General features: G+C 42.1%; 4 protein-coding genes, 4 long non-coding RNA genes and 4 pseudogenes across 19 annotated transcripts; 5 read left to right on the top strand and 7 right to left on the bottom strand.

The window, feature by feature from the left end:
* Positions 1 to 11,664: 11,664 nt before the first annotated feature.
* Positions 11,665 to 25,691, bottom strand: LOC147580928 (uncharacterized; annotated as a pseudogene).
* BTBD9 (BTB domain containing 9) lies at positions 13,941 to 431,473 on the top strand. 4 transcript variants are annotated; one of them, XM_086706750.1, is made up of 12 exons: positions 13,941 to 14,189; positions 50,355 to 50,500; positions 51,740 to 51,951; positions 55,513 to 55,876; positions 57,189 to 57,453; positions 66,169 to 66,388; positions 69,422 to 69,541; positions 286,261 to 286,370; positions 320,522 to 320,711; positions 351,447 to 351,554; positions 409,465 to 409,543; positions 429,838 to 431,473. In XM_086706750.1, exons 3-12 carry the CDS (start codon positions 51,767 to 51,769, stop codon positions 430,033 to 430,035), a joined length of 1,839 nt encoding a protein of 612 aa, XP_086562876.1. In that variant the 5' UTR covers positions 13,941 to 14,189; positions 50,355 to 50,500; positions 51,740 to 51,766; the 3' UTR covers positions 430,036 to 431,473. The 4 variants fall into 4 exon arrangements, with proteins under 4 accessions (XP_086562876.1, XP_025781028.2, XP_086562878.1 ...); XM_086706751.1 differs by lacking the exon at positions 13,941 to 14,189 and adding an exon at positions 14,421 to 14,436; XM_025925243.2 differs by lacking the exon at positions 50,355 to 50,500.
* On the top strand, positions 208,694 to 212,170 carry LOC147580927 (uncharacterized). The gene is made up of 2 exons (XR_015251212.1): positions 208,694 to 208,890; positions 209,144 to 212,170. It is a non-coding gene; the product is annotated as an uncharacterized LOC147580927 (long non-coding RNA).
* Positions 386,777 to 400,395, bottom strand: LOC147580926 (uncharacterized). 2 transcript variants are annotated; one of them, XR_015251217.1, is made up of 3 exons: positions 399,741 to 400,395; positions 389,527 to 389,637; positions 386,777 to 386,867 (listed from the first exon to the last, which is right to left on the bottom strand). It is a non-coding gene; the product is annotated as an uncharacterized LOC147580926 (long non-coding RNA). The 2 variants fall into 2 exon arrangements; XR_015251216.1 differs by having other exon boundaries at positions 399,932 to 400,374.
* On the bottom strand, positions 408,285 to 425,664 carry LOC147580925 (uncharacterized). 2 transcript variants are annotated; one of them, XR_015251215.1, is made up of 4 exons: positions 425,143 to 425,664; positions 414,181 to 417,633; positions 412,520 to 412,657; positions 408,285 to 408,524 (listed from the first exon to the last, which is right to left on the bottom strand). It is a non-coding gene; the product is annotated as an uncharacterized LOC147580925 (long non-coding RNA). The 2 variants fall into 2 exon arrangements; XR_015251214.1 differs by lacking the exon at positions 408,285 to 408,524 and adding an exon at positions 410,630 to 411,447.
* Positions 431,474 to 438,055: 6,582 nt separating the features above from the next.
* On the bottom strand, positions 438,056 to 439,667 carry LOC112862353 (large ribosomal subunit protein eL21 pseudogene; annotated as a pseudogene). The gene is made up of 2 exons (XR_015251213.1): positions 438,621 to 439,667; positions 438,056 to 438,367 (listed from the first exon to the last, which is right to left on the bottom strand). The product of XR_015251213.1 is annotated as a large ribosomal subunit protein eL21 pseudogene (transcript).
* A 12,624-nt stretch (positions 439,668 to 452,291) lies between these two features.
* Positions 452,292 to 778,920, bottom strand: ZFAND3 (zinc finger AN1-type containing 3). 3 transcript variants are annotated; one of them, XM_086706746.1, is made up of 7 exons: positions 778,787 to 778,920; positions 671,300 to 671,340; positions 669,615 to 669,638; positions 531,564 to 531,746; positions 509,282 to 509,347; positions 482,543 to 482,710; positions 452,292 to 454,658 (listed from the first exon to the last, which is right to left on the bottom strand). In XM_086706746.1, the coding sequence occupies exons 1-7, from the start codon at positions 778,855 to 778,857 to the stop codon at positions 454,504 to 454,506; spliced, it is 708 nt and encodes a 235-aa protein (XP_086562872.1). In that variant the 5' UTR covers positions 778,858 to 778,920; the 3' UTR covers positions 452,292 to 454,503. The 3 variants fall into 3 exon arrangements, with proteins under 3 accessions (XP_086562872.1, XP_086562873.1, XP_086562874.1); XM_086706747.1 differs by lacking the exon at positions 669,615 to 669,638; XM_086706748.1 differs by lacking the exons at positions 669,615 to 669,638; positions 778,787 to 778,920 and adding an exon at positions 706,175 to 706,221.
* Positions 592,648 to 606,898, bottom strand: LOC147580924 (uncharacterized). Its single transcript, XR_015251211.1, has 2 exons — positions 596,409 to 606,898; positions 592,648 to 595,998 (listed from the first exon to the last, which is right to left on the bottom strand). It is a non-coding gene; the product is annotated as an uncharacterized LOC147580924 (long non-coding RNA).
* LOC112862929 (alpha-endosulfine pseudogene) lies at positions 661,483 to 661,901 on the top strand (annotated as a pseudogene).
* A 137-nt stretch (positions 778,921 to 779,057) lies between the features above and the next one.
* On the top strand, positions 779,058 to 781,848 carry LOC147580923 (uncharacterized). Its single transcript, XM_086706749.1, has 2 exons — positions 779,058 to 779,662; positions 780,185 to 781,848. Exon 1 carries the CDS (start codon positions 779,078 to 779,080, stop codon positions 779,435 to 779,437), a length of 360 nt encoding a protein of 119 aa, XP_086562875.1. The 5' UTR covers positions 779,058 to 779,077; the 3' UTR covers positions 779,438 to 779,662; positions 780,185 to 781,848.
* A 41,315-nt stretch (positions 781,849 to 823,163) lies between these two features.
* Positions 823,164 to 823,659, bottom strand: LOC112862228 (large ribosomal subunit protein eL27 pseudogene; annotated as a pseudogene).
* Positions 823,660 to 885,609: 61,950 nt separating this feature from the next.
* MDGA1 (MAM domain containing glycosylphosphatidylinositol anchor 1) lies at positions 885,610 to 942,217 on the top strand. 4 transcript variants are annotated; one of them, XM_086706741.1, is made up of 17 exons: positions 885,610 to 885,960; positions 916,271 to 916,410; positions 920,929 to 921,103; positions 923,718 to 923,914; positions 924,736 to 924,868; positions 925,119 to 925,388; positions 927,523 to 927,852; positions 930,228 to 930,524; positions 931,365 to 931,649; positions 933,428 to 933,527; positions 934,331 to 934,584; positions 934,829 to 934,852; positions 935,882 to 936,037; positions 936,405 to 936,539; positions 940,671 to 940,801; positions 941,010 to 941,118; positions 941,862 to 942,217. In XM_086706741.1, exons 1-17 carry the CDS (start codon positions 885,894 to 885,896, stop codon positions 941,951 to 941,953), a joined length of 2,895 nt encoding a protein of 964 aa, XP_086562867.1. In that variant the 5' UTR covers positions 885,610 to 885,893; the 3' UTR covers positions 941,954 to 942,217. The 4 variants fall into 4 exon arrangements, with proteins under 4 accessions (XP_086562867.1, XP_086562868.1, XP_086562870.1 ...); XM_086706742.1 differs by having other exon boundaries at positions 885,661 to 885,960; positions 935,885 to 936,037; XM_086706744.1 differs by having other exon boundaries at positions 885,674 to 885,960; positions 933,376 to 933,527; positions 934,407 to 934,584.
* The last annotated feature ends 35,501 nt before the right edge of the window (positions 942,218 to 977,718 follow it).

Raw genomic sequence — 977,718 nt, 5'->3', positions numbered from 1 at the left:
CTTTTTAAAGCCACTGATCTCAGAGAAGTATATTTCCAAAAATATGAATTTTTTCTCCCATTGTTATAAATATAGTAAAACACTCATTATTTGTAGCAATGAATATAAGGGATTCATATCTAATCTACAAACTCAGAGGTGTAAGAATATGAATTTTTATTCCTATTGCACATAGTTTAAAGGCCCCATTTTCTGAGGGGGTTAGGTAGAAAATGAATCTCAATAAATTCAGGATCTCTCCTGCTGCTGTTCTCTGAGGTAAAATCTTAAGTTCCTGTAATGTCTAGAAGGTTGGGGGAATGTGAGCATCTGATCTTCCACAGGAGAACCATTCTATTGGCATTTGCTAAAATGTCAAGTGTCCTGTTTGGTCCTTTGTTATAGATCTAATGTGGCTTGCTGTTAGTCCATCATTCATTCTTATTGCCGAGGCTCTTTCAGGTCTGTTCCCTCCCTTGTGATTTTATTCTGCTATTTCCATGTTATGTCAGCTATTTCCATTCCGCTATTTCCATGCTGTCAGGGAAGTCTTTGGGGCTAAGGGTTCTCCTCTACAATATTTACCGAGGGAGCACTGGATGGTTCTGCAGCTCCTACATCACAAGGGGATGTTTCCATGGGGAACCTAACTCATGAGGTTTACATATGGTCCTACCTATTAGATCTCTCTCACACCATTTCTTCAGGGATCTTGCTGACGTCCAGGTTTCTACCTTGGAAGCCAAAAAAGGGGCCCTTTTCCATTCAGATCTGAAGATACTCTGTCTCAGGACTCTGATTTCCCTTTACCTTAACCCACAGGCGCAGAGGAAGGTACGGCCTCCTCTTGGGGATTCACCAGGTCTCAGAGCTCTCCCTCTTGACCTGTCTCCTCACAACTCACAGCATAAAGGCTTATATTTTTGAAAGTCAAAGGCTTTTTTCCTTTTGTAACATTCCTAAGGCCTGTGTTCTAGCCGCCTGAGTGAAGAAGGGCCATGGGTCACAGAACTGTTGGGAGAAAAGTTAACGTTTTAAAACATCACGTCACATGAATAATAGGATATAAATCCTTGTAGGATTTATAAATCTCATATAAATCCTTAACGGATTTATATCCAATTATTATTTTATTATTGTAGTGTGCTCAGCATGACTGGGAGCACACAATCAATAATATTAAGTGTTTTCATAGAACCAGAAGGCTGGAAGTATAAGACAGGGATCCTGTTCTGTGAATGTTATAATTTGTGGAGGCAAACTGCACAAAACAACTACAGCACAACAGCAAAGCAAACTATCAGGAGTAAAGTAGGTTTAAAACCAATAATAGCTATCCTACTTGGGGCTATTAGTGGCAAGTTATAACACCTGAAGGACTTGTTAGAAGAATCCACCCTTAACTCAGTGTTCCCCGGATTTGGGAGCAAGAACCTCCAAACAAGCAGGGCCAAGATCTGTAGGGATAGGGAGCACAAATGCCCCAAGTGAGTAACCAAGCAATGGTGGCAGGCAGGGGCTGCTTACAATTCTATCCACTGGTTCCTGAACACATATAATGCCTATTGGGTGTACAATACTAATGATGATACTTGCTTGAGGGTATATGATGTGTCCTGGCAGATGGCATCTCATCATTGCAGGCTTATATCTCCAAGGGGACACCTCAGCTACACCTTCAGAAGAGCTTCTCATCACACTCTCGTACCAGCAGCTTCTTATCTCTCCATATCAAATTTGAACTGGCTCAGGCATCCACATGCCATTTAAGTAGGAAGTTCAGAACCACTCTGTTAGTGCAGTACGTGATAGATCTAGTAAGTTCTGTGGCCATGTGTCCACTGCTACACCTCTTTTGCTGTAAAATGGACCCTTTGGCTGCCATCACCATGAGAAAAATATGCTCCAGGCAGCCACTGCCCTTCTAGCCTAGAGCCCAGCATGGGATGCATGGAGCAGAGTCATCCCAGGTGTCTGAGAGCCTGAAACAGAGTGACCTTAGCTGATCTGCACAAGCAAGAAATAAGTGCTTATTGTATGCTACTGAGATTTTTGTGACTGCTTGTTACACAGAATTTTTCTGACAATAACTGGCACACTTCTTTATCATTATCCCCCAAATTTCTTAGTTTATCTTGTTTTATTTTCTAATTTCTTAAGTGGAATGATTACTTATCAATACTACTTTAAAATCTGAAAAGTGCATTTAAAAAGATTAGTTTTTCCTGATGATACAAGCAAATGGAAAGATGTTCCATGTTCATGGATTGGAAAAACAAACACTGTTAAAATGCCAATGCTACCCAAAGCAATCCAGAGATTTAATGGAATCCCTATCAAAGTATCAATAGCACTTTACACAGAACTAGAACAAATAATCCTAAAATGTGTATGGAACAAGAGACCCCAAATAGTCAAAGCAGGCTTAAAAAATAACAAAACTAGAGGCATTAGAATCCCAGATCAAGATATACCACAAAGCTGTAGTAATAAAAACAGTATGGTACTAGCACAAAAATAACACATAGATCAACAGAACAGAGAGCCCAGAAATAAACCCATGATTATATGGTCAATTAATCTATGACAAACAAGGCAAGAATATGCAATGGGAAAAAGAATGTTCAACAAATGGTGTTGGGGAAAATGGAGAGCTACATGCAAAAGAATGAAACTGGACCACTTTCTTACACCATACACAAAAATAAGCTCAAAATGAATCAAGGACCTAAATGTGAGACTTGAAACCATAAAAATCCAGCACAGGCAGCACAGGCAGTAGTTTCTCTGACATGGAGTATAGCAACATTTTTCTAGATATGTCTCCTGAAGCAAGGGAAACAAAAGCAAAAATAAACTGTTGGGACTACATCAAAATAAAAAGCTTCTGCAAAGGAAACAGTCAACAAAGTAAAAGATAACCTACTGAATAGAAGATACTTTGCAAATGACCTATCTGGCAAAGGGTTAGTAGCCAAAATATATACTTATACAACTCAACACCCAAAAAAACCAAATAATCCAATTAAAAAATGAGCAGAAGACATGGCCATTTTTCCAAAGACATACAGATGGCCAACAGACACATGAAAACATGTTCAACAACACTAATGAGGGAAATGCAAATCAAAACCACAATAAGATGTCATCTCACACCTGTCAGAACGGCTAAAATAAAAAACACAAGAAAACAGGTTTTGGCGAGGATGTGGAGAAAGGGGAACCCTCTTGCACTATTGGTGGGAATGCAAACTGGTGCAGCCACTGTGGAAAACTATGGGGTTTCCTCAAAAAATTAAATATAGAATTACCCTATGATCCAGTTATTCCACTACTGGGTATTTGCCCAAAGAATATGGAAACACAAATTTGAAAAGATATATGCACCCCTATGTCTACTGCAGCATTATTTACACTAGCCGAATTACAGAAGCAGCCTGTGTCCATTGATAGATGAATGGATAAAGAAGATGTGATATATATGTGTGTGTATATATATCTGTATATATCTCTATATGTGTGTATACACACACACACACACACACACACACACATATAGTGAAAGATTACTCAGCTATAGAAAGAATGAAATCTTGCCATATGCAACAATGTGGATAGTATGATGTTAAGTGACATAAATCAGGGAAAGACAAATACCATGTGAGTTCGTTCGTGTGGAATTTAAAAAAACAAATGAACAAAGAAAAAAAGAGAAAAACCAGAAAACAGACTCTGAACTACAGAGAACAAACTGGTCAGCAGAGAGGAGATGGGTGGGGGATGGATGAAATAGGTGAAGGGGGATTAAGAGTGCATTTAACGATGAGCACTGAGTAATGTATAGTTGTCCAATCACTATACTGTACACCTGAAAGTAACTTAACACTGTATGGTAACTAAAGTGGAATAAAAAAAAAAATTAAGAGGTAATTGTTAAAATGAAAATTAGAAAAATAAAAATACTAGTTTTTCCTTTTCCTCAGAACTGTTTTGGTCACATAGTACAGCTTTTGATGTTAGATGTCATTTACTGCATTGTGGCTAGTGAATGAGAACTGTATCACTTCTTCCTTTTGAAATTTACTATAATTTTCTTTGTGAACAAACATATGCTTGACACTCGCGAACAGTATGTATCTTCTGTTATGGGCTACTAAGTTCTATTTACAACTGCTAGATCAAAGTCACTGAGAATTTAAGTAACCTCCACAGCCACTGCTATCTCCTCCCCCTCCTCCTTCCTCTTTTTCTTCTTCCCCCTCCTCTTCCTCTTATTTGTCTACTTGGTGCATTGAATTCTGAGAAACACATATTAAAGTCCCCTAAGTAAATTTTTGAAAAGTTTTTGCCTTATATAGTTTGCTACTATAGTGTTTGATACATAAAGATTTATAACAGATCTTCACTTCTTGGGCTTTTATCATACAAAATATCCTTTCTTTCTCTGTGTAATGCTGTTGATTTTGAATTGCATTATATGTGAACTTAATATTGCCACCTCTGCTTTCTTTTTGTTTGCACATAGCTGAAAGTTTTGCTCTTCTTTCTCCCTTTTAAAGTTTGTCTACTTTATTATCTTTAGCTAGCCAAACAAAGTATATAGAAAAAAAGTGAATAGTTGCCCTCTCCTCCTCCAATAAGTTATCTTGAAGAAATTTACATTAAAAAGTTGGTGTATACCTGTCCTTCAACACCATTCTCTAAGTCCATGAAAGTAAGTATAAATGTGTTGCACTTGGCTGAATAATGGCTCCCTGAAGTAACCAGGTCCTAATCTCTGGGGCCCATGAGTGGTACGTTATATGGAAAAATGGTCATTGTATATGTGGCTAAATTGGGGATCTTGAGATGAGGAGGTTATCCTGGATTATCTGGGTGGGCCCTAAATGCAATCATAAGGGTCCTTGTAAGAAAGAGTCAGAGGGATATTTGACACAGAAGAGAACAAGACAATCTGACAGTGACAGTAGAGATTGGAGTGATGTGGCGACAAGCCAAGGAATGCTGGCTGCCACCAGAAGCTGGAAAAGACAAGGGACAGACACGCCTCCAATGACTCTGAAGAGAACATGAAAATTAAAGATATTTATAATAATCTTTGATATGTCTCTAGACACATAATGGGTATACAATGGTCCATTAACTCTCAAGATATGAATATAGTTCCAGCACTCTTATCTCTCCTAACCAAATTAAAAAAAATTTTTTTCGTCTATTTATTTTTGAGAGAGAGAGAGACAAAGCATGAGGAGGGGAGGGGCAGAGAGAGAGAGACACAGAACCCGAAGCAGGCTCCAGGCTCCGAGCTGTCAGCACAGAGCCCAATGCTGGGCTTGAACCCACAAACCATGAGATCATGATCCAGATTGAAGTCAGACACTCAACTGACTGAGCCACCCATGTGCCCCGCTCCTAATCAAATTTAAATTGGCTTAAGCACCCAGATGTCACTTAGGTAGGAAATACAGAATCTCTCCATTGGGCTATTCCCATTGACCCTAAATTGATTTTCTCAATGAAATATGCTTACCTTCTGTATCAAATCATCTGGAGGTATTGTTAAGAAAGACTCTCACAATATCCATTAATCAGAATCTCTTAGGAGTGTCTGGGTGGCTCAGTCGGTTATGCATCCGACTCTTGGTTTCGGCCCAGGTCATGATCTAACAGTTCGTGAGTTTCAGCCTCACATTGGGCTCCACGCTGACAGCACGGAGTCTGCTTGGGATTCTCTTTTCTGCCCCCCCTCTGCTCCCTCTCTTTGTCTCTCTCAAAATAAGTAAACTTAAAAAAAAATTTTTTTTAAATCTTTGGCAGTGGGACGCGCCATGCCCCAGATCACTCTTTTTTTGTTTATTTTTGAGAGGGAGAGTGAGCAAGAGAGGAGAGAGCAAGAGAGGGGCAGAGTGAGAGACAGACCTAGAATGTGAAGCAGGCTCCAGGCTTTGAGCTGTCAGCACAGAGCCTGGGGCTCGAACTTGTGAACCATGAGATCATGACCTGAGCTGAAGTTGGATGCTTAACTGACTGAGCCACCCAGATGCCCTGCCCCAGGTCATTCTTACACACACTTAACACATGACCTTTCTTAATTCCTATGAGACTGAAATTCCTATGAGACTTTTAGACTGGCACTCTCCAATAGAATTTCGTACAATGATAGAAGTGTTCTACACATGCACTGGCCAGCCTATAGCCACATGTGGTTATTGAGCCCTTGCAATGTGACTAGTATTACCGAGGAACCAAATTTCTAATTTAATTAAATGTAAAAGGTTACATGTGGCTAGAGGCTACCATATTGGACAGCGCAGTTTTAGGCTATTAGTCCTTTAGGCACCCTCTGTGCCTGGTACATGGTAACCTGTGAATAAAAACTGAAACAGGAAACAGGTCTGCGCTATTTCAATTTTTTGAGGTTCCTGGTATATTAAGAAATGACAAAACAGGATTACAAAATCTGTGGTATACTGTAACTGTTTACCTTACACTCTTTGTTTTTCTTCTGATGAGGAATTTTAAGATCTCCTCTCTAAGCAATTTTCACATATGCAATACCATATTACTAACTACAGCCACCATGCTGTATATTCCATCTCCATGACTTATTTTATAAGAAGTTTGTACCTTCTGACTCCCTTCATCCATTTCATCCACTCTCCATCCTCTGCCTCTGGTAACTACAAATCCGTTCTCTGTACGTTTGAGCTTGGTTTTGTTGTTGTTATTGTTTTAGATTCCACATTTAAGTTAGATCATATGGCGTTTGTTTTTCTGTCTGACTTATTTCATTTAGTATAATGCCCTCAAGGCTCATCCAAGTTATTGCAAATGGCAAGATTTCATTCTTTTTTATGGTCGAATAATATCTATTGTTCATATATACCACATTATCCTTATCCATTCATCTGTTGGACACTTTATTTCCGTATCTGGGTTGTTTTAAAGAATACTTCAATGAGCATGGGAGCACATATATGTTCTTATATTAGTGTTTTTGTTTTCTTCAGATATATACCCAGAAGTGGAATTGCTGGATCATATGGTAGTTCCATTTTTAATCTTTTGAGGAAGCTCCATACTGTTTTCCACAGTGGCTGCCCTGACTTACATTCCTGCCAACAGTGCATAAGTGTTCCCTTTTCTCCACATCCTCACCAACACTTGTTATTTCTTAACTTACACTTTCAAAGAAGCCTTATTGTCCTATTCTCAGGATAATTACAAGATTAAAATATTACATCATAGACACATTATTGTCTGATAACAATGCCTAATTGTTATGGGGTATTCAGTTGCCTTTCTACCTTTAAATTAACCAACATAAAAGATGTATTAAGACAATGATGAATTCTGCTTTAAGATTTTCCATGTACTTTCAGTTAAAGCATATATGTGCAAATACATACATCAGTGAATACAAATCAGATCACTAATACATGGTAGAAAGGAATTTAAACCAAGAATATGATTTAGATTAGATTACAAAAATTCTGGCTTACTAAAAGAATATACTGAGAGGTTCTGAGAAATTATTTGGTTGGAGAATTAGGGATTTGAAGTTTCCTACTTATGTTTGCCAATCATTACTTTATCTACCTCTATCAGAAGGAAAAAGCAAACATAAAAGAATGACATGATAAAGATTTGCAATGACATTAAAACTTCTTTGAAAATAATTCGTATTCCTAGCTTTATTTGGCTGAAGTGAAACCCTAGAGACCTTATAAACAAGACATTGTTATCAGCATGGAAGAAACTTAAGTTTCAACTCCTGCTTGAAGGGTAACTGGCTACCTTTAAGGTAGTCATCATTAAATGTTTATCATTCATTTCTCTACATTTTCCCACAATCAATTGAGGTGGCTAGTGCAATTACACATAGCATGTGGAAAATTATAAATAAGTCTGAGCAATAGAAAACCCAAATTTAAGTAGGTTAGGACCAGGAAACAAATTAGAATGCAGATAGGCAGGCCACAGGTTCCTATTCAGGCACTAAAGCTGAACTGAAACTTGACTCAGAGCTTCATCATGGCCAAAGTGAAAAGGGAAACACATCCAATTATATAATCTACTTGTCTGTAAGGAAGACATATTCAGTTATTTAAGGATATCCAAACATTTCATGACACTTGGGTCTGAAAAAAAATTCTCTCATGGGATTTTCCATGAGAAACATAAAATGACTGAATGCACAAAAACTCTACAGTAAACGCACTAGTGGGCTCTGTGGAGCTGTCTCTTCTAGAATCCCTTAATGTATGCTGAAGACACAATATTCAAAAACAAGTCATTAAAAGGCTCCTGGTAGGGGGCAAGGAAGGTTTATGTGTGTATGAGCTCAGGATACTACAATCAGGTATGTAATTTTCTAGTGAACCAGCTAATATTCTGTAGTTGACTGAAGGCTAATTCATATTTAGAATTCAGTAATGCAAATAGCAGATGGTTGACAGCCTTTTGTGAAGAATAAGTCCCAATGAAATTCTCACCTACATAGAAACACTTCTCTCTACAAAGTGGTGAACAGAGTGACAAACTGGAGGGAACCCAGGATTTTCCTTTAAAAACAACTCTTCAAAAATAAGAAAAATTAGTAAGTATTTAAGTCCATAAAGTTCTACCCAATTGAGCAGAGGGTCTGCAAACCCACATACTGTTTTGTTTTGTTTCGACAAAATTCATGTTAGTTACCAATACTTAGAGATCAATAGATTTCAAGTCTGGCAACCCTGGATGCTCCTATCACGACTTGGCAACAATCTGTTGTGTGAAGAGTACAGTGCTCACTCATCCCTGAGGCATTTGAATGCCCTGTTGGAAAATGAAGATTTGGATTGAAAAATCTTCAAAGAAGAAATTATCAGTTGTTCATGTTGGCTATAGAAAAATCTGAATGCTCCCCTGAAATGAATGACTTTTAGCGAAGTGATTATCCAGTAAATCTACCTGCAGGAATTACTTGTAAAATATACCCTTAAATAAAGAAATGAATCTGGTGTTAATTTACTGGATCGAAGCCAATTAAACTTGAGAACATGTACCAAAATAATACTTTTAATTTTAGGACAGGTTATCTTTATCCATTCTTTCAGCCAATGGTAAACCACAAAATCAACTGTATATTAAAGATCATTACAATAAAATAACAGCATTAAGGAAGATAATCAACTTTTTATCTCTAAAGCAAGGTAGCATACATCAAAAGAATCCATGGTAGATTGAAAGTGGTTTCAAATTACTTAGCTACAGGTTAAAAACAAGGAGGGCCACAACTTGCTTCTACTTGAAATATCTTCTGATATATCTGAACACAAATTCTATTCATCTGGACTTACAAGAAATGCAGAAATCCTGGTTTCCTAGGAACTAGGATTCTGTATTGAACTCATGGAATTTAACCTGAAACTAGTTCTTGTCCACAGAGTAAAGTCTGAGAAATCATTTGATGAAAGCATGCTTTTATTTGCTTTTTTAAATTTGTAATTATAAATGTACACTGTCAACAATTTGTAAAATAAAGAAGAGTTTAGATTATTTTCCCCCCAACTTTTTAGTTTGAAAAATTTCAAACCAACAGAATACAGATATGCAGGCCAACGCAGTTACTAAAGCTGAGGCACAAATTTACTTGGAACTTCTAGGCAGTCAAAGTGAAAGGAGACAACAGCCAGTTATGTAATTCACATTGCCTATACAGAGAAAACATATCAGTTACTCAAGTATAGCCAAGTGTTTCATGATATCTGGCCTGAGAAAAAATTCTCTTGTGTTCATTTAATAAGGAATACAAAGCAATATCACACACAAACAACATTCCTACAGTAACTGCATTGATGAGTTCTGGAAACTATATCGTCTAGAATTCCTCCATGTTAGCAGGGGGTGCTTGGTATAAAGGTAGCAGCCTGGAGGTTAAAAGCATGGACTCTAGACCCTCACTGCCTAGGGCTGAATCCTGGCCCCATCAGTTATTAATTGTGTGAAAATCAGGAAAAATATTTCCTGATTTATAGTATTGTGATTAATATCACAAATATCAAAGAGCTGTTATGAGGCTCAAGTGGGCTAATGCCTATTATGTACTTAAAACAGGACCTGGCACAGAGCAAGCATCATCGTAATTACAGTAAATGCTAAAATAAAGGTGTGCACATGATGTAATAGTACAGAGGAAGGGCACTTAAACCAAGAGCCTGAGGGAAGGTTTCCTGGAAGGAGGATGCCTGTGCTGGGTTCAAATCTTAGTGTACTACTTAACTGTTGTTAGTATGACCTTGATCAGATTACCTAAACTTTGTATCCTGACCTGCTACAACAGAGATACAATGTCAGTTGTTGATACAATAAAGCTGATGTTTGCAAAATTAAATGAGATAATACATGAGAATTAGATGAGCAAATGTAATAGAGCATGGAAATATAACAAATAGCTGTTTCTTCGGGGATTTGGTAGAAAAGTAAAAAAATTCTTCTTGCATTCAACTATTATGTATGTCCATTTTTTCCAGTTAAACAGTGTTCTTAGCTGGGAAGTAGCTGTACATGAATAATCTTTCAGATCACAACAAAACTACCTAAATGGAATGTTAAATGATCAGCATTGGCTTAGCAGAGCTCTCATTTTTTTTAATCACCGTGGGAAATGTCTTGGTACAGTTACATCCACCTTTGAGGTATGCTGTGCCTATCTGAGGGAGTAGGTAAATACCTTGATTTCAATTAGACAAAATCAGTTACTCCCTTATCTGTATCACTTTATACATACTCCATGTCACTTCATACAGATTTCTACTACAGCACATAGTGTACTGTGTTACAGTTAAGAGTTCATTCAATTTGTACCTTGCTTTGTTTTAAAAAGAACTACAGCAATTAGTTACATCGTTATGTGTTTATCTCCCTTCCAAAATTGTGAGCTTCTCAGATAACTGGGTCATGTCCACCTGGAGAGAAGCTAGTATATAAATATACTGACACTCAATGTTTGGTGAAATAATCTAAGTAGGATTTGAAGTGTGCTGTTACAAGCAAATGAGTCTAATATAAAGTTGGGGGGGATTATCTAGGAATTTATGTGAAAATCATAGGCTCAGCCTGATCTCTCCTTCGGTATAGGAGAAAACCAAAGCCTGGAAGAGTTAAGTGATTTGCCCAAGGTTATCCAGCTAGTTAACTGCCAGAACCAAGCAAGACTAGAGTCTCAAACTCCCATCAACCAGTCCGAAGGCCAATCCACTATATTGACCTGCCTTTCAGACCCCAGTCATTTGATGTCTATATCCACTACTTTACTAAAGCCATTATTATTGGTCACCAATCCCTTTTGTGTTGCTAAATCTAGTCAGTGCTTTTCAGCCATTGATATACTTAACCTGTTTGTAATCTCTGACTCTGATGACCCCATCTCCATCTGGCAATTCCTTCCAACCTTGGCTTTTGAGGCATTATGCTCACCTAGCTCTTTTATCTCTCTGGCCATTGTTCCTCAGACTTCTTTGTGGGCTTCTGTTCATCTGTCACTCCCTTTATTTATTTATTTATTTATTTATTTATTTATATTAAATATAATTTATTGTCAAATTGGTTTCCATACAACACCCAGTGCTCATCCCAACAAGTGCCCTCCTCAATGCCAATCGCCCACTTTCCCCTCTCCCCCACCCCCCATTGTCACTCCCCTTTAAAGTCAGTGCTTCCTGGGACTGTATTCCTTGGTCCTTTTTATTGTTTCTTCTAGATTTTCTCCTGATTGATCTCATCCATGCCTAGGACTTAAATTACCAATTACAAGTTAACGTCCTCTAAATCTATTTTATTTTGACTCAACTTCTCTCCTCATTCATAGATCTGTGTAATTCAACTGCTTATTGGATGTTTTCCTCTGGATATGGAGGTTCCCTCCATCAAGTCACAGTTACAACTCAGCAGTCTTTGAGGGAACCTGAGAAACTTGCACCCTTCTTTTTCAGATAAAGGAGAATGTGGCAGAAGACCAACCATCATCTTTACTACTGACTGTATTAGTTTCCTATTCCTGTTGTAACAAATACCACAAACTTAGTAAAGAACACAAATTTACTACCTTAGAGTTCTGGAGATCAGAACTCCTCTAAAATCGAGGTATTGGCAGAGCTGCGTTCTTTCTGCGTTCTAAGGAAGAATCCATTCCCTTGCCTTTTCCGGTTTGCAGAGCTGTCTGCATTCCTTGGCTCCATCTTCAGTGTGAGCAGTGCAGAGTCTTCAAATCTCTCTTTCTCTCTGACCTTTGTTTCCTTCATCATATCTCTATCCCTGCCTCAAAGCCCAGCCAGATAACTGAAGATAATCTCTCCATCTCAAGATTCTTAACTTAATCACACCTTGCAAAGTCCCTTTTGCCATGGAAGGGAGGGAGCATATTCAGATTCTGGAGATTAGGGCATGAACATCTTTGGGGGACCATTACTTTGTATGATACAACTGGCAAAGTTGGTACTGAATATTGCCTGTGGATAGCAAGCTTCATAATGCCAAACTCTGAAATTAAATAGGTTTACTAACTTTGTAGTCCTGGACCGGGCACCCTCAACCCCACCCCAGGTCCTGGTCTTCCAGAACAGGAGAACACCAGGGCATTACACCCTGCCCGATATGGGGCTTGAACCTACAAACTGTGAGGTCATGACCTGAGCTGAAACCAACAGTCAGGTGCTTAACACTTAGCTTAACCACTTAATTTACTGAGCCACCCAGGTGCCCCTAGTTTTTCCTTTTAAAATCACCATCAGAAAGTTACTGCTCCAGGGAGGAGTGAGCTGGGGCAGGTGCAGTGAGAGGCCAGGAGTGTTATTTTAATGGATTCACTCCAGATGGAAAGAGACATCATGAGTGGAGAGTGTTTCCCCAACAAATATATCTATATTTGAACTCATCATCATCTCATCCCACAAATCTGATCATCCTCCGAGGCTGTCAACACCACTATCTATTAACTTAGTACAGAGACTTTGTACTCATCTTTCTTCCCATCTTGTGAAACGGTTCCACCATCTACTATGGCACCCATACTAGAAACTTGGTCTACTCACGTATCCCCCAACCTCCCACTCAGTACCGTCATTTCTACCACCTTAATAGCACTCACATCTATTCCTTTCCCTACATTCCTACTGCCAATACCTTTGTTAAGACTCTTATCGCTTAACTGGAATACAGCAATGGCCTCAATACTGGCCTCTCTGCCTCAAGACTTAACCTCTTTACTGTCCATTTTTCACTTCCATACCTTTGCTCATAAAACACCTTTTGCCTGAAATTATGTCCTTTTTGGTTAGTCTCCAAACCCTGGTACCCCAGTTTGCCCAAGCGTCAAGCAAAACTGACTATCCAACATCAGCTAGGATCAGACTTAAAGTTGTTTCTGACTCCAAAGTCCATGCTCTCATCTGCTCCTGCTCGACTGCCTTCTAACAAAAATATTTTAAAGTCTAATGGGTTTATACTTTACAAAGAACCTCCGCATACAGTATTTTATCTTAGCTTCACAATTCCTCAATGTAGGCAGGATGGGTACCGTTACCCCATTTACAAAATGAGGAAACGGGAATTCAAGGCTCGATCCATCACACCCTGTTGCTGGGTTAACGAGTGTCACTCAGCAGTCTTCCGCGTTAACCGCACCCTCAGCCCCCTTTGGTCCCACTTTTGTATAACCTTCCTGCACTTTGCAGAAGTAGCCCATAGGATCCGCGCCAGTCTGGACAAGGCAGCTGCTCTTTCCGCCACAGGCGCCCTGGAACCTCGCGACGGGGACCTTCCCATCTGCCGTGACGCGATCGGTGACACCACACAGTGACGTATGGTGACGTGCTTACCCGGAGCCAGGTGCCGGCAGGGCAGCCACACCCTGGGGCCCCCAACTCAGGAGGGCGACGGGTCGGGCGGGTGGGGAAACGGCGCAAAACCCGCCAAAGGCCACATCTGAGCCCTAAACCCTCAGATCCCGCCCGCCGCCGACCGGTTGCTAAGTGACGCCAGCGCGCAGAGGCGCGTGCGCGGCCACGGCGGTGTGCGTGAAGGCGGACGCGCGCCGCGGCGGCGGCGGCGGCGGCGGCGAGGACGGCGGCGACGACAGCGGCCGAGGGGGCGGTGGCTATAAGGCGGGTGCGGAGCAGGCGGAAGAGGCGTCCGTGCGGGCGGCTAGGTCGCAGAGAAACATCGTTGGGGTGAGTAGCCGGGACCTCGCAGGGGAGGTGGGGCCTGGCCGCACCTGCTGCGCGGGCCCGGGGCGCGGAGACGCGCACCCCCACAGTACCCGCGCGCGCCGCTCCACGCCCCTCTGCCGCTTTTTCCGGGGGCGGGGAAGGAGAGGGGACGGGGGCTGGCGAGGGTCAGTTCCTAGGTGCTGGCGCTCCGGGAAGCGGCAGCGAGGTGCCGACGGAGACTGTGTGTTCCCGGAAGGTGTAGTGGGAAGTAGGTGTCTGGGGGCGTCGAGGTGGCTTTGCCAGGCTCCCCGACAGAGGAGTCGGAATCAGGAGAAGCCCGGGTTCCCAGAACAGCCTCGCAGCCTGCCTGAGACGAGGTTGACCGGGATGGAGAGGAGGTGGAACCGGGGACGTAGTAGGGCTGGGATTCGGAAAGTTTGGCACTGCTGGGGCCTTCCTCGCCCCTGCCCTGGCTGGGCTCCAAGGAGGAGCCGGTTGTTATGGAGAGAGTTGTGAATCAGTGCCTGCGTGCGGCGTCAGACACACCCACGACCTGGGGAAGGCGATTGTCAGTACTGATAGGGGGCAGCTAACCTGTTGCCTGGAGTTTCCAACTTCACATGTGTGTGCACGTGCGTAATGCACGCATACAACTTTGCCCTAGGCATTCTGTCACGTTGCTACAGATTTTAAGGCCAGGGGGCAGATATCCATCCTAAATTCTCACTTCCCTCTGGACTCAAATCAGCTGCTTTATTTCTCAGAACCTGTTGTGTTTCTGTCATTACTAGGGCCAAAAAAAGTATGGAGGCACTGTTTTTTATTTTCCTTAATAGAAGTACAGACGTCCTGTTTCCTAGGCACAAAATACAGATTCTGTTCAACGTGTGGGCTGGAAAATGTTGGTGGACAGACAAGCCTGAGTATGAAGGTGTAGCAAATCATCAGCCCAGTGCTCTCAATGCTCTGGCTCCCCTCGTGAGTCAATGTGTGGTGATTGCAGTTGCCATCCTTGGGAGAAAAGAGTATTGAAGATAGGGAAAAAGTCGGTATTTTCTGACTTTTGATTAAGGCAATGCCTAGAACAGAGGTAGATGATACTGAAATTTAATCAGGATCTGTGCAAGAAAATTGAAGAAACATAACTTGTAAGTTTTCATTCAGCTCTAAAATTTTGTGGTTCAGTTTCATAACTGAGGATCTGTGAAGTATGCTGCCTGAGGTGCTTACGTCTTGGAACCAGTAATCTTGCTCTGTAGCACCTAGAGTACTGGAGATTCAGTGTCTCTTGCTCACTGGACTAGGTAGCTTTTAGGACAGGTGTCGTGTCTTTTTTATTCATGGCTTTCTCTTCAGCATCTACACAAGTTTTGCCACAGAGTAGGCATACAATAAGGTATTTGTCATATATTGCACTGTGTATGAGTGTTTACCAATGAATCTAGCATAGTCCATCAAGGAGTTAATATACGTTCTCCCCCCCCCCCCCCCCCCCGCCCCATCATGTTATATGTGGGAAAAGGGAAAAGAGTTATATGGGTACAAATGACATAGAAAACCTGGCTTTTTTTGATAAAGAGCAAATAGACTGGGGCTGCCTGGGTGGTTCAGTCAGTGCAGCGTCAGACTCTTGATTTCTGCTTAGGTCATGATCTCACTTTCATGAGATCAAGCCCTGAATCGGGCTCCACACTGAGCATGGATCTTGCTTAAGATTCTCTCTCTCTTCTTCCACCCTTCTCCCCTGCTCATGCTCTCTCTCTAAAATAAAAATAAATAAATACATTTCTAAAAAAGTGTAACTAGTCTGGGCACAATTGGCTAAGTGTGATTCTTCATCTTAGGTCTTGATCCTAGGGTGGTGAGTTCAAACTCCACTTTGGGTGAGTTCAAACTCTGTGTTGGGCTCCTCACTGAGTGTGAAGCCTACTTAGAAAAAAAAAAAAAAGCAAATAGTTTGTTATGTGTATGTCAAATGTATGAGCAAAAATATGTCAAATCATCATGAAACCAAATGAGGCAGTATGTAAACAGGTGCTATGTGAGATGCTATACTTTAAGTGCAGTAGAAATTTAGAAAAGATAAGACCTGTGGTGGGCTGAGTTAATGAACTCTTTGGAAGAGGTAAGATTTGATCAGGTCTTTGAAAGAGCTATAAAATTTGAATTAGAGAAGAGGCAAGGAATCATGTTGAGAAAATTGTGTGAATGTGCTTGATGAGGGAGATATTGAGGAGACCTACATGTCTGGTGAGTGGAGTTTACGGTCTCTGATAGGGAGATGTTGAAGAGAGAAGGTTTAGCAGATTGGGAAGGAAAAGTGTTAAGACTAAGGCACTCACTGATAACAAGATAGGGGCTGCTTGCTAGGTGGAATGGGAATTGTGTTAGAATAGTCTTAGACAAGAGTAAGTGTTATCCTTACTTAAGGATATTATGGTTGAATCAGGATTGGGTTGTTGTATACTTCGGATGTCAATTACTAATTTGAATAAATGCCTCATTAGTGTGAGTGTATCTTATGTACTTTGTCAGCAGCGCGTGTCCCCATTTCTAAAATCTACCTAGTGTGCTTGGGCCTTTCCACTGGAAATCTGAAATGATGTACCCAAAGCAATTATCCAGCTATTCTCAGTGACACAATTTTGCTTGGGATTATCTTTTAGAGTGCCCTGTGAGGTTTGTACTTAACCTCTGATTCTGTAAAATATACAAGTAACGTTTGCTGGGAAAGGAGTCTGTTTGAAGAAGGATGCTAAAAAGCATTGACAAAAAGATTTGAGAAAATTAAAGATGTTGCTGCTGAGTATCGAACCTTTGTTCTTCATAATATCTTTTGTTGTTATGTGGAAATTCTTCAGGCCCATTAAACCTGAAGCTGAATTGCTAACCTACCATGTGTAAAGTTGCAACACCAAATGTTGCATTATTTAACAACTCAGCAAATATTTATTGGGTGCTGGCTATGGCTAGATACTGTGGTGGGTGCTGGGAAGACAAAGAACATGACACAGTAAGCCCAAACCCTGTGAGTTACTACGTGTTCATTAGACGAGACAAACCCCTAAACTTGGGATGTTATGATAAGAGTTAATCACCTTGGAATAAGTAAAATGCTGAGGGCATTGATCACTTTGGAGGAAAAAAAATTGATAGAATCAGGGAAAGGTTTAAAAAGAAGAGGATAGAACTTAGCCCTGCAGGTTAAGTAGAATTTTGCCACATGTAAAAGGGAAAACACACAGTGTAGGAAGAGGGGAGAGCATAAGCACAGTTGCTAGAGATTAATATCAATAGGGTTTTTAGAAAACCTTGAATTGTTTCTTGATGAGACAGGAAAGATATGGTTGCAGCCAAACTATTAGGGGTTTTCATTCCATTCTAAAAAGCCTAGATTTTCCCTCCTCCCATTCCAACCCCCGTGTTGGTGATGGAGGGCCTTGGAAAGTGGACTCATAAGAAAGTTAATTGGCAGTTCCCGTGCAGAGCTGCATTGGCATGGAGAGGCTAGCAGACCGGTTAGGGTATACGTAAGAGATGCTGGGAGCCTGAAGAGGGACAGCAGGAATGGATGGATTGTAGAGATATTTTAAAATCTCTCTAATAGAGAGTTGTTAAAATCTCTAAATGTTATGACCAGTTAGTGGTGAGAGAGAGTGGGAAGTTAAAGATGTGTCTAGCTTTAGTAACTGGTGATTATGATGACATTAAATTAGAAAATACAGGAGAAGCAACAGAATTGCAGTGGAGGGAAGAAATGATGGCATGTTAATTATCAGGTCCCTGTGTAGAGTTTGGAGAGGTCCACTGGGTGATTGGAAATTCTACTCCAGAGTTGATGAGGCAGTTTAGGAATAATTGTAACAGTCTATAGGGCCAAGAAAATAGTACTATTCTAGGAGTAGTGTAGTAGTTAACACTGTGGACTTTGGAATCAGGAAAACCTGAAGTCTTGTCTATTTCACTTACTGGTTGGGTCAGGTGACCTTGGACAAGTTATTTAACATCTCTAAGCCTTAATTTCTTCTGAAAAGTGGGGTTAATAATACTTCAAAGAATAGTTGTGGAGATTAAATAAATAGAATGTGCACAATGATTAGCATAATGCCTAGCTTATAAATGCTTAATAAATGATAGCTGTTGCTATTAATAGTGGTAGTAATAGTGACAGTTATAGAGGTAGTAGAAGAAGATACAACTACCCAGAAGAGTGGAGAATGAGAACTGGAAAGAACAAGGAATGGAACTTGTGGACATCAACACTTAGATTAAATTTAGATTGGTTCTCAAACTTGAGCATGCATTAGAAATACCTGAGGCCCAACGATCTCTTTTGCAGTGCTGGTGGGAATGCAAACTGGTGCAGTCACTCTGGAAAACAGTATGGAGCTTCCTCAAAAAGTTAAAAATAGAATTACCCTATGACCCAGCAATTGAACTACTAGATATTTATCCAAGGGATACAGGTGTGCTGTTTCGAAGGGATACAGGCACCCCAATATTTATAGCAGCGCTGTCAACAATAGCCAAAGTATGGAAAGAACCCAAATGTCCATCCATGGATGAATGGATAAAGAAGATGTGGTGTGTATATATGTGTGTGTGTGTGTGTGTGTGTGTGTTTGTATGTATATATGTGTGTGTGTGTGTATATATATATACACACACACACACAATGGATTATTACTCAGCAATCAAAAAGAATGAAATCTTGCATTTGCAACTATGTGGATGGAACTAGAGGGTATTATGCTAAGTGAAATTAGTCAGAGAAAGACAAATATAGGACTTAACTCATATGATAAATTTAAGATACAAAGCAGATGAACATAAGGAAAGGGAAGCAAAAATAATATAAAAACAGGTGTGGGACAAAACGTAACAGACTCTTAAATATGGAGAACAAACAGAGGGTTACTGGAAGGCTTGTGGGAGGGGGGTGGGCTAAATGGGCAAGGGACATTTAAGGTATTTACTCCTGAAATCATTGTTGCACTATATGCTAACTAACTTGGATATAAACAAACAAACAAACAAAATACCTGAGGCCTTGATAAAACACAGATTGCTGGGCCCCACCCCCACAGTTTCTGATTCAGTAGGTCTGAGTGGGGATTGAGAATTTGCATTTTGAACAAGTTCTCAGGAGATGCTGATGCTGGTGTTCCCAAGACCTCACTTTGAGGACTACTGACTTAAAGGATGGATGAAAGAAGAGAAACCGGCATAGAGACTAACAAAAACTGGTGGACAGAGAACCAGGAGAGAGTGTAGAGAAGGATAGGGAGGTAGCAGCCTGCAGACTGTAGATCCACCAGTGTGCTTTCCAGTTCTCTAGACTTCATCTTGTTATTACTGTCTTCTCCAGAATTTGGCATAATACTCGGCACATAGCAATGCTTGTTTGAACCTTGAAGCCCCTTAGTACTGTCCTTGTGCATGATTGCACGTACTTCATGTGCAGATTTCATTCATTCTTTTATATCTCTGCTGAGTCATAGGGTGCTGTTTCTAATGTTACACACACACACACACACACACACACACACACACTACAGAAAATTTCTTTCAAATAGCTGATGCATTAGCTAGCTGCTGTGACTTTGAATTAGATATCTTACCCTCCCCCCTTTTATTTATAATGTCAGAGAGTCCAAAATAATTGTCAGTAACAAGTGTCAGGAGGATAGTCTGTGTCTTGAATTAGGCACTTTGCAGGTTTACAAGGTAAGCAAATAGTATACTCCCTGTACCTTGGAAGTTTGCAGTAGGATGGGTGAAGGAAGGGAACAGGAGGAGATAAGATCACAGAAATGTGGATTGAGAGGAACCTCAATATAAAGGCTTTTTCCTTGTTTGCCGGTATACTTTGTATCTTATGTGTCTGAGGACTTTAGCATCTAGAGCAAATATTAGTTCTAATCTCTGATAGGAAGTTAAAAGATTTACACTGTATAAGGAAATCAAACACTAGTTGTGCAAAGATATAAGTACTATAAAGAGATTTCAGGAGTTAAGTTGTAGTTTCATTATGGACTAGTTAGCTACTCACCATGCTTCTTTGGTTCTTGTTATCTCTCATTTATTTTTTCTGTTAATATTTAAGTATTTTACTTACTATGTGCCAGAAACTGTAAAGTGCTGGGCATAGGGAAATAATTCTCTGGGCATCTAACATTGGCTTTAGTTAGGGGGTATGATACTGTGTAAATGAGTGTGTACCCATGTCAGGAAGATCTGATATCTGCATTTTATAATTTTAAGAATATATTGATACAAGTAGACATCAAGAACTTGAAGTTAAATTCATTCAACTTGTATATGCAAGGGACCATGAAAAAATATAAGCTGAAAACCTGAGTGTCCTCTTTCTGTCTTGTACCCTCATATTCTATCTTGTTCCATTTTCTCCTTTCCATTCTTACTGCTTTTACCTTCGTTGAAATCCTCAATTTCTTGCCTGGATTATTGCATTAGAGTCTTTAACTATACAGCAGTGGTTCTAGGGACAGCATTAAAGTCTCCTGGTAACTTGTTTCAAGTGGAAATTTGTGGACCTCACTCTAGAGCTTCTGATTCAGAAACTCTGGGGATGGTGCCTGGCGATCTGTTTTATTGCTCTGTCTAGGTGGTTCTGCTGCAACTAAAGTTTGGGAACCATGGACAGGGTGTTTGTAAAATTGTAGGAGCTTTTAAAGAAATTAGTAGATGCCAAAAGTGGAGAAAGAAGTGAACAATCTGTGAGAAGCAGGAACACATGAACCAAGCTGACTAGGGTGTAAGGTACCTCCCACAAGCGGGAAAGAAGACTCATTTGTTTCCTTTCTGGCTGGTTTATTTGTCCTGTAGGGTACGTATTCTTTGGCCCAGGATCCTAAACTCACACTGACGCTTTCTTGCTGGGACCCCAGCTCACATAGAAAATGTCTGTATCTTTTGATGGCTTCCCTCAGGAATTCTACCAGACATTTAAAGCAGAGTTAATACCTATCCTTCTCAGGCTGCTCCAAAAAATAGAAATGGAAGGAAAACTTCCAGACTCATTCTATGAAGCCAGCATTACTTTGATTCCCAAACCAGACTGAGACCCCACAAAAAAAGAGAACTACAGGCCAATATCCCTGATGAATATGGATGCAAAAATTCTCAACAAGATACTAGCAAATTGAATTCAACAACATATAAAAAGAATTATTCACCATGATCCAGTGGGATTCATCCCTGGGCTGCAGTGTTGGTTCAATATTTGCAAATCAATCAATGTTAATAAAAGAAAGGATGAGAACCATATGATCCTGTCAATATATGCATAAAAAGCATTTGACAAAATGCAGCATCTTTTCTTAAAAAGTCTCAAGAAAGTCAGGATGGAAGGAACATACTTAAACACCATAAAAGCCATATAGAAAAAGCCCACAGCTAATATCATCCTCAATGGGGAAAAACTGAGAGCTTCCCCCCCCCGCTGGGATCAGGAATATGACAGGGATGTCCACTCTCACCACTGTTGTTTAACATAGTTTTGGAAGTCCTAGCATCAGTAATCAGACAACAAAATGAAATAAAAGGCATTCAAAATTGGCAAAGAAGAAGTCACACTTTCACTTTTTGCAGACAACATGATACTCTACATGGAAAACCCAAAAGACTCCACCAAAAGACTCCTGGAAGTGATACATGAATTCAGCAAAGTCGCAGGGTACAAAATCAATGTACAGAAATTGGGTGCATTTTTATATACCAATAATGAAGCAACAGAAGGAGAAATAAAGAAACTGATCCTGTTTACAGTTGTACCAAGAACCATAAAATACCTAGGAATAAACCTAACCAAAGATGTAAAAGATCTGTATGCTGAAAACTATAGAAAGCTTATGAAGGAAATTGAAGAAGACACAAAGAAATGGAAAAACATTCCGTGCTGATGGGTTGGAATAATAAATATTGTTACAATGTCAATACTACCCAAAGCAATCTACACATTCAGTGCAATCCCAATCAAAATTGCACCGCATTCTTCTCAAAGCTAGAACAAACAATCCTAAAATTTGTGTGGAACCACAAAAGACCCTGAATAGCCAAAGTAATACTGAAGAAGAAAACCAAAGCGGAGGTATCACAATCCCAGACTTTAGCCTCTACTACAAAGCTGTCATCATCAAGACAGCATGGTATTGGCACAGAAACAGAGACATAGACCAATGGAATAGAATAGAGAACCCAGAACTGGACCCAAAAATGTATGGCCAGCTAATCTTTGACAAAGCAGAGAAACATTTCCAAAGGGAAAAAGACAGTCTCTTTAGAAAATGGTGCTGGGAGAACTGGACAGCAATATGTAGAAGAATGAAACTAGACCACTTTCTTACACCATACACAAAAATAAACTCAAAATGGATGAAAGACCTAAATGTGAGACAGGAAACCATCAAAACCCTAGAGGAGAAAGCAGGCAACAACCTCTTTGACCTCAGCTGCAGCAATTTCTTACTAGACACATCTCGAAAGGCAAGGGAATTAAAAGCAAAAAATGGACTATTGGGACCTCATCAAGATAAAAAGCTTCTGCACTGCAAAGGAAACCAAATCAACAAAACTGAAAGGCAACCAACAGAATGGGAAAAGATATTTGCAAATGACATATCAGATAAAGGGCTAGTATCCAAAATCTATAAAGAACTCACCAAACTCCACACCTGAAAAATGAATAATCCAGGGAAGAAATGGGCAGAAGACATGAATAGACACTTTTCCAAAGAAGACTTCCAGATGGCCAACAGACACGTGAAACTATGCTCAAGGTCAATCATCATCAGGGAAATACAAATCAAAGCCACACTGAGATACCACCTCACACCAGTCAGAGTGGCTAAAATTAACAACTCAGGAAACAACAGATGCTGGCGAGGATGTGGAGAAACAGGAACCCTCTTGCACGGTTGGTGGGAATGCAAACTGGTGCAGTCACTCTGGAAAACAGTGTGGAGGTTCCTCAAAAAATTAAAAATAGAACTACCCTATGACCCAGCAATAGCACTGCTAGGAATTTACCCAAAGGATACAGGAGTGCTGATGCATAGGGGCACATGTACCCCAATGTTTATGGCAGCACTTTCAACAATAACCAAATTATGGAAGGAGCCCAAATGTCCATCAAGTGATGAATGGATAAAGAAGATGTGGTTTATATATACAATGGAATGCTACTTGGCAATGAGAAAGAATGAAATCCTGCTATTTGCAGCAATGTGGATGGACCTGGAGGGTATTATGCTAAGTGAAATAAGTTAGTCAGGGAAAGACAGATACATGTTTTCACTCTTATGTGGATCTTGAGGAACTTAACAGAAGACCATGGGGGAGTGGAAGGGGAAAAAATAGTTACAAACAGAGAGGGAGGAAGGCAAACCATAAGAGACTCTTTTTTTTTTTTTTTTTAATTTCAACGTATTCATTCATTTTTGGGACAGAGAGAGACAGAGCATGAGTGGGGGAGGGGCAGAGAGAGAGGGAGACACAGAATCGGAAACAGGCTCCAGGCTCCGAGCCATCAGCCCAGAGCCTGACGCGGGGCTCGAACTCCCGGACCGCGAGATCGTGACCTGGCTGAAGTCGGACGCTTAACCGACTGCGCCACCCAGGCGCCCCAAGAGACTCTTAAATACAGAGAAAAACAGGGTTGATGGGGGTTGGGGGAGAGAGGAAAGTGGGTGATGGGCATTGAGGAGGGCACTTGTTGGGATGAACACTGGGTGTTGTATGTAAGCCAATTTGACAATAAATTATATTAAAAAAAAAAGAAAAAAATGTCTATATCTTAAAACTTCCTGTTTCTGTTGTCCAGCATAGCACACAAACAGAAAAGTATGTGGAACACAAATACTGCACTTAATGAATTAGTTTAAAGTAACATCCAATTTTTTGTCCCTCAGCTTAAGAATAAAACACTGTTGGGGGCGCCTGTGTGGCGCAGTCAGTTGAACATCTGACTTCAGCTCAGGTCATGGTCTCGCAGTTTGTGAGTTTGAGCCCTACATCTGGCTCTCTGCTGTCAGCCTGTCAACTCAGAGCCTGCTTCGGATCCTCTATTCCCCTCTCTCTGCCCCCCCCCCCCCCCCCGCTTGTGCTATCTCAAAAATAAATATTTAAAATTAAAAAATATATAAAAAATAAAAAATAAAACACTGCTGGTCCCTAGGCACTCATCAGGTGCCCTTTCCTGGCCCTTCCCAATCTCAGCATCTCTCCCAAAAGTAAACACTGTCCTGACTTTATAATATTACTTCCTCTTATTTTAAGTTTTATCCCTTAAGTATACACTTCAAATACTTATAAGCTACTTGGCCTATTTTTGAACTTTTTGTAAATGAAGTCATAAGTGTGTATTCTTTGTGTTTGGCTTGTTTAATATTACATTTTTAAGATTATTCATCTTGTTGCATACAGCTAATTTTTTGATTTTCACTGCTGCATAGTATTCCATTTCAGGACTATACAATTTATCCTTTCTGCTTTTGGTGGACTTTTGGGTTGTTTCTAGGGCCTTTTGTTTTTTAGCTAGGATATTCTTATACATGCTCATGAACATATTTTACCTTAGGGTATAATAGTGTAGAATTACTGAGTCATATATTATACAGGTCTTTAATATCAGTAGATAACAGCAAACTTTTCTAAAGTGGCTAAACTACTTAAATGTTTCTATTTATTTTTGAGTCTTTATATTATCACTTACATCAAGCCAGCTAATACTCATACCATAGTTTTCAGTACCTAGCTGAAATCCTAGAAACAGAGAAGGCAGCTTAATGAAGAAACACCCTTTGTAACCAACACCTCAGCCAACATCAACTCATTACCTTTTTTTTTTTTTTTTAATTTTTTTTCAACGTTTATTTATTTTTGGGACAGAGAGAGACAGAGCATGAACGGGGGAGGGGCAGAGAGAGAGGGAGACACAGAATCGGAAACAGGCTCCAGGCTCTGAGCCATCAGCCCAGAGCCTGACGCGGGGCTGGAACTCACGGACCGCGAGATCGTGACCTGGCTGAAGTCGGACGCTTAACCGACTGCGCCACCCAGGCGCCCCTCAACTCATTACCTTTTTAAAAAAAATCATTTGTGGGGCACACGGGTGGTTCAGTCAGTTAAGCATCCGACTTCGGCTTGGGTCACAATCTCGCGGTTTGTGGGTTTGAGCCCCGCGTCGGGCTCTGTGCTGACAGTTCAGAGCCTGGAGCCTGTTTCGGATTCTGTGTCTCCCTCTCTCTCTGCCCTCCCCTACTTGTGCTCTGTCTCTCAAAAATAAATGAACTTTAAAAAAAAAATCATTTTTTGAGGAGGTAATTTATGGACATGGTACAAAATTCAGAAATACAAAGGGGTACACAATGGAAAGTAAGTCTTCCTTTCATTCGTACCTGACAGACCTCCAGTTCTTCCTTCTGGGAGCAGCCACTATTACCGCTGATCGATTAATTTGTTCAGCAGATTTTTATTGAGTGCCACTGAAGCACCGGGCATCGTTACAGTGTTTGGAGACAGAGGAGTGAATAAAATAGGCAAAGATCTGCTCTCACTCATGGATTCTTCCATTCTATTAGAGGTGATTAAAAGTAGTAAAGATGCCTGTATACCTTTGCAGAAATATTCCGTGTGTATATGGCATATTTTGTATTTGTTCTTAAACATAAATGTCACATACCACATTACTGCCCTTGCTTTTTTTGCATTGTATCTTGAGGGCTGTTCCATATTATTATATGAAGAGCCTGCCTCATTCTCTTTAGCAGCCCTTACAGCGTTCCATTGTATGGTTGTTGTCAGGAAAAAACTGCGGAGGACTGAAATGGGCATAAAATATCCCTGACTGCCCTATCTAGTGCACTCTTCCAGGCTGTCTGTACCTTTCATTTTCTTTGAGCTGTTTTATAACTATAAATTGTAGAAAACTGATAGTAATGCAGATGATTCTTATCCATAGAGACCAAGTGGGTTTTGTCTAGTGGAATGCAATCAAATGTTGTCCTGAGGATATAGACTAGTTTTGCATCTATTTGTAAAGCAGTGTTAGTATTCCACATAGGGTGCGTGTGTCTTGTGTGTGTGTGTGTGTTCTTTGACTTCTCCATTTAATTATGATTATAATATCTTAATGAATGCTTCATTAATTAATGATTTAAATAAAATCATTAAATTAAAATATAAACCATTTGATATGGTTTATATTTGTATGTGTCATGATACCTTTTAACAGATACATTATAATAAGTTCCCTCTCGATGGCCACTTTATTTCTTCAGAAAGCAGTTCATACGAGTTTTAGACAGTTTTGGGCACAGAAAATCTGTGCTATCATAAAGCAGTACTTTGTGATGCTTCAACAAAGAGATTAATGGATGAGACTGTTTTGGTAGATCTTCCATCAAGCATTGTGACCTAGTCCCTGCCCTCAAGGAGTTTATAGTCTAGTGGAGGAGGAGGAGGAATGTGTCAGATGAAGTGTAGCATGGATACTGGATAATCTAGGAGATAGCTAAAATGAGGTTCCCCTAAGGGCAGAAAGAACAGCATGGACTTGCTTTCCTCACAGGATTTGCTTTTTTTCACACACCCCTGGTCTGGACTTACTGAGGCAGAACTAAACATCGCCCTCTTTTCAATGCTTGGTGCCAGTGTACTTGTTTTTATGCTTATTGTGGAAGTAGTCAAGTCTTGGGGACTCCAGTGGAATCCCGTGGCTCCAGTTGCCAGCACAGTGGTTTGTCTGTTCTTACAGATGGTGGCATTAGCAGGAGAATATAGTGGAGTCACATAGTTGGGGTGGAAGTGGGTTAGTGGTTATATTCTAAAGTCAGGACAAAATGTAAAAATCAAGTACTGTGAAAATTTTCTTTAGAAGACCCTTTAATGCCTACAGAATCCCATGTCATGGTTCTCTTAATACAGGAAATGTCCCCAAATAAGGTAATTTGGATTATGGAGTTTAATTTTATTAGAACTTTTGTTTGACGTCCTTAATTTGGCTTATTAACACCTCACCATTACTAGCAATTTCTGGCTTGCCTCTACAGCACCACTATGAAACTGTCTTGGCAGTTATGTAACTGGTGTTTGATAAAGTTCTCTCAGATACCTAGTTCTCTATTCTGTCAGTAATCATCTTGTGTGCAGTTATACTGTTTGCATTGATTTCTTTGCTCTACTGTTCTGTCACCCCCCCAGTAAGGTTTAATTACCCAAATATTAACGTAATGTTACACTTTGTTAACTATTGAGGAATTATGTACAATTTATTTCAATGGTATTAAATTCTTTTGATGTGAAACAAACACTCTTTCAGAGGTTTTTTTTTAATGTCTATTTTTGAGAGAGTTCAATTTGGGGGGGAAGGATGGGGGGAAGGACAGAGGATCCGAAACAGGCTCTGCGCTGACAGTCTGACAGCAGCAAGCCCCATGTGGGTCTTGAACTCACTAACCGGGAGATCATGACCTGGAGCTAAAGTCAGACACTCAACCGACTGAGCCACCCAGGCACCCACCCTCTCCAGAGTTTTTAAAGAAAGGGTTAATTTTCCTAAGGCAGGGTAACTCTGTTCTACCACTTCTCTTCCTTTCTGTTGTCAGTGTTTCTCTTAGGCCTTCAATTAATTTTTTTGCCACCTCCGGTTATCAGTGATTGAGAAAATTCCCAAATCACTCATATCTTGTTTCAGGCTTGACTACAGCAAGGAACACTGAATGGAATCATTGAGTCTGGAGTGATGGGTAGCTCCAGCTATTTCTGACTCCTCTTTCTGTATAAGTAATTGAATTCACGTAAGTTAAATTTCAGTATGATGTGACTCCTTTGTAGTAAGAATTGGCCTAATTCAGATGGAATTGGAGATGAGATTCCCAGGCAGCTTCCGTTTCATCCATGCAAACATCTGTTGATCTCCTGCTAAGTTATATCAAGTGCTGCAAATACAAAGGAGAATAATTTGTTTCCTGTCCACAAAGGATTTGTGATCTAGTGGGGGAGGTAGATTTAAAGGTAGATGATTGTAATATAAAGTGGTAAGTGCTGTGAGAATAATATATCAAGACTGTTAGCTTAGAATTTATATGCCATGAATACTTAGTCTATCAGTACTTCTGTGGAGATTCTTAATAAGCACTGATGTTCAGAGAAGGCTTCCTGGTGAATCTGATACCTTATTACCCCTAAAGAATAAGGCTTTACCTCTGCAGGGGGTCAAGGGAATATGTATTTTTGACAGGGAGATGGCAAAGTGTGTCAGGGTCAGTGGTGTTGCTGAAGCATAAAGTGAGAGGTAGGGCATCCTCAGAGAGGAGGGTAGAGTGGTAGGCAAGGGTCAGTTCAGAGAGGCCTATGGATGTCCTGTCTGTGAACTTGTATACCATTCCAATGACCATAATATGATCATTAATTATAAAGTTACTAATAAACCACCTGTTAAGCACCTACTATATGCCAGGGACTATATTAAGTGTTCTGTAGTTATTTAATCCTCTTGGACATTCACAAGTGAAAATATGATTGGTTGGTTATTGGTTGGTTATTGTGCAAGCCGAGTGGATATGGAACTGAGGGGGATAAAATGGGAGGTGGGGAGATAGTTTGGAAGCTGTTGAAGTAGTGCAGGTGAGAGATGGTTGAAGCCTGAACTAGAGTAGAAGTTATTAGATAGGTATATGAAGGATGAATTAGAGGAATAATATTTAGGAGGTAAAATAAGATCTAATTAATTGATTACACAGGGTGGGGTCAGGGAAAGGAAAAAGTCAAGGGAAATATACAGGTTTTTAGCATGAGTTACTTGTGTGGTGATACTACCTTTTAAGGTAAAGGACACTGGAGGAGGGCCTGCATTAAGAGCAGATTAGTTTGGTATTGAGTATGCTGATTTGAAGTGCCAGTGGGGACATGTGGTGGAATCATATTGCAGGCACACAAATCTGAAATACAGAAGAGAGAGAGGTCTGGCTTAGAGATAGAAATTTGGAAGTTGGCAACCAGCAGTTGAAACCAGGAGGAATGATAAACTCACAAGGAAGGCGTGGCCCTGGGGAGTATACGTCTTAAAGACCAAGTAGTGAAAGAAGAGACTCAGAGGTAAAATGAGAACCAGGAGAGTGTCACAGAGGCTAAGGGAGTAGAGTTTCAAGAAGGGTATGTTCAAGAGTGTCACATGCTACAGCGAGATCCAGAAAGATAAGAATGGAAAGTGAATCTTGGGTATTCCAATTAAGAAGTCATTGATGACCTTGGTTAGAGCGGTTTCAGTCGGGTGATGGGCCGTGTGAGACTTCAGTGGATTTAGGAGTGAATTGGAGTTTAGAAAGAGGAGGCCAGGGGTGTGGATAATCTTATGAAAAGTTTGAGTAAAAACTGGAAAAAGGATTAGAAAATATGTGTGAGGTGTAAGGGTGAACAGCTACCTCTAAACTCTTCATGCTCTCAACCTTAGGGAAGCTGGTTTGGGCTCAGTTCAACAAGTTGCATGTTTTTGAAACCTTTTGAGAGTGTAGACTCAAATCCTGAGAGCTAGGGTCAGCTGTTTCCTGTAGTCTCCCAGTAGCCCTTCTGTACCTGAATGGACTGTAATTTGTTCTAATTTGTTGTCAATGCAGTGTATGTGTCAGAAAATCATCACCAAAGTGCACCATCCTAAATGATATTTTGGCCAAAAAAAAAAAAAAAAAAAAAAAGTGACGGGAGAAATTAATAAAGGAAACCCTGGGAAGGAAAAGGTATCAACCATTGTACTATGTCCTTCGCATGTCTTATTCTATACTTTATTGCATCCTCATAGCCACCATTCTGGGGGTGGGGTTATCCCCATTTTCTCAATGAGGAATTGAGATCCTATAGTCCTATGTCTCCTTATCTTACCCCAACTTCTGCCACTGATGACTGTGACCTTGGATAGGTTTCTCAGTTTCCTCCTCTATAAAAAGCTGTGGTTTTGATCCTTAAGTCCTTTCCAGCTCTAGGGTTCTAGGCATCTGTGAATATTTATTAGTGTTGCTATTTGGGCATGAAAAAAAAAGGCCATTCAGGGAATTTCCCCCCTCTCAGTGAATTAATAACTTAATAGTAACACTGTCAGGTTGTTCAGACTAAATAATTTATTTTCCCATCACAAAGTGAGTACCCATTATGTATGTGGCCTTAGAAAGCTACTGTAAAATAAATCAAGTAAATAGGCTTGGTGACAGGCTCTCCATCAGTTGTTACTAGCCCTGGGCACATGGGCAAATCGCTACCTGCAAGATTGTGTGATGATTTTAAAGTGTGTTATAGGTTAAGTGCTAAGTATTTTTATTAATTTAGGAAGTACTTTGGCATGTGGCCTTTAAAATTGCATTATTATATTATCATAAATCTTGATTAAGGCAACAAAACATATTTACTATGGCCAGCTTCACAGCTGGGGTGAAATATTTTATAGCGTGTATAATGAGCCACTAGATGATGGTGATTCTCTGTTCACATCTGAAAGATGAGAGTTGGGAAATGAATTAGAGGCTTTAAAGGGCTATTTAATTGTGAAAATTAATTTCAAGGAACAGTATCATGTGCTCAGTGAGTATTTAATAATTGAGGAGGAGGAGGGAAAAAAGGGAATTGTGAGGCTTTCAAACCTTCTTAAGTCCATTTTGGAAAAAGGAGAAAAATATAATGCTAATGTGACTTTCAAAGACATACTCTACAACAGTAATGTAAAAGAAGCAAAATTAACCAGTACTAGGCATTTTAAGAGTTAAATATTCTCCCAATTTGAAGCCAATGTGTTCTAGATACACTGTGCCTGGCAAGCAGATGTTTTCAATGGATGTGGAATCTCTCAGAGGGCATTTGGAAAACTTACAGGGGCATTTTTGTTTTCTAATGTGGTTGAGATACATATTATTTTATTATAAATTATTTTCTTTTGTATTTTCCCTTACATTTTAGCCAGTGTCTTATTTTAAGTTGTTGAGTAGGTTCTAAATCTCTGAATTGTATTTCAGAACAGTGTGTGTTGGGGCAGGGGGTGGTTAGCAAGCTATTTGTTATAAAAAATAAGTTTGGGTCTGATGGGGTTGATGACCATTATATTAGTTTTCTATTGGTACATAACAATGAACTACAAACTTCCAGCTTAAAGCAGCAGCCATTTTTATCTCACAATTTCTGTAGGTCAGAAGTCCAGGCACAGTATAGCTGTATTTTTGCTTGGGGTGTCCCCAGGCTGAAATCAAGGTGTCTGCAGAAGCTATGATCTCATCTGAAGCTCGGAGTCCTCTACCCAAGCTCCTTGGTGATAGACAGAACTCAATTCCTTGCTTGCACTCACGTGACTGAGGCCCTCATTTTCTTTCTGTCTGTAAGCTGGGCTGGTGGGGAGGGAGGGTCACTCTTGGGACCTAATCACATGGCCTACTTGTAGTCTGGCAACTTCTTCAGAGTCAGCAGGGGAATTCTTCCAGTCTGCTTACACACACACACACACTCAAGGGGGGATTGATTATACAGGATGCATACACCAAGGGGTGGAAATCACGGGGGCTGTCTTACAATTTCGCCTACTGCATGGCCACTGGTATCAAATCTTCATACCTCTGTCTCTTATCTGTGTCAATGGACCTCACTTATTTGAAACAGGACCTGCTAGCTATTTTAAGCATTTGTATAGGTGTTGTCTACTGTGCAACAGGTATTTTTCTAGGCACTGAGATGAACAGGGTAGTCTTTGCTCCCAGGGAGGTTATCTTCTAGTGATAGGTGCAGTGAAGAAAATAAAACAGAATAGAGGGTTAGAAGTGGGGTGGAGAGTGGATGTTCCTTTAAGTGAGGTGATCAGGGAGCAGATACCTGAATGGTGAGTAGTCAGTAGTGGTCTCTGAGGACAAAATATTCTGGTAGTGCGGACATAATTATAAGGGCCCTGAGTTCAGAGACCAGCTTGTCTGTGTTTAAGGAAGGCAAGACCAGAGTGTCTGGACTAGAATGTACGAGGAGGAGGGTAGGAAATAAGTTTGGGGAGGTGCTTGGTCACAGTGCATGCAGAGCCATGTTAAAGGGTATGATTTTTATTTAACGTGAGATAGGAAGGCGTTGAAGAGTTGTAAGCAATAGGGCGACCAGTCTGATACACATTTTCATAAGGTTTGTGTTGAGAAATGGCCTGTCAGGGGGAGGGCTGATGTATAAACACAAAGAGATGAATTCTGTGAAGGAAATGATTGCGGTGTATGAGTGTAGAGGACAAGGGACCCAGACTAGACTGAAGTCAAGGAAGGCTGCCTTGAGGAAGTGGCACCTGGGAGATGGAAGGTGAAAGACGAAAGGTAGTCCCAGAAGGGGAACAACTTATGCCAAGGCTCCATGATGTAAGGGAGCTTGTCAAGTGAGGGAACATTAGTGGAAATAACTGCATAGTTAGGAGGCAGAGTCCACAAGTCTTGAAGGCCTCGTTAATTGTGCTTTTTTTTCTTTTTTTCTGTTGTTCTTTCATGTTAAGAGCGTTGGGAAGCCACTTAAAGGGTTTTAAGCGAGAGTGGGTGTCCTAAAGGGAGGGGTTGAAGGAGACGGTTCATAATCAGTTTTAAAATTTGAGAGATTCCGGTCTGGCTGCTGTGTGGAGGATGGTTTGGAGTGGAAGCAGGGAGATCAGTTAGGAGCTAAGTGATGGTCCGAGTGAGAGAGAAGCATGGCGTGGACTCGAATGGTAGCATAGAACTTGCCATGAAGTGAGTCAATTTCAGAGTTCATTTCGGAGGTAAAACCGAAAGACTTCCTGCTGGATTAGGGAGGGAAAGTGAGCTTAAGGGAGGTGTCGTTCTGGTTTCTCGAATTGGGTTCATTGAGCTGGCAGCTCTGCATGGGGACAGTTTTTTCATGGGAGAGAGGACATAGAGAGTATGAAGTGAGTTTTGAAGTACTTCTGAGGTAACCCAAGTGAAGATGTAAAGTAGGCAGTATATAGGAGTCTGGAATTCGGAGAAGAGGTCTGTTAGTATCTATATGAACTTTTTGGTTAATTTTGAGGACTTAAGTATGTCTGACACTGTATTAGATTCTGGGAATATAAAGAGGAAGGAGATGTTATGTTCACTCGGTATTTGTTGAGTACCTCTAGGCACCATGTCATGGTTGTTGCCCTCTGTGAGTTTACTGACCAACAAGGCAGGTGTATAATAAAATCCTAGTGTGTTGTAATGGGGGCAGTGATAGAGGGAAATAGCATGTAAAAAGGGCGCCTGACCCAGATTGGCAACATCAGTGAAGGCTCTTGCTGAAAGGCATGAAACCTGTTCTGAGCCTTGAAAGAAGAGACAGAATTAGCCAGACGAGGGGAATATAGAAAGTGCCGGCAGTAAAAGTCCTGGTTGTCTGAGAGAAGACAGTGGCGTCTCAGAAAAGCCATCAAGTCTACATCCCTGGCTTTCACTAGAGGCTCGACAAGTGGGAAGGCAACGTCTATGCCGGAGTTGGATGTTTTTACGGTGGTGGTGATGGGACTCTTATGAAGCTACTGTTGCTCTGCAGCCCTTTTGGAAAGAGGGGAGAAGAATATTCATAGCTGGCAGGGACTTCAGAGAATTTGTAGCCCTTTCTTCTCACTTACAAAGGAGCCAGTAGCCAGAGGAGAAATGATTGGCTGATACCTTGTCAGCAAGTCCGTGTCTCCCAGAGTCAAGGCTAAGGGTCCTTACACTGCTACAAGAGTGGCAGTGCCTTTAACTACTTGTTCCCACACTTTCCCTGACATCTTTCGCTGGAAAGAGAATGTCCTGGAAATACCTAGATACTGCCTGCCGTTGAGTAATGCGGGTCTCCACATGGGCTGTGTCTTTGGGAGCTGATGCTAGCCTAGGTTTACTTCTTTACCTGTATGGCAAAGTGGACTTGGTCCTTTCTGGGCTGCCTCTTTAAATTTAAACAGAGAAATCTCTCCGGACAGTCCATATTTGTAACTTCTCTCCATCTCTGTACCCATTTGTGTCTTTGTCCTTTTCTTCATCACGCACTGGTAGTGAATCGTAATAATAGTAGTAGTTGTAGTAGTAATGATAGTAGTGGTAGATATTTACTGAGCATTTATTATGTGCCAGTTACCATAGTATTTGCTTTTCTTTACCTCATTTAATTCTACCAACAGCCTCCAAGGTAGCATTTTCTTATTGCCATGTTTACAGAAGAGAAAACAGAGGCTTAGAAAGAGGTTAAGTAATGTGTCAAAGCTTACACAGTAGTATATGGTGGTGCCAAGATTTGAACTCAGGCAGAGTGACTTGAGATACTCTTTACTGCCTTTCCTAAGATAAACTATCTTATAGAAATTCTATATTTCTATCAGAAAACTATCTAATAGAAATATAAGGTGAGCTACAAATGCAAGCCATGCTTGTAATCCAAAATTTTCTAGTAACCATGTTGAAGAATAAAAATAGGTAAAATTAATTTAAAAACTAAAATTTATAATGTTTATTTTTCAGAGAGGGGGGAGGGAAAATATGAGTGGGGAGAGGCAGGGAGAAAAGGGAACAGAGGATCTGAAGAAAATTAATTTAAAAATTAAAACTTTATAATGTTTGTTTATTTTTCAGAGAGAGAGAGGGAGGGAGGGAGGGAGGGAAAATATGAGTGGTGAGGGGCAGGGAGAGAAGGGAACAGAGGATCTGAAGCAGGCTCTGCACTGACAGCAGCGAGCCTAGTGCGGGACTCGAATTCACCGACTGTGAGATCATGACCTAAAGCGAAGTCAGATGCTTAACCACTGAACCACCCAGGTGATCCTAAAAATACTTTATTAAGCCCAGTATATCTCCCATATTATAATTTCAACATCTACTCAAGATAGAAAAGTAAATGAGATGTTTTACTGTGTCTTTGAAATACAGTGTATATTTTATACATACAGTACACCTCAGTTTGGACTCGCACATTTCAGGTGCTCAATAGCCACATGTGATGAGTGGCTACCATTTTGGCTAATGCAGCTCCAGAGGTGGATGAAAGTTCCGAGCACTTTCTATTGCTTTAGTCAACTAGAGAGAGAAAAAAACGTGCTGGAAATCAGCAGATGAGGCAACTGAAAGGGAAGAAAGCAGAGTAGTAATTCCTGGGTCTGACCCGTGAACAGGAACAGGTAGAGAAGAGTTTCCTCTGTTTTTTTCCCTGAAGCCAGCCAGTAAGGTATCTTTTTTCTTTCCAAATTGAGACTCAGCATTTTCCCATATTGTTACTCTTCGGCTTATTTTCATAGTGGTCCATTCCTTAAGATGCTTTGGGACTAAACAAGCATTTGTGACTGGCCCATCAGATATTGCAACATTGTTTCTATGGAAAAGACTTAAGCCTCCTGAGGTTTCTAAAAACTTGTTTTTGGAATGTTGTCTTTCATACATTGTGGGGAAGATTGGAGAGGAAATTATAGTTATCATTTGCTTTATGATCTTTAAGTCACAGATCAATGATCTGTTAAAGCACAGAAAGAAGAATAATGAACTTTTTTAGTTCCTATTTACGGGTAATGTTCATCACCTGTTACTTTCTTCCCACTGTACCTAGGTTCCTAGTAAGCCTTCACCAGTTGTTGAAGATTGGCTGAGAAGCAAGTATCTATAGAACTATTTGAATCATTTCCTTCATACACTTGCCTCTGGTTTGGTCCTACCCCTTATAATTAAGCAACACAGGCTCATCCTAACAAGCTAAATAATGTAGAAGTATAGAAAGAATGGACTTCCTTTGTTCGGGAAATGCAAACCTGTCTATTGGCTAAAAGCACATCAACAGGATTTTTATATTTTTGTGAATGGAAAAATAGAATAATGATAGATTAAAGATTTTAAGGGAATGTTGGCTCTCAGGTTTATACTGTTGTTCATGTTTGTTTATATTCTATAAAAGTACGTATGGCATTTACTATTGAAAAAGCTATGCATCACTAGAGACTTAGAGGACACCAAGAAAGGTGTTGTATAATAAAGTGGTTTTGTAAGTTTAAAAATATTTGAAAGAATTTGAGAAATATGAGAACAGTATGCAAAGTATGATACAGGAGTGTAACCGTAGACAGTAAAGTGGAAATTAGGAAATCAAATACCTGCTGAATATTAGGGGGAGGGAAAACTTGTTGATGAAAACATTTGATTGTAAGTAGTTGAGAGATTTTTTTTAAAGCCGTTAATTTATTTTGAGAGAGCATGCTCCCCTGTGAGGGTGGGGGAGGAGCAGACGGAGAGAAAGAGGTAGAGAGAATCTCAAGCAGGCTCCATGCTCAGTGCATAGCCCAATGCAGGGCTTAATCCCACGAACTGTGAGATCATCACCTGAGCTGAAGTCAAGAGTCAGATGCTTAACTGACTGAGCCACGCAGGAGCCCCAAGAGATGGTTTTTTTGTTTAATTTTTTTTTAATCTTTATTTTTGAGAGGCAGAGACAGCATGACTGGGGGAGGGGCGGAGAGAGAGGGAGACACAGTATCTGAAGCAGGCTCCAGGCTCTGAGCTGTCAGCACAGAGCCCGACGGGAGGCTGGAACTCACGAAATGTGAGATCATGAGCTGAGCTGAAGTCAGCCACTTAACAGACTGAGCCACCCAGGCGCCCTGAGAGATGTTTTTAAGATGAGCACATATATTTTTATCCTTGATCCCCAAGAATGACACAGTTGTACATTTGGGTAATATTTGTTGATCGAATGTTGTCCTTGTGGAACACCAGGGAGCAATACCTAGTTACTGTTCTCTAGGATTTTGTGTTGTAACTCGTTTTCAGGTAACTCCTAAAAATCTGTTATTTACTAAATTTCTCTGTGCATCAGAATTTGCTCATTTCTACTCACGTTGCTTCTCAGTAAAGTACAAGTCAGATCTTGTGTTTTCATCCTTTTCTTAAAAGCCTTTTGATAAAAATATCTTACCACCTTTTTTAAGTTTCTACTTTTTAAAGTTTATTGAAATACCGTTTATGTAAAAGATAAATCAGTGATTGTTTTAATAGAAGGAAACACTTTAGAAGTACAATGAGTTTAAATGTAAAACTTCCTACTCTTTCCCTTGAGGGCCCCCAGCCCCTCCCCTCCCCAGAGGTTATTGCTGTTATTTCGCATTTGCTGCAGTCATGGACGTTTAGTCCCCCAGCTTTTTGCTATTACAAACAACGCTAAATTAATAACTTTTTATATATCCCTGGAAGTACAATTGTGGAGTTATAGGAAGTATATATTTAAGAATTTGGCAGATTCTGCCAAACTAACCTCCACAAAGCTGAACCAGTTTGTTATACTTCTAACAGTATATAAGAGCATGGCTTCTACACATATGATTTAGCTATAGAATTTTTTTTTTTTTTTTATTTAAAAAAAAAATTTTTTTTTTCAACGTTTATTTATTTTTGGGACAGAGAGAGACAGAGCATGAACGGGGGAGGGGCAGAGAGAGAGGGAGACACAGAATCAGAAACAGGCTCCAGGCTCTGAGCCATCAGCCCAGAGCCCGACGCGGGGCTCGAACTCACGGACCGCAAGATTGTGACCTGGCTGAAGTCGGACGCTTAACCGACTGCGCCACCCAGGCACCCCATAGCTATAGAATTTTAGAACTTGAAGTTATCACAGAATGTAGCCTACCCCCTCCCACTCCTTTTCCAAGGTAGAAACTGGAAATGGTTTGCCTAGATCTAACCCAGCAGAATTTATGAGTACTTCCCAGTCTTAGATCTGTGTTCCCTTGGAGGCATCTTAGTTTTAGACACATTTTATATTGTGAGGTTCTACCAGACTGTGTATCTGTTTCTGTGTCTTCTCTGTTATTAATCAAAACAAACTTACTTTTCAGTCTCATATTTGCAGATATTACCCCAAGACTCCTGCCTTTGCCATCTTATCTGCATGGAACATCTTTTACTTAATATCCTTAAAAAGTGACCTTCTTCCATTATTTAAAACTCACCTTATCTACAGGGTGTATGGGTTACTTTAGATATACTCATGGTTCTGCACAGTGTTTTAAGAATCTTGTTTCCCCAACAGCAGCTAAACCCTACCTGGGTGGCCAAGTAAAACATAAGCTGCTTCTTTCTTTATAAACTTAGAGCATTTCTGCTACATTTGATCATTTTGTGTTTGTCAAATAATATAATACCGCTTCAATGAAATGAAATCTAACTTAATAGCATTAAAAACTTTATTAATCACAGTATATTTTTTTCTCTTAGAAATGACCTTCAGAAATATTGTGCTTCTAAAGTATGAATAGATTCTTCTCTTGTGTGACTATATTTATTCCTTAGGTGCCTGCATTGTAGCCTTGTTTCTCTTATAAAGGCATGGTCTTAGTATCTTTTCTTGATGGGCTATGAGAATTTGTGTCAGTGATATCCCAAGTTGGTGCTGTAGCTGAGCTGGTCACATATCAAGATTATGACTTTAGGTAAAGAAACAGCTGATGAAATTCTAAGGAACAGAGATCAGCCTTGATGCATATTTTGATCATGATAAAAGAGATAGAATTCAATATTAGATATGAATTAAATTTGGTCCATGAATGTTGTTCAAAACTGAGGATGGCAGTCTAATCATAAGCTCATCAATTATTCAGTAGCATCTTGGGGGTATTAGTGTATAGAATATAGAAGACCCATATACTATCCTTTAGAGTCTTTGTTCTAAAACAGAATGAAAAAAAAATACAGTATTCTCTCTCTCTCTCTGTCTCTTTTTTTTTTTATGGGTTTTATGCTCCCACAGCGTAAGTGAAGTTTATACATGCACCAGAAGAGGGTGAAAGACAGGGCACATATTTGCTTATTCACAGGGGTTTGTGGAAGATTTAGGGGAAGATTGTTTGGAACATGACAGGATGACAGTTTTACAGGAAAAGGTCAATTTTCCTAAGCTCAAGAGACATGAACTTGAACTTTTGGCTAAGTTTTTCTGTTGCTAAATGAAGGTTGTTTGCTTGACATGTGCTGTTCGTTCCCTTATTCTTACATATGCACTATAGCTTTGGATTTGGCTATAGATTTAGTTTGGCTATACATTTGGAGCAGTGGCTGTCATTTCAGACAGTAACTCCTAGTCTGCAGGATGATAATTACTCTGATTTTTATTCTTTTTTTTTCATTGCTGTAGAGAATGCTATGTTGAAGGAATAAAGACAATGCTCATAAAACTAAAGAGAAAAGGGGGAAAAAAACAAAAGGAAGACTAGTATCAATTGTGAACATTTCCTTTAGATTATGTTCTAGAATGGCAACAAATAAACTTATAAGTCAAGATTTTTAGGTGGACTGACTTCTAAGACTTGATCTTTTTTTAAATTCACAGCTCACAGAAAGTAGCCTGGATATGGGGTTTAACAAACTGCATCAAACTATGCACAGTAGAACATTTTTATAACATCTACAAATGAAAAGCCAATTTCCTTTACACAGACAGTAATGCAAATGTTCACAGTAGCTTTGCTACAAAGAAATTAAATTGTTGCAATTGATTATTCTACTGCTTTAATGGGAGTTCATGCTATAATGTTTATTAATTAGGAAAATATAATATAATTTAAATCTGGGCAAAATATTATAGCCCCATAAGTTGCCACTGAAGAAATTAAACAGAAATGGCTTGTCCTGTATTTTCAAATATTATTACAACTAATAACCTCTGCACTCATCATGACTTATTCATTGCTTTTTGGCTCTAGGTGCATATATATTTTTTTGCTCCCAGCATACAGTTCATGCAGTCTTCAATGGACTTGGGACCAATAAGACTGAGCACCTGAAAAAGGATGTTTATATAAACTCTGAGAAGTATAAGTGATAGTCACTTCTTAGAGTTGTAGCCTGTGACTTGTCATTCCCAAAAGTCATCCCATCTTTTAGATGGTTGCCTTACAGGGACTTAAACAGTAGAACAAACACGACCTGAGAGACTGAGGGAAGTTGGTAGCTGGATAATGCATGTCTTTGGGTAAACATTCAGAACTTAGGTTAATAAAATCTGATAGTAAGTTTCACCTTATGCTTTTCTGGAGCATAAGCTTAAGAAAGTACTTTGTAGGGAAGAAAGAAGAAGTTTCAGTATTTAGGGAAACTTTAAAACAACAGAAGGAAGCTCCCTTGGGTCATTTGATATTTTTGTTCTAGGATAGCTGATTTAAACGCTTTTGTTTGTTTGCAGGTATTTGGGAAAGATTGTTTTAGAGATTGGAGCCAGAGAAACTGAAGACAGAAAATAAAATTAATACTGTAAATTATATACCGTTTTTGCCTTGGGAATCTTAGATATTTTGTGATGGAGTAATAGAATAGGTTCCCCCAACCACCACAAAATTAGATATCATTGCCAAACTGAGCCAGAAGCATTGCCTTATTTAGGAGAATGCTTCTCAAAAATGGCCAAGGCCACTGGTGAGCCCTGATCAAAAAATATTGGCAAGTGTCAGTTGATCTCATAGTCTTTCATTTATATATATCCTTTGGCAACTTATTAAAAACCAATCAAGTGAATTGTTAAGGGTATGCAAAACGGCATTCATAAACCCACATTAGCATAATACTAGAGTCTAGAAAGGATTTTAATTTTTTTAATATTAGCAGTATTTTAATATATATCTGGATAAATGACATGGTGCTCTCAGTACCTTTTTAAAAAAATTATTTTTTAATTCAAGTACAATTAACATACAGTGTTATTTTAGTTTCAGGTATACAATTTTATATTCTGCTAATAATTCTGGCTACTGTGTAGTCTGTAGCAACATTGCAAAGCTCCTGTTCCATGTATGAACATGCTTAAGTTAGAATTATTTTACATTTTCAGAGAGATCCATATTATCAGTGTATGTTGGGTTGGTTGTACTTTTCACAGTTGTTTCTATTCTTGTTTTTTTATTATAAATTGCTGTTCAGTTGTATCATTGTCAGCTTAGTTTGTTATAGATTTTCTCTTAACCCTGTACTGTACATGGATGCATATTTGTATTAACAATATTCTTGGTCTGTAATTTTTCAGTAATTAGAATTTAACTACATTCAGTTAAAATCTGAATTATTCTCCCTATATTAGTAAAGCAGATGTGTACGTAATCTCCAAAAGCTGGTTTGAAAAATGACACTTCATTCTATCAGCCAAGGCATATTTTACCTAATCTAAACAGGGTGTCTTGAAAAGAATTTGAGGACTGCTGGTCAGGGAAGCTAGTTGGCAGGAATCATAGAGTCATTTCTGATTTCTTCCATGTCACTGTGGCATAGCTCTTGTTAGTTCAGGCCTTTGACAGACGTTGGTTTGGATGTGCTGTTTATTGTCTGTGCCCTTAGACTAGTGCCTAATCTTGTCTGTGTCTCAATTTCCTATCTGTAAAATAGAATTAAAAACAGTACTTTCCTAAGCTAATTCTTTGAATATTAGATAAGATGGCGTGTATAAAATACTTAAGAGTCTGCCTGGCTTATAGTAAGTCCACTGTAAATCGTAACCATTATTATTAGGTAAAAGGTACTTTCTGTGTCCTACTGCAAAATAGTTAATTTGCTATTAGATTGTAATTTTGTTTTAAACTTCTTTTTGGGTTAAAGCATTCAACCAATGTTTGTTCAACATATGTTTTAATGCCTTTTGTATGAAGGTTCGTTGTTGATTTTTTTTTTAAGTTTATTTATTTTGAGAGAGAGAGACAGTGTGATCAGGGAGGGGGCAGAGAGAGAGAGGGGGAGAGAGAGAATCCCAAGCAGGCTCTGCACTGTCAGCTCAGAGCCCAAAACGGGGTTCAATCCCACAAACTCTGAGATCATGACCTGAGCCGAAATAGAGTTGGATGCTCAACCAACTGAGTGAGCCACCGAGGCGCCCCTGGAAGTTCATTGTTAATAATAGTGTATATTTCAAATGATCTTCTTGATTATTTCAAATTTGGAGGTCACTTTTTTACTGAAACATATATGACATATAACATCATATAGACTTAAGGTGTGTAACGTGTTAATCTGATATGTTTGCATGTTGTAATATGATTGCCATTGTAGCCATAATTACCACCTTTATCATGTTACATGATTAGCATTTCTCTTTAGTAGTTGCAATAATTAAATTCTAATGTCTTAGCAAGTTTGATGGTTATAATACAATTTGTTGTCTATATTCACTGTAGTATGCATTAGATCTCTAGGACGTATTATAAAATCTGATTACTAGGAGTAGAATTATCATAATGGGCATTTACTTGTTGTTTTGGCATTGTTCCATTATCTTCAATCAGCGGTTTCCTTGCAGGAACCTTTTTTAGTCTGTTTGTCATTTTGTAAGCAATAATTTAATTAAAAACCAGATAACATTTGGAAAATTCACATAAGCAGTCACAAGTAAACCTGATACTTACTTGAGCAAATGAGTATACTTCCTGAGCCGTATGTCTTTGTTGAATTCCCTAGATGCTTATTTATCCTAGACAAGTGAGTGTTTTTGACATGCTGATCATGAGAGAAGGCAATGTTCATCTACATATTAAAGATTACTAAAGCTTAATTTTCCCTCTCATTTTTCTAGGTTAAAAATGAATGTCAGTAGAAGCGTTAAGGCTTTCTCACCAAATTCCTATGGCTTGTATTGTACTTGCTCTGGGATATGAACATCCCTTTTTGGAGAAAAGTAGCCAGTTGTTTGAATATTAACTTTTACTCTGATACAGGGATATAACATAATTTTCTGAGTTCCTGTTCATTTAATAACCTGTTTAGCATAGTTGTGGTTGCTTTAGTGTGGTACTTACAGAAGATGGCTGTATTTTACTTTCTGAACATCATAAAATCATGGCTTGCTAGTTCTAGAATTAGTATTATTTGTCTTCCGAAGTCCTAGCTTCCTCAGCAGACAGTGAGTTCTTCAAAGGTAGCAACTTTATCTTTTATTAATCTTTGTGTTCCTGTCACCTAGCACTGGGCCTGTATCATAGAAGAGAGCTCAATAAACCTATTTTTTTCTTCAATAAATCTTTTATCAGATGAATCATATACAGATTCAGAAACTAGTTTGTCCCTTGACAAAGTGGAGAATCAATGTGGTAATTGGTAAATGGAGTTATATACACTTCGATAAAATAATCTTGTTAAATGGTCTTGTTATAATATAGTTCTCTAGTATTCCAAACTGTGTATGTCCATAAACATTTATTTACAAACGTATAAAATCATAGAGTGACAGGAATTTGGACTGGGACTGGATGTTAGAAATCATTTCATCTTTCCCAGGGAAAGACGTTTTGGGCATCCTGAAGCCAGAAAATGCCTGTGAGACACAGTTGTGCTTCTCACACGGCCCTTACTGCCCCAGTGACAAGACTCTGCAAGGTTTAGGATTAGATTTGCAGAATATCAGAATCAAGGTTACACCTACCAATATGGGCAGTCTACACCTGTTTATTCAGACTTTTGGATGACAAGGGTAGAGTATATATCAAAAGAAGTGAGGTATCCCTCCCATGAGAAAGTAGAATGTGATTTTTTTGACAGTGCTTAAGATGCAGACAGGATATCTTTTATCTCCCCAGGCGATATTAATTTAAAGTTTAAGGAATACTACTTCAAGTTACACACCACATGGGTACCAAGAGCAGAAAGAAATTGCTAAACCATATGCTTGTAAATGCCATTGCTTTCCTCAAGAGAAAGATCATTTATATTTTGTAATTAAAGAGCAGAAGGTCTTTTTAGCCGTAAAGGCCTTTCAGCCAGGAAATAGGCGGGGCCAACAGGGCTTCCCAGGGGGATTTATACAGCATTCAAGGACTCCTTGGCATCTCCACCTGGTGGAACTTTGCTCTTTGTCTATGTCCTGATTAAACACTGGAAAATAAACTTTAATTCTAAAAAATGTGGTGGAAAGCCCTTCTTAAAAGTTTGTAAGCAGTTCTTTCAGAAGTGAGCTTTAAGTAAAGAAACTGATATTTAGGTAAGCTTGTTTGTTTGTTTGTTTTCAGACTCCTTAAGAAGTAATTATAACATTACAGTGTTAAAAACGACACATGGTGATCTCATTTTATTGATGGACATTGTTTATTATTTTGGTTTGAACAAATGGGTGTGGGTTTCTTATTGCATAGTAAACAGTTAATAACCCTTAGAATATTAGTACTGCTGCATTTGTCGTCTTTTTTTTTTTTTATGCACTTGAACCCATGAACGTTACCCAACCATGAAAAAGAGTGTTGTTTCTATACCACAATCCCATGTAAATAAATCCATATGAAGTCCTGGAACCCTCAATTAATCATAGTAACTATATGCTCTCACGAATGGTGCCATTTTCTGGTGGTGGTATTCTTGCCCTCTCTTCTAGTAGGTCTGTCCGTATTCCCTCTGCCTTCCTGTTCTCTTTCCTCCCACCTTGAAGGAACAGCTTGAGTGAATAGATTACCCTTGCCTTATCCTGTGAACGTCAGCAAATTTAGACTGGGGCTGTCAACAGGAGCAAATAAATCTCAGAGCACTGTTTGCATCTGAAACAATGTGCCTTCAGTCTAGAAAAAGTCGAACTAAAAACCTCTAAGGTGAAGACCTTTAGTTGGGATATATCAGATACAGTGCCCTAGTAGGCCATGCTACCCAGGTATCTGATAATCATTCCTGCCTTGGCGTAATGTCTGTCTTAGTGTAATGAACTTTTTGTCCTTGTCTCCAAGTTGTTAATTTTCATCTGTAGAGATAATATATAGTCCCTCTGCTTACTGTTTTTAGTCGCTAAATCAGGTACTACTCGTTGTGGCAAGTTAAAACACTTGCTGTCTCATACCTGAACTAATTTATTTTGTAATTTTAGTGGCCAAAGTTACTGAAATATTTGTATAAAGTTTTATCATAAATGAAAAATCTTATAAAATTTTAAACATTACAAAGCTATGTAGTGTGCTATTTAAAATTTTCACATTAATTAACCCTGATCCATTGGGTTATTAATAACTCTTGTTAACAATTTGACGTTTGCTTTTTAAGACTTTATTTAACGGAATAACATTTTACTCTAGTACTGTTTTGCAGCTTGCCTTTTTCCACATAAATACATATATTTCAGATTTTTTTCAATGTCAATGGTATCTAAATTTATTCTTTTTAAATCATTATATACTATTCTACTCTATAGATTTACCATTATTTGTTTATCTAATTACCTTTAAATGAGCATTTACGTTTATTCCAATTTTTTACTGTTACAGAAAGTGCTGAGGTTGACATCCTTATGCATTTAATTTTGTGTTCTTGTGTGAATATCCAGGTTACTTTTTACAAATGGCTAGCCAACATCTTTTTTTTTTTTTTTAATTTTTTTTTTTCAACATTTATTTATTTTTGCGACAGAGAGAGACAGAGCATGAACGGGGGAGGGGCAGAGAGAGAGGGAGACACAGAATCGGAAACAGGCTCCAGGCTCTGAGCCATCAGCCCAGAGCCTGACGCGGGGCTCGAACTCCCGGACCGCGAGATCGTGACCTGGCTGAAGTCGGACGCTTAACCGACTGCGCCACCCAGGCGCCCCATAGCCAACATCTTTTATTGAAAAAAATCCGTATTTCCCACTACTGAATAGAAATGCTGTGTGTGTGTGTGTGTGTGTGTGTGTGTGTGTGTGTGTGTGTATACATATATTTGTAGTGAATTCCTGTGCATAGTTTATTTGTGGCCTAATGTGTTCCAGTGATCTGTCTCTAATATGACATTGTTCTAATTGCTCTAATTTATGATTTGCTTTCTCATCCACTAAGCTGGGCCCCCACTGTTTTTTTTTTTCCAGAATACACACACACACACACACACACACCAAATTTCATATTTATTCTTCCAGATGAACTCCTTTATCCCAACTTAATTTAAAAACTCTGTTGTGATTGTGATCAGGATTACTTTTAATTCCTGTATTAATTAGAACTGTGTTTCTCAACCTGAAACACCTCTTGATAAATATAAAATTCTTACTTCTCAGTGTCAACTTTTTTGTCTGTGCGCATTTACCAAATTATTGTTATTTAACTGTGTTATCCCTACCAAGAATGTTTTCTTGAATTTTGAGGTTTCAAAACATTTTGTGTTCACAATTTAAAGTACAATAGAATTTTTCATATGGTGATTTAGGGGTGATAGATCTCTTTAAACATTGAATCTTTCTGTGTCCAAACAATGTATGTCTCTTCATTTATTTCTCCTAAATTCTTTTATAGACTTTGATAATTTACTTATTCTATGAATTTATTCCCAAGTATTGGATGGGTTTGCAATTATAAATTGCAAGTCTTTTTCTTTATATTTTCTGGCTGGTGGTTTTGGTGTGGAAGGATGCTATATATTTTCATATAATAATTTTTTGAGATTACTTTAGTGAACTTCCTTTATTTTCTTTCAGTTGATTTTATTTTTTTCAGTTGATTCCTCCTTTATTTTTTTTCAGTTGATTCTCATGGATTTTTCTTTTTTTTTAATTTGATTATTTATTTCAAAAGGAGAGATGATTTCAGAAAAAATATTTTAAAAAAACTATGTTGATGCACTCTCTGCATCTTTAACATAGAAGCACAAAGTGCACAGAGGAGAGAGAATCCTTAGAACTATGTCTATAGTAAGAACATGTTAGGACAGACTTCTTAAAATTATGTTACAATTCGAAGATTGTTTCTTACCTCTTTCTTTTTTTTTTTTCAATATATGAAGTTTATTGTCAAATTGGTTTCCATACAACACCCAGTGCTCATCCCAAAAGGTGCCCTCCTCAATACCCATCATCCACCCTCCCCTCCCTGCCACCCCCCATCAACCCTCAGTTTGTTCTCAGTTTTTAAGAGTCTCTTATGCTTTGGCTCTCTTCCACTCTAACCTCTTTTTTTTTTTTTTCCCCCTTCCCCTCCCCCATGGGTTTCTGTTAAGTTTCTCAGGATCCACATAAGAGTGAAACCATATGGTATCTGTCTTTCTCTGTATGGCTTATTTCACTTAGCATAACACTCTCCAGTTCCGTCTCATGGATTTTTCATATGGGGAATCAGATTATCTGCAAATAGTGATTATTTTGCCCCTTTGTTTTCTAATCCATTTAACTTTCACTTGGTTCGATTAATTAATTGCATTGTCTTTTGTTTCTGAAAAATGTTAATAGTGATAAGAGTAGACATTCTTGTCTTATTTCTGATCTTTCTAGGAATGGTTCTAGTGTTTTATTATTAATTAGATGCTTATATCCGTTACGGTTAAACTATGTGTATATATCAAGTTAAGGAAGTGTTAGTATCCTAATAAAAGGAAATATACTTTTATTCCTATTCAATTAGAACTTTTAAAAATAAATTTAGTAGTGATTGTTTAAAAATATTTTAGCTTTTATTGAGCTAATTATATGATGATTTTTTTTTCCACTTTGGCCTTTTAATTTGAGGACTTATTTTTCTTAATATTCGTCTGTCATTCTTGGAATTGACTTACTCTGTCATGAATTGTTCTGCTTAATTCTGTTTTCTATGTTTTACATAGGATTTTTGTTATTTATGATGGTTTTTGAGTTTGTAGATATGGTCGCATCTTCCTGTCAGGGTTAAATTGGCTTCGTAAGAAGCAGCAGAAAACTACTTCTTCCCATGTGTAGGAATTATTTAAATAACACTGGAATTATCTGATGCTTGAAATTTTGAAGAAAGCTGTCTCTAAAACTATTTGGATCTGGCATAATGGGAGGTCCAGGATCAAGAATACATTTGGGCAGGTAAGGTAGGCTATTTTCTTGGTATTCCTCTCTCCAGGCCAAATCTAAGATTCAAGAAGTACATCAGATAGGCTTTTAAATTCCTTGTTTTCATTGCTTTTGCTAACATCATTAGATCCTCTCATTGTTTCTGGAACTATACAGAAGATAGCTAACATAGAAGGACTGAACTGCAAGGTTGGCCCTTGTCTGGCATCTAGATGGAAACTTAGATTTTAAAAGTGTTCCTGCCACCAGCTGATAAGAGTGGCTCACTCTAAGCAGTTTGTACAAACAGTATGGTCTGTATTGAACTCTAGTCCTTCTGGGAGTCTGGAATTTGGATACATGCTAGGCAGGGGCTTACTATTGAAACAGCCCCCATGATAAATCCCCAGGGCATCGGGGCGCCTGGGTGGCGCAGTCGGTTAAGCGTCCGACTTCAGCCAGGTCACGATCTCGCAGTCCGTGAGTTCGAGCCCCGCGTCAGGCTCTGGGCTAATGGCTCAGAGCCTGGAGCCTGTTTCCGATTCTGTGTCTCCCTCTCTCTCTGCCCCTCCCCCGTTCATGCTCTGTCTCTCTCTGTCCCAAAAATAAATAAACGTTGAAAAAAAAAAAAAAAAATCCCCAGGGCATCAAGCCTCTAACAAGCTTCCTGGTTGGCAGCATTTAACGTGCTGTCACAACTTGTTGCTGGGGGCATTAAGCATGTCCCATGTAATTCCACTGGGAGAGGACCCTTGGCAGATTATGTCTTGTTCTCAAACTTTGTCCCATATGCTTTTTCAAAACCTTTGCTAATTTTGCTTTGTATTCTTTGGCTGTAATAAATCACAGTCATGAGTTACAATCAAATGCTGAGTCACAGAGTTGATTTCATATGTCAGGCCAAGACACTGATATTAAAAGGCGGTAGCAGAGTTATAAAATATAACTTTAAAAAAAACCTATAACCATGTCATTACAGGTGTGGAAACAGTCTAATTGAAGTTAGAAAATTTGTCAAAGATCACATATGTCGATAGTGGCAGAATAAGGTTTAAAGCTTAAGAAACAAGTCAAGAAACAGTTTTGCTCCATTAACTTTAACATTTTCCCCATTTTATTTATCAAATTAAAATCAGCAGTTTAAAAAATTAACTTTATTGGTGTATGTTTCTAAAACAGGCCTTTTAAAATGCAGGTGGGTGGGCCCAAACTATTACTTTGTAAATAATCTAGGGCATTGGGCAAAAATATTTTTTGTTTATAAGCTGTGGCATTGGTAATTTTGTTAGAATCATTTGCCTCTTTGCAGTAAGATTCAAAACGGAATCAAACCCTCAATGAACTTTCTCAGCATAAATTTTGTTTGTATATTTGTGCATCAGAGTAAGCTATGTGACCATACGACAACAGAGTCTAAATCAGTGGCTCCTTTTCGGCCTGCTCATTAAAATCAACTTCTGGAAAGTGATTCCACATTCCAGACCAATTGAATCAGAGTTTCTGATGGGTAGGGTTCAAGCATCTCTCCGCAATCCCCCCCCCCCCCGCCCCCGCCTCCCTTTTTTAAAACTCCTCATGTGATTCCAGTGTTCGTAAGCTCATTGACAATCTCTGGTCTAATTAAATTATTTCTACATGGCTAATAAAAATTGTATTTATTCCGTAGTAAGTGGATAGTCAGAAAAGCATAATTAAACCATAAATTTAGCAAAATGAAATTGTATGTATTAGAAGTACAGATCTGGAGAACCTATTAAGATATTTATAAATGTAATGTTAATGTTTATTATGTATCAGTTGAAGAATTAAAAATTTATCTTTGTGCTAGTTAACCAAAAATCAGTCATTTCTCATTAATAGTCACTTAGTCTCACTTATGACCTAGATAAAATTTTAAGAGAATATTATACCAGAGAATATAGTCACTGGTATATGCATAGCATTTGTTCAGGCAGAGAAAGTCTGTTTTGTTTAGAGCCACGCACCATCCCTGAAATTTGGGATAGTGATGTGAGAATTCATGTTGAAGAGGAGTGAGATTTTGAAGTCAGCTCCCAGTAGATTCCACAATTTCATGGCTAACACAGAAAATAACCATGTTATTTTGAACATTGATTGGGTAACCCAGCCAGAAATCAAAAACTAGAAAACAGTCTGATCCTTTGTCTAGAGTACAATCTTTGATCATATGTTAGAGCACGGTTTGGCGAACTATAGTCTTGAGAGTTCTATCTGTCCCTTTTCTGTAAATAATTTTATTGGAACATAGCCGTGCACATTCATTACTTACTGTCTATGGCTGTTTTTGGCTTCAGTGATCTGTACAGACACCGTATAGCTTGCAAAGCCTAAAATATTTACTATCTGACCCTTTGCAGAAAGTTTGCCAACTCCTCTATTAGACTGTTGTATCTTGCATTAAACAATCGAATCATGCATTATTTGCTGACGCTCAAGCTGAATTCGGTCTTTCATACACAGGTGACTGGAGATGATTCAGTTTTTAAGGCTTTCAAATGGAGATTGCAGTTGAAGAAGAGGAATTTGCCTTGGCAACTAGGGAACTATGCTGTTAGACCTCTGATGCTGCTACGATAAGGGGCCAGGAACTTGTCCACTTACCTGGGGCAGGTGTCTCCTTGCCTCACTCATCCTCCATGTCCTTCTGTGTCGCTGTCCTTGCTGGTGCTCTGTCTGCTGGGGGTGAACATGGAGTAGCAAGTAACTGGGGAACCTGGTCTGTGAGGATCTTTCACTGCAGTATCTGGGGATTGAGGCCATTTTTTGTACACCTTGCTAATAATGGATCTAGATACGGAAGTTTAAAGATTGGAGTGGCTTAAGCTTTAATCCTGGTCCAAGTGGAGAGTTCAAGAAGGTGTGGACGTGTAGTGAAGAAGGCACATTTCCCTAGTCTCTGGTGCATTAGAAGGGTAGCAATAGAGGCTGAGCTGTCAGCCACATCTCCACCTTGGGCACCTGAATGCCAGTGAATGCTCTTACTCACTTGCTGGGTAACTTACCCTTAAAAACATTGTACCTGCAAATATTGGAGAGATTGGAGAATATAAACACTTTTAGCTTTCAAAGAACATAACTCCCCTTTCAAACAGGTAAATCTATTAATGATGTTTCAGCCCTTTGATTTTCAGTTACATCTGTAGAAAAGCATTGTATGCAAAAGCAAGGAAGTGCTTATAAATGAGATTAAATGTAATGATGTTTTGGTAAGCAATCTTACCATCAGAGCTGCAAGTTTATACTAGAAATTACAGTCTTGAGAAAAATATTGGGGTTATTTTTTTTTTGAGGGAGGGTTAAGATTTCATTAATGTCAGGTTATTTTTTTATAAAATGTTTAAGATATTTTCAGACCAAAATCCCTGAAATTATTTGAAATCTGATGACTTAGTTAATTCTGTTTGTGATTTAGGTCTAGATATATGCCTGGTTGACTTTTCACTGGGTATAGTTAGTGATATCCAACCTCATTGAATAGATCTATTCTATAAAGAGGAGTTCTTCTGGTTGTTGATTTTCCTTTCCTGAGGTTCTGATAAATAAGGGGCCTGTATTTGGGCATAGTTTTCTAGAATATGATGGCTCCAAGTTCTTTTGTATTGGAAGACCTGGCATTTTTGTTTTCCTAGTGTGATAAGACATTGAAGGGAATGGAATTAATGGAGTCAGGCTCAATTACTTCCCAGAATAAATTGGTTGATAAAGATACCAGTAATGATAAAATCTCTCTCATGTGAATTTTTTTAAAGTACTTTAAATTCTTGCTTAGCTATGTTTGTGGTATGTGATTTTCTAAGTATACTTCCCTCTCCCCCACTAATTCTTATTCCTCCTTTATATAACAGATCAGCGAATATCACCTGTTCTACAAGATGAGTAACAGTCACCCTCTTCGCCCCTTTACTGCTGTGGGCGAAATTGATCATGTGCACATTTTGTCTGAACACATTGGTGCCTTGCTGATAGGGGAAGAATATGGCGACGTCACATTTGTTGTGGAAAAGAAACGCTTTCCTGCCCACAGGGTAATTTTGGCAGCGAGGTGCCAATATTTTCGGTAAGTGTATATTACTTTTTGAAGATTCAAGTTACTTGTGGAAAACACTGGTATTTTCTACTCTATGACAAATATGTAACAAAGCATAACAATAAATTCTAGCAGTCTTTCAATTCAGCATCTATAAGAATTCCATCTTTGTAGACTTTTTGTTACTTTTTAATCACCTTTTCCTTCAGAAACCATCTGAGAATTAGCGGGATAGAAGGCTTTCCAGGCTAGACAGTCTCACACCAACCATTTTTCAAGGTCTTGAGAATATTTCTCAGGCTGAATCTTTGTTGCCCTCACCTGCTTCTCACAGTTGAACTTCAGCTGATTTATTGATTTATTGGCAGATAGGCTTCTTGTTGTGTGGGTAGACTGACCTCTGGACTTGCTAGTAAATATGTATACCTCTTAGTTTCAGACCACTGAGACTCAGGTAACCCAACAGATCTATCTCTAAGATACGCATCTGGCAATCCCATTAGATTAAAGGGAATTCATTTATTGAAAGGAAGTTTCATAGTTACATTAGAATTAAAACTAAGCAAAATATTTATGGACTAATGTAAAAAAATCCTCCTTGGGGTGCCTGGGTGTCTCATTCGGTTAGGTGTCCGACTTCAGTTTAGGTCATGATCTCATGGTTTGTGAATTTGAGCCCCACATTGGGCTCTGTGCTGACAGTTCAGAGTCTGGAGCCTGCTTCATATTCTGTGTCTCCCTCTCTCTGCCCCTCCCCTGTTTGCACAAGTTCTCTCTCTCTCCTTCTCTCTCTCTCTCTCTCTCAAAAATAAATAAACATTAAAAAAAATTTTTTTTAAATCCTCCTTATACATAACTGTTGTCTGTTACTCAGCCCTTTAGCTTCCAGGCTTAAGATTGTTAAGCTAAGCTCTAATGACTCTACATTTTACCTAATAATTGTTAAATGGGAATCACCACTGAATTATAGACTGAGTGATAATTTATCCTTGATAAATCCTTGGAGTCCATGGAGTCCGTATCCATAAAATCATGGATTTACCTAGGAAACTTGATATCTAAAAATTAAGATGCCAAAGGCTTAGAGAAAATTTCAGTTACCTTCTAGTGAAAACTGTAGTCTGATTTTTACAATTAGAGTTAAGTAAGTCAACAAAACAGTATCTAGAGTCACACACACTGTTGTGAAGTGAGTCTCTTGGAAATATTTACCATTTATCTAGAACGTGTTTAGTACATTTTAAACATTTTTAGAGCATTCCATTTTGTACATATAAAATGCCACTGTCGATAAAGCCAGGAGCTTCGAAAAGAGAGCGCACACTGTCCTACTCCCCCTGCTGGTGGTCAGCTCAACCCTGACTGCTGGCCTTGGTCTAGTCATTATTCGTTACCAGCCTCTGTCCTCTGCACACTCTTCCTTTGTGTTTCTGTCTTTTCTTACTTTTCTTAGTTTTAGTCCACTCATTACTATTAAAGTGTTTGAGAGACCATTCCTTATTAGGTCAGAACTTTTCAGCCTTATGTTTTATGTTTGTTAATATTATATGCCTCTCTTCTTTCAAAAATGATTTGAGACAACTGTGTGTGGGTACCTTTAAATGTTCAGGATATTCTTAAAAGAAACTCACATACTTTTAGAAATTTGAAGATCATTTTGAATGAATGGAAATGTACTCCCCTCGCTTACTGAACTTGTTCTTGGTGTCTCTTTGTGGATATTAAACATTTATAATCTATGATGGCTCACTAGGCTGAATTCAGAGTCATTACCAAAGCTGTCTTAGATTCTCATTGCAGACACTGTTCATATGCAAAGGAAATTTAGGAGAGGCCCTAGTGTTGTCATAAAGCCTATCAATTCCCACATAAGGACAAACTAACTGTACAAGAGGGGATTTTTCACAAGTTGGGGGTTCATATTTAGTGTTCTAAGGGAGCCCCATGAAAACCACTTTTAAAGTATTGAGAATTTAGGTAAATACCATGGATCACTCTGCAGGGGGAGTAAGTCTTGGTGAGCCCTCCCTAGGAAAGTATTCTTTAATCTAGTAATTTTAAGGTCATGGTGGAGTGCTCTCTGGATTATTGAAAACCTTTAAGAGTGTTTTTAGGCAGAGTATATAACCGGGTGAAGAAGTATGCTCAGAATATTTGTGAATCTTTGCCTGGATGGTTTCAGCTGTTGCCCTGAGGCAAGCCAGAATGCCAAGGCCTGGGGAGGGTGGGAGAACTCCGTTCCAGCAGGTATTGGAGGGAACCCTTGAAATGCTAGTCCTGCTCTGAGAATCTTAGGAGCAGGGGGAGTCTCTTTTCCCCCCCTTATTGTCTTGTTTTCACTTTTACACATTTCCTTTCTCACTTGTACTGTCCTTTTCTGCACTCCTCCCTGGTCCTCCTCTGGCTGCCCTTTCTTTCCTGATGGATTAGAGGTTTAACTGGCTCATATTATTCCTCCTGTAGTAATAGAAGTAGAAATTCAAATTCATTGCCTGACTGGATTGTCTGGTTTTCATTTTTTAGATGAGCAGATAAGCAATAATATGGGGATTTTTTTTAATCTGAAAAATACTGAAAAGACAGGAGGAAAAAAAAAGTTAAATCACCCATAATCCCATCGCCAGTTTCATTTTTAATTTATAAAGTAACAAATGGAAGTCCTTCCCTACCAGCCATCTAATCCCATTCCCCAGAGACAACCTCTGTTAATAGTGTAAGATGAATTTCCCCTGATTTTTCTCAATATAAATAGACATATCACATTACCTATGTGCATACACGTATAATTATGTGGTATATGCTTTTTTCCATGCAACCCATGTGGGTCTACAACTTGACTTATCTACCGTATCCTGGACATCTTCCAAGACTGTATATATTGATCTTCTTTATCTCTGTAATAGCTGTATAGAATGCATATATCCATTTTTTTAAGTGCATTTCTGTTGATGGACATTTAAAATTTTTTTTCAACATTTTCATTGTTTCAGTATACATTCTTAAGATGTATCTTTGCTTTGCTGTATTATTTCTCTAGAATTGAGTCCTAACAGATTACTTAAATTACTTTCTCCAAAAGGGCGCCTATTTATAGGCTCAAAGCAGTGCATGAGAGAACTTGTTTTTCTATTGCTTTTGCAGCACTGAATAGTTAACAGGATTTTTAATTTCTGCCAGTCTGACAGGGGAGAATGGCACGTGAGTGTCTGTAATTGTTTTTATCTGATTATATCTTTTCCTACAGATTTTTATTTTTTAAACATCCTTATCTATCTTTAATATGTTTATACGGATTTTGCTGTTCCTTTCAAAAGAGTACTTTCATCTTTCTGTTTAATGAATGTTTATTACATATTTGAGGTCTCAAGATAATTTCATTAGTCCAATTGTTTATGGAATTAATCCAAAATAGTTTATATAAATAATTTCTCTTCCTTTAGAGAAATAAAGTGATTACTATGCATTTCTTCACCTGAATCTTTGTGTCACTAAACAAATTTACGTTTGCATAATGCTGCTAACCATCGTTTCATGATATTGTGGCAAATCTTATTGGAGGTTTTCCTTACGCATTTCTTCTCTCATGTGCAGAGCGTTACTGTATGGTGGGATGCGAGAATCTCAGCCTGAAGCAGAAATCCCTCTTCAAGACACCACTGCAGAAGCATTCACAATGCTGCTAAAATACATCTACACCGGGCGGGCAACGCTGACAGATGAGAAGGAGGAGGTGTTGCTGGACTTTCTGAGCCTAGCTCATAAATATGGATTTCCAGAGCTGGAGGACTCTACCTCTGAGTATCTCTGCACCATACTTAACATTCAGAATGTCTGCATGACTTTTGATGTTGCCAGCCTCTACTCACTTCCCAAGTTAACTTGCATGTGCTGCTTGTTTATGGACAGAAATGCTCAGGAGGTGCTCTCAAGTGAAGGCTTCCTCTCCCTTTCTAAGGTGTGTCATCATCTGCAAGAACTTCACAGGCATGCCCTGTACAATTTAGATCTGTGCTGTAAGAGTAGAGCAATAGACTGAGATTAAAAAAAGTAAAAATCATCGGTCTAGAAGAGGTCATCTGTCTAGCCACCTGCCTCTGGCTACTGAGACTCTGTGTAGATCATATAAAAGAGAGGCAAATTGCTTTTGGTTTCTTTTTTAAGATTCTTCTGGTAGGTTCTATGTGTAAAAGAGACTGTGCTACAGAGCGGTATCATCAGTGTGATGATAGTCAAATAGGTTCCTTTGTGGTGTTGCATACTATGTTTTGGTTTTGTATTTTTCCAACAGAGAGTGCAACTAATAATTCCATATTATGGGAGGGAAAATTCATAAAAGAGATCTGATGTATCATTGGGTGTCTTTAAGTCACTGCTGTTTTGTTTTGTTTTGCTGGCTGAAAAAAATAGTCACACTATTTTGCTCAAAATCATTCTCTGAACCCTGGTGGTTGTCTCTCCTTTCCTTTTTTGTGTTCGTCCTAGAAGCTGAATATTTCACATGAAAAAACCTATTTGAAAAGCTATGTATTTTGGCTTGAGTGTAAACTATGATTTTTATTATCCTACTTACTTTTTAGAGGCAAGGGTCTTCAAGGGTCACACCAAGGTTACTGGAGGTCAGTCTAGAAATCTGAGAACCAAAAATATGGGAGTGCAGTAATGCCGTGGAGCAAAAGATTTCGAATTTTAAATTCCAGCTGTATCTTACTGACTTAAAAAAATTTTTAACTTTTTTTTTTTTTTTTTGAGAGACAGAGAGAGACAGCATGTGAACAGGGGAAGGGCAGAGAGAAAGAGGGAGACACAGAATCCAAAGTAGGCTCCAGGCTCTGAGCTGTCAGCACAGAGCCCAATGTGGAGCTCAAACCCACGAATGCGAGATCATGACCTGAGCCGAAGTCGGACTCTCAACCGACTGAGCCACCCAGGCACCGCTGACTGATTTCTAAATGTAAACTCTCCTGAAGAACCTGCATGGAATGACAGCCCCCCATGCTGCCATTTTTCTTCTTGTTTTATTGAAGATAGGTGCACAGAGGATGTGTTGGAAAAACTAGACATTTGGTGTAGTGGTTAAAGATGCCCATGGCTATTCATGGAGCCCTTATGGGCAAGAGAGTATATGGCACGAAGGTTAAAGAAAGAAGATGGTCAAAGAGAGTTGCTGAGATATAAGTGATACCTGCAGTTCTGTAACATTTTGCTGATTGATCATACACATGGTTGAGCTCCTTGATAACTGGAATTTTTTGCTTTGTCCTTTTCAGACAGCACTTTTAAACATCGTATTAAGAGATTCATTTGCAGCTCCCGAAAAAGATATCTTCCTAGCCTTGTTAAATTGGTGTAAGCACAATTCAAAGGAGAATCATGCTGAAATCATGCAGGCTGTGCGTTTGCCTCTGATGAGCCTCACTGAACTTCTGAATGTTGTGAGGCCTTCAGGACTGTTGTCTCCTGATGCCATTCTGGATGCTATTAAAGTTCGATCTGAGAGCCGGGATATGGACCTCAATTACAGAGGCATGCTCAGTGAGTACCTGCTTATCCTGCGTTCCTTAGGAAGTTTTCTCCCTCGTCTGATAGTTTCAGCTACAAAACGAGCCACAAAACTCTAGTTGCAGGTATATGTGGTGTGTGGGTCTAAGAACATACAGCTCTGTTTCCTGTTGTTCTCCTCTTAATTCCTCCAGAGACTGGTGAGCCTTTGCAGACCCCAAAGTAGTGATTTCTTGCCATTTCTGGATGGATTTCTTTAGCTGTTCCCTAAAATGTCAGAAATAGACACTTTTCCAAACAGCTTCTCATGCTAAGACCTTTCGTGCCTTCCTTCATCACATCAGCACTGAGTATGTGCTACACGCTTACTATTTTAGGTCCTGTGAACATGGATATTCTAAATAATAATAGTAGCTAACACTTGTGTTACATTTCCAACACTTATGTGATTTTTCTTATTAATAAATATAATAGTGGTTAACACAAGGTGCTTATATATATCAGTAATAGTTCTACATGATCATTTTTTTAAATGTTTATTTTTGAGAGAGACAAGTGCAAGTGGAGGCGGGGCAGAGAGAGAGGGAGACACAGAATCCAAAGCAGGCTCCAGGCTCGGAGCTGTTAGCACAGAACTTGAGATGGGACTCAAACTCAAGAATCGCGAGATACAATCTGAGCTGAAGTCAGACACTCACCCTACTGAGCCACCCAGGCGCCTCTCTACATGATCATTTAATTCTCAAAACAACCCTTTGAAGTAGCTACCATTATTGGCTCCATTTCACAAATGAGGAAACTGAAGCACAGAGAGGTTAAATAATTTGCTGAAGGTCACACAGAAAGATACAGAGCTGAGAGTCAAACCTACTAGGTAGGCTGTGTAATTAACCACTATGCTGTGTGTGTAAATGCAAAATAGTCTCTGCATTTGAGCCTTTTTAATTTCCTTGTGGAAATAAGATCTACTCCCATGAAAAGTTCAGTACAACAGTGTTTAAGACGAGCACATGCTGTGAACTTCTAAAGGGAACCTAGGTTCAGAAGGGTTGAGGGAGATTTCATGGAGATTATGAAGCCTGAGATGAATCCTAACATTTGATGCGAGGGGTATTGGGGCAGAGTGTATTCACAGGGGAGGACTGGTTATGACTGAGAGCCGAGGTGGGACATTTCAAGGACCGTCATCAGGAGAGCTCAGCTAGAGGTAGAAGGCTTGCATTGATAAACAACACAGGCTGTAATGGTCAGCTCAGGCAAAATCATAGAAGTCTTTCAAAGTAGCTTGGGATCTGGCTTATACACAACCAGAAGGTAATTTTCAAGAGGAAGAGAGACATGAGTATGGTGGTGGTCTTGAAAGATTGATCCATGATGTAATACTTGTTGATTTGAAATAGTGAAAAACGATTCAGGGAGACCAGCTGGGTAGGTGTCTGACTTGTGTAAGGTTGATAAACTAGAGTGGTAGTAGGGAAGATGGAAATTTTATATTCTAAAAAATCAGATCTTGGTGATTTAAGGGATTTAAATCTGAGGATTAAGTTTGGGAGGAAGTTAACCATATTTTATCAAATCTAAGAAACCAGAAGTTTTGAGGTCCCATTGTGTTATGTACCACTAAGAAAGGAAACAGTATTGCCAGTTAAACCATGACATACCATCATGTCTGTGTCTCAACTTCAGAAATGTTAAAATTTGAAAAACTCTGTCTTAGAATTGATGAAATGTGGTAGTTCTCCAAAGATGCTGAGCTTGTTTTTAGACTTACTGAGTTTGAGGGTTTCTGGAACATCTTAGTACTCTGAGTTCTGTCTCATGTTAGTCATTTCCCTGAATGATCTTTTCCTTGACCATGTTTCAGACATTTTCTTGAAAACTGACTGATCTTAAATAGGTGTCCTTAGTTTGGACTTCTCTCCTGACCCATCAGATTTAGATTCCTTTTCATTGGGCACAGAAGAAAAAGCACTGGCTTTGGAGCCAGACAAGTTTGACCTCAAATCCGGAATGAGTCACTTACTAGTTGTGTGACCTGGTATTAAGTTACGTAAGGAATTTTACCTTCAGTTTTAACATTTCCTTATATTGTTATGAGAATTAATTGAAATAACGTGTCCAGGGGTGCCTGGGTGGCTCATTCGGTTAAGCGATTGGACACTTGATTTTGGCTCGGGTCATGAATCTTGCAGTTGTGAGATGGAGTCCCATGTTAGGCTCCACTCTTGGTGCGCAGCCTGCTTGGGATTCTCTCTCTCCCTCTCTCTCTGCCCCTCCCCTGCTTGCATACTGTCTGTCCCTCTCAATCAATCAATCAATAAACATTTAAAAAAAAAAGAAATAATGCGTGCAAATAACATCTGTAAGCTCAATCAAGGAAATGATTGTTTATATTATCATTATTTGTATTCTTCCTCATCTTTATGTGTCTCTGTAGGAATTATCACACTGGTCACATTGTTTTAAAATTTTTTGTTTGTCTTTGGTCCTCGAAGGCAGAGATGATCTTTGTACGGCCTGTTAATCTTTGTACCCTTTAACATACTCTATAGCATATAGGAGACATTTGGTGCATGAACTCCAGGAGAAATGTCTAATAGCAGTGCAAGCATGTTACTGGAGTTTAGGAAGCAATCAGAACTGGTGAAGAAAGAGTTGAAACCTGGGCTAGAGTGTAGAGAAAGAAGTGAAGATCAAAGTCTGAGACTTGGAGAAGAGCTTTAGCCAAGGGGCTAAAGGTAGAGAAGGAAGAATTAAGTAGGAAGAAAACGGGGTAGGGTTACAGAAGCCGACAGAGGAGAGAACTTTTATATGGAGAGGGTGGTCACAGGTGTCCAGTGATGCTGAGATATAAGAAGAACGAGAATTGAGAGAAAACCTTGGGGTATAAATTGTGGTGGGTTGCTGAGTAGTCTGGGCAGAAGCTTGACTAAACGGGGGGAATTAGGCCATAGGTTTGAAAAGACAGTAAGTACCATGTGTTGACCGTCCAGTGTGTAAATTGGAGTGAAAGGCAGTCGAGAAATAGTTTGGTAGCCAGAGGGAATAGGTCGAGGAAGGTCCGGGTGGAGATTGGAGGTGCTAGAGAGTGGTCCTAGTTGAGGGTCAGCCTTGGATTAAAGTGTGGGAGGGTGGACGGGGGAGAGATAACAAGATAAGTAATATACTTTTAGACTTTCTAAATTCTCATTGTCAGATCCTCTTGTATAAGTTTCTTTTTTCCCCTTCTTGCCCTGGCTTTGGTTTGAAGTGTTGGGAAGACCCTATAACTGGATTTGCTGTTAGGATAGGTTTGGTACATTTTTGTGGGAGGGAGATGCTTTGGACATTTCACATAGTTAATGGTAGCTTAGAATTGACCAACTGATAAGTATAGGTATTAGACATGGGTTATAATAAACCCATGAAATAACCATGAAAGGGACTACTCAGTTCTGGAATGATATATTTACTGTACTTAAACTACTCATAAGTATTAAATTCCTCATTCTGGAATAATTCAGTGGGGTCTCAAGGAAGAGATTATATAGATGTTTGGGAATCTTTTATCTAATTTGTGAACTTGAGAAATGAATAAATAGCAGGCTGTTTTTCACACTTTTTAACTATATGGATAGCAAAATCAATACTATCAATACTAAGGATGCATATCACTTTCCTATCAGATACTAAAAATATAGGTTATTTTCTAGGTAAATGTTATCCAAACATATTGTTTTATCACATTTCTTCACTGTTAGGAAAAAAGGGTCTAAAATTTGAGAACTGTTCCTGGGATGTTCTGGAACAATAGTTCTGCTTATTTTGAAACTATTGACCAAATTTGTTTGTGTCATTGTTTTCCCAGGGTATAGTTTCTGTGTCTTTGGGGACTTTTCATGAACTGTGGAGAGGTTCTGTTCTGGACTAGGGGCAGCACAGATACTAATGGTCTTACTTTGAGTTTATTAATATTAGTTTCTGGAAAGTTGTACACTTAAAGCTGTATATCCTGGGGATTTTAACCAAATTGCAGCAATTTTTTCCTCCTTAAAAAAAAGGGGGGTACCCAAAGGATGTTTTTAATTTACCATTGATGGTTAGTCTTCCTGAGAAGGTGGTTTTGACTAGTTTTATACATACACCTGGGGAAAAGGAATTAATTTTTAATGAAATTATTTTTTTCCCCCTTAGGGTATTTGAACTACTAGCACTCAGACCATTCCTTTAATGCTTAGTTTTGTCTTATGGAGCCCTTTCTACCTTGAAAGTTAGTGCTTTTTCTGTTTGGGCTGAGTTGTACTTTGTATTGCATGTCTTAGGTTTTAGACTTTGAGAAAGAGTACAGTAATATATTGCTTCTTCATGTTTATAGCAGGGAGCTTATCACAACTTCCATTCTAAAATTTCTTTATTGAGTAAAAGTCAATCTGTTAATCGGACTGCTAAGTTAAATTATTGGTTGATATGTAAATATGTGTGTGTGTTTAAATCTGTGTTGTAGGTACATGGTACCACGTAGCCCTTCTTATAGTTTCCAATAACTCAGATGGAGAAAGCTTGCCCCTCTTGCTTTTCTTGCCTAGATTCCTACAAGACTGAGCTTCCTGAGGACTGTAATTATGCCTTTCACCCCTGTTTTCCAGCACCTAGCACAGTGCCCAAATCTAGACTTTTCACAGTAAATGGGTGACTGAATGGATCCATCCCTTGCTTCTAGACTAGATTTCAAAATGTCTCACCTGTCACATACAGGCTATAATAACAGCAGTGAACCTTTAATACTTTCACAACCCTTTGACTCCTCTTTTATTTATCTTCTATAGTTCGTAGTATCTTCATCTGTAAACTAGGGGGGTTCACAAAGAATCTCTCCTGAGTGTTCTTCTGTGGAGGCATTTCATGTCTGATATGCACTTGTCTGTATTAGATGGTGAGCTTCTGAGTCCAGCACAGTCCAGCACACAGAAGGCAGCTTAGAAATTTTTTTTCTTTAAATAAATAGGATGAAGGTCCCATTCGGCTCTTAGAAGTTTTCATTCTGTGATCTTTATAAGTAACTTGCCTAAAGTTACTGAGTGAAATCAATGCCTGAGCCGGAACCAGTGCTGCTCTGACTCAGGAGGCTGGTGCTCTTCGGTAAAGTCTCCTGCTGGAGTTATTTTCTATCTCTGTTTTGTGTTTGGTGTGTTTGAGCACCAGTACTGTTAAATGTGGAAAGGAGGCCTGCAGAGAGTGGAGATAATGGGGCGAGTCAAGGGAAGACAAGAGTTGTCAAGAAGGCCACGTGTAGTGCCACACGTGTTGGAAGGGAGGAGCCACACATTTTTTCAGGGATGTCAGGTTGGGGAGTAGAAGATGATTGGGGCACAGACTTAGGTAAAGAGATTGCAGTGGGCAGAGAACCAAGTATGGCTCCAAATGACCCATCAGGGGTGGACAGCTATCTCAACCTAGATGTAATAGAAAGTTCAATAAAGGAGGAGTAAGAACATAACACAACTAAAGAAAAACACAAGATAATTAACCTAGAACCACTCAGATTTTGGCACTGTGTCGCTAGCAGCAGGTCCTACTCCATTTCTCGTTAGCTTTTCTTTCTAATAATTGGCTTGTTTCTGCCTACCTGTGGAACTTCAAAGCTTATTTTTTTTCTTCATGTTTGTACAGTGTATCAAAAATCACAAATGTTAAGAAAACTGTTGTTACCCGCTATGCGTTTAATCTCTAACACCCTATATTTTTTGAGAGCTCTTTTCTCGACTGATAGATATTAGGCAGTAAGAATACATTTATGGTCACTTTTCTTCTTACCTTTAACTGTGGGTCTTGCGCGTGTGTGCAGGTGTGCGCACGTGCACATAGACACACACAAATACTTGGGGGTTGTGTTTTTATCCCGTGAGATACTCCGATTATGGTCACCATGAGAGGCTTGCCACTTGTGTAAGTGTTCTCCATTTTATTTTTTTAAATTTTTTTTTTTTTCAAGGTTTATTTATTTTTGGGACAGAGAGAGACAGAGCATGAACGGGGGAGGGGCAGAGAGAGAGGGAGACACAGAATCGGAAACAGGCTCCAGGCTCTGAGCCATCAGCCCAGAGCCCGACGCGGGGCTCGAACTCACGGACCGCGAGATCATGACCTGGCTGAAGTCGGACGCTTAACCGACTGCGCCACCCAGGCGCCCCAGTGTTCTCCATTTTAAAGTGAAAGATACTTTCAGGGAATCTGTCAAGAACAGTTAGAAAAGTTCTCAAGCGCCCTTGAAATAAACTTCAGAAGAAGACTTTAGACTTGCAGTAGCACTTTCATTTCCATTTTAGACTTTTAGTTACAGTCACTTGAAACCCTTATGCCTAGTGTGTTGTTGTGAGCTTGATAAATTTTAGAGAAGAAGATGCTTGTGTTTAGAGAAAATCAAAGGGTGGCAGCCATTTCTAAGTCTGAAAGCTTGAGTTCCCCCCTTCTTGGCTTGGTCTTGACTGGTGGTGGCAGAACTGGTGGAGATGGTTCCAGTGGTCTGCGGCAACGGACTTCAGACCCCCCCATTTTACACTCAGCAGTAAGGGAGAAAATACCTCTTTTTACCCAGTGTTACGCATTATTAGCACTGAAAAGTGGAGATTGGAAGTTTTTGTTTGCTTGCTTTATGAAAAGCTTCATTTCTTGGTTGGAGGCATCAGGAGGGCAGGGCCCATCTCTGTCTTCCTTTCTGAGGCATTCCAGTGGTACCTGGTACAGATTGAGTCCTCGGTAAGGGTTTTTTGACTGTTTGAATGCTTTACACTTCCCATGATCCTGTAGCATATCTTATTTGTAGTATGATCTTTACAGTAATCCAGTGAGTGGGTTGGGCACAGCATTATTTGTAGATGAGAAAACCGATCCATACAGACTGACAGGCCTCACTCAGGGGGAGTGGGGAGTAGAGCCTGAGTCTTAGACGTAGGTTTTCTCACTTTAAATCCAACTTTCTTTTTTTTAAAACACCGTACCAGGCTCTGTTTTCTTCCCTCTGAGTCTCAGGCGACCCTATAGGGAAGGGTTTGGAGAGAGGGGTAAATGTGTCTTCCCATCAGAAACCCTTACAAGGCAGGTGGCAGGCAGGGCTCCTGGAAGCAGACTACAAGAATGCATATATATGATTACCATGAACTAAGAGAACTCAGGAAATTCTAAACCTGTATCACTTCATCATGAAAAAGGTTGAGCCTGACTAGGTTTTGTTTTGTTTTGTTTTTTCTGAGTTGCCTTAGCCTTTTGCAAGTTAACTAAACCTACCCAGTCCCCATTGTCAGCAGCATTTATTGTTATCTTCTGGAGCCACTCCCTTCACCTGGCTTCATTTGAAAAATGTTAAAAAAAATTTTTTTAATCTTTATTTATTTTTGAGAGAGAGAGAGAGATAGTGCAAGTGGGGGAGGAACTGAGAGAGAGAGGGAGACACAGAATCTGAAGCAGGCTCCAGGCTCCAAGCTGTCAGTGCAGAGTCCCATGCAGGGCTCGAACTCACGAACTGCAAGATCATGACCTGAGCTGAGTCAGATGCCCAACTGACTGAGCCCCCTAGCTGCCCCAAAAAATGTTTTTAAAACCCACATTTTGGAAGAAATATGCAGTGATGAATTACCCCCTTTCACTAAGAGTCTAATTAAACTCAAACTTTCCCCTATTCAAATCACATAGCTGAGATGTACTTGTACTGTGAGAATTCAGTATTTGTTTACAGTCTGTGAACTTACTTAGTTCTCTTATTATTGTCTGTTTTTTAGTATGTTTCATAATAATAATGATCATGTTTTTTCTTAGCTTACTGTGTGCTTCACAAACATTATCTCATTTAATCCTTGCAACAAATAAACAAAAACATCTGGGTCTAGATATTGCCTTCTTGAGAAACTGAAGTTCTGAGAAGGTAACTTCCCCAGAGTCATTTGCCTCATTAAAGGTGTAGCCCCTATTTGAACTCTGACCTTGAAGCTCAGGCTCTCAACATCTGCTTTATGCTGCCTCCTGTCTTTCCACGGAGAGTGTCAGTCAAAATGCCAGCACCTAGAAAACACGCTCTAGCTCTGTGAAGCAGCCTTTGCATAGAGGACTTCAGAGTTCCAGGAACAAATGACACTTAATAAATCTAGTGTTGGAGAGGGGAGGGGGCTTAATTATAACCATAATAATGATTTTGATGACAGACTGAATTTCCGTTTTTAAAAATCTCAATTAAAGTAAAAATAGATCTTCTTTTAAACATACTGTTTATTAGCTAGATTAACTGCTTCAGCATGTCTGTGTGTATGGCCCATGCCCAGTATCTCCGCTGTATTGGAACGTGTCTTCTTCTGTTGTCTTATCAGATATCTGACCTCTCTGCTTTGCTTTTATATGTCCAGATGGCGGGTACAGGTCATCTTATATGGCATTTTTGTCCTGTAGATAGTAAATTAAAGCTCCTAATAGAGTGAACTCTGCAGAGCTGGTTTGTTTGCCCTAGTACCTGTTTTTTTTCCTACTATTATCAGCTTCTTCCTTGTAGTACTAGTCTTAGGCACTTTGTGGCTATGCTGGCGTCATTAAATCTAAATGGTAGGTGGTATCTTAACCCTCGTAGACATTCCATGTCTTCTATCTCTGTAGACTTGTTTCTGCCACTTTTAATTAAATGCACATAATAGAATCAACTAGAATATTAGAATTTGTCTTTTTCCCTACAATATAGAATAATTTACTAAGTAACCATTAACCTTGCTTTCCTATTTTTAATTGTAGTACCAGAAGAAAATATTGCAACTATGAAGTATGGAGCCCAGGTTGTAAAAGGGGAGCTGAAGTCTGCCTTATTAGATGGTGATACTCAAAATTATGATTTGGATCATGGATTTTCTAGGCACCCAATTGATGATGACTGCCGTTCTGGCATTGAGATTAAGCTAGGTCAGCCATCTATTATCAATCACATACGGATACTCCTGTGGGACCGAGATAGCCGGTGAGTGATTAGCATGACTTGGACAGAAAATGACATTATATTTGATCGAATTGGCCTCATTTTGTGGTCATCTCCTTTGGTTTTACAGTTTGATGCTTTATTTCCTTGGGATTGTTTTGCCATTTCTCCTAAAGTTTAGTTCTGGGAGAAGAGTGAAAGGCTATATTCCTTTTAAAAAAACATTTTTTTGCTTTTTTTCTGTTTATAAAAGTAATGAATATGTGTTTATCATGGAAAACAGAAAATATAGAAAAGCACAAAGAAGAAAATAGAAATTGTTAGTAATCTTGCCAGCCATTAATAATCTTTGCATATATCTAGTATAGATGTAATTATCCAACTTTGTATATATTTAACTAGTTATACGCACATGTACATACACAAAACAGAAACCTGTAAAACCGTATAGTTTTATAAAATGAAGATTTGATGTCTGAAGGCTGACTTCACTTTGTAGTTGTGAACATTCTACTCTTTAGAAATACTCGTCTAAAATATTACTTTCAGTGGTTGGTATTTCACCACCTGGGTTACCATTACTTATTTACTTCATTCTTCACTTTTGGACATTATAACCTTTTAAATGCATTTTACCCTATGAATGAAGAAAATAAGTTCTCTTTTAGTATATGTATAAATAATCATCCTCAAAACAAAGGAAGTTTGTGAAAAAAATTTGATGGGCTCCAGCCTAGGAACCCCCCAGTTTGTAGTGGCTTCAAGATTCTGCCTTCCTTCTACTAGCACCTCTGACACTTTCACCCACTGTCGTTTCTAGGGTTCAGCCATGATGCTCAGAAGTAGTAGAGCAGTATAGGTGACCAAGAACTGTCTTTCTCATCACTGCCCATCATTAACCTAAACCCTACATACCCAGAAATTGATACAGAGTCTCCTAGGCCCTACTCATGCCACTGAGCCTGGGTATGGAGGACTTGATAGTAATGGTGATGATACCTTGTAAATCTTGCACGTTAATTCATTTCTCTTAGCACCACTGGCCATCACTCTTTTAAGCCATTTGAACCAAAAATGAGGAAGTTTTATGAGGTAGGAGTCAATGTTTCCCATAGGCATAGGTGTTCAAGGTCCCCAGGTTATCTTCATCTGTTTCTTTTTTATTAAGAATGTATTTCCTTGGGGCGCCTGGGTGGCGCAGTCAGTTAAGCGTCCGACTTCAGCCAGGTCACGATCTCGCGGTCCGTGAGTTCGAGCCCCGCGTCAGGCTCTGGGCTGATGGCTCAGAGCCTGGAGCCTGTTTCCGATTCTGTGTCTCCCTCTTTCTCTGCCCCTCCCCCGTTCATGCTCTGTCTCTCTCTATCACAAAAATAAATAAAAACGTTGAAAGAAAAAAAAAAAATTTAAGAATGTATTTCCTGGGGAATCTGGGTGGCTCAGTCAGTTAGGCCTCCGACTCCAGCTCAGGTCATGATCTCATGGTTCGTGAGTTCAGTCCCCTCATTGGGGTCTCTGCTGTCAGTGTGCAGCCTGCTTTGGATCCTCCGTTCCCCCCCCCCCCGCCTCACCCTCCCCCCCCCGCTCCACTCACACTCTCTCTTTCTCTCTCAAAAAAAAAAAAAGAATGTATTTTCTGATATGTATCTTGTTGGATATAATATGATGTTTAGTTGGCAAAATGGAGCTAATTCACATATCATTTCCAAGAGTCTCTGGATTAATAACAGTATAACAATAATAATACTTATATAGCACTTTCATTACTTTTATGTGATCAGTACTATTCTCAAAGCTTTGTGTATATTCACTCATTTAATTAATAATGAAATTAGTATAAAGATAATAAAAGAAAAGGTTAGTATGTTTGAAACTGAAAGTAGTTATTATCATTTCCATGATGTTAAATATTTATGGGCCACTTTGTTTTAGTATGTGCTTTACATTCACGGGGGACTTAACTTTCCCACATAGCAGTTCTTTTCTCACAGAAGTGGTTATCATTCTAAGCAAAGGTGAAAAATGCAGAATCTTAAGCCCAAAAGATTCTGACATGTGTTGTAAAATTATATCCTGCATTCCTGATAACCCAGAGAGGTTCAATAAAAGGTTATAACCAGTTTGAGACCGAGCAATAAAATGAATGGGAATGAGGGGGCAGCAGAAAATGAGGGGATGACACAAAATAAGCTGACCTTTTCTGGTCACAACTGTTAGTTGCAGGCTGACATTTATGGTCACCTAAATCTTCCGAGATTGTTCCTGTTGATATTACAGTACAAGTAATAACTGCATCTCAAATTTAAATTTGGCTTATGACAGGGGAATATAGATTGGTTCAGCATGGGACCAGCATCTAATGGTCCAGGGTAGCTGACTAGGGGAGGGTGATAGGCTATTTTCATTACTGCTGGATTATTAGCTGCCAAATTCTTTGTTGTATCCCAAAGAAACACACATTATCTCTTCACCCATGTCATTTATTTTTCTTCAGGCTGGATGTATATGTGGGATTGTGGGAGACTGGGAGGGAGCAGGAGATAAGCTGGCCTTTCCTGGGAACCATTCTGAGTTGGCTTTCCTGAGAGAATAGGGCTGAGCACCCAGACTAGGGAAGGCAGAAGGAGAAGGCATACCTCTTACTTGTCTGTTTTCTGCCCTGTCTCTTGTCATGGCTTTATTAATCTGCTGATGTAGTAGGAGCAAGGTAGCTGGCTCTGTTTGAAAAGGAGCAAATGTCTTGTGTGCCAGATATGTGCCAAACAGCATGCTAAACCCCAAATATGTGAAGACGAATATGGCGTGATCCTTGTTCTTAAGCAGCTTGTGGTCTACTAAAGCATACAGATGTGCCCGAGGGATAATCTCGATACGTTGTGGTGAATGCTACAATACAGGGATCTATGCAGATGTTATTATTTTCTGAATTTGATTGTTATGGAGAATAATATGACCATTAGGCAGAAAATGTAATTAGTGAATACTGTAGTTTTTGTACCCTTTAACGTTTTATTAAAGTATAATGTGGTTTTGTTATTTTAATATGGTTTTTTCTGCCTTTTTCCTTTTGATTCATAGGTCTTACTCATACTTCATTGAAGTGTCAATGGATGAACTTGATTGGATCAGAGTGATTGATCATTCGCAGTATCTGTGTCGTTCTTGGCAGAAATTATATTTTCCAGCCCGTGTCTGCAGGTTAGTTCTCGTGGCTAATTAATGATTTTGATGTTTATTTAAGGAGATTTGGACTTTGAGAAATGGGCTACATTTTTTTCTGTCTCATGGAAGAAGACTTTTTCAGGATATCAGCTACTAAATGCATCCCAAGTAAAAAACTTAGAGAAAATATGGAAAATTAAGCATCTTAATTCTAGAGTATACTGCGGAACTGTTTATCCACAGTATTTTGTGCCAAACTTCAGCAGAAGACCCATAAGAACAAGAAGGGAGAGCGAACACTGAGAAGTAGAGATGCTTTTTAAGCTCCATGCTATATACTGAAAGCAGAGTGATTGGTAGGGGTTGTGTTCTTCCTGCAAAAGCCATGGGAGATATTTCTGGAGGCTTCCTTGGTAGTCCTCAGGGCCAGGAGGAGATTTTTATATGTTAGTGTGCATGTTCTGAGTAGCTGTGTTCTTTCTCTAGGTTGGTGCTTATCAGTGGAGTTTGACAGAACCAAGTGTTTCTCGTGGTTTGGGCTGGGAGCAGGGGAGGCTGAGCTGGTGGGGCTCCAGGCTCACACCCTCCCTTCAACTAGAGCACCTTCGTTCTTATTGTTGTTACATATTGTAATCCCATAGAAGGTTGCTTTTAAAAAATGTTGATGAGCTACTGTTCTAATATTTCATATTCTTCCTTTAGGTTAAGGCCATCTTCTAAACCTTCTGAATTCTGTAAAACCTATACAACTAATGAATTTGGGTGTTGGAAAAGGTGGTGCCCAAAGTTCTGCTGTTTTTTTTCTTTTCTGTTGTAATTTTCCCTTTGGAAATTGCCCTCAGGTATTCCTTATCTTAGAGTCAAAAGGTCAAAAGCAGAAAATGATTGTTCATTTAGTCAGGTGTGGCAAGAAGAGAAGGAAAGGTATTTGGGGGTGTAAACCAGGAGCAATGTGGTTCTGGCCTCTTACCCGCTCCCATCCCACCCTCATCCATGACCCCAGCTGACTGATTTGGAGCAGATGGGGGTGCCCAATAGCACTTACTCTCCAGGTCAGAAGATACCCTTATACTTAATAAACTTAGGACCTAACAGCATCAGGCTGAATTCTTAACCTCCACCGAAGGAACTCCACAAAAGCTCTCCGCCTTCTGGTACAGTAAAGAATGTTGCCTTTTTTTTTTTTTTTTTTTTTTTTTTTTTTATGGGTATGACCGGACACAATATTGTTACCCAGGGATCCTCTTGTGTAAAAATGAAGGAAATCAATTTCATTTCCCCAAAGAGAGACTAAAGTGTTGCAGGTCTGGCAGTTGCTCTTTTATCAGGAGTTTTGAATGGATTAAAAAAAGAAGGACAAGAAATTGAGTGAAGATTTTGTGTTTCAGAGCTGCCTAGGGATACTTTGAGAGTGACAGAGGGGCCCCAACTTGGAGGAGAAGATTGAGTCTGCATTGACTCAGGTTATTATGGTTGTATTGGATTAAAAAGTAAGCAACATAGCAACCAAAGCATCTGATGTGGACTGAAGGACTGTATGGGTTGCATTTAATTTGAAACAAGAGGAACTGGACTCCCAGAACAAATCATCATGAATATAATAGTAGCCATGACAGAGGCTGTATGCTTTACCCACTCGGAAATTCCCACTGTGTGGAGGGAGATTTATGCTTTCATTCGCCATCTCTGGCTTTTAGAAAATATACTTCACCTTATTTACTAATGGGTATTACTTATACTCCCCTTTCCTTATTTAGTCTCTTCTGTGTGGCCTTGCTTTTTATTGATGTAGCTTTTATGTGTTGTAGAGCTTGGCTGTATTCATGATGCTGGTTTTTGTCTTGGTATAGCCAGTTCCCAGCCCTGGTCAAGAAAAACTGAGCAAAGATGGTGTTAGAGATGGTGATAACAAGACAAGGAAAGAATCTTGATATCCATAGTAGTTAAGAAATAAATTTAAAAAGATTTATAACCACTTTTACATATTAATTACTACATTCCTTTATAAACTGCCTTTTGTAATAGACTGGAATTTTGGTAGCCTTTAAAAATGAACCTAAGACTAAGTCTCAGTTGATTATCCAAGGATGTCTTATACTTGGTGTTTCTTATCTTCACACTCATTTATTGACTGTCTAAACAATGTTCTAAATACACATCTTCCAGGAACATTACTGGGTACATATAAATTACTTGGCGTTATTTAGTTAATTTGCACATTTGTACGTCACCTTTGTTTTTCGGTGTCCTTTGAGTATTTGTCTTGCCTCCGATACTAAAATTACAAAGTCTTGGAAGCAAGGAGTATGGATTCTAATCTTTCAGTATTCCTGCATGGTACTCAGACTGTGACCTCGTATGCAGTAGGTACTCTGTAAATGTTAGCACAGGTTTCGTGAGGTCAAGGCCCTGACTGCGTAATGAAGAGAATTGATTCAGCATTAATATGTATATACATTCATTGGCACGTTTTATCCACGTATTTGTTAAAATATATATTAGTGCTTGAAAGGTCTCGGAGTGGTACATGGTTCTGTACTGGTTGCAGAGGTAACTTCCTGTTTTTCATCAGGAAACTGAATTTTGAGGTTAATCCTGAAGGATATGGGTACCAGGTGTTGATGAAAGATTACATCAACTATATGCCCGGAAGAGGAGACTGTGAGTTGGGGAGTGTGAGACTAACTGAATCTCTCTGAGTCTTGGCTGGATTGCACGGAAATCAGTGCTGTGTCATAGAAACCATGGGCTGTGGAGCTAGATAGAGCTCTTCTCACATTCTGGTTTCACTGAATACTGGCATGGTGATCTTCGTTAAGCCGTGCTTCTCCAAGCCCTAGTTTTCTACACCAGTAAAAAAACAGGAATATCACAACACCATTTATGAGGTCTGCTGTGGGGAGTTAGATGACACGGCATATGTACAAACATTGAGTACAGTGCTTGGCCCAAAGGAGAGGCTCAGTCAGTAGTGGTTTTTATTTTTATTATTTTTATTATTTTTAAATTGCTTTTATTTATCTATCTATCTATCTATCTATCTATCTATCTATCTATCTAATTTTTGAGGCTCTCAACTGGTGTTTGACCTTCAGAGAAAGAGATTCGTTCTTGCCATCCTCTTTGGCCATGGGGGCTCTCACTATGAGGAAACTGTTCCTGACCTCAGGAGCCTAGTCTTCTTAACACTTTTCCATATTGCCAGTCCATACATAGCAGTCCAAAACATGCCTTAAATGGTTTTCTTTATCTCATAACCTGCGTATTGGTGTGTTTCTAATGGATTTAATGTATTTTCATTTTGGTAAAACATGTTTTATTGTAACAGAATATATATGGCATAAAATTTGCCATTTATATATATCATGTGGAATGTAGTTCAGTTAGCAGCACTTCACTTCGTCAAGGTAGTAGAGTTTATCTAGTGGCAATAAGGATAATGTCAGGCTTCAAAGTCAGAGTGATTATTCCAACCATAATAGTGAGTGGAGGGAATGATCTGCTCTGTCTTCTGGGCCCTTTTTTAGGAATGTGCTGTAGATTAAGTGGGGACTGTTCTATAGAGCCAAAGTCTAGACTAATAACTCCCCCTGCTCAGCCCCCACCTAGGGATGAAGAAAATTGACTTGTCCACGTTAGTATAATCTTTCAGATGCACTCAGAACCACGTTATGTCTTACCAGCTTCCTCTTTCTCAGGAAAAGGCAATTTCTGCTCTACCCATAAATTCTCCAACCTTTACATTGTCTTGGCTATCTAGTAAGCTCTCTTCAAGCCCTTCCACATCTTTCCTAGATGCTGGAGCCAAGGACTGAACAAAAAAACACTAATAAGGAGTGGCAAATATGGAGTGCTTTAAAAAACTTTCTGGCTGTTTCTCAACATGGTGCTAATAATTTGGCAGCCATACAACAGTGCTAAAATAGGAGAGGACTTGAGAATGTGGGTGTGAATGGGTAGAGGTGGATTTTAGAGCCTGCAGGCAGCTAGTAGCTGGAATTACCAAGGTGATCCTGGGGCCATACCTGGGAGTTGAGGGAAGGAATATCAGGCCTGCAAGCACCGTCCCCCAGGTATGCCTGTGAAGAGAGAGAAGAAAAGACTAGAAGGCAGGTGTGTTTTCTGTACGGGCTGGTCAGAGACACGGGAGGAGTCAGGAGGAGCAGTGACTGAAGATGAGGCCAGAAAGAGTATTGAGAAGGGTGTGGCTTGACAGGAATGTGGCACCAGAGGGATGACCTCAGTTAACACAAAACAGAGCTTCTGTCTTCTTCTTCTTCTTTTTTTTTAGAGTTTATTTATTTATTTTGAGAGCATGCGCACATGCCTGTGAGCAAGGGAAAGTCAGAGAGAGGAGGAGAGAGAATTCCAAGCAGGCTCCATGCTCAGTGCAGAGCTCAACTCGGGGCTCAATCCCGTGACTGTGAGATCATGACCTGAGATGAAATCAGGAGTCAGGTGCTCAGCTGAATGAGCCACCCAGGCATCCCCCCCTTTTTTTTGAAATTTTATTTTATTTTTTATTTTTTTAATTTAATTTTTTATTTTTTAAAATTTACATCCAAATGGGGCGCCTGGGTAGCTCAGTCGGTTAAGCATCCAACTTCGGCTCAGGTCATGATCTCACGGTCCATGGGTTCGAGCCCCTTGTCGGGCTCTGTGCTGACAGCTCAGAGCCTGGAGCCTGCTTCAGATTCTGTGTCTCCCTCTTTCTCTGACCCTCCCCCATTCATGCTCTGTCTCAAAAATAAATAAACGTTAAAAAAAAATTTTTTTTTAATTTACATCCAAATTAGTTAGCATATAGTGCAACAATGATTTCAGGAGTAGATTCCTTAGTGCCCCTTACCCATTTAGCCCATCCCCTCTCCCACAACCCCTCCAGTAACTCTCAGTTTGTTCTCCATATTTATGAGTCTCTTATGTTTTGTCCCCCTCCCTGTTTTTATATTATTTTTGTTTCCCTTCCCTTATGTTCATCTATTTTGTCTCATAAAGTCCTCATATGAGTGAAGTCATATGATTTTTGTCTTTATCTGACTGACTAATTTCACTTAGCATAATACCCTCCAGTTCCATCCACATAGTTCCAAATGGCCCCTTTTGTTTTTAAGTACAAGAAATGGGAATGTCTTGTTCATGACATTTTTATTATAAAATTATAATGTAGGACATATTTTAAATACTGATAAAGCTTGCCCTCTGGTAAAGTTGTACCCAATTTCTACCAGTAACACATGAAAGTGCTGTTTCTTTGAGTCCTTACCAATGTAAGCTTGTCAACATTTTGCCATTGTGAGCCTTGATTTATTAAAAAAAAAAAAGCAACAACTTATTTTAATTTAGATTTCTTTTATCATCAATGAGGTAGAATAGTTTTTAATAATGGCCATTGTTCTTTCTCATTTATGAAAAGCCTGTTTTTGTCTTCTGCATATTTTTCTTCTGACACAATTATCTTTTTCTGTCTTGGGAGAACTTATTCTGATATCTTGACATATACACATTGAGATATCTATGTATACACACACACACACACACACACACACACACACACGCTGTCCTTTTGCCTGTCATGTACAATTTGTCTTTAGTTTTTAGTGTTTTACTGGTACTTTTTGCCATATAGAGTTTCACTTTTTAAAAAATGAAGTCCAAAAAATACATACATACCTGCATACATACATATGTATATACATTAAGTAGTCTAATCTGTTAATCTTTTTTATGATCCCTGGTGGTCTGCTATCATGTTTAGAAAAGGTGTTTCTCATTCTAGCATTAAAGAATATTAAATTTTTATAAACTTTTTCTACTATTTGTTATTTTTGTCTTTAGATATTTAATTCAGCCAGAATATTTTTTGTGTGTATTTTCAGTAGGAATAGTCAGTTGACTAAGACCATTTATTTAATAATTGTTCCTTACCACATGAATGTGAACAGTCATATTTATCATATGCTAAATTCTAGCATATTCTCCACTCTGTTTCACTGATTTCTTTGTCTATTGCTGAAAGTGTTGTAATTATTGTAGTTTCCCTTCCCTCCTTTTGATATTATAAAGTGCCAAATGTGTCCTGGAAAAAAGAAAGGATGTTATAGAGCATCTGCCGGCCTGTCTTCTGGTCTCAGTGGTCACATTAGAGGCCATAAATGATGATAAATATCTCACTAGAATTGTTCTACTTTCACTTACAACAAGAAATTCAGGCATGCTTCACCAGCTAAGAAAATAGATTTTTCTTCATTTATTCATCAGTTCTTTCATTCATTCACTCATTCATCACTTACTCATTCTGCAGTAAGCTCTACTTTGTGCTCTGCACTGTACTTGATACCGAGGCCATAACACCTGCAGAAGACTGCCATGGTTTCTGCTGTCATGGAATTTGGGAGAAACCAACATCAACAAGTGATAATGCATCAAGTCATTTTAAGTGTTGTGAAGATGGTACTGTGATAGTGACCGTGGTCCAGGGGAGGTGTTGGGGAGGGTATTTTAGAAAGGTGGTCAGAGAAGGCCTGAGCAGGGAGGTGGGTATTCTTTGAGATGAAAGGAGTGATATTTTCTGGTCATTGTTTTAGATAGTTAGCCTTTCTTTGGTGTACATTGACTGTTATTCAGGAGTAACTGGTCTACTGTAGGAGGCCTCATTAGAGGGATACTAAAACTGCACTGTTTTTTCACATAGGACACTTTAATCTCTTTTATTGCTACCATACATTCCAGGTCCCTCCTCATCTCTGCCATCATTAGGTGCAGTATTTTTTTTTTTTTTTTTTTTTTACCCATCTTCATTAGATTATGGTACCCACAGAGTGCTATAGATCTATAGGACATAAAACAAATGAGAAAATAAACATTGCTATTTATGGAAGCATTCTTTCCCAACCACGTTAACATACAAAAGCTGCATGTCTTCTTTCTTTTCTCTCTTGTTTTCCCCTGCTTCTGTAACTGGGCACTGATACATTACTTTCCGAGGAAGGCACTTACTCATTGGTTCACCGGGATGCTTTAGAATTGTAGCTAGGATTATGCTGAGGCTTTATTTCTTTATGTGATTGGCATCTTCAGAATTCAAGCAATGCCTTATCCAGATGTAGGGAAGAAAGGAACAGTTTCACTTTTAAAAAAGGAAACATTTTAGTGCATACTTAGTGTGAATTGTACCTACAACTTTGACGTCATAATTGAACTAGTATAGAGCAAACCTGCACGCAGGAACATTTTCTTCTGAGAATGCAAAGCAAAGTGCAGCCACATGGTGTCACTAAATCATAACAATTTTACTTGAGGCCAAAGAGGTTGAAATTGCTTTTTTGTTTTTTGTTTTTTAAATAAAACCATATTTATACATAGATTGTTCTGAAGTCTGTGATTTATGAAATAAATATGTGAAATATTTGTGAAATAACATGTGAAACTATTTGTACTATTTAAGTCTTTCAACTCACATGAAACATTATGTGTGAAGTCTGTAGATAGCAGCCAGCTCTTGACCCATCGTCTGCAAAGTATAGCAGCTATGTGGGCTTCTGTAGTACATTTATCAGTTTCATACAAATAAGGTGGGTTTTTTTTTTTAATCTTCCTTTGGAATTTTGAAAGAAATAAAAGAGTAACTCAAAGGAGATAGATCCATTAAGTAGTTATAAGGAATCGGGGAGCAAAAGAAAGGAGGATGAAGAAAAGAGAGACAGGATTACAGGACCTCGGGAGAGACAGGAAGGGACAGTCTAACAGTGAAGGAGCATGTTCTCTGGGCCAGCCACGTCATTACCTTGTGTATCCTCATGGTAGCTCTACGAGAGAAAATACCGCTAACTACCTAATTTTACAAACGAGGAAACTGAGCCTTAGGGGAAGCTAAATTTGCAGGTCCCATCTGACTGTAGTTAACATCAGGGCCCTACATTGCCTTTGTAGGATATGAGGTAAAGAAATAGCTCTGGTTTAGCGCAGGAGGAGACATGAAGCCCCGAAGAAGCTCTTGCTGCCTCTGGGGCAGCAGCAGTTTCCAGGAATGCCAAAAGAGAGGGCCCGGTGTGGCCGCATTCTGTTCTGCTCGTGGGGTTCATAGCCACCCAGACTACAAGGCCACTGACGATGTGGATGAAGATGAGGATGATGATGAATGGTTGGGGAAGTTTTCTCTTTTAAAATGTGTCAAAGGGAGTGTAGCAATCCTTTATTGTCAGTTTGTCAATAGAGCTTTGAATTCCCTGGCCCCTTAGTTCCCAATAAGATCACTGTAGCCTTTATTATTACGATAGGGAGCCTGATGTTCTTAACTCCTGATTTGCTTTGTGTCCAGTGTATTTAGAAACATACTTCATATATTATGGATTCTCTCTTGAATTACTTTTTTTTTTTAAGTTTAGAAATTTTCTATTTATTATTTTCACTTACAGTCCTCTTATTAGGCCAAAAGAAAAAAAAAACCACTGTGTTTTGTTCAGTAAGACCTTGGAGACATGACTGTTTGTGCTTAAGTTATTAAATCACATCCAGGCTTTTTTTGCTTGTTTTGTTTAAAGAGTAATAACACGTTGAACTGTTGTGTGTTCAGTAGAGGAATTGGAATATGAGAAAACAACAGGGTTGTCCTTTTCTTTTGCATTTTATTTTATAATTTTAGAATATAAATTACTGCCTTTTAATAAGCCTATTGCATAAGATGATGTTAATAATACTAATGACCTGTTGTTATTGTCACAAACAGCCATTGTCTGTTTTTCATTCTGGAAGGGCAGGAACTATATTTGGTGGCACTAATAGTTGCTCCCCAAGCAGTTAGGTCCAGGATTAAGTTCAGATAGTACCTCTCTGGTTGAGCATCAAAAATCTTTTTTCTCATGCTTTCACTCTCCTCAGCACTGCTCTGTTACTTACAGGATTTATTCGTGTAGACATTCATCTAACAAACATTTACTGAATACTTGCTGTATTGCAGGCACTTAGTCTAGGTGTCAGGCATAAATGGATGAACTAGACACAGTTTTTGCTCTCCTTCCAAGGACTGACAAAGTAAAATACGATAGGTGCAATGATAAAGGAATATATAGGGTATGCAAGAGCATCATTATAGGGGTTCCTACTGAAGACAGGATTTGAACTGAGTCATAAAGGACCAAGGGATTGAGCCAGCAGACAAATGGAGAAAGGATGTTCTGTGTATGCAGGACACTTGCCGAAGGCAGAGTCTGCATTGGACTTGGCCAAACCTGAACCCTCTTCTCAAGACTCTTCATCATTTGGTCCTTCTGCTTCTTTAGTTTCATCCTTGGTTCTTATTAAAAATGCTTTATTTTGTCTCATCAGTCAAAATCGTCTGTTTACCCTCTATCTTCCCATACCTCCCTAAGCTCAGAGACATGTACATGAATGACAGTCCTTCTCTCTTTATGTGACCTTGTATAACTGTTTCAGGTATCTGGGACTTGGTTTTATTTAAAGTTTCTTTCTTTCTTTCTTTCTTTCTTTTTTTAAATGTCTTTCAACGAGATTAGAAGACTCCCTGGGGAGAACTGTAAATTAGGTTAATTTTCACAAATAATATTCAGAAAAGAGCAAAAATTCCCAAGAAGCAGAGAAAAAGTTCCTGTTTTGGATCCAGGATTTGAGTCAGTGTGTCTTTTGCTTAGAAAAAGAATACATTTTCGTAAGTATTTCATTGTTGAGTATGTGCTGCATGTAAGGAAATGTACATTAGGAAATCAGCTTTCCTGTTTGAGATCTTCTTTTGGAATCTGTTTTGGTACTGCAGTGTTCCCAATACTTATTTATGGAACTTAGGAAATCCTGAACCGGGAGGCCAGGTACTGTGTGACTTGGCATGGGATTATGGGTCTATCAAATAGAATGCAAGGAGGGAATAGAATACAAAGCCATCTGGGACTCTGGGCTTCTTAATATGAGCGAGGAGCCTCCAGCATAGGTGAGCTGTGGGACGGGAATAGGAAACCAGGAATTAATGGAAATGGTGGGAAAAAGTTTCCAGGACCTCCAGCACAGCTTCCAGAATGAATAAGAGCATGGTATCAATGGAGTAAAGCTTCACTGATTTTGCTTTCTGAAAGATCAAGAAGAGGGAAGGACACCTAGATCTCAGATCTTGGAGATCAGAAAAAAAACTTAAACACAGATTTATTTGTGAATTATATAACCATTTTTACTCTTGTTTACTTTGGAAATGGTAACATAAAGAAGATATTGGTCAAGTAGTTAATAATAGTCTCAGTGGGGAGTTAGGCCTGTGCATATCAACACATCACCCCACACGGCCTGGCAGTGATTGCTCTGACCTTTTAACATTTATAGCTTAAATCACCCAATTCAGCCATTAATTACATAATATATGTTGTATGCCTCTCTAATTATTTTGTATTGTAGTTCCTGGGCCTCACTGTATATTCCTTTGGTAGTAGTTGCTCATCAGATATCTTGTTGAATCTCTTTAGCCTTCTAACATTCCTGAAGGAAGTTGCCTGAATAATAATCTGTTTTTCTGGAAAAATCCTTTTAACATTGCTGTTTTTTCCTCAATGTTAGAGATACTAGGAAACTAGTTTTTGTAATATTTCTTTCCACAGAAAATATGCTCAAAGAGGACTATATGTACAAGCCCCATGGTTAATAAAACCATCAGAGCTTTCTCAGTGATCTTTATAAATGGCACAAGTTCCCTAGACCAGGGTGCTTTCTGTGGATACAAGGTTGGCTCAGGGGAGAGTGGACCAGAAGTGAAACCAGATTGCTTGTCTGCTGCCAGAAATTCTGGGCAGAGTGCCAAACTTGGTTCACCTTCTAAAAATTCATCTCCCAATATGAAAATAGAGGGCTCGAACCCTGCAAAGAATGGTGGTCGCATGTACCCTTGGACTCCCTTCAGCCCAAAGCACATTATCGATGATGTGAGGAAAGGTGGGGGAACTGATTGGTGTGGACTGGCGGCTTTGACCCCATTTAAGAGCTGTAATATTTTCCTGAACAGTCTTACTTCATTATGTTTCAAATTATAATTTCATAAGTTAATAATTGTTCTTCCAAATAATGTGGGTCATATATACACATGAATATGTTCTGCCTGATAGGAAGCTGTAGGTTTAATTTCTAATAGTCATAGAAATTCTGTGCACATTAGGAAGCTATTAGGATGTAACAGCTGTTTTAGTTCTTTTCACCCTGCAAAAGAAATGTGATGCAGACTAAAATGATCAGTAATTATGTATTTTGAAAGCTAAAGCTCCAGTTATAGAAAGAGCTAATTTACACATTAGATACTGATAAAACTACAGTATGCTATGAGTTTCAAAGTTAGTGTTATCTCTTGCCTAAGTCTATGAAAGAGAGGCTGTGCCAAAAGACATTTTTCCCTCTCTGAAATCCTCTTTTGCATTGCCTATTGTAATTTTGAAGTTGCAAATCAACAGTAATGAAGAACTGCTTGATATTTTTGTAAAGAAAAAAATTAGAAGGAATGTTAGAGGGAGTGGGATTTAGAAGGATTTTATTTTATTTCTGTTGATCAGTGCCTACCATCTGCCTTCCATTTAATGTTGTAGAAGCATGCATGCGTTTCTCAGTTCTGAACAGATGATGTGCATGGTTTGTTGAGATATATGTGTATTCTGGATGTGTGTGTGTGTATATATACCTACAGTGCTTAAAATCACACTTGAAGTGTAAAACAGATAATGAGTCTCCATTTTGGGCTAATTTGCATATTCAGCTCTTGTACACAAAACAAAAGACTACAATGACACTGATTTTCTTTTCTACTTTAGAATCGGCACTAACCAGCTGTCAACAAATATTTTGATTAAACACTTTCCTTTATTGGGGAACTTTGGGGCACATTCTTTGTATAAACATATTGTTTTCTTTGATTTCAAGGGACATATTTTCAATATGATTCATGGATGCATCACACCGGTAAGCTGTCATGCACAAAAATATATTTCTCTCTGTAAACTTCCTTTTTACCGTTGATTTCTCTAGGGCAAAAATATGGCTCAGAACAGAATATTCCAACTCAGGATACTTGCCTGAAATAAAGGTGGCAAATAAATGTATAAACCTGCTTTAAGTAAACTGAAAATTTTAAAGTACAGTTCGTTAAGCTGGACTTTTCCAAGAGATTTTTTAAAGAAGATTTAACAGTTCCTCTCATACATTCAAAATGTAATTTGAGGATAAAAATTTTGTTAATATTTTGACAAATACTCATTGAGTCTTTCTTCTGTGTATCACGGTACGTAAACGTGTAATTTATAAAAATGGTATTATGGCTCATATACTATTTTGAAACCTTGCACGTATATATTTATATTCATTATTTTTTTTTTTGCTTTATCCTTTTTGAAAGCACAGTATTCTTTTTATTTATTTATTTATTTTTTTCAGTATATGAAGTTTATGTCAAATTGGTTTCCATACAACACCCAGTGCTCATCCCAAAAGGTGCCCTCCTCAATACCCATCACCCACCCTCCCCTCCCTCCCACCCCCCATCAACCCTCAGTTTGTTCTCAGTTTTTAAGAGTCTCTTATGCTTTGGCTGTCTCCCACTCTAACCTCCTTTTTTTTTTTTTTTCCCTTCCCCTCCCCCTGGGTTTCTGTTAAGCTTCTCAGGATCCACATAAGCGTGAAAACATATGGTATCTGTCTCTGTATGGCTTATTTCATTTAGCATAACACTCTCCAGTTCCATCCACGTTGCTACAAAGGGCCATATTTCATTCTTTCTCATTGCCATGTAGTACTCCATTGTGTATATAAACCACAATTTCTTTATCCATTCGTCAGTTGATGGACATTTAGGCTCTTTCCATAATTTGGCTATTGTTGAGTGTGAAAGCACAGTATTCTGAATGTACTGTTGTTTACCTAACAGTCTCCTACCGAGGGACTTAGAATGCTTTCAGTTTTACTGTTATAGAACACTCTAGTCTGTATACTTATCTGATTATCTCTTCACATTGGCAGAGTCAAAGGATATGATCATCTTAAAATGCAAGACCTATTGGTAAATGCCACCCAAAAACATTATACCAGTTTGTTCCTACCAGGAGTATATGACACTACCAGTTTCTTCACAGCCTTATCAACAATGGGCATTATCATTGTTTTTAATGTTTTGTCAAACCGATAAGCAACTGCGGGCTCTCATTTGTTTTAGTGTGCAGATTTTTGATTATTTGTAAAGTTAAACAGTTGTGCATCTATTTGTTGATAAGCATCCATATTTTCATCGAAAAGACGAAATTTAAGTTGGCCTGGAAAAATGAGTTGAGTTTTGACTGGGTAATTTTAGAGGGCTTTTTCTTGAGGTCATCTAGGAAAGTGGTTCTCCACTGGGGGTGATTTTGCACCCCCCAGGGGACATTTGGCAATGTCCAGAGACATTTTTGTCAGCCACACTTGAGGGACAGGGTGCTACTGGCATCTCATGGGCCTGTACGGTATACAGGACAGCTGCCTGTGACAAAGAATTATTCCACCCAAAATGTCAGCAGTGCCGAGGTTGCAAAACCCTCATTTAGAAGTTTGCAGTAATTCCATATGTGAAGGGAGCTTGAATTAGGATGTCTTTGGTTAACACAGAGAAAGAGAACAGGTGTGAACGAAAAACGAAAAACCATTCAAACTCAAAGACTGGTTGAATATGGGATAAGAATAATAAAAAGTTGAGTCAAAGAGAGCTTCAAAGCTTGGAACCTAGGTGGCCAGGAGGTGGGATGACATTGGTGTACAGAAGTTGTGAGCAAGCCAGCTTGAGCTAGTTGCAGAATTAGTACTTAGGAAACAAATGGTGACACTCTGCGAGTTCATCTGCTTTGCTTTGGTATAGCAAGATTTTTATTTTACGCGTGGTGGCAGGATTATGTTGGATTTTGAATTACAAAATCTCTAGTACCAAATATTTGATCTCAAACAGTTTCCTCTTTCTGAAATGTTCTTTCATCTCTAACTACTGAAATCTGGTCCGTTCATGTAGGGGTTGAAATGCCATTTCCTCCAAGAAATCTGCCTTAATCTCCCCAAATGAAATTAAGTATGCTTTCCTCATTTATTCAGTAAATACTTACCAAGTGCCTGCTACGTGACAGGTACCGTGCTAGGTAGTAGAGCTCCAGTGGAGAGCCTTAAACATACATCTCCTGCTCTTGTAGAGTTTACAGCTTAGCAGGAGAGTCAGATATTAGAACAAGATAATTACAAGTAAAGGAAGTATGATAAAGGCAAAGAAGGAAGACACAAGTGAGCACTGGGAGTATAACAGAAGAACACAGTTTCAGCCGGGTGAGTCAGGGGAGGTCTTTTAGAGAAGTGCTATTTAAGTAGAGACCTACGTGATGATTAACAGTTAAGCAGGCAAAGCAAAAGGGAAAAGCGTTTGGAGCAGAAACAGGAAAGCTTTGAGGGAGAAGAGAAGTTGACCTGTTTCTGAGGACATGAAAATAAGTCATTGTGGCTGGAGAGTGGTGACATGGTAGAGAGGCAGAGGTAGGTAGTGGCCAGGTTGTTCAGGACTGGCAGCGCCACATTAAAGAGCCTGAGGCCTAGCAAATATACAGTCCTGGGGGAAGGTATAAAGCAAAGGTGTGACATGATCTGACTTAAGTTTTTTGAAGACCTATGTCCTTGGGGAGTAGGTTCAGGTGGGTGGGAGACCAGTTGGGAGGCCTCTGCTACAGTTTAGTAGGAGAGATAGGGCAGTTGCTTGTATAAGAATGGTGGCAGGGAAGTTAGGGAGAAATGGAAGGAATTGAGATGTGTTCTTCAGCTTGTGAGAATTCCAAGAAGTATTGTTCCATGTACAGGCTAGGAGCTGAAAAAGGAGTTGGAAATAAGAAATTTAAGAGCTGTTGTCTTAGAGCATGATATCTGAAGCCACGAGAGTTGATAACATTCAGAAGAGAATGCAATAGAGCCTAGAAGGAGAGAAGAGGACCTAGAACTGAGTCTGAGTGCTCCAGAACTTGATCAAGTAGGAGAGGAGAAGCCAACCAAGGAAACGAGGAAGGAGCAGCCAACAGGAGAAGGACAAGCAGGCAAGTGTGGCTTCAAGAAGGAGGGGCAGGCCAAGATGTCAGAAGTCATTGCGAGATCAAGTAGATGAGGAATGAAAAGTATCCCTTGGCCCTGGCAACATGGCATGCACTGCCCCACTTAGCAGCAGCTGGCATGGTAGGGGTGGAAGCCAGGGTAGAATGGTTGAAGAAATAAATTTATAATGTGTCATGAAATTTACAGTGCACGTACTCCTTGGGACAGCAGTTCTCCTAGTAAAATTCATTCAAAGAAACGTGTGTGTGTAAGGATGCTTATTGCAGCATTATTTGTAGCATTGAAAACTGGAAACTACCAAAATGCCTGTCAAGAAGGAAATTCATTTCAATTGAAAACAATTAATTGTATCTATATGAATTGACCTAGAAGGATTTCCATAAACGTCGTTAGATGAAAAACAACATGATGCAGATAGTGTGTTAATTATGCTTCTTTTATCAACAAGCAAACTACCTTACATATGTATATAAATGTCTGTGTGGATTTATATGAGCATAGAGAATGGTGTGGATGGACAGATACACATCAAACTTTAATACTGATTACTTAAGGAAAATGAAGATGGGGTAGGGAAAGTAAAAAGATAATATTTGATATTTGATTTTTATTTATTTTTTGTTATACTTGCTATAACTTTTTTTTTTTAGTTACAGTTGAACTTTAAAAAAAGAAAAAGCTCTGGGAGGTAAGCAAACGGAGAAAGAAAGAATGGATAACTCTTTTGGGAAACTTTGCTCTGAAGGTGAATAAAGATACAGGTTGGAAGGTAGAAGTGGATATGCCGTAAGGATAGAGGTACAAAAGCATGTTTAGATGCTGATTAAAAGGATCAGAGAGAGAGAGATTGAAGAGGAAGAGAGAAAGATAGTCAAAGGAATGAGAAGCACCTTCATTTTGTATAACAGGAGGAAGGGAAGAGAAAGAACAAACCCAGTTCCAGGCTGTGTCAATGTGATGGCTTCTGTTTCATATGGGGCATATGGAATAAACATCAGCTGTGGGTGAAAGGGAACTTGCAGGTTTGAGTAGAGAGAGATCAGAAATTCGTAGTTGTTGCAGACAGTGGGAGGGTCTATTTGAGTCTATTTGACTGTTTATTTGAACCTGGTAAGCATGATCTCCCAGTGGTAGATTCCATCTGCCTTGTCTGGTTGTCTTTGGTGAAATCAGTTTCTCAGGTTAATGTTCAGAAAAAATGGGTGGTTGAGGCATGGGTGAGAGTTTAGCTAGTCCAGTGCAATATATGGTGGTGGGGCAAGAAAGGAGAGAGTATTTGCAGAGACACAGAAAAGTCTAGAGGGGCACCTGGGTGGCTCAGTCGGTTAGGCGTCTGGCTCTTGATTCTTGCTCAGGTCATGATCTCCCGTTTCGTGGGACTGAACTCCGCATCGGGCTGTGCACAGACAGCACTGAGGCTGCTTGGGATTCTCTCTCTCCCTCTCTTTCTGCTCCTCGCCTGCACATACACACAGTGCTTTTTGCCATTTCCTGTGTTGTACCTAGAAGGGCAGTGCAGTGTTTGCAAACTTTTCAATTGCTCAGTAAATTGAAAGATTATTTTGAACATTGTCATTGAACAGTACTCATTATTTGACCATTATCCCATTGGTTTTATCAGTTTGTTATTTGTGTTTTCATCTTAGAGAAGACATGACCACTAGATATGACATCTTTGGAACAGACCTCAGGAATGTGTTTTATTGCTGTCATAAGGTGTTTTAAAATATACCTTATGGAATGTGGGTCTGAAGGACTCTGACTCACATACTGATCTCTGGAGGTTTGGAGTTTGTTCTTTTAAAATACAAATTGTTGGGGCGCCTGGGTGGCGCAGTCGGTTAAGCGTCCGACTTCAGCCAGGTCACGATCTCGCGGTCCGTGAGTTCGAGCCCCGCGTCGGACTCTGGGCTGATGGCTCAGAGCCTGGAGCCTGTTTCTGATTCTGTGTCTCCCTCTCTCTCTGCCCCTCCCCCGTTCATGCTCTGTCTCTCTCTGTCCCAAAAAAATAAATAAACGTTAAAAAAATAAATAAATAAATAAATAAATAAAATACAAATTGTTGATATCTTATTTTAAAAATGACATTATCTGTAGAGTGTTGGTAATAAAGATGGAAGTCTTCTCAATACTAGGTGCTTTTACATAAGTTACTTTTTTCAGTTCTTAAAATAATTTAAAAAAAATTTTTAACATTTATTTATTATTGAAAGAGAGAGAGCGTGAGCAGGGGAGGGGCAGAGAGAGAGGGAGACACAGAATCTGAATCAGCCTCCAGGCTCTGAGCTGTCAGCACAGAGCCTGACGTGGGGCTCGAACTCACCGCGAGATCATGACCTGAGCCGAAGTCGGATGCTTAACCCACTGAGCCACTCAGGCGCCCCTTAAAATAATTTTTTAAAGATGGGTTTGATTATTCTCATTTTACAGACCCTCTGAAAGGTTAAGTACTTTGCCCAAGATCTCAAAATCAGAAAGGGCTAAGATTCTAACCCAGGTGTATCTGGCTTCAAAGAATCCATTCACTTACATAACTCACTTTTTTTTTTTTTTTTTTTTTTTTTTTTCATAACTCACTTTTATTTGCAAGGCTCATTAGGTATGTGCTTGGGTCTGGGACCTTATTTAGTGGGGGAGGAGCTTTGTTTATAATACTGGCTTTATCAAGGAATGCTGACAAATTCCACATAATGATATCATAGCACCTTGTTTTCGTAGATAAGTAGAGCCTCATTAGAGACTTCTGGAAGTTTTTATACGGTCATAAAAACTACGGTCATAATGCCTGAAAGAATGAGGTATTTATTCAGCTAAGATATGGTTTATAGCTCAGGTACTACCCACAATTTTCCAGACACTTTGGAGTGTTTCATTAAGTATTTCTCCTTAACTGGGAGCTAAGCAACCATTGCATTTCACACATGGGGAAAGTGGGACTTGGAGAGCACAATGAACTTACAGTCACACAGCTGGAACACAGCATCTGAGATTGAGGACCAGATCTGTCTGACTCTAAAGGTCTTTTTTAACACACAATGCTGTCTTTTCCATCTCTGTTTATCATCTTGTGGCATTATCTTTGTTTTCTTGTGAGGCTTCATAGATAAAAAAATTTTTGTTTTATTTTGGACTTCAGGATTCTGAAGTAATAGCTTTTCCTGCAGGATAATCAACACACACACACACACTCACTCACTCACTTTCTAGAACAAGGATAATTACCGTATGCTACATATTTTTTAATCTTTTAAAAGCACTTAGTGCCCTCAGTAGATCCAGATTCTTACAGCTGCCAGATATATATTTGGATGCTTAAATTAATAAGTCAAGATTTTAATTTTGCTGCTGTGGTTTAGCAAATGATGCCAGAATTAAATCATTTCCATTATCAAAGAGTAGGATGCATACTAGGTATCATTTTATTCAGTCTATCCTCTGATGATAGGTCATGAAGACAGGCAATGTTAAAATATAAACTGTTAGGATGTGTTTCTGGAATATACTTGTAGTCCTCTGAGGAAGATTTCTAGTTCCCAAAGACCAGCGTATCTATGATGGCTGTGGCCTTTCATATATGGCTCTCCTTGTTATCTGAATCTACATTATCTCATGCCTTATAGTTGCAAAGTTTTCATGGGGAAACAGAAGTCATTATAACATAAAAATGTTCACTCATGAACTGTCCACGTGTAAAATTAGTTCCCACTCAGACGTTCATTCCTGATGAATATTCTCCTTGTCCATCCTGTTAGTTACAGTGTCTCAGTGATTGTTGGGAAGATGTAAAATCATTGTACTCGATTGCAGAGTCAAATGCAGATTTTGCAAAAATACAGGAAATAAAGATTTAATGAAATCAAGAAAAGTAATGTTGAAGAACTGCTAGACTTGCACGCAAAGTCATTGGCAAATTAAATCTGGCAGTGTTAGACCGGTGAACAACTGCAGAAAAGAAAATCCACCAGAATAATGACGTGTTAGGCATTTTAGAGAAGGATCTGACTATAAAAAATTAAAGGAAATTTGGTGATAGCTGTATTTTTGGAAGAATGTCTGTCACTATAATTGTGCTGGGAAAGTTAGTTGGGAAATGTTAGAAAAACTATACCTAAATGGTATCGATTGAACAATTGTTACTACTAGTATTTTGGTCAGCACAGAGTTGCATTTATTATTTCTGAAATAGAAGATAAAATACACTTGTATTCAACCTCGCACTTCCTTAATGAAACGCTCACATTCACCGTGAAATTTTGGTCCCTGTTTTAAGTGAATTGACTTTAAATGTCCTTGTTCATATAACTGTTGTCCTCAAATAATGAGACCCTTCTGTACTGGGTTATATACCTGTCTTTATGTTTCTGTATGTTGTTCCTCTCCAGTTATGCTGGTAACAATCAGCAGCAACAAACACCGCTGTGGTGAGTTAGAGATAGGGGTGACTCATCCCAAGTAAAAATGTCTTTTAACCAGTGAGGCAAAGAGACAGAAACTTGATGAGCAACAATCTCTTCCAGAAGAATGACTAACCAACAGATTACACTTCTGTGTTGGAGGAAGGGCTTCAGGTCACTCATTAAATCAAAAGGCATTCCCTAAATAAAGATTTCCAGTTTGGGAGCGGTTGAGGGAAATGAATGCCTGAGTATTTATGTTTTTGAAGTCTTTGTTTCTATTCAGTAACATTGCCCATAGCTTTAATGTTACGCAGACTCAGATATTTTGGAACTTCCTAATCCATTTGAAAAGAAAAACGTGTTTGTAACTTCACCAGCCTTAATTTGGCCCACCAATAGACTTGGCAGGCTCAGCTGAAACAGCAAGAGTGGAGCCGAATGAACCCTCCTGGCTGCTTTCACTACAGCCAAGGTTCTGGATGCCCATTATTTCTGGAGATGGTCTTCCTTTTCGGATTTTTTTTTTTAAAGTCTTGGAGCCCATGGAATACCCCAAGGGGGTGGCAGTGGCAGTGAATTCAGTATTTTCTGAGTTTTGAAATTAGTGTAGAGGACATATATCAGTTGAAAGTATAATGCACAGTTGATTTTCTGGTAACTTCCAACAACCTGCAAGCCCTGTTCTGAGCAAAATCAGAAAATTGGTTCTTTTTTTTGGAGACCTGCAAAGTAATGTATGCCTTAAAACCATTTTCCAAATAGAGCTCATTTGTAATGACCCCCGTTTACATTCATGCTTCCCTTGAACTTAGGCCAGAATATTTATCTGTGCAATGTAAGTAGCAACATGTTAGTTAAGTGCTTGATTTAAAGTAGCTGGCATTTCAATTTATTTTTCTTTATTGGAAAAGTTCATCCCTTTGAGAGGGGTTGAATTAGTCATTGTGTGGTTTAGGTAAGTCCCTTGATCTGGGGACAAAACATTTGCAGGATTTGTGGAGTTGTCTATGGTACCTGCGTGAGGGACACGTCATGAATCTCTTGAAAGTTGTGAGATTGCTTTTCACTGAAAAGTATGACATGTGTGACTGGCTCCTTCTCCCCCATTTTATGGCAAATCACGTAGCTCATATATCATGCTAACCATAAATCTTAATTTATATTTGTCCAAGGATTTTACTCTGAGATTCACCTTCTTAGAGCTGAAAAGGTTCAATACCATATGGTTTCTTTTTATTAGTATGATTAAGAATGTATTTTCATCAAAGTATACCATCTGTTTGTTATAAGAAGAAAACAGGTAAATACATTGGTATGTCTACTTCACTTTTTTCCTTTTAACCTCCATCCAATTAGCTGATCAGTATAAATCTCTTAGATTGGATTATTTAGAAAATATTTTAGAAAATTTAAAAAGGTATATGTTGAAGCAAGAGCTCCTTCAGGGCAGGTTTTAGCTGTTTTGTCACACACACACCTCGCATTATGTTACATACGTAGTAAAATTTTAGGAAATGTGATGAAGCGATTTGTAACCGTGGTGTTTTCTGTTATATTATAAAACTACAGAAGTATATTATCTGGTTGGAATTACATTTGGCTGTCTGAATAATTGGTTTCTTGTTCCTGGTCTGGTGCTTGGCCCATATTTGGCATTCAAGGTCTGCATCTTGACTTAGCTAATGAATGAATGAGTTAATTAATTGATTCTTAGGATAATTTACTCTGATGCCTAAATGAGGTATAAGACCAGTCCTATAACCTTTATTATAAATAATGTGTTTTTTTAAATTTTTAAAAATTATTATTATTTTTTAATGTATGTTTATTTTTGAGACAGAGAGAGACAGAGCATGAGCGGAGGAGGGGTAGAGAGAAAGGGAGACACAGAATCCGAAGCAGGCCCCAGGCTCTGAGGTGTCAGCAGAGCCCGACGCGACGCGGGGCTCAAACTCACGAGCTGTGAGATCATGACCTGAGCCAAAGTCGGACGCTTAACCGACTGAGCCACCCAGGTGCCCCTATAATAGTGTGTTTTAATGATCTTGCAGGAACAGAATTTGCTAAAAACATTTTCTTTGTAATAAGTTTGCAGTATTTATAAGAGTTTGAAATAGTCTCAAAACCATAATTTATTTTTTTCTTACATTTACTATTAAACCTCTGTTGAATTTTGTGGGGTTTTTTTGTTGTCATTTTTTCCATTGAAGCTCATAGGTAATATTCTTTCTGCCTAGATCTTTATGTTTCTAAATGAGCTTTTAAGGGTCCAGGTTAATAAATATATAACCTAGGGGTCACTTGGAGTCTTTCACTCCATGCAGTCTGGGTAAGAGTGCCTGAAACTCCCAATTCTGTGGTCTTAGAAAGTCCAAAATTTCTCCTAAGATATGTGAAGAATCCCAGGACTTAGTTCTCTACAGCTTTGCTGCCTTTGGTCTCCTTTATCCTTATGTGCTAAATTTGTGCTGCATCGGGTTGCCCAGATGTGAAATTCCATGCAGTTTCGAGTTCCTCCAGAAGAGCCCTTTCCAACAGAAGCATTAGCAACCAACGTACACTTTTCTGAGGCTTTCACTGGGAGAGAGAAGGAAAGGTTTAACATCATTCATCCCATCATGAATGCGTTTAAAAATCTGTTTTAGACATTATTTTTCATTTACTCATTGAAGAATATTGAATGAGTCAGGCACTGTGCTGGGCACATGGTAAGCAGGGATGAGCAAAAAGTAGACAGGTCCCCATTTTCATGGAGCTTATAGACCAGCAGTGAAGTTAGGTCATCAGGCAGGCACACAGATTAATGTAAAATTCTAACTGATAAGTGCAGTGAAAAAGAAGTATGTAGGCAGTACTTGAGGATGTTTAATGGAGGTGGGGCGAATGAAGATTAAAGGAATTACCTGGCCATGGAGGGAGGGCATGGGCATGGAGGAATGAGAGGCAAAGAAAGGCCAGTTTCTAGAGTCTCTTTACCCCACACTGCTGTCTGTATTTTCCTCTGGGGCACTTCTGTCTCTCAGTGCCCAGTCCTGTTGGCTGTCTTCTCCAGGATTTTCCCTCAGAACTTGCAAGGTCTTCTCCCTCTGTTAGAGCAGTGCTGCTATCTTCAGGTCCTATCCAGAAATTAATTAATTTCTATAAAACACTCCATATTCCTGCCAAGATTTCACCCCCAGATCAAGGGAGCTATTCTAAACCGCACATTGGCAGCATCATTCATTCATTTTTTTTTCATTCACTCATTTGACCAATATTCACTGTGCACTTGTTTTCTACAGTTTGCCTCCTAGGAGCCAGCAATATAACCCTCCAGTGTAAAGTCCAGGGAGCACAGGGAGCACTCAGTTAAACCTCCTTGCAAGACGGTTGGGCTTATGAGAAGCCAAAAGATTCTTTTATGACCTATGAAACAGTCACTTTTATAAAGTGTCAGGGATGCATCAATGAAACACAACCAAAAAACTGTGGCTTTCAACCTAAAATAAATGGAAAAATTTGAAAGTTGTATATGTTTTGATTTTCCAGACTATCAAATCACCAAATTAAGTGCTATGTAAGTCTTTTAAAATTTATTTATGTTTAAATATAATTATCTAAAAGTGGCCTTGCCTGTTATTGTGCCATCATTTTTGCCCAATTGGATCCTAAAGGAAACAACATCAGGTATGTGGGTGATTTTTAAATAATTGGAAGAGTTTTTTATATTCCTGTTTTCTGTGAGTATGTGTGTTAGTAAATTCTCATTTTGTGTGGCATTATATGTTTTCAAAGGCAGGTAGACTGTATTAAAATTATTAACTTTCTTTAGCCCAAAAGCATGCTTCCTTGATAAGCCTAATGAGCTTTCCCAACGGGATCATGGGGGATGAGGGGGGAGGGGGGTCAGCCTCTGTAGCAGAAAAATTGACACTTGGAAGACTAAACCAGTAAACAGGATATTTTGTTGGATGTCTTCCATGTAGCCAGTATTGAGAACAGTCTAGAAAACCACTGGATGCAGAACTTTGTCTTCCCTATAGCTTAGTGATCAGTTTTAGATCCTTTAGGTTGGCTCATTCAGCTAGATTACTAATGGGAGGTCTTGCCATCATCTCTGTTTTTTTTTTCAGGGATGGAAGAATTATCAACTGTGGGCTCTTATGCCAGACAGCATCCTACATTATCTAGAATCTTTTAGCATTTTTTTAAATGTCTTCATTTATTTTTGAGAGAGAGAGAGAGAGAGGGAGAATGAACATGAACAGAGGAGGGGCAGAGAGGGAGGGAGACACAGAATCCGAAGCAGGCTCCAGGCTCTGAGCCGTCAGCAGAGCCTGACATGGGACTTGAACTCACAAACTGCAAGATCATGACCTGAGCCAAAGTTGCGCTCTGAGCAGACTGAACCACCCAGGCACCCCTAGAATCTTTTCAAAAGACTTTTTGTTCTTTATTACTTTTTTAAAGTCTGTTTATTCATTTTGAGAGAGACAGAGCAAGTGGGGAAGGAGCAGAGAGAGAGGGAGAGAGAGAATCCCAAGCAGGATCCACACTGCCAGCATGGAGTCCAACGTGGGGCTTGAACTCACAAACTGTGACATCATGACCCAAGAGTTGGACACTTAACCAACTGAGCCACCCAAGTGCCCCAAGACATTTTGTTCTTGATCTTCTGGAGAGGCCATATGTCCCACCCCTCTGTTAGTAGGAACTGAGGTGTAAGGTCTATCCGGTTTTTTCTTTTCCAACACTCAAAATGTTAGCCTTAAAGCTGCTAGAACTGAGGTAACACTGCCAGAGGCAGCAGCTTTTTTCTTGGATCTGTTTCAGTGACCAGCCTGTTCCCTCTAATTCTGTTCAGTATTGGGTGAAAATTATAGTCCCCTCACCACTGTCTTGGAGTTAATTTTACTTTCAGATTGACAGACCGTGGTGTGCTGATCCTGTTTGTCTTTTGCCCCCTTCATTTTAATCATATTTAGTGTCTGGTGGCTCTTTCCCCCTTGTGATGATATATTAACAATATGCTGATTGAAGCAGTCAGAGTCCAGGACACTGACTGTACTGACCAGTGAGTAAGATTGGTGGATTTTGAGTAATCACACAACTATCGAGTCTTCTGCCTTTCATTTCCTTTATCTCTGGGATTGGGGTGGCCTTGCCATCTTGTTCTCTCTCCTGAGGGTTTCCTGCCTCAGTGAGGTGCTTCTGCCATCAGGTTCTCCTTCAGGACTACTTTCATACTTTATCCTTTCCTATGGGCAGTGTAGTAAATTGAACCAGATCACTTCATGTAATCAAGCTTTCATTTCATGAGCATCTCATTCTCGTTCTCTCTGCACGAAGCCTGAGTGTGATTGACGCTGCTTCAGGTCCCTGTACTCGTGGTTGGCTGAACTTAAGGAACTGTAGAGGCCCTTAGTTGCATTTTGATCCTAAGCCAAATGTTCTAATCCAGCATCACTAGATTCCTGCTTTGTAGTATTTGGATGTTAAACTAACTGGTGATAGAGTGGTACTTTGATTTTCTTTCAGCTTTTGATTTGCTTTAATGTAAATATATACAGAGAGAACGGTAAATGGCAGAGCAGGAATTCCAATGTCTTCAGCCATAACAGTACCAAAACTCCTACTAATTTCTATATTCTGGGTCTAAGACCTGCCCGCCCTTCTCTCTCCTTCCTGCCCTAAGTTCTGCCTTCAGAATCTTTAGGTTGTACCTCGCTATTCTCTTTGACCTTCTCTAGTCCGTTCTCTGCACCGTAGTCAGTCATCTTCCTATGGTACAGACTAATCTGTTATTCCCCAGTGTAAAAAACCTTGTCTATACCATGAAATCTGATATTCTTGGCACAGAGGTAATATGGTCTAATGGTTAGGAGTACTTTTCTAGAGTCTGTCTGCTTGGCTTTAAGTTTGCCTTTCATTTATTAGCTGAGTGGCTTTGGCTAGTCAGTTAATGTCTTTGTCTTCCATTTGTACACCTGAAAATGGAGATAGCAGTAGTGGCCTCTATGCACAAGAAGGATTGCTGTGATGGTTGAATTGCTTAAAAACAGTGTAAAGGAATCAAAGCAATGCCTGGCACGTAGTAAATGCTTAGTAAGTATTAGACCTCTATTTTCTAGCCTCACTTCCTGCTGAAACCTTAAGCCAACCAAAACCAAACTGCTTATGGATTCCAGATGTATACTATACTAGTTCATTATTCTGTATCTTTAAACATGATTTGCCTTTTGCCCAGAATGAACTTACCCCACCTGATGACTGAGCATCACCTTCCCTGTGAAAATATCCGGACTGATCTGAACAACCTGAGTACTGTAGGCATTGAGGTTTCAGCAAAATACAAATCGCACAAAAATGCCTGTCTCTGTGGAGATTATGTTCTAATGGGGAGAGACAGACAATAAACAAAATAAATAAGTTTAAGCAGGGGAGAGAGACTAAGATGTTTATGGGGTAGGATTAGCAATTTCAAATAGGCAAGGCCTCATTTTAAAGATGACATCTGAGTAACGACCTGAAGAAGATTAGGGAACCTGCCAGTGTGGGCAAAGAGTGTTCCGGGCTAAAGGAACAGCACCTGGCCCTGACTTGGGAATATTCTGCTGTGCTGTGCATATGGTTAGGAGCCCACTAGAACTGGAGCAGAAGGGAAAATAGTACAAGATGGGGTCAGAACGGAAAGGGGGCAGGTTTGTGGGGCTTGGTTGAGTGAGATGGAGAGCCAGTGGAGGGTGTTGAGCAGACAAATCATGGGATCTTATCATCTCACGCTCATGGTGAGGTTAGGCTAGAGAGGGGCAAAGGTCATAAGGATAATTTAGGCAAAAGATGGTGATGATTTGGATGGGCGTAGAAGCAGTGGAGGTAGGGAAAAATGCTTTTGATAAAAATATGTTTTGAAGGTAGAGCTAATGACATTGGCCAGTAGATTTGGAGACAAGAAAGAAAGAAAAAAGAATCGGTGATGACACCAAGGCTTTTGGCCTGAGCAACCGAAACGATGGAATTGTGGTAAACTTCGATAAAGGGGACTGTGAAGAGTTGGTTTTAGGGTGACTCAGTTTGAGCATGTTCGATTTAAGATGCGTCTTAGATGCCCAGGTGGAGGCATTGAAGAGGCACTTGCATGTGTATCTACAGTCCAAGGGAGTCTGGGCTAGATCTATAAATTGAGGAATTATCAGCATAAGATGTGTCCTACAGCTGCAGGACTGGATCCGAGCAGTGTTAAGAGGTTAAGGACAGAAGGATCCAGCACACTAGAGCACAGTTAGGCGAGGATGGAGTCTTGGAAGCTGAGGGATGGAGTGACCAACTGTGTCGTGCTGCTGAGAGGTCACGTAAGATGGAGACTGACAGTCGGCAATGGGCTTTGGCAATAAATTGGCCCTGTGCCCTTGTGCAGTAGTTTTAGGTGAATGGTGGGATGGAAGCCTGATTGGAGTAGGTTCAAAAGAGAAGAGAAGAGGGGAATGGGAACAGCGTGGATAGGTAGCATTTTTGAGACACTTAACTATGAAAGAAAGGAAAGAAGTAGGGCAGTGGCTCCCTACTTTCTGGAAGCTTAGCTACATAGTCACTTCTGCTATCAATTGTCTGGGAAAAGTTATTTTTGCAGAAACCTAGTTATTACCATTAAGATTTTTTTCCCTCTCCTGACAGCTGTCATTTCGGGTTGCTTCCCTCCTTTACTTTGACAGTGCCTAAGTTAGGACCTACTGAAATCTCTCTTTCTGATCCTCAAATAGGATGCAAAAATACCAAGCTAGCCCCTGCTTGGGAACAGAGATCCTCTCCTCCAAATCAGTTGAACAGTAGTGTCAGTTTGGAAACACAGCATTTCCTAAGACTTGGGACAATGCCATGCACGCAGAGGAAGAGAACTAATATTTATTGAGTGCTTCCTCTGTGCCAGCACAGCCTAGGTGTTTTACATCCTTATCCATTTAACCATAATAGCTACTTGGGGTGGGTGCTAGAGCTTCGTAAAGAGAAGCTTACAGGTAAATAACTGGGTTTTGTGAGAACCCTCTTAGCATTGTGTTTTATCTTACAAATGATAGCTCACTGGATGCCCAGGGATGTTTTATGAATGACTTTGAAGTGCCAGGCACATTTATGGAACTGGGCACAGAAGCATTAAAAGGAGTTATATCATGGCTTGCTTTTTAAAAATATTATGAACTTCTGGTTAAGAAGATAACCTTAATTTTCTTTAATTTTTAAATGAGATGCTGGAGTTTTGGGAGAATTCAATGAAAATCTTCCAAAAGATCTTAAATCCTTAGAATTTACAGATTCCTTTTACTCCTGGGTTGTGTTGTCCCTTTCTGCAGTTATTGATTTTTCCTAGTTTCTTTTCTATAATGTCTGCCTGGCCCGTATCCACTTCCATATGGATTTATTGCTCATCTTTTTACCCTGCTCTCTTTAGAGGAATACTATGTCAAACTTTTATCCCTTCCATCAGGTTACAACAATTTAAAGGTAGATTGTGCTCCTGGCCTAAACATGTTGACAATGACCCTTAATATTTGAATTATAGGGTGGTTTTCTGGTAAACATCTTAGTATACTGTTTTCTTTTTATGTGTGGACCTTGCTTCTTTACTCATTTACATTTCTCTAGGGAAAGATAATGCCTGAATGGGACAGAAAAGAAATTTTGCTTGGAAATTGCTCCATTCTTTTTTTTTTTTTTTTTTTTTTTGAGGTGCAATCTAGGAATACTCTATTTTAAAATTTTGAACTTTGCAGGCACATTTTCATTTTAAAAGAAGAGGGAAAATGGCTTTTAAAAATGTGTTGGCAAAACCTGAAAAGAAAGCTCTAAAAAAAAAAAGGACTCTAGCCTGACAAGGGAACAGGAAGAAATGATTACTGATGATTTCAATTTCCAGTAAATTACAAAGCATATGTAATAGGCTGTGAAGAGAAATGATTCCTATGGCATACTTCATGCTGCCTTTACAGATAAGTGTGTAAATGAAGGGAAATGAATTGTTTCAGTCTGGCAAATCTGTACCATTTTGGTGGAATGAAAATGAATGAAATTGAAATAATTCTATCATTCCTTACTGAAAATAAAACATATAAATGTTTTTGATGTGTTCCTAGAGAATAGCGTACTTGTAGATTTGCTATAGTACACATAATACTGAATCAGAGGTAACTAAACAAGTATCAAAAATAAGGGTATAATAGTGTGTTATATAATTTACACTGCAAGATTTGAAAATTTGAAATATTGGTGACTAGGAATGATTTTTTTAAAACCTCTTTAGAACTTAGCCAATTTTTCACAATGGGAAAGAAGCTTCATATGTGTATTCATTTTTTTTTAAATGTTTATTTATTTTGAGAAAGAGAGAGGGAGGGAGGGGAAGAGAGAGGGAAAAAGAATCCCAAGCAGGCTCCATGCTGTCAGCGCAGAGCCGGATCTGGGGCTTGATCCCACAAACTATGAGATCATGACCTGAACTGAAATCAAGAGTCAGACACTTACCCAATTGAGCTGCCGAGGCGCCCCCATGCATGTCTTCATTTAACAAGTATGTTTTGAAAGCCTACAATGTGCTAGATTATATTATCAATAAAACAAAAAAAAAATTGGCTAGCTCCTGCCATTAAGGACTTTATATTCCAGAGGAGGAAACAGATAACAAACAGTCATATACATAATTATATTATTTCACTTATCATACCATAAAGGCTGTAAAGGAAAAGAGGTCCTCCCTGAGAAAGTGATGTTGAAGCTGAGACCTGAGGAATGGCAAGGAGGTAATGACAGGAGGGGCAAGGAGTTCAAAGCACTGAGAGAAGCAGTGAGTCAAGCAGTATGAATAGAGCAACAGAGCAAGACTGGAGAGGTACAAAATGGAGCTGGAGTAGTGAGCTCAGGACAGGTCCTATAGTGCCTCATAGGTCATGTTGTGGATTTCAGACTTTATTCTGAGAGCACTCCTGGAGAAGCTAGTAAAGTATTTTTAGCAGGTTTGCATTTTTAAAAGCTCACCATGGCCAAAGGACCTGAGTAGACCTCTTTCCAAAGAAGATATGCGAATGGCCAGTAAACACAGGTGAAGATGAAGATGCTCAGCATCATCAGTCATTAGAGAAATGCCAGTCAACAGCACAATGAGATAACACTTCACAACCAATAGGACGGCTGTTATCAAAAACAAAGATGGAAAACAGCAAGTGTTGACAAGGATGCGGAGAAATTGGAACCCTCGTGCATTGGTGGTGGGAATGTAAAAGATGCAGCTGCTGTGGAAAAAAGTCTTCAAAAAGTGAGGCATAAAAAATTTATTTAAAAGCTGTTGTTTAAAAATATGCATAGAGAGTTTAACATATAAATAAAAAATTAAACCATATGATACAGCAATTCTACTCCTAGGTATATACTCAAAAGCATTGAAAGCAGACACTGGAATACTGATGTTCACAGCATTATTCACAGTAGTGACGAGGTGGAGGCAGCCTAAGTGTTCATCAGCAGGTGAATGGGTAAATAAAATGTGGTCTGTCCATACAATGGGATATTACTTAAGCCTTAAAAAGGAATGAAATTCTGATACATGGTACAATATTGATAAGCTTTTGAAAACACCTTAGGTGAAATGAACAAGACACAAAAGGATAATACACTCTTCTCCTTAGATGAGATATGTAGACTAGGCAAATTAATGGAGACAGAGAGTAGCATAGAGGTTATCAGGGCTTGAAGGTGGTGGTGCATGGGGAGTCACTATTTAATGGGTGTAGAGTTTCTGTTTGGGATAATAAAAAAGGTCCAGAAATGGATAGTGCTGATGATTGTACAACATGGTGAATGTGCTTAATGCCACTGAACTGTATACTTAAAAATCATTTGGATGATCAAAACAAAGCATAGCATATTTTTATTTTTTATTATTTTTAAATTTTTTATTTATTTTAGATGGCATGAGTGGAGGAGAGGGGCAGAGGGAGAGAGAGAGAATCTTAAGCAGGCTCCATGCTCAGCACGGAGCCTGATGCAGGGCTCAATCCCATGACCCTGGGATCATGATCTGAGCTGAAATCAAGAGTCAGATGCTCAACTGACTGAGCCATCGAGGCACCCCACATAACATATTTTTAAAAATATTACCATGCATATTAGTTGAGGATGCATTTTAGTACAAATCACAAGAAACCCTATTAATGGTTTAAATAATTAGGGTGCTTATTTTTCTTATATAAGAAAACTGGAGGTTGGTAATCTGGTATATAGTTCAACAATGCCTTCAGGAGCCAGGCTATTTCTGCCTTTCCGTTCTGATATCCTTAGTATGTTATTGTCCTCATGCTTGTCTCTGTAGGTCACCAAATGTCTGTTCTCCTCCAGGCCCACCTCCAGGCCCTTATCGGTATTCCAGGCAGGAAAAAGGAGGACTATGAGGAAGGAGCAGCATCTGTATCCAGAAAAAAAAAGCTGATTGGCTAGAACCTTTGTGTCACCCTGAATTTCTTTTTCTCATATACCATATCTACTCCAGCAACAAGTCCTGTTAGCCCTACCTTCAAAATACACCCAGAATTGGAACCATTTTTCACCATATCTGCTGCAACTGCACTGATCCAAGCCACCACCATCTCCTACGTTATTATAGTGGCCTAATACCTCATCTCCCTGCTTCCACTCTTGCACTCCTATAGCCCATTCTCAACCTCTGGAGTGGTTTTTTTTTTGTTTTGTTTTGTTTTGTTTTGTTTTATTAAGACATAATTCACATGCTGTAAAATTCAACCTTTTAGAAGGTGTACAATTCAGTGATTTTTAATCTTTTCCACGGGGTTGTGCAATCATTACCACTATATAAGCCCGGAGGGTTTTCTTTTTTAAACATAAGTCAAAATCCTCTTAAAGCCTTCCAGGAACTCATGTCATTCAGGATAAAAGCGTAGTTCTTGAGCAGTCTGCAAGGCCTGCATGATCTGGCTCCCCTCTCCTCTCAGACCTCGTCTCCTGCAACTCTCCCCTCATCACTGCTTCAGCCCCAATGGCTTCTTGCTGTTCCATGCCAGATGCACCCTTTCTTTGGGGCCCATGCACTTGCTGGTCCCTCTACCCAGAATGCCTCCTCCCTTACCTCCTTCCAGTTTTTCCTGATGTCACCCTTTCTGTAAGCCCTCTCCTGACCCCCTATTTAAAATTGCAGCCCCCTCTGTACACACACGCATGCACACTCACACTCACTGACACACATTACCATTCTCCCTCTATCCCTTTCACACTGTATTTGTTCCTTCATCTTCATCACCTTCTAGTATACTGTATAAACTACTAACTTATTTTATTATCTGTCCCTCCCTACTAAATGATAAACACCCAGAGGTAAGGTTTTTTGCCCAGCGTCTTGAACAATTGTAATATGTATTTGTTGAGTGACTAGAATGTGTTATATGGCACCCCAACTGGCAACAGAGGCTAGCTTCTAGATTAGTGGAAATGAGAAAAGGGGTTGGGAGTGAGTGTTCACCAAGCCCATTGAAAGTTGCAAGAGCTATTATGGTAGTACATTATGTATTTGACAAGTACTTATTACTAAGTGCTAAACAGTAGAATTAGAAAGGCGAATAAGACATTTGTGGTTCCTGCTGTAGTGGAGTGTATGTTCTAGAAGTTGGTATATCTGTGTGAATATATATACAATATATATATATATTGTATATATTGTTTTTGTTAATGGGCATTTAGGTAGTCTCTACTTTCTGGCTATTATGAATAATGCTGCCATAAACATGCACAAGATTTTCCACGTGTGGGAACATATTTTTTTCGTGTTAAAATTTTTATTTGAGTACAGTCGACACGCAATGTTACATTGGTTTCAAGCGTACAACATAGTGATTCAACTTCTCTCTACCTTATGCTATGCTCACCAGAAGTGTAGCTACCATCTGTTACCATACAACGCTATTGCAGTATCATTGACTACATTCCCTGTGCTGTTCCTTTTATTTCTGTGACGTATTCAGTCCAATTGCAAGCCTGTATCCTCCACTGCCCTTCACTGATTTTGCCCATCTCTCATCCCCTTCTTCTTTGGCAACCATCACTTTTCTGTATTTATAGGTCTGATTCTGCTTTTTTGCTTATTCGTTTTGTTTTTCAGATTCCACATGCAAGTGAAATCGTATTGTATTTGTGTTTCTCAGTCTGACTTATTTCACCTAGCATAATACCTGCTAGGTCCATCCATGTTGCAAATGGCAAGATACCATCCTTTTTATGGCTGTGTAATATTCCTGCGTGTGCAGGTGTGTGTATGTGCACCACATCTTCTTTGTCCATTCATCTGTCAGTGGACATTTAGGTTGCTTCCATATCTTGGCTGTGTAAATAATAAACATAGGACTGCATATATCTTTTTGAATTAGTGTTTTTGTTGGGTAAATACCCAGTAGTAGAGTTATTGGGTTGTATAGTGTTTCTATTTTTAATTGGTTAAAGAACCTCCATACTGTTTTTCACAGTAGCTATACCAGTTTACATTTCCATCAGTAGTACATCAGTGTTTCTTTTTCTCCATATCCTCTCCAGCACTTGTTGTTCTTTTTGATTCTAGCCGTTCTGACAGGTGTGAGATGATCTCTCATTGTGGTTTTGATTTGCATTTCCATGATGATTAGTGATGTTGGGCATCTTTTCATGTATCCTTTGGCCATCTGTATGTCTTCTTTGGAAAAATGTCTGTTCAGGTCCTCTGCCCATTTTTTAATCAGATTGTTGGCTTTTTTTTTTTTTTTTTTTTTTTGGTATTGACTTACATAAGTTCTTTATTCTAGATATTAACCCCTTATCAGATATATCATTTGCAAATATCTTCTCCCATTCAGTAGGTTGCCTGTTTGTTTTGTTGGTTTCCTCTGCTGTGCAAAAGCTTTTTATTTTGACATAGTCCTAGTAGTTTATTTTTGCTTTTGTTCACCTTGCCTTAGGAGACATATCTAGAAAAATGTTGTTGGAGCCGATGTCAGAGAAATTACTGGCTGTGTTCTCTTCTATGGCCTTTATGGTTTCAGGTCTCACATTTAGGTCTTTGATTCAGTTTGAGTTTATTTTTGTGCATGCTATTAGAGAGTGGTTCAGTTTCATTCTTGTGCATGTAGCTGTCCAGTTTTCCCAGCACCATTTGTTAAAAAGATTGTCTTTTCCCCATTGTGTATTTTTGCCTTCTTTGTCATAGATTAGCCATATAATCATGGGTTTATTTCTGGGCTCTTTACTCTGTTCCATTGATCTGTGTGTCTATTATTTGCCAGTACCATATTGTTTTGATTACTACAGTTTTGTAATATATCCTGAAATCAGGAATTGTGATATCTCCAGATTTATTTTTCTTGCTCAAGATTGCTTTGGCTATTTGGGGTCTTTTTGGTTCCATATGAATTTTAGTGTCATTTGTTCTAGTTCTGTGAAAAAAGCTGTTAGTATTTTGATAGGGATTGCATTGGATCTTTAGATTACTTTGGGTAGTATGGGCATTTTAGCAATATTAATTACTCCAGTCCATGAACATGGGATATCTTTCCATTTGTTTGTGTCATCTTCAGTTTGTTTATTTATTTATTTTTCTTAAAAAAAATTTTTTTAATGTTTATTTTTGAGAGAGACAGAGACAGAATGCGAGTGGGTTGGGGCAGAGAGAGAGGGAGGCACAGAATCTGAAGCAGGGTACAGGCTCAGAGCTGTCAGCACAGAGCCCAACACAGGGCTCAAACTCACAAGCTATGAGATCATGACCTGAGCCGAAGTTGGACGCTCAACCGACTGAGCCACCCAGGCGCCCTCATCTTCAGTTTTTTAAATCAGTATTTTATAGTTTTCAGAGTACAGGTCTTTCACCTCCAGGGTTAAACATAATTCTAGGTATTTTATTCTTTGCCCCAAAGAATTTATGTTTTTACTTTAAATCATTGTGGAGTCATTAGAAAGCTCAGCTAGGGAAGTGATATGATCTGATTCATATTTTAAATGTGAACTTGCATTTATGGATTCACATACTCATTTGCTTTCACTGGTCATGTAGTGTAAAAGTATGTGGAAGGCTGGGACGCCTGGGTGGCTCAGTCAGTTGAGTGTCCAGCTCTTGATTTTGACTAAGGTCATGATCTTCGTTGAGATCGAGCCCTGTGTCAGGCTCTGTGCAGACAGAGCCCTTCTCTCTACCCCTCTCCCCCACCTCTCAAAATAAATAAAAATAGTAAACATTTTTTTTGAAAAGTATGTGGCGTGCTTACATAAAATGATATTGAAACGTCATTGATAAATGGCAACTTTTGACCTAATTGTTGGGAGACAGTGGAGAGATGGCTGGCAAACAGACCAAGAAAGTATCAGCCCTATGTCGACAGACACAGCCTCCTCTGAGCCCTACCAAGTTTAATCCAAGTGGAATTATATGGCTATGTTGCCAGGTCTTTTAATTTTCGAAGAGAAGCCAGGAATCCAAATGGTTTTTGTTAAACTTTTCAATTTGTAAGTATTAGTAACTAATGTAAGTAATTTATGAAAATATTATGGGCCAAACAGAACAGCCTTGCAGGTATAATAGGTTTCCAAAGATGACACTTTGCAATCTCTGGATTAGGGTGATGGCAGTGGAGATATGGAAAAACAGATGGGTTTGTGATGACAAACATGGTGATAGAGTGGTTATAGAAGGTACAGGAGAGGTGGCGGAGACAGAAGCCTCACCCTTGACACTGAATTTCTGGCATGTACAATTGGGTGCATAGTGGTCCATTTACTGAGATAGGGAAATCTAGGGAAAGGCAGGAACACCAAACGTTTGGTATTGAGAGATTTTGGATTTGAGATGCCTGTGAGTCATCCAAATGGGGATTTCCAGAGAAAGTTGCATGAAAAGGACTGGCACATGGAAAACAGGTTTTGATTGAAAATGTATATTGGGAGTTAACTGGCATATAGTTGAGTTGAAGCTATAGGAGCAGATGCGCTCAGCTAGGGTGAAAGGTTGAGAGAGAGTACAGAAGAGGGTGTGTGTCTAGCCTGAGAGGCATAACTATTCCTTTGATAAGCATCTCTGCTCTTCCTCTTTCTATGTGTAAACGTATGGGTTAAACATGTAATTAAGTTTATGTTTCCTGCTTGAGAAAATAAATATTCCTCTTATCTTTTTAGTAAGTGTAACAGTGATCCTAGGAACCTTAGAAACTCAAACTCATAAGGAGTTACTCATACACAACTAGAGGAAATGGCTAGTCTTATCTTAAACTTGGTAGCAGCAGAGAGAAAAAGCAGTGTTTTGACTAATTCTCAGTAGGGATTTCAGGCCAATCCCAGAATGAAAATTTTATAGTCACCCTCTATGTTCATGCTCCACTAAAGTCCATCCCATTTGAATTCTTCCCTCCTTCCCCTCTTCCTCCTGCCTTCCTCAAATACTTGAGCACCTACTATATGCAAATCATTATATAAGCATAGGTAAGGTAATAGTCAAAGCAAAACCAATAAGACCCATGAAACTTACTATCTATTATCAGTAATGATATATGTTTCTTTAAACATTCTGCTACCCTGAAATTCATTTTGTAAAATTTTTTCATGCTTTTTTATATGGGAGGGGGTAGTGTGGGAGGCCTAAAAGTAAAAAATCAGAATGAATACGAATAATTTACATCTCACTTTGGGGGTCTTTCACCTGAGACTACCAGAAACATAGTCATTAAGTTTCTGTTTTACCTATGTGCAACATTAAGACAGCTTTTGTGTTTTCTTGGCTTGCTGTCCTTCTGATCAACCTATGAATGGATGTAAAAGAGGAGGACCCTGCTCAGTGCAGACCATGCGGGGGTGATGCTGTGTGCAGAGTATTGCCACTCTAGCATCTGGTATCTTAGAACACAGCAGGAGATATATATCACAGCTCTGCTTTGCTTTGGAGTTAAATTCAGAGTGGTAATTTTATTTTTAAAAAGTTTATGTTTAAACCTTTAGATATCTCAACACTCAGTCCCAGTGAAGCACCCCTGAAGCTCTCCTGCTAGTTGGTTCAAGCTTTGGTGTCCAGAGATAACAATGTTTTCTTGGGTTAGACTTTTTATTTTATAAATCTTTATAAAGTTGGCCCTTTCGGTTGACCTTCAGGTATAAGACATACTGCTTTTGTTTAGTGCTTTAAAAAAAGAACAAAAAGTGAATCTGAACAGAGCCTAGCTTTTCTTTTCGTTAGGATTTTGTATCTGCTTTTATACCTTGTGAGCGCCGGAGGCATCTTAAGATGGACATGATTTTATAAATCTTAAATAAAAAATAAATGCCTTATGGGCTTGGGGTTTCCAAGTGTGTAACATGCTGTAAGTCAGTGAGTCTGTTGTAATACAATAAGGTTTATTGTAATACAAACCAATTTATCACAACTATGGTCATGGATTACTAGCCTCATCCATAAAATGGGCCCCACTGTGGGGCATTTCATATTAATTTATTATACCTCCACTACGTGTAGTATTATTACTTAGCCCTTATTAAATGCCAACTTTCTTAGGCGCTGTACAAAATCAGATGACAGAACTTGACTCAGGCCAAAATGTTGGCACACTGACATCGGAGCCAGGCAGAGGAAGGACAGCCCTGCTTTTCTGTGGTTCACCTGTTCTGATTCCTGTGACCCTACCATACTGTTGATTCCTAAATGATTTCAGTCCCATATACAATTTGCTCATGATTCACATGCCCTATGCATTGTAGGTATTAATAAAGAATCTTAACCTTAACTTTTAAGAGGAAAACGCTCTTTTTAAGACTTTTTCAGGGTAGCAGAAATTCCTCTTAAAAGGAAACGCTAATAACATCAACATTCCTGCCCTTCATTCTGTGAGAAACCTTTAACACTGGCAATGCAACCACCAAGGGGTTTCTAGATCTATTTATTTCCCTTCACTTGTGCACTCTAACATAGCACAGAATTTTTCCTTAGTCACATCTCTAAGAGTCTAATTCCACATACAGCTTAATACAGAATCGTGCTTTAAAATATTTTATTTTTAATACCTCTAGTCAAATCTCATTTATCTCTTATAATTTACTCTGCCTTCTGTTTTATTTGTGGTGTATTTTTATGCCCATGTTGAATTGGTCCAGCTTCCAGTTATGCTCCCATCATTTGGCTTGGACCCAAGAAACACAAATCATTTTTCATATTATCCCGAGAAAAAGATAATCAAATAAATCTCTTTAAAAAATTAATAGACATTTCAAAGCCAATTAGAAGTGATTTGCAGATTGGTTTTGATCGTCTGTGCTTCTGCCTTCAGTTAACATAAATAATCAAAAGTTGGCTGTGGCACAGTATGACTCTTGAGCAGAGCAGTGGTCATCTGGTTATAAATACTCTCAAGACCAGCCATCTGTCCTAAAGGAATTGGGACACCAGAGTCTCAGATTCTTCACTTCATTTCTGCCCATCTTGGAAATTAGTGTTAAACCTGAGTTTATTTGATTAGAGGAGTAAATACATTTAAATAAGGCTGATGTTGGTAATACCTGTTTGAACCAAATTACAAAAACTTAATATTACATTAGTTGCTGACACTGTTGCTATTAGTTAAATGTGGTGCAAGCAATTAAAAATTTGGTAAACAAAGGGCTATGGACTTAGTAAATTTTGATTAAAAAACTGATGTAGATGATAATTTGGGAGGTATTGAAATTACTCCTGCTTATATATAAAAAATGTTATGTAGATAATACCTGTCACTCCTAAAATGTATCTGGATTTCAGCATTAAAATCAGAATGAATACCCTTACCATTCCTCCCACTCCTATTTGCTTTTTTATTGTTAGTATAGACAATGCATATGCTCCTAAGGAACCCCTTAATTTCCCCAAAGTAATTTGTGATTTTTCTCATCTTTTGGGTTTAATACTGTGGAGTCAACCATTACTCTTTCATCTTAAGAAACTAATGAATTCCTAGGTATCGAGTGTGTAGGAATAGATTTACACTAGGTGACTTTTCCTCCCAAATTGGTACCTCATTACTATGAATTTGCAAAGAGTGGTTGCGGGTTCTAATATGCAGTTCTGATGTTTAATTTTACCAGTATCTGTATCAGTAAGGGAACAGATTAAGCTGTTCTGTCAAAGAGACCCAGTGACTTTGATGAAAATAGAAACACAGTTATTTTTGTCTCACTTAATAGAAATCGAGGGCTGATAGGCTCCCCCTCCTAACCTCATGGGACTCAGGCTGCCAGGGTGACTCTGCCGTCTTTAGATGGGACTTCCATGGTTCCTCTGGTGGTTTCATAGTAGCAGAGGAGTGCATGCCCAGTGTATTAGATCAAGACTTGGAAATAATTAGCCATCACTTCCACTCGCATTCTGTTGGTGAGGACTTAGTTACTGGCCACACCTATTGGCAATGGAAGCTGGGAAATGAAATCTCAGTTGGGTAGCCATGTGCCAGCTAAAATTTGCCAAAGAGGGAGAACAAGTTTTAAAGGCATGCCACTCCATCTTATATCTAATATTTTCTTTGTCCGTAACATAAGATTCAATGTCATATTGTCAGTACGTGGTAGTTAAAGTGAAGCACTTTCCCTAACTCTCCTTCATCTCCACATCTCTAAGAGAAATAAAAATGTAAGAGACACACTCACCCTTGTGTTAAAATGGAAGATTAACTTGATACAGTAGATCTGCAAAATCAGCAGAAATGGATAGAATTGCTCTTTGCCCTGCAGGAGTCTTTGATTATCTGTGTGTATTTACATATCCAAAAAAAAAAAAAAAAAGTCAGTCCGAAGGACTGTTGGCCACTCGTGAAAGGATAGTAAAGGGAAATTCACTGAGATAGATTCTGAGAGTTTATCCAAGCATTTTATAAGAGAGTAGTTGTTTCAAGTCCCAAAAGTAAGGCTGTAGATTGATGCCTTTGTTCATTTGAATCCTAACTTTCTTTTGGGGAGTAGTACAGACTCATCAAGCACCTTCCTGAATCCCATGCCATTCTCTGTACACAGAAAAAATGCATCAATCATGCAACCTATAAATATTTCTTTTTGTTTTTAAATTTATTTATTTATTTTGAGAGAGAGAGAGAGAGAGAGAGAGAGAGAGAGCATGCACGTGCACAAGCAGGGGAGGGGCAGAGAGAAAGAGGGAGAGAGAGAATCCCAAGCAGGCTCCATGCTCAGCATGGAGCCTGATGTGGGGCTCAATCCCAGGAACCATGTGATCATGACCTGAGCCAAAACCAAGAGTTGGATGCTTACCCAACTGAGCCACCCAAGCGTCTCACGCTATAAATATTTCTGATTTCTAGGACACTGATTTCTCATGATTAAAAATAAGTGGCTGGAAATCATAGTGATATATTTCATCCTTCTCTCAGAAATTAGTCTCTGGTTATCATTTTGACTAATATTGAAGTGGTTTGACTACAGGAATGAAATGTGCTATTCATGTCAGTATGCTTTCACCCATGTGACGAAGTATTTTTTGTTGTAAACTAATAAACCACTCTGGTGCCTACTCCAGCCTTAAGTGAATTTTACTAAGAGTGAGCCCATTTCTAAGGGCTTGATCACCCAGACACTGACAAGATAGCCAGATTTAGCTGGCCTTCCCTTGTTTGGTGCCACCCTCCCCAGGGAGTGAATGACTGATTCTGATCTTTGTTAACTCATGTCTTCATCATGAGCCATGAAAAATGTAGCTAGTGGACAGAGACTACCTCCTTGTGGTTTTATTATATAATGTTTAGCAAGTAAAAGTGGCTTGAAGAAGAATTGAAGTCTGCCTCAGTGCTGCCAAAACAACTATCACTGTGCCAAAACTAAAACTCGTTTCTGAATGGTTAGAACTACATAACTCCATATTGTAGTCAGTGTGTACATTTTTCAGAAGACGCACAATGTTGGACTTACTGGAATGCAGTTCTGTGTAAAAATTGTGTTCTACAGGAAACAACTTAGATAATTTTGTGGTCAAGGTAGCTCATCCATTTATTAAGTAAACATTGATTTAAGCCTTGTTCACTGTTCTAAAAATAATCCATCACTCTACTCAGTTTTTCTTAAGCAGTTTTCTTGCTTGCTTGCTTGCTTGCTTGCTTGCTTGCTTGCTTATTTATTCCTGAGAGAGAGAGACAGAGCACAAGCGGGGTGGGGCAGAGAGAGACGAAAACATAGAATCTGAAGCAGGCTCCAGGCTCTGAGCTGTCAGCACAGAGCCCAGTGTGGGGCTTGAACTCATGTACCACGAGATCGTGACCTGAGCTGAAGTTGGCCACTTAACCGACCGAGCCACCCAGCCGCTCCAGCAGTTTTCATTCTTGAGAATCCAAGGAGAAGAAAAATCCCTTAGCCTGTCTTAGAACATTTTGTAATATATGACCACTAAAGAGTTTTTTTTCCCCAATATTCTGCATATGGATTGTTCTATCATCTGGAAATGAAAACCCAGCCACTAAGCAGCTTTTTTTCAATATGCTTTTGATATAACCTTCTATACTTGGAAATGGTTTGAAGTCACCCCCCATCCCCCAATTTTTAAATTTTGGCTAGCAACTCTTATTTCTGATACTTTCTGATATTTTTTACTTAATAAATCTATTAATTAAGATTTATTAATAGTGATTAGTAACTGGAGAACTCTAACCTCTTGTTTTCCAAGTAGTGTTGTTGGCTAAGGAGAAAAACATTAAATCTCTCTTGTCTCCTTCTAATAATTGAAGAGATGTCTCAAAGCAGCTTCTTGACAAATGGACAATATGATATAGGCAAGAAATCTTAAAGGATTCCAGATTAGCAGGAGAACACAACAGTTTAAAAAACATAAACTTTAGAGCCACATTACCCAGGTGTGAACTGTGGGCCCGCCGCTCACAGCTATATGTCTGGATAGTTGCTTAGCTTTCCTGTGTCTCAGTTTCCCTAACCTTTAAATAGAGATAGTAATCATACCCACCTTGTAGCATTGTGAAATTTAAATTAAATTAGTTAATATATATATAATGTTTAAGACAGTGCCTGGTATATACTATGCTATAAGCATGCTATAGTAATAATACCAGGAATAAAAAACATTCTAGACCATAACACTGTTGGAAGATTTTGCGGTGGATTAAGCTGAAGGACAAACAGAATTTGGATGATCTTAGAGGAGGGGAGAGACCTGTCCAGACAAGGCAGGGAGCCTGCATGATGGGTAGAGGGCACTCACTAGACTGGTTTGGTTGGGATGGAGTTGTCTGAAATATGAGGATTTGAATGCTGGCAGAAAGGCAGACTTATGCCCAACTCTCAGACTTTCAGTGTATTGTCAGGAGTTTGGATTTAACCTTTGTAGCAGGTAGAGTATGAGCATGTTTTAATTTTGATACGAAGTAGTTTGCTGGATTGATTGGTGGAGACAAGTGGTTAGTGATGGCCAGTGACATTATAGCCATCGCACAGACTTGAAGTGGGATGGGTACAGTAAAAACAGAGAAGAGATGTCTCTGCAAGAGGCATTGTCATGGAAAATTGAAAGGCTCTGCCTGCCTATCTTTTGAGCACTTTTCTCCTGCCTAGTATGTGCTCTCCCTTCACTTGGTATTTTTAACTACAGAGGGAAAATCAGAATAAGAAGCAGTCCGTGGATAGAGTATCAGATTTTTTGGACATGCTTAGATTGAGAATTGGAAATGTCTGACAGGGAGTTGGAAATGAAGGACTGAAAGGAGAGAAGTTGAGGCTGGAGGTAGAAATATGGCAGTCATCTCCTTAGAACTAATATTTGAAGCGTGGGAAGAGTCAAGATCTTTGAGAGAGAAAATGGGAAAAGCTAGGCCAACTCCTTGAAGAACATCTGGTTTAAGGGAATATGACAAAGCAGCGGAAGAATTGGGGGGAAACCAAGACTGTGTTAACAATTCACATTAAAGAAGAGTTTGCAGAGTGCATAATGAGCAGTGTCAAGCTGCAGAACAAACAGAATGAGACCTAAAGTTGTTATTGAATCTAGTGATAAGGAGGCCATTCATAATCTTGGGAGGTAAAGCTTTGATAGAGTACAAGAAACCGGATTTGGGGACTTTTGTCTGAGAAGTAAGGATGTGAAAGGAAGAAGAAATATTGGATGGCTCTGGTAGGTCCAAGTTAACATTTTTTTCCCAAAAATGATAGATGTGCATATTTTCAGAGAGAGAGAGAAGCCAGTGGAAAGGAGAGATTAAAGTTTTGGGGGAATGTAGTAAACTGGAAAGGAGCGGCAGAGTGGAGCCCGTGGGCTTAGCCTCAGAAGGGAGGAGGCACACAGTCTCGGGCAGTGGCCTGGGGTGTTTCATCTCAGACAGGGCTGCACACCCAGCAGGTATTTGGAAACACTATATAAAAGGAAGAATACTAGTTATAGAAACAGATATTCAGAAATAAGAGGTGAGAACGAGTGAGTTAATGATGTCTGTTGTGTTAGGTTCAGTCGTTAAGGTAGGAAACAGTCGTCAGACAAGATGTTTGTGAGGATGCTAAGAGTGATGGTTAACATCTACTATATGTTGAGCACCATTCTCAGTGTTTTGCATGTATTATCTCATTTATTTCTCAAACCTGTAGGGTAACTAATAAGGAATATTCATGAACATTTAGGACATTTATGGTGGTAATGGTGCCTAGGAAGCAAACTGTAAGATATGTTTTTTTTTAAATCTTTAATAGCAGTGAATTTCTTTTTTTTTTTTTCAATATATGAAGTTTATTGTCAAATTGGTTTCCATACAACACCCAGTGCTCATCCCAAAAGGTGCCCTCTTCAATACCCATCACCCACCCTCCCCTCCCTCCCACCCCCCATCAACCCTCAGTTTTTTTTTTTTTAATTTTTTTTAACGTTTATTTATTTTTGAGACAGAGAGAGACAGAGCATGAACGGGGGAGGGTCAGAGAGAGGGAGACACAGAATCTGAAACAGGCTCCAGGCTCTGAGCTGTCAGCACAGAGCCCAACGTGGGGCTCGAACTCACGGACCGCGAGATCATGACCCAAGCCGAAGTCGGCCGCTTAACCGACTGAGCCACCCAGGCACCCCTGTTCTCAGTTTTTAAGAGTCTCTTATGCTTTGGCTCTCTTCCACTCTAACCTCTTTTTTTTTTTCCTTCCCCTCCCCCATGGGTTTCTGTTAAGTTTCTCAGGATCCACATAAGAGTGAAACCATATGGTATCTGTCTTTCTCTGTATGGCTTATTTCACTTAGCATCATACTCTCCAGTTCATCCATGTTGCTACAAAGGGCCATATTTCATTTCTCATTGCCACGTAGTACTCCATTGTGTATATAATCACAATTTTTTTATCCATTCATCAGTTGATGGACATTTAGGCTCTTTCCATAATTTGGCTTTTGTTGAGAGTGCTAATAGCAGTGAATTTCTTAAAAATGACTTTTTTTTTTTTTGTGAAGGTAATATATGCTCATTGAAGAAAATTTAGAAAATAAAGCATACATTTAAAATTTTTTTTTTTAAATATTTATTTGGGGCACCTGGGTGGCTTAGTTGGTTGAGCATCCAGCTCTTGATTTTAGCTCAGGTCATGATCTCATGGTTCGTGGGATTGAGTCCCACTTTGGGCTCTGCACTGACAGCGGGAGCCTGCTGGGGATTTTCTCTCCCTCTCTCTCTGCCCCTCCCCCACTCATGTGCACTCACACTCCCTTTCTCTCAAAAAAATCTTTATATATTTATTTTGAGAGAGAGGGAGAGCATGAGTTGGGGAGGGGGGGGAGAGAGAGAATCCTGAGCAGTCTCCATGCTCAGGGTGAAGCCCAACTTGGGGCTCGATCCTACAACCATGAGATCATGACCTGAGCCAAAATCAAGAGCTGTACACTTAACCGACTGAGCCACCCAGGCTCCCCAATAAAGGATACATTTAAACAAAGTCATTCTAAACCCACAAATAAACGTATGTTGACAATTTCTTTTATTTTTGTGAATCTTTTTTCTAAGTTTATTTTTTCTTTTTACAAAATTATATGAATGGGTGTATGTGCACAAGTATATATACTTTGTGGGATTTTCACTTAAAATGTTATTGAGACTATTATTTCATGTCATCAGATATACCATCAAAATCTCACCATTTTTCTTTTGTTGAACCACTGGGTCATTTCTGTATTTTGTTCTTGTAAATAATGTTACAGTGAGCAGCTTTCTTTGTTTACAGCTCTTATTATTACCTTAGGCTGCATATTAGTCAGGATGGCTTGGTGTGTAAGTGATGGGAGCCCACCTTGAACTAGCTTAGGTGGAAACAATGTTTTGGCTGGGATATATAACCGCTAAACTGTCAGGGCTGCAACTGGGCCCCAGGGGTCGCTGAGGCCAGGGACAGCTCAGACTCCTCAAAACACTCCCTCCTCATTCCTAGTTCTCTGTGTGTAATTGCTTTCAGAAGCAGTTTCCCCTCCATACCTTAGGAAACGGGACCACAGATCACTCCTGGGCCATAGCTCACAGCACTGGCAGCAGGGTGGGACCACAGCTTGCTTTCCCCAAAAACGATTTTATTATAAAATTCTTCAAACAAAAAGATCTACTCTTTAAGCATGTTACTTATATTTCCTTTTTCACATATCTATCCTGTTATCTATAGTGCATCTTTTGAAAATACATTTCAGAGTCAATTATAGACATTGGTACACTTCCTCCTAAGTCCTTTAGCATCATATCATTAACTTAGAGTTCAGTATTTGTTTACTTTTTTTTGACGTAAAATTTGCATGCAAAGAAATGCACAAATTTTAAGTTAAATCTGCTGACTTTTGACAAATCTGTACACCTGTGTAACTCAAACCCTTAAGATGCCCACTTTTTATGATCTTAAGATAAAAAAAAAAAATCCCAAGAAATTGCTGTGACTCACCTACTTTGAGTCTGGCGCCCATTCCTGAGCTCACATAGTTAGAGTGAAGGAGGCAGCATTTCCCACCATAAGAGGATTCCGGACAGATAGAACTGTAGATATCTGCAGGAGAGCTTTCTAGAAGTTGAATTACACTAATTGAATTTAGACAGCATGACTTTATGCTATGTAAAAACACGTATATTGGTTTTCATTTTCTTTAGAAAGCCACATCTGATGTCGCAGAGTAGTGGTTTCTTGATTCTGTGTAACTGTGCTTCATCATTTTTTTCTTTAATTTATATATCATGTATTTTATATGCCTTAAACAATAGATAGTAAACTCTTGAGGGCAAAGACCAGTTATTTTTCAAATCTAACTTTATCCCTTTTATAATGGCATGTGATGGTAGGTACTCAGATTCTTCTCCAACCAGCCAGATCCTTTATGCATCAGTGAAGATGCTTTTAACTGCATGTAATAGGAAACTGTGATTCAAAGAGGATTAAATAATAAGGAAGTATGCTTCCTTATGTAAAAGTACAGAGATTGACCAGCTTCAAATTAAATGCCGTTAATTTGTGGCTTTACGGCATTGTCAGAGACCTAAGGTTTTCTGTCTTTAGGCTCTCACTGCTTTAGGCCATTGCTGTGTCAGCTTTGTCTTCAGACTGCATCCTTTCATGGTCATAAGATGGCTGTTACAAGTCCAGGCATCACTTCCAGGTGCAATAGTATTCCTTTTTTTCTGTCTCTCAAAAGAGCTAAGAAGCCTTTTCCAGAAGCCTCCTATCAGACCTCCATATGTCATTGGCAAGAACTAGTTGAAATCATCAACCCCACATCAGCCACTGGTGAAGTGTTTGATTCTTAGTATATTTTTAAAATGTGCATTTTAATTGTTTCTTCTTAATTTCACCTGGAATTAGTTCCTGTAAGCCTAATGTCTAAGCCTGGGTTTCTGGAAAACAGAGCCTTAGGCAAGGATTAAAGTGTTGATGCTTCCTTTGAGAGGTACAGATCCAGGTCTGCAAGGGGAAGGGCAAAAGGAGGTGAAGCAAGGAAAGATGCAAAGAAATGGATGTGATGTGTTGTTGAGTAGCTGTTGCTTCACTACAGGCTTGAAGAGACACAGCAGGTCACTCAGTGGGCATGTTTACTTGCCAACAGGATTTCTCTGAAAGGGTAGCAAGGAGGAACCATACATGGAGTAGTCCTCGGAAAAGATAAGGAAAGGGGAATTTATCTACCTGGTTTCCTCCTGTCTCCTCTTCCTAGTTGTTGAAGGTTTGTGCCCTGGGGAGCTGACTTCCCTGTACTCCCAAGCTGAATCACCCAGGCCCTTTATGGCCACTTGGGATGATAGATGCCCTGCAGTGAGGTAGTTCATCCAAGTCCAAAAGTGACTTGGATGAGGAACCAGCCGAGTGAGGAGGTGGCAGGAGGGAGAGGGAGGTGGTTGCAGATATCGGAGAAGGTACGCAGGTTTGTGTCCCAATATTCCTAAGAGGATTGAAATTGAACTTACTTGCTATATAGCTTTATAGTAGTCTCTCTTTATCCATGGTTTCACTTTGCACGATTTCAGTTACCTGTGGTCAACAGCAGTCTGGAAGCAGATAATCCTTCTGACATATCATCATCAGAAGGCCAGTAGTAGCCTAAAGTTACATCATTATGCCTGTCATTACCCTCACTTCATCTCATCATGTGGGCATTTTATCATCTCACCTCATCACAAGAAGAGGGTATGAATACTGTACAATAAGATATTTTGAGAGAGAGAGAGCACATTCACATAGCTTCTTCAATAGTACATTGTTAGAATTGTTCTATTTTAATATTCTTATTAACCTCTTACTGTGTCTAATTTAGTAAATAAACTTTATCATAGATATGCATGTATAGAAAAAACATAGTAGATACAGGGTTTGGTACTATCTGTGGTTTGTGGCATCCACCGGGGTCTTGGAATGTATCCTCCCACAGATAAGTGGGGGACTACTGTACTTTGGTTTTTAATTACTTGGAAACATAAGAGTCAGAAAGTGAGTCAGAAAGTAAGTCAGAGACTGTTTTTGCTACCCAAGGCTATGAAGGTTAAGATAATCGCCTTACGAAATGTTTTGCTTTTCTCTGGTCTGGGAATCTCTTTAAGAGGCGTTGGCAATGTTCCAGAGCTCACAAATCATATTGGTTGTTGTGGATCTAGGTCAACATCGACTTCTCCATAGTCTTCCTGAAATATGACTGAGACTGAATGGAGTGGCTCTGGGCACTGTGAGATTGTCTAGTCTTTCCAAATTTATCAGGATTGATGGGCTCTTTGGGGCCCCAGACACTTGGAAATCCTCTAAATATTGGCTTTGAATTCTGAAAGTTCTTACAAGGCCACCTTCTTTTCAGAGAGCAATTTTTGCTCTTTATTCAGCGTGAAGAGAGACAATTGTATTGAATTGGTGACAGAAGAGGCACAATCTGATAGAATAAAGGGAGGAATGTCCTTTCTGACTTGGTTTGGTTTTTGCATTCTTCGTTTGTTTCTTCCATTTTCTTGGGTGAAGATCTCTTTGTTTTTTTCCATTAGTGTACTTTAGTCAGATCACTGTGTCTGCTTAATAGGTATTACAGAGTGATGGTAGCTGTTTTTGTGTGGGCGATTAAAAGATGAGCTGGTCAGAGATGAATGTTAATTGGCTGCATCTAATAAGCCTGAGGAGACTTCCTGCTTCTGTGTCATCATAGGAACTGAGGCAGAGCAGTTGGACATCCTTAGCATGTCTCTAGCTGAGTGTTCCCGACCCATTCTGCATTGCCTACAGGGAGCGGCACTGGCATGGACCCTGGGAGGCCATGTAGCCCTGGGAGCTGCATTGAAAGTGGGAGAATCCCTTGCCAGCCTTTGGTTTGTGCTATCCAGATTGTTGAAGGTGTTTCGAAAGGATTTGTGGGTTTTTTCACCAGGCTTTATGTCTAGACTTTACCTAGGGATATAAAGTCACATTAGGTATATTAGTGTTATAGCATAGTTTCTACCTGTATTATCTGGTTATTTGACCCTCTTCCTGTTTTAGGCAATTTATGGAATGACTGTTACTTACTTGCTTTAAGGAAATCTTGAAAATAAAAAGTCCCTGCCTCCATTTTCTGGTCCAGTGAAGATGTTCATTTGCCTTTCTCTTCTGTTCACCTTGGACACTTGTTACCAACCGTGAAGTGTGAGGCTACTTGTAGGGCTGATTTAAGGTGAGATATTTTCTCCGTTTTGAGGCTCTACTTATGAGCTAGAGTCATAAAAATTCAAGAATCGTGCCAAATGTTCTTTTGTTGATGACTGTGATTTAGTCTGTTATGTAACTGTAATGTATAATTTACACATCCTGAAGATCATCAGTCTCTGTACAAAGTGACTATATTTAACCCTCACTTCTTTGGAAAAAGAGAACATTACCAATTATCTTTGAAACTATATTTGTGAGACAATGCACATTGACCCACCCTCTGTCTCCATTTTTAATTTTTGGTGTGCTAAGTAGTATTTTATGATTTATTCTGTGCTTTTTGTGTATAAAGGCTCAAAGGAGAGCTTGGAGGCTGATGTCTTGAGGTCCCCATTGCTCATATTGTCTACACCAAGAACAACGGACATAATATCCGTGTCATCTCTGTTAATATTCAGGTCCAGAGAGAACAAAGGGTAAACTTCTTTCTACTATTATTTTTTAGTTGTAGAAGGGGAGTGAAGAGAGAAGATAGTGAAATATTAAATGGTGAACAGTTCTATACTTAGTAGTATGAAAACCATACTTCCTTTTTCTGTTTTGTGATGCCACTAGTGCCTGTGTCATTTGGAAGGTTTTTGAGAAAGAAAATAGTTAATGTTGATTTTCTTGTATCTTAACCTTTGTAAGTTAAGTCCAGTTTTAAGCTCAGATTCCATAATGGTGTCTTGTAAACAAATTCGCTTATTTACCACAACATTTTGCCTCACTGCCCTGCCGCAGGCTCTGTTTATATGAAGTTGTCATGATGTAAGAGGAAATGTTGACTGTGTTCACATAGGACTGTGTTCCCTTAAGAAAGAAAGCCTTGAATAAGAAAATGATGTTCTCATTAAATCAGCTCTTTAAGAGTAGGTGGGAGGAATTGCTATCGATCTAATGGATTTAATAGTTCATATACAAAGTCTGTGGAATAGAAGTAATATTCTGCAGCTGAGTAACTGTAGATTAATCCATCTTCAGACAGAATTCTGGAAGCATCTGTAAAACTGGAAAATTACTTTTTCTTTCCTTTTTTTCAGGCACAACTGGACTAAATGTATTTCCCAAATACTTTAGAATTAAATTATATCCACATAAGTAGATCTACTAAAAATTATACGAAAAATTGAAATAAAATCATAAAATATAACTGTTAGGTTCTCCTTGGCTACATTTACTCTGCTGCTGGTTTGTTTGGAAGGGCTGCAGTGTTGAAGGGTAACCAGAGGTCACTTGTAGAAAGTCTTTCTTTGTTAGGTGGTTCTCTAATAGCTAGTAGTGGTCTATTTTAGTTCAGTTGGATGAAGTAGTCCTTTTAAGGTGGGTGGTGAAATCAGACATTTAAGCTTCTCTTCATGCTCGCCCATTGACCCTTTTAAACCCTTTTCTTTTATTCCACTCACTGAAAGCACATCACCGAGCCCTCCTTCTTTGTCAGGAAAGGCCAACCATTCCCTTTCCCCTTTCCTCCCTAACCTTTAATGAGCGGTTGGTTCTGTGAGGCTATGGGGGCTCCTGGCACATGTGAGACTTTTGATAGGTATAGGTGACATTCTGTGGATGGGAATGAGGTGTCCCTGATCATGTTCATACTTCATGCCCATGTCAACTATGTATTCCATTCATGCCTGACACCTACAGGATAGTCCACCTGGGTAGTGCATGCCATTCGAAGGTTCTTGAGGAAAGAAAAAGTAGAATAATCATAATAACAACTACAACTCTGTGTATCAGAAAGGGAAAAATGCGGAAGGAATTGAGACTCCTGATAAACTGACAACTAAAAGACAAATAGAGCTGCATTAGGAGCAACAGCAGTCCCTTGTGTCTCTGTAAAGCATCGCAGTTTACAAAGCACTCTCTGGGTTTTGTGTGGTCTTCCCTGATAGCAGGAGAAGGGTGTGAGTTGGCAGGATCGCATGGTTTCTTTAGCCTTACAATCTCTGGATCTAAATATTCACACCTGGGATTTTATTTTTTTAATTTTGAGAGAGCATGAGAGAGCGTGAGCAGGTTAGAGGGGCAGAGAGAGAGAGAAAGAGAGAGAGAATCTTAGGCAGACTCCCTACTTAGCATGGAGCCCAATGCAGGGCTCGATCCCATGACCCTGGGAACATGACCTGAGCCAAAATCCAAGAGACGAACGTTTAACCAACTGAACCACCCAGGCACCCAGTCACCTGTGATTTTAATTGGTATGATTGCCGCGTGTTATTATTAAACTGCTCAAATAGTCAGATAGTCTGTTACTGGTGCAGCTGTTCTTCTTCGTGTTTAGTCTTTTCCCTCTTCTGCTTCTCTCATCACTGTCACTTTCCAGTTTGGAAACTAGAGCATATGTAGCCATCTTTATTTACTTTTGTTCTGTGCTAGCATTTGCCTTCTTCTAAATGAGGTTGTCCTTTATGAGACAGCTGGCAATTTGTTTCTACAGTCAGGGCTCATATACTGCATTTCAGAACCTGGGATATGTTACTAAGCCTTCAAAAATAAAAATATCATCTGAATGAGCACTGCCCCGGTGCTGGTGTGCTATAGACACCCCTCCCCTGCCTCTTCCCTACAAAACAAAAGTCACGCCTGAATGTGTCAGTGACTCAATGTCAGTGACATTGGTACTTCTGCTTATTTACCCCACCTCTCCCGATAGTTTTACAATCAATAGTAGTCTGTGAGAATGGCCATAAATAGACATGTATGTGTGTATGTCTTCATATGAATCTCTTTCTCCCAAGCAGGACCATTTCTTTGGTTCATTTTCATGAGTAGTACTCTTAATTTGATTTTATTATCAGCCCACGGAGCATTTTTTTCTCTTTCATTTACATCAGGGTAGTTGAAAGCATCATGGGACTTTTAAAGCACAATGGGAGCACTTCTTAAAACATGCTTTTATTAAATCAACCTTCTAACAAAAATTCTATAAGCCAGATAAACCCCTGAGTTCCCTGGGCTTTAATGAGGTTCATAGTTAGGCATTGGGTTAAGGGTAGGGCACCATGAATCCATCAGAATTTATACTTGGGATGTGTGGACTAACCCAGGCAAAAACCAGTGCTTTTTGACCGGATCCTTGGGATATCTTCATCAATTCTGGTGTTTTTAGATTCTGTGTATTTTGGAACCTTGTTATTTTTACATTACATGTATCACAAACTTCAGCATTAGGGTACATGGAAATACTTAAGTCTCAACCAGTATAGTATAGCATAGTATATCACTATAGTGGTTAGTTAAATATATTTATTTAAGGAAAAATTTATAATGATATGGATTCATTTTTAAAACCTACTGTTTCATAGTTAAACGCTTACTTCTTAAGGATAATGAAAGTATTTTCTGAAATCTATTAAACTGTTGATTACTGCCTCTAAAAGGATTATTTGTTTTGTTTTGTTTTTTTTGTGAAAGGGTCAGACTAAGTAGTTTACCTCCCAGTGACACGTCTGCTCTGTTATAGAAGCTGGTAAAGATTTTGCAAGAGCAAGGTATGTAAAGTTGCTAAAGAAGAATTCATTTCAGTTCAGTAAGCGAACTCCCACCTTTTGCTTGGCACTGGAGAGACAGAGACGGCGCGCCCACATCCCTATTCTTAAACAGCTCACAGTTTACTGGAAGAGTGAATTTTATGTGGGTCATCTCAGTTGATTGCACCTAATTGATAGGCACCATATGGTGTTTGGGGTGCACACATTCCACAGGCCCAGTGTGATTACGCGGGTGAGGTGAACCATACCATCCCTTTCCTTTGTCAAACTTGGTGGTAGCTTTTCATTGCTCTGTGGATCGAGCTCAGTATGCCCACTCTGAGCTTTGGAGAGCCGCACGCCATTTCATTTATCTCTTATCTGCTTGCACATATGTGAGGTTAAGTCTTCCCCAGAATTGTACCTTGTGTCCTTCCTGTCATCTATATGCAGGCAGATCTTTACTCTTCCATGTAAAAATTTGTCAGATGTATGTGAAAAAAGTTGACAGTCTCCCTTCATACTGTGAATTGTGCATAATGAATGTGTAGGTAATCACCATAATTCTAATATATAGGGATTCAAATATACTGAAGGTATTTCCAAACTACTCTGGGAGAGGAGCACGGTGGAGGAAATGATTATTTCTGGGGAGTTAAGAAAATGTTTTATAAAGGAAATCATGTTCATATAGATTGTCAAGGATGAGTTGGAGTTTTCCAGGTGGGAAGTTTATTTTGGGCAGAGGGAATAGTGTATGTGAAAAGTTAGGGCATCATGAGAGAATGGCACCAGCAAGATTTGTATGATAAGCTCTGAAACGCAAGAGCCAAGCCTAGGCAGCTCTTTGAGAATGCTGCGTACTGGCGCATTACCAGCTGGTTTAGGCACTTGATAATTTTTTTTTTTTTTTTTTTTTTTTTTTTTTTTTTTTTTAATGGAACATGAGGCTAAGAGTAGCTGGTTCTTTGATCAGGGAAGGAAAATGTGAGTAATCCTGTAAGAACCACATTCATTCATCATTCATCAGGCATTCATTCAACAAATATACACCGAGGCTGCTACGCTCAAAGCAACAAGGGAGATATAAAGATGTTCCTGCCCTGTGTATGCAATGCGTCTTCCCCAAATACAGGGTTTTATTAGATTTTTCTTTTGAAAAGTGTTAATTCTGTGCCATTTTATTATGTTTTATGCATGCTTGCTACCAAAGCACTGTATATTACTGCTCTCTCTGAAAGGTTCAAAACCATTTAACCCACTCCACTGCTTTATTTCAGGCGTTCTCAGTCTGCGTTTTGAGCAGAGTACAGGCGCTCAAATGGCCGGCATTTTTCTGCGTATTGTGCCTTGCTCGCCTGCGTTTATAAGGTCAAGTAGGTGGAGCCTGCAGTATTAGAGATGTGAAAGCTGATTTGTACTGAACCTTTTAAGCCTAACATATCTTAGCTGCCATTCTTTGCTTATAGTCGGTGCAAAGAGAATACAGTTTAACTGTAGCAAAGAAAAACTGAATAACACTGAAAGCAGAATAGAAATTGTGTTCTTAAAGATTGGACTCCTGATGATATATCCTATTATGCATGTGTGAAAGAACATCCAAACCTGTTCTTGAGGATTATTTTAAATTCATCCCTTCCCTTCCTTTTCCTTCCTTTCCCTATCCTTCCCCGCCCTTCCCTTCCCTTTCCTTTCATCCACCCACTGCCTGTTCCCTTCTTTCCTTTGCCACATATTTATTGAGTAACTTGAATGCGCCAGCAGTCTGCTGGTATTGGTTTTCAACCATAAACTCCATGTTTCTTGTCCTCTGGGAGGGTACAAGTTATTCTCAATCCTGGCTGTGCATTTGCTATACATGTAAGCCTTTAAAAAGTACAGGTGCCGGGGTCCCTGTCCTGGAGATTCTGATTCAGTGGTTCTGAGGTGCATAGGTAGGATTACTGATGAGTTAATAGGTAATCACAGTTCTCTGAAGTAAGGCTGCAGGATAGTTCGCGAGTTCAAAGGAGGATCACCTAGCCTAGTCTTGGAAGATCAGGGTTGGTGGAGGGGTGCAGAGTAGAAGGCAGAAGCCTTTTTCAGGCTTTTAGGAGTAACGTGTGGACTGCAAGAAGAGAGAGCATGGGAGATTGGTAGTTTATTGTGGTTGGAGCAGAGAACAGGAGGCAAGGAGTAATGAGAGATGAGAGTGGAGAGGCAAACAAGAGTCCAGGTCATTCAGGGCTTTGTCAGCCAGGTTAACAAATTGGAATAATGTCCTGAAGACCATTGAATAAGGGAGGGCAATTAGAACAAAATATGAACACTTTTGCAGATATCTGGGCAAGAAATATCAGCGGCTTGAATCAAAATAGTGGAAATACAGAGTTGTGGACAATTTAAAGAAACATTAGTTAAAAATAAATCACCTACAAGAATAAGTATTTCGTTGATTGAGTATACTGACCTTGGTTAATATTAGATGTGTTACTAGGGCTAGGGGTGAGAGACATCAGTGTATCAAAGACTGGATTCTTGGCTTGGGCTCATGGGATGGGGAGAAATACCATTCACTAAGATGAGAACACAGGAGAAAGAGCAGATTTGGCGAAGAGAGGTGATGAGTACAGTTTAAACAATGCTGAGTTTGAGGTGTCAGTTAGACATCTAAGACTGGACTTTTAGGCAAATGGTCTGAAGCATGGGAATAGGATCTGAGCTACAGATAAAGATTTAGAGGACATTTACATATTTATTGTAACTGAAACTTTATGGGTGCAGGAGATGATTGGTTCATTGTGTATGGAGAGAGGGTTCTGATGGGTTAGAACCCTTAGGAGCACCAACATTTTAGGAAAGGAGGAGAAAAGAGGAAGCCTTAGAGGGATATTGAGAAAGAGTGGTAAAGGTAGGAGGAACATAAAGGGGGTAAATTGTCATATAAGGCAAGAAAACTTTTTAAGGGGGCGCCTGGGTGGCGCAGTCGGTTAAGCGTCCGACTTCAGCCAGGTCACGATCTCGCGGTCCGTGAGTTCGAGCCCCGCGTCGGGCTCTGGGCTGATGGCTCAGAGCCTGGAGCCTGTTTCCGATTCTGTGTCTCCCTCTCTCTCTGCCCCTCCCCTGTTCATGCTCTGTCTCTCTCTGTCCCAAAAATAAATAAACGTTGAAAAAATAAAAAAAAATAAAAATAAAAAAAAAAAAAGAAAACTTTTTAAGAATGAAGGCATGACCAACACGGTTAAATGTCATAAAGAGATAAGTAAAAAAAAAATTCTCGTTTGCTTTGACAACTATCAGAAGGAAGAGCAGCTGCATGGCATAGAGAGAAGTGGGTTGAAGGGTCTAAGGTGAAAGAATCATGAGTGGTATCAAACCATCATATTGTAAACACCTTAAACTAATACAGTGCTGTGTGTAAATTATATCTCAATAAAACTGGAAAGCTAATCATGAGTAGACAATTGTTTCAGGAGGTTTGGGGCCACAGAGATAGGATGGATGGTAGTAACTAGAGGCAGAAGGGTTGAAGGAGAATTGCTGAAATAGGAGAAATGTGATCATTCTGTTGATCCTTCCCCCGACCCCTGCCCAGAGTGATGGATCTTTGAAGGTTCTCTGTGAGTCAGAGTCTGTGTTCTATGCTGAGAAGAAATCCTTGTTCTCATGGATCTTAATTGTAGTAGAATGGCTTCTTAGTAATTGAATAACAAACAAAAATAATGAGAAGCACTATGAAGGAAATAAGCAGGATGCTAGGGCTGAGAATAAGAGGACCTTCTTTATTAGATAGTGTGGTCAGGAAAGGTCTGTTAGAGGAGGTGTACTTTTAAACTGACATCTAAAGGATGCAGAGGAGACAGGATGTAAAGAACCTAGGCAAGAGTATTTCATTCAGGGGAGTATTAAGTGTATAGGTCCTGGGATAGGAAGGAGCTTGGTGTAGTCTAGAAACCAGCAGGAACAGAAGATTTTCGTGGCCACAGTGAGGTGAGCTGGGGAGAATAGTGTGAGCTAGGTCATGTAGTTTATGTTTTAGTCAAGAGCAGTGGGAAGCCATTGGAAGAGCTAAAATGACGCAATCTGATTTAAGTTCTGAAAAAGTCCAGTGGCTGTTTTGTGGAGAATGTGTTACAAATGGAGGTAGGGCAAGAGTGGAAGCAAGGAGATCGGTTAGTGGTTAGTTGGATTAGGGTGGAGGTAGAGAGAAGAAGATCGCTAGTGAAATGTATTATGAAGATAAGAATCAGCATGATTTAGCTGATGATTGAGGGATTGAGGGATGGGGAAGAGGGACACTTCAGTGTCTGGTTCATGTCTGTATAAATGATGGCACCATTTACTGAGGGGGAAGAAACTGAGAGGGGCCCAGATTTTCAGTGTGGGTTGGGCCTGGGAGGACATGAGGAATTAAGAGTTCCTATATTATGCATGCTAAAATTCAGCTGCATAAGGATTTGGGCTCAGCAATCGGATGTAGCTATGTGGAGGTTAGAGGAGAGGTTTGGTCTGCGGCTAGAGAGTTAAAGTTTGTTGGCATATAGCTGCATTTCAAGCCATGAGAATGGGCAGGATCACCTGAGAAGAGGATGCAGGACCAAACCCTGAGGAAAATACTAGCATATAGAAGTCAGAAGAGACGAAGCTTGCAAAGAAAATTGAGAAAGCAGCTAACGACATAGGAGGAAACTCATGCTACACTGGAAGCTGAGAGAGGGGTGTTTCAGGAATGAAGGGAGTGAGCAATTCTAGAATGGTTCTCATACGATCTGAAAAGTGACCATGCATTAGGCCTCGTGTGGAGTAATAGTGACCACTGCAAAAGCACTTTGGTGTTATAGTGGGGACAAAAGATGAGTCAAAGACAGCAAGTGAAGTAGAGTTCTATTAATTGCACGAGATCTACTAGAATCTGTTGAATCATTAAGGGCTGCATGATGGTCCATGGTGTGGTTCTGCCGTAGCTCATTCAGTCTTCTGTTCCGTGTGCATTTGCTTTGTTTTCATTTTTGCGGTTGAAAATAAGGCTATCATAGACATTCTTCCCTCCGCCCACCTTGCTCCACATGTTTCGGTGTGTGTGTGTGGTGTGTGTTTATCCTTACACACTGGTGAATTTATTTGCAAGGAAAGATTCTAAAGGCAGGATTACTGGGTTCAAGGATATATGTATTTTATGTCATTTTAGCTGGTATTGTTAATTACTCTCCTGAAAAGCTGTGAAAATTCACATTTCACTAGCAGTGTGTGAGCGATTGATGATTTGGGAAAGGAGGTCTACCTGAAGGTGCAAAGTTCTTGAATAGATAAGAGGAGATGGATTCTGAAGCACCTGTGAAGGGACTGGGCTTTTGTAGGGAAAGGGACACCTTCACCATTCTAGTGGGGGAGAAAGAAGGTCTGAGATGTCCATAGTTTTGCAGTTTGGGTGGTAGTACCATGAAGACATTTTATACTCTCCGTGAAATAAGATATGGACATCAGTGAAAAAGGAGGAACCTGGAAGGCTCAAAATATGAAGTTGTTACTAGAAAGTTGAAAACAGAGTCTAGTAAGATTGCTGGGTCATGCTACGTTTATTTTTTTAAAGATTTTTTTAAGAAATGTGTTTTTTTTTTTTTGTTTTTTGTTTTTTGGTTTTTTTTTGAGAGAGAGCAAGTGGAGGAGGGGCAGAGAGAGAGAGAGAGAGAGAGAAAGAGAGAGAATCTGAAGCAGGCTCTGCGATGACATCAGAGAGTCCGACGCGGGGTCGAACTACTAACTGAGAGATCATGACCTGAGCCAAAGTCAGATGCTTACGAGACCGGTGCTTTAGCCAACTAAGCAACAAAGCCAGCTGCCAAAGTCAGATGCTTAACCACCTAAGCCACCCAGGTGCCCTGCCATGTTGCCTTTAAAATGAAGTCTGACTGTGTGGTTCTTCTCTAAATATATACTGTTACTTAGGTTTGTGCTCAGAGAAGCAGGTACTTGGGGTCGTCTGGTGCTGGAGTGTGCCAGGCAAGTATGATGGACAAGGGAAGTCAGGGTATACTGCAAGGAAATGCTTACACATAGACCATGCAGTCTAAGCTCAACAAAGGAGGGAACAAAAGGGGACAAAAAGGGGTTGTAACATGGTGACAGGAAGATAATTTTTAGCCATGAGGATGCTTAAGGCACATGAACAGAAAGGATGGGAAGGGGTGTTGGAATGTGGGGTGTGCGAATTTAGAATTTTGGCTGAGGTATGATTTCTGTTGATAAAGTCAGGGAGTTGCCCGTGGATTTGGGTCGCTGACATATAGTGGAAGAGGGATCCCCAAAAGAAGCTCTTGAGGACAAGGCAGGCTGAGATATTGTTTGTGCAGGGTCCATCCTGTTGACACATGGTAGCAGGAATGGGAGTGGAGGGCCGTGAGCCAGGAGTAGAGGTTTCCAGTTGGTGGCATGAGTATGAAGTTGGTGGAGAACTGTGGCAGCCTGGGGTGGGGCTTAAGCTTTGAGAGAGCAGGGAGATTTGCAGGCAGAAGGGGAAGAGGAGGGTTGGGGGTAGTGGTGGGGAACAAGGAGAGTTGCCTCTTCTACCTCCTGGCGCTGGGATTCATGGGGCATTGAAAGAAACAGAGCCTCTTGTGAGGGGTGCAGGGGAAGCATGTTTATGGGGCAGTGACAAGGAATCGGGAGCGAGGGGAGGCTGTGGAGGGACAGGTTGGAGAGCAGAGGTTCCTGAGAAGGGAGAATAGGTGGGCTGTAGTCTTAGTGGAGAGGTTAGCCTTGGCCTCCTCATAGAGGGGCAGCAGGCCCGGCTGTGGGTTGGGTAGCCAGAGGCCGGTGCCTCTCTCTCTTCTCTGCAGGAGGTGGCAGGAGCCGCTGCTAAGGGTAGGACTGTAGAGGATTGCATAGGAGATTGAAAGGCATGGAGGAGGTTTGAAATAGCACCTGTGGAGAACGGACAAATGGAAGTGAGACATGGAAGGATCGTCAGGAGATGGTGAGCATGCTCAGCTGAGGTTGGAAATGATGAGTTAGGCATAAACTTCTCCCTCTCGCCCTTCCCTTTACATATGTAATGTCTGTTTTACTCTATTCCCATCAGACTGAGTGAATTGCTTTCTCATCTGTGTTTCCATAGTGTTAAATACCTACTTTTATATCACTCATCACATTGTGTTACAGTGATTTACCTGTTTTCCCTTTTAGAGTGTGAGTTCCTCGATAGTAGGGCTTATGTCTCATTTATCTTCTCTCCATGATCACCTAGAATAATGACTGGAACATAGCAGGCACTCACTTAGTGTTTACTGAATTGAATTGAATTGAATTGAATTACACAAGCATAGTCATTTTATTTTCTAATAGTTCTTTTTCTTCATTGATCTGACACCATATATTCTACACAATGTACTGGTGTCTGTGGGCACAGTATGATCATTAAGGCCAAGCCATCCTATTTCCATGCTATGCAGGAGCAAGACCTGTGTCGAAGATTAAAGTATCCCACTCGTCTACAGCTTTGGCATGAATTTATTTGCCTGCAGAATTTCTGTCAACGGAATCTTTGTTTGCCTTACTGTTGACCTTACTATTTGACCATAAGGACATTTTTGGAGAATGTAAGTGGATGTCCATATTCCTCTGAGTGAATGGTACTGTGCTGTGTGATTTGAAAGCTGTGGGGGGCTGAACATGGAATAGAGAGCTTTTCTTACAAAAAGAACCCAATAAGCAAAATAAAAAAGTCACCTTGCTTCCAAAATGTTGGAAATAATGTACTGCCATGAAGACCACACAACCATGGAAAAGTATTAATTTGCCCATTAACACGCTCATATTGTTTTGTGGGTAGGAAAATGAAGGGACATCAAGTATTATTCACATTCCATGTCAGTAGCCACAACTTTGGAAGGAAGCTTCCTTAGGTTCCCTCTAAGATGGAACTGCAGAATCTCATATGAGAAGGGACCACGGAGAGCAGCTGGTCCAGCCGTCCAGTGCAACATTTGAATCCCCTCTTCAACATGCCCACCAGGGGAGTACCCAGCATCTGCTTGTATACCTCTAAGGATCAGCAGTTTTCCTGGGAACAGAACCAAACTTCCTGGTTCTGCTGATACCAGAACGTTGCTGTCTCTATAACAGTAATCTCAAACTCATATTCCCAGGAGCCCTTTATACTCAAAAATTACTAAGGATCTCAAAGAGCTTTTGTTTATGTAGGGTGTATCTATCAATTATCTATTTATTTATTCATTTTAAAATGCAATACTATAAGCCCCTTCCAGGTTGACATAAATAGTATTTTAATGGAAAATAACTGTATATTTTCCAAAACAAAATAAATTTAATGGCCTTGCAAATCTCTTTAATATCTTTTATAAGTAGAAGACCTCTGGATTCTCATATCTCTTTCTTATTCAGTCTGTTGTGATTTCACAGATTGTGTAGCCTGTGGAAAACTCAAGTGTAGGTACACAGGAGGCAAATAATTTCTTAGAATTAAGAAGGTTTGACCTCCTAGACCTCCTGAAAGGTTCTCAGAGATCCCTTGGAGTTGCCAAACCATAACTTGAGAGCTGTTGCTCTCGTGTGTACACCAGAAGATGGGGTGATTGGTGAAGTAGGTTGTCAGGTACTGGAACCAGAGCAAAAATAGATACAACAAGAGAGAAGGAAAATATACTCATATCTGTGGGCAACAAATACTGCGTGCCTACCATGTGCCTGGATGTAAAGCATTGAAAATATTAACACATCAATTGTTCCTTGCCTTTGTCAATAGGAAAAGTATCTTAGGATTGTAAATTAGCTATTTTACCTATATAACCTATTAATTGAGCAAATGACAAAAAGCTATGGGTAATTTGGTTACAGTTTTTAATAAATTTCTATTGTAATTGTCACAGCAGTGTCTGTGGACATTAGAAAATGAATCCTGTGACTGTGTTTTTATACATTACACAGCTGGTTTACAGGCAGTGTTTGGTGTCCGTGGGGATTTGCAAAACCCTTGCAAATAACTGTACCTGGCCTGCGTAGCTGCCCCTGCCACCTATCGCCCGAAGGCTGGGAACCATGGTTCTGTGGGTTTTTCCCCCCTCGGAAGTCATTCATCAATTCTTGTCACCAGCTAAAGGTGTTGAGTGATAGAGTTGTTCTGGAGTTGTTTTGAGGCCGTTATGACTTTTGGTGCCTTCAATTAAGATGGCGGGGTGTCATAAAGGAAAGCCAAAGACAAATAAATGCGTGTGCTTCTGGGGCTTCTGGTTCTCTTCACTTGCGCTGCTCTTGCCAAGACCAGTGGATGGGCACATGCAGATTGAGCACATCTCCCCTGCTCTGTGAAATATTGCCGAGAGCTTGTGGAAGAGAATCGTATCGAGAGAGTTAATACTGAGTTACAGAAAAGTGGAAGTGTGGTAATAGTGCAAGGGGAGGAGTGAGAAATTAAATGGTATCCTTTTTAGAAGTCTGCCTTATTGCAGTCTGCATTGCTCCTTGGGGATTTTTCTACTGAGTACAAGAAAATCAGCAAGCACTTCTTGAAAAACCCAGATGAAATTACTGCCATAAATTTTTATTTTTTTTTCATGGTATAAAACCCTTAATTTAGATGGGGAGGGTTTATTACCAGTGTTTTCTTGGCATGGCTAAGTTCAATTAATTTCAGATGACAAGCTCACCCCCGCCCCTTTGCCTTTTCCCTTTTTTTTTTTTTTTTCCCCCAATATGTGGAAAGTACAATTTGTTATTGGTTTGCCTTTGGCTCTGGAGACCTCATTAAGGGCCCGAGAAAGGGATTCTATCTCTCTTTCTTTGACACCTTTCTGTTTTCTGCAGGATTCAGCCCATTTACATTGTCACATGGAAAGTATGTATGGTGTGTGTAAGGGGAAGGTTACTAGATAAAAGTGGTGGTGTTTATGCTTTTAAAATACTGATTCGAAATGACTATTGCAAGTTAAGAAATTGTTACCACAGTGTTCAGCTGAGATAGGGAGCTCAGCTTAAGATGAGGCCTCTGAAAAGAATGTGGGCACATTTAGACAGGAAACTTATTTAGCTGTTGTGACAGTTCATATGTAACATACCTGGTTGTTTGAAAGCAGGAACAAGATGTCAACAGAATATTGTATTTGCTCCTAACTCCTAAGGCATAGCATGCCGCACCTTCAAGTTCTTGTTCCTATCAGAATACTGTGAACATATCTTGCAAACAAGGGAAATAATCTATGGTGTTTTGTTTTGTTTTGTTTTTCTCTGCATGGTAATATAGAATCTATTGTAGTGTGAATAAAAGAAGTCACAAGAGATTCATTACTGTTTGTGAAGTGTGCTGTCTAGGTCTTTCAGCATGTGATTCTTTATTTTACTTACAAAGTAGATATAAAAATTAGAATTGAGGTGATGGAGAATATATATTGCATAAATAAGCAATTCAAACCAAAGTTTTACCATTATAACAAATAAATACCCTGCTTCAGAGGTTGGAGATTAGAATCCTGTTACATTAAATGCTTGACAATTAATTAGCTATTGTCTATAAAGTTCCCAAGATGACAAGTTACTTAAACACTATTATTAGGAGTAGCTGGATTAGTAATAATAATGTTCAAGTGCCATGGGCAACAATGAGGAGATTTTAAAAATAAAGATAAATGGGTGTGATCACAGTCGAAGTGATTTGTGTGCTGAATGCCGAGCAGGCGGTCCCTGCGCGCAGTGTTTTCTGAGCCTGCAGTGTGGAATGTGCAGGGCTTGGCACAGTGTTCTGAGGAGGATGAGACAAAAGTGCTTCATTTGTTAATATTTTTTCTCTGCTTTTTGTGTATTGCTTAACCCCTTGTCAAAATAGTGTTCACTTAGCAAAATTAAAAAGAAAATAAGAAAGCTGACAGAAAATAGGCTCGGCAGAAGGCCAAGTATCAAAGATGAACCTCTAGCCGTTGCTGACAGGCATTGTTTAAGATTCCAGATATGCTAGATCATTCATTAATGTGTTTTGTTTTTTTAAATATGGTACATAATTGGATGAAGAAAAACGTGGGGAATTTAACTTGATGGTACAGGTTTTTGTTCTGTGGAATTTATATCCTTAGGGCCCCATGCGTTTTGGATATAATTTTGTGAGAAAATCAACATGGAACCGAGAACTGGCCCAGTATCAGTAATAGGGGAAAATTTCCACAGACAATGATGCACATGTATGCTTATTGTGGAGAGTGAGCGGTGTGGGGCTTCTTGATTTTTAGAATCAAAGAATTAAATGGGATGATGTACAGAAGTAGTAGGGCCCATCAACTATTTCATATGTCCCTTACGTGACCCAGCCTCTCTTGCTGTCAGGTTTGGGCTATGTGACTCGCTCAGGCCAGTGGGCTCTGGGCAGAAGGGATGTGTGGCCAAAGCATTTAAAGGCCAGTGTGCCCCTTCCAACCCTTTCAGGGTTACTTTCCACTCTGCATTTTTTCAGTACTAGATAACAGGACAAAATAGAACCATACACATTTTGAAATATATATGTGCCTCTAAATAATGACAAAAATTCAGCTTATGTTAACACATACCTATTTAGCACAATCTGCTATTTAGAAGTATGCATAATAGCATTTTCTTCTCCATGAATATGGAATGTGGATGACAGACTAGTTCTGGTATTGTGAGTGGTCCTTGATACCTCATAGGAGTCCTGGAAAAACCTCACTGAGGAAAATACTGGGATAGGTTGAATTTGGTTTTAGATATTATAGACAAGTGCCTTAGCCGGCCAAATTCGTACAGTAAACCACTTTTATAAGTGATCAGATTTCTGTCTCTGATGCTTTGCCGGGAACCACTCAAATGTTGATCTTCCTAAAGATTTGTATTAATAGGAAAGTCAGGTGTTTTTGTAAAGCTAACAAAGTTCAAACATAGCAGTGTTAAGACCAAGGGGCACCTCAGCCTTCAATCCATTTGTTTTCAGCGGACCTAACACATTATTCTCCTCGAATGCCTCTTTCTATAACCCTGGCTGTTGCCACCTTGGTGGTTTGCTTGCAGTTTGGTTCTAGCCAAGCTGGTTTAACTAAGACTTGGAAAAAATACTTTTAGCCTTGCCTGGACTTGAGAGAATAGGCGCTCTGAAGCCTTTATTTGCTGTAATGGCTGCTCAGCTAGTTGGTGGGAGTTCTGTAGCAACGAGGTTGGGAAATCCTCTAGTACATGATGGTTTTCATTATAATAGGTCTGGCTGTAAGGGGCAGTCATCTGTATTGAGGAAAGTTCTTACTGGATACTTCATTTTTTCCCTCTCCCTTACTCTCTCTCCTCCCCGCAGCGTTCTCTTTATAATGAATTCTGAACCTTGAAAAACGGGACCCCACTCTGCTCTATGTGTGGGGTCCAGGAATCCTGATTGTTTGGAAGAGCTAGCCAGCCAGCTTCTAACGCTATACTTAGGAAGTATCTTACTGAATATGGCATCTTTTGTGATGAGTGAAATGATAAAAGAGGGAATGTAATTTGAAGGGGGGAAAAAAAAAGGAAAGCATATTCTTGGACCTACATTAGAGAATATAAATCACAGATCAATATAAAGTTCAGATAATACTTCTTCATCCAGAAATTATATGTGACAGCAATGAGAGGTTGGGAGAAGTTCTCTCCATGTGTACATTTTGAGAAGCACAGTGTTTTTATTTGGTACAGTTGCATATTCATTTCTAACAGACTGCATCTTAAAAGGATTGGACTTTTATAGATTCTATGAATATTCAGAGAGTCACCAAAACCAATTCCGTCTTTTACCTTATGCATCTAGAGCCATCTGTCATTTGCTCCCTAGATGGTCCTAGGTCTGTATTGTGAGCTCTCCCTTTTGAGAAGAAGGTGTTTCCTGTGTGGATGGGAGTGGGGGGAACATGTGGTACCTTTGCTGCCCTGGTTGAGAGTTTCCGCCCTCAAGGTGGATCTAGGTGTGTGTCTCTGTCTGTGTCACTAGGCCCCCTTGGGGATCTGGCGTCAGCTGTCTCGTGCTTTTAGGGTGTTGTGTAGGACACTGACACAGCGAGAGGAGGCATAATGGCCATTGCTGCTAGTAAGTCATCAGGGTACTTGGCAAGCCGGCAAAAGCTAGAAACCTTACTATTTTCATTTTAATTGGCGTGACCATTAGCCTAAAGCCCGAATTTTAGAAGTTGTCCCTTGAGCCCTCTCTCCCTTTTACCCTCTCATTTTCCTGATTCTGATTTGCATCTTCTAAAAGAAATGTTTCTCAACATTCTAAGCTCATATTCTTTTTAATAAATATAGAAATCTTACGCCTCCTTTAATGTTATTTAAGATATCCACTAAAAAGCAAGAATTGTAACAAAGAATCAAGGCAATGACAGTCTTAGAGCAATGCCTTTTTTTTTTTTTTTTACTTCAGTCACGTGAGATCAGTGTGAAAGTGGGGTCCGCTCGCTTGCCACAAGCATTTTTCCTGTTGTTGCTAGTGACAGAGCACAGCATAGGTAACTTTCACACCAACCTGTTCAACTGCTTTGTTTTCACGGTCACCAAGGGTGGAGAGCCTGCTTTGCAAATATAGTCTATGTTATTGTAATTCTGAGAGTGCATGTTCAGACTACACATGTGCCCATCTTCCCCAGAAAAGATGTTGATATGACTCCCATGCCATTTCCCACCACCTCACTGCTTTAAATACTTAACTATAAAGAGAAAAACAGATGAAAGTAATTAAGAGGGGATAAGTAAGACATTCTTATTCATGAGCACATCCGCATCTCCTGGCCACAGTCCCCATGGGTCTCTCTTATTGCTCCTCCTCTTTGCTGTCCTGACCACCCTCAGACCCACCTGCCCAGCAGTTGGGCCCCCCACTGCAGCCTTATTTGGACAGGAGCAATCCGGCATCACCGATTCCCATCACGGTCATAATGCTGCGGGACGGAGACTTGTGGTGCCTTAAATAATAAGAAAGACTTGGTACAACAATAGCGTAAGACGCCCAGGACAAATGAGTTCTGTTTCCTTTCCTTCCCTCCCCGGAATTCACTGTTTTTGCTTCCAGAATCATCTTTGGGTCTTCTCATGTATGAATAGTAAGAGAGGACAGAGTTTTCATGGATGAAATCCTAAGTGGGTTTTACTGATTTATCCATGTGCCTTCATCTCTTCTCACTTTGGTTCCAGTCCTCCTTACAAGGAGGATAGGACTTTTGCATTTTTTTAATGTTTATTTACTTATTTATTTTGAGAGAGTGAGAGAGCGAGCGAGCAGGGGAGGGGCAGAGGGGGAGTGAGAGGAGCCCAAGCAGCCTCTGCACCGTCAGCACAGAGCCCAGTGTGGGGCTCAATCCCACGAACCCTGAGATCATGACCCAAGCCGAAATCAAGAGTCAGATGCTCAAGTGACTGGGCCACTCAGGTGCCCCTTTTGCATTCTTTTAGTGGCGAGAGTGGGTATAAGAAAACCAGCATTCTTTGAGGATCTCCATGTGAGTGCAGGCACTGGGCCGAGTATTTTACTAGCATCATTACATAGAATCCTCACAGTGTTCCCATGAGATGAGAATAATTATTTCCTTTTCATAGATGAAGAATGATCTTCATGAGATGAGGCACAGGGATGTTATGTGGTTAAGTTGCTCTGCAGTGGTGGAGTCAGAATCCAAGCTCAAAGCCATTTCTCTTTACACTGTAGAGTTAGTTGCTCTGTTGGTTCCAATGAAAGGAATGATCATTTCAAAAACATGTTTAAATTTTTCTGGTTTTTGGGTAGGCAGAAGAAGAAAAAAAATTAATTAGGTAATCCTTATTATTCTTTGGAAAATAATGACTTTACTCTGCCTGGTAACGATTTGCTGTAGGGTCTGGGGCAATGTTTTCCATACCTTGCAGTTTATAGACTAGAAAACCAAGAACATTATAATCACTGGACTCTGTTTTCACTTGTTATTGTAATTAGAATGATGATCCCCTTTCATATGGGAAATCAATGTATTTTCAAGAATAAAAGTATTATAGGTTGGCCTAGGGGAGCCTTTTTGATAACCTGTGAGGGTAACTATCTTTCCCTGCTTCTTTACAATAATATTTGGAGATTTTTAACTTTGGATCCATTTTGATAGAAGTTGTAATGATGAGAATATAATGTACATACAATGAATCTCTGATCCTGTTATGTAAAAACAAATGTTCACATATAGAAAAACCGAGTGAAAGACATTTCTATAATTTTTAAGTTGCTCTTTGTACTCATTGTAGAACAGTCCTGTGATTTTTATAATCTCGCTCTAGAGTTTAGATTCGAACACATAACAATTAGTTAATACCACTCTAGTGCTAATACCACTCTACCACCAGCCGTTTTTCTGGGCTTACAGAAAATAATTCACTCATTGTCATGACTCTGTGTAAGGTTTTTGGTTTCACTTTGATTTCTTTTTTTATTCTCCAGAACATTTTTTAGGAGCAACTTAGATTTGAGTAAAAGACTTTAAATTCGGTGAGGAAAATTGGCAATAGAAAAATGGCCAGATGTTGAAATGTACTGATATGTGCTGAGATAAGCCATTCTAATAAAAATAAATAAATAACAGGAGCTAACGTTTTGTTATTACCATTCACCATGGAAAAATTTTGCTATTGAACCTCTGCCTTTGGAAATTGCATTTTGAGCCTTTGACCACTGGAGGGCGCTGTGCTACTGCAAACTACCTATTCAAGTCATAAGTCATCAAATCTCTTCATTTGTTCTTCTCACTAAAAAGATAAAGGATTTATATTCTTGTAATGCCAAATCAGTTCATACTTAACATTCAGCCCTTAGCTGTAGAAACTTGTTTGAATGACAGTAATGGCTTCATTTCAAGTTATTTAAATGTTTAATGCTGTGTAATTTACTCAAATGTGTATAATCCTTTATTTAACTAGATGAAAATAATATACTGTTAACATTGTTTTTAGCATTAATTAATTCGACTAATTGAAGTTAAAAACACTAAAACCAATTTCCTCGTTTTGTTGCATGATCAGACTGCAAAGAGGTATCCCCCCCTGGCCCGGGCTGATCTTGGTTCAGTGCTTACCTCCCCTCAGCCCTGCTCTCTGCCCCACACACACTCCACCCTCTCCCTGCTATTTCTGTAGTTAATTTGATTTCAGTATACTGACAGCTACGGTTGGTAGCAAAACTGATTAACTGTAGATCGTTTCCCCTCTGAAAACTTGTCTTTGCAATGCATTATGACAGGAGCTTCCTAACATTATTTTGTTATTCCAAAATAAATGTAGTAATGATTGAAATCACCAAATTACTCCCACCTTAAAAGGAGGGAGAAGAGATGGAAGTACTTGTTGACATCACTAGTCATGGCAGTCGGTGAGAACTCATTTTCAGCAGGAAAAGGTGGAGCCTCAGCATTCCTGCCTGAAGACCCCAGGAACACAGCTCTGGTTGCCATTGACTCTTAGTAGTAATGACAAACAAAAACCAAAAGCCCCTGCTGTTTTCAAAGCTTTGGTATGGTCTTGGAGATCAGAGGAGAATAAGTCAAAACCAGGTAACACCTTTCTGGCAGCTTGTTTATACTACTGTGATGTGTTATATTAGAACTGCCCATTACAGTTCTCTGTTTGTAGGCATACATGATTCTTTCTCCTTAAACATGGCTCCTCCAGGGTGCCAGAGAAAGGAATATTTTTGCTTTTTGGAATTGTTGATAAATATCTTTTATTCGTCTAATTGTTAGGTCACAGTATGCTTTGTTATCTTAAACTCTGGAAGTTTTGCCTACAAACTGGACAATTTTTTAAGGCTTAAAAATGCAGAAGCAGCTCATTATTTTTAGATTAAAATCTAGATTAGAATTGTCTTAGTTTAAAAAAACGCCAAAAAAAAAAAAATTGTCAACTCCTCACAGTATTTTATGTCCTCATGTGATCCTGTATATGCAGTGGCACTATTTTGTTTTGTGAATAAAATCTTAAATAGAAAATTTAAATTTAACTTCATGAGCAAAAGGCAGTCTCATTTAATTTAATGAGCAAAGTACACATTGGCTCTGGTTTATTTGTTTATCAACAATTTTTTTAAAGACTTATATGACATTTGCACCGCAACATAATTTTCCTTTATCATAATTTTAAACATTATATGTGTATGTTTTATAAATATACATATATTAAAATATGTATTTCTTAACCATTGTGTATACTGTTAAAAAACAAAATTCAGCTGAGTCAATTTGAGTAGCTAATAGGCTTTATTCAATGATTCATGAATCAAGTGTCATCCCATCTAGCAAATAGAAAAGATCTTGGAGGAGCTGTACAAAATGGAAGACTTTTGTTGGCAGAAGGAGGCAGGACAAGGAAAAGGCAGACTGCCTCATCTTTCTTTGGGAGATGGAAGGGTTGTATCAGGCAGATCACCTCTACTGCTGACCAGGGACTTCTAGACTGACCCATTAAGATTAAATTCCTGGGAAAGCTTCAAATTGCAGTTAGGTTCGGTGTTAAGTTTCGGTTTGGGGACGTGGGCTTAACGTAAGTGACTCCATTTTGGGCCAGTTGTGTCTTCTTTTTTTTGATCAGACTCTCAGCTTAACTAAGAAACATGACCAAAATTTCAGTGCCACTTCCAGCTGCCACTGTGAAGTTCTCTCAGTTTTTGTTGGTTCCTTGTGTGGTATTCACAGATCATGACATTTTCTGCTTGATCTCTGTGGTATTCACAGGTCATAACTTAAGGCTCATGATTTTGATTTTGATTTTATGTTTATTTACTTTGAGAGAGAGTGAGAGAGCGAGGGAGGGGCAGAGAGAGAGAGAATCCCAAGCAGACTCTGCACTGTCAGTGCAGGGCTCAGACTCACAAACTGTAAGATCAAGACCTGAGGCAAAATCAAGAGTTAGTCGCTTAACTGACTGAGCCACTCATGTGCCTCTCAGGTTCACAATTTTTAAGTCAGTCATTGTTCTCATTCCTTTTCTAACGTTTCTTGTCTTAGGGAGATCCTTTGCTTGGTAGTTAATGGGTGTGAACATGCATTTAAGGCTTTTAAGAGAATAGAACACACCAGGGAGATTACCGTGGTTATTATAACTGGAACTGTGTCCCCAAGATTCAAACCAGTCAAAATCAAATAGGTCAAAGAAAGAGCCCACTGATGGAGTCACCTTTTTAAAACCAAGTGGCTTCTGCAGTGATCTTATGTAATTGAGTTTCAGCCTCCCCAGAAGTGTTAATCCAGGTGCAGCAGGTGGTGTTGGCCATAGCACAGACACCTCTTTGCTCAGCTAAAAGTTAATCAAGGGCTATCCTATTATCAAGGACAACTTTGGCCAGAGAGTCTGAGGATTTTCACTGGGCAACTATTGGGTTAGCAGCAGATTCCGTGGTACTTTGAGAGTTAAGGAAAGGTTCCTGATCATAACCTCATTTGTATTCACTTCTAACCAAGGAGGTAGCACCCTGCCAATGTAAGCAAATTCTGAATCATGAATGTTTCCTGATAATTCCCATTTGAATCTGTGGCTCAAGACAGGAAAGGTGACAGGCATAGAGGCCAGTAAAAATTTTAGGGTCTATAGACCACAAGGTGATTTTATTCTGGTTATCCCCCATGTCCCTCTCTTTGAACAGAGCCCAGTCACACGTTTCAGTGTTTGGGGTTGTTAACCAGAGACAGAGACGTTGACCACAGTGTTGCTAGCTAGCATCACAGACAGATTGGACTTTTGATGACAAATACAGCAGTCTGAAAGGTGACCCCCCCCCCCCCCCCCGCCTTACCAATGGTTTGGGAGCTATGGATGACAGCATTATCTTTCCAGGCCAATGCCAGAGTGAAGGAAAGAGAGAAGAGAGGGCTTCATGTTTAGTTAAAATATGAAGTCTTGATCCAGCATCTTGGGATGAAGCAGTCTACCTCAATGTCAGCTACTTCTTTTCCTAGTCAGTTTGCTTTGGAGGTCTCCAACGTTGGCATAAGACCACATGTCAGGTGGAGCCTTTTTTACCTGTAAGATGTGTATTCAGAGTTCAAGTCCCTGAAGTTTGGCTGCCAAACTTCTTAAATTCTTATCCAGTTCAGTTTTATGATCTTAAAGTTGTCAGAAACCTGTACTTGTCAAAGGTCCTTTTCTTGAATTTCCTTGAAGATGAAGTACTCTTGTAAGAATACTTTTGCAAAGAAAGCATCAGAGTAAAACAATAGCTCCTGTAGATGACAAAAGACTTAAAAATTCCCATTGTTAGGGGTACCCAGCTGGCTCAGTTGGTAGAACGTGAAACTCTTGATCTCGGGGTGGGGAGTTCAAGCCCCACCTTGGGCATAGAGCTTACTTAGAAAAAAAAAAAAAAAAAAGCCACTGTTAAAGATCTGAAGAGAGCTGATTATAATGGAATTGACAAAGAAATTTGTCATTTCTGTGACAGAAACTTGTTATTTCTGTGACACACAATATTTTAAGAGAATAACTGGAAATATAACTGACAAATATTACATATCAGATTTTTAGAGATTTTATATAATTTCTGGAACACATATTAATAACATATATGCATACAAGGATAACCATAAAGACGGTTTAACATCACTTATTTGAAAATGCTTCTCATGTGAATTATTATGTCAAATACACTTAATTAGTTTAACATCTTCCTTTTTGTAAGGAGAGAGAATGAGTCTTAAGAGGTTCCAGAGACTCTCTTGAAAGTTTCTAAATTAGTTCAAGATCAAAAAGACTTCATTTAGAATTTGATTTTGGAAAGCTTGTCAGAAATATCAAAAGGTTTTAAAACACTTGGTTGAAAAGGATCATAGGTCAGTGTGAAACAATACTTAGTTATCTGTTTAATCATGGTGACAATTAAAGATTTTGCAGACAAATATGCAAAATTAAATAGTTGCATAACTTCTTATTAAGAGTAGACCAATAAACTAAAAACACTTGTCTTTTTCGTAGATGAAAGAAAATTAAGACTTAGTTGTACATAAGCATACTATTGATACTTTTTTCAAAACCCTTATAACAAATTTGGTCTTGTACAGCTTGACCGCACACAGAATTCCTTACTCGACATTTTTTTTCCCACAGACTTCCTACAGCTTGTCCTGTTTTTCCTCTTTTCCACTTTGAAATAAGCAGCCTTGCTTTAGGACAAAATTACATTCTTTTCCCTCAACAAAAAAAGCATTTCCATTCCTCATATCTTCTTTTACTGAACACACACATCCTACTTTCCTTGTATACAGAGTTGTCTCTCTTGATATTTCTAGTAGTTTTAGTTACATATGTGAGAATTCTTAACCCTTAAAAACCTAATTTCTAATGAAAATAAAGAAGTAAACAATTGTGAACATTGTATAGCTTGGCAAATTTATAAATATCTTTTATAATTTTTAGAACATATGCTTTCTCATAGTAAATTTCTCAGCATGGCACAAAATATGTTTACTAATAGACCCACATATCTTTAATTCCTCTGCAAAAGGAAGCAAAAAGTGGAAAAACCTATGTTTGGTAATTAATGTTTTAGTATTTTATCTTATTTAGAAATAATCTATATTCAATGAATTTAACTTGATTCAACCTTTAACTTAGCAAAACTTTAAAGGTTTCAGGTGTTGAAAAGATTTGGGGAAACTTTAAAAATTTTTTATCTTACTCATACCTATCTAATTTACTTGTTCTTAACAGTTATGTGTAGATTACCTACAAAAGCTTCATGAGACATTAGACAAAGTCAGCCATCATCCCAAGCTATTTTTGCTGCTGACAAATTTTGTAAGAGATAACATGAACCCATTTGACCTTTAGTAAGTCGAGGGAGAATAAAAGCTGTATGTCTGCATTATTTTTAATTTGGATAACTGAAGACATATCTATGTTAATTAAACCAACAAACTTTAGTCATTAAAAAAATTTTTTTTTAATGTTTGTTTATTTTTGAGAGAGAGAGAGTGCAAGCAGGGGAAGAGCGGGGGGGGGGGGGAGAGAGAGAGAGAGAGAGAGAGAGAGAGAGAGAGAGAGAGAGAGAGAGAGAATCCAAAGTAGGCTTCAGGCTCTGAGCTGCCAGCACAAAGCCAAATGAGGGGCTCGAACCCATGATCATGACTGAGCCACAGTCAGATGCTTAACTGACTGAGCCACCCAGACGCTCCTAAATTAGTTATTTTTAATGTTTATTTATTTATTTTGAGAGAGAGAGAGCAAGCATGAGCAGGGAAGGGGCAGAGAGAGAATCCCAAGTAGGCTCTGTGCTGAGGGGCTCAAACTCAAAAACTGTGAGATCATAACCTGAGCCAAAATCAAGAGTCAGATGCTTAACTGACTTAGCCACCCAGGCACCCCTAAGCCTAAATTTATTTTAATACCAAATATTTTTTCTCAGTTTCTGTGAACCTGAAATTCATTTGGGTTGGTTTCTGTTCTTAGAATTTCATTTCTGTAAATACTTCATTTTCTTAATACCAATTAAATAGAGCTCTTTTACAAATTAATCTTAATGATAACTATCCAGAGGTAGAAAAATACCATAAATCCACAGCACATCTATGTATAGACACCCTCAACAGAGACCTTATAGTTTCTGTTTTAAAATTACTGCTGTGAATCAGGTACAGAACTCACTAATGATAAAAGAAGTTGGATCTAAGTTGTTTTTCTGCTTTTGTAAAGATTTGTGAGATAAGGACAGTTGGTTTTAATTCTTTAAACAATGGGGTTGTAACTTAAATAATACCATAGGCTGGTCCACCCACAAATCCTTTCACAAGAGCTTTGGAAGGTTTTTCTTTGCCTCTGGGTACTTTAGCTTTAGGGACAAAGCCTACCAGGTTCTGAACTTTTAACCAGAGAGATATTTACAAATCCTTTTAATTATGTTACCAGTTTTCAGTCAGGACAAACAACAGCATTTCTGAGAGTATGAAATAACCCTCTTGGATGTAAGAGAGGTCCCCAAAGAGGATACAAAAGATATTTTGTTTTCCTCTGTCTACTGGGGACTACAGGCAGAAATCTGGGAGAGCTGACCCTGATAAAAATTCTCACTCTTGCTGACTTCTGCCAGTTTCCCCAGGATCTACTCGGCAGGCTCAGAGTGGGGTTTAGAGAGGGTAGCTCCGATATCTCCCAGAATTGGACAAGGTTTTTCATTAATTTTAATTTTAGTTTCCCTTTGCTATGTAAGGGAATAATAGCAGTTTACTAGAAAAAAACCCTTGGAATCCCGTCAACCCCCAGGAGGGACCCATACAGGGGCCCTTCTTTGGGAGCAGATATGAGAGCATCTATAAAGCCACTAACTTGATGACTTTGTTTACAGTTTTGTTTCAAAGTCCTTTCAAAGTGCTCGGCTATGGCAATGAGTTCAGTCAGAACAGTGGCCTCCCATTCTGTTTTCTGCCTTTTTATCAATCCACTAATCTCAGGAGGTAACCCTTTTAAAAAACTTTTGAGGATCCTCCCTGGGTTTGGGAAATTCTTTGACTATGGCTTTAGATCAGCTTTTGACCTGGGAATGAGATACCTGAAGAGGAACCTTATAACCTCGAGTGGTCTCATTTTAAAAGGTAACTGTTTACTAGTCTCTTCAGAGAGGAAAGGCAATTGAGACAGAGGATCACTAGAATGAGTGTCAAATAAAGGAGGACAGAGAAAGGCAGTAGGAGTTAAGTCAGTCTTGCCATCTTTTGTTTTAGGTACCTCTTATATGTTTATATATATATTTTTCTAGTCTCTTGCAGCAAATTTTTCAATGAAGGTATTTTGGAATTTTAAAGCCTTTTGGAAGCTTCTCATGCCAGTTAAAATAGGCATCCCATTCTGTTTGTTTAACTTGGGAGCCCTTGCTTTTCCATGCACTTCTTCAGTGATCTCCCCAGTAGGAGCATTTCTCATAATGGCCGTTGTAATTCTTGCCTGTAATTCCCCCAGAGAGCTGGCAGCAGTTTGGTAGGACCCTAGCCACAGATGGAGTTTAATCCACCTTTTATGTCTAGCCATATCTAGCTGTAGATGGGGTGTAACCCATATTTTGGGGGCCCTCAAATGGTTACCACACCAAGTTCTCAGGACACAGTAAGATTTTGCATTTTTGTGTATGCTTACAGCTTCTGAGACCATAGTTATTAGACATAAAATAAGTAGGTGGTATGTTCAATTCTTTGAAATTAAAGGATCCTAACTTTCTTTTTTATTTATGTATTTATTTATCCTTTTATCTAAGCTTTGGGGTCTCAGAGCCAAATTAATACCTAAGAGGGAGGTACTGCAGGATTGGAGATTGTGTGATGTTTTACAGTGTACCTTGCACAGAAATGTACTTGAGGTCTGTGGGTGATGTAGTATCACTCTAACCCATTCCCTGACCAACTTATCCTAATATGGGAGTCTTTGAGTAGGTGGTGAACATTCTAATGCTTTTAAATGCTTGGCTTGTGCACACCAATTTTTGCAGCTTTTTGGTTTCAGAAATCCCTATTAGCAATAGCCTTGGTCTTCACAAAATAAGACAAACATACATGTACCTTAGCATAGCGGTAACCAAGAGCCGTTACTAGACACTGGCCAAGAGAAGGGCCTGTATGCACCACCAGTAATTCCCAATCTGGAACTGGGACTGGGGAAAGGACTGAACCTAGTGGACCCCAAAAATGAGAAGTGGAGACTGGACTGGGGTTCCAAACAACAAGGGAATTGCAGGCTGGAAAGCCAATTAGATCAGGAGCACAACACAAAAAACTTCCTGATGGCCTTCAAAAATGGTGAGAAAGACAGTTCACAGGGTACCATGCCTGTTTTTTTTGTTGTCCCCAGATATCATCAGGATTTGCTTAAGATCCCGCTACTGCCACCAAATCTGTTAAAAAACAAAATTCAGCTGAGTCAGTTTGAAGATCTAATAGGCTTTATTCAACAGTTGATCAATCTAGCAGCTAGAAAGGAGCTCAGAGGACCTATACAAAATGGAAGGCTTTTGTTGGCAGATGGGAGCAGGACATATTCTTTGGAAGATGGAAGGGTTCTATGAAGTGGATCACCTCACTACTGATGACCAAGGAATTCCAGACTGACTTGTTCCATTCCTGGGGGAGGTTGAAACTACAGTAGGTTAGGTGTTAAGTTTCGGTTTGGTGACGTGAGCCTATCAGATGTGACTCTGGAGCTTGTTGTCTCTTTCTTAACAACTCACATAATAGTTGTCTCAGTTGGGTAAAACAAAATAGTTGACACAAAATACTATGTTTATTCTTAAATGTATGCCATATGGCTCTTTTAGGAGATGAGTTTATGAAATTAATGAATGACAGGGTGATACAAGTTTAAAAATCATTGTTTTAGTTATATTGTTCTTCTCTCTCAAGTCCATAAATGACAAGGATGCCCAGCACTTTATAAAGAGGCCTGCCTTCCATTTGATCTTTATAAACACTATGTCAGGGAGTCTTCATAAATATTATATCCCCATTTTATAGTGAAGGACATGGAGCTATCAGAACATTAAAATTACTTTCCCGAGATCCCAGTATTAGCGTGGTGTGAGGCTGAGGCTGAGACTGAGCTCAGTTTCCTGCTCTTTCCCTCCATCCTCTCTTCTTTGAAGGCTGCTGTGGACCCTGAGGGGTGGCTGTGAATCCCAGGAGAGCCCTCCTGCAGGGGAAAGCTGGCCTTTGTTTCCCTGTGTGTTCTAGACTTGCTTAGGCTGTTTTTGTGTCAGTTTTCTCTAAAATGAGATATAGTTAGTCTTTGTCCAGTTTTATCCAAGACATCATAAATAATAACGAAGTTGTAATTTATTAAAAATTTTAAGCCGGGGGGGTAAAAAAATATACTAACATTGTGGTTGTTGTTGTTATTGTTTTGTTTGTTTTTGTTTTTGTCTTATTTTACCTCCTATGTTTCTGGAAGGGGCAAATGGCTCTTTTCTTCTTCTTTATGAAAAACAGTAAGCAGGCTTGAAAAGGAAAGTGCTGGAAGTAAACAGATGGATGAGGCATCACTGAAACACAGGGAAGCAACTCTAATTATTCCTAATAAGCCTTCTTGCGCCAGGTGGAGGACTCAGGCTTTGTTTTTCTTCCTTCATTGCTTCCTAGGTTTGTAGTTTCTTCTCACTTGAGAATGCGGTCCTTTTTTTTTTTTTTTAATTTTTTTTAATGTTTTTATTTATTTTAGAGACAGAGAGAGACAGAGCATGAGCAGGGGAGGGGCAGAGAGAGAGGGAGACACAGAATCTGAAGCAGGCCCCAGGCTTTGAGCTGTCAGCACAGAGCCCGATGTAGGGCTCGAACTCACAGACTGTGAGATCATGACCTGAGCTGAAGTTGGTCGCTTAACTGACTGAGCTACCCAGGCGCCCCTTTTTTTTTTTTAATGTACTTATTGGTGTGTGTTAATAGATAGGCTGATTTCTTTAATAGATGCAATGTTATCAGTGTTTGACTGCAAAGATTAAATTAAACCATAAATTAAGACATAACATTTCCTGAAGACATTTTATGTTTTAATCAGTGCTAAGATGAAAAAGATAAATAACTGCTCAAGTAGCAATAAAGTGAAGAAAACGAACCAGTGTTACCACTTAATATTATGCAAGAAAAAATAATTCCTTGTTAAGTACATGTAAATAAATACTAGTCAGTTACCAAATAAAGGTAAGAAGGGCTGTAGCTCATTTAGGTGATTTCTTGTGATGGTGTGTAGCCTGGACTGGGGACTTTGCTGGTAGTGCCCATAACACAGTGTCACTCTTCTTTAACCAACACCTTATCTCTCTTGCCAGCGTCTTAATAGTTGAGAGTGCGTACTGTCGCATCACAGTATTGTGTCTTGCAGGTACTTCACAGGGATGGGGACATCGCTTTCATCTCTGTCACCACTGCCAACCTATTCTTGAGACGTCTCTTCTCTGTGCTTGAGTTTCATGGTCTTTTGTCCCTTGTCTTGTCCCCCTCATGCCTTCCCTTGAAAAGCTTCCTCTCAACCCAACCCTCACACCTAGTGACATCTTTTCCCTTTCACCTCAAAACTTTCACTGCTTTTTGTCATCCAAGTGCCTTTGGGGGCTTTGTTATTCTGGCTTTTATGCCATTATCTAACACGTATAGACCCCCAACTGACTCAGAGGAAGCCACAGTGAGGTTACCTGGTGCCTTCTCTGGAAAAATCTGCACATTAATGTTGAGCCCTTTTCCAGCTTGGATTCTGTCTGCCTTTGACCCTGCAGATCATGCTGGCCAGCTTGAAATGAATTTATATAACCTTCGTGTCAAAAGGACTTTAAGTTCTCTCCTGTCAGACTCTCTTTTGCCATCTCTCACCTTCTCCACTCTTCTCATTGACAGGTCTCTCTGGGGTGTGGATTCCAACTAGACTGCAACATCTAGTACTGAGTTCCCTGCCTTCAAGTGTCAAATAAGAACGAGCCTTTGAATTGGACATGCCTTTTGAGATTGTAGTGTCCATGCCTCTTATTTTATAGGGGAGGCATATGGTGCCCAGAGAGACCGTGGGATTTGCCTAAGGACATTCAGCAAGTGGGCAGCAAACCCAGGACTAGCATCTTATCCCCCTGGCTCTTAAGCCATCCAGTAGGGTTTCCTCTACACATTCCTGCCATCTGGCCACCGCCGAGCAGAACCTGTGCAGGCCGGGCAGATTTGGAAGAGTTACACTGGCTGCTTTTTGGAGACTAATGTAGGTCGTTGGCCAGCACCAGGAGATATGGCCCCACTCAACATTGGGCTATACTGATCTCTGTCAAAAGCACAAAGAACAGAGGCAGGGGATTTGACCAGATGGAAATGCTACATTGCTGAGGTTAAAAAAACAACACATTTAAAAAGACAAAATTAAAAGGTAAATGGCAAAGTGGGAAAAATACAAAATTTATGACCAAAAAAAAAAAAAAGTTAAAGTCTTTACTGTTTGGCTTTTTTTTTTTAATTTTTTTTTCCAACATTTATTTATTTTTGGGACAGAGAGAGACAGAGCATGAACGGGGAAGGGGCAGAGAGAGAGGGAGACACAGAATCGGAAACAGGCTCCAGGCTCTGAGCCATCAGCCCAGAGCCTGACGCGGGGCTCGAACTCACGGACCGCGAGATCGTGACCTGGCTGAAGTCGGACGCTTAACCGACTGCGCCACCCAGGCGCCCCTTTACTGTTTGGCTTTTAAAAAGAATAAGATGAATAACCTAGAAGCAAAATGGGAATAGGATATGTGACCGTGGCAATAGAGAGTTCAGGAAAGAATGTGTGAAAATAAATGTTTATGTGAAGAAAAAACCACCCTCCTTGTGAAATGAAGAGAAACCATTTTGTGCTTATCAGATGGGAAAATACTCTGAATTATGCTCATAGTCATGCTAATAAGGGTGGGGTAAAACGTTCTGTCATACATGCCTGTCCTGGGAAGGATTAGTTATAGGAATTATGATACATAAATATAATGGAATTGTCCCACCATTAAAACAGTTTAAGGAGAATTTTGTATGACACAAAAATGTTCACGAGTTGACTTGTAACAAGTGGAAAAAAAAGATACTAAAATAAGTGATATTCTAATTTTTTAAATGACATATGTGTATATGCACTTTTTTAAAAGCTGTAAGGAAATACACCAAATGTTAAGTGTTTATCATTGAACAGAGGGATTATGAATGATTACTCTTCTCTTGAAATTTTTTTACATTTGCTAAATTTTCTGTAATGAATGTGTACTACTTTTAAAGTTAAAGAAACATTTTTTATAAGAGGGATTGAGAACTTGGGGCGCCTGGGTGGCTCAGTCAGTTAAGTGTCCAACTTCGGCTCAGGTCATGATCTTGTGGTCCCTGAGTTTCAGCCCTGCGTCGGGCTCTGTGCTGACAGCTTCGGATTCTGTGTCTCCCTCTCTCTCTGCCCCTCCCCTACTCATGCTCTGTCTCCCTCTCTCTCAAAAATAAATAAACTTCAAAAAAAGTTTTAAAAGAGTGATTGAGAACTCACCTTTAGATCACACGTTCTGTGCAGATCTGCTTGTTCTCATCTGCCCTATTTTAAAAGCTGTCTCCCACTCTTCGGTGTGCAGATTGTGTCTCTGTAGTGAGGTGAAGGCCACTCGGCACAGTGGGAATAGACCCAGCCTAGGAGCCAGCATGAACCACTGAGCTGTGTAAATACGTTCTGGCCTGAAGCTCATTGCTCCTCCACCAATGGTTTCTTCATTTACAGAGTGAAGGAGTTGGTTCCCAGTTTCTACAATGCCCCTTGCAGCTCCAAAATTGGATCATTCTGATTTTCCCCAAGCTCTTCAGGAATCTTGTTTCCTTTTTATGTCCCCTTATATCATCTCATTGATCCTAGTCTTGGAGGCCAGATCCACCTTAAAATCTTGACTCTGGGAAGTTTTGTTGTCCGTGGTATTTTAAAAACCCCTTCATAGATACTTTCTAAAACCTTCCTAGAGTTGCCTTTTCTCAGCAGGTATTTTATTCTCTGTTACAACTATTTTTATATTTTTGCATCCATTTTTAAGTTCTAGACCAGGGGTCAGCAAGCTTTTTTGGTAAAGGGCCTATAGTAAATATTTTAGACTTTGTGGGCCACACAAAAGTCTCTGTGACATGTTTGTCCTTTTTTCTTTGAAACAACCCTTTTAAAAGATGTAAAATCCATTCTTGGGGCATCCGGGTGGCTCCGTTGGTTAAGCGCCTAACTCTTGATTTCAGCTCAGGTCATGATCTCGCGAATTTGTGAGTTCGAGCCCTGCATTGGGCTCTGCGCAGGCAACACGGAGCCTGCTTGGGATTCTCTCTCCCCCTCTTTCTCTGCCCCTGCCCCACTCGTGCTGTCTCTGTCTCTCTCAAAATAAGTAAATAAACTTAAAAAAAAAATAAGTAAAAGATGTAAAATCCATTCTTAGCTAGGAGGCCACAAGTAAGCCATGATTTGCTGACCTATGTTCATAACCGTAGAGAAACAAGAAATTATTTTCTCATAGCTGGTGCTGCTTGCAAACTTGTTCTCCTTTCCCCATATTTCTAAGCCAGGTCGTCAGACTATAAATAAAGTAATCTTTCAGGATGACAGAAGAGAATTTATATAATGGGTAACCGAAAGCACATTATTTTGTCTGGTTCATCAAATGTCTATTGAACCAGAAGCTCAGAGATGAAATCTGCATTATAGGACTGTTTTAAGTTGTTTTTTATATGATTTTCTTTGTACTATCCCTGGAAATACCTTGGAATCCTAGATTTGGGTGAAGACTCAAAAAGTTGACTCTCACACTTTCAGGAGGGCTACATCCAGTGCTTTAAACTCTCCTTTCTAAACATAGTACTTAGTTAAGAGTGCAGATTTTATAATCAAACGGACATGGGTTTTGTCCCAACTTGATCATTTATCCACTGTGGGCTTTCAATTTAGTTAGCCGTCCTGAGCCTCAGCTGCCTCGTCTCTAAAATGAGGACAATAACCTCATAGAGTTGCTGTTAAGTGTCGAAGGAAATCAGGCTTACAACACAGCCTTGGTATGGCTCTTGGCACTCCTGGGGGCTACTCAGTTGGTAGAGGATTATTATTATCCCTTTGTTTTTAAAATTTTTTATTGTTTTTTAAATTCCAGTATGATTAACATAGAGTGTTATATTAGTTTCAAGCGTACGATATAGTGATTCAACAACTCTACACATTACTCAGTGCTCATCATGGTAAGTGTGCTCTTAATCCCCTTCATCTGTTTCACCCATCCCCCACCAACCTCCCCTCTGACAGTCACCAGTTTGTTCTCTATAGTTAAGAGTCTGTTTTTTGGTTTGTCTCTTTTTTCCTTGTTTGGTTTCTTAAATTATACATAAGAATGAAACCATATGGTATTTGCCTTTCTTTGACTGGCTTATTTCACTTAGCATTATACTCTCTAGATCCATCCATATTGTTGCAAATGGCAAGATTTCCTTCTTTTTTATGGCTAATAGTCCACTGTGTGTACCTACCACATCTTCTTTACCCATTCATCAGTTGATGGACATTTGGGCTGCTTCCATAAATTGGCTATTGTAGATAATGTTACAATAAACATAGAGGTACATAATATCTTTTCAAAATAGTTCTTTTGTATTCTTTGGGTAAATACCCAGTATATTGCATGGTAACTCTATTTTTAATTTTTTGAGGGAACCCCCCCGCCCACACACACACACTGTGTGACTGCACCAGTTTGCATTTCCACCAACAGCGCATGAGGGTTCTTTTTTCTCCACTTTCTGGCCAGCACTTGTTGTTTCTTGTGTTTTTGATTTTAGCCATGCTGGCAGGTGTGAGGTGAAATGTCATTGTAGTTTTGATATGCATTTCCCTGGTGATGAGGAATGTTGAGCATCTTTTCATGTGTCCGTTGGCCATCTGTATATCTTCTTTGGAGAAATGTCTGTTCATATCTTCTGCCAATTTTTAATTGGATTATTCGTTTTTGGGGGGGTTGAGTTGCATAACTTCTTTATATATTTTGCATATTAACAATCCCTTTTTGTTTTAAAAGGATGTTTAGTGTTCTTCCTCAAGAATTAATTATAATCTCAAATACTAGTCAATCCCAGGAAGTGCTTCTATGACTCTAACTCACATCTCATCTACTCTAGGACTCCCTAGTTTTAGTCTACTTAGCCTGCAGTCCATCTCTTTCTATTTATCCTTGTTAGACATACAAATACGTACATACATACATACCAGTAATGAACTCCTGAAGAATGAAAATAAAATACATCCTCATTAATTTTAATTCTGTTAACCTTTTGCCATAAGTCTGATTTCCCTATGCCCTGGTTATTTTTATTTTTCATCTTTACCCTTCCTGTGCTTTTCTACAGTTGAAGAGCAAAGAGCTGGGCACGGTGTCCTCAACAAGGATTTCATCATCATTTCATTTATTTATTCCGTAAATATTTGCAGAGCACTTGCAGTGTACTGACCACTGTGCCTGAAGCCGGACATAAACAAATGAATGAGACCAAGTCTCTGCCCTTATGCTCTTTACACTCAAGCAGGAGAGGTAGACAAATGAGGTGTCAAGAAATAGGGGCACTTGGGTGGCTCAGTCGGTTAAGCGTCTGACTCTTGGTTTTGGCTTAGGTGATGATCTCACGGGTCTGTGAGTTCAAGCCCCGCATCAGGCTCCGTGCTGACAGTGCAGAGCCTGCTCGGGATTCTTTCTCTCTCGCGCGCGGTCTCGCTCTCTCGCTCTGTGCCCCTCCCCCACTCATGCTCATGTGCTTGCTCTCTAAATAAATTTTGAAAAGAAAAAAAGAAAGAAATATGATACTGCTCTGTTTTGAAGAAATTGGAACAGGGCAATGAGCTAGCAGGTGACTGAGTTCAGAAAAGGGACATTAGAATGGGATGATTAGGGAAGGCCTCTCTAATGAAGTCAGTTGACTTGAGACTTGGATGATCAGAAGTTGGGCATGCAGAGAGTTTAGAGAAGAGTGTCCCAGGCTAGTGAATGGCCATGGTACAGATCGTGAAGTGGAAACTAGCCCAGGGTGTTTGAGAAACAGAAAGAAAGTTGTATATGTCTAAAATATGGTGATAGTCTGCAGGATGTTGAGAGAAGGTGTGGCTATAAATGAGGGCAGAGAGGAGGCAGCAGCCAGGAAACACAGGCCTTGGTAGTATGGAATTTATTCTAAGAAGCCATTGGAGGGGTTCAGTCAGCGAATGAAATAACTTGGTATGTATTTTTGAAAGATCACTGTAGCCACTATAAAAATTGACTATAAAGGGGACAGGAAGTTAGGCAGGCAAGGAAAAGCAAATACTGAAAACCGGGAAGGAGCTGCCAGGGAGGCAAGAGGGAAAAAAGAGAATCTTCATGGAAGCCTAAAGAAGACAGTCTTTCAGTAAGGGCAGAGGGGAAAGGGAAGTGGGTAGGGATGCTACCCAAGGCAGGTAAGAACAGGAAATTGACTAATGGATCTAGCAAGGTGGAGCTTATTGGTGACCTTGCTAAGAACCAATTCAGTGGAGTCATGGGAGGAGAGAATGGAGGGGGAGGTAATAGGGATAGCAGGCAACACAAGATGAGAGGCATCTCACTGGGAAGAGAAGCAGAGGAGTGGCCAAGAGGCTGGAAGGGCACTAAAGGTCAAGGGAGGATGACATTATTATATGTGAATTGAATGATTCTGCAGGAAGGGAGGATTTGACCATGCAAGAGAGTGGATCTTTGTAGGGAGGGGCCAAGTGAAAGAAGGACTGGGACCTCGAACTCAAGTGGAAGTTTGGCTTTAGATATGGATGAGGTTCCATCTTCCCTTATAACAGAAGGCGAGGCAGGGTGCATGTAGAATGGATATATACTGAATATATACGGGTAGATTGAAAGAGACAAAAATGGAAGAATTTCCTTCATGTTCACAATCCTTGTGTTTTGCTGCATCTTTCTGGTATGTTATGGCCCTCTAGATTTTTTTGTGTGTGCTGTTGTGCTGATTTATTTGTGCAATATATTTTTTTCTCCTTCTGCAGGCCATGTATTTTACATACAGATCTGTTTACATGTCTGTTTTTCCCACTAAACTGGCATCTCTTCAACAAGAGTGGGTATCTTTGTATCTCCAGACACTGCTCACTGTTTGGCAAGAACTGAGTTGAAGGAATGACAGCTACATCAGTACAAAGGACTCATGTAACAGCTACACAAACATGCAGTAGAAAGGAAAGTAATTCAGGAGCATGAATAAAATTCAGTGCTTATATTACTTAGGAGAATTAATCTTTTTAAAATTGAATAAATTGTTACTAGTTACCAGAACTGGGGAGTAGTTAAGGCTAAAAAAGGAACCACCTCACCATCGCCTGGAAGGAGGTGGAATTTTAGCAGCCCCTTTGGGTAGGGACGAGTTAGTGTCTGGCATGCTATGGTGGAAAACACATGGGGAAAACAGATTCAGAAGAAAGTGACACTTAACTGTATATGGGGAAAAGCAAATCCCAGTATGGTCAGCTTGTTTGAGGGGATCTCAGATTAGCAGGGAGGTTGTGTGCTAAGAACAAGATTAAATGCTAAAGAGAAATGGCCCATGCAGTTTTGTGCCAAAATGAGTGAGAACAACTTTATAGAAAATTTCAGTTTAGGGTGCTCAGTTGGTTAATCGTATGACTTCGCCTCAGGTTATGATCTTGTGGTGTGTGGGTTCAAACTCTGCATCAGGCTATCTTCTGTCAGTGCAGAGCCCGCTTTGGAGCCTCTGTCCCCTTTCTCTCTGCCCCCCCCCCCACTCTCTCTCTCAAAAATAAACAAACATGAAAATAAAAAAAAGAAAGGTTCAGTTTAGCATGCAAAGCTCGTTCCCAAATGCTTTCTACTTGGACTGGGAAAAAAACCACAGCAAAACAAAATAGTTAACTTTCCCCTTCAACATTATACAGCACATCCTCAATGAAACATGACTTTCTGAGGTACAAGCTGCCCCTGGCAAAGAGACTGGTTGTAAGAGCATAATCCAACGCGGCCCTGAAATTAATGTTCCATGGGCACTCCAGATTTGTGTGACGTACTGTAAGTTATATCTAACCCAACTGTTCTTTAAGCCGGCTGCATTAAGTATCATGAAATGAGTTGCCCTGAAAGGAACCATCTGAATAAAGAAGCTTTTACTCCTTTATAACTCCTTCTTGTGTGACCCCAGGTCACTGCTGTTGATATTGGGAGCTTCCTCTCCCACTTTTCACTCTCTTGCCTTTAATGGATGGGAGGTCTCCACACCAGGCTTTCTTTCTCTTTTTGGCTGCCAGATGCTAGCAAGTGGTGCTGCCATCCCCCTTGTCGCTGAAAGAGGCAGGCACTGGCCTCTCCATCATGTCTCTCCTCTTCCCAGCGGCCCGCGGGGTACCAGCTGAAGAAAGGTCACAGTCAGAGCTGCCCACCCCACAAGAGCTCATTTTCTCCAGACTTATGAAAATGCGGTCTTCATCTTTCCCCTGGACTTTTACTTTTCAAAACACTTTTCCGACGTGTGGCCTCATTTTATTTTACATTAAACTGACAACGTAACATCTCACCAGGTTATCAGCTGGGAATACAATTCTTCCCTCACTGTGCTGTGCCATCTTGCCAGTTCTGTCTTCGTTACTCAGCTCTCATTCAGAAAGGAATTAATTTGAGTTACATGATGCCGTGGATGTCTCCTTAAAGAAAGCTACATTTTTGTACACCTTGGGAAAGTATCTGTGAATGTACTTGAATCTTCTAGATTACACGCCATTCCTCTTTTCTTTCCCTTTCACATCATCGCGGGGTCCCCTCAAATTAGAGCTAAATCTTCCTATTTCTCTCTCCCTACTCAATGGGATTTTACTCAAGGGGCCCATGGTTTCTGTCTTTCATTTCCTTTTGCCTTAGAGAAGTTGATACAAGTGGAAAGGCATTTTCTAAACGTAAGGCTACTGCCATAAAAGAAGAGAATTTTTACTCTGCTGCAGGTGCCCAGGTGTTAGCTTCCCCAGGAGGATTTTGAACAAGCTTGGATTTGGAAATAAAAATTCTTGACCCAGGGTGTGTTGATTGAGCAGTAATGGCAACATCAGTGGCCTGGTCACACAGATGTGGTCCAGAAAGGGATTGTTGCTTGTATGGCAGTGATTCAAGCTTGGACCTGGATTTTAAATGTTGGAAAGTTTTGAAGAAATGGGATTGTTTTCTTCCAAAGATTTGAATAACTTTGCCATTGTGTTGTTAACATAATCACTGCCTCACATTTGTCTTGTAGCCAATTTATGGTTTTACTAACATGAAGGACAGTATTCTTTTTATGTTTGTCCTTTCTGTCTTTCACCAGGTACACTGTGAATTATCATATAAATAATTTGGACGGTTGGTACTGGGCTAACCAGGGTTTAAGTGACACTGTGAGTGGGAAGCTGGATGGGACAGGGGTAGGGACCGAATGAGTTGTGTGTCTGAACTCTGATCACTTTGATGGGTTTCATGTTGGACCCCTGTTAGCTTCTACTCACCCTTCATGGCATAGTTAGAAACTATCTTACAGGCAGAACAAAGTCAGGGAAATCTTTCCTCTTGCAGTTTAGGTCGTGTGCTTGTGGTTTCCATCTGTAACAACATAGTGTAGAGAGAACTTTTCAAGCTTTTTGAGAACTCCTGAGACTCTTATTTTGTCTTCGCTCGCAACCAAGATAATTGAAGCTTTGTCAGTCTATTTCAGGGGCACATCCTCAGGTAGAATGTGATACTATTTGGGATGTTTAGATGGGCCAAAGGGAATGCAACTTGTAGCTCTTTCTGGAGCTATAATGCTGGTCCTGTGTATGATGAAAACGAAATGGAAGTTTTAGCCCACAAGACATACTAAGGCAACTTAGTCATTATACAGTAGCAGCCTCTCTTGTAATTTCCAAAGTCTCCTCAGATTTTTAGTCTGGTGATCATTCATTCCCTTCTTCAAAGAAAAAAAGGATTCCTCGGCCCTTCACTGCAATTGCTGAAATGGATTTACACAAAGTTTGAAGGCGAGTGAAGAAGGTGAGAGCCCATCCAGGAGCCAAGAACCCCCCATTTCTTCCCTTTCTTAGTCTTCTGCATTGTCTGTCTGTCCACATTTCCTCTCAGCGAAGACAGAGTCAAATTCAGTGATGCAGAATGGAAAGAGAGTGGTTGTTCAAGAATGATGAGATCCGGCACCATCCTTACCACTGCCAATGCGTGTAATTCCCACCCTACCCCACCCCCAAAACAGGAGACAGGATAGAGATAGTCAGATCATGCTAATAGACCATTTACCTATATACACATGCCCGGAGGTGCCTAAAAGGCCAGTAAGTGGAGATGTCAAATGATATGTATAGGTAAATTAATGTGATATTCAAATGAGTAAAGTAGCAACAAAATATGTTAAAGATGGTAAGGCTCATGAAAGCAGAATAGTCACAAATATATAACCTTCCTTTGCACACAGCCCCTTCTCTCAAATACCTACGCACCCAAGCAGAGACTGATGGTAAACATTTTGGACCTCAGCTCCCTTCCTAGTGGAAGGGGACAGACAGGAAGCAGCATATTGATTGACCACAGCCTCTTTCCTCTTGGGCACTTGCATGTACTTTCATCTCACCTCATCCTGCACAGCACCTTGGTGCAGCACGGCCATTCTCGTTTTACAGAGGAAGAGAACTCAGAGGAACTCAGAGGAACTCAGAGAAGTCACACCATTTTTTATAAAAGCAAAAAAAAAAAAAAAAAAAAAAATGGTGGGACCAGATTTCAAAACTAGGTCTGCCTGACTCAGTGACCTTGTGTGGATTCTTTTTCTGTGAAACCATGCTGCCTCGCTAGAAAGCTACTGACGTCTTCTCCTGATGTATTTGTAGCATCCTTGCCCTTCAGTTTAAGCCAAGTTAGTGATTCTTAAATGGCTCCAGGATAAGAGGACTTCCTGTTGAAGCTTTATGAAAAACAAATCTTCCCAGTGAGTATTGCTTTCATCTTCACTTTCTTAACTATAATCAGCATTGATTCTTTCTTATTCCCTGATAGCATTAAGTTATGATAACATTAGGGTGACCGAAAATAAAATTGGCAAATATAGATACCACTTAGGAGATCAGAATGAGAATTGGCAACAGTTAAAGTAGGTCTTATCTAAAAAGTATGAAGGTAAATACAAAGTACAGGTTTAAAAGCATTTCATATAAAGATAACTTTGTTTGCTAAACAAGGTTTTTTTTCAGGTGTAAAGGAAAATACAGTCTTGCTGCTGAGCATCTTATGATAAGCATGATTCTGCCCCTGGCATGTCCTATAGATGAGAGTTAGCACTTATGAAAGAAGCCATGTCTATTCAGTTGTATTCAGACTACATTTAGCATATAGTAGGTACTAAATAAAGGTTATGTTTTGGACTGAATGTTCATCATCCTAAAATTCATACATTGAGGTCATAACCTCCCTCTCCCCCCCATGTGATGGTATTTGGGTGGGATCTTTGGAAGTAATTAGATTTAGATGAGGTTGTGATTAGTGTCCTTATAAAAAAGGGAAGAGACCAGATCTCTCACTCTCTCCCCCTCCCTCTTCCCCTCCCCCTCACCACTTGAGGACACAGTGAGAAGGTGGCCATGGGCAAGCCAGGAAGAGAGCTCTCACCAGGAACCAAATTAACTAGCACTTTGATACTGGGCTTTCCAGCCTCCGGGACTGTGAGAAATGAATGTCTTTTATTTAAGCCCCCCCGGTCGATGGTGTTTTGTTAGAGCAGTGGAGCTAAGACAGGCTCGTTGAAATGAAACAGAAACTCGGTCTCTAATAAAATGTTGCCATCTTTCCACTACTTCATTTTGCTTCTGTTCCTTTCACCTCTGAATGGCTGTACTCTCCTCTAGTTTTGACTGCCATCCCCAGCGATTCGAGAAAGGAAGCACAGATTAAGGCTTCTCTTTTCTTTTCCCCAACTTGTGCCTCATTTCCATTTCAGGAAAGACGTCTGTCTCTGTCGCATATCCCTGGTCCTCAGCCCTTATTAATCATCCTCAAATCCCACCCATCCCAGGTGTCATCTCATGTACACCTGAACGGCATTGGCAAGACCCTTCGGAGCATTGCCATCCCCTCCCTGAGTGTATTTAAAACTCGGTTAGCAAAAGTTTCTATTTAAAAGCTCCAAGGGAAAATTAGGTAGAGTAATAACATTTTCATATGATTATTTGCCATATTGGCATTGAGGCAGAGAAATCTGTTAGAAAAACTGTTTGCTCTTTTCCCATGTGTCCATACTGAATAATCTAGAGTTGGATATGCTGTCTCTATTCTGAAGCTGTCATGTGTTGTAATAACTGGTTTGACACTTATTATCTTTTTTAATGCAAAGAGGAAATTGTCAGAGTTCGCAACAGTAAAATAGATCCTTTGTTATTTGTATTATTTTCACTTGAAAGTATATTTTACTCTCTTTGCCTTGATAAAACTGAAGTTTATGCGGTAAAAGACGACGGCATGACATGAAATGCCAGAACTTGGACAGTATCAGAGCAGGATTCAAATGAATCCTTAATTGGTTATTTTTAGAACCAATGTTTATAGACAAAGCTGTCAACTGAAATCACAGCCTAACCTCATAGGATGTTGGTGCTTTATCAGAATAATTATTCATCAGTGACTTTAATCCATCTTCCTGGAGTGGCTAAAAGCGTCCTTTCCCTGCTCTTTCATAAGCACATATCACACACCCTGGCTTTCTTCAGGCCTGTGTTCATGTACTGTAGGGGTGGAAGGAGGGAAGGTGTAGCCTTGCCGGTCCACTGAATTATGCTCTTAATTCTGTATCCCTGGGAGGAATTTGTGATCAGGTGATTCTAGCCTTTGTATTGTGCTGCCTTGAAAACAATTTCTGAAATGGCTAGTGGTTAACCTTAAACACACTAGTTTCATTTGCTTTCAATGAACCTTTGATATTCAACAGTTAGATTAAACAGAGTGAAAAACACAATGGCAATCCCAAATTCATTTTCTCCAGCTTGTCAAATGGACATCCAAGATACGGAATGGATGTTTCCAAACTTGCTTGCCATTTTACATTCTTGGAAGAGTTGGAGGAGCTGCCGGAATTCTAGCCACAGGATGGGCCAAGGAAAAGACCACTGAATTGGAGCCATTGTGTTTCTAGGCCTGGCTCTGCCACTCTCTCTCCCAAGGACCTGAATGGAGTCTCACTTTTCTCTTTTACTGATTTCAGTGATTCAGCTAGACCCTATCTCAGGTCTCTTCTCTGCCCCAACAATCAATCAGTGATTTAAAGTGGCAAGTATGGCAGCAGCCTTTGGCCATGAAGCAACAGGAGATGATGGCTCTGGTAGACTTCCAAGAGCCAAACAGTGCCCCCAGTGTGGAATAACTCCATTCCGAACAAGCACCAAATATTAAATGGCTGTATAGAAGAGGCTGTGTTTGGTGCTGTGGGACAGGATGAAAAAAACAAAAACATAGTCAATTTGACAGAGAAGCGAGAGCTCAACGCACAGAAAAGACATTGATGAGTCAAGGCAGCATGTGTGGTGTCAGATGACTGCTTTGTGTAGTAGAGGTTGGGAGCAGGGATTGAGGTACTCCACAGCGAACTTCTACAGTGCTGCCATGAGCAGTATAGCATTGCAGCCCCAGAGAAGATGCTCAAACATTAGCAGAATGGCTAATGAATGAATATCACAATCTCAGTATGTAAAACTTGAATGGAAGAAATCTATAGGTAGCCCTCATGGACTCAGAGCTGTGGAGCAGGAGCAGGCCTTGTGCAGGCAAGGGTAGAAGCAGGTCCCTGGGAAACAGAACCACAGACTTCTGAGCAAAGACTGGGAGGGCAGCCTGGGAGTTAGGCTGGAGTCTTTGCCTTTGAAATGGAAACATTACGTAGAGATTTTCTGGAAAACACCAGAAAAACATGGTAAGAAAGTAAAAATCACTCATAACTTCCTAATCCATAGATTACTACCTTAAATGTTTTTAAGTTTGTTTATTTATTTATAGAGAGAAGAGACAGAATTCCAAGCAGGCTCTGCATGCTGTCAGTGCAAAGCCCAATGTGAGGCTCGAACTCACAGAGTGTGAGATCATGACCTGAGCTGACATCAAGAGTTGGATGTTTAGGGGCGCCTGGGTGGCGCAGTCGGCTAAGCGTCCGACTTCAACCAGGTCACGATCTCACGGTCCGTGAGTTCGAGCCCCGCGTCGGGCTCTGGGCTGATGGCTCAGAGCCTGGAGCCTGTTTCCGATTCTGTGTCTCCCTCTCTCTCTGCCCCTCGCCCGTTCATGCTCTGTCTCTCTCTGTCCCAAAAATAAATAAACGTTGAAAAAAAAAAAAATTTTAAAGAGTTGGATGTTTAACTGACTGAGCCACCCAGGCACTCCCATAGATCACTACTTTAATCTTTGATTTTCTTTTTGGTCATGTGTATGTATGTGCATTTTACAAACGAACTTCAGATCATATATGTTTTATGTTGGTTTTTTGTTTTTTTGGTTTTGGCTTTTTTTTTTTTTTACTTAACATTGTATTACTTTTCTCCACATTACTAAATATTCCTTGAAAACATTTTTCAGGACTGTATATTATTTCATTAGGTAGAGGTGCCATAATTTGATTGTTCCTTTATTGAAGCTCATATAGGTTATTTGCTTTGATATTGTAAATAATGCCACGATGAATATTCTTATAAGTACATTTTTTCTTGTTCTTGTATATAAATTTTGTGATTATTTGAGATTTCAAAAAAAATCGTACTTCTACTTTTAAATGGAATTTAATGCGGCATTTGAGGAGCTCAAACTTTATATTGTAGACTTGAGATACAATCTAAATTTTTTAAATCATGATATTGATTACTAATTTGACTCTAGAAAGTAACTGTAATTGTATCTCAGAAAGAGACTGGAGGATGCCTCTAACCTGGGACAAGCAAGAGTATCATAAAAGAAGACTTGTAATAACTGATGCTGATACCTAGTTATTGATTCATTCATTTGTGTGAACCAGAAACTGTGCCAGACCCTGGGAATGAGGATGGCTTGGATTCGTTCAAGTCCCTGTCTGTTCTTTCTAGGACTTCTGCAGTCGTTTCTTAACTAGCTTCCCTGTCTTCCACTCTTGGCTTCACTCCATTTTTGACGTAGAAGCTACAGTGTTCTTTTTAAAACAGAAATCAAGTCATGCCCATAACCCTTTAGACTTCCCATCATTCCCAGGATAAAACCCTGTGCCATAATTGTGGCCACTGTACTGCCTACTTTATTACCTCCAGCCTTCTGGCCTTTTTTCATTTTCTAAAATGTGTTGGGCTCTTTCTTACCCCAGGGTCTTCCCACATATTGCCTCTCTTCCTAGAATCTCTTCCCCAATCTTCACCTAACTACCTCATTGCTTATCTTTGAGTCTCAGCTCAGTTTTCACCAGCCCAGAAAATCTTTTTGACTACCTCTGCCCCTTATCTTAATTAAGCCCTCTCATAGAACTCAGTCTTAAAGCACTTATCACAATTTGTAATGATGCTTTTGTGTATTTAATGTGAGTCCTCTGCTAGACCCTAAGCCCAGTGAGGGCAGGGACCATGATTGTCTTGCTCACTTTGGCCCAGTGTCTGTAACTGTCCTTGTCATATGGTGGAGGTGAAAGAATAAATGAAAGGTGAATAGAATAGTCATAGGCCCAGTCTTCTTAGAGTTTATAATCTTAATGAGCTTCCATATTGTCTCTGAGAGGAAGAGAAGAGAAAGAATCAGAAACGGTGAATGAGGAGTTGAATTTAGATTGTTGGTAGGATGCAAATGTCATTAACAGAAATGGTTAGGCTTAGTTAAATTAGGAGAGAAATGATGAACCCAATTTTTGGCACATTGAATTTAAGGATGAATGGGGGATAAGTGGAATAATCCATTGGAAAAATCCAGCATTTCAATACCAATCTCTTGCCTTAATGAAACAAAGCCTTAACCCAAGATTACTGTTCATTTCTTATTTGGAGATGTTACTCATGAACCAGAGAACTTTATTTATTTATTTATTTATTTATTTATTTATTTATTTTCCAATGGAGGCCCTGCAGTTTGCTTTTTTTTTTTTTTTTTTTAAAGAATATTACATTTATCCTTCTAAATGGCAGGTGAGGAAATAGAAAGAATAAAGCCATCATTTTAGTCTCCCTTGAAGACATGGCATTCTGCCATCTCAATTACAGACGCCTTGACACCTCCCTGTTCTGTGTGGAGAAGAAAAATAAGTTGGAACTTTCCCCCTCCTTCCCTATCCCAGCCACTGCCATCGACTCCTACTTCAATTATTTTGGAAAAATATCTCAATTACAAATTTGGGGAACTTCCATAGTGTTTTCATATACTTGCTGGGATCTAATCATAGTATCAGGCTTATAATGTTAAATTTTGAATGTAGTGTTTAAAGTCTTGATATTTTGCAGAATTGCAAACATAAATTTAAATTGGAAGCTGATTTTCTCCAAGAAGTAATAGAAATATTCTTTGCTCTCTGAAATGTGAGTAATGCAAGAATGGACTTGATTATGACTTGAGCAGGATTATGGATCTTAGAAAGCCAAACCTAGATATGAGCTCATCTGTTCACATTATAGACCTAGCATATTTTTAGAAAATGAATAAAAATATAAACCAAAAAGCCCATCTCACATGGGTGCCTTTGGCCTTGGATCTCTAGAAGTCATCGAATTTATCCCTGGACTGGTTGGTGGTTTTTCACTTGTTTTCAGGATTGAGACTACCTTTGGGATAGTAGTCAGACACAATCTGTAGGTCACAACGTGATTTTTTTTTTAAGTTACTTAAGAGTCTAAGGCGTTGTCTTTTGCTGCTTGGGCACCTTTCTGTGACAGTGCCCAGCTCTCTTTTTCAGTAACCGACTCAGCCTGACACAGTTGTACTTGCTGCTTAACGCTCTGTAAAATGTTATTTAAATATTTCTAACTTATTGTTTCATGCTGGGTTTTATGGAACATAAATTTCTATTTAGGCCACTAATTTACAGTAGAAGTTTGTTACTAATATCACTGCAGGCTCCATCCATCTAAAAATATTGCTCATAACCTACGCTAAAAATATGTTATATATTTGCACTGTATGTAAACAGTGTTGTGTTTTATTAGTGTGCAGTGCTTTGTCTATGGAAATGTTGGTATTGCGGCATATATTTAGTGGGGATAGGAACTCAAGTATGGTGGAAAGTCTACAGAAAAGTGAAATCCCTGCAGGATGGGATTTATGGAATTTTCAGTGTGCTTTGCAGAAAATCTACATACAATATCTACATTCTCTACAAAGACAAAGTGGAATCTTGCAGAATGTTGTAGGAAGCTCTGTTATTTCCCGTATTATCCATCTTTCTAAGTGGTTTATCGAGGATTGAAACTGCAAATATATTCAGCTTAAAAGAGGCAATCATTATTGCCATAATGACCATGTTTTTATTTTTTAAAAAATATTTATTAAATGGACCAGAAATAATGTAAGCCCTATCTTCTTTCTGATCGTGAAGAAACATAATTTCAAGGAATGGGATTTTGTTTTCTTCCTCTTAAGTGTCCTTGAGCCGGAAGAGATGATTTAGAGAATGAAAGGTTTAAGACTTTGGAAGAGTTTCTTGGGATCATTTTGAGTAACCTTCAGTGACTACGAGTTATTTAGACTGGTTAACTGAAAGTGTTCAGCTCTTGTCCTATCCTTCACTAGCAAAAACGAGGGAAAGAAAGCAGATTCATTATGATTAAATCCTAGTTACACAAGCTTGTTTCATTCCTGCCAACCTGATGGACCTGATTCCCTGGCTGAGGCAGCCCATGTGCTGACCCCATCCTCCTCGTTCTGATAACAGCATAGCTTCTGGGCATCACCTAGTGAATGCAAAACTGGTGCATGTTGACTAGTCAGAAAGATGTTGTGTCTCAAAAACAGACTGATTTAAGTGGCCAATTAAATCACCAGAGCTGAGCTTTTATCACCTTTTAAAGGTATGTTGAGATTTGATAGCCAGGTTCTTAAATGGAGAATCTTAGAACTTATTTAATATACATTGGCTGGAAAGCAAGGCCATTGGTTCTTCCCCTAAAATAGGGATGCTGTGGTAAGAAGTTTATCATCCTGTGTTTACATGGCTCCCCAGAGTGCCAGGAGCCGTCATCTGTGATGAAGATTTTTTACAAACAACTCTCAAAGAGTTTTAATGTAGCAAATGAATCTTGGAGAATGACTGTCTTTTTATTTTACTACTTCATTCAATGCATGTTAAAGAAGAAGTGGTGAATCACATAATTAAATGTGACTTTTTTAAATCCTTTGAGGTGGCACTTTCCAAACGGTACTTATTGGCATTTTGCTTGGCCTGTTGGACTGAAGCAGGAGGTCATCCAAAGCTCATCCCTTCTGAATTCAGACCAAGAGTAAAAGGTGCTTTATTAGCAGCGTGTTGACTCAGCATGCCTTTAGATAGCTCACATCATCACGCTGTCATCACTCTTCTTAGCCATGGACTCCACCAACTCTTCTCTTGGTGGTCATGTTTAACTTAGAAACTTACAAATGTTCACATTAAAATGATAAAGCTTTCTCCAAAAGCTGACCACTAGATTATTAAGAAAAAATGGGATAGGATTTAAGTACCAAAGGTTTTCCAAAAAAGGCCCGCTTCCTCAGTTGACAATAAAACGAGCACTCCCTAAACCAACATTTACATACACAGACAAGGCATTTCCTGCAACTTCCTGAGCTGTAATCCATCCCATCTTCAACCTATGCTTTCATTTTCAAGACCAAGACAGACTTTGGCTACATGGAGATTCTTTGGGGAGGACCATGGTTGCCCTCCCTTCTCAGCTTGGCCTCCCATCCACGCTCAGGCCTGTGCTAGGCAGGATGATAAATGTGAAAATTGGACTGCATTTCGTGGCTGGGTTCTTCACTTTGTCATTTTCTTTCCTCCCTTGGTTATTTCTTCTGTTCTTATAAAAAGGAAAACAAAGCCCATTTAACAACTGCAAAGCACACAGTCTGCAGAGGCCTTAAAGATTACTGGCAACAAAATATATTTATGTCTTTAATAAGGATTTGAAATTTACCACTCGCTAGATAAATTTTCCCTCTCTGTTCTTTCTCTCTGGAAATCCTTGGTGTTGGGTGAAACAATTTGGTCTACAGGATATTACATTAATGTCTTTTGATTTCTGAGGAAATATTTTATAGTTTTTTCTGCCAATAATAAAATTTTGAGATAATTCTAAATTCTGGCATACATGGGCAGTTTTGAATTAAACATTAAATTATTCTGTATGACTTCCAAATGTCTGAAAACTGAAAGAGCATATCACATGTAAGGAATGCAGGTGGATATGAGAGTTTATTGAAAGGGCAAAGATGTGGCTACAGAATACAGGTCATATATTTCAAGGTGAACATGGAGTGATCGCTTGTAGAATCCAGATTAAAATCAGATGAAATAATTCTGTTGCCTGTGTAATGGTGTTTTATCAAAGCCTGCCTTAAAATTAAAAGATGCGGAGGTTACCATGCCACAAATCAGGCAGGGTATTTTAAGAGTAGGCTTTGGGATAACTCCTGGTCCCCCTTTTCCTTACCCTTTAGGAGAAATGGCCAGACAGGTCTCAGAGACTTTATTTGGAGATGAGGGATCTGGAAGTACTGTTGAAGTCACTGTGGAGTACATTGGGCTAGGCCATCCACTGCTTTTGCCTCAGTCAGGATATTTACTTGTTGGCCGTTTGTCCAGCATATCTGAATAGGCTTTTTTTGTTTGTCTTTTGGATGCAACTTTAGATTTCTACAAACATATAAACAAGAATAGTAGGCATGAAAAAAATGACATTTTATTTCCTTATTAAGGAATGGAGCTACTTTCTTTTCTTTATATTATCATTTAAAAATTTTTTATTTTTAGTGTTTTTTTTTTTTTTAAATTTTTTTTTTTTCAACGTTTATTTATTTTTGGGACAGAGAGAGACAGAGCATGAACGGGCGAGGGGCAGAGAGAGAGGGAGACACAGAATCGGAAACAGGCTTCAGGCTCTGAGCCATTAGCCCAGAGCCCGACGCGGGGCTCGAACTCACGGACCGCGAGATCGTGACCTGGCTGAAGTCGGACGCTTAACCGACTGCGCCACCCAGGCGCCCCATTATTTTTAGTGTTTTGATAATCTTCTGAGTCCCATTATCTGCTTTGATTTGAATCTTAAGATACTATTTTAGGCTGGGGCGCCTGGGTGGCGCAGTCGGTTAAGTGTCCGACTTCAGCCAGGTCACGATCTCGCCGTCCGTGAGTTCGAGCCCCGCGTCGGGCTCTGGGCTGATGGCTCAGAGCCTGGAGCCTGTTTCCTATTCTGTGTCTCCCTCTCTCTCTGCCCCTCCCCCGTTCATGCTCTGTCTCTCTCTATCCCAAAAATAAATAAACGTTGAAAAAAAAAGTAAAAAAAAAAAAAAAAAAGATACTATTTTAGGAAACCTAGAGAGTATAGAGGAAAATAAAATATGATTCCTGCCTTCAAGCGGCTTACAATTTGATAGTTGCAAAAGAACTCTAATGAAAGCAGTATGTGTTAAGTGAGATAAAGAAATACAAAATGCTCTAGGAGTCTAGCAGAAGGAAACCAGACTATGCAGCGATATCATGGGGAGGCCCTAATGTCTAAAAAATTGGGGGCATCTGTCAAGGCCTAATATAAATATTTCTTTAGGAAGCCTTCCCTGATTATCCCTGAAGTGCAGTTGCCCTTTCCTAAATATGTTCTCACACCCTCCCCCCAAACCCCACTCCCCGTTCTGCTGTAACTCTTTAAATGTAAAACATAGGGAGTGAAGATATAGGAGTCCACTATGATCAAACTGTAAGCTTGGGTAATCTAGGAAAATTGTGCAGCCTGAACAGAGAGGTTAAGGGGAGGGAGGAGATAAGATTTTGATGAGTTGATGAATCTTCTAGACGTGATGAAAGTGAAGTGCCACCAAGATATCAAAGTGGCTTTGTCGAGTAGGCAGGTGGAAATGTGGAGTGATGTTCCATAGGGTAGATTAGGTTTTCAGTTGACTGCACAAGCTGACGCTATGGATGTGGATGGAAGAAACTGTCTATCTAAAGTTCTCCTAATTCTAACTTTGTGATACCCAAGTAAAACTATTCCTCATACTCGTGATTAATATCTAAGTTGGCACTGTGGTCTGCTCTTCTGTTGGGAGGATGGAGATAATTTCTGTGATTTCTACCTTGGATTATAACTGAGGTATTTGTACATAGTGATGCTAATTAGAGCTGCGTAAATTCAGAACCAGGTAGATAGGTTTATGTTTGTTCTTGTGAAAATGACAGGCATCTCTTCCCTAGGTCTAGGGGGAGAAACCTTGAGGACAAAGAAAGACCTGACAGCTTCTGGAAATCAAAGCTGAAAAGAAAAAAAAGGAAGAGATCCTTTTCCATAGCCTTCTCTCTCTGTGGGTTTGGGAAACAGTCTTACTAACTTTTTCTACTTCTGTAATCTTTTTTTTCTGTTTCCCTAAATTCAAGACCACAAATAGGAAAAGCTGTCATTTGCATTTTAGTTTAATCAGCTCTCTCATTAGCACATTTTAATGTAAGAGTTCCCTGATTTATTGACTGAAGTTTACTGGATGCCTTATGTGTGTTTGGTTATGCATACATTTGTTAGCTGTTGTTCTTGAACTGTGGTGGTGTTATTTATCGATAATACAGCTCATCTGGGTGTGAAGAGTGGTCCAGATTTCAAGGATATTCTAGCTTATTTAAAATATGATTGAACAGTGCCAGTTTTTTTTTTTTAAGTGTATTTATTTATTTTGAGAGAGAGAGAGAGAGCAAGTGAGAAAGAGGCAGGGGGGCGGGGATAGCAGATCCAAAGCAGGCTCTGTGTTGACAGGAGAAAGCCCCCATGTGGGGCTTTAACCCATGAACCCTGAGATCAGGACCTGAGCCGAAATCAGACCCTTAACCCCAGCTGAGCCACCCAGGTACCCCTGACAATGCCAGATTTTTAAATGATGTCAGAAATTTATTTCTGGATCTGTTCACTCAGTCTAACCTTTCTTTTGGGTGTTAGCACTACCCTACCACACACCTGTATCTTTGGCTTTTCTACCTTTATGTTTGTGGTTTTAAAATACTGAATGATTTCTAGATAAAGTGCATACCCCAGTTAAAATATTTGACCCATTTTCATAACTGGATTGTATCCATAGAGAAATATTTTGAAGTTTTAGTTCAAAGCACAAACCAACCAACAAAAATAAAACAAAAAACCCACTTTGCCTTTTTCAAGAAGAAAATGGAAATGTGGAATTAAGAGTTTCAATCAACTTGGAAGAGGTTACAGAATCATTACAGATTCTACAGATATTAAAATAATAAGAGAATATTATGAACAATTTTGTACTAATAAATTAGACAATATAGTTGAGATGGACAAATTTGTTGAAAGACAAAATCTACCTAAGTCACTCAGGAAGAAATAAATAACCAGTATAGCCAGATATCTATTAAAGGAATATGAATTTACAGCTAAAAACATTTCCACAGAGAAATGCCAGGCCTAAATGACTTTACTGGTGAATTCCATGACACATTTAAGGAAGAAATGACATGGATTCCACACAAACTCTTCTAGAAAAATTGGAACAGAAGGGACTATTTTCCAATTCATTTGTGAGAATGAGGCCCTAACACCAAATTGGGCAAAGATATTACATAAACATTAAGAGGAAAACTACAAACCAATATCTAGTTTTCTTCATGGAACACAGGTAAAGAATTCTTAAGGAATTTCTAAAATTCAATTTTAGCAAATTAAATCTAACAATCCATAAAAAGGACAATATATCAGGGTGCCTGAGTGACTCGGTCGGTTGAGCATCTGACTCTTGATTTGGGCTCAGGTCATGATCCCAGGGTCATGGGATCAAGCATCATGTTAGGCTTCCTGCTAAGTGTGGACTCTGCTTAAGATTCTCTCTCTCCTTCTGCCCATCTTCCCTGCTTGCACTCTCTTTCTCTAAGAGAAATATATTAAAAAATATATATATATATATATATGTATATATATTAAAGGACAGTATATCATAATCAGGTAAGGTTTGTTCCAGGAATGCAAGGCTAGCTTAACATTCAAAAACTCACTAAATTAATTCACCATATTAATAAACAAAAATGGAAAAATCATGTGATCGTTTCAGTAGAGGCAGAAAAAATTTCACAAAATCCAATATCCATTCTTAACCTTCATCAAACTAGGAATAGAAAGGAACTTTCTCAAACTGATAACTCTTCTATGAAAAGCCTGTAACTCACATAAAACCTAAAGGTGAAAACCTGAATGTCTTATCTCAACATCAGGAACAAGTCAGGGAGGATGTCTACTCTCATGACTCCCATGTAGCACTGTACTGGAAGTTCTAGCTAGTGTAGTAAGGCAAGGAAGAGAAATAGAAGGAATTCACGCTGGAAAGGAAGAAGTAAAATTGTTTTTATTCTCTGACAGCATCATCATCCATGTAGAAAATTCAATGGAATCTATAAAAAAAAAAGCCACTAAAGCTAATAAATGATTTTAGCAATGGTGCAGGATACAAGATCATTGTACAAAACTGAACTTCATTTCTCTATCATATCTACAAACAATTGGCAATAAAAAATTTTTTTTGAAACAGTGCCACTTACCATAGCATCAAAAATTTGACAAAAGATAGGCAAGACACTGAAAACTACAAAACAATGCTGAGAGAAATTAAAGACCTAAGTAAAGGGAGAGGCATACTGTGTGTATGCATCAGAAGATTTAATATTGTTAGGATATCAGATCTCAAACTGATCAGTAGACTCAGTACAATCCCAATTAAGATCCCAGCAGGCACTTTTGAAGAAATTCTAAAATTCATGTAGAAATGTCACAGTGCCTGGGTGGCTAAGATGGTTAAGCGTCCAACTTTTGATTTTGGCTCAGATCATCATCTCACGGTCATGAGATTGAGCCCCGTGTCAGGCTCCACACTGGACATGGAGCCTACTTAATTAAGATTCTTTCTTTCTCTCCCTCTGCTCCTCTCCCTGCTCGCATGCTCTCTCTCTCTCTCTGCCTCTCTCTCTCTCTCTCTCTCTCTCTCTCTCTCTGTCTCTCTCTCAAATTAAAAAGAAAGAAAGAAATGTAAAGAAGGTAGATTAATGAAAACAACTTCGAAAGAGAAGAACAAAATTGGAGACTTAACATGACCCGATCTTAAGATTTATATATCTAGACAGTATGGGATTGATGTAAAAGCTGATAGATCGAATGGAACTGAAGAGAAGATCTTGTGGAAGTAGATCCACATAGTTATGGATAACTTGTTTTCAACAGAGGTACAAAGGCAACCCAGTAGAGAAGGGAAAGTCTTCAACAAGTGATGCTGGAACAAATGGATGTCCATAAGCCAAAAACACAACACAACACACTTCAGTTCATACCTTGTACAGTGGGAAAAATTAACTCAAAGGATCACTGACCTAAATATAAAACCTAAAATTAGAAAAATTCTAGAAGAAAACATAAGAGAAAACCTTTGTGACCTTGGCATAAGCAAAAGTTTTTAAGGTACAGCATCAAAAACATAATCATTAAAAAACATAAAATCATTGAATTCGACTTTATCAAATGTAAAAACTTTGGCTCCTCTAAAGACACTGTTAAGACAATGAAAAGATGAGCACAAATTAGGGGGAAATGTTTGCAAGTCATATATCTGATAAAGAATTTGGAGTCAGGACTCATAGAGAGTGCTTATAACTCAATAATTAAAGAAAAAAAAAACAAGAATAAAAGGGCAAAAGATTTCAAGAAATAGTTCACCAAAGAGGATAGATGAATAATAAATAAGCACTTGAAAAAAATGCTCACTATCCTTAGTCATTAGAGAAATGCAAATTAAAACCAAAATGAGATGCCACTATGGGGTTGGCTCAAATGAAAAAGACCAACCATACCAAGTGTTGGTGAAGATGTGAAGGCACTGTAACTCTTACGCTGCTACTCTGCTGGTGAGAATGTAAAATGGTATAACCACATTGGAAAATAGTTTGGCAATACTTGAATTGGTAATTTCCTAAAATGTTCAGCATGCATCTGCCTTATGATTCAGCTATTCCACAACTAGATTTTTATCCCAGAAAAATGAAAGCATATTTCCATACAAAGACTTAGACACATGTATTCACAGCAGCTTCAGTTGTAATATCAAAAGCTAGAAACAGCCTTAATGTCCGTTAGATAAACGGAGAGATAAATTATGATGCATCCACGCAATAGAATACTACTCAGTGATAAAAAAAAAAAAAAAAGGAAAGTATTGATATATGCAACAATATGGAGGAACCTGAAAATAGTTATGTTGAGGGTTGTAAGTCTGTAGAGAAGAAATGGAAGCAAAGCAAGGAGATTATTTGACTGGCTGTAGCTTAAGTGGTTGCATTATTTGGGAAAGCCTGGTTGGCTGTTTGTAATTGGTTTTTTTTTGTCCTTGAGGCATTTATAGGAATTAATTCTGGCTTAGCTTTCATTTTGCTTACATAGGCTACCAAGGCATTGGAGCCACCTCAGTCTAATGACTTCCTTGTTTGATTACTTTAACAAGCAAAATAAGCCAAATGAAAAAGAAGTCATACTGTATGATCCCCATTTATACAAAATTTTAGAAAATTCAGTTATCTATAGTGTCAAAAAGCAGTACAGATTGGGAACAGGGGTGGAGAGTGGGGAGATATAGGAGGGTAGGATATCAGAGGGACCCAAGGAAACGAGTGGAAGTGATGTGTATGTTCATTACCTTGATTATAGTGATAGTTTTATATGTCAAAATGATCAAATTATAGGGGCGCCTGGGTGGCTCAGTCGGTTAAGCATCCAACTCTTGATTTTGGTTCAGGTCATGATTTCACGGTTCCTGAATTTGAGCCCCGCATCAGGCTTCTCACTGACCATGGAGCCTGCTTGGGATCTCTCTGCCCCTCCCCTGCTCAGGCACATGTGTGGGCTTGCGCGCGCATTCTCTCTCTCTCTTTCCTCAAAATAAACTTATAAAAATGATCAAATTGCACACTTCAACTACATGTTGTTTGTTTCAGTTAAATAACTGGACTACAACAACTACATGTACAACTACAACAACAACTATAATACAATAACAACAACAATGCAACTACATACAACTACAACTACAATACAACTACAGTACAACTACATGTACAATTACAATAACAACTACAATAACAAACAACTACATGTTGTTTGTTTCAGTTAAATACCAATAAATCTGTTAAAAGCAGACAAAACCACTTTCCTTTGAAGAGGGGAATGGAATTCTAAAGCTCGGAGTATTTACCAACCTGGAAGAGATTTTTAGGACTTGAATGTGGGTCCAGCTTGCCTGAGGTATTCATGATGGAAACATGGAGGTATGGGGCTGTAAAATTTACTATGCCATTCCCTTCACCTCAAAGGACAGAGAATGAAAGTCCTAGTCAGAATTAGGGGGGTGATTTCCTAAAGCACAAAATTTAATTACTTTTATAGTTAGGTGACAAAAATTAAACATTTCATCAATTATTAAGTTATCTAGCTTTAAAAAAAAAAAAAAGCCTTGATTGTGAAATAATTAGTAACAAATTCCAAGGGTTGCTGAGTGTCTATATGGTATATGAAGAAACATTTCTTTTTGTTTATTATAAATTCACTAGCTATTAGTTTAAAGTATCCTATTGTTCTTATATTACACTAGTAAATTCTTTTTTTTTTTCTTTTCTCTTGGAAGGAGAAATAAATACACAACTGCAGCGTGCATAATGATGTTCAGACTAATGTTGTTACCAACCAAAAAACAAATAGCAATGTGTTGTCAGCTTCCTGGGTAGAAATGACATAAGGGGCAGACTGGTTTTATCATTTCTCAGATCCAACTGTTTGATGATTGCTGTGATATTACTAAGTTAGAAAGGAAAAAAACTCCAGAAAACTTAAATACATAGAGAAACTCATGTAGAAATAAGATCATTTGCATTTTTTTTACTGAATAAAATTTAGATTGTAGACCCTTGGAAGTTTAGTGTTGTAACAATTAGTCTGTTAACTACGTGTTAAAGTGTAAGCAAACATTATTTCTGAAGTCATTACAGACTCCCCACACTATTAAATAGGCTATTTGTGTAGGATTTTTAGTTGATATCTCTATCATAAGTTAGCCCGATATGATCCCCTACAGATGATGAAACAAACAGAAACCTATGGCTTTGTGCATGGAATGTTGCCAACCACAACATACAAATCAATTCAGGAGGCAACAATAGGAAACAGAATGGCTTTTTTAACATCAAAGACAGCATGCGGACTTCTACTTTAAAAGAATTAGTCTTTGCAAATAATTATACTTGCAAATAAAATATAAGTTTGTGCAGTGTGAAATGGGTTCTTTGACCAAAATTAGTCTCTGAACTGATCTCCCGATTATCCGTAGTTATAAATATGATTTTCATCTGTGAAGGTGTATTAATAAGGATAGACTAAGCTATGTTGTAACAACAGCAACAAAACCAAAATCTCAGTAATGTAGCATAACGAAAGTCTATTTCTTGTTGACATTACATATCTACCCTGGGTAAGAGATTCTGTTCCACAGAGTCTCTTAAGGCTGGACGCTCCACTATCTTATAGTTGTACCATCTGGAACATGTGGCCTCCTTGGTCACTGCAGCAGGGGAAGGGAGAGTTGGAGAGGCACACGCTAGCCTTTTTCAGCATGAAAGTAACATGTTCTTTCACTCACAGTGCATTGGCCAGAACCAGTAATATGGCTCCACCTAAAGTAGCTGGAGAATTGTGGGGGAGCCCATGCATATTTAGTGATAAGTAAATGTTTCTGCTGAAGAAGTATGGTCAGATTATTACATAACATGAACTCTACTTTGCTTGGCATCTTTGAAATAATACCTTAATAGAAAGTTTCATGTTAAATAATTAAAGTATACAACTGCTAAAGATGCTTTATAAGATGGCCTTTTTATGTCACACTTAAATTTTTTGTGTATTCTCATTTGTTAATAAGGAGAGGAAGGGGAGAAGAGAATCTATATATTCTTCAAATTGCTATTATTCATATAAATAATAAATTGCCAGTTTCCATTTCCAAATAATCAAAATGACCTTTGACCCAAAGTGAGATTTTTATGTGTGTGTGTGTGTGTCTGTATAGAAATATGTGGCTATAATGAAAACTCAAAATAGATTTTAAAAATGGCCAGAGTGATTTTTAGTGTATTTGGTTGGGAGTTTCTCCTGTTAGGAATCTTTCAATCCCAGTTTTTACTGATTTTCCCACCAATAAAATGAAACCATTGAGAAGACTCTTCTATCATGATAGAATTATCTTGAGGTTTTATTTTGGCTATTTCCTAAGTCTTTTGGGGTGACAAATCAAATGAGGCAGGACACTAGGATAGCAATGGCAGGGACTTCTAGACTTCCTTTGCATTCTTAAGAACACCAGGGAAATTATTTACATTCAGACCCTTAAGTCCACATATATTCAGTCTCAGTTTAACCCAGTCATCTGACCTATTAACATGTACATTTTAACGAAGGAAAGAATTCATCGTTACTTTGCTGGTAGGAAAGTAAAAGTAGTAGAAAGAGAGTCCTCAACAAAAGTTCCCCTTGAAAGCCAGCTTCCTTAATTTGTTAGCAAATATATTGACTGCTGTTTTGAAGAGCCCCTTTTGCTTGAGACACTAATTGCCCATCACGGACACTGCAAAATCTAGCACTTGAAGTTTCTACTGTTGGGACTACCGTCTCCTTAGAGCTGCTCATTATTGCCACTCCAGTCCACTTTAGACATCCTGCAGTTCTCTTCCCTCACGTATTATGCCTGAGAGTTCCACAGCCACTTTTAAGCACTTGTTAAGTATCAGGCACCAAGATCTGTTAAATATAGATATGAAAAAGACATGATCTATGTACTTGAACTAACAAGCCAGTGAGGGGAGAGAGACGGGTAAACAAACGTATTTTAGTATCATGTTGAATGCTGAGGGCTTTGTCCTGGACTCCACTTTTCTCTCCTGTGCTCTCCTTTCTTAACACACGTATGTACTCCTGGCTCTCAGATTTCTTTCTCTAGTCCAAGTTTCTCTATTATTGTGTCCCAACTCTTGACCTGAAATCTCTACTTGGGTGTCTCTTAGACATCTCAGACTTCACACGTCCCAAACAGGTCTTTGATCTTCACTTCTCCAGTCAGTCCTTCTCTATCCCAGTAAATGCCATTATTATCCACCCCATTTCCTTGGCCCCCGAGCCTAGGAGTCCTCTTTGATGCTTCCGCTTTTCTTGTTCTTCGCATTCTAGCCCATGGGAGAGTCCTGTTGGTTTGGGCTCTAAATGAAGTCTTAAGTCCATCCGCTGCAGTCATTTTGCACTGCCAGCACTTCATTTGATGCCAGCATCATTTCTTGCCTGGGCCGTAGTGGCTTCCCGACTGGTTTCCTTGCTTACCTTTCCAGTAATTCTCAGTGTAGCCAGACAAGTCTTTAAAGTTAAGGAAGATCGAATTATTTTTTTGCTTACAACCCTTCAGTGGTGTCTTGCCTTCAAATTCCTTCAAAACCTATAAGATTTTCCCTGCCTCTGCTTCTTCATCTTCGTCTCATGCCTCATTCTGCTTGGCTTGTTGAGCTCCAGCTATGACGGACTATCTTCCTTTCCTTGAACTTGGCCAAGCTCTTTCCCACCAAAGGGGCTTAGCCTTGCCCTTCTCTCTGCCTCTCTGTTCTCTGTGGTTTCTTGTATTTGGATCTCCACTCAAATATCACCTTCTCAGAGAATCTTTTCTGATAACCCTTCTTTATCATATCACTTCATTTCATTCAGATTGTTTATTATAGCGGTGCCTAGGTGGCTCAGTCTGTTGAGCATCAGACTCTTGATTTCGGCTCAGGTCATGATTTCATGGTTTGGGAGATTGAGCCCCATGTTGGGTTCCACGCTGCACGTGGAACCTGCTTGGGGTTCTCTCCTTCTCTCTCTGCTCCTCCCCCACACACTTCCTCTCAAAATAAATAAGTAAATGGTTTTTTATTTTTTTAACATTTTATTTATTTTTGAGAGACAGAGATGGAGCGCAATCAGGAGAGGGGCAGAGGGAGAGGGAGACACAAAATCTGAAACAGGCTCCAGGCTCTGAGCTGTCAGCACAGAGCCCGACACGGGGCTTGAACCCACAAACTGCGAGATCATGACCTGGGCTGAAGTCAGCCACTTAACCCACTGAGCCACCCAGGTGCCCCAATAAACATTTTTTCTTTTTTCTTTTTTTTTTTTTCAACGTTTATTTATTTTTTTTGGGACAGAGAGAGACAGAGCATGAACGGGGGAGGGGCAGAGAGAGAGGGAGACACAGAATCGGAAACAGGCTCCAGGCTCTGAGCCATCAGCCCAGAGCCTGACGCGGGGCTGGAACTCACGGACCGCGAGATCGTGACCTGGCTGAAGTCGGACGCTTAACCGACTGCGCCACCCAGGCGCCCCAAACATTTTTTTTTAAATGGAAATTAAAACCACAATGAGATAGCAGAAACCACAATAGGATACCACCAAATGCCTGTTAGGATTACTTTTGTTAAAATAACCAAAAAACTGATTATGCCAAGTCCTCACAAGGATGGAGGGTATCTGAAATTCTCATTCATTGCTGGTAGGAATGCAAAATGGCATAGACATTTTGGAAAGCAGATCAGCAGTTCCTTAGAAAGTTAAACATACACCTACATCTGACACAGCCATTCCACACAAAAACTTGAATATTTATAGTGACATCATTAATAATCGTATAAAAACTGAATGTAACACAAATATCTCTTCAGTTGGTGAATGAGTAAACAAATCTTAGCATATTCATATTATGGACTACTACTCAGCAGTCAAAAAATGAACAGGTTACTGACAGCCACAGCAGCATGGATGAATCTCATATGTATTACACCAAGTGAAAGAACCCGAGACTACATACTGTATGCTTCCATCGCGTGTCATTCCTTGGAAAGCAAAACTATAGCAATTAAAAACAGATCAGTGGTTGCCACGGTTAGAGGTTGGGGGAGGTCTCACTGAAAATAGCACAGGGGAAGTTTTGGATTGATGAAACTGCTCTGTGATTGTCGCCATGGCAATTTTTAAAATTCAAAGAACGGGGTGCCAGGGTGGTGCCATCAGTTAAGCATCTGACTTGATCTCTGTTCAGGTCATGATCTCATGATTCATGAGTTCCAGCCCCACATTGGGCTCTGCACTGATGGTGTGGAGCCTGCTTGGGATCCTGTCTCTCCTCCTCTCTGCCCCTCCCCCACTTGTGCCCAGTTGCGAGCTCTTTTTCTCTCTCTCTCTCTCAAAATAAATAATTTTTAAAAAGTAAGGTTTTCCTTTAAAAATAAAATAAAATTCAAAGACCAATACACCAAAAAAGAGTAATTTTAACTATTAATTTAAAAATAAACTTAAGGGGCGCCTGGGTGGCGCAGTCGGTTAAGCGTCCGACTTCAGCCAGGTCACGATCTCGCGGTCCGTGAGTTCGAGCCCCGCGTCAGGCTCTGGGCTGATGGCTCAGAGCCTGGAGCCTGTTTCCGATTCTGTGTCTCCCTCTCTCTCTGCCCCTCCCCCGTTCATGCTCTGTCTCTCTCTGTCCCAAAAATAAATAAAAAAAAAAAAAAAAACGTTGAGAAAAAAAAAAAAATAAAAATAAACTTAAAAACAGAGTAATCATGGGCATTGCTCTGTAAACCTTGATTTTGGTTTTTTGTTTCATTGTGCTGGTTGTTGTACCACCGGGCTAACAAAATTCACTTTTTATCTTCTTTCCAGTAAAGAGGTATCTAGTTACAGGAAGTGTTGGTTTCTCTCAGGCAGCCCACACGACAATGACATTCTTCAAGCTGATAATGCTGTATTGATTCTTCTCATTTTTTATTAGCTTTTGTTAAATGAATGAGGTTTAAATTTCTTATCATGAACTTACGTTATTATTTCCAGTATTTAATTTTACATTAATGTTGCTTTTTAAAACTACTTGTGGAAAGATATTTTTTTAAACTTGCATTTTCCTAAGAGTGGGATGATTTTCAGTGCTTAATGACCCAGCATTCCATATGTGAACTTTCACCTCAAAAATAATTAGACTAAGAAGGTACATAATTTTTAATACTTTGTGCTCATCTCTACTAAAACAGCTGGCTCCACCAGAGGATATGAACATTGAGCTAACACTTGTCAGACAGTGTTTTGTACGCTAACTTCATTATGTTTTGTCGCAATCCATTGTGCAAATGTTAGGTTAATTACTTGAAACCCAGACCTACTTGCCTGAAGAATTTCCATTTTGAAGTACATCAGAGTCATTATTCACTACACCTTTTGATCTCCTCTGAAAAACTTCCCAGCATTTATTTTTCTATTATCTCCCTCAACAAAAGGAAACCACTTTTTGAGCAGCTGATGCACGACCTGGTGTGTATGGTTCTGTTTCCTGAGTCTGTGGAATACATGGATGTAGAATGCGTTCCCAACATGCCTGCCCTGTTTGAAACTTATCCCACGTTCTGACGTCTCCTCTTTCCAAAAAGCAGCTTGATTTATTTACGTGACAGTCACAGCAGCTTTAACATTTTAATTCCCTCTATCATCTTCTCTCTCCATTTGGGATGATATGCAATATGCAGGCGGACATTTGATGTTCCAGTGGATATCGTAAGAGAATGTTGAAGAGCTAAGTAGGAAGCATTCTTCATACGGAATCTATCCAGTTACCAGGCTGTCCTCAATCACAGGGTGGTTCCGGAGCTACATCCTCATCTACATCATAGCATTTCTTTTAAAACTTGTCATTTAAAAACTATAAAGCCAAATATTTAAAAGCACTCTGGGTGTTTACTTTGCTGAGGCTCACTGTTGATTTTGTTGTTTTATGGAAGGCTGTAGAGGAGTCCATTGTTAATCACGTCCTAACCCTATAAAATATGTAACAAGCTGCTGAACAGAATGATGACAGCAGACAGAGAACAGAGTTTCATTTGAATTCATGCAAATGTAGAGGTTTCCCAGAAAGCCGTTTTTAAAGTATGAGCCACATTTTGAAAATAAAACAAAGAATAACGCCTTGGAGTAGAAATCTGTAATGAAACCCATAATAGCTGAAAGAGTACAATAAATTCTGCTGGGAGAGCGTTCCATTTTCTGTTCCTTTTCAAATTCTAATACTAAACTCTATTAGTAGTCAGTATAAAATAATGAGACATGAAGCCCTGCTGGTGTAAAACTATTACTAATCTGTTACTTTGCATAAATTTTCACTCAAACGATTGTCTGTGGTCTTCTTATGAAGGACCTGTTATATGCTTTCCAGCTAAACAGATGAGACCTATTAACCATCTCCTTTGAATGAATGACGGTGGAATTTGCAGGCATTGCACTTTTTTACAAGTTGGAGAAAGAAAGGGATTGCATACAAGGGACACAAGGGTATTTACTCCAATCAGAGATCAGTGTTCTCATGTGAATACATGAATTGAAGTCCCTTTCAATAATTTTAGGGTCACGTCAAGGAAAAGCAGAAAGGCGTTTTTACTCTAAAGATAGGTATATTCTAAAGTCACCTTCCTGCATCTTGGTCACATCATTGTATTACTTTTCATAATTATAACAAGAAATTTATGGGGTTCCTGGGTGGCTCAGTTGGTTAAGCACCTGGCTCTTGGTCTTGGTTCAGGTCATGATTTCACGGTTTGTGGGATCAAGCCCCAAGTCGGGCTTGATGCTGACAGTGCAGAGCCTGCTTGGGATTCTCTCTTCCTCTCTCTGCCCCTCCCCTGCTCATGCGTACATGTGTGCTGTCTCTCTCTCTCTCTCTCTCTCAAAATAAATAAACTTAAAAAAAATTTTGTCATTTCCTCTCCTGCAAACTCTGATCTTGCCCTTGTCATTCCTGTTTCAGTCATATAGTTTCTTGGTCACACAGACTTTTAAATTAAGTCTATTTTGATTCTTTCTCTCTTCATAGGTTTAAGTAGCCGCCAAGTCCTTTTGATTCATCTTTCATAATTTCTCTCATATCCGTCTCTTTTTTCCATTTGCATTGCCAGCATCCTACTGCAGGCCATTATGGACTCATGCCTAAATTATTACATCTTTAATTGGTTTCCCAACCTCAAGTTAATTCCCTTCCAATCCATCCTGCATATTACCACTAGATTTATCTCACTAAAAACATGGCTTTTCTTACACTCACCCATTTGAAAGTTTGGAAGTGATTGCAGAAGTAATGGAAGCTATTAGTGTTATGAAGAGATGGCGTGGTATTGTGGTATATTGGCTTTGGAGCCAAATAGACATGGGCTGGGATCTCAGATTAACCCCTTAGTAGTGGCATGACCTCAGGCATTGAGTTACTTGACCTTTTGGGGCCTCAAGTTCTTCAACTGAAAATAGAATAATACCATGGTTATTATAGGGGAGTAAACACAATATGTAAAGTACCTCGCTTAGTGGGCTCAACTAATGATGGTTATGCTGAGTAGAAGTATTATTGCTGTTACTATTAGGACAAAATGGAAGATGGAAGCAGAGATTAGAAAACATAAGGGAAAAGAGCCCTTCTACATTGGTAGGTGCTTCTGAAAGAATGACAATTTTCTTTTTTTCTTTTTTTAAAATTTAATTTATTTTTTAAATTTACATCCAAGTTAGTTAGCATCTAGTGCAACAATGATTTCAGGAGTAGATTCCTTAATGCCCCTTGCCCATTTAGCCCATCCCCCCTCCTACAACCCCTCCAGTAACCCTCTGTTTGTTCTCCATATTTAAGACTCTCTTATGTTTTGTCCCCCTCCCTGTTTTTATATTATTTTTACTTCCCTTACCTTACGTTCATCTGTTTTGTCTCTTAAAGTCCTCATATGAGTGATTTCATATGATTTTTGTCTTTCTCTGACTAATTTCACTTAGCATAATACCCTCTAGTTCACCCACGTAGTTGTGAATGGCAAGATTTCATTCTTTTTGATTGCCGAGTGATACTCCATTGTATAGATATACCACATCTTCTTTATCCATTCATCCATCAATGGACATTTGGACTCTTTCCATACTTTGGCTGTTGTGGATAGTGCTGCTATTGACACTGGAGTGCATGTGCCCCTTTGAAACAGCACACCTGTATCCCTTGGATAAATACCTAGTAGTGTAATTGCTGGGTCGTAGGGCAGTTCTGTTTTTAATTTTTTGAGGAAGCTGCATACTGTTTTCCAGAGTGGCTGCCCCAGTTTGCGTTCCCACCAGCAGTGCAAGAGAGATCCTCCTTCTCCGCATCCTCGCCAACATCTGTTGTTGACTGAGTTGTTAATGTTAGCCATTCTGACAGGGGTGAGGTAGTATCTCATTGCAGTTTTGATTTGTATTTCCCTGATGATGAATGACGAGCATTTTTTCATGTGTTGGTTGACCATCTGGATGTCTTCTTTGGAGAAGTGTCTATTCATGTCTTTTGCTAATTTCTTCACTGGATTATTTGTGTTTTGGCTGTTGAGTTTGGTAAGTTCTTTATAGATTTCGGATACTAACCCTTTATCTAATTTGTCATTTGCAAATATCTTTTCCCATTCTGTCGGTTGCATTTCAGTTTTGCTGATTGTTTCCTTCGCTGTGCAGAAGCTTTTTATTTTGATGAGGTCCCAATAGTTCATTTTTGCTTTTGTTTCCCTTGCCTCCAGAGATGTGTTGAATAAGAAGTTGCTGCAGCCAAGATCACAGAGGTTTTTGCCTGCTTTCTCCTCGAGGATTTTGATGGCTTCCTGTCTTACATTTAGGTCTTTCATCCATTCTGAGTTTATTTTTGTGTCTGGTGTAAGAAAGTGGTCCAGGTTCATTTTTCTGCATGTCTCTGTCCAGTTTTCCCAGCCCCACTTGCTGAAGAGACCATCTTTATTCCATTGGATAATCTTTCCTGCTTTGTCAAAGATTAGTTGGCCATACATTTGTGGGTCCATTTCTGGGTTCTCTATTTTGTTCCATTGATCTGAATGTCTGTTTTTGTGCCAAGAGAATGAAGATTTTAAAACATTTATTTCTCTTATAGCATTTGCATTTTTTATATGTCTAGGTTCCCTCTCCTTAAATAGACTACAGTGTGTAATTTTTCAGATACATTAAGACTTCTTTGCAAAGCCAAAGATCAAAGGTCATCAGTTTTGATTAGGAACTAGTCTCATATAGAACAGTAGGTGCCAGACAGGATTGAAAAAGAGATGGGCATAAGAGAAATTAATCAAAGGTAAATCAAAAGAACTTCAGAAAAAAATGCCAGGAGTAAATTGTAGAAAAGCAGAGATAGCGGTAAACCTTTTATCTGGTAGGTTTCGTGAGAAAAGAAGGAACAAATAGGGCACTAGCTGTGGTATCCCTGGCAGGGAGAAGGGGAGGCTTTTCTACCACAGGCTGGTGACATAAAATATTTAGAAGACAGAAGGGAACCACCACTGAGGGTAAGTGTGGAAGTAAGGACCTCCATGCGTTGGAAGGGCTGATGATTACTGTATTTCACATGACACTTGGGCTGCTCTTGGGCACTACTCCTGTCTTCCTGTGTGGTCACCATCCTTGTACCACAGACAGAGTGGAGACTGCTACTCTTTATGTCCCTCTTCTGCAACTCTTGATCGTTTGTAGATGTTTGAAGTACACATTTAAGGCTAGTGGGAGTTATAAGAAGTAAGTAGTGGCAGGTACTAGATGAGACACAACTGTATTTTGTAAAAATGTCTTATTTAAAACCCAGGAAAGAAATGGCTGTCACTCATCAGTGAGTTTGATTCAAAGTTTATCATACCTTCTGGTCTACTTAAGCACTGCACTAGGACCACAGTGACTAGAGATGAACACCTGCCTTCACGGAACTTACACTTAAGTGAGCACAAAATACAATATAAGACATACATTCATTCAACGGATATGTGTTAAATTTATGTTTATAACACAGCGTTATAACTTGCCAACTTCTGTGCAAATAATGAGGGTGAAATGGGTCTGAGACGCAGACCTTTCCCTCCAGGTATGTGTTGTTAACTCCACTGTGTAGTAACAAGTTCCATTGGTGTAGTTAAAAATAGTGATACAGTTTAGAGTAATTAGGTGTCACGTGTGCTTGGAAAATCAGCAGAGAAATCATTTGTTGAAGCTGTTTACTGAGGGGGTGGATGGGCTTTCAATGGCCAAAGAAAAGGAGTTAGTGAGACTGGAGTGAAGATGTTTCCTGACAGAGGCATCAACACAAATAAATGATCAGAGCAGGGAAACTGGTTGGACAGCCCGAGTGATATTGAGGATAAATGATAGATGAAGATTCAGAAGTCACCTGGTCTAGTCCCCAATCTTGCGTGTACATTAGGATCATCTTGAGGGCTTGTTAAAGTGCAGATTCCCAGGCACTCCCCCATTCTGAGTCATGAAACCTAGAGAGTAGTCTAGTCTAGGAGCTTGCATTATTTCCTGAATTCCTATTATTTTCTGTTCGTCAAGCACATCAAGTGGTTCTAATTCAGCTTCTCCTCATTTTACACTTAAAGAAATACTGACCTGGGCCCAAACTTTCAATCAGTGCTCAAAACCCTTTCTTAGCATCTAAGTGGTTATCTACCCTTTGCATGAACTGGGACCCTGTCTTCTGAGACAGCGTATTCTCTCTTTGAATAGCCCTGCTAAGCAAGCTTTTCCTTTTGTTGAGCTGAAATTTCTGTCTATTCTATCTGTTGATGTTCACTCTCCCACCTTGAGGCCATAGGAAACAATAATAGGCATTTTCCCATGTGAGAGCCCTTCAAGTATTAGAAGGCCTCTCTTCTGTAGGCTGAACACATCCAGGTCCTCATTGGTTTGGTCTTGAGTCCTTTCCCTGTCCTGGATGCTTGCCTCTGAATGCATTCCAGTTTTTCTGTGACCTTTGTAAAGTGTAGCACCCAGAACTAAACATTATTACTGCATGGTCTCTGAGTTGTGAGTGAATAGTACCCAGATGGGCCATGTGGTTTTATCAATTATTTCCTCATATGGTCCTCATAAATATTGTAATGGAAACATGGGGACAAAGGGTTGATTGCAATAACCTTTATTAAGAGATTTTATGCCACTGAGAAAAAGAAAGAGACTTGAACTGGCTTGTGTGCTCGGTAGTTGTCAGCTACTAAATTTTGGAATGAAATAGAATGAGAAAGAATACTGTTCTTGTCCCTTTTTTCCTCCTCTGCTTAATTTCAGTCTTTTAAGTCTTATAAAAATATGCATCTCTTAACCTTCTTCTACCATAACACTTTCTTTTTAAATTTTTTAATTTAAAATTTTTTTTAATTTTAATTTCTGCATAGTTAACATACAGTGTTATATTCATTTCATGTGTACAATATAGTGATTCAGCGATTCTATGCATTACTCAGTATTCATCATGATAAGAGTACTCTTAATCCCCTTCACCTATTTCATCCATCCCCCCACCCCCACCCCCCTTCCCCTCTGGTAACCATCAGTTTGTTCTCTATTGTTATGAGTCTGGGTTTTTTTTGGCTTTGTTTTGTGTTTTGGTTTGTCTCTCTTTTTTCTTTGTTCTTTTTGTTTCTTAAATTCCACATATGAGTGAAATTATGTGGTACTTCTTAATGCTTTCTTTTTTCTCTCCCCTTCCCTGTCTTTTTTCCTTTCCTTATGTGTGAAGAATTTTGCATGTGTCTGTTTCTAGAGAGATTAGCTGACCTTTCATCTCATTCCAGGTACTTTCCAGTAGGGCAAAATGGAGAATCTAGGTGATGCAAGAGGGGTTTCAGTTTGGGGACAGAGCAGTCCGCCATTTCCATCCCATTCTCCCTCCTGTGTGGTGCTTGGCACACCCTGACTGCTGTAGGAAGTTCTTAGGCTGGGGCTCGGGGTTAAGCTAACCAGAGCTGCATCTGAGCAAGCTGAATTTAAGTCATAAATTGCCTTTTGGAGGGTTATGTAAATGTACGGTTCTAGGTCTGTTTTAAAGCTGTTGAACCAGGACCAAAGAATGTTCTTGTACCTTCTGCAGACTTCATTGTCCAATGGCTACAGTTTTAACTCAGTTTTTGCATGCTAGCAACTACTTTGAATTTTCCCTCAAAAGCTTAAATGTCAATTGTTTGAAGATGGGGTATTTTTACAGTGTGGTAAACTATATTGTATAGCCTTCCAACAAAGAGGCTGGTTGGGGCGGGGGGCATAAAGGGAGATACAGTGTTTTTTCCTTTACCTGAGGAAGCCCGATAATAATTTTTCCTGTCTTGTAATCTTAATTATTAAGAAAAGATGTCTGTCAATTAGCTCTTTTATGTCAAAGTTCAGTATAACTGGACAGAGCCTGTACTCCAGCCTCCTTGAATTTTTCCTCTCTCTTGCCCTTTAGCAACATGTTAAATTGGTTGATGACTGTTAGACCTTTTATTTCTTCTCCTGCTGATATTTTTCTTCCAGAATAAGGATGCCAGTGGGCTTTACATGAACTCAATCACAGTTTCCAAATATTACCAACGTTTTAGGTTCTTTTTGACTTTGCTGAATTATTTGCAGCATCTTCTGTCTGTTGCTTGTCATACCAGGTGATTGAAAAGTCCCTTGAGTTTCTTCCTACCTTTCTGATCCCAAAATTGACAGCTGAATTGTAACAAATTGCTGTATACACTGACCCAAATTCTCTGTCTCTAATTGATGGGTCGTTTGTACTTCCATGAGTGTTAACAAAGCAGCAAGATTTTTTTGACTCTCCCCTCTACTACAGTGTTTTGTCTCAAGACCAATCAGCTTTTATAGAGCTTGATATATTTTTCCTTACTGGAAATAAATAAATAAACAAACGAATGAATGAATGAATGAATGAATGAATGAATGAATGAATAAATAAAACAAAAAACGCTGCATTTAAGTACCCTTAACAAAAATGTGAGTAATGACAGTTCTTTTGATGAGTTGTAAAATTGCCATTAATATAGAAGAAAAATATTAATTACATGGGGAAAAGTTATTGTTCATTTAAAAAAAAAACAAGGAGTTTTTAAGATAATTTTTGGTTTTCTGATTAGCCCGGTGCACAGGAATTTTGCCTGCTCTGATTTGTCTAGATTTGTGTGCATGATTTGACTTAGGACTTTGCAGTATGTGCTAACAGATTGATTCCACTCTGCCTAACCACTTCGTCTAGCGTACTAGGCATTTGCTTTGACATCGAACAGACCTGGGTTCAAGTTCACCTGTATGACCTTGGGTAAGCTACTTGTCTAAGCCTCAATTTCTCTTTCTATTAAATATGGCTAATAATAGATCCTACCTCATATAGTCCAAGGTTAAATGAAATCATAAATGTAGAGATGCACTCAGTGCCTGGCATAGAGTTAGCACTCAATAAATGGCAGGTATCAGGGTGAACAAGAGTGTTCCATGAACAGAGTCCACCTCATTGTCTACTGATGGAGAAAGCTGCTAAACAAATCCTTATGAGAGTACAGGCGTATCTTGTTTTATTGTGCTTTGCTTTATTGCATTTCAGAAATAATGTGTTTTTTACAAACTGAAGGTTTGTGGTAACCCCGTGTTGAACAAGTGTGTCAGTGCCATTTTTCCAACAGCATTTGCTTATTTCATGTCTCTCTGTCACATTTTGGTAATTCCCATAATATTTCAGTTTTTTTTCATTTCTGTTATATTTGTTATGGTGATCTGTAGTTGGTGATCTTTGATGTTACTATTGCAATTGTTTTGGGGGAGCCCTGAACCACGCCCACATAGGACAGCAATAAATGTTGTATGTGTTCTGAGTGCTCCACCAACCAGCTATTCTCTTTCTCTCCCTCTTCTTGGGCCTCCCTGTTCCCTGAGACACAACAATAATGAAATTAGGCCAATGAATAACCCTACAGTGGCCTCCAGGTGTTCAAGTGATAGGAAGAGTCGCATGTCTCTCACTCTAAATCAAAAGCTAGAAATGATTAAGCTTACCGAGGAAGGCATGCCAGAAGCCAAGATAGGCCAAAAGATAGGCCTCTTGTGCCAAACGGTTAGCCAAGTTATGAATGCAAAGGAAAAGCTTTTTGAAGGAAATTAAAAGTTCTGCTCCAATGAACACATGAATGACAAGAAAGTGAAACAGCTTTATTGCTGATATGGAGAAAGTTTTAGTGGTCTCGTTAGATGATCAAGCCAGCCATACCATTCTCTTAAGTCAAAGCCTGATCCAGAGCAAGGCCCTAGCTTTTTTCAGTTCTGTGAAGGCTGAGACAGGTGAGGAAGCTGCAGAAAAAAAGTCTGAAGCTAGTAGAGGCTTTAAGGAAAGAAGCCATCTGTGTAACACAGAAGGGCAAGAGGAAGCAGCAAGTGCTGATGTAGAAGCTGCAGCAAATTATCCAGAAGATCTAGCTGAGATATTGATGAAGAAGATGGCTACACTAGGTAACAGATTTTCAATGTAGACAAAGCAGAAAACAGCCTTCTATTGGGAGAAGATGCCCTCTAGGACTTTCATTGTTAGAGAGAAGTCAGTGCCTGGCTTCACAGTTTCAAAGTATGGTCTGATTCTCTTGTTAGGGCCTAATGTAGCTGGTGACTCCAAGGGGAAGCCAATGTTTAATTACCTTTCTGAAAATTCTAAGGCCCTTAAGAATTATGCCACATTTATTCTGCCGGTGCTCTATAAATGGAACAACAAAGTCTGGGTGACAGCACATCTATTTACCACATGGTTTACTGAATATTTTATTTACTTATTTTTTAAGTAAACTCTATCCCCGGTATGGGGAACTCATGACCCCAAGATCTAGAGTCACATGCTTTCCTGACTGAGCCAACCAGGTGCCCCTGGTTCACTGAATATTTTAAATCCACTGTTGAGATCTACTGCTCAGGAAAAAAAAAAAAAAAAAAAAAAAAAAGAGTCCTTTCAAAATATTACTACTCATTAATAGTGCACCTGGTCACCCAAGAGCTCTGATGGAGATGGGCAACGAGGCTAATATTGTTTTCATGCCTGCTCACACAACATCCATTCTGCATCCATTTCATGGGTCAAGGAGTCATTTCAACTTTCAAAATGTATTTAAGAAATACATTTCATAAGGCTACAGCTGCCATAGGTAGCAGTTCCTCTGATGGATCTGGGCAAAGTAAATTGAAAACCTTCTGAAAAGGATTCACCATTCTAGATGCTATTAAGAACATTGGTGATTCCTGGAAAGAGGTCAAAATATCAACATCCACTGGATTTGGGGAGAAGTTGATTCCAACCCTCATGGAGGACTTTGAGGGGTTTCAGACTTCAGTGAAGGAAGTATCTGCAGGTGGGGTGTTAACAGCAAAGATGTGACTGAATTACTGCAATCTCATGATTTTAGTTGTTTTTTTTTTTTTTTTAATGTTTATTTTTGAGACAGAGAGAGACAGAGCATGAACGGGGGAGGGCAGAGAGATGGGGACACAGAATCTGAAACAGGCTCCAGGCTCTGAGCACAGAGCCCAACGTGGGGCTCGAACTCACGGACTGCGAGATCATGACCTGAGCTGAAGTCGGACGCTTAACCGACTGAGCCACCCAGGCGCCCCTGCAATCCCATGATGAACTGTTAATGGATGAGGGGTTGTTTCCTGTGGACGAGCAAAGACAGTGATAGAATCTACTCCTGGTGAAGATGCTGTGAAGATTTTTGAAATGACACCAAAGGATTTAGAATATTCCATAAACAAAACTGATAAAACAGGAACAGGTTTGAGAGGATGGACTCCAATTTTGAAAGAAGTTCTGTGGGGTAAACGCTGTCAAATTGCATCACATGCTACAGAAAAATAGTTCATGAAAGGAAGAGTTGATCAATGTGGCAGATTTCATTGTTGTTTTACTTTAAGAAATTGCCATAGCCACCCCAGCCTTCAGCAACCACCACTCTGCCCTGACTAGTCAGCAGACATCAACATGAAGGCAGGATCCTCCCCCAGCAAAAAGATTACAACTCGCTGAAAGCCCAGATGATGGTTAGCATATTTTAAAAATAATGTAGTTTTTTTTAAATGCTTATTTATGTTGTTTTTGAGAAAGAGTGCATGTGCACACACTAGCAGGGGAGGAGCCGGGAGAGGGGAGGAATCCCAAGCAAGCTCGTGCTCAGCGCAGAGCCTGACACAAACTGAGATCATGACCTGAGCCGAAATCAAGAGTCAGACACTTAACCTACGGAGCCACCCAGGTGCCCCAACAATAATGTTTTTAATTAAGGTATATACATTGTTTTTTAGACACAGTGCTATTATTGCTGTATAGTGTAAAGATAACTTTCATATGCACGAGGAAACCAAATAAATGATTTGTTTTATTGAGATATTTGCTTTATTGCAGTGGTCTGGAACTGGAAGAACCATAGTATCTCTGAGGTGTGCCTATAGTTGTTTGATTTTGATTACCTATGCAACATGGGCAAAATACAGGGTCCATTTAAAGAGGCTGCTTTTCTGTGGTCAGTCCCTTTTGGTGGTTTACATTGACTGAATGTGCTGTGTCTTCAGCTGGGCTGATTACCCGGATGTGTGTATGGGAGCTAGAAGTGGTGTGAGAGGGAGGGAGAAGAAAGGTGGGTGGAAAGAGAATGAGAGAGTCTGGAAAGGAGTGAGAAGGAGAGAAAAAGAGAGGAAGGGAGGGGTGAGAGAGAGAGAGAGAGAGAGAGAGAGAGAGGGAGAGGTAGGTTAAGGCCAGTTTCTTGACTCCTGGCTTGAATGCTGAGTGCTTGCTGTTCCCTACCATCAACAGAGAGAATAGTGGAGAAGCCTTTGGAGGGGAAGACATAAGGACGTAGCGTTATGGACCCTTGTAGTGGGAAACAGGAGTGGAAATGCCAAGGTAAGGGGAGAGTGAGACAGGGACAGGTATGCATCGTGAAATGACTACAAAAACATGCCAAAAATTAAAGTGAGCAGCTAGGCTGTGACACATCTCTAGGTATTGAGGCATGGAAAGATTCAGCCAGGGAAAGACACATTTGCATCTCTTCACATGGACTCAGGACCAATCTAAACTAATCTAAATGTATTTTCTGTTCATAGAGGACTTTTGTCTGTAATATCATGTTTCAGTCTTTTTTTTTTTTTAATGTTTGTTTATTTTTGAGAGAGAGTGCGAATGGGGGAGGGGCAGAGAGAGAGGGAGACACAGAATCTGAAACAGGCTCCAGGCTCTGAGCTGTCAGCACAGAGCCCAACTCAGGGCTTGAACCCACGAACCGTGAGATCATGACCTGAGCCGAAGTCGGACGCTTAACTGAGCCACCCAGGCACCACTCAGGTTTCAGTCTTTGCTAGAATCTCTCACAAAGGCCTGAATCTATTTTCTTTGATTAAGTCAGTATAGAAGTATTATCCATTCTTGTGTGGGAAATTGTTCCATGTGGCTTTTTGTGTCACAAGGTCATATCACCACAGTTCATTCGCCTGCTAAGTAAATATTTTTTGCACATACAAAAGCAGAAATGAAGATGATTTTGTGCAGTTTGAGCTTGTTACAATGTTTTTTTTTTTTAAAGCTTTGCTACTTCTGTATTCATTATCACAAGTGACATCATTCTACATTACTCTTTCCAACTTTCCTTCTTCATAGGAAAGGGGCAGCTGTCACTGACCAGAGCAGATAAGGTGAGCTTTCTGGTGGCATCATTATTAGCGTGGGTATCTTCTTACTGTCTAGAACTCAGTACTTTTGTTTTTATTTTATACATACCTCCAGAAAGATTCTGTTATTATATGAATTCAAGTTTATTACAGACTAAATCTTGTCCCCACAAAATAATAGTTGAATCTAACAAAAACCTGCTCCCCAACACTAGCATTACGAAGGTCCTGTGATTTTGTTTTTAGTGTTTCTATACATTTTGGTACAGGGGAGCCATTCTGCCTTGCCATGGTTTTGCTTGGGCCCTTAGAATAGGAACTTTTGCTCTTCTGTGGAATTCTGGGGAGGAAGCTTCATGTTTAAGGGAGTGACCCTGGAACCAGAATGCCTAGGTTATGTCCTGGCTCTGTGCCTTCTAAATGTGTGTTTATTTTTGACAGAGTGCTAGCAGGGGAGGGGCAGAGAGAGAGAGGGAGACAGAGGCTCTGAAGTGGGGCTCAGTGCTCACAGCAGAGCTGGCTCTGTGTTTCCTAGTGGTGTCACTGAGCAGTGTGACTGCGTGACTGTATTTGTACCATATGTAAAATGAGACTGCTGGTAACACCTACTGTACTTCATAGGTTGTTGTCAGGAATAATGAGGTACTGTATGTAAAGCACTTAGAATAGGATCTGGCACATAGTAGGTGCTCAATAAATGTTACCTGCGATTGCCTTCCCTCTGTCCCCCAGGTTGGAAGTGATAGGTTTTCCTTTCTGTGACACTGTAGCATCTGATACAGGATTCTGTATTCAGAAACCTCCTGCAACCTCTTTTCTCTCTAGAAAGTTGTAGGAATGAGATAAATGGAGAGAGGCTCACTATATCCAGAGGAACCACTAGCACCCAGGAGAAGTGAAAACCAGCGTCAAAACTGAACCCTTTTGAGCTGTGAGCAGTGCCACAAGCTTTGGTCTTGGTTTGGGTCACCTAGCATTCTGTGCTCCTCAGGGGCTTTCTCTTTTACCTTAGTATGTTAGCTCTCAGTTCTGTTGAATAGTGTTTGTTTGTTTGTTTGTTTTACCCCAGGCTTATAATTCCCTTTATTGCAGTTTCATAGGTGGTCATACTGCTTCTCTACCTCTCCACAGGGTGTTTCTGGGAGTCCTACAATAAAATGAGTTATAGTTTTCTATAGAAAAAATACAAGTGTAAATTACTTCGCTAACTTAGACCTCAGTATCAAAAAACATTCTGGTTTTGGCCAGTGCTCGATTAGAAAAGTAAAGACAGATCAAGTGAAACATCTTTCACTTAAAATGAATTGCTAAACATTGTATGATTTTAAGGTGGCAGAGGACTTAGAAATGATCTGGTCTGACATTCATTTTACAAGTAGTAAAAGAGGTCTGGAGATGCTGTACTCACCATCCACCTGCCCTCATCATGGCCACCAGTTACTTCCACTGTGCTGAGCCCAGCAGTCTGTTAGGACTACCTGGTCCTTTTTCACCGACTAGCAGCGTTTGATTCAGTGGGTCACACTCTGCTCCTTGAAACACTTCATCTACTTGACTCCACGACAGCACTCTCCCTGACTCTCCTCCTACCTCACTGGCTCCTCCCTGTCTCCCTGCCCTCTAAAATTGAAGTTCCCTGGACTATGTCCATACTCTGGCTCACATTGTTGGTGATCTCATCTGGACTCCAGGGCTTTAAACCATTTCTAGGCTGAAGATGCCCATATTTATATCTCCAGCCCAGACTTCTCCCTTGAGTTCCAGACTCATAAATTCATCTGCTTACTTTGATACCTTTATTTGAATGTCTAAGAGACATCTGGAATGTAACGTAAACAGAGGCACACTCCTGAGCTAGCCCTTGAAACCCCCATCCTCCTGTGGTCTTCCATACTTTGGCAAATAGCAACTCCATCATTTGGCTCAGGCCAAAAACCTTGCTATCTTCTAGTCTGTCAGCAAGTCCTGTTAGTTCTACCTTCCGAATATTTCTGGAACATGATCTTTTTTCAGTGTCTCAACTGCCCCCACCCCTATTCAACACCTGCCCCCCTCTCCTGTTGGATTATTACAAAAGCCCAGTAACTGAGCTCCAACCCTTGCCCCGCCCCCAGAGTCTTCTCTCAACCTAACAGCCAAACTGATCCTTTTATTATTTTATTAAATGTTTATTTATTTATTTTGAGAGACAGAAAACAGGGGATGGGCAGAGAGAGAGAGAAAGAGAGAATCCCAGGCAGCCTCCACACCCATCAGCACAGAGCCCGAAGTGGGCTCAATCCCACAAACTAGGAGATATGACCGAAGCCGAAATCAAGTGTTGGATGCTTAACCGACTGAGCCACCCAGGTGCCTCCAAACAGATCCTTTTAAAGTGTCAGGTTATTCTACTGCTGGCAACACTCCTAGCTTCCTCTGTACTTCCCATTCCACCCTAATTAAAAGTCATATTGCTTACAGTAGCCTCCAGAGCCCCACATTATCTAGTGCCACTTTACCTCATAGACTTTCCTTTCTACTACTCTTTTCTTTATTTTTCCCACTCCAGCCACACCGACCTCCTTGCTGCTCCTTGCACACACAGGGCATACTCTAGCCTCAGGATCTTTGGATTTGCTGTCCCCTCTTTTGGAAGCTTTTTCCTCCAGATATCGGCATGACTCATTGCCTAACCTCCCTTCAGGTCTTCGCTGAAATGTCATTTTCTCAGTAAGACCTTTACAGACTCCCCTATTTTGAAAATTGCCAAATGCGTATGTATCATCCTTCACTGTTTTTTCTTCATAGCATTGATCACCACCCATCATATGTATTCTACTAACTTATTTTGTCTTATTTAACTTTTTTACTATCTGTCTCTTCCCCACTAAAATGCCTCCTAGATCCTCCAGGATCTCGAGCTGTACATGAAACACAGTAGATGCTCAATAAACATACTTGAAAGATTGAAAGAATGAACTCTTGCTCTTCCTTGGTAGCTTTCAGAGGAATCTGTTCACTTAACTGAGGCCTGAATGACCAAAAGTTCCTTGCCTATTGTTTACATTTGAAAACATTGCCTTATTGGTAGTACTTGGGAGATATTTGAGTAGATCTATTTGTGTCTTCCCTCTGAGCTTGTGCCCTGTCCATCACTGCCATAGCCCTGCCAGAGGAATTGGAGTCATCTACATGCCACCCTAGTTCTGAAAGGCTGTTAGCTCCTAGTCTGCACCTTGCATAGGAATCATCGTCTACCCACTTCTACCGTTTGTCTGCTACCCACACTTACATGAAAAGTCCAGAGTATGTGAAAGCAATTTTTTATGTACCACATTGCCATAGAGCAGCGAGACAGTAGCATTCTCAAAGTCATATCTCTTCTACAGATGTTTCAGAACTTCAAAGTCAATGCTGTCGATGCAGGTGAAAGTGTCTTCCTTCTCTGTCCCCAGAGATCACTGGACTTTGGAGCTGATGGGTTTTGTTTAGATTAGAATTCCAGCTCTGACACTCATCCAGGTGTGTAACCTTGAAAAGGTTTCTTAAAATCTGAGTGAGAGTGGGTCTGAAATGTCACCCTTCAGCACAAGTTGCTTCCCTTTTCCTTTTCTGCTCCTTTGTCCCTTGTCCCTTCCCATCCTGTACCCAGAAAAGAGACTTGACTGCTGGGTTTTCAAACCTTAAATACAGAGGTCTCCATTTGGACATTGTCCTGTGCTTTAAAACTGTATTTTAGATTAATCTTGCACATTTCAGTGTGATCTTTCCCCGTTAATTGTTATTAATGAAACCACCTCCTCTACGTGACTGTGTACTGAGAAAGCCTCAAATCTGTGCTCTACAGGCGTTGCAAAGTGAGACAGATATGTCTTGGATGTAAGATTAAAGATGACTGCATTAGAAAACATGTGGAAAGGGTATTACTGCTTTCACAGTCCTTCTCAAGATGCCATTCTTTTTCAAGAAATAACAAGAAACCCAGAAAAGGACATATATTATTTTCACACTTCTTTTTTTTTTTCAGTGAATAGAAGTAAAAATGAATAATAATGGGAAAAGAACATGAATCTAAATGAGGTATTTGCATCTTCCTCTATTTCTTCTTCCTCAAGCTGTTGTGAGCTGAGTTGGTAAACCTCAGAGCCTTGGAGCCAGGGGCAAGATACTGAGCAGGACCTTCTTCCCTCTTGTAAGGAGTTACTAGTTGCTGTCACCCTTCCATGTCTACAGTAGGGGAGTAGGGCACATCCAGGGTTTCTTGCCATTAATGTCCCTGTTCTCCCTCTATCTTTGTGTCACTTTGACCTTTCAGTCTTAAAACATACACGTCATCCTCGATTCTACATTTATGTATTCATACTCCTTAAGCCTTGGATTTACTGTAATTTGTATTAATTAGTATATTAGTGTAGTATACATTTTCCTCAGCCCAGCTTTTTGTGATACCATGTTTGATTCTGCATCTTTCAGAGGATAGAAGAAACTAGTTTGCTTCAGGTATCACAGGAAGCAGAGGAAAAGCTGGTTGCTCGAAGAGTGGGGCACACATACATATTCCTGTGACTACAACTATCATCATCATAGGCTTGTAATTTATTGCACTCCCTGTTTACAGATACTGTGAGGGGTTCACTGTGTGACCTGAATAATGCCAACAGCTGACTCAGATAGAGATTCTGGTTCTTGCTGAGGGAAAAGCACAGAGCTAGGGACTGAGGCATCCAAACCTGCCCTGCTCCCTTTTTTAATTTAAAAAAAATTTTTGTTTTAACGTTTATTCATTTTCGACAGACACAGCATGAGCGGGAGAAGGGAAGAGAAAGGGGAAACACAGAATCCAAAGAAGGCTCCAGACTCTGAGCTGTCAGCACAGAGCCCGAGGCAGGGCTTGAACTCACGGACTGGGAGATCATGACCTGAGCCAAAGTCAGATACTTAACCAACTGAGCTACCCAAGCGCCCCTGTCCTGCTCCCTTTTTTTAAACGAAAGCCTTCATGAATGAGAATGTTGATGTTAACATATATCCATCCAGATTAGAATTTGAGTGGCTGTTGCTTCATTAGTTTCATTTATAAAATATTCTGTAGCCTTTTCTTGCAGGGTTAGACAATAAAATATGGGGGTGGGAGTGAGTGGGAGATTGGGATTTAAGATGAGAAATTGGAATGTGTTTTTTGGATGTTCCTCACTCTAATGCTTATATTAGCTGTGGGCAGGAATCTGTAACTGTTAGCCTCATTTTTTACCTTTAATAGAATGGTACTTCCTATTTATCTGCTTATTAGTACAAGGCAGAGATTTTGTATAATATCAGGTTCAAGATACTTAAGAGATTTATGACATTTAGTGATTTTGCTCCATGTTGTTAACTTTATATTCAGAGTGTTAATATTGAACATTCCCTTAGACCTGTGGTTATACCAGAATATACTTATGCCTCAGTGGATTATTAGAAAGATAGAGATCTTATGGAGTACTTCTGTTCTAAAGGTTGGTTGTTTTTGGGTTTTGGTATGCTCTAGATTTTTGTTTTTGAGAGCAAATGTTTAATTATTTTTTTCTCTAGGGTCATATTTAATAGTTTTCTGTGACCCATGCTTGTGAAAGGTTAAGAGGAAAACCCGACATGTTTCCCTGGGCTAACAGTGAACCAAAGGACATAGCTCCTTAGCTGTGGTAAAACAAATCAAACCTGATTTAAGCATTGTATATGTTCTTAGATTTGGGGGGGATACTAAAGAAATAACAGCGTATTTCCCCTTTCTAAAAGTGTTTACATGGATAGACACAGATAATCTCTTCTATATCCTTATCTGTATCTACATCTGTGTAGTATATATATCTATCTGTATATGTAAATATACATGTTATCTATATCTACGTATAGATAGCTACTGTATATTTATACATACATGTACATACATGAAACAATTAAAATTAAATTTAATGTATAATCATAGACTTTGAATGTGGACTAGTACCAGAGAGAGAATGAAAGTACCAGAGAAAGCTCTTTGAATTCGGATGAACTCATTCAACAAATATTGATCGAGTGCCACGCACTCACTGTTGCAATCACTGAGGATACAGCAGGGAACCCAATAGACAAGGTCCACAAGGTGGTTGTGGAGCTTATATTTTATGGTAGAAGAAAGAAAGATAGTAAATAAACATTGAAATAAATGTGACAGTTGCAGATATGATGAATGCTAGAAGAAAATAAAACATGGCTTAGGAATGGAAAACTTCAAATTCCATGGTCAGAGAAGATAAAATTGGAGCTGAGGCTTAAATGGCAGGAAGGAATCAGGTAAGTAAAGACCTCAGGGGGATGGACACATTCCTGGCAGAAGGAATGCTCTGGAAAAGCCACAAGGCTAGGATGAGCTCTGTTATGTAGAAGGACCAGAAGGAAGGCCCGTGTGGCCAGAGGGATGGTGGAATGTGTGAAGCCACAGACGTGGCTAGAATCCTAATGAACTAGGGCCCTGCAGGCTCTGTCAGGGAGTTTGAGTTTTATTCCAGTGAGATGGGATGCCATTTTAAGCAACTTTTAAGAAACTTGAAAGAAGTCTTACTCTTGTTGCAGTGGCGATATAGGCCGAGGAGAAAAGAAGCAGAAAGACCAGTAAGGAGTTAAAATGGCCTAGAGGAGAAGTGATCAGAGCTGGGCCTTGTGTGCTACTAGTGGAAAAAGAGAGCTGTGATCAGATTCAGGATGTATCTGCAATTTGCCAGAGAAGTAGATACAGTTTGGGGAGGAGAGAAGTTTTTGGGTTAAGCAAGTAGATGCAAGATGGTGAGGAGGACCATGGGAGGAGCCCATTTCAGGGATGGGAATCAAGGGTTTTGTTTTGGTCACGTTACAATTCACATGCATATTTCTAACAGTTACTGGCTGTGGAATATTGAGCAAATTGTTCCAATGTCCTCATCATTAAAAAGAAGGGTTGTAACAGCACCTGTGGTATATGGTTGGTATGAAAATTAAGGGAATTAATACCTCTGGAGCACTTCACACAGGGTTGGACACCTATTAAGTTCTCAATAAATGTTAACTATTGCTGCTACTGTTATTAATATTGTTATGATTGAAGTGTTATGTATCCAGGGGTGATGTTGAGTAGGCAATAGGATGTATAAGTTGAGCTCAGAAGTAAGGACTGGAGATGAACTTTGATAATTATCAGTATTATAGGTGGATATTTAAAACCATGGGACTAGATGAGATTGCCCATTGAGGGGAGGGGAGAGGGAAGGGAAGGGAAGAGGGGCAAGGACTGAAGCATGGGGCCTTACCACCATTTAGAGGTCAGGAGAAAAGGCAGAGTCAGCGAAGAACTGAGAAGATGCTGTAAGGAGATGTGAGAGAAACCCAAAGGGTATGGATGGCACCATGGAAGCAAAGTGTAGAAAGTGTTAAAAGACAAAAATTGACTGTATCAAATGATGCTGAAAGTAAACTAAGAGTAAAAAGGAGGACAGACCTGATAGTTGGGTTTGTCAAAGGGTAAATTGATGGCAACCTTAACAAAGAGCCACATCAGTGGCATGGTGGGAGTGAAGTCCCTATTGGAGAGGCTGGGGAGAAGGGGGAGGTCAGAAATGGGGCAGTAACTAGAAAGGGGAGGGGCTTGGAAGATGTCTTGCGTTTGTATGTTACCTGGAGTGATTCCGCAGAGAAGGAAAATTTAATGATAAAAGAAGGAAAGGGAACAATTATTAAGAAAATGTCCTTGAGTAGTCAAGAAAAGGATATGATCCAAGAGAGACATTGAAGGGGAACAGAGATACATCTTCCATGTATGTGGAGGTGAGGCAGAATATGGACACAGCCATAGTGGATTTGAGGATGGAACGGGGGTAATTTTTGTTTCATGGCATACCTTTCAAAATGAAGTATAAGGTGAAATAGTTTAAAAAAAAAAAAAGGAGGAAGACTTGGAACTATTCACAGTGAGCTCAGAATCTGGACAAATATTATAAGGTAACAAAAATTGGTTTAAAAGAATTCAAAGCTACATTCTATACAATAAGGAAATAATAAGGAAGGGATAGTCCTCATGTTGCAAAGATGATCTGGTATCATGTATTACCTCTGATAAAACAGAATTATTAAACTCCTGACTTCTGTTTTCTTCAGTAAGGAGTTTGGCCTTCAAAAAGGAAAGAGTAAAACAAACATGGTTGAGAAGAAATTGAAGCCCAGGGTGTAAGAGAGCCAAAGGAAGAGTAAAGAAGTATCTGTAGCTTTAGATTAGTTTCTAATCTGTAGGCTGTGCTAAATTACACCCCAGGGGAGTCAGGGAACTTTCAGATCTGATTTGGGATTTTTCATTTACTACGATTTCTAGACAGAAGACTAATAATACAGGTGATCCCCCCCCCACCCAAAAAAGAGATTTGTCTTTACAAATAACAATACGCCTGATTTTTTTGTGCGTGGTAAAATTCTAGAACTAGTGATTGATTAATTAACCTGATGATTTATAAGCATTTAAGGAAAAATGCATAGTTCTAGTAACCAATTTGAGTTGTCTAAAAATAAGTCATTCCCAAATAAATGGATTTTCTTTTAGAGTTTTATTGGAAAATCAGGGCAGTGCTGTAGCCATAGTATGTCTTGATTTTAGCAAAGTGTTTGATGCTGTTTCTCATGACATTTTCAAAAGTAAGGATGAGCTAACATTTAAGTATGTATGTGTGCAAGGCACTTGATAAGGTGGTGAAATTATATTGAATGTTGGTTCTTAAATCAGCCACCCCCATAGTGGAGTGTCACAGAATTCTGTTCTTGGCTGTGTCTTAACCAATGGTCTTCAGCAATCTAGATGAAAATATAATAAGCACATGGAGAGAACTAATGCAGTAGATGACATAGCCAAATGAATAAATCATCTCAATGACTGGATAAGCTGTGTTATTTAACAGTCATTCAGGAACCATTCATTAGTTCATTTATTGGTATTTATTGAGAGTTTGGTATCAAATACTCTTCTTGGTGTTGGGAATACATGGGAAAACAAAGAGCAATGAGTCATGGTCCGTGCCCTCAAGGACCATATAGTATGCTAAAAGAATGCATTAATAGAGCAGTTTTCAATATAGAGGAGTGTACAAAGGTCTTTAGGGCATCAGGAAGGGAGTGGTCAGTTCATCTGGGGTGCTGTTCCATGCTGTGCTGTTTTTTCTTCCAGGTGCCCAACACCTGTCGAAAAGTCATCACTTCAGGCTCCTTGGCCCCTTTTTATTTTTTATTTTTTTTTAATTTTTTTTTTTAACGTTTTATTTATTTTTGAGACAGGGAGAGACAGAGCATGAACGGGGGAGGGTCAGAGAGAGGGAGACACAGAATCTGAAACAGGCTCCAGGCTCTGAGCTGTCAGCCCAGAGCCCGACGTGGGGCTCGAACTTTAAAAAGTCCTCTGTGTAGCACCTCTTGATGTTTCAATGTCACATGGAAGTATCTCACTTATTAACCTTTGCAGCCCCATCTTTTCTTCCCCACCCTCATTCCCACCACCGTTGACAAAGCACCCCTCTGAGAACCGGTAACCTTGGGAGTAGCTGTTCTTTGTTCCCCATACCTTGGAAAGGACCTAGTTACCTCCTTTTATGCAAATATGGAAAAGTACCTTCACTTATGCAAATGTTGAACATTAACACTTCCTAGTGCCCAGGAGCAATGTTCCCTCAAACATTACACTGTTCTGGAGTAACAAACTATGAAGGTTAAGTGTACAGGAACAGTTTAATCTTGTAATCAAATAAAACTCTAGTTAACGCAAAACACGTAATAACGTACCTTCTCGTTATTGTGCTGCATTGTAATTAGTCAAATAGAGAGTGGTTGACCTAAGAGAATACAATTAGCATTTCTTTTATATATGAAAGTAGATCTTTTGTGCTGTTTTCTTTTTGTTAATTCTCTGTTACCTATAATTATCTTTACTCTCAACAGTTTTTCTTGAAACCAATATAACCTAATCATTTTGTGAGCTCGTAAGCACACACACAAATACTTTGACACACAGGTTAGAAAAATAAAACTCTAGTCCTTCTAGTTACTGGGATTCCCTCTTCTCCCTTCTAAGGGAGGTGTCTTTTCTGTGCTTGTTTAACTCGTGCAGTATAAGGCTGCTCTTGCTCCCCTGGTATTGACTTCAGCTGTATATTGGGGACCATTTGGGGAGTTTTTATAAAACCATGATGTCTACATACTCCCCTCACTGAGACTTGAGGGTAGGTTTGGGGTAGGTCTACTACCATCAGAATTTTTTTAAGGCTCCTCAGGTAATTTTAATATGCACCTAGGGCTGAGCATTCACTGCATCTAAAGGGTTGGAGGTATATTGGCTTCTTGATGTGTCCCAGGAGGGTCAGTGTGAGCCTTATGGTGCTGCTGTAGAGGGCAGAGAGGTCATGCCAGCCTGGAATGTAAGATGCAGAGCCTAGAGAGACTGCACTTAGGAACCTGGGGAGACCAGGAATCAAAGCTTCATTTCAGGCATTTAAGGGAGTATTGAAGGCTGGGTGATTTCTGTTTCCTAGTCCACACATTGTCCCACATCAGACATTCTTCATTATTTCTTGCAACCCCTAGGAATAGGCTTGTAGCAGCTCTAGATAGCCCCTCCTCTCTTCTTGGAGGTCCATCCTGATCCTCCTTTTCATAAAGACGCCAGAATTATATCAGATTTAGTTTCTGGGTTGGGCTTGCCATTAAATACGATGTAATTGTGAGGGGCAATCCCTCTCCCATTCTCTGCCTTGGGTGTAACTTGTAGTTAGAATCTCAGAGTTTGAAGAATGACTTATCATGAGACATTTAAACCTATAGAAATTAAATTTATTGCCTAATGTCACACTAATGTTGTGTTAGAAATAAAATGAAAACCCAGTTCTCTTGGCCACAAGTTCACTGTCTTTTCTATACATCATACTATCTTCTAGTATATTCTTCTGAATATTTCCAGTAGAAAATACCTTTGTATTTTGAAGATAGATTAACTTTTAGAAACTTTGTAACTCATTCAGATTCAAGCCTAGCAGGATGGAAAATTTACCTAATATTTGCGGTCTATAATTGACAGAAAATTTACAATGAACTCGAGCATTGTCATCGAGCCAATTGTTGGGCAAGATTACTTTTTCTGTATCACAGAGAATTTCTCAACTGCTTCAGAATTTCTTCCTTATAAACTGCATGGACAGTATGACCTTGTGGGATGAATTTTGAATGTACTCTGCCATCTGCTTGCTGATGCCTGAAGTTCCTTTAAAGGAGAAAAAGATTTTCATTCCACAATTAGAAGTAAAAGCCTTAAGATGCAAATGCCTGGAGACATAATCCATTGAAACTCATTCACTCATTCACAAATCATTCAGTAAGTATAAAAATAACACTGATGGCCATCACTTCCTTAGTTCCTCTTAGATACCTAGCTCCTAGGTGCTTTGTGTACTCATCTCCAGTAATCCATACAAAAAGTTGAATGTCAAAACAGACACATAGACCAATGGAATAGAATAGAAACCCCAGAACTAGACCCACAAACGTATGGCCAACTCATCTTTGACAAAGCAGGAAAGAACATCCAATGGAAAAAAGAGAGTCTCTTTAACAAATGGTGCTGGGAGAACTGGACAGCAACATGCAGAAGGTTGAAACTAGACCACTTTCTCACACCATTCACAAAAATAAACTCAAAATGGATAAAGGACCTGAATGTGAGACAGGAAACCATCAAAACCTTAGAGTAGAAAGCAGGAAAAGACCTCTCTGACCTCAGCCGTAGCAATCTCTTACTCGACACATCTCCAAAGGCAAGGGAATTAAAAGCAAAAGTGAATTACTGGGACCTTATGAAGATAAAAAGCTTCTGCACAGCAAAGGAAACAACCAACAAAACTAAAAGGCAACCAACAGAATGGGAAAAGATATTTGCAAATGACATATCGGACAAAGGGCTAGTATCCAAAATCTATAAAGAGCTCACCAAACTCCACACCCGAAAAGCAAATAACCCAGTGAAGAAATGGGCAGAAAACATGAATAGACACTTCTCTAAAGAAGACATCCAGATGGCCAACAGGCACATGAAAAGATGTTCAGCATCGCTCCTTATCAGGGAAATACAAATCAAAACCACACTCAGGTATCACCTCACGCCAGTCAGAGTGGCCAAAATGAACAAATCAGGAGACTATAGATGCTGGAGAGGATGTGGAGAAACGGGAACCCTCTTGCACTGTTGGTGGGAATGCAAATTGGTGCAGCCGCTCTGGAAAGCAGTGTGGAGGTTCCTCAGAAAATTAAAAATAGACCTACCCTATGACCCAGCAATAGCACTGCTAGGAATTTATCCAAGGGACACAGGAGTACTGATGCATAGGGGCACTTGTACCCCAATGTTCATAGCAGCACTCTCAACAATAGCCAAATTATGGAAAGAGCCTAAATGTCCATCAACTGATGAATGGATAAAGAAATTGTGGTTTATATACACAATGGAATACTACGTGGCAATGAGAAAAAATGAAATATGGCCTTTTGTAGCAACGTGGATGGAACTGGAGAGTGTGATGCTAAGTGAAATAAGCCATACAGAGAAAGACAGATACCATATGGTTTCACTCTTATGTGGATCCTGAGAAACTTAACAGGAACCCATGGGGGAGGGGAAGGAAAAAAAAAAAAAAAAAGAGGTTAGAGTGGGAGAGAGCCAAAGCATAAGAGACTGTTGAGAACTGAGAACAAACTAAGGGTTGATGGGGGGTGGGAGGGAGGAGAGGGTGGATGATGGGTATTGAGGAGGGCACCTTTTGGGATGAGCACTGGGTGTTGTATGGAAACCAATTTGACAATAAATTTCATATATAAAAAAAAAAAGTTGAATGTCAGTATTATTTCCATTTTACAGATAAGGAAGCCAAACTTCTGAAAGGTCAATTAACTTGTTCAAGGTCATGCAACCAGTAAGTGAAAGTGCCGAACATGGCACTGGCTCATGTCATGAGCCAGTTAAAAATACACCCATTTATTCATCTTGGGGGAATAGGCCAACAGGTCTGGTTTAACTTTTTGAGATTCCAGAAACATTCTTTTAACCCATTTCATTATTTGATTTATCATTTTTTGGATTGTATGATTTAACTACAGAATCCCAGTAGTAACTTTTATCCTTTGACCTGATGGATTTCCACTTTTGTTAACCATTTTGACTTTTATTGCCCAAATTAAAAATGAGGAGTTTATTTATAATGACCTGTTTGGCATTAGTGTATGTGTGCTTTGGTCCTCTTATAATTTATAAAGGAGCTAATGGATTTTGGTGAAATCACTTAAACTCCTAAAGGGTATCAAAGCATACCTATGCCTGGAAAACCCTGGGTAAAATAGTTAAATGGGCAAGTCATGACATCTGAGAAATGGGGTTTTTAAATGGGTATGTTCTCAATTATCATCTTCAGTAAATTTTGTTTTTCACGGAAGATCTAGTCTTAGAATATTAAATAGAGGAGAGTGCTGCATCCTTAAATCATTTAGGACATTGGTTGTTATATCTATGAGGCCCAATATTCCCTTTTTTATAAGAAATATTATGCAATGGCCCTTAACATCCTGAAATAAAATTTTAGAAAACATAACCTACCCACAAAAATAAATTTAAAAAAAAGCAGTATAACCCCAACTGTTTTTTTAGTGGAATTTAATAGGCTGATTCTAAAATGTATAAAGAAATATAAAGGAACAAAAATAAATCACCTATGAAGGAGAAGAGCGGGGTGGGAAGACTGGCTTGACTATTTGCCAGGACTTACCAGAAGGGGCATGTGCTGGGCTTCTGGGGTGCTGGGCATGGGTTTATTTTACAGCTATTCGCTACATTGTCCCTTTGTACTTTATCCATTTTTCTACGTGTTGGTTATATCACGATGAAAAGGGGGTTTGAATAAATCAATATTATGTTCTTGCTGTGGCATAAGGAAGAAATAAAAGGAAAGGATTAGACTAGAAGATAAGGTGCTCCTTTTCCAGGACGCCTCCTAGAGTGATACCCTACCCTCCCTCCACGGAAAACCTCCGATTTAGAGAATTAACTTGATAGGGAGGTTTTACGGTTGTATTTGATGGCACTGGTTTTTTATTTAACCGGTTGAAGACCTGTTTCTTAATTTGTTATTCTCAGTCTTACCTCGTGCTCATTCTGATCGTCTGTGGAAACTAAGAGCAAGTGATCAGTATTTCCAGAGGCAAACATGCATGTTTTTGGCCAACCTGTCTGTATTTTAGTATTTGTACTCCCTATTTCCAGTCCTTTCTTCATTGTCTTTTGCTTTATTGATGTACCGTATACTTGTCATAATGAACTTAATTATTTATTCCATTGACACTTTAGCTTTAGTGAGAACTTCTAGTGTCTAGCTAATGGCTTGCTATTTGGTACCACCTCAGAATTCAGTGGCATCTCCTTCTCATGCAGTTGTCTGGTCATGGATGCAAATGTTAAACACGCAGCACTGTTAAAGCTGGCCACGTTACCATGAACCCCTTAAGTCCTTTGCTCCACGTGCCTTATCCTGAGGCTGGCATACAGAAGCAGGCATCTTTGAGATGAGCTGTCCCATCTAGAAGGCAGCGTAGAATCTGTATATATACAAAGGAAAGTGTTAAAAGATAAGAATAAATTTTAAAACCAAAACATGTTCAGAAACAAGTGAACAAAATAATCTTGCCATCTAAATAATTTTTCCTTCTAAAACTAAATGTTTTCTAAAACACTTTTGTTGTTAAATATGCTTTAAGACATCATAAAAAGAAATAAAAATCCGAAAAGTTTCATCTAGTCATATCAGTGTAACATTTTAGTTTTTCTTTTTTACCATATTCAATAGTCTAAGGTCTTTTTAAATTAAAATTTTTGTGCTTTTCTTATGTAGCATTGTCTTTCAAGCATTTTGTATGTAGTCAACACAGGTGCCAGTTTTAACGGCTGCATAGTATTTTACCATTTTGATAAAACCTACTGTTGACATCTTGGTGATCTTGAATTTAAGTCAGAAGCAATCACAAAGGTCTACGATCCAGGGATTTTACTGAAGCACAAGTTTGGGTCACTGTTGGCATTGCCCCAGAGGTGCCAAATGAGTTTCTTACATAGTGAGTGAGCAGAGTCCCCTGCCAAACATACCACCTTAGTACCTTCATGCTGTTTTCTCTCTGTGTGTGTGTGTGTGTGTGTGTGTGTGTGTGTGTGTGTGTGTCTGCATTGAATTTATTGTATGACTTCCTTTTTTTTAAATATAATTTATTGTCAAGCTGGCTAACATACAGTGTATACAGTGTGCTCCCGTAATTCATTGCTTACATACAACACCCAGTGTTCATCCCAACAAGTGCCCTCTCAATGCCCATCACCCATTTTCCCCTCTCCCTTGCCCCACCCCCATCAACCCTCAGTTTGTTCTCTGTATTTAAGAGTCTCTTATGGTTTGCCTCCCTCTCTGCTTGTAACTATTTTTTCCCCTTCCCTTCCCCCATGGTCTTCTGTTAAGTTTCTCAAGTTCCATATATAAGTGGAAACATATGATATCTGCCTTTCTCTGACTGACTTATTTCACTTAGCATAATACCCTCCAGTTCCATCCATGTTGCTGCAAATGGCAGGGTTTCATTCTTTCTCAATGCCAAGTAGTATTCCATTGTAGATATATACCACATTTTCTTTACCCATTCATCAGTTGATAGACATTTAGGCTCTTTCCATAATTTGGTTATTGTTGAAAGTGCTGCTATAAACATTGGGGTACATGTGCCCCTATGAATCAGCACTACTGTATCCTTTAGATAAATTCCTAGCAGTGCTATTGCTGGGTCATAGGGTACTTCTGTTTTTAATTTTTTGAGGAACCTCCACACTGTTTTTCAGAGCGGCTGCACCAGTTTGCATTCCCACCAACAGTGCAAGAAGATTCCCGTTTCTCCACATTCTTGCCAACATCTGTTATTTCCTGAGTTGTTAATTTTAGCCACTCTGACCGGTGTGAGGTGGTATCTCAGTGTGGTTTTGATTTGTATTTCTCTGATGATGAGTGATGTTGAGCATCTTTTCATGTGTCTGTTGGCCATCTGGAATTCTTCTTTGGAAAAGTGTCTATTCATGTTGTTTTCCACTGGTCTTTATGTGCACAGTAACTCTTATAAAGTGATTAAAGAAAAATACCCTCACAGACTCATATAAGTTCTTAGATATTGTCACCATAGTAACGATGCAGGATAGTGTTTATTTAATGACAATCTATTAGTCTTATAAAAAGTTCTAGTCATCTACTTATAGAGTAATTAAAAGCTTGACAGGGTTATTTAATTATTTATTTATTTATTTTTACTTCTTTGTCAGGGAAGTGAGATGTTTTCAGTAGTTTTGCAAAATTTGTAGATTTATGAGTACCTTGGGATAAATCAGTTTTGACTGTTTCAGGTCTAGTGCAATTTATATTCCATTGTTGGACATGTAGTTGGTAGAGAAGGAAGATTGTTTTGACCACCGTAAAAAGTGTTAAAATGTTTTCTCTTAATACTTCTTTTTCTTTAAAAAAAATTTTTTTTTTTATTCTTTTTTTTTTAATTTTTTTTTCAACGTTTTTTTTTATTTATTTTTGGGACAGAGAGAGACAGAGCATGAACAGGGGAGGGGCAGAGAGAGAGGGAGACACAGAATCGGAAACAGGCTCCAGGCTCTGAGCCATCAGCCCAGAGCCCGATGCGGGGCTCGAACTCCCGGACCGCGAGATCGTGACCTGGCTGAAGTCGGACGCCTAACCGACTGCGCCACCCAGGCGCCCCAAAAATTTTTTTTTTAAAGATAGAGAATGAGTGGGGGAGGGGCAGTGGGGGGGGGCAGGGCGAGAGAGAGAGAGAGAGAGAGAGAGAGAGAGTATGAATGAGAATGAGAATCTTAAGCTGACTCCAGGCCCAGAGCCCAGCATGGAGTATGACACAGAACTCAATCTCATGACTGGGAAATCATGACATGATCTGAAATCAAGAATCACATACCTAACTAACTTGAGCCACCCAGGTGCCCCTCTTTTTTTTTTTTTTTTTTTTTTTTAAATTTTTTTTTTCAACGTTTATTTATTTTTGGGACAGAGAGAGACAGAGCATGAACAGGGGAGGGTCAGAGAGAGAGGGAGACACAGAATCGGGAACAGGCTCCAGGCTCTGAGCCATCAGCCCAGAGCCCGACGCGGGGCTCGAACTCACGGACCGCGAGATCGTGACCTGGCTGAAGTCGGACGCTTAACCGACTGCGCCACCCAGGTGCCCCCCAGGTGCCCCTCTTAATTCTTCTGAGCCCTTATTTTAGAGTCTTCTAAAATGTACATTTTCTCTGTTTTCTGGAGTACATCATACTCTGATTCTTTTAATTACCATGAATTTGAAATTTTAGACAAAGAAGAAAGGGACTGATCAGAGGGTCTCATAAATGTGATTTCCAAACATTTCTAAATTACAAGCACTACCTCTTTTTTTGTTATTGAGATATAATTCACATACCAGTTTACCACTTAAAGTATACAATTGAGTGCTTTAAGTATATTCACAAGAGTTGTGCAACTATCACCACAATTATTTTTATGACATTTTTATTGCCCTCAAAAGGAACTCCATGCCCTTTAGCTATCACCCTCCCCATTTCCCCATCTCCACCCCCAACCCCAGCTTCAGGCAATCACTAATCTTTCTATCTCTAGATATGCCTGCTCTGAATATTTCGTGTAAAAGGAATCATAAAATATGTGGTGTTTTGTGAGTGACTTCTTTCACTCAGCCTGTTTTCATGGTTCATCCATGATGTAGCATGATACATGCACTGATAAGTACTTCATTCCTCTTTATGGCCAAATAATATTCCATCGTATAGATATGCCCCATTTTGCTTATACATTCATCATGGAAAAGTAGGATTCTTCAAGAACTTGAAATCCCAGTACCCTAGAACTAATGGGGTTTACTGGGTAATAGGAATGGATATGGAATGTTTTGCCCATAGCCAACCTCCCAAAAACAAATAATCAGCAAGTGGAAAGGATGTCTTGACCCTTTTCTGTAGAACTTTTTGGGAACAGAAATTGCAGACAAAAATTAAATCTATTCCTAATGTCCCATAAACAGAATCCCCCTTGGGGCATCAGGATGGTGGGAGGGAGAGCAGAGAACATAGGGCTCTATCCCACGTATTAAGTAAAGAGATAGGATTGCCACATAAGAAGATTACGAAATGCATACCAGTAGTATTCCTATATAAAGGCAAGTTCCATATCTGAAATTCATCACACTAATTTTCCTCAAATGCAAACACATGGCTATTTTATAAGAATGGGTTTAGTGATCTTTGGCCCACCTTGCTTAAGAACAGGGGTTACCATGTTCACACCCTCATGCATTCTCATCAAGGGAGGATATTATACACAGGGGTGAAGATTGTCTCTCAGGGTCAAAAAAATCTTACTCTTATGTATAAAACACAGATGTATATGCAGTACATAAATAAATAGATCGTTGTGCTACTAAAATTTCACTGGGGGTGAGGATAATTAGGAAAAAAAGTCTACAACAGCTCCTTAGGAGGGATGGTAATGAAAAGTATGATGAGAAATACTGCCATAAGGAGGAAAATCATTATTCTAGAGGAACCTGGAACAGTTTTGGCTTCATTTGGGGATTTTCCTGAGGATTTCATATAGCAGCCAGGAAACTTTAGTTCGCCCACTGCACTCATACACACGTTCACTCTCTCTTCCTCCTACCTCCTTTTCCTCTCCTCTTTTTAGGGGTAGGGTAGGAGGTGTTGGGAGTGGTAGAGCTCAAGAGAGAAAAAGGACCAGAATTCAATTGTGTAGAGAAGTCCAGACCATTCTGTAAATGGACAGTCTTATATACAATTAGGCCAATTTCTGCATCTGGACCATAACACATTTACATGATAGTTGTGCAACCCTAAACGTATTTCTCCGTATATTAGAGTCAGAAAGAGTGATTTTGTGTAATTTATTTCCCTTGGAAGGCTCATCTCATACCAACACTTTTGTTTCATCAAGATCCTTTATATTTTTCCCTTAAAATTTCAATGCAGTTAAATCTGACTCTTTATGGGCCATAAGCAAAGACATAAATGATAATAGAAAAAAACATTCTTCAGTTATAGCAGGCAAGAGTTCGAGGGTACATTGTTCAGCTGCTTTCTTTTCCCATGGTAGAAAGCTGATAAATGACTTTTAAAAGGTTTTCCTTTTTTTTTTTTTTTTTTCCATCTTCCCCTTTGGGAAAATGTAAGTTGTGATAATCAGTTACTGAAAACAAATGTTACTCATACTGTGGGAAAATGAAAAAGTCAACTAAAACTAATATTCGTATACTGATTTATCAACAAATGTTTGACTACCAGTTATTTGTCAATACTTTATTAGGTACTGGGACACAGAGGTAAATATGACAAAGGCTCACCTTCAGAGAGGTTACATTCTAGGCAGAGGAAATGGATGAAAAAGCAGTTAACCCTTATATCTCAATGAGTTGCATGCAACAGTAGAGAATGTCCCAGGCAGTGTAAGAGTTGACAGGGGGCACATAACTCAGGCAGGTGGGGCTAACTCAAGCTCTACCTCTTAGGAGCTGCCCTTACAGACACATAAGGTGCTTGAGCAGAACCTGGGTGTTGCAGATAGAGCCACAGGTGATGAGAGAGAACATAGCTCCCCAGATTTGAGCAGACAAATTACTTGGTTCCCTTTTTAGAAGTATTGTTTAATAGTACTTTAGAGATACTGAGGGCTATAGAAGAAAGGGGCTGAGCAAGTGCTCTGGTGACTGGGTCCCAAATTGCAGAGCCTTTCTGGTCATGTTCTGAAGTTAAAGGGATAGGCCTTTCTTAGATGGCAGTTCAACATTTGTTTGTGCCACTCAGGACTACCCCTAGGGACTTTCACCCCTCCCCAGCCTTCCCATATCCCAGTGTTTGCTTCTAACCTCATACAGTGCTTGGTACTTTGGAATTCTCTAAAGTGTAGTTTTCCTCCATCTCTTTATGTTTCTAGCAATGTTTAGCCTGCAGCAATATTTTAATGTCCCGTATAGCCAATGTTCTGATAGGGCTTCATAGGCTCTGCTAGGATATTTGAACTTGGTCCTGAAGTCATTGATAAAGTATTTGAAGAAATATGATGAAGGAAGGGATGCTTTTTTTTGTTTTGTTTGTTTGTTTGTTTGTTTGTTTGTTTGTTTTAGAACTCCTCTAGCAGGCAACAAGTATCAGTGGATAGGAATGAAATTGGATGAGACTACCAAACCAAAAACAGTGGGAAACTATGATCATCATCTGACAAAATAAGATGATATGGTGGTAATGGGGATGAAGAAGAGGAATTAGATTTGAAAGTTATTAGATGATACATCAATAATACTTAGAGAGTAACTCTACCTTCTGCCTTGGGTGCTGCATTAGTTTCCTATTGCTGCTGTAACAAACTACCGCAAACTTAATGGCTCAAAAACAGCACAAATTTATTGCCCTACAGTTCTGGAAGTCAGAAGTCTGAAATGGGTCTCACCAGACTAAAATCATGGTGTCACCAGTGCTTCATTTCCTTCTGGAGCCTCTATTGGAGAAGCCTTTTTATTAATTTATTATTTTTGCTATTATTATTATTTCAGTCTTTTTCCAGATTCTTAAGATTGCCCACATTCCTGGGTTCCTTGACTCATGGTCTCCTTCCATCTTCAAAGCCAGAAATGGCTGGTTGATTCTTTCTCCTATCACATCCCTCTGACTTTGGATCTCTACCTTCTTTAAAGACCTTTTAGACTTTATTTTCCCACCCAGATAATGCAGTGTAATTTCCCTATCTCAAGGTTAGTTGATTAGCAACATTAATTCCTCTTTGCCAGTAACCTGGACTGTTCACAGGTTTTGGGGATTAGGACATGGACATCTTTGAGAACAGGGCTACCTACCTGTTGTGCCTACCATAAATGCCTATGTAGATAGTGGTACCATTGCTGTGTTGGAAAAGGAAAAAGTTTCTGTGGTGGGAGCATTGAGTTGATGATTGCTATCTTAGATGTTTGTGGGTTAAAGTCCCCCATGGAACCTTACAGCGGAAATGTCCAGTAGGCAGTTGGAAGTGTGGGTTTGGAGCTTAGAAATGATTAATTTGGGTGTTCTTAGTTTAAGAATAGTAGCTGAAGTCATGATTTTGGGTGAGATTGCCTAGGATAGGTCTACAGAGTAAAAACAAGAGAAGGCCAGGTGATATCTTGGATAACACCTGTGTTTAAGGAACAAACTAAAGGAAAACAGCCATGCATAAAAGAGGAAGGTACTGATGAGGAACATAGAAAGAAGAGGAGAAGAATAAAAGGAAAGAATGGTGTCACAAAAGAATGCCCAGCAGTCAGCAGACTGAAAAATACCTGAACAAGTCCTGTGAAGTGGTGGGGGCAGAAGAGCAATGGCGGCACACTGAGGAATGCATGGGAAAAAGGAAAGTATGGATTGATATGAAGGACGGAAAAGAGAAAGGGCAATAGCTAGAGGGAGGATATAGGTCTGAGAAAAGTTTTTTTTTTTTTAAATAATAAATGGTTGGGAAAAAATGATGACTTCATAACAGCAGGGCCCTGTGACTTGCATCCTGTATGATTCAAAGAATTAGTGAAATGTATTGGTAGAGCCAGTATTAGCTATTATTTTTGAGATGCCAGGGAGCACAAAAGACAGCTGTAAAAAACTGGAGAATTGCTTTTGGATGACCCTGGTAATTACAGATGTCTTCCTATTCCAGATAGCAAGGAAGATACTACAACATATCATCAAACAATCCACTTAAAATAAGCACCTTGACAAATACTAGGCACTGAATAGCAATGACTATTTTTGCAAATAGCAAATTTTGTCAGTTGTTAAGTCTCCTTCACTGGTAGGCCACAAACCAAAAGAGATAATAAATGTAACATCTGAACTTTGGTGAACCTTTTGGGGATATTCTGTATTGTATAATTGTTAAATGTGCATAAAGTTGACATAGGTACATTGATAGCATTAGTCGCTTTGATAAATTTATGTGCCAGACATTGTGCAGAACACTTGATATGTATCAAATCATTCAGTTTTCACAACAGCCCCATTAAGTAGATACTATATTATTATTCCCGTTTTATGCATAGGGAGCTTCTCAAAAATCACACAGTAAGTCAGTGAGACAGAGGGCCTGAATCAGGCATCAAAGCAGCTGGCTTCTAATCCAAACTCTTACAGGAAAAAAATTAGTTTTGTGACTGTGGGAAAGTCCCAACACAGGATGATGCACTACTTCATTTTTATTTTTTTAAAGACTGAGATTCTAGAATGCTTCTATAGGAAAATGACATGTAAAACTAAGATGTCACACAATGCACCAGTCCTGTCACATTCGTAGAAAATTATGTCCCCTTCTGATCTGCATTTGGACAAATGATGTCTACCCGGCTGCTTTAGAGAAGAGCAACCAGATGATGAATCAGTTAAAAAATAAGCCCCGTTCAAAAACATTTAAAATAGAGCTTACAAACTGGAGGTCTAAACAGTGGCATTTTTGCTTGACCCGTACAATGTAAAGAAGTCTGAATTGGATGTTAACTTAAAAATTGGGGAATTTCCCATAAAAGATCCAAATCCCTAGCTGCTCTTGAAAAATAGGAAACTTTGTCAATCCCCCTTGGCTACACTGAAGAGAAGTGTATGTTCTCCAGTATGCCCTTCCTTGCCCTCTGCCCATGACACCCACATGGACATTACAGTTTGCCATTCCTAGTTCAGGCCATATGGTTAGAGAGGGGTCTAACTTTGATACAGAATGCTTTTGAGAAGAGGGTTGTTATTGTCCTCCTTGAGGGAGTCATTAAGAAAATGAAAAGAAAAAAGGAAGGAGAGGGAGGTGAGGAAGAAAGGAAAAAACTTAATTTGAATCAAAATAAGAGTTTGGTAGGAAGAAATGATTTCCTAAGGGTTAGGTACTTGGTAGCAGGGCTATATATTGAACAGCTCCAATGGGCACCAGTTTGAATAGCCATGTGAAAGTCCCCCTGTGGTGTTGTACACACCCATCATGTACAGCTATATATATGCAGCAGGCTGGATTGAGAATCTCTAAGGCAGTGTACAAAATTTCCAACTGTGGACTTTTTTACATAGTGCAAATGGCATGCCGATTCCATAGTACCCTGTCACACAGTGGTAGGACCTCATCCCTTCCCTCAAATGCAGATCCAACCTGCGATACATGAGAGGCTGGTTTCCCCCACAACATTGCCAACAGAGTATGTTTTTCAAGCTTTTGGAAATCTAGCTGACGAGAGATCTTTACTTCTCTTAAGGGGAGGGAAGTTGAGCATAATTTCATGTTTCAGGGATGCTTGACAATTCTGTGAACTCTGCTCAGTTCTCTCTCCCAGTTTTCGGCACAAGCTTTAGTTCTTTAATTTTAGGAGTTCTTTATGCATTAGGAATATTAACCTGTGTATGTGATAGGAGTTACACAGATATTTTTTCTCATTTTGTTATTTGTACTTTTTGTTTTGTATATGGAGGTTTTTTGGAAGTTTTTTGTCTTTTCACTGTGTACAATTTTGTTTGTTTTTATGTAGTCAAATTTACTAGCTTTCTTTCTTTCTACTTCTGGATTTTGAGTCCCTTAGGAAACATTTCTCCACTCCAAGGATGTGGAGCGATTTACCCATTTTCTTTAATACTTAATATTTTTTCATTTTTTTATATTTAAATCTCTGATTTATTAGGAACTTATCCTCATGTACGATGTGAAGAATGCTAACCCGAAACTATTTACCAAAAATGTCAGTCTTTTCCAAGCCCTGATCTGAGATGTTAACTCCTTTGTAAAGTATGTATATATTTTCATGTACAATTAATTTGATCCTGTGTCTTGGATTTCTCCTCCATTCGACTGAGCTGTTTATTCATGTGCCAAGACCACATTACTTTATTTATAGAGGCTTTATAACGTGTTGTAATATCTGCTCTTCTTTTTCAAGGTTTTTCCTGGCCTTTCTTGCTTGATCATCCTTCCAAATTAGCCTTTTAATTAACTAGTCATTTCAGGGGGGAGGGGACTGATGGTATTTTTGTTGGGATGTTACAAGTTAGGAATTAGGGAATAGGGATATCCTATGATTTTGAGTCTTCCTCTCCAGGAACATAGAATGTCTTAACCATTTGTTCAAATCTACTTTTATGCCATGTTCTTTCTTATACATGTTGCCCATCAGTTTGGGCCAGGCTGAATTTGAAGAGCTTTGAAGAGTTCAGTGCAGGCAGGCAGTCTCAAGAGAAAGAGGTTGGGCTGGAAATACATGCTCGGAACCACTTTCGTTCATCATTGATGATTTCATGAAATGACATTTTCACTGTTGCATCTTTGAGTTAGTTATTTAATAACATTTTCTAATGAACTACCTCTTTTAAGACATTTAATTCATACTAGATACAGGACCAAGTAACATTTTTATGCCTTATCAGTGATAGAAATGTTTAGAACTGTTTTTAAATCCTGTGTAGCACAATTTTTCAGTTTTGTGGAACTAGAAAAACTTAAGTTTTTGAGACTGTTTCATTGGCTAAATTTCTTTCTAATTCTAAGACAGAAAGATAGATGTTTTCGACTTTATCAGATACACAGAAATATTCAAATAAAACCATCAGTATTTTTTAAGTCATCAATTTCTTAGAAAATGCAAAGAAAATGGCAGTGTTTTAAAATAAAAACTCAGTGATGCGTTATAGCCCAGAAAATGTAATAGTTTAGCTTCAGAACTTAGTAATTATGGAATTGGGTTCACTGTAAGGAGATGACTAGGTGAATTAGTTTGAGTTATGCCTTGCTTTTGGCTTTATACTCTGGAAATCACACACGCGCGCACACGCGCGCACACACACACACACACATATTCTAGAGATAGCCTTTTAAAGAAATTTGTAAGCAGAAAAGTAAGGTAGAGTCACAAGTATCTGTTTCTGTGTATTTTAGAAATATTTTTACAGATTAAAAATTAAAATTAAGGCAACTGCTGGCTAGTCTCTACCTTATGCATTATCCTTCATTTCAAAACAAATTAATACCTCTTAGACCTGTGTAGACCATCTTCTGAAAGTAATGCCATGGTGTTGCAAATTAAACTTGCTTAAGGAATTAAGGTAATTAACTTCACAGTCTAGGCCACCAGATATTTCTCTTTGGAGAGTTGTCTGGGTATCTATTTTTCTCTAGCACTAGTGCCTGCAATAGTACCTAAAGCAGTTGAATTTCATACCACTTTCTCTCTTGGTCCTTGCTTTAGGCTGTGTGTGTGCGCAGAATGGACTGAGGGCGGAATGGAAGAAATGCCTATCTTTAGCCTTAGTGGCAGAGAAAGAGGGATATAGACAAAAGTAATTTGGAAGTCCTGTTTGTTGGCAGCCAAGACTTAGGAAATAACAGAAACTGTTGCCTCTTTTTTGTATAGATCTCTTTTTTTTCCTTTGTGGATTCTAGTCAAAAGCTATTTTCTTTGGAGTATTTCTAGCTCGTATGTTAAATGATTTTTCAGGAATTTTTCTTATTAGGCCAATATGCAGCCATAATGACCCTCAGACTGCGTCTCTTGACAGGGGCTAAGGTATGAATGTCTTAGAACTGTTTCAACCCAGGCAGAAGAAAAACAAACCTTGGTGGACCTCTTGCCCTATCTGCATTACAAAGCTTTGGATTCTTCCAAGTTTCCAATGCATTTAACCTTCAGGCATTAGAATAAGTGGGCAGAAGGAATAAGAGATGTGAGAACATTTTTTTTTAAGTTGGAAAATGGATAAGATGTTGCATTGTCACTCATACTGCATTATGACAACAGAAAGTACATGGCAGGGATGGCCTTTGGAGAGAGTGAGTCACAGGTGGCAGTGACACAAGTTGGCTACTGCTGTCTGTAGGGCCACCTCAGGGAATCATGTCTACTCACTACTTAGATGCTATGATTTGAAGTCACGGCCTTCAAGTGCGAATAAATAAAAAAGCTTACTTTCAGGTTATATATTAACTGTTTCATTGGTACTCCTTTTCTGGAGAAAAAAAATCCATTATCTCCAAAAAGAAAGCATAAAGCAGCTTTCTTTTGATCATACATCTGATCATCCATCAGAGAGGCCCATGCAAGTTCTTGAATGCAAGGATTCTTGAATGTATCTGGATGGGTAGACAGGCATCATTGATTTTGTTCATTTTCTAATTAAATCCAGGTCTGATGATCATTTGCATAGTTTTTTCAAGGTTTCCTATTGATCATCCTTGTAGCCATTAACATAGGAAAACATTGTGAAAACACCTTGGCAAAATGAGATAGTATTTTGCTTTTTGTTGAAAACAATCCCTGAACGGATTTTATCCTGCATACTTACCCACATTTAACCACCCAAGCTAAATCCCTTTTCTAAATTAGAACTGAAGTCTAGCACATTGACAGAATGACTTTAAATGCATAACCAGAATTCTTCAAAACCCCACCACACTACTCAAGCGGATACTACAGATTGCACACAGGAACAACAGTAACTGATCGAACTCCTTAGCCGGATTCGCACACAGCCAGTCTTGTGCACAGACGTGAGAAAGGGTAAACATACCTGATAAAGAATTGAACATAAAATTTCAAAGAACCGGAATTCAAAACTGATGCCCCACCAAAAGAGCTTCCTCCCTTATTGCTCAGAAGTGATCTTTCAATTTGGGCTCATTCTGAAAGCTACCATTTGAATTGGACTGAGAACACAATGTTGAAATTTACTGAAAACAACTCATTGCTTAATCTCTGGCAATTTTGTTTCATTATGTGATCAACAGATGTGTTGCAAGTCGGATTCAAAATGAAAATAAAAGTTTAAACAGTTAGAGTGTGGTCATCAAATAATCTTCCAGACTTGTAGGAAAATAAAATCAAAATCTGAGAATTACCCTCAGATGCAACACAGATTTTTATTCTTGTTCATTCCCATCTCTACACCACTGGTTATATTTGTGTCTTTGTTTACAGAAGTCAGTCAGGTAGGGGGACCAGAACAAGGAATTTGGACTCTGAAGACTTCATTTCAGGACCTGGTTCTGTCCTTTATTAGCTGTGTGAATCCTTCTCAGACCGGTCACTGAGTTTCCTTGAGCAAGGTGTTGAAAGTACCTGTCTTTCCTCCCTCACCAGGGCGATTATTGATTTCAGACGATATGATGCATTTAGAAACTTTAATTTATCCCAGTGTCATAATGAGATCACACACCCAGGATCGGTCCTTTAATCTTCTGACACTGTTTTTGAGGGTAAGGGTATCAGAAAACTACTTTCCCAGTCTTTTGTACTCCCACCAAACTCTGTGGAATTGGGAATGCCAAGTCCTTACTGTAAGAAAATTTAATTCCCTAATCTAAGATTCCTTTCCAAGTGCCAATTCTGACAAGAAATTTAATGGAATGGTAATGTATGTATATTCCTATACAGTGTGACGTGGGACTTGCTGATAAAGTTGCTGATAGTAGAATTTGGAGATTTTTTTTTTTTTATCAGTTCTCAGACTATAGATCAAAATGTCAACAGTACTTACAACTTGGCAAAGAATTTCGCCTTTGGCCTGTGCTGATACTCCACATAGTTTCTCTTTTGGGGACTCTAAAATGTTAGAGCTCTGTTGGAGCCAAAGATTTGTAAAAAGGTGCTAGGTCCCCCTCCTTCTGAACTGCAAAGAATTTGTTTCCTTATCTTCTCCTATCCTTCACCTAAGGACCTATGACGGCCTGTTGGATAGAAGCTCAGATTCTGGGTTGAGAGGCCTAAAATTTAGCCCATTTGAAGGGTAGCTTACTTACACATCTCTTTGCTGGTGCCAATGCCTGTTGACATTCTTACCACTATTACTGAGCTCTGAAGCTCCCATATTTCACCACCACCCCCCAACATCTCCACACTTCACCAACTAATCCTCCAGAGGCTCTTTAGCAATTCAGTTTGTAAGTGTTGCACACACGTGACTTGTAGAATTAGTCTAAGTGCTAAATTGTTTATTATTTTAATATTAGAATATTTATGATTAACGAAGAAATTCGAGTAGGCTTTATGGCTACTTTTCCTGATTGCACTCCTTTCTACTTATTTGAGGACATTTGGCTTTTAGAAATCAAAGAACAAATCGGGTTAAAATAATTTGAAGGTGCAGTCACAAAACAATGTATCATTTGCACTGGGAATGCAACACTAGCTGTGTGTTCCCTTCCTTCCTTCCTTCCTTTTTCTTTCTTTTTTTTTTTTTTTTTTTTTAACAATAGCACCAATAAAATGGCTAGTATGTGTTTTTGCCAGAGCTTACTTCTCATTACAGCTTCAGTACTGGAACAGAGATTAAGTTTCTGAATTTGAATCCGATTTTTCAGACTTCCAACTTCCTATAAGTTTTTATGTGCTGATGCAGGGTTGCTGTTTTTTAGGTCATAGCGATTTGGCTTTTCTAGAAGCTATTCTTTTTCTAAGTGACTGACAGGAATCATTACTCTCCATGGCAAGAAACCAGAAGTTGGCAGGAGCCCTACAACAACTGTCCAATTGGATTTATTTTTTTTAAGTGTTGTGCCAATTTCAAAATTATCTTCAGTTATAGGGCATCTGTTTTCTTAAAAAGGTTCAAAGCGAGTGATACACATGTAGTGACAGCTTTGCCCAGGTCAGTTGTGAGGGGATGGGCCCTCCCTCAGACAAAGACTTTCTATTTAGTGCTCTGGACAGAAGCCAGAGATCACCATTCATTCCTAGAATTGTGCCAAGCCAAAGCCACAACCATCAGGCAGTTTTGTATTTGTTCCTGAAACTCTCACACTGCGACTTTGATTTCTTCTGGTTGTTTAGAGGTATGAATCTGACAAGGATCGCTTTGTAACGATTGACAATAAGCACTAAAAGCCTCAGTGATTATACTAATATTTCCTGCCTCAGCCACTTCCCAGTATGAATTTTAAAACACTGAAAAGAAAGGGCCAGGGCTCTACTCTGAAGAGAATTCTGAATTTGCCTCTTTCCTGAGAGAATTAATGGACGTAGAAAGCGCTTCAGGTGAGGGCCACCCGGAGCTGAGCCCTACGTTTTCACCTGTATTGAACAGCCCCACTTTTATCCCCTGCTTTGCTGGCCAGGGCAAATTTGATAATAACAAGCCCAGAATGAAACACATCTGTTTATTTTCCCTTATCTGCTGGTAACAACTAGAAATGCTTTTTGCTTGTTTGAGCTTTGCCCTCCCCAGAATCTTGGTATTTGTTTTGAATTTGGTTTTTGGCAGCATGATACCCCTTGCGTGCCAGGCAGACCAAGGCATGTGTGTTTAGTAGTGTGGGGCTTTGCTTTCTCTTCTTTTATTGACTTGCTTTGGGCTGAAGCTTTCAGTTTTTAAACGTCTGCCTCTTCTCTCGTTGTCCTAGCTATGCTGTCAGTAATAAATGCGTCCTCCATTTTGGAATTGTGCTGGATGAGATGCAGATGCAGATTTGTCTCTCCTGTTCCTTTGTCTAGTGAGTTTCCCCAACCGGGCCTGATGCTGTTTTAAAATTCTCAAGGCTTGGGGCACCTGGCTGGCTTGGTCAGTAGAGTATGTGGCTCTTGATCTTAAGGTCGTGAGTTTGAGCCCCACATTGGGGATAGAATTTAATACTTAAAAAAATTGGGGGGCTCAGTCAGTTAAGTGGCTGACTTCGGCTCAGGTCACGATCTCACATTCATGGATTCGAGCACCGCATCGGGCTCTGTGCCGACAGCTCAGAGCCTGGAGCCTGCTTCGCATTCTGTGTCTCCCTCTCTTTCTCTGCCCCGCCCCAGCTCACACTCTGTCTCTCTCTCAAAAATAAGTAACCGTTAAAAAATTATTAAAAAATACTTAAATTTTTTAAAAAATATTCAAGACTCACAGAACTGTTCTATGTTAAAAGAAGAGGGTTATTCTGTAAGTCTGCCCAGCAGTCTAGTGCTGTAAAGGAATAGATCTAGATTAGCTTACCTTTTTTAAATTTATTTTTTATTGAGATACAATTCACATATCATACAAGCCACCATTTTACAGTGTACAATTAAGTGGGTTCTAGTTGTGCGGCAACATTCAGAAGGTTGTGCAACCATCACCACTATCTAATGTAACATTTTCATCACCCCCAGAACAAACCCCACACCCATAAGCAGCCACTTCCCATTAGCCTTTCCCCCCACTGGCGACCAGTGATCTACTTTCTGTCTCTATGAACTTGTCTGGTCTGGATAGTTCACGTATTTCATGCAATATGTGGCCTTTTGTGTCTGCCTCCTTTTACTTACCACCTGCCATAATGTTTATCGGGTTCATCTGTGTTGTGGCATGTTTCAGTACCTCGTTCTTCTTTATGGCAGAGTAATGTTCCATTGTATGGATGTATACTATTTTATTTACCCCACGTGTTAGTTTTTGATGTTTGGCTTGTTTTCACCTTTTAGCTGTTATGCATAATGCTGCTATAAGCACTCATGTGCAACTTTTTGTGTGGACATATGTTTTCACTTCTCTTGAGCATAGACCTAGCAGTGGAACTACTAGGTCATATGCCAACTCTATGTGTAACTTTTTAAGGAACTTTCAGACCGTGTGTGTGTGTGTGTGTGTGTGTTTGGAGAAAGAGAGATAGCAGAGAAGGGGCAGAGGGAGAGGGAGGGGGAGCAGGCTTAGTCTCAGGACCTTGAGATCATGACCAGAGCCGAAATCAAGAGTCGATACTGAACTGACTGAGCCCCTCCAGAGCCTCCAGACTGTTTTTGACAGCTGCACCATTATACATTCATCCCCACCATTAGTGTGTGATGGCTCTTACTTTTCAGCATCCTGACTGACGCTTGTATTACCAGAATTTTTGTTGATAGACATCCTAGTGGCTATAAAATGGTAGCATATTGTGGTTTGTTTGAATTTACCTGATCAGTAATGATGTTGAGCATCTTTTTCTTGTGCTTATTGAGTATTTGTATATCTTCTTTGGAGAAATATTCAGATCCTTTGCTTGCTTTTTCATTTAGTTATTCTTTTTCTTTTTTTTTGTCCATTATTTAATCAGGTTGTCTTTTTATTACTGACTTTTAAGAGTTCTTTATTCTGTATTATAGACCCTTATCCGATACACGTTTTGGGAATATTTTCCTCCTATTCTACAGGTTGCCTTTTTCTTTCTTGATCGTGTCCTTTGAAGCACAAAACTTTTAATTTTGATGAAGTCCAATTAATTTTTTCTTTACTTGTGCTTTAGGTTCATATCTAAGAAACTATGGTTGCCTAAACCAAGGCCATGAAAATATATACCTGTGTTTTTTTCTAAGCATTTGGTAATCATAGCTCTTACATTTATGTCTTGGATGCATTTTTTAAAGGTTTTTTTATTTATTTTTGAAAGAGAGAGAGCACAAGTTGGGGAGGTGTGGAGAGAGAGGGGGACAGAGGATCAGAAGCAGGTTCCCTGCTGGCATCAGAGAGCCTGATGCAGGGCTCGAACTCACAAACTGTGAGATCATGACCTGAGCTGAAGTCGGAGGCTTAACTGACTGGGCCACCTGGGTGCCCCAAGTCTTGGATGCATTTTGAGTTAACTTTTACATATGGTGTATGGCAAGACTATAAATTCATTCTTTTGCGTGTAGATATCCAGTTGTCCCAGCACCATTTATCGGAAGAATCTTCTTTCCCCATTGAATTGTCTTGGCACCCTTGTCAAAAATTGACCACAGATGAATGGGCTTATTTCTAGACTGTCAGTTCTACTCCTTTATTACATATGTCTGTCCTAATGCCAGTACCATGCTATCTTGATTGCTGTGGTTTTGTAGTAAGTTTTGAAAACAGGAAATGGGAGTCTTCCAACTTTTTTTTCCTACAAGATTGTTCTGGCTATTTTGGGTTCTTTCCATAAGAATTTTAGGATTGGGTTGTCAATTTCTACAAAAAAGCCAGCTGGGATTTTGAAAAGGAGTACATGTAATCTGTTGATTGCTTTAGTGGTGGTGGGGGTGGGAGGAAGGGGGGTAGTATTGCCATCTTAACAATACTAAATTTTTCAACCCATGAACACAAAATATCTTTCATTTATTTAGGGCTTCTTTAATTTCTTTAAACAATATTTTGTAGTTTTCAGTATACACATCTTTCACTTTTATTAAATTTATACCTAACCATTTTATTCTTTTGATGCTATTATAAATGGTATTATGTTTTTCCTTTCACTTTCTTTTTTTTCATTCTCATGTATAGAAATGCAACTAATTTTTATATTCTGATTTTATTCAATACTTTTAAGAGTACATGCTGTTATAATTTCAAATATATTGGAACCAGTTGATAAAGCCAGTTTTATCTTCCTTGAAATTCTTTAAAGATGAGAATATGTATAGATAACATTTATTGAGCACTTACATGTCATACACTAAGTATGTTACACTGAATTATTTTCATTTAATGTTTACCTCTATCTCCATTTTACGGTGACAAACTCTTGCCCATATCCCTACTGTTAATAAATATAAGTGGCAGAGCTGAGACTTGAACCCAGATCTCTTACCCCAAAGCCTAGCTTCTTAACCGTTCGACCATACTGTCTTACTGGAAAAATGCACAGTAATCTAAAGCCAGGCAATAGATTAAGTAACATGGAGATATTTTTCTGGTCTCTAATTTTTGTTCCTTATCAGAGTTGATCATTTTTCTTTTGTACAGAGGTGATTCTCTCCCTCTTTGGGAAAATTTTAATTTCAGAGAGATACTTTAGCAAGAACATGAGCCATTGTAGAGCCTGGGAGCAGGAGGTTCTCAACAGGCAGGAGTGATTAAGGAGCAGTAGGGAACATGAGATAAGGTTATGGCTTTGAGAGACATTTTGAAAGTAGAATCAAGAAGCCAGTTATATGTGGGAATGAAAAAGAATTCCTAGCCTAGGCCTGTCACAAAGTATATGCTTTAAAATAAACAAATAAACAAACAACCTTTTTTAAAGGTGCTTATAATTAGCGTGAATACTTTTATAGTCAGAAAGCCAGGTAAACTTTATTGTTTCAAAGTCATTGAAGCTCTGGAAGAGACTGGATTAGCCTTGGAGAGTGAATTTGCTGAAACAAGATCTGGGATTCTTAGGGAATGACCATTGGGGTAAACCCAAGAGGATGCAGGTGCAAAAGAACCTGAGAAGGAAAGATGAGACAGGCAGGAGGAGATGGGGAGAGTGTTACAGAAGGTGAGGCGAGGGGAGACTTGAGAAGAGAGGGTGAGTAATTATGCTAGATGCCCTTAAGGCTGTCAAGTAGGACAAAGACTGTGAGAAGTCATGGCCCTTATGTTGTCACCGGTCAGTCTTTAAGATCAGTTTCAGTAGAGCAAGGAGCGAAGAGGGTAGACTAAGAAGTTAAGCTGGAGATGCAGAAATGAAAGGAGCATGTATGAACTATGAGTTCAAAAAGTGTGATAAGAAAGGGGATAATTTCATACAGAGCAAGTAGGGTGAGAACAGGTGTGTTGTTTAAGGATCTGGTCTGAGAGGAAGTGGCTGGTGGAGAGAGAGCAGCTAAAGATACTAGGGAGGAAGGAATTGGTGAAGGAGGCAGGATGGAGCGGGGGCCAGAACAGAGTGGAGAGGTGTGTATTAGAAAGGAAGATTGACAGGGAAGGAGGAAAATAGTGAAAAGAAGGAGAATTGGAAGACACCATGTCGATGGCCTCCATTTTCTCCATGAAGTAGGGGGCAGGGATTGAGTAGAGTGCTCCAGGAGAGAGGTGAAGGTTTACAATCTCCATAAGGAAGAGAGGTCTACAGAAAAAAGTAATTGTGAATTCTAGTGGCTTTGCAAAATATGGTATAGCTAGGAGGTATGATAATGTGTTTTTTCTCATTTACATGGTGTTAATTAATTTGTATAATATACTTTATAATTTACACAGTGCCTTTACATATACTGTTTTTTTCTGATCTCTGGTAACCCTATAAAGCAGATGCCTAGATGCATTGATTGTCACACCTTCATTTTTGTCTTTCCTTCTTTCTCCTTTTCCTTACAGAGAACGTTGTCAGTCATTGTACAGGTATTTATTATCTACTATGTGCCAGGCACTGTGGATTCAAAAGCAAATGAAACAGACACAGTTCTGCCCTCGCTGAAATCAAAGCCCTAGTTGGGGAAGCAGGCAGGTAAACAAGCAATTACAGTACAAGTGTGTTAAGTAGTAAAATTAGGGAAATGTATGGTTTTATGAGACCACATAGGAAAAGTACCATATCAACTAGTATTAGGTTCCATTGCATGTAACAGAAAACCCAAGATAACAATGGCTTAAGCACACAAGAATATACCTTCATGTAAAATAAAGTTGAATGTAGGCATTCTATGACTGACATGGTGACTCCACAAAAACCTGAAGAACCAGATTGCTTTTATCTTTCTGTTCTGCCATCATGAGTACTAGCTTCTTTTCTCAAGATTGCCTCCTTGTCCAAAATGGCTGCTGGAACTCCAGCTATCAAGACAAAATTCCAGACAGTGGGAAGCAGAGAAATGCAGAAGAATGCATATCCCAGTTGAATTAGCAACTTTTGAGGAGCATTCCTGGCTGTTTTGCACAACTTTTCTTTCTTACATCTCTTTGGTTAGAACATAGTCTAATGGCTATTCCTAGCTAGCTGAAGGGAAATTTGGGAAATGTGGGTTTTATTTCAGGCAGCTATGTGCGGAGCTTAAAAAAAAAAAAAAAAAAAAAAAAAATCAAGGTTGTTTAAAGACGAGGAGAATAGATTTTGGGGTAGGTAATTCACAGTCTCTGCCATAGATAACCAGACCCATCCAGCCTAGTTGGTAAGCATGTGTAGAGTTAAAATTATTTACTAGCTCATCAGTTACCTCATTTTACTGACAGTAAGGAAAGTTAAGTGGCCACATTTCACATGATGAGTAGATAGCATAGCAGAAACTAAAGTCTTCATACTCCCAAATCTAGCATTCTTTCTCTTGCACTATTGCTTTTCATGTGATTATATGCATGTAGTATTGGTAGTTCAACTAATTGACAATTTTAAGATTTAGAGCTTTACTTCCAGATATCTAAATATTTTGAATCTAGGTAGTATTATATGCATTATATTAAAGTCTAGAGAGATTAAGAAGTCAGTGGGATTTAGATGTGGTCCATTGAAAAGCTTTTTATAATGGGTTTAATTTAGTTTTTGTTCAGAAACTCGTTTGGCTTTTGAGACACAGTCATTTCTCAGTGTTTTGCAAAATGTTTGCAAATTCTTCCCACCATAGGACTTACTATTGTATCATAAGTAACATTGGTGAAGGCTATTCCTGAATACCATTTATTTTAAAAACAAACCTTTTCTTAGTGAAAACAAATGTTTCTCCATCTTAGTGTTGTGAAATGCATTTCATCTTAGAAAACCCGCAATGGAATGAAAAGCTGTGTGATTGCAAAGGCTTTGAACTGAGGAGCAAAGAGTATGTGATTCTGGGCAAGTCACTTGTCCTAGCCATAAAATAAAGTAATTACTTTTTAAAAATGGGTATGAGATTGGGGCGCCTGGGTGGCTCAGTCGGTTAAGTGTCCAACTTCGGCTCAGGTCATGATCTTGAGGTCTGTGAGTTCCAGCCCCGTGTCGGGCTCTGTGCTGACAGCTCAGAGCTTGGAGCCAGTTTCACATTCTGTGTCTCCCTCTCTCTCTGCCCCTCCCCTGCTCACACTCAGTCTCTCTCTCAAAATAATAAGTAAACATTAAAAAAATTTTTTTAATGGGTATGAGAAATTAGAGGGGAAGAAAATGAAGTGCTTAAGCTTACACATTTGCAATAAACAGACAATGTTAAACTGTCTTTCAGCCACTAGCTTACTTCCCCTTCACTATCATAATTAATTTGTTTGGGGATTTTCTTGTTTTCCTGACTTGTTTGCCTATGAGGGGAGGATAAGTGTGCAATGAAGAGCTGAAGAGCACATGGATGGGGGATGGTGAGCAGGCCTGGATGAGGTCTCTGCTGGATAATCAGCCTGTAACTTTCATTGTTTCTTTTTAGTTTGAGCTGTTCAATGACAACCCTCAAGAAGGTATTAACTTCCTTCTTCCTGAGTATTTTGCCTAAATATGTACTATGCTACTTTAAAGTGAACATTGGTTCCTTCGTACGCCTATGTACTCCTAACGTTCAGGCTTACACCACATATTATCACCTGAGAGTGAGTGAAGGAAGGAGGATGGAGAAGGGGAAAGGGAGAGACTTGTGAAACTGACACGAGTACCATTTTATACTTTCCTCACCAAACCTTGAACCATAGGCTGTTTAGATTTTAAGGTGTGGAGAAATCATCTAGCCCAGTGGTTTTCAAATTGTGCACCATGGAACTCAATGATATGTCAGGGCCAAGTGGATGGGGACTCCTTTTTGTTAGGAACATGTACCTTAAAGAATGCTGTGAAGATCAAATGAGGTCATGTCACTCCTCTACTTAAAACTCCCAGGACCCCTCCCTCCCCCACCCTGCTTGGCCTACAGAATGAGATCCAGGTCCTTAGCTTGAAATACAAAGCCCTTCACCATCTGCTCGCTTTGTGCTCTTGTGGTTTCTCCTGTCCCATTCCTCATTTGTTAGATTCCAGTAGGACCAGACTCCTGCTGTTTCCTGAATTTGCAAGGCTCTTCCACAACTGCCTGCATTTGCTCTTGGTGTTTCTTCTATGTAGAAGGCTCCTTCTCTCTCCATCCAACATTGTTCCTTGTTCCCATCTCGGTTATTCCCAGACTTAAATAGCGACCCAGCCCTATCCCATTTCTCACTGTCCTTTGATCCTGCTCTATTTCTGGTATAACACCCATCACAATCCAGAATATCCTTAATGTATTTGTTTATTTGTGTCCCCTGCTCTTCTCACTTTGCACACCCTCCCCAGGTAATCTCATGGGCTCATGTGACACCAGTCCAGCAAGATCTTCAGTTCCTGCCTGAATATCTCCCTGTGCTTGTAGCTAACACACTGAAATGGCCACTGTGTAGTTTCCTTAGAGTGAACAACAGAATGCTTCAAGCTAACTAATTCTACACTCTAACACGTTCCTCTTCCTATGTTCTCATCTCAGTGAAAGACACCCACTTGTGCCAACCAGAAACCTCGGCATCATCTTTCGTTTCTCCCTTCTTTCTCCTTCTGCATCCGGTCCGGTCAGTCTTGGCAGGTCCTTTCTCCTCAGATTCCTTCCCATGCATCCTCTTTTCTACATCTCCACTGTGACAACTAACTGCCCTTTTCTTGTCTAAATGTGTGTTATTTTAAACTTTTACATTCAAAAAGGTAAGAAGAAATAAGTGAAATTAACTTCAGTAATCATTTTTTTGTTGTTGGAAAATCATTTCTTTTTTTTTTAATATGAAATTTATTGTCAAATTGGTTTCCATACAACACCCAGTGCTCATCCCAATAGGTGCCCTCCTCAGTGCCCATCACCCACTTTCCCCTCCCTTCTACCCCCCATCAACCCTCAGTTTATTCTCAGTTTTTAAGAGTCTCTTATGGTTTGCCTCCCTCCCTCTCTTTTTTTTTTTCCTTCCCCTCCCCATGGTCTTCTGTTAAGTTTCTCAGGATCCACGTAAGAGTGAAAACATACGGTGTCTGTCTTTCTCTGTATGACTTATTTCACTTGGCATAACACTCTCCAGTTCCATCCACGTTGCTTCAGTAATCATTTAAACCATTATATGCAAAATATAATCAGTTCAGCATGTAATCCATATTTAAAATTATTTATTATACATTTTAAACCACTTTTAGGTATGATATAACAGAAAGCTACACACATTTATTATATACAACTTGGTGAGTTTGAAGGTAAGCATATACCCATTAAACCACTATCTAGGCCATTAACAACATAACTATCACCTCCTAAAGTTTCCTACTGCCCTCTTTATAGATGATCTTGAGGATATTGATGATCTTCATCAAGAAGAAGATGACGAGGACAACTTAACGTACATCCTACCCCCCTTAGCAAATATTTAAGTATAACAATACATTATTGTTAACTATAGGCATATGCTGTGCAATAGATCCCTAGATCTTATTCGTCTTGTGTAATTGAAACTTTGACTTTGACTGATGCCTGCCCCACCCCCAGCCCCTGCAACTACCATTCTACTCTCCGCTTGTATGAATTTGACTATTTTAGATTCCTCATATGACTGATACTATGTAGTATTTGTCCTTCTGAGTCTGGCTTATTTCATAATGTTCTTATGTCCCAAAGTTCATCCATGTTATCACATGTGGCAGGTTTTCCTCCTTTTTAAAGGCTGAATAATACTCCATTGTTTACATATGCCACATTTTCCAATAGAAAAAAATTATTAATGAGGTGTTGTAAATTCTCTTTTAATACTGAGTCTTCAAAACTCAGTGTGTAATTTAAACTTCCAGCACATCTCAATTTGGATTAGCCACATTTCTACCTCTAAATAGGCAACTGCAGTTAGTGGCTGCTGGATGCAACATCATAGCTATAAAATACGGAGCCTGAAGCAAGGATTAAAGTGCTGACATTGCCTCTGGTACGTTCCATCCCAGAGTGGTTAGGGTAAAGGTCAGATAAGGAAAAATGTGAGGCGGTAAATTACCATGCCAGTCACCACCTCACAACCAGTGCAAAGACACATAGCAGGTTGTTCAGTAGACATATTTCTCTCCCATCTTCTGTCACCATCAGTTAGGGCTCACCACTTGGAAAGCTAATTTCTCTGTATTTCCTCTGCCCCTTGACAACTGTTTAGAAAGTAGTGTGACATCTTATCCGAGTGCACCTGTGGAAGGGTGCCTCAGCATGGCTTAAAGAGAATGTTGGAGGAGGTCGAGAGAATCACAGAGTCTACGTCAAGTTTTCATCCAGTACAGTGAATGAGCTTTGTGTCTCTGGTTTGTGTCTCTCCAGTACATTCTCCACACTGTAGTCAGGTGCTCTTGCTAAATGCAAACCTGACTCCATCATTTCCCTATTTCAAAACCTCCCATGACTCCTCATTGCTTTCAGGATAAAGTCCAACACATGTTTTATTCAGAGTTTTACTTGATCTGGCCCTGTCTACCTTTCTAGCTTCTGGTCTCAACCACCTCCACCCCTATCTTGATTGCTATAAGTATTATTTACCTATCTCTGGGTAACAAATTATCCCAAGCATAATGATTTTCAACAATAAGCATTTATTATCTTATGCTTTCTATGGGTTTGGATTTTGAGACTAGATTAGCTGGGTGGTTTTAGCTCAGGGTCTTTTATGGGCTTGTGGCCAAGATGTCAGCCAGGGCTATGGTCATCTAAAGGTTTGACTAGGTTTGAGCGATTCACTTTTAAAGGTAGCCAGTTCTCTGCAGGCCTTAGTTCCTCTCCCCTAGAGGGCTGCTGGAGAGTCCTCACAGTATGGTGGCTGCTTTCTCCCAGAGAAGGATCTAAGAGAATAAAGCAGAGGCCACAGTGCTTTGTTGTTGTTTTGTTTTACCTAGCCTTGAAAGTCACACATCGTCATTTCCATAATATCCTATTGCTTGCAAAGGTCAGCTCTTTGTAGGGGTATGAATAACAGAAGGCAGCCAGCAAGGGCCATATGGGAGACTGGCTACTACTGAATGGTGCATCTACAGAATTTCTTTAAGTCCTTTTAACATGATCTGATTTATCTCTGAGCATTCGTACATATTGTTCGTGCTTACCACGAAAAGAATTCTCTCTTATTTCTCTTTTCCTTGTTTGCCTTTCTAACTCCTGTTTATCCTTCACCAATGGTGTCCTTATTCCATGCTATCAGAGTACCCTGTCTTTCTCCTGTCATAGCACTCACCACATTTTGTAACATTTACCTGTTTCCTGGCCTATTTCCCCCATTCAGGCTCTGAGTTCACAGGACCAGGTCTTTCTGGTTCATTGTTGTGTCCCCAGTGCCCAGCACAACACTTGGCAAACGTTGCAGGTTGGTTGGAAAGATGAAGGAAAGGATGTGTGAATATATGGATGAATGATTTACCAGACATCTTATCTTTTCTACTAGAATCTGAAGTCCTAGAGAACAGTGCACTGGTCTTTTCATTTCTGTGTTCCAGGATAGAACATAGAGCCCAGCAGATGACAGGCCGCTAATAAATGTCCCTTTCTCTTTTCTACTCTTTCCCCCTATTCTTCTTAGTGGAATAAAGATTTCTAGAGACTCAACATCTCTATGGATCTGTCATTAGGGGTAAATCTGATTATTTACAAAAATTCACCTGTTGGTTATTTCTAATTTCAATTATTGCTGATATTCCCCCGCAAGTGAACATTGTAATAAGTTTTCAGATCATTTATATTTGTGTTTAATAACTGTAGCAGTGTTTATTCAAGCTTAAGTGGATGCCTTGAACATGAAAGGTGTTTTGTGAATGGTAAATAAATTCAACATATCAATAAGTGCTTTTTAATGAGTAACTGGTAAAGCTTCAAGTGGTGTGAGAAGTGAATAGTTTTTCCTAGGTCTTGATTCTGTTAACACAAGGAATTACTGACATGTAAGTTGAAGTAAATTGTTTCTGCTTCTGGATTTGAAATTTAGGAGAGAATTGACCTACTACTGTGGCATTGGATTGTTTTTAAGGCCAGTCCTCTTCAGCTACCCTGCTAGCAACATAAAGGTAGCAAGTGAAAGGGAGGCTAATTATCAGTAATGCTGGTCCTGCCGCCCAGAGGGTACAGAACCAAGGCCCAATTATGAAGAATCCAGTAGGATGAAAGCAATAACCTGGTAAATAAAATGTGGTGATGTGGTCCTTTTACTCTTTTCATTTCCTTTAAAAATTATGGTCTTATTTCATATTTTTATTTATTTTTATACCTTATGAATTAAGTCCATATTTGTTTTTGTTTGCATTTTCATTTTCACATTCCCTACTAGCGGTTCATTAAAAGGTTGTGGGCTTTGGAATTGAACAGAACTACATTCAAATTCTGACTGCTGCTTCTTACTGGCTTTGAGTCATTGGACAAGTTACTTTATATCTCTGAATCTTACCTTTTTAATGTGTAAGATGAAGATTGAAATGACCCCTCTGTGAGATTGTCATCGGGCTCAGTAAGGTATTTTATGTAAAAGCCTAGTGTGGTGTTTGGTGTATCGTAAGTAGATGCTTCGTCGTCAAGACTAGGGAATACCCCTTCCTTACACAGGTTTGCCCGGCTTGAAGCGGTGCTTAGCAGCGTGTCATGACGATCTGAGTCACATTGATGGGGTTTGGGGGTGATGGTGGGGGTTTGTAGCCGATGGCCAAGAAAGAATTCTTGAAAAGGTCTTCGGTGCAAAAAAGGTGATTTTATTAAAGCACGGGGACAGGACCCCTGGGCAGAAAGAGCTGCTCTGGGGTTGTGAAGAGTGACTGATTATAAACCTTCAGGTTGGGAGGGGGTTAGGGACAGTGTTAAGTCTCTAAGGAATTTTGGAAGCAAGGTTTCCAGGACTTTGAGAGGCTAGCTGTTGCTAGGAAAACATCATTTATTACTATTTAGTAAAACTTTAGTCGTGAGACCCTTCAGATGGATATCAGTGGGCTATATGCTTGGAAGATGATTGCCAACATATACTTGGGGGTTAAAGACAAAGGAATTTTTGTGTGTTTAAGGAGACCCATAGGATCCTGGCCAACCTATGGGTGGGGATCAGGATAATAATAAGCCAAGGTTCCCTTTTGCCCCTAGGGAAGTGTCATCACTGAGGCAACTGAGCTCCTAGAGGAAGGTCACTCGTCCTGATTCAAGGACTTGTCAGTGGGCTGTAGGCAGTAAGGGAATTTCATTTCTCATTTGCCTTTGTTTTCCACATCACCACGGCAAGCACTTAAACCCTGTTACATCTTGATGAGAGTGATATTAGGGCTCCAGGAAATGGAGTCTATAGGTTCCTGGAGATTAGGCTATGGATGAGATTGCCTTTTTCTTGCAGTTTACGAAGTTATCCGTAAACTGAAAGACTCGTGTCCTGCATGCCTGTGATTTCTGTCAGTCAACCGTTTGTTTTCTTTCTTTTCCCCTGTTCTTGAGCAGCCAAGAGTATCTGAGGAATATCACCCATAGCCCACCTGGGGGGCAGGGAGGGGGTGCTGTTAGCCTGTACTTTGCCCTCAGCTTGCCTCACACTCCCTCATCAGCATTGCCCCAGCAGTAAGTGACACACATCTCTTCTGGCAGAGAGAGGTGGTTCTCTAGACCATCTGATGAAACTCCTACTCTGCTCTCTTCCTTAGTTTATTTCTCAACCAACCAAAGTAGTGTAGAGAGTATTGTGCTTTTCCTGTATGTGTTTTCTTTTCTTTCCTGTTTTGCATTCCCTTTCCTTCTTTGACCTTGTTTTTTTCTCCTTCCCTTTGATGATGACCGATATTTTTAGATCCCTGCTTACTTCCATTTTCTGATATCACCAAGACTCGTTCTTCACCCTGCCTGCTTTTGCCAGGCCACAGACTCCCGACTGTCTTCCTGGGAAGCCTTTGCTCCCAACGCTCCTAGCTGGGCTTTACTTGGCATCCTGCCAGAGAGTGGTTGTTTGGTGATGTGTCCTCCTTTTTCTCCGTATGATCTTCAGAGAGATCTGTCTGGGAAGACTGTGATGAGACCTACAAATAAACCGTGTGGGTATCCAGATCTTGAGTTGAGTGGCCTGTTAAAACAGGTCTGTGTCAAAAGTGATGAATAGTTTTTGTGGGTTTTGAGCAAGTTGCCAATCGATCAGCTACTGTTTAATGAGAGAGAGGCACTGTAAGAGGAGCAGAAGCCCAGCTGCCTGTTCAGAGAGCCACCTGCCTTTTTTCTTTACTTCATTTTCTTGCTAATGAAGGAACCAATTGGTTTAGAGCGATCAATGCTGACCTATTAGGATCAGACATTGTTTTGGCATTGCCAAGGCAATTAAATTCAGCAGGGTGAGGATTAGAGAGAGAAAGGCAGTGAAAAAAGAGAAACAAGAGACTTTTTATTCAGAAACAGCCACTCTGGTGTTAGAGGTATAAAAAGGATTAGTTAAAAAAGAATTAATCATTACAGCATTTTCTTTCTTGGTAAAATAATCAGAAGATTTGTTGACATTAGTTCTTAGATTTAGGGAGATAGGAAGTGCTGCTTGGCTGATCTGACTTAAGGTACAAGCCTTTATTATTTCCTATTTAGAGCTTTGACTCATCCAAAAAGCCTCTCTAAAAGACTGCGTCAGGTAGTAGGTACCATGACCTATATGTGCTAGATTTTCCATAGCAGCTCCAGCTTTAAATAGTCTTGCCCCTCATAGTGCTATTAACAGTTGATGTGATCCAGAAATTGTTAATCAGTCTATCACGGAAGACTTGATGGAGAGCATAGTACATAAAACCCTTGAGAGTAGGGATCATGAGCTAATCATCTTGGCACACACAGTCCTCTTCCTAATTCTTTCAGCCAAGCATGGTGCCTTCCATTTAGATGCTCAGTAAATATTTGAGTAAACTGACAAATTGACTGGGTAGAATTTGAAAACTTGGTGTTCCAGGGTTAGGGAAAGAGCAGAAACAAGCATATAAAAGCAGGAATGAGGGGGTGCCTGGTGGCTCACTCGATTGAGCATCTGACTCTTGATCTCGGCTCAGGTCGTGATCTCAGGGTCGTGAGACAGAGTCCTGTGTCAGGCTCCATACTGGGCACGGAGCCAGCTGAAGATCATGCACACACACCCACTCTCTCTCTCTCTCTCTCTCAAAAAAAAAAAAAAAAAAAAAAAAAGGGGGCAGGAATGACTAGAGTAAGTTAGAGAGACTGTAGGTCCTATCTAGAGTAGAAGGCATATACTTCTCAGACTGGGATTTCACCAGCCTGTGTAATTTCCAAAAGTAATTTTGCTAAGCAGAAATGTTGACTGTCTGTTGTCCCGTAATACCAAAATATAGAATGTATATAATTTTGGCTCCAAAAGAGCACTTGTTTATATATTTTGCTATATTTTTAAAATCCTCTGTAGTTCTTTCTGTTCTGTACTAAGAAGAGCTGTTTGCACAGATACAGGCGACAGCCTCTAATATCTTGGTCCTGGTAGAGTGCCTCCTCAGAGTTGTCACTAGATTGCCTTTCATGGACTGCTGATGGTGTGCCCAGGATGTAACTAAGATCACTGCCACCGCCTCTTTGCAATGAGGGTAGAGACAGGCATTAGCTTACGCGATGGTGACAGTGAAGGTGATTCCCGACAAGTCCCTCAGAGTGGTGTAATATCCCTGAATTGGAGGCAGTATCTCGATGTCTATATCTGGTGGATCTTTGATTCTCCCACGGGTTTCCCATACTTTTTGGTTTAATTTGTATGTCATCTGTGGAAGTGTCTTTTTTCTTGTCTATGAAGAGCTAAATGCCTTGCGGTGTTTGCTTCAGAATGTTCTCTGGAGTTTTCATTGGATAACTGCCCTGAAGTTGCCAGAGAACTTTATACCAGTGGTCTCAGAATTTTTTTGGTCATGCACACCATTAGTTTAAAGAATTGCATGTGAATAAGATAATCAACATTATTAGTCATCAAGAAAGTGCAAACCAGAGCTACAGTGAAACACCACGTCATGCCCAGTGGGATAGCCCGAATCAAACTGATGGTGGTTGCCACAGGGGAGAGGGGTGAAGAGTTAGGCAAAATGGGTGAAGGGGAGTGAGAGATACAGGCTTCCAGTTATGGAACAAATAAGTCACCAGAATAAAAGCCATAGCAAAAGGAATATAGTCAATGATACTATAATGCCAGTGTAACAGGACAGATGTTAGCTACACTTTGGTGAACATAGCATAATGTACAAACTTGTCAAATCACTAAGTCATACACCTGAAACTAATGTAACATTGTGTGTCAACTATACTCAAATGAAAGGAAAAAATGTGGTATTAAAAAAAAAAGTCCCTGATAACAATAAGTGTTGGCAAGGATGTAGAAACACAGAACCCTCATAAACTGCTGCTGGCAATGTAAAAATGGTTCAGTCATTTTGGAAAACAGTCTGACAGTTGCCCCTAAAGTTAAATATAGAGTTACCATTTAACCTAGCAATTCCACTTTTAGGTATATGCCCAAGAGAAATGAAAATATGTATCCACATGAAAACTTGAACATGAAGGTTTATGGCAACAGTATGCACAATAGCCACATGGTGGAAGAGACCCACATGTCCTTAGCTGATGAATGGATATAGAAAATGTGTTACAGCTGTGCAGGGGATTATTATTCAGCCATTAAAAGGAATGAGATACCTATACATGCTACAACACAGAAGAACCTTGAAAATGCTATGCTAAGTAAAAGAAGCCAGTCATAAAAGATCACACATTTTGTGACTCCTACTATATGACATGTCCAGAATAGGCAAATCTATTAAGACAGAAAGTAGATTAGTGGTTGCTTAAGGCTAGAAAAATGGGAGGAAAATAGGGGGTTGATGACTTAAAAGATACAGGGTTGTTTTCTGAGGTGATGAAATGTGCTAAAAATTGATTGTGGCGATGGTTGTACACCTCTGTGGATAAACTGTTAAACCACTGAACTGTGTACTTTAAATAGGTGAATTATAAGGTATGTGAATTTTATCTTATTGAAGCTTTTACAAAATATATTTTCAAGTGGGCACCCCAGTATATTTATTTGTTTATAAATTATATGCATATATTCCCATACCAGTATGTATATTATAAAACACAAAAACATAAGCATTTTAAAAGCCTACAATAAAGGTAATGGTAATATAAAATCTAGTATTTTCTTCTGGAACTAATGAGTCAAAATTTTACAAGCCCCTTGGGGCGCCTGGGTGGCTCAGTTGGTTAAGCGTCTGACTTCAGCTCCAGTCATGATTTTACAGTTCATGAATTCAAGCCCCACGTCGGGCTCTGTGCTGACAGCTCGGAGCCTGGAGCCTGCTTCACATTCTGTGTCTCCCTCTCTTTCTGCCCCTCCCCCTGTATGCACTGTGTCTCTCAACAGTAAATAAATGTTAAAAAAAAAAGAAAGAAAAAGATTTAAAAAAAATTTTTACAAGCCCCTGGAGTGCGTGTACCCCACTTTGGAAAGCACTCTTTGTGACCACATGATAGAGGTCAATGTATGTGAGACAAGCCTGCACAGGAAGGCTAGGTGTTGCAAGTCCAAGGAGCCTTCTCCCCTCTTATAGCCCTACATACACAGATAGGTGATGGCACCAGCATTTCCAATCATTTCATTGTACCATCAGAGAGAAGTTTGAGTGGCATATGCTAACAATCACTGAAGGCCCTTATAACCTTATATTTCATAATTACTAGTAGAATATATTCAATATGTATGTGGGACTCTACAGAGAGAGAAGGAAGAAATCCTATTCCCAACTGAATGACAGAAAGCTGTATTTTTATTAAGAGCTTTGACTGACAATATAAATCATGAATCACCAACATGAAGCTTGAGGCCCAGAAGCCAAAGAGAAAATATAACCTATAAAATGTACCATTCTGGTGTATTTTAATATTCATAGCACCCAGGATTTTAAGGCTATCATATACTAAGTTAAGGCATCCAATTTTTTTATTCAGTATTTTCTTTTTTTCAGGTGGGTTAGTCTTCTTGATCCCTTGTGTAATTTCTTTATCATATCAGCCAGCAGTAATCAGTTTGGATATTTCTCTGTTTGAGTGGTTCATGAAAAAGATGGTGAATAATTACATACTTTTCATTACATTGTTGTATACTGTAGTCACTCTAAAGCATACTCAGTTGTGAACGAATGTGAATACCCAGCAGCATTTAGCATGGGTTTATAAGCGTAGTGCACACGTGTTTAATACATATTTATTGGCAGTGATATTGATGTTGAAGGGTTAAAAGGGGAATATTTTCAAATTCCCAGGCTCTGTTTGAAATGTACAAAGAACATGGTATTGCATTTGCTTGTTTTTTGGTGCAGTAATGTATCATTAACAATTTATTGTGGTGTATCAAGCCATGAAACAGACCACGTATTGAGCATATTTCTCTGGCAGACAAAGGTGCAGATTTTATGTATTGAGTTAAAGGAAATGAAACTTCCCCAGCAAGATTAAGCAGAAAGAAATTTGGCTCTAGATATAATATATGTCTTTAAAATCTGGTAAAAATAAGTTAAAAAGATTCTTTATTAAATCCTCACCTCTATCAAGTAAACTATAAATTATCACAGATTTCCTGCCAGTTAAAGACAGTTAAAAGGTCAAGTAGAGAGTTTGGTGCATTACATAGTCCTAAAAATAAATTATTGTACTATTGTCATTTGCCCCCTTTTGTTTAAAAATTGTTTTTGCTAGTACCTGTGGCCTAACACAGCTCAAATTTCATTCTTGAGAAAGGATAAGACAATGCATCATAAAATACAATTTATGTAACCCCTTTAAATGTACTTTTTATGGTGACATTTTAATATTTCAGAAGTCATGAAGGTTTAACTTTAAGTTCCAGTTTATACGACTTTCGGGTTTTGGATATTGGTATTTATTAGGAACAAAGTCATTTCAAGGTTAAAGTTTAGAAACAGCATAGGTGTTTGTATATATATACAAAATATGTACCATCAGAAAGAAGGTACTGGCCAAAGAATTGATGGGGACTGCTGTTTTCAACACACTTCATTTGAAAAGGACCATATCAAATCTTCCAACACACTAAATTCAGCTGGTATATTCACTTTCGGTCAGTAAGAACTCTGGTAATACAGAGGAGATAAGAAAAAGCTAATAGACTGTGTGCAGAAATCCACAAATAGCTCCCTGTTCCAAAGCATCTTTGTTCCCTTTTCCTTGGTGAAAAACAGAAAGCTGTAAGACAAATCATTATAAAAGTCTAAGTGGACCATAATCCTAACAGCTAATATAGGTGCTAAGTGTTACCATCTTCCTTTTCTTCATTCCTTAAGAAGCAAAACAAAACAGCCCCTAATGTTGGAGAGCTAAAGCGGCTGTCATTGTACAAGCCAAGTAGGAGAGGGGCCCTGATTACAGCCACGCGGTCTGGCTCCAGCCAATTAAACTGTGAACCTCGAAGCTGTTTTACTAAAGCAGACTTTTTGTCAGGCAGTCATACTAGAAGCATTTTCTTGGCACAAAGTACACATCGGAACATTTAAATCCAAATATGCTAACAGATGTCTCTTGAGCGAGAGCATCATAAAACCAGATTTCACTTGAGTGAGGAAAATACTTTTTCCATCATTTTATATTTTTCACTTGGAGATTACATTTCACTTTAGACGATAGCCCTATGGACTGTGAGTGGCATCGGCACATCCTATCAGGGTGAGTTGAGCACATGCATTTTAAATCAAAGTGATGTTACCTAGTTCTGAGAACAGGGAATGCTAATGAAACGGACCATTATTTTCCTCTTTTGGATTTCAGGCCTGCTCGACCCACAAATGTCTGACACCCTGTGAATCCGGTCTTCTCCTTTATGATTCTGCATAAATGTATTTGGCATCTGGGCAAGTTCTTTCCCCAAGAATTTAGTGGAGTAGCTTATCTATTTGGCTGATTTCTCCTCTGGGCACAGATGGAACAAGCTGAATGTTACTCATTTAGAAGGTCTGTCCCAAATCCATACAGCCAGTCATGTGGCCATCACCCATAATCCCTGCTGCACTGACCGGATAGCAACTGCTGAATGATGCACATTAGACACAGGATCCCTTCCTACGGTTTTTGTCTTATAATCTAGACTTAATATAATGTCTCCCCAAAATAAACAAATATGTGTAGATCTTCACTCAGAACATAGAAGTAGTTGAAATAGAAATGATTATTTACCTTGAAGTTCCTAATAAGGTGAATGTCCGCAAGGAAATTCATAAGTGTTTCATTGTTCATTCTACTGTATGTTATACTGTACGTTATCTCTTCTTGCAACATAATATAGAATGTCACTTTAGAGGTACACTGGATACATAGTTTGGCAAAATGTAAAATTGAGACCAGAAGTAGAGAGAGGACTTTTGACAAAGAATTTGAAAATGTATCCCAAATATAAATATCATTACAATTTCTACAATTTTAGGAATCAGAATTTTAAAATTTGACACAATATGATAGGAACCAGCACCCTCAGCACTACCACCTGTTAAATTGATCCTATGACCACTATATTGCATGATAATAGACACTTTGAACTAAAGTCTGATGATTCCTAGCGGCAGCTCATTTTTCTGTAATTCTGTATTCTTCTTTTCGTATTTATTCTATTTAAATTGAAGATAAGTATCATGGATGTTATTTATGTTAGAGTCTTCTCTCCTATGAAAGTTTGAGGTAGCGAAGTTGACATCTATCTTAAATTTATCCTTACATGACATGAAGATTTCTCAAATAGAATTGTTTCTTGAGGGGCGCCTGTGTGGTCCAGCCAGTTAAGCATCAGACTCTTGATTTCATCTCAGGCCATGATCTCGTGGTCATGGGAGCCCCACGTTGGGCTTTGCGCTGAGCGTGGAGCCTGCTTAAGATTCTCTGCTTCTGCCCCTCCCATGCTTGCATGCATGCTCTCGCTTGCTCTCAATAATTAAAAAAAAAAAACTTTTTAAAAAAGGAATTGTTTCTTGAAACTTGCATCCTATGTGAAAGAAAATAAATTTAAATAGAGGTTTTTTTGCTTATGGTTATGAATAACCGTTCACCAAATAATATTAAGAAGATTAGAATTAGGATACTATTTAATCTCTAATAGTTGGTCTGGTATTTTTAAAAATTTTGTAGAGATATTTTGATTCAAAAAGCATATAATGGTCTTCCTAAAGATAACTCGTGAATCTGTTTCTTAATATTTGCAATATTAATCTATACCCCTTTTTATATGACCATTCTGATTTTTAATAATTTTATACATAAAGTTAATACTTTTGTAATGATTTTCACACAGTAATAATTATCATTATAGCATTTTAGTCTCACAGTAATGAACACAGATTCAAACTTCAGCTGATTAAGATTTCAGTATCCAAATTACAGAAAGAGCTTTCCACACCAAGTTGTATCTAGCATGCTTGACTATATTTGAAAGTGAATAAGTAGATACTAAGGATAAGTCCAAATGGCATACCTTGTTCATAGTACTTTGGTTGTTATGTTAGTTGGGTTTTACAGGAGCCTACATATCACATAATCATTATCATGAATACGTACATTCAGTTGCCCAAAATGACACTGAAGCAGATCGTAGGCTTTTAACCCCCTTCCAAAGACTAAGGTTGAAGCCAATAGTAGAGAACTGAGGTCAAAGCTAAAAGAATCCTGCACATTTAGATTTGATATGAACCAAGTGTATTTTTGACAGTATATTCCAAGCAAGATGAGAGAAGATTCCCCGTGAAGCCTAGATGTCTTTTATCCTTTTTTTTCCCCCTATTGAATTGGCCACCATATTCAAGCATTGTCTTCTTGTGACATTTGAAGTCATTCAGGAGTTATCAAATATACCCCAGCCAAACTGTTTTCCAGTCTACTGGGGCCTGAAAACACTGTGATTTTCTTTATCAATTATGTGACTAAGGAAACACTAGTTGTGAAGACTTTCTAATATGTATCTTTTAGAAATGGGTTATTCTAGTTTATAAATGCTAACTGATCTAACTTCTGTATGAACTAAGCAGACCTTTACTGCTGGGATACATTTTGCAAATCCAAAAGAACCATTTGCCAAAGGCCGAGGCTCAGAGGAAAGATAAAAAAGAATTTATATCTGACAGCAATCTTTGTCTCTTTTAATACCATTTTATTGAATTCTTCATAAGGTGAAAACTACTCAGTGAATCTAAAGATATACAAATTAGGCCTGGAGAATCAAGCACATTTGATGTTATAGCAGAGAGGCAGTAAAACTTTATATAATGCAGTGTGCTTTATTTTTATATAGCCTAATTCACAGTATCACAAGACACTTTACAGAAAGAATCAATTGCAAGCTTAAAAGAAAAAGAAAACTTTTTAGGTGAGATTTAAGGATAGAAAATACTCTTATTTTGTACTTATAGTACAACTGAGTCAGTCACTGTTCCTTATGTGCTGCCGTGAAAATTAGGCTTATGGTTTTCCCACTGAGCCCTATAATGTCAGCCTGCCAGAGGGGACTATTGTTCTCATGTGGCTCGCCAGTTGTCTAATATAAAAGGCACTGTCTCTGCTACAGTGCATTCAGTCATCCTGGGATTAGGGCAAAATCCCACCCAAAGTCCATGCCCTCTGTCTCACCAACATCTTTGTCATTGTCTCCACAGAACCTACCTTCTGATTTTATTCCAGTCCTCCTTATCATTGAGTGTTGTGTGTGCATATATATGCATGTGTATGTGAGCTATTATTAATTTTTTGGCTGAACATTTGATATACTTGATGATTTTTGAAAGGAATTGTTTAAACTTCTTTAAACTAAGACTGTCCCTTTAAAATTTTCTTAAAACCTTATTAGTTGGACCGTAAAAATTTTTGTCTGAAATAGACCATACATGCAAAAGAAGGCATATAATGTTTGGGTACAGTTTAAATAGTTTTAATAAAATGAAGACCCATTACTCATCACTAAGTTTAAAAGAGATCAAACATTACCAGTACTTTTGGCATCTTTACAATGTTGGGTCTTCTTATCCATGAATGTGATGTGTCTCTCCATTTATTTTGGTTTTCTTTACTGTCATTCAATAATATTTTATAATTTTCTCTACATCTTCCATCTTTTTGTTACAAATTTTGTAACATTTGTGAGATATATATAGCAAATATATATATAGCAAAAAAATATATATGCATAAATATATATATTTACCGCATATAAATATAGTATCTTTAATATAATCTGCATATTACAAAATGTATAGACAAGTAACTGACTTTTGGATTTTGATCTTGCATCTGGCAACCTTGCTAAACCCTTATTTACCATAATTGTTTGTAGTTTCTTTGCAATATTTTATATGGATAATAATTTCATTTGGTTTTGTTTTCCCTTTCTTTTACTCTGATTGTAGGAAATCAGAATGATATTAAACAGAAAGAGCACTGGTGGTCATCTTTCTCCTATTTGTTTGTTTTTAAATTTTAAAAGTAATGCTTGTATTTTACCATTAAAAACACATTTGCTAACAGGATTTTGATACCTACCCTTTATCAGGTTAGGGAAATTGCCTTATATTTCTGGTTGGCTAAGAGTTTTTAAAATTTTTGAATAGTGGCTGAATTTTATCAAATGCTTTTTCTGAAAATGTTGAAATGATCATATGTTTTTTCTTGTTTAAAGTTAATGAAGTAGATTATAATATTTTCTAATGTTAGACATACCTGGAATCCCTGGAAGAAATCTAATTTGGTCATGATAACTTTTTGTATATTGTTGGATTCGTTTTACCAAATATTTAGTTTTGCATTTGCATTCGTAAGTCAGGTCAACTAGAATTTTCTTGTACTTCCTTGTCTGATTTTGTTTTCAGGTCTTATCAGTCTCATAGAATGTGTTGTGGGGTTTTGCTTTCTTCCCCCCCCTAAAATATTTTTTTTTTAGATACTGAATTTGTCTGTTTCTTGACTGTCTGGCAGAACTTACCTGTTAAACCTTCAGGGTCTTGTGGGAAGATTATTAGCTGTTAATTAAATATCTTATTATTTATGGAACTAGTCTTCTATTTTTTATTGAGTCAGTTTTAGTAATTCATATTTTTCTAGAAATTTGTCCATTTCAACTAGGTTTTCAAATTTATTGACTTAAAGTTATTCATAATTTCTCAAATTTTTAATCTCTGTAGCATCTGTAATTATGTTCTCTTTCTTATGCCTACTATTGTTTATTTATCCCTTTTTACTGTTATTTCTGATCCATCTTATTACAGTTAACCTTTTCCAAGAACAGATTTTGGTTTTTTTGATTCTCTACATTATATCATTGTTTCCTGTTTCAGTGTTTTCTGTTCTTATCTTTATTATCTCTTCCATTTTCTATTGCTGTTTTTCTAATAACTTTAACAATTAATAACAAGTTGATTCAATATCTAATTCAGTAATTTTCAGTCTTATTTTCTAATGTAAGCATTTTAAACTATAGATTTCCCACCATGGTGCACATAATCTATGGTCTACAAGTTTTAAAGTCTTTGTCTAGTAAATCTAGTATCTTCTTGGCTTCCTCTTGGATAGTTTGTATTAATTTCTCCCCCCACCCCCATTTATGGACCATACTTTCCTTTTTCTTGGTATGTCTTGTAATTTTTTCCTGAAACTTGAACATTCTGAATATGATAATAATGTGACAACTCTGAAAATCCGCCCCCCCTTCCCAGGGTTTGTCGTTGCTGCTAGTTATGGGTTGCTATTATTTAACAGCTAATGACTTTTTTAAATTACTTTAAAAAAACGTATTTTTTCGTATGTGCAGCTTTTGAGGTCTGTGTTCTATTGCACAGTGTTTTGACCTAGTGTTTTGACAATTTCCTTAAACACTTGGAGCCAAGGAAAGAAAAGGAAAACCTCTCCCAGATTGGTTCTATGTTGAGGAACTGCTTCAGTGCTTAACCAACCTGTCTACAACTCTGCTTTATTTAGCCTTTACTTCCTGCTTGCACAGAGCTTGCAGGCCATCCAGGAGTGAAAGCTTAAGGGTTTCTCAGGCCTTTTTGAGCGTGTACCCGGCCCTTGGAATGCCTGTGGATTTCTGTATCCCCCCTTGTGCAGGAGCTTTTCAGTCCCCCACGTGTCTCTTTTTCTATCGTCTTCTTTCTCAGGCTTCTCAGTCTATCATTTGTGCCCATTGTTGTCCCTTGGCCAGGCTGCTCAGCCAGTAATTGTACTTAAGTGCTTTTGGTATATAGCCACTCAGAAAGCCAGCTGAGCCCTGGGAATGTTACATGTTGAGCAAAAGAAAGGCAACTCCTCACACCAGTCCTTAAGGGCACCACCAGATAGATCGAAACCCACAACGACAATTCTTTGGAAATAAGGTCCATATTGTTCCCTCTGGCGCTGGAGACCTGCACCAGGAATGCAGCTGCTCTCTTCACAGCCACTGCCCTGAGGTGGGAGGTGCGAGGGGCGAGGGACGAAGGATGGTAAGTCGGCAGTTTAAGGTTCACAAGCACTCTTTTCCTGCAAGCAGCTGCTTTTCTTCACCTAGCCTTCTTCTGGTGGTTCTCAGTTTTTGACTAGGCTCCAGAATCCTGCAAAAGTTGATTCTGACAGTTTCTGCCAGCTCATGAGTTGATTTTGTAAAGAACTGGAGTCCTGGAGCTTCTTATATACCACCATTTTCAGTGACAGCCCCCCATGAGTTTTAGTGTTATTTTCATATTGTTCATATCGAAGTATTTTCTCGTTTCCATTACTGGTTTCTTCTCTGACCCATGGGTTATTCAAAAATGTATTGAGGGGCACCTGGATGGCTCAGTTGGTTAATCATCCAGCTCTTGATTTTGGCTTAGGTCATGATCTCACGGTCAGTTTGTGGTTCGAGCCCACATCAGGCTCCATGCTGGCAGTGCAGAGCCTGCTTGGGATTCTCTCTCTCTGTCCCTCCCCTGCTCGCTCGCTCTCTCTCTGTCTCTCTCAAAATAAATTAATTAATTAAAAAAAATTTTTAAATATATATTGAGCTTACAGATGTATGGGTTTTTTAAAGTTACTTTTAAAGTGTGTGTGTACGTATGTTTGTATGTTAATTTTTCGGTTAACTGACTGCAATCAGAGAATGTGATCTATGTGATCATGAGCCTTTAAAATTTATAGACAAGTGTAGTCTTTTTTTCTTTGGTAAAAAATGTCTTTAGTGTGCTTGAAAAGAATGTGCATGTTCCAGTTATTGGGAATGTTATTCTCTTTATTTTCTCTTATTTTTAAAAAATATTTATTTATTTAGTTAGAGAGAGAGAGAGAGAGCACACAAGCAGGGGCAGGGGCAGAGAAAGAGGAGAAAGAGAATCTCAAGCAGGCTTCATGCTGTCAGTGCAGAGCCCAGCATGGGGCTCAGTCCTACAAACCTTAAGATCAAGACCTGAGCCAAAATCAAGAGTCTGCCACTCAACCAACTGAGCCACCCAGGTGCCCCTGTGTCCAAGTTATTTTAATTGTATTGCTGACATATTCTGTATCTTTTATGACTTTTTGTCTGGTTGATCTATCAAATGCTGAAAGAAAGATGTTAAAATCTTCCAATGATAGTGGATTTGTCATTTTCTCATAAGTTTGTCACTTTTGCTTCATGTGTTTTAAAGCTGTGTCACTACATGCATACACATTTAGAACTGTTAAATATTTCTGGTGAAACAAAATATTTATCAGTGTGTAATTATTCTCTTTAGTAATGCTTTTCACTCTAATGTTTTCTTTGATGTTATTTTAACTTCTGCATATATACCCGATAGATCATTTTCCATACCTTTAATTTCTGGCTTCCTTTGTCCTGATGTTGTGTGTTTCTTATAAACAGTGTATCATTGGATTTTTTTTCTTGAGTTTGGCTTTCTTGTCTTTCAAACTACAGAATTAGTCTATGTATATTGATTGTGATTCCTAATAAATTGGGCCCTTGAACAACATGGGTTTGAAGTACATGTGGATTTTTTTGGAACTTACACATGGATTGTTTTATACACACACGCACACAGACACACACACACACACAGTATGGTTCTCTTAATGTATTCTTTTCTCCTTATGATTTTCCTAATAACATTTTCTGTAGCTTACTTTATTGTAAGAATATAGTAGATAATACACAGAACATGCAAAGTCTGTAACTGATTATGTTATCAGTAAGGCTTCTGGTAAACAGTAGGATCTCAGTAGTTAAATTTTTAGGGAATCAAAAGTTATATGTGGATTTTCAAATGCATGGACGGGAGGAAAGGGGTCAGTGCCCCTAATCTCCACATTATTCAAGGGTCATCTGTATTTTCAGTCTGTTTCTATGATATAATATTTTGCTTTCTATTTGCCCAGTTTTTTTCCTTTAAATTTCTTATTTTACAAAAAAATAAATTTCTTCTTTTATCCTTCCTTGTATTCTTTTATGTTGATTTTTTTGTTATTTTTTCTTCATTCTGTTTTCTCCCCCTTCTACTAGTTTGGAAGTTACATATTCTGTTTCCACTTTAGTGGCTCTACTAGATTTTGGGAAATAAATCTATGTTTTTACCCTCTATTTAGATTTCATCCGGACCTTAGAAGACATTTATCTTCTGGGGCACCTGGGTGGCTCAGTTGGTTGAGCGTCCAACTTTGGTTCAGGTCATAATCTCACAGTTTGTGAGTGTAAGCCCCACATTGGGCTGCTTTCCTCACGGAGCCTGCTTTGAATCCTCTGTCTCCCTCTCTCTCTGCCCCTCCCCTGCTTATGCTCTTTCAAAAATAAATAAAGCATTTAAAAATTTAAAAACAAAAAGAAGGCATTTATCTCCCATTATCCCTTATCTGACCAAATGCTGTTCCCCCCACCCCCACCCAGAATTTTGTGTATACCTTGATTTTTTTAACCCCACCAATGTGACATATTATTATTGTTTTACCTGGTCTATATGTGTTTAGCATTATCCACAAATATTTCATATTCTTGACACACTATTCTTTCTTGCATCTCAGATCTTCCCTGCAGGATCATCTTCCTTCTTTCTGAAATATGTCACTAAAAATTTAAGTAAGAACCTATTGGTAATTCACACCAGTCAGAGTGGCTAAAATGAACAAATCAGGAGACTATAGATGCTGGCAAGGATGTGGAGAAACGGGAACCCTCTTGCACTGTTGGTAGGAATGCAAACTAGTGCAGCCACTCTGGAAAACAGTGTGGAGTTTCCTCAGAAAATTAAAAATAGATCTACCCTATGACCCAGCAATAGCACTGCTAGGAATTCACCCAAGGGATACAGTAGTGCTGATGCATAGGGGCACTTGTACCCAATGTTTATAGCAGCACTTTCAACAATAGCCAAATTATGGAAAGTGCCTAAATGTCCATCAACTGATGAATAGATAAAGAAGTTGTGGTGTGTGTGTGTGTGTGTGTGTATATATATACATATATATATATATACACACACATATATATGTGTGTACATATATATATGTATATATATATACGTGTGTGTGTATATGTGTATATATATGTGTGTGTGTGTATATATATATATATATATACACACACACACACACACACACACAAGCAGTGGCATACTACTTGGCAATGAGAAAGAATGAAATATGGCCTTTTGTAGCAACGTGGATGGAACTGGAGAGTGTTATGCTAAGTGAAATAAGTCATACAGAGAAAGACAGATACCGTATGTTTTCACTCTTATGTGGATCCTGAGAAACTTAACAGAAGACCATGGGGAGGGGAAGGAAAAAAAAAGAGAGGGAGGGAGGCAAACCATAAGAGACTCTTAAAAACTGAGAATAAACTGAGGGTTGATGGGAGGAAGGAAGGAGGGGAAAGTGGGTGATGGGGCATTGAGAAGGGCACCTGTTGGGATGAGCACTGGGTGTTGTATGGAAACCGATTTGACAATAAATTTCATATTACAAAAAAAAAAAGAACCTATTGGTAATTAATGCTTGTCCTTTGAAGATTCTTCATTTTGAAATTCTGAAAATTCTGTCTTTATTTCACCTTTAGTTTTGAAAATATTTTAATTTTGGTATATGTTTGTGATTGTATTCTTTTTCTTTTTATCAAAGTAATATATGCATATGGATTAAAAAGTTGAATACCAGTTAAAAGCATATATAACAAATACAGCTGTTGCCACACTCACCCATCCTTATTCAGTACAGACTCCATCTCTAAAAGTGATGACTCCAGCTTTTTCCCCAGGCATTTACACATACCTATAATTTTCTAGTGATGCATTAATTCTTTTGATTAATCAATTGTAGCCATTTTCTATTCACTCAATAAGGAGTTGTTATGATGGTTATTGATGAAGATTTGGCTCCCTTACACTGCCATGTCTCCTGTGCTATTGCCCACCCCCCCTCCCCCCAACCCGGTCTCCCAGTGTAGCTTTATTACAGTTTGCAGTTAAAGCGTTTTTTTTACTTTACTTGGTTTATTTTGTTGTCATGCAAATATTATTCACACCCAAGCATACATAATTGTTTCCCTTCTGATTTTTTTCCCCTAAAGTTAGTTAAAAAAATTTTTTTTATTTATACATTTATTTTGAGAGGGAAAGAGAGAGAACACAAGTGGGGGAGGGGAAGAGAGAATGAGAGACAGAATCCCAAGCAGGCTCTGTACTGTCAACACACAGCCTGATGCGGGGCTTGAACTAACGAACTGAACTGTGAGATCATGACCTGAGCCAAGATCAAGAGTTGGAAGTTTAACAGATTGCGCCACTCAGGTGCCCTCTAAAGTTAGGTTTTAGTAGCTACTCATGATTTTTTTCACATGTTCTAATAGCCTCTAAATAAAATTTTCTTTGAGCACTCCCTATCAATTCCATTTTTGTTCCTGATAGATATCCTTCCTGGAGACCTCTATTCTCCTCTGGTTGCTATCTCAGCCTTATAAGCACCTGTTATTCCGGGGCTCTTCTGTGCAGCTATCCACAGAATTCTCTGCCTTTCTCCTGAGTTATATTCTCTGTTTCTTTGATTTCCTACCTTCCATTTTTTGCTTCACTCCCTTGCTTTAGTAGAGCACATACTCCAGAAGTTGCATCAGACTGCAAAGTGTCCAGTGGCCACAGGTGTGGTGATGAGAGCCTTCAGTATTCCTGCCTTTTGAGTTACACTGCTCCCGTCATTCAGATTGCTTACCCTCTGCGATGGTCATAGTGGTCATCTCCCTTCACCATCATCCTGGAGATACCCCTTGATTCTCTTCTTTGATAGATCTTGTTTCCTATATTCCATGATTTGGGATAAATTATTTTCCTTCAGAAGTTTAAAGGCATTTCCTATTGCTTTCTGGCTTCAGTGTTCTTGAGAAATCTGATCCCTGGTTTTCTGTTTCTTTGTTTTTCTCTCTCTGGAATTTTCTAAGCCTTTCTCTATGTCTGATGTTACAAAGTTTCAGGGATATGCTTGCGCTAGTTCATTTTGATCATTGTTCTTAGCCCTTTCAGTATGAAAGTCTACATCCTTGAATTTTCTCCTATCAATTTTTTTTGGATGTCTCTTTCTGAAGTTTCCATTATTTGAATGTTGGCCTTCCTGGATTGGTCTTCCAATTTTCTTACCTTTTCTCTCTTACTTAACCTTTTTCTAAAGTTTGTTTTTGTTTTTCAGCTATATATTCTGTGATATTTCCACATGTTAATTTCCGAGTTTTATTTTGATTTTTAAAATTTCTGCTATTCTGCTTTTAATTTTCAAGAGCTCAATTTTGCTCCTAAATAATTATCTTAAGGTTGTTGTTGTTTTTAGAGTTTCTGTTTCCTCCAAGTTGTGGTGGTTTTTTTCCCTGTTTTTATTTTCCTCTCTCTCCTTTTAGAAGACTTTCTCATATGTCCTCTTAAGTAACCCTTGATTTCCCTCTTATTACTAACAGAAGACGAAAAACTGATTGGAAGCTTTGAATATGTTTTTGAGTTTCACTCTCAGGTAGTGGTTCTTAACCATGGCTGAACCTTAGAATCACCTAGAGAGATTTTTGTAAAATCTCAACTGTTGGCCATCTCCCCACACCTTCCCTCCCCCAAGACACTCTTGGGAGTGGAACCCAGGCACCACTATTTTTTCAGAGCTTCCAAAATGATGCTAATAAGCAGCCAATATTGAGAGCCATTGGTAAGCCATTTGTTGTGTAATCCCAGGTGCCAATATTTTAGGATTTTCTCCCATAAGCTAGTCAGATTCCTCAGAGAAGAAACCTCTGCCTAGAGAGGAAAGGTCCAGCTGACATTGTTCCAGTTGCTGAATAGGGAAAGAGGGTTGGGTATCTCAGCATAACTCAGTCAGTAAGTATGGTCACTTAATCACTTGATTTCAGTAAGATGCCCATGTCTTCAACTGCCTAGGCCAACTTCTAGTCCAAAGCCTGTTTTATCCTCTCTGAAGGGTTTACCACCAAGTTTTTTGCTAGGACAAAGGCTTACCCAGTGGCGTGGAGTGGCGAGGGATCTAGGCAGTTAAGTGCTTAACAGTTAATAGCTTTCACTCTCTCTCACCTCTCCTTTACCCCTAGTTCCAGAAGTATCAAGGACTGCTGGTTTCTGAGACTTTTCAGGATTCTGTAGCATAATAAAGACTGATTGTTATCTTCCCCCACTACTAACTAGGAATCTGTGGAGAACTGGCCTGCTATGCCAGTTCCCAGCCTTCGAAATTTTGTTATTATCTTTTCTCCTTTTCTTCCTGTCCTTTGGCTTTGACTTTTTAAAAAATCTTTTTATTGGAGTTTTAAGGGATTTCAGGATTGAACTTTTGGTCAATGCTAGCTTTCTCTATAACTCTTTGATATTATTACACTGTCTTCCATTGTTGCTATTCAGAAGTCAGATGTCAGTCTCAGGGTCTAATCAGGCTGTGCACATAATCTCTCTTTTTTCCTGGATGCTTTTCAGATCTCCGTTTTGGTTTTAATGTTCTTCAGTTTCTTTAGTGTTTAGGTGTGGATTTCTCTTTATCCAGATTGGGGTTCTTTGGGATTTCTTTTTCTGAGTATTAGTATTTTTCAGTACAAAATGCTGTTCTGATATCTCATTGAATATTGCCTCTCTCTCATTCTTTATATTCTTCCTAGAATCTTGATTAGACTAGATGTATTTTAGGCTTCCTCACTCTGTTCTTCATATTTCTTAGTCTTTCTTTCATATTTTCCATTTCTTTGTGTCTCTACACAGCATTCTGTGTAACTTGTTTAGCTCTAACTTACTATTTTCTCCAACTGTCTTTGATTTTTCTGGTTGACTTATTCATTAGATAGCAATTTAAATTATATATTTTTAAAAATTTTTAATGTTTTTATTTATTTTTGAGATAGAGAGAGACAGAGCATGAGCAGGGGAGGGGCAGAGAGAGAGGGAGACACAGAATCTGAAGCAGGCTCCAGGCTCTGAGCTGTCAGCACAGAGCCCGATGCGGGGCTCAAACTCACAGACTGTGAGATCATGATCTGAGCTGAAGTCAGACACTTAACCGACTGAGCCACCCAGGCGCCCCGTTAAATTATATATCTTTGGGGCGCCTGGGTGGCTCAGTTGGTTGCGCGGCCGACTTCGGTTCAGGTCATGATCTTGCGGTCTGTGAGTTCGAGCCCCGTGTTGGGCTCCTTGCTGACTGCTCGGAGCCTGGAGCCTGCTTCAAATTCTGCATCTCCCTCTCTCTCTGCCCCTTCCCCATTCACACTCTGTCTCTCTCTGTCTTTCAAAAATGAATAAATGTTAAAAAAAAATTAAATTATATATCTTTAAATCTAAGTACTGTGTGGTGTTCTTTAAATATGCCTTTTCAACTTTGATAGTCTTATGTTGCATTATCATACTTTGTCTCCCCTTTAAATGTATTAAGCACGTTCTATATTCTAAATCTGATGATTCTAGTCTCTACAGTTTATACCATTCTGATTATGGTGTTTGTTGTTTCTGTTGACTCTCATTCATGAGGCTTCTTTCCACTTGTTTTAGTGATTGTTTTTATTGTTTGTTCATATTCCTTGGAATTTTTTTTATGGGAATTATTATTTGAGACCTGCCTGTGTGTTCCTCCATGGATGACTTGGTTAGCTTCTCTATGGTACCTAAGGGCAGACTACCAACAAGGATTATTTGAAACTTAATTTTTAATTTCAGGGTTTCTTAATGCTACTCTGTTAAGTATGGATTCTGTCCTGAAACCTGAATGAGAGTGAATTTGTGCTTTGGAATTTTCAAAGGAATTCTTTTTGCCCCCTTTTTTTTCTTTTCACATATATGAAAGAGTCAAGTTCCAGTTAAACATGGCTGTCTTCTTCTGTAAGACAAATTTCTTTCATTTTTTTTTTTTTAATTTTTTTTTCCAACGTTTTTTATTTTATTTTTTGGGACAGAGAAAGACAGAGCATGAACGGGGGAGGGGCAGAGAGAGAGGGAGACACAGAATCGGAAACAGGCTCCAGGCTCTGAGCCATCAGCCCAGAGCCTGACGCGGGGCTCGAACTCACGGACCGCGAGATCGTGACCTGGCTGAAGTCGGACGCTTAACCGACTGCGCCACCCAGGCGCCCCTCTTTCATTTTTTAATTTTCTTTTCTTTTTTTAACATAGCCACTATTCTGGTATCACCCTTTGTGAGTCAGGGCTTTGTTTGGGGGGGTGGGTCTCTGGGTCAACATCTCACTCTATGCAGCCCCTAGGCTTTGTCACCTTCTCCCATGTACACATGTGGCCTGTTAAAATCCAAACTGCTACCAAGGATCAGCAAAAGACTTCAAGGTATGGTGACATATAGCCTGGTGTGCCTGGAAAAGTTCGATTTTGTTACGGCTTAATTACCCGTACTCAAAAATGTCCTCGTTTGGCCACCTAACCAGAGGGCAAGCACCAGCTGTAAGACTTGCTCATTCCTGTGAAAGGTTCTTTTTCAAAGATTCTTGCCTCCAGTTATTTCCTGTGCTTTACTGCCAACTTAACCATACGTTTAAAAGAATTTTAAAAATATGTTTTATCCATTGTTTTTAGATATTCTTCTTGGGGAGGGGTTTCTCTGCATATATAGTCAGCTAGTTGCTGGAAATGGAAACCCTGCCTATATCTTTTAAAAGATTTTTTTAAATGTTTATTTATTCTGGGGGCAGGGGTGCATGAGTGGGGCAGGGGCAGAGAGGGGGAAGGGGGAAGGAATCCTAAGCAGGCTCTGCACTGTGAGCACAGAGGCCAACACGGGGCTCAAACCCATGAACCATGACCATCTGAGCCACCCAGGCGTCCCTAAAAGAATTTTTCAAGAAGGAATCTAAAGATTTCTTTCTTAAAAAAGAACTTACTATGTTTCTTCCTTATACCTCCCTATTGATTATACAACATTTCATAGATTAGAAAAAATAGTAATTCTATCAAAATGGAAAAAGTACTATGTGGAAAATTAATGTGTTAGGTAAACATGATTATAAAAAAAAGAGGAACGTCCACATTCTCAAATATTGTAACTGGAAGTTCCTAGGAAAGTCCAGAATTATTAAAATGACAAATAGTTGTGGATAAATCTAAAAGAAGATGTGTGTGTGTGTGTGTGTACACACATATGTGTGTTCTTGATTTTTATGAATCCAAGAATGAAATACACAGTAAACTGAGAAACAGAAACTCAAAGTAGAGGTTAAATCTTATTCCTCATCTTTAGACAGTAGGATTGCTTTGGCCTCAGCTGTTAACAGTTGTACACCCTCACTGGTTTGTGATATTCTTAAAAGGTGCCATGATAAATAATGTCTGTTCCTTCATCCCTAAATAGAGAAGATGATTTCATTCTGCTCTGAGTAATTGTTTCCAATGGAAATACTAGTCTTAGCCCCAGAGTAGCTTCCTTGCTGTGCCTGACATGGTTTCTTCTGAGAAGAATATATTAGGCAGCAGTATATAGTTACATTCTCAAATGCATCTTCTACAAAGAAGTAAGAAATCATTATGTAAAGTGTTTACTTTTCATTTATATACATATCAAAATATACTTATAACAAGTTCAACCAAAAATTTATGTACTTTCTGAACCAAACAAGACAGTTATAAAAGAAATATAGTAGGTTCAAGTAAGTGAACCTGATGAAATATTCGAGACCTCATCCATCAACTCAAGAAATTGGTTGAGATAAGCCTAACTTTGCTCAAAAAACTTAACTCTGTGCCTTGGAAAGCAGCCTTTAATACAAGGCATGCTGGGAGGGTAGGTGTCACCAGTAGGATAATGCACTTAAAGGAAATTATGACACACAGTATATTCCGATGGCAGTCATTGTAATTCTAATTATCCAGTCTATTCAAGGTACTGGATAGCTTTTTATGATTATAACCACTCCAAGAAGGACAAATATAAGGTAATAAGCATACAGAGCTATTGAGTACCCAGAGTGCGTAGGCTAGGTAAAATGAATGATATTAGAATACATCAGCTTGTCTCCAATTTTCTTTGTACACAATTGCAATAAAATTTGATGTACATTGCAGGGTGTTAGGAGGTTTCTTAGTGGTTAATGATTTACATAATGATTTCCCTTTTATCAGAGAGTTAACACAGCTCTTGTTTCTAGGTTTAGAATAATTTTGTTACAGCCTTCATTCTGTTTAACTTAAATGTCTATCTGCACACATACCTGCATGATTTGAGATGTGTACTTTTTATACATTAACCTCCATACATGGTATTTATCTTATATAGATGTGGAAAAGTTCTGACATCGAGGATAAATTTTCTTTCCTTTAATTTAATTCCTTTTTCTCCTCAATTCCTTGTTTCCCTAGCACACTAACAAATATTACCCAAAAAATTCTTCATCCTTGGAATACTCTTAGATGTTATTTGTAGAGAGTATGACCCTGTTTAGTCAGCCCTTAGCTAAATGGTATGTGCTTAACTCTTACAGTCTTTCTGCTTGAATTGTCCCCTTTTTTCCACATGCATTGCTTTCCCTAATTTCTCCTCACTATGTATAACATCTTTTTTTTTTTTTAAGGAACTTTTCCTTTGTGATTTCTCATGCTCATTAAGCAGCAAGGGATAATTTGGTGTTAGCTTTTGGCCCCCAAATATGGGTATTATGCTTTCTGGTTATATTGAATGAGACATGAGATTGCAGACATGGCTTTATTTTCCTATTATAGTTACCTTTGCATGGTTTTTTTTTTTTTTTTTTTGGTGGGCTCAAGGTTAATTACTTTAGATAAGTTTTTGCTAAGTCCAAATTTACTTTTTAGTTTAGTAATAAACTGATGTCCAAAACATACCGCCAGTATCTTAAAAGAACTAGAATTGTTCAGTGTGCAGTGTATGTGTATGTGTGCGTCCACCCCTAGTGACTCAAGCATGGCTGAATCTTCCAGCTTGCCCTTTCCCACAGACCTTGTCTCCCTTGAAGAGGTCTGTTCAATAATTCAAATGGTTAAATTCCTCTGAGCAAGAAAAGGTCTGATATTGTTGCCAGAGTTCAAATATCTGGTAACCCTTCATGCTATGGTTAGCAGTGCTGGATTGTTATCTGGAAGACGTTGTTCCCAGCCTCAGCTCTCTGACTTTAGATGCTTGCCAACTTCCCATCTTCAGCAGTTAGTGGATGCAGTGATTAGCATCTGGTACTGCTTGAACTCGTCTTGAAGATTATAAGCACTTTCAGAGCACAGACTTTCTAACTTACATTAAAACTTCTTAATGCCAACTTCTAGCACAGTAGTATGCATCTTATGATTGCTCAGTAAATATTTGATGCTAATGAAAAGCAGGATACAAGCAATTCAGTTGTCCAAATAAGCCTTCCACAGTTCCTGTTGAACGTGATTTTAACCAAATTTATATCTCATTATTATACTGACTGTCAGTCACTTTGCATTCTGAGCAAGGGCTCATGTGGACAACTCAGCAGCATTTCTTCTACTGACTTTCCTTGTACTTACGTAGTCCTGGCACATCTTGCCTCCTGACTTCTCCTTCAATGCTGGTTTTATCAGGGGACTTAGAATTCCATAGATGGAAGGAATATTGAGAAGTGATTCGGTAGTCCTGCCTTAAAGACAAAAACATATGAAAGACAACTGTAAGCCTCTTTTTCCCTCCTCAAATCTCCAGAGTGATGACTGTCACATCTCAGCTGCTGCTGGACACTGCCTTGTGTTTTTTGGACATTGTGTTCCAAAGATCACTAAAATGTCGCTGCTGACTCTGAATCACTTTCCTTGTTACTGTAGTCAGGGAAGAAAGCCAGTGATACTTTTTTAAGACACAGTAAGTGTATCCGTAGGTCTATCAGTGTTTTCAAGGCCACATAAAAGGTATTGATTTCATGCTGATTTCTATGCAGGGTTAGTTCTCTCTGTAGGTCGTGTGTGTGTGTGTGTGTGTGTGTGTGTGTGTGTGTGCGTGCGTGCGTGTGTGCGCATGTGTGTGTGTGTGTGTGTGTGTGTGTGTATTGGGGAGTGGTATCTGCATGCATGCATAAATTTTTTTCGAATAATTTGTTTTAAATTGAAACATTTCATTAAATAGTTTGTTCATTCTGGTGATTATGCTAAAAGTGAGAAGTCTTGGGGAGACAGTTCTAGTTCTTTTATTAGGAAACAGTAAGTTGAAATAATTTATAGAATTTTCAAATAATGGTATTTGTAATAATACAGACATTTCAATAAACTTGGCTTTCAAGTTCACAGACTATAATCTCTATGCTGTCTCTTCTTGCTATCATGTAGCTAGAGTGTTGATATTTAAAAAGCTTCTAGGGGTGCCTGGGTGGCTCAGTTGGTTGAGCATCCAATTCTTGATTTCAGTCAGGTCATGATCCCAAGGTCGTGAGATCGAGCCCTGCATCAGGCTCCACACTGATTGTAGAGCCTGCTTGAGATTCTCTCTCTCTCTCTCTCTCTCTCTCTCTCTCTCTCTCTCTCTCTCTCCCCCCCCCCCTCTGCCCCTCTTCCCTGCTTGTGCTCTCTCTGCCTCTCTCTATGAATAAAAATACAAAGATAAATAAAAATAAAGTAAAAAATAAAAAGCTTCTATTTCAGAGAAATGCTAGGCATTGAAGCAGAGTTAAATGTTGACCTTGATAGTTTTGATATTAACTTTTAAACCTGAGTATTAAACCAATATTAACAAGTTTGTGTGTACCTCCCAATACTAAATATAGCAGAATGCTTTTCTAAAGTGCATATTTTATGGTCTCATTAAAAAGGAAACTATCACAATAAGTTTCCTTTAACACAAATAGGGTATTTAAATAATGTACTAATAATGTGGGATATACAAAGATGACTTAATCACAGTTCCTATATTCAGTGAACTTAAAACCTACTAAATGAGATCCAAAGCTTAATCAGGAATTTTTCTGAATTTAAGGTTATTTTCAGTATTGTCCAGAGAATTCTGGGAAGCAGCAAATGACACATTTTATTCTTGATTCCTTAAGGCTCTCTGTGTAGCTTCCTGAGGAGGGTGGCCCGGAATGACCAACACCATGTTTTTTTTCAAATCATGGTTTCTAAGTTCTGGTTCTGGTCATCACACAGTTAGCCAGCAGACCTTAAGCTGCAAAAAGAAAAAAAAAAAAAAAGCTAATAGAAGAACTTAATTCTCTGAAAGATAGAGAAAGGTACACACATACACATGCAAGGCATACAAAACCTGGAGAAGATGGGGCTGCTGGGTGGCTCAGTTGGTTAAGCAACCGACTTCAACTCAGGTCATGATTTCGCAGTCCATGAGTTTGAGCCCTGTGCCAGGTTCTGTGCTGCTTCGGATTCTGTGTCTCCCTCTCTCTCCCCCTCCCCCACTCACACTCTCTCTTTCTCTCAAAAATAAAATAAATATTAAAAAAAGGGGGGGATGGTAGAGAAAGGCGTGGAAAAAGAAACAAATGGAGAAGGAAGTCCAGCTTAGAGTTTTCACAGAATGATAGACCTTTGCTCTACTTGTTTTATGGCAAGTGTGAGATGCTTTTGGCTGGAAGGGAAGGCATTTGGATATATCACAGGTGGAAAAGGGTAGAAATCATGTCAGGTTGGGGAAATTGTTGGAAGGAAGACTGAAAAGAGGCTCATGTGGTCTGAGTGGAGGGTATAGAGGGCAAAGCCGGGGAGTCTGAACAGCCCTTCTAGGACTTTCTAGCACCAGATGGGTGGGCCATGCTCTCAATGCTGACAGTGCCTAATGTGTATTCCCTAAAAAGGGAATATAACACAGAAAATGATAAATTTGCTTTTCCTGAAAATATGGATGAAAGGGGTTTTATCCTGTTCTGCTTCTTCATACTTTAAAGTGTTCTTTTTTTTTTTTTCTTGAAAGATCTGTAGATTGATGGAGCAGGATTTTCTTCGAGCTGCTGTAGTGCTATGTTTGATTTTTAGAAAATGGGTTATGTCAGTCCATACCAACCCACTAAAACCCCAGCTCTCCGCTGCAGAAATAGCCTGAGGAAGTGACAAATTAGTGTACCTCATCATACTGTGATTAGGCTTAGCATCTTTTAATGAGTGTGACTCCATGTGAGAAGAGAATAAACTGGCAGTTTTTACAAAGATACAATTTCCCAGGGATTTTGGTGATATTTAAATTTTAATCACCAAAATTTAATTTGGTGATATTTATATTATCACCAAATTATATTTTATATTTATATTAATTTATCACCAAATTATATTTTATATTTATATTAATTTAAATTAATTAATTTAAATTAATATAAATATAAATTATATTTATATTAATTTAAATTATCACCAAAATTTAATTTGGTGATATTTAAAGATTTGGGGTTATGAATGAGCCAAAGATAAGGTTAAGATTCTGTTGCTCATGGCCCAGGGACACTTGTCTCCTTATTGACACATGTGACTGATGGCCTAGGAGATGGCAAAACGTATGTACTGCCTTTTCCCATGGGATTCTCAGGGGTAGGACATCTAACTGAACATACTTGTTTTACGTTGAGGCGCTGTGATTTGTTGTTACATTGAGGTGTTAGCCTGTGGATAAATTCTCTTGTTTTATTTGCATGGTCCAAAACTATATACTAATAATCTTTCCTTCGATTTTATGAAAAGCAGATACAGGCATTGAGGCCATAAAAGGCACCATAACTTACAAATTTTGTTTATTTTCGCAGTTGCAAGCACAGGTTAGATACTGCTCCAACAGTTCAGAGAAATGAAAGATCATCAACCACGTCATGCTTACTCGATTCACTGTGGGTACATGCCTTATTTTGTGAGCTAACCTTGTTTACATTATTTTCAATGTGCTGGTGTGCAGATTACAGAAAGATTGGAAAGCTGAGAGATTTATTATTTACAGAAGGTGGACAGTAGAGTCTATTGCTTTAGGAAAACACAGCTCAGAGCAGCAGCCTGTTCGACATTAATGAATCATGGCCATGGCAGTGACCTTGAGAAGCCATCCATCTCATTCACCCCATGCTTCTGCACAGGTCTGTGTCTCACAAACACCCCTGGGCAGAACAGGCCTGTCTGTCATGTGCGGGATGAGATCCTGAGAAGGAGGGCCTACAGTCTCCCCCAGTCCCCCTGGCCAGGGATGATCTGGTAATCCTGAGTGGCCTTCGCATCCATCACCATCACTCAGGGCTGATTTTATTCATTGCTGCTTGATTATTGGAACACTTTCAGAGTGTAAATTTCTCTGTCTTTTGGAGAGAAAGCCAAAGTTAAACTCTAGCAAAATAAAAGGTGTCATCTGTGCACAATACACGGAATGGTAAATTGTCCCAGACGCACTGGATCGCCTTTCAGTAAACTGATACTGCTGAGATCCATTAAAGCAGTGGGGGGCTGCCAAGTACTCCCATCCTAGACTCATCAACTTGTTTTTTTGCTGACCACTCAGTCAGTCAGCAAGAGCAATGCGATAAGTCCTGGATGATAAACATGGTTCTGTTGCAGAGACAAAATGGATCACGGCAGAGAAGAAAAAATGTTTCAGATGAGAAAAATAAATGCCAGGAACAAGGTCCTTTTAGATTAGAGCAAGTCCCTTCAGATCCAAGAGAATCTCGTTTCCCACATGGAAACTGGGCAGGGGTGTGGGGGTGGGGAGGATTTAAAAAATGTCCCACACCAGGCCCTTAGCCTCAGTCACCTGCAAGTCTGCAGAAGCTCTCGAGGGGAACCCTTGACTCTCTGGCATCTTAAGGGCAAATTTCAGTACTTGCTTAATAGAGTAGAGACATTTGTTGCCATGAAATGCAGATCTGCTGTTGGTGTGAATTTATTGTGCTGCTGTAGCATCTTTATTATTTCCTATAAAATACAATCTGATTTAAAAATAACTGGTCCTATGACACTTACAAGGTTGAATCTGATGGGATGTCCATTGCAGATGAATAGCCCTGTAAATAATTTATATCTTTTGTCACTTGTGTGTGTATTCTCTTAGACCTACAGTAATTAGCAATAAGTTCTGGAGTAAACTGGAGAGTGAAAGTATCAGAAAGTCATATAGGTTAGTGAGTTCTATTGATTCTTTAAAATAATTCTATAGTAACGACTACGGGAAAGAAGCCAGTGTTTTTCCAAGTCTGATTAATAGCTGATTTAATTCATAAGCCTTAAAGCCCAAAGCAAAGATTCATTTGTTTTCAATTCTGTTTTATGTTTTTTGGAGCATCAAAGCTTGGATAGTTTATTTAAATGAGGTACATTTATGACTTTTGCTATGATTGCCCTCCCATTTACACAGAAAGTAATATATTATTTTCAAAGAGGCAGGACGAGTGAGTACCACTGGCTCTGAAACAAAAGAAGGTGATGTGGATCCCATGTTGGATCAGTGCTGTACCGATGCTGACATCATCAAGTCCCTTCTGTTGCAAGGAACAGAACTGTTGCAAGGAGTAGATACTCAGGCTGGCTGAAACAAACTGGGAATTTACAACCAGGAGACCGGGATAGCCGTTAGAACCAGGAAGGAAATGTGGTCAGGCCTCATTTGAGACCAGAATAGGGACTAGAAAGTGATTGTGAGCTCGTGTTACTTTCGTTGTCCCTCCAGTCTTTTGTCTCTCATCACTGCTTCTATGCACAGGCAGACTTTCTTCTTCACTGTGAATATGTGACCAACCATGGTTGCCTTCATTTCAGATTTATATTACTTCCCAGTTCAAGAAATACCTGCCAACCAGCTAGGATCCTGATTCCTAATTCCAGATTCCTTGAGATAGAAACTGATTGGCCCATTGTAGTCAAGTAGCCAAAGAGCTATGTCCAGGAGGACAGGGCAGTCCAGCACCAGAAGGGCACTAGGGCCAAAGCTCCAGTTTTGCCTAAGATGCTTCTTGTCATTCCTTCTCCCTTACCTACCTGTCTTTCTTTCGTGAGCATTACAGACGTTTTTAAAGCAATTACTTCACAAGGTGCAGAAGGGCAAAAAGATACCGAGGACGTTTCAGGCAGAAGAAATGGCAGGAATGTGAAGCGGCATGATGTGCCGAGTGAATTTGCACGCAGTTGGTAACAGCCGAGCCCCAAGTGTGCAGCGTGAATGGCATGAAAATGAGACAGGAGCCAGTGATTTGGAGGCTCTGCTAGGAATCTGGGACTTCATGTGTGTATGGGTTTGTCTGGGTATCTATTTTCCCCAGAGAGTTGGTCATTAAAGGGTTTTAAGTAGAACTGACAGATTTTGTATCCTTGGAAGCTTACTTAGGCAGAAGTTTGAAGAATGGATTGGCTCAAGAAGAGTAGAGGCAGAGACATCATTTGAGAGTCCTGGGTAGGGATGGGGCCTGAACTAGCAGAGCAGTAGAAGGGAGGGACCCATTTGAGAAACATTAAGGAAGAACAATGAGCAAGACTTGTTGATGGGACACTGTGAAGTGAGGAGAAAGGAATCAAAGTTAATGCAAATTTTTTTCTGCCTGGGAAACTGGGAGACAGGGTGATAGGAACTGAGTTGGAATCCAGAAGTAGGTTTGAGTGGAAGACCGTGAGCTTGGTTTGGACAATTGAGTTCGAAGTATCTGTGGGACATTGAAATAGATATTTCTCTCGGCCTCAGCATCTGAGTCTGAAACTTGGAGATGAAGTGGGATTCCAGAGTACTCAAATGGTAGTTAGAGGGATGAGAATACGATAACCCCAAGAGAGCATGCAGAGCAGAGATGCTTAGCCTGGGGCCCATGGACAGGCCTCAGAGGTTCTAATAAATGTTCTGATTGTATATAAAATTTTGTACAGATGTGTTAGGGGCGGGGAGAGGGCGGGGAGGAAAGGGTCTCTAGCTTCCATCAGATTCTCAGAAAGGTCCATGAATCAAAAAATTGTTATGGAGCTTTGGTGTAAAGCATGCATTCTGAAAGGGGGCAAAGAACAAACAAACCAACAAACAAAAAACCCGTGTTCTTTTTACTGTATAAAGTGTAGATTTACATATATGCAGTGTACCTGTGGTGTTAAAATTTCATTGGAGCGATTAGAAAGAAAATGTCTTAAAAGGCTCCTTAGCAGAGTGACAGTGAGGAAAGGGTGCAAGACATCGATGTGGAGTAAGAGAAGCAGTGGGCGTCCCTTACCATCCGTGTCTGAAAGCCGAGAACAAAAAGAATCTGTAGTGTTTATTGCTGTCAGCCCACCTTTTCCCCCCATCTGTTACAACCCATCACTGTCACTACCACCACACACATACCCAGTATATACCTTCTGAAAAGTTCTAGTACGGTAAGCTGCAGTTACTAAGAGGACCAGGAATAAAGAGAAAACACTGCATTTTCCAGAAATGGTGTGTGTGTGTGTGTGTGTGTGTGTGTGTGTGTGTGTGTGTGTGTGTGTGTGTGTATGTGTGTATGTGTGTTCGTTCCATTTCTGGTACAAACCTCTTTCAAGATGATGCACATAATTAAGGTTATGAACATCTAGAGTTGGGAGCACATTTTAAAACCAGTCTTCCCCATTAATAGAGATGTCTACTAACCCTGCCTGCTAAGTGAGAAAGAAAGCACTGTTTGTGGTCTGCACTTGCTAGAAGCCTCCAAGAATTGTACTCCCTTGGGCCTTTTCTCTACCTTCTCTTCTGTGGCTAATAAGTTCCTCCGCTGAGTGTCTATTGAGGCCTCACTGCCCATGACACTAGATCTAAATGTTGAGGAGCTTTACAGAATTCAAAGAGGACCTGGTATGCTCTTTGAGGACCTTCTCTTTCCCTCAGAAGTAAAAGCAGCAGTTCATTTCAGAGGCAAGCCATTGCTGCCGTGTCATTGTCAGAGATCACGCTCTGTGTCCCAGAAAACCTAAGTCACTACAAAGTATCAAGGGGCTGTCACTTCACCGTGTAATGTATTATGTATGTTTCTTATCTTAATTCTTTTATTAGTTGCTTATGAAAAAATATGGACAAATTAACCAAATTTCACTCATCTTTCCATTCTTTTATTTTAATGTAAATTATTGGTCACCCTTGGGGCCAGAGCTGAGAGCAGCAAGTTTTGGAAGGGGAAAGCAAGATCAGCAGGTTTCTGGCCACTGTGGTTCATTAAGCCAGAAATCATTTATCTGCATTAACTCTTGTCCTAAAGTGTTCAGATTTTTAAACATATGTGTGTGAGGGTTTTCATAGGGTAACTGCACTTCAGGAAAACAACTCGGCCCTTTGAACCTGTACTCATCTTGAAGCCTTATTACTGAAAATGGTGCTATTCTCAGGCCTCCACAGTCAGAACGTCCAGAGCATGCTATGTGCTTACCTTTCCTACCCAAGCACCAAAATGCAGCAAAACTGCAATAGCAACAAATTGGGAATGCTAGAAGAAGAGACTGAACTTGTATCATTAGACGGAAAGATCACTCTTCTTCCCATTGCTAGTGAATGGTCATAAAACTGAAAGCCTTTTTTTTTTTCATTCTTCCAAAAGGCCCCTAAAGACAGATCACCATTACATTTATCATTCTTTCCCACTTTCTTTCATGGGATCAATCACGGTTGTGTGCTTGAAACTACTTAGGAGCATTTTGATGTGTAGCAACTCCCAAAATTATGATTTTAAATGCCTCTTTTGTTTTTAATTCTCAAACCAAGAATACTGTTTTGTTAAGGGAAGGCCGGGCCTCTGTTTTACACATACTCTTTGGTTGTGCCCTGTAATGAAGTCTACAGTATATACATGCTTTTTATGACATGCTTTGGGGACAGCTTTCCTTTTCAGACCCTGCTTTTTGTGTCAGCTGACTGGCACTCCCAGTGCTGGGGAAATGGAGTGGTTCCTTGGTGACTCCAGATAGCTGTCAGAATTAATCTGTAGACAGGAAAAGATTTTCCCTGAAAAGCTGGAGGAAACTGCCGAGCAATATGCCTGCACTTCATTTTAAGGAGGCATTTAATTGCCGTGGTGGAAGCGAGGAAGGGGGTGCGTATTTTGCAAATTAAAATTGTGCACCTCTTTTCTTGACAAGTGAAAATCAGATTCGGTGGGTTTTAATAAATGTTTAACTTGCAAGTTCTTTACATTTTGATAGATCAAGCCTATCCACTTATGAAGCAGATCATATTCTCCTTTTTTATTCTGAACAAGTAAAGCTGGCATTTTTCTCACTCTCGAGCACTACAGAATCAGATACCTTACGGAAGCAACCGTCTTCAATGTTCTCTCTTCCTTTTGAGTGAGAGGTATCCAGTTAATGTTGAAAACAAAAGTCTTTGTTTTCTGCTGTTTCTTCTGAACCTTGCTTCTGGAAACCGGCATTGTCTAATTTGTGAGCAGTCTTTCCTTCCATTTTTTAAAAACAGAATTTATTTTTTAATCATTCATCTACAAATTATTAAGGAGACACAAAAGTGTTACTTACAGATTGACTTGGTCTTGAGGGATTGTATTATGTACCAGTTGTGGTAGCTTGTTACGGTTACTAGTATGCATACCATGATTGTAAGTGGGTCAGATTTTTACTTCCTGTTTTAGCTATGGAGATTAGACCCCAAGGCCATGGCCTGGGACTTATGGACAGATGCAAGTTTAAGTTTTTTGGGTTTTTTTTTTTTTTTTTTAGAAAGGAACCTGTGGTGCGCCTGGGTGGCCCACTCGGTTAAGCATCTGACTTTGGCTCAGGTTATGATCTCATGGTTTGCGAGTTCAAGCCCCGTGTCAGGCTCTGTGCTGACAGCTCAGAGGTTGGAGCCTGCTTCAGATTCTGTGTCTCCCTTTCTCTCTGCTCCTCCCCAACTCACACTCTGTCTCTCTCAAAAAATAAATTTAAAAAAATACTTAAAAAATTTTTAAGGGGCGCCTGGGTGGCGCAGTCGGTTAAGCGTCCGACTTCAGCCAGGTCACGATCTCGCGGTCCGGGAGTTCGAGCCCCGCGTCAGGCTCTGGGCTGATGGCTCAGAGCCTGGAGCCTGTTTCCGATTCTGTGTCTCCCTCTCTCTCTGCCCCTCCCCCGTTCATGCTCTGTCTCTCTCTGTCCCAAAAATAAATAAACGTTGAAAAAAAAAAAAAATTAAAAAAAATTTTTTTTTAAAAATAAAAAAATAAAAATAAAAAAGGAACCTATGACTTACCATAGCTGCTGTGTGCTGGCCAAGCAGTTTTAGTGAATGTTTAAAACGAAGCTTTGATGTGTAGCCTGGCTCAAAGCGTCGCTCTTTACTTCCCAGCTTGTGAGCTTGAGCAAGTTGGTTAAACATGGGATTGTGGGGTGCCTGGGTGGCTCAGTCGGTTAAGCGGCCGACCTCAGCTCAGGTCATGATCTTGTGATCCATGAGTTCAAGTCCCGCGTCAGGCTCTGTGCTGACAGCTCACAGCCTGGAGCCTGTTTCAGATTCTGTGTCTCCCTCTCTCTCTGACCCTCCCCCATTCATGCTCTGTCTCTCGGTCTCTGTCTCAAAAATAAATAAATGTTAAAAAATTTTTTTAAACATGGGATTGTGCCTCATTTTACTATCTTGAAAATGGAGATAGTAGTAATGTCTACCTCATGAATTATGAAGATTTGATGAGATAAAATGTGTAAAGTACTCAGTATAGTGCCTGGCATAGACTCCATGCTGAATTGTTTTTTCCTTGCCATATTTCTTATAATGTTAGCATTATAAACCGTTTGACATTAGCCTTGATGTTGTAAGTGTTATAGTTTAACACTGTCCTGAAAACACCTTCCAGGGCCTGGATTGTTCAGTCTCCCTCAAGTACTTGGGATTTTCTGTTGTCATAGGATTCAGTGTTCCTAGGGCTTTATTCAGTGGTTTTGAGGAATCTCTGGGACAAGTCTTAGAGCAGGGAGAATGCATCACCTCTCAGGTGCCACACGACCTTGTCTCATGCATCAGCCTGTTTGGCTAGGTTTTTCTGCAGTCACTCATATGTCAGTATTTTCATCTTACCCTGTTTGGAGAGCTGAAAGAGTAAGGTGAAAGGATTTGCTCTAGATTGCCTGGGTTTGGTAGCAGAACTAGGCACAAAACCACTTTGACCGCTACTTGTGGAGGTGGCTTATTAACATGAAACCCTTCCACAGCTAAGTTGACATACGTACCATATCACATGAGTTGCCAAGGTCAGCCAAGGAATATTGCAGAGTTTCGTATCTCGTGGATTGAATCACTTAAATGTTAATTCTAAACATTTTATCATAAATATTTAAAGCAAATAACCAATTTCCACTTAATCATAAAGCACAACTCTTGTTAGTCTGAAAGCATTTGCATGGAAAATTACACATCACTTTAATGTATTTTCTGTCTGCTTTTGTGTCCATATAAAAACAACAAACCACAGATGCATGATGACATCATCATCACTGAACCAAAGAAGGAAGAAAAGGAAATTATTTCATGAGCTGAAGATTTAAAGATTTAAACTGTTCTCTATCAGGTTGTCAGTGCTTTGCTTAATATTTTTAGGAGGGAGGGCCTGTGTGTAGAGTCAGCTGCAAGACCAAGGACCATTGACACTTCTTCCTGCAAAATGAGTCCAAAATTTAAACACAGTGTCCTCCAAATGTCCCTTGGCACCAATGAATGTGACTTTTTTTTTAATGCTACATTAGCTTCTCTAGTTCATCCCACTCAGCTCCATTGCATTTTCTCTCATGTTGTGTCCAATTTTAAATGACTTGAGTGATGGGACTTCCATCTTTTACCTGGCCAGCGTAACCCCATGGTGCCCAAGATTCACAAGGCCTTTCCTGTGACAGCCAGGCTGCAGCAGACCCAAGAAAGGGGTGGCAGAGCTCACAAGGTTTTAATTGCTGCCTAATAGGCTATAGCAACCTGAGCATTTTATTAAGAGGGCATTTAAAATTAGCATTATTATTCCAAAAGATGCTTTCACACTGCAGTAAAAATCATGCTGAGAGAATGTCTGATATGCAACCTAATTTCACCATTTTCTTAATTTCTTTCCATTACTCCTAGTAATATACCTCTCAAGCCATTTTATATTCTCTTTGTACTTCTCTGATGACATAAATAATTTTATCTCCTCCCTTTCTGTTTCTCCCAGGTACGTTTGCCCAGAGCATTCATGGCAAGCGTAATCCTGCCGCTAGAACTGGAGGGTGTTACCTGCAGACTTCTCAGAGTGAGAGTAACTTTTAAAAAGCACATGCTGATGAATCCCATAGAAGTAGGCAATATGCACCTTCTCATAGCAATAATCAGGATAGTTTTGAGGGGTTTTTTTTTTCTTAGTTTTACCTTCATCTTCCCCTAAATCATTCAGTTCTATCATTTCCGGGCTACTCTTTCCTATTACTGACACTCCCATGAGTGAAAGCCGGATTTCAATATCATCCTCTTTCTAGAGAGGAATTTTTATCTCTCCTCTGTGATGATATTTGAGCAACTCTGCTATCATACCACGGTTATTTAATTCTATTGTATTTATAAGCAATTCTCTAACCTGCTGACGGTTGTCATTTAGAATCCTTACTGGTGTTTTTCCTTTCTTCTGCTATCCTCATCAAATCCTGCCACCTCATTCCTGCAACTGTGCACTGTCCCACCAGCATACAGCTACCTTATAAAAAAAAAGGCTTTGAAAAAAGAAATACTGTCTAATCGAGACTTCCAATATACTAAAGCCTAAGCGTCTACTTCCATACTTGGTATAACACTGCTGGAAAATTCTTTGTCCTTTGCCCTTTGGGAATAGTTTATATTCCTCTAAGAAGTAATTTCACATAAATATCATTTGCTTTGATGAATTTTAACTATCTTTTAAAATTACTATATCCTTTTTAAAAAATTCTTAAATCCTTAATGCATTTCTTACAATGATCACTTTTTGTTTATCCACATTCATTCATTCATTTAGCGAACATTTGAGGGCATTCATTGCGCTCCACTGGATACCGTACTGGGTGCTTTGAAAAGGAAAATGAGGTCTCTGTTTTCAGAACGATCAAAATCCAATGGGGGGAGGCCCGAAAGTGGACACTGAACTGTCATACAATGTGAGATATGCTATCATAGAAGTTATGTGAGCACTAATCAGGGAGAAGTTAATGCTTCTCGGGATAAATCAGTATCATGGGATATTACATACAGTGTGAGACTGGATTTATGGGAGATGTTAAGGTTTCACTAAGGAAGTATGGAAAGAAGGGTATGCCCGGGAACAGAAAGTCCATGAGGAAGGCATAGACACCTGAAGCACATTGAGGAATGACCCATGATTCAAACATAGGGCATATGATCGAGGTAGCTAGTAATGGAGCCAGAAAAATAAGTGGAGGTACACTGAAAAAGTGGAACAGCGGTCCAGTGATCCAGGGGAGGATTAATCCCAAACTAATCAGTCTTTGCTTTTGAAATGGGTGTCTTTACTGATGTATGACTATAGGTGTTTCTTATGATTTAGACTAATGGTTCCCACCCCTGACTATATAGTACAGTCTCTATTAAATTAGAATCTCTAAGGGTGGCATCCATATATTTTTAAATCTCCCCAGTGATCCTGATGGGCAGCCAGGGTGGAGAACCACTGATCCAGACCTCCTCAACTCTTGAACAGGTTAGTGGAGGCACCCAGTGAGACCCTGACTCATTAGAGGTGGAAAGGGGTACCCTTAAGTCAGAACCCACTCCCCTCTTGACTGCTAGGAAGCAGCAACCTCTGCCTCTCTACTCACAGCTTTTTCCCCTGTAGCATTTAAAGCTTCCTGTATCAAAAAAATAAAATAAAATAAAATAAAATAAAATAAAGCTTCCTGTATCACTTCCACTTATAATTAAAACGGGCCCCTCTCCTGACTCTCCAGTCTCCCTCTAGCCATCATCCTGCTGTTCTCTTTATAGCCAGGCCCTGGGCTTCCAGTTCTCTTTCTGCTCTGACCCAGTACAGGCTAGACTCTAGTCCCATTGTGCTGCCCAGTCTTGCTGACCTTCCAGGGTATCACATTCTTAGACTTTGCATGTGCTGCTCTTCCCCTGGATTTTTCTTCCCCATACGTCTTTTCCCTGGAATTACCTACTCATCTTTCAGTACGCAGCAATCACATCTGGGAAGCCACCTCTAATCTTCCCAGTCTGGATTAGGTGATGATCCTTGGTGCCACCATGCTATTTTATATAGAATTTGCATAATAACATTTATTAGTTATCTATTTTAATTACCTATCTGCACTAAAATGGTAGACTTTTGATGAATTGACTTACTCATATTTGTTTTTGTATCTAGTGCCTAACAGTGCTGGGTATATAGTAAGTAGTTCCTCAATAAAAAAAAATGCTAAATTACACTAAGTGTGTTCATTTAACATTTTTTAAAATTCCCCTCTTCTATTTTTATTTATTTATTTTTAAGTAAGCTCTACATCCAACTTGAGGCTTGAACTCAAGAATTCAAGATCAAGTGTCACATGCCCTACCAACTGAGCCAGCCAGGTGCCTCTCATTTAACGTTTTTGAGTACCGACTACATGTTAACTACCAATTACTGAACTTATTATGTGCCTGGTCAAATACTGGCTGCTGGGCACATGTATTTTTAATCTTAATACCAGTATTATTTTACCCCTAAGTTAAGTGCTGTTATTTTTCCCTTTACAGATGAGGAAACGGAGGCTTTAAGAAGTTAAGTGATTAAACCAGAACTGAATTGCCCTTGTGGTAACTTTCTCAAATTACTATTTTACATTTAATCTGAACCAGCTGGAACTTCTCTTATTTAGGCTGTAAATTGTTAGGTGTTTGTTTTTTTTTTTTTTTTAAGTTTATTTAGAGAGAGAGAATGTGAGTGAGGAGTAGGGGGGAGACAGAGAAGGAGAGAGACAATCCCAGGCAGGCTCCATGCCATCAGCACAGAGCCTGACGCAGGGCCCGACCTCATGAATCAGGAGATCATGAACTGAGCCAAAATCAAGAGTCAGATACTCAACCGACTGAGCCACCCAGGTGTCCCTAGTCTGTAAGTTTTTAAAACACAACATACAATCATCTAATTATATGAATTTGTAAATTGGCAGCATTACCAGTTTGTCAAATAATCTTTTTAAAAAGATGGGACCCTGTGTGGTTAAATAGTAATTTTTTTGTCTTTTTGTCTAACATTTATACTTTTGCTAGCCCTTCAATGAAAACTGAGGACCAACAATTCATCCTATTGGGGAATTAAGAGAATCTAAGTGATTAAAATCAACATAGTGCCCAATCCCCAATTCTCAATTCTCTGTCTCCATGGAAGAGCCTCTGGAGCCAATAGTTTGAACGCCCTCCCTAGAAACCTGCTCATAAAAAGAAAAATCGGCTAGATCGACTTTGCCCCCTCCTCCTCCCTGCTAATGAGCAGTGAAATGGCCTAATGAGTGGGGCCAGAGGGAGGGGAGAGCAGAGAAGAAAGCCAGAGTAATGTGCACTCTGAATTATCAGCCTCTGTGTAATTGAGTTTTTTTGGCTTCCTTCTTTTCAGAGTTCAGCATTTTAGAGTTGTTGAGGGGTGCACTGTCTCTCCAGGCCCTGAGACGAGCCATGGTTTCAGTCTGTGCCACCGTCATTTTGATTCAGCTGTGTGGGCTAGAAGGCCTGTGTGTCTGATAGGGACTCCAGAAAGGAAGCAGGGAGAACTCTGGATGGCACAGCTCCCTTTTCCACTGAGAGGCAAGCACAGAATGGCCTTTTAATGCCCTTGTCTGTTAGACTGTGCATGATATAGGCTGAAAAGTGTTTGTGTGGCAGGAGTGGCCCTGGAAGATAAGGAAGGTGCTGAGTGGAATATGAATGCAGCCAGCTTCACATAAGCCCCGGAAGGGGAAGTAGCTGTTGGTGGCATGAGGTGAACATTTATCCTGGTTTGCCTGAGACTGAGTGGTTCCCTGGGCCGTGGGACTTTCAGCACTAAGACCATCGCAGTCCCGGGAAAACCTGGGTGGTTGGTCATCTTGTGTGCTTTAACTCCTTTCCTCAGCCTAAAGAAAAGCTCCCAGTCAGTTGGAAATCATTTCCTATTGTCTTTAAATCCTGTCTGGATTCGTTGAATGAGAACAAACAAAAAACTTGAGAATTTCCTTGGATGCCCTGGAGTAAGCAGTAAAATTGAATGGACCCTTGTTGAAAGATGTCTTCCTCCTCCACTTGCATCTAGCTCTCCCCTTGCCTAATTTAGAACCCCTGGCCGCCCTGCTCCCCACGCCTGTGAGGTATTTCTTTGTTCTTCCTCCCCTTCTCCTCTTGCCATGGTCGCAGTAACTGCAAGGATTAAGGAGGATGTACAGTATGTACTTTCTCCTACTTTGGCACTGGCTTCCCGTGGCTCTGCTTAGATGCAGCTGGCTGAGCTGGGGCATTAGGAAGCCTCCAGGCGACCCACAGCTGAATCTCTCAAGTCCCCTGCAGCAGCTGTTATCTGAACCAACTGGGTCGTGCCGACAGCAGCAAAGGAAGGGTGCAGTGCGAATGTGCAGGAAGAACACCAGACAGGCCTGTCTGTGCTCCAGAGTCTAAATCACCCCATCTGCATGTGGAGCATGGTGATTGTTCTGGAGAGAGTGGGAAGGGGAGGAGACGGTGTTTTTCCACAGTTATCAAGATAAACAGAGCAGCCAGTGCTGTCTGTGCAGCTGTTTCAGGGTGAGGAGGAGCCGAATTATTTTATTTTTATTCGGTGGGAATTAACACTCTCCCCCGCACCCGTTTTCTTCTGGAGAGAGGGAGGCTGTGGCTAACCAAATCACTCGGTGATTTGAATCTTTCTGCAGAATGCTGATAATTTGTGGGACTGTCCGGACATATCCCTGTTTGGACATTTAATTAGTGAAAAACCACTCCAATAAATAAAATAGCTAAATCATCAGAGACAGCCATTTGAAGAGCTGGTAGAAGGAATGGGGCAAGGAAGTGGGATGGAGGGACGGCAACAAGGTGACAACGTGATGTCAAGACAAGAAGGGATACAGAGCTGTAGCCCTCAGACTAAAGACAGGGAAGGAATGAGGAAGAATGGTTATTGTCTCTCGTATTATCGTCCTAACTACCAGACAGTTTTAAAGGTTGTACCCTTGTGGCCATAGCAGCTTGGAAGACCCAAGGTCTCAGACCCAAGTCTGGTGGAGATCTTGGATTAAAACGGTATCTTATAGGAATAACCGCAGCCATGGACATATTCTTGTGACAGATGGTTAAGGTTTCAGGTGATGGTGGCAGATTGAACACATATTGATTGTCTGACTTTTAGGACAGTACTCCACTAAAGTGACAGTAAAGGGATTTTTTTTTTAGGTTATTAACCTACGAGGATAAGGAAAAGGGGAAGAGGAAGTAAAAACACAAAAGAAGGAGCTGTAAAGCAGATAAATGAGTGGTAAAAGATTTAATAGGCTCAAGAAAACTCATTCCTAAGCCACCGAATTCTCAAAGGCTTAGGAATTAGAGGAACCAGGCACCTTTGAAGCCACAGTGAATAAGGCAGATAGGAAAGGGCTAAAGTGAAGATTGGTTGACTATGTGTTTATGCAGCAATTAAGAGCTCAGATTCCCTTCCCCGCTCCACAGACCTTTGCTTCTGCCTCACTCTGATGGAAAAGTAGAAATGTATTCTTTTCTTTCTCCAGCTTTATTGAGGTGTGATTGATATATGACTTTGTGTAACATGATGTGATACACTTACACATCGTGAAATGATTACCACAGTAGAGTTAGTTAACACCTCCATCACTCCATAGAAGTCCTTTTCTTTTGTGGGGAGAACACTTAAAATCTCTCTCTTTGAAGATTTCAAGTATATAATACAGTTTTGTTAACTGTAGTCAGTCACCATGCTATACATTAGATCTCCAGAGTTTATTCATCTTATACTGGAAGTTTGTACTCCTGGACTAACGTCTCTACATTTCTCTCCTCCCCTCTCCCCCCACCCCCCACAACCACCATTCTACTGTGTTCTACGAGTTAGGCTTTTATACATTCCACATGTAGGTGAGATCATGTAGTATTTGTCTTTCTCTGTCTGACTTTGGAAGTTTATTCTTTGATGAGGGGCAAAACAGTGTCTCTGAACCAGGAAAGATACCGTGCACAGTTGAGGAAGGCCATGCTATATAGAAAGATGTAAGTGGCATATGCTGAGAATCCCCCCTCACAGTAATTATGCACCCCCCCCCCCAACACTCACACAGACAAATACCCTTAGCCCTCTTTCACCACTTAGACTCTGGAACTCTGGCAGGCAGACCCATAGCATCTATGCAGACGGTTAAAAACCTCTTCCTACGTAATTTGACTATCCCAAGTGGGAAGAGCTAAAGAATCTGAAAGTCAGGTTTTCCTAGCAGTTGGCCCATTTAGGCAACTGTATTCTCAGAATTTCCTATAGTATGTCCAGAGGTTCCTTCCTAATAACCTTCTTGACAGCGAGACATCTGAGGAAACTAATATGAAACATAAAGGCCGAAACAGGAAAAAAATAAAAACAAAAACAAAACTATACATGGAGATGAAAAATTAAAAAAAAAATCAGTTTTCTTCAGAGAGATTGAGTAAATATGGCAATCTTAGACCAAGAAAATACCATAAAAAAGGAACATTTGGAGAATAATAAGTATATACTTGGAAATTTAAAATATTAAAGCAGATATGAAAAACTTGGTAGTTAGCACAGATGATAAAGTTGAAGAACTCTCTCAGAAAGTAGAAAAAATGACAAAATGGTAGCAAATAGAGAAACTATAGAAGTGTGGGTGAAGATAAGACTGCTAATATCCAAAACAAAGAGCTTCGTAAAGAGAGATTTCGGGGCTCCTGGGTGGCTTAGTCAGTTAAGTGTCCGACTTTGACTCGGGTCATAATCTCATGGGTTCTTGAGTTTGAGACCCACATCGGCTCTGTGCTGACAGCTCAGAGCCTGGAGCCTCCTTTGGATTATGTGTCTCCCTCTCTCTCTGCCCCCCCCCCACTTGTGCTCCATCTCTCTCGCTCTCAAAAATAAACATTAAAAAAGAGAGCGAGATTAAAACAAAATTCAAAGGAAGCAGTCAGTACCTATAATTCAAGAAAATTTACCAAAACTGAAGTATATGGGTTTCCAGATTGCAGGGCCTTCTGAGTGCCCAAACTAAGGGAAGAAAATAGACCCACACTAAGACACATCTTCATGAAATTTCAGAATACTAAGGATGTAGAGAAAATCTACATGCTTCCAGAGCAGGACATAATTTTTCTTAAAAAAGAAGAAAAAGAGAAACCAGATAAGGTATCAGCATGACTTCTCAATGGCAAAACTAGAAGCTTGACAGGCAGTAGAATAACACTTTCAAAGTTCTGAAGGAAAACTACTAACAACTTAAAATTCTATACCCAGGCAAATTACCAGTCAAAATCAAATATGAAGGTAGGCCGTAGGTATGTTCAGACAAGCAAAGCCTTAAAATCTTTACCCTCCAGATAACATTTCCGAGCAAGCTACTGGGAGATGCTCTCCACTGAAATGAGTGAGTAGATCAGGAAAGAAGACAGTATGAGATACAACAGAGACAGTCCAGCACAGGAGATAGATGAAAGGAGATGGGGAAGACCTATCTTCCCCTGCATCACATCAGGATAACACCTGCATCACATCAAAGGGTACCCACACTTGACTGAAACTAGCCAGAGGCCTGGGAAGACTTCTTCACTAGAAATACCTGATGTGTCAGAATGTTTTGAGGGAAGCTTTAGTTCAAATAAGGGACAACTGGGAGAGAGGGGGTGAGTTAGTATTGAGCACATACAAAACTAAGGAAAACAAAAATCAAGACTATTTTTAACTCTGTAAGTGAAAAAAATGTGCAGGAAAAGAAAGTACTTCCATATATTTGTTATGAATAATGTTTACATAATCATAATGTAAACACTGATTATTGATTCAGCTGAAGTTACAATGTAATCTAAATTGGGCGATGGGAAAGGGTGCATGTGGAGAGGGGAGAGCTACATACTTACCCTCCACGATAGTAGATTGTTGGTAAAGCCTAAAATCAGAAAATCAGGAAGTAACATTAAAAGTGTGATAATTATAGATGTGAAGTAAATCCTAAAATAATCCACGTAAGCAGGTAAAAACAGTTGTCTGCAGGGAGGGGAGGAAATGGAGCACGGAAGAGTATTTTTTTTTTATAATAAAACAGGCGATTTGACCTTTCAAACTATATATGTATAAAACTTTATCTTAAAAATATAAAAGAAGAAAAAGAAATAGTTAAGGCAGTTTTATTTTAATGAGGCCAAACACCACAACAGTAGCCATGACCATTGGTCATATTATAAAATTCCCTCTTACCAAGTATGCATTTTACTCGATGTGTGTTCCTCTCCTAAGTTTTCCTCTCCTTGAATTTCTGAAACAAGTGTAAGGATTGACATTTTCTCTCTGACCACTGGCTTAGCACTAATACTGTACCAGTAAAGTCTAAGTCATGAATGGTTGAACTTTCAAGAAGCTTTGGGGAGGGGGAACAAAAGCCTTGCCTGACTACTACACCTCCCAACCTGCTTGCTAATCCGGCAGAAATATGGACTGGAAACAGGCTTCAAAACTGAACCTCAGTAGTACACAGGACTCTTAACACAGAAGGTGTATGGGGAAGTGTCTTCAAATGATTGGGCAGATTGTTAGATTTGGACCCGGCCCATGCCTGCTCACCCCGTGCTCTAGCTGCAGATTCTGTAGACCACCTAATAGTGCCAGCTGGGGCATCTTGCTGTTTCTTCTCTGTTGCTCGTGTGAAAGTTCTACCACACTGACAGATTTTAGCAGCAAAATCCCTTACAGCAGTCTAGTGCTGAAATTAGTAATCCTTCATGCTGTTCAGAAGCTTGAATCCATTGGAATCAGCCCTTCACTCCCAGCTTTAATGACCCCTGAGATATAGGACATTGTACATATCCATACTGACTTTTGCACCCAGGACAAAAAGACTTCTGTTTCTCTCTTCTGCTATCAGTTGCATGTTTTGTGGTGTTGGCGGTGAGCATTCTTCCCAAGTTTTCTGTAGTTTTATTTTTATTTACTTTGATTTCTCTGCCTCTTGTTGGTAGGTTTGTACATAGTTATATTGATGCTCAAACTAATGTGCTAGGTAAACCTCGGACTTTTTTCTTTTCCTCCTCATCCATTTTCTAGGTAAAGGTCTAGAACTTCTCAATGGGCAAAGGAGCACCCCTCAAATTTCCTGTGAGCATCGAAGCAGTTGGGGATAGTATATGGCAAGTGTTGGACTTTTCTGGGTTTCACTTAGTTCTCTGAGGAACTATTACTGCCTGAAACACAGGTTTCTTTGCATAGCATGTAAAGAATTCAGAGGCTTTGGGGGACATAGGTTCTGTTGATCTTTGATATCTCCAGCCTGATGGTATGTGTGTGTGGGGTATGGGTTTTCCGTTAAAGGAAATAATGCATTGCAAAGTGTAGCACATAGGAGGTGTTCAGAAGTTGCTGGCTTTTATTTTAATTGCCCTGCTGGTTTCTCAAGGGTCTGGAGTGAAGATCTGCAATTTCCTTACCCCCATAATCTCTTTATTATTCTCTTGACTTTGACTTTGTTTTCACTTCTGTTGTTCTGAATGTCTTGAGCAATTTTTATCTTCTCAGTATGTCAGATATTTACATTCTTAGAAGTATTCTTAGATTTTTCTTTGGGGAGCAGCAAATTCTTTCTCCTTCTCTTTACCTCTCTTCCTTCTCTCTATAAGGACAAAGGCGGCGGGGGCAGGTGGGGGGGCTCCTCCGACCCTTAAAATTTTAAGTTATAATAAATTGCATATACCTACCATAGTCTTAGATTTAAAAAAAGAGAACCTTTCCTTACCCACCATGATCCTAAAGCAGGCTTGCTACAGGTCATGGTCACCAAATGAGTTCTTACAGATTCATAGGGAAACTAACAAATTTAATTTTCTTCTGCTTTTTCTCTAGTGCACAATTCCATTAGACTCATTTGTCTACATTCGTGGGGATGCACAGCCTATTGGATAAACTGAAAAAGATAATGCAGCCATTTAAAAGATAAAAGTAGTGAAATCCTCTCCCCGGCCCCCAGCATCTTGGGCGAGGAGAAAAGTTAATGAAAAAATGCAAATGTTGAACTTTTGGTAATTTAGTTGTATTTCTTAAAATATACTTTTTGTTGGTTTCAGTGTTTTATTGAGTAATAAAATTGGTTAACAGTATTCCCACATGGGGATTTGTTCACATCAGCACATAACAGAGACAGAAGAAGGGATTGGTTTATTCCTATTCATGCTCTCCCTCTCTCTCTCTTCCCCTCCCTCCCTCACTCCTCTCCACTCCCCACCCCTCCCTTTACCCCCCTTCTCTCTTCTCCCTCCTTCTCTCCCTCCCTGTCTCCCTTATTCATTTTTCATTTTATATCTTCCACTTCCCATTTTGTCTCTTTATAATCCCCTGAAAATTACAATCTAAAAAAAAAAGCAAAGATAAAAAGAAAACTAAACCATGAAATAAATAAGACATTTCTTCGCATGAAATTCAAATCAGTTCCTCTTTCCAGATCCTAAGAAGCCTACTTAATTAGATTTTTCCCTGTATCCTGCTAAATATCTGTAATAGGTGAACTGTGTCTGTACATCAGACTCATTTACACTGTATCTGTGTTCTCAGGCTCAGTGTCGCGCCTTCGCATTTGACCCTTTTATTCCTGCAGGGAGACGTTATATAACTGTTTATTCTTCCAGTTTAGCAAGTTTGTCTATAACGTTCAGTGTTAAATAGATCACCTATCAACCAGCGGGTAATTATTTGATTTTTTTTTTTTTTTTAATTTCTTGTCTGTCCCCTGACCCTGAAATAAATATTCCACAGGGAAGAGATTTTATCTGTATTGTTCAATCCCATATCCCAACATGCAGCAACAGTACCTAGCACATAGTAAATACTGAATTAATACTTGTCAGGTGAGTCAGTGATCATTTGTGTGTATGTGTATGTGAGAGAGAGTCTGAGGATTATTTTTCTTTTAGCCACGTTTGTTTTGTTTTGGTCTTTGAAGCAAAAATAGTTCACAGAGAAGACTTTTAAAGTTCATAGTGCTAACTTCAGTGTTATAAGAGTTGGCTAACCTCTTCACCATGTATGAATAGATAAGAAGCTCTTATGTTTTTCTCTTGACCCCTACTACTAATGTGTTTTAGTCTTGCCTTCTGAACTGCACTATAACCTTCTTCAGATGAAGGTGTGTGTCCTGTCGTTTGGGTCCATTCCTTACAGTGCTTAGCACAATTTCTTGCACCTAGTAGGTGTTTCTTAAATCTTTGTTAATAGCAGATTTACCCCGTATCCCTACAAGGACTGTTGACTGGTTAATGTGCAATCAGGAAGTTAAATGTTATGTACTATATCATTTTCACAGGATTTATGTAAATATTATAATTAAGTTCTTTTTGTGATATTAATTCCAAATATAATTACATGAGTTGAACGTGTATTATTATGACAGGATAAGTTCTACATATTTGGGGGTGGGGAGAAGGCCTACTGTTGAAAATCCACTTTTTTTCCAAATAAAAAAACAACACTTAAATATTTATCTCTAATGTTGAAATGACTGTGTATTTTGGTAGCACCGGGCTACGATGTGTTAGTAATATTTACCCATCTTATCCTTTCTGCACACTTGATTCGATACAGCATCAATTTTCTCGGGAAACCAAGATGACTTCTTTCATTTGCCCTTCAAGTTGGATAGTGGAGGTGCTGGGACATGATCGCTCCCTCTGCAGGCCTTATGGTCAGACAGCACGGGGGCTGCTCTCTGAGAGGGTAGCCTCTGATTAGGCTAACTCTGGACCCCGACTCTTTAACCTTTCAATAATTCTTCCTCTCCCAAATAAGCAAATGCTGCTGGGGCCCTTTGCTGAAGTCAGTAGAGGAGAATCTATAGCTCCACAGATCAGCCAGAGGGAAGGTTTTCTAAGAGTAACAAATCTTTTCTGTTGCAACCTGCTTTTTCTAGAAGCTTTTTGTCATTCTGGCAGTAAACTGTTTTCCACTTGCTGCCTTAGCAACAAGACCTGAAGTCACTTCCCCCTCCAGTCTGCGGTTTGATTATAAGAACACTAACACCGTACACAGAACTGGAAGAGAATACCATACTGGAGAGACCTGCAGACATTACCTGCTTCTTGGGTCAGAGAATTATTTATGTACATTCTTAGCACCTCCTTGAAAGGAAGAGTCAGACAGGAAGTCTTAGAAGTGATGAATCCAAACCCCACACAGTTGCAAGTCCCTAGCAAATGTGGAGCTAAGGTTCTCGCTAGATGGCTGCATCTGGCCGCAGCAGAGTTCTCTGGCTAGCTCAGAGGAAGAGCCAAAATGTTAAGGAGCCCTTCTTGCATTACAGTCTCAGGCTGAATCTAGTTCCCTCAAGAGTCTGTGTTTAACCCAAGGGTATGAAGTTCACCTCGAGAATAGAACTTTGTTTACCAAAGAATAGAATTCTGATGGATTTTGGCTTCAGGTGTTCCCTTGAGAGCTCATTTAACTATTTCTTACTGAATTCAATTTTATCTGGTAGCAGAACCCACTCAGTACAGACGTGGGTGATCCTGTAACTAGAGGCAAAGGTTAAGGGTTAACTGTAACCTCAGGTGGGCTTGTGGTCCACCAGAACTGAAGACTAGAGAATACCAAAGGATTTAGAGTGGGAATGTACAAGTTGCTATTTTTCTATACTTTCTACTTTTCTGTACTTCCCTTAGTATGTTAAAGATGTATGTGACTTAGAAATCCAATCTGGTAGCACCCTGACAAGAAATGATAGAACAATAGGTTAGGAATAGGAATCTGTACATTCCCAGAACTGGTAGGGAATGCAGTGAATCTCCAAAGCAAAATTCCACTAGGACACAGTATTATGATGTCTCTCTGTTAGGAAATGCTAATGTGTTTTCCTTAATGAATTAAAACTCCAAACTTCTAGAGTTTGCACAGAAACGAAACTCTTCTGTGGGCTTGGGTAACTAGACTCAATATGGGCAAAAGATTCTTGGCTTGCTTCTTCATGTAAAGCTGACTCAGGTCAAGAACATTTTAAATAGACTTTTCTGGGGACTAGACGCTTGAAGAATGAAATGCCGTAGGGCCAGGTCATTTGCAGCTGGAATGTGTACTGCTGTGGCCTCAGTGCCTCTGCTGTGGTGCCCTAAGAGGAAGAGCGAGTGCCAGCCTGTGTTCTTGAAGTCTGCCCCTGGGTGGGCCTGCCTCCTCCTAGATGAACCTTCTTAACAGCCACAGCTAGGGACACTTTTCCAGACAATCAGCGTTCTCGGGGTCCAAACCAAGATGTTTTGTATCCAGTGATCTCTACTCTTCGAATTTCTGATTAATGCCGAGCGCTGCATTAAACACTTTAAATTCTTACCTCATTTAAATTTTTTTTTTCAACATTTATTTATTTTTGGGACAGAGAGAGACAGAGCATGAATGGGCGAGGGGCAGAGAGAGAGGGAGACACAGAATCGGAAACAGGCTCCAGGCTCTGAGCCATCAGCCCAGAGCCTGACGCGGGGCTCGAACTCACGGACCGCGAGATTGTGACCTGGCTGAAGTCGGACGCTCAACCGACTGCGCCACCCAGGCGCCCCAATTCTTACCTCATTTAAATATCTTATAAGGTGTGTGTTACAGACCACATTTTATAGAGAAGAAAACTGAAGTTCAAAAGGTTTAAGGCGTTTTGTTTTTTGGTTTTTGGTTTTTGGTTTTTTGCCCAAAGTGACAGAACTAATTAAGTGACGCGGCTGGGCGACAACTGTAGTCCTGTTAGACTCGAAAGCACACTCTTCAAAACTCCATAGTGCCTTTCAATTTTAGAGTGCTCTCCTTGGAGGCTTTAGGTTTCATTTCATTAAAGAAGAAAGAATCTCTTTTCACCCACAATATTATAGCTTCTGGAAACTTCTCCCTCGAAACATCCTGTTGTGAACTGTGTTCCGGGATCCTGCCCCCGTCGGGGACGAGGAGACAACTAACCCGGGGAAGGGAGGAGCACATTAGAAACAGACGGTTACATGAGGGCTCACATGGACAGCATTCATCCCCCTCAGAAATGGCCAATCTGTTGCATATGTGCCTTTCTCAGAGCTGTTTAAGTTTTAATTATCTTCCAACTGTCTGAGCTGCTGTTGAGGATCTCTGAGAGAACAAAGGCCGGCTGCGAGATTTTTCAGCAGTGCTCCTCTCTGCACACTGATGAAGTCACTAGCTGCCACTGCCCTTATTATCAGGTTAAATCAGAGTCTGACTGTGCTTTGGAGAGATGCCGAAAGGAGAAAAAATTAATCTTAAGCTCTGCCCCTTATTCAAAATCTTTTGTGGCAGAGAAAATGTGATATCCACTCCTGTTTAGGTGTTATGACCCAGAAGCAAGTCTGGCTTTGTTTTTCAAAAAAAAAAAAAAAAAAAGAAAAAGAAAAAGAAAGAGAGACTGGACCCTCTCCTATCCCCATCCCTTGGACTTTCAATAGTGCAGGTAATAACTTCTCTTCTGCCTCAGGGATGCTCCATTGTGAGCACCATGAAAGAAACATGCTTGTCATCAGAGATGGTACCTGTGCTGGTCCCTCTCCCTCTAGGCACTGCTCATGGGTCCAGGCCTCTGAGTTCTCAGTGTAGAGCTCCAGGTACCCCTGCCAGTCACTGAAGTTGGGGGATTAGTGGAAGCCTGTTTCCCACCTTCTAGCACAGACCTTTAGTGAAGAACAGAGTCCTGTGCTAAACAACACCCTGCTGAGAAAGAGGAGTGTGGTGTTTTTCTTGTGACTTGGTTACCGTTTTTTTTTTTTTTTTTAATGTATTTGAATAAGGACTTCATGCCATTTTTGTGAATTATGCTATAATTTTGTGGAGACTTTGAAAGTATTGTAGAACCAGAATAATTAAACTTGTTATGAGCATTACGTGTAACAGGCTAATCAAGAAGTGTGATGTACAGTGGCGAATTGCTAATTTGACCTGAGGATTATGCGGCAGAGATAACATTATCTTCATTTATATGGAACTTTCTATCTGGAGGCATCTCTCAGTGCTCTTCGAACCATATACATTATCTTGTTTGTTATCATAAGCACCATCATTAAAGCTGTAAAATGTATTCCAGGACAGTCTTTTGTTTGCAGTGTCTTACAATTGGAAGATGAGGGAGGGAGGGAGAGGTTGTATATTTTCTCTTATTTTTGGTATTTGCACCAGGGTTAAGTTTATCTAAAGTTGGAGAACATGGTACCATGTAATGTTTTAAAAAGAAGGGGGGGGGGGGTACATTACTGCATTCCCTTAGGTCAGCGTGGAGTCTTAACCTTAAGAACTGCCAACGAGAAAGGCTCTGATCTATCTGTCATTTCCTGGCTCCTTTACCTTGTACAGTGTTAGGAGAGCTGCCTCTCCTTTGGTGGAGACTCAACCTAGGGAACACGAAAGTGATCTGATCAAATTCCCCAAACCACATTCCCTCCATTCCCTCCAAGGTTGCAGACAGCAGCACTCAGGCTGTCACGACCATGAGCACCTGAAAGTGCTATGCTGTTTGAGTTCTTGCAGTTTTAAGGAAATGGACAAAATTAGATCCAGGCCACTGTTCCAAGCTTAACACACCCCTTCCCTTCCAGAAAGTCCGTAGAGACCTGTCACCACCAGCAGTAGAGAACAGCACAATTCCTGTTCTACACAGACCACTTAGAACTTATTTTACACGAACCTCACCTACCCACCCAAACCCAGTAACATCAGTACCTTCTATCTGCCTTGAGGGCTCGAGGGAACAGATCGGGGCCAGCCTCCTGCTTAGCCAGAGGGCTCTGATGAGTGCAGCAGTTGTGGTGACTCTCCACACAGGAAAGATGGTGTCTCCCTGCAGTGGGCATGCCCGGGAGATAGCATTCATATGGGTTATGAAGATGAGTGGCCAGCTCATGTCAAGGAGCAGATGGCTAAATGAGGTGTACTGGGAATGCTGTGAGATTCATGCTTGAAGGAACAGGAGGGAAGATAGCTTATGAGATAAAACCCCAAATACAGTCTCCTTAATGTGAATATTTTAAATTGGCATTTACATTATACAGTTAACTTGGAGTGATGAGAAATGTAAGGGAATTACCGAATTAGTGAACAGCGATTAACTCAGAAGTAAAATTATATCATCTAAGTCGAAGGTTGTTTTACACAGCAGAGGAAGGATATTACTAAAACCTTGCCCGGTCTGTCATCGCCTAATTGAAATGTGTTCATTTAATATGCCCCATCCTTCAGAGTGCATAGCTCATAATTTGGGAGAGTGCTATCACTTAATCTAGTTATTTTTCCTGGTTCTTCCTTTGAATCCCGGTAAGACAGTGTATGGCACATTCCCCAGGGATTTGTGTGACACTCAGAAGAATGAGTTTGTCTGTTCATTAACCTGTGAACTGGCGGGTCCCTTTGGAGAGTGAAAGGAACAAGTCACTCCAAGGTTAATGCTTGTTTGTCAGAGGTGAAGCCTCCAGGGAGACGCAGAGGGTGAGCAGGCCGGGATGCTCAAGGACTGCCCCATGAAACTCTGCACTGTGTCCGGATGCCAGATCCATGTGGCCAGGAGGGAGATTGCCGAGCAGGCTGGGTCACCTCTGCGGATCACTTCCTCTGGTCAGGAGAAGGCTCCCCAGCAGTCAAGTGGGGTGGGGTGGGGGCTGGCGTAAGTATATAGGGTTAACTTTCTACAAGGATCTAGGAGCAGTGTTGAAATATAAGAAACTGTGAACAGTTTCGGTGGATCTGTCTTTTACACAAGAAGGCAATATTGATTTCATGCATTTGCCTCCAATGGCTGAAATCTTTCCTTGAGTTGGAAAACATTTGATTTTGCGAGTGTTTGTGCACCTGTGCACAGGCACATTCCTAACCACAAGACGAAGGTAGAAGCGGTTTGTTATTCTCCAGTGTAAATGCCTCATGGACATGCAATTATACTGACATTCAGGGGTTGAGCTTGAACAGCACCTGGTCTGAATTTCTAGGTAAATCAAATCTAAGTTCTGCTTAGTTCTCTGGAAAGTGGTATGTCCCTAGTTTTGCCGTAATTCTTCTAGGCTCAGTTGGAGCTAGCCCTAAGGAGCAGGTAGAGGGTCTGAAGTCAAGTTCAAAGTCTGCTTCAGTCCTAGCACACTGTATGCGTACAAAATGTACTTTATTCTGTTGTCTCTGGATTGGTTGTGATAGAAGCTTGTTTTCTTCAACAGATTTTCTTTTTACCCCCAGGTATATTCGAATAGTTGGGACTCACAACACAGTGAACAAGATTTTTCACATTGTGGCTTTTGAATGTATGTTTACAAACAAAACCTTCACTCTTGAGAAGGGGCTGATAGGTAAGTATCACAATTACATTTTTGTATATATGCTTAGATATTTTATCTTCAAATATTTTGCTATCTCATTAACTCATCTTAACCCACCTCTTAATCAGCTTTTGACTAAAAATTGGTTGATTCGAATGCCTTATGGCTGAGTAACATAGAAGAAGTCTTATATTTTTAGAAGTAGTCAAAATAATAATAACCTTAAAAAATATAAATATTGCACTAGGAGTTAAGAATTGATAATGTTCTAGTGATGCATTCAGACTTGCTATGTGAGGAATGCTTATGATAGTCAGGCAAAGCCTTTTACACCAAAGGCTTTTCTATTTTTAATGGTAGGTAGGATCACGGAGGAAGTCTGTAGAATATTGATCCAACGCTCATGCTTTCCAAGGCTATGGAAGCATTTTGGCCTTTAATTGGATATGAATGCTGTGCTCACTGTGAGAGTATCTTCTTTTCATGGACACATCAGTCCATGTTTGCACTGTTTAGCCAAGCTCACGTCCAGAAAATGCCTGCCTGTAATTTAAATAAGACCGGAGTAACTGAATTGTCATTGTGAAAGTCAGGTTATCTTGTGGGAAATACTGTCTGACTGATCTTTCAGAAGAGTATTTTCAGTTGCTATTTGGTTGTGTTCTGTTGTGTTTTGTTTTTGTTTTAGATAATACTTAGCGTGGCATTGTTTACAGCCCATCCCAGGTCTTGGCACCCTAGATAGCGCGAGCCATGCCCCCGGCTTTTTATACACGTGCTGCAGAGATCCTAGTTTGACTGACTAGTGCCTCAGATCTGTGTCTTTACTGCAGCTTCTTTGGAAAGGGACTCTGTACGTTCAGGTGCCCTTGCCTTGCTATTTCTAAAATAGAATTCTGTGCCTTTATAAAGGGATCCACGTCTTCTCTCCTTCTGAGGTCCCCTCCATCTGGGACGTAACATACGGACACACGTCCTGAAAACATGGTGATGACCAGAACAGGAAAGATGAGTGTAACTTGTAAATGTTTCCTAACTCTTGGGAAGGTCCTAAGTCTAAATTTCCTTAATACCTGCTGTGTCCTAAATGTAATCCTTTACTTAGGGAAGTTTGGAAGACTAATATTAATAGTGTAGCAGGAGTAGAAATTATTCCAATGTGTAGAGAACATTTAGGGCTCAACTAAGATAAATAATTTGGTATTACCTTTGTTGTGCATGTAACTTTTAATATTAAATACAAATGTTAATCATTGTGGCGACTTGTAAGTAATTTGAAAGTCAACAATGAAACATTTCCTGGTATTGTTAAGGCTTTTAATTCTGTGGGCTGTATGGAATTGTGGTGATGAATGGTTGCAAGGAGGGCGCATGTTTTCACCTGCTACCCATGTTCTGTTATATGTGGGCCCCACTGTGCATGTGATTGTGTAGTTAGGGGTGTCCTTACCGAGAAGGATCTTAGAAACCCAACCAACCTTCCTAGTCCTGGCGTGCACACCACTTGGCTACCCATCTCGACCCCGTGCACTGCGTTCTTGAACATGCTGCATAGCAGGCACCCTCTACTTCAATCAGTCTCCCCTTCTTATTGGAGGAAGAACAGGTTTGTGGACACGGTAATTATCCAAGAAGCAGGTCTGTGTGGCATGAGAATCCATTACAGGATGAAACTCAGGATCAGTGGTGGTGAGGGATGTTGTTGTTGGTCTGCATTTTTTGTCCAAAGCGAACTAGTCAGCATTATCAGAAGCCATAATGGTCTCAGACATGTCAGGGGATGAAAGAAGATTGCAGAGATGCAGGAAGTGTGTTTGGTTTCTGGTCAAACACTTTTCTTCGAGCACTTTTCTCTGATGCTCATGAGTTTGACTGCAGAGAGCACTGCAATCATCTGCCTGTCACCGTCCCTCAACTGAATGGGAGCAGTGGGGCAGGTTGGCAGGTATGTACGTGCACTTGGTGGTGGATGGCCTGCAGTGGGATCCCATCTGGCCCTCCTCCTGCCATCCTCACAGCTCAAGCCGTCCCCACGCTGGGCAGACAGGGAGGCGGTGTGAGTCGTACAGGAGTGCAGGGGGATTGCATTATCCTTGTCTGACATGGCAGCGCCGCTTAGTTTAAAGGGGCGTTTGAAATAGCAATGGCCAACTTTCCACATTGATGATCTCAGGTGCATTTTGGCTGCACGCAGGCCTCAGCCAGCCGCCCGTCAGGGGCCTCCAAGAAGGAGTGGTTCTCCAATGGGGGCACAGTGTACGTCAGAATCATCGGGAGTCACTTCTAGATGGAGCTGCCTGCCATTTACTCCTTCCTGTGCCCTGTGAAGTACACACTTCTTCCTTGAGAACCACTGCTACGCTCCCGGCTTTCAGGGAGGAAAAAAGTAAAAAGTAACATAATATCGTCATGAATGACTAGTAGGGTATCAGACCCTCCTTTTACGGTTTAAGATTCAGAACCTCTCTCTTTCACAGCTCCTGATCTTTGTTTCATAGTTTCCGCTACTCCCATTGGGGCAGTACTCTCCTTGTAGGCCTCAAGATTACTTTAAACATATTTGTGTTGGTTTTTTCTTTCAATCAGATTTTAGGATCATTTCTTACAACATACCACGATGCCAGGAAAAAGTAAGCTTTGTGTGGTTTTAGTCCTGTTTCCCAGCAGAGAGTTTCTTGCATGTCCATCCCTCACACATCTTCACTTGTGCAGATTTGTGGGGAAATCCATGGGAACAGGCCCTACCTCGACCACACTGACCAGATCTGGTGTCAGCCTCTCCCAGCTCATCGGCTGCTGGCCCCACAGCCCCTTCTCATTTGGTGGCTGCTTCTGGATCGCGCTGGGATGTATCCTTGCCTGCGAGAGTCAGCCTGTGATGACCATCTCCTCTTTGTTAGGAGGTGTTGATAGAACTCTAACCTTCTGACCCGTGAGGCATGGAAGGAATAATTAGAATAGATATGACCGCTATTTTACAAGCATTCAACCTCCCAAAGAAGGTATTTGCTTTGCCTTAGCACTCCACCTTGTGATACACAATGGCATTTGCCAAGTCCTTGTACTTTTTCATAATAATTGCCAAAGCTTCCTTTCATTTAATCTTGCATTTAAATTCACTTACAGACAACCTACTTTTGTCTGTATGCTGCCCACTTCCTGTCTGTCATATTATTTTGACACCAGTCCCAGACATTTTATCATCTTAGACATAAATATTTCAGTATGTTGTCTCTAAAAAGTAAGACCCCCTTTTTTTGTACCCATAATGACGATGTCATTATAATATCCCCAAATTGAACTGTAACTTTTTATTGTATTGTTTTTTAAGTTTACTTATTTATTTATTTTTAATTTTTATTTACTTTTTGAGAGAGAGAGAGAAAGAGAGAGAGAGCACAAGCATGAGTGGAGGAGGGGCAGAGAGAGAGAGAGAGAGACAGAATCCGAAGCAGGCTCCAGGCTCTGAGCTGTCAGCACAGAGCCTGACGCGGGGCTCAAACTCACAGACTGTGAGATCATGACCTGAGCTGAAGTCGGACGCTCAACCGACTGAGCCACCCAGGTGCCCCTATTTATTTATTTATTTTGAGAGAGAGCGTGCACACACAAGCATGCGAGGGAGGGCAGAGAGAGAGAGAGAGAGAGAGAGAGAGAGAGAGAGAGAATCCCAAGCAGGCCCCATGCTGTCAGTGCAGAGCCCAACAGGGGGCTCAAACCAACAAATCTTGAGATCATGATCTGAACCAAAATCAAAACTCATGATCTGAACCAAAATCAAAACTCAGACACTCACCCGACTGAGCCACCCAGGTGCTCCAGGATATTTAATACTCATAAAAAGTTACAGTTCAAGAGTGACTCTTGATTTCGGCTCAGGTCATGACCTCACGGTTCATGAGTTTGAGCCCTGTGTCAGGTTCTGCGCTGACAGTGAGGAGCCTACTTGGGATTCTCTCTCTTTGCCTCTTTCTCTCTCTCTCTCTCTCTCTCTCTCTCTCTCTCTCTCTCAAAAAAACATTAAAAAAAATATTTCCAGTCAGTGTTCAGATGTCCCTAATTGGATCAAAGTCTAGAGTGAGTTTATGTGCTTTTACAGGTTGTTTAAATCAGAATTCATTTTTTTTTCAACGTTTTTTATTTATTTTTGGGACAGAGAGAGACAAAGCATGAACAGGGGAGGGGCAGAGAGAGAGGGAGACACAGAATCGGAAACAGGCTCCATGCTCCAAGCCATCAGCCCAGAGCCCGACGCGGGGCTCGAACTCACGGACCGTGAGATCATGACCTGGCTGAAGTCGGACGCTCAACCGACTGCGCCACCCAGGCGCCCCTAAATCAGAATTCAGATAAGGTCCATACTATCAATAAACAGTATGACTCTTAAGTCTCTTTAAATCTGTAGGTTTCCTTCCACATTTCTGTCCATCTCTTTCTCTCTTGTTTTTCTCTCTATTAATTTATTTGTTGAAGAAACTAGGTTTTTGTCCTGTAGAGTTTCTAACAGCTAGATTTGGGTGATTAAATCCCCATGGTAACATTGTCATTTTTTTTTTTTTTTTTGTGGTATTTTTTGTAACTTAGTAGTTAGATAGAGACTTAATCTGATTCAGGTTCTGGGGGGTTGGTTTTGTTTTGTTTTTTGTAAAAATGCTGTGTAGGTGGTAGTATATATATATGTTTATTAAGAAACACAGAAAATCTTTGATTGTCTCTCTCTTTTGGATGTTCCCCTTCATTCATGATTGTTTCCTGGATTCATTATTTCATAATTTGGAATTGCAAAATGATTATTTTCTTATTGTATCCTTCCTTCTTTATTTAGTGGCTAGGAAGAGAAAAATTTCCTCGACGCTTATTTGATAATTCTGAGATGCAATTTGCCAGGGAAAAGAAGGGTAAATGTCACACCCTTTCTGTGTATTTGCCATTTTCAGGTAGGTGGTTACCTACCATCTTACACATGGGGCCACTGAGAATTGTTGGTGGGGACTGTTGGCAGGGGAAGGGAGAGGAATACACATCATTTTCAATTTATGGGATTAAACAAATTGAATACCTTTTGATCACTTGCAGTTACTATTATTGACATTCAAGTTGTCCCCTTCTTTAGCCTTTCCATACTGGCTCTTGAGTCCTTCTGACATGGCCTCCATAGTCCTTAATAATTCCTTGATTTCTGGCAGGACGTGACATCCTGGGTTCGTTTTGTACAGTTCCTGCCCCGATCTGGAATCAGCCATTTCTGCAAGAAGCCCTGCTTCCTTTCAGTGGGAAATGACATTTGGAAACCTCAGTCTAAGCCCTTGCTGCTGGGATGGTCACTATTTCTGGTTCTTTCCAGTGGATGGAACTAGGAAATGCGTGCACATTTCTTTATTTGTTTATCATATATTTGACAGGTTAAATATATCATGAGTGCATGCTGACACATCCGGTTAAAATTCAGTACGCAAAGTTTTTGTTTAGCCTTTCGTCTTGCAGCTCCTTTTTCCCATACTAAAAATCTTGGTTACCAGTGATACAGCACAATAATTCATTTGCTTTGTCCCCAGCACATACAAAACAGCCTCAGAATTACAGTATCATTGCTACCATATGGTTACTGAAAATAGTTTAAGATTTTTGCAATTATTTTTGAGGCCCTTAGGGTATATCCCACTAGAGATGTATATTAAAATTACTGTGTTATAAAGTCATCTAAAATAATTCTCTGTGTGGTCATGCCACTGTTTCAGTATACAGTTGGATTCATTTACTCCATTTTGCTTTCAGTGTTTGGCAATTGCCTTTAAAGATTTTTTGTTTTGTTTTATAACCGTGTAAACTATATACACAGTTCCAAAGTGAAGTCTGCAAAGAAGCTGTATTTAAAGAAATCTAGCTTCTGTTCCTGTCCCTTCTACTCCTATAGGTGATCTCTTTTCAAAACCCTTGAGTTTTTTTGGGTTATCCTTCTATTTTAAATGATGAAAAATAAATAAACCAATATATTTTATTATGTTATACTACATATAATTTATATTTTGTATCCTCGTCAATATTCTTTGATAATTGGTAGCACACTGTGTGCTATTCATACTTTCTTTCTGTGGCTTGCCTTTTTGTACTTAACACTCCTCCCAAAACTAGCTATATAGAAGGATACGACGCATTCCTTTTTCTAGCTGCATGGTAGTCATTAGAATAGATGTACTGTAGTTTATTTGTTCAACTAGTTCTCTGTTGATGAACCATTTGGGTTGCTTTCTGTCTTCCCCTACAAATTGTGCTATTGCCTTGGGTAGAAGTCTTTTCCTGGTTTTCCGACTCTGTCCTTGGGCTAGATTCCTAGAAAGGGGATTACGTGGTCAGAGGGTAAATGCATGTTTAATTTTGCAAGGTGTTGCCAAAATCACCTCCACAGGGATTATACTATTTTGACGTTCTCATTGGCAGTATAGGAGAATGACTGTTTCCCCACAGCTTTGCCAGCGGAGGGTAGTATCACGCTTCTGGCTTGTTGCCAGTTTGCTAGGTGAGAAATGGTGTCTTCGTGCGCTTTTAACTACGTTTCTCTTTTGAGAGAAATTGAGCATCTTTTCGTATGTCTAAGGGCCATTTGCATTTTTTCTTTTTTAAATAGCTCTTCTCTTCTTATGAGTCTTGTAGATGAATAGAGAATATGCTTTTAGTAAGACTTGGGGGAGCAGTAAACACTTTACACTGATATTAGACTGTGGTATTTAGCATTACATGAGTCTAGTTTCCCTTCTTAAGGTCTCCTACTTCTTCTGGGAAACATAAGCTGTCATAAGTCCCTCTCCATCCTTATCTTTGGCTCTACCGCAGCTTAAGAAAGAGATAGTAGGCTAGAGCATGGAGCCCTAGGCTCAAAATTCAAGGTCCTTTAACCCTTCCAAAGAACAAGAAGCTTCCATTACCAGCTTTAGGCCTTTAAGGGTTACTTCTGTGTCTGCCGGTTCGTATCCATCAGGACCAGTGGCTCTTTTGCTCTAGTTTCTTGTTAGTAATTGATGTAGGGCAACCCAAATACAGGAATTCTGTTTCTGAAGCTCTGGGAGCACTTCCTGCCACCGCCACTGCCACCATGGAATCGTGCTGTCTGCACAGGAACATGGGAGCCTGTGCTCATCTGCCACCAGAAGCAGATAGAAACATTTCCTTTCTTCCTCCCACTTTCTGGTCTCTCACTGGTTTCTTCTACTGGCAGAACTTCACCAAAAACCAAGCTGGCAAGCTTGGGAGATGTGGTTTGGGGGAACGTTAGCCTCCGAGATACTCTGAGAGTATTTAGTTGGGCTCTGAAGGAGTAGAGATATTTTCTTGCCTGGTAAGAGAAGGCTTCTTGAAGAATAGTAGTATTCTGAGGGGTGCCTGGGTAGCTCAGTCGGTTGAGCGTCTGACTTCAGCTCAGGTCAGGGTCTCATGGTGTGTGGATTCGAGCCCTACGTTGGGCTCTGTGCTGACAGCTTGGAGCCTGGAACCTGCTTCGGATTCTGTGTCTCCCTCTCTCTCTCTGCCCCTCCTCCATTTACTCTCTGTCTCTCTCTCTCAAAAAAATGAATAAATATTAAAAATTTTTAATGGTATTTTGAGCTGGGCCCTGAAGAATTCAATAAATAGTATAGAGCACTACAAAAGTGCTAATTCACATAGCAGCAAAAATGGCTGATGCTCAGTGCGCTCAGAAGAGCTGGAAGCAGGAAATAGAAATAGGTTGTCTATAGTTGCTACTGTCATCTGAAAGTATTTTGAAATTGTAACAGTGTGTTTAGAATTCTGTTAAGTTCCTGGGGAAATAAACAGTTACAAATCTGTGCTGCGAAGGGCTTTTGGCATCCACTGAACTAAGAATATGACTTCTGTGCTTTGCAACTGTGTTTAAATAATAAGTGTACTCTGGAGCAAAAACAGAGATTTGGGGGTGGGAGAGTTCACTAGGGGGTGAACGTGTTAGAATGTGGCATCGAAGCAAGCTTGCAGGAGGTGGCAGAGGAGCCCTAAAGACCTTAATGCATATGGTTTCCTAAAATGACACTACTGAGTGTGGACTAGTCTAGACCAAGAGGCTATGCTTTTCCCAGCCTATTTCTCTAACCAGATATTAAAGCTGGTTCTAATTGTCAGTGAAGCTTAACTTCTTTATCTACTGTAAATTACTTGGCATTAAGCATTTATTAAGGGGCTGCCAAGTATATCTTAGGCACTGGGGATTGAAAAATACAGAGGTGTAGTTTCTGCCTTGGAGGATCGTGTGAGCTAATGGAGGAGAAAGACACTTAAATAGAAGGTGACAACACAGTAAAATAGTTCATCTGTTGGGAGATTTCAGCAGATGCTATAGGAACACTGGAATGGGGGCACCCAACCTGAGTTGGGGATGGTGTCAGGGAAGAGCCCCCAGTGGAGGTGACGAATGGGTCAGTCCCTGAACGAAGTCAGAAAGTGGAGGGTCAGGGGAAAATCACGGAAAATGATCAGTGTGTGCAAAGGCCTGTCTATCTCTGACCTTCTTCAAAGCCAGTGCCCATTCCAGTGGACCACCTTGCATCTGGTCAAAGGGTTGGAGTAAGAGTTAAGTTAGTTGTGGTCTCTCAACCTTCCTGAGGAGAAGGTTAAGCACTGTCTTCTTACAGGATCTTAGAGTTTAAAAACAAACTCAGATAAAGTAAATGCCCCACAGTAATGCCTACAGAATGTAACACAGTTTGCCTACTTCCCTAGTGAGCCTGTGTTCGCCAGTGGAATGGGCTCCAGTTCTTAACGTTGGGCAGAGGGCGAAGGAATGGTTAGAAAGCAACTTACTCATAATCATTTAGGATTCTCAGTCTAGTGTGTGGTCCTTGGTGCACATGGAAGTTTCATTTTCCTTTATACCTATATTTTGTTTCTGGTGGTGGTGGTGTTTTATTTGAGAATAAAGACAACCTGAAAAAGATTTTAATTGCTCTAATTTTACAGAATTTGTTTCTGTAATTTACAGGATTGATTTTTTTGGATCCTACTTAATATATCCCCTTGTTTGTAACAGTGGTATAGTGGGGTGTGTGTGTGTGTGTGTGTGTGTGTGTGTCCGTTCATCCAGGTTAATATAAACATGCACAAATTGTCTTAAATAGGACATCATGGAGCATAAATCCAACATTATGCAGTGGTATCACTTTCTCACAAACCATGGTTCTCCCTCAAACTAGCATTAAGAAGAGCCACGTTGTAAATAGGCAGGGTGTTTCTCTGGCACCTACTATGAAGGATGTTCCAGTGGTCAAGGGGGTATAAAATCTAATTTTGTTGGTCTAGTCCCTAGTGCAGGCCTCTACCCCAAACCTAGTAGGTAGTTTTTTAATTTAATATTAAAAATTTTTTTTTACATTTGATTTATTTTTGAGAGAGAGAGACAGAGACAGAGCACAAGTGGGGGAGGGGCAGAGAGAGAGGGAGACACAGAATCCAAAGCAGGCTCCAGGCTCTGAGCTGTCAGCACAGAGCCCAACGCAGGGCTTGAACTCACAAACCGTGAGATCATGACTTGAGCCCAAGTTGGATGCTCAACTGACTGAGCCACCCAGGCGCCCCTAATTTAATATTTAAATAGATAATACAAATATATATGCTTATTTCCCCCTTTTTATTAAAAATCGTAGCACATATTCTCATACATTTTTTTCAATTCGTGTTTCTTGGCGATCTTCCCTTACCAGTATACATAGAGCTTTCTCATGCTTTTGATTTTTACATTTGTGCAGTATTCCATTAAATAGAGGTCCTGTAATTTATTTAAACAGTCCCCTTTGATAGGCATGTAGGTGTTTCCAGTATTTTACTATCAATAACAATTCAGTAGTGACCCATTTTATAAATAGTGAGGCTTAATCAGAGGTGATTCTAATAAAGCCTAAAACAAACAAACAAACAAACAAACAAACAAAAATACCCATTATAATTCCCAGGACCAGCTATATAATTTGCAAGGCAAAAGGCAAAATGAAAACATGGAACCCCTGTTCAAAGAACAGGCAAAATGCTATTAAAGGTACTTTTTTCCCTTTTCTCTTTCTGCACATTACTCTATGTTCATCACATTAATTTTACACTTAATCCCCTTACTTATTTCACCCATCCCTCCATCCACCTCCCCTCTGGCAAGGGGAGTTCATTCTCTGCATAAGTCTATGTTTTTGTTCGCTTTTTTTCTTCATGTGTTCATTTATTTCTTAAATTCCACATATGAGTGAAATAATATGGTATTTGTCTTTCTCTGCCTTATTTCACTTAACAGTGCAGAGCCCGACATAGGGCTCGATCTCGTGAAACGTGGGGTCATGACCTGAGCTGAAATCAAATATTGGTCACTTAACTGACTGAGTCACCCAAGTGCCCCCAACACTTGTTATTTCTTATCTTTTTTATTCTAGCCATTCTGACAGGTGTAAGGTGGTATCACACTATGGTTTTCATTTGCATTTCCCTGATAATTAGTGATATTGAGCATCTTTTCATATGTTCATTGGCCATTTGTATGTCTTCTTTAAAGGCACTTTGAAAAAAATGTTTTTCCTTTCTTTTGCAATCTTTCTGCTTGGCGTGGTGTGTGTGTGTGTGTGTGTGTGTGTGTGTGTTTCAACAACAGATTTATTTTTTTGAAAGGAATGGATTTTCAGGAGAAAAAAACATGGGGCAGAGGTATGGAATAGAAAATAAATAGAATGTGAGCCATTTTGCTAATTGTTTTATGACCACAGCAGATTCATGTGGAGAATGCCCTGTACAAAAGAACACAATAAAGGGGCAAAGATTGAGGTGATCCCTAAGGCGAGGCTGAAGATTTCAGTCTCTGGTATTTGGAATAGGCTGTGGTCCTTGTTTTTAGATGGGTCACTGGGTGTGTGACATAGCCCACATATTGGGCAGCATAATGGCCACCTGACCCAGACAGAAGTGGCTTAAAGCGTTTGGTTTCATGTGTCACATAACTAGCCAGGTTCCTCCCTAGGATGCACTACCAGGTCGGGGAGAGGAGCTACTTCTTGTCAAACTCCTTCTTAATATGAGCTACAATGGCTTTCTCCACGTTCCATTTCAACACCAAGCCCTGTTGCATCGCCTCCGACATATTGGCATTTTGGATCACAGCCTTCGATGGCACAGGGTTACAGGGGAACAGAGGATGGCCTACTGCAGCAGTCTCCACAGGGAGGGGCTGGTGACACTCAGACCCAGCGGGAGCCACCTTTGCTACCTAAGCCATGGCACATCTGGGGTGGCATGATGTTTCTTTTTGCCATTTAATGTCATTCGAAGTAAAGAAAATTTAAACATTTTCTGAGAGAGAGAGAGCATGAGCAGGGGAGAGGGGCAGAGGGAGGGAGGGAGGGAGAGAGACACAGAGAGAGAGAGCGCAAATCTTAAGCAGACTCCATGCTCAGTGTGAAGCCCAGTGCAGGGCTCAAGCTAATGACTGTGACATCATGACCTGAGCCTAAATCAGGAGTCGGACGCCTAACCAGCTGAGCCACCCAGGTGCCCTGAAAAAATAAACTTTTAAATTATTAGCACAAATTTTATCATTCATCTTTATATTATGTATTGGTGGTTTTATTTATTTTTAAAAAAATTTTTTTAACGTTTATTTATTTTTGAGACAGACAGAGAGAGAGACAGAGTATGAATGGGGGAGGGTCAGAGAAAGAGGGAGACACAGAATCTGAAACAGGCTCCAGGCTCTGAGCTGTCAGCACAGAGCCCGACCCGGGGCTCGAACTCACTGGCCGAGAGATCATGACCTGAGCGGAAGTCGGGTGCTCAACCAACTGAGCCACTCAGGCACCCCATGTATTGGTGGTTTTAAATGCAGATAAAAGAGCATTTATCTTATGTGTGGAACCAAAATTTTACAGTTCACATTTGGTAGCTCATGTGTATGTGTTTAGTTCTTACCAGAACAGTGGAAATTCTGCACAAAACTGAATTTTTTTATTTCACTTCTTAATTCACAGACATTCCATAAAAACTCTCCACCCTTGGCTTAATCGGTAAGCCTCCTTAATAAGGAAGGACTGAGGGGGAAAGGAACTATGGGTTGCCTGATCTTTCCCTTCCTTTTTTATCTTATTACTACCAGCATAAATATTTGGCTATAATAGGGAAACAGGAGTGAAAAAAGACAGAATGCAGTTCCTTGGTCATTAGTGCTTCTTGGAACACTGTTGCCTTCTTTCTCCCTTGGAGGCAAGTTCTACCTTGGGGAAGTGTGGCTTCTCTAGGCTGTCAGCAGCCTCACTCACTCAGTCACACAGTGTGTTTACGTCATCCTTGCTTTGAGTCTCATTCAGCACCTATATGGTGTGTGGGTTCACTGGAATTCTGTACTCAGGGGGCAGCAGGTAACTGTGGACACACATGTTGCGTATCTCCTGTATTCATAGGCTTGCTCCATAGTTCCATCAGACTATAAACGTAAATTCAGAGATAAGATTATTAAGAATTTTAAGACCAATACAATAGAGTGTTAAACTCATGGCGGGTCGCTTCTGAGTGCAGGGCCTGTCTGAGAGCACTGGTTGCATGCCCATGAAGGGGCCCTGATTACCGCTGTTATTTAACATTGATACGTCTGGAAGTTCTGGTGAGGGGACCCGGGGAAGAACACAAATAGGTGTGATAAATATTGAGGAAAAGGGACCAAACACCATTATCTGCAGATGAGATATGGTAAGACATCCAAGGAAATGAACTGAAAAATTACTAGAACTAACAAGAACTCTGAGGAATGTAGCCAGTCACAATAATAAATACAAATAAAGTGTTCTCAAAACAAAAACAAAAACAACCCAGGGAAAATATAATGAGGGAAATTCCGAAATTCCATTCATAATAGCATTGAAAACTGCCAAACACCCAGTAACAGCCCATGAGCCATACATCAGTCCATCCCTAGCCCTGTGACCAAGGATCAGCCATCTCCAAACCCCTCTTACGCCTTTAGAGATGGGAGCAGGGTCAGGAAAGCAAAGGTGGGAGCCGTAACTGTAGATTATGAGGGGGGCATGCCAGGAAGATCTGCCAGAATTTTTAAACTTTTCTCCCCCTCACAAACAACAAATACCTACCAAGGAATAAAATTAATAAATCCACATGTTCTAATTTAAAACTATAAGTCTTTAAGAAACACTGAATAATGGAAAGACGTATTTCTGGATGAAAACTTTAATGCAGTAAAAATGTTGGTTCTTCCCATCTTAATCTACCAGTTTCCTGCAGGACTACTCAGAATCCCACTGTGCTTTAAAAACAAAACAAAACAAAAAACTTTGAGTTAAAAAGAATTTTTCCAAGAGAATAAATACATGGAAATCCCTTCCCAAAAACAGAAAAAAAAAAAAAATGAAATGAGAGGTCTAGTATTAACAAGGTATTAAAATTAGTACTACATACTGCAGTAGTATGGCATTAAATGCAAGAATAAACTGGTAGATAAATTAAGCCAACTCGGAATTAGATCTTAGCATATGTAAGAATATAGTGCAGGATAAAAATGACATTTCCCATGAGTTGAGAAAGGAAAGGTAATATAGTAAATGCTGCAGCAGTTGGTAACTAAAAACACCTGAGATTTTCCCCACATACTGTATACCAAAATAGTTTCCTGTTAGGAGTTAGATAATATTACTCCAGAAGAACCACAGAGAGCTGTTAATAAGTATTTATCTGAGCTCAAGGTTGAGGAGGTACTTCCTCGGCACAAAAGCAAAGGCAGAAAGCACAAATAGAGCTCAAAGGTCTTTGACAAACTGGGAAAAAATAATTGCAGCATACATGAAAATGAGGAATTACCTTTAATATAAAGAAAGTACTTTCAAACGAGTAAAAAAGTTGTGGATTCCCAGGGTACCTGTGTGACTCAGTCAGTTAACCGTCCGACTTCGGCCCAGAGCATGAACTCACGGTTCGTGAGCTCTGAGCCCTGCATTGGGCTCTGTGCTGACAGTGTGTGGAGCCTGCTTGGGAATCTCTCTCTGCCCCTTCCCCACTCACTGTCCCTTTCTCTCTCTCTCTCAAAATAAATGAATAAAATAAATTCATTTAAAAAAAAATGAATTCCCAACAGGTAATGTGCACAAACAGCAATTTATTAAAAAGGAAAGAAAAAGCGTAATTGTCAATAAACTTGACAAGAGTGTGGCCTCACTAATAATCAAAGAAATACAAACTAAGATACCATTTTTGTCCTCTTTTATCGGCAAGTATTTTTAATTTAAAATTTTTCATTTACATGAGTAATACAATCATTTCTCACCAAAACACAAACACAAAAATATATACAGTGAAATAAGATATTTCCATTTTAACACGTATTAGCCTAGTTATTGCTAAACTTGAGTATTTTTATGTTTATTGGCCATTCCTACTTTTTTTATGAATTATATCTTCATGTTCTTTCTCAACTTCTTTTTTGATTGCTTGTGTTTTTTATTATTAATTTGTAGATTATGGATAATCATTCTTTGTCTTTTATACATGTTGCAAATATCTTCTCCCACACTGTTATTTTAACTTTGTGATGTCCTTGTTGTGCAGAAGTTTTTTATTTTGACTTAGTCATACCTGTCAGTCATTTCTTTTCTTGCTTCTGGATTTTGTGGCTTGCTTCGAAACTCCATCCTCAGCCCAAAATATAAAAATGTGCTCCTCTTTCACTGTTGTCAGTGGCTCGTTCTTGTTGTCTTACTGCTATGTGTGTGTGTAGCATTTAGCTCTTCGATCCATTTAAGTTTTATTCTGTGTTTGGTCTGAGGAAGGGGTTCCCCTTTTAATTCTAAAATATGTGACAAGTTGGGGGCGCCTGGGTGGCTCAGTCAGTAGAGCATGTTACTCTTGATCTCACGGTTGTGAGTTCAAGCCCCATGTTGGGCATAAAGCCTACTTAAAAAAATAAATAAAAATAAAATACGTGACCACTTGTTCTGAAATCCTTTATTGATTATTTCATCCTTTCCCACATTGATTTAAAATAGCAGGTATCCTGGATCTCTCCATCCTAGATTCTGTGACACATCATTTAAATAACTGCAGCTTTATAATCTATTTTGCTGCCTAGTATTGCAAATCCACATTTATAGCTATTCTTTTTCTAAATTTTCTGGGCTATTCTTTCGGATTTTCTTTTCCAATGAACTTGAAAATCAGCTTGTCAAGTTTCATTTCAAAATCCTGTTGGCAAAAATATTTTAAATGAAAATACTTCGTATGAGTGAGGCTGTCACGATATGGGCAGTGTCATACTGTGGAGAAACGTGTAAGTTTTCTTGAAGGCAGTTTAGCAATAAATGAAGTGTCTTAAAAATACCCCCTCAATCTACTACTTTAGTAATTTATCCTAAGGAAATATTCAGGAAGAACATTTCTTTTACGTGAATGTATAATGCAGTGTCATATTTATGATAACCAAAAAAGTGGAAAGACTGCAATGTCTAACAATAGGGGCATAATGAAATAAATTCTGGCACGTTCACACATCAAAATTTCTATATAATCATTCATAACATAGGGAAATGCTCGTAATATAAAGTAGAAGCAGGATGCCATCTTTATAGCCAAACTGATGCCAGTATTTTAAAGATAGTATATGTATTTTTATATATGCGTATATTAATTTGCTAGGGCTGCCATAAAAAAATACCAGAGCCTGGGAGGCTTAAACAACAGATATTTACTTTCTCCCAATTGTAGAGGTTGGAAGTCCAAGATCAAGGTGTCGGCAGGTTAGGTTGGTCCTGAGGCCTCTCTCCTTGGCCTGCTGATACCTGTCTTCTCACTGCGTCTTCACGTGGGTTTTTCAGCATGCACTCCCATCCCTGACGTCTCTTCCTCTTCTGATGAGGACATGGGGCCTGTTGGAGCAGGTTTCCACCCTTATTTAATCTTGATTATCTCTTTAAAGGTCCTATCTCCAAATACAGTCCCGTTCTAGGTTAGTGGGGTTACCCCTTCACATTATGAATTTGCAGGGTACGGGACACAATTCAGTCTATAACAGTTCATGAAAACAGCCCTTGTTATAACAGGACAATAAGAAGAACATCAAAATGTTAATCGAGGTTATCTGGATGATGAGATTGTAGGCAATTTTAATTTTTTAATTATATTCTCTGCATTTACATATTTTCTTCAGTGAATATGTGCTACTTTTATGATCAGAAAAAAATATTAATGTTTCTTTTTCAAATAAAGCTATTTCCACACTGCCTATCCTAAGAGAGAGACAAGGCAGGGTGGATAGGGCCAGCACCAGTGCCCTCCAGGCACCACAGGACCCCACGTGCTCCCAAATATAGCCCACTAAATTAAGTCCTATTTCTGGGTTAGGTAGGGGAATTTCTTTGTGAAGTATAGTGATTCACCTGATGATGATTCTGTCGAGTAAACCAGGAGTCCCTGAGAATCTAGATGAAAGATGCCAAACAAACAAACAAAAAGAAGATATACTGTATAATTCCACTTACAAGCAATTCTAGATCATACAAATTCACATATAGTAACAGAAAGCAGATTCACAGTCCTCTGGGGCTGGGGGAGGGATTACAGAGGGGCATGAGGAAGCTTTCGAGGATGATGGAAAGGTTTGTTATCTTGATTATGCTAATAGTTTCATGGGTGTGCACATATGTCTAACTCATCAAATTCTACATTTCAAATATGTGAAATGGTCTGTGTGTCAATTATACCTCAAGAAAGATGTTTAAAAATGAGAGGAGGGAATTGGAAGGAAAAATTCCAATAGCCTTTGGGGCCTTACAGTATTCCTTATTTATTAAAATAGCAACGCGAGGGCCGTGCTTCTGTGAATCAAATGAAATCCTTGGGATTTGGAAGCTGTTGGAGCAGGCTGCTGTATAAAATGTTTTGGGAGGGGACCTCTAAACCTGATGGCCTTTTCCTGCCTCATAATTCAGTGTAACAGGGCTTGGGTGTGTCACTGATTTGAGTAAAATTAAGTGATTGCATGATACTGGGTGCCTGGTAGGTGAGCCAGTCCGGGACGCAGCAATCTTTTTGAATTTATTGGCTCGTTAATATTGTGAAGATGGGTATGTTTCTTTTATAGCTGCATTCGATACTTAGCTTTTTAAAGACAGGAACTGGTACAGTGCTACAAGAGAGAAATGTACTTAAAATCACAACATTACCTGTGGTAAAATTATCATAAAAACCACCCAGTACTGAAGCAGGGGATTACTTCAATCCTGCCCTCATAATGACAGGCAATGGTCGTTGGTGAAGTTGTTTTCCATGAAGCTGTGTTGAAATCAACTAAAATGGCAATAAAGCGGAGTGTAAAAATGAGGGGCTCAAGTGAGATGTAAAAGTGCAGAAGGTGTTAGATGTTCAAATTAGAATCTTCAGGAAATGATTCTGTAAAATATTAAAGATGAATTGATTGAGTTCTAACTTCAGGACTATAGGCACCCCAGGCGGCCCTTGTGCCTGCCGGAGGCAGACGCTGCACTCCCGTCCTAACTGGGCAGCTACTGCTTTGCTAATGGCCAGCGAAGCCGGCTGACAGAGCAATGGTCTTTGGTGGCAAACGATAGTTTAGGGAAGAGCTTAGAGCCCCATTTCCTTCCTTCTTGCTCAAAACCAAGGAGCCAGTTGCCCCAGGAGCATTATCAGACTTTTTCCCAGTGATCCTTTGATGAATGTTCAGTGGTTGCTGGTTATTAAAAACTGGAAGCACACCTCAGTAAAACCTCAGCGAGCTGTGGAAGCACACTAAAACATGTATCATCAGAGATATTTTTATATTATAGAAATAACTTATATCGATGCTGCATTCCAAATGTCAAATGTATTCCCTTCTTGCCCCCACGGCCACTACCATCCGAGTGCGAGCCACCACTGGCTCTAGCACTGCTGTCATGGCTGGCTACTCAGCAGGGTCCCGCATCCTCTCCAGTCCTTCCCCCCCATGGAGCAGTCCTTTGCCCAGAGTCACTCAGAGCCTTCCCGTTCCTCTTAAGACAAAATTCAGTCTTCACCGTGGCTTGTGAACCCGTGTGTAATCTGGAGCCCGCATACTTGCTTCAGCTTATACCAGTTCCCATCTAGCCTTCTGCTGTTCAAGCCGCAAGCCTTCTCTTCATTCCCAGAACAGACAGGGCATTCTCTGACCACGGGGCCTTGCACTTGGCTTTCTCTCCGGAATGTCCCTTACCCTCCCCCCATTACACCTCACCCCCTTTATCTAGGTAACCTCCTATTGATCCTTTAAATTTCAGTTTAAATGTTACTTCTTAAGAAAAGTTTTAACTGACCCTCTACCTTTGTATGATGCTAATAGATATGGATTTTTTTCCCTTCAGAAGCTCTTCGTTTCATTTGCAATGATACATTTTATTCACATGGTTTGATAATAGAAGGGACCGTGTCTGTTTTGTTCACTGCTGTATTCCCAGCACGTGGAATCCCAATACTCAATAAATGTTTATTGAATGGATGGATGGACAGAATGGTGTGCTGCATTCTGAGGACCAGAAGATTAGCCCAAATTCTGGTTCCCACTCTGCTGCCGATTTGCCATGTAATATAAGACAGCATCTCTCTGAGACTCAGAATTCTCAGCTATAAAATGAAAAAACTAACCGAATGATCTGTTTCTTTTTTGTTTTGTTTTTAAATAAGCATCCTTTGGGTGTAGATAATTGTGTTAATCATATACCTCAGGGCATTAATACATCATCCTCAGTGTTCCAAGCAAGGCCTTTTTTTAAATTTGTGTTTCTTCTTTGCTTTGAACCCTGCTTCTGTTCTCCTTCTCTGTGACATCATCTTGAGCATGTTTGGCTATATCCTTAATATGCACTTATATTTGTAAAATCTATAACATTGGCATGTCTTGTATATGTGTTTTCATCTTCAAAAATGTTCGTATGCTATAAATCTTACTCATTTTCATACTTTTCTCAAGGAATACTATGTTTTTAAGACCTATGTATCATTGCTTCTTAATGTGACTTAGCATTCCATCATAATAATTATAAATATATTAACAAACTTATATAGTCCTACTTTTTGCCAGACGCTATCTAAGCTCTTATGTAAAATCATTTAACCCTCTCAACAGTCTTGTAAGGTAGGCAGTTATTCTCTTACCTGTTTTACTCATTCATTCCCCATTGTGATGGATACCTAGGTTGCCTCCAGATTCCTGCTCTCAAAAACAGCCCTGTGACGAATGTCCTTGTATCTATCTCCTTTGTACCTGCATGGGGATTTCTCTGGGACCTGTATGCAAAGTATGATCCTTGAGCACTAAAGCACACGGCTTTCATTCTGCCCCTTGCTGCCAGATTGCCTTCCTGTATGGCTGCTGCTGGTTCACATTCCCAGCACCAGGAGTGCATGAGAGCGCTTTTCCTCCCCATCCCCTTAACCCACATACAAGGTGGGTGTTCTATTCTTTGCCCTTACAGTGACCTGATGGCCCTAAGGTCATAGTGTTGTTCAATTTGCACTTCTTTCATTCCTAGTGAGTTTCTTGCCACTGCTGCTGCTACCCCCCCCAGTGCAAGCCACCACCATCCCTCCAATTGCTGCGTAATGTTTCTGCCCCTGGCTCTGCCTGCATCCTCTCTAGTCCTTCCCACTGTTCTCACACTCCAGGCAGGGTGAGCCCATTGGAACACCCTTTTGCTCAGAATCACTCAGAGGCTTTTTTTTTTTCTTTAATCCATTGAAATGATAGATGCTCTGATGATGACCCCTACTTGCATTCCTAAGATAATTGCTACTTGGACATGATGTATTTTCTAAGTAATTGGATTTGGTGTTGGTTAATATTTATTTTAGAATATTTATACCTATTTTCTTTCTTTCTTTCTTTCTTTCTTTCTTTCTTTCTTTCTTTCTTTCTTTCTTTCTTTCTTTCTGTTAGTTAGTTAGTTTAAGTAATTTCTGTGCCCAACATTGGGCTCAAATTCACAACCCCAAGATCAAGAGTCTCATGCTCTTCCAACTGAGCCAGCCAGGAGCCCCTACGTCTATTTTCTTAAATAAAATGGGCCTGTAAATTTCTTTTTTTGACCCATCTCTAGGTCAGTTCACAACCAAAGTTATATTAAAATGACTTGAGCAGCTTTCCCTCCTTTTCTGTTTTCTGGATCAATTTGTAATAAGATATAAATTATTTATTCCTTGAACTAAAAGGTTCTCAAGGTTCTTTTCTAACTATAACTTCGATGACTTGATGAGCTCTGGTAGCTATGGGTTTCTTACCAGTGGTTCACTGGTCTTGTGGATTAGCCAAGCAAATTCACAGGTATTCATCACCTCAGTGATACGAGAGAGGGTTAACCGACCGTGCATGCAAAAATGGCGTGTTTTCCATCGTATGTACGGATGGCTGTAAACAGGAGCTCCATGACCAACTCGTAACCATTTTCATCCATGCATCGGTGTTACTAAATTGTAACCACAAAAATTTTGTATAAATTCTATCTAATACATTATAAAGGAGCTTTCTTGGCCTTACTCTCACCCCAACTGACTTCCTGGACTCTCATTTCCTTGCCCATAGAAATACACTGCTTTATTTTATTCCTTCCTCCTCCCTTCTTTCCTCTTCTCCTTCCCATCTTTCTGATTTTTATGGCTGTAGAGAAAAATTGGGTTCTTTGAGCCTAAAGACAGAGACATTGCCAGAAGGGGTGGGTTTTGCAAAATTGGAATTGTGGGTAATGGAGGGAGGAGATTCAATCTCTGCAAATTTAGCAGGTGATATAGAAGAAATTCTCATGCAGGTGCATATTCCATGGTGAAGAGCTTCTGGGGCAGACACAGGGTGTTGGTGTCCATACCCAGTGGCTTTGGAGAACTTGAGCAGTTACACACTCACTCTTGTGAGCTTAAGCCACTTGGACAACTGCATCACGATTCTCTGAATCTCAGTCTCAGCTGGGACATGTGACATCACTATTCCGACATCTCCCATTCTTCTTAGTACATACCACTTTAAACCATAATAGTAATTTTTATATCATGTTATTTTTATTTCTCATTTGGCTGAGGACACAGTGCATGCAGAGAACATTACTCGTCAGACAGCGACTACCCGGCACACACAGTCCATATAGTGGCAGTTTAGCTGAAATCCAGAGACTGACAAACAAGCTATAAAATCTAAAAGGCAGGATTTCTTGTGGTAGATCGGTTATAATAATTTTATGCCTCAGTATTTTACATTTGTGACATTTTGTATAATAAACAATTAACTGCCTGCTTTTGACATTTGCAAGTTAATGTGAAGAGAGTTATAAAACAGACACTGTAAACATCACCTCCCAAAGCGAAGTGGTAAATGGCTATCGGCCTCTGGGAGGGTAAGACCTAATTATTCCTCACAGTGCACTCTGTACCTTTTTACTACCAGTTTGGTTTTCATTGTCTTTGATAAACAAGATAATTGATATAAATGAGTGTGATCCTGTAAAATGGTTCCCCAACTGCAGATTTTCATGCTGGAGGTATAATTTTCCTTATGGCACATTACTGTTAATCTTTAAATGGATAGGTTGGTTAATCTGCCTTCCATGAGAAGACATTAGGTGACTTACTCCTTAATCAGAGCTGATAAAAAAAAAACATTGGGTGTAGCCAGGGCACAGGAAGAAATGACTCATGGTCACATTAACGAGAAAGAGCATGTGGATTTTTGAGCAGGAGGTTCAGAGTCGGGAATGCCAGAAAACGATGTTGGAGAAGAAGCCACAGCCCTTAGGAGGAGGACACAGGCAGTGTATGTTGAAAAGTGAGGCCTCAGCACATTGGGCTTTCCCCTCTCCTTCTCAGCCCCAGCTCTTTCCAGTTCAAATGCTGATTCCGCTACACTGACTGATGAACTGAGGATCTTAAACAGGCAAGCCCTAACGTGCTTTCTTCCTCTTATCTTGTGGTAAAGGACTGGGGCTTTTTGTCCCGTAAATTAGCCTTCAACATACTTGATCTTCAGTTGGGAGGCTTTCTTTAGGAAATGTCAAGAGCCAAGCCAGCAGAGGAAGCATGTAAGCTTGCACCCAGTTGGGAAGTCTGTTTAACATCATTGGCAGTTTGCTTTGAGGAACCCATTTCTCTTTATGCATAAAGGAAAGCAAGGAAGAAAGAATGAAAAAAGAAAGTGGACAAACGCTTAGGAGAGAGTATAAAATGGCTTATCCATGACTTCTCTTAGGGGAATGTTACCACTCAGAGTCAGGGCAGTTTAAAAAAGCAATAATTAATAACCAGTTACTTGTCTAGGGCATTCTAATATTTAGTTTTAAAAACTAATTTAAACTCATGGCAGGGAAGGCCATGGTGAAATGAGATTTCTCCCAGGACAGTTCTCTTTGGCAGTGTTATCACACAGCCTTTCAAAGATCCAGCAGGCTCAGGGTGGTTTGCTGTCCGGTTTAATGTCATCTCTTCACTGGAATACGTGGGCTCTCTCCCTCCCCCGCTCCCACTCTTGAAAGGTTAGCCTTTCTTCAGAATAGTACAGGTTTTTCCAGCAACATCTGTCAACCTGGCAACGCGCACACCCTAAGGAAATTATGAACATTTGAAGACCATCTAAATACTGTAGGGAACCTTTACTCTCCCTCTTCCTCCCCTCTCTCCTTGTGCCCCCTCCTGCCTTCCCCCAAGAAGAGTGGGGCAGCCACATGGCATTTACCACTGCCTGCCTCACTGATAAATGATATGCCCATTTGTGTCTGCAGTATTTTTAATGTGTTTTGATTTTGCTCACTCAGTTGTGATAGTTCATGAAACCTCAAAGCAGTGACTCTTCTAGAAGACAGGCTGCAGGCAGACCCCTTAGTTTAATGAAAAGAGACCCCCAGCCACTGTACCGTTAGCACAAAGAGGCTTCTTTGGTCTAATGACTCAGATGATCTTGATCTGATTCAGTAGGTCAGAAATTGCTGTCCCCAGCAAATATCGACCAGAAGGAACTGCTTTCTTGGTTATTCTGAAACTGCCAGCTGCATATTACACTAGCAGGTGCTAATAGTTTTTGCAGGTCAGTAGAATTATTATTGGTTCTTCCTTCCCTTGCACCCTGTCCTTTTGCAATTATAGGGTACCTCGTGGGAAAAGAGGGTACCCCTTCTTGTATGATACCGAGATTTCTGAAATGCTGGTCCCACCTACCCATACCACATGGCCAAAACCCTGACTCTTTGATGGCTAGGAAAGTACCAGTCCTGGGTCTTGTGCTTTTTTGGTCTCAAGGTGCTTTTGTAAACATCTAATTTTTTCTGTCAATATTCATAAGAAGGTAGAGAGAAGAAGGGATTATTCACTAAGGAAAGAAACTCAGTCCCAGAGCAGTTAAATGGCCTCCTCAAGATAGCCTAAGAAACCATCCCCGGAACTCAGGGTAGTTCTTTGGGTGCCTGCATTCAGTCCATGGCCTGGTCCATTGGATGTCAGAGCTGAAGGTGGGAAGGGGAGAGTAGCATTTCCCCTCTCAGAATTAAAGTGTGTAGATATGATATGAAGAAAGCTAGAACCCAAAAATGAGATGCTTCTTATTAGGCGGGTTTGACAATATTCATAATAAAGTTCATTTAAAAATACTTGCACCCATTTTTCATTTCCCAAAGCACTAAGTGTAAACCATTGAAAGAATAATCGAAAATAGTAGCAAAAGGCTCTCTTTAAATTACTTTTTTATTGTATTTTAGACAAGACTTTTTTCATCACACACTGTAAGTCTACTGGAAAATGCAGCATGATTGTGTTTCCTCAATCTGGATTAACTTTGGCCTCCAGAAGGTAGTATACATTGTAGGTTTTGCTGAGGCTTTTTTTTTATTTCCTGAGAACTACTTAGAAGTATGAATAGAGTTGTTCCAGGTCACTTGGAAGACTCTGATTATCAGTCTTTGAAGCCAGGTAGCCAGATTCTCCCAGGGATCCCAAGTTCATCAGTTAGAAGGCATCACTTGTGCCTCACCCAGGGGGACTGCTCCATTCCCCCACAGCCCTGGGTGGTCCCTCAGACTAAAACTGGGAGAGTGCCCAGGAGGCAGGATTTTTCCCTCAGGCATCCTGTGTGGTCTGACTACAGAGTCTTAATTCTGAGAGCCCAGTATTCAGAAGTTGAGACTCACCTTTACCTATCTGTTTCTTCTAAATTCCAGTCTTGCTCCCTTGAGATTCTCAGAGATTCTTTTCCTTCTCACATAACTCAGTCCAGGATGGTTTGTGGGAGCTAAAACATGTGAGAATTTGGCATTATCTCCAACCTTTTTCTGTCTGCCTCCAAAAGGTGTGGCAGGAAGATTCTGCCAAAGCAGAGTTGTAGGAACATACTTGTCACAGATCCGATCAGGACATTTTCTGTACAATGTACAGGGCTCCACTTAATGTTTGGGATGCCTCACTACTGACACTACTTTGAGTAAAAACTCAAATTTTATAGTTATTGATGCATTTTAAGGAAATATTCAGGATCTTAAAACTCGAGTCATCCATGATCCCAGAATCATTCTGATTGAAAATTGTTAAAGTGTGAACCAGATGCATCCTTCAGCTTATATAAAAAGAAAGCCACTGCTTGATTAAAGGAACTTAAAAAAAAAAAAAAAATCTCCTTACAAAAAAGTATTGAGCAGGGCGCCTGGGTGACTCAGTCGGTTGAGCCTCCTGCTTCGGCTCAGGTCATGATCTCTTGGTTTGTGAGCTTGAGCCCTATGTTGGGCTCTGTGCTGACAGCTCAGAGCCTGGAGCCTGCTTCGGATTCTGTCTCCCTCTCTCCCTCCCCTGCTCACACACACACACACACACACACACACACACACACACCCACACACTCTCTCTCTCTCTCTCTCTCTCTCTCTCTCTCTCTCTCTCAAAAATAAAGAAACATTAAAAAATTTTAAAAAGTAAGTATTGAGCAAACCATTACTTCTTTCGTGGGGCTTTTAAAAACCTTTTGCACATCCTTTGTTCTATGCCCAGCATGAATGAGAAATACTCCCCCTAGCTATAGTAACAGCTCTGATCTTGAGTCGTAAAATTGTTGTGGCTTGATAAGACCTTTTAACCAGTGGTGGGGAACAAAAATAATTCTGTTGATTTCATCATCTTTTAGGACATAAGGAAAACTAAATCCATGTAAAACTTACAATACCACTCATAGAAAAAAATGCCTTTTACGTTATAATTTTGTGATTTTTTTTGAGAGTTTCTAAAAATTTCAAAACCAGTTTCAGCGACTCTTTGTTATGTTAGGTATTTCCCCCTGTATGAGCTTGAATCACTTGTCCTGATGTAGGGGCAGATGTAGAGGCTCTTTCTCTAATAGATTATGTCCAGAGAAAAGAAAAAGTCACCCCAATGAGATATTGCCTATTAGTTCAAACACATAGTTGGATGTTTGGGATATCTTTTTTCTTACACCTGGAAATGCCTTTGTCCTAAATTTCAAGGCCTCGCCTACAGAGTGAATCCCTCTTTGATACACTGCAGTGGTTACTGCTGTGTAACATCTGATGCTTGATTCTTAAAGGTCTTTTTGCATTGAAGATTTTCACAGCTAAAACCTCCAGCATTCAAGCTACACCTAAGAGAGTAAACCTCTTAAACAGTTAGTTCTGGACCATGCTTTCCTTCAAAGGCCCCAGTGTGAGAGAGAATTCACTGATCCTAATGAATTTGTACCTTTGAGATCCACTGGCCCCACCCACCTCACCTTGGCCCTGGGGATAACCACCTCTGATTTCTCACCTTCCCTCTGAAGTGTTTGGAGCTATGGCCTTACATAGTTTGCATATGTTTGGGGAAGGGGGAAGGGGGGCACATTTGAACTTTGGAAAAGTATTACCTCCTCCTTTCACTGGCCAAGTAGAGCCCAGCATGACTGTCAAAACCCTTACAGTCTCAGGAGATGGTGTGATTTGGGCAACTTTGATAACATCCGGAAGTGGAGCTAGAGGGGAATGATGGGAGCATGCAGATTAATACTAACCCAAACAGAGGAGAGTGAAAAGCAAAGAGAAAAGGAAAGAGACACAGAGGAAGGTGGGGGGGGGGGGGGGGGGGGGGGTCCAGCATTCAAAAGGCGTGGTCTATTTTCTTCTCCTGGGCTTCCCCTGTGAGTGCGGAGAGGTGATCCTGTCCAAATCCTTTGCAATTGTGATAGGAAGCAGTCTTCTCATGGAATTGGGAACTGGGGGAAATTTGGGGAAAAAAGTTTAAATGTTGCATGCCCTAAATGATCAATGGTTCTTCTTCAGTGATACGATTGATGTAACATATGATTAAAAAGTGATTTTTTTAACCTGATAGATAAAAACCAGGAATTAATGTAACTTAGTGCCAGTGTTGTAGAATACATTTTTGTAGCTTTTTGATAGTTTCCAAGAATGATGGGCTTGTGCTCTAATTAGCTATTGTTCTTTTACAGCTGTTAAGATGTAACAGCTGCGGGTATTTTCTCCTTTGAAAAACTGGACCAAAGGTTGGATTGCAATCCAGTTGGGAGTTTGCATGCTCTGCAAAGTTGCAGTATAGGCCTGCGGGTAGGAGCCTCGGGTGAGCCCCCTTTTTTTATAAAAAAGTTTTGGGAGGCGCCCAGGTGGCTTAGCTGGTTAAGCCTCCGACTCTTGATATGGGCTCAGGTCATGATCTTGCAGTCGTGGGATTGAGCCCCACATCTGATTCTGTTCTGGTAGCACGGAGCCTGCTTGGGATTCCCTCTCTCCCTCTCTCTCTGCCCCTCCCCCCACTCACAAGCACACTGTCTCTTTAAGTTTAAATAAATAAACTTAAAAAAGTAAAAATAAAAAGTTTTGGTCTGTAGGGGAATATCTAGGTGTGATCTTAAGCTAATAACCTTAGTAGTCTTTTTGAAAGAAATTCTTTGTGAAAATCTTAGCAGTGGAGAAGAATCATGAGTCACTGTGCCATTAGAGAACAGTTTGTAATAAAAACAGCCAGGGAAACATTGAATAAAGCCTAACACAGGTATGGTTTGTGAGGATGACGGTCCTCTGTAAGTGCCACATGTTCTTTCATTTTTAAAAATCTGCCTCAAGTGGGTTTTTTCCCTCACCTCTCAAAGGTGATCTCTGGAGACAGTTAACTAACATGTCAGTCTTATCTTTAAATGGAGCTGGTACAGGTGGCCCTCAGGTCATGTCCCAGTGAAGTAATACTGCCTTTTAAAAATTTTATTACTCCTGAATTAAATTTACTGGCAAGCTGTTGGCCACCCCTGCTGCCGAAGGATGGTGAAGGAAAAACAGAGACAGACACGAGATGCTGGATTTTGGCAGTATGGTTTTGTAAACAAAGTGACACAAATTGGGGCAGAAATTCCAGGGGGACAAGAGAGGAAACTGGAAGACTGGAAATACAGCACAAAGCCAAGTCCCATCCAGATGGTGTTTTTAATAAATTTATCAGACGCATTATGAAAGATTGTAATGAACATTCAAACGGGGGGTGGCTTGGCCCCTACGAAGAAGAAAAACAGTAATGGCACCTTCTGTGCTTTGCAGGCAGAATCACTCTCTAATTTTTCCCAGTAAAAAAAGACCACAAAATTTATTCAAACCGTTGAGTAATTATTGAGACCGTTCAACTAGGCAGGCCGAAGTTTGTGTTTCTAGGAAGAGGAACTTAATAACAGAATTACTTTCTGCTGACATGGAAAACATGGTCTCTATGTGTTAGTAGGCCCAGAAGTGACTTTCAGGACAAACCTCTTCTGGAAGGATTCCTGTAGTGTAACTAAAGCAGATAGCACTCTCTGCAGGCATAAAAGAGCTTTTCTATTTTGTAAAAGCCACACTGTCACGTACGTTCCTCCTCTCCACAGAATGGTTTCTCCGCCAGAAGATATTTTTGTCTACCATGAGCGACCATGCTTTCTGTATGTGGGGTGAACTTTTAGGGAAGGAGAAGTCAAGAGGGTTGAAGGTGTGTGGAATGCTTACACAGCAGCTCTTCCACACTGACCATATTTACTTTCTTTTTAATGTTTGGGTCAGGACCCAAAAATTGATCATACTTTACTTTTCTAAGAAAACTTTCACCGAGAAAGCATTTTTTTTTCCTGCTTTATTCAGTAACTCTGAGATTTTCTAGCTTTTGGTGAGGAACTATGTTAAGCAAGGTTAAGCGCCACAACTTACATAAGCATCCTTTTTTTTTTCTGTCTCTGATTCATTCATTCAGCAAATATTTATCTAACACCTACTATGTATGCTCAGCCAGCCCTGCTTCTTAGCAGTTGGGACTTGAGCAATGAAAACAAGAAAAGCCCCTGCCTTATGAAACTCACATTTTAATTCTCCAATTGTCCCCTTAGATGGGATCGGCATACTGGTCAGAATGTTAAGAATCGGCACAGTGCTGGAATGATGGTCTCACCTTGGTTGCCTATAAAATGTCATTATCCTCTGGGTTTGTGCCTAGGTCCCCGTTCTTCTCTTCTTTTGATCATTTAGTATAATTTGGTCATTATGTTGTTAACTTGACTCGTTATCAAAAAATAGGACTGAGAATTAAGAAAAGTAGTAATCTTTTGATTTTGTTACCTTACCGGTAGATACAGTTGCTTATCAAGTTGCCAGTAGAGTTCTAGCAAAAGCTGTTTCTTAAAAGGAACTTTGGGACTTGGGGTAGATTTCACTAATACAGTTTATCTCTGTGTGTGTATGTTGAGATGTGTCTGTGTGTTTAAAAAACAGTGTTTAAATGTGTGAAACTTGGAAAACAAACAATATTCCATATGTGCAAAAGAATATAAAGAACATATATGTGAAGTCTGGGGGGTAGGAATACTCACATGCTGACCACTATGCTGAATAGAATACTGCCAAACCTCTAAAGCCCTGTGTGTGTCCCTCCCCACCCCCTACTCGTGCTTCTCCACTCTCTTCTTGATTTCAGTGTTTACTGTTCCCTAGATTTGCTTTCTGATCTCACCACCTAAGTGTGTATTATTAAACAACAGAAGTAGAATCATACTCAGTATTTTGTTTTGTTTTTTGATTTGGCTCTTTCCTTAACCAACTTTCTTTGTTGAGATTGACCCTTGTTGGTACACATAGCTCTAGTTCATTTATTTTTAAAACTGTAGTTTTTGTTTAATAGTGAAATTTCACTAACTTGGTGAACAGGTTAAACAGCAGATTAGACACACCGAAAGAATTAGTGAACACAAATAGTAATTTTAAGAAATTGCCCAGAGGGGCGCCTGGGTGGCGCAGTCGGTTAAGCGTCCGACTTCAGCCAGGTCACGATCTCGCAGTCCGTGAGTTCGAGCCCCGCGTCGGGCTCTGGGCTGATGGCTCAGAGCCTGGAGCCTGTTTCCGATTCTGTGTCTCCCTCTCTCTCTGCCCCTCCCCCTTTCATGCTCTGTCTCTCTCTGTCCCCCCCCCCAAAAAAATAAACGTTGAAAAAAAAAATTAAAAAAAAAAAAGAAATTGCCCAGAATGCTTCAGAAAGGGGTACAAAGGGGAAAAAAATAAAAGAGAGGTTGAGAAACATGGAGGAAAGAATGAAAATTTCCAACAGAGGTCCAGTAGGAATTTGAGAAGCACAAAAGCAACAACAAAACAGAAAAGGAGAGAGAATTGATATTCAGGGAAATAATGGCCAAAATTTTCCAGACTTAATAAAAGCCATAACTGCTCTTATTCAGTCCTGAGAAGGATAAATGTAACCTACGTCTAGGTACAACTCAGTTAAATTGCCAAACACCAAAACCAAAAAGAAAATCTTAAAATTAACTGTAGACAAAAACAATTACAACAGTTAGGGGGATAGCAGACTTTAGCAGACATAACAGTAAAAGTCACAAGACTATGGAATAATATCATCAAAGTGCTGGGGAAAAACAGCTTTTAACTAGAGTTCCATAGTAATTAACCTATTTTCCAAGAGTGGTGGCAAAATGCACTTTCAAACAGAGACTTTGCTGAATGCTAGTGGACATGTCTTAGAAAGAAGGAAGGTGGGCCAAGAAGAAAGGAGGATGTAAAAAACAGTAATGGTGAATAAATTGGTAAGTGTGGGTAAATAAGTTTTGACTGTATGAAAAGAGGAAAGGTTAATGAGTTGAGTATTCACTTCAAGTAGTTGGAAAACAACAGTAATTTAAAAGGAGTTGAAGAAGAGATAATAAAAAGAAGAGCAGAATTTAGTGAAATAGGAAATAAAGAATCAACAAAACCAAAAGTTGGTCCTTTGAAAACGCTAATAAGTAGACAAGCCTGTATAGGACTGAAAGAAGAGGTACAAATACAGATATTTGGAATGAAAAAGGAAGCATTCTGAAAAATTTTATGCCACTATATTTGAAAGAGTGGGTAAAATGAAAATTTTTTCTAAAAAGGCCAAGAATATCTAAGACAATTTGGAGGAAAAAGGAAAAGAAAAGGGGGAAGGAGAGAGAACAGAGGTGTTCACTGTATCAGATTTGAAGATTACTGTAAAATCCCAGTAGTTAAAACAGCATGGTAAAGACACAAGGCTAGTCAAATCAGTGAAACATAGCACAGATCTTCAGAAGAGACATGAATATATATGAAAACTTTGTATGTGACTGAAGTCTCATAAATCAGTGGGAGGAAGAGTTCATTAAATGGTGGTAGGGAAATTAGCTAAACTTATGAGTAAAAAATGAAAGTAGATTTTCTGTGTTATGGTAACCAAAAATAAGTATGTGAAAAGCAAAATTTGAGAACTTGTAGAATAAAATACAGGAAAATATCTTTATAAAATGAGGGTAGGAAAGAATATATAAACAAGAAAGCTACCAATCTTAAAGGAAAAGATGAATATTTCATCTCAAAACATTAACCAACAGAAGACTGGCACCCTACAATCAATTAGAAAGACAACAGAAAAATAGACAAAAGATAAGATAGGTAGTTTACAGAAAGGAAAAAAGAAAAAAATAAGTTCAACTTCATCAAACAAAAAAATGAAAAACTAAAACCACATTGAGATATGTCACACTCATCTGTCTGACATCACCAAGAGCTGATAAGGATGTGGTGCAATGAGTTGAGAGTGTACATTTTTACAGCCACTTTGGTGACTCATTTGGGCAATATCCAGGAAAATTGAAGGTAACTCATAGCCATGAGCTGCACAATATCTTATGTATTCCTTTAAGAAACTCTTAGCCATGTACACAAGAAGACACCTTTGTGATCGCCAAGAAAATGGTGGTAACAATCTAAATGTCCCTTTGTGGAGACTAGATAAATACATTTTGGTATGTTTATGCATTGAAATATGCCATATACTTTACATAAATTGACTAGATTTATCTTTCAGTTGAAAGTTCCTTCATCCTGGTTTAGTGTTTGTGCTAAAAGTTAATACTATTCCCCAAGCATTCCCCTTTCTTCTCCTGGGCACACAACAGGGTTGTACTTTTCCCACCCCCTTTGAAGTTAGGTAAAGTCCTGTGACTTGCCTTGGTCAACCAAATGTGACAAAGGTGACGTGTGTTACTTTGAAGGAAGAGTCTTAAGAACCAGGACACAGGTCACTTCTCATTGCTGCTGTAATTGAGAAAACCCATAGTAATACAAAGCCTCTGTCACTTGGATCCTTGTGTGATACAATGTATGAATACTGTGTATTCACAGGGAACACAAAAAATAAACATGTGCTGTGGAAAGGGAGAATGGGGGCTGTTACTGCAGCCTAAGCTATGACTGCAGTATTATTTTAATTTTTTTAACGCTTATTTATTATTGAGAGACAGAGAGAGACAGAGCATGAGCATGGGAGGAGCAGAGAAAGAGGGAGACACAGAATCCGAAGCAGGCTCCAGGCTCTGAGCTGTTAGCACAGAGCCTGACATGGGGCTCGAACTCACAAACCGTGAGATCATGACCTGAGCCAAAGTCGGATGCTTAACAGACTGAGCCACCCAGGTGCCTCAGACTACAGTATTATTTTATGTCTGAACTCAATTACTGTGCGTCTTCTGCCACTTCCTTAAGTTCTGCCTTCCAAATCACGCAATACTTCCCCTTTTCCATGAGATAGAGGTACCATGACTTAGCCTCCAAATACAGTCCTTTCTTGTCTTTCCAAAGTCACAGGGAACTTCTTTCGGAGCCCCCTCCTTCTCTGCCAGGAAACTGTACTCAGAGGTTATTTCTTGTTGCTTAGAGTGTGTTTGCTTGTTGCTTTGGAGTTAAGCTTGATAGTCAAGGGATTTATCACCAAAAATCCATCCTCTCTCCCTTCCTCCTTTCCCTTCTCCCTTTTTTAATCTGTGGATGGCTTCCTCTGCAGAGAACAAAGCAATTAGTGAAGCTGTGTAAGATGAGGACTCAAGTCAGGCATGCCCAACTTTGGAAAATAAATGCAATGCATCGTGCAGAATGTATGTTTAAGATTATTTACTCTACATCATTATAAAGGTAGAACGTTTTGGTATGGTGGTAGTCTACTGCTTACCCTCTCTCTTCAGAGAGTATGTAATATACTGAAAAGTATAGTATATATCTAATGAAAAATTGTCTTTTTGCTAACCTATTTTTAAATTATGTAAATAAAGTAAGTTACAGACCTTGAATGTAAGTAGCTGGGTTTAATTGTAGATTTGGTTTAAATAATAAATTACATTAAAACCCCAACACTAGTAAATGCACAGAAAAGGTCCCAGGGGGACTTAAAAGGCCCTGACCTTTTATCGTACTCGTCTCAGAGAATCTATATCCGTCTTTCTTTTCTTTTCTTTTCTTTTCTTTTCTTTTCTTTTCTTTTCTTTTCTTTTCTTTTCTTTTCTTTTCTTTTCTTTTTCTTTTTCTTTCTTTCTTTCTTTCTCTCTCTCTCTCTCTCTTTCTCTTTCTCTTTCTTTCTTTCTTTCTTTCCTTCTTTTCTCCCTTCCTTCCTTCCTTCCTTCCTTCCTTCCTTTCTTAGTTTAGATTTTGTGGGTTTTTTAAGTAATCTCTACACCCAACATGGGGCTCTCATAACCCTGAGATCAAGAGTCACATGCTCCACCAATTGAGCCAGCCAGGTTCCCCATATTTCATTTTTAGACAGCTGTCATTTTGTGGAAGCCCTTTACTTTTATAAGTGAGCAGATTGGTATGGATTTGAAGTAGAGAGAGACTCAAAATCAAAACAGAGCTGGTTCAAAATATAGCAGTTCATGAACAAAGAGAAGAGCATTATGTGTTGAAATGTTCAGAATAGTAAACAAACAAAAAAGGGAAACGAATCCTGGCTGAGGGCAGCTGTGTATTCTGAAAAGGGATCGGTACCATTTCCTAGATCATCTTCCTGCTTTATGAATTTTAAAACAATCTATTATATCATGTTTTTCCAAACAAATTTATTATATTTACCAAGTGCAATAAATATATACAGTTTAGAGTATACTAATAAAACAAGTGCCTGTGTATTCACCACCACCTAGCTTAAGAACACAACAAGACCAGTACTTTTGAAGCCCCTCCAAGATTTCATCTTGGAAATGAAATCAATTAATGTTTGGACCCACTGGTAGGACGCCCTGCAAGATTTCATCCCCCGTTCCCAGACACATTATACTGAGTTTGATATAATAATTCCCTGGATTTCCTTTTTAGTTTTATGTATATATATGTTTATATATCCATCCTAAACAAAGTGTATTTCTAGTTTTGCCTTTTTAGAAAACTCTGTATAAATGAACTCATATTCTGTGTTTTTCTTTTGCCTCGCTTTTTTCACTCGACATTATGTATTTTGTTTTTTGAGTTTTTACTTTTTTAGAAGTCACGTTTTTTTATGAAGCAACATTATGGTTTTTGATTCATCTATTTGTATATAGCTATAGTTCACTGAGGTCAATTACTGTGTAGTTTCCTATTATAGTAATATTTTCAAATGTATTTATCCATTCTGTGTTTTATGCAGTATCATATTTCTTTATAGTAAAATACTTCAGGGTTAATTATTACATGCTGTTTGGTTTGTTCCAATCTTAGGTTCAACTTTTTGTCTTGAAGCTATTTGGCATGGAAAGTGTGTTCATGTCTTGAGATAATCAAGATGTTCTAATTTCCCTTTTATCATTGATTTGAGATTGTAATTAATTTTGTTCATTGCACACTATCAGGATATATTTGGCTTCTCTTATCTTGATGCTGAATCTTGTGTTGCACTCACAGTTCCCATGGAGAATGTTGCAACAATTGCTGATTGTGCCAGTGTGATTGAAGGAGTCAGCCGGAGCCGAAATGCCTTGCTGAATGGAGACACCAAGAATTATGATTGGGACTCTGGCTATACGTGTCATCAGCTAGGAAGTGGTGCAATTGTGGTTCAACTGGCACAGCCGTACATGATCGGGTCAATACGGTAAGGAGATTCCTTTTCATTCATTACTTTTAAAATGGAAGACACATGTGCAAATTCTGTTTTAGAACAATGATGATACCATTAACTTCAGTGAAGATACATTTCTGTTCTGTGCTCTAAATATTGAAGGGGGAACAGAGAGAGATACAGGGTGCTTGTTTGGATCTTCTGGTGGGAGGATACACCAAGATTAGACTTGCAGAGAGACTAGATTAGAGGCTCTCCCTGGGTACGGCTCACCTCCTTTTTTTTTTTTTTTTTTTTTACGTTTTTATTTATTTTTGGGACAGAGAGAGAGAGCATGAACGGGGGAGGGGCAGAGAGAGAGGGAGACACAGAATCGGAAACAGGCTCCAGGCTCCGAGCCATCAGCCCAGAGCCTGATGCGGGGCTCGAACTCACGGACCGCGAGATCGTGACCTGGCTGAAGTCGGACGCTTAACCGACTGCGCCACCCAGGCACCCCATCACCTCCTTTTTTAAAAAATGTTTATTTATTTATTTTGAGAGAGAGCATGAGAAGGGGAGGGGCAGAGAGAGAGAGAAAGAGAGAGAGAATCCCAAGCAGGTTCTGCACTGTCAGCTCAGAGCCAGATGCAGGGCTCAATCCTATGAACATTGAGATCATGACCTGAGCCAAAATCAAGAGTCGGAAGCTTAACTGACTGAGCCACCCAGGCCTCTGGCTCACTTCCTTCTTAAGTCTGTTTGAGTTGGTTAGGGGCTTAGAGGATAATTCAAGAGAGGTTATGTAGAATCAAAACTAATTTCCAACTTGAATAAATGGCTTTACATATGAACCAAACAAATGCGAGTATGAGACCTGGTACTAAAAAAAAAAAAATCTTCTTAATGAAAAATCTGGGCTTGGGGTGGTTGTTTTCATTTTGTTTTGTTTTGTTTTGCTTTGTTTTTTAAGAAAGGAACTTTAACCCAACATTGTTTGACATATAGGCTCATATAATTTTAAAACGCGAGACTAATGATATCCCCTAGAGAATATACTTTAGTTCAAGAGAGCCATCTGGGTGTTGAATAGGCTGCCCTTTTTTGCTTTTTTTATGAAGGTTCTAACAAGGCCTCTGAAAGACTAATATATACATATTTATGTTACATATTTATATTTATGTTTAGCAGTAGTTAAGGTATCTTACATGATAACCCACATGGAGATGTGGGTGGGACAGGACTGCCTCCCCCCCTGCCCCATCACTGTCTACCACATTTGCCTTGTTGTTTTCTGTTCTCATTGTAAAGTCAGCGTATATAAAGAGAGAAATAGCACCAAGAAAATAAGGTAGTAGGATTCTAACAGGCAAAGGTTTATTGATGTTAAGGCTAATAACCACAGAGGTTACTGCAGCTTGCCAGTCCCCAGGGGCCCCCTGACGAGTGATGCTGGATTTCTAGGAGAATTCTGACTGTGGATTTCTTCATTTAAATTGTTAACCTCTTTTCATAAAGGGCTACATACAGGTTGCGTAACATAGGCAACAAGTCACACAGATAGAGAAGCACTGCAGACCAGACAAACCCACTTTGTGCTTAGGAAGGGGGAAGAGAAGCCACAGTCAGTCTGGACAAGCTACCAGTGCAAATAAACTTCTGTCAGATAGCAAACAACATCCCTGTCCTTCCTTTTTTCTCAGCTGTGGGTGTGAAGTAAAGCAGTCATAGGCCATCTATTTAATAAGCCATTCTAGAATTTTTGTCATAGATGGTGTGAAACTTACCCAAATGTTTCCCGTTACAATCTATTCCTCTTCGCTTTAAAAATCTGGGGAACAGTTGTCCTTCTCCGGTCACTGGCACTCCTTATAGTCTTCACAGTCTCTTGAAGATTACCAATCGTGGCTCTGAGATTACATCTGCAACTTCTTTCAGCAGGCGTGGGGTGTAACTCACCGGAGCTAGGAGACTTGGAGTCATTTAAATTGACTAGACACTCTCTTTCTTTCACTTCACCTATTTGGGGCTTCAATTTTCCCTTTTTTTACGGTTGTTCTGCCATTTCTAATTTGAAGACCAGTCTTCTCGCCAATGAAGATGGAAGCAAACTGGCAGCTTAGTGGCTCTTCCCACTCTCTTGTAATGTTCCCTGTGTTCTACCCACTTACCTGGTACTCCACCTCCGCCCCCAACAATGTTACACATGCATCTCACACCGACACGCCGGAAATGGAATTCCGTTATCCTCCCTTCCCCTGCTCAAGTCACCTTGAGATTTCCCTCAGCTCATTCAGTGGTACCACCCATCTATCCGTAGACTGCGCTAAAAGTACGACAATCTTCCTGAATTTACTCCTCTCCCTCGCTTCTCCTCTTCAACCAGTTCTGTCAGTACTGGCTCCTACATATCTCACAAAGCCTTCCACCCTTCCCCACGCCCACTGCAGTTGTACCTTTGTAGTTTCTCCTCTCTGCCTGGTCTTCCAGACTTCCATCTGGCCCTTCCTTCCCCACCTGCAGCCAACTCCCCACCCCAGATCTGACGCGGTCACGCCCCTTCGGGAGAAAGTTCAGACGAAGGCATTTAAGAACAATCTGACTTGCTTCTGTCTACACAGCCTTGTCCTGTGCTTCTCCACCCACCTCTACACAAGCCCGTCTTAGCCTGTCCAGCTTCCTGCAGTTTTGCACATGCCACCCCTCTCTCACCTCTATGCCTTCAACTCTTTGAACATGCTGTTCCATTGCTAGTGTCTCTCACTGCCTTCTCCTCACCCCTTTGTACCCAGCTCTTACTCCCCCCTTCAAGACTCTGTTCCTCTGGGAATGCTACCCTAACTGCCCATCATCTCCTGGGCTGATCTAGACCTCCTTCTTCAGTGATCCCATTCATTCTCTATATATTCATTCCAATAGGAATTATATTTGTATTATAATCATTTACTTGCTGCCTCCTCACAGCCTCACCTGATAAATAAAGCCTGTGGCAACTCACAATAAGCATCCCTGTCAGAGAAAATGTGTAGAAGGGGAAATTATAGCAGGTGCAGTAGGAGATCTAGAATTTTAGATCCAGCAGGAACACATGAGGTCACTGCCCAAGTGACAACTCAGAGTGAGACAAACAGGCTCTTTGTGTGACAAAGCCTCCTTGACCTCTGGCTCTACCCAGAGAATCAAAGATATTCAATCTGACTCCAGAAAAAGGTGTCACTGGGCTTAAAGCAAGAGAAAACAGTGCCCATTTGGTTTTCTTTAAACATGGAATGAAAATGGTTCCCCTGAACTAATTTTTCTTTCCATGACTCAGAATGGCGATAATGAGCATGAACACAACCAAAGGTAGAATTGTCTATCTCAGCCTCCAAACTTCCTTAAGCCAGCTATTGTTTTTGCAGTGAGAAAATCCATGCAATTGAAGCCCCATGTAACTGGCTGAGCACTCAAAGAGACACGTTTCTGTGAAACTAACATTATGTTGTCAGGATCTGCATTTGCCTCTTCTGTGACATTATTAAGAAGAAAGGGAGAGGGATTTCTTAACCACCGATGCCTGTGGACGATGCTGGATATCTTGGCGGGCCATGGTTAGCAGCTGCTGATGTGCCCAGACAGACATTTATTGATAGGAAACTAGATCAGTGGCACCTCTTCATGGGGGTAGGTAATTGACCAATGACAGGATGATTAGTCAGTGACATTTGACCCACAGCTTCTATTGCTTGTGATGACTGACTTGCTTTCCTAGTCACTGTATCTGAAAAAGCTCAATGATTCTGAATCGACACCCAGAGGGAGAGTGTTACAGAACTGAGTAACTAACACTTTCCCCATCTAGGAGATAGGAGATCTGGCAATCCTGGAAACTCTTCCTCTAGGAAAGGAAGCCCAGTCACATGGTACATTGGCTTTAAAAATTCAGGTTTCTTTGTGGACGGTGACTAGGAAGGCAAAGGACTCAAACATGAATTGTCTTAATCACTGTGATCTTTTTTCCTAAAGGAAGATGTAAGTGTTTTATGGATAGAGATGTCTTTTGTTTGTCTGTTTTCATCCTCAGAAATCATTTCTTCCTTTCCTGAGCATTTAGCTGTAGGCAGGTAGGCAGGCAGAGCCGCCTTCTTTGCCTGGTGATGCTTGCTTGCTCCTAACCACAGTCCTCGGAAACCTAATTCTGCTAGTGTGTCTGGTACCAGTACCTTGTGGTATCCTGGAGAGGCTGATCGTGAAACATGACCCCTGACCATCCCTCCTCCCCCCCATTTTCTTTCATTCATTTAGCAAACATTTATTGAGCCTTCTACTGTGTTCCAGGCACTGTTCTCAGCCATGGGGATAGAGCATCGAATAAAGAAAACAAACATCGATGCTGTCATAGAACTGACATTCTTGTCAGGGGGAGATAAACAGTAAACAACACTGTAATATGTCAGATTTTTCGAAGTGCCACGGAGCAATCAGGAGGGAGGACTAGCAGGTAGAAACAGTGCAGTGTTAGATGCAGTGGTCAGGGAAGGCCTGTGCAGAGCCCGAAGAAAGGGAAGAGCAAGCCATCTGGGGACCTAGGGGATGAGCATCACAGAGTGCCAAGGCCCCAAGAGGGAGCATGTCTGCCAGGTGGCAGGAGCAGTGAGGAGGCCAGTGTGACTAGAGCAGGGTGAGGGAGGCTGAGAGCAAGAGGCAAGGTGAGGGAGGTGACTTGGAGAGGCGACAGCCCTGAGATTTGTTGCCATTTGGTTTCTGTATTCAGTCACCAACTCCCAAAACCATCCCACCCACCACCCACACAGCCATCCCTGCATTTCATTAGCACCATGAGAGGAGAGTTTTCTGGGCTGAGGAGAAGAGGGGTCTGGTGGGGAGGCCATCACGCCTTCAGAAGCGCCTTCCTTGCTCCTGACCTGCCTTTATCCAGCCAACTCCTGGAAGAGAAACCACAGAGGCGTCCAGTCCTTACAGCTCAACAGGAAACTTGCTCCCCAGCTCCCTCTTCTTTTTCTCTCTCCTAAGAGCCAGAGCAGGCAGTGTAACTGGGAAATAAAGAAGCTTGGCTTTGTTGTTGCTAGGTGTACAGGCACAGCCAGAGTTATTCATTGTCTGTGAGAGAAAAAGAGAGAAACTGCCTGCAATGTACCTTACGTGTGGGTAACTGAGTAGTAATTATATCATTTTCGTGCCCCTTTTAAACATTAAAATTTAAATAACAGGAAACCTTCAGAGGCCTGATCACATAAAAAGACCAGGGTAAAGTCATAATAACTAACCAAATCTACCTAATGTCTTAGTTTATAGTCCCTCTGTCACCTTAGTTTAAGACTTACTATCTTTCTACTTGCTAATCATGATATCTTTATCATTGTTTTCTGGCTGGTATGAGAATCACATATGCTGTGTATTACGTATGCCTGTCACTCAGTCTTTTTCAGCTAATCAGTGACAGCACTTTGTGGAAACCCTAATTATAAGATAGTCAATTGAATTAACAATTTTTACATTTGCCTGAAAATGATTGTTTTGTAATTGATATGTGCAATGCCGTAAGTAAAACGCCCCGAATGCTTTAACTAACCTCATTGTGGGTAGGCTATCCAGAGATGACGCCGTGCATGTAGATGCCACTGCCCATAGTCTGTCTGAGTGCTGTGAGGATTAAGGAGTTAATGACACAAAAATAGTTAAGGTTCCTCAGTTGGAAAATGTTGTATGAATATAATATGTAAGGACAAGATGGGTCCAGCCCAAAGTATGTTCTTGGTGGGTATTCATGATCTCTTCAGTCTGTAGGGATGAGCCTCTTTTTATTTTACAATAGGGAAAAAAGTTCTACCGCTTATAGAAGTTAATGTGGTGCAGAATGTCCAAAGCATGAATCAGTTTCTCTCTCGCAGCTATTAAACATAGAGAAAATGAAGCAATAGCAAGTTGATCTCAAAAAAAAAAAAAAAATTAGGTATGCCTCTATGGTCCTTATTCATCCCAGTGTATTTTTCTTTCTCTGGGAGTTGTCAAGCCCAGGCCCAGTTCAGCCGCCCTTTCATTATTGTGCGGCTACAACCAACTGTAGATTATCTCTTCCGTTTGTAAATTATGGAGACTCCTTTTCGACTGCTATTTTCCCTTCTTCCCACTGCTTACCACCCTGCCAAGCTATTACTCATCCACTTCCCTCCCAAAGGATAGGCACAGAAAAGAAAAAGGAGAGGAATCACAAACCATTCAATTTCCTTTCCTATTTAATAGTTCCAAATGAAGCCTTGGTCGATAGGGTGGGGAGAGGAATTGAAGCTAATGACGCAAAAGATGTTTTGTAATTGTTTGAGTATTTTTGACATCTGTGCTGCCCTCGGTCTCTCATAGGAGCACGGTTAATATCCGGTTGAAGATAGTGATTTTATAGTACTGAGATGGACGTGGGTTCCTGGCGGTGGTTTCCAGGTGCCTAGTACAAGTACTCTGTGCTGTGAGTACTCAATAAACACTCATTGACTGAACTGACAGCATAGTATGTTAGTGCAGCGAAAGGGAGTTCTATCTATCAACTAAATTGGACATCATATTTGCTCAGTGTGTCTGATCTAAGTGTATGTGAGGAAACTGCTAAAGATTTGGCATCTCCAGCAAATGACTGAAATTAAGCTCCGGAGTCAGGTGCTCACATTAGCACAGGTAAGGGCACTCGCCTCACACGTTTCATGCTGCTTCCATTTCATTCTGAGTGCCGCACAGGCAAGCAGTACATCTATTTACATCAGGAGAGCCTTCTTTGCAACCTAGAGAGCTAGAAATTTCCTTTTTATAGTTTAAGGAATACAACAAACATCTAAATATATGACTCCTCTGGCTTGGATTAAGATTGCCTATAATTCTAGTCAAAATTGGAAAGATATTTTACGAAATTTGCTTCATATCAGTCATGCTGAGCATCTCTGTCACAGCCCTGAACCAAAGAATTCTTCCTTGTCTCACTGATTCATGATTTATTTACCAAGCGTTGTTTCTCTCTCAGCCTATCTGCCTTGCACTAAAGTCTTCTCTTATCACCCTCAGACCTCAGAACACTGGTTCCCAGAAAAACTGTTGAATAAAAAATTGTATGTGTGGTTCCCAGTAGACACTGGAGTCTGAGCTGGGTGAATGCTTAGGGGACTAGAAATCCTCGAGCCTAGAAACAGATAACAGAGTTTGGGGGCAAGGTAAATATGTCTCAGCCAGTTTCATCCTAGAGGTATTTCAAGACCAGAAAGTATTGCTATGGCAACTAAGTTGAATGTTAAAAATACAGGAGGGGCACTAGAATTCGGATGTTCTTCGGAAAAGCAGGAAAGGTTAAATGCCCCCAAAAAAGGAGAGAGAGAGAGAGAGAGAGAGAGTCTGTGTATGTGTTTGATTTACCTCACATGTCAGCCATTTATTTCTCTTGAGTGATTAGAGAACTTGACAACTAGTCATCATAAAATATAGCTGGATACATGAAAAGAAAAATTTTTGTACTTTTCAAAGATTAACCCATCAAGAAGACATTTTTATAGGCGATATCAGCCCATTTGACCCAGTATTTCATGTACAAACATGCTTAGTAATTATTCAGAATTTTTATTTAAGACACTTCTAAGGGGCGCCTGGGTGGCTCAGTTGGTTGAGTGTCCGACTTCAGCTCAGGTCATGATCTCGCCGTTTGTGAGTTCGAGCCCCGCATCAGGCATTGTGCTGACAGCTTGGAGCCTGGAGCCTGCTTCAGATTCTGTGTCTCCCACTCTCTCTGTCCCTCCCCCACTCACCCTCTGTCTCTCCTTCAAAAATAAATAAACATTAAAAAAAATTTTTTAAGACACTCCTAAGAAAATCTTCAGAAACAACCACAAAACAAGTAATAAAATGGCAATAAATATATATTTGTAATTACTTTGAATGTAAATGGACTAAATGCTCCAATCAAAAGACTTAGGATGACACCTACAGATTAAAAGTAAGGCAATAGAGGGGTGCCTGGGTGGCTCAGTTGGTTAAGCATCTGACTTCGGCTCTGGTCACGAGTTCACAGTTCATGGGTGCGAGCCCCACATCATGTTCTGTGCTGACAGCTCAGAGCCTGGAACCTGCTTCAGATTCTGTGTCTCCCTCTCTCTCTGCCCCTCCCTGGCTCATGCTCTCTCTCTCTCCCACTCTCAAAAACAATAAACATTTAAAAAAATTTTTTTAAATAAATGTAAGGAAATGGAGAAACATCTGTCATGCAAATGGATATCAAAAGAAAGCCAGAGTAGCAATACTTACATTGAACAAAATAGACTTTAAAACAAAGACTCTAATAATAGACAAAAAGGACATTATATAATAATAAAGGGGACAATCCGACAAGATCTAACAATTGTAAATATTTATGCACCCAACATAGAAGCTCTCAAGTACATAAAACAGTTAACAAACATGAAAGAATTAATAATAGTACAATAATAGTAGGGGGCTTTAACACCCCTTTACATCAATGAACAGATCATCTAAACAGAAAATCAACAGAGAAACAATGGCTTTGAATGACACACTGGACCAGATGGACTTAACAGATATATTCAGAACATTTCATCCTAAAGCACCAGAGTACACATTCTTTACAAGTACACATAGAAAATTCTCCAGGAAAGATAATATATTAGGCCATAAAATAAGCCTCAGTAAATTTAAGATCAAAGTCATACCATGCATCTTTGCTGACTACAGCGCTATGAAACCACAACCATAAGAAAAAGTCTGGATAGATCACAAACACATGGAGGTTAAATAACATGCTACTAAACAATGAATGGGTCAATCAGGAAATAAAGGGAGAAATTTTAAAAGCATGGAAATAAATGAAAATGAAAACACAACTGTCCAGGGGTGCCTGGCTGACTCAGTCAAGAGAGCATGCAACTCTTAATCTCTGGGTCGTGAGTTCAAGCCTGATGTTGGTTGTGGAGCCTACTTTAAAAAAAATTAAGAAAAGTAATTCATTGAGAAGACACAACCATCTAAAGCCTTTGGGATGCAGCAAAAGGGGATCTTAGAGGGAAGCTTATAGCAATACAGGCCTACCCTCAAGGAGCAAGAAAAATCTCAAACAGCCTAACTTTACACCTCAAAGGGCTAGAAAAAGAACAACAAACAAAACCTAACACCAGCAGAAGGAAGGAAATAATAAAGACTGGAAAAGAAATAAATGATATACAAACTTAAAAAAAAAAAGGGACACCTAAGTGGCTTAGTCAGTTGAGTGTCTAACTCTTGATTTTAGCTCAGGTCATGACCTCAGGGTTGTGGGATTGAGCCCTACATCAGGCTGTGTGCTGAGCGTGGAGCCTGCTTGAGATTCTCTCTACCCCTCTCCCATTCATGCTCTCTCTAAAAATTAAAAAAAAAAGAAAGAAACTAAAAAAAAAAAAAAAAAAGAACAGTAGAACAAATCAATGAAACCAGGAGCTGGTTCTTTGAAAATATCAATAAAATTGATAAATTTCTAGCCAGATTTATCAAGAAAAAAGAGAAAGGACTCAAATAAAATCATAAATGAGAGAGGAGAAATAACCAATACCACAAAAATACAAATAATTAGAAGATAATGTTTTGAAAAATTATATGCCAACAAATTGGACAACCTAGAAGAAATAGATAAATTCCTAGAAACATAAACTGGCAAAACTGAAACAGGAAGAAATAGGAAATAACCAGCAAAGAAGCTAAATCAGTAATTGAGAAAGTCCCAACAAATAAAAGTTCAGGACCAGATGACTTGACAGGCAAATTCTGCCAAACATTTAAGAAGAGTTAATACCTATTCTTCTCAAACTATTCCAAAAAAAAAGAAAAAGAAGGAAAACTTCCAAATTAAATCCATGAGGCCAGCATTATCTTGATACCAAACTGGATAAGGACACCACAAAAAAAGAGAACTACAGGCCAGTATCTCTGATAAACATAGATGCAAAAATCCTCAATAAAATACTAGCAAACTGAACCCAACAATACATTAAAAGAAATCATCCCAATAAGTGGGATTTATTCCTGGGTTGCAAGGGTGGTTCAGTATTCACAGATCAATCAATGATAACCATAAGAGAAAAGATATGAACCATATGATCATTTTAATAGATGCAGAAAAAACATTTGACAATGTACGACATCCATTCATGATAAAATCCTTCAACAAAGTAGGTTTAGAGGGAACATATCTCAGCATAATAAAAGCCATCTATGAAAAACCCACAGCTCACACCATCCTCAATGGGGAAAACTGAGAGCCTTTCACCTAAGGTCAGGAAAAAGTCAAGGATGTCCATTCTTACCACTTTTATTCAACATAGTACTGGCAGTCCTAGCCACAGCAATCAGACAACAAAAAGAAATAAAAGGCATCCAAACTGGTAAAGAAGTAAAACTTCCATTATTTGCAGATGACACGATACTGTGTATAGAAAACTCAAAACACACCAAAAATCTGCTAGAACTGATAAACGATAAACTTTCAGTAAAGTATCAGAATACAAAATTTTTGTATAGAAATCTGTTGCATTTCTATACACCAATCATGGAGCAACAGAAAAAGAAATTAGGGAATGTATCCCATTTACAATTGCACCAAAAGTAATAAGATACCTAGAAATGAACCCAACCAAAGAGATGAAAGACCTATACTCTGAAAACTGTAAAACACAAAAATTGAAGATGACACAAAGAAATGGAAAGACATTCATGCTCATGAATCAGAAGAACAAATATTCTTAAAATGCCTATACTGCCCACAGCAATCTATACATTTAACGTAATCCCTATCAAAGTACCAACAGTATTTTTCATAGAGCTAGAATAAACAATCCTAGAATTTCTATGGGACCACAAAAGACCCTGAATAGCCAAAGCAATTTTGAAAAAGAAAAGCAAAGCTGGAGGCATTACAATTCTGGACTTCAAGTTATGTTACAAAGCTGTAGTAATCAAAACAGTATGATACCAGCAAAAAATAGACACATAGATCAATGGAACAAATAGAAAAACCAAAAATGAACCCACAACTATATGGTTAACTAATCTTCGACAAAGCCGGAAAGAATATCCATTGGGGAAAGGACAGTCTCCTCAACAAATGGTGTTGGGAAAAGTGGACAGCAACATGCAAAAGAAAGAACCTGGACCACTTTCTTACACCATATACAAAAATAAATTCCAAATAGATTAAAGACTTAAATGTGAGGCCTAAAACCATAAAAATCCTCCAAGAGAACACAGGCAGTAACCTCTTTGACACTGGCTGTAGCAACTTCTTTCTAGATATGTCTCCTGAAGCAAGGTGAACAAAAGCAAAAATACAGTATTGGGACTACATCAAAATAGTTTATGTATAGTGAAGGAAACAATCAACAAAACTAAAGACAGCCTATAGGATGGGAGAAGATATTTGCAAATGACATATTAAATAAAAGGTTGGTATCCATATTACATATATAAAGAATTTATAAAACTCAACACCCAAAAAACAAATAGCCCTATTAAAAAAATGGGCAGAAGACATGAACAGACATTTCTCTAAAGAAGACATACCGATAGCCAACAGACACATGAAAAAATGTTCATCATCACTTACCATCAGGGAAATCCAAATCAAAACCGCAATGAGATATCACCTCCCACCTATCAGAATGGCTAAAATCAATAACGCAAAAAACAACAGGTGTTGGTGAGGATGTGGAGAAAAAGGAACACTGGTGCACTGTTGGTGGGAATGCAAACTGGTGCAGCCACTGTGGAAAACAGTATAGAGGTTCCTCAAAAAGTTAAAAATAAGATCTATCAGTCGCACTACTGGGAGTTTACTCAAAGAACACAAGAACACCAAGTTACACTAATTCAAAGGGATACATGCACACTGATGTTTACAGCAGCATTATTTATAATAGCCAAGATATGGAAACAGCCAAGTGTCCATTGATTGATGAATTGATAAAGAAGACATGGTGTATATACACAATGGAATATTACTCACCTGTAAGAAAGAATGAAATCTCACCATTTGCAATGACATGGATGAAGCTAGAGAGTATAATGCTAAGTGAAAGAAGTCAGAGAAAGACAAATACCCTTTGATTTCACTCATATGTGGTATTTAAGAAACAAAACAAATAAGCAATGGGAAAAAGAGAGAGAGAAACCAAGAAACAGAGTCTTAACTCTAGAGAGTTAAGATTGGTTTACCACAGGGGGTGGGGGGGGGGGTGGTGGTGGTGGTGAAACAGGTGATGGGGATTAAGGAGGCCGTTTATTGTGATGAAGACAGAGTGATGTATGGAACTGTTGAATCACTATATCGTACACCCTAAACTAATATAACACTGTATATTAACTGGATTTAAAAACTTAAAAAAAAATAAGACCCTCTAAAATGAATACTACTTCACCAGTAGTTTGTTAAACAGTCATTTTAAACACCAGAATCATTCACCTTGGAAGAGCAGATGAAAGGAAAGCATCAACCTACTCTTTATGTGGTTTCACTTTGGCAGATAATTTACACACTGCTCCCCCAACCTGGCCCCATAGGCCATACAGGGGCACAGAAATGCAGCTTTTCTCATGAGAACTTACAGAAGCATAGAGCTTTCAGCAAATTGCCCAAAATTACTACAAATTTAATACATCAAATTGCTTAAGTATACCTTTTAAGTATTAAGTGAATAAAGCTATTCTTAATGCTGATGAAGGGTCACAGACATTTAAGGTTAATCCTTGAATTAATCCAATGCAGCAATCTACCTTTAAAAAAACCTCACTTCCTTAGATGCCCTTAAATCAGAGATTGTTTTTCCCCTAGGAGCCCAATTTTGTCACCTTGTTAAGTTGCTTTTGATGCATCTTGCTTGGTAGCAACTGATACTATGTATCTCTCTCTTTTTAAGCTTAGCCCTTTGTAAACTGGTAACCACAGAGGCATTTGATTGAAACATTCTGAACCAGCAGAAGGACTGAGATCAAGAAAAAATGCTTCCAACACCCCTTCTTGCCTCTCCCCTCTGCCCACCTCCATCCTTCTCCAAGGAAAAATGATTATGATGACAGGCTGGTTGGTGCCCCTCAGGGACTATTTTCAACAACTTTCCTGGATACTCAGGGGCTGAGATCCAGCTGAGGAATCTTTTTTGTCTTTCTGCTGTGTTGCATCTTTCAACAATGTATTAGATTCAGTATAAGGGGTATTGGTTACCTAGATAAATGCAGAGCATGCTTTTACTTCTCCCTGGATTTTCTTTCTTTCCCCCCTTAAGACCTCACAGTAGGATCCTCTTTCTTCCTTTTGCCTTATGCTATCTGAAACCATGTCCCACGATGATTATGACATAAGCCGCCCTGCCACATTATTCTTTTACTGTAACTGAATACCAGTCTAGACTGTTGAGATGTTCCATACAGTTTAATGTTTAGAAATGGCTAATGGTCCTTTTACTTGCCATGTCTTACAGTAGCTCTGAAGCTTTAGTTGCTTCATTGTCTCCATGTAAGAGGTGAAGAAACCAAAGTATAATTTGAGTTCCTTCTCTTTCTCTCCACCATGAACGTGACAATGCAGCCAGTGCTAAAACCCTAGCTGGGAAGATTCCAGTGTATTGCACAAGCCTACAGAGCTTCCTATGGCCTTAAAAAGAAAATGAGAGAAGGCATCATACTTTCTGTTCAATCCATCTTCTTTCCTAAGGGTGTAAGTTACAGTAACTTTCATTGAATGTTGTGGCTAAGCCTTGACCATGTTTGTTTTTATTGCTAGCCTTCGTTTGCCCCAAAGGAGCTTGCATTTGGGCTGCATTTAGCTACAAATAACAGAGAATCTGATTAAGACTTTTTAAAGGTGTGTGTTTGTTTATTTTGCCTTGGCTTATTTGTTTTGGTCTCACATAACAAAATGTCCACAGGTGGATGGTTGCTGGTATTAGTTCTGCAGTTCCGTGAGCTCTTCAATTTTCTTGGTCTTTTTCACATGCATTTTGGCCACAGGAAAATGTTGGCTGCTAAGGCTTTAACTACCTCATCTTCATTTAGGCAGAAGGAAGGAGAAGGGCAAAGGGTAAAGAGCCCTGCCAGCCAAGTCTGCACCTTTTTATTAGGAAAAGCCAAAGCTTTATTTGAAGCTCCGCCCAGCTGACTTCCACTTAGTTATCGGGTTGAACTATGTTACACGGTCAGCCCTAGCAAGGTTGGAGAGGAAGTTGAGGGTCATGGTAAGGGGTTGGCTCATCCAGTCAGCAGTTCTGCCACAGAACCCTACCTCCTACTTGACATTTCACATCTACCTTGGAATTTTTATAAATCCCCATATTTCATGTGGTCTTTTTTTTTTTTAAACAGCCTTATTGAGATATAATTCATATACCATTTACCCATTTAAAGTATACAATTCAATAGGGGTTTTTTTTCTGTTTATTTTTTAAAGACACCCTTTGAGCTTGTAGCTTCTGGGTTTATCCAAAAGAGTAAATATAATAATTGTATTTTATATTATTCTCAGCTTCAAAAATGTTCTGTAAATAAAAAGCCTATTATCTGCCTACTGGATAATTCTGATCCAAAACAAGCAGAATTACTCATTATATATGTTTGACTTCTTAGTCATGAAGTTTATCTCTTGAAAAACACTTCACTTTTTGTTACAAACTGTTGCTGATTTTCTGTAACTGGTCTTCATGCTTTACCACCATAATGACAGTGGATGCACCAAATGAAATTGGAGAGGCAGGGCAAGATCCCAGGTACCTTCTAATACATCAAAAGGTGAATAAATTTTATTTGGTGTGGTTTTACTCTAGTTATCTAGTTCGGATATTTTATCATATCTGAATTCTTGTTAAAATCGGCAGTCCATACAGAGTCTGTTAACCAGACATACTTACTTAACTAACCAAAGCACCTACTTAACCTAACCAAGTTATAGAGAATTGACTTTTCTTCTGTACCTATCACATTCTCACATCAGAACTTCACTGCATATCCATGTTATTTTGTAGTGGCAGACGGATTATGTCAAAAGTCCTGCTAGAAATAATTTTTTAAGTCTTTAAAAGATCTGGACTCCTATCCATCTGTCCTAAATAAAATGATACATTAAAAGATCTCTGACTTTCAAAGGGGATGTTGGGCAGTAGCTGCCCTAGCACCTCCAATTTTTTCCCTCCTCTGAGTTTTTGGAATGTGGTATTTTGTTTCGTAGGATTATAGTGAGTGTTTCTGGCTTTGGGCTGATGAATGGATAAAGAAAATGTTGTGTGTGTGTGTCCGTGCGCGCTGATGAATGTGATAACGAATATGTGGTGTATATACACACATGCACACATACCTGTATATACATACATACACAATGGAATATTACTCAGCCATAAAAAGAATGAAATCTTGCCATTTGCAATGACGTGGATCAGGCTAGAGAGTGTTATGCTAACCAAAATAAGTCAGTCAGAGAAAGACAAATACCATGTGGCTTTGGAACACTTGAAATAAGAAGTACAATCAGTCAGAGGGTGATGATAGTAATACTATGATTTTAGATCTTGGGAGAAGAAACTCAAATAGCCTCTGCTTTTCCTGACACTATTTCTTCACTCCTCCCCAAAATGCTGGTCATGGTCAAAGCATTTAGTTTTTTTCCAGGAAAGATGCTGATCATATTGGTGAGTTTGTAGGACTGAGAGTGGGCCACAGTTCAATGGAATCATTTCTTGTGTCTCTGGTCTCCCACTGGGCCCTAAGTGGTATGGGCCAGGACTAATTCTGTTAGAATGATGTCCTGCCTTCCCTCCTTGTCCCAACCTCTCCCAGGCTTCTCCTCACTCCTTTTCTCTCTTCTGCCCTCACAACAAAATGGTAAGCATAGCCATCCTTTTGTCCTTGGGCACTCTTACTTCCTCTTTTATCTTTTAGGGCAGCTGGGGTAAGGTAAGGTAAGCCTCAGCTCAGGGACAGTTCAGTGCCTGACAGCAGAAGCCAATGATCTCTTACCCGCTCACTCTGTTTCGGTGGTATTGTTGGGTTGATCCTTTCTAAAATTGTAGTGGTAAGAACCAAGAATAAGTTTTGGGTGTTGAAGAAGAGACAAGGCAGGCCACCTGGCTTGCTTTGGTTGAAATTGTTGAGGCATAACCAACTCGGGAATAGGGAGTACTCCATGTCTTACTCCTTTTGCATAAGAGTTTTGGGCCAAAAGTTCCACTAATGATCACGTATCCCTTCTCACTTGCTTCTCACTTGCTGGGACTCTCTTTGGCGTATACAAGAACCTTGTGGGGAAGGGTAGTTGTGGTCTAGGCTAATAAGATTTTATTCCTAAGTCCCTTAGGCATCTACCATTTAATGTCCTCTGATGCCTAATGCAAACCTTTCTCAAATCTTTTCTTGGTATCTAATCTTCTATATTCATTTCTTCCTGGAGGTTAAAAAAATAATAAAGCATCTATAATCAAATAGTATCTTTATTAGGAAGTTTATAGTAGCACTGTTAGAAACAGATAAGTATAGTCTATAGAGAATTGCCTGAGAGTTGGTGGTAAATCTGATAAATAATATCCTTTTGATAACAGCCTTCTTGATTGAACAGGTAAATGTCACGATTGTGTTCACCATAGTGAGATTTTAGCTGTATATGTTAGACTCACAGAAAAAGTAGAGAATTCATGGAGATTGGTTGGAACTATTTGGGAAGAACATGTTAAACAGAGTCATCCCTTCAAAATTGGTTTCATTAAAAGATTCCAAATGAAAAGCTCTGTTAGCACACCAAACACTTTACGGTTTTTATTGTTCTGTGGTCATATACTGCCCCGGTCAGCTATCTTGTAAGATGCTTTTTATACTCACAGTAGACAGAGCTGGAGAGATAGCAAGGGGATGGATCCATACATATCTATTTTCTCCTGGTGACCAATAAACAACAACACTGTCTGCCTAATTAGTGTGGTTTCATCTGTGGTGTCATCTTCCCCTATAACTGATACATTATTTTACTGCTGTCATATTAACCACCCTATCAGCGACTCTGTAACTTCCGTGTGCACGTATTGGTTATTGACTTTAAACATCCCTGCAACTTCTTCGCTTTATCCTACTATTTCCATGCCACTTGGAGAGTGGTGGTCAGTACTGACCGTCCTGTTTGCACATGTCTTCAGTTTGAGGATGTGGCTCCTGGACACTTCATCAGTTCAGGGGGAGGGTTTGGAAATGGTTTTCAGATTTTTATTTTTAATGGGAGCTTTTTTTTGACGGGGGGGGGGGGTCTCGTTTCCTTTCTTGTTCTTTTACCCTTAGGAGAAATACCAGAAATTTGGGGTGAAAGGCAAGCCAAGAATTGTCAGTACGGTTGTCACAGAACAAAGACAGGACTATAGCAGAATCGAAAAACTCCACGTGGAATTTGCTATATGAAAATCTGTTGAAACACTTTCAACAGAAGAAAGAGATTTTAGACATTTCTAGGCTAAACTCTGCCTTGGTTTAAACTATACCTTTATTTCTTGCCTTGGTGCCATAACTCTTTACTGCTCAATAAGAACAGCTCTAGTTTTCTGCCTGTTCCTGGCGCCAGCAAACTTTTTCTGGAAAGGGCCAGGTAGTGGATATTTTAGACTTTGTAAGCCATAGTCTCTGTCACAACTGCTCAGCTGCTGACTGGGCATGGCTGTGTTCCAATAAAACTTTATTTACAAAAATAGGCAGCCACGGGCCACAGTTTATCTGTGCTTAATCTATCCAGTTCCTTTCCTCACTAACAGCTCTGGTCCATACAGGTGGGAGCGAAGAATTAGGGAAGCCCCTTTGCCTTTTATAGCTTCAGACAATGTGAGTAATAATACTTATAAGCCTGTTATCAAGAGACATGAATATTAATATCACTGTTTAGTTGGGAGTCAACATGCACACCACGACTCAGTGGTTTTTCCTACCATGTGTGTAGGAGGTGAGCCTTGGGGGCTGACACAAGGAGAGGCTGATGAGAAAGCCTGGCGATGAGACTTCATCCCCAACTCTGACCCTGGCAGAGCAGTTTTACTTTCATCTGTCATGGAGATTGAGGTTCTTCTAAGATGTTGTCTGTGAAGGGGTTCTGCTACCAAAGAACATTTTTTAAAATATTGGTTTACCTTTTTTTTTTTTTACAATTAGTAAAGGATGCTAATTGTATCTACTAAAAGATATCTAATACTAATAGATACTTTCTAAGAAGTACCAAAGGATTTATTGTGTACTACTTTGTGATTATAGAAAAAAAAAAAACAGATTAAAATAAAAGGAACCACAAATCATCGAAATTAAAATTCATCTCCCTGTCTTCTCCTACCCCACACCCCATTAAACAGATTATAAATCTGCGAGTGTAGGGTTCCAAGACTGAGGCAGAGTTGAGACCCCTGTCTCCCATCTGCCACCACTGCTTCTGGTTATACCGTATTGCTTCGGAATGTCCTTGTGTCCATCAGAGGCAGTGGGAGAGTCACTGGAGCTTTTCCTGCTCCAAATAGACTGAGAAGATCATTTGACCCAGAATGCCACTTGAGGCCACACTGTTTTCCTTGCTCACATTCCTTCTTCCTTTGAGCTACCAGGAGCCCCCAAGCACCTGAATGCCCAATTTCCAGGGTACAAACTGTGCCAAGAGCTGGACTAATTCCAGCACCAACCTCTTTGGAAGTTATCCCAGATCTGTCTCCCAGCCTCTGGCACCTAAACATCGTCGGCTAGGTAATTGTTGGTCATCTGAAGAGCATTAGTTACAACAGTATCACGTGTGACTCAGACAGGCTGTCTTAGCCAGTCTCCTTCTGCCTCTCAACTTGATTATCAATGTTGACTATTGGGATTTGGTGCCAGAGTGGGAAGATACTTAGAAATCTGAGATCTCGCTACCTTGGGTATGATTTCTTCCCTGGCTTGTAAGAGTTGTTCATCTTTTCTGCCTGTACATTTCTGAAGGTGAGTCAGGGCAGTGATATAGCAAGTGAGGTGTGTGTGTGTGTGTGTGTGTGTGTGTGTGTTCACGTGCATGTATGTGAACATGCATACATTGGGTGCCTGCGTGGTATGAGGACTATGCTCTCAGGATGTCCGTGTATATCCTATCAGCCAAAATAAAAAGAAAGTAAAAAGGGGGTTCGAGGGTTATGGGGCAGAAAGGAGATAAATGTTTGTTGTTCTTGGTGAGGAAGCACAGGCCAGATCAACAAAAGAAACCATTTAATTCGCAGAGTGCAATGTCCTAATGCATCCTCATGCTGTGTTTGAGTCACAATGGCAAGGTATGGCTACAGCAGGGCCTTCGACAGATTATGAGTGATTTATTCATCCCTGCCTCCTTCACTCAGATTTTCTCCTTTCAGCCATCCAATATCCATCATCAGAAAGCCCAGTTTCTATACAGGAGTTTACCCTGGTAGCTTGCCTGGAATACATTTTGAAGGATTAGTGTCCATGGCATGGAGACTGGCCCCTGTGCTCGGTACACTCTGGTGAATATTCATGTTGGCACCCGGGAGGGTTATTTCTAAAAGGGTAGTTCCTACAGAATGCATTCTAAAGAGGGAGTATTTTTCCCATCTGATGATCCTTCAACCAAACAAATGTGGGAGGGAGGGGAAGCTGTTCTGCAATGCTGGTGAGTATTTATGAGACAGAAAACTGCATTCTTCCATCTCCTGCAGCAGTGGGGGGCACCTTGGCCCCTCTGAATTCGGAGCCTTTGCCCAGGCCTCCCACCCTGGGGAAAACAGTATAGGCAATTCCAGAAAAAAAAAAAAAAATGGCAAATGCCTGTTTAGCCTTTGGTCCTGTAACCCACACGAGTTTGATTTGATTACAGCTGTTTAGCAGTTAGAAAAGTTAGAGTTATTAATGTTCAGCTGAAAACGTTTGAATTAAAACTTATCATCCCAGCTTTGAAGACCTGGATCAAGAAACCTGTACTGAGTGGCCAGTGATCAAAAGAATTCTACTGAAAAACATAATTAGCCATTTTTTCCTCTAGCCATTACAAAAAATTCTATAAAATCTTGCTTTTTTTTTCTTAATTCTTGCCATTCTTCAAAAGCTTTATCACATAGTTACATATTAAATTAATTAATTATCTTTTGTTTATAAGAACTTGTCATAGTTAGGATTCTCACTTTTATGTAGTGGTAGAGATGCCACTATTATTATTCTCACTAATGTGGTCTTTATTTTAATGGTAAGTCATGTACTACACGGAGGATTATGATTTGTCAGACACCTCAGACTTCAAATAGAATAATCTGCTTAAGTGTTTTAATTTTATAGCACTTGCAACTTACACAGTTTTATTTTCTCTGCTTTAGAGTCTAGTTTTTTTGTTTTTTTTTTTTTCATGTGAAAGCCTTCACAGAAGAATTTCGTGAAGGAGGTTCATTAGAGAAGGGACTAAAAGGGAGGAAATTTAGACCAGGTGAGTATGAGAAAAGAGTGCAGACAAGCATCTGATCGTGCAGGGCCGAGGAGGATAAATACTAGAGTTGGGAATACGACGGAGGGGGCAGTGACTTAGCAGAGAGGGGACATGAAAGAAGAACAAGCAGTGGCTAACACAGCTGGTACAGTTGACGGCAGATGAGGGCCTGTATTGGACGGGCAAGTGCTTTCAAATCATTTTCGTCAAGAGCCCAGGACTTTATAGATTGGGCCCTGTGGGGAAAAGAAGCTGATTCAAAGCTGGAGCAAAGGTTGAAGCCCAGATCTGATTTGGGTGAAAAGGTCAGGCTGGTAAAAAAAAAAAGAGAGACACAGGAAAATAGTACTGGCTGTGTTAAGAGAGACCAGGGGAAAGATTTGGTGAGAACAAAAATAAAGAGATTGCCTGCCTGAATAGGAAGATTTTTGCCTTATTGCTCAGCCCTGCTGGAACGTTCTCTCGGCTGTAATATTCAGAGTCAAGCCTTCCCCACCTTTGTTTTGCCTCTCCATTCTCTCCCTTTATCACCAGGTTGAGGTAATACAAAGATCTACCTGTAGCTAAATTGTGAGTTCTCCCACAGACACAGATTCCTGTGAAAACTTGACCTAAGGGAATAGAAAGGAGCCATGGAGCTTATTAAATTTCTCTTTGGCTCTGCTTCTTGGAGCTTTGTAGGCTGTGTGCATGTGGACACATACTAGCATGTGGTCAGAGGAGGGGCAGGAGAAAAAGCTCAAGAGAAGAAATAGCAGTGAGCATTAATGTACTTCATAAATTTTCTCTTTTTTCAAAAAATTTTTTTAATGTTTATTTATTTTTGAGGCAGAGAGAGACAGCATGAGTGGAGTAGGGGTAGAGAGAGAGAGGGAAACACAGAATCTGAAGCAGGCTCCAGGCTCTGAACTGTCAGCACAGAGCCTGATGCGGGGCTCAAACTCACGAGCTGTGAGATCATGACCTGAGCCGAAGTCAGACGCTTAACCGACTGAGCCACCCAGATAAAGAGATAAAATTATCTCTTAAGTGAGACCCTGCAAAATGGAGTGGGAGTGGAGGACTGACTAGGGGGGTGTTTCAGCTTGAAAAGTAATTTAATGGAGCATTAAAAGATGGAGCTGCCTGGGTTTTGTGCGAAAGGGGATTTATCTGTAGTTCCCTGTCTTCTCTCCATCATCCTCTCCTGTCCTGTTCCCCATAGCTCCTTTACTTCAACTCAGTAGAGCTTATGACATGCCCGGGACCATGGGGAATACCAAGACATTAGCCATGCATGATCCCTGCACTCTCAAAGCATGGTCAGGGTGGCTCCTCTTGGCCGGACTTGTTCTGAAAGTTAAAGGAGGGGCCTTTGGATGGTGTCATACAGGGAACCTGGAGCCAGGTGACACTTTACTCCCCTACCTGTTGGATGAAGACTCACACTGGGGCCATCTTATTTTACAGGGGTCATAAAAGTGAGTTAAAATCCAGTGAGTCAGATCCCTAATACACAGCTGGTAGATCAGTGAGCTCTGAGCTCTTAAACATGCCAGCACCTTCTCACCCTTCGAATAATTTCATAGAATTGGGTGCAGGGAACAGAAATGCTCTCACAAATGGATATTGTCCTCAGCCATTAACGGAAGAAACCAATTTTTGCCTTTTTAAATCACAACAGCCTTTCCTAGCAAATGCCCCTAAAAGTGAGCTGGACTTGATATGTAGGGAGCCAAGCCCTGTGGTCTGGGTGGGGCCTCTCTGTTTCTACCTCTTGCACAATCCTTTTCCAACCCTGTTGGTGGGCCAAATTGCACCCATGTCACTGATGTTATATGTGCGTCATGATGAGGAAGCTGCTGGGATCAAGGAAGACGGCCTTGCTGCCGAGAGGGACATTGATGATGCCAAATTTAAACACAGGGAAAGATCTGTGAAAGCTGCACCCCTGCTCAATGTGTCACTGCCGAAAAGGTCTACAACATAATGAGACTTCACCTTGTAAAATATAACAAGACCATGTGAAATGGCTCCCGATGGTTTTGATGCCAAAGTCCTGCTTCAGGAAGGGACTGTATTGGAAAGAGGCACCTTGAAAAGTAGACGAAAACTGCTTTTCTTCTTAAGGGCTGTTTGGCCTGGACAAGATTTTCTCACATGTCCACACTGAGAGCATAAAATGAAAGAATTTCTGTCAAATTGGACTGTGTGGTATGGAATCTAGATCATAAGTCTAGGCCAAACCTTATTTATTAATAAAGGGTTTGCCAAGTGATTGAGTCAAATCTGTGAAAGATTGCTTGGGCAGTGTTTGGCCCCTGTAAGAAAATTAACCAAGTAACTTAGAAGAATAGATTTGCATTGAAAGCAGGAAATGTGCTGATTGTAAGTTGTGGGTTTTTTCCAAATGTGATAATGCATGCAAAAACATTTTGAAGCCAGTGAGGTCTGTGTGAATGTGAGGTGGGATTATGATTAGTCTATCACTGTTCGTTCCAGCCTTGGTGTTTGTTGAACGTTGCAGAGGCAGCCATGCTGCCTTGTATGTTATCACCTAAAACTTGAAATTAAAAACTTAATCCCGCCAGGGAGTGAAATGATAGTCTCAATTAGCTGTTAAAAGTCAGGAGTTTTGGGGCGCCTGGGTGGCGCAGTCGGTTAAGCGTCCGACTTCAGCCAGGTCACGATCTCGCGGTCTGTGAGTTCGAGCCCCGCGTCAGGCTCTGGGCTGATGGCTCAGAGCCTGGAGCCTGTTTCCGATTCTGTGTCTCCCTCTCTCTCTGCCCCTCGCCCGTTCATGCTCTGTCTCTCTCTGTCCCAAAAATAAATAAACGTTGGGAAAAAAAAAAAAAAATTAAAAAAAAAAAAAAGTCAGGAGTTTTGTACTGTCTCAAACTCCTGGAAAGTTTTGTCCCGTCCCGCTATCCATATAGCCCTATCCTGCGGGCATGTTCTCCGTCAGCATTTCTCTACTGCCATAGAATTTACCTGGAATGTAGGATTTGTAGGAGAGAAAGCCCCTTCTTTTATTCCTTCCCTTCTCAGTAAACCAGCCTGCACGGTGAAGCCCGAGTGTATGCTTTGCCCCATCTCCTCACTTTTTTTTCATCCTGGGGCTTCAGTGACTAAATGCAGAAACTGCATATGCCAGACGACCGAGCGCTTGCACCTGTCTTTTCCCTCACCAGCTGCAAGAGAATCTTGTTAGCCAGTGCCATTATTTCTTCCTCTGTTGGAGAAACCGCCCTCTGTGTCCAAGACATGGGCAATTCCGCGGTTGCAGACAGTGCGTAGGCTCTCTGATGCCCTGTGACTAACACATCTCCCAAGATCCCCTTCCGTCTGGTGAGCAGCCTGTCTCCCTCCTCCTGCTGTCAGAAGAAGGCGGGTGTCCCCTTCGCCCTGAAAGGCTGTAGGGCCCCTGTGGTGGCCGCTCCTTGGGGGTTCTCATGTCTGGAATCTGCAGGGCAACCACCTGCTCTGCCTCCCGCACTTTCCATCAAACGTTGTTACTTGGCTCCAGTCTCCTGCTGAGAATCTCATTTTGGGCTCGTGGTCCTCCAGCAGCTCGTCTCAGCTCGACCTTGCTCTTCACCTGCAGAGGAAGCTGCGTGACTGAGCCCTGTGACAGCCCACAGTGAGGGTCTCTCTCATCTGTGGGAAAATTCCAGTTTCTCCCCTAGGAAAGTACTCTTCCTCCGAAGCAGTATAATTCCTTCTGGCAGCTGTTGCCGGCTCCCCCCTGCCTCTCAGCAGCAGTGATTAGAGTGGAGCCTCTGTCATGATGTTTGTCTTCCAGCTCCTCACTCAGGAGAGTGAAAACTGGGCTCCCATTGCTTACTGAAGTTTCCCTCTGTGGCCACAGCTCCGTACCCTTCTCCCTCGCCTCTATGTCTGCTGCATCTGTTCTTTTGCTTCACGACCTGTAGTCTCTCTCTATTCTGAAAGTCATTCAGCCCCCTTTGGCCCCAGTTAACTCCTCAGCAGCTTCAAACTGGCCACTGCTCCAACTGGCCCTTGTCTTCCCTGACCCTGCCCTGAATCCCCCTTGTCACTGGTGGTCCTGAGTTATCAGCTACACTGAGTGTCCTGTCTCTGCAAGGCCCCCTCCCTCAGCTCTGCAGACCCCACAGAACTTGCTCCAAAGCTTAGGTTGCCTTTCCACCCCCAATGCAGCCCTGCCACTCTCAGCTTCCATCGAGAATCTTCTTTCATACTTGAATGAAGATCTCCATTCAAAGTGAGCTTCCTCACCATCCCTGTCCTTCACCTCCTATCTCTCTGGTCCTAGAGCCATCACATCATCCTCATCATGAGAACCTCTGCTGTAAGTTGAGTAGCTTTTCTGGCTCATGCACTCTCTGCTAGGAGCTTATCTTAGGCTCTTTGGTTCCAAGCTTAAAGAAACCACATAGGGGCGCCTGGGTGGCGCAGTCGGTTAAGCGTCCGACTTCAACCAGGTCACGATCTCGCGGTCCGTGAGTTCGAGCCCCGCGTCAGGCTCTGGGCTGATGGCTCAGAGCCTGGAGCCTGTTTCCGATTCTGTGTCTCCCTCTCTCTCTGCCCCTCGCCCGTTCATGCTCTGTCTCTCTCTGTCCCAAAAATAAATAAACATTGAAAAAAAAAATTAAAAAAAAAAAAAAAAAAAGAAACCACATAAATATGGCTTAAGCCATGTATGGCAAGTTTATTAAAATGATGGGGAGATTTCTCATAGAACACCAGGGCAGAAACTCTGGTGACCCTCATAGGGACTATAGTCAGATACTAGAATCCTGCTGGGAGCCCAGATAACCCTCCCTGGGCCACATCATCTGTCTTCTTTGTTTCTCATTGCAGGTAACTTTCTTTGCTTCTTTGTGTCTCTGATGAAAGAAAGTCACCCCAGAAGGCCTGCGTTTTCATCATCTTATTTTAAGTGAACAGGACCAATTAAGCTCGAATCTTATGTAATTCTCAATTTTTGAGAAACGAAATTCAGTTGGTGCAGCATGGGCCATGTGTCTTCCCAGCATGCACTCAGGTCCACAAGCCAAGCTCAGGAACCCCTGTGTCCACCTTAGGGCTAGGCTAGAAACAGTTCTCAAAGAGGGAGGTTACTGTATAATGGACAGACATGCAAAGAAAAAACTAAAACTAAAAAACAAACAACCCATCACCTCTACTGCTGGTCACAGCAAATTATAAAATGTTAGAACTGGAAGAGCCCTTAGAAACTGTTGAATCTAGGTCTTTAATTTCACATGGGATGAAACTGAAGTACAAGTAAGTTAAGTGACTTGCCTAATGTCACTTAGTCAATACTCAGTAAATATTTGTTGAACAGAAGAAAATTATTTCTAAAGAACTTAATTTCTCAAGATCTTTAACAAAGAATGGTCTCCAAACCTGTGAGGTCAGACTCTCTTTGATTTTGACCAAGAGATTAGAAATGGGTTTGATAATAAATTATGTTACTAATATCTTGGCAGTTCTCTTCTCTCAAGTTGCCTGCTTTTGTCCAAGCAAGGAAACATGGCAGCAGCAGGAGAGGTGACCCCAGGCCTTCCAGTGGAGTCTCCCACGAACAGTGGACAGTTAGAAACAGGCAAAACAGACACTTGCTTCTGACCTAAAAGATACCAGTTCAGCGGAGAGGCTGTTGATCTCCACTGTTTAAACCTCAGCACTGTTCACAATCTGGCACAGAATTAATCCCTTAAGAAAGGGATGAAAAAAATGCCATTCAGCACAACATAGTTTGTCATCACATGCATAATGCAGACTCTCCAATTAGAATGCTACAATTTGAAAACTTTCTTCACAGACTGATGAGAGAGCAATTATTTTAAAGAAGGGAAAACTCAGTCCACTGGGTTTGCCTCAAGTCACTTCTGACTCAAGCCGCAAAGACAGGAGTTTTGAAAACATATTCACTATTGAATTTTGTATCAAAACACCAGCAAGGAGAGCAATTAGTTGCTGTAAACCGAACCCCGGTAATCAATGGTATGCAGCCAGCCAGGGCATTTATGGAAGATGTAAGCAAAATCACATCTGCTAATCAATTACAAAAAGCCCAGCACTTCACTGCTTTTAAGGGAAACTCCACAATGAGTCTGAAGGAAGATGGAGGAGACAGTGTTTAATATCACCAGGCATCTCATGCAGTGCTCATTAGGTAGAGGGGTTCATGGCAACAGCTGAGTACAGACCTGATCTGCATCAATAGATCTTGGCCAGCAGCTTCCTTTATTCAGCCCCTTTTGAAAATAGCTTCTGATGTCTGGGTGGAGGTGTGTAGATGTAGGGGGATATGTTTAAGAAACTCTTCTCAGTTAAGGTCAGAGGGGGTGTGTCTGTCCTGGGCAAGCTCATCGGGCAAACATTCCTTGGCAGATTACAAATCAGAAGTATCTCTGTGTTGTTGCAGGTGCACAGATGTGGGAACAGACTTTGCTGGCAAGGAAAGAAGTGAGGGAGTTGGTGGGTTTTTCAATTGTGCCTTATTAGAACAAAATTCCTCTCTGTGGAAAAAGAGAGATTGAGCCAATTTTTCCTGTAGTGTCCTTAGACTGTGCTTGCTTTTTTCAGTTGAATCAACAAAGGTATTTTCATGCCTGGCTAAGCCGAAATTCCAAGCAAATATGCATCCTGGCACATGAATTAGAATCTGTCTTAAAAATTCCAAAGTGTAAGTGGCTTGATAACCTGAGATCGTCCCTTCTCTACTCATGAGTCACCATGACCCCCCATTTCCAGCCCTCAGGGACTCTTAATAGAGGAATAGAAAGGAGATGTCTCAACCAGTGTGTGCATTTGGCTGCTGTTCAGAAAAAAGAATTTAGGCCAGGAGAAATTATTGAAGTAAAGATCGATAGAGTGAGCTAATAAAAATTAATATCTTCAGCATGCCAACTATGATAGGCAGCAGATTAATATCCGTCAAATATAGAGGGCATCGTGTAAGTCATTAACAAAAGGATAAATGTAAGTAGAAAATGGGTAAAATGTTCAAGTTCAATGATAAGTGAAAGGCTGCAAATTAACGACAAAGATTTTGTCTATCGAATCGGCAGTGTTTTTAAAGATAATACATGATTATCAGCAGTGACACACAGAAACAGGCGTCTCTTATGAACTGCTGGTAGTGTGAGTATAAATTGGTTCAGACTTTTGTTTAGGGGAAAGGGAGAAGCGTGCAGCTGTTTGGTAATACGCGTCAAGGCCTCACGTGCTCTGCTCCAGCTTCACCCACAGAAGCTTTCACAGGCAACAGTCATAGATTTAGTGTAAGGACGTTCATCACAGAGTTTTACTAGCAGTGTAATACTGTCACCTACCTAAATGACCACTAATAAGAAACCGATTAAATAATTTATGGGGCATCCATACAGTGAAATTCCACGAAGCCAGGACGTGTGATGAGGAAGAGTATTTGATAGATACAAAAGAAGGGAATTCATAATACGTCGTTAAGCGAAAGAAACAAGTTACAAGAAAAATTGCATCATGTCTATGAGTTTATACCTGGAGTCACAGGTGATGTTCCTTTTAAAACAAACATTTGTCTCAAAACAAGTCAGAGGGCTTATAGGAAAAGCTACTGTGGGACAAAATATGTGCAACCTTAAAAATTCTTTTAATATCCTATTACTCCCAAGAATTTCTACCAGAGCATTTATGATGCTTACTTATAACTGGTCTTCCTTTTTATCTTCTTCATATCCTATCTCCCACATCCCAGTATTTTTCCATGAAATATTTTGGAATCTAGTTACATTCTATCCCAAAAGGCTTGATTATTTTCATTTGGATACACTGGTAGAAACCCTAACTCATGATTATCCAGAAGGATAGGGATTATCATAAAACTGGCTCTGCATCAATGATCCAAAATCCCCTTGAGAAAATAACCTCAACATTGTCTCCCAAAAAGCCTGTTACCAAGGCTGTTAAGTGAAGAGAATGATTAATTAATTTGAAGGTTTTTTTTTCTTGTTTTTAATCCACTCTGGCAAAGTTATAAGTTATTTCAGCCCGGAACATGTATGAAACATACACTATGAACAGAACCCATATGTTCAGAGTAGAATTTTTTAAAAAGAGAAAGATCAACAGTCTTTCTATAATCTTTACAAGAGCTAGACAAACATAGAAACAAAAATTACACTTTTACAAGTTACTCAACATAAATGTAAATTAACAAGCTAACTGCATAAAAGTGCTAAGAAACTAGAATAATATACAAGGAAATGACTAATGAGGGAAATGATTCACTTTCTTACCAGGCAAACTGGTAAAGAGCAGAATTATTAGACACTTAAAAACAATAGGGTAGAATCCTGTCTGATTCATTCAGAGTACTTTGAGAGATTAAATACTCAGGTGAATTAAGGGGAATATTCAGGTAGATTAAGGCAAACTCTGTTTCTGCTTTGCTTAAAAGATGAATTCCAAAATATTAGGTAGTGTGGGTTTAGTCATTGATAGCAAACAAAATTACACTTGAAAATAGGGAACAAAGGGTGAGGGGAAAGGGGAACACAGTGGCATTTCTGATCCCCAATAATAGCATTGTAGGTGACACTAAACTGAGCTTTTCAAGGGTTTTTATTGATTATAATCACAAGATTAAGGAGAAATAATATGAACTACTTTTGTAGAGTCATAGGTGGCAGGTTGTAAATTGGGACCCAGGTCCATAAACTGGGAGTAAAGAAGCACTTGGCAGAAGGATGACAGAAATGGGCTTTGGCCAGGATACCAGGTTTGATGAACCCCCTGTATCAGCCAACACTAACTGAGTATAGACACGTTACCCAACAGTGTTAAGCCTTACTTTCACCGTCTATAATTTGATGAGAGGGGTGCCTGGGTGGCTCAGTTGGTTGAGCATCCAATTCTTGATTTCAGCTCAGGTCATGATCCCAAGGTCATGGATTGAGCCCCATGTCAGGCTCACTTGCGCTCACTCTCTCTTTCTCTCTCAAATTCAATATTTTGTATTTAGATGGAATATATAAATTAAATATATATGATATATATATATAATTAAATATATATAATTTGATGAGAAGAATAATGCTTGCTAAGGGGATTTTTGGAAGGATTTAATAAGATAAATTATATAGAGCACTTAACACAGGGCCTGGTACACAGTATGAACATTAAAGGTATGTTGACTATTATGATAATAATAATCGTCATAACAAATAAACATTCATTGAGTATAGGCTCTTTGAGACACTGTGCCAAGTATTGGGTATAAAAAGATCAAGAAGACATAGGCTCTGCCTTTAGGGAGCTCACTTTCTGTTCTAGCTGGTGGAGGAAGCAAATATGCATGACCAAATATAAAACGGTAAGATATCCTGTATGGGAAGGACTTTGGAAGCTGAAATCATAGAAGACAGTGGTCTCGCGTCCCTCACCACGGTGGCACTGTCAGAAGCAAAATGCTGGACCGAAGTCTAATCCTGTGTTGCAATTCTTAGATCCTTTTTTCTTATTGTGGGTTTTAAACTGAGGAATAACACACATACAGTGCACAAATCTTTTATATATAGTGCGAATGAGTATTTACTGTGTGTATACCCATGAACTACCACTCAGTCAGAGTCCTCACATTTCCAGCATCCTGGAAGGTTCCTTCATACCCTTTCCAATCATTACCTCTCCCAGAGGTAATCACTGTTCTGATTCCTGTCACCATGGATGAATTTTGTCTCTTTTGAGCTTCATGTAAATTAAATTACATAGTCTATGCTTTGGTTCTTATCTGGGCTCAAAAGGAGATAAGAAGAACAGAGCCAAAATAATCAATCTCTAAATAATAAAAAAGTTTTACTAATGAATATGTTTGCTTGTATCTCCAAATCAGATCATTATACTACAGCTATGCAAAAAGTCTGCTAAGAATGAGAAGGAATTTGAAACATGATAGTTAAGGTCATTGGGACTTACTAGTTACTACCAATTAGAAAGCATGGATTTCCCCATGAACAGGAGTCTCAAGGATATCACTTTTGGTCAGCCCAGTCAACTGGAGATGAATCAGGAAGGAGGATTTGGGGCCATCTTCTCACCCATAAGCCAACCAAAGAGCTTTGACAGAGGCTGCCTGAGATTGAGTGACTTGTGAAATAAATTCCTAAAGAGACACTGCTTCTTCTTCAGACTGACTCCACCTCCTCCTACCATACTTTTGCTGGGATTCTCTTCCTTTTTCCAGTCCTGGAAGCGTGGTGGGGCAAAGGAGGCAGGGAGGAGGGGTACGGCAGACATGGATTCACTCATACCCACAGCCTCAGGAAACAGCCAGTTAGAACATTCACAGCATTCTTAACGTATTTTTCTTTGTTCAGGTTATTACTTTGGGACTGTGATGATCGAAGCTATAGCTACTACGTTGAGGTTTCCACCAACCAGCAACAATGGACCATGGTGGCCGACAGAACTAAAGTCTCTTGCAAGTAAGTTACATCATTTCCCAGAATTTATTACAAGTTAAAAGAGTCTTATCTGATGGATTCAGAAGTTTCTAATGAAGATTTGTGGAAGTTACGTTCTTATTTGGAGGTTGAAAACATCCTAATGATCCTTCATTTCAATTTTGACTATTAAGTACTTCAGTGAGAATTTATATGCTCAAACAAACTTTCCTTATTTTGTGGTTTGAACTTGACTCTTGAAAGTGACATGTAGGGGTGCTAGGGTGGCTCAGTTGGTTGAGCGTCCAACTCTTGATTTCGGCTTGGGTCACGATCCCAGGGTCAGTCGTGGGGTCAAGCCCTGTGGAGCCTGCTTCGTATTCTCTCTCTCTCTCTCTCTCTCTCTCTCTCTCTCTCTCTCTCTCTCTCTCTCCCCCTCTCTCTCCCTCCCTCCCTCCCTACCTCTCTCTCTCTCTCTCTCTCCCCCTCCCTTCCTCCCTCCTCCTTTCCCCCTCTCCCCATCTCACACTCTCTTGCTCTCCCTCTAAAAATAATAATAATAATAATAATAATTTAAAAATAAATAAAATAAATAAAAATTAAAAAAAGAAAATGGCATGTACCTGAGCAGGGAAAAGAAGGATTTCCATATGCAATCCTCTCTTGTGTCCCTGCCCCCATCACTGCACACTACCTCTTTAGAACTTGTTTCTTCCTTCGAGAATTTTGCTGATGTGATACACACTTTAGTAGTTATTCTGGGACTCCATTTTCCAGCCACATATGATTCTCAAGGTTAGCTTTAAATATTTATCTCATCTCAGTGTTAGCTACACTGTTACCTAAACCAAAGAAAGCTTGATATGTAGGTCTCTAGTCATTTAATGTATATGGCATTGAGCCTCTGTTTGCATTTACGTTGTTGTAGGGGAAGCTAGGAGGAAGGATTATGTGGGTTCTGACTGGCCTGAGATCATGACTAGAATGATTATTTACATGTGTATATACCCATATAACTCACTCAGATCAAAATTAGCATGTTTCCAGCATCTTAGAATCATACCTTTTCCCAAACATTACCTAAAAAGAGTTCAGTGCCTTTTTGTGGAGAGCCAGATTCACTGGGAGGCAAGGTAAAGCAAATAGCTGAGATTTCTTTTTTTTATTATTGAAATATGATTCACGTACCATAAAATTCACCCTTTTAAATGCACAATTTAGTGATTTTTAGTGTATTCACACTGTTGTACAGTCATCCCCACTATCTAATGTTTCAAACATTTTCATCCCCCCCCCCAAAGGACACCTCCTACCCATTAGCAATCTTTTCATTTCCTTCCAGTTCCCACAGCCCCTCACCACTATTAAGCTCCCTTCTGTCTCTATGGATTTGCACATTCTGAACATTTCATACAAGTGGAATTAAATAGTATGTGATCTCCTCTAGCTGTTTTCACTTAGTACATATTTTTTTTCAAACTTATTTTTTGTGTTGCAGCATGTGTCAGCATTCCATTCCTTTTTACTGACTGAATAATATTCTATCATATGGAAATATATATGTCATATTTTGTTTATCCATTCATCAGTGGATGAACATTTGAGTTTTTTGCACTTTTTGGCTAAAATGAGTATTTCTGCTGGGACATTCTTGTGCAAGATTTTGTGTGAACATACGTTTTCAGTCCTTTTGGATCTATTCCTAGCAGTAGACTTGCTGGGTTTTATGCTAACTCTGTGTTTAAGTTTTTGAGGAACTGCCAGACTTTTCCACAACAGCTGCACCATTTTGCATTCCCACCAGCAATACAGGAAGGTTCCAATTTCTTCACATTCTTGCCAGTACTTGTCACTGTCTATCTTCTCGTTCATGGTATCCTAGTGAGAGTGAAGTGGTGGTTTCAATTTGCATTTTCCTCATGGCTAATGATGTTGAACGTCTTTTCATGTACTTACTTGGCCAGGATTTCATAATAGCATTAATAATGGCTTGTTTGATGCAATGTCTGACACACTTACCGTCATTATTATAGTACTTATCTTAGAGCATGTTTAATGTTTGCATTGGTTAAGGTAACACTTGCTGCTGTGACAAAAAGTGGCTTCAACATTCCAATGCCTTAACACAGTAGCTATTTCTCAATCATGCAGCAGTCAGTAGGGGTGTTTCTGGTTGTCAGGTGGCTCTTCTCCACACATGACTGAAGAACCCAGGCATCTTCCTTCTTGTGGCTCTGCCCTCTCCTAGGGTCTCAGCAGCAGCATCTGCATCTGGTTGGCAAATGGGGAAAGAACAGAAAGAAGGTATACCTGGCTCTTCTGAACGGCCTTGGCCTAGGTGTAGTGACCATCCCTTCCAGTTATATTCCACTGGGGAGAAGTAGTCAGTTACCACATTGGATGCTGGTTGGGCTGGGAAGCATGGCTCTGCTGGGCAGCCACTTCTCAGTGGAGCACACATCTTGTGGCCATCTCTGCGATTGGATGAGAAAACTAGCAATTATTCAGTAACTAGTATTCCATCACTTTCCTGTATTTTGTCTCATTTTTTCCTGAATATAAAACACCTTGTGGGATATTGTCCTCTCCATCTAAAAGAGAAAATGAAGGGCTCTTTCCATTGTACCTCAAAGCATTACTAAAGAGGGTTAAACCAAGCTAGATGATGGAAACAGGGAAATGAAGTGATTACCTTATTTCCAAGCTCCCAGAACCCTTTCCATACAATAGGAAGGCCTTCAAGGCCCATGAACAACTGCCCATTTATCTTTTCAGAGCCATTGCTCATTGAGTATACAGCTCACAGGCCAGACCCTCTGCTTCCCCATCTTTTACACATCTCACTGGTTACCATCACCCATCTTGTCTGTCATTTTATGTGTTATAAATTAGATTCCTCATCTCTTTATGTCCCCCTACTGAAGGTGTTATACAGTATGAGTTTTTGACAAGAACTGGTTGACTAACTGCTGACACAGATACATATTGTAATGGTTTTATATTTATTCAAATGGGTTTTTGCTTGATTCAAAAAGGCATTCACTCATTAAGTCCTTCCCATTAGCTTTGTATTAAGTCATTGACATCTTCCCCCCCCCTTTTTTTTATATTTTATGTCCATTAGTTGGTGGATTTAAATAATTTATGTTTTTAACCTTCCATGTTAGCACATATATGCTACAGCAATAGGTGTTTTAGAGATTAATAAATAAATAATGTATTTTAAGAGTAAGAAGGCAAGTGCCTGTTAACCCCCTAAGAATGAGTGGAACCAAAGGTTATGATTTTATGTTTATAGGTATAACCCAGATCTGTTGTGCCTTTCATTTTTTAGTTAGGTATTAAAAAATATAATAGAAGATATGCAGATGATAAAAGAGGAAAGCCTTCCCTTTTTAACTAATATACTCTAGAGCAGTCCTTGAGAAGATTCTACTAGCTTCAAAAATTATAGCCTGCTTTTTATTGAAATAAAGTATGTGAGTATGTTATGAATGAAATTCTATAGGACCTTTAGAGATCACAGCCCTGCCTCTTGATAGCACTCTACCCATGTCAGGAAATTAAATGACAGACTTTGGACAGACCTGGAGAATGAGATTCTCCAAATGTCTTCCCTTAAGACCCTAAGCTCCTAGAACAGGACGTTTTCCTTTATTGCTACCCAGAGTCCTTTCGGCTATAGCTGCAGCTTGGCTTGCTTTACTTTTAGGATAAAGGCTTATTTACCATCACAGGTAGCCGTGTTTTTGAATAGACAGATTTTGGGTGTTTTCCAGCTTTTTTGGAAATAATTGATATATAACATTGTGTAAGTCTATGGTATTCAATGCAATGAGATATATAGCAAAGTGATCACCACAATAAGTTTACTTGACACAACGACCATCTCACATAGTTACAGGTTTTTTTTCTTGTGATGAGAACTATTAAGATCTCTTACCAACTTTCACATATGCAATAGTTTCGTTTGCTGTAGTCACCATGCTGTACATTACATCCCCAGAACTTACTTGTCTTGTAACTGGAAGTTTGTGCTTTTTGATCCCCTTCACCCATTCCCCCCCCCCCCCCCCACACACACACACACGCCCCTCTGGCAACCACCAATCTGTTCTTTGTTTCCAAAAGTTCGGTTTTTGTTTTTAAGATTACTCGTTTAAGTAAGATCATACAGTATTGTCTTTCTCTGTGTGACCTTTTTCATTTAGCATAATACCCTCAAGGTTTATCCATGGTTTTGCAAATGATTTTCTGAAATTACTTTTTACCCCTCTTTTTTCATATAATATAATTCTGTACCTTTTGGCTTTATTCCAAAGACGTCACCTTCAGTCTTTGATTCCTTTTCTCTACTGTCTTCTAAATTGTTGAGCCCTACATCTGTTTTGATACACTAAGGCACTAATATCAGTTTTTTTATTATAAATGTAAAACATGCATGGAAGATTAATTTAAACAATACAGGAAGATAGAAGTGAAAACTAAAATTTTATCTTCCCATCTTGTGCTCAGAAGTACTTTTGACTTTTTTTTTTTAGTTTTCATAACGTCTCAACTATAAATAATATTTTTATATCTGTTTATTAATTTATCAGCTTTATTAACTTAACTACCTCTCATTTTTTGTTATATTTTTCTCTTTAGTCCTGCTATTACTTACCTTTTAAAATTAAACAATATACTGGGGCGCCTGAGTGGCTCAGTCAGTTAAGCATCTGACTTTGGCTCAGGACATGATTTCATGATCTGTGAGTTCAAGCCCCACATGGGGCTCTGTGCTGTCAGTTCAGAGCCTGGACCCTGCTTCAGATCCTGTGTCTCCCTCTCTCTCTGCCCCTCCCCCACTCATGCCCTGTCTCTCTCTGTCTCTCAAAAAAATGAATAAATGTTAAAAAATTAAAAATTAAATTAAACGATATACTTAAACCTCTATTTTTTGATCCATCAATTGTAGATAGTATTTCTTTACTCTCCCTACTATGTATGAAGAAATTACCACCCTACATTTCCCTTTCCCATCTTCTGTTAACTGTCCCACCACATTGACATTTTAAAGATTTATGATACTTATTTTCTGTTGGGTAACTTATATTCAACTTAAGTTAAATCTTCCATGTTTTAATTTTTTTTTTTCAACGTTTATTTATTTTTGGGACAGAGAGAGACAGAGCATGAACAGGGGAGGGGCAGAGAGAGAGGAAGACACAGAATCGGAAACAGGCTCCAGGCTCTGAGCCATCAGCCCAGAGCCTGACGCGGGGCTCGAACTCACGGACCGCGAGATCGTGACCTGGCTGAAGTCGGACGCTTAACCGACTGCGCCACCCAGGCGCCCCTAAATCTTCCATGTTTTAACTATAAATTGGTCCTGAAAAGGGAAAGTCAGTAAAACCTCATTATAATATTATGATTATGTAAACATTATTCACCACAGATCTATAATTCAGTGGGTCTATAGTGAGGGAAATATTATTCTATATCACTAAACTTGTGTCCCTCTTGAAACAATTGTATTGTACTGTGTTCAGATCAAATAGATTTGGTTTTCTTACAAGTGGTCGGAATTATTCTACAAGTAATAAATCAGTAGCTTCATATTAGCCAGCTTTTTGTTTTCTTGGAGTTTCTAATTACCTCTTTTTTCCTGTTTACAGAAGTTTCTGGGGCACACTATTTGTTCATTGGTTAATTTTGAACAGACTGCTTCCTAGGCCTATATATATATAGCTTACAATTCTTTTTCTTTCTAGGCTGGTTTCACTTTTTCTTGGATTTCTTTTTCTTCTTGTAGCATGTGGGTAAAGGGTTAACAAACCCCTGTTTGCTTTGCAGTGAGATACTGACCTTGGGCCCAGTTACCTTTTTAGATCTTTTCTCCTGAAAACATGATAGAAGTAGAATGTCAGCTATTAGACGACATTGCTTATGATGAAAATTACCCCTAATAAATTGCATCTGGCCTGGAAGGACTGTAAATATCTGGTTGGAAGCTATAGCTTTGGGTTTCCTGAGTACAATAACTTTTGTGACTGGACATGTCCCTTGTGAAAATTCTAGGATCTTTGTTTATGGAGCTATTACAAGAGATAATAGTTTGGATTTGGAATGTGGGGTTTCTAAGCCAGAGTGGCTCCACCCCTGCCCACTCACCTGAGCTGTCCTCTTGTGTGCCAGCAGGAATAGCTCCCGTACAGTTGTATAGACCACTACAAGGACTCCCACTAAGGAGAAATGCTTGCTGCTGCTTTAGTGGCATGGTCTTCTGTTCGCTCCCCTGCATGAATCCGAAGCCAAGTAGGACTTGGTTGGGTCTCAGTCAAGATCTCTCAGAGGCATTGCACAGAGTAAATGTATTCAGAATTGTTTTCAGAAACAAAGGGTATGTAGAAGGCAAATTTTTAGAATTCTTGCATGCCTGAATCATAGTTTGGGTATAGAACTCCATTCCTTCAGCATTTTGAAAGCTTGGATTTATTGCTATCTTGCATCTAATGTTGCTGATGAGAAATCTGATAGAATCTGATTCTTCTTATTTGTAGTAATGTATTTTTCCCTATAGAAGCCTTAGAATCCTCTCATTATTGGAGGTGTTAAATTTCACAATGATACGTCTGGATGTGGACCATTTTCATTTATCCTGCTTAGTTTGCTTCATTATGGAGATCTGCCCAGCTCCCCACTGATTTATAAATAATATTTCATCCACCTGCCATTTTCTAGAAATTCACAAAAATTTTGATTTGCTTATATCCTTCCCTCCAGTTTGCAACACCTTTATGAGTGTATTTCCTTTGTATTTCTTTGATGTCATCTCATTGGTTTTCAAGAAGGGAGAAAGGTCAGTGTGCCTACAGTGTCATCCATCTTGAACCTGAATTCCCTAAAGCTCTATTACATGGGCTGTTGATACTCCCCAGTGACCCTAAATCCTTTGCCTTTCCTTCCTTGTGCCTGGCTGCCCTTGTCCCATATTATATAGCTGTCTTTTTTCCTGCTAGCGTGTACTCCTTAACATATTGACCTCATTCATGTTCATTTTTTAACCATTTCTTCACTTTGTCATGGTCCCATTGACTGATATTTTGTCTGTAGAAGTGCTAATGACCTCAGCCATTATCTGTCCAAGACTGTGCCCTTGGCAAACATTTTGGCAAATATAAATAAATTATCAGATATAAAGAATTAATCATTGATAATACTGAATTTTTTTCCACTTGAGAATTCTATGATCATAATTTAGAACTACCTAGGATTTCTAGTTTTTAGCTGAATTTGCTCACAAGCTCTCTGTCTGCCTGCCAGATATATTATCCAGATTCCCTTTTAAATAAGTTTTTATCTCCAACCTCAGTGTTCATTAAAAATGTTGTGAAAGAGTTTTTAATAACTTAAGAAAATACTTATATAATAAGATATTTTTAAAGCAGAGTACAGAACTGTAAGAGTATTATATCACAAGTAGAAAAAGAAATATGGAAGAAGAAAGCCAGATGGAAATACACCAAAATGTTGTTAGTGGCTGCCTCTATGTACTGGGATTATGTAAAGTATTTCTAGTTTTCTGTATTTTTGACCAATTTACATATATTTCTTTTACAATCAAAAAGAAGACTGTATTTGAAAAGATTTTTTTTTCTTGCTGCAGCAAGATGTTTTGTAGATGTTTGTCCTTGCCTTTATTTGAGTAGCATATGCTAGCAGAGTGCATGGTTTATTCACTGCCAGCAATAAATTAAAGAAATTAAGTAAGTGCTGTCCATAGCAATATCCTAGTAGCTTTTCAGAACCTTGCAGCCACTTACCCCAAGCACGAGTTGTGCTTTCCTGAAAAGGACACCTGAGCTGCCTCTTCCCGTGAGCCTCTTAAAGCCCCATTCTGGGAGAGTGCTTCCTCCTTTTGCCTTTCCCCAGGACTTCAAAAGTCCATTTCTACCTGGGTGTCCCCTCTCATAGAGGTCTGGCCTGCTTGAGACCTTGGAGCAGTCCCATGGATCAGGCAGTTTCTATAGCATCTTAACTTTAAACGTTTCTCCCCTGTGCCTTCCCTGAGGAGCACTTTGACAGCCTCAGTCACCTGGCAAGGCCTCTGTGGAGTCAGCTCACCTTCTCCCTGGGCTTCAGCATGATGATATTAATATGCGAGAAGCAGTGTGTCCCCCTTGCTGAATATACTGTCATTTAGTCCTGGCGAAGGGCAACTCTTTCTGTCCTGGGGTCTGTTTCCATAGTTGATGCTATTTATTCACCAGGAACCTGAGAAAGAGGAGTCATGTTTCTTTTTCTGAGTGCTGCAGTGGTTGAGGACAATGGGATAAATTAAAGGTGCAGAGTTACAGCCTCAGAAAACTCTTCTAAAGCATAGCAAGATTGAAAAATGAGACATTTGAACCTAGGCTATTTACCTTGCCTGCGATTTTCTGCATCTTCTTTGCCATTGTCAGTGCTAAAGTTGAGAAAGCCTTCTTTCCGCCAGCTTTGTTTCTTAGCCTGACCCTTAACAAAACGAAAATCTTGGGCTGATTCCAGGAGGTCACAGCTAACCATGTGAACCCGGGGGTTGTGTGTAGAGAGCTCGCACCACTAATGTGATGCAATAGAACGAAAGTGGGTTTTAAAGAAGGAAATGTCTCCTCTATTGAGACCGCTGACAGAAAAAGTTCATACCAAGTGTCAAGTTTTAGTTTCCAGGACAGGATTGCAGCTCTTGGCTGTGGCAGAGGTCCTATATTGAAATATTACTAGTTCTTGCAAGTCTGTGCTGTGCTAACAGACGGTCACCCTCACCTGCCCAGCTGCCCATCCCCGTGAGGTTGGAGGAGTACACTTGCTTGCTCCTTCAAGAAGAGGGAGCCAATTAATGGGCTCTGCTTGTGTAATTGTCACTGTTAAAATGCTCTATGGAGATTTTATTTTTCTCTTTTCAGACTTAATTCCATTTTTCTACACAGCATTTGACAGTAATGAAAAAAGCCAGTCATGTTCTTTCCTGTGTTTTTTTTTAAAGGCCAAAAGCATTGGTGTTAATTTTGTCACGAGTCTTAGAAATTGAACGATAAAGAAATATGGACTTGTAAGAGAAATGGCAAAAAAAAATGAAAAATGAAAAAAGTAACAGAATTCAGATAGCACACACACACACACACACACACACACACACACACACACACACACGGAGGACAAGTCTGGTACTAGGCAGACCCCTGTGTTAATGAGAAGATGTCAGAGCCTGCCTTGTAGAAGGCATCTGTCTATTAGACTTGGGACACTTGTTAATCAAACTGTTATTTATGCATTTATAAAGTACCAGAAATAGATGAATATTCTGGAGTAGAAAACATCAGTAAGGAGTCAGTTACTCATACCTACTCATCTTGAGAAAGTGTTTATCTGTTGTTCTACATAAACTTTTTATGCAAAACTTTACCCATATGTTGGAAGCCATGTGGATAGTAGATTTTTATGCAAAGTATGTGAACTAAGTTCTGAATTTAGAGCTATCAACAGGTTCTGTGGACCACCACTGGGAAGGCCTCTCCACACCACAACATTTGATGAAGGAGCATGAAGGAAATGAAATCCCCTCAGATAGCAAATGACCAGAAGGAAGAAGTTAAGAGCTCTTTTCCCTCCCCTTACTTAACCCAGGAGCCACGTTACTCTGTGAAGACAATAATTTTTCTGTGCCTATTAAAAAAAAGAACAAAACGAAACAAAGCATACCTCAGTAAAACTTTCTCAATGAGCTGTGTGAACACACTTAGAATATGCATGGTCAGAAAGATTTTTCTTTCATTATGGTAATGACTTTCATGCTAATATTACATTCTAAATGACAAAAATCAATCAAGAGCACACTAGCCCAACTACAGTCATCTCTGTCCTGTCCTCCACCCTGCTAATTGCCCCCACAATGGTCTCTCTGTACCATCCCTCAAGTTACTTACTATAGCCAGAGTGGCACATCTGAAGCACAATTCTGATATTATATCTGCATGAACCCTTAACTGGTTTCCCATTGCTCTCTGGATAAAGACCCAAATTCTTCACATGATATAGACTACCTACACAATCTGGCCCCCTCCTGCCTCTGCAGGCATTTCCTGCATCAGTCTTCCTATGTTCTCTGTGTTCACATCAGCCTGGCTTCCTCTCAGGCCCCACCATGCATCATGCTGTCTGCCCTCCCACAGAGCCTTTGCATACATCATGACCTCTGTCTGGAACCCACACCTTGTGCTTTGACTGGCTAACCCCCATTGTCCTTGACTCACGGGCCACTTTCTCAGGAAAATCTGCCCTGACCACCCATCTCAATCAGAGTGCTTTGTTATTCCGTCTCGTAGAACCAAGCTATTTTCCTTCACAGCTGATACTGCAGTTTGCAGGGACCCATTCCTTAGCGTAGTATTAGGTCACTGTTTTTCCTCTCTGCTAGAATGTAAGCTCCATCAGGGCAGGGATGTGGTCCCTTTCTTACCCATGGTAGCCTAGCAAGAACCTAGCACTTGTTGTCTGAATGAATGGTTGGATAAGCACTACCACTCTGTCTCTGATCGTGATACATGTTGGTTTCATTTGTCCTGCAACTATCTGGAGCTGTTGTCTTCACAGGGCTCAATCTGGAAGTCTGTCCATCCCAGTTCAGAGGCTGTCACATGGAGCAAAGGAGAGTTTGTGGGAGAGCATAAAAGGTGCTCATTGACCCTGATCATGTAGTCCTTGTAGAACTAGGAATATGTCTTCCCAACTTCTCTTTATGAATCCATTATTGATCTGCCATCATTGATTCATTCACAGCCTTATTTCACAGATTCAGTCCTTGCCAGAGGTTCAGTTTGCTCTGGTCTCTGCATCTATCCTTGCCCCTCAAGTTAATGACTTGCATCCCCCAGTAACAGTTTATCACTCGAGACTGGTTACTGGCTGGAAGTCCATTACCTTTATTTTTAACCACTCTTAGAGTGAAGTTTTTCTTTACATAGGGGCCATGTGCTTTACCGACTGTTTGCCAGCTGTGCCCTTTCACCTCAGAAATTGATTTGATTTAAAATCCCAAGTTTGTCAGCTTAATATGTTTTAATTGCTTCTCTGGATTTTTAGAGGAAAAGGTTAAAAAAAAAAAAAAACACAAAAACCTGGCCTTATTCTCCAGAAGGGAACTCCAAACCATTTACCAAGGCAGTCCATGTACCTGTCCCACCAGGGTAGAGTTTGTCCAACCGAACAGACCTTACTCTGGAGTCCTGGAGCTCTGAACGATAAAGAAGTATGGACCTTCTTTAAGGTCCTTTAAGAGGAATGGCAAAAAATGAAAAATGAAAACCTTCCCCTGGTTTCAGGATGGCTGCAGAGAGTCCTGTCCCAGCACTGTCCAGACGGGTGCTCAGGAGGTACCCCTTACCATGACCGAGCCTTACCATGACCTTCCCTGAGAGAGGCATTGCCGTTAAAAGCAATGCAGATAGCCCCTCAAGGGGCCTCCAGTCAGAGTCACATAACCTCAGTGAAGGCAAGCAAGTTGAGCACACAGTGACACTAGAATAGCAGTCCTCATAGAAATCCATTTATAAAAATGAATAGTTAGCATGCACATCTGCAAAAAGAAAGTAGAGCCTATTTGTTAGTCAGTGAACAAAGGCAGTGGGAAGGAAAGTCAGTTTAGTTTGATCATATCTGGTTAAAGTGGCCTGCCTCGTTTGTCTCTGGGTCCAAGTGAGGAGTGCTGTCTTGGTAATCTCACCATGATTAATGCTGACTCAGCTCTAGCCCAGAGTGTGAAGGGGCTCATATTTCTTCTAGGTTAAAAAAAAGAAAAAGGAAAGGGACGCCTGGGTGGCTCAGTCAAGTTTCCGACTCTTGATTTCAGATCAGGTCGTGATCTTGCAGTTTGTGAGATCCAGACCCACACTGACCCACGTTGGGCTCCATGCTAGCAGTGTGGAGCCTGCTTTGGATTCTCTCTCTTCCTCTCTCTGCCCTTTCCCCACTCCTGCATGCACTCTCTGTCTCAAAAAAAAAAAAGACACTTAAAAAAAGAAAAAGGAAAAAGTGTTCCTGTGAATTCAGGGATCCAGCATGCACATAAAACCAATTTTTAGAGCTAAAAGGGCACTTTTCCTTGACTCTCTGATTTATTCTCTTGGCTTCAGCTGTCTCTTTCATTCATATTTTCCATTAAACATTGGCCCCGTCTAGAATGGCTTTTCAAACTCACCTTGTCTAAAACTGAGCTCCTTATCATCTTTCCCTGTAAGCCTCTTGTCCTTTGATGTCCCTGCTTGTGTTGGTGGTAAACCCCTTCTCCTGGGCATCTTTTACCCTTTGACTCTGGCCTCCTCCTTGCCCCTCCACAGCCATTCAGGAACCATGTCTTCTCTGTTACACCTTTTCTTCTTTATTCTGTTCCCATTGCCTCCATCTTAACTCAGACCTTCTACCTCTCACCTAGCTTATTGTAGTGATTTCCCCCAGTCTGTACTCTATCTGCATCTATTGCTGTTTTGGTATCTGGAACACTGTTGCCAGATCGGTCTGGCCATGACTCCTTTCCTTCCCTGAACAGGCTCCTCCAGTGGCCAACTGAGAAAAGCCTCAGATCTCTGCCTGGATCACCTTCTGTCTCCACACAACCAACTTTTCCCAAACATCTCGTTTTCAAATATTCTGCCCTACTGTTAGACTTCATGTTCAGATTTCAATATATAACGACCATACTTATCTGACTCTCACCAAACTTTCTTACCTTTATTTCTTCAACTCTCTCCTTGTAGGTATCATTTTTCCTTTAAGTCTGACCCAGTTGCTGCTGTCAAATGAATCCATGCTTTAGATCAGCTGATTATTGCCACTGGCCGTTCTTTGAGTCTCTAACCCACCCCGGTTGCCTTAAAGACCCAGCCCAAAATGCCCTGTGAGTTCTTCCTTGATCTTTCTCCTCTTAAATACAGCCAACTGCTCCCTTTGCTGAATGCCCACTGTACTTTGTTTCTGTGTAGCTGGGACAACATTCACTTTTTCTTGGTTCTGTCTCAGAGGAGGGAGAAAATAAGGGGCTAGGCTGGGAGGAAGTTTGCTTTTTAAAAAGCTGGCCATTTTTCAATGAGAAAGAATGAAATCTGGCCTTTTGTAGCAACGTGGATGGAACTGGAGAGTGTTATGCTAAGTGAAATAAGTCAGGAAGAGAAAGACAAGATACCATATGATTTCACTCATGTGTGGATCCTGAAAAACTCAACAGAAGACCAGGGGGGAGGAGAAGGGGGTGGGGGGAGTTACAGAGAGGGAAGGAGGCAAACCATAAGAGACTCTTAAATACTGAGAATAAACTGAGGGTTGATGAGGGATGAGGGGGAGGGGAAAGTGGGTGATGGGCATTGAGGAGAGCACCTGTTGCGATGAGAACTGGGTGTTGTATGGAAACCAATTTGACAATAAATTTCATATTTAAAAAAAAAAAAGAGCTAGCCATTTTTCAAGATGCACTGGGATCTATCCCCTGGAAGTACAGGCCAGATCTTTCCAGAGTAGTCTCTGGTTACTACATCTGTAATCAAATGCATAGCCCAGCCAGCTTTGATTCAGCCTAATATTTGTTAAGTGACCCTGGTAGATAAAAGCTACATTGTGAGGGCAAATACTAGGAGACACAAGACACTGTTCCAAAGGAACTTACAGAATGTCCACAATTTCTGAATATTTAGGAACCATCATACCCACACCCACAAAGTATAAAATACAAAACAGGATCCTGTAGTCATAAAATAGTTTAACTAAAAATACCTTGGAAATCATAGTCTAAGCCTCTCATTTTACAGATGGGACTCTGAGACAGATACAGAGTACAAATGCCTTCTCAAGTGCTCATCTGACGGATCCAGATTCCAACCCAGATCTCCTGATTCTGCATCCCTTGTTCCCAGGATGCTGCATAGCCAATAAGCCCATGGTGAGAGATAGTCATATGAAGGCTATGAGAATATAGACATGATCAGAATATACCATGCAGCTAGGGACTTTTTCTGAGAAGATGTATTTTGAACCTAGTCATTTACTGCGGGTCTACGTGGTACCTGGGAAAACAGGTGATCTCCCAACCAGAGGAAGCTGTGAACTTCAGATTTGAAAATCACATAAAGGTACAAGTCGGAAGCAGACTCACCTTCCAGAAGGCCTGATGAAGACTATAGATTACAAAGAAATCCACATATATTTTCACATGATCTCTTACCTTGCTCTCATTACTACTTCTTCCGCAGAATATTAATGTATCCAGCCTGTTAGCTGTATCATAATTCAGATTTTACAAATTGGTTTTAAAAGCCTAGTCTCTATATCAAATCACCTAGGGCTTCATTATCCAGGTTTGGAGTCTATTAGTCTCTGTTTTTTTTCCCTTTTCCTTCCTGTTGCCTACAAAAGAAAACCCAAAAAACAAACAAAAAACAAAAAATCATTACCCTGTTCATTAGGCTATTTATTAGATTATTCCCTTCTACCAAAAGAGACTTGCATGTGTGTTTTTCGTCTGTTTTCAGCCAAGATCCATAAAGCATATTTCCCCCATAGTTGACATTTTCTTTTCACAAGCCCTTGAAATGGAATGTACGAATTTCACCACGGTGTTGTAAATTACGTACTGAGTATCAGTAATAAACATTTCTTACAAAGTTTTAAAGTGTAGTTGCAGATTGGTGATCATGTGGAATTGCACACATTTACCAGCTGCTTTGGAGGGAGTTACTGAGTGCTTTCTGCTCATACACTTTTCACCTCTTTATCCAAATTTATACCACAGTACAGAGCCCACATAGTAAACCTAAACTGAGCAAAAGAATGTTTGCACTCCCAGGAATGTGGCTTCACAGTCTGGACCTGGAGGGGGTGACGAATAGTCGTCTTGTTTGTATTTCTCCTTCCAGGCATTTTGCACATTAAACTTGTACCAGAGAGTTCCTGATTTTTCTCTGGTGAAAAAACCTGGATAATATCCCTTGCTTCCTTATCTCTGGTTCTCAGAGCCTCTACTATAAGTTCCTTAGGTGGGGGTGATGCTCAGGCAAAGGAGGGCAGCTCCTGTTGGTACTGCTGCTATTAGATGAAGGTAACTTATTTATATTGTTCTTTTTTCCTTCCTTATTCTCTAGGGAGTTACTGAATTCTCTATAGGACTTGCCAGTAGATACATAGGCTTAATAGAAATTCTGACTGCTGGAGCTGTGAAATGTATAGACTTTTCTCCAGGGTGTGCCGGGGGCGGCGGGGGGGGGGGGTGGGGGGCGGGGAGGAGAGGCTCATGGAAGCTTTGGGCTTGCTTCACGTTTCTGAATCTTCTCAATTCATTTCTCCTAAATAAAATAAAAGTCCAAACCTCCACTAATGTAACGTTGGATCACAGGTTTCAACTAACAGGAGGGTATGATTCTAAAGTCCATGTTCTCACAGCACCATTGAGCCCCTCATATACAGCCTCTGTCTGTTTGTAGGTCCTCCAGGTGGACTAATTGAAGGCCTCAAATACATAGAGAAGTGGTTCTATTGCCCTCTGGGGACAGAGAACCACAATAGGTGTTTCGTAAGACGTGGTGTGTACTGTCATCAACAAATGCATTCATTGTTGGATTTCTTGTCTGATTTTCAAATTTATACCTTCACAGTGCATTAATATCATATTCTTACATTAATATTAATTAACTTTATAAATTTCTGAGGAGATGAGAAGGGAACATAGGGCACATTCTTCTAAACCATTCATATTTGGAAATGGAACACCTGATACTCTCAGATACTATTTTCTCCTTTTGCCACTTCCTTAACTAAGATTATCTTGCAACTAATACTGAACCACTGCTCTGCTAAAGCCCCCAGTCTGTGGAGCATGGGCCCATGTTAACCCCAAACTTGCTGTTTATCCATCCATTAACTTAACAGCAGACAGCCTTCGAGCCACTGAGCTAGGTCAGGCACTGTGCTGGGTGGGCACTTTCCTCCTCTATGGGCTCATTATATTTAAGCTTTTCCAATCAGCCCAGGACCAGCAGTAACTGAAGGGCCTTGATCTAAATGTAAATAGAGGCAATTGTGGACTCTGACACACTTAGCTAGACCAAATCTTCTCTGAATGACTCAGTAGGGATAACATTTATGGGAGCAAGCAGCATGCTAAATCTGGAGACACATACTACATAGAAGGGAGTGGGCTTGGCCTCAGTGGATAAATAAAGATCATTCCTCCTCCCTTCAGCCTGCTGGAGGGAAGTTCAAGTGTGTCTTTGAGCACAGATCTTCCCGGAGGTGGCAGGATTGCAGCCTGTAAACTCAGCCAGTCCACTTCTTTGTCACCTTTGTATTGGTAACAATAACCTCAGCCGTAGGGATGCTTAGCAAACTGAGCGTGTTTTGTTGCACGCCTGTGCCCATGCTCTCGCTGCCCTCTCTGATGATAAGATAAGTGTGATGTGCAGTTTGTAATGAGCACTTGCAGTTGCTGTAAACTGTGTAATACCATATAATAAGCAGTAGTTTTCCACTTATCCTTGATAACAGGAGGTTTCTGCCTGGCTTTTAGCAATAGCCAAAATGTGGGTTGTTTTTTTTTTTTCCAGCAACCACCCCCCCCCCCCCCCACCCTCACCAACATGATGCATGAATTTTCAGAGGCATCTCTCTTTTCACAGATAAATTGACAGGTTGTTTTCCAGGTGTGTCCAAAATATGTATTGGCTAATCTTTGCCTTTAAAGAGTCAAAGTCAAACAAAATGGTTCCAAAGTAGCCATTTATAATAAAATGACTATATACATTCTTAAGCTCGTTTTAGCTGTCTCCTGGCTATGCTTTTCCTCAAGGGATTAGTAGCTTGAAGCTTAGCCCAATAGCTTGGATGATAAAACTGCCAAGTCTCAAGTTATTGTTTTAAATTTCCTATAAGAGATTATATCTTAGGTATAAAGTGAATTCACCCTAGATGACTTGGTGCTCTTCCCTGAGAGGAAGAGGGCCATTATGCTGTGTACTTTTCTCTTCCGAGTCACACACTGTCAAGACTGGATGGGGTTCTTACTATGATTTCTTTTTAATCATTGGGAAATACTTTCAGAAAAGAAATGGACTCAAGCTTTACGTTGAAATCCCTCCACCTCTGTTTAAAGTCATCTCCTGACTTTCCCTTGATGCTCAGAAGACCATAAAATTCAGTGTTTCCCTGTAATGAATTAAGATTGCCTTTTCATCAGACAGTCTTCTCCCTTTCTGCGATGCTGCTTGCATTATCTATTCATTCGTTCGTTTCTGCGGGCCTCTTGGTAACCACTTATCCCTATCAGATGGCCTAAGCAAGACCAACAGCTGTTGAGTTTGTGATATCAGGGAGATCTTATGAATCATGCTGATGGGAGCCCTGGTACTTCATGATCACTGGGCACTGCCATTTGTCTGTCACAGAGCTGGCCTTCCTGCGGATTTCTTGCCTGGCACTTCGGTGTGTCTGACCTGCTAACACCAGGATGTCAGTGAATGGCTGCAACTAAGGTGCAGAAGTTGCCTGAGCTGACCTCACATTTAAAAGACGATTGTGGGGGCGCCTGGGTGGCGCAGTCGGTTAAGCGTCCGACTTCAGCCAGGTCACGATCTCGCGGTCCGTGAGTTCGAGCCCCGCGTCGGGCTCTGGGCTGATGGCTCAGAGCCTGGAGCCTGTTTCCGATTCTGTGTCTCCCTCTCTCTCTGCCCCTTGCCCGTTCATGCTCTGTCTCTCTCTGTCCCAAAAATAAATAAACGTTGAAAAAAAAAATTACTTTAAAAGACGATTGTGCCTTTCTGGCACAAACGGTTGCATTTTTTCCATCAGAGTGATAGATTGATCCTCTCTGCGTGCAGAGCTCCGTGTGGGATCACGAGGAAAAGAGAAGATGGACCACTTGCCTGTAGTCTAGTTCAAAAACAACATTACACATCAAAAAAGACTCTCTTATCAGCTGACTCTTTCCAAGTGTCACCTAAAAAGCAAACTGAAGCCCAGTGATTGTTTGCTCTTCATGTCTACTTGAAGATTCATCGAAATTACACAAGAACTAGTGTGCAGTTTATAAAGACAATGTATTAGAACTAAAAAGCAAGCAAGTCGCGCTTTTACCAAGTTAGACCGCTGATCAGGGAGATGTGGGGAGGAGCGTGTGCTTGGGCAGAGACCTGGCTTCCTGCAGACCCCACAGCGGTGACAGTGTTGCTCAAAGAAAGTGCTTCTCATCCATTTGGTACATCATACTCTCGCAGCTCTTTTGTTTCCCAGATACGAATCCAGATATACCATTTCAGTGGCTCTGGGGTTTGGGGAGCTACTGCTTTTCCTTTTTTCCTCCCGCGGGGCCTTCCATTGACACGGCTACTCTACATGCAGAGCTGAATCGTGCCCGTGAAACGCACTGACCCAGGTGGAAGCAGATTTTTAATCAAGTGCCAATAGAACGACCCATTTTCTGCCAAAACCTCTGGAGCCCTACCATTACCCAGTGCCCACATTTTCCAGTTGTTTCCTGGGATTTGATTTCTAGCCTAGCATGTTGTCTTTGGGTGTACTAAGATTGATTTAATTAAGGTAGGATTTATAGCTCTTGTGATCCTCTTACTTAGGAACTTTACATGGAGACCCCCCGCTACAGACAGAACATTGTGTGTTGGCAGACAGGTGTGATGACAGTGGTCTTTCCTTCAAAGCAGAAGTGGTTTGCCCTACCTTTGACTTGGATGTTATTGCTCAGCCTTCGGTAGGGTGTGGGATGTTTGGATTTGCAGGTTGGGGTAGCTTTCTAAGTTGTTCGAAATGATGTTACAGACCAGTGTTGTTCTTTAGCAATGTATAAGTCAGATGATTTGTTAATTTTACTACAGTGAAAAGTAAAGAGGAGGTTGCTGTGGAAAAAACAGAATTGTATTTTCAAAGAGAAGACCTAAAATTTGCACGAGTGTTGCCAATTCCTGGTCTCCATTCTGTTTCGAAAGGGAAGCTGAGGAGGAAAAGTAAATACCAGGGAGGATATGGGCGAAAGGGCATGGGGAAAGCAATATAAAAACCGCTGTCAGCATTGTTTCTTTTTTTAAAAAAATTATTTATTTTTTAATTTACATCCAAGTTAGCATATAATACAACAGTGATTTCAGGAGTAGATTCCTTCATGCCCCTTACCCATTAAGCCCATCCCCCCTCCCACAATCCCTCCCGTAACCCTCAGTTTGTTCTCCGTATTTATGAGTCTCTTATGCTTTGTCCCCCTCCCTGTTTCTATATTATTTTTGTTTACCTTCCCTTATGTTCATCTGTTTTGTCTCATTTGAGTGAAATATGATTTTTGTCTTTCTCTGACTAATTTCACTTAGCATAATACCGTCCAGTTCCATCCACGTAGTTGCAAATGGCAAGATTTCATTCTTTTTGATTGTCGAGTATTGTGTGTATATATATATATATATATATATACCACATTTTTTTTTATCTTTCATCCGTCGATGGACATTTGGGCTCTTTCCATACTTGGGCTATTGTTGATAGTTCTGCTATAAACATGGGGGTACATGTGTCCCTTTGAAACAGCACACCTGTATCTCTTGGATAAATGCCTAGTAGTGCAATTGCTGGGTTGTAGGGTAGTTCTATTTTTAGTTTTTTGAGGAACCCCCATACTGTTTTCCAGAGTGGCTGCACCAGCTTGCATTCCCACCAACAATGCGAAAGAGATCCTCTTTCTCCACATCCTCCCTGACATCTGCCGTTGTCTGAGTTGTTAATGTTAGCCATCCTGACAGCTGTGAGGTGGTATCTCATTGTGGTTTTGATTTGTATTTCCCTGATGATGAGTGGTGTCATCGTTTCTTAATGAGGCGTTCCTTTCCCTTAATAAGAGCATCTAACTTCATGTTTTCTTGAGAAATGAGGATTCTGGTAGAAGGAGGTCTAGAGTCTCCAGTTCCATCCAGGTTCTGAAGTCTTATGCCACGTAGCACAATTATGTCAGGTGATGAGGCTTATTCTTTTTGCCTCCTGCCAGGTGTCTTTCAGTGTCCTTTTGCCCATGGGGTCTGTGGACAGCACTGTAGTTCATTATCATTGGTTTCCCTGCATGTTTGGTTGTATGCATTCGAAAACATTCCGAGAAAGGGGTTCATAGGCTTCACCAGACTGCCAGAGAGAGCCACGGCACAAAAAAGGGAAGATCTAAGGGTCAGAGGAATATTCACATATGTCTGCTTTGGATAAAGCAGACATTTTGATAAAAATAGGAGGTGTTGGTTACAGACATCTTTGTAATTGTGTCGTTTGCTTTTTTTTTTTTTTTTACCTGATTTCTAGTTGTTCTTCAGTGACCTTTCCATCTGGTGTGCACCTTAGGTCTGGGGCCACTCGCCGCTAGGGTGAGCATGTCAGGCTCATCCTCGTTACTGACCTCTCTATCTTAAACCTAGAAATTGGTGACTTCAGTTGTTCTGCTTCAGCCAGTGCTGCTGAGGGCCAAATGAAGTTCACGCTGAAACCGAGTCCTCCTCGCCAGGCTCAGATTTCAGAATCATTTCTCCCTTCACAGCTGCATTTGTACATCAGTCCTGAAGGTTGTTTCTAAAAGATTAGGGCTAGGGAAATGTAGCCAGCCCTTGGCTTCATGTCAGCCGATGCTCTAGCCCTTCAGGCCCACCTGCCCCCTTCTCAGGGCTTCCTTTTTCCCGGCAGGAAGCCTGTGCAGATCTTGATTGATTCATTCAACCCATTTTTATGAGGCACCTTCTGTGAGGTTAGAACTATGCCAGGCAAGCATCCACCTAACCACAAAAGTCAAGAGCGTATGGGAGTGGGCTGGTGCTTGCATCTTGGCGGCCCCAGTTGACTACCAAGAGTGTGAAGTGCAGGCTGCCTGTGGGTTAGCAGTTTACTGTTCACCTACTGCTTCCCAGGCCCTTGGCTGGTAGAGACATCAGAGCCCCGCCCCCAAGGAGGATACAGGCTAGTGGATGAAATAACGTGCGCATGGATAAAAAATGAAAATCTGTGTTGGAATTGTTTGGGTTTAATGTAAAACATTTCAATCTCAGCCTTTATATTAGGGATTTTGTTCTTGAAGTACTTACCAGTATCTTTCCACCAGAAAGGGAAAGTGTGCAATACAGTACCATTAATTGCACATGCAGAATAAAAATCCCTGGACTAGAAATCAGGAGGCTTGGCTCTCAACCATAGTTCTGCCTCTGACTGGCCAAGCATCCTTGGGCAAGTCCTTTACTCTCCCTGTACCTCTGTCTCCACCTCTGTAAAACACCAAAGGCTTATGTGCAGGCTCTGGGAACTGTACTTATTAAAATAGTACAGTTCATTGTTATCAACAAAAATGTGAAACAGTTATGTAAAACATAAAGTACAATGGATTTATCTCTAACGTTCCTTCTAAAGTTTACATACCACAATTCTAAAGTCCTACTAGGATATGTGTTGGCTGGACAGATGTACCGACACCAACATGCATGTAGGCTATGCATATAAAATATATATGTGAGCTTTAATAAACTCCTACATGTGAGGTAGAGCCAGCTGCTTCTCTGTCCTCTCCCTAGCCCCTGGAAACTCTCATTTGTTGCCATGAACTGGGCCCAAACAGCTACGAGGAGCTCCACCTCTAGAGAGAGGCCTGCAACCTCTGATATTCTTGTTGTTGAGTGAAAAATAAATAAATAAAATGAAATATATTAAATACCTTGAGCTTCCTGAAGATGAAAGCTGTAATATATACAGTTAAGTTATATTTGAAAGAAACGTGGTCATGTAGAACAACAAATAGAGGTGCTAAAGCACAAGGTTAAATGACTCTGTGTTGAAAGAAGGGTCAGGAAGTTCGCCTCTTCCTTCTACAGTCACTAAGTACACACCTCATGACTGGAAGCCGTTTCCTAATGAAATATTAACATCCAGTAGATGGTGGGTATGCATTAAAAATGTTTTAACGTTTGTATTTTTAGCATGGACACCGTGGTATCAGTTAAAATAATTAGCCCTTGCCTTTAATCTAAAAGCCTTATCTCTTTACTCTTACTTTTTTAGAAGGCAGATGTTTTAAAACTGATTTGAAAATCAAATTTGCCCTTCAGTGATTTCATTTGGAAGAAACATAGAAGTAAACATTATAAAGGAGGCTTTTCAGTACATTATGCATGCAAATGTGGCAGCCGAATTCAGGTTCACAAGTGGAGGTGGATGACTGTTCTGGTTGAGAAAGGTTGAGTTGTTTAAATGAATACAAAGGTCATCCACCCTCAGAGCGTGTTCCTCTGTCATTTAGTAGCAAGGCTATTGCTTCATGGTAAACTCTATCTGCCAAAAGGGAAGAATTGAAAGGCTTTGGCAGGCAAAGTGAAGTTGCGTTAATAGTGCAATGGCCGTGGATCGCTTTTCATGGAGCCACTGCTCTCTGCCTAGCCCTGTGCCGGCTGTAACACAGTGGGGTTGAGGGGGTTTTGTGCTCCTCTGGAAATACCCACTGCTGGTGTTGAGGCTGTGGTTACAGCAATTAACTGTGTCCTGGAGAGACGGCCTCAGATATATTTACAGGTTTGTCTGATACTCCTCGAGGATCCGGGACTATGTCTTATTTGTTTCTGAATCACCAAAACTCAGCACACAGACTGACATGTGGTAGGAGCTTAGAAATGATTCGTGAGCAAATGAATGAATGAACTTATGAATGAATGATGAGGGATTATATTTTGGGGGCATTTTTTCTTAATGGAATGGGAACACAGGTTTTTCAGACTTACAGGGAATTAATTAGATAAAGGTTATCACTACGGAAGAGTGGAAAATGAGATTGAAACTAATCCAAACCAAATTCTTGCTCTCTGTCCAGGAGATCAAAAACCCAAGCCCTCCTACAGGTCTGTAGAGAAGTAGTCTCCCATCTAAGGACCTGTGACCACCCGGCCTACATTTTGGATTAAAAACCCTGTAGGCCTAGCTCCTCACTGGGTGGATTCAGGAACAGGATGAGTGGAGCATCCCTTGGGAAGAGCTTGCTAGAGCAGGCAGGAGGAAGCCTGGGCTTTAGGAGGAAGCTTGACCTCTTTATGTGATAGTAATCCGTGATCCAGAGAGACTCGTTTAAAAAGGCCTCATTAAATGAACTGCAGCTCTAAGTCCAATGACAGTCAGGAACCTTCTGGGAAGAACTTGATGCTATGCTACCTCTCTCTTGTATCTTTTATCTCTTTCTATTTAAGAATCCTTATTTATCTCAGGTTTCTTAGGGAACATGATAAAAACTTTTCCGGGCTGTTCCCTGGTTTCTACCCTCCTTTTCTGCCGGGATGGTTCGGATTAGGCGGGAGGTTCCATGTGTAGCGCATACCCCCTCCCATTTGCTCCTCTGGCACTCTCCTCAGCCTGGGCAGACAAGACCACCTTCGCCTCTGGTGTTGGACTGGTGCTGTGGCTCCAAGAGTTTTTCCCAAATACTTCTAGCTGAAGCTACTTCTACATCTCTAATCATTGGAAAGCATAAAAGGCGCTTCTTTCAACAAATATTTTGGCATGCACTGCACACAAGGGAGAGTCAGCACTACATTCATACTCATTGTTCTGTGTCCTGAATCAGGTTGAGAATTCACTGAACTCCTCCTTGAGCCCTGGAAAGTGGACTTTCTACATCATAGGTCTCCCTAGGAAGCCCTTGGAAGGCAAAACTTTCAGCCTATTGACAAACAAAAAAGTCTCTGAGTTTCTTAAGAACCTAAGTCATTCCATGAATAAAAAAGATGTGGTGTGTATACAAAATGGTGTATTACTTAGTCGTGAGAACGGAGGATATCCTGCCATTTGTGACTACATCAATGGACCTTGAGCACATTATGCTAAGCAAGATAAGTCAGACAGAGAAAGATAAATACTGTTTATCGTTTATATGTGGCACCTAAAAAGGCCAAACCTGTAAAGCGCGCGCGCGCACACACACACACACACACACACACACACACACACAGTAAAATGGCAGTTACCAGGGGATGGGGTGGTGCATAAGAGTGACGTTGTTTAAGGGTACAAACTTGCAGCAAGTAGTAAATAAGTCCTAGCGATCTATTGCACAGTATAATAAATATAGACAACAATGCTATACTATAATTATGTAACTGATAAATATCACTACAATGGCAATCATATGATAATATGTAAATGTATCAAAGTAACACACTGTACACCTTAAACTTACACAAAGTTACACGTCAGACATTCAATAAAAAAATTATTGTTAAAAAAAACCTCATTCAGGGAAGAGAAAGGGGTGGGGTGGGAGAGGTGGAGTGTACCTGCCAGATGCATGGATGACTGATCTGTTAGGAAGCAGAGACTATGCCAGCCCCACTCATTTGTCTTTGTGTCTCTCAGAGGCTGGTGTAGAGAGATGATGAAGGAAGTATCTCATTGGTTTCCTTTACGTTTGAGGCACTCATGTAGATATGAGCCAAGAGAGCTAGCACCGGGGTTCTCCATTTTACCCCTGCCCGTAAAAGCATCCTCTGTCAGCAAGGGACAGCAGCAGCCTGTGGGGCTGTAGACGTCCAGAGAGAGCAGGGGATGGGGAAACCTCCACGACCAGCTTCACATGATGGCCCACAGTGTCCTCTAACGAGAACCCCGAGGGGGCCGTCTCACAGACTCCTCAGGGTCCACTCTTCTCAACTTCCTTCTCCCCCGCTGTCCCACACAAGCTAATGCCTTCTTCTATATTCACTTCCATTTATTCCCCCAACCTAGAAACATCTAATCATACTCAACTCATTTCTTTCCATTGTCTGGATCGATTGTGTTTGCTTCTGTCTTCTCACCGATTCTCAGCTGGTCTCCACAGCCTCCCCCTCCACCTCCTGTCTCTCTTCCCTTTCTCTGCCATTATAAAACAGAGCTATCATACCACCACTTGCCCACAATCCAGATGTCTCTGCCTGACATCTGTAGGATCTCTGCAAGATCCTATAGTCTGACCCCAAACTTCACATCCACCTCTTTTCCTCTTGCTTCTGTATTCGCCCTCTGCTTTCAATGCCGTGTGGGCCCCTACTTGTTCTCTGGACCTAATCTGTGCTTTCTCGTCTTGGTGAAACATCCATATGTTATTGCCCCTGCCTCAAATGCTGGTCTTTATTGTCCATCCCTAACCCCTGCCCCTTCTCTGGTGAATTCTGGGTCATCCTTTATGCCCAGCCTAGTGTTTGTTCTCTATGAAGTGCATCACGACCCCTCCAGACTAAACGTGGAATAGCTAGAATCCCCAACTCAGTTAAATGTGGGAACCGCTCTTCCTTGATCAGCCCTGAAACTGGACTCACAGACTTAGCAAGGAAGCGGAGGATTTCAGGCCTGGCTAAATGATGAAGGCATTTAAAGGGTTCAGAAGAAAGTATTTTAATTGCATGGTAAGGAGGGCAGAACTGAATCTGGTTTGTTCACTTCCATGTTCCTGCCATTTGGTACAAGTTCAATACATGCTAATGTGCATGAAGGATCCAGGAGACCATGTGTGTCCTGATCTAGAACTTAAAAGTCACTGCTGGAACTTGAGGAGCTCGTGGATAACATAGTCGTCAAAAAGGAACTGCGGGACCCAGAGACTCCCCTTCTAGGCATACACTCAAGAGAAGTGAAAACGTATGTCCACATAAAAGCTCGGACATGCGTATCCATTCACAGCAGCACTAGTCATAGTGGCCTCAAATGGGAAACACTCCAAAAGTCTACTAACTGATGAATGGATAAACAAATGTACATCCATGGAATAGTATTTGGCCATAAATAAAGGAACGGAGTACTGATACATGCTGCAACCCGGATGATCTTTGAAAACATTTTGCTACGTGAAAGAAGCTGTGTATTATATGGTCCATGTATCTGCAATGTCCAGAATAGGCAAATCCATCATAGAAACAGAAAGTGGACTATGGGCTCCCAGGGGCTGAGGGTGTTGGGGAGAATGGGGAATGACCATTAAAGGGCAAGGCGTTTCTTCTGGGGGAGATGAAACTGTTCTAAAATTGATTGTGATGACAGTTTGCACAACTCCGTGAATATACTAAAAACCATTGAATTGTACACTTTGAAAGGGTGAATTTTATGGTACGTGAATTATATCACACTAAAGCTGTTATTTTTTAAACAGAACAAAGAGTCAGTGGAGCATTCCCAGGTGGGGGCTAAAAGTACCCTTGCACGAAGCAGGAAGGACTCATGTTAGGGACTAGGGACAGCTCCTCACAGTAGGAAGGCCCTCACATTGCCCCGTTTTGTTAGCATGAATTCCAGCTTCCAGACCCCCCGCAGCTTTGGCTCACAGAAGGACCACACTGCTGTTGGTGGGCTCTTAGCTCCTAGAAAGAGACTACACTGAGACCGCAGCAGAGAAACATAACTTCTCCCCACTACATTTTCTCTGCCTTGTCCTTGCAATTCCTTCGAGAAGGAAGAAGAGAGGCATGGTTAAGAAATTCACTTTTCCCTTCTCTCCTGTTTCCTGCTCCTGTGTGGCTGGGCCAGGGATTACTGCTCTAATGCATTTTTAATTTACAAATGCAAATTCAGAGATTTCATTCTGGGGCTTTGGGGTGAGAAAAGAGCAAAATACAGACCAGAGGGCCTTGCTTACATAGTAAAAAGAATGGTCCTATTTTCCTCACATGTGGCTGGGCCACCACTGAGCCATTGCAGCCCCATTTCTAGCCCACTTAATATGTTGGATACCAGGTCAACAGTATGAGTTCCTACTATAGAGTCTGACATTGTAATGGGACTCTAAGTCAATAAAATTCAAATTTTAAAATCAGAATGATTCTTGCCCCTAATGTTACACTAGAATAAGCATATATAAATGCACAGGTTAGAGACATTTACATGAACTTGACCTGATTGAGCAACAGCCCTCATAAATGGTCCTTGTGATGTGAAAACAATCTAATCCTGTAACCACAGAGCTACATGTGACATGTTAACTCTGCACCAACATCATACTAGAGGTCTCTCAGAGTGCATAGTTTTTAAGTGGCATGTCTGTCTTATCTCACATAATACATTTTTACTACCAATTATTGTCTGACCTAACTCACTGCTGGTAATTCTGTTTGATTCTTTAATAGCATCATAAAACATTGATAACAAACCAAAGTTGATAACAACAATGGTAAGAAAGGAACCAAGAACCATTTTTATTAATACAAGGGAAGTCATAGCAAATTTATTTCGCTTCTCCTGATTACATAATTCTCACTGTTATTCATCCATTTAACAAATAAATTGAGCACCCACTAAGTGTTAGGCACTGAACAAGAGTAGACAAGATACCTACTTATATCAAGTATACATCTTAGCAGGGGGAAACAGGCAATAACATAAATAAGAAACTTCCAGCTACTGATAAATGCTATGAAGAAAATCAAACAGAATAATAGATAGTGATGAGGCTGTGCTAGGCAAAAAGCAGCTACTTGAGCTCAGGCCTCTCTGACGAAGTGACATTTGAGCTCAGTGATATAGAAGCCAGCCTTACAAAGGCTTGGGGAAAGAGAATTTCGGGAAAATTTAAGGTCACAAAGAAGAAATGAACTTGGTGTATGTGCAGAACAGAGAAATAGCTGGGGTTGCCAAAGCTTGAGGAAGGAGTCAGAGAATGGTATGAGATGGGATGGAGAGGCCAGGACCTCTCAGATCGTATATGACCTTTAGGTCTTGGTGTAAGGAGTGCAAGTTTCATTCTAAGAGCAATGGGGAAGGGCACCTGGGTGGCTTAGTCAATTAAGCATCCGACTTTGGCTGAGGTCGTGATCTCATGGTCCGTGAGTTCAAGCCCCATATCGGACTCTGTGCTGACAGCTCAGAGCCTGGAGCCTGCTTCAGAGTCTGTGTGTGTGTGTCTCTCTCTGCCTCTCCCCCGTTCATGCTCTGTCTCTCTCTCTCTCTCTCAAAAATAAACATTAATAATAAACAAATTAAAAATTAAGAGCAATGAGGAGTTGTTGGAGGGTCTTAGGCAAACGAGTGGTATGAACTGATTTCTACTTTTTAAAGATCACTCTGGTGGCTGTGTGAGAAATGAATTGGGAGGTAAATATGGAACTGAGAGACCAGTAAGGAGGCTGGTGCTATAACCCTGAAAAGCCATGATAGGGTCTCAGACTAGAGTGGTGACACTGGGGATGATGGGAAGTGGTTGGCTATGGAAAACATACTGCTGATGGACTGGACGGGGAGCCAGAGTAGGGATGGGAGAGAGGAGAGAAAGAGCTCCTGGTATATACCTTTTGACTCTGTCCTTAGTCCTGGACATTTCAACATTTCACTGTTTTAATCAATGCCCTGAAAGAAGACAGAAGGCAGACGTGAGATTTAAAATGATCTCTCCATCCTCTAATGTGGCACCAAACCAACAGGATGGGTTTTAATGGGAATAAATGTGATGCCCTCCATTTAGGTTCAGAAAATCAATTGTACAGCACAGTATGGGGGCAGTGAAGCTTGAGAAATGTTTATGTGAAAAAAAGCTGTGGTTTTAGTTGACCACAAACTCAGTATGAGCCGTTAGGATGAGGCTGCTACAAACGTGAGGCAGTCTTAGTCTGTGCTGGCTGCATAGTGTCCATATACCCACAAGACCTTCCTCTTGTGCTCTGTGTTGGTCAGGACGCATGCATACATATTTAAAGAGGTACATTGAAGATGACTAGATGATAAGAGTTCAGGAAGCTGATTCATGATGGAGGGGAGTGGGCAGGGTATCAACTGAAGGATCCAAGGATAAAACAAGACCCAGGTATGACAAGACCAAGGAAGTGGGTTGTGAGGTCACGATAATGATGTCTCTTTTTTTTTTTTTAAAGTAAACTTTATGCCCAACATGGGGCTTGAATTTATACAACCCCCAGATCGAGAGTCACATACTCTACCAAATGAGCCAGCCAGGTGCCCCTGATAATGATCTTTAAATGTCTGCAGAGCTATCTTGTGGAAAAGAGACTAATTCTATGAACCCCAGCAGTTGGCACTAACATTTTTTATCCATACCTTCAACACACATTTAATGAGCATCTACTCTCTCCCACTTAACAATTTTTTTTTAAGCTCCTGAACTTATGGTGCTCTGTTACGGTCCAGAGAGACAGATACATACATACATACATACATACATACATACATACATACATACATACATAAATAAGTGCAGTAGAGTATTCCAGATGCCACCATAGAAGTATTCACTGAGTACAATGGGGACACAGTGGAGGGAGCGACCATTCCAGCTGAGAAGGGTTAAGAAAGGTCTCTTGGTGGAGGTACCACTTACACTGAATCTTGAAAGATGAGTAGATACTGGCTGGGGCACCATGTAGGGTGGGGAGGGGTATTTGGAGGTGCCTCAGGCAGCAGGAGTGACGTGTGCAAGGGCATGGGATGTGAAATAGCTTGATGTGTTCATGGTTTGGCACGACTAGAGAGTGGGGTGGGAGGTCCAGGGACTTCCCCTTCTTGGTTCGGGGCTGAGGAGGATTTGTCCAACAATGTACCCTGGGCTGCCCCTGAAGTATAGTGTGACAACAGGGAACAAGCTGGAGAGAAGGCTGGAGGGACAACCTGGGACCAGACTATGGAAGTCCCTGGATGCCGTGATGGGGAGTTTAACCTTGGTCTCCTCTAATGCAGAAGAGAGGACTGCTAAAGGTGTGCTTCGTTCAGGTAGATTGTGCTTACAACAGTAACTAGAATGAATTGGCGGTAAGAGAACCAGGGGACAGGGGGCGCCTGGGTGGCTCAGTCCGTTAAGCGGCCGACTTCGGCTCAGGTCACGATCTCACGATCCGTGAGTTCAAGCCCCGCATCAGGCTCTGTGCTGACAGCTCAGAGCCTGGAGCCCGTTTCGGATTCTGTGTCTCCCTCTCTCTCTGCCTCTCCCCTGTTCATGCTCTGTCTCTCTCTGTCTCAAAAATAAATAAACGTTAAAAAAAAAAAAAAAAGAGAACCAGGGGACAGGAAAACGGGGAAGCAGCAGTTAGAGACGAGGGTTAACGAGCATCTACACTAGAATGGGAGCAGTATTCCGGGTGAGAAGCTGAAGTGGGGTGGGGAGCCCTTTAGGGAGAGCAAGAAAAAGTCTCTCTGTGCTCTAGTGCCCCAGGGCAGTGGGGCAGAACTGGGGCAACCAGTCAGCAGGCTGGACAGCCAAGGGCCCAACAGAGGCAGAAGGGCTTCTTCTGGGCCACACACATGTTGTTCCAGAAGTGCCAGATGGCAGCAGAACCCACTGTTCTCAAGTCTGCCCACCAGTCTGTGTCCTGGTGCCTGAGTTCTCAGCATGGAGAGACTGCGGCCTTCTCCCATCATGCTCTCCCTCAGAGCCCCATCAGCAGGAGAAGCCGCAAGCACAAGACAGAGTGGCCCCTCGTTTTCTTCACAGACACAGAGTCGCGGACTTCTGCAGAGGCCACTTCTGAAGCACTCTCGAAGCGCTTCCTCAGCCAGCTGACTCTGGATGCCACTGTGGCCGGCCAGCCCTGCTGTCTCATCCGCCTCGTGCCATCAACCACTTTCCTTCTGTCCTGCCCCACCAGAGCAGCGGGGACAAGGACAGTCACTGCCGTGCGTGTCTAGGGCTCTGTAGCATCCAGCCGGCCTCACCATGTGGCTCTTTATTCTACAGCCATTTTTGAGAGGCTCATTGTTCATTCCTTCAAGAATCTCTGGATTAGAAATCTGAGGAATTTGAAGCCAGCGGGTAGCAGAATATAAGCTGGGAAGTGCAGAATGAGTATGTACCCTTAAAACAACAGCAAGTGGCAGCACTAATGCCACTAATGCCTGGCTATAGCCAGCACTTCAAAGCACAGACCCCAACAGTGGTCCCATTTGGAGAGAAATCAGAATCCCAGCATTTTTGAAAACTTGAAGAAAGGAACTACCTGACCGTCTGGATGATGTTCTGCGTCTCCTTGCGGTACAGCATTTGGTCTCCCTGTTAAGTGGCCTGCACAGGGGAGGCTGGAGGTACACGTTGGATAAGAAAGCCACTCCAGGACACTCTTGTGAAGTGTTGTAAGCCTCGCGCTGCCCAAATCTCTGCTTGTCTCAGCTGTAAAATCCTGGGTCAAATTGTGGTCATAAAGTCTATTGCTTCCAAAGCAACCCTGCTGTCTTTAGGTCTTTGTTTTATTCAGGGCTGCTCTGTGAGCTATAGCTTGCCTTTGATGGGCCACAGCAGTGTTTTTCATGTCTAACTAGTGTGTTAATGTTTGTGAGAGGCTGTGGTTAATTGGATCCCCATGGTACCACAAATGGCTTCAGACGCCTCTTACGTTGGGGGAGGTAACTCTGTGACTGTGTGCATGCGTGTGCGTGTATACATGTGCACTCACACCTGAGCAAGCACCATGAGACAAGTGTTCTTGGGCCCAGGTCTCAGCTTTGCGAGTGTTAATACTTGTTTTTCCAGAGTCAAAAGTCTTGGCATCATCCCTAGATTCTTAACCTTTCTTCTCTCACACTCTTTTGTTGTGTGTATTGTTCTCGGGCCGATTGGAGCTGCTGAGCCAGACTCTTCTTGACCATGGCTTAACCCACACTCGCAGACCCCTTACGAACTTCCACCATCTTGCTGGCTGCTGTGCGCCATTCAGTCCCCATTTACTGACTTTCCTTTCTCAAGGTTGCAGCACCAGCAGGGGCTCCCACTGTCCCAAATCTGTAAAAGCTTTCAAGTACCTTCCTGTTGCCCTGTCTTGCTTTGTTTTGTTTGTTTTTCATCACTGCATTATTTAAGGGCTCATGACTGACAGCCATCCCAGACCCAGCCCCTTCTTCCTCTACAAAAGCAACTTAATATGAAAAGGAGCTGTTCTGCAAGGGCCCAGCCTAGGGGCCTGTGGGACTGCAGCTTTAATTCTCAGGCCACAGGCCTCGGAATGCAGAAAAGGGGGGCAGGCAGTCCAGTTCAAATGGGTGGAGTGCTGGTGAGGTGGATGAGGAGCCTGGGAAGTCCTGGAGAGCCCTTGCCCGGGATGACAGGACACCAGGGCAAAGGAGCCAGCAAGTTAAAGGCTTTCAAAGCGAGGTGAATCCATGCCCACAAGCACACCCCCACAGCCATGCACACTCACAACCACATCCATACCCACTCCATACACACAAAGGGCTGGGCTGCTGGGCAGGTCCACAGCAGGTGCGACTGCCAGGGGAGTGGGTCCTCTGCCATGTTACTGGTTGGCTGCCTGACAAGCATCTGTCTAATCTCTGTAACATCCACTGCCTCTGACAGGTAATGTGATGGGCTTGTGGGATTCCTCTAGGCATGCCATTCAAGAGATGATCCTAGTGTTGCTGGCATGGTCCATTTTCTCCTCACAAACTTCTCGTGGTTGCAGGAGGGGCAGGTGAAGTGGGGCTCTAGGGCGCCACCATCTTTTTGGAGGGGCACTTCCGTTCTGACTCTCTGCATCCCGTGTCTATAAAAAGGCGAACACTCGCCTTCCCCTGTTGGGATGACCCCTGGAGACCATGACTTCTCTAAGTCACCATACTTTGAATTGTGCAATCCAACCACCGAGATAGGGATCGGCGTTTTAGCATTTTTCCAAAGAGAGGGTTTCACACTCCCATCCCCTCTCTAAAACCAGTGGTGACCTATTTCTAGGAACTTGAACAAGCCTAACTAACATTCCTGTGGGTGGAGCAGAGGGCAAGTCAGGGCAGGTGTTTTTGTAAGGAAACAGGAATAAGTAAGTACCCTGGGGCAAGGCAGGCTGCTGTGCCCTAGGATTTGGGATGCTTGGAAAGCAGAGAAGTCAATCTGCCTCTGGCTTCTAGCCTTATATTCCATCCCAGCCAAGGGACTGTGCTGGCTCATTGAGCACAAGTATTGTTAGTCTCTTTTTATGTGTGTGCCATACCTGCCTCAAATCCGTGTACATGGAGGTCATCTCCAAGTGGTAAAACTCTGTGCAAAAGTAAGACATCACTAGATCTCTTCAACTAAGTCATAATCTCCTTCAGATCCAAGATTGCCTCTGACACTTCTTTGGACTCTCAGAGGTAGTCCCTAATCTCTGCTCTTTGCCTGGCTGCTCAAATGACCATTGAGCCACACTGGTTAAATGACCGTTTCCAGGCAAAGTAAAGTTGGCCTCCTCTGTTAGTCTCTCTCATAGAACCCTGTTTTTCTCCTTCATAACACCTGTCACAATTTATAATATTACGTTGCCTGTAATTTACTTACTAATTTCTGTCTTTGCTGTAGACTTTAAGTTTCATGAAAGTAGGACCTTGTCTGCTTTGTTCATATCTACATTACCAATACCCATATAATACCTGGCACATATTAATATTTTTTTGAGTTACTAAAGGAGTGGTTTTGCAGGAGGACATTAGCCACTATAGAGCCAGAGAATGCCTCTGTTCTCCTAGATCATATCAACTAGGGAGGTCCTTGACCTTCACCAGTTTTTCTGGACTAGCTTCTTCATGTATCCTGAGCATCCCACCTCTTCCCATGACCACTGAATTTGACTGCTGGTGACTTGATTCAAATGGATCTCAGAGCCTCTAGGGACACATCACTGGGTAAGAAGTGGCAACTTCCTTAACCAATTTGTCTCATTCCATTTGTCCCTGGTGTTGTGGGAGGTGAAGAGATGGGTGGTTTTAAGGCTCTGGAGGCACAGAGCTGGGTAGGTGGACCTCTGACCAAGCATGCAGGGACAAATGCAAAGGCCGCCCTGGGGAGCATCCACAAAGAAAGCATATTCTCATATCTTCCTGTCCATAGCGACTGTATGTGCCCATCTCATAGGGAAGCTCATTAAGACATACATTTCACCACATGCCAGCAAGAATTCCATCAGAAGTTACTTACCTTAAGCTGTGACTTTCTGACCCACATTTATGGGTTTACCCAAATTAAATTGTGGAATTGCAGCATCACACTTCATTATTACCTTGAAATTACAATCCCATCCTGAATGACCAAGCCTTGTAAGCAATGTAAGCACCACCTGACGCGCACGCTCTGAAACAAGTCCCATGTTAAGCTGCACAAGTGTGTAATGGGTGATACTTGGATAACTGATTAAATATATAAATCATGAAAATTAGAAGTGGGAAAAAAGTCAGCTCTCTGCCTGGATTAGCTACATACTACTGTTTGGCTCAGTAATAGATCATTTTCTCTCCACAGATCTTGCTCTTACACAGCATTTTTTTTTTTTTTACATGTTTACCCTTCTTTCATGGCACTTCCTTGCCCATGTTCACACCTTCCAGTAGACAGAGCCTCTCCATTTCTACTCTTTGTACATTGTGTGTACTTTGGCTGGTAATCTCTAAAAGGCTTTGTGCAAGGTTTTTAAGTATTTTTCATCCAACATTGGTTTTGCCCCAAGGATCATCTTCCCCCAAGCAGTGACACTGGATTTTGACAATCCTTTTCTTTCACATCGTTATGAGATGGCCCTCATCCAGAAGTATGCTCGTGACCATATCCAACATTAGGAATATTGCTCAGAAGGCCAGGGGCTTGCCAGCTGAGCCAGGCAGACTGATAAATCCAAGAAGAGGAATGACAACATAGAAAAAGAGGTTGTGCAGGCCAAAAGACTTGAATAAATCTTACTACTGAATTATCCATACTTCAGAATTATAAAGAACTCCCAGACACTCCAAAAGACTATGGGAAGAAGACCGACCAATACAGGGATTTCAAAGCAAGATGAGAAATTGGGCAAGTTAGGAGAAGATGTTGGGGCTGGGTTTAAGTGATTAAAAAAAAAAAAGAAAGAAAGAAACAAACAAAACAAGAATGAAATAAAACATTTGGCTGAAATGGAAAGGTTGAGCAGGAGCAGTGTGACAGGGTGGGGACAGACCTGTGGATGGGGGAGGAATTGGGTAAAAAGAGAGATAATTGAGTATCTAAATCCCAAATGCCTATGCAAGGACAACTTCCCGTGTTTAGAAGGGTGGTTATCTGGCACTACAGTTCGGTGGGTTCAGCTGTTAGAATCCTTTTAAATTAGGGGCACCTGGGTGGCTTAGTCAGTTAAGCATCCAACTTCAGCTCGGGGCATGATCTTACAATTTGTGGGTTCGAGCACCACATAGGGCCCTGTGCTGACAGCTAAGAGCCTGGAGCCTGCTTCGGATTCTGTGTCTCCCTCTCTCGTTTGCCGTCTCTCTCTGTCTCTCAAAAATAAACGTTAAACAAAGTTAAGAAAAAAGAATCCTTTTAAATTCTTTATTGTGATAATCTACAAATCTTCTCCCAAACTCAGGATTATAACTTCATTTCTGCTGGTTCACACTACATCAGATCTATTAAAAAAAAAAAAAAAAAAAGGTACAGAATGGGTAAAGAAAGCAGTGAGAGGAGATAGAATGGAATATGCCAGAAAGACCATCTGTGGCCACCCCCCTGCTTACATGTGTGTAACATGTCTAGCTATAAGTGAACATTTTATATGGATGTCTCATTTACTTTTGATATATGTGGTGTTCCTATTTTTGAGAGACAGAGGTGAGTGTTGTATATTTTTTAGCTGGAACCTTTTCAGTTCATGGTGTCTCCTTGGGATTATATTCTGCATCTCATTTTGTCCATTATTAAAATCAGATTTTTTTTGTCAAGTCAATAAAATGATTGAGTTATCAATGCTAATTTAGTCCTTTCTCTCTTCATCAGTGTGATTTTGAAGCATTTTTATTAATACCTTTAAGTGCTATGTTTGAGTAGCTAAAAGTCCTGTTTTTTAAGACAAACCTTATATTTCAGTGTCAGATGTATCCAATTCATGATAAGTGCTTAGACCAGTCTCTTAGCTTCTCTGGGTTTCATTTCTTCTGAACAATGAGTAATTATGCCAGTTCCTCCCTACGCGTAGGGATATTTGGAAGGTAAATGAGATCACATCTCTGACAGCACTGCCTGGTCTTCAGAGGAAATCTGCAGTATTGTTACTGGGCTGTTACTGCTCTCTCCCAAATTGCACAGCACATAATGCTTGTGGCGCCCACAGTCTAGCTGGGCTTTCACTGGCAAAATGATTTAAAGGCGCTGGCTTGTCTCGGGCCGTGCTCAGGGTTCCCTGACGTTCTGTGGGCAGGAATCCGGTGGTGCTCTTGGCCTCGTGTGTGTACAGTGGGGTGTTGAGTGTCTGAGCCTGGAATAAAGAAGGTGGCAGTGGGCTCCTGGTGGGAGGCTTTTGGACGGGAGGCGTCTGGGATTATAAGAAGGCAGGTGCTGACTTACCTGTTTGCCAGTTTATTTTCTTTGGGGGAAGCAGTGTTTCAATTTACTGCATTCCTTGGAGGTTTGACATATCAATTAGATGTTATCGACAGTAATAGAGGGGCAGTTGCTGTAAATGTGAAGTTTTTACTGGTAGGCCATGAAATGACACCCCAAGGGACTGTAGCAGAGTGGCATGATAAATATCGTGTTACCTGCACACGGGCAGAGGGACTGATTAATAGGGGAGGATGATTCTATCTCCTGCACTAAAATGTTATTTATTCATTTGCTGTCAATCAAACCTTCTGTTCTAATTGGCTGAAAGGTTAAATCATCAAGATCTGCTCATAAACCAAGTTAAGGTAGGAAGAAAAGCAGCATTAAATCATAATCAGTAGCTTGTTTATTTACAGCATTATTGTATCTGTGTGACCTTGGAGAGCCTCTCTCTACCCTCTAGTTACAGTAGCGGCCCTGAGCTGGGGACTCACATGCATGAGTGGAGGTTGCTGGAAAGGAGGAGATGGTTGCTGTGCCTGGTGGTGTAGCCAGAATCTGAAGAAGGCAGTGCTCAGCGCAGTGTTGCTTCAGCGTAATTAAACCACCGCTGCATTTTTAATGTATGGCTCTGCTATTGCACAATACTTGTAAAAGGAAGACTTATTTTCAAAAAGACAAATATATTTCCACACTAACAGTTTTATAAAGATGTCAGTGAATAAGTATAGGCACCATTAAATCACATTTTAAAGGCAGGCTTCTCGTCGTGATAAATCTGCATTATCAGGTCTCATTTCTGAAATGAATCACACATTGTAAAACTTTATGGGAGTTGAGTTAAAGATCCCTTGTTGGCCAGTACAAGTGTATATTGTCAAACCATGCAGGAAGGGTAGCTTCAAATCCCAGTGAAAATGCTGATAGGGTGACACCCCTTTCTTAGAAGCCGTATTTCAAGTACAAGCTACTTGGGGGAGGTAAGAAGCTTTTCTCACTGCCAAAGAAGCTTATTCAAAGAAAGCCAAGAGTAAACTCCCATTCAAAGGTTCTCTCTGCTCAGCTTGGCGCCATGAGAACACAGCTTGCTCTTCAGTGGGGCTGGTAAAGGTCAGTAACCCAGAACCACAGCGCCGAGGTGGAGGGGGCCTGTGCTGACGGGGCGTGCTCACGCTAGCATTCTGTCCTCACCGCATGTACCACCCGCGACACACCCTGCGCTCCTGCTCACTCACCCCCACCTCCTCCTTCAGCAGTCCAGACAGGCAGACACTGCAGCCTAAGAAGTGACTGCTCTACCTTTATCTTGATGTTTAACAAATTCACTTCCACGGTTGTTTATTTGGATATTTTAGCCACAGATAGCCATGTCAACTCATGAATCGTGAATCTGATAGACCATATTACCATGTTAAATACCATCAATCTGCCGTATTAAAAATAAATTTGCCAAAGAGGGTCTGATCGTCACCTTTGTGGAGGGCATCTGCAAGATGACAGCTGAATGCCTTCCTCAAGGTTTGAAATCATTTGCGTGTGTATTTTAGGTCATCGTGTCTGTGGAAAGGTGTAACAAATGTTTCTAGACGGCTCGTATGACAAAAATGGCCAACATGATCTGCTTTTTCATCTTCAGTGACTGCTGAGTTCATTTTGCTATAAGAACACACACCCACTTCATGACCACCCAGCCTCATTGTTCCTAGTGAATTACAAAGCTGTGCGGCCATGACCACCCGGACTCACTCGTTCTGGTGAATTACAAAGCTGTGCGGCTGTGTTGTTCTGCAGTCAGGTCGCACGTGAGATGCCGACACTGTCCTACATGGTAGGACAAAATTGGAGGTTGCTTCAAGTCTGAGAATTAATCAGAAAGAGGAAAGTTAAGAAGCTGGACGTGGGTGGCTAATTCAGTAAGGAGAGACTATTTAGTCTAAAGAAGAGAATGTGATAAATGAATGTCCTCGTGCTCCCTCTGAAGGAACAGACTGAGCAGCACTGGAGCGTGTGACTTCTACCCACTAAACCCTCCACAAAGAGCTAGTCAGTCATCAGTGGCTGCCAGTGTTAACAAACCTGGTGCACACTCCGGGGGGTGGGGGGCACTCACAAAAAACTGTGTAGGAAGTCACACTCAACAACTTGATTGTTTTCCCCTATCAGACAAAATGTCATACCCACCTAGAAATTAAATTTCATAGAAATGACATATCCTGTGTAACTAGTCATTAAAGGTTTGTGTCTGAGAAATACACAATCTGCTGATCATTGGGATTTGAGAATAAAGTAAATTAAGACAACCGGTGTTTCCTTTGTTATGTTGCCCAGTCATCATAGCTTCACATAGCTCTCCATGTTGAGTTTCTGTCCGTGTTACACATGCTCAGCCTATAGGCTAGAACTCAGGCAACTGGTGGTAGATGTTCCAGATCAGGAACGTCAGAACCTGGACATGGGTTCAACTTCCTGCTGAGATGGAAGAGAAAATTTGAGAACATCTCTGCAATAGGAAGGGGCAAAAGTCCAGATAAGCAGTCCTAGGAGGAAGTCTGGTAGGTCCAGGAGGTCATTCTAGAAACAGCACAGCCTAGGAGCTGGTACTTAGGGAGTGTTCCAAGCAAGGTGCAGAGACCCCACCTTGGATATTGGAGTTCAGAAATAGACTATTGGACTGGAAAGGTTATAGCAGGACCTTAGGACTTTAGGGAATGAAGGGAATTCAGCAGAGCAGGGGTTAGGGCTGTATTTGGCCCACAGACTGTTTTTATATGGCCTCTAAACTAAGAATGGTTTTTACATTTTTAAAGGGTTGTAAAAAAAAAAAAGAAAGAATAGTATGTGACAGGGAGCTATGTGGCCTAAAATATTTACTCTCTGGCCCTTGATAGTAAAAGTTTGCTGACCCTGGGGGTAGGCATGGACTTGAGTACAGAATAATTACTGGAACGTGCTTGTTGAATGACAAGGAATGAGGTGAGAGCCAGTTCCTAGGACCCAACTACTTGAGAACAGGGTCCAAAGCAGGGCTCACCTTAGTGCTGAGTAACTTCCTGCAGACCCCCCCCCCCTTCCCACTTAGGGTGGGGGGAGATGGAACTAGGTAGGGACTGCAGGGAAGGGAGAGTCAGGTGGGTCCCACAGCAGGTGCAAATCCCTCAAGGACACAGGTAGTGTGGCAGCAGAGGGATTTCTGACATTTATAGTAACTCTTTATAGAGGGCTCTCCCAGCCTCTGCTTCCTTTGACTCCCTGCAGGATAGGTATTTTCCAGGTGTGACAGCAAGGACTCCAGAGATCAAGTGATTTGCCCAAGGCCATAAAGCTAGTGAGTGGTAGAACCAGCCAAAACCCGGATATTGTCACTACTGGCTGATGAACTTCCTGCTCCAACACAGCTCCTTTCCCAGGGTAGTGATCCTTGGCCAGCAAACCTCTTCACCTGACCAGGATACCTGTGGAGTACTTTGGAAAGCTGGATTTAAAACTTTCCTGCTGGGTCACCTGGGTGGCTCATAGCACCTGACCCTTAATTTTGCCTCAGGTCATGATATCCCGGTTCATGAAATCAAGCCCCACATTAGGCTCCACACTAACAGCATGGAGCCTGCTTCAGATTCTCTCTCTTCTCTCTCAGACCCTCTTCCTGCCCACAGTATCACTTCCATATCAGTCCCCCATCCTCACTACCAAGTAATTGTCTTCTTATGTCTTTCTGGTCGCCTTATTCTAAAACTACCTATGATTTTTCCAGCTTGCTACCTTCTACCTAGTGTAACATAGGCTTGTCCTCTTTGTTACAAAATAGAACAGTGGATCTCAAAGTGGGGTCCCCCGTTCATCAGCATCACCTGGGAAATGGGAACCTGTTAGAAACTCAAATTCTCAGGCTCCACCCCAGACCTGCTGAATCAGAAACTCTGGGGGTGGGGGCTGGCAGTCTCTGTTTAACATGCCCTCTAAATGCTGCTGATGAGTTTGAGACCCCCTGGAACAGTACATCAGAATGTGCATCAGAATATTATGGACTACACCTCCTCCCTCCCTGTGGGAAGCCCTGAGCTAGGGCATGTCAGTGTTCCCTCCAGAAGGTGGTTCCTGTATTCTTCAGTGACCATGAGGGTGTTAGTGACAGCTACAGCACAGGTCAGGGTTTACTGGTTCAGTTATGAGAACCAGTGGGAATTTCAGTGCCATGGCAAATTCTTCAGATGCTGTCATCAGCTGCTAAGCACCCCTGTACTGGGGGGAAAGTTTAAGAAGATGGAAAATAAACCTGCGACTGTACATGCAGGGACCCAGACCTGGGAGTCCCAGTATCCAGGATCTTTAGCAGAAACCTGTGTTTCCCAAATGCTGCGTTGCTGTGGGATGCATTTTAGTGTCCCTAACTCGACTCAGTCACTATAAAAAGAAGGCTGAGACAAGACCCCTCTGAAGAATTCGGCAGAGCCTATACCAGTATGCTGGTCCCAAGTCTACTGCTAACAGGGTATTTTGACCCAAAGTTGGGAGTCATGATCATTCCCAGAAAAGATTATAAAAATGGAGAAAACGAAAATCATGAAAACAAAGATGGACATCCATATCCACCACCAAAGATGGTGCAGCCATCCCCAGTTATGTGCTCTGAGTCAACAAATGTAGCAGTGTCCGCTGCTTTCCAAGTTCAGTGTGGTTCTCTTTCATGATGTTTTGTCACATCCGGGGAAATGGCTCCAAAAAGGACATTTGCCATCTTTAGTCGTAGAATAGAGCAATGGTCCTTCATGAGGAGTGAAGGGCAGAAATATTGATATCCTCCCTAAAGCTTTAAAGTTGATGTTGAGGGGCCTTCCCCCTGGGGGGCAGTTTTTAAGCTAGAGCTGGAGCTGTTCTTAGTGACGGCAGTGTTGATTAGGGTTTTGTTGTTGTTGTTGTGTTCGTCTCTAGTTCAGAGTCTCAGATCTAGAATTCCGCTGACTTGATGGAAAAAAACAAGCTGAATGACAGAAGAGCTGAAATTTCATCCATTTCTACACCTCACACCCCACAGCCCTTCAGGACTAGACAGCAGGACACCGGCATGATCCTGATGGGGGCAGAGCCACAACGAAGCAGGGAGAAGAGTAAATCCTCTCGCAACTTTAGGAAAATCTACTCTGTGCTTTCACACACTTGGTTGAACTTTTCAAAAATATTGACTAAACAACTTGCCAGCTGTGATTACCAACAGCTCTATTTGGCAGTCGTTGACAGAAAGCCAATGGGCGTGTGCAACGTCATCTAGTGCTAACAGGGCCTTCATTAGCAACTGTTGAGGAGATGAGTGCTCTCCTGGACCCAGAAGAGTGATTCCTGTCCCCTGGTGGTGCTCACTCAAGCATCGGTAAACTGTTTGCTTAGCAAGCCCAGGGGCAGACAGGAGGCCTGCCTGTACATCTCCATCACTCTGAGGGTTTTTTATGTCCCGAGCTCCAGGAACACAAATAATATTCTTTCTAAGCTGCTCCAAAATGCAATTGATAGAAAATATCATGGAAAAGGTGAATTGCCAGACAGTAAGCCCTCATGACCGAGAGCTTATTCATAAAATGATGACAAATTTATTGCACACATTCACTGCTGGCTTTCTGAGATTAATAGCTGATCTATCTGATTTTAAAGGCTGACAATGGAATCAGAAAGAGTTACTGGTCAGTTTTCTCACCCATCCCCTTCACCTAGAAACCTTCCTCCCCAAGAAATAATACAGAAAAATAAGCTGATTAAGCTTCAGCAACCGTCTTATAGTATTTTATTGCAGGAGATTTCCACGTGCCAAGGGTAACTTTTAACCTTGTTGAATGCAGTTTGACTTCTTGGCATCTGCCTTCAACTCTGCAAAGCCCTCAGGGCAGGGGACTAGCACAGCAAATAACTAGGGGTAGATTAAAACACAACCTGAAAGGAAACCGTATTTTTGTGCGTGTTTCATGGCTGCTTGTTTACTATGAAGTAGTAAAGAAGTCATTGTTTGATGTCTTAGCCTTGGGGCATGAACAAAATTCAAAGCAGGTGTTAAGAGATGCACTGCATCAGATCTTGGTCCCGGACACATGTGTACACACACAAACACACACACCTGTGTGTACACACGACGTCTAGGTTTACAAAATACAGGAAGGGAATCTCTGAGGTTGCTGGCCTGAGGGGACTCAGGATTCATCACAAACAGTGAGATGCCTCCCATGCATTTTGCACCTATGGTTTTGATCCTGATTTTGCTCCTATGGCTTATTAAAATGATCCAAACAGACCCCTGACCTCCCATACCTCCAACCACTGTCCTTGCCCAGCTAAATCCCCCTACCTGTCTTGGCATTTGATTTTTGTGTCATAAATTACCTAAATTATTTAACCTGATTTTGGTACTTCATACCTGCCCTCGTCTCCTGTCCTGTTGCTTTGACCACCATGTTTTATAAGCTCACAGGGAGCCAAGGGCTGCCTCTTTCCCTCCTGCACTACGGTGGCGTGGCTGAAGACACTAAGACGAGCAGAGCAGGGTCACAGGGCGGAGTTCTTCCCTGCCAGCATGTAGGCCTGAGTCCAGGGAAGAGGTCAGAGAGTGACTCAGAACCAGGAGAGCCAAGGGGGCCTGCAAGAGAGCACACGCACCCAGAAATCCATTGATGCTAAGTTGGGGTGGGGGGTGGTAGTGACTTTTTATCAAGAAAGTGTTTGAAAAGAGAGAGAAATTATCTTTTTAAGTTCCGCTTTTTTATTAACAGAAAATGTCCCAGAAGAAAGATTGTTACATACTGCCTTACATCGGCTTTAATTGTGTTGAATGTGGCAATTTATGCAAATTCCAGAAAGGGCCTTTATGGGACCTGCCAGAAACACTTGTCACCTTTTTATTGTGGAACTCATATCAGAGATTCCAGTGCGTTCAGCGGCTCTAGGCTAATCTTGGACGGCTCCATGCAGAGAGTGATAGGTTTCATCATAGAGAAACATTCTTTTGTACTCTGGAGATTTTTAAAACTCTCCCCGAGGCCCCCAATTTCTTACCTGTTCAGCTGCAAATATCAAGGCCCTTAATGGCTGGAGAGGGAGTGTCTATTTTTAAGTTTTCACTGAGTATCTCCCCAGTGTTAGGTGCTGAACGAATTTGGCATATGTCATCAGATCTGGAATACCCGCAGGAGCTCGGTGTAATTTTAGTTATGAAATTGGTCAGATTTGATTCAGAGAATGCCTGGCAGTCCTTCTGGAGGGCCACTGGCTCACCTTAGGTGTATGTGCTGTGGTGGGTTTCTGAGGTCAGGGTCGAGTTTTGTTCTGCACAGGCACTTGGCGTGAATTTCCATAAAAGCAGCCCTTTTTTAAAACCTGCAACGCAGGACTGTTTAGTCCTCATTGTGTTCTCAATCCTTTTGGTATTTAAAACACTAGGAAACGAAATTGCCAAATTCTTAACATTTGAAAATTGGCTCCTGCTCAGGCATGGTCCTCACATTTCCAGCGTGCATCTCCGAGGGAACGTGCTTCTGGAGGAGAAACGGAGGTGGCGTTGGACGGTCACACAGAGCCAAGGAGGAGGAGGCTGTCTCCTCAGAGGCAACAGCCTTTTCAGAGCGAGCCTGCTCTCCTTGCAGGCTGAAAGGAGCCACTCACGTCATTAAATCAGTAATTCTGTTGAGCATTGTACTTGCCAGGGACAGGGGATCCTCTGGGGAAGAGCAAACTGAATGTTCTCTCGCCCCCCCCCCCCCCCCCCCCAGCCTCTAGAGCTACCTGCTGGCAGAAAAGTATGGCCAATGGCTGGCTCTTCCATCCATTCAGTGGAGACCAAGACCCAGGTGGTTGTTACATTTCAGGCAGATTTCAGCAGAATTCCTAAGCACCTGAGCTGGGCAGCAAACGATCAAAAGTAGGAACATCCCTCCTAAACAATATGGAGCAAATCAAGGTATGTGGAGCCTGTTCAGGGCCATGAGGGAGAAGAAGTGTGTCCCCTCAAGCCCACCGTAGGCCTGGCCTAAAGTAGCCAAATGCGTCCTGGACAGGAACTTCACAATACATGAAACCCAGTTAGATCATTCTCCCCAGCTGCCATCACTGAGCGAGGTGAATGGCCCAGAACCTGTGCGATAGAGAGAGGGCTGCTCCTGTCCTGGTCTTTGACATCACCAAGGACGGGACCTCACAACTTCCCGGGTCACCACATTGATGTTTCTAATTTCTCTGGTGGGCTGAGAGTTACTACTCAGTTGCCAGAACCATCATGTTGCTGAAAGGGTTCATTTCCCTTCTGCACATGAACCAGTACTGGGCCTAGTCACATCAGAAGAGTCAGTGGGTGGACTGAACACACTGGTGGCAAAATGTTGGTCTAGACTGCTCTGCCCGGCTTCCTGAAGTCTGGTCTGTGTCTTTATTTCCAGAGTGAGCTAGGAATTTTGGCCTCCCAAATAAGGGGCAGCAAGAGTCCCTATGTTTGTTAACTACACAGACACTCCCCTTTTCAACCTCTTCCTGCCTGGCTGTCACCAGTGTGGGAACTACTTGGTGGTATTTATTCTTCATGGGGGAAAAAAAGGATTTTTGTCTCTGATGTGGACCGAGAGCCAAATGAATAATGAATTTGTCTGGAGAAGATAGTGACTGGTGGGTAATCCTTCAATATCAGACAAGGGGAATGTTTTTATACGAAATCTTGTATTTATTGGAGCCTTTGAGGACACCAAGGAAATGGACAGTACCTGAAGTGTTTAGGGGTAAGGATTCCCCATCCCCATACTGTATCTTGTAAAGTAGTGTGTCGACATCCTTGCGGGCTCTGGATCTCTGGACTTTGAGCAGGATTATCTTGGATAGTAGCTATTTCTGAGGCCATTTTTTATTCCCTCATGCATTCAAAAACCTTAGAGGTGTGAACTTTGTAACATAAAATCTTCCTACCTAAATTGCTCAGCTCTCTCTGGCTTCGCCAGGAAAACTAGCAAAGCTCCCGAAGAATACGTTTTACTCTCAGCGGGGAGGGGAGGGGCATTATTAGGCCAGGGACTCGGATGGCACGGATAGCACGTGACCCAGTGGTGGTTGGGAAGGTCTGCAGGGACTCCTAACACTGTAGCAATTGGCTTGAGACACACTCTCCCTTGGAAGAGCCCCAAGTTTTCCTCTGGTACCTGATGGGCTCTTGGAGGAGGCAGATAATAGGCAAGGGTAAAGGTCATTAATTATAAGATCCAAGTGTGACAGAAACCCTATTAGAAAGAACACATCTCTTCAAAAGACTTCCCAGACATTTAGAACTGTTTCAACAGAGTTTAAATTTGCGAGGGAAGCCATTAAACCTTGGAAGAGAGAAATGCCAGACCACGGGGGTGCTTTATAGACACTAATTTGATTGACCAGGCCTCCCCTGTTGCTATACCGCACAAAAGCTCTTGCCCAGGTGCAAACGTGGGCGCGTGCACACGCACACACACGCGCACGCACCAACTCCCACCACCGGCTGTGTACAAACATGAATACAGAGGCAGGAAGACACATAAATTTTCTTTTTTTCTGCATGATACTCAAAACCATTGCGTTTCTAGCACAGCTGCTGCAAGAGAGAAAGAAAAGCTCTTGGCCCCAGAGTCTGTTTATGTGTTTGAGCCGAGAAAGCAATTTTTGTTGCAAGGAGCTCTAAGTGAGACAGACAGAGTCAGAGAATAAGAGAGAGAGAGATAATTATCTAAATTATGTTCGTGCTATTATCGAAGACGAATATAGTTAAAATGTAATTAAATATGACGGGCTAGCAGGATGTAAGCCAAGCTTTGGAATGCTAATCATCAATTACTGCATCCCCTTAGGGGAATCAAGGAGCGCTCCGTGGCAGGGAGTGGATGGCACAGAGTGGGAGCGGGGGCTTGGGGATGGGGGGCTGAGTGCAATGCAGAGTATTAAAACGGCCCCTCTCCCCTTTGCTCCCCCACTGCTCATTTGAACACTCTACGAATATCTCCAGGACACAGACCTTCCTGTGGCTGCCACAGGGTAGGAAGTTTCCGGCTCCGCTCTTACGAGGAGCTGGCAGGAGGGTCCTGACCCTTCCTTTGAGAGGAAACTCCTCTAAAAGGGAAAATTATGCTATGAGCAGGGAAGGTAAAACCCAAGACCAGTTCATGTTAGAACAGCAAATGCAAGTGCATTCACCAGAGAAAAGAGGCCAGAAAGCATGAAATGCCCACATAGGTCCAGAAACCCCCAGGGCAGGAGGAAAGTAGGGGACGGCTCACCTGCACTGTAAATAGGAAGGGACACACGTGTCCGTCCCAGCAGGCTGCCCCCCAACCCTCATCCCCAGCCGGGGGAAGGGCTCCACCCCCACTGGACAGTGAAATGCCCTGAGGAGTTTCAATGGGACTGACTCATGCAGAGCCCACCCCCAGGGATTCTGAGTGTAATCGGTCAGGGGCATGACCTGGGAGTTGGACGGAATGTTTGGAAGCTCCACAGAAAACCTTCTACTACTGACTGTAGCCCAGGGGAAGACAAGCAGCAGTGACTAAAGACTATCAGTATCAGCTGTTCTGCCCTCAGTCGTACCAGTTCTCAAGGCCAAGAATACAACAGTGTAAGAAGATAGTCTTTTGTAAAGATTTTACTTCTAAGTAATCTCTACACCCAAGTTGACGCTTGAACTCACAACCCCGAGATCAAGAGTCTTATGCTCCACCAACTGAGCCGGATTTTTTTTTTTTTTTTAATTAATGAAACATAATTTGTGTATCTATTCTGGTGCTAGGTTCCCAAAGAATTTGGAGGTGGTACGATTCCTGTTCAAGAGTTTGATATTTAATTTGTTCCATTTTAACACTGTCTGAGCTCTCTCTAAGGCTGGGATGGAAACCTGGCCACTTCCTTGGGCCAAATGGGTGATGGGAACAAGCACAGCAGGCCAGGACAGGCTCCAGAGAGTGATGGAGACCACCAGAAGCCCGCTGACCTCAGTCTGTCTTGTTCACCTCAGCTCTAGCCAGTGTTGTCTCTGCAGAAAAGAGGACCCAAGGATGCCAGATCTTCTAGCTTTCAAAGGAAACTAGAAGTTTGTATTTGTATTTTTATGTGAAATCTCCCGAATTTTAAGTGGGAGATAACTCGGATTTTTAAAAATACTCAGTAGACCAGCAAAATATGCTTAGGAACCTCCCCTGTGTGACCTTTGATCTCAGTAAGCATGCGGCTGATCAGCATGTGACTAAATGGTCACAACTCCCAGGTGCTCCTAACAATCTGTTTTCCTGCCACCTCAGGTCTGCAGTCAGGTTAGACTAACTTAGCAGTGTTTTTCCTGGGCCTGGCATGTAGAAGGCTTTCTGTAAATAGTTGTTGAATGGAGAGACAGACAGGGTAAATGGAGCGAACCCAGAATTCCCTGGAAGTCAGGGCAGTGAGACAGCCATAAACTCCAGTTAAGCATCGTGGAAGACAAAAGAATTTCCTCCCATGGTGCCAGATTAGACCTGCACCACACAGAGGCTTTCCTTTAGACTGGCGTCCACTATCTGAGGACCGGGAGCTCTTGGGAAGGGGTTCATCAGAATCTGGGCTGACCCTGCCTCTCTGCTGCATAGGATACCATGTCACTCTGCTTCTGGGGCAAGGGAGGTGCTCCCTGGATGTGCCAGGTGCTCACCAGATGTGCAGGGGAGAGACACGCCGGGCCCGTTTAAAGACTGTCACAACTCTAGAATTGTCGCCTCCCCCAGTGCTGTACAAGATGCACCGTCCCTCCCATGCCCAGGCGCCAGTGAGGTGTTAGATCTGATTAGAGATGAATGTGGGATCCTGGGCCTGTCGCAGCTGTGAGGCAGACAGTAAAAACAGCGCGTGCGAAGGGACGGCAGGCAGCTGTGGGGTCAGCATGAGAGGCACACTCATAAAGAACTGTCAGAGGGATCTTCAGGCTAGTCTGGAGGCTCACTCAAGGCCTTTAATACCTGTCACGTCTCAGCACCACACAGCTCCGAGAGGGCTCCGATGTCACTGCAGCTCAGTTGATAGGGGACAGCCTTTAATATTCCCTTCCTTTACAGGAATCTTCTCCGAAGGTTCATGTTTGCCTTCCGGCCCTGCTCCCAAAGGTTGTAAATAAATCTATTCCCCACATACCCTTTCCATGCCTCCTCACCGTAGGTTTGTCTCCTCTTCTTGGCTCTGCTTGTATTTTTCAACTTCTGAATTTCCTTATTTTTTATCCAAGTTATACATGTACGTTGTTTTAGAAGTCAGGTAGAGGGGCACCTGGGTGGCTCAGTTGGTTAAGCACCGACTTCAGCTCAGGTCCATGATCTCACGGTTTGTGAGTTCAAGCCCCATGTCGGGCTCTGTGCTGACAGCTCGGAGCCTGGACCCTGCTTCAGATTCTGTGTGTCCTCCTCTCTCTGCCCTTCCCCCGCTCTCTCTCTCTTTCTCTCAAAAATAAGTAAACATTAAAACATTTTTAAATAAATAACTAAAAGGTAGCAGCACAAGATTTATTAACAAAAGCAACAGTATGCTGCTTCACCGCCCCCAGCCCAGGTCCCACTCACCAGAGGCAGCTGCCTGCCTTCCTCCTCCCCAACAGTCTTTTAATATTTGTAAAAGATAATACATTCAGAGCAAATGCCTTTAATATGGTTAAAAATTAAGGACTAAAGACAGCAAGGTGTATCTCACCCACCACCTCTTGCTCCAGAGATTCGATCGTTTATACATAAACAAATGTGTGTATTTTCCTGTTTTTTTTTTCATACAGATTTTTCTATACCTAGGAGAACTCTAGAATGTTGCCTTCCTCTCTCCCTCCCCCACCCTCTCCATCTCCCTTGCCCTCTCCAGCTGCACGGTCTTTCATCATAGGGAAAGAGATGGACCATAATCCACTTGACCAGTGAGGAGCATTTGGGTTGTCTCTATTCTCTTGCCGTTCAAGCAGTGCTACATTGCAGTCCTTACTCCCGGGTCCCCCGGCTGGAAACGTGTCATAAGCTCAAGTGATGTAAGAGGAATCGCTAGCTCTAGGGGTATGCGCATTTAAAATGTTGCTGGTTGGCACTTCCTTGAGCGAGCGGGGTGTGAAAGCGCCTGTGTCCTCCCACTTGGCCACCATAACACGTGATCAGACTTTTAGACTTTGAGGCAAACATGTTCATGTCTTATAGACCTTTATTTTGGTCAGTACCTTCAGGTTTCTAAACTATATGCTTATCCTGCTGCTTTTTAATACTGTTACCAAAATTATCTATCATCTCCCTACTTTGGAAGATAAGGATTTAGCTTCCTTACCCTTCCCTCCCATGATCGTATTTCTCTCCCTCTCCCCTCTTCTCACTCCCGTTAAATCAGTTTTTAGCATTTAGCGTTGGCATTAGTATGACTGACTATTGTTCTGGGCTAAGCCACATAGTTTGCTAAAATTGCCTTTCTTTGTAATATAATTTGTTATTCCTGGAGTTAAAAATTACTTAGGGGGCGCCTGGGTGGCTCAGTTGGTTGGGCATCCGACTTCCGCTCAGGTCATGATTTCACGGTTCAAGGGTTCCAGCCCCACATCTGGCTCTGTGCTGAGAGCACAGAACCTGCTTCGGATCCTCTGTCTCCCTCTCTCTCTGTTCCTCCCCTGCTCGTTCTCTCTCTCTCTCTCTGTCTCTCTCTCTCAAAAGTAAATAAACATTTTTAAAAATTACTTAGTTTTCCATATTATCTGTCATTCATTAATTTTATAGGTACATGTCACTTATTTTTGTCAGAGCCACACAAATCCCCGCAGCCTAACACCTCTCGGTTTTTCCCTCTTGGAGCCTTGCCTTCCCTCTCCTGCAGGGTTGGTCCCCTTAAGCCTCTGCTCAGCTCTCGTCCTCAACTTTCCCTTCCCATCCTCCTGGGTCATCTCTTTTCTGGATCTTGTAACTTTCTTTGCCTTAGTTTAATCCTTTGTTATTGATGGAGTACATTTTCCAGAAGTTTCTAGTGAATACCCTGGAGGTAAGTGTTTTCAGATTTATATGCCTGAATCCAAGTTTCTTTATTCTATCCAAATATGTGACTTGGCTAGGAATAGCCCTCTGGCTGGGACTAATTTCTCCCTCAACACTTAGAAGGAACAGCTCAGCTCTATCTTCTCCTGACTCCCAGTGTTGCTCTTGAAAAATCTCATGTAATTTTGGTTCCCTCATCTTTAGGTTGATTTGCTTTTGCCCTGTCCAGAAACATTTAGATCTTCTGAAATTTCTCAATAATATGTTTTGTGTTCTTACCTATTGTAGTGACCATTCAGTGGGCTCTTTAACTTAGTAAGTTATGTCCTCCATATATGGGAAATTTTCTTTTTACTTTGACAGTATTATAGCTCATACCTTCTCTGCTCTTTTTTTCTGGGACACCTCCTAGTTGGATAGTGGACCTCTTCGTTGGTCCTCTCATTTTCTTATCCTTTTTCTTCTATTTTCTATCTTTGCTGTCTTGTTGGATGTTCCACAAAATTTCAACTTAAGCTAGCTTCGTTAGATTATTGATTTCAATTCATAGCCTCAATTGATAAGAGCATTTTCTTGTTCTCTAAATATCCCCTTTCATATCATCTTATTCTTATTTCAAGAGTGTATGGGGCATCTGAGTGGCTCAGTTGGTTAAGCATCTGATTTCGGCTCGGGTCATGATCTCACCGTTCGTGAGTTCAGGCCCCGCGCTGGACTCTGCTGACAGCTCAGAGCCTGGAGCCTGCTTTGGTTTCTGTGTCTCCCTCTCTCTCTCTCTCTCTCTGTTCCTCCCCCACTCTCACTCTGTCTCTCTCTCAAAAATAAATCAAGATTACAAAAAAAAAATTTTTTAAGAGTATAATAATTCTTTTATCTATCTGGCAGTTTATAGGGGTTTATTCCTGAAGTTTTATTCTGTCTACTGAATTATAACTGTATCTTCTGAATTATTTTTCTTTTCTCTGTGCTTTTGGTCTCTCTTTTCCATGTTAGGATTTTTGGTGATCCTCGACTGGCTGTTCTCCTTCAAACCTTAGGCAATGAGAAAGCTGGTTGGAAGATTTTCGTGTGAGGGTGGGTTTGCGGGCTTCCTTCTGGGTTATCAGACAGGGATTTGGTGTCTCACTGGGAGATCCCTGCCCGATCTCATTCAGGTCCAGCACAGCAGCTGCCTTCTGTTTCTTCTCACCGGAACACTCTTCCAGATCCACCTGGCCATTTACTCCGCTGGTGTAGGTCTTCGCTCACTTGTCACGTACCAGAGCGAGCCTCCTTAAATATGTTCTCTAAAAGCAGTGTGCACTTCTGAATCTGCTTACACTGCTTTACTTTTCTACTTAGCCCTATATTTATTTGTCTCTTTCTCCCACTAGAATGTAGGCTTCTTGATGGCAGAGTCTAAAATAGGGCCTACTCCATAGTAAGCACTGAGTAAGTATCTATGGAAAGCAGACTGGAGGGACAGGAAGAAAGAAACTGGATAAGTGGCTCTTGGTCTTTCCTCTTGGGCTGGTTAGAGTCTCCAGAGGGATCCTCCAGAGGGATCCTCCAGTGTCTTGCATGGGGATTAAGCCTGGATCACGGTGGCCTGAAAGCCAAGACAAGGAGGGTAGGGGACTGGAAGTCTCACCATTTGAGACATTCACTTCATGTAAATCCTTCTTCATAGACCCCTAGGTTCCCACCCTCTACTGTGCCTCAATCCCCTGGAGTAGACCCTCTCTGTTCAAGGACTCCAGAGTGAAATCTCTGTCTCCTGCCAAGGTGGGAGAGGGCTCATCCCTGCTGTAGAGGAGGAAGGAGAAGGGATATGGGGGGTCAATTTGCTCCTTTCACCTACTTTCAACCAGTTCTCGTAGTTGAGTCCCCTGTATAACCCCCACCTTCAAAGGTAACTGATAGTGCAGGGACATGAGCTTTTCTAGGGTTCTGTAGTGTGAATCTACTTGCTTCCTGTGCATTGTCTCTCAAGCGAAAACACAGAGAGGGTAATGTGTCTTCACTGTTTCTCTGCTTGGGGTGTGTGCTTGCGCGCACGCGTGTGTGTTAGAACACGTATATTTAATATTTGATATGATGCATATATTAGATTTCCTTACTGCCCTTTTAGTGGAGGGAGCAAAGATTAACCCGTGTGTTCAGTTTGCCATGTTTAACTGCCAGTGTGGCCCTGGCCATCTCCCCAGTGTTTACCAGGTCTGCTCCAAAAAAGTTCTGACCCTGGCATTCTCTTTATAGCATAGGCATCAGAATCACATAATTTTCCAGAACCTAAAAGACCAGCTTCCCTTGGTACAGGATCTACAGGACCCCCAGAGAAGGTAGGATGAGGCTTAGGATGGAAAGCCAGTCTCAGCTGAGTCCCGCTGCCTTCCTTTCTCTGGTGGCCCTTGTCACCAGAGCCATTCACACAAGCCTGGCACCTACAGATGGCCGCTGTACCCCTCCCCAAGCCGGCAGCTCTCCTGTCCTCTGCTCCCACAAAGACGCACGTGTCCCCGGAGCCAGCGGCGCTACCTGGCAAATCCACATGCCCACCGAGGGACTGACTCCACCTAGCCCCCTAAGTTTTATATTTGCACTTTGGTTAACTCCACCCCTGGTAAATTCTTTCTCGTATAAACACAGGCACTGTTTCACTGCCTTTCTTCTCCCTCTTTTTTTCTCTATTTCAAGAACTGTTTAAAATGCAGAAAAGAATAAGAAGTATTATAACATTCACTCACATACTCATCCCCAGAATTGACTGTAGTTAATATTTCTCACGTTCACTTCATCTTTTTTATTTTAATCAAAGAAATAAAACATTCCAGTTAATGATGAAGCCTCCTTTGTACTCCCGTCAGCAAACCCATTCCTCACCCTCTCTCTGAGACAACCACTGTCATGAACTCAGCCTATCTCCTTCCAGAATATTTAAGAATATTTTGTAAGCATGCTTGTTTCCATGAGTAACGTGTGCAGCTGTAGGGGTGGGGGGCACATTGTAGATGCAGTCCCCTGGCTTGCCTGTCAGTACGACCCCGTGTGTTCTCCATGTCTCCACTCTGATCTGTGTGGAGAGGAAGCACCTAGGGAGCCTCTTCTTCGCTCTTCCATACGTGTGAGTATGAAGACAGAACAGCAGCCGGAAGCCACTGCGCGCCCACCGTGTGCCAAACACCGTCGCCCCATTGAACCCTTCCGACCAGTTCACCGCCATTGCATGTAGGGACCCAGAGGTCAGCCTGAGATCCGCTCATGCGCGTGATCTCCAGCTTGGCCTCACGGTACCAGCACATAAATGAGGTCTGAAACTCGAGGACCCAGGCGACAGGGATTAGTCAGTGCCCCAGCCTCTCAGTCAGAAAGTTCCTCACTGTGCCCTTGGGTGGAAGGAAAACAGACAGCCATTAAATCTGGCTTCTGTTGACTCTACACCTGGTGGCACTGGAATGTGGACAGATTGCCTATCTTTCTGCCTCAGTGTCTCACCTCAGAAATGGGATTGCAGTTGGCTGCCTCGGTACCTAACAGATTGCTGGCAACCAGATGTGATAGATCATGATCGTGAAGCACTTTGTGACCACGCAGTGGTCTGCAGACAGAGGACAGCTCCTGGCCTACTTTTTCACTCCTAAACAGACCACCTACCGTATGCCAGCCACAGGCGCCTGATTGCATGCGCCTGACAGTACTTAATCCTTCGTCAAGCAGCAGCTTTAGAGAGACTGTTCTCGAGCTCTTGTTTTTCTGGCTTAATTACCACTATGGCAACAACATCATTTTCTTCCTTTTTTCTTTTTTTAACTTCATATATATAGTATTTCAGCCTCATTATGGGTTAAATTGAATGTTATGGGTGGGTCTGGAAACCCAACCAAAATTTATAACTTTATTTCTCTGGAAAAATTGCTTCCAAGCTTCAAACAACCAATTACAAGGGAAGCGTTGGAACACCACCAGTTTGTGAGTTGGGACCAATGCACTGTTGACATTGTTCTCTCCATAGTTCACAGAAGGATAGCTGATCTCCCCAGAGAGATCAGGAAGCCCCTAAGGGCCAGCACTACGTCTTGCGTGGATCCCCTGGAACACTCAGGTGCCAGGTTCAAGAGTATATTCAAGAAATGCTTGCATAATTCCTCCAAAGCCCAGCCACCTTGACTGCCTCCAAGAAATGGGTGCTGATGGGGTGCCATGGGTACCCCTGGGAACCTCTGCAGTAGTCAGTAAATCACATAGTAACAAACTTGGTGACTCCCAGATGAGGCCCAGGAAAGCAGTGTGTCCTGTCCAGACTCTTTTGGCTGAATAGTAATTTAGTAGTAATAACAATACCATCTCCAGTAGTAATAACAGTACCATTTTTAGTGCTTTAGTACTTAGCACATGGTTCTAGATGTTTTATACTTGTTAATATATTTAATCTTTACCCAAAAAAGCTAGATATTTTTATTATCTTCATTTTACAGATGAGGAGCCTGAAGCCCAGAGAGGTTAAGCAGCTTGCCTAAGGTCACAGAGCTGGTAAAAGTGCAAAACTGAGATTCTGACCCAGAGCCCATGTTGTCAACCAGTGTGCCATACCACCTCTAGTTCATGAAGGGCCAGGATCAAAGCCTCCTGTCTTGACTGTCACCCCCCTTGCCCTGCCCCGTTCCCCCCACTAGAAATATCTTGCATAACAGTATAGCGTTGGCATGTTCACTTGCTTCATGTCACGTGATCTGTGTTAAAACCTTGAGTAGTAGGCAGGACAGGTACTTTTCAAAAATGCTTACCTCTACATTCTACCAAATTCAGACAGTGCAGAAAAGTACAAAAGTATAGTAAATTTCTCTGGGAATTCTTTCATCCAAAGCTAAAATCCTGATCAACATTTTGACAAACATTCTTTCGGATCTCCCTCTGAACACATCTGTGTGTAGATACATATTTACACTCCCCGGTCCTCCGGAGCGCACTCCAGGTGAGGTTACTTCTGTAACCGTCGGGGGGGGGGGGGGGGGGGGGGGGGCCTGTTCTTGAGCCTGCAGCTCAAGGCGGGGAGTGGTTCCTGTGGTCAAGAGCCCCTCCTGCGAGTAACAGCTTGGGACTTCAGTCCAGGGTAGGGCTTTCTGTTTTAGTGTAAGTGCTCGAAGCAGAGACCACATATGCTTTGACACCCGTTGCTCCTGTGCAGACACTTCCTCCGTCACCCAGTCATGGCCGTGAGCCAAACTGGGTGCCATGCCCCTAAGACTCCGTTGCCTCCCTGGGCATGCTGCCTGCTAAGGAAGGGACTCAGGGTACTTGGCAAGGAGGGATATTTTATACAGCTGTCAGTAAAGCTCAATAAATATGGCAGTGGAGCCTCGTGTGGACTGAGTGATGGCTGTAGTTTCCTGGCGCTGTGAGATCGCGGCTCAGGCAGCCGTCCTCCAGTTGCACAGTGATTGCATACACGGCCCCAACGTGACAAGGACTTCCGGGGCCACCTTATCATGTCCCCATCGAGCAGCATTTAAAGTTGTTTGCAAGAAGTTGAGGGGAAATGGGATCTGATACTTGGGTAGGGAGAGATGCTCATTACCTCACCCTAACCAGCATCCCTTCCTCCTGATATTTTGTTTTAGGGTCGGTATCCAGTTTTGCTGAAAATGAAATCATCTTGCAACTCTCAGGCTGTGTTAGTGAAAATGAACTCTAATGTGATTAGATATTAATGCGGTGTAATGGAGGATTGGTATTAAATTGAGGCCTTCTGATCTTATTACTCCACAAATGCTCCCTCCCGCTTGGGCTGCTGCCCTGCCAGCCCTGCTTCCCCAGGCACAGGCAGGGGGCACACGCGCCCAAGCCGTGAGCCCGCTGCCCAGGGAGCCCGGCTCTGCCCAAGGCGACTCCCGTGAGATCTCCCTCCCTTCACTGCCTTGGGCTCCCAGCCCTGTTGTGAGAGGAGGACAGGTGGGACCTCAGGAGGCATCATTTGGATCCCCCAGCACTCTCAGAGCCACAAGCATGTTGTTGAAGACCGTGAGCCAAGTTTTACCTCTATGTCCAGAAGCACTTAAGGATTTTTTTGATAGGCATGCAGCTAGAAATCTAAGAACACAGTCTGCACCTCCTCCACACCCAGCCCCTCTCCACTCCAGTCATTTTTCTGAAACCGATTGGAAGATAATAGTTGTCAGCGGCTGCTGTCACTTGTCCTGGCTCTGTCTCCCTTTCCTGGAGGGCTGGTCTGAGAAGCAGGCAGTGGCCCAGACTCAGTGTGTGCATCCCTTAGGAACAGGGATGGGCCTCTGCTGCCCCACGCAGCGTGGACCCCTCGCTTCCTCTGACCTGCCAGAGGAAGGATGCCAGTCTGTCAGTCACACAGCTCACCTCAGAAGTGACAGGTTTGCCTGTGGGAGCCCAGGCCCGGGGTTGAAGCCCCACAGGGCCTCCCTCTGTAGCCCTGGCCCCAGCCCACGGGCTGCATCCCATCCAGCAGACTCACCAGGGGAGCCACGTGGGTGTGGGAGCAAAACACCCCCCCACCCCCACCCCCACCGAAGACATGGGCCAAGAGTGCAGTCTCTGGGGATGATCAGATGGCATCACCTTCACATATGAATGATAGCATTTTTGCAAAGAGAATGATTTTTCTTACGCTGTTTCCAGAAAACTGCTTTCAGAGGCACAGACTTTGCACACAGGATGGTAACGACTTTTTAATGACCTGAAGGGGCCTGGGTGTCCGGGCAGCAGTGAATCAATCTCAGTGGGAGGCTCACAGTGAGAGAGAAGATGGAACACCTGAAACCAAAGGGGGAAAAAAACAAACCACAAATACATATATTTTCTTTGGTAGCATTGCTTGGTAATTAGACAATTACAGGAAACAGCTTCCCAGCAGCTGGCATCTCCACTGTGTGAGCGGAGGAGGGATGGCAACAACTGTGAACTCCTCACATTTATTACAGAAAATATTATTGGAGTTTACAGTCGTGGGTGCCGAGCTCTCCTCCAGTGCATTCTGATGAGCTGTGAGCCTTAAACCAAGAGCAGAGCTCCTCCTCTCGGGGTTGCTTCAGAGCCTGCCTGGCTGGGCTTTAAAGCAGCTGTCTTTGAGCCCGCCCAGAGACTGGCAGGTCCTGAGAATAAGCCCTTGGGGGGATGCCTTTGGAAGCAGGAAAGGGGGGGGAGGTGGAGGCCTGTGGAGAAACTGCCTCTTCTTCCCCAGGTGCCACCACTTGCACTCATGGCAGTGAGTGAGCCCCTCCTCCCCCTCCCCTTGCCCTGCCCTGCTCAGTCCACATTCCTGCCCTGGTTCAAAACTCTCCTCCCAGAACCCACCACGCCTCTCAGGCGCACGCCCATTCAGCCAACAGGCCCGTTTCACAGATGAGGAAATGTGTTTTGTGAACTCTCACTGACCTTGATCACTTTTCGGCCTCACAATTGTTCCCTCGTGAACTTGGTCTGTACTTTGTGTGTGTTGATGGGGGAGCTTTATGTGAGTCCCAGGTTGCCTTCACAGAAGGCAGGGACACTACATACTGACTGCCTTCCTCAGGCACACATGAGGGAGAGCCCTGTTCCCGTTCCCCTTCCCCACCCCCCGCCCCTGCCACCTCACAGGCCTCCTGAGGATGGAGGACAGGCACCCTCCTTCCTCAGCACCTGGCTCCCCCTGCCTGCCGACAGGGTTAACCGTACAGTCTAACCAGGCAAATGGTTGCGCTTCCTCTCACAGGTCCTGGCAATCTGTAACTTTTGAAAGACAGCCTGCCTCTTTCATCCGAATCGTGGGAACACACAACACAGCAAATGAGGTAAGGGTCTCCTTTCATGAAAGACGCTGTGCTGTTTCATGATGTCCAGGTAAATGCTACATCCCGAGTTAAGTGGAACTGTTTGTTCTCCCCGCTAATGGCCTGTTGTCCAGACAGCTCGGTACAGAGGAAAGTCCTGCTCCTGCACAGTGGGGATGTCATTATCATTTCTAGATGTCTCTTCACTGGGAAATGGGAGCCAACTCCTGTGGCTTTGCTTACTCCCACCAGCCTCCCTATGGAATCGGCACCACAGAGACCTTGAGAGGTCAAACAACCCTGTCCTCAAGTCTTCTGCCCTCCCAGACGACAGCTATCTCAGAGGTCCCTCAGTGCTCTGAACATGGTGTTTAAGGGACCCCGGCCCCACGGGACCGCCATGGAAGACAGTTGCTGGTTTTCTCTGCCTGTCTATTCTGTCCTGGGCCAGACTGCACATAAATGTTTGTGAGTGGGCCTGTTCCTCCACTGGTGTCCAGGTCTGGATCGTCCCAGCAGATCATGTTGTTTGTAGACGTCCCTTCATTTTTGGATTTAACGGGGGGAGAGTGGGCAGGTTGTTTCCCCCCATTTTGGGTACCCACAGTCAGGGCAGCAGTCAGGTGATGGGTCTGAGCCTCAAACCGCCAGGCTGTTTTCTCGGGAATGTAAATGGCCCCAGAAAAAATGCACTGGATCCCTTGGATCAGGAAAGAGAAGACAGTGCCCTTGGTGAACAGAGAAACCAGGACACTTGAGTGTGAGGGAGGGCATGATCCATAATCACACTAGGACGGCAAGTGTAAACCAGACATGAGCCAGGCACGCCTGGACCGTCATCCCCTCGACAATATGGATTTCCAGTGAGCTCACAGGGGCACCTGCGGATTCAGTCACACCATTTAAGATGTGAATAGTGTCAGTCAACTGTAAGTTCATTACTTACCTTTTCTGTTCTTTGGGTGTTGAGTGAGCACTAGTGGCCACTCTGTTGATTTCATCTGCTTATTACACCCTTGCTTTTTATACAGTCATGAGTGTTGAGTGTGAACCTCTGAAGGACTGCTAGTTAAAGGCAGGAATCACAGGGTGCCTGAATGGCTCGGTTGGTTGAGCGTCCAACTCTTGGTTTTGGCTCAGGTCATGATCTCATAGTCCAGTGGGTTGGAGCCCCATGTCGGGCTCCATGCTTCAGCATGGAGCCTGCTTGGTATTCTCTGCTCCTCCCCCCACTCTCGTTTGTGTGTGTGCATGCTCTCTCTCTCTCTCTCTCTTTCTCTCTTTCTCTCTTTCTCAAAATAAATTTAAAAAAAGACAGGAATCATAAGGAACAGGAAAGCTGGAACTCAAGAGGAAATGAAAGGCATCAAAATAGTAACCATTCTGTAGTTTTCACCTCAACATGGTATTTCTCAGCTCTACACAAGACTGGCTTCATGGGCATGTGACCAGGGCAGTTGTGTGAGGCTCCACACCCAGAAGGGGACTCTGTGCTTGGGGTTTATGTTCTCCAGCACCATCTTGAATTCTTCACAATTTTACCTGTGAATTTGTTTTCATAATAGGAGCCCCATGGGGAAGTGGGGCACTCACCCGGGGCCGGGAGCCTCAGTTTACACACAGGCCCACCTCTGCCCCCTCTCACCTTCCCAGGACAGGTTCTCAGCCACCCACTGACCCCTGGTACCTAGACCTGTCCAGCCTCCCCCCCTCCTAGCCTGACCCATGCCTCCCACCACACTCCACTCCCCCTGGAGGCCCAGCGTGTTTGCAGGGAAGGTCAGGGTCTGGTGTGACTCTCACCTGAGTCACGGGATTGGGCCCCAGGCGCCTATGTGGGTCTGCCCCGGCCTCGGAGTCCCCTTGCCCAAGGGATTGCAACATTAAGTAGCAAAAGAAAACCCTGTGTCCAGTCAAGAGAGGAGCTGTGGGAGAAAACATAAAGCTTTATTCCTGCTTTTTTGAACAGAAGGCTCTACATTTTCATTTTGTGCTGAGCCCTGCACATTACATAGCTGGCCCTGGGTTCGTGCATTGTGGTTGTCAAATCAGAATTCTCCAGAGCATACCAGGGTGTTTCTGGTACTTCAACTCACATTCTCCAAACTGAAAATATTGTGATAATTTATACTCATTTTGCCTTTTTATTCATTTGCATTTGCATTTTATTCATTTAGAACAGTGTGCCTACAGTGTGCTTCGTAGAGAGCAGAGCTTATAAACAGTAGTCTGAGACTTTCTCTCTTACCTCTTCGATTCTAACCAAACCTGAAAATTATAAAAGTAAACAAATTGATATTTGTTAAGGCACAAAATTAAAGAACTCTAAATATCAGGTCATAAAAGCACTTTTTTTTTTTTTTTTGATGAGGCAACAAAAGTAAATTTGAATCTGAATCAATGTATATTTGAGGCCCAAACCAAATACCCTATTTTTTAAAATTTTTTTCTAATCTTTTTAAAAAATTGTAATTTCAGTAAAGTTAACATACAGTGTTATTATTAGTTTTAAGTGTACAATATAGTGATTCAACCGTCCCATACATTACTCAGCATATTTTTTAAATTTTGCCAATAAATCCCAATTTTTTTGCCACTTATACGTACATTAAGTTATGTGTTTTTTATTTACCAAGTTGGAAAACAATTTAAATTTATCTTCACATAATATATCAAGCTAAAATTGAATATTTTTCATGTGCAGTCACTTCTCATATAATACATCCCCAAAAAACAAACCAGTTCTGTCTTTAATCCCTACATGGGACTCTGCAGTCTAGTATTCCAGCAGAAGGAATTCTAGGTCAGAGAAGGCCAGGGAGCACTGGGATGTATCTAGGAGGGTCTCCCGGCACTCAGCCCCAACACTGTCACCTACCTCAGTAACCAAATGAGGAATAATTTCCCATTACAGAACCCTAAAGTTGGAGTGCAAGACCTTCTCTTCCCCAATGAGTTTCCAGAACTGTCTATGCAGGGAACTCCAAGTACACTCACCAGCCCGTCTGTACAGGTTGACTAATTAACCGGTGATCTGTTGCATCTGGCTGAGCAGCAACTTGCCAGGCTGCCTGACTGAGTCAGTTATTGTTCAGGGAAAAAAGCCTCAATGTGGTGTTGCCAACTGGGAAACATCTGAAATCATAACATGAATAATGAATGGGATCATAAGGCAACACCCACAAACTGTCTTTCTCAGAGCACACAAGAAGACGCAAAAGTGCTGAATCTCCCTGAGTGTCAAGAATCTAGCACTCTCTCAGGGCCCCTGGGTGGCTCAGTCAGATGAGTGTCCAACTTCGGCTCAGGTCATGATCTCATGGTTCGTGGGTTCAAGCCCCAGGTCAGGCTCTGTGCTGACAGCTCAGAGCCTGGAGCCTTGCTTCAGATTCTGTATCTCATTCTCTGCCCCCACCCCCTTGCACTCTGTCTCTCTCTCTCAAAAATAAATATTAACCAAAAGAATTTTTTTCTTTAAAGAATATAGCAGCTCTCAAAGCATTCTCTCCTACCTCATACTAGTTTTGGAAAAAGTATCACCTATCTTAGAGAACAGTGGGAATGTGTCTAAGTTGGGGTGGTGATGTTCAGAGGTGTGAGAGACAAGGCTGTAGTATGGGAAGAGGGGTGACTAAGGCTGGTGGGGCAGGACTCCTGGGGAAGGCAGCCCGGGAGGAGAGCCGTGATGGCACAGCCAGCCAGGGAAAGGAGGCTGGGGGCAGAGTCAGGAAACCAGGATGGCAGGGAGATGGGGTCCAGGGTAAGCCCATCTCTAGTCCCATGGAAGCCAGAAATCTGCCATCAGGATATTGGGGTCTGGGCCCCTCTGTCTCACAGTTGCGGGTGGTATAGGGAGAAGCAGAACTTCCTCAGCCTGTCGCTGCTTGTTTGCCAAATGACACCTGTGGCCTTCATTTAGTCAGAAGCGGGACCTTTAGATACTGAATGTTACCAAGCCACAGGCTTTGTGCTAATTTCAAGAAGCGTAGATGGGATTGGTTTTGAGCATGTGTGGGTAACAGAGAAATGTGGGTAACTGCCACATCTCCCAGGGAAGACTGTTTTCTGCAGGTGCTGCCCCCTCCAGGGAGAAGGTCTGACAGGGGATGGCAGGGAAGGCCCAGCTCAGAGGTTCCTCTGACTTGAACACTCCTGGGGGGCGCGGGTGGTCTGTTTTGGCGGCAGGTGGAAAGTGGCCCACACAGTGTGTCAGTGGCTGGGGCTACTAGCAGCTTGCGGCTGTGGTGCTGGCACCTACCCCGACCCTGGATCCCGGCTGCTGCTGGAACAGCAGAGGCCTCTGAGCTGAAACAGCCTGAGATTTCCTGCCCCGCGTGGGTGTGCGTCCCACCCCAACCAGCCAGGCCTTCCTGCACTCGAGGTCCGCCTGCGACCGCTGCATGTTAATTTCCCCGCTTCCCTGCGATTGGGCTCTCAGGTGACAGCAGCCTCAGCCACTGTGGAGGTTCAGATTTCTTGATCACCTGTTTTGGCACGCTTCTGATTTCCTGCAGCATTTCATCCCTTTCCTCTGGGAAGTGTGTGTCTGCTGCTGGCATCTGTCTCTCATCTATCCTTTGTGAGCACCGCAGCAATGAATTCATTTCATCTTTTAGCTACGTTTACGACTTCTGTCAATAAATTTCCCTAACGCTTACCTTACAGACTCCACCGCTGCCTCGTGTGACCTCCCACTCCTCGTGTACTTGGCATCATCCTTGTCACTTATCTTCGCTTCTTACGCTTCCTCTCCCTCCCTGCCAGCGTGTGCTCTGTCATCCCCTGCTCCGCAGTCTCCCTGTGCTTGGCGTGTTTCCCACACGGCTCGCGTTTCTCCCCTTTACCCTCGGTTGCCTTTCTTGCATGTCTTCTCTGCCCACTCGCAGGGTTTCCTTTGTCTTCTTGTCACGCTTGGCACTAGATGGCAGACACGTGTCTTTTAGCACGCCCGCCCTCTCATCCTGCTCTCCTTCAGTTGTTTCCATTTGTCTGATTCTCCCCAGGGCCAGTGGCCCGAAAGGTCCTCCTGGGCTGTTTTCCTCAGTCACGTTATGGTGGTCTCAGCCGCCAGTCTGGCAGTTGTGAGGTCGTTCCCGCGCGGTTGCCCATCTTCCTCAACTGCTAATCAACTCTGCATGTTCAGGAGGCAGGTACTGCTCAGCTTTCTGAGGCTCTCTTGTCTGGAAACGGTTGCAACCCGGGCCTTGTCAACAACACCACAAACGTCACGGCAGATCTCCGGTTTCAGGTCTGGAGACCGTGGAGGAGCCCTGCTGCTTTTGAAGCAGCACCTCGCGTGGACCCCTTCGTTTCCATTTCATTAATTATCGTAGCAGGGCCACAGAGGGACACACCTCCATCCTCAGAGGCCAGACGAGGTCCAGACGAGAGCTGTCTGCAAATCTGTCCGTGTATTAAAGGAAGTAGAAGTGGTACCTGTTTCTTCTTATGGCTTGGACGGGTTTGAGAGCACGTTCTGGAGCGATTTTTCAGTAGGCAGAGAGCTCAGGGGCACAGATGGCCCCTGGGGGCTCAAAAAGACTATAGAAAAAACTAACTATCTGCAATATAGAAAGACTGGGGTCCCGCTCCCAAGAAGCCACGTGCAAACCTTTGCCAAGTCAACAGAAGCTGAGGATAGGGCTGATGGTCCATAGGCTGCTCTCAGGGTCCCACTTCACCTACTGTGTGTGTGCAGCTGAGGAAAGAGGCTGTGTCATATTTATCTTTGTATCCCAGGCACCTCGCATGGGCCTGGTGCGCATCAGCATAGAGTACCTGTTGGCTGAGCGAGTGAAGGAATTGTTCAGTCTCCCTTGTGCATCAGTCAGCCACGTAAAGGGTTCAGTAATACAGGTTCTCACCATCAAGAGACTGTGGTGGTCTAAGGCAGACTTTCTGTAGTCACAATGAAGAGTTTCTTAAACCAGTCACTTTTGTAAGTGGAAAGGTAAATAAGCCACATACCTCAGCATGTCCTAGTTCAAGACCCTTTATAATGATTATTCTTATTATAAATTATAAAACAGGAGCTCAGGTGTACTGAGCACTTACTGTGTGGCAGGCTCTATTCCAAACCCTTTAGGTTTATTACACTATCTAACCGTCATAGGGAAGTAGATTCTACTCTCATTCGCTTTTTAAAAATGAGGTAGCTCAGGGGAACCTGGGTGGCTGTCAGTTAAGCATCCAACTTTGGCTCAGGTCACGATCTCATGGTTCGTGGGTTCGAGCCCCACGTTGGGTTCTGTGCTGACAGCTCAGAGCCTGGAGCCTTGCTTCAGATTCTGTGTCTCCCTCTCTCTCTCTGGCCCTTCCCTGTTCGTGCTCTCTCTCTCAAAAATAAATACATATTAAAAAATAATAATAAAATATTTTTTTTAAAGTGAATTAGCTCAGTACCAAGTGTTGGCAAAGATGAGGAGCAGTGGGCAACTCACATCCAGCGCTGTGAGAGTATGACCTGCTGTAGTTGCCGAAGAGGATGGTTTGGTAAGATCTACTAAAGTTGAACATCTGCATGCCTGCCCTAAGACTAAGCATCTCACACTCGTGTGTGTTTTCTAAAGAAGCTCTTCTGCAAGAATGAAAATGTTCACAGCAGCACCGTTCGTCCATACCAGACCGAAGTGGGACACCACCCAGTCATCTGTCCAGAGAGATGGATAAGCCAAGCCTAGTACGTCATCCAGGGGGCTGTGATCTACATGATGAACATCACAGCATGCCAAGGGAAAGAAGTCAGATACAAAAGAATACGTAAATTAGGATTATGTTCTTAAAACTTCAAGAACAGGTAAAAGTAACCTATCACATTTGAAGATGTGGACACAGGTGGTAAAACTTAAAAAAAAAAAAAAAGCAAAGGAATTATTATTATTAAAACCAGAATTGTGGCTTCCTCAGGGTGGGGAGGCTTGGATCAGGAAGGGCCGGCCATGTGGAGGGACCAAGGTACACCAGCAATGTTCCTGGGTTCTTGAAAGTTTGCGTGGCTTTCATTACATAGTTATTCAACAAGCTATGCATTTGCATTTGCATGTACTCTTTGGTGCATGGTTTTCACAGCCAAAATGTTTCAAGCAGAAAGGAAAATTTGATGAGGAAACTAAAGCCGAGTGATGTTAAGTGACTTGCTGTGTCATGCTGCTGGTGAGTGACAGAGTGAGGATTTGAATCCAGGTAATTGATCTTTTTTTTTTTTTTTTTTTTTAGTCTGTTTTTGAGAGAGAGAGGGAGCGCGTGAATGCACAGAGAGGGAGGGGCAGGGAGAGAGAGAGAATCCCAAGCAGGCCTCACACTGTCAGCTCAGAGCCTGACACGGGGCCCAAACTCACAAACTGTGAGATTGTGACCTGAGCCGAGATTAAGAGTCGGACGCTTAACTGACTGAGCCACCCAAGGTGTCCCTAAATCCGGGTAATTGGTCTCTCAAAACATCCAGGCTGCTCTGTCTCCCACAAATGCATAATAAATAGTAAAGCCACAGAAGTGAGCCCATCTCTGCCGTGGCACAGTCAGACTTAGCAAGTGGCTTCTGTGGGCACACTTCCCGTGCCAGCCAGTGCCTAGGAGAGAAACCACGGCAGGGCCCTTCCTTAGAGGGATTTCAGCCTCGCGCCTGGTGGAAGTCAGCCACGTGAGGGGCGCCTGAACTCGTGGCACCGTGGAGGGCAGCCCGCAGTGGAGACGGCAGTGCGGGCTGCCAGCCCAAGCAGCACAGCTGGCGTGCGTGGATGCGGGGACCGGGTCCGGAGGAGGGGGTTTCCTCATCCGTGAAATGGGTCAGATGATCCTGGCCCTGGGGACCCCATAGACACGAATGAGATCGTGTCGTGGAGGGTTGCGGAGGGTGGGCGATTGCAGACTGCCCCGCGAGCTCCGTGCTCGCCGTGGCAGAATAGCAGTCAGCTCACGAGCTTGCCGCAGGAGGGTCCCGCGCACGCCGGCACCAGCAGGACAGAGTGTCAGCAAGTGGCTGCTTGAGCTGCCCTCCAGGACCACTCAGCGCGGAGCCCGGAGTGAGGCAGAATTTATTTACAGGCTTCTGTCAGGCCGGTGAGTGGCTGTGGGTCCCAGTGCCATCCTCGTTCCCATAGCAACATGTGGCTCTAGTGAAGGGAAAAAAACAAAAACAGGGAAATGGGCTCTTTAGAAACAAAACAAAACGAAAAAGCCTCCTTCCTGGCCTGGTGATAATTATTTCCCAGAAACCCCCACCAGGTCTGATCACTCCCTCTCTGGTCCCCCCAGGATTTCCCCAGCAGCATCCTCCGGAGGCTGTGCTCTAAGCTTCCAAAGGCAGGTGCACGTCACAGCAGTCATAGGCTGGCTCTCAAGGCCAGAACTTCCGGTCGGTCAGCACCAGAACTGAAGCAGACATCCCAGCGGCAGAGACGCAGAGAGATACAGAGAAAGTGGACCAGTGAGCCTCTCCCTCGGAAGACCTACAGACAGAGACGCAGTGTCAGCCCTCAAACTCCCACTTCTGTCAGGGAGAAGGAACCGGGCCATCTGGGGGCGTCATGTGGCAGTGATGGGGAAGGGATGTGCACAAAGAAAACCTACTCAGGAAGAGAAATAACGAGCACAAGCCAGGTTTCAGGTGGCACCTGGATGCCCTGTGGGGTATATGCAAGATGGAGGTGGTATTTGCAAGGGCGGGACCAGGTGTGGGCCAGAGACCAGGGAAGCACAGGAACAGCAGGGCCCGGGCATGGGGACAGGTAAGCCAGCCTGGCACCTAGGAGTTTGCTTAATTAATAGAGGCTTTGCCTGGGTCCCGCACTATATTGTCCTTTTTTATTTTTAATGTTTATTTTTGAGAGAGGGGTGAGGAGCAGAGAGAGAGAGACAGAGGATCTGAGGCAGGCTCTGTGCTGACAGCAGAGAGCCCGATGCGGGGCTCGAACCCACGAACAGTGAAATCATGACCTGAGCCGGAGTTGGATACTAATTATGAGCCACCCAGGTGCCCCTCCACCGCACTGCTTGAAAGCAGAGACAGTGTCATGGTATCTTCGTGTCCTAGCACCCAGCCCCGTGCCCCACACACAGTGGCCCCTCCATAAATCAGACTGAGGGCCATAGCTACAGTGCAGTGTTCTGAGGAAAATAAGCTCTCAGGAATCACCTGTGACAACTTGCATCTGAGGAACGAGGGGGAGCTAAAGATTGCACCAGGCTGTCATCCCCATGACCTTGGAGAATGGCAGGGCTGTGGTGGCTGGGGGAAAGTCTGTGGAAGCATTTAGTTACAAGATACTGTAGGGCACAGTGAGCGGGAGTTACAGGTGCCATCCACACAAAAATGTGGATTTAAGGAGTACACATGTAGCTCGCAATCCAGGTCAAGTACCTCAGAAGTCGGGCTAAGAAGAACGGGCTGGAGAGGGTGTAGAAGTAAGCTCTGAGAAATAACCCTGATGTGCAGGCTAGCAAAGTAGGGAACGAGCGGAGGAGGAGAGAGCAAAGGGTGGAAGGAAGGGAGGGAGTGTGGAGTGTGGCCCAGGAGACCCCAGCACTGGTGCCAGCCTCACCGCCCCCCCCCCAACAAGTCACTTCACTCCCTGGCTCTCAGGACACTTGTCTTTGAAATAAGGAGAGTGAATTCGATCTTAAATCCGGTCTCCTTCCCAGTGAGACAGAAAAAGCAGGAAGATACTTAATTTGTAGCATAATTACAAAAGAAGACCTGTTCTAGGCATCTTTATTCTTAAATGCCTATTATGGAAGACTTGCTTGGGAAGAGGGAAAACGACCCAGCAGTGAGCATGTGTCATTGCACTTACACTGCCATCCGCAAGGTCCTCGTGTGTGCCGTGCTGCAGCCGCACCGACTCGGCACCAAACCACTGCCCTGGGAGGCAGCACCCGAAGAACCTGAGTGGGTGAGGTGTGGGGCCTCCCAGCAGCGAAGAAGGGAGATAACCCGGCTTGTGAGGATAATCTCGAATGGCGTCCTAGTGCCGAGCCAGCAGTTAGCAGCCGGCCCGAAATCTCCAAGCAGCTGGGGCTGCGACGCGGAGCAGACACACATCACCTGGAGGAAGTGAAGAACTTTCCCGGAAAGCTGGGGCTACGCATGCTGGCCTTCCGGGGCTAGTGGCCACAGACAGACTCTCCCTTGATGTGGGAAGGGGGCCTTGGTAAGGCCACACCTGCCAGGCTCTGCCTGGGAGCTAGAACATTTCCCGTTTCTGTTTCTTAGTTTTTCAAAAATAAAAAGAAGCCACTAATACTCCAGGGCCAACTTAATTACGAAGAGAGAGTAAATCGCTCTCCCTGGAACTCTGGAGTGTGCACACATCAAAAACGGTAACTGGGGATTGTGGGGCTGCCTGTATTGATAGGTAGTGGAAAGACTCTTTTTCCGGAACCTTCCAAGCAGTGAAGTTCCAGGGATCTGTGGGTGCCCTGGCCTACATGAATATGGGAAAGTGATACTGGAAAGTTTAAAAACTTGCCATATAAAAGCAGTGTCACCAAGAAATGTACTTCTATATGTATTAGGATTAAATTTTTGTGCAAAACGATGTTGGCATCCTATCATCCGTAAGCAATGCTGAAAAAGTATTGTTCAGAATCTGGAAATGTCTCCCTCTGAAGAGGGTTTCTTAACTGAAAACAACGGTTTGGGCTGTTCAGATGTACAATTACAGAACTTTTGTTTATAAAAAGGGGTGTTTTGTCGGAGACACTTGGACTTCATTTTTAAAGGAACAAAAAGTAAAACATCCCCGCAGCCTACAGAGGGACTCTTGACCTCTGCCCCTGAGGTGAGTGTAAGAAAGATGTCAGTTGTCACCAGCGTCAGGATCTGTCAATGCTCATTGAACGCGCAGTGGGTGTGGGGTGAAGAAAGATCGGCAGTCTTCAGGGTGGCATAATTCAGAAGCTATGTCTCTGTGTCTGACTTACGGGCAGATATCACTGAGAGGTGGTATCTATTTTATAAAGATATGTCACCTTGGAAATGTAAGCTGAAAGCTTGGGTCAGGAATCCTATTTGTATTGGTTGGCATGAAAGCAGTCTGTGAAAATTACTCAGGAGAAACCAGAAAAGCAAGGTAGAGCCACGGATCAACATTTATTAAATTTTCCCAATTTCTGCTACAGTTCACGGCGGACTCTTAGTGCAACTTGGGAAAATTAGCAGAGGCTTCTCTGCTTCTAAAACCCTTGAAGATGTGTCGAGCACAGCGTGCTTGGGGAGTCCCTGTAATGAAAGGCGGCAGACAGCGGCCAGCCGAGGAGCCAGCCCCGTCACCGAGAAGAGGCCGGAGCGTTTGTGCTCATCCTTTCCAGGGTTCACAGGGAAAAAGAACACCCCAGACTATCTCAAACATGTCGAAAATTATGGCTCCCAGAGAGGAAAGGCAAAGTGATAATAAACAGCAGCTACCAAAAAAAGGACACCCGGATAGCGACTAAGGCTGTGTCGGATTCATACACACGACTACATTCCAAATTAGCCGGCTCCTCTCCAGGGATAGATCCAGAGGCCATTGAAGCTGGTTCAGCGAAGGTGCCCCTTTGTGAGCGGCGGCAATCAAACAGGCTAATGGGATACATGATTGCCGAAAAGGGGAAGGGAAAATGATGCGGCGGCGGTCGTAATGGTTTTGCATAAATCAGTAGTGCGACTCTGCCCTGTATGCCTCATTCACTTTTGGTCACATCGTTTCCGAGGGGTATTGCAGTCTTGGGAAGGTTCGCAGGAAAGAAATTGAATTGCACAAGCTTCTGAGTGAAGAGAAACTCAGAACCTGGCTGTTTCACCTAGAGGGAGGCCAGAGGTGCACTTGGGCAGAGCAGCCTGAGGGTGTGGCAGGCAGGCGGCACACTTCCGATGGCACTCCGCGCCCCCGAGCCATCGCTCCCTCCCCTGGTTTCCGTGTGAGAGCAGGGGCCCTGCGGCAGGAGGAGGGAGGCGCTTCAGGCCCCCTTCCGACCAACGTGACCCCCGAGGAAGGAGCCAGTTTCCCCGCAACAGGCTCGCCTTCCACCCCCGCTCCTGAGAACAGTTAGGCCCCCTCTCTGGGTGCCCAAGGTCCCGACGGGGGGAACCCCAGTTTTGCACGAGATGATGGTGGTGAGGTGCCGTAGCCCAGGACGTGGCGGGTGTTGGCTTCGTACTGTGTTAGGTTCAGCTGGCAGGTGGGTGGATCCTCAACCACAGCCCAGCCTGCACACTGTTCTGCAGACGGGTGAGCCGGCTCAGAGCTGCTTGGCCCTGAGGCAGAATGCCACGACGCATGTGACCCTGGGCACACTGCTGCCTCCTTTGCAGAACAGTAAACTCCTACAGGCAGGGACACCCCTGCTTAGCGCCTGGTCAGTGTTTGTGCTCAGTGGGGCAGTTGAAGTATGAAAAACAAAAGCAGGGAAAGGATCTGAAGATGAGGACGGGCCCTCGGAGGTTGGCTGAGCCGGGAGCCCCCTGGGACCCGCTGCTGCCATCTCTGCCCTCCCAGAGAATCCCCGGAGCCTTTTCTTTCCTGTGTCGGTCTCACCTCATCTGTTACCCAGTTCTGTTACTCTTCCTTTAAAAAGGACTCTTTCTGTTTATCCCAAATTGCTAGTCTACATCAGGGGGGTTTCAGTGTTTAAGGGTTTGTTGTCATCTACCCTCCTCCTTTAACCACTTTTATTAGTTGTCACCATAAACATGTATTTCTTTTGTAGTATTTTAAATTTAGTCCCTTTTCAAGAGTCTCTTCTGTCCAGAGCCCCTGTCCCCTGCTCCCCACCCAGGTCTGGCCAGTCCCTCATGGTACTGCCCTGGGCCATGACCCCACTGCACCCAGCCTGCACCCTCCTGCTCTCTCCATCATCACCCTCCCCGCCAAGGCTAGAGCTACAGTAGCCTCCCCTCTCCTGCTGCGCCAAGGGCTCCCTCCTCTGGCCTTTCCTGCTTGGCTGCCTCAAGCTTCCCGACTCAGCTCTGGCATCTCCTCCCCCAGGAAGCATTTCCGACTCCCCCGGGCCGGTTGGGACCCCACCACACCCTCATGGCTCCCTGTAGGCCCAGAGCCATTTGCCTGTCCACTGAGGTGTCTGCTGTCCTCATCAGACGATGCACCCTCTGAGGGGCCAGGACCCGCATGGTGGGCATGCAGGTGGTGCATCATAAGTGTTGTGGAGTGAATGAATGCACTCAAACCTCCTGACCTCCAAACCCCATTCACCTGGTTCCTCTAGTCACACCTGCCACTTGCCACCTATGTGGGGCTCGCTCTGTCCTCAGCGCCTGGCACGCAGAGGCACCCTTCATTTCCCGACTCCCGCCCGCCCTTTGCCTGCTCGTTCTGATTCCCACTGCACGTTTTACCTCTTCAGTGACTCCAGTCTCTGGGTAAGACTTACCCATCTTTCCATTTGTAAAACACCCTTTTCCACTTAAAATCCTCACTACACCAGTTTGTGACTTAATAAAATTAACTGTTTCTTGTATGCTGCCTTTGAATCTGGCAGAGCCTGCTCGGCTCCCTGGAGATGCTCAGGGAACCCATGTTAAAGTTAATTGGTCCTTCAGCGACACTCAGGATTCCAAGTCCCAAACTGAAGCTCAGCTCAGAGGTGGCCCCATCCCCCCGGTCCGGTCACATGTGCGCCCACCCCGGGGCCGCATGAGCACAGTCAGGCAGCTGGGATTTCCACGGCCTCCGGTCTGCCCTATCTCAGGTGGAAGGACTGACCACTGGTGGCAGGGGAGCAGCGACTGTGATTTCTCAGGGAGGAATAGCCAGAGCAGAACACAAAACAGCCAGTGGAGATTCGCTGTCAGCATTGTGAGGTGTGTTGGGAATAACAGCCGTTTGCACTATTATTTTAAAACAGGTGGGTCAAATGGGCTAAAGACGGTTGTGCAGTCAGCATCACCCAAGTTAAGAAAGAAATGCAGGCTAGGAGCGGGAATGACAGTGGAAATGAGGGCAACAAGAAGCAAGCCAGCAAGCATTCATTAGGCACCCACTCCATACAGTCTTCCCAGGCTTCACCAGCACCATGCAGAGCAGATGGTAGCGTCGCCGATGTGGACCCTTTCCGAGGTGAGAGCCATGTTCTGAAGGACCAGCTTGTTAGCGCCCAGCCTCACTGAGAGTTTTTTAAATTTTATCTTTCAGTCCAGAATTTGTACTGACGTGTTTATCATTGTGCAAGGGCTGCATGGGAGAAAGGGCAACCACACCTTGGTCCTTGAGTTGCAAGGTTGCAAGGTGGGTAGACAGAGGCAGGAGGGGGCCGGGCTTTGGTAGGGAGCCTAAAGCCTCGCAGGGCCTGTGGAGCAAGAGCTCACCCAGAAATTAAGGACACTGAGGAGAAGGAAGGGGATAAGTCTCAAGTCAGTGCAGGGATTAGCATCAGCTCAGGGGCCTGAGGGATAACCTCTGGAGATCGGGGCTGAGAACGCAGGCGATGGGATTACACAAATAACAGCACGATGGGACAGGAAAAGGGCTCAGGGTTGGAAAGGGGAAGGTGCAGTAAGTACAGCATGTTCAGAACATTTCCCTCTCAGAGGGTGGAGATGTGGGCTCTGGGGACAGAGTGTGACCGGTCGGTCGGTCGGACTGAGAAAGAGAACAGGATGTTTGCTGGCTTGGGAAAAGCTTCAGGGAGGGGCTTGGGAGAGGGGGCTGGGGTGGGGGTGGGGCTCCAGGCAGCAGAGGTGTGCCCAACAGCACCATCCCCTCCCTCCGAACTCCCCACCCCCTCCTTACTTGGAAAGAGGAGTGTTCATAAAGCCAGAGGACTGTCGCTAACCCACCAAAAGATGGTCTGGTCACTTGAAAAGCTGTGAGAACGTTACATTGATGGAGGGGAATAGATGGATAGCTGCTACCAGGAAGCTGTTCAAATTTGCCCTGCATGGTACAGGTCAGAGCCAATGGCCTAGACAGTTTAAAATCCCCATGAAAGGCTCTCCCATTGAACTTTTGACCAGTAAGCACCTGCAGATGGGCCCAAGCAGAGAGATGTGCTAGAACAGGCAGAGGAAGGAAAGAGAGGAAGGGAGGCACGGGGGTACTGAGGGCAGCTGGCACCATGAGGCCCCCAGGAAGCACCATGGTGAGGACAGGGCCACCTGAGCTTCGGGGAGTGGAATCTGCTCGCTCTGAGGGAGACCGGCTTTGCCAAAATGAACAGGATAGACCTGAAGACATATGGCCTCAGTCTTCACGTTAGAGTTTGAGATGTGAAATTTGAAACAGCAGTAGATAAATGAATTCAAGTGGGAATGTGGAGAAAATAGTGATGCAGGAAGGTAAGCACAGAATTTATAATCTCACAGTTGATATCACATTTGCCTTCTGTGAATTTGATTCTACAGTAAAAAGGGTGTGTGTGTGTGTGTGTGTGTGTGTATACATGCACATGTGTGTATGTGTGCACGATGCATGTGCATGCACACACTGGAGCCGTGGAGGACATAGAGCCCCCGGGACAAAGGAGAGATGGTTCCTCGTCCACCCCCCGCCCCCCACCCTCTGCTTGCACTTCCTCCCTTGGGGAGAGAAACAGGTGCCCACTAGCCCTGCCCCACATCCTGCCCACTCCCAGGATACCAGTGCCATATCCACTACAGATGGACCCTCATCCAGGAGCAGACTCACCAAACATGGGCAGATCCAGGGTTGAATGGCTCCTCTCCAGCCAGCAGGCCCAGGGAAAGAAGGGGTGGACCCCCATCCAAGGGAGCAGGGGTTGCAGTTCTCCAGGAAGCACTGGGTGACCAGGGAAGGGCCGGGAGTGTGCCATGCCCCTATGCCCCTGTGGCACACAGCCTGCCTTGCACGCTGTCTGCACAGGCTCCAGGCTCCCACCAGCCCTTCGCATGAATATCACTACAAAGCAGTTACACATTCAGCGTCTGCAGCCAAGTTCAGTGGTGACTTTACAAATTTCACCTCTTACTTCTTTAAGCAGAAGCCTGGGGATGAGAGGGAGAACGAGGTGTTTGTCCAGGATGCTTGGATCTAGCGGCTGGGCTTCTGCCCCGTCGGTCCCCCAGCCTCAGTTCCTGTCCCAGCCCAGCCTAGCATACCAGTTTGTTTAAGACTCTCTTGTGCCATCAGGCCCCTCAGAAAATGGGACTCACCCCTAAACCCCATTCCAGGTGAGGCTTCATCTGCCCCTGTTGCCTCCTTCCCGTCACCTCCTGCCTCTCGCTGGGATCCACCACTGCCAGAGCCCTCCTCACCTCTCAGTTTCCCCAGTGAGCCTGTGCGGCCCCTCTTGCCTGGGCTCCACCAGATGCCTGGGCTCCAGCCTCCTGTGCCAGCTCATCTCAGAAGTCTGGGACCCCTCTTGGATTTGTCCCACTTTGCTGAACTTCACCTCTAACAAGTAACCAAGATCAATGTGTGTTTCTCTTTAATCACCTCATGGGCTGTAACTCCTCTCCTTGGCCTCTTTGACCTCCCGCCCAAAGCTCTCAGCCCTTGTTGAGGACAGCGTGTGGGCCCCAAGCTGACCACCCTGCCCTCCTTGCCAGATGAGTCTTTTCAAATATCCTAGTAGCACATCACCAGCACGGGTCCTTTTGAGGTCAGTCTTTGTTGTTGGATCTGATGTACAGGCCCAGCTCTGTGGGACATGGGGTGAGCATGTCATGGGGTGTTCCTGCCCCAGAGACCTCGCCGGCCCTGCTGACTCGGATCTTTTCCTCCGACATCACTGGGCCCTTTCCTCCTCTGTGTTATTCCCCTTGCCTGGAACACTTCTAACCCCAGATGCCCTCTCCTTCCCTCCAGGCCATGCCTATTAGCTTTTTTTTTTTTTTTTTTTTTAAATATGAAATCTATTGTCAAATTGGTTTCCATACAACACCCAGTGCTCATCCCAACCGGTGCCGTCCAATATCCATCACCTACCCTACCCTCCCTCCCTCCCCCCATCAACTCTCAGTTTATTCTCAGTATTTAAGAGTCGCTTATGGTTTGCCACCCTCCCTTTTTTTTCCCCTTCCCCTTCGAGTCTCCTAAGTACAGCAGTCATGGCCTTCAAACATTTTGTTCACTTATCCCATAAAAGAACTTTGGAAAAAAGTAATCCTTTGAACATTTAAGGTTGAGAAGTGAGATACTAAGTTTAAATACAATTATTTTTATAAATAGGTTAAAAGATAAACATTTTATAAGATGGAAGATGACCAATTACTAGGAATAAATATTTGGTGACATGATTTTAACCAATTCATTAAATAAGGCATACTAAATCTGAAAGTCATTGTGCAAAACTTTTACTCATGGGCCTTAGCCAGTGTATCTTGAAAATGTTTTAGTTCTGGAAAAATCCCAGTTACATTTAAAAAATTACATGAGGCACGAATACACTTGAGCGGGTCTTCACCCTCAGAGGGGCCAGGAGGTGTCAGGGCCCCTTGCTGAGGGCAGGTGAGGGGGCTGTGCTTTCCTTCTGTGAGGTGGGGAAGGGTGTTGTGAATTCAGTCATGTTCTTAGTGTTGGAAAATACAGATATTGAGGATCTGGAAACGGATTCCCTCAGAACTGCCAGCTTGCTCCTTGGAAAGTGGATCTGTGTACCCCACACCAGAGACCACCACTGCAGAGGATGTGATTCCTCCCCTTCAAGAGTTCAGGGCAGGCCCCAGGGGGCTAGAACCCCAGAAGGATATGGTTGTTAGTGAAGAAAGGAACTTCCGTGTGCACAGGGGAGGGTGTAGGTTAGCTTCCCCAAAGGCTCACCTCTGACAGAGTTCCTGACTGTCCCCTGTCACTATACCCCCAGCTCACACACCTTCTGTTTCACAGCGGGTATGTTAGGCTCTCTCTCTCTCTCTCTCTCTCACACACACACACACACACACACCCCATGCTGTGTATTCTCAGGGTCGGCCATGCCTCCCCCTTATTTGCTGAGCTCTGTGCTGTGCCCTGTTCACATAATAGTTGGCCCAACACTGAGTACAGAACTCGGTCGTGCTGCCAAGTAGCAAGCTTTTCCTGGCTCCTGGGGGTGGCCGGCTCTTCCATGTGAGGGTTTCTTTTCCTTTTTTTTTAAATCTAAATCTTAGTTAACATACAATGAAATACTGGTTTCAGGTGATTCATCACTTACAACACCCAGTGCTCATCACAGTGCCCTCCTTAGTACCCGTCACCCATCTAGCCCACCCCCCACCTCCCTCCCTCCATCAACCCACAGTGTGTTCTCTATCGTTAAGAGTCTCTTGTGATTTGTTTCCCTCTCTCCTCTTTTTCCCCCCTTTCCCATGTGTTCATCTGTTTTGTTTCTTAAATTCCACATATAAGTGAAATCATATGCTATTTATCTTTCTCTGACTGACTTATTTCCCTTAGCATAATACACCTATTTCCATCCACATCATTGCAAATGGCAAGATTTCATTCTTTTTGATGGCTGAGTAATATTCCATTGTATATATACCACACCTTCTTTATCCATTCATCAGTCAGTGGACATTTGGGCTCTCTCCATAGTTTGGCTATTGTTGATAATACTGCTATAAACATTGGGGTGCATATGTCCCTTCGAATCTGTATTTTTGTATCCTTTGGGTAAATACCTAATACTGCAATTGCTGGATCATAGGGTAGTTCTATTTTTAGTTTTTTGAGGAACCTTCATACTGTTCTTCAGAATGGCCACACCAGTTTGCATTCCCACCAACAGTGCAAGAGGGTTCCCCTTTCTCATCCTCACAAGCACCTATTATTTCTTGTGTTGTTGATTCTAGCCATTCTGACAGATATGAGGTGGTATTTCATTGTGGTTTTTTTGGTTTGTATTTCCCTGATGATGAGTGATGTTGAGCATCTTTTCATTTGTCTGTTAGCCATCTGGATGTCTTCTTTGGAAAAGTATCTATGTCTTCTGCCCATTTCTTAACTGGGTTATTTGTTTTTTGGGTGTTGAGTTTGGTAAGTTCCTTATAGATATTTGATACTAACCCTTTATCTGATATGTCATTTACAAATATCTTTTCCCATTCCATAGGCTGCCTTTTAGTTCTGTTGATTGTTTCCTTTGCTGTGCAGAGGCTTCTTATCTTGATGAAGTCCCAGTAGTTCATTTTTACTTTTGTTTCCCTTGACTCTGGCGACGTGTCTAGTAAGAAGTTGCTGTGGCCAAGGTCAAAGAGATTGCTGCCTGTGTTCTCCTCTAGGATTTTGATGGTTTCTGGTCTCACATTTAGGTCTTTCATTCATTTTGAATTTTGTGTGTGTGTATGGTGTAAGAAAGTGGTCCAATCTCATTCTGCATGTTGCTGTCCAGTTTCCTTTTTTTTTTTTGTTTTGATTTTATTTTAATGTTTATTTTTGAGAGAGAGACTGAGAGTGAACAGGGAAGGAGCAAAGAGAGAGGGAAACACAGAATCCGAACCAGGCTCCAGGCTCTGAGCTGTCAGCACAGAGCCAGACGCAGGGCTCAAACTCACAAACCTCAAGATCATGACCGGAGCTAAGTCAGATGCTTAACCAACTGAGCCACCTAGGTGCCCCAACTGTCCAGTTTTCCTAACACCATTTGTTGAAGAGATTGTCTTTTTTCTATTGGATGATCTTTCCTGCTTCATCAAAGATTAATTGACCATCTAGTTGCGGGTTTATTTCTGGGTTCTCTATTCTGTTCTGTTGATGTGTGTGTCTGTTTTTTTTTCCAGTATCATACTGCCTTGATGATTACAGCTTTGTAATAACAGCTTGAAGTCCAGAATCCACGTGAGGGTGTTCATTCTAGGTTGGCCCAAACCACGTCAGGGTGAAGCCCCTTCCCCAGCAATGCTGCCCAGCAGATAATTACACGTCAGGAGCTGTTCCCTTCCTGAGGGCACAGGAAGAGCATGAGAGGGAGGGACTCACTTGGACCCTTGGAGATAAGCTGCTCCTCCCCCAGGGTGACACCCTGCTGGCTTTTTATTTTTAAGGGCAACTTTATTGAAATATAATTCACTTGCCATACAACTCACCCATTTATAGTGTACAATGCAGGGGGTTTTACTACAGTTTTGCGCCGTCACCAGTCAACCCCTGTTGACTTTTAACCCTGCTGCCAAATGCAAGGATTAATTAATTTAAAAAGAAGAGCTCATATGATGAAGGTAACCAAAAATGGAGTCATCCGGTGAGAACAGTCTATAGGAATCCATGTCGTGCTGGCGGTACCTTTTAGACCCTCGGCCCATGTACTTTCACCCCACCTGACTGAACCATGTGTCACCTGTTAGTCGCTATCCCAGGTCTGCGCAGGGGCGGCAGGACATCAGCAGCCTCCGGAGGCTGGACAATGGCCGTCGCTCACCGGCCTTTGCTCTCTCTCTGCAGGTGTTCCACTGTGTCCACTTTGAGTGTCCAGAGCAGCAGAGCAGCCAGAAGGAGGACAACAGTGAGGAGTCGGGGACGGGGGACCCCAGCCTGGTGGGGCCGCCACTCGACCCCCACGCCCTGCAGGCCCCCGGTGGCAGCTCACTGCCTTCCAGCCCAGGCTCCGTCTCCCGCTCTCCCAACCGGCAGCACCAGTAACCGGGGCACAGATGTGGAGTGATGTGGGTGGGCCCCAGGGGCAGCGGCAAGAACCGGTGTCCTCCCAGGAGGGATCTCTGTGGACTGCCCCTCTCCCCCTCCGGGGAGGAGCAGACCTGGCTGCAAAAACGGACACAGAACAGGCTTTCTCCCAAGGACAGAAAGGGGCTGCTTTGTTCTCCTCAATTTGTTCAAATCAGGCTGGTCTCAAGAGGGAGAAAACGGGTCTTCAATCTTCATCAAGCCCACCATTAACACCCTACCTCTCTAATCTAACCCGGGCAAAGGGGACAGGAGGAAGCGGTAGACAGGCCCGTGTCAGAATACAGCAATGGCCCGCCAGCACTCAAGCGGAGGAGAATATGTTAGGCCTTTATTACCTGGAGGCTCCCTGTAGGAAATGGGTTTCCGTAGAGCGTTTACTTTCATGGAACACATCGCCCTGGCAACTAAATGATTTTTTATTTCTTAGTTAGCATCCATTTGCTGAATCATAGGTGTTCCAGTTCTTGAAATGCTCAAACAGCAAATCACTTGTTTTAATCCCTTTTGATGCTGTAATTTTCTTTCCTTGGTTTTGAACGGTTAAGCCTGGGGTGAAGCAGAGATACTGTGCACACGGCCTGTGCGAGGCTGAGACTCGGCTCATCACGGCACCCGGTCTGACCAGGAAAATCCTTTGAGGAAGTTCAAGAAAACACACAGCAAATCAGTGCGAGGACACTGGAGTTAATGGTCACTCGAGTTCCTGAGTGACTCACCTGTCATTCCTGAAATGTACCTCGCCTCTAAGCTTGGGAGGCTGACAAGGAACTAGTTCTTATGCCACCCGCTAATTTAATGTTCACACGTATGTAAATGTATATATATAAGTCTGTAGCGGCTTCCAGTTGGGTGGAACCCTCCCTCCAGTCACCACAGGTTAGCTGAGCCTGGGGGAGGGCAGCCCTCCTGCCCGTCGGTGTCTGGAACACAAAACTGGGCCTTTGCAGTTCGGGGGTTGCTGTGTTTCATCCCCAGACCACACGATTCAACTGGGGATTGGAAGGAAATCTGTTCTAAGAAGCTTTTCTCCTCATCCTCCTCGAGACCATCTTCTCTGACTGCTGTCGCTTCATCTGGCTCTGTCATGTCTCTCAGTAATTTTCAGTCTAGCACTAACTACCCCGTGGAACTTGATCAGACTGCCTTTTGATTTTCACTCATCTCCGGCGCTCACCCGAGGGCTCTGTCACACTCAACTCCACGGGAAGCTTGGTCAGGCTGGGCACCGTGGTCCTCTGGTCCCCCAGATGCACACCCAGGTCCTCTGCACACCCTGTGACCCCACTTGGAGGAAGATGGGCTTTCATGGGGGCTCTTCTCTGGTGTCTGAAAGATATCTGTTGTGGGCGTACACAGAACCACTGGCCCGACTAACTAAATGCTTTCCCCAGTATACCTTCGTTTTGAGTGATCTATTGACATGGGAACATGGGGTCATCAAACCGCATGATTAAACAGTTAAGTTAGATGGGCTTTCTGTTTGAACGTTGGCGGGAAGGAGAAACCATGGGGCCAGCGTCCCTGCTCGTGCCACAGGGGGCTCCAGGTCCCCCTCTGCCCTCAGCCCACGCATTTGACCCCTTCCCCACTGTGTGGGGTGAACAGCACCCCTGAGGGGTGCCAGGCAGCTCGCGAGGGGAGGGAGGCTCCCGTAACAGATGGCAGTGCCTCCCGCTTGCCGTGGGTGGCTGCCCTCTGTGACTTGGCCGCTGCCTTTGTCAGCATTCAGCACGTGGTTGCCAATTAGCCTGGAGAATTCCTGTCCACTCGGCACTTCCTTCAGCAGTGCAGTCCTGCCCAGCGAGAACAGAGGAGCCCGATAAGTCAGCAAGGGCTGAGTTCCGATGTTTGGAAAGTATCCATTCAGAGGGTTCCTTCTCAACTTTGAAGTCTCCTGTCCAGAGAGGAGTCCCTGGGCTCGGGGGCTGGCACTGCTGACCTGGGAAGAGGGGAGCGGGCTGGCGAGGACCTGGAAGGTTCCAACCCTCTACGTCCAGACCGTGCAGCCCCACTGCCCCACAAGGTAATGTTGCCATCCCAGGCACAGGTAACCAAGCTGGTCTGGCAGCTCACCGTCCCGTCCGAAAAGGCACAGACCATGAGGCTTTAGCACCAGACCCACATCTGGGCCTTGCCTAGCCAGCGGCTTCCTGTCTCCTCCTCTCTCCCACAGATTTCCATCGGTGTTCCCACCTTCCACACGTCGCTGTGAGGTCTTGAGAGAACGGACTTTGATCCAGTAAGGGAAGAAGGGGAAGATGAAGCCATGCCGATCACACATGACAGTGGGCAGGAGGGGTGGGGTGGTTCTGAAGGCATCTCTGCAAGCCATCAGCTGGCCACGCCGTCTCCTGGTGCCGACTGGAGGCCTTGCCTGCAGGGAAGCCTTCTCGGGACCCCAGGCAGACACAGACAGAGCTCAGAAGCTGCTCTGGTCTACCTCCCGTTACCAGGCCAGTGGGCTCCGTCTCCGTGATGGGCCTTCTGATCCGGGAGCAGGGAGGGGCTCCTTCTGCTGGCTGGGCCAGGGCCTTCTGGATGGGGCCTGCAGAGCCCGGTGGAGGTGTGTGGCACCAGACAGATGCCGGGTGAAGCACAGATCTCCGGGGAATGAGGGGTGAGTGGGCAGCCGAGAAGAGGTCCCCAGTTGACTGGCATTCAGGGCCCTGGCTGGCCCTGCGGAGGACTTCTCCCTGCAGCCAACTAGACCAAAATGGCCCGAAGCTTAAACAGACTAAGGGAGCTGAATGGGAGAGCAGATAAGACAGCCTGGCACGCAACTGGAAGGATTCCCAGATACCCACAGAGTCCTCAACCCAACAGGCGGTGGAGGCTAACTCCGCCGTGAAGTGTGAGGAGGGAAACGGCCCAGTGATGAGGGGGCCAGGGCCGATGAGGGGCTGTGGCTCCCCCACCCCTGTGAGGATGCAGCCCCGGTGGTGTTTGGTTTGAGGAGAGGCCAGGTGAGGCCTGGCCCCCAGGGGAGACAGACAGAGGGGTGCTTGTGGCCCCTGGCCCTTTACTGGGATGCTTCTCAGTTAGAAACTGTGCAACCACTGCCCAGGTCAGGAAACAGAACACTGCCAGAACCCCCTGCTCGTCATCTTAGGTCATGTTTTTCAGGAGAGTAAAAAACCGCACTGGGGCTTTGTGGGGGGATGGCCTTCACCTTCTGGTGGCTCCTGGGAGGGCCAGCCGGGGTGACAGCAGGCCAGGCGGGGCGTGTCCCAGTGGGGCTGGCAGCCTGGTCAAGGCGGTCTGAAAGGTGGGGTTGCTGCCGAGCACTTGGGACCCGAACCAGCTGTAATAGGACGCGTGCGCACACCCACCCAGACACAGATGCTTGTTTTCTCATGGTCTCAGTGCTTTTTCTGGTTTTCTTCTTCTGATTTTAGTTAGAACCATGAGCCGTGATGAATGTGGGACTCTTCTCAATTGCTCTTTAAATTGTCACTTTTTAAATCTTATTAAATGAAGTGTCGATTCCTGACAAATACATTAAAAGTGTTTTATTCCTAGAAGAGTTGGGAAAAGAAATTATTTTCAGCAAGAGTGGGATATGTTAGACTGATTCCTTGGCCAAAAAAAAAAAAAAAAAGAGTTCTCAATTGTGCAAAAAATTGCTCTGTAGTTATACTGTCACCCCAATTGTCAAATCGCTGTGCTGATGGATCTGAACCATCAACTTCACCTTTTTTTTTTTTTTAGAAGATAACAAAATTGTAATCACTTATTCTTTCTAGATAGAGACTTGGAAAAGAAAACAAAGTAAGGTATCATCTGTAATAAAAAGGAGAGCATGGTGTGTGCCAGGGCCACTGGGTAATAGAGGGAGCAGACATGCCCCACCGCAGGCTTCGATCAAGAACCTCCCTTTGGACAGGGAAGAACGGTGTGAAAAGAGGAAAAGAAAATTAAACTTCTCCTTCCAGGAGTTTCTCCTCATTAGCGTTTGCATTTTGGTGTTACCTTTTAATCCTGCCTTCTGTGCAGGTGGTCGGTTCCTCTGGATGCTGCGAGGTCAGGGTGGCCGTCGCTGGTGATGGCTGCGGCGGGCATAGGCCATGCTCCATTTATTTTTGCGGCCACAGCCATCGATTCTGTGTGTTTGTCCTGACAACAGCTCCAGCAGGAGTTCAGTGCTCATTAGTGGCCCTAGGAATTTAAAATGCAGCTCATGGTTCTGTACCACCATGGGTTTTATTATTATAATATTAAATTAGAAGTCATCCCAGTGCCTGGTGTTTGCTCAGGAGTTTCTGGAAAAGGAGAAGGGAATGGTTTAGACACCATGCAGGACAACTGGGACTCTTTCTCCTCCTGGAAGGTGACCGGTCACCCCCAATTACTGAACAGGATTCTAGAAGCCCCAGTGGTAGGAGAGCATACATGGAGAAGGGTTGGGTTGGAGGATAGGACCAGCTTCCCATATGCCTCGGCCTGACCCCTGTGCAGTGTCGTGGGAAAGGACATGGTGATTCTGCTGGTTTCCATCAGACTGGCTGGCAGGGCCCTGTGCCTCCTGCCTCTGCAGACAGGGTCTGTTCAGATGACTGCGAGCTCCCCCACCACACACCCCCACATCCCTTAGGCAGGACTTCCTGCCGGAAGGATGCAGGCAGAACCTGTCTCCGTGGCAGGAGTGTGGAACAAGTATAGAAGAGCTCCCCCGCCCACCCTGACAACACACGCTTTTTGAATATCACTGGTCTCTTAAATGGTTAAAAAACATTAAAGGGGCATCCGGGTGGCCCAGTGGGTTGAGCATCTGCCTCTGCACAGAGCATGGAGCCTGCTTGGGATTTTCTCTCCCTCCACCCCTCTCTCGGCTCGCGTGCTCTAATTACAAAAAATATATCAGTAAAGTAATAATGCTCACAGAATAACATTCCAACCTAACAGTAGGGACAAAGGTGCCCTCCCTCTCGTCTGGCTCAGAGTCACCCTTGACCTGAGCCAAGTCATTCGTTTCCTCTGTGATTGACTCACTGAGGGGCGGTAGTGCCCCCTGCCCCACCCCCAGTCATCCTTCCCCATACCCTGGCCTCTCCCAGACAGAAGCCAGGCTATGAAGGGGACCTCCTAGACCATCAGGTTAGTTTTTTTAAAAGAACTGAAATATTCCCCCAAGGGGCCTCATGGCCTAAAGATTCACAATCATCCACCTATAATTTATAATGAACATCTAGAGCATTTACCATTTGCATCCTGAGTATTTATAGCCCTGAGAGGGGGGAGCAGGGGGAGGCAGAGGAGGCAGCAGCCTACACCTGTCTCTGCTTTTGTCTCCTGCTCAGCTGTCACTGGCTGTCACTGGGCTGGGACAGCTGAAGAATGCCAACTTTGAGAACCTGCGGAGAGCGGCTCCATCCCATCTAGAGGTGGGAGGGAGGCCCCAGCTCTGTACAGAATGAGGGTGGGGCAGCGCTACCCTGAACAGCAGGTCTGAGAGGCTTTTAGGATGGGGATCTGGGCTCTGGGGCTTGGGTTTCCATGGATGCCCTGGGAACACTGGCAATGCTTCTGTCCACCCATCCATCACCAAATAGTCCCATCCTGTCACATGAGCCCCGGGGTTTGTGGCCCAAGACAGGGCACCTGACCCAGATGGACACACACATCGCTGGGGGCGGTGGCCTCTGCTTGCTGTCCAGGGGGCAGGGGCAGGCTGATCCTCCCATGGCTGCTTCCAGCCCCAGGGTCAGGGTTAGTCCCCATCCACATCTCCTTCCACTAGGCCTGATGGTGCTCCCTCCGAGACCTGTCCCAAGCAGTTGGGTCTCACTTTCAGCAGCCCACACCCCCATCCATGGCGCCACGCACTGACCGTGAGATCTGAGAAGCTTATAGGCAAGGACAGCAGGGCACAGAGCCTACTGACCACAGCCCTGGGGCACCGCCTCTCCTGGACTCACTCCCCTGGAGGGCAGCTCAGTTCTCAGGGCTCCCTTCCAGAGTGACCTTCTGGGAGGCAGTGCCCACTCTGAGGAACAGAAACCTCCCCCGAAACTAAGGTCCTGAGGCCACCCCAGCACAGCACCTGGAAAGGCCAGAGGTGCGGTGGGCCTGGGACTCAGCTTCCAGGGGACTGTGGAGAGGGTGATGTTCCGGGGCTGGCATGCGGCTTGACCTCTGAGCTACTCTTGCCAAACTTGTGTATACCCTGAATTTACCAGACACCATGACCCTCCACCCACTTCGGGTTTCTGGGCTGCAGAGGTTGGTGGGCGCGGCCCCCACCCCCCTTACCAGACCTCCGGGATGTGGGGGGCTCATGCTGGACCTGGGGTGGGAACAGCCCTTCTCAGCCATCTATGGAGGACTCCAGAAGCTCCGTCCAAAGTTCTAAAAAAGCCCAAAGGGCAGGTTGCTGTTTAGAATAAGCATTAATTTGTGAACAGGATGCAGCCTCTTCCTCATTTTGCAGAGCAACCTAAGTTAGCCAATATACCAAATGTAGGAGTTCAAAACACCCGGAAGGTCCTGTCTGTGAGCCTGCTGCTGTGCGTTTCCTCTTAAAAATAAAGTGATGGCTGCCTGTGTCTGTCTTCCCTCGTCCCTCTCCCCTCAGCGCCTCTGCCAGCCCCAGGGCCCCCCCTTGTTTTCCATGCCTCTGGGAGGGAGGGGACAGACATCTCCGGAGTCAGCGCTGTCCGCTTGGGTGGGGCCCCTACATGCAGTTCCAGGACTCGCCCTGTGACCACACTCCCTGGAGCTTTCTCTGAGCAGGGACGGCCCGGGAAACCCTTTCCAGGCCCCTGTGAGCCCTCTCAGCCCCTGCAGTGCCTGTTCCATGCCAGTTCTGGTGAAGAGAAAATTCCATCACCTTGAGCCCAGGCCTGGTTCCCTCGTTGTTTCTGCGGCCCTGGTCAGTCCGGCTGCCATCCTTTTCTCTCTTCTCCTGTACGACCGGCTCACAGGTGCTCCCCTGTGGGTGTCTCGACCCTCAGCTTGCTCTCACTCAGCGCCTTGTCCTTGCATGTGGCCCCCGCATGACGCCTGCAAGTGAGGGTGACGTTCCTGCAGCTCCGTTGCTGCCTGCTTGGCCTAACTCCACGCGCCTGGGGGCGGGGCCTAGACTCCATGCGTGGGGACCGGGCGAGACTCGAGACTCCACGCGCGGAGGCACGGCTAAGACTCCATGCACCTGGGAGCCCTGACGCCAAGCGCCAGGGGGCGGGGCCTAGACTCCACACGCTGGGGCGGGGGTGTGACTCCAAGCGCCAGAGGACCTAACTCCACAGGAGGCAGTGGGCCCTGACTCCATGCGTGGAGGCGGAGTCCTGACTCCACGTGCAGAACGCAAGCCTGCACTTGGCCACGTCTCACCTTGGGCTCACACTGAGCCCTTTTCACTTAAATCGGGCAGCTGTGCTACTGCTAACGTAGTTTCTTTTCTGAACCTAAACTCAGGACTTGACATTTCTCTTTGCCAACTTCCATCCGGTGGTTTTAGCTGAGCACTGGAACTTAGTGTCAAGACCATTTTTAAACTTGATTTAGGCACCATCATGTGAGTGAACCCTCCTAGTTTTTGATCGTCTAGCACTGACAGCATTTCCAACAATCCCTTGATGTATTGAACAAGACAAACCCCCCCAGAGAGCATTGGGGTTCACCAAGCAGCTGCTCCCCCAGTCCCCTCAGCCTGTGAACACCACCAAGCTCAAGTCGTTTTTGTTTTTTTCCCGTGGTAACAGATATAAGGGATTTAATTCTATCATCCCAAACCAGACTTTCTCCTTTGATTCCAACAGTTTCATTTCTCTCCTTAAAATGCATCAGGGAGGGGCACCTGGGTGGCTCAGTCAGTTGGGCGTCCGACTTCGGCTCAGGTCATGATCTCGCGGTCCGTGAATTGGAGCCCCGCGTCATGCTCTGTGCTGACAGCTCAGAGCCTGGAGCCTGTTTCAGATTCTGTGTCTCCCTCTCTCTCTGACCTTCCCCCATTCATGCTCTGTCTCAAAAATGAATAAACGTTAAAAAAACTTTTTTTTAAAATGCATCAGGGAAGGTTCACTTATGACATGCAAGGTGAACAAAGGACAATCAGAAATTCACCAACTTTAGAAAGTGTAGGTAGTCTCCGGCAAAGGCAAGTGCAAAGGACCTGGGCCAACAAAGAGCATTTCCAATAAATAAATTTTTCCTAACACCACATAGAAAAACACTTAACAGGACATGACAGGGAAAACAATTTAGTAGGAACCAGAGTGCTTAAACAATCTTTTTAAGTAATAGGCTTCAAAAGGAAGTTCTTTATCCTTAAAACATAGCTATTTAAGACCTGATACAGGGCTGCCTGGGTGGCTCAGTCAATTGAGCGTCTGACTTCCGCTCAGGTCATGATCTCACAGTTTGTGGGTTCGAGCCCTGAGCCCCGAGCCCCGCGTCGGGCTCTGTGCTGACAGCTCAGAGCCTGGAGCCTGCTTCGGATAATGTGTCTCCTTCTCTCTCTGCCCCTTCCCCACTCATGCTCTGTCTCTGTCTCTCAAAAATAAATAAATGTTAAAAAAAAAAATTAAAAAAAGAAAAAAGACCTGATACAATTACAAGTACTCAACTTTCCATGCTTAAATGCAATCTCAACAGATAACCTTTCATCTGTTTTTTAAAATTCTTTTTTCTTAGTGATTTAGAGGGACTATTTTCAAACTACAATTAAATATTTTGTAAGTACTATCTGGCAGTTCCTAATAAATTGAGTATATTGTACAATAAACCACTTCACATCTTTCAGCAAAAAAACCGCCACCACATATTTTTTTTTAATGTTTATTTTTGAGACAGTGACAGAGCACGAGCAGGGGAGGGCAGAGAGAGAGGGAGACACAGAATCCAAAGCAGGCTCCAGGCTCTGAGCTGTCAGCACAGAGCCTGACTCGGGGCTCAAACTCATGGACTGCAAGATCATGACCTGAGCCAAAGTCAGATGCTTAACTGAGTCATCCAGGTGTCTCAAAACCCACAAAATTTGAATAAAGCCATCACCCAATGAATTTGGACACAAAGTTTGCTTTAAATACTTCTTTGGGGGAGAAGATACCAAGCTGGTACTCAATTAAAAGAAACATTTTTACAGTCTTGAAAAGTCTTGTATTTTTTTTACATTTATCATGCTATGAATTCATAGGGAATGGGTTCCCAGCTCAGGCTCCTTTCCACTGGTTCTCACAAAGTGTGCTTCTCTGGGTGGGGCAGGCTGGTGCTTCAGTTGAACCCAAGTACCTTTCTCCTTGGCTTCCTTCTTTTTCTGATCATTTTCCTTCACATGTTTCAGGAAGCTGTCTCAGCTCTTTGCTTAACGTGCTCAACATATACATGAATTCTCTTGGCAAGAATCTTGCCCTTGTTTGTTTACAATAATGCCAACAGCATGCTGGGTAACATTGCAGACTCTTCCAGTTTTGCCTGGGTAACATTTGTGGGGCATTCCTTTTTGAACAGTGCCCATTCCCTTGATGTGCACAATATCAGCTTTCTTGTAGATTTGCGTGTATGTTCCTAAAGGAACAACTCCATGTTTTCTAAAAGGCCTAGAGAACATATAGCGAGTACCTCTCCTCTTTCCCTTTGTGTTGGTCATTTTGGCTGAAAGGCAGCTCAGGTCGTTTTCTAAGTGCTGGGTATGTAGCAACGATCAAAGAGGACAAAACAGGCCAATGGCCTGCCTTCATGGCACTTACATTCCAGAGGAAGGTGACAGACAAGAGACAACATGCACGAGTGTAAATGTGGCTCACGCCTGTGTGCTCATGTGAAGGAGAGGGCTAGAAGTGGTTGCCCAGGTAGAAACCAGAGAAGCTTTCAAAGCCCTGGGGACAAGGGACAAAGACTGAGGCCCAGGGAAGTGGGGGTTCTTTCCAGGAGGAGAGAGAGCAAAAGGGAGGGCCCTGCCTTGCAGCATGGTTGGTGTGGTGGGGACTAGTGAGAGGCAGGGGTGGGACGTGAGGCCCAGTGTGACAGGTCCAGTGGGCAGGGGAGGGCCCTGGGATCCTTAGAGAACATTGGGTTCTTCTCTAAGTCGTGGAGCCGGTGGAAGTTTCTGAGCAGAGGAGGGCCCTGGTCTGACTCACACTTTAACAGGCTCACTGGCTTCCTGACTGGAGAATTCCTGTAGGGAGAAGGGACAGAGCAGTAGGGGTGAGGGCTGTTGTAGAAATCTGGGGAGAGGGGGTGCTGTCTGGGCCCGCTGAGCTTCAGGGGCTGGGGCAGGCAGGATTTGTAGGTGGGTACGGTGAGAGACGCCACAGAGTCAAGGTAGACTCCAAGTGGGGTGGCCTTCACAGAACCAGGGATGGGGGAAGCCTGCTTGGGACATGCTGGGTTTGTCCAGAGAGAAGGCAAGGAGGCTGAACTTCTCAAAGACCTGCTCAACAAACACAAACCCAACATGTGTTTAAGGAAAACCATACAAACTTTACAAGGTGTTCAAGTTCATACTCATCTGTCTGTGACGGAAAAGGAGCTACTTCTCACTTATCCCTAGTCCTCAAGGTCACAATTTACCTTGGTACATCAGCTCAGCAGAAGTTAGGGATAATACTGCTTTAACTCAGTATTGGTTTGCAGGAACTATTCAAGACTGTATTGTTATGGGAACCAGAACATGTCAGGATGGCCCTGTTAATTTCAGTTTAGCTCAGGGTTTTGGGTTTCTGTTTTCTCTGAGAGTGGTGTGGAAAGTCTGTCATGGTTGTACCAGGAAAGAGCGTCGGGTTTTTTTCTAAAGTTTGAGATGAGTACTAGAAGCAGTCCTCAGACCACAGCACAGATCAATCCCCCGGGAACTTGATAACGTGTTTACGACCACACCTGCGACCTACAGGTCTGGACTCCAGGGCTGTCATGGCCCAAGGATCTGCATTCTCAAGCATCCATTGCTACAGTGCTGACAACCCACCCTGGCTTGGAGGAATACTGAACTAGATGTGCGAGCCCCTGGGAACCTGAGCCCCGAGCCAAGGGCTGAGGTGTCAGCTGGGGAGAAAGGTGTCATCACCAGTGTTCAGGTAACTGGGACGAGATCTCCAAGCAGGGAAGAGACGGGTCCTGAGCTGAGCCCTGGAGCTCCCAGTGGATAGAGCCTGAGGAGGTGAGAAGGATCAGCAAAGGTGCTGAGGGACCAGGAGACCCTGTGTCTGAACACCTGGTGGTGATAGCCCAAGTGAGGGCAGATCGGTGTGTCAAATCCCCTGAGGGTTCAAGAAAAGAAGAGGGCTGAGGACTGATGGAATTTGGGGGTGGGGTGCCTGATTCTGATGGTATCTGGTTCTCTGGGCTTCTTTTCTGGAACTGACCACTTCTGAGACAGTGCCTGAGGCTATGAACTCATGTGTGGGCACCTGGGGTCCCCACTTTCCTTTCTCAATGTTTACCTAATACACTCTTCCTTCATTTCACTAAGGACTGGCATCAGACTTCAAGCACAGCATTTGCCTGCCTCTGACAGTCTTAGTTCTTCTTCCGCTGACAATATTTTTCCACCAGTGACCAATGGTTATCTTACAATATCTGCACCCAGGACACACTTGCCCAGGACTTCTTAGGATGAACCCTTTTGAAGTGGCTACACATTTTCTGTCCCTTCACCTGTCTGGGACTGCAAAGCTTCCAGTATATTCTACAGGTCTCATCTATTTAAATTTTAAAGATCCTGGACTTTGAATTCAAGATGGCAGACTGCTATTTGGAGTACAATCTGGCTGTCTTGACTAAAATTTAGCGTGTGCAGTAAGGTAAGATGAGCACACACTGCCTCTCCCTTCCTCTAAATCACAAGCAATGACCAAAAAGATACAGAGTTTGAAAATAAAAATAACCAGAGTGGAAAACCAGGAGGAGATTTGAGAAACTCAGGAAACGGTGAAAGATCAGCAACAGAGGGATTGCCTAAAACCATGAGCTTGATTTGACCTTGACACACAGAACAAGATACACCACAAACGGAGGGCATTCAGAATGACACACACAGCGAGTCTTCAAGTGGTCATGGCTCTGCTGGCACGTTCTGCATAAAGCATGGGGACAGAAGGGGATGTGCTGGGTCCTCCTGCTGGGGCCCCACGCAGTGTCCAGCAGCTGCTGTTGTTCTGGAGAGAAGCAGCCGGGACCTCAGGCAGACAATCGCCATCACCTCACCTCTCCCAGCCAAGAGTGACATTCCATACAACTGGGGAGGGTGACATCAGTGTGTGACAGTCTCCTGGGACAGCACCTGGCTCCAAGTAGGTGTGTCATAGATGCCAGCTGTTGTGATTACCTGTTGGCCTAATGCGGTGGCCCGGTCTGCATTTCTCTTGCTCCAGACATAGTTCTGCGCTGTACTTCATAGGCACATAGTCCCCAGGCCTCAGCTCCCCGATCTGATGCTCTCCTTGGAGATGCCTCTCGGTGCCCTTTGGAAACGTGAGCCCAGAGCATCTTGAGCACCTCTCCCTCAGGGGTGTGATCCTGGGGGTTGGTGGGCGGGGCCGAGGGCAACCATTGACCTTCAACAGCCACAAGGGGAAAGCCAAGCAGGAGAACCTGATGGGAACATAGGGGTTTTGGGGGGATAGGGTAACAGACCCTACCTGGGCGGGGCCTCTGGTGAGAACAGAAGACACATGTTGGTCTACGATGCTCCAGACTTGGAGAAGGCATGGTTCCACAGAGGCCCTGGCTCTTTTTTTCCTTAGTGGGATTCCGACACAATTTTACGTCACATCCTTTGTAAACTCTTTTCCCAGTAATATTCTATGGCCATGAAATCACTTTCCTCTTGCTTTTTAAACCCGTTTGGCTTTGATCCTTGGTTAATGCCGGGCAGGACCTTTCCTGATCACAACAGGCTCCAAGATGACAAATTCCTTTGTCCGGGGGCCCTGGCTCCTCCGTGTTCAGGCCTTCCACCCGGTCAGGTTTACAGGGAGCAGCACCGGTCTTGCATCCTGCATTTCCACACCAGTGATCCACTGCCGGGGAGGCTGGGGGGCTTCTGGGTGCTCTTCCTGTGGCCTCAAGGCATCATCAGGTGCAGCAGAGGTAAGTCAATGCCTGGTTCCAGTCAGCCCAGCTGTTAGGAGTAGCCAGGCCACCACGTCCCTCCTGAGTCTGTGTCATCCCTGCCCCGTGGGATCTGGGGCACCTAACCAGCGAGTGCTGTCTCCTGGGCCTGGTTGGCATCTGCAGCATTGTTAAGATGTCTCCTTCTGTTTCCATCAAAAGGCCCACCCCAGCTAGGGTGTGCCACCCCAACAGCCTAAAACCCTGGTGCCATTGGCTCACCTGCTGGGGTTTCCCCACACGGCTGCTCAAGGTCAGTGGTTTGCCCCTGGTCCTGCCCACACCCCTGAGGAGGTGGTGCTCATGGGTGATCTGTTTAGAACCCAACAGATGCCCACAGAAGAAAAGCACACTGCTGTTTGGGGCAGAGTCCGATGTCCTGTGTCACATGCTGTTGCTTATCTTCTAGAGGCTCCAAAGTTTAAAGGGGAAAAAATGGGAAGACATTTTTGAAGAAATCCACCCAGTACTTTTTTTTTTTAGATTTTATTTTTAAGTAGTCTCTACATCCAACATGGGGCTCAAACTCACAGCCTCAAGATCGAGTCGCACACTCCACCTACTGCCAGGCCAGTGTCCCCACCCCAGTACCTTTTTAATCTGCAAATTGAGAGGGTTGTTAGCTGGGGTACACCACTTTGAGAATTAGTGTTTTGATGGTTACAAAATACACTCACTCTCTGTGCCCTCTTAGAATGGGGCAGGATGACAGCAAAGGAAACAACCAACAAAACTAAAAGGCAACCAACGGAATGGGAAAAGATATTTGCAAATGACATATCGGACAAAGGGCTAGTATCCAAAATCTATAAAGAGCTCACCAAACTCCACACCCGAAAAACAAATAACCCAGTGAAGAAATGGGCAGAAAACATGAATAGACACTTCTCTAAAGAAGACATCCGGATGGCCAACAGGCACATGAAAAGATGTTCAACGTCGCTCCTTATCAGGGAAATACAAATCAAAACCACACTCAGATATCACCTCACGCCAGTCAGAGTGGCCAAAATGAACAAATCAGGAGACTATAGATGCTGGCGAGGATGTGGAGAAACGGGAACCCTCTTGCACTGTTGGTGGGAATGCAAATTGGTGCAGCCGCTCTGGAAAGCAGTGTGGAGGTTCCTCAGAAAATTAAAAATAGACCTACCTTATGACCCAGCAATACCGCTGCTAGGAATTTACCCAAGGGATACAGGAGTACTGATGCATAGGGGCACTTGTACCCCAGTGTTTATAGCAGCACTCTCAACAATAGCCAAATTATGGAAAGAGCCTAAATGTCCATCAACCAATGAATGGATAAAGAAATTGTGGTTTATATACACAATGGAGTACTACATGGCAATGAGAAAGAACGAAATATGGCCTTTTGTAGCAACGTGGATGGAACTGGAGAGTGTGATGCTAAGTGAAATAAGCCATACAGAGAAAGACAGATACCATATGTGTTCACTCTTATGTGGATCCTGAGAAACTTAACAGAAACCCATGGAGGAGGGGAAGGAAAAAAAAAAAAAAAAGGTTAGAGTGGGAGAGAGCCAAAGCAGTTCTCTTAAAAACTGAGAACTGAGGGTTGATGGGGGGTGGGAGGGAGGGGAGGGTGGGTGATGGGTACTGAGGAGGGCACCTTTTGGGATGAGCACTGGGTGTTGTATAGAAACCAATTTGACAATAAATTTCATATATTGGAAAAAAAAAAAAAAGAATGGGGCAGGATGCTGCTGCGTTTGAGCAGCGGCCTCAATCTAACTGCACCCCAGAACGGCCTCGGGAGCTTTCAACAAACATCTATGGCCATGCTTACCTGACACATTCTGGTTGACCTGGTCTTGGATGGATTTGGGCATGGAAATTTTTGTAAAAGCTCCACAGATTATTCTCAAGGACTTCTGTGAGCCCCCAGGGGAGTGTCCAGGATGGAGAAATCTTCCACATTCCCCAGCAAAGGAGCAGGCCAGAGGGAGGGGGTCCCTTGGCAGAGAGGCACTTGGGAGAGGCCCAGCTGGACAAGATCTGTGTCCTGCCTCCTGGGGTCAGGGCTACCCCCCCTGCCACTGGGGCTGATCAGGCGAACTTGGGAGGGGATGGTCGGTCACTGTTGAGGAGCTCAGTGAAGGTGCCAGAATCCACTGCTTCATCAGCACCTGCTTGAGTCCATCGTGACGGCTGCTACCACACACTTGTTCCTGGTTACCCTGGGCACCCTGGGGTGCCCTCACCCCTCATCTAACCCCCCACCAGCTGTCTGGTCCACGGTGCTCCGCTGTCCTTGCTTGGCACTACCACCTCTGATCCCCAGTGCCACCCTCCAAGAACCTGGCTGGCTGAACCCACTTGCCATTGTGATGCCCAGGGGGCTGGGGACTCCCTGCAATTGTCGGACATCACCTGCTCAGCTCACATTACTGCAGACCAACCCTCCCAGGACCTAGTGGCCTAAAACACTTATTTTGATCACAAATCTCCAGTTTGCTAAGGGCTCAGTGAAGACAGCCATCTCTGTTCCCCTTGGTATCATTTGGGTCAGACAGAAAGGCTGGACCAGCTCATCTGAAGACTTGCTCATTCCCCACGTATCTGACAAGTGCCCTGGGGACTCAGACAGCTGGGCTCCTGGACTTCCCTCTCTCATCCTGGGCTCTCCACATGGTCTCTCCAGTACACCGGCTCTGGGGCAGCCAGGCTTTTTTGTAATTGCGGTGAGATTCACATAACATAAAACCCACCATTTTAAATGAACAATTCAGTAGCATTTAGTATATTTGCAATGTTGTACAAACAGCACCTCTAAGTCCAGAACATTTTTATCACCCCAAAAGGAAACCCATACCCATTAAGTGCCCATTCTCCTCTCCCCCCAACCCCTAGTAACCACCCACCTGCTTTCAGTCTCTGTGAATCTGCCCATTCTGACATTTTACCTAAACAGAATCACGTAACATGTGATCTTTTGTGACTGGCTTGTTGTACTTAGCATAATGTTTTCAAGGTTTGTCCACATTGTAGCATGTGTATTTGATTTCTTCTTGTGGCCGAATTGTATGGCTATACCACCTTTTGTTTTCCTGTTCATCTTCTAGTGAATACCTGGGCTGTGTCTCTACCTTTCAGCTATTATGAACAGAGCTGTCGTGAACATGTGTGCACACACATGCTGGAGTCCCTGCTTCCAAGTCTTTGGGGTGGATTCCAAGGAGTGGAATTGCTGGCATATGGTAATTTCAGTTTAACTTTTTGAGGAACCACCAGTTTTCTACAATGGCCGTATTATTGTACACTCCTACCATCAATGGATGAAAGTCCCCATTTCCCCACATCCTTGCGAACACTTATTTTCCATTTTTTGATCATCACTGTCCCAGAGGATGTGACTCACTTATCAGCCCTGGGCTCCCAAGGCACATGTGTGAGAGAGAGTCCAGTGGAAGTCTTATCCTATGCCTTTTAGATCTAGCCTGGAGCCAGGAAGCATCACTCCTGCCATATGCTAGTCATCAGAAAAGCAAGTCTCCACAGCTAGCACATGTTCAAGGGGAAGGGCTCCTTGGTATCTTCATGACATTTCTCATCCAGTGCTATTCAAAGTGCCAGCCTGTGGGATGACAAGGTGCTCACACCAGCACACTGCTTCCTCATCAGGAGAGTCTGTTGGCTGACCCAAGCGAGAGCTTAACTATTTAGCCGACTTACATTCAGACCCAAGCTCCTCATCTGGGCCTGTGACACAGGGGAAGGGCTGTGGGGCCCCTCAGGTCTTGCTGGGAACTAAGCCACCATTTCATGCCTTCAACTCTCTCCCAGCATTTATGGGGCCCTCTTTAGGAAAAAGAATAAAGAATATGACTATAAAGTCAGGCTCAAAGATGAAGAATTAGAAATCACAGCGAATCACCCATTTTTCAAAGTTGACACATACCCAGACATCAAGAATTCTAGAAAACCAACACAATGGTTTCAGTGGCTGTGCTGCGCGTCTATAAGGCTTGGGCTCTGTGCTGTCGGATCACCCTTTGCATGATTTCCTGATGCCATTCAAGAGCAAAAAGATTCCTCAATCTTCCGTCCCTTGATCAAACTTTGAATTACTGATACTTCACATTTCTTTCCTCTTCACAACTCACACTGGCACGGACATAAGTTTTGGGAACTTTTGTCAAATGTGAGGAAACCACCATTAGGTTTCTTCCACGTGTGAGGTGTAGGATTCCAGGGCATGTCGGGAATTCCTAGGCTAATCTTTAACACGCTTTGCACTGCACAAGGCACATGCACTTACAGTTGTATGTGCGGCACAGCCCAGCATGCTCCTAACAAGAGGAGATTTCCATCTTGAGCAGGCATGGATGAGAATCAAGTCTTGTGCTTGTAAGTTTACACATCCAATGACTGGAAGAATTTTCCACAGACTAGCCTCTGGCTCCAAACATTTTTTTTTTTAAGTTTATTTATTTTGAGAGAGAGAGAGAGAGAGCGAGAGCGCGAGCGTGTGCGCGAGTGGGGGAGGGGTAGAGAGAGAGAATCCCAAGCAGGCTCCATACCTTCCATGCAGAGCTCAACAAAGGGCTCAAACTCACGAACCATGAGATCATGACCCGAGCCGAAATTAAGAGTCAGACGCTTAACCGAGTGAGGCATCCAGGAGCCTCCCAAACATTCCAAATCTTGTCTCCCTTCCGTGCCTCCCCTCCTTCTAGTCAGTGTGATCAGCATGGCCGGCAGCAAAGTGTCCTTCTGAAAGCCATCCTTTCTCCCCAGGAAGACCATCAATAACCCAGTAAACACCGAAGTGACAGCAAACCACACAAATACATCCTACCCACTCCAAATATGTCCCCAACTCGACTTCACCTTGGCCAAATCCCCAAAATGCCCACATCACCTCAGCACCACCCAACAGAAGAGGAAGTTGGAGTGGAGAGAGACCAGCTTTAAGCAACTGCAGCTACAGAATCTCACCCTTGCAAATTTTATAAAACCGTGGGCAGAGGCAGATTCACTGCCAAGGCCGGCCATCAGGACTTAGAAGGGGTCTTGGTGAGTGAGGGGCCTAGAGCTAAAACTTCATTTCAGTAGAAGTCCACCTTTAACATCTCCATCAAACCCTTCCTGCTCCTTATCCAACCTCCCTGCACCTGATGACCCTCCTTCCCACTTGCATGAGCGAACAGAACAGACGGCTTCCACCTGCCCGCCTGTGCACTGCGTCTTCTGGGCACCACTCTTGACTTACCCCTGCGTCCTACGCCCCCTACCTCTCCTGCTCTGATGGATCATTCCCTCAGCATAAACAGTACTTCTCTCCTGCCTCCACACCCACTCCATTACTGCTCCCTTCTCTGCTGTTAGTGCAGCAAAACCCTAGTGGGGCTTTCCAGCTTTTTCCCCGGTGGCAGGTCTCTGGCCGCTGGGTGCCCAGGCAGCACCCCCATGGACTCCCTTCTCTTTGAAATTCATCAGGATTCCCCTCTCTCTGGGTCTCCTCCTTCTGCTGGCAGCTTCTTCTCATCTCCCAGGACCTTGCAATACCACAATGTCCCTGGCACAGCCTCAGTCTACCTCCTTTCCTCCCTCAGTGACCAGGCTGGGACCTGAAGTACTGGCTGTGTGCCGAGGACTTATAAATGCTCATCTCTAGTCAGGATGTCTCCACTGAGCCCGCAGCTGTATACCGGGTGTCCCCTCCACATTTCCACCCGGACATCCAGTCTGTGGTGTCCACCCCACCGTGTTCCCACCAGAGTCCTTCATTAATGACACCTCTGGCCCTTCATTCTGGCCAGAGCCTTGAGGTCCTCCTGTCTCTCACCCACAGCCCATCTGTTGGCATCTCCTGTTTTCACTATTTTCAACCCAAGTTCACAATCTGACTTCTCGCCCCCTGAGTTCTGTGCCACCACCATCCACTGCCTGATATCAAGTAGCCTCCCTGGCCTCCCGCTTCCTCCCTTGCACACAGGCAGGGAGACTGTGTCCCCTGTGGCTTAAATCCTTGATGGTCCCCATCTCAGAGAAAAGCCCACAGGCCCTGTGCTTCTTAGCCACTTTCCCCATTTTGTAGCATACATTTATCCTGTTCTTTTGTCCCATCCCCACAGCCAAAGTAGGCACTATTTTTGGTCACCAGTACCTGGAATTGGTGCCAAGCACATTCCAAGGGTTGAATGAGGGTCCCCACAGCCAGGGCTCCGAGCTGGAAGGGCCCCCGATGGGGCTCACAAGGTGTACACAAGCTTCTGCCTTTGGGACCTGTGTCCTGGTGACATCCCCTTTCCTTTTGGTCACTGTGTCACATGGAGCAGATCCCTCCCCTCCTAATCTGGGACCCTCTGCTCCCGACCTCCTTCTGCTGCCTGGTGGGCCAAAGACCACAGTTCCCCCTAACCTGGGGGTCAGCTGATTCTGACATCTGACCCTGTGGCCTGCCTGCTCCCAAACCTTCCAAAGCCCTGGCCCCCGCCCCGCCCCCCAACAAATCCACACTCCTCCCCACAACAGCTCAAGCCCTTCCCAGCCCTGGGAGATCAGAACAGGGCTGCCTGGAGATGGTGAGGTAGGGATGGAGTCCTAGGAACCACTGGACCAGCCAGCCTGGCCTCCCAAGTACCTAACAAGGGGTCATGCACAAACCTATTACCCACACGCATGAAACCAGAGACCCCAGTCTGGGGAGCATCTCACTTGCCACTTGCCAACAGCTTAATTGCCCAAACCCATGAGATCAGCCCCTAAAGCCCAGTGGCTACATGTGAGCCTGGCGGCTACGTGCCCCTTCCCAGCCAGGCCCTCTCTCGCACATCCTAAGGGTAAGCCATCAGTTTTATTTTGTATGTTCTTTGCCGAAGCCCACCAGTCTCCCCAACCTCTTGCTCCTGGCTTGCTATATCCATTTCAAAGTCCCTCCAGTGACTGATCGGAAACACCCTGACATGTAAACCTGGGGAACAGGATGCAAGTCAAGGGAAATGTGAAGTTCCGGGAATGTGCCAGGTGATTCAGGTTATGGGTCACTGGGACAGCACAGCAGAGATCCATGTAAGCCAGGCAGGCCTGGCTAGAATTAACCCCCAGTACACAGAGGGTGCTCAAAGAACAGGGGTAACTTGTCCCAAGGTGTGATTATGAGAAAGCCCAGAGGTAAAAATAAGTCATGGGCTGCGTATTGTGATGCACTAGCCACCTGCATCTTCTAAAACATCTCTGACCAGGAAATCGGCTTTCCACTTGGCATCACCAAGGACCTGAGTTTCTTGAAATCCACTTTTGGGGAATGCTGGACAGGCTGGCTTCTGAGAACCCAGCATCCTGACCTCCCTGGGAGAGCTGGTCCCTTCTGTCAGTTTTTAAACTTAAGGAAAAAAAAAAAAAATCAACGTTGCACATGTATATAGTCCTAGAAATAGAAAATATAAGGCTTGCTGAATTCCCATCCTCCACCCCCACAGAAAACCACTAAACTTCCAGCGTTTTCTTCTGCATTTACCTCCACATTAAAAAAAAAATTTTTTTTACTGTTTATTTTTGAGAGAGAGAGAGAGAGAGAGAGAGAGAGAGAGAGATATCAGGGGGAGGGGTAGAGAGAGGGAGACACAGAATCCAAAGCAGTCTCCAGGCTGAGCTGTCAGCAGAGCCTCACACAGAGCTTGAACTCATAAACCAGGAGATCATGACCTGAGCCGGTCAGATGTTCAATCTACTGAGCCACCCAAGCGCCTATACCTCCACATTTCTAAATAACATGCTCACATTGCTCTCTTGACTTTCCAGTTTACACATTATTTAACTTCCCACTAAGGACGATGAGAACGTAGCCCCATTATACTCTATATATACGCATGCACGTACTCTGGTCTCCGAAGAGTTCTGTCACCAGTTTTTGCCAGAGCAACATTCATCATTATTTATAACAATCACAGCTGAGTCATGTAAGGTCTCTGGGCTCCTCTTAATATTTTTTGTGTGGCATTAATAAATGATCTATTTTAATTTGCTTACTTTTCTATCTATGAGATTCATGCCCAAACCCTGGGACAGAGGCGTGGATCAAGTGTGGACCCTCTGAGACCCATGAGACTCTCACTGCCCACACCACCCACAGCTGGCTGCATCCCCCGTGACATCCCTTCCCAGTCCTCTCCTGAGTTTCCAGGCCTCCACGTTTTTCTCTTCTTATTCCTCTTCTTCTGGAGCCCTCCTTTAGGCAGGTTTGAGAATGGCTGTAAAAGAGATACGTTTTTGAGACAGCTGCAGAATTTTCCCAGGTATTTCTGTTGCTCTGCTGACTGCTGGGGTGCTCTCAGTTCGCTCCTTCTTTGGAGCCAGAGGGCTCTCTCAGTTTGCCTTGAGGACCACGTCCCACCCCCAATCTGCCTGCAGGGTGGGGGTGGGCTTCCTGCTCCTGTTCCTTGCTGTGGCTTCTTTCCAGAGCCATCTCTTCTGGCTGTGGGCTCCTGCTGGCAGAAACAAAACCTCCCAGATCAACAGGAGGTGCTAACCAGGGACAGAGGTGCATTTAGCGGGTTCCAAGGCCACCACACTCCTGTGCTCTTTGCACACATCTGCCTGTTCCCCTCCACCATACACCTCTAATTTCCTCTCAGGATTTCTCATCATCTTCATGGCAACTGTGTGGTCAAATATTCTGCCCTAAAGGTGGGAAGGAGGGATGCTACTCTCCTGCCACATTTTCAAACACCTGAAGATGTATCGAATGCCTCCTCCACACCAGAGTTGGATCCTCCCATGGGTGGGATCTGGGTCTCTGAGATGCTGCCCCTCCCCGCCCCCCAGGACCCAGGCACCCCTAAGGCAGGCACAACTGAGGGACTCCCTCAGGGCTGGTGTTTATTTCTTCCTATCTCCCCTACATGGGTGACCTCCTTGCTGCCAGCAAAGACTTGGCCCAGCAGGCACACCTTCATCCAGGGTCAGCCCGGGGGGCTCCCAAGGCACAACCCACCAACAGAAACAAGGAGAGCAACTGTTTAGCCTGGACGTGTGACCCCCCCCCCCACACACACACAGAGAGAATGGAGGGGATGCTGCACACAAGAGCCACCTCCTCCCTCATCTCTTCCTAGCTCCGGCCAGGGAGACACTGTACCGTTTTCTGGTTATACAGGTAGCACTTCGGAGAACTGGCGAAACAGAGAAATCCAAACTTTCATACGATTGGTTTAATTTTTTTTCAGCAGGAGAAAAAAGAATAAAGTTACAAGATTCTTTTAATATTTTCACAATGTTAAAACTAAAACTGAGCTCTAGGCTATGTGTGTAAGTAAATCTAAAACACAAAAGGGTTAAATAAGATCTTCTCTTTTAAAGATACAAGAATTTAAGCTTTCCTTACATTTAACAAACTTCACAGAACAGATACTGCAGGGGAACAAGCCCTCCCCCCACCCCCAGCTCTACCATCAGGAAGTGAACATGGGCTGCGAGCCCTGTGTGCCACCAGGCTCCCCAGAGAGCCTGCCTCCCATCCCTGCCTCGAAGCAGCAGCGGTGGGGCCTGAGGAGGGCCGGAAGGGCGCGTGGGTGGCCTCTTCGGGATCAGAGCTTGGCGGGGGGGCCTAGGTGGCCGCCTCACTGAGGATGGCCATGTACTGGCCAGAGGGCCGTGGCTTGACAACAGTGGTAAACGCGGGCAGACCTGGCCCCTCTGCCCTGGGCTGCCTTAGAGCAAGACACCAGTCTGGGTCCTGAAGCAAGAATAAGGCTGGAGATTTTGCAGCGGATTCCACTCTGGTGGGGGTGGGATGGAAGGAAGAGGCTGGGAAGAGCATGATTTCCTATTTCAGTATTCCGGATCAAAACCACTTGTAGTTGCAGGTGTGTAGCTGTGAACTGCAGAGAGTCGAGCTGCTTGTTGTGGTATAAAAGGGAAAGTTTGCTGGGTTAACTATTCCAGTAGCCTGTGTGTGGGCAGATCCAAGCCGCCTCTGCAGGAGCCTCCGACTCTCACCAGCCTGGACCAGATGGGGTCTCTGGGCCACTCAACCCTGTTCAGGCTTAAGGCAGGAATCTTAATCCTGTCCACCCTCCCCGCCCCCACCCGACCGGTGATGATTCCCTAACACGGGCAAACAGGCCCAGAGCCACCCTCCCCACCTGGCCTGAGCTATCGTGGCTACTGACTCCTTTCTGCACGCATGAAGAGGGACAGGCTGATAAATGTGCCCTCCCACCCCACTGCCAGAGCAAAGGTCTCTCAGAGCCGGGCCGGGCCACGAACCACTGTTCTAGACAGATCAACCCACAGCTCCTCTGGCGTATGCTGCCTGTCCGTCCTAAACCTATGTGGTAGAGGTTGTCCCTGGACTACAGAGCTGCACAGACACAAGGGGCGAGGCCATGGCACCATCCTCTCGGCCCACAGAGGGCTGAGTGGGTGCCACTGGAAGGGGCAGAGTCTGTGGACAGCAGCTTCCCAGACACTCCCCAGCACTCCTACTGATTCCCGTTGGCCATGAAATGTCTTTTTAAAAAATCCCAATATAGAAATTTAGCTGCAGAGGCCAGTTTGTAGATCCCAGCCGCAGCTGCTGTGCTGTAATTAGCCTTATTTGATCAATTGCCAGATCCCTGCACTTGGCAAATGGCAAACCAGAGCCAGTGGGGTCAGGGTGCGCCCTGGCTGCTTCTCACGACCGTGGGTCCTGTGTAGAAAAGATGGGTCTTGTACATGGACTAGTCTTGAATGGAACTAATTTTCAAAGTGAGGTTATTGTTTCTCTTCTCCTGTGATGAGAGAGTTTTTTCATAGCAAGTCAGGTAAAAAAATTTTCCTAAGAACCTGCCCCCCCACCCCCATTTCCAGCTCTGTGGGAGAGCAAAGCCACCACCCAGCCCAGCCATGTGGCCAATCTCAACAGCCTCCTGTGGCCAAGGCACGCGTGGCCATCAGGTATCCTGGCTACTGGGACTAAGGATAAGTGAAGAGGTGAAAGGCCGAACATTAACCAGAGTTTCTGGCAAAGCCATGTGCGTCATGGGAACTGTAACACCAGCTTCTACTCCTCTATTAACTCAGAGTCTCCGTCTGGAACACTTTCCGCTTAAGGCTTTTTATAAGTTTGACTCCAGCAGTGACAGGTATGTGTTGTTTTAAATCCACTAGCCATGCTCAAAAAAAAATATTCTTCACGTTTTAATTTTATACAATGGCTAGCAGGCACCTTAGTAACCAGCCAGAAATCAATTTCAACCACCATCAACCCCTAAACTACAGTACCAGGATGGCTGGCTAAAGAAAGGAAACGGACTGGCTGTAGTCTGACGCGTGCCCAGTACAAGGTGTCTGGCTGACTTTGTCCTAAATAAGGCTAACATTAGTGAACTAAGAACAGCGTCATGTGGCGGCCATGCCTGGCCTTCAGGAGCACCCCTCCCCAATGCGCTGGCAGGAGCGCCCCACTTTCCGGTCCAGTTTCACCATTTTCATGATGGCTTCCTCTCGGCCGCGGCCCATGTGGTCAAATGTACAGTCATGCTGCTCGGGGAGGCGATGTAACATACAGAACACATAACCTGCAACAGTGGGAGAAGCAAAGAAAACAGACTGTTAGGTGGGCCTCCAAATGTCCAAACCCCAGCTTTCGTCCTGGCCTGGAGGATGGAGGGGCATATCAGTGAGCAGACAGTGGCGCACAGCAGGCACTCCTGCCACCGGAGAGAGTTTACACAGCGGCCGCCTGGGAGGAAGGGGCCTTTACCACAGCTCTTCCTCCAGGACCTCAGAAGGCCAGTGACTTCTCAGCTGCTGCAGTGAGACACGCCGCCCCCTTCCCGGTGGGGGTGGGGGGGTCTGAGCCCCTCCCTCCCCACCAAACAGGCGGGAGGGCAGAAAGCTGCCAGCTCAGCACCTTCCCAGCTTGGGCAAACTGTAACAGCCACAGGACACCCACCATTTCTAAGAGGCAGAGACGGAGCAGAAATGATTATGGCTTAAATTACATCCTGTACAGTGAGGGCTTAGGGGGGACAGTGGGTGTGATCAAACCACAGCCCACAAGTGAGCGGAGACTCTCAAAGAAAAGGGGATTATTTCGAGTGCCAGAAAAGGTATTACATATAAATAGGGGAAAGAACAGAAATGTTGAGCTCTAATCGCCAGCCATCTCAAAGGAGCCTGAGGCTTCTAACTCCACCTGGTAGGTAGGAGGTTACAAGACTGCTCCCTCTTCCTGGAGCAGAGAAATCAAGGGAAACACTGATGAGCCTGGCAGAACAAATGACTGAGGAGAGGCCAACAGAGCAAGGAGATGGTTCAGGTGAAGGCCCTCTGGTAGGAAATAATAAGAGGTGGCCCTCAGGCAGTCAGCAGGAGGCTCAGAGGACAAAGGTAACACAGAGCTGCCAAGGATGTGGCCTGTTCCCTCCCCATTCTGCTCCATTTCTAGAACTGCTGATGTCCCCAAGGTCTGTCTGGCCCTCTCTGTCAGGGAGGGGGAGGGAAAGATCCAGGCTGGGAAGCCACCTGCCAGTGCTGGCTGGCCCATCGCCCCCACTCATCCCATCAGTCATATGTGGCCACAGGCCTAGACCAGGTCCACAGGACCGACCTGTAGGCGAATCTTCCCTAAACCTCTTCTCCCTGTGTGCGCAGGCAGGCATCCCACAACAGCCCCGCCAGGCCAAGGCTCTCCTCACAACCACCACCTCTTCCCAGAGATTTCTTTTGCGCCCAGATCTCACTGCTCAGAGCGAACGGCCAGCCACTCCCTTCATCCATCTCCACAGCCTCCATTTCTTTTCTTTTCACAGAAGAATAACATTGGTTGAAGCAAAGACTGAGTGGCCAGGACAGGCGACAGTTTCAACAGCCTAACCTGTAAGGCTAACTTCATCTAGAGAACACTCCTCAACTGACCCTCACAGCCCTGCTCTGATGCCCTAAAGCCCATGCTGTGCATAGAGCACGTGCACAGGGCCCAAGAGCCTGGGTGACCAGGCTGACTGGACCATCCGCTGTGAGAGAAAACACATTATTAACTGCTTCCCAGGGAGAGCAGGGCAATATGTTTGACTCTAAATTGGGACTGGGTTTAAGGAAAAGAACAGAGATGAAATTTTTGTCTCCTGAGAAGCCGAGTTCCCACTTGGTCCAAAAGCAAAGTTAAGATTAATGAGCTCATGTGTTATATTTACTGATAAGTTCATTACTCGAAGATATTGGATAGTGTTGTCTTTGTCCTTCCCAGCCTAAGTGTGGATGGCCTCAATATACATCCTCCATCTAACCAGCACAGCTGTCCTTTGGGGCAAGCCTACCTGTGGGGAGAAGGGCTCTGATGGGGCGCTGGCAGCCTGGCACCATGACATGCTGGTAGGCATTTTCTGCCACCAAGTCCTGACATACTTCTGGAACTTCGACATCTATAAAAAGGGCGGGAGAACCCCCACTGCCCCCTTCCCTCCTTGTTTTCAAGATACTGAGATGATGTAGAAGGTCCCAGGGGCTCTTCTCTGCTTCTGATGAATGGTGCCGACTGAATCAAAGTAGCAGGAAATGGATTACCTCTGAAATTAACTGAGCCCTGGCTCAGCCTAACACCTCATTAGTCAAAGGCAGAGTGGGGCAGAAGGGAGAGGCTCCAGCCTTGTCCTCACTACACACCCCGCACAACTTTGCTTAGCTTGCCTTCCCCTGGCTACAGAGCAGCCCCCCTCAGGGATCTGAGAGCCCCAGGCTCCGTGTGGAAAAGGAAACAGGGCGTGACAACCACAACAGCTGCCTGATGCTCTCTCTACACACCCGAGGATTCTCCATCCAGCCAGAAACACCTCATTTCTCCCTCCGAGTTCTGTGTACCTCTGTCAGACACAACTTGACACTTGGCTTTGATTTCTGTAAGGTAAAAACCACTACACAGCAGCTACACTTGGGTGTAGCACGGGTAACAATTAGAATATATGGCATTGTAATTCACTGGGGAAGAGTGTCTGGGCAAATTCTAGAAGGCTAGCTTCCCAACTTGCTGTACTGAGGTTAGTAGCTGGAATAAATTAAGTCAATCCCCTCTCCTGTCAGGGTCACTCACCAAAAGGAAGTTACATGCTGAAACTTGTCCCAAATGCTGAGCAGGTATGATCCACTGACAGCAGCCAATCAGCTAAATGCATTTTAGTGTCAGTATTCGGGAATGGGTTGCTCTGGATACAGACGGGGGTGGTGGGGGGCGGGAATGACCCGTGGGTAGACGAATCTCTATCCTCTTTTCTTGGTACCCACAGATCTGTTTCCAGAAACTATTGCAAGTGTCATGAACTTTCAATTATTCTCTGATTGAATTCTTTAAACAGAGCTGGGTATGGAGAAATGAGTTCAGGCTGCTAGGGAAGATGATTGTTCTTAATTTCAGTGATGAATACAGTTTAAAAGCGCAAGGGGATTTACAGCCTCTGTCTACATCCTCCACAGTGTTCATTAGAAACCAATTAGGGCCTTTCCAGAGAGGGTCAACCAAGGCAGTGTCCGAAGGGATGAAAGCACAGAGGACAATGAATTGATCAGCTGAGCTGCAATATGGGTTTGGTATCATCACCAGAGGATTACACAATTCTTTTCTCCCCTAATTTAAAAAAGTTATATATCAAAACTGAATTCACTCATTAATTTGCATACATACAACCAATCCATACCTACACTCTCGTCATGGCCCCCATAGTTCAGCATCATGTACTTTAAAAAAAGATTCAATATACGTTTGCCTATAAAAGCTACATACCACATGGTACTCTGGCAGGATGAGGATAGATCAGGGTAGGAGAATATGATTAAAAGGACGCTGATTCCCAAAAGAGAATGAAAACACCCAAAGCCAAAGTTTTTGAAAATATGACATGCCTGCTAAATGTGGTTTAACCTCAGCCCTTGCCCCTCTGGTGTCACATAACTGGCTGCCCTGCTCCCGAGAGGCCCGGATTCCTGGTTTTCCATGAAATACTGGCGTAGGAGGAAGCTGCAGAGCTCCTATAGGCTGCTGGGGTTGTTTTCAGTACATCTGCACGAAACACTCAAGAATTTGTGTGGGTGTTTCTTCACTAGCTGGCACTGAAGAACAATTTGGGATGAGCCCTTGATTAAAAAGGGAGGGTGAAGCAGCAACTCTGTGTGCACTTTGTTCCATGCCCCACCCCCTGCCCCTCCCTGGCTTCTGGCCGCCCATCCCTCACGCAGGAAGAGGAAGAGGAGGCCCCCACAGCAGGTGATACCAGTCAGCCCCCTCCCAGTGAGCTGAGCTGGAAGGTCTCCAGCAGCTACATCCTCAGTTTGAAAAAACCTTCTTTAACTAAGCAGGCAGCATCAGGAGGGAAGAGGATGACTGTGTAGATGGTCACAGGGCTGACCTACTCAGGCTCATCCCAGTGCCCTGCCCAAGCCTGTGGCTATGGACAGCAAGAGGTGGGGGGATACCAGAAGCTTCCCTAACTCTATCACTCAGAGATACAAGAAAGGGTTTTTCCCTCACATGGCATGAGAAATACAGAAGGCAGCATTCAAGTCACTGGCCCTCAACAGAGAAGCCTGGGGGCATTCTTGTAGGACAGGTATTTTAATGGAAACCACTCATCTGGACTCAGCCCTCCTGATGTGGGCCTGGGGCCTGTGGCACCCATGACCATATGCCATATCAACCTAAAGATGGTCAACACCCAATGGCCCTGAAAATACATTCCCAGCACAAAATGGAACTAAGGCTCATTCTTCTAAGACTCGAAAAGGTCTGAAAGTGCATGTTTCTAAAAATGCTCATTTGGTGGGAACCAAACTTCTGACTCTTTAGCTTTTAAAGTTAATGTCTGGAAGCCATACAATTCATTCTGATGCCTTCATCCACAGTTAAACTTCACATCTCCTTACACGGGTGCGTGCGTGTGTGTGTGTGGGGGGGGGGTGTATTTTGAGACTAAACACACAGGATAGAGAATAATTTGTACAAATGCCATCATCAAACACAGATGACACCCAACACCTTGCTCTAAGTGCTATGAAAGTTTTAACACTGTTTTCTGTTTCACTAACTTGTTTACAAAAATCCGCAACTATCACTGCCCAAGAGGAACACTGGGAAGAAGCCTTACCAAAGACCTGAGAAGAAAGGGTCTGTGTCCTTTACCTCTCAGTAGTGCTGGTAGGCAAGGCCCTGAGGGCACTAGAACCAGATAACTGCCTCACCTACCAGTTCCATCCCTCCACTGCTCCCTCACCCACAAGCCATGGGAAATGGCTAAGGTACTGGGGGCAGGGAGATGGGAGGAGGAGGAGCTGGGGGGCAGAAGGAGGGAGCCAACCTTACACTCTGTAGGCAGCAGGCAGGGTAGCCCTTAACCTCTGGCTGAGGCCCTGGGCTCCTCCCCCCCACAGCCAGCACTTCCCTCCAAACCCTAAGAATTAAGCAGGGGCTGGAACTTTATCCATGGAATTTCCTAAGGGAGGCAAAGAAAGTGATGCCAAAATCCACATTCCAAGTCTCAGCCCTTGACATTTTTATTCAATCTCTGTCAGACAGAAATGCTGCTTATCGGCTTTATCTTAGAGTAAAAAGCCCCATTTAAAGTTGGCAAAGTTGGGCAGCTCTGGATAGTTTTAGACTTTAATTAATTAAACATTTGTTTTCTTGCAGGATCTGACCCCCTCCGCCCCCCCCCCCCCCCCTTGAAGGCTCGCCCACCGCGGTGGTTTTAGTAAAGTCACAGACCAGGGCAGGCCTCAGCTCCAGCTATTTAGGTGTTTCTACCTCACTTGTAAGAAATATTTTACACTTTATTGCTCATTTGAATTTCAAATTGTCAAAGCAAAGGTTCAAGCAGAAACTAAAAATACTGACAAGCCTTGGGGACCGAGGCCCTGTAAAATGATCCACCGGTGAGCAGCCTGAGGTGGCAGTGCACGTGTGCATGCTGTCTGTGCAGTCACGTCTGCCCTCCAGCCCCCTACCTGTGCTGGCTGCAGTGTACGCCCACTTAGGAGGACAATCAGAGACTGTTCCTACACGTGAGCATGGGCTCCAGCAAACACAGCCTACCCGACGCCTTCCGAAGCTTCCTGAGAAACCTCGGCAACAGACACTCCAAATTTCAACTCATCAATAGGTACCACTTCCTATCTTTTTAAAGAATAATGACAAATGTGCCTGAGCCATATGTCTGAAATGACCAGGCAAGCTTGTTAGAAAAAAGAATCACATTTTTTTTTCCAGCAAGGTAAAAGTTTCTTAAAGCTCAGGACAGCACAGTGACCTCATAGCTCATTTGTAAGTACATGCTGGGAACAGCAGGTGGCTACAGGAAAGCTTGTTGGAAAGCATTAGCCATTTATACTCCCACCAGCAGCAATCCCGGATTACACCACATTCACTGACCCAATGCCCAAGGCAGAATTTGTAGCACAGAAACATATTAAAGGATCTTAACACATTTTATTTCATCAGACCCAGGGTATGGGCAAAGCAGCTACAAGTGATTCAGGAACGGAGTGTGTCTGCTTTGCATTCTCCTCCATCTCTGGCTCTGCATGGTGGAGGGGAAAGCATCGTGCTCCAAGAAACAGAACTGGATCATGGCTCATGAGTGGCCAACACAGTGCTTAGCTGGGCCGGGGGAGAGAATGGGTGGATGGGCAGGGGTCAGCTGCCCAGGGTGCTGAGGGTGCTGGAACCAAAGCCACAGTAGATCAAGGTGGGCATCGGTCTGTTTTTCAAAGGGAAGGAGAGCCTTCAGTTTGTAAGAGCCCATTCTACTCAACAATTTAATAAAAACCACTAAAATATACCAAGACAATTCTAAAACAGAAGCAATCATCTGTTTTCCCCCAAATCAATTATAATACCAGTTAGATACAAGCTAAATGTTAGAACAAAAAAGCAGTGTGACAGCAGGCAAAGATATGGGAGCCTAGTGCCCTGAGCTCCTAAGGTGGCTGTGTGCACTCAGCAAGTGGCTCTGGGAGAGGAGACAGCAGCAGAGGGAGAAAAAGGTGTCGTGGTCCAGTGCAATAACAAAGCTCCTGAAGCAACTTGCACACATGTCATTTTAAAAGTATACAAAATTCACCACTCCTGGTATCCTTTATTGTTCTCTAGATAGCTCCCTTCTTGCAAAAACTCTACTGACCTCTTTCCTCTCCTCTGGGGGGAATGTCTGCCTTTTCCCAGTAATGTCTCCTATCACCCAACTCAGGCAACCTTGCTTTACCTGACATTCACAGAACAAGTCCTGCCCCCTTCACTCTTGCCTCCACCCAGGAAAAGCCTAGTCCTATTTTTGCCACCGTGGGTGGGAGGTAGGGCAGGGCACCTGCATCACAAAGGATACCGTGCCATCAATTCTGACTTGTGAGAACCCTCCAAGCATGCCCGGTAACACCTCAGCGCACAAGGAGAAGGGGGTTGGCTGCAGGCACACATTCTGCTGGGCTGTTTTATCTACAGATGAACATATATTTAAAAACTAAGAGAAAATGGCTCAAGGCAGTTTTTGCCACAGGAATAATGACTTGCATTTTCAAACATCATTCCATTTCAGTAGCAAAGGCAGGCAGTATTAGCCTCTTGGTACCTGAGGCAGTTTTAACGATCCAGAAAAACCCTAGCAGGTGCCTGCACTTCCAGCCTCTGCTCCATTCCTTCCCCCCACCACAGGCCTCTCAGGGTCTCCAGATAATAGTGAGGTACTGGCAGGAAACTTCCATTTCTTGGGTGACCTTATCCTCCTCCCAACAGGCTGGAGATTTCGCTTTCAGCATTTCCTTGTCCTTTAAAGGACTACCTTCTCAAATGGAGAACCCTCCTAGAAAACTAGCTCCAAAGCTGCACTGTAGGCAAGAAAAAGGGCCCCACCCACCCCACCCAAGAGCCACTGAGGGCACAGCCTGGGCCCAATGCAGCAACTTAGCTGCCAGGCTCTCCAGAGAACTGTGGCCTGTTTAGCCATCCCTGAGGCTACACTGGCAAGAGCCAGTTCACCCAAGTCACAGAATGTCAGGGGGCCTCCGACTGTAAATGCCATGTGTCTCTCTCCAGAACAACACTTGGAAAGGAAAGGAATACTTTTGCCATTTTTCTCTGTCGGCCTTTCAATCCATATGGTGAGGTCATGGGAGAGAGTACGAAGATGACAGATCGGAACTGGGAGGTACCTATGGCAAATCCCATAAACAGGGCAACCTCAAGTTCTCTTTCTGCAAAACCCAGTGAGAAACTTGTGCTTTGGAGCCAAAGTACTGGATTCAAGTTCCAGCTGCACTGCTCTGACAGTTGTGTGTTACAGGTAAGTCATTCAACCTTTCGGAGCCTCACTTGTACCGCCCATAAACGGGGTTATGGACATTAAAGCAGCTAGTGCACACGAAGCCCCCGGCTGGAGGAAGGCTGCTGCTGGATGGCTCCTCCAGCTTTTGTCACCCCCTCACCTTACAGGATATAACTAACAAACTCGACTTCAAGGCTGGGAGCCCCCTTCCCCTTCTTCCTCCTCCCGTTTACCTCTCAGTCTAGACTCTGGTTTCCTTCTGAGAAACCGCTACTGACAAAGGAGAATGAACGTGAAATCTTCCTCTGAACACGTGGTCTCCTCTGCCCCTCTTCACAAACCTCTTTGTACAGACTACAGATGCACAGTAAGTGACAAGCTCAGTAAAGATTTCTGTTGAAGATATGCAAATTTTAGAGCAACTTGATTTAAATATATGAAGACTACACAGGGCAGCCTAGAAAGCACTCACTGGTTAGGGACACCATGAAAGGGACACAAACTTTCCAAGGGCAGCAGAGAGCAGCTTCTCTGCTCCTGTGGGGGCTTCTCCACAGGTATGGTTGTGAATTCTGCAAGCCTCTCTCACAAGAAGAGGCAGAGCAAGTGTGTTTCCAAGTTTGGTCACGTACTGACCATGCGCTGAAGAGCCCGTGTCTATTTCCCTGAGACGGTCGAGCTGGGAGCTGCGGTGAAAGGAGGAACAAGAGAAAGGAATGGGCTGTAGACATTCTGGAAACAATTATGCTTTTATCCAAACGGTGCCAATGTCACGTGCATTTGCTTTGTGCTTCTTTTAAGAATGAAAAGTCTCTCTACATGCCTCTTGTTTTCACATTAACTCAGAAAGGTCATTCTGAGGGCCTCCAGAGTATAAGCACGCTCTTCTTGATCTTCACAAAATTTAAGCCTCAAAGTCACAAATCCCACAACATATGAGGTCCATTATTCTAAGTGTGTGTAGAGGGGAGGGGAGGGCAGAGAAGCTGGCTTCTTGATTCTCCATTTTTAAAGTTACTTTATTTAAACACCCCTCATCTGCAGGGAGAGAGGCTTTCTCAGTGGCAGAAGAATGCTTTAGCTGTACACATGAATTCAGACTTGAAACCAAACCATGGATATAGACAGTTAAAACCCCCAATGAATGGACCACCCACTCCAGGATCCTAGAGACTTCTTCTCTGCCTGGGTGGGGGGAGTTGACCTCACAGCCCAATTCCCTTTCACTCGGAGAGTGGGTGGGGAGGGGGGCACAGATAAGGTTATACAGTCCAGGTATATAAAAAATGCCATGAATGGAGCTTGCTCATTGCTAAACCCAATGGGCTCTTTTCAGTTCTCCTCGATAGTGTCTGGAACAGTTGACTACTCTCACGGGCACATACTGCTTTCCTTGTTTTTATTCTCTCTCCCTACTGTCCTTTAAGTATGAGAATTCCTCAGCGCTGGACTCTTTTTTTTTTTTTTTTTTGTCTCACCCACACTTGCCCCAATGTTTAAAACTCTAACCACATAGGCCAACAACTTTGAAATGTCTTTCTCTGTCCCAGACCTACCTCTCTCTTTGGAGCTCTATGCCTCTGTATCCAATTATCTACTGGCTAAGTTGGAGATCTTAGATTCAAGGTGCCCAAAATGGAACACTTGCTATTCCCTCACAAACATACTTCTTCAGTGTCCCCCACTCTAGCAGAACAGGCTCACCTTGCAGCCAGTGGCTTATGACACAAACCTGGGTCATCACTGATATATTCCTCATTCTTCACATTCAACCAGCAAGTCCTGTGGATCCTAGTCCCCAAAATCAAATTCATTCTCTTCCTTCCACCTTTACCACCAGCACCCAGTCAAAGCCACCAGTGTCTCCTGCTAGGGCCACTCCAACAACCTTGTGATCCCACACACCCCGATCTGTGATAATCACACTCTTATTTAAACCCTTTAGTGGTTTCCCAAGAATGACAATCAATTTCACCATCTTAGCTCACTCTCATACCCCACTGCCTCTTTGTCTCTCCTCATGCCATTCACCCCCCCCACCCTCCTGTACTCTATGTCCTTGACACACTCACCTAACCAAATGCTTGCTTCCTCAGGCCTCACTTTGAATGGCTTCTCCTCAGGAAGACCTCCCTAGACCCTCAGACTAATCTAGAGCCCCATTATACACTCTCATGGCATCCTGGACTTTTCCTTGAAACACTGGTCACAATTATAATTATACAGTCATTGTGTAATGTTTTCATTTAACTTGTTTTCCTGATTTTCTGAAAGCAGGAACCACGCTTTTGTAATTTAATGCCTAGAACAGTGTGTGGTTCACTCAAAATATTTCAACTGAGTTAATGAACGGGAGGTTAGTTACAGAGACTGTGTGCTCCGAACCTCAGGGGACAGATAAAGGCCAGTCAAGAGCTCAAGTGGCCAAATCCAACCTGCTCACCCTCACTTCTCAGCAGCATCTGTCTCCTGTTCCTTTCTTGTAGTATTTCTCTCCCTTGGCTTCTATGGTGTTCTGTGATGTTCCTCATCTTCCTCCCACTTCACTGGCTATAGCTCCTTGGGACCCTTTACTGGCTTCCCTTCTGAAACCACTACAGAATGTAGTCCTCTTGTATTTTTGTACATTCCCTCCTGTAGGTAATCTCATCCAGACCCAAAGCTTCAAGTACAGTCTAAATACTGATGCCTCTGGAACTTTTATTTCCACCCACAAATTATTCCCCTAAACTCTCAACTCCTATATCTAACTTACTACTTGACAAACACACCAGAACAGACTGGTTAACAGGAACCTCAACTGTAACATGTTCAAAACAAAAGTCCTGTATTAGCTCATCTCCTAATCCTCCCTGCCTCAGGGAGTGATACCATATCCACACAGTTGCTCAAGCCAAACCCGGGCCTCTTTCTTGGTTTCTTATTCCCTTATTCCTCGCGCCAACTTTATTATTAGTCTTGTTGGATATACCTCTAACTGATGTTCTAAATCTGCCCAAGTGCTTCTCGCCATCATCTCATGCAAAACTCCCGTGGCAAGAATGAGTGCGGCATGTTGATGGAACAGAACAAAGGCCAGCAAAGGCTGAGATGCAGTGAGGCCAAGCCTCCAACATGGCTACCTGGAGCCCACAATGCAGTTGCACTCTTCTGCCTTTGCTGCCTTCCCACCCCCAGCCTTCTCTCTCAGAGCAGTTAGAGGGATTTCTTTCTTTTTCTTTCCTTCTTTCAGGGCAAGTGACTTGAGATGTACTTTTTAATATTTGTTAATTAATTCCTGTTTGAATAGGTAATACATGAATATAACAGAAATTCAATTTGCAGGAAATAATATTCAACAAAAACGAAGTCTCCCTTCCCATTCTCTCAGTTGCCCTCCCCAGAGGCAAAGCAACCACTACGACCAGTTCTTATGTATTCTTGATAGTGTATGCATACACAAGCATTTGTGTTCATGTCCCAGAGGGATAGAAATGTAACATAAAATGTAAATCAGATCACGCCACTCCTTTGCCTAAAGCCCTTCAATGCCTTCCCACTACTTTTACTTAGAGTAAAATTCTAGTAGACCTTGCAAAGGTCTAACTATCCCCCATCTGGTCCTGCCCGCCTCTCCTCATGCACTGTGCTCCAACCACACGGGCCACCTTTCTGGTCCTGATATGCTAGGTTGTTCCTCCCTCAGGGTCACCTCACTGTTCTCTCCATCGAGGACACTTCCCCTGCCCAAGCTCTCTGAATGGCTGGCTCTCCCAGTTTTTATGTCTTAGCTCAGCTTTCACCTCCTTCCAGATGCTAGCCTCCCCACCACTACCTGCAGCACCCCCACCCCACCCCCACCCAGGGCAGAGCCCTTCTCTTTCTCCGTCATCCTATTACACCACAGCACTTACTCCTACCACAAAATATCTCATTTATATCTTTTCCCTTGTTTACTGCATCTCCATCCCAAAGAATAAAAGCACCATGCGGTCAGGGACTTTGTTGCTGTTTTCCCTGCTGTTCCTCTGGAACTCAAGTAGACTGAATAAATAAATAATTTGAGTCAACATCTGACTCATTAAAAATAGAAGAAAATTACTTTTGGCAATAAAAAAAATGTTTAATGCTGGTAACTGTGCCCCTCCCTGCCACCCCTGGAAAGGAACACCACCACACAGTCTACTTCCAATTACCCAGGTGAACAGGAGCACGGTGAGTGCAATCTAAAAACTATTACTGTCTGGCTTTGGATATATTCCATTGTTTTGCAGTATCCGGTTTACTTTCCTAATTATGCTTTTCTATTGCCATTATTAATATGAACCTATATTCACTGAGCTCACTCTGAGAGGCAACCCAGAAATGTCCAAGATGGCATTAGATGCTCTCCTGGAATTAAAACTTTGCTGTAACTCATAATCACAAATGAGCTGAGTACAGATAATGAAGAATTGAAGCATAATCACCCAAGTTCCCACTGACATTCATTTCGTACTCTACCCCCCAGTATTTTGGTCATTTATTCCAGATTCCATGGAAAATTAATCCTGGGGTAGTTAAGTTCAAAGGAAGAGCAATTTAATTGATACAAGAGTATTAACACCAACCTGGCCCTTTAATTTGTAAATCTGGAAGCCTTCCCCTTCCCAGGTGAATCTGTTACACTGCAGTGCACCGCTCTAGGGAGCACATGTCATACTATGTATTAGTCACAAGGATGCACAAACTCCATCATGTGCTGACTCATAGTTTCCATCTCCCAGGAGCCACCGGGCTGACATGGTTCAAGAAGAGCATGTGAGTGTGTGGAGAGGCCTGCTGCTATACAGCATAATCTAGAGAGGAAGAAGCCTGCTCAGCTCCTCAAGGCACAAGTGGGCTGCCAGAAGTCTAAGCCTCCATTACCCACAGGAAACGTCTTCAACAGAGTATCCACTGCCTGCCACCTCCCACCTTACAGCCTAAGAACAACCCATCTGCATCCAAGCAACATCTTGATTGATACTTAGAAAATTCTGGCCATAGGAGAGCATCCAACACCTGCATAGTACACTTCCCCCTAGTCCCTCTGCAGCCAGAGAGTACTGTTCTGGAGAATTCATCAGGATAAATGAAGCAGTCTTGGCTGTCTGCTGCAGGAGAGAGCCACTGGGCAGAGTTTCCCATAGGCCAGTGCCATCTGTCTCCCAGTCATCCAACATGACATTGCACATTTCAGCATGTACAACAGTTGGTGAGGCCCCGTGATCATGTACAGGGAGGTACCCAGAGAAAAGAGGAGCACTTCTTGTCATCCCCTCCTTCCAAATATGCCCCTGTGTTGCACACTAAGAACAAAGCAGACAGTACAGGTGGATCTACCTGTCAACTCCACAGGCGACAACAGGGAAAGGGAACATCCTTCAAATCTCAGCAAGACGTAAGCTGGGGCACCCTCCCAAGCTCACACAACCCCTTGAGTAAATGCCAGTGGACTTCCCCGCCCCACCACATCTCCATTTCTGCCCTCTTCCCATTTCCTTACATTTCTAGTCCTTTTCTACTTTGTTTTCCTCCTTTTTCTAACACTTCCCCCCAAATCCCCCCACTCCCGCTTTCTGTTTCTCAAGGTGCCTCAGTAGCTATGGTTGCCTTGACACCTGCTCTGACCACAGAGGGGGTTTTCTGGACAGTAGGCTCAAGGGCAGACCGAGTCTGGTGGACAGTGGGAGTATCCACACTATGTAGCTTCTACATGTGCAGCTGTCATCTGTCTGGAAAGTACATGGCAGATGACTTCATCTCCTGCTCAATTCTGCCTAAGCCTGAATAGGGATGGGAATAATGTTTGTACAAACAAGGATATGTGGAAAGGTGAGCAATTTCGTAGAGAAGCCAGCTGACCCAATTATCTTAGGCACTTCTCCAGTGAATTATAGGGCTGACTCATCCTTTTTGGTCTTTGGCCTCTGAATTCTGTGCCATATTTCACAGTAGGCCTTGACTACCCCAAATCAGTTCTTCCTCTCAGCAGCTAGACAGTGCCATCTCTCAGCACGTATCTCCCACCTACCCAGCATGTATATGTTTGGAGTCTCTGGGTCCTGTCCCAGGGACGCTCTCCCTAGTGGCACTGAGTTTCAGAGACTGAATGGTTCTAATGACGCCAACCACTATCTGAGAAACTATAATCCACAAACACTGTGATGGGGCTCTGGTCAGTGGGCAGACAATACGTATTGAGTGCTAAGGTGACCTTCCCCATATCTGTCTTCTAAAAGATGGCTGTGCCCCCCAAATGCAAGTTCTCTTTTTATATATAACACTACCTATAATATCAACTGATGCTGCGGACCCTGTGTTGCTGATTTGTCACAGTCTTATTCAGGCTCATTGCTGGCCGCAAGATAGCCGAACCTGAAGTGGTGAGGCTTTTCTTGGAGTCTACATCTCTAGGGCCCAATAGTTGAGGAGTAAGGACTATCATGTGATCTTATCAGAGCCTTGGTCTGCTTAGGTAAAAGCACTTTCCAGAAGCAGAAACAAACTTCATTGATATTGATCTCTTCAGAGGAAAGGTGCTATAGAAATCTCATCTAATAAATAAAGGATTCAGGCTCCAGTGTTGGGCTGTCAGTCCAGCAAGGAAAAGAAGCTATCAGGCTCAAGGAGTCAAAAGTATTTATTGGTCATCTGTGCAATGTTTACAGAGCACTATTCTAGGGGCTGGGTGGAGGAAAAGGAAAAGAAAAAAGTCACTAGTTTTCCTGCCTTTCAAGACAGCTGGAGATGTGCAGAGAGGAAAACAGCTGAAGGACACAAGAAGCAAAGCAAGAAATCAACTGCAAATAAAATCAATACAACCCAGCTATATGCAATAAATCGGGGGCACTGAGGAGAGGTCAACTGCATAAGGTATCCTGGAGTGGGTAAGTTTTCAAGGACAATGAGGACATGAATTAGCACTCAGGAGAAAATGGAACGTTCACATCAATAAGAATTAAGTGCCACTGTGTCTCACATTACCCAGGCGCAGTGAGAAACAAAAAGGTGGCAACACTATGGACCTTGTCCTCCAGAAGCATCTTATCTAGATGGAGTGACAAGTGGCACATGGAGCAAACTGGAAACAGTATATTGGGATGACTTATTACCACTGTCTCAAGTGGTTCTCACATAGTAGGCTGCATACATTTTTACCATTCATTGTTCAATAAAAAGCATCTCTGAATTGGGGCAGTGCTTAACAAATGGGCTAAGATCTATATGGCTGAAACTAAATGTAACTCATGCTGCAGGTTATCTCTCACTGTTTAGGACACCCATGGGCCAGTAGGGGGACATGAACACTGGTGGGATTCTGGGAGCTCAACAGATCTGGGCTCCAATGCCAGCCACTCCCTTAGTATTTGAGTTACTCAACTTCAAAGCTTGAGTGTTCTCTTCTGTAAATACGTAGTACCATTTCACAGCAATGCTTTCATCAGGGTCAAGTGATGGAACATAGGAGTAGGCATATGTATAGTAGGTATTCAATAAAGCTGTTACTTTCTCCTTTACCCAGAGGATCACAACTGCAATGGTAGAGTTCACTCATTCACTCGAATGTTCACTAGGTATCAGTGCACTTCTACTACAGTAGAATCTGCCGAAGAACACCATATGGTCCCTGCCCTCCAGTGCTTATGGTCTAGGAGGAAGGAAAGCTAATGTATGTTCTGAGAAGTATAACAACAGAGGTCAGCCATGGACTCCATAAAAGAGAAGACTTTTTAGCAGTTTCAGAAGGAGATCAGCAGGTAAAGAAGGGTTTTTGTTTAAAAAGACATCCAGATTTTGTAAGGGCTTCTGATGAGGAATTCTGTGGAGACAAACACTGAGCCCACTCTATCATGCCTATATCCCATCCTGGGCCATAACATCCCCACACAAGTTCTTCAGTCCTTGTGAATGGACTTGCTACTGGAGGACTGGGGTGCCGGAAAGCCAAAGCCCCTGTGTTCCAGTATCTGAGGAACAGGCTTGCAGGGGAGGAAGATGATTTGTGACAGGTCACTCTGGAGGACAGAGTGAGGAGAAATAAGGGCACATTATAGAAAAAGGCTGTTTTTATTCAATGGAGGAAGCACCTAGGTGGTCTAAGCTGCCTGGCAATAAGACCTGCCACATTCCCTCCAGGCTGAAGATGTACACGGTGGCTGGATTACCTGCAAGGGCACTGCTGCTGCTGTGGTTTCAAGGTCAGTTTGAGGGGCTGGCCAGGCACCAGATGGGTGACTTCTAAGTCACTTAAGTACTTGAAATCTATGCCAGAGTGTGACAGGTTAGGCAGGAATGAGAGACTGATGTGGTTGTATACAGCAGGTCTGTGACCTCCAAAGAGCTCATTTTATTCATGTGCAAGATGAACCGCAGGTTTCACTAATGCAAACACAGTCATTCCCAAAGTCGAATATTTAATTAAACCATAAGCTTATCAAATATTTTTAATTACACCAAGCAAGCAATTCTACCCTATCTGATGTATGTATGTCTTGGCTGATTTCTACCCCCTACCAATAAAAATTCAAGGCAGATAAAAGTATGTAACAACAAATAATGGTAAGGTTCCTTATCTACACCTTATTCCTCCAGCCAAATATTCCACCGGGAAACCCTCAGGTTGCACATGTACCCTGGCTTCCAGAATTAACATGGAGACCAGCCCAGACATCCTCCCATTCACTTGCTTGGGCATGTCTTCGACTACTACTACAAAAGGGCTTTCTCCTAAGGATAATCAGCAGGTTCACCAGAACGCCACATTTCTATGACCTCCGATTTGTCTTGCACATTATTAGTCAACACTGTCTGGGTACCACCATAGGCCACATACTCTAATAAGGGCAGTGGGAAGCTACAGAATAATACAAGATCCTGACCCTTGAGGATTTCAGAATCTAGGAGGGAAGAGAAGATCAGTAGAGGAAGGCATGTGTTAAATACTCAGAAGATGTAAATTTCTAAGTAAAAGAGAATGGAGTTGACTAGATCTGATATAAAACCTCTATGATGTGGATCACCTTATTTGACATGTCCAGTAATTACATTTGGTCTTAAATTACCTTTGCATTTCCCATGAAAACAATGAGATATTAAGTGTGCAGACAGTTTATCAAACATTGGGGTATAAGAGAATTACCTGAGCAACTGCACTTTTACTTTCTAAAGAAGCATCCCCTTCTATCTGGGGATAGGCCCACATTTTTCAAGCAGCAGTGCTCATGAGGGAATCGCAGTAAGAATCTCTTTGAGAAGACTGGTAGTATCTAATAGCATATATTTGCTATTACAATGTACTACATTATGTATATAGTACATCATGTGTATAGTACTACAACGTACTATACAATGTATACAACGTATTAAACACAAATTAGTTTTAACTACATACATTAAAGGCTTTGGAAAGAACATTTAGCAAAACTCTGTGAACAAATTGTTAATCTGCAAGAAAAAAAAATTAATAAAAAATCCCATTATTTTGTCTAAATACTAACTACTTTATTTATCTTTACTGCTAATGGTCTAATCTGGTGACATTTTGCTGCAAAGGGTTCATAGAAGAGTCCTGAGTTCTCAGCTAGGTTTTGGAGGCCAAACTAAGAGGAAGTGAAAATAGTCAGGTGTATTAACTTGAAAGAAAGACCAAGAAATCTTTTTGGGTACTTCAGAAGAGACCAGTAGGATTTGGTGGTAACAACAAGCCAACATCCAGGATGTGTGATGAAGAGTTATAGTTGGGCGGGGGAGGGGGGGGAGGCGGCAAGACCTATGTGATGGGAGCAGGCACCGCTGTGAGCAGTCACCCTGGGCAGGAACTTTTTAGTCCCTGAGCTTTACAACAAAGGCTGCATGAAGTACCAATATTTTAGCACACAGGTGTGATCTGAGGCTAGTGGAAACCTTTCTGATCTGTTTCCTCATTTATAGAAAAAAGTGGGGTTGGCATGGCTGCTAAGGCTCCTTTATTATCTATCTACCCACAAATTTTTGTGATTGTGTCTTGTGGTAAAAGCACTGAATTCAAGCAAAGCATTTCCAAGCTTCTCTCAGTGTGGTTTGCTTTTATTACCTCAAGTGAGAATAACCCAGACAGAATAGCATTTTGGTGTCTTGTTATGATATTGGTGTGAGGAAAAGAGGAATATTCTCAGGGCACAGGTTTTCCCCACTATAGATGGAGACACACTACACAGAAGTGTGAACAAAGGGAATATGCTTCAACTGTAAACAGAAATGAATTCATGGGATGGTAAACTCTTATTATTATTTTTTTTAATGTTTATTTTGAGAGTGGTTATGAGCAGAGGAGGGGCAGAAAGAGAGGGAGAGAGAGAATTCCAAGCAATGAGAGCACAAAGCCCAATGCAGGGCTTGATCCCACGAACCTTGAGATCATGACCTGAGCTGAAATCAAGAGTTGGACGCTTAACTGAATGAGCCACCCAGGTGCCTCTGGATGATAAAACTTTTAAAACACAGTTTTGCTCTTTTTTTTTTTTTTAATTTTTATTTATTTTTGAGACAGAGACAGAGCATGAACGGGGGGAGGGTCAGAGAGAGAGAGGGAGACACAGAATCCAAGCAGGCTCCAGGCTCCCAGCTGTCAGCACAGAGCCCGATGCGGGGCTCGAACTCACAAACTGTGAGATCGTGACCTGAGCTGAAGTCAGACGCTTAACCGACTGAGCCACCCAGGTGCCCCTTGCTCATCTTTTTTAGGCCACATGGTAGTTCACCATGGGCTATATCATCTGTTTGGGGGGATGTATTTGAATATTGCCTGTTTTCCTAGAATGTATTCAACAGCTACAAATATTACAAATGTCAGAGAAGGGCAGAGGTGGGGAACAGCTATAAAAAATCTACAGCAGATGGGGTGCCTGGCTGGCTCAGTTGGAAAAGCATGCACTGATCTCAGGGTTCTGAGTTTGAGCCCCACACTGGGTGTAGAGATTACTAAAAAAAATTAAACTTAAAAAAATCTACAGCTAAATCATACTTAGTTGTAAAACACAGAATTTTACCTAAGATCAGGGAAAAAGGCAAAGAGATCCAGTCTCAACACTTCCATTCAAACATTATGGTAGAGGTCATGGCCAGTGCAACAATGCAAGAAAAAAACTGGCATAAAGTTTGAAAAGGAGTAAAACTGCCTTTATACACAATGACATGATCATGGATGTAGAAAATCCTAAGAAATCTAGAACTAGTAAGTGAATTAGAGCTGCAGAATAAAAAATCATATGCAAAAATTGTGTTCTGAAGTGACAGCAAAGAACAATCTGAAAATACATTTTAAAAATTCTGCTCACAACAGCATCAAAAAATTAAAATGGGAATAAGTTCTTTAAAAGGTACTGAAAAATACAAAATATTGCTGAGAAACTTGAGAAGACTTACATACCATATTCGTGGGTTGGGATATTGTTAAGATGGCAATGCTGTACATCTTTTTTAAATGGTAAAGATACTTGAGGTATGGACTCTTCACAAAAGAACTGATAAATAAGTAACCAAAAAGCTTATGAAAAAGATGCTTAATATCACTAGTTATCAGGGAAATGTGTGATGGGAAATTAATATACCACACCAAGATGGCACCACATACCCACTAGAATAGCTAAAGTTAAATCAAAGACAATATTAAATGTTGACAAATTATGGGTAAATTGGAACCATAATGCACTACTAATGGAATTTTCTTAAAGTGCTAAACGTCAGAGTCATTCAACCTGGCAATTCCACCTCTGTATCTACCTAAGAAGAATTAAACATATATCCACATAAAAACTTATACATGAATATTTATAGCAGCTTCATTCAAAACATCCTCAAACTGGTAACAACCGAAATGTATGTCAACCGGTAAATGTGTTAAGATCCATACAACGAAATACTACCCAACATTATAGAGGAATGAACTACCAATACATGACAATATGGATCAATCTCATAAACACCATGCCATGTAGAAATACAAGACTATATATATATATACTGTATGAATCCACTGATATTAAAATTATCGAAAAGGCAAAATTATAACAACAAAAGCAGATCAATCAGTGGCTGCCTGGGGCTGGAGTAGGGGAGAGTAGGGATTGACTGAAAAGGGGCACAAGGGAAATTTTACAGGTGACTAAAAACATTTTAAAATTTGAATTTGGTGAAGGCTGTACCACTTAAATTTACCAAAACTCACTGACCTGTAAAATAAGTGAATATTATGGTATATAAATTCCATCTAAAAAAATCTGTTAAAAAAAAAACAAACAAACCCATGCACACTCTGCTGGACAAAGAATTAACTGAAACTATTTACTCTTGGAACCAAAACAAAAGACATCAATAATTCATTTTCTTCTGCAACGATCCATTTTTTTCCCCTCCCATAAGGAAGTATTTCTAAGCAGGGTAACCTAGCCAAATAGCTTTGATAAAATTATTGATAAAATTACTGTGCTGTTACTGCTGCTCAGATTGGACTACAGAAGTAGTTGCAAATTTGCTGTCCAGACAGAAAATATTTCACTTCATGGGACAAGGGTCTCCTGGTTCACCTCTCAGTAGGGTGGGAATGTGACAAAGGCTTCAGCAGATGTGTTCTGTACATGTTGTCTTTTGAAAGCTCAGTCTTTGATGCTCCTTTGCTGGGGAGGGGAGCTCTTCACGTTTCTGATTTCTTTCTACACCCTTGTCAAAAGGCACATGGTAGGTTGGATCTCTGAGACAGTGCTGAACTAATGGGCTAAATACAGAGTTAGTATTCAGTAAAAGGTTTGATTTGTTTTGCTCTAACATCTCAATGTGCAATTTATAGAGGAGCAGCAGAGGGACTAATCTGGTTTTAGACTAGAATTCTTATACATTAAAGATTAAATGGGGAACACAGCATACTCTTGTTCAGGTAAAAGTACAGTGAGAGCGAAAGAGAGTAGCAAAGGGAGAACATTTTCTCAGAATCTGCCTCAAGATATCCAATTACTCTTAGTTCTCACATTTACAGTAACTCCCATCAAAGGGTGTTTTTGCTTTTGGGAGGATGGACAGGACACCTATGTTACCACAGGTAACATATACCCAGCTGCTGTCTTATAAGTAATGGAGAAACGTTAGCCTTTCATTGCCAGACTCAGCATGAAAACATGAAAAGGGCTGAGGTCTTGGTAACCACACACTCTCTCCTATAATACATGGCAGAGCATAAACTCACCACTCAATAGCAGTAATGATAACACTAAACCAACCAAATCAATTTGGTCAAGATAAAAGATCTCTGGTGTTTCCCTGGATAGCAGAGTTTTCTAACGGATCCAGGCTAGAACTCTGTAAGGGAATAAAGCCTTTATAAAAACATGCATTGCCTTGCTTTCTTTTAGAGACAAAGGACAGAATGCCACGTGTTCCTGACAGGTTCAAATCACATGTGGATGAGAGTTAAATAAAGGCGCAGATACAAGGACTTATTTGTGATGATTTCTGATCCTGGTGAAATGGACCAGCCTAGTCATTTCATGTCACCAACACACCTCATTATCACCACAGCTCCTTGCCCAACTCTGGACCATAAGATATCACCATTCATTCACTCTGTAGTCCCCTGTAGTGCAGGGATGGCTGTGACAGAGGCACATTCTTTTTCACTTAGTGAATTAGTTCACATTCTTCCCAGATCATTCCACTTAAAAGGATTCAACAATCTCCCGGGCCTTCTTGTGTGCTTAACTGGAGCGGGGGAGGGAGTCAAGGGGCACCTGGGTGGCTCAGTTGGTTAAGCGTCCAACTTTAGCTCAGATCATGATCTCCCAGTTCACGAGCTCGAGCCCTGCGTCGGGCTCTGTGCTGACAGCTCAGAGCCTGGAGACTGCTTTGGATTCTGTGTCTCCCTCTCTTGGTGCCCCTCTCTCATTTATGCTCTGTCTCTCTCGCTCTTAAAAATAAACATAAAAATAAAAAAATAAACACACACAAAAAAGCGTGTTGACTATATTCAAAACCACGGGCAGCTTCTCACTGCAAACCAACATCCAAACCCTACAGCCTGGAGCCTGGAATCCTTACCCTCCCTTTCTAGTAGTCTCTCCTCACTCAACCCCAAGGCTCCATCCAGCTGTATAGAGGTCACCATCTTTGACCAGGTAGTCCCTCTTTCCCCACATCTAAATCCCACTCTGCCTTTGAAGCCCCAATTGTCACAACCTATACAAGTACTGTAGTTGGAATTAATCTCTCTCTCCCCATGTTCCTACATATATGGCTTATGCCTCAGTTAAAACTCTTATGGTAGGCTGTCCTGGATGTCAGCTATTTCATGCCTTCCTCTTAGGCCCAGCAAATCCCTATTTTGAATGCATATTAAAACCACCTTGGGGATACCTAGAAAAATGGCTGATTCCAGGAGTTGGCAAAGGTCAAGTACAAGACACATCCAGAACACATCTTATAACTGCCAGGAAGTAAGGAAACGTTTTTGGCACAGTTTGAGCACCAAAATAATTAAGTATAGTAATGAATTATGAACCACTGATAAAATAGAAGAGCTCATGAGCCTGCAATAACAACAGATAAATAAATGGGGAAGAAGGGTTTTCACTTACATAAGAACGCTGAGTGTCAAAGGAGAAATGAAGAAGGAGGGCTAGAGTTAGAAAATCATCAGTTTGCAACGATCATAGTAAAGACTGGTTCAGGGGCACTTGGGTGGCTCAGTTAGTTAAGCATCCGACTTTGGCTCAGGTCATGATCCCATGGTTTGTGAATTTGAGCCCCACGTCAGGCTCTATGCAGACAGCTCAGAGCCTGGAGCCTACTTCAGATTCTGTGTCTCCCTCCCCCTCTGTCCTCCTCCGCTCATGTGCTCGCTCTCTCTCTCTCTCAAAAATAAACAGACATTAAAAAATTAAAAAGACCAGGGCGCCTGGGTGGCGCAGTCGGTTAAGCGTCCGACTTTAGCTCAGGTCACGATCTCGCGGTCCGTGAGTTCGAGCCCCGCGTCGGGCTCTGGGCTGATGGCTCAGAGCCTGGAGCCTGCTTCTGATTCTGTCTCTCCCTCTCTCTCTGCCCCTCCCCCGTTCATGCTCTGTCTCCCTCTGTCTCAAAAATAAATAAACGTTAAAAAAAAAATTAAAAAGACCAGTTCAGGCAAGAATCATCAATGGATGCTAAATCTAAGAGACACTTTTGATGATGAGCAGGATACTAACATGGTCACAAAGTGTTTTCCCATAGACTGCTTACTACTTGCGTGGTCAAAGATAGTAACTATAGAGTGGAGAAACTGGGCAACACTTTGAGTGAATTAAAATTAATATCTACAGTGAGGGGGATGATGGACATCTGTGCCTAATATAAAATCCTGAGAAAGACACATCACTTAATAGGAGTCTGAGACTAGGCTGGGAATAAGTAATCTGAATCTAATCATGAAGAAACACGAAACACCAAATAGAAACAAAGAGAGTTCTATTAAAAGGGGGGGAGGGCTATAGTCTTCAAAAATATCAATATCATTAAAAACAAAGAAAGGCCATAAAAACGTTTCAAGTTAAAAGGGTCTAAAGAGACATGACAACTAAATGCAATACTTGATCCTGGACTGGAGGGGGAAAAAGTGCTTTTACAGGAGACATTTTGGATCAACTGAGAAAACCAGAATATGGGTGGCAGATTTAATAAAAGCACTGAATCAGTATCAATTTACTAAAATTGATAACTGCTATGGATATAAAATAATATCCCTATTCTTGGAAAACATTCATTGACGTTTATAAAGACAAAAGGCCATGTTTGCAGCTTACTCTCAAATGGCCCAGAAAAACACTTTAAATTTCCAAATAAAAAGCTAAAACAATAGCTGGTGTCCTTTTCTGATTTAATTATTTAGAGTGAGGCCCAGACATTCTATTTTTAAAAGCTTCCCAGGACTGAGAACTGCCTAGAGCAGTGGTTCCTCAGACCAGCAGCAACGTGACCCAGGACCTCGTTACACATGCACAGGCCACTGAATCAGACCTCTGGGAGGTGGGGGGTGGTCAGCAATCTGTGTTTGTCACACCTTCCATGCGAGTCTGATGTCCACTCAAGTTTGGAACCACGGACCTAGACTAAGAGCTCCTACATTCTATATTTCTAGATCCTATATTCCCCACAAAAGCTAGCAAAATGCTTCGTGCATTGTCGTATCTCGATAAATGCTTGAAGAATTTAGTTTTACAGTGAATGATAATGCAGAAAATGACCACTGAGGCACTTGGGAGATGATAAACTAAAGGGCTAAAGCATTACTATGGAGTTTCTAAAGTGAATATAAAATTTATTTTGAAAGCAATAATGGAAGTCAGATTATTCAGGTTGTTAGTAAGAGCACTGTTATCCCAAAAGGGAGCATATCGGCTTATAGTTTAAGTCACTGTCAACTGAAAACAGGTGATAACTTATGCAAGCTCTTAGACTGGTATTTAAAAATCAATTCTGTGGTTCTGGGAAGCAAGGCACAACAATAACTAAGCCACGCTGTGTGCATCATGCAAGATCTGCTTAGAGAACACAGCATTCACATGGCTGTGATGTGGCCCAGATCTGATGAGGATGGTCAAATTTCAGAACATCTTCTAGCTGGCCTTTGGAGAGACAAGACTCCTGTAATGAGAATGAGCTGATCAATTTGCCTACTGAGTAGAAAATGAAACAAATAAATCCATTTTTATGCAATTGTTTTCTATCTTGAGAAGCTAAACTGTTGAAGATGCTCTAGGATGCAGGACATCATCCCAGCCTCACCACATGCCTTTTCTAATTGGCATCCTGAGAGATTTCACAGGAAAAGGGTGTTACTTTGGTATTGTTGATTTAAAGGTTATCTAGTCACAGCAAGGCAGAGAAGAATTCATCTTCAAAATTCACCTCCTTATTGAAAGCCCATGGAGTATCTTGGCAATTAACAATTCCTATCACCTCTAGCTGTTCCCTATGTGAGAAGGCTCAGAACTCGCCTTACAAATTGCTCTTTTGAAGATCAAAGGGAAGCTGAATGTGTCTGTGTGTGCTCTCGATGAGACTGTAATTTAATGGAATTTTTAGAGAAGCCTTGCTGGCAGTGTTTGGATGACAGCCCCGGGGCGGAGGATTCAGGGGAGCTTGGCCACTCTTCCCTTTGGAGCGTCTTCTCTGTCTTTAATTGGCACCTCATTAGAAATTAATGAAAATGACATCCTCTGTTCTTCCTGCTCTAGGCATCGAATGCTACAAAAAGGCCCATCACAATTCATAACACATTCAATTTATATAGCAATGGCTCTTAAGCATTATTTATGAGATGTGAATTTCTTGTCAGCAGTTAATAACCTGTACAGAGTGGAAGGGGAATGGAAAAAAAGATTGTGAATATATATATTAAGAAAAAGATTTTCTGCAGCGGAGAAGTGTTCTGTTTGAGTTCAAACTACCTTCCTGAGTCTTCACTTCTAGCAGGAAATTACCATGCTCCCCCCCCACCCCCAACCTTTCAGGGCAGTTCAATGTCTCTTCAACACCCCATGCATCCTCAAGGAAATAACTACACAACTCACCCTTTCCTAGAGAGATCCGAGCAGACAGGCAGGAAGAACACAAGAGCTATTTGTCAAAGACAATCCCAGAGGTGTATGTTCCCACTGCTCTATTGCTGTCCTTTATCTTTTAAAATGTGGCAGTAGACTCAGTCATTTTTCTGGGCACGTAAGTGTAACACTCTCAGTGGGCCAAACTGAACTCCCCACTCTCTCTAGGAAGGCTACAACTGGAGGGAGTGCACAAAGCTCAGGGCTTTCTTTCCCAGCATTAAGATCAAATCTCTCTGTAAGTAGACCCTCAGAATTGGGCATAAGCCAAGGGACTATGTGTTAGATCATTTAAAAAGAATGCATATCTGTGGTAAACCCAGCAGGCACTCAGAATTTACCAAGACAGTCAAGTTGGCTTCACTCAGGAGCATGTAAAATCATCTAACATGTATTTCTAGATTTTTTTCAGCTGAGTGCTTAAGACCTTAGGAAATCTGGGAGACCTGGTTACAATACTTCTGGATCTCTCAGTGCTAAACTGTGAATTCTCACCGCTTGCCTGACAAGGACAGGAGGTATCAGCCATTGCCAGAGGCAAGACAGCATACTTTATGGATCAATTGCTTGATCCACTAGGGCAAATCCTGTGTAATACCCAGGATTCAGTTGCTTTCAAGAAGGAAACAAGAACATAAGGTACAGGAAAATCTCATGATTCTAATTTAGGAATAACCAAGAGCATGTGTTATAAAAGCAATAGGCAAAACGGTCAGGTGGGCTTCACAACACTGATAACAGACTGAAGTACTGAACCCCTGCCCCCACAAAAGTTCATGTAAAGACCAAAGCTAAGAATCTGCAGACCACCAAAGACTGGACAAACCCTTCAATACAGGCGAAGGTGGTTAGCCACCATGCACCAGAGTCCGCTCTGGCTAACCACAGTATTCCTTCCCTGTTTCACTATGGATTTAAAATCACGTGGCAGGGTTGCTGAAGATGCAGTCTAAGAATAAGGTTCTGGGCTCTTCTGGAGTTCTACATGAACACAACTGAAGTCTGAAAACTCTGCTGACAGCCTCTCCTCTCACCTTTTCTCCTATCTCTCTTCTTTACACTTTCACACAAGTGTTTAATAGGAAAGTAAATGCCAAGCTAAAAAAATAAAAACTCATCCAGTGACACCTGGACTTCCCATGCTGGTGTCTGTTTCTGCAGTTGAGCATACACTTCCAATCTCATTGAGTACCACACACCAGAGCGTGCAACAAACAGATTCCTGGTCTTGATAACAACAGGAGTTCTGACTTTGTTTCCATGAGAAGCTGGTACCCCTTTCCTTTTGATTTCCAACAGGATAAATAACTGAGGCACAGGGAAGCAATGGCTGCCTCTTCAGAAGATGAAGGACTATGAGTAACTGTAATTTTCTAACTGCTGAGAGAACCATCTAGTCCTGTCTGCCAGCATCAGTACTTGTAGGGTATCTATGGCTATCGCAGAGGAGAAGGGAGGCTTCTAAAGCTCACTCCTTAGGGCAAAGAATACAAGATACTCAGAGGCAAGAGCCAGGTCTCCAAGTCTGCCTGATGACAGCTCTTGTCCCATACAACAATTTTATAAAACAAAGCTTTAAATCAGGAAATAAAAACAGGAACAGGAAATCTGTAAGTCAGCCTAAATAATGCAGCTACACAATTCTGCTTCTCTGTGACATCACGTACGTGGTCAAAGGGAGAGAAAGAATTGGTCTAAGTTGTGTTCCGTTGTGGGTAGTCATGAAGGTTTTAAAAATACATCCCTGTACAGCAATTCTAAGAGCTAGTATAACACTGGATAATACAGAAGAAAATGTTACTTTAAAGCTACTTCAAGGGGTTAACTGACAATGAATTATGATTCAAAGAAAATGTTCCAACCAAACTTTAATTTAAAAGGGGTATGGGGGGAAAGAGTTTCCATTTATTATACGTAGTAAGATGTTCATTCAAAATGAATAACTGAATTTTATGGTACATATCTCAGAATGTCACTGGTTTGGTTAATTTCTAAGTAAGTCATCAATGAATAGGAACTAGAGTAATATGTAGTGGGGAGAAGTTGGAATCAGTAAGCAGTGACAATGCAACTCTAACGAGATAAATTTAAGAGTGGGAATGTTTGTGCCTTGTTTTTACGTGTGAGAGGAAATAAAGGGCGTTTAGAAGTAAGACTTCTCGGGGTGCCTGGGTGGCTCAGTCAGTTGGGTGGCCAACTTCGGCTCAGGTCATGATCTCGCGGTCCGTGAGTTCGAGCCCCGCGTCGGGCTCTGTGCTGACAGCTCAGAGCCTGGAGCCTGTTTCAGATTCTGTGTCTCCCTCTCTCTGACCCTCCCCCGTTCATGCTTTGTCTCTCTCTCTGTCTCAAAAACAAATAAACGTTAAAAAAAAAAAATTAAAAAAAAAAAAAGAAGTAAGACTTCTCTGCTCCTGCTTTATGAATCTCCAAACCAGTAGCTTGCAGGGAAGTACTCAGGAGAAGAACGAAGGGCTTCAGCCTCTTAGGAATAATTTCCAAAGCTATGCCAGGGTGTCAAGGACCAGTCTCCATCATGCCACTGGGGGAGATGCTTACCACAGCGGCATGATCCCAATTCCTGCTGCACCAGCTCCAGTTTGGTCTGACACTGGAAGCACCGACGTCGACTCTTCTGTTTAGACCGGCTGGTTTCCTCAGGTCGTTCGGTGTTCTCCAGTAGTCGTGCCCGTTTCACTGGCGAAGCCTCATTCTCAGACTGTGAATCTGACCAAAACAACACATTTAGGGGTCAGGGTTAGTGCCTGGCCCGGCAAGCACAGCTAATTAATGTACTGCCAGGCCTTCTGCTGCCCTTTTCCAGGAACTGGACCTGTGTGAGCAAGAGCCAGTTCTGCCTGGCCTGGTTTATACCACACAGATTGTGACAAGAATGTACCTTCGGGGCAGACTTCTAATAAGCGAGGCCTGAGCTAGGAGAGGAGAGCAGGGTTACTTAACAAAAATCAGTCTGATGCTGTTGTTTTTAAAAACAGCTGTTTCTCTGAGGAGACCATCCAAACTGGGATCCTCTCTTTCTCTGTACCCCATCTCTGGGCCTTACTGCTTGTACTGGTTATTTACTGCTTCTTAGATATTTGGCCTCAAGTAGACTGTAATTCATTAGAGAAGAGACTATATCTAATATTTCTTTATATCACCATGTATAGCACAATTCTATACCCAATGCCACTGTTTAATGGGTGATCCATAATCTTTTCTAGTAAAAACACTCCTGTTTCTAGTCCTAAATGTAACAAAACACACAAGAATCAGGTTCTGATGCTGAAAATTATTTCAACTGTATTCAGAGTGAAGGAGTATCCTCGTTTATTCACAAGCAGGCTATCCCACGGCCTCCACTGTGGAGGCTACCGAAGCAGCACTTTGCACCACAACCCTCAACGCTGGTGCCAAATTGGCAGGTGGAGGGAAGTATGCTGTATGACAACTTGTGTTTTGTGGAACCTTAATAAAGTAACTAAAATGAAATAAAGTTCTTGTCATAGGCAGGCTGCGAATAACTCTTGCCTTCAAAAGAAAGAGGAGCACTTGGGAACTCTGTATTCTTGGACTTGCTCCACTGCAAACTGAAGATGCACCTCTTGCCAAGGTTCTAAAGGGGCTTGTGCTAAACCATCTCTGGAACACAGTCTCCTAAACGATTTTCTTCAAAACACATCCAGATCCCACCACTTCTCACCCCTCCACCAACACCACACTGGTCCAAGCTATTACCATCTCACATCCAGCTTAGTATAATAGCTTTTTAACTGGCCTCCTGCCCACCCCTAAGCTCCTACAGTCTGTTCTCCACAGCCAAGTGATCCTTTTAAAAATCAAGTTAGAATCATATCGCTTCCTTCTTCAAAACCTTTCTAAAGCTCCCCTTCCCAGAGTAAAAGTTCAAACACTTACGACCGCCCTCACAAGCACCTGCATGATTTGCCCTCCTCTCTGCTCTATCACCTCATCTGCTGCTCTCTCCCTTTACTCCATTCACAGTAGCCTCCTTATTGTCTCCTACCTCAGGGCCTTTACACCTTCTCCTAAAACACTCTTCTCCCAGATCTACATGGGATCTCACCTCTTTTAAGTCTTTTAAGTCACATTTTCAATGATGTCTTCTTCCCTGTTCACCCTATCTAAACCACTCTTATCCCCCTTCCCAAGCACTTCCTCTCCTCCCAACTCCTGCCTTTTACTCCTCCATAGCACTATGCCTTTTAGTATAATCCTCTAGGAGGATGTAAATTCCTGGAAGGCAGGAGGTTTCACCTGCATTGTTCATAATCTGCCTTCCATGCCTACAACTCAATAAATATTTCTTAAATGAATGAATCTTGTCCTAGGCAGTTGGATTTTCTATTTAAAGTGGCCCTAGTGAGAAGCAGCAGACTGCGGGATGTATTTCAGTGGAGGCTGTCTGTACCTTTTTCCCCAGCCTCCCTCTGTGTGAAGACGCTGCACTTCACGGGAGAGCGCTCACTGCCCCACCCTCCTCAGCCCACCACACTGTGCACTGACTTATGGAAGGCACGCACCATTCTTAGCAATTGTAAACTTCATTTTTCATCTCATTTAGTTCTTCCAGTCCTACATGACATTTTCCCCCAATACAAACCAACTAAACAAGGTCTTTGATGAAAACAATTGAAAGCAAGTTCAGCCTATTTCCCAGCTCTGCTGAGCGAAGCTGTCCAAACCCAATTGGTGTGATGACTGAGGCAGCCACAGACAGAGCCCCTTCCCCTACAACAGCAACAAGCAACAATCTAAATGTAAATCATTACAAAGCAGCCAGCCAAAAGGAATTCACCTCCTATGAGCCGCAGTGCTCTCCTGGGGGTCCTTTTTCACAAACCAGCAATGGCACAATTTGTATTAATAACCCTATTTAGAGATACTTTTTTTTTTTTTTTGTAACAAGAAGAGAAAATTCTAGAGTAAGAGTCATAACAAAAAAACGGTGCTTGTTCTGAGACAAGGTCCTAAATATGAAGCATCCTTATGAGAACTTATCTCCCAACGCTGGGGCATGAGGTGGGGAAAGAGAGAGAAAGGAGCCCATACAAGAAATGGAGGCTATTGATGCCTTTGCATTATTAATATTGTTAAAATCCAGAGGGCTCTGACATGATGCCAGCACATCTCTAATGTAAAAGAGGACTGCTTAGACCCTAACCCTCTTTCATTCACACTGCTATCTAACAGAACCGAGCCTGTGTCTAGAAATGCAGAGTTCACATTCAAAAGTGTTTTCCACATGACACTGTCCCAAACTGTCAAACATGCTATCTACATATGTCTCCATTTCTAAAGCAAACCTTTGCTACAAGGAGAAGACATTTTTTCTTTTAGCATGGCAATGCTGTCCACAGCTAAGTATGCGCAGATAAGCAAGGGAGTGATAGGTAATACTTTTTTAACATATGATTCTCAAGAATGGGAAATGGAATTCACATTTATGTAATCATCAGTTGGCCATTACCAAACAACCCACCTGATGGGACTCTCAAAAGTTGGAGGCCTGTCTTTTCCTCTGATTCCCTATCTTGTCTGACCAGCAAGCATTCAATAGCAAAACTAAGGAGTAAGTTTGCATGATCTCATGCTGAAACTTTCTTTTCCCCATTCCACATTTTATATAAAGACTACTTGGTTATTTGTTCGGGTAAGCAGGAGGCATGGGATGTTGCAGAAATTATAGGTCCCAACCGGCTTTTCTGATGCTGCCGACCACTTCTGCCTGCACTGCCTTGGCCATCCTAAAAGAGCACCACTCAGCCCTAGTCAGTCCTCTAAGAGTCAATGTCTGGGCATCTGTGCAAGTCTAAGACAAAAGGCATCCATGTATATAAAGTCTGAACCACGAGAAGCAGTCCTCAATGATTCTAAACCAACACAGATGAAAAGTTTACCAGAATGTGTGTGTGTGTGTGTGTGTGTGTGTGTGTGTGTGTGTGTGTGTGTGTGTGTGTGTGTTTTAGGATCAAGGAACTGTTCTGAAGACACTAAGAAATCCATGACTTTTATGTTCTGGAATATGCCCACTTAATCTTCACTCTAATGGTCTATTAGATGGAAAGGAATCCCTGTGCCCTCTAATGATCCCTGCCAGAAAGAAGGAGGGAGAAAAACCTTCTTAAACTGTTTACCACCCTCCACATGCTGTCACCCAGGAAGGTGACAGTGTTATATATAACTTCTTGGCAAAGCAAACCATTCTTTGACATTTTTTCACAAGTCAACTCAGTGTTTTAATTAGTAGCTAATGAAATAAATAGCAGTCTACAAGATCATCATCATGTCTGCATAAGAAATTTACATCTCCTCTGCTAATTACTTAATGAAACTTTGTGCCATGGGGTGAGTTGCCTAAATAAGAGAAACAGATGTCCAGGGCAGGATTCTAATTGCTTAATAATGAACTAAATAATTCAACTTTTCAATTATAAATTTTATGTCAATTAAAAAAGGACTCACAGAAAAGATCCAAATGTGATCAACACTAAAGGAACCCCCATCTACTGTCCATATTTGAATAAATTAAACTCTGATTATTTAGTTTTTGCTCGAAAATTTCGTTCCTGTTACTTTGAGACATCTTTAACTTCCTCGACAATGACGGAAAACACCCAACACTCTACTTGCACAATCTGAACTTGGGCAGTAAGGGTTAAAGGCGGAGAGAAAGGTGAACAGAAATAACTCTTACATGCAGCTTTAACTGTCAGAAGAAACACGTCCTTGCAAGGAGCATGCTCATTAGCAGCAGGAGGAGCTGTAGTGGCAAGCTAGAAACTGTTTCCACCCCAGGAGTTAAGAGTGACTTCTAATTAAGGTCCTTCATATAAAGGGCCAACAAAGCACATTTTTTCCAGTATGCTTTTTCTCGAGAACATAATCCAATCTGCATGTACCCACGCAAGAGCTGCCACACTCCCATGCTGGGTTCACAGTTCTTGGTACTCACCAGATCCCCTCTTCCTCTGCCTATGTTTAACAGAACGAGAAAGATATCACATCAGATTTTCTAAGTTGCAGGAAAGGTTGATCAAGAATCGTAATGTGATTACGTGAAAAAGGAAAACCTTAAGACAAAGTATTTTACCTATCAACTCCTTAGGTCTGATGGTAACTACTGCTTAATTTGTGACAGAGAAACAAGTACAGAGATTTTAAAAACACACAATCTTCTGAAAAGAGAAATTCTTCTAATTGTACTATTTCTTAGCCAATTGCAGAAAGCAGTGATAAGACTTTCAATTTAGGAACACAGTTTAACTGGAAAGCTTGAGACAACAAACAGAGTTACTTCTTTTAAAATTCTGTTTTGTCTCTGACAGAAATTCACATTTGTTCCTTACTGTCACTGTTCTTGTCTTTATTACTCATGTTCTCTCCTGAAAATTTCCAAATAAATTGTGTCAGGCCTGTCAGAGTTGAATCCCAATCTCTCTTAATCTCCCGTCACTGTGCAGCTGGCAGCATGCACACACCCGGGGCTGCTAACCATGACTGTGGCCTTCCGACGTCTCAGGCAGGCTCTTAGCCCTCTGTACAAGCCAACACTACAATTTAGAACAGGAGAGTGGGAGAAGCAAAGTGGCAACAAAGAGAAGGAAGCCTTCCTCATTCGCTTCACCCACACCTTCCCTCACTTGTAAGAAAGAAAGATGAATCTGTTTAATCTCAGGCTGTATGACAGCTTTTGAGGCACTCAATCAGTTTTTTGAGAACCTATCACAGTCTCTTGACAGATTGACATTTATGATCCCAACAGCCTGTGCAAACATCAGTAAGAGCAATAATTAATGAACCTCACACATCACTGCTGTCTCTCCTTCGACCATTTAAAAGGAGCTTAAGCTGCTAAAACCTCTGTCCATGAAAAATACCATTCTCACTGGAAAAACTGATAAAAGAGACCTTAAAAATCTGTTTTGCAGGTACTTTCTCTGTTTCTCCTCATGCTTTGCTTTCAGTGTATGCAGGGATTAAATTCATCCTCTCCTGAAGGAGTTCAGGAGAAAACTTCCTTAGGACCTATTAAACATTTTTCCCTATGGTGTCCAACTGGGATTTCCCCCTCCCTTCTTACTGTCCTAATGGCCTCAGAACAATTTGGGAATATACACCTGTTACAAAGCTATTACATGGACAAAGAAAGAAATTCAAGTCTTTGGTGGGAATGGATTATTAAAATTTTGTGGAAATGCTTTTATATATGATATATGACATGGAGATGAATGTAACTTGAAATATACTTAAGATGCTATGTTTTATATCATAACCATTTTAAAGGTCAGTTGTTCTCAAACTGCCTGGGAGTACCATTCCTAAGCATCTATCTCTCTATTCTTCATCCGGTTCCACTCCTACCCCCGCCCCCTGCCCCTAGTTATTTTTTCTGGCTCTCTCCTTTGCTATTAGAGATACCTGAGGGTGGTCTCCTTCTCCATCACAACCTCAAGACTGAAAGCAGACCTCTGACTCTTCCCTCCCTGTTGAGAACACAAGATTGGGAGACATGAGGCAGCTGATCGGTAAAGCGGACTATCCTGGGATTGCACTTGAATATTTGGGGTCTCTGTCCTCAAAATGCTCACAAGATACAAAACATCAGAAATCTTCTTGGGGGTAATTGTATCATCTAGCTGCCTCATTTTGGTCATCATGATAGCACTGCGAAAACTGCTTCCATAAGGACTTTTTTTGGTTAGAAGACAGCTTTAAGAGCAGCTGAACACATGGAAGTTGTAAGTCATGATAATTTGTACCCAAGTGGGAGAGGAGCACCCACAAGTCCCAAAGGCATGTTTTAAAGACTGGGCTCAGATTTCTCACTTCCCCAAAGCCAATCTTCCCCTCTGATTCCTGCTGGACAGGAAGGTGGATGCTGATTTTCATGGCACACCTTGACACCAGAAAAAAATGACTATAAATTTGTTAATGGATCAAGTAGGAGAAGCTAATGGGCTGTGGGGAGAGCAGCTCTCCATGAAATAAAACAATCAAATAAAATCATGGTACCAGAGCCCAATAGTTCCAAAGGAAGGAGTTTTCCCTCAACTTTTCTATTCTGCATGCCTTTTTATTTCTTTTTCTTGCCTACTGTGCTGGCTAGGCCTTCTAGAGTAATGCTGAATAGGAGTGTTGAAAGAGGACATGCTTGCATTGTTTCCAACTTCAGGAGGAAAACATTCAGCTCTCACGCAACTTTTCATTTTGAAAAATTTCAAACACGTAGAAAAATTCAAAGAGTACAACAAACACCTGTGCACATTCCATTCAGATTCAACAATTGTTAATAATCTGTCACACTGTTTTATCTCTCCTCTCCATATTTACGCTTTCCCCCTCCCAAAACCATCTGAAAATAATTTGCACATATCAAAATACTTCATACACACACATCTAAAATAATAAGGGCATTTCCTGCCATGACCAAAATATCACACCTAAGAGCATTAAGAATAATTCCCCAGTGTCATCTCATATTCAGTCCATATCCAAATTATCTTCATTGTTCTCAAAGGCATGTCCAATCAAGTTTCATGTGTTACATTTGGATCTTATGTCTAAGTCTCTTTTAATCTAGGACAGCATGCCCTTCAAAGTGTTGGTTTTCCTTCGTTTGTTCGTTCCTGCCATCAAATGACCTAAACTTTTGAACAGTCCTGGTTAGTTTTCCTGTGGAACATACCATATTCTAGATTCTTTACCTACTTATCTACCTTTTAATGGCATAACTTAACTTATAAGGAAGGGGGTTTTTAATTGTACATCTCCTCTGTTACATATTCAGGGCCAGAAATTAAAACTTGTAGCAAGTCCTTGACAAATCCACATGGCTGCAGGGCTGGCACAAGCAAGGGCAGGTAAAGAAGAGCAAGTACTGGGTAGTCAACCAGCCCAGTTCCTACTGCACGCTGCAGGGGGGGGAGGCATGTTCTTCCTCTAACGGGTTCTACTGCACCCTTGCCACATACTGGACATCAGAATATAGTTCATCTATGCCTGGACAAGGGACGGATGCTCAGGCAAACATTAGGAGATGAGCTAGCTCCAAGTGTTTAAGCCCATGATTTCTTTTTTTTTTTTTTTTTTTGCCCATGATTTCTTATAGTCTGATGGCATTCCCTGTGACTAAAGCTGGTCCCACAGGCCACAAGTCATTCCTCCAATTATTTCCTTGCCAATAGCCTCCTGGCCTTTTTCCTGGTTGCCCTCCCTCTCATGATGGACTACACTGTTGTTAATTATTGCTATAAGACATCTCTTCATTGCTAAACCACTCAACTCTCTAAAATTCTTCGTTATTTTAAACCTAAGGAAAAATTTCACCAGATTAAAAAATATACAGCAAAAGCCCAGGGATGTTCATTTGCAAAAATAATCACAATCTCATAAAGTACAGTAACATTCTCAGTTTATTTGCTCTACTTTATTTAAGCCTGTAGATTAATGACCACTCTGTTCAAGGCCATGACAAACAGACCATATATTATTATTTCTCAAGTGCCTACTATGTGCCAGGCACTGGGCTTTGAACTGGCAAATCAGATCTGCATATGGTAGTGATCTCTTCCCTCAAGGAGGCCACAATCCAGAAAGACAGACATATATACAAATAAACCTATAGCACAGTGACATATTAGTATATGAACAGAATGCTATGAACACAAAATGTGGACATGGTAAATTCTTTTGGGTGGGTGATCAAGAAGCAGAAGACAGAAAGGTCAGTAAAGGTACCTCTTGAACTTAAGAACTATATTAAATATATGCAGACAGAGGATTTTTTTGCTCATTTTTGTCATCTCCACATTCTTTTCTGGGGAGCCTGCTTTTCACCATACCATCTGCATATAGCTTACAGCTTGTTCATCTACCTTCTTCTCTTTACCAAACTTCCTATCAACTAATAGACCCTTTCACAGTCTCAGGAGCACAGGTAACTGGAGAATACCAGTGAGTGGTTTTAGGGAAATAAAGCTGTTGTTACCTTTCCCCTCTCTTTGGCCCCAAATGGTTCAAATTTTTCCTTCCATCATGTTTATTAACCTCAATATTGGCCTCTGTCTGGCTCAGACACATGCATGGCTTTAACTGCCAACTTTTATCAGGAATCTTCCAAGCCCATTCTCTGTTTATCATTAATCATTTTAGTTTGAGATAATTATAGGTTCACATGTAGTTAGAAGAAATAAGGCAGAAAAATCTCATGTACTCTTCACCCAGTTTTCTCCAATGGTAACATCTTACTAAACTCCAGTATGATAGCACAAGTAGGACACTGATAATGATACAGTCGAGCTGTATAGCATATGGATATAGTCAAACTACATCCATCACCACAAGGACCCCTCATGTTGCCCTTTTATAAGACAGACCCATCTCCCTCGTTCCCCTCTTGATCCCTGCCAACCCTTGGCAAACATTAATATGCCCTCCACTTCTATAATCTTGTCATCTCAAGAATGTCATTTATATGGACAAACAGAATCACATAGTAACATTTTGTCCAAGCTCATTTCTAAGGCCACTACCACAGTAGGTGAATATGATAAAAGAGATTCCTTAAGTTAAGCTTCCTTAAGATTCCTTAAGTTAAGCTAAGTATTGCAGTTATTAAGTACTGCAATAATAAGTACTAACACAAAGCACTTATTTTGTAACAGCACCTAAATGCTTTTACAGTAGTTCCCTCTTATCTGTAGGGGATATGTTCCAAGAATACCCGTGGATGCCTGAAACCAGATAGTACCAAACTCTATATATGTTTTTTCTATACAAACATATATGATAAAGTTTAATTTATAAATCAGGCACAGTTAAGAGATTAACAACAATAACAGAACAACTATAATAATATACTGTAAGGTAAGTTATGTGAATGTGGCCCCTTCCCTCAAAATTATACTGCACTCACCCCTTGTCTTCTTGAGATAACGTGACAGGGAAAATACCTACATGAGGAGATGAAGGGAGATGAATGATGTAGACATTATGATGCAGACTTAGGCTACTACTGACTTTCTGATATGTCAGAAGTAGAATCATCTGCTTCTGGACTGCAGCCGACTGTGGGTAATTGAAACGGTGGGAAGGGAACCAGTGGGAAAAGGAAGCCATGGGAAGACTAATTACTGCACATATATTAGCTCTTTTAGCTTTTGTAACAAGGCTATATGGAGAGTGCTATTATTACCCATATTTTAAGATGAGGAAACTGAGGCATGGGTTAAGTGAATTGCCAAGGATCACACAAAGCTGGTAAGAAGAGTTAGAATTTGAACCCAGGGTGTGTGTGTCCTAGAGTCCTTGCTCTTAACCACTTAGCTATCCTGTCTCCAATGGTTATTACACTTCAACACTCTGCTTCTGCTCTTCCATGAAAATACCTAACTGCAAAGACTAGTTTCTACCACCTCCTATGTATACAAAGACCCAGCTGTCTAGGGGTGAGGGGGAAGCAGATCCTAAGCAAAGTATGGGAAGGAAAACAAGAGACCCTTTTGGTTCCACTTAGAATCTTCTTACCCAAATAAAATGGTACAATTTCTCTAAAATACATCTCCACTGAATAATCCTACTTGTCTTCTGCTCTTAGAATATGATTTAAAAGACTTACTCCTGGGGCACCTGGGAGGCTCAGTCAGTTAAGCACCTGATTCCTGATTTCAGCTCAGGTCATGATCTCGCAATTTGTGGACAAATTGGACTCCATGTCCACCTTGGACTCCACGCTGACAATATGAAGCCTGCTTGGGATTTTCTCTTTCACTCCCTCTCTGCCCCCCCCTCCCCCCACACATGTTGCACACATTCTCAAAATAAATAAGCAAACTTTAAAAAAAAAAAAAAAAGACTTAACTCCTACCATTTTCTTCCCATTCCCGCAAACTTTCCGAATTTCTGTGGACTAGACTTACAGCATTTAGTTTACACAAAATGAGCTTCATTTTTAATTTTCTCTGTTATTTTCAGGAATCTGTCCACAAAAGTTTCTTTACAGATTATTATAGGATGATATAAAAAAATACTGTGCCCCTAACAGCAAAAGTCAGTTATTTTCATTTGAAATTTTATTTAACAGTCAGAAAAAGTAAAACGTGCTTTTTTGCCTTTTTATGAGCCCCAGAAGTCAAAGCTTCCTCTTCTCCACCACCTTGACTCCTTCCTACAGGTCATACACCAGGTCTCTTTAAAAAGGCACTGATGAGGGTGGGTAGCCCATAAACCACTCCTGGGTTCACAGCAAAAACCGCAGCCACCATCCTTGTTTGTTAAATGCCATTCCTACTGCACTATTTACTTAAAGGGTATCCCCAGGAGCTACAGTCTACAGAGGCGCCACTTGGTCAGTGGAGCCTAGCCTGTCACACCAGCAACACAGCAGTCTTTCTTTGTAGCTGATACTGGCCTGGTACCACTTCCTTGTTTTAGCTTCTCCATCAGCAACACCTGTCCTGCCTGCCCATCTAAACCATATTACTTTTCCCCACAGATTTTTCAGTTACTTATTTTAACTGACAAATTACCCGCAGTATACAATCTTTCCTTCTTATAACGTGCTTGGGAATTTTAGAGTTCAACAACATTACAAAGCATTGATTTTTTAAAAATATTACATTTATAGCATCAACAGAGTACAGAATAAGGTTAACACTATTAAGGTTAGACAGAGAGAGAAGCAAGATTAAGAAACCCATGAGAAAGATAGACCTCTCAAAAGGTCACATGCCCAAGTCCCCTAACTTCTGTTTCTTGACCACAAATCTAGGTCCGTTACCATAAGGGTTTTAAGACTCTCAAAGTGCTAAGACTGGTCTTGAACTTCTGTTCTACTATCTTTTCCAATATTTCTAGAAAACTAAGATCAGCCACAGTTTATTTTCATTTATCCAAAGAAAGGAAATTTGAGAGAATCCATGAATTATCTATATATCCAGATTTACCATCCTACAACTATGTGTAAGGCAGGCATACTATTTTCATCCAGTTTCCTAGAACACTCATTTAGAAGTTAAACTGCCTAAAAATACAGATTAAGTCTTCTACTTACTCTGCAGTTATATGAAGCCTAGAAATTTTCAAATTATACCTTAAAAAACTACAGTTGACCCTTAACACAAGTTAAACTACTTTAAAGTGGGTCTACTAATATGCAGATTTTTTTGGATACAGTACAGTAATGTAAACGTACTTTTTCCTTATGATTTTCTTAATAACATTTTCTTTTCTCTAGCTTTATTGTAAGAATATAGTATTTAATACATATACAAAATATATTATCAATAGACTGTTTATATTATTGGCACAGCTTCTTCTGGTCAATAGCAGGCTATTAGTCAAGTTTTGGGGGATTAAAAAGTTATATGTGGATTGTCAACTGTGCAGGGAGACGCGGGGACAGTGCCCCAACCCCTGTGTTTTTCAAGGGTTAACTGTAGACAACTGTTCAGAGCAAAACTGGACAGTAATGTGACTACAGGCATCTTTCTACTGTTGATCATATACGAAGAGGCCTAGTGGGAAGGGACAGGTCAGGAGTCTTCAAGTAATAATGTAATAACAGACCCCCCCATATTTGGTCTCCAAAGCACGGATGACTTGCTTAAGTCATGAGTCTTTTTTCAGAAGACTGAAAATAGCTGTTCTTTTTGGAAAAACACTGAGTATGGGGGTAGGGTGGGGAAAAGGGGAAAGAATAAGACACTAATTCAATTTTTTTTACTTTTTTTTAAAAAAAAACCAAACATACAAAAAGTCAAACATTCCTATGCCCATCATCTCACTCCTCTGAAGCTTAACTACCCTCCCCAAGTGTTCTTAATTTTCCAAATGTTTTGCCCATCTGGCTAATAATGCAAGTCTCTAGGGGCAGGGGCAGAAGTGACATATTTAGTACTCCACTGGTGCTCAACAACAACAACAACAACAAAGAATATCTCTGTAACAGGGAATAAGTCCTTAATGATGATGATCTCGCAATGAGAGACAGTCATTTTGTGGGCTGTGGTCCAGGTTTAATGTAAGGGAAAAAAAATATTTGAACATTTATATTATGTTATTTAAAAAAATCAGCTTGAATGTATAAGTAGATGCTAAAATTAAATAGCTGATTTGTTTTTAAACCATTTTTGTTTCTAATTCAGCATCAGCCTAATTCAGCTCCTCTCTTACCTATTGTTTAGTTTCTTCCACCCAAGATCTAGTCTTTTGACTCACTGCTCCCAGGGTAAATCCGTAAGTTTATGAATAAATACTTCTGTGCCTCACTGTTACTCTTTCTGATGTGAGGCTAATTGAACCTAAAGTTAGAACACAACATATGATGACAAAGCTTGCCCAGAGAAAGCTTTGTCTATTTATTTTCCTGAAGGAGTACCATTAGATATTCATTACTCGGGGTTGTATCAGGGCTGATGCACGTCCTACCAAGTATGTAGAGGGATGAAGAAAGCTGCCTTAAGAAAGTGGCTTATGAAGAAAAAAGAAATAATCTCATTTGTAAAACAAGTTGCTGGAAAATTAGAGGTAAAGAAGTCTGCATAAAATTATTATGAAAATTGTCTTTATCCCATATTTGAAACATGAGAGGATCAAGTGCCTAACATTTTAACCTCAATTCAATTGACTTTGTTCATCAGCCATTCTTCACTGAAAGATTATTGATCATAATGTCCATGCTAGAAAATCAATTATATATTACATCAATGTTTACTTCACAATTTTGCAAACTGTACTGTGGCTATGTATACCTTGATTTTAAGAATTACACACTGAAGATTTTAGCATAATAAAGGCACCTTACTCAAATGGTTAGGGATATGGAACGAACAAACACACACACACACACACACACACACACACACACACACACACACACACACACACACACACACGAGGTCAGTAGGGGGGAGGGTAGAAAAAGCCCATATGGTAAAATGTTACATCTGGGGAATGGGGAGGTGGGGGCACAATAAAGTGAGAATTTGACTTTTTTGTAACTTTTCTGTAAATCTGAAATTGTGTAAAAAAAACCCCAAAACACCTATATTCCAGGGTAGCCATACTTGCATACTGGCTAGAGTGTCTGCCAAATTCTTTCCCAGATGTTGACACTGCTTAGGTCTGATAGGAAAGTGCATGGCAAGATGGCTGTAGCAGGTAATCAACAGTAATGTCAACGCTTATGCTTCTCCAGGTTTGTAGTGAAGTCAACACTTATCTGTTAAGTACACTTTAATGATCAGTCACAGACTTTTACATATCACTTCCTTAATCTATACTTCCTCCAATCCCAGTAAGGACCCATTTTCAATTGCATCAATTACTGCAACTGCTATTCCAGGAAGGATGATGACCAAGACTTAAGATGTGATTTTAATCTTCTAGAAACGGATTTATCAACAGGAGGCCAAAGAAAAAGTAGATCTGAATCCTTGTCACTTACAGGAACTATCAGTTAATGCCAAGTTGAAAAACAGACTTTGCTGCAGCTAACACCTCCCATTCATATCAGTACTACACATATTCCCTTCCCAGCCCAACTTTCTTTTAAAAGTCATCCTGCATATTTGGACATATAACTAAAGCTGTAATGTAACAACATCTTTGGAAAAGAGTTGTTCAACATTCTGTCAAAAAAAAAAAAAAAAAGCAGTGCTCAATATATTTTTTCAAGTAAATACTGGCCCATATTCAAGGTAAAAATCTTAAAAGACTGTCTGTTGTATTGTCTTTCTTTATCCCTTGCTAAAGTAACACAGAAATTAACACAGTCTGAGTTAAATGCCCCATTTTCTTGCTTATATATGTATATACATTTTTAATAAGTTTTGATGGGGTGGATGGATGTGGGCAATGCATAGCATGCAACTAATTCCCCTGTCCACTGAGCTAATAGAGATGTGGTTTATTTAAAATTCAGAGTTGTGGTTCTGCTACTTGGGAATGGTTTTCTGAAACTCTGTAGGTGGATACTGGTAATGAAACAGAGAATTCAGAACGGCGGGGAGCATAAGGCCAAATAAGCTTTTATAGCAGTGTGTGTGTATGCACTAAAAATAATTATACATATGTAGTGGGAGGCTGGTTAACTTGAGCCCACAGAGGCACTTGGTTGTTCAGATAACTAATCACAATATGAAGTCCCCCGTGACAAAAATGTTTCCAAGGTTAAACTGTCTGATTTTTAATCATAAAGAAGTGAATTTATTGGCTAAAGTTCTCTCATGTTGTTGGTCTAAATGTAACAGCCAGCCTTTTTCATCAAGATTTTAACCACAAGAAAACTATCAACCTTCTGTGGCTCCTAAATTGAGATTTGCTCCAGAAAGAAAAGGAGTTCTCAATTATAATATAAAAGCTTAGAGAAGAGTTCAGGATGTAGAAACGTCTTTCTTTTTCTTTTTTTTTTTCTTGAAGTCAAGCTTGTGAAATCGCTGTAAGGATTACTTCCTACCAATACACACAATATTAAAATTTTACTTTTAAAACTAGGCCCAGAAATAAAACAGAACAAAAAAGAAGTTTGATTTTCCCAATTCTGGTGTCCAGTTTTCTTAAGAAAGAGTTTTCTGGGCTTCCTGTCATTCACAGCCCTCACCCATTCAAATAGGGGCTGCTAATGGCTCTCCCCTCTTCCCTTGACCTCACTGACCTCTACTCTCCATCTGCTTGGCTTTGGGTCCTCATTACCAGTTTCCGATTCCATGTCTTTTTCTAACCGGACTACTGGAGTTGGAAGTTCTTTCTTACTTTCCTCCTTCAAGTTTCTCCTCCATCTCCTTTCATCATCAGGTACCTTCTGATCTTATCTCTACTACCTACTAAGCATTTATCAGGCACTATGTCAGGTGCTTTAAATGCATTATCTCATTTCCCTCATAACAACTCTACAGTTCAATCTGTCATTTTTACAAAGGAGAAAATGGAGGCTCACAGAGAGGTCCAACAGTTCTTCCTGTGGTTGGGAAACTGGAATGGGAACCCACATAGTCTGCCTCTAGAGCCCACCTCGTCAACCACCACATCCTACAAATACACCTTCAGTGGATCCCCAGTTTTCTGCCCTGCTTCTCACCCTGCTTAAGACTTTCTTTGCACACCAGTGGCTGTCACCCCTGCAATCACGAAGTTTCAGCCTCCACCCATTCCCATTACAATGGCTAGAAATTTGTTTAAAATCTTTTGTTGATTATGTTAAACACACACAATTATATTTATTATAGTGGGTTCAGTCTTCATTACCATTATTTTTGTGCCTTTATTTCAGTTGGGTCTGGGGAGGGTCAGAAGAAAAAGTGTTTAGCCCTCTTAAAATAAAAGTTACCTGCAAAGTCAGGACTGTGATTCTGATTTAGTCACCAGTGGAAGAAAAAAGGTTCTAGCTTCAAACAGAAAGTTGTGGTTCTCAGTAAATGTAGGGGATGAGATGTACCCAAGCTGTCTATACATTAAAAAAAGAAAACCTATTTATCTATATCTATACCTCTTTCCTCATGCCTCACGCTACTAGAGGCAACTAATGCTTCTGAGTTTTTGCGTCTAAAAAATCTTCTTTGTGTATCTCTTCTATTTCTCCTGTAATATTTTCTATTCTTTTTCCTTCCTGTGTACCTTTCCTTTGTATCTTTTTTTAAAAGTTTTAATTTTAATTCCACTTCATGAACATACAGTCTTACATTAGTGTCAAGTGTACAATACAGTAATTCAAACAGTTCCAGAACATCACCTGCTCATCACAAGTGCCTTCCTTAATCCCCATCACCTGTTTCCCCCATCTTCCCACCCACATCCCCTTTGGTAACCATCAGTTTGCTCCCTATAGTTAAGAGTCTGTTTTTTATTTGTCTTTGTCTCTCTCTCTCTCCCTTCTCTTTCTCTATGTAATTTTTTTTCCTTTGGTTGTTCATTTTGTTTCTTAAACTCTGCATAGGAGTGAAATCATATGGTATGTGACTTTCTCTGATGTGTTGTGTTTTGCATTATACTCTCTAGCCCAATCCATGTTGTTTGTTGCAAATGGCAAGATTTCACTCTTTTTTATGGCTGAGTAATATTCCATTGTATACATATACCACATCTTCTTTATCCACTCATCAATCGATGGACACCTGGGCTGCTTCCATAATTTGGCTATTGTAAATAATGTTGCAATAAACATAAGGGTACATGTATCCCTTTGAGTTAGCCTTCTTGTATTGTCTGGGTAAATACTGGGTAGTGTGATTGTTGGATCATCCCTTCCTTTGTAGCTTAACAAGGGCAAAATATTTCCCTATCTTAACCACCTCCATGTTAAGAAATGCCTAACTCCATTCCTTCTCCAACCACCACTACTTACAGGTTTTTAATGTCTCACCTAACTCCTTAACTGAACGCCTTCTGTCTGCTGCCCCTATTTTCTTGTTATCAAGAACCTCTTTAATGACTGCTCATCAGGCTTTGGTTTCCCACCATGAGACACTAACTTCTTTTATGTTTCCCAATGATATTCTGATAGCCACAGGCAACAATTTCCTGAGTCCTCATATCTCCTGGCCCCTATTCTCTTACGATCCTGTGTTTGGTTTGCTCCTTTCTTTAGCTTCCTTAACTCACTGGTTTCTTCTTCTCTTTCCCAGCCCCCCAAGTACAGTCCTTAGCAGCCCCTCATTCTTCTATAAGTCACTCTCTTACCCACTTTCACACTCTTAATCATTGCTTCTAGATCAATGATTTCCAAACTAGGCCTGTATTTATAATTTTCTATAGGACTATCCACAATAACCTAAAATTTAGCTCATCAGAAACTGAAAATAGTTTCAACCAGTTTTTCCTCTCACTCTTTCCCTGACATCAACCATTATCTTTCTTCCCTCAGATCCCCAATTTTTCAACTCTGCATTCTTTTTTGAGCCAACTCTAATCAGCCATTAAATCCTATTATTATTTTAAAACATTTTTCTCAAATTTATCTCTCTTCCTCTATCCACTGACCACTACCCACAAAACACCTTGAAAAAATGGGATAAGGAGGAATTGGTAAGTCAAATTATTACTTTATACACAAAAGGAAAAACCTATCCACATTAGCCCAGTGGCAAGACACTTTATGACTGTAACATTAATTTAGTTTATCAGGTTTGTAATATTATCATATATCCACATTCTTAAAAATGAGCCAAACCTATGCATAACTTAAGGCATCAAAGAGCTCCACAGAAAAACCACAGTTTTTCCAACAGCAGGAAGTCTCCTGATAAGTTAGTTTTCAAGGTAATACATAAAGAGGTGTATTCATTTAAAGGCACAAATGGAAACTGAACTACCAGAATGCCCATAAACTCCTGGATCAAACTGGTAAGCCCTTTTCAAAGCATTCCTCTGTAGCTATGCTACACATTTCTCCTATCCCAAAGGTCTAATTACTGTGATTTAGTGAAGTTGAGTGATCAGAGCTGAACAGAATAGAGGTGTATCTCAATTTTCCCAAGTATTAGGTGCTTATCTGCTACTCAAAAGCATTGCCAAGTCATACTTGCTGTCTTCCATTCACTGGAAAGCAAAGTCCTATTGCTAGACTTTGCCTCCACCTTCCAGTGTCCCCTTATCACTCCTACTGGCTCTAAGGAACTAAATTTTAAGCATTTCATCAGGAAGATAATCCTTTTAAAAAATACATTAGTATTATATTTGTTTGTAAAAATTAACATAATTAATCCTCCCTGTGCTCACTTTAGAAAATAAACATTAGTTATATTTCTTGCTCTCTAAAAATGGAATTAGTTGTGTTTGTTTCTGGACTTATTTATAGTCCAGACCATTCTGGTCTCTTTATAGCATAAGCTGCCAAGGGGCAAGATGCATGCCTATCACTTCTTTTGCATGTTCCTACAGAATTTACTACTGGACTGTCATAGTGGTCTTTTAATAATGTACTGGACTGGCTGAGTGACTACAGTATCTCTCAGCTGGTCCTATATTACACATAAGCAACCACTTCTGAAGGTGTGATCTATAACCATGACAGCAGGCAATACAATAAGATTATAGCTTTAATCGGCCATGATTATGAAATATTTCTTAAGATTCATAAGGGGGGGTGCCTTAGAAGCAGACACAGGTGTGAGGAATACATGCCAGCCCACCTGATGACAGAACAGGCAATGGGACTGTCTCTTCAGATAGATGAGCAAGAAGGAAAACGGATAACACAACTTGTCTTGGAAGCAAGCAGCACGATGAGGCAGTAAAAACCCATCAGCATACATCACCCTATCATGGCTAGTGTCATTCCCAGCCTCTATTAGCCCTCGCTGCATCAGCGCAAGTCCCAGACACTTTATCCTGTTTATAATTGCTGATGAGCAGTAATAAGGCCTCTATGCCTCAGCTCCGTCCGTTCCACTTCGGTACCCACCTATTAGGTAATAACTTTTATTTACAGCCTTGCTTGATGCGCTGTTCTATTAGTACAGCCAGGAACTGAGCGGGGCAAAAAAAAGAGTCTCCTTAATGGGCAGTATCATCGCGAGGCTTAGATGATTTATAATGCAGCTTTGTGGCTGTTCTATCACGCTCCTCTGGTAAGACTGCTCCAGGAAAGCTATGTTTCTAACGTGCTGTCCTCTAAAAGGCACACATGTACTATGGAGCAGCACCTGAAAGGCATCCCCAGATACATCCCCGCTGCCCCCCACCAAAATCCAAAAGTTTCAAAGGAGGAGAGGGGTATTAAATTCCCTTGATATCCTTTTTAAATAGTGTTGGCTCAGGCATTTTGCCCCAGTGGAGCAATAGAACAGCTAATTAATGGAAGTTCAAGGCTTTTCTCCTTGGTAAGAGTGCAAGCTATGATAAAATAAATGACCACAAATGCAAACACACACACACACACACACACACACACACACACACACACACACACACACACAGAACAGCTATAACTGCATTCAAATAAATAAGCAAACTGAATTAACACAAAGCATATGGACCACTAGTAACTAGTAGCTCAACACCAAAGCCAATGCTTCTCATACACACACATCCAAAATAGCAGCAAGCCTCATCACACTTCCTTTTCCTTTTAATACTGGAGTGTATTTTTATCCATTAAATGCAAAACTGCCTCTTGACAAGACTGGCACCCTGGCTTGATATTCACTTTTATCAGCTTTTGTTCAGAGGAGAAGCTACCACTTCCTATGAGCAAAATTCAAACAAGTACTCTGAAACAAACCTTTGGCTTCAAGTCCAGCAAACTTAGACATTATTATGTGTCTAGCTGGCCTATAATGCAACCACAGTGATTAGTGGCAATGGGTCCAAACTCTGATTTACAAGTACAGGTAACCTGTAATTTTCCTCTCCCTAAACTTTTCTGAAATCTATACATTGTGTGAGGTGCTTTTAAAATCACCTATTATTCACATATTGACTATCAAATCATCTATTTATACAGTGTCTTACTACCTCATTCTGTTTCTTAATATAAGCAACAATTCAGGCAGATGAAAGTCTTTACAGAAAATAAAAACCAACAAAAGAAAAAGCATTTAGCAGGTTATTTCCCTACCCAGTTTTCCATGTACTTGTCAAAAAACATGGAGTATCAGTAAACAGCCACTAAAACATACTAAGATAACCTGTGGCTTGTTTTCTACAATAAAACACAGGAAGACATACCTTTTAGAGAAATGTTTGCAATCCTACCAAATATGCAGTATTCATCTTGTCCCCTACCCCAGGAATCAAATGAACTCTTTTAGGACCCAAGATGATGAGTGCACAAGGTAAAACATTTTTTTAATCCTTTTTTTCTTTGCCATGACAGATTTACTGTTTTGATCTTTCTTCAATGGTTACATTAAATGCTAATAAAAAATGAAAGGTTTATATCTTCCCTAATAGTCTCCTGATGGGAACTTGCATATTACACAAGTAGGTCAAATTTCTAATTTTCTGTCTCAAATGCTGATACTGCAGACCTGAGGGAAAAGCTATACCTGAAGGACCCAGGAGAAAAAGAATGAAAAAGAGAACTGAATTACACTTGAACTCATGCCCAAAGCCACCTCTCTTTAAAGCTCCACAGCATCCTTTCCAGAAGCGCCAAAGACAGTATGTAATACTGACCAATACAGCTGGTTGAAATGTTTCCATGAATACTGACTCCACCAGGAGGTAAAACATACAACTGTAGGTATTTCTCAGATTTACAGAGCCACCTCTGATTTAACACTACCACCCTTTAGCTTCTGAATCAATTTAAAATATCTTATATAAACCTAACAACAATGAAACATTTCCCTTTAACTGGCTTCTGAACACTGATGTGGAAAGTGTTCGGCACATCAGTCTTCTCTTAACTCCCAGGTGAAAGGGGGTTTCTCCTCTTGTCTTTTTTTTTTTTTTTTTTTTTTTTAATTCTCTTGTCTTTGTAAGAACAGACAATAATATCACAAGCAGATTGAGAGAAGTGAGTCAAGAAAACGTTCTGGGGAAGAACAGGGAAACAATGAACAATACAAGGGTATCTAGTTCATGTCACTACTCATCACACTGAAAGAAAAACAGGTAACCCAAAAGGATAAACATGGGTTTTCGAGGGGGGGTGGGGTGGGAAAGGAAAAGGAAAGAAAAAAGAAAAAAAAGTTTTAAAAGAAAAGAAAGCATGCAAGGGCTATACAGTTAAACAGAAATAACATGCTTCTTGTAATAGAGTGGAATTGATGATACTTTCTGCAAAAACTTGCCTTGATGTTTAATGGGACAGTTTCTAGTCCCATCTGCTTTCATCTCAGGCAATACTGTAACTCCCTTATGGCCCCACAAATGGTTATTTTACTTGCTATTCTACTAATTATAATCACATTTTTAACATACACACAGCATTTAAAAACCATCATTTTTCAAGTCTATCAGAGAGAATATTATTTACTCAACATACTTGCTAGAAGAAGAGTAAAACTGAATATAGAATATATTGAATATAGATACGGTAAACCAAAAGGCTGTTGGCAGTACCATTAAGTTTGAAAGTTGCCTATGACTTTTTCCCTATTTTAACTTTCAAAATAAAGAAGCTATAAAATGAAAAAACAAAATCAAGGCACATAAGAGTGGTGAATTAGGTAAGGAGCAATTTCCTTTTTTTCATACACTAAAAAGTCTACCCCTTGATATATTCAACCTAGCAATAGAGTGAAGAGTTGGTTACTGCCTCACCTGGAAGGATCAGGGTCCTTGAGTTAGTTACGGTTCAAGGGTCCTCGTGGAGACAGACCATTTCTCCACAAAAATTCCAGGCAAGACATGGTTCTGTCAATTACAGCTTAAAATTTAAAGTTCATCAATAGCAATCTCCAATAAATGAAACACAAAACAACATATTTCTTTTGCTGTAACTCTCTGTAAAAAAAAGAAAAAGCTACAGGTCTTTAAACAAGAAATCTTACAAAAAGGCAATAAACTTCCCTCCTGTCCCACAAGGCACTTTAACCATAAAAATATGACCACATAAAATATTCACCTAAATATCCAAATACCTTCCAAATAAAACTATCTAGACCACAGCTTAGATTACAACATTTTGGCTTAAGGTAGAACTTGATAGAAAAGATGAAGGACAAAAGGGAATCTTCCGGTAGTCTGTTACCAAGGAAAATGAACTATTTCTTTCATAATATACTCATTCTTGGCAAGAATGTTGTGAGAATTAACAAGGGAACATGTGCAAACCATTCTGAGCTCTTGGAAAAAAGTGAGTTCTCTCTAGTAATCTGAAAGTATGAAATGCTTTAACTCTCACATTCTAACCAAAAGCAACCTGGGACTTGGCAGCATTTTTCAACTCTTTGCTGACTGTTGATATCACAAAGCCGCACGCACCTTCACTTCATTTTTCTCTGCTTGAAAACCACAATGATCACTGTGTGTGTGTGTGTGTGTGTGTGTGTGTGTGTGTGTGTGTGTGTGTGTTTTCCATCCAAAGATTACAAAGAGTCTAAATGTTAATAGTTCTATGTGGCTAAAAGCCAGCATCTAACAAAAAGTCATTTCTCAGCAAGCTCACAAATACAAACTGATCTTTCATTTGCCACTACTGTTCCTTTTTGTAATCCGCTTCTGAGACTCACAATCCTCACAAAGCAATTTCTAAAAGAGTTCCCCCTCTCATTTTGATGGTTGCAGACCAACCACTCTACACCACTGTCCACCTCTCTAAATTACAATACCCACTGATCAAGAAGTAGTCACCTGAAATGTAAACAGAGACATAATCAACCATTCCACGTATTAAAATCATATAATAACATGTCTGATGCTAATCTTCATATCTAATTTTCAAAGTACTAAAAAGAAATGACATATTTACTGAAGAGATCACTAACCTTTTCTGAGTGTAAACACCTATCTAAGACATTTAGCTATGTACCTATATATATGTACGTATGTATATAGCTATGTGTATATACATATACACACACACACACACACACACACACACACACACACACACACACACACACACACATATTTCTCAGGGCACCTGGGTGGCTCAGTCTGGTTAAGCATCCGACTTTGGCTCAGGTCATGATCTTGTGGTTCCTGAGTTTGAGACCCACATTGGGCTCTGTGCTGACAGCTCAGAGCCTGGAGCCTGCTTCAGATTCTGTCTCCCCCTCTCTCTGTCCCTTCCCACTCATGCTCTGTCTGTCTCTCTCTCTCTCTCAAAAATAAATAAACATTAAAAAAATAAATAAAATATATATTTCTATGTGTATTTGCTTGCTTTAAAGTATGTGCATGGACTAATATATAATTATGAAATCAATCTGCAAAACAGAACTTTTAAAAGCCTGACATAAAGAGCTTTTACTATTTTCTCCCTATACTTCACAGCCTTTTATATTGTATGCCCTTCTTCAGGGACCACCGACTTAAAGAACCACTTTATTCTAGACTAAGTTACGTATTCTTTTTCTAATTTCACGTCATTATTACGCTAGAGGATGCTTTAGGACCAAATCTGTATGGATAGATTAGCTGGGAAGAGTTGGTATAGTCAGAAGGTCTCACTCTACAGCTCCTAAGAAATAACATGTGGCTGTAAGATAATCTTTTACTGATCATCTATGCCTGAAGCCTGTGTTCTGAGAGACCGTTAGGAGAGCTACTATTACGGTACCCACTGTGGCAGAAGCACTACAGGGCATGTGTTAGAGGCATGAGTCCTATTCTTGAAGAACTTAGACATAAAGAATACAAGACACTGCAGCAACATAACAATAAGTAATTGGTGGTGATTCATAGGAAAAATGCCCAGAATCCCCATGATGAGCAACCTGCTAATTTCAGAACAGAAAGATGGAAACAAAGACAGTCAACCTGTGATTCCCAAAGCAAATCATTTAATTTACCTCTGAAAATCAGGAAGTTCTGCCCTCTAGAGTCAAGCCATTGTGTAAGGCTGAAGTCATCCACCTAGCTCAAGGAGCCTGAGGGGGCACAGATAGGTTTCTTGAAAAGAAGTGCAGCAGGCTGAACCTAATGGCCTTTAATGTCCAAGCTAAGAAATCTCAACTTTCGAAATTTCAGACTTTTTGGAGACAACTTGCATGTTGCATTAATGTCCTTCCAAGCCAGAAATTCTCAATCTCTTTTTAGTTAAGAGGTATGTGTTCCCCCAAAATGAGGCCTGGAAATGTATCACTGAGAGCTCAATGCCTCCCTTATCATTTCATTTGTGGAGACCTAAAAATATTACCCTCCTCAGTTCCTAACATAGTACTGACATACAACAACATAATGTGAACAGAATGTGATCAACATAAAATCAATTAATGAAAGTAGATATGGCAATACATTCTGGTAAATTATAATCTACTCCTTTCTGCCTAAACTACCTATTAATGTAATATCAATACCATGTGTATACAGTTGGCAATCATATACATATAATCTTTAGTGACAGCACCTACCCTTATTGAAGACCTATTATGTGAGCTTTATGCATAGTATTTCTCACATCAAACCTACGAGACAGATTCATTATCCATTTTACAGATGAAGAACAAATTTTGAGAGGTTAACTTATTTACTCAGAATCACATTTTGTAAATGGTCAGGCTAGGATCTGACACCTGATTTGCTTCTAGAACTCACACTTTTATTATTATTTTTTTAAGTAGCCTTCACACCCTGATCTCATGACCCTGAGATCAAGACCCGAGTTGAGATCAAGATTCAGACACTTAATTGACTCACCCAGGCACCCTGTAGAACTTGCATTTTCAAACTACTTCACAAAATGCTATGTTTCAAAATCTTGTGTTTCTCTATCTCCATAATTCATCAATGATATGCTTTTCCACAGTGTGGCTGGGAGTATAAGTAATTACAATAAAATGCAATACCCAGTGACGTTATATTGCAGAAAACAACAATGGCTTTAGCATCTCAAAGATCTGTGTTCAACAAAGTGGCAGTAAACAGGGGGAGGTGGGTGGGGCAATGAGCGAAAACAGGTGGTGGGAATTAAAGAGTACACCTAGCATGGTGGGCACTGAGTGATGTACACATTTGAGTCACTATATTGTAAATCTGAAACTAAAATAATACTGTATGTCAACTATACTGGAATTAAATTTTAAAACTTAATAAAAAAAAAAGATCCATGTTCAAGTCCTGACTCTTACTAGTAATATTACCACCCCATGAATATACTTAACTTTCTGAGTGCCCATTTATGTCATCTATAAAGGAGGAGTAATTATCTTGCAGAACTGTTCTGAAAATGAAATGAGTATGTATGTAAAGCATATTGAATGGTACCTGGTAATGTAGTAAGCATGCAATAAACACTGTTACTATGTTTGGATATATGAAGCAGAACAGAGGAAACAGATATGCCTAGAAAATGAAGCACACAAGTACATGATATTCAGAAGAGTTCCTGCTAGTTTCAGTGTCTAAGCTGAGCATGAGCCTCCTTCCTAAGTCTCTGAGGATGACTCAAGGTACTTGAGGCCCATTCCCTGACTACCTCAACATGTTAGTAGTGCCAATGGTAAAGTCTGCCCTGAGATCAAAGACTGAAAGGAAAGAAGAAAGACTAAAGTGTAGTGTACATGTGAAGTGCTGAGATGAAAGGGCTCTGAGTGTTTCCAAGCTTCTGGCTGAAGTGGGTAGGAAGCTGGCTCTCTGACTTCTTACTGGCTGGTCAGGATGGCCTGTCTTACCCCATGACACAGCTCACTTCTATCTTAACCACGAACTACTGAGGGGAGCTTGGGTGCTGGGCACAGAAAGGATGAGAGCATGCCAGGACTATCTCACACCTTGCCTCAATACTAGTATAGGAGAGTAAATTTAAGTTCCTCAGAGTTCAATGCCTGGATCTTACTCTAAAACTGTGCAAGGACAGGCCTATTTCAGGTTTAACATCAAAACTATGAGCATTTAAAGGGACTGAGGTTTCAGTTTAACTTTGTACACAGAAATAGTTTGTGCTATTTCTACTGGGGAAAAAGACTTTGTGACCTTTAGAAAAACAATATAATTACTTTGACTCCTCAAAATATAATCTTTAAGTTATTTTAAATAGTAGGCAGCATTATTAGAAAAGGCAAATATTATTTAAAGTAAATGAAGCTACAGACTAAGGGAGCAATGGACATTACGACTGCTCTTTAGAAAGTTGTAAGATTCATGACTTCATGTCTAATAAAAATGTCACAGATGCACAAAGATGTTTTTGGGATTCAATGCATCTAAAAAGAATGACTTCAGCATACCTCTGGCTTTAAGACAAATGGAAAAAAATTTTCTAAAACTATTAGGATACTACAATTATCAAGTTAAAACGTTGATTATCTGTACCACAACTTCTTTCACCTTCCACCTCCATTATCTAAACAATGTTTTTTTTTTTTTCAGTAGGTCCAAGACAGACAAATTAGACACATGCCAGAAACTAGGCAATTACTTGTATTTTCTGTATGTTTCATGTCTTAATAGTATTCTTCAGATATTAGGAAGTAGGTAAATTTTCATGTCCACCCTTCTTGGTTCTAGCTGCCAGCATTAACTCATTCTGACCTCTAAGAGCACCACTGTGACCCCCTGTTCACTCCACTGCCACTCCCAGAACTTAGCACATAATAAATACATCACCTTCACAACTGATGTAAGAAATTAGAGAATGCCCTGGCAAAGACACCATGTTTAAACCAGTAACTAATTTCTGTGAAGAATCCAGATAAGAATGAATCCAGATAAGAATGATGTACGTACCTGTACCACAGGATCTTTTGGTTGGTGTGATTAACGAGACATGAGCTGTGTCTGTGCATGGCCCACCTAGAAACAGAAAGGCAGGCACATCAGTCAGGACATATCTTCTACATGCCCAAAGTTGCTATCCTGGATAAAGAGAAACCTAAAAAGGCAGGGATCAACCTGCAAATATGCATGAAGAGGGGCAGTAGGAAAGATGGTGGTGGTAGCAGAAGGCTAATTTCTAAGGACCTAATTTTAGCTCAGCAATTTAGACTACAGGTCCACAGTCTTTCTAAATTACAACATGCTTTTCATAAAAAATTACTGAGTTCCATAATGTTCAGAAGTTAAGGATATAATTTTAACTAGAATTCTGATGCAGGTGAGAGAAAATTACCCAAAAGTTTGGGAAGATGAGTTTTTCCACAAAGCAATAAGCAGGAGCACTCCCTCTTAAGTTGATCTCGGCAGTCACCCTACCTTTAAATTTATTGTATTTAATAAATGGGCAATAAATTGCCCATAGCCTTACTTAAAGAGGGAGAACACCCAAAGGAACAAAACACTGCTTTACAGAAGAAATAAGGATCATTTTAATATATAAAGAGAGCATTACTGAACAAGGAAGAATATCTAGTTCAATTAAAAGACTATGATAGAAAGAGGGGCTTTTATGGAATCTTGTGAGCCCAGAGATCTAGTAGATAGACATAATTCAAGAGTATGCAAGAGATATAGTCAGTTTATATACGGGGTGAAGGCTTGAAAAGCAGTAATTTCATTCTGCACAATCAGGACCATCAACAAATTCTTAAGTTGATATTGATATATATACCCCAATACTCCCATATTGGAGACCACACCCTACCTTCTGAAAAAGGAAGTTACTGTATAAACATGAATACTAGTGGTTCTTGACATACCCTAGGAAGGGCAGTGGTGGTGATCATAAAGGAGTAAAACAGGCAAATGTTACACTATTCTGAAAAGGTTCCTCAGGTGATGATGACTAGCAAAGGGATACATGGTTTCTTGGCACAGCTGTAAGCCAATAATGACAAGACTTCCTATCACTGAAGTTACCCACTGAAAAGGAAGGAAAGGTGAGAGAGCTCTGAGCCCTATCCTAGAGTTCATGCCACCAACATCCATAGGTTTAGGGACCTGGAGATCCCACGTAAGAAGTTCATCATTAGTTCCACCCTTTCCTACCCCAACGCCATAAGAGCAGCAAACCTTAGCAGGTGTAAGACGACACAGAGGGGAAACAGAAGGGAGGAAAAACCAAGCAGGTGTATTGTTAATGTCAAACAGGTCTTAGTAAGTCCTACTATTTGTCACCACATGGGTTAGTCTCATGCTCAAGGAGTTTATATTTTTGTTAGGAAGACAAAATTTGTGTAAAGAAAAAACAATACATGACAGCAAAAAAGAGCTGAATGGGAAATGATCAAGTACCAAACACTATGGAACAAATAATAAATGCTAAATGTAATCAGGAAGAATGTTATCTATCACTGGCCAGCATCACCTGGAAATACATCTCAAGAATTTGAAAATGAAGGACTGAAAATTAGAAAGGCCAAAAAAGCAAGACATTTCAATTAAAATTTTTTCTACAAACATCACAAACTAGAGAAAGCTCAACATGCTAAAATTCCAGAGTCCAAATGGGCAACTGTGACATGACAAATAGGCAACATGAAGAGAAAACAGGCTGCCGGAAAACGGATACAGATCCCACATCCATAAGAACCCTCTTGACACTGGCTTCTATAGTTCCATAAATAAGTTAGCTTTTTCCTCCACGTGAGGTTTTTGATTTTAGTTTTGTTTTTTGTTGTTGTTGTTGTTAATCGAAGCATTTTGATTTCTGGGAAATGATAGGCTGTTACAGAAGACTCCATTTAAAGTCCTGCAGCTACTCCCTACTTGCTCAGTAATCCTGGGTAAGTTTAATAAAAAACATGGACGTCATAAATTGCCCATAAGCCACAGTGTTGATGAGATCATCTGTACAAAAAGACTTCATAAACTATAAAGCTTTATATTATGTATCATCACTTTCTCTTCCACCAGATTTTATGCTCCCAAGAGCCAAGACCTACTTTGTCATCTACTCTTGGGTCATGACAATGTCAACAGTGGGCAATTAATAGTGTTTATTAAGTGACCACTGCAAGCTGCTTGATGAAATCGGGAGAGTGCATTTTTTAAAAGCTTTTTTTTTTTTTTTTTAATTTTTTTTTTCGGGACAGAGAGAGACAGAGCATGAACGGGGGAGGGGCAGAGAGAGAGGGAGACACAGAATCGGAAACAGGCTCCAGGCTCTGAGCCATCAGCCCAGAGCCCGACGCGGGGCTCGAACTCACGGACCGCAAGATCGTGACCTGGCTGAAGTCGGATGCTTCACCGACTGCGCCACCCAGGCGCCCCTTTAAAAGCTTTTTTTAAATTGAGGTATTAAAGAAAATACTAGAATGAAGCACATAAATCTTAAATAGACACAGTGAAGGGTTTTAACATATATATATATATATAGTTGTTATATATATATAGTTGTTATGCAAATATATATATATATATATATATATATTTGCATAACAACTATCAGATAAATATACTAGAACATTTTCAGAATCCAGAAAGTTCAAAGGAGCATTTTCAAGATACAGATTCCCAGACCCAGACTCTGGAAATTTTGATGCAAAAGGTTCAGGTGGGCACAGGAAGCAATTTTAGTGCACATTTTAAAACCAGCTGAACACAATGTAAATATTAACAACCCAGTCAGTTCTAATCTCTGATAACATTTTCTTTAACTCCCAGCTCAATATCTGGCCAAGATCACAGAGTACCCACAGCATCGCAAGCTGCACAGAGCACAAGAGTCAATAACAACCTAACTAATGGAATACTTTTTTAAAAGGATATGACATAATTCATCCAGTAAAATTATGAGAAAAGGGAGAAATTGGTCACATCAAGACCCCTAAAGAAATTTAGCTGGGACTCATGACTTAACACTCCCATGTTTACAAATGTAATCTTTACCTCAATCTGTAGATTGAGAGCTGATCCTTTTTAAAATTCCTAATGAATGAATTTCTGTAGGCTTTGGCAAATACGCAAATAACTTTAAGGCTACCTAGCATATCTCAACATGCATCATCATGAAAGTGTTCTCCAGAGAGCTTGTTAAACTAACAACCCAATCCAATGTATTCACTACATTATAATAAACTACAAATAGAACCATAGTTGAGCCAAAACAAATTGACAGCATGAGTAACTGGCAGTGATAATATATCCCAGCTTTGATAATTGGACAATATTATAAACAGAAAGCTTGGAATTAAGTTTGGTCTGGCAGACTATAACCTATGAAACTCTTTAAAATCCAAAACAGATGCATATGAGCACCACACATATATTCTACACTAATTGTGCTGTCATACAAAATTCCTTTACTCTCACATAAAAGGAAGAGTCACAGGAGATATTATCTACCTTTACACAATTACAGATCTTCCTCAACTTACGATGGGGTTACGTCCCAAAAACCCATCATAAATTGAAAATCCTAAGTTGGAAATGCATTTAATACACCTAACCTACTGAATATTCTACTTAGCCTAGCTTGTTTCTTAAATGTGCTCAGAACACCTACATTAACCTACAGCTGGGCAAAATCATCTAACACAGAGCCTATTTTATACTAAAATATTAAATACCCTGTCTAATTTATTGAATAGCGTACTGAAGGTGAAAACCAGAATGGTTGTATGGGTACAAAATGGGTCCAAGTGTATTGGTTGTGGACCCCTGTGATGGTGAGGCTGGGGGCTGTGCTCACTGCAGCTGCCCAGCATCACGAAAGGGTACTGTAGCATGTATTATTAGCTGAGGAAAAGATCAAAATTCAAAATTCGAGTATGGTTTCTATTGAATTCCTATGGCTTTTGCGCTATCGTAAAGTCTAAAAATCATCCCAAGCTGAACCATGTTAGTTCAGGGACCACATGTAATTCCAAATCAACTCTGTTAAAATGAATACAGAAAATTAAGGACCACTCAAGGGGAATCTTTTCAAGTTTTTGTCCACAACAATAAAAATATAACATGGGTGCCATGTGGTTATAGCAAACAAAATAATTTTGAGAGCTGATGGTGAGGGTCAAAGTCAGGGCACCTGTTCATCAAATAATGGAGTTGGCTTTTCTTTACTGGGCTTTCTAATGCCTGAGGGAAAGGCAGCATATGGTCAAGTCATTGTAAATCCTGCTCTTATTTTTGGCCCTACCTCCTCTCCTTTCCAAGCAGCAGGGTACACAGAGCTAATAACTGAAAAGCAAGGTGAGGAAGCCTCTTCACGACTGGCTTCTATAAGTGAATAACGTGTGTGTATGTGCATGTGTGTTATGTGTTGAGTGGGATCATGGTTAGGAAATGAAATGTATTTCAAAGCACAGCATGATTCACACCATTACTGTCTAGTCTACAGTAGTGGCAATTGAGTTCAGAAAAATAAGTTTTGGGTTTTTGAATATGAAAAAAAACAAACACCATAGTTAAAGTTCCTTCTTTAATAACAGGCTCTCTGCGAATTCTGAACCAGATGATATCAAGATTAACCAACCTAAACTAACTTTTAGACAGTCACTGAGAGTACTTTTTTGCTTTCTTTTGCTAAGACATATTAAATATCTGTTTTTTCAAATCTCTTCACTATCTGCTGATATTTAATAACAGACTATAATTGTGCATTTGATATTACATCCAGAGAACTTTTTACTAAGTTTCAATAATTTAGAGTCTGGAACTTCAAGTAAATAATGTTTGTGGTAGCTTGTGGTTTGTGGCCACAAGTCTGAACACACTATTTTGTCTTCTAGGGGATGTTTCTATTCTTGTGTTAAAGGTGTCCTACATAACGTAGCACTATGGATTCCATTTGCAATTTCACATGAGAGGCATGAAATAAAATTCTTCGGCTATATTCCCAACAAGAGATCTTTATACTGTTTCTAATAAGGTAGTGGATTTTCTTAGAGAAGCAGTACTAACTTCAGTCCTGTACAGTTGAAGGGTCAAATCTGCATACTAACTTCACTGTAACTTGCAAAACCAGAAGGACTGAATGAAGGTATCCCATTAATTATCAACATTCAAATTTCAAACTGAAGTAGAACTCTTAAATTTTCTGTCAGATTCCTATAGAGTTACTGAGTATGTCAAAAAAACCTCTGAGCTACCTATGTAGTAGTCCATCTCAGACTGGTTGAAGTCTGTGACTCAAGGAGGAAGCAGAGAACACAGGCTTAGAGGCAGCTGTGTTTAGGATTGCAATCATCTTAGGCACTCTAAATCTAAGGCTGAATAAATACAGAAAAATAGTATTTCTCCTTAACCCCGAAAATAGAGATGAACAATCTACCCAGAAAGGTTTTGTTAAAACAGCTGTGATGACTGGTTATTTTTGGCTTCTGGATCCACTAGCCCTCATTGGCTGCAGGTATACCATGTGTTAAAGCACATCAATTAGGAAAAATGGACTGCTCTTCATGGTAACTGCAAAACATTAATACACAAAAATAGCCATTCCTTTTGCAAATTTATAACACTTCAATATTCTTGCTTAATTAACATGACATTTACATAACAGTATCTAATTAATTTCCAACTAAAGGCACTATGGGCTAATTAGAAATGCATCATCCTTTTTTAACCAGCTTGTCAATTCCACTCTATCATAATCTGCACATTGTTTACCTTGCAGCATCTCACTTTCCTAGGCTCAGTGTTCAAAAGGTGATCTCTGACAACAGATTCAAGAGCTACAATTCTCCTCACTCTTAAGAGATTTATAGTATCTTATCAAGAGTTTTTTTTTTTTTTTTTTTAATTTTTTTTTTCAACATTTATTTATTTTTGGGACAGAGAGAGACAGAGCATGAACAGGCGAGGGGCAGAGAGAGAGGGAGACACAGAATCGGAAACAGGCTCCAGGCTCTGAGCCATCAGCCCAGAGCCTGACGCGGGGCTCGAACTCACGGACCGCAAGATCGTGACCTGGCTGAAGTCGGACGCTTAACCGACTGCGCCACCCAGGCGCCCCTCAAGAGTTTTTTGATGAGACAACTCAAAGAAAAAAAAAGCAAAAAACAAAAAGCCTATGCAACAGAGATAGTGAAATAAACTCTACATTGTCTCCTGATGTGGCTATATTAAGAATGTAAAACTATCTTTTAAAAATATTCAAAGAATCTAGATTTCTTTTGCAATAAGATATTCCTTCTCTAAAAAGCCTTCAATACACACACAGACACTTAAAACAGTAAATGGTAAGAAATGACCAGTAAGAAATGAATATCAAGGACAGATCAGAATGCATAAGAAAATAAGTCATCTCCCCTTCAGAAAAAAGTCAACCTCACCCTAAACCTGCAAATCATGAATTGTTTTAATCAGAAAGAACACACCTAATCTATCTACATAATTGAGTTTGAAAAGCACCATTGATTAAAAACAAGGATACATAAAGATATAATGAACGGAAATCTAAGTATACAGAAAATCTTCAGCACAGATAATAGCCCTCCCATTTCTCCAAATGAAACTTTCAAATTAAACCATTTACAAAGCTTGTTACAGAATCTAAGTGTTAATCTCTCAGTCAGAAGTTCTAATCCTAACTTACTGCATGATCTCTCGCACCATTTAGATCTAAATTAGGGATTCATGAGAAGGGGATTTTCAAAGTGGGTCACAAGTTGCAATTGGCAGATATCTATTCTGCTTATAAAGGGCTTCTCAACAAAATTTCATTACCATTCTACCCCTGCTCCCCTAAATAAGTATCATGCTGGGCAGCTCTGCAAATGTTACTGTATGTTTGTGTGTGAGTATGCTTATTAGCCTATTTGTCCAATAGAAATAAAATTAAAAATCCTCCCATACCACCTTCCCCAGAGAACAGCACTACAAGCAAAATGAAATCAGTATGCTTTCATTCACCTAGTACTGATGGACTCTTACAGGAGTTAAAGTGGACATCCCTGCTGGGGCCAGGGAATGTGTTTTGGAAGAAATACTCTCATGACCCAGCAATGGCCTTAAATGGAATGAGCCTCAAGGGCAAGGGTAAAGTCTGACTCATTTTAGTAATCTAGCACGTTAGGTTTTCAAAAATGTATTTTCCACTGCTAAATGAAAATGACTCAGGCCAAAAGCAGTTACTGAACATACATAACTATTCAGAAGGGAAATGGAACAATTTTAAAAATAGTTGATTTTCACTATATTTACATGTTGATATAGCACAACAGTTCTCATTTTAGTCTTGGGAACTTTTTACACTTAAAAATTATTAAGCACACTAAAGAGCTTCTGGTTATATGGGGCATATCTACTGATATGTACCTGATCTGAAATCAAAACCGAAAAAATTTAAAAACACAGCTTCACTTAAAATTCACAAAATAATTACGTGTCAACATAAAAACATACCGTTTTAGGAAAAGCAATTACACATTTTGAGAAAATTATAAAGAGTTGTCTTAAAGGAAGACATCTGAATTTTCATATCTACATTCAATTTTAAATGAAGGATATCACGAAAAACCACCCTTCACACAGATACACAGTGGGAAAGGAAGGCCCTTATGGTGCCCTGAGTCGATCTTGGGGACTTTATAGGTCCTTGGGCCACACTTTGAGGAGGACTGGTATAGAACAAAAAAAATGAATCTAAAGGTTAATATAATTTCCAATTTCTCCATACTTTCCTCACATGTCAATTGGTTTATTCTGGTCTTGCAGAGACCAACTGGATGCACTAGTAGTAATAACAGTAAAACACTGAGCTCATTCTCAACAAAATGTTCAATATTTAAGCAAATACAGAAAGGCAAGGGGGTAGCAGAATAAACTCTATGGTCATAATTTCAACCAGGACATTTTGTTTCTGCTACTTATATACTAAGAGTAAAAACGTGTTTCAAGGAATTCAAAAAATTCTGAGCAATTAAATGTTTGATTTCAGTTTTTCAGATGTGATCTCTCAGAACCCCTTATGATCAGAACAGAGCTTCCAATACATTAGGAAACTGACAAACATCCAACATCATATCCAAATGTGATAAAGTCCAATAGCAATTAACATTGAAATTCTAAGATACCACCATCTTAGGGATCAAAACTAGAACCCTTTTGGGGCACCTGGGTGGCTCAGTCGGTTAAGCATCTGACTTCGGCTCAGATCATGATCTTGCGGTCTGGGAGTCCAAGCCTGGCTGTCAACTGTGCTGACAGCTCAGAGTCTGGAGCCCAGTTCAGACTCTGTGTCTCCCTCTCTCTCTCTGACCCTCCCCAGCTTGCACTCTCTGTCTCAAAAATAAACAAACATGGAAACACACACACACACACACACACACACACACACACACACACACACACACACACACACACACCAAAAACTAGAACCCTTTTTTGAGAGGTCCAAATATCACCTAGCTAAAAGTTCTATTTTTAGATACTTCTTTCTCTGTGATAAAACTTATTTAATATGGATATGAAATCAGGAGCTGTCACTTCTTCAATTTAGGCTTCAGTTCTAACTCTTTACAGGCATAACTAACGCCCAACACAGATTTCTGTATTTGCATTTTACCATCAACATGAGCATGAATCTCATAACATTAATGGAGGAACCACTCAGCAATTATAAGAGCTTTTATTTTTGACATCATAGTTCAGCTACCAAAGATGCTCTCCTAAATCTTGGCCTACGTCAGCAACTGAAAGGCTGCAATGCCCTCCTCAGAAAGAAGTTACTTGTGCATGTTCTGTGTAAGACACTTTAGATAAAATGGAAAAAGACATTATTTAGGCCACAGATACGGCCTGTGGACATTTAAAAAGAATTCTGAGTGCAGGTGCCTTCTTCCTTGGCCTTTGGTGAACCTCTCCTATAGGTAGCTGCACACTGCTGTCAATGTGTTCACAGTGACATCGGTTGTAAGGTACCTGCGTCCAACCTCCTTGTTCTACAGAAGCAAACGCTAGCAGGTCTTACCAATGGGACCTCTCTTTGCAAAAACAGAGCCACAATTTGAATTATGTAGAGAAGTGTTTATACTGATATTTTGAAATTTAAAAACTTCCTCGCAAAGATGGCATCCTGTTTCTATTAAACCAAAAAATTGTCCTTTTGATAGATCAAAAAGTGACATGGTTTATGAAATTACAGACCACGTGAATATAAAACATAAAGTATATATGTAGTCACTTTTTGGCAATGGCAGCTTTGAATTTTAAGAGAGAAGTTCACAAACACAATTAAAATATAAAGTTAAAATAACCACTTTTAACACATCCAAATAGATAGCCCTATTAGAATACGATTTTTTCAGCCAAACGCTTCTGTCATAACAAAACTTAGATTTAGTTTCAAATTGACACTGTCACCCATTACTTGTATCAACGCAAAATAAAAATATGACAATTGCAAAGGGCTAAAGCTGTGTGAAATGTAATTGTTCACTGTGACCTTTACTTTCACAGCAAAGTACAGAATACTTCACTTAATAAGAACATAAAACAAAAATCTGCATTTGCAAAGAGGGGGGCAGTGATAATGTTGCTTCAAAACCTAGTCTGAAATATCAGTAACTGTATAATCTCATAGGTGCCTGAGGAAATCTTTATGGGAAATAAACCTTTCAGATTTGTAGACTTCTTAAGGGAGCCTGAAAAATGAGTATTTAAAATCTGCTAGTTTTCTGTATGGCAAAGGGGAATCCTAAAGGGGGAAATTGAAGTGATAAAAGAAATACTTATAAGCAAAAACTGTTACTTCACAAGCAAGTGGCTATTTGCATAGTTTAAAAAAAAAAAAAGACAGTCTTCCATTATTCCAAATCTCTGGTGGATAAAAGAAATTAACTGTCACTACAACAAGGCAACCAAATTTCAAAATTTGGTAGGGAAACTGCCTTTTCGAGGTGCTTCATCTTGGGGTTACTGAATGGCACAGTCACAGAAAATAATAAAAGAACATTAAATAGCTGTTTCAAATCAGGTTCAGGCAATAGCACACTTCTCTTTAATGTGCCAAAACACATGAGTTTTCCAAAAGTTAAGAATTAGAAAACTTTTCTAAGTATTTAAATTAGTAAGCATTTACTAAGTACTGCCTTGCCAAGCACTATGCTGGGTGCTCTGGGGAAAAGCAAAGCAACATATAATAAAGTCTTCACTAATTCTGGACTTACCCTAACTTGGTACAAGGAGATGACATTATTTTGTCAAAAAGATAACCAAAACAATATGTGATTAGATGTTACAGGTAGGAAGTGGAGGAATTCCTTGGAGGAAGCAATTAGTGTTGATAAAATGGTTTTGAGATGGCTTCCACGAGCATGAATAAAAATGGTTAAGACAAGTGCCAGGGCATCTTCTGAGGACACCAAGGGTCTAGCATGGTTCAGAGCTGAACATCACTGCTGAAATGGGTAGCCTGGTCAGATACAATCAATGAGCGTCCAGATTATAGTGGAGGATGCCTGATACAGAATTAAGAATCTAAATGACCAGATGATGATAAACCAACTAAAGAATTTCCTTTCTTGTTTAACATGCTTTCAATGGGAGGTTCTTGTGACAAACCTAAGGACTAGGACAAGAGTAGAAGATATGGCTATAATGCTGTAAAAACACAATGGTGGCAGTGACAACTTTCCAGACCTTTAACATCTCTCCATTAACTAGAAGACCATAAACAAAGAAATTAGGTAATATAACCAATATCAGTGAAATTAAGAATAAGACTTAGTTTGTGTACTTGGTATAATATATACTCTAAAGCTAATAAATGAGTGGTGCCTGGGTGCCTCAGTCAGTTAAGTATCCGACTTTGGCTAAGGTCATGATCTCAAGGTTCATGAGTTCAAGCCTTGCTTTGGGCTCACTGCTGTCAGCACAGAGCCCGCTTCGGATCCTCTATCCCCCTCCCCTCTCTCTTCCCCTCCCCGGCCTCAAAATTAAACAAACATTTAAAAAATATTAAAAAAAGTAAAGTTAATAAATGAAAGTTATGCATTCCAAGAAATTTAGAAGAATAGATGAAATGGATGTTTTTAATATCAAAATTGACTTTAAATAAGGTAGAAAATATGAAAAGTCCAATATCAGATATCAGGCAATCAGCTTTATGAATAAGTTTTTCCAGCTTTCAAAGAATAGACACGTTACATAATGTGAGAACATAATACAAAAACCTGCTTAGAGCACAGGAAAAGATGAACAGCTTTCTATGAGATTAATGTAACTGATGCCAGAACTAGACAGGAATAGCATGCCCACAATAATATAAATACACATATACATAAAATTAACTCACTTGTTAAAAAGGTGTAAAATTTAAAATAAAATTAGCATTTTGAACCCAGCAGTATACTGAAAGAACTAGTAGAGTTTAATTCAGGGAATGCAAAGATAGTTTAATGCTGGAAATCCATTAAATTAAGAGATTACATATTAAAAGAGAAATCCATTTGATCATCTCCAAAGATGCCCCCACCAAAGGTATTTTATAAAATTCAACACTCCTCTCTGACTTAAAAATAAAAAGTGAGCAAGCTATAAATAAAAGAATTTCCTTCAACTGGTAAATAATAGCTACAAAAACAAAAACAAAAACGCCACCACAAATACTAAACCGTGAAATGCTACTAGAAGTAGTCCTATTAGAGTTAGAAATGAGAAAAAGAAAAATATATAAAGCTGGAAGGGAGAAAATCTTGTAATAAATGTTTAAGATTTACAAGAAGAAATGATAGGTGTTTACTCAAAAATATATAAGATTTGAATAAATGAAGACAAACAATATTCCTATGAGAAGGCCCAATAGTGTATTAAAATGTCAATTATTTCCAAATAAATCTACATATTCCATATAATCCTAATCAGAATCACACTGTAATTGTTAATACAGCTTGACAAGCTGACTATAAATTCATCAAGAAAATACAAAAGAGGGGCGCCTGGGTGGCGCAGTCGGTTAAGCGTCCGACTTCAGCCAGGTCACGATCTCACGGTCCGGGAGTTCGAGCCCCGCGTCAGGCTCTGGGCTGATGGCTCAGAGCCTGGAGCCTGTTTCCGATTCTGTGTCTCCCTCTCTCTCTGCCCCTCCCCCGTTCATGCTCTGTCTCTCTCTGTCCCAAAAATAAATAAATGTTGAAAAAAAAAAAATTAAAAAAAAAAAAAAAAGAAAATACAAAAGAATAGCTAATATAATTTAGAAAAAAAAAAATAAACTAAAGGGGACTAGCTCTACCAGACATCATTACATACCACAAAGATATATTCCAGTTTTAGGAATATACAAGTAGACAACTGGAATAAAATAAAAGAGCCTAAAAACAGATCTGTGTTTATATAATATTAATGGAATTACAAACCAGGCCTATTTAATAAATGGTTTTGAGATCACTGGTTCTCCATTCAGAAAAATTATAAAGGTAAATCCTTATACTCCTATCATATACAAAATGAATTCCAGATGGACTCAAGAGCTAAATATAGAAAAAGATAAATTATAAAAGTATTAAAATACATTAAAAAATATTTTTATAACCCTGTAGCAAAGAAAGCCTTCTAAGAAAGACACAACCCTAGAAGACAAAAGACCAACAGACTTAACTTTAAAAAACCTGTAAATTTTCAACTAAAATTTCAGACACCCAAATCAAAATTAAAAGCCAAGTGACATACTAGAAGAAAACATTTCAAGATACGTAACAAAGACTTATGAGTTCCTACAAATCAGTAAGGAAAAGAGTTAATAAAAAAAAATAAATAAGCAAAGAATAGAGATAGGCAAATCACTGGAGGCATGAACAGTTAACAAATGTGCAGCAGGGCTCAATCTCAGTATCAGGAGATGTCAGGGGAATGCAAATTAAAATGAGCTATTCTTTTGCCTACTGTCTCCTCCCCCCAGAACACCTAACAACGGTAAAAGTACGGGAAACACTCTCAAATACCATTCTTAGGGGTATATTTGATAATGTCATTTTGGAAGTTAATTTGGGCCATGTATATCAAAAGTTAAAATATATATATACATATTCTGATTCCTTAGTTCCTCCTTCATGTATTCATCATGGAAAAATGACACATGCACCATTAGTCATGTACAAAAATGTCTACTTCACATGGCTTATAGAGAAATGTTAGAAAGTCTCAAAAAAAGAGAAGATAATAAAAATATGAAATACTATGCAACAGCTTAAAAAGAAGTAGGCAGATCTTTATGTATTGATCTGACAAGATCTCTAAAATATACTGTTAAATGGAAGAACAAGTTATAAACAATAAATGGAATATGCACTCATTTGAATAAAAATGAAGAAAATTGGGGAACCTGGGTGGCTCAATAGGTTGAGCGTCCAACTCTTGATTTCGGCTCAGGTCATGATCTCAGGGTCCTGGGTTTGAACGTTGGGCTCTGTGCTGAGCATAGAGCCTGTTTAAGATATTCTCTCTCTCTCTCTCTCTCTCTCTCCTTCTCTCTCTGCCCCCTCCCTCCCTCCTTCCCTTTCCCTTTCTCCCTCCATCTGCTCCTCTCCCCTAACTGCATGTTCTCTCTCTTAAAAAAAAAAAAAAGGTTTTTAAAAATGAAGAAAATCTTTATGTATGCCAAAATACATATAACTTGAAAAAGAATGTATAACCCAAAATGAATAAACAATGGTTATCTCTGGAAAAAATGGGAATTTAGCGGGGCTTGGGGGTGGAGATATAAAAGAAGTATTTTCACCTTCTATTCTATATAAACCTGAATGTTTATTGTGTATTGTGTATGTTATTGCTTTACTTGTGTACTTAAAAAATAGGATTTACAAATCTTTTAAGAAAAAAAAAGCCATCAAATGAGTAATTTAAAAATCATTGTTTTGCTTTAATTTGGTCTTTATTTTGACTACTTGTTGAAGGTCACATGATCCTATAAAGTGCCTCAACAAGTTTCAACCCAGATAACATTATGGAATAGAAATAATTTCAGTAAGAAAACACTGCTAAACTGCTCAAGTCCTTCTGCTTTTTGACAGGGATTAATTTAATGATTCCATACACTGATTCCTGGTAAATTACAGCCATTCAATTTGATACATCATATAACTGTACATTATCATACTGTACTGCAAAGTATCAATCTTTTTAGTACATAGCCATAATAAAAGCAGAATGCTTTAGAGAATCAGCTCCAGGATAAATAAATGCACTAAAAAAAAAAATACCTTTAAATTAAAATCAAAAGAGACATTTAAAGTTTGGGCATTCTTCATTATGGGAAAGAATCTTCCACTTTGAGACTATTATATATCAGAAAAGCTCCATCTGTTGTATAATTATCTCTGATAAACGGCCTGATGCTTCGAGCTTCATTAGAGAAAAGGGAAGAGAAAGACACATACAGAAAGACTATGAATAAATCTCCCCACCGTATTTCACTTAAAACCAGCCCAGCAGGAAGTCATAAAGTATTTTTTTAATAGGTAATATTTTCTAAATGTTCTACTAGAATAAGCCAGCCTGTTTTGCCCAATATCGATCTGGTTTTCTGAAGTAGGCATAGTCCAAAAAAGGGAAAACTAGTTTCGCTGAAAGATTATTAGAAATTTAATTGGTAAAAACAAACAGTCTAACTACTTGGTGGCTGTGATATTCATTTTTCAGGGGACATTAATTTAACCACAGATAAAGAATGTTCTCAAATTTCTATTTTGGGAATCACTGTCATAATTAAAAGAAAATCCAGCCAGCACTTGGAAATGAAGCTTTAATCATTAACAATCTTCATTAACATTCCAGTTACTATGGTTCTCACTTTTTCTGTATATTTTCTTTTGGCTATAACAAAAGCATCTCTTGGGTGGATGCAGTAGAGAAGAATATGAAAAATCTGGAGTATTATAGATGAAAAAGGCCCAGAGCTGAGTGCTAGTCCTGTCATGTGACTCAAGGCAAATTAGCATGCAAACCTTTTTCTCAGCTGTAGAATAATAGGAAGAATAGCTGCCCTGCCTACGTTGCACACGGTCAGAAAGATCCCAGGAAAATAATATTTGTTAAAGTGCTCTGCTAAACAGGGGTTAGCAAACTTTTTCTGTAAAGAATCACTGGGTCTTTGTAGCAACTACCCAATTCTGCCATTGTAGTGCAGAAGTAGTCATAGACATAATACATAAATGAATGAGCATGTCATATTCCAATAAAACTTTATCAACACTGAAATTTAAATTTCATATAAGTTTTACATGTCACAATATATTGTTCTTTTGACTTTTTTCCATCATCTAAAATTATTACAGGCCACACAGAAACATGTGATAGTCTAGATGTGGCCCATGGGCCATATTTTGCCAATTCCTCTCATAAACAATAGTTTTATATATGTGGTGGCTGCTGTTTATTTCTTAGTATGTGCCTCTACAGAGCTTAGGAAAAGTATTCTGTATGAGGTGGGCACTCTCTAACTGCTGGATTAGAATGTCAGAATATTTGTGGGGCGCCTGGGTGGCTCAGTCGGTTAAGCGTCCGACTTCGGCTCAGGTTATGATCTCATGGTCCGTGGGTTTGAGCCCCGCGTCGGGCTCTGTGCTGACGGCTCAGAGCCTGGAGCCTGTTTCAGATTCTGTGTCTCCCTCTCTCTGTGACCCTCCCCCATTCATGCTCTGTCTCTCTCTGTCTCAAAAATAATAAACGTTAAAAATAAAAAAAAATAAAAAAAAAAAGAATGTCAGAATATTTGAAAACAAGCCCATTTCTTGCCATCACTCTTTCCTAGGTATGGATTTCAACTGTTTGAGTATCAGTTCTCTTCCTCTCTTGCCTTGAAAGAAACAGACCAGCCAAATCTCCTCCAACACCTCTATTTCTATCCAGTATGTAGTGGGCCTGGGAAAAAAAACCAAAAACCAAAACCCAAAACCTAGGTAGGTACGCACATCAGAAGTCTCCTAAACATGTCTACCTGTGACATGCTCAGGATAACAAGCAAGCTGATTTATAAGACAGAGAAATAAAAGGACATTTTTTCATCTTTTAAGCCCTATCTGATAAGACCCTGACTTAAGGTGACCAGTCAATATGCCCCTCATTTAAAAATAAAACAACTGGGGCGCCTGGGTGGCGCAGTCGGTTAAGCGTCCGACTTCAGCCAGGTCACGATCTCGCGGTCCGTGAGTTCGAGCCCCGCGTCAGGCTCTGGGCTGATGGCTCAGAGCCTGGAACCTGTTTCCGATTCTGTCTCTCCCTCTCTCTCTGCCCCTCCCCCGTTCATGCTCTGTCTCTCTCTGTCCCGAAAATAAATAAAAACGTGGAAAAAAAAATTAAAAAAAAATAAATAAAAAATAAAAATAAATAAAAATAAAACAACTGGTTCCGGTGTTTTCTATCTACAACCTGACATTATCCTTTCCCCCTTTAAAAGCTGGGTCGAGGGGCGCCTGGGTGGCTCAGCTGATTGAACATCCAACTCCTGATCTTGGCTCAGGTCATGATCTCACAGTTTGTGAGATTAGGTCCTGCCTACGGCTCTGTGCTGACAGTGTAGAACCTGCTTGGGATTCTCTCTTCCTCTCTCTCTCTCTCTCTACCCTTCCCCCTCTCTCTTGCTCCCATTCTCTCTCAAAATAAACATTAAAAAAAAAAAAGTTGGGTCAAGAAACAGAAGTACAAATCACACTTCATCTCCTCTATGAAAACCCTGGAAATTGGGAAAACAGCGAATAAGTAGCAAAAGCAGAAGAAAGGTTATTTTGTTCTTGTTAAATGTTTATGCAACATTCCTTCCTCTGTAGTTTACATTTGCACGCAATGTCCTTTATACCATAAATCACCACAGAGGCAGGAAGTTATGGTGTGATGCCAGAATCAGGCTACTGTGATCTTGGGTAAGATACTGAACCATCATCCTGTGCCTCCACCTCCACACCTGTGAAACAGATATGGTAACAATCTCTACCATACAGGGTAATTATGAAGATAAAGTAGGTTACTGCAGATAAAGTATTTGGAATAGTGCCTGGTACTTGAGGAGTCCAGAGGTAGCTGTTACCACTGTTATAGCATTTAAATACTGTGACAAGTCCTTTGGTCACTCTTTGAGTTTTGTTTACACTGCTTTTTTAAACAAGTTTCTAATGGCTTAAAAGTTCCACAGACTGTTCTGTAGTCACACAACAAAGGGAGAGGAAGAGGTATGTGAGTGTTCAGACAAAAAACACAAACTTTGTCTGGAGCTTTTGGATATCTGTGTTATTTGACATTCAGTCAGGTTTTAAGAAATTCTTCTGGGGGGCGCCTGGGTGGCGCAGTCGGTTAAGCGTCCGACTTCAGCCAGGTCACGATCTCGCGGTCCGTGAGTTCGAGCCCCGCGTCAGGCTCTGGGCTGATGGCTCAGAGCCTGGAGCCTGTTTCCGATTCTGTCTCTCCCTCTCTCTCTGCCCCTCCCCCGTTCATGCTCTGTCTCTCTCTGTCCCAAAAATAAATAAACGTTGAAAAAAAAAAAGAAATTCTTCTGGATAAAAATCTGCCCTGCTTCTTTGCTTTACATGCTTGTCAGTAGTTCTTACCCTATCTGCAGTCTTTTTAGAACAGCACTAATGCACCCAGACTCTGACCACATATATTTCATTTCTTGTCCTATATTCATTTCACAGTGGGAAGTAAAAAAGCAGATATAAATAATACCCATTCTCTTGATTATTACAGACAAATAAAAACTTTCCACAAGTCCTGAAGAATACACTACACTTCCAGTTCTACATAGTAACAGTAGACCCACAATTACTGTATAGTTAACAAAGTATGCAGTACTCAGATCTGCAACACAAACCCATTTCCCAGCAACTCCCACACCCCACATCTCTTTACCTCTATATAAGAGAAGCTACGAAGGGCCAACAGATGAAATTCTGGTCCCTTGAGGTTGCTAAAAGATCAACAGAAGTAATCCCCTTCCTCTGCTTCCTCCACTCTGCTTCTACAGTACACCATAGCTGCAGAAATCTCTAAGGTGCCTATCGATCAGGCTGTCTACTCTCACCTGGGTCTTCACTGCTACTTGGCAACCACCATAATTATCTCATGCTGACTTACAATGCATCTACCCTAATACTTTAACAAACTTCCTTAGTTTCTTCATCCCTATATCCCCCATCCACAAACCAGGCACACATAGTTTTCAATCTCGTTGAGGTAGCAACACCCACCTGAGAAAGCTTTTACAAATAACCTGCTTACTGACCACTGTTCATGCTGCTGCCTCCCTTACACCCCAAATTCTTCTGAACCCATTTGGGAGAATAAGCCAGAATCTCAGGGAGAAGCATATATATTTGAAAAGGTGACCTCCTTGGGGGATAGAGACCTAACCTTACTCATTTCTGTAGCCAGTACTTAACCTAGTACCTCACATATAGTAGGCTCTCAGCAAAGATTGCTAAATGAATATACAAGCCACTGAAAAAGATTATTAAATAGCTTATACTTAGGTAATCAGTCTCAAGACCATCAAATCCAAGTGTCTCTGGTCAGCTGACACTCTCTACAGCATTTTAACAATGATGAGGCAATAAGCTATTGTGGGTGCTTGCAAACACTTGCTTTGGAGCCAAATTAGTGGGCTGGAACATAAACTGTATTGAGAAGCAGAAGCTCTGTAACTTTGGACTGAAGTTACTGAACCTCTCTATTCTTTACCTTCCTCGTCTGTAAATACAATAATAAAAGCACCTACCTCATAAGATCCTGTGAAAATTAAATATTACTACATATAAAGAGCTTAGAAGAGTGCTTAGAATATAGCAGACACTTCATAAATGTGACCTTACATTTTCATTATTTTTTAAGTTTATTTATTTTGAGAGAGTGCACATGTGCAAACAGAGGGGCGGGGCAGAGAGAGGGAGAGAGAGAAACCATCTCAAGTAGGCTACATGTGGGGCTCAATTCCACGAACTGTAGACCATGAGCCCCATGTGGGGCTCAATTCCACGAACTGTAGACCATGACCTGAGCCCAAATCAAGAGTCTGACGCTTAACTGACTAAGCCATATTTTCACTATTATTATGAAAGACCACATCGTAAGTTGAAATTTGTTCCTTGGCTTCTGTGACCTTACCAATTATCATTCTCCTCTTCTCTGACTTCTTCAGTTTCCTACTCTGTCTTGATTTCACTCTCAAGGTTCTATTCTCACTGCTTTTAATTGCTCTCATCTTTGCCAATCTCATTTAACCATTAAGGCTTCAACTATCATCTCCCAAGTGTTTGAAGCTCACTCTGACTCCCCCTTCTCCTGAGCTCCAACTCAAACTGCCCACTTGAACATGAAAGTCATCATCATATCTCAGATTAGCAAACCTCAATTCCTCATATCTGTAAAAACCTGAGAACTACAACAATGAGCCTCATAAGAGTTAGGAAATGAGATTTGTTTCAGAGAGTTTAACTCAAACACAAAATGGTTCAAAACAGTAATGTCATCAGAGAGAATGGATCTGAAGCTGGTAGAACTAGACATCTTTACTCAGATGGAAGGTATTTATTTATCAAAAGAAAAAACACGGCAGTGTACAATGGACCAGAATTGCAAGTTATGGAAACACAGGAAGTGTTGTGTCCTAGGGGCTCCAGAGCTCAGGGTGGGTGTAAGCCCAGGCAGAGAAAGGAGAAAAGGGTATGAAGATGTAATCTTGCATTGGATGCAACACCTTCCCTGTATGTAGAGTGTACCTCACAATCTGCTGGACTCAATTAAAAATTCACTTCATTTTAATTCCACTTATTGAGGCCATACTTTGCCATTTGCTATATTAAATCCTTGTTTGGTTGGCTTTCCAGAAAGGTCTGCCTCCAGAGAAAATGTTTTAGTCATATGTATAAATTTTTATTTCCAATCTCTGTTACAGGATTTTTCATGATGAATTAACAAAGTAACTTTTGGTTATAATTTGAGTTTCCACATACCTTAATTATAGAGAGACAAAGTGCTGATCTTGCCAACACGAAAATTTCTATTCTCTGTGGTAATTATGTTTCCCATTGTGAAGTAACTAATCAAAAGCATGGATTCTGAAGCCAAATGTCTAAATTTGAATCCTGGTTCTAGTATCTAGTTGTTTGTGACCACAGGCAAATTACCTGACCTCTTTGTACCTATTTCCTTATCTGCAGGATAGGGATAATGATAGTATCTACTGTACTGGATTATCATGAAGAATAAGAGGGAAAATTTGCAAAACATACAGAACACTATCTTGCACATAAAGTGCTCAATAAATGATAGCTATTATTATCTTCCTCTTGCACACAACTTGGCTGCTCAAGCTGTTTTTTGTGGTCTAATCCTGGTATGTATGAATCCAATCAGGTAAGATCCTGGCCAGCTCCAATCTTTCCCTTAGACAAGGAATTCTTCACCTAAAGGCTACAATGAGCTTAAAAAATTTTTATTCAAAATTGGATAGTATGTATTTTTCTGAGATAAGGGGTCATACCTTTTATCAGTGTTTCTCAATAAGTACATGACACAAATAGATTTTTAATAACAAAATAAAACCCAACGCCTTAACATTACTACTACTATTTTAATGTTTTCTTCTTCCCTCCTCTTAAATGATTTCTACACCTTCCCCTGGGCCTCTATTCAATAAGTTACAATATTTAAAAAATTCTTTCTCTGCAATACTATTCTAGTATAACCCTTCCCATTTTCAGGGTTACTTCTCCAAAAGAACTGTAATAATATTACTTTCTTTGCTCAAAAACATGACTATCATCTAACATCCAAATAGCTTAGCTGGGCATTTATGACTTGACCATCATCTACCTTTCCAACCTTGTCCTAGGGGTCACTTGCCAGTATAAAACCCTATGTAGCTTTTCTGAACAGCTCATTCTACTCTGTCTAGAATGTCTTTTCACCATCTGTGTCTATTTCAAGACCACTTTCTCCAGTAAACCAACACCCTTCTTCAAGAGTCACGGTCTTTAATACATAAGAAGAATCATTAAAATGGGCACATAAAACCAAGTATCAGGGTTTATCAACACTGGCATTACTGACATGTCAGGCTGGATAACTCCTTGCTGTGGAGAGCTGTCCTGTGCAGTGTAGGATGTTCAGCTGCAGTGGTGGCGGGGGGTGGGTGGCAAAATTACTCCTGGTTGAGAACCACTGATATATTATAACAAATATATTTAATTTCCTCTAATAAGTAAATTCTCTGAAGACACAGACAATGGTCTTCCTTACTATTATATTCTCAATTTTACCTAGTACACTGGCTTATGATCATTTGTTTTCTGCTTATCTTTCCAAAGTTAGACAGAACACTCTAACCTACCATATTCCAAGGATTTCTATATGCTCATTAACTCTGAAACAGCAAACTTCAACCTGTTATTACAGCTTTTAAAAGGCAAAAACTGCTATGTCAAAATGTGCCTAAAATTTTCAACACATATGGTTATAGGTTGTGTCCTAAAGAAGATGGTTAAAGCATTTAAAAATTTAAGTGGACAATGGACTTCCATATCACATATATAACAATAGTATTCTATCATTGAGGACTTATAGAAGAACAGAAACCACTTCCTACTCTCTTCAAATATCCTATGTTCTATGAAGTTACTATCTCAGTTAATTGCCTAGAAACATTCAAGGCCCAGTTAGTGACATAGGTAAGTTTTCGATCCAAGGTTCCTAAATTAGAAGTTCTCTAGACCAGTGGTTCTTATCAATTAGCACACATTAGGATCCTCTGCAAAGTTAAAAACAAAACAAAACAAACAGACAAAAAAAAAAAAAAAAAAAACACACACCCACAAAAAAAAAAACAGATCCCTGGGCCTCCCTCTAGGTCAATAAAATTAGACTCAGGAAATGGGGCTGAAGACTAAAATTGTTTTTGTCTTTTTTTTTTTTTTAAATCTCTAGTTGGTTCTGTTTTGCAGCCAGGATTGAGAACCACTACCCTAGACTGGTTCGAAACTTCGTACTTGACAGTTAACATAGAAGACTATCTTTTAAAAAAGACCTTAAGCTCTACAGAACAGCTAAGACATATTCTCTTAACTTGTTGAGTTGGGCCTACATGTCAAAACTTTATCTTGAATTAGAAAAGCTGCTATCTTGTTTTCTAGACAAGGCATTACCAAGAAGCTCATGATATGATTCTTGGGCTGCTTTCTCTACCACTTCACAGGATCTGGGCACTTACACTCCTCTTTACTTGGTGAAGTTACATTCAGTTCTGTCGGAAGCGGCTGCTGGCTGGGACTAAGAGTTGGCGTGGTTATCGAGGTATTGTTGTTGTCACTGGTGGTCTCTTCAGAAAACAAATCTGATTGGCTGTTACTGGTACTTGGAGCAGAATCATCGTCTGGTTGTTTCTTTTGAAAATCTGAAGAAAAAGAGTGATAAAACCAGCTTAATTAAGGAGTTCACAATCTCCTTGGGAATTAGAAGACAATAAAAGTTAGCACAAAAATAAAAATTAAATGACACAGCAGCAATAATACACTTGGTGATAAAAAAAAAAAAACGGAAGTAAAAAAACGGATCAAAAACATATACCATATAAGCCCTTCACTGACAGAGGATAACTGGAGTTAAAGCTTTCCAAGGTCCGTGTATTGTTCAGAAAAATGGTAGACATACCAATTTTAATGTAAGAGTTTACAAAGCCAAATACAAATTAAAATTTTAGGAGTAATCAGTAGAAGGGAAAAATAAATAAAGAAAAGTTACTCAGGGGCAGCTGGGTGGCTCAGTAGGTTGAACGTCCAACTCTTGATTTCAACTCAGGTCACGATCCCAGTGTTGTGGGATTGAGCCCCGTGTCAGCTCTGTGCTGAGCCTAGGGCCTGCTTAAAATCCTCTCCCTCTCACCCTCTGCCCCTCTCCTCAGCTCAAGCTTGCTCTCTAAAATAATAAATAGATAGACAGGTATATAGATAGATACATAGATAAAGAGATTTAAAAAAAGTTATTCAAATCAAGACAGGACAGGTAAAAAGGAAAAAATGAGCATAGAAAAAAACAGGGTAAACAGAAAACACATAATAAGATTGTAGAGATAAGTACAAATATATTAGTAATGGTAATAACTGTAAACTGACTAAACTAAGAAAATATTCAGATTGAATAAACAAAATCCTGTTTTATGTAGTTTATGAGACACACTAGAATCATGAACATGAGTATAAAGAAAATTTTAAAGTACATTATAATAATACCAGCAAAGATACATGATTAAAAAGCCAGTTATAGCCACAGTACTAACAGAAAATGTAGACTAAGGCAAAAAAACAAAACAAAAACTAGAGAAAAAAAGAGGATTATAGAATAGTAAAAAAAAAAAAAAAAAAAAAGTTTAAAAGCAAAGAATTTACCAGGAAGATAAAACAATTCTAAACCTGTATGTTCCTAATAACAAAGCCTCAAAATATATAAAGCAAAAATGATTCTATTTATGGGAACCTGACAAATTTACTATCATAATGGGAAGATTTTAATATATCTGTCTAAGCCAAAATAATTAGTAAAATTAAAGAGGATTAATAAGCATAGACTCATATACTCAACAATAAGATAACAAATTATTTTCAAACATATGAGGAATATTTATAAAAGCGGCTATACCTGGCTAAATGCTGATCGCACATTAACCTATAAAGCAGAAGTCTTAACAGATGCCAAAGAATTAGTAAGATAAAAGCATTATTAGCTGATCACTGAGCAAGTAAATTAGATTCTGATAAAAAATTCTGTATTTGAAAATTTTTTAATATTTTATTAAAAATTTAAAGTAAACTCATTGGTCAAATCAGAAATTAGAAAATACTTATAAATAAATGATAAAGAAATTACTACTCATCAACATCCAGTAAAGATAAACATGTATATAACATTATACCTCAGTCATTTCACACCTAGATCTATGTCTAACACACATGTACAATGTCAACACACATGTGTAAGAATGTTAATTATATATTGTTTGCAATACTAAAATGTCAGAAACAACCTGAAGGTCCATAAACCATACTAAATTCATATAAAGGAATAATGTATATTGTGAAAATGACTGCTACACACATCAGCAGGAATGAATCTCAAAATCATAGCACTGAAAAGAAAAAACCAAGTCACTAAATAACACAGTAAGATTGTGCTTATGTAAACCTTAAAAAGAGTCAAAACTCAATATATTATTTAGAATTTGTATGTTCAAAAATTTTTTTAATGTTTATTTTTCAGAGAGTGAGAGAGTGAGAGAGCTCAAGCAGGGGAGAGGCAGAGAGAGAGACAGAGAGACACAGAATATGAAGCAGGCTCCAGGCTCTTAGCTGCCAGCATAGAACATGATGTGGGGCTCAAACCCACGTACTATGAGATCATGACCTGAGCTGAAGTCAGAAGCTCAACCACCTGAGCCACCCCGGCGCCCCTAGAAATATGTGTTTAAACCATTAAAAAATACTTAATACAATTCAGGTTAGTGGTTACTTCTTAGGTTGAGGGAGGGGGATGTGAAGGTGAGAGGTATGCAAAAATAATAGGAATAGTGTACACTGACAGAACAGATTAAAATAAAATTTATGCATAAGGGAATGCTAGAAGGCAGTTAAAATTAATGGATAATACTACAAATACAACAAAAACAATGTTGAGTGAGAAAAGCTATGGAGGGATATATATAATATTTATATAAAAATTTATAATATGTAAAAATACCATATATTGTTTATTGATACATAATTATAATATAATGACATGTGTGGGGATGATACACCAAATTCAGAATAATGGTTATGTCTGGGGTGGGGGGAAAGGGAGGGCAAAGAAGAACAGAGATCTTCAATTCTATCTGTAATTTTTCATTTCTCCAAGTTGGTGTTGGGTATGTAACTTAAGACTATTAGGTACAGTCTCTGTATTTTTCATTTAAAAATCTAATGCTAGTCTATAAACTACATATTATACTTTATCAATTCAGAGAAGGAAAAGAAGATCCCGACAACTCTACATTGCTTTACCTTTTAAACCACAGAGAAACTACTATTACGCTCTTATCACCTCATCAGAATCATGGTTTTAACATGTACTGAGCTATTACTTATGTTGTGCATACCATGTGCCAGGAAATGAACTAAATGTTTTATGCGTATAACTCATGTACATCAATTCTCATGACAACCCTAACAAGGGAAGTATAATTATATAGTCATATACCACTTCACTGATAAAGAAACTGAGGCCGAGAAAGTTTAGGTTATTTGTTCCAAGTTAAAGTTACTAAGTAGCAAGACCAGGAATTATATACAGGTCCATCTGACACTAAAACCCATCCATGGTCTTTAATCACAACCACAGGATGTAAAATGATGAGCACTAGTTTGGCTCAAAAAAAAGACCTCCATGTCAAGTCCCTAATGATTCACAGAACCCATGTTGAGTGCAAGGGATTTAGCCAAAGAATCACTAATCTTTGTGCTGATTAGTGATCTAAAGCTTCTATTGCTTCTTTTCTGTATATTTATTTCTCCTAGCTACTTCCTCATTCTTCAGTGTTTTGGCATTTTAAAATGGCTTATTACCTCAATGTTATTTGTACAGCACCTTTAGAGAAAAAGGTACCATAAAAATGGAATAAAAATACTATAATAATGTAACAATGATGCTTCTTTATGTCATGTCATCTCATTAGCTCTCTTATGTCAATAATCATCGTGTCCCTCCTATAACCATCTCTACCATTTAATTGGAAATGTTACAAGGCCCTAAAAGAACTAAGTCATCATTATACCACCTAGCACAATCCCCAATGTCTGGAGACAGACACACAAACTCACTCACTCAAGCACAATAACACTTAAGGGTAAATGAAATTGGTGTCCACAGACAATAACCAGGTCCCACCCACACAAATCTCCAGCCCAGGCTTTCCATGCTCAAGTACTTTTAAGTTTTCTTTTGTGAATCTTCAGTTGACACAATGTGCCTTCTTTTAACCCATTCTCTCATGATGACTTTTCTGCACCTCCACAGGATGATCAGGTGAAAAAAAAATCATCATTACAAACCAAACTGGCTACACACAAGAGAGCTAGCAGAATCTCTACACATTCTCTGCTCGGATTCAAAAAAGAGCCCACGAATCAAATAATTTTACAGTCAGAATTAACTTTAAAGATCCAGCCCAATCCTCTCATCTTACAGATAAAGAAGAAAGCAAGGGCCAAGAAAGCTAATTCAAGTCACCAGAAACTCACAGAGCTAAATCCTAAGAGTTTTCTAACTCTCGGGCCAATATGAGCAGCTTATATACTACAAAGAGCTTTAAAGTTGGACCTGGATTCAAATCCTAACTTTGCTATTTAATGGACACATGGCTAAAAGAAAACTGTTTAATCTTTTGGGGCCTTGTCTGTAAAACAAAAGGAGGGAATTATTTCTTCCTCTCACAATAGTGTGGATTAAATAAGATAATGTGCATAAAGTAACTAGCACATGGGTACTCAACAAATGCTAGCCATTAAAAATAAAAGGTATTTTCCCAGTTTATAGAAAGATCATGAATTCTCTTTTCCTTTTAGCCCTGACATTTGCATCTTAGTTCCTACTCTCTTGTTCCTTTCTTTCTGAATCTTTTGGTATCCAACTTCTGACAAATGACAAACAAACAAACACAGAAAGGAAAAAAAAAATCCCAGAAGTCTATTCCAAGGTCGAAGGGGAGCAGATCTGCACCACATGTAAAAAAGTGAACAAAGCAGGCAGAGAGACTGCCTTTCATCACTCTACTCTGAAAAGCAGTATGGAAAAGGTGAAGAAATAGTCACTTCATTTGATCCAGCCACAGTAAAGCCTTGTTCCATTTGTTGTACAGTTCTCATATAAATGGGAAAACCAGAAAACTCCGAGCTTATCAACTTCTATGAGGAAAAAAAAAAAAAAGGAATAATTACCTATTATTGTAAATTGGTAGAGTTAATTGTATATCCAAAGGTGTAAGCTTGGTGAATGTAAATAAAGTTTTCCAAAATAGTTTTGTAAAACTCAAGTAAAAACCTTTGGATTAATAGGATTGCTGTGCAAAAGTGAAAAGAAGCCAAGATCCTGGCAGCTTAACTTATTATCAACTAAAAGGAAAAATAATTTCTCAATGAAGGTAACTCTTAGAATCTGAAATATCTAGAAATGGGATGTTTCCACAAGAGAAAATGACCTACTGGTACCAGCTGAGCCAAAATGGCCAATATAGTCCCTGAGACTACTTGCCCATATACTCACTGGACATATTTTTTCCCATTGCTTTTGCAATGCTTTCTTTCACAAGTCAATCTTATTAGAAAGTGTACCTCAAAAGACTGAGAACATTGTAACAACACCTCGCCCTGCTCTGCTGACAAGCCCATTCACCTGAGCAGCCTCACTGGGACTATACTTTATCTGATTATTACTCAAAACTTACCTTTGGTTTGTATATCCAATGTACTATACAGATTTGGTAAGCTGCTTAGCTCCTTTAACTCCTATCCCACTTCCAGATTAGGACAACTTTTTGAACAATTCCTTTAAGGCAGAGAATACACAACAGTGATTCAGAAAAGATTTCACTAAACTTACTTTCTTCGATAATAAATTCCTTTTTTTAAACCCTCTTCTTAACCTACTTTTTGCTCTTAGCAGTATATCATGAATATTTTTTGTCACATACAGACATGTGTGATCACTCATGGGTATGCAATTAAACCAATTCACTATTGTTGTATCTCTGTGCAGTTACCAATTTTTCACTATTATAAGTAAGATTCCATTGAACTTCTTCAGGTTATATTGCTACAAGCAGAACAACTGGGTAGGAGAGAAAGTGCATTTTTAAAACATTTGGTACAAAATATCAAATTCTCTTGGCACAATACCCTGTGATTTCCCACAGCACAAGACCTACTATGGTACGTTAAGAACCTTCTGTTCAGTATCCCACAATATACGACCCCAGGATAAAAACACTGCTCAATAAATGCTAACTGAATGATAAGTGGCCAAATGTTTTCCTGTAGAAAAACCCATTGCTGGATTACATTTAAAATTATTTATCCGTTGTCATTTCAAACCTCTCACAAACTACTTTGTGTGCCTTCAAGGGCACTCCTAAAATCACCTGGATTAGCATTTCTGAAAGATGATGTACTCAGTACCCATTAATTTCTATTTTCATAATTAATTAGTAGAAATGAGAGATTCCACTGCATTTGTTCCAACTCACTAAGTTTATATGGCCACTAATAAGGCTTCTGTATCATTATTATAGATACTAAAGCTGGGTATAAAGAAAATCAAATTGGTGGTGAAAGAGGAACTACGATTTAAGTGCCTACTATGAGCAAGGCACTCTGTCAGAGGCCTTCTGTTCATTTTCTCATTTAATCCTCAAAATAACCTGGGCAGTAGATGCCATCCTTACACTTTAGCAGAGGACAGTGGGGCATGGCAAGGGTGGGCAATCTGCCTGTTCCTAACAAGTGCTGGAGCTAGGGTTTTGAGACCCAGGTTTATGTGGTTCTAATGTTCATACTCTTCCCGCTACAGCCAACATCAGTGAAGCAACCACTGCCCAGCTTGCCAAAATGCAACAGCTTGCAGACTGCAGGGGTTACTTTTCCAGTTCCCACATCCCATTCCCAGTCTCCAAATTCCACCTGACTGTAGATTATAGATCTACAGATTACAGGTTACAATTCCATTTTCCCACTGGAAGCTTTATTGTAGCATTTCACACCATAACAATGCTTCATGTTTTAAATAGCCAATTAAAGTGGAAACGTTGCAAATAAAAATTCAATAATCTTAAAAGTTTAGTTCATGGAAGACATTATATAAAGGCCTCCTTTACAAGAACAGGGTTCTTTTTCCTTCTCTTCATCCCTTCCCCCAATTTATGTCCTAAATAGGCTAGAGCCTCCATTCATAAGTAATTTCTGAGGTTTTTAAAGCTGTATGTTCCTACCCCGACCCCAATCATAAACTTTAGATGCCTTATTTTTAAAAGCTACAAACCCATTATCCATTAGCCAATTCATAAACCAGTTTTAGCCTTCTGATTAAAATCCTAAAAAAAAAAAAAATTCTCCTAGTTGGATGTTAACCTGGGTTTAAAAGCCTCAGCAAAAAACAAACTCGTTGGAACAAAAATTAGCAAGAACCAAGGACAGATTACTATTAACACCTTAAAAACTTAAAACTTTGGATCTTATCTTATGGGGAAAACAGTGATCTACTCAATATGGCTAGGTTCATTTAAACTTTCTTTCATTAGTAATCTCTTTTAGCTTCTTAAAAAACAAAAAACTTTACCCTACCATATTCTCACCTACATTCTCATAATGATTCCTTCTCTTTAAAACTGAGACTGTCTTCACTGATCTCAGAATAGACACTGTCTGATACTGCTTTAATACTAATTGACATTTTCAGGTAAGTTTAAAATATATACATTACAATCTCCCACGTACCACATACATCCTACTAATGGTAAATGACTCCTGTCCTGTGTCCCCATCTGTGCCCATGAATCTTTGAGGTATATCTCAGAAACTATAGACCCTTGTCTTCTGCCCTCCTCCCATCTCAGGGGATGGCACCAACATTCTCCTGGAGGCTGAAGCCAGAAGCAAGGGAATCATCTCAGACTCCATATTCTCCTACCCTTAATTGTACATCTCAAAAAATCTCTGAATCTAGTTATTTACAACTCCAATATCTCTTGAACCCGCCATTTCTCCATTACCACACTAACCTAAGTCGTCATCATCTGTCAGATTCCTTCAGTGGTATTCTATCTGATTCCTTTGCATCCTACTAGCTCTTGGCCCGCTCTGATACATTCACCACAAAACAACCAGCATGGTGGTGTAAAAACCAAATTCCCGTAAGTTCATTTTCCTCCCTAAACCCTTGAATGGCCGCACCTTGCCTTTATAACTAGATCCAAAATCATAAACACGGTTTAGAAGTTAACAAGTCTGTTTAAGAACTGGCTTCTGGCTATCTCTTCAGTCTCCTCTTAAGCCACTGCTTCTCCTCTCCCTCCTCCTACTTCAGTCACTCAAGGGTCCTTTCTGTTTTTCAAACTTTCCATGCTTTTTCTCAACCTGGAGTACTTTGATCACAGCGGGTGACTATTTTTCTTTATCTTGCCATTTGCTTTGGTAACTCCTACTCATCTTTGAACTTTAACGTAAGCATGATGTCCTCAGGGAAGCCCTTAAGATTATATCCACAGAAGCACTTAATATATACTTGTTGGATGAAAAATAAATGAAGGTCTTATTCACTGTATACCCTAGCCCCTAGCAAAACAATATTATATCTGCCACATAATACACAATATACATTTGCTGAATATAACTTATTTGATCTGCTCAACATACTAAGCTTAAAAAATTTATTAGTTGTCTCAGACTTTAACGGACTTCAAATTGCTACAAAATAGTTATAGGAAGTGAATGTTTCTATATACAGTAAAAATATTAAACACCACTGTCAGTAAGCAGATGTTTACATTTTACAAGTTATCCCTGCACATAAAAAGTTTTCTTCTTTTCTACTCACCACAGGTAACTAGTTTTGATAGGACTCGAAACGTCTCTCAAGTCCTATTTGCTTAGGTCTAGACCACAGGGTTGTAAGCCTTTGAGAACAGAAATAATATTACACTGCTCCCCAAAGTATGTCTTCAAATGCTTCTTGCAAAAATAGTCAACAAGAGAATATATGAAGTTGACAAAGCTTACAAGCGAAACTCTTATCAGTAATTAAGCTTCTTTTATAATCTGGTTTATCACAAATTATACAGTCCCTAGATTCTTCACACCTATAGAGCCTACTGCTCAGAAGTGTGAACCAGCAAAAAAAGTTGTTTGGAGGAAGGCTTATTTCTTATACAGCATTTATTGTGCAGACTCTACAGTTTTTTCAGTAACAGTGTCTCCTACTCATTTACAGGGCATAAATTAACATGTTAACATTACAGCAAATATCTAAAGATCCATTAGTACTACAATAACATGCACCAGAGACCTATTTATTTCATTTGTCTAACCACAAAATGTGTCAGTTTTTTAAAAATCGACAACACAGGGAGAAGTTTTCTAAATATTGTGACATTAGCCTAGGTCCAACAAGATGAGAATTTGCTGATGTGTGTGTGTGTGTATACATATATGTGTTCATGTGTATGTGTGTGTGCATACACACACACACACACACATATCCTACACATATAGCTCAACCATCAGAAGTATTGGTAGGGCTAGGAAAATTGTGGAAATATTAAGAAAAGCTGACAAAACAAAGGCCAATTACAACCTAAAAACAAAAACCTCTGACTTACCTGTTTGTAGCTGTTCCTTCATACCAGTTAAAGACCTCTCCTCAGGCCATTAGTCCCTACTATCATTCACAAATCACTACAATGGCATGGGTGTAAAATGAACATAACTGCTGGAGATGTTGGAGCCTAGATTTTTTTTTTCCAGTTCAGACTTAAGGTTTCAAATGCCCATAAAGACGCGATACTGGAACAAAGAATTAGAAAAGTATTTGGGAATAAATTACAAAAAAAGTCAGGTTACCTCCTTTTTCAAAGATTTCTGATTGTTTTTATAACTGTACCTACAGTCTTCATAATACTATCCCTTCATTTCACCATGTAAAAGTAATAAAAGAAAAAAAAAATACCTCCCACTAGCAGGTCCCTTTTTGCAAAGTGGCAGGGGAGCAGCGTTCATGCTCCTGCCATTGATACCCCTACAACTTGGTCCTGTTGTCTTGGCTTCCTTCCATCCAGAAGGGCACCTCTTACCTTTAGTGAGCTATTCCCACCCCCTAGTATTCCATTTCCACTCAGTTCTCAACATCACCATCTCGTATCAGGTCACATACGACCAATCTCCTACATTTAACCCTATTGCCAAGCTGATCTCTTCATCTGCTTCAGGACTTTCAACTTGGGGTGGTGGTGGTAACTTCTGAGACACACATTTCCTAAGGATAAAATCCACAGAATGTTCAGCACAAATAATTATTTTTCAAACAATGCACTATGGTATATTTTAAGAATGGCAATCTCTTTCCCAAAAAGTAACAGACTACACACTGTTTTAAACTACTAAAAGAAAAAATTTTAAAGGATAAAGTGATGGGTTTACTAAACACTTTCTCATTACACCTATTAAAATATATCACGGGATGCTCAGAAAAAGACTAATTTTTATCCAGTGAACACAAAGTATCAAAATAATGTATGTTTGCATGATTCACAATCTCCAGGAGGCATCTGTCTACTAGTAGAAAGAACAAGAGATCTTTCTGAAGAATACTATGGCTGGTTATGAAAAAGCTGTAGAATATAAGGAAAATCTTGTCCTTTACATAAAAGCCACCATCAAAAGAGGTAAGAGATTTCTCCACTCATGAGAAAAGCTCATGCAATTATCTACCCCGTCATAGTATGGTGTTTAGGAGTGTGGAATCCGACTGTTCAAATCCTGGCTCAGCCTCTTCACTGCTGTGTGACCTTGGGCAAGTTATTTAACTTCTCTGGCTTTAGTTTTCTTCTATAAAATGAGAATGATAATTTTATCTACTTCATAAGGTTACTGTGTGGATTATGTTAGCTACTACATGTTAAAGTCTTAGAACAATGCCGGGTACATAGTAAGTCTCTAGGATTTTTATTATTCCATTCTGGCTTCTTGCACACAATTTTCTAAAACTTTGCTATTGCAAGACTGGCAATGAAAAATATTTTCTCTGATGCCAATAAAAAATGGAAATTATACTTAACTCGGTTTCATTAATAATGTAAGCCAATCTTGGGGTTATAAATTCAAAAGTTTTCAAGGATCAGGTAGTTAGAAATGTATAAAGACAGCTGGCCTAAAGGATAGGGAGTAGTGGTTACTGTGGTTAACTGGCAAGTGTAAACCTCTCCTAAAGGCATGTGGGGGCGCCTGGGTGGCCCAGTCAGTTAAACACCTGACTCTTGATTTTGGCTCAGGTCATGATGAATTTGAGCCCCACATCATGCTCTGTGCTCACAGCTCAGACCATGTTTTGGATCCTCTATCCCCCTCTCTCTGCCCCTCCCCTGTTTGCGTTCTCTCTCAAAAAAGATAAACGTTAAAATATTTTTTTTTTAAGTCTTGCTGTTCGATAATATTGAATTATTAATTCCATATATTGGTAAAAAATGATTTATCCAACATATGTGCAACAGATAGATAGGAAACTGTGCAACTGGATAAATAGGATAGTAGAGATACAAGAGAATGAGACAGACCTATGTTTGATCCTCACTAAGCTTCTTAGAAGCAGCGTCCATAAAAAAGTCCATACTTGTTTCTTCACCTGCAAAAAAATGTTAAAAACCTACTCTATAGGACTTTTCTGAGGATGGGCAATAATGTAGGTATCCTTCATGAAACAGATGTGTTCAATAAAACTTTAAATGAATAACAAATGGGGCGCCTGGGTGGCGCAGTCGGTTAAGCGTCCTACTTCAGCCAGGTCACGATCTCGCACTCTGTGAGTTCGAGCCCCGCGTCGGGCTCTGGGCTGATGGCTCAGAGCCTGGAGCCTGTTTCCGATTCTGTGTCTCCCTCTCTCTCTGCCCCTCCCCCGTTCATGCTCTGTCTCTCTCTGTCCCAAAAATAAATAAACGTTGAAAAAAAAATTAAAAAATAAATAAATAAATAAATAAATAAATAAAATGAATAACAAATGAATGTCAAAACATTCATCTAGGTCTAGAATAGAGACTCAATCTGGGGTTCTTATATGGTGAGTCATCTTAGGATAATTTAGGCTGTAATAACAAACAACCCTAAAATCTAGAGGCTTTACAACAACAAAAATAGTTTGTTGGTTTTGTTCACATGTGTCTTCATTCCAGGAATCCAGAATGAAAGAGTGGCTCTAACCGGAACACTACTGCTCTTGTGGTAGAGGGAAAAGGGAAAGCTGCAACTATACCCTAATTTTCTGTTCACTAGTGGCATATGACTTTTTCATTCACGTTTTATTTGTTAAAAGATATCACATGGCCAAATCTGATGATGAGAACAGAGAAGTATTATCCTCCCATCAAAGGAGCAGTAAATATATGGAAACATGTATAATCCAGAGTTTATAATATGTGTGCCCAGAAAATTTTGCATTTAATTCTGGGTTAAATCTGGGAAATTAAATGCAATGCTGTGTATGCATACAGGCCCATTTTTCCCCTCAGCAAGTGGAGCATACACAGTATATTATGAAAAGTATCACAGACCAAAATGACCTAAAAGAAGTCAGATTGGGTTTGAAAGAAGTCAAGTCTCAAACATACAATTATTACTAGTGATTTTATAATAGCAGATCAATAATCCTAACTATGATTTTCCTAGCTTCTGGTTACTGGACAGCATGAGCCAGGGAAATAATCCAAACTTTCTCCCAGAAAGTATTAAATTCTAGTATTGTCTTATGAAAATCTGAATCACAGTAAAACTGTTATCAGGCTGATACTGGTTTAATAAAGATTCATCTGAAAAAAAAAAAAAAAAAAAACCCTGCTATTTCCAGGCAACTTGAAACCCTTCATGAAATACAAGATAGTGTGATCCTAATTCAAATTTTGTGTGTTTTAAGTTAACAAGGTCATGCTATGTTTATTATATTTTTTAATAATTGCCAACTCAGCCTTACATTCTGATTTTCAAATAGACAAAGACTACTAAGTCAATGAACTGAAACATTTAAAGCTCCCTATCAAATAGAAAAAACAAATCAGGGGTGCCTGGGTGGCTTAGTTGGTTAAGCGTCCAACTTCGGCTTAGGTCATGATCTCACAGTTCATGAGTTCGAGCCCTACATCAAGCTCTGTGCTGACAGCTCAGAGCCTAGAGCCTGCTTCAGATTTTGTGTCTCCCTCTCTCTCTGCCCCTCCCTGACTCCTGTTCTGTCTCTCTCTGTCTCTCAAAAATGAATAAATGTTAAAAAAAATAAAATAAAATAAAAAAGAAAAGAAAAAACAAATTATTAGAAAGTTCTTCTTAGGAACCAACTGCCTTATGCTAATTAAATAATCCAGTCTGATTTTGTCTAAAATTCACTTAATACAGATGAAATTTGGCATAACTAACTCATTTAAAAATATATTTTTCGGGCGCCTGGGTGGCGCAGTCGGTTAAGCGTCCGACTTCAGCCAGGTCATGATCTCGCAGTCCGTGAGTTCGAGCCCCGCGTCGGGCTCTGGGCTGATGGCTCAGAGCCTGGAGCCTGTTTCCGATTCTGTGTCTCCCTCTCTCTCTGCCCCTCCCCCGTTCATGCTCTGTCTCTCTCTGTCCCAAAAATAAATAAACGTTGAAAAAAAAAATTAAAAAAAATATATATTTTTTTCATTTGGGAATAGTTGGTTTTTTTTTTTTTATTTCACTTGTAAGTATGGGTGAATGTGTTTTGAATGGGATGAGGAAGAGGAGCAAGTTATTCTAAAATTATCTTTTAAATGCTTAATGGCATTTATAGACAAGTTCCTCCTTTTAAGGTTGTATTACTACTAAACATATTAAGTGATAATGTTCTATGCAGATACAACTCTAATTGTCCCTTACTCTATAGGTACCCCAACAAGAGGCCTTGTAAATAGAATTTTTTAGAACTTTTTCTAATTTAGGCAACTAACTGGGCTTAGATCTTGCATTAGTGTGAGATGGTATTTACCATTAATTCTCACCAGTGAGAAAAAGGAAAAGGAGATGTATTTGGACTGTCAGTGCTGGTACTCATCTTTCAGAGAAAATGCCTTTGGCTTCTTACAAGGGATGTTATGAGAAAGAACTGTGTAAAACAGTATATTCTGAAGAACCGTTATTGAGAACACTGCTCCCTACTGTTCTCACTGTCTGCTTTAGAGCTCATAGGATGGTGATCTGTGAACTACTTGCATTTCCATTTCTGCTCTGGCTCCTAGGAAGCTCAGGTTTCAATCTGTACTCTGTCTTTAACAGTTATACAGATGTTTATGGGTGTGAATTTGTGTACAAATTTCTCTTGTCTTTATCCTACTAATCAATCTGAATTTTCCCTTTTTCCTGATTCCTTCATTTAAAAAGAAAAAGTCTATTGTACTCTATATGTTATTTTTTACTACCATTTTTTGGAAAGAAGTAGTGACACATAAAAAACTAAATGCCACAATCTCATTTTTATGTGGGTATTTCATAAAGATCAGCATTTATAAATAATACATATGTCTATATCTATACTTGAGTGAAGGTTACTAATAAAACCAAAAGGGAGGAAAATTACTAGAAAATTTGTGAGTATATTAAATTAGGAATAAAATTCTACATGAACTACGTTAGCATTTCTGTTATGAGTAGACCATAGTTATGGATTTTTTTTTCACTTTACCCTTTAGGGCAAAGAATGCATGCAGTGGAAATATCAACCAAATAGAACTGAACAGGTTTCAAGGCAAGACATGCCAAGTCTAAGTAACAGATCTAAAACTGTGAGAAGTTGAAAAGTAATGGACAAACAAAAATGAGAAGATGTATAGGAGGCTAGGTACAACACTGCCAAAGCAGTACAATTTCCCTTGCAGTTTACACTTCAATGGTCTCAGCACAAATCATACAAACCTAAAAAGATATGCTCTGAAAAGAGAGCAATTACTTTTGCATTTTCGAATGTACTTTATCAAGAGCAAAAACATCTTCCCAACACAACCGGCCCCAAAGCTCCCATTTCATGAAAGTGATTTACCATCTCACTTGGCTCTCTGTGTGAGTAACACTGTAGTGCAAACTTAAGGGAACAAGCTAGCATGTCAAGGAGGATGGCAGCACATTCCCAATTTCTCTTTTAATACTGTGCTTATCAATTTGATGGATGTTAAATTCCATTCATCTTTTTTCCTAAAAACTAAAACTGAGAGTGACAAGGAAAATTACATTCTCTACAGCCAAGTTCTTGCTGAGGCATTAGAGATGCTGGCATGCCTACTCAAGAGTAAACTGTGGCTCTAGAGCTCAGGAGCTCAAATTCTTCTGCAAGATGGGTAAAGGATGAGCTTTTGCTTCCATTTTATTCATGTTTCCATTTTATACAGGTACGATAGGGAAAATATAGTTACAAGCTTATTTGCATAGACAACAGTGTTTCTCCATACATCTTTTAAAGACCTAAGAGAGCTGGTCTTACTTTCAACCAAATTCAAATCCAGCAATAAGGTTTTTTTCCCCATCAAGCTTTTCCATTAACCACTTAAGTCACAGACAGAATTTAATGCAACCTAGGTAGCAATTACAGGTGGCTCTTGAACAACATGGGTTTCAGATGCACAGGTCCCCTTATACAGATTTTTTTCGATACAGTATAGTCAACATATTTTCTCATCCTTATGATTTCAGTAACATTTTCTTTTTTTTAGCTTCCTTTATCATAAGAATATACTATGTAATACATATAACAAATTCCAGTCAACAACAGGCTATTAGTAGTTAAATTTTTCAGGAGTCAAAAGTTACACATAGAATTTTGACTGCGTGGGGCCTGGCACCCCACACTCACATTGTTAATGGTAGTATATTGCTATGGATGCAAAAGAGAAAAAGAAAAAAGAAAAAGGTAGAGAGGGTCAATTTAATGGGGGAAGGGGAAGCAAAACTGGCTTATACTAGCAGTGATTATAATTGGAGAGACATAGTAAACACTTTGAACTAGATTTTTATGGAATTGTTTTTTGTTGAAGTGGCTACAACTGTCTATACAAGAGAAACTGCTCTTTGTGACTATTCTCATGACAGACTTTGTCCCCCAAAATCTATATTTTTCTCCTTGTCACTTTAAATCACAAAATATACTCATGTGATTTTGGAGCTGAAGAGCTTTTAGAAATAATCTACTACAAGGTTTTCAATCTAAAAACAATTTCAAAGGTACCACCAGCATTTTAAAGAAACAGAATAGAAATGGAGTGTACTGCAGATTTAGTAAGGCTAAATTTTCTTTCATAAAACTTTTGACTTTGTTACAAATATGCATTAGGCACACATACATGTATACTGGATCACAACATAAAATGTACTTCTTACTGCATGATGTGGTTTAAAAAGTTACAAAACCAATGATCCAATACATTTTCATTTTATATATGAGGAATGTAAGGCACAGAGAAGAAATCAACTTGTTCTGGGCAAATGCACCCCCCCCCCCCCCCCCCGCCATGGATGTTAAGCTGTAACTTTTCCAAGTAGATTTTATCACTTAATGTAAGTTATATATTGCCAATCATCTACTCTCTAGAATATACTCTAAAACTCTGGCAATGAAAGATAAACCCTTCTTTCTCTCCCTTTCTTGCAGATGTTTCTTTTAGTTGAAAACCAGTAATGACAAAAACTCCTTACACTTTTTTTTTTCAAGTACTCCTTATGCTTCTTTTTTTTTTTTTAATTTTTTTTTTAAATTTTTTTTTTCAACATTTATTTATTTTTGGGACAGAGAGAGACAGAGCATGAACGGGGGAGGGGCAGAGAGAGAGGGAGACACAGAATCGGAAACAGGCTCCAGGCTCTGAGCCATCAGCCCAGAGCCCAACGCGGGGCTCGAACTCACGGACCGCGAGATCGTGACCTGGCTGAAGTCGGACGCTTAACCGCATGCGCCACCCAGGCGCCCCTCCTTATGCTTCTTAAAAGCAGCAGGTTAATGTTTAAGTGTACTTTTCCCAACCTCAAACGGGCCAGCCACAAGTATGATTTACTCAGGCCATATGTTATTTGAAATGTGCACTTTTCAATTCAGCAATTCTACTTTAAGAAAACTGTTTTAAGGAAAACAAGTGCAAAAGTAGTGTACATATTAAGAAAATAATGGTGATGTAACAAAAGAACACAGAAATCAAATTGAAGGTATTCAGAGTGGCCAAATTAGGACAATTTGAACCTTTAAAAAAAAAAGAGGATAGTAATGAAGTCTAACTTACTGAATAAAATAGAAATTCATTGGTTCATACTGATGTAATTAAAATGAAAGAGAGGAGAAAGCTCTTTGTTACAGCAGAAAGAAAACTAATAAATACAGAAGAAATAATGTGGTTGCTAAAAATCATCAGTGGGTGCTAACACTACTGGGTGAAATTTTGATGAGGAACAGGATATTTATATAGTAGTCTCAAAGCACCTACCCACAAATTCCTTATTAATTAGAAAGGAAACTGTAATTTTATAGTAGAGAGATCTGGGGACACCACTTTAATCACATGCCTCTCGATAGGATGCAATTAGAATACAACAATCATTTGTGTGAAATATCTCCCAAAAATGCATAATTTGACCTAATCATGAAAAAACATCAGAAAAATATAACTGAGGGACATTCTACAAAATAATGATGCGCATTCCTCACTAATGTCAAGGTCAGGAAAAACAAACAAAACAGGCTAAGGGACAATTCTAGACTAAAGGAAACTAAAGAGACATGACAAGTAAATGCAATGAATTAGACTATGATCCAGGGGAAAAATCTGCTATAAAGGGGATTACTGAAACTGATGAAATGTGATTATAGACTATGGATTAGATAATAAAACAGTATCAATATTAGATTTCCTGATTTGATAACTTCACTGTGGTGGTTATATAAGAGAATATATCCCTATTTCTAAGGAAATATACACTGAAATATTTAAGGATAAAAAGGCACATCTCCAATTTATGTTCAAATGGTTCAGAAAAAGATGTGCACATGTGTGCCCCCATACATACGTATACAGAATGATAAAACAAATGATGCAGAATGTAAAAAAAATGCTGGATCTGCATAAAGTAAATATAAAATTGTACCAAAATTACAAGTTTTTAAAAGGTGTGTACTTGGGAAGCAGCCCAAGTGTTCACTGATGAGTAGATGGATAAACAAAATCAGGTATATACACATGGCAGAGTATTATTCAGCCTTAAAAAGTAAAAAGAAAGGGAATTCTGTCTCATGCTACAACGTGGATGACCTCTAACGGCATTGTTATAAGCCAGTCACAAAAAGACAAATACTGTATGATTCCACTTATGTGAGGTACCTGGAGTAGTCAGATTCAGTGACAGATAGTAAGTTGGTGGCTGCCAGGGACTGGGATGGGGAGGAAGTGGGCAGCTGTACAGGTATCAAGTTTCAGTTGCGCAAGATGAAGAGTTCTGGAGATTGGCTGCACAACAATACGAATGTTCTTAACATTACTGGACTGTAAACTTAAAAATGGTTAAGATGAAGTTTTAGGATATATGAATGGCCCACAATTTAACAATTCTAAATAAAGTGAATTTAAAAAAAATTTTTTTTTTCAACGTTTATTTATTTTTGGGACAGAGAGAGACAGAGCATGAACGGGGGAGGGGCAGAGAGAGAGGGAGACACAGAATCGGAAACAGGCTCCAGGCTCTGAGCCATCAGCCCAGAGCCTGACGCGGGGCTCGAACTCACGGACCGCGAGATCGTGACCTGGCTGAAGTCGGATGCTTAACCGACTGCGCCACCCAGGCGCCCCAATAAAGTGAATTTTTAAAAAGCTATGTATAAAATAGTCACTACAATCTTTTGTTCAACAGTGTTAACCATCAAAATGTCCGTTAAGAGGAGATGAAGCAGATCTGTACCTTATAGAAAGAGTGGGGAAAAGAGTGAAAAATCTAAGTTTACAAAATACTATGTTTAATATACCATCTGTATATGACAATTAAAACTTATAATTCTTTCTTAGTGCTTTTCTCCATTTCTCCCCCCAAAAAGTCTAATAGAGATGCATTATAAGTTTAGGAGCAGTAATATCCGGGTAGTAGAATTAAGAAGGGGAATATTATTTTCTATCATTATGTCACAATTGCCTTTTTTTAGACAATAAGTATGTATTTTAAAATCTATTTAAAACAAACATAGAAGGGGGTGCCAGGGTGGCTGGGTCAGTAAAGCATCAGACTCTGTGCTAACAGCTCAGAGCCTGGAGCCTGCTTCAGATTCTGTGTCTCCCTCTCTCTCTGCCCCTCCTCTGCTTGCACACTGTCTCTCTCTCTCTCTCTCTCAAAAATAAACATTGAAAAAAAAAGTTTTTAATAAAACAAGACATAGAAACGATAAATACCTACATTCTCACCACTTAGAAGTAACTAATTTTGGTATCTATTGTATTTGCAATACGTGTGTGTTTGTGACTTTTTTAAAAAGTACTGATAGAGTTGTGGTTCCCCACCCTAGTGCTCTTCTGTTTCAACCATTACCATGGATTTGGAATGTCTCCTTGTAAATCATGTATTTTACTTGTATTACCCAGGCAAGTTTTAAAAATTTACATAAATGACACTATACTGCAAGTCTCATACTATTACTAGCTTTTCCTCAATGTTAGTTTGGCATACATCCATTTTGACACACATGCATCTAATATTTTCATTTTAACTTGTAAATACTACTCCAGCTTAGGAATATACTCTCCTCCTTCCCACTTCTGAGAAAAGTCCCTGGGAAAATTCTACAAATCCTTAATAAACATAGAATGAAAATGTGTATGGAACAGGTTAAAGAGGAAAGAGTGGCCAGTTAGGCTTTTCCATATATGTCTGAAAGCTGATTATGGACAAATTTAACCTTCAAGTTGCTAAGAAGCATTGACATAAGTCAGGCAAAACTCTTGAGATTCTTTATATCCTATGATCCTCTCATTCTTCCCAAATAATCTTTAGTTTTGTTAAGACTGATTGTCATTTGGTAAAAAAGAAATTTTAAGGGGGATAAGGCACTAACTTGTAGAAACAAGACCCCACACCTTTTAAATTTTACTAACAAAATGTAATTTTATATTAAAAACAAAAACACTAAATTTGTTCACTTTAGTATCTGTGGTTTTACTTTGACCTCAAAAACAGCCAGGTATCAGTTAACTTGAGCTTCAAGCCAAGCACGTTTCAGGGTATAATCCAACAGCTTCGAGAGGCAGTGATGTCCTAAAAGCCGATTATACAGTAACAGATTCAGCTCCTTTTTGGTGTGCCTTGCTTTCAAACCTTTGCATCTAGAATGACATGTAAAATCTGAGACTACTGTTATTTGGCAAAGGCAAATGACCAGGAAGGTCTACTGACACTGAAAATGTTCAGGTGACAATTCTGAATCTTCTAAATTATGCCAGAAACACTTTATTTTCTCTCTTAAAAAAACTAACGTACAGATGTGGGGAAATGACTTTCAGCTAACTTTTCCTATATGAACATCTTTGAAGACCCTGCCTCAGAATGCTTCCCAGAGGCCTAGGATGAACCTTACCATTTTAAAATACTCCATTTTATAAATAATTTCTCTTGCACATCCTTCCCAAATCCAATTAAAATGGTACATTTGCTTGAGTTTTAGTTGGTAAGATTCATTTAAAGTTCACACATTTAAAAATATCTGTATGAAATAAAAAGTCATGAGCCCTTTCATAAAGAGCTAATGGACCAACATGCTAAGCAGAACCTCCTGTTTTGATTGCAAGCAAAGGGCTACACTACATGTACCACCTCTACCTCTGCCATACAGGAGAGAGCAAAGTGTCATCAACAGGCTAGAGGGTAATAAAGCTTTGAAGCAGAGTCACTTCTACTCTTAGGGTCCTCAATACAGCAATGGCAGAGAAAAAGACAGGATGAGATGCCTACAACCAGAGACATCTGGTTGGATCAGTTGATTAATCTTTGAAGTCCTGCTTGTCTAGGCTCCACAGAGCCCTGGAAAGCCCCCTGCTCCATGTGTAGACAACTATGAAGGAGCAGAGTGCAGCCCTTCACTCTGCTTTTAACTCTCTACCTCCTCTGTTCTTTGACACTTGTATTAATTAGCTCATATCCTTCCACACAATCCCCTTATTATTAAGATCGTGTAAAAGAAAAGTCACTCCCTCCCCCCCCCCCCAAAAAAAAGATTAAGGATGTGCAGTCTGGAAAGTTAATCTTTGATTCACCCTATATTGCAGTACACAGTCAGGAATACTCTGGGTTTGTTATCAATTATTTATACTTGGTCAATAGGCAGACCCTTGGCTAGTCTCCAGGAGAGATGAGAGGGAACAAGAGAGCGCAACCTATACACCTAACCCTCAGGAGAATGACAAAGGTGAGCTTAAAGGACCCCAAGAGTCCTCATCTGGATTAAGGAGCACTGGCAGTGACTGGGCCCTTTGTGGCCCCTCCGCAATAGATGTGCTACTGTGCCCCCTGCTCTGGGTACAGACAGGCTGTTTCTTTTATCTACTTTAATGCATGTACCCCCCAGCTGATGCCTTTCCATTAATTACATAATCATCATCACCTAATTGCAGGGCAACCTGGCTGGTAGAAAATTTTTTATTATTAATGCTCGTTAAACAAGCATTATCACACTTCTTTGGGAACAGTAAATTTGAACTATCACATAATCTAAATTCTTCCCAGAGAGAAGTGAATACTGGGTCAGCTTAAAGGAAAATTAAAGTTATTATATTTATTTAAGGATGAAAATGTCTGACTATTTAAGAAACCAGGACACAGGGAAAAAAAGATTTTCAACTCTTATTTATAATGAATTCCTGCATTATGGGTTATGCCTAGCTAGAGTACTCCAACAATGCTCATTCTGATTGAAATGTTACACTTCACGATTTGAAAAATCTGGGATGAGAATATGGCAATATACAGTGTTTACTGACATGGTGAGAGGTGAAGTTCACTCAACTATCCATGGCAGAAATTCTATTCTGCTGAACCCCAGAGGGCTAGCTTGTGCCACACATCAGGAAGACCACAATAGGAGAGGTACCCAAGGCTTGGCTATCATTCAGATAAAACTAAAAAGATTTTCTATTCATTTCCTGGTATTTTACATGTTGTGTGTGCTTACCCATTACATTCTACAACCCTTTAAGAGATTCTAAGCTAGAAATGGCCACAGAATACCTATTCTCTCTTCCCTAAAAGACTGAGTAGCTCAAAGAAAAAAAATATGTTGAGTTAGCAGGATTATCACATGACTAGAATTGAGATCCTACTCCTTAGGCAAAAGCTACATTGTTTTATACAAATTCTGAAGCAATTTGGTATGTTATAAAGCAAACAGAATTAAATGGAAACTATCATCTGTCCAAGTGAGAAAAGTATATGTTATATAGAAAATGAAGTCGGGGCACCTGGGTAGCTCAGTCAGTTAAGCGTCTGACTTCAGCTCAGGTCAAGATCTCACGGCTCGTGGGTTCGAGCCCCACATCAGGCTCTGTACTGACAGCTCAGAGCCTGGAGCCTGCTTCCGATTCTGTGTCTCCCTCCCTCTCTGCCCCTCCCCTGCTTGCACTCTGTCTCTCTCAAAAACAAAAAAAAAAAAAACATAAAAAAATTAAAATGAACTCGATTTTACAGTTTTTGCAAATCCCACCAGATAGTTTACCTTTTAAAATACATTCATAAATTTACTATTACATGTTAAAGTTTGCTTACCTACTTAGCTTCTCTATTTCTATTTGGTACATTTTTCTTATGTCTATCTATTGATATTCTCTTTGATGAATCATTGTAATCACACCTTCCTTTAAACATATTTATAATTATACAATTTAAAAACATATTGTAATTTGAAGTCTTTGTCTACGTCCAACATCTGGACCCCTTGAAAGGCAGTTTCTACTGCCTGTTTTTTTTTTTTTTTCCTGCATAAGGTAACACTTCCATTTTCTCTGCATGTTTTGTAACTTTTTGTCAAAAACTTGACTTTTTAATTGAAAAAATTTTCTTTTAACTGGCCATTTTAGATTACATGTTATATACCAACTCTGATTACTTACTCTCCCTCTTTGGTTGGGTGGTTATTTGTTTAGTGACTTGGTTGGACTACATCTGTGAAGTTCATTTACCTGCAGTGTATATTCTCAGATGACCCTGCTCAGACTTTCCCTTGTTTTTATCTTTTAACCTAGGCACCTAGGGGGTCACATATTGATCAAAGTTTGTGCTTGCTTAAACCTCCTGAGCCAGTTAGTTTTCCATCCTTTACTCTTCAATATGTGTGTGGCTTGGAGACTGCTTTCACTTTTCAAGGAATGTATGATATTGTCCTGCATTCTGCCAGGGACTAGCAACTTGGGGGTTCTCTCTCTCACTACTAACAGGGTGCAGCTTGAGCATGCTCAGCCTTAAATACCATCAGGGAGGAATGTAGAATACTGATTTCATTTTTAAGCCTGGCTTTCTAGGCATCCCCTCTAGATCAGATTGAGTTATTGTTCAGTTAGTGTTTTCTCACACATTGTGCTTAAGCCCCTTGAGCCAGGAAGACTCCACATTTCACTAATGGATCTGTGTGTGACCTGGGGAATGCTTTCAGGTCCACCCCACATCCTGCTCAAACTGCTCCTAAGTGGGTGCAACATAGTGGATGTGCACAGCCTTCCAGACCTCAAGAAGTGGCTGTGATCCTAGGAGGGATCTTTTGGCTTTTTCCTTGGTTCTTTTCTATTTCTGGCTGGTTTACCTTTTTGTTTATTACTACTAGCATCACAGAGCTACCTCTACCCACTTAATTATGCCACTATTTCCAATCATGGCCTCAGGTATGAACTTTTCTACGATTTGTGCCAAATAAAGTCAGTGTCCACTCTCTCCCCTCCAATGCAGACCCTCTACCATTTCACAGGTGCTGAGATTGAGGAGAGAAGTTAACTTCTCCCACAGTGACACCCTGGTTCATTTTGGCTTGCCCTTCTTGGTATAGAAACTGTGCCCTATGAGCAAGGTGGGCAAGGGCAAACAGAGATCCAGTACCTTTGTCTTGTTACATCTAGGGCAGAATCCTTACCCCATGAGTGGAAGGAAGCTGGGTTGGAGAAGGAAGCCCCAGTCCTCTTAGCCACTCCTGCCCAAAACAGTGCTTATGCAATATGAGGCTGGAAGCACTTAAGAGAGGCTAGCTGTCTGTCCCTCATGCAGTGAAACTGTATCCCTAGAATTGCAGTTGGAGAAAGAAAGAGCTCTCTGTACCTGCACTGGACATATCTACCTGGGGCACATGTTCTATAACATGGAGCTAAGAGAGTTTGGAACAGGTTGTGACTCGAATGCCATAGGCTCTTGCTGTTCTTACCAAAATTTAGTTGACTGTGGTAAGTGTTTCTCTATTTACCGTGCACACTTAGGACACTTTCCAGAAATTTAATTCAAAAAAAAATTTTTTTTGCTAGATGACTATTTCACTAGGGAGAGGGTCTACCAACCTTCTCATAGAGCCATTCCAGAAATTCCCACCCTGAACTATTTCTAGGAAATTAAAATATGGAAATGAGATGATAAATCTTTACCTTTCCTAGATAAGTGGTGTGTGTCTGTGCTGTTCTTGAATGACCCAACACTGTTTATACAACAGTGTATATTACACAAAAAACAAAATGCAGAAACCATTACAATAAGAATTATGTTAATGAGGAATTCTCACATACTAATTAAGCAACGTAAGTTTATTGTTTTGTCTGTACCTAAATATAAATATTATTGAATACTCTTTCTCCCTTTTTGAGGGTTATTTTTAAGAGTTTCAAAGGTAAAATACACCATCCCTTAAATGGTGGACATATATGCCCAGCCATGTATCACCTTGGTTGCTTAGAAACCACGAGGCACAGCCTGAATAAGCAAAATTAGAACAGCAGAAGGAAAGAACCCTTTGTTAAAAAGAAGTTCAGGAGAAAATGCCCTGGCTATATTATGTATTTTGAAAATGAGAGACCGCAAGATAAACAAACATAATGGAAGGTTTAGGATGTCACATGTGAAGATGCCTTCTCCAAAGCACTTTCTTACTACTCTTGAGTTACATACTTCAACTCAGTTGTACTTCACCAAGGAAGAAGAATAACTTTAATGCATGTACAAAATTTCCATAACCCCATGCATCAAAGTGTCAAAAAACTACCAAGAAAGAAAAGCTGACCTATATTTATGAACTCCAAAGGTCAATGTGAAATCAACGTTACACCAGGCTCAGGAGGTGTAAAAATTTAATTTCCACTCAATTCTGACTATTTAATAGCATGAATCAGATGTAAGGCAACTCATCAACAACTCTATGCATTTAACAGGAAATTATAAACTTAATTATCTTAAAAACGACAAAAGAAGACCTGCAAAGGATGTAGTCCTTCTGATCACATATGGAAAATATTTACTTAGATTGGTTCTGGTTTACATTAGCTACGAAATGTCCATTACAATTTATACTTGGCTGTATCTAAGCAAAAAATGATATTTAATAATTAAACAAATTTAAATTTTTTTTATAAGTTTATTTATTTTTGAGAGAGACAGCATGAGCAGGGGAGGGGCAGAGAAAGAGGGAGAGAGAGAATCCCAAGCAGGCTCCGCACTGCCAGCACAGAGCCCAATGCAAGGCTCAAATTCACGGAACCATGAGATCATGACCTGAGCCAAAACCAAGAGTCAGACACTTAACCAACTGAACCACCAAGGCGCCCCAAAACAAATTTAAATTCTAATTGTTAGTATTCACTCTGGATCATCAGCCTCATAGGAGACAGATGTGCATCTGAAGTTAAGCACTCAACTTCCTCTGAAAAGGAGCATAATAAAAAAATAATACACTGCAAGAGCAAGTGGCTAAAGCACTAATTTCTGAAGCAAGAAAGGAATGTTCTATTCTTTTCTTTTTTTAAAAGAAAAGTAAAATGATTTTTAAAGTTGCCAATAATCAGCAGTTCCTATAGTGGATAGGAAAATTACTCCAGAAACCAATATGAAATATCACATAAAATTTAAAAATTCTTGGGCAGAGTCTCTCTTACAGACTTTTATGGTTCATTTGTTTGTGAGCTAAAATCCGAGAGGACTTACACAATTTGGAAATGGTGCTCATTCTCCTAGCTGTACAGAAATCAAACAAAGGAAGGAAAGGATATACCACCCAGAAAGGGTAGTGGTACCTCCTGTATGTTCTCAAAGTCGGCAGAGGGACTTGTATGCTTCTTGTCTGTACACAACCTGATTTCCACTTAATAGCTCTTAATCGTTTTTTTAAAACACAAGATGAACAGTCTGAAATTCCTGAGAAAATGGACTATTTCCTATTCTATATTCAGCCTAATTCTAGAGCTAGAGAAGTTTTATTTAGGGTCCAATCTGACTTTCTGCTAATACCTGTGAGGCACACAGAACAGTACCTTGTATACTGTAAACCCAACAAATAGAAACCGCTATCATCCTTATCCTGCAGACAAACTCCCCAATACAGAAGTCACCAAGGGCCTCCACCTCATTTCTAATGATATTTATCTCCATTCTACTTCAGCTAACCATTCCCAAGGCAATAACCTGACCCTCATGACCCCAAATAGCCCATTTCAGAAAATTTGAAACTCACCATCACATACTCTAACCACCATCTCCTTTCCTTCCACAATCTGTACTCCTTTCCTTTATTCCTATTATTCTTCCTAACTCTTAAGTAATCAGCCTCTTGTCAGACTTAATCCTTATTCGACCCAACCCAAATTGCTTATGGTCCATTATTTGGACTATTGTCACCAATCCTTAACTCCCTTGAAAACTTGTCTTCTGTTCCACAGGCCCTACAAACAAGCCTCCAACCCCAGATCAGTTCCATAATCTGCTCCTAATCTAGACTGCCAAATTCTGCTAAAAAGATTTATGCAACTGGGTAAACTAGGGCCACTTTGGGCCAATGAGGCTCCTTCCTACTGGCAACTCCCACTATTTGTTGGTTCCTTATCATCAGCATATAAACATGCTAAAATGGATTCCCATGATAGATGCTTTAAAAAAAAAACAACTCTCTTGATCCTTGACCCCACAGACATCACTCTTTTTTCTTTCTCATTCAAGATTCTCAAGACAGAAAATTCAGATGACCTTAGATTCATCAATGACTTTTTAGATGTAACAGCAAAAGCACAATCCATGAAAGACTGATAAATTGGACATTATTGAAATTAAAAATCTCTACTTTGCAAAAGACACTGTCAAGAGAATTAAAAGACAAACTGCAGACTGGGAGGAAGTACTTCCAAAAGACTTCTCTCATAAAGAACTGTTATCCAAAATATACAAAAAACTCTTAAAACTCATCAGTAAGAACACATCCCATTAAAAGACAGACCAAGGCTTTAAAAGACATCTCACAGGGGCGCCTGGGTGGCGCAGTCGGTTAAGCGTCCGACTTCAGCCAGGTCACGATCTCGCCGTCCGTGAGTTCGAGCCCCGCGTCGGGCTCTGGGCTGATGGCTCGGAGCCTGGAGCCTGTTTCCGATTCTGTGTCTCCCTCTCTCTCTGCCCCTCCCCCATTCATGCTCTGTCTCTCTCTGTCCCAAAAATAAATAAACGTTGAAAAAAAAAATTTAAAAAAAAAAAAAAAGACATCTCACAAAATAAGATACACAGATGACAAGTAAGCATATGAAAAAATGTTCCATATCACATGTCATCAGGGAAATGCAAATTAAAACAAGATACCATTACACTCCTATTAAAATGGCCACATTCTGAAAACACTAAATGCTGGTGAAGATGTAGAACAACAGGAAATGTTCATTCATTGCTGGTGGGAATCCAAAATGGTACAGCCACTTCGGAAGACATTTTGGTGGTTTCTTACAAAATTAAACATACTCTGACCATACGATCCAGCCATCATGCATCCAACTGGTATTTACACAAAGAAGTTAAAAACTTATGTCCACATAAAAACCTGTACAGAGATGTACTTTACAGCAGCTTTATTCATAATTGCCAAAACATGGAAGCAACAAAAATGTCCTTCAGTAAGTGGATGGATAAACTGTGGTATATCTAGACAATGGAGTATCATTCAGTGTTTAAAAAAAAAAAAAAAAAAGAGTTATCAAGCCATGGAAAGACATGGAGGAAACTGAAATGCATATTATTAAGTAAAAAAAAAAAAATTTTGAAAAGGCTACATACTGTATGATTCCAATTATGACATTCTGTAAAACACCAAACTGGAGTGACTATAAAAAAGATCAGTGGTTGCCAGGGGTTTTATAGAGAGGGAGGAATGAATAGGCAGAGCACAGAGGATTTTTAGGGCAGCAAACCTACGATACTCTAACAGTGGACCTGTATTATCATACATTTGTCCAAATCCATACCATATATAGTATTAAGAGTAAACCCTACAGGCTTTAGGTGATGATGATGATGATGTATCAATGTAGGTTCGGCCACTATAACAAATATACCACTGTGTTGGTGCATGTTGATAATGGGGAGGTTGTCCATGTGCAGGGGGGCAGAGGATATATGGGAAATCCCTGTACCTTCCATTCAATTTTCCTGTGGTCCTAAAACTTCTCTTAAAAAAAAGTTTCATTAAAAAAAAAATTCTCAAGATACAAATTCTTGCTTGATTTAAGTTTAAGCAGAGGTGCATGTAGTAATAGTAACATCAGAGGAAGTAATGCTTACACAATACAAGGATTAACAACTCAAAGCCACCACCTGTTCACAAGCAATTGACTACAGAGGGTCAGATACTATGGCTAGTGACTTCCGGTTTTGAGTAAGTAGGGGCTCAGAGAGATGAGGAAGCTGAGGCTTACAGAGATTAAATAATTTTTCTAAATCATATAGTTAATAAGGGATAAACAGGACATACATCTAGAAAGCATAATATGGTGAAGTGATTTTATCCTTAAAGCATTAATACGGTTTCCAGAGAGGTAAAAACCCTTGATGTGAGAAACTGGTTTGATAACACTGGTGAAGAGAAGTAAACCTATCAGTCACTGCCATGCTTAATGTATAAGATTTGATTTTCAGTCAGTCTAGAAATAAATATGAAGTTTTACTACTGCAATTATCTTCCTCGAGGAATCCAAGATTCTAAATTATAACCGGCCTTGTTAATTTGGTCCTTACACTCAATACAGTTTGAATATTAAACGCACAAGTTCAACACAGTTCATTATGGCATATTCTTTAAAGATTCTTTTTAGGGAGTAGTACTAGAACAATTGTATTTATCAAATTACATGTTTTAACTACACAATAAATATCACTCAGTAAACACGACATTTCTCATTGGTTGTTCTATTTAATTTTTTTTAATGTTTATTTTTGAGAGAGAAAGCGAGCGCGCATTGACGAGAGAGACAGAGACAGAGAGTAGAGGAGGGGCAGAGAGAGGCAGGGACAGAAGATTTGAAGCAGGCTCTGTGCTGACAGCAGACAGCCCGATGCAGGGCTTGAACTCATGAACCACGAGATCATGACCTGAGCCAAAGTCGGATGCTTAACCAACTGAGCAACCCAGGCACCCCTAATTCTCCCTTATAAAAAATGTGTAGGTAGACTTTTTGAAGTGCTTACTAACATCATTCTAAGAACCATTCTTTAGAACTGATAGTTTTCCATATACCTGAAATCTCTGGGGGGGAACCCAGTATCAGCTGTTAGGAGAGAAATCGCTTCATTTTTTTTCTTCTAGCGTTATCTAACATGAATTTTGAACCCTGAATGAAAGTTCTTTATTTTTAATTACATTCACCTAGAATCTTTAAAAAGACACTGCATATTTTCCAAGGTAACTCAGCAGACACAGGATGTGCTCCCTCTGCTGGCTTCTTGAAGGAGAAATGAAAAATAGAACTTTTTCTAACAAAATAACTAGAGAAGGGTGGCACATCTCATTATAATGTATTGGATGGCCTTTTATCAAAGTAGATTTGGCAAGAGTCTGTTAAACCAATATCAATGGACTTTCCCCTTTTTTATTCTGGATTATTTTCTTATCTCCCATTTCTCACATGGGCTGGGGTAGAGGTGGGAAAGGTAAAACTTCACAAAAAGAGAAAGGGCAGAGACTAGTTTATTTCATATACACACAAAAAAACACACTGCAGCATGAAGTATGGCATATCTGAGTTTACACAAACGCTGAAATTGACTGTAAAACATAGTTAGTAAATTCAAATCTATTTTAAAAAGCTGAGGAAACCACTGTTTCAGTCAAAAGGCCAACATTATAATGCTTTTTCAGACCCCAAAGGGGATGGAAGGTTAGAAAACCAATGCACAGTCTAGAAAACATTCTTTCATTAAGTTATATGTTTTAATTCCTAAAGTTTTAAGTCATTTGTGAAGTAAAATTTACTTTGAAATAATATCTAGAAGTAGTATATTTAAACAAAAGCTTTAACTCTGCTTGCTTAAATATCTAAAGCTATTAATTTTAATTGTTTTGCCAAGTATCCTTAGATGAATGTCATGAGAACTGTTATACAGATGTCCTGTGATTGACTGACTAAGCTATCCTGGAAAGGCTTCTAGGGAGAACATGAAAATTTACCTCCTCCTTGACTATCACTAAAATACAAGATGAAAGAACTTTCAACTCAAGGCACAGTTGCTAATTGTGTAATGAGTATAGCACATTACCATAGAAAACTGTGGATTGGCATGTAAAACTCAGTACAAACAGAAATGTGAGTAAATGGAAGGGTAAATAATCCTTCCAGACAGAGCTGAATTACTGCTTTAAACTACTGGCTGTCACCCACATGCTGTTCTAATTACCTGGTTAAAGCAGCCTGCATACCATTCCCGTGGGCCTCCTACAAATGACAAGCTTGGTCTCACAATGAGGTAAGGAGGGGAACACTGTAATAAATACAAGTTCCATTAACTAGATCAAACAAGCAGCTGGCGTAATGACATCAACTCCAGCTAGAAAAACATTTCAACTTGACACACCAAAAATGCAAAATTTCCACCTTAAACACACATACACAGAGACACACACACACTATAAAGACTGGCAAAGCTGGATTGATATTTTCTAACCTATCCCTGAATTCTGTCCCTTTTCTCATCAGTGAGACTGTATTAATGAAGTTTAGAGTTTCTATAAAAAGTGAACTAAAGCCAAGCTTAAGTCCATTCTTATCTTCTCATATTAGATCTAAGTAAGTTATTTCAAATTTAGATCTCAGGAATCTAGCTCCTGAATAAGGGTTTACTTGCAGTCATTTTGGCTAAGGTGTTTAAAGTTTTCAGCTAGCAGGCTTCCAGGTCTTTTCAATAAATTCATTAGTTTTATAACAAAAAGATACATGGTTTTGCCAACAAAGTATTCACATTTTTAGCAAACAACCAAAGCTTGGGTCTTACACAGAGTAGCAACGTGAGCCTGCAGATGGTAAATTCAGTCACAAAACCAGGTCTGACCTTTATTTTCTAGTTCCTAAATGTGAATAAACAATAAATCAATTCAGAACACACCTTTCAAATCAATCAAATGCTGATTACAAGCAAAGAAGTTTGCTAGACTCTAGGTAAGATATCATACGGCTCCCACTTTGCATGTACACTTGAGCAGAACAAAGTCCATGCACTCCTGGTCACCATTCTCCTCCAGAGTTACTAGATAAGCACCTTCTTTCAGTTGCCATTAATTCTACCTTTTAAAAGAGATGCAGGGTTTATCAAACACCTTTTGAAAACAATCTAGACTTCTGTCTTCACCAGTAGTTTCTCAGTACATTTTAAAGGAAATGGGTGCTTACAGTTTTGTTCTCTTTTGAGGTCCAGGCTCCCTATAACTTGCTCTGTCACTTACAGCCCTTTATATCATATCTCCATCACCACTGAGCATAGCCCAAATGACATTAACTGTCCCAAAGACTTTGGCAAAGTTAACTTCTATTGGTGAAACTTTCAATTAGTTAATATACTCAATGAAAAAATGATTATAGCATGTTCATATAGCCTGGATTATTAGATCCCAATTAAGAACACTTCCAAATATTATTTTCTTTTTGTATTATATATTATTGTATCATAATAATATGTTGAGTATAATACCCACTATAACAGAATCATTACATTATCATATTAACATGGAAACATGTGTCATAACAAAAATGCACTATACAAAACAAAGTAAAAGTCCAGTTATGTAAAAAATACATACATGTGAAAAAGGAGATATATTAAAATGTACTAAAATATCTAGGCAGAAACTATTGGGCAATTAACTGTTAACTGAATCAACCAATAATTTTTTGAGGTAGTTATAATTTATCTTCATTTACACTCAGAGAAACTAAGGCTTGTGGAGACTGGGAAATCTGCTCAGTCACACAGCTAGAAAGAGGCAGAACTAGGATACAAGTAGTCATCAGGTCTATCGGATTCCAAAGCGGGAGCACTTACTTCCTCTACACACCAAGGAAAAATGCCAGAACTGAGAAAGGCTTGCAACCAGGCCTTGAACCAAGGACATGATTGAACATGCTATGGGGAGTCTGTCATCTCCAGAAAGGCAAAATAAGAAAAGGTAGGGCTAAGCATACTAGGGTCATCAGGTATAAATTTAGGTTTGAAGTATAAAACACAGATCCACTGAAGAGCAGAACAGTCTTTATGGAAGATGAAAGTGAAATTAGTAAGTACTGAGGTAGCTAGTAAGGAAGTGAATAAAAGCTGTAGTAAAATCCATTGGAGTACAGAGTAACTATGTGTCATTTTAAGGAAAAAAACAAGGCACAAACAAGGAATCAAACAAACAGGTGGTAGCACCAAGAATGGAGAAGAAACAAAAACATTATGTCATGGAAAAAGCACCAACTTGGATATAGAAAGATCTGAGTTCTATCCTGGCTATATAACCTTAACGGAGACCACCTTCTTTTTTGGCTGTATTCTTAACCTATCATATTCTTATTCATATTATTTCTTTTTTATCTCAGATACTACTAGAACCTTAGCTGGTTTTTATGGCATTCATTGCCCTTCTTCCTTTATATTATTGTCATCCATTTTTGTTCAACATGTATTTTAAACTCTAGGTGACACTGGAACTGTTACTTTTCATTGTCAATATTCATTTAAATTAAGCCAACTTTATTTCATCCCTTGCTATTCACTACCTCAATCAGTTTTGTCTGGCATTTTTCCCTGTCTTGACTGAAGGTTTTCTTTCCTTTTCTTTTTAAGTGTTTCTTTTAATGCAGATATGTGGGTGACAAACTCCCTCAGTTTTTGTTTTCACAAAAATGTGTCCTCACTTTTATTTTTGAAAGATATTTTCCCTGTGTTTGAATTATAATTTGACAATTATTTTCTCACTGACTTTCTAAAGATGCCATCCCTTGTCTTCTGGATTTCATTATTTCTGTTGGTCCTCATATTGCTTCTTTTAATGAAATATGTCCTTTTCTCTGAATACTTTAGTTTTCAGAAGTTTTATTGCAGTTGTCACCCAATCTCTGTGCTGCCAAAGAATCAATTTTACTATGAGAAGCACTGGTGTGGTGTCTCTCTATTAATGTTTTCATGATAGAGCTAAATAGAAATTACACAAATTGGAATACAACTGAAAACAAAGCATGAAAAATAAAGAACAGAGTATCCAAGGCCAGTTGAATGAACAGCCTTAACTGTGTGTAATTCTTATACTAGAAGAATAAGAGTGAGAAAATGAGGCAAAATTAATATTTGAAAAAAACGATGGCTGAAAATTTTTCCAAAATGAATGACACCAAATCCCAGTACAAGAAGCTCAGAAAATATGAGGATAATCCTCCACCACCACCCTGGAGATACCCTACTATTCAAGGTGCTGAAAACCTAGAATAAAGATAAAAATCTTGAAGATAGAGGAAAAAAGACCTGAAGAGTGAGATAAGAACTATAGCAGACCTTCATATCTGAAACTCTTGAGAACCAGGAGAAAACAACAATAAAAAGTGCTGAAAAATAGCCAACCCATAATTTTATACCCATGGAAAATACATTTTGGCCTCCCCCCCCCATTTTTACAAATGAAGCTATAATGAATGTCCTTATACCAAAATCTCTATTTTTTTCACAATATATTGTTTAAAAAGGATTACCAGTAAACAGCTATATTTTTAATGATTTTGATAACCATCACTTAGAGTGTTATACTCTCTCAAGGATGGTATATAAGTACAAATTCTTGTAAATACTACATCATTACAAAATCAAACCTACCAGTTCAGTAGTGATTAATGTTACCTAATTTCTCTTCCTAGTGATATTGAATGTTTTTTCTTATACTTATTGTGCAAATTGTTATGTTTTTTTAAGTTACATATTTATATTTGTACCCAGGTTTTCTGTTGAACTTTTGTCTTATTTTAATTAGAGAAAGTTTATTATAGATTAACAAGAGTAAACCACTGCTATATATGTTGCTAATATTTCTTTCTAATTTGACATTTATTCTTCAAATATTTTTATGGTATGACTTTCTCTTCAAGCATTCATGAATATTTATGTTGTCAAATTCTTCAGTCTTTTATTAGTTTATTTTTTTAATATAAAATTTAGAACAGTTTTTTTCACGGAAGGTTAGAAAAACAGTTCCTTATTATTTTCCTCTACCTTTAAAAAAAAAATGAGGTATGGGGTGCCTGGGTGGCTTAGTTAAGCTTCCAACTTCAGCTCAGGTCACAATCTCAACAGTTTGTGAGTTCCAACCCCGCATCAGGTTCTGTGCTGTCAGTATGGAGCCTGCTTTGGAGCCTCTATCACTCTCTTCCCCCTTGTTCTCTATCCAAAATAAACATTAAAAAAAAGTTTTAAGTATGTTTCATATGTTTATTGACCAGTTGCATATCCCCTTTTGTAAAGTGCCCGCTGTTTGCCTATTTACCTACAAAGTTGTATTTTTTAAGGTGGAAGGTAGTGTTCTTTTTAAAGTAATATGTAGATATTCTTTATTTATACTAAATAGGAGTCCTGACTTTACTATTGCCTGAGAGGTTACAAACTGATTATAATCATAAGTGCTGTGTTGTTTCAGAGGTAGTAGATCCAAAAGAATACTTTTAAGAAAAAGGTAGGAAACCACAAGGAAGACATTTTATTACAGTCACATATTTAAAATGTTTTACTCATTGATATTTAGTAACAAAGAAACTGGTTAAAGGAGAAGTAAAACCAAAAGATAAAATCAGAATTCCTATCCTTCCTGAGATCCAGATACTGGAAATCTGTACAGTTTATAGGATGATTGTCAGGCTGTACAACTTTAGGTCAGGAGTCAGAAAAAGGGCCAACCACCTGCAATAATTTGTGGATGTATTTTGGTGGAAACATTTCAAAAAATAGTTGTTTCTTTTCTTAATTTTTTTTTAACGTTTATTTATTTTTGAGACAGAGAGAGACAGAGCATGAACGGGGGAGGGTCAGAGAGAGAGGGAGACACAGAATCTGAAACAGGCTCCAGGCTCCGAGCGGTCAGCACAGAGCCCGACGCAGGGCTCGAACTCACGGACTGCAAGATCATGACCTGAGCCGAAGTTGGATGCTTAACCGACTGAGCCACCCAGGTGCCCCTCAAAAAATAGTTTTAAAAACGGCACTGTTTAAAGAAGATGAGTAAAAAGGTCTAACAGAACTTTAATGGCTTCTATAAACACTAATTTTCTCAAGGTAGGAATTCAGGTGCAACTCAAATAGCTAGCCAGGCCCAAGACAGAAGATTTGGGTCCTACTAACTTCCCAATTCCTCCACTGGCTAGTAAGTAAGCCTTCATCAAGACAGTCAAGAGAAACAGATGTGCCTGTGATGAGAGTCAAGGTCAACCTCACTGAAAACACATCTAATCAGAGGTCATTAAAACAATTCCTTATAAGCAGAAAACAGAAGCTTGATTTGGAGTGGCCTATTTTTGCTCCATCCTTTCTTCATAGAGAAAAGAAAAGGCCAAGTTACCTAGTTATGCTGTATAACAGAATTCCACATGGAATATATGAAATCTATCCATTATAAACCAGAAAGCAGGCCAAGATCCCACAGCATGACTTCAAGACAAGGTAAAAAGCTAAAATTTGGAATTTACTAATTAGTAAGTTAACTCTGACCTTATTTTTATTTTGTTGCCATACTGTTGAGGAGAGGTCGGTAAGTGGATTCTTTCCTACCTTAGGTCAGACAAGCTTTACTTGCATCACCTTCTAAACCTAATCAAGCGGATCTGTAGTTGTCTGAAGAAATTAACTTGGAAAAAAAGGCATCTTGACTGGACAATAAATACAAACAAACAAACAATACACTCATCGTATACAGACCATTGTACATTCAAATTGCAGTTTCTTAAGACTATCCAGAGATGGGGGTTTGTTTGTTAAAGATAAAGTTGAGGGGCACCTGAGTGGCTCAGATGGTTGAGCGTCTAACTCTTGATTTCAGCTCAGGTCAGGATCTTAGGGTTATGAGATCGAGCCCCATGTCAGGCTCCACACTGAGCATGGAATCAGCATAAACTTCTGTCTCCCCCTGCCCCTCCCACTCATGAGCATGCACGTGCTCTTTCTCTCTCAAATTAAAAAAAAAAAAAGTAGAAGAGAGAATTTTTTTCTAAGACAGTACAGAAAAGTTGGTATAATATTTAACTAAAACTCTTAATAATATATACCACACAAACATTTAGGTCCTACAAACCCTACCCAAAATTTATAATGGTATACCACAGTCTAAATTTTAGTAGGAGGCACAAAACTATGGAACAGAGAAAAAGAGTCAGCTTCCTTCTTGGCTTAATGGTATTTCTGGGTATTGGCTAAAAGGAGGCTTTACATACCTCTACAAAATAAGGAGCTGCAGATAATTTCCAAACACTCTAATAGCAAATGTGTCCTTCTAAAGGATGTTACAACTTGGAGAGAGCAAACAACATTCTGGGGGAATGTTCCTTAACCACCTTTAAGCCTGAAAAGCAGTGACTTCTCAGTTACTGTAAGAGGCCTGCATGAATTACAGAGAAAACAAAAGCAAGGATCTACTGGCCAGCATAGCTCAGGATGAGATCAGCTGTCCTATCTTGGACTGTGGCTGAGGGCTGGGCTCCCTGAGAGATTCTGCTGAGTCAGTCTCCCACTCACCCTATCGCACTTCCCACCCTCCTAAAATATCCATATTGGTTTCAAAGCCTCTGCTGAGAACATCAGCCTTTTGTACAAATATTAATATTTTATATCTACCAAGGCAGCCAACCGTGAAGAACAGTTTTTCTTCAAAATTTTGCTTTGATTCCTTGCTACTCTGTCTGAGCTACTGAAAGCTAGATAAGTTACACACATACACCGCTGGGTTTTTCAAGCCTTAGTACATTCATTAATATTTTATAGACTTAATTCTAAGGCAGCTAAACAATATATTCTATTAAAAATGCTCTATTAAAAAAAAGAGGTACCTTTAGAAGGGCAAGCTGCTGCCTAAAATATACTTACAAAAGGAAAAGTTAACCTTGAAAAAAGGTATCTCCAAATGCTATTCAAAGCTCCTTGGGTTTTTTTGAGAAGAACCTTAAAGATTCCATGAAAATTCAGCATGGGGTTTCTCAATGAGGACTGAATGAGCGACCATTTATAAACAATGAGGCATTTAAAAGGCTTGAATTTATTTTTAGGAGAAATACTTTAAAAACAGAAGGTAAAAGGACATAGAAGAAAATCACTATAATCTACTCTCTTAACTATCCCTTAGACTGAGAAATTAACAAATGTTTGTATCCACCTAACACCATTTTGCTTGTGCTCACTGTTCATTACCCATCACTAGAGCCCCCCCTGTAGGCTCTTCAAGATCTCTCTTCCTGCACTGGGGACTAAGGGAAATATTTATGAAATAAGATAGGGATTTACTTAGTTCCAAAAGTAGACAGTTAGTAAATCCATTCCTTATTTTAAACATTAATCAATAAAAAGACTTGGACCTGGAATTTCATCTCAAAGAAAACTAGCTAATGTGTAGGCAGACAAACTAAATTTGCTCCCCAAGTACAGCATGTATACATTGAAGTGATGTTTCGTTTTATACTACACACACACACACACACACACACACACAAATCAGGTGATTTTATTAAATTACAAAAGCCTAATACCACAGATGGTAGAGGGAAGATGTCCACTTTCAGATTTTAAAAGCATTTTAAGCTCATCTAAAGAGATCCTTAAAATAATACAAATGATAAATGCTTACACAATTCAAAATGTGGTGCAGAACTTTATGGCTGAGTAAGCATACTCTGAGTCCTTATATTGTTAAGAAGCATTTCCTAATGCCTTCTGTGTATAAACAAAGTCCTGATCACAGTGCTAAATCAATGTGCAAAAGAAGCTGCTCTAAGATTTGGGACTGAAGAAGTAGGATTCAAAAAGAAAAGTTATAAAAACAATGTATAAAGTATAAAATGATGCAATATAAATTGGATATATGAATGTTTAGGGGAAGAGATTTCCTTGAAGAACTGCATTTTGAAGTGGATCTGGAAAAGGATTTGTCAATAATTTATAATAAGACAATGTTTCTTTTTATAGTACCTTTATTGAGGCAAAATTCACATATTATACAATATATTAAAGTATATAATTCAATGGTTCAAAATATATTCACAGGGTTGTGCAACCATCACAACCAATTTCAGAACAATTTCATCACCTCAAAAAGAACCCCTGTACCTGTTAGCAGTGACCACCCCCCACCATTTCCCTCCAACCTCCTATGCAATCACCAAGCTACTATCTATTTCTGTAAATTTGCCTATTCCAGACATTTCAGAAAAATGGAATCATACAATATATGGTGTACTGTAACTAACCACTTTCATGTAGCATGTTTTCAAAGTTCATTAACACTGTAGCATGAATCAGGGCTTCATCCCTTTTTATGCCTGAATATTCTCTGTAGGGGGTTCAACTGGCTAAAAGATGAATAAGCAAGTTATTTGTCAGACTCCTCTTTAAAGTCTAACGTTTTACAGTCATGAATATCACGAATTCAGCATAATTAAATATTTCCTAAGAACAAAATTTAAAGTCTAACGTTTTACAGTCATGAATATCACGAATTCAGCATAATTAAATATTTCCTAAGAACAAAACAGACAAAAAGAATGATGTGTTCACAAGAATGATACAATGATATTTCCATGTATACTTTTAGTAATCTGACTGCAATAGTTAACGTTTCAAAAAAAAAATTTTTTTTAACATTCACAGAAGTTCTCTTCTCATTTGATGTGCATGATATGGCCTTTTCCGTCTTCCTCTTCTTTTTTTTTTTTTTGAGAGAGAGAAAGCCTGTGCGCACAAGTGTGGGTAGAAAAGAGAGAGAGGGAGAGAGATAACCTTTAGCAGGTTTCACATGCAGCACAACGTGGGGCTCGATTCCATGACCATGAGATCATGACCTGGGCCAAGATCAAGAGTTGGATGTGTAACTGACTGGGCCACCCAGACTCCCTTTCCCTTTTTCTTCTTTGACTTGGATATTTTGCCTACTAAAAAGAGGATGAAAATAAACTACCACTTCTAATTATGAAGCGAAAACATCCTAAGTAATGAAAAAATGTATTGATGTAACCAAAGGAAGACCTCTGCTTCTCTTCAGTAACGTCTACTCTTAAAGGTATGTGACTTGTGAATTCTTTTTTTCTTAAGATGTCATGTTTATAGCAACTCAATTAACAACCCTGAGTTAGAAAATGAAACTTATTTCTAAAGCAAAAGAATGTAGTGGTTCTAGTATTAAAAGGTACTAAACTCAACTTTGAAATCTGAGAAGAGCATCTCTCAATTCTGTGACATGTGAACAAATACCAGATACATGGAACCAAAGAAGAAATCATGAATAGTACATGTTATTTCTTTACTGAGGTGAATTCCTACATAAAATTAACCTTTTTTTTTTTTTTTTTGGAGAGAGAGAGAGAGTACATGTGAGGGTACAGATGAACAGGGGAGGAGCAGGGAGACAGGCAAAGAGAGAATCTTAAGCAGGCTCCAATGCCCAGCGCAGAACCCAACACAGGGCTCAATCTCACTACTGTGAGACCATGACCTGAGCCAAAATCAAGAGTCAGAATCTTAACTGAATGAGCCACCCAAGTGCCCCTAAAATCAAACATTAAAAAAAAATTTTTTTTTTATTACGTGGGCAGCTTCTACCTTTTGGCTATTGTGAATAGTGCTGCTATGAATGTACATGTCCTTGTTTGAATACCTGTTTTTAATTCTCTGGGGTGTATATACTTAGTAGTAGAATTGCTGGGCTGAATAAAAGGAATACTGAATACGGTGATTTCTACGATTGGCCAATATCATTAATCTGATTATTTCCTAATAATGGAGTACTTTAAACACTGACAGAAAGTATTAGAGACCAAAGTGAATAAGCAAGTAGAAACAAGCTTAAATTACTTGACATCTTTTTTTTTTTAAGCTATTCTTTCCTTGAATCATTTCTGATTTTCCCAGACAACTAATGACATTCTTCTTGTGGGTGTATGAAACTGCTCTTGCATTTGGATATTTTCCTCTTGCCAAAATGAAATGCTTCCACCTTGCCTATGCCAAAAGTCAGATTATAGGCAGTTTAGAGACAGTACATTCTGGATTCTTTATAAGAATTAACTTTCAATTCTTCTTTTAAAATATAAAAACTTCCACGCTGTATTAAAATGTCTTACTTGTTAGCAATAATACTTCAACATACTTCAATCAAACTAATGTTCAGTGAAAAGGGGATTGTCTACCTTAAAATAGCAATTTACACACACATGCATAGCTCCTTCTCTTGAGAGGTTTTTTGAATACAAACTATCAGAAAAATTAAATCTTCCTCAATTCAGAGTGTTTGGCTAGCTCACCTCTAAAAAGCCCCTTCTAGCCTTATGGATTTGTTAGAAAGGTTTTACCAAACACTTTTTTCCCCTAGCAAATTACAAATTGAAAAACCCAAGAAGGATAATACATTCAAGTAGCAAACGTGATTTTACTTATTTGCACAGGATATGCAAATTCTTTGTCTTTAAAGCTAATCCCTTCCACATATACCTGCTCCCCAAGTTTACAAGGAAAAAAACAAGGACAACAAAGAGTCACTGAGTTGGTGGCAGAACTGTGCTAGTCTAAGGCTGTTTGTTCCAACCAACTTGTATTGTGCCCTTTAAGATCAAAAGAATGATAAAATCAAATATTCTGAATAAAAATTATACAATTCACCTATCTGCTCTCAGATAATTTCTGACCAAATGGCACAGAGACAGGAAAGTACGTTGGCTAAAGGGCTTAGGGCTCTGACACTCAGCCTTAATACTTAAATGTGTGACCTGACCAAGACATGTTAGAATTCTCTAGGCCTAGGTCTTCATTTAAAAAAAAAAAAAAAAAAAAAGGAAGAGGAGGATGCTGTGTTCTAAGGATTAAATCAGAGAACTTTATAAACTTAGTATAGTGCCTGGAACAAAGCAAACTTTTTTTTTTTTCTTTTTCTTTAAAGGTAGGCTTCAAGCCCAGCACGGAGACCAAAGGGAAGCTTGAACCCATGACCCTGAGATCAAGGCTGAGCTGAGATCAAGAGGTCACTTAACCCACTGAGGCAGCCAGGTGCTCCCACAGCAGACTCTTAATAAACGGTTGCTGTTGTTATTAAAAGAACTGCAAAACAAAGAAGTGACTTATTCCTGTTACAGAGATTAGGTAGAAATAACTTCATTTATAAATAACATCTCCAGGAAGATGCAGAAACAGCACCAAACAACGTGGCATTGCAATGACACTAAAATCATGATCAGGCTTACTGCTGATAAAATAAAAGGCATTTCTTTCTTTCTTTTTGAACCTTCTTGCCTACTTTGAACAAAGAGAAAAACAGAGGAGATGCTCATTTTAGAAATGCAGGCTACATTTTATAGCAGACCTTCTCAAAGGTTAATGGATTTGCATGCAAATAACGTGGGGAGCTTGTTAAAAGGCAGAATCTGATTCAGTATTTGGTAGGTCCGGGGCAGCCCCTGAGATTCTGCATTTCTAACAAGCATCCAGGTGATGAGGAAGCTGCTAGTCCAGAGATTATACTTTGAATAGCAAGCGTTTACAGGATACCACATTCAAAAACAACAACAAAAAAGAACACCTAACTTTGATCCTGATACCAGATACTTGAGTACCAAATCACAAGACTAAATGGCACTTGACACCATTATAAGCTTGCTATGACCTATAATCTGTGTTTAAGTACTGATAGTTTCTTGAATACTCATCTAAGCCAATCTTTCTCTGCTAGGGTACATATTGCTTCAAAATGATCCTGGTACCACTCTGCCTTACACTGAAGGTCTCAGAAAATAGAGGCACTTGCAGCTGAATGAAGAAACAGGCACTGTCTCGAGCAGCCCTTCTGAGTCAATGAATCTAACGTTATAACTCAATTTTACTTTTAATGATGCATGCAATGGGTGAAGAGAGGTGTCCTGTCACTATCACCACTAAATTTTCACCCATTCCCCTTTAGACATCTGCCCCAAAAGGAGAGATCATAATACCACAACTCATCCAAGGAAAAAAGGAAGACAAAAACTCCATCACCAATAGGAAGACAGAAGTGAGAACTTTTAAATTTCTATAAGGACCAAAGTGTTTTTCTAACCCCTCCTCTTTCCAGGTTCTACCCTACTTTCGGCAGTCAATGAAAAATTCTAGCCCTTGGGAATACACTTGAAATTTAAAGCTTCTTCAGTTTTACCAAGGGAGAAAAAGCTAGTGAACCACTAATTCATGTAAAAATAAGCATATATAAGCCATAAAAAGCATGGTCCCTCCTTCTTCCCTTCCATCTTTCTCACCTCCACCTTTTAAAAAGGGGCACAGTAGAGACTTAACGTTCACTGGTTTTCACAGACAAATCATTAATCTTCTCCATATTACTTATCACTGCAGCTAGGATATTGTTTGCTCTAATCTAACAGATTTTCATTTCAAAACCAATTCTAAAGCTCAGCAGGGTGCTATATACAACTTTAATGAGAGCTTCTTACCCAAGACTCTTCCACTATGTGCTTGTTCAGAACTGTTGAATTTTACTGGTGGAGGTTGTTGAATGAAGCAAAGGAAAGGTTAACCAAGAAACAGAATTTAAAAACTGAAACTCACTTGCTTATCTTTTTTATTCATTTAAGTATACAACATTAACAAATTGAACCAAACTGATGACAGGATTTATGTTTACCTTATGTGATACCTAAGCCAGCTCTATGTATCTCCTTTATGGACCCTTCTACATTGCATCCTGTGGCTCCCTACAATTAATGCAAAACAAGGGAGTAGCTCTGTAAACCTGCTGACAGCTGTTTAATGGGAGAGGTGGAAAGTAGTGGACGTATCCTGGTAGTGTGCTTAATGGATACACAAACACCACAGTCATCAGCCTGAAGTGATTCTGGCAGAAAATTAACTTAGAGATACAAAACTCATTTGGTGAGAAGACCCACAGCAATCTGAACAATATCAGACTGTGTAATGGGGAAAGGGGTAAAATAAGATGATGTGTTTTCTAAACTCCTCTTAAGAAAGAAGCAGAAACATTTTTTTTCCCACATGCTACTTTGTAGCTTCTTGCTTTAACATACAAACCTGCAGTTGCTTTCTCTTAAAGCAAATGCTACCAATTATAAATGACGCACCGGACAGAGTATGTCAGAGATTTGTTTGTTAATATCCAAGTGTTACAAAAGCATAGTATTTTATGACATAACCTGAAAATGTTATCATCATCAACTAATTTTTCCTTTTTAATTTTTTCCCCAGCATTGTGACATTCAGGTTAGAGAAAGGAAGAAACCTAGCATGTGTCAGATTATAAACTGTGACACACGGCTCCAAGGAAATAACATTGTTTTAGTGAAAATGAGGGTGGGAAAGGGGGTTAAATATCCACCAACAAGAAACTAATTAAATAAATCATAGTATACCATAAAATTTTGTTACTGTAAAAAAGGAGTCAATGAAAACACCTCTAGAACATAATGACTGGAAAGAACAAGGTCAAGCAGAATCTGGAAATAGGAGAATCAAAATGAGTATATATAAAGAGGAGGCAAACTATGGATGGGGATCTAGAGCAGATTTTCTTTTAGTGATGTGCCCTCTTGTAACTTTTAAAAATTTTGTGGAACACATCTATACTTCCTTTTCAAACAAGATTCAGTGTTTACATTTAAAAAATAGAAACATATGCTTTGAAAAGACAGTAAAAAAAAGAAAAGCATATTATTTGAGACAACTTAATTATAACCATTTATGATATGCTACAATATGCAATATTTTATTTTCAGCTTTACTGAGATATAAATGACATGTAACACTATGTAAGTTTAAGGTATTCAACTTACTGGTTTTGATACACTTATGTACTGCAAAATGATTACCATCATAGCATTAGCTAACACCTTCATCTTGTCACATAATTATAATTTCCTTTTTGTGTTAAGAATTCTTCAGATGTACTCTCTGAGCAACATTTAGGTACATAATACAGTATTATCAGATTTGATCACCATGCTGTACATTAGATCTCCAGAACTTGTTAATCTTGTAACTGGAAGTTTGTCCCCTTTGACCAGCATCTCCCCATTTCCCCCATACCCCAGCCTCTAGTAATCACCACCCTACTTTGTTTCTCTGAGTTTGGCTTTTTAGATTCCACATATAATAAGTGGTATCATGTACTATTTGTCTTTCTCTGTCTTATTTCACTTAGCAAGATGTAACAATAAAAAAATTTTTTTTGCTTATTTATTTTGTGAGAGACAGTGACTGCGCAAATGAGGGAGGGACAGAGAGACAAGGAAAGAGGGAATCCCAAGCAGCTTCCGTGCTGCAAGCACAGAGCCCTATGTGTGGCTCAAACCCATGAAACCGTGAGATCATGACCTGAGCTGAAACCAAGAGTCATACACTTAACCGACTGAGCCACCCAGGTACCCTAGCAAGAAGCTTTTAGTATTATATTTCAAAATGCAAACATAATAAAATGTTTTCTTCATTTACTCATGAAGAGATATTAAAGGACCATGTAGATGCCTTGTATAATAAAGATTACAGATGACAAGACAAGGCTAAGAACCACCTTACAGAATATGCTTTAATTATTTAGGAGATAAATTAAAAGTGGCATTATCTAATCTAACCCATCTTATTTTGAAAGTCACACATAAACATGGTAAATTTATATTCTATTAAGATAACTGACTCTTCACCTATGATAGTCTACACTAAGAACCATAAAAGGGGGCAGACCTTAAAATTCTATGAAAGGTGGGAATGTGGCGGGGGGGATGATGAAGAAAAATAATTATAAATAGTTTTCCAGGAAACTAGGAAAAGCACACTTTTGAGAAAAAAGGTATGGAGACCTGGGGGAAGGGAGAAAACAAAACTCAAAATGAATCCAAGAATGCTGACAAGAATGTTACTTTCTGTCATTTGAGAAAATATATTCAGTTAACACCTATTTCCATAAAGAAACAGCACAGATGGGAAAAAAAAAAAAAAACAGGCCCACCGTATCTTTGGCTAGAAAAGTAAATGATGAAAGAAGTTCCTTAGAAGACAGAAACATACATCTAGAAATATATGGTTCCTTTTATTAATATAGGGGTATCTCTCTTCAGTGAGACAAACAACACCATGTCTTCTCCCCCCACTCAGTTTTTCAAGTATCAAATACAGAAATTCTAACTGTATACATGCTTTGTGAGCATCATTTACTTGCAGTTTAGTATTCACAAAATGAAAAGACAGGCTCTGCTAAAGTGCCTTCCGAAAAAATATGAACAGTGGTTTAGTGGAACTAAGCAGATCAAGCTTTTAGACTTTATTTCAAAAACACTGAGCTACCTCAGGAATGCACGGCTCACTGGGCACACTAATAACTAGCTTCAAATACCAGTTGAAGTCATTGTGGAATGCAAAGGCAGGGCTTCTAACGGAATGTCAAGCAGTCCCTGTCCCCATCTCCACACAGCAGTTCTTTCTTAGGTGCTAACCACAAAGCTTCCTGCTTCTCTGTGAACTGTGAGTTACCTTTTGGGCAAGTGTTTCTAGAAGTGATCAATCTTTCAGAAAGACTGGGTGAGAAAGGTGATCCTATTTTACCACATGGCTGGACTCACAAAGCCATTCCCCAATTCCCCTTGGCTTTGGGCACCTGCCATATACCCAACAACTCTAAAATGCCTAAAATTCTGGCACTGGGGGGGTCCTTTAAGAATGAAATCTTCTCAGATAATGTATCCCCACCCCTCAATTTGATGAATCTGAACAGAAGGCAAGCAATGCCTGGTTATGGAAGTTCAAGACAGTTTAAAACAACAAAAATCCAGGTTCACCCCCTTCTCTCTTCTATACACAGTAAAGAATGGCCCCCTGGCTAGATGTCTGAGTTAGGCTTATGAATACAATGTTTCTAAAGATCCCTAAAGCTAGTTCTCAAAAGACTGTTAAAAAAATGTTAGCAGTAATCCTATATTAAAAGGTTTTTTTTCTTAATCACCAACAGTATCTTCACAAAAAGGATCTTTTTCAAATCATTAAATAAATTTTCATCTATTATACTTGTATCTGTTTTTAATATAATCATGCCTGGTTTCTTTATTCATAACTTTCACTAAACAAATTAAGGATGGAAATTTCAGCTGTTGAAAAATTACAAGTAACTGACCTATTTTTAAAGAACTTTTTTCCTTTTAAAAAAGCAAGGTTACCCAAGAGGAAAGCACAGTAACAAAGTTAACCTCAATGATCATTCATAATTGAGTTTGTAGGTGGAACAGTACAGATATATAACTCTAATGTGGTTTCTAGGTTTTGGCATGCATTTTGTATTCTAGAAATTAAAAAAAAAATTTTTTTTTAATGTTTATTCATCTTTTGAGAGAGGGAGACAGACAGAGGGTGAGCGGGGGAGGGGCAGAGAGAGAGGGAGACAGAATTCAAACCAGGCTCCAGGCTCTGAGCAAGCAGTCAGCACGGAGCCCACACGGGGCTCGAACCCACGAATTGTGAGATCAGGACCTGAGATGAAGTCGGACGCTTAACCTACTGAGCCACTCAGGTGCCCCTAGAAACTTGTAATTACACCAGTCATACTGGAAACAAGCAATACTGTGTATTTAACACATTTTCCCTGTATCACCATGACTCTACCGAAGAATGCATTGCTCCTTGAAAAACTACATGTATTTAATGTAGGTGGCTAAAGGCTAATTTTAACTATCAGATATTGAGTACCTGTCCCATACTGTTCTTTTTAAAATCTCACAACCCATCCCCAGGAGATAAATCTGACTGCTACACTTCACAGATGGCCATACTAAAGCCCAAAGTCAGACAGCTAAGTGGATAAACTGGGATTCTAACCCAGATACACTTGACTCCAAAACCTAAATTCTGGCCCACTGCCTTTAACCTCAGAATTACATGCAAGAGGTGGCCTGCTGTTCCACAACACTACTGATGACTGAATTCATGGTTACCACTATAGCCCTGAATGTATCTAAAACACAAATATACAGAAAGTTACAGAAAATAAAATGAAGTATCTAGTATTATCTAATCTTAGTATTTCACTGTATTTGTTTCAGAGTCTTAAAGAAGAAATGAAACATTGCAGGTCAGGTGTAAGGTCTCTATGCACTCCTTTCCCAATCTCATTCCTTTCTCTTTCTCAGAGGTAACCACTACCCTAAATTTGGTTCAAGATTTGCATTTCAAGCCATGCTTTTACACTATTTCTACAAACAAGCATCCATTAAAAAGCATGATTTTTGCATGCTTTCAAACTTTATGTAAGTGTGCCATACATAAATATCATTCAGAAACTTATTTTTCTACTCAGTCATGTTTTTGAGGTCTTCCATATGGAGAACTGCACAACATTCTGGTGTATAAACAAACCGCAATCAACCTACTCACCTAATGTTGGACAGTTCTTGTTTCCCATTTTTCCACTAATACAAACACTTATTGTGCCTGTCTCCTTTGCACAAGCATTACAGCATTTCCAGGGTACAGACTTAGAAGCAGAAATGCCAGGCCAAGAGGAACTGTACCTTTACTAAATACTGACAAATTGCTCATGAAAGTGATATTCAATTCATATTCCTACCAATAGCAGAACCCACACATCCTCACCAACACTTGGTAATGCCAGACATTTACATTTTTGCTAATATCATGGGTGTGAAATTACCTCATTTTCATTTTAATTTGTATTTCCCTGATTAATAATGAGACTGAGCATGTTTGCATAATTACTAGCCACAATTTTTTTAAAAAGAAAGGCCAATAGCACAGTAAATAATTAAGTATCAAGGACATAGAAGTAATATAAAATGGATATAAAAGTTTTTCCTACAAGTAAATATTCAATGTTGAATTCTAAATAATGAGAGAAAAGTAAAATATATACTGTTATTTATCTGAAATCTTAAATAAAGTGTAAGTTTTCATCTATCAGTCTAGTCACTTACTGGTAAAAAGCAGGTTAAATTAAACAATCAAAGGTCCCTTCCAACTAAAAATGTAATTCAAAACACAGTCAAACCCTATTATGAGAAAATCATATAATTTCATGTATGAATGAATGAATCAATTGATCAATGGATGGATGGATGAATGAATGAATGAATGAATGAATCAAAGACACACAGAGTAACCAACAAATTGCTTTGGGTTTAGAAAACCTTCGTAATTATTTTCTGAACTTGCAGAACTGTACCTGCATCCCCTTTTCGGCACCTTAAAGGAAATAGTATTTTAGCCTATGAAGCAGAAAGAAAATGAGACAAAGAAAAGTGGGTTGTTGCTTAACTAGATTCCATCTTCTCCATATCCTAGAAAATAAAAGGAAATGCCCTCTCCCTTTAGGAGACAGGGCCCCAAGAAAGAAGAGAATTTCAGACAAATGACAACATGAATGAAAAGAGATGACTGAAGCCACATGTACTCTGTCCAACCCAGCGTTTTTAAAAATGAAAAACAAAAATCTCTCTCAATATTTTACCAGTTAGTGATCTGAATTAACAGAGCTTGGTTTTTATAGAGCTTGGTTTTCATAAAGCTTTATAAACTTTTACAGAAAAGTACAAGACTAATATAAGGACTCCCATATATCCTTTACAAGATTAATTCACCAATTGTTTACGTTTTGTCCAAGCTGCTTTATCATTCTTTTCTCTGAATATTTCTGGAGCCACTTGAGAATAAACTGAATACCTCTTTTAACAGTAAATATCTGGATATTAAACCTGTTATTCATAGGTCTTAAGCCATCAAAGACCTTTGCATCTGGCTTGGAAAAGGTATTATTGTCCCATTAAAAAGCAAAGTTTTAACTCTAGCACCTAAAAATGGCAGGAGTTTTAACTCTAGCACCTATTATTATTATAGGTTAAATAGGGCAGTGGTACATAAACTGCTTTAGATTAGTATCATGTGGGAGTCTTTAAAACAAACAAAAAAAACCAAAAAACCAGATGCCTGGACCTGGCTCCCATCCCAAATACTCTGATTTAATTGGTGTTAGATGTGACCTAGGCAATGGGATTTTTAAAACTCCCTAGAGTTTTAAAACATGCCCCAAAGTTTTGAAACCAGTTTTAGGGACTAGGTACCTACACACCATTTGAAATACTGGTTCTAGGAAAATATGTTATAGTTCAAAGCAACTGATGACAATAAACAAGTAAATACAATCAAAGTGCAAACTGGGGCAGGCAGAAGTATTCAACATTTCGTTTTTCATATAAATACTTATTATGTGCTTTCTATGTGCTGTTCCGGGACCGCAAGATATAAAAATGCAAAGCCAGGAAGTAGGCAACACAAGTAATAACTACAGCATAAGTAATAAGTACTAGATTTAAAATATTTTAAGACTAACAGGAACACAGAATATATTTACTCTGAAGGCTCACAGGAATGGCGAGTGGTACAGAAAGAAAGTTCCACATGAGATAATCATTAATGTATGAAGAGGACTTCACTAAGCAAGACTGAACTACAGTGAAAGAACATTTTGAGAAACAGCATCAGTAAGAACTCTGCTCCACAGAAATGTTAAAAAATGATCAGTTGTTCCGTGAAAACCCCAAACAGGGTTGCGTGAAATTCAGGCCACAGTATATAAACCTTGTATACAGGAATCAAGGAAACCAAAATCTGTATTTTAATGATTAGGGATGCCATATTTAACAGCACCCAGCACACAGAGGTGATCAGTAAGAGAAGCTTTCTTGCCTGAGTCTCCCTTTTTGTTTATTCATTTAAACAAAAACTTAAGTGAATAAACTCAGAAAATACAGAAAAGTATAATTATAAAAATAAAGTCATCCACAATCATACTACCCAACCAATTTTGATATTTTAAGTAACTCCTTACTAAAGCTGTTAGTCCAGATTTTTTACTCTGTAACACAAAAAAAGAATTCTATAGAAACAACAACCCCCTCAGCCATTATCTTTCCTGATGGATACTAAAAGAGGATCAGTTCAAGTTGCAATATGGCCATAGCAACCACTAGAGGGTGGCCAAGTCTGATGTATCCATCAACTTCCCATACTTTCTTAAAGGCATTCAAGTTAAGATCTCTTAATTGACATTCAAGTTAAGATTTCTGGACCCTAACACTTCATTACAATAAAGACTGAAAATTAGTTTCAAAGAGAAAAGAGAGACTCTTTCCAGGCAATTAAGTGTTAACAGGATACCAAGTCTGCCTACTCAGATATTTTACCAAACGTGTCCATCTACTTCTTGGGAACAAGATGCAATTTCTCCAACGGGGTTAGTGTACAGCAGCATTCTATTTCCTACTTCCCCCAACCCCCACCACTGACGTACTGAAGCATATTAGGCTAAAATTCTCAATTATGAATACTTATACAGAATTGGCCTCAAAGTACTATATCCGTATATAGTGCTTTTATACATACTATATATATTCCAACTATCAAATGTTAATACTTGAGTGTTCTCTATTTAAATTTTTCATATTAAAGTTTTAAAAAAAAATGACTTATAAAATACAGCTATGTATCCTTACATTAACTGAGGAAAAAAACATTTTGAAGATTTACATTAGGTTTTATTTCCCCAGAATCCTAATTGATAAAGTACCATCACAAAGAATTATTTTAATGATACAATCATTTATAGTATGTTGCCAATATAGGTTGCCAATTCTAAGCAACCAAAAAATCAATTAATATAAATACATTTGCTGATTGTAAAGAATCAAATTATGTTCTGAGAAGATAAAGATTATAAAGCAAAATGGTAATAATCTGAAGAAAAAAAAAAAAGAAACTAACCCACAAAACTTCTTCCTATTTGGAGCTATTAACACAAATACCAACAAAGTACACATTCACACCCATTAAAAACAAACCTTAAGGAAATGCAATTTAAAACGATAATGAGGTATCACCACCCACCCAGTGAAATGGCTTAAAGTCAGGAAAGATTGACAATATCAAGTGTTGACAAGGACATGGAGCAACTAGAACTCTGATGTATTACTGGTGGGAATACAAAATGGTACAGCCACCTTGAAAATCAATTTAGCAGCTCCTTATATAGGTAAGCATACACTTGCTATAGCTTATCATACATGCAATCCAGAAATGCCACTCTCATGTATTTATGCAAATAAAATAAAAGCCTGTGTTGATACAAAGACCTACATTCAAATGTTCACTGAAGTTTAAATCAAAATAGTCCAAAAGTGGAAGCAACCTAAATATCCATCAACTCAATAAATGGAAAGCAATGACAAGGAACAAACTACTGAAATATGCAACATAAATGAGTCCAAAATGCACTGTGACAAGTGAAAGAAGCCAGACACAAAAGATTAATACTATACACTTCCACTGATATTCATTTTTCAGAAAAGACAAAATAACATTTACAGAAAGCAGGTCAGTGGTTGTCAGGGGTGATGGAAGATGATGACTACAACGAAGTATGAGGAAAGTTTGGGTGATAGAAATGCTCCATATATCATGATTGTGGTGATGGTTGCACAACTGTATACATACCTCAAAACTCATCAAATTATACTCTTAAAATTAATGAATATTACTTTAAAATTTATATCTCAAAAACCGTGGTTTAAAATTTCATTAAAAACCCACAAAATAAACTGATTCTAACACATAATAATAGGTCATGACTTAATGAGTTCATCAGAAGAATAAAAAGAGATGGTCAAAACAAAGACATTCACATAAGGGAATAATAATTCTCCTTCAGATCTTTTTTGTAATGTTTGTTTATGTTGGGGAGAGAGAGAGAGAGAGAGAGAGAGAGAGGGAGAGAGAGAGAGGGAGAGAGAGAGAGGGAGAGAGAGAGAGGGAGGGAGGGAGGGAGGGAGAGATAGGGAGGGAGGGAGGGAGGGAGGGAGAAACAGAACCCAAACAGGGGATGAGCAGGGAGGGAGGGAGACACAGAATCTGAAGCAGGTTCCAGGCTCTGAGCTGTCAGCACACAGCCCAATGTAGGGCTCAAAACTCACCAACCCTGAGATCATGACCTGAGCTGAAGTCAGACACTTAACCAACTGAGCCACCCAGGTGTCCCTCCTTCAGATCTTTAAAGAAAAGTTCCTACATGTAAAGATCTACACATGCAAAACATTCATGTGTATAGGTGGTTAATTATTTTACTCTTCACAACATGGAAAAGCATTCAGTCACTGTTGCTTACCACATTAAGATAGGAACATGCCTCCTTATCACCGTTCTTACATGGTCATTGCTACAAACCAGCCACAGAACCCTCAAGAAACAAGCCCAACTTCGCCCAAAATTCTGCGTCCTAACCCTTAACAAAACACAAATGAGGTAAACCATTCATTCCACATCTAGGGCCTGCCCTAATTAGTAGGCAGAGCAACACAGCATGGCACTGACCAAAACAACCTGTTTCCTACATCTTTACCACAGTGTCTAAAACCTCCATCACTGGAGTCACTGTTTGAGAGGTCCACAACTAAGTACAAAATACGTGGCTAAGAATCCACATTAAGTATGATCAAATCAATATAGTCTATGGATATAAAATTTCTTTTCAGGAAGATGAAAATATTCCAAAATTAGATTGTGGTAATGGCTGCACAACCCTGTGAATATACTAAAAACTACTGAATTGTAAACTCTAAATGGGTAAATTTTATGGAATGTGAGTTATATCTCAATAAAGCTGTTTTTTCAAAAATCAACATAGTTTATCATGTTAGTTTAGAACTCAGCACTGGAACTAGGAAAATTTTAATGCAGCATGTAGGCATGAGCTAATGATGGGGAAAAAGCCAGGTGGGTGTCAGAGGGAGCCTCAGTGACTACTGGGAGTGGAATATGGAAGAGCAGAAAGGAGAGAGCAAGCACTGGCTCAGGGTCGGGAAAGTGAACCTCAGGCAGGATGCTGAAAGGATGCTTAATGGCATGCCAGGGCTGGTCCTGAACATCTGTTGTTCTTAATACAAGTCTATTGCTTTTCTACAAACTATTACTAATGCTAATGTTTTTGTTCTTCTCTTTCAAACTTCATGACTATCTACTTTTTTTTTTCAATCACATACTAAATCATCTTAGCCAATTTACTTCTTCATGTATAAAACTGCCCTGAACTATATAAAATTAGATGAATAATCACAGGATATTAAGAGACCTTAAATAACACATTGCCTACTTTCCTATTTTTACAGAAGAGGAAATTAATGCACAGAAAAAGTGGTTTGCCCAAGGTTATCAGCTAAAAGTGGAATAAAGACTAGAAAAGATTTCTAATCTATAACTGATTTTATATGACAGCATACATCACCTATTTTAGAAGTCTACAAAGGGTGTTCATTATTTCCTAAAATCATGTAATCATGCCCCTATGTACAAAATCCCTTAAACATATAGAAAATGGTTTTTTAATGTACCCAACACAACTACAAAATAACCAAATATGATCATAGGCACACCCAATATACTTGTGCTGTCATTCACACTCAATTCAATTGGTAAAGGAAGGCTTCACTATCAAGCTGAAGATTTTACCAGAATGTAGCAATAAATTATAAGCTCATATTCTTTTCAGGGTTCTGTGACAATCACAAACTATTAGATATGTAAGGCACAGCCCTATGGGAACACATCTATCTTCAAATGTGACCTTGCAATTAAGCATGTGCCAACTATCTTTCATATGCTGCATACAAAGTATTTACAGAAAAGTTCAGCTAAATTAACAAACCAAAACAGAAAGTTAGAGTTTCTCACAATCTGTCATTACTCCATTCCCACTGAAGCTCTAACAAAGGCATGAAAAGACTAACAGCTGCAGATGAAAGTAAAAGACACACCACTAAACCTGAATTAATCTAATCAAAATGATGCTATTATATATGAATTTTCAAAATCCAGTTAAAGTCCTGTACTGAGGCTTTGGTTCCAAAACGGCCTGTATCCTTATGGCCAGTTATCTGATAGAAATGGAATAAAGTAAACATTTTTTCTCCACAACCCTCCCATCCCCACCAAAATTCTCATTTCATCAGGAAGACTGAAGATTTAAACTTTAAATTTCCTAGACAGTAATGTAACTATAACTTATTGTTATTTGGTGACTGATTACACACACTGTAACTTAAAAGGCAGTGATAACTACCAGTCATAACATCTGATCCCTTAAAATGTGTCCATATCAAAGCAAAGAGAAGGTTCTCTCTTGGTGTGTGAATACAACTGGAAGGAAGGAGACCTACTCTGGCTCAGGAATTCCTTGGGAACACCCCAAGGAATTACCAAAAATTTGCCAAAAGTAACTAAAATCAACACTTTTCCAAAATAAAATCTTGGATGGTGGCTACATATTATAGGTTATGGCAGGGTCCTATAAGAGTTCTGAATGCAGTTTTGGCAGCCTCTTGCAGACTAACAGATGTATGAGAGAGATTTGGAAAGTGGCCTTGTCTTTTTCCAATATAACTATTTTTGGATATTTACACTGAAGACTGCAGAGTGGGAGATAAACACTGGCTCTTTCATAACCTGGTATCCAGCAGTGTTTTGGAAGTTACTTGCCACTGTGGGAAAAAAGAGAAGAAACCCACCACTCAAAGTGTAGGCTAATGTTAGTGGGAGTAAGGCCAAAAGCATTTATTCCTTGATGAGATGCCACCCAAACCTTGTATTTTCTCCCCTTCCACACAAAAGTGGCTGGCATCAGAAATGACACAATCTTAGTGAAGAAGTGTAGAAATTTTTTTCTTTAAATTTTATTTATTTAATTAATAATCTATTCATAGGGCTTCAAATTCAAAAAGAACAAGAAGGTGTACAATGAAGGCTCCCTCTGCTCAGGTCCTTTAATCATTCAGTTCCTCCACAGAAGGCAATTCAGGTACTTACCACTTACTGACAAGACAGTAAGGGAACCAATTCTAGTGCAGAAGTAAGACAGTCAGTCTTGGAACAAGATGCTTGCAGGTAAGCATCCTCAAAGGAATTCTTTTTTTTTTTTTTTTTTCCAACGTTTATTTATTTTTGGGACAGAGAGAGACAGAGCATGAACGGGGGAGGGGCAGAGAGAGAGGGAGACACAGAATCGGAAACAGGCTCCAGGCTCCGAGCCATCAGCCCAGAGCCCGACGCGGGGCTCGAACTCACGGAGTGCGAGATCGTGACCTGGCTGAAGTCGGACGCTTAACCGACTGCGCCACCCAGGCGCCCCTCAAAGGAATTCTTAATTATAGGGTATTAAAAACTCTGAACCCCACATACAAGCATAAAAGGAATGCTTATATTTTAAATACCTATTACTAGAAATTCCACTGTAATTCTTACAGATCATATCTGTAAGCAGGTCTAAACCTATGCTCTTCAACCAGCCTTTAAGAGTAAGCAATAGTCTTTGTGTAAGTAACAAAGTCCTCAAAATGTTTAGTACAGTCTTCCAGAAGCTTAAATTTAAGCTAACAAACTATCTGGGATGGGAGTGGAATAAGGGAGACTGGGGGGGGGGGGGATGGGGAAAGGATCTCCCCACTGCCACACATGTCCAGATAGAGAGGAATCCTCATGTTCAAAATGTTCACTGTGAATAGAGCCCTGAAACTAGCTGGGCTGGAGAGGGAGTGAGTGGAGTAGTTAACTTCTAAGGCTGTTTCCAACTTTGTTTTCATTTGTATTTCAAAATTCCACTGCTTGTTACTATTTAGTCCAAAATTGTGACATAAATTTCTTACTGCTTAAAAACTGTTCTCTATTTGCAACTTTCCCTAGGCTTTTCTAAATATAAAACTCTGAAAAGATAAACCTTAAAAACAGCTTCCAGGGGCATCTGGGTGGCTCAGTTGGTTAAGCATCCGACTGGGCTCAGGTCATGATCTTGTGGTTTGTGGGTTTGAGCCCTGTGTCGGGCTCTGTGCTGACAGCCCATAAGCCTGAGGCCTGCTTTGTATTCTGTGTGTGTGTGTCTGTCTGTCTGTCTGTCTCTCTCTCTCTCTCTCTGTCCCTCCCCCACTCACTCTCTCTCAAAAATGAATAAACTTAAAAAAAAGATTTTTAAAAAGGGCAGTGCCTACATGGACCACAATAAGAAATTTCCATAAACGCCCGCGCGCACACACACACACACACAACCAGCTTCCAATTCCTTTAAACATCCATTTATATCTAACTGATAAGCAATTATAAATCGTATTACTATTAATGTAAGTCTCAAGGCCTCTGTATACCACATTTTTAGGCTGGCCTCAGTTGTTATTTTAAACAACCTATTTCCTCTAACAATCCTCATTTTGGAATACTTGTTAATTAGATAAGGCAAAGGCCATGTGAAAATTTCCTAACTGAAATTCCTGCTTTCAGAAAAGTTCCCTAAATCAGTATCTAATTCTGTTATGCATGTGAATTACCTAGGGTTCTTGTTAAAATGCAGATTTTGAGCCAGCAGGTCAGGGCCTGAATTCTGCATTTTCAGCAGCTTCCAAATAATGCTACTGTAACTAGTTCCTGGATTATACTTTGAGTAACAAGGCCCGAAATCATTGCTCAAGATCTCAAGGAATCCATTCCACAATCTCATGAGAATTGTATTGTGAGTTAATTCAATATGGCAATATATATGCCACACATCTTTGTGAATACCTACGGAGACTGATCTGAATTGCTTTCTCAGTTGTGTTTAAATTTTCTACAAGCCTCTGTAGTTGATGAACCTGAATTTAATTAAAAATACTATTTTGCATGGGGTGACTGAGTGGCTCAGTCAGTTAAGCACCTCTTGATACTGGCTCAGGTTGTGATCTTGCTATCATGAGATCACATCCACATCAGGTTCCAAGCTGTCCTACTTGGTATTCTCTCCCTCCCTCCCTCTCTCTCTCTCAAAATAAACAAACTTAAAAAAAAAAAAAATACTATTCTGCAGCAGTGCTTACCATAAGGGAAGAATTAACTTTGAGCTGCAATAGGCTAACATTATAGTTTTTCATTTTTTTTTTTCATTTTTTTTTTTTTAACTTTTATTTATTTTTGAGACAGAGAGAGACAGAGCATGAACTGGGGAGGAGCAGACAGAGAGGGAGACACAGAATCTGAAACAGGCTCCAGGCTCTGAGCTGTCAGCACAGAGCCCGACGTGGGGCTCGAACTCACCGACCGTGAGATCATGACCTGAGCCAAAGTCGGACGCCCAACTGACCAAGCCACCCAGGCACCCCTAGTTTTTCATTTTAAATTGTTACATTATTGTTCAAGTTAATTATCATCATTTGATCAATAACTTCTAAATCCTGGGCCACAGACCAGGTGGTCTTCTCATTTCATAGCGAAATGAAAAGAGTAAGAACAATATCAGTTTTTCATAAGGCTAAATATATTCTACACTGTTACATTTAATGTTCCTTATAATTTACTTATTTGTAATTCTTTTGGTGATTTTAAATATCCAATTGATTAAATAAAAGTTAGCAACCTTGTGTTGTTCACTCTTCCTTCTCTCTTTTTATTTTAACAATTTAATGCAATCCAAAGTCTGAGAACGACCAAATTCAAGTAACTTCTCCATACCCCTCTGTTCTCTGGGACCTGGGGGTGCTGGACTCTCAACAAACATGGGCGGGGTGGGTGGACGTGCGCACTAGCACACAAGACAGTAAGTACCACTTCCGGCTTTTTTTTTTTTTTTTTTTTTACTTGTGGCTTTTTTTTAATCCTCTCCACCAATCCCTAGATTGTGGATTTACCAATGGAGCTGATAAGATATTCAGACACACTAAATGAGGCAGTTCCTAAGGTCTTTGGAACTTTGATAGCTGTGGTTTCAAGGAATCTACACCCTTTGCTCCCCCCATCCTCTCTAAATAATCCAGAGCTGGCAAAACCATCCATCAAAATCAATCAATCTCATCCTCTACTCTATAGGCTGAGCACATGTCAGTATTATGCAAAAGTTTTATTTTCTCCTGAAGAAAAACATGTTGATGAGTTTTGTACTCTTTGCTACTCACAAAGCAAAGAAGGTTAGGTTTTAGCTAGGTATAAGCGCTTATTTTGCATTAATAACACTAAATGAGGACAAAGCACTCTCAGAGCAGCAGAGTTCCTGAAGAAAATTAAATCTGTATTTAATTTAGAAAGGAAAGCTTCTTAATTAGGCAAATTTCACATGTTCTGTATAAAAAAACACAATTATTTAGTGTGAAATAAAATTAGCATGAAATTTCTCATCAACCCACATTCTTTTACATTAAATGTAAAGACACACAACAGCTGGTCAACTTATGTCTTCTGTTATTAAACATTACCTCAAAACCATTAAACTCACTTTCTCCCCCACCCTTTCTCCCACAAAAGAGCATATAAATTGTACACTGTGTGTCATACTGGGAATCTGATGCACACTGAAGCTGACACTACAGGAAACTGAAGTGAAAGTAACCTATTTTACACATCTTCAATGTTAGCCTCAGAGCTAGCTACACCATGCAGGGAGAGTTGCTGAAGCTAGCTGGCTCTGCCTTCATCTGAGTTCATTTAGCACACCACTGAGAAAACTCTTCTGGTTCAATGATCTGTGATTACCTAATTAATAACTTTTTACAGCGATTTCAAAGGAGCAGAATTATGGGCTTAATATATGTGCCAAATGTCCACATATGAATTCATGTCTCCTTGAACTGTACATTCAGTTTCATGTAGATTGGTAACACTCAAGTAGTCCACTTTACCTCATACATAGCAAAGAACCATAAAACCACAGTAATATTCTGAATCCTATTTTTAAAAATGTTCTAGAAACCTGATCAAATTAAGATTTTTCAGATGTAATATTCTCCTCTTGGCAAGCCACACGTTATTAACTATGTAGAATGTAATAACTGTATAATAATTAAAAAGGTTTTTTAAAAATCCATCATTATAAGAAAAGGGATTTGATTTAATGTGTTCAGATTCTTGTATGACAGTCTATAAATGGAAAGCTATTTGTCATAACTGGCAAAGGAAACAAAATTACTCTGATTTCAATGGTGTTTTAAGAAAGTTAGCTTCTGTCAAGTGTTTTCTACTTCTTACAATAAATAATTCCACCATGTATGCTGAAAATATACATGATCGTGACTTACTTAGAATCAAGTAAAAATATCACACAGTTCTTAATAGATTCTACACAGATTCCTAAAATGTCCAGGTATTAAGGAACATCCACCATCAGGTAGCAGGGCGCCAAAGATCAGATTTAAACATACTGGTACTTCCCTATTAAAATCTAGAATATGCCTTTGACTTCAGTGACTTAGTCCTAATTATCCTTCCAGAAATCAATCTTAAATGCTTTCATCTAAAAAGGATATAAAAATGCAAAACCAGTTTTTATCCTTTCCATTCCTTTTTTTTTTTTTTTTTTAAGAGAAAGAGCATGAGAAGTACAAGACTAACTTTGAGTCTAAAGGGAGAAAAAAAAAAGAACATGGTGTTTAGAAAAAGAGTAACTGAATTGTTCAGCAGACATAAGTTACAGTCCTGGGAACTGGCAACTTACCAGCTATGTGAGACAGATGTCAGTTTCATTAATTCTAAAATAAAAGAGTGTAGAAACTGATTTCATAAATATTTTCACACTATTGGATTCTTCCCCTTCTCAATCATAATACAGGCTTGTGAAGAGAATACTGGCCATGAATTCTTTAAATACTATTTTCAAAATGCTTGAATATACCTATTTTATTTTCACAAGAATTCTATGACACACAGAATAGACAGTATTATTAACATTCTACAAATAAGTAAACTGTCTCTCAGAGCAATTAAATGAGTTGCCCAAGAGCCCCAAACTGAGAGAAGGATAGAGACTTGTCAATCTTCTTTTTCTTTTTTAATGTTTGTTTTGGAGGCGGGGGGAGGAGGGGCATTGAGAGAGTGGGACAAAAGATCCGAAGTGGGCTCTGCGCTGACAGCAGTGAGCCTAATGAGAGCTCAAACTCACAAACCATGAGATCATGACCTGAGCCATCCAGGCACTCCTCAATCTTGTTTAATAACTCGTTCTACTATGCTACAGGATTTTGATCTAGAAAACTTGGGTGCTATAAAAAGTCTATTTTTGGCAGTCAACTGTTGTTTCTTATTGGCAATGTAATAATACATACCTATACTTATTTTATATACTGGCACTATAAAGAAATTAAGGTTTGATTGCAAGGAATTACCCTTAGAAACCATCTGTCAATGTCTGCCATATTTTGGTAAAGATATTAAACCCTATCTTTGAGACTGCAGTACTCTTTTTCAAAAAATGCTTAGACAGATCTGTCCACTGAGAGTAGATATATAGAATAGAATAGGTCCATAACAGAACCCCAAATAAAACTATCCTATGTGGAGCTCCTGGGGTTTGAAGTGGCTCTAAAGAAATTTATCACAGATTCTCTGCAGATCTGCTGAGCAGACTCTCATTTTCAATCTTGCTCATATAAAAACTTCAAAGCCACTGCTTTTTCAAAAGCTGATTACCTTGGTGAAGACTGTCCATCACTTCTTGTGAGAGGTTGAACATTTCACTATCCACTAATTTGTGATGCCAAGAAAACTGCCAACAATCAGAGTTAGAAGGGATCATAATAATTTCCTACTTTGAAGGCACCGGGTGACTCAGACAGTTGAGTGTCCAACTCTTGATTTCAGTTAAGGTCATGATCTCATGGTTCATGAGTTCAAACCCCACATCAGGCTCTGCGGTGGCAGCATGGAGCCTGCTTGAGATTCTCTCCCTCTCCCTCTCTCTCTCTCTACCCCTCCCCTGCTCACGCTGTCTCTCAAAAACGAATAAATATTTATTAAAAAAAAATAATTATTGGAGCACCCACGTGGGTCAGTCGGTTAAGCCTCCGACTTTGGTTCAGGTCATGATCTCACAATTCATGAGTTCAAGTCCCTGCACTGACAGCTCAGAGCCTGGAGTCTGCTTCAGATTCTGTGTCTCCCTCTCTCTCTGCCCCTCCCAACTCATGCTCATACTCTGTCTCTCTCTCTCTCTCTCTCTCAAGAATAAACAAACATTTAAAATAATAATAATAATAATAATTATTATTATTATTATTATTTCCTAGTTTGAGACCTGTATTTTATAGACTTCAAGTAAGCCCTGAGTGATTATTGACTAAGCCACCCAAAAGAACTGTCACTGTGTTTTCCTATTTGGCATACTTTTACTACATAGTGTTAAACCATTGTATAGCTACACGTTTAATGGTAGAGACGAAAGTTTTAACTCTAAAGGTTAAAAAGCAAAGACTGTGAATTATCTCTGGATCTTATTTTTCCATACCATTCCTATTCTACAGTAACATCATGTGTCGGGCTAAAAAGTGAAGTTTGAAGGTTATGAATTTATATGTACACATTCAAATATTCAAACTTTAGAAAATAAAGGCTCAAAATCACAAATAAAAAAGATGTTACATTTAGTATTGTTCACTTCTAGCTGAATCAACAGCTCCTATTGATGAAAACAGATAAAGATTTTTGCATCTCTAATAGCGTGTTGTCTTATCAGGATTCTGCTGTCCTAAAGCAACCTAAAAAAATGCTGAATGGAATGATGAACAAATGGAAAGAGAAAGAAATCCCACAGAGTAAGAACACTGGATACTGCCATCCTAAAACAACCCCAACAGATGCCCTCATAAATTAAAAGAATGAAGGGGAAGGAGAAGGAAAGGAAAAGAATCCCACAGAGAAAGAACATCGATCACATCTTCAAGGCAGGCAATATAATGCTAATAGCTAATGTGCTGGAAATTAGATTTCTCCTTTGCTGAGATTCTACCAAATATCTGCTATCAGAAATCAACCTTATAATACACAAAAGTTTTATATAACCACAAAATCCCAAACTGTGTATTATTCAAGTTCTAGGATATTAATTAGAAGCCACTGCCATAGCCTCTCCCCATATTCTACACCCAACATAATGTTACCAAATTTTAAAAAATATAGTACTCAAAACTTCCTCCAAGGGACCACTGTAAAACCAAACCCTGGAAAGCTGAATGGTGAGCCTATGGTCTAATACAACAAAATTAAAAGGACAGTTGAAAGGAACAAAAAGTTAGTTGCCACTCAATATTAGAGTCCCTAAAAAAAAAAACAAATTCACAGTGTTTTCATTCAGGGTCTCCTGGGTAGCTCAGTTGGTTAAGTGTCCGACTCTTGGTTTTGGCTCAGGTGTGATCTCACAGTTCATGGGCTTGAGCCCCGCATCAGGCTCTGCGCTGACAGTGCAGGACCTGCTTGGGATTTTCTCTCTCTCTCTCTCTCTCTCTGCCCCTCTCTGGCTTGCTCTCATGCTCTCTCTCTCCCTCCAAAAAAAAAAAAAAAGAAGAAGAAGAAGAAGAAGAGTGTTTTCTTTCAGAATACAGAAGATGATGGCTGGGTTACAGGGAACCAACAGTAATAAACAATGATTGATGGGTGCCATGAAGGCAGAAGGAAAAGAGATATAAACTGGAACCTCAAGATTCTGCATGACTTTTAAACACTAGAAGTTCATTTACTCAAATTTCATTAATTCCCATTTATAAGCAAATACAATATAAACATATTTTAATAATTATAAATTAAATTAAAATATTGTGGTATAATTCAAAGCTAGACTCTAAGTTTCTTGAGGGTATCATATTTGTACTCATGTCTTCACACTGAGATTGGCAAGTGTTTATAAGCCTAGTTTATGATTATACAGGCTTATATAACACATGAACACTTGTAGTACTAGATTTTGTTATTTTAAAGAAAATCACATCTCTGAGTATTCTATAATTCAGGCTCTCATTAAATCAGACAAAACTTCTGGATCATCCTTTACTTAAAATGTTCACATCTGATTGTATTTTCACTGATAAATAACACCCATCCATCTGGTAATACAAGAAATTAGCTCAACTTTTCCGTTTCTGGTAATTACACAGCAGAGATCTTGATCATAAAAGAGGAAAAAGTATTTTTTTCCTGAAAACCCACTACATAATTTGTTAAGCCCTGGGTCAGATACACCAGCATCTAACCTTCAAGGACATTATAATCTAGCTAATCAGTCAAAAATAACCAGACTATGTCACTCTTTTTACAATTTATTTATTTTTGAGAAAGAGAGAGTGCATACATGCACACACGAACACCCATGAGCGGGGAAGGGGGGGAGAGGGAGGGAGAGGGAGGGAGAGGGAGCGAGAGAGAGAGGGACAGGGACAGGGACAGGGAGAGAGAGAACCAAACTATTTTTTTTTTTTTAATCATTGAGCAATTTGTTCTGAATTAGTCTTATTTTCACTAGTATGTCAACTATTTCAAAGGAGAAATAGAAATATCGGTAGAATTTTAGCCACTTTAAAACAAATCTAAAATCTTAAGCTCTAAAGTTTTAGTGAGTTTGGGAACTATTCTCATCTATGTTTCAAATAATGAGAAGACTAAAACAATAACCAGAGAATCTAGCATAAAGGCAGCACATGACTGTTAACCTCTGCATTCATACAATATATCAGTATTTACACAGAAAAGGGGTGAGAAGAGCTCAGGCCAACAGCCACTATTCTTTTGTGTGGAATAATTTTTATTCCCTGGGACAAAAAAGTTATCTTTACTTTTATTCCTTTTTCTCTACGGAGGTTGTTGGGAACTATGGAAATGTACCAATACATGTTTATCCATGCTCTGAAAAAGGTTTTCCAAAACTACATAAATCAGACATCTCACTATACCAATTACATTGCACAATTTTAGGATATTTACCTATGACCATGGGAATGAATTAATGGCTAAAAAAAGAGCAAGTGCTAATACCAAGCCTTTAATTTTATGGCATAGAAAGTAATGCTATACTTTCTAAAATCTGGAGCTCTGCACTTCTGGCCCAAAGCCCAATAAAAGATAAGATTCCAATATAGTTTATGTTGCTCCGCTCTGTGGAAAGATCCCAGAAACACAAAATAAATTGGGCAGGAAAGAACACCAGGATGGAGATGGTTTATAACAGAACACAGTCTGTCTCACCACATGCATTGGCATCAAGCCCTTTAGTTCTCAGACCCAGCTACAGTTCCAGGGGTACTCTACCTTCCAGAAGGTCAGACACTAGTAGAAATGGACTTGTGAGAGTGAAGCAGTGAACCAGTTTCCGAAATAGCTGAACTTTGTTTCCAGAGGGTTAAGGATATTATTCAACCTGGACGTTGGTAATATTGTCTCCAAGTCGGGGGGCCCTGGGTGGCTCAGTCAGTTGAGCGTCCAACTTCAGCTCAAGTCATGATCTCACAGCTTGTGAGTTTGAGCCCCGCGACAGGCTCTGTGCTGACAGCTCAGAGCCTGGAGCCTGCTTCAAATTCTGTGCCTCCCTCTCTCTCTGCCCCAACCCACTCACATTCTGTCTCTGTCTCTCTCAAAAATAAATAAACATTAAAAAAAATTTTTTTTATCGTCTCCAAGTCAACAAAGCATGACCTATTTAAGCAGAATGAATAAAGATGCTTCAGAATGCTTTCTAGTCTAAGGCTCAGAGTTTATTTTGGAGATTAAAAAAATTCTCCCTTGCAAAAGGATACATATGCATTTGTTGCATTTCTAAATTACTCTGCATTCTTCAACCAGGTTAAGTGTAATTAGAGCAAATTTTGAGCTTTATTCAGTGCATCAGAGGAAGATTCAGTATCTACAATTCTTCATTTGTGAATATTTCTAGTAATACACAAAAATAAACAATTATTAAGCAAAGTAGTAGGTAAGCACAAGACCCTTCAGGGTCTATGGACTTTTCACTCTTTCTTAAACCTGTATGGAGGGCATGTGAAAACCAGTTTCCATTTCTCAATTTCAGAATTAAATTACAAGAGTTTATAATTAATTAAAAGAAGCTGCTTGGGTCTTGCAAGTGATAATTATGAGAAGATAATTCTCATATTGGAATCTCTAGGATCATCACAGGAACTCTTTGGGTGGCTTGTTATCCAAAAAAAAATTTTTTTTTAATGTTTATGTTTCAGAGAGGAAGAGAGCACTTGAACTGGGGAAGGGGGGAGAGAGAGAGACAGAGAGGATACTAAGCAGGCTCCACACTGACAACACAGAGCACCATGCAGGGCTCAAACTCACAAACCCTGAGATCATGACCTGAGCTGAAGTCAGACGCTCAACCAACTGAGCCACCCAGGTGCCCCTAATCGCTTTTATTTACAAGAATAAATTTTAAATTCCATTTGGGAATAAGGGTAAGCAATTCTACCTGTGTGCCACTCAGAAGTCTTTTTTGTAAGATTTTCAGAACATTTCTAGTTTATAGAAAAGTTGCTAATATGGTATAGATGATATAGAAAGTTCCTATACACCTGGAACCCAATTTCCCCTATCATTAACATCTTATGCTAGTTTGGTATATTTGTTACAATTAACAAACCAGTATCGATACAGTATTAATTTAAGTCCATACTTCATGCATGCATTTCCTTAGCTTTTACTAATTTTTTTTTCTGTTCTATAATTCCATTCAGGATACCATATTACATGTAATCACATTACATTTAGTTGTCATGTCCCTTAGGGTCCTGTTAACAATGAGTTTCTCAAACTTGTTTTTGACGGCCCTGACAATTAGGAAGAGTACGTATCAAGTATTCTGTAGAATGTCCACCAATTTGGGTTTTTATGATGTTTTTTTCTCATAGTTAGACTGGGATTATAGTCTTGGGGGCCAAAGACCATAGAGGTAAAGTGTCATTCTCATTACATCATATCAGGGGTAATTATCACTGCTGATGTTAATCTTGATCACCTGGCTGAGGGAGTATTTGTAAGTTTCTCCATTTTAAAGTTACTCTCTCCCTTTCCATACTGTACTGTTTGGAAGGAAATCACTACTCACCACACTTTAAGGATGGAGACTTAGGGTCACCCTCCTTGAGGGAGTACTATCTACCAATAAATAATTCTGAATTCTTATGCACAGTAAATTTGTCTCTTCTGCCACATTTATTTAATCAATCACTAAGTATAGCAGTATGGACTCTCATGGAGTTTTATACTTTGGATTATAATCTATTACTACTTTATTTTGTTGCTCAAATTTCTCCAGCTTTGGCTACTGGGAGCTCTTTTCAGTTAGCTCTTCTGTTCCTTTGATGTGGTTCCATCATTTTGTGTGTGTGTGTGTGTGTGTGTGTGTGTGTGTGTGTGTGTTTTAAGTACTTCCTTTACTTTCTAGCATTACAATATGCTCCACGCTCATCTTGCATATTTCCTGCCCCAGTTCTGGAACTCTGTTTCTCCAAGAGCCCTGGTTTCTCTTACTGGAGAGTGATATTAAAAACCAAGATCTGGGTGCCAGGTATGCTTGTCACTACTGTATGTCATTACTTCTAAGGTCATTACTTCAGTTGACCAAGCAAGAAAATATAAGTGTGTATATGAATCTGTGTGTACACACAACTATAAATATTTCCATATGTAACCATCTAAAATAAGCTACACATGAGCCTTACTGATGTCTCCAAATCCAATCCCTTAAGACATAGATCATCCTGAACCCCCCACTACCTTGTTTATCTGTAAACTCCCAACAGTAAGAAGAAATCTGACTTCAATCAGCAACCATCCATTTACTTTATTGTTCAATTTCAGTATACATGTATAGTAGTTATCAGAATTGTTAGCCTGTACCCTGTGGGAAACAACTTTATCAACTGGAGTATAGTATTTATGTATAGGTCTTTTGCCTTTAGTCTTAACAGACTCCACTGACTTCCAAAGTTACTAAAGGTCAGCACCTTTTCCTCCTACCTCTTCAATGAGATGGTTTCTTACATCTGTAATACAGTAAAGTCTGTTTTGTCACACTGTCTTCCACCCTGGGATCTCGGAATCCCCTAAACTAGTTTTTAAATTTGCATATATTAAAGTTCCCTCTCTGTGAAGATAAAGTTCTACAAAGCTATAAAGTTCTATAAAGCTATAAAGTTCTGTGTATTTTGACAAATGCACAGGGTCATGTGCCCACCATTCTAGTATCATACAGAATAATTTCACTGGTCTAAAACTTCCCATGATTCAATCCTCCTTCTCTCCTCCCAAACCCCAGCAACCGCTGATTTCTGTACCATCACTTTAGTTTTCCATTTTCCAGAACATCATCATAGAGAGTATAGCCTTTTCAGACCAGTTTCTTTCACCCAGTAAGAGGCATTTAAGATTCACCCATGTTTGGGGCACCTGGGTGGCTTAGTTGGTTGAGTGTCCGACTTTGGCTCAGGTCATGATCTCACAGCTCATGAGTTTGAGCCCCGCATCGGGCTCTGTGCTGACAGCTCAGAGCCTGGAGCCTGCTTCAAAGATTCTGTACCTCCCTCTCTCCCTGCCTCTCCCCAACTCACCGTGCTCGCTTGCTCTCTCTCTCTCTCTCAAAATAAACAAGCATTTAAAAAAAATTAAGAAAAAAATATTCACCCATGTTTTCTTGTGGCTTAGGAGCTGATTTCTTATCACATAACAACATTCTATTGTATAAATGCACCATGGTTTGTTTATTCATTTACCTACTGAAAGACATCTTAGCTATTTCTAGTGTTTGAAGATTATAATAAAGCTGCTATAAACATTCATGTGCAGGTTTTTCTATGGTTTTAAGTTTCTTGATGATAAAAATTCTCAACAAAGTGAGTATAGAGGGAACATACCTCAACACAAGAAAGGCCATTTATACACTGATAAGCCACAGCTATTATACTCAGTGGTAAAAAGCTGAGAAAGCCTGGGGCACCCGGGTGGCTCAGTCAGTTGAGCATCCAACTTTGGCTCAGGTCATAATCTCACAGTTCATGGGTTCAAGCCCTACATCGGGCTCTCTGCTGACAGCACAGAGCCCACTTTGGATCCTCTGTCTCCCTCTCTCTGTGCCCCTCCCGTGCTCATGCTCTTTCTCAAAAATAAATAAAACATTAAAAAAAAAAAAAGGTGAAAGCCTTTCCTCTAAGATCAGGGGCAAGACAAGTATGTCCATATTTATCACTGTTCAAGATAGTACTGAAGTCCTGGCCAGGGCAATTAGGCAAGAAAAAGAAACAAAATCATCCAAATTGGAAAGAAATAAAACTGTCACTATTTGTAGATGACATGACATTATATATAAAAAGCCCAAAAAACTGTTAGAATAAATGAATTCAGTAAAGTTGCAGGATATAAAATCAATGCACAAAAATCCTGTTGCATTTTCATAATAACAAACTATCACAAAGAGAAATAAAGAAAACAATACCATTTACAATGAATCAAGAAGAATACAATACCTAGGAATAAATTTAACCAATTTTAACCTCCTTGTAGGTGACAACTACAAGATATTAATGAAAGTGGTTCAAGAAGATGCAAATAAATGGAAAGATATTCTGCACATGGATTGGAGGCATCAATATTCTTAAAATGTCTTTACTACTCAAAGCAATCTAAATTCTAATGGCATTTTTCAAAGAAATAAAACAAGTAATTCTAAAATGTGCATGGAACCACAAAAACCCTGAATAACCAAAGCAATCCTAAGAACGAAGCTGGAGGTATCACATTCCCTGACTTCAAACTACATTGAAAAGCTATAGTAATCAAAACAGTATGGTACTGGCATGAAAATTAGACACATCACTCAAAAGAACAAAACAGAGAGCCCAGAAATAACCCTGTGCCTATATGCTCAATTAATTTACTACAAAAGAAGCAAAAATATACAAGAGGGACAGGACAGTCTCTTTAACAAATGGTGTTGGGAAAACTGGGCAGCCATATGCAAAAGAATGAATCTTGACCACTATCTTACACCACGCACAAAAATTAACTCAAAATGGATTAAAGATTTGAGCATAAGATGTAAAGCCATAAAACTATTAAAAGAAAACACAGGCTTAAGTAAGCTCCTTGACACAGGTCTTGGCCATTATTTTTGAATCTGACACCAAAAGTGAAAGCAACAACAACAAAAAGTGAAAGCAGTAAAAGTAAACAAGTGGGACAACATCATACTAAAAAGCTTCTGCACAGCAAAGGAAACCATCAACAAAATGAAAAGGCAACCTACTAAATTGGAGAAAATAACTGCAAATCATATCTACCTGATCAGGGCCTAATATCCAAAATATATAAAGAACTCACATAACTCAATAGCAAAAACACAACTGATATTTTATAAAATGGGCAGAAGATCTGAATAGACATTTTTTTCAAAGAAGGCATACAGATGGCCAACAGGAACATGAAAAGATGCTCAACATCATTAGTCAATAGAAAATATAAATCAAAACCACAGTGAGAGATCATCTCATATTTGTTAAAATGGCTATCATCAAAAAGTCAAGAAAACAAGTTTTGGCAAGTATGTGGAGGGGAAAAAGGGAAGCTTTGTGCACTCTTGGTGGGAATGTAAATTGGTGCAGCCACTATGGAAAGCAGTATGAAGGTTCCTCAAAACATTAAACTACCAGATAAACCAGCAATTCCACGTCTGGGTATTTATCTGAAGAAAACAAAATAATTAACCTGAAAAGCTTATATATACCCTCATGTTCTCTGCAGCATTATTTGTAATAGCCAAGATACAGACACCTGAGTGTGTATCAATGGATGAATGGATAAAGAAACTGTGATACCACTGCACACTTGTCAGAATGGTTAAAATTAAGAACTCAGGAAGCAAAAGATGTTGGAAAGGATGTGAAGAAAGGGGAATGAACCCTTTTGCACTGCTGGTGAGAATGCAAACTGGTGCAGCCACTCTGAAAACAGCATGGTGGTTCCTCAAAAAATTAAAAATAGAACTACCCTATGACCCAGCAATTGCACTACTAGGTATTTACCCAAAGGAAACAAAAATGCTGATTTGAAGGGGCACCTGCACCCCAATGTTTATAGCAGCACTATTGACAATAGCCAAAGAATGGAAAGAGCCCAAATGTCCATTGACTGACAAATGGATAAAGAAATGGTATGTGTATGTACGTATGTACACACACACAGACACACACACACGCACACACACACACACACACACACACACACAGGAATATTACTCAGTGATCAAAAACAATGAAATCTTGCCATTTGAAACAATGTGGATGGAACTAGAGTGTGTTATGCTAAGCAAAATAAGCCAGTCAGAGGAAGACAAATACCATATGATTCCACTCATATGTGGAATTTATGCAACAAAACAGATGAATATAGAGGAAGGGAAGGGAAAATAAGATAAAAACAGAGAGGGAGGCAAACTATAAGAGACTCTTAAATACAGAGAACAAACTGACGGTTGCTGGCCAGGTGTTGGGCATGAAGGAGGACAACTGTTTGGATAAGCACTGGTGTTATATGTAAGTGATAAATCACTAAATTCTACTCCTGAAATTATTACTAAACTGTATGTTAACTAACTTGGATTTAAATTTCAAAAAATCAAAACAGAAAAGAAAAACTGTGGTGTGAATATTATTCAGCCATAAAAAAGGAATGAAATTTTGTCATTTGTGATAACATGGATGGACCCTGAGGGCATTTTGCTCAGAAGCAAAATAAGTCAGACAGAGAAGACAAATAGCATATGATCTCTCTTATATGTGCAATCTAAAAACAAAAACAAAACAAAACAAAACAAAACAACAACAAAAAGCATGCTCACAGTTACAGAGAACAGACTGGCGGCTGCCAGAAACAGAGGGTAGGGCTTAGGAAGAATAGGGGTCAAAGGTGAAAAGAAAAAATTAAAGTAAAACAACTACAACAACAAAAGAAGTTTCAACAGAGCAGTTAACCATCAACTCTTCTTCCTGAGCAACCTTCCAATTCTGTTAACCATCCACCAAAGCCATCAAAATCTATTCCTACCAACTTGGTGGATCTGTCCAAACAGCCTCAAGTAATCTAATAAAATTTTCACTTCATATCTGCTAGCCACTCTTTACAAAGCTCATCCATGAAATGAACTCAACTGAGTATACATTCACTAAGGGCCTACTATGCACTGTACTAAAATTCAAAGGATGAAACCATGGTCTTGGCCCTTAATGAGGGAAGCAAAGCATTTCACCTAGAGCACAAAACACCACAAGTGCTTCACAGAGCACCCAGCAGCTATCTCTCCCTGCACTAGCTGTCTTAACTTCAAGTAGGAGCTAGCTTGGGGCTCTCTAGGGGTATGAACTGCCTGCATATTTTTATTTGAGCCTCTTCTCTTCTGCCACTATGCACCTGAGCTGGCTAAATTCCTAGCTGTCTTGAAAGTCTGACATAAATTCACTGTCATTGTATATAGGCATTCCTGAACCACCTTCTGTCAATGCAACACCATTCTTCTCTCCATCCCTATTTTCCTTACAGAGCTTGGAATCATATGCCAGTGATATTCCTGAAAATGTAAAAACAAAAAGACCATGCCAAGAATGATAAAACTGAAATGCTTTAGCACTTCTAATTTAATATTGTCTGTATCTCTGCATTTCTTACATTTCCCAGTAGAAATAAGAAAATAGTATAAGTAACTCAACCTCTGCTGTTCATATGCAAAATGACTAGACAATGCAAAATGACTATAAGGAATAAAACACATTTTGTTCTGCAAATCTGTTCCTCTCTAATTAACATCATAAACGTATTACTAGGCACAAAGTAACATATGAGGTTCAAGAGTATATCCGACCCACTTCTGGGAATTTATCCTATAAAAACAATTCAAAAGAATAAAAATATTCTATGCAGAAAAGTGTTCACTGCTACCTTATGTAAAAACCTGAAAACCAGAACAATACCAAAGTAGAAAAATGGATGAGCAAATATGAATAAATTAGATCAATGCATAACATATAATACAAAATAATTTTAAAAAATTAGAAGTATGTGAAATGTCCAACAGAATGACAAAGTAGTAGTAAGATATAAGATCATAAATGTTTACACATTGCAAATGTATGTATATAATGGAGAGACTCAAAGGAAATATATAGAAAAGGATTTAGGTAATGAAATTAGCCACATTTTTCCTTTAAATTTTTCTTTTACAATAGAAGTTTAAAGAAAATAAAAGTTATTGTATTTCTCCACTTATACTGCGTTTTGCAGGTTCTTCCAAATCACACTGAAAAGGGGTGGAGGGAAAGGCATAGGAGGTGAGGGGATTAACTGAGACCAAGAAAGAAAAGCCACTCAGATATGTGACAGCCTGGTTTGAATCCAAGCTCTGTCAGCCATTATCTCTGCAACCATGGGACATTTACTAATCTCTAAGAATCCCTTTATAAAATTGATTCTTAACATTTTGTGAAAAAAAAAAAGAAATAGTGTAACAAGTGTATGATAACAAGTGTATGGTTATTATTCCATTCATATATGTGTTGATCAGATAATAGTGTTGAAGAGAAATACTGTGAAGACTTTATTAACATAATCTTAAAGTAGCACATATTTGTGTTGATTATTTGGTGTTGGTGAGACTACAACTTCTGAAAATCTTTTGAATTTTTTTCTGTAAGAGCCCTACTATTTAAAAAAAAAAAATTTACTTAGAACCATTTATTTGATAGTATCATCTAAAAAATTACCAATTGATTTTTGATATTTCAAACACATTATTTACGCTCATTTTACTTGTTTTACTTTTTGTACTCATTACAAGGCTTTTTAACAAATAAATTTTTATTCAAGAAAGAGGCTCTGCTTTACTCATCTTTCTATTTCCCCAGCACCAGATACAGTAACGCATATAGTCAACAATCAATAAATACTTGCCAACTGAACTCTTTAACCATTTTTTTCCCACCATTGCAGAATTAAAATTATGCAACGATCTGGCTAAGGAATAGTTAATCACTGCACATTCCTAATGTAACTTTCCAAAAGGGAATTCCTATTTTATTCTAGAACTTTTTTCATTAAACTAACAGAACGTCGCAATCTAGCACTCACTGGTAGTTAAAGACAACTCAGGATGAGAATTTAACAGCTAAAGACAGGAAGTTGTAAAACGCTCACTCTTACAATTGTCAATGAGACTGATGCCTAAGACAAAAGTTTCCCTCACCTTAAGAAACCTGAGAAAAATAAATTTCTAAGTAAATATGTGATATTTACTTACTAAATATTACTAAATATCCTTTTAGGGGTAAAAAGGACGAAGAAATTCTGGTTCATCAGATCTGCCAGGGGTCAAGAGCTGCCTTTTTGTCCTTGACACGGCACACTGCATCCCCAGAACTAATATCCATGAGGGGTCTCCAGTATTACCTTACCTTTCTGTTCCTACCCTTGCCTTTGACTCTCTCGTTCATTTACTGCCACATTCAAAAGAATCTTTAAACTGCTATGCCACTGCCAACAGCAAATATAGAACCAGTGATCAGCTACAGACTAGAACACTATCATTAGGATCACCCCCCTCCTCTCTGAGATAGGAAACTTAATGGCTGGCCACTACTGCATGCCAGTGTACTTGGGAAACCTGCCTGAAGTCTGGTCAATAAAGATGAATGCTAACAAGGCACAGAAAAGCATCTGCAAAAATTCTGCCCTCTTGGTAAATCTTCTTTGTTTCAACTTACTCTACTGAGCCACAAGGTATAACAAACTGTTTAATCCTGTCTGATTTGTAACTAAGCAGCTATGCTTTACTGATGGAATTGGAAGGTAAGAGATACAAATCACATATTTAATATTGTAAAGGCATCTACATTGTATATGATAAATATAGACACCCTGAAGAACTAAAGAAGTACCCTACACTGTGCCAAGCACACAATGTCAAAACAGTGAAAAATGTTAAGACTCCAGCTCATAATTAGTCATTCTACTGCTAGGGAGGTGATGGCAGGCAATTTCTGTGGGAAAAGTAATGTCTGAGCATGGAACAAGCAGTCTCTCTACCAAAGAAGTGGACACTTAAGAACTGCTTTAGCCTGCTCATAAATATTCCCACTCACTCAGAGACAGACGCCAGGTGATCTACCTAACCTACCTGATTCTGAGTAGAAGACAGTATAAGAAAGATGAAGCCAAAGAAAGAACAAGTGTTTTCTCATTTCGTTGATCCACTATAAGAAATAGGCTGCCTGTTCTCCAAAGACACTTTAGGATTTTTCTCCCACTGACTTTAACTTCTTTGATCCATCTCCAGAATCGTAACATTATAATTGTTATATAATTACCATTTTTTCTTACAGAAGCCAACACACACACACACACACCATAAACTTGTCCTCTGAACTACAAACACACAATTCTACTAAATATATGTACAAATGCAAAAAGTTGGATTCAAATTCTCTCTGATTCTTTGACACACCCTGTTTAAGTGGTAGTTCTATGACTTATCTTTACTGGTCACATTCATTCTTTAAAGGAGGATTTCCGTATCCTTGCAAAAAATGAGAATACCACAATCAGCCCCCAAAAGAGTTCAGAATTACATGCTAAATAAACAAAACACTACTATATTGTGTTCTATAATGTAAAATATGGTTAAACCAAGCCAATCATTACTGCATGGCAATTTTGATTTGGCTAGGTTTGAAAACGGATTATTAAATAATTCAGAAAACATTTTTTAAGTTAAAATTCCCGAGCTTTGAAAGAAAACAGATAAATCAGCACCAACACTTTATTGTTACAAGTAACATCACCAATAATTTGTATAAAGAAATAGTCTCCTTAAAAATAAAAAATCATTTTTAAAAGGTTAAGAGAGGGGCGCCTGGGTGGCTCAGTTGGTTGTCTTTTTTTTTTTTTAATTTTTTTAAATGTTTATTTATTTTTGAGACAGAGAGAGACAGAGTACAATACAAGCAAGGCAGAGTCAGAGAGAGAGGGAGACACAGAATCTGAAACAGGCTCCAGGCTCTGAGCTGTCAGCACAGAACCTGATGCAGAGCTTGAACCCAAGAACCATGAGATCATGACCTGAGCTGAAGTCAGACGCTCAACCAACTGAGCCACCCAGGCACCCAAAGTGTCTGACTCTTGATTTTGGCTCAGGTCACAATCCCAGGATCATGGGACTGAGCCATGCACTGGGCTCCACACTTAAGATTCATCCTCCCTCCCTCCCTCCCTCCCTCCCTCCCTCCCTCCCTCCCTCCCTCTCCCCCTCTGTCCCTCCCTCCCTCTCTCCCCCACATCTGTTCCTCCCTCCCTCCCTCCCTCTCCCCCACTCACGTGTGCTCTCTAAAAATAAAAAAGAAAATGTTAACAGAAGTCAGCAAAGGCTATATTTCTATGGTTTCATTATGCTTAGAGTTACATAAAGGAAACAAAAAAAAAAGTATGTCTTAGGGCTAATAAATATCCAGATTTTTTTCTAGATTAAAAAGATACTTTCTGAATTCTATAGATCACTTAGTAACTATGGACTGAAAAACATATATATACACAATGAAGTGATCCAGGTGTCACCAACTTAAACAAGTGATCAAACTTAGCTACTAGTACCAAGAGCAGCACGACCCAATTCCTGGGAGCATCTGATGTGATGCAATAAGGAGCACATGTCATCTATAAAGCACTCTTGCAAAAAAGTGTTTAGGCTGAATTTAGTCATAAGGAGACCAATTAGACAAATGTGGAATGTTGGACACTATATAAACTTGGACTTGACCAAGGCTTTAGCTCTTTAAAAAAAAAAAAAAAAAAAAAAAAGTCAGGAAAAACACAGAAACAAACCAAAAATGATACAGAAACCACTGCATATTAAAATAAAATTAAAAAAGACATAATCAAATGCTTAAACCTTGACTGGATCCTGGATTAAAGACAAATTTTTTTTTAATTGCTGTAAAAAACATTTTGGGGACAATTAGGAAAATGTAAATAGGGCCTGTATATTGAATGTTATAGAATTAGAATTGTTGACTTTTTCTTAGGAACAATAATAGTATTGTGGTAATTTAAAAGTATTCTTGTTCTTGGAATGCCTGGGGGGCTCAGTTGGTTGAGCATCTCACTCTTGATTTTGGCTCAGATCATGATTTCACATCTTACGGTTTCCGGGTTTGAACTTCACATCAGGCTCTGTGCTGACAGCATGGAGCCTGCTTGGGATTCTCTCTCTCTCCCTCCTCTGCCCCTCCCCTGCTCACATTCTCTCCTCTCTCTCAAAATAAAAACAAACAAACAAACAAAAAAGAATATTCTTATTCTTAGGAACTGCTGAAGGATCTGGGGGTGGGGGAGGGGGAGCAGCAGGATGTCTGAAGCCTGCACACAGCAAGGCAGCAAAGAAATAGCAGGAGAAGGAGAAGAGAGGGAAAGCAAATGTTAAAAAGTATAAATTGGTCAGTCTAACTGAAGGACATAATGATACTCGTTGTAGTCTTTTAACTTTTCTGTAGGTTTGAACATTTTTAAACTATAAAGTTGGGAACACGGAAGAATGGGTGTGAGGGAGGGCATCAATGTTTTCATCTTCTTGCAGTACTGTGCTTTGCCTGTATCTCCAAACAACACTCAAATTCATCATTACTTTTCTCTCAGCAGCAAAAGATGATAAATTAAATGCTGACGCATAATAGGCAGCACAGATATAAAATTCTTTTTTTCCAGGCACAGTAAAATCTGCCTCAAAAAACATTCAGAAGAGAGCCCTTCAAGGGTGAATGGATTTAAAAGTCTTGTCTAGGAAACAACATAGTTCCCAAACCTTATTACATACGTTAAAAGAAAAGCCCCAATCAATTTAAGGAAAGCCAGTCAGCAGGAGTAGTAAAATATTTTCAAAAAATGCAAATCGTATCACCCATTTATAAATTTAAAGGCTTTATCAAACATGATTTATCACCACGGGCAAGAAAATCTTAACATTTCATTCGTTTATCTTCAAATGGGCTAAGTGTGAAAAGAACGCTGAACCAATACAAAAAGTTTAATAAACAGAAAGCATTTTTCCTAGTAGGATTTCATTACGTTGCTTCCAATATGTAAAAGTAAAAAGAGTGAACAGTCTTTGAACAATAAGAAACTCCAAAAGAAGATCTGTAAAGAATAAAAAAACTGTGCCACACACATAGTGGGAAAGCAAATACTTGTTAAACGAGTACTTACAGAAGGCAAAGAAAGTGCACCATGTGCCCTTAAGATATGCTACCACCCAGCAAAAGAGGGGCATGTGAAAAAAATTCCCCCTAATTAAGACTGTGACACTGCAATAATCAGATATGTATACAGTATACCCTTGTCAACAAAAATTGATATAGTGGTGCTTTCAACAAGTAGATTTGCTCTATCAAAAACTAATCACAAGTCCTAAGGGGATCCTCCTTCACTAGGAAAAAACCCACAGACACATAGAAGGGAAAATGCCTTGCCCATAAGTTAAGAGGCTAAGTTCTAGAAACCAACAATATGGGTTTTTAAGAATCAGCTATTCCTTACAACCTCTGGAGGTTTCCAGAGCTACTTTTCCAGTGAGAAATATTCAAGCCTGTGGAACTGACAAGAAACCTTTTGACGACATGGGGTTCTAATGTGGCACAATATCCTTGGTGGAAACAGACTCCCAGGAATACCAACCAGCTCCTTGTCCCTGACTGACCTCTTGAGAGACAGAAAAGCCTATATGCAGCTCAAGGATGCCTGCCATGCCCATGGTCATTCATTCTGCATAAGGAAAAAAAGTTTCACTTACATGTGTATAAGTAATTAGACTAAGAATCAGTACCTGAAGCAAGGCACAATGGAAGTGGCCAAGACAGGTAGGGTGAAGAGGAGTGGTTAGACGGGCACGGTCTAAAACGGTTGTCACTGGCCACACATGGTTATTGCTCACTTGAAATGTGATTAGTCTGAATTAAGATTTCAAAAACTTATTAAGAATGTGAAATACCTTATTAATAACTTTATTATATATTAAATATTTCATATATTTGGGTTAAAATGGTTAAAGTTAATTTCGCCTTTCTAATTTTATTTTGCTTACTTTCTTAATACAGCTACCAGAAATTTTTAAATTACATGCTGTTCTGTTCATATAGCCTTTTTAAAGAGCACTGACACAATGAACAAATAGAGTTTGTTAAAAGAAGCAGCTGGGGCGCCTGGGTGGCGCAGTCGGTTGAGCGTCCGACTTCAGCCAGGTCATGATCTCACGGGGTCCGTGAGTTCGAGCCCCGCGTCGGGCTCTGGGCTGATGGCTCAGAGCCTGGAGCCTGTTTCCGATTCTGTGTCTCCCTCTCTCTCTGGCCCTCCCCCGTTCATGCTCTGTCTCTCTCTGTCCCAAAAATAAATAAACGTTGAAAAAAAAAAAAATTAAAAGAAGCAGCAACTTATTATTTAGTATGGGCATTTACCATGTTTCAAGTACATACTATTTTGTTGTTGTTGTTGCTGATGTTGTTAAGTAGGCTCCGCACCAGTATGGGACTTAAAAGTCCCAACCCTGAGACCCTGAGATCAAGAGTCACATGTTCTACAGACTGAGCCAGCCAGGCACCCAAGTACAGGCTATTTTGAATATAGTATTTCTTTTATTCCTCACAAAAGCTTTAAGAAATATATACCTTCGTTCAGGGAAAGGAAAATGTGGCTTGAGAGGGTGCAAGGGGAGACAAAAAACAAAAAAAAGAAAGCAAAAAACCCGCCCCAAATCACAGAGCTAATAAATACCAGAACAGGGATTTGAACTCAAAACTGATTCCAGAGCTTAAGCCCCAGAACCTCTAGGCCAATAGTTCTCGAAGTATTGCCTGAGGACTATCATCATTACCTGAAAACTTGTTAGAAATGAAAATTCTCCAACTGTACAGCACACCCAGAGACCCAAACTCTGGAGGTGGGGTTTAGTTAGCAGTCTATATTTTAACAAATCCTCCAGATACTGCTGAACTGATTCAGCCAAAAATTCTGAGAACCATTTTCCTGTGTTATCAGGTAGCAGCCAGTCAAATCCTCTCAAAGGAGCAGAACTTGAGAAGTCTGAGGAAAGCCTAGTCCCTGTTGCTATATCCTTTGTTGAAGCTCTTCAAGAAACATGCTCTATCCGGTAAGCACTGAGGTCCTGCAGTTGCATCCCGACTTTACAGAGCATCCCTTCAACAAACCCATCATCTAGTGCAGCATTTCATTTACGATCCTGATAAAGATTAAAATGCAAATAAAATCACAAAAATACTGGCAAAAAATACATACTTTTAAAATAATGTTAGGATAAAGATCTAAGTATGAACCAAACCCTGACACTATAAAAAACTGATTAATTCAATAATATTTAAAAAAAGTCTTGAATTGCACAAAAACACAACAAGCTTTAAAAATAAAAACAAGGACAACTGGGGCAGGCTGACTTTTGCAACAAATATCACAAAGAGCTAATTCTTTCATTTATAAAAGAATCACTACAAATCAAAAGAAAAAGAACCACCCAAGAGGAAAAGGTCTCTCCAAATTAACTAATTAAAATAAATGGGTCACAATAAAGAAATGCAAATGATCAATTTCACTCACAGTAAGAGAAATACAAATTAAAATGATTTTTTTTTCACTTTTCAGACTGACAAAGATCAATGGGTTTAAAAAATGTGTCTAAAGGTAAGTTTTTAATATTCTAGCTCCCACACCCATGCCCTTTGATAATCAGTTTTTGGTGATTCCATTCAGGAACTGCTCAAGTCAAAAATCTTTATATCACACTTGATTTGATCGCTGTCTCTTCTTTCTCCTTCTTTCCCCCTTTCTCCCACTTCTGATCTGCCAGCAATTCTGCCAACTCCACCTTCAAAAAAGATTACAAATTCAACTATTTTTCATCACCCTTACTGTCATCACTCTGATCTAAGATATATGAACTCTCCCTTGGATTATTACTGTAACCTCCTAACTGTCCTTGCTCTTGTCCCCCAGTCATTTCTTAACACAAAAGAACAGCTCTAGCTGCTAAAAGCACATCAGATTATATCATCACTCTGCTCAAAACCCTTCAATGGATTTTCATCTCATTCAGTAAAAGCTAAAGTCTTTACCATGATACCCAAGCCCTTACCTGATCTGAGCCCCTTACCCCTTGACATCATCTCCTATTATTCACCCTTTGCTCTCTCTGCTCTAGTCATACTGGCTCTCTTGCTGTTCTTAATCAAGAAAACTTCTGCCTTTGGATCTCTGCACTTGTGTTCCCTCTGTCTGGGATGCTCATCTTCTAGATATCGACATGGCTAACTCCCTCACATCCTTCAGATTTTTACAGTGACATTCTCTAGTCACTGTATCTAAAATTTTACTCTCCAATCCTGGTATCTTATATATTGCTTTGAAGGCATCCCTTCATTGATTCACAGCATCCAAAGGCGCTAACAAAGTCTGGCAACTGGATTCTCCTTAAGCAGAGAATCTGGTGTGAAATTTCTTTTAGAAGCATTTTTTTTTTTTATGTGTTAAGAAACTTTATCAGGTTAAAATCTTGTAATAATTTGGTGTGGGTCCACTGATTTTGAAGATTTCAGATTTCAGTCTTTAGCACTGCAAACTTTTTTTCATTATTTTGACCCCCCTCCCATTTTTTTTTTCCTGCTTCCCTTTATGGAACTCCTGTTAGACAAAGTTTCTGAGGTAAATCACTCTGAATTTAGTCCTTTCTATGCAGTCACACAGCATTGACACCAAAAGAGCAAAACACTAACGTTTTCCAACATGACTGTCAAATGTACCACATAGTTATTTCTGATAACAATACCAGAGCATGTTCTCCAACAAAAAAGTAATCCTCAGCAGTAGGAAGATGTGAAATACAAGAAAGAATTGTAAGCAAACACGAGTTAAACTCACAGTTATGTCTAAATATATCGCTATTTTTTTCATTTTTTTAAACTATACATTTTAGCCAACTCCAAAGAAACATGATTATCAAAACAATTTAGGTGCCCTTATCCAGTCTAACAGCATCTCAAACTTAAACATGCCCAAAACGCAACTTATTTTCCCATCAAAACTGCTTCTCTGGCAGCCTACTTCATCTCAGTAAAAGATACTTCTATTCTTCCAGTTGCTTAGACCAAATATCTTGAGTCATCTTTGACTTTCAAAAAATTCTCTTAGAGATACCTTCAAAGTATATCCAAAACTGTAGCAGTTCTTCCCAACTCCATAGTCCTGGACACCATCTGATCTCAAATTCGAATTACTGTAATAATCTTCTAAATGGACGTTCTGCATCCTCCTTTGCCCCATGTATCAGCCCAAGAAACCCTTTTAAAATTATGTCTGATCACATCACTCCTTGGATTTCATCAAACCCTGCTCTAAGCTGGCTTCCCGTCTCATCCAGAGTGAAAGCTCAAGTTCTTACTAAAGCCTGCAAGGTCCTTACTAACTCAAGTCTCTTGTTACTTCTGACTCCATCTTTTTACCAGTCTCTTAGTCTTTCAGGCTGCACCAGCCAACAGTGGCATTTTGCTGCAGCTCCTAGAACATATCTTAAACACTCTCCAGCCTCAGGGCCTTTATATCTGCTGTCACTGTTGCCTGGACACTCTACCCCCAGAAAACCACATAGCTTGGTCTTTACCTAATTAACTCCCTTACATAAAATAAGAAATCTACACATTCACATATTCCTTCTCCTAGCATCCCCTCTGTCCTTAATTATTCTTTTTATTTTCCATAGCACTCATTATCATCTGACACACTACATATTTATTTCTCTTTTCACAACAATATTAGGTTTTTTAGAAGTAGAGACTTTGCCAGTGTCATTTTCTGGTATATTCCAGTGCCAGAATAGTGCCTAATATACATTAGGTGTTCAGTTAAATATTTGTGAAGTTAATAAAAACTAGACACTTTAAAAGCTTCTCATTACTCTATTTCTGGAGCCTAAGAGTCCCTGACACAGAGTATACTCAGAAAATGCTGGAGAAACGGAGGGGAGGGAAGGAAGAGCTAACAATCTACATTGAGACCACATTCTTTTTAAATTTTAATTTAATTTTTCATTTTTTGAGAGAGAGAGAGCATGCACACAAGCAGGGGAGGGGCAGATGGAGACAACCTTAAAGCTGACTCCGTGCTACGTGCAGAACCCAACACAGGGCTCAATCCCACAGTCCTGGGATCATGATGAGAGTCGAAATCAAGAGTCAGACGCTTAACAGATTGAGGCACACAGGCGCCCCAAGGCCACATCCTTAAGTGAACAAGAGGAACAAGAGTTGTTAGAAGCAATATGAAAACAAATCAATGTCAAAAATTTATCTTAGAAATAATGGCTGGCTTCAATGGAGACATCAAGCTAAGAAAAAACATTTAGGAAATAGCATATTTTAATTTTGCAAAACAAAACAAAAAAACTCCGTAAGCTTCCGGTTAGAAACTGTATTGAGGTAACATTAACATCTTGAATTATATGGGGGCAAACAATGAAGAATGTCAGAAATGGAGACAAGATGACAAAATAAACAAATTTCAGAGCAGTGACATTTCTGGCAGTGAGTGGGGGAATGGGAAAGAGTTGGCAGCAGATGCAGCAAGACACCACTGCAAGGACAAAGTTTGGCAGGAACAGAAAGTATAAAGGTCAAACTGGAGATACATATTGAGACCACATATTTACACAGCTTACCAGGAAAGCAGCATTGAAGTTCATACCCAGTGATACAGAAAGAATCCTATGTGCTTCTACAGTTATCAGGAAAAGAGCATGAATCACACAGTCGAATGGGGTAATAAGGCCGCTGTGAGGGCACAGATAACGTTACTGTGGAAACTTTGCTTTTTTTTTTCAACTTATTGGCAAAATTAGCATTTTACTTCTAACGTAGCATTAAAAATTTTACCAAAAAAATCTAACTTACACAGTATTTATTGTGTCTCAACTCCAACAACTTTATCAGTAGTTTTCAAAACGTCCTGCAAGTAACTAGAACAGTTCCAAGACTTTCCTGAGAAACTCAGAATTTTTTCCCAGAAAATACTAAATGTATTAAAAGATATTATTTTAAAGAGGAAGTTTCATTTTGAAGGCATGTCCAACAGTAATAATACTTCCTTTTAAAGAAAGAGAAGTTGAGGGGCACCTTGGTGGCTTAGTCTGTTAGGCGTCTGAATTTGGCTCAAGTCATGATCTCACACGCAACGGGCTCTGTGCTGCCTGCTTCAAGTTCTGTGTCTCCCTCTCTCTCTCTCTCTCTCTCTCTCTCTCTTTCTGCCCCTCTCCCGCTAGCACTCTCCCTGTCTCTCTCTCAAAAATAAATAAACACTGAAAAAAAATTTTTAATAAAGATAGTGCAGTTGAGACCAAGGAAATCATGACCTAGGGTCACCAGATCCATACCAGTTTCCAGTGAGAAGAGTCAGAAAGTCACCTAAACCTATCTGGCTCTTGCTTCTCTCTCCACTCCTCTTAACCCTGATTCAACAAAGTACAAGCAAATGGTTTCAGAAGTTCTGCATCAGGACAGTAGTGTTTACACAGGGGTTAAGAGTTAGATTCTTCTAAGTCTGAGGCAGGTGACCGAACTACCATTTGAAAGCAGACAATTACTGCATTGAGAATGCTTATGATTTCTTCAGGTTTTATAGGTTTAGGTTTGTAGTCCCAATACCACACACAAATACAGGTATCCTCATTTTTCTCAGAATAAGGTATTCCAGGATATTCTAAATCTCTATACAAGCGAATTCCATTTTTTTCTATTAATTTCCTATTGATTATAAAGTTATGACAACAGTGTTACCAATTAAAGGCTAGCTATTGTTACTGGGAGGACTTTTAGAACAAATTCAAAACTCTAAACCATTTTTTCAAAATCTAGGAAACAATCTCTCTGAACATCATCATCTGTAACCTCTGACTCCGCATATCACAGAAATGAATTTCTCTCATGCTTGGAGATATGGGGCCTACCTCACTTCGACTCCCCCACATTTGTTCTGAGTATTTACATTATCTCCTAGAACTGAGGTTAAATTTCAAACTTTGTCAACGGGTGCCATAATCTGATCCGAAGTAAAACCCTACTCCAATCTAAATATTTTAGAGATTTTTCCAAGGTCACTGATCTCCAAGATAAATCACTGGCCTACATTCGGGAATAAGTTTTAAAATTGGTAAGCCATAGGCTATCTGAATAAGATCATATGTTAGTCACCTTTGTATTCCCCTCCATGCTTAGAACATTTAGCAAACATTCTGAAAACTTTTTTCACAGTCATAGTTATGACTTAGGCTTCTTAATAACATGGTATGAAGTAAGTTTGCCTTTCACCATATAATAAAGGAATAAATAACGAGTGGAAATATCCTTCTTTCAGGGTATGTATGGATGGTTGAATATAACATTCCTGCTTTCTTCAAAGATTCATCTCTTGCTATATACCCTTTCTTAAATTATGATAATTTTAAATGATAAAACTAAGTGATTTGCCAAAATGCTTAAAAAAAAGAAGCTGGGTCAATGTAAAGCTGGACAGAAGACTCAGGGAGTTTTACTAACATTTATTTTTATATACTAAACTAAGGATTAAAAACCCGCAACAAGGGGCTAGCCACTGTATGTTATCTAAGGAAACTATGTTATTTAAAGAAACTAGTGGTTATTTCTTCACTTCCCAAAGTAAGGCATTTCTTATGTGCAGATGACACTAGTAAGCAACTTACTAAGTATAATTTTTGGTGCCTATCGTAGAATGTTATTCAACGATTGCCACCAGCCTCAAATCTGTTAAGTCCCTTCCTAGTTGATGAATCTTATCAGAGTTCAAGGGCAAAGGTTACAAACTGAAATGTCTATGGGAACTTGGGCAGGTTAAGAGAAGTGAGTAAAGTAAGCTGGGTTCAGAACAACATGAAGTTTTAAGTCTGTAACAAACTCAGGAATGCCTGTCAGTCTAAAGGGGCAACATCTACTCAACACCTGAAGGCTGGAAACACACCAAAATTAAACAGAGGTAAGAAAAACAGTTTGTAAAGAGAAGCCAAACATTCATAATTTATGTAAAAAGCTCCCCTAGTTTTAAAACACTGAAGGCCTGGGTGCCTCGGTGGCTCAGTCGGTTAAGCGTCCGGCTTCAGCTTAGGTCATGATCTCGCTGTTTTTGAGTTCAAGCGCCGTGTCAGGCTCTGTGCTGACAGCTCAGAGCCCGGAGCCTGCTTCAGATTCTGCATCTCCTCCTGTCTCTGCCCCTCCCATGCTCATGTTCTGTCTCTCTCTCTGTCTCTCAATAATAAACATTAAAACAACTTTAAAAAATAAAAAATAAATAAAACACTGATGGCCAAAATAAACACATTTATAGACAATGTCTACTTTGTGTTTCCTATTAAAACACACATGCCCCTGGAAAAGTAGGTTAATCAATTTCCATCTAGGGATATGAGCATAATGCCTTTAGCACAATGCCTTTAGTACTCAATAAAGACTTTTGGGTTAGACAGACCTTATATTACAAGACAATTCAGATGTTAAAAGAGAGAAGAATAAAAAGCAAATCTCACATAGCTTCACAACTTCACAGATATCTGCCTCTCTTGTCCTAAACGTTTACCTCTTCTACATCTTAATACTCCTTTCTCTGTTCCCCTTTCCTGTTCTGTAATTGCTTATGCCTTGCTCTGTTGGTATTACCAATGACTTAAATGGTAACACCGACCTAAACTTTACTGACGATTTTTTTTTTAACTTTGAAAACTAAAATGTGGGGCGCCTGGGTGGCGCAGTCGGTTAAGCGTCCGACTTCAGCCAGGTCACGATCTCGCGGTCCGTGAGTTCAAGCCTCGCGTCAGGCTCTGGGCTGATGGCTCAGAGCCTGGAGCCTGTTTCCGATTCTGTGTCTCCCTCTCTCTCTGCCCCTCCCCCGTTCATGCTCTGTCTCTCTCTGTCCCAAAAATAAATAAATGTTGAAAAAAAAAAATTAAAAAAAAAAAAAAGAAAACTAAAATGTTAGTATAAGGATTTCAAATAAAGTCTAAGGTTTTTTTCAGGCCAAGACTATTATATTCATATTTATGTATCTTCCAACTATGACTTCCCTCTTCCTGGCGTCACTGAAGTTCCTAAGAAATAAGTATTTCTTAGACTGAGTTAGTGTCATTACAAAGAAATTTTTAAAATTTTCTTTCACCAAAGGATTCCCTTGAATATCACATTCCTCCAGTGCCTCAAACATACCTGGTGCTCAACAGTCATTGCTTAGCTTACAGGTCTTTATTTACTAAGCTAGAGGAAACTGAGGGAAATAAAATCAAAGTACTAAAAATCTTACATAATTGAATAATTACAAATGAAACTCTTTTAAATTTTTTTCAGTTTTCACACTAAAGTATGTTAAAAGAAGAGTGTAACTGCTGCAGCAGCTCCAAGAACACAGAATACATATCCTCTCTGAAAACCAACAGACCAAATCCCAGGTTTTTATATACTCAAAAGGGAGATGCACTGACAGCAACTACAACTAGCTCACTGTGTTAGACAGGTTTACTAAACCCTGCCTTACCCTCTGCAAGATCAGCTCACTCTCACACACTGGACTCATGCTGCACAAACGAACGCTAGGATGTCCTAAAATCATTCTTTAAGTCAAAGTTTCTGCAAACTCACCATCAGCATTGTATCCGGGATGACACTGCTTTGTTCAAATTATGTAATCAAACACAATTTAAAGGTTGCCAAAAAGTGCAATCTCTACATCCTACCATCAACTAAAGAAGAGACCATAAGCTGACTGGCATTCAAATCTTTAGTGTGCTCTCAGACACCAACCGGGGGAATGTGGAAACTAAGACTGCATCGAGCACATCTCATCCTCCATTCCAAGCAATGGATGGTTGTGCCACTAATAATACACTTCAACTTCTCATATATACAATGGGAAAACCTAGACCACTTTACCTTAAAAGCTTTTAACCCTCAGTTCATCAGACCCAATTTAGTTTCCAACTTATTTTTCAATAGTTCTAATTTAAGATTCATCTTTATTGACCTCTATTCACAGACTCAATGTAAGAAACTTCATGCTCCACCTTGCAATTACCATATTGGTCTGCTGAATCTGTTTTATAAATCTAACACATAACATAAGTTTAATGATCTTATTTTCTCTATATCTTGAAACATTTTTGCAGTTTCATCATCTTGGGAGTTACTTTATCATTACTTGCCATTATTTATCAATTATATCCAACTATGCTTTTAAAAAGGCTACAATAATAAGAAAAAGGGAAAAGGGAATTGTCTACATTGAAGGATGATGCAACAGTGAAACAATCATACCCTTCCATTTTCTCATTGCATTGCACAAAGTATTTGCATCGTCTTTCAAGAAGGAATAAAAGGGCACCTGGGTGGCTCAGTTGGTAGAGCACCCGACTCTTGATTTCAGCTCAAGTCATGATATCATATCCCCGTTCGTGAGTTCCTAAGCCCCCAGCATCGGGCTCCATACTGACAGTGCAGAGCCTGCTTGGGGTTCTCTCTCTCTCCCTCTCTCTCTCTGCCTTTCCCCTGCTTCTGCATGCTCGCTTGCTCGCTCTCTCTCAAAATAAATAAATAAATTTTAAAAAAAGATGAAGAAATTAAAGACTTGAAGATACCATCTTTGTAATCTGCTTTACCTTCCAATAACTGTAGCTGAGAAATCAGAATTTTTCATTTTCTGCCAAAGATGGCAAAGAAAATTAACAGAGAAAGATGATTCAAAATTATTAGACAAATCAGATGATTGCAAAAAGACAGAAGCACTCTAGACTGTTAAGAATGTATTTCTAATGTTAAAAAGAAAACAGAATATTCTTGGGGCACCTGGGTGGCTCAGTCAGCTAAGTGTCCACTCAGGTCATGATCTCATGGTTTGTGGGTTCAAGCCACATGTTGGGCTCTGTGCTGACAGCTCAGAGCCTGGAGCCTGCTTCAGATTCTGTATCTCTCTCTGCCCCTCCCCTGCTCCCTCCCTCTCTCAAAAATAAACATTTAAAAAAAAATTTTTTTTAATTCTTTCTCTCCCTCTACCTCTCTCCCCTGCTCATGTTCTCATTCTCTCTCTAAAAAGTAAAAAATAAATTATGGTATTCTCATCTAGTCATTTACTAGGAAGAACTCTGTCACATGATCTTTTGCAACAAGAACACAGATCACCCCATTCTGCTAAAAAGTACATGTAACTGTATTCTTTCATCTTTTATGATGTTTACATGGCTAAATTTACATGATAAAAAAAAGTGTGCTACATTTAAATCTAATTAAAATTCATAAAAGCCTTTTTCACTATCCTTTATTTTTGTATATTTTTCATGACTTAAAATATAAAAATATGAATATCCACTGTACTCAAATGACAAATAGTGATTATTTTTCCAACCTACCAGAGACTGAATATCAAACTTCCTTTCCCTACCCCCTATACTCAGCCTTTTAAAGGTTGCTACACCATTTACACATCATTTACAAATACAAAAATGTATAATTGGCTATATTTTTTATTATACAACTCATGTTGCCTTTCTACAAAGAAAAAAGTTATTATTCATGTTATATGTGTTTATATTTACATACATGCTATAAATAATTTATACCATACATAAATGTTATATTCTGTATGTAAATGCAGATTTATAAGACTAAAATACTGTATTTCAACTTACTTCTTTCATTCAAAAATATAAATAAACATTTTAAGTAAATTTACCCCCAGTCTCAATAATTACTGTAGGATTCCTTCTACTTTAACAATTAACATACCAGATTACCTAACTATGACCAGAAGTGAACAAAACACCCTGTGATTTCATTACAGAAGTCACAGACATGAGACTCACATCTGCTCTCAAATGGATGAAAATGATTTAAAAAGAAAAAACACATTCACAGAGGAGCATCATTTAGTCTTAATTCTTAAGTAATAGTAACAGCTCTCTTCTTATTCCTGAGTCCTGATTTTGGCACTACCCTTTGTAAGTGATGACCTTATCATATGATCTTTAAGTACCCCTAAATTTCTGAAAATAGAAGAAACATGTTATTCCTATGAACATAATAGGATCCTAAGTCAGCCCTAATTCTTCTACCTACCCATCTAATACTATCAGCCTTTAGGCTAGAAGCACTCTCTAGGTGTGGGTCCCCCCAGGCTCAAGCTCCTGATTTTCTCATTTCTCTTTTTGGAAAACCTTATATATTTAAAAAAATTTTTTTTCAATGTTTGTTTATTTTTGGGACAGAGAGAGACAGAGCATGAACGGGGGAGGGGCAGAGAGAGAGGGAGACACAGAATCGGAAACAGGCTCCAGGCTCTGAGCCATCAGCCCAGAGCCTGACGCGGGGCTCGAACTCACAGACCGCGAGATCGTGACCTGGCTGAAGTCGGACGCTTAACCGACTGCGCCACCCAGGCACCCCATGGAAAACCTTATATATTTTATTTTTTTTCAACGTTTTTTTATTTATTTTTTTTGGGACAGAGAGAGACAGAGCATGAACGGGGGAGGGGCAGAGAGAGAGAGGGAGACACAGAATCGGAAACAGGCTCCAGGCTCTGAGCCATCAGCCCAGAGCCTGACGCGGGGCTCGAACTCACGGACCGCGAGATCGTGACCTGGCTGAAGTCGGACGCCCAACCGACTGCGCCACCCAGGCGCCCCAAACCTTATATATTTTAAATTTACCCTCTTCCCTTGCTCTGTTCTCTGTACTCTTAAAAGTATATTCCAATTGTGCTTTTTTGTGTACAAGAACAAGTAGAAAGCAGAGAAATAAATTCATGTTATAATTTTTCCAGAAGGATTCTACTTCACCAAGCAAGATACTGCTTACCCTACAATTAATTTTAATATTGTAGCAGGGAAGATTTTTTTCCTTTATGTTTTAATCTGGGGACAAGAACAAATCCAGTAATAGAACGTCAACATTAATTTGAGGGGAGATGAAAAATGACTTAATAACACTGCAGCAGGATTAATATTGTACGATAGATCATGAAGCCATAAAACTCTTGACAAATTCATTTTTGTATCACTGTATATTCTTGCTAATAGGGCAGGGCATATCTGAAAGGTTGCTAATACCTTCCTGCACAAATGCCAATCAAATTGCACTGCAAGGGGATGCATTTTGAAGGAGATGGGAGAAAAGAGAATTGTCCTCACCCATCTGCAACTTACATTTAAATGCAATACAGAGAAAAATAAGGGCAGAGTGATTTTTTTTATTTTTTTTAATGTTTTATTTTTGAGAGACAGAGAGAGAGACAGAGCATGAGTGGGGGAGAAGCAGAGAGAGAGGGAGACACAGAATCCGAAGCAGGCTCCAGGCTCTGAGCTGTCAGCACAGAGCCCGATGCGGGGCTTGAACCCACAAACCAGGAGATCATGACCTGAGCTGAAGTCTGACACTTAACCAACTAAGCCACCCAGGTGTCCCAGAGCAGAAGCTAGCAGGAAGATAACATTTGCCTGAAGTGGCACAATTCAGAAAATGAGTTGATGGTTAACATGAAGTCTGCTTCTACATCAAGACCCTATAGCCCAGAAATTATGAATGGAAAACAGATCAGCAAGTGACACAAGACAGATTTTACCCAAAACAGCTACCTAAACAAGATGCCAACCCCACAGATCAAATAGGGGAAACTAGTATAACACAAAAGAAGCTACCAGGTCCTTAAATGAATTAACAAAAAGCAGCTATCAGATCTTTACACCAAGAATAACTTCTGTTCCCAGAGCCAAGACAGACTAACAGGAAATGAATTTATCCTCTTGCCTGAAACAATGGCGGATGGATGGATGGATGGATGGAAGGAAGGAAGGAAGGAAGGAAGGAAGGAAGGAAGGAAGGGAGGGAAGAAAGGGACATGAGATAAAAGTTTTCAAAATTCAAAATTCACCATCTGACAAAATAAGGGCAACAATAATTCCTAAGAGATAGGAAACAAAGGAGACAAGCCCTAAGAATGCCTCAGTTTATAGCCTTGGAAGAGGTCTCCAGGCCACAGAACGTGGAAGGGAAAAGGAGATGAAACCCCGCAGCAGCATTAGTTTCAGGGGCTTTGCAACCTGTGCAGTTGTAGCTCAGAAAGGACCTGTGCATAGTTTAATGCTCTGCTGTTGCCACCTTGAAATTCAAAAAGTTTTGGGGCACCTTAGTGGCTCAGTCGGTTAAGCATCGACTTCAGCTCAGGTCATGATCTCATGGTTTGTGAGTTTGAGCCCTGCGTCAGGCTCTATGCTGTCAGCTCGGAGCACGGAGCCTGCTTCAGATTCTGTGTCTCCCTCTCTCTCTGCCCTTCCCCACTCACACTCTGTCTGTCTCTCTCTCTCAAAAATAAATTTAAAGAAAAAAAAAGAAATTCAAAAAGTTTTTTGAATAATCGGCCCACGTTTTCATTTTACACTGGGCCCTGCAAACTGTATAGGTGGTCCTGCCCAAATGCCCTGAGCTGAGGAAATTAGCTGCAAATTGGCTGAGACCAATGCGGCTAGATTTCATAGGACAGATTAACAGTGTACAGATCAGTACGTGTATATTTAAAAAAAAACTCTCCAGGGTGCCTGGGTGGTTCAGGGGGTTGAGTGTCTGGCTCCTGGTTTCCAGTCAGGTCATGATCTCACAGTTGTGGCATGGAGCCCTGCATTGGGCTCTGCTCTGTGTGTGGAGCCTGCTTGGGATTCTCTCTCCCTTGTTCTGCCCCTCCCCTGCTAGCATGCACATGCACACACCCTCTTGCTCTAAATAAATAAACTATCCAAGGCCAGGGAAAGAATCCAAAAGGATTAGGAGGAATAGTACCTGTCATGCACACAAGGCTGGGAATGGTGCCAAAGGTCAGACGAAGAAAACTCATAATTTAGGGCAAGGGTAAAGTGCTCAAGAAGATCTTGCCTTGCAAGTGGAGAACAATTAACCCTAGATTAAGCACCACTTCAGACCCATATTAACAAAATCCTAAAAGCACAACTCCAAAAGATCATATTGTTTCCAAAGAAGTTAACTGCATCCTGGGACAAAGCTCAAGAAGATTCGTAGGTAGACAAAAATATGCAGCATCCAACAAGGTAAAGCTCACAATATCTGGTATCCAAAGATTACCAGGTACACAAAGGAGTAGGAAAACACCCATAAGAAGAAAAACCAATCATTCACAACTGCTATGGTCATTCACATGTTGAAATCCTAACCCCTAAAAGGTGATGATATTAGTAGGAAAGGCCTTTGGGGGGCAATGAGCTCATGAGAGTGGGGTTCTCATGAATGGGAATAGTGTTCTTATAAAAGAGGTATCACAGGGCTAAGTAGCCCCTTCCTTCATGTGAGGGTACGAGATATCTATGATCCAGAAGAGAGCCGTCATTCGGCCAAACTGCCACCCTGAGCCAACCTCCAGAACCGTAAAGAAATAAATCTCTCATTTATAAGGCACTCAGTCTGTGGCATTTTGTTATAGCAGCCTGAAAGGACTAAGCCATCAACTACCAGAACTAACACAGATGTCAAAATTAGCAGATAAGAACATTAAAACAACATAGCAGAATCTGTATTGCTGCTAAAGCAATAATTAGATGGAAAATTATAGCACTGAAAATCTTTATTAGAAAAAGATCTTAATAAATTTGGCTTCTATCTTAAAAAACTAGAAATGAAGAACAAATTAAAATTAATATTCAGAAGAAAAGAAGTAATAAAGATAAAAGTAGAGGTGCCTGGGTGGCTCAGCCAGTTAAGCATCCAACTCTTGACTTCGGCTCAGGTCATGATCTCACATCTCCTGGGTTTGAGACACACTGGGGCACTGTGCTGACAGCATGGAGCCTGCTTGGGATTCTCTCTCTCTCTCTCTCTCTCTCTCTCTCTCTCTCTGCCCCTTTCCCACTCACTTGTGTGTGCACTCTCTCAAAATAAATAAACTTTACAAATATGTAACTGTATTTGTAGTTAAAAATCCTCCCACAGAGAAAATTCCAGGCATAGGTGGCTTCATTTGTGAATACCAAACATTTAAGTCAGAAATAATACCAATTCTAAACAAACTGTTACAGACAACTGAATTGAAAGGGATACTCCAACTCAGTGTCTGAGGTCAGAATTTCCTCTGATAATAAAACCAGACAAGGGCATTACAAGATAGAAAAACTATAGACTAATATCCATAATGAATACAGATGTAAAAATTCTAAATAATATTTTACCGAAATGAATCCACATTATCCACTAAAAGGATACCACATCATGAAGCAGGGCTTATCTCAAAAATGCAGGACAAAGTTTGAAAATCAGTCAGTGTAATTAATTCACTAGATTAACCCCACATTAAGCTAAATGAGAAAACCATATGATCATCTCAATAAGCAAACAAAAAGCATTTTACAAAATCCAACATTCTTGATAAAAACTCTCAGCAAACTAGAAACAAAAGGGAACTTGCTCAACCTAGTCAAGACCATCTATAAAAAAAACCTAGAGCTAACTCCACACATACTTAATAGTGAAAGACTGAACACTTTTCTGCTTAGATCAGATATTCGGTCACCACTTCAACACTGTAGTGGAAGGTCCAGCCAGTGCAATCAGACAAGAAAAAGAAATGAAAGGCATCCAGATTAGAGAGAAAGAAGTAAACTCCCTTTATTCATAGAAAACCTGTTAAGTCTACGTAGAAAACTCAATGGAATCAATAATAAAGCTACTAGAAGTAATATTTAAATAATTTATAAACATGACAGGATATAAAGTCAATGTACAATCAGAAATAGGAAAAACTTTAAATACTACTTATAACACCAAAAATAATAAATCTGGGGGGGATGACCGAGTGGCTCAGTCAGTTGGGCATCTGGCTCCAGCTCAGATCATAATCTCATGGTTTGTGAGTTCAAGCCCCATGTCTGGCTCTAAGTACAGCTCAAAGCCTGGAGCCTGCTTTGGATTCTCATTCTCTCCCCCCACCCCCCCGCCCCCCCGCTTGCACTGTCTCTCTGTCTCGAAAATAAATGAAATATTAAAAAGACAAAAAAGAATAACTCTGACAAGAGGTATGAAAGACCTATATACGAAGAAATACAAGATATTACTGAGAGAAATTAAAGTCTTAAATGAATGGAGAGAGAGAGCTTGATCATAGATAAAAAGACAAGACTGTTAAAGTGTCAATTCTTTCCCAAGAGTGGTACTGGCATAAGATAGAGAAACAGATTAACACAACCAAATATGAGTCCAGGAAACAAAAAAAAACCTTACACATATTAATAAAACAACTGATTTTTGACAAAGGCCTAAAGGCAATGAAATCGTAAAAGGAAAACTTTTCCAACTATTGGAAGCGGCGGTGGGAGGGTGGGGGGAAAAGCTTGGATCCATACCTCATACTGTAAATATTACTACAAAATAAATCATAGATCTAAATATAAAACCTTTAAAACTATAAAACTTCTCGAATACACAAAGAAATTTTAGAGAATAATCTAAAACAGAACAAATGAGGGGCGCCTGGGTGGCGCAGTCGGTTAAGCGTCCGACTTCAGCCAGGTCACGATCTCGCGATCCATGAGTTCGAGCCCCGCGTCGGGCTCTGGGCTGATGGCTCAGAGCCTGGAGCCTGTTTCCGATTCTGTGTCTCCCTCTCTCTCTGCCCGTCCCCCGTTCATGCTCTGTCTCTCTCTGTCCCAAAAATAAATAAACGTTGAAAAAAAAAAAATTTAAAACAGAACAAATGAATAAACTTGAACTTCACTGAAATTTAAAACGTCTGCTCTTCAAAAGTCACTTTAAAAGAATGAAAATATAAGCCACACAGCAGTAGAAAATCTTTAAAAGCATATATAAAAAGGACTTTTATCCAGAATACATAAAGAATTCTCAAAACACAGTAATAATAAAATTAACAATCCTATTTAAAAATGTGCAAAAAATTTAGACAGTTCACCAAAGATACATGGGTAGCAAATAAACACATGAAAAGATACACAATGTCATGAGAGCAATGCAAATTATAACCACAATGAGATACCAAAATACACCTATTAGAATGGTTAAAAACTAAAGAGTAACCATATCAAGTGGTGGGGAGGATATAAAAGAACTACTACCCCCATATGCTGCTGCTGAGAGTATTAAATGGTATAACCCCACTGGGAAACTCTGGCGGTTTCTTAACAAATTAAACGTACACCTACCCATATATGATCTATCCATCCCACTCCTAGTAATGCCCAAAAGAAAAGGAATATAAGGAATATATGTCCATATAAAGTCTTCCACGTCAAAGCCTTGCTTTGTAATAGTCAAAACCTAGGGGCACCTGGGTGGCTCAGTGGGTTAAGCACCCAACTTCAGCTCAGGTTATAATCTTGCAGTTCATGAGTTTGAGCCTGCATCGGGATCTGTGCCGACAGCTCAGAGTCTGGAGCCTGCCTCAAGATTTTGTGTGTGTGTGTGTGTGTGTGTGTGTGTGTGTGTGTGTGTGTGTGTCTGCCCCTCCCCTGTTTGCACTCTGTGTGTCTCTCTCTCACAAAAATAAACATCAAAAAAAAATTTTTTTTGAACCTAAAAACAACCGAAATGTCCATCAACAGATAAATGGATAACTTACAATATATCCACACAACAGAATACTATTTAGCGATCTGAAAGGAATGAACTGTTGACACAGGCAACAATATAGATAAATCTCAAAAACAATTATGCTGAAAGAAGCCAGATCCACTCCCCAAAAGATCCTCCCACAAACTGTTTCTTGGCCTTTTGGTTATGGTTAAGTGAAGAGCCCCCTGCCAAAAAAGTATACATCCTACGATTCCATTTACGCAAACTAATCTATTGTGACAGAAAGCAGATCAGCGGTTGCCTGAGATGAGGTGGGGATGGGAGTCTTAAGGTGTGAGAGAAAACTTACTTGTGGATGACAAGTATGTTCACTATCTCAGTTGTGCTGATGTTTTCACAGGTATATACATACGTCAAACATACCTCAATCAAGTTTTTTAAATGTACAATAAACATATTTCAAATATAAGAAACAAGCTAATCCAGGTCACTATCCTGTCTCCACTAACACTTTCTCCTTTTTTTCATTTCAGCATTTCAAATACTACCAGTAAATGCACTTCTCAAACTAGAATACATGTCCTTCAAAAATTTCCCTCTAGTTTCTGCATTACAAGCAAGAGTGCATTTATACTTAATGAAATGTTTTTAGTGAGTCCTACCAGCAAGCTGATCTTCCTAGAGCCTATTTGTCAGCAGTGGATTAATGTGAGGTATGCTTAGGGTAAGGCTGCTTTGGGTGAGACTCTACTAAAAGGCCAAATTAGCCTTCTCTTCCCAGTGCTTGCTAAGAACCACTTTTCTGAATCAGAAGATGAACTTGAGAGAAATCATTATTTTTTTCTTCAAGTTTTGATTTAAATTCCACTTAGTTAACATACAGTGTAATATTAGTTTCAGGTGTAGAACTTAATGACTCATCACTTACATACAACACGCAGAGAAATCATTATTTCATTCTATTAATCTTCACAAAAATAGATTTCTTGCTGCTATAGTACAAGCAAGGAAACTGAGGCAGCTTATAATGAAATAGATGGAAATGTGAGGAGGTAGCTCACCAGTTCATGGCTAACTGGCCAGGTTCTTGAGGCAAGAATGCCCAACTTCATCTAATGCATTATCAAAAATTAGTTATTTTTTATACACTGAAATCTATTTTCCCACTGATTAAAGTTTCACTCTCAACTGACCTTCAATTGATGACCCAAATAAGTTAAGGTCAAATGATAAACTTGAGAGGTGCTAGTTAGATGAACCTATAACGACCACCTTTGAAAAGCAAGAATACTTTAGTAATCTGAACAATTACTCCCAAATTTACCTACATGCAAGAATTTCTAAAGCAAAGAATGCTTGCAGGTGGAAAACTTTTCAAAGAAAATAAGTAATGAAGGTAGAAGTGAAAGTATGAGTAGACAAAAGAAGAATTATTTGTTATGAGAAGGCAAGATCTGATTATTTCCACTTGTGAATCTACCAGTTTTAGTAAAGTGAAAGTTGATTGTTTTCCTACCGATACTAGGTAATAAACTCTCAGGTCACAACAACGGTTTGAGACAGAAAACTAATCTGACCTATATAAAATACACTGATTCCTGCACTGCTCATCTAAGATTATAGTAAATACTTAGTATTTAGTGGATGAGAAAGAACATTTCAGAACTTCCCCAATGTAGAAACTGGGAATAGTGGAAAACAGTCCCTAATTTATTTCACAGAAAAATCCAGAAGAGTGACTCCAGGCAGTATTCAGGTCTTCAGCTTCAAGAAAATCCCAGTGGGATCACTTTCTTTCAGAACCTCTAGCTTAGGCACCCTATATAATGCTCCAGAGCTATGCTAATACAAGGTATAGCAGCAAAGAACTGTGCTGTCACATGTGGCTATTTAAATTTAATAAAATGGAAAATGCAGTTCCTTAGCCACATTTCAAGTGCTCAATAACTACAAGTGGCTATCATACTGGATAGCACAGATATAGAACATTTCCACCATCACGTAAGTTTTTATTGAATAGTGCTACTCCAGATTGACCAAGTTTAAAGATGATGGCTCTCTTTCATAAGCTATTTCAGTCCTTTACTAATAAATGAGGTTCATCTTTACAAAAATGGCATTTTCATTTAAAAAAAATACAGTTTTGTGAATTCATGCTTTTTAAAGTCCAGAAAGCCACCCATGGAATGGAATTAATTTTAGAAACCATCCACCTAAAATGCAGCACAAGTTTTTTAATCATATAGTTCCTTTACCTTGGGTGCATTTAACTACTTGCTAAGTGCCATCAATAATCTATAGTACTCAAAGTTGTTCTGCCCCTTTGGAACATCTGAAGGCTGACAGGGAAGAACATCATGATAGTTTTACCAAATCAGCAACTCAGGAACTCAGAAAAAGTAGTGAAACAATTAAAAGCCATGAATACAATGACAGAAGATCTAATGACTTTGACAGATGAACTCAGGGGAGCGAAGTGCCAACAAAACTTAGAAAGTGCAAAAGTTTTTTCAAAATAAACTATCACTTTATCAATGGATATTAAGTTGGCAAACTGCATGAATAATTCAGGTCTATTTTCATTTAAGTGGAATCTTCACTGAAGCCATTACATTATTGACTTCACCACACCTGTCTTTCAGCTGACTGCTAACAAAACTACTCTATCACAGGTTCCTGGAGATGAATATTATCCACTGTTCACCTACGTCTTTAACTTAAGTCCCGTCTGCCAAAATAAAATCTTGCCCCAAATGTCATAGAGAATCTAATACGGCCAAAAGCTTTACAAAGGGAAGAGAGGGCACAAAGGACACCACCTGGTCCCAACTACCCATCCACTCCCATTCAAATAAAATAACAGCTGTTGTGATGCTAACCATTATTCTTTGATGTTTCAAATCATACTAAGTCCTAACTCTTTATGGATCTTCAAAATGAGCATGCTCCCAATTCCATATACCTGCAAGAGTCCAAAAAATGCTAGGCAAGCACATCTGTTATTCTAACAACATATTTAATACACATCAGACATCTAGGGATATAAATTTTCATTAGCAGAAGAATCATCGATTATCTCTGAAGCCTTGCTGAGGCAAGTATAAGACTCTCGCTGGCCAAAGACTGGTTTGAAGAACTGATGCTCTAAGAGTGAGGCTAATGTGTTGAACCCAGCTTTATGTGAGTCTTCTGTACTATTTTTAAAAAAAAAGGTGTTGCATTGAGTGAGGTGTCAAGCCTCGTAGATTGCTAACAGGTTAAAAAATAGAAGAGAGGTTGTTTAAGGGAAAGAAACAGGAGAATAAATCAATTCAGATGACTCTGGTCTTCCATTTTTTTTCTACCTCCCTCTCCCTCATGTACCCAGAATTCATTTGGGAAAGCCACTATTTAATAAGGACAAGAAATATTAGCTAGAGAAAATTAATACAAATTCAATAGGAAACCCTCATTTCTGCTATTAAGTTGGAGGGAAAATAATGGAAATATGAAAGCAAATGCTGTTCATTCAGGATGAAACCTTAAGTAAATCTTAGAAATAAGCACAAGGCTGCTGACTAGAATGAATCGAAAGTAGATTTAGCCATTTTAGAAGAGCTTGGCAACATGAGGAAGTGTGTCCAAAAACTTCACCCAGCCACCAGCATCAAATTTAGAATGTGTTTATCATGTTACTCAGAAGGCAGTCAAATCAACAAGTATCAAAAGCAAAAATTCAATTTCAATTGAATTAGTGAGACCCTTGGACAACCCAGAACTAATTCCCCTCACACTGACACAGAACAGCATCTCTGTCATTTACAAAATGTGCTTGACTGTATACAACAGGGGGCTGTTTATTAATTACAGTACTAAGGGCTGGGCCACAGGATGGCTTAGAAAAAGTCAAATAACAACCTAAGGCCTACATTATGGGTTCAACTAACAAAGATTGCAAAAGTGTTCTGTGCTATGTAAAGTATTTGAGAGTGAGAGGAGTAGAGACTAAAAATTATACTCAAATAAAAGCTAAAAGATATTCCTGATGCAGGCTGGATGTCATCACTCAGACATCTGGGAACAAACCACGTTTATCAGAATCATGAACCACATCACCAATCCAAATTTTCAGTGCAGATCATCACAGAAAGACTGAGGAGGAATGAATGAGAGTCCTTAGACCAAGGCATATTTAATCTTTTTTTAATTAGTGGGCATTTCCATTCCAACTATTCTGATATTTGAGTCAAGATCGTAGACCTTCTGGGTCCTGTGAGACAGGAAAACTGAAGGAACCCCACAAAAGAGAAAGTTGTTTTTTCCTTTGGTCCTTTTTCTGCTTCTATTCTTGCTAGGATCTGCACCCCCACCTTACACAGGCCTTAATGTACATCCAACTTGTAAAGGTCAAGGAGTTAATAATTTCTTCGGAGTCTTCCAGCACAACAGATAACATTCAAGGAGTGTCCAGGTAAGGTCATCTTCAGCGTTTTTTAAGACCACTGACTCAAGACAACCTCATGTCCAGACCCCTAGCTCCAGGGCATAAGTGGCTTATGAAGGACACCTGATATTCGTCATTTTGACCAAATCATGGATGCCTAAGAGGACAAGAACACCAGACTACCATACTCAATAAAAACCCCAGATCCCAAGCAAAGATGAGACTCATCCTCCATTTTCTTTGAGTCTCCTAGATGCTCTGTCTGTATCTGTGTTTGATTTCCATCCTGTGCAAAGCCAAGGGCACTCTTGGCTGATCCTGTGGGACTCCCTCTGGGCCCTCAGACCCAAAACGCCTTCATCACTTGTCGTCAATGCTGGGGTACTACATAATACTTGCCACAGAAACAAATTCTTTCAATACTAAGTCACCGGCACGGGCTCCTCTGGCCTCTCACTACACTGTAAGAAACTGGCTGGAACCTTGGCAGCAAAATTTTTTGTGACTTTTAATTTTTTACATAATTGCAAACTTCCAAATACTCTAAGAATGATACAAGGAACTGCCACATACATTTTACCCCAGATCCATAACCGCTAACATTTTCTTAGCATGGAAAATCTGACACATTTTAAATTTCTGACCTACGTGTTTTTTTCCTTCTGGAAATGACCTTACATTCTACTAAATCCTGTTAATTTCTCTCATTTTAATGATACTAAATCAATTCAATAACCACAAGGGGATTTGATGGTTTCCTAAAGATACACACTGAGCAAGAATTTACTAGCATGGTTCCCATCAAACAGTTTTCCTCAGATATTCAGGGACTAACTCCTAAATTACTGAATTCAGAGAGGGAACAGACAGAAAAAAAATTATGGATTAATCAGAGCAAATTTCAGTAACTACTAGACCAATTTACCCCCATATGTTGAGTTATTCTAAGTTATTTATTACTCTGGCCATTATTGCATATTTGATTCACTAATATACCTTTCTCTTGCTTAAAACAAAATTCCAAATACCATACAGTTTTCTTTAACTGCACTGAAATACATCTTTAAGAATTTTAGGGGTAGGATTTCACAATATCCCTAAGTCACTAGATATCCTCTGGTGTTATTTCAAGAACAGGGCTGGAATAAATTTTCTTATCCATTTTTTCTGATGAGAAAATATAAGAAAGCACATAGCAGTGGGAATGAGCCTACTCTAGCACAGTGTGCCACGTGGCTCATTCACCATCCCAGTTCTCACTGTTAGAGATTTAAAACCTCCCTCTCAGTAACTGCTAGCTGTCCTTCCTGCTTATTGTTCCCACAGAACAGCATAGACCAAATATAATCATCACCCCACACCCACATTAACGCCCAGCTTCATGCCTCCTACTAATCCTGTGTCAGACAGTCGGCCTTTACCCTTCCAAGGAGGAGTCTGCATCTAGTTTGCCCCAACCCAAGTCTCCATCCTGTTTGGCTCGGTGAATACATAACATCCTGCCAATGGTTAGGCCTAGCCCAATTAGTCCCTTCAGAGAAGATTCTTTTTTTCCATCCATTCTAAACCCTCTTGCTGACCCAGGAACCTACCTCATTCTACATCCTCTGTATAACAGTAAAATTTGTTTTTCTTTTCAATCTCTAATGAGAATTCCAGAGACAGCCCATTAAGCCCCAGTTTCTTGTCAAAGGAACAATTCTAGTTCTCTGATAATCTGCAGAATACAAATTACTAACCCAGGCTGATCACAGGAAATGTTATTTCTCAGTTCTAACATTCAATTCCTCCCACTTAGATATTTTAGTTGGTGCTCTCCTGCTAGCAGGACAATCATTTCAGAGAACTCTTAATGCTGCAATTTGTATATAGTGGCAAAAACACCAAATAAGAGGATGAGATAGTGTAATACAGTCATTAAAAAAATTCACTTGGGAGCCCAAGCTGAAGGAGAAAAGTATCCTACATTGGGAGAGAGAAAGTGGGGAACTGACTGGAATGGGAGTCAGAGCCCAAAAAGGAAAAGCAGGGCATCCATTCAAGAGGGGAGGCAGTGATAACAGAGATGGGAGACTGGTAATATATAGAAGGATTGATCACTTAGCAAATATATTAAGGACAATGAAAGCCACGTTTCTCACAATAAGAGAAGGGGTTTAGAAAATAAGAAAATGAGAATGAGTCCTGTGGTATTAAGACTGGAATTGAATTTAATATTAATTCTTCACTTTCAACATATTTAAAGATATAAATAAATACAGAGGTAAATGTGTAAGTATCCACTACGAAAATCTAGGAGCAACAACATTCTAACAGCAGTAAATATACTAAAGACCCATATCTTGTCTTCTGAATACTATTTTCCACTAAAAAGAACCAAAGTTCCTTGGAGAAATGACTGATTGATTCCAGGATTGGAGCAAGAAGGTACAAAATAAGCCTGGAACATCTTGTGCCAGAAAGCAAGAAAAATCTCAAGAGTATTTTGTCAAGGGATGTGTCCAAAAAGACACAGAAATCAACCTGAAGAGGCTCTCACTGGCCAAATCTGGAACAATCTGGCCATCAAAATACCTAACAGTAGTAACAGACTATAACAGACTGAATAAAACAGGAAATATGAGTCCATACAGATACAAATTTAATGAATAAGTAAACAGTGTCATGAAGATGGAATATTTACATAGTTATATATTACTTTCCTACAAAACATTGATTACAAAAGTGACAAGAGTAAGTAACTTTACAGTAATGAAGCCCAACAGACAACACCTCAATTAAAGTCGTCAAAGTGGTCATCATTAGTAATGGGTCAAACTGAAATTGTAGGACATGTGACATGGTACAATGAGAACATCACTTATGTGATACTTCTCCAAACGTAAGATAACAACAATCAAGAATAACAGATAAAACCAAAACAAGAGACATTACACTAAATAAATGCCTTATAATCTCCAATAGTGCCAAGTTCACAAAAGTTAAGAAAAGAGTGAGGAACTGTTTTAGAAGGAAATACAGAGAATTATGGGGATAGATGCTATATGAGACATCATTGGGATAACTGGAAAATTTGAATGCAGTCTGAGGATTAGATAATAGCAATGTATCAAAATGTTCTTGTTTTCAGAAAACAAACACTAAAATATTTGGAAGTGATAGAGCCTCAGGTTAGCAACTGACATTCAAATGGTTCTGGGGGCAGGGGGAGGGGGGGTGGAACAACATTATCTATAACTTTCTCATGAGGCAAAAAAACAAAGAAAACTTATTTAGGAGTCTGGCAAATCTAGTTTCAAAATCAGGTTCAGCCACTTCCAAACTAAACAGCTTTAGACAAGCTGCTTGATCTCTGTAAACCTCGTTTGCTCATTTAAAAGTGGGGAATGGGTGAAGAAATGGATGAAGAAAACATGGATGAAGAAAACATGGATGAAGAAAACGTGAATAGACACTTCTCTAAAGAAGACATCCGGATGGCCAACAGGCACATGAAAAGATGCTCAATGTCGCTCCTCATTAGGGAAATACAAATCAAAACCACACTCAGATATCACCTCACGCCAGTCAGAGTGGCCAAAATGAACAAATCAGGAGACTATAGATGCTGGAGAGGATGTGGAGAAACGGGAACCCTCTTGCACTGTTGGTGGGAATGCAAATTGGTGCAGCCACTCTGGAAAACAGTGTGGAGGTTCCTCAAAAAATTAAAAATAGACCTACCCTATGACCCAGCAATAGCACTGCTAGGAATTTACCCAAGGGATACAGGAGTACTGATGCATAGGGACACTTGTACCCCAATGTTTATAGCAGCACTCTCAACAATAGCCAAATTATGGAAAGAGCCTAAATGTCCATCAACCAATGAATGGATAAAGAAATTGTGGTTTATATACACAATGGAGTACTACGTGGCAATGAGAAAGAATGAAATACGTCCCTTTGTAGCAACATGGATGGAACTGGAGAGTGTGATGCTAAGTGAAATAAGCCATACAGAGAAAGACAGATACCATATGTTTTCACTCTTATGTGGATCCTGAGAAGCTTAACAGAAACCCATGGGGGAGGGGAAGGAAAAAAAAAAAAAAAGAGGTTAGAGTGGGAGAGAGCCAAAGCGTAAGAGACTCTTAAAAACTGAGAACTGAGGGTTGATGGGGGGTGGGAGGGAGGGGAGGGTGGGTGATGGGTATTGAGGAGGGCACCTTTTTGGGATGAGCACCCAAATTGGTATGGAAACCAATTTGACAATAAACTTCATATACTGAAAAAATAAATAAATAAAAATAAAATAAAATAAAAGTGGGGACTGGGGTGCCTGAGTAGCTCAGTCGGTTAAGTGTCTGACTCTTGGTTTCAGCTTAGGTCATGATCTCGCTTCATGGGTTTGAGCCCCACATCAGGCTCTGTGTTGACAGCACAGAGCCTGCTTGGGATTCCCTCTCTCCCTCTCTCTCTGCCCCTCCCCCAATCATGCTGTCTCTCTCTCAAAAAATAAACTTTAAATAAATAAAATAAGGGGATCAATCTCTAATCTGTGGTGGGAATTAAGTGAGATATGTTTATAAAACACCTTTAGCACAATGCCTGGCACTAAGCACATGCTCACTATTATACTTTCTCTGAAGACAAAATCTGATAATGCTGGATTCCCCCTAAGATACTTGGAAGAGAATCTGCATCTAGCATTTTGCAGACATTTGGTTGTCAACCACAATTACTAGTTGTAAAACCTGCTGCTTGCAATTCTGTATCACAGATACTTGCTCTGTCACTGCTTTTGCATAGAGGGAAAACACAAATGCCAAGCTCCTCTGTCTATGGTTCTCCGTTGTCCACACACAGTCTGGTTTGAGGTTGTACTTTAGGAGACCACACTGCCAGTGACTAATTCACCTCAGCCCACAAGGTACTGGTACTCAGCATCCTACTCTCACCTCCTTAGCAGAGCTGATTTGTCTAAGACAATGCATGCTTATCCGGCCTTCTGAGAGTAGAGTTCTCTTACCTCCAAAATGAAGAGAAATTAGAGAACTGCAGAGCTGAAAGGCAAAGAGCAACAACTTCAAGACCTGGGAAGGGGCAGAGTAACAATCAGACAAGGACATTCCAGAGGCTTCAGACATCCCTCATACATTGTCCAGGTCAAGAAATGGGTTTGAACTGCTAGCTACTAAATGTTATTCTGTTTTGTTCCCATCTACACGTTAGCGCACACATGTTCTGCCTTCTAGGAGATTGTCCATACACACTAAAACAGTGCTACTCAAAGTACAGCCCATGGACCAGTGATACTCTGCAAAGTATTAATGGCCTGTAATGAGATCAGTAGAAATGTTAAGGGTAAGAATTTTAAAAATGTTGTAGTAACTTGATGGAATAGTTTTGTCTACTAAATATAATTAAAAGCAGGACTTATGGGACACCTGGGTGGCTCAGTCAGTTAAGCATCCAACTCTTGGTTTCAGCTCAGGTCATGATCTCGTGGCTTCATGGCTTCAAGCCCTACACAGGGCTCTGTGCTGACAGTGCAGAGCCTGCTTGGGATTCTCTCTCTCTCCCCCTCTCTCTCTCTGCCCACCCACCCCCCACCCCGCTCACATATTCTCTCTCTCAAACTTTTAAAAAATTGGACTTATATTTTACGTCTTTATTGTTGATTTTTTAATCTAGTAATTCAATCTTATTATATTTTACAAAAACCTGGATTGTGACAGGTTGAGGGAAAAAAGAACTTCTCTTTCACCACAGTTTAGAAAGTAATAACGGAGATTTTCATATCCTAAGTTTGAACACAGTAAACTAACATTTATTAAGCACTTACTACATGCCAGGTACTGTTTGCTTTACACACAATACTTTATTAAATGCTCACAGCAAGCCAAGTCCAATCTCTACCCTAATTTTCCAGATGAGAAAACTAAAGTGCTGAGTACAACTTGCTTTAGTACCAGAGTAAATAATATATTTCACTTCTGAACTTAAGTCCTTAACTACTAACCCATAGAGTATTGAAAAAAATACAAAGTAGGAAAAGAAAATGGTCAACATACTCAGAAATGAGAGGAGAAAGAATTCTTGAATGCGTGATGGACCAGGTGGCATTCGACAAACATGGGTATTTTGGCCTAGACGCCATTACATGTAAGAGAGAACGTAACCCACTTTACCTGCCCCAAGTAAATACAGTGGGTGGTCACAAGAACACATACATGTAACAGGGTTTCAATAATGGATGTGGGCCATTGTCAGAAACAAAAGCTGGCTGGCCACCTCTCTCAGGGGCTGTTCAGTCACTGATTTTGTACATGCTCTACTTTCTTCTCTCTGCCAGAGCTTCCTCTGCTTCAACCTGTGCATGACCAAAGATGACCCAATGCAAGTTCCCTGACCATCACCAGTTTAAAATTTCCCTTTGCATTTCTCAATGGTTCACATTTCTCTGATGAGCCACACAGGTCAGAGGTTAAAGACTGGCTACCTCATGAATCAGGCACCCCTTCTAGTCAATGGTGGTCAAATGACACAGAACCTGGGTGAATCCACTTACAGTAGCTAAGGGTGAGGAAATATAAAGTCCATTATTTCTTCTATAGTACCTAATTTTTGAAAAGATGGTAATCGTCTATAAGGTCTGAAGAAAGATTTAGACATAAGGGGATTGTTTTCATTTTGCAAGACTTGAGGAGGAAGATTTTAAAAAAGTTGTTAAAAAAAAAAAGAGGAATGGAACAGAAGGTAAAACAGAATTACAACAGAAAAAAATAAGATGTACAAAGAAGATTTTAAAATTTTATAAAAATGTTTATGTGGGGTAGGGGGGTGGGGACACACACAGGGGAGGGACAGAGAGAGAGGGAGACTGAATCTGAAGCAGGCTCCAGGCTCTGAGCTGTCAATGCAGAGCCTGATGCGGGGCTCGAACCCACAAACTGTGAGATCATGACCTAAGCCAAGGTCAAACGCTTAACCAACTGAACCACCCAGGAGCCCCAGATGTAGAAAAAAGTCTAATATATGAAACACTGGTCAAAACCAAAACCAGTAGACAATTCTTCAACAAAAGTAGCATTAGTAAGATATCAGACATCATAATTGAGACCCCAAAATAGTACTGGAAAGCAGAGAAAATATGCATGTATATATGTCCACCTTATGTACTGTATATTACTGGATTAATCCTGTTGCAGTATGAAAGAGTACTATACCCAATAGAGAAAGCCTGGATTAGAAACATTTGACACCTAGATCAATAGAACAATGTTAAGTTCTAGGCTCAGAGGGAAGCAGAAAAATAAAAATAAAAATAAAAATAAAAATAAAATAAAAATAAAAATAAAAATAAAAATAAAAATAAAAATAAAAATAAAAATAAAAATATAAAAATAAAAATAAAAATAAAAATAAAAATAAAAATAAAAATAAATAAATAAATAAAGGGACTGGAGAAGGCTTCCACATTCCACAGACCAGAAACCTTCACAAGAGAAGCTTGTTATTATTGCTGGTGAAAAGTGGGGGGGGGGGGGGGGGGAGACCTAAGAACTAGAAAGCACCCATGACCTTAATTTTTAAAAAGAGGAGGTAAGGGGGCTCTCAGGACAGATCATCATTTAACATGGAAATCAGTAAAAACTTTAGTAAGAGTAGTTTCTGTGGCTAAAATGCATAACAAATAAGTGAATATGGCAGCCTTTTCTAAACTTCATACGATGGGAAGGTACACACATCAGAAGGTAGCTACAAGGTTCTGGGCTGATTGTTTGAGCATCAGCAGTGTGGTACACGCAAAAAGGATATAACTCATGGAGAGTGAGCGAGCAGTTCCACAAAAGGGACGAAGCTGCCATGCTCAAGCAAATGTCCTGATGGCCCTTCCCATCACTTCTGTTGGGAGTGGAAGGCTGTGTGTATGTATGTGTGCTGGCAACAGAGATCTGAAATGTCTGTCAAACTAAACATTTGACCCACAAGGGTATAACACCTGGGGGGTTTCAAGGTTCGCTACATGTTATCAATTATTTGGTAAGTATGAATTTGAATTGTGCTGTAGGACAGCTGTGCAGGCATGAGCTACTTGGCTCATCAGTGAACCCAAGCAGATCAGCTCAGTGTGGTTTTACAGTTTTTATTTAACCCAGGGTCTCAAATAATTCTCACAACTGGGGAAGGCAGGGTATTATCACCCACATACTATAGCTAAGAAATCAAAGAAAAAGTTACACTACACTGGTATCTTGAAGGTTTCGGAACACATCTCCCACAAATTTCAAATTTTTGATGTTAATGATGATCTCGCCAACTAGACTTTGAGAGTAGGGACTACATATGCACTTCTCCCTACAGTGCTTAATGTAAAGCAATAAACATAGTAGATACTCAAGAAAAGTATCTTATGGATAAATGTGATTTATTTACTTATAACACTTCTTTTCAAGTTTCAGACACCCCGGCTTTAAGTGTTCTCTTTAGAAGGAAACAGTTCAAGTTTAAATCAGAAGCCTGAAGAACTTACCTCTACTTGGTCAATTTAATTCTAGGTCTGGAAGGTAAAATTTATCCCAATTTAATGTAAAGATTTTCAAAGTACAGATAAAACCAAGAAGCCTAGCTCCAGAAAACACTGATTTATATAAAGCAAGAACCACAAAGACAGCATCTTTTAAGTAAGGTCTAACAGCATTCACATCAAATTCTTACAAAGCCAACTACTTATATATGACAAGTTCTGCAAAATCATTACCATTTCTATCGATAATGTGCATCTGTATTTTTCAAACTGACATAGTGAAATACGACAGATAAAATACCACCATAACCAACAGAAAACACATGGTTGTGTTAACTGCTTAAAACTATTTTTAAGTAAAAATCGGTTTTTAACCTTGTGCATGTAACAGAAGCAGGACAGAATTCACAGATTTGAAGCCATCTATAGGATTCCATACTAACTTTTCTACCTTGATGAAGTCAAGCTAAGTGTTTGCAGGAAACCATCACTACTGTGGAGAAACTACACTAATAACATTGAAACCTTTTCTGTTGCTGCACATTAATATCACAAAGCTAGACTGAAGCTTGATTTATGGATCACTGTACTGTGTTAGGTTGTATGTGGCATTATTTTGGTTACAACTGCAACACAAAAGCAAAGACCTGCATTTAAGAGAATTCCAATGAAGGGACGCCTGGGTGGCTCAGTTGGTTGGGCGTCCAATGTTGGCTCAGGTCATGATCTCACAGTCCATGAGTTCGAGCCCTATGTCAGGCTTTGTGCTGACATTTCAGAGCCTGGAGCCTGCTTCGGAATCTGTGACTCCCTCTCTCTCTGCCCCTCCCCCACTTATGCTCTGTCTCTCAAAAATGAACGTTAAAAAAAGTTTTTTTAATAAAATAAAATAAACAATCTGGACTTCAAACAGTTTAGTTTTAAAAAAGAGAGAGAGAATTCCAATGAAATGGACTGCCAAAAACACACCACACCTCAGCACTCCCTATCCCATTTCTACTCACCATAGACTTAGCTCTTGACCTCTTCATCAAGCGATACATTCAATACTACAAATGGGTACTGAACCTGAAGATGACTGGTGCTGAAACCTGTGGCAGGATTTGGGCTCCTTTAGCCCTTTTTTGTAAGTTATGCTAAGACTCCACTTGGCAGATAAAATTAATAAGGGCTAACCATCTTAAAGCTTGGGAAAGACCTGAAGCAAACTTAGGAGAGAAATTTTACCCCAAGTTTACCCTCATGAATGGTGAGATCATGATCTGAACCAAAATCAAGAGCCAGACGCTTAACCAACTACACCACCCAGGCGCCCTGGAGCTGATGTACATTTATCCAAAATTTTATTGTTAGAACCATGTCAGTTCAGTTTCTTCCTAAATAAAAATCAAATCAAGTGCTCAGTATCTTGGATCAAACACTTGGCTTCCAAGATTAACTAGTGATGACAGTGGTATAGCATTATAAAAATAACCTCCTTTCCATATAAAATGGCTTAGAGTACATCTAAAGCAATTTTTAACCTTATTTTTATACTAAAAATTTATATATCTAAATAGACCTAAAGAATAAAGACAAGTATCAAAATATTTTATGGCTAATTTTCTGTCCACATTGGTATTATAAATTCTTCTCCCCAGAAAAAAAAAATCAAAATTTAATTCTGCTTTCTATCACAGTGATCTGGTCCAATCTTCCTATTTGAATTATGTACAAGATTTTTGGACTAAATATAGAGAAGCAAATTACAGACTGTAAACACCCTATATGTCACATACACAGCATATCTGAGTTTTCTCCAAAGGCATATGAATAAATTATTCCACTAGGAATATTTACCAGTGTGCTGCCTTTCCTCATAATTTCAGTCTAGGTCTGAAATGCAGCTAACATATGAAAGCAAATACAAGTTTGCTAGAATACATCACATTTCTTTGACAACTAGAAGGTAGAATTCTACCACATTACTTATGGAGAAACTAACCATCAACTCTTTTTTCATTATATTTGGTTTTTTTTCTCCCAACTTTATTACGGTCTAATTGATAAGTAAAAAATGTGCATATTAAGGCGTTACAAGATGATGGTTTGATGTATGTACACATTGTGAAATGACTGCCACAATGAAGCTAATTAACACACCACCTCACATAGTTACCACTTTTTGTATGTGGTAAGAACATTTAAGATCTATTCTCTCAACAAATTCAAATATAAATACAGTATTAACTGTAGACACCATACTGTACAGTAGATCCCCAGAATTTATTCCTAACTGAAAGCTTGTACCCTTTGACCAATATCTCCTAATTCCTTCACTCCTCAACCACCTTCTGTGAGTTTGACTTTTTTATATTCTGTATGTAAGTGAGATCACATAGTATTCGCATGTCTCTGTCTGGCTTATTTCACTTAGCATAATGTCCTTCAGATTCATCTATATTTTGACAAATGACAGGTTTCCTTTTTTTTTTTTTTTTTTTTGACTGAGTAAAATTCCTGTGGGGGAGGGTAGATATTTTCTTTATCTGTTCACCCATTGACAGACCCTTACATATTTCCTTATCTTAGCTATTGTGAATACTACTACAATGAACATGGGAATGCAGGTTATCTCAGGCACTGATTTATGTCCTTTGGATACATACCCAGTAGTGAAAAAGCTGGACCATATGTAGTTCTTTTTTAAATCTTTTAAGGAACCTCCTGAGTATCTTCTATTATTTAACTGTAAAATTCACATTCCCACCAACACTGTACAAGGGTTCCTTTTCCTCCACATCTTCACTAACACTCATTTTATTCTGTCTTTTTGATAACAGCCAATCTGACAGGTAGGAGGTGATATCTCATTGTGATTTTGATTAGCACTGACCTGATGATTAGTGATACTGAGTACCTTTTCAAATACCTGTTGGCCATTTGTATGTTTTCTTTGGAAAAACGTTTGCCTGTTTTTAGTTTGGTTCTTTCTGCTACTGGGTTATAGGAGTTCCTTACACACTTTGGATATTACCACCTTATCAGAGATATGGTTTGCAAATATTTTTTTTCCCATTTCATAGACTGCCCTTTTACTGATGGTTTCTTTTGCTATGCAGAACATTTTAGTTTAACATAGTCACACTTGTTTATTTTTGCTTTTGTTGCCTGTGCTCTTGGTGTCATATCCAAAAAAACCACTGCCAAGACCCATGTCTAGGAGCTTGTTCCCTATGTTTTCTTCTAGGAGTTGTAAAGTTTCAGGTCTTATAGTTAAGTCTATAATCTATTTTGAGTTAATTTTTGTGTATGGTGTGAAATTTGCATGTGGCTCTCCAATTTTACCAAAACCATTTACTGAAGAGACTATCCTTTTCTTATTGTATATTCTTGGCACACTTGAAAAGATTAGTTGACTGTATGTGCATGAGTTTATTTCTGAACACACTATTCCTTTCCTTTAGTCTACTGTGGCTGTTTGTATGCTGTTACGATACTGTTTTGATTATTACAGTTTTGTAACATAGTTTGAAATCAGGAATTGTGATGTCTCCAGCTTTGTTCTTTCTCAAGACTGCTTTGGCTATTTGGGGGTCTTCTGTGATTCCACACAAATTTTAGATTTTTTTTAATGTGAAAAATGCCACTGGAACTTTAACAGGGATTGCACTCAATCTGTAGACCATTTTGGGTAGTAGGAACATTTGAACAAGATTCTTTCAATTAATGAAAATAGTATATCTTTTCAGTTATGTGTCTTCAATGTCTTACGAGTTACGGTTTTTTTAAATGTTTATTCATTTTGAGAGAGAGAGAGAGAGAGAGAAGCAGAGAGAGGGGGAGAGAATCCCAAGCAGGCTCTGCACTCAGAAATGGTGAGATCATGGGGCGCCTGGGTGGCTTGGTCGGTTAAGCGTCCGACTTCGGCTCAGGTCATGATCTCACGGTCTGTGAGTTCGAGCCCCACATCAGGCTCTATGCTGACAGCTCGGAGCCTGGAGCCTGTTTCAGATTCTGTGTCTCCCCCTCTCTCTGCCCCTCCCCTGTTCATGCTCTGTCTCTGTCTCAAAAATAAATAAACGTTAAAAAGAAAAAGAAATGGTGAGATGATGACTTGAGCAGAAATCAAGAGTAGAACACTTAACCTGCTGAGCCATCCAGGTGCCCCAGGAGTTTTCAGTTCCTTATGTGTTTATTTTAAATCTATGCAACAATTCTTCCACACCACCCTCTAGTTTCAAGATACTACAAATTTTCTGCTTGAATAAAAACCAAATCTAGACATTAGCATTTTTATCAATGTTTTATTACTACTGTGTCTAATTAGAAAGTTACATGTGTAAAGGTTTATAGTTTACTAAGTACCTTCCAGATTTATTTGATCCTTAAAATTCCCTGCAGGACAGGTTATCACCACACTCATCAAGCAAAAGAGCAAATGGAGACTCAGAAAAATTGATGTCATTTGCCCAAGGTCACACAACAAATAAAAGGAGAGTTAGAACTCAATGAAAAAACTTTTGATGTTAAATCCTGAGCATTTGATCAAGGATATAATAAGACACAATGAAATATTTCTACTAGAATTGTCAATTGAAAGGAAAATAATTCATAATCTTCCAGGATAACAGACAACTTGTGTTTTTCCTAACAGAGGGGAAACTTGCTTAATATGTCACTGAAAGACTGTTAGGACTGAATCACCCAAACACAGTAAACTGTTCTGACCTCTCCGGAATAGAAAGGCAGCAAAAGAACAAGTGGCCAGGAAAGGAAGTCATGAAAGCGATGGGCCATTTCATTGTCTTGAAATGAATACATTTTGTTTCATAGTACCCCTAAAATTCAGAAAGTTGAATTTTATCAGACTATCACAGGTTTATTTTAAGGACCTCTATGATGGGAAATTCCACAATCATCAGTCCACTCCCAACAATACTCGTAATCATGAAGAACCAACTGTCCATATCCGCAATCACTTCCTCCTACCTTCTCACTTTTTCTATCTTATAATGTCACTTCCACATCTACCACTCTTAATGAGACCACTCTAAATCCAAATTCTTCACTAGGATGTGGGTGGTCTCAATGAAATTTATGAACCTGCTAAAAAATGTGTGCCAAACTATGAAGACATGTACCTTCTCCTGAGAACTGAATCCACAGTTCTCATCAAATTTTCAGAAGTCTTTTAGAAGACTACAAAAGAATAAACATTGCTAAAGTCACATATACACTGTCATTCAATTTGACAGTCATTACTCATTTTTCTCTCTCTACCTCACTTGATACCACTTATTATCCAAATCTGAAATCCTAAAATACATCCTTTCTATAATCTATATCACAAGTGTCATCCAGTGTCTGGTGGTCACTTACTGCTATGACCTCTGTGATTTATTTCCTTTCATCTTCCTCCACTAAGAATCAAAGCATCCCTTTGTTCACTCCACTGAGTTAGTGGTTGTCAAAGTGTGATCTCCAAACCAGCAGCAGTAGCAGCATGACCCGGTAATCAGTCAGACATGCAAACCACTCCAGCCCCACATCATGCCCACTAAACCAGAAACTCTGGAGGGTGGGGCCCTGCAATATGTGTCTTAAAGGCCCTTCCAGGTGCATGTTCAAGTTTGAGACCTATAAGCTGAGCACAATAACCTTCAACTCTATTATTCTGTCTTTCAAATATTTAGTGAACAGTAGCTGTATACAAGAACCTCATCTTAATATGGCAGCTTCTCAAAACAGACTTTAGACCTTTCACACATTCCCAATTTCTGAACTGCTTATAGAAAATAGGAAGTCCCTTCATTACCTCAAATTTAGTCCAAAATCAAAGTCATTGACACTCCCCTCCCCCAAATACAAACACGCAAAACACAAGATTTTCCTATTCTGTTCAGTGCATTTACATACATATTTATCTTTTCCTCTTTTTCTACATATGAATCTCAACAAGGATTCCCACATTCTTTTATCCCAACATAATTTAGAATTTACTCCTTGATCTCTATTCCCACATTACCATCCAGATCTGGGGCTTTACCGTATTTGCTGCACAGGTCTAACCAGTAACTTCCCCCAGAGTTAAGTGGCAGAGATGAGAAATAAACCCAGAGGCTATCTGACCCCAGAGTTCAAGCTCTCACTTATAAGCTACACAGTTGACCCTTGAACAACAGGGGGGTTCAAAACACCAACCCCCCCACACACAAATATCCATGCATAACTTCTGCCTCCTCAAAAACCTTACTAATAGCTTACTGTTGACCAGAAGACTTAACAATAGCATACAGTCTATTAACACATACTTGGTATGTTATACTATATATATATGTATATACTATATACTATATTCTTACAATGACTTAAACTAGAGAAAAGAAAATGCTATTAAGAAACTCATAAGTAAGAGAAAAAATACATTTACAGTTCTGCAGTATAAAAAACTGGCATAGGGGCGCCTGGGTGGCTCAGTTGGTTAAGCGTCCGACTTCGGCTCAGGTCACGATCTCGTGGTCCCTGAGTTCGAGCCCCGCGTTGGGCTCTGTGCTGACTGCTCAGAGCCTGGAGCCTGTTTCAGATTCTGTGTCTCCCTCTCTCTCTGACCCTCCCCTGTTCACGCTCTGTCTCTGTCTCAAAAATAAATAAATGTTAAAAAAAATTTTTTTTTAAGTAAAAAACTGGCATATAAGTGGACCCATGCAGTTCAAATCTGTGTTGCTCAAGGGTCAACTGTTATCATGGAGGAACTGAGAACCACAGATTTTTCATCACAAACAATGTAACAAGACCACTGTCTTTAAAAGAAAAAAGGCAACCTAGAATTCTACACTCAATGAAAATATCTTTAAAACAAAAACTAAAGACTTTTTCAGGGTGCCTGGGTGGCTCAGTCGGTTGGGCATCTGACTTTGACTCAGGTCATGATCTTATGGTTTGTGGGTTTGAGCCCCACATCAGGTTCTGTGCTGTGCTGACAGCTCGGATCCTGGAGCCTGCTTCAGATTCTGTGTCTCCCTCTCTCTCTGCCCATCACCTGCTCGCACGTTCTCTCTCAAAAGTAAATAAACATTCAAAAAAATTTTTTAATAAAGACTTTTTTAAAGTTACAAAAACAGAAGAATTCATCACCAGTAAGAAATATTAAAGTACATCTTTTGGACAGAATGAAAGTGATACCATATGGAAATATGGATCTATATAAAAGAATGTCAAAAGTAGCAGTAAGTTATTACACTGATAAACATAAGATTTTTCTTAATTCTGTTTAAAAGACAACTATTGAAATAAAAATAGTAATAATGCAGTAAAAATTTTACAAAACATGCAAAAGTAAAATGTATGACAGCAGCACAAAGGTAGGGAAGGAAGAAAAGCACACTATTACAAGGTTTTTATACTGCATGTGAAGTAATCTAGTACATAACACGAACACAGATTATGAGAAGTTAAAAATGTGTATGACACACACTAAGGTAAGCACTAAAACAAAAGTAAATCAACAAAAAACATACAATAGTATCATTAAAAATGTTCAATTAATCCAAAAGAAAGCAGGAAAAAATAATAAATGGCATAAATAGGAAACATATATCAAAATAATATTTAATTCACATTAAATGATAGATTTAAACCTAACATACTAATAATTACACTAAATGTAAATGGTCTAAACACCCCAAATTAAAAGATAGAGATGGTCTAAACAGATTGAAAGAGAGACATCCCCAACTATATACTTCCTACAAGAAATGCATTTAACTATAAAGACAGATAGAATAAAAGTAAAGAATGGAAAAAGACGTATCATGCTTACACTAAGCTACAGAAAGTAGCTAAATTAATCTCAAAGTAGACTTCAGAATAACTACATCTAGAATATACTCATTTCAAAACGATAAAGCAATCAATTCATAAATACGAAAAAATCCTACACATCTATGCATTTCACATAGCTTCAAAACCCACAAAGCAACCCATGATAGAACTATAAGAAAAAGAACAGAAAAATCCACATTTATAGTCAGATATTTCAATAACCCTCTCTCAGTAACTGATAGAACAAGTAGGCCAAATATCAGCAAAGACACAGACTTGAACAACAATATCAATCAACTTGACCTAACTGACATTTAGAGAACACACCACACAACATCAGCAAATTGAGGGCGCCTGGGTGACAAAGTCAGTTAAGCATCTGACTCTTGGTTTCAGCTGAGGTCCTGATCTCACAGTTCCTAAGTTCTAGCCCTGCACTGGGGTCTGCGGGGACAGTGCAGAGTCTGCTTGGGATTCTCTCGCTCTGCACTTTCCCACCTGCCTCTCTCTCTCTCTCTCAAAATAAATTTTAAAAAATTAAAAATAAAAAATTTTTAAATGAAATTTAAAAATCTTAGAAGTAAATTTAAAAATTAAAAATAAATTTTAAAAATTAAGAATAAAAAAAAACCAGCAGCAGATGTGCATTCTTTTTAGGTGCAAACAAAACATTTACCAAGACAGATAATATTTGGAGCCACAAAACAAGTCTCATTAAGTATAAAAGGACTGAAATCATACAAAATATATTTTCTCGATACAATAAAATTAAAATAGGAATAATATAAATATCTCTGGAAAATACCCAAAGAAGGAAAAAATAAAGGAAATACGAAACACCATTATATACTAAAAGGCCCCAAAGATCATAATATTTATATACCCATAATAACATAAATACTCAATAATTATTTAACCAAAAATTGCACTACAAATATATTTGCAGGAAGGATAGTACAGGATAGTATAAGAATACAAACATTTTATACATCATAACAAAAAATAAAAAATGTGTAAAAGTGACAAATCAAGTAGGAGCATAAATATGAAGAGTATGAATTTAGAAGAAACAGCAGAAAGAATTTAAAGTAGTTGCTTCTGGGAAAAACTGGAGGGAGGAGGGAGGAAAGGAGGAGCATTTTGCTACCTGTAGTAATTTAACTATTTCAACAATATGCATGTAGTACAGTACTTTGACAAAGAAATACTTAAAAAAAATTTTAATGTTTATTTATTTTTGAGAGAGACAGAGCATGAGCAGGGAAGAAGCAGAGAGGGGGACACAGAATCTGAAGCAGGCTCTGAGCTGTTAGCACAGAGCCTGACATAGGGCTCGAACTCACAAACTGTAAGATCATGACCTGAGCCAAAGTCGGACACTTTACCAACTGAGCCACCCAACCGCCCCAGGAAATACTTTTAAAAGACATTTCATCTACATTATCTCATTTGATTCCTAGTGAGGAAGGAGGTATAATGACTCCCATTAGACAAATGAGTTAACTGATACTCCAGGTTACACCACTTGCTCAAAGTCAAAGCCACTACAACTTTTCTTTGATAATTACATACACAATACTTGTCATGGCATCATTTAAACAAATAATAAGCAGAGGAAAAAAACTGTTCATTTTTCATTTTAATTTATTACTTCTATACATATTTTTAGTTTTTATTCTCCTCTAATGAAGAGGACTAATTTATTGGCTGCACAGAACAAGAAGGAATATTCTCACTTAACCTCCCATTAATAACAGATTTTTAAAAGAAATCTGAACAGAGGTGGATTCTTGGCAAATGTGGAGGACAAAATTGTAGTCAAACTCCAAGATTAAATATTTCTTTAAGACCTGTAACTCTTAATCACTACTTTTAACTATGGTAAAATACACATAACATTAAATTTACCATTTCAACCATTTTTAAGTAACACTTCAGTAGCATTATGTACATTCACACCCTTGTGCAACTATCCCCACCATCCAATTCCAGAACTTCCCCCATTCTCCCTTCCCTCCAGCGCCTGGCAACCACCATTCTACTTTTTTGTCTTTATGAATTTGACCACTCTGGGTACTCTAAATAAATGGCACCATAGTTTATTGTCCTTTTGATGCTGGCTTATTTCTCTTAGCAATTATGGTTGCAATCTATGTTGTAGCAAAACTTTTTAAAATTTGTGTCCAAAGCAGTGAAAAACAATTCCTTGATAATGCTGTAAGAAATTAAAGCGCCAGTGAATTTAAGAGATACCAGTTAAGAAAAATTGTTTCCATCTCCCTTAACCATGATCAAGGCACAAAAGAATAAAAAGAATATGTCACAATTTTAAACTACTGAAAAAGGATATCTTGGTACTTTATAATGTACACAAAGGAAGGGGGGAAAACCTACTTTTGTTTTTGAAAAATCCAAACAATTCCTTTTCCTCTATGGTTGGTGCTCTTTTGTATTGTGCAGCAAAGGTCTATAAGGAAGGGCCTCTGTGAATGCAGACTGGGTCTCTGCTTTCTATTTTAAGGGTGGGGTCACACAAAAGACAAAAGCACTAACAATGTTAGGTGTTCACAAAATACTGAGTCATGGTAAATATCTTATAAATCAGAAGCGAAATAGCCTCCATTCAGTCACACAGAGCTCAAAGAGGAAATACATGAAACTTGACCTTTACAATATACTTTGAAAAGGTTCTCCTGGCTCCAGTTTTAAAAAACAAGCTTATTGTGTACCTTTACATTCCCCTCCATTCTCTTTAAATCTCTGCCCTGAATACCTGCATTTATTTCCATCTAAAACTCAAAAAGAGGTCCCAAAAAGTCTTTCAATGGAGACACTAAAGAGACAAATTACACCAGCTCTTTGAGATATCAAAAACATCACTCTGATATTAGGGTGAGGCTGGTTTTGTGAATTTTGATTTATGATGCAACTAGAGTCACCCAGAAAATTTTAATAAATAATAAGGACTGATTACCAGTAGTGCCTCAAGTATCCAGGTGCCTGACAAGCATTTAAGCAAGAGCTGTGCTTTTCATAGGTTTGGAATATTAACACTAAAAAAGAAAAAATGTCCACTTAAAACAAAGTCAGGTATTTTCTATAACAACTATATAAAAAACTATATAAAAAAGTGTTTTAGGCAAGACATTCATTTTTCCTTCATGAAGACTATTCCACTTGGTATGCCCAAGAGTTAAGTGATTACCACTTCTAAATTTTTTTTTTAATGTTTATTTATTTTTGAGAGAGACAGAGACAGAGCTTGAGCAGGGGAGGGGCAGAGAGAGAGGGAGACACAGAATCCGAAGCTGTCAGCACAGAGCCTGACGCGGGGCTCGAACGCATGGACCATGAGATCATGACCTGAGCTGAAGTCAGACGCCCAACTGACTGAGCCACCCAGGCGCCCCAAGTGATTACCACTTCTAACATAAGACTATGTCAATGATGTTCCAATGCAAAATGTCCCATTGTCCAAAATTATCTGATTCACTTGCTATTTTTCTATATGCTATATAGTTTCATGAAACCTCTCGATAGCCAAAATATTAAGTATCTAAGTTTTTAAATTGCTACATAAGGTACAAGTGGCACCATCTCTGTGTGCCACCCACTGGAGATAAAACACAAGACTTCACTCATACCCAAAGAAAAATGAATTTATTGCTTTTGACCTTCCCTTCAATAAAGACAAATTATAGTCTGAGGGAAGCATACAAAGTTTTTTCTCTCCTCTTTTTTAAGCCCCTCCTCCTTCAGGGCCTTTTAAACTTTTTGAGAGAATTTTGTCTGTTTGTGGTATGTTATACAACCAGACTACTCGATAGAAGGACACCATAAAAAAAGTCCATTCCCAAACAGCATATATCGTGGGACATGAAACTTTTTATCTTGGGTTGAAAAATGGTGGGGGGTTATAATAAAAAAGACTTTTGGTCACATTCAGGGGGATTTCTTTAAGGCACTAACGATGTAGAAAACATTTTAAGACATTTTACTAGTTCTATAATTGCTATATGGGAATAAAACCTCACATATAATGCAAGCCTCTTATTTGAGAAAAATTTTAGGAAAAAAAGTTGTAATCAATGTATCTTTAGAAAAGAGGCAGCTGAGTGGCTCAGTCGGTTCAGTGTCCAACTCCTGATTTCGACTCATGTCATGCATGATCTCACAGTTTGTGAAACAGAGGCCCAAGTCAGGCAGAGCCTGCTTGGGATCTTCTCTCTCCCTCTCTCAGTCCCTTTCCCCCCATCAAAATAAATAAACTTTAAAATAAATTATATAAGGTTGTCAACTGTATACCAACTCTACAGAACAATGAATAAACTTAAGAAACTGCAAAACTTAATCAGCAAATGAATGAACAGATAGTAAACAGAAAAACACATAGGATGTCTTAGGAGTACCCATAAATGTTATTGCCACTTTGTTATAGATTGCTTTCTAGTCCCAACTTCAAGATTACTAACATAGCATAGTTACATTGGAAGAGAAAGGGAATTATGAAAGACAGACATAAAAGATGAAAAAAAAACAAGCCAGTTTACCCCTACCACATCACTTAACTTGAAACTCACTAATTCAGCAGACATTTGGAATAAGCATCAGTGTTAGAAAAGCTCTAAGATTCCTTCCAAATATCCTATGATTACCATCTCCTAATACCACAATTAATGGGATTCAACACTTCTAGACTTCCTAAAAACAATGTTACAAAACACAATGTACACTGAGTAACTGAATGCACATAGAAGAAATGAACAATCTAATTTAGCTTTTGACTACCATTAGAAGGTTAGGACCTGTGCTTAAAAACTTTTTCAAGGGGCGCCTGGGTGGCGCAGTCGGTTAAGCGTCCGACTTCAGCCAGGTCACGATCTCGGTTAAGCGTCCGACTTCAGCCAGGTCACGATCTCGCGGTCCGTGAGTTCGAGCCCCGCGTCAGGCTCTGGAGTTCGAGCCCCGCGTCAGGCTCTGGGCTGATGGCTCGGAGCCTGGAGCCTGTTTCCGATTCTGTGTCTCCCTCTCTCTCTGCCCCTCCCCCGTTCATGCTCTGTCTCTCTCTGTCCCAAAAATAAATAAATGTTGAAAAAAAAAATTAAAAAAAAAAAAAACTTTTTCAAAGAGGCTTTTTGACATTAATTTTTTTTTTATTTTTTTTTAACGTTTATTTGTTTTTGAGACAGAGAGAGACACAGCATGAACGGGGGAGGGGCAGAGAGAGAGGGAGACACAGAATCGGAAGCAAGCTCCAGGCTCTGAGCCATCAGCCCAGAGCCCGATGCGGGGGGCTCGAACTCGCAGACCGCGAGATCGTGACCTGAGCTGAAGTCGGGCGCTCAACCGACTGAGCCACCCAGGCGCCCCTTGACATTAATTTTTGATTCAAGTATGGAAATTAACAGCTACTAGATCTTAAACCATATGAGTCAAAGAAAACACCATTGTCACTCTGTGCAAAACTGGCAAATTCAGTGATTTCTGAAGATGTTGAATATTTTCAAAGTTCTTCTTGGCTTGTTCAGCCATAGATTAGAATGTTAAGGAGAAGATAGCAGCAGATTTAAGCCTTAATTATCTTTACTCAGAAAACTGTTTGAACTTAAAATATTATCCATATGGGTGTTAATCTTCCAAACTGAGGTATGGGACATTTAATAATATTATGACTGTCTCCTCAAACCATCAATATAGTTTGCAAGACTTTCATAGGACAGTGATAGAAATGCATAGGTTTCATTTAATTTAGTCCAATTAAACTAGCTAGCTTCCTCTGGTACAGAGCTCATTTTTCCAGAAACAGCTTTTTTCAACAGGGCACACCTACATACTTTTTAATTGTTTCACGGAAATGTACTCCTCTTGTTCTCTCTTGCTTATATAGGTTAATAAATGTTATAATGTTTCTAAAGTCATTACCAAGTCTTCATACAACTTTCTTGCTGTCTTTATTTCAAAGCTTTTGACAAAATCCTACTGCCTACTTCATAGTAAGTCCTATGGAAATCAAGAAAACACAAGCAACGTCATGCTTTACTTGTATCATTGTTGAGTTCTAGAGTTTATTTGGCATTTCAACTAAAAACGGAACTCTATCAACTGTAGTATAGATACAAATACAATACTGGAACCAACTCACATGTGGTGTCTCCCTATGCTGTGAATAAGTAAACTGTCTGCCTATGAAGATCTATGCAAAGACATCTGTCCTTTAAATGTTTGATAAAAGTAGAAACGCCTGGGTGTGGCTCAGGAGGTTAAGTGTCTGACTTGGGCCCAGGTCATGAGCTCACGGTTCCTGAGTTCAATTTAAATTTGAAATGTCTGATGAAAGTGCTACTAAAATTCTAAATAGTTTTAAGTCACTGATGGCTCAAAATTCTATTATCATATGAAAATAAAATAATATCCACACACTGTGGCAAAATCTTATACTTCTCTCATCATTTTCAAGTATCTTTCAAGTATCTACTATATTGAAAATTTGGCTTCACATATTAGAAAAATAAAGAGGCTAATAACATACCTATGGTTTTATATGCCCTCACCTTCCTCAACATGAACAGTTCAAACTTCAGAAACTGCAGCAGGCACTAGATAATTACTCAGGAATTTAGAGAGTTTTGCTAATGCATGTCTCAAACATTAAGAAAAAAAGTATCAAATGACAATCTTTTAAATTTATTTAATCTATGAGGAAATTTATAAAACCGTATTTTGTGCAGGTAAATCTTTACCCTTCTTTCCCCCAAAAAGTGCTGATCTTTAGTAATGACTCTTCTTTTTAGTCAAAGAGTTAAAACCATCTCTTTTACTCCCAAATGAGTGTCAGTCCTACTCAGAGGTGCCATGTTTTATTTAAAACACACTCTTTCTCAGTAACCACTTTGTTCTAATTGGCAAGGCAAAGCCAGGTCCCTAAAGCACATAGCTCGTTACATTCAGTTTGGATTACAAAAACACACGATGAAACAAACTGCATCGAAATGTACAAATTAACGGCACCGGAATATGGGACAGGGAGGTGGAATTAGATTGTAATATGGAACAAAACCCACAGGGAGGCCGAGGAACAAATCACTAGTGTCTCTATAAACTACACAAGGTTTCCAAATGAGCAAATACATAGGCAGAGGACAGGCTTTTCCATAACTCAACCAAATTGCTAAATATGGATACAACAAAACAAGACTTTTTCTTTTCACTATTATGCACATATTTGAGACAATGGGAATACCAAGAAGGTTTTAACAAATGAAACCTGCAGGATGCACTGTCTAAATATGAAACTCATCTTTGCTTTCACACTGACAACGTGCAAACAGCCCTGCAATTAAATCACACCTCCAAACATTTTTTAAAAAATCTTCTGAGAAGCTAAACACAGGAGACTAAATTAGAAACGGTGCTTCACTATGCAGCTTAGAGAGCAAGGTTAATGAGCTAAAAGTTATAAGAACAAGAAAAAGAAAAATGTTATAAAATGAAGATCCCACCACCAAAACAGAAAATGCAGTAGACAACTCACCCCCCTTCCCGCCACACATGCACACCTTTTCCCAAATTAGATACTCAGTGAAGCTTCCGGCACTGTTTCTCTGATCTTCCCTAGAGATTTAAAGACAAACTGCAACTGAACTAGAAGAGAACAGGAAAAGTGTATATACCCTTAACTTACACACAAATGCAAAACAATGCTACTGCTATATCTTCACAGGGTCTTTACAGTACAATCCCATGTAAACCTACTACCTTCACTCCTAACAAAATTTAACAGTGGGTGAAGCTTATAATTAAGTGTCTAAATACCTGTAATCAAATCTCAGTTCCTTGCTTTAAAATTTAAAGCACCTGGGTAGCTCAGCCAAGCATCCGACTTAGGCTCAAGTCATGATCTCACAGTTCGTGAGATCAAGCCCCACGTCAGGCTCTGTGCTGACAGCTCAGAGCCTGGAGCCTGCTTCAGATTCTGTGTCTCCCTCGCTCTCTGCCCCTCCCCCACTCATAACTGGTCTCTCTCTCAAAAATAAATATTAAAATTTAGTTAATCTTGGGAACATTATTTAATCCGTTTAAGCTACAGTTTCCTTATCTGTAATATGGAGATAAAATCACCAAAGTTTTGAGGATCAAATGAGATAATATTGTGCAAAATGGCTTTATAATATAAAAAGGCTACAGAAATCTTAGTTATTGCTGCAATTACTTCATCTCAGGATTTTATAATTGCCTGTGCCCTTTCTCCCTCTTATTTCACCAACAGTAATTCTTATGCTTTTATTTTATGTATCTTTTTTTTTAAGCATTCCCTTTTAATATGTACTCTTGTTATTTTTCTCCAAACCAGAAGCCTTGGGTTAAGGTATCTTTTTCTTCTCTACATCCAGTATTTAGTCTAAAAGTAATTTAAAAATTTAAAACAGGGGCACCTGGTTGGCTCAGCTGGTTATGCATCCAACTTTGGCTCAGGTCATGATCTCATGATTCACGAGTTCGACCCCCACGTCGGACTCTGGGCTGACAGCTCAGAGCCTGGAGCCTGCTTCAGATTCTGTGTCTCCTTCTCTTTCTGCCCCTCTCCCGCTCACTCTTTCAAAAATAAATATTTTTAAAAATTTTTAAAGAAATTTAAAACAGACCTTTTGTAATAATTAAGACTGTTAACATATAGGGGTGCCTGGGGGGCTCAGTCAGTTAAGTGTCCAACTCTTGGTTTCAGCTCAGGTCATGATCTCACAGTTCATGAGTTTGAATCCCGCATCCAGGGATGTTAGCTGTTAGCACAAGAGCCTGCCTGGGATTCTCTCTTCCACTCTCTCTCAAAATAAATAAACTAAAACAAAACAAAACAAAACACCTGTTAACATACAGTGAGTTCTACATCACACACTAAGGACCAACTGAGCAGTGGGGCTTTTAAATGATAGAGAATTCTGTATTATTAAAAATCATATTTTAGTTACACATTAATGGCCTGCAAATAATGCCTAATCACTGTACCCACCATCCCTACTGTGGACTAAGGATTAAATGCTCGTGGGCTTTAGCCAGGAAGCATCAAAAAGCAACCTCATCATAACCCTGTCATTCAAGGCCAAAGAAACAGTGAGATCAAGAATTACTCTAAGTATCTGTAGCACAGAGGAGTCAAGATCACTGAAGCACAAACAGAGTTTCATGGTACTTTCCTGAGTCTATCTGATAGCTATCCATATCCCTGTCAGGCCTAAAAGGAAGCCCATAAACCTACCTGATCATTTAGTCTGCACAGACTACTGAGAACATGAAACACAGGAAATGTTAGTAGTTAACTTCTATACAGCTTTTTATGTCATCAACGGTTGTTGCCTTATTACACGAAGGTACCAACCACATCTAACCCAAGCGATCTCAGAACTAGGGATCTCCAAGCTTCTTTGATAGGGGTATACCATCAGTATAAAATTTGAGCACCCACCTTCTACGTGTGTGTGTGTGTGTGTGTGTGTGTATACACAATTATATATTCCTGCAGTGAACTGAATGATGTGACCCCTCCTCACATCCCTCACCAAAAAAAGTCTTGTGTGTGTATACACACACACGCACGTGCACCACACACACACTTTTATGTATTTTATAGTGGGGGCACTAAATCATGTGTGTGTGTGTGTGTGTGTGTGTGTGTGTGTGTGTGTGTACACACACACACATTCCCAAACCTGTAATCTTATTTGTTAAAAAGACCTTTGCAAATGTAATTAAGAATTTCAAAATAAAATCATCCTACATAAGCGGGGACACTAAATCCAAACAACGGAGACACACGAGAGAAGGCCATGTGAAGATGAAGGCAGACACTGGAGTACTGTGTATATAAGCTGCCAAGGAATGCCAAGAATTGCTGGCAGGCACCAGAAGCAAGGAGAGGCATGGAATGCATTTCCTCTCTGAGCCTCCAGAAGGAACCAAGTCTGATGGCTGACAACACCTTGATTTCAGACTTCTGGCCTCTAGAACTGTTGTTTTAAGCCACCCAGTTTATAGTGATTTGCTATGGCTGCCCTAGGAAACTAACACCAATAAAAATATGTACATTATAAAAATCAACAACATATATATGGGATGATAAAAGTATAGAAATAGAAATTCTAACATTTCTTTATGCCTCAATGGATAATCCGATGCACCATTATGAAGAACACAGCTGTAGACCAACATGTGGACAGAAATAAAGCCAAACGAGGGCGCCTGGGTGGCTCAGTCGGCTTCGGGTCAGGTCATAATCTCACGGTCCATGAGTTGGAGAGCCCCACATCGGGCTCTGTGCTGACAGCTCAGAGCCTGGAGCCTGCTTCAGATCTGTGCTCCCTTCCCTCACTCTCTCTGCCCCTCCCCAACTCACACTCTGTCTCTCTCTCTCTCTCTCTCTCTCTCTCAAAAAAATGAATGTTTAAAAAATTTTTTTAAAAACAGAAAGAAAGCCAAACGACAGAGCCAAACTATCTTAAAACCCCAATAACCATTAACTTTCTTTTATTTTTCCTAAAATACTGACACACCATGATGATTTTTGTACATTAGGCCTAAAAGCTACCTTTCCGCTACTTATAGCACTGAGAATTTTTTCATTACAAATGCAACAATTATTTTTGACATAATTTCCATGACAACATATCTTCAACACACTGCTTCACTTATCATGACTAGCATAATAATTAATCATACAATTTAAGAATGCTCACTAGTGAAGGGCACCTGCGTGGCTCAGTTGGTTGAGAGGCCGACTTCGACTCAGGTCATGATTTCACGGTTCGTGGGTTCGAGCCCCGCGTCAGGCTCTGTGCTGACAGCTCAGAGCCTGGAGCCTGCTTCTGATTCTGTGTCTCCCTCTCTCTCTGCCCCTCCCCTGCTCGTGCTCTCTCTCTCTCTGTCTCTCTCTCTCTCTCTCTCTCACAAAAATAAACATTAAAAACAATTTTTTAATAAAAAAGTAAAAAGAAAAGAATGTTCACTAGTGAGACAGCAAACGGCTATCCACCAAGAGGCCAGAGAGTGCTGCCAGAGTTCAACTTTGCTAATCAGTGTAAGGACCTGCTGCCCTGTGTCTTGCTTTCATTTGAGACCAAGGAAGCTATACCGCAGAGAATATGGTTTCTAACACAGAAATAGTCAACACATTCAAACAAGTTTTTAAAAATAGAGAAAACATAAGGTTGCAACTGTGATATAAAGAGAGTAACTGAAAAGAATATGTCCATTAACAGGGGACTAGATCAATTGGGGCATGGTATAATGAAGGCGACCTATAATTTATCAACCAACTGGGACACTTTGAAGAGTACAAAGGGGTATCATTAGTTTCACTGTCATAAACACTTTAAACTCTATTTCATGTAAATCAGGATACTGATTATAATAATATTATAACAGTTAAAATGAACTAGAGCAACATGTATCAACATGATTGGTTTTTAAAATCATTATTTAAAAAATATAAGTTGTAGAATGACTAGTGCAACATACCACTAGCCATTTACACATTTTTAAAACAGAATCATATATTGTTTATATAAATACCCACTCATAATAAAAAGTATAAATACAAAAATAACAATAGTGATTCTCTGTGTGATGAAAAAAGGATGACTGAGGTAGAAGAAAAACTAAGTTTAAAATACAATATAAAACAAACAAAAAGGACAAAAAATGTATTTGTTAGTTCTGGTTTGGGTTATGGATGTTTATTATATTATTTTCTAACTTCAGACACTCACACCAGATACCCACCAATGGACACCTACTGGTTGGGAAAATTCAGTGACCTAAATTGTCTCTTTTTAACCAGTGCATGACCTATGTGTTTGTTATACTTGAGAAATCTTTCTTTAAAAACTCAGTTTTTAAGAAATCAGAGCATTCAACAGTAAGTCAATTACAAAGACAGAACCACCCTATTCAAATGTTTCATTTTAAGAGCAGCAGCTGCATTTCTTCTGGGAAAGGTGATTTGAAAAATCAAGATATGACAAGCATACAAATTCTAGTATCTTGCCCCAACCCCACCATGCTATAAAATGACTCACTGGAGAGGGTAGTTTGTTTTATACCATTTTAGCGATGGGTACAGAGTTCCCATAATTTCTAAAAGAAAACATGCATAACAAGAAGTGCTTAAATTTTTCAGATTTACTCTGTTCCTCTTACTGCAGATCCTCAAAATTCAGCTATAACCTACAATTCTTCTTCCCTTCCAAAAGTGACTGGTATCAAGCCACTTTTACTTTGAACTTCTAAAACAGAATGGAAGCAGAGAGGAGATTAGAGTGCAACTCCAAAAAGTAAGAATTGCAGGTTCATAAGGAAATGTTTTAATTTACTTGCCATGAAACAGCAATTTATTGCCCTGTTCTGGAAATAACCATGGAAAACAAGTCACTTTGAAGAGAAATGTTTGCATTTTGGCTTATCTACCCTTCCACCCTATACCTAGCACTGCTGTATCACTTAATTCAAATGCCAACCTTTAGATTTTCTTTGCGGCAACTACAGCCAATTTATGTTCCTCTCATTTCAGAAAGAAATTAACCACTTCCAGAATGTGTCAGACATAAGTAGAAATGCGCTTCACTTTTTAAAAATCTATATATTATTTACAATTAATAAAAGTCTGAACGTACAAACAAAATTAAAATTAAAATTCCCCCAATACGCCTACTCTGAGACTACCAAAATTAAACTTTTCGTGTACCTTCTTCCAGCTTTATCCCATGCAACCATAAAAATTATGTGTAGTTATGGGTATTTACCTAAAGAAAACTAAAATACTAATTCAAAAAGATATATGCAGCCCTATCTTTATTGCAGCATTATTTACAATACCCAAGATGTAGTAGCATCCTAAATGTCTGGCAATAGATGAACGGATAAGGAAGATATGGTACAAACACACAATGGAATATTACTCAGCCATAAAAAACAAACAAACAAACAAACAAAACAAAACAAAAAAAACAAGATCTTGGAGCACCTGGGTGGCTCAGTCAGTTAAGCATCCAACCTCGGCTCAGGTCATGATCTCACAGTTCGTGGGTTCGAGCCCCACATCCGGCTCTGTGCTGACAGCTCAGAGCCTGGAGCCTGCTTCAGATTCTGTGTCTCCTTCTCTCTCTTCCCCTCCCCCACTCATACTCTCTTTCTCTCTCAAAAATAAATCAACACTAAAAAAAAAAAAGGAATAAGATCTTGCCATCTGTGAAACATGGGTAGATCTAGAAGGTAAGTTGCTAAATGAAATAAGACAGTGGCAAGGGCCACCATTCTGACTGAGCAACCCTAGTGAAAGGAGCCGAAGAAGTAGCACAGGATGTCCCCATTTTCCCTCCCCCTTCCTTTCTCTGGTTGACTTCCCAAACCCTCTATACGCCAGTCCTGGTCCCACCATGTCCCAGAAATAAGAAGAGGAGAACGCTGCACAAGAGACTGGTGACGAGAAGCAGGACACACAGGAGAAAGGAGGTATTCTCCCTGAGAGAGGAAAGGAGGCAAAGCTAAAGGCCAAATATCCCATAAGACAAAAGCCAGATGGCTCCAACTTCATGGAGAGACTCCAGAAAGGGCAAAAGTACTCTGATTCAAGAGACCACAACATGGCCAAAGACAAGAGGAAGAATAAGCAGTTGCCAAGTGCAGGACCAGACAAGAACCTGGTGACTGGTAATCACATTCCCACCCCACAGGATTTGCCCCAGAGAAAGTCCTCACTCATCACCAGCAAGCTTGTAGGGTAACCTCAGCTCCCCTTCTCTCTTCTTCCTCACCCACTGAACTTTTAATATATCATAGGCTGGAGTGGAATGAGTGCCTGGTTAGATCTCAACTTGCGAGCCAGAAATGACCCTAATTCCCATAGGAGCTGATGAGAAGATGATGTGGGTTGAAAGGGGGCTCTGAGTTCATTTCTTTGGTTAAATTGAGATCTTCACACCCTCACTGAGCCCAAGCAAGGGCCAGAAATGAGAGACTAGGATTGCATAATGCTGTAAATGCTCTTTTTTCTCTGTATGAGAACCTGGGAAGATGTGATTTCTCCTTTTGGAAGAGAATATCCCAAAACTGGTTAGGCTAAGCCTTGAGAATAATATGGTAGGTTTACATCTGGAGGCCAAACATGACAATGCTGGGAAAGGCAGACTGAATAATATCTGTTTTCTCTGCTTCTACATGTTTTGTTTTTGTTTTTTTTTCCTCTTAGGCTGCTATTGCTTCATATTTCCATTATGGCAGGTTTAGAGAATCCTCAAAAAGAAAAACTTGCTTGCCTAAAACTACAATGCCCACCTAACCTCCCTTACTGAGTGTCTCTTACAGTTTTCCCTGCATCATTTACATGAAACGGGCACTTTCTTTCTCTTCTAGCATGTGCTTTTGAAAGTATCATGGGACAGTGGAAAGAGCACTAGGTGTAGAGTCAAGATATCTGGGTTCCAGCTGCACTGCATCTTCGCAAAACTGATGTGTAACCTTGGTAAAATCATTTAACCTCTATGGGTTTCTATTTCCTCATTTGTAAAAGAGTTGAATATAGATAAGACTGATTCTAATTTCAAAATTGTATAACTGCCAGCTGAAAAAAAAACAAACAAACCATGCCATTCATGGTAAAACTAAGTGAGGAAAGCCTGTGGGTAAGCCTACAGATGGGAGCCATCTGAAGACTAAATAGGGAGAGAAAAAGTTGAGACTTGGGGGCTATATATTGGAGCAAGAGGGCCTCATAAATATCATGGTTTTCAGCATCAAAGAAAAAGTTCTAAGAAGCTAGCTTCTAGAAGCATCTTGCCCTTGCCCACTTTCCTGGCCTTTACTGCTAAAAAGTTGCTCTGGCAGCCAACCTGTGGGCCTGAGGACACATGCTTAGTCACACACGTGTGGTGGAGTCCCATATTTCAGATGTAATCAGATGCCAGGTGTATTGTTAAGGAGATAAGAAGAAACGGGACACATTGAGCAAGCCTCCGGGCTTTGGTATTATGGCAGGGCTGGAGCAGCAGGTCCCTAGGAGATGATTCACCTTGGAAGAAGGGGAGGGGGGTCAGGTGGTCCGGGAGAGAGAAAGGGAACATTGAGAAATCTCTGCCTTCCTAGAGCTCAGTAACTTGACTCCTTGACTCCTATGGGATGAGGAGAAGCAGCAATGTGAATTCATGAGCAAGTGGAAAAGAGGGGTGCAGGTGGCCAGCACCTTCATTCTATGTATCACTAGTCTGGCCTAAATCCTACTGCTAATTAGGATGGCAGGAGTGAGAACTAACCATTCAAGAGGGTAAGATTTGTAATCCTCTCTCGTCCTCTCACCTCACAAATTCAGATACATCAAACATTGAGCCCGATGAGAATGACCATGAACCTACTGATACATGTGTGGGGTGATAGCGGGTGTGTATGCTTCTTCCTGACTGGCCATTCACTTTTCAAGCTATCAGATTGGATAGGAGAAAGCTGGTGAAGAAGGAATAGAGAGCAGGATCCCTGGATTCCCTGGGCCCCAGACTCCTTGACTGTCACTTGTATATAATTTTTGTGTTTCTTGCTCCGTTTCCTCATGCTGTCTTCCTTAGTATAAAGTCTGTGTGGGAAGGGGAAAACGCAAAACATCCGTGTATAGTTTCCTCAACTGTCCCAGCCATAAACATAAACATGTCATGTTATTATATAAATATATACATAATTTTGTGTGTTTTCTTCAAAAAAAATCATCAGTAAAAGACAAAACACTATGATTTCACTTATATGTGGAATCTAAAGGGCGAAACAAATGAACAAAAAAGCAGAAACAGAGCCATATATACAGACAACAAACTGGTGGTTGCCAGGAGGAAAAGCAGGGGTATGGACAAAATGAGTGAAGGAAAGTGGGAGGTATAGGCTTCCAGGTACAGAATAAGTTATGAAGGTGAAAAGTACAGCATAGGAAATACAGTCAGTGATACAGTAATAGTGTCGTATGGTGACAAATGGTAGCTACACTTGTGGTGAGCAGAGCTTAACATACAGACTTGCTGAATCACTGTGTTGCACACCTGAAACTAATGTAACATCGGCGTCAACTATATTTCAGTAAAAATAAATTATATGTAGTCTAATTAAAAACAGAATACTACATATACTGCTTTGTAGTCTTCTCAATCGGCATTTAATTAATGTCCCTGTTATTTTTGAAAGGGAAAACAAAAATCCCAAACTAATGGCATGTTAAGAGTATAAATTAGGTAACTGTATTATTCAATAATAATTTTTGATTTAGGTAGAAAATTTGACAGCAACGAACAAGCCTGATAATTTCCAAATTGGATACAAAGTAAGCAACAATGAGGAAAATGAAATCCTGCTTGAATACTTAGGCTGTTTCAATCACTTAAAGCCTCCCCAAAGTCCATTTTGAATTTAAAACAGTAACTATATGACAAAATCAAGAAACAATAAAAGTGAAAATGAAAGTACTGTACAGAACAGTTTTCTCCCAGCCGACAAAACCTGTAACAAAAATATATTAATTATAACAATATTTTCTCCAAAGTTAAGTATCATAAACTGGCATCTAAGATTACTCATTTGAATAGGTACCTGAAAACTGACTCCCACAAAATAAAGTACGCACCTAGCTCCAGAGTCATATTAAACTATGCTTCTTAGGGGCACCTGGGTGGCTCAGTCGGTTGAGCGTCCGACTTTGGCTCAGGTCATGATCTCACGGTTCGTGAGTTCGAGCCCCGCGTCGGGCTCTGTGCTGACAGCTCAGAGCCTGGAGCCTGCTTCGGATTCTGTGTCTCCCTCTCTCTCTGCCCCTCCCCTGTTCATGCTCCATCTCTCTCTGTCTCAAAAATAAATAAAACATTAAAAAATAAATAAATAAACTATGCTTCTTATATGACAGGTATTATTTTATTCATTGCAATATTCTTTATCAGTATCGAGGCACAGTACACAAGTAACCATGAAACAAAAATAAACTTAGCTTAACTATCTTCCCACTAAGAAATACACGTATGTGAAAAGTCACACCGAAATGAATTTTCAAAAACTTAACTTCACCATTAGCTTATAATTTAAGAAATGTTTTATCTATAATTTTAATTCATCTTCAACTGACAAGACATCCCTTATGCGTTAGTTCTTCTATTCTTGTCCCTTTCTGTAAATTGACATAGTAATACATTAAAACTATTCTTTTGGGTGGCTCAGTCAGTTAAGGTCCAACTCTTGGTTTCTGCTTGGGTCATGACCTCACAGTTCATGAGATGGAGCCCCACATCGGGCTCTGCACTGACTGTGTGGAGCCTCCATGGGATTCTCTGTCTCTTCCCCCCTCTCCCCCACTTGCACGCATGCACTCTCTCTCAAAATAAACTTTTTACAAAGTATTCTTTTTACTTTCTTATTATAGTTGACACACAATGTTACATTAGTTTCAGGTATAAGCCTCAGTGATTAGACAAGTTATACCTATACTCATCATAAATGTAGCTACAAACTGTCACCATACAATGCTATGGTAATATCACTGACTACATTCCCTATGCTGTACCTTTCATCCTTGTGACTTACTCATTACATACCTGGAAGCCTGTAGCTCCCACTCCCCTTTATTCATTTTGCCTATATCCCTACCCTCTCCCCTCTGACAATCACCAGTTTGTTCTCTGTATTTGAGTTTGTTTCTGCTTTTTATTAAAAGTATTACTTATTGAGGGCGCCTGGGTGACTCAGTTGGTTAAGCATCTGACTTCAGCTCAGGTCATGATCTTACAGCTTGAGTCGAGCCCGACGTTTAGGCTCTATGCTGACAGCTCAGAGCCTGGAGCCTGCTTTGGATTCTGTGTCTCCCTCTCTCTCTGTCCTTCCCCTGCTCACACTGTCACTCTCTGTCTCTCAAAAAATGTATAAATGTTAAAAAAAAAAAAAAATGGGGGGGGGCCTCCTGGGTGGCTCAGTCAGTTGAGCCACCGACTTTGGCTCAGGTCATGATCTTATGGTTTGTGACTTCGAGCCCCGCGTCGGGCTCTGTGCTGACAGCTCAGAGCCTAGAGCCTGCTTCTGATGCTGTGTCTCCCTCTCTCTCTCTCTGCCCCTGCCCCACTCATGTTCTGTCTCTCTCTCAGAAATAAACATTAAAAAATTTTTTTTTAATCTTTTTAATAGAAAAATGTAAAAAAATTCTGCCTTCCCCACTTGTGGCCATCCTGCTTCTTTTCTCACCCATACTTTTATTTAGCAAAAACATTCTGTGAAAAGCATTGCTAATATGGTAATACAAGAGGTCTTTGTGAATGAGGTACCAAATGTCCCAAAATATCAAAGGCCAGTTAGTATCCAACTCACAAATTCATAAACTGGGTTTGCACTCAAACAGAAAATAAATGATACCATAACCAAAGGTCATTTTTACCTTTGTAAGAGGCACCCTTTAGGTGCTATGCTTGACTTTTCATATATATTTTAACCTAGGAGCAATCAGGTTAGTTCATGCTTACATACAGAAAATCATGTAATTCAAACTATTCAAGAGCTCAGAGTAGACAAAGGTCACAAAAAAAATCAACTGGTTAATGTTTTGCCTAAAGACAGAAAAGAAATATGTACTATTTTCCAAAGAAAATGGGATCTCAAATAATTCAATGACTTTCTAGTGAATTTCTGCAATTCAGTGATTTTTAAACCACAGTGGTTTTTAAATCATAACCCTGGTAATATATATTTACATCACAACCTATTACGCGCTATTTTCATTTACATATGTAACTCAAACAAAGGTTTCACAAAACAATACTTGCCCTTAATATTTGTGATGCACTGATTATTTCCTATTCTAGTCAATTTTTTTTAACGTTTATTTTTGAGACAGAGAGAGACAGAGCATGAACGGGGGAGGGTCAGAGAGAGGGAGACACAGAATCCGAAGCAGGCTCCAGGCTCTGAGCTGTCAGCACAGAGCCCGACGCGGGGCTCAAACTCACGGACCGCGAGATCATGACCCGAGCTGAAGTCGGCCGCCCAACCGACTGAGCCACCCAGGCGCCCCTCTAGGCAATTTTTTAAATGCAGTCATGACCCACTGAATTGATTTCTCTAACCACAAATGAATCACAACACCAGTTTTGAAAAAGTGCATTAGTGGGGCGCCTGGGTGGCTCAGTCAGTTAAGCGTCCGACTTCGGCTCAGGTCATGATCTTGCGGTCCGTGAGTTCAAGCCCCGCGTTGGGCTCTGTGCTGACAGCTCAGAGCCTGGAGCCTGTTTCAGATTCTGTGTCTCCCTCTCTCTCTCTGACCCTCCCCCGTTCACATTCTGTCTCTCTCTGTCTCAAAAATAAACGTTAAAAAAAAAAAATTAAAAAAAAAAAAAAAGAACAGAAAAAGTGCATTAGAAAGTATTGTTTCAACCAGTAAGTGTTTATTCACCATAACGTAACTACAAATACCATATCATGAAATTTTGTGGCTATTATAGAAATTACATTTACCGATTTTTTTGGTACAGTCAAACAACAATATAAAAATGTTTACTAAAAGGACAGTATGAAAGAATATTTTAGAATATTATCAAGGGGATAGAAAAGCCAAAATTAGACCAAAAAACATGCTCAATAGTTATATAAATTAGAAAGATCTGTGTGGCAAGATCAATTGATAACTTAAGTTCAAGGGTGCTTAAATACCACCCTTTTCAATAGTTTAGACATTCTTTCCATAACTTCAAATAAACTGAAAATCTGTTAAATAAATCTTTTTTTAGAGATAATACAAAAATAACTAACACACAACTGGAAGGATAATATATCAACTCAAAGGTGGGAGAATTCCTTATCCAAACTGCAGATGTCTCTGGTTTCTGCTCACAGAACAGTCTTAGTCTTAAAAGAGAGATATATTCACATTTTCAAACAAATATTCAAAATTGTGATTTGAAGAAAAAAAATAACACATAAAAGGGGATTGACAATAAAGTAGGAAAACAACAAATACTTACGGGAATGGAAAAAATATACTATGATAAAATTAACTTCTCCTGTTTTTTTTTTTGTTTAAAGACTATAAATAATAACCTCAGGTAAAGAGAACCCAGGAGAGTGTTTCCAATCCACGGTACCTCAAATCATAACACTACAGTCAATCATTTCTTAGTGCCTTCCCAGAATATTTCCTTTAAATACCATAGTGATTCTGGCACAAGAAAATCTTGGGATGATAAGGGTCTTCAGGTCAAAGGCACTTTAAGGCTAACAAAGTAGCATACTGCACATTTTGGGGGCTGGGGGTGACTCCAAATGGCCTAAAATGATTTCAGCCATGCCAAACCAGGAATCTAGATGTCAAAAAATAAAAATAAAAACCGTATCTTCCCATTTCAAAGAGACGAATTTTGGTTAAGCTGCAAGCTTGTTAAGAACAGCAAATCCAGCCAGCTTGGATATACATTTCTTATTCTAACAATATGGAGAAACACTATTATTTGCATATAATTTACCTGCAAAATTAACAATTCAATGGTTTTTTAGTAACTCTGACTTTGCATACACTCATGTTCTTTCCCTCAAACAGCCCAGGAGTCTTTTATAAAAAAAAAAAGGGGGGGGGGGGGTTGGGGGATCTGAAGCAGTAGTTACTAGGGCAAGTGCTCACCATTTGGCAGAATATTTCAATGGAAGCAAACAGTCATCAAAGTGAGCTTTAAACCGGCACCCACAGTTCCTAACTTGGTAATCTATTTCAACAAGATTTTAAACATGTTTTTACTCACTTCAATTTTACGTAAACAAGTTCCAACAAACTCACTCACTTTTCCACCACATAGATTTATTTTGAAAAGCAAAATAAATGTGTCCCTAATGGGACACAACAGCTGTTTTTAAAGTAATTTTTCCATCTTTTAAAAGTACATTGTATATTTCATGGTATACTTTAAAAGAGTATTGAAAAATCACAGTGGCTTTGACCAAAATAATCTTCTTGTTGTTCTATACATCTCATGCCTCTACACTCTACTTTCATTCAGGAATGAAATCCACAAATATATTGTAAAGTTCAGTGACTTTTTTCCTGTACTTCAAAAAGAACACCAAATGCTACTTCCACAAGCAGTGTGTTACTAATCATTCCTTTCAAATGATGTCAAATGACATTGAAGACATTAAGAATATGGGGATAAAGAAGGAAAAAGATTATTTTCTTTACGCACTTGAAAATACCCTTAATATTTTTAAAAGCAAAAATGACAAAGCTGTATAAAGAGTAAATGTACACAAGTCACCAGAGAGACAATAAACAATTATAACCATAAAAAATAAAACTGTAACAAGTACAAAGAAATGCAAAGACCATAGGTGATAATTTCTAAAATTGTATATTTAGTTAGGGACAAGAGACAGTTCTTGATTTGACATGAGCCCTTTCTCCCAAAGCCACTCTTTACTGAATTGTAAGGGGAAGCTAGCAATATATGGAGACAGTCATCAATCTAATATACATTCTGTCTCATTGCTACTTTCATCTTTACCATAAAATTTAAACTCTCACCAATGAGGAAGTAGTTCTTCATATCTGTAATTGTAGACATGTAAGTAAAAAGAGCAGAATACATTCACTTAATGGCAGAGATACTATTAAAAGTTGGATAAAAACCAAACTTACCAATATTTTTTTTTTCTTTTAAAGACCTAAAGTATTTGACAAATTCCAAACTTTTAACAGATATAAAGTACCTTCCCCAACCCTGGGCCCTGCAACTTCCTGCCACCAATCCCCTAGCTTAGGCATAAATGTAAACGACTAAAGCCTAAATAGCATAATGAATAGAAGGTGAAAACTGACAAAAATTCTCTCCTTGGCCAATCTCTAGCAGGCTCATCTGAGCCCTCTGCTCAACTAGAACTCAATCTCAGCTTATAAAAACTACAGACTCCATCCCCTCCCCAAACATTAAAATATTTAAACAAACACTAACACAGTTTCTAATCAAGACCCCATCCCTAGGATGACCCCAGTCCCTCTTAAAGTGCCTGCCTAAGAAAGCTCAAGGCTGCCTAAAGAATTTAAGGTTTTATTAGCTGTAACACCTGACTACAGGCCTCTGAACATCCTATCTTAGACCATTTACTGAAAAGAGTTTTTTACAACTGTAAATTCTTCCTCTGTCCCTTTGGAGATGCGTATGCATCTCCTACATCTCAGGAATCCCTGTCAAGCACATGAAAAACATTTCTTTAAAATGTAAACATTAGAAAGGATAGGGCCTCAGTCTCTCAATCTCAGTAGGAGGGCAGGATCCTAACTTCCAGACAGTCTGCTAATAGATACAACCAACCTAGTCATCATTTACACCGACAAACCCTTTGTGATTTTTCACTTCCTGGACTACTAAGCCAAGTGAGCAACCCCTCCTTATTCCCTCATTCTCCATTTAAAATGCCAGTCACTTCTGCATGAATAAAAGTTGTGTTCAAACTGAACTCTTCCCTATTGCTATATATTACTGTTCAAAGTCTGTCCTTAGCACTTTAACTAGCGTCCAGCTTTATCTACGACAGAATGAGTAGAAAAGGAAAGTTAAACATCTCTCAGTTAGTAAAGACTCAGGTATTTTATTAAGATCATCAGATATGAAATTCTTTAAAAAAATGAAGGTTTAAGTTCATGAAGGAGTCATAATTTAAGGAGTCAACCAAATAGCATTTGGGGGCTGGAAAAGGACCTTGGCAAACATCAAGTCCCAAGCCCTTCATGTTAAAAATGACAACTCTAAGGTCTAAAGAGATTAAGTGATTTGCCCAAAGTGATTTCAATAAGGGACGGGATTAGAAAGGGCTAATTCGGCATGATTTTCTTCCTGACTCCAACATGAAAATATCCTTTCTCTTATATGCTCACTGGCAAAAGCAGAATTCCAAGTCAAGATCAGAGATGAACATGTATTACCCTACAACAACACAAGATTTTACAGTTCCACTATACATCAACAACTGTAAACTATGGAAAGCTTGGTGCAAGTACACAGATGATTTCATTTCACTCAGGGAAGGCTAATTTAATAATCCTAACAAATATATGAAGCATCTTGGTAAGGAGAATCTGCTTTCACACACCAGCAAAGAAAACAAAACCCCATGCATAAACACAAAAGGAGGCCAAATAATTTAGATCATCTTAAAAACAATCAAAAAAGAAAAATAAAAATAAATTAAAAACCTTTTTTCTGCACTTACCAGCAAAGCATTTGGAACAGAGGTTCATAGTCTTGCTGGACCTGGGGCAAAAAAAAAAGAAAGAAAAGAAAGAAGAGCTAAAAATTCAGTATTACTCTAATGAAAACATAAAGATGTTTGAAATGTAAGCAAGAATCCCCTGGCCAGACAACTGAACTAATAAACTAATAAACTAATAAACTAACCAACCACCCTCTCCCACAAGGAGACAAAACAAAGAAAACAACAAAAACAAAATATGATACTTTATTATCAGTGAGTTAACCAATGCTTTGTTTTTTGTGATTAGCAAAACTCAGAAATTAAGTAGCAGCAAGTTCAGAATTACTCTAACATGCCCAGATAATGACACAGGAGTCAATTTGTCCCACAAGATTACCACTTTCCGTCTGTTCACACTGGAACATATACCACAAAATTATCACTACAGACAACGAAACTTTTGTCTCTAAAGGAGTAAAACTGTCTCCCCAGATATATACTTATTTATCTCCATAACATTACTTAAATTTTTATGTTCTCTTCTTTCCTTTCATTCTAGTCCTATTTCAGATCCTGGTCACATTATGACCCTGTAGTTTAAAATTCTTTCTTCAGATGTTACCAATCAAATTATTTTTCATGTCCTTTCATCTGTTAATAATGGCTACAACTCACTGAACACTAACTCTGATGGACACTAAACACATTATCTTATTAATAAACCCAATATCTGTGAGATAGGTATTACCATATTGCTTGCTTCTAAAAATGCACTTTAAAAAAATCACATTAAAATGTCTAGAATCAGGAAACATCATATGATTGGCTACAGATGATGACTAAATTAATGAAATATTCCTACCACCTCCTCCATGGTGTTATTAAATTGAGGGATCTTAGGAAATCAAGGACAGTCTCATCTCCACTTGACCAGCTAGCATTTGCCCAAGGTCACAGGATTAGGAAACGGCAGAGAAAATAAATGACCTTGGGCCTGAGCCAATGCCAAAGGCCATCCTTTGTTCACAGCATAACACAGCACCTGGTACCACACAGCATCCCAGGCACAACAAGGCGGGCAATCAATAACTTGTCTATGAAGTTCTTCTCATCACTGTTTCCCTTCCTGATTCTCTCCCAAGTGCACTCATTCCTACAGCCATCTTCCAAAAACCTCCTACAATACTTTCTGTTGGATATAAGCGGACCTATTTACAGCCTCATTCCCCAGCAACACCCCTCCCAAAATCTTAGTCTTTGCCCAGAGCTGCTCCTACACAGAATAAGCCAACTTTCTTCTGCCCTTCCTAGTAAAGTTCATAATTAATGAAAGCCTCCCTCAGGAAGTATTCCCTGATGGCTATGAAGGTTTCCCTCTATACTGGAACCCAAGACCTAAGGGTAAGCAACTGTCACAGGGTGACAAAATTGGGGTGGGGGTGGGGGAGTCATTGCTTCTATTTCCCAAAAGAGATGCTACGTCAACTGGAGGATCTTTCTTTAGAATTCTGCTTAATATAAAGACATCAAAGGCAGTAAGGAAATCTTAACTATCACTAAATGAATAAAAATGAACAAAGAGATGAAAAGATGTTATTAAGAGTGGAATCTAACATTTATTATATTACCTACATGTGGTAAGCATACCAGATGCCTTCAACCCACTTTACCAAACGAGGAAAGGGAGCCTTCCAGAGGGTATATAACTTGCCCAAGGTTACAGAACAAGCGGATGACCCTGGTCTGCCTAACTCCAAAGCCTGTGTTCTTTTCACCCAAATTAAGGCCTCTGCCCCCAATACAGAAGCAGAAGAGTACAAATAATTCCCAAGTCAGCACTCTGGTCGTTTGGGAAAATGGTCCCATGAGTAAAGACTGAATGTATGGTAATCGAGTCAGCTCCCTGAGAAAGCAGAACCTTCCAACAGGATAAAGCCCAATCCCTGACTTCCCCTCCAAATATACATACACATGTATGTGCAGGGAAGCAACCCTGACTGACAGTTATTTCAGTTCCAACTGAAAGAGAACTGAGGATGAAAGAATATCTTTGTTACCAGAAATTCCCCCCAGGAAAGCAGGGCTCTTCCAGATATGGTCACTATCTTTGTCCATGCAGCAGCACTGAAAGCAAGAGGTAATTTGTTTATCACTCTGCTGCCCCCCACATCCAGCAGGTATCATGGAACGCCTGCAAAGAACCACTGAGGGCAGCTCGGCACCAAGTGTGCAGTGTTACCATTTGTGTTTCACAAAACTGGTTAAGGAAAAAAATGGCAAAATAGCATTTTTCTCTGCATCCCCTATTCTTTCCAGAGAATTTATTTAAAATACCCACCATACCTAAATTTTACTTAAATGACATTCATCCCACTTTCTGAATAGGAATTTTCCAGCAACATGCTTATCAATGAGGTTGTGAAAGACATAATACAGCCTCTGATATTATTAATCAAAACGGAGATGCCTGAAATCTAAAATAAGCCAACCTTTGGCTATAGAAATAATGGCCACTGGTAATGCCAACTTGGATCACACAGGTCAGCAAAACAGAACTTGAAAGAACTGGCAGAGGCTTCTGAGAACTTTTCTCCTTTCTCATGTTCGACATGTGAAACTTGAAGCTAACCATAGGCATACGACTACCGACTGCCCGTGGAAAAGCAGTGTGATCAACTTGCAGTCTTGGGACAGACAACAGAGTTTCTCTATGTGATAGCAAACATGAAAGGTAAACAGGATTCTCTTATGTCCCACTGCTCCAAAGAAACAGCTCTTATTGAGATCTCCAAAGGCTACCATGTTTCTAAAACCAAGGATTAGTGGCTTGAATAATGGCCATCCAAAGATAACAAATCCTAATCCCTGGAATTTATTTTATCTGGAAAAAAGGTCTTTGCAGACAACTTAAAGATTTTGAGTTTACCCTGTATTATTCAGGTGGGCCCTAAATGATATAACACGCATTTGTGAGAAAGGGTAAAGGAGTCTGGAGAGACACACAGAGAAGAAAATGATATAAAGATTAGGTAGAGCTGTAGGAACGTGGCCACAAACCTAGGAATACTGGGACAGCTAACAGAAGCTGGAAAAGGGAAGGAATGGATTCTTCCCTAGGGCCCCACAGAGAGAAGGCAGCTCTGCCACATTTTGGACTTCCAGCTTCCAGAACTTTAAGAGAATAAATCTCTATTGTTGTTTTTTAAGTTTATTTATTGTTTGACAGACAGAGTGGGGGAAGAGCAAAGCGAGAGGAGAAGGAGAATCTCAAGCAGGCTCAGTGCCATCAGTAGCAAGAAGCCCAACACCAGGCTCAAACTCACAACCTCAAGATCATGACCTGAGCCAAAATCGAGTCTCAGATGCTTAACCGAGAGAGCCACCCAGGTTCCCCTAAGTCTCTGTTGTTTTAAGTCATCCAATTTGTGTTAATTTGTTATGGCAGTCTCACAAAACAAATACACAGTTAGGTCTCTGATCATCTCAATGCCTCCCACTCAATAGCATTCATCCAGATCCATCCCTCTTGAAACTCTCTTTACTTTTGCCTTCTTGTTGCTTGGATCCTAGATCAAATTTACAACCCCCCCCCCCCCCAACCTAGTTTTCCTCACCTAACTGCTCTCTTTTAGCCACCTTTGCTGGCTCCTCCTCCAATGTCAAGACCTTTACCTGGAGGTCCCAGGACTCAGTCCCTGTTACCTCCACTTCTCCCATGGCTTTAAATATTGTATCTAAACAATAGACTCACAAATAAATGTTCACACTCATCCCAAACCTCTTCACCTTGCTCCAAACTCATGTATTAAAATGCCTATTGGGGCGCCTGGGTGGCGCAGTCAGTAAAGCATCCGACTTCAGCCAGGTCACGATCTCGCGGTCCGTGAGTTCGAGCCCCGCGTCAGGCTCTGGGCTGATGGCTCAGAGCCTGGAGCCTGTTTCCAATTCTGTGTCTCCCTCTCTCTCTGCCCCTCCCCTGTTCATGCTCTGTCTCTCTCTGTCCCAAAAATAAATAAACGTTGAAAAAAAAAAAAAAGAAAAGAAAAGAAAAGAAAAAATAAATAAATAAATAAAATAAAATGCCTATTTGATATCTCAAAATGCAGCTCAGAGTCAACATTTCAAACTAGAACTTTCAATACTCCCAAACTTGCCTGATGCATTTTATCCACTTTTATGAATAACAACACCTTCTTTCCAGTTGCTCAAGTCAAAATTCTAGAAACCAACTTTGATTTCCGTCTTTCCTGTAGTCTCTCATACACAGTACTCAGCAAGATCCACTGGGTCTATTTCCAAACAGACCTCAAATTTATCTACCCTCTCCTTTGTCAATGCTTCCACTCTGGCAACCATTACCTCATACCTGGGTCATTGTAAATGACTTTTTAGTGGTCTCTCCATTCCCACTCTTGATTTCTTAAAATGATTTTGCAATGAGTAATCTTTTAAAAGCAAATTAGATCATGCTATTTCTTGCTTAATGCCATCCAACAATTTCCTACTGCATTTAATACAAAATTCAAACATCTTACCAAAACCATTTAGTTCCCTCATGGTCTTGCTCTGCCTACCTCCCCTCTTTATTTCTCACCATTTTGCAACCCTCACTTACCACATTCCAACCACACTGGCCTTTTTTCCTGTTCCTAGAATGTGCTGTAGAGCTCTTGCCCATGCTGTTTCTTCTACCCTCAAATCACAGTAAGACTAGCTCTTTCTTGTCACTCAGGTCCTGGTTCAAACCTCCTCAGGCTTCACCTGACCACCAATTTAAATCAGTCCCTCTTCCTGTTTTCTTTTAACAACTGACCCTCTTGGTCACTCCTGCCTAGTACTTAATAGGTACCCAATATTTGTTAAATGAAGAAATGAATCCCCCTTCCTGAAGGCATGACACATGAAACCCTAAGTAGATTTAAAAAATGTATTTTGTAAAGGTCATTCAACACTATCTAGAAGAAAGGGCACCCACAATTCCTGTAGCTGTCTGCCTGTCATTTCTCAGGAGCTCTGTCATACTGTATTACCTACAACTGGGAGATAATGCCACCCTATGTACCTGGCCATGATTTGTCACTCAGGAGATAACAGGTGGCAGACACTTTCAGAAGTTTCTTTCCAATGAAATGGAGTTGGAAAGAAACCAGCTTAAATTTTTCTCTCCTTTCAATAAATGTTTAATATTTTCTAGTTTTGAAAATACATGACCCTTGTACAGAGTTTAGAAAAAGAACATAAACATTTAAGTGAAAATTAAAGATCAATGATAATCCAATCCCCCAAAATGAGCATTGTTAACATTATGAAATAACTCCTTCTTATCCTATGGATATACATAATTAAGAACAGTGTTGGTAAAATTGTATGGTACGTTCATAGGCGTGCATTTTATTAGGTGTTATAACACATACACGTTACATATTCTCTTTTGCATAGATCACATATTTCACTTTTAAAAGTGTTATAAAAATATGTAAATTTCATTTTCATTTTGTATTTATGTTTACTATTTCCCATGTCATTACGTATTCTTGAAAAACATGCTTGTTGGGGGCGCCTGGAAGGGTGGCTCAGTTAGCTGGGCATCCAACTTCAGCTCTGGTCATGATCTCCCAGTTCGTGGGCTCCAGCCCCATGTCGGGCTCTGTGCTGACAGCTCAAAGCCTAGAGCCTGCTTCAGATTCTGTCTCCCCCTCTCTCTCTCTAACCCTCTCCCACTCATGCTCTCTCACTCACTCTCAAAAATAAATATTAAATACTAAAAAAAAAAAAAAAACACCATGTTTGTTGCTCTGTAATAGTCCAGTACATACTAATCCTATAATTTATTTAGTCATTCGCTTACTTTTTGGATGTTCAGTCTTTGCCCAGATTTTTTGTTATAAATATTCCTATAATGAGCATTTGGGGATATAAATCTTTGGTCATAAATCTTTCATTAAAATTGATTCTGAGGAGAATTGCTAGATGAAAAAGTATGGTTTTAGTAAGTATTGCCAAATTCCTTACCAGGTAAGTTCTACCAATTTACACTGTCCTCAAAAGGATCTGAAAGTACTTTTTTCAATACAGTTTCACCAGCATTAAGTATTATTACTTTAAAATCTTTGCTTGATGGGAGAAATGGTTATCTTAATCTGTTTTCTTCCAAAATAAAAAATTTTCCAATTTTGAAGGATATCAATTTCTTAATGAAGAATCAATTAACTTCTAATTAATTCATCATGGGGAATTAAAACAACATTACTAATTTTTGAAAAATCCTAGAAACATTTTGTATTTTCTTGATCTCCATATAACACTATTGTATCTCCCTACCCCGGAAACATATACATGCCAGGTCCTCCCCCACTAAATATTTTAATATAAATGCGGAGCGGTGCCTGGGTGGCTCAGTCGGTTAAGCAGCCAACTCTTGGTTTTGGTTCAGGTCATGATCTCACAGTTTTGTGAGTTCAAGCCCCGAGTCGGGGTCTGCACTGACAGCATGGAGCCTGGTTGGGACTCTCTCCCTCTCCCTCCCTTTCCGCCCCTCCCACCTGCACAGTCTCTCCCTCCCTCTCTCTCTCTCTCTCCCCGTCTCCCTCTCCTTCTCCCTCTCTCTCAAAATAAATAAACTTTAAAAAATTTGTTTTAATGTGGAAATAAAAAACACTGTCACCATATCAATGTTCCTTCAACAATAATACTATTTTTGGTCCAACAATGAGGAAGAAACTGAGGCACAAAAAAAAAAAAAAATTAAAAAGAGTCAAAAAGAAAACAATGGTACCAGCATGGAAACATACCAAAGCCCTTCCTTCCAATCTTAAGGTCCCTAAATTTCTCTAGGTTAGGCATGGATCAATAAAACTACAAAAATTTAGACTACAAAGTGATTTCCTTTTTTTTTTTTTTTTTAAAGTAATCTCTACACTGAACCTGGGGCTAAAACTCACCACCCTGAGATCAAGAGTCAAATACTCTTCTGACTGACTGAGCCAGCTGGGCACCCCAATGCGGTTTCCTTCTTAAAGAAGAGAACTGATCTGTAAAAACCAATTAGTCACATTTCCTAGTTCAATCTTCTTTAATAATCTATAAGAAAGAGAGGAGGGAGGAGAGGTTGGGGAACAAGGAAGGGAGAGGGAGGTGAAGGAAGAGAAGGAAAAATCAAATCACAAAGCCTTCTCCACTCTAAAAATCTTTCCAGTTGCCTAGAAGTAAGATTAGATGATTAAAGGCCAGTAACAATATGTGTGCCAACTCGTACACTTACAGCCAGAAAGTCTAACTTCCTATAACAGCTAGGAAGCAAGAAACAGCTCTACTAAATCATCACTCTTTGCTCATCCCCGGCAAACAAGAAAAAGGACAGTTCAAACAGATGACATTCTAGCTGGCAATGACAAAGGAGGCTTTCAACAGTGCATCCAGCCTGTCTCAACTGTTGCACATCACTCTAAATCATTCAGACAATGTCTGCAAAGTTTTCTTTTTAAGGGAATATTACAAAGAAAAAGATGGGGTGGTTAATAAGGAGGATCATTTCTAGAATGTAGCAATATGGGTCATACTACTTTAAAAGATAATTTCAATTTAACAACTTAGATTCCAGTTGGGGTACTGTAATGAACGGTATCTTAACATTTTATACCCAAATTCAAGGAAAGCAAGGACACAGCATACACCTCTGGTTTTATGTGTTTTAAGTCCCTACACTAAAAAGACATATAAATGTAAAACAAGTCACCTGATCATCTGTGACCCTGTATACATTACTGAGAGCTTAGTCCAGCACTAGCTAACAAAACAAGATGAGCCACGTCCATCAATAAACTAGTAAAAAGAAAGACAAAAATTAAAACATGTAACAGCTCTCACAGGAAAGGATGAAAAACAATGAACTAAATAAAAATGCCAAATAATTTTTCCACATAAGAGAAACTAATGACACTATCAACTCTAACACAAAATGGTATACAGTGGCTGCAGCTGTCTTACCATATATGCCCAAATATAAGGAAAGGATTTCTTCCCTTAAAATTATCCATAAACACACACACACACACACACACACACACACACACACACACACACACCTGTTTTACAATTAAGTCTTTACTTCTGAGGCTGGTACCAGTAATCTTATACTAAATGCCAACGGGGGAGAAAGAAGAGCTTCCAAAAAACCTAAAAGTGAAAAACCCAGGGAAAGGGCATGGGGAGGTTTCAAAAGAGGAAGACCATATCAATAGAATTAAATGCCCAGGGGCATTTATCCAGTCAGAGTCTGTGAAAAGGGTGAGGCAGTAAAGTTCTCAAGTTTTAAGGGGAGTAAAATGCAGTTTTAAATACAGACTTCATACTATTTTCTGGAGTATGATCTCATAATTACAAGTAGTCGATCCCACTGAAAAAGGTTTTTGAAGATGACTTAAAAAGCAACACAATAAAAGCCTTGGAATGTTAGGAAGATTACAAATAACATTAAAATGATGGCAATTCTCCTAGTGTTATATGAATGGATTCTTGTGGCTTCAGATAAAATTTCCACTAAGAGCAACATTTACAAATTTTTACAGTGTTCTACCTCAAATAACTTGTAAGGAAGTGAATAACTGAAAAACTGTGCTCAATAACTTTAAATGTGGTTTTAGTAAACATTGAAGACACTGATATCTGTGAAGATGCAGAAAGTTCAAATAGATTGGTTTCATAAAGAGAGTGTGGAAAACCTAGTTGTTTTTTTTTTTTAATGTTCGTTTATTTTGAGAAAAAGCAAGCAAGCAGAGGAGGTGCCGAGAGAGTGGGAGTGAGTGAGAAAGAGAGAGGGGGTCCCAAGCAGGCTCTGTACTGTCAGCACAGAGCCCACTTCAAGTCCTCTGTTCAGCTCTCTCCCCCTCCCCTACTTGCTCTCTCTCAAAAACAAAATTTAAATAAGTAAAACATTTAAAATTTACATTGGGAACATACACAAATGCATACAATTTTATATAACCTGTGATCTTAAATAAGCATGTGAAGTCATCATAGTGATAAAATAGAGAATATAAATCTCTTTATGTTATTTTCTTTACAACTGCATATAAATCTACAATTATCTCAAAATAAAAAGTTAAATTAGAGTTTTAATACGTATATGTGCAATTAACACTTTAACTAGACATTTAATCACTTCACCTATACCCTTAAAGGTTTCTATATTCAAGTTGACCAAAACACTCCTTTCTCTTATTGAGAAAATGTAAGACTGCCTTATATCTGGGTCTCTTCATCTGCAAATATATGGTATTTCAGGAAATTCAAACTCTATGTTAGAATAAAACTAATGTTCAGCAGAATTCACTTTTGTAAAAGTAGAGAAAAAAAAGACTAAGTTAACTGCTGTCCAGCTACCTAAAAAAATTTTATATACAACTTTTTTTTTAATGAAGTATTTTTTATTTTTGAGAGAGCACAAGCAGGAGAGGGGCAGAGAGAGAAGGGAAGAGAGGATCTAAAGCAGGCTCTGCACTAACAGCAGAGAGCCCAGTGCAGGGCTCAAAGTCACAAACCGCAAGATTATGACCTGAGCCAAAGTCAAACACTAAACCGACTGAGCCAACCAGGTGCCCCAATATACACATTGATTATTAAATTTCTCAAACTATTCCCATCCAGTTTGCAAAAAAGTTTCTTAGAATTCTATAGTAATGGAAGGTACTTTCTGGAGTGATAAAAATATTCTTTACCTGGGTGACGATTACACATATACATAGTACACACTGATCAAAATTCATTACATCATACATTTAAGATTTTGTATTTTACTACATATAAATTATAGCTCAATAAAATACTATAGCTATAAAAAAATTTTTTTTAATTCAACACCTCATTAGGCACTACTACTGTTACATTACAAAAGATGTTCTTCATGTTGCCATGAAAACAGTGAGGTTTTTTTCCCCCAACCATTTGGTATAGAAGCAAAAATCTGAGAAACTGAGAAAAAAAAAAAAAAACAGAGAGACACGCTGAGGTATTCCCTGCCTTATTTTTCTCCTGGCTAGCCATGCTGCTGCTCCCAACAGGTAGGGGAAAGGGACACTACATTTATGGAGGTCAGAGTGTTTTGCCCTGAACAGTGAGCAACATAATTAAATGGCAATGAAACTTCTGCAATGGGTTAATAATTAAACTAAAGAACCACTTCTTCCAAGGCAAAATAAGGGCTTTGCATTTTCCTTCATCTTTGCAACTATCATTACATAAAAACTACTGAAGAATTATATATGTACGGATCTTATTCAAGTGGCAAATCTTTGTTTCATCCTGGTGACGCATACATTTATCTACTCTTTTTACTAAGGTAATTTAGACTTGCAAGGAGAGGCATTCACTTATCCATTTATTTATTTATGGAAAATCAGATCAAATGAAGGATAATTTTCATGACAGATGAAAAGTAAACCTAAAACATTAGATCTTTCTTTATCAGAAAACGAGCCATAAACCTGGGAGATGACAGAGTTACAAGGGTTCAACTATAAGGTTAACCAAGCTTAGCAAGGGTAGATGTAGGGCTAAGGAAGAAAAGCACAGGTATTTCCAGCAGCTGGAAAACACCCAAGTAAAAAGACATCTACAAGATGCAACATTTCAGTGCACATCACTTAGGTGAGGTGCAAGCACCAACATGACATCTACTAGATAGGGAGGAGGAGAAAGCAGTATCTAGCAATATAGAAACACAAGAAAAACTTAAATGTGTAGGTAATGTTATCAACATTAAAAAACAAACATCTTTTATACTTCAATACCACCTTCCATTTGTTTAAATTCTAAACGCTTTATGTGCTGTGTCAATCTAAGATTTAAGGGGTAGGTGAAAAGGTCAGGATCACACCTACCTTGTGTGATGAGATATGGCTGAAAGGTGATAGAAGAGAAACTGCTCTCCTTATTCCCAGTCCCAAGCTCATTGAAAGAGAAAAAAGTTCACAATTTCCATTTCCTGACTATTTTAGTCATTCACTTTAATATACAAAATTGAGTAAAGACTGCAAAAGAAAATTCTCCATGTAATCAACCGCAGCAGAAAAACAGAGGCAGAAGGAAACTCAACAGTACTTTTTTGTCTCTGTCTCAAGACTTAGAGTATACCTGTTCTATAATCACCAGAGATTCCATTTCTTCTTTCTGTATACTTCACTACTGCCTTAAAATCATGAATTTCTAATGTCTTACTATAACCTTCCTACTGTTGTAAACGCCTTTATAATCTTGTCGTCAGTGTAAAAACACAGGCTGCTACATGGGTATTGGTAAAAGCAGCAGCCTGGGAAGAAAGGGCCTGGCTTGGTGTAACCTCAGTTTTGGGTTTTCTTACCCATTAAAATAAAGTGGGTTACTTAGACCGGTGACTATGACGTTCTAGGAGTCAATGGTCAAACAATAATATAATCATAATATAATCTAACAAGAGAACTACTGAACTCTCCATTATTTCTAGGCTAACTACCTACTAAAACCTTCTGATGGGGACTATTTCCTAACTATTTAGTTTTCTCACTCTGGAACATTTTTCCAAGTGTACTGAATGCATACACTGTAATGGTCTAATACAGAATATGGTAAAGGAATGGCCCTGTGATTTCTTTAAGCACCATTCCAATTATATGACTTGTTATCAATGGTTTTAAATTTTTTTAATGTTTGTTTATTTTTGAGAGAGAAAGAAACAGAGTATAAGCAGGGGATGGCAGAGAGAAAGAGAGAGACACAGAATCTGAAGCAGGCTCCAGGCTCTGAGCTGTCAGCACAGAGCCCAACACGGGGCTGAAACTCACAAACCACAAGATCACGACCTGAGCCGAAGTTGGGACGCTTAACCAACTGAGCCACCCAGGCACCTGTTATCAATGGTTTTAAATGCAAAGGCATCACTGACTCTTATTTAACTGGTTTACTTATCACCTTAGAATTCTTTGTACTATCATTGGTACCAACCCAATCCTACTCCTATATGGAATTTCCACAGCTGTTTACTTTCCTTAAGGAAATTATCTTGCTGTGATCCTGAATAGCATACTATTTTTATTTGCCAACTTTTCTAAATCTCAGATATTTAGAATTTTAATCCAGTTGCCTATCGAACCATCGATCTCACTCAAACTTGAAGTCATTCACAAACTTAATAAGCATAACCTGTGTGCCACAATCTAAGACTCTGGTGGAAATATTAAAAAGCTCAGGACTCATGTGACAGAATTCATCTTGGAGTATACAGCCCCCCTCCCCAATGCTGAGGACTGATGCTAAGCTGTGGCTGTTTGAAGAAGAGCTTAATAATCATGGATCTACCTTCCAGGCCACAGAGCTTGCCACTCACTCTTCACAAACATAAGCTACCTTAACCATCACAAAAAATAAGATGAAAGGCTATAATCTGGCAGAAAACGGGACTCATAACAAATAACCTGCTCTAGGCACCTTAAGATGGTGAGTCTGGGGGCGCCTGGGTGGCGCAGTCGGTTAAGCGTCCGACTTCAGCCAGGTCACGATCTCGTGGTCTGTGAGTTCGAGCCCCGCGTCAGGCTCTGGGCTGATGGCTCGGAGCCTGGAGCCTGTTTCCGATTCTGTGTCTCCCTCTCTCTCTGCCCCTCCCCCGTTCATGCTCTGTCTCTCTCTGTCCCAAAAATAAATAAACGTTGAAGATGGTGAGTCTGCAGCAGCAGCATCTTCTACAAAGAAGATAGCAGTAGTTTCCTTTGCAAGACTTCCCTCAACTGGCTATATTAACTGACACTTGAGACCCTCCATAAAACGGACATGCCCACAGCTTGGCAAATGCTCTCCCAGCCAGCAAAGCTTTTTTCCAATACAGAGGCTTATTTCCACTTGTATTAGTTAGCTGAAGGTTTATGAAGAACTAGTTGTCTTTTGTTCCCAAGTCTGTCTATATCTTATAATTACACCTATTTTACTTGCTGCTGTGATCACACAACTACCTAAACCAGTAAGTACAAAAAGAAAACATTATTTCTATAAAACCTATGTTGAATACTTTGAATAGATAAAAGTCATGTTGCTATTTTAAAAAAAGAATGCTGTCACATTAGGCATGAACACCTTAGACAACTTTAACGATGAGAAACAAATATAAAAACCTAGAGTGCTCGCAGTTGCTTCACAGATATCTTTATAGAGTTTCACTCAATGAGACCAAATCTGGACTTTAATTAACAAGCCCTTAAGCACTTATCTGCCAGCTACCAGCAAAATTAAAGGAGTTAACCATTTTAAGCTAGCATGTAGTTTACAATTACTAACTTTGCTATAATCAGCATTTTGCACATGGGAAAACTGAGATGTTGTAAGTAACTTGCCTAAGTTCATGTTTTAGTAACAGGCAGTTGAGGGTTCCAGCTCAGAAAGCCCAGTTCCCAGAGGCCATATTCCTAACATGTTAAACTATCACAAATGACATATTATTTGTGTGACTTAAATAGCCCATATGGATGGCTCTTGAATCATTATTGACTCATATGCAAAGAAAAGGTCTTAAGCCTACTGCAAAAAATATAAATTATATACATTTGTTTTTTTAAATTAACCTAAAGCATCAAGTTATTTTTTAGCATTCGATACTTTAACACATTTTTTTCACTTACTGATCAGTCTTGTTAGAATAAAAGACTTCTGGTATACAATCCCAAATTGTGGAGCAAGTCAGTCACAAACCACAATGACAGAGTAAATGGTTTCACATTAATGACAGGTATTATTGAAATATCATATTCTCTTTTCCAGTGAAAAGAAAGAAAAGTATTACTGGTTTAAATGTAACATTCTGAGATTCTACCCATGATGAATCAGCATCATAATACAAGCAATTTCAGAATGCACAGAGGACAAAACTACCAACTCTACCAAAATCATAAAAAAAAAAGGGAAAAAATGCAGAGAAAAAGTAAGCTATATACAAAATATTTAACATTCAGAAACAAATCTGGGAGTGGGGGTTGGTGAATTAGTTGATATATGTTTACTTACTATACAGAAAGTGTTCCTTCTTACTAGATTCCACTAATTTCTCTACGGTCTTATTCAGGTGAATGCTAAACTGCAATCAAATACCAAAATCAACTTCTGAAACATAAAATCCATCTCCACACCTTACATGCTACTATAATAAATTTCTCTCTGAAAATGTGAGTACAATATAACAAGTCAAGGAGACATCTGGAATATATTCATCCAAGCACAGAAACCAAAGGAAGATAATGCAAAATGCTTTTTCAACTACACAACTAATGAAGTTATTTTTCAAAAGCATTCTATGCACCCCCTCAGTGTGGTAATTACTTCAAGCAATGTTACTAAAACCATTAGGTGAAAGGTTATTGAAAAACAAGACAGCATATGGTCTGGAAGTTTCATCCTACAAATTACCTGCTAAATACAAAAAAAAAAAAAAAAAAAATCATACCTTTGCAATCTGGCAGTCAATACCTTAACCAAGTGATCCCATTTAGCTACACAAGCAGAGACATTACATTCATCCTGAGTCAATATACATTTATGTTTTAAATTATTTAAGCTATTTTTATGATTCCACACATTACTTATTTTCATTTGATCATTGGTGTATAAAAAAGTACACAACTTCACCTATTAGGTACGCTTGCCAAATATGTTTAAATTAAATCACAAGAAAGCAATGAGACAAATCTAAAATTTGGGATAACTGGCCTGTATTTTTCTAAACCTCAGCGACATGAAAAACAAAAGAGGCAGAGGAACTATTCCAGATCAAAAGAGATTAAGAGAAATAACAACCAAATGCAAACCAGAAGTGTCTTATTTTTGGATCCTGGATTAGAAGAAAGGGGGGGGGTCAAAAAAAACCCTCTAGAAGACACATTTGGGACAAATGGGGAAATTTTAAATATGTATATAAAATAGTTGATATTATGAAATTATTGCTTTTTTTTTAATGTTTGTTTATTTTTGAGAGACAGAGCACAAGCAGGGGAGGGGCAGAGAGAGAGAGAGAGAGAGAGAGAGAGAGAGAGAGAGAAAGCACAGAATCTGAAGCAGGCTCCAGGCTCTGAGCTGTCAGCCCAGAGCCTGACGCAGGGCTTGAACCCACCAACTATGAGATCATGACCTGAGCCGAAGTTGGATGCTCAACCAACTGAGCCACCCAGACACCCCTATTGCTAATTTTTTAAGTCTGATTATGATTTTGTGATTATGTATGAGAATGTGTGTCTTTGTTCTTAAGAGATTCATGCTGAAATACTTAATAGGTAAACTGTCGTTATAATCAGCAAACAATTCTGCAAAAGGTGTATTCATAAAAAGAGGTAAGGAGGCATGGGTAGCAAATGTTAACAATCAGTAAACCTAGGTGACGCATGTATAGGCGTTCATTATATACAGACATTTATTACACACACACACACACACACACTATTTTTGTTATTTCTACTTTCTGCAGAGTTGAAATTTTACAGAGTAAAAAAGCTGAGGGAGGATGTCCACACACAGACTTGAACATTCATTATTCGTAACAGCCAAAAACTAGAAACAATTCAAATGCCCATCAACTGATGAATGGATAAATAAAATGTAACATAACCCACAGATTAGCAATAAAAGGAACACTATGTATACATACTACAACAATAAACCTTGAAAACATTAACTGAAAGAAGACAGTCTTCTTTCTACATACTATGATTACATTTATGTGAAAAATATCAAGACATAACTTTAGAAACAGAATGCAGATCAGTGGTTGCCTGAGGTGGGCACAGAAATTTACTACCAATAGTGCTAAGGAAACTTCTCAAGCTGCTATAAATGTTCTAAAACTGCATTTGGTAATGGTGGTACAACACTACAAATTTACTAAAAATCATCAAACTGTACAGTTACAATGAGTTGATTTTATGGTATGTAAATTATATCTCAATAAAATTAACAAAAAAGTTGAGAAAGGAACATTCTCTAAACTGAAAAAACTCAACATAAAACAACAATAATTTGGAAAGGAATAAATTTGATTATTAGCTAGTATAGACTAGAGACAGGGAGTTAAGACATCAGGCTAAACTATATAATTAAAGGGTGTTATATGTCTACAAAAAACAGATGGAAGTATTCAATCAAATGTTACTTCAAAAGTAAAGAACTCAATGGGGCACCTGGGTCGCTCAGCCAGTTAAGCATCCAACTCTTGACTGGGCTCAGTTAGGATTTCACAGTTGTGAGACAGAGCCCCGCACTGGGCTCTGTGCTGGGCAAGGAGCCTGCTTAAGATTCTCCCTCTCCCTCTGCCCTTCCCCTACTCACAAACCCACACGTACTCTCTCTCGAAAATAAAAAAAAAAGAAAAAATCCAATCCTTTACTGTTATATTCCCAGATATATTTTATATTCCCAAATAAGCCCCCCGAAAAATGACACATACTTTTATAACCAAAAGATTCTTCAACAACAAAAAGACAAAATCCAACTTAAAAATGGGCAAAGGACTTGAAAAGACCTAATAAGATCTACTTCACACCTAATAGGATGGCTATAATAAAAAAGTATTGGCCAGGATGTGGAGAAATTAGAACCCTTATATACTGCTGGTGGGATGTAAGACGATGCAGCCACCATGGAGACAGTTTGGCAGTTCCCTCAGTAAGTTAAATATAGAATTATGATATGAATCAAAAAGAATTGAAAACAAGTGTTCAAACAAAAACTTGTTACATGCATGTTTGCCGCAGCACTATTCACAATTGCCAAACGGTGGAAAGGGCTCAAATGTTCATCAACTAATGAATGAACAAACAAATCATGGTATATATCCATACAGTGGGTTAGGGCAACCACTAATCTTCAGGCTTGGTGGATTTACCTATTTTGTATGCTTCGTGTGAGTGGAATCATACAACTTGTGACCCTTTGTTATCTGGTTTCTTTCACTTTGTATGTTTTAAGGTTCCTCTGTGGTCCAGCATGTATCAGTTCTTCATTCCTTTTTATGGCTAATTAATGGATACAGGTTTCCTTTTGGGGTGATGACCACGTTCTGAAACTAGATAGTGGTGATGACTGCACAAAATGTGAATGTACTAAATGCATTCAATTGTACACTTCAAAAGGGCTAAAATGGTGGATTTTATGTTCTATGTATTTTACTATATTTTATTATAATTTAAATAAACTGCCTGTGGGTATACATACAGGATATTTAACTTGAATATATTATAATTTTTCTACTTCTTTTGGCTTTTCGTATACCATAGATCATATAATAGGTATGCCTTAAAATCTAACATTTATTGAGCACTTATTATATGTAAGATACATGGTAGGCATTTTTTTTTATGCATTTTAATCCTTAAAAACCTGTAAGGTAGGTAGGTATTGTTATCTCCATTTTATGTATAAAAAACCAAGGCTCAGAGAATGAGGCAACAACTATTAAGAGAGCTAGGATTCAAACCTAACCATTTTTAAGACTGTGATATGCCACAGGAAAAAAAAATCATCTTTCTTCAGACTTTTCTGACAGATTTCTGGTGAAATATATGGACAGAAAGTCAAAACCAGTTCTAAAAGACCTTCAGTATGATATATGCTAGCATTTCTTTCCTGCCAAGACATAATTACTGTGCTGGTTATCATTTCCAGAGAAAGCAAAAGGTCCAAGATAATTGTCACCACTCATTTCAGTGTAAGCACGAAGTGGGGCAGGGGAGTGGCTGTACATATGCACCCAAGGAAAGGAAATTTTTTCTAAAATATAGATTCCCTGGGGCTCCTGGATGGTTCAGTCGACTAAGCATCCAACTTCAGCTAGGTCATGATCTCACAGTTCATGAGTTCAAGCCTCGCATCGGGCTCTGTGCTGACAGCTCAGAGCCTGGACCTGCTTCGGATTCTGTGTCTCCCTCTCTCTCAGCCCCTTCTCCACTCGCGCTCTCTCTCGCTCTCTCTCTCAAAAATAAATAAACACTAAAAAAAATTTTTTTTAAATAGATTCCCAGTCTCCACCCTAGACTCAGTGAATTAAAACTTTGGCTAATGCCCAAGAATTCTTATGTTTTCTTAAACGTTCAGGTGAACTGACTGACAAGTGTAGGAAATGCCATAGTCAAGTGGGGAAAAAAATATTTTTTAGTCAAACAGAACAGATAAGCCTGCTCCAATTAGCACTGATTTTAGAATACAGGATTATCAGATTTATAATAATCTAGAAATGATATCAGATCTTTTTACTATACACTTACATTTCAGAGGACATGATTCTACTCAAAATACATTTGAATCTTTGCATTATAATTCATGAAATTCAACATATCAAATTGTACCAATGCCTTTAGAAATCTTTTATAAATTCTAGTTGTGTATGTGTGTGTGTGTGTGTATATATATACATGTATTACTACGCATGTACACGTATGTGTATGTGTACACACACACACACACACACACACACACACACACACACACACACATTTATTAGTTAACCCTATGCAACATTTAGCATGGTGCCTGACAATCCAGCCTCAAAACGTTTTCAAATGGACAAGCACAAATACATTCAATTAATACTGATACCCACTTCATGTGCCAGGCACTGTGCTAGATGCTGTGAATACAGGCAGGAACAAGACATATTCTCACAACACTTATTATTAGCAGGGATATCAGTCATTAAGCAGGCTGCTGTGGAAGTACCCACCCTTTTTCATCATTTTCCTTATTTTACTTTTAGATGTGAATTGTGCTTCAGCCTTCCCTAGGGCATTGTAGGATTCTCACTTTGTCATATCAATCCCTTTAAGTTCCAATTTTCATTTTACATGGGAAAAATGTACATCCAAGCAGCCTCCGTTACTATTTCAGAGCAATTGGAAAAATCCCAGAATCCCCATTTCCAATGGGCTGAGACTTTCCAATATGCCTAATAATGATACTTTATGACCTAGAAGTTCCAATGAATTGGTAGTAAGAAAACATTGATCTGCTTCAGTGGCACTGTAATTGGAATGGTGATTAAATGCATCATGTTAAATTTACCCTGGGCCTTTTCCAGTGTGGCAAACATAAAATGAGCTATCAGCATCAGCAGAGCCTAAACCACTCTTTCCTTCTAAAATGATAGTTTTCCTGCATGTCAAAGGCGCTATGTTTGAGCTTCTCCATTAATAATTGGGTGGCATAACACGACAAACCGTATACACCCCCATAAGCTTCCACAGGATGTACACTGCCCAATATGGTATATTGTATTTAGCAACTTGGGAAAACCTTATGTATGTCAAAGCAGTGCATTTGCACCACTATAGTTAATGGTCTGTCAGCATTTCCATTATAAAGCAATTTTCAAAGGTTTATTGCTCTGCTGAAGAATTTGCTCTGAGCTGAAATTTGGCATTCCAGAAAAGCAAAAACTGTAGCCTGTAGTTGTTTATTCCCTTCCAAGTAGGCCAAGTAGTTTGTTTTTTTAAAGTTAATCTATCCCTTTATTTGAGAATTTCCTCATAAAGCCCTTTGGGAATATCCACAGAACAAAAACCTCACACCTCACAAAGGGACTATTGTTTGGTAATAGCAGCTAGCAACTTGAAGGTACAGAGGACACAGATTCCAACTTATTTACGAAAACAATTTTTAAAAAGCAAGCATATTTTTGATGAACAAATTGCAAGTTTAAAAACTTTTTCATCAATTCTACCTACTTATATTAAATTATTCATGCTATTAGAGTATACCACCATTCATAGCAAAATCAATGGGTGACTTTAAAATTCTCCTCTACTGTTAAGCCTCCTTTTATCCTTCCAAGAACCATAGCTACTACTGACCTAATGGGAATCTTTCATACTCTCCATTCCCTCTAGCCCAACTAGTCACAGGGAATAAGTGTTGTAAGTAAAAGCTAGGCAGCAAGAAAAGTTACAAAGTAGACAGAGAAGCTTTGAAGGTAATTTAGAAAATTCAGCAACAATGAGCAGCCCCTGAGTGACAAAGTACACAGAAAACAGCTGTGGTAACCTATAAGACTGGCACATTAGCGATAAACAATTTTATTCAACCTCTGGAAACCGTTCTATTAGTCTAAAAGCTTACCAGAATATTTCATGTTTCAAACAAACAAGAAATCAACTATTCCAGTACTTTGGTTTCTTGTTACTGAATCTAACTTGAAAGCTTAAATATTTATGCTTTAAATTACAATGGTTTTCAATTATACAGCTAATTATAATTGACACAACTCTACCCAATAAATAAAGTAGTTATAAGAATGGTTTTCTAAGCTTAAAAATTCTTATCACTCACAAATAAAGAATCTCTAAAATTTTGGCAATCAGTGATCAAAACAACCTTTTAAAAATGAATACTTTTTAGAGAAGTCTAAAGATTCATCCTAAATTACTACTGATATAGCTTAATATATTTTGCCAATTTTCCAACTAAATTTTACTCTGAAGACAACTATTATCTCAAAGTATTAATTTTTAAAACCATCTATGAAACCACTTCCACACACAATAACAACACAGAATAATGTTCGTAAAATGGTAAGTAAACAGGATCCAATTCGTGATTACAGCTAATAGAAGTATAGATATGAATGCATCAGACCAGGACCGGAAGGGTCCAAGAAACAAAAAATATAGGCAAAACTTTGCTTTATGATTTTTCTTGATGTTATATTCTTTTTAAAACATTTTATATTCAGATTGCAAATTAATCTCACCTCTACCTTTGGCAGACATTAATCATACTGGCTAAATTTACAAGTATAAAAGCTAAAGCCCCCAAAAAATTATTTACTAAGGATAAAACAGAATACTCAAGATTAACCCTCAAATAGCATCAGTGTTACAAATTAATTAGATCAACATATAGAATCTGACATCTAGATAAAGAATTAAGTTACTTTTATCTTTTGCAATTTTGTTAGTGGTCTCAACTAAAAGGAGCCTCCAGTAGTTAACCCAAGGACTTGTGAATCTTTCTGGCTTCTTAAATGTATGTTTTTTAATGTTTATTTATTTATTTTTGAGAGAGTGAGAGAGACAGAGTACGAGTGGAGGAGGGGCAGAGAGAGAGGGAAACATAGAAACTAAAGCAGGCTCCAGGTTCTGAGCTGTCAACACAAAGCCTGATGCAGGGCTCTAACTCAGGAACCCTGAGATCATGACCTGAGCCTAAGACTTAGTCATTCAGGCATTCCCTCCTTTTGGCTTTTTAAAGAGAAACCTCAAGGAAGCCTGCATGAAGAGGCAGCAACCCAGTATATGGTGTTGGCTATCACACCTTTGACTCAGCCTGACTGCTTTTATTCAAAGGATGGACACCTCTATAAAAGGCTTAACTGAAATCCAATGGCAATTAGTTATTGATGGTTTCATTTCCATGTTAGAAAGACAAACATAACCTTACTAATAATAATTTTAAATAATAGCAAAGGAGCTTATCACCTATGTTTTCTTCCAGGAGTTTTATGGTTTTAGATCTTACATTCAAAAGTCTTTAATCCATTTTGAGTTAATTTTTTATATAGTGTCAGACAGTAGTCTTGTTTCATTCTTTTACATGTGGCTGTCCAATTTTCCCAACACCATTTATTGAAAAGATTGTCCTTTCCCCATTGTTTATTCTTGCCTTGTCGGAAATTTAAAAGATGACCATAAGCTACATAACATCAGTATCAGCAATTTTTTTTTTTTATCTGACTCCAAAGGTAAGGGAAACAAAAGCAAAAATAAACAAATGGGACTACATCAAACTAAAAAGCTTTACACAATGAAGGAAACCATCAACAAAATGAAAAGGCAACTTACTAACTGGGGGGAAATATTTCCAAATCATATATTTGATTATTGGTTAATATCCAAAATATATAAAGAACTCATACAGTTCAATAACAATGAAACCCAAACAATCCAATTAAAAAATGAGCAGAGAATCTGAATAGACATTTTTCCAAAGCAGACCTACAGATGGCCAACAGGCACATGAAAAGATGCTCAATATCACTAATCATCAGGGAAATACAAATCAAAACCACAATGAGATATTACCTCACACCTGTTAGAATGGATATCATCAAAAACACAAAAGATACCAAGTGTTGGTGAGGATATGGAGGAAAGAGAACACTTATACACTGATGGAAGGACTGTAAACTGGTGTAGCCACTATGGAAAACAGTATGGAGGTTCCTCAAAACATAAAAAATAGAGCTACCAGAAAATCCAGCAATTCCACTACTGGGTATCTATCCAAACAAAATGAAGACACTAATCTAAAAAGACAAATGCACCTCTATGTTCACTGCAGCATAATTTACAATAGTCAAGACAGAGAAGTAACCTAAATGTCCACTGATGGATGAATGGAGAAAGAAGATGTGGTGTATATATACAATGGAATACTATTTGAAGGAAGGAAGGAAATCTTATCGTTTGTGACAACATGGATGGACCTTCAGGGTATTATGTTAAGTGAAATAAGTCGGAGAAAGACAAACACTGCATGATTTCACTTATTTCTGAAATCTAAAAACCAAGAACAATCAACACAAAACAAAACCCAGACTCACAGATTTAGAGAACAGACGGGTAGCTGCCACAAAAGAGGTAGGTGGGTGATGAAATGGGTGAAGAGAATTAAGAAGCACAAACCTCCAGTTACAAAAGAAGTCATGAGGATGTGATATAACATGGGGAATATAGAAAATAATACTGTATTGACTTTGTAAGGTGATAGATGGTATCTAGACTTATTGTGGTGACCATATCACAACATATATGAAAGTCAAATCAGTATGTTGTATACCTGAAATTAATACTGTATGTCAATTATACCTCAATAAATAAAAAAATAACAGCAATGAGTTTTACCAGATTTGATAACAACTGCTCATCTGTCCACTGACCACTCAAAACTCCCTTCTTTCTCAGAAAGTACTTTTCCTTAATAATGCTGTTAGGAGAATAATATATTTAAAGGAACCACTTACTATCAGTTTTGAGTAAGAAGGTCCTGACCTGACAACAGAAAAAGGGCCAGGGATGTCCTGTGGAAAGTAGGGTAGCTCCCTGCTCCCTCATCTCTAACACAGTAGACTCTTTCATTAAAATGTATTCTTATAAATGTAGCACATGATAGAAAATTCAAAAGACACTAAATAAAGAGTACTAGTGAAAGTGTGTCGCATTCCCACCCATGTCTGCCAGACACCCAGATCCTCCCTACGTTAGAAGTAGCCACTATTACCAGGTTGTTGTAGATTCTTCCCTGAGGCACATCCCATTTTAAAATACTATCCTATCCTCCAAACCTCAGCACTCCCTAGCCTGCCTGCGTGCTTCATTTTTCTAACATTATTATTTACTATTATACACTTAATTACTTTACTCCTCTCCCAATCCTAACCCACAACAAGAATAAAAGCTATATTCCCAGAGTATACAACAATCGGTGGCACATAATGGAATCCTGACAAGTATCTGTTGAATGAGTTAATAACCTCATCATTACAAATACTAGTAACAAGCAAGTTATCTATTCTTTGCAAAATACTGATGCTTTTCCAAAAAGGAAAAAAAAAAAAAAAAACTACAGAAATAGTGCACTCTGCTTAGGAAGCTAAATCAGCTTAAGAGTATCTAAAATTGCAAACACTCCATATTGCCCATTATTTGAGATTATAAATTTTACACTGACTTTCTACATAAAAGGAAGTCTACTTAAACACCACTTGTAATATCACTTTCCCTTGAGATTTTCTCGAAAATGAGATGTCTTCTGCAAGTCTAAGAAAGTAAAATTGTAATGTGCAATCTCAGGAGTGCTGAAAAGGTAGTTTGCTATGAAATTTTTTCAGAATAAAGTAGAAATACATTATAAATAAAAACATTAAGAATAAGTTTGGGAAGAAATCTTCACACATATGCAGAAGGACATGTATTACAAGGCTTTCTACAGCATTGTTTCAAATAGTTAATTAACTAAATAATAGTTAAGATTGTCAAAAACATGAACATCCATCAGAAAAGACTAAGTATGCTGTATCCATCGAGTACAATATGAAGCTATCCAAAACAATGATACATTTTTATATAAGCTAAAATGGAACAATCTAGAAGATATATATCACAAGAAAATATATAGCACAAAACCAAATGTGTATTATTTAAATACCCAACCATTTATGGAATGAATATATCACAGGAATGAATATATCACAGCAAGAGAATACACTCTATGGTTTGGTAAAAGATGGCAGCTATACTTGTGGTGTTGAGAACATAACCTATAGAAAAGAACTACCAAATCACTATGTTGTACACCTAAAACTAATGTAACATTGTACTTCAGTTAAAAAAATTAAAATTCGGGAGCTTGGCTGGCTCAGTCAGAACATGCGACTCTTGATCTCGGATTGTGAGTTTGAGCCCATACTGGGTGTGGAGATTACTGTAAAAAAAAAAAATGTTTAATTAAAATGTAAAAATTAACTAATTAACATAACCATTAAGCTCAATATAATATGGAAGGCTAACCCCCACCAAAAAAAAAAAAAACTGGTAAGAGACTGCTGCAGGGCAAAGAAACCATGAATTTGGGTGGGGTAAAAAGATTTACTTTTTACTGTAAACCACTTGCAACTGTTTGAATTTTTACCATATGAAGATTATTTTCTTCAAAACAGAGGGGGAAATTACAGAATAAAACTGAAAAGAAATATTACTTAAAATATGCAAAGATAATGGGCATCTCTGGCATAAGGGCTAAAATTGGAAATCACTTATCTCTTATTTCAACTATTACCTTATAGAATTTAAATTCAAATATACATCTAAACTGGAGAGATGAACAATAAATACTTTTGGATCATGACAAGTATTCATGCCACCTCAGAAAAATCACAACACAAAAATAAATATCATTCTAACCTTCATCAAAACAACAATAGAAAGCTAACATCACACTTAATAGTGAAGTATTGTACATTTTTCCCTGATGTCAAGAAAAAGGCAAGGATGTATACTATTCATATCTATTCAGCATTATACTGGAAATCGTAGCTGGTGAAATTAAGCAAGAAAAGCAAAATAAGAATCCTAAAGATTAGAAATAAAAAATTAAATGCCATTATTTATACACAAGACTGGATACATTAATAACATGCAAAAGAGTGGCTCAGTCATTTAAGTGTCCAACTTTGGGTCAGGTCATGATCTCAAGGTAGTAGAGCTGAAGCCCCATATCAGGCTCTCTGCTCTCAGCATGGAACCCACTTTGGATCTCTGTCCCCCTCCCTCTCTGCCCTTCACCTGCTTGCAGGCATACTCTCTCACGCACGCATGCAAAAATAAGTAAATAAACTTTAAAAAATGCAAAAGAAGCTATAAATAATAACATTAGTAAATGAATTTGGCAAGATTTCTGATTATAAGGTCAACCTCCAAAATTTTATTTCTACATCTGAAGCAACAATCAAATAGATAATAAACTTTAAATCAGGAAAATTTACCGTAGCAACAATAAAAAATATCAAATACCATCAAATACCAAAAAATAAATCTAAAAGATGTACAGAGCTGCTTCACTAAAAATGTAAACATTACTCAGAGAAATTAAAGAAAATTTAGCATAAAGAGGTATACACTATGCTCATGGTTGGAAAGCTCAAAAAAATAAAGTGACAGTTCTCCCCAAATTGATCTACAGATTCAAAAGAATATCAGTCAAAACCCCAGCAGATTCTTTTTAACTGAAACTGATTCTAAAATTTATATGAAATTGCAAAGAATGCAGAATAGCTAAGACAATGTTAACAAAGCTGGAGGACCTACACTACCAAATATCAAGACTTATCCAAAAGCTACAGCAATAAAGACAGTGTGTTCATTAGTGCAGAGATAGAGCAGAAAACTCCAGAAACTGACTCACATATTTGGTCACCTGATTTAAGACAAAAAGATACCAGAACAACTCACTGGGAGAAAATTAGGTTTTCAATAGTGTTAAAAATGAGCTTTGACCTTTATCTCATATCATGTCCAAACATGTGAAGTAGACTCAACTGTAAAACTTTAATAAAGTGAGAAAAACAAAACACAATTTTTTATAAACACTTTTTTAAGTTTATTTTAGTAATTTCTACACCCAATGTGGGGTTCAGACTCTCAACCCCAAGATCAAGAGTCACATGCTCTTCCGACTGAGCCAGCCAGGCACCCCAAAACACGGAGTATGTTTATAACTTTGGAGTAGGCAAAGATTTCTTAAACACAAAGAACACTAACCACATAAAACAGTAATAAACTGTAATTCATTAAAATTAAGAACTTCTGTTCATCAAAATGCTAAGAGAATGAAAAGTAAACCACAAACTGAAAGAAGAGTTGCAGTACACACACACACACACACACATGTCTGTGTGTGCATGCAAGTCAAAAATATATAAGGAATTCCTATAAGTCAACAAGACAATGGACATCCAAATAAAAACTGCACAAAACACTTCAACAGGCTCTTTAAAAATGTGGATATCTGCAGTCAATAAGTTAATGGAAAACTGCTCAATATTATTAGATATTATAGAATGCAAATTAAAATCACAATATAATACCAACAGAAAGGCTAAAATTAAAAAGACTTTGGGCCGCCTGGGTGGCTCAGTCAATTAAACGTCTGACTTGATTTCAGCTCAGGTCATGACCTCACAATCATGGATTGAGCCCCAGTCGGCCCTGCTCTGGGCAGGGAACCTGCCTGTGATTCTCTCTCTCTTCCCCTTCCCTGCTCGTGCGTGCACACACTCTGTCAAGATAAATAAACATTAAAAAAAAAGACTGAAAATATCCAGATGTTGGCAAAATTGGCAAAGGTGTAGAATGCTAGAATTCTAACGCTCTGTTGCTGGTAAACTGGTATGGCCGTCATGTAAAGAGTTAAGCATACATAACCTAGGACTCCCCAATTCCCACCTGTGTATATACCCAAGAGAATTGAGACTGGATTTCTACTAAGAGACATGTGAAGCAATGTTCATAGCAGCATAATTTATAACAGAGATCAAAAATAACCCAAATATCCACCCACAGGAGAATAAACTGTTCTACTGTCACAGAATGGAATGAGTACTACTACCACAAGCAACCACAAAGATGGACCTTTCAGACAAAATTCTGAGGAAAAGCTAGATACAAAAAGAACCTATGACTCTACTTAGATGACGTATGAAATAGATAAAACTCAATCTGTGTTGACAGAAATTAAAATCCTGGCTATGTATGAAGGCAGCTTTGCCCAGGACCAGGCCAGGAAGAGACTACAGGGGCTCTGTTATTTGGATCTAGATGGTGATTTCAATGACATATAGAGATATAGATATAAATACGAAATTGAAAATTCACTGAATTCTAAATTTAACATCATACACCATACTATATGGGTAATTTTAAAAGAGGATATATTACAAACAGAAGTATTGTAAAATGGTAGATAAATTTCTAGGGGAAAAAAAACTTCTCAAAACTGAGAATAACAACTAGAAAATCTAAACAAATCCTGTAACTAATAAAGAAAATAAATCCATAACTTAAATTCTTCCAATAACGAAAACTTCAAACTCAAATGGCTTTGCTGGCAATCTATGTAGAGTTAAAGAATAAGTCAGTAATTAAAACACAGCAGAGAATGGAAAGAGAAGAACATCTGTCTATTCCTTTTATGAGGCCAGCATAACCTTAATGCTGAAACTCAACAAGTACATTATAGGCAAACAAACAAACAAACAAATAAATAAATAAAATAGAAATAAAAATTACAGACCAGCATCATGAACACAGATGCAATAAATGTAAGCAAAATTTAGTAAACCAAAATAAGTAATAAAAGAACACTATAGCATAATAAAGTAGGTTTCTTCTGGGAACCAGGTTGGTTTAACACTCAGCATCAATCAGGGCGTCTGGGTGGCTCAGTCGGTTAAGTGTCCAGCTTCGGCTCAGGTCATGATCTCATGGTTCATGGGTTCAAGCCCCGCATCAGGCTCTGTGCTGACAGCTCAGAGCCTGGAGCCTGCTTCAGATTATGTGTCTCCCTCTCTCTCTGCCTCTCAAAAATAGATAAAACAGGGGCACCTGGGTGGCTCAGTCGGTTAAGTGTTGGACTTCTCAGGTAATGATCTCACAGTTCATGACTTCGAGCCGAGCCCTGCATCAGGCTCTGCGCTGACAGCACGGAGCCTGGAGCCCACTTTCAGTTGTGTCTCCCTCTCTCTCTGCCCCTCCCCGGCTCGCTCTCTCTCAAAATTAAACAAACATTAAAAAAAAATTTTAATAAATACTTTAAAAAATTAAAAAAAAAAAAAAAAAAAAGAATAGGATTGCCCGAGTGGTTCAGTCGGTTGAGCAGTCTGACTCTTGATTTTGGCTCAGGTCATGATCTCACAGCTCATGATTTTGAGCCCCGCATCACACTCTGTGCTGACAGTGTGGAGCCTGCTTAGGAAATATTCATTCATTCATTCATTCATTCATTCATTCATTCCCTCTCTCTCTACCCCTCCCCTGCTGGCACTCTCTTATTCTCTCACTCTCTCAAAATAAATAAATAAACTTCAAAAAAAAAAAAGAAAGAAAGAAAAAGAATAGAAGTTAGAAGTGAACTTCCTTAATTAGAAAAAGAGTACTGCAAAAAAAATTATTTAGATAAAGCCGACAGAGAACATCAAGTAATGGTGAAAACCTGAAAGCTTTCTGTTTCACAACAATATAAGTAAACCCGTTACCATGACATTTATACATCTATTCAATTATCTACAAGGCAGCCCAGTCGCACAATAAAAAGAGAAACAAGTAAAAAGGTACAAGAATTTAAAAGAGAGAAATTAAACTAATTCACAGAGTAAATGACTATATAAGTAAAAACTATTTGCAAGACCTCTATTCACAGAACTATAAAATATAGTTGATAAAAATTTAAGAAAATCTAAATAAATGAAGATACCATGTTTATGGTTGAAAGATACAAAAAGTTCTCCCCAAATCTAAAATTACCAACACAATCCTAGTCAAAATTTCAATTTCTGAAAGAAAATTAACAAGTTTATTCTAAAATCTATATGAAAATTCAAATGACCAAAAATGGTCAAAATCAATCTTGAATAAAAACAAAGCTAGAAGATTTACTCTATCAGACATCAAAACTCTCTATAAACTGTGAAACCAGGGTAACTAAACAGTTTGGCACTAGAACAAGTATAGACAAGTAAACTAATATATCAGAATATAATGCAGAACAACCACATCCATGGACAACTGATTATTAAAGACATCAGTCAGGGAAAGAGGGTTTTTTCCAATAAATAAATGGTGTTGGCTCATTAAATATATCTATATATATCTATAGATATAGACATAGACATAGATGGAATAAAATGAACTTAGTTCCAGGTGAATTACAGATCTAACTGTGAAAGACAAACCACAGAGCTCCAAAATGCTAACAGAAGAAAAATGTCCTGATGTGCTCTACATAGAAAAAGGTAAGATATGAAGCACTAATCATAAAGAATTACTACACTGGAATACATTAAAATTACCTTTTCATTCATAAGAATCTCTCTTCATTAACCAATACAACAGAGTAAAAAAGCAAACTACGAATAAAGAAAAAATACCTGTAGCACACATAACTAACAAAATACAGACTGTATAAGAACTCCTATAAATCGGGGCGCTTGGGTGGCTCAGTTGGTTAAGCACCTGACTCTTAATTTCAGCTCAGGTCATGATCTCACGGTTTGGGAGTTTAAGCCCCATGTCAGGCTCTCACTGACAGTGCAGAGCCTGCTTAGGATTCTCCTTCTCCCTCTCTGCCCCTCCCCGGCTCACCCACTCACTCTCTCTCTCTCTCTCTCAAAATAAATAAATAAACTTAAAAAAAAAAAAAAAAAGAACTTCTACAAATCAATGAGAAAAAAAACAAACCAAAAGAAAAAGGGGCAAATGTCTTAAATAAGTACTTCCAAAGAGAATGTTTTAAATATACGAAAAATAACACAGTAATCAGTGAAATGTAAATTAAAACCATAATATGATAATGTGAGACTATCAAGACAATAATTAATATCTAAAAGAACCACAAGAATGTGAAGTTACCACAACCCACATGTACAATTTTGAAAAATAGTTTGCCATCATCTATTAAAATAGACAATATAGAAACCTCTATCCTGGCATATGTCTTAGCACTCCCAGTTATACACTCAAGAGAAACACATGCTGGGGCGCCTGGGTGGCGCAGTCGGTTAAGCGTCCGACTTCAGCCAGGTCACGATCTCGCGGTCCGTGAGTTCGAGCCCCGCGTCGGGCTCTGGGCTGATGGCTCAGAGCCTGGAGCCTGTTTCCGATTCTGTGTCTCCCTCTGTCTCTGCCCCTTCCCCGTTCATGCTCTGTCTCTCTGTCCCAAAAATAAATAAACGTTGAAAAAAAAAAAAAAAAGAGAAACACATGCTCAGGTTAAAAGATGTGTACACAAATGTTCACAGTAAACAACCCAAATGTCCTTCAACAAAATGGATAAATATATTGGCATGTTCTCATAATTTCATACACACACACACACACACACTCACACACACACACACACACAAAAAGAAAAAAGATGAAGACTTCCACTTTCCACCAAGACAGAGTAACAAGAACCAAATCTACCCTCCCACCTCAAACAACAAAAACAAAAAGAAACAAAATACATGAAACAAAGGTTTTCAAGAAAATGGTCATGAGAAATAAAGTCACAACAGAAAATGAAGGTCACTGATCTCTAAAAGATAGTAAACAAAACGAGCTTCTGGTTTCTCCATTTTATTTAAACTGTATTCAGGCCACAGCCAAGGACAAGAGAACCTAAGAGGGCCAACGCAGCTAGAGTTTTCAGCGCAGTTACAAAAAAGGAGACAGTTACAAAGAAAACTCTGGAGATCTGCAGAGGATCCTCTGAATATTTAGCTGAGTACTTCATTTGAGGTTCATGTGAGGAAGAGAAAAGAACTACCAGAAAGGATTAGAGGGAACAATAATAGCTATAACTCACACAGGGCCTAGAATAATGTCTATTCCCATCAGTCAGAATAGAAAACCTCATAATTGATAGGGCAGTGGGTAGAGTGCTCACAAAGGTTTTGGATCAAGAGTGGAGTAAGTGAACTTTAAATTAAATGCTGATCTGGTACAGCCTAAAAAACAGCTTAAAAGAGGGGCGCCTGGGTGGCGCAGTCGGTTAAGCGTCCGACTTCAGCCAGGTCACGATCTCGCGGTCCGTGAGTTCGAGCCCCGCGTCGGGCTCTGGGCTGATGGCTCAGAGCCTGGAGCCTGTTTCCGATTCTGTGTCTCCCTCTCTCTCTGCCCCTCCCCCGTTCATGCTCTGTCTCTCTCTGTCCCAAAAATAAATAAAAAACGTTGAAAAAAAAAAAATTTTTAAAACAGCTTAAAAGATATGAAATAAACTCATTCAAAGAAACTGAACTGCATTCATAACAAAGTTCAAGAATACTTAGAAGAATACAAAATATCTACCACCTGGCCAGGTAAAATTAATTATGTCTGGTATATAATCAAAAAGTACAATAAGCATGCAAAGAACAGGAAAATATGACCCAGAGACAAGAATAATCAAATCAAAACCAACCCAGAATTGGTGCAGATGACAGAATCAGTAGCTGACAACATTAAAACAATTATAACTGTATTCTTTTTGTTCAAAAAGTTAAGTAGGGACTTGGAAGGTATAAAAATGAACCAAATTGAACTCTTAGCGATGTAAATTACATGGTCTTAAGATGAAAAATACACTGGATAAAATTACAGCAGATAGACACTGCAGAAAAAAGATAAATAATCTTGAAGACATAGCAATAATAAATACAAAGAGAGAAGAAGAAAGAAAAAGAATAAGATATGTAAGAAAACTTCAAAAGGCTTAATATACGTGTAACTGGAGTCTATGAATGGATAAGAGGGAAACAAAATTTATTTGAAGTAGCAGAACATTTTAAAATTTTATTAAAACTATAAACTTGTTGATCTAAAAAAGCTCAACGAACCAAACTCAAAAAATATAAAGAAAACAACACCAAGGTATATAATAATAAAAATGCTTAAAACTAGTGATGACAAAAATCTTTAAATAACCAGGGGAAAAAAAGACACAGAAGAAAGATAAAAATGACAGATTTCTCGCTAGAAATGATGCAAGCCAGAAGGCACTGAAGCAGTATCTCTAGAGCACTAAAAGGAAAAACTGTCAATCTAGCTTTCAATACTCAGCAAAAATATACTTCCAAACGGAAGGAAAAATAGACCTCTTCAGACATACAAAAACTGAAGGAATTCCATATCAGCAGACCTGCACCAAATTAAAATTAAAAAAAAAAAAAAAAAAGTTAAAGTAAGTATTTCCAGGAGTAAGAAAACAGCATCAAATGGAAATAATGGACCTATGCAAAGGAATGAAAAACATGGAAACAATGACTATGTGAATAAACTTCTAATTATTCATACATTTTAAAAAATATTTTTAAAGCATAAATAGCAAACATAGTATAAATTGTATAACATATGAAGAAGTAAAAGCACATGGTAACAATAACATAAGTTCAAGAGATGAACTGAAAGTCCTTATACCACACATGAAGTTTATAATATCACACTTTAAGGGACACTGCCATAAAACAAAGATAAAAGTAAACACTAAAATTGCAACAAAAAGTTATACCTGGCTGCCTTTTATCAGGTTGAGATAGTTCCCCTCTACTAGTTTGTTGAGTGTTTTTATCATCAAAGGGTATTAGATTTTATCAAATGCTTTTTCTGACTCTCTTGAGATGATCATGTGATTTGTTTTTTATTCTATTGATATATTACATTACTTAATTTCATAATTGGAAACAGTATTACTCTTGACATAATCCTACTTGGTCATGTTATAGAATTCTTTTTTTGTTTTTAGATTTATTTATTTTGAAAGAGAGAGCATGAGCAAGGGAGGGGCAGAGAAAGTGAATCCCAAGCAGGCTCCACACTGTCAGCACAGAGCTGTCTGACATGGGGCTCAAACTCATGAACTTCCAAGATCATTACCTGAGTTAAAACCAAGAATCACTTAATGTCTGAGCCACCAAGCACTCCTATAATTCTTTTGATAATGTTACTAGTATATAGTTGATCTTTATATCCACATTCAAAAGGAATACTGCTATTTGGTTTTCTTGTGATATCACTGGTTTTGGTATCTGGGTAATACTGGCCTCATACAAAAAACAGCTGGGAAGTCCACCTTCCTGTTTTTTTCTTTAAAAATCTGTTAAGAATTGGTATTATTTAATTTTTCTTTAATTCCTCTTTAAATAAATGTTTATCAATTTTGTCGATGTTTTCAAAGAACCAGATTTTGATTTCTTTGATTTCCTCTATTGTTTTCTATTACCTGTTTCATTAATTTCTGCTCTAATCTTTATTGTTTCCTTCTTTCTGTTTGCTGTAGGTTTAGTCTGCTCCTCTTTCCACTGTCTTATGTGGGAAGGCTAGAGTACTGAGTACTCTAGTACTAAGTACTAAGTACTTTGTTCTTAGTACAGGCTAAGCTATAAATTTATAGTACAGCTATAAGTTTCCCTATAAGCACTACCTCAGCAGCATCCCACACATTTTGATATGTTGTATCTTTTCATTCATCTCAAAGTATTTTCTGATTTCCCTTTTGATATCCTCTTTGACCCACTCATTATTTAGGAGTGTGTTGTTTAATTTCCACATACTGATGAATTTCTCAAATTTCTTGCTGGCATTGACCTCTAATATCATTCCATATGATCAGGAAATACAATCTATATTATTTCTATCCTTTTAAATTTACTGAGGCTTGGGGTGCCTGGGTGGCTCAGTCGGTGGAGGATCCAGCTCTTGATTTTGGCTCAGGCCATGATCCTAGGGTCATGGGATCAAGCCCTGCATCAGGCTCCACACTGAGCATGGAGCCTACTTGGGATTCTCTCTCTCTCTGCCCCTCTCCCTTACTCATGCTCTCTCTCTCTCTCTCTAAAAACATAAAAAATAAATTAACTGGGGTTTGTTTTACCACCAGCAATAAGTTCTATCCTGGAGAAACCCATGTGCACTTAAGAATAATGTATATTCTGTCATTTGGTGAAATATTCTATAGATGTCTATCAGGTTTATTAATTGGCTTATAGTATTGTTCAAGTGTTCTATTTCCTTGTTTACCTTCTATCTAGTTGTCCTATACATTACGGAAAGGTTCTGAAGTTTTCCAATTATTATTTTCTCCTCTTTCCTCCCTGCTTCAGATGTCCTCATATGAAGGGGGATACTTGGAGCTGCTGCTGCCATTTTATAACCATAATGGGAAGGGAAGTGTAGACCTGCTAAACCCACCCTGGCATCACAGATTCCAGACTTCTTGTTAAATGAAATAATAACTGTCTGTGCAGTTTAAGCCCACGCTACTCAAAGGGTGGCCCTCAGGCCGCTGCTAGTCTGCAAAGTGTGTGTTACCAGTCCACAACCACAATAAATGCGTGAGAGCAGGCATTCAAAAACTTTATAGTAATTCTATATTCCCACATTTGTATTGTATTTTAAAAATAAAATTCAGCAATGAATTGAAACTAACAAACAAAAAAACTGGTCCTTCACCACGTAGTGGGAAAACATTTGTTTAAGCCACTTTTAATTGGGTATTAAGTTACTTGCAGCCAAAAACATCCATGAACTCAGCAACATCCAAAAGAAAGTAGTCTACGCAAGTCCTCTTATAGACTGACACATTTATTTAAGAGTAACCATTCTGCACATAACATACCAGGTAAACTTAAAAACAGAAATGAGTATCATTGGAGACTAGCATTCTTGTCTCTCATGCAATCATTCATTTCTAAGGATCCCAGAGCACTACGGAAAAGGGAAAAAGGAAGACATGTAAGAAAATTCAATGTATATACAATCCAATGACATGAAAAAAATAAACTCTAAAAGAATAAAAGCACAGATGATTGAATCATTATGCATGCCTACTCAAAGAATAATTCACATTCTATAATCAGTAGTTAAAAGACCTTGTCCAGAAATTACAGTTATAGTTAACAAACATCTTAACTGCCTAATGAGATTAACTCTAATTGAATAAGTGCTCAACTACTAAACAAGACAACCCTATTTTTTTGACCAAAGGAAAAAAAAAATGCGTCTATGGTATACTTATGGAACCTGCATCTTACACCAAATAAAGTTCTCCTATCTAAATAGAAACAACACTGGGGCACTTAGGTGGCTCAGTCGGTTAAGGGTCCAACCTTGGTTCAGGTCACGCACGCATAGTCTCTTGGTTCACAGGCTCAAGCCTCAGGTTGGTCTCTGTGCTGACAGTGCAGAACCTGATGCCTGCTTCGGATTCTGTGTCTCCCTCTTTCTCTGCCCCTCCCCTGTTTGAGCTCTGTCTCAGTCTCACAAAAATAAATGAATGTTAAAAGAAATGTTTTTAAATAAATAAATAGAAACTAAAGAGCAATTTTATATTCAAATTGCCTTGGACTTGAAATATGCCACAGATAAGATTATCAGGAAATACAACTGAAGGTGAGTTTTTTTTCTTTTTATCACAAGTTTATTCCCAACACCAGAAGTCCCAATTTGATTATGTCTTTTTCGTAATATACATTAGGGTTACTTAACATGTTTAAAAGGTACATATTTCTTTTAACAATCTTGATATAGAGCAAATGCTTTAGTTGGTACAAAGTACTAATGATTTTTATTTTAAAGAAAAAAGTTATGATGATTACATATTTAATATAAAATTCTTACACATGCCAAAAACACTAAACATATTACTTTTAAACTAAGAAGCGCACCTCTGATGTACTTTTACAAAAGAATTACTTCCATTACTCTGCAATTTCATGCTTCCAAATCCAAGAACAAGATTTATATCTAGAATGACATTAAATTTTTTTTTAATGTTTATTTTTGAGAGAGAGAGAACACACACAGGCAGGAGACGGGCAGAGACAGAGGGAGACCGAGAATCCGAAGCAGGCTCCACGCTGTCCAAGCAAAGCCCAATGAGGGGCTCGAACCCACCAACCACCCACTAACTGTGAAATCATGACCTGAGCCAAAGTCAGATGCTCAACCGACTGAGCCATCAGGGCTCTAGAATGACATTTAAAAGAAAAGGGGCTTGTTTCACCAAATCACCACACTTCCTACTTCATTAAAACACTCCTTATGCTTTCTAATTTCTTTGATTGAATAAGTTACCAGTTTAAGGAACAGAAGCATGATGTACAACCAAGAGTTTCTTGATTATAACATCCATAACATGGAATCTTACTTGTACCACATACATGGATATTCATATGCATATATACTAAGCCATCTTAAGTTATTTTAAGGCAATGGCTTTACTGACTGAAAATGTGCTGAACCTAGAACTGCTCTAAAATACAGTCTTCCAAAAAAAATTTTGTTTTGAAAACTGAAAACATTTGCTCAGCTGTTCTGCTCAAAATTATACATTTCCCCCCTTTTTCTTTCTTTCTTTTTTTTCTTAAACAAATAAACCATATGCCCTTTTAAAGAAGTAATCTTGGGGCACCGGGTGGCTCAGTCAGTTAAGCATCTGACTTCGGCTCAGGTCATGATCTCATGGTTCATGGGTTCTAGCCCCACATTGGGCTCTGGACAGTTCAGAGCCTGGAGCCTGCTTCAAATTCTGTGTCTCTCTCTCTATCCCTCCATTCACACTCTCTTGTCTCTCTTTCAAAATAAATAAATAAACATTAAAAAAAAAAATGTGGGGCACCTGGGTGGCTCAGTCGGTTAAGCATCCGACTTCAGCTCAGGTCATTATCCCACAGTTAGTGAGTTTGAGCCCCGCGTCAAGCTCTGTGCTGACAGCTCAGAGCCTAGAGCCTGTTTCAGATTCTGTGTCTCCCTCTTTTTCTGCTCCTCCCCCACCCGTGCTCACTCTCTATCTCTCTCTCTCTCAAATAAACATTAAAAAAATTTCAAAAAAAAAGTAATCTCAAGGAAGTTGTTCTCAACACTGGAGCCATTACTCAAAAACAATGTCAGACTTCTTCAAAACTGTCTTCAGATCTACATTTATAAACCAAAAGAAGGAATTAACATACGGTCAATTACAAAGTCAATTACAAACCAAGCATGGAGACTCTTCACTTATTCTTCATACCAATCCTACAATGTGAATATCTCAGCTTTAGAAATAAGGAAACCAAGGTCAGACAAGACCTGTGGCTGCAAAGTCCCTGGATATACCTCTGGCTCCTCTCATTGTTACAATAGAGACCTTAAGTATTCAACTTAATAGTCAGCAACTCTCTTTCCAATCTTGTCTCTAAAAACATTTGTTATCATACTCCACCCCCTAAAGACATATCAAAGCTCCAAGAAATGATGGGCCACCATAAAAAGCGGTTAGAACAATGTTCTTCAGCACCTGAAGACAGACCCAAGAAAGAGATGCCAAGACATTCTGAGTAATGATGGGACTGCTGGAATAATTAAAGAAGCTGAAAGCAAGAGTTCTGAAAAACAATCATGTGGATGTCTGTTTTAGAAGGCTTGTAAAAACAAGGATTTACTTGTATCCCAGAAGTGGAATTTGAAGGTGGAAGGAAAACAAAGATGTAGTCAAAATTCCTTCCCAAAAATTCATGCATGGATTTGGAAACTACTACTATCTGGCAAGAACTGAAGTGAAAGAGCCATAATAAATATTCTCCATGCAACAGCAGTTTGAGGAACCCACTGATAATTTGTTTCTTCATTCACAACTCTCAGCAAAGTGCTGAGTGACATCACTGCATACTTGAATGACTACTATTTAATTTGCCTATTGAAAATCTTGCCTTCCCAATTAATATTTAGAGTAGCAGACAAATGGTACCGATGAGAGACTTTTTTCACAGGTATCTTGTTCTACAGCCTAAGGCCACACTGGAATTTTATTCTAGCAATCTCTCAAAGGATATGCAACCTTAACGTGTGCAATATTTTTGTGAATCAAGACACACTTCATTAGGAGTGCCTGGGTGGCTCAGTCGGTTAAGCATCCGACTTTGGCTCAGGTCATGATGTCACTGCTTGTGAGTTTGAGCCCCACGTCAGGCTCTGTGCTGACAGCTCAGAGCCTGGAGCCTGCTTCGGATTCTGTGTCCTGCTCTCTCTTTGCCCCTACCTCGTTCATGCTCTGTCTGTCTCTCTCTCTCTCTAAGAATAAAACATTTAAAAAAAATTTTTTTTTAAGATACACTTCATTTTCAACCACTTATAAAGCCCTGATTGATCCCAAACAATATCAAAACTATACCAAACAACCTCCCACTTTTATGTGATCAGATTCAAAATTAACCTCCATTACAAGAGCTACACATACACCAGAGCTTTTTCTACCTATACAAGTTCTTAAGGACCTGGAGTTCTTGGTCATCCAAATCTTCTAGATGATGACTGTAACCTTTAGAACCTCTAGCTCAAGGTTCCTAGGCCTGGAAAACCTCCAGAACATCATGAACTACTTGGGTGGGTGGGGATAGAGAAAGTAGACAATAAAAGGGATATAGGATAGATTTCTAAAGGCTTAGCTATTTAAGAACATTTGGCAAACTAAACTCATTTGTAATCTATTTTCCATACTGTCAATAGCCAAAAAAGAGACAGAGAGAGAGAGAGAGAGACAGAGAGAGAGAGAGGCAGGCAGGCAGACAGACACACACACAGGAAAGGTGGGGAGGGACAGACAAATTAAGAACAGAAAAAATGCAACGTTAATGCTCTTCACAGTGACAAAAAAACCTGCTGGTTCCAAGGGATAAAATTATCCTAAGATGCACTCACCCCCCATACATGCTTTGTCCACTACTTATACTATTTGTGACTCAAATTATTGATTTATTAACTAGGACTGTAAGAAGTTTTAAATAAAAACATGGACTGGATAGTGCTAGCAAAACAGTAAACAACGACTGGAATATCCTAATAAGCAGGAGTAAATGTTTATGGGGGTAAAAAATTTCTCCCAGAGTCCCACAGTGATCAAATATAAAGATACACAGGGGATTTCTGAGAAGAAATCCCAAAAGAACTGGCCAACTAGTCCCTGTTCGTTCCTCATCTTTTTTTTTTTTAATTTTTTTTTTTTAATGTTTATTTATTTTTGAGACAGAGAGACAGCATGAACGGGGGAGGGTCAGAGAGAGGGAGACACAGAATCCGAAACAGGTTCCAGGCTCCGAGCTGTCAGCACAGAGCCCGATGCGGGGCTCGAACTCACGGACTGCAAGATCGTGACCTGAGCCGAAGTCGGCTGCTCAACCAACTGAGCCACCCAGGTGCCCCCGTTCCTCATCTTTTTTTAAGTGACAATATTTTTTTTTTAAGGTTTTATTATTTTTAAGTAATCTCTACATCCAACGTGGGGCTCAAACTCACAACCCCGAAATCAAGAGTTGCATACACCACCAACTGAGCCAGCCAGGTACCCCGCTTTATTCTTCATCTTTATGTAAAGTCCAGCCTAAGAACTGGGCTGATCTAGTCCTGGCCCTCATCCCTAATGTCAAAAAGGAGAATAAAGATGTAAACTCTCCATACTAAACAAAAGGAGATGGGGTTGGTGCACAGACCAGTGAGGTTCGGATTCTCTAGATTATGCAGGAGTTACACTCATGTCTGCTTTTCTCCTCCAGTAGACAAGTAGAGCAGCAGAGACTGACCACTAGCACCGGAAAACACACCTTCAAATGCAATGCTTCATTCAAACACCAGAGGAACCCAAGGTCTGGGAGCTCTACCCTTAAGTATCCCATCCTTGGACAAAGGGAGAAGGAAGAGAATAAGAGGATTATATCAACATTCTGGTTTATCACTGCCCAGCCAACCACCACCACCACCAAACAAAACCAGAAAAGACTAAGGTTAAGTGTTTACCGGCTACTCTATACTGGTAAGACAGGAAACAAGAAACCACTGCTAATCTAAACAACTTTAAAAATTTTTACTTAATTCAGCATAGTTAACCCAAGGCCACTGTTGCTCCTTTGTATTTCAGAAGGGGTTGTATTACTTTAATGACAGACACAAAGAGTAATATTTTTGTTAACACCGGCCCTAAAGTAAAATCCCCTTCCACCAGCCCCATATCCAGGGACCTAACCACACAAGCGCCCTGTCATTGAAAATCACCCTAATGTCACAGCTATCTCTGCACTAATCATGTTTTAGAGAAACTGGAAAATTCAACATTGGGAACATTCTGCTGCAACACGAGTGAAATTAAATTGGCTATTAGGTAGTAAAAAGAACAAAACTGTCCTCACACAAACCACCTGCTAAGCTCTGTACCCCAGTGACCTGTAGTCCTCATATGATTATATGGGAATCTTTTTGAACCTCTTATACTTTTTAGCCATATACTAGCATCCAGAGGAATATATTTTTTTAACTACATTTGTTAAAATTCTAAATATAAACAGTCTTCAACTCCACTTCTGCCTCAACCCCCATCCCTCTCCCAATACCAAATCTTTCCATTGGAACCCTAAGCAGCTAGGAACAAAAATCTCTATGAAGGTTCCCAAAGACTTAAAATTCTTGTTTCTACCACTTAGTGGTCTATTGCTATTCAAAACCCTGTACAGCAGGTACCTTTCAGCTAAGGAGATCAGAAAACACCAAAGCCCCAGCAGCCCAACTGTTTTCTTTTCTAATTATTGAAAGGGGAACCTGTGGAGGGATTAAAGATTTAGCCTTACCCCAGAGCTAAAAGCCTCTCTCCACCAGCAATCCTATCTCTTGCTAGCCTAAGCAGAAAGACAGAACAGGGAATCAAATCTAGTCTCTAGCATCACTTTATAGGACATTAATAATGACAGTCTGTCCAGCCACCCAACAGCTCTTTAATTTAAAGGTCAGCATAATCCCAAGCCTTCCCTTATAGACTATCTTCTGTGATGTACTGGCATACAACAGTGGGGTATTTAACAATAAACTTCTCCAATCACATATAATGGGACAGTAATTTATGATCAAGAACTATATACCTTGTTTTAATTTTTTTTTAATGTTTTATCTATTTTTGAGAGAGACAGAGACAGATAGAGCACGAGTGGGGAGGGGCAGAGAGAGACAGACAGAATCTGAAGCAGGCTCCAGACTCCAAGCTGTCCGCACAGAGCCCTACACAGGGCTCGAACTCACTCTGAGATCGTGACCTAGAGCCAAAGTTAGACACTTAACTGAATGAGCCACCCAGGCACCCCAAACTAGATACCTTTTTTAAAAAAAAAAAACCACTTTCCATATTAAATATACCCTTCATGGAAGATGTTTATAAAGAATAAAACATAGCTGAAAAACTAAATTCTGATTCAACGATTTTAGGTAATATTTCTCAAAACTTGTAATATAGACTTTTTAATTCCTTTAAAAAATTTTTAGTTCAGAAGGGCTATCTCATCCTGGAGGATTTTGCCAGCTTGATCTTCAATTCCAAGTACTTCATTCAAGTCAACTCTGGAACATCTCTAGTGAAAAGATTCTCACTGAACTCCCTTAGCAAGTTATTCCATTGTCTGACTGACCTCACTGTCAGGTAAAATTTTAGCAGGAGATTAGAACATTTTTCTTTTTCAGTTCCACAACAGAGTAGTTTTTAGATCAAAAAGAATTGCTGCAGCATCCCTGCTGACACAATAGGATAAAGCAAAGAAAAAAAGCACTGGTTAATACCATTCAGCTACTGTAGAGTTTATTTCTAAAGCTGTGAATATAGTTTTGAAATATGAAGCTTAAAGTAACATGGACAGCCAAAGCTGTATGGTTTTTGTTGCTTCATTTTTTAAAATTAAATCCTTTAATGGCTATTTCATCCACTCACCTTTCTTTTAATACCAAGAAAGGCGAAAAGAAAAACATTTCATGTTAGTAAATGCTTTATTGACCTAACTCTTATCTGAACAAAAATGACCCATATCTCACAACCTCTAAAAGCTTGTAGATTTAAGCCAAATATACAAAACATCACATGCAAAGATTTTGCTTTTAATCCTTAAAGTACAGCCAGGCAGCTAGCACTAAATGGTCTGCGCCCATGCATATAGCCTATTACACAATCCCTCAAAAAGTTCCCAACCGACAACTTTCAGCTATCCTAAAAATACTACAATATTTAATTCTTTTGAATATGTGGTTATATGTGCTAGTTACCTTTTCATACCCAGATTCACATTCTTAAGGGATCTATATATAACAAGCAAGATCTGTTCTACCAATAATGAATTTCCTATCATCCATATTAAGATAAAAAGCATGTTCATTTATCCATTGCATTCAGTTATTTGAATACTCTTAAACTATTCACTAATAACAGGCAAAACAAAGCTTCAGATCCACACACTTAGGTACCCTTGATTATGCAGTTAACTCATTTAGTTGGGTGCTGGTACATGGACATACCTATATATTTGTTAGTTACACAAAGGAAAAAACTCCTTTTAATGGCCACAGGAAATAATCACCCCAGTATGCAAATCTACAAAATCAAAGATAATAAAGGTGGTTCCATTCAGTACTCCCACTTTCTAAAATCAATCCCACCACCTGCACCTCCTCCCAAAAAACCTCTTCTGCATTTGGAATGAATATTAGAGATAGAGCAGAAGCCTGTTTCTGCTCAACCAAAGATGTATGAAGCATCCTACCCCACACAAAGTAATTTTGAGCAAAGTAGTCCCAACATGTTCTCTGCCATCCTATCCCACTCACCATTTTAATTCCTCTAAGGTGTACCTTGTTAGAAACATGCAAGCCAGCAATTACACAGGTCACAGGGGTTTGAATGAAGAACAGTAAGTTTACTTGGGCTGGTAGTCAACTACACATGGGTTGGGCATGATGGGTTTCCCTCTGAAGTTTGTAACCCCAACTATGACCAACAAGGATCCTGCTCCAGGCACAACAACGCTAAATCAATCCAATCAAACCCTGTCTGTAGGATCAGTTGAAAGGGTCAAGCTGTTATCTGGAGAAGTTAGCTGGTCCTAAAGCAAAAAGGGAGACACCTTCCTAGCTATTTAAGAACCACATCAGGGGAATTGGGGATTGAGTACTACCTAGGCAGTGAATGAAGCAAATTTCCTTTTGTACCTCTCACTCCATTCTTGTTATCATGTGTCTCTTCCTCATCACTGAGAAACCTGACCAACCAGATCAGTACAAATTCTTTTCAGAAAGTAAACTAATTCCCAAACCTAACAGCTTGAAGTTGCTTGCTTTCTCTTATTCAGTTTCAAAAAAAATCTATACAGCCAGGAACCAAGGAAATAATGCATTTCCATGTAATCTGAGATTCATATGAAATATCTACAGAATAATAAAAGAGAATGCTACACTAAGAAATTTTCCCCTCAAAGTACCAAAAGAAGAAATGTTTCCAAATGAAAAGTGGTATGACCATCCATCCTCAGGATAAACAATGAAAATCACCACCTTCTTTACGCCCATCGAAGAAATGACGATACATTATCCAGAATATCTTTAAGGGGCACCTGGCAGCTGAGTCGAAAGAACATGGACTCCTGATTTTACGGTCATGAGTTCAAGCCCCTAGTTGGGTGCAGAGGTTACTAAAAATAAGTAAGTAAATAAACTAAAAAAAAAAAAAAAAAAAAGTCTTTAAAATAGATTATTTAACACTCATACAAAACTCTACAGCTCTTCTTTCACATGCATAAAGTGCTTGCTTGCATAAATATACAACATTAAAACCCAGGATCCATGTGTCACTCAAGGAAATGATTGCTGCAGGCACAGAATTAATTAATACATTCCCAGAGTTTCCACAATAGAGCAGGAATACTTTCAAAGCAATTTAATAAATATGTATAAAAAACAGCTAAACATCTAAAATAACTAACTTGGGGCGCCTGGGTGGCTCAGTCAGTTAAGCCTCCGACTTTAGCTCAGGTCCCATCTCACAGTTCATGGGTTTGAGCCCCACCAGAGCTTGCTTCAAATTCTGTCTCCATCCCTCTTCTGCCCCTACCATGCTCACACTCTCTCTCAAAAATAAATAAAATGTAAAAAAATAAAAAATAACTAAACATCTAAAATAACTAATTTGGGGCACCTGGGTGGCTCAGTTGGTTCAGCATCCAACTCTTGATTTCACCTCAGGTCATGATCCCAAGGTAATGGGATTGAGCCCTGTGCTGGGCTCTGCAGTGAGCATGGAGCCTGCTTGGTATATTCTCTCATTCTCTTTCTCTCTCCTCTCTCTCTCTACCGCCTCACTCATGATCTAAAATGTAAAAAATAACTAATTTTAATAAGCCAATTTATATGTGTGTGTATTTTAATCTCAGACACAAGACAAAAAGAGGATGCAATGGCCATCCCGTTCAAAGCCAAAAGAGACACAGCTCTACACAATATCCTCATATCAATATGTGATATGAGATAAGAGACTCATAAAAGAGACTCACTGCTCTTTCTACCACACTCCAAAATGCCCACTGCTTCTATATTAATAAGACACATACCATAACTGACTACTGTTCTTTACAGACCTTTAAGTGTTGGTATGACTGACCAGAATTAAAACTATCTCATTGCCTCCTCAAAAGAACCACAGATCATTTCAACTACATGAACAAATGTAAGAACTGCTGCACAAAGAACATATTCCAAAAATATAGCCTTTAATATACAAGAGGGACAGGATCCTTCCTGTTCTGTATTTTCTTCTATACACTATTAGCATTGTCAAGAAGTATCTATTTTATTTATTTTTTTTTCAACATTTTTATTTATTTTTTTTGGGACAGAGAGAGACAGAGCATGAACGGGGGAGGGGCAGAGAGAGAGGGAGACACAGAATCGGAAACAGGCTCCAGGCTCTGAGCCATCAGCCCAGAGCCCGACGCGGGGCTCGAACTCACGGACCGCGAGATCGTGACCTGGCTGAAGTCGGACGCTTAACCGACTGCGCCACCCAGGCGCCCCAAGAAGTATCTATTTTAAATCCTTTCTATGCTTGCTTGTTTTGCTGTAATGCTGACAGTGATACCTTCTCTTACCACTAATACACAAGAAGTTCTTTCACCCGTTCAGGAGCTAGTAGTAACTCTATTTAGCTTATACCAAGAAATAATAAAGCATGGCATATCTACTGAAGTTGAAGGTAGAAACAAAGTACCCATAGGGTTCTAAATGTTGCTAGGGAAATAAAAAACAAAACTTGGATAAGTAGTAACTTGAAATGATTTCATTTCTGCTGTGCCTTCCTCATCAGTATATTAACCCAAATTAAAATAACCAATTTCCTTTATCTCCTGCCTCACCTTTTCCATTAGGTTATATATGCTAAATGAGCAGTTTCCCAAATTGTCAAGTAGTAAAAAACTTCCTTTCAAATGAAATCTTACAAAGAGCATGAATATAAAATTGAAAGTAAGTGTTCTACAGTAAATAAATTTTCAAAGTTCAAGTGTAAAGCTTTCACTTATTATAAAGCCAGTTACCAAAAATACAAGGTTAATTTGATTAAAATACACTGAAATCAAGGATTATAGATAAAAATCCTACATGCAGGGGTGCCTGGCTGGCTCAGTCGGTTGTATGTGTGACTTCGGCTCAGGTCATGATCTCACAGTTTGTGAGTTCAAACCCTGAGTCCCACTCTGTGCTGACAGCTGAGAGCCTGGAGCCTGCTTCGGATTCTGTGTCTCCCTCTCTGCCCTTCTCCCTTGCGCGCATGCATGCTCTCTCTTTCTCTCAAAAATAAACATTTAAAAGAAATGAAAAAGAATCCTATATGCAAAGTAAATATTATACTAAGAAGAACTGATACATAGATGGCAATCAAGAAAATCCTGATTCACACATATACACTGCTAACAATGATGCTCTTTAAACAGAGAGCAAAAAAAAATTTTTTTGGAGATCTACACAAAAATTACTATAATAGCAACAACTAAAGCATTAGTGGTAACTCGTATATTAAAATTGAGTTTACTTTTAAAAATAAAAAATTTTTTTAACATTTTATTTTTTAAATAATCTCTAAGTGGGTGCTCGAACTCAAAACCCTGATATCAAGAGTTGCATGCTCCTCTGACTGAAGTAGCCAGGCACCCTAAAATAATTTTTTGTTTGTTTGTTTTGGGTTTCTTGTTGTTTTGTGGGGGTTTTTTTGATAGCTTGTTTATTGGTAACCTCTTTTTCCTATATTTTTCTTTTTAAATCTAAGCTTAGGAGTAGATGGTTTCAGGAGTAGAATTCAGTGATTAATCACTTACATATAACACCCAGTGCTCATCCCAAACAAGCGTCCTCCTTAATGCCCATCAACCACTTAGCCCATCCAGCAACCCTCACTTTATTCTCTGTATTTAGAAGTCTCTCATGGCTTGCCTCCCTCTCTTTTTATATCATTTTTCCTTCCCTTCCCCTATGTTCGTCTGTTTTGTTTCTTAAATTCCACGTATAAATGAAATCATATATTTGTCTTTCTTTGACCATTTTCCTAAGCATAATACATTCTTATTCTTAGTTCCACCCATGTTGTTGCAAATGGCAAAATTTCATTCTTTTTGATCACCAAGTAACATTCCATAAAATTCTTAATAAATGTTTATGAAAGCCTTAAAAGCAATTCTACTGAACACTGAGCAACTACTTCAAATCACTAATCTAAGCCAGTTTTTACTACATTATAACATTATAATTCTAACCCACCTCCCAGGAACATCTCCAATTAGGCTTGGTGGCGGGGGAGGGGGGGATCTATTCTTTCTAAATTATAAACAGAGTAATGGTTATTTGAGCCTGAAATCTAAATATCTCTGGTAAATCAATATAAACTCTTGTCCCTCATATTCAAAAATGAAACTGATGACTGTTCCTCTAGTGAATCTCAAGAGTCCACAAGATTAGCCATCTCACCTAAAGATGCACCTAGCATCATTTGGGAGCTGGTAAATCCTACAGTTATCATCTCTGCCCTAATCCGTAAGTCAAGTGCTACAAAGTGCACCAAGCTGGCCAAGTCCAGGCCATCCCACCTGATTTTTAATGATCAAAAGCTAATAATGATGTTATGGGCACATCTGGGTGGCTCAGCCAGTTAAGCATCTATTTTGGTTCAGATCACGGTCTCACAGTTCGTGAGATGGAGTTAGGCTCTGTGCTGACAACAAGGAGACTGCTTAGGAAGAATCTCAAGCAGGGATTCTCTCCCTCCCCCACTCGTGTGTGTGTGTGCGTGCGTGTGTGTGTGTGTGTGTGTGTGTGTGTGTGTGTGTACGCACGTGCGCACATGCATTCCCTCTCAAAACAAATAAACTTTATTAAAAAAAAAATGAGTATTATATATTGAACTGTGCCTCCCACCCCCAAACAAAAAAGTATTTTGAAGTTCTAACCCCCAATATCTCAGAATGTGACCTAATTTGGACATACAGGATCTTTACAGAGGTAATCAAATTAAAATGAGATGGTGACAGTGAGCACTAATCCAGTATGACTAGGAAAATTGTACTCAAAGACAGACACATACAGAGGGAAGACAATGCAGAGACACAAAGATGGCCACTTACAAGCCTAGAAGAAAGGCTGCAATAGATCACTCCCTTACTAAGAAAGAAAGAACCAACACTACCAACAACTTGATTTCTGACTTCTAGCCTCCAGAACCCTGATGCAGTAAGTTTGTTATTTAAGCCACTCAGTTTGTGGTACTTGCTTATAGCAGCCCCAGCAGACCAATACAAGTGGTTTTTACCTTGCAAGTGATTGGAAAAAAAAAATCAAAAAATATTATTTTGTAGCATGTAAAAAATTATATGAATTCACGTTTCAGTGTTGATAAATAGTATGTAATAATAACTATTCATATATGTATTGTCTGTGATTGCTTTTGTGCTGCAATGGCAAAACCAAGTAGCTGCAACACAAGTCCCTAAAAATATTTACTATCTAGTCCTTTACAAAAAAGTTTCCTAATCTGAGAATAACTATTTTGTCACAAAGCATCACCACAAGGTGAAGATGGACCCCAAGGTCAATCTCTTAACATTTTCTGTTACCACATTCTTTCAGCTGCTCTTCTATATCCTGCTTTTAGCTTTACCATATCTAATTTTTCCAAGATTACTGTATACATTAAGTAAGTACCAAATATAAATGCCTCATTAAGCTATAAAATATAAAAGTTATACAATTCCATCCACACAGAACATAAATAAGTTATAACAAACAACTTTAAGGACAACAACTGATATACTCCTGGACCATGAACCTGATGGCCTACTAATGTTAGCAAAACTTATGTACTGATAAAACTAGATAAAATACCTCATATGAGTGTCAATGACAGATCCAAGAATTATAACCACATAAATGATTCCACTAAATTCAGTAAGCCTGAGCAAACAAACAAACACATGTTATATATGAATTAAGGCTGTGTTTACCTTGTATTATCAAACTACCAATTCGTCAATCAAACACTAAGGGGCTAGCACATGGTAAGAATGATGAATTGTGTTTGTAATAACTCTTTGATTTCAATTTCCTAAAACCTAGTATTTGTTCATTAAAAAAACAATTAGGTACCACTTTGGTCAATTGTTTGGCCAATACCTACTGCAGCTGAACAAAAGGGTCACACCCATGACCCAGTAATTCAATTACTCAATATATACCCAATAGAAGTGAATACACATGTACACCAAAAGACTTACAGAAGAATGTTCAAGCAGCACTTCTGTAATAGGCCCAAAATGGAAATAATCCAAATACCCACTTACAATAGAAGGGACAAATGAATTATAGTAAATTCATAAAATGAAATGCTTTTCAACAATGAGAATAAACCACTCCCACACCTGACATGGAATAATCTCACAAACATAAAAATAGACACCAGACAAAAAGCAAAATACATGAATTATCAGTTATACAAAGTTCAATAACAGGCAAAATTAATCTATGGCACTAGAAGATAGGAGACTGACAACTTTGGAGAAGCAGGTAGGCGCAGTGATTGGGTAGGGATACAAAAGGGGCTTCTGAGGTGCTGGTAATGTTCTGTTTCTCTAAGTCATGTTCAATTTGTAATAGGATACTGAGCTGTAGAGTTACAATTGGTGCACTGTGTGTGTGTGTGTGTGTGTGTCTGTGATATATCATACTTCAATAAAATGGTTAAACAAAATATTAAGTTCCAAACCCAAGAGCTGCTTCCTAAGATTACTGGAGGTGGAACATAATGTGTTCTTATTGGACCAACTGTCACAAAGATATAAACCATAAACTCTGGACAAAATTAAAAAGTAACTACCGGAAGACAATGAAAAGCAATCAAAAGCAGAAAAGACACTATAGAGCAGTTCCTCGGAAAAGGAATAGCACTGGGGAATTTTTTTTTTTCTTTTTTAATGGCTTTCTGCCTGAAGGCAGGTCCAGTTAAGCATTATTAGGTAATAGAATTTGGACAGAAACCATACTCTTACACTGGCATGAAGAACCAGAGAACAGAGTTCTGAATGACTCCACCAGGAGGGAATTGAGGGATAAAACCAAAGAAAAATCAGCCACAACGGGATAGGTCCAAAGTCTATAGCTGATCCCTGAAATAGGCATAAGTGAAAGAGACAAGGATCCAAGATAAGACTAAAAACTGAATACAGATTTAAACTGCTGACCACAGGGGAAAATGATCTGGAACTTGAGCCTATCCTTACTGAAACAATTAAATAAAGTAAAACAAATGAGTCAATATTCTTTGGAGGTACACAAAAGATCCAAAATCTCTATAACGAATGGTTCATAATGTCCAAGATTCAATTCCAAATTACTAAACATTCAAACAGGAAAAGGCGGTCCACAGAAAAGACAACCAAAAGAAACCAACACCAAGACAATCTGGATGTTGTTATTAGTAGAGGAGGGCTTTTAACCTTCACTAAGGTTTCTCTAATGTTAACATTTTAGATAACCCCCATAGAGCTATAGAAACCAGGAAATTAATTAATGATAAAATACTATCAACTACTTTACAAACCTTATGTAAACTCTGTCAATCAATTCACTAATATCCTTTTTCTGGCCCAATTTCCAATCCAAGATCCCACACTGCACTTAGTTGTCATGTGTTGCTAGTCTCCTCCAACCTGAATACAGTTCCTCAGTATTTACAGACAAGATTTTTTTTTTTTTTTTTTTTTTTTTTTTTTTTTGACAGAGACCAAGCACAGAGGGGCAGAGGGAAAGAGAATCTTAAGCAGTTTCCACATCAGCAAGGAGCCTGACACAGGGCCTGATCTCAAGACCCTAGGATTATGACCTGAGCTGAAATCAAAAGATAGATGCCCAAGCAAACCACCCAGACACTCCCAGACTAGAATTTTAAAAGCTGTTACTTATAACCATACTCAAGGATTGAGGAAAATATGCTCGTAATAAATAGGAAATATCATCAGAGAAACAGAAACTATAAAAAAAGAACCAAATGGAAATTCTAGATTGAAAAATACAATATATCTAGGGGCGCCTGGGTAGCTCAGTCGGTGAAGCTGTGCTGACAGCTCAGAGCCTGGAACCTGCTTCAGATTCTTTGTCTCCCTCCCTCTCTGCCCCTCCCCCACTCATGCTCTGTCTCTCTCTCTCTCAAAAATAAACGTTTAAAAAATTTTTTAAGAAAAATACAATACCCAAAATAAAAACATCTACTGAACGCAGACTAACAATGGCCGAAGTGTTGTAAAACGATCTATCACAGCTGCCAACTCAGGAAACAAACAGATAAGTTCTGGTGCACTTCCTCAGCCTAGTGTTCGATCCTGGGGAATCCTGACAGAGCTGAACAAACCAAAAGCGTAGTTCCTGGCTCCATCTGCCAACAATGTCGTGAAACAAACCCGAATAAACTCATCCCAAAAGAAGTCTATAACTCAAGAGAGGAGGGTTTAGAAAAGAGAAAGGGAGGGGCGCCTGGGTGGCGCAGTCGGTTAAGCGTCCGACTTCAGCCAGGTCACGATCTCGCGGTCCGGGAGTTCGAGCCCCGCGTCAGGCTCTGGGCTGATGGCTCAGAGCCTGGAGCCTGTTTCCGATTCTGTGTCTCCCTCTCTCTCTGCCCCTCCCCTGTTCATGCTCTGTCTCTCTCTGTCGCAAAAATAAATAAATGTTGAAAAAAAAAATTTTTTTAAAAAAAAGAAAAGAGAAAGGGAGAAATTTATTTTGATGCTGGCAGCCAGGAGATGTGGCAGGCTCAGGCCCTAACAACCAACCTTTCTGCCCACAAGAAGGACACCCAGAGTTTTACCGAAGAGGTTCTGGGCGGAGAGGGACGGAGGGGGAAGGGGGGAGAGGGTGGGTACACGCAAGGTACATGAACATGAGTGGGATCACTATGTGTATCATGGATAGGGAAGCATAGGGTGTGTTTGGTCTGGGCATTCTATTGCTACCAGGGCTTTTCTGGTCTGGGGGCTGGAATGTTCTGGGTCACTGCAAAACTTCTCATCAATGCCTCAAAAAAGTGCAGTAAGAAATAAACACAGTGGGTTTACTCACAAGAGTGAGTTACACAGTCTTGCCTATTTCTGGCTTTAACTTTTGAGGTTTATAGTTGAGCAAGAAGGCTTGCTAACAGAGTCAATACACTTGAAGATCAGTGGCTATTATCCAACCCAAACAAGAAAGGAAAAAACAATTAGAAAACTGAAGAGTAATATGTGACATGCGGTACACTATCAAAAGTCTAAACAACTGTGTAAGAATAATTGGAGTCCTATAATCAGAAGTGAGAAAAAAATGGAACAGAAAAAAACTTTGAAGAAATAATGGCTGAAAATTTCCCAAATGTAGTAGAAGTTGGAAATCTGCAGATTCTGGGAGCTCAGTGAACCACAAGAAGGACAAATACAAAGAAAACACCTAAGCACATCCCAGTCAAACTGCCAACAACCAAAAATAAAGAGAAAATTACTAAAAGAAACAGAAAAAAGTGACATATCACATATAAGAAAACAATAATATAAATGATCAGTGACTTCTCAAAAAAATTAATGGAGGTCAAAAGACAGCAGAAGGACATTTTTTAAGTGCTAAAAGAAAAAACCTCTTGACAACCCAGAATTCTACCTTCAGCAAAAATATCCTTCAAGAATGAAGACAAAATAAAAGTATTTTCAGGGGTGCCTGAAATAGTTGAGCGTCTGACTCTTGATTTCAGCTCAGGTCATGATCCCAGGGTAGTGGGACCAAGCCCCACATGAGGCTCCACACTCAGCATGGATTCTCTCTCTCCCTCCCTCTACCCCTCTCCCCTGCTCAAAAACACTCTAAAATTAAAAAAATAAAGCAACTTTTTTTCAGAAAAGTAAAAGCTAAGCGACCCATCATCAGCAAACCTACACTATAAGAAATGCTAAAGGAAGCTTACTTAGCAGAAGAGAAATGATGTAAGATGGAAATTCTGATTTAAAAAAACGAAAAACAGAAAATGTTAATTATGTGGGTAAATAGAAAACACTGTTTTTTCTCTTAAATTCTTTAAATATGTATGACTTTTTAAAAAACTTAATAGCACATTCCTAATAACCAATAAGTCAGAGAAGAATTCACACACACACACACAAAATTAAAAATACATTGAGATGAATGAAAATGAAAACCTATCATAAGTTCTGAGATACAGCTGGATCAATTCTCAAAGGAAAACAGGTAACTGTAAATGACTACATTAAAAAAGGTGAAAGATCAGGGGCTCCTGGGTGGCTCAGAGGGTTAAGCATCTGACTTCGGCTCAGGTCATGACCTCACAGTTCAGGAGTTAGAGCCCTGAGTTGGGGTCTGTGCTGACAGCTTGGAGCCTGGAGCCTGCTTCGGATTCTGTGTCTCTAGCTCTCTCTGCCCTTCCCCCCACTTGTGCTGTCTCTCTCAAAAATAAACAAACATTTTTAAAAAAAGAATGACTATGCCCAACAAATTAGGTAATCTAGATCAAATGGACCAACTCATATAAAGACACAAATTACCCAGGGGCGCCTGGGTGGCTCAGTCAGTTAAGTGTCCAACTTCGGCTCAGGTCATGATCTCGCGGTTTGCGAGTTTGAGCCCCGCATCAGGCTATGTGCTGACAGCTTAGAGCCTGGAGCCTGCTTCGGGTTCTGTGTCTCCCTCTCTCTCTGCTCTCCCCTGCTTATGCTCTGTCTCTCTCTGTCTCAAAAATAAATAAAACATTAAAAAAAAAAGACACAAATTACCCAAACCAACACCAGAAGAAAGAAAAAAATCTAAAATACATACACAAGTAAAAAGATCAAATTCTTTCACACAGAGAAAAGCCAGGCTCAAGTGGCTTCACTGGTGAATTCTACCAAACATTTAAAAAATAATACCAATTCTTGGGGCGCCTGGGTGGCGCAGTCGGTTAAGCGTCCGACTTCAGCCAGGTCACGATCTCGCGGTCCGTGAGTTCGAGCCCCGCGTCAGGCTCTGGGCCGATGGCTCGGAGCCTGGAGCCTGTTTCCGATGCTGTGTCTCCCTCTCTCTCTGCCCCTCCCCCGTTCATGCTCTGTTTCTCTCTGTCCCAAAAATAAATAAAAAACGTTGAAAAAAAAAATTAAAAAAAAAAAATAATACCAATTCTTCACAAACTCCCCCCACACACACACACCCAAAAAAAAAAAAAAAAAAAAAAAAAGGAAGAGAAGGGAACATATCCCAACTCATGCTATGTGGCCAGTGTTACCCTGAGACCAAAACTATGTAAAGACATCACAACAAAAGAAAACTGCAGCACAGTATCCTTATGACAAAAAATACAAAAATCTTCAATAAATACTGGCAAGCCAAATCCACCAAAAAAGCATCATACACTGTGACAAGGTGGGATTTATCCCAGGACAGCAACATTTATCACCTCAAAATAAACTCATGTAAATACACCATATTAATAGACTAAAGGACAAAAGCCATATGATCATCTTAATAGACAAAGGGAAAATTTCTAACAAAATCCAACACTCTTTCATGATAAAAACTCAACAAAAGTAAATGTAGAAAGGAACTTCCCCACTCTGATAAAGGGCATCTGTAAAAAACCCACAGCTAACATCACACTTAATGTTAAAGTACTAAATACTTTCTCCCTCAGATCAGGAACTATGGTAGGATAAAGCAAGATTACCCCAAAATATCCAATTCCTAATCCCCAGAATCTGCGAACATGTTAAAATGAAACCTGCAGATATGATCAAGGATCTTGAGATGAGCAGACTATCTGGGTCAGCCCAATATAATCGTCAAGAGTCCTTATCAATGGGAGGCAAGAGAGCTCAAACACAGAGAAGGCAAAATAAGGACAGAAACTGAAATAGTGTGTGGTGCGCTTTGCCAACGTTAGAAAGGGCCACAAGTCAAGGAATGTAGACAGTCTCCGGAAGCTGGAAAAGGCAGGAAACAGATTCTTCTCTAGACACTCCAGAAGGAGCCAATCTGGCCAATACCCTGATTTTAGCCCCATAACATGCATTTCAGACTCTGACCTCCAAAACTGTAGGAGAATAAATCTGTGTTGAAGTCACTAAATTGTGACAATTTGTTGCAGTAGCAACAGGTAACTAAAACAGGATCAAGGGGCACCAGGGCAGCTCAGCCAGTTAAGTGTCTGACTCTTCATTTTGGCTCAGGTCATGATCTTGTGGTTTGTGAGATGGATTCTCTATCTCGCTCTCTGCCCCTCCCCGACTCACTCTTTCAAACAAACTTTAAAAAATAAACAGGATCAAAACAAAGACGTCCACTCTCATTTCAATTTGTACTAAAGGGTCTAAACAAGGCAATCAGATAAGAAATAAAAAGTATCCAGACTGGAAAAGATGTAAAGCAATCTGTATTTGCTGATGATATGATCTTGAATACAGTAAATCCTAAGACTTACTAAAATACTATTAAAACTAATAAATTCAACAAGGTTGCACGACAAAATCGACATACAATAAATGTATAGCTGACCCTGCAACAACGTGGGTGTTAGGATTACCCCCACCCCACGCAATGAAAAATCCACGTATGACTTTTGATTCCCCAACAACTTAAACTACTAATTGCCTCCTGTTGACTAAAAGCCTTAGTGATAACAAAAACTCATTCAACATATATTTTGGATATGTTCTATACTGTATTCTTACAATAATCTAAAGAAAATATGAAGCACCTGGGTGGTCATGATGATACAGTTTCATGGGTTCAAGTTCTGTATCAGACTCTGAGCTGACCACATGGAGCCTGCTTGGGATTCTACCTTCTCTGCCTCTCTCCCACTCATGCTCATTCTGTCTCTCTCAAAACAATTAAAAAAAAAAAATCAATAATCTAAAGAAAATGTTAAGAAAAAGGAGAAAATACATTTACAGTACTATACTGTATTTATTGAAAAAAATCTACGTTTCAGTAGACCCACGCAGTTCAATCCCATCTGGCTCAGGGGGGTCAACTGTTTTTCTACATACTAGTAATAAACAGAAAATGAAATTATGAACATCAAGATGAATAAAACATTTGGGTATAAATTTAATAAAAGAAAGTGCTAAGACTTGTACAGTGAAACTATAAAACATCACAGAAAGAAACTAAAGAACTAAATAAATGACACTGGAAGATAATATTGCTAAGAAGGCAAAACTCTCCAAACTAATTTACAGATTCAATGCAATTCTTATCAAAATCTGACAGTCTTTCTGAAGAAATTGATAAGCTGATCCTAAAACTCATTTCAAGATTCAAGGGACCTCGGACAGACAACAAAAACAATCTTGAAAAAAAATAGTATGACTCACATCTCCTGATTTCAAAATATACTATAAAGCTACAATGATTAAGACAGTATGGTCATAGCAGATAGATATATGGATCAATGGAACAGAACTGAGAATCCAAAATTAACCTGCTCATTTATGTTCAATTAATCAAGACAATTCAACATTTGTTTTTTCAATAAATGGCACTGGGATAACTGTATATCCACACACAAAAAATAAAGTTGAAACTTCACACCCACCCAAAAAAACTCACAAAATTAATCCTAGACCTACCTATATAAAAGGCAATATAACTCTTAGAAAACAGAAGTAGAAATCCTTATGACCTTGGATCAAGCAATGATTTCTTTACATATGGCATCAAAAAGCAGAAGCGACAAAAAAATTAGACTACATTAAAATTTAAAACCTTTATGCTACATGCTATCAATACAGCTAAAAGACAACCCATGGAATGAGAAAAAATACCAGAAATTATGTATCTGCTAAGTGACTTGTATCTAGAATATATTAAAACTCTTACAACTCAGTAACAAAATAATCCAATTTAAAAATGGATAAAGAATTTGAATAGACATTCCTAAAAATACACATACACACACACACATACACACACACACACAAATGGCAAATAAGCATATGAAAAGATGTTCAACATATAGTCATTAATGCAAATCAAAACCACAGTGAGATACCATTATATACCTACTAGGATGGCTATAATTACAAAGACAAGGGATGGTAAGGATGTGGAGAATCCGGAATCTTCATACATTGCTGGTTGAAGTGAAAAATTATGCAGCCACTTTGGAAAACAGTTTGGCAGTTCCTCTAAAAGTTAAGCACAGAGTTGCCATACGACCCAGCAATTCCACTACTAGGTATATTTGCACGTGAAATGAAAACACACATCCACACAAATACTTGTATACAAATATTCACAGCAGCATTAATTATAATAACCAAAAAAAAAACCTGATACATGATAAAACATAGCGTAACCACACAATGGAATATTATTCTACAACAAAAAGCAGTGAGTACTAACATATGTCACAACATGGATAATCCTTAAAACCATTCTGTCCAGTGAAAGCAGCCAGGTGTAAAAGACCATATATTTTATGATTCCATTTATATGAAATGTCCACAATAGGCAAATCTATAGGTAGAAATCAGATCAGTGGTTACTTACAGCACAGGCAGGGGGATTGGAAGAAATGGGGAATGACCACAAATAGGTACCTAATTTCTTTTAGGAGTGACAAATGTTCTAAAAAGGTGACAAAAGTGTTCTAAAATTAGATTTTTGTGATGGCTATACTAACCCACTGAATATATTAAAAAAAAACTGCACTGTACACTTTAAATGAGTGAATTATATGGTATGTGAGTTTTATCTCCAAAAAATTGTTAAAAGAAAATGAAAAGACATACAACAAAAATGCCAAAATGTTCAATTACCCCCCCCCCCAAAAAAACAGGAGAATGTGAAGAAACAAACAAAAAAGAGATGGGACAAACAAAACAAATACTAAAATAATAGACCTAAATCCAACATACCAATAATTACATTAAATGTTAGTGAACTAATTTAAGCACTCCAATTAAAAGGCAGACAATGTGAGAATGAATTTTTAAAAATAAAAACTGAAAGTATACTGTCTATAAGAGACATACTTTAAATATAAAGAATCTGAAAGGTTGAAAATAAAATAATGCAAAAGGACATACCTAGCAGGAAGTAAGAAGCATAAAAAGGCTAGGGGGCCTATATTCATAACAGAGGAAGCAGACTTTATTAGAGAGAAAGAGGGCTATTCCATAATGATAAAAGGGTCAATATATCAGGAAAAATAACAATAATAAATGTATATAAGCCTAATGTTAAGGCTGCAAAATACATGAACCAAAAATTTCCAGAGTGTTAATGACAGAAAGACAAGTCCACATAGTTAGAGATGTTAATACTCTCCTCTCAGCAATTAATAAAACTAGATTTACAAAATCAGTAACAATACAGAAGGTCCAAAAACACTCTACCAATCACCTTCAACTAACTGACACTTACAGAACACTACACTCAGGGCCCCCAGGTGGCTCAGCAGGTTGAGTGTCTGACTTCAGCTCAGGTTACAATCTCACAGTTTGTGAGTTCAAGCCCGATGTCAGGCTCTGTGCTGACAGCTCAGAGCCTGAAACCTGCTTCAGATCCTGTCTCTTGTCTCTCTCTGCCCCTCCCCTGCTCACATACCATCTGTCTGTCTCTCTCTCAAATATAAACATTAAAAAAAAAGAACACTATATTCAACAACTGTAGAAAACATTCTTTTCATCAAGACCAACACACTTCTAAATAACCTATAGATCAAAGAAAAAAAAAATCACAAATGAAATTAGCGAATGTTCTGAACTTAGTCAAAATAAAAATACAACATACACAAATTTGTGGAATACAGCTAAAGAAGTACTGAAAGAAAAATGTATGTTTTTAAATGACAATATTTGAAAAGAAAGTTATCTAATGTCCTAAGAGTCTGCCCCAAGAAGCAAAATAAAAAACAACAACAAAAAAAGCAAAGAAAACCCAGATTAGAAAGGAAATAAAAATAGGAGCAGGGGTGCCTGGCTGGCTCAATCAGGTAAAGCATGAAACTCTTGATCCTGGGGTTCTGAGTTCAAGCCCTACATCTGGCACAGAGATTACAATAAATAAATAGACAGTAAATTAAAATAGCAAAAATCAACATTAACAGAAAATTATACAAGGGTACCATACAGACAATAAATAAACAAACAGTAAATTAATTAAAACAGAAGCAAAAATCAGTGTAATAGAAAACAGACAGGGGCACCTGGGTGGCTCAGTAGGTTAAGCATCTGACTCTCGATTTCCTCTCAGGTCATGATCTCACGGTTTGTGAGATCAAACCCCACATCAGACTCTGCGCTGACAGCGTGGAGCCTGTTGGTACTCCCTTTCTCTCTCCCTCTCCCTCTCTACGTCTCTGTTGCTCGTGCGTGCCCTCTCTCTCAAAATAAATATTAAAAAAAAGAAAAATAGACAGTAGAGAAAATGAATAAAAGAAAAAGGTTTTCTCTAAAGATTAACAAAATTGATAAACACCTATTACCAATATTGGAAACAGGTAATATCACTACAGACCCTACACTGTGTTACATGAATAATAAATGAATACAATGAACAACTTTATGCCAATAAATTCAACAACTTAGATGACAGGGACAAATTCGGTGAGAAATACAACTGTAAAAAACTGATATAACACAGACTAAAATATCCTAATGACCCTAACTCTACTAAAAATAATAATGAAATCCTAATCAAATGAATTCTCACAAAGAAAACTACCAGGCAAGATAGTTTCACTGGCTAATTCCCTCAAACATTTAAAGAACAACTAATGCCAGGTGAACACAAACTCTTCCAGAAAAAAGAAAAAATAGTTACCAACTCACTTTGAAGCCAGCAAAACCTGATAAAGAAAACTACAGACTAACATTCTTCATGAGCATGTGAACAAAAATCCTTAATATACAAATGGAAGCCAGCAACATATAAAAATTATGTCACGACCAAACAAGGTTTATCCCAGTAATACAAGGTTGTTTTAACATTAAATAACTCATCATCCACAATGCATCACTGCAGAAGAGATCTCTTTATTAAATAAATCTAATAACGTCCATTTCTCTTAGGTGGCTCCCCCATACCTACATACAAGACAGAAACCTTTTTACCATATGTTAACTAACTAGAATTTAAATAAAAACTTGAAGAAAAAAAAGACAGAAACCTTAACACAGCACAGAAAGGATCCTTTCATAACTCTGCCTCTGCACAGCACCCACACCTCTGCTACCAACCTCCAATACGCAGTCCATACTCCCGCTACAATGTCCACACCCTGTAAGATAAGACACTCCCCTCCTTCCTTCCACTCACAAATTTCAAATCCCCACCTGAGCTGAGTTCCTCTGAAAGCCTTCTGGACTTTGTCAAGTTGATTTCATTACTCCTCTCTCTACATTCCCACTGCATCTTTTGTAACCCTCGATTAGATTTTACCAGTATTTCTTTTTCTTTCTATTCAACTACCACTCCTACAGTTCAGGGGCCAGATCTTTTTACCACATTAACAGTGAAAGAAAAATCATATGATCTTTCAACAGGTGCAGAAAAATCATTTGTCAAAAGTCAATAAAATCTGTGGAGAAAAAAACTCTTAGCAAATTATGAATTAAAAGGAGCACCTGGGTGGTTCAGTCAGTTAAGCATCTGACTCTTGATTTTGGCTCCGATCATGATCTCACGGGTTCGTGGGATCCAACCCCATGTCACAGGTTGGTGGGATCCAGCCCCACATCAGGCTCTGTGCTAACAATGCAGAGTCTGCTTGGGATTCCTTCTCTCTCCCTCTCTCTGTCCCTCACATGCACATGTTCTCTCTCTCTCTCAAAATAAATAAATGTAAAAAAATTAAAAACTAAAATAAATTTCCTCATTTTCTTCAAAGTCATATAAGAAAAGTCTACAAGCGGGGCGCCTGGGTGGCGCAGTCAGTTGAGCGTCCGACTTCAGCCAGGTCACGATCTCGCGGTCCGTGAGTTCGAGCCCCGCGTCAGGCTTTGGGCTGATGGCTCAGAGCCTGGAGCCTGTTTCCGATTCTGTGTCTCCCTCTCTCTCTGCCCCTCCCCCGTTCATGCTCTGTCTCTCTCTGTCCCAAAAATAAATAAACGTTGAAAAAAAAAATTAAAAAAAAAAAAAGTCTACAAGTAACATCTTTTTTAACATCCAAGTAGCATTTATCTCAGTAACACTATTCAGCATTTGTAAGTGCTTATTTATCTCTCACTGGTCCTCACAACAAACATGTTGAGAGGGAGGGAGGGAGGAGCTATTATTGTTTTGTTCCAACTGGTAGAAGAGTAACTCTGGGTCAGAAATATTAAATCATATGCCTAAGTAAGAGAGCCAGTACTAGAATCCAGGCTTTAACCTGAAGTACTTCTCCACTAGAGTATGCAGTCTCTCATCATCAGGCTCATTTCACAATAAACAATTCATCTCTCCCACAAAGCATACTTTGGTATTCTTGTCAAAGACTAGGTACTGGTCCCTGGGGTGGCAATTCTTAAAGTTTCTAGCAATGCCACTGGTTTAGAGAATTATAGCAAATAGTAAGATACTCAAACGATTATAGTTCATTAGTTGATAAAATAAAATAGGACAAGTAACACTAACCTGGAATAAATAATTCTAAAACCCACATTAAAAAGAACCTCAGGGGCACCTGGGTGGCTTAGTCAGTTAAGCATCTGACTTCGGCTCAGGTCATGATCTCGTGGTTCGTGGGTTCGAGCCCTGCGCTGACAGCTGAGCCTGGAGCCTGCTTCAGATTCTGTGTCTCCCTCCCTCTCTACCCCTCCCCTGCTCATGCTCTGTGTCTTTCCATCTCTCAATGATAAATGTAAAAAAAAATTTTTTTTTTTAATTTAAAAAAAAAAAAAAAAGAACCTCAAATCAGGGTGCCTGCCTGGGCAGCTGGCTCAGTTGGTTAAGCATCTGACTTCGGCTCAGGTCATGATCTCCCAGTTTGTGAGTTTGAGCCCTGCATCGGGCTCTGTGCTGACAGTTCAGAGTCTGGAGCCTGCTTTGGATTCTGTGTCTCCCTCTCTCTCTCTGCCCCTCCCCTGCTCAAGCTCTTTCTCTGTCTCAAAAATAAACATTAAAAAACAATTTTTTTAAACAAAAAAAGAACCCCAAATCCCCCTTCCACAATCTGTCTGTAGTCTTTTCCTTCATAGGTCTAAAATGCAAAAGATAAACAGATAATTCAAGGCCACATTTAAATTTGTACTCCAATCTGTGCCTTATCAGCTGGAAGCTTAGGACCACAGCTCCTTAACAGAGAAACCAAAGTGCCAAGGCCACTTCTGAGTTTCTGATTCATATGAATTTTTCATGCAGGCAAATATGAATGCTGTCTTAACATCTTTCCATGTGTGATACATCCGCAACTAGCAAGTTCCACAATAAGGTTGGATTTGCTTCTTTACTGCACAACATGCACTTCACTTCAAAGTACACAGGGAAATCCAACTCTCTTGAAATAATCTATTAACAGAACTACCAAAAAAAAAAAAAAAAGGAAAGATGTTTCTTTAAAGTAGTTTTGCCAACCAGCTGCCTAGAGACCAGTCACTTCTATGCATTCTCTTTTGTGTTTTTGTGTTCTCTAAAAGTGAACATTTGACTTTGAGTCATCACTTATCCAGGACAAAACATTAGACAAGTAAGATAAAATAAGCCTTCTCCATAAATACAGTTGTCTTCGGTGTGAACATCCCAGGCTCTTATGCAGGAACCCATATGTTCCATGATAACACAGTGCCCTTTCTACACAAGTTCCTAAAGGGTTTGGTGAATTTTTTATCTGACCTTACTGCTGCTGCAAGTCAGTGACCACAGAGGTATCTCTCACTGACATTTACAGTAACTGAAGTAAAAATAAGGACCTCTTTTCTTCAAGTGACACAGAAAACTCAAAGGTCACTGGATAATACACTACACCAAGGAAGAGTGCACCAGTATCTCAGATAAATAGCTTTCTCATGACTACTTTATGGATAAGCCAATAGTACAACTTCAAACTTCTCTTTAATTCCAAGAATTCAAAAATGTTTAGATGATGTCTTTAAAAATAAGAAGCCCTTTTTAAACTTAATTCTTTTCTTATTAATCACTAGGCAAAACAGGGAGTTATCAAAATAATTTAGAATTGCCTCAAGTACCACACCATGTACAATGTTAAGCAAACTACAGACCAAAATTCCTAACTTCACAATATCACCTTCAAGTCTAATTACAGGAAGAAATTGAAAATGTTCAAAGAATGATAATCTCAACCAATCACTTTATGACACACTTTTTTCTTTTCTTTTTTTTTTTTTTTTTAAATCTTGCCTCTAGCTGAATAATTCCAAGCAACCTTCTCCCCATCAGCCTGGGGCTGGCAGAGCTGCTGCTATCTCAAAGTTAAAGTCAGGAGTTGCCACCTTAAAAAGACAGAAGTTGCCACAAAAGATGTAGCACTGAGGCACACAGAACAAAAATTAAATAAATTGGGCAGAGATTCAGGTATACTGAAAGGTAAAAGCCCCACTCCCAGTTTCAGAATTTGAGGAAAGAAACTTTTTCACCCACTATTCTACCCCCAAGGCTGCCTATGGACCACATTCTGTGTGACCCACTCCTACTCAATCCAGCTCTCCGTTCCCAAGAGCAACACCTTTCCCTCCTGCTTCCTCAGCACTATGAAGCTCTAAAAAATTGTCCTTTGTGTCCCTAGTCTGTAGCTGAACTCTGAGGCCAAATTATTTTCTCCACTCAAACTGCTCAAACCACATTCCCAACCCACAGTCACATTTCACATAAAATTTGTTCAAAGATCTAGCATTACAAATACTACAATGCATGTGAAATATACATTTCTAAATTTTCAACAAAAAATAAACTTCCTCAGTTAAAACAAGGCCAAGAAAATGCATAATTGCAATTAGAGATACTGCTTTATCTGAGCTTAAAAAGCATAATGACAACACAGAAAAAAATGATAAATATGTGCATGTTGACAAGCCTTGTGTGTGTGTGTGTGTGTGTGTGTGTGTGTGTGTGTGTGTGTGTGTGTGTATAATTTTCTTGAATTGGTCTTCATACAAAAAAGGCTATTCAACTGTTCTGCACTGTTGGTGGAAATGTAAACTGATGCAGCCACTATGGAAAACAGTATGGAGATTCCTCAGAACATTAAAAATAAAACTACCATATGATCAGCAATTCCACTTCTGAGTATTCATCTGAAGGAAACAAAATCACTATCTTGCAAAGAAATCAGCACCCCCAAGTTCTCTGCAGCATTACTTACAATAGCCAAGACATGGAAACAACCTAAGTGCCTATCAGCAGATGAATGGATACAGAAAATGCGTTATATATACACATTTATTATCATTCAGCCATGACAAGAGGGAAATCCTGCTATTGGAGACAACACAGATGGACCTTGAGGGCAGTATACTACGTGAAATGAGCCACACAGAAAAAGACAAACACTGTATATAATCTCACATGTAGAATCTAAAGAAGGAGGGAAAAAACCCAACTCATAAATACAGAAAATAGGCTGGAGGTTGCCACAGGTGGGGGACAGAGAGGATGGGCAAAACGGATGACAGGGGACAAAAGGTACAAACCTCCAGTTTAAGATCAGTACGTCGTGGGGATGTAATGTACCGCGTGGTGACTAGAGTTAACAATAGTGTATTGTGTACTTAAAAAGCTGCTAAGAGGGGTGCCTGGGTGGCTCAGTTGGTTAAGCGTCCAATTCAGCTCAGGTCATGATCTCACGGTTCATGGGTTCGAGCCCCGCATCGGGCTCTGTGCTGACAGCTCAGAGCCTGGAGCCTGCTTCAGATTCTGTGTCTCCCTCTCTTTCTTCCCCTTTCCTGCTCACATTCTGTCTGTCTCTCAACAATAAATAAATGTTTAAAAAAAAATTTTTTTAAGAAAAACTGCTAAGAAAGTAGATCTTAAAAGTTCTCATCATAAGAAAAAAAATTTGTAACTATGTATGGTGATAGATAGTAAACATATTGTGGTATTCATTTCACAATGTATACATATATCAAATCACTATGCTGTACACCTAAAATGAGTACATTATATGTCAATTATATCTCAATTAAATTTTTAAAAGAGCTGTTCAAGAGATACGATACACTTGGACAATCTACTACATCTCATCTCCTAATCATTCCTCATTATGTCCCACAGGGAAGAATCTTGCAGGAAAACCTATAATCCTTCCCATGTAGAATTATGATAACTACTCAACATTTCTCGTATTTAAGAAATCATCACTTTGCTTATTTTGGATGCCCAGAAAATTGTGCAATTATGGAAAATGTTGTCTGGTAAAAACATAAAAGGCAAATGACTATATATGTAAATGCAAAAAGAAATCATGATGAAGATCCAATTTAGGTCTCAAAGCCTAAATTTAATTTTTTATTTAAATTCAAAAGTGGAACTTTTAAGTTGTCACTAATCTTAAAATTGATCAAAGTATGCTTCATCAGCTGCATTAACCTGGTAAGCATTTATCCTTAATCAATTGGGAAAGTTTAAGACTCTCTACCTCAATCCTCAGTAATCCAGGGAGTCTCCTGCCCTCAGTGAGTTTAGTGTATGTTACCAACCTACTAGCTGTCCTAGCCTTGGCTAGGCAGTTGTTATAATCAAAGCTGTGACTGCTTAGCCACTTGAAAATATGTCTGAGAAATAATTTTGGTTAAACTTCATGGAAAAATTCTGTGAAAGCTAAAACTTTCAATAACAACACCAAAATAGATCATCAATACAAATCAAAGATTCAAAGTATAACTTAAGAAATAAATTAAAATCACACGAAATTTTCTTATGCCATTCCCTCAAGTGCATTTTTTAAAAAATTATTCTGGGGCCAGATCCAGACTCAACAAGAAAAAGTGCTGTGGGCCAATTATCCTATTTCCACCAGTAGCACTGGTGGGGAAAGGGGGTGTACAGAAACAGAACACATACATGTTTTCTATCCCTACTACCTTTCAGCAAGGCCTAAAACAGTAAAATATTAGAATAAAGCTCCAGTTACCTATACCTAATGCCTAGGAAAAAATATTTCTAAAATAAAGTTAGAGGCTGAAAAACAATACAGTATAATACCTATGCCCCATGGCCCTCTCTATAAGGGATCTTTAGTTACAGCCAGAGAAGCAAAGACTTCATCTGTACCCTTTCTATACAACATAAAATCCTATTTAACCCCTATAAATCTTACTTACTTCATCTTTGAAATGTACAGAGCCACACCACACCAGAAGATTAACATGAATATTAAATCAAGTAAGTATGTGAAGCTCCTAACACAGTGGTTTTCACTGTACCCTAAATAAATGACACTAATACCCTACTTACGCATTTTGTCATGATGCCCCCTCTGCCTAGAATGCCTGTCCTTCACTTCTCCCCTTCTGCCTATCCAAACCACTTCCACTCTTCAGTCTTTTTCAAGTCACTCTTAATGCCTCCTGCCTTATCTACAACACCACAATGGCCTTTTTCAGCTTTAATATCCAATTGTTTACCATCTGTAACATTCATCGTGCTATTTAACAAGACATTGCTCTGAATTTACCTAATATTTCACTGGCATATAGAACAGATCTCAAGCAGAGGAGAAGCTCAAAACCTTCACGGAGTATCATCTCATCCTTCCATGTCTACTTCAACACCTATCAGTGCTTTACAGAAACTAAAACAACATTCAGTAAATAAATGTCGTATGAGTGAATGACCAAATGGAGGCACAGAAATTACAAGCTGTTCTGTTTGGATAAAAAATGTGTGTAAAAGGTAGCTCATGAGAAGGCTCTTGAGAATCCAGAAGAGTAAATGCATGACACATGCTATAACTGAAATCTAGTTTACTTTTAAAACAAAAACAAAAAAAACAAAACAAAAAAAAAAAACGCTAAATAAATATCCTCTTTGCATTAAATACCACTTCACAGAAGTTACAAACAAGAAAAGGCATAATGCAATCAATTCCTTACTCAAATTGACACCTCCTATAACAATAAGCACTTCTATAGAGAATATAAAATTTGATAGACATTCTTGGCTCAAAATTAGGATTCTTTTCTCTAATCCATTGTATTTCTAAAGAGACAGCCAGCAGGGGGAGCACAAGCTCACGTACACCAGAATCACAAAATATGTAAGGCTAACAAATTTCTGAAATTCTGAATTTTTTTTCAAGTTAAACTCCTGAACATTAACCATAAAAAGTTAATGGAGCCCATGTGTTTATAAATTATATTTTATAATATTATTTCTAAATCATATAAATACTCCATAAACTGTCACTTCTTACCTCAAGTTCTTTTGTGATATAGGTACATTCCAAAAATTAAATTTGAACATACATCCTTTTTACAGACATAAAGAGAAATCCAAATGACAATGGAGAAAAGCTGCTACTTTCTAAAAGGTTACCCAAACTAAAGTACAAGTCCAGTCTCCTAAGCCCAGCACCCATTCATCAATGCAGTCTTCATCCATTGTTCTTCCCAAAGCCTCATTTGCTGGTCTCCAGGCTGCTATTACGCCCCTCCCCAGAAAGCAAACCTCATTTTTAGTCTGTGACTGTAAGATTTCTCAGAAAATAGTTAAGACCCTGGAAATTCTGAGATACAATTTAGGAAGAGTATTCTCTGTTGACAACTACAGACAAGCATGGCTACAAATGGTATGGAGGAGGGGGTATAACTTGTGGAACAATAGGAAATCCTAATTACCTAAGGCAGAATACTCAGATAAAATTACTCTAAGCAAAAGTTAGTCATGATTGTCTGTTTTCAATAAGAGAAACTGATGGATAGAACCTAAATGTAATACTGAAATTTTCTCTGCTCTGCTTAAAAAGTACTTCTATAGGGGCACCTGGGTGACTGAGTCAGTTAAGCATCTGACTCTTGATATCCGCTCAGGTCACGATCTCTCACTTTGTGAGTTCAAGGCTCCACGTCGGCCTGTGCGTTGACAGCACGGAACCTGCTTGGAAGTCTCTCTCCCTCTCTCTCTGCCCGCCCCTCTTTCTCCCTCACTCTCAAACTTAAAAAACAAAACAAAACAAAAGTACTTCTATATACATTACCATATTTGATCCTTACAACAACCCTTCTGAAAAGCAGGTAACACGCCCATATTTTTTAAGTTTATTTATTTTGAGAGACAGAGTGTGCACGAGGGAGGGGTAGAGGGAGAGGGAGGGAGGGAGGGAGAGAATCCCAAGTAGACTTCCCACTGTCAGCCGCAGATCCTAACAAGGGCTCAAACCCACGAACCGCAAGATCATGACCTGAGCTGAAATCAAGAGTAATACACTCAACCAACTGAGCCACCCAGGCACCCTAGTAACATGCCCATTTTAAAGTTAAGGGAACTGAGATGCAAAGAGATGGTCTCAGTCAAGATAACAAAGCTATTCAAGATAACAAGCGATAGGAAGAAGATGTCAACTTGGGCTTTCTGGCTCCAAAGTCAAAGCTCTTTGCATCACAAATTGTCTTCCTAAAACAAGGACTAGAACACATGTACTGGAAATATGGCTCACCTGGTCACAAAGGCACAAAAACTCTTTTTTCAATAGGTATATAAACAATTATATTCTAACAAATTGGACACCTTAGAAGAAGGAAATGAACAAGTGGGACTACATGAAACCAGAAAGCTTCTGCACAGGTAAGAAAACCATCAACAAAATGAAACACAACCTACAAATGGAAATATTTACAAAACAAAATTGCAACTGCAAATCAAAACCACAATGAGATATTACCTCATATCTGTTAGAATGGCTATCATCAAAAAGACAAGATGTAACAAGTGCTGGCCACAATGTGGAAAAAGGTGAACCTTTCTGCACTACTGATAGGAATATAAATTGGTACAGCCACTACAGAAAATAGTATGGAGGCTCCTCAAAAAATTAAAAATAGAACTACCTTATGATCCAGCAATCCCATTTCTAGATATACATCCAAACAAAATGAAAACAGGATTATCATAAAGATACCTGCTCTCCCATGTTCACATAGCATTATTCACAATAGCCAAAATACAGAAATAACCTTAATGTCCATCAACGGACAAATGGATAAAGAAGATGTGGAATATATACACAAGATGATGTGCATTACTATTCAGCCTTGAGAAAGAAAGAAATTCTGTCATTTGTGACAACATGGATGGAACCCCCAGGGACATTACACTAAATGAAGTAAGCCAAACAAAGGCAAATACTGCATGTTACCACTTTTTGTAGAATCTTAAAACTTTAAAAGAAACAAACAGGGGTGCCTGGATGGCTCAGTTGGTTAAGGGTCCAGCTCTTGATTTCGGCTCAGGTCATGATCTGGCAGTTCGTGGGTTTGAGCCCCGTGTCGAGCTCCACACTGACAGTGTGGGGCCTGCCAGGGTTTCTCTCCCCCCCTCTCTGTCCCTCCCCCACTCATGCTTTCTCAAAATAAATAAACTGTAAAACAAGCAAACTCACAGAAACAGAGTGGATGCCAGGGACTTGGTCAGGGCCGGTGTGGTTGGGGGGGGGGGGGGGGGGTAAAAGGGTACATCATCATCATGATCACAGATAGATACATGACTACAAGTCAATGAAACATGCCCAACGTTGGCCCTGGTAGCAAGCATATCTGTTCTTTTTGCTCTTCCAGTCCAAAGAAACGACAGTGCCATCACTGGCACACTCAAAAATTGTATTTGTAGTCAAACACTGTGAACACAAAAGAGCCAATTATGCACTAATAGCTCTTCAAGGAGCAAACACATTGGTCTTGAAAGCACTACACAAAAGACAATTCTAAAACGACAGCTTCACCTTTTATACTTTTTCTTTAACTGGTTTAACAAATAGGTTTCACTCATACCCAGCAAATATTAAATACACAGTGCTAGAAAAGCTGGAGAGCAATATGTGACATTAAAGTTCAAATGGACAAATATAAATATATAATAGGATGTGTTTTACAATCAATGACCCCGCTTTTCAGTCATCTAGGTGGGAAATGTAGGCTTTTGTTATATATGTACAAATTAAATTTTTTTAAGAAAAAACTACCCTCTTCTTCCATGAACCTAAAACCTCCAGAAGGACAGGTTTCAAAGTCTTAACACTCCACAATCTATTCAAATGCTGCTTTGTTTTGTTTCAAATATTATTCAAACCTTTGTGCACTTCAAGTTTAACTCTTCCCCCTACATCTTGACATTTCTATCAGAAGTCTAGAAAGCCCTCACTACAACTTACCATCATCCTCCCCAGGAAAAGTGCCCCAAGAGGTCTTTCCGGCATAAAGTTGCCTGTGTCTATCAGCGAAGATGACCCTACTATTTTAGTTGTGTCAGATTAAATCAAGAATTGGTGTTCCAGCCTAAAGCTGCTGTGAACTGAATGGACACGTAGGGTCAAACCCGGCCCAGGGTTAACTGCACATGGGATGGTGACATATCTATCCAAACAGACCCTCCATATACACTAGGGCACAGAGAAGGCAGGTCACTAGAGTTCAGGCGGTACCCCCAAGTTATTCTAAACTCTCCATGAGGATTACTCCATATTCTCTAGCCTGGGAAATACTAGGGTCCTGAGTGAATGTGCAACTAACAAGCAAATAATACCCTATACTACGGCACACTCCTCTCAATTAAGCCCCATGCCTGAAGGGAGATCTCCTCTGCACAAACCTAAAAAAAAGTCTATCTAACACAATTGATGTACTTCTCTAGACATAGCAACACATTCACACATCCCACACATGGACCTGGTCACTGGACAGCCGTGCCTTCACATAAACACTATACTCCTCTGGCAGCAAGGGCAGGTAAAGTTGAGGAGAGACCCTTTCCATTACATAAAATTCTCTCTCATCACAATCAACCATAATAATCCTGAGCTGCCTGACAACTCACCTCCTTCACGAAGACTTCTCCAACTGATCCAAGTGACATTAAATTATTCCATGACCCCTCAATATATTTAGTTTGTTCTCTAAATCACACATTTCAGTTAACTTTTGAGATTCAGTCCAACCTATAGTAACACAGAAATTAACCTCATGCTAAACATTATTTTAAATTTGCTGGGTTACAATTTTTGTTTTATAAAGACCTTTATTCCCCCATGATTTAACCGGTATATTCATTTATACTGTATCCACAGTATGGTGTTCTTCAGAGTCTTTTATAAACAGTATTTGTCTCCCCAATGTAAAAACTAAAGTCTTGGGGCATCTGAGCGGCTCAGTCGGTTAAACGTCCGACTTTGGCTCAGGTCATGATCTCGCGGTCTGTGAGTTCGAGCCCCGCCTCAGGCTCTGTGCTGACAGCTCAGAGCCTGGAGCCTGTTTCGGATTCTGTGTCTCCCTTTCTCTCTGACCCTCTCCCGTTCATGCTCTGTCTCTCTCTGTCTCAAAAATAAATAAATGTTTTAAAAAAATTAAAAAAAAACAACTAAAGACTGTATCATGACTATTCTTTTACACGTTTCCACAAAACCCAGCAGTATTTTACCCTTACCAAATGAACAATTTCCTTAATAAACACAATATTCATCCTTAAACACACTATTCTAAAGGACTTTTGAAAATGGGATATTTTTATTATTTCACTATTCTGGATTTTCTAATACAGTTACAGAAACAAGTAAAAAGGACAGTTATAACCATGGACTGTATTTTAGATACAGTATTTACCGTGTTAATATATTAAATATATCCTCACAAAATTGTTGCATATAAACAAATTACAAATATGTATATTTCATTATTGACAAAGCACAAAATATTAGGTAGTGAACATAGTGCACGACTATCAAAAGAACAAAATCAGACTGTGCCCTAAGGAATTCAAAACAGACAACCTATCTACAAACAGTATGCATGCGGGAGTGAAGGATGTCCCTGACAAAAAGAACAAACAGATAAGGGAAGGTAAAAAGTAGTGTTTGCTTCACTGAACAGGTGGAGTTTTGAGTATGACCTGAAGCAGAGAAAAAAACTAAATATGTTGAATATTGAAAGAAGCAGGTATCTGGCACAGCCAGAAATGGAATATCAGGTGCACAGAAAGAAGAGTAACATGGATCCAAAAGAATGCTTCTACATGGAACCATGCAAGGCAGCTGAGAGAAGAAGAGAAGAGAAGAGAAGAGAAGAGAAGAGAAGAGAAGAGAAGAGAAGAGAAGAGAAGAGAAGAGAAGAGAAAAAAGAAAAGAAAAAGAAAAAGAAAAAGAAAAAGAAAAAGAAAAAGAAAAAGAAAAAGAAAAAGAAAAAGAAAAAGGACCAGACCAAGGTTTACACGGGAAAAGACCAGATCTAAAAGAGAAAGAGAGGAAATGATAGCAGGTTATGGATCAGCCTGTGTGCAATGTCAGGAATTCAGAAGACTATAATGCAGTATTATGCCTGTATATGAACAATGTCATTATTTTTACAAAGTTTCTATCCAGAAAGAAAAATCTTCTTAGTTATTTCTCAAAGAGTAAGGCAACAATAATTAGAAAATACATTAACTGTGTATATTCACATTACATAAAGTTTCACATATACTGTCTCATTTCAAAATGCAACCCAGGGGCGCCTGGGTGGCGCAGTCGGTTAAGCGTCCGACTTCAGCCAGGTCACGATCTCGCGGTCCGTGAGTTCAAGCCCCGCGTCAGGCTCTGGGCTGATGGCTCAGAGCCTGGAGCCTGTTTCCGATTCTGTGTCTCCCTCTTTCTCTGCCCCTCCCCCGTTCATGCTCTGTCTCTCTCTGTCCCAAAAATAAATAAAAAACGTTGAAAAAAAATTAAAAAAAAAAAATGCAACCCAGATTTTACATTCACTAAGTCATTGCAGCCACCCAAAAATGAAAGAAAAGGTGTTGCTTTTCACTTGACTAACAAAATCAAATAGTGTACTTGCTCTCTCCTCTCTTCAAACTTTAACCCTTGAAGGTATCCCTATTAACAAAAAAAAAAAAAAATCCCCTAACATCAAAACTAAATTCCATTCCTCTTTCATTAGATTCAAGTCACTATCAAAAAATTAGTATGACCAAAAAAGAAAATCAACAATCAAATTAAATTATGGACACAAATTTCAATGGTCACAGAATCTAAAGTAACTCCCTCAGTGCAATCTTCCAAAAAGCAGGACTTCAGATGGTTGTTATCAGAGTGGGTCACCCAGAGATTGGAAAAGAGAAGAGATATGAATAAGCATCCATATCATAAGCCAGCAAGATTCCAAATGTCTCACCACAGAACAATTATACTTTGTGAACTTCAGACTTCGAATATTTTGCCTTCTGAACTGCACTTATAACAAATTTTATTGCCTTTAGCTTTTTTAGACTAAAATAGAAATAAATGCCAAAGCTCATCAGCATAAACAACCATAATTAAGTAATACAGTTTAAGGCCAACCTAGTCCTCACACACTGGAAGAATAAAAATAAAATTTTTAAAAAACTTGACGGTTTACCCCATATAGTCTCATCAATATTCTGGAATCAAACACACCTGGTACAATCCTGACTGTCTGATCTTCGGCAAAGAACTTAAATCTGAGTCTGTTTCCTCATTCATAAAATATAGATGCTACTAAAACCTATCTCATAGAGCTGTTAAGGCTAAAAGGAGACATGGCATGCAATACCATTTGAACTGTGCCTGGCAAACAGAAAATGCTCAATAAATGTTTTAATCACCATTAATGTTTTTTAAAATCGATTATCATAATCTAGGGTCCTCTATTACTACCTTCAAGAACCTCCAAAAAGTAGAGGGACCTGAGATTTTATAATCATGTCCTATATGTCCTCCACTACATTTTGATATTAAATCAATAATATGCTTCTTAACTGAATTCATGCCTTCCTAAAGATGGAATATTCAAGAAAATGTTTTATCTGTTGTTTTCTCTCTGCCTGGTAGACTTATGGTGGGTTAGCCCACTAAAAAAAATAGGGCAAAGGCCTTATTTTGTGTGTTTGAGTTTTCTGTCCTGAACATATATTACTTTTGTAATCCGAAAATGCAATAGATGTTGTAAGATTAGTTTTTCCTCTCAATAATTTATTTTGGCAGTCAGGAATTCTTATGCAATACACTTATTTTTTTCAAGTGCCTAATAAAACAGTTTAGATTCTTAGAGGTTTCAGCGTTTTCTTCCTACTTCTTATAGCTATTACATTGCTCATGAGCTAAGGCTTGGAAACAAATTTACTAAATCATATTATATAAGTAAATTTTAAATACCAGCAGTTCCCCTTTAGAGTACAATCTGTTTTTAATTAACTTGTTTGGAACTCAGGCCTCATTTTCCCTTAATGTTGTAAGTATGGTTAAACTTCCTACATTAACCAAAGAAGATTATTTAGCCAAACTATTACTGAATTCTACTAGTAAGAGTTATTGACCTAGGTTCAAAAATCCAGGGTCAAGCCACACACAATAGCAAGAATTAGAAGTCTGAAAAGCTGAGCTCCTTTTTTGAAGCTCAGTAATGACCCTTGGCAAAATTTTAAAACAGGCAGCTTATCTTGGTATCTTTTGAATGCTCTCTAATTTGTGCCCTGGGGCTCTCCTGTTGTCTTGTGCCCGTCAATTATGGAACCCTATCCAAGCCTGGTCTCCCATGATACAATTTTACAAAGTCCTCTTTTCCCATCCATCCCACCACTGTAACTGATCACATTTAAGTATTACAGAGTCAACAAATGAACCAACTCATCAATTGAACACCTTAATTCTAACCTGGAGTATATCTGGTCATATAAATAAAAGTGAATCTAAGTCACATATAAATAAAGTGAACTACACAGACCATGTCAAAATAGATATTACTGACCTAGAAGGGCACCTGTCACAATCAACTTCTCACAACTCTTCTTTCTAAGCCCACCAGGTTTCAAAAAACAACAAAACCCTCTCAGACACTTACAGAGAAGCAACTTAGAAGCACAGAGTAGACATCCTTTGAGAAACTTAAAAGTTAAGGAAATAAACCTAAGAATTTGTGAAACTGAAGAACTATCATTAGTTTACATTAACACCAAATGCTAAAGGAACACAAAAATGAGGTCCTAAGAGACATTCTAATTACATGAGGAGGAGGTAGAAGTTATTCCAGGAAGAGAGAAAAGGAGAAGGCAGGGAGACTGGAGAAAAAAAGGTATGTACAAGAGGTGATAAAGACACCACAATGGGATAAAAGAGGAAGAAGCACGGTTTTAATTGGGAGGTATACAGGACCAAGCAGAGAAAAAAAGTCTTCAAGTGAACAGGTACAATTTAGATTTGAATGGACCCAAAAAAAAAAAAAAAAAAAGTCACTGCCAGGTAATTCTTTGCTGTGAACAATGTCCTGTGTATGGTAGGATGTTTAGCAGTACCCTTGGCCTCTACCCACTACCCACTTGATACCATTAGCACCTCTTTCTACCAAGTAGTGACAACTAAAATTATCTCCAGACACCGTCACATATTCTCCAGGGGACAAATTTTCAACCTTCCCATACCCACTCACCTAGTCCAAGTCCTTTATGAGATAAGGAAACTGAGTCCTAAGGGAGTCACATAACTTGCTAAGGTCAGACAGACTAGTTTTGGTGCTGCCAGAGCTAGAATATAAGCCATGCCAAGCCAAGCCAAGTGCTACATTAGGCTTTGTGATCTTCCTAAATTACGTTTAGAATGGCTTCTAATGATTCTTTAGGGGTCATCACAAAATTAATTTTAATACCTAAACTGGACATTTTACCTGCAATGTATACTATACATGTTATAACAGCTTTCTATTGTTTCTGTAATGCTTTACAGAATCAATCATTAACCAAAAAAATCCAAACAAAACAAAAAATGTATTAAGTTACCAAAGGAACACAGCAAGTAATATCCAACTACACTAAAACTAGCTGGTTAGATCCCTGAGCACCTGGGTGTTCTAAAAAGCCAGTTTTTCCTAACAGCTTAAAATCTGTCCTTACAGATACCAAGTTTCTCCCCACCCACGAGTTGTTTTTGGTTTTTTTGTTTGGGGGGGGGGTGTTTTTTGTTTTTTGAGAGAGAGAGAGTACACAAGTCCAAGTGGTGGAAAAGCAAAGAGGGAGAGAATCTTTAAGCAGGCTCCAAGCCCAGCAAATCCAACATGGGGCTCCAACCACCATGACCATGAGTTCATAACCTAAGCCAAAATCAAGAGTTAGATGCTTAACCGACTAAGCCACCCAGGTACCCCTCTCCCACAGTTTTAACTCAGACAGATATTTTTACTTTTAACTAATGCCTTGCCCTCTTAAGCGAAAACATCAAAGACAATTTAAACTCTATTTTAAGATTCAGAGTCATTAGGAAATCCACTCATAATGGTACTCTAACACTTGCAGATCTTCAGAGAATACCGTAAGTAGGTAACAATTAGCTTTATGTGGCTCAAGGAGAGTGCATGTGGAAAAAAAGTGGAAGATAAGATGAAATAGTATAGTTTGGAGCCAGACTAAGGAGTGTGAATTTTATATCAGAAGAGTAGGCATTCCTCAGGCTCTTCTGGGTGGGTAAAGGACAGGAACAGGTCTGTTTTCCAAAGATCACAAATGAATAGAATGGAGGAAAGCTTCCAGCAGGAAGCTCCATTTAGAGGTAACAGGCCGAGCAAGAGGCAGAGGCTGCCTGAACTACAGTGGCAGTGATGGCAAAAAGGGAGAGATAAAATACAAGAAACAGCTAGAATACCAATTTGGTGAATGAAGGGTGGGAAACAGAGTGGTATAAAGAGTCAAAGAAGGCACAGGCTTCTGGCTGGGTAGATATAAAATAAGACTGGGCAAACAGTAATAGAACATCATTTCCAAGGAAAAAGAGATTGAGCTACATTTGGGTTTAAAGGTCTAGACCCATGACGTCAGTAACGTAGGCTTTACTTAAACAAGTCAGATGTCTACTAAGTTTCACCCTCAGTAAAAATGGTGAGAAAGAATACGTATCCAATTCGTTTGCAAAGATTGAGAAAGTAAAAGTACTTTGGAAAAAACCAGTCTAGTGTAAAGAATAAATACTTCTTTTCTTTTCTTTTTTTAATTCCTGCCAAAACTACTACTAAGTACAATCTTCACTGGGTACTGGGTAGCTCTATTTCCTTACCACAAATCTTTCTAATCATCACCCTGAATGATTCACATTAAAGCCACCAATGGCTTCTTCCCAGCCATTTCTGTTCTACTATCTTTTTTTTTTTTTTTTAATTTCACCACTATGTGTTTCACCTCTGCCCTGACATTCTACACAACATCTACTGTAGGAAAATCACACTAAGAACATTAATTCTGAAAGTTTCTTTTCCATTAAAACATTTTTCATCTTGGGGCACCCTAGGTGGCTCAGTCAGTTAAGTGTCTGACTCTTGATTTCAGCTCAGGTCATGATCTCAGTCTTGAGTTCGAGCCCTACATCAGGCTCTGCACTGACAGCAAGGAGCCTGCTTGGCATTTTCTCTCTCTTTCTCTTTCTCTCTCTCTCTCTGCCCCTCCCCAGCTGGGGTACACTCTTCTCTCTAAGTAAATAAACATTTAAATAAAACACATTTTTCATCTTTACATATTTTTTTCTACTGCAGTCTTGTCTATTTCTTACCACCCCAGTCCCATTTCCAAACTGTACTACTTCAATGGTCTCACAGTTTCCAACATTTCCCCCAAAGTTAAAATAAAAAATTCACCATACTCCTCCTCCTCCCCACCACCAAAAAAAAAAAAAAAAAAAAAATCCCTCCTGGCTGTGAAGGTCTGACTAGTCTGGGTTAAGGGGAGAATCACTGAAGTGAATGTGTATTGTGTTAAACCTCAAGAAAGAAAAGGGTTGTAGAAAGTTAGAACACAATACCTCCCCTCTCCCAGGGCAGACTCAGACTTTGTAAAGAAAATTAGAGGAGTTTCACAAAGAATAAGAAAGGATGAGTAGGAAAAAAGGAAGAGAACCCAAAATATCGAAAAGTAGATGACTACAACACACAACGGGTCACACTTGGTTACATGTTTTACTGAGCATGTTTCATGGCCTCTATCTACCTTCATAATCTTCAGAAGTAACTGCTCTGTAGAAAACTTGCCCTTTAAATAAAAGATGGACATCAGACATCCCTGGGGGAATAGGGGAGTTAGAAAATATCCACATGTTGTCACAAGGGTATCAATTAGATTCCCTTGTAAGGCCCTACAATCCCTACAAGGGATTTACAAAGGTGTGGTCTCAGAAGCAGCATCAGCACCACATCACTGGGGAACCTGTTAGAAATGCAAGTTATTGATGAATGCATAAAGATGTGATGTGTGTACACACGCGCGCACACACACACACACACACACACACACACACACACACTGGAATGTTACTCAGCAATCAAAAAGAATGAAATCTTGCCATTTGTAGCAACATGGATGGAACTAGAGTATATTATGCTATGCTAAGCTAAATTAGAGAAAGACAAATATCATGACTTCACTCATATGTGGAATTTAAGATACCAAACAGATGAACATAAGGGAAGGGAAGTAAAAATAATATACAAACAGGGATGGGGACAAAACATAAGAGACTCTTAAACAAAGAGAACAAACTGAGAGTTGTTGGAGGGATTGTGGGTGGGGGAATGGGCTAAATGGGCAAGGGGGGCATTTAGGAAGACACTTGTTGGGATGAGCACTGGGCGTTATATGTAGGGGATGAATTGCTGGATTGTACTCCTGAAATCATTATTGCACTATATGCTAACTAACTTGGATGTAAGTTAAAAACAAATAAAAATTAATAAAAATTAATTTAAAAAAAGAAAGAAACACAAATTATTTGTTCCCATTCTAGAAATGGGGCCCAGCAATCTGTGTTTCGAAAAGCCTTCCAGGTAATTGTGATGTAGTCTAAAGTTGGAGAACCACTACAAGAGAAAAACTTGGCTATTATTAAGGTCCTCAGAGTCCCCCTAAAAACAGGTTTTTGGATTTTGTTCTTGGATTAACTTGAGATTTCCCTGTATTCTTGAATACCTAGAATAGCACCTGACACAGAGTGCCTGACTCAATAAATAAAATAAAACTCCCTCTTACTAAACTAGCTGTAATGAAACTATTTCTTATAACCAAAGTAATCTTAATTAGGAAATGAGTATGTGAAGTGTGGGCAGAGAACACAGAAGACAGCCTGAGTCATTCTGAGGTAGTCCATGGGACCTTAGAGAGCTGGGACATTGTTTGGAGAAGGAAGAGCTAAGAAACATACCCTGTTCAAAAAAGAAAAAATGAAAGATTTTCAAGGGGCAAAAATGAGAATTTAACAACAGGGTCAAGGAAATTGCAGGTTTAAGAAACTGTGATTTGACCTTGTACAAGGCTCTGAGGCCAAAGCAGAAAATCATCATGCTTTCTCTAGGGCCTAAGAAGTTAATAAAGACGTTGACCTCTGCCTCAATGAAGAGTGATAAAAGTCTACATACCTAATGATTTGCCCGATTTGTATGTAATTTGTACCTTAAGATTCCATCATACCATGGAAATAATTTATGCCTTTCAACTCTGTTATAGCAGACAAAACCTTGAAAAATAAGAGCAGACTAAATTCAGAGAGCTTAGAAATTCTACCATGATCCCTGTCCCCTGATACCAAATATTGACATAAGAAATTTACTACATAAAAGGCAAAAGAATAAAACAAATGAAAACTTTTTTTGCAGGGGGGGGTTGCCTCTATTGTCAAATCCCTTAATTCCAATTCCCTGTATCTCATAGAAAGATTCTCCTTCTCAAATAACGTAATAACAATACTGCAGCCCTTCAGTGGTCTCATAAATCATATTTAAAACTACTCACCATGGCCTTTTTTTTAAGGCGGGCATTATTCCACTTCTTAGACTATTTCCCACTATACCCCCACCTATGCCCTCTGCTGCATTAAGTGTCACCCTCACGTAGGCTACATGAGGGCAGGGACTTGTTCTTGTACCCCCAGTGCCTAGAACCATGCCAGGCACAAAGTAAACAGTAGAATATTTGTTGATTGATTGACTGCCACTCCCATTCCTAGTCCCAGTTTTTAAAAAAAAATTTTTAATTTTTTGTTTGCTTGTTTTTGCTTTTTGAGAGAGACAGAGAGCATGAGCAGGGGAGCACAGAGAGAAAGGAAGATACAGAATCCAAAGCAGACTCCAGGGTCTGAACTGCACACAGAGCCCAATGCGGGGTTCAAACTCACAAAGATCATGACCTGAGCAGAAGTCAGATGCTAACTGACTGTGCCACCCAGGCTCTCCTAGTCCCAGTTTTTTAAATCCCTTTATTAATCTCAGTCTATCCTTTCTCAGATTGAAAACCTCACCTCTTTCAAAAAAGCCTCTTCTGACTGGCTCCAAAGAGTTTCAGCTGAAAGAAAACCATCTTGCTTATGTTAACACTTCTGTACAACTATCACTGATTGTATGTCTCAGTCATCTATGCTTTTTTCTTGTCTTCCATTTTAGACAGGCCACTCAAGGGCTAGAAAAAGCCCCTATTCAAGTAGTAAAACCTAACTGGGGCCATGTCCAGGGTGAATGCAATGTCCCAATGATCCCCTGCTCAACTTGTTGAATAGATACAACATAGCCATTTTACAGGTACCTTCAGCAGGCAAAAATGGCAGCAGCAAAGGGGAGCAGAAGGCAGCAGAGAGGAAGGGATATGGAAGAGAAAGAGAAACCTAGATAAGACTATGGGAAAGGAGGGGAGAGGACAACCAAACTCACAAAGTCTCACTCATTTGCTTACTCAGGACCATCATAATGCCTCCCACAAGGCACTGAAATCAAATTATAAGTCCATAAGCTATCCTTCAGAACATTCTCCTACTATTATTACAACTCTGTTTCATCAAAAAGAGTAAATTTTAAATAAAATCAAAATAGTAATGACATAAGCACAAACCATTAAATGAGACAAATCATCTGGGGGAAATAGGTTTTTATAAATTACTTACCACCCGCCTCCTCCAGACAAGGGGTTGGTGAGAAAGACAAAAAAAAAAAAAAAAAAAAAAAAAAGGAAGAAAAAGAAATAGTACAAAGCAACTCTAAAAGGAGAGCTCTGCTGGGGCGCCTGGTTGGCTCAGTTAGAAGAGCGAAAGAACCTGAGACTCTTGGTCTTGGGGTCATGAGTTCAATCCCAACATAGGGTGTACAGACTATTTAAATAAAACTCTTTATTTTTTTAATTTTAAATAAAACTCTTTAAAAGAGAGAGAGTGAGTTCTGGCTCTCGGATGTGGTAGATCTGTACTTACCACCCCTTTTCCCCATCTCCTCCATCCTCTATCTTCACTGCAACTTTCTGGCCATCTGCTGCTACTGTTGAAGGGCAGCAGGAATGTGAAATCTGAGCCAATTCATCTCAATTTGCAAGGCAGTTAATTTTAATTACACAAATAATTACAACACTATTGGTCGATATGCCTTAAGACTTCTGTTAAACTTTGATTTTTTTTTAAGATCTATTTTTTTATGTTTATTTATGGGGGGGGGGGGGATAAAGAGAGGGAGACACAGAATCCCAAGCAGGCTCCAGGCTCTGAGCTATCAGCACAGAGCTCGACGTGGGCTCAAACTCATGAAATGTGAGATCAAGACCTGAGCCCAAGTCAGAAGCCACCCAGGTGCCCCTACTTTTTTTAGGTAGGCTTCATGCACCCAGAGTGGAGCCCAACACGGAGCTTGAACTCACAACCCTGAGATCAAGACCTGAGCGGAGATCAAGAGATGGACACTTAACAGACTGAGCCACCCACATGCCCCAAGATCTACTTCTACAGGAAAACATGATGTTGAAGAACCTCACTTGTCAAAACTAGATCAAAGGTATACAAAATATAAATTTAAAGGAAGAAGCCAACAGCTTTCTCCTTCTTATCTTTCAGCTTCATACAAAACTACAGCATTAAGGAAGAAAACACATCCCTCCCGTTTTCTCAAGTCTTCATTGATAAACTGTTACGTTCTAAGCTACACAGCTCCCTCTCCAGTTTAAAAGTTCCATGGCTAGTTTAAGTTATGACAACCCAAGCAGTTCTATTTCTGCATTTCCTAATTAAAAACTTACCAGAGAAAGGATCTTTAACTGAAGCCAGAAAGAGGTTAGCAGAGAGTAATTTATGATGAGGCTACAGAGACAAAGGGAGTATTCCACAGAGGCAGACTATACAGTCTCCTTATTCAGAGCTGCAGCTCCAGGAATCTAATGATTCTTCATCTATTCAAAAATGAAAATGATAATAAAATTCCCTAGTGTTGGCAGCAAGTGATTCTTAACTTCGCTGCTGCCTGACAGGCACCTACAGGCTTTACCTGGCCTCAATCTGTCCAGTTTGGAACTGCCAATTAGTAGCTTCTCAGAAGCAAATCTCAATGTAAGCCATTAAAAAAAGTGCTTTTCAAAGTGTCAAATACAATGGATTAGTCAAACTCAGCACGTTAGAACAAAATAAAACCTGGGTGCCCAATTCAGGTTTCAACTGTCAAAGCCAAGTGACAAAGAATATCAATTCCAGAGCAAAAAAAAAAAAAAAAAAAAAAAAAGGATCAAATTCTCAAAACTGTTGTGATACACACAGTCCCCTTAAATACAAAGAACGCTGCAGCGGTCTAACAGGTGTCTTTCCAGAAGTCTTAGCCTTTCTCAATCAAGGTTCCACAGGAGAGAATTAAGCACTAGTACCCTAAGGCAGAAGTTGGCAAACCTTTTCTGTCAATATTTCAGGCTTTTCAGACCATGTGGTCTCTGTCACAACTACCCAATTCTGCCACTGGAGCTCAAAAGCCGCTGTCAACAGTTAAGTAAATGAATGAGAGTAGCTAGTGTTGCAATGAAACTATTTGAGGACACTGAGATTTGAATTTCATAGAATTTTCACAGAAATGTTTTTTTCAACAATTTAAAAAGATAAAACTGTTCTTATTTCATAAAAAAAAAAAAAAAGGGTCATAAGTTCTTTGGATAGATTTGGTTCTGAGCAGTTTACAGAGCAATTCCCTAAGGCATCTTTTGCATATAATAGATTGACCTCTCTCTTCTTCATCCAGAATGGTACTAATGGTACTAATTATGTATTGTACTACAGAAAATTGAGAAAATAGTCACTCAAATCATTTTCTGTGTGTCTACAGTACTCTAACAGAATACTATGTAGCGTGAAGCTAACTGGTGAGATTTTATTAACATTTGTTAACTTGCACAAGAAAATACACAAGCTATTTTTTTAAGTTTCAAAATATTAAAAATTATAAAAAGGAACTTCTATATCCAATATATTGCCAATGGATGATATAAATCAAGATGTTTCAAATTAAATCTCTGGTTAATGTATCACTAGAAACAGTAAAGAAATTCTTATAGTAAAGTCAAGAATTCAATTACCATCTTTCAATGTATATATTCAGACATTGTTTCTTCTTAGAACAGAATCTACCTTGAATAAAAATCAAAAATATAAATTACAGAATTGCCTCAGACCATTATATACTAGATCTGAGTTCCAGCTCTACCTCTTTCTAGGTGAGTGAGCTTGAGCAAGTTCCAGACTCTCTTACTCATCTGTTAAGGAAATACCTGCAACCCTCCAATAGTAGTCAGAAGTGTACAATTAAACTTAAGTGAAAGAGTTGGTATACTATACAGTGCTACAGAAATATCAGTTGCCATTATTAGTATCTGATATGCCTTCTTCATAATATAATTTTCCACTTTTGAATAACACTAGTTTCCGCTAAGCCTTGGTTTTAGTGGAATACTGTGCACCTACGAGTATATTCCACTCAACACATTTAATTTAAGCAAAGCCTAGGGGCGCCTGGGTGGCTCAGTGGGTTTGGCTCAGGTCATGATCTCACGGGTTTGCGAGTTTAAGCCCTGTGTTGGGCTGACAGTGCAGAGCCTGCTTGGGATTCTCTCCCCCCACCCCTTCTCCACCCATGCACATGCCCTCTCTCTCTCAAAATAAATACACTATAATAAAATAAATAATTTAAGCAAAGCATAAAGTGAGGCACTGTGGAGGAAATAAAGATGACTGAGATGGGGGCGCCTGAGTGGGTCAGTTGGTTAAGCGCCTGACTCCGGTTCAGGTCATGATCTCGAGGTTCACAAGTTTCAGCCCCGCCATCAGGGCTCTGTGTTGTCAGCTCAGAGCCTGGAGCCTGCTTCAGATTCTGTGTCTCTCCCTCTCTTTCTGAACCGCCCCCCCTCCCCCCAGGCTCTGGCACACGTGTGCCCTCTTTCTGAAAAACAAACAAACAAAAAAAAAAAACATGACAGAGATGGGCTTGGCACTCAAACAGCTAACAATGATCTCAAACATGTACACAATAAGTCAGTGCTTTAAGAGAAGCAACTGACAACCAACATGAATGTACTGTGGAATCAGAAAAAAATTCACAGGTATTTATAATAAGGGTCTGGGTATATGATGGGAGACAAACAATTAGGGAACAGCAAAAGGTGAGAGAACACTCCACACACCCCAGAATGCAGGGCAGTTCAAGTTCTAAAACAAATTCCCAAAAGGGGAGTTTCACTTTTAAAATCTAATCAGGAAAAGAAAAACCTCAACCATTAGTCTTTAAACCTCTGAAAGGACACACCTTAAAAGACAAGCAGGGGCCCATTTTAAGCAAAAGAATTAGGAAAATTATGAACCATGCTGGTTTCAACCCATTTCATCATTTCCCAAAGCACTTAACTGACATTATCTAAAAGAATATGTTCAGAGGGGACTGCGTTAAGAGGAAGGGACAAGTCTGGCCTAGCAAGCTCTTAGGGAGTGGAGACTGACATACTCTGCTTTTTTTGATGACACATGCAATTCATCAACCTGCTTCAAAACCAATTTCTTAAATTCTGCAAATTATCACAATTCACTGTAAGAAAAAGCAACGTCACAAGTTAGTTCTTGTAAGAATAAGCTATTTATGCTTCCTTGGGAGGAAGGAGACTAGGAAATCTGTCATTCTTCTAGAGTTTATTTTCTTGTCTACATCACTAAAAACCTCTTCCATACCCAAATTTTATTCCTGTTTACCCCTTTGCCAATAACAATAACAAAATATGTTTACCTTGGAACTCTGCCTGGGCATGGTAAATTTTAACCCAGAAGAAAATTTCTTTAAAAAAAAAAAAATAGTAATAATGAGTAAGAAGGGTATTCTGTAATTCAGTTACCTACCCCTCCCAACACTGCCAATGCACCAGTGAAAGATTAAAGATGGCCCCAAACTGCTACTCCACTCTTTGACAGATGGAGTCCAATTTCCCTCCCCCTGAATCTGGGCAGGTTCTCTAACAGCTTTGACCAGTAGAATATGGCAGAATAAGCGATGCCAGTTTCCAGCTGAGCCTGTCAACTAACTGTGAGAAGTGATACTAAGTTGTTTTTTAAGACTCTGAAATTTGGAGTGATTTGTTAAGAAGCAACAGGTAATTAGCACAGCCACCAGACACAGTTCAAGCTTTCACGACTTTAAACACACCAACAGCCAAAACGTAAAAGGAAATAAAAACTCGGGAGTTACAATTTGGGGGAATAGAATATGCTGTCGACTAGCTCAGAGCATAAAAAAGAAGACCACAGTATCCTAATTCCTCCTAAGAGATGCAAACTGCCAAAAAATAAAGTCAGTCAGGTTCTATCAGGAAAGGTTATAAAAATAAAACTCCTTGAGTATACCAAAGTGATGCATATATTCTTTAGACTAAAAAAAACTCTTTGGTCTGGACGGTTACATACCAAATAGCAGTCACCTCTGGAAAGTAGTATTTGTGAAGGAGGGAAAGAAACAACTTTATGCTTTATACAATTCTGAATCACTTTAAATAAGCATGTAATACTTCAAAAAATGTTTTAAGTTATTTCCTCTGAAAAAAAGCAAACCACTATATCCCTAACAACTTTTAAATGTCTTTTTGGTACATTAAGAATGATAGCAGGGGCGCCCGGGTGGATAAGCGTGTAACCACAGCTCAGTTCATGATCTCATAGTTCATGAGTTCGAGCCCCCCACTGGGCTAGCTGCTGTCAGCGCAGAGACTGCTTCAGATCCTCGGTCTCCCTCTCTCTCTGCTCCTCCCCACCCCCTCCACTCTCTCGCAAAAATAAATAAAGATTTAAAAAAAAAAATGTTAAAGGCATTTAACTCAGACTCAGTCAAGTGTCTGACTTTGGCTCAGGTCACGATCTCACATTTCAGAAGCTGAGGCCCTGCATCGGGCTCTCTGCTATCAGCGCAGAGCCCACATCAGATCCTCTCTCCCCCTCCATCTCTGCCCCTCCCCCACTCACAGTGTGCGCTCTCTCTCTCTCTCAAAATAAATAAACTTAAAAAAAATTGTTTTAAAGAAAGTAAGAATGATAGCAAATGCCACTCTTAATTATGCTTTCAGAGAATAAAGGATGGTGTCAGCCCCTAAATGGGCACCTATTTTTAACAATGAGTTTAGGGGCACCTGTGTGACTCAGTCCGTTAAGCGTCCAACTCTTGATTTTGGCTCAGGTTATGATCTCAGGGTCGTGAGATCAAGCCCCACGAGGAGCCCTGAGATGAGCTCTGCATCAAGTGTGGAGTTGCTCTCCACACTCTCTCCCAAGGTTCTCTCTCCCTCTCTCTCTCTCTCAAAAGGGGCACCTGTTGGGATGAGCACTGGGTGTTGTTATGGAAACCAATTTGACAATAAATTTCATATTAAAAAAAAAAGACTTCTAGACAGAACTAAAGGCCAATAAATACTGTACTATAAATGTAAAATTAATACATGATGATTAACATAAGTAATCTTATTTTTTTTTTTTTAATTTTTTTTTTTCAACGTTTATTTATTTTTGGGACAGAGAGAGACAGAGCATGAACGGGGGAGGGGCAGAGAGAGAGGGAGACACAGAATCGGAAACAGGCTCCAGGCTCCGAGCCATCAGCCCAGAGCCCGACGCGGGGCTTGAACTCCCGGACCGCGAGATCGTGACCTGGCTGAAGTCGGACGCTTAACCGACTGCGCCACCCAGGCGCCCCTAACATAAGTAATCTTAGATAGAGAAGTTTTCACATGATTGTATGCCGTCATCCTAAACTTAAGTATAGCATCCTTAGTGAGTTATTCATACTTTAATTTTTGCCAAAAAGTTCATGTTTCATGGAGTTTATTACCATATAATAAGAAGATTAAAAATTAGGTATCATGGTAAATTCTCTCAGAACCTGAAACTGTGTACAAAACTACAGTCCACATTAAAAATAATAACCAAAAGCTAAAAACAGGAGTTATTGAGCAAAATGGTTTTGTGCTCTACAGAACAGTAGTGTTCTATCACCTAATCAACATAGGCCAGTAGCATTCCTCAATAATCATGAGGGGAAAAAAGATGGTTTCCATACTTCCAAAATCCTCCAGAGAAACCGCACTGGGAATATTTACCTGAATTTTGGATTAGTGTTATTTACATGTCTTCCCTCTCACATTATCTGTTATATCCTAAAATTTCTTTCTTTTTTCTAAACATATGAGTTCTTCTGATAAAAGTTTTCTCAGTCACAAAGCCTTAAATCCCCAATTTTGCACAGTTCTTTGAAAACTAATTTTTGAAGATTCAATTAATGTTGAATGTGAAATATTTCTAATATCAACATGTAACATTTATCATTTTTATTACAAGATATTGTTACCAATTTGTTATTTTTATCACTAGACTTCCTTTTATTTTTTAATTACTCAATTCTTCAAGTTTTACATATTGGGCACATTTTCTTCTATACTTTCAATAAATGCATTTTTGTCTATAAATTATAATTTGCTGGGTTTTAATTTTGTTATCTTAGTGTCTCATGCACATGTATGTGGGCATACGTAAAAGAAAGATGGTTCATGCAGGTCATTAAATCCTTGTAAAGAATTAAATAAAATTTCCAGCTGATATTATAAACTAAATATTTTAATTGACGTATAGTTGACATACAACATTATATTTGTCACATTATGTTATTAAACATAATTATTCAATATTTGCATATAGTGTGAAATGATTGCCCCAATAAGTATAGTTAACACCCATCATCATACATACTTCGATTTTTTTCTTGTGGTAAGAATTTTTTTTTTTTTTTTGGTAAGAAATTTTAAGATCTACTTTCTTAGCAACTTTCAGATAGGCAAGATGGTATTACGAACTATACTTGCCATGCTGTATATTACATTCTCATGATATTTATTTTATAACCAAAAGTTTATCTTTTGGCTCCCTTTACCTCTTTTGCCTACCCCACACTCACCACCAATCTGTTATACTCTATATCTATGGACTTGATTTTTTTATTCTTTCTTTTCTTCTTCTGTTTTCAGATTCCACATATAAGTGAAGTCACTATTTCACTGAGCATAATGTCATCAAAATCTACCCATATTATCAGAAATGGCAAAATGTCATTCTTTTTTATGACTGAATAATATTCCTGTGTGTGTGTGTGTGTGTGTGTGTGTGTGTGTGTGTGTGTGTGTGTGTGTGTGTTTTGCATTTTCTTTATCCATTCATCTGCTGATGGACACTTGGGTTGTTTCCATATCTTGCTATTGTAAATAATGCTGCAATAAACATGGAGTTGCATAAAAAAAAAACTCTCTCTGTTCACCCCCCACACCCCCTCCCCACAGGCTCATGGGGCACACGCTCTCTCTCATTCACTCTCTCTAAAACAGGAGGAGGAGGAGGAGGCGGAGGAGGAGGCGGAGGAGGAGGCGGAGGAGGAGAAGAAAACGAGTTCAGCCTATGTTCCCTCCACCTTGTATCTCTTTCTTATCCCTCTAGCCACATGCTGCAAAATGGGGCACTCCCAGTTAGCACAGTGCCCAAAAAAGGGGTGGAGGACTGTGAAACTGCTTTGTCTTCCTTCTTTCAAGCTTTGAAGAGTACTAGGTAAGATAAAAACAATTTTAGAACTTCCCTCCACACCTCCAGCAATTCTGTCAAGGCATCTTGCAAACCGTTTCCCAGGGTTTTTGTTCTCAGGGCCTCTGCCACACTCCCAACCCCAAGAAAACTGGCAAGATGATCGGATTTATATGAAAGAGTGTGGAAGCAAATCAAATCACAAAGATGCAGAGCAGAAAAGAAAATAATTCCTCCCTTGAGTATCTTTAAGTTTTCATAAACTATCCGTATCTCTAACCTCTTCTCTTTAAACCAATTCCTTCCTCCTAAGAAATTCCATCAGGAGACAGGTAAGGAAAAGATAAAATTCAGAATACTTTGCTCTGCTTCTGGTAATTAACATCAAGTAAAGTACCAAAGTGGAAAGGAAATCACCACAAGGAAAGCTACAAGGTTTTGAAATTATCACAGGGTTTTGTTTAGGCTTTTCTGCCATGTATCATTAAATGTTGAGAACTCACTGTTATCTATAAGTGCTTCCAGGGAGCCCTTCCCAACCCTCAGCTTATCAGATTTCCTAAAAGGACAGAAACACGAGTGTTCAGCAAGTTTAACTATCAAAGTTTATTACAAAACATCATTTATTAGAGTCCTATAATCTCAGATTCAGGTTTTTCTCTTTACTAAACCCTAATACTCCAATTTCGCTTACATCCCTCATAAGAAAATAGAGATAAACAAATAGAGATACAAAATGAACTGATATAAAACTAGGTAAATATAGAAAAATATTAAGTACGGGTTAGTAAATTTAGAAATAACACATAAAACAGATTAGTGAAAATGACCAAAGGATCACCCTTGTGTCACGTGCCTATTAATAATAGACAGCAACTTGAAGGGCAGGAGATGAAGAAGAGAGAATTATTTTTAAAGCAATATAATACATGCAAAGTTAAGAAATAATCTTACTGGGGTGCCTGGATGGCTCAGTCAGTTAAGCGTCCAACTTTAGCTCAGGTCATGACCTCACAGTTCGTGGGTTCAAGCCCATGTCGAGCTCAGGGCCTAGAGCCTGCTTTGGATTGTGTCTCCCTCGCTCTCTGCCCCTCCCCCACTCATGCTCTGTCTCTCTCTCTCTCTCAAAAATAAAAGCATTAAAAAAAAGAAATAATCTTATTATATTAAACATTAGTTAGAATCTTTTAACTTTTATTGTATGTTCCAATCACTTTCAGGGAGAGGAGAGATGGAAGAAACACTGATGACAGAAAAATTATCAGAGGTCTGGAAATGTTAAGGGAACATGAGACAGTTATCTGATTTACCGATGATTGTGAGGAATAGAGATTTTTAAATTGGAAAATGTTGATTAATTGCAAAAAACAGGCTCAAACATCAAGTCATTAAGCTAACACTGGTCTCTAAAACAGGAATACAGCAGGCCACATATTAGGCCACATAAACTCTCATATTAGTTCTTAGTACTGTCTTTGGTTTCAGGGAGAAGGGTACGATTTTACAAAACTGGATCACAAGACAGGCACACTTCATCTTCAAAAACAATAATAATTAATCACCTTAATAGGGCACAGTGACCTAAATGCATTAAGATTTTTAAAATCATCCCCTAGTAGAAATCAATTCATAATGGATGAGATGGTTTGGAACTGGGGTGCTCATGAGGCTAGGGCATCTCCAAAACTATACCTAAAATCAAATCAAGGGAACTAGAAAAAGCAAAGCTGGAATATAAAGGGTTTTTCTTAAGAAAACTACAATCTATTCTAGTCTATTTCCTGATGTCATGCTTGCTGGTAATTGATTTTTGTATTGTTATTATTTAAAAAGCAAATTAGGGTGTCTATAAACAGAATAGACAAAATGGTGGTACAGTCACATAGTGGAATGCCATTTAAAGTTATGCAATAATAAAAAGGAACAAACTACTGCTACATACAACAGTGACCTATACCAAAAACACTACACTGAGTCAAAGACCCTTTAGCAGAAAGAGTACATACCATATGATTCCATTTACATGACTTGAAAAACAGGCAAAGCTAATCCACAGTGGAGGATTAAAAAAAAATTAATGGGGCACCTGGGTGGCTCAGTCGGTTCAGCGTCCGACTTCAGCTCAGGTCATGATCTCACAGTTCGTGAGTTCGAGCCCCACATCGGGCTCTGTGCTGACAGCTTAGAGCCTGGAGCCTGCTTCAAACTCTATGTCTCCCTCCCTCTCTGCTCCTCCCCTGCTCATGCTCTGTCTCTCTCTCTTTCAAAAATAAATAAAAACATTTAAAAAAAATTAAGACAGTGACTGCCTGAGGAAGGAAACAGAAAGGGGGGTTGGGAGGACAGACTGACTGGAGAGGGACATGAGGAAGCTTTCTGAAGTCTGACCAACATGTAATATGGTATAATCCAGCTAAAATATGTATATATCCTGATAGAGATTTGGGTTACACAGGTATATGCATTTGTCAAAACTCATGTTAATATACTCAAGATTTATGTTTTTCAATGTATATTGTACTTCAAAATAAAAAGGAAATGTTAAACTCTAGTTAATAATATGCATGTCATAGTGTTTGAAGGTAAAGTACCAACGTCTACACTTTACTTGGAAAATAAAAAAATCAAATGGATTAATAGACGGATAGAGGGATAGAAAGCAAATAAAGCAAAAATGTTAACAGACTATAGATAGCAGTGATGGTTGCACAACTTTGTGAGTATACTAAATTTCACTAAATTGTACACTTTAATGAATTTTACAGTGTGTGAACTGTGTCTCAATTAAAAAAAAATTGATGAGGAACAAAGCAATTGAAACTTACTTTTTCCACTCAATAATACATAAGACCATGTCCAAAAATTTTCAATCCCAAGGTTTCAGCTAAAACAAATAGCAGTAGAAGTAGCACTTCAAAGATGCATCTAATTCTGAGCCAGGAGCCCAAGCACCAACTTTCTAATCTTTCTGGGTTAAAATACAGCAAGGTGTCCTCATTTGCTGATTCAGCCACTGCCCATATTGCAGCCCTGGGCCTTCCTATGTGTCTCCATGTTGTAAAACACCAAGGAGTCAAAACAGCATCAACCTCACCCTCCTGACCTGGGATAGTCTAAAATGAATCAATGGTAAGCTGCCAGTATACTTATTAAAATATTTACCATTAACACAATGGTGTACACAACTGTACCTTAATAAGAGTTCATCTATAAATTCAAATGATCCAACTGTCTTTGATCACAGTTTAAATGTTCAAAAGCTTAAAATTCCTTAAAGTCATTAATACAGTAGTCATATAGCTAAATAAACTAAAGACTTTGCAGAAAATAACAGGCAGCAAAATAATATTTTCATAGTATCAATCTGACCTTACCTCTCAATCACACTATGCGTGGACTAATATGTCCTTCTTGTGCCAATACTGACACATACAACCCATAATCATGAATGAAATGGTATAAATCAGTATCAGCCAGGAAATTTACCTGCCCCCTCAATTTTACTTCATACCTCAGCTGATTTTTCCTAAATATATATTTAGCTTAATTTTCAAGAAATAGATTTCATCACCTCCCTTATGACTGGTTTCATTCTACCTCACCCTAACCTATACCCGCTTGAAGAAAAGAGTGGAAGAGGAAAGGAGGAAGAATAAAGTGTTTTTTCAGTGACACAGAGGTACTTCAAAAAGACATCACATTCAACTGGAACACTTTAGAAAAGATATCTGAATATTTACAAGGATGAAAGTCTGGACTAAATAAAAGAGACTTCTTCATAGAAAAACACACGCTTACACAAGAAGATTAAATCTATAAAACTAAGTAAAATATCAAGACAGATGAGGTGAGTGCAACCTTTCCCACCAGAACTTAGAGGTTATAAAGTATTTCTTCAAACCTAAATTGGTAGTTCAAGTTTTGTTTTTAAATCTAACATAAAATCTTAAGTAATCTGTTACTGTAAAATAATCAACAGAAACGAAAATTGTAAACAGATCCCAGAAAAGTTTCTTAATTCCTGATTATCAGATTCTTGGATCATTAACAGAAGTTGTTAATTTCTGGTACATGTGGGATGTAATTATGGCGATTTTTCACAAAAGGTATCTTGGTACCACGCTAGCCAGAACACTGCTGAGATGCACATGTCTAAAAAAGTATTATTTAAATCCTTAGCACTTTAAAGCAGCAGAGAAGTCTCAATCATCATCTTACTTGGCCACTCTTTGCAGGACGACCCGACTGTCACTTCTGCACTGAACTGGTTTTGGTAACCCCACACTCACCTGATTTCGATCTCTCCATCCATCTCCATCTCAAACTCCTCTTATTCTACTTGTATTTACCAAGGTTCCATCCTCAACTATCTTCTCACCCTACACAACTGGATCTTAAATGAAAGTTACACACAGGAGCAGTAACCAAAGGACGGAAGAAAAAAGGCAAGATTGCCCAGATCCCACCTTGGACACACTAAATTGGAGCTGGGGGAAGCAGCAGTAATGTGTTCTAGAAAGGTTACTAAAGTGATTCTGACAACCCCATCTCTACTCCAGAGGGAACCACTGGTCTAACAACACTTTCTAGGTGACCCTAACTGGCTTCAGCTATGACCTATGTACCCATGTCACCCTAAATGGTGCAGCCATGGTTCACCTTCCCTCCCAAACTTCAGACACCTAAGTTACTTCACATTTAGATGGTCCATAAGCCCTACAATTCAACATACCCTATTACCATTTTTTGTAGCATAGTAATAATAATGACAACCGCCATCAAGTATTGACTAGAAAATCTGGTTAAATTTTAGTTTATGCACCTATTGGGATACCGTGCTGCCATTTAAAAGAAGGTAGAAATGTATATGCTAACTTGAAAAGAACTCTAAAATACAGTTAAAAAAAAAAAAGCAAGTTACAAAATAAGGTGTAATGTGCTACTACTTGTGTTAGAAAAAAGAATAATGTGATATATGCACAGGAAACTTCTGGAAGGATACTCAAGAAACTTAGCTATGATTCTCACTAGAAAGTGGAACTCTCGGTATGATGTAGAAGGGAGTATACCCATATACAAATGAATATATACTGTATACCATTTCTGTTATTTGAATTTTCTATTATATGAATGCATTCCTTTTGTAATTTAAAAAAAGAAATTCAAAGATATTGCAAAACTATATAAGAAAATGTACGTGCTATCTGAAAAAGGACTTGTATCCAGAATAAAGAATTCCTAAAAATGAATTTAAAGAACCAGACAACCCAAGAGAAAAATAAGCAAAAGGTTTGAATAAATGCCTCTCACTGACGTTTAGCCAAATCGCCAACAAAGAAAGTTGCTCAATTTCATTAGTCGTCAAGGAAATGCAAATTAAAAACCATAATGTAATAACCCTACACACAACTAAAATGAAAGACACAGTCAGTATCAAGTACTAAGGAACATGTGGAATAACCATAACTCTTATATACTGGTGGTGGGAGTGTAAATTGATAAAAATACTTTAGAAAACTAGCGATATCTACTAAATCTAAACACATATACATACACTTTATAATCCAAAAATTCTTCTGCTGGGTATATACCCAAAGAGAAATGAGTGCTTATGTCCACCAAAAGGCACATGCAAAAACGTTCACAGCCACATTATTAATAATACCCCCAAACCAAAAAGCTCCAAAAAGTGGAATGGGTAAATTATGCTATCATATAATGGAATACCACAAACCAATGAAAAATCATTACCTCTCTACACAAATGTAGATGAATCTCATAGTCATAACGCCGAGAAGGAAAAAGTCATACATAAAAGAGAAATACTATATATTCCCATTACATAAAATTCAAAAACAGGCAAAACTAACCTATAGTGACAAAGGTCAGATATGGTTGGGGGGATCACCTGAGGTAGGGAACAAGGAGACTCCTGCTGGGATATTGGAAACGTACTATTTGTCAATTTGAGTAGGTGGTGGTTATATACTTGTATACATATGAAAACAATCATCAAGCTATACATAAAAATCACCAAACTTAAGAAAATGAGAATACAACCGGGAGAAAAATTTTCCAAAAGAGGTACCTGATAATCAGAGGACTGCATCCAATATGCACAAAGAACTCTTAAAACACAATGAGAAAACAAACCCAATGAAAAAAAAAGGAAGAAGACCTAAACAGATATCTCACCAAGACCTGAACAGATACCTCACCAAAGAAGATGTACAGATGGCAAATAAACACCTCAATATTCAACATCACTTATTACAAGGGAATTGCAAATTAAAATAAGATACCACTACACATCTATTAGAATGGCGAAAATTTGGGGCACCTAGGTGGCTCAATCAGTTAAGCATTTGACTCTTGGTTTTGGCCCGGGTCATGATCTCAGTGGTGAGATCATACCCCACATCGGGCTCCCCACTGGACACACTCGCTTTCTCTTCTCTCACTCTCAAAAAAAACAAAACAAAACAAAAAGCCAAAATGCAAAACACTGACAACACCAAATGCTGATAAGCATGTGGAGCAACAGAAACACTCATTCACTGCTCTTGCTGGGAATGCAAAATGATACAATCACTTTGGAAAATAGTTTGGTAGTTTCTTATAAAACTAAACACACTCTTATCATAATCCAGCCATCACATTCCTTGGTATGTACCAAGCTGACAACTATGTCCACAAAAAAGCTTGAACATGAATGTTTAGGGCTGCTTTATTCATAACGGCCAAAACTTGGAAGCAATCAAGATGTCCTTTAGTAGGTGAATAAACTGTGGCACATCCAAATAATGGAAAATCATTTAGTGCTAGAGAGAAATGAGCTATGATTTATGAGGGCGCTGCACTTATGAATGGGATTAGTGCCCTTATAAAAAAAGGTTGAAGAGATCCCTTATCCCTTCTGCTACCTGAAGAGTATAGTGAGAAGACAGCATCATCAATGAGGAAGCTGACTCTCCCCAGACTTAGAATCTGCCAGTGCTTTGATCTTGGTCTTCCAGCCTCCAGGACTATGAAAAATAAATTTTTATTGTTTATCAGCCACCCAGTCTGTGGTATTTTGTTATAATCCCCTGAATGGACTAAAATACTCAGATTTCAGCCTAGATTCATTCTTAGCTCTCCTACTACAGCATTCACTCAGTTGCTTTATCTTGGGTCCACAGACCCCACAGTCTGTGGATAGAAGTGCATTTAGATCTATTTGGGTTCCCTCATAATCACAGGTGTTTTATTTTATGTATTATTCTGAGAAGAATCCTATTGTAAAAAAGGATCCATGGCCCAAAAAGGTTTCAATGCTTTAACTGGACTCTGCTTCAATGCGTATGCCCTCCAATTCTCCACACTGCTGCCAGTTATTTTCTGAAACATAAATACCATGTCATCACCCTTAAAATCCTTAAATGGTCCCAACTGCTTCCAGGATAAAATCTAAACTCAACTGCATGACAATCAAGAATGTTCATAACTGGCTCCTGCTTATCTCCTCAGCTTCACATATACTGCAGCTAAAATACCGAGCTGTATCTACAATTCTCCCAATTCTGCATGCTTTCTCACTTTTCTCTGCCTTTGCACAAGCTGTTCCTCCAGCATTTTATACCCAGCTTAAGCACCATCTCCTCAGAGAAGCCCTCCTGGCCATCCTCCACTCCCAGTCTCAACAGGATGCCCTGTCAATGCTCACATCACTTTGTGATGATCCCCCAAAGCACTTTCCTCATGGTATTTGGTCAGTTTATCGGTCTGCGTCCCCTTCTAGACTATGAGCTTTTTTAGGGCAGAAGCCAGAGCAGAGTATATCATGCCTCTAGACCCACAATAAGAGCACTCAACAAATGCTTACTGAACAAGAGATTGGCCTTGGAAAATAGCCAAACTGGCCAAAGGCTGGTCAGAAACCTCATCAACTAACTAGGTAACACTGATCTGGAGCCTGCCACTAATGCAAATGCTCAGTTAAGTAAGATAGTTCTGCCTCTACTAATCTACCACCAATGTTCCTTCATTCAAGGCTGGGAAGTTAGCCTTTAATAAATGTAATTACCACAGTCAGGCACTGTGCCAAGGGCTTGACAGGCATTAGAGCTCACTAAACCTCAAAGCAACTCTAAGGTGTCTGTTTGTTTGTTTTGGGTTTTTTTTTTAAGTTAAAAAGGCAGAGAGGTAAACTACCCAAAGTCAAGCAGAAAGTTTCAAAGTCAGGTTTTAAACTCAGGATTCTAATTCCAAAGCCCATGCCTGCTGAACTCAGTTGGTTTTCTGGAGATAATAGATCAGCATGCCCTTGGAAGAGCCTGGATTGGATAAGAGAGTACATTTCATTAGCCATTCAGCAAATGAGAAAGGTCTTATTCCCCAGGCAGCACTACTAGTAAATTCTTTAACATTTAATGTAACCTCCCCCATAACTACTAGCTGCAAAATCTTTTTAAAGAGACAGGCTCAATGAGAGTTGTTTTTCCAAGAACAGCAAGTAAAGATGGGTGAGACTTTGCTGAACTCTCCATCAGGCTTGGGGATTGAGAAGGGAAAAGAACAATCAGTCTCAAGAGATGGAGTTGGTTGTGACAATACCAGTAAAGGAATGGAGAAGGTAGATGGAATCTCCATGGCCTGCTGCAAAGAAATACCATGAAGCACTATCCTTTAACAGGCTGAAAAGGTGTCTTTAAGCTTAAAAACAGAAAGAGCCCATGAGGTTCTAACAGACGGAACACCAATTTGCCAAAAGCTGCTGCTGTTTCCACTAAACTTTAGCCCGGAATTTGCACCACAGCTCTTACCCTCTGATCTTTAACGCTTCCCTGCAAGACCCCAGGGGACTCACACCCTGCACTTCAAGGGAAGACAGAATGTTTTCTTTAATCCTACCCACCACCTGTTCACATTAGTTTCTCTAGCCTTTACAGATGCGACCACCTCTCATATTTTGAGTAGAAAATAGTGACCACAGAACATCTTCATTCCTAATGACCACCACTCCACTTCCATTCACATTCCCCCATCATCATCCCCCTCACATTGCAGTCTTCCTCTTAACCACCTTCTGTGTCTTTCCTGCTCCAACTCAGCCCCAAATCTATTGTGATACAGATCTATCCAGTGACTTTTAAAAACAAAACAAACACAGTCCATTCTTCCTAGTCCCTAGCTCCAACCAAAACAACATACCATGTAAGTAATGAAAACTATTCAGGTAAACCCAGGGGGCTTTCCACTAAGATCAGAATACCAAATCACTAAATAGTTGAAAACCAAGGGTGAGAGAATGCAGTCTGTAGGGACATATACTTCCACTGAGCAGACTGTACATGGTTATCATTTTCTAAACTAATCCATACTGACACTGAGATCATAAACGCCTAAAGAGACTCACATATATACCATCCAATCTCCATACTTTCATTCGAGACCGTATTTTTATCATTTAAATCACAGCAACAGTTTCTTGATTAGATCCCACCCAATATGCACTGAAGAAAAATATTAGCCTTACCAAAAAAAAAAAAAAAAAAAAATACATGGTTTGAGTACCTCTCACTGGCAGTGGGGGGTGGAGAAGAGGGGTGACATGGAGACAGGGAGAGCCAATTAATAGTGACTTACCCACAGAAACAAGGAATATAGGCCTCAAAGATTACATGAACACATCCCCCCAATCAACAAAAGTTCCCCTAACCAAACATTTCTGTGGATCAACATCAAGAACATTCCTTTATTTTTAAAGGTGAGTAGCACGGCTTTGTATTATTTCAAAAGACAAACTACATAAAACTATGTAAAGTCATAAACTATGAGGATTTTATATACACATGCAAAGTTTCATATGCAAACACACAAAGACTTGAAAAACCTGGTTTTCTGGATTTCAGTGGCATCTAAAGAAGAAAACAAATAATACCATCCATGCCTCCCCAAGGACAGAAACCTAGAAATAACAAAACTAGAAACAGTTCACGCTGAAATATACCACACCTGGGGCTCCTGGGTGGCTCAGTCAGTTAAGCATCTGACTTCGGCTTGGGGTCATGATCTCTTTGTTTGTGGGTTCAAGCCCCACGTTGGGCTCTGCACTGACAGTGCAGAGCCTGCTTGGGATGCTGTCTCCCTCCCTTCCTGTCCCCTGTTTGCTCTCCATCTTTCTTTCTCAAAAATAAATAAAAAAACATTAATTTTTTAAAAATGAAATATACCACACCTTCTCCCACCTCCAGTTTGTTTTTTATTATTTTTTGCCAGTTAATATACTTCTGGCCAGTTTAAGAATGACTGTATTATTCAACCCACTTTGTATCTCACTCATTACATTAAAAAAAATTCTTTCAGGCTATAACTTGCCAGCACATCTATTCATATACGGCACCGTAGAAATGGCTGAAAATTGAAAAAACAATAACCTGAATGAAATAGGCAGACTTTGAAAGCACAAATATGCTCAGCAAAGCCCTCCACCCCCACTGTGTTCTCCAAATTCCTGCCCCCACTCTTCCAGCTAGGTACTATAAGCTACAGAAACTTCACACTATGTTCAGAAATTCTACCAACATAAGCATGCGAGAGAAAATCAAATGCCTGGCATAAGAACCTGACTACAGAAAGAATATTTGTGATACTTTTGAATGGTCAGAATACTTCTCCTTCCAAGAAGTGTGGCTGAGAGTGGTTATTTTATATAAAGGCACTTCAACTTACCAATGTGTAAGAGTCCAAGAAATAGGTAAGACATCAACAATTGTTACTCCACACCATTCCACTTGAACAGAAAGAAATGAGAAAAGGCACTCCCCCCAAAGGTCCCAAGTGCATCACCAACCTCACTCTTTGCCAGGTCATTAATGAGGCGGCAATGCAGCTAACTAGAGCCTGTCCACAAATTAGAAACACAAAATGCTATGGCGTGGTCTGCTCCTATCCCCCTCACCCACCAATCACCCACAGCCAGGTGATAGCAAACTCCATTAATGACCTCTCCCAGGACATTCTTCTGCCTTAATCACACCTGCCTATGATACAGGACATCTGGTACAGTTGAAGGAATTGATGCAATTAGTAGCCAGTACTGCACCTTCTTCCTACTGTATTCTTCCTTCCTCTGGTTAACAACTGCAGCCACAACTTCAGATGTCCGGCACTGCTTGCAATTCAGTTCCCTGGCCTCAAGGATGACAAGGCATTCTCATTCATCTTGTACCATTCGCTTAGCCTGGTTTTGCCCAATGTTGCTGGATATTCCAATACATTCCAAGTTTTTCTATACGTGGGAACTTGAATTTACCAGAAAATCCAATGCACTTATTCCCAATCACATTTCAAAAACTGCCATATGAGATTTACATTTGTAAAAATAAATATTCCTCCACAAAAGTCAGAGTCCAAGGTGAATACCTTCAAAAAGTCTCTCACTAAAAAGAAAAAAAAATTGATTCTCTATTAGCCCAACACTTCCCTGTATGGGTCTCTGAGGTTCCCAGTTTAATAGTGCTAAGAAAAGAGCAAAGATGATTGACTCAAAAGCTAACATGAAAAAAAAATGTTCAAATTATGGACTAACTTGTACTGACATTTTAATTCCTAAAACTGAGCAAAGGAGCACTTCCCAGTAATCTGAATTAACAATAGCATTGCTTCCCCCAATGAAAATAAAATGTTAGAGCTGGAAAGCAACTTAGAGCTAAATTAGACAAGTCCCTCATTTTCAGAAGACAAGAAAACAGGGGTCTGGAGAACTCACAAAATAAGCTTGAATGTCAATTATAGCTCAACAAAACTGAGGAGGAAAAACAAATAGGCTTGAAAATCCTGGCTGGCTGTCAGGTCAATGTTCTAGATGAGCACTGTCCAAAAGAACTTTCTGGGAGTTTGAAGTGTTCTATATGTGTGTTCCCCAATAGGGTAGCCACTAGCTACTGAGCTAGTTAAATGCTACTTAAAAAGTAGCTACTGCAACTGAAGAACCGAAATTTTATTTAATTTTAATTAGTATGAATTTAAATTTCTATATGTAACTAGTAGCTACTGTATTGCACAGCACAATTCTAGAAGTTGTTCTCAGATTCTGGTTTTTAAAACTTCAAATGAAGCTGTTTAACCTCTCTTCTGCATTTAACACATACAGAAAATTTCTTCTTTATATCTAAAATATTTCATTCAGTAGCATAATCTTATGTGGAGACCCAGCCCAGAGCAAGATCAGCCTGTTTCTCAAAGCCCCTAGCAGAACTGAGTGACATTAGTGTCATCCACCCAGTTGGACTGAAGTCCCTCTTTCACCAACCATTCACACAAGTCCCACAAGCCTGACACTACCCAACAAGCCTGAATCTGGAAGATTTTTCAAGTGCCTCATTAAAATTACACAAGTGTTGGAGTGTGACCAGTCACTTCCTACATGTTGGCATTGTTGAGATACCAAACTTTACCTTTCTTCAAAAAAAAAAAAAAAAAAGGAATTTTTAACGTCAATCTTTATCTATGATTACTGTAGGATTCCAAAACTTCCCTTCAGTTTGCACACAACCTTTTTAGGATTTAATAAAAATCCAAATCATAGGGGTGCCCAGGTGGCTCAGTTGGTTAGGACTTGGACTTCAGCTCAGGTCATGATCTCATGGTTCATGAGTTCGAGCCCCACGTCAGGGCTCTGTGCTGACAGCTCAGAGCCTAGAACCTGCTTCAGATTCTGTGTCTCCCCCTCTGTCTGCCCCTCCCCTGCTCATTCTCTGTTTCTCTCTCCCTCAAAAATAAACATTAAAAAAAAAACAAGATTTTAAAAAAATCCAAATCATATTAGTTCTCACTGTCTTAGTACTCTGCTCTCAGTAAATACTAAATATGCTTGGGTGTTTTTTTTTAAGGACTTTATTCAGGGGCACCTGGGTGGCTCTGTCGGTTGAGCATCCAACTCTTGATTTCAGCACAGGTCATGATCTCACAGTTTGTGAAATCAAACCCCACACTGGGCTCTATGCCGATAGCGCAGAGTCTGCTTGGGATTCTCTATCTCTCTCTCTGCCTCTCCCTTCCCCAAAATAAATTAACAAAAATTTAAAAAAAAAAAAAGATTTTATTCCTTTCAAAAGATCCTTAGCCTTCTGATTTTTCTACCTAGGAAAAGGTTAGTCTGTGAAAATTAATGCTAACTTTAATACTATGAAGGATTAAGAAGAATTTTAGTCAAAACTTTTCAGTAGAACGTAAACTACTGGATTCTCCTTTTTAGGAGGAGGGTGAATGGGAGAAGAGGATGATACCAAAAGAGCAGTATGTCCTATATGTTAATGAATCTAACTTTAAAAAGCTATTGCTTCAAACCAAAGTAAACAAAGACCATGTTTTCCTTAACAAAAAAATAAACAAACTCCCTGTGTTCTGTCAAATCAAAGGGACAATTTCATGTTTTCTGAATACCCAAATATAATCAGGAAAATGGGGCAAGTAGACAAATGCACAGTGAATACTTCATTACATCACACTGCATCTTCAGGTGCACATAATACTGAAAGACACAAAGTAAAACTGCACAAATGAGCTGTTTTGTTTTTAAGGTAACGTTTAAGGCAATTTTATAATCGAGGGATAATTAGTGACATCACTGAAATAATCATTCTACTGATTAACTAGTAATTCATGCTGTGTTCACATGAACTTGAAAGCTCTGGTTAAGCTGGTTGAAGCGTGGCAACGTGTTCTAAATTGGGAGACTGAGACTGAAGAACCAAGGGCCACACACTGTTCAGAACCAGGCACACTAGCCAGATGACTCACAAAGTGACAGAAACAGGGTTCTACATCAATTCCCCAGCCTGGGATCGGGGCGGGGGGGGGGGGGGGGGGGGGGGGGAGAAAGAGACAGATTTTATTCAACTAACTAGTCACACCTTGTTATTCCCAAAAGTGAAATGGAATAGAACAAATCATCTTTTATGATGATTTCTACTAGTAACCTCTTCAGAAATGGAATATAGTTTGTGAGATTACTCTTCATCTCTGCCTAACCCCATCTTTATTTAAAATACATTATTATCTAGTAGATCTAGTTGGTGAAATAAAATGCTTCAACAGAACAGATCACAAAAATAAAATCCTAATAAAATCTATTTCCCTAAAGAAAATTCATCCATGTAACATTTATTTTATGACATGGTTCGTTAAGAAGAGCTTATTTTTTATGAAAAACAATGAATAGTTTACCAAATAAAACTCACATTTATTTTTATTTTTTTTAATGTTTATTTATTTTGGACAGAGAGAGAGAGAGAGAGAGAGAGAGAGAGAGAGAGAGACAGAGCATGAGCGGGGGAGGGGCAGAGAGAGACAGAGACACAGAATCCGAAGCAGACTCCAGGCTCTGAGCTGTCAGCACAGAGCCCGATGCGGGGCTTGAACTCACAGACCACGAGATCATGACCTGAGCCGAAGTTGGATGCTCAACCGACTGAGCCACCCAGGTGCCCCTAAAACCCACATTTAAATGTTCCATTATTCCCAAAGAACAAGACTGAACATTTGTCAACTATAAACTAATTTATGAAAGAAATAGTAGTTCCCAAAGTTTCCATAATATTACAACAGATTGTCTCCAATTGTAAAAGCAAAATATCAGTACTTGATTTTTATACTTAGTAAGTAAAATTTGAAAAAAGTCCATTTTTTCTTATCTAATTATCTTTTTTTCTTATCCTATAATATAGTCAGTACATTAGTGTCTTAAGTCTTCTCCCTCTCTCTTTTTTTAAAGTTTATTTTATTTTGAGGGAGAGAGAGTCAGCAGGGTGGGGGCAGAGGGAGAGAGAGAGAGGGAGAATCCCAAGCAGGCTCCTCACTGTCAGCACAAAGCCTGACTCAGGGCTGATTCCCACAAACTGCAAGATCATGACCTGAGATGAAATCAAGAGTTGGGCACTACAGAGCCACCCAGGCACCCCTCTTCTTCCTCTCTTTTTTAGAATATTTCTTTTTTTTTTTTTCCAACGTTTATTTATTTTTGGGACAGAGAGAGACAGAGCATGAACGGGGGTGGGGCAGAGAGAGAGGGAGACACAGAATCGGAAACAGGCTCCAGGCTCTGAGCCATCAGCCCAGAGTCCGACGCGGGGCTGGAACTCACGGACCGCGAGATCGTGACCTGGCTGAAGTCGGACACTTAACCGACTGTGCCACCCAGGTGCCCCTAGAATATTTCTAAGTCTGTTCTTTCAACACCGTTTGAAAATGCCTGTAAAGAATCTACGCGTTTCGGTACATTTTAAACGTCTAAACAACTTAAAATGCAACTTCAACTAGTAACACTTATACCCATATCATTTAAAAGTGCTTTTGTGTATGTATATATTTCTAAAATACTATTTCTAAAATAATATTTTTATTATTTTAAAATACTATTTCATTTCAGGTTTATTACAAACTAGTATGTTTTTCGCAGGACTACGGAATGCCTAAAAATTAGCCAAGAAAATACTCATATTTCACTAAAAGTTTTAAGTACATACCTCAGGGAAAAAAACGGTTTATGATCATTAACTCTAAAAACATTGTACACACCACACAATTTTCAACTTTTGTAAAGAGGTAAATCTTCAACAATTTCCAAGGTAGCAAAGTTTCCCAGTGGAGAGATGGTCTCTCCGTAGAACAGTAACTAAATTCCATGCCCACAATTAAACAACATAAACCAAGAGGGAGAGAAGTAGAAACTTTCATTATTCCAAATACTCACACATTTGCATTGTGTGCTGCTCTTGTCATTCTACTTTCTAACTGTTGCATTCCCACAAAAAAGACCTCACAGCTCTCTTGTTTAAGCAAGCCCCACTGACTGGTGTCCTGACTGGACAATGCCAGGCAGCAAGTCTGGCAGCCTAAGTAACTAAAGAGCAATCTTAAAGGAACTGCCTTTAGTCTACTGGTGCCAGAACATTCTGCTAAGAGGCTCCTCTGCAAAGGACTGTGGCTAGCTGACTTTACAGACCTATGGCTTCCACAGAATGCAATGCTGACTGAAGTTTTCAGGTAACACACTCACCTTCATTTTCATGAAAGAAAAAGGCACAAGATACCTACTGCATGGCTCTCACAGCTTTCTACTTTTCTCCATTCTGTCTAGCTACCACACAGGTGCAGGCCCCAATCATCCCTGGTCTGGATTACTCCTCCTGATAAGACTTCTGTACCTCTAGTAATACCCCACGAACATAAAAACACCACATTCATATACACACACACCCAGACCCCTCTCAACATCATCCAATCTTTCACGTTAAAGAAAATCACGCCACTACGTGTTCAAAGTTCTTCAATAGTTCCTGAGTGAACTCAAGATAAAAGTCCAAAGACCTAGGCATTACCTACAGAGCCCTACATCACCAACTGCTCTCACCATCTCACCCTCATCTCTAGCAAATTGCCCTTCACAATCTACCAGTCAACTCCAATGAACTTTTAAGTTCCTCAAATGTGGGGTGCTTTCTCTCACATCCAGGACTTCACCCATGCTATCCCCTCCACCTGAAAGAAACTCTTCTAATTCCATTCTCCCCTACCCTTCCTGCAGGCCTAGGCCGGTGTCACTTACTCCAGGCTACCTTCCTCTACCTCCACCTCAACTAGGTAAGCGCCCCTGCCATTACACCCTGTACCAATCCTAACATACTTTATTCTGACACTTTACTTCTGCTCCCAGAAGACGGGGCCAGTGCCCCCTTGTCCACCATTATACCAGAGACAATTATTCGTTGAATATATTCAAGGTTACTTAATGAACATAGTATGAATGTGGCCCATACAGTAAGAAATACATGTTCGGTTCGGAGTCAGTCATGATAAAACTCTGCAGCAATATCATTACACTTTGGTATAGAATGCAAACTACACAGGTACCTACAAACTCCTTTAGAAAAGGTTAAAACATTACACATTAAAAAGAACACTTTTCAACATAAAAATATTAGTTTTGTGCTCACAACTCCTATCAGGCAAACTGCAGTTCATTAAAAAGGGCCAGATTGAAAGTATCAAAAAAGCAGGACTGATTGCTTATAGGTCAAGTATGATACCAGTTTCACTAATCCTCCCCGCAACTATCAAACTTTCTTGGCATTATTCAGAACTCTGCAGCCTAAAAGTAAAAGGCTATTCCATTTCCTTAGTTTCTATGTCTTGACATAAGTCTTTCGATAAGGGTTCTGCTCAAGATAATGGTCCCAAGGACAAACTTGTTGCCAGGAAACAAGCCTCTCTCTGATACATCCTGGGCATTAGTTGCCATTGGCAGCTACTTTCTTTGAGCCACATGTCTTCTTATGAGTTACAATCAGAGGCTTGTGACACCAGATTTTTCCAGGGCAGCAGATTGATGTCATAAACGTGATGGTACTAAGCACTCTGACGAGCTCACCAGCTCCACCCTACACTCACTGCATACAAGGGGCAAGTTATCCACCTCTCAAAGCCTCAATTTCCTCATCTATAGTGGGATAATGGTTGTACCTCCTAAGATTCTGTGGGAATTAGATTGTCCAGGAAAGCACTTAGCAGACAACCCAATTATTAGGAAGACTATAAAACCTAAAATATTTTCACATCTTCAAAACTTTTGCTAATACCATAACTTATTTTTGACTAACATCTTTCCACCAGGTATTTTTTTAAGAAAAGGCAGAAAAGAGGACAAAATGAGAACCTATTTCTGTCACGACCTTTCAATTTGACAAATTCCACAGAAATCTACATTAAGATCAACTTTCTTTCTCTTCACTCCCAAAAATCCCAGACTTAATCTGTACTTCAACCATTCCTAACATCTGGGGGATAGCAAAAATAAAATACTTAAATACATCTTTCCAAAATGTTCTCACCAGAAATAATCATTTCCTTACTGCCTCTATACACTATGAAATATACTAGGTCTTTGGAAAATAGAGGAAAAAGGGATCAATCACAAAAGTCCTTCAAAGTCTCCCAATTCCCCTACAATTAGAGTCATAAGGTAGGATGGAGGCACCTGTTAGGTAAGAGGGATGGTAATCCATAAAACTCCAAGTGTTAACAAGGAGAATTTAAAATGTAACTGTAGGTGAAAAAGTTAATTTCCCACCTCACAGTTTTTCACCCTAACAGGATGGTCAAGTAATAGCGCAGGCTGGCCAATGTAAATATTTTTATCATTAAAAAAAAAAAAAAAAAATGGAGAGAGATGAATTTGAGCCAATTGAGCAAACTGGCTCTCACGTTCCCAAGCCAGGTTGACTTGAGTTGGGTGTTTTGGGTTTTTGTTTTTTATTTTTTGGACAAGGAAATTTTACAGAACTCCTGAAATGTGTTTTAAATAAAGGGGAGACCTCCATATTCTTATAACTTTACCCTAGACTCGGCTCTGGGCTCGATTTTTAAAGATGGGTGACGTGTGAACAGCTTCCTAAAAGCAAATAGGGCACTGGGATATAATTTAGGAAGTGATGATGCAAGTCTCTGGGGGACAAGGAGGGAGGGGGAGGTGAAAAAGTCAGAGGAAATACCCTCCTGGTGCCTGGGCACCAACTCATACCAAGGCAGGGAGGGAGGGCTGGCCTCCACATGCCAAGGGAAGGGGCACCCCAGCTTCACCCGGAGGTGCCAACACCGCCCCCTCATCCCTCTCCGCTGCCCTGCCCCCCCTCACCAGTGGCCCGGGCGGCCCCTGTTGGCCCAAACCTCTGGCAGGAGAGTCCCAGAGGGTGGCAGTGCACCCGGGCCAGGGCCTTCTCTGCCCACCTCCAGCTCCCCACCCAGCGCCCCTCCCCGAGACTCGGCCCCTGCCCCCTCCCTGTAGGCCCGGCTAAGGCCCAGCCCCCAGGGTTCCGGCCACCCCCGGCCCCGAGGCCTGCCCGGGCAGCCCCCGCGCCAGCGCCCCCAGCCCCCGCCCCCACCCCCACCCGGCCGGGCACTTACCCCCAGAAGCCGCAGGGACAGCGAGGCGGCAGGCTGGGCGCTTTGCTGCGCTCGCTCCCGGCGTCTCCCATGGTGCTCGGCGGCGGCGGAGCTCGGCGGCGGCAGCGGTGGCGGCGGCTGGGCCTGGGCCCCGCTTGAAGGAGGCGGCGGCGACTACGGCGGCGGCGTCGGGGGGCTCGGGGCGGGGGGAGGGGGAGGGAGCGGGCGCGCGGGCGGGCGCGAGTCCGAGGCTCCGAGCCGGGATTCCAGGCCGGTCAGCTGGAGGCGGGCCGCACCACTCGGCCTGCAGAGATGGGGGGGCCGGGGGAGGCGCGGAGAGGGAGGGTAGCTGAGGAGGAGGGGCGTGCGGGTGAACCGAGGACCGCGGGGGAGGAGGGAAGACCCGGCGCCCTCGGCAGCTCCCACCGCCGCTCGCAGCCAGAGCGATGTCCCGCGCGGCGGCGCTGGGAAGGACCTGAGGCCCCCGCCGGCTCTGGCGTAGCAGCGGCGGCTGTGAAGCCCCGGGCCTCGCTCGCTCCGTCACGCTCCCCTCCCCCGAAGGCTGCGCTGACCGGACAATGGCCGCTCCGCCCCCTCCCCTCCTCACACACCCCTCCTAAGGAGTCACAATGGTCTCGCCCGGGGGAGCCGCCGCCAAAGCCCAGCAGCTGATCAGCTGGGATCCGGGCGTGCCACTTTGTTCAGCCCCTCAAAGGAAGAGTACGGGGCTGTGGGCAAAGCCGAGAGCGTCGGGCTATCACCCGGCGACGGGCCTCTGAGGTTTTCATATTCTTGGAACTTTTAAAATCTGAGGCAAACTTACCTTCTCCCTGTCTGAAGAAGGGGAGCAGGTTTCTGAGTACCCTGGGGCACGTTGCCTCCCCCCAAACGCAAATGGTACGCCCCGAGCGGGAGGGGGAGGAGTAGATTAGTTGTTTAGGGTAAGTCGGGCCAGTCCCAGAGCGGCGGACGAGTGCTACGCATGCGCCCGGAGACCCCGTAACCGGGTACTGGGAGGGGCCAGAAGGGAGTGCTTCCAAATCCGGAAGTGGGTCTCTCTCTTCCCGGGGTTGCGGGGGTCTTTAGCTGCTGGGAGGTCTACCAACCGGCTGCTGCTCCCTGCTATGGGCGATGCCAGGGACCATTTCTCCACTAACTGCCAATCCCCTAGAAATCTGTCTTCCCAGTCCCCCCACACCCGACCCACTCTTCCAGTTCCACCCGGAGAACTGGTCTCTTCTTGGCAGTAATGAACTTAAGGGAAATGTCCCTCCCCTCCCCCGCCCCAGGAAGGGCGGGGTGCAGGAGGGTAGTGTCTCTGTGAAGTTCCTAGCTCCTCCTCCCCTTTCGGTGCCCCCAGCCTCAGAGACACAAGTTCACTCCCGATACCCAGACTAAAAGAGCCTCTTTTTTTCCTAGAGTGGACATGTTTGGTTTGGGGAGGGGACCTATGGCCGAATCAGTGATGAAAATTAACGTAAGCAAAGAAGTTCGAGCCACCAAAAAATAAGCCTTTAGCGCTTCTTGTCTTTCATCTTGAACTCATTCTGAGTTCCAGCCAATCGTGAGCAGAAGGCGATTGTAGATGGCAAATGTCAACGCGGAGGAAACTTCCACCATATCTACTGGAGAGGTGACTCCCACAGCTGAGACCCTTGTTGGCGAACTTCGAAGGTCACTGCTACTTCCGGAAGGCTTCCTGGCTCTTAGAAAAGGCAGCTGTGTACCCCTGATTCGGCAAGAATACGAGACCCTCAGAGGATATTACCTAGATTAATTTTATTGTCAAATGTTATTATTTCTATATCTACCATTATGTCTGTGCATGCTCTGTGGACTTGTTGACATTTATGTCGCTTCTTTTGGCCTCTAAAGAGCAAGGATCACATTTAGCTTAGCATCTTCTAAAAGATGCTGTGGATGATGAAGACAAATGATTGCAAAAATCAAGTTCTTTACAGCCAATGCACTTCCAAAAGTGAGTGCTGATTTTCGTAATATTTAGTTTCGACTTTGTGCATTTTCACAAGCCTTCAATGAGTAGTTATGTCAAAAGTCCATTGAGTGGATGAAGCCATACAGCCATACAGCTAGGTGCTTTCATTGGACTCACATTGCCCTTAAATCTTCACTTAAACTAACATAAAATTGCCACATTCTTAAAAGACTTATAGCTTTTGAGTTTAACAGACCAAGATTAAGTGGGACTCTCTCTCTATTGGCATTTTGATGGTCTTTTATATATGGAAAAAGAAAACCTAAAACCAAAAGGAAAATTTAATATAAACTGTGATTGTCATCTTACAAACTGCTTGCCTACCTGTCTGCTTGCCAGTTATTCATTTTAACAAGCATTGACTGACTACCAAGATGTGCACAAAATTTTCTAAGGCCTTATCCCTCCTGTTACCCTCTGCCCCACTGCTCTTCCTCTCTCTTGCCCAGGACACTACTCCTGCCCATTCAGGCATATGTTATCTCTTCAATGCCTTGCCTTTGCTAACAAGGCAGAATTAGTCCCTCCTTCCTCTGCCCACATAATCTCCATTATAGGACCAAGAAATATACATGTTTGTCTCCTACCACAAAACCTAACTCCAAAAGGTTTGGCTGATAGAAATAGCTGCTAAGTACTCTCAACGCAGTGGGGATACAAGATGCTCAGAAGGTATCACCTAGATTAATTTTATTAGCAAATATTATTTTATTTCTATAAATGCCATTCTGTTTGTACATTATCTGTATACTTGTAGGATCCACAAATCACCATGGGATTGAAGCCAACTCAATCCATGTTTACTGAATGGAAGAGCTTATTTGATAAGAAGCCACTCTTAGTCAAGCCTCTTGTATCTGCAAGGAACAGAAACCCACTGAAACTTTATGCAAAAATTAATTAATTGATTAATAGGGGCACCTGGGTGGCTCAGTGGTTGAGCTTCCAAATCTTGATTTTAGCTCAGGTCATGATCTCATGGTTTGTGGGTTCGAACCCACTCTGGATCCTCTCTCTCTGTCCCTCCCTTGCTCATGCTCTCTTTCTCTCTCTCAAAATAAAATAAACTTTTTAAAAAATTAATGAATTAATAATAATAATTTATTGAAGGAAATAATCTTTTTTTTTTTCTTTCAACGTTTATTTTTTTTTTTATTTTTGGGACAGAGAGAGAAGCATGAACGGGGGAGGGGCAGAGAGAGAGGGAGACACAGAATCGGAAACAGGCTCCAGGCTCTGAGCCATCAGCCCAGAGCCCAACGCAGGGCTCGAACTCATGGACCACGAGATCGTGACCTGGCTGAAGTTGGACGCTTAACTGACTGTGCCACCCAGGCGCCCCTGAAGGAAATAATCTTAAAGAACCCAAGAGCACAAAGAGCAAATAGATCTCATGAAGGACTGGAAGAGGAATCTAAAATACTAACAGAAGCCAAGTAGCTAGTTCCTCATCTCTTTTTCTCTCTGGTCACACATTCTTCCATCTCTTTCACTCTACAGAGCTGCTTCATTCTTCTCTGCAGACCTGCTTCCACTGCTTCTCTGGGAACACAGTGGAACATGACTATCCGAGCTCACCTAGCCTCACCTCAAGAACCAACAGAAATTAATTAATTATCTATGAATCCCAGTTCTCAAGGGAAAGAACCTTACTGGTCAAACTTACGTCAGGTTGTCTATTCTTGATAGGATAACTTTGAGCCAGTCAAGGCTTTTTGTTTTGTAACACAAACATGACTGTCAGAGGTTCATCCTTGTAGCCTGTGGTTCTCAAAGGTCAGTTATGTTCTTGGCAAAGATTCCAAAATGTATCTAACACAGACCAAAAAAGGAGTAAATTACAGCCTGAAATCAAAAAGCATAAAGAAGAGTGGACATGTTCAAGAAACTAACTCCTATTTAAACTATTTCAGGCCTGGGGCACCTGGCTGGCTTAGTTGGTAGAGCATGCAACTCATTAATCTCAGGGTCATGAGTTCAAGCCCCACATTTGCTTAAAAAAAATTTTAGGGGCGCCTGGGTGGCTCAATCAGTTGAACGTCTGATTTTGGTCTAGGTCACAATCTCAAAGTTTGTGGGTTCAAGCCCAACATCCAGCTGTACACTGACAGTGTGGAGCGTGCTTGAATCCTCTCTCCTCTCTCTCTGCCCCTCTCCTGCTCTTTCACACTCTCTCTCTCTCTCTCTCTCTCTCAAAATAGATAAACGTTAAAAAAATGTTTTTAGGGGCACCCGGGTGGCTCAGTCGGTTAAGCGTCCGACTTCAACTAGGTCATGATCTCGTCCATGAGTTCGAGCCCCGCGTCGGGCTCTGGGCTGATGGCTCGGAACCTGGAGCCTGCTTCAGGTTCTGTGTCTCCCTCTCTCTCTGCCCCTCCCCTGTTCATGCCTAAAATTAAATGGCATTCCCTCAAAGAAGCTTTCATTGACCACCCCCTATCCCCACTTAAAATTATATTACCCTATTTTTATCTTCTGTGGCACCCTTTTCCTTTGTAGAACCTATCACAGTTTATAATTAAATATTTATTCATGTTTTCTCTCCAAAGATCGTGTCTGTCTTGTTCACCATTATTTATACAATGCCTGGGACACATTTGGTAGACATTAATAAATATTTGTTGACCAACAACAACAAAAAATAATATGAAACCCATATGTGAATTGGCACCCTATTCAGACTATCCTGGGGGAATGTGTACCACATACCTTCCCTACAAGACACTGAAACTCACTGCAAGCTTTTTCATCACACAAAATGAGACCCAGTGTTCATTTGCTCCCTCTTATGTTCCTAGCTGGCTAACTTTTCACCCTTCGTTCCCAAGGTTTCTATTGGAAAAGCCCTTGAACCAGTTCCTACAACATGCCCACTTAGTTGGCTGAATGCTCAGAGAGAACATAAAATTTCAGGGCATCATCAAATTAGGGGACCAAAGTGTGGGGGTAATTGTCAGAAGTGCTTTTGTCATAATTGTCTTGACTATTTTCTAGTGTAGATTACGTTCCAGATGAGCCTGTGATGTGACTCTTGGGAGTAGTTTGCAATCACCATTGGCCTAAAAGGAGCCATCTACGTGCTCAGTAGGGTCTAGTAAAGGATAATATTAATGCTTCAGCAGCCAGAGCTCTTGAAGTAGCAACTGAGGTTGTATGGGAAAGAGCCAGGTATGACTCAAGGGCATGGGCTCACAAGGGCTGCTTTCTTAGTAATACTGAGTCCAAAGACCTTAACCCTGCGAGAGACAGCCAAAAAGGAGACACTCGTGGAGACCTGAGAGAAAACAGATGGTCCTCTAACTCAGATTCTAATTCTTACCCCACAACTCTAACTCCCAGGGCCAACCCTTCCATCAGAATTCATTCTACCTTGGTATTAGCCCCAATGTCCATTCTACACTCTAGCCTCTGTCTTAATCCTAATCCTAACATGATCTGGAAAAATTAATCCTAGATTTCAGACCTAATCCCAACCTTAATTCTGTGAGCTTAACAAAGGCTCCTTGCCTTGCCACTAAGTTATTTTCCTCAGTTCCTCTCTCTTATGTCCCTTGACCCTGACCCACTCCTGGGAACAGAGAATCCTGTAACACTCTGGCCCCCTAGGCAGAATGGGAGCCAGTTTTAATAATCCTAAAAAAAGAAAAGGGCCTTGGGCTGCTAAGAAAGAGAAAATGGGGCATTTCTCACCTGCACGGGAGGCAGCAACCATGCCCAGTCACAACATGTCCTGTTTGCCTAATTCAGACTATCCAGCCCTCTGAAAGTCCAGAAAAGATGCAATCCGAGTTACCTGTGTAGACTTAGGAATGTGTGACATAGCTGGCCAAGAGAAGATCTGAGACCTTTCTGCAAAATGATAGGGTTAGATTAGATGAATGTCTTTCAAACCACATTCTCAGCAAGAATTCTGGTTTCTGCGTTCCTCCCACACTTGGGTTTGGTTTTCCAAAAGGGGAAAAAAAAACAACTTTTTTTTTTTAAAGTCACTGAACTAGACCCTCTCTAAGGTTTCTTCTGGCCCCGGAGTTTTCTGATATGCCGTTGATTCTTTTAGTCACTTACGGTCCACTTGGCATGGATAAACTCTCAGAGCCAGGGGAAAAGAAGAGCAACCAAGCATACCATCTTCAGCCCTTCTCAGGAAACTAAAAATAAATTAAATAAAATGAAGAGTGCAATGGAGAAGAGAGGGGAGGGGAGGGGAGGAGAAAACGCTGCCATTTCACGTCTCATGTTCCCATGTTCATGAAGCAATTGCTGATTTCCCTGCTGCTCACACCCATCTTGGTGTGAAATTTGATTTTACTGACTTTTAAATTTCTTTTCAAGAATGGAAATACTGTTTTTCCCTGAAATAGTTGACCTTTGTGAGGAAAATTTTTCAAATAATAAGAACGCAAAAGCCCTCCCTAATATCACTTCCTAGAGAGACCCTTTGTTAACAGTTTGTTATGTAGCCCTCCAGGCTTTTCATTTATATATTGTTATATAAACGGGGTCATGTAACACAGTATACTCTAGCCGATTATTTTTAACTTAGAAATATGTCATGAACGGGGTACCTGGGTGGCTCAGTCGGTAAACGTCCGACTTTGGCTCAGGTCATGATCTCCCAGTTCACGACTTTGAGCCCCACATCGGGCTCTGTGCTGACAGCTCAGAGCCTGGAGCCTGTTTCTGATTCTGTGTCTTCCCCTCTCTGCCCCTTCCCCACTTGCTCTCTGTCTCTCTCTCTCTCTGTCTTTCTCTCAAAAATAAACATTAAAAATAAATAAATAAATACATACATACATACATACATACATACATACATAAATAAGAAAAACGTCCTGGACATCTTCCATATTCATGCATGTAGCTTGGCAGTATTGTCTTGTTGCTAATTATTAGGGTTCTCTGGATGGTTAAGATATATATGAAACCATATACATGTATACATATACATATATATGTGTGTGTGTGGGTATATTATATATATATAGAGAGAGAGAGAGACAGAAGGAGAGAGAGAGAGAGAGAGAGAGAGAGAATACAGTGGACCCTGAACAACACAGATTTGAACTATGCAGGTCCACTTACATGAGGATTTTTAAAAATAACTATAAATGAATTCTCTCTTCCTTATGATTTTCTTTTTTTTTTTTTTAATTTTTTTTTTCAACGTTTTTATTTATTTTTGGGACAGAGAGAGACAGAGCATGAACGGGGGAGGGGCAGAGAGAGAGGGAGACACAGAATCGGAAACAGGCTCCAGGCTCCGAGCCATCAGCCCAGAGCCTGATGCGGGGCTCGAACTCACGGACCGCGAGATTGTGACCTGGCTGAAGTCGGACGCTTAACCGACTGCGCCACCCAGGCACCCCAAGATTTTCTTAACAGCATTTTCTTTTCTCTAGCTTACTTTATTGTAAGAATACAGCATATAATACATATAACATACAAAATATATTTTAACCAATTGTTTATGTTACTGGTAAGTCAATAGTATGCTACAAGTAGTTAAGTTTTGGGGGAGTCAAAATTTTTGACTCAGTGGGGAGGTGGTCAGTGTTCCTAACCATCCCCCCCACGTTGTTCAAGGGTCGCCTGCATAACCACGTATATGAGGTTTATTTCCATGTGTTTATAATATATATGAGTTTTATTATAAGGAATTGGCTCATGCAATTATGGAGGCTGAGAAGTCCCAAGAACTGCCGTTTGGTCTCCTGAGAACCAGGAGCCAATGGTTAGAAGTTCCAGCGTGAGTCTGAAGACAGGAGAAGACTGATGTTCAGCTAAAGACCATTAGGCAGAAAGCAAATTCTTGCTCAGCCTTTTGATCTACTCATGCCTTTAACAAGTTGGATGGGGCCGGCCTACACTGGGGAGGAAAATCTGCTTTACTCAGTCCACTGATTCAAATGTTAATTTCATCCAGAAAACCCCCTCCCAGACACACTCCGAATGTTTAACCATATAGCTGGGCACTCCATGGCCTAATCAAGTTGGCACATAATATTAACTCATCACACTATAAATCATGGGCTCCAGAGTCAAAATGACTGTATTTGAATCTGGCTTTTACCACCTTCCAGCTCTGAGACTTTAGGGAAGTTACAGAGCCTATCTGTGCTTCAGTTTCCTCATCTGTTACAGGAGGCATCTGTAGTGGTCTGTGCTTATCATCTGCCCATTTTCTTCTTGGTGGCCCTACTTCTCCTGCTCCCAGGCCTCCTCAGAGATGTACAGATAACTAGCTTTAGTCAGGGAGTGCTATCTGGACTTCGCAGTTACATGGACCAATAAATTCCTTTTTTTTTTCTTCCTAAGCTAATTTGGGTTAGGTTTCAGTATGCTTCAATGAGAAGAAAAGTCCTGACTATGCATGATAGTATTTACCTATGTGATAAGTTTATTGTGAGTGTTAAATTATATAATCCATGAAGAAAATCATAGCATAGTATGTAGCTGACAGTACAAGCTCAATAAACATTCACTATTATTGTTCATTTATTTTTAATGGCTACTGACCACTCTGTTGTATGGATAAACCATTTAATGTATCTCCTTTTGATTAATTTATCCTATCATTCATTCATTTATTCATTCAGCAGATACTTTTGGAGCACCTACTATGTGTTAGGCACTGTTTTAGGCATTAAGGATACAGTGGTGAGTGAGACAGATAAGGTTCCCTACTCTAGTGGTACTTATCCTCTAGTGGTGGAGGCAGACAATTAAAAAGTTTTCATGAATGTCTTAAAGTACAGTATTGTCCAGCTTTCCACATTTATAAAAAATCTTACAGTGAACATTTGCTTGTTTGTCCTTTTAGTGTCTTGGATACATTTTTTAGAAAAAGAATCAGGGGCACCTGGGTGGCTCAGTTGATTAAGCATCTGACTCTTGACCTCGGCTCAGGTCATGATCTCACTGTTCGTGGGATGAAGTCCCTCATCGGGCTTCGTGCTAACAGCACAGAGCCTGCTTGGGATTCTCTCTCTCTCTCTCTCTCTCTCTCTCTCTCCTCCTCTCCCGCTCAGACACGCACTCTTATCTCTCTCTCAAAATTAATAAACATTTAAAAAAAAAGAAAACGAAAAAGAATTGCAATACCATTTGTTATGTATGGCCAAACTTTCCTCCAGAAAGGTTGTACGAATTTACAATCCCTTCACCAGTGAATGAGAAGGCTGTTTTCCCCACACCTCAGTAGCCTTGGGATACCATTACTCTTTTTAATCATTGCCAGAGTAAAAGGTAAAAAATAGCACCTAATGGATGTTTTAATTTGCATTTTTTGGTTAATAATGAGGTCCAGAGTGTGTGTGTGTGTGTGTGTGTGTGTGTGTGTGTGTGTATATATATATTATATATATATATATATATATATAAATAATATATATATATATAATATATATTATTTATATATATAATATATATTATTTATATATTATTTATATATATATAATATATATTATTTATATTTATATATATATATTGAGGGCACCTGGGTGGCTCAGTTCATTCAGCATCTGACCCTTGATTTCAACTCAGGTCATGATCTCTCAGTTCATGAGGTTGAGCCCCTTGTCAGGCTCTATGCTGACAGCACACAGCCTGCTTGGGATTTTCTGTCTCCCTTTCTCTCTCTGCCCCTCCTCTGCTTGCTCTCTCTCTCTCAAAATAAGTAAATATTTAAAAAAAATTTTTAAGAATATTAGCCTTTTGTCATATGTACCACAAATTGTTTCTTTGTTTATCTCTTAGCTGTATCTAGGCTTTTGACTTTGAAGAGTCTAAAATGCAGGGGAACTATGTGAATTACCTCTCGCTAATGTTTGAATTGCCAACATGGCACTTTTTTGTTAAAGCCTGTAGGTTGCTACTTAAAGGTTAAAAAAAGAAGATGAGAGAAGTATAGGGGAAAACACAGGCAATTGCAGGAGATGGGGGGCAAGCAGGGAGAGAACCCCATCCTCTCAGCCTACCCAACTCTGCCTCATCTCAGGCAGGCTCAGCTATGAGGCAAATGGCCAAGGCCTCTATAGGTCAGCTCAGACCCTGGGCCAGGCCTGAGCTCCCTGGGGTGAATCACCCACAACATATATCTCAGCCTTCCTGATATTCTATGTATAAGTAGAAAGGCCACCAGAAGCTGTGGCCCTATAGTTCTGTCAGCCCCCAGGGACTGGCCTGAATTTCTCATCAAGTCACTTGCTCAGGTCTGCAGAGGTAATTTCTAGGAGTGAATGATACCACATGTGGCCAGGCTGGGCTTCGAGAACTGACCCAATGAGAAGAACTAAGGCTACATGAGGAAGGGGGAAAGTGGTTAGAAAAAAAGGGTTAGAATTCATATTTAGGATGAAATTAGGGAGGGAGCCAGAGTTGGAAGAATTGGGCTAGGGAGTCAGAGGAAGCAGAATTGGTGGCTCAGGGACATGTTTGTGACTGGGCAAGAGGTTTAGCTGTCCAGGATAGGGCTGAAAGGCTAAGGCTGGTGTCTTCGTCTAGATCCTCCACCAGAAGCTGACCCTTAGAGATCAGGAGGTGGAAAGAATACTTGTGGGGATGGCAAGGTGGCCAATAAAGGGTGTGTCATCAAGCCATCTGTCCCTGGGAGTGACCAGAGCTCAGTGACTAGTCCTGTGAGTGCCGTGCAGAGTCACACCTCGAAGTTACCCCAGCTGAGGGATGAGGGAACTGAGTATTTATACATCTGCTTCTGTTTGTGGTTGATGGCTGCTCTCGGCACTTCAGCCCATCTTTTTCTGGCAGAGCAGCCTTCCCTGGTTTCAGAGAAAGCCCTCAGGCAGAGAGGTGCAGGGACAGGCCACTCGAAATTAGTGGGATCACTCTGAAGTTTTAAGGCCCCAGGGACTATGAATGAGACACCCACAGAGTCTGCTATACCTGGGAACAGTTTGGGGTGCGTACATATTTGGTATAAAATCATGCAGGGATTTCTTCCTAACGTTGTGATTAATTAAGGAAGGCTGAATGCCTTCTGATTAGTAGGAGCTAGGGAGGAGAGACAAGGTTAAAATTGAGATTAGAAGGTTAGGGTTCTGTTAAGGGCACTCAGAGAGGCTACTCATCCCTCCTGAAGTTACACAGCTAATAGGTGGTGGGCCGGGGCAGGATCGCAGCCTGGGCTGTGTTACTCCAAAGCCCATTAAGAAGCAGAGTGCAGGATAGCCTGGTGAAGGGAGGGAGGTATCCACAGGATCCTTGCCGCCTGGGCTCCTTCCCCAGCAGCCAGGGAGTGGGGCTAGGAGGAGGCTGTGCAGATGCCATCTGTTCTCTTGGCTCCACTGCCTGGCAACTGCCCGCCTATGTCTGTTCTCTGCTCCGGAGGAGGATGCATTCCTCCATGGCCCATCGGGCGGGATGAGGAGCCGTGCCCTCGCCAGGGCTGTACCACATGATGGATTCAATGATTATGAGTTTCTGATGTGGAGGCTGCTCAGTCATGGAGCAGACCCAATCCCATCTGGTGTGTCTTTCTTGAAAGAGCTGCTAGAAGGAAAAATCTGCATACTACTCACGCTGTTAGGAGCATATGCGTGTACACACAGGTACAGGTGGGCATACGCAGGTGTGAACTTCTGTGTGTGTATGCGCACACATGTGCGTGCACAGGTGTGATGTGGATATTTGGAGTGCAAAACCATTGTGGTTCTATTTCTCAGAGATCATTTAGCAAACAAGTCATTGATTAATAATGCTACCATTTTTGAGTACCCTCCATATGCCAGTAACTGTGGTGGGTGCTCTACACCCATTGGTTGTTGTAGTTAGCAGAAACTTTACAGCTGCCATGCAAGAGAAATTTTATCTTCCTCATCCTGCAGATGAAGAAACCAAAGTTCTCACGGCTAAATGAGCTGCCCAAGGACTTCTTTTTAGAGCCAGGATTTGAGACCATGTCTGTGATTTCAAAGTACATGGTATTTAAAAAAAATTATAATGTTTATTTTTGAGAGAGAGAGAGAGAGAGAGAGACAAACAGCATGAGTGGGGGAGGGGGGCAGAGAGAGAGGGAGACACAGAATCTGAAGCAGGCTCCAGGCCCTGTGCTGTCAGCACAGAGCCTGATGAGGGGCTTGAACCCACAAACTGTGAGACAATGACCTGAGCCAAAGTCAGACGCTCAACCAACTGAGCCACCCAGGTGCCCCAAAGTGCATATATTTAATTTCCATCTCCTCCCAAATCTCAGAATAAGAATGAACAAACTACTGCTACGTATGACAATAGGAATGATTCACGTAAAACTCATGTTGAACAAAAGAAGTCAGACACAAAACACCTACTACATAATTCCATTTCTGTCAAGTCCAGAAACAGACATAACTAATCAATGCTGTTGAGAGAAGAATGGTTACCATTGCAAGGCATAAGGAGTGGCTGGAAGGGGGGCTCTGAAGAAACTCCTGGGGGGCTAGTAATATTTTATTTCTTGATTTCTGTGCTGGCCACATGGATGCATTCAGTTTGTGTGGATTTATTAACTGTGAATGTATGATTTGAGCACTTTTCCATATGAATGTTTCACCTCAAAAAGAAGTTCAAAAAAAATTTTCAGGGTGTAGTGAGGTATTCAGAGAAAGGAAGCATCACTGAGCCTGCCTTTTGAGGGGGGGCGCTTCTGTTCTAATCAGGACACAATTGTGGTGACACAATCTCAGACTCGGGAAGCTTCCAAGCTATGGAGTGGGGTGGGGGATTGAGGTTAGTGTACTTCAAGCTAAATGCTCCAGGGAGGCAGGGTGCCTGGGTGGCTCAGTCAGTTAAGCATCTGACTCTTGGTTTCAGCTCAGGTCATGATCTCACAGTTTATGAGTTCAAGCCCCACATTGGGCTCTGTACTGAGAGTGCAGAGAATGCTTGGGACTCTCTCTCTCTCCCTCTATCTCTTTCTCTCTCTGTGTTCATCTCCTGCTTTCTCTCGTTTGCTCTCTCAAAATAAATAAAGAAAATTTTTTTAAATAAATGGTCCATGGGGGCTGGCTAAAAGGAGTGATAGGGCCTAGGGGAATTCACAATGGTACTGAGTCTAAAGACCACGACAAGAGAGAATCTTCTTCTTCTTGGTCAATGTGTAGAGGCCAAGAGAATATTGTGACCTTTGAAGCCCAACAGACCTGGGTTGACCTGGCTTCCTCCTCCACCACCTGTGGGACCTAGTGAAAGCTATTTATCTTCTCAGAGTCTTGGCTACCTCCCCTGTGCAATGGCTCATTGCTAACAGAGGCTACTATAAGGATTAAATGGCACGATAGAGTCAGAGCACTTGGCACAGAGCATGCTACATGACTGGCATTCAGTAAAGGTATATTTGGAAGGTAGAAGTAAAGATACTCTGGAATCTAAGATCTCCCTCAAATATCAGAAGGGCTGGCAGGTGGAAGATGCCTCACACTCATTCTGGGTAGCTGTGGCCAGAACAAAGTGGTTTATTAACCATGCAGTGGGACCTGGACATAATGGGCAAGAAGGAGTAAAGTTAGTGGAGGCACCTGGGACTGACTGTCGGCTCTGTGATGAAGGTCCTAGTGAGACAGATCCCAGAAAGGGACCCCTAAAAAAGGAGCCAGGCTTAGAGCAGCAGGGAGAGGTTTCTGGGTGGGCAGCTGAGCCAGAGAGCAACTTTTGGGGAGAACAGCCAGCAACAGAAAGCTCGTGGAACTGTGCACTGTGGGTGGGAGTTCTTCCTCTAGGAAAACATGTGGAGTCTACCCCTGAAATTTTTTCCACAACATACAGGGACTGATAGAATTTGTTCTAAAAACTGGTGAAGGGACCAAGTTTGGCCAGACTGAGAGAGCATCCGCCTTCTTAAGACACAGTTGACAGATGAGATACCGAAGGAAGAACTGCCTGGCTGTCTCCTAACTTGACTGCCATCTACCCCAAGAAGCTTCATTCCACCGAGAATTCCGTATTTTCACTTTCATGCTCCTGCAGCATGCTATTCTCACTGCATGGCCCATTGGACATTCTGCCTGGAGAAGGGAGAGAGACTTGCATTCCATTATTTTTCTGATTATGACCTAAAATCCGAGTGGCAGTGGCTTAACCACAATAGCAGCTTACTTCAGTTCCATTCAAGGGAAGTCCATCAAAATGTGTGCTTCGGAGGGTACCATCAAAAAAAATGAAAAGTCACAGACTGGGAAACAATATTTGCAAATCACACACTTGACAAAGGACTGGTATCCCAAATTTAGAAATAATTCTGGAAACTCAATAACAAAAAGACAAATAATCCAGTTTAAAAATGGACAAAAGACTTGAAATACACATTTCACCAAAGATACCTGAGTAGCTCATAAGCACATGGAAAGACGCCGACCACTGCTAGTCGTTAGGGAAATGCAAATCAAAACCACTTCACATCCAGTAGGATTACAACCAGAAAGACAATAACAAGTCTTGGTGAGGAGGTGGGAAATCTAGACCCATGTGTATTGCTGGAAGGGATGTAAAATGGCACAGGCACTCTGAAAAGTAGTTTGGCGGTTTCAAAATAGGTGGACCGTAAGTTAACCGTACAACCCCACAATTCCACTTCTAGGTATGTACCCACCAAGAAAAACTAAAACATATGTATGTCTACAGAAAGACTTGCAGACAAACGTTCATAGCAACATTATTCATAATAGCCCAAAAGTGGGAACATCCCAAATATTCATCAACAAATGAGTGGCATACCCACACATTGGATTCTATTCGGCAATAAGAGGAGAGAGGCACATTTACATGCTGCAACAGGAATGAACCTCAAAAACAGGAATGAACCTCAAAATCATGATGCTCAGTGAAAGATCCAAAAGTCCATGCATGATATGACTCCATTAATGTGACATGTCCAGAAAAGGCAGACCCATAAAGGCAGAGAGTAGATTTGTGGCGGCCATCATGGTGGCCAGGGGCTGAGTGAGAATAAGGGCAAAATGGGTACAGAGATTGTGGCAAGGGTTGTGCACCTCTCTAACTTTATCAAGTTACTGCTGTTGTTCCTTAACTTCTGTTTGTTTTTATTGAGGTATAACGTACATCCCAAATAAAGCATGCAAACCTTAAGTGTACAATTTAATTTACACACACGCACACACACCTGCATACCCACCACTCAGATCAAGATAGTGAACATCTCTGGCACCCCAGAAGGCCCCTCCTAGCCAGTCCCCCCACAAAAGTGACCACCATTCTGACTTCTGTCACCATAGAGGAATATCACCTGCTCTTAGTGCAGACCAGGCACTCAGTGGGAGTCACCCACCATTTTCTATTCTCACATGGCTCTTAATGTGTGCCCTGGGCTCCTTGGCTACTGTCTTCCTATTTCAACACTCCACCCTACATTGGACACCACCCCTCTTTCTTCATCCCTCTCAGAGTGCCAGTAACATATCATGACGGTGTTGATTTTTACTGAAGATTTGGAGTCATTTGGGAGTAATTGCAGCACAGGGCAGAAAACAACCTAAAGCTCCTTGTTAGGCATCACAAACTCCAGAATTACATGGGCCAATCTCTGGCTCTTGGAAGATCCCTCCCAGGTCCCCCCTCCACCAGGTGATTGCCCGCCTCCAGTAAAGACAACAAACCCCAAATCCTCCCTGGGACAGGGAAGTAACTAGCATTCATGGTCAAGTGGTTCTGTGATGAACTCCAGACTACAGGCCCCATAAAAGAAGGGCAGCAGCATTCAGCTCCAACCTAAAGTTGATAAGGCAGGAAGAGGAATGTGTTTTTAATAAAAGTGACCTGCATTTGACCAGTGTGCACTATCAGCTCCAGACCTCTCTGGTCTTTCTCTCCTTCCCTCTTTCTGGGCCTCTTACCTAACCTCCCCTACTTTGTTATACAAAGCAATTCAGTCCCATTAGCCTCAGGGCTCCCCACCCAGGCTAGGCCCACGGCACCTCCTCTTTCCCACCAAAATCACTTACCAGGACTCATCAAGGTATCTTCCCAAATGAAAGAACCAGAAGAATGTCTCAGCTTTTTAAAATAGCACTTTTGTTTTTCCTCCTGTGGTCTCATTTTAAAGATGAAGAAACTGAGACCCAGAGAAGTTAAATAACTTGCCCTGATCAAAAAATGCTTAAGCAGGGAAACTGGACATTGAGCCCAGACTCTAATGTCCATGAAGGTGGCTGGTCCATTTCTGTATCCTCAGAACTTAGAAAGTGTCAGGAATCAATTAATGCATGTTGTAGTTCGATCGAACGAAAGGGCGGGTGCGCAGAAGGAAGGCGTCCTAGGCCAGTGAGGAAGACTGGAGAGGAGAAAAGACAAATTGTTTAAGAAGTGGAGGGCAGTGAAGTGAGAAGGGGCCGGGCCCCTCCGGCTTCTGGGAGTGGGCTGCCCCTCATGGCTTCCCCGCCTCCTGCCCAGCCTTCCAGGGAGACTGGTGCTCCTGGCAAAGGCTGCTGCCATCATTCATCAAGGCCTAGCAGCCTGAGGAAGCTCAAGGCCTATCCTGTAGGACACTTTCAATCAACTTTGGTTCAATTTATTCCCTCTAAATGACTCTGAAATGTAAATAAAATTAAATTAATCCTACTGTGTTTGTCTCTGGTTAGGGCTATAATGGGCTGCAGTAATGCTGCCCCTGAGATCAGCTGTGGAGAGAGAAGCCCAGACAATAGCAGCATGGCCAGTGTTGTACCCCTCCACACACACACCCCCATCCCCTGCTCTGGAGGGACAGGCTGCACTATCCAGATTCATCCATGTTGGGAGGTGGGGGGTGGGCATCATGGCACCTCCACTTTTCCTTCTTCCACCTCAGACCAAGCCAACCTGGACCACATAATTACTGTCCACTGGTGGCCCCATTTCCACTGCCCCCATCACTCTCGAATTTGGGGAGCTGCAGAACAGGGCAGAATGGCTTCTTCTTTGCCCACCAAGCCTAGAGCCACACATGGCTCCCGCACCAGGGCATGATCACTGCGACCACTCACCCCTCCACAGAAAGGGCTCTATTGCCCCAGATCAGGGTTTCTCAATCTCAGCACTATGGACATTCTGGGCTGGATAATTATTTGTTGTGGGAGACTGTCCCGTGCATTGTAGGATGTTGAACAGCATCTCTAGTGTCCACCACCAGATGCCAGTAGCATCCACTCCCCTGGTTGTGTTAACCAGAAATGTCACCAGACGTTGTCAAATGCTCCTGTTGTGGACAATCACCTGTAGTTGGGAAGCTCTGCCCTAGAGGAGGGGAGTGGGGGACCAGAGAAAGGGGGAAGTCTGAGGGAGGGGTGGACTATGTGGTGCACATGTGTCTTTCACTCCTTGCCAGTCTCATCTACCCTGCTCTCAATACAGTTTCTTAAAACCATGGGGCGTGTAGGTGGCTCAGTCAGTTAAGTGTCTGGCTTCGGCTCAGGTCACGATCTTGTAGTTTGTGAGTTCGAGCCCCACATCAGGCTCTGTGCTGACAGCTCAGAACCTGGAGCCTGCTTCAGATGCTGTGTCCCCCTCTCTCTTTGCCCCTTCCCCACTTGCACTCTCTCTCTCTCTCTCTCTCAAAAATAGATAAACATTAAAAAAAATTAAAACAGCAACAAAAACAACAACAAAAAAAACCATACTAACATTGTTGTAACATAAATAATGGATGACCATCCAAACTTTGCACTAAAAACCAGGACCCTGACCTCTTCCATCCAGAAGCCTCACTCCACCCTCCATCACCCCAGTCCCCCAGTTTACCCAGCCCAACCAGAACCCGAAGGTTTTCCTTTAGGATTTCTCCATTGATAAAAATGCCCCCAAGTGAAGAGGTTCTCAATGGATTGGCATTCTCCATGGAGGGACAAATGTCCTGCCAAGAAGAGATTCCCAAGAGAAGGAAATTCCAAGTAGGAGGCAATTTTCCAACAGAAGTAGGCCCCAGCACTTTTTACAGACTGGGCTATCAGAATTCCCCCCAAAGCTTCCTAGTACCTTACTACTATAGTAGGTGGTGTAGGTTGGGGTCTGGCAGGAGCCTTTCCCAGGGTGCTGCCCAGCGGGGCCTGAGTCAGGAGAAAGCTGGAAACGGAGAGAAGCATTATCCTACAGCATTCAGAGGTTCTGATACCAAAGGCAATAGCAATGAATTTGCCCTGGGAGAAGTGGGGGGATGGGGGCAAAACCTCACTTCAGTGTGAGTTCCATCCCTCACTTCAGCTCTTTCATTTTACAGAACCAAACTATGGGGGAACAATCCGGGATTTTAACTCCATTTATAAATCTCCTAAAGCTTTCATGTGGTCCAGAGGAAGGTCTCGCCAGACCGGTCCAGCTTACGTAGAAAAGAAGTCAAAGAAAATGACTTATAATCACAGGACAAAGACTGAGCCCAGAAGCCCGAGAGCCTGGGAGGCTCCCTACCTCCCTGCTGGATTCATTACCATAAAAAGAATTAAAATCCCACCTCCCATCCTTGGATTTCATCATAATCTGATTTGTGTAAATGTGTTTGCTATATTTCTATCTCTTGCCAAAGTCTGTTCCTGGCAGAATTTCTGATTTCCATAGTCCAAAAAGTCCGTTCATAATCTGGAGAATGTCCATCAACCAGCTTTATGTTCATAGGATGTTTATTTGACTCATGGCTGCTAGGCTCACTGACTTATCAAAATGTGCTGATCTGGACTCAAATGTATTTGTGCTAAGCCTTTGTGCTGATTGGATGGCAGCTAATTCTGCCATGCGAGGAGACCCTAATGCAGATGATAAAGAAGCTACTGACAAGACGGAAGGGTGAGCACTTGACACATCCTTGCATTGGTCTATCAGCATGGCAGTGACCTTGAGGTTCAGCCTCTGCTCCTTCCAGGCGTACAGAAGAGCTTCCTTGATCACTCCACACTGGAGACAGTGTGCACTACCCTCTTGAGGACAGGTGCAAAGGGGTGGGCTTCCAGTGGGGTGGGAAGGACTGGGGTTGCCCTGGCTCCTCCAGTTCCTCTACAGAGTCCCTCTTTGGAATGGACTCGTGGCTTCACTGGACCTCTGACTGCCTGCTCCCTCTGGCTACAGCCTCCCTGGGCTCCCATCTCTGGATGGAGCCTCATCTTCAGGGGCCAGGGGCAGGGCCTGCCTGGCAAACATGGGAATTTCATGGACCCTGTGTCTCACTATCAAGTTCTAGAGGTGGTTGGAAATTAGAAGTGGACTGCAAGGAATCCAGATCACTTTCCAGATCCTTCCTGGGGAGCTGAGGTTAAATCCATGACTCTTTCACTCCAAAGCCCATTCAGAACAAAGAGGATAAGGGAGATCCTGTCCACCAGGACACTGCCCTCCACTCTGTCTCCCCCAAACCCAGGTGTCCATGTCCCCCAGCCTCCTCTCCAACAGCTGCCTCCAGAATGAGGCATTAGCACTTTACTGATGGCACAGCACTTGGTCACGGTGCCAAGTTCCCCTTTTTGACTTTGATAGATGACGAGCAATTGGAATGACAAATGTGTGTGTACACGGGTGTGTGCTAAACAGATAGGGGTGGGGAGGCAGACAGAAACCGAAAGATAGGACAAGAACAGGAGGCAGAAGGAGAAGTCCTGATACAAAAGTTGACTGAGGAACAAAGGCAGAGGGTAGTTGGGAGGGGAGGAGAATCAAAATGGGGCTCTAAAAGAGACCTCAGTTGACCCAGAGCTGCCCGAGGAGCTGTTTATTACATCCCTGTGCCTTAGTTTACTCATCCATAAAATGGGAACAATAATCATATAGCTACCTTGTAGTGTTATTGTAAAGATCAAATGAGTTAATATACCTAAAGTGTTTACAGCGGTGACTGCCTGTTTTATACCACCTTGGTTGTATGAAGTATGAGATAAGGCTGAACAGATGGTTTAGATTCAGTGCTGGAGGGGCTTGAATGACAGTCTGAGTTTGCGTTTTGTTCTGAAATAAATGGGGAGCCATGGATGATATTAGAGAAAGAGCATGGCATTGGGTTTTAAGGGCTACTAAGTACAGGGTAGTATTTTAAGTTCTTTTTAGTCATTTGCATGTTTGTGAAAATGAGTTTCAAATACTTCCATGGGAACAGGTTTGATAGCAGAGAAGAGAAGGCATAAAGATTTGGGACAATTTGGCCTAGGGACAATTGGCCCTGATGTGAGAACTGATATAGACTCTAAGCAGCCAGGCCAAGCATTTTATCCCAGGCACTCTTCTGTAATGGAACCCGGGCTGGGAGCCAAATAGAGAATGATACGCACCCAAGTCATGCTGTGTGTGGGTGTGTGTGCATAAACATGTGGGTTGGGGGCCAACGCTCAAACACACGTCTTGGGACACAGAGTAGAATCTCCATAGCGTTGTGGGGGGTGAGGAGGTAAAGGGCCATGGTTACAAAAGCATAATCTGGAGGGGTGCCTGGGTGGCTCAGTCGGTTAAGGGTCTGGCTCTGGCTCTCGATTTCTGCTCAGGTCATAATCTTACGGTTCGCAGATTCAAGCCTCGCATGAGGCTCTGTGCTGACAGCGTGAAGCCTGATTCTCTCTCCCTCTCTCTCTGCTTTTCTCTCTCAAAATAAAGAAATAAACATTAAAAAAAAAAAAAGAGCATAATCTGGCACCATACTGCCTGAATTCAACTCCTGGCTTCTGGATGTGTAAACTTGACTAAGTGAATAAAGCACTCTGATGAGCCTCAGTGACCTCATCTGTAAAGTGGGTGTAATGATAATATCTGCCCTGGGGCTGTTTTGAAGAATTAATGAGTTACTACACTTAAAATGCTTAGACTAGCACCTAGCAATAGAGTAAGTCCTCGGTATGGCATGGTTCATATTATTACCATTATTGTTTGGTTATTCTTGATATTATCACACCATTATTATTAGTTATAAGATTCTGAATTGAGAATGCAGACATCTTGATCTCATCTTGGACTCTTAGATTCCTCCTTCTTCTCTCCCACACTCCTGTGGAGCTAGTTGCCCAATCTTCCATCATTCCTCAAACTGCCCCTCCTTCCTTTCACAGGAAGGCCCTGGTCTCCCAAGGCCAAGTTAGTTTGCTATGGCCCTGTCCACTGGCCCCTGGAACTGGATCAAGGATGGCACCTGCACTGAGCTTCAACAGTTGGGGGCTCTGCCTAGGCATTTGAAATTGGGAGAGAGAAAGAGAGTTCCAAGGAGTCTGAGTCCGACCTGACCTGAGGATGCTCCGGTAATCTAAATTCATTTGGGACACAGCTTGCATGTTGGGGCCCAGCTGTGACGATACCTATAGATTTCATAAGACCCTTCTTTGTCTTCTTTTTTTTTTAAAGTTTACTTACTTTGAGAGAGAGAGAGAAAGAGAGAGAGAGAAAGAGAGAGAGAGAAACATGAGCAGGAGAGGGGCAGAGAGAGAGAGAGAGGGAGACAGAAAATCCCAAGCAGGTGCCATGTTCCACGTTGAGTCTGACGCGGGGCTCGATCCCATGACCCTGACATCATGACCTGAGCCCAAATCAAGAGTCAGACACTCAACCGACTGAGCCACCCAGGCTCCCTTCCTCTGTCTTTCTAATAATAAATTTCCCCTTTCTTTCTTAGATTAGTTTTTGTTGCTTGCAACCAGTACTGCAAACACGGTCTTATATATGTGTATAATCTCATTCTCTGTGCACGTGTGTATTTGTAGATACGCTCCTACTCCGGTACACACACAACTTCCCCCTTCGGTCACCTGTCGTTAATTAAGGTCAAGCAGGTACTTCGGCCCCTGTGGCTAAAAATGAGACAGCTGTCAGCAGGCCAGGCCTTCGTCTCTTGCAGCTGCTTCCTCCCACTTGGGCTCCAGTCCTAATGGCTTCCTGAAGTTCCATAAATACAGCCCATGCAGCCACGCCTCCATGCCTTTACACATTTGGTGTCCTCTACCAGGATGTCTTCCCTTTTGGCTAACTCCTCCCCCACTTTTGAGATCCAGCTCCAGCATCTCGTCCTCCACAAAGCCTCCCCTGGCCCTAGGCCTTCCAGCCAGCCTGCGTCTGCCTCCTCCTGTGTCTGGCACTCCACCTCCGTGCTTTGACGGTAATTCCACCAACCCATGGCTGGCAACTGCGTCTGCTTACCCAACTGACTTCCCGCGGACTGGGAGCCCCTGAGGGTAGTGACCGCATCTTCTAGTTCTAAATCTCCAGCGCCAAGTGATGGGGAGGCCCAGTGCCGACCCGAATGTAGACGTTGGGGTGGGGTATGCAGGCAGATTTTATTAGTATCTACTATGTGTGCTAGGTTTTTTGTACATGTTGCTCTCCTTGATTTTTCTCAGAGCAGCCTTCATGGCAGACATTGTTGTCTCCATTTTATAGATCAGGAAACTGAGGCTCAGAAGGTATAGGAGTTAGGAATAGGTTCTGCTACAAGTCACAAAGACCCCAGGATGGTTTGTTTCTTGCTTATGTGAAAGTGCAGAGGTGAGCTGTCCAGGCTGGTAGGCAGCTCCACTGTATCAAATCCTCAGGGCTTATTGCTCCAGCCTTCCTAGAACATAGCCCTTGTTATCATGGACCAAGACGGTGGCTAGAGCTCCAGCCATCACATCTTTGTTCCAGGTAGAAGATGGATGAGCGGAGAATAAAGAAGAGGGCAAAAGATGCTTGATTTTAAAGGAAGATTCCCCAGGCTGCCACATGATGTTTCTATTTATTTATTTATTTATTTATTTATTTATTTATTTATTTTTCATGTTTACTTATTTTTGAGAGAGAGAGACAGTGCGAGCAGGGGAGGGGTAGAGAGAGAGGGAGACACAGAATCCAAAGCAGGCTCCGCGCTCTGAGCTGTCAGCACAGAGCCCAACACGGGGCTCAAACTCACGAACCATGAGATCATGACCTGAGCCAAAGTCCAGACGTTCAACTGACTGAGCCATCTGGGTACCCCTGCCGCGTGACATTTCTGCTTATATCCAGAACTTAGTCACATGGCCACCCAGGTACAAAAGAGGCTAGGAAATGACTTCTGGGTGGCCATGTGCTGAGCTAAAATTTGAAGGTGCTGAGCTAAATTTGAAGGTTCTATTACTATCGAAGAAGAAAGGCCACACCAGCAGTCCTTGCAGCAGAAAAGACCTACCCAATGTCACACAGTAGAGAAATTGCTAGAGCTAAAACTCAAGCTCATCTCTGTGAAATATGGAAACCAGTGTTCCTTTTGGTAGATCATGCTGTTTTTTACAATCAGGGGCACAGGGCAAGATGTTTACAAAATTTTAAGGAGGCAGTGAAGCATGTTAGGGGTTGGTGATGAGGAGAGTTCTGGATCAAGAATGACACAAATATATGCATTAAAACACAAGTTCTGGGTCATTCCCACAGGATGACAACCTCCACGTAAGGGGCTGGCAAATGCCTGTGATACTACTAACTGGAGCATCTTCTCAGAGAAGGAGGTTGACGGGAAGGAAGGCTCTAGGAAGGACTGGGGTCACTTCCTGGGTGACAGCCCCAAGGGCCAGAGTCTTACAGCCTAATCCCAGACGGGGCAACAGGGAGGACATGGGAGAGGCAAGATTTCCTCACGACAGCCTCAAGCACCCCAAGGTGACCTAGTGCTGGGCTATGGAGAGAGATTACCAGCTACTAATAGGAAATTGCTGGATTTCACCTCTCGTTTGAAATCTCAATCACTTCTCGAGTAAAGGCTTACAGGCTTAAGCCCTCTGGGATTGGACTTTTTTCTGTTCTCCCAGGGGGACCCTCCAGTCAAGGTGAGGCACTCTGGTGCCAGTGGGGATGAGCAGGAGGGGTGGAGGGAGACTGCAGCCTCAGCCAGTGGAAGCAAAGGTGCTTCACCAGTGGAAGCAAAGGTGTTCCCCGCCATGTCGAGGGTAGGAGCTGGCTGGACAGCCACTGAATGTGCCGTTGGACTCCAGCACTTGCAAACTTGTTCAGACTCTCCAAACGCCCTCTCCCTCCAAAAGCATCAATAGTGCTGTTTCTAGCCATGAAAAAGCTAGGACAAGTCACTTCCTATCGCTGAGCCTCAGTATCATCATCTACATAATGGGCAAACTTAGTATTTTAAGGTCAGAATAAAGATTACCCATGGTGGGTATTGACTGGAATGAAGCATGAGGGAGCTGCCCGGGGCACTAGAAAAATGCTCTGTATCCTGATCTGGGTGGTGACACAGGAGTGCATTTAGGTAAAGATTCCTCAAACTGTAAGCACAATTAAGGTTAGGGTACTTTATCGCACATGAGTCATATCTCACCACAAAAGTAAAGAATCAGAGAAGATGCCCCTCATCCTCAAGTCTAGCCCAAATGGTAGTTGTGAGAATTCACAGAGAGGCGGAAAGCAAAGTATTTAGCACAGTCTATGTGGCACTATCGTGTTCTCTCATTCCCTGTTTGCACCCCGGTGGCTTTGTGAGACATAACCTCAGGGAAAGCAGTTTCCCTGAGTCTTTCTGGGGAACAAGACTGGAAGTATGATTAATTACATATATCAACGAGGAAAACTTCCCTGACTTACACAACCTGAGGCATCAACCCAAAGAACAAACAAGACACCTGGATTTAGGCAGGAGAGGTATCATCGTGCCCATTTTGAAGTTAGCTGAGGCACAGAGGGAGAAAGTCCCTTGCCCAGGGTGGCCGGTATGTAGGAGGCCCAGGAAGGACTAGCACCCAGGCCCCTGACTCCCAGTCCAGTGCTCATGGAAGCACTGGAATCTCTCAGATGGCCTGAAGGCCAGGCCTGGCTCCCCCTCGCCCCCCTGTGGCCAGCCTGGGAACACTCGTGTTGCAAGGCTGCTAGGACTGCCGGTGCACAGATGGGCGAGGCAGCAGCCCTCCGCTGCTCCGGAACCCTCTGCGCTCGTGACAACTCAGCCGGGAGTCATCCCAAAGGATGAATGAGCAAGAGAACAAACCCCACCTCCTTGAGGTGGGGGCAGGAATCCCTGAACGGCTTCCCTGCCTTGCACATCTTTGCAAACTTGCTTGCCTGGCCTCTGGGCTTACAGAGGGACAGAGCTGGCAGCTTTATCTCCTGGGTGCCCTGGCTGACCTCTTGACCCAGCCAGCTGTATGCTGAGCCCCCAGGGTCCCCATATTTAATGTGTCCCCTGTGGTTCCCCTGCTCCAAATGCCTCTTTCTCTTCTCTACAGCCCCCTTCTCCCTGCTTCCTGACATGTACTCTCTAACCCAACCTTATTATCTGCTGGGCCACCGGACCCTTTCTGGCTGAGTTGAGAGCCTGCCAGGGACACCCATCAACCCTGTGGTCCCACCCAGACGGTTTCTCCATCCCAATAAATCCCAGTTGGTAGCCATTCTAAAACAAGGCTGAAAAGCAATTTTCATGTGAATGCCTGGGTCTGTTTGGTTACTCCTCCACTCAGTCATTCAATAAGCATTTATTGAGTGCCAACAGTATGCTAGGTATTATGCTGGATACTGAAATTACAGACAAAAAGCATGGCAAAGGCCCCCAGTCTGGCATTCAAAAATGTTCCGTTCCACTCTTCTCCCTTCCCTTTAAGAGCTCTGATTCTGATTTTTTTTTCCTGCTTACAAGCTGTGTGACCTTGAGCAGAAAGTAAACAAGAAAAAAAACCATTATTATAAATGCCAAGTACTATGCTAGGTGATTTACATCTGTTATTTAATTCTCCTGACAACCCTATGAGGTAAATATTATTATTCCTATTTTTCTACGTGAGAAAATGGAGGCTCAGAGAACTTAAATACACTTGTCCAAGACCACACAGTTAGCTGTTGGCCATGCCAGCATTTGAACCCAGGTCACTCAGCCTCTCCAGATCTTTGCTTTCTCGTCTGTGAAACAGTATCTGTGCCATAAAACCCATGCTAAAGATAACCAAACAGGTTTTAAGAACCTTTTTTGCTTTTCTTGCCCCTAGGTAATGGGTACAGACATTGGCCAGGGGCTCAGCCGTGCCAGAGACAACATGAGATTCAAGGCTATATTGGGAAGGCTTATGGGGTCTGTCCAGGGGGTCCCGAGGCCGCCTTCTTCTCCCACAGATTCATCCACAGTGCAGAGCTCTGCTAATCTCATCCCAGCACAGCCCAGCTCAGTGGGAGGAAGTGGAAAGTGGTATATTGTTGCTTATTTTAAAAGTCAAGTATGTGTCTCAAAATAATGTTAATGGATTCATCAGAAGAGAAGCACTAGGGTGTTCAGAGCAGCTCCATTCATAATAGCCAACACCTGAAAACAACATAAATATCCACCAGTGTGAAGTTGAATAAATAGTGGTTATTTATGTTTTATATATTTTTACATTTATGGAGGGAGATACTACTCAGTAATGAAAAAGAATTCCTATAACCACATGCAACAACATGGATGAATCTCAGATATAATGTTGAGTGAAAGAAGCCAGGTGCACAAACATCACACACTGTATGATTCAATTATATAAAGTTCAGTAAGGGGCAAAATTAACTGGGTCGCTCAGTCAGTTAAGCGGTGGACTCTCGATCTCGGCTCAGGTCCTGATCTCGCACTTTGTGGGTTCGAGCCCCGTATGGGGCTCTGCGTTAATGGTGCAGGGCCTGCTTGGGATTCTGTCTCTCCTTCTTTCTGCCTCTCCCCGGCTTGCACGCTCTCTCTATCTCTCTCAAAATAAATAAATACGCGTTAAACATTTTAAAAAAAGAGAGAGAAAAACTTTGCTTAAAAAATTAACTTACACCAATAGAAATCACAGTAGCAGCTATCTTCGGAGGGGTGCTGGCTGGGAAGGGGCGTATACCTCTTGAGGTGCTGGAAACGTGGAAATGTATATTTCGATCTAGGTGGTGGTTACACGAGTGTATCCATATGTAAAGATTCATGGAACTGTATGCTTGAGATTCATGTTCTTCATGGCATATATGCTGTATCTCAATTTAATAAAAATGATTTTAAGGGTGGCTGGGTGGCTCAGTCAGTATGCATCTGATTCTTGATTTCTGCTCAGGTCATGATCTCACAGTTTGTGAGATTAAGCCCTGTGTAGGGATTCTGCTTGGGATTCTCTCTCTCTCTTTCTCTCTCTCTGCCCCTCCCCCACTCTTTCACAGGCACATGGGCACATGCACTCTCTCTCTCAAAATAAATAAATAAACTTTAAAAATTAATAACTTTAGGGGCCCCTGGGTGGCTCAGTCAGTTAAGCATCCAGCTTCAGCTCAGGTCATGATCTTGCAGTTCATGAGCTCTGTGCTGACCGCTCAGAGCCTGGAACCTGCTTCAGATTCTCTGCCTCCCTCTCTCTCTGCCCCTCCCCCCCTCATGCTCTCTGTCTCTCAAAAATGAATAAATGTTAAAAAGAATTTTTTTAAACGAGAGACAGTGTTCAAAACCCTTGGAGGTGTTTTACCTTGTTCAAACCTTCAGGGTTTGTTGGATTTTACTGCTGAGGAAAGAAGCCCTGAGAATTGAGCAGCGTGGGGAAGGTCTCCTGGTGAGTTACTGGGGAGCGTGGCTGAAGCCCAGCCTCTTCTGTCCCAGTGAGGGTGCCTGATGGCCAGAGTAGGATACCGGAGTCAGATGCTGGAATCTGGAGTCTGGAGGGACTTGCTCCAGGAGGCGTCTCAGAGAGGGGTGGGCTGGGCAGAAGATGCATCACTTCAGCATGGGAAACTGTGTATGAGACGGAGGCTGTTAAGTGGTGACTGGGCTGGTGTGGGGGGTACTTTAACAGCTCTGACCTTCCTTCCACCTCACCCCAAGGGAGAAGAGAGCTGGAAGTTTTCCCGCTTTTCTATCTCCATGCCACCCCCTTCCCAGCTGCCCACCTCCTAGGCCTCTGCCTGCTACCCTTGGTGGTTCTGAACCCTTTCAGTTCAGTTCACGCTATGGTTCTGGCTTTCAGAGAATTTCCCTGTGTTTGTTGGCCGGTTGGGAGGGCTGAGAGTGGAAGGTAGGGCTGGAGAGACCAGGATGGGAGGCAGTCTTGTGCCGAGAAGAGGGCCCAGAGGGTGGGGCTGAACACAGTGGTGTGGGGCCGTGGGTGGCAGGATGGGGTGGGGTGGGGTGTGCTAGCTGATCGCGTTCATGGGAAGCAACGCCTACAGTTCCTCTGTTGTGTGGGAAAAAGGGTGAATAGACACAAAGCCTGCCCTCCAGCCAGCTTGGAAGTAGAAACAGCTCAGCCTTTCCATCTAGAAAGTTCTCTCTGCCATCTAACTTCCACCTTCCTGTTAGAGTTTATTCTCCACCCTTTTCTTCTGTCTTCAGTGGAAATGGAGAGGCCAAAGGAGGTCAGAAAGCAAAGAGACATTCATTCCAAACCCCACATCCTTGCCTTCCCTTTGAGCTCCTGAGAAATCTCTCCTAGACCCTCCTCACTTAGGGGAGACCCACCTGCTTGCTGCTCTGCATCAGTCTCTCTGGGTCTGAGATGGCACCGGGCACAACTGGGGTAGCCCGGTAGGTGACTGCTGGTGGGCCCAGGGCCCAGACATCCAGGAGGTGTGGGTGGCAGTGGTAAGGTTCTCCAACCAAACCCACACATCCCACAGTCCAGGGCTTCCAGGCCATCCACTTAATTATCAGATATTTCCCATTTAGTTTCAATTTTATTTTTTTTTTTATTTATTTTTTTTTTTTCAACGTTTATTTATTTTTGGGACAGAGAGAGACAGAGCATGAACGGGGGAGGGGCAGAGAGAGAGGGAGACACAGAATCGGAAACAGGCTCCAGGCTCTGAGCCATCAGCCCAGAGCCTGACGCGGGGCTCGAACTCACGGACCGCGAGATCGTGACCTGGCTGAAGTCGGACGCTTAACCGACTGCGCCACCCAGGCGCCCTCAATTTTATTTTTAATGACTAAAATAAATGACTAGGTTCTCCACAAACACGTTCCACTCCTAAGTTCTTCTCAGAGACAACCCACTTCATCCTTTTCTTGAGTCTCCTTCCGAAGATGTGTGCAGACCCATAGATGCACATATATTCTGTTTTCTACTTTGCACAAACATACACTGCTCTGAACTTTTTACAGGGTATCCTGGGGGTGGTTCCACGTGAATCCCTATCACATGGTCCTCATTGTTAAGCAGCAGCATTGTATCCCTTGTATGGATTATAACATATATCCAAAGCACCTACTAGGTGCTGTGTACCACGCTAGGCAGTGACTCATAACGGTGAACAAGCCAATCAAAAAGTCCCTGCGCTCATGGGTTTTATAGTCAAGGTGAGTTGAAGATAAGAACATAGGCAAGTACCAAGCAGGCTCCAGGTTCTGAGCTGTCAGCACAGAGCCTGATGCGGGGCTCGAACTCATGAACCACAAGATCATGACCTGAGCTGAAGTCTGACGCTTAACTGACCGAGCCACCCAGGAACCCTGAGCATCTCACTTTTGATTTCGGCTCAGGTCATGATCCCAGGGTCATGGGATCGAGTCCCACATCAGACTCTGTGCTGAGTGCAGAGACTGCTTGAGATTCTCTCTCTCTCTCTCTCTCTCTCTCTCTCTCTCTCTCTCTCCCTCTGCCCCTCTCTCCCCAATCACATGTGCTCTCTCTCCTCTCTAGAAATAAAATAAAATAAAATAAAATAAAATAAAATAAAATAAAATAAAATAAAATAAAATAAAATAAAATAAAATAAAATAGAAAGCCAGCGGAATGGCAGAAAAGGCTACAGACAGGAGCAATGTCTATAGTGAGGCCAAGTGGGCATTAGCCAGATGGAATATGAGTAGGGATGGAAGACAATTTAAAAAAATTTTTTTTCTTAGTTTTTTTTAACATTTATTCATTTTTTTGAGAGAGAGAGAGAGAGAGAGAGAGAGAGAGAGAGAGACAGAGCACGAGTGGGGGAGGGGCAGAGAGAGAGGGAGACACAGAATCTGAAGCAGACTCTAGGCTCCCAGCTGTCAGCACAGAGCCTGACGCGGGGCTCAAACTCACGAATAGTGAGATCATTACCTGACCGAAGTTGGATGCTTAACCGACTGAGCCACCCGGGCGCCCCGGGAGGGAAGACAACTTTAAGCTGAGGGGACAATGTGTGTACAGGGAAAGACATTCTGGGCACTTGATGATTCAATGTGGGGGTGGGGTAGGAAGGACACTGGTATGGTAAGAGAGGTCCCAGTGGGCTCTCAGCCACGGAGGAGCAAAGGGCTTTGGACTTGACCCGTGCAGTGGGGAGCATGGAAGGGATTCAGGCGTGACTGACACGATCGGGCCTGTGTTTTGAAAGATCCTGGTAGCTGCTGTGTGGAGGGAAGATGGAGAGGGTGAGGGACCACATGAGCAGCAGGGGGGCCAGCTGGGTACTCCATCCACCAGGCCTGAGGTCTAATGTTCACTGGCTCCACATCAGCAGCCCACCCCCAGCCCATCACCATGCGGACCTGGGGGCAGTGACAGCCTTTTCTGGCCACATTCCCTCACCTCAAAATGCAGGGAGGGGCAGTGGATTAGACGACACCCCCGTACCTTTCCTCCCCACACCTTTTCCTCCATGGACGCTGTGATGCAGACTGGGTGCCCCTTCTGTCACCCAACTCTGCCGTCCCTCACCCCTTTTCAAGCGTGTCAGTACTTGGAGCCTGGTAATCACTCAACTAGCCCCTCCTGCTCCCTCTCCCTCCTCCACATTTGCAGGCAGATTCCCATTCTCCTAGTTGGTTATTCAGCCATTTCTTGGGGTCCCAGTTCTGTGCGGGTCTTTTTGGTTCCCCAACTGATGTGTAAGCCCAAGGATGCCCAAACTCAGTACCTCCTCACCTCTAGGGTTGCTCCCTTCCTCTCCCCTCTAGACTCCCCCTTCTCTATTGGATCCAGAAAGTCCCCTGGAGAACTTCCCATCCCAGACTGGTTGTCCACTTCCCTTCAGATCCACTTTCGGCCCTTCCTGCACTTTGCTCTGTGCCCCAGAAAGCTGACCTCTACCTCTGCATCTTTTGGTTTCTGCTCTCTGGCTTCAGGTGGGCTTGGCAGGCCAGAGGCACTAGCAGTAGATCGGAGAGCTGCAGGAGAGAAAGGCCAGGGTATTTAGTGCCCCTCCATCTTTGCCCGGCTGCAGTTTGGGGCTGAGGCTGCATTCCTCCACCAAGCTGTGGGCCGCAGCTTCTGGGGCGGGGGCGGGGGCGGGGGTGGTGGTGGTGGTGGCAGGAATGCCAGTCTGCCAGCTCCCTTAGCTACAGCTCTTGCTAGGCCCCTCCCCTGCTCCCTCCCGCTCCCCCTCCCTTCCCTCCAGGAGCCCTGGGTGCTTCATCATTTCTTATTCATTTCTTTAAAGCTGCCCACACCTCTGTAAGTAGTTCCTTCATTTATGCCTTCAATTAAACCTTTGAGTATGCTCTGTGTTTCCTGCCAGCACTGATGGATGCACTCCTCAAATCCCCCCACCCATCACTCTCCCTCCACCCTCGCTAGCACCCGGGGTGAGACAATTTGCATATCTCCCCTTGGGCACTGGTGATTCTTCCCTTTGATACTGGACAAGTTGCTTATGCTCTCAGTTTTCGGGGCAAATGGGAATAATCATCAGACCTCATTCCTAGGGTGGTTGTGAGCAGTCAATGTGTGCTCATGAGTCATGTGTCTAGCAGAGTGCCGGGTGCATTGGAGAATCTTGGTGAATGCTGAGTTCTTTCCCCTTTGGGCAGTGGCTTCCTCTTCACACCTGCCTCCCCCCTGAGCTGGGGGAGTGTTCCCTCTGAGGGGCATCTGAGCCCAGGAGAGAATCATGGGCTAGAGGGAGTGCTCCCAATGACAAATCCTGTCCCCAAACCGCGAGAGTGACTTGGTTAACTTAGAGAATGCCTCTCAAAGCTTTGCCTACCAAGAAGCCGAGCAGGCTGGGGTATGTGTGGGCTCGGCTCATTACAGCAGGGGCCAGAGAGGCTGCTCTCTTTGGCTGGGCCCATGCTGTCCACCGTTAGCACAGCCCAGCCAGGCGCTGCTTTCACTCCATTAGCCTTCAGGAATAAAAAGAACGATTTCTTAAGTCAAGAATAATTATTTCAACCAGCTTTCCTTCTCAGCTCGCTGCTGCGCCGGCTGGACTGCGTGTGCTGGCTGACAAATTAATTTCTATTATTTATATTGGGCTAGAGAGGAGCCACATGCCTGGGGAATGGGGGTGGGGCAGAGGGGTGCTGCAAAGAGAGGTGGGAGATGGAGATGGAGAAACAGGGACAGGGAAACTGGAAGAGAGGTGTAGGGAGGGGGGGATCAGAAACAAAGAAGCTGAAGAAAAGACAGTTGGTGGTTGGATAGAAAGAAGCCAGAGGCAAGGCAGGCTGGGGTGGGCTCCAGGCTTGAGGGCCAGCCTGGAGGCTGGGGTGTGGGCACTCAGTCTGCTCCCTGCTTCTGTGGGGACTGCTGGGTCAGGGCACACAAGCCAGCAGAAGCCTGCCCTCCAGGATTTCTGCCAGTGAGCCAGCCTCCCTGTTCTCCCCATCTGGGACATGCACTGGCATATCATCTGGTACTCAGGGCGAATGTTCTTCATGACCCATCAAAATGCACAGAAATGTCTCCATCTTCCCCAGCCTCCTAGGCCCCTGCCAGCAACACGCCTCCTCCCTGAGACACTAAGAAGGTCTCACTGAGCTTATCCCACCCAAGTCATAAACACTGGAGGCTTTAAGAAAATGCACCCCTATCTACCCCTTGTGTGCCCCCAAATCTCTTCCCTTTTCTTCCTACCTCCTTCCCCTTTCATTCTCCCTCTCACTTCCCCTATCCTTCCTGGGATAGAGAGAGAACTGGCCAGGCAAATACCTTCTCCCCCTGACCCCGGCCCCGGTGGCGGGGGGTGGGGGGAGAGTAGGGGCACCCAATGCAAACATCCCTCCCTCCTGCGGACACTCAGGACCTCTCCCTCCAAAGTAAGGGAGAGTGGGTCAGGGTCTGTGTCTCCATCCCTACCTTCTTCCAGGATGCAAAGCCAGAGTTTTCTTGCCTATCCAATCTTGGCCCTGACTCTTTAAATGATATATATGACTAGGGCGCCTGGGTGGCTCTGTTGGTTAAGTGCTCTGACTCTTGGTTTCAGCTCAGGTCCTGATCTCACAGGCTGTGAGCTCAAGCCCTGCCTGGGGCTCCACACTGGGTATGGAGCCTTCTTGGGATTTTCTCTCCCTCTCTCTCTCTGTCCCTCTCCTGCTCTCTCTCTCTCTCTCAAAATAAATAAATAAATACATTTAAATGAAATATATTACACATTTATTTCCTTATTTATTCATTTTCTTTTTTGTGGAGGAAAATCTTAAGAGTATAGCTTAAAGAGTCTATATATATATACATAAAGAGAATACATACACACACACACACACACACACACACACACACACAAATACCCTTGTAGCCATCAATCACTTAGATCTAGATAGCAAACGTTTCTAGCACCCGAAAGACCCCCTTCATGACATAGTCCTGGTCTATGTCCATCCCACCCCCTACCACCTTGAGGTAACTATTATTCTGATCTCTATCACCACAGATTAAGCTTGCTTGTTAGTGAACTCTGTATACATACAACCATGCAGTAATACACTTTTGTATCTGGCTTCTTTTGTTCAACATTTTGTCTGTGAGATTCATCCATGTTGCTGTTTGTAGCAGTAACTCGCTATTTTTCATTGCTATAGAGTACTCCCTTGTACGCTGATACCACAGTTTATTCAAACATTCTCTTGATAGCTATCTGGGTTGTTTTAGTTTTTGGCTATTGTGAATAAAGCTCCATGAACATTCTTGTACCTGTTATGGTCTGCACATTAAGAGCAGTGTAACCTGTATGCCCGGGTGGCTCGGTGGTTAAGCATCTGACTTCGGCTCAGGTCATGATCTCGTGGTTTGTGAGTTCGAGCCCCACGTCGGGCTCTGTGCTGACAGTCAGAGCCTGGAGCCTGCTTTGGATTCTGTGTCTCCCTCTCTCTCTACTCCTCCCACCCTCTAAAAAACAAATAAACATTAAAGTCTATTTGTTTTAAAAAAAAGAGAGCGGTGTAACCTTGGGCAAGTGCGATCCTATGATTTGTAAGAAATGTTTCGTCTTTGTCATGGTTTCTAGCTCACAGCTCCCAAAATGCTTGGCCAATGCTTGGACTTTCCTGAGTAGTGAGAGCAACGGGAGCATCGTCATGATATTTAGTCTCTTGTCCTCAGTTCCCGAAATGGCTTCAGAGCCATAAATGTGACATGAGTGTCTTGTTATTCGTAACAAGCCTCTTTCCACCACACCTGAGTTTGTGTTAATGCGGTAACTTTTGGAAATCTTCTAAGGATGGGGGCTGGTTGCCAGGGGAGCCAACCTTGAATAGAAAGTCGGAACTTTCAGTCCCGGCCCCTGATTTCCCAGGTGGGGAGAAGGGCTGGAAGTTGAATCAATCATCAATGGCCAATGATTTAAGCAATCATGCCTATATAATGGAGCCTCCATAAAAACCCCAAAAAGGAGGGATTCGTAGAACTTCCACATGCACCATGCCTGGCCCCAAGCTCCACAAGGACAGAAGTTCCTTTGTTCCTCTGCATCTCTACATTTGCCTGTGAATTCATATCCTTTAATATTCTTGTAGTAAACCGGTAATCAAGAGATTTAAACAGGTTTCCTGAGTTCTGTGAGCCACTCTAGCAAATCAATCAAACCCAAAGGAGGGGGCTGTGGGAACCTTTAGTCTATAGCCAACTGGCCAAAAACACAAGTAACGACCTTGGCTTGTGATTGGTATCTGAAGTGGGGGGTTAGGAGGTAGGGAGGTCTTGTGGGAATGAGCCTTTAACCTGTGGGGTCTGATGCTGCCTCCAGGTAAATAGTGTCAGAATTGAGTTGAATTGTAGAATACCCAACTGGTGTTGTGGAGAACTGCTTGGTGGTATGGGGAACCCCCACCCCAACCCCACTGCCACCACTTTACCCATACATTGGATGGTGGGTGCAGAAACTTTTAGCAAGGTACCTAACTTCTCTGAGCCCCAATTTCCTTATCTCTAAAATGAGAGAGAGGGAAGATGTCAACTGTTGACTGTCCTGTTAGGTGATCACGAGGTGATCATGAGGTAACACATGCAAAGTGACCAACACAGCATCTGGTACACAGTAGGTCCTTAATAAGTGCCATTTCCTCTCTCTATAATTTGTTAGGAGCTGGGAAAGGAGGTTGCAGTATATAATTTCCAGCCGGAATTCTGAGGTCAGAAAGCTATCTCAATAGCAACCATCACCCACAACAAAATAATCCTAACAACACTGGTGACTGCTTACTGAGCACTCGTGTGGCCAGTGCTGTGCTATAGATTTTACTGTCATTTCTGCCATCATCCATAACTGCTCCCTGAGACTCAGTTGTCTGTGGCTTTTCATTCTTCCTAGAGCATCATCAGGAATGATTTTCATTTTACAACTGGGGAAACTGAGTCACCGAATAATTGAAAGGATTTGCTGCAAATCATTCATTCATTTGGCCTGAGAGTAAAGAGAAATCTCTTTTACTCCTGTACCTTCTTGTACTCAGCAGAGGATCTGACTCAGGGTGGAAGCTCCTATTTGTGGAATAAATAGAAAATGAAGACTCTCCTGTGCTCAAGCCTTCCTTCTTGGTAGCCTTTACCAGGGAAATATGACTGCCACTCTCTGCACATGATTTTCCCCCTAGAGAGGCCTCCCTTGCTGTAAACTGTCATGCAACAAGCAATGAGGAGCTTTACAGCCACTTCTGAAAGTGAACTGGGTCACCTCATTTGCTCTTGCCTCAAATATGGGAGAATCCAACATCCTGGGCTGATAGCAAACTCCCAGGGATTGTCATATTTGGCCTCTGGCCTGGGATAGGTCCTAACCAGGTCAATGGCCTGCCTGCCCTCTAAAGCCCTTTAAAAAGGGGCTGCCTTCTCTAATGCTGGGGGAGGAAGCCAAGGAGACGTTAGGCTGGGGGTGCAGTGGGGACCGTGCTGGATACCTGATTCCAGTGTGGCTTTCTCCGTGGCCTGAGTGGCTTCTGGTGGCCTCTCTGGACCCTGCTTTTCTTGTCTAGGACAGGTCTGGATGAATACACACACTGCGTTGTGTGCTTTGGAAGAGAGGTAGGGGTAGCTGTGCTCCATTCCAGAGACTTGGGTAAGCCAGCGTATGTGTGTGTGTTGGGCGGGGGGTAGTGGAGGTCGCCACGGCTCTGCTCAGGGCCTTGGGCCTTAGAGGCCCCACAAGGCTTTCTTTCACTCCTGCAGCCATTAGGAGGAGGGGCTACTGATTGCGAGGCTGTGGGCCGCTAATGAGCCCACTGAGGACCTCAGAGACAGCTCTGATGGTGCTAAAGGGCTTCCCTGAGTTTCCTTAAAAGCCCTGGTGGCAGTGAAGCCTCCATTAGCCGGAGGATTAATCACCAGACCGGCCTCGGTCACCCCCTTTCAAGGTGCCCCCAGCTGCTCCCAGCTGGACCTGCTGCCCCTGCTGTGCTCTTCACGTTTAGAGATGCCCTCACCCATGACCTGCCCTATGTGGTCTCAGATGAGGCAGCAGAGTAGGGAAATGGGAGCCTGAGGGCCTGGGCCTGGGGGACATCAGGGGACAGAGGAATGGGGGATGGAGACCTGCAAAATAGGGGCCGGGGCCTCTAGGGAGTGATCACAGAGGTTTTGACAGACCCCTAGGGGAATGCAAATGATATGCAAAATATGCAAACCATTAGTGGTTAGCTGTGGGTCAACAGCTCGGGTCGTTTGAGTAATAAGTTGACAGCTCTGTGCTCTAAGCCTCTGATTAGGCCCAGGGGAGGGTCAGGCAATGTGGCCTCTGTAGGCCCAGACCAGGACTTCTGACCCCTCAGCTGGCCAGCCCTTCTAGCACCCTCCCAGGCCACCTGCCCTGGGAAGTGAGAACTTCAGGCAGCCAGAGGCTCAGAGAAACCCCTGTTCAAGTTGCAAAATGCCTCACCCTCTCCAGAGCCCAGGGCAGTCCTTAGTCCTGAGGAGGCCAGGCCAGGCTCCAATTCCCATCTCCCCCTCTCCCCTTGGGGAATTCCACGCCCCCCCCCCCCCCCCCCCCCGCTTTACCCTGCCCTTTCCTCTCCAGCCTCTCAGTCCCTGTCTCTTTCCTGTGCCTGGTCTCTGGATATCCCCATCTCCTGCCTGCCTCTCCACCTATTGTTCTAGTGATCTTTCCTCAGTGCTCTTGGTGGAAAATTTACCAACTTCAATGCCCTTGTGACTCAGCCACCTAATTTGCACCTGGTTCTTATCTTCTGGGTACAGAGAGCCCAGCCAGCCCAGGGGGGTGGTGGTTGGAGAGGGAATAGGACCTGCTCCGTCATCTCACTTCATCGAGAAAGCCCACAGCTGCCAGTCACACCTGCCTCTGAGGACAGCATGGTGGTGGGAGGTGGGGGGGTGGGGGTGGGGTGAGAGGGCACCTTTTCCATCTCCCTGCCTCCCACCAAGCCATGCTGGATGTGCAGACAGGCCTTTCCATGCTGGTAGGACCCAGGAAGGTTGCACACCTTTCTGAACACCCCGGCCTGCACCCTGACACCCGTTTGAGGGGGAAAATTCTTCCTGGAGTCTTTGCCATGGCATGGGGAGAGAAGAGAATTAGTCAATATTTGCCAAGTCCAGGCAGTATGCCTGGCGGTGCCTAGGTATCATAAGATGAAGTATGTGTGGGGGAGGGGCAGCAGGCAGGATACCTTCAGAGAGGCCACCTTCTCAATGTTCCCTCCTCAATGTGCCCTGCCAGCAAGGGAGGGTCTACAGGCCTGGCAGGGCTGTGTAGGGGGGGGATCCTCCTTCTTTGGGAAGGTGAGAGGCCCTGAAGCAGGGCAGGGAGAGGCTACTGGCCCCACTTTCATCCCAGGAGACCGAGCCCCAGGGTCTGACCCTCTGTTGTGGTGGATGTGGATAGCAAAAAGCAAGCAGTTGTGAGTGGAGGCCAGCAGCATCCCCCAGCAGCTCCTACACCTGCTTCCTCTGGTGCAGACTCCAAGGAGGGTGAGCTGAGGTTGGTGTTGTCCTGCATGGAAACTCTGGGAGCCAGACATGTTGTGGGGGGTGGCGGTGACGGTGTTTGTTCCTCATCTGACCTTATCTGCTCCCAGTTTCTTTCATCACTCTCCCTTCCCATCCTAGAAACAGAGGCCCAGGAGGGGAAGAGGAAGCACCTGGAAGGTCTGGGCCTCTGAGCCTTGAGGACAGCTGGGGCTTCCTGCATGGAGTTCCCTCATCTGCAAAATGGGAATTGTTCTGCCTGCCTCTCAGGTGGTGGCAATAACCAGATGGGAATGTTTTTTTATGGGCCCTGGGGACTTTATGCAGCTATGCAAAGCTAAGGTCTTGAGTGCATAGCGTCTCTCAAAGATTGCTTTGCATTCTGAGCACTCTGTGACACACCGTCTTCCTGCTGGCCACTCCCCTTCTCCCCCCAACCTCTGGGATGGAGACCCCCATTTCCCAGTCGTTTCCTTCCCTCCCAATCCAACCCCCCACTCAGCAGTGTCCTTTGTGACATTGCTAGAATGGCTGAAGATCAGACCCCCACCTCCCAGAGGCCTCTCCAGGGTGTGAGCAGCATCAGCTTTCCAGCAACCCCCACTGCGGTGGCCCAGACACTGCTGGCTTCCCTGACCTTCAGGCAGTGCCCGGACCCTCTTTCATCTCTTCTATCCGCTTCCCCCCACCTCCAGCCTCCACCCTCCCTGCTTGCTGTCAGGCTATAAGGCTGTCTAGCTCTGCAGCCCCGAGGGGGGATCAGGTGCGTAGAAGCGGCTGCCCGGCTCCTCCCTGGGGCTGAGGAGGAATGAGCAACCTTTCCCTTCTGTGACTCGGCAACGTGAGCCCCCATCTCTCAAACTGGAGCAGAGGAATGTATAGCTGAGAAGGGGCCTGCAGAACTTGTCTGGATTCTGGGAATCCTGAGGCCCAGGATGCTTCGCTGGGCTGGGCCTGAGGCTGGAAGGGGTGGAAAAGAAGAACAAATAGATAGAGCCTGGATTAGGATGCTCACTCAGCTCAGCATCAAATTCACGGGGCACCAAAAAAACCCTCAGCAGTTGGCACCTGGGTGGCTCAATCAGGTAAGCATCTGACTTTGGCTTAGGTCATGATCTCATGGTTCTTGGGTTCGAGCCCCGAGTCAGGCTCTGTGCTGACGGTTCGGATTCTGTGTCTCCCTCTCTCTCTGCCCTTCCCCTGTTTGTGCTCTCTCTCCGTCTCTCTCTCTCAAAACTAAATAAACATTTTTAAAAATGTAAAAAAACCCCAGTAGTAAAGAGAAATATTTTCATGCAATATCTAAAAAAATCTAAATTAATGCAAAACAAAATCCATGATTGTCATAGGCAGAAAAATGCTGCCCCCCTCCACTCCCACTCCACCCACCAAGGTCTGTGTCCTTATTCAGAATGCGTGAATGTGTTAAGTTATATGGGAAAGGGGAATTAGGGTTGTGGGGGAATTACTATTGTTAATCAGCTGGCCTTAAGTTAGTGAGATGAGCCTGGGTTGTCCAGGTGCGACCATTGTCATCACAAGCGTCCTTAAAAGTGGAAGAAAAAGGCAGAAGAGCCTGAAGAAAATGTAATCACAGGAGCAGAATCAGAGTGATATGATGTGATACATTGTGATATGATGAAGATCCCACTGGCTTTGAAGACGGGATGGGGCTACGAGCCACAGAATATAGGTAGCCTGTAAAAGCTGGAAAAAGCAAGAATATAGATTTTCCCCCTGAGGCTTCAGAAGTAAATAAAGTCCTGCTGACACCTGGGTTTTTGCTCGGTGAGATTGATGTCAGACTCTGTCCAAAGGAAATGTAAAATAATAAATTTGTATTGTCTTGAGCCACCAAGTTTGCAGTGATTTGATACAGCAGCAATAGGAACCTAATATAATAATGAGCCAAATATTAACATTTTAAATAAAAACAGGGTCAGGAGTCTCCAGGCTCCTGGAGGGGGTATACAGATACACATATTAAGATCTTGAATGTCTGAAATGTCTTTATTCTACCCTCCCTTTGTTGATAGTATTGCTGGGTATGCAATTCTAGACAGGAAGCCATGTCCCTTAGCATTTAAAATGCATTGATTCATTATTTTCTAGCTTCTACTGCTGTGGTTGAAAAATCTGAGTCCATTATGGTTCCTTTCCCTTTCCAGGTGACTTTTGTTTTTTTAATCTCTAGAAGTTTGTAGGATTTCTTTTTTTATCACTAGTGTTTTGAAATTTTATAATGATGTGGCTTTATAGAGGTCCTTTCCTGTTCATTGTTCTGGATGATCTCAAGCATGTCTCTTAGTACTGGGAAAGAAATTTTCTTATATTACTTCTTTGCTTATTTCTTCCCTCTATATTCTCTGTTTGTTTTTTCTTCTTCTTCTTCCTTTTCTGTTACTCCTACAAGACCTATGTTGGATCTTCTCAACTGATCTTTGAATTTTCTTATTTTTTCTCTTCCATTTTCCCACTTTTTGTCTTTTTATTGTACTTTGTGGGAGATTTCCATAAATTTATTTCTACACTTTTTAAAAAAAATTTAAATATTTTTATTTATTTATTTTTGAGACAGAGAGAGACAGAACATGAGCAGGAGAGGGGCAGAGAGAGAGAGACAGAGACACAGAACCTGGAGCAAGCTCCAGGCTCTGAACTGTCAGCACAGAGTCCAATGTGGGGCTTGAACCCACTAGCCACAAGATCACTGACCTAAGCTGAGGTCGTATGCTCAACCGACCGAGTCACCCAGGTACCCCAAGTAGCTATCCTTTACATGGATACAACATATTCTCATCTCTCTGGAAATAAGTTTTATATTGCTTTTTATTTTGTAAGTTCTCATCAGCTTCCTGCGTGGTTTCCATTTTTTCAGATTTCCTTTCTTTTCTGCTTTTCTGTTTGGTCTTCATCTTTCAAACTGAAGACTCTGCACACATGTGATGATCCCTGCTATCTGTTCATACTTAAAAGCGGGTTACTAGGAAATCATCTGACAGCTCTATGGGAAGGCTGTCCTTCCCACCCAGTGGGCCTCATGGGTAGGTGATCAGGTGGGGACTTAGCTGCTTCATTGGCAGATGCCCAATGTCAGCACATATAGACTTTTCTCTTAAGACCGTTTCTCCAGGGAGAGGTTCTCCAATCTCCTCCAGGGAGTATAAACCTGACTGCCAGCATGCTTAGAACTGAGTAGGGAAAGAGAGCTGGAGTCCCGCTGTTCGGAGAACAGACTGTCACTTATCATCTCTTCCAGTAAAATACCTGCAGTGAGTTGTTTGGCTCCCTAAAAGGTGCCCAACTTGTAATTCCTCGAACCTGCCAATGAGAACATATTTGGAAAGAGGATCTCTGTAGATGTAATTAAGCTAAGGATCTTGAGATGAGGTCATCCTGGAGTGTCAAGGTGGGCTCTCCATCCAATGACAGGTGTCCTATAAGTGACATACAGAGAACAGACACACAGAGAAGAGGAGACTTCCATGTGAGGATAGAAGTGGAGTTTGGAGTTATGTGGTCACAAGCTAAGGAACCCCCAGAGCCACTGGAAGTTAGAAGGGGCAAGGAAGGATTCTTCCCTTGAGCTTTTGCAGGGAGCACAGCTCTGCTGACACCTTGACATAATTCAGACCTCTAGATCTGTGAAAGAATACATTTCTATTATTTTCAGCCATGAAAATAATTTTTGATTGTGTGTTATGACAGCCCTAGGAAACTTGTATAGCACCTTACTTCCAGCTGGCCTGTTATTCGTGAGACTGGAGGTCCTTTGGTTCAACCCCTCCTGGGAATAAACATCCAGGCTTCTGCTGGGGTGGGGACAGGGTAACTGACTGAGGTCTGAGAGGAGGCCAGAGGGTCTAACTGCTCTTACTAAAGACTTTTATTGAGAGAGAGAGAGAGAGAGAGAGATTCCCAAGGAGGCTCCACACTCAACATGGAGCCCAAATCCAGGCTCCATCCCACAACCATGAAATCTTGACCTGAGCCGACATTAAGAGTCAGACGCTTCACCGACTGAGCCACCCAGGTGCCCCCCACTAGAGACTTTTTATTTTTATTTTTTTTAATGTTTATTTATGTTTGAAAGAGAGAGAGAGCGTGCCTGAGTGGGGGGAGGGACAGAGAGAGAGGGAGACAGGATCAGAAGTGGGCTCCACCCTGACAGCAGAGAGCCCTTATACGGGGCTCAAACTCATGAATTGTGAGGTCATGGCCTGAGCCGAAGTCAAATGGCCAATCAGCTGAACCACCCAGGCACCCCTCTTTATTCTCTTTTTGTGATTTTGTTTTTTGCCTTTAAAAAGATAAATGTGCATATTCATTTACATTGTTTAACCAGAAGATTCATATTCTTCATTTTAATTATTGGGGTTTGACTGCTATAAGGAAGGCCACACATTCTCTACTTTGCCACAGACCTCTCCACTCCCTGCAGTTCTATATCTGGTCTGATTTGCACATTTGTGTTTCCCACCCGGCTTGCCCCTGTAGGCATCTACATTTGTTATCACCGGTTCAAGTGCCTCCAGAGAACCACAGTGAAGGAGGGGGATGGGTATTTGGCAAGACAACTTCTAATTCTCCCCACTTTAAAGATCCTAAAACTGAGCTGGAGACATAGAAAAAAATTATAGGTAGAAGATCGGGGTAGGAGAGGAGGAACTTAAGGATGGCTCACCTTGGCTTGGTTGAATATCTAATTCCTGGTACTGGTTCCTGTTTTTCTAGCCCCCCTGCCTCAGTTTCCCCATTTGGCTAATAGGCACAATCATCTATGCCCAGTGGAGTGAGGTTGGCATGGTGAGATAAGACATAAAAAGCCTCAACAGAAGGAAAACTGAGAACTTTGCTATTTTTCACATCTATCTGTAATAAGTTATCTTGATTGGCATTGAATTGATTACTCAGATACATCTGCTTTCCCCATTGGAATTAACCACCTGGGCCACCTTAGCCCGGAATGTTGTTTGTTGGAAGGAGAGATCTTGATTTTAAGAGTCAATGGTTTGGGAATCCTACAAACTGGTGCTTCTCAGCTGGGAGACCCAAACACCATACCCTGGGTTCCTCAGCAGTCCCCAAGTCAATGCTGGAGGGTGTCGGCTAGGAAGACACAAAAAGCAGTAAGAGCGATTCTGGGAGGATTGGAGATGGGATGGTGGTTGAGGCCAAGGTCTGAGCTCAGGGCTCTGTGGTGAGTTTTGGAGGGAGATACTGAGCAGGTGTTGTTGGGGGGTGGGGAGGGGAGAGGGAGAGGGAACTAGTTCTCCAATAAGAGCCGACCAAGCAGTGGTGAAGTGTCTAACATCTCCTCTTTCTCCCATCCCTCTCCTCCTCCCCTAAAGCCCCCAGGGTCCCAGCCATACCTTCACACAGTGTAGGAGTTCTGATCAGTGGGGGTTGTTGTTTGGATTGAGTTGAATGGCTGTACCTCAACAATCTCTGTCCTTCCAGGAGAACGGAATCTGGGGAAACAGCGTTCAATATTTCAGGCCATTAACTGCTCTCTCCAGATCAGCCAGGGGCAGCCACCGTCACCACCCACCAGGACCATGATACCGGCTCTGGACAAGGGGAGCCTGGAGCCAAGAGGGAAAAGGGGAAAAGCAGAATCTGACAGCCCTAAGCCCTGCCACCTCCTCTTCCTCTTTTCCCCTCTCCCCTGTCTCCTGCCTCTCCCTCGCCATGCCCCAGGAAGCACCAGACACAATCAGCAACTTTCATTTTTTTTTAAAAAGAAAAGGCACTTTAGGGCTTTTACGGAGGAGGCTGTGGCCCATTAAGACACAAATTACATCTTTGTGGGAATAACCAGAGTGCAAATTCCCAGTGTGAGGACCGCCCCTCCCCGCTACAGCTGCCCCCAGCCTCAGGCTTCCACAGTCCTGAGCCCCACCTCCCTCCCTGCAGGATTTAAAGTGCGTCTCAGGGGTTGAAGGAAAACTAATCAGTCTTGGCATTGAGTAGGTCTTAGGGCAGGGCTAGAAAGGGGTAGGAGGAGAGAGAAAGGAGCAGGTGAGAGAGTGGAGGGGTAGGGGGAAGGGCAGAGGAAAGGAAGGAGCCAGCCAGACACTCTGACACTCTATGTGTTGTTTTATTTAGCCCTCTCACCAAGTGAAGGAAGGAACTAATGTTATCCCCATTTCACAGATAGGAAAAAAATGAGCCTCTGAGAAGTAGCGTGGCCAAGGTCATGCTGCTAATGCCAGCTGGGATTTGAATCTCCTTTCAGGGAGTTGCAGAGGAGAAAAGGGGGAGAGAGGGGCACCTGGATGGCTCAGTCGGTTAAGGGTCCGACTTCGGCTCAGGTCATGATCTCGCGGTTTGTGAGTCAGAGCCTGGAACCTGCTTTGGAGTCTGTGTCTCCCCCTCTCTCTGCCCCTCCCTGGTGCGTGTGCTCTGTCTCTCTCTCAAAAATAAATAAACATCTTAAAAAAAATTTTTTTTTTGTTTTTTTTGTTGTTGTTGTTGGGTTTTTTTTTTTTTTTTTGGTATTTTTAATGACTGAAACAAAACAGATTTAAAACCGCAGCTTCTGGAAGAAACATTTGTTCTTGCTCGTCTTGTACCTCTCCTCGAAGTTGACCTTGGCCTCTCATCAGACCTTGCATTTAAGAGCAGGGTCTCTGAAGACATCCTTGTTGACAACAGTTTTGTCCAAGGGGATATCCCCAGAGTACCTTGTGGGCATGAAGTGATTGTAGTTATAAACTTTCACAAAAGACTTGATCTTTGACCTCTTGGCGATTTTCTTCTTGCCCATGGCAGCTGTCACTTTGCGGGGATTAGAGGTCAATTCCAGCCACCAGAGCATGGCTGTAGGGACAGTCTGAGGTGCCATCATCGATGTTCTTCCCGATGGCCGCCTAGCGTCCCGAGTAGCGTCCGGCCAGGACCAGCACCACGTTCCCAGGTTTCAGAAATTTGCCCATCTCGACACCAGCTACTCGACCCTACGGCAGAAAGGAAGAAAGCCCACTCTTAAAACTTTTTTAAAAGAGAAAATGGGGAGAGAGCTACATGCACGCTGTTCCCCTTCTTTCATTCCCCCCTTCCCACCCCCCTTTCCAGCATTTCTCTGTAGTCTGAGCATTTCTCAGGAGCCAGGAAGTCCATCTAGTTGCACCTTCCTGTGAATGGTCACTCTTGAGGGTCCCACAGAGAAGGTGTGCTTTATTTGGTCCAGGGCACTAGAGCACATATGGTACCCATGGGTGGGTGGGTGTTGGGTGAGGGACCATCAGCCAGTCTACCCAATGAACCTGTTGGGAGCCATGCCAGGCTGAGGGGTTTGGTCATTGGAGTTGGACAAAGTGGGACAGGCAGAGACTGAAAAGACCTTGGGCCAGGCAGTCTCCACGGTGGGGGGGGGTGGGGAGCCAGTGGGGAAGAAGATGGGGAGTGGGGCTTTCCAAGAGGCTCTGGGCGCCCCTCACCTCCCTCGTACTTGGTGCTGCTGGCCTGTCACTCATTCACTCAACAAATGTTTATTTAGCACCTGCCGTGCAGCTGGTGGGGGGCTAAGTGCTTCAGTTAGGAAGCAACATGAAGGAGAATAATGCTGTACTTCATCTTTCTAAGAAACACATTTCCCCCCACAATTTTAGCATTTCTGAAATCAGGATATGTCTTTCAAGCAGTGAATTTTGGTTATTTTCAGCAGTGTTTTATTTTTCTTAGAGGTACATGAAGTCATGGTGCATCCAAACCATGACAGCTTAGATTTGATGAAATTTGGCAACAGCTGTGCTTACAGTACTTCCTGCATGCCGAGCACTGTCCTAACTGCTCTGCGTGTGTCAGCACATTAGGTCTTCCCATCCGTCGCTGAGGTAGGAATGCTTGCTGTTCCCACTTTAGAGATGGGAAAACTGAGGCACAGACAGGTGCATTCTCATTTCCCCTTCAAGGAGGGGGCAGCACAGAGGCTGCCTGATAAACACCAATGCCAGGCTTGCTACCACGGCAGAGCTGTGGCAACAAAGAAAACCCCAGAAGGGGAGAGCCCACTGCCCCAGAAGTGGGGAGCCCCGCCCTGGAAATCTCACACCCAGAGCTGGCTGTGAGGGTCCTCCCAGGCCCTCCCATTTAGCCAAAGAGTGATGCCCCCCAGTTCGCTTCTTCCTGCCCCCACTCCCCATCCACCTCTCCTCTGTGTGTGGTTATAGGGGTTAATCACGGAGGCAGCTGTCATTCCTATCAGCCCCATGACTCTCAGCTCAGTCCTGGCCACAGGGAAGGGGATGACGGGATAGGGGGTAGAGGTGCAGAGCTGGGCACGAAGCGCCTCATTATCCCTGGCTCCTTCCTGGGGTAGACACAGCACATTTCCTACAGCTTGAGTCTCTCCTTTTCCTAATCTGTCTCAGGCTAGGAAGGCCCCTGCTGATAGGGAAGGTTTACAGCAGGGAGGAGAAAAGGAAGAGAAGTTACCAGAAATCCTGTCCCCATTGCCACCTCCTTTACCAACCACACTCCAAAGCTGTCCAAAGCCACACTGGAAGGCAGAGGGCCTGGAAACCTCCCCCCAAACCTGTGACCCCAGGCAAATCTGTGTGCCTCTCTAGGCCTCAGTTTCACTATTTGGACAATGGGGTTAATTCTCCACAGGAGACCCTGGATGGGAGGGGGGATGGTGCCTAAGAAATGCGATGCTCCAGGCCTTTGTTTCCCTTGCGTCCTCTGTCTCCTGACTATGTCCCCACCCCATTCATTCCTACCCATTCCCTGACCCGACTCTGCCAAGTACTGGGAAATGAAGACCTCACCTGCCAAGAGGGGCTGGGAGGGGCCCTACAGGCCCTGCCAGCAGCCCTGAGCTGTCAGGCTGGCTGCTTTCTCTTGCTGGTGCTGGCAGTAATTAATCCATCCAGAAGCCCAAGGCAGTCGTCAGCAGCATCTCGCAGATAGAGACTGCAGCAACTCCAGCTGGGTTACAGGCTGGGGGGGTCCTACCAACGGCGGCCACATGGACCTTGGCTCCTGCAGTCTGAGAGGGGCTGGGAGGGGGGTGGTGGTCATCTTCCCAAGCCCTGTGTGTCTCATGTTTGTTCACTCATTCAACAAACACTGTTAAATACCCACTCTGTGTCTTGGGTCTGAAAGCACAGCCTGAGCCAGGGATTCAGATATACATGGTTCATTAAGGGGTGCTTGCTTTTCAGGAACTCCTTGTGGAGGAGGGAACTGTCTTAGCTTGAGCTGGTATAACAGAGCACAGAATATATTACAGAATACCACAAGACTGGGTGACTTAAACAGCAGACATTTATTTCTCACACTTTTGGAGGCTGAGAAGTCCAAGATCAAGGTGCTGACAGATTTGGTTTCTGATTAGACCCATCTTCTTGGCTTGCAGACGTCTGCCTTCTCACTGTGTATTGACATGGCCTTTCTTCTGTGCATGTTCGTGGAGAGAAAGAGAGAGAGAAAGGTCTCTCTTCCTCTTCTTGTAAAGGCACCAATCCTGTAATGAAAGTCCCAACCCCATGAACTAATCTAAACCTAATTACCTCCCCAAAATTCCACTTCCAAGTACCATCACATTGGGGATTAGGGCTTCAACATAAGAATTATGCAGGGGCGTGGGGTGTGGGGGTGGGGAACGGGGAGGGAAACACAAATATTTAGTCTATAGCAGGAGTTGAGCATGGATGTGGTCTCTGCTAACACCTAACCCTAGCCTGATCTTCAGGAGGCTTTGGAGCGTAAACCACACCACAAAGTTGTCCCCCACTTTGAGAGGAGGGCCAGCCCTTTTTACCTCCTCATCAGTCAGTCACTAGCTGTGGACTATAGTGGGTGGGTGACCTCGAGGACAAGGTGCTTCTCATTTGCAGTGGGTGATACTCCAGCGAAGGGGCAGCTGGGGGCCCTTCGCAGCCAACGTCCTCAGCAGTTGAGAGATGATACGCCTGCTTTGGTGTAGGGGACCTGGGCAAGGAATCAGCAGGTTCTACCACACCAGTGTTCTTACCGCCGGACCAACAGTATCAGCATCATGGGGAACGAACATTGTCAAGCCTGATTCTAGAGACCGTAAATCGGCAACGCTGGGGATGGGCCCAGCGAGCTCTGTTTTCATCAGCCTCCTAGTAATTCTGGTGACTGCTTACTTTGGAGAACACTGACCTGCGGGGTACACAGTGAACAGTGCAGTCACCAACCCATTATCGAGTCCAGTGTGGCCAGACCAGCAGAGCACACGTGGGTCTGTTTGTGGGTTTGTGGGCCCAGATCTGTGGCTGGCAGCTCAGCAGGTTTGACCAGAGTCTCTTGGCAGTGGTGCTACTCCCCCCATCCCCCCCATCCCCCCCATAGACCTTTGTCTTCAGAGTCCTCCATAACAGAGGATTTCCCCACCCCCTCATTACACCCAAGGAACAGTACCCTTCCTGCCTCATCCTGCCATGGCACCACTATAAGGGAAGAACGTTCATAGTCAACCAGCATGCACTGAGTCTTTTCTGGGCTCACTGTCATAAGCTATTTTATTTGATACCTTTCTATAGCAGCCTGTGTTGTAGATAGTAGCATCCCTGTTTTACAGCTGAGAAAACCAGGGTTCAGAATAACTTGTTAATAAGAGAATGAGAACTTGGACTTTTCAGTTTCGAGCTTGGCGTGTATTCTGCTGTAAACAACTTTGGCGGAAGTCAGAATGCGGGTTGCCTTGGGTGGGGGATATGGTGGGATAGAGTACTCGGGGGTCTTCTGTGGCTCTGAGGGCCTTATCTTGATTTGGGACATCCACGTATGCCTAGGTAAAAAGTCCCTGAGCCTTACATTTAAGATTTATGCAGTTTATTGTTTGTAAACCACACCTCATTTTATCTTATTTAAAGTTCATTTATTTTGAGAGAGAGTGAGGAAGGGAAGGGCAGAGAGAGAGAGACAAAATCCCAAGCAGTCTCCATACTGTCAGGGCAGTGCCCACCACGGGGCTTGAACCTACGGGGCTCAGATCATGACCTGAGCTGAAATCAAGAGTCAGGCGCTTAACCGACTGAGCTATCCAGGCGCCTCTGTACCTCATTTTAAATAATGCAAAAATAAAAGCCCTAAACAGACACAAAAAACCCAAAATACTATACGACTTCACTTATGTGAGGTATCAGGAGTGGTCAAACTCCTAGCAACCGAGAGCAAATGGTGATTGGCAGGGAGAGGGGGGAGTTGATGGTTAATGGGCACTGAGTTTCAGTTTTGCAAGATGAGGTTCTGGAGGTCATTTGCACAATAAATGTGAATATAGTTAACACTACTAAACTACACACTTAAAAAAGGTTAAGATGGCAAATTTTATATTACGTCTGCCTTATCGCAAAAGGAAGATTAAAAAATTAATCTCTCAAAATTTTGCTTTGAGATGTTCCACGGATTGAAAAGGCACTGTGGGATCAATGCTTGCCCTTTGAAAGTGCTAACCGGCGATTGGCCTCCTGAATGAACTGGCTAGAACTTTGGACGCTTGAGGTCAGAGAAGGCAAGCCTTCCCATCTCGTTCTTGAACTCTCTCCTACAACATCCTTGCTTCCCACGCCTTCCAGCCCACGCCTAAACACCTTCTGGTTTCAAGGCGCTCACTCCATCCACACCCAAGACCAAAGCAGTAATGCTAAATAATGATGGAAACTCTCTAGTTGAATGAAGCCCATCCCCTGCCCTTTGGTTTCTATTCCAAACCTTAGGGCTGTAGAGAATGAATGACATCTTGCACAGGACTGCCCTATAGGGTTTCATTTTGTTTCCTGTTTTGTTTTTGACTCCGTATATTCACACTTGTTTTCTTCTCCATTAGCCACATACTTCCAATGTCAGGCATACATGGCACACACGTATGGACTCTGGCCTTCTGACTCCGCCCCATTATGTTACATTGCTGAATGGATGGAAGGAATACTCCTGAATGTCACCCCTGCACCAGGACAGCTAGCAATAGCACAGCTATGACGTGGAAGTGACTGAGAATCAAATAAACATGTCCACTGCACCCAACCCAAACTTAACCTAGTTTCCCCTGAGCTGGATCCCATAAATGCCCATAGCCACTAGGATACCACATAACACGGAGGAAAATGTGAGGAGGGGAAGTCAAAGTGGAAAAAGAAGGGGATCTTAACAGGTTAGGATTAAAATATCTACGTTTGCAGATTTTACAAAGCTATATGATCATGTGAACGTTTGTCAACTCCCCTCTGAGAATCTTGGAAGGGGCCTATTTAAGTGAGGGGCCCTGAAGCAGCAGCCATATCAGCTCCATGGTGAATGCATCTGTGTCCATGGGTTATGATTTCCCAGAGGGCAGGGCAGCCTGGCAGGTTTTTGAGGACCCTGACCATTCTCCCCTCTTTCCCCCTCTTCCCAGGCTTCTATTTTGCTGGTTAAATACGGCCAGTGTCTTCTATGGTTCCTCAAAGACAGGTCCCAGGTTCTTATCCGAGCTGGTGTCAGTTTGTCTACATCTTTTTTTTTTTTTTTAATGTTTTATTTATTTTTGAGACAGGGAGAGACAGAGCATGAACGGGGGAGGGTCAGAGAGAGGGAGACACAGAATCTGAAACAGGCTCCAGGCTCTGAACTGTCAGCACAGAGCCCGACGCGAGGCTCGAACCCACGGACCGCGAGATCATGACCTGAGCCGAAGTCGGCCGCTTAACCGACTGAGCCACCCAGGCGCCCCTGTCTACATCTCTTTAAAAGGATCCCAAACTGACTGACAGGCTGTTCATATCACCTGCCAGGGTAGGACACCTAGGTCTGCACGTACACTGTTTCCCCTACAAGGCCTGGGGGCCAGGCACGGTTCCATCCTCCAGTGCAGGATTAATTTAGCAACTATTTCTGAGTGCTTTGTCTGTGCCGGGCTCTGGGGTGGGCCTCGGGATCCAGTGGAGGACCCCTGTTCTAGGGGTGTTTACACCCTCAACTTAAAAAGTTAGCTTTTAGCCCCAGTCACAGGGCCTTCTGCAGATCCTTGACTCAATTTCATCTTTTTTTTTTTTTTTTTTTTTTTTGACTCAATTTCATCTTATTAGATTTGCTTCACTTGGCCATTCTGCCAAAATCATTTTGGATCTTGCTTCTGTCATGCCCTGTCCCCTCTCTCCCTCCCGGCTTCGTGTCGTCTGTGAATGTGATAAGCCTGTCTGTTATGTCTTCATTGCAGTCTGGGATAACAGTGTTTGACTTCCCAGGACAAGGACAGAGCCCAGAGGCATTAGGAGTTTCCCTCCAGGTGGACATTTATTCCTTAATCAGCACCCTTTGGGGACAGTGGTTCAATCCACTTAATTACACGGTCACCCAGCCACATTTGTCCATCTTGTTCACAAGGACATAAGATGCCTTGTCACATTCCTCAGTGAAGTCCAGACGCACTATGTCTGACACAGTTTTCTTGCCGTCAGTCTGGCAACCCTGTCAAAAAAAGAAGAGTGAATTCTGTTCTCCAGCCACAGACACCACACTATAAAAAAGAAAAAAGAAAGAAAGAAAAACAACAACAACAAAAAACTTTTTTTTTTTTTTTTTTTTTTTTTAAATTTTTTTTTTTTTCAACGTTTATTTATTTTTGGGACAGAGAGAGACAGAGCATGAACGGGGGAGGGGCAGAGAGAGAGGGAGACACAGAATCGGAAACAGGCTCCAGGCTCTGAGCCATCAGCCCAGAGCCTGACGCGGGGCTCGAACTCACGGACCGCGAGATCGTGACCTGGCTGAAGTCGGACGCTTAACCGACTGCGCCACCCAGGCGCCCCAACAACAAAAAACTTTTTACTGAAGCATGCATTCAGAAACAATGCTAAATCATAAATGTACAGCTCTCGGTTAAAGAAATGGAACAACACTGCCCCCCCCCACCCCCAAGCCCCCTAAGTTCTCCTTCTGGTCACTGCTACCTGCCAAGAGTAACCCCCTTGTGACTTCTCACACCATAGATTAGCTCCTCCCAGTTTTGAATTTCGTGTAAATGAATCATAGAGGATGTATACTTTTGTATCTGGTTTCTTTTGCCCCACACTATCTGTGAGGCTCACCCATATTGTATATAGTTGTGTGTGCTCATTCTCATGGCTACGTAATATTCCATTACACAAATACAGCATGATTTATTTATCCTTTCTACTGCTGATGATTGGAGTTGCCTCCAGTTGAGGCAGTTATGAGTAGCGCTGCTATGAACATTCTGTTATTTATCGTCTAGTGCACAGATGTACTTGTAGTTTGAGTCTATCCCTAGGAGCGGAATCTCTGGGTCATGATGTATACATTTTACAGATTTTTGCCAAACAGTTTGGGAAAGTCGTTGTATGATTTCATACTCCCACCAGAAACATATGAACATTCTCACCAACATTTGGTTTGTCGATCTTTTTAATTTTATCCCGTCTGTGGGTGGGATGTGGTGGTATCTCATTGAATTTGCATTTCCCTGATGCCTAATGATGTGGAACACCTTTTCTTGTGCTTATTGGCCATTTGTATGGCCTCCTTTGTGAAATGTCTGTATAAATATTTTGCTCATTTTTCTATTGGGCTGTCTGCCTTTTTCTTATTGATTTGTAGTAGTTTCTTTTTAATTTTTTAATTTTGGGAGAGAGTGCGAACAAGCTGGGGAGAGGGGCAGAGGGAGAGAGGGAGAGAATCTCAAACAGGCTCCACACTCAGCGGGGCTTAATTCCATGACCCTGGGATCTTGACCTGAGCCGAAACCAAAGGCCAGCTGCTCAACTGACTGAGTCACCCAGGCATCCTTGTAGTTTCTTTTTTATATTCTGGATGTGCACCGACTCTGCTCTTAACTCCAGCCAATTATTCTTTTGCAGATGAGTGTATCTGATGCTCAGAGACAACCGGAAGGGAACGACTATCCCTTTAGGTGATGTCAGAGCCACACCACCGAGGGGGTGACGTCACAGCTGCACCACTGAGTGGGGTGACGTCACAGCCACACCACCGAGGGGCTGGTAGCTCCAGTTGTCAGTGTTCCGTATTCAGGTTGCTATGTTGCTCTTGGAAAGTGGTGAGGCGAGGTTGTGTGGAAGATGAGAGAGTCTGGAAGCCACATGTGGAAGGGAAGAGGGCAGAAGGGGCAGCCCCAAAGCCTTGGTGGGGGACTTGGAGGGTCCTTGTCAGAAACCCTGAACATGGGCACTGGCCCCACCACTTCTGAAGGTGTTATCTCAGCTAAGCCACTTAGTCTTTTGGGGGATCTATTCTCTCCTCAAGGAAGTACAGACAATACCTATTTCACAGGGTTTTCTGAGGTTAAGTGAGAAAGCAGTTTATCAAATGTAATATTCCATACAAACATCATGTATGTCTTGGAGTTGGGAGGACTCCATGAGTCTGCCTTAATATAGCAGCTGCTCAATAAATATGCATTGTTGAGTGCCTGCTGTATACTAATCTGGCAGTCTGGTGGTAAAGAGGCTCTGATGTCAAATTACTCAAGTTCAAATGCCAGTTCCATCACTCACTTAGCAATGTGTCATTAAGCAAGTTAATTAGCATCTTTATGCTCCAGTTTCCTTATCGATAAAAGAGGGATAGGCTAGTACCTAACCACACAGCATCAACGTGTGAACTAAATGAGATAATTTATGTAAAGACCGGTACCAGGCTCATAGAAAGCACTCCTGTTATAATCAGGAGTTTACGTATGTCCTCTCACATAGTCATCCTAAAGAAGCAAGGTGTGCGTTGTCATTTCCATTTTATAGGTGAGGAGAGGGTAAGAGAATTGCCAAAGTCATGTGCCCTGTAAGTACCAGTGCTGGGATTTGAACCCAGGCTTCTGTGGGTATGTTGTTAATCTAGTGCATCTAGCTGTACTGCCATCCAGCTCATATTTGTCTGTCCTATTTCCAAAAATATTTGGAAAACCCTCGTCAAATGCTTCCCTGGATTTTTGGGGTTGGGGGAAGACAGGCCTGAGCCTCTGGATGCAGCCACGGGGCAGGTTGGGCCTGCCAGGCCTGGTGTGCAGGGAGAGGAGAGTGAGGCTCTGTGAAGTTCAGGTGCACTGTGCTGCAGAGCCATCGGGACTGGGAGTCTGCAGTGGGTGCTCTCCTGAGCCCCAGGCCAGGCAGCAGGGAGAGCATCAGAGCTTTCTGTAATGAGCCTGCCACACGACTGGACAGAGACTTATGACTTCTGGTGGCTGGGCTGCCTCCTCCCACTTGTCCTCCCTGGTTATTTATCACATTTGTCCCTCTGGAGAGGCAGGGACATTGCTTACACTGTCCAGAACAGGGAATGCAATAAAGCCAGTTCTACAGGAGGCCCTGAGCCCTGTCCCCTTCACTGAGGGGGGGAGGGGCTTGAGGGGCTCTCCTGGTGGGGGGTGGGGCACCAAAGCCAACCTGAGTTCAGCTTCTCAGAAGGTCTCCAGCAGCGTCTCCAGGACCACAGTGATGAACATCATTAGCTGCCACAGCTAAGCTGGCACTAACCAGACCACTAAGCACCCCAACCCCCACTCATGGTATCGTCCCTCCCACCACCACAGGCACTGCCACCACCAGTAAGACTAACATCATCTCCGGTGACACCACCTTGAGCTGCCACAGATGGAGATGATGTCACTATCACCAGGATCACTGCCATTATCACCAACAGGAAGATAATTATCAGCCTGGCTTCATTACCCACCCTAGCTTGGCTCAGAGAAACAAGGTAATCAGAGTTTTATGGCTGTTTCTACCTCTGCTCCTGACCTTCATGGCTCCTGGAAGAAGTAGTCCTTCTTGTCTGGCTTTCCTGGTTATCTGGAGATAGAATGGGGTCATGAAAAAAGCTTAGCTCTAGACAGACTTGACCTTGAACTCGTCTGTTCAAGGTCAACAGATGAGAGGCCCAGAGCCAGTAAGATGCTTTCCTGTGCCTCAGTAGCCTTATCTGTAAAGAGAGGATAGTAAAATTCACCTCACTGTAGGGAATAATTGTAGGGATACCGTAAGGATAACAAAGTGTCTGGACCACTGTAGGTGATCAATACATGGCACATTAAATAACTATCATAATTATCATTATTACAGGATGAAACTGTTTTCTTAGAAACTGCCACTTCCCGGGGCACCTGGGTGGCTCAGTCGGTTGGGCATCCAACTCTTGATCTCAGCTCAGGTCATGATCTTGTGGTTCATGAGATTGAGACCTGTGTTGGGCTCTGCGCTGGCACCATGGAGCCTGCTTGGGATTCTCTCTCCCTCTCTCTGCCCACCCCCCCCCCCCCAATAATAAATAAACTAGGAAGGAAGGAAGGAAGGAAGGAAGGAAGGAAGGAAGGAAGGAAAGAAAGAAAGAAAGAAATGGCCAATTCCCAAAATGGCAGGCTCCTTGTGTCTGTCCAGAGCATCTCCTGGACCTCCCATCCTGGACACCTAGCCCAGGACAGTGGCTTCCCTCTCTCCATCCTGCTGCCTGACCCAGTTTCTGTGAAAACCCAAGTTTCTCCCTAAGCAGAGGCAGCAGTCACATCTCCAGGTCTCATCGTCCTATTAGGACAACATCAGTGTAAACATTAGTTATTCACAAACCCAATTACATTTTGATTGCTCTGACCCAACCGAGATTGGGGTTACTCTCAATCCACATTTATTTTTTGGCACAAGCTTCCTAAGGTGCGGGAAGAGGAAAACAACCTCCCTCCTCCTCCGCTGCACCAGGCAGGAATCTTCTCCTGGGCTTCCTCATTCCTTCTCTGTCTGTGCTCCAGAATGTGACCGTCCCTGGGCACTCTGCTGTTGAATGGACAGCAGGAGGGGCTGGGCCAGGGAGAAAGGGAAGTCCAGATACCTTTGGAATTTCAGTAAGAAGGAAAGGAGAGCCTGTAACAGGGAAGGGGGAGGAGGCAACAGAAAGGGCACAGGAGGATGTCTTTGGCCAGCTAGGGGACTGAGAGAGGAGCTGCCTATGTTTGGGGTGGGGGTGGCAAGCTGCTTCCCAGCACCTGGGACACCATGCTCCCACAATCTCGGCTGCACCCTTCCTTAACGTGTCCCAACTTGAGCTCTGGATCTGCCCCCCAAAACCTGCTTCTCCCAATGTTTTCTCCATCCTTGTAAGGGATGCCCGGACCAGTTGCCTGGGCCAGAAACTCAGTCCAATTCATTAGCAAATCTTGTTGGCTCTACTCAAAATATGTCTAGAACGTGGCGGTTTCTCACCGCCTCCCCCACTCCCAACCCTGGTCCAAGGCACCATGGTCTCTTGCCTGGCTAACTGTAATAGTCCCCTAAGTGGTATCCCCTTCAGCTGTAGTCTATTCTCAACACAGCCACCAAAGCAGCCCTTCTAAACATGTAGTTGACCAAGTCATTTCCCCATTCAGAATGCTGCAGTGGGTCCCCGTTTCACTCAGAGTAAAAGCCAAAGTCTTAAGTGCCTATCTGACCTGACCTGGCCTCCTGCCTTCTCTCTGACTCTGTGTCTATTATTCTCCCCTCACTTGCTCTGTTCCAGCCACAAAGATGCCAAGCACAGTCCCGTCTCTGGCATTTGCATTTGCAAATGTTTCCTGTGCCCAGGAAACTTCCTTCCAGATATGCACATGGCTTGTTCCTTCATCTCCTTCAGACCTCTGCTCAAATGTCACCTTGTCAATGAAGCCATCTCTATCTGTCAGGTCCCTGCAGAAAACAGATGGCACGCTCAAATTCAGATCCTCTGAAGAGGCTTTACAGAGACGTGGGCAGGGGGGTGGGAAACCACACGGATAGTGTAGGAGCCCTAGGCTCTTCACAGTGAAGAGCTATGACCATCCCAAGGCGAGATGATGGGATACTGCGGTTGGTATGGCAGTTAGGTTGGAGGGAGGCAGCCAGCCCACATGTTTTCCGCCTTCCCTCTGATCTCCTGTGGGGCTTCCGATTGGCCACACTTAACAGACACCAGACAGCAGGGGGTCTGGGTGATGCAGTCCACGTGGGTCAGCCTCCAGGGGCACAGCACTAGGTGAAGGGTAGAGAAGGGTGGAGAGTGGGTCTGGAGACGCAAAGGGATGATGGTTAGATCATCACTCACGACTGCACTACTTACATATCACTCCCAGAACTCTGTCCTTCTTCCTGCTTATTCTTCTGTATCCCACTTATCACCTTCTAAAACACCGTATAATTTTTGTTTATGTTTACCCACTGGATTGTAAACTCCACAAGGACAGAGATTTTGTCTGCTTTCATCCACTAATGTATCCCCAATACCTAGCACAGAGCCCAGTAAATCATAAAAGGTTAATACATATGCGATGAAGAAGTGAATGAGTGAGTAAAAGAGGGGAGCAGTGTGGGAAGGGCTAGGTGAGATCCAATGGGGCCTGAGATCCCTGGATTTCACCCTGGGAATTGCCATCTGTAATGAAGAAAGAATGCATTTGTTGTTCAAGTAATTGGTAGTAACTGATGGTAATTTCAAGTAATTAAACACTAATTAATTCAATGAGTCAGTAATGTATTTATTTATGGTATCTGTGTTTGTTTCCTTATAAATATTGGTATTACTTTTGTCACGTAATTAAAATTCACTGGGGAAGTCAGTGAGGGTCCCGGGGGTTACAGAGGCTTGGCTTGGTCTGGACCAGGAATGAGCAGTGGGACCAAGGTTGGGTGAAGGCTGAGGTCGCAGTTCACTTGGTGCGGGGTGGGCCAAAGCAGGCACTGGTAAGGGGTTTTGCACCTTTGGCGGATGTTAGTTTGAGGTTGGGGATTAAGACACTTAACCACAAAATCTTTTCAAACTTCATGACTTCTTTTATTCCCCTCCACAACTCAGAAGTATTCTTTTTAGATTGGAATACATGAGGTCCATGGGGGTCATTGAGTATAGGAGGTCTTTCCCTCCCTGGACTTCTTTTCTAAGAGAACAGCAGTATCTTGAGCTCTTGGCCTTCTGCCCTGAACTCTGATCTCCTAGGCATGAGACCAGCTAATTCTGGGCTGGACAGAAGATGGAGAAGGAGAGGAAAAGGGGATACCCCAGCTTGTAGGCCCCAAAGGACCCAGAGCAGGATCTGAAGGGTTGAGAAAAGTTGTATGGGGGTGAGTGGTGCTGAGGGGGAGCACAAGCTCATAACAGGCAAGTTCAAGGCTCTGGGGGGTTCTTGATGACTTTGGGCCAGGCAGGTATAAGTATCCTGGTCACACAGATGGACAGACACGAAATGACACAGAATGATGGCACCCATAGAAGACACTGCCCTCATTTTTCTAGATTCCCAGCCCACATTCCTCATCAACCTCAAACTGGCAGTGTCCAGCCTTAGGCCAAAATGTAAACCTCCCCTCCCCCATCGTACTTTGCTTTTTAATGTTTTTATTTAGTTTTGAAGGAGAGAGAGACAGACAGACAGACAGAGCATGAGCGGGGCAGGAGCAGAGAGAGGGAGACACAGAATCCAAAGCAGACTCCAGGCTCTGAGCTGTCAGCACAGAGCCCGACGTGGGGCTCGAACTCACGGACTGTGAGATCATGACCTGAGCAAAGTCGGACGCTCAACTGACTGAGCCACCCAGGTGCCCCCATGTACTTTGCTTTTTAGACCCTCAATGGCCACTGGGAAACTTACACTTATTACAGGTTAGAAAAAAGACAAATGGGCATGAAGAAAGCAGAGAAAGAAGTGGGGGGGTGGGGGGTAAGGGCTGGATGTCTCAGAGGCTATGGTATGTAAGAGATCTCTCTCTTCACATGCTTTCTCCAACTGCTGCCCTCCTTCCCCCTCCAAAGTGGCAGCAGGGAGGTGTTCAGGAACAGGTTCTGGAATCAGATGACATGGGGTTAGATTCTGGCTGTTTTACCACTTCCTCTCCATATGATGTGTTGGACAAGTTACTTAACATCTCTGAGCCTCAGTTTTCTTATCTGTGAAATGGGGATAATAATAGTATCTCTCCCATAAGAGATGTTTATAATGTTATATATTGCAGTGTGGGAAGGGCAATATATATAACAATACATTGTTATAATGTTTAAATACACTTATGCACATAAAGCACTTAGCCCATGTAGCCTGGAAGGCAGAAAGTGCTTAATCTGTCTTGGTTATTAGAATAACTAATGTAGGCGTCCAGCCACCATGACTCACTTTTTGAGTGCCAGCTTGGCCTCATCTGTAACCACAAAGAATCTCATATCCCTGTTGGTGTTGACCGGCCCTAAGAATTCTCCTTTCAAGGGCCCGGATGAAAGAGGACTGTCCTTCGAGATCTGACCTGGGCATCTTTTTGCAGCAGACCTATACTCATGGCTCTGCTTTGCGCAGAGGTCTTTCCTCTACCCCTGCTTCTCTCCGGCAGCCCGGCCTGTGGAGTAGCCCCAGCTGTGGAGTGACGTCCGGCTTCAGGTTTCTTACTATGTCTCTGTGACTCACCACCATGGCAGTCTTGTTCTGCCTCACTGCCTCTGTCTCGCTGTCTCTGACCCGGTCCTGGCCTCTCTGGCCTCTTTCATTTCCCCTTCTCCGTTCCCCCTTTGTTCTCTCTGTTTGTCTCCCTTAATTAGCCATACTTTGGAACCGAAGTGTTTTTATTATGTTTTATTTATTGAATGGCTGTACGTTTCCTGTTCTTAATTTAAAAGGCAGATCGATAAAATGCTTTATAGTCCTTGCTTAAAACAAAACAGAACTAAGTTAAGTTGTTCTTGGTTCATAGGACTCTTTCTTGCCTATTTCTTTTTTCACAGGAAGAAAACGTTCCTCATCCCTATTCCCTTAACTGACAAGAACATTTAATTCACCCACTGGCTCATTCATTCAGTTAATTACTCATTAAACAGCTATTGAGCCCCGTCTGTGTGCCAAGCACTGCGCAGGACCCAGGTGCCACGCAGAGACTTACCAAGCCCTGTTCCTGCCCACAAGGGGCTCCTAGCTAGCTGGGGAAACTTGTTTGGGCACCGACACGTGCCAGAAAATGTTAGAGGTGCCGTGTCAGTGTGTGATAGCATTGGATGTGGCACAGGTAGGGAGTGGGAAAGTCTTCCTGCGTGGGCAGCAAGCTGGGCTACGAATTCAAAGATGAGTCGATGTCTTGATTTGGGCTCTCCCAGAATCAGACCCGAAGACCAGAGAAGGAGTAGAGGTAGTTAATTCGGGAGGATCCCAGGCTGCACTAGCAGGGGAGTCGATACAGGGGACACCAAAGAGCAGGTTACCACTGTGGGCAACGGGGGCGCCCTCCTTCCAGAGGCTCTGGGAGACTGTGCAGAGCACATCTCCGAGTTGTCTCAACTGAGCGGTGAAGGAGCTGGAGTATTTATACTCCTGCCGACTCCCACCAGTCATTGGTGTGGGCCTCCCTGGAAAGTATCGATTCCTCCACACTCCTGATGAAGTGGACGCTGGTGGTCAGAGAGAGCCGTCACGCAAAGGATGTGGGTTCTGGGAGTTTGGGGTCAGGCTGGTGTTCACCGAGGCGATGAGGACAGGGTAGTGCAGTGGGGCACCAACATCATCTGATACAATAGGTGTTGGGGGAGGGGAAGGGAATGCTAGTCAGGTGGTAAGTGTGAACACACAAAGGGTGTGGTGACCCTAGGAGCCCACACGTAGTTCTGCACGGATCTATATTTCAAGTCCAGAGATTCTGGTATCGTGTGGCCTGGGCCTCAGCTTCCTCATTTATAGAAGGGGATATAGAAACACCTTCCCTCCTCATCCGAGATGATTTGCACAGACCTCCCAATGTGGACCCTGCAGAACAGGGCCCACGTCAGCCCTTTCCTTGAATTTCTCCACCATGCCTCCTGCCAGCCTCCGAGGCTCTGGATATTTGAGGCTATTTATGATGCCCTGTCGATATCTGTCTTGGCGGAGGAGCCTGGAGGGGGACGGATGGAAGCTGGGGCCCTATCCATCAGTCACTTGGCTGCAATCTCTAAAGAGATTTTAATTGTGAGCTCAGATTTACTCCAGTCATCAGCAGTGCCCGCCCGCCTCTTTACTGGCCGAGAGCGGGGCCTGCAGGCCCGCTGTGGTTTGCCAAATGGACGTCTTGTAGCAACGCTGAGGAAATATTTGCTGCAGTGAAACAATGTGCCCGGCGGAAAGCAATCGTCCTAAATCGCCCCCTGACAGTGCGCCAGAGCTCTACCGGGGGCTCCTTCCACTGTACTCACAGCTATTTTTCCGGAGCTGTATCCCTGCTACCTGCCCAGAGAACAAGGACAACCGTCTCAGACTGAATTGGAGGGAAACTGAGGCAGGGAGCGTCACTCAACTTCTTCTGGGCCATGTGCAAGAGGGGATAGTAGGGGAACAAGGTGGAAGGGGGTACACTGGGGGTGGCATGGGAGACAGAGCCCTGGGTTAGGAAGACCTGTCCCAGGCCCAACCTGGGCAAAAGAGATAGTAAATGTCATCCCCACTTATAGCTGAGGACACAGAGGCCCGAGATTGCACAGCAAGTTATGATGGAAGAAGATGGGAATCTTGAGCATTGGTCTTCTGGGGTTTTGCATAGGGTTTTGTCTGTGGACCCCTGAGTATCCTTTTCTGAACTCCTTTTCCTACGCCTCAAGGCTTCTTTGCTCCCTCTTCAGAGGACCAGGGCCCTTTCACTCTCAAGATTTGCTCTGGAGCAGTGACCTGCTTCCAGGAGCTTGTCCCTATCAGTGTCTTTAAGTGGCCATACCCTGGATGTGGTCAAGTCTTCTCTCTGCCTGTGGGGTACACCTACTTGTATCTTGATCAAAGGAGAACCTCTGGGGGAGAGGAGAAAGAGAAACTGGAGGAGGAGGAGGAGGAGGAGGAGGAGGAGGAGGAGGAGGAGGAAAAGAAGAGATCCTTCCTAGATTGTGAAGTCACCCAAATAAAGTCTCCTGTTCTGCCTTCAGGGCTCAGGACTCAGGAGCAGGTCTGGCCTTGGTGAACATTCCCTTTGACCCAAGCCTGTTGTTGCAGAATTTATCCAACAGAAAAAACAATGCCCACAAGAATCTCATACATGATATCTACTGTCACAGTGCTGGTGATAGAAAAAAAAAAAAAACTAGAAAAATCAATGTCCATTAATAGGAGAATGGTTGACTAAATCATGGTCCAATTTGGGAATATCATGCAACTATCAAAAAGGAGGAGGGGCAGCTGCTGGCTCAGTAGGTTGAACATCCGACTCTTGATTTCAACTCAGGTCATGATCCCAGGGTTGTGGGATCAAGCACCTTGTTGGGCTCTGCACTGGGCATGGAGCCTGCTTAAGATTTTCTCTCTTCCCCCATTCTCCCTCTGCTCCTCCCCTGCTCATGCTGTCTCTCTTAAAAAAGAGAGACAGCGAGAGAGAGAGAGAGAGAGAGACCTAAAGGTTGACTTGGAAATTCACACAGGAAAAAATCAAGTTGCAGAATAAAGTGTGTGTTTGAATTTCATCTTTAAAAACTTGCATACGTTTGTATTTTGGGGGTTAGGTAAGTAAAAGCATTTGGAGGGTTCAGATAAGGATCAGGTTCAGTTGTGAAAAATAGAAAAAAAGACCACATAGCAATAGTTTTTTTTTAAGTTTATTTATTTATGTTGAGAGAAACAGAGACAGCATAAATGGCTGTGGAGCAGAGAGGCAGGGAGACAGAGAATCCCAGGCAGGCTCTGCATTGTCACTGCAGAGCCAGACCCGTGGCTCAATCCCACAAACCGCGAGATCATGACCTGAGAAGAAACCAGAAGCTGGATGCTTAACCAACTGAGCCACCAGGAACCCCTAGTTTTTGGGGTTTTTTAAAGCTTTCTTTCTTCTTTCTTTCTTTCTCTCTCTTTCTTTCTTTTCTTTCTTTCTTTCTTTCTTTCTTTCTTTCTTTCTTTCTTTCTTTCTTTCTTTCTTTCTTTCTTTCTCTTTCTTTCTTTCTTTCTTTCTTTCTTTCTTTCTTTCTTTCTTTCTTTCTTTCTAGAGAAAGAGAGGCAGAGTGTGAGAAGGGGAGGGGCAGAAAGAAGAAAAAGAGAACCCTAAGCAAGCTCCATGCTGTCAGTGCAGAGCCCAATGCGGTTTGAACCCATGAACTGTGAGATCATGACCTGAGCCAAAGTCAAGAGTCAGACGCTCAACCAACCAAGCCAGCTGAGAGCCCCAATAGTTTTTTTTTTTAAGTTTATTTATTTGTTTTGAGAGAGAGAGTGAGCATAAGTGGGGGAGGGACAGAGAGAGAGGGAGAGAGAGAGAATCCCAAGCAGGCTCTGTGCTGTCAGCATGGAGCCCAACATGAGGCTCAATCTCATAAACCATGAGATCATGACCTGTGCCAAAACTGACTGAGCCACCCAGGTGCCCCAAAACAATAGTTTTTTAAACAGGATAAAGTTTACTTCTCTCTCACTTAAGAGTTTTGGAGGTGGGGCGCCTGGGTGGCTCAGTCGGCTAAGCATCCGACTTCAGCTCAGGTCACGATCTCGCAGTTCATGGGTTCGAGCCCCGTGTCGGGCTCTGTGCTGACAGCTCAGAGCCTGGAGCCTGTTTCGGATTCTGTGTCTCCCTCTCTCTCTGACCCACCCCGTCCATGCTCTATCTCTCTCTGTCTCAAAAATAAATAAACATTAAAAAAAAATTTTAAAAAAAAGTTTTGGAGGTAAGTGGTTTAGGACTGGTGTGGTAGCTCTATTCCTTGAAGTCCTCCAAGTTTCTTCTAGCCACCATGAGTGGCCTCCATTTCCATTTCTTCATCTTATCGCCCAATATGGCTGCTTTAGCTTCAGCCATCATTTCAACATCCTAACCAACTGAAAGGAGGAAGGCACCAAGAGTAGCATGCCTTCTTCACTTAAAAGGTCACTTCCTCAAAGTCTCATATATTAATTTTGGTTACATCCCATTCACCAGAACCTATTCTCTTTGCCACACACAGCTGCAAGGAAGGCTGGGAAATGTAGTCTTCATTCCCAGTGGCCACCTGCCCACCTAAAAGTCTTTTAGGAAGAAGAGTATACATATAGGGGATTGCCTTTGCCCAGGAGACGGAAACTTGATATTGATCACTTTAGGGAAGAGGTTTGGGGCATGGAAAGTAGTCAAATATTAGGGTTTTTAAAATATCCTACATTTAGTGCTTGACCTATTTGAGTTATTATTAAAAATGCATTACTTTATTGCTTTTGTAACAAAGAATCCCAATAGCAGATTTCTTTTTTTTTTTTATTTTTTTTTAACATTTATTTATTTTTGAGACCAAGAGAGACAGAGCATAAACGGGGGAGGGGCAGAGAGAGAGAGACACACACACAGAATCGGAAGCAGGCTCCAGGCTCTGAGCCATCAGTCCAGAGCCCGAGGTGGGGCTTGAACTCACCGACCGTGAGATCGTGACCTGAGCTGAAGTCGGACGCTTAACCGACTGAGCCACCCAGGCGCTCCCCCAATAACATATTTCTTAAAAACCTCTCTGATTGGGTGGCTCAGTCAGGTGAGCATCTGACTCTTGTTTTGGTTCAGGTCAAGATCTCACAGTTTGTGAGTTCAAGTCCTACGTCAGGCTCCACGCTGTCAGCTGTCAGCCTGCTTGGGATTCTCTCCCTCTCTCTCTGCCCCTTCCACTTCTCATTCTCACTTGCTCTCTCTCTCTCTCTCTCTCTCTCTCTCAAAATAAATAAATAAACTTTAAAAAAAAGTTTAAAAAAAACCCTCTCTGATTGCTTTGTTTCTTTTAGAATAAACTCAATCTCTTAGCATGGCATTCAGAGCCCTCTCAAATCTGCCTAGGCCACACTTTGCAACCTCTTCCCTCTTCTGTGCACCTTGTTATGGCCACACTTTTTTTTTCTGTGAACCACCCCCTTTTCCCTGTGAACTGCCTCCCTCTGTGACTCTGTATATTCTGGCTCCTCTTCCTACAATGACTTTTCTGCTCTTTGTCTCATCTTTACAGATGCCACTCAAGGAAATCGTCCTTCCTTGCTCTGGGTGGTCGTCCCTCTCCTTGCACCTCTGCTGCCTTCAGTCTCCTGGTGAGCACACACTGTGCCCTCTGGTGATTCATCCCCTCTGCATCCACTTTCCCCATTAGACCAGGAGCCCCTCAAGGGCAGAGGTAGGGACTGTCACTCATTTGCTCATATCTTCTGGCACTTACTTACAATGGTACTTGTTTCATAGGAGGTGCTCAACGAATGTGCCAGAGATTCCCTGCAAGCATCACCTCATTTCATCTTCATATCAACCTGTGAGGTCAATACCATCATTCTCCGTTTTACAGGAGTGGGTGGCAGTACTGCAGAGTGGTTATAGACAAGGAGCCAGGCAGGCCTGAGTTCATGTAATAATACCTGGGTAAGTTACTTAACTGTCCAGTGTTTCCCCATCTGAAAATCAGAGCTCATGATATAGGTCAGTATACAGTAGACACTCAATAAATGGCAGTAATTATGGACTATCAGATGGCTGGGGCTAGGATCTTTGTCTCTTCCTTCCTCTCTATAGCCCTCCTCCACTCAGGTGGAATCATACCGCTCACATCCTTTGCCCAGCCCTGTGGTCAGGTCCAGGACAGGTCAAGTCCACCCCAGCCTATCCACTCACCAGCCCTGATGTGGAAGCTGGAGGAACAAGGGGGCAGAAGCTTGATGTCCCTTAAGTGATCATACTTTCTTCCCAGTGTGTTCTCCTATGGCTTTTCCACACCTGGCTCACCAGTCCGGGCAGAGTCTTTGCAGCTGGTTCTGGTTCCCTCCTCATTTAAAAAAAAAAAATTTTTTTTAACGTTTATTTATTTTTGAGACAGAGAGAGACAGAGCATGAACAGGGGAGGGGCAGAGAGAGAGGGAGACACAGAATCTGAAACAGGCTCCAGGCTCTGAGCTGTCAGCACAGAGCCTGATGTGGGGCTCGAACTCACGGACCATGAGATCATGACCTGAGCCGAAGTCGGATGCTTAACCGACCAAGCCACCCAGGCGCCCCTCCCTCCTCATTAATAAGAAGGGACTTTCTCTATCTGCAGGACCCTGATTCACCCTTCTGGAGTTGAGATGGGACACTGGCAGATGTAGTTTTCCAGGACCCTGAAAAGAACAGGTGCCAAATGGGGGAAGAGACCCTTACCCCATCACCCCCATTGTCGGTCAATACCCACCCTGGCAGCCTGCCTGTACAGCTTCTGGCTGGGCAGCCCTCCCTCCCATCCTTTGGCACCCATTCCCTGGGTCTGCCACCCCAGGAAGAGAAATCATCCTAAACTGTGGGAAGAGAACAAAAACAGGCTTCCCATGCAGAGGAGCAAGATTCTTCTAGCCTAAGCCTGGGAGCCCTGTAAATTCAGCCTGTAGATGACCTTAACTGGACTATACACACACACACATGCGCACACACACACACACACACACACACACACACACACACACTCAGAGGCTAGCAGTGGCCTCCCTGGGGACCCCACAGCTCCTCCCCAGAGTCCTGTGTGGTCAGAAATCATCAAACCTTCTACCCCATATGTCTAACTATGGCCCCATAGTTAGAGGCCATGTAGAGAAGAAAATGTCTGCCCCTCCTCGTCCTCTGGCTTCTGTTAATATCCACAACCACCACCTCATCCAATGATACCTTCTGTACTGAGCCAAGTAGAAGTCAGAAAACTGTTGAACCAGGCTCTAACTTTGGTCACACATGCACAAACAAACATGAGCAGAAGCATTTGGGAGGGGGAAGGTCAGGGAATGAGCACAGAGGATTCTGGAAGGATCTACCATGAGCCTCCAAAAGTGGATGGTGAGTTCTGTGGCTGATTGCTGGGAGGGAAATCTGGGATTCATTCTCCTTTCTGGGTGGGGGAGGTGAGCCAGTAGGCAGAGGCAGATGACCTTTTACCAGGTGACTTCTGGGTTCTGGGGTCTGAAGCCCTGGCTCCCACACCTCATCCTCTTTTGTCACTTGTTTTCCTGTTCTGAGGCTGTGTGTTTAATGGCCAAGTCCTGACTTTCCCTCAGCCAGGTGGGAGCGGGGTAGGTGCAGAAACCTCAGCCTCCATCACCAGAAAGGGGCCTCCTGAAGGCCAGAACCTGTGTCCTCCAGCAGACACGGAATGACTTCTCCTGTCACAGCAGGTACTGATTCCAGAGGATGGACCCTGCCTCCCGCCACCAGGCTGGGCACCCAGCTGTGGCCTCAGCGGCCCTCAGCTGGAGTGGGGGGTTTGGGCAAGAAGAGGCGGCAGGAAGAGACCTCCAGTCTCTGCCCTCTGCCCCCACCCCAAATTGCCTCCTTCACCTTTCCCAGGTTGTGTTTACCTTGGCCTCCTCCTCCTGCCCTGTTCTCCCAGCCGATCTGATTGCTGTAATTAGTTAATCAGTAACTGGCATAATTTCCTCCTGATTAATGCAGAAATAATCACCCGCCAGGGCTGCCAGCAATTTGCTTATCAGAGTCACTTTGAAACAGCTTTGAAAATGAACGATTGGCACCTTCCTTGGGGTTAAAATTAGAGCCTGAGGAGCCCGCCCTGGGCCGTGGGCGTCTGGGATATTGGGAGGGGCCCACAGGGGAGCCCCCACCCCACTCCCTGTGCAGGGGCCTCCCCTCTGGTCGGGGGCGGGGCAGGCACACCCTCGGCCTCCGGGGTCTCTCTGGGTCTCAGGTCTCACCGGACTGACCTGTGAGCAGTCAAGGTCCTCCAGCCTGCTTCCGGTTAGCCCTGGGCTCAGCTGCACCCCAGGGCAGCACGGAGCTTCCGGAGCTGGCGAGCGCCAAGGTCCCCACGGCGTCTGGCTCCAAAAATGTTTGCCCAATGGATGGAGGAGAGATGCTGTTCCTGCCACCGCCACGCCTGCTACACGGGGCTCCTGGAGACACGGGGAGGCAAGGCGCACTTACTCGCTCACACCTTGCAGCCAGGCGGTCATTTGAAGGGCGGGTGGCGGGGTACTGCGGCGCCTTCCGGGAGGGAGCTGGCAGGTGGAGACCAGGCATGAGGCTTGTCCAGGAGTAGGAGGCTGTTGGTAAAGGGACAGGGCAGGGCGATGGCCCAGAAGGAGGGGCCTGGCCTAAGTGGCAGTAACAACAACAACAACAACAGCAATGATAATAATAATAGCAGGAGTGAAAGACAACCACCCAACCTCTTATGGAGTACAGGAATTGTACTACATTCTTTACGTACATTATGTCATTTAATCCTTATGAGATAATAATAAACACTTAATGAGCACATAACTATGTGCCAGTTCTGCTTCTTCATTTTTATAAATTTACTTTTAATTATGGAAAATTTCAAGCAAACACAGAGAGAATTGTAATAGTGAACAACTCCTAGGTACTCAACGCCCAGTTTCTGCAATTTATTAACACTTTCCTAATCTTGTTCCATCTCTTCCACCCTCCATTCTTGTACCTGTTTGAATATTTTGACACCAGTGCCAGTTCTATCATTTCACCTGTAAAATGAGATGCAGGTAAGAACATGATCCTCACCGGGTTGTTGAAGGGTGTAATGAGATCGTGCATGCGTAGGTCTTAGGACACATATGCACGCCATAGATATTGGTTATTATTATGTAGATGCGAGGGAGTGTTAAAATCTCATCTACATCTGTAAGGTCTAGAGGAGAAGCAACAGACAGGGCTGGGGTGTGAGAATCTCCAGGTGCTGGTGCTGGGGTTGTTGAGTCAGGTCTTGGGGTTTGGGGCAGGAGAGGCTGGCTGGCGTGATTGTTGTCAACGTTTCCTGTGTGCGTGAGTCACCTACGGAGCTGCGAATGGCAACTGCGTTCGTGATCACAGGGGCTGCTGTGGCCTTACAGCTGAGCTATGGCCCCTGGGCGTTCTTTTTGGCTCATCAAATGCATGACTCTCTCCCCAGGTCTCCTCTAGTAGCCTGAAGAACTGAAGGAGAGGGGCAGGTGGGTAGTCAGAGGCCCTGGAGGACTCGTTCCAATTCTCTCAGAAGGCGGCATTGTGGCATCAAGTCAGGAGAAAACGGGGCAGTCCCTAGAGTACCTCTATATGCTGGGGGGCTGGGGGTGCTGTGTTGTTGGTCCCAAGTGCGCTGCTGGGTAATGAGGGATATGGGAAAGCGGTGGTGGAAGCCGCTGTCCCTGGCCATTAGGAGCCCACAACCTGGTTGGGACACACTGAGTTAAACAATAATCTACAAGATGCACGACTGTCACATGGTGTGGTGTGATCGTCCAGGTCAGTTCCCAGGCCTGGCCTGCTGGGGACGTCCGAGCACACCTTGGACTCACGCTCCTGACTTGCCAATGCGCTGTCCTGTGCACACATTGTCAAGGGGACACCTGTCACCGAGAAGCTTTTGTCAGGGTAAGAAATAAGCAGAGGTGACTACAGAAACATTTCTCTGTCAGACACGTGGGACTGTATGACTAGCTGCATTAAAAAAATAGCTCCACAAAAGATTAAAAAAAAATTTTTTTTAATGTTTATTTATTTTTGAGAGAGACAGAGACAGAATGCGTGTAGGTTAGGGGCAGAGAGAGAAGGAGACACAGAAGCAGAAGCAGGCTCCAGGCTCTGAGCTGTCAGCACAGAGACCAACGCGGGACTCGAACTCACAAACCATGAGATCATGACCTGATCCGAGGTCGGACGCCCAACCAGCTGAGCCTCCCAGGCACCCCTGGCTCCACAAAGGATTTTTAAAATGGACTTTGTTTTAAGTTTATTTATTTTGAGACAGAGAGAGAGAGAGCGCACACGCATGCATTCGAGCAACGGAGGGGCAGAGAGAGAGGGAGAGAGAGGGAGAATCCCAAGCAGGTCCCACACGAACCCAACCCCATGAACCCTGAAATCATGACCTGAGCCGAAATCAAGAGTCGGATGCCCAACCAGCCGAGCCACCCGGATACCCCTAAAATGCACTGTATTTTTAAAGAATCAAGCTGTTTTCCATGCTTGGCAGCTGCCATTGGTCAGTTTGCAGAGAGCACCGGTAAACAAGCTTGAGGGATCAGGCATAGGAGCGGGTGTCTGTATTTCTGAAGGTGAGGCTGCAGCCCCCTCCCCTTGTCCTCCTTGTCACCCTCTCCCCACCCCTTTCTGGGAGCAGGGTTGGCCTCCTCCCTTTGACTGACAGTGACACTTTGTATCCATCTCCTTCCTTCTTGCAACTCTCACTCCCTCCATTTTGCTGACACGGAACTTAGTCACTTCTCCTCCTACATCTCTGGCGGGACCTCCTCCTCCTCCTCCTTTGCTCACTCCTCCCTCTGCCCTCCCTTTACATGCAGGCAGCCCCTCTGAGACTCCCTCCCTGGCAGAGTTCCATTCTGGCACCACCTGTCCCCGCCTGGTGTGAGCTCTTTGATTCTCTTGTTTTCAGCTCCTGTATTGCCACCAAGCAGACTCCCAAACACATCCCCATCCCTTATCCTGATCTTTCTCCAAGGACGCTGGCCGGCGTTCCCCTTGTGTACTGGACACTTCCACTAGGCTCTCCTGCTGTGACTTCAAATTCAATTTGTCTTTATCAATTTGTCATAATCTTCTTCTGCAAATTAGATTACCCTTCTGCAATCCCTAAACCCTCAACGGGCACCACCGCCCTTTCAGTGCCTTTATCCAGAAGCTCGGGAGTCACACCCAGCCCCCCCACCCCACCCCATAACCATGTGGGTCCAGGGGCTTGCATCCTGGATCTGTCTTCCTCCTCCCTTCTCCTCACCATCCCCCATTCCCCCACCGCCACCCTCCTGGTCCTCTCATAGGGACTCTGCCTCTCACTGTGTTCTGTCTCTCCTCCACCCTTCAAGCCATAATCAGGGTATAAAAAGTCCAGACTACTCAGGGAGGCACGTGTGAGCTCCCCGTGATGGGTTCTAACCAGTTCCTTCCACTGCACCTCCCTGTGCTCGCTTCCCTCACCCTGAACCCAAGCATCACCCTGGGTGTGGCAACGTCCACAGAGCAAACCAGGCACTTGCATACATTTGTCCCTCACCCTTCCCAGCCCCGTCTCCGATTTCTACCTCTCCCATTCCTACTCATTTTACTACTTAGCATCAGGTCCAGCTGCAAATAAGAGAGACTTCAAATAATAATGCCTAAAGTTAGATGTTCTTTCTCTTTTATGCAGAAGTCCACATGGAGTGTTGCTTCATCAAGTCCTCAGGGACCCAGATTCATTCTAGTGTACTGGTTTGCCATCCCTAGGATCCAAGAGGACAGCTAGAGCTCCAGCCTTCACCTCTGTGTTCCCTGTAGCAAAGAGGGCAAAGGGTGTGGGGGGACCTGATCAGGTGGGGGGCAGCCGTGCGGGTGGTGGAAGAATTTGCCCAGTGTAGAAGAAAAGAGAAGTTTATCGAATACACCCCGAGGGAGCAGGCGGCAGGACAGAGAAGGAAAGACTGCTTTGAGGGGCCACAGCTATATGGCAGATTGAGGGGGTATGGGGACATACGCAATTTTCCCTTTCATGGTAACTGTGCCTGGTTGTAAGTAGCCCATTGCTCAGTTAGGGCCTATGGTTTTCGAGGTGGGTCGCTTCCTGAGCCTGTTTGCATTCAACGTAGTCGCTGCGGGTCCTTTTGTCTTACTCAGGTTTCCATTGCTCAAGCCTGTTGCCTAAAAGTGGCCTCTATGAAGGGCACGTGTGACTGTGTTAAAGGAAGGCTCCCAGAGGTACTTACGCTGCTTTTCCATTTATATCCTCTTAGCCAGCTGCAAGGGAGGCTGGGAAACTTATTTTGAATCATGTACCTGGCGAAACCTCTGATCTTGTAATATACTGTAGAAGAAAAGGAAAGAGGCTATTGGGGGAACTATTAGAAGTCTCTGATACCATCTGACAGAGACCCATTTAAATGCCTCTCCTTCAAGTGCTTTCTCAGAGCCCCACATGGAATTAACCACTTCTTCCTGGGCCCTTGCTACAGTACTTCTCAGAAATTCTCTCCACTGTCTATTGCAGTCAGTGGTGGAGTTGGTCTCCCCTCCCAGACCGTGAGCCCCTAGAGGCAGGGGAAGTGTCTCCTACAACCTCGAGCCTCCTCGTGGCCAGTCACGAGTGCAGCAGAGCAGGTACTTGGGGAGTGCGTGTTGACCAGATTGAGCCCTTGAGCACCTCAGGTCCTGCCTCCCTGGGGAGCAACAGCATGGTTTCAGAGGTGCCTGGCTGTCGTCAGGATCACAGCCTGCTTGGGGACCTACCCTGTGGCTGTGTTTGTTTGCTTTCACATAATGGCACTTTACTGGGGTGTAATTTATATACCTTCAAGTGCCCTAATCTTAAGTCCAAATCAATGACTTTTGACAAGTGTACACACTCATGTAACCACCACTCAGAGCAAGAGATAGAACATTTCTAGCACCTCTAAAGGCACCCTTGTGCTCCTCCCTAGTAATAGCCCTTGCAGAGGTAACCGCTGTCCAGGATTTTTGGTGGCTGTGGTTTTATGGGTATTTATATTAACTTCAGCAACATATGGCTGCTTGGTGGCTGTGTAGAAAGTAGGAACTGGGGTTGGGGAGCATTAATGTCCCTGCTCCAAGTCTTCTCCCATCTCTCTATGTGCCAATCATACTAGCCTTTAATTTCCTTTAACTCACACAGCTTTCTCTGGCCCCAGGGCCTTTGCACATGTCATTTTATCTTCCTGGAGTATTCTTCCTATGCTCATATGGCCTATCTTATTCCTATTTGATCTTCAAGTCTCAGCTCAAACATCACTGCCTCATGAGGCTGTCCCTACCTTACTCAGACTGGGTTCTACATCCCACAGCACCTGGCACCTTTTCTTTTGTAACAACCATCACCACTGTAAGTCTTTAATTCCTGCATGGCAGACACACCCCAAGATAGCCTCTCACTGAGTCACATATCTGAGTCACATATGATTTGTTTCTCATCAATAGACTATGTCAAGGGTTATAGGATTTCACAGTGCCAAATCAATTGATTTGGGGTTAATAAAAAATTTATTCTAAGTTAGCCTTACTTAATCATGTTAAAGCTCCTATAAAAAGGATGGGGGACCTCCTTGAAGTCAGAGACTTTTCTCCTGGATTCAGAGAAGCAAGTTACCTGGAGTCCCACCTCTATGTTGAAATTAATTTGGTTGATGGAGCTTGGAAGCAGGTCTCTCTCCAGTTAGGCCTCTGCTGAGAATACGGCCCAACTGATGCCTGGATGTAGCCTCGTGGGTCTGTGAGTAGAGGACCCAGACAAGCCACGCCTGGACTCTGGGCCCACAGAAACTGTGAGATAACAAATGTGTATTGTTTTAAGCTTCTAAGTTTGTGGTAATTTGTTACATCACAATAGATGACTGCCTTTACTAATACATCTGCCTTGGGGTTCCTGGATGGTTTCCTTGGTTGAGTGTCCGACTCTTGATTTTGGCTCAGGTCATGATCCCAGGGTTGATCTCAGGTCACGAGCCCCATGTTGGATTCTGCACTGAGCATGGAGCCTGCTTGGGAATCTCTCTCTCTCTCCCTCTCTTTTTTTCTCCCTCTGTCCCTCTCCTCTACTTGCACTCTCTCTCTCTAAAATAAAAACAAAAATCCAAAACTAATACATTTGTCTGCCTCTACCTCTAAACCATGAGATCCTTGGGGGCAGGGACCTTGTACACTGTGGCTATCCCTGTCTTCTGATGTAAAGGTTCTCAAAGTTTCTTGGTTCACAGTATCCTTAATGTCTTAATTTTTTTTCATGGTGTCTCTAGATCAAAAATACTAACACTTCTGTTAATTCGATAGCTACACCAAACAACTTAAGTATTTCTGTCCTAACAACTTAGTAGCCATTTGCAAAAAATAATGCACATAGATTAAAAGAAAAATTATATTATTCTATTCTTAACTGCAATTATTTGCTCGTAGGATGTGTGTACCTGTCGGACACTGCACAACTTTTCCAACCTTGGAATCAGAGTCGACACCACCACACCACCCTCATCCTGGTTTCCTTTTCTACATTGATTTTCACTCATGGAGTGAAAATCTATCTTCGTGACATCATTGAAAGGAATGTAAGGCAAACTAATAGTTGATGTGAATGTGAACCAGCTCAAGCTAGTAGCTTGCATGATGTACAACAGGTGTTGCTGTGTTATCTTTGAAAATGTCAAATGGGGCACCTGGGGGTTCAGTTGGTTAAGCGTCTGACTCTTGATTTCGGCTCAGGTCATGACCTCATAGTTCATGAGATCGAGCCCTGCATCCAGGTCTGCGCTGATGGTGTGGAGCCTGCTTGGGATTATGTCTCTCTGCCTCTCTCTCTGCCCCTCCTCTGCTCAGAGGTGCATGCTCTCTCTCAAAATAAATAAATAAACATTAAAGAAGAAGAAGAAGAAAAAGAAAATGTAAAATGTCCCACAGCTCCCCTGTGAATTGACTGAGATGCCCCAGGGCTCCTTGACTGGCACGAACCATAAACCAGTATGTGGAAGGGACTCAACAAATAGTTCATGAACTGAAAAGCGACTGACTGCCTGAATGGGTGAAGCATGGTGGGAGGGGGGAGCCCAAAGAGGAAATAGAGCTTTGAGTGAAAAGGCCCCATTCTTCTCCCCTAGCACAGTGGCTCTAGAGGGCTATCAGTTAGAGTCCAAACAGGACAGCAGAAACCACTCTAGATGTTTCAAAGAGGAGGAACTCAACACAGGGGATTGGTTATACAAGTGGTGGAGGACCAGAGAAGATGGACAAGGGCTGGTGAGGTGACTCGGAGATTGGTGAGAGCTGGAAACTGCTCCTACCCTCAGGCTGTAGACACATAGGAAGGAGGGTATTACCCACAGCAGGCCTGTCAGGCAGGAACTGGAGCCATGAAGGAGACACAACACTGCTAAAGACGCCAACCGAGGCGGGGGTGGGGGTGGGGGGCGGGGCTCTCCCTTCTAATTGCCTTCCAAGCTCTCACCATTGGCCAAACCCAGCAAGATGCCAGGTGGCATAGAGCCTGACAAACACAACCTGTAGGGGTCAGCCCCTGTCAGAGAGAAGAGTGGGGAAAGAGTAAAACAATAGATCTCAGAAGGGGCCCAGGAACTGCTCAAGAGAGGTGGAATGAATTAACTGTGTCTGGGATAGACTGGGCTGGGAGGAGGGTCCCTTCACCCAGGCCCTTACCCTGGTGTGGGAACAAGCAGGTATCATTCCGAGAAAGGTCAGCATGTCCAGGACTGGCCTGAAATGGACACCTTCTGTTCTCCTGGACGCCGGGGAGGCCCCTCCTCCCAAATCCAGCACTGAGACCAGGCCCACTGTAGACCTTTGGAGACAGGCCTGTTGCCAAGTGGCTGAGTGAGTTCTGTCAGGTCACTTAACCACTGTGAGTTCTGGCCTTCTCACTGTAAAACAAGGGCTCGGACAAGATGACCTCTTGGATTCTTCCTATCTTTAGGATCCTTCGACACATGACTAAGCCAGACTTTGAAGAAGTTCCAGAGGGGCAGTCTGTAGATGGGGAAAGGGGTAAGCAAGAAGGTGGGGCCAGATTCCACTCATTTATCTAGGGAAGCAGGGGCTAGAGGCAGGTCACCAGCCTCGCTGGCAGGATCTGGGGGAGTTGCCTTCTTCCTGGAGGTACTGCCCGCGCCCAGGAGCTTTCTCCGGAGGGACAAGAGGCCCCAAACAGTCTACACTTCTTAAAGGGTGGAGAGAACTTGGTGTCTGGGAGAGAGGATCCTCTAACTCTGGAGGCATCTGCAGTGATCCCAGGGAGGGGGATAGAGCTTGGGAGATGGATTCAAAGACCCAGGAAGATTGGAGCAGGACGAGGAGGAGTGAACTGGACCAGAAGTTGTCAAGTGACTCATAGACCTGGAGAATGTCAGAACTGGAATGCACTTGACATATTACCTAGTCCAGTCCTGTTGCTTTCCAATGAGGAGACTGAAGCCTAGAGAGGGAAAGTGACTTGACCAAGACTCCTCATCTATTACTAGCCAGCCTCTGACTCCCAGCTTGGGTCTTTTCTGAAGCATAGCTGCCTCCCACATCACACTCAGACCAAAGCTGACTTGATCTGGGTCTTCCTCTCTAAGGACTCTGGTCTGGATTCTTTGTTGCTCTAGAAAGTGAACTGAGCAGTGAGTTTTCATTAAAACACAAGTTTAATATGCAGTCCTACTAGAATGTCAGCCCCATGAAGGCAGGAATGTTACCTGCTTGTTTTTCCTACTGTACCCCCAGCACCTAGAGCAGCGTCTGCCACGTGGTGCTCCCGCTCGGCAGTCTCAGTCTGCCGGGACGATGTTCTAGGCACAAAGTGTAACAAATGGTGGATATTTCCAGGCTTTGGCTGGGGGAGCCGTTTGAGATTCCCCCCCCCAACTCAGGAGTGCTATGCTCCTCATGCTTGCTCTGAACAGCCACCCCATGGGCCCCAGGGGAGACTGTTCGAGCTCTCCTCAGCTCCCCCTGCCAGTTCTCTCATCTAAGAATATCTTTAGCCGGATCTGCTTGGTCAGAGTCTCTCCTCCTTCCCCTTCACTCCCTCCTTCCGAACATCCCGTGGAGCCCCGTGCAGGGGATTAAGAGAACAGTGCCTAAGACCCTCCCTCCCTCTTGGCCCCAGCCTGGCATCACCCGCGGAGCTGTTTAATCTAAAGATGTTTTCTCAAGAGCCAAGCTCACATTCTCAAATGCTCAATAAGCATTGCCTCCTGGATGGTCATCATGGGTTGAATTGCGTCCCCTAAAAAGATTTATGAGGATACCTGTGAATATGATCTTATTTGGAAATCATGCCTTTGGCAGATGCAATCGATACTGGATTGAGATAGGCTCGGAATCCAGTGACGGGATGTTGTTTTTACGAAGAGAGAAATTTGGACACAGATGCAGGGAGAATGCCATGTGTCAAAAGAGACAGAGATTGGAGTGATGTGTCTACAGGCCAAGGAACACCCAGGATTGCTGGTCAACACCAGAATCTAGGAAGGGGCAAGGGGAGTTTCTTCTTAGTGCCTACGGAGGGAGCATGGCCCTGCCGCACCTTGATTTTGGACCTCTAGCCTCCAGAACGGTGAGAGAAAACGTTTCTGTGGTTCTAAGTCACCCAAGTGTGTGTTAATCTGTTACAGTGGCCCTAGGAAACCAATACAATGGTTTACTGGTGCCTCAGACTCAACAAACATCCCAAACAGAGATCATCACCTTCCTTGTCAAGGCTGTGCCTCTGGCAGCCGCCCTCCACCCACGCTTCAGGTCTGAGCTCCGTCTCGTCCCATTCCTTGGCAAATCACTGCCAACCGTTGTGGTCTGCCCTGCCCCTCTGTCCCTCTCCTCTCCCCCCACCTTCTTAGTTTACGCCCTCATCTGGATCTCGCGACCCCTGCCTCCGATCCATCTCACACAAGATTGGATGATTAATATTCCATCATGCAGCTATCCCATGATACCCCACTGCTCTCTAGCTAAAAATCCAAACGAACCTCCTTTGTAAGGCACCCTGCTGACAGCCCAGCAAATCCCCTTCATTTGGCATGTGCTCTTATCCCCCAGCTGTTGGGAGCATTGACTGACAATAACTCACAACCGGTCCTTCTTTGGAGAATTGCCCTGGGCCAATGGGAGCCATCTTTTCCAGGAGCTGTGTCCTCTGTACCAAGGGCAGCCCGCAGCAAATGACTGACTGATTCAGGGGCACAAAAGGCCAGCCCCCTTGCCTCAAAGCAGGGCTAAATCTGTGGTATAATTCGTTCTCCAGAGCTTCCTGGGGGATCAGGCTGAAGCCAGACTCTGGGCAGAGACCATATCCTTCCTTGACCCCTTCCCCTGCCCTACCCTGTTCCCCAGTTTCTCCTGAGAGTTTTATCTCCATAATCACATCACTGAATATGTGTCCCGGGCTTTGCTTTCAGGGAGCTCCCCTAAGATGACCCTAGGTAGAGCAATGGCATTTCTTAGTAAAATCCACACCTTTCTACTTGGCATTCAAGGCCCTCCATGATTATACCCAGAGCACCTACGTTCCCACCTTGAGTCCCCTCTTTCCCCGTCCCTTGTACTATGCTGGTGCTAAGCATGGCATATCATCGACCTGCATACTGAATCAGGCAGGCGTTCCTCTATTTCTCACCTTTGAGCCTTTTCTATGCTCTTCCTCCTGCTGGGCCTCCCTACTCTGCCCCCCTCATCCACACACATGGAAGCACTTACCAACTCTTCAAGAACTGCCTTCACCAAGTTTTCCCAGCCCGCGAGCAGGAAGTCCCATTTTCCTTCTTCGATCTCCTAAGCGCGTCCTGTCCCTCTCCAATGACATGAATCACTTTCTGCTCAGGAATCGTAGGATAATACCAAGTTAAGTGGCACAATTTCTGTCTCAGTTGAGGCCCCAAGTTACCAGGTGCCAACTGGCCCATATCCAAATTGGGGTGCAAGACCACTCCAGCGGGACCTCCTTTGTAAAGGAGGTGGCCGAGAGCTGGCCCTCACCTCCAGGCCATCGGACAGATGGGGAGGCTGAGAAGTCGGAGGTTAGGAGGGGCGAGCTATTGGTGAGCTGAGTCTCATGATGGCGGATGGGTCAGCATTTGCAGGGGTTAAAGATGCTGAGGATTTCCCATGGAGCATCTGGGCACCAACTGGGATTCTTTTCAAAGGGATGGTCTAGCAGATGCCCAGAGAGGAGGGCAGATGAAATGACAGCTGGAGAGTGCCACACCCATGTCAGGGAACAACCACAGGTGAGAAAGCCCGGCAATGAGTTCCCACCAGAGGAAGAGGCAGCTTTGCGCACCTGCTGAGCCCCTGGACCCTCACACTACAGTATGTGACAGAACCAGGCAAGCAAAACCTTTCCTGCCCCAAACCTGGGGAGGACAGAAGTGGCCTGGTGATTGGGAAAGGGAAAGGGGGGGTCTATCAAGGAAAAAGAAGAGAAGCAAGTGAAATACGTCTCCCCCCTTCCCACAGCAGAGTGAGGCCCCACTTGGGGCAGGGAGCCAGGGAGGCGCTTGAAACGTATGGGACGGTGCCTCTCTGGCAAGCTGTGGACCGGACTTAAAAAAACACGCAAGCTGTATCATGGAGAATTTCAAACATATCCCAAAGTAAAGAGAACAGTCTACTGGATTCCCACTCGCTCTGCTTCTGTAGCCCGGTTTCATCTGCACTCCTTCTCTTTTCCCTTCCCCTTAATGGACTAGATGTTTTCATTAGCAAACGAAAATTTGCTTTTGTTACACCGGCAAATTTGAACTTACTGCCTAAGAATAGTTTTGGCTCTGTGTGGCCTTGGGATAGTGGTTATAATTACTATAGTGCTATAGTCACTGTGCTATAGTTACTGCCAGGGCATGATCTCCATCCTTTTTTTTTTTTTTTTTTATGTTTATTTATTTTTGACAGGGAGAGAGAGAGAGAGCGAGCGAGCAGGGGAGGGACAGAAAGAGAGAGGGAGAGAGAGAATCCCAAGCAGGCTCCGCACTGCCAGCCCAGAGCCCGATGCGGGGCTTGAACTCATGAACCGTGAGATCACGACCTGAGCCATAAACAAGAGTCAGACGCTTAAGCAACAGAGCCCCCCAGGTGCCCCTGATCCCCGTTCTTCTGACCTATCAGATGCAGGCCAAGGAGGTCCTCCGGGAATGATCGCATGCCGGGTGGATGGCAGATGGTGATGACAACAGTGGTGACTAAGAGGGTCAATGGATGGCGTGTGTGGTTGGAGAATGGGTGACCCGCGGTTGGGTGGCATGCGGACAGATGCTGGATTCGTGGTAACGGGTTGGAGTGTGGCGACGTGTGCGGGCACACGGCTGGCATGTGTGTGGCATGTAAGTGGGAAACTGGATGATGTGTCGGTTGGCACCTACGTGGCGTCCGAGCAAGGAGGTGCGTGGGTGCCGGCTGGTTCGCTGTGGGCTCAGGGTATGTAATGATTTATCTGATTTGCCCTCCGCTGTGCCTCCCCTCCCGGCGGCTGACTGCATCTCATACATACAAAGGTTCTTATCACATCAAGAATTCATAATCATCCCAAAATATTCAATGGGGACATGAAATATTTACACATGAGGCGCCAGACGATGAAATGAAACGAGCCTGTCCCCAGACCCTGATAGAAACCTCTCTCCTGCAGGGACAGGAATGGGGCTGAGAAGCGGGGGCCTCTTCATGGGTTCCTGTTTCTCTCCCAGAGCTCTGGGGCCCACAGGACATATACCATATGTGCCCTTGTTTGGTGGGGGAGAAGCAGATCTCCAGACTCCTCCCTGTTCCCTGTGTGGGCAGGGGATGGCTGCGGGGGTCGTGGGAAAGCCGAGAGCCGCCAGTCCTGTATCATAGGAACCCAGAATCTTGGAAATGGAAGCAATTGCATCATTCATTCACCTTCTCCACAAAATGCTGCAGGGATCTTCATTTTATCTGCTTGCTTAACTCCACCAACAGGAAGCTCAACCCTTATTCAATAGCTAGTGTGACTCATGATTAGAAAGCTCTTCCTTGTATTCAAATGCCTGTAAACTCCATTTGCCAGTCTTCTTCAGCCTGACGACATTTCAGCTCCCTCTGTGGGTCACCTTGTCCATCGCCCTGCCAGCCTGGTCCTTAGTATCTCGAGGCCCCCAGCCCTGCCACCCGCCCGGGGATGGCCCAGAGCACAGATACGCCCCTGAGCAGCTGTAATGGCATCGTCTGTTTAATTAGCATGCAATTAGCCTAATGCATATTTTAACATCACACCAGAGCTGCTTATCAATCATCTGTAGCCAGGGACAGACAGACAGACTGGGGATCTGCAAAGCTAGGAGAAAGGAGATCTTCTCAATGACTTTTAGGGGCACAGCACCCCCAGAGGGTTACACAGAAGCCTGAAGGGTTGTGCCGTGTTAAAAGACCCAAAGTCCTTCCCTCCGGCATCCAGGGCAGGAAGATGAGGCTCAGGCCTCAGTTTCCCCGGTTGCAACTCTACCCTCACTTAGGCCAGCACTAATGTCAACTTCTTAAGGATACTATCTCCGCCATCAGGCTGGAAATCCTTGTCCTCTTTGAGGACAAGTACCCTGTCTTCTCTTTCCTCCCCTGACCCCTTCTCACTCCGCCTGGAATTCCCAGCTAAAAACTATGATCCAGAACAGAAAGAGCACCGGACTGGGAGTCACCGGATGTGTGTGTTATGTTGACCAAGTTGTGTCTGTCTTCTGGCAGAATCTGTTCGCACCATGGTGGGGTAGAGACAACAGAGGCTTGCCAGCTTGGTCAGTGTTTCATTTCAGCTCGATCACAGGCTAGCTGGGTGACCTTAGGAAAGTGTCTTAACCTCTCTGAGCCTCCGTGTCCTCAAATGCAAATGGCTCATAATAATACCTACCTTATGGGGTTGGTGGGAGAATTAAATGAGCTAACACAGTGCCAGCACTTATAGTACCGAAGACATGATATTTTCCTCCCTCCCTCCCTCCCCCTGTCCCTCCGTCCCTCCCTCCCTGCCTCCCTCTTTCCCTTCTATCTCATACTGTCTTGAATTCACACGTTCCTCCAGGGTTTCTGGCCACTTTGCTGGTGGGGAGGTGAGACCGGATCTCTGGGGGACAAAATAACCGCTATTGTCTATAAGAGCTCTTGGGTGGAGCCCTGAGTGGGGAGAGCTGGGGGTGGTGCTGAGCAGGCAGAGGTAGCCTTAGATGGGTGAGGCAGGGCATTCCCGACTGACACCTTTTCCATGAGGATAAACTGGAATGTGACATTGTTACTGCCAGATCCTGAGTGGCAGAACACAGAGGAGCCTAAATATTTCATGGTCAAACTCATCAATAATGGAGACCGAGACTAAATTACATAACTGTCACCTTTCTGTTAAATAGTATTTTCTGGAAGGGGGGGGGGTGGGAAGGGGCCATGGAGGCCTTTACTGAAAATCATGAATGATTTAGGCCAGCAAATAAAAGGGATCAGGAAGAAAGGAAGGGAGAGGGATTTTCTAGGACCACCTATCTCATCATCCAGGGGTAGCTGGATGGAAGCTGAAAGGTGTGAGGGTCTTGGGGGAGAGGGTACCGGGTATAAGGCTTTGGGGGTTGGGTCACACCTTCCAGAACAGAGTGGGGTGATTCACGTGCTAACCTGAGTTTCACTGTCACTAGATCCTTTTTCATGGAGGTGGACAGAAAGAAGCTCAGAGACAACTATAAATCAGGGGCTCTGTCTCCCCATCAAACTGTATTCTGAGTGTAGGCGCTTGTCTCCACCATCAGACCAGGGACTCCCTGAGGCAAGAGCTTGTCTGTCCCATCGAAACAAGGGCTTCCTGAGGGCAACGGCTGTTTCTCCTTCTTGAAGGCAGGAGCTGTGTCTCATCCCATGAAACGGGGTTCCCAAGGGCCTGTGCCTTCCTCATCAGAGAGCTCCCTGCGGACAACAGCACGCCCTCCTCATCAGACTTGGAGCCCTCGAGGGCAGGGACTGTGCCTTTCTGACAGACCCAGGGCTCCCCCACCGCATGGGCATGTCAGATCAAGGGTTCCCGGAGGGCAGGCATCCTGTACCCCCCGTCAGAGTGGGGCCCCTGCAACCAGGAACTGTGTCTTCACCATCAGACTGCACGCTCCCTGAGGGAGGTAGCTCAGACTTTTCCTCACCTTCGTTCTTTGTTCAGCAGAAGAGGGAAGGCATGAGGCCAAGCACCCGGCGTCTCAGGGCCTCTGCAGCAGGGTGCCCCTCCCCTCCCCAGGAGGGAGCCTCAGTGGGCGTGTGTGCAAACTCACCCTGCACCGTCAGCCCTTCGTGGGAAGGGTGAGGGTTGGGAGCACTATGCCCGCTAAGTGTATAATTACACAGTACTTGGGGTAATTTTCCTCTTCCTCAAGAAGCGCACGTTGGCCCTGATTTTCCTATCTGCAGATTGTAAGCTCGTAATTAGCAGCAAATTACCCACACAAGTGACAAATTTTTGTGCTTTCAAGTAAACAGACAAAATACCCACAGTTCATAAATTGCCTCTTGGTGCCGCAGCCACCTGGCTCCCGGCGATGCCCAGCCTGCCCACACGTGGCAGAGAAGGGGGGTGGAGAGCCAGCGTGAAGGCCAGGGCTGCAGTCAGAGGGATGACGAACACACCGGCTCGCTTTAGAATCAGTCCTTCCCACTCACCAGCCAGTGTGGCGGGTCAAAATCCTTGGTCCAGGTCAGCTTCATGGTGCTCGCTATGGATGTGAAGCACTGGGGTAGCAGCACCAGCCTGGAGGGTAAGAAATAGGTCCCCAGGCCGCCATGTGTCACCCAGGATTTCATTGAAGCCGACCCCGTGTCTTCTCTCAGCCGGTATCACCTTGTGTAGGTCACACAGGCCTGCTGAACATGGCCTCTTCCTTGTTCGGGAACACAAGTCTTAACTGTTTGGTGCCGTGGATTCTTTGGAGATAAGGCGTTTAAGGAGGTAATTGAGGTTGAAGGAGGCCATAGGGTGGGGTCCTAATCTGATAGGACTGACATCCTTCTAAGAAGAGGAAGAGACACCAGATCTCTCTCCTTCTCTCTCTCTCTCTCCACCCGGCCCCCTCCACGTGCACGCAGAGGAGAGGTCAGGTGAGGACACAGGGAGAAGGCGGCTGATGTAAAAGAGATCCCACCAGGAACCAATCCTGCTGGCGCCTTGATCCTGGGCTTCCAGACTCCAAAACTATGAGACAATAAATGTCTATTGTCTAAACCACCCAGTCTGCAGAATTCTGTCAACGGCAGCCTGAACAGACTAACATATCACATGGCTTCTCTGAGCCTGTTTCCTCACAAGCAAGACAGGGGTAACCGTGGAGCCTCACGTAGGACTGTAAGGATTAAATGAGACAAGGTATGTAAAATTCTTATCAGCATTCCTGGTCCATGGCAAGTGCTCAATTGCTGTGCTGTTATGAATGTAGCAGGATGCTAAGCCCATCAGCAATGACCCCCCTCATCCTACAGTGACCTCATGCCCAGCATGGCCCCCTCGCCAAACTTGAAACAATGAGAGCCCGGGGTTGGCCTCCCTCTTCCCTGGTCCCTGGGAGAAAAGAAGAGTAACATTTACCTTCCTCCTAATTTTGTCCTTTTCAAATGTCAACAGGGAAGGGAGGGGATTCTGTTCCTCTCTCAGCTCCACACGGGCCCTCCCTAGCAGAACACTTCACTCCCTATCTCCTTGTCTGCTTCCGTGGGATGGGGGAGGGGTGTGAGGGTGGATATCCTCCGGGATCCCTGGAGGATCAGGGTGGCTCAGGGGCAAACGAGGCCACCCCTGTTGGGGTGCAGACAGCTGGGGCGCTTCCTGGAACCAGGTAATGTGGAAAGAGATGTGGAAGGTAATGAGACAGTGGCAGGGGACACAGGTCCATCTGGCCCTTTGCCTCAGGATCGATGGTAGTTGTACCTATCGACGCATCCTAAAGTAGCCCAAAACTTAATAGTTTAAAACAATAGACGTTTTATTTGGTCACAGTTCTGTGGGTCAGAAATTCAGGCAGGTTATGCCAGGGGCAGCTCATCTCTGATCCCTGTAATGTCTCCTTGGGCTAGAATGTCTATGGCCTCTTCATCCACAGATGGGAAGGCTGGAGGCCCGTTGGAATGTCTTGACTGGGTCGTTTATCTGGCTTCCTTGGTTCTCAACCATGTAGTCCTGGGGTCTCTTCTCCCCATGGGGCTTTTCCAACCTGTGGTCTTTCCTGAAAGGTGGCTGAACTTCTTATGTGTGGTTCAGAGCTCACAAGAGTTCAAAAGTGGACGGTATGGGGCGCCTGGGTGGCTCAGCTGGTTAAGCATCCAACTCTTGATTTTGGCTCAGGTCACGATCTCATAGTTTGTGAGTTCAAGCCCCGTGTCAGGCTCTGCGCTGACAGTACAGAGCCCGCTTGGGATTTTTTTCTCTCTCTCCCTCCCCTCTCTCTGTGCCTCCCCTGCAGGCATTCTCTCTCACTCAAAACAAATAAATAAACTCAAAAAAATAGATCCAGAAGTGGAAGCTATTGGGCAGTGGTGTGCTGGTAACGAACTGGCTTTACAGGAAAAAAAGGGTGGGGGGGATGAAAAAGGAAGGAAGGGAGAGAGGGAAGGAGGGAGGGAAGGTCCTTGGTTTATAGTATTTGCCAGTTTCTGCGGTATACATACTTCCACCAAGACTAATTGCAAGCTACCAACTCGATGTCGATCAACTCATAAAATTCCTCAAAATTTAACGATCAGCTCTTGCAAGCTAATACAAACCAGGGCTGCACGCAGGGCTTCTTAAGGAATTTCAGCCAGGAATTGAGCCAACATCCCTTCTGCTATATTCTATGGGTTAAGGCAGGTCTCGGGTCGGTGCAGAGTCAGTGTGGGAGGGGAGTACACAGGCCATGTTGCATGGAGGTGTCCTTCTTTGGGGACCACCAAAGTAGCAGCTCACCAGGGACGGTAACACTGATCACAGCTATCATTTCATTGTACCCGATGCTCGGGACAGGCATTTGGCAAATATTACCCCTTTCCGGCCTGAAGAAGTATTTAAGATGAAGGCCCTGAGATCAGAGAGGGTGGCAAAGTTCCTAAGCCTTAGATCCTATTGCCTCCAGCATGGAGGCATCTCCTCTCTAGAAGGGCAGGGATGTTATAGTTATTAGATGGTATTAGGGAGCTTCAGAGTTTTGGGGAGCACAAGAAACAGATTCTTATTAAACGAGTGTTGTTACATCTGGGAGTACGGTGGGGAGTGACATGAATGAACATGAAGGGGAGGGACAAAGAGGGTATGAACTAACTCACTGAAACCCTATAATATAAAGGAGGCTACCGGGAACAAGTGTGGGGGCAAAACGAGGGTGCCCTCTCCATCCCATCCCAGCACCCCTGCAGCTGGGTAAACTCAGGATTCCAACCAGGGGCGATGCCACAGGTCTGCCGTGTTTCCAGATTTCTGACAGCTACTAATTGGAATCCTGAGAACTCTTGGAAATTCCTAAAAGCACAAATTATTCTGTATTTTCCAGAACACGATACTTACGCATTTTAAATGAGCGACAATAAATAACAAACAGCGAATCCTTTTTCTGTCATAGGGTTGTGCTAAACGTTTCAGAGGTCTTTTGTTTCTAAAAAAAAAAAGATATAATGTTAAATGCATGGCTTATTATTGCTATGAACCAATATATTTTGACAAGATTATATATTTCAATAACATGTAAAATTGCTCCCTACCTGAAATTGACACTTGATAAGAGAAAACATTAAATGAAGATGTAAATATCAACACAAAATTAATGATAAATAAAAATCATTAAAAAATTGAAAGATAACAGAAATATTTAACATTTAAAAATTTTCATTCTTGGGGCGCCTGGGTGGCTCAGTTGGTTAAGTGTCTGACTCTTGGTTTCGGCTCAGGTCATGATCTCACAGTTTGTGACACAGAGCCCGGAGTCTGGCTGCGCAATGACAGTGAGGAGCCTGTTTGGGATTCTCTCTCTCCCTCTCTCTCTCTGCCCCTAGCCTGTCCTCTCTTTCAGTCTCCCTCAAAATAAATAAATAAACATTTTTTTAAATGTTCATTCTTAAAACATTTTTATTATTTTTTTTTAAGTTTATGTATTTATTTTGAAAGTGAGAGAGAGAGAGAGAGAGAGAGAGAGAGAGTGAGCACAAGTTGGGGTGGGGTAGAGAGGAGGAGAAACAAAATCCCAAGCAGACTCCACACTGTCAGTGCAGAGCCTGATGTGGGGCTTGAACTCTTGAACTGTGAGATCATGACCTGAGCAGAGATCAAGTCAGATGCTTAACTGAATGAGCCACCCAAGCTCATTAAAATTATATATATATATATATATATATATATATATATATATATATATATATTCATTAAAATTATATATATATCATCATATATATGATGATAAATATATATCACCTATATCATTTTAATGTTTATTTACTTTTGAGAGAGAGAGAGAAAGAGAGAAAGTGCGGGGGAGGGGCAGAAAGAGAGGGAGACACAGAATCCGAAGCAGGCTTCAGGCTCTGAGCTATCAGCACAGACCCTGACACATGGCTCCAACTCATGAACCATGAGATCATGACCTGAGCCAAAGTCAGATGCTTAGCCAACTGAGCCACCCAGGTGCCTAAAATGATATTTTTAAAACACACAACACATTATTTGATCTGACAGTCTTGATCTTTGTTTTACAACAAATATTCCAGATACAGAAAAAAAAAATCGTTTTTGTTGACATTATTTGAACCATCAAGCAAATGTTCAAAGTATTTTCAGCTTGGGTGTTAGGGCACACGGTGCTTCATATATGCTCTCTCTTTTTTTTTTAAACAATGAAAATCTTTGTGTGCCTGCCCTGATTTTTTTTTTTTTTTTTTTTTTGCCATTGAAATTGATATTGCTTTTGCTCATTCAGATTTTAGATCAGTTTCTAATTTCATGTCTGAGAATTCCACAACATTCCTATTTCCTTTTCTACATTTCTTCCACAGTGAGTTTCTAAGCACAGGCAAATGCCAGTGACCATCCCTGGTAAGTACTTAAAGACGGTAACATTCATATCCTAGCAAGATTAACAGCACTTCACATATCAAAATTGACAGTTTAAGGGCTTATTTTGCTTCCAAAATTTATTTCTTAGAGTACTGATAATAGGATTTATATGAAGTATACCATGCATATAAACTTCTTAACATTTATTTTACTTGTAAGAATGTCTCACCATTGGTAGCACACAGGGCCACAATCACATCTTGATATAATGGCAATAGCTATGAGCAAGACTGATTGCTTCTCACCTATGAGCTCTTGTCCCAGTTCCCAGAGATGTTGACATTAACCTTCAACTCCATGGTGAAGGACCGTTTCCAGCTCTTGTTTTCAACTTGACATCAGTTGATCCTTACAAACCAGCAACATCTCTATGCTGATTATGAAGCTTTAGTTCCTGCAGGGGAATTATAACACTTTTTTTTCCATTTTTCAGTTTTCTTGACTTTTCTTCAGATTTTGAATTCAAGAAAGAGAATTTCTGAGAAATGCTGGGAAGACACTACTGTGTTGTAACGCTGGGTCTATAGCATGGCTGAAGGGATGTGAGCTCTATCCAAAAAAAGTGAAGTCTTGACATGCCCACTCCTAGATGGGATGTTATGGCCTAGAGGTTGGAAAGGTCATTAAAGAGACGGCTGGACTCCAGTACAAAGACCACCCAGCCGTGTGGGCTCCCCAGTGCTCTGTCTCCCCTGCTGACCTCTTGCAAGGCAATGTGCCCCAGGGACCTGTTTTTAACTCCTTTCTTGTCTTCATCTTCACACTCTCTGGGGCACCCCATTCCTGATCTTGGTTTCGTTGTAACGATGAAACCCAAATTCACATCTCCAGCCCAGACCCCTCCCACTTTTCTACCTAAAGATCCATTTGCAAGTTTTTTGCTTCCAACCACATGATTCCAGACTTTGCTGGTTTAGAAGTCAGAATATCCAAGGTAGAAATGCTTCTACGAGGAGAAAAAAAATGGTTCCACTAAACTGGAAGTTGAGTTGTTACCAGGCCCTTTTGTTTCTCATGCACAAAAGGGATTATAGCGCTGGTTGGGGCAACTCTAATTATCACTGGGAAACAGTGGGACAGGGAGGTGTTTGGGGGCATTTCCTAGTACTTCTAGGTCAAGTGGTAAACGTTAATGGAAGACCATAGCAACCCAAACAGGCAATACCATCCAAGTCTCAGCCTTCTCCAGACAGAAGGTTAAGATTGCCCCCCCACCAAATGAAGAACTCTGAGTAGCTGACATACTTGTGAAAGGCAAATCGGAGATGGGATAAAATGACAAATACGAGCTATGGTCTTGTGATTAAATGCAGAAGTGAGAACTATAGTATTCACCCATATTGTACTCCTTGCTTTGAGATGGATATATTGATCTATTTTATTTTGACAGAATTTCCTTCTTTCTCCCATCCTGATATCCTATTATTTTTATATGGTGACATTTTTGATGGTTCTATTTGCAATTTGTTGGGTAGGTTATAGAATATCACGATTGGATCATGATGGAATTAGAAAAAGAATGTGTCGTAGACTCTGGGTCTTGAGTTCTCTCTTGTCCAGTGAGAGAGTGGGACACAGGATTAACATGCTAGAGAGGCTAATGTCCAGGAGGAGACAAGAGCCCCAAGTAAGGGTCCTTGCTCTGTTTTTGTTAGGATCAGAAGGCTTACAAGAGTGATGGGCATACACAAAGAGACAATGAAACTGTGAACACTAACTCATGGGCGTGGGGGAAAGGGGGTTTTGAAGATATGTGGTCTTAGGGGTTTAGGTTAATATAAAACAAAATTCTGGTGCTGGGTGGAAGGTTGTTTACAGCAGACATGAGGGCCATCTCTGTTTACCTAAACTGCCTAGGGGACAAGAAAGACAGAGCATGCACTTCAAGGTCAACAAGGCACCTTTCTTTTGCTAATTAGGCACCTTTCTTTTGCTAATTAGCTCCACTCTGGGCAACTTTGCCCTGTTGTGGCCTAAAGTCCTGTTTACCTATTTTGGTCCTTCTTTCATGTGAAAGCAGCTTTCTGCTATTGTACTAAGTTGGGGGGCGTTTCCGCCCTGAACACCTAATCTTGTTTACCTCATTTTTGATGCTTTCATCCTGAGGCTTTTCTATTCTTGTATCTTTGTCCTATACTGGGGGCCTTTGGCCTCTTTACCTAATCTTGGGTGTGTTCATCCTGTCGCTAATTCTTTATGCCTTGTTAACCCTTTGGTGCAGGCTCAGGGAATTCCTAAACTTATTCTCCACAGAATGGACATCCCAGTTATCCGGGTTGAATGACTGATGTAAATTTGGGTTGTTCCCCTTTGGGGAGAAGGGTTAAGTTTTCATTTGTGAGGAATTAATTACATTCCATTAGGCAGAAGCAGGTTATGATGGAGACTGCTCATGGTGGGTAAGTTTAAGAATGGAAGAAAGGGGAGGGCCTGCATGGCATTTGGTTAAGCGTCCAACTCTTGATTTCGACTCAGGTCATGATCTCAGGGGTCATGGGATCGAGCCTCGTGTCAGGCTCTGCACTGACAGTGTGGACCCTGCTTGGGATTCTCTCTCTCCCTCTCTCTCTGCCCCTCCCCTGCTCTCTCTCTCTCTCTCTCTCTTGAAATAAACATTTTTTTTAAATTAAAAAAAAAAAGTAATGGAAGAAAGGTGTATGTTGATGTTGGGCAGCCAAAACAGGGATCATAGTGGACCTCTGCCATTCTTCTTGTCTGCCTATATCTTTTAAACTTTCTTCCTTTATCTGGGACTTCCTTACCCACTTTTCCCCTGAGTAGAAGGCAGTAGAGCTCACTTTCCCAGGATGCCTTGCACCAGGCATCTAACTAAATAGCTAACATTTTTTGAGCACTTGGGTTGTGCCAGCCACTGTGCTAAGAACTTTTCCTGCTATATCTCAATACTTACAACTACTTTATATGGTAAGTACTATAGCTTCATATTGGAGACAAGGAAACAGACTCAGAGAGGTTAGGCAACTTGGCCAGGGTTAGGTAATGGTCTGACTGAACTGACTGTACTCTTAACCATTTGCCTCCAGGCAACATCTGTGTTCGGTGGGAGAACACACAGATTAATGTCACGATAATCTCAATGTGTTGAGGGTATTACTCTGGGAGCAAGGAGAAGCAACTAGTGGAGATCCAGGAAGACTTCTGGGAAAAGACATAACCTGAGCTGAGTCTTGAGGGATGTGGGGAACAGGTTAGACAAAGGGGGACGGGCAGGGCACTCCAGACTGGGAACTGCATGTGCAAAGGCCCAGAGGAATAACTGGCATGACTGCAGTAGCCATATTTCAGTGTGTGGCAGGGAACAGAGGGGAGGAAGGCAGAGTCCAGATTCCTCAGAGTGCCTCGGGCTAAGCTGAAGAGTCTGAACTTGATCCTGGAGGCTACGGAGGGCAACGAAGGGATTTGCAGTGGATTTGTGATTTGGAAATCTCTGGCAGAGCAGCAAGATGGCTTGTGGGGTGTGTGGGCTGGAAGCAGGGAGCTTGAGGAGGCCTTAGCATAATCCAGGTGAGAAATGAGCAGAGTCACACGAAAGAAGCCGCAGTGGTCGGGAGGGGAAATGGACAGAGGGGATGGATATGACAGACATGGATGAGGTACAATCTGCAGTGTGGATGTGGATTCTAAAGGGAAAGTTAGAGCTCAGGTTCAGTCCCAGGTGCCTGCCAGGCTAATGGGGGAAATGGTGAACCATTCACTGAGATGAACACAGGAGGAAGAATGGGTTTTTAAATTTTAAGCAGAAAGGTGGGCAGCCTCAGGGAGCCTCGGGGAGCCCAGGGCTGACGATGCACCTAATAACAGCTAACAATGACTAGGTGCCTACAGCACGCTAGGCTCTGTGCCAAGAGTCAACTTTACAGGGATGTGTAAAGATTAAATGAATTAATACACATGATTAAATGAGTTAATATGTGTAAGGTGTTGAGAATAGTGCCTCTCACAAGTAAGCACCCTGGAAGAATTTGCTGTTATTATTACTATTAGTGGCCTTGATTTAGAGGGCTTAGGGAAGTGAGGTAGCTTGCCCAAGGTCACATAGGCAAGGAGCAGCCATCTGATTCTAAGGGCCATCCCCCCCCCCCCCCCCCCATACACACACACCTTGCAGTCTGCAGGTCAGAGTGTGGCTGCTGATCAGAGCCCCGGGGCAGATGAGCTCACAGCGGCTGGGGGGGGGCGGTGAGAATGGAAAGGACAAAAGTGTGGGCTGATTGCTGAGGCCCATAGGAACACTGATAAAGCTGTCCTCAAAGACCCTCAGCCCATTGCATGCCCTCAGGGCCCCCCTGGTGCCTGTGCTTTAATGCACACACTGCTCACCTCTGGAGCATTTAAAACAATTTTTTTTAAGTTTATTTATTTTTGAGAGACAAAGAGAGACAGAGCACAAGCCGGGAAGGGGCAGAGAGAGAGGGAGACCCAGAATCTGAAGCAGGCTCCAGGCTCTGAGCTGTCAGCACAGAGCCCGACGCGGGGCTTGAACCCACAAACCGCGAGCCGAAGTCGGACAGTTAACTGACTGAGTCACCAGGCACCCCATGGAGTGTTTTAAAATAGTATGTTCCTAGTATATTCCTGCGCCCCACCCAAGAACCTCTGCCTCGGTCATTCTGGAAGAGTCGAAATCCTGGACCGACCTGGAGAGACCCTGAGCTCACAGTGAATTCCGTCAGCACAGGAGGGATGCTGAGTACCCTCTGCTGAACGGTGCAGAAAAATGTAGTACCTCTTAGAGGGTTGTGGTGAAGGTCGAGATAATGTTGTACATGTACTCCATAAAGTTTAGTCTTTATTATCATCAGCCATTATTATTATTGCTATTGGTGCTCAGGCTTGAATCTCTGGGGTTTAGCACAGCTTCTAGGACTTAATACATACTGCGGAATAAATGTCTGGATCAGAGCACCTCGGTTCTGGTTCTAGCTTCCCTTTGGGTGAGTCACGCAGAGCCTCAGTTTCCTCATCTGCAGCCTGGAGACACTGACCCCACCTCACAGGGCTCCCCGGGATTAAATGAGAGCACGCAGGTCTGTATTTTAAGGGCTGAGAAGCGTTCTACAAAATGCAATGCAGTGTCATGCTCTCTCTCCCCTCCCGGGAGGCGGCTGGTGACAGACCAGGGGAGGTGAGTGGGAGGCTGCCTTCAACCGGTGGGACGCTCTCGGTTCCTTGTGAAACAAGTGGGGTGAGGCCAGCAGGGTCCTGGGAGGATGTGGGCCAGACGTGGGCCGCCACTGGCTCACCAGGTTCAGGAGGAATCATTGAGGCTAATGGACTGTGGCCTCCTTTCTGCCTGGTGCAGCTCATGTCTGACGGTCCGGCATTCAGTGGTGCTGCGTACTAGATGCATGCTTACCTCTGCACACATGTGTGTACACGTCTGCACACAAGGCGTGCACACTTAGGGAAGCCTCAAATATCTCCCAGAGCGAAGGGGTGGCAAATATGAAATCTTGGAGAAGTCACCTCTCACATGCGGTAGAGATAATTGGAATAAGTGGAGCGTTTGGATTTGTCTCGGTGTCTGTCCTGATATCCGTAAGCCAAACATGTGCACACATGTCTGTGTGAGCTGCTAAATGGTGCTGATGAGCCACATGTGGAAAAATGAGGGGCCAGTGGTGGTGAGGCCAGCCCGGTGGCTATACGCCGTGGCTTACACTGGTGGTAACAATGTCGGTGGTGTTGAGGGTGGGCTGATGCTGGCCTCTTGCCTGTCCCTTTCACACACTGTAGACATTTTCCTTGTAGGTTAGGCCTTTTCTTGAGAAGGGATGGTGATGAGGAGGAGGTTAGGAGGAGGGGAAGGGAGGAGACGCATCCTTAGCACTTAGCACCCAGTGTTCAACCAGCAGTCTCTCCCTGACAATCCAGCTCTTACAATATCAATTTTTTTTTTGCGCTAGAAAGCAGTGCACTTTTGCTATATAATTAGGAAGGTAATAGGGGGAGCAGCCCCCCTCCTGTGGCATTAAAAAAAAGTTTTTTTTAATGTTTATTTATTTTTGAGAGAGAGAGACAGAGACAGAGACAGACTGTAAGCAGGGGAGGGGCAGAGAGAGAGGGAGACACAGAAACCAAAGCAGGCTTCAGGCTCTGAGCTGTCAGCACAGAGCCTGATGCCGGGCTCGAACTCACAAACCGCGAGATCATGACCTGACCGTAGGTCGGATGCCTAACCGACTGAGCCACCCGGACACCCCGTGGCATTTTTATCTGGGTGGAATGAACATACTCTGCCTGGGTCTTCCTCTAGACCTTTGCTCAAACTGCTCCCATTACCCAGAATACCCTCCGTTCAGGCTGACATCTCACCCAGCCCTAAAGGCTCAGCTCAAATGCACCTCATTTGTCATGTGATAGAATTAAATTCTCTCTCCTTGCTATTCCTTGGTTGCAAAGACGACTGTATAGTGGTTTTGTGTGGCTCTGAGGCCAACAAATCTAGGTGGGCCAAAGTTACACTAAAAATGTGGTCAATGTCCTTCTCTGGTTTAGACCATAAGTACTTGGGGTCCAGACCATAAGTACTTGGTGTGGCCCGAGACACCAAGGCCTGATACAGTGGTATATTGGCAAAGGTAATGTTTAACAACCAGGTATCTTGGGAGGGGGGGAAGCCCTGATTTGGTCTACTTGCCAATTTCCATGGTATAAATACTGCCACCACATTAAAGCCACCAACGTAACACCACTGCAGGTGTGTTTGGGGAAGAGCTGTATACCATCAGCTCTATGAGCTCGTATGAGCTGGTTTCAGTATACAATTGCTGACTCATGTCCATGCTCCATAAATGTTGACATCAGCTAGTGCCCGGCACATAGTAGGCCGTCAATACATGTTTGAATGAATGGACAGATCAGTGAATACAGAGATAAATGAATGGCTGAAGGACCAGTTGAGTGGGTGAAATTAAATCAGGTGGCTACAGCGGTGGTGATTCATGGCTGGCTTTGGCAGGGGGAGGTAGGAGTAGAGAAGAGGGTGTGTCTGTGTCTCAGGCAGGGGCACCTGCCTGGTGGCCAGCACCAGGCAGATCCAAGGGATCTCGGTCCCCGCCCAGAAGGTCTTCCTTCCTCCCCCAGGCTTCCCCTGCAGCTGAGACTGCTTTGCATTCTCTCATAAATAAACTGTAATGCCGCTGAATTCAGTTTTCTTGTTGGGTCTTTTGTTTCTTCAATCATGACAAAAGCTGTACTAATGAGTTATTGGAAAAACCAAACCCTGCTCCAGGCCAGAGAGGCTGGGTGAGCACAGAGTGGGGGGGGAGGTGCAGAGCACAGCAGCTCAAGCAGGGCTGGAAGCAGAGCCATTCCCCGAAGAGACCTTGCGAGTGCTAGAGAGGGGATTTAAAAAGCCCTAATAGCTCGTATGTGTCCAGGGCTTTCCAGTTCACATAGACTATCTCAAGGAATCCTTCTCCTCAAGCTGCTTGGGCAGGTTTTATCGCTATGCTGCCGCTCAGGTGTTTCCAACTCAGGGCCTTCACACTTACTGTTCCCTCTGCCTGAACACCCTTCACCCTTGCGGCCAGATATCTACTGGTCTCCCTCCCTTCCTCCCTTCACTCCGGTCCTTGACTGAACTGCACATCCCCTTCTTAGAGGGACCTTCCCCAACTACCCTGTCTAAAATGATGCCATCCCTTGTTCCCCACCTCCTTATCCCCTTTTAATTTTGTTTTCATAGCACCAACTCTAATGCGATGTCTTGGATTGGATTTCCCCAGAGCAGACCCAAGACAGGTAGTTGAGGACAAGTAGTTATTGGTGACTCCAGGAAACACCCACGGGAGAATGGTGAAGTGATACAGGGAAGGGAAGGAAGCCAATAAGGGGCATTTTTGAATCCAGTTACTGTGGGAACTGGAGCCCAATCCTGCTAGGTACTCTGGGAGCTAATGTGGGACACACACCTTGGAGACATCCTGCCTGAGGGGTGAGGGAACCGGGGTATTGATGCACCAGCTCTGGGAGTCCCTGGCCCTTCTAGCTGTTATGTGGGTAGGCAAAGTAGACCTTGAGCAACGGCACCCCCTAATTGGGTGGTGGCCGTTAGAATCAGCCAGAGGGCACCGCAGTTAGCGTGAGACGATGTGGGACGAGCACCCACAGCACCTACTAGACCCAATATGATACAACAGTTTTATCGTTGGTCTTGGAGGGACTTCGTCATGTTCCCTGGTCCATCCTCTGTGCCTGAACAGTGTTTGGTAATCATGACATAGTTGTTGAATGAATGGAGGCCCATTGTACAGATTAAAGATGGTGAGGCTCAGAGGCCTGAAGGACTGTGCCGAGATTAGATTCATGCACAAGAGAATTCTTTACTGAGCACCTATTTTGGGTCTAACACTTTAGACTCTCTGACTCCAATTCCTTTGCTTCCCCTTAGGAACTCCCTTCCCCAGCCTGGGTCCTAGGAAGGGGGAGGTGGAATTTTCGTGACTCCATTCCACATCCCTGGCAAGGAAATGCTCAACTGCCTCTGTCTGACCTCATGAGGAGAGGTCTGAGAAGCCATCACTCAAGGCATGAGTTGTATAACCAGGATCTATACTGAGATGTTACTGGGTGTTTTTCCCACATCACTTGGAATAATGACAGACATCTCCCCCTCCTCCATCCCAAGAAAAGAACCAAGGTCAGTGTCTTCTTTCTGGGCTTTTTTTTTTTTTTTTTTTTGCCTCAAAGAGCTTTGGGTTTTGTTGTCAAAGCAGCAGGGGACCACCCTCTTCCCCCAGTTATGTTTGGGAGGTGGAGGTCTCCTGAGAGGGGGTGAAGAGAGAGAGAGGACTGGAGAGGGATGAGGAAAGGTGGTTTGACTAGGAGAGAGAAGGGAGACGGGCTTCTCCAGCCAGGGGGAGGACAGAGATTTGGGGCCTTTGTCTGGGGCCTTGTGTCCCTCTGGCCAGAGGTGCCAGATGGGGATATTTGTGAAGGCTGGATGCTAAGCACAGAGGCCTGGACAGTGTCCAGGGCCTACTTGTGGTCATTGAGAGGGATGCCACGGAGACCCCAGAGCCTGTCTGGGGCAGCTGAGCCCAACTGAGGTGTGGCTGGGGGTTCAGGAGCCAAGGTGACAGGAGTCAATTACCATGGCAATGACAAGGCCTCAGGCCTCTTTTCCTGGGTCCCAGATTCTTCTATGACCTGAGACTACCGCCCCCCACCCCCAAACATAACTAAGGCTGATTTCTCAGAACTCTGGCAATTGGAGACTTGGGATCAGAATTTATTTGACTTGAAAACATAAAACAGTATGACATTTATTGCATGTGGATGTTGCTGAGTAAATTCAAGCCCACTCCAGTGCAAAGGGACCTGAGGGCTTTTGGATGAAGGGCACACACAGGCCTCCTGTCTGCTGACAGGCCTGGCCAGGCAAAGCCAAACCTCAGGGCAGGCCTCCTGGGTGTTTGGAGGGCCAAGGAGGCCACAGGGGAAACACTGGAGGAATTTAATAAAAAAAAAATGTATTTGAAAATCACATTTGTTTATTTCTGATTATAAAAATAATACATACTGCTTGTAGGAAATTGGGGAAAAATAGAAACATATGAAGACAGAAATGCAAATCACCCATAATCCCACCGCCCACGATAATCATTAAAATGGCATTATCTATCCTGCTCATCTTTCTTCTGTATACAGCTTTTTACATAATTGAGACCATATTAATATTATTTATATAATTTATATTCTATCTATCATGGACAACAGGTCCCTGAACTCTGCACAGTGAACGAATGAAGAACACACATACACAAATACTCCCACACAAACACACACCTGTTAATTTGCATAGACAATGGAGAATGGACCAGGAGAAAGGACACTGAATGGTACTCACAAGTCCCTACCCTGCTATTAACCAGCATCATGACCCTGAAGAAATCACTTCACCTTCTCTGTGCCTTACTTTCTTAATCTGTAAAATGGAAGGGTTGATGAAACCCCATTTACCTGCCTCCCAGCAATTTGGGGAGGGTCAGACGTGAAGGTTCTTTATCAACTGTAGTGGTATCATTAGGCCTCGTAAAAGAATTAGGAGCTCCTGGCTTTTGCCATTTAATGTGCTGTGTGGCTTTGAGCCAGTTCCTTAGTTTCTGTGGTCTTAGCCACCTACTTAGTTACATGCAGGGCTGGACTAAGATTCCTAATAAGGAAACTAAGAATTTTTAGAACAATTTATTTTGTGCCAGGCACTGTACTGAGCACTTTGGATGCATTTTCTCACTTAATCCCCCTAATAGCTCCGTGAAGTCAGAACTATTTTTGCCACCCTTTTACCCACAAGGAAATAGACCCAGAGAAGTTAAGTGACTTGCTCACAGTTGCTCAGCTAGTAAGCAGTAGAGCTGGGGTTAAAATTAAGGACTCCTGAATACCGCTGTCAATTAAACCCCTATAATGGTAGAAACAGTCTCTCTCCCTATTGTCCAATAGGGTGGCCACTGGTCATGTGCAACTATTAAGCACTTGAAAAGTGGCTACTGTGACTGAATTAGCTAGTGGCTATGTGTCAGCCGGCACAGCTGTAGGGTGTTAGCCTTAGGCCCTCTTCTATGTCAGAGGCAGCACCAAGTAAAGGTGAAGAGTGTGGACCCTGTAGCCTCTGGAGCCAGATTATCTGGTTTGATAATCAGTTTTGCCACTTATTAGCTGTGTAACCTTGGGAGAGTGACTGAACCTCTCTGTTCCTCAGTTCCCCCATGTCTAAAACGAAGATGATAAAGCTCCCTGCCTCCTTTGATGGCTGTAAGTCCTGGGTTAGCTGACCGAAATGGAAATGGAGAGACGTGAGGATACACTGGCCTCACAGGGCTGAGTGGGAGGGTCCCTTGGGTACCCACTCCCACGGCAGGGGCCAGATGTGGCTCCTGAAGGCCCGGGCTAGTGGACTTGGACGATCCCTGAGGAGAGCAGGGAGAGCCAGATAATGAGCCGAATTCATCAAAAAGGCAGCAAGTCTCTGGGGCTCCCAGTGTGTGCAGAACGGCGAGCCTGCGAGCCTGCGGGGCGGCCAGGACCCCTCCCCCCCCCCCCCCCCCCCCCCCCGACTGCGTCCTGCGGGGGGGTGGGGCGATTAGGCCTGGCGTGACCCGGAGGGGAGGGGGCGGAGGGTGGGTTGGAAGTGAAAGGGCGGGGGAAATGAAGCACAGGACGGGTTGACACCAGCTCGTCCTGGAGTTGGCTCCAAGCAGAGGGAGCTGAAGCGGGGCCACCACTTTGCACACTGGGGTGGGAGGTGGGCGCCATTCGTGTTGTATTCTGTGTAAATGGCGCCCCCTGGAGTTTATGGCACGCGGCGGTCCTGTCCCTGTGCGTGCGTGGGTGTGTGTGTATGTGTCTATGATTATTCCACTCCAGATTTCCTGCCTCTCACCCCTTTACATGGGTCAAAAAGAGGTGATGACAAAAGGAACGAGAATTTGCTGGGGGAGGTTAACCAGGAAGGAAGCAAGAAGAAACACCTGCCTGGTACCTGGGCCCAGCCCTGGCCCTGTTCCCTCCCCTGATTTCAGCTTCACTCCCCGTCCTGCCCTTTCCTCCTTTCCCTACACACCCTAGCCTGACTTTTCAAGCTTGAGAACATTTGATCCGGCTTCCTTCCGAAGAGCTGCCCTGGAGAAGGTGAGAAAGACCAGCTCAGCGAAACTCGATGCTTTCCTTTGGGGCTGCTGGGGCCCTGGGAGCAGATGCCAGAGGACAGAGCCCCCTTCAGCCTGGCAGAGCCTGGGGTCTTCAGGAAACCCACCAGGCCCCCACCCCCACACCCCTCCTAGAAAGCATCCCAGAATGAGGCAGAAGTGGAAAGTCACTTCCCCTGCCCCTTGTTTATGCAGGATTTCCCAATAACTTCTGCCCCTTGCTTGCCTACTTCCCTAAGAATCTGCTTCTCCTCAGCCTGTACATAACACAAATAGTTCCACTTATATATTTATTATTTATATTTGTCCCTAATCTACATATTGTCTGGATAGTTTGGGTTTCCCTTATCCTGGTAATTCAGGTCTTGACCAGAGCCTGTTTTTGTTTGAGTTAGTGTAATCCAGATCAGCTCATTTTAATGAGCGGACATCAGGGGCGCCTGGGTGGCGCAGTCGGTTAAGCGTCCGACTTCAGCCAGGTCACGATCTCGCGGTCCGTGAGTTCGAGCCCCGCGTCGGGCTCTGGGCTGATGGCTCAGAGCCTGGAGCCTGTTTCCGATTCTGTGTCTCCCTCTCTCTCTGCCCCCTCCCCCATTCATGCTCTGTCTCTCTCTGTCCCAAAAATAAATAAATAAACGTTGAAAAAAAACAATTTAATGAGCGGACATCAAGTGGCTACTGGGTGCTCAGCCCTGCACTGGGCTACCTAATAGGAGTGGGGCATCCACCCTGCCCTCGAGCTCAAGGCACAGGCAGAAACAGAACACATGACATGACACAGATGCCACCTTGAGCCTGGGGTCAGAGGTGACATCCATGAGACCCGGTGGAACCTTGGGAGAGTTGATCTCCAGGTGTTCTGCAATCCCCTCTGCCAGATGTGTCCCTAGGGAGGCTAGTGGACTGAGGCGGGGATGGGGTTTGTTGCTGGGCTGGGGCCTGGCCTCCAGAGAGAGTGGGTTTTCTTCCCTACGGGGGCTGACTGCTACATGCCAGCCTCACAGTCTTGCCTCCAAACAGGCCTGGTTCCCAGGAGCCCAGAGAGACATTTGCATTAGGAGAAAATACCCAAATAAAACACCAGGCTGCTTCCCCTGGGCTTGGTTGAAACTTGGAAGGCTGCAGGCAACCAGGCTTAAAGCAGGGAACAATCTTGCAGTAAAAGCCAAGAAGTCAGTGTAACCCAGCAAGATGTCTTCCTTGTTCCCTATCTCCTTAGCGATTACTTTATCACTGTTACAACATATCTGCTTCTAGATCTATATCTTGACTCCACTAAAGAAATTTTTTTTAATGTTTATTTATTTTTGAGAGAGAGACAGAATGCGAGTGGGGGAGGGGCAGAGAGAAAGGGAAACAGAATCTGAAGCAGGTTCCAGGCTCTGAACTGTCAGCACAGAGCCCGATGCGGGGCTCGAACTCACAAACCACAAGATCGTGACCTGAGCCGAAGTCGGATGCTCAACCGTCTGAGCCACCCAGGTGCCCCCTGACTCCGTTTTTATAGCAGGATCTGTAACTCCATAATAGCAGTCTCCTCTCTCAGACTGGGGCTCCCTGAGGCAGGGCTGTGTCTCCTCCCTCAGACTGGGACTCCCTGAGGGCAGGGCTGTGTCTCTCCCCTCAGACTGTGTCTCCCCCTCAGACTGGGACTCCCTGAGACAGGACTGTGTCTGTCTTCAGACTGGGGTCTCTGAAGGCAGGGTTGTGTCTTCCTCTCAGACTGGGGCTCCCTGAAGGCAGGGCTATGTCTCCCCCCTCAGACTGGAGCTCTCTGAGGGCAAGGCTGCGTCTTTATTTGTTGATATCTCCAGCAGAATACCCAATATGATGAAGGCACAACACCTGGCTCAAGAAATATCTGTTGAATTAATAAACAGTCAAGAGAACCCAACTTTTTCAGCCTGTTCACCCCCTTTCCAGACCAACCCAGTGGGGAAGTAGAACCGGGTAAATCAGTGCTCCCTACACGCACTCAGAGTGGGAAGACCATGTGTTTTCCAAGCCGGTATTAAAACCAAACTACTTTTGATCCATTGGAACATCAGCTCAAAAAAATTAAACAAAACTCCCCTGTTCCAATATTAGTGTGGACAAAGGGAGCTTGGGACAGCTTAGGTGACCCTCACCTGAGAAGCACTGGCATCCAGATAACAGGCCGCTGACACAGCTCACAAGCATTTGGAGTTTGGGCTGGGAGCAATCTCAGGGGAGGCGGGGCACATCTGCTTGTTGTGAAAATGTGAATTTGGAGCCCAGAGATGGAAAGGCGCACGGTGAGGCATGACACACTTGTGGAAAGGTGGCCAGACAGGGGAAGGGACTCCTATCTCTTTTGTGTCCCCACCCCCACCATTCCAGGACTGGGATTTTCAATAATTAATTGTTAAGCCGGTCAGCGAATGTCTCTTTGGCTCAGTCTTCACATCTGTGAAATGGAGGCCACATGTCTTACCTCACAGGCACGTTTTAAGGACCAAATAGGGTAGTGGGTGTGGAATTCCTTGGAAAGGTCAAATGTGAGGGTACCCTTGGTGGTTGTAAAATAATTTACAAGAGGACCCATATAAATTGGACTTTCAAAAGTGATCATGTTTCCCCATCTCACAACCCAGCCCCATCAGGTTTTATGTGCCAATTCATATGACAAGCATTTATTGAGCACCCACTAAGTGCCTGGCACTATGCCAGCTGCGAGGGATACTGTGGTGCCCCCTTTAGTCAGTCCCTTACACAGAGCCAGAGTGAGCCTGCTAAATTCAAGTCAGATCCTCTCCCTCTTCTGATCAAAACCCTGCCAGAGCTCCCATCTCCTGGGAATAACACCCAACCTCCTAAGGCCCCAAAGACCTGTCCCCTTAACCTCTCTGATGTCAGCTCCTACTACTCTCCGGTCACCTATTCAACTGCAGCCAAATCCTCTTTCACCACTGCGGGCCTTTACACCTGCAATGCTCTTCCCCCAGGTATTGGCACAGGTTGACCCCCCGTCTTCTTCAAGACCATGACTCCAGTGTCAGCGGAATCTTGTCCAGATACCCTCTCTCACATTCTGGCCCTCCCACTGCCTCCTCCTCTTCCTAGCTGTAGTATTTCCTTACTATCTAAATACGATTTCTTTTCCTTATTTATATAGTCTTTTGCCTGTCTCTTCACCAGAAAATAACCTCCCTGAGGGCAGGCTCTGGTCTGTTCATTCACATTGAATCTGCAGTGCCTGGAGCAGTGCCTGGCACAGAAACGGAGATACTGGTTAAGTGAATGAATGGTGAACAGACAGGCTCCCAGAGCAGAGGATCTGCCAATGAGGAGGGAGGGGAGGGGCTACAGAACCTGGGTGTCGGAAGTCTCCTCCTCTCCAAGGGTGTCATTGCAGGACTGCATTGTCACTAGTCTTGAGAAGCACGTTTTAGAACGGGAGTTAACTGCTTACTAATTAGCAGCTGGAACCACTAATTGGCTATTTGTTAGAGCCTGAATTAATAAACTGGTCTTCCTGCGAGGTCATAACTCTGCTCATTCTTTACCCCTCCCAGTCAGCCTTCACCCCACCTGACCAGAAAGTGTCTTGCCCTGAGGTTGAATCGATATCTGCCACTGTATGATTTTCAGAGACAATCTCCCTCGCAAAGGCGACAACACCACTTCCACAAAGACTTCCTCTCCCTCTCTCTCCTCCTTCTCCTCCTCCTTCTCTCTTCTCCCAGGCTCTAACTTGCCTAAGGCAGGAGGAGATGGGGGAGCTTTCTAGGAAGGAGCTCTCACAATAAAAGCCCTCAGCTGCCCTGCTTGGCCAAAGTCTGGGGTTTCTGGTTCCCTGGCCTGTCACACCACCCCCCCCCCCCCTCAATCAGCAGCTAGTTCCTGAAATCCCTTGGAGTCCAAGGAATGGGATTTCTCCGGGGCAGAAGAATAGGGTTTTCCTAGAGTATCTTGGATGGAACTCAGGAGTTGACATCAGGTGCTACCCATGGAGCCTCCAGGCAGCCCAGCCTCAGTCGGGCTCAGGTCCAGTGGTCTAGAGCTCATATCCCCACCCCTCAACAGCCCATTTGGGGCCCAGTGAATTGTTCTCCGTGTGTGAGGAGAATATGAAACATTTCTTGTGAAAACATTTACTCGGCACCTAAGCCCTTTTCGGTATAGAGCAGTGGGAAAGAGCAGTGTCGTGGAGCCCAGCTACCTAGGTCAAGGCCCGGTTTGGCCACTTGGCTGTGTGAGTCACTAAATCGTTCTATGTTATTCTATGAGAATAACAGCCCCATCTCACATAATTGTTATGAAGATTAAATAGTTACCGACATGTAGGGCTTAGAATAGTTCCCGGCCCATGGTATCAGCTCTTATTCACTTCTGTTTCTCAACCACTCTGTGAGACAGGGATCCTACTCACTTTACAGCTGGGGAAACGGAGGCCTAGAGAGGTTAGGACTGGAACGTTGGGCTGATGGTTCTCAAGTCTAGTACTTTTTCCCTTCTCCGGGGTTGCCAGACAGAGGGCCGTGTCAGAGGCAGCAGACCAGGCACACTTGGGGGACGAGATGGCCGAATCCACAGGCACACGCAAACAGGATGTCAAGGTATTTACACTGCATACAATTAGCTGCAGAGTATTCACAAGTGAATTAGCTACAGCAAATGTTCAATCCCAGCCTGGCTCCGCCACCCCCCACCCCTCCTCCTGGTCTCTCCCTGACCATGAGTCTTCTCTCTCCTTCAGGCCAGTGTGTGTTCAGGGAGGGCAAACTCAAATGCATGTCAGCTGAGTCAGTGGGGTTCCCTGCCCCTCAGTAATACATCCCAAGGCCAAAGAGGAGCAATCAACTGCTGTCTGGCGTCGGACCAGCTAATTGGAAAATAGGAAGGCAGTCTCCTCTGACATGGATACAAGGTCATTTAATTCAGAATGGGCGAAGCCAAGGAGAGAGGGGAATCACCCTGAGAGCTTCCTGGAGGCGGTGAGGGTTTCTAGGGATTTTTGAACAATGGGAAGGAGATGACAATAAGATATTCATCATCACACCCTCCATCGATGCCACTTCCTTTTCAGACTTCCCGTGGAGCAGGAAATGGATTTTTCTCTTTGGGGTATTGGTTTGGGGTGGAGCGTAGAAAGGATGGCTGTACGGAGGGTATCCTAAGTCTGTGGTCTCTGGCCTTATGATGGGTATCACTCCTCCATTCATTTAGCAAATCTTCAGCTGGCATCTGCCAGGTGCTCAGCACTAAACTGGATCCTCTTATTCAACCTTGGATCCACAGGAAACGAAAGAGAGAGAAGGGGGTGGGGGGAGATGAGGAAGGAACAATCAGTTGGAGGGGGGCTGAAAAATAAGATTCTTCAGATGTTCTCGGACTTCCGAGGATAGACCGAAAGGGAACTGAGGAGGTGCCAACTGATGGCACACCCCCAGTGGCGGCCTGGCATTTCTCCCAATACCTCCCACTGCTGCCGGGTCACGTTCTCCGGTGAGCAGTCCCTTGAGGGTCAGGGGAGGGGGGGACCTAGCAGGAAACGACCTGGGGAAGGGGTGGGTTTTATTATTTTTTAAAATTCATGTTTTAATTTCCATATTGAAAAATTAAATCTTTTTGGTGTAAGTTCTTTGAGTTTTGGTAAACGCAGAGTCGGGTAACCCACATCACAGCCCAGATACTGAACAGTTCCAGGGAGCGGGGGAAGGAGGGTTAATAATCTCCCCGCTTGTTAGCTGCTGCGGTTGTCCGCGCTCCCACGGGCCGCCCTGATACAGTCCTTGCGCACAAGCCGAGATAAATAACGGCGACAGGTGGAGCAGGTGAGATTAGCAGGACCGGGGTAGGGGGACGCGATCGGAGGCGCAGCGGAGGCAGCCCTCCCGGCTTCCCAGCCGACGCCCCCTCCCTGCTGGCGTTTGGGAGGAGCGCTCTCCCCACCCCAGCTCTTGGGGGCGGGGTGAGGTAGCGGAGTTCCGGAGTGTCTGACGCCCGCAGCTGGAGGGGGCCCCGGGCTTGGCTGCCGGAAGAGAGTGCGCCCCTGGGGCGCTTGGGGGCGCTTGAGGTCCTAAGGAGAGGCAGGATGGGGAGAGACAGGGGCAAGCCGGGGAGAATGTGGGTGGCCTCGGGGAGCTCCGGTGGCGGGGTCCTGCGGACAAACCTGTTGGCAACCTGTGGGCCGAGGCAAGGGCTGGAGCTCTAAGCGTGCGCTCTCCGCCCCCGGCTCAGCCAGCTGCTCTGGCGGTGGCCCCCACGCCCTACGCAGGGAGAGGCCGAGGCTGCTTGGAAAGGGGCGGGGGCTCGGCCGGGGGCGGAGGGACTCCGGGGCCGCGCAGACAGCCCTGCAGACCGACAGCAGGCGGCCGGCTCGCGCGCCTGCAGGACCCCAAAAGACGCGGGCCCTTGGCCTTTCCCTCCGACCTCCGCTGTAGTTCCAACCACCAAAAGTGCAAAACATTTACAAAGTGTGCAGTGCCCCGCAGGCTTCGGTCCCCGGGGCGAACGGCCGTGCTTGCCCCGCGAGCGTACTGGAATCGGTGTACCCGGCTCGGCAGCCAGTCTGGGTGTGCAAGGGCGGGCGAAGAGCGAGCGTGAGAGAGTGCGAGCGCGCGGCTGCAGAGCCCGCGCCGAAACCCACGTCCCTCCGCCACTGTCCTCGGAATAGATGGATCCATTTCTGCTTTCTGACATTTTCCTGCCGGGGGGGTTGGGGGGGGCGGAGAGAGGGAAAGAAGGGGGAGGGGCAGAGAGAGAGAGAGAGAGAGAGAGAGAGAGAGAGAGAGAGAGAGAGAGAGAGAGAGAGAAAGAAAGGGAGAGGAGAAAGCAGGCAGTCTGCTTCCCCCAGCCCTGTTTTGTTTTCTCTAATTGGTCCTGGGGGAGGCGAGGAAATTGGACAGAGGCTGGGCCGGGCGAGCTGGGCTGCCTTTAATTGGCTCCTTTTTTTAACTGGAGGGGAATCAAACAGGAGAGCGAGCGACAAAGGGTGGGAGAGCGAGAGACCGAACGAGGAGACGCGAGGAGGAGGGAGGAGGAAGGGAGGGAGGGAGGGAGGCGGGGGGAGCGCGGAATGAAAAGCTCCGAGGGGGGAAAAAGCAGCACAGCGAAGCTCAAGTTGCCGAGCGAGCGGAGCGCTCCCGCGGCCCCGAGCCCAGCGGCCGCGGCGCCCGGGAGCCCGGCCCGGCCCCGCCCGCTCGGGGCCCCCGCTGGCCGAGGCCGCCGGGCGGGGGCGGGGACGACCAAGTTGGGGCGCGGCGCAGCCCCACTCTCCGGAGAGCATCGAGACCGGGAGCGCCACGGCCGCGGCCAGACGGCGGGAGCGAAGCGCGACGAGCGGAGGCGGCGAGCGGCGCCCGCGCCGCAGCCCTGGCCTCGCCGAGAGCGCGAATATTTTTCAAACGACTCAAACTTTCCTCCTTTCCCCGCTTTCCCGGTTCTCTCTTGGCTGGAATTGCTCTCCTGATTCCCGCGGGGCGCCGGGGCGCGATTCCTCCCCGGGGCTCCTCGGTGGCTCGGGTAACTTCGCGGACCTGGGGACCCGTGGATCTCGCCCCTTGGCCGAGCCCAGCCAGCGCTTCTCCCCCGCTCAGGAGGGCCGGGGCCGGGGCTCCTTCGCCTTTGGGAGGGCGCCCAATCCGGCTCCCTTGGGTCGGGCTACTGAGACCCCAGGACCCGCCGCAGGACTGGAGACAGCGGATTAACCCGAGGGAAGCCCGGGCCTTCCAGCCCCCAATCCGCGGAGGGGCGTCCCCTGGGCGGGGAAAAAGACAAGTTTGTCAGTCGTCGGTGGCCTGTTGGATCGAAGAGCCCCTGCCGCCGCAGAGGGGTCCCTGGCGCCCAGCACACGGAGCAGACAGCCCTGGGGACCCGGGGCAGGTCGGCGGCCGGGCTCCTCGGGCCGGGGCGCTGGCTGCTGCGCCGGGCGCGCCAAGGCACCCGGGGCCGGGCCAGCGCCCCCTGCGTCCCCACGCGGGCAGCGGCCCCGCCGGAGGAGAAACCCGGGTCGCCTCCGCAGCCACCGCCGCCTCCTCAGCCTCCCGGTCTCCGTCCCCGCCCCCTCTGTCGCCTCTCGGGGAAAGGGGGGACGCAGGGGGCTTCGCGGGGCCCCGGCGGATGCGCCCCCCGCCACCTCTCGGGCTGCGCCGCCTCGCGGGGATGAAGCACCGGCCGTGAAGATGGAGGTGACCTGCCTTCTACTTCTGGCGCTGATCCCCTTCCACTGCCGGGGACAAGGAGTCTACGGTAAGATCCCGCGTCCCGCTCCACGCTGGCTTAGCACCGCGCGGAAACTTTGCAAGAGGCGCAAAGTGCGCGCTGCCGGGGTTTGGTGGGGACCCCGGCTCCGACTCTGGAGTGGATGCCCGGGTCCCCGCCCTTTTCAGGGCGCGAGGAGATCGAGCTCGCCGTTTCAGAGCACGGAGACGGGTCGTAGGGTCTGGCGTGAAGCCGGGGATGCCAGGGGGAGGCACACACTTCCTCAAACCTTGCCGGGGGCCGGAGTGACTCGAAACCCTTGAGAGCACCCAGTGGGCTCGGGAGATCCCGACTGACCCCAAACCCGAGCCTGGGGCAGCGACTTGCACAGAAACCTGGTCCTACCCTGGCTCGGCCTCCGGAGTACAAGCCGAGCGATGCACGATCCGGAGTTGCGCGCGGCTTGCGGGTGAGCTGGCTGCCAGCACGGCGGCGGGGCGGCGGGCTCGCCTTCCCCGCTCTCGCTGCGGCTTCGCTTCTTTTACTCGCTTCTTGACTGCCAGAGCGGATGCCAGCATCCCCTGGATTGGGCACCTAAAACCCCGGCATCCGTTTTCGGATCTAGCCTGAGCCAGTTCTTCCCATCCCCGGTTCCCAGCTACAAAACCCCAGCCCCACCTTCTTTCTCCCTGAGCGCATACACGGACGCATTCAGCCACCGTCCCCAGGAAACGCAAACACGGCACGCACCCATCGGGCTACGTGTTCAAACTCTGCCTCCTGCCACGCAGCTTTGCTCCTGCGTCCCTACGCCTCGCTTTCCGGCGCTAAGGGGACTCTGGCTGGTTACCCCTTCTCCTGTCTCTCCCGTGGGTGTTCCTGGGGAGAGGTCCTGAGAGCAGGCATCAATGTCCAGGATCACCCCAGGGCTCACCACTCTCAGGGACCCTCCTTCTGAGTTCTAGTAGGCTTCAGTGCCCTGACCTTACAGTCTCAGGGCCTAGTGGCCCTTACTCTGTCTTCTGACTGCAGGATGGTCTGCACAGATCACTTTTTAATATTGTATAGGTGGGGTGGGAGGGTTCCCCGTCCCTCTATCCTGAGTCCAGGGCCTAATTATTCATCTTTAGATCAGGGGAGAGTTTGACCTGTTCTCTTGGTGTGGAGGCAGAGACATTGTCCCCCCAGCCGCCAGCCTGGGGCGCAGATGTTAAATGCTTCCTTCTGGGGGTGGCTGGCGTTGCCTCCTGGTACCTCGCGAGAGGCAGGGGTGTCCTGAGGGGTGTCTGGGAGGTGACATGCTCCTGGCTCTACACAGCTAGCTGGCTTGGGCATAATTCCCTGGGGAGGCCGGCCCAGGCATCTGGCCAAACTCTGCTCTTAATTAGTTTGTGTGTCTCTTACTGCCTGGCCCTTTACATAGGCCAGAAGAGGAAAAAAGAAGGAAGAATGTAGCAGGGACCTAGAGAGGCTGGGTTGTGGGGAGGAGGCCACTGAGCTAGCCCCAGAGGCCTCCCCGGGGGCAGAGGAAGACACCAGAGGTCTGGGGTGTGTGTGGGGGGGGTTCTTTTTCTTCGTTGTCCCCAAGGTTTTCTTGTAGCTTCACTGCCTCCTTAAAAGGTGGCCTAAGATGGATGTCACTGAGGTCTTTACCTCCTCACCACACCCCAGGGGCTCTGAGGGTGACAGAGAACCCTCACTGTTCCCTACTGTCCTCTACTCTGCCCCTCCCCCCTAAGTGTCCTTGGGCAGATCTGGCGAACTATCTCCTGGTCATCCCTCTCCTTGGTCCCCTCCAGCTTTTCCAGACTTCTCCAGGGCTGCACAGGGCCCATGTTGGGGAAGCCCCTCTGAGCCTAGCCTGGAAACCCCAGCAATAAGGGCAGGGTTGGGGTCGGGTGGGGGCTATGGAAGTAGTGTCTGTAGACCCTGATTTCAGAGTCCTAGGGGACCAGGATTTAGCCATTGGCTTATCTGCCTCTCATTTTCTGTATTTTCTCCTCCCTCATGTGCCTGGATCTCACTTTTTGTTGCTCTCCACTTAGAGCAAACCAAGGTGCGCTGGGTGTACTGGGGCCAACCCCAGGGCTCTAGGGTGAGAGTCTTTGCATCTTCCCTTTGAGGTGTTGGCTCCAGGGCAGGCTGGCGCCTCAGGGAAATTGCAGAGTGAAGCATTTTTATTGGGATAGATGGGGAAGAGGTTAAGATCTAGTATGAGAAGGAGGATGGCAAGAGGCTGCTGAGTTCTTTGTGATGCTAGAAGCTTTGGCCAGAGACAGCAGAAGGGGGAACTATGGTACTACCGTAGTTCTTCTGCCCACCCCCCCACCCTGGTTTCCCTCTCTGCCTAAAGCAGATGAAGCAGCGTGAGAAAGAGTAGAGTGTAGGGGTGAGAGATGGCCACTTGTGTCCATCATTGTATCCTGGCATCCAACATGGTGCCGGGCACACAGCAGGAGCTTGGCAAATGTTTGCTGCAGGAATGAAAGACCATGGTTGCGGGTGGCGGGGCGTGGGGGGAGGTTGAGGAAATGCTTTTTGAAATTCTTTCTCCCCAAGAAGTCTGTCTAGGATGTTTTCCATCAGGGTAGTGGGGCACACTCTGAGGGTCTCTGCTTTAGGGAGAGTCACAGAGTCCTAGACTGGCAGCTGTAGGAGACCTCAGGGAGGAGGAGAGAGGAGAGGCTGAAAGCCCAGTGCTGCCTTGGCAGTGAGGAGAGGCCGGTTTTAGTCAAGGCACAAAAGAAAACAGTGTGTCCTGGGGAGGGAACCCGGCCCCTTCCCCTCTGCCTAGCCCTGCGTGGCTGAGGGAGGGGTAGATTAACATGCAAGCTGAATCGAGAGGGCAGAAGAGCAGGAGGGCAAAGCCGGCAGGATCTATCTAGCTTGGGCTGTGGGTCTCTGTTGAGGCTGGTAGGAGGCAAGTGTCCAGAGCCTATTGGCTGCTTCCATCTGAGGGTCCTGTTGCCGGGGTCTGAGGTCTGCTGTCTGCAGCAGGGCTGGGGAGGTGCTCTCAGTCTGGCCGGGTGGTTTCGCTCCTTCTTTGGGACACAGATGCTACGGCAGCCCAGTGCTGGACCAGATGGTCCATTTGGAGCTGATCCCCTCTTCCCTCCCTGCCTCCCAATCTCCTGGCCCAGTTTGTTGTGCTCCGTGGTGGATTCTGCAGTCTGTTTTCTGGCCGGCCAGGGGGGTGGGCTGGCCCCAGAGGCCTACTCTTGGGCAAAGGCAGGAGCCAGGTGATGGAGGAAGGGCATCCCGTGTGTGGAAAACATCAGAAAACACCCGCTCCTCCATCCTGGCTTCCGCTTCTCCCCGTAGCTGCCGGACGCCCGGCCAGGGCAGGTCAGTGGGATTCCACGCCCTTACAAAAACACAGCAAACCTCTGGATTATTTAATATGCAGGAGTAGGAATTGACATTATCCTTAAGACAGGTTGTTTGCAACTTACTGGTGGAAGTCAAAATATTTCACCAAAGGTGTCATCAGAAACTACTATCCTATGCTAATTTTTGTGGGAACATGAAGACAGATGTTGAATAATTTGACAAGAGCAACATAGCTTACAGAATTATCACCAAGTCAGGTTTTTTTTCCCCTCCTCTGAGGGGTGCAGAGAAAGAATGTCAGGAAGTGTGTCTCCCAGTGCCATCTTCTGGGTGTTGATCCTGGCTGTGGGCACTCTTGGGATTTCTCCCTAGAGTTTCTACCACAAGTCTTGAGTCTGGCTGTCCAGATCTATCCCTGCCCCTGGAGAAGAAATGCCATCAGAAAACTGGTCCCCTAGGGCTAATGGAAGGCTCTGGGGGTTTCTAAATGTCCTCAAGAAGGTTCCAGCCTCTGTTCCTTCTTCCTTCCCAGTTATGGAAACTGCATGAGAGAGACGGAGCCTTGTGCCCACAAGTCAGGCTGGTTTCTTTGCCTTGCCAGCATTGTCTTCCCACCCCCCTCCACCTTTCCCTGCTGAAGTTGATGTTGGCCCCTGAGCCAGCCTGAGGACTCCCCAGGTCCAGTAGCGAGCCTGGAGAGCCCCACTTAGGGTCAAGATCTGCATGGTGCCCCATCCTACACTGCAGGCAGGGAATTGGTGTTTCATGGGTGGTGGTGGGGCCCTGGTGAGGGGGTGGTTAGAGAGGATTTTATTAGCCAGGAAAGCACCCTTGAGGGAGTGTGCTGGGGACATGCCAGGGGCCCACTTGTAATTGGCCAGGCTTGGCTGTGAGTTGCTGGGGCCGGGCGGCAAAGCTTCCTTTACAGCCTGGTATTAGCTCTGCTTTGCTAGAACAGGGAGGAACGGGGTGGGGGGGGGGGGGCGGCTGTTGGCGGGGGGGAGTGCTCCGGAGGGAGAATGGAAGGAGCTAATCACGGCCGCCAAGGCCCGGCAAATGAATGATGCAGGAAATCAATACCTGGGGGCGGGGGTGGAAATCCGGGCAGTGGTAGCAGCCCCAGCGTCTCTAGCTGCCCAGGAGGCACGGGTGGGCCTGGGAGTAGTGAGACAGGCTGAAGTGTGAAGGACCCCTCTCTGCCACCTCCTCCCTTCCTCCTTCCTCATCACTTCTCTGCCTTTCTTCTCCCCCACTCTTGTCTTCCATCTCCATGTTGGGTCAGGCAGTGCTGCACCCCACAAAGGCAAGGGGCCTGGGAGAGAGGACCTTGGGCCTCTCAGTCCTGGCAGGACATTGCCCTGCCCCCTACCTGCCGCTGGACACCTGAGCCTGACCAGGCCCCAGGTGCAGGGAGCGTGCGTAGCTGCCCAAGGACTGTACCTGATGCTGCTGGCACTGCCACTCCAGATGTGGCCAGCAGGGGGAGGGCTTGGCCACCACATTGCCTTTTCTGGGCTCCCTGGGCCTCAAGACTCCCGGTGGGATGAGTTATTCCAGTTCCTCAGCCCGGGGTCTATGGGAGCTCCTTAAGGCCTTCTGATGCTCCAGGCCACCTCCACCTCCCACATACCCAACCCCCTGTCCCAGGGCATTTGCCTGTGGCCAAAGCCACACTTGCTGCGCCCCATGCCACACTTGCTGCGCCCCATGCCGCAAGAGAGCTCGGCAGTAGGACTCAGCTCTGTGGGATCCTGCCCAGGTGGGGCAGTGTGCAGAGCTGGGACTGTATCCATCACAGCGCTGCCTCTTTGTGAACCTGGGGTGTGGCCCCTGTTCTTCATCTTCCTCCCCTTCTCAGAACACTCTGCTTTGCAGGCACACAATCTGCCCATGGCAGGAACTAGGTATTAAGGGACCCTACTGCATTTGAATGCTGATACAGGAGTCGAGACCAATGCTTAATAGCAGAGGAATCTTTTTTAAACAATGGAATTGCTACCCCCACCCCCCACCCCCGCAGTCAATGAGTAACACGTGCTCTTTGCAAAACAATCAGAGAATACAAAAAATTATAAGGAAGAAAATAAAGCTCACTTGATATCCCACCCTGCATTTGGTGATGGTTCTTTCAGGTGTCCCTTTATGCAAAGAAGAATGACTCTTTTCGAGAGAATCATTGGTTATTACAACAATCCCTCATAGGGAGTAAGTGTCATGTGCCTTTACCCAGTGCTCGTATGCCTCTGATTCCCGTAAGGTTCTGAGAGGTTAGCATAGCATGTCCTATTGTCCACATTTAAGAGAAGAGGAGACAGACACTTAAATGACCTGCTCAAGGTTACACAGCTGGTAAGAAGTGGCCACGAGGCTCCATCGCTGGGGACCTTCTGATTTGGAGGTAGGAAAGATGGAGTTTCCTCCCTCAAGGAGAAGGGGAGAGGAGTTACACACAAGATGGTTCCTGAAGATCTTGGTAAATGCCATGTGGCAAGGGCAGATAAAGGACTGAGGGAATTCAAAGGGTTAGGAAGTTACTTCCAAGGTCTTGTGAAGGGGGCGTTTCAACTGGCTCGATGAATAGACGTGAGGGCTGAGGAGAACATCACAGATGGAGGGCTCACTGTGGCAAAGGCATGGAGGGTAAAGAACCTGGTCTGTGCAGGGAGTAATGAGTTGTTCCGTCGGGCTGGAACATCGGTTGAAAAAGAATGGGCACTTAGAGTTGGCACAGCAAAGGAACAATCGTAACAATGGCTAATGTTTACTGCCTGGGCTGAGATCACAAACGTGCACTCACTACAAACATGTGGTCACTACAACCCTTGGAGTGAGTCATTTTCAGCCCATTTTACCAAAAAAGTAAACTGAGGGCTCAGAAAGATGAAGTCACCTGTCCAAGTGCTGGAGCTGGGCTCAAACCCATATCGGATTATGGAGCCTGTGTTTGGGTGTAGGAGGCTGGAATTCTGGGTCTGGGAGAAGCTGTCAGGAAGGTCCTGAGCAGAGAAATGGGTTGACGTCAGCCATATTTCAGGCTGCTGTGCAGCTGTGTGTTTTGAAGAGGGTATATATGGTCAGGAGGAGGGAGACTGGTTGGGAGGTTCCGCGGTTGTCTGGGGAATTCATAGGGAGAACTCCATCCAGGGTGGTGGCTGTGAGAATGGACAGGAGGTTTCAGGTACAAGAACCACAGGGAGTAAAGGCTCTGTATGGAACACGAGATATCTGGCGAGAGAAATAAGCTCTTACTCTCTTAGAGTTTGCATTCACGCTGAGGGGAGACAGACAGTAAACAGTAAACAAGTATAAAATGCATCCTATGGTGATGGGTTCGATGAAAAAGGGGAGAGGAGCTAAAGGGACAAGGAGGGGTAGACTGTGGTTCAAGTTCAACTACTGTGGCTGGGAGGCTTCCTTGTATAGGTGCCACCAGAACAGAGAGCTGAAGATGTGGAGGGAGGAAGCCCAGTGGATATCTGCAGGAAGTATATTCCAGGCAGGAGATTAACCAGTGCAAAGGCCCTGGAGTAGGAGCCTGCCTGGCCTGTTTGGCAACAACGAGGAGTCCAGTATGGCTGGAGCAAAGTGAGCGATGCGGGGGCCGGGGGGGGGGGGGGGGGGGGGGAGGAGGTGGCGCGAGAGAGTTAGTGGGGCCTGGTTGTTTGCAGTCTTGAAGGCTATGTAAGGATGTTGGCTTGTATTCTGAGAGGCGTGGGGGAGCCACGGGAGGCTTTTGAGCAAGAGAGAGACATGAGTTGACACCTTTTTAATAGAATCCCTCTAGCTGCCATGTGGAGAATAGACTGTAGGGGGTTGGGCGTGGGGGAAGGGATCCGGTTAGAGATTGTCGGAAAACGCAAGGAATGAGACTGTACAATCATTAGGGTCCAAAAGGGCTTCAGGAAGAGCACAGGCAAGAGCTGGGGCTGAAAATGGCTCTGAGGTTTGGCACACAACGGCAGAGCAAAGGCCACAGAAGTCAGGCAGGTTTAGGGCAACGGCGTGACGTAGTTAAGAGCTTGGAATTTGGGGTAAGAAACCAGGCCCGAACCCCAGCTCTGCCCGGCACCAGCCACGAGAGCCTGGAAGGTTACATCAGCTTTCTCAGGCATGGCTTTTCCGCTTGTCAGGATGTTTACTGCCGACAGTAGTAAACTGCGGTGGGTAGTCGAGCCCACCGCACGGGTTTGTGATAAGCACACCATGAGACCGTGCTGGGGAGCCCTGGGCACTGTGCTTGGCACTCAGCCAGGCCTCAACACATCGCTTTATTCTAATGACGCCTGTGCAGTTTTGAACTTTGTGGGATTGTGGTGTGGGATGTGTGGGAGCCCTGGTGGTGGGGTAAGTGGACACGAGTGTTCATGCTCAGGAGAGAGCATTCTGAAAGAGGCAGATTTGCACACGTGGACTTATGTGCACAGAACAATGTGGGTTGAAATCATGAGTGGACTGAAATGCCAGGGAAGAGAGAGTAGAGTGAGGGGCACTGGGCTGAGACCAGCACCCTGGGGGTGGAAGGAGTGAGAGGAGACAGAGTAGAAGGCATCAGGGGGGAAGAAGGAGACCTAAGAGGGGACAGGGATCAGAAAGCCAGGAGAAGGGCCGGGGTCTGTGGGAGGAAGGGCCATCTAAGGTGGAGGAGGAGACAGAGTAAGGGCCATCTGGGGACTAGGAGGTTGGCAGAGAGGCAGCAGGGCTCCTCGAGATCCTCTGGGGACTTGGGGAAACCTCAGATGCTGATTCAGTGGGTCTGGGGCTAGGCTGAGATTCTGCATTTGTAACGAACTCCTCGGGGTGATGCCCATGCTGCTGGTCCAGTCGCTCTTTGGATAGCAAGGGCAACCAGGAAGGAGGTTAGGCTCAAGCGGCAGACTTGGGATGGAGGGCCAAGTAGGTGGCTTGCTGCCTGTGAGGGGCTGTGGCCCAGTAGCCTCACCTCTGAGCCTCAGTTTCCCCATCTGGAAGGCCGGTTTAGGCATGCCCGCCTCTTAGGATTCCAGAGAAGCCCGACAGTGATAATGCTTTGCAAGCTCTCAGGCGAACTCTGGGGACTCTGTTTCGCGAGAGCAGAGGGGGTGGCAGGCAGATGGTAGGGAGCCCCGGGTGTGGGTGGCCTGTTGAAGCAGGAGGTGCGGGCTGCGCTTTTGAGAAACGTGGCGGGCCAGGGAGGGCCTGAACGGCAATTCCTGCTCCCCTTGCCTGGCCTTCCGCCTGTGGGAAGCTGGGCTGCAGGGGTGGGCGATCTGGGTCAGTGGGTGGTGGCCTGGGCAGGCATGAGGACGCTGCTTGGCCAGCTTTGGAGATTCCACCCCGCGCTCTTCTGGGTTCCTTTCCAGTCCAAGAAACTCTGCTGAAATAGACTTTGATTATCTGGAGGGCTGGAAGCTGCGTGGAGAAGTGGTTCTCAACCCCAGGGGCATGGCAGAACCACCTGGAGAGCTTTTTCAACAACAGATGCCCGGCTCCACCCCAGACCTCCTGAATCAGAAACTCTGCAGGTGGCATCAAGGCAGCTGTGGTTGTAAGAGCTCTCCATTCGATTCTCGGGCACAGCTGGTGTAGACAATGCATCCGAATGAGTCAGGCCCAAACAGATGTCTTCTTCCCCTGGGCTTTCTGAGGGCATTTCTGGGTTTTCTAGGTCACCGCCCAAGCTTTGTTTCAGCCAAGCTCTGGACCCTGGGTTTTTAAAAAAAAAAAAAAAAAAAAAAAAAACCCTATGCTTATTATTCTGTAAATTAGGAGCAGGGAGGCTTTCTACTTTAAGAGTTCTAACTGGCAAGTGCAGGTCATGATCTTTGGGAGACTGGCCCCTCCCTCTGCTTCTGACCACGGGATTTCCCCCAGAAATGCTGTTTTCATTGATTTTCAGTAGGTAAATTCTGTTACCATGTTGAAACGTTGCCCTTTTGTTTATTCTTTTCTCTTTTTGGTTTAGAGAAAAATGAAAATTTCAGAGCTGGACCACATCACAGCAATTCAGTGTAAACCAAGCAAATATTTAATGAATATCTATCTGCCGAGTGTCTGGAAGGGTAGTGGGTTCCGTGGCTGCAGGGGTGAAGGGCACCTGCCCCCCGGGGAGCTCACAGTGGAGCAGGAGAGTGCAGTCCTTTCCAAAGCCCTCATTTTGGAGAAGCTTGAGTGATTTGCCCAAGGCTGTAGCGTTAGCAGGTAGTGGAGTAAGGATTTGCACTCAAGCCTGCCCAGTGCAAAGTCTAGGGTCTGCCTGCTGCCCCACATGTGAGGTTCCTGAAGGAAGTATCTGGCCATTTTTTGTTCCCCAGCCTGTGTTGTGGAGGATGGGTTGGCTGAGGACCCTCAGTCTTATATCAGATAGACATCACATTCTGTTGCTAGAAACAAAGACTTGACTGCAGAGCCGCCAACAAATTAAAGCTGATTTTCTTAAGTCGAGAGGTAGACTATCCATGACTGCTATGGTGACTTCCTGGTCAATGGAGATCCATTCTCTTTCCTTCTTATTGCTCTGCTCTCTTTACAATGGTGCTTCTCAAACTCTGCCACGTGTTAGAATTACCAGGTTGGGTGCTTAAAAATCCTGATGCCTAGGTCATACCTCATACCAGTTAAATCAGAACGTGTGGGAGTAGGAACCAGGCATCAGTGTGTGTGTGTGTGTGTGTGTGTGTGTGTGTGTGTATGCGCGCGCGCGCACACACACACACACACATGTTCAGCATAATGAACTCCAGCCTTAGAGCATTTTGCTTCAAAGTCGCCAAAGGGCTGCTGGGGCTCAGCCATCACGACACATTCCAGGCAGGAGGAAAGGAGGAACATTTAAAAGGGTGGGCCTGCCAGCTGAGTCAGCTTCTATTAAAGAGCTTTTCCAGAAGCCCCCTCCCAATGACTTCTGCTTGCATCCCATTGGCTATTCTTAGCTGCAAGGGGCGCTGAGACATGTAGTCTTTTAGATGGGCACATTGTCACCTAGGAAAATATCAGGTTACGTTAGAAAGAAGTGGAGAATGTGTATTGGGTAGGTAATGAGTAGTCTTTACCACAAATCCCTACCTTGGGGCCAGTTGGCATTTCTTGAAATGAGAGAGGATTTAGATGGATGTCAGCGCTGCTCTCACCCCCCCCCCCCCCTGCCGGCCTAGCTCAGGGGCTCTGGCTGCTCTGAGGATGCCCAGAAGAGACATAGGGAGGAGAGACATAGGGAGGAGACTTGCTTAGGGTCACCCAGACATTCATGAGGGGTCTAGTTTCCCATCTGCCAGTGCTCCTTTTTTTTTTTTTTTTTAAGTTTATTTATTTATTTTGAGAGAGAGAGAGAGAGAGAGAGAGCACACACAAGCAAAGGAGGGGCAGACAGAGAGAGAGGGAAAGAGAGAGAATCCCAAGCAGGCTCCGAGCTGTCAGTGCAAAGCCTGATGCGGGGCTTGAACTCATGAACGGTGAGATTATGCCCTGAGCCGAAATCAAGTGTCAGATGCCTAAGTGACGGAGCCACCCGGGTGCCCTGTATCTTCCAGTGCTCTTGTTCCTTCCTCCCCGCCCCGGCACCATTCACACTTGCCTGAGGTTGTTCATTTCTGCTGGCCGATACCCCTTTCCACTAGCAGGTAGCTCTTTTTGCTCACAGCCACCAGGAGGGCGCTGTGGATTTTTAGACCAGAAACTGAAGGTCCATACTAGAAGCCAGGGACTGGAGAGTACTGTAGAGGTGATGATCTAGCTCATTTTCTCCCTCTCAGGCCCACACCCATCTGAGACCAGGCTACTCCATTTGCTGTTTGCTCAGTGTCTCTGGTCCTTGTTGCTGGAAACTTCTCATTGTCTGACCCTATTTCCACTCACCTTAACATAATCTCTTATCAGAAAGATTCGGGAGCTGAGGCCTTTGAGCTGAACTTGAACATCTCTTTGGCCCTGAGACTTTCCCTATGTGATTCTTAAGGAACTCTTAATGAAGGCACTTTTTCCTATGTCTGAGAGGGACATCAGGAGGGTAGAGGTAGGGAGCTGGGTTCTGGTGGCCCCATCTACCTGTGTTTGGTTCTGGCATTTCAGTAAAATGCAGAGGGACCTTGGGGGAGGTCACTTTAACTTCCAGTAAAGTACATAAGTCCACAAGGCAAGCTGCAGGTGGCAAGGCCTGGCTTTACTCTCCTTTCTGGAATAAGGCCACAGAGTAGACAGAGGAAAGGCCATGAGATGGGGTCTCAAGGTGTGGCAAGGAGTGAGCTCATCTGCCAGGCAGTTGCCTTAAGTAGTGACCCAGAAGCAGATCTTCGAGATTCAGTGCAAGAAGAAACAGACCAGTGAAGGTAAGTGGCTTGCCGAGGTCACACAGCAATTAGGTGTCAAAGCTGAAGTTAAAAGCCATGTCAAGGGACTCTACAGCTGCATCTTTCTCATTCTCCAGTATCACCTCGTAGGTTCAAGGAGAAGCCAGGACATGTCTACATGGTATTTACAAACTTTTTTGTGTTCACACCTTTATAATTCTCCCCTCACCCCTGTGAAGGCTATGTCTCATTCCCAGGCCTCATTGCATCTGGACTGTAGGATCTGGGGCTCATTCTGGGTCCAGGGCTCCTGCTTAGATGTTAGAAGTCCTTAATGGAAATGTCAGGGAGGCCCCCCTTGTGGGTAGAGGAAGCAGTTGGCTTGGCAATGTGAACTGGAGTTTGCTGCCAGTCCCCACCAGGCCCAACATCTCTGTCACACTGCCCGAGTCTCGCCTTGGAGTTATTGACAAGTTAGCCAGCAGAAGCTATGGTCTATGTTACCAGAAGGTTGTTCTGGGAGTACCTGGCAGCCCTCAAGCCTTTCTCCAGTGGCCCAGGTTGGTTGATCAGATGAGTTGGATCTTGAAGTGTTGGTATTCATGCAAGGAAGTTTCCAAGGAAGTCATGGGTGGAGGTAGGGAAGCATGGTAGGTTATGTGATGTTGGTGGGTGTGATTGTTAAGCAGTATGAGGGTCCTGGGTTGTGGCCATGTGAGAGATTTAATAGTGGACACCATGATGATCAGGATTGGCTTGGGCTCAGTTTGGGCTCCCCAGAAGCAGATGCCGAGATAAGGAGCCAAGTGAGGTAGTTTATTTGGCAGGTGAGCTTGGAAAACTCTGGTAGGGAAATGGAGATGTAAGACAGGGAAGCACAGGGAACCAATAAAAGGTGCACCGTCAAGCCAGTCACTACTGTGTCCCATTGGGGACCTCTGGGACACCATGTAAAACACTCTCCCACCATGGTGAAGGAGCTGGGGCATGTATACACCAACTCCTATCTGTGTTGGTTGAAGGCTGCTCCTGGGGGTATTAATTTCCTGGTACTTCTAGCCCAGTAGGCATGGAATGTAAGCTCTAGTGGCCAGAGATGGCCTCAGGCAGAGAGAAGCAGGTTCTGGCCAGTGTGCAATGAGGTGGTCAGGGGAGAGGATGTGGTGCAGAGAGGGGAGGCACCAACAGCTGTACGACATCCTGCCTAAGCCATCGGTCTTGCTTTCTCCGATCCAGCCTGTTTTGCTGAGCTCTTTGTTCTTAGGTCTTGTCTTCTAGATGCATGTATAAGCCCTGACTCCGGGATAAAAACTCTCCCTTGCGGCCGTCAGACCTGTGAGCTGCTCATTTACTTCCTAGGATTTTGTGACCAGAACCCCAGCACATCGATTTCCCCAAGACCTTCCTGATAGAGTCCAGGCTCTCCCTGATGGATTGAAGGGGGCCTTACACTTGGGGAGGGCAGGGTTGGGGGATCACTGAGGACAAACTCAGAGTCTACAGGTCTTTTGGGCATTGCCACGAGAGGCATGATCTTTAGCTACCCACCAGCTGAATTCAAAACTAAGAAAGAGGTGGGGACAGTCTCTGAGACTAGCTCTCCGCAGGCAGAATTCTGTGTGGGTGAAAAAGTAGATTGCTTTCTGTCCACCTCCTTCTCCAGGAACCAAACCTCCTCCCGTGGGCAGACTAGCCTGTACCCCTGAACATCCCTGGGCCTAATGGGTCCAGATCAGAGCACCTCCATCCTGTTGTGAATTTTTGTGTCTCTTCACTACCCACCTGAGATTAACTAATTAGTCAGATATTTACTGAGCACCTCCTATGTGTCAGACACTGTTCTCAGCTCTGAGGATACGGCAGAGAGCAAGACAAAGAGAGGATCCAGAATCACAGGCTTGTAGAGTCAGAGCCAGGAGGGATCTTAGGGCAAATCTGATCATTTGTCGGGAGAGAAACCTGAGGCCGAGAAGGAGCAAGAGAAGCCTTCATGCCACAGAGCAAATAGGGAGCCCAGCCTGGAATCATGGAAGGTCAAAGATAATGGGCTAAGAGGTCACCTTTCCCTAACTGCTCAGTTTTTAGAGGCAGATACCAGTGGCCAGAGGCAAGAGTCACACCAAGCTAGTGGCATGGGTTTTGCCTGCCAGTGAACACAGCATTCTCTCCTGCATCCCTTCCAAGCCAGACTTGGGCTCTGATGTACTGAAGGGAGCGTGTGTGTGTGTGCGCGTGCGTGCGCGCGCGCGTGCATGCATTGTGCCTGTGCCTGTGTGGCTTTACATGGGCTAGGGCAGCCAGCAGGAGATCTGAGTGGCTTTCCTGTGATCAAGACATCCCACCTCCTTCTGGGACGTACAGTGAGCTCTCCCCTCCTGCCTCCTCTAGCTCTCCCATACAGCCATGGCCCCTGGCACTGCCCACTGCCAACAGTGACCTCGGGCAATGCTGGGAGGGTTCAGTCCTGCAGGATGCCCTGATGTGCCCGAAGCATCAACATCCCTGACTGCCTCACTCCCTTTTTCTGGAGCTGAAGGAGCAGAGGCTGTGAGGCTGTCCAGGGCAGGGGTGGGATGCGTGCCTCCCAGTCTGCCCCCCCTCATTGTTGGAGCTGGGGCAGGTGTAAGGAGTGGCTCTAGAGAGCCAGGCTGAGAGGCAAAAGGGGAGGTAGTTCTGTGTGCTGGTAATCAGTGTGTGTGTGTGTGTGTGTGTGTGTGTGTGTGTGTGTAGGACCATTGGCATGAGATAAACTGCTCCCACTGGGTACCTTGATAGGAGCTAAAATACACCCCCCCGCCCCGTTCTCTCTACCCTGTGCACGTGCACTTTACGTGTATTTTTTGTGTACCCGTAAATACACCAGGGCATACATGTGCTGAAAGTGATGGTGATGTACAGAAGAGCCTGCGTACAGGGGACCAGATGTGTACATGTGGGGAGACTGCTGACCTCTTTCGGGGGCCTTCTCTGGGTCTACCTTTATCCCACTGCCTCTCCAGGCAGCCCTTGGCTCCCAGGCAGGGGGCAGGAGCGGGCATCCAGCACTCTGGGCCGCCAGCTCAGCGCTTATATCCAGCCTGGGTTATGGCTCACCTCCCCCCACCCCGCTTCTAGGAGACCTGAAGTGGGGGCCAGGGGCAGGCCGAGGCTGGCCTGGAGCTCCTGGCTAATTTTCCCCGGCCTCCATCGATCCAGCAGCTTCTCCTGAGTCTATTAGCAGTCGGCGAGTGAAAATATCCCCCATTGCGAGCCCTGACCTGAGACAGGGAGGAATCCATAGCAATTTGTTCAAACAGAGGAAAGCGTTTCCTTCTGATTTGTATTCCAATTTATTCTAGGCAGGAAGGGGGTCAGGGTGGGAGGGGTGAACCCTGGCTCACTAAGCGCTGGGCCCGGGCCCATCCCCCTCAGCCCCCCATGCCAGCCGGGGTGGCAGCTGGTGCTCCCCATGGTTCCTGGGGTGGGGGCTGAGGAGGGGAGGGTGGGCCCCAGCAGGGGGACGGGAAGAGAGGCCCGCCAGCCTTCCCAGCAGGCCCTGCTTGGCTGGAGAGCTCAGTTGTGGATTTGGTTTTCACAAAATACAAAGCCGCCTGCTCGGAGCCTCTCTCCCGGGCACTGGGGCCTGTGCCAGGCGTGCGCTCACCCGCTGCGCCCGTGCCAGGATGGGGGCTGGGCCGGGCCCATGGACAGTGGCCCCAGCTGGGCTGAGTGGCAGGAGGGTCTATTCTTCTCCTGAAGCCCCCCCAGCCAGCCTTGCAGGAACAGAGCCGCTCAGGCTCTGAGGGGAGCTGAGACTTTGGAAAAGCTGCTGTGCAGGGCGGAGAGCCCCTCTCCACGGGAGTCCCAAGTGCATCTTCCTGGCGCAGTGCTCAGGCTTCGAACCTGGTCTGAGCGAACTGGGGCTCACTGCTGTCCTGCCCAGGAAGACTCTTTTGAGCACTTACGATAATGACAGCTCTGACTGACATTCATTAAGTGCCTACAGTTTGCCGGGCACTGGGCTAGTACTATTGAGTATCCAGTCCTTGCAGGTGCCAGGCCGCCTCGTGTGCCTCAGTTTCTCCCTCTCCCACATACTTCTGTCACCCCGCCCCCCCCATCTCTGCCCAGTCTCTCTCACTTCCTCCTGAGAATCACTTCTCCCTTCCACCTGAGGGTGGGCCTGGTGACAGAGTCTCAGTACTGACGCCTCTGCAGCCCCCTTTTCCAGAGGGACCCCGTGAACAGGCTAGCTCCTTTTCTTCCAGGTAGCTTCCCTTTGGCCCCACCTCACCCTCACCGCCAGGACCCCGGCCTCTGCAGAGGTGGCACCATGGCAACAGGAGACAAGGATTCTGGGAAGGGTCAGCCAAGTGGTCCTACAGCCATCCCCCTCCACTGCTTTCCTTCCTTCTTGGGTCAGTGCCCGCAGGGAGGGGAGTAACCAGAGACGTTCTTCACACCCAGGTGTCAGTGACTCGCAGCTCTGAGGTCAGCTGTTGCACATGATTTGCCAGGCTCCATGACACCACCAAGGTCTAATTTCAGAAGCCAGCAACTAAATATACCAAAGCTGATGAATAAGCATCTCTCTCAGGTGGGAGCATGCGGCCTCAAGGAGCAGAGGCTTCTGAAACAGATCTGGGTTCAGGTTCTGCCTGAGCCGCTCCCTGGCTGTGCGATCCCGGGCAGGTTGTGCTCTGTGCCTCATGTACAAGATGGCATTATAATAGCACCTTCCTGAGGGGGCGGTGGTGAAGAGGGAGTGGGAACACATGGGAAGCCATTCTTTTTTTTTTTTTTTTAATGTGTTTATTTATTTTTGAGAGGACGAGCACGAGCAGGGGAGGGGCAGAGAGAAGGGGAGACACAACCCCAAGCAGGCTTCGTGCCATCAGCGCAGAGCCCGATGCGGGGCTTCAACTCACGACCTGAGCCGAGATCAAGAGCCCGACCCTTAACCGACTGTACCACCCAAGCGCCCCTCGAAAGCCATTCTTTGCCAGTGTCCGGCGCATGGGGAGTACGTGACCGTCCAGGGGAGGCCCTGCTAAGTGGGTGCTTCCAGTGCCTGGGCCTGGCTCAGGAAGCTAGTGAGTCACAGAGGCAGCCACCAGGGAAGTGGCATGTGAGGCTCTGTGTACAGGCATGTGACGCATTATCCAGAGAAAGAGGGAGCGAGACGGAGACCCTGTTCCAGGAGAAGGGGTGGAGAATTCCAGCCCTCCTCCCATCTTCCTCTTGGAAGTTTATGGCAACAACGTTCCCTTTCAGCCCCTTTGTAGGTGGGGAGACAGGTGTGTTTTGCACCCAGCCCTTTACTGCACCACTGCCTATTCCAGACCTCAGTTTCCTCCTAAGAGGCAGCCCCCCCCCCCCCTACTCAGCCCCTGGGCGCTTCCTAACAGCAATGACTTTTCCGTCTCTGGCTGTGATTGAACTCTGGTCCAATTGGCCTCCCCCATCCCCAAGTTCTTCACTTTTCTCCCCCGACCTACTGGGTTCCAAATCATTTACAAGTTGTTCAGAGGCTCAGCATTATAATCAGATCCTACGGTGCAAGCCACTTACGTGGTTTCTAAAATTTTAGCCAAAAAAAGGAGTGAAACCCTTCAGTGATGGAGAAAAAAACAATAATGAAAATACTTAACAGGGGGGCAGGTATTGCATTTCTTGATTTATAAATGTACTCAATGCTAAAGAAAATATGTTCCCAAACTTTATGCTTCCTGAATTGACTCTTGGAAAAAAGGAAAAGAAGATTGTTCATCCTTTTCAGGGATTTCACATGCTTTCCTTCCCAGGGGTGTTTGCCTTTTGAAAGGGACACAGAAAGAGAATAAATGAGTGACTGTTTAATATGCAAGGTGTCGATGAGTGTTATGAAGAACACAGCAGGGAAAGGGATTGAAAATGATAAAAGTGGGGGCAGGCATGCTGTTTTAAATGGAGTGGTCAGGGAAGGCTTCTCTCTCTCGAAAGAGCTGTAGGAGGTGAGGGAGAGCGAGTTCTGGAAATCTGGGGAAGAGCAATCTGGCAGCAGGGGCTGCAAGTGCAAAGGCCCTGAGGTAGGAGTGGGCTTGGCCTGCTTTGAAGAACAGCAGAGAGAGCAGTGTGGCCACAACGTGGAGTGTAGTAGAACCTAAGGGAGCAGATGACAAGGTGGCATGGTAGCCTGTTGAAAAGGCATTGGCTTTGACTCCACATGAGATGGAAGTCATGGCAGGGAAGAGGAGAGGAAGCAGAGGAAGGATGGGACCTTAGTGTTGTAAAGGGATCCCTCTGGCTTCTTGCAGAGAACAGACTGAACCGGGCAAGGGAAGAAGGAGAGCAGACCTATCAGGAGGCTGCTATGGTAATTGGGGCAGGAGGTGGTGATGGCTAAACTAGAGTGGTATCTTAGGGGTCAGAGTTAGGATCAGTTTTTTGTTTTCAAATTCATTTTGAGAGAGAGACAGTGTGAGTGGGAGAGAGGCAGAGAGAGGGAGAGAGAGAGAGAATCCCAAGCAGGCTCCGAGGCAGGGCTAGAACTCACGGACCAACAGTGCAGAGACTGACACGGGGCTTGAACTCATGAAACCATGAGATCATGACCTGAGCCGAAACCAAGAGTCAGATGCTTAACGGACTGAGCCACCCAGCCGCCCCTTCGAGTTGGGAATCAGTTTTGAAGGTCAAGCTGAGAGGGCTTGCTGATGGATTGGGTGTGGGGTGTAGGAGAAGGAGAGAAGTCAGGGAGGACTGTTTCTCGCTGACAGCAAGGGACAGAGTGTTTTCACTAATGGGGGTGGGGATGAGGAATGGCTCTTCCACCTTGGAGTCCTGGCGGGGGGGAAGTAAGTGGTGTCCTCCTGAGGTCACTGGATGTGGAGAGAGGCGTAAAGTGAATCAGGCCCTTACATCTCTGCTCCCTGATTTTTTTTTTTAATTTTTTTTTTCAACGTTTATTTATTTTTTGGGACAGAGAGAGACAGAGCATGAATGGGGGAGGGGCAGAGAGAGAGGAGACACAGAATCGGAAACAGGCTCCAGGCTCTGAGCCATCAGCCCAGAGCCCGACGCGGGGCTCGAACTCACGGACCGCGAGATCGTGACCTGGCTGAAGTCGGACGCTTAACCGACTGCGCCACCCAGGCGCCCCTCTGCTCCCTGAGTTTTAAACCTCAGAGCTAATCTTCCTGCCCCCTCTGAGCTGGGGTGAAGGCCAGCCTGGAGGGGCCGTGAGACATTTGAAGCAGTCAGGTCAGACTGCTGTCTGGCCGTGGTAGGCTCTCCAGAAACACTGTCCTTCCCTCCCCTGCTTTCCCCTCCTGGGGTCTAAGGCCCCACCTGCTCTTAAGCCACAGGATTGATTTTGCTTTCAGGGTTGTTATTGTTATTATTACCCACTTAAACAACTTCATAGGGGAAAAAAAAGGAACCCAATGACCATCAAACATTAACCATTCATTCTAAATTCCCTGCCCATACCTGTCAATACATTTTTACATAGCGGTAAACAGTCGTCTGTTCTGCTTTGTCGGCCGACTTTATCTCCTACACACGTCGCCTGGTATTGACTGAGACCTCGGACCTGTCACTTTAATAGCTACAGGGCACCCCCTGCATCGATACTCTGGAGGCTGGTGACCATCTCTCTGTGGCGGAGTGTTTGGGCAGGTGCCAATTTCCCCTTCTTCTAAATAGCTCTGCCGTGAATATCCTTATGTGAATTACTTTTTCCTTTTAAATTATGTCCTTGGGGCCTGTTCCCCAAAGTGAGATTGCCTAATAGGTCATAGGATAGGAACAGTTTTATGGTTCTCATTTTGCACCGCTGGGTCGTGCGACAAAGAGTTTGAGCCAGCTTTGCACACAGCCCAGCCACAAAGGATTTGATCCTCCTAATTTATTTTCACTGGCTTAATAGGTGCATTATGGCTTGTTTCTTAACTTCCAATTTTCACTTCCTGAAGCCACGTTTGGGTCTTTGAGCACCCAATAAGACCTGATCTGTGCAGAACTTCCTAGTTTACATGGAGCTTGCTGATATGTCACCTCAGTTAATAAGGCGCTGTGAGTGTAATATTATTGGCTTCTGTTTCGTATGGCAGAATGGGAGTTTAGTCAAGTTAAGTGCTGTAGCAAAACCTCCAAACAGTTCTTGCGGGTTTGTTATATAGGATTCCCACCCACCTGTCCCCATCCCATTCCTTCTGTGGGCCCAGGATCCGCAGGTACCCATTTCAGCCCAAATTCAGTGCCCTAGCCCTGTTGTCTCCCATCGGCTCCCACAGCCAGCGTGGGCCAGGCCCCAACCAGTGCCCTGCGCTGCCAGGTTGGGTCTCAGCTCCGTGGGGCTTAGAGGAGGCCTCTGCATTTGGGGGTCAGGTGTGGCTTTGGGGGTCCTTCAGCAAAGCCATAACTCTTTCCATTGCCTGGCCTAGGACTGGCCCAAGCTCTGTGTTCTGGGTTGGGGGCCTAGACCTGGCAGCGTGTCTCTGGTCCCACCCAGGATGTGCCCCAGGCCCAGTGTTGTACCTAACGCAGGTGCACTGGAGCCTCGGTGCCCCTAGGGACAGGGCCACTCAGGGGGCTGTTGGGCTCTACATTGGAAGCTGTAACTCTCAGACCAGGGGCTTCTCATGGCAGACACACCTGAGCTGTGAGTTTGGTTTTATTTTGCTCCCTTCTAGCTATAATTCTTGAGTGTCTACTAGGCAGCATGCACTGTGCTTGGCGGATGGCATTCTTACCGTATTTCACACTCACGATAGAGAGCGCGCTTATGCCCATTTTATAGTCAGGAGACTGAGGCTCTAGACAAGAGGGTTAACGATTTGCCCCAGGCCACACAGCAATTACTGCAATGGCCTGGACAAGAACCCCATGCCCAGGGCTGTGTCTACTCCAGTAGGTTTGGATCCTTCCATGGGTTTGGGTCAATGTGTGGGGGCTTGGTCACATCCAGTGTCCGGTCTCCTGCCAAGGTGGGGAGCCAAGTGAGCGACAGTGATGGGGTCCCCAGGACTGGCAGAGCTTGGCAGGGCTGGGTAGCTGGGACTCAAGCAGGAGAATTAACACGAGTGACCCCGTGTCCCTGGGCCACACATCCCTGGGCCCGGCAGCTGAGGTCCTGGGTTCTAGAAGCCATTCTCTGCCCTGATGGGTGGCAGACTCTCTCTCCCACCGTCGTCCTGTGTGTTCTCTTGGGGAGATCTTTCCTTCCCATGATTACCTCCGTTAGCCCACCTTGCTGTTCTTATCTCTTGAGATCAGGGCTCTTGGCATTCTCCCTAAAGTAGACCTCTTCATCCAGTTTTACATTTTCTTTTCGCAGGCCCTTTGAGCAGGTTCCCGAAGAGTCTCGGGCTATATTATCAAATGGAAAAGGGACTAACATTTGTTAGTACGTACTAGATACTAGTCATTGTGTTATGGACCCAGTGTACGTTTTCTCATTTAATTCTTGCAACCCAGAAGTTAGTTATCTCCCCTAGTGCCTGAGATGTATTTTCTCCATTTGCAGATCGAAGAAATTGAGGCTTCTGTTTCTTATAGTAATTAGATGAGAGATGGAGTCCTGCCTTCGGCCCCTCATACCACACCATCCGGGCAGCCCCCCAGGCTTACATTTACAGCCTCAGACCAAGCAGAGCCAGATTTAGGGCATGTGCCTTTCTCCTCTCTTCCCTGAGCATCCTGCCTTCACTGCTTAGAGCTGCCCTAGGTCCCCTCACTGTTGAGAGTTTTGATCCTGGTCTCCTGTGACCCAGGGAGAACATCCCTTATAGCTACCCTCAGGGACCTCAGAATCCCAGTTTAGAGGGCTTTCCCCATGGCCTGTCCCGACATCCCAGAGTTCCCTAAGTGGTGTGCCTATCACACTTCTGTTGATGCACAATGAAGAGTCCAGGAGAATAACCTGGCCCTCTCAACAACTATGTGCCTTCTCATGAGGCCAGGATATAGGTGCAAGGGTGCTGAACGTTCTCTGGGCCCGGGGCACAGGTGGACTGGCCACCACTTCCAGCAGAGGAAGTGTGTCAAGGGCACCAGGCTGTGCCAATGGCACGAGACCCCACCCCCAGTATCGGCCCCTGAAGATGGAACCAGGCCCTGCAAATAGTGTCAAGCCCTGCCTCTGACCACAGAAGCAGACTTTTCATGCTCAGCCGTGGTGATAGGGCAGCAGCCTGTGTGCTGATCCTTCCTGCGATGGCTGCTCTTGTATTCAGTGACAGCACCTTGTACTTGGAGGTCAGAGACAGATACGCTCGGGTCGGGCAGAGATTTCTGTGGTCAGAGAGGAGGTCGGCTGCATATGGGTTTGGTTCTGATGAGCAAAAAAAGAGCTTGCGGTGGGGAGCAGACTCTAACGTGGTCTGCCGCAGAGCGAAGACAGAAGAAGTTCCTCGCTGAGGATGGCTCTGCCTGACTCGGCTCTGATTCTGTCCGGTGCCGGGGCAGGACATTTCACGCGATAGGTGCTCAGGAAATACTGCAGAACAAGTCAATGAATCGATGGCAAATAAACAGGCAATGTGTGTGTCTTTGAAGTGTTGGGAGGCAAGGAACGAGAGGGAGGGTGGCGAGGGAATCAGCTTGCACTGAGGTCTAATGGCCCGAGAGAATGACCAGAGTGTGATGGTGCTTCCCCTCAAGATGACCAGCATTAAGATGAGGCCAGAGGAGATGGGGCGGGATGGGAGAGACTGTTTCAGACTGGTTTTCCCAGCGTAGAACTGGAGCCTCCCTTAGACTTGGAGTGCTCCTGAGGTCACCTGGTTCATTCTGGATGGGGAACAGAGGACAGGTATTAGCCTGCTCCACAGACAGCCAGGGCTAAGGGGAGGGCAGGGCAAAGCCCTGCTGTGGAGAGCACAGAAGGGCTAATTTTCCCAAGAGGTCCATGTTTGATGGCCCATGGTCTGCTGAAGAGGTACAGAGCATTGTCCCGGGCAGAAGGATGCCCAGGCCGAGCTGGCCAGGTGCCCTGTCCCGAGAGCCTCCTCCAAGACCCTGGCCACCATTCTTTGAGCGGCTAATTAAAAGAGAAAAACCTGTTAATATTTCAGCACTGTTAACTCTGCTAAATTATTAAGTGTCCATTTGCATTACATGTATAAAAGGATCAATAAACATGTGCATACCAGGAGCTGGGAGGGCGAGGGAAGGATAGCTTCCAAGGATGCTGCCTGGGACTGGCCCAGGTAGCGACTTGGAGACTGTGCCCTGCACCCTGAGCCCTAAGTCCTCAGCACTGTGTCAGGCACTTAGGACCTGGAAATGCATGGGGCTTGGCATAAGAGTCAGAGAACCAGACTCTAAATCAGCAGAGCATCGTTGAACAACGTACTTAACCTTGCTGAGCCTCTGTACGCGTCCCTAGTTCTCCCTGGCACCAAGCTCAGCACCTCATATCCATAAGGATGTGTTGACGGTCTGATAGAAGGAAGGACCAGAGCACAGATCCTGATTCCGTATTGCCTGGCCCAGAGCACTCAGTGGTGCTGTGGGAGGCTGTTAGGATGATGGCATTCACCCTGTCCGCTGGTAACTGGGCGGAGAGAACCAACTCCAGGCTGGGAAGTCTGCAGCCTGCTTCCTTTCTCTCGTCCCCACCTCCTCTGCAAGTGTCCCAGGCCTCCTGCAGACACACACTTTCCCTGAAAGAGTCAGGGGCAGAAAGCACGACAGCAGCCCATACCTGACCATGATTAATCTTTTTTTTTTTTTTTTTTTAATGATTAACCTTTCTAAATGTGGGGTAGGAAACCTGAAGGAAAGCTGATGGAGCTTTAAATTAAGGTTTTCCAGGGGCACGTGGCTGGCTCAGAAGAGTGTGTAGCTCCAGATCTTGGGGTCACGAGTTCGAGCCCCACATTGGGTGCTAGAGATTGCTTAAAAAAATAATTTATTAAGGTTTTCCTATTCATTTTGCTATCTGCCTGCTTTATATGGCTCTACGTCTTACCGTCTCATCCTTGTGCATTTGATAGCACCCTCTGTACCCTGGCTAGTGCCGGGGAAGAAATTCTCTGATGAGGGATGAGGTCCCTGATGAAATTTCCCTTCCAGGTTCCGGTGACAATTCTCTTCCAAAGCCCAGTGGGCAAGTTGGAATTCATCTTAACATGAGTCCTTGAGAGTTCGTGGCTTCCTCCCTGGGCCTGCTGGGTGCTGGCTGTCCCTACCCGCCCCTCACCTGGAATTTGGGGTCTGTGTTTTTTTTTTTTAGGGGAAAAGGAATACACAGATAGGCCAGAAGCACTCTACCAGGGACTCACTATTTCTGCCTCAGCTGAACTCCTTGCGATGTTGCCCGGTGGGGAACATCTCTCATGCTGGCTTGGCTGTTCTCGGACACAGGCTGGGGAAGGCCATGTTATTTGTCTCCATAGCCATGAGTTTTATGCTGAGCTTTGGATCAACATTTCTCCACTCGTTTTATACAACGCTTCTAGCTGTCACGACGCTAAGAGATCCTCTGTGAAGAAAGCACTACACGGTCCAATTTATTTGGAAGGCACCGGCTTAACACCAAGTTACATAGGTGTGTTTACTGCAGGACTTTTCAGAGCCTTTAATAATACACACTTGGGTGCCGACCCACTCTGGGAAGGAGAGAAGACACAGCATCAGCATACTTACTCCGCAGAGGACTATCGCTCAACACCTTACGGCACACAGCTTGGGAGACACCATTTTCCTTTTCCATGGGGGTTTGTGGCTAGAGCTCAGGAGAGTGAAATAGGAAAAGTCTCATAGACAAGAGGCAGGGAAACATACTTGTTTCCAAAATCCCGCCCTATTTTCTACCGATGTGGTGTCAAGCAGAGGGGATCAAATCCAGCCTCCCGAATTTCCAAGAAGCTTGTTACAAATACAAACTCTGAGGCCCGTCCCTGAAGAGTCAGGGCTGGTGGTTCTGTGCTGCGACAGGCTCCCTGGTGACACAAGGCAGGGGTAGGGGAGTCCGTATAGGACTGGGACAGTGAATGGAGTGCCAAGCTAGCAGGTGAAAGGCCTGGGTTCAAGTCCCAGCTCCGCTCCTGTCCCGTGTCAGTGAGTGACGCGGACGGGGCATTTTCTTCTCTGGGCCTCGGTTTTCTTCTCTGCCGAAAGAGGCTAAATAGGACTTGCTCTTTCTGCCTCTCTGAACGAGGTGAGGAGCTTGGAAATAGACACAGGGGACCGCAGGAATGTATCACCCCTCACCATCTGTGGCCGATAAGGCAGGGTCCTCTTGTGCAGAGGGCTTGCAGGCCCCCAGGGAGGTGGATTCTTGAAAGGAGTGCAGGATCATTTCTAGAATAATGATGCCAACATGTGTGGATGGTTTACTGTGTGCCAGACACTATTTTAAACACTTTGTGTGCGTTACTGATGTATTCCTCACAACAACCCCGTTTGACAAATGAGAAAATCGAGGCTTAAGTAACTTGCTAAAGTCACAAAGTAACTTGCCGAGAGCTAGACGTGCTGGATGCTAAGAGGGATGCTCAGAGGGGTCCCATCCCTCCCCTTGCTCCCAGCTCCTCTGAAGCCATGCACAGCCCGCAACATGAATTTTAACATATTCGTGAAACATCCCTGTCGGCTTTATGTCTGTTTTCAATGTCTCTGTGCTGGGATATAGAGGGAGCCACAGAGGGTGGTCTCCTGTCCCCATCTCTTGTCCCTATTTAATCATCTCAGGAACTGTCATTCATTCATTTATTTATTTATTTATTTATTTATTTATTTATTTATTTATTTTTTATTAAAAAATTTTTTTGACGTTTATTCATTTTTGAGAGACAGAGAGAGACAGAGCATGAGTGGGGAAGGGACAGAGAGAGGGAGACACAGAATCTGACACAGGCTCCAGGCTCTGAGCTGTCAGCACACAGCCTGACATGGGGCTCGAACTCACAAACTGTGAGATCCTGACCTGAGCTGACATGGGACGCTCAACCGACTGAGCCACCCAGGACCTCCTATTATTATTATTTTTAAGAGGGAGGGAGAGAGAATCTTAGGTAGGCTTCATGCCCAGCATTAGCCCAATGTGGGGTTCAATCCCACGACTGTGACATCATGACCTGAACCAAAATCCAGAGTCAGGAACTCAACCATCTGAGCCATCCAGGCACCCCAGGAACTGTCATTTATTGAGAGAGCATGTCTTCTTTGGCCAGATGTTTTACAGGTCTTGTATTAAACCCTCACACCAGCCCTGGAAGAAGGCATTTTTGTTCCCATTTTATGAATGAAGAGGCTGAGGCTCAGAAAGGTTAAGTAATTTGCTTAATGTCACTCAGCTAGTGGATGGCAGAGCCAGGAATTAGTCCCAGATTGTCTGCTTTTCCCATTTCTCTAAACCATGTCTCTCCTCTGCTGTCACTGTTCCGTGACGCATCCCCTGCTCTAGAGTAGTCTTAGCACTTACAACACTCTGAAACCACCCTGTTCATTTCTGTTCCCTTGTGTGCTATCTGTCTCCCCAACAATGCTCTTTTCATTGTTTGCTTTTCATGACAGTCTCTCCAGCACCCAGCACAGCAGCCCCCGCTCGGAGCATTTGTTGTTTGACAGACTGAATGCAGGGATTATGATGTCATGGTGCCTCTTGACACAGGCCCTGGCCTAGTTGCCTTTGGAACCGAAGATGCTGCTGCTGGTAGTGCCTTCCTGGGGTGTGTGGAGCGGGAGGTTAAGTGGGACAGAGTCCCATTAGGGGCCCGTGAGTTGGTGGGGACTCTGTTGGTTCAGGGTCCAGATCACAGTTGTAGCCACTCCAGAGGTGACCAGAGTCAGAGAGGCTGATTCATGTTAACAAAGCTCAGTGGGAGGTGATGGGGAGATTGAAATGCCAAGGCCAAGGGGGCCTGGGCACCACTTGCTCCAGAGGGAAAATCTGCACTGTGAAGAAGTCAGCCATGGGAGGCAGCTCATCAAGGAGTCAGAGTGAAGGGAGTGGGTAGGGTAATGGTTAGTGTCAACAGAAGGAACTGGGTGATCTCAGTGGGCAGTTTTTTAAAACTGAAGTGTAGGGGCGCCTGGGTGGCGCAGTCGGTTAAGCGTCCGACTTCAGCCAGGTCACGATCTCGCGGTCCGTGAGTTCGAGCCCCGCGTCGGGCTCTGGGCTGATGGCTCAGAGCCTGGAGCCTGTTTCCGATTCTGTGTCTCCCTCTCTCTCTGCCCCTCCCCCGTTCATGCTCTGTCTCTCTCTGTCCCAAAAAAATGAATAAACGTTAACAAAAAAAAAAATTAAAAAAAAAAAAAAAAAACTGAAGTGTAACTGAGGTACAGTAAAACCTTAAGCAAATAACCTGACACATTTTTACATCTCTATCCACTCCTATAACCACCACCCAGATTAAGATGTAGACATTTCCATCCCACCAGATGGGATCTCATCTTCTCCCCAGAAACTTCTTTTGTGCCTGTCCCGGTTAATAATCCCTGTCCCCACCCAAGGGCAACTACTGTTTAGATCTCTGTTGCTTTAAGATGGGTTTTTTCCAGTTTTGAATTGCAGATATATGAAATCACATACTCTTTACTCTTTCGTCTCTGAGTTCCTCCACTCAAATTGTGCATGTGAGATTCAACAATGACGTTGTGTCTATCAGTGGTTTTTTTTTTTTTTTTTTTACTTTAGTGTAATATTCCATTGTATGATTATACCAGAATTTATTTATCCATGCTAGTCTTGATGGACACATGGGCTGTTTCTTGTGGTTAGCTATAATGAAGAAAGCTGCTATGAATATTCTTGGACCTATTGTTTGTTATTTAAAAAAATTTTTTTTAATATTTATTTATTGTTGACAGAGCATGAGCAGGGGAGGGGCAGAGAGAGAGGGAGACACAGAACCCGAAGCAGGCTCCAGACTCCGAGCTGTCAGCACAGAGCCTGACGTGGGGCTCGAACCCACAAACTGCAAGGTCATGACACGAGCCGAAGTTGGACGCTCAACTGACTGAGCCACCCAGGCGCCCCTATTGTTTGGTTGTTATAAGCACTCGTTTCTACTGGGTACAACCCAGGAGTGGGATTGCTGTGTCATGGGGTGTACCCTTGAACAGCTTGAGTAAGTACTGCCAAATTCTCTTCCAAAGTGGTTCCATCATTTTAGAGTTTGATGTTCTTAAGAGTCAATGTCATCAAAGGGAGTTGGGTAATCTTCATGATGTCATCATCCATGATGCCCCATCTCCAGTGAGGAAACTTGTCAGGTGGCCAGAGGCCTTCTGTCTGCTGGCCAGGCCCCGTTTTTTCCTGGCCTGTGCCATCCAGACCCTGAGAAAGTGTGGCTCTCCAGCTCCTTTTCAATATTCCTTATCAGTCACCAAACCTTCTGTTGTGACAACACTGCCTGGCTATTGGTGAGCCACAGTGTCCAGGATTCCAGCTTATCTTCCACTGGAGCCTGTTAAATCAATGTCATCCTTGTTGAGAGGCACCCCCAGGCTTCTTATAGACATCCACGCGACCTTCTGGTCTTATCAGCAACTGGCATGCGCGTCCTGCATTGGTGGGTCATTTCCTGACGAGATTGCTGGGGACCTTGGCCACAGATGGCTCTCTTTTCCATGGTGTGGTGATGTGCCTGCATTTGCATTGCAGGGAGGTGTGTGGGTGACAGTTTCAGACCCATTCCCCAGACTCTAGGGTGCGTCTTCTATATGGACTATGTGCTGATTACAAAATTCATAGAAAGTGTGAGTTGAAAGGGATCTCAGAGGTCATCTAAACCCACTCCCATGCTATATAGGTGGGGAAACTGAGGCCCAGGAGGTCTGACTTGCCCAAGGTTGCGTAGCTTATCCCCTGACGACTAGCCTAGGTTCCTTTTTCTGTGGCAGCCTGGTGGTCCAGAAGGTTGTCTGGACACTCAGACTCTGGGTTCTTGGCAGCTGCCACTGTTTGCAGGAGCCGCTGCTGTTTGCAGAGACTCTCCTGGTTAAACATGGCCCTCGGTTGCTCCCTGTTGCTGCCCCACAAGCTTCTTGACCTACAGCTGGGCTGCCTCTGTGGACCCACCTCTGTAATTAGTTCCTGACTGCCCCAGTGGATTTGGTCGGAGAGGTTCTGTTAAGGTCTACTTGTGGCAGCTCTAGAACACATTAGGGGTCTTCTAAGCACTTGTCATTTTGCCTGTGTTACTGTCACACCCACCCCTGTGAGTTCTCAGGCCTGGCAGCATTCTCTCTGTTTCAGAGATGAGAAAATGAAGGTCCAAAGACCACTAAGGGTTTACTCCAGGTAATACATATTAGACGGGACTCTGCCCGGTCAACCTGCACAAAGTCCCTTGTTCTCTGAGGCCTGGTTAGAAGGCTATCTCTTCTGTGATTCTTTCTCTAGCAGACAGTGCTCTCTCTCTCTCCTCTGACCTTCTGGGCCCTCTCCACCTCTCTTACAATGCTTAGACACATTGCCATGGGATGTTCTTGTAGATTCATTCACTCAACATTCACTGGGAACATCAAGGTGAAACTCATGGTTGGGTAGGCAGAAAGACAAGAATCCTGAATCTGGCAGACACACAGATTGATGCTTTGTTGTTGTACTGGGATAGTGATGGATACAGAAGGAGGGAGGGTGCAGGTCAATCATGGGATGATTCCTGGAGGAAGTTACACATCTTATGCACAGGCTTTATCGCATCTTTGTACACCTCTTTAGGGCAAGGACTCTGTTTTCACCCCCTTGTGCTCCGGATTAGCCTTCCTACCTCCATTTTCTCTACCCTCAGCTGAGAGCAGACAGGTAGGAACTCGGGGGGTCTTGCCCTCCTTTTCCAAGCCCAAACATTGCTGGGCTAGGGGCTAGACACTTAGGGAGGGACTGTGTACTTTCCCAATCCAGTCATTTTCCCTTTGGGTGTCCCAGCCACATCCTAGCCCTGGTCCCCCAGCCCTGGTCATGTGAGAAAGGCCAGGAAGGAGCCAGTCTTTTGGAGGCTTCCAGGTCCCTGGAGAGAGCTTCTGTCCCTAGAAGAAGAGGTTGGCCTGCTCAAGGAGCAATGGGGGAACAGTAACAGGCCTTTGGGTGAGGGCAGTGAGCAGTCTGTGGGGCTGGGAAATATGTTAGTTAAGCTCTCTAAAAGTAAAGGCTGGATGGTTGATGGGGTATAGTTCAGGCAAGTGATTTGCTGGGAAAGTGCTCTCAGGAGAAACTGGATGGGGAAGCAGACAGACAGAAATGTGGTTCAGTTGTTTTAGCCTCAACCTATTCCCAGGGGGGCTCTGGAGTGCAAATGGCACCATAGTCATCCCACCAGGAGACGGGGATCTGTCAGCCATTGGACTATGTGCATATGCACTAGGGGAAGGGGAGAGCTCCCAGGCATTTCTGGCTGAGGCAGCTCCCACTGGTGAAGGACAGTTCCCAGGGGAAGGTGAGCTGTATGTGCCTAGCAGCTGGGGGATGGATGTACCCGGCAGGTATGGGGACCTGGGGGAGCGCCAGCAGTCTCTGCTACAGAGGCTGCTAAGACAGCGATGCTCACGGAGAGATGACCCATCTGTATGGATTACTGAGCGCCTCATACTCATCAGCTCATTGAAAACACAGAACTCTTGCAAGGAGGGTGGGATGAGGAGGAACTAGCCCTTTCCTGAGTCCTTGACCTTTCTGGGCCTAGCCTGGGACCCTGGGAGTATTCTTTCTAGAGCTCCATAGGTCAGGCCTCTAAGGAATGGCCTGGGGAGTTCTGGGCTGACATCTCCCCCCTAACACACTCAGAGGAGGGAGCCTTAGACCCCCGCTGGCCTTGGTGCCTCTTACCTAAACCTGCCCCCTCTCCCGCCAGCTCCCGCCCAGGCTCAAATCGTCCACGCGGGCCAGGCGTGTGTGGTGAAGGAGGACAACATCAGTGAGCGCGTCTACACCATCCGGGAGGGGGACACCCTCGTGCTGCAGTGCCTTGTCACCGGGCACCCTCGGCCCCAGGTAAGCCCCACCCTGGCCTCGCACGTGCCTCCCCTGCCCTTACCTCCTCACTCCGCGCCCCACTCTGGGCCCAGAGCTAGAGAAGAGGCAGCAGGAGCTGGGGGTAAGAGGTGGATGTTGGCCAGTAAACCCAACACAGAAGGCTGGGGCTAGGAAATAGCTGGAAAATGAACGCGGTAGGGAAGGGCTGGAGTCTGTGAGCTTATTCACCTGAAAACATCGACGACTGAGGGAATAATTCAATGTCAGTTGTTGAATTCTACTTCATTCCCATTGTATCTGTTGTGCAGACGCTTCCTCACACGCACCTTCAACCTCCGTTTGAGGGAAGACCACGTGCCAACACTGTGCTAGGGACTTCCTCCAGTGTTTTCTTGTTGGAGCCTCACGACCATGCTGTGAGGAAGACATTAGGGCATCCACTTCACAGCTGAGGAAATCAAGGCTCAGGGAGGTTGAGTAAACTCCCAAGATCACACAGCTCCTGTGAGGGTGGAAGCAGAATTCGAATCCAGAACCAGCATCCGCTGTAGCTTTAGCGCACCTCCTCCCAGTGTGTCCATCTTTGGGTTGGGGGCTTCAGGAGTTACCAACAACATATAATACATTCTCTTCTTCAGGAGGCTTCAGGTAGGCAAGCCCCACATTCTTGATGGTAAAAGCCTGAAAGCAATTAGAAAGCAGCAGAAGATGAGTAAATTTACCAGAAGCCAGGGAAATTTTGTCACAGACCACGTATATGGTTCCGTCAGAAGCGTTGGCCAGTTCTCACCGAAGCTGGTGGCAAGAGGCAGGAGCCGGGCTGGAGGAATGATGGAATTTGCTGGTGAGCTGCCGTGGCATTTAAGAGCAGCAGAAAATTTTTCATTGGATCCTAGGGAGGACAGTGAAATGCAAAATAGTTTTTTGGGATAATCTTGGGAAGAGGGATGGCTTTGATGGGTTTGGCCTTGAGACCAGCAGATGGACAAGGAGACCCCTAAAGACTCAACCTAAAACCATTATTCACTGCTCGCTTCTTCTCAAAGTTTTGTTTAGAAGTGACAATGCTGCCAGCCTTCAGGTTGGTGTTTGTATCAGGTGTGACATCGGGATGGTCCTCCCTAGTGCCAGGGAGGCAGCTGGGCCATCTCTCCCTAAGGCTGCACTGGCCATCTGTGTGTGTCCCCATGTGCATCGCGTTTTTGAGTCGTTCGTGTCTGTGGCTGTGCGTGCACACACTCTTTTTTCTACTTCCATCCATGATTTCATTGTTCCTCCTGCTACCTAGGCTCAAACCCTTGGGCTAATATTTGACTCTGCCTTCTCATTCCCCACATCTAGCCAGCCTCTGAGGCCTCTGTTTTTATGTCTCCCGCATGGGTCTTCTGCTTCTATTCCTCATTACCTCTGGAGGCCAGACCTTCAGTCCTATCCCTTGGACCACTGCAATAGACTAACTGGATCCCCATGCTTCTGCTTCTGTACCCCATTCCCAGAATCATCATCTTCAAACCTGCTCTGTCCTATCACTCCCCAGCTCAGACACCTTCGATGGTTTACCTATTACCTACCAGACCCATTTCAGGCTGCTAGGGGTGGAAGTGAAGACCTCCCATAGGCTGGCCCCACCTGCCTTTCTGCCTGTCTGACCTCCACTGCCATCCTCCTCACACCCTGTGCTCCAGTCACACTTGCCCAAGTACACCCTGTTCATTCCTGCGTTAGCCACTTCTGCTCCCTTCTCCTGAAATGCCGTCTACCTCCTTGTTTGCTCAGTTCATTACAACAAATATTTATGGAGCACCTGCTATGTGCCCAGCACTGTGAGGGGTCCTAAAGATACAGTTACAGTTCTGTTGTCATGGAGCATCCAATCTAGTAGAGGAACAGGGAAGCAGCATCTCATGGCCCACTTCGAGGTCAGGATGGGGGGCTGAGTGGGCATGGAATTCCCCACTCCAAACAAGTAGCAACAGAGAGGGAATCTTGAGGGCCAAAATGAAGGATCTATAGCAATGGCAGTGAGCAGAAGGTGAAGAACTCCTTGGAGGGGCTTGGACTGTGTACTCACCTCAGGGATAGTAGTATTAACACACACATGGGGGATATGAGTTGAGGCCACAGGTCCATCTATGCTTGGAGGTTAGACCTAGACTCTCTACCTAAAGCAGGAAGCTGGACAAGGGCATCACCTGTGAATGGGGACCAGAAGAGCTCTGTCCCACATCCTAGAGTCACAGCAGGGATCAGATTCTGCTTCAGGGCATGGGTATAAACAGAGTTACCTACGAAGGAGCACAACCCTTAGGCTGTCTGTGTCTTGCACTATCCAAGTGGTGAGGAAACCCTAAGCTGAGAAATTAATATAAAAACTAGTTGGAACCTGTGAACCTATGTGTCTTGGGCATTGGGAACCATAAAAGCTATACCACAGACAGGCCTGTGAGGGCCTAAGTGGGACTTCTGTGGAAGAAAACTCCCATGAAATGCAAGCCTGTGGAGTAAAGTTTCCAAACATATTTGAAAATACACTGCCAGGAGAGCCAATCCATAGACCCTCCCCCCCCACCCCCCCCCCCCCGCCAAAAAAAATTGAGCAATCCACATCTGAGGAAACAGAGATAACAGAACAATCTGAAAGGATCTTTAAAATAAATATGATTAAAGTGTTTCAAGAGATAATGAAAGGAATATAATCCACAAGACAAGAGATTGTACAACCCGATCAGTTAGATATGGGGGAGAAAAACAAATAGAAATCCTAGAGATAAAAATAACACAGTCTTTTTTAAAAACTTGGCCTCTGTGCATAGAGATAGCTAAAGAGAAAATTAGCGAATTGGATGATAGATCCAGGGAAATCAACTACAGTGTGGTCTGGAGGAGACAAAGAGATGGAAATGTGGAAAGGAAGCTGGGAGGCATGGAGAATAGAATGACAAGCTCCAACATAAATGTAGGCATTCTGGAAGGACAGACTAGAAAAAACTGAGAGAAGACAACATTTGAGGAGGTAAAGACTGAGAATTGTGCTGACCTGAAGAAAGGTACAAACCCTCAGGTGGATAAAACAAAGCAAATCCAAAGCAGTTTCTAAACACATCCCATCTAGATAAACACAGTAAAACTGCAAAATGTCAAATGTAAAAGGAAAGATATGCTCATGGCCTTGGTTTCTCTCCAAAGCACCCTCTGACCTAAGTATGAATTGCCTGAAATTGCCTATAGCCTTCTGCAGGTTTTGTCCCCTCTAGGTCCCTGAGGGAAAAGTTGAGGGTGGCGGGGGGATGACAGTAGCAACAATGAGGCCTGCAGTGACGCTTCTCTGAATGAGAAGGTTGCCCTTCACCCACTTCTCCTGAGCCTTGCTGTTTTTGTGGCCTATGGCCTGACCTATTCACCAGCATCAGGCACCTTGTCCTGTCTCAGTAATAAGCAATTCTCCCCAACTTTAAGATGGAAACTTCCCTACCCCATCCCCCAGTCCTCAAGACTCAATCATCTGGAACCGATCAATTTTTCTTAAACGTCTGGTACCCTGAGGAGTAGCTCCAGTTTCTTGTGTGATCCTCAATAGTTTCCCACAATTTAGGGCAAATATAATAATAGGAATTTGTTGAATGACTAATATGGGCCAGGGGCTACCTCACAATGACTCTGCAAAGTGAGTATTATGCTATATGATAGTTACAGTTATCTATTGCTGCATAACAAATGCTGTAAAACTCAGGGACTTAAAACAGTAGGCACTTAGTGTCTCACAGTTCCTGTGGGATCAGAATCCAGGAGCAGCTTAGCTGGCCAGTTCTGGCTCAGGGTATCTCAGGAGGCTGCTTCATTTGAGAGCTGACTGGGGCTGGAGGACCCACTTGCAAGCTAACTCCTGTGGCTGTTGACCTGAGGTTTCCATTATTTCCCTGTGGACCCCTGCACAGGGCTGCTCGTGACAGCCAGATGGCTTGCCCCAAGATGGAAGTCACAGTCTTTTATAACCTGGTCTTGGAAGTGACATACCATCATGCCTGCTGTGTTATATTGGTCACACAGACCAGCCCTGGTACAAAGTGGGAAGGCACCACAGAAAAGGACTAGAGGCAGGGATCACTGGGGCCATCTTGGAGGCTGGCTACCTCAGAGACCTCTTTGACAGATGAAAAATCTGAAGCTGAGAGAGGAATAGCCTACCCAAGGCTACTAAAAATTTTACCAAATTCTTAGTCTTACAGGCACTAAGGCACTAAGGCACATGTAATCCTCCCAGTAACCTTAGGAGGGCATAATGTTCTCTATTTTACTAATGAGGAAAGGAAGGCAGGAAAGGTTGGGTAATTTGCCCAAACCCATGCTCTTAACCACTGCACTACACAGCCTTATTTAAAGCCTCCTCCCTCCGACCTCAGATTTCCCAGGCTCTTCCCTGAGGCGTCCTGCCCCATCTGTGTATCCCTGGGAGTCTGTCTGGGTTAGTTTCCCAGGCCCGGGTGTGCCCCCCACCCTCACTGCCACGTCTGACTGTGTCCCACCCTGCCGGCCCAGGTGCGCTGGACCAAGACTGCGGGCAGCGCATCCGACAAGTTCCAGGAGACGTCAGTGTTCAACGAGACGCTGCGCATCGAGCGCATCGCACGCACACAGGGCGGCCGCTACTACTGCAAGGCTGAGAACGGCGTGGGCGTGCCCGCCATCAAGTCTATTCGTGTGGATGTGCAGTGTGAGTTGGCGCCGTGGGTGCCCCCGCGTGCTCAGCCTGGGAAGAAGGAGGCGGGTGGAAAGGAGGCTGAAGAAGCAATAGCTCCATGGAAGAAGACAGTAGAGACCTTCTTATCTCTCCCGGACTAGAGGGGCATATCTGCTGTTCCTCCAGTGTGCATCATCCTATGCAATTCACACATATCCGTCCGTAATCTGTATGAACCTTGCAACGTCCCTCTAAAGTGGTCAGGGAGGGGCCTCTGGGTGGCTCAGTCGGCTAAGCCTCCAACTCTTGGTTTGACTCAGGTCATGATCTCACTGTTGGTGAGTTCAAGCCTTGTGTGGCTGTCAGCGCAGAGCCCGCTTGGGATTCTCTCTCTCCCTCTCTCTACCCTTCCCTCCCTCTCTTGCCCTCAAAATAAATAAACTTAAAAAAAAAAAAAGTTGTCAGGGAGGGCAGGACAGTTTGGATTATACTCTTTTTCACAGATGATATGAGGTACCAAGGGTTTGTGTTTGTGACTTGTTCACCTGCAAAGGTGCTCTTGACTCTGGTCCAGTGCCCTTCCCACAGGACCTCATATCTCTGCTTTTGTCCCAAGGGTACCTCTGAATCTTCCCTACCCCCACCACCTACATAACCAAGCACCCGTCAGTCCTTGCTGCTGGTTGAATGAGAAGCCCCTAGTCCCTACCTACCTTCCATGGAGATACCCCATTAACCCCAAGAGGCTATTTTACTGCTTGCCACCTGCCTCTGTGCTCACCCAGGCTGATCCTAGGTACCCAGAAACCGTAGAGCCAACCCAAGGGGCCTCTCTGGCACCATCTTAATTTCTGCAATGATTCTACCCATTAACTGTGCCTCACGCCCCCCGGTGAGACCTCCAAGTGGTGACCACTGGAACCTTAGACCCTTCTGTCTCCCATCAGCCACCCAAGGGCCTGCCAAACCCTGGGGCTGAGGATCATTTTTTGAGTTATTGGTGCTGGAAGGGGCTGGCAGGCATGGCTTAGGTGTCATCAATACCTTACCTCCACCCATGGTCTTTGTTATGACTTCTGTCCATGGGGGCTGTGCAAGGAAAGAGTGACGGGATGTTGGAATGCCTCTTGTGGGATGTTAGACTGTGGGTTGTTGATTCCTGTGGTTCACAACCCTGGCTGTACATTAGAATGTCTAGGGGCTCTTGTTTTGGTTTAATGTTTATTCATTTATTTTGAGAGAGAGTGTGTGTGTGTGAACAGGGGAGGGGAGAGAGAGAGGGAGAGAGAGAGTCCCAGGCAGGCCCTGTGCCATCAGTACAGAGCCTGACATGGGGCTTGATCCCAGGAACTGCAAAGATCATGACCTGAGCCCAAATCAAGAGGTGGGCACTTTACTGATTGAGCCACCCAGGCCCCTCCTAGGGGATCTTATAAAGAAAATACTGATGCCTGGGTCCCACTTCCAGAGATTCTGATGTAATTGGGGGTGGGGCCGGCATCGGGATTGTTTTCGTTTCTTTTTTTTTTTTTTAAGTTTATTTTTGAGAGAAAGAGAGAAAGCGAGCACAAGTGGGGGAGGGGCAGAGAGAGCAGGGGTTGGGGGTGGGGGGCGAGACACAGAATCTGAATCAGGCTCCAGGCTCTGAGCTGTCAGCACAGAGCCTGACGTGGGGCTCGAACCCACAGACTGTGAGATCATGACCTGAGCCAACATTGGATGCTTAACCAACGGAGCCACACAGGCGCCCTGGGATTTTTTCTTCAACTTTTTTTTTTTTTTTAAATTGAGGATTAACTTACATCCAATAGAGTTAACTAATATTTTTTTAAATGTTTATTTGTTTTTTAGAGCGAGAGACAGAGTGAGTGAGGGAGGGGCAGAGAGAGAGGGAGACACAGAATCCAAAGCAGGCTTCAAGCTGTCAGCACAGAGCCCCATGAGGGACTTGAACCCACAAATCGCGAGATCATAACCTGAGCCGAAGTAGGACGCTTAACGAACTGAGCCACCCAGGCGCCCCTAGAGTGCACTAATCTTAAATGTACAGTTCAACGAATTCTTATGTGTATGCCTATGTAAACACCATCCAGTTCAAGAGCATTTCCAGGACCCCCGACAGTTCCCTCATGCTCCCTCCCAGTTCAGTAATCTCCTTAGAGGCAATCATTCTTGTGACTTCTGACACCATCAGTGAGCTCTGCCAGGCTTTGGCATTAAAAAAGAAAATCTCCATGTGATTCTGTCACGCAAACAGAGGTGAAAACCACCAATCGAGTCCAGTTTACCAGTGAGGAAAGAGGCCCAGAGAGAGAAGGGACTTAGGCAGGCCACACTGCAAATTAACAGGTAACCTTGGATTTGGACAGTGCCCTGATTTCCAGTGTGCCCTGCTTCCTCCATCCCATGATGGGAGGGTGAAGGTAGACACCCCCATGCAGTTCCTGTGAGGGACAGCTAGGAAGCCATGAAGTCCATTCCCCTGCCTCTAACACGTTGGTCAAGCAAGCAGGGCTGGGACGGCATCTGGCTCTCCGGAGGCATCCCTTGACGGTGGCTTAGCTTTCCTGGGGGGCTGCCAGGAGCCCAAGCCCCCCCACCGTGGGGGTCACCCAGCCCTGACCTCGCTGGGGCTGTGTCCTTGCAGACCTGGATGAGCCTGTGCTGACGGTGCACCAGACGGTGAGCGACGTTCGAGGCAACTTCTACCAGGAGAAGACGGTGTTCCTGCGCTGTACTGTCAACTCCAACCCGCCTGCCCGCTTCATCTGGAAGCGGGGCTCCGACACCCTGTCCCACAGCCAGGACAATGGGGTCGACATCTATGAACCCCTCTACACCCAGGTCAGGATGGACGGCAGCTGGCCTGTCTCCTCACGGCTCCCCCCACACTCTTCCTTGTGCACCCAGCAAGGGAGGGGAACGTGGGGACTGAGGCCTCATGATCTGGTGTTCCAGGGGCTGCCCTGACTCTAATGATTCTGGTCTGACCTCAGAAGCATGCGTTCTGATTGGGCTTCAGAAAACTTGGGCCAGATGAGATCAGGACAGAAAGGTCAGGGAGCGGTGGTGAGGACAGCAGAGTCCCCAAGGCAGCGTGACTTCCTGGAACATCGCTTGTTAGAAAAGGCACCCCCGAGGGGCGGATGTGTCATCCTTGCGTGCACATGGTGGGGGGGGGGGGGGCTCCTGGGCAGGCACAGCAGGAGTTGGGGGGCAGAGAGATGACTGTGTTTCCCATGGGTCCCCTCCAGTCCCGGGAGATGGTGATGAATCTGTCCTGCCAGGGACAGAGTCTTTCAGAGGTGGCTATCCCTGGTGGCTGTCAAAGCTCCCCATGTGGACGTGGCCTGTGGGCCAACCCCATGTCTGTATAGGTTGTAAGACAGGGCAGGATTCCTTCCTTATGCTCCCTTTCCCAGAGTGGGAAAGCTGAGGCGTGGTCCTGGCTGTGTGTACCAGGACATCGCATCCAGAGACGCTCAAGCTACGGAGAGCGCAGTATCCATCCCAGGCTCAGGCTCCCTGGGGATAAACGGTGTGGAGGTTGGAAAGATAGGAATGAAAATAGGAATTTGCTTCAGCCGCTCGTGCTGGGTGAATGTGTGCGGGATCCCCGGAGACCCAAGCAGGCCCCTCAGCCCAGTGGTGTGCTCCTGCCCTAGGGGGAGACCAAGGTCCTGAAGCTGAAGAACCTGCGGCCCCAGGACTACGCCAGCTACACCTGCCAGGTGTCTGTACGCAACGTGTGCGGCATCCCGGACAAGGCCATCACCTTCCGGCTCACCAACACCACGGGTACAGGACTGCCCTGCCCATGCCCTTTGCCCACCTGGCTCACTCCCCAGCCAGGAGAAAGTGCCCCACCCCACACAGGACTCCAGGCACGTCACCATTAGTGCGTCCCCTCCTCTCCCACGCCTGCTCCCTGACTTCTCCCCTCTCTTCTCCCTCTGGGCCTTCTCCAACCCCATGGTTTCCCTGGACCCCACCCCTCCCCCAGCCCTGCCTCATGGTCCCCTAAGACCCCACCTCCTTGTCCTCTTAGCACCACCAGCCCTGAAGCTGTCTGTGAATGAAACTCTGGTGGTAAACCCTGGGGAGAATGTGACGGTACAGTGCCTGCTGACAGGCGGTGATCCCTTACCCCAGCTGCAGTGGTCCCACGGGCCGGGCCCGCTGCCCCTGGGTGCCCTGGCTCAGAGCGGCACCCTCAGCATCCCTTCAGTGCAGGCCCGGGACTCTGGCTACTACAACTGCACAGCCACCAACAACGTGGGCAATCCTGCCAAGAAGACCGTCAACCTGCTGGTGCGATGTACGTGGGTCCAGAGGGGTGGGAGGGAACTCGGGAGGCAGGCAGCGTCCCTGTCCTCCAGGAACTGCCAGTGACCTAGGAAAGGGGCCTGTCTGCTTCCTTTTCGGGGATGAGATATGCCGAGGAGGTGTGTTCCAGGCACTGTGATTTCCCCGCAACTCAGGTGTCTGCCCGCGGGCAGCAGGACCACGATTTGTAGAACATTTTATTTATAATCTCCTCTCCCAAATATCATCTCAACAATGGAAGAAGGGAGAAGGGCTGGCGTTGATTACCTACATTTTTTTTTAGATTGGGAAACTGAGGCTGCGAAAAGCTAAATGTGGACATTCCAGTCTGCAAGAGAAATTTCCTCTCTTCCCGTACAATGGCTTCTACCTTTTTATTTTTTTAATTATTTTTTTAAATGTTTATTTATTATTGAGAGACAGTGAGAGATAGAGCATGAACATGGGAGGGGCAGAGACAGGAGGAAACACAGAATCCGAAGTAAGCTCCAGGCTCCGAGCCGTCAGCACAGAGCCCGACGCGGGGCACGAACCCACAAACCGCGAGACCATGACCTGAGCCGAAGTCGGACGCTCAACTGACTGAGCCGCCCAGGCACCCCTGGCTTCTACCTTTTTAATGGAGTTAAAGTGAAAGTAACATACATTTGCACATACCTCATATGCAAATCTTTATTAGCAAAGCATGTCAGTGAGTCTGAAGGTAATTAGTAAATGTAAAAATGATACAAAACTTGGGGGCGCAAATGAAGTACAAACACTTCCCTTATGAAACTTCAGCCTCATTAGCTGCTCCGTATGATCTTGATTTTGCTCATGTGCTTTACAGAGAGAACTTTAAATTCTTCTGACTTAGGAGTAACCTTAGGTTGTTTGTTTATTGTTTATTTGAAAATTTTAAAGATCTAGGCTTGATTCCAGCTCTTTAGCACTTGAAAATAAAGTACAGCTTCTGTCAAATTCAGTGGAGAATCTTCTGATGAAATGGACTTTCCTTTTGTTCTTCCCTCACCAACCAGTCTCTCTCTGACTCTTCTCACAAAAAGAAGCTAGCTCTCAGTGACTTTTTACTTAACCAGAGCAAGAAACACAGTAGCCAGATTGTTGCTGATGACTATTTCTTCCTCTGATGGTTCTTCTTCTGTCAGATTATTTTTCTCCACCTAATTACATTCGGGGCCTTTAAAACCTGGGTTCGTGAGATTGCAATTTACATCAGATACTTACGGTTACCTCTTAGGGTGACGTACAGCCTGCTTTGCCACAGGCCAGTCCTGGTTCATGGCCATTGTACCACGGTCCTATTGAATCCACACCCAAATATTAAGAATGCTGTCTACCTCTTGGCTACGTCAGAACAATATTCAGGTTTTTCTTTTTCTTTTTCTTTTTTTTAACATTTAGACTTTTCAAAAAAGGCTAGACCTTTCATTTTTCTAAACTCTGTGTTTTTATGTAACATCATGTAAAATTATCATATTAGGCTTTTATTATAAAAATTACACAAACTTATTGCAAAGAATCAAACAGGACAAAAGGATAAAATGTGCAAATTAAAATTTCCCCTCAGTTCCACTCTTTAGATAGAAGTACTAGTACATTCTGGCACATCTTTCCAAAATTTGTATTTTGCATATTCAAGGTTTAGAAAAGAACAAAAATAAAGCAGCACAGCCGTTAAGAGCGTAGGCTGAGTCTGAATTCAAGGTTGGCTACTTCTTCGGGCAAGTTCCTTAAACTGTCTGAGCCTCAGTTCTGTCCTTTGTAAAATGGGGACAGGAAAGTGCCTCCCTCAAAGACTGTGGGATGGGTTAAATGAGTCAACCCATGTAAAGGGCTTAGAACAGTGCCTCTCACATAGTGGATGTTCAATCAACAGTGGCTAGAACAATTACTAAACCTACTTTTCTACAGCCAGCTTTTTTGAACTTTTCAAAATGCATCTGAACAAGCAGAGTAATTTCCAAGTAAAGTGATGGTTTCTCTTGGGGGTGGGATGGGGTTGTAGCCCCCAGCCTGCAGGGAGGGCTGGTTCAAGGAGAGAAGCTGGGTCTGGATGGGGGTGGGACAAAGAGCCTTGGCTTTGGGCCAGCCCCAGCCACCCTTCCCTCCCCATCCACCTGTAGCCATGAAGAATGCTACGTTCCAGATCACCCCAGATGTGATCAAAGAGAGTGAGAACATACAGCTGGGCCAAGACCTGAAGCTGTCATGCCATGTGGATGCGGTGCCCCAGGAGAAGGTGACTTACCAGTGGTTCAAGAATGGCAAGCCGGCACGCATGTCCAAGAGGCTGCTGGTGACCCGAAACGACCCTGAGTTGCCTGCCGTCACCAGCAGCCTAGAGCTCATTGACCTGCACTTCAGTGACTATGGCACCTACCTCTGCGTGGCCTCCTTCCCAGGGGCACCAGTGCCTGACCTGAGCGTCGAGGTCAACATCTCCTCTGAGACAGGTGGGCAGCTGAAGCAGCATGGGGTGTGTGTGTGAGGGAGCTGGAGAGGCCCACAGAGGGGAGGTGGGGACAGTAGCTTGAAAAAAGGAGGCCACAGTGAGGGGAACACCATTTGTTCACGTTGCACACATTTATTAAGCACCTATTATATGCCAGGCATTGTGCTAGGCTCGGGGGTAGAGTGGTGGGCAGATAAGCTCTGCTTACATTGAACTAAGTGGGAAGGCAAACGTTGTTCAGATAGTCTCACAGATAAATATATGACTGCAAACAGTGATACGTGAGAGTCAGGAATGAGTTTCCTCAGAATGTTTGATCTGAGATCTGAGGGAGGGGCAGGTTTTACTAGGCAAAGGAGAACAAGGGAGGGTGGAAGAGAAAGGCAGGCCAAAGAATCAGCATGTGCAAAGGCACTGGGGCAGGTAAGCGCATGGGCCATTTGGAGCACCCAAGGAGAGTGCGACTGGGAGAATGGAGTGAGATGTGAGAGTGGAGGGGCCAGCAGGGGCAAGATCATGCAGGGATTTGGGTCTTTATTCCGATAATAATAAATAAGAATAATGAAATAATGACTAACATTTATTGAGTGTTTACTATGTGTTCTGATGATTTCATATTGATGTCATTTACCTTCATGGTTTACCTTATGGGATAGTTTATCATCAGTTTTGAGATGAAGAAACGGGCTCAGAGAGTTTAAGAGACTTACCTAAGGTAACAAACAATAGGTGGTGTAGCTGGGATTCAAACTCGAGCAGTCTGACTTTAGAGCCACACCTGAAGGGTTTTCATTTTATGCATGACGGAAGTTTGGAAGGGATAATTTCGGAGAGAGTTTCTAGAATCTTATCTCCAGCCCCTAGCCCCTTGCACTGAGGAGCTGGCTGACTTTGACTAAGCCTCTTTAATTCTCTGGGCCTCCGTTTCACCTCTGTGAGACATTGAACCAGATGGCCTCGGAGGTGCCTTCGAATCCTGACTTTTGCACAGGGAGACGACTTCGTGTCCAGGGAGAGTATCCCTTACAAGGGGATCCCATAGCTGGGATACAGGACGAGAGAGGGAAGATGAGGTGGGAAAGGCAGAGACGGGAACAGGACCCTTGGGTTTGCAGACGCGAGGAGTTTGAGTTTTAACCTGAGGGCACTGCAGCCTCAAAGCGGGGAGACAACAGCCCTTTAGCGTGTGAGGGCACAGAAGGTTGGGGAGCTGGGATGTTTTAGAAACAGGGAAATCAACGGGGCGCAGGGCCATTTCCTCCATTTGGCTCATCAGCCTGATGCCTACGGCACGGAAGCTTTTTAAGGGCTTGTGGCAATGATTCAGACCCGGAAAAAGAAATTAATTGGCTCCAAAATACAAAGAGAAAACTGTAAAATTAAAGCCAACACATGTATAAATGTTTACAGAGTATAAATTATGCTAACTAGATAACTGGACCTCAGCTTGCCTTGTAGAGTTATTTATAATTCATATTTGATGTCGGACATTTTAATTTGGTCCATGCCATGTGGGATGGGACCCATGGAAGTCTTTAAAAGACTCTCCGGTTGGGTGATGTGTTGGGTTGGATTAGGTTTGGCGGTGAATAACAGAAAATCCCGAAATGCTACTAGTGGCTTAAACGAGGTAGATGTGTACTATTTTTTCTGGTAAAAGTGAGCAGTCTGGGCTGGAATAATGGCTCTGCTCCACCAGATCCTCAGGGCCCCAGGCTCCATCTTGTCTTGTTACCCTTAGCGTGCACCGCCTTGTCCACAATGGCAGTCCCAGCTGCAGCCATCAATCTGCATTCCAGCCTCCAAGGAGAAGGAAGGGAAGAGGGGCACAGCCTCTCCCTGTGAAGAACCTTATTTTCTGTCACATCCCATTAGCCAGAATTTGGTCACATGGCCACAGCTAGCAGGCTAGGGGACATCATGGTTATTCTGGCTGTGTGCCCTGCTAAACTCCAGACATTCTATTACTTTGGGAGGAGGGGTAAGGATGTTGGAGGACCGACTAGCGATCTGTAATAGCACTCCAGAAGACAAGATGGAAGCTTTAATTAGAGCAGGGCCAGTGGGCAGGAGAGAGGGGGTTGAGGGAAGGCATCCTTTGGTAGAACTGTTTAAAAGTGGAACCCCCTTTTGTTGGGGTAAAGGGAAAGAAGGAATAGGCCAGATGACTTCAGCCCTTTTTCTGAGTTGGGAGACCCTCAGGGGTGCAGGAGGTGGGGAGAATGGGGGGAGGCGAGTTGTGCTTTGGAGATGCTGAGGGATCTTTGGGACATCTGGGATGCGCGAGGGAGGCTCCTAGGGGGAGGGGAGCAGAAGCCTCACGGCAGAGGCTAGCGGGGAGCTCTAACCTTGCTCCTACCCGCTTCCCCACCGCAGTGCCGCCCACCATCAGCGTGCCCAAGGGCAGGGCCGTGGTGACAGTGCGGGAGGGCTCGCCCGCTGAGCTGCAGTGTGAGGTTCGAGGCAAGCCGCGGCCGCCGGTGCTCTGGTCCCGCGTGGACAAGGAGGCAGCGCTGCTGCCCTCGGGGCTGCCCCTGGAGGAGACTCCGGACGGGAAGCTGCGGCTGGAGCACGTGAGCCGCGACATGAGTGGGACCTACCGCTGCCAGACGGCACGGTATAATGGCTTCAACGTGCGCCCCCGCGAGGCCCAGGTGCAGCTGAACGTGCAGTGTGAGTCCCATCGCCCCACCTGGACCACATCAGAGCTGTCCCTCCCGGTTCGCAGCCTGGCCTGCCCCCCTCTTCACCCCTTCGTACACTCCAGTCCAACCAGCCCCCTCCAAGTACTACGGATACCCCTAGAACCTTGCCACCCCCGTGTTCTAAGGTGGGAAGTCTGACCCTTGTCACACTTCCAATACCAAGTGCCCCCCACCCCCATCTGCATTCCCAGGGACCCAGTGAGCAAAGAAATAACTGATTTTGACAGGTAGACACGGGAGTTTGAAAGACTCTCAAGGGAGCACGTTGTGTCTGAGACTATAACGATGAGAGTTAACTCACCTTGTGCCAAGCCCTACTCTAAGAGCATTTTAATGCATGAACTTATTTAACCCTCCACAGCCCTATAAATAGACTCTATCGTTCCCTTGTTTTTACAAATAGAGAAACCGAGTCCCAGGATAAGTAACTTGCCTAACGCCTCACTAGCTAATTTGAGGCAGGGCTGAGATTTGAACCTAAGGCAACTAGCTCCGGGGATCATGCTCTAAACCCCGACGTTATGCTGCTTTTTCACTACACGGTGGGGTGAGGGGACCCTTTGAGGCAAGACTAAAGGCCCAGTCTGGGAAGCACGGCTGGAGGAAATGGCCGGGAGGGGGGTGGGTATCTGCAGGTCAGGGAGTTCTGAGCGTGGCCATTGTGTTATGTTGCGAGCGTGTATCCGCTCTGAGATCCTTCCAGGCTGCGGGGTGCGGGAGCAGGGTCGAGTGCGTCGCCTTCAATGGGGCCGCTCCTCAAACCCCACTCGGCCCCGCTGACCGCCGCCCCCGCCGCCCCCACCCCCAGTCCCGCCGGAGGTGGAGCCCAGCTCCCAGGATGTGCGCCAGGCGCTGGGCCGGCCCGTGTTGCTGCGCTGCTCGCTGCTCCGAGGCAGCCCCCAGCGTATCGCCTCGGCTGTGTGGCGCTTCAAAGGGCAGCTGCTGCCTCCGCCGCCGGCTGTCCCCGTCGCCGCCGAGGCTCCCGACCACTCCGAACTGCGCCTCGACGCCGTCACCCGCGACAGCAGCGGCAGCTACGAGTGCAGCATCTCCAATGACGTGGGCTCGGCCACCTGCCTCTTTCAGGTCTCGGGTGAGAGTCCCGTGGGTCCCGCCCCACCCAACCGCGCCCACCTGGGACCAGACTCCGCCCCAACTCCACCCCCCGCCCACTCCCGGACTGGGCCGCGCCCCTTTCCAGTTGCCCGTACTGGGTTCAGGCCCCTGCCTTCCCAAGACCCGCCCATGCCAGGTCTAGGCCCCGCCCATGCCGCCCGGACCTAACCATGACGTCGTTTACAGCCAGGTCCCCCCTCCAGACAGGCTAGATCCCTTCGCCCACGCCCACTCCAGGTGTAGATCGTCTCAAGGTCCGCTTGTACGTGTCCTAAGCCCCCCTCCCCCCGCCCCCGTTTTAGCTCAGCCCCGTTCCTTGGCCTCGGACAGCCCTGCCTCTCTCAAACCCCTCCTTCCCCGGGTTTAGGCTTCTCCCCTCCAGCCCCTGGAGCACCAAGTTTGGGCCCTTCCCTCTAAAGACCCACCCACACCACGCCTAGGCCCTAGTTGCCGGACGCATAGGCTCCACCCCTTCTAGCCTCGTCCAATCCCAGCTCTCCATTTCTTGCCTTTTTTTTTTTTTTTTGGTAGCAGGTAAGCTCCAGCCCCACCCACACCAGGTTTAAACCCGCCCACTCAAGTCCTGGGCACCGCCCCATCCCAACCATCACGTTTCAAGCCCCTCCTCTTTAATCCGTGGCCCCAGAAGCTGCGGATGGGGGACTCCCTCTTTTCGTGACCCCAGGCCCAATATGAGGGGCCAGAGCTGTAGCTTAGAGGAGAGAAGACGACCCTCAGCAGCCTCTCTGGAACGTCGTGGGTGGCTCTAGTCCTGCCAGCACACATTTCCTGAGCTGTCACCCCACAGATTCAGGCCCCTCGGTACCCAGGAATCCCTCTCAGCCCATCTCATCATCAAGTCACTCCCGGGTGGGCTGTTTGGGGCTGCAGGCGGGCCTGGGTGAGTCAAAGGGCTGAGGTGAGGGCCGAGGGGAATGCATAGTGGCCGAAGGAGTTGCTGATCCCCCCCTCTCTTCATGAGGGAGAGTTGGTTCCCCACCGCTAGACCTGGTGGCAGCACCCCAGGAGGAGAGCCACAGTTGTGCCTGTGCCCTTCTACTGCACCCCAAGCTCTCCCAACAGCCCCTACTGACTGGGTGCCCCTTTAGTCCTCATTTGGATTTCCTCACTCAACAGCAGGGGGCCAGGACGGGTCACTTCCCAGCCCTTCCCCACCCCACCCAGCCCTGCCAGCCAGAGGCCCCTGTGACATTTCCCACCTCCTTCCCCTCTCCCCTGTTCTCCCATACTTTCCTTGTCTCCCCACCTTTTTGTCTCTCTCTGTCCTTCTCCTTTCTCTTCTCTTCCTCGTACCTCAATATCCTTACCCTTCTTTGTGTCTTTTTCCCCATCCTCTTTCCCTGTGTCCTCTCTGATATCCCTCCCCCGTGTCTTCCCAAATTTCTCTTTTCTCTGGCTTTTCCTTGGCCTTTCCTCTCTGTTCTCACCAATACTACCTCTTGGAATTCCCAATCTCCCTTTTCTCCATTTCCCACCTTCCCTGTGACTGCACCTCATTCTCCCAATCTCCTCCTCTCCCACCGTCTCCTCTTGTCACTATATTCCCTTTCTCTTTGTCTCCCCATGCCCTCTCTCTGTTCCTCGCCATCTTCTTCTGTCTCCCTTTCCGGCACTCCCTCTCTCTGTATCTCTCCCCATCCCCCACCCTCCCCGGCCCCACGCCCCCATCCCCATCCTCTCAGCCAAAGCCTACAGCCCGGAGTTTTACTTCGACACCCCCAACCCCACCCGCAGCCACAAGCTGTCCAAGAACTACTCCTATGTGCTGCAGTGGACCCAGAGGGAGCCTGACGCTGTCGACCCCCTGCTCAACTACAGACTCAGTGTCCGCCAGGTGGGCCAAGGGGGACAGGGGCCCGGGTGCAAGCTGACCCTGGGAATGTCCATCAAGCCGTGGGAAGGGGTTGGAGGCAGGGCCTGACCCCCTTATAGACAACTCTTCAGACCTAGAAAGTGTTCTGGACACAGCAGCAGAAACTGGGAGGCTCTAGGGACCTGCCCCCTCTGGACTTGCTCTGGGCACAGGCTTGAGAATTGGGCTGGGTCTGCTGGATTCAGACAGGAAACAGGGCAGAGCCACCAGCTGTGTTCCCAAAATGTAGAATCTGCTCTCGGGTCAGGAGCTTTTCCTTGGCCTTTCCTTACACCAGGAGCTTAAGGTGGGGTGTGGGGTCAGTCTTGTCCACAGGATCTCTAGAATGCAAGGCCAGAGCTTTGCGGATGTTTTGTATAGTCTCCTTCGGTGTAGTTCTGCCCAAGGGGCATTAGGTGTGGAGGGTAAAAGTGTGGCTCTGGGGCAGACTGCCTAGGCTAGAATCCAGCTCTGTATGAGCTAGGGCAAACTGCATCTGTTTGGCCTCAGTCTCTTCATCTGTAAAATAGGAGTAATTATAATGTTGCACCTCATAAAAGTGTTATTTTGAGGAGTAAATGAGTTAATAATGGCAAATTACTCTGCATAGCGCCCAGCACACTTTTGTTGTTCAGTACGTGTTGCTATCGCTTACTAAGACAGCCCTAGGAGGCAGGCATAGAAGGAGTGATTGTCCTATCTCACAGATGGGGAAACTGAGGGTCTGGGTTCTTAGTCCTTTATGCTTTCTGCTCCCTGACACTGCCCCCACCCCACCCTCCAAGTCTCACCAGGGCCTGGGCTGGTGCTCTGGTGGAGGGTGTGGCCCGCTGGGCATCTGGGAACTCCCTGTATCTACAGTTGAATCAGCACAACGCCATGGTGAAGGCCATCCCAGTGCGGCGCGTGGAGAAGGGGCAGCTGCTGGAGTACATTCTGACCGACCTCCGTGTGCCCCACAGCTACGAGGTCCGCCTCACACCCTACACCACCTTCGGGGCTGGTGACATGGCCTCCCGCATCATTCACTACACAGAGCGTAGGTGGTGGTGGTGGTGGTGGTGGTAAGGGGGGAGGGGGGCATCCCATACCCTGGGGACCCCTTCCAACCTCACCACATGGGTCCAGAGCTTGGGTCCCCCCACTGTGTCGTGTTCTACTCTGTCACCCCTCTGGACCCCAGTCCTGGTTTCGGGAACCCTGTCCCCTGGCGCCAAGCCTGGGCACCCTCCGTGCAGTCCCACACCTCAGTTCTGACTTGGTTTTCCTACTTTCTTTCTCAGCCATCAACTCTCCCAACCTGTCAGGTGAGACAACTCCCTCCCACTTCTTCTTCCCTTTGGGGACACAAAGACTCCCGTGGTGGGAGGAAAAGACCCTGAGAGATACTCAGAAAATGGGTGGAGGCCGGCAGCTGGAAGGAGAAGCCAAGGGGAACAGGGCTGGGCTTGGAGACATGTATATCCAGGATTTATTCTGGGGCTTACAGGTGGTTGGGGGGGGGGGTCAGGGATGGGAGACGTCTTGAACTCAGGGCCTTTCCTCCTCAGCCAGTACCATTCACAGTCCTTAAAAGAAAAATAGAGACCAGGCTAATCCACATCCCCTGTTCTCTCTGGCAGGGGTACTTAATCTGAGACCCAGGAAGCTGCTCCCCACAAAGGATCTGTATATAGATAGAATTCAGGGGGGTCCATGATCCTGGAACATGGAAGGGCATACAATTACTTCTTCATTTTCCCTAACTTCTAGCAGAAGTTTAACATCTCCTTCAATGATGAACGTAGGCGACAAACCGCAGTGGTAACATCACTACCTGTGACTTTGTCATCAGTACAAACCTGGTGCTTTCACATCACCTTAAAGTTGTTACAGCTATTTCTAAATATCGTTAACATTCATTAGAACTTCAAAACCACAGCAGTTATTAGACCCAACACTAGATCTTGTTATTTAATTAGATAATAAAGAAGCCCACTTATTATTATTACAACACGGATTTGTGTTTTAAATATTTTGACAGCTGTATCTCAACATAATTGATTTCCTTCGTAACCCTGTGTATTTCATTTTATGCATCTAAAATTATTATTCTGAGATGGAGTCCTTAGCCTTTACTAGATGACAGAGGGTCTGTGGTGCACAAAGTTTAAGAAGTTCTGTTCTGGGAACAAATTTGTCAGGGGCCCAGTTGCCTGGTTTCTCAAGCCCTGAGATCCTGGGTCCACCGTTTGGATGCATGGGACCTGCCTTGGGGTGGCCAGGGAGGGCAAAGCTGGACCAGGGGACCCAAGGAGCCTGACCCTCTTTGTCTCATCCCCACCCTCACCCCAAAGCAGACAACACCTGCCACTTTGAAGATGAGAAGATCTGTGGCTACACCCAGGACCTGACAGACAACTTTGACTGGACACGGCAGAACGCCCTCACCCAGAATCCCAAGCGCTCCCCCAACACCGGTCCCCCCACTGATATCAGCGGTACCCCTGAGGGTGAGGACATGGCCTGCTGCAAGGAATGAAGGACAGCTTCAGGGAGGGGTCTAGTGACAGGGAGGCCAGTCTGAGGGGGGGGAACACAGCCCTTCCCTCAGGGAGACCCAGTCTGAGGGGAGACAGCGCCCTGCCTCAAGGAACCCTAATTTGAGGGGGAGACACAACTCTGTCTTCACGGGGATTCGGAAGAAGAGAGAGTCCAGTAGAGCTCAGAACTGGCCCAGACTCCGGTGCTGTGCTGTGAGGCAGGGCGGACAAGGTGCCACGGGGGTCAGATGAAGTCGAGGCAGTGAAGGAATCAGAGGGGAAGAGGCCTGTGTGGGGTGAGGCGGAGGCTGCTGGTGCATCTGCCCCTTCCCAACAGGCTACTACATGTTCATTGAGACATCAAGGCCTCGGGAACTGGGGGACCGAGCCCGTCTGGTGAGTCCCTTGTACAATGCCAGCGCCAAGTTCTACTGCGTGTCCTTTTTCTACCACATGTACGGGAAGCACATTGGTGAGTCGCAGCTCCAGGTGGCCTGCCCAAGCGTTGCTGGGGCTGGAAGGAGAGAGGGAGTCCACAGGAGGCTGGGTATTGGCCCATGTGAGGCCTGGGCTTCCCAGCTTAGCTGAATCACATATCCTTGGAGGGGGCGTGGGCAGAATCTGGGCAAGGGAGGAAGGCAGAGCCAGCTTGTCTGAGGTTCTGAGATGATGAAGGCTTCCTGAGTCTGCAAAGAAAATGGCTCCAGCCGGACAACATGCAAGTCTTGGAGGAGACGGAGAAAACAGGTAAGAGGTTGCATGTATTGAGTGCCTGTCAGGCGCCGGGTGAGCTCTGGGAGCTCTGTCTCCGTGGTCTCATTATCTCTCACAACCAACAAACAGGTGAGGGCGGTGTTACCATATAAATCAGAGAGGTTAAGCATTTTCCCCGAGATCACACAGCAACCCGAGTTGTCTTCCTCCCCCAAGCCCTAAACACAGAATTGGGAGGGTGCTGTTTTGTGAGCAATGAGGGGAAGTCCTGCTTCTTAAGTGTGGGTGTACATTTGCCCTTGGAAAGAGATGGTAGGAGAGTCACATTAATCAACGAACTCATCATTCAGCCGTCGCTTCCAGAGCTCCTGCTCTGGGGCCAGGCATCAGGTGCTGCTACGAACAGGACCGACCAGTTCCCATCCTCGGGACACCCGAAGTCAAGTGGGAGAGACAGGCATTGAACAGCTAATTGCAGCAGATAAGATTGAGCAGCCACTGTGACACATGTCCGCAGCAAGACAGGGGCCAAGACAGCTGGTAACAGGGACTGACTGTGGGGGCTGAGTTATGGAAAACTCTGCTGAGGAAGTGACAGTCTTTAAAATTTTTATTATTTGTTTGTCCACTTATTTAGGGGACAGGCCATGTATTTTGCGTGGGTCAAAGGTACGAAAGGTACATAATGAGAGCCCCCTGCTCGTCTCAGTCCTCCTGCTGCCTAGAACCCTTCCCCACAGGCAACCACTGCACTTGGACTTGGGGGCAAGTTTCCAGAAACACTTTATGCCTACAGAAGCCAGTACATGTGTGTTTGATTTTGCCCCCTTTTATACACACTGTTCTGTGTCTTGCTTCTCCCTCTGAACTGTACATCTTGGGGATCATGCCTTATCGGACCACAGAAAGTTTCACAGTAGAGGAAGTGACTTTAAGCAAGAGTAGACCTAATGGCTCTTTATGGACAAGTCTCCCCAGCTAAGGTAGTGGGTCATGCTGAACTGATCAGCCAGGACGGGGTAGGAGGGAAGGTTCTGCGTCCACTGGGGCCTCCAGACCATCCACCCAGACCATTGCACTCGTGGCTGGGTCTGGAATTTGTGGGGAGATTCCTGCGGGGTAGGTGGGGTGGGCGACCAGCCCTGCGCTGCTCAGGCCTGTCGTTTCCACTTGGCCTTCCTGAGGAAGACTCTGTAAGCATCAGATCTGGACAGGAGGACTTTCCAGTAGGGATGCCATGGAGGGGCCCCCTGTCCCATGTCATGTTCCTGCCCTGCTCTGCCCTCTTCATCACCATATTTTCTAGGCCTCCAGTACCTGATCCGGTCCCTGCCTCCTTCTCTGACCTCATTTTCTGCCACTCTCCCCCTTGGCTCCTACTCAGCTTGAGCACACTGGGCTCCTTGCTTTCCTTTAAATACTCAGGGCAGGTTCTTGCCTTAGAGGACTTTGCTCATGATGTTCCCTGGACTGGAACATTCTTCTCCTCCCCTCATTCAAGGTCTCCTCCTCAGAGAGGTCCCTGAAAGCCCCAACTGAAATACCTCTTTATTCCTTTCCCTGCATTATTATCTTTATCGTGCCCATCACCAATAGAATGTAAGCTCCAGGAAGGCAGGGGTCTTTGTCTTATTCACTGATGTATCTCTAGTGTCTAGAACAGCCCTTGGCACATAGTGGTGCTTCATTAGTTGAATGAATGAATGAGAGGGAGGTCTGAGATTCATGAACCCAAAGTAACTTCTAACCATGAGGCTCTATGAAAGTCCTTTTTCAGTTGTGAGTATAGTCATGAAAGGTTCTTCAGTCAGCATTTAATTATTGAGAACCAATACCAGTTTGATGCAGACTTTCCCTCAAAGAGTCAAATGAGGAGGAGATGTTAATCCCAATAACTATCACACCACAGAGCAGAGAGTGGTCTGGGCCTGGAGGGCTGCAGTTGAAGGACCCAGGGTTCACAGGACGCATAGAGGGCTCCCAACTCAAGCCTAGGAAGACTTCTTGGAAGAGAGGACATTGCAAGAAGGATTTGGCCAGGGGAATGTGGTAGGGGAGGGAGTCTCAGGCAGCTGGAAAAGCCTGAGCAAAAGCCCAGAGGCTGGAAAGCTGGGGTATGTCTAGGCTCCAGCATGTAGTCCGCTTTGGCTTTGCAGGAGGCAAGGAAGATAGGAAAGAATGAAGTGAGCAGGCCCACCATTAAGGGAGGCTGAAGGTCTTGGGCCCTGGCTGATCCCTGTGAAAGGCGGTCCGGAAGCCCCCCGAGCAGGGGAGATGCTGGAGATGATGGGGTGCTCGGGGGAGAGGACAGAAACCCAATTTTTGTTTAAGTAGTAAAAAGGAGGGGTTCCCCCATTAGTGTCCTGGGGGCAGGGTGGTGGAGGAAGAAGAAAAGGTGGAGACTGAGGGGGATAGGAACAGGGGGAAGAGCTCCAGGACAGGGAAGAGAGAAAGGCCCCTTTGGAGCTGGTGAGGAGCCTGAAAAGTATTGGGGCTTGCCTCCTGGCCCCCTGGAAGCTTGCTGCAGCCCTGTCGTGGCCCCATCTGCCGGTGAGGGTCCCCACCCAGGCCTAGCTCTGCTGCTTGGGAGGGGGTGTTTCTTGCTGTCCAGTTCCCTCCTCTCCCTTCCTCTGCTACCCCACCTGGCAGCTCTGGGCACCAGCTGTCCCCAGACCTTGTGTCTCGCTGGCTCTCCTCAGTCTAAGCCAACTCCTTTCATCTCAGGCAGGTAACATTTGGTGGCTCTCTCCCACCGGGGGTCTGTCTATCTGGTGTCACAGATGGTGTGCCTTTGTCTGTGGGCAGCGCCATGGAAATGCCAGCCACCGGGCACTGTCTAAGATTGATTCCCCTTCCCTCTGAGCCAGGTCTTTCACATCACTGGGGGCTTGAGGTGGGCCGGAAGAGCCAGGAAGGGGCATGACATCGCCTGGGTGCTCTTAGCCAAGCCATGATTCCCTCCTTCTTTTCCGGGGCCCCCAGCACCTCCAGAATTCCAGGCCTCTGTGGCTGTGGGCAATGGGCCTCAGCACCCTCCGTCTAATGCCCTCAAAATTTTACTTTCACTGTGCTTACCATGGCTGTGTAGCACAAATACTAACATCTCTCTTTAAAGCAACTCACTCCTCTTGTCTTAGCTTTGTCCTAAGCATCAGTATTAGAGAAACTGTGAGTTGGAAGGACTGGCTTTATTCATTTCTTGAAAACTTAAAAATTTTAAAGTCCATCCCCATGCCTCCAGAAATCATCCCATGTATCATGCCCTGCCAGGGGTATGCACTGTGTGCTTTGGGAATCCTGCTTTGTGCTCAGTCATAGGCCCTGCCGCCCTGGGATAACTCCACTGTTGAGAGGAGGAAGGTGTGTGTGTGTGTGTGTGTGTGTGTGTATGCCGGGGTGGGGGGAGGATTGGTTGACTAGAAAGGAAGGGGAGGGGGCACCTGGGTGGCTCAGTTGGTTAAGTCCAACTGACTTTTGGCTCAGGTCATGATCTCACAGTTCATGGGTTCAAGCCCCGCGTTGGGCTCTGTGGTGACAGCTCAGAGCTGGCCTGGAGCCTGCTTCGGATTCTGTGTCTCCCTCTCTCTCTGCTCCTCCCCTGCTCACGCTCTGTCTCTCTCTCTCTAAAAAATAAATATACATTAAAAAAAAAAAAAAAAGAAAGGAAGGGAAGAAATGAATGAAAATTTGCAAGTTGTCCCAATGAATTGAAGCCGTGCTGCTGTCTTCTCTTTCCTGTGTGGAGGTCCCTCCCCCGGGAAAGTGGGACAGTGAACCAGTCTGGGATGGTGCTGTGGGCAGTGGCAGAGAGGCGGGTTTGGGGAATGTGGAAGGATAGGGGTGTCCTTGTCCAGACCTCACTGCCCCCTCCTCTTCATACCCACCACAGGCTCCCTCAACCTCCTGGTGCGGTCCCGGAACAAAGGGGCCCTGGACACGCACGCCTGGTCCCTCAGTGGCAATAAGGGCAACGTGTGGCAGCAAGCCCATGTGCCCATCAACCCCAGTGGGCCCTTCCAGGTGAGTCACCGGGTGTGGGGGCCCCCGAGGTTCTCCCAGCCCTTGGGCCATTGCTCTGACCAGGGAGCACTTAGGAGGACTTCATGCTCTTTCTGGGGAGCTGGGGAGAAACTCAGGCAGGGTAGGGGGGGCTTTCAAGTGGACTGAAGGGATTGGGGGCTCTGCATGGCAGAACACCCCTAATCCCTGCTCTCTGACCCCGCCCCAGATTATTTTTGAGGGTGTTCGAGGCTCTGGCTACCTGGGGGATATTGCCATAGATGACGTCACGCTGAAGAAGGGAGAATGTCCCCGGAAGCAGATGGATCCCAACAAAGGTGCCAGATGGGAAGGGGTAGGGGGAGCCGAATCTATGGGGAGCTGGGTAGGTAGGCACCTGTCCGTATCAGGAGAAGGTGCTGGTGTCTGAATGGTGGTTCAGAGTGACTAGGTGGTGGGATGCGTGCGTCAGTGACTATGTGAGCAGGTGTTGGTGTGTTTGGTACCCACCTTGGGCTCCACGTTGGCTCAGGTTATGGGGCATATGTAGGGCAAGGAGAAGACTAACCTCTGCCCTCCTGTGAACTTACTGAATTATTTACAGTACCCGAGTGCCTCCTGTGTCTGCGTCCAGGTATGTGTGGGTGCAGATGTGAACATGTGCCCCACCCCCCAGGGCCAGGTGTTTGCAGTTATAACAGCTGGAATTTGCTGAGTGATGACCATGTACCAGGCAAAGTACAAAGCCCTACATGTATCTGATCTCATTTAACCCTGATGACAGCCCTCTGGGGTAGCACTTACTATTAGACTCATTTTACAGATGGGGAAACTGAGGCCCACTGAGGCCAGCGAATTGCTCCGTGTCTTAGTGAGCTGCAGAGCCAGGATTTGGACCCTCTCAGGCTCAAAGTTAACCCCCACCCCACGCCACCAGACGTCTGTGCTTACAAGTATGTCTGTGCACAGTGAGGGCAGTGTCTCACTTTAGGTCCCCCAGAGAGAGGGGGAAGCCTGCTAGTCCCTGACATGCTGAGCTGATCAGAGCCCTGGCCTGTCTCCCTTTTCTCTCCTGTCACAGTGGTGGTGATGCCAGGCAGTGGAGCCCCCCGCCAGCCCCACCCACAGCTCTGGGGGCCCATGGTCATCTTCCTCTTGGCGTTGCAGAGATGATGAGAGCTGCGTGGCCCCCCCCACCCGGCCCCCGGCACACCAAAGTGTCCGCATCGTACCAAAGACTGACCCCCGCCAGCCGGGGTGCCCAGGGGCAGGGCCGGCCCGCCAGGGAGGGGGCCTGCATTGGCTGCGAGGATGAGCAGAGAACAAGGACAGAGGCCCGGCGCTGAGGCCCCGGAGACAGTCGTTTGACACACGCACACACTCACACACTCACACTCACACACACAGAGATATATTAAAGCACAAGTTTCTATCCGACCTGCCAGCACCTTCTTTTCTGCGGAGACAAGGGACTCGCCCGAATGGCGTCCACCACCCCAGAGACCTCGGCGCCACATAGGCCTTGTCCAACTGCACCTGTGGCGTGTTTCTGACCTTCCCACATTCCTAACTCAAGGCTGAGCCCCGGCCCAGTGGCTTTACCAGACGGGAGCCAGCAGAGGAGCAGACTCAGGAGCCCCACCCTTGGCTGGACTCTGGGACTCCCTGGGATGGGGGAGGCCTGGGTCAAAGGAGGCCAGGGGGTACTTTGTGAGCTCCGTGAATGTCCCCGTGCAGGTGATGGCGAGGGAGGTCAGGCACCTGTTGCACGCACCTCTGTTTACAGGGCGAGAGCTGGAAGGTGGAGATCCCAGGTCACCCTGATCCCTTGACCTGTTCCTTGGACGTCATATCTCACCTCGATGTACCCTTTTGAAGGGACCCAGCACAGGGTCCTGGGCCTGGGCAGTCTGAAGACTGACACCTTCCCTTCTACCCCATCCAACCCCCACCCCACCCTACGAGGAGCTGGATTCCTGAGAGCACAGTCCCCACCCTAGTCAGCTGGCCTGAATTCAGCACCCACCTGCGTCTCCGAGGAGCCAGGAGGGGTGGAGGCCGGCTGTTTTCTGGGGTGAGGCTTGACTTTGAGAGGGGCAGAGGAGAAAGCCTGCTTTTGTGAGTTTGTGCCCCCATGGCATTTGGGAATAGAGTGGAAACTTCATTTCTTATACACTTGGCATGAAGGAGTGCCCTGGATAGGAGGGTATACATAGAGGGGGTGCCCCTGCAAAGCACTGTCTAGTTGGCTGCTCCCTTCCCTGCCCAGGGTCAGTGAAGGGGGGCGGGCGGTGTGGTGGTTTGTAGAGCAGCAGCAGAGGGTGGGGCAGTTGCTGGCCTCCATGTTGCCTGGGAGCCGAGCTCATGCCCTGATCCATGAAAGGGCTCCCTGTCCTTGGGTTCTGGGATGGGAACCTAGATGGGCAGGGTGGAATCTAGACCTGTCCTTCTCAACATCACCCGTGAGACCCCAACCAGCCGTCTATGGGGGAGATGAGGACCAGCTCTTTCCAGGGTGAGCCTTCACGCTTGCGTACGTGTGGCTGTGTGTGTGCGCACATGTGTGCACGTGCGTGGGCCGATCTGTGTCTGTGTAGCACTGTGGGGACGTCTCTGGGCAGCAGTGTGTGCAAATATGAGTCCGCATGTGCAATTACACATATCTGTCTGTGAGGCCAGGTCTAAACCCTGTCTCAGTGAGTGCCTGTGGATGTCGGCATGCACGTCAGCCTTCAGGGGGACACGAGTGTTTGTAGGGGGCTGGTGGAATATACCACTTCCGGCCCTAGTCTGTAGTCTCAAGCTGCCTGCCACCGCCTGAATTTCTACCTTTCATCCCCTCTAGATGACAAAGAGTTTACAGATGACCCTATTGAAATGCAAGCACCTTTGGTGGGGGTTGTCACAGGGATTCACCTGGAGCATTCTGCAGGGACAGTTGCCCAGAAGGGGCAGCACCGCAATGCCAAGAGGCAGGCAGGGGACCAGGGGACAGGCCTGTGTGATCATCATCACCCACAGCTGGCAGGGGGCTGGGCCAGGCCTGGAGCAGGGCCTTCTGACGCCTGACCAGCCCGGCTGCCTTCTTGGCCCAGCCGAGGCCTCGGTCCGAAACGAGTGGCTCCAGGTTCCCAGAACACACTTCCATCGCGCTGGCTGGGTATTGTTCCTTAATTGTCCCATCTGTGCAGGGTCTGCTGCCCCGACTAGACTGTGAGCTCCTCCTCTGAGCCTTCCAACCTTCTCCCCCACCCCCGCTCCCAACCTCAACGCCCAGCACAAGTAAGTGGGCCTGTTATGGAAACCACAGCAGGCTTTGCCCAGCGGGAAGGATGATATTAATCGGTGGTTCCCAGCCCTGGCTGCAGAAGAGAACCACCCGAGGGTCTTTTAGAGAGCTATGATGCTTGGGTCCTACCCCAGAGGTTCTGATTTGATTGGGCTGGTGTTCAGCCTGGCATCAGAAATGTTTAAAAGCTCCCCAGAAGAACCCAGGAGTGGGAACCAGTGGCCTATCACCTGCCAAGTGCTTCCTTTGTGCCCTTGCTGGGGTGGGTATGGAGAGCCAGGGATGAAAAGCACCAGGTACTTCCTCCTTGGGACACTGAGGTCCTGGGTCCTCACGTGTGGATGGGTGAGGCTGGTGTGTGTGAGTGTGTGTGTGTGTGTGTGTGCATGCAGGCAGGTCTGCAGGGAGTGTGGGTGTCACTGTGTATTAGCATTAACAGTGTGTGATGAGAGCACTTAGAGTGTGCCAGTCAGTGGGTGTGGGGGGAGGGCGGGGGGAAGATGGGGTCTGCAAAGAAGGAGTGTCTTTGTGCATCTGTGTGTGCCTGTGATTCAGCACCTCTGTATCAGTGTCACTTGTGCTGTGTGTGTCTTTGAGTGCCTGTGGGTGTCAGCACCGTTGTGCTGGTAGGTGGCCCATCAAGACCCCCAGCCCAGGGGAGACCAGGCTGGCAGGATCCAGTGCATCTCCCCCTGGGGCAGTCTCGCCCTCTGGGTCAGGGTGGCTGAGGCATTTTGTGGCCTTAAAACAGGGAGTCCAGGGTCAGCCCTCATGGTGTTGGGGTTTGTTCAGCCCTGTTGCCCCTGATTTGATGTTTTGGGGAGACCCCTAGGGCCCGGTGCTGTACAGTTAGGAGAGGGGAAGTCTCAGCTAAGCCTGCGGACCACACGCCCATCTCCTGGAATGCCCCTCCCACCTTGCCTTCTCCGGGATATTCTGCCACCTCTTTCCCTTTCATTCTTTCTCCCTGTGCTCGCTGGCTCAGGCTCTCATGGCCAGGGTGGGCCTCAGAGGTCTGAGCCCCTCACCTTGTAAATGGATAGGAGCAGGGGTGGGGGGGCTGGCCCAAGGTCACATGGCTAGTTGGGGTGGAGCCAGCCTTGGAAGCTGTGCTCTACAGCCCCGAGGGTGTCACACTGCTGGCCACTGCCTCCTGCTGGCAGCCAGACTGCTCTGTCTCTGGGTGCTGGTACAGATGTGACTGGGCACCTGCTCTAGGAAAGGTGCTCCCTCCCTGCCCCAAATTCTGGCCTCTCATCCCAGGCCACCGCCCCTCCCACCCCAGATCAGGCCTGGGTGCCCTGTGAAAGCTGCATCCCTCTGCCCACCCAGGCTTTAGCTACTGCCCAGGTTCCCAGACAGAAGGGACTGTTTCCCCTCCCTGCCCTCTGTCTTCACATGAGCCTGGGCTCCGAATGAAGGTCAGTGTGTCCTTGTGTCCTCACCCTGTGGACTTAACCCTAAGGACCAGGAGGGCAGGGGTGAGAGTGTACAAATTCTTGTATTTTCTTCTCCCTGGATTCGAGGGGGTTGGGGGGGGGGGTTCCAAGGTCTGTCCCAAGGAATGGGGTGAATGAGCCTGCACTGGGGAGTCCCTGTGGGGCCCCTGGTTGAGGTTCTGGGCTCTGGGGAGCCTTCCTCATTTCCACAGGCAAGATAGCACGCCCCTTTCTGTTGAGTCAGTGCTATGTGTGAGGCTGTGTGTCTGTGAGAGTGAGGGTGGGGGGTGTGCATATGAATGTGTGTGAGGGAATGTGTGTGTGAGGCGTGTGAATAGGTGTGAGGGTATGTGCTGGAGTAGAAGGACCACTCTTTCCTAGAGATCCCTGGACCCTTAGAGCTGGAAAGGACCTCAGAGACCATTTAATCCAGTGCCCACACTGTACAGGTGAGAAAGCTGAGGTCAGAGAGATGGCACTTGTCCACCATCACCCCTCCCTCATGTCACCTGCATTCGTTTCCCAGGGGCTCCGCTAGACGTGCCCGCCCTCCTGGCACCTCCCCACCCCCCACCACCGCACCCATAATCACAATCTCAGCTTGACTCTGCAGGGCCCTCTGCCCCTGTGGCCTCCAAGCACCCTTCCTGCCCCAGGTGGCCAGTTCACCAAGGCCTTTATCCCCAACCCAGAAGGGGCAGGGGAAGGAGGGGACTGCTCCAGCCTTGAGGCCTCATAGACTTAAGAGAAAAGCCAACCCCTCCATGCCCAGGCTCACCCCACCACCAAGGTAAAAGCACAACAGGAGACCCTCATTATTGGGTGAAAGGTATTGGGGTCGTTGTAGTCACACGACCCCGTCCTCACCCCTTTGCCTTGCTCTCTGTCTCCACCCCAGCCTCTGTCCCCCCCTTTGTTCCTCTTTCACCCCCAAGCCCCCCGAAATGTAACCTCTAGTTGCGGACGCGGATGTTTCAATAAATAAAGCTGCAGTGTTCTAGTGCTTCGGGTCCGGCTGTGTGTGGGGCGGCAGGTGGGCCGGGAGGGGGCGCTAGTGAGCAGCTGGGGTTCTTTTCAGGTCAGGGGGAAGAGCCTTTCTCCTTGCCACCTGCCGTTATGGGTCCTCCTCTGCCTCCCCGACAGTGGGAACCTACGTTCCGGTCTCCAGCCCAATGAATTCAGTGTCCTCATTCATTTATTCCTTCAAGAAACACTGGCCAAATACCACCTTCGTGGAAGCTTCTGCTAAGTGGGGGAGATGGACACTAATCTAATCATTACACCAGGAAGCACATCATTATCAATACAACTAAGGCTGTGAAAGAAAGTAAGAGCATGTTCTTATTTGGGTTGGAAATTCAGGGATGACTTCTCTAAAGAAGAGGCATTTAGGAGACACCCAACGAATGATTGGGGTTGGCCTACCAGGGCAGAGCGGGTCTTCCAAGCAGAGGGAACACAGCATGTGCAGGCCTAGAGGGCTGAAAACCATAGAAGGCTCAAGGAAGGGGGAGGAGGATGAAGAAGGAGGAATAAAGTTGGTCAACCACCGTATGAACTTGGCTTTTTGCTTCTCGGCACCCCGGCCTACTGTCCCTCCTCTGCTCCCCTACCCGATCCCCTCACAATCCTCCCCTCACAATCTCTGGGTTCCTTCCTGGCTCCATCATCCCCACTATGCACTCCAATTGGGGCTGCCTCCATCATTCACCACCAATGAGCTGCCCACTTGCCCCTGAATCATTTTGTACCAACCTTGTCCTTTTTCCCAGACCCTCCTAGAATCCTAGAATTTCAGAGCTGAGAGGTCCTTAAAGGTCACTTAATTTCAACCATCTATCACTGTTTTCCTTAGGAGAAATAGCTTGCCTACATCACAGGGGCAGGAAGTAACGAGGAAAATTCACTCTCCTGTGCACATTTGTGCAGTGACTCCAAATCAAGGGCACGGGTGTCATGATACAAACTACAGCAAGATCAAGCAAATGACAGGAAGAGTCTCACATTACTTGGTTACAATGACTCAGGTAAATAGAGCAAATAGTTTCACTTCCATGCTCCAGATGGGGAAAGTGAGGCTCAGAAAGGTGACAAGGCTAGGGGTTCCCTATCCCAGCTTTATCAGATCATATCTGGGATTACTTTTTGTTGCCATACTTGGGATTTTTCTTCTAAGAGCCGAGGACCCACCACTTGGTCAGGTTGGCTCATTGTGTACAAGCAAGAGAGAGACCCACTGTAGCTCACTCAAGTACAAGAGCATTATTGTAAGGACATACATAGTGAAGGGGACAGCCACTCTCAGAAATCCAAACACGAGAGGTGTGAGAGGGATGGGATTCTTGAACCAGATGGCATTCTGGATTCAAGGATGATCTAGGAGTTTATGACCCTTCACCTGTAACAATGGCCACAGATCCTTATCCTACCTACAGAGGGGAAGTCTAATTCCCTTCTTCTTGAATCTGTATTAGTCTTAGTGGCTTCTTTGGCCAGTAGAATATGACATTGTGAGATGAAGATGTCTTGAAGCTTCAGCCAAGACCCCTTAGGACATTCTCTCTGGGAGCACTGAACTACCACATAGGATGTCCAACTCCCCTGAGACCAACATGCTGGGGAGACCACATGAAGGGCTCCAGTTGACTGTCCCAGTAGAGCTCAGGCTTCCAGCCATCCCCCTGTCCCCTCAAAGCACTAGCTATGGGAGTAGAGCTGCCTTGGACCATTCAGAACGGACCTTCCACTAGCTGAATACCTTTGCCAACGCCACAAGAAACAGAAGACTCATCGAGCCAAGCTTTGCCCAAATTCCTGACTCACAAAATCAAGGGATATAAATAAAATAATTATTATTTAAAGCCCCTGAGGTTGGGGGTAGTTTGCTACAACAGCAATAGATAAGCACCCTGGAGTGATTCAGCCACTTTCCTTTCTTCACTTTCCGCTTGGCCCACATGGTTCCTCTCCTGACTTTCCTACATTAGCCTCTCCAGCTCCAACTGTCCTTCACAACTTTCCAATGGCAGCTCCCCTTCAGTCCCGATCACTGACTCAGCCTCTCTAGAGAAAGGGCCGGTTGGACTGGCCCACCATTTTGTGCCTAGTCATAAACGCATCATTGGGCAACCAGCTGACTGGCCACCCTGGGGTCAGCCCTGGTCTCATCAGCTGGGTAGGAGGAATCATGCATATAAAACATGACTGCCTATGGCCTGCTGCTTCTAGAAAGGCTGAGACTTGGCCCCCTTCAGAGGAGCAGTGGCTGGCAGGCACCATAAATGTAACTCCTTGGTCCTCCCCTCTGTCATCTCTCCTCTGATGACCATCTGCTCCCAGGGCCACAGTTGTACAGTGTGTAAACTATAAAGTGACCCCATCCAAGGGCAAGTCCTAGTGTAAACTATACAGGTAGGTCAGGCAACTTACAGGAAGAGTGAGTGCCCTGTATTAGACTTATGATAAGGCAGGTATATTTATTTTTGTGTTTAGAGATGGGGAAACTGAGGCTCAGAAAGGTGCTGTGGTTACCCACGCTCATCAACTTAGGAAGGGGGAGAACCTGGAGACAAAGCTAGAGGTTTGACTTTGGGTGCTGCGTCCATTCACATCAACCAGATTCCTTCCTCTTCTTCCTCCCCATTTGGGGTCATTCTGCTTTTCTCACCAGCTCATCCCCAGGGGCTGGGAGAAGCAGGGCCCTTTTCCATGCAGCCCTCCACTTCAGATGGAAATTGTTCCTGGTCCTGACTTTCTATTTCTAGCTGCCTGACCTTTTTGCATATGTCCTTTGTGGAAAGCTACTATAACACCTTTTTAGAAGGAGGTTGGGTATAAATAAATCCAAGAAAAAAGTCGAAACTCTTCTCCTTGAAGTCACCCCAACCCTGAGTGGAAGCATCTCTCCATACTGCTTCCCAAACCCCCTGCTCCTAAATTCATCTTTCCTGAGCATGAGGCCCTGGCAGCACCCAGCATGTCTCCCTGCCCTGAGGTCAGCTTGGCAAGCCCCCCAAATGCAAATCTCACCACTGAATCCATCACCCTGTCTCTTTAGCAGTTTTTGGTCTTTAAAAATGTTTTGAGCCTTCCATTTCCCTCAGGCCCCATGAGACCCAGCCAGAGCTCAGCTGAGTAGACTCAGCACTTTGCAAGGCCTCATTCCATCTACACAGGCTGCCCTAAGTGGAATCCTGCGCTCAGGGTCCCCATCCCCCACCCCCCCCAGAACCACCCACCAATCAACTCTCCTCTGCGAGGCAGCGAGAAGAAGAGTGAAACATGAGTCAGAGAGGCCCAGAGTGCCAAATGTCCCCACAGTGGGTGTCTCGGCTGCCATTTAGAGATGTCCATAATACATTGCTGAGACAGAAGGGCAGATAAGGAAAAAAAAATAGGCCTAGTACTATTTCATTTTTTCATATAAAAATATCTGTGTGTATAAGTGTGTGCATTTTTTTAAGTCCAGAAGAATATTCACCGGATTATCTGTCGTTATCTCAGCGATGACATTTCAGATGCTTCTGACTCACGTTTTTAGATTTTTCTGTATTGCCTGAATATTTTTATATGAACAGGTATTATTTTTAATAACCAGGAAAAAAAAAAAAACTATTTTCTCGAGAAAAGCAAAGCCAGAAGTCATCAAGGACTACAGATTAGAAATAAAGGTCACTTTCTGTTCTTAGCATTATTTTTATAACCATACATCACAGAGATGGGGAAAGGGCTTTGAATTCAGGCCTTGGAATCTTTTCCTGCTGATTGTTCAAATAAAAGTACGCAGACAATTGGGAGGAAGAAGGAGGATGGGGTTGTGTTGACCAGGGTTGGGGGGCGGGGGGTAACAAGCCAAGTCGTGAGGAAGAGAAAGCCCAGGCAGAGCTAACAACAAATGCTAACATTGGAGGTACGCCCGACACCGGTGTGCGTGGGGAGGGGTGCAAGCGTGCACAGGGGCTTGCATTCCCGTGCAGGTTTGTGCATGCCCTCTTTGGGACACCTGTGTCATTGGCAGGCCCTGTGCAGCACTGGTGTCTCCCTCCCTCTCGTGATTTTAATGAGGCCTCACTCCAGCCAAGGTGAGTGTGTGGGCGAACGTGTCACATAGTGGGAAGCGGGAGGGCTGTCTTCGGCAGCCAGGGGAGGGCCTGGACGGAGGGGCAAGATCTGTGGCTGGGTCCTTTGCAGGCTCCTCCGCAATCCTCCCCCACCCCTGCCCCCCATCGGGCAGACAGACCCCCTTGGAAACTCAGACTCTTGATCAGAAGCCTCCAGGCCTCTGCTGATTGTTGCTTCCACTGGTGAGCGGCAGAGAGAAGGGATTAAGGAAGGTGGAAAGTCACAGAGCTGGAGCCCACTGGAAAGAGCACTCTGAGGAGAGACAGGGATGCCTGGGCCCAAATTCCGGCTTGCGACCTGGAATAAGCGGACCCATCTGGCCTCAGTTTCCCTGTGAAATGGGGGGAGGTGTGGGAGGTTTGAACTTGAACATTCTTTCAGGCCTGGGATTTAAAGAAATGAGGGGTTGAGGTATTCCTAAGAGAATATTCCTCAGAGAAAGGGGACCCCCCCCCCACACACACAAAAGAAATGGAAACCTCAGTGACATAGCCCTGTTTCTGTGGGACTGAGCATCTGTCTGGTCTCTGTCCCCCTCCCCAGCACTGAGGCCACCGGGAAAGCTGGTCAATCTGGTCTCTCCACACCTCAGTCCCTCGATTGGGTCCCACCCCCGCCTAGGGGTGGGCAGGTGGCACGAACGAGCCCAGCTCGAGCCCTGGGAGTCCTGGCCAGGCGCCCTGCGGTGGCGGGGCGGTGGGTGTGGGCGCAGAGCCCGACCGCGGTGGCTGAGGGACCGCGACGGAGAAGAAGGGGGCGCCAGGCTCCGCGCCCAGGGGCGGGCAGCCTGCTGAGCGCCAGCAGCGCAGGCCTGGGAGATGAGCGGGACTGCGGGTGGGGGGGGGGGGGGGTTCTGGCTGAGTCCTGAGGCCGAGGGGTCTTGGCAGTGTCGGCTGGGTGTCAGGATCACCAGAGACTGAACCAAAGACAGAGGAGAGACCCACAGTCTGCAGAGAGGATGGCTGTGGGGTCCTGGAAGACTGCAAGCCGGCCTGAATGGTGGGGGGTGGCAGCTACCAGGACAGGCAGGAGGGTCCCGCTCTCCATAGCTCCCAGAGGCATCAGGAAAGTCCTGTTCAATCTGGGCGGTGAAGGGGGGCAGCCCTGTAAATCCAGAAGGTTCCCAGAAGGTCGCTGGCCAGCCCCGGACATCCTCTCCTGGAGTGAAGGTGAAGGACGTTGGGAGGTGGGGTCTCAGAGATGTCGCTTTGCTCCCTTTACCCCGAGTCCAGAGATGGGGACAAGATGAGGTGCTGTGGGGTGCAAAGTGCCCCTTTCCCTCTTTAATGGGAATTTGAGGCCCTTTTCTTTGTCTAAAATTTGAAGAGCAGAGTAGTTTCTAGATGCTATTCCCCTGGGGACTCTGGCAGGAGGGGTGTGCTGCATTCTGGCGACTTCTGGCCTGTGGAATGGTGATGGTGGGGCCAGGGGCGGGGGTCCAAGTCTCTTCTCTCAGTTCAGATCCCCAAGCTCTGGTGGGTAGGCCTGGCTCTGAGGAATCGGCGCAGCCTCTCTTGTTGGCCTGGACTGCCCTCCTGCCCCTGGGGCCTGCTAGGCACAGGGCCACACCTTGTATTCATGAGCAAAACATATATATATATATATATATATATATATATATATATATATATATAGCTATAGCTATAGATAGACATATAGATATATATAGATAGACATGCCGATATATAGTTAGATATAGATATAGACATATGATAGATATATAGATAGATAGATCTAAAGAAAGTGAGAACAGATACGAGATGAAAATGCCAACTGCATCTCGTATCTGTTCTCATTCATTCATCAAATTCATTCATCAAACACGTATAAATACATACTGTGTGGAAAGCACTGCGCCTCGTGCCAAGGCCCCAGATTTCAGGCTGCTCATGGTCTAGTGGGAGAATAACATGAGTCTAGACATTCAAATCCAACAAACTTTTGTGAGCGCCTGCTCTGCCCAGACACGCACCCAAACTGAAAAGCAGAGAGCACCAATGACATTACTTTTGGTGGGCCATGGGTCGGCCCCCCGGGCTCCCTCTTCCCCCAACTTCGTCTGAGCCCAGGCATATAGGAAGGAGGGAGAACAGTGACAATGGCAAGTGAGGGCCTGACCCTCAAAACAAATCTTTGCTTTAGGTTCTAATGGGAATCCTGCCTGCTGAAGCGTACATTCTTTTTGTTCTTGGGTGTGATGGGGAGCGGTACCAGCATCTCCCCCGGGGACCCCCTTCTGATGCCTCTGAAGAAAGGCTGTCAGTCTCGCACCCTCCGGGTAGTCAGCTGGCTCATTTCCTTTGGGAAGCAGAGAATCGTGTGAATGGTTCTCACCCCATACCTGGCACACAGCGAGTACGCCACAGGAGTTTGATAAACGGATGAAGAACCGAGAAGTATGTGGTAGACTGTGTTTTCCAAAATTGGCCTCAGTAACGTTCCTGGTCCTGTATTAGCTCTTCCAGAACCTGACCATCCCTCATCAAAAGGTGGATCTCTTTTCTCTCTGACCAAAAGGTGGTTTTGTGACCGCCTCGGCCAAAAGAATGTGATACGGCTCCTCCTGGGTCTGTTTCTCTGGATGCTCACCCTGGGAACCTGTCTCTATGCTGGGGGAAAGCACAGGCCACGTGGATGGACCCCAGGAAGGTGCTCTGGATGGTGGTCCAATAGGAGGTCTCAGCCGATAGGCAACATCGACTCCCAGGCACACGAGTGAGTGAGCCTCTGGTCACTTCAGCCCCCGTCCTTCACGCCACCCTGGCTGGCCCTGGGTGGAGTAGAGATGGCCTGTCTCCACCAAATCCTGCCCAAGTTAGAGATTCCCGAGCAAAAGATAGCTTGTCATCGTTTTAGGCCGCTAAGTTTTGGGGTGGTTTGTTATGCGGTGAGAGATAAGCAGAACAACTGACGTGATAGATTTTAAATGGCCACAGATTCTCTGCAACTCTTCCCACCAAGAGATGGAGTCTACTCCCCAGCCCTCCAATCTGGGCTGCCTTTGACCAGCAGAATACAATGGAAGTGATGTCACATGATTTCCAAGCCTAAGCCTCAAGGGCATTGCAGCTTCTGTTTGCATGCTCTTAGTGCCTGGAGACTCCGTGAGCAGGAATGAGCTATCCTCCTAGATCCTGGAGACATGAGGTCCCGCCCACAGGCAGCACTGGCCTCCAAACACATAAGTGAATCCATATGCAACCATCCTGACTGCGGCCACACCAGGGGTCCTAGGTCAGAGCCCAGTCCAAATCACTGACGCCCAGTCCTGGGCGTCAATGAAACGGTTCTTGTTTGAAGCCACTGCGTTTGTTACACATCAACGGATAATACCTGATAATACCAGCTTTTAATTTCTGAATCAACATGTGGAACCGAGAGGTGTTTTGGGTGCCCAGTGCCGCGTGGGGATGGAGGTAGGACACAGGATTCTCGGCTCTAGGAGCTGATGGCCTCGTTGAGTCACGGGGAAAATGAAGTCTCACACCGGAGTCAGATCCCTCGCTGACAGCTCAAACCCATCCTCCCTTCATCATGGGGATGGCATCGTGGCTCAGCAGCACGCGGCTACCCAGCTGCGCCTTGTTTCCTAGCCTCCTCTGCATCAGGATTTGTCACATGACCGGGCTGTCTCCAATGGGATGTGGGAGGGAGTGGTGGAGGCCACTCGGGGGCCAGAGCCTATAAGGACAGTCGGGCTGTTTTTCCTCCCTACGGGAATAAGAGGAGCCAGTCTCTGCTTTTCGGTGACGAGAGCTGCTCACCACCCTAGCCAGGATCGTTGAGAAAGTTCTAATCCTCTTATTTATGCTTTGCGTTCTCTGTTGTAGGAGGTTAGCTTTATCCTGTTTCCTACTGCCAGCCTCTCCTGCGTCTTCTGTCCAGACTAGAAGCTGGGGTTGGGGGAGGTGGGGGGCGGTTCCTTCCTTAGACTGTGAGCTCCCAGAAAGCAAGGATTTCTGTCTGTTCTTTTTGTTCACAGCTATGTCTCCGGGCCAGTGCTGGAAACGGAGCATGACAGATAGATGCTTACTAAGTGTTTGTTGATTAGATGAATGAACCAGGGAAGGAGAAGTATTTCCTAGTAATTCTGGAAGCTTCAAAAGGGCTTAGGTCGGGGGGGGGGGGGGGGGGCCTCAGACGGAGACCCCCTGAGGGCAAGGCTCCCTGCACTTTCTCAGGCTGAGAGCAGCTCTCTGGGAAGCTGAGACCAGTGTAGGGCAAGACTCTTGGCTGTCCCTCCCTGGCCTCCCAGCCCCCTGTGACGTGGCAGTGGCTATGGCAGGAGCCACAGATGGCATCCAATGATGCCAGAGGGTGGTTAAGCACCCTTGGAATGAAGCTTAGCCTCATTACAGCTTGTTTGAAAGAAGAGCCAATTAGGGAAGCAATTTTCCTTGAGCAGTCTGAAGAATGGAGTAAAACAATACCCAATCAGACAGGAAGCCAGCAGCCCCCACACCTCAGCTGGCTCTATGGAGGCCCCCTGTCTGCCCCCTCGCCTCCTGGGAGTGCCCCCACCCCACCTCCCAGCCACCTGGATAGAGCCAGTGGGTAGAAAGGGGCAGTCGAGCCCCACCTGATGCCTCAGGGCTCCAAAAGGCGTCTTGACCAATCCCCTCCCCCATCCGGCACTCAACTAACTTAACTTATCGTGGATATGACCACTCCCAGCTTCTAAGAGCCTCATGCTCCTGGCGCTAGGAAGTTCTTGATCACTAAGTGTCCTCTTTGGGGCTGTGATTTCTTTTCATCATATTCTTTGTGGGGAAAGAAAACAGGAAGCACACTTAGGAGAGGCTCAAAGGCCCCTTCAGAACCTCCCTTCTCCATCCAGGAAGCCCTGTGCCTTCTGTCACCAGCAGATGACAGAAAGCTGGTTTCCTGGGACTACTACATCGGCCAGGACTTGATGGGGAGCACATGACAGAAACCCAGCTTAAGTGATTGAACTAAGGCAAAAGAAAAAAACGGGGGCGGGGAGATTTGTGGGAAGGATTTGGAATATCTCTCCTAATCAAAGGACAAGCATGAGAACCTGGGGGACCACTGGAACCCGGGACTCAAACACTGTCACAAATTCTCTCATTTCTCTCTGGTCTCTACTCCTCCACCTATTGGCCAGAGTCTCTCTGACCCTCCTCCACTCGGCAGGCACCATGGCTCTTCCTCGTGTCCCACAGCATTTCCACCAGGAGGTGCTGAACCTCTCCCAGCTCCAGTTTGAAGAATCCCAGGGAAAAATTCTGGCCCAGCTTTGAGCACGGGTTCAAGCCTCAGCTGATCATCGATGGCCAAAGAGTGGGAGGCATGATAAATGCCCTCTACTGGGGTCAGCGGAACAGGTGTGGGCAGCTCCCCCAAAGTAGGGGGAGGCCAATCCCAGAAGGAGGCTAGGGGCCGGGAAGGCTATATAATAGTTCCCAGTTATGGGGACACAGCTGTCTCCTTCGCTCGCTAGGTACCAGCATCTTGTCAAATAGTCTATCTCATCTCTATTTCTTGAAACAAGCATGAGACAAGGTTCTAGTATCATCCATGATATACAGATGAGGGCCCTGAAGCTCAGAGAAGTGAAATAACTTGCCTCAGGTGACGTAGCTGTTAAGTGAGAGAGCCAGAACTTGAACCCAAAACTTTTGGTGGCATAAGTCGGGGAGGGAGGGAGGTCCAATCCATATAAGCTAAAGCTTGGACCCGTGAAGTGGAGCTTATAATACCAGGCGGGCTGTGCCATGTGTCCAAAGCAGAGTCTACACAGAGCTGAAGGGAGCCAGACCCAGGGGGCAGAGTTGAGCAGGCACCAGCAATCAAGGTAGGCTTCTTAGAGGAGGTGGCATTTGCCAGCATAGTAGGACAGTTTGGATTGCTCCAGAAAGAGCACGCAGATGAAGAGGCACAGGTGCTGGCAGTTGGAAGTTGGGCTGCTGCACCACAGTGGGTAAGGGTGAGGGGACATGCGTGGGCTCAGCAGCATCTGTTTTCATCGGCCAAGTCAGGGGGCTGTGCAGCCCAGGTCAGAAAGGTGCAGGACAGACAGTAGAATATTGTGACCTTTTTTTCGGGTTAAAATGTCCTTATTTTTTTCACAAGAAGTTTTAAAACGTGTGTGTGTATGTGTATTCAAATTGTCACTTAAATTCTAGTTCGTTAACATACAGTGTAATACTGGTTTCAGGAGTAGCATTCAGTGATTCATCCCAGGTGTCCTCCTTAGTACCCATCACTCATTTAGCCCATCCCCCACCTACTTCCCTCCATCCACCCTTAGTTTGTACTCTAAGAGTCTTTTATGGTTTCTCTCTTCCCCCACCATATGTGCTTTGGCTTTGTTTCTTAAATTCCACATATGATTGAAATCGTGTGGGTATTTGTCTTTCTCTGATTTATTTCACTTAGCGTAACACTCCAGCTCCTTCCACATCACCACAAATCACAAGATTTCATTCTTTTTGATGGCTGAGTAATATTCCATTGTATACATGTGTATACCACATCTTCTTTGTCCATTCATCAGTTGACGGACATTTGGGCTTTTTCCATAGTTTGCCTACTGTTGATAGTGCTGCTATAAACACCGGGGTGCATGTGTCCCTTTGAATCTGTATTTTTGTATCCTTTGGGTAAATACCTAGTGGTGCAATTGCTGGGTCGTAGGGTAGTTCTATTTTTAACTTTGAGGAATCTCCATATTGTTTTCCACAGTGGCTGCACCAGTTTGCATTCCCACCAGCAGTGCCACAGGGTTCCCCTTTCTCCGCATCCTTGCCAGCACCTAATGTTTCTTGTGTTGTTAATTTTAGCCATTTTGACAGGTGTGAGGTGGTATCTCATCAGGGTTTTGATTTCCGTTTCCCCGATGCCGAGCGATGTTGGACATATTTTCACATGTCTGTTCGCCATCTGAATGAATGTCTTCTTTGAAAAACTGTCTGTTCATGTCATCTGCCCATTTCTTAACCGGATTATTTGGGTTTTGGGTGTTGAGTTTGAAGAAGTTTTAAAATGTTTAACTGAAGTGTAGTTGACACGCAACGTTACATTAGTTTCAGGTGTACAACACAGTGATTCCACAAGTCTGTACGTTATGCTGTGCTCACCACGTGTCGCCATACAGCCTTATTACAAGACCCTTGACTGTATCACCTGTGCTGTGCCTGCCGTCCTCGTGGCATTCATTCCATGACTGAAAGCCTGTATCTTCCACTCTCCTTCTTTGCCCATCCCTGCCTCTTGTTCTGGTAACCGTCAGTTTGTTCTCTGTATGTATGGGTCTGTCTCTGCTTTTTTTGTTTGTTGCTTGCTTTGTTTCTTAGATTCCACATATGAGTGAAATCATATAGTATTTATCTTTCTCTGGCTTATTTCACTTAGCGTAATACCCTCTAGGTCCATCCATGTGGTCACAAATGGCAACGTCTCATCCTTTTTTTAATGGCTGAGTAATATTCTAGTGTGTGTGTGTGTGTGTGTGTGTGTATACCACACCTTTATCCATTCATCTATTGACGGACACTTGGGCTGCTTCCATATTTTGGCTCTTTTAAATAATGCTGCAATACATATAGGGGGACACATATCTTTCTGAATTAGTGTTCTCATTTTCTCTGGGTAAATACCCAGTAGTGGGATTACTGGATCATATGGTAGTTCTATTTTTAGTTATTTGAGGGACCTCTGTTTTTTTTCTCTTCTCTCCACGGGCTGCACCGATTTACGTTCCCATCAACAGTGCTTTTTCTCCACATCCTCTCCAACACTTATTGTTTCTTGTCTTTTTGATACTAGCCATTCTGACAGATATGAGGTGATATCTCATTGTGGTTCTGATTTGCATTCTCCTGGTGGTGAGTGATGTTAAGCCTCTCTTCATGCGTGTCATGGTGAATTTTAAACAGACATGCTGACAAGAGGGAAAAAGCATTTCTGGAAGATGGGTCTCAAATATTTATTGAGCACGGCAATCCACGGCCTGGGCTAAGGGGAAGGAGAAGGCCGTGGGGGTTGGAGTCTCCGCCCTCCCTGCAGCACAGGGCTTAGACTTGGAAGCAAGGCTTCTGTCTAGCTGGGCCGCCCTGGAGGAGCAGCACCTCACACGGTGTTAGGCACATAGTAAGTGCTCAACAAAGTGGGGTAACCATGACTCAGCCTAGGTGGTGACAACTCCTCTGTCAGCCTGGATGTTCGACGGGGTCTGTGCCAGAGGGCACTCTGGACAGATCAGGCAACGCCCTCTTTGTGCCAGTGCCTTTACCACTCCTGCAGAAGGTGAGTCCCGAGAGCACACTCTTTGGTGTGCTGTTCCCCTGCACGTTGTAGGGGCTCACTACAGATCAATCTACAAGGTAAGCCTCACAATCGCCACTTTACAAATGGGGAAACGGAGGCTCCGAGAACTAGAGGGACTTTTGTCCGGGCTCGTGCAGCTAGAAAGTGAGGGAATCGGGTTCTGCTGATTTCCCAAAGCCATTTTCTCAACCAGCAACCCCAGCTGCCTCTGAACTCGATGGATAGTAGCCAGGCAGAAGAGGGGTGGGGGCAGGCTTCTGCCTCCCCCCTCAGACTCACTGAAGAGAGGTTTTTTTCACTTCCCCTCTTCCCTTACTAGGTCCTGCTCAGGACTGGGGCCAAAGGACACAGGGGACCTGCAGAGGTCTCGATGGCTTGGCCCCGTGCATTCCAGCCACTTCCCGGGGAGTCTGAGGGAGGCGGGCCTCAGCAGCAGGGGCAGCCTGCTAATTAGGGCGCGGTGTTCATGATTCACTATTCCGAGATGTCATTTTCTAGACTTGGGGTTGGGGTGGGAGTGGGGAAGGCACACGCGGAGTTGTTTTTAATTACATTTGGTTTGCTAATTTCTGATAGAAAATAAATATTTACCGGGAGCCATATTTCTTCATTTCACGCCGGCTGACTCCTGAGTTTATCGGGAGCCCAAACAGGCACCTCCCGCTCACCTCCCGCCCCCACCAAGTCCCCAACCCCCCTCACCGCGCCCCCCCCCCCCAACTGGATTCACACACCAGAGCAAGAAGGGAGGGCAGGCGGACAGGGGGGAGAGATGGGAGGGAATGGAGAGGCGGAGGGGGGCCCGGCCTGGCTTCTGTGGGCGGCAGGCCCACTCTCCAGTGTGGACAGAGGGGAAGGGGGCCTGAGGAGGAGGAGGAGATGTTCACGCAGCACAGGGCGGGGCTCGAGCTGGAAGCCTGGAGGCTGGGGTGGCCCTAGCTCTGAGCCAACCAGCCAGGAGCACGCCTGTTTGTACTTATCAAGATGATCTCTAAGGACACTTCTGCATCCTATGTGTGCTAGGTCTCTCCGAGGACTAGCTTTGGAAGACTTTTTGGGGATGGGGATGGAAGGAAGCTTTGAAGGGCCGTCTTGTCCACTCCTTGGCCTCCAAATGGGCTCCTGCAAGGGAGAGGGAGCAAGAAGCCGGGAACATGGGGAGGAGGGAAAGGGAGTGAGGGTGAATCCCCCTGGTGGGGGTGGGGATAGGCAGCCTTCAGAAAGCAGGGTCATTTGCCTTTCTCTCTGCTGAGGGTTGAGATCTTGGGGTTTGCAGGGGACACCTACAAAGGGGGATGTCTCCCTGATGGTGGAGAAAGGAGAGGAAACTAGAAACCCCTTAGCTGAGGGCTGGGGGCCTCTGCAGAGTGGACGGTTAGAGCAGGGCAGACTTTCTCAGCCTCAGTACTATTCACCTTTGGGGCTGGACAATGCTTTGCTGTGGGAGGCTGTCCTGTGTATTGTGTCCCTCCCTAGTGCCTCTAACCTACTAGATACCAAAGCGCCCCACCCTGCTAGCTGTGATAACCAAAAATGTCTCCGGACATTATCAAATGGCCCTTGGAGTTTGTGTGTGTGAGTGCAAAATTGCCCCTGATTGAGAAGCACTGTTGGAAAAACCTTGGGTGGGGAAGAAGCCTCAGAAAGAGAGGAAAGAGCTCTTGGGGACTCTGGACTAAGAGGTGATGGGGTCCCCTGAGAGATCCAGAAGAGATAAGGAGATCTGGAGGCTAGAGAATGGAGAGGCCCCTGCCCCCAGCCTGGTTTCCAAATCCATGTTAAGCCATGATTTTTTTTTTTTCCAATTACATTTCAATTTAGCTCAATTACTTTTCCATTATTGTTCAAGCGACTCGGTTTTAATTGAAGCTGCTGGTTCTTATCTCTCTCATTCCCCTACATACAAGAGGGGAGGGAGGAGGAGGGTTGGGTTAGAGGAAGCCCACGTTGGTGGAGTTCTGGGGGCAGTGGGCACCTTGAACAGAAAGATCAAGGCCTTGAGGGGTGGGGCACGCCCAGGAGCTCTCTGGGGCACTCCAGAGTGGCCAAATAAATCTGCAGGTGGGCAGGGGTGGGTGAGCGAGGAGAGGGACAAAGAAAGAAGGTTATTATCACAATATTCATCAAGTACTGGACATTGTTGTAGCTAAGACCAGTAAAGTATATGCTATTATCATACCCATTTTACAGATGGGAAAAGTAAGGCACAGGGAAGTTAAAAACTTGCCCAGAGTTGTACGCCTGGTAAGTAGCAGGGCTGGGAGGCAATCCAGCCTGCTGGCTCTTGAATTTAGGTGCTTAACCCCAAGCTATACTCTCCCTCCTTCACAGTTATACCCACTGGCCTCCTACCAGCCCCAGCCCCAGCCCCAGCCCCAGCCCCAGCCCCAGCCCCATCTCCCTGACAATCCCTCTCTCCCAAGCTATGAGGCTCAGTTCCCTCTAGGTTGTTTGACATTCCATCTGTCTCTAATTCCTCCTCAGCCTGCAAAGCCTGGCCTTCACTACCTCTTCCAAGAAGTCTTCCCTGATTGTCCCTGCCCAAATGTACTTCCACAGCCCTGAACATTGCCCATCATGGTGAGGTTGCAGGGTGGTGGGGGTGGAAAAGGCAATAATTTGGAGTTGGACAGATCTGAATTAAGTCATCTGTGAGCTGTGTGATTTGGGCAAATCACTTAAGCTTAGTGAGCCCCTGTTTCTGTGTCTGTAAAATGGGTATTAACATGTATCTCTTGGGAGCAGGTGATCTGAGGATTAAAGTAAAGGTGATGAAGTATGTAAGATGCCAGGAAGGGGTAAGAGGCTTAAGCAAGATAAGGGGTTTTCTCAGTGAATTGTAATGTTGGCCCTGAGGCACAGGTATAGCGGGGATCAATCTCCCCTTCACAGAGCAAACAAATGAGCCCCAGAGAGGTCTTCAAATCCTGCAGGGACCTGGAACAGAAACTGTGACTGGGATCCCCCACTTAACCCTGAAAGTTGTCAACCTATGTATGGCAGAGGAGACAAAGGATTAAGTGTCCACAGCTGTGAACCTTCTGAGCCCATGGGGGTGAGGGGCTTGAGATCTTACTCTTCCCTGACCTTCCTTGTTCTGCCTGTGAACCCAGTGAATTCACAGAGGGACTACCCCTGTGACTCTGAGGGTGGGTAAGTGATAGAGGTGAAAGTAAGCCCCCTCCCTTACAATTGTAAGCCCCCTGCCTTACAATTATGGTTTGTCTGTGTTTTTCTCAGTTAAGAGAATGCCACTAGAAGGAATAGAATATTAGACTCAAAGTGGCTTTAAATGGTTTTCCAGCAAAAAGTCTGAAGTGGGTGCTTTCTGGGTTGATCAATGACTGGGCTCTTCATAGATTCCTCTGTTTTGCCACTTACAGCATTTTTCATAGCCTCATGGTTACAAGGTGGCTGCCAAAGCACTACATCACAGCATCCCAAGACAGCATCCAGAGCTGTCTGGAAGGAAAGAGAAGAGAGTCCCCCTCATCCCCTCTTTCCTTTCACTGAGGTGAAATGTCTTTCCCAGAAACTGCCCAGCAGATTTTCCCTATGTCCCATTGGCAAGAAGTGAGTCATACGGTCACCCCAGCTGCATGCCAGTCTCTGGAACCATTACCCCAAGGGCATACCCTTTGGGGCACCAGCTGGATGTAGGGAGAGTCCCTTGGGAGATCTTGACCTTGACTTCTGTACCCTTCATCTTGCGTGTTCCCTGAACTGAAGCCCACCCAAGTGAGCAAATAACCTCAGGATAAGCAGCTCTGGCCCTCACCTGTCTGGTTATAAGCTTTCATCTCAAAGTTGGCTCTTTCCTGCTGCCTTTTTGTCTTTTTTGAAGATTCTAATTAATTTCTTAAAATATATTTGCCCAATATATTTTTAAACGTTTACTTATTTTTAGAGAGAAGGCACATGTGAGCAGGGGAGGGGCCGAGAGGGTGGGGCAGAGGATCTGAAGAGGGCTCTGTGCTGACGGCGGAGAGCCTGATGCGGGGCTCGAACTTACGAACTGTAGGACCAGCCCCACCAGAATCAGGGTTCTCTGAGAAGAGGAGGAGGGGAAATGGCTGCAGTGTAGACCGTCAATAGCCAGAGCCACAGTAGCGATCATTACTGCTGAAACCAGAGGGACAGGCACAGGGGACTACAGGAGGCTTGCCTGTGAAATGTGCCTCTTTGCCTGTGCTTGGAGATGTATCAACGTTTTCCTCAACAAGCATTTTATTTTTTTATTTTCAAACCACAAACTCACAGAAGAGTTGGAAGTATTCTTCAAAGAACGGTTTACTTTCTGAATTATTTGAGAACGAGTTGCACGCCTAATGTCCGATCACTTCCAAATACTTCAGTGAGTATTTCTTATACACAAGGGCATTCTCCTGCATTCCAAAATCGGGAAGTTAAAATTGATACGTTACCACAATCTGATCCTCAGACCCGTTTAGGTTTTGACGACTGTCCCTGTAATATATTTTTTAGCAAAAAAGATTCAGTCCAGAATCATGCATTGCATTTAGTTGTGATGTCTCTGACATGTGAAGCTTTCTTCACTCCAAAACTGTTCTCTAATCTTTCCTTGACTTTTGCAACTTCAACATGTTAAAGACTACCAGCCAGTTATGTTGTACATTGTCCCTCAATTTCAATGTTTCTGTTTCCTCATGATCAGATTCAAGTTATACATCTTTGGCAAGAAAGAATATCAAAGAATTGATGCTGTGTTCTTGCACCCTATCAGGTTTCAACATATACCATTTCTGATGATGTTCACTTCCAACATTTTTGAACGTATGCATATAAGTCATGGCCTTTGGCTCCAGAGTGTCCCACAGATGCTGTCCAGACCTGCACACATAAAACAAACTGAGGCCGAGGCAACCTTGTGCTAAATTGCATGTTTTGGGCAATTCCATGGTTTATTCATTCAGAGTGGAGAGCAATCAAGGAGGACTTCAAGGAAGAGATCAAGAACGGCTTCCAGGGAAGGGGAGGATTTGGCAGGGTCTGAAGGGAAGTATTAGAAGGTAGGATGGAGAATGTATGAAAAGGCTCAGAGCTGAAAAGAGTAAAGCATATGTGACAGAGACAATGTCCTGTATTGCTGTGTTGTTTCTCTCGGGCCACAGAAAGACTACATTTCTCAGACTCTCTTGCAGATCAGTTGGGCCATGTGACTGAGCCCTAGACAGCAGAATATGGATGAAAGTAAGCAACATTGCTTCCAGGCTTCCCATAAATCCTTCTGCATAATCCTCCACTCTCTTTCTTCCCCTTGGAGATTGAAGTTTGAAGATGGCAGAGAACCTGGGTCCCCAAATGATTGTATGGGACAGAACTCTACCTCTCCCCCACTGCCGATCACATCAGACTGTGACATGAGTGGGTAATTATCCTTGTTTGTGATAAGCCACTGGGATTTGGGGGTTGTTACAGCAGCTGGCATACCTTGAGTAAGATAGCATGTGATGGGAGACATCGAGGAAACCAGTCTGGTTAGTACAGAGTCATGTGGAGATATGTGAGACATGATAAATCCGGTTTATAGCGGGGCCTTGAATGTCAGGCTAAAGAATCTAGAATTATTTTCAGTAGTATATAGGGAGCCACTGAAGGTTTATTAGTTGGGGAAAGACATGAAAAAAGTAATGTTTAAAGCAGAGGTGGTTTCTAGGATAGCTTAGGTTGCAGTGAAAGAAACCGAGAGGACATTTAGAGGCTCTTTTGCTCATCCAAGAAAGGGATGGTACTAAATAGGATTAAGTTCAGATTGACAGAAAACCACAAATAACGATGGCTTACTCGAGGTGAATATTCATTTCTCTCACATAAACAATGGCTGCCATTGTGATGGGTTCCCTAATGGTGCAATTTCAGACACCAGCAGAAGGAGTTGTATTTTTCTTTCTTTATAAAAATCTGGGTTCTGATGCTGAGGAGACAGAGTAAGCATACCCTCCTTTCTCTCTCCCATGGCATGGAATGATCAATTCTGAATTCAGAAAACCAGTTTCAGAGGATTCTGAAAAATAAATGGTGGCAAGTGGATTAAGGAAGAATTGAAGTTTTATCTCTCTGGTATTGCCCACTCTGGACTTAAGGGCAGCCTAAAACTCAGAAGTGCACATTGGGTGTGGACAGAAAGAGCTCCGTGAGAAGCTTTCTATCTCTGGATGAAGGAGTGGAAAAGGGGACCCCTACGGGTATCGAGAGTAGGAGAAGTCCCCTGTGTTTTCATTTTTACCTTTTTTTCCCCTGGCCCCAGCTCCCACAGTGGTAGCAGAGGTGAGGGGTGCACAGTGATGGCAGATTGGGTCAGCAGGGCAGATGCCTAAATCTCTGAAAGAGGGAAACTCTTATCTCTCACCAGAGTAGCTGTGATCCCCATAGCAGAAGGTGAATCCCCATTAAGTTTTCCTTTCTCTTTGTCCTCCCACTACTTGGTCCTGGACACAGAGGCAGTAATGGAAGGAATGCAGCCAAGTGGGGAAACTAAAACCCCACATTTCTGTCTGGAGGTCTGGGAAGGCAGGCTCCAGGGATCTGGAAATAGTCAGGGTGGATCATGGAGAAGAGGGTTGAGTCAAGAGAGTAATCCCATCAAGTTGTGTGTGAATTCCAGGCCTTGCCTCTGAGCCGTGTATGTCTGGATCTGATCCTAAACAGCTTATCCAGGCTTCAAGAACTGAGCTACAACACAGATCAGACTATCCCAGACTGACAACTGGGTGTCACACACATGGGACTATCCCTCAAAGCACTACAAGTGCTTTGAAAACCAAACTGACTTTGGGCCTACAGCCCACAGAAGGGATATCAGAACTTGCAATCTAAACCCAATTTGATTGGTTGCCTGCTAACAAAAGACCCAAATATACTTCTTAAGATTTATTTGTTTTTCTTTAAAAATTTATTTATTTTTAGGAGAGTGCAGTGGGGGGAGGGGCAGAGAGAGGGGGACAGAGGATCTGCAGTGGGCTCTGTGCTGACAGGCAGCAAGCTCGATACAGGGCTCGAACTCGTGAACTGGGAGATCATGACCTGAGCAGGTGTCAGACGCTCAACTGACTGAGCCACCCAGGCGCTCCCACCTCTTAAGATTTAAACAAGACCCAACATGTCTAGGATAAAATCCAAAATTTCTTGGCATGTGAAGAATGAGGAAACTCTTAACTCACAAGTGAAAGGCAAAGCAACAGACACCAACCCCAAAGTAACACAGATGTTGGATTATCAGAGACTTTAAAGCAGCTATTATAACCATGCCTCAAGAAATTAGGCTGAACACTCTTGAAATAAATGGAAAGGTACAGAGTCTCAGCAAAGTAGTAGAAGATTTAAAGAAAAGAAAAACCAAGCATAACTTTCAGACCTGAAAAATACAATGACTGAATTAGAAAATCACTGGATGGGCTCAATAGCGGAGTGAAGATGACAGAGGAAAAATGAAAGAACGTGGGTGATCAATAGTTATTCGGTTTGAACAACAGACAGAAACCAGTTTCCTTAGAAAAGTTGAACAGAAATTGAGGGATCTGTGGGACAGTACCAAAGAGTTGAACCTTTGTGTTAATGCATGCTTAAAAATGGAATTCAAAGCATGGTTTCTGACCACAGTGAATTAAACGGAAAGTTCATAACAGAAAGATAATTGGAAAACCTCCAAACACTTGGGAATTGAACAACACACTTCCAAGCAATTCATGGACAAAGAGGAAATCCCAAAGAGAAATGTTTTGAACTGGATGAAAATGAAAACAAAATACATCAAAATGTATGGTGTGAAGTTAAAGCAGTGCTTAGAGGAAAATTTATAATATTAATTGCTTATATTAACAAAGAAGAAAGCTCTCACATTAAGAATCTAAGCTTCTTCCTTAAGAAACAAGAAAAACAGTGCAGAAGACGTAAATAATAAAGATCAGAGCAGAAATCAATGAAATTGAAGCCAGGAAAACAATAAAGAAGAATCAATTGAATTAAGATCTGGTCCTTTGAAAAGATCAATAAAATTGATAAACCTATAGCTAGATTGACAAAGAAAAAACCAGAAAAGGCACAAACTACCAGTACCAGGCATAAAGAGGTAATGTCACTACCAACACCTAGGCATTAAAATAATGAGAGAATACTGCAAATATCTCTATGTCCATGAGCTTAACAGCTTAGATTCAAGGTCAGCAAATTATGGCCCATGGCCCAAATCTGGCCCATCTCCAGTTTTTGTAACCAAAGCTTTTTTGGAACATGGTATACAGGTATGAATAGCCCCCCTGCCAAATTCATGTCCACCTAGAACTTCAGAATATGACCTTAATTTGGAAATAGGGTTTTTGCAAGTGTAATTAAGATGAGGTTATACTGGACCAGGATGGGCCCTAAAATTAGAAAAATGACTGATATCTTTATAAGGAAAGGAGTGGAAGATTAGGATACAGAAATACAGCGAGACACAGGGAGAGGCCACAGGAAGAGGTACAGATGGGAGTTACATGGCCACAAGCCAAGGAATGCTTGGGCTGGGAAAAGCAGGATTCTCCCCTCCAGACTTCAGAGGGGACATTGTGCTTTGCACTTCTAGCCTCCTGAACTGTGAGAGAATACATTCTTGTTTGAAATCACCAAATTTGTGCTATTGTGTTATGGCAGCCCCAGGAAACGAATACAACAGACAGGCTCACTCATTTATTGATTGTCTCTGACTGCTTTCACACTACAATGGCACAATGGGATGGTTGTAACAAAGACTGTGTGGCCCAAAAAGCCTATGATCTTTTCTATGTGTCCCTCTACAAAAAAATGTTTAATGACTTTTGACACAGATGAAACAGAATAAGTCCATAAAGGCCACAAACTACCAAAATGCACCCAACAAAAATAACCAGAATTATCCAATATCTGTTAAACAAGTTGAACTTGTTGTTTCGGTTTAAAAAAACTTTTTTAAGTTTATTTATTTTTGAGAGACAGAGCGAGACAGCGCCAGTGAGCAGGGGAGGAGCAGAGAGAGAGGGAGAGAGAATCCCAAGTAGGCTCCTTGCTGTCAGCACAGGACCCCATAGGGGGTCGATCTCACGAACCCGTGAGATCATGACCAGAGCTGAAATCAAGAGTCGGATGCTTAACCGACTGAGCCACCCAGGCGCCCCAAACAAGAAGCTGAGTTTGTAATTTGAAAACTTGCAAAAGAAATCCCCTGGAGGGTGCCTGGGTGGCACATCTATATCTATTTATATATAGCTATACGTGTTATTAAACTTTTGTTTGTTTTTCTCCTATTAAAAAGAAAAAAAGAAATCTTCTGGCTTGAATGGTTTCTCGAGTGAATTCTAACAAATATTTAAAGAAGAAATAACATCAGTTCAACACAATCTCTTCCAGAAAATAGAAGTGAAAAGTTCCCAACTCATTTTATGAAGGTGACGTTACCCTAATGTCTAAACAAGATGAAGACAGCAGAAAAGAAAACTACTGACCAATATCGCTCAGGAACAAAGAAACAAAAATCTTAAAGAAGATACTGGAAACTTGAATACACAATGGCTATGAAAATAATAATATACCATGACCAACTGGAGTTTATCCCAAGAATGCCAGACTGGTTCAACGTTCAAAAATCAATCAATGTAATCCATCATATTAACAGACCAAAGAAGAAAATCCACATGATTATATCCAACTGAGATAATAAATGTATGCTGTTTTAAGCCGTTGAGTTTTGTGATAATTTGATACTCAGTAATAGATAATTAATCTTAGCAAGTTCTTTGTTCCTCCTGTATTTCTTTCCCCACTCATCTCACGCCCCCAGGGAAAATATTTTAGTAATCATTAGATAACCACTAACCTGAATGTATTGTTTATCTTTCTCATGCGTTTCTTCATACTTTTTTCTCTTTATACTTTATATGCATATACCTCCAAACCAAATGTGGTATATTTTACCATATAAGATTTACACAAATGTTTTTTTTTAATTTTTTTAATGTTTGTTTATTCTTGAGAGAGAGAGAGAGACAGAGCGCGAACAGGGGAGGGGCAGAGAGAGAGGGAGACAGAATCCAAAGCAGGCTCCTGGCTCTGAGCTGTCAGCACAGAGCCTGATGTGGGGCTCAAACTCACGGACCATGAGATCATGACCTGAGCCAAAGTCGGATGCTTAACTGACTAAGCCACCCAGATGCCCCTACATAAATGTTTTTAAATTTTGTATAAATGAGGGATGCTTGGGTGACTCAGTCCGTTAAGAGTCTGACTTCGGCTCAGATCACGATCTCACAGTTTGTGGGTTCGAGCCCCGCATCGGGCTCTGCGCTGACAGCTCAGAGCCTGGAGCCTACTTCGGATTCTGTGTCTCCCTCGTTCTCTGCCCCTCCCCCACTTGCAGTCTGTCTCTCAAAAAATAAATACACATTAAAACATTTTTTTAAATTTTATATAAATGGTATGACCTTGTATTCTGCTACTTACTCTTTTTTTTTAATTTTTTTTAATGTTTATTTATTTTTGAGACACAGAGAGACACAGCATGAGCAGGGAAGGGGCAGAGAGAGAGGGAGACACAGAATGTGAAGCAGGCTCCAGGCTCTGAGCGGTCAGCACAGAGCCCGACGCGGGGCTTGAACTCACGAACCGTGAGATCGTGACCTGACCTGAAGTCGGACGCTTAACCGACTGAGCCACCCAGGCGCCCTCTGCTACTTATTCTTAATATTGTTCTCCGATTCACCCATGTTACATGTGTAGGCCTTGTTCATTCATCATTCCTGCAGTATCATATTCTACAGTAGGATTATGCCACAGTTTACTTATCCATTCTTGTATTCATGACATCTAATTTGTTTCTAATTTTTTTTTTTTTTTTTTTTTTTTTTTTTGCTTTTCTAGTGTTGCTGAGAACCTTCTTGTACATGTTTCTGTGTGTAAATGTATGGGAATTTCTCTAGGCAGAGGAAAAGCTTGGTCTAATCCTGGGGTGGTCTGGCTTTTCTTTTCCCAGAGTCCATAACGGAGGGGTTACTCAGAGTCCAAGCTGAGTGTGGTGTGTGTGTGTGTGTGTGTGTGTGTGTGTGTGTGTGTGTGTGTGTCTGTGCTTATGAAGGTTGGGGAGGAAGAGTCATAACATAACAAACAACAATGACCATGAGTCACTGAGCCCTGTCTGTGTACCTGAACTATACTTATCATAGAATGTCTCCACGGGAAGGGGCTTTAGATGCATTTGTAGAACTTCCTGGGAATCCCTTTCTCTCTCAAACACCTGTCTTGCCCCACAGCTCCTTTCCTACTCCCTTTCCAGTCCAGATCCTGCCGCTTTTGTCAAGAGCTCAAGAGAAGGCATTAGGAAGCAGTCTCTGCCAGCAAGGCAAATGGAAGGCTCAAAGCCCATCGCGAGGAATCACGACCCGGGCCCTGCTCTGACCCCTACTCTACAACGCCTCGGACAGGCCCCACACTCCCCCCCTCCCCGCCCCCCTCCAGGCTGCCCTTGCCAAGGAAAACAGGCTGGGAGCGCTTATGCACAACAGAGCTTAGGGTGCGGGCAGGCACTTGCTGGTAGGGGTTGTGCGGCCAGTGGGGCAAGATGCGTTCGGGCTGGGGAGTGCTTCCGCAGGGTACAGGAGAGGGAGGTCTGTCTGCACAGAGGACACCACATCTGGGGCATCCCGTCTGAGGCAGGGAGGGGATGAAATGGCCTGGGGGTGGCCTCTCAGCCCCCACAGGCCTGTCCCATCTCAGCCTGCCCGGGCACACACACACCTCTTCCCCATGTAAATCATCCAGCAGCCCGCTGTTGACAAGGGCAATTTCCCACCATTCGCTCTTGGCCCAGCTGCGCTGTCACAGCCTAAATGTTTAGACAGGAAAAATTCACAAAGCCCGGGCCCCAGGCCTGAGGGACAGCACAGCGCCGAGAGTTTTCTGCTCCAAGTGCATCCAGGGTCTGCCCAGCTCCTGTGGACTGGACTGAAGAGAAAATACTGAGGAGCCCTGGGTCTGAGGGAGGAGGCATAGTGCCCACCCTCAGGGAGCCCTCCATCTGAGGGAGGAAGCACTACCCCCCCCCCCCCACCGACCCCTGCTCTCGAGGAGTCACTGGTTTAAGGGGGGAGGCGGATTCCCTACTCTTGGGGAGTTACCAGGCCAAGGGAGGAGGCATGGGCTCCTCTATCAGTCCGAGGGAGCTCCCAGTTTGGTCGGCTGTCAGTTCTGCACAGGTCAGGACTGGAGATGCTAGGGTACGAAAGACCCCGGATCGTAGGCCTAGAGGCCCTGGGGACTCTCGTAGCATGGGAGAAACCATTGATTTCTGCTTTTGCTGGCAGGAGAACTTGAGGCAGACAGCAGGAAGGACTTCCCGCTGAGAAATGAAGGGACTAGGATGGTGGGCTTTGGTTCTGGGAGGGATGTGCATCCTCCCTGTCACCCACCCGGCACATCTCTCTCCTGGCTGGACACCTATCCTTTGAGGCTCAGGTGCCATCCAGTACGGATGCAGGGGCCAGACCACCTTTCAGTTCTTCTTCACTCTGAAGAAAGTCTTGTCCTTTTTTCTTTTTCTTTTTTTTAATGTTTACTTATTTATTTTTGAGAGAGACAGAGACAGAACGTGAGCAGGGGAGGGGCAGAGAGAGAGGGAGACACAGAATCTGAAGCAGGCTCCCGGCTCCGAGCTGTCAGCACAGAGCCCGAGGCGGGGCTTGAACCCACAAACCGCAAGGTCATGATCTGAGCCGGAATCAGATACTTAACCGACTGAGCCACCCGGGTGCCCTGAAAGCACTGTCCTTGAAGGCGAACCGAACCTCGCAAAAAAAACAAAAACAAAAACAAAAACCCTGCCCAGGTGATCAGGAGAAACAGACCTCCTCTCACTCCCCAGAGCACTGCTGCCTCAGCAACAGCACCCTAATGGAGAGGACCCCCTCCCCACTTTCCTCCACTGCCCCCAGCAGAGCCCTGGCTGCCATCAGGAGGCCTGGATTCAAGTCCTAGCTCTGCTTCTGGTTTGCTGCATGTCCCCTGGCAACACAGTGAACCTCTCTGAGTCTCATTCATCACAGGGAGAGGAGAGCCCCCCACCTGGGACTGTTGTGGGGTTAAAGGCGATGCTCCTGGTGAAAGCAGCTGCTGGGTTGTAAATCATCACATAAGTACAACGGACTATTACCACATTTTAATTGTTACCGTGCACCTTACTGTGACGGTAGCATCCTGGGTCCCAGGGTGACACGACAGGCTACTACCCTCTGGGGTTGCAGAGTCTAAGGCAGGAACAGGGACCCCAATGTATGGATTCCTCTTAATAGCCAAGGCCCATCTTCAGGGAGCCAGTTGGAACCTGCGGGGCCCCATACCCACCAACTTCATGCAGCCCTGCCAGGTGGCTTGTAAGGCCCGTGGAAGCCACGTCAGTCTGCCTGTTCTGCCCCCTCCCCCAGGCCCCAGGAGCTGACAGCCCAGAACACTGAGCATTAGCTAGTCACTGTTTCTCTTTCTAAAAAAACACAACTCTATTAAAATAACAGCATGATTTAGTTAATTATTCTCCATAGTAAGTGGGCAACTGTAGGAATACAATTCATCCAGCTCCCTGCTGTCTGATTGAGTTTCCTAAAATCTTAACTTTGCTGTTGTCACTGCATCCCCTCCCCCAAGAGTTTTCCCGTCCTCCCAAGATTACATAAGACAAAGCCCCAAATCCTAGGTCTGGGATTTGGGGACCTCCACCAGTTTGGGCCTTCCCTACATTCTAGCCTCACTGACAGGACTCTACACTTTGGATAAACTAGGCTGTCTATTCCGTGTCCTTGTCTCTGCCTCCTTTGACTGAGCCTCTTTAAGACTGGTCAAATCCAGCTTCCTCATTGAAGACTTCTTTGCGTAGTCCAGAGTTTCTTGAAGTGGACTTGTGCCATTGGCATCAGAATCACGTGAAATGTATGGGAGACAGGGCGGTTAAAATGCTGATTCATGGGCCCCCACCCCAGATCTACTGGACCAGACTCCCTGGTGGGAGATGATGTCTGAAACTTCACTCATTTAACAACCCCCAGCCCTGCCCTATCATGCTTCACCGCCCCGGCCCTTGGTAACTAGCTGTCCTGCTCTGAAACCCTGTCATACTTGGACACGGGTCTCTTGCCTAGAAACATCACAGGCAGGAACACAACAGACTAGACACTCCAAGGGGCCCTCTGTCTATAAAACACTCAAATCACAGTAAACTGTATGTAAGGACATGGAGTTTGGGAGATGTAAGGGGGGGAATCTTAAAGACTGTCCGGAGGGAACACGCTGATATCACTCTACAGCACGGAAGGCAGAGAAACTCACCAGATACTCTTGCTTTAAGCAGGGACTCAGATGGCCAGTCCTCTGGCTTCCAGCAAAAGCTATTGCAAATCTTCTCTGGAGGAAAATATTCCAACTTTGTCCCAAGACTCCCAAGGATTAGGGGTAAGCAAAATAGAAAAACAAAACAACAAAAAACCTCATGGTCACAGTTCACCAAACATTTATGAAAATGAGCCACCATGAGTGAGAGCCAGCAGAAACCATAAGCAATGGATGTGAATTCCCAAGGAATTCAGATATGAGAATAATTAGACACTGATTACAAAATAATTATGCATAAAATACATTTAAAAATATTTTTTAACATTTATTTATTTTTGAGAGAGAGAGAGAGACAGTGCCCGCCGAGCAGGGCAAGGGCAGAGAGAGAGGGAGACACAGAATCTGAAGCAGGCTCCAGGCTCTGAGCTGTCAGCACAGAGCCCGACATGGGGCTCGAACCCACGGACTGCAAGATCATGACCTGAGCCACCCAGGCGCCCCTGCATAAAATATTTTTTTAATTAAAAATAGAATGGCAAAGGGGCACCTAGTTCAGTCGGAAGAGCATGTGACTCTTGATCTCAGGGTTGTGAGTTCGAGCCCCACGTTGGGTATAGAGATTACTAACAAAAATAAATAAACTTTAACAAATGAGTATTTTAAAAAAAGTTGAATGGCAAAGATACTCATGCAACCAAATTCTAGCAATGACAAGGCATATTTTTTAAAGGACTGAATAAACCTCATATTAAAGCAAACTCAGTGGATGGGTGAAATAGGAGATGAGACGCAGCTGAAGGAAGAGTTAGTGAAGTGGGGACTAGAGCTGGAGACTTCGCTGTGATTGTAGCACACCAAGTCAAAGAAATGGCATATGGAGAAGGGTGGCAAGGTGTAGGAGACTCACCGGGGTCCCAGAAGAAGAGAGGAAATGGAGAAAAGGAAATATTTGAAAGTATAAGGGCTGGAAATTTCCCATTTGTGACTAAAAATATGGATTCATAGAGTCAAAAGGCACAAGGAAAAGCAGGATAAATAAAAAACGGCTGCACGGGGGCACCTGGGTGGCTCAGTCGGCTAAATGTCCAACTCTTGATTTCAGCTCAGGTCATGATCTCTTGGTTCGTGGGATCGAGTCCTACATCGAGCTCTGCACTGACAGCACGGAGCCTGCTTGGGATTCTCTCCCCCGCCTCCTCTTCCCTTCTCCTACTGGTGTGTGCATTCTCTCTCTCTCCCTCCCTCTCTCAAAATAAATAAATAAACATTTAAAGGAAAAAGGCTTTACCTAGACCACCTGGCAGGGCTGCATGGATTTTGTGGGTTTGGGGCCCAACAGGTCCTAACTAGCTTCCTGAAGACGGGGCCTTGGCTATTAAGAGAAACTCATTGTGCAGAACGTCAAACAGAAAAAATTCTAAAAGCAGCCAGAGAAAAAAAGACAGATCTCATGTCAGGCCCCCTTATAATGTCAGTTCCCGGCAGATGAGCCTGGCCAACCTCTGCAGCCAGACCAAAATCCTCTAAGGCCCAAGCCTCTGTCATCTGTGAGCCCTCGGGCACATTATTAACCTCCGAGTCTCTGGTTTTCACTGGTGGAAGGCTGAGGGGGTGTTCCAGTACGGAGGGGAGGAGCCCTGGCTTTGGAGTCAGGTGGACCTGGGCTAAACTCTGGCTCTGCTACTCGCTGCCTGCGGTCATCTTTCTTGTCCCGGGGCTGATGCTCACACGTAAAGGCATTGGCTTGTGCGCTGCTGTGGAAGTTAAAAAAAAAACAAAAAAAAATGAAGAGCCAGTTCACAAAACACCCAGGTGAGGATTCTGGTTTTTTACAAGATTTACTTAAGTTCTGACTCTGTGCTCGGATATTCCTCGCACAGTCTCTCTGGGAGCCCTTGTGACGTCCCTGTAAAGTGGTCATCCTCTGGGGAGGGGACTTCAGGGGCCAGGACATGAGAAAACCACCCCCCCCCCTCAGCTCACGGTGTACTTTTGTTGTTCTCCCCACCCCCAACCCCACCCTCATTCTCTCTCTGACACTGGCACACATTCTGATGCACCTCATACATGCCCTTGAATATGCATGTCTATTCTCGTTAAATATGTAGTGTCCGTTTGCCTGAAAACGTGGCTCTAATTTCCATAAATGATATTGTGCTCTGGACCTTCATTCTGGTTTTTTTTCCCCCCACTCAACACTACACTTTTATTAAATTTTTTTTTCAACGTTTTTTATTTATTTTTGGGACAGAGAGAGACAGAGCATGAACGGGGGAGGGGCAGAGAGAGAGGGAGACACAGAATCGGAAACAGGCTCCAGGCTCCGAGCCATCAGCCCAGAGCCCGACGCGGGGCTCGAACCCACGGACCGCGAGATCGTGACCTGGCTGAAGTCGGACGCTTAACCGACTGCGCCACCCAGGCGCCCCAACACTACACTTTTAATATCCATCCCTGTGTCTGTCTGTATTCCTAGCCTGTTGTTTTTTATTGCACTTTGGCATTCCACAGTGTCCCCACTTCACAGGTGAGGAAATGGAGGCCCAGCGGGCTCAGATGACCTTGCCCAAAGTCACACAGCCAGTAAGGAGCTGGCCTTGGTCAGAACCTTCACAGCAGGCTTCTCTCCCTTCACAGAGCGAGAGGTGCTCATTCTCTTCTCACTGGGCCCCCCTGACCTACCTGCTCCCTGCAAGGGGAGGTTCCCCCACTGAGCCTCTGCTGGCCTCCAAAATACCTCCACCGACCTCCACAGGGGCTCGTGGGTTCTGAAAGGCCCCATCCCTCCTTCTTCTAAACCTCTTCAGTGGATTTCTTTTACAGTATTTAATTGAGCATATCTAATTAGGTAATATAATTTCATTTATTTAAATAGGTAATACAATTGCATGTTTCAATATTCAGAAGAGAGAAGAGGGGATACGGTAAATTCTCACTGTCTGCTGACCCCACCCCCTAGTTCCCCAACTTGGAAATACTCCCTGTTACCAGTAGTCATGACTCTCATCAGAGATATTTTATCCTTACACAAAACTCTGTGTACATGATGTTCCCACCCCCCTTTCTTACGCAAATGCCAGCATACTCTTTATATTGTTCGACACGTTATTTTTGCCGCTCCAGACTGTATGTCGGGGATTGTTCCACATCAGTACTCTAATATATTAGCTTCTGCTTCTTTACGGGTGTATGGTATTCCGCTGTGTGGATGCACCATTACTTAATTCAACTAGGTCTCTGTTCATGGACATTGTCCAATCTCCTGCTAAATAAACTGCTGTGAACATCCCTGGGCACACGGCATTCTCATGTAGGTGAGTGGACTGGATATTATGAAGCATTGCTCAGACTCCTTTGGGATCAGGCACCCGTTCCCCCGGCTGCTGGAGCGTTGGCTGCTAACAGCTCACACACCTCTTCAGACGCAGCCCTCCACCAGCCCTCCACCCTCACCCAGGGCTTCGCCCCTCCCGAGGCATAAACATCTGCTACTTAATCCTTAAGGCCCCTTTGCCTCAGTTTGGGACACCTGTGCTCCCAGAGTTCCTGTGGGATCTGCAGGACAGTTCAACTCCTTCCTCTGCCCATACTGCTTCCCTCAGTCCCCTGCAGGTGTGGTGCCCAAGAATATTCCCCAGCCAACCTCCCGCGTGCAAATCTCTGTCTCAGACACTGTTTCCAGGAAACCCAGTCAAAGACAGAAAGTCTGTTTGCAGGATAAATTCCTAGTTAGGGAATAGAAGGACCAGTGCACTTGTAATGTGGGTAGCTTTCCACGTGTTTTCAAAGGACAGAATAAAAGAATATGCACAGAGCTGGCGTGCAGTAACTGTCCCTTCCACCTGATCCAGAGTAGAAGGCGCTTTTGTGCAGATGGTCATGTGGGATTTTCCAGCATCCCTCTGCAGCGGGAAGGACAATCTGAGACCCGGCAGCTAAGGAGGCTGGGCTGGAAGGGGGGCTGCTTGTCCAAGATGGCACAGCTGGAATGGCAGAGGCAGGGTCATCCTGGCTTATGCCAGATGTGGGGATGCTGAGATGTTGGCTTCACCCAGGGACTGGAGGGAAAATAAAGATGATAAAGGGTGCGGCTGGGGGTGTAGGGAAGGCAGAGTTTGTAAAACCTCCCAGTTAGGGCTCTGCCCTTCTCAGATGCCCCAGATGGCCCTGTGGGACCCCGCCCTCCCTCTTCTGGCCTGACCTTCGCCCGCCCTTCAAGCTCTTCAGGCTACTGTAAGCTGTCAGATGCCCAAGAGAAACTGATTCAGACTAACATGAGAGCCACGTGCAACCTCTCCCAGAGCTACCCCAATGTCTGAGTTTTAGACTGTGCAAAAATAGCTTCATGCACTAACGTCATCTTTATAGCCATTTACGACAGCCCTGGCTTACATCTGGACCCTAACAGCTGGATTTTGGCATGTGCCCTCAGGCTGGAATGGACTTCCCATCTCCTC

Source organism: Puma concolor, chromosome B2 (assembly GCF_028749965.1).
Source record: "Puma concolor isolate L17-30 chromosome B2, mPumCon1.1.hap2, whole genome shotgun sequence".
NCBI lineage: Eukaryota > Metazoa > Chordata > Mammalia > Carnivora > Felidae > Puma > Puma concolor.
Note: the sequence above shows the minus strand (reverse complement) of the source record. Positions and strands in the feature narration are given on the sequence as shown.

Coding starts and splice junctions, on each gene's coding strand:
- BTBD9 (XM_025925243.2), top strand. CDS start 51,767: ATGAGTAACAGTCACCCTCTTCGCCCCTTTACTGCTGTGGGCGAAATT. Junction 55,877..57,188: donor GCTTCCTCTCCCTTTCTAAG/GTGTGTCATCAT, acceptor TGTCCTTTTCAG/ACAGCACTTTTAAACATCGT. Junction 57,454..66,168: donor CAATTACAGAGGCATGCTCA/GTGAGTACCTGC, acceptor TTTTAATTGTAG/TACCAGAAGAAAATATTGCA.
- ZFAND3 (XM_086706746.1), bottom strand. CDS start 778,857: ATGGGAGACGCCGGGAGCGAGCGCAGCAAAGCGCCCAGCCTGCCGCCT. Junction 531,747..669,614: donor GAAGAACTACTTCCTCATTG/GTGAGAGTTTAA, acceptor CTTTTTCTTCAG/ATTTTCAAAAGAAACAACCA. Junction 454,659..482,542: donor ATTGGGATCATGCCGCTGTG/GTAAGCATCTCC, acceptor CCACTGTTGCAG/GTTATGTGTTCTGTATGTTA.
- LOC147580923 (XM_086706749.1), top strand. CDS start 779,078: ATGGGGGGGCCGGGGGAGGCGCGGAGAGGGAGGGTAGCTGAGGAGGAG.
- MDGA1 (XM_086706741.1), top strand. CDS start 885,894: ATGGAGGTGACCTGCCTTCTACTTCTGGCGCTGATCCCCTTCCACTGC. Junction 933,528..934,330: donor ACAGACTCAGTGTCCGCCAG/GTGGGCCAAGGG, acceptor CCACCCTCCAAG/TCTCACCAGGGCCTGGGCTG. Junction 940,802..941,009: donor ACCCCAGTGGGCCCTTCCAG/GTGAGTCACCGG, acceptor ACCCCGCCCCAG/ATTATTTTTGAGGGTGTTCG.